The sequence below is a fragment of the Passer domesticus genome, chromosome 5 (genome assembly GCF_036417665.1).
Source record: "Passer domesticus isolate bPasDom1 chromosome 5, bPasDom1.hap1, whole genome shotgun sequence".
In the NCBI taxonomy this organism is placed as follows: Eukaryota; Metazoa; Chordata; class Aves; order Passeriformes; family Passeridae; genus Passer; species Passer domesticus.
In genome coordinates this window covers 44,094,896-45,126,477 of record NC_087478.1, presented here as the reverse complement: position 1 = coordinate 45,126,477, position 1,031,582 = coordinate 44,094,896, and the positions used below count along the sequence as shown (strand labels likewise).

Sequence of the window (1,031,582 nt, the reverse complement as noted above, 5' to 3'; positions counted from 1 at the left end):
CTCCCTGCACCTGCCAAGATGACAACTGGATTAAACATAGTACTGCTTTCCACCACATTATTTGACACCCAAAAAAGATTAAAAAACAACCCCAGACCTCTACTTAATTTTCAATAACTATATCCATGATCTAGGAAGAAATATTCCAATGGTATTTAAAACCATTGAACCAAGTCACACAGTAAAGTGATGCAGTCAGATTTAAAGTTGCCAAGCAGTGTAATTTACAAGGGATGTTCCTGATTCTAAGATGGAAGTGATTGCATTTGACTATGGGAAGAAATTATTCTGATCCTGCTCACAATGCAGTCCATAGCAGAGGAAACATAAATACAACATGGAAATTCGTGTTTACTTAAAGTTGACACACTGCCAGTAGAAAAACTTAGATGCTTACCTTTTCAAAACATTTTTAGAACAGTCAGGCCTGAATTTTTGCTGTATCACAATGTAATCATTAATACCATACATCTGCTATTCACATTTCAAAAGATGAAAAGGCTATGTAGTGTAAGGGGGAGCATGGGGAAAACAGACATCAAAGCACTCCCAGCAGTGGCACCCAAATCACTTGATCAGTACCAAGTACTTGTACATCACACCAGGTAACAATATAAACCTATCAGGGAAAAAGGAGGCCTAACAACAACATTTGAAAAAAATAGTAAATCACGGCTTCTACGTCTTGAAGCACAGACTAAAAATCTAAAAGCCAATTTAACACAACTACTCTGTTCCAAAGTGTTTCAAAGTGTAAACAGTGCAAGAACATATAAATTCCAGTAGCAACAACAGCAGAACACTAGGCTGTCATCCCATATTGGTCAGAAGAGATTACCTTTCTATATGTTTTTTTTTTCCTCTTTTGTTTTGGAATGGTTTTAGGTTTTTTTAATATTTTTTCCCTTCCGATAATAGAACATTGGAAAGCCCATTACTTTCTTACATTTTATTTAGGTTTTAATTAGCAGATTTCATACTGTCAACAGGACATGCATGATATTTATTCCTCCCTTTTCATAAACATAATTAGCCCAAAAAACATGAGATCTGCACAAGAGGGAAGGTGAAGGCAGATCAAAAGAGCAAATGACAAAGGAGGGCAATTACCATTTCCAACTAATGCACTAAGATATATACAGATAATAATACATATATAGGTAACCAAAATTAAAAATATAGCCAATATAGGAGTGAACATGAGAAGGTAGCAGCAGAAGAAAACACATTTAAACTCTGCAGTAAGCTTTCAAAACAGACTGCAATGCTAACAGAAAGATTACTGCTTGACAACTGTGAGTGATCCCAAGCCCAGATCCTGTGCCTGTTATTGAGGAGGGTGATGAGAGCAACAACTTTCTGCTAACTTTATCTTGCCTGAAAATGACGTAGGAAAATCAGCTCTTGGTACTGCTCGACTTGAACATCCTTCAACTTTCTGATTTTTCTATTTTTGTTAAGAATTAAATTGAAGTGCTTTCAGTTATCAGCTTTTTAACCTCTATATTGATCTATTGAGAATTGGCAAAAATCCCTGCTTAGATGTCATATTGATAAATGTAGATGTTTTCTGATCTTTTCCTTTGTCACATGGCTCCTTTGCAATTTTGAGGACCTTTTTCTAGCTCAATTAGGAAATTAAACAATTATTTTAAAGTACTATAAAAGAAGTTATCTTTCTACTTATTCTAAAATAATTGGTGGTTTCTGATTAGAAACTACTGAGTGAGTGTTGAAGTATTTCAGGTTATGATATCAGTTTTCCCTTTAAATACAGATGAGAAATATTTACTGAATATTTCCGCTTTTAACATTGTCATGGAAAATTCTGCTTTTCTGCATCAGAGCTCTAAGAGACCAACTTGTTTTGAGTAAAAAAATCAATTCCTAACATACTGTTACTTCCAGTTATAAGAGAAACCTTATTTATTTTCTAATGAATTAAACATGTGTTAATATTCATGGCTGTTAATACAGCAATTTTTTTCTATTTTATCCATTTTATCTTACAGCTATGAAATTAATATAATTTTATTGTTAAAACTTCATTCTTCAAAATGTCATTTCCTTGGAAAACATAAAAGGTTCTTAAATTACTTCCAGATAAATAAAAAACATAATTATAAAAAAGTTACTTCATTTTTCAAATCTCTTAGCCATGAAACAGGAATTACCAATGTCAATCCAAGTAGAAATTTTATCAATCTCCATCAAGAAAAGTGGGTGGGCCACAAGGTTTTGCTCATGTTGCTGCTGCAGCATTTAAAATTGCATAAGGGAAGTTCTGAACAACACATGCATATGGAAAGGAAGCTAAAAAGTATTATGGATTTCAAGAAAAAGATGTTTGTTCAGCAAAATCAAAATGACCATTTATAAAAAATAAATCCATACAGCCATTTCTGAAGAACTAAAAATATCAAGATAGAGGAAAAGAGAATAAGTCATCATCTAGAGAGACTTCCATTTCTGCAGTGTAAGTTTAAATCTAATGCAGGTGGGCAGCAGTACAGAGCTGACAAGACTGCGTGGAGAGAAACGGCTGCTGCTCACTGAGGCATCTTTCATTCTGGTAAGAGAGTTCTGAAGACCTTTACTGCAACAGTTAAAAAAAACCAAACAACCAACAAGCTTTTCAATGATAAAGCCAAACCCCCTGGCAGGAGAGCTGTTCATAAGAAACCCCCAAAACCTAAAAAAATCTCCCCCAAACCTATGTCTCAGACATATTTTGGCTGAAAAATCAGTAATGGCCATGTCTACATTCCAGAGACTTATGAAAAAGAAATTTATCTAGGGAATAGCAGAAAGATGCTGTTTAGGGATTGTTTCACTTATGGAGAACTTTCCTGGATGTTTTATATGAGATAAATGGTATCATTTGTCAAAAAATAAACCAAAAAAAACCCCCCAAAAAAACCAAACCAACAAAAAATCCACATCAAAACACCTTAAAATTCTACAATTTAGGTACAAAGAGACAGTGAGAATGTTCTCATGTTCTCCCCACCTTCTCTCCTCCTTCCTAAAGGAGCAGTAAAATCAATGCCATAGAGAGGTAGCTGAGGGACACAACTGATACCAAGAACAACATTACTAGTGCCAATATCTACAATATCATTTGTCTCTAGCTCAGGACCTCATAGTAAGACTTTCCATAAAAAAAGTAAGAAAAATATAGACAGGTAGTATTTCTTAAAGTATAAAGAACAGGTTTTGTTAAAGCAACTTCAAGAGGGCTCTAACAAATCAATTGCTATCTGAAGCCTGAGCTTGTAGGTATAAGCTGTAAACATACATAGACCAACAAATGGAAGTTTTGGTTTAAAGTTCTTCTTCAAAAAAGGGAAAAATATTAAATATTCAATTATTAAATATTTTAAAACTTTTAAAAAATCAGTTATGCTACCTCGACATAACTCCATATTAACAATGTTTTGTATCATGCACACGAACAAGAAACAAGTGTCATAACATCTGAAGCAGTTAAAGTACTCTTAACAGATTGTAATTTGATGGTACAGAATAGTCCATTCATTTCTAGCTATTTCCTTAACTAAGTAAATTAAACTCATAACAGCAAAACAAGTTTCAGGATAGCCCAAAGAAAACTACCTTTGTGAAAGTTTTTAAGCACTGAATTACCAGCAGTAGAAGATAGTAAGAAAAAAAGTTGGTGAAGATTTAAAATAAAACATAATAATTAAAAATGCATGATCTCTGTGAAGAGACAAAGTGTTTTATTAACTTCTGATTTGAGGTTTGCCATTCCTTTATTAAACAGTAGGAATTAATCTCTTTTGAAACAATAAAAATCTGAACTGATCTAAGTAGTTCCTGATATAGGAACTGGACAAGATTATTTCAAGATGCCTTCTAACCTAAATAACTCTACAACTCCAAAACTCCCCACCAAACTTCAAGAACAATCAGCCAAGAAAATCTCTCAAATAGAAACAAACAGCAGCAAAACTGTTGGTGATAAACACTAAATAATAATAATATCCACTGGTGAATATACACACACATATGCACTTCATAATCAAAGAGCCTGAATTCCTTTAACAGATGTTTCAGGCAGAGTCAAGAAAATAAGAGATTTTTATACTGGGTTCTTTCTCCCAGCAAGGACCTATATAAAGGATCTCACACTGAGAAGTTTCAAAAGTTGTCTGATCAGACTCTGAAAGTGACTCCATGTGATGCTGACCTTTTAAATACCACCACACCAACTAAGGTTGGGGTGAGTTCCCCATATCTTAGTCTCCTTTATTGTAGTATAAAGGAGTTTTTCTTCTATAGAAATATTTTAAGTGCATCCTAGAAATAGTAATGGGATTATTAAGTGTTCTTTCAGAAAGTGATTTTTTAAATTAACTTACTATTTAATTAGCAGGTTCAGTATTTCAGCTCATTCAGAAGCACAGACCATTTTCAGTCATTCAATCCTTAAAATTTTGGGTATGAAACAAAAATAAAATAACCACAAAATTGATTATTTATTTGAGCTTTCCAGGTTTCCATGGATTTTTAATGTAAGAAAAAGAAATTCTAGAAATGTAACCATTAATAATCATGTTGGATCTCTACAATACCAAAAGCAAGAGGAAATGAAAATAAAAATCCATAAGTAGTGAATATAACTGAAACTGCACTTATAAATGCATCTCTTCAGGACACATTCATAAATACTGCAGGCCACTGACAACAGCAATTCAAAACAACCTTTTAATAACAGCTTGTATCTCCCTGTAAAATGCCTTATAAAAGAATCTCAAAAGAACTGGGCTCTCACCAAGAAATAAATCTCACCACATGGCACTTAGGACCTAATGCAATGGACAAAATGCAATAAAATTAGTATCTATTTGTGAAAAATTCAGTATTTTGTGTGTATTTACTGATTACTGTCCCTGTATCCTATGGTGATACATAAAACCTGTGAACTAAAATACACAATATTTTTAGACCACTGTTGATTCTAGCATAGAAAGAGCCTAAAAGTGTCAACACACTGTTTCCTTCAGATTGGCAGGTAAACCAAAGAGTACTTATAGTGAGGACAAGAAGACAAAGGTTTTCTGCAATATTTTTACAGATTCTTCTGGCTTAGTTAAGTGATGAATCTTTATGGGACAGTGTAAGCTATTTTGACTGAAGCAGACAGAAATGCTTTATTTAGCTCTTGCCTTATGAAACCATTGTATTAATTTGCTCCCTTCCCTGTTAATTTAGATGCATTTCTTTTTTTTTTTAATGTGAAAAACACCTGAAAAAAATTGAATTTCAAAACTGTTTTTTAAATTTTCAAAGTATATTTTTGCAAGAGAGACTAGTAGTCTCTCTGTAGTATAACACTGTGCTCTGTCATCCAACTTCAACACATATAATGGAAGCTCAGTGGGAAATGAGTAACCTCAGGACACCTAGAAGCCAAAGGTGCAGTACAATAGCTCCTACACATAACCACAGATCTGCTGCTTAGACACATAGGACTAGTCTAGTGAGTTTTGGGAGAGCTGTCATGTGCCGAAATTTTAATCTAGGGGGGAAAAAGTACCCAAAGTACCAAAAGATTGGGAAATATCAGTGTTTCCCAAATGGAATACCCCAGTCTGAAAGCATGAGAAGCAAAAAGGCACTGACATTGCAACAGTTCTGCTTGAATAAGACTGCTCACTAGATTTGATCTGTATTCACTGTTTTAGTTCCCATTTCTCCTCTGCATACACATACACATCCAAATCCCTTCTAGAGGAGAACTTATAACTTACTATTTTCTTATTATTTTCATTGTAACTGATGCTATATTTAATTTAAAATATTTCACCCACTCTAGAGTGCTTTCTCCTTTGTAGTGAAGAAAAGGAAGAAGTGCTTGCTGGCAAAATGGAAGACACCTACACATTGATGTGCCAGCCCTGGAAGACAGAAAAAGCACCAAGTCCTTCACAGTTCAACAGAAAGATTCATGAGGAAAATCCATGTGTAACGCAACAAAGCTGCTCCTGTAAGAGCCTACAAAGAATTCATATTGATATCTGGAACTAATGTTGCTTTAGGTCTTAAGCAAGAGTTGCCTGAGAACCCCATAAATTCTTTGCAAGGAAAGAAGATTCAAGGGACTTGAATATCCCTGGTGGAAAAAGCTGTTATGTCACTTAGTTTCATGTCATTGCAGCAGTTATCAAATCTCTAAGACTGGATGGAAAGATTGCTGACTTAGGTGCTGATTACTCTGCTGTTAAAGCATCATGCAAGCAGCAGTGTCCAGCTGGCACTAATGATACATCACAACACTCCATCTGCAGCTCCCCATGCACACTGTGGGGAGAATGTCCTGTGCAAAGTAGAAGAGGTAATTAGGCAAGAGAGGCTGGAGATACAAACCAAACAAGCACTACTTGCTTATTGTGGTACACTCCCCAGTACCAAAGAATAATAAATGACCAGCGCACACATGGAAGTATTAACTTCCCTTTATTATGTTTTTTCAACTCAAATATTACTATCATCTGAAGTAAAACACTATTTGAAGACATTTCTGAAGGCAGGAGTAGGTTTTGTGTGCAGCCCTGCTCTGGGTCACTTTTCCTGTCGTCACCTGAGAAAGGTTCTTTCAAATTCTCCATATTGACTTTTTGATATGCTCCACGCTTCCTAGAGACACAGATTCAGAGCAGCAATTTTCAAATGTTGCTTTGTTTCCCCCTCATTTTTATATAGAAGAGCTGGGATTTGAGTGCTATTGTGGCCCTGAAGGAAGCAATGGTTTGGTTTTTCAGAATAATCGCCATTTCCACACTAAACAAAGACCATCAGGAAGAAAGTGACTTAAGAAAATATGATCACCACAAGTAGCTCTAAAGCAAGAGGTAATGACAAGCCAGAAAATAGATCATTTTTCACCTATGCATATGGAACACCATATGAGACTGATCAATTGGCTAAAATAATCTATGACATGCAGAAAATAAGGCAAACAAATCATTAATATCAACTTTTGCTATAAAACTCTTTTTCTCTCTCCTTTCACCTTCCTTCCTCACATTTCTGTCACTTTGTTGCCTGGGGCTCAGAAAGGAAGATTTTGTTAAATTTCCATAATGCAGCAGAGCTATTAGTCTCATAGCCATAAACTCAGAAAAAAAAATTGTTAAGTTTACAGGGAGGAAAACTCTGTGTACAGTTAAATTCAGAAAAACAACTTACATTTAAGATTTCATATGTCCCCAGGACAATGTAGGGGTCAGGCTGTCTTGATTGCTGCCACTATAGAGTGGACTACAAGAAAGTGAGATGCATTTTACTCCCCTGTATCTTCCAACTTACCCTTGGTTTCCCTTCGGAGAGCTGGATCTGCTGATAAATTCCTGACTAGATGAAACACCTCAGTTTTCTTGTCCCAGCAGGGATCTGACCAAAGCAATGACAGAACAACCTGCCACCATCAAGTCAGATTGGTGAGGAAGGTGACTGGGAGACCGCCACCATGGGCACCACAGGCAGAGCCCAGTGTCCATGTTCTGCTCTTTGGCTGAGCTGAGCTTTCTGCCCCTTGCCTGCACCAAACAGTGTGGTTCTGTCTGGGCAGGTGGGGGAGTGAGCTGAAGGAGACTGTCAGGGGTCAGCCTGCACCTCTCCTGACAGCAGTGCCAGGCTCAGGTCGCCTCAAAAAACACTGCTGCTCCTTCTCCTGCACAGTCCCTCCTGCCATGCCTACCCCCATGGCTGCTCTGCTGAGGCAGCAGCACATTTCCGAGGGGAAAGGGGCTACAAACCACTAACCCCACTGATGAGATCCCAATGGCTGTGCCAGAACAGCACAAGTGAATCCTCAGTGCAAAAATCAAATCCTCTCAACAGACCAGCATGGAAGCAAAGCAATTACAGCTTCCACACCATCCTCTTGAAACACGACACGAGGCACCCAAGAAAGGATTGAGCTGGTTTTCCACAACCCCTGCTTGTGAGGACACACTAATGTCTTCCAGACAGGAAGATTTCTCCCTGTAACTTGGCCTCTCATGATACCAGTCCTTAAACTGTCCTTGGAGCTTGGCAGAAGGTGTCCTTTTTACCTCCCAAGTGGCTGCCTATACATACTGACTGTAATTGGAAGAGTAACGTACATTAAGTTTGCCAGCTTCATTGGGATTCATTTTTAATAACCAGATTGAAAAGGTGAAAGCAGTACAATTTTATTCTATCAGAGCCAAAAACTTGTTTCTGATGACAAAGTTGCAGAGGAGAACAAAAGAAGTGAAACCTATTTTATGAGATGACATAACCTTTCCTGAGCTATCACTTGAAACTCCTGAAGCACCTTTTTTGCTGTAGGGGGAAAGAAAAGCTCATTCCCCCAGAGCTGAGCCCTGTGGGTGTTCCAGGGGCTGCTGCATCAAACCACTTTCCTCCTGCCCAAGTAGAGCCTCCCAGCTCCCATATCCACATTTAGTGGCACCTTCCTGGCCTTCTGTTGTTGTTTTCATCTGCTTTTTAACAAGCAGCAAAGCCACTCCTGGCTTCTTTTTTTCTCAACAAGTAGAGCTGCCATTTCCCAAGTTTTATCCCCAGACTCTAGAATATCAAAGTGCAGGAGTGAGGTCCCTCTTGGCCCGCCAGGCCTTCTGATCACAGAGTGCCATCATGCTCTCTAATACATTTCTCCAAGCTTAGGTAACTTTTGAGGTATTTTCAGTCCCCTCAGGACATCTCACTTTTTGATAAATAACAAACCATCTGGAATATTTGTTGCATGCTTACCTTACAAATCTTTCAATTTTCAGTTTGCTTTCAGCCCTCCACTGGGATAAACCACATTGAAGAAAAAAAACATAGGAGACATCTGGCCTGTAAGGGAAGCCTCCCAGGTGTCCCTTTGACTCCCAGTTCAGAGAAATCTATATTTGTAGTACAGACTAACTTCTTCAGCACACATACCTTCACACACAGTGGAGTCAACCATAGAGTTTCTCAGCTGAAAATTGTTATAAAGTAAAATGAAGAGGGAAAAACCTCCTGAAGCTTCAAAGTGGATGTCAATCATTAGAAGACTAAGATTTTTGGATACATGTGTTTCTGCAGAATTTCTGCAGAATGACATTCTGTTTCTGAAGAATGTCAATGTTTCACAAGAATAAATGGATGAGACTGTTAAGTCCAACACCTTGGCAAAAAGTTGTGGAATTAGTAAAAGGACTTTGTTTCTATTTCAGTGCAGTCTAAATTCTTTCATTGCTTCAGCTGCCAAAGCAGTTTTTATAAAGAAAACCTCCCAGAAGACTCCAACTGGCAAGTTTCCTTACAACTAGCAAAGGAGCACTCTGAGGTCATCTGCACAGACAACCAAATCCTGTTGCTGGAGTAGCATCAACCACCCTGAGCACTTGAGACTCAACTGATCAAAACATTTGAATGTCAAACCTAAAGCTCGTGAAAGTACCACTAAAGTAAAAATATTGCTTGTATGCTAAAAAATACACATTAGCTAAAATATTCTGCTAGGTCATCCATCATCGTCCCAGCAGTGTTTATGATTAATTAGCTTATTCCTCTTGGAAAATGAAAGGCCTTTACAGAGGACTGACTGGAAGGTCTAGACCTTTAAAATATGCCTATGCTTTAATTCAGTTACAAAAGTAATACCAACTATTTAAATAACTTAAAGTAATGTAAATGTGAATAATCAGATATTGGTATTTTCAGACTGGTTTACTAGCACATTTACACTGATTAACTATTTACTTTTTCCAGAAGTACTCTGCATAAAGATATATTAATACAGAAAATTAGCCCAGCTTATTAAATTAATATATTTGTCACCACCACAGAAAATCCTAGATTTATTAAGCAAGAGCTTTTTTACCTTGTATCAGCAAGGAACAGATTGAAAGAAATGTATTAATTTAACACAAAAATAAGTGTCTCATTTGCAACAAAACAAATACTTTTGAAAAGCAAACCAGTGTGTACAGAGCTGGAAGGACTTTTTCATTTTTGAAAGACAGCCATACATAGGATCTGCAGTGTCAAATATTCATTTGTCATATAAATGTTGAAACAAGAATAATTATATTTTTAAATGAAATACCAAAATATCAAAACTGCAACTAATCATGTTTGCAAACAATTTCTAGACATTGACATGCTTGAAGTGTTATGCATTGTTAAGTTTCTTCAAAATCTAAATCAATGTAAAGCGATACTAAGAAAAAATACTTCTATTAAGCCCTTCAAGTCTATGACAAGTCTCCTCAGTTGCCAAAGAAAATTTTTAACAGTATTCCTGAAAGAAAAATTGTGGCACTTTTTCTCGGAGCCAAACTCTCCTCTGTATATGCTCTATTTTGAAGAATTAGGAAACAAGGCTCTATAGTCTTCCACTAAAAAGAGGTTCTATCAATAAAAGTAAAAATGTGTCTGATTACTCTTGAGATAGAGGTCACAGGGGCAAGTCATTCTACAGAACCTCAACAGACCCTGTCATCTTCAAAAGAGTAACAGTAACATGGCAAAATCTTGGAGTACTTTCCACAGCTAAAGAAGGAAGATGAGACTTTGAAAGTCCACAAGATATAGTGAATGTAGATGCAGTTCTGATCAGCAATATTATCAAGTGACCAGGAAATAATACACTAAAAACCATTATATTAAATTAAAAGTAGTAAAGCATAGTAGTAAAACTATAATATAAATAGTTAAGGTATAAGTTAAATACTCTTTGGCATTAAAGAAATAATAGTTGATAATAAAAATTCCTTATTTAAAGAAAAATATATTTATCAGTCACATTTATGTGCATGAAAATTTAGATTTAATTTTTTTCACAGTTGGTTTTACTATTGCTTTAGTGTTCAGTTGAGTTGCTCAAAATAAGAATGAACAGTGTGTTCATGATGCAGGAACATTATCACTTGCTTGTGAGTCTTAGGACAATATAATGACTGCATCTGAAAAGATGCACTGAAACTACCTCAGTCCTGGATCAATTTTCCTATATACCTAAGTCCATTAAACGAGAATTTCCCACTCCCATGAAGACAACCTTAAATGATGTTATTGTGAAGTGTCAGAAGCTGTTTCACTGAAGCCTACATCAGTCAATCCCCAGATTTTTGTGTAAAACCATTTTTATTCAGTCATTACAGGTTGTTCTGGTTCAGCTTGCAAATATTCACTACCTGATTCATATACCTGAGCTCAAATGAAAAATGCCAATAATATTTTTAATAGAAGCTTTTAGCATAGCACAAAATTCAGGGTTGCTAAGTTATACAAGATAGTGATTCTGGACTAAGCCCACAGTGTGCATGAATAACTTCACTGAGACCATGGGCTTGTGCCGGATGGCTGGATGTTTAGGAATGCAGAGGCATTATTTCTGCAAATGTCCAGTTTTAGGCACTGTCTTATTCACAGAATTTTGGACATATTCTTTGGAGCATTTGGCCTTTAAGCTTGATGCATGTCCAAAGAGTTATTAAGTCTTGAATTCCTTTGCCATCATTTCCATTTGCATGTTCTAGCCTTACATAAAATCCTTGTTTCAGCAAAATGGATTCTTATTTTGCTGAAATAAGAATTTTTCTGTACTTTAAAAGCAAGTATCTTATTTTGCAGCTTCTTTCTTTCTATCTTTTAAAAAATAAACTATGGAGCAGAAGAGGATGTGAAAGAATTTTTAAAAAATGTAGATTTTTGTTGTAATCAGAACTCAGTACAAAGTATTACCAGATATACAACCTCTTCATCAAAAGCCTGGTTTCCACGGTGACCAGCACATCATCTGCTGGTTTGTTTTAGTTTTTAAAAAAACTTGCTTTTTAATGTCACCCATCCCCAAAATTAGGATAGAAAATAAGCTTAGAGAAATGTGATTTTTTCTTCCCTACAGTATCTAAACCAAACTGAGGACTTAGATGCCCACACAGTACCAGCATAATGCATCATTCTTTTTATCTAAAGCTCACTCATCCAACACAGTTACTAGTAGCTACTCTACTCTGACAAAAATGTTCATCAAGGAATTTTTTTAAGACATGTGGATGACAGTGACAAGCAGATGAACCACTGCTCAAGCTTAACACCTTTAAACTGTGTAGGAAAATAACCTAAAATTTGATGTGACGGATCAGGCTGGAAGCCTCCAGTCTACTGGCTGAAGCATTGCGTTCCCTGTAGTAGCCAGAGGTCATAATTTCTTTTTATGAATTATAAATTTATAATTAAAAGTGATCACTTTATATATAGAAGTGATCATCTTTATAATTACAAGTGATCATTTCTTCCCTCACCCTATGAACTGAACTACTGCATCCCCTTAGCCATGAGAGAAACCCCGTTCCAACTAGACATAAAACCAAGCTGAGGTCATGATTTTCTATATATACCAAAATAGCTGATTTTTACTTTTGCTATTTGCACTTGGCTTATACAGTCAGTTCTCCACTTGCTACTTGTGGTATTCCACATAAAGAAAGATTAAAAGGCTTGTGCCTCATCTCTCTGCCTGGGAGGAAACACCTATCACTGGACCAGTCAGGTGCCTTTCTTGTCTCTGCAGTTCCTTTCTTGTCCCTAGTCACTATGTATTTATTAGTAATCAAAATTTATATAGTATAGACACTCTCTATTTCTCACTGCAAATTTCATCTTCTATTCAACTGCCCAGCACATTCAACGTTTAATTCAATCCCACATCCTATTTTTAACAATGACTCATTTAATTTCATCCTCACCCTCTTGCAGTCTCAGTTCAAGACTATTATATAACTCAAACCAGTAAAATATACAGCTACAATTTTTTACTGTTACAGCTTCAATGCTTATAATTTCTGCCAAAGATCCCTTTTATTTTAATGCAACATTGGATGTTTACTAATACAGGTTCTCAGCAACCAGCTGTACTGATAACAAGAGATAATACTTTGTTTAACCTGCTAACTTGAAGATCACCTAGAGACATCTAATTTCCGGTTTGACTTGAAAAACACTACCCTTGTGATCATGCATAACAGTTGAATAATGGCTCCACCTTTCTGTTTCTTTCTCCCTCGCCTACTATACACAGAATGGCATAACATAATATCTGCCTAAGGAAAAAAAATAATAATAGTAAAAGCCTGTTTTCAGCAAGCTTGAGGTACAGCATGTTCTTATCTTTATGCATAGACCTGCATGAACACTCTCCTTTCTCCCACAAAATTAATCTCCAATAATTTATTTTCACTCTTCAATATTTTCATCTTGAAAGCTGAAATGCTTCAAGGATATGAATGACAGTGTTTTTGGCAAGGGAGAAAGAGGCACCCAGGGGAAGCACTTAGAAGAATAAGAAAGAAGTATGTAGGTATTTCTGCATGAGGTGTGTTTGTAGGTTTTAGTCCTGATGTGGAAAAGATTACTGGGCTTGAGAACTTGTCATTTGAAAAGCAGCAATTATTTCTGTAACCCCAGAGTGATGTCTGACATGAACTTCATTTTTTTTCTATGCAGACAACAGATAGTCAAGTACCCATTTCAGATTACTGCAGCTTTATTTCCAAGACAGAAGGGAAAAATTATGTGGGAAACAATGGACAAAAGGAAGAGCAGACAGAGAAGGGAGAAAGCAGTTATATATTTGAATAGCAATTTTGTTTATCATAGGTTCAATTACCTTATGCTGCAGTGCAAGTGAGTCTTTCCATTGATTTCAACAGAGTTTAAACAAAGTCCTGGCTTGCAAGATAAAACTCAGGATTAAGGGGCCTCCAGTAGCCTGGTAATTGGGATTCAACTGGAAGCACATCAGTAGATTTAGGAATTCTGTCCAAGAGGTTTTTTTTGCCCTTTACAGTGAGTGCTATCTGGTCTTCTCAACCAAAAGACATGGCTTAAACATAAATGCCATGGCAGAACTGAAAGCAATCAGACACAAGCACTAAGGAACAAATATCCTACTGGACACCAGATCAACATCTGCCAAATATGCCCTCTGCTCATCTGTTACAGGAACAGGCTCCCAGCTAGAAGCTGGCCAAGGACCAGCTCTCTGGAGTGAGGCGATCCACCCTCCCCTTGCCCACCTCCATGGGCATCCTCCATCCTGACCGAATGAGAGGTACAGGCACACAGTGGCTTGCTGTGCTTGTTGTCTCAGTTTGAACCTTTCAGTTTCCTAAAGTCACAAGGAAGCAAAGCACCTCGCCTGTGATCCAGGCATGGGAAACTACAGGCAGCGTGAGAGGAAAAACTAGACACATGGAGCTCCCTCCAGCCATCACCTCCTTAGAGCTGAGCAGAAGCAGGCTGGGGGAAAGCAGAGATGCATAGCTGGGAGCTCCTTTTTCCTGGAAATACTATAAATGAGGAATGCAAAATAGGTAGAAAATGGGGAACAAATTCACAGTACGTACACAGAACAAGTAGGTGGGCAGGATGGAGAAGAAAAATAGGAAGAGATTTTCAGATGTATACAATTAGGGGAATAAATGAAGAGGAAGAAAGGTAAAAACAAATGTTAAAAATGAGCAAAAAGAGGGAAACACAGTGGCTGAAAGGGTAGAGAGGATGGCATTTTTCAAATTAGTAACTCCAGTTTTTTTTCTTGATTACTCTTCTTTCAATGAGGGGAGTAATGGGATACAAAGCTTGGTTACCTTAAACTGAGTTTTAAAGACAGAGAGGAAAAAGAAATAAGGGCTTTACTGGAGCTATTTTACATAGTTTATTCCATTTCAGTTGTACAGCTCGTGCTCTCTGGCTCAGTCTTGTACTGCAGTGGTACACGTGAACACTTCCCACTCGACATGTGAAACTCTTGACACGTCCTTTCTCTTTTAAAGGATCAAGGCTTCATTATCCACAGAAAAATGTAACAGCTCATTAAAAAATATTGGAAAAAATAAAGAAAACACATTAGATATTTGAGGGGTTTTTTTGGTTCATGCTCTTTGATGTGACTATTAAAAGTGGATTTACTATAAAGTTAGGGTTTTTTCATAGTTTTCCTGCTCAAGGATATATCAGTTACTTACATACAGAACACTTCAAGGTTTAACTGTGTAATATTCTCTAATGAGAAACAAAATAAAAAGCATTCTATTGTCAGACCCTTAATTTCTCTGGAAGTAAATTTGGAAAAGTCCTATTTGGATTCTGTAAAGGTAACAAGCAGATTCTAAATAATAATTTTATGCTTATCTCTTACTAGTGTTTTGGTTATAAAATATGCAAGATAAGTACATTGTTCACAGGGAAAAGCATGTCATTGACAAGAGAATGAAACAGATTGCTGTTCACAAACCTTTCTTTAATTTAAAGAACTAATTAAACATTTCCTTCTTGCACTAAGCCTTGAAGATCCTCTAGCACTAGAAGGGTGAAATTGGAAGAGTGGTATGAAGACATATCCTTAGGTAAAAAAACAGTTCTTCAATTACTGATTCAAACTCCATCCTAACCCTTTTCTTCATTAATTGATTAGTTTACAAAAGCAAAATATTGCCCAGAGAAAAAGAGTCTCCATGAAATCTGATATTCAAAATAATTCTTATTGCTCAAATGGTTCTCAATAGACAGTGCAGAAATATAATCAAGAAAAAAAAAATGAGGCAATAAAAAAGAATTGAATGTTATCAATCTAAGTCTGTGTTAGCTAAGTGGGGATGTGAGGAGGAGATTTTGTATTACAGACCCTCCTGAGTCTAGGTTCGCACAAAGCACCAGCAGGAAGCAAACAGGGATAACATCAGATTCCTGCTTGAACTTGTGCAATGATGTGCCAACCTCAGATCAGTAAAAAGGGCAAATATCCACATTGTAGATAAATAGGAAGGCCAGGCCTTGCAACCAGTTTCAAAATTGGCACAAAGAGAACACAGGAGAGTAAATGCACTTCCAGCTTTAAAGATGCTCTCAGAAGTTTGAAGCACACTGGTACAACAAGAACAAGAGGCACGTGTTAGCACTGCCAGTTTTAAATGCCTCGAGCCAACAGCATGATCAGTGCTGGCTGGCATTTCCAAATACATTTTTATAGGAACTACCAGCTCATTGTATTTAGGCAGATTTTAGTTTTTCATTCATAAGTGGTAAGAATAATTAGAGAAGCAGATAAATCGATCTCCATGGCACAACTCTCAAATTAATTAAGCATCCACTTCACTGCTTTGCTGGATCAGAATCAGGAAGTTCAGCAGCTTCTAGACTTGATCCTACAATAAAGTCAGAAGGGTACAGAAGTTTCACAGGTTATATTTTCTTCCTTTTAAACATGAGTGTTTTAGAATGGTCTGTGCACTTAATGTCAGCCAGAATTTTGAGTAAACAGTATTGCACTTAGAATCACAAAAGCAATTCTACTGGTAGCCAGAGTTTTGAAACTGATTAAGTAAACACACTTAGATATTTGGAAGTATAGATTTAATGGCCCTCTCTGTCCCAAGAGTCAGCAAGGACATTATTCTTTGTAAAATCCTAATTTATCATATTTATTGACTGCAGTATGCATTTCAGCCATTTCAGGTATAAACTTAAACACATTTAGTCTCATTTTATTAAAAGGAAAAATGCTTTTTTTATATACTGCATTTCAGAAGCAAAAGATTACATAGCATTGGAAGAAAGGCATTTCATAGTGCTTAGCACTTCTGAAAGTGTATTCCCCTCATTTTTTATAAAAGTAGTGAATCATTTCCTTTCTTAACAGTGAAAGATTCTGCTGGTGGCTGAATGAAAGAATTGAGAATGATAAGCCTCCCCTCTTCATGGCCACAGTGATTAATGAACAGAGGCATGATGTTTTGCTGGCAGACAGGAGAGAAGGGTAGGGAAGGCAGGCTGTTCTCAGGCCAGTGAGACAAGCTGATGTAGTTGTCAACTGGACTTCATTGTTTGTCAGGTTCAGCTGACTACAGAGTTCCCAAGGAACATTTTTGCTAAGAGTGTTTTTCCTCTTTATAAATGCCACCAGGAGCTCTCTATTAGACAGCCATAAAATGCAGAAACCTGTCTCTCGCTCACTCCTTTCAAGATGCTGTACAGAGAATACCAAACCAATCTCCCAAAACAGTCCCTCCCTTGATGCAAGCAGAAAAGAAAAACAGGCAGAGAAGCACAAGCAGTCAGCAACACTGTGGGCACAGCAGACTTTGTCCTTGGCATTTAAAAGGCACCAAAATCAAGTGAGGATTTTAATCAGAGATAACAAAGATGTGTTTTCTCTCTACTTCTCAATTTCATTATTTCATCAATCACTCTGTAACTGAAAGCCGAGCAAAAATGGGTTTCAACCTCAGAAATAACCATCACCTTTTTAATTTCCTTCATTCCCTCTTTCCCTTCAATATACTAAGAACACATTAGAACTTTTAACCAAAAATCAATGCTTAACCACAAACTACAGCCTGACGTGATCCACTGACTTCATTACTTGTTTGCAGGTTAATACACACCAAACTCCATGGAAATTTTGACTGGTTACACCCAGGCCACTGCACGTTCTGCTAAATCTCTCACAATGCCTTCAGCCACAGTAAGGAGTGTCAGCACCATCTTGTGGCTTTCACTTTTGAACAGAATCTCCAGGAGCTGGTCACTTTATGACCCCTCCATATTAAGACTTGCAACTGGAACACAAACTGCAAGAGTTAAAATGAGGAGTTGCATCTCTAGGGTCACTTTGCAGTTTCCTCAGACTCTGAAGGCTGCTGATCAGGATAAATGGATGCATCAGATGCCTGTTCTTCAGACTCAGCTATTTCCCCAAACTTTACAAACATTAGATTATTAAATAAACAGAAACAAAAACCTCCTGCTTGGGGTTTCTTTCTTTGAATGGCTTTTGTTTTGCGAGTCTAAACACAATTTTTTTTTTACTCTTTTCTCTCTTGTTCTGGTAGTTTTTCCTCTGCTTAAGCTCCAGTATATCTCTACACTTTCTTTGAAAATAAGAAGTCAGTTTACATAAAAATCTTCTATCTCTCCCGCTGCAGAAAATACTTCACCTGAAACATCCCAGGCCTCCATTTGCTTTTTTCATAGCTGCAACTCACCTCCAATTAGTAGCTGAATTTATCTTCCTCTACTATTTCTGGCTGAGGACTCACATCTTATTGGAGAAAAAGAAAAAATCCTGCTACGCACAGTAACAAAACCTGCACCATTTTATTCCATAATTTTTCCCTTATTCTGCTCCAAAAAGCCATCCATTTCTTCCTACCTGACATTCAGAATATCCTTAGCAGTGATGATGCCTCCCACCTTAGACTCGTCAGCACATCTATCAATGCACTCCTCCTTTCCAGGCAAAAATCCTCCATAAAAAAAATTAACCTTGTTTCCAAACCAGTACTGGGAAAACTCCACTATTCATCTTGTTTAGGACTCCTCCTCCCAAGACTGTTGTCATGTCCCCCTCAATCATCTCCGTATTCACATTATAATTCTTCTAAATACCATTTTTCTTCAGGGAAACAAATTCCAGCAAGCCAATATTATTCCTTTTACAGAATCCAGTTAACATTGGATCTACTTCCTCTGCATCTAACTTATCAAATAGATATTACTGGAATCCTATACCATACTAGAAAGTAGGCAACCCCACAAATATCTACATACAGAAGTTTCTATATACAGGTTTTATCTGTTACTGAACGATTTAAAACTTAAAATCTGCACAAGACAAGGCAGCCGCAGAATCAAAGAATACATATAAGTATGCACTTACCTACAAATCAAGAAACACATATAAAAATAAATTTATTTTTGCTTATGTCAAATACAGCATTCACAGCAGGTGCAATGTCTTGCAGTGTAGTAATAAAAGGCAAAGGTTTCAGGCCATGATTGTGCATGCAAAATAAATTGAAAAGGTCACAAGAATTTATGTAAATAAAAGAGGGGACATGAGCTGCAGCCAGACTTCCAATATTTTGAGGAATAAACCTGAAACATTCTTTCAGGTTTACTTATGGTTGCAAAAGTTGTGTACTATGATCATAATATTATTTTTTCCCAAAGTGTGTGTGTCTGTCTAACTACAAGGCCCCAGTGCATCCCAAGGGTCCATCTTGAGTTCTCTGCATTTTTGCTGTCTCTGCTGTGAAGAACAAGCTCTCCTGAAATAGCTCTGTTCCGGACATTCACACACCAGGGACCAGGCCCAGACCAAGGAAAATAATGCAGCTGCCTACTTTACCTTTCAGTTGCTTTCCTGGGATTTAGCAGTCTAAATGCATTTTTGGGATTGTTCCACTGAAGTAAGGATGGAATAAGGTCCTGTAACAGTGAAGAAGGGCAAATAAAGTAGTTCAGGTAATTACAGCCCAGTCAGCCAAACATCAATATTTGAAAAGAGATAGTGACAAATTAGTAAGTAAGCAATAAATCAAGCTGTCTTTAACCACCTTGAAGAAAACAAGATGATAACAAAGAGTTGACGTATTTGTCAGGAACAATTCATGGCAAATCAATACAATTGCTTTCCAAACAGCTGATCTAGCATACAAGGGGACAGGTCCCTGTAATGAGTAAACGAGAGAAATACAGTCTAGATGAAGGTACACTAATTTCAGGTCAGAAGCAGTTGAATGAAATGACTCAGATTATTATTGGAAAAATGGGAATACATTTCAAAAAGGCACAGATTTCTTGTTACATCCAGTATTTTAATGAATTATGGTATTTTGTATTTCTTTAAAATTTGCAGCTGATGCAAATTTGATAGGTATTGTTCAGCTCCTGACTCATTTCTACCCAGTGTAAATCTATTCATCTCAATCCAGCTGGTGTCATCTAGCAAATCTTCTGGATATTCTGGAATATAGTGTTCAATGTAATTAAGCATTGAATAATGATCATAAGAAGAGACAAAGTTAATCAACAGGAACTCTTCATTACTCAGCTAAAAACCAATATGCAGTTATGAAATATTTATCACAATGACCTTCCTCTCTGGTACTCCCTTACAAAGTTTTCAGGTTAGAAAATGAGCAAAGAATAACTCATGTTTTGTCTCATTCTAAACAGAAGCATGGCTTTTATTGACCAGAGCAATCCTCTCAAAACCCCATTATTCTAATACTAGAAATTTAAAACGTCCCTTCTACAGTCCATTAAATTGATTAATTCTGGTGCCTATTATACTCCTATATCCAAGGACAAAATTTGACACTACTCTGTAAATTATCTAGCATTGCAAAATGCTGCAAAGCAACAAAAGCACTAAATTGAGACTAATGTTTCAAGTAGGATGCAAAGCACCCACTAAAACCAGCTGCAGATTTATCTCTTTCATACTGTGTATCAGAATACACAGAGGTTTTTTTATGTTGTTGCCTTATTTTGAACACTGCAATCCAGCTCAGACATCGCCATGCACAGTTTATTAGAAGGTCCCAAACATGCCCTGCTTGAATGGAAGCAGAGAGAATTTTTCCACCATCAGTAGTTAAAAAAAGAATTCTTTTGAACTATAATGTGTGAGTTGAGTGCATTATATGCTGGTGGCTTAGCATAGTTTGTTTTTTAAAGAATTTGCTACTAAAATGTTATAGAGAGTTTAATTGTAAATGCACAGACAAGAAGCAGCACAGTAAGCCTGTGGCATTCTTCTGCATTTCAAGTTTTTGTAAATGATCTGATCAAGTAGTCTTGGAAATAAATGAGCTTGGGTATAACTTTAAGATTTTCCCTGCCTCATTAATATGTCCCTAAGTGACCCTCTGTCTTTTCAAGAACTCCCCCATTTGAGCTGATGCTGTACTCTAGCCTGAGCTTCCACAGAAGTGCTGAATGCTGAAAACAAGATTTTCAATCATGGCAAGACCGTCCCTAAAAACTGATGTTTAAAACACTTGAGGAATCTTTGCATTAGTAGTGTTATAATGAAGCCCACGGGTTGGGTTTAACTCTGGAATTGCAGATATGACATCCAGCCTTAAGGAGCTGGAACAACACCGTTCTACCCCTGAGCAGTTATGGTAAAACACCCTGGTTACATTGCAGTATCTTATACTCTGCTGCAGAATTAGATTTAAAAAAATCTCACAGACTATAAATTGTTTCATTGGATAAAGAAACAAGGATATTAATTATCAGGATGAATAATGTACCTTCTTGTGCTAGAAGTTGTACTTTGAAGCAGCAGCACCACCCTGCCCTGCTGAAAATGTGCATTACTTGAGTGCTAACCTGACACCATGCTGCCATGCTGTTTTCAGTACGACATTTTCATAAACATCTCAGTGTGAACTCTTCAAAGACCTTGTAGCTTCTTAAATTACAATGAAAATTGGGGGATTTGTATTTGGCTTGCTCATATAATATCCTAATGGCATCTTTGGCTATATGCATCGATACTTTAGAACTGGCAAATTGATCTGCAATGCCAACAGGTTCTTATCAAGTTTTACTACTGTTTTATTATACTACTACTATTTTCTTTTATTTTAAATTAACATTTCTTTCCTTCACAACACCACCTCTAGCTGTCAAGTGCCTCCTCACTTGCCACCTCACTGTCCCGAAACCACTTCAAATTAAAACCAGAGTTGTCACTCATCATGTGGGAAAAATATTAAGTGTCTCAAAGTATTTGTATCAGTAAACCAGATGGTAATGTAAACCAAGATGCAAATTAAGCCTACAGATTATAGTCACAGAGTTCATACAATCGACCCTGCACTGAAGAAGGAGGTGATTATTTTACACAGCTCTTTACTGGAAGCAGAAAAAAAGGTAAATGAAAGCCACAACATTTAACTTTCCTGAAACTGTTCAGCATTTGCCTTAACGCTCCTGCTTAGGAAATATCACCATCAAAGCAGATATTGGGAATAGTACTTGAAGTGCTGGAACCTGGGATTTCCAGCTGCCATGAGCATCCAGACAGGTTCAGAGGATGAGCCAATAGATCAGAAAGTTCTGGGAAGGGACAAATGGGTTTTGATTTGATTTCAGCACCACCACAGAGTTTCAGGCCCATTATTTTTTGGCAACATGCAGTAACCTCTTCATCAGTCACACTAAATCACATTAATGTACTGCAATACTTAAAATTAAAAGAGCAGTAATACAAACCACAGTAATATACATATTTGACTATCATTTTTTACCACAGATAATATTCAGCCACTGTTGCCAGCAATTATTACAATTTGAAGAACTAGATCAGCACTAGGTATTCATACCAGCTCTAGGTATGAATAGAATATTCAGACTTTTCAGAATATTTAGACTTTTCCAGCATTATGCATTTCAATACTGGATCTACTAATACCTCACTCTCCATATATGCCATTCTTTTGCCTGGCACCTAGGAAGAACCTTCTAAATCTTCACTCAGGAACACAACCTTTTACAGGGGTCTTGTATTTGCAAGGTTTCCAGATGAAGGAAGGAAATTATGAATCTGACTCCATGTTCTTAGAAGGATAATTTATTATTTTATGATCTATATGATATTAAAGAATACTATACTAAACTATACTAAAGAATACAGAAAGGATACAGACAGGAGGCTAAAAGATACTAATGAATCTGATGACTCTCTCTCCAGAGTCTGACACAGCTTGGCCCCAGTTGGCCAATAAGTCAAAACAACTCGCAGCAGAAACCAATGAAACAACCACCTGTTGGATAAACAATCTCCAACCACGTTCCAAAGCAGAAAAACACAGGAGAAGCAAATGAGATAATATTGTTTTGCTTTTTCTCTGAGGCTTCTCATCTTCCCAGGAGAAGAATCCTGGGCAAGGGGATTTTTCCAGAAAATATGATGGTGACACAGGGGTTCAGTTAGGAAGCATATAGATGAGAGACTCATTGATAGCCAGAAAATTTCACTGAGCTCATGACCCACCTTCTATCATCATTGTCATTAAGAGCTCTCAGAGACAAACGCAACCAGACTGTGGGTCAAGCGACTTGTCCTAACATCACAACTCTTCACCAGCTGTCACCTTTCCATCAGACCCTGAGACCTCCAAACCTCAGTAGGAAAGAGCACCACCAGTGATCAGCATGCTGCTGTTGCCTCAGGTAGCTTCTGATAGATGTCGACCTTTTACAGGCTGGGAGCACAAGTGCATTCCCATGGATGTAACTGGATTCTCCTTGCACACCCTATTTTGTGATTAGCCAGGTGCTAGCAGAATTTTGAACACAACAGACATATGAGGACATCCTCCATCACGTGAAGTTTTATGACAGACACAGAAGAGACTGTCCTCAAATGCCTCCATATGCTAACATGGATGCACCCTCATCAAACAGCTGGCCTACCAGTTTCAAAGAAAACGTACACTAATGGTACTATTGCTGCTGAGAACATCTTTGTTTCTGACACTTTGTTTCAACCATGAGGGAAATTGTAAGATTAAGGATTACTTTACATAATGATGTTTCTGTGGTCTGATGCTTATTTAGGAGCAATCAAAGCACTCTGGCAGCAGAAACAGCTGTTTATATCGACCATGAAACTTGTTGATCAAACTAAGCTTGGACACGTGAAAAACAAAGAATCACTTACCTGTGGAGTCTTGACTCAAAGTTTCTTGACTACTGCTGTTGTAAGAAGGCACTGGAGTGATTGAAAGTGATGCTGGACAGGACAATGGACATGAGAAGTCATTCTGGGTAGCAAAACATTGACACCCAGGAACACAAACATCTTCAGGGACAGTGAGACCGAGGGAAGGGTTCCCATACACACACAGATTTTTCCAGCGAAGCAGTCCTATTGCAAGAGGGCCAACAGCTTCAGAACCTGACAACAAACACCTGGAGTTAAAACCTGTGTCCTTGTATTGTACAGCTTGTAATTTTGGACAAGGAAGCTATAGCAAGGTAATACTACTTCCTGTTTTGATCATTAAGTTTGTCTGTCCCCTGGAAAAGAATGCCATATTTTGTTCTGGTCCACTATCAGTAATGTTCTTAAATGCTGGTGTAATGCTGAAAGCATACTTTCACCATGTGTCCTCCTTGTACTTAACAAGAAACATTTAATGTGATATAAACCTTCTAATTGCTACGTGAATTCACAGATTGTGATGGTCTTGCTCGTACCTGCATTTCTGCAGGAACTTACTCTTACATTACAATCTGAAGGTTTCTCAAGGAGAAGTGGAAAGTCACTGTTGAATTTTTAATTATTTTTTTTAATCACCCATTTGCTGTGGTTTTTTTGACTCCTGTAAGGTTCAGACCTCAGTGGAAATAAGGAAGGGGGAAGCAGCCATCCCACTGTCACATGCACTTCTCTGTTCTTATGCTGCAGTCCTTGGGAATTCTCTTGTCCACCAATCAGTGGTTTAGGATTCCTTCCATCTATTTCAGATTTCCTTTTTTCACTTCCTGAAGATTCATATTCCATCGTACTAAAAGCTTAACTGCGTATGACATCGTGACACAAAACCATAGGGCTTATTCTGACACTGTACCACTGTACCAGAAAAAAAAAAAATAATTCATCGCCAAAGTCAAAGCCATCAAAAGGCACGGGATTCCCGAAGCTGCTGGGATATGGACCGACGATTGCTTACTCGATTCCCATTGAAATCGCAAGATTTCGTTTCCCTCCCCGAAAGGAAATGAAATTTCCTTTCGGGAAGGGAAACGAAATCTTGCGTCCCAGAAAGAAAGACTTACAAACGCTCTGGAAAGGAGATAGGATCAAATGAAATGCGCTTGAAAAAACCCACAAAAACCAGAAAATTGGGACATCTGGTGACTACCAGAAAATGGTCGGGGAGGAAATGAGGTGCAGTGCAAAGGACCCAAACATGCCAAAACTAACCTCCGAGAAGTTGCAAAAGCAGAGGAAAACATCAAGGAGGAAGACAGGGCTTTGATGGGAAGATATGAGTGACATGGCACGGATACCGAAAAAATAGACAAAACAAAATTGCGAAATTTAGTGACTGCGAGAAAATGGACCAGGATTGCATGAGGTGCAGTGCAAAGCAGCAAAACACGCCAAAACTAACTTCAGAGATGTTGCAAAAGCAGGAGAAAAAGTCGAGGAGGAAGACAGAACGCTGAGGGGAGGATAGGAGTGACATGGCATGGATACCAGAAAAAAAAAAATAATTCATCGCCAAAGTCAAAGCCATCAAAAGGCACGGGATTCCCGAAGCTGCTGGGATATGGACCGACGATTGCTTACTCGATTCCCATTGAAATCGCAAGATTTCGTTTCCCTCCCCGAAAGGAAATGAAATTTCCTTTCGGGAAGGGAAACGAAATCTTGCGTCCCAGAAAGAAAGACTTACAAACGCTCTGGAAAGGAGATAGGATCAAATGAAATGCGCTTGAAAAAACCCACAAAAACCAGAAAATTGGGACATCTGGTGACTACCAGAAAATGGTCGGGGAGGAAATGAGGTGCAGTGCAAAGGACCCAAACATGCCAAAACTAACCTCCGAGAAGTTGCAAAAGCAGAGGAAAACATCAAGGAGGAAGACAGGGCTTTGATGGGAAGATATGAGTGACATGGCACGGATACCGAAAAAATAGACAAAACAAAATTGCGAAATTTAGTGACTGCGAGAAAATGGACCAGGATTGCATGAGGTGCAGTGCAAAGCAGCAAAACACGCCAAAACTAACTTCAGAGATGTTGCAAAAGCAGGAGAAAAAGTCGAGGAGGAAGACAGAACGCTGAGGGAAGGATAGGAGTGACATGGCATGGATAAAGACTGTGGAGAGGAGATAACCTGAAGAGATTACTCTGCTGCACATGATATTACCTCTGCTGCTTCACCAGCATCCCACCCCAAAATACAGGAAAAAAAATGCCTATAACTGCAAAATAAGGGGACTTCTACATGTCTCTCCTACAAGCAGTTTCTTACTTTTTAACTCTCATGTTTGTGATATTTGCAAGACTAGGAGCATCTGAATACAAAATGTCCGATCCACAAAACTGGACTCTCAACTGCAGAAAAATCAAACCTGTGATGGTCACACAAACACCCTCAGGCCATTATGGCAACACTCACAACAGGACTACAAGTCTGATGTAGTCTTGGCTGCTGCATCAAGCCAGGACTGAAACACAACACAGAAACTCAGACCTCAGTCATGATCATGCAATGAATTCCTGAATTCACCTGAAAACCAAGTAAGAGTAGAGCAGGCATGGAACTGAATGGAACTGGTGACTCAGAAGTGGCTCTTAAGTTCTGCAAGAGCAATATGAGAATATCTAATGCAAGAGTCTTTCCAGTCACTCTAACCACATTTCTGTCACTTACTGTATCTAAGCATCAGACTAAGCACCTGAAGAACAGCAGTTGTCTAATGGTAGATCTCTTAAAATGGAACAAAAGAACACAGATTTTCCATCAGTTGTCTCAGAAGACGAGCCTCTAAGAGTTAGGAAATAATCCCCTTTAAATAAGTGTGTGTGCCCTTGAAGCTATTTGAGTTTCTCACTAGACAGACAGACCCATACATCAAGGACCTTCAAGTGTGTCCACTCCAGAGAAAGAGCTCAGTGTCACTGCAAAAAGTTCAGTGAACTGTAGTAAAATAATGTAGTAAAATAATATTCAGTACTAGACAATACAGCAGTTGATATCACATTTAACAGAAAAGTTCCATCATCCTCCCTACTTTGATCTTTTTTTTTTAATACAAAATTTTGGCTCATGGTTTTGTTTGTTTTTTTTTTTTTTAAACATAAATTGATGCATTTTCTAGGGAGTTAGCTGCCAGTATATTGTTCTATCTCTCTTGCAAACATTCAGCACATTTGAGACCATCAATGTTACTGAACATGGAGCTTTGCCTGGCTAACTTAAAAGGACACAGGTTTTATTCAGCTTTCCTAGTTGTAAGTGGAGTTTATTTTAATACATATACCCACAGACTAAAACTGTCTATGATCATCCCATAGTACTTGACTGCTTTATCATGAAGGCTCAGGAAAATGGGAGTATTAAAATATATCTGCATACACAGGAGATGAAATTTATGGCTGTTTTTAACTGTTCAGATTATAATGTTCAGATTTTTTAAATACCCTTGCAGTCACTCCTTTGTCCAGTATAATTTCCTGTAACATTGATTTTCACTTTTACCAAGAGAGTCATTCCACAAACTCATTTGTAAATACATGGAATTGATCATTTCTGAGGAAAATAAAACAAAAACAACAACACAGATACATCACATCAAAGAGACTTTTAGTTGTCTTATTTATCTGTTCACCATTGCAAGGCCATTTTGCCCATACATAAACCATCCTAATTTTCATTTTTATCTGTAAGAGAGCATATGCTGCAGCTGTAAGCATATTACACAGAATCGGATGCTGAAAAACTAAGCTAGACTATAAAAAGTTCATAAATAGAACAACTCAGCACTCTTGAGTGCTATCCAAGTTTTTGACTTTGTTTAATCTCAGTAGTCACATTGGTTAGGAACAGCTTTCACCGTAACCCCTTCTAGTAGCCACATTAAAATAAATTTCTAATTAAAGCAACACATATAAAACACATGTATGTGTACATATCAATGACATACACATGTACCTAGATATGAAAATGTATATAAACACATACATACCCATGAAAGCATGAAAGTGGATGTATGAGAAGTGAATGCAGTAGTTTTAAATTTTTGAATTGCAAAGACATAATTGTTTTGTTTGCAGAAAATTTTAGTTTCAATTGTTTTTTGGTTTTTTTTTTTGGAAGGGGGAGAACAGCTCCCTGAAAATTTTCAACTCAGAAGAAAAAAAAAAGGCACTTGATAAAGTTGTCATAGTTCAAAGACAAGTCTTTCAAGGTAAGTGCAACACCAGGGATAATTGCAAAATGCAAGGAATGTTGGCTAACCCTGCAGCAGTACAACACCTTTAACTGCATGATCCATGCACAGGCTGTTTCTGCCTCTTTTTTCAACAGACAGCAAACCAGCATCTGAACCAGAAGGATTCAAAAAAGAGGCTTTTGCAGTGGTTACATACCTTTTAAGTTGTACCAAAAATTTAAATCTTACAACACTAAAGGAAAGCAGTATATAGCTCTCAACAGAACTTCACAAGATCAAGGCAGGGAAAGGGTTGTCTGAGATGTGCTGCAGGAGAATCTTTAGCAGCCTAATAGAAGCGAGGCTGGAAACAAGAGGATGATTATGAATCCACAGACGATGTTCCAGCCACAAGCTTAATGTCATTCCAAGGTGTTTGGATGTGCTTTGCAGAGAAACAAATACATGCACCCTCTATTAGCAATATAGAAATTAAATTGTTTATCTTGGAATAATTTTTCCAAGTGAAGAGGACTGAAAGGGGCTTGATAGTCTGTCAGAGCATTGCAGAGGCAATGCCCTGAAGAGTACACCTTAAAGCTTGAACATGGATACAAACCTGGCTACCCTAGTCCCCCAGGTTTTCCTGTCAGGCATCCACTTTTTATGCACTTGTTCCACTGTTAGATAGGTTGCCCTTTCTCTCTGCAGTTTTCTCTGAAGTGGTGGATTTGCATCTCTGAGTTTTCTCTCTGCTGGATTGCCCCCAGCCTTGTTCTCTCACAGACAACACCACACTCAAAAATTCTCCCCAAAAACCTAAAATTTGTATATCCTCCTGAAGCAGTAATACTCAAAAACAATCTCCTGATGCTCCTCTTACCCCATACATGCAGTAATGCTACACAGCAAGCACATAACTCAGTAAACTCCTGCCTTATAACAACCCAAAACTAAGAGAGAGGGAAAAAATAACATACCTTGCAGGGTCCATGCATTTGCCCTACCTGGGCTCCTCCAGGCTGAGTTTCCTGCAGAGCACCAGCAGACTGTCTGTTGTGGCCTGTGCACCTCCAGACCTCCTCTGTTTCCCGGGGTCCTGGAATCTCCCATCCTGCTGGGACACTGCTTTCTGCTGCTGCCCAGCCAGTGCCTCTCACCTGTGCTCCTGCTGCCTCCTGAAGCCTGTATGGCACATGCTGGCCACATGTTAGAAGTGCAGGCTTGGGTTTTGTTGTTTTTTTTTCTGTTCTTTTCCCCTCCCTCCCTCCTCTCCTCTCTTCTCCAGCTAATCCTGATCTTCACAATCAGACACACCTTTCCCCTCCTGCAGCTGGAGTGGAGCAGGAGCTGCTGATCTTTCACACGGCTGCTGCTCCAGTCAGGCTGCTCCACAGGGAAACAGTCTCCCTCAGGGGACAGAAAAAGGCACAAACACATTTGCAAAAACACACATATCTTTATTCACTTATCTCCTTTTTGCTGCTAAACCCTCCCAGAGCTGTGGTGGAAAAATCAGACAGAGCCCTTGCATAGAGAAATTAAGTTGCTGCAGCGTGGGCCAAATACATCTGCACAAAAGATTGGACATTAAAAGGAAGTGTTTCTCTGGGGAGAAATAGACACACTATAACAAAACAAATCCAAGTCCAAGAGACTTCAGTGGCAAGTTTTACTGGTACATTCCTACCTGAGATCCTCTCCCACCTCACCTGCTCCTGTTCAGAGCACAAGGCAGAAAGCCCAACAGATTATCTGGGCCTGAGGTTTACTGCAGGTCAGCAGCCAGCCAGATCCTCTCCTTCACCGATGCCATGGGAGGCAGACTGTGGCCACCTGAGTCACACCCCCTGATACTTTCCTCTAAAAGCTTAAACTGTGGGTGGCCAGCATGCTACTTGCTGGAAACTCCTAATGATCAAAGACCATCCCACTTAACCCCTGTAATTGTAACCTGAAATGACTCAACACGCTAGGGAGGCAAAGCGGGACACCCCTTTTCTCCCAGGGTGAAACTCCCCCAGTTGTATTAACTGCTCTTTTTAGCCCAGGAATCTGATTAAAAGCTCTGCAGTGCAGGTAAGGAGGGCAGAAGAGAGACCGGACCAATCCTGGCATCAGAGCTTGCCTTGCCACCTGCTCGGCTTTGTTGTCCGGCCTGAAATACTGCATAGAGCTACCTGCTTTGGAAAAGATGCTCCAAATTCTCTGACCCTTCAAAGAGGTGAAAGGATTGAGGCATCTCATTCTCAAATTTTGCTTCCCTTTTTGAAATAATCTGTTCTTAATAAACCACTTTAATTCATTTCTTTCCACTTAAAATACACATATTAGGAATAGATGACACATAGCTAACATGGCAAAAAAATTCACAGTAACAGACTAAGAGTACCAGTCCTCAAACAGCCCCACCTCCACAGGCTATTAAGTCTATATCAGCATTTTCTAGTTTTGCACACTTCTGGTATGTTTATAGGTAAATTTAGCCAAATGGGATGACAATAATTACTTTCAAGGAATTCTGTTGCAGCTAAGCATATTTGACATTCACACACAGCATAAAACTGAATGTGCATACGTGGGTTTTTTTCAAAGTTTAGGTTAAGCAGAAAAACAGCTTTTAGCTTTTTATTATCTACGTGTGCCCCAATTCAAACTTTTCAGCTTAATCTCTCCTTGTCCAGGTTTCAAATACTGGTGTTAGCTGATAGACTGGCTAACACATAACCAGATACAAAGAGCATGTTATATTAACAAGGATTTGATATGACTTAATTATTTTACATCTTAGCAATCACTGTATCCTTTCCCCTTTGTAGAAAGGAAATTATCCTTTAGCTGCCAAGGATGAGCCAGATCTTCCATGGCTGTTATTATGTTAATCATGTCTGGATTTGACAAGAACTGGTGTTTATATGAACTTTTAGTAGAAAATAAAAACACACATACATGAAAGCAGTATGTGCAATGTATGCTCACGTTGCATCTGCTGACATGTGAGTCATTTCCTTTGGTTCATGTTGAGACTATAGATACACATCCAAGGACAGAGATTTGCACTCAACCACAGAAAAGGTGCACAGCAGACCATGTTGTACAGCAGAAGGGCACATTCTCACTGTTTAGCTTCACTTAGCTGCTTTAGGAGGGGAGCCTCCATAAGTTTCTCCCATAAATGAAGAGAGAAGGATAAACTGGAGTAATCTGTAGTAAGATCAAAAGTCTAGTCTGGGAATAATTCTGGATAAGAATTTTACTCTTATTTACCATTAAATAATGATACAGCACAAGGAAACGAGCTACCTAATTTAGCTGTCTAAATTAGTTTCCTGAAATAAGAAGTGTAAACCATGACCCACTGTATCCATTTTGTCATCCAGTCTCCTTCCATTTTTTTCCAGATTCAATAAGCACTTAAGAGTTTATTCTGGGGAGGCAATTCCACAAGTGTGTTGTCTACTTCTGTGGGAAAGAGCAGTACCAGTCTCCATGATCACAGCTCGTCTTCCCCTATGCAGGGCATACATCAAGATCAGGACAGATTGCAAATTGTAGGCAGATGATGGAGATCACACTGGCTCTCTACAGGTCAAGGCAATAAGAATAAATTATTAACATCAAGGTGTTGCTTCCACCTGTCTCACTGCGGAGCAGTGGGTAGAACACCTGGCAGAGCCAGAACACATAAAGCACTAAAAGCCACAAGGGGTTTCCTTGTCTTCTTACCTAAGGATTTTGAGACTGCTGCCTGTGGAAAGAGAGAGTGCAAATAGTAGTTTTGGAAATATATAAAAGAAAACAAGAAAGACTTTTGCTCTGCTTACACAGAAGTATCTATGTCACTAACAAAAGCCTTGATCTTCAGCTAATTGCCTCAGACTGCTTATCTGTCAGATAACTTTGATTTGATTGAGAGCCTTTGCTCTGGCTTTTCATGTTAGTGCAATAAAATACACTGCTATGGATGTCCACTTCATCAGTGGTGTGGTTGACAGGATGTTTTTTTCTTTTTGGTTGTCTGTTTAGCTACACAAGAAAGAGCACTGCAAATCACTGTTTTAGACATAGCATAGCAGAGGGGCTGGGGAGAGTTGGAACATACTGCATGGGAAACGGATTTAATTCACAACAATAATTTATATTTACACTAGGGACTGCAACGTCATTAAAAATCCCCACTGCAGAAAAAGCCCAGGAGAACAATGACTATAAACATCTTTCCTGAAAAAGCTTGATGCAAGGCACTGAATGCCAAACTCCAGCAGAGTGCAGAACCAAGATGAGGAGTTATTAGTTGTCCCAGTAGTGCCCTATAAAATTTAAAGTCATTATTAATTTAATATTTTAAAAATACATACTGGTGACATATATTGGCATATTAATGAAAATCCAAGTAGCTCAAGAAAAGACTGGCTGGCTGCATTCTACAGCCTACACAGGAAGAAGTCTTTCAGCTTAACAGTTTCTCTTCCCATCAATAACTGTGACATTCCAGCTGAATAAAAGTTAAATAAATCCTAAAAGCTTTAATTTTTACTCTGGAAGTGGAGAAAGATCAGACTTCACAGCAGCATGAAGTTTACCCAGTCCTCTCCATTTAACCAAGTTTTCATATCTGACAAGGAGAATTCTGTTCAGAAAACAGCTTTGTTGCAAGTGCTGACAAATTGATAACACAGAGTTTGCTATAGACCTTGACAAAAAAAAAAAATTGAGAGCATTAATCATAATCTATTTGGAAAACCTCGCTGTGTATTAGATACAAATTATGAATGTCTCTTCTTAACTCAAACATTCAGTCAATAGGGGTGAAGACTGAGGTGCAGAGTGCCAGCTGCCTGAAGTATATAACCTAATGTCATCATTCACCAAACGGGCCTGTCCCAAGAGCCTTGGCACAGTAGGTCTTACCTTTGCCTGAAATTGTGCATGCTCAGAGACACAGAGCAGCTTTGAATTCCACAGCAGGGTTTCCTTGTACAAGATACAAGAGGCAGAAGTACAAGTTAAGCCCTTAAATAGAGACCTCTGCTCTGCAAGCAAAGCAGACTGAGTAAAGCCTTCCCATTGGGCAGAGTAGAACAAATCCTCTCCTCAGCTCTGTAACTTTTACCAGTTTCCTGTCTTGCACAGACTCCACACAGAACTCCACAAGCTTCAGTCTCTGTTGCCTCCTGAGGCCCAGAAGGCTGAGGTATGTCTGCCCCACCTTTGCAGATGCTGAGGTTGGAAGGCAGGGTAACCTTGCTCCTCTGCAAGAGGAACGTGCTCTGAATGCAGTGGGCTCCAGCAGATGTCTCCCAGAATAAATTGTCAGAATAAAATGAACAATTTGATAGGTAGCAAATGGAGAAACTTAGTTTTCATTGTCACTGGGTAATATAGTCTCAATGAAAACTTCATGGAAATTTTAATTATTATTCTCCTTTTCTGAACTCATTCCTGACTTCAGCTCATAATCACACAAAGACTCTTAATGTTTTTACTTCTGTTTCAAAACACATATTTCTGTCCTGTTATTTCATTGTTTAGCACTTAATAACTGAGTCATAAGCAGTTTTCATTCTTTAAAAAAATCAAAGGATTGTTTTCTAGTTCTTGGAATAGGATTATGAGCAAAAGAACAGGTACAAAAATACCTGCTTTCAATTTAACAAACTCATTTTCATCATCGAATTGCATGTGTTGAATTGACTGGCAAGCATAGGTTTTTACTGCATTTTATGAGGTTGCTCATAAAGATACATTTTTGCAACTTCTTGGGCTTGAGCTTAGTTTAAGGATCCCATTGGCCTGAGTACAGCTTGAGAATTCCTGCTGTATAGGAATAAAGCATGCAGGCAGAGAGCCTGAGCCTTGTTTCCTTCCCAAGAGCCTCTAAAAACACCACTACACATTCAGCTCCTCTTAAAATACTGAATTCGCTTTGCTTTGAGGGACATCATTACATCTTATGCTTGTCTTATACTTTATGAACTACAGAAATATGTGAAAACTCAGGCAATGTAACATCACATGCCCTTGAATTTTTATTAGTCTATGCAGAATCAGATTTTATAGAGAGCAGTACTTGTTCAGCTAAAACCAAATGCTTTATTGTCACAATACCACCTCATTATTTTTAAAGACACTGCAGAATTTTCCAAAACACACATTTCTAATTTGGTTTTAAAAAACTCCTTTGTGTTTATCTGTGTGTCAGGGGAAAGGCAAACTAAGCCAAACACTACCATAATTCATTTTCTACTAGAACATTTGGTGATGAGAATTTCCCAAGAAGAGCATTTGCAGAGAAGTAAAAAGCTGAGCTGAGAACAAGAGTGAGCTCACCTGCAAACTTTGCTTCAGAGAGATCTTGCTGAAGCATCCAACACTCCAAAGGCAACACCCCTATCATCCAACCCACTGGCAGTCACCTAGTCACCAGGTTGTTCTTGGTCAAAATTTCTTTATTTTTGGGAGATAGATACAGCTTTTTAATCTTCAAGTGTGACAATGCTGCCTGTCCCATTATGTGGTTGAGGTGGTTGTAATTTGTGACTGGAGATCTGGGGGTGAAGAGGGAGAAGGCAAGGCCTGAACAATGCTGTTGTAGAAAAGTTAGCAAAGGTTTTTGAGACCATAGGTATGACTTCATGACCGCTTAAGAAAATTTCCTTATTGAGGAGACCTAATTAAGCTTATGTACTTTTTTTAAAGCTTTAAAAAGCCCTCTCAACCCAATCCTTAGAAAATCAATCACACAACGCCTTCTTGTGCAGTCACAGCAAGAGGCGATACTCTCTCACAAATGACAGTTCTCCAGGCACCCATTTCCACTAGAATGTTCACAAGAAGTTTGTTGATCAAGTTGGTAGTGACTGGCTAAGAAGATAAATAATAAAAAATGGTAAATAGTGAAGCATCAGCTGTATGTTGTATGCAGATAGTCTTTCTTCAGTGTTTTCTTCCCTTCACCTTTGGCATTATACTGGTAGGTTATGGCCCAAACCCAGCTGAGTAACTCAAATACTGTTTGAACCTAGCTGTATCTTTAACTAGTACAAGCAGCTGTTTTTGCTTGATTTGAACATGAGGATTTGTGGCTGTGACATGGAGTAGAATAGCTAAATTGGAATGGACCTATGCCATTCATTTAGTCCAGAGCGTGGTCCAGAACTTATGGAACAGAGAGACTTTTGCTTTCATTCCACAGAACAACAAACAAAATGGTCAAACAATTTTGGAGGCAGATATTATAAGTTTAGGAAATGACAGAATTGGTCAGAGTTGCTTGTAGCTCCTGAACTCAGATCCCTTACATGCATTTAAGATGAGATGAGCTGTAAATTCCAGAAGATTGGTTCTGCATCCTTGGGAGTGGTAGATGAACATGTTGAAGGAATACAGGAAAGCTGTATGACTTTCTCTTGCTTCAGGTAAAAAATTTCTCTCTCTATGAACAAGATTTATATGTCCTCCTTTTTCTTTCTACCTCCCTGCATGATATTAGGCAACTGAGATAAGCCCACTGTTTCACAAAGAGCTACTTTACTTTCTTGTTAGAAGTGTTTGACTTAAGCCCATTATTCAAATTTGCAATGCTGCTAAGCACTCCCAAGATATAAAGAAAAATCACCTGAAATTTTAGAGTTATTCAGTCCAGTATCATCACACTATCACACTAACTACTTTGAAGTGCAAGTTAATTGACTCAACTGAATGGATACTTTAATCTCAGTGACTTTCAGCCCTGACTTTACTCAATTTTAAGGAGATAAGCCTCAAGAAACATTCAGGTGCTGGGAGATCCTGCAAATGATTCACTGCCTTCAGGACAGGCTTAGAAAATAAGGCAAGGGGCCACACACTGATGTACAAAGAGAATCCCCAATACTGAACAACCGCTTATGCAGATAGAGCATTCTCTTCTACAGGCTGAGTGAAACAGCATTCTGATGAAATCATCATTGATAATGGACATGTGTGTCAAAATGATAGAATCATAGAATGGTTTGGGTTAGAAGGCACCTTCAAGACCATCTAGCTCCAATGTCCCTGTCACAGGCAGGGACACCTATTAGACCAGGTAGCTCAAAGCTCCATCCAGCCTGGCCTTGAGCATTTCCACAGATGAGGCAACCACACCTACTCTGAGCGACCCGTGCCTCACCACTATCATTGTGAAGAATTCCTTCCTAACATCCAATCTAAACCTACCTTCTTCCATTTAACATCATCCAATCTAAATCTACCTTCTCCCAGTTTAACATCACTACCCCTTATCCTATCTCTCACTACATGCCCCCATAAAAAGCCCCTCTTCAGCATTCCTGAAGGTCCTCTTTAGGTACTGAAAGGCTGCAATGAGATTTCCCCAGACCCTTCTCTCCTCCAGGCTGAACAATCCCACCTCTCTGAGCACGTCTTCATAGGAGAGGTGCTCAAACCCTCTGATCATCTTCATGGCCCTTCTTTGGACTTGTTCCAGCAGGTCCACATCCTTCTTATGCTGAGGTCCCAGTGCTGAGCACAGTACTCTGACATACATACTTTATATATGCTAGTGAAACAGTTGCACTTACCCATCTGAACGACAGCTTTCTCTAAACTGTGAATGTTTGACTTCACAGACCTAATATGTTACTTTTACACACCACTGTAAATGGACTGTGACTTAAGGACCCGAGTCTTGGGGAAACTCATGGGGTTTTAAGAAGGAACTCGCAAAGAAGCTTCTCAATATTTTTCATTAAACAATTAAGCTCATCCATAATCTAGCAGACATTCTTATGGTCATTGTCACATACATCACCAAAAATGATTCTTCATGGATATATTTGTAAATAATTTGACCTAGCAAAGAGTGTTTTAAAATCCAGACTACACAATTGTCAGAAAAACCTCCCAAATCTAATGTATTATGCAGGAGCTTAATTCCCAGGGCTATAGACCCAGACAAAGATATTTAGTTTGATTTTTAAATAAACTCATTCTGCTGCTCTTTTCTTTGGATGCAGCAATAAATAACGTCATGGTACTTCAAGGGTCAATGCTGCAATGTGTACACAATAAAAGCAATTTATTATAGTTTGGTTTCACAGGTGTCTATAGAGCAGTGTATTCAGCAAAAACGGGGAAAAAAAAGCTGTGAAGCAGCATATTGTTCATCAGGATGACACATCACAGTAATTATTTCTGTTCTTCTGGGAATATAGGTTCTGCTACAAGGCACTTTTTTTACAGCAGCAGTGCTTCAGAAAAGTAAATAATAATAATACTTATATAAAACTTCAGCAAATTAGAAGATTCTCAACCTGAATTTCAACAATTACTTTTCTTTTAAAATGCAAGATGTAAAGTATATGCTTTCACTGTAAAGATGCATGTAACTGACTTCAACATTGTCAAAATACTCAGACAGGGCACCTCATAAGACCCAACACAATGTATCCCACTTTTCCTGAGTGAATACCCAAACAGGGTGTTTGAGGAAGCATGCAAGTTTGGCTTTGTTTAGTAGGAGCTCAGCTTTGTGCAGTACTTTCTGACTCAGCACTAAAGGCCAATTTTACATCAAAGTTCTGTGCTGCAATCTTACCGTCTAAAAACTCTTAGCACAACAAATCTGTCAATACTTTCTGCCTAGCTACATTCTTTGGAGAAATGGCCAGCTGCTCCCATCCTGTAAGGTTTTTCTTCCATCTGGAACAAAATACTTCACACAAAATGCCATAATAGCTTTGCCTCAGACACCAGCAGCCCTCCCCAAGCAGAAAGCCATCCACTGCTGGCACTCCCACCAGCTGACACACCTGAAAGTTCATTTCTCAGTTAATAGGGATTGCTGGCTAGGTAGATCTGAACTGTGAGCAGATCTCACCCCTCAAACATTTTAATGATTTATTTTTTATTAAAATGTCTGAAAGGTATAAGTGCTGAACTTATTTACATTGCAGACAATTTATTTTTCAAAACTTTTATTACAGAAGTGATCTTCAATCTTGGCTTTTAAAGAAAATGAAAAGGAGGTTTCCGAGAATGTACCTGCATGAAAGGGTCTTACAGCATTAAATGTCTCTTGCATTACTTATATCATGCCAAGTATGGATTTTGCTAGCTAAAGGTTTTACTTGAATTAAAGAGAAAAGTTTTGCCCATGCATTTCTAGAGAAGTTAAGGGCTTTACATTGTCAGAGTAGTCTCTATAAAATTAACAGACACCAGACTACCCCATAGAACTCACTCACCTAACAAACAGATTTCAGTTTCCCTATAGAGAAAAAGAAATGGAGCTGCATAGTTTGATGTATAAAGTTATTGGTGCTTCATGTTTTACAAGGAAAACTGCCCTGAAATTTACCAGATATAGAGAGATAGATATGATTAGGATATATAAAATAGGGTTAGGATACTTACCTGAGAAAATCTTGGAGTGCCTTTGATTTTATTGGCCAGCTGTAACAGCATCTCTTGAGAAAACAAGCTGCAACTAACATCTATGCAGAGCATGGTCCTGTAGGAATAAGGATGGTAGATGCCACTTGCACGTGCTTACTAGACACAGCTGAAGTGGAAGGGTAAGTCTAAGTGATTTGGCACCAGTGCCAGGAACTGAAGACGCTTTGGAACAGCAGACAAAGGCAGGCTTTAAAAGAGTTTCAAAAAAAATAGAATACGGAAGGGGGTAAAAAAAGTTAATTAGGTGGTTCCAGTGAGAACATCCAATTTTCCACCCAACAAGATTAATTAAATTTCTGTCAATGGCAACAGACACAGAGATAGATCTTTTGTTGACAAGATATAAGCAGGGAAAATATGGCACACAGGTGCTTTATATTTCAAGTAGAGCTGCAAACACAACTTTCTGGTATATCTGAAACTACTTAGGCTCATTCCTAGATGAGCCTAGGAAAGGGTAGGATGCCCCTTCCACATAATCAGTCACACTGACAACAGGGTCAGAGTAAAAATGTCTTAACTCCAAACAAAGCAATGGATTAGACACAGCTATTTATGCCAGAGGTGGAATCTACTATTTATGTGGTGGCAGAAGGAAAACATGAACCTTCTGAAATGCATTCTCTTTCCCTCCCTGCAAAAAGAAGGAGAAGAAACATGTGTGCACATAAAAAGGTGCAGTGTATGTTTATTTTAAATAAGTACTCATACAGAGGACATCAATATCACATAGAAAATTCAGTCAGATTCTTGCTCCAAATTATCTTTCCCTCACAAAAGGTAACATAAACCAAAGATTAGATTTGCTATTTGGCAACAAACATTGTAAAAATAGTATGTATTCCCATTGGGAGGTTTGTTACACCTTCTTGGCTCACCTCATGTTACATGACTATGCAACTGGCACTTACAATTTCCACAGAAATTGGATCATGCTCAAATGCACTATTTTTATAATAAAACCAAGTCTACCCATGTATAACTTTAGATTAGCTAATTAAGGTTTCAACTGCAACAGTTTATGCATTTTTATTTCAATTTTGAACTTTAAAATTCAGTTTATTACATGACATCAAATATCACAAAGATGAAGCCATATGCTTAATTTCCTCTGTAGTTCAGAAACGCAGATGTTGAAGTTGCCTTACACTGAGATCCAAGAGCCTCAGTGTTTAAATTGATGCTAAGAACTTTGTAAATGGTTTAAAAGGTGCTGTGGGTTAAACCCATGCAGCAGCCAGGTGCCTGCCTGTGCAGCTTTTCACTCTCCTTATCTCTCCTCCACCCCTAGCAAGATAAGAAGAGAGGAGAAGCAAAAGCAATACTCACTGGCTGGGATAAAGAGTTTAATGAATGAAGAAAAGATATGAAAAGTAAACCACCAAGTAATGCAAAGGCAATCCATCACTACTCCCACAGGCAGACTGATGCCCAGCCAGCTGGCAAACAACCACCTTAGAAGCCACACAACCTGCATGCCCTTCTTTCTCTACCTCTTCCTTCTTTTTAGTGTTGAGGTGGTGCTTTATGACATGGAATAGCCCTTTGGCCAGTTCAGGTTGGCCAGTTCCCAGCCATGTCTCTCCCAGTCTCCTGCCTACTCACTGTGGGGGCAGAACAGGAAAAAGAAAGACTTGACCCTGGAAGGGTTGTTCAGCAACAGCCCAAACAACAGCATGTTATCAACGTGAGTTTAGGTTTCAAATCTAAGACACAGCCCCATATGGGATGCTATGAAGAAAGTTAACTGCATCTCTTCCAGACCCATTACAGAAAGAAAACCCCAAGAAGTCAGCTATTAATCTGCATGAGATATATCACATGTAACTCACCATTTGGAAGCCCAAAAATAAGAAGCAAGTAATCTACTGTAAAATGCTTTCAGCATATGAAACCATGTGCCAGATTTATCAAACCTGACAGGAAGCCACTGTAGTCAATACTCTGCCTAACACTGTAGCAGTGGCTTTGACCAGCACACATATAAAACAAGCAAGCCCAAGGCCTTCTCCAAACATACAGCCTTGTATGGGATCCCGTGGGACTTTTGTCCACACATTCAAAACAGATCTGTTTTCCTCCTATAGTTTGGATACTGGCATCTACTGCTTACTCCCAGCAGGTTGTGAGCAGTATTGTACAGTAGATATGCATAAATATAATCATAAATTAAATAAAATAAGCTAACAAGGTGCTCAGAAAAGCAGCTCTATGACCCTGCCACATCGTGTGAGAACTCAGTTTATGACGTTTGTTTACTCTAGTTCTAGGAAAAAAAAAAAACAACCAAAAAATAACAAAACTAAAATAAAACTCCTTAACAACAGAAACTACATATTCCATGGAACTTTTCTGCTTTTAAAAAGACTTCCCTGTTCCACCATCCAGGAGCCTTTATGGCAGTGACAGCCACTCCTGCCCATAAATAGACTGGGAACGGAGGGCAGAAGTAATGGTCTGTGGAAACCATCAGTGTGTCTTCAAAGACCTTCAGAGCTTCTCAGAGTCTGGAGGGACAACTGTTCATTAACCCCAAAATAATCCAAACAGCACTACTCCCAAAACAGTAGTTTTCAATCTACCATGAAGCTCACTTCTCAGGGGTAAAGGTGTTGAGCACCACAGATGTTTAACCCACTGAAAGACTTCAGGAGCTAGGTGTAAACCGTGCACACCTTTCTGGCACTTCAGAATGTTTAAAGGCAAATGAAGACTATATTCCTCTTTGGAAAATTACTTCTCACCTCCAGGGAGTGATGGTGCAGCACCAGGAAAGAGGTCTCCATACACAAAACAAAAAGGCTATTGCAGACTAGAGTGCCAACAAAAATTAACCCGTAGCACTGAGAAAAGTATTTAGCAATTCAGTCTTACATGCAAAGGCCACTCCTGCAGAGCAGTAAAGCTCTGCTAGAACAGGTCAGTGCTTGCAGCTCAGTGTTGCTGCAGCAGGAGCTGTTTTGGGGCTCCAGCCCAGGAGCAGGAGCTGGTGTGGGACTCCAGCCCAGGGGAAAGTGTCTTCCCTAGAATCAGAAGCATCTCTCCATACAGCAAAGCTAGTCAGATTTGAAAATGGACTAAGCAAGGTTATCTGCCCTGGGTTTTAAAGGTAGTATTGCTAACTGGAGAGTTCTGTCCTGAATTTGAGAGGCTAAGGCACAATAAAAGTGAGCAATCAAGGCCATTATTATTGGTGTCCAATTTAAAACAAACCAAGCTCCACTTCAAAGTGAGCTGAATCCACTTTAAGGCATGGGGGGGGGGGCACAATGAACACTGATAACAGCATCTGTCAAATCTAAACAGGACTAGAAAATTCTTCTCTTTCCAAAACACATGACCCAGATTTGGGTTCTGGGATACCAGTGAACAAAACCCAGTTTTGTTTGAGGTATTAGAAATTTTATAGCTTGTGCACAGCTCTATCGCTTGCCACACACCTCAATGCAGATGTGCCAGAACCACCAGAGTTCTGCTGCAAAAGCATCAGCCTTAATTCCCCTTTCCTCTCCCAAACATTTTTGCAGCAGATTAAAGATATTTGCCATTCCACAGTACCACACAGCAAGTAAGCTCACTTCTAAACGTATCCAAATAGAAGTTTCTAACCGCAAAATAAACACAGTTCTTACAGTAAGTTAGGCAGCAAAAGGCAGGTTATACTTGATATTTCATATTAAATGTAGTGTTATTTAACTTTTTTTCCTTGTCCTCAGTGTAGCAGTTACAAGAGGCCCTTTTGAACAGAGACTTCCACAGAAAGTAACAAATTAGTTTACTTTCTGGGCTTTTTAGTCCCTGTCATAACAAAATAGTGATCATCTTGCCTGCTCTTTGTGAGAGGAACTTTTGGTGCACCAGGTGTTCCTTTGTTATATGCCTGCTCCTTTGGGAGTGGCTTCTTGGCTGCTGGGGCCAAGCTTTTGTTTGTTTGCAAGTTTTTGGTTGAATGCTGACCTTTTGTGGAAGGTTGTGCTGGCTTTTTGGTCGCTGCTGCTTTGGCTGAAGTTTGAGGGAGCCGTACAACAGACAAAGGCGTGCGTTCAGCAGGTTTGGATAAAGAGGGTCCAACCTGAGGGGGATTACTGGTATTTGGCTGCTTGCTGCCAGCTGATGACACATTTTTACTTGTAGATAACAATGGAGGTGGTGAATTTGATGCTTTGCTAATGGCAAGGGAAGGTGCAGAAGCAGAAAGTTTTAGCTCAGAAGCAGTTTTCAAGTTCCTTGCCAGGTGAGAATTTGTTTGTGGGGCTTTCTGAGGATGCTGAGACCCAGCACCTGAGATCTGAATATCATTTTCAGGAGGTTTTGCAAGGAGTTGCTGAGAATGTGCAAACTTGGCAACAGTGTGCAGATTTGTAACCGGCAGCCGAGCAGCCCTGGGAGTGGCTGAATTCGCCTTGGTTTTAGTGGCAGATGCAGGTCTGCATTTAGCAGGGACACATTTCTGTTTTGAAGTGGTTGTTCCACCTGTCCCAGACAAGAGAGATGGCTGTTTTTTAGAGGGTGAGAGGGCACGATGGAGTGCTGGCGCTGGGGAGCCCCGAGGCAGGGCAAATTTCACCTTGGTAGTATCGGGGGACCGAATACGTTTGCGCACCGTTTCAGAGGGAACAGGAGCTGTTCTTGTTCCTGCACGTGAAGAACTTTTGCTTCCAGGCTGGGAAGGAGCAGAAGCTGGTGAGTTGCATGCAGGAGACTCCAGTTTCTTTGAGGTACCAGCTAATGGTTTGAAAGCAGCTGTTGCTGAGAACCCTTGTAATTTGGACCTGACTGTTGATGACTTGGCAGTGGAAGATGGGGTCACTGGCACTCTTGGTGATGCCAGGGCAGGGGATTGAGGACGTTTACCTAAAGCCTTCTTGGCACTGGCCCCAAGACCTAAACCAGGAGCAGGAGATTTTGATGGTTGCTTTTGAAACATATTGACAGCTGACATTGGATTCATAAGAGGCGGCTCCTGATTTCTAGCTGACAAGCTGGGGACACTGTCACTGGTGACCCCTTTCTGAAATGCCAGGATTTTTTGTTCCAGAGTTGCAAACTGAAGCACTCGGCATGGATCATATTTGAGCAGAAAACCTTGAAGAGTGTCCCAGCCTCCACCAACACGTACCATCACATGCTTGCCATGCAGCATCTGCGAATGGGGAAGAGGGGGTGGGAGAAGAACAAGAGAAATTTTCTTTTTTTTTTTTCATCTTACATTACCACCTATTGAAACAGACTAAAAGTAGCACTTCCTTTCTTACAGAGAAACATTTTAATACAGAAATTATGTGATAAACGAGGATTTTGCTTCCCAATTATTTTATTAGATATCTTCTCCTGCACAGATAGTAATTCTGTGTCAGGAAATAATGGAAATATCTTTACAGAAGACATTTTAACCATTCTGGAAGAATCTTTGTTTAGTATACCGAGTTCTGGGCATGGGTTTAATTTAAGTTATGTCCTTGAAACACAAACTCTTATGATTGCTGATGAGAGTATTCAACAACCCTGTAAAGTAAAAACCCCAAAAATCTAGGTTTTAAACAAGCACCATTCTCAGGATATTCTATGGCATTATCCTTATTTATGTTTATAGACGCACCAGAGAAATATTATCTTAGTTTAGTGTGGTTGTAAAATCAATGTTTGTGGATCAAAGATCTGAAGAATGGAGTAATTACACCTATTTAGAATAAGGGATTGAATGTCAAGTTGTCCCAACCGAAATAATTCTGTAATTCTAAAACACTCCATAAAAATGAGGTATTTCACTTAAAAGCATTTCTCTTCCCAAAATAAATATAAATTAGAGTTCTAAAAAACTACTTACTCGTATGAAGAGTATTTTATCTCCCAGCCTATAACGTCCCTCTGACAAGTACTCAATCGAAAATCGATGGGAACAACTGCAGGGAGGATCTTCTGCTATATGTTTTACCTAGTTATTAAATTGAAAGCATTTGTTAGTATTTTGACAGAAGCACAAGTTTAACCATCTAATGAGTTAATCTTCTATTAAGATGGAAGACCCAAGAAGGAAACAACTGATAAAAGGGGAAAAGGAGTCCCCAAATAAATACTGGGCTAGAGAAGATCTGCCTCTGAGAGCCACTTAGAAATGGAACAAATTGGAAGGGTGAGACTATTGCCAAGGAGGAGAAATAGTGCGTTTTCAGAGAAAGTAAGGATCTGGTGGCTGACATTCCCAAAGAAACAGATTTTTTACATCACAACACAGAGGAAATTTAAAACAAATGGATTTTTAAGCAGAATAGGAAAATTGTTCATCATTTCCTCTGGACCGATTCACAAGCCGTACAAATAATTTCCTTTTCTGCATACAAAATCATTTCAAATTGGTACAGCTACAGAGGTTTGACTTAAATCCTTCTTTCAAAAGACTTTTATCAAAGCCTACTTTAACATCTGATTAAGTTTTATGAAAGATGAAATTGAAGAGAAACATTCATTGCAGTCATAGAATATTGACACCAGAAAAATTGAGTGAGAGCATTTCTTATACTCAAAGAAGCAAGGAAAAGGAAGATGGGAAAGGAAATCAAGTGGGTTATTTATATGCACTCCAAAACATATAGAACAGCATTTTATTTACATTTTCAAAACAAAACAAATTGATAAAAAGAGGTGCATACCCTTCTGTTTGAGAAGGCTGACACATTAGATGAAAACCAGCCTGTCCTTACTGAGACAGATCATACAAGTTCAAAACTAAGAGTTTAATTGAAAGCCCATGTCACACTAAGCAAGTAGCACTTACTGCCTCGTGTAGCTCCCCATGGTGACAACATGACTTTGGTGTGCTAAGAGGTGATGGTGGCCCAGAGGTCATCAGCAGGGTTTCTTCTAGCTCAATTTCCTTCTCTAGTTTTACAAGTACAGGAGGTTCAACTCCATACCTCAAATACCAAAGCAGAGTGTTTAATTACTTATTTACTAAAGAAAACAAAAAAAAAATGATGATAACAAACTTGTAAAATTATAAGTGGCTTTACAGACAAGGGCATCTGAATCAATCAGAGGAGTAACTGCCTTGATAATTCAAAGAGAAGAAACACCTCTGAGTTTCTAGCAGAAGCCCTTCCTAAGATAGCCTTGGTGTCACCAGAGGATGTAGTAAAAATACTGCCAAAATGACACAGTTGAGGTCACATCCAATTTAGATAGACCATCTTAAAGGTTCCAGCTCTGCACTAGAAATAAATTGTCTACATTGAGATAATAGAGATACCTTCCAAAAAGCTGAAAAATTTAAACCCTTAAAATCATATTTAATGCTCAGTGAGTTCTTCCAAGAGGTACACATTATCTATAAAATTAATGTATAACTTAAACACACAGCTACAGAAACCAGCATGGAACAGCATCTCTCCAAGGGAACAGTCTGATAAATATTTGAAAAAACATTCATATTGTGTGATGGTCCTAGAAAAGCTATTCATTACTTTTTGCACAGAATTAACATCCACTGTATTGCACTTGAAAGCTGCAAATAATGTCCTAACTTTGTTTCAGCTTTTACTTAGTAGGATGTGTCCTTCAATTTCTTGTGGGGAGCATGCGTGGATCACGTACCCGGATACAATGCGCCCAATTTCCAGCAGACAAAGATACACTTGTCTTGGATCCTTGTGCAACACTAAAAGGGATGAGAATAAAGAGGAGTTACAGTTCATATTTATTGCAGGAGGCCTACGCAATTAGGTACAGACAAGAGAAGGGAAGATGAGGTATCCATGACTATAAATTTCCCATCATCCTACCCAGAGGCAAGGTACATTATCATTGATAAAGCACTACATGCTTTACAACTCTAATTTTCTATTCCATAAAATCTTTAAACCCATCCTGGCACTCCTGAAACCACTCTTCCTCCTAAGAGAAATATGTTTTATAGTCTTCTTTCTTGATGAGAACAGGAAAGAAAAAGACATGAACGCTTCCCATTCCCTACTCCCAAATGCAGTATCACAGTCTTAAAGATGAAGAGCACTTAACAACGACAAAAAGGAAAATGCACCCATTGTTCATGCTCATGATACAGATACAGCTAGGTACATGCACTCTGGAGGTTACCATCCACAGGAGGATACTCTGCAAGGGCCCTAGCTGCCAGTCAGCCTGAGTGGTTCCTCAGCTGGGAAAGAACAATCTGGGTGACTGTTACCAGTTCAATAAGCAACAGATCTTTTCTTATCACTACTTCAAAAGTCCCAGCTCTCTATTTACAGACGAAATCCAACATCTTTCTGATATTCAATTTGATATTTGAAATGCCATTGCTTGAAATGTGTTTCCTAAAGTATAATCCAAGTACGAAGTCAGATTTTCTTGTTTACATCATCTACTCCAGTTTCTAAGCCTGCTTTTTAAAAGACCCAATCAGGAAGGGTAAATCTAGAATAGAAAGCTGACACAACCATAATCTAAAAGCTACTTTTAGAGGCCAATTCATCTCTTTTTTAGTGTATGAATATGCATGTGCATGTGTGTGTAGTTGCCAGCTTTAACAAAAGTGTTTTAATTTGCTTGAGTACAAAAGGAAAAAATCCAACTATATCCCTAGCAAAGATCAAGACATTTGTTTCAGCTTGATGTCAAAGGGCACCCCATGATGCCTACTCTTCCTTTCTGCTGTCTCAGGAACTTCTTGATTTATTCCCTTCCGAGTCATCTACGCTTTTCAGGAGGTGCTGCTATATGTCCCTGATGGGAAAAAGACAATTGTCAACTTATCCTTTCCCTGTTTCATTCATGAAGAATAGCTTGAAAGTCTGATGAAAAATATCAGTGGAAAGAATGTTTCATCTTGGAGGATGCAAGTCTGCTCATTTCAACTGCCAAAAAGGCTCACAGAAGATTTTTATGCCACAAAGCAAGCTTGTGTCAAGAGTTACAGACTTCAAAACACTTCTTTGCAATGAGTGAAAGCCACAGCACTAGGAAATCATGCCTGCTTATCTCAGGGAAGCTAAACAGGTTCTAGTTACCTGTCCACTTACAGGAACTAACATGTTTAAGCAATACAACTCATACAAGGAACTAAAAAAAATTAAAATATTCTTGTAACTCAGTTCTACTCTGTATTTCCTGGCACTGAAAAAAGACACACTCACTAGTTAATCAAAATGAGACATGCAAATGATGGAGTTTTCTCAATTGTTTTAAAAGATGACTTACCCAGTAGAGATGCATGGGCAGTCCAGCCAGTATAAATAGCATTTAATTAGCATTAATGCTAATTAATAGCATTAATGGAACAAAGACTTCAAAATGCTGTTATCATATTTCATATGATTACTGAAAACAAAGATATTTCTCAGTTTTTTGCCAGACTGCTGACAGGCAGCTATATTGCTTACTAAAAAAAAAAAAAGCCAAACAACAAAACAGAATTTGGCTTGCCATAGAAAGTTTTGTATTAATTAATTTTTACTGACATAATAGCTGGTAGAAGAGCATTTCCTTATTTATTATGTGATGAAAGTACAATCCTCTTAACTAGCAGTTTAAAAAAATTTATTCCATTGCACCAGTCTAGAAGATGCTATACAGCACCAGTTCTGTACTGGGGCAGGCATACCCATAGTTGGTAGTACTTATTTTTATAACTATCTTACTAAATGGGAAAATACGAATGGTTTAGAGTAATGTTGTGTCCTGAAGTACATGTTAATTACCAACAGGCTGTTGCCACTTCAGACACAATGCCCTGATGTTGTTACCAAATTTAACCATCTTGAATGTATTATTCTAAGGGATTTTTGCAAGAAGAAGGAGCTGTAATACCAAATAAAGGATCTTATTGTGAGTTGACTCCATGGCCCTGTGGTCTTCCCACACACAGAAAGTGAAACCACACTTTTCTCCTGTTTCTCAGTGGTTCTTTTCACTGAAGAAAAACATGGTATTTTGTTGCACAGCTCTCAGTCCTGACTTCATCCCACACTGTAACTTTCAGAAGTTTGGAAAAGCATCATACAAGTTATATTAGTCATTGAACTGATTTTTGAACAAGGCTTTTACTTGGACACTGCCTTAAAATAAATAAAAGCTTGCACTACACATGCAGAGTCAAGAGAAAAAGTTCAAAAGTCTATAACAAAGCATCTCCCTGACCAGGTAGTGATTCACACAGAGATCAAAGCAAATCTTACAAAAAAAGAGAGAGCTACCTAAGCCTTCAGATTCAAAGAGGTATGTCTCATCAACTCCAATGGCTCTACACCAGTTAAGAAAGTTGGCTGTATTATCTCTGGCAAAAAAAGATCCTGATGGAGCATCCTTCTTACATGGAACTTTTCTCATAGGAAAATTCTGGCAAGGGAAGAAAACAAAAAGTACATTGTACACATCAACATTGCCAACAGATTTCAAAGCATATTTGCAAAGGAAAATACACCCTAAATTCAGAGTACAGAAACAGTTGTAACTGTTTGTGTAATTTTGTGTTTACCTCACTATGTATTCCATTAAAAAAGCTACACTAATATAGAAGGCATTCTACTTTATCATTGTGAATAGTCACTGAGCGAACAGTCCTTTGTACTCCAAAGTAACAGAGACTTGCTTGAGATTCACATTTCAACTAAGCACTGCCTCTCAATGGAAACACTGAAGCCCATCTGCAGGTTTGGATGCTTCCATGGCTGACCTGTACACGAGTCCAGCCACCAGTTCCTGGCATAAAACATACCACCAAGTGCCAAGGGATATCTTATTAACAACCCACACTGATGTCAGGGGAACAAACTCCAGACTTGGACTAGATCTTCCTCTGGCAAGACTTCTACTGAAATCAAACTAAAAACCTAGTAAATACCTTGGGATGTGATTAACAAAGCAAGCAATTTGTTGATGAGTTTATCCATCTATAAAGCCACTTTGTTGTTAATCAGTCTCTGGATACACAGCATACAAAACACTTCCTTGGGAAGCCTCACTCACCTGCTTTCCCTGTAACTGCTACTTAAAATTTAGAACTTTATATATGTATTTAAAAAATCATTATACAACTCACCCTTAAGTTATTCGTGCTACAACATTTTTTAACTGTGTTTTGAAGAACATCAATCAATTGGCAAAGCAGTACCCCATTATCAAGTTCTTCTAGCAGTTGTTCTGCTTTGACTTCCATTCCTTTAAGAAAAAGAAGGTTAATATTACAGTTACTCCACAGAGGGTAAAGAAGTTTCATATAAACTTAGAAGCAACTCAAACAGCATTCCAGTGTTAAAGACTGAAAAACAGATGAAATATATAAGTAAAATAAAATCAAATATTAGTTTAATTAGATTTTAATTAGACTAAAAATTCAGAAATATAAATTAGAATTATTAATTGTGCAACCCTTAAGAGGTGGCAGCTAATAAAACTGAAATCAAAGCATGCATTCTAATGCAATTCTCCCAGCCATTCAAACTCAAATACACCAGCTCTTAATAGTACTATAGATATTACACGTCAGTGCTGACTAGAATATTGGAAGTGCTTTGAAATTCATGAGAGAGTGAATTATTTTTAAGCTCACCCAGCAAGCCAGACAGCCAAATGGAGAGATCTTCTTGCATAGGCACCAAAGTGGCTTCATGCCGCACAGATATCCATTGGTCATAGAGGCACACGTCTGCCAGCCCCGGCCCGTGCCTTGGAGTCAGAGGGCTTCGGGGACTCAGGGGAAGCTCATCTCCAAACCACACCTGCAGAGATTTCAGCAAACTCAACACAGGAAGCTCTGATATTTGCAGTCAGATGATAAAAACTTGCGCTTCTGAATTAGACTGAAGAACTGTTATTCAAAGAGTGTTCACCTCCCTTTCAACAGATACAGCAAACCAACAGAGCAATCAAACAGCTCTGCTCTTGTTAGTAACTCCTGTGTCAATATACCACTGCATTCCTTCTCTTGACTCCCTTGGATTTAAACTTACATACTTGCCTGAATACAGAATAAAGACTACATGCATTAAATGCTTCAGGTTTTTTTAACTCAGCACATTTTAAGTCACAAAATCTGCAAATTATCATATAATTTACTACAGACTACTGATTTCTTAAGCATTTCAGAGGCATTTTGTGCTTAAATCATTAAAAATTATAGCATTAAGAGAGGAAATGTTCCCATGCAAGGAGGCATCAAATTTCTTGAACACTAATACTTAGCATTTCTCTTTAGAATTGTATATCTTGTAAATGAGAGGTAACTTAGACTTGAAGAAAAGGACCACAATGAAATTTTGTGAAGAAAAATTTCCAAGGACAGAATCTTTCTAGTATTCTTCACTATTTGCCTTCAGTTCAGTGTGAATGTAAAATATATTTACTTATATTGAAGTGATTAACTAGAATATAAGGCTATTAAAAAAACACTTCTCCATCATGATGGAAGTTTTTAAATAATCTCAGGCTTTGACTTCAAAACCTTCTTGGCTAACAACACTAAGAAGTGAATGGGTCACCTATCTGATTATAGCAATGGGTTATCCTTGTCACATTGTTCCTTGTAGAAGGGGAAAACTACTGCTTTTTCAATCAGAGGTAACTGGAGAATCTAATATTTCATCTGCTTCAGGGTAGAATTTAGTATTAAAAAAAAAGTATTATACATGTACACAGGATTTAAACACTTCAAAAGGCATTTACCTGAACTGCATTCTGCATGGTCACCTGCTTTACATTAGTTTCTCCTCCTGGGGAAAAAGAAGAGATTTTTACTACAGTCTCTCATGCTTTCATGAAAATCCTGAGAAAAACATATCAGTGCTGTTTTGGAAAAATAAGAATAAGTCTAATAGGAAGGGAAGGGGAAAGAGGGAAATGTCTTAGTAGCTAAGCTTTTGATCCAGTATTCAGTCAACTTCTGTTCTCTGCCCTGAGATAAAAGTGCAGTTATTACAGCAAAAGTAGCAACTAACTCTGTATACATAAGCAATGTTCCAAAGTTGGCAAGATTTTTAGGAGCTGTATGACATTTATTTTGTCAAAGAGCAATGCACATACTTCAAACCATTCTTATATTTAACATTGTTGTTAAATCTAAATATTTCCTTCCAATTTATCACAAGTGTACATGTGTGCAGACAGATATATGCATCCTGAGTTTACATTAAATACTTGGAATATCATGAAAACCTTAAAACAAAGTAATAATTTTGATGAATAAGATTTTCTCTTACAGAATCATAGAACGGTGTGGGTTGGAAGGGATCTTAAAGATCATCAAGTTCTAGCATAGACATATGAGAGAAATCAATGTTTTTATAAATCTCTGTTGTGATTGTGACTTTGCAGGCAGCATGCATGCACTAAGTTTTCAACAGAATGCTGCAAACTACTGCAGCAACATAGTCATCAGTACAAATCCCTGGCAAAATGAACATTAAGGAAACTTTGGAGACAACCCAGTCAATTCTTTCTCTCCTGAAGCCAACACTGTATTTTCCAGCAATGCTTTCAACCATGGGAAAATCCAGCACAAGCTCTACACTGGGTTAAGGATTAGTAAGTCTTTCCCTGGAGGCTCCAGGTCTAAAGATGTGCAGCATTGCCAGGTTAGCTGCATGCACTTGTACAGAGGGTATTTCTCCATAGCAATTTTCCAGTGGTATTTTACAATGTCAAAAAGTTCCTATCTGTGTCTTGAAACCTGTTTAAAAGTACTTACTTGCTCTCTTACTCAGTAGCTGCAATAAAATTTCATCTTACTGACTGAACTGAAAACCAGATTGCACACATTATCAGGCATTTTTAACTCATCTGTTTTCATTTAAAATTAGGTATTTTTCCTGTCCTGTCCCAGATATTTAGGCTTTGCACGTAGATGGCATCTGCTTCTCTCCTGCACAACCTGGCCATCCTGTGACAAAAGGCTGAACAGCCCATCACTGAAAACACAATTCTTGTAAAAATTCTCACCCTTTCATCCTACACAGAAAGCAGAATGGTGCCCCCTTGTTCCTTCCCACTGCTTTAAACCTCATAGGCTACGTGGGACCACATGTATCGGGCATTTCAAACAACTTACCTCTATGACTGCCAAATCAGCAACCAGTTTGGTGAAGACACTTCCTTGTACCAGGGCTGCTAGCACTTCTCAGACCTTATCAGAGACACCCCAGTGATATCTTTCCCCTTCCTTTTATTTCTAGGGAAGAAAAAAAAAAAAAAAAGAAACAGACATCCTCTCCTTGATGTCATTTTTCCTTCTATGAATGAACAAGGGAAGGGAAGGGTATATACCAAGCATTACTAATGAGCATGTTATGCTTCCCACAGCTTTGTCCAGGGGAATACGTTTTCCTTTGGCATAAGAAAGCTATTGTCCTAAGAGAAGCTCAATAAGAGGCTTCATTGATTAAAAAAATAAATAAAACAACAGCAGAACAGCCAGTAGAGAAGTTGGTCTCATTAAAATAAGGAGTTCCATATAGGCTAACAAGAGCTCTAGCATATTAACTGCCAAGGGAAAACAAAAGACAGCCTGATTCACAGGGAGCACTCAAAACATGAACAAAGCAAAATATTCACACTGCAGCTATCAGAGGAATGCTCAGCATCTGCAGTTTTGTGGCATGCCTAACAAACACTAGTCTTGCCAAAAAAAAAAAAAAAAAAGAGATTGAGGAAAATTGTGGCACTTGAACTTCAAGGGCCTGTTCTTCTAAAACAAGTTATTTTGTAAGCCCATATGTCAGAGCTCCCCAGAAAGCCAAAAGGCTTCACTTATTATCAGGGCATCTGAAAAACACTTAACAAAAACCCCCTCTGATGATGAGAGCTACAGTGCATGAATTTTGAGTTGAAAAGTAATATAGTAACAATTGCCCATTTTCATATGCCAAACTGTTCAGCTCAGAGATTGCAGGGAAAACAGATTAATGTAGCCTTAACACTTACTGCGAGAGGCACAGGATGAGAAGACCCAGATCTGCCACCTTCAAGCAGTCAGCCTGTAAATGTGCAGAAGGTGCTGTGGTGAGGTGAATACTGCAGTACCAGGGAGAGTCATAACCAAATCTGACTTCTTCTAAAACCAGTTGGGTTCCCTGAATCAGAAAGCTGTACATAATGAATGAAGTAAGTATCTGATACTGAATTTTGGCAGCTCCAGATAGGACTGCATCAGTTTCTACACATGCCAGTTTTATCCACTCTCATTCAACAGGCATTTGGTGTTCAGACACTGAAGTTTGTGAAAGAAAGGACCTCAGAATAAAAGTACACTGTAACACATCCCCCACATAGCTTCAGGCCATGCCATTCTTGTTTCCAGGCAGACCTTGATACCCTCAAGGTCCCTTGGGACAGAAGACTGAATAAGCCCATCACAGTACAAACAATTCTTTTAATAATGCTTCCCCTTCCTCCTACTGTTTCTGATGTTGTTTCTTCCCCATTTTCCCCTCCCTGCTTCACCCCTTAAAACAAGGAAGACACCAGAAACTCATGAGATTTTCCCAACCAGGGGGCAACCAGTGCAGTTCCAAGCTCACTAAGTACAGAGGTCCCCTACCACCAACCCCACTTTCAGAAAACCCCTCATTTTTGCTGGTACTTCTGCTGCCAATGGCTCTGTGTGATGGAAGGAGAGGAGCTCTCACCTAGCCACACTTACAGCTAGATCAATAAAGAGACACTGACTTACTGGGAGACAGGTGGTCAGCCACAAATTATATATCAGGAGAGGCAAGAATTGCCTTCAGCTGGTTGAGTGCCAAACCTCCAGTGAAGGACTAGAGCTGTGGATCAACACCAGGTAAGAGAGATGAGAAAAAGATCCCGATGTATTGACACATGGCATAGGGGCAGGCATTCCTCAGGAATGGGGGTGCAGACACTCCCTGGACATGACCCACACAGACTTGTGAGACCACAGTTTGCCTCTGCTCTCCACAGAGATGCCCAGCACTTTGCCCCCAGACACTCTGAGAAACAGCAGAGTCAGCAAATACTACAGCACTTTGCACAAATACTTCAGGGTGTTAACACATGCTCTTAGATACTCCATGAGATAGCCTGCTTAGGATCAGCTGTATCAGGATTTACAGATCACTCAGTGGGCACCAACCAGCAAGACATGCTACACTAATTACAACCCATTCTGTAGTACAAGATGAACCGAGTCCAAATCCCATTTTACTTGACTGAACAGTTTACATATAAACAAACAAAATCCACAACTCTACAGATAGCTGAAACATTGATGAAGCAGCCATTGACCTTGCTTAAGTAGAACCTAAAGGGATTCACAGGCTCATTAAACTGCCTTCTGTTAACAGGCTCATTAAGAAAACACTTGGGTAGAAACATTTCTACATCTTCACCCTATATTTAAGGTATATAACATCATCTTCTATTCCATCAACGCCCAAAGTCACAACAGTCTAACCCAGAGCAACTGGATTAGTCTCGACAGTACCTACTGAAACCCATGTTTATAAACACACCGAAATGAAAGAAGCTGTCATGTCAGTATCTGTTGAAACCTACTACAGGATAGTCAAGGTTTTTTTTACAGACACATCTACGAACATGCAAAAGAAAAGGGGTAGGCACAAGAGACATCCACTGAACGGAGCGCTACTCCATCACTACAGTAATTTCAGAGCCTTTTCGTTGCATTACCGAGTCAGCAGGAGCTCTGCTTCCCTGGGGAGGCCTCAGAGGCACGAAAAAGAAAGAACCAGACCAGTCAGTCCGAGGTGATGGGCTTTAAGGCGGCAACCAACTCCCTACATTAAGGCACGCTGACTGCTCTCCCCAGACTGCCTTTCCACGCCTCTCCGCGAAGCGCACACCAGCAGAGGCAGTGAGCACGCTCTCCCCTACCAAATGGCCACAAAGGTCCTGGGTACACCTGTCAGAGCAGAGAAACCCCCTTGAGATCAGGGAGGAGCACTTCGTCTCGCCAGCTGCCATCTCCGCAGGAGACATGCAGACGGCTGCTTTCCCACAGGAGCATCCAGTTTGGGCAGAGGCTGGTTAGCAGCAGGCACGCTGCCCCAGCTGCTCCCCCCACACACAGGCAAGCTCTTCTCTCCCTCCCATTTCTAACCCACGCTTCTTCCAGCAAAGCAACACGGAGGGGAGCATTTTTTGATGCCCATTTAGCAGGCAGCTGGCTGGCCATAATCAGGAGTAGCTTATTATGACTTAAATATAAAATCGTGTATTATTCTAAAATATCCACCCGGTACAATTTCAAATGCATAGGTCAGTTAGGCCTTATAGCTCCCAAAGGAATACATGTACTTTTTCCCATGTCTTGATCTGACACTATGCCAAAGGTGACACACAGCATCCCTGGAACACGGCCAGCTTTTGGGCAAAGGAAGGAGCCAGACGCTTTTCGGCTTATTAAGCAACATGAATGAGTGTTTTAGCCAAGAGCACTGGGGCAAATTTCCTACAGAAACAGCACTGCATCCTCAAACGCCTGCGTAGGGCACAGGAGAGACTGGTTTGAAAGCGGTTATGCAAAAACTCTCCCCTCTCCCTTCCCCAGGGTAAGTTTCAAGGCACTTCCCTTCCGACAGCCGCGACTGAGTCGCTGGATGAGCTGCTGCCGCTGGACGGGTGACGGGGCCGATGCCAGCGAGCGGCTCCGCCCAGCTCCGGGCTCTGCCGGGGCTCCCCGACCCGCGGGACTCAGCGCGTTCCCAGCGCTGCCCCTGCCGACGGGCGGGACCCGCCGAGCGCCGCCGCTCCGGAGCTGCGCGCCCGGGACACCGCGGCGAGCGGGGCTCCGCCGCAGCGCCCCGCTCCGCGCCGGGGCCGGGACCGCTGCTCCTCAGCCGCCCCGCGCCTCCCCCGCGGGCCGGCACCGCGGCCGGGCCACTGCCACCCCCCGGTGCGGCTGCTGTCACACCCACCGCTCTGCCGTGCCGTGCTCTACCGTGCCGTGCCGTGCCGTGCCGTCCTGCCCCGTGCTGTCCTGTGCTGTGCCGGGCCGTGCCCTCACGGCGCAGCGGGCGCCGCCGCGCCGGCCGCTCCTTTCGAAAGCGCCAATCGGCGCCGGGGGCGGGGCCGTGCCCGCCGCACCTGGCCCGGAGCCGCCGCACCGCCCCGCTGCCGGGCTGCGGCCCCGGGCTGGGACATCACCTCCGGGCTGGGACATCACCTCCGGGCTGGGACACGGCCCCCGGGCTGGGGCACGTCCCGAGCGCTGGGAGCCGAAGGGCCGCCGGCGTTCTGGCCGCAGCGCTCGGCACAGCGCTGTCCCCGCCGCCGGGGCTCGCGTGGCCGGGAGCGGAGCCCGGCACGAAGAGTCCCCCCACCCTGCCTGCAGCCCCCGGCTGCATCCGCAGCTCCGTGCCCAGCACGAGACACGCTTACCTGTCCCAGGGATGCTGCTGGTGGTATTTTTGAAAGCCATTAAGCACCAGCAATCAAAGTAATAAAGTAAAATAACCTGTGACACACTTTCACAAAGTAAAGATACTCTATAATTTTTACTTCGAAATAATAATGCAATTCAAGTTACATGTTATATAATTAAAACTGTTTTTGTGTGTATGTGGTTTTCCTCCATTACATAATTTTTCATCTTGTGAAGAAATAACATCTTGCACACCTTAACGTGAACACATTTCAGAGTTGAACAGCAAATGACTATGACATTAACCATTTCAGCATTTATTACTGTAACTATCTGGAATATATTCTTTGTCAGAGGTAAAGAACAAAAAAACACTGCAATGAAAAATTATGAATGGAAACTTGCATTTCCCCATTTCTTTACAGAGGAACAGTTACTGCAATCAGCTTAATTGCAGCAGGAATTAATTGGGTTCCTCTGAAGAGCTGGTGGGCTCTTTCTGGTTAGAGGATATAAATACAGAAAAAGTTATACTCACGTGTGAGGATCTGACAGCTATACAATATTCTGTGTCTAGTGAACAAAATGACTTTTATGAATCCATGGCATGTTTCTATAAAAATGCAGTAAAGAAAACATCATGCACCGTGGGAACTTCTTTATGAAAATAAGTGCTATGTGGTCCTTTAAAAAGATATTTCTCCTAAAATAAAATAAAGAAGTATCCATCACTGCACATCCCAGATCTCACAGAGAAGAGGTGTGAATTTGTGATCATTCACTCTCCATGACATCAGCATCTCTGCGTGATGATGGTTAAATGTCCGTAATTCTGTGAGACGGCCCAGGAGACATGCAAAGTGTTGAGGGTTATCTGGGTGGTGAAGCTTGCAGACTTTTTGTAGGATATCCAGCAGAGGTTCTTGAAGCCTTTCCACAGAATCTCTGTCCTTTATGTATTGTCGATCTGATTATGGTTTTAAAGAGAAGAAGTGATTAGCAAATATATGCTCTTATACATTGCAAATATTTACACTGATAAGTTAATATAAAAATGTTCAAATATTTACACTGGGCACTGATGTTCATACTATACAAAGAATATTTATTTCAAATTAATATGAAATAAAGTGTTTAATGCTGTGTTTTTGCTTGAAGGGTTTTCATGTAACCTTCTCACTTCTAGCTAGAGAAAACTTTTAACCTTCTCAAAAACTGAAGTGTTTTAACTCTGCAAAGTTGCACTGGAGTTCTACCATCATCTCTCCATGTGATTCTGCACCAGAGTATGTCATGCGATGCATTGCAAAAACTAAGCAATAGTTTTTGGAGGTGTAGTACTCCTGGGGAATTTAGCCAGAAGACAGGAGTGTAAAAGCAGGTCACCAGGGTGAAATCAAGCATCTTCATCCTCAGATTAAATTTCCTTGTTAGAAATATTTGTATTTTTATTTTGTTCATATGGAAACATGTGTTTGGATACTTGGATTAGGAGAAGAAGAGAAGGATGGGATTTTTGGTGTAAAAAAAATGTCCTGAGACATACTTACTCAAAGAGTGATGGAAATGCTTCACCTTCCCATCTTTCATGAAACCTGGTTTGGAGATCTCCCAATAAAGTCTGAAGACTTTCATTGCCATACTCTAAGTTATTCTAAGTTATAGCATTTCCCAATTTCCCTTTAAAATATGTGGCATTCCACAGTGGTTAGTGGTGATGTGCATTTAGCCACATCCGGGGTTTTCTGAAGGAAGAAGCCTGTTTTGCTAAGCAGTGAAGAGATACCCGTAATTTTTAAAAGCATGTTATTTAAGCAGTTTCTTCCTTGTATTCAAAACCAAATGGTGCAGCAGGACATTTGGAGTTTGTATTTCTGTGCTTGTTTTCTGGTTTAACAACTGAATAAACAGAATGAGCATGCACATTCACTTGCTCCATGTGGAATGTAAGTTTTTACAAATCTCACGTCTGCTCCTCATGCTTTCTTTCCAGAACCACTAATATTTAATTCCGGATGAGAAGGAAGTTACCTGGAGACAGGATAACTATGGCTGTGAGCAGTGCATATTCTTCCGGTGTCATCTTCAGCTCTCCAATGCTTTTATAGAAATTAAACATGGGAGTTATGAATTCATCTGAGATACCTGTGAGAATGAAAAAAATAGTTATAGTATGTCTTAATTATTGAAGCACTCTGGTTTCTTGCTACACAGCAATTATTTCATATTTCATATTCACTGTCTTGGTGGGAGAAATCTACTACAGAAATCATGATGCAAGACAATTAGTTACAAAAGCATATCCTTGTTTTCCAGAGCAAACTAGACACAGGCAAACACTGGCAATTTCTTTTTGCGTGGTTTCAAAGTCTTTTTTTCAAACAATTCATTTCACTCTGCAGTCCATCTGGCTCTTCAGGACAAGTCTCACAGGTGGTTTCCTTGTCTGCTGATAGTCCTCTTTGTGAAGCAGACCCTGTGTTTCCTGTCTCTGCATTAGTTATGTGGAAACCTCTCAGGGTGTATGGTTTAATTCCAGCCCAACTCTACAGCAAACTGCCTTGGGCAGTTGCTTCAGTTGTCTCCATAAAGACACTTAATTACTCCTTTTATGTAGCCTGAAACTTTCGTTAGGTCTAGGATTACCTGTAGTCCAAGATCAACTTGCTTGCAACTACTTCTACCTTAAAGCATAAAACAATGTGTTATAAAATACAGAGCCAAAAATAGCTAAACTCCAGGCCTATTTAAGAATAGGGTCATGTGATTCTCTCACCATCAGCAGAAGCCTTTGGGGTTTCCAAACTAAGGCATGTCAATGGGACTTCTTCTTGCTGACTTTGTCATCAGGTCACAATGTTCTTAGTTAGCCTTAAATTACAGATGTACTCCATCCTGCTCTTTGGTGTAAAAGAGAAGTTCTGTGATATCAAAATTATTCCTCTTTTAAATGATATGTGAGTCACTCAGAGCAGACACGAAACTATTGACAGCAGCTGCTTGCAGCTCTGAAGCAGTGTAGACATCCAAATCAGTGGTTCTGCAGCAAGAACCTTTTGGCCTTCCTTGGCTGAAAGGATGGAAACCTCCTTGGTTCCCACAGATGAGGGCCGTAGGATCTCTTGTAGATTTAATCTTAATTTTGAGCTGTTCTAGGAGAAATCTTTATAACTTAACTTCCTTTGGAAACCATGTGAATTAATGCAGGTTTGAGTGTTGTGTACAACACCAAGCTGAAATCCAGATTAGTGAGGTTTGGAGTGCCCCCAGTAGGCAAAATTCAAACTGAAACTCAGCATGTGGAACTTAAAGAAAGGAAACATGAAGTCACTTGACTCAAGTATGAAACAGTCACATTTTGCTGTGACAGTGAATTTACTTCAAGCAGTGGAATAGTTATTTGTCCCAACAGTGAAGGAATGGTCTTGTAGGGTGTGGTTTATTTCATGGCTGAGTCATGTGTTCAAACACATGACATGGGCAACCTATGTTCACTTCAGTTTACAAGCCACAAATCTTGTTTCCATGATGAGTTCAATACTACTGAGTCTAAGTAAATTAAAGGGATATGTGCGATGTGGGTCAGCTCGTCCTGTAGAAGTTAGTAACACAGCTGGCCCTTCTGACACAGCAAACAATAGTCATAGCATCTAATGTGCTGCCAGGCTTATGTTGTTAGTCATCAGCATTAACTACTTAAAATTTTGAATACCTGTTATTGCTAACTTTTGGGGAACCATCTGTCTCCCTCTTGGGTGGTTTTAAATGCCAAGGTTCCTTATAATATGTAAGTAGCACATATGTACAGAACAACAAAGTTTTAAAGTTTGCATGAAAGTAGAAAAAATAAAAGCTAAAAGTTGGGCCCTAAAGCAGAGCAAAAGAATTCCTTTCATGGAAATGAGCAGCTCAGCAACAACATAAGAAAAGTCTAAGACAAAGTTGATATTTTTAGAAGTCTCTGTGCAAGGTATTGTGCCGCTGGGCACAATCATCTTGACAGGAAACAAGAAATGGTAGGAAGTGGGCTGTGACTGACTCCCATTATTTGTTTCTCATATTCATAATTTGAAGGGGTTTTCTCTTTTTTCTTTTGAAGGTCAGGCTAGCTTTCATCTGGATTAATTTATTGCTTTTGGTGACCCCACACTCCTCAAATCCTATTGTCTATATAGCAGAAGTAGGATGAAAATGGTGCTGGAAAACAGGATATGGAAAAGCTAGTGAGGACCTAAATTCACGTTCTCACTGCTCCAAACAATGTCTGTGAAACAATCCCTGCCCAGAGAGCTTCTAATCTAATATTAACTATGGAAGGGTGAAGCAAAACAAGAGTATAGATGTGAAAGCAAATGAAATTACTGCAGAGAACTCTTCATTAGTGTACTGCAAACAGAGAAATAAAACAAAACCATAGAGATGAAAGGCAATTATAAAGGAATGTTTGAGCAATGCAAGTGATTTACCACTTTTCCTAGGGAGAATAGAACTTCAAAATCTTTAACTGATATATGTCACAAGACAATTAGGAAAAAAATCCGTGAAAAATAAGCAGTTTTGGAACTAGGATAATAGAATATTTTCTCTTAGCAGTTTTGCTGTCATCCCACTTATGCTGGAGTTTCCCTGCTATTACTTCATCATCTTGCATGCACGTTACACAAATTGCTTTTCTGTCACAAGAGGGGGCTGTTTTCTAATGTGATTGTAAACGCTTCGGTTTGGATTTAATAAGCTCCAACAGAAAGAAAAAAAAAAAAAACATCCAGGAAACACAGGAAACAGATGTTTATAGTTCTTACTTTTTTTTTTTTTCCTAGCTACTGTATGAGATGTTGCCACTTCAGATTATCAGAACAAGAATTAAAGGTGATTTGGTGCTTGTTACTGGAAAGGCTAGAAAAGAAGTGTTACATGATTTTCCCAAAGTCATTACTACAAGTTATAGCTCAAAAGTGAAAAAAAAAAAAAAATCAAATAAATGAAATTATATTTCTGGCCTCACTGAGAACAGAAAAGTTAGTTCTGCCTTACCTTCTATATTTAGATCAGATGAGAGCCCTGCACAGTGCTGTCAGGCAGGCAGAGCTTCCTGGTCACTGATAATGATGCCTCCTTCCTAACTTTCTTCAAAAAGGTTTCAAAAACCTTGTTTTATGCAGCATTATGGCAGTAAGAACATGCTTATCCTTCATATGTCATTGGGCATCTTTCTGTGTACACAAATTTGGCTCACCCAACTCAGCCACCTGCAGAAGATGCTGCAGATTGTTTGATTATTTTGTTATGTTCATGCCTGTCTGGCTGTAAACCCAAGCGTGGTCAGTGGGAAATACAAGCTTTTCTGAGTGCAGCTTTGCAGCATCAAACTAGAGCAGATTTAAACACATGAACATTATTCACTCAACATCCCTGACTTGCACAAGTTCATCCCCCTCTGTAGTTCAAGGCACAGCATTACTTTAGAGCTTGTCTTTTTTAGAGTTTTGTTGCTATGATTACTCTTTAAAAGTAAGATGACTGATACTGATATCATAAGGTTTGCAGTTGCAGGCCATGAATAATTATCTGTTTAACATAATCCTGGAATATGTGTGTTTACTGTGGTATCAGGTCAGTGGTGCCAGCTTTTTGAGACAGCATTCTCTTTTCTATTTTGGCCATTTTGCAAAACTGAATAATTAATCTATTGCAAGAAGAAAGCTTGAGAGTAAATGCTAATTAACAGTAACTAACACTTTGTTATTAATATAGATAGAGATCATTTTTTCTTGATAAACATTGAAACATTAGTGAATATGAAACCAAGGGTATATTAGTAGCTGCTTTATGCAAATAGAATATTCTAATTACTCACAAACTTACATTTTATCTTTCACATTATGCCATCTACCAAAACTGTTTTTCATGCTGCTTATTAGCTCTCCCTTCTGAGCTATTCAAATGCATAAATGGTGCTTTAAACACTAACCAAATTCACTCCTGTGATGCTGAGTGCCAAATCAGGAGAAAATCTAGCCAGGAGAGAAGACACACCAGAGCATGGGCACATTCTTTTCTGTCTCCTGTTACCTTGTAGGGATTAAATGGGATCAACTTAAAAGAGACTTAGCATGTGTTGAGCAGAACTCACAACCAAGTACCAAAACCCCATCATCTTTAAAGCAATCCATAGGACCTCTCTTAAGTCATAATTGCAAGCAAAGAAACCTTAGTTTAAAAAACCAACCAAAATCCCCCCAAAAATGCAAAAAACACAAAAAACCCCAACCAACCAGACAAACAACAACAACAACAACAAAAAAACCCTAAAAAGACCCAAGCCTCTAAGGAAGGTGCAAATGACCTTTCCACACACCCTCCTTTAGCAATGGCCTGCGTGCCTGCAGTCAAGAGAGAAATGTGGTCTAGCGCACAGTAGCAGCATCTGCACTGCCTTGAGCTAGTCTTCATAGGCAGAGTCTGAAAATGATTTTTGGCCTGAAGAAACACACCTATGCAGAAGAAAAGAGATTGGGTTCCTGACATTTGTTTTTGCTTTCGTGGGTATAGATCTATCGTGTAGATATGATTTAAATCATTTTTGGCACTCTAATTGTGCTTCAGGTACCTAGAACTGGATGACTCGGCATGGCAGATTGTGCAGGAACAGTGTGTGAACAGAAAAGCTCTTTTGTATACTTTGCAATTTAGAGGGGTCTAAATTTCTAAATGTTTTGGGCAGTGTGCCAGTTTTGCATTGAGTCACAGGATGATGTGTCTCCTTCCACAAGGATGCACATGACCATTTGGAGACACTTTGGACACGTCAGTGAAGATCATTTTGTTTCTCTGCACACACCCGAGCACAAGGGGGGTTTGAAGTACCACCCTTGCTCAGTACTAATAACCAAATTATAAAAGACAAGGGCAATGGAAGTTATTAGGTATCTATGTTCCAATACCAAACTTTGCTTTTGGTTGCAGGAGCCTCTTATCCAAATCATAGGGAACTTTGTATCCCACATTCAATGGCAAAAGGTGGCCTCTTGCCAACGCTTTGAAAGTGCGGCTATTTCTTTTTTTTTCTTTGGATCTGAGTGTACTTCAGCACCTGTAACCCATCCAGGAAGACAACAGTGTGTTTCACAATGTCAGAGGTCCTGCTGCCAACTTAAAAATCTTCCCTTTCTGTCAATATCAGTATTTTATTTCCCAATACTCAACTTCCTAGAACTGCTCTGTAAAGTGACAAAATAAAAATCTCTATCTTTTCATGACTACTGAAACCTGGTATCTTTAGCAAAACTACAAATCCTGACAGAGAAAAATTTCTGTATCTCAGCTCTGTATTTTAAAAATAGTGTACTGCTCAATAATTGGGAGAATTTGCTTTTGAAATAAGAGAAAACCACCAAGCATTAAATTACTAGAATGTCAGCCTTTTACAGAATGAGTCAATCACAATATGCTATATGCATAGTGAAGCATCAAATAAGATGAGTAAATGGCAACAAATCTCAGTAATATTAAATTTTAAAAGTCTGTATTTCTCATTAAGTCTCAATATTAGGGTGTGTAGGAGAGCATTTCAGTCACAGGAGCACCTAATGCGAGAATTTTCCTAACAGCTTATGGAGAAAGACCATCAGGGCTCCAACAGAGGCAGTCTCTGAGGTGCAGCAGGACTTGAGCAATATGCACAAGCTGAGAAATAAAAATACACCTCATCAGCATGAGAATGAAAATGAATGCTGATAATGCTCAAAGGTCATCACCACCAGATCTCTGACTTCTTTATCAGGCAAAAACCCCCAAACATTCCATACAATCAGACCAGAGAATACATAAATATTAATAGATGAGAGCAGCTTCAAAGCGCACATGGTGGCAGGTGACAGAAGTCTGGACAGCTTGTGACTTTTAGGCAGAATCACCACCACGCTCTCTGATTTTATGGATACAGGCATCAAAGCTTGACAATAGAAATTCTGTGATATTTAGACATTAGTCTATACCTAAAAATATACAGACAGAAATTCTGACTAACAGCAATAATTTATGGCTGCTGGCATGACAATGTTTAGGACCTCACTAGGAGCCATAAATAATCCTGATGCTATTTTTTTCATTTGTTACCTATAAACTTGATTTTCAAACTCCCACTCAGCCAACACTGACTTTCTTCTGATGCTCTCTGTTGTCCTTGTATATTTCAGTTTGCTGCATTTAGCCTTTTTTGGTTTTGTGTTTATTTGTTTGTTTTCCAGCGAGGCACAGGGAGAAAGAGGGGTTTAATCTCTTCTGGCCTTGGACTCTTGTCTCTTGGACCAGTCTATAACATGATAATGGGCAGCTACAGCTTTTAGTAGCATTTGTCCTTTCTGGTTAAGACTGGAAACGATTGTTTACATTTCTACTCTGTCACATTTGGTACAGGCTACTGTGAAACTTAGAGCCCTGGTGTTGAGTTCTATGACATTCAGAGGTGTTAACTGCATAGTATTTAATATCTGCAATATTGAATATTTGTATTATTGAATTTTTGTAATGTTTTATTTTGCTATAATTTATATTACATATTATTGAAATAACATTGAAAGCTCTATGGGTAAACAATGATAACAGAAGAATTTGGATGCCTTTCTATCATTTTGTTTAAACTTTGACACATGAAAATAATGAGGATTTAAACCACAAAAATTAGCTTTTCTGTAGTAGATATTTTAAAACTATTTCAAAGTTTCATTTATTTAAAAGTTAAATAGGTCCAGTAGCAGTAATTAAACTAGAAATGCAAAGATTTACAAGCTGCTTTTTTTATTGTCACAGCCCCATTAAATGCAGCAAAGAAAAATCTTTTAAAGTAGGTTTTAATTTGCACTAAGTAGAGAAATAAAATATATGATTTATTTTATTCTGGCTATTAATAGAAGGAAAAAATGCAGTCAGCAGCAGTAAGCTGGATAATACATTATTCTTTTGTAATACATGGAGGGGGAAGTTCTAACATCAGAATTTCCTCTCATGTCTTTAACTTGATCCTGGCTTGAGGGAAGATGCTTTAGAAAGCTTCTTCCAAGAGCAAGAAGATACACATTTGTATTTATACACACACACAGAGGTTTAAGAAGTTATTGTGTTTCATTTCTTGGGAGTTATTCAACCCAGGTTTTTGGTCTAAGAATTTGCTTTTAATTTACCCTGGAGTTTTTCCCCACAGAAAAAAAAAAAAAAAAAAAAAAAAATTGCAGGAAATATACCACATTTGTTACTTGTCTTGAAATTTCTACACAATTTTTTTTTTAATTGTTCTGCACAAAATGTGGTGGTTTTTTTAATCTGCAACATGACAGGTAAATAATACTAAGGCAGGATACAATGTAGTATTCCAGCCAGTTTTATTATCGTAAAGTCAAGCACAAACTTGTAAAATATAATATTGTATCTCATCTGGATTCAATAGCTGCAGAAAATTAACAGAATATTTTAAAATTGTGACTGAGAAAAATTATTGGTATGACATAAGGGTTTATGCAATGTTCTGGATTAAAGTATTTCTTGCTTTTAGGGTTTTTTTTAATGAACAATTGATACTCTGAACAAAGAAGCTTCATACTCATTGTACAGATTATAGAAGAGAAGCTTTCAGTAATCATGTTGCCATATGGATTCATTTATCCAAAACCTATTTTTATCAAAAATGTGGGTTATAATCCAGTAAAAAAAATCTCTTAATGAAGACATTTGGATCTGTGACAACCCATTACAGTTTCCAGGAAATATATCTGGCCTTCTTGGCATACTTTGCCTGCAGAACCTGGACCAGAAGCTATTCATATCACTCTAGAAGTCACTGTTTCCAGTCCATGAAATAGTACCCTCTTATAATCAATGAAAATGAAAGAAATATGAAAAATTACTAATTATAAATGTGTGCTAAGCCAAAATAAATATATATGTTCAGCTAGTGAATTATTATCAAGTTTTCTGACTCCTTTCCAGTGAATTAAATATGTAAGTATTGGCTTAATTTTGCTTACATCAGTTGTCCTTTCTGAACTGAGTTCAAGCCCATTCCCATGACTAATATTGAGTTACATGTTCTTCTGTCTCCTCTCCTTCTGATCCTTAGAAAGGAAAGTCAGAAGGCAGAATCTAAAGAGAGACTGACTCTCTCATTCAGGATTGTTGATCCCTTTGAATATTAATTGCTAGGTATCTGAAGGTTGGATAAAGCTTGCTGATCAATACAGAAAAAGGCAAAACATTCACTATTGCATTGGTAGAGCACAAAGAATGCATAATAATGTACAACACAACTTCTGCTCTAAGGAACAAACAACATCTACCCCCATTTGGCTTTTCATAATTATTACGATTTATATCTAGAACCAGTTGAATTTATCAGAGGCACTGAGCTTTCAATGGACCTTAAGAAGCAAAAACATACTGAGAACATTCTGTATTTATAATTCTTCTGTGCACTTTGTTCAGTGTGATTCAATTTTACCAGAACAACCCTAAGAATAGGTGCTTGCCTTCAGTCATCTTCAGTAACATCCTAAAATCTTTTTTTTCTTCTTATACAGATTGTCTTTAAAAGCATAATTACCAATACTTTATGTGAACAATTTGAAATGGTAACAGTTCTTCATCATTCTTTCATACTTATCCCTGGAGACATGCACTAAGTTTATTTGATGTAGCATTATTGATACAAGTTGAAATGTACTTGTAAAGAGTCCTTTACCTTATGAACTTTAGACTCAAGGCTCAGTTAGATTTATTCTAGTTAATTTAAAGACCATTCAGATAAATCTATCTCAATGCTACTAAAGAGCTTCCCAAGGGCCAAATAGTGACACAGAAGTGGAATGGTGTGGTTTGGTTTTGCCTCATTGAACAAGATACCTACCACTGTTGCGAATTCTTTCTTCTAGAAGGACAGTGTGTCCCGTGGGAAGTTTCCTGCTGAAGATCTCAGCTGAGCGGAGGAACATGGCTTCTACTGCTGAGCCCTTCAGCAAAGCAATCTGGTCTTCATGATCAAGGGTTTGGAAGCCTGAGGACACATTAGAGACAAATCAGACAGCAAAAGAAACAGTTCCCACTTTTTCTGTCCTGAAATTCCTGCGTGTGAGGTGCCACACATCTGCATAACCTCGATGTTGGTGTCCGTAGGCTTGCTAAGTACTGCAGACATTCCAACCTGGACTTCAGCACATGACACTGATTTGAACCTCCCCAAAGTTTATGAGGATTATACACGTATTTCAGTGTTCATGGTACTTTTTGAGGATAAGCAAAGTGTGGTGTTGTGTAACCAATAGCGAGAATTTTGTCTAACCTGATGCTGCTCCATGGTATCTTCTGTCATGTTTCCACCTGAACTCTCTACACTCCTTTCCCACTGCCATGCTGCTTTCAGTTTCACCATGCTCCTTCCTTATTTAAAGGTGCCTACCACATGCCCAGTGTTCAGTCTTGAGGTAACATGAACTTGAGAGTTTAAAAAATTCTAATAAACTTAGATTTTCAGCACTTGTCCATAACACACCATGCAAGGACCATAGATATTGGTGCCACCAATTAGAGAAAGTTCTTGTGTGCGACTCACAATTCAGTGGGTGTTATAACCTAGAGGCATTGCTAGAAAGGCAGCAAAGGGAATAAAGTAAAGTCTAGCAAGTGATAGTGGTAATTTAGAGGCAGACTATTTGGCACTGCAGCAATATATAAAAATAAAATCTCTACAGACACAATCCTTTCTCTGAGCATTTTCTGTGTCAATAGTTAAAGGGTGCCAAATCAGGTAGTAGCAGAGTTTGGATTGTTCAGTCTACTATTCTTCTGAGCACAAAGCACTTTTTCTTTATACAATATCTAAACAGTGTGTAGAAAGATCAGGCATTTTTAAATAGTCTTTAAAATATACACAAAGCTTTCCAAAAGGCAACAGAAAGGCACCTAAGCTTTGCAATAACAAAATTTTCTCCAACACACTGGATATACCTGGTAGTTTTTTAGTGAATTCCACAAGAACCTGCACGTGACTGGTGGCCATTTCTGTTAAAATCAGAAAATTTCCTTCAGCACTGAATTCTTCGTTCAGCTGTTGAAAATCAAACCAAACAAAGTCGGTTAATTTTCCCTGGCAATTCCTATTTAGGAGCATAAAATACAAGAACTATTAAACTGGACCAGGCAAGAGTTCTGCCAAACACTGTAATTTGTCTCCAATTTGTCAAAACCAAGTATTCTGGAAGACAGCATAAGAAGCAGACAGTATCTTTTACTCTAGAAAATATTTTCAAGATTCAAGGATGGTGTCTTTACAGGAAAGGAAGCTTGACAGCAAGTCACACTCAAATCAGTGCCTACATTGACAAAGGAAAAAACAAAGCTCCAATCAGCAAAGGTTAGATTTGATCACAAGAGTCTTATTCTAGAGTTGAAAGTTTTTTCTTAACATTTAAGTTTCATAAAGATGTGGTCTAATTTTTGACTGAATGGGAGAGATTCTGTCCCACTTTCAGCATGCCTAAAGTGTAAGCCCACAGTTTGCTCTACTAAGTACACCTACTTATGCTGACTATAAATATTTTTTGCCTTGTAATCCTCAGCTTCATTATCAGTGTTTCAAAAATGAATTTATCAGTATACTTACTAGCTTTTTTGACACCTCCTGGGGTATTTGTTGTTTGCTGTATGAATCCATAATATAATCAAGAAGTTTCTGCTGCTCTGGGGTAAGTTCTACCTTCTCCTATACTGGCAAAAAAAAAAAAAAAAGCCCATCATGAAATGCAGTCATAGTAATGATGTAGCATCTCTTGCTTTAGGCAAAAGCTATACATCCATTTTTCACCATTTGGAGACCAGGGAGATAAGAGGTTTGCTTGTCACTGAGGCTTTTACAGAAGTGCACAGAAGACAGGTGTATAATGTTTTTAAACTGCGTAGGTTTGTGTGGTTAATTATCAGAAATAAGGAAATATTTAGCAAATAACTAGGTAAGTTCAAGTTTTAATATCACACTTCAATGTATGTGATATATGTACCATAGAAAAAAATACTGCATAGATCTTACAGATACTTCACAGGGTTTTGACTAAAAATATAAGAACTACATGTACACTCAAGGTATTTCTATTTCCTTGACTTAGTGGAAGCTAAAGTTTTAATCTGGTAGCTCCAGAGGGGTTTCAATACTCTTTATTCACTGTACTAGATGCATTTAACAAAAATCACATCACCAGCAATGAACTATTATAAGAATTCTCTTACCCTATATATTTTAGTTGTAGAAGTTACTTGTTTCACGTCATGGCCTTCGTTGTCTTCACTGACTGTCTGATCTGGGGGCTGCTTCACATTTTTCCGTAGCCTTTTTGACTTGCACTGTATCTCTGTTAAGAGACCTGGGACACAAAATGCAACACAAAGCAATTGGATTTATATATGCCTGAGGCACTGAAGAGGTACATAGACATGCCCATGAATGCCCTTTACACCAAGAGCCCTCTTACCTGTGCAGATCATCTCCTGAACGTGTCATTATCTTTGGGTGTGAGTCTACTGAGACAAGCTAGGCACACACTGTGAGTAGTCCACCCCACATGGAGCTTATCTGCAGAGCAAAACAGCTCGTTCTGCTGACCCAGAATCCACACACTGAGCATGTCAGGGGTCTTGCTTTGGACCAGGTCTAATCTGTTCTTACAGGCAAAAAGCCCATTAGTGTTGGGGATGTACTGGATTGTGCCATTGGTTCAGTTTTATAGAGGAGAAAAGCCTTTCCTGTGCTCCAAGACCTGAACCAAAGTGCAATAAATAGTGACAACTGAAAGACTGTCATTGAAATAATGCTGTTTTGCTCTGATCCAAAACAGTGATGGAGGTGCAGCTGTTCTTACATGAAGGGCATTGGATATTTTCAATAATCCATAAGCAATATTAGGTCTGTTGTGCAGAATCTTTGGAAAGAAAGCCCACACAGAAGAGGGGATTCCCGGGCTTTAGCTTTTACTGCCTCACTACACAGGTAGACCAACAGCTGAAAACATAAACTCAGAAGTAACTCAGACTGGCAAAAGTACCTTTAAAATGTATTTAAGAAGTAACCCAGCGGGTCTTGATATTTTGTTTTTCATTGTATTAGAGGAGTGCATAAAGCCCTGATTTTCACTTGCAAAAAAAAGGATTTTTGAATTTGTGGTATGGGATTTTTTCTGGTGGTTTTTTTTTGTTTTGTTTTGTTTTGTTTTTTTTTTTTTGTTCTAGACTACATTTCAGTACTTTGAACCAGGAAGTATCCTTGTTTGGATGTCCTAAAAACTACCAATTTTCTTGTTCTAACAAAAGAAAGGAACAATAGGTACCCTACACAATCTGTGGAAGACAGTCAGAAATCACAAATGAAAAAGTAAACACCTAAGTATTCATCTAAAAATAAACCTATTTATTTTAGGCACAGGATCTTTCTTTCTTTCTTTCTTTCTTTCTTTCTTTCTTTCTTTCTTTCTTTCTTTCTTTCTTTCTTTCTCTTTCTTTCTTTCTTTCTTTCTTTCTTTCTTTCTTTCTTTCTTTCTTTCTTTCTTTCTTTCTTTCTTTCTTTCTTTCTTTCTTTCTTTCTTTCTTTCTTTCTTTCTTTCTTTCTTTCTTTCTTTCACCTTTAAAAATGCAGAGCAGGAAAAGAGGCTCATTCAGTGAGTATATGATGTGGAGGAAGATACCATGAAACCAGTGAATCTCGTTGTGAACGTTTTTAATTTCCTGTTTAAGCCCTATATAAAATGACCTACCTGAACTGCTGAGAGAAGAGGAAATTTACATGATTAAAATAAGACCTGAAAAGAATACCCTGAAAGGAGGGGATAGGAATGATAGAGATAATAATTGGTATTGAGCCATGTAATTTGTGGTGCCACACAGCACCATAGATTTCTTTTTCTAAATTATTCAGTGCATCCTTTGGTGCTGTTAATGGGCTTGTGCTGTTTTCCACCAGTTTAGGATCTGGTCTATTGCTTTCTGAGGGAAAATTTGCTTTACATTTCCCTTAAGCATTAAGATTTTTCTCATGCTTCTTGCTACTAAGTATTACCTTGATATCTTGTTCTGGCTCCATTTAAGTAATCTGAAAAACTTGTGTGTGAGACAGGACATCACTTTTTAGCTCAGAGATAGCTAAATTTCAATGGGTATTAAATTCCAAGAAGAGTGGCAGAACCTGGGTCTTCCCTAGGTAGACATTTCACCCAAGAAACTGCTAGTTTAGATCCAAATGACAGCAAATGACTGAAATTGATGGGTAGTAATTTTGGTCTGTCTGTAGTTTGCACATAAAGGGCAGGAGAAAGATTGTTGAGTAGCTGTGCCATAAATATTTATAATACTTTAGCTCCTTGTTCAGAGGGAAAAAAGAATCCACAGAGCTTGCAGTTACAATCCTACAAAATGAGTAAGTGAAACAAAGTTCAAGGTAACATTTTATTTCCTAGTCACATTTTTTTCAAATAAATGCCCTACACTACTAGAAGTTTCATGATTTACTGTCCTAGATTGCCTTGAACTAAAAGCAATTATACTACACACTCCTACTTTAAAGCCATTAAATTGTGCCTTGCCAAACATCCTCATTGCAGTGCATTAGAGCACACTTATGGTTAAATCATGAGCAACACAAGATACCCCGTGTTTCCATTGCAGAGAGAGAGTCAAATGGCAGCAGCACCCACTGGCTTTTATTTCCTGTATGCCAGCTTGTGAAAATGATAGCCCAGCATAAAAGTTTCATGTGGTCCCAGTCAGTATTATTTACACTGACCTGGTTTTTTTCAGTTGGGTTTTTGCTGCATTGAGTGACTCAAGCTATTTTGAATCCTCAAAATTTTGAAGCAATGGATCAGGGGTGAGCTCCACAGGGGAATTATTTTCCTCTGACAATGCAGGGTGCATTGAGTTCTTCCATTAAAGTGGGGTCTGCTCATATATTTATGTATTGCACAAGAATATGTCCTATCTCAGGATCTTTGCAGCCTGTTCAATTTGCAGAATGAAAGATTAATTACATTATGCTGGCAACACCTTCGAAATATTGATGGAGCTTATTGTTTCTCATATAACCAACAGTTACTACAGCATCTTCTCATCAGATTGAAGGATAGAAATATATTAAAAATTCCAAGTAGATTAATTTCCTGTATGAACCTAAATTGATTTCACACATACGTGTATACTAAAGTGACTGGAGCCATCAAGAAGAATAAATTGTAGTCCTATTCATGGAAGGCAAAAGAGCAGATGTTTACAGAGTGTTTTCAGGAGCAGGCTTACAAAAATAGTGCAATAACTCAAAGAGGATCTTTAAACATGTTCAAAGTCATACTTCAATATCCCCATTGTTCTGAGTTATTCAGTTTGAAGCTCAATAAAGTTTATAAACTGTCAGTCTGAATAGAATATTTGTTTTACTATGCAACATTGTTAAAATCCCTTGGGTTCATTTCTGGAGACCTATGTGTATATGAGTTCTACCTATGTGCCCATATGCAAGGCAGGAAAATCTACAGCACCATGAGAAAAGCTAATGAGACTATAAAAAAGGGCCAGCCCTTACCCGGCTTTGCCTGATTGCTGGGTGAGGTCTGGGAACATACATCTGGCAAGTCCACAGAAACTTCCTGCTGGCGACACTCCTGCTCTTTTCTTGAAAATGGCATTGTGTATGTGCCAAAACTTGGACTTGGCCAGCAATAACTTGACTGGGGGAGCCCCAGAAGGAGCAGGAAAGAAAAGCTCCAGGACTTTCCTGCTCTGGCTTCCATAACACTGCAAACCCTGACTCCTGGGGAGTCTCCCACAGACCCACTTCCCCTGCTCCTCACTCAAGCAGACTAATAGCTGTCATCCAGTGCAGGACTGGCCTTCCTTCACCATTTGCTCAGCTCTTATGCCCTTGCAGCCGTGACCACCAGTTAAATCCCATTGCTTAAAAGTGCATTTGTCTTTCAGCAGGGTTTGCTGCACAGGCACAGCATCTTCTTTCATACACCTTCCACCTGGCAAATAACACCTTTTGTAACTTTATTGTCAAAACCAGACCACTCAAGCAAATCCAGTATTTAATGCACACTCTGACTGGATGATGCAAATACCTGTATACATACATTCAGCCAACATGCCCATCTGCTTGCATTTCCTTAGACGGCACTCCTGGCATTTTCTCCTCATGTACATGTCCATCTCGCAGTTGCCTCCATTTTTACACTTGTATACTGCATTTTTTGTGATGCTTCTTCTGAAGAATCCTGCAGAAAACAACAGTGACATAGGTGAAATAAAACACACAGAAAAAAGTCATCAAGGTGAAGTTCACCTCCATCTCACTGGATTTTTCAAATTGCATATGTTCTGCCTGATCATCATTTTTCTCAGTGCCTGGATGACTAAAATCTTGATACTTGTACTGACAACAGTATCCAAGCCATATAATTTAAAAAATGAGCTCAAACACTGACAAGGGTATCCAAGTCATATAATTTAAAAAGTGAGCTCAAACACTAGACATTAGTCCAAAGTAAAGTCCTGCAATTGTGAAGTTTGGGAAAATTCAGACCCAAATCTGAAACCTGCCAGTAGCAGGCTGAGCACCAGCACTAGAGCTGTAGGGTGATACCATACAAATAGCCAGTGAAAAAAAATGTGAGTCTGTTAAGTCTCTTGAGGTGCAGAATGTGCAGAATGCACAGAATGTGCAGAAAGAGAGATGAGTAATTCTTCACCCTTCCCCCAGCTCCTGGGAGCAACAGAAGCTCCACACACCGGTCTGCTCACCCACCCCCAAGTTTAATAAGGAAGCTGCGCTCTATCTGCCTATTGTACATGTGGCCTCCACCCCTGTTTACAAGATATTCCAGCCTTATTCACCAAGTATTGTCCACTTGATGAGTTAAGTAGTCACCTAATTTCACCTGCACAGGCAGTTCTACTGGTATTGTCACAGGATTCACTCAAAAATTGCACAGTAATAGCTGCAAACAGCAACTGATACAAAATATTGAGAGGACCCTTCCTAAGTCTGTCCAAATCTCCTATTTGGCTGCAGCCCATCTGTGAGAGCAGCACTGTGGGCAAAACATGGGGTACTCAAGATAATAAATGTGATTAAATAAGGGTCATCACAAAGCAACAGAATCTTTGCTGTCAATGATTCCTAAATTTTTAGTATTAGTCACTGTGCCATTATAATCTTGTTACATTGTCCTTCACAAGGCAGAGACTATTTAGCATCAGCTACAGTGGGAATCAGTTTTCCTCCCCATGTGAGGGCAGGTTTCTGAAATAAACTCCTGGGAGCTTCTGCTGCCACATTACTGATTTAAACTGTACTTCAAACTAGAGCTCTGCATACATTTATATTAACCAGAGTTATTCAAAAAGCTTTTGCTTTCTTATCACCACTGCCTGGCACAATAAAACTATTGTTTTCCAACCTGACACTCTAATGCATTAAAAGAGGGACCAGATAAGAGCCAGTCTCCTATAATCAAATCATAGAGCACATTCAGTTGTGAATCTGAAGAATTGTCTGTGTGTTTGAAGAATTGTGCATTGTCAGATGACAATTTCACGAATTTGCCCCATGGTTTTACAGTTGTCTAATCTCTTCCAAGCACCAGTGTGTAGCATCTAGTAAAACAATTCCACTACCTGGTCAAAAAAATTCTGGCATTTCTAAGAATAGTCAGTAATTCCTGCTTGAAATCTCTTCCATGCTGTCTGTTTTATTGGCTGCTCTTCAAACGAATACAGTTGACTGGCATCAGTCTCTTTTGAAATGCAGATTACTTAGAGCGTCCAGAAGCCCCAGGCATTATTTTTATTCATCACTCACTTGGTTTTAATACATTACCATTTACTGGTCAGGGAAGGAAAAAAAAGCCTGGATTTAAACTGTAAGTTCTCACTGCCACTTAAGGGCAAATGCATCTGCTTCATATAATTTATTATTTTATTTCTAAATTTAAAATTATATCATTTATTATACATTAATTTGTAGTAAACACTGAAAAGCTCTTCACAAATATTTATAACATTCTAAGCCTGATTGATGACTTTATCACTCAACCTATTCACAAGGTGTGCATTTACTTTTTCATGATGGAAGAAAGAAAAAAATGGATAAATAATTTTTAAAAGATATACAAGAAAAAGAAAGGCAAAAAACATGGATGCAAAAGCTAGGAGTCAACAATATTCAAGCAGTCAAATACTTTCTCTTGAAAACAAAGTTTATGAAAAAGTGAAATTACCTGAAATGAAAAGCAAAATATTTTTTTCTTTTTGGCAAACACTAGTTTTAACCCTATTCTTGCTTCAGTTTTCTGTGAAGTGACTCTGGAATCATTGCATTTTTGAACAGACTTCTTCATAAATAATTTTGAAATTAGCTTTTGGTATAAATGAAATTTCTGTATATATTATTCACTACTAATTCAAAATGAACTTACACTGCTGGAAATTTGACTTTATATAGCAGGAGGTGTTTTACTGAAATTTAAAGGTAAGTCTGAAACAACATATGTTAAACTAACAAAGGGTTAGCAACCCCAAAAGTTGAAGGTTTTTCTGGCACAGTCTAATTTTCATTTGATCTCACCAAATTACAAAAAGCTCATGTTGGCTGGAAATGTTGAATTTGCTTTGTTCTCAGATAGTCATGAATATGATTAATTATGGTAGAGCTGCTCCAATGTTACTGATGCTGATTTTTTTTCTCATGGAAATTATGAAAGTTGAAGGAGGGCAGCTGTAAAAAGATTAGATGAAAGCTTTGGAAATATCTCTGTTTGGCATCCTGATGGGTTTTAAATTTAAGAGTTTTTGAAATTCACAGCTGCTAACAAAACACCTGCTCTGTTGTGTTGGACCATCAAGACATCTTCTGGTGTTCCTTTGCCCCAGCCCCCATGGTGGGTGTTAGTGTGAGGAGGAGATTAAAGAGGGACCTTTTTTGCAAGAAGAATTCTAGTCTGGTGTGAGAAACCTCAAGCAGCACAGGAGTGGTTTGAATACTGCAAAAACTCCTACTGCAAGCCTGCATGGAGGGCATGTGTAGCTAGCTTTTCATAGAGGCATAGAACGGCTGGGGTTGAAAGGGATCTCGAAGATGGACACTTTTTGTTTCAACAGAACTGATTCTGTGGCTTAATTAAATAAGCACAACATTATGTCACATTCGTTCTGTAACCCTTAGCAATGGCCCTTAAAACCCAGTGTAACTATCCAGGCTGAGGCTGTACCAGAATGTCTTTGATGTCAGTCTGCAAAGACCATTTCAGAAATGGTGTCCACAGTAGCAAGTTTAAACACAGTGTATTGCTCCTTGTGCTGTAAATATTATGTGAAATACTAAGGAAATAGTATTCATACATATTTGTTTATGAATGATAATGCATTAAGAAATATCTATATATCAATATATACTCCTGCCAATATCTTCAGATAAATATTCTCATGAGGACAATAGATAAGATCCTAATATTGTTCTGTCTGCCCAAGAAAGAAAACCAAAGAGAACAGAAAGTTTTGCTGAATGCATTACCATGAAAGAAATAATAATAAAAAAATTAACATATTCATCACAGAGGATTGAATCCCATAAAAATATGTGCAAAGCTTCTTCCTTTGAATAAGAACATCCACTGCATCAATGGAGCAGAGGTGCTGCAAGGTGAGCACTAGTCCTGCAGAAAGGGATCTGCATATTATTTTGGACACACATTGAGCATGAATTAGCAGTCTTGTTGCAAAAAGAAGGGATAATCTCATACTGAGTTTCAAGACAGACACGTGAGGGAGTTATTATACTGCACTGATAAGAGCACAACTGTAGAGCCGAGCCTAATTTTGGTCTCCCTGTTTTGAAGGTAATGTATACCCATGTGAAAAACTCCACAGATAACAAACATGATCAAGAGATTCAGAAAACATTGTATCTGCTTTGCCTTGTCAGACAGAATTACTGTCCTCAGCACATCTCTTTACTGAATCAGCTGGTACTTTAGTCACCTTTAAAATTTATTGTAGAAACAGAATCCATTATCTTTAAGTAATTCAACTTTTACTATGTTGATAAAGGGTACTATTCTTTGTAATTGATGTTGCAGTCATGAAACAGAACAAAAACATAAACTAGATTATCCCAATAAAGCAGTAAAATTATGGTTACATAGAGTGATTCAAACTGAATCAGTAGGGAAGTGGATGCACTTTTCCTTTCATCATGGGCTTTAGTCTGAATATTTACCTGATGGCTTTAACCTCTCTTATAGAAACATTCTATACGAATTTTAAAATTTGTAATTTCAAGTCTTTCAAAAGTTTCTCGCACATTAAATACTGCAGTTAATAAAGAGGAAGAACAGCTTACTAACAGAATTAAAATATCATTACTTGGAATTGCCACATCAAAATTGATTTTAACCTGGTTTAAAATGACTGCATTAATATGAGTTAATTCACAGTTTTTGATTTGAAGGCTATTCACTCAGCAGAAAGAAATGAATCTCTTATTTATTGGAATTATTGAAATAAACTGTGTGAGCCTTGACTGTATTCATGTTTCAAGTGTTCGAGCCCTGTGGTCTGTTTTTTATTCACAAATTATTTTGTGATAAATAAATCAAAAGCCCCACATTAGGTCCAGGTCCACTCTCTATAACTGTGAATTCCACATTAAGATATTTTAGTAATTTGGTAGTAACCATGCTTTAGTCTTTATCCATAAAACAGAAATGTTAATGAAATATTTATTCACAGAACAGGATGAAAAATGGGGCACTATTTTTCTGGCCATAATGTATCTCAGCCCTGTCACAGGTATATTATACCTCTTCAGGAATGATAGTTGACATAACCTCTTGTCCTTCTCTGCTAAAATATCTGACAATCATGTTTTCATGTAGAATATCAGCAATTTTCTACATCACATTTATCCTGATAATAATATGTGAATAATATTCTTCTAAAAAGAAGAATATTGTCCTGCAGATACAACCTTCTTCCTGAAGAAGCTCCCTCCCTAGAGATAGGGGCCACCCTTAGAAGAAAATATAGAACTAGAAATCCTTTAATTTCACAAACCTGAAGACACCCATCATATTCTTAGGGAGCTGGGGGAAAGAGAGTCCCTGGGAACAGCCTGCAGGTGGGGGCTGACAGCTTTTACTTCCCTTCAATGCACACTACATGTGGCACTTGGGCTGGTTTTAGCTATTTTCTAGGGCAGCCTAGCACTCATCTCCCAGGGGCCTCCATGGGCTTGTTCCTTCCACAGGAAGAGAATGGCATGAGCAGCTTCCACAGAGAGCAGAGCCAGGCTGCCAGTGTCCACAGAAAGCTGTCCTGCAGTTCACCAAAAGCTAATGGTGCCCAAGAGCTGTAGGTTGGCCTGTGGTGCTGCACAACCAACCATAGGGCAATGGGAGAAGACACTGCCAGTCTGCCTTGGGGGAAATACAGAATAGGGTACACAGGATCCAAATGCAAATCTCTAATATGATTAATGATTTGGATGAAATTAAAAAGAAAAGGAAAAAAAAAAAAAAACAAAAAAAACCAAAAAAAAAACCAAAAAAAACCACAGAACAACAACAACAAATCCTGAAAAGCTGCCGTTATTATCTGAACTGACTTCATCCTACCTTTGCATCCTTCACAGGTAAGGGCATTATAGTGATACCCAGAGGCTTTGTCACCGCAGACCACACAGAGCTCTTCTCCCTTCACTCTTCCCGTGGAGTGACCCAGTCTGGGCTTTTTGGCTGCAGGGATATCCATTATCTCTGTCTCCCTTGTGAAAAAGGTCTCTGAGGGTAACCTCCTGAGTTCATACATCCCAGGGGAGTACCATTCCTCATGCTGTGGAGGGTAGAAGCCTAAGTTGGAGTAATAAGATGGCGATGAGATCTGAGGCTGAACTTGGGGAAATGGCACATTGTTGTACTGTGCATAAGGTGATACATCTGCCTCTTGCACTGGAGAACTCATTGGTTCTGAAAGGACACCTGGAAAATAATAATGCAAAACCAATTTCTATTACTGCCATGAAATTGTATTTATCAGAGAAGTTTCCACTTCCAGACATCTATCTCAAAAACCATCCAGAAACACAAAGATTGCATTATCTAAACTCAGATTTGCTACACAAATACACTGCAAGAAGTTTTAAATATAATTTATTCATTCTCAGACACTCCTTTATAACTGGTGGAAATGTCCAGCACTGGCAGCTACATAAAAATATCTTGAAAAATATTGTGCAGGTAATTCTATGATTGTTCAGTTTATAAGAAAGAGCAACTACACCCCAGAGAAGTTAGCAACTCAAATTAGGTCTAAAAGCAGAATGGAAGAAATCCAAACAAATGACAAAAACCCCATTGTATTGGTGAAAGATAAATCAAGATTCAAATATCTTGTTAATTTGTATTAATTCTAAATGAATACATCATGACAGACAAAAACTGCACTAGGGAAAAACAACAAGAATGAGGCTTAATTAGAAGACTGAAAACATGAAATAAGCCTTCAAGAAGAACCTGAAATAGGAAGGTGAGGTTACTAGGAAAGAGCAAGAAAGATATTCCTAATGTCAGTGATGAAATGCAACCTTCTCACCATCCAGCCTCCAGTGGCCAGCCAGCCTCTGCAGCCTGGTCCCCTGCCCCTGTGCCATTCAGTGCAGCTGGGAGGCTCTCACAGAAAACACCTCTGTAAGGCAGCATTAGTCACCTCTGAGCCAGCCACAGACATGGCAGTGGCACAAGGAGCGGCAACCTTTCCTGTCAGGATCAACGCAGTACCTGGAGGTTACCTTAACCTTGCTCATTAAATAGCATACTTTAAATTGCAGACAACTGAACCCTCATCTCTTTTCTGTATTCCAAGCACAAAAAAATCTAGCAGTCCCTGGATGGTGTAGGTAAAATCAAGTCCACATCAAACAACTGAAAAGCTGAATTTAAAAGTTATTTGCAAACTATTTCTTATTTTCTGTTGGAGAGAGCCACATCTTGTGGTTTTGCGAAAACTCCGACTCAATTCCTTCAATAGTTCCAAGAAGAGAGTCTGAGAAAAAGAGTACATATTTCCAGGAAGATGATCAGTCCAGTTTTATTTGAATCAACAGCAGTATTTACAAGGAAATCATAGATTAATGCTTACTGGTGACCATCACTTAACAGTACTTCAGAAGAACTCCAAAAAAATTTTTGCTGACATAAAATTGGTCATGGACAAGTGTCCTTCTTTTGTGAGGAATCAAAAACAACGAAGAAATGCCAACAGTTTAAGAACAGAGAACATCTGCAATGACAAAAGTAATTAAAATCTATAGTGGGGGATTCTTCCCTCTCCTTTGTCTCACTTCAGTTAGTGCCAGAAATTGACCTTTTAATTACACTGACTTTTTCACTTTCAAGGTCTCACGCTCTTGATCTGCAGCTTTCTGCCCTTCCTATTTTATCATGCTGCAGAAGCCATGCAAGAGTTTTGGGTTTGTGTGGTTGCTCTATTATTGCCCACAGCACATCCTTGCCAATTACAAGTGTTGAGGTCCCAGTTCCAGAATAAGGAGTGAGATGTATATCTGGAAAAACGTGACAAAAAAAACAAATTAGAATAATGGTGCCCTTTATTACCAGCAATTAGTTTAATTATGGCTGCATTTCATTGCTCTGGAAGAGGCCAGGGCACCAAGGGCTGCAGAAGCAGAGAGCAGAAGACACTCCCCAAATCCAAGGTTATGCCATTTAAACAAGTTTATAGCCACACAGAGGGCATCTGGGGACTCTGCGAAGAGCCTGGAAGTGACATTACAGCTTCATGCATCAGATGCAAGGTGTCACCAATACCTGCCAGCCACAGCGGTGACAAAACAAGTGAAGGGTGAGGACAGCAAAGAGTTCATATCCAGTAAATTATATTATTTTAGCTGTATTTGCCACTTGTTGAGACTGCTGCTCATGAAGACTGGTCAAGGTACTTCAGGTACAAATATGGGGTTAATTGTGCAGTACACAATCATTCAGTCTCTGTTTAGAAAGGAATCTGTTCACTGTGGAAACCTAAGTTTTCATTTGCTCCTTGGTAATTAGTTGAGTTTTCTAAAAGAAAGTGGCACAATCCCAAAATGAAAAGGAAGAAACTCTTGATTTTTAGCTTTCTGCCATATACAGGAAACTCCACAAAAGCTGTATACCAGCCTCTTGAACTGCTTGGGTCTCTGAAAGAGCAAGAAGAGCAGGCAACATTCCTTCCACAGAAAAAAAATATCAGCACTTGTTAAAAAATTCAGAGCTATTAACGGACTGCAGCACATCCTGAGACAACACTGGGGGGTTATTTAAACAACTGTAGAGCCATTTGGGCCGCAAGTATGTTTAGAAAAATCTTCCCAATGATTAACTCTACTCTGCATCCAAAGGAAACAAAAAACCAAAAAAAACCCAACAACAACAACAACAACAACAACAACAACAAAAAAAACCAAAGAAAAAAAAACACAAAAAACCCAAACAAACAAACAAACAAAAAAAAAAGAGTCTTAATTAAGTTGAGGGAAAAAAGCCAAACAGTCCATATCACCTCCTTTTTCCTTCTGTCAGACACAGCGTTAAACAATTTAGCTGAACTGAGTCCATGCTCAGACCAATGGAAGGGAAAAGGAAAACCAGACAGATTTGAGAGAGACTGAGAGAACATGTTCCTGTTCTATGTAAAACAGACTCACAGCTTAAACTCTGGGAAGTGCTCAAAGACCAGTATGATTTTTGAAGATAATTAGCTTGCAACTATGTAGGTTTTCCCACTTTAGCTTGAAGTTTTGAGGGTTTTTTGTTTGGTTTTGGTTTGGTTTAAGTAGACCTGAGCATGATGTACGTGTAGATGTGTACGTGAGAGTCTGGACTGAATAATTTCTTATCACAAAGAAAAGTAATCTTATCTTACCAAGCGGAACGTACATAAGCTTTTCTCCAGATATATCTATTAATAGAGGTCTGGGATGGACTGGTCTCATGCAAGTAAAGCATGAGCAGCCCAGTAAAATCATTGCAGTTGCAGTAGTATAAGCAGTGAAAGTGAAATTAGAAATGAGCTCATTGGACTACACCGACATTTTGTTTGTGTGGTCTTAAATATTTTGAACCATTTATCTCTTTTTCCTTTTGGAAGGATACCTGTCTGATTTTTAAGCACATACATATGTTAAGTTAATGACATCTACATATTTTTTCTGTTTGCAAATCTTAGATTTTGTAAATAAGTGTTTTTCAATTAAAACCTTTTAAAAAAATATTGAAAGCTTGCTAAAAACAAAGTGAAACATTCACATGCTTGTGATCATTGTTTTACAAATATTTTTTCTACTTGCAAATGAAATTTATTAGAGAGTTTTACTTTTCTTGCTTTAAATTTTAGACAGAATACTTTACAAGAAACTTCAAAATATGTTTGACTTGTAGAAATATTCCTTGCAGGAATAAATAAACTGTTTTCAATTTACAGAAGGATACTGAGAATTTGTGCAAGCTAAATGCAATTTTATGCAGAATATTACAGAACTTACAAGATCACATTTTAATGTAAAAGTTATTGTTCCACTAATATAAATTTTAACAAAGAGAACTAAATTCTAAGCAGGTTTAAAATATGAACCCCTGGCTCTCCTTCATTATTCATAAAGGAACATAATAAAATAACAATGTCCAGAATTTGGTAATTTGGAAACCATGGCATAGGCATTATCAAAATCCTGGTTTAATTCCAAACAAATGATTCGCTTGTCTTTTAAAGATTTCTTGGTGTAAAAATCCTACTAGCATCCCACAATTTCAAGGAAGAGTGCAAGAATAGATAACAAAAATATCCAGGGCAGAATATGGCAATATCCTACCTCAGGCTGTGTTCAGTCTGACCATTTCTTGATGAAAAATATTCTCCTTAAGGTGCCACAGTCCTTGTTTCTCTCTCTTTTTCCTTTTTTTACCTCCTACAGTCTACATGTACATGAAACTTCTTAATTCTGCTTTGTGTCCTGTTCACTTCTTTACTGTGAGAACTTTCTTTAAGATTCGAAAGGAGTGACACAGACCAGAGGTTGTATAGTTTACTAATTAACTTCATTACGAGCAATTTGTTTGTAGATGCCGGAAACAATGTCTGTTCCAATGTGGATTTACCTGGATAAAATTTGGCTACCAGTTTGAGGGGATGCCTCCAAGTAGCCTAGCCATTGTTTTTTGTACCTATTGTGGTTTAGTTACAACCAAATTTTGTATCAATGAATATTTGGTAAGGTCAGGTGGTTCTGTGCAAGTGATTAACCACTCCAGTATCACAGGAAGCAGGTTTTATAAGTGGAAAAATATTGCATTCTCAAAAAAAGGCCAAAGTGCTCAGACCATACTGGACACATCTATATGACAAGACACAATGGTTTGGGCTGGAAAGGACCTTAAAGATCATCTAATTCCAAACCCTGAAATAGGAAGGGACACCTTCCTCATAAGCAGGTTGCTGTAAGCCACATCCAATCTGTCCTTCTCATTAATTTTTTTACTCACATTGCCCCTCTGTTTGGTTTGGCTCTCTTAATAATTATTATGCATCCAATGTTTTCTGTTTTAATTTGTGCTGGTTTGTTTCCTTTTGATTTGGGGGTCAGTTATGAGCCTAATTATCTGCTCTGCAGGGATGAAGCCAGATGTTGCATCAACTGCCAGGTGGTGCCAAAGACAAGAAGTTATTTAACATATCTTATGATCTTGAAGCTGTTTAATCAGTTTGGACACTTGACCCTAACAACTTTTTTATCACTATTATTTATTATAAAAATACACACAGAGAAAAGACAAAACAAAACAAAACCAAACAAACAAACCACCAAACAAAAACAAAACCAAAAAAACCCCACAAAATAAACCAAAATTCCCCAACAAAACAACAGCTAAAAAACCCCAAATAACCACAAATCAAACCAAACTAAACTAAGCCAAGGAAAAAAAAAAAAAAAAAACAGAAAAAGAAAGATTTACCTAAAAGGAGTCAGTCTTTTAAGCTACTCTTAGGCACTGTTCTGTATCTACAACAATTTTCAATGATATTTGTTGTTCTTTCATTAAGAAGTTTAGATATATTGGTCTTTCCCCCCCACCTTTGTTAGATGTAATTTTTTTTTCTTATTGTTCCTCATCTTTTTCCATACAGCTTTTAAGTGCTCATTCCCCCCAGAACCTTCTTTCCCAGCTAGGGACATGTGGTGACATTTCTTGTCTTGTTATATTTTAGTGTCACATTACAAGAAAACATTTTCAGGCCATCAAAAATACTTGAAATACTTGAAAATACTTGAAATAGGTCTTCATTCAAACTAAGAATTAGAAATAATTCAGTTTCTGGTATCTGAAGTTTCCCACAGTATCTTGCATACTAGCAACTTCTATATGAGGTGCTTTCACAGAAAATAGAGCGAGCTACTTATCATAGAAACGAGAGTTGGAGTCACATACTGTATATATTTCAGGTGCCACACAAATATATAACATTTCTGAATCACCTGAGTAGAGAGTTAGAAATAGAAAAGCAGTTTTGCAGGAGGACAGGGTGGAAGGGAAGGACCCTGACTTTAACTAGGTTAAAGATCCTTCCTCATTTGCACTTTGAGGCCCTTTCCCCAGGGACTCATAACTGCAGAAGTGAAAAACTATGGCTAAAACACACTGACTCCAAAAACATACAGAGATACTTTACTTTACTTTAGTTACTCTAAAAAGGCAGCATACAATTTTCATCTACTGAAAGGTAGACAGTCTTTTTTCTGAAACCTGTTGCATCTAGAAGTCTTGAGGCTAAGGATATAGAAGTGTCCTTGAATTACCACGAGGTTCAAAGCACAGGCAACTCAGAATTGACATTTCTTTTTGAAAGCCCTGAACCTGGAGCTAATGTTTGGAGAAGCAATTAGATTTACTTCTGAAGGTCTAAGAACACTCTCCCCATAGACTGAATAAAGCAGAATGAAAACAAAATGTATTTCCAAGGTTTTTCTTACAGAATGTGAGTGTGCATCTTTGAATAAAGGAGACTGGTTTGTATAAAGGGTAATTTCTGTAAGCCAGCAATTTTTAACTTGTGAACCGAAATGTATGAAAAGACCTAAAAGAAACATGCATTATAAGGACCATCTAAAAGAAAAGCTTTCTTCCTGTTTTCTGGAGTTCACAAGTCACTTCCTGCCAAAATGGAATGTCAAACATTGCAAATAATTTACAAAGATAAAGAATTGAGAGGCAAAGCCATTTCCTACAAGTGTTTTGCAGAGATGGAATCATATTTTCACAATGAGTAACTTTCTCTGTGCACTCAGTTGCATATTATTTCTGATAGGCTTTTTTCCAGCTATAAAAGCAAAAAAGATACCATATTAGAGTGATACCCCAAACAAAACTGAGCCTAAGTGAAACACAGCAGGACTGTTAAGTTTTCTTCCTAATAGGACCTCTGATTCAACTCCTTAATATATTATTTCTTTCTGTTACAGAAATGTCAGTTTGAATTAAATCTCCATTGTGCTAAGCTCTGAACACCTTTAATGAGAGACACAATGCCTCTTCTGAAAGCTTCACAATTTGTAAGTAAGATTACCCAGTGGAGGGAAAGTATCTTACATTAACATTCTTCCTTGTATTTTCAAGCAACCTTATCATTAGTCCTTTAATTAATGAAATAATTAATGAAAAAGTAGATATCGGGGGAAATTTCTTGACAAAAATCTGAAGTAGTTCAGGTATGCAGGAGTTTTGAAAAATAACTGAACATAAAATTTGGCACCCTAGATTTGAACATCATTCTCCTCTCTGTATATCATGGCCTGACATTGGAATTAAGAGGTAGCAAAGGAGCTGTTTAGCTGTTAGCATATATTTTTTTCAACAACTCCAAAACATTTCTCCAACCAAACCCCAACACAAAGCAATGCACAATAATAGAGTGGATTCTGCTTACCATGAGTGATAATGCTTTAGTTTAATTGCATGGAGCCAGGATACTGCAAGTGCTCTGACTTGTAGACATGTCCTGACTTCTAGGAGCTCTGCAGCTGGAGTGGCTCTGGGTGCCAGAGTCCTTCCTTCCAGGCCCCAGGCATTACTCTTGTTTCAGACAGATGAAACTGGAATGGATTCTGCTTTTCCAGCACTCAAAAAGGCAGAATTCTGGTCCTATTTAGACTGTAAACTTCTCAAGTGTTGCAGCATTTTGTGGAGGCCTGCCTTGTTTGTGGGGCCCTCAATGTATCATAACTTACTCAATGAAGGACCCACTCTCTTGTCAAATGAAAGGCTAAAAAACTTTATTATCTTTTTTTTTTTCTTAGCAGTACATATATCAGAAAAGAGCTTACCCATGCTTATAAAATATTGACTAAGAATTTTTTACTCATTAACAAGCTCATGCTTAGCTTTGAAAATTTCAGTGAAACTGCAGCAAGGAGAATCTTCCAGCCTACTTTATAATTTTCTTGTGCACTGAAGTTAATAGGATACGTTTTTAATGGTCTTAATAAGACAGAGATTTTAATTTAGGTGAAATTACTTTCATAAATTTGCATAATATGCAATGCAAATACATTGCACTATAATTCTGTTACAGATTAACTGGAAATATATCTGCTTAGCTTGATTTAAGTGACTCACATGAAGGTATAATCCAGCCTCCATACAAAGGTCTGTTTTTGCCAAATGATCTCCAGTATTAGAAGAGTGTCACAAAAACAACCTACAGGTTATGCTGTGAGCAGTGATGAGAGCAATAATTTGCAGGATTGTATTAGCACACAGATCTATTGTTTGTTATTCCTCTCATAGGTATTGAAAATTCAAGAAAGTTGGCACATTTCAGCCTAATATCCTTGACTTTAAATTTCAGTCCATTTTCTCCTAGGTTTCTGAGTATAGGACAGCTTGCTATTTCAACCTAATTTGGTGACTTACCAAACAAATGAGAACCTTCAGCAAGAGGAAATCCATCAGCAGTAGCTAGCTGATGATGTCCTATTAAATTCATTTCGGATCCCATTTATTCTTCAGTTCAGGAGTAATATGCTGATTAAACAGGAGGTTGAAAAGAGACCCTGAAATATATGAAGCAAAAAGAATATTTAAAACAAGATAACTAACTTTTGTGTACCTAGTGTAAAGCAGAATGCAGGAAGTTGTTTCAATATTTGCTGTAACAAACATTGTCTTGAAATTATAAAACCTAATTCAGCCTTTAAATAAAATGCTACATCCAGCCTGTTTGTTTTTTCCTTGCTGTGGCATATTTTATTTGCCCTCTTTCTGGTCATTTTAAATTAATAGCGGTTCATGCCCAAGTTTATTCAAATATTCAGACTGAAGCACTGGTCTGACCTCCTGAGGGCATGCTGCCCAGCCCTCCTGCCATGTAATACCAATTGTCTGCATTATTTTTCACAACCCTTCCATCATTTCATTGCTTTCACTTACTGAAAAAATGTAAGTTTATGGTTAGATGAGAAGAACACAGATGGGAAACTTGAATTTAATTTCTAGGGATCAGCTCTTTATCTTGTCTTCAGTAACTACTGGATAGAGAGATGATAGATGGTGACCAACACAGAAAGCCAAGCCTTGCTCTGATAAGCAGGCTTGCCCACCCACTCTTGCTGGTCTCAAGAAGCCACACAACTCTCCCTGGAGAGGTGGGGACAGGTGTGCAAGGGGCTGCTCAGTCTGGGCCAACTCCAGCTTGCATCTGAGGCAGGACCAACAGGAGAATGTAGAACTCCAATAAGTAGATGTCTCAAGGGCTTATACAGACACCAAGAAGATTCTGCAGAAACTCATCAGCAATCTATTTTCCTTTGTTTTACAGTCTTAATTCTTTATTTGGCTTTATTACCGCGAGACTGTCCCTGGGACTGCATTTCCACTCACTGAAGGCATTTGAGAGTTCTAGCCCAGGCTGCTTCCCAGTGAGGGCCCAGCATGTTTCTTGAGGAGAAATGAAATCATCTGACAAAAACGTGAATGCTGCGGGACAGCCCAGTGCTGAGCAGGCTGGGAAGTAGCCTGTGAGAGTGACAAGCACACTCTGTAATTATATTCAGATTTGTCTGTAAGGATTCATTAAGTTCTTTTTTAACATAAACAGAGGCCCTCTAATTAGACAGATGCATTTTAAATGTCTGCCCACAGATAATTTAAACAGTTTACTTAGAAATGTCAAAAGCTACTTGTATCACAGACCAGATAGGGTTCTTGTGGCAAATCACATATAAACACAGAGTCTCAAATCTAGCACAGAAACATAGTTTTGCAACAGCAGAAACACTCCGTGTATCTTGGATGGGGTTTGGCAACCAGCCCAGCCACCCCACTAGGTCCACGTTTACTTCCAACCATTTTATTGCCTCTCTGCCTCATTTTCCAGAGAAGTTATCTGCTGAAATCAGGATGTGGGGCTACTCACATGGCTCTAAGGTCTTAAAATTCTTGACAGACAGATTTCTCATTAAATACCCATAACAAACCCTTGGGATGGGATTACTCTTACAGCCCATTAGAAGTGTTCTGTGATGGGAGAAGGCAGTGACACAGTCAGGACCATTATAACGGCCAGCAAGAAAAACATCAAAACAAGGTATTTTCAGAGGGCTAATGAATATTTTCTGGATTTTCTTGTTGAAGACCAGAGAAGAGAGACCATCAGTGCCCTCTCCTCATGTCCCAGCCCATGGAAGTGAAGCCCTTAGAGTTCCTTGCAGGATGAGCTCTCCTTACAGCCAGACATGACAACTGCTCCACCACTGCCGCTACTACTTCTCATGTCTCCTCATCAGCCCCTTTTTGTGGGCCTAACACTACAACACCCAACATCAGCACTGGGATTGTGAATTTCTGTATGTTAATACAGAGCCTAGAATTTATCTTCTTAGGGAATGTTGGAAGCTGTATCAAAATACATTAAATGCAGTCCCAAGAGGACATCTATTTAGAAGCATTTACTGCCAGTATATCCTCAGACTTTCAATGCATAGATTCTTAGCTTGTAAGTTCTACATTCTACATCCTGCTTTTTCTTTATTTGTGCTGCAAATAAAGAAAAAAAAGCTGCCAAGCTATGTTTCTAAAGGCTTATAAATTGTCTTTTTTCTCTTTGATATGTCTATAAACTTATTTTTATTTAGGATATTTCATTTTTTTTAACATATCATTGTATTATGCCCCTCTTTAACCTCAAGATAAACTCCTTAAAATCTGTTACTCTTTGCATACACACACAAAAAGACCCAATCTTCATGTTATTAATACTGCCTTGTTCATAGTGAGACTACTGAGGACATATTTGTAATAATCTGCACTATTATAGGGCATTACAGGTTTTGTAACTCTATGCTTCCTGCTACACATATCTTTGTCTGGATGGATTCAAGTCAAGCCAAATGTTCATGGTGATTTTTCAACTCCCACCATTTTAATATTTCATTTTCTTTAATATATCCAGCTGATGCTGACCATTTACTAGATCTCATGGAAGAGATTACTCCTATCTTCTTGGGGTTTCTGCAAGCCACAAGATCACCACAAAAAAGACCAGAAATATATTTTCCAATGCATCTAACTTTGGTACTGGAGATTTCACTGAACCCCAAATTCTTCATTAAATACTGATTGATATTGGCTTTGATTTTCTCCTGAGTCCAGCCTGCTGTGAGCTATCTAGCCTACATTAAATTTATCCATATAAGTAATTTCATATGTATTTAAAAGGAGCAGGTGCTGATTTCCAGCTCTAAGAGCTACACTAGGTGCACAGTACAGAGCATTGAAGCTACACTTACTCCTTATATTGTTCAGTTCTGGGAAATAATGTAGGTCACTATATTGGACTGCTACTCCATCCTGAGGTGTAACAACAAAAACAAAGAGTATCTGGCATGTAAAAGCTGAAATAAAGGCAATAGAAGCACAGGAAAACAATAGTGGTCTCTAAAATTAGAGCCATTCAAGAGAAAAGAAAAGGCATGTGATAAATTAGAAAGTATATTTTTTCCAAATAATTTTTAGTTAACTTTTTAAATAAAGCAATTTATTCCACCACCTTTGGAGATTATTTCATAGGCCAAAATATACAGCAAAAGAAAACACAGATCAGTACATATAAAGTAAAATACGCGCCCAGCTGCTTGAGATTATTGTCTTCAACTGCATGTTAAGAGCTCAGAATTGCATAAAACTTCATTACATGTAACCTTTAACATACTTCAGAACAATCAGTGTGTGTTTACATGTTCTATGTTTAACTAAGAAAATTTACATGTATATTATTTTATATGGGGCTTGTTTTTCCACTGCATGGTTGTATATACATATTTATTCAGATGTCTTATAGGATACATGTTCATTGCAGTATACAAATATATATGTATAGACAATTGAACTCTAGATTTCAGATTTATTGTAGGCTCTTATCTGTGCACTACCCTGACCTTGCTATGGTCAATAGGAAAGCTTTCCCTGGCTTCTGTGTCAGCAAAGCCAAGTCTCTTACTGAAATAATTATTAAATCAACTGACTTCACTGAAAACGAAAGCATCATGGCCCCACACTTTCAAGTAAATGTCAAAAATATATTTGATTATCAAAAAAGCTCCATGACAGCTCTAATTGTGGTTTACCTTCAGAAGAATGGTTGAATCTATTTCAATTACTCAGCAAAGGAAGATATATCAAAGCACATGGAAAATCTTTCACGAATATTAGTGAAGTACATTTCCTTCCATCTGTCCCATAATATTTTCCTATTCTTCACACATCTGACTGCCTATTGCTCAAAAAGAAATTTCAGTAACATCATTAATCTATGGCCCAATCCAAACACTGTTAACATCAATGGGAAGATAGATTCCCATCTCATTCACGGGCTTTTGATGTGGCCTCATAATCTTTCTGTAGAATATTTAATGCAGTGCCTCAGTTATTTGAGAAGCTATTTTATTTGCTTACCTGTTTGTTTTAAAGTGTATCAAAGGGACCTGAAAGCATTAGGAAGATTCATGCTCTCTATTTCCAGCCTGCTGCTCTCAGGTCATTTTGGCAAGCACAGCACTACAGGCAACTACACAGCAACTGATGTGAAATGCTAGCAACCATACAAGCAAGTTTGAGAAGCAGAGGCAGGACAAGTGTTACTGTGCTTATTTGAAATTTTCTGTTACATTTCTTAATATGGAGTTTAAAATCAGAGCAGGGAAGAGACACAGGACACAGAAAAAAAAATTAGAATATTCCTACTTCTTAATTTTGAAGTAAAGGCAGATATCTGAGTCCCAAGTAGAAATGAAAACTCTGTGAGAAGTATCAATGACATTTCTGTAAGCAGGTAAGTGACTTCAAAGAGTGGGGCCAGCTTCTGACTCTGCCTGGGATTACCTCCTAGACACCATCTGTGTGTTTCTTGCTTTATCCAGCGTCTTTTTCATGTCTGACCTGAAAAACCTGCAAGCCCTCCACTTCTAACTTGTTTTTGGACTGCCATTTAGACTAGTGACATTCCAATATAATTTCCAATCTCTAGGTTCTCTGTAACACAAGTAATAGCAATAAAAAAACCAGAAGCGAAACGTGTTCCGCCACAGTTATAGTTTTCTGAAGATAAGTGAGTAGCAGAAACACTCAGAGTAGAATTACATTTTCTTAAAAACTAGCAATGGATTCAAACAGTAATCACTTGAAATTTGAAACCCCCTTTTACTTTTCCTAGTTATGTGAAATATGTTCTAAAATCTTAAACTTTGGAAGATGCACTTGAAATATGTACACAGAACTGTCAAAGAAAAAAATGTATGAAACAAATATAATTTCTCCTCTCTGGATTTTTCTCTATTCTCCCATTAATCACATTGAAAATATTTCCTGTTTCTAAAATAAGAAAAAAAAATTCAAAGCTAATGCACACAATTAACTAGATACTGCTGTTGCAAGTAAGTCTCGATATCAAAGTTCCACCTTCTGTTCCAGTGACACACAGGAGCCAGCTTCTAAAGACAAATTTCAACATGACCATATTTTTCACCTTATCATTTTTCCCAAAGGGAATTCTTACTGTGGAGACAGTTTTGAGGATGAAATTACTTCCTAAATTATTCTTCACTTTAAATCTTTTTTTCTGATCAAAAAATCCATTAACATCCACTAAAAAATTCAGGTGATAGTATTACTTTTATGCTACACAACAGCAACAAGCTATCAGTTTAAGGAATTATTACTTACTGTTCTTTTCTGGAAGACTGCAGATGGCAGGATGTAAGACAGTTCTGCACTCAGTTCAGTATCCTAATGATTCTCACATAGGAACATTTTTGTTTTGTTTTTCTTTCATGTTTAGCAGAAGCCTGTAGTGATAACACAATGAATCAAAGCTTGGGTTTATTGGCTCAGTGCCCTAATGGACAAGGATTACTCATTAACAATTCTTTCTTTGCGAAACTCTCCAAACATGGGCTGTATTAAAATGTTGTGAATTCCAGCTTGACCATCAGCAGAGAGATTTGAGATGTTCCTTAATACTCTGATCGAGTGCAGAGGGGAAGTTAACTCAGACAGTGGGGTGATAGCACCTTGTTGCTAATTATGACACTTTCCTTGCACACGTACATTTTTATGACATCTTCAGCCTCCTCGCCTTTCCCATCCAAAGAGCCCAGATATTATTCCAAGACTTGAGCTTGATTTTTATGTCTTTCTGTTATTTTTTCGTGCTTTTTAGGGAGACTGAGCATTACACTGAGTACTGAAGCAGAATAGGCTATAAATTACACCATCACAGGGATGTGAGGATATTAAAGTTTAATTCCTGTATCTGCAACAATCTCTAAAATATTGCATCATTTTGATTTGGACTCATCACATAAAGCTTTAGACAAGAAACTGAGGCTCCTAATTTTAAATCTGTCAGACTCATGCACTAGGTGTGCACAGGGGGAAGAAATTGGTACCTGTAGATGGAAAACCACATCCTTGAGTGGGTTGCACTATATCTGAAAATGCTGATGTGTTGTCATTGACAGAAAGGGGACCTTGAACCACCACAGCCCAATTTACCCTGCAGAGGGAATCAAAGTGAAGACAAATGGATTGAGGCTGTTTTATTTCAACATCCCACCTACACAGGAAGCATAATAATTCCCTGGTTTGCATTGCTAAACATACCCAGTGGGCATGAGTTGATCTGACAGTGGTACTGAGACAAATTTCAGTCAGAGGAGACTACTGACAGCATCACTCATGGTGAGTTCATGATTGCCACACAGTATATGATGTCCATCCTTCCCTACATATTTCCACTGTCTGAGTAAGATTGAATACACAGAGACACAGGCTGCGCCTCCTACTTGAGCGAAGAGAGGCATTGGGCAGCAAACACAGTCCTTTCTCTGAGAAAGGTGAGAGCTGCTGGCCCCAAAAATTGCCAAGAATAAAATTCCTTCACTTTCCCTCCTTTTAAGAGAAAAAAAATAATACTTTAAAAAGTATTATTTATTATTAATCCTCAAGCTTTTGTCAGGGCAACTCAAATTCTCTATAAATTCTCTATACTTGTAATGAAAATATTATTAATAATTAGTCTCTTATGTGTTCTGTCTCTTGCAAATTCACCTGGTAGCCACCCAAACACTCCTGGTCTGACAGGTTTCTGAAGAGAGCCAATGGGACAATGATGCCATAAGGCTCTCACTGGACACAAACTCCTAAGACACCACTGTTTCCAGGGATTTATGCCTACAGCTCGTTTCAGCAGGCACTGGACACATGATAAATGCATTTAAGACTGAGGCTCTCTCAGTCCTCCTTTCTGACTCTCTGAACACCATCCCACTTGTGTAAACAATGAGATTTGTCTTTGAAAAATTCATATTTAGCAAAATCCACAAAGTACTTTCAAGTAAGAGAATTCTTCCAAAACAGCCCTACCTACAGGAGACAGGTGGTCTCTTCAACCAAGCATGTCAACAGCCCATTGACACTTTCCACTCTATGTCCACTTCAGTGGTGCCTAGAAAGCACATGCCATTTTAATATGCCAAAAAAATCAATTTATTAGGTCATCCTGAGGCCAGTGATGGGTTTTGTCCCACTTCAGGAGAAAAAGCAGAAGTGGAGGCAAGAAATCCAACAAATGTCATATTAGGTGCCATGGAGCTTTCACTCTCTTGGTAGGTTCCAAAGATCTGAAATTTCTTTCTCATCATTTAGCTTCCCCTGGCATTGGTCTGATATAGTTGGTGGCACAGAGCAATTGCTTTTTAGAAGTCTCTAGAGACTAATTTTCAATAAATGTTTTTTCCCAAAAAGCATTTTCCTCTGTGTGGATGTTGTTTGTCAGAGAACTGAGAGTTTAGCACAAAGGAAATGGAATTTAATGCCCCTATGCACCAACACATTTGTTGCATTAGAACATTTTTCCTCTCCTTACAATAATAAAGAGGCAAGTGCCAAAGTGGTGCTTTGTCCACTAATCAATATATTCAAGATATTATTGGAAAAATCAAAGAAATCATCCTCATGATCAAAAGAGGAGATGTTGCCTGTAGCAATGACATGTGGCATTACTGGTTAAAGCCAGGTGTTCCTATTTATGGTGGTTCATATACAAATGAGAATTGAAGAGAAAGGAATTGGAGCAAATTAAATATATCTTCTGTGGTGTTTCAAGAGATTACATACACGGCATCAAGGGAGAGAATAGAAGGAGGAAATATTCAAACACAGTAAATGGAATATCTTCTATAAAATAGCATTGCATTCTAAATTTTTTTTTAAATTTCAGAATATTATCTGACATCCTGAATCTTTTCCAGACAACAGAAACATTACTTCTGTAATTGACAAAGAGTATGTGTTCTACACTACATCCATGTCATTAGCAGTCCAAATACATGTTCAACAACAAAACCAGGGATATAGATAACACTCAGAACTAGAAATCTGTCTGCTTAGAAAATACCACTTCATAAACTTCCCGCTCCATGAAAGAAAGGGTGTGTTTGCCAAAGCTCATTTGCTTCTCCTCTTGCTACTCTGTCTTTTCTCCACTGAAATAAATGCCACTCCACACTTTTACTGATAAGGTACCTCATGGAAAGGTGAGACAAATCCTGGCAACAAAGCAGTTTGCCATCAAAGTGTGGGTGGGGAAAATGTAGTACAGAAAGAGAGGGGGAAAGAAGAAAAATGTTGGCTGGGTGTTCACCTTCAACATTTCCTTCTCTCCACATCCAAATGAATGCATCATCACACATTAAAAAAATACAAAAATAATATACCTACAAATAACCAGTACCTGCTGCTTTTGCTCAGAATTTTCTTCCAGAAGCTGAAAAGGTTACTGACTACTCACAGCCAGTTTTCTGGAGCTCCAACAACATTGTATACATGACAACTGTAGAGCTGTTCAGGTTGAAGAAGACCTCTAAGGTCATTGAGTCCGGCCATTAACCCAGCACCATCAGGTCCACCAGTAAACCATGTCTGTAAGTGCCACATCTGCACAACTTCTGAATACCTCCAGGGTTGGTGACTCAACCACTTCCCTGGGCAGACAGTTCCAGTGCTTGACAACCCTGTTGATGAAGAAAGTTTTCTTAATATTCAATCTTAATCACCCCTGGCACAACTGGAGGCAGATTCTTTCCTGCATTAGACATTCATTACCACAGGGAAGGTAAGGATGAGTAGCTAAAGCCAGATAAATCTCTGCAAATGGATTAATTTCTCTATTCCCCAAGTTGCAAAGGGAGAAACTTCTTGTCTTGCCAGTGGGAAAACATATCTTCTTGGCCTAGGGATTCCTGGAAACACCTTGGGGCAGGTGGGAATTGCAACAAGGAATAGGTCTGGTCTGGCTGAAAGATAAATCAGCTTTTCCAACTGGCACCTGGAGCTGTCAATACCCTGAAAACACCTGGGCATTTCTGACAAAAGATCCATTTTGCAGCAGTCACAATGAGTGACATACCTTGGATCTGTGTTTTTTTCACAGGCCAAGGGACAGGTGTCTTGACCAAGATCTACTTGTGCTCAAGGACTTCTTTTTCCCTATTCTTACATCTCCCGGGACAAAGGGTACTGCAGACACCTGAGAGATCATGCAAACTAAATTGTGCCTGAACACAAACCGTGAATTCCAGCTCAGAAAGTGTTCACAACATGACCATAAACAGTTGCCACTAAGCTGCAGTCTCTTCTACAGCTCTTCTTTCATCCCTGTAGCACGCCTTATTTATCATTGCTACGCAGAGGATACGCATCCTCTACACCACTTTGGGCCGTGGTCTGTCTCCTAAAACCAGCCATTTTTTACTCTCAGGCATACTCACCTTTTCATTTCTGGAAAGATGTCCAAGATTATCACATGCTTACAATTAATTTTATCATCTGAAGATAACTAAGCAATCTTAATAGCTATGGTTGTTTCTGTACAGGTTTAAAAATTGGTAAGGAATGGCTGCAAAGTTTCAATAAGTTAACTCTCATGTCAATCTTTTTTTTACCTCCTGCATTTCAAAAGTGGAGGAATTACTGCTTTTAAGATTAGTTTAGTTTGTTGATTAAGTCTTTCATTAATCAGAGCCTCTTCATTATAAATTGCTCTCTGATTATTCAGTTTCTAAGCAGGGCAAAATTTATTCAATAATCTTATATTTGCCTTGATGAAATCTGTTTTTGCCACTCGCATATTTTAAGTGGAATGTCATGAAGGGTAAAATGACCACAGAACAATCTTTCCTAAGAGGGGGAATTCCTCCCTGGTGACAGGCAGTTAATTGTTAGCCAATGTGCTCTAGTGAGACCATATATGTAAGATACCATCTTGCAGCTGCCTGGGTGCAAGAGGAGGGCTGACTATATGCGGAATCAGCTACAGCATCAAAAAGTTAAATTTCAGTAGAGAAAACTTGGTCTGCTTCCCTCCAGCTGACTTAACTGAAATTTTGAATGTGTTTTTTCTATTAATGAGTTCTGGTATTCCGCATTACATTATCTCTCATTATTTTAAATTTTAATTAAGACACTGATATTACATGTTCTTCCCCACTCTTACCCCCTTCTAAATGTTACAAGTTTACAAGTTTCTAAAGAAATTACAGCTTTAAATTAAACATGTTGGTACAGTATTAGCTGATAAGAAGTTCTCCTAGAGGACTTGGACTAAATATATACTTTATTCTTACCATTTTTTTTCTCTTGACATTTTGATGTTTTACAGTGTATAGTGATTGAGTTCAATAAGGGTTAGCCTTCATTTATGTAAATATTTGGAGAGATAAAATTGTTGATCTATTCCAGTAAATGAAAGCACTGTCCTTTCATTAAGAAGTAGTTCTCTTAAACTAAATGTCAAAGGTGACAGTGAAGAATTATTAATAAATAAATATTAGAATATTTTTAGATGGGTTTTTGAATTGTTAAAATAATCACACTAAGTAAATTCATTCTGCAAACTTTTAAACCTCTACTTTTTTCTCATACTTTGTCTAGTGTCAAGGAAAAGACAGATGTTTAAAAGGACTAGTTCAGTAGCTAGCTAAAAACCATTTCTTTCAGGAGGGGAGAGGAAGTGTAGACTGGGCATCACATGAATAGACAGTGTAAAGCATTGGAGGTCTGCTGATGCTATCTGGCAAGGCAGAGTCACTGTTAACCTCTTAAACCCTCAGGTGTATAATTTATTGCTCTAGAGGAGGTTCTACCATGCCCTGAAGCATTGCAGGCAGATGACTGCTCTCACTCATTGAGAGGGAAGGCTGCAGAGCCAGCATCAGATGCACAAGAGGTACCCAGGGCAAAGCCTGGGGGAATCTCCCTATCCTGTCTCAAGAAGTTCATGATCAACCAGGGAAAAATGGGAATATTGCACAATCTGCAGATGATGGAGTTGCCATCACATCTGCCTTGACATCTAAGAGGAAACAGAACATCAGATTCCACTATAAGTAATGCTGCAGTGCTCAGTTTGGGAGAAGCTGCCGTCTTCCTTTGGCAAGGCAGGCACTTGTACATCAGGAAGGAGCAGGAGAAGAGCTGTTCCATGAGGAGATAAAACTAGATGTAAGACAGCTCCACACTACCTGAGTGTCCAGGTTGTTGATAGCAACAGGCCCAGGGGAGGCAACATGGTAAATCAGGATGAGGGGTCATCCAGGGACCAGCCAAGAGCAGCAGGAAGAGGCAGGGCCAGGTGCAGGCCTGGGAACGCGCTGCTTGCAGCCCCAGCCCAAGGTCCTTCCAGGAGGCAGAGCTGGACTGCAGGACTGCAGATATTGCAGGCTACAGCTTAGCACCTGCAGATCACCTGGGGAAAAATCCACTCATTAGCCACTCATGAGGAGACAATACCAAACTCGCTTCCAGAAACTTAACACAAACCAGGACTAGAAGGCCTGAACTTAAACAGCATCCTCAACCCACAGGCAAGGTATGTGGGAGGCTCCAGATGAGGCTGATTAGGTTTAGTTTTAAAGCCTAACAGTACCTCAGGACCCTAATGTAGATCATCTCTCAAAGCTCTTTTGCTTCCCTAAGAGAATTTAGACAAACAATGAATCTAGGATCACTTATGGAAGGCAAGAGGACTAGCAGCAGGACTAGACCTTTAACGTCCAATTAGCACAGAAAATTCTGAGGTATGTCACAAGTTTAGCTGAAGAGTATTCATGACTCCACTCAGCTAAGAAGAGATGAAATGGACCGGAAATTATATAATGTTGGGTCCTGGATATAGCTGAGATATTTCCAAATTAGAAAAGTAGTTTCATGTCCCAGGGCCCAGGTCAATCTGATCATGCTCTTAGTTTCCACCTACCAAAGATCTGGTACTAAGGAAAGAAAGGGATTTGAAGATCAAGGAAAAGTGTGGTCATTGAAGAAAAAGTTAAAAGGATATTGAACAATAGATTTTGGAATAATTAGTTTATTTTCCATTCTTTCCTCATCTTCAGTTGACATCATTGCATTCTGAAAACAAATTACTTCCCTTTTTAGAAGAAATAAACTAAATGTGGTATAAAGCTTATTAAATTTATATAAAGCATATCAGGAAATGGAGAGGTTACTTATCTCATAGCAGTATTCGCTTGGGCTCAATCTGAACAAATGCTTCATTTATGAATATCTAATCTGAATACCATTTTTGTCCAAAGTTGGGTCTCATCCCAAAATATGGGATCATTTACATAGGCAGATCCCTCATTTATGTCAAATCCCACTTGGCTGATTTATTCCATCTTGCCACCTCATCCCAAAACACAAAACTTATAACAAAACCAGGTTATCTAGAGTAGATTTCATGCATGGAAAGTTTGTCTAGTTCTGTTTTTTGTCTTTTGTGACACCCTCTTGCAAAACCTTGATAAGGGAGGGAATCTTACAATGAATTTTAGGCATTAACTCTTTCTCTAAGTAGGTGTGTAATATATGAAAATTTATGAGGAAGAGGGAAAAAGAAAATCAATTCAAAGCATGGCAGCTCAGCAACTTAATCAGCAACTTAAGCCATTGTTCCTCCCTATGCACTGGCTGTTTACATGTATATGGAGCCAAATTACAGGTTTCTATCCTTTCCCTTGAGGTTTCCTCAAAATTGCCTCAAGTTAGTGGGGGACTGTGCCTACAGCTCTCTGAATTTAGAAGCCTTCCACCAAAACTTGTATTTCCCTTATTCAATGGAGTTGCCTACCCAGAGGATGTGCTGTGCTCATAAGGAGATGGCCCTTTATCAGCTGATAATGGTGGGATAAATCCTCGAGAGCCTGCGGGATTCATTCCTATATATCACAGCCAATTGCAGCCACATTTGTATTTCTTGGAAACAGAAACTTGTTACCACAATGGAAATTGGGAATGGAAGATGTTATCATTACAGAAATACCAGCTAGGAAGTTCTTCAGAGAAGTGACTGGATTGAGCATCCAGTCCTGGTGTTAACTCTTTTGTCCAGCAGGAACTAGCAAAGAAATGGGCTCCAGGATTCAGGAGGATTTCTACCAACCCACTTGATGTACAGAACTGCTTAACAAAAACATCCCCAGTGCACATGAACCAGCCACCACAGAGAATGGAGAGTACAGTTCCAGTTTCTGATCTATTAAGTTTGACTGAAAAATTAAAACAAAATAGCACCAATAATTGGAGCTGCTGTTCTGGTTACCATAAGGATGACAGATAAGTCTCAGCTGCAGCAAAATTACACATAAATTTTTTGGGAGGTGAAACATGTATATGTCCATATGTAAGTGTTGTTATTTCTACTCAAAGGAAAGAGAATCTCTACATATAATTAAACTGACATCACCAATAACTGAGGGGCAAAAGTCATACCCTATTCTTTTCCCAATTGTCTTTCCCCATAATAGCTACTGCTGATAAACTCGGCAGCAGAAGTTGATGGAAACATCATTGGTACCAAATACTGGAATAACAGTGTGATTATTAGATGCAACTAATCTTGTTCTAATATTAATAAACTAATTACTTCCAGAATGTAATGTATACCTCCAGAAAGTCCTCATGTAACACAACAACAAAAGGGATTCCTTCCTGTAAGCATGAAAATTACCCAGATACAGGCAGATGATTCTGTTTCAGATTGTGTCTCACTAATGTGCAGCTGCTAAACATGCATATATACACATGCCAAATAAAAGATTATTAGAGGAGGAAAAAAATACACGTAGCAACATTAGTCTTTCAAAACAGAAAACATTTTTCTCCTGGATATGTGATATCAATCTGGAAATGTTTATAAACCCTGAAATTGCATTCTTTTTTTCTCCACATCCAGTTCATTCCAGAGAGAGCAAAGGAAGAATATACCTAGCTCTTACCACTTTCAATTTAGTTCAAGGGTGGTAAGTCAAAGTTAGAAATTGTGCGGGAACTGCTATTTTCCCAATGACAGAACTGCAGTTCAAATAGCAGCTCTGAATAGCAGATGAACTGTAACCTTAAACTGTGCAAGACCTTTATGTCACTGCTATTGCATGATACTGTCTATATTCCAAGATATTTGTTCTGAAGAAATATCAAGTCTTAAATTTTTTTGGAAAATTGACAAAGCATAACTTTTCTGTATTGTAAAGCTGATTGTAAATGGAATATGCCAAAAATATGCCTCTCCTCAAATATTAGAAATTATACAAAAACAAATTGCCTGAGAAAGAAGATAATTAATAAATATCAGAGATTTTAAATAAGCTGAACAGAAAAAATTTAGTACTTCAAATTTCTTTCAACTCAGAGAACTGGGTTTTTTTCTTCATACTTTCTAAATATCTTTTTAAACTAGCAGAGTTGATGTCCATCTTATCCGTTTAATCATTGACTTGTTGCTTAACTCGTCTTGTTACCTAGGCCTTTTAAAGTCAACAGATAATAATATGAAATAAACAAAACCTTTGTCACTTATTCCTACACCAAGCTTTATGTAACTCCCCTAAATACGAGTTGCAATAGAAACCTTTGAACACCATGCCAGTAAAATGGACTGTATTGCAAAGAAGCTGATAAAATCTTGTTTGGAATACCATCAATTTATTCCAGGAATTAACTATAATTAACCAGATATTTTAGGCTTCTTGAATGTAATAAATCTCTCTTCTGTTAATATACTGTACCTTGCTTCTTCAGGTGGAAAATCTTGATCCATAATTACTTGGATACAGTTTTTTTGAGATTACCATTTAAAGTGGGCAGAGACACATGATTTATCTAATCAGAATGTCAGCCAGCAGGTGCTAAAATGAAATGAGACCTTGACTGCATTTACAACTGACCTTGGATTATTTCAAGGCAATAAGTGAGGTATGGAAAAGCACTCTTTTCCTGTACCTATGCTTGATCTCTCCACTTAATTTCACAATTCAACAGTTTTTTAGCAATCTACTTCCCATTTCAGAATTTTAGAAATTAATTAAAAATTTGGTGTGTCTCAATTATTTGCCCTTAGATGGTGGACCATAACTCTGCATACTTCAGCATGTTGAGGACTTGTTTGGAAGAATATCATGGGATATGGACCTGGAGAGAAGAGTGGTCTGGAAGAGCTGGATATCATTCAAAAATCACTTCCTCCAAGTTAAAGAGCAGTCCATCTTTAAAGCATGAATCAAGCAAAGTCATCAGATGGACCACATGGATGAACAAGGAGTTTCTAACTAAAATCAAACATAGAAAGACGCGTAGAAATTGTAGAAGCAGTGTTACGTGATCCAGGAGGAATACAGAGCATGCAATGCATGCGGGGATGGTGTTAGCAAAATGAAAGGCCACACCATTGCATGTGGCAAGAAATGTGCAGGGCAACAAGAAAGACTTTTACAGGCGTGTAAGCAGAAGAAGGAAAATTAGGGAAAATTTTGGTTTGCTGCTGAATGGGACAGGGGACTACCTGACAAACACAGTGAAAACCAAGGTATTCAGTGCTGCCTTTGCCTCAGTCTTCACTGATAAGAGCAGCCTCCAGGAATTCCAGGTACCTGAAACCTGTATAAAATTCCAAGAAAGTCTTGCCCTCCATGAAGTAGAATTAGTTTAAGGAGCATCTACACAGACTGGATATGCGTAGGTCTGTGGGTTCTGATGGAATGTACCAAGAGTGTTGAGGGAGCTTCCAGTGCCACTGTAAGGCCACTTTCAATTGCGTTTGGAGGGCTGTAACTACTGGGAGAGATTCCTGATGACTGGGGAAAAGTCAAACATCACTCTGGTCCTTAAGAAGGAGGGAAGGAACCCGATAACCTTTATGACAAGAAGACAGGCTCAGTGAACAAGGGCAGATCTTGAGCTTAACAAGGCTTTCGGCACTGTTTTCATTGACAAAATCATAAAGCACATAATAGATGAGTACACAGTGAGTTCGATTTGAAACTGGCTAAACTGTCTCAAAGGCTTGGGACGAGCAGCAGGAAGCCCAGCTACAGGCAGTGATTTGTAGTATATCCCAGGACTGAAGACTAAGACAAGTCATTAAAGATTAATACAAGTCATTAAAGACTTGTACAATGGGACAGGGCACACCCTCAACAACTTTGCAGATGGTGCAAAACTGGCAGGAGACGTTGGTGTGATAGCTCCTCATGCTGCCACTCAAAGGGGCCTTGACATGTTGTAGAAATGGGCTGACAGGTCCTACAAACTTCAACAAAGAGAATTTCAAGTACTGCACATGGGGAGGAATAGCCCTGTGGAGTAGCCAAATTGATCTGGGCATCTTTCACTAAGACCATAGCTACAGAAACCTATCTCTCCAAAGAAAATACAGCATTACTAAATAAATTAAATTTTTAAGCCACGATTTGGAGAGAACATCAGGTGTGGTAACTCAGACTCTACACAGGTTTGGTGGACTTCATTTGCTCATTGCTAGATATTTCATAGTTTCTTGGGGGAAGCATTAACAAAAATATTACTGGAGGAAATGCTTTGCCTCCTAGTAGGCTTTGTACCAGTTAATTCCTGATGAGGAAATCTGCATGTGTGGTGTGTTGGCTGGAAGCCTTGCTGACCTTCAGCTCTTGCAGTAATTCAATGGCTCAAGAAAATATCTTGTGATATTTTTTTCAATCTGTGTCTGTGTCCTCTGAAACCAATTCCAGCCATTGACACAAACAGAGAGCAAACTGTTAGCAAACATCTACATGTTTTTTGAAGAGGCACATTTCTTTTGAGGTAAGTCTTACCCAATAACTGGCATGAGTCAGCACCATGTCTTCTCTGAAAGACATAAAATTGCCCAAGAATCATAGAATCATAGAATAGTTTAGATTGGAATGGACCTTTAAAATGTAATCTAGTCCACCTCCGCTGCTATGAGCAGGAACATATCCAGCTAGACCAGGTTTCTCAGAGCCCCATCCACCATGACCTTGAATGTTCCCCAGGCTGGGGAACATTCCCCTCCCTGGGAAAAGGAGGGGACAAGAGTGGTGCATGGACCAAAAGTACAGCTCAAGGGCAGTGAAGGAGTGTGAGATTGGGAGCAGTGATGCATAGTGAGCTCCAGACTTGGGGTAGGTCTTGGGAGAGAGAAGGAATTAGCTGAGTCTACTCCTTGTCTCAGGTAAATATGGCAGTAGAAGATGCCAGCTGACAAAGGGCATTTTAAGCTGCTCACAATTTCCCATTAAATTGGAATAGAGGTGGTTCCTTGGGAATAGTAAGATTGTGGATTAGGAACACAGGACATTCTTAGAAACACCCAATGTTTCTCTTGGTCTGACAGTTCCTGTACCCAGGCAGCCAACAAGGATAGGAGACAGAGATCCTGACTGCAGTTCCCATCCCAGCTTTGTCAGCAATGTTGTCCTTCAGCCCCCTACAAGCGTGACAGCTTGTTGTGTGCTCTGGCAGAGCAGAGGGAGCAGGACAGGCCAGCGTGGCCTTGACCTTTGGCCAGCCAGGGTAACATTTCAGCTGCCCACCAAGGACCAACAGCTCCAGCCTCTGTTGCCAGGAACCTTGGCACAGAATTTTCTTCTTCCTAGCAAAATTAAAATAAAATAAAATAAAATAAAATAAAATAAAATAAAATAAAATAAAATAAAATAAAATAAAATAAAATATAAAATAAAACATAAAATATAAAATAAAACATAAAATAAAATAAAATAAGATAAGGAACATGCTAAAAAACAAACCCTTGATAATTTTGGCTTTGGGCTGCCCTGGTGTCTAGTGTACCATTCCATCAGTTAGCAAGGGTCAAGCGAAGCCACTCATGAAAACAAGAAAATACAAGGTAAAGATAGGGTCTGGTGTGACTGCAATATTTTTCTTCACTCCATCCACGCATTGTAACGGGTAAACTTGCAGCCAGTATGGGCACTGGGAAATGGCATGTGAACAGTGCAGGACAGAGGTAATTCCATTACATTCCCTTGCTGAGGGAAAGCCTACCTGCCGGGGTTACTCCCAGTTGCCCGTGTCTGCCCCACGCAGCAGCATTATTCCACAGAAGTAACATTACATCCATTCATACTGATTGTACTTCACTTGTTTGTCCTTAATGTTAATCTCTTTCACATCTAAATTCAAGTTTCATGTTAGTGCTATAATTTCCCCTGGTCCAAAATAAATCAGCAAGGGCCCATAAGGCACTTCCAGCCTCCTGCAGATTTGTACCAGTAGAAACTACACAACTGATCATTGCCAAAGAAAAAAATGGGGTCTCTCAGGACCTGCAGACATTTTTCTTTTGATTGCACACCAGAGAAGGAGCAGGGAACAAGCCGATAGGATCAAAGTCCCCTCTCTAGAAGAAGAGAAAGTCCCATTTTTCTTATCTTAAGCACCATATCAGCAAGTTTCTCCCATAAATTCCCCTTCTGTTCATTACAGGTATTCCCAGCCAGGAGAAAGCACCTGGCGTGTTGCTTCTGGTGATGACTGCCAGCTTCAGAAAGCAGAGGTATCTTTATTGGGGGTTCTCAAATACTTCCTGTTTTATAAACGTTGTTGCTTCCTGGTTGGTGCTTCAAAGATTTGTCAGATACCTCTGGGCAACCAAAACTCTGAGCCAATGGAGAGGTATTTTTCATGAGTTCCAGTGTTCCTGACACATATTTAACAAAATAGCCATGACCTGCTCAGAGGAGTTCTGAATTTGCCATGCAGACAGAGCTAAGTCTAAAACAAGGAGTGAAATAGTTGTCAAAAATTTGTACAGAAAGTGCCTGAGCACTGACTTTATTGAGCAGATAAATATGGTTATACATAAACAAATTTAGTCTTTTAGCTACGGCAGATAACCAATACAGTAATTAAATTGAGGTGCAGTACACCACAACATGGGATGGAGACAACAAAATAAATGGGTCAAGCTTTTATTGTGATCAAGACTTAAAATACCCAACTATTCTGTGGAAAAAATGTGTTGGCTCTTATTATGCTATAGATAGTTCAGCATGAAGAAGTACAATCTTACCACATTTCTTACATAAATTTCCTTCTTTACTTCTGTAATTTTGCATGTAGAAGAGCTGTAAAAATGATAACTAGTATAAACACAAAACCAAAAAAGTTTAGATAAAAAAGGAACAATTTTTTCTGTCACAGCTAAACACTGTTATTAAATGGAAGTTAAGAAATAACTGTATGTAAGTAGTTGAAAGCATTTTTCTAGGAAGCCTGTCTTCTGCATGGACATATGCAATAGTATTAGTAGTGCTACCTATGAGGAATTTTTAATCTCGCCATTTATTCCTGATTTCATGAGATTTAAGTTTTGACATGGGACCTGAGTGAATTCCCTGGACCCTAGGATGATGCAGAACATTAGATCATGGCACACATCCTGTAGGTTTTTAACACAAAAATCTAGAGAACTACAAGTTTTATTTCCAAGACTTGAAATTTGATTTCTTATCCTCAACCTACTGTCTGCATGGCCTTGGGGCAGCAATTTGCTTTCTGTTTTTTCTCTAGTCCCCTTTCTACTCTTTAAATCACAAGTAATACTCCTCTCTCTTAAAATATAAATAATTAAATAGAAGTCTAAAATTAAGATCTTCAATGGAAAATAAAGAGAAAAATAAGATAACAAATCTGGTGTTTTACAAAAGTTTCCTTACAATAATGACTAAATTTACAGATCTCTGTAACTGTCAAAAGAAGTCAGTTGGAAACATACATGTGAAGCCTGAACACATTTTGCATGACCTTCAGTTAATTGTTACTTTCCTGCTTTCAGTTAATTATGTTACACATGAGACTCCTCCTGGGGCTTTGTCAACATCTGGATGCCCTTGTTATATATTTCACCCCAAAGTCTGTACATTCTTTTGGACTATGTGATTATTTCCCTGGAGAAATTCCTACTCAGATGAGCTTTCCATCATTTCTGTCATTAATTTGTCCTTTCTCACTAAAATGAGCATTTTGTTTAACTCTGACAAAAATATAAGAGGAGTATTAATTATCATTAAATGTCTAACAGTAGTGCCTAAAAAATATAAGCTGTCAAAGAAATAAAAGCTACCACTTTCTTTGTTGAGAAAGATCAGTAGATAACAACACTGAACAACATATTCCTGGGGCTTACTGTACTGTTTTTTTTTTTTCTCCTCAGACTTGAATTCATTCCTGTGGATGATTCTACCATTTCAACTTATGGAAAGTTGAATGTTCCTCTGGCTTTCTTGAAATCTTTATTCCAGTGTAAAGTACATTTTGCTTCCTTCTGCAATCAGAAAGCCATTTCCAAATCAAACTCTGACTTGTATGAGCACTGTCATACTTGAAAATATGCAAAAGTTATTTTGAACATGGGGACAGAAAAATATTCAAGCAGTGTAATAAATGAAGTGTAATCAAACTACTATTTCTCCATAGAAAATATAATTTGAATAATTCACACCTGCTACCATCTGAGACATGACATTTTAGAAATCTGAGTGGGATATACCAGTTTCCCTGATTTTTTAAATGTTCAAAATTCTGACATATTTTAAGTCATTTTGTAGGAAAAACATCCTCAGTGACCATATCTCCTTAGACTCCACAAGAAAATTCTACTGAAGCATGTTGCAGATAGAAATATCCACAAAACTGGAGCTACAAAGTCAGTTTGTTCTCAATAGGTTGTCTTTATTCTTTGTCATACAGGATTGTGGAAGCCACTGTGTAAATCAAAGAGTTGATTAAGTACAGAGATTTCCAGGAAAAAAGCCTAGTTTCCAACCAGTGCTGATATTTACACTTCATGCAATGCACCTGAAATATTTAAACAAATGAAAAGGAAAGGGAGAAAGCCCAAACACCTCACTGTGAGTGCCTGAAAAAGCACTGTGGCATGTATGTAACTTCAGCTGGTAAGAGTTGATGTATTGGGTTCATAGACAGTTAAATTCAGACCAAAAAGAAAGGGGATTTTTGAATACAAAATTTTGTCGAGATGTTTTTAAGCCATTTCTTTCAATGTATTAAATAATGCTCAAATATACACTGAAGTCGAACTTCCACTGAACTAAATCCATGCAGTCTGTTTGTGGATACAAAATGATCCTGCTAAACTGAGCTGTGGCTTGTCACTTGTGACAGCTGTGGTGCATCTGCAACAGAAAAAAATAGCAGCTACACTCACCAGGAAGGCAGCCAAGCTCTCGTGGGCCAGCTGGCCATTTCCCAAACTGTTGGGATGTTTGTAGTTCTTTGTCATAACAACAGCATTCAACTCCCTTTGTATTCCTCTTAACAACAGAAAAGTTACCCTTCATCATTACTGGAAAAATGATGCTGCTTCTAAGCAAATGTTACTGTTTCTAGAGTAATACATTGTTTGGTCATCTCTTTTCTCCCCCAGATTATACTTACACAGATTCTTATATTGAATCCTTTCATAATATGGTTTTCCCTATCAGACTTCCTGTAGCAATTATAGGAATGTTACATTACTGGAGAGGGAGGAAGAAGCTCTTTGCTTTGCACATATGCAAAGCGGTGGACCTCTTTCTTTAGTAAATTGTGGAGAATGTTGCAAAATAGTTTGACAGTAGCTGGTCCAGCTATTGTGATAGACTAATGAGAATATTTGACCCAACTGCCAATTAAATCCCCGAAAGCTATCACCTGAAAGAAATATTTTCTTCTACCTGTTCTAAATATCAGTAGTGAAATAAGAAACTCTAGTCTAAAATGAGTTTTTGAATTTTAAAAAAATATTATTTTCTCACCTAGCAGCACAAAGTGACAAGTTTTCTTGGTCTGGCTTATTAATAAATTGATTTTTTTTTTAAAGCAGGATTGAGCTGTACCATAAAACTACCCCTTTCATTAAATTATCTGCTCATATCAAAAGTCTTCACTGTAGTCAAATTAGGCATTCAATTCACTTTCCTTCTTACCCATATACAGTTGCAGATTGGATTTTGCTGAGTAGAAGAGACACAAGAGACACAAACAGCGAATTAGCTAACTTCCCAATATACCTGTTTGTAGGGAAGATAAATCATCCATGGATTCAAATGAATGTACAAGTGTAATTGCACTCATGCTATTCAATTGCACTTCAATAAAATAGTAAAATGCATCTGAGAAATGTTCAAATGTTGGGTACATCACAGTGGCTGCACGCAGTACATGAAAACAATAATACTGAAACATCACAAAGCACAGCGTAGGCTAGACAAGATAGCTGTCACTTGAATTTAATGAGGCAGTAGTCATAATGAGAGACAAATTAAATCACATCTTACTGAAATTATAAATTATCCATTCTGAAAAGAGTATTAATGCCACAATGAGTCTCTGAGTTGCAGCTAATTGAGATGATGCAGCATGCTCCACTGTGTGATTCTAAAAATGGTAGAAAAAGGCTAAAGCCACTTTATACTGTCAAATGTATACCAATGGCAGAGGATAATTACTTTTATACATAGGTACCCTTTTAACTCTCAAATGGTACAATGTTTCATTCATAGCAAGAACAAGACTGAGGCATTGAAAAGTTATAGATCCAGAACTAAATACTCCTGTAAGTAATCTCATTCACCTAAACAAGGAATGTTGGTGTTGAGAGCAGGAACTGCATCAGTATAACTCTAGAAAAATATATTCAAATTACTTCACAATAATGAATTGAGTGAGAATCCTAATCAAAACAGCTAAGATTTCCTTTCATAAGGATTATTAATATTGCATCACTAACGATGATTTTGTATTCAAAATTATTTCATGCCAGCACAAAATCTTTGGAGGGGTTGATATTGTACAAGTATCCATTTTATGGTCTTATCCATACTGTGTGGGGTGTGCATATAAAGATATCTGCCAATCAGTTTGTAGGAACTTGAAGCAATCCTGTGCCACCTCTGCCACATGTTCCTCTTCCCCTTGTTGAGTGACTATTAGTAATTAATTAAAGCCTACTGTCATGAATCTGCTTTTCCCTCTGCTCTGATCTTTCAGCATGAGCTTGTGGTTTGACATTGATTAAGCAGTTCAAATGACACTCTACGGGAATCCTAAAAAGGCAAAGCAGGGCTGCTCACTACAGGCAGTGACACCACTGGAGACCCAGGGATTACACAGATCACCATGGATCCACCGTCAGGTATCACTTGTCCTTTCTCTGTTCAGATGAGATGATGGAACTCCTTGCTCTTACAGTAAGTTCTACAGCTTGCATCAAGCAGGAGCCCTGCCAGGGCTGGTCATCTAACTGGCACAGAATCTCTCCCAAGCTCATATAATGGCTGGGAGAGGCTTTAGGATCCCTTATCCCACTCCTATTGTTGTTAGCCTTCTTAGACACCACTGGAAGGGAACTACCACCCCTCAAATCTAGCCACGTGGCCAGATGTTATGTAATTGAATAAGACAGTAAATGTGAATACCAGATGATTTGGGCAGCTAGGCAGGAGTCATGGGAGTAGCTGCTATACAAATCTTACAGTTTCAAGTGTTAAGACAAATCTTGAAAATTTCCATTTTCATAATGGTAAGAAGTCTGTTCCTCCATGTCTTGAGTTACTTGCTTTTGCTTCCTCCATTCCCTTCTCTGTACTTCGCTATTTTGACTGGTAGCACCATACGTTTTCTTTGGACTTACAAAAGTTTCATTGTTCATCTCTGTTTCTTCTGCCAGTTCATCCTGATCAATTATTCCACATTTCTCTTCACTGAGGTTTTCGGGGTCAGCCCATTCCTGCTTCTCTCCAGAGGCAAAGATAGCGTAGAATATCACACCACTGTAATGCACCAGGGCTGCAATCAGAAAGACGTTCTGCCATTCTTCACGGGTCTGAAAGAATCGTGCAGGTCTCATTAAGTTTCTAGTAATAAGAAATATCAATCTCTGAATTACGCCATGAATTAACACATATTGAGGAATGACTGTGATCACTGTTTGATTCATGATGCTGAAGATAGAGCAACTTATGAGAACCATTGCAAATATTTTTTATATATATATATATATATAACTACAGCAAATATAATAAAACTTAGGTTTCTTTGTTGGTTTTTTCTCACAGTAAAGTTTCTCTCTTGCATATGAAATATTTGTAGAGTTGGAAATGCAGGGATTTCTCTAACAACTACACAAATATTATTGTAGATCAATGCTTGCTTAGAAACTCTCCCATGGGGATATGGAAGCATTGTTGAGGAGTTTTCCAAGTTCTATAAGCATTGCACAGTTGTATAGAGATACTACAGAGACTCAAACTCAGGTGGCATTAAATAATATCTGCCTACACAGATAATTAGCTATAATAGCTGAGAATTAGGCCAAAGTGGTAATTAAAAAGTCCATGTTTAAGACAAAAAAAAAACTAGCTGCAGAGACCAATGATGGAATGGCATCCTCAGGAACCTTTGAAATGCCTTAAATTTGTCGCATTACCTAACCCTTTTCCTAGAAAACACGGAGAAATATTACCTTATGTTTTGTCATTGCACCAACGATGAGTGGGCACACCATTCCCGACAGCGTCCCCACACCATTGGAGATGCCCATCAGAATGCTGGCATAACGAGGGGCTATGTCCAAGTGATTCACATTGAAGCCTACAAAAAGGAGACAAACAGCTGTACAGCATTGCACTACCAGGCAACAGGGCTTTCTACAGACATTCTGGCTGAAGAAGACTGAAAAGGTTAGCAACCTCCCTACTGCACCTCTGAAGATTATATTTTATAGAAAATAAAGTTTAGTTTGGCTCCGTTTAAAGTGTCTTTACTTTCCATTTTCTCATACTGGAACAGTGAACATGGCAAATATTTTTAATTAAGGAATCAATGCCTCAAATTAGTGAAATGTCTTCTATCTTTTTATTTATGTAGTAGTGTTTTTAATTAATTTTTTTCGGTGTTTTAACCATGTGAGTGGCTTAACAGCAGTTTGACAAGATGATAAAAAAATAGAATATAAACAAGCAGGAAAAACAATCATCCTTACTGTAGCGTGTCTTCTGAGCACATATTTTATTAAGAAATAAAAACAAATACTAAATATCAGCTCAGATATTTATCATTCCTTAGGTAATGCAAATTAGTCATATTAACTATGGTTGATCACAAGAGATGATGATTAATTTGAAGTGCATGGTAATAAATAAGGTAAGCAATAGACTACTGGGAAAATCCTGCAATAAAAGTTGATTGACAGAAACGGCCAGCTATGCAAGGACCTTGTGACTGAGCAAAGGTCCTGCACCATTTGCAGAAACCTGCACCATTTGCAGAATCCTGAAATAACTGAAGACCAGCAGTTACTTAGCTGGTCAATTTTGTTCAATAGATCCATGTTCTTGGCTGTCTTCTTGGAAGATCTTCAATCTTCTTAAGAAAATCTTTAATCTTCATAGCAAAATAAGTTTTTTTCTTCAATGATGCTGGTACTGATGGTGCCATAAAGCATCTTGAGACTACAAAACTTGCATGAGACTCATGAAAGTGTTAGAAACAACTTCTGCAGAAGGGCTGGATGTAGGATTCAACAGAGGAAGGGCTGACATAGAAAGCAGCAATCGGGTGCTAGGGTTGGGGACAGGATTGCACGTGTAGCAATAGCCTTTGTGCAACAATTCACTGCAGAGTAATTCTCTCTCTCCCTCTCTGTCTCTCTCTATTTCCTTTTAGGCATACAGTTAAACAGGATGAAAAGGTGACTGACAGTGTAAAAGTATATTAGAAAATAACAGCATAAAGCTGACGTAAATTGGGATCAATAAAGAGCAGGTTCTTTCAAAGCTCCAGGTATTGTGTGCAACATGTTTCATAGATACCAAAGTAAATTAGTTCTAGAATGAGAAGAAATAACAAACACCCTATAAGTTGCCACTTTAAGAGCAAACAAAATAATAGAAATTATGACAGTAAGAACAGTGAGGATAATAACATCAGTTTTACCATTAATAGTAAAAGCAAGAATAAGATTAATTCTTACCTGAAATTGCAAAGCCACTGAAGCCTACTGCTAACACCAGAAAGGAAATAGCCACACCTTTTGTGTGAGAATAACCAACCACCAAAAGCAAGGTTGCTTCCATCCCAAAGCCTTCCAATGAAACACATGAGAATGAATTACATTCAAATATCTAATTGCCATGAAAATACTAATAAGCACTATCTTGAATAGCAGCTTGAAATGAGGGAAAATTATTTTGTATCTCTTAGCTATTCTTGAACGCACTTGGGAGCTCTGTGTATTTGCAGAAATATTTGTACATTAATTGTTTAAGAACATATTCTTTTTTTCTCCTCATTCACTGCTGTACACATGACCCAGACAGTCAGTGAAGTTACTTCACTGTATTCACTGAGAAATACAGGAAGACAATTAAGAAAGTGAGTATGTACAAAGGGCAAAAAAATTCACAAACCGACAAACGATTGAGTGAAAGAAGAAAAACACTTGTCTTTAATTTCTCATGGTTGTAGATGTACAAGATGTTCTTGGTAAATGGAACAAAAGACTGTTTTACATACAACTGTGCTACCAACACAACAGGACATCCTTGAGCATCGCAGTGAACTTCCAGTCTCCACCATTAATATTTTCTAATATGTAACATTACAATCCTTCTGTTTTGTTTTGTTTTAATGACACTATTAATATGCCCTGAAAATACAATGAATGTAACCATCCTTTCTGAAGATGCATAGCCAAGCTATGTGGTATCACTGCCTGCAGACATCTCTGTTTCTAGAAGCCCGTGCCATCTATAAATAATGCAAGCCAGCAACTGGCAGTGGGCAACTAACAACTCTACAGGTTGCCTGGCTTGAAATCTTTTCGCTAATTCAATATCAACCCTACGTGTCACTGATTTTTCAGTTCAGTGACTAAATTGGAAACAAATTATTTTGTGCTGAGTTAATACCATGCTGTTCATCCTTCACTTTTTACCCCCACTCTAAACCTTTCAGCCTTAACATGTCAGTGGGCTCTGCTGGGAGTAGCAAATGGGAACATGGCCAGTTACTTCAAGAATCTGTCCACTGGGAAAGGGTCTCTCCAGCACTGTGGTATAGGGTTAACTTTGTATGAGTTTACAGGATGAGGCTTATTTGATCATGCTATGCCCATTCAATTATTAACCAGACTTCTTGTCTCCTCCCTTTTTTAAAGCATGCTCATATGAGTAAGGATTTATGTCATGAGGCATCAGCTCTCCACTTAATGCTTCAGATTAACCAGCTATAAATGTAATCTTGAGTAAATTGAGTCTTGTTACAATTAAACATGGATGAAACTAGGATATTTGCATCAACTGCAGCACACGAATGAAATGTCATATTTTCAGAATCTGATAGTACCTCCACAGTTCATGACCTTTCTTACAGTGGTAGTGGTTAAGATCTTCCTGCTCCGTAAGAAGTCAGCTAGCTGCCCTCCAATGGGCACAATGATTGTCATGACCATGTGAGGAACTGCTGACAAAAGGCCAACCTGCAATTAGACAAGAGTGCTTAACTGTCATTTCTCCTTCAAGATTTAGGTGCAAGAGAACATGAAGCATAATGTTTTTTCAACTCTTTTCCCCTGAATCAGTTTATCTGATTACAGCAGATGCTCAAAACTGGGTGAGGGAGGAAAGATCTCCTTGTGGCCCAGGAGGAAAAACCAGAGCACAAGTGAGAATCTCACCTTTGAAATGCCATGCAATATCCCGTTCATATTAAATTCTACCATAGACATCACAAAGTCCTGTCATACGTGTCCTGATACTGGAGTGCATTATCTTGGTTTTCAACTGTGTTTTTTATATTTTTGTTATTCATGTACTCAAGGACCTCCTTCCTGAGCAACAAATCAATCCCTGCTGCCTGCCTCTGTGTAAGGGAAGGAAGCACCTGCACATCACATAGGGACTGAAGACCATACAGCATAAAACCCGACTTCATGAAATAATTTTACAAATTAAATAATTGTATATGTAAAAACATTGATTTATTTCTATTCTTGTGGGATTACAGCCTACAAACTGACATTCACCTTCTTTTCATTTTCCCAGAATCCCAGAATTGTTGAGATTGGAAGGAGCTCCTTCTGCTGAAGCTGGATTGCCTAGAGAATGTTGCCCAGAAATGTTGGCCAGACAGCTCCTGAGTATCTCCAAGGATGGAGATTCCACAACCACTCTGAGGAACCTGTTCCAGTACACAGTCATCCTCATAGCAAAAAAGTGTTTCCTCATGTTCAGAAGGAACGTCCCATGTTTCAGTTCGTGCCCAGAACACTTACTGAAAAGAGCCTATTTTCATCTTTACACTCTCCTTTCAGATATTTGTACTTATGGATGAGAACCCTGCTGAGCCTTCTCTTTTCCAGGCTAAACAGTCCCAGCTCTCTCAGCCTTTGCTCATAGGAGAAATATTTCCACTCCTTCATGGCACTTCATTGGACTCGCTCCACTATATATCCTTGTCTTTCTTGTACTGTGGAGTCCAGCACTGGACACAGTACTTCAGGTGTGCCCTCACCAATGCTGTGTAGAGGGGAAAGATCACCTCCTTTTACCTGGTGGCCTTTTCATGATGCAGCCCAGGATGCCATTTGTCTTTACTGCAAGCATACACTGCTGGCTCATGTCCAGCCTGGTGTTCAGCAGGACCCCTAAGTCCTTTCCAGCTTTGCTGCTTTCCAGCTGGGCAGATCCCCACAGGTACTGGTGCACTTGCTTATTCTTCCCCAGGTGCAGGACTTTACACTTTCCCTTACTGGGCTCCATGAGGCTCCTGTCAGCCTACTTTACCAGCCTGCCAGGGCTCCTCTGTACAGTAGCACAACCCTGCAGTGTAGCAGCTACTGCTCCTGGTTTTGTGTCATTGCAAACCTGCTGAGCGTACACTCTGCTGCATCATCCAGGTCTTTAATGAAGATGCCAAATAGGATCAGACTCAGTACAACCCCTGAGACAGAGTTTAGTGATCAGCATGTCATCTTCTGGAAGCTTTTCTTTGAAGCAGTAAATTAGTGAGAAGTTTGAATTTACTTTCTTCAGTGTGCAACCTTCTTACATTGACAGTGGGTTTTACATTGGTTTTAAATTAGTGCAGTTCACAGAGATGCAACTCTAGCATTAATGAAAATCAGCTCTGATTAAATAGATGGGTTTTTTTCTCAATAGCCCTCTTTTTCATTTCCATGCTGCACTTGGCCATTTAGAATGTCATTGCTACCATGCCACAACCATTGCTTCTCTTGCAGAACCTGGGCACACAGTGCTCCCAGAACAGATAAATAATGATCTTTGTTATCAGCCTTCAACTTGCTTAAAAATAATTACCACATAGCAAGTATGGTTGCTAAATAAAAGAGTTTTTAAAACTTTTCTAAATTAATTATTCTGTATTCCTCATTCATGCCCTGAAGAGGAAGTATAACAATTCTGATTTTAATGAAGTGATGGTGGCACGGAATATAAACCTATAAAGAACTTGATCTTCATTGCTAATGACAAGTCACAAAAATCAAGAAGAGGATAAAAATTACCTGATTAAATGCTGAATGGTCAACAATAAACAAAATGTACATTTCTATTTACTTACTTTGCGGTTTTTCATGATATGCGGGAGCTTTTAATCAACTGTTTCTCAAAATAACTTCTCCATTCTCTCCTTTTTCTAATAATTTCATGCTCACATACTGTTATTTCTATCAGGTCAGTAGAAGTATGTAATCCCAAATACTGGGAATAATCTACTGTAATGATTCCAGGTCTCTCTGGCTCTCCTTAAACAACTAAACTATAGCACTAAGTGCCATGCCCAGTTATTTCTTGCACATCTCCAGATATAATATTCACCTCCTCTCTGGGCAGACCATTCTAATATTTAACCACCCTTTCAGTGAAGGAATTCTTCCTGATGTTCAACCTGAACCTCCCATACTTCATAAGGTCACTGCTTATTCTCAAATATTTACCTTGCTTATTGCAAATCCAAAGACTTCTTCAAAGTAAGCAGGCTGACTTATAAGGAGCAAATAGAAGGTCCAGCTTCTGCAGAAGTTTGCCACAATGATTGCATAAACTGGCATTGAAGTGAAAAATCTCTTCCATGGAGTACTAAATTTCTAGGGGAGAAAAAAACCTCACAAAATTGGGTAGATAGAGGCAAAATAAAGAACCAATATCTTTTATTATCAAGCCTATTAGATACATTGCATACAATTTACATCGCAGATCACTTAAAATGCAAGATATCTCTTGAATTACTGGTAAAAATGAGAAATTTTCTTAGAAGTTAGGATTTTTAAGGTGGACACTGCACTGCTATTACCCTGCTTACTGAAATTACAAGAGGTCTTCCAGAATCCTGCTAGTGGGATAACAGGATCAGTAAAGAATCAAAGAAAACTAGAGAAAACCTTGTGCCATTCCCAACTTTTTGGCTTGATGCAGTTTGAGATATTCTATTGAAAGGAGTGGGGGAAAAGGGTTGTCCAAGCTAAGACACATGCAGTAGCACAGCAACAAGCAGCTACCTGCTTCAACCTAATTAGTTTAATTCAGAAAAAAAGACCTGTGGTACAGAATTTAATTTTTGTAACTTGCTTTTTTGGCATTTTTAATTAGTATTATGCTCCAATACTCCATACAGCAGGAAACACTTCAGAAACATATTGTTTTTTAATGGAATTCCAATCAGAAGCTGAAATCTGTAGAGATGGCAATGCACATTTATATTCTCCTTTTTTTGGAAAAAATATTGTGTTCTTCAGGCCACTGTATGCCTGCAGTTGTGCGTGCACCCATGAAGTTGGTCCCAGTTTCCTCTGCAGAAAAACTATAGTTCTGCAAGGAAAATCCATGACCTAGAACAACTGTGTGTATGTGTCTCCAGCCAAGACTTGATCAGCCAAATTTCAGATGCTTGCCCAAAAAGACAGTCTGGTATTTTACAGTCCTAGCAATGCTGTTACCCAAAACATGTAGAAGAAAAACCTGGAGTTACTTTGTTCCAGAATGTTCAAAACTGAAAGCTAAGAATGAACAGTTTATCAAGAAACACCTTTGTTTTTCACTAACGGCAAAAGAAGTTGCCTAAGGCAACAGAGGGAAATTAGATGGGAAAATAGGTTTTAACTCAAACTTTCCAGGATCTTCTCAGAGAGAGGATGAAAAGTCTTAAAGGACATAAGCTGCTGTGAGAGTGAGTACAGCAGAAACCCAGTCCTTAAGCTATTAGATTTACAATCATGCCTAATAGGAGTTGAAAAGGCAGATGGATAATTTAGTATCTGCAGTCAGATTCTTATTTAGCTAAATCCATGAATAATTTTTAGAATGATCATGACAGTTACTCAAGAGCAGGAGACCAGAATGTGTGGTTCCCCCTCTCAACCCATCCTTTCCCTCCCTAGATCAGAGAAGCTACATAAGCCAAGAGCTTTAACAGCATTACAAGTTTTCCTGTACTCATCCAGTCCAGCTGTAAGAGGCTGATTCTGTAATTTTCTTGAAAGGAAAAGCCTCTATTTCTGCTAACAGTATCCATCCAGTCATGCTGATCTTCTGCAAAGTGACAAATGACAACAAGGAAAGTATTTTTTTTCACTTACACTTGCATTAGCTAGGCTGGCTCCTTCTCCTATACTTGTTTCTATATATATTCTTTCTTCACTGCTTATTGTTGGATGCACAGCAGGGCTCTCATAGGCATGAAGCAGCCAAAACACGTACCAAACAATCCCAAACATTCCTGAAGAGGCAGGAAAAGCAACTTGGTTTTCAAAGCCAATAAAGCCACACTTCAGTATCTGCAAGCCTTGAAGTTTGTTTCAAGTGCCAGCTAAACAAAACCTGCAAAGAAATTATGCCCAGGGAAGTAACAAAATATGGCTACTAACTCTGTATATTGTATGCCTGCTTGCAAAGAATTTGAGCATTTTGTCACTTTTATTACGTTATGCACAGGGCAAAGAAAAGGCAGGAAGAAAACTCTCTGTAGAACCTAGGGAAAAAAAAAAAAAGGCAGATGAGCCATAAACTGGTAGTAATCTGCATGAAGGGATTTCACTGTAAGATGGCAATGGCAAATCTTGTGCTGTGTCCTGTATTTCCAGGGAAGACAGAGAAAATCTACTTTACCTGGGCTGCTGATGTGCAAGGCTGATTGCAGCCACCTCTGCCACACTGTGAGGGGAAGAATGAGGCACCACAGATCCACACAAAGCCACAAGGCCATACCCATGGGACTACTTTGTAAAGGTGGCACTGTTTTAATAAAGATAGGCAGCATGGGGAAGATTTCTCAGGGCAGAAGTTTCCAGGTCCATTTGGCTCCCTGTCAGCAGCATTTGCTCTAACTTTTGCTGCTAGTGTGCACTCTGGGGCAGGTCCCACACAAGTGTTTGTGCTGCAGAGGAACCTTTGCAGCCCCATCCAATCCTGTCACTGGGTGACCATGGGTTGCAGCCTGGTCATTACAATTTTACAACATTTTGTAACAGATGATTACAAAACAAAAGCTCTCAGAATCTGCAATAAGTATGGAAGAAATTGGAGCACCCATTTGCAACATCTTCATTCATCAAAACAACTTTGATCCATCCTTGTTAGACAGGTTTTAGTAAATGACTGGCAGTACTGATCTAGTGGCAGATGTCCTTCATGTTAGGCAACTCACCATAAATATAAAAGACTGATGACCATCCTATGTACTGTACCAGCACACCTGCCAGGGGCATGGCCACCACCGCACCTGCGTAGGACCCTGAGAGAAAACAGATCAGTAAAACATGTCAGCTGTGGTAGGTGTGCCCAGCTTTCACAGCAGATGATCCAGACAGTGCTCATGAGAGCAGAACTGGAGGGATGTGTTTGACTGACTTTTTATGAACTTGGAGAATGGGATGGAAGCTGCAAAATTTTGCCTGGGGTGACAGGAAGCACTGACTCCTCATGAGTCACCAGTCTCATTTTGCAGAGTTGTGCCCCGTAGGGAAATAGGATTTGAAAATCCAAGAGTGATGACAGGTAACTACAGAGGCATGTGTGCTCTTGAATGGGAAATCCCACCTGGCACTGTGGTGTGTGAGGTGAGTTTTGGAGATAATGGACAAGTTTCAGAAGCTTCATGGAGGAATTCTGATGGCTGCACATATGTTGGGAGGCTCTTGTCATGGCCCTAGACCCATGACCACACAAGCACTGGTAGTAGACAGGGTGTTCAAACCAATCCTGAGTCTGTGTAACCATGCTTAATTCATATCGACAACATAAACAAACACCTAGAATAAATAGGCAGATGTTGATGGGGCAATAAAAGAGGATAAAAATGTGGTCTGTGCCAAGGATTCTGATTGGGAAATATATAATACTGGTGAAATACATTTCTAAGTGTCTCGTGGAAAGAGATGAGTATTTAAGTGCAATCTAGATAATAGGTTTTACTGCAAGACAGTGTCAATGGCTTTACATGTTGCTCTGAATTATTCTAGGAAATGAAATACTTGTGGTTTTGAGAGTAGTACATGTTTTGTTAATAAACATTTGTTAATGCTCTACTCATTAGGAAATACTTCTCTGCAATGGTTCACAGTGATCCTTCTCCTTCAACTTCATGTAACTCATTTTTCCTACAGCTTTCCTACAGAAAAGCCCTAGGCCAGAACGTAGATAGAAAATTCAGGAACCTGCTTAACCTGGATTTTCCTATTTTTTCCATTGTTTCTTTGCACCTTTCAAGTGCAAAGATCAGTGATCTGTAGCCACTAAAATGGATGTCAAGCTGAAGGATGGATCTTTCTCTAGAGATCCCGTGCTAGGAATTTCAAGGAGGGACCACTGAGAGTGGAGAGATTTTTCTTTGGGTCTTTTCTTCTGCAGGAAGTGAAAACACCTGAGTAATTAAAACCTGGAGCCATCTGTAGTAAAAATAAAATTCCCATAATATACAAACATGGGGCTTTTTCCATTTGCTTCACTCTTCCTTTTATTTTTTCGCTTGTTTTTTAGTGCTGTATTTTCCCCAGCCATACAACCCTACTGCTGATGGACAGAATTTTTTTCCTGTGACTTTTACATTTTATTGAGCATTTTCTCCTACAGACATTCATCTTCAGCTGTCAGCACTGGAAAGGGACACAGAGAAAAGAGCAAAGTACATGTCTGATCATAACTCAAAACAGAATGCAGCAGGACAGCTGCTGGCAAGAAGTCACATCACCTCAGCTGCAGTATATTGAGCAACCAGCCTAAAGTAATGAAGATAATTTCAGATAATTTTTCAATGTGTGCTTGTTTAGGAGCATCCATTGAGTATGTATAATAAATGGAATCCCTAAGGATGATGCAAATAAAAAAATACAATATCATTTCTCTCATGTGAACCTCTTTAGTTTATTATGAGATCCATTTTGAGTGTTGGCTTTAAATGATAAAATTATGGCATATTAAACAAAAAAGGACTCACAAGTTCCTAAGCTTAGGGTACATCATGAATGTACCAAAGGGCAAAGGGTCTATGCAGCTCCTTCCAACAATGACATTAATAAAATAAGTTTCATAAGGATATAAACCATAGAAGCCCATCAACTCACCACAGAAGGAAGTGGTAGCCAGCCTGCTCCTCTCCAGCGGCGGGGCCCACTTGCTCCACATCCCGTGGCAGGCTGGGTACGTGACCCCCTGGCAGACATTTCACACATCACATGATTTGCTTTCACTGCATTCCACCTGAAGCAGTTGCTGATACTATCCCTACTGCCTAGCTGTTTGTCACCATGGAATGATACAGCAAGGGTAAGGTAAGTCTGGAAGAACTCCATTGTTTGAGCATGAAAATGTCACACCAATCTGAATTACCTATTACCTGAATAGTAATATGTTCTGAGGTAAAAACACTGTCTAGTATATGCAGCTGATGGCACAAGAAAACTAAAATAACTCAAATTGCAGCACCAGAAATATATGTTTTTCTTTACTTTAAGTAAACTTAGAAATATAAATCATAATTAAAAATTATCATCTCAAAATGAGCAGAAAGTAAAACTGTATATTGATGAGACACCCTGATTGAAAGAGATCTTACAATTTCCTGAACCAAATCTCAAAATCAAACTCTGAAATGACCAAAATGGTGTGTGCTCCTACCTCCACCAAACCTTGAAGAATCCTTACAAACATCACACAGCCATAATGCACTCTTGCTGCAGAAGGTATGATCATGTTCAGTGTAGATGTTAGAAAGATAGCTGCACCAAATACCCTATGGAGAAAAGCAGCATGAAAGGGAATACAATTATTATCTATTTTTCAGAACTGTTTTCATGTTCCATTTATAAATATTTATAAACATATTTTAAAATATATTGTTACTATTCTTTTTTTTATTTTCATAAGTATTTAAATTGTTTGCATTTCAGTCTCTGAAAATATGTTCACAGGAAATATATGTAACTTCATTTTTGTGCATGGTCTTATTCACAGTAGGATCATTTGTTGTGTTATAGCATGAAAATTTTACAGTCAGATAATAACACTGTTTTATCTAAATTCTCCACGCCTATTGACAAAAGCAACAACCCATACCTAAAGAGCTCATTATCTGAGTGACAAGAAAGCACTAAACAGATGAGCACAAAAGCAAAGAAGCTGAGCAGGCTTCTATATAAATCGGTTCCTTTGTCACTTCTTTAAGTGACAAAGGAACCGATTTATATAGAGAACAGCCTGAAAATATGAACTGGAATACAAAGCCCACAGTCATATCTTGACATTTAGGAGACCGCTTTAAAAGCCAAGTAAACATTTAACTGAGAAATAAGTATTATCTCTCTGTTGTGATCCCTGAAGAAAAGACTTCTGCCTTTTGCTTTCTTACCACTAATAGAAATATCAGTCTGTTATCATAACACTATTGACTCAGGAAACTACAGCAAACCATGTGAATTAATAACCATATGAAAGAAGAAACCGTAATGAAGAGAACATGTTGAATTATCCAAACAGCTATCTCTAAAGACTGAGTTTCCAATCTCTGCTACTTTTCTTAATGCCAAGTCTTAATATGCCTAGGTTGTAAATGCATCATTTATACTGAGTTAGAACCAGTCAATCTTCTGCTACTATTTAAAGGGTTGAGTATTGTTTCCACAGAGACAGCATATTTTCATCAATTCACTGCCATTTATCCCAAAAACGTTAATCTCTGCTTTGACAAGAAATATTCCAGGTTTTTTCAATTCATTCACATATTCTTCTGTCCTCGCTACCAGGATTCCTGGACAGGTGTCACTTTTGGATCAAAACAGACGTCTTCAGCTACAGACTGCTCTGCCCAGCAGGCTGCTCTTACTGAAAACTGATATCAGAGGTGCCTAGTGTTTCATGCACCCACCAAGCAATTCTGAAATCACATTTAGATACGTATTTGAGGATAAGCACCAAGTTAAAGGGATGGTGTCAGTAAATGGCTGAGGAACTTTTTGGTGGAATGCAGATCTACATCCCTTTGGGTGAATGTATTGAGTAAATTACATAGTGTTAGTGGGGTTTGGTGCAAACCCATAAAGCACTCAATATTTTCCCCCATTATGAGATCCATTTGAATTCCTCACTTTCACGGATAATTATGTGCATTAGAGAAGTGTCTGGGATGGGTCATCCATATGTGTTCAAGGTTGCACAGTTTAAACAAGTGGCAAAAGAGTCTTTGTAAGGTCAGTATTAACCTAGAATCTAATTTCCAGAGTGCATCTGGGACAAAAGAAAGTTTTTCCTCTTTCTAGGGCTGGTAGGTTCATTGGCCACAGAACCCCTGTTTTCCTGCCCTGTGTCTTAGCAAATAACCCCTCTGAAACTGAAACTTGGCATCACTGGTGAACCTACCTAAGCTGAAATTGGTTGGGTAAACAAGGAATAAAGGAAAAACATGGACTTAGTAAATCCTATTACTGCAAATAGAAATTCTCTTTGAGCTCAGCTCTTGAGCTATTTTTGTTCCTCAGCAAATTCTACTCCTAAACCCAGTTATGACAAGCAAATTCATAATGTGATGTTATAGTATGGCATTACATTGAGTTGGAAACTCTCACAGGAATAAATGCAGAGTTTTCTGTGCTTGTGAACAGCCTGTACTTAAGGAAACACTCTGCTGACAGAACACATCAAGTTATGGTGTAAACATAATTTTTTTTTTTCTGTTTGCAAGTAAATTAAGGAAACAAAAGCTAAACTAATGCTGAATTATTCAGCCAACAGTGTGCACATCTGTGTTTTGGAGCCCTCCTGCTGCAAAAGCTGGTGGCAAGACTAGAAAGGCTGGAGAAGTGATTAAGCTTAGCTAATTTGTTTGGCTTACTTGGCAGATGGAAAAATATTCTGCCTAGGCACTGTTACGTGGTAGAGAAATGAATAATTGAGGATGAGAACAGTGCTGGAGAAGCCGTGCAAACCAAACTCTGAGTTACTTTTGGTTATGGACAGAAGAGAATGGGACTGAACAGTCTGGATGATTCTGTGGGATGACTCTGCTCCGGAGAAATTTTCACAAGGGCATATGAGAGAGAAGAAGACCCAGGCAGTCTTGTAACCCCTACAACTCTTTGCAGAATGCAGAAAGCAAAATTGATTTGGGACAAAGTACAACATAAAACTGGTCTTAAAGACCCTTTCCAATTCTGACACTATTTGTAGATAAGTCACGTCTTGTTTGCAGAGAACAAAGTTAGTACCAGTCATCTTTTTTTTTATTTTAATCTGTAGATCCCAAGTACCCTTAATATGCACATCTCATGAGCTCATTCACAACCAGCTGTCTTCAGACAACCTCCCTCTCTCTTGTGATAATATTCAAAGTTCTGAAGGCCTTTTGAAGTAAAGTCCAAAATCAAAGTTAACATTGACAAAATTAGCTAGTTTGTCTTATTCACATTTTCAAAAGCAGTTGAATTAAAAAAAATATATAAAAATTGGCTGACAAACACGTTGATCACAAAAAAAATATCTGTACAGATTTTCAGACTTCACCAAGCAGAAATGAGGAGGCTCTATTAGAAGTTCTATGCAACCTTAATTACAGTCAGTACTGTATACAGCCTCGGCAAGGATATTTGTGTACATAAGGATAGATTTGTGACTTCAGATCATAAATAGTTCTGTAATTCCTTTATTCCCAGCTTCAGTCCACAGGGACTGTGAACTGTTAAAGGAGGAAGATGAAACACTGCTGGAAAACTATTGTTTGGTGTTAAGTTGAGGTAAAAAGCACTAAGGCAACTTCTTAAAGACAAATGCTTCAACCATTGTTGGAAGCATTAGATGTGATTTTTCTTGAACTCTCCAGAAAGCATTATTGTTTAGAGAAGAAATGTGTAAATAGTTAAGATGAACAAGTTAAATTGAAAACATCACCAATAGACCCATAATGGAAGTCTTGTCCTCTGAAATAATTTTTGCTAATTATTATTAATAATTCTTGAAAAAGACTGAATTTTCAGCTTCAGATGTGCATTTCTGAAACACAAATTTGCTATTTTAGTAATTCCCATTTACACAATGTAAAACAGTTGTCGAGTTCTAAAGCCTAATTTGTTTGCTTGTTGTTTTCTTACCTGTTAGCAGCCAATTTGTTTGAGATGAACCCTCCTGGAATTTGTGTCACAATGTAACCCCAGAAAAAAGAGCCATGAATGAGTCCTACAGTCTCTGGATCCCAGTTGAATTGGGCTGTCTGTAAAGGAAATGGGACACATGCTGCAAGATAAAGTATACTCATTGCAAGGTAACTATTGCTTGGAAGTCACACGGAAGTCACCCCATGCTCCAAATCAAGCCTCTTTACACTGGCTGCTCAGGACTGCTGAGCTTGAAAGCCCCCAGTCAAGGCAAAAGGATGCTCAATTCTCCTGTGAGATTACTGCTTTTGCTCTTAGGAGTGGGAAAGGTTTCAGCCATAAAGTAGCTAATGCTGGACCTTCAACTTTGCCACTTGCCACTTGGGCTCCTTAAACTTGAAGCCTTTGTTTTCAAGACTGCTCAGAGTTATAAGAGGGACATGATACCTTTCAATGGACATGTCCATTTTGCCAAGATTATCAAGGTTTCTTAAGTCCTTTGAGTTGACTTGCTTCCTGGTTGGATTTGTTCATGGCTCTCGCTCTCAGGACCCAACTCTGATCACCCACTGTCAGCATTAAATGGCATAGAGCAGAAAAGAGTTGGGGGTGAGGAGAACATCTGAAGACAAAGCAATCTGAAAATAAAACCAGGTAACACTAGCCAGTGACTAGTTTACCTTTGGTTAGAAGTGTGCCAGAGTAGCCAGCTGTCGTTAAAATATCAGAGAGAACTGGCAACTGTAGTGATAAGCATTAACATCTCTTCTTTCTATATTACTTTCTTCATGTTAAAAGAAAAACAGCTTTTGCCACTGCATTGAGTTTTTGCTCACAAAGAAGCAAACTGAAAAACAGCTCATTGTTTGTCCTACAGCCAGATGGCATTAATTAGCCAGACATGTTTACAGAAGGCTAAAGGGTTTCCCTCCCCATCAATATGCATTTTAATGTGTCCCACTTTCCTGTGCTAAAGCACTTCTGTTTAAACACCTAACTTTCTACTGGCAATTTCCAGTTGAGTTTCTAGGTAGAGTTAATTTCTGAAGGCAGAAACCATGAGATATGGAAGAAGGCTCCTCCTGATTCAGGAGATGCTCATGTCCAAACACTATGAATTTAGATTTGTGGAAGAAATTTATTCCCAATTTTTTAAAATTACCTCTTCTGAGCTTCCCAACCTATGCAGACACAAACTTTCTCTTGCTTAAGTACAGAACCTGGAAGTCCCAGCAGGACCATGGGGAGCAGGGATTAGACTGAATAAATACAAGTTCAGCAGGAAGTCGAAGCATGGCTCCTATGATAATGTCATGGAGACAGGCATACTTTTAACACTGGAAATTTATGATAGAAATTTGCTGGACTCTTCTTTGCCAAAAGTTAAAAGAGTGCATTTTCTGCACTCTTCTTTACCAAAAGTTAGAAGATAAAACCCAGATATAGGAAAAAAGCTGATGAATATTTGTATTCAAGAGTCAAGTATTCTATCAGTATTTCATTAAAGAGTCAAGATTCCTATGAATTTGTTAGGCTAAAAACATTCAAAAGATATCCAAAAATAAGTCAACAAGTAGAGCAAATGTAGGGATTTAAGTTCATAAAATCCATAAAGGGACCCTTGACATTAAGCCAAATACTGAGGGAAGATGGGGAACATTATGGTATGGATTGAACCTGCTGGTATGCACTGATAATACTGTGTAAGACGTGTGGTGGACCACATGCCATCCACTGCAAATTTGAAAACAGCTTGGTACCTAGCTCTTAATAGCTCCAGACAACAACCTATGTTGTCAAAAACCTGATGCCTTATTGCCAGTGACTGCTTTAAGATCTTGAAAATTATCCACTGATATGAATGTAGCCCTACATAAAATAACTGATAATTCCTTCTGCAGCAGCATCAGAGCACATTTCTCTGAGAGAGAACAAAGAGCAAAAGCTTCTGCCACCACAGCAAAATCTGTCTACAACTGACAGATTAGTGACCTGGGAGACATGCAAACTAATTCAGTTCTCATTTCAGGTACTTATATCCTCTCAATGACACTGCAAATCCTCAGATCTTGAAGGTTTTTAATGTGACTTCATCACATTAATAGTAATTAAATGCCTGTACATCTATGTGCATCAAGACTGATGTGTCTCCCCCATTCTGTTTTTTTAATCTGTGTGTACACAGGACTTTGCTGTGTGGCATTTGGGTGATTTCGCAACGGGATCTGCTCAGAGAAGTTGAATGAAGATGTTTTCTCACCCGCAGCTCTGGCTTCCCATCGACATAGACGGTGTTGTTGTTGACCATCTCCACGATGGCCACGCCCAGGTTGCACCTGATGCCGAAGGAGATGCAGAAGCCCAGGCCGCTCATGATGGCGATGATGTAGCGCTTGGGCAGGCCGCAGCAGTAGCACTGGCACAGCACGGGCCGGCGGCTGCTCGCCGCCACAGGCCGCCCCTCTGCCGTCAGCTCCAGGGGCTCCTCCTCCACGTGGGTGCCATCAATCTTCCTAAACAGACAAGGGAAGAAAAAATGAAGGTGCCCTGTTGTCTCAGTAAAATTTGCTGAAGTGTGGATGGACAGCTCCATGCTCCGGTCACCTGCCAGCTCTGGTTGTGAGGTGCTTGTCTCCAGGCTGTTGTGAGGTGAGTTAAGGCTGGACAGGCTGTGAAAGGTTAGCAGAGACCACGCTTTTTCCTGAATGACTTGTAAAGGTTGCACATCTGAACCATCTAGCCAGACAGACAGCTGCAACAATGTTCACAGGGTACTCATGAGCATAACTATGAGATCTGACTGGAGGTCTGTTGTGATAAATTCCATTGATTCTTAGGAAAATTTACATATGATTAAATTAACCATAATTTCTCACTATATCTACTAAACAGAGCTGCCAGTAGGTTTCAATAAAAAGAGCAATTACAACACAAAGCATGGTTTCACTCAGCCCCGAACTTCCTGGGATTTGTTTTCTCCTGTGAGACAAAAATCAGGGCTGTACAGCAGAGGAGAAACCTCTCTGGTATCAGATCCTCTATTAAAGACGCAAAAGAGGCAGGCCCAGACTTTCTTTGCCCATCAGCTACCAACTAACACAGTAGTGCAGCTCCTCAGGCTTTGCATGTCCAGCCTTTCCTTTTCCTACAGGCAATCTTCCTGAGATATTCATATTAAACAAAATGGCGCTTCCATGCAATCTGGAATTCCATGAGAGTGCAATTAAAATTTAATTTGGTCTCTCAATCTGATTAGGGCTATTAATATCATGCTGCAGGACCAGGCAAAGTCTGTGGTAGGAAAGGTGAGGTAAGAAAGAACTAGACACACCCACCAGACCGGAGCTAAATAATTCCTTTTCTAACATTACCTTTCCAGGTCTGTTTTAAAATGCAGATTATGGTTTTTCTGACATGCTGAAATACGTAAGGACATGGCTAGCTGTGAATACATTACTAACTCACTGAACACTAACCATGAGCTTAAGGTTAAGCCTTTACTAAGAGAAGTCTTGATCAGCAGCCTTTCAGTTTTGGCATCACCCTGAAGCACTGAGCTCAGGATCCAGCTCTTTATGTGCCTGCCATGGAGTACTGTGAAAATATGAACAGTTAATTGACCTAAAGGAAGCCCAGCTTGCCATGTAAAATTATGAGATTATTTCATTCACTCCTTACTGATAAGGAATAACTTCTTTCCTTCTTCCACACATCTGGCTGAGTGTATTTGAAATCTAATGTATGTATTTGATATGTATTTGAAACATCAGTTTTCGGTATAAAAATCAACATAAACAAATGCTGACAGAGCATACATGGATGGGCTACATCTGACTGGGGTGGGGTTTTTGGGACAGTTTTTGTTAAATCACCACTTTTCCCAGTTGCTTTAAATCTAATGTACTACCCATAATCTAACAGATAGTGCTCTGCACTGGTTTGCAGATAAACATGGTAAGTATGACTTCTTGTGCACTTGAATATAACTTTCCAATATAAAGTTTCACTTAAAAATTTCATCATTTTTAGGCTCTAGAGCTAACTGAAGCATCATTTACAATATTATTCCCTTTTACATCACAATATAAACCCATTATTTCAGCCATATTCTTAGCAAAAACAAAATAACATGCTACAGTCCATCAGCTCACATTTTCAAGAAACACTATTATTTCATTATTTTATTTAATTCCTTTCTCAAACCAGTGCTCGCTGCAAAGTAAGATCCTCAGCTCATTGTCAGGCTGGAGCAAAGGCTTTCCATTCAGGCAAGGTAACACAGAAAATGTAACCTTACTGTGGTGTTATTGGGGGTGATTGAGATCTTATGATTCACCTGCAGGGAAACAGCATTTGTTAGTGAAATGGGAGTACAGAGACTAATTCAGTCAGGAACTTGAAAAAAAGACACCATATATTCCATGCTCTATCTGTTAATAAAGGTAAGTGTAAACAGAATGAGATACCAAAAATAAAGACCTCAGGAAGTGAAAAAACAATTGAATGATTATTTTTAGAACTGATGTCATCTCCAAAGTGTTATTAACAAGCCAAAACAAAAAAATTGTCTTCCTCTAACAGAATATAAGATATTGATGGAATTAAATCAATTAACAATTTTCCAAATATTACCAGGCTCTATTTATAAGAAAGACATTAGACTTTAGGGGGTGCATTACTTTGGGCAGCTGGTAAAGATTAGACACTTCATGCAAAGCCAAAACATCTGGACATTTTCAGCTGGCTGTCAATTCAGATAGGCATGAAAACATCCTTCTGCCCCAAATTCAGCGCTAAAAGTGGTGACCTAGGATTAGAACTATGGACCAATATTGTCTCTGCAGAGAAATTAATTATTCTGCTATTGTATTTGACTAACTAAAAGAAGCAAGCTGAAGACTAATCCATCGCCCCAAATCCACACAGTTTATTTCCTACTCCCAGAGATTAATTTCAAAGCCTCTATACCAGGTTTGTCTTGGAGAAAACTATTTTCAGTAGCAGTCCAAACACATAAGTATTAGAGCAGTGTAGACATTCACACAGCCAGTGTCTTCACTGTTTTTCTGGTTTTATTTTATTGAACAGGTACATAACGGAAATATAGCAACTCCATGAAATGAAGAGAAATTTATCTTCCAATTGATTCATGTATTTTTGTAGTGTCAGTGAAAATTTTTACTAGTTGTAGACCAATGACTTAGAAGAAAACTGCCTCTAATTACCAGAAAACTCGCCTCTAATTATCAGCCCCATGCAGAAGATGCAGGTGTGTATTTTCCTGCACAGGAAATGTGCATTTCTAGGTCTGATTTTCCTTTTTTTCAGCAAATGTACAACACTTGGCAAGTAAGAAGAGCTAAGTTATTTGAATCTTCATCCATATTCTGTGCCCAAATGTCATAACAACTTTATGCAAGATTTCTCTTTTTTATTGAATGCCTACTCTGGCAAATACAGAATTTTGAAAGCATGAAAGACATTTTAAAAATCCCTATCAGTAATAAGTGAAATCCCTCTAGCACATATACATTTATGTTTTAGCAGAGGAATTAGTTCTTTCTAGGTGTACTAGAATTTAGTTTTGTTTTATTAAAAACTCATTGATTCTACAGTAACAGGCAAATGTTAATAACTGTTGTGTTAAAACACATTGTAGAATGGATTTCACCAGATGTGACAATCTTTCACAGGCAGCTTGAGCACAGTCATACACAATGTTCAAAGCTCACACCTACAAATGCAGTAACTACAATGATCCCTGTGTAACTTAGGAATCTATACATTAATTACCAAAAAATATCATTAATCCAAAAGCAGATACAATCTCCTAAGATTTTATTAATTCTTTGGGGATTTGTCCAGGTGATAATTTTCCATAATAAATCCTGTATTTGATGCATTGGTACCAAATCCCTGCACAAATATCCAAACTCTCTTGAGTTACTCAGGGCATAGGACCTCTCTTGCTGGTTTCTGCACAGTATTTCCATGAAACCCACAACAAGGCAGGCTCAGACACTGAGGGGCTGCATGTGCCAGGTGCTGCACTCCTGGGCTGCAGGGCAGCCTGTCCTCAGCAGGGATGTTTGCCCCCGCAGTGCTGCGCTGCAGCGCTGCACGAGTGCGCCATGCCCTGGCACTAACAGTGCTACAAAAGCACGGCTGGTGCATCAGCTGGGTCTGCACACCCCACACAGTGTTCTCAGCACTGCACGGTTTGGGAGGCACCAAGCTGCCCCTGATTTTGCACAAAGGGAAATCTGAGAGGAATAACTGCATGATCCAGTCATGGAGAACAGTCAGAAGAGCCCTGTCCAATGCAAGCGTCCATCACCCAGCTTCAAGATGCAGTTTTCAGAAATTTAGGCTAATTCACCAAGGGACAGCTACAGCAGAACTACACCCATCAGGGCTACACTTCATACAACAACCATGTGGCATGGCCCATATGTCTTTTTTCTTTAAAAGTGACAATACTGGGCTGTAAACCCACTTAAAACACCTCCCACTCTATCACGAAGACAGTTGCCATTAGCTGGTCCAGGACTCCTGAAATCCTTAGAGTAGGGAGAGCCTAAGATCTTACTTCAGTCTTTGACTTTTTCCTTGACTGCAATAAGTTCACAGAAGGATCAAAGTGTTTGTGTCTGTCAAGAAGATATGCATGAAATCTTTCTTTTCTGAGAAACATAATGATGACAGAACCACAACTCTGAGATTCATTCACCCAAGCTTTGAATTCTCTAATATTTTTACTGCCCAACTGTATAAAATTAATCAAGAAAAAAACACTTCTGCATTAAAAAAATATACAAAGAATTTACAACATTTTCTGAAACACTTTCTAAGATCTCACAAATTAAACAGCTGCCAACAGCCTAAAGAAAGGATGGCTCTTGGGTCTCTCAGTTCAGTCTCCCCTGCCTCCCTTCCAGGATCCAGACACTAAATTCACCTCCTGTGAGCAGACTCTTATTTTGCAGCACCCACCAAATAAGCACACCTGTGAGGAGGCAGTAAGCTTCTTTATGCTGCTTGTGCTTTAGCACTTGAGCTGGACTGTGGATAATTGCTATGGAACAGCTGCTCTTGCCAGGCATCTGCTTCTGGGTCTGCTTTCTTGTTTGCAAGACAGAGGATGTGGCAGGAAGGCATAGACCAGTCGTATTTACCAAAGTTAAAACATGGTTTTCTACCCACTGTGCCAGTTTTGACATGAACACACTACAGTTAGTGAAGTCACACTTGGAGGTCTAATCAAATATGTGCATTATAATAATTCATCGAATTATGATGAATGCTAGAAGTGAAACCAAATTCTTTACTGATTTTCACCACATTAAAGACAATTGGATTGGATGAAGAGCAAAGTCAAGGTTGCAACTGGTATATAGTTATATGTGCCACCATACAAAAACACAAGTGTATGCTCTCATTTGTAGACTAAGCTGTAGAGAATGAAGTTCATATTAAAAACATGAGTATTTCATTCATTTATGGAAACTTTCAAAGATGACTGCATATTTCCTACAAGACTGCTCAAGTTGCAACAATTCTTACTTAGATCTGACAGCAGACATAATAAAAAGATTTTATAGTTTGGATTATTTCCTCTGCTGATTGGTACATCTAAGGAAGGCTCTGAGATACTTAAGTTTAAAGCAGAATATAATTAAGTTCAGCAAATTTTCTTGCACCTCAAGTGATATTTGGGTTAATTTGATTCAGGAGCAGAGTTGCTGAAGTTGGCTGCCTGTACTATCAACTGTGTAGGAACTAGAATGACAGCTTTAATATATGGCTACAAGAGGAGAGCAATCTGGATAATCTAAAGTGAGCCCAGTGTACTGCCACATCACCTATTCACTAGATACAAACCTTACAGGTATTTGGTCAAACTGACCAGCAGAGCCCACAGCAAAAAGAATTTATCATTGAATAAATGACTTGAATCAATGTTCTAAAAGATAAACAGATTTCCTGGAATTACTGTACAGTATCGTAAAAGTAAAAAAAAAAAAGCAAAACATCACACTTAATCTGTAACACTGTAAATTAAAAAAAAAATTAAGGAGAAACTGTGTAGAACACAGATACTCTGATCATATGATAAAGAAATAGAATAACTGCAGCATGGTATGTGTACATTCTTACACATTTTCTTGTGATCAAAGTCTTGGTTAGATGTACGAAGAACTATTTCTTGACTCAAAATAGCATTCCCAATAGAAGGCAAAGAAATGGATATGAAAGCAAATACAATTCAGTCACTAGAAACACCTTCAGTTAAAATGATGGCCTGATCCACACAAAGATTTAAAACACAGCATTAAGCATGGAAGAAATGCCACTAACTCCTCTGGCTCTCATCTATTGATTACACAAATAAGTGTTGTCAGTAGCCATTACAAACACAAATAATCTTCTCTTTAAATGAAAAATATCTTTCCCTTTATGAAACTGATAATTTCTTACATCAGATTTTCTTTTCTCTAAAAACAAGAATCCTCCATTTCTTGGTTCATAAAACCATCAGGTTAAGATTAAAATCTTAAATCTTTTCTCTGCTTTTGATAGCAAACAGCTGCTTCGTATTCTCTCTCTCATTTGCAGTGTCAGTAAACTCACACATCTCTATTCAATACATTTTCTCTTACTGATTTGGAACAAGTTTTAAAAAACCCCAAACCTGTAATTTAAGTCTCATTTCTAGAGTGGCATCATTGGAGTGTTAATTCCCATTAAATTATTGTTTTTTCTCATGCAAGCTAAACCACAGAATTAGTCACATTTAATTATTTAAAGGTTTTTAATTAAACAGTTCTTCAAGTTCGTTTTAATATTAGAACATTATTTCATAATTTATTTTCACCTTTTTTGTTTAATATAAATATTCTATGACCTATAGTCATATGCTGTTGTAACTGCTCCTTTTACATCTTCTGTCTTACAGCAAGCTCTCTCATTCTCTGTACTCAGATATTAATTTTGCAACTCTATAGTCCGTTTTATGTTCATACATTTTTTTTCATACTGCATTTCTCTTAATAAATTGAATCAATTGATCTGTCTGGGAATGTTCTGTTGGGTTTTACCTTCTCAGATTCCCCAGCGAGTCACTAATGGTGTTCTTCACCTCTTCCTTTCCTGGGTTAAAAAATCTTTCTTTCAGTGAACCAAGCCCTTTGAAAGGCATTTTGTCTTTCTTCTTCAGTAAATCCCTTATGTTAACGAGCATTCACTTCTGCTGTCATATTTCCCAATGCCAGAGCCAGGAGCCTCCACCAGTCCCCTCGGTGACCTCTGCAACAACAACCAGTTGCTCAAGAAAGGAGCGAGTAAAAAATTAATAATAATAATAATATAAAAAAGTCAGATCTTTCAAAGCCAGAAGGGAAAAGCTGTGGAGCAAAGCCCCCCCAGAAGTGCTCAGGGGCTCGGCGTGGCCCTGGGAGCAGCTCTGGGTCGGTACCTGTGTGGGGCAGCAGCTCTGGGGCTGCAGGGGAGCTGCAGGTGCGGCTCAGGCCAGCGCCCCTGGGCTGGAGGGGCTGCCTGCTCCACAGGCAAACCTCAGCCTGGCTCGCTGGGGCTCATCCTCAGTGCATCCCTCCCTCCCTCCCTTCCTCCCTCCCTCTCTTCTTCCCTCCCTCCCTCCCTCCCTCCCTCCCTCCCTCCCTCCCTCCCCTGCCTCTTTCACACCGAGATCCTGTGCAAGGTGGTGCTATAGTAACAGACACAATACCTGTCCTCAAGCCACTCCAGTTCGCTAATAAGACCTCATCTATGGCAAGGGCCAGAAGTTTATTAAATATTTACGAGTCCTTTCTGCAGGGAGGGAATTACTGCAAGCCACAGCTCCACTCACTGTGTACCCCCCGCCCAGGGGAGGCCCCCTGCCCCAACACGCTCACTGGTTTGAACCTAAAGCTGCCTTCCCATGCCTGGTAATTTATTATTGATGTTGCTGGCCCCTTGGGCAGACAGGCATGGAGGGGCATTGGTGTGATGCTGTTTGAATAAGCAATGGAAGACCAGTCAATGCAATCTATTGCATTTTTGAAACACAAAGTGTCTCAAAGAGGTGAACCAGTCCAACTCAGTGTGACTTCGTGACAACAACACTCTTCCTAGAGTGGCAGAAAGTACTTAATGAAAACGCTTGTGGAAATGCAGCCTGCCACTCCACTCATCATGCCTGCACATTGGCTGGAGTCAAATGAAGAACTGCTTTTGGCAAGGTGTCAGATATTGGATTTGGTTTATGGACAAGTTAAACAAACAAAAAAAAAAAAAAAAAAACCCAAAACCACAAAAAAAACCAAACAAACAAAACAAAACACACAAAAAAATAACCAAAACAAAAACAAAACAAAACAACAACAAAAAAAACCACAAAAACAAACAAAAAAACCAAAGCCACAAACCATTTTATATATTCCCCCTCCCATCAGTCCCTCCCTTCAGGTGAAGGCAGAAACTGTAGATTGTTAGAAAAATGGAGAGCTTTGCGTTTGGCACATTACCTCGCTCCTACAAGGAAAGTTAAATTAAATACCTGTCAGTGCCCCATCAGGCCAGCAGCACAATAAGAATTGATTGCCCCTGGAAGTCCTCAGCTGAGAGTTGCCATGTGGAGGGCAGACAGCTGCCCACCCACCAACCCCAGCTTGTGTTCTGCCACAGGCCACCTGGTGTCCCTGAGCCAGTGGCCGTGACTCTGAACCTACACTGTCCTTATTCTTCTGGGCTCAAGGGCCACAATTCCCCACTAACTCCTGTTCAGAGCTTGGTCTACCCAGACTCTACAGAAAGGAGAAAAAAAGAAACCCAGAAAGAGATTACTCCAGAGAAACAAACTAGATCTGACTTCTTTTCACTTAAAAACTCCTCATTTGGGTGTTTGCACTGAGTGAGCAGGTTTGACTGGGATGTAAATCTGGGCCAAAGCTGTGTGAGAACTATCCATCCACCACTTCATTCCTCTCCTGGCTCCTTGCATGGGCCCCCAATCTCTGGGTTTAAGAACTCTCTATAATGCAAACACCAAATTTCTGGATTGTCCCAGCTCCACTTTGAGGAAGGAGATTTTGGAAAATACATTTTCTCAGGGTTATGTGAGGCAAGCAAGTAGCTTTCACTGAAGTACTTTATTCCTAATATGAACCAGGAGGGAAGAAGAGAGGGAGAGAGAGCATACTTAGGAGCTGAGAGTTTGGCTTTGCTGCAGTCTCTTTTGTTGCAGCACTGGTTAGAGTTTCTTTCTCCTCTCTGAATAATTCATGTGATGTAGGAAGCACTGGCTCAGCACAGCCAACACATTTGTCCTTGCAGAACAGTCCTGCCATAGCAAGCATTTAGCACACGGGTACCTCCAGATCCCAGCACTACCTACCCACATGCCTTGGCAGGACTTCTCTGGACGTGTTTCTCTCTAGCTGGGTTGAACAGCAGCTGCTCTCATGCCAACTCAAGGACTTACCAGCAACCCTCCCTGCAGCACGTCCTGCTGCCCTGGGAGCAGCTGCACCTCCTCTTCCTCCTCCTCCTCACATTCCTCAGGCTTGCATCTGTCCATCTCCAAACTGAGCAGAAAGAAGGAATTCTTCCTGGTTTCTCACTCCAGACCCCAAATCCTGGGTTGCGGGCATGCAGACAGGCAAAGCAGCAAGGTCACCACGATGGGAAGGCCCAACATGACCACGTGTGTGCATTAAAGCAGCACCTCCAGTTTTCACCAGGCACACAGAAAATGAACCCCAGCAGGCCAGCTACCAGACACCACAGGTACATATGGGTTTGGGAATATATACATGTGAAACTACAAAATAAAATTGTCTTCCATGTAAACAAACATGTATTTGATGGCATTTGAGATAGTATTCTGAATGCTCTTATGGCAGATGAACACCTGAAATGATGGAAGAACCCAGCTCCAAACTGGAAATGGTGCAAGGAATTTAGTGCAAGGAATTCCCTTTGGAAGACTGGAACTCAGGTTGGAAAGGTTCAAAACCCATACCTGCCAGCTGCTGCCTAAAAAAGGGTTTTATCTTGCCCATCTTTCTGGTCTTCTGGTCCTGGTTTGGATAAAGACAGCACAGAGCAGACACAAGAGAGAAGTTATGCTTAAAATGTGCTGTTTTGTTCACTTATCCACACATTTGCATTTAGCACAGATGTCTGAAGTCTGTCCTCTATGCATTTGGGGCTGATTCAAGTTGCTCCCTCAGAGATCTCTCCTGGCTGGCCCCTGGCAGAGTATGTTCCCCTCAAGGATGGAGGGGTCTCTCATTAGCAATACCACTTGCCTCATCATTAACAGAATTACACATTTCTCACAGCAGGTTTCCTCCCTCCCTCCTCTTTACTCTCAGTAATCCTTGACTTCCTGCATGTCTGCAGTGCTACAGCAGTATCCCCTTGTGAAATTCACAGATCCTTTCTCTAAGGTCTAGAGAAAACCTCACTGCTGCTTCTCTGAGGGGAGGCAGCTCCACAGGAGCAGCGCTGCTTCTCTGTTTGCTCCTCCTCAGGCTCACAAAGTAACAAACTGTCTGGATTCCCAAACACCGTTGCAGAGACTGTCACAGCAGCTTGGCAGTCCCCTGCTCCTGCTGAGGCACCATCCACAGGGGCATCACCCAATTCCCAATAAGAATGTGCTGGATGAGGCCATGGCAATACCTGCGGGACTAATCCCAGCACATATTTCAGAGCATCAGCTGAGAAACTCTTCCTTGATAAGACCTAACATGATAACAGCCCTTACAGACTCAGCTGTCATTGTTACTGCCTTTTTCTTTACTGTTTTAACCCATGCCCTAATTTTCTTTTTCAGAAATTATACCACATTGTGGTTCTCCTTCTGCTGTCTCAGACCTCCTTAAAACACAATGTATTTCACAATTTCATTTAAAGTCTGCTGTTTGCAAGCTGGGGCTGAGTCCAAGACACAGCATTTGCCTGCACTTGTAAGGAAATATTTTGCAAAATTAAAACTATATGGCTCACATAGCTTGTAGATACTACTGTAACTATAGACTCCTCTCTCCAGAGCCAATTAGTAAATGTATTAAAACCATATTTTAGACCCAATAAAGACCTAAACAAGCATGCAGACAGCCACTGCTGAGAGCTCATACACCATCACTACCTCAGGTGTTCAAGGGTAAAGTGAACTGCAAGAAAACTTGGAACTGGTCAAGTGCACATACAGGAGATGTGCCTTCCTACCAAGAGCTGTGCCTTGCAGACATAGGCCTTGATTCAGAGTTTTAGCAACCACTTATGAAAACCAAGCTTGCAAATATCAGAACTAACAATAAACATAGCTTATGTGGAGCAGTACCTTTTACAGGTACAAGAAAATGTACATGAAAATGTACACATAGAGACTATCTAATTTGTTACAGTTATTTCTTTTTTTTGAAAAGCCTTGAAATACTGTCTTTAGGCTGCTCCTACCAATGATTCCTCAACATAGTGGACAGGGTAAAGTTTTTGCCACATTTAAAAGAGATTTTTGCTACTGCTTTCAGTGCAGACTGGATACCATACACATTTCATGTGCTGATTGTCTTGCAAGCAGTCACTTCTCCCAATGCTTGTAAAATATAAAATTTTGATCTCTTTACAAGTATTTAATTATCACAGTAATTGACACCCTGACACTAACGTCCTGAGAAAGTCAATTTAACCTTTTGGTGTCTCTGCTGAATTAACATAAAGATGCTTCACTTTGTGCTGTGATCAACCTTAAACAATAACCAAAGGCCGCTGGGCTCCTCCAGTGGAAATACACAAGAATAACTTTGTCAATTTTTAATCAGTTTCTTTTCAGTTCAAGGTCATGTGATCACATCCTTGGTGCTTGTGAGATTATTTTGAGATCATAGTTTGCTCTTGTTGGAGGAACCTTCTTTTGTTAAAGCGAGATGACTTTGCCTTTTTAGCTCTTACCAAGAGACCAAAGGCTAGAAAATCCTGAGTGACCTCTCTTACTAACTGAAGATTTCTTAAAATTAAATTGAATTTTAAAGTTTTGATGTTTCAAAACTAAGTATCTTTGAACATTTTAAGTGCCTCCATTTCTTGAAAATGGAGCAAAGTAATGAAGCAGAGATAATGAATATTGGTTTCATATGAACATAGTCTTAGGGCTGGCAGACTGTAATGTTTACTGCACCTGGAGTTTGACAATGCTTTCCCAAGAACAAGGCCTTGATAAAAGTTGTCTGGTAGATTTCACTGAATCGTGGAATCATTCTTTCAGGCAAAGACCTTTAAAATCATCAAGTCCATCTGTTAACCCAGCACTGGCAAGTCCACCACTAAACCATGTCCTTAGGCAGTGCCTAAGAGGTCCACTGAGATGACAAGCATATTTTATTGTTAGGCACAAAATTTTGGGCTTGAGCGAATTCTACCTTTGTATTTGAATAGTGCCTGGTGTACTGGAAACCCTATTTCTGTTGGCACCTGTGAAAGTCATTGTAACATTGCATAAAAAAGAGGGTACTGTAGGAATCCAGCCTTCAAGATCTACAGCATCGGCTGTCAAAGATAAAAGAGGTGACCTGGGATCCCAAGTTATACAAGGGTTTAGAGCAAATGATCAATCTGGTCCTTCAGATTTTGAAACCTATGGCTTTACACCTACAGTTTTCTGCCATAAATGAAGATAGATTCAAAGACTTCAGAATCCTGATTTCTATTTTACCATATATGAGAACTGAGTGCTTTCCTGCCAGGTTAAAATGCTTCATGTTGAGTCAGCCCAAACCAAATTGTCAGATGTTATGTTTGTTTCCCTGATAGCAGCAGCACTAATTCTACGTTTTTAAAGGGTGAAAAAAAATCCCTCTTTAGTTTCTAGTTTCTGCTTCCTGATCAGATCACTATGAAAAACATCTGATCACAGTTGGACACAAAATAAAAATAGTGGCTCTTGGGATGTTAAAAACATACAAAATAACAATAGAAATAAGAATTCCTATTTATAATTTTCCTTACTGAAAGCTTCTAATTAAGTACTCATTTCTTACCTTACACTGTAAGAGGGCTTTTAAAGCATTTCTATGTGGAAAGTTCCCATGTGATGTCTGTGGTTCCACAAAAAGAAAATGGGCAGAGTTTCTACACCATTGCACTAATACAGACATAATTGATGATGACTTCTGTGCATATAGGAATGCAGTTTGTTAATTAAAAATAAGTCCTTTTTTACTTTCACAAAGCTGTATAAGAAAAGTCTTGTAGCTGGACAAGACTATTTCTATGTTTGAAATTTGTTTGAAAGTTTCTTGGGTAATAGTGACACCTTATGGCAGTTTTATTGTACCTTACAGATCATTTTGAAATTAACGTCTCAACATTTAACAGCCTGTCTCTATCAGTAAGGAACTACTTTGATGTTTTTAGAAATCTTTTAGTTACAAGTTACTCAAAAGATCATTCCACCTTTTCAAATTTGTGTTTTCCCTTTTCCTCTTACTAAAAAATACATTTTACAGTCTTTGGTATTATCTTCTCTCCACATTTAACAGATAATCTATGCCAGGCAGTACAGTTATAACATACTGTTCATAACTACCTATGGTGATACCCAATTTGTGAATAGTCTCTTACTTGATTGATTCACTAAATTATAGAATGTAGCTCATTGTGTTTCTCTAATCCTAGATCTGAACTCTTTAAAAGAAAACATCACGATAGAAGTCAACGAAGAATATTTTTTCCTTTTAAATACTGTTGGAAACCAAAATAGTAGGACATGAAAATAAAAATCACTACTACATGAAGATCAGAATTTATAAAACCTGCCTTCCTAGGCCTCTTCCTTTCATGAATTTTCCAATGTCTAACCAGACCTATCTCTACCTACAGCTCTTCCCTCACCTGAGGTGCAAAATTGGTTCCTCTAATGAGGCAACAGTTACCATAAAACTTACATTAATTCTTTATCTATGGTATTTTAACAACACTTTCATCAAACAAGGGTCGAAACCAGGCAACAGGTTTGAAGTTGCAAGGGGCTGAGAAGGAATGAGGGAGAAGGATGACTGAGCAGCCACATTAATCTTAAAAACAGAAATGAAAATCTACAAATGCTCAAGCTGACTTGAAGGAGGAGTTGTGTTTATGCTGAACTGCAGTTAGGGCTTAGTTATCTCAGAATAAAATAAACTCCAGAATACTTTCAGGTAACCTTTTCTTGTTTTAAAATTGACATAGAGACAGCTTAAAATTATAAAGATCTTTTTTTATTGAGCAAGATATTTGTTTTAAATCAATATCTTAAGTGCCAACAGATGTCAGTTAATACATTGTTAAGTGTATTAACAGATGTCAATGACTAAATATGTCAAATCTCTTACAATCTATAAATTAAAAAATTAAAACCCACATACTTTTGCCATAATTTTAAATGTATTTCCATTGCCAAGCTAGCTGAAATCACTGGCTAAACACCTAGCATCTCCTGCAGCTCTTTTGAAAGAATGGAAAGGAAACCAGCTCTATTTCAATTTAAAATCATTAGTGTTGCAAAACTAAGAAACTGAGCAACACAGAAAGCAAAACTTCTTCCCCCACAATGCCTGCATTAAAATGTACTGAAGAAAAATGAAATTAAACAAATGTAGCTTCTTGAAACACACGGTGACCAGTAACTCACTATTCAGTACTTTTAATTATTATTACTTTTGTTCAAATAAATTTTGTTTTAAAACTGATTTTAGAGTTCCTTTCTAATGTGTCTAATCTTTACGTATACTTACATGCTGAATATTTGACCTACCTTTCACCAGCAAACGTCTGCTACAGTAAAACAGGGACTTGGAGAAAAAGTGAATGATTCAACTTACCAATCACGGTCATTCAATTTTACAAAGTAGTCATTTCCAACAAAAAACAAACATAGAGAAATTAAACATTCCAATAAGAGTGTTAAGACTAGATTAAATCAGAGCTCAAGCAGCTGCCCACCAGCAGAAGCAATAGCTGTCAGGACCAGTCAGGCTCTTCCATAAAACAGCATCCAGCAGCACTCCCTGCACAGGGCCCAGGAAGGTGAAGAGAGCAGGTGGGCAGGAGATAAAATTTCAAAGAAAATAGGTCCAATCCTGCAGGGCAGGCACTAGATACTCTGCATTTTGCAGAGGACAGTTTCCTCAGCAATTCCCTGAACTCTGGCTCTCTGACTGAAGGGTTGCTGTATCACTGTGGCACCTGGATTCAGTAATCCTTCAGGTCACTCACCTGCAGCTGCTTTTAACATTTCTACTTCAAGCTCACGCTGCCTGTAGAATAGAAGACAAGGCAAACAGATGCCTACTCATCAGCCCACTCCACTGGCTTGCCAGAGCTGGACCATCAAGCTGAGATGCAGAGCCTCAGGTTCCCTTCCGCAGCCCCTCATGGCAAAGCAACAATCTCCAGCTGAAAAGCAACAAGCATAAAATTCAGGCTGTCACTATCATAAACTCAGCATTCCCTTACCAAGCATCACCAGAAAAAAGAAATTGTCAGAAGCCCTTGAGTTTTGTGTTGCACTTCTACTTCTAAAGCCATGCACTGCTAGGGAGCACTGATGGAGGAAAAAAACCAAAGGAAGTAGATGCAAGAAATGCCTTCACCAGAAAGGGCCTGGAAAAGTAGCAGGTACATGGTCCAAAGAAAAATTCTGACAAAGGAAGTGCTAATGTGGGATTGAGCTCAGTTAAATTGGAAATTATGTGTGAAAACACACATCATTTAAGACACACTTATTTAATCTCTGCAATGTGCAGGAAATCACAGCTTTGTCCTATCTACATCATAGAATAAGGTAACACTTCCTACCCAGCAGCCAGTTAATGATCTGGTTAGCTTAAGAAATATTTACTAAATATTTGCTAAATCAAAGAATTTCAGCTGTATAGCTCTGGTTTGCAAAGTGTGGCAATGAAGATATTGCAAGAGGTATTTGCTATTTCGCTGCAAATCTTTTATTTGTAATGGCACTAAATCAGTAAGACTCAAGCAATGAATTCTTTAGGAAACAAAAAAACCAGTAAGGACAATCAAAGTTAAAAAAAAAGGCAAGCTAATTTAACTGTTTCCTGCTTGCCAGATAATAAAAAGGATAATGAATAATTTAATCTTGTACAGAATAATGATTAATATGTTAGTACTTTATACTGAAGTCACCCCAATTACAGAAATGACAATTAGTATCTATCAAATAAAAAAATTACACATAAAATGCTTAAGTTGATAGTTTTATTGAACTGATCAAGAATTTAAGCATGGCTTGCACCAAAATTGTGTATGGTTCTACAAATACTTTACTTTTTTTTTCCTATTTTGTAGCCAAGTAAAGCCAGGGTTTGTAGCATAAGGCTATTTGAGGAAGGTCTACAATTGAAATTCCCATTCAATAACAAAAGTATAAAAATTATATTCGAGTCTAATTTTATTTTTTCCTGATTCTCCTGCTTTGATTTTCTGAGATTTTCATTGCAAGACACAATTATTTGTAGAAATTCTTAAAAAATAAAATAATAAAAATATTTATCTGGTGCCAAGTTAGGATAGATTCTTCAAATGAAATTTACAGTAATTGCAGAGGCATCTGATTGCTTCATTATCATTTTCTTATTTGCAATACTTGAAGCCACTGCTGTGACATTGGCTGAAGTGTTTATTCACAGCTTTGGTGCCACAGGTAAATGTTTATTTCATCTGAATGGCAACAGCAGGAATTGCAACTCTAGTTTTTTTTAGTTCTCTGCTCTAAGATTTGATATTTCTGTTCAGATGATAAGCAGTTATTCTTCAGTCATCTGCTGGAAAGCAAGCTCTTCAAGGTTTTCATTTTGTTTACTCTTACAAGTACTAGGTTGCATCAAGGAGACACAGAGAGCGACATGAACAAAGGCTGCCTGTGTCATAACTTCAGCTCCCAAATTCCTTGCTTCTCAGGGGTTTTAACAATGTTTTCATTGATGTAGTTACAAATAGAGGTTCTTCTTTGATTATTTGGCTAATTAAAACAGGAGAGTGTAAAACCTAGTCTTTTGATGTTGTGCAAAACGTGAAGCATTTTAAGAAATTCCATCATAAAAGGCCAAATAATAAAGGCACAAGCAAAATAATGAAGAAAAAAAAAACTTTAAAAAATTGGTATGTATATATAGGTAGGTCATTAAACTTCTACCATTTCTGAGTTTCCAATCATTCCACACCCACAACAGCCTTAATCTGAGGGAAGAAAATGCAATAGATCCATAGCAGTACAATTCATAGGCAGGTGTCCTACAGAGGAGAAAAAAAAAAAGAAGCTTTAAAAAAAAAGTTTAAAAGTCTAGAGTTTAAATTTTATGTCTAGAATACGTAGTAAATTATTTCAGAGTTTGAATAACTAGTATTTATTGAGCTGCTCTTGGGTTTGTGCATGGGTAGGAGTATAAACTGAATTCCTGCTTTGTCAGTTTGGCACAGGAAATCAGACTCCACCCTGCTACCTTATGAACCATTCTCCAATCCTCTGAGCAACTTCAGTGGTCTCCAGCTGGTAACACAGCTCTACAAATGCTAGCATAAAAAAGATTAACCTAAAGTTCTGGTGTGTGACAAATCCAAAGGTTGGACTAGAGATATTTAAGTGATTAAATACAGACAATTAGCTGCCAATATCAAAGGATTCTAGGCAAAGAAAAACCAACCAGCTTCCCTGTTTGAAGATTTAGGCTATCTGGATTAATGAAAGAGTTTATAAAAATGTCAACTTTACTCCACAACAAACCAACCCAGAACATCTGGATTTCAGCACTTGAAACCTTCTAGCTGAAGAAACAGGTAGGAGTTACGGATCCTACCAATATCCAGAAATGGAGAGACAAAGAGAACATTACCAGGGTGAAGGACATACCAGTCAGATCAGGACTGTAATTAGCTGAGAAAATTAAGGCAGGCATTTCCTCAGCAGGGGGCTGACAGATGACAGGACTGTGCTCACTTGATGGATACAGCCTTGGAAGGAAAGGGGCTGCTGTCATCCTCAGCAAGTGAAAACAGAGAACTGAAGCCAGCTGATGCTACCTTTCCATTTTCACCTCATCTATCTTTTTGTTCTTTTACTCTCTTCTCCTACACCATCTCTGGCCAACAATGATGCTTCTAATCAGATCAGACATCAGATGTCTTGTACCTGAACAATTTATACCATACAAAAGGCTGAGAACTACATTTCTTCAGAGTGCTGGCAAACTCTAACCTGCCCAAGCAGTGTATCTTGAAACTCAGGTTTAGAGCAAGGGCTGGTTTCTGGGTCAATGAGCTGTGAAATGCAAATTGAGATCACTATGTGTCATCAGAAAAAGCAAATGCTAATTTTAGAGGCATCCAGTGTGGCAATTTCCCCCAGAACTTTAATCCACTGCATGAAGGCCATATGTGATGACATTTTACAAATGTCTGGACAGCAATCTCTAGGAAATGAACTCAGAAGGACATGGGCTATAATGTATTTCAAACAAAATGTACAGGGGAAAAGTCTTCTGCAGAAGTCACTGTTAGTTAATTTAATGAAAATTATCAATAAAAATATCTTCCAACATGAAAATATGAAAATTCATTTATTTCCATAGGCAACCTAATTCAGAGTACAAAGTGATGTGTATTTCTCAAAACTGTCACTGTACCTTTTACATAGCTTTAAAGTAACTGATCTAAAAGTTGATACAAGAATAATTTTGGTTTTGAAGAGCTGTCCAATAAACCAGATATACACTAATGCCATGCTATGACAGTTCTATTTATGAATCACGGCTGACACAACAACAGTATCACTATAAATCTCATGAGAATTTTAAATGTTTTACAATCAGAACATAAAACTGCCACTAGAACAGAGACTGTACAATTAGACAAATAAACAAGTATTAAATATTTTGCACAAGGCCTGAGTTCACTATAACACATTTTGATTTACAGCTTCATCTCAGAAATCTGTACAGCAGTTAGACCTGTTCCAGAGAATTTAAAGACAATACAACTTCAGGGCTTATTTGTTATGTTGATACAACGGTGAGGCCTGAAAGGCAAGAGGATTTGGTATGTGAATCCAAGGTTTTACTGCCTTCTGTAATTTTCTTTCAAAGCAGTCAAAACCTAATGGAAGGTAATGTACAAGGCAGAACCTCACTTGAAAATCAGCTAACTCATCTAAAATTCTCCAGATAGGTTTCCTCACAGCTTTCCAAAGGAAAAATTCACAATGAATATATAAAATGCAGCATATCTCTTAACAAAGAAAAAGGATTACATATACAACAAGGTATTTATTTCTGTATTCCCCCTCCCTTCTTTCATTGGAAATGGCACAAATGACCAAAATCCCACCCAACCCCAATAAAAAACCCTAATCAATATGCAAAGGTCACTCCAAAGTCCAAAAACTTCATTGTAATGCAAGATCCAGTAATGCAAGATCCAGTGTTCATAAACTTAGGTTTTAAAAACTTTCCTTTTCTGCTCAAGTCACACAGATGTAGGCAGACTAAGCATGTATTATTTATAATAGATAACACAAGTATCATATAATTCTTAGCCTGTATGGAAGCTTTATGGAATTTGATTCAAATCTAACCTCTCATTTAGTCTCTGTGTTTTTGGTGCAGTTGAACTGAAAAATCAAAAAATCCTATAATCTAGAATATAATCACACTTACCTATCTACAGACATAGATAACATTACAACAGAGCTTATAATACAAAAGTCAACATACATTTTTCTTACTTTAAAAGGCAATCAGGGTATTTGTTAAGGTTCCACAAAAATGTGAACCACTTGTTGCTAAAAAGACAAAACAGAAAAGGAAAGCTTTAAAGAATAAGGCTTGAAATGTTGTGCACCTACACATCCAAAAATTCAGCCTTTTACTTGGGGTACTCAATACCTTTGTAAGGCCACAACTTCCCCACAACATTTCTTATTCACAGTGAGGAGAACATAGCATCTTCATTTAAAAAAACCTAGCATCTACCTATGCTCCCAGTAAAATTTCTCCCCATCTCCCAAATAACTGGTAACTCCTTTACCTTTCAAAAGACTCCACTGGTACTGCTGCCCCCCTGCATAAGCAGAACAGCAAGGGCTCTTCTGTGCCTTATTCACACCACTTATGTGATGAACAGGAACAGAAGATCGGTTCCCTCCTCCAGTGACACCCTTGCCATTTCATTCCTGGTTTCTCTTAAGAGTCAGAACTAGGGGCTTCTAAAATAATCTGAAACTCAGTAGTTTTAAGGTTCTCCATCAACCCAAGTAGAAAAGTTTTTTCAAGACTCTTTAATACAATCCTTCCCTCTAGCAGGATTAGTTTTTATGTGATTGAGTTTTGAGAGGATGCTTCAGACACATTCAGACTTAAACCCAAATGGAACCAAGTGCTCTAATATGGAAAACACTCCTGTCCTGGTGCAGTCATGTTCATTTAGCATACACCAGAGCAGCCAAAGCACAACTGATGTAAACTGTGCAGCTATTTTCATTTAGCTTCTCCTTTTGTAGAAAACAAAATATAGATGAATCACTTAAAGAATAGAAACTTAAGCCCTTCCCTTTACCTCCCCTTTACAAATGAATGTAAACTAGATGGGCTGGGCATTTCAGCTCAGATCCTGTCCTCATTTCCACAGTAGAATGAAGACATGCTGACAGTGCGTGAGCTAAGTGGTGCACAGTGGCTGCTGTGATGATACAACCTGACAGGCTTTCACATTTTTCCTTTAATATAGGTTGAATATGAAGGGCAGAAATTTAGTGTAATTTACTGTCTTCCTCAAGGCATTGTAAAGAATAACTTATTACTAGGTTACTATTCCATTAACAGCATTTGTAGTTTCTTTACCAGGTACCAATTTCAAACCTGTGTTTTCTGCTTTACTTTACATGAGGACTAGGCAGACCCTCTGCTTCAGGCCAAGCTAGATGTAGCACTGCTTTCTATCCAAGTTCAGCCACAGGAGGCTCCTGGAATACCCACATTTTGTAACACTGTCCCTTCCCCTCTCTCTTTCCCAAAAACCAACTTGGATGTGAAGCACAACTGCTGCTCTCAAACAATTCACTCTGGCCACAAAACAAGTCTTCCAGCCTCTTGCAGGGCCTCAGAACCACGACTTGTAAGTACAGAGATCAGTTGGCCAAGGATTCCTAAAGAAAAACTATTGTAGCAGGAGCCAGGTGGCACATGGCCATGGTGACTTACCTCTTGCAAGTCCTCTTTCCTTTAAGTTAAGAAGAAATAATTTGAGAACTTCAAACACGCTGAGTTTCCTGACACACTAAGCAAGAAGCATCTATGTGGAAAAGGGACTGGACTCACTGCTTTTGTTTTATTGGGTTTTTTAAAAAGAATTTTAAATAACTGGAAGATTTTGTTAGAGCTTTTGTAAGCACCCTTTCCAGTTTTCTTTCTTGTTCTTCTACTCTGGGCATTCTGAAAATTGCAGCAAACAAGAGAAATCAAAGTTATGCTCTCAAATATAAATGGAAAAAAGTCCTATTGCTTGAGTCAGATAAAGACCTTATTCCATAGCATTACGACTTCAAAAAAGAGCTTACTTTAATTTGAACCTGTAGGATTTATTTTTACTTTGTTCTTACAAAATAGATTATGTTCTGGTATAGCCCATGCCAAAAGCACATACCCCAAACTACACAGTTTAGGAGGTCTAGTGAATGAAATCAGATCCTTTTTTTCCACTTTTCCTGCAATAGGTTAAACTAAATCCAGTTCTTAAAAGCTCCCAGTCCAGAGACATCAGTGACTGAAACCCCAGATCAGGACACTGACTTTTAAGACTGCCTTTGCCATAGATATATTAATTTGATACATTGTAGAGTCCTATGAGATGTTGTTTTTAATATAAACTTATTTTCCAAATAATTTAGAGGAATACAGATTCAAGTAATTCTTCAAAGGCTTGCCTTAGGTTACCCTAACAAAACACAGCTTCGAAGAGTTGACATAAAAGAAGACACGAGTGTGACTGAGTATGGAGTGCCAGCAACTGTAAATGAACTTAAATAGTTCAACAGTTCTAGTATTGTATTTAGATTCACATGGATATTTTAACACAACCTACAATGCTTAGCATGAATTAACAGCACATAAGCATCACAATGGATTAGGTATTGTTTTCCAGACCACGAATTTATTGGTCCCAGGTATTTTAAAATAATAGGACTAATGCAGCAGCTATAATACATAAAGAATTATTTAAGAAATATGCTCAATGCTGTAACAGCTTAGAACTGTGGAAGTATAACAAAATACAAGTCATATTTACAGCATAAGGCCCTTTGGTTTCTTAAGCAGCAAATGAAAGAAGAGTTTCTTCAGTGAAAGGCTTTAAAAAATAAAGCAAGTAGGATTTCCATAAAAAGGTAACTAGTTCTTTCCTTCTCAAAATAACCACTTATAGTCTTCAAAATACTAGGTAAGAAAGCTCTTGAAATTCTTAGGGGAAAAAAAAGTTAAAACTCAACAGTAGTATCTGAGAGAGCAGAGATTCCACCATGGGCAAGCTGAACATACACGTTCTGGAAGCAGAAGAAACTACTATTTGGATTTCTGGAGACCTTTATTGAATTTAGAGTAATACAATAAAAAGGATCTGAAATACCTGTGTATTTATCACACACGCTAGAGCTTACAAATCCGTATTTGAAAAATCACTTCATGTCAATGTATCCTTCATAAGGACTTGATTTAAACCAAAAGTAAAATGAAATAGTTCACTCTCATAAAGGCAATTTATGGCAGTCTGCTTTTTCACAAAATCCTGTGCAAATTGTATAAGGTGATCCTTTTTCATCATCTCAATTGAGCTAAAAATATTAAGTAATTCAAGATCTTTCTGTGTAACTATGTAATGTGTGTTTAGTTACACAGTTGGGGCAGTTAATATGTGAATTTTACATTTACATTCATTTTTGAGGTTTCATAACTACAGGATTTTTCACATCAGTTAGAAGCAGTATCATATTAGCCAAAATAATGGAATATACAGTAAATGTGATGAAATCACCACAAGTATTTTAAAATCCTGCTTAAGTGGTATGTTGCTTTTGCTATGGGGCTTGTAAGAAGGATCTAGCACTATAAAAGAGATTGTAAACCAGCATGACCAACCTTTGAAGCAGTGTTCTTACCCTGTCCCAAAATTGAACCAAAGTTTAGAACAAATTCTTATGCCTGATGAATCTTGTTGCAGTCTACTACCACATTCATTACATTAGCTTATATGAGAGAAGAAAGTCAAAATATGCTACCTTCTTAGTCTCACCCATAGTTATGTGTTAGAGTGCTCTCTGTATTATTTGGCTATCAAAATTTTTAGGCCAGCATAAGAATTTTCTTTTTGCAAACTGTCATAGGACAAAATGACAGCTTGTGACAAATTCAGGCAACATGAGTAATTCTCCAGGTTTGCATCCAATAGCAGCATTATCCCCTAAGCATTTTTGCTGAACTTTAACAAAATTGTATAGGAAATTCCAGTGGACTTGAATTGTTCAGCTCTGGATATTTTCAATATACTTCTTTTTCAGATGAATATATGCATCCTACTTTTAGCACTCTGACGTTGGTAAAGAGACAGGAAATCTTAAGCATGTAATATGACTTAGGACTTACACAATTCCACTGCAGTACCAGGTGAATGAAACATCAGCCTTTTTTCCTGCCCAGAAGTCTTTGCTGGGTTGAAAGTTTCCCCAAGTCATGCTTTTATTAATAAAAACAAGATGTTAATCAGCTTACCCATGATCCAAATTTCACCCATCTTTGAAGGAAGAAAACAAAACATTTTACCCAAAAAGATCTTTTAAGTCATTGCTAGCTGAGCTGCTGTTTGTCATTGTGTTTGCTGGTTGTGCGAAGTTCTGAGGAGAAAAGAAAGGATTACCCTGTATCCCAAAGCCTGGCTGTGCTAGCATGTTCATCTGAGGTGCCACGGCTGTATTGCTCGCATTCGGGGACCCTGGCGGTGGCACAAACTGACTAACCCACTGGCTTGATTTCTGTTGAGCCAACTGCTTCATGCTAACTTTGGGTTTTTGAGGACCAAAAAGATTATCTAAAGCAGACATATCTGGGGGTCTGTTTTGTTGTGTCAGTGGAGAGATTGCAGATGCAGCATTCATAGGACTGTAATTTGGCATGTTGGCAGGTGGTATCATGTTCATCTTGGTTGCTCCTGTTGCACTTGGACCACTGAAGAAATTCTGAGTAGCGAGACCTGCTCCCATGGTGAATCCAGCAGTCTGAAACCCCATATTTGTGTTGAGTCCATTTGTCATATTTCTCTTTGTGTTGTCAATGGGCGATGAAAATCCCATTCCAACACCCATAGAAGGGACGGAAGAGAAGGCGTTTGAAGATGCAACTTGAGCTTGGTTGATAGGACGGCTGGTCAAAGATGACATATTATCTATCAAAGTATCTGTCAAGTCTTTTGTCTGCAGAACACATAAAATGCAGTTAAATGTTTTTCCTGTACAGACACTCTGGCAACAGTATTTTATCGTTACCCCTGCAGACCTGGTATTAATTTTTCAGAAATTAGAATTCACTGCAAGGAATTGGGCATGAAATGTATTAATACACAAGAGAAATTATTTGTGTTCTTTGCTACTTTGAACTAATTATTATGCAGCTTTAATTTGACATCTCAGACTACACACAAAGTACTACTCTGACTGTTTGCTTAAATGCCCCACTCCTATCCCCAAATCCTATATATATTTCCTTAATAAACTCTTCAGAGAAAAACCTTTCTTATTATGTCCTTTTACCTTATCTAGTACCACGACCTTCTGATAATGATACCCTTGGAAACTCTAGCAATTTAAAAACTTGGAATATTGATACTGATGCAAATGGAAGGCACATGAAAATTTAATTTAGTTTTTCTCAGCTGTGCCGTTGTACCACCAGAGAAAACAAAAGTGACTCACAGGAGGAAAAAATGTTAAATGCATACAGCTCTTGAGAAAGCATAAGAGTTCCAATGGAAACAGTGCAGTTGTTTGTTCTCTCTCACCTGCTTCACTGGAGGTGTTACTGTAGTTGTTTGGGGCTTAAGAGGTTGCTGGCTTTTCAGTTTCTGCGCCTGTTCTTGTTCTTTAGCTAGCTTTTGCTTCTCTTCCAGTGTAAGTGAGGCCTTTAAAAGGGAAAGTACTGGTAGTAAGTTGCACAAAATAGTTATTCCGACATTCCCATTTTTATTTCATACTAGCACTGTCGTTTCAATAATATGTGGCAAACAATACAATTATTTATACAGAAGAGAAAGGCAATAAGTGAAATCTATTATAATATTTACCATACTGCTAGAAAGTACTTAAAGCAAATAAATGTAATATTAAGAGCAGCATAAGAAATTTGAGCAGATCTCAAATAAAAGATATCCATCAGCAAAACCACTTTAGCTTTGTTTCCTTAATATTGGGCATAAGAAAAAGTGTTCTTCATAGTTTTTGTTTTTATATAGTTACTAACTTGATCTAGAAATGCAACTGACCATGGAGTTGAAAAAGGAATTTCATTTTAAAATTGCTCCAGAGTCTTTTGAGGATTTCAACTCCACTTTTATTAATAATGAAGGATGAAATAATTACATCATTCCCCCTTACCCTAAAATTAATGCAAATATTCAGATAACTAGAAAGAGAAATGATAAAGCATATGGATTCTGGGGAACCATTTCCATAATTAGTATTAAAAGAATTTTACAATACTTAAAGCTTATATTTACTGTATTACTGCTTATATTTTATGCTGTTTTTTGCTTCTATGTCCTTCACTTCTTGTATTTAACCACATATTGACTGTTCTCACTTACCTTTGAAAGGTACAGTAAAAGTTAGTCTCTACTACTACCTAAAATTTTACATTTTATCTTCATTTCTTTTTGTCATTTTATGATAAGGATCCCTATTTTGCTTTTCCTACCTATATCCAGTGGTGAAGTTTCAGTTTCATTTAAATCTATAATTAGGGAGAAAGAAAATTACCACAAATTTATAACCCTAATTGCTGCCTACTTCATACAAACACATTTTCAAGGAAAGGCTTACAGCAAAACTGAAGGACATGATCGGAACGTTTTTCATGGACCTTCTCATGTGACTACATAAAGCAGTTAGCTTTTCTACTAAATCTTTAAATATAGTACCTATTTACACACACTCTTTTTCTGCAACCCTATCAGCCTTGGATTAGACAGATGGAAAAAAAAAAGCATTACAAAATAAAGCAAAGCACACCTTTCTCTGTATTGATGACATCTCATTCTCTTTACTATCAGATCCACTAGTTAGAAGGTCAGCTCCGTTATTAAATACCTTGTCAATCTGTTTAAGTTCAAAGAAAAAAAAACCTTTGTTATTTGAAATACTTTGTAATATTTGTAATTTAAGGCTATGTAAATATCAACTAAGTGATTGTAAATTTCAATGTTCTATGTGTAAGTTACATATTGCTACTTACCTGATTGCCTGTACCACTAGATCTTGCATCTTCAGCCCCACTCATTTGGTTGGCTATGTCCAAGGATCTACATAGTGCAGAGTATATTACAACAAGACAACTTTGCAATCACATCCACAACACTAATCTAAAAATGCAGATCATTCTTTTGCATTTAAATAACACCAAAAAATTGCATTGAGAGCAGCCATTTCTACATAACGCCTTCAGGAGACTGGCAAATGTTCCTTTGAAAAATAGTAAACATCTCCTAATAATTTCCCATGGTCTTCATTTCTCCCTTTGAACAGAGGGACCCAGACTTCAGATACCACAAATTATTTTGTCTCAGAAATCTTACTTCCTATCAGGCTCCACAAAATACTTCGTATCAGGCTCCAAATACTTCAAAATATCACAGCCTTCTAAAAGGCTTCAATGTTGATGTTTCTCTAATACAGTTTATTTTTCAACAACAACAGGAAAGCAGCTTAGCACATAGAAGTGGATCTTCTGACAACTGTGCTTATTTGAGTTGTCAAATATCAAATAATTTGACAACTTAATTGTTGTTGAAAGTCTCAACTACTGAAATTAGAATTACCGGATTTTTTTTATTCCTATGGCTAGAGTTCTCTAACATTTGCCAAAAAATGACTACTTGTCCAACACAAACATTAACACTTACTTCTGTTGCTCTTGCATGACATGAAGTTGTTCAAGTTTTGTTTTATGCTCTGCTTCCAATCTATTGAGCATATCTCTTATAACACAAATAAAAGAATTGAACTGGAAAAGAAATACATAAGAAGTTTGGATTTTGCAGTGATTGAATTCAGATAAGTGTAACTTAGCAGGTAATACCTCATAAACCTACAATACACAACCTAAGATGAAGTGTAGACTTTTAAATAATTTACACTCCACCTTCATTCTCAAGCATTAGATAGCAAATTACAAGCAGAGTGCATACAGTGAAACAGGGAAAAACACAGGCCACTAAAAAAAAACTGAAATGGGCCAATGCAGACAAAACCTCCACATACGAGTATTACCAGATTCATTTTCAAACAAACAAATAAACCTATTATTCCCTTTCCCAATATTTCATAGCATCATAACATTTTATTTTAATACTTATTGTATCAGTAGCTAACTGCTTTTGCAGGTATTTGGAAGGTGACAGTAATAATTTTGAAATTTTACATCAGATCAGTTAAATACACTAAAAAATAATAAGCTTCAAACACAGAAATACAGTAAAATTGGGAAGGGTTTTTCTATTGCTTATTTTCATGATAGACACAGACATGCAGTAATGTATGAATTTTTTTATGACAACAGTTTAAATTTATTCTCTGATAATTGTCAAGAAAAAGCAAGCAAAACAGTCACGTTCCTACCTGATTGAGATTAAGATTGTTCTCAATACTAAGAGGAATCAGATGGGGCAACACTTTTCCTGCAAGCTGTTCTTTGGTAATTCCCAACTTCTTGTGAGTAAATGTACATTTGTAAATACCTAACAAAGAACATCAAAATAGGTGAAATTGTTAAGTTTAGAAAACAATGTGAACAAACTCAAAGTAGCACACTCATGTATGTACTGATCATCTGAGAAACCACTGTGCTTGTGTGTGAGCAGGGACAAACATGACCAAGGGAATATTAAAGGGAATTTCCATCAATCATGGAAATTGATCCATGACAAATAGCAAGAAGCTTTGCTACAGTTCAGAACAAGATGTCCAAAGTCACACTTTGCAGCCATGAAACCTGGTATTAGTGAATGTATTGTTCTGGCCAATTATCTGAGAATATGCATCTTTGAATGTGCAGGTGATTTGCCACAAAATGACACACTGTCACTTGAGAAATCAAGCTGCATCAACTAAGAATGTGTTCTCTCCTGGCTCACCACAAGTAGCTAGGATTAACTATCATCCTGCTCTCTGATGTTTTTTTAGCAAAAACTGTTAACTAGAAGGTTTGGACTGTTACACACAGTATCAGAACTCATGCTTAATCTTTATCTGTTTCAAAGTCACTGAAAAAAGAATCCTGGCAGGCATGAAAGACCCAATGTTAAGCCCAAACGTTCTGTAGAGTTTCTCTCCTGAAACTCTGCTGAAATAGTCCAGGTTCTGGTGGCAAACGCTGAACATATTAGCATAAAATACACAGCAGCTTTCCTCACTTTCTATGGTAGTAGAAAGTCACCAAGACAAAGATGGTGAAGGATGGTATTATGATTCTGGAAGAAAGGAGAGCTTGAGTATATAAAACTGACTTCAGCCTATCATTTCCAAACTAGGATTCACTTACTGTATCTGAGTAGAATTCAGAATTAACACAACTAAAGGAAAAAATAGAGTCTCTTATTCTTAGATAGCAAATAAAAGTCAAAGGTGCAAGGGTTAAGGGAAACAGGCCGCTTTAGATCAGTACAGACAAGATGCCTTCCTGCTGCTTTTGAGCAAATAAAAAGAATGCTGCCATCACATATTAATAGTGTTTAATGAGGGTTACTGGCAGGGCAGTTCAGCTGTTACAATTGGCCTAGAACACTTTGATGTCAGGAAGAGAAATAGTCAACTGTCTTCCAGACTTGGCCAAGGAGTCACAACTCTTCCTTGGAAGGGGCTCTGGTTATCTAGACTCCTTAACGCCATTCAATTTGCTAAAATCACACACCCTGCAGCAGACAAGCACCAAGTGGCAGTGGGAAAACTCAAGTGGGAGTGAGGTCTTCCCTCCCAGAAGTACCAAGCAATTAGGTTTTGTTAGTCATTTTGGGAGACTTCACCCAGACTGTGTTCCATTTCTGCCCACAGGCACAACTGTGTGCCTAAATAGCCAAAAAAATGAGTCTAACAAAACCTGCAGTAAAGAACAGCAGATTTGTACACCATCATTTATAGCATCTGCTATGCAAGAGTAGTAAAAGAAGGCAACAATAACATCTCAAAAGCTCCAGCATCTGAAAGATGACAGTTCATACATTCTTCTGAACAAAATGGCCTCTCTTGACTCTGTGGAGCACCCAGTCCATGTAAGTGTCACAGCCCAAGAACTACAGTGAGTACTCAGAACTGCACCAGGCCCTAAGGACTGAAAATATATGTACTAGTACTCAAATGTCATAATAAGGTAAGAGAACAGGGACATATTCAAGAATCAGAAAGTTTCTGATAGTCATTTTAGGGATACACTATGTAAACATGTTCAATGGTAACACAAAAAGCCCTTGGATTTACAATATCAAAGCACAAAAGAGAAAGTTGGAAGTATTTGTTACCTAAAATTCCCATGAGCACCGCAGGTTCCTTTGATGGAATTTGTTGTAGAAAAGGTAAAATATCATCAAGCACAAACCATTTATCCAAGTACTCCAAAATCTTGCCCAAACACACTAGTGAGTTTACCCGGACCTGTGAAGTATAAGAATTAAACAAACTCTTTATTTATAGGAAAAAAAAAAAAAAAAAAAAACAAACCAAATTTACAAAACTCATTAAGAAAATCTTTGCACTGAAAAATTCAAGACAAGTTACAAAGTTTATATCATGAAAGAAAAACACTTGTTTTTATGCTTACAAAAACTTAGCTTTCCTGCATGACAAACATTGTCAGTGTGTATTACTGTGGAACTCACTTCAGTAATTTTTACAGTATTACTAACACGGTAAGCTGTTAGCTACTTTAAAAACTGTCAGAGCAAGGAAATGGTGCTTTTGCACTTTTCCGAAGTTTTTTTAAAAAAATTCCAGCAAGAAATCAGAACACAATGATTGGTTTTTCTTTAAAGATACAACATGGCAAACCCAAAGTAATTAAAGGTTACAACATTTTCTGAACGCTAGAGAATGTTACTATGATACTTACAGCAAGAGAAGAAGTTTGCAAACATGCATTTTTAATTCTTGGAATTAATGAATTTTTCATTGATGGATAATCTATTAAATTGGCAAACGTGGGAATTATGTTTAGGCAAAGCTCCTAAAAAAAAAAGCCACACAAGTTTAAAAAGAAACATGCATATTTATTATAAAATTAGTACCAATAAAACTCAATATCAGTTAGTTTGAAGTGTCTTAAGCTTTCCTCTTAAGGAAATATTTAAAGAAATATATCCAACTAAGCTGCCCTTAATCTATCAGACTCACTTAAAAATAGCTAGAATAATAAAGCATCATGGTATGTATACAGAAGCTTCAAAAATGAATTTTAGAAAAAAGAGCATTCATAAATTGATAATATTTAAACAGCAAGAATATCTTGCATTTTCACAAGGCTCATTATATAAAACCCAGCTTTTACTACATCAAACTATCATCTCTTACATAAATCAAGAAAATTTCAATGAGTACTATCAATAAGACTGCAGTACAATGATAGACTGAATAACAAAATATAATGTCAAAATTAACCATACTTTAGCAACAGACCAAAAATAAATGCATCATTTCAGACCAATCTCAAAAAAGAGACAGTAATACTAAGTATATGTTGCAAGTAAACACGTCAGTAACCAAAGTACTGATGCAGAAAGAAACTCATGACAGATACTTAGAAACAAAAACCTTTGTCCCTAATATTACAAGGGCTTTGCAAAGGCAAAGTCACATCTGATTATCCAAAACCGCCTTTGAGAAATATTTTGTTTCTTTATCCCCCGCTCCTGAATGTTTTTGGGTAACTGGAAGTTACTTGCAGTTGAATGATTTAAAAAAAAATCCCCAGAAGAACCTTAGAAAGGTAGAGAAAGCCTATGGAGAAAAAAAAAATGGATCAATAAAAATGTCTCTGCAATGTATATTAATATGATTTTACAGCACATCAGGTCTCCTGAGGTAACTGTCAGCACAGATGTTCTCAGCAGCAGGAGCTCAGAATAAGCCACCTCTCACTGACTGGTACAGGCATGTATGCCTGCATGGTTTCTGTTGCAGAGGCAGTGAAATATAAACGCATAGCCTGCTTTCTGTTATGGTGCCTTGTAGGAATCTAAGATAAGAGCATTAGAACAACAGTCAAGTGGTTGCCTTCCTGGAAAACAAGGAAACTAAATTTTACTTTAACAGAAACAAATGTTGTTTAATAAAGCATTCCTCTCCTTCAACATTCAGGCATATACAGTTTTATCCTTTTTTTAAGTTAAAAAATACATGAGTACACAAAAAGTTGGCAAGTCAGCTGAAAGAGGAAAAAGAAAGTTTAATAAAGGCTGCAACTACTATACCTGGATCTGAATCGAAGGTGCTTCCAAGGCTCTATAAACCATTGGTAGAACGCTGTTCTTTATTTCATCTGGTGGAGTTTTGGTTAGAAGCAAGTCCATTTTTTGTAGGAAGATTAACAGTATCTATTCAAAGAAAGACAATTCAGAAGCCAAAAGTTTTAACTGCAAAGGATATATTTACAATTTAAAGTGTGTTGTATCATATCAAAAAAAACTTCAGAAGTTTTCTTATAACTCAGTAAATGTGATCACTTACCATGTTGCTTGCCTGAAGGCATGGAAGACAAAAAACACTTTGACATGTTATTGCATTTTAAAAACAGCAAATACAAATCAAACAAAATATGCATGTTCTAGACTGATTCTTCTGAAATAACAAATCATAATGACTCAGTAAGGAGTTCTTGTTCCTACTAACAAGAACTTGTACATAGCTCTTGTTTCTCTATATGGTCTTTTGTTAATATACACTTACATAAAATCTTTATACACACATCACTGCTACAAAAGCTAAACTTCCAAAAAACTATAACTCAGATTCTATCCTCAAAGCACTTGATCACAACTCCACATATACATGCTGTATTCCCTGTGTCTAAAATCAAAAACAATATTATGGCTACTAGATGGACAAAAGCACCTTTATTCTATTTAACATGCAAACTGTGTATCATAAAATTAAAAATATCTCAAAACAAAATATTCACATCACATTAACTTAAAAAACCCCACAAGAATAGCACATATGCATAGTGGGATCCATCTTGCTTAAGACCAGCCATCTAAAGGTTAAACACTATTCTTAATCACTCAGCCAGCTCAGTCTCAAATACAGAGCACTATGTAACTCCTAAGATTCATATCACAACTTGGACAGGTACTAGAGGGGACAGTGAGCATCCACTGATAGCCGAACTCCTTTCAGAAAATAGGTTAAACTAGATGGATAAATTATGTTTAAAAGTATCACATTTATAACAAAAAGCGAAGTATTTTATAGGAAGACTTACTTTTTTTGTCTAAAAATACATGGCAATCAGTGCTTCTACGTCAAATAAACAGAAGCACTGAAGTGTAGAAACAGAAATGAATGTACCATGACCCCATAACAAATGTTCCCCTTTTATTTATTCCCCCTTCTCTTTACAGAGAAAAAAATAGATTTTTATAGTGCAGCTAATATGCATTTTCTTATTGGAAATTTCCCAAACTGCACACACACACAAAAAAAATCATTCATTCCATGAACCTTGATTCAGATGTAATAACCCAATTATTTGGGAAAATCAGGGTGAAATGGATGAAACCAGTTTTAAAGCTAGATTTTATGTCTTTCTTCAACACACAATCTTTGTCCTAATCTTGAGATTTTAAGACTTAAATGTTCTCTTAACACCTGTGCTTCCCTAACAACCCTAACCATGTGATATTGTGGAATTACAGTTTCTATATTTAAGCTTCCAGGATCCTACTTGATACTTTTTTAATCTATTTAGGTAAAAATTAAGAAGGTACAGTCACAGATTCACACACACCATTTAATAAGCAATTAATAGCAGTTGCACTCTAAGTAATAATGCTTCATTCATTAATGCAGGGCCCAGTACTTGTCAGGGAACACTTCTGTGTAGTGAATTAGAAAATGAATTTACAGCAGATCCTATGCTGTCTATGGAATCCCGTAGATACAAATTAAGGGTTTGTCTGGGAAGATATGTCAGAGTAAGCCAGCACACATTACTCCACAGTAACCCCAAAAATAAGTTTATCTAAATATTCCATTTTCATATTATGAATTCCCTGACAAAAAGACATTGTGAAGCTGAAATTTCTTCATATTGAATTACAGCAGCTTTCCTATGATGCATTCATTTCCTAATTTGAATATCCTAAAGCCAAGCAACAGACCCCTCATACAAATCTGTAACATCTTGAAAGAGTGTTTGGAAGAAACACTGGCATGTACCCTGAATGCCCTTCTCCAGGAGTTACAAGCACACAGAAATTAGACATTTCTGCCTTATACAAAGACAGCCACATCTGGAAATCTATCCTCTGGCATTCTGAACCCCTGTTATTTTTCCAGAATTCCTGATATATTAACTTTGAAAACATGACCATACTAAAAAGACCATAGAAATAATAGTTGAATAAGCCATGCAGTCCTTTGCATTAAAAATACCAGTATAAAAATTTAACAGAATCTAGATAGTCACAGAAAAACTTTGCAAAAATCCGTATTTATGAGCTGACTCCAAGTTTGTATTTTGCTTCCATCATCTCTCAAGATACACCCAGCTTTTGTGTCCATTTATGCTCCAGATGTAATTTTGCTACAAACTACTTGCAGCAAGGATTGTGTCACAAATCTAATGCTAAAGGCAACAGAACACAGAGTTACCTTTCAGGATGACACAGCACAAATGAGATGTTCACTGGCTTTTGGTTAGTAAAACACTGAATTTTTTCAAGAGAAAAAAACTAACATAAAACTTCAGTGTACCAAGTATAAACAGCATTAAGTAGTTCAAATTTCCTGAGATATTCTCAGCTGTCGCCTTCCCCACCTCCACAGTACAATGACAGTCCTCTGGTCCAGTTTTTTTGAAACCCAGAAATAAAAGGTCTGCCATGTTTACCTTGCCCTTCCAGTGCTCTGCAGAAAAATAATGGCGCACAGGAGTGAGCTGGAAGGAATGCATACCTCTCATCTGTGGAAGCACAATGCCCTACTTTGTGACAGATTTCTCAGGAATCATCATTGTGATGATAAAAGGATGCAAATTTTTGCTCCTTTACAGTAATAGCTATGTGTTAATACTTTTATACATTTAAACAGCAGGAAAAACAGCGTATTTTACTTACACATGACATTTGTCGAATAGAAATGAAATTAATGTCACAAATTTTTGCAGTCTTCAAACAAATACTACTCTTAATATGAATAAATAGCACTTCTTAGAGAGTGTAAAGGCTACAATTTTCCCACCCCATGATCCCAATGTCAGCAAACTCTATACAAGAAAAAACCCAACTAAAAAAAACCCCAGGTTCATCTACTGGTGGAATATATGCAAACATTGTACTGTACAACCCTGCTCAGATTGCCCAGATATGCATTAAAATGCTTACAAATATATCTCCTACAATCAACCAAAACCAAGTGGTAAATTAACCCTTTTTTGCAAATCTCATCTCATCTATAAACGCAATATAACCTTGGAACCCATCTAAACAAGCGGAGGTAGAGGATTTGAGAATTTCCTAGAAAAATCTATTTTGAATGAATCAAGACTGACTGCCAGGACAACTACAGAGCAGAAACTGGAAAAGGGAAACAGAACAATTAGTGGTTTTGTCAGCGAAAACAAAACCAAAGATAAAAATTGCAATATGAATAATATTAACATACCTGGATTGGTTCTTGCTGCTTAAAAACAGGACCAAGATCAGGTAGAATGAGTTTGATATATTCTTCTTTGGTGCACTCCTCAGCAATTAAGAGAACATTAGGCAAGACAAAGGGTACCATATCCGGATTCACAAATTCAGAAGTCAAGCAAGGCAAAATTCGCTGAATTATAACACGCTAAAAGAAGAAAAAACAATCCAAGTATGAATCACGTACTGCACTGCAGTAAGTTACCATTGTGCCAGTTCAGCAGCTTTTGTATTAGCCTGATATTTACAAAAAAGTAGACAGATAATTTTCAGTTTACACAGTACACTGTATTTAATTTACACTGTGCTACTCCGCTTAATTTTCTCTGTTTGCACTCAAAACTAACAACTGTGAAGATCAACAAAAAGCAATTAACTGCACAGAAAATAGGACTGAGCCACACACAAGTTATGAATACCATACTCCATATGCTTTCTTTAAAAATATCTCAACAAGACCCTTAAAAATATCCTTTAAACCCTCCAAATTAGTAATTGTTTCTGTAATCCCATCATTCACTGAACAAACACATAATCCCACTATACCTTCCTGTAAAACTCCAGATATATTCCCTAAACAGGATTCTGCTGATGAAACAGATATTAAAACTGTGGATGTCTACTGTAGTGTTGGACATCCTTAAATACTTTTGAAGTCAATAAACAGAAATATATGGTTCAAGGGCACAGTAACTTCCCTCATAAAATATACTTTCAAGACAGAAAAAAAAATAAAAAGAAGGCCCTAAAGATGATTTGATCAATCAGTGGCTGTCTAAAGTTAGGTAAGATACATGCCACTTATTTCCAAATTCAAAGCAGCAACCATTTCTGATCAAACGAAAAAATTACTAAATTAAAAAGAATAGAGTATTAATTATGGAGTCTTAATGTTGCACTGTTTAGTGCAAAACAGAATTAAAAATACAGACAGTTAATGCACTGGTTGAGGAGCTCAGTTATTCTATTATGTATTAAACTAATTCTACTTTTCTATCACATATGCATTATAGTTTATATAAATCAAGGTATACCACAAAAGGAAAGAGAGCCAGTCTAGACATATTGCTTAACACTGCACAGGAGAAGTATGTAATGACAGGCATTTGCCTTTGAGATTTCTGAGCACTGCCAGCACAAGAAAGCACTTAGTCTACTGAGGGAAGGAAGCTTTGCACCATTCAGCATTAAAGGACTGCCTCACTACGAAAAAACTTGAAGCAATCTTAATAGGAAGAAAAGGTGGCAAATTGGCTTCAGAGAGCTATGATGGCATACGGAAACACAGGGAAAGCCTTTAAGTGGAGAGAAGACAACTCCCTTTCAAACTGGGATAAACTACAACAGGACACGCAAAGGATGGTTCCTTATTTGGCTTATTTGCCATTTTCCATTTAACGTATTATTGATTGCTGAGGAATACTTCCAGAATAAGCATGTTCTAATCTCCCTTTATTTCCTTCTACTCTATTCTGACAGTCTCACAGCAGTCCATTACGGTACAATGCTACAGAAAGTCCAGCATTCCAAGAGTCAAAATGCTAACAGATGTTCATATATTTTCAAGCTTGCTATTACAAGACATCATTCAGACATACCTTAGGTAGTTTTGGCAGAACTTTTGGTAGTCCTTTAAAAAACTGTGATTTCTGCAGGTTATCTCTTTGAAATAATGAATCAAAATACTGAAGCGTCATTGCTCCTACATCATCGAAGAATGGTATCTAAAAATAAGATTAAAAGGTTTTGATCTGGAGGGAGACAACACTGACACTGCTACAATAATTCCAAAATACAATCCTCTATCTACGCTTTCAATGCATGACAGTAAGCCTTTGCAATGACATCTGCAACTAACAATTAGAAAATTTAATTTTTATATAACAAGTAGTTAAATATTCAGATACAGGTTGATTATTAAGACAGAATTTTCCTAGCATTTTTCAAAAACTCATGCATGTTATGTGTATCTAAGATAAAACATTATTTCATATACAGTAAGTGGCTTACAAAAAAATGTAATGTAAAATTAGAACTTTGAATAAATATCCTTCTAGGAATAATTATGCTATATTATATTACAACACAACATTACCTACTCAGTCATCCACATCTAGCTCTCACCCCTGGAAATTCCAGAAACTCTGGAAACTATGATATCTTTACCCTATGAATCAGTGTGCAGACATGGTAAAAGAGACTCAACATCTTTATAAAACCACACTGCTTAGTACAACCCCTCACAGATTTGTTTGTTGTAGTCCTTCAGACAACTAAGTTGATAACTGAGAAATATCTGCCAATTCCCTCACTCCCATCTTTCAGTATATAGGCAGACAAAACCATCGGCTGCTCCCTCTCCCTTCTTCACCCACCGTTTCTTTCAACAGTTAAAAACACTGATTCCTATCTCTGCATAACATCTTTATACACCACAGCAAAATAATAAAATCCTTTAACAAAACAAAACTATGAGCAGGAATCTGAAAGCTATTAGATTGGAGAAAATGGGGCATAAGACAAGGGAAGAACAATGCTACTTTCAGATAGGAAAACGGAGCAACAGTTTTGCCAAATTAAAACTCACATTATATCCTGCTTGCAATTAAATTTTTCTTTATTAGGACAAACAATTTCTGAATATACTTTATGATTCTGCATACTTAAGAGTACACCAAAAATCATAAGCCAAAAGTTAATCCTTACATTTACTGTCCTTTATAATTTCTTCACTTTCAAATCCTTCCAAAATAATTTTAAAAACTGAATTGTATAAAATCATAGCACCAAAAATCTTCCAGCTGAATGGAAAGGAATAAAAGAGTGTTGCATTAAATAAGTTTTGAATAATATAATAATTTTTCTAAATTCTGTCTCAGGACCCACTTTTTCCATATAAATAAATGTCAGCATAAGGATAATTTTTGGCATCAACTAATATTACATCCAAATGGCTAAAAAATATTTAATATTTCAAATAAAATTATTAACAGAAAACACTTCAAAATAGCTCTACAAATCAAACACTAATTTCTCTCTTTCCTGTGGCTACTGTATTTTCCATGGACTGACCTTAGTCATTTGATCAGCGTCTGGTCTGACTGCCGGAGCTACGTTTAGGAGCAGCTTTACATGCTCACGCACCTCCTCAGGTATGTTCTCAAGAGTACTGGAGCTTAAACGGCTCAGCTGTGGAAGTAATTCATGCATGAACACCATGAGGTCAGAAAACTATGCATGTAACTATTGCCAGTATACAGCAGGACTACACTTTGTTCTCTTGATGGTTTCTCCATCCACGTATTTGATATCCCTCTCTTCTTGCTCACAGTCTTCTCTGTTTCCCAAGAGCCTACCTGTTTTAGGTCCCACCCATTTTTTCAACTTCCCACTGTAGTTCAGGTTATCAGAGAACACAAACATGGTACTTTAAACAGGCAAATGTCATTATCTGCGGTGTTGTCTGCACACATGAAAACACAGTACATACTGTGGCAACAGACACCCAAAGAAGTTACAACAAAGGAAACCTGCAGATGAACAGACATTATGTCAGCTGATCCAATTAACTGTGACACTGTCCTCTGTTAATACTTACAGTCTACAAAGAATGTGAAGTGGTGATAGCTAAGTGGATACCAACTGCTGTGTCAAGTGATCAAATCACTCTAAACCCAGCCCTCTTCCATGGTCCTACATAGGTAATTCACTGCCAGGTGTTTCATACTGTTCACCCCAACAGGTAAGCATTATTTCACAAGACCAGCATTCAACAGGTTAACAGAGAAATTAGGTGAAAAATGCAATTTTTAGTTTATAAATTTGGTACATGTAACCTCCTCTAAACATATTTTTATTGCTCATATTTTGCTACAATTTTTTTTCTTGTTATAACAACAGTATGCAGGGTAAGATAACATTATCAGATGGTTTATGTTGGAGCACTGATAGTGTTCTCAATATCTAAATCTATTTTACAATAGTAACTTTTCAAATATGAAAATCAACAAACAATAACCATAAAAAGAACAAATTACCTGGTCCAGCTGTCTACTAAAGCTTTTATAAATATCTTGCTTGTTGACCTCAAAAATTGGTTTTCCTTTATTAAACACTGCATACATAACAGCTCCCAAAGAGTACATATCACTGGCTGTCTCACAGCTCACAGAGAGAATATATTCTGGTGCCAGATACTCAGGATTTGGAAGACACAAGGATGGCAAGTTTGGATCCCATTCCTTACAAGGGAACTTTGGCTACAAGAGATTTATGAGAAGTGAAACAAAGTACATTTAGCAAGGATTTTTAAAGACCATTTTCAAAAAGAAACTCAAGCAGTGAAAAATAATTAAACCACTCAAATTCAATTATGAATCAAACAGCAACACAGTAAGGCAAAACTGTTAAGAATCTCTGTCTGTAGCTTAGAGTGATTTGCTGATGCAGATTTATCTGAATATTAGAGCTGGGAAGTGTAATGTAAAATCAAAGTACTGCTGTAATGGGAAACATGAGATATGATCGAATTCATTTTCAAAGGTAGCAGCCAGGCACTGAGTAAGTGCAACACACTCAGTTAGGCTTGCAAGTCATCCAAAATGAAGGGGAGCAGAAGTGGCACAGGCTCCAGCCTCTGTGTGAAATCATCACTTGTCTACTGTGAGCCTACTCAGGCTCTTTTTCTGAGATGACCAAATGCAGCACTTCAATCCAGACCTGTCCCATGTGTTCTAACTTCTGGCCAACAAAATACAGAGGTTGATATTAAATAAATGGTTATATACTGGAATGCAAAATCATGAAAATGGTTTCAGGCAAAGACCTGAATTTGAAACTGAATTATGATAAATATAAAGACTATTACCTCCTGTTCAGATGGATTTGTTGATTGGATACAAAAATCAAAGCCCATAATTTTCCACGCTCCACTCTTATTCAAGATTATATTTTCAGGAGTAATATTTCCATGGACCATTTTGACACTGCTATGCAAAAATGACAAACCTTCAGAAACCTGTTCATAAAAGATCATTATTTCAGGTTAAATATTTCCCCAAACATCCTATAAGACATTTACAGAAGTTCTGTTCTCATGGTCACAGTTAAATTCCTAAGTTAACTAAAAACCAATTTTACATATTTTAGCCTATGCCTTAAAAATTATGCATAAAGAAATTAAACAGAGATGGGTAATCAACGGGTGAGATTACTAACATTAATTAACTATCACAGCCTAAGTGTGGTGGTGCATTCCCCTCTCCTCTCAGGCCACACCATCTCAGAAGAGCAAACATGCTTTATGAAGCTGGTCAACATATTCACCAAACAAAACCTGGGAGTTAATGGTTCTCCACAGAACATAAAGGAAAGATTCACATATGGAAGAGACAGCTGTAGCATAAACATTTACATGGAAAATAAAAATTAAAGTTTCTATTTTACATGTCGGAACAATCAAAAAAAGAGTAGCAGCTTAGAGCTTCTAGTGTTTATCCTCATTTACACTTAGAGTGATCAGGGCACTATCACCTCTCACCTCATTATTATTTGATTTACTATAGGCAGACAAGACTTTGGCAGTGTACTGACTTCATTAAAAAAAATCATTAACACTAAAACCAGAAAAAAATTATAAAGACAACCTGTACCATACCTGAAGCAAACCATATTTGGTCTCCACGTCATACAGTTTGTATTCTTTAATGTCTGATGGTAAAGGAGAAGGTAGGTTGTCCCAGCTGCCAAGAACATTAGCTAAACTTGCACAGACTGGTTCTGTACAAAATGCCAAGCAATCCCTGTATAGGAAATGCATTAAAAATTTTCTTGTATGTAAATGTAATATATCTCTTGACTGCAAATAAAGAACCATACAAACACCATATATATTGCCAAAGCACCTGGTGCTACCAAAACCCATGTTGTATTTCAGATTTTGAATTCTTTTAAAATTATATTAAAGAGAAACACATAAATGTCTGATGTTTAAAACAAATACTAGAATTAGGATATTTTATTCTCCAACATTCACATAAATCACTAATGATTCACACAACACTTCATGATTTTTTTTAAAAACAATGCTTTCCTTGTCCTGATCCATGACTAATCGATCCAGTAATTTTTACTACTATTACAACTTGTAAAATAAGACTTCTACCTCTGCCTAAAACCAACATGTCCCTGACTTAAGCAGTATCTAATGAGGTCAGACAATGATCAGAATCTAAATTAATATAAGGGAGCACCTGAATATTCTTACTTTGACAACTGACAGAGAAGATCTGCAAACATAAATACACTTGTAATATGAACAGCAGTTTGCATGTGAAGTGACTGTTCTCTAAACTATTTTATTGATTTTTTTTTCTTCATGAAAAATTAATGGTCTTGCTTATGCATTTTTGGGTCAATTGTGTTTGAAAAGAACAGAAGAAGCAAACTTCCATACATAATGACTGGTCATAACACTGTCAAAATTTCAAATTTCACAATTGGTCCTGGATCCAATATATGTCTCAATTTCCCAAGCTTCATGCAACACAGACAGTGTCATTCTTTTACATCCACATTCTTCATACTGCTCTGCATAGCAGTGGAGGCCCTGGACAGCCATTGCAATTCACTCCTTAATTGTTTTAAAGGGCTTTTTTTGAGAAAGCACTACACGGATGGTAGCACATGTACCTGCTTTAAGGATCATTAATTCATGAGAACACTAAATACTGCATCAGAGAACAGAAACCAAGTAACAGTAACAAAGATACATTTTTGAATATAATGTTCTAGGCAAGAAGACAGAGGCTAACTTTTTGATCATTCTGTAAAAACATCAGAAGACATGTCTCAGCATGAAACTACCACATTTTTTTCAGTATTTCAATAATTAACAAGCTTGACCTTTGAAGTAAAATAAGTTCACTGAAACATGCAAACTTCTTACTATCCATCCAGACTTTAGTTTTATCTACTGCCTCTCTAGAAGAAAAACAACTGAAAAAGTAAAATACATTGAATGCTAAGTGTAAGCCAACCCGACAGAATTTTTTTGCTTGGTTTCCTCCCTCCCATTCTGATAATGACATACCTTTCACGTTTCTATCAATAAGACCAGGGTTATAAAACTTGTTTCTGTTGTAAACACTAGCCAAAATGAGAACATAGAAAGACAAAGTAGTTTTTTTTCAGTCTGACTTCAGCTTTAACACAGAGCTTATGCATTTAGTTATGGTTTCGGCACAGATGAAAATACCTAGGGAACAGCTATTCTGTGGTTTTCATAACAAACTCTCTGATTACTGCTGTTTTGAGGAAATAAAAATATGGCTCTTTATTTTTTACTTTAAGAGGTAATTAAAAAAAGGGGCCCAAGCCACAGATGCAGTAAATCTAATTAAATAGCAGAATATTGCAGAAGGTGATGCCTGCCACACAGGGCAGCTGCCTTAACAGTTTCCTGAATAATATCAACAGGAAATTGAGTCTTTACTAAGATAAGAACATTTTAAAAATAAAAAGTGACAGCTAAAAATACATAAGCTTTCTACAGGGAAACAATGTAACAAATGCAATGTCTAGTAAATTATATGGGACAATTCATACTACTACTATTTTTAAAGGGTAGGAATGATATTATGAGTTAACCCGCAATTTGGATTTTTTATCCTTTTCTTCAATAACAAGCTAAATATAAATTAATAATGATTTCCAGTGCTGTTAATGGAATTCAAGACCATTTGTAAATAAACATACTCATATTAAATATTTAGTATAAATAAGGACTTACTCATCTAAATGCATGTTAAGAGGTTTTACATCTTTGTATGTATTATGCACATTTATATTAAATATAACTATGTTGGATACCAATAATTTGTAGTAAAAACATTCTATTAATAATGGGAAAACTATTTACACACTAGAGTCAGAAAGGTATGGCCTTTCTTTCTATATCTACTTCAGCCCTCCAGGTGCATCAAATATCTATTTGCACCATAAAGGAGGAATATAATGGATGACCTGCAAGCAATTCATTACAACTGTATATTACTTTGGGGAAACAGAAAAGAAGAAAAAAGGAAGAAAAAAAAAAGATCAGGTACAGTCTAGCTAGAGGCCCACAAGGGATTTCTTCAAGAATAAGCACTCTGGAAAGACCTGAAATCCTAAAGCAATCTTACAGCATGCTTGCACAATGTACACACAGATATATTTCACATACATCTTTATTTTTATCAATCTTCTCCAAAAACTGTTACATCAATTTCTGGCACAGCATGCAACTGTACAGGTTTTATGCTTCTGGTGTTTCTACCAGCAGCTGAGTGTGGGAACAAAAAGAGCAGAAGCAAAGTGTAAGGCATTATTAAAGACTCACAAACAAGAACTCTGATGTAACTACACTGTTAATTTTACTCAAAAGGTTTAAGTGCTTCACAAGAACACTGCCAAAGCACCAAAGTTTTCTTCAAGGTATGAATCTTGGTGTTTTATTCTGAAGGGCAAAGTTCAGGGGAAAACTTGCTGAGTCAACTGGACAACTGTGACAATTTTAGGAAGAAGCCTGAGGTATACTCTGGGATTCACTTGCACACACTATAATTTGAGATGACCCTAGGCCATTTAGCATGGAATAGTTTATTTACTGCTGTAGAGTACTCAGAGCTGTCTTCAACTACCTAACTGATTTTTTTTAGGCCATTGTAAGGGACATACTAGATCATAGGTGCAATGACAGCTTTGAACCCTTTGAACCCCATTAATGTGACATGTGTTTAGCACTGGAGGAAAGATAGATATGAATATGCAAATGCAATTTAATCCAATAAACCTGTCTCAAAGCAGGCATTGCAAAGATGAAAAAGCATTCCTATAGTATTCTCAGCTCCTAGAAACCACTTGGAAAAAGTCAACACAGAAAGGAAGGACATTATGTAATGAATCTTCCTTCAGCAGGCTACAGTTCAGGATCACACAATGGCTGGGGTTAGAAAGCACTTCTGGAAATCATCTAGTCCAACCCCCTTCCTCTTTGGGGAAAAAAGCCCTAAAACCCCCATGATCTTCTTTGGTAGTATCAGGATCAGCTTCCTATTTTAACATGAAACCTTGATTTCCTTGCTAGATTTTAGTGTGCTGTTATCCCTACAGCTGAACAATAAATCTGTAAGACAAACCAGTGACCAAACTTTCATAAATCAAATAAGCACTAGAAGAACATGCTGAATTTTGTCTCCCTTGATTGGCCCTTGAGGGCCTTTTCAACACATATTTAGCTACAACACCTAAAATTTATCAAAAATCCCTAATCTCACATGTACTAAATACATCTCATACATGGAACTAAATGTATGGAATGTATACATGGAACTGCAACTGGACTAAAATCAAGCAATAGATTATTTATCCACCCTCAAACTGCATTCTATGGTGAAAGAATGAAATATGGGGGTAGGGTGAATACCTTGTCATATGAATGAATACACTAAACTTGAATCTCATCAGATGTATGTATTGAATGTTCCAGACAGTTTACATCCACTACCAAAACAATGACTAAAAGTAACTATTGTCTACTTTACTACAGCTTACCTGGACTCTTCTAATGGATGTTGTACAGTAAGTAGTCTAGGGTGTCGAAGCCTAGTTAGCTGTTGAACACCTCGTTTTAAGGAATCAATAATCTGATCTTTTTCAAATTTTTGGTACTTGTCTATTAGCTTCTTATCAAAGACAAAAACAGCCACTTCCTGAAAATAAGCAACAGAATTCTCTCAGTATACAACACAGCCAAAACCTAAGCCTACACACAATTATATACAAATGTGTTTTTTGAATCAACAGTACAATCCCACTGATACAATAACCAAACAAAGAAACTGACTTGTTCTTACTTAGTCCCAGTTATGGGAGAGGTTACTATAAATAAACCCTGAAAGAGACATTTTGAATTAAGGTACTAATGTTCCTTTATTGTAGAAACACTAATGTGTAAACTATAACCCCTACCTACACAGTGACAAAGGAGCAGATCCAGTCAGAAATCAGCTTGATTTTAAGTAGATGAAATCATTTACATCAACCATGAACAATTAAAATATTCTGACTATATATCAAGTGTTGCTTTATTAAACCAGGTTCTGCCTCAGTGTTCTGCTCGAAACAAGTACAATCTGACAAAATAGTCACATTAGTCTATCAGTCTGATCAGACCATTCACACGATAAAACATTAAGAATTTTTTAATGCTTAAAGAACGTTAAAAACAGAGAAATCCTCTCCAACTTCAGCAACTGGAGCAGGAGAAAATTAAGAAATTTGTACAAAACTTTGAAATTACAGAGGCTGATGTAAAATAAAAAATTAGATTGCACCGCCATCTGGGAAGTCATTAATGTGAAATTTATCAACTGATGTAAAAAAGGAATTAAAACCTTTCATCATGAAACAGACTTTTATATGCTGCTACAACAGCATTATGAATAAAGGTTAGAAAGCAGTAGAAAATAATATGAAAATACAGTCTGCAGGACTTGATGCTCTTTTACTGCACATTTTATAACCATTACTCTAATTAAAATCTCACAGGAACAGCTTCATTATTAATTAAATAAAACCCTATAAACTCTTCGAAATAGGCTATCCAAAATATGAAATTCAGCCCAATACACAAAGAAATGGTTTTCAGTTATTTTCCTTAAGCCCTTAGCAGGTGAATACTTGTAACTAACTCAACTAAGTACACTTTTCCTGGCTCTAACCATACTGGCTCCCTGCTCCAGCTTTTAGGTGTGATGGATCAAACATTAACACAAGGCAGTGCAGAGCAATGACAGGAGATGGAAGAAATACACTGAGCAGAACATGAACAATAACAAAATTTCAAACTAAGACTGCACTTCTGAAAAACCTCTGTTTGTTTACAAGTGAAAAGAATCAGAAAGTGAGTATTTAAATCAGCTATGGTTTGAATATTTTGTGATGAGTCTAAGCAAGTTCTATTGCTGCTTGCTGCAATCCTGCATGATTTGTTTAAAGTCATAATTCCCTGCACCTGGCAGAAGAGAACACAATTTGTGCTTCAGATCCTTAACCAGCTGACTCAAGGCCATTAGGTTCCTCTTGACTGTCTGTAGCCTTGTTGTTGGAACTTACCTTCTGAATTCTGCTAGCTTTACAACTGAGCTGGCAAGTGCTTTGTGACCTTACCCTATCTATTTATTGCACTTTCTAAGCAGAAGGACAAGTGCCATATTGTGCCAAAAAAAGTGTAAGTGCATAAAGTCTAAGTTAATAAATCTAAGACGAGCTGAAATACATACTGTGAAATTATACACCTATATATAACCAGAGTGACTCATAAATCTTCCAAACAAACAGCAGCAGATCAGCTATGAAATAGTACCAGACAAACATATGCACACAGGTAAGTAATTTCCTCACATTCTGTTAGGTTGTTACTAAGTCACCTACACAGTAAGCAAGAAAAGACAAAGTATGTTAAAAAATAATAACAGATAAACATTCAGAAATCCTAGAAAAGCAGCAAGGCAGGAACCAGACAGAACTCAGAAAAGAAAAGTACAGTTATAGATATCTACTGTCACCAGAGATGGAATATTTGTAACTGTCCACTGACTCAAAAGAGGAACAAAAATAATCCTGAAAACAAAGATTCTGATGGGTTCTACTGCTTTAACATTAAAACCTCCAAATTTAGTTGTTTTATCTGGCTACAATGACTTAAACTATTAAGTCTATTAGTCTTTTAAGACTTAAACTTGTTGTTGTCACTTTACCACAACTTGTGTTGTGGTAAAGTGACAACAACAATTAAGCCCTTACATCCCACTTGTCTAATTACAATACACACTGCAAAAAAACCTTGTAGCTTCAACTTAGATATACACACTTGTAACACAGCAAATATGTGCAACTTCACAAAAGTGACTGCTATCACCTGGAAAATGACAGCCAGCCCAAAGAACATTCAGAAGGTACATGGGAAAGAAGTAAAAAATAATGTTCAAGAACATCTATTGCAGTACAACTCACCATAAGCTGTATTGCTGCACAATTGTTTTGCAATGGCAAAGTGAATGTTGACATGATGTTACCTAACTGGTAATATTAATAATGAATGGTAACTGCATGTCAAAAGACCAGCCATCTAAAATTCCACGCAGTACAACTGCTGCTGTATTTTCAATTACTAATGATGGCATACAACTGCACAGATGTTAGTCAGGGTTTACAGATATATTGCAGGACCATATGGAGGACCTGAACTAAAACTCTGTAAAACTGTTGGTCAGAACATTCAAGGCTTGAAAAATGTGATTGACAGGAACCTAGATACATATACTCTGTCAACTATACAGTCAAAGAAACTTGCTACAACTCTCCAGACCTTAAGGATATACCTGCTACAGGTCAAACGCTTACTGGGCACATCAAAATTACCATGCTTCCAATGTTATCACTTTGTATAGCTGAGTAAGACCAAAAAAAAAGCTCCAATCAACTGCTATGTTGGGTAAATTCAGTAAATAAAAGACGCACAGAGCTCTGCACCAGCTAAAAAAATGCATGAAAACATGGCAAAAGTACCTGATTAAACATTGTTCAGACTCTGTCACACAGAATCAGATCACACATTCTTTGCAGATTATTTATTCTATGTACTACATATATCTATTTGCTACTGTTTATTTGCCTATGATCTAACAGATTGTATAAACATTTTCCAAAGTAATTTCTTTGTGTCCATTTCTTTTTGGTACATTTGCAGCAAGCTGTTGCATTGTCTAAGTGACTTCACGTTACTTAGCATTACTTTTAACTAATAACCGTAATTTATTAACACTTTTATTTACATTTGGAAATTTGTATTTCCTCCCCGAATTTGAAAAAAGACTTTTCACATTTCTCTAGTGCAACAAAATAATTTTCTATAATAATAATTCTTAAACTCTGTTTTTTGCAAACCTCCTTCTCAAGTCACAACCCCATATTCATTTATACATGTAATTTCAAGTGAGTCAAACGTTTGAGTATTGGTGCTCTAAACCCTAATACTTTAAGGAAACTAAAAAGGAACAACACTGATCTGAAAACAGCACGTGGAAAGCATAACTAACTTCCTTCACAACCTCCTACTCTATCCCATGCCTTCCTGTTACAGTATTTCATAACTTAACATTTCTAACTGCTCAATTTCTGTACCCTAGCTGAGCAAAAGACTACAGTGTTGCTGACAACAAATGATGACATACTTCATGATTCTTTTAAACTGTAAAAAGACAGAATTATTACCAAAAAAAAGCTGCAAGCTGCAACAAACTGAGGAACTAATCCATGTTAAAGCAAACTTCTTCCTTCTTGTCAGATCACTTTTAACTCAGATGAATTCTTCATCTTGGTTCCAAAGAATTGTTCCATAGCATTGTATGCTATGAATGCAGAACCACTTCTTTCTCCAAAAGGCTTAAGGCAAGTAATACTTATGTATCTGAGAACAATATACCTAAATAGTGCTGAGTTTTTTGCATAATTTCACTACCCTTAACATTAGTCTGTCCAGTCGGACTTTAACTGCCACTTACCAACTGCTACCAATCAATCTGTCATCTACTGTTTATAAAAACAGGTCTCTTTACTTGGTAACTCACCTGCTTTGTTGATTTTTTAGTTCCATTAAATATCTTCCAAGCAAGACCATTACCTCCACTGGCAATATGTCGCCCAACATCGAATTCCCTGGTGACGGGATTTCCCATGACAGCACTGGTGACATCAGCTGTCACCTTTGTGACAGTGCTCTTCAGCTTGTTCAGCATGGACTCCATGGTTTCAATCTGCACCAATGGCTTATCCTACAAAGACAAGAAAACAAGAGTTTCACAGCCCTCTCAATTCAGCCATTTCTTGAAAACTGTAACCAAATAATGCAAAGTATTTATAAACTGTCCCTGACAGGAAAGGCTCACACCCTGTGTATTAGTATACATCAAATAGAGAAACAAATCTGAAGGAAAACAGACTCCTTTAATTCCAGTGCTCACAGAACTACTCGTTTGTCTGAAGTGAAGGATTGCTTAAGATCCCAGGCTAGCAAAATAATGGATGTGTATTATACAGACAGCAAGTAGAAATATTCTTTCCTATGCATTGCTTTTCAAAATACAAGCTCAAAAATCAGTATTTTGCCCATGAGACTGCTGACATTACCATTTGTATGATCCAATGATTAATGAACTTAAGTATTAAGTGCAGGGGAAGGAAACAAGAAACCATCTCTTTATGCTTCACCAAAATTGTGCAAGGAAGCTTTTTTCATATCACCTTTCAAATTTTAGAGCTAGAAGACTGTGGCAACTTCCAATTTACTTCATCTTCCCCTGTAGTGTGGATTTTCAGAGTTTTTTATATTTTCTTCTTAATAAATCTGACTCGCCTATTCTGCCAGATACAAGTTCCGAAGCCATTTATGCAATTCTCTGATAATGTATACACAAAAAAGAATGAACAAACAAACAGCAGAAAAAAAAAAGAGATATAGACATTCACCTCCCTTATCTGAGTGAGCAAAGAAAAAGAGAATGCAAGAATAAATTATTTCCTGGAATCAGTATTATGCAGTACATTCAAAAGAAACACTTAAGGATATTTCTTCAGTCTCTCTTTCAAGTAAGATGTAAAGACATCTGTATCCTTCAGTCAAACTTTACCAAAATCAACCACACTGAAGTTACCTGGACATGCACTCCTTCTCTCCCTGGTAGTATAGATTTGATTCTACTACAAATCAGGACAAATAATCTGATTAGGTTTCAATTGCAAAGACAGACCTGTAATAGAGGTCTGTAAATGTAAAAGAGCTAATAAACATAATAACCAAAACTCTTTAAGAAGTTCCCTGTGTTATGGGACAACTCCCTCCAGTGCAGTTGTGTGTAACAATATTAGCCAAGCCCCAAGCAAACCTTAGCACAGTGCACATGAAGAACAGCTGTGTTGCTCTATCTTGACCCTTTAGATATGAGATGCTGTGTCTGTAACAAACAAGACAATATGAAGAATAGCTAAGAACTTATCTGCTATCTTTTTAGTGTTTTGTTGAGAACATACCTTGAAATAAATCACGGAAACATAGAATTCCTTTATTAAGTAATTTTATTGCAGTAATTGAAATTTTATTACTACAAGAAATTAATTTTACATTATGATTCACGATGGAAAAACACATGCAAGTCCTAACTGTGCAGCCCTACACCAAACTTCTATGAAGACACTGGCCAATATCCCTGTATGAGGAAACTTTTCATTAACCTAATAAATAGGCACAAACAAGGATCATGGATTATGCTAAAAAGGAGCTATAGGCATTTCTAGCTCTCAGCAATTTTATTCGGCAGCTATTCTGTGGGCAAACTCTATATGCTAAAAGACTAGAAAGTCAATCCTAATGAGTTTAAAATAACCCCAAATCAAATTACTTGGGTTTAGATCTCGTGCTTTTTCCATTGTTTTGTTCATTCCCAGCCATCCAATCTTCTCTAGTACCAATGCCAGAGCATCTTGTTAGGACTCTCAAACACTTTGCAAAATTAACTGCAGAAATATTATGAAGAAAATGCATGTGGATGCATGTTCAAATTCCTTTGTGTAAATCTGAAAGGAAGCTTCTCTATAGAGATGGTGGTTAAGTGGTGTAGCATTCATTAAATCAGAAGTGCCCTCTGCTGTGGGTGACAGACAAACTGCAGTGAATACCCTGAAAAAGCCACTAGGTGAGAATGTCAACAGCATTCCAGTATCTGAAGTGCTAGAACATAAAATTCAAGCCTGGTAGACCCTGTCCAACCTGTTCCCCTCCAGCTTGATGGCAAACTATTGTTTAATTTATCTTCTGAGCAGGCACTACCAAGAAACTTATTTCTCAATAAGCAGATGGGGTTTAAAGTTTACATCCACCTAACTGTGAATTTGTAGAAATCCTCTAATTAGTATTTGAATGTAAGCTAAAACTGTGTATTTTGCTTTATAAAAATAATTGCTATCACCAATTTCAATAAAAAATCTCTACATGTCAACGGGAACAAGGTACCTAGAGAATCCATACCCCACCAAAAGTATCTGTTTTGAATAGTATCTCTAATACCACAAATCATGATGAGTTAACCACATCTGAAATACACAAGTCTTAGTTCTCAACTGTAGGAAAACTTGTTTGTTCAGTTAAGACTGGTCTTGTATTTAAAAAAAAATAATAATCAAGTGGCAATAAAGTCAGTCAGCCACAATGAATTTGCGTTTCAAGTTAAAAGGTAATAAATGAGACAAATGCAAAATCCAAAGTATAACAGTGTCTGGACAAGCAACACAGGATATGCAATAAATGTTTAAGAACTCTTCCTGTTTCATGAGTAACATTAATGCTACCAATTCTTAGTCCGTGAAACCTGGAACTAATCTTAAAAAATGTTGAATGTTCAATATGTTTTTTCATGAATGCCCCTCACAATCAGTAATTGCTTTTATGCTGATGTACATCAGCAGTCATACGGCAGCATGACGAGAACAATCACTGAGCAAGGCAGTAAGCAACAACCAACACTGCACTCGGAAAGAAGGCAGAACATTCCAAGTGCTGAAATACAGGCTGTTGAAATCCAAAACAAAGACTGCCCACCATTTTTCAATCCTCACTCATAAAAAAAACCTGCATAATGCAAACCCAGCAGTTTAACCTCAAACTAATTCATAGCTTCACCTGATGTATGGCTGTGGGTGCACACTGCACAGCAGTACAACATACGCTACCACTATTCTGAACTACAACAAGTTCGGATCCCCCTTTGGGAGCCAAGACCAGCAGGCTGGAGCGAAGCTACTTCACGCCATTCAATCGCATCCTATCCACTTGCCCCAAGCCAGGATCAATCCACAGGAGTAAGCGCTGGAACAACTGTCGCAGCAAACAAAAGGACAAACCCCCAGCATTTTCAAAGCACAACCAGTCTTTTGCATTTGTTACAAAAACATCGAGAGGGTCAAACGCAATGAAGCACTGTGCAAGGCTGCCCTCGCCGCACGTTACCTTCTTAACTTTCATGCACCATTCCGGTACTGAGCTTCAGCTGAATCCCCACCAAAACCTCACGGAACGAGATCCATGAACGTGGTTCTGTCTGTCGCCTGGTGACAGGTGAAACCCAGCCCGTGCACTGGCCAAACCCCGCTCAGCCTCCTGCGGGCCAGCCCTCCCGGATGAAGTATTTACTGTTATTTACAGCGAGAGCGGACTCGCACCGCTCGGCGCCGCAGGGCCGGTGCCTGCGCTCCCTGCTCCGCGGGGCAGCCGGGAGCAGCGCGCCGGGGGCCGGGCACCGGCGGCAGGCGACCCGCGATCCGCCAGCTCGGGCAGCTCAGCGGTCCCCGCCCGCCCCAGCCCGAGCGGCGATCGAGCCTCCGGGACGCCCCTTCCCCTTCAGCCCTCAGCGCTGGGCACCCGCGCCGCGAGCTCACCGCTCCAGCGGAGCCGGCCGGCCCTGCCCGCCCCGCGCAGCGCCACCAGGCCACGGGCAGCCGCTGTCGACCCGGGCCGCGGCCTCTCACCTGAGCCCGCGGGAAGCTGCCGGCGCAGAGCCCGGCTGCCCGTCGCCCTGTGGGCCCGGCGGGCCGCCTGTCACGCCGGCTCCGTCTCTCGCTCGGACCCCGTCCTGCCGCCACTACTCCATAGTGACGGCGGCAGCCTCGGCGGCGGGGCGGGGGCGGCCGGAGCTCGGCTCACTTCCGACCCGCAGGGGCGGTGCTGGGCGCGGCCGGGGGCGGTGGCCGGGAAGTGATGCGCTCCGCCGGCTTCCGCCAGCGGCCCGGCCGCGGCCATGGCGGGCTATTTGACTCCGCGCTTCAGGAGGATCCGCAGCCAGAGCGAGTTGCAGCCGCGGCGGGCGAGCGGGCGGCGCCGAGGTGGGCGAAGAGCGTCGTCCCCGTCTCTCCGCCGCAGCAGCTTTTCCCCCGCAGTGTTGCAGGCACCGGGGAGCGGAGCGGGCTGCGACGCGCCGGTGCCTGCCCGTTGTTTGTGCTGGCACTGCCGGCTGCCGGCGCCGCGGGAGGGGGCGGGCAGAACGGGGCTGGGGAGGCTCGGCAGCCGAACGGGGGGGAGAGGAGCTTCCTCCGGCCGTACCCCGGAGCTGAGCTTACGGGGGACGCAGCTGGTGGAGCTGGGCTGGGTGCCAGGCGGGGTTGATGCACTGCCAGCCCTTGTTTGTTGTCTGCTGAGCTGGGCGCGATGTGTGAGGATCAGCTGGGGATTTCGGAGCACCTCCCCTAGTGGGGCTGAGAGCGCTGGGGCTGCTCAGCCGGGAGAAGAGAAGGCTTGGGGGTGTCTGCAAGGATCTGGAGGGAGACTGCAAAGAGGATGGAGGCAGACTCTTCAGTGGTACCCAGAGAGGTTGTGATGTCGTGTGTGGACATCTCAGATTCTGGAGATATTCAAAACCTGGTTCTGGGTGACCAGCTCTGGGTGGCCTTGCTTGAGCAGGGAGGTTGGACCAGATAGACCCCAGAGTCCCTGCAAGCCTCGGCTGGTTTGTGATTCTCTAATGATTTAATGTGTATGTACACATCACATACATACAATGTGTGTGGTCATAACAATGACAAAAAACCTTCGTCACCTGTTTTTAGTGGATTTTTGTTCTCTTCTCTTAACTTTACCATAGTTGGTGTGAGTCAGATTACAAGAAGGACTGAGTCATGAAATACCATCTTTGTCTTTGTAAAATTCAGCTGGTTTCTGAATATTTTTTGAAAATATATAAACAACTAAAATTACACTGTATTTTTTAAGTATTAAAGGTTTATAAATTTGTAAAACTTTCATGCAAACATTTTGCAGACTGCGATGGTCCTTTTCAAGCAACTCAGCTGTGGAATAGTATTATACATGCCCTTCATAATCAAGTGGAAATCAAAAGACGTAGACAACACCTGAAAACTTATAGAAACTGTTTCACCGGCTCCAACGCTGTTGATGTGGTACTGAGCCATCTTATGCAAAGCATGTACCTGAGCTGCAATGATATTTCTCGGCTGAAGGGGGTCCGTGTATGCCAAGCGTTGATGGATCACAAAGTGTTTGAGCCAGTTGGAGCCAAGCTCTACTTATTCAAGAATGGGAAGGAAACTGAGTTTGAAGACACGGACTCTAGTCTCTATAGATTTGTAAATAGCAGTCTTGATCCTCTTCTTCCAAGAAAGAATATGGACAATGAAAGCTTATCTCCTGAGCAAATCTGCAAACAGAAAACAAAAAGATATTCTAAGTGAGTTACTCTGGACTGTTCTAATTTTTCTCTTTTTTAAAAATAAGTTAAGGAGGGTTACCTTTAAATGAAGTTATGTCTGTCTAAACCAGGTGTTGGAGACTTCTGAAAAGTCTGTGCCAGTTTTGAGAAAAGTTATGTCTAAATTGTAGATGCTTCCATGTATTTTTGGGTAAAGTATTTTGATCTGCTGTTTGTTTCTTGGAATGGAGGCTAGCACAGTAGCATAATAATTTGGTTTTGCTGTCAATTGTGCTGAAATCTGAGACTTAGTATGAATGAGCTCGTTACTGAAAGCCAGTAAACAAAGTGGAACTAGCAAACAGTATTTGGAATCAATATCCGTGCTGTTTCCACAAAGTAGATGTGGATTATAGGAATTCTAATAGCAGGATAGACTGCAGGTATGATGAAGCCCTAAAGTTCTGATTTAAGAGCAATTTACTAAGTAACAGACAAATGTGTTCTAGTACTATTTGATATACATCTTTTTTTTCTCCTCCCTAAGCAGAGCAAAGTGCGGCACAACACTTTCAAACCCCTTAGCGTTGGAAGCAGCTGATAAAAAGAGGATTGAGGATCTTCTTCAATCGATATATGTTCATGCATCTTTACCTCCAAAGATCATGGTTAATGAACCAACTTGCCTGCTTTCAAAAGGAGGTGAGGATTGAATTTTTTCTTTTTAAAACTTGATTGTTCTTCGCTGTATCTTGGAGCGCGTGTCCCATTTCTGTTAAACAATGCTCCACAGAGACCTAAGTTTAACCTGTCACTAATTACAAAATATCTAAATGAGTGTTAAAGGGGTTAATGCTTGTAGTAACTAAATAGAAGGAAACACAGCAGGGTTATGTTTTTGCATAATGGTGCTGTTTATGAAAATACTACTTCAGAAGGAAGTAGGCCTTAAGATTAAGACTGTCTTTATTATATGAGTCCTTTGCTTTTCACTTGTCTTTTTTTTCTTCTATTAATGAGAGTAGTTTATTCTGAATCCTAATATAATGGGGGAGACTTGTTTTTTTAGCATTCCTGTTTTGATCCCTCCTCACCCAGCACAACAACTTCACACTGTGCTGTTACCATGTTTTCTTTACATGATTCTTTAATAGATTCTTTAGTGAGTAAAAACAAAGGTTAGCTGTTTACATAAGAACTTGTTTCTGAGGGTTTTTTGTTTGTTTATGGTATCAGTAATAGAAGATGTCTGGAAACAAGCTCTGCTACGACTACTGCAGTTAATTGATGTTCCCCTTCTAGAAGATATCTTGGTGTCTTCAGTGAAGACAAAATCAGACAGTTTTGGCAAAGAAGAAGACATGATTATCTCAAACACTTTCCTGGACAGAGAGGTTACGTGTAGTTTAAACTTGCCCGAGTAAGTTTTACATCTATGAAATTAATTTGTTAGTAAAGGCTTTATTTTACTTTTGATCAAAGATTTGTGTTAAGTCAACAGATAGACATCATTATGCTTTTATACTTGTAGACAGGGGTGGCATTAGTGTGATTGATTTCTTTTCAGAAGTGGTAAGTGATTTCACAAGAAGTATGTTTAAAGCTGGACACTTAGCATCTCAGGTAAACATTAAAACTTTAACCTTAAATGTTGTAAACACTCCTAGTTTCTAGACCAGAATCTTTACTCTTGGGTCCCTGTAACAGACATCAGAACTTGAAAACTTTATTCTGAGTCTTTGTCACAGTTCCTGGTGGATGTGGTGTGTAGATCCAAAGTCAATAAGACATCTATTGTTAGCAAGAGAAGAGGAGAGACTAAGCTGTACCACTGAAGAATACTTATATAATGAGAACATAAATGTGGCTGCATGTTGTCAGTGTTCTTTTCCTTAAATTTTCTCTTACTTTTGTAGTGTTCCTGTTTAGTGTACTTAGGCTGATCTCTATCTTGCATATACTTTGAAGGAATATGTCAAGGCTCATGTGAATGTCTTAGTAATTCCTATTTTTGTCAAATTAATTCAGTTTTTGTCTGCAATTTCACAATCTTTGTTTTTGTTCTCCATGATAAAAATAAGATTCTGTGGATCTTAAATAATATTTGCAACTTAAATAAACTTTGCAACTCAGATCAAATTATTTTACATCCAGAATCAGATAAAAGTATTGTTTCTCTGCCCCACACATTTTTATGATTTTATATTCCTTCTGTACAAAATGGTTTAGACTTTTTCCTCTGATCTTCTGGCTTCTTTCAACAATCAATTATGCACCCAAATTTTAGATGCATAATTAGGTTACATTTTCTTCCCTTAGTAAAAATACAGAGACAGTAGATGCTTGTGAAAACTCAAGCCTTTATAGTAGGTTATATAATAAACTTACTTCTGTAGTCCTCTGGGATTTAACCAACTTTTATTTTCCCCTTTTTTCAAACTAACTGTCTTTTTCTCTTCTGTAAAGATCTTTTTTTTTCACCCTGGTTAGCCCTGGTGGGTTCTCAATGTGTGTGTTGGAGTAATGGTGGGGTGGTGTTTGGTTTTTAAATACTAGCTGAATTCCTGAGGTCAGTGACAGTCTGGCATGCTTGCACCTTGTTTTGGTGTGGGTTTGTCTCAGGTGTATTGAGTTTAGCATAGGAAAAACATGGAAGTTACTCATTTTGAGCAGGTTCTTGAACTTCTTTAGTGAAATAAGTTACACAAACTGCTTAATTGTATATGTGACTATACCTGCATGGTTATTTCTATCTAGTTTTCTTTTAACGGATTAAATGGACTCTGAGATAGCTCAGTTGTATAGAGCATGGTGCTAATTACACCAAGGTTACAGATTCAATCCCATTTACTTAAGAGCTGGATGTAATGATCCTTGTGTGTCCCTTCTGACTCAGAATATTCTATGAATCTGTGAAAATAAAAACAGGTAGAGCATTTTAAAGCAAGCACTAAAATGACCTTTTTCTTCTACAGGCTTGACAGGTGGCTCTATGCTGCAATTGAATGCTTGGAGTATTTTCCTGACCAGTTCCTAGTGATGGTTAGTCAGCAGTTACCTCAAAGCACTGACAACCCCAGCAGTCTGAATACATGCAAGAAGATTATTTTTGATGTTATAATGAAGTATTATAGTCAAAAGAAGGACTCTCTTCTTGCCACCCAGGATTTTGTTATTCATTCAGGAATTATAGAGCTTATAGGTAAGAGCAACCTGGAACAAAAAAGAAAGATGCAAAATGTGTAGAGGATGCCACTAAGTATTGATTGACTGAATCATGACACCATTTGCAATGCCATTGCAGATGCACTTTTTAGGTTGGAAGGAAATGCTCAAGATCACTATTATGAACCTGTACTCAAGACAAGGAGAAATTTCAAAGTTATGTCAATTTACTTAGGGCCTGGTCCAACTGAATTTTGAAAATCTGGAAGATAGAGATTCACCAACCTCTATGTGTACTACTTTCAATATGTAACTACTCCCACTGTGAAAGTTACTTACCTCAGGTCAGAATTTGCCTTATTGCTACTACTAAGTAATAACATAAAACTAAAATCATTGCTATAAAGTTTTTCCTCTTCACCAGAATAAGATTTTTAAAGTTGTGGACATAGGGTCCTTTTTAGTAATAGAACTTGTTTACAATTATAAAAGGCCCTATTAAGAACCCTCCTATTGTATGCAAACAAGTAAGCCAGAAGGGTTTCATTTAAATACAAGTTGAAGATTAACCCTACCTAAATAGGCTTTGTTGCTGCTGCATCAGTCCTGTTGGGTTGTTGTTGTGCCTTAACCCCTGCTGCCAACTAAGTACTACAAAGCTGCTCACTCACTGCCTGCTGCCACCCTGCCCCAGGTGGGGGAGAAAAAATTAAAACTGGTGAATTGAGAAAAGAATCCTTTAATAACTGGAACAACGTGAAATTTTGTTTGGAAGGAAACAGCCCCAAAACTGAGATTATTATTGGGATTTAAATAAGTATTCACGACTCTGAAAATTAATAGTAACATTGGATATTCTGTTCTACTCCATGGCAGAAAAAGGAAAAACAGATCAAGCTCTAGAGGCATTACAACTTTATTTAAAATTATTAGCACCGAATATCTGTGAAGAACTTCACAGGCTCCTTACATTCCTGGCCATTGCATCGGAGTCTGACGGCTACAGATTGCAAAAACAAGTAAGTATCTGTTCTGCTTAATGTGAAAAATAGCACTTTCTCATAGAAAAGCTAAAATTTTTGTCTAGTTAGAAGTATTCTGTTTACTGCCTTTCCCTGTGACCTGCTTCCCACTGGTAGCATCCTGTTGTAGTTAGTCTTTGCTAGCACACTGCAAGTCCATCTAATGCCAAATCTGGGTGCTACTTTTTTTAGTTTGAGAACCGATTTGTGATCATCAAGACTTGTACAAAGTTCATCTTACAAAACAGGACACTGTCAAAACCACAGGCAGAACTGCTGACTCAGTTTCTGATGGACAATCACTCCGAGCTCTTCAAGGTATCATTCTCCTTACATCATTGGTTTTGTTATGTTAAGTGTTAAATGCCATGAATTGCCTTTTTTTGAGTTTGGCAAGTCTGAGGAACTGTGCTTAATGTTCCATTAGTTACAGGTTAATAGTACAGCCAAACAGGGTGAGAAGCTATTCCAGACTATATAGGACAGATTTTTTCAGAGTTTTGCAATCCTTTATAAATTATATCCTCTCCTTATATTTGCATGATTTGCATTAGGAAAATAATTAAAATATTAATAATCTTTATAGGGTCATTTTGGCACCTTGTTGGTAATTGATGCCTACTAAATATTTAGGTATCTTAGTGCCTTTCTCCTTTAGAAGTTCACTAGCATACTCTGAGTGGTAGAAAAATGGCATGCTCTTGTACCTCAGTGTATATGTATAGCTTTGGCAACTCTAAAAGATCCTTCAGTTTAGGAGCTAACATTCCTAAATACTGAAGAAAACAAATAGAACCACAAAATGCTAGTAGCCGTTCTATTAAACTTGATGAGTTGTGTAAATATGTAAATATGCAGTTGTGTAAATATGGTCCATGGTATTATCACACATGAAAAGATGAAACTTTGCAATACCCTATAAAAATAAACATCACAGAAATTTGGTTTCGGTAAAATACTGTTTTTGTATTTTTATATAATACATTAATTTCCACTTCTGAGTTCAGGTTGAGACATGGAAGAACTTTTTTTTTTAATTAGCATTACGTGATGAGGGTTAGTGAGGGTTTTGTATTTGTTAGTACACAGCCAACGCCCCTTTTTTAATTTGTGTTAAGGGTTCTGACATGAGGGTTGGGCCTTTGGTTCCCCACTGGAGTTAGGGCCAGAACTGTGCAGCAGTGACAGCGAGTGGACAGTGGTTCACTCTGACAGCTGCAATTGAGAGCCTTGTGTGAAAGCTGAAATCAGCTTGTTTTGCACTACAGTTTTTGCCATGGAAAATGGCATCTAGAACTTTTTGCTTCCTATTTCTTTGGCCAGAAATACCAGAAATAAACACATATATCTTAGTAAAACTAAGTGTTTTAGTGCAATTCTATCAGAGACTTTGAGTGTGTACCTAAATAAATGTGGGCATAAATTCTTCTGCATTTAACTATGTGTCTTTAAAGTGGTTATCTGAAAGCTTTAGATTATCAAAATACAGAAGTATTGCTTTTGTAATATTTTCTTTGTTGGGTTGTATTTTCAGGCTCCTTTAACTCTTCTGGAACTAACAAGTAGGAGACTTCAGAGTTTGCTAGAAGGGCAAGATCCAGATATCAATTCAGGTAGATGATGGGATAACTTTTAATATAAATTATTGTATAAGAACTGATTGTTGACTATAATTGTGCATAGACTTCTTTTCCTTTGTTGGAAGTGAAGCATTAGGGGCTAATGCACTAAATATTAAATTAAATGCTGTCGGCAAGACTGGTCTGAATATGGGAGAACAAGGATTCTATTAATCTAGTTTGGATATGCTACAATTTTTAATTCTTTTTTTTTTAGCAAATAATTACTTCTGGAAATAGTGGTACAAAATGTACTTCCTGAAATGCTTCTAATTTGGTTTGGGAATTTGTATTTAGGAACAGTATTATTTTTGCCACAAGACACCTATAAATTCTCACATAACTAAGTAGTTTAAGGTTCTGATAGATGACTTGAGCACAGACTTTGATTGTCGGTGTTTTGACTGTTAGGTATTTTGAAGAACTCTCTCCTCTTTCTGGGAAAGCATGAAGTTTATTAAGATCTTAGGACTTACGCACCAAGTGTTAAATGCCTTCCTTTTAGGCTACACTACCCTTCTGTATGTGGGGTTAATGCTTTTCAGCTTATTTCTTTTGAGCTAACATTCTGTCTGGCCTTGCTGCCAATACTGATTAAAAGGGTTGGCTTAAATAATTGAATTTCTCTCTGACTCTGTCTTCTTTGACTCCTGTATTGCCAGTGCATTGTGTGCTTAAACACTGAAGAGAAACCCCTCGGGAAACAAATTACTCTAAGTTATTTTGCTGTGTAATAATATATTTAATACAGCAGCTGCCAGAGAAGTAGTTTGGTACAGAATCTTTTACCATCTGTGTCGGATTCTGGAATGAGGCCAAATTCCTTCTGGTTCAGTGTTCTGAGAATCACATATTATGAAGCCAAAGAATACAGAGATGAGCAACAGTGGGAAGAGCTGCCTGTCTGTAATATTCTCAGTGGCTGTGTGATCTCCACTGACACATTGAAGAGACAACAGACACATATTCCACCTTACTGGTAGATGTAATCACATCTGAACTGGAATATCAATATGCCTATGTTTCTTATCATATTTTTTAACAAGGCTTTTATTTGATGCATGAAACTTTATCTGAACCTCTGATTTCTTACAAAGGCTTCACCTTCTGTCAGCGCATTACAACTAAAGAATATGAAGATCAAAAGCAACAAACCAATCGGTATCTTCTAGCACTGGTTCAAGAGATAGACAGTGACCCTACTGTTCCTTCGAAGCAAAAGAAGAGATTAATCAAAGAATTCCGAAAATACCATTCTTTTGTCTACTGTAGTGGTTGTAAAACTACATGTGAATTTTGTACTCCAAATGGTTAGACTTCAATACAGCCTTTTTAAAATATTTTTCCAAGGAGTGAAGGAAGCACATGAAAATTGCTCATTAAAAATGTTTTTATCTTACATATTTACATCTTCAGTTTCAGGAAGCTACAACTATCAAAATTACTATGCTGCTAAAAAACAATAAATCTAATTAATCTTTTAAGCAAAATATACTTAATTATTTGTAAGTAATAACAGCTCACTGACTGGGCTGCCTTGAGTTCAGGGTTTGGCACTTTTTTCAATCTGTCCCACAACCCCATGGCTTTCTATCTGAGCCACATCTATGTTCTGAGCCATGCTTGGGTTGATAATCAGTAGGGGATTTTAATATTTTCTATCTTTAATTAATAATAACTTCATCTCATCTTAAACCATAGGTTATGACTCCTGTGGGTATGGTAAAACTGTACAAATTGTGTAAGAAATGTTGGAAGCAGGTCAGTGTGTTTTGAATCTGCAGCAGGAAGGATTTATTAGGCAGATGAGCTGTGTGTGCTTCAGTCAGTAATTACAACGTCCGCCTTCCCTCTCTGGCAGACTGAGCTGCTGCTAATTCAAGGGAAAAGTTACATTTTGAAGGTCTCTTTGTAGTCTCCCCTAAGGTACAGAAAGGCAGCAATTAGGTCACCCCAAAGCCTTCTCTTTTTCATGCTCTCTCAGCCTTTTTGTGTAATAAACAAATATGTGATATAGTGTGATAGGGGTTACTTTACTTCTTTCATCCTTGCAACAGACATGTATTGGCTCAAAGACTTGGTATTGGAAGGCACCTCTGGTCTAGTCTCACCAGCCAGGTTGGAATTTATTGGTACAAGGCTGCTCAGGGACTTTCCAGTTGAGTTTAGAATATCTCCAAAAACAGATATGCCACAGCCTCTTGGGTGAGTCTGGTCCAGAATTTCACCAGTCTCACAGTATTTAAAAACAAGCAAACAAACCTCCACAACAGAAAAGCAAAATAACCCAATCAAAATAAACTGCCTTATGGTTAGGTAGAATTTATTGCACTGCCTCCTGTCCTTTCACTGGCACTGCTGAAGTGTCTGGCTCAGTCTTCACTCCCTCCCATGAGCATTCTCAGGGGTAAACAATCACAGCACTCTCAGCCTCTTCCCTGTGTGACAGGTCCTCTACTTCTCTATCGTTTTCTTGGCCCCAGTGCTGGACTAGCTCCACTACAAGCATGCTTTTTTTTTGCTGTTGTGAGTGTGCTGCTTTGTCTCCATCCTCCCACAGGCTTCAAATATAGTCAAGTCAGCAGGATACCAAAGCTTTCTTAGAACAAGTGTTTTGTTTTTAAATTGAAACAGTGAAAGATGTAAACAACACAACCCATTACCTGTACACTTAGTTAACTTGCATATTTGAAGTAGCCTTATTTAAATTACCTGGCTCTATTAGAAATCAGAGACTGTAGTTGAAATCTCTGTCCGTGAATCCCTGTTTACGCACTTGATATTTAAGTGTGAAATAAATAATTTCCAGAGGAAAAGCATCCAAGTTTCCCCTTTCAGAGGTGAATGCCTTAATTCTTGTAGTACAGGGCCATGTATTCTTTTTCTAGCCCTGTGTGGGGTTTTGGTCATTGTCCCAGAAATGGGAGCCCATACAGAAGCAGGTTATTGAGACTTGTAAACAGGAAAGTATTTCCTAACTAAGTGCTTCTGGTGTTGAGCAGTAGAAGAGGTTTTAGTTGGTTCTTTTTTTCTAATCTCTCTCTCTCTCTTTCTCTCTTTTCAGTCGCTTTACTGTGTCTTATTCAAAATACTAAACCTGGTAACAGGCAGGGGTGATAACGTGGTAATTTGTGGGCTGGGAATTGCTTTGGGTAAAAACTGTGTCGTTAAAAAAACTTGCACTTTGTGACTTGATTTAGAATTTTCTTGTGCTAATTTAAATATAATAAATAATTGTATAAAAAGTGATGAGCTTTTCATTTCATAGTGTGTTAATTGGGAAGAGGCAGCTCATGGTGGGTAGAACAAGGTACTAGAACGAGGTATTAAACAGTAAGGAAGTGTTCCAAGCAGTTTATAGCTGCCCTGTGGTTCCTTCCAGTTCATGGGACAAGAAGCTTAGATTGATCTAGTTCTGCAAAGGAAAGGAAGTGCTCTTGAGAGCCCTGTTTTATTCACATCCCCTAGCAGGAGGATCTACTCACCTTTTAATCTTCTGTTGACAGAAGCCTATTACTTTACATCTAAGGGCGCACTGAACAAAACAGTTTGGTGAACTATAGACTACTGATTTTCAGTTAAATTCCAAAATTAGAAAAAATTTATTGGACTATAGACATTTCTGTCACATATTTTTAACAGTATCTGACACAGAATCATGTAATAGGGAAACCTGGGACCTGCCACTCATTTCTATTTATGATTTCTAGCATAGTGCTATCAAATTAATTGCCAGTATGAATTTGTTTGAAGTAGAGAATATTCAGAGTGAAGAGTTTAGTTGAGGTACTTTTCAGTACAGTCTTATCAAAGTACAAGTGGTGCCACCTTCAAAGGAGGCCTGCTTCTATTCACAGAGCATTCATGTTTGCTCCTACAAAAAGTTAATTAGCGCTTTCATGAGAATGTGTATGTTTCTTTAAGTCCCAGCTAGAGTATGCTGACACTCATGAAGCACTTAGTTAAAAAACTAGAGCTTGGACACAAGGGTTTCTCCATGTGGCTGTTGAAGTGACAGTGTACCAGACTTACTCATGTCCTTCACAAAGTCATACAATCTGTGTCCAGCAAGTTGTAGGTGCTGGTCTCATGCCTTCATACCCTAGCTGCCTCCTGTGTGGCTCATGCAGCTGCTCAGAGCAGGAGGAAGGTACCCCTTTCATTCCTTTCAGCAGGTTAGACTAGAGGAAAGCAACCTTGAACTTTTTCCACTGTGAAAAAAAGTCACACTCAAGAAGAAAGATCATCTCCCATTCTCTGAAGCACTGGCTGTTCTTCCATGCTACCCTTATACAAGGTAGCCAGGTAAGTGCACTGTGTAGGAATATTTACTGGCTTTATGTTAGGACAGATGAAAGAGGAGAGATATGAGACACAACAGGATACTCCAGTGTCCCGTATCCACCCTGTCTGCCTGTCTGTCTTGGCAAGCAAGCAGGCAAGTGGGGCACCCCCATCTCACCTGGCCCTCCCAGCCTTCTGGCTCTTCCCCCTCCTGCATGCCATGCTGCACAACTGATGCAGCTTCTGATGCCAGAAATAACAAGTTCTGGGGTGTTTGTATTTATCTAGGATGCATGGAGAGGACACAGATGGGTCATCGCCCAGGACACAGCTGCAAGCTTTGCTCACCTTTGTGGCACCTTATCAAAAAGATGGGAGTGGCAGGAAGCTTATTTGCTCAGGCATTGTTTAAAACAAAAACCAAACAAAAAACTCCACAAACTACTAAATTAAAAACCCTTTAGAAAAAAGAATTGTTCAAATTACTCTTTTCTCAAAGCCTAAGCACATTGTCAATGGCAGTGGTCACATTTCAAGTATATTTCCCTCATAGCTAAAATAACTCACTAAAGTAACCAAAAATAAAACTCGTGTTTCTTTTCAGGAGAGGCAACATCACAGGGTCCTTTTGAGATACGTTTAATGGTCTTTTAGTGGAATATGTGAGTTAGAATAATACTCATTTGGAAAAAAAAAACCAAAACACTATTTCTTCTCGCTATGTATTAGCATCACACCAGTACAAGCACTTGCTATTTTTATTGCCTCATGCACTGAGGTGTTCTGCAATAAAAATACAGTGAAGCTATCAGAAAATATACAAACATAACGAAATTACAATGAACATATTACTTCATAATATTACACTTGTAAAAGTTTATTTCTAAACTCTTAAAATCATTTTTTCTCAACCCAATTCAATACAGGAAAGCTAAAACACAATCCTAGCTGATGGAAAAGAGGTTGTAGTTCAAAGAATTCCATTCTAAGTAAATCAATGGAATAACAACATATCCAACTATGCTACCTATATATCAAATTTTTCTTCACAGATATTGTGCCCATGTTCTTCATAGTCTTCTCTGGTTACTATCATGTCTTCAAAATCATCATTTTCAGAAATGAGCTTTCCACCTTCCCAAGAATAAGTGATAGGGCTGGAAAATGAAAAAAGTTACTGTTACTCTCTATAGACTCATTTAAAATAGAAATATGCAGTGATGATTTCCAAGACTTTTCTTTAGCCGCACCTATTTAAACTACATTTTTGATTGCTACATCAAACCATCCAGCTCCAGAGAAGTTATGAGACAAAGTTTGAAACTGTAGCAGGGCTAGCTGACTTGGTTTTTAGAAAAGGGCCTATTTGAAGGCTGGTGTGAAGAGGGAACAACATGGATATGCCTTTGTATTTACTTTGCACAGATATTAATTCTGTAATAGTATTTAAAAATACTCCTTAACAATACTTTTTAAAAGTAAGACTTTTTTGGCATATTCAAAATGTACTTGTTTTGTCTCCACTCCTTCTGCAAAGATGTTATCCCTTCCTAATCCATGAAGTAGTACATTAATCATGACATGGCAGCATTCAGATGCTGAAAATTCTAAGTAAAAGACTAAGTTCTAATCTTACATACTTACAATACAGTCTTATTTATCTGTTTACAGCAAAAAGGCTGACCATGAAAACACTTCCTTAACTTTATTGGGTAAAGTACATAGCAAGCAGGGGATCTCTAGTTTGTTTGGTTTGTATGAAAATACACTGATTTAAAACATCCTTCTTGCACTATTTTTGTTCACTTAACCTTTACCCAATATATCTTCTTAATCAGCAGAAGAAACCCTACTTTATTGTTTGTTCTGCTAGAAAGATAAAGCCCCTTCTATTTAGTAGTTTAGGACTTACTTTTCAGGAAGAACAACGGAAACATCATAGTCAGTTGGAGTGAGACATCTGACTTCAGAATAAACCCGATCTCTGAAGCCTGGAAAAAGGGTGTTTCCCCCAGTCAGAACTATGTTCTTGAAGAAATGAGGCTGCATTTCTGTAAAATAATTAAGTAAATCTGTAGTTAAGAGATGGAACATATATCTAAAGATTAAAGGTGGTAATTTGTCCAATTTTGTTATGAATTTGAACAGAAGTAAGAAATATGCATACAAAAATTTATGATCATATAATCAGCATATCAGTTAAATAGAAATATGAGAAGGTTTGTTCTCTATGTTCTCTCTGATTTCAGAATTTCGCTTTGATAACAACTGCTTTCTTGTATTTACTAAATTTCACATTCGCCAACACAATTTCGCTTTCAAGAGGGATTTTAAGTGACACTTTTATATTAAGAGTACATTAATAGTCTAAATGCTGCCATACTTACATGGCATCATAAAACCTATGAAAATCTTCTTTGTAATAATAATAATAATTACCTGTACATAATCTATGAAATGAAAGCCTTAGTATTACTTCTGACAAACAGCAGTCAGAAAGGTTTTACTCTTTGCTGCTTAAATTACTGACTTTTGGTCACTTTCACACCAAATGAAACCAAGCCATTACACCACCCCTCCTTCTCCCACCCCCCTGTCCTTTTCAAAATACTTTCAGGATATACCTTCAGGTAAATTCTGAATAGAATAAACAATGGCTTCAGGAATTCCCATCTCTTGAATACCAATATCCGAAGGATGGAAAAGTATTTCTGGAACTGCAAATCTTTCATTTGTTAGACGAAGTATTTGTTCACCAGTCTTGTATTTTCCACTTAACACCATCTCTTCCCTTGGCTAAATTAAAGACATGAATAGTACCCACTGCTTAAGAAAAGAAATCACATCCTAGAATATTCAGCTGATCTATTTCATGTCCTGCAGAGGTAGGCAGTGTATGCTGCCATTGTCAAATTATCTATCAGCAAATCTTTTAATGCATACCTGTGGTATTAAATCTGAAGTGACTTTGCTCTTACCAACTGCAGTTTTGCCCAAAGCAAAATAAAACTGCATGAGAGTGGCCTTAAACTAAAGGACTGCTTTCAAAACTATGGCTGTCTCAGTAAATGAGATAAAACTGTTAAATTGTCTTCTCTGGTATTTCAGGCTCTTCTATAACATGACTTTGAACTTTCAACTTTATTTGGGTGTTTAAATGTAATTCATAGAAACTTACAAAAAAAACATCAAAGCAGAGAAAACATTTCCTAACTTAATGTTAAAAATCTTAATAATTATATGGATAAATTATATGACAGAGCACAAACAGAGAAAGCTACAACTGTTAAATAATAGAACATAAAATGCTATGCTGGAAAAACAGTATTTTGTTGTCATCCCAACTTACTGAGGAAAAACGTTACCAATTAATGCATAGCAAGGAAGCTGTTACAGTACAGCATTAGAAAAAAGGGAGTATTTTTAACCTCTCCACTAGACTTGTGCAGGGAACAGTCAAAAAAAACTTCAGAACTATTATTACCTTACAAAATCCTTTTTTGATTGTGCTGAAGTCTGGCAAAACATAATCTACCATTACAGTATTTTCCTCTCCTTTCAATCTGAAAAAGAATGTGAAATTCAACAGAATAAAGAACAAGTTCTAAATTCCAACTATTTTATACTAACAGGACTTCTTTAACTTAACTGGAGAGTTTTCTGGTTAAGAGTATAGTTTTGTTTGTACAAACAGATTATTCTACATTTAATACCATCACATACATACTTGGCAATGTCCATGTCTTTGTAAAAGTCTTGAGAAACATAACACACATCTTCTTTCACTTGATTAATTACGTGTGTTTCATCCATAACATGCAGTTGCCTGTGAACAACAAAAACCAAAACCACAGAAGTCTGAGAATAATTAAGTGCTCCCTTTCCTGTCCAGTTTACCTCTAGAACTGAGCAACCATTGTTTTTCAGCCACAGGATGCTACTGTCTCAATATCTAAACTTGTATTCAATTTACAGAAGCATTCCTGGCTTACTGGAGCTTAATATTGTCCTGTTTCAGTTCACTAAATACATCAAACTTGCATTTGCCCACTGTCTTGCTAACAAGCACAGGGCCAGTAGCTCTTTGGTAAAGACCTGTACCTAGATAAAGTTCCAAGCTGAAGGATCCCAATGAAAGGTTGATCTTACTGCATTTTATTTGCGGTATTGCCACAATCAGTCAACAAACTGCCTGCTGATCTACTGAGACACCTCAGAAAATATGTTAAGACTTGTACAATTGTGAACACAGAGGTAATCCCAACAACTTCAAAAGCACTGGCACTTTGAAAAATAACAGCCTAATTCTTCAATCTTAATTTATCTTGATCCTCAGATCAAGATGGTAGCTAGCAGATTTTAACAGACAAAAAATTCCCTTCTTTAAATAGCAATTAATCTAAAATTCACAGAACTAGTAAGAATACTAATAATACTTCTGGCTCATTTCATACCAAGTTTCAGAGTGAAAATTAGCATGCTTTACCTGTAAGAGATGATCTCCTTTAGATGGTTGGTTAAGAGTTTCCCTCCAACGTTAATCCTACAGGAAAAGAGTAACATGAGGAATTCTGTCATTATTAACTTCAGGCACAGCAAACAGTTCTTCTAGAAAATATATAGTGCAGTATACCTGATGATTGCCTCTTTTTTCTTTTTACTTCTGCAATAAGGTACAATGTGGGTAAAAGAATATCCACTATCCACAATGATACAACACAGCTCAGATGGATTATCCCGGAAATACCTGTGTGCACTAAGAGCTCCAGCTGAAATACAAGAAATTTAATTCCATTTTTATATGAACATTTATAATTTACAGTGATATAAAGGTGTACTTGATTCATATTTTAAATGCCTTTGACAGATTTTCAAGACCTCAATACATAATAATACAGCCACTGCATTTATTAATTTTGGCAGTGGATAAAATTGTTATATATGGCCCTATTTAATTTTTTTCAGGAATTCCACTCCATGTTCCCATTTCCTCTAAAGTATAATCACACTGATCATGTTACAAACTTATCAAACTCATCTAAAGGAGTATCCTGTGTCCAGTTACCTGTCAGAAGGGTGGTATGGTTGTTTACACATTCCCTGTGAGACATAATACATTTCATAATTGCAATGCTGCATTTTATTTGCTAACAAATAACAAAACCAAACAAAAAAAAACCAATTCTACCCCTCTAAAAAGGAACGCTATCAAAGATTTCATGCAAAGTTTTGGTAGAATTCTTTAAATGCTATCCTCTTCCAAAATCCATCTATTACTTCTGTCATCCTTACTCTCCTCAAATTTCCTGTATTATATACAATGACACTCTTTAGGAAGTAGTACAAGAGTACAGCTGGAATTTGTAAAAGAAATAATTTTAAAAATGTTTAATCCAGTTTTACTCAAGAGCCAAGAAGCAACTAAAGTAATATTTTTTACCATGTATATATGTGTGTGTGCATGTGTGCTTGCTTATTAACTTATTTAAAGAGTTGAGCTTCAAAATACATAAATGCAAGCTGGAAGGAGACATACTCACCATTTACTCTAAGAACTGCCTGAAATTGATATTCTTCAAATAGAATTTCATTCATAGATTCTTGTATTGAAGTGAAGTTAAAATAAGGTTCGGTAATAATAATATTGGTATCTACAAAATCCACCTATAAAAAACCACATTAAGACTGTCATTGCATAAAATGTAAAAATTAATAATCCCTTACCATCTTTTGCAGCAGTGGAAGATCATGTAAATCTGAAGACATGATTACCACTTGCCATATCTGTTTGTAGAAGCTAGACTTAGAATGTTTTAGCTTTTTTAAAGGCTTCATGATTAGTGATACAAGTTTATTTAATTAATGGGTAAAAAACAGAAGAGAACACTTTCATACATATCCTGATTCTGTTCCCATCCTTACAAACTGTAATCCAACATTTTATAGAGACACTACAAAGGAACACTACAATTGTTTATGTAAAATATTTTACACTAATCCTGTCAGCTACAGAAAATTAAGTGTTCTTGACAGCTCAGCACTTGCACCACAGATTACTGATCTAATAACCAAAGCACTGTACAGTGAAGAATCAGTAATAAAATTCCCAGTAACCACTACTGAGGCCAGCAAAAGATCCTGGACTTCCCACATTTACCAATATCTCAAATACTCCTTTAGAGAAGACTTAATAGGGTCACTTCAACCATTACTGGATATGGCCCTAAAAACATTACCAGATATATCTCTCTGTAGTCTTCACTTGTGAAGAAGAATTAAAAACAAATTCTCAAAACCATGATTACATTGAATACAGTTCCAAAATTCAAATTAAATTTATGTATCAAAAGCCAGCACTTTACATTTTAAATATAAAAATGTACAGAGATGTACATTTTTATATTTAAAAATGTAAGTTAATTTGCGGGATTACCTTCATTCTCAGTACACAAGTGTTAGAAAAAACTCAACAATTTCCAGAGAATGTAACATTTTTAAAAGAAAAAAACTAAAAGAAAATCTTAATACACTTCCTGTGCTAAATCCAGCTTGCGTGATATGAAACAAAAAAGTATCAGATATTTATATTTTATACATTTAAGTTATTCAGCGGTAGAAAATGGCTAGCCAAAGGTGATTACTAAGTGTGTATATATTTTGGTTTACTGACCCAGCTCATCCCTCCCTTTTACATTAACTGTTTCTTGATAGCTTAACTACATTGTATCTGTCTGTGATTATTTTTTATTAACTTGACCTCTTCATTATATTGATATGAACTTCTTATGTGAGCTGCACTCACATAAGAACATACCTACAAAACTGAAAAATTTAATATTTTTCAAAATTCTACACCAGAACTCAAAAACATTTGCAAAAACTTAAATCCTTGTGATTTCTAATTGAAGGCACCTGTTCTAATTAATATTTGTTAATTCCATTAGTCAGTATTTAATCTCCACAAAATAGGTAATTAAGAAAAGGCTCTTACTTGGTACATTTCTTTTCCAAAGAGATAATCCCAAACCTGTCTCTGAACATCCCAGTTCACCAAGTAACCCTGTAGGAATTTAGAAACAAATTTACACTATTTAGAAAAAACAAAATCATACTTTTAAAAAAAGTCAACAATTGAGACTGGTAATATACAAAATTTGAGAGTTAAAACATCTAAATTTACATTTTTAGGCTAATGTTACATAGGATTAACAGCAGATTCTGGACAAGGGAATTGGGTGCAGTTCAACAGAAAGCACTAAGGTGGGTAGAACTGTTGATCTGCTGGAGGGTAGAGAAGCTCTGTAAAGATTTCTGGATGGGCTGGATTGATGGACTGAGGACAATCTTATCATGTTCAGCAAGGCAAGGGCGGAGTCCTGCACTTGAGTCACAACAACCCCATGCAGCACTGCTGCCTTGGGGCAGAGTGGCTGGGACATTGCCCAGGGGAAAAGGACCTGGGAATGCTGGTTGGCAGCCATTGAGCATAAGCCAGAGTTGGCCAGGTGGCCAAGAAGGGCAAGAGCATCCTGGCCTGGATCAGCAATAGTGCGGCCAGCAGGAGCAGGGCAGGGATTGCCCTCCTGCGCCTTGCACTGGTGAGGCCATCCCTTGAATCCTACTTTCAGTTTTGGCTCCCTCCCAACAAGAAAGACACTGAAGAACTGAAGCAAGCCCAGAGAAGGGCAACAAAGCTGGTGAGGGGTTCAGAAAAAATCCTGTGAGGACCAGCTGAGGGAGGCTGTCTAGCCTGGAGAAATGGAGGCTTCAGGGGGACCTTATTGCTCTCTGCAGCGACCTGAAATGAGGTTGTAGTGAGGTGGTGGTTGATCTCTCCCAGGTAACAAGTGACAGGACCAGAGGGAATGGCCTTAAGTCTCACCAGAGAGTTTTAGATTAGAAACATTTTCTCACCAATAGGGCTGTCAACTACTGGCACAGGCTGCCCAGGGAACTGGCTGAGTCACCATCCCTGGAGGTATTCAGCAGATGTGCAGATGTGGCACTTAGGGACATGGCTAAGTGATGGGCTGGACAGTGCAGGTTAACTTTTGGACTGGATGATCTTACAGGTCTTTTACAACCTAAACAATTCTATGACTGTTAAACTTCACACTGCTGACTGGTTCTTATATGATACTACATATAACCCCAAGGTATGGGGTTATATGTACAGTGTGAAAGCTATTCCTTAGAACAATTTACATTTGGCTTTAATATGAAACTAGAAATATGTTACTTACTTTCTGAAAGGGAAGAATATAAAAAAGACCAGAGGGATCCTTAATTTCATCCAATTGATTTGCCGTAAAAGTTTTCAAGCGTGCAGTCTTTGACCTGAACTGACAGTTGGGAATAACGCTGGAAAAGATTGGGAAGTTTTCTATTAAACATGGTGTGAGACAATTCACTTTCTTTACGCCTCTTTCATAAACAGTGCAATTTCAGTATTACTTTTGCTGATGTATTTTGGCTTTAGTCCATTAACTGGAGCCAGTTGTGAGGAAAATCTTTAATTTCTGACAACTCAAAACAAATGAAACACCTTCAGGAAAACCAAATTCCACCCCCACCTCCGCCGCACACTGCGCTGAGCTGCATCCGCCACCCCCTGCGGCGACAGGGGCTCTCCCCCCACCCCGGCCGGTGGGGCACGGTGTGACACAGAGCGACACGGCGTGACACAGAGCAACACGGCGTGACACGGACATGGTGTGACACGGAGGGGCTCGGTGTGACACGGAGGAACAGTGTGACACGGACACGGTGTGACACGGAGGGGCTCGGTGTGACACGGAGGAACAATGTGACACGGACACGGTGTGACACGGAGGGGCTCGGTGTGACACGGAGGAACAGTGTGACACGGACACGGTGTGACACGGAGGGGCTCGGTGTGACACGGAGGAACAGTGTGACACGGACACGGTGTGACACGGAGGGACCCGGCGCGCGGCGCGCGCCGCAGGGGCGGGGCCCGCAGCCGCCGCAGGGGCGGGGCGGGGCCTGGCCGCGCCTCTCCGCGGCGAGCGCAGGCGCGCTGCGCGCCCGCGCGCCGGTGAGCGGCCGAGGGGCGCGGGGCCGGCGGAGAGCGGCGGCGGCGGCGGAGCCGTGAGGGGACGCCCAACGCCCTCCCCGCCCCGTCCCGGCCCCTCACCTGACGTTGGCGTGGCTGTAGCCGATCTTGGCGTTGTAGGCGCCGTTATCCAGCACCAGCGTCGCCATGCTCCCCACGGCGCCACGGCCGCCGCCGTCCCAGTATTGATCCGCCACCGCCGTGGATCTCTACGCTGACCATAGAGCGGAGGAGCAGCGCGCGCGTGGCCGCGGGACGCGGGAGTGCCGGCAGCGCTCCGCCTCTGCCGCGGGGCGCGCGCCCTGCCGGTGACGCTGGCGAGGCTGCGGGAGCCATTGGCCGGGCGTGACCCGGCAGCGCTCGTCACACGGGTGGGCGGGGAGGTGACACGGCGCCGCCGCCGACGGCGCACGGCGCGGCAGGACGGCTGCCCGCCGCCGTCAGCCCCGCGGGGCGGCACCGACGGCTGGGGGCAAGGCGGCGGTGGTTAGGGCGGGAGCCCGGTGTGGCGGTGGTTTAAAGTTACAGACTGCCTCGGGTGACCCTGCCGGCTCGGGATGCTGCGGTGCGGGAACCCCGCGCCTCGGGATGCAGGTGATGAGTGACAATCTCGCTAAGAAATGCACAGCATGGGCTGTGTAAGAATGTGACACAATGGAAAGGGAGACAACTCTAAATTCCATCATCATTATTTAACCGTTATGGAATCGCAGAATCAATTCGGTTGGAAAAGCCTTGAGATCACTGAGTTCGACCTGTAACTGAACACGATGTTTCTAGACCATGGCACTAAGTGCCATGTCCGGCCTTTCTTTAAACACCTTCAGGGACGGTGACTCCACCACCTCCCTGGGCAGTCCATTCCAATGTCTAATCACCATTTCTGTGAAACAATAACAACAACAAGAAAAGTTCTTCCTGGTATGTGACCTAAACCTCTGCTGGTGCAGTTTAAGACTAAGTCCTCTCACCCTATCCCTGGTTGTTTGGGAAAAGAGACCAACCCCCAACTGGCTACAGTCTTCCTTCATGTAGAAAGTCTTTCAAAGCATGCATAATTAACACTTTTATTTTAAACAGTATGGAAAACAGTGCTATTGGAATTGTCAGTTCTGACCAGTTTTTGTTTTCCTGAAGTCTGTGTAATATAGCAGCACACACCTTTGCAGAATCACAGAACCATAGAACAGCACCAGGTGGAAGGGTGCTGAAAGATCATCTGGCCCAACTTTTCATAGTAAAGGGAACCATGATGAGATAATCTAACACCCTGCCCAACACCATGTGGAAACTCCCTGAGGAGAGGTTTTTGCAGTGATTGGTTGGTTGCCCAAAAGTTCCCTGTATCAAGGGGCAAAAATTCCCTATACCAAGACGAAAGCTCTGCTGGTACAACTTAACACTTGTTGCTTTTTGTCTTCTTTTGAAGAGCCTCCATCATTGTAGACACTCTGTAAGTAAAACAATGCTGTGATAAAGTCCCCCTGAGCTTCTCCAGAAAAAAACTAAGTCCTTCAGTGTGTGTTCTTGAGCCTTTGATCACTTTTATGGCCTTAGTTTGGATGGTCTCCAGTTGTCCACAATTTTTTTTGGAACTGCTGCAAGCAGAACCAGACACAGTACTCCAGGTGTGGCCTGAAATGCGCCAAGCAGGGTGGGATGATCAAGTTTCTGTCCCTGCTAGCAATGCCCCTGTAGATGCAACCCAGGATCTGCTTTGTGCTCCTTGCTGCAGTGGTGCACTGCTAAGTGCAGTTCAGCCTGATGTCTATCCAGACCCCCAGACCCTTTTCCACAAGGCTGTTTCCATGCCACACAGCTGTGAGCCTGCACCGGCCTCTGTGGGTATGTAATCTCAGGTGCAGCACCTTGCATTTGTCTTGGTGATTAATTTTGCTCTATTTATATGTTTTACTTACCATCACTAGTTCCTTTGTTGTATTCCAATAAAATATTGCAATATTCCAGTAAAGAGCATTGCAGTTTTGTATTTGTGTGTAATTGACTTTCCTTAACTTAAAAATAAGTGCTGTATATAATAACTCTTCACCCTAACAAATATAAAATGTTTTTCCACAAGCTAGGATGTTCATTGGAACACATGGCAATCTGCTTTTAGTCAAATCCTCTTTATGTGCTTATGAAGGAAGTGTATCTTAGGGACAGCTTCCTTAATCCTGACCGTAGCAGATACATTATTTGATTCTTGAGAAGAGGTCACAGGAATTATCAGAAGCCTGTTTTTCATGTTCAGGAGCTCCTGGGTGCTTTTTAAAGAACACTGTAGATTGTTTTCCTTCTTTGCCTAGTGACAGGTATACTCATGGTAAATTTTGAGTTTGTAATTAAAATCCAAAATACACAAAACATAGAATACTAACAAATTTATTAGGTATTCAGTGTTAAAGAGAAACATAAAATACTACTCTTAAAATTGCATAAATTTTACTTTATCCTTTTACTAATATAAAGTTCTTAGAATAGTTGTTTAGATTCAAAAAGTCCTAATATCTATTGATAACTTTTGCCTTGTGAAAATAAAAGTGAAACCCAAAATTTAGTAAATGACTGTTTCCCTTCTAAGTACTAGCTCCAGCTCTATGAAGCTTCATCTGTTATCATCCAATGACTTGTGTTATTTGGAGTTACTTTTGTTTCTTTCTTTTTTCTTTTTTCTTTTTTCTTTTTTTTTTTTTCTTCTAGGATCTAGGACAAGTGCCAGACTTTTAAGAGTTTACTTAGACTTATATGAAGTGGTTGATATACATAAATATTTCAAATCTCTTCAAACTAAAGTTGGTGTATTTACTGTCACTGCTACTTGAGGACAATTCATACATATTTATTGAGGTTTACACATTCACCCATATATTCCAATGGCACTTCTGATAAGACTTTCTGTTGTTGGAGTATGTAACACAGACCAAGTCAGCCACACAGCAAGGACACACAAATAGGTCTTTCAAAAGTCCATGTCGTAGCAAACCTTGTACATTGCCCCTTAAAATAGTGAGAATTGATGTTTTGTGATGTTCTTTGAATAATGGTCTATCAGACTACTTAAGCCTTGCACATCTACATTTGAAGACAGACCATTGTCTTTTGCATTATCTATAAAAAGGCATGGCAGATTTCTCATTCTGCAAGTATGATACAAAGCGCTCACTGAAACTCAGCTCAAATTAATTTGTTCTCTTACTACATCTTCTACTGCTTTATTTAATAAATAATTTTAAAAAATCACATTTCTGAAGTTGCTTGAGATCCAGTTGGTTTTGGTTTTTTCTTCTCAACTCCATTCCAGTTTTTACAGTTAAGAAATCCCCATGAACACTGAGAGCATCAAACTCTGCACACCCTCTACAAAGCACGGGTGCTCCGGTCTGAGGCTCCATGTACTTGGCACCATGCAGCCTCAGAATGACTGCATGGTGCCAAGTACAGAATTTCCAGGTTGTTTAGAGCATCCAAAGAAAGATTACCTCGAGGAAGAAGTTACTGCACCCTTTGACACAGGGGGTTGTTATCCTGGACTTTGCATCAATTCAGAGTGCTCCATGTGATGGTGAAGGGCATGATGCTGGTTGAGATGACTGCCTGATGGAAAATTCCACTTCCATAGCTCCTTGGGTGTTCTGTTGAATTCACAAATTCTGTTGTGTTCCCAAATAGGCCCTAAAAATACCTATGGGAAATATAAGACAATTTTTTTCTTTGAGATCATTTCAGCATCCGGAAATATGCTCACAAGTGGGATTCTTTCTTAGTGACATGAGTGCCAGCTTCTCTGAGAGGGAGAGAATCCAGGAGCCAGAAGGGATACTGTGGCCAGCAGGGTGGGCCTGTCCCACCACCCCCAGCCAGGGAACAAGGCAGAGAGGTGTGGGAGTGAAGCTCAGAGCCCAGGTTATCAAGCAAACGTGACAATGAAGCAGGTGGAACATCAAGCACATAAGACAATCCTCAGGTCACAATCAGGATCAGGACTGGTGGGATTAGCAAGGGCCAGATATAGTCTGGGGATCACCATGCAGGTCCACAGTGTCTGCAAAGGTCTGAAATCAACATGGAAAGTTGGTGCCCTTCTAATTGCCTTCTGGGTGAGGAGGGTGTGGTGTGTGGTGGGTGTTAATCTGTTATTCCCCTACACAATATACTCCAGGACATGGGGATACAACATGAGGTCACAACTCAAATCAATTCTGCTGGACAGAAATATTTCTGGTCTTCAGTTCCGACATCAGTGAGCCCCAGGACTTCCCCTCTTCTTCCAGAGCTATGCTTGCAGGACACCTGAAACAGAACACAAGGCATGGGTCCTGCTTTCCTTGTCCCTTGTATTTTCTCTCTTGATAAGAAGCTGACCCATCATGATGATGAATGTTGTTTCTCCATGATTCTGGTAGACTTTTTCCTAGTTGAGAAAACTGAACGTAAAACAGGCATAAAAGTGTTAGCTTCATATAGAGCTCATTCCTACTTTATAAATCTCCTTAAGAATATAATGAGATCAGTATTACACAACTGACTGATTTTGAAATGTCTGGAAAAATCAATTGAAAATTTTCATCTCCTGACCTATTTTCTATTCTGCTTTATATTTCTGACTTAAAGGTCCTTAGGGTTTTGGTTCATCGCTTGTAAATTATTTATGTTATGTATATGAGAAGCAGAGCAAATAGCATCTGATGTCTTTCCTCTGCAGCTCAAGCTCTATTACAGAGGCCCATCCTGCATATGGAGGTCACATCTGAAAAACGTTAGTTTTCTGACTGAGAGTTTTTTCCTGTTCCTTTTTTTCCCCCCCAGTTAATATTTTTAGTGTACTTGGCTACCCATTACTGAAATTCTTCAAGATGCCTTTTATGAATGAGGGAGTGCCAGAGGAAAAGGGTTACAAAACTGTGTTTGGATGAACCAAACAAATACAAGACACTAATTTCTTAACTGACTTGGAGATTTTGCTACAGTATGAGAGGCTGTTCTCTCAAAAGTAAAATAACTCATAGGCTGTGTATTTGTCACAGGTACCCAGCAAAATGTAAGCATCTGAGGAACCACCTGATTTTACAAGTCTCTGGATTTGAGCAATTTGGGTATAGGATATTTATGTGTGTACACATGTGAATTTCTTGCCATAGCATTGTAAGTTTCTATCAGTGAGCTCCTTATCTTATCTAGCCTTGTTTCTTTTGTGCGGTGCTGTAGAAGCTGCAGCTGTCCTATCTTGGGGCTTGGCCGAGGTCAGGCCCAGGTAAAGGCGTTATTGTGTTGGGACACGCTCCACAGGCGGGAGAGGGATGGAACCACAGGCGGGGATGCAGAGATACGCTTCCAGAATTTTGGAGATGGGAAGGCTGAAGAGATGAAAGAAACAGCTGGCGGAAGAGAATGGGGAAAAGGTGGGCGGTGGGGCTGAGGAGGGCAGAGGCTCTGGGCGCTGAATGGGGACGGAGATGCTGAGCAGGCGGGAAGGGGCTCTGCGAACAAGCGAAGGGCGGAGGCGCCACTGCCCTTGCCCATGGCCCCTCGAGTACCGTGCGCCCGTGCCCGTACCTGCCCCCGGCCCGCGCCGCTCTGCCCGCCCGCAGCCGCCGCTCTCCGCGCGGGGCGGGGGCCCCGGGCCCGTCCCGCCCCGTCTCGCCCCCGTCACCAGGCGATGCTGCGGCCAAGATGGCGCCGGGCGTCGAGTGAGCGCGAGTGGGGATAGTGGCTCCGCTCCCGGCGCTCTCCCCACTGAGGGCAGGGGCGGGCGCAGGGATGAGGCGCGTTCCCGGTCCCGGCTGGTCGTCGTGAGGGGCGCGGACAGGCAGACACCATGGCGGGGATTATCAAGAAGCAGATCCTGAAGCATCTCTCCAGGTCAGTGGGGCGCGGTGCACCGGGCGGGCTGAGGCGGTGCGGGGAGGGGGCGACTGCGGGTCCCTGTCCTGTGAGCGACCCCCGGTCTGGGCGCTGGGCAGGGGCACCCGGTCCATTCTGAGCGCAGAAGGGGGGACTGAAGACGCCTCCTCATAGTGATTTAGAGGCGGAGGAGGTGACTGGGTGTTCGTGTGGGGCTGTCCAGCGGCCACAGCCGCTTAGCTGGCCCCTGGCCCCCGGCTCCTTCGCCCGGTGCCCGGCGGCGCGGGCGGGGAGGGGGCTCGGTCTGCCTGGCGCAGGAGGGAGTCACCGAGTGAGTCACCGCCGGCTCCGGCCGCCTCCCCCCCGGGCTGGCGGCGCCCGCCCCCGCTGCCCGAGGTGTGCGGGGGGCAGAGAAGCGGGGGAGACCCCGGCCCTCATGGCTCCCGGGCGGCGGGGGCGAGCAGCAGCCGCCGCGGTGCGCTGCTGGCCGGGGCTGGGGCAGCTCGGCCTGTGTCCTTCCTCCGAGCTCTTGAGACACCGAGCAGGTGAGGCCGGGCAGCAGAAAGGTGCACAGGGGAGAGGTGAAAATAAGTTCGTGGTTTTCTGGGTGACTGAAATAATGTCTAAGGTGCCTTGCGGCCTAAAACAAAACAAACGTCCTGTAAATTTCTTAGCTGTCAATTTCGTGTGTTTGAAAGATGGAGAAATCGTAGGAAGTACACAATCTGATTCATACAGTTTTAAAAAGCCGCATCAGGTTTCTTCCATTTTCTAAAGAGAGGCAAAAACCTGTTAGGTACTTGATCTGTCGTAATACCATAGCGTTGCTAATTCTTCAGAGCTTACTTTTATATCTTAAAAAATACAACCTGAAATACTTCATTTTTATACTTTTCTTTCTTACAAAATGTTCTATTCCACTTTTGCGTAGTATTGCTGAAAATGTTTATAGAGAAAATCAAACAAAATGAAGTGACAGATTGTCGTTTGACTAATCTGTTGTTGATGCATACGGAGAACATAATTCTCATTCCAAATCCTTTGATATCTATCTGCTAAATGTGATGTATGGAGCAGTAGTAGAATAATTTTTCTTCTCTGCCCTGCTCATGAGTTATGTAGCAGGGAATGCTGACAAAGAAATCTCTTCGCATGAAAATGACAGAGCACCGTGTGAATGGAAATGCAACAAGAAGATGTCATCAGCCTTGAGTCAGTTTTCTAATCAGCAGTGTGCTTGGAATAGCTAGATTTAGCAGCTTGTTTCCCGTAGTGATATGTAGCAAGCTGTATCGAAAGAGAAGTAAGCTCTAGTCTCTGTGCTACAGGTTAACTCTAAAATGTATCTGGGAACTAGCATGAGTAAGATGAGTCGTTTTTTGTCCAGTTTTTCAAATGAACAGCTGAATACATTAGAACTAAGTACTTTGTCATGTTGGTAAAATTGGTGATTCCTCTCTTGTGTGTTGTGATAGTGCTTTCTCAACAAGGCTCTGTCAAATAATTATGACAAATTTTATCACTTCTGGAAAGCTTATGGGATATATCCAGTGGTCTGTGGCTTGCAAGTTGAACTTGATGCTCATAATCCATATTATTCAAACAGTGTGTTTGATACCTAAAATGTTGACAGTATTATTGAGCCCCTTGTTATGGGTATTCTTCATTACATATTCAGGTAATACCTTTACTTCCTGCAGAGCAAGTGTTTCAATGGTTTCAGAAATTGGTTACTCAGGAAAGCAGAATTCAAGAGACATGAGCTTGAATTTCAGCACCTTGATTTTTCAGCAAAAATTAAAGTATTCATTCAGGATTTTCATTAATAAGTTTTGTGAGAGTGTGACTAAAGAGCCAAACACATAAGGAATTTCCTGTAATAGAGAGAGTGCCAAAAGACACTTTCACTTTTACTCTTACTATAATAGATGCTGTTCTGCAGTTTTCATAGTTTCTTGAAACTGCTGCCTGCTTGTCAGCTTCAACTAAGCAGGCATTAGTAGGAGGACTCAAATTTGTTGGAAGAGGTACACATATAATGGAAAGAATTACCCTCTTATCTTGATTTATTTTCATTTTTGAATATTTTATTTCCCTTTATGTTTGAGGAAAGATATGAATTTGTACCTTAAGTTACAGAGAAGTGCTTTGACTTTTTGCCATAAACCACAGAACTGCTGAGGTTAGAAGGGATCTTTAGATCTTGTCCAGCTCCCCAAATCATCACTGATTTGGCAATGTGTGCCATGAAGATTACTGCAATATCTGTTAGTCATGTTTTTACTACTTTTCCTATCTAGATACTGTATTTGCAAATTTGGAAGCACTGTGTCATTCAGCAATGCAGTTTCCATTTAGCAGTTCACAGTGCTTTTATTAGATGAACTGATAATGGACACTGGTGTAGAAGGAGCCCTCATCATTCTACATTTGTTAGACAGTGAAAATGTTACAGAGGTTTGAGTCTTTAAAGTCTGAGAACAAGAAGATGATCCAAACTGCGTTTTGAAACCATTTTGGTATCCAAATTACTTTTTACCTTTATAAAGAGGTTTTTTTTAATTTTATTGCTGTGTTTCAGTTTAAGAGCAGTGAAGATAATAAAGCTTATTCTATTCCATTTGTAACTAGTCTTTATCTCATATGAGGATGTGGTGATGAGTTTTTTGCTTTTCCAGTCTTTTAAAATTTTAAAAAATGTCCTCTGTCTTCAACATACATTGTTCTTTCCCCAGGCTGTGGTAGAAAACAAGGAGGAGGGAAGGGGTAGGAACAAACTACATGTGTTTTTGTTATACTTCACATTATGTGGTGCTTGGTGTAGGATATGAAACTACATGTATCAACTAAACTGAGGAGATGAGTTGCCATGTGGAGGCTTGAAATTTTGACATTGCCACGTTGTGTTAGATGTGGTTTTACTGAATGCAGTTGATGGAGTGGCCTTATTTCATATGTGCCCTAAAATGAAACAAGTGTCTCAAAAACAGACCCTTCATCATCCTTTACAAAAGTAGAAAATATACACCATCCCTAGGAGAAGTCTTATCTGTGGTGTTGGAATCACTTACTTGTACTGTAAAGTTCTTCACCGTTGAACTGGAACTTGTGTTGAATCTTCATTTGTGCTGTTACGTATTTTCAGTGGGTGAGAGAATTCTTGTTGAACAGCACCTTTTTATTGCCAGATTTACTGTTCAGTGCTCTGCTATTATGATTGCAGGTATCCTTCAGCATTCCTTCTTTTTTCTCAGGCTTGGTGGACAAGTGCATGAATCAATGGTGTTAAAGATTTCCAATAGGAGTCTAGATTGCCCTGTGCAAGTTCACTGTGGGGTTACTGTAATGCTATCTCTGTTTTTGGGGGATCATCTCTATGGCAGGGGTTTCAAGCTTGGGTTTTTTGGATGTGAGGTTTTCAGGTGTTTTTTAGTCTTGGCTTCTAGTCTCATTGAAATTCCCTTTCTAGTTAATGGGCAGTCTGAATCTTCTGTACATTTGCATAATCCATGCTTTTCTGTGAAAAACAGTTTTGTTTATACGTGTAAGAAGCATGAAGGCAAGCTTATAAACTTTGCTGGTCTGATAAGTAGCCACACTGAATGTGACAGTCTTCACCTCAATTGATGTTAACTCTTAACCTTTATTAATGATAACACATAGTTCAACTTAAAAAGTTACAGTTTTCATTTTACTCAATATTTTCCACAAAGAAAAGAGTAAGAGGTATTGAAGTGTTTGGTATGGCAGAAATTGTTTTCAGTTGTGTCATTAGTTAATGTTCTGCATGAACTTAGACCTTTGCTTTTGCTTATCTGAATCAATAGATGTGAACATACTAAGATTTCAATAGAAGAACATTTCAGTGAGTTTTGTGACAGTTGCTTTCATCTCATAGTTAGGAGGTCATTCTGAAGCTCATATGGAGAATGGCTGTACAAAGAATAGCATCCTAATTGTATGAATCTCAGGAATCAGCTGGTACTGATATCAGCAATGATACCCTACATCATCTGGTACAACTGGCATGCATCCTGCTGGAGTATTTGCCCTGCATATTGACCTACTTTCATGCCAGTCAGACATGCCTGATTGGTGAGGTATTTTGTCCTCTCAGGAGATCTGAGGTGGCTTCTTTTAGAGTAAAGCAGTGTAACACCTTTATTGGGCTACAATGGGCCATTTCCTTCCTGAAAGCAAATGACCAAAATTGTTTGGATGACGTTGAAAATTATGCTAGTAGCAAAAGAAGTAGTTTTTTGTGCTTATTTTCAGTTTTGTGTATTCCACTTCTGTGTCACTTTAGTTTTGTGAAAGTTTTCCAATTCCTTTAGCCAGCCAAAGAACACAAAGTGTGTACTTTTCCGCCTCTCTCTTTGCTTGTACTAATTTTGTAGAGTGTATTCTAGGTGACTGACTCTTGGCTTGTGTAGTATGTGAGAAAATTACAAAACACAATGTAGACATAACAATCTCTATTGTTCTGAATGAGTCTGTATTGTATCTGAATTCTTGCAAAAAGTGTTAGCATTATGTCTATCTTAAATGCTGCACCTAGAGAAAGAATAAGCCTAAAAAACTACAGGTAGTAAAGCAGAACTGCTTGAGACAGCAGACAAGGAGGAGAAAGAGCAATTTAAAATTTCACTGTAATCCTGTATTTCTTAAATTCCCCTACGTTTGAAAATCAATACTTTTAGTATTTAAGTGGAGACTTCATGCCAACAATTTCTTCTATGTGAACATGTTGGTAATGTTCTGATGAGCATGAAGGAATCAATAAATGCTTTTTACAACAGAAATAAAAAAACTTTCACTCTCTTCTGTTTTTGTTAGTAGCTTTATGCATTTCAAGATTCTGTAACAGAACATCTTCCAAATTCAAACTGAAACTACTGTGGTGCTTTATGAAATTATGCATGTATGTTGGAGATAAATGAGCAATAATGCATTTTGCATTTTCTGGAAAATTCTGAATTGTTACCTTTATTAAGATTTGATATTAAAGCTTGTGTTACATCTCAGAAAGATCTCTTAAGCTTTCAGTAGCATTTGGGTTAATAAAATAAACTCACAGAATTTGACTTGTCCATTTCAGTTTGTTTTATGTTATTTTTGCAAATTATAAATCTAAATGCTAATTCTACAGACACTGTATTTGTGCAATTAAAGTTCTGCTGAAGCTTTGTTGAAATCAGACAGCTCTTGTGCATACATGATGAAAACTAATACATTTGCACAATCAAGAAGAATTAATCAGCACCATTTTAGTTGTCTGTGATCATTTTCTTTAAAGAGTTCTCAGAATACTAGTAAGTTTCACAATGAAAATGATCTTGAAGATTGCTTTGTTCAAGTATCTGACACACTAATATGAAGTATTCCCTGGGGAAAAAAAAGGTATTTAAATAAAGCCTGTAAGGAATAAAATTGTCTCTTAAGGTCAAGTGATTATGGAGTACGTAAGAATCAAAACTAGCCCACAGTTACATTTTTTTGAAATTTGTTATTTCTCCTTCCAAAGCCTTAGTGTTTTGAGGGTTTTTAAATATTGAAGCAGAATAAAAGTCAGTACTAAATAACTCCAAGAATGAGAGGTGCTTTTGAAAGCATCTTGTATTATTTTTTTCTTTTTTTCTACAAGAAGATTGGACGAAGGAGATCGGGTAATTTATGAGGAGACATTAATGGAATTATAAAAGCTTATTCAAAGTGATTTATTTCACAGGTTTTTTGCGAATCATCAGAATAATTGCTAACAAGTAATTACTCAGTTATATCAAGAGTATCTTGGGTTTGGCCACTTGCACAACATCCCGGGTTTCTCAATCCAGTAACTCCTGTAGGAGTACACCTTTGTGGAGCTGGTGCTAATCAAGGTTCAGATCTCTTCATTGTCTTCTTTTTTGATAAGGAAATACAGGAGAGGAAAGCATTCCAGCTGGGCTGTGCTTTTTAGTTCTTCCAGCCTCCCCTGGATGGATGTATGAGCCTTGCTGGAAGCAGAATGTCCCCAGCACAGATTTCGTGGCAGCTCTGCCATGCATCTTTACCATTTAGCTTGAGAACACTGGTGTTTAGGGGTTTTTTTACCTCAGAGACACTTGCTCCTTCTGACTCCCAAGGAAGCAAGAACTTGGATCCAACTACTCAGGAATCTGAAGGTTACGTGGTTGCCTAATTCTGAAACAGTTTTCATGTTGCAGTTTCTTCCAGTACTGTGGGTCTGGAGACTTGAGAAAAATAATAATTTGTAACTAGGTATCTGTAATTCACTTCAGTGATAAATCCCTTAAATTCTGTTCTGATATCCCAACGGACGGCCTGCCAAGGTCACTGTCCAAATGTTTGGGTTTTGTGGCACCCAAAAGGGTGAAAATGTAGGAATTAATTATATTTAAGCTGAGGTATCTCTTTGAAGTGAAGACAGCAGAGAACTTATTTTTGAGGAAATTATTGTACTAAAATTTCATAGCCTGCAAAATCAGACTGTCAAATGTGTGCAGGTCTTTGTAGCACCACCCCAAACACAAAAACAAATCCAGAAGTCCCATTCCCCTACATCTTTAGAGTCAGGTTTCTTTAGTGTGAATTTTAAATAGCTAAGGTTGAGACACTGTCAATAGGAACAAATAATGTGAGAAATCTCAAGCTAAGCAACACAAAACTGAAAAGTTTTCTCCCATTTAAAAATAAAATAAAGCCCTCATGCTGCATCTTTGGGCTATCTTCTTTCTCATCTTCCAAATCTACTTACTGGGTATCTCTGGAATGACTTGGCTATGTTATATCGATCTTTTCTGCATGATTAAAATTTTCTTCATAAGCTGCTCATTTAAACAGGGCTCCAGTAGTATCAGAAAGCAAGGGATACTCTCACAGGAATCTAGTGTTTTACAAAGGTCTGTTTCCTTTTGAATTCTGTAGTGTCATGATGTGTAACAAACTGTTGTAACTGCAGTTATCTTCAGCTAAAACTCTCTTACATTATTGTATCACTCCTTTTTCCCTTTGAACTTGATCCCTTGTGTGTCCCCTGTGTCCCGTTCCCTGCAGCGATCCCAGCTGGCTCTGGTGGAGATTGGTTTGCTGTGAATATCCTTACTACCAAAATGAGTACCAGAAGCTTCTCAGAAGCCGTGGCAACTGACCACTTGCTTTCACCAGGAATAGGGGCCTTATGTCTGAATACCTTGCCCTCAGGTAACTTCCCCTCTCCCACCTTTGTAGAGTCAATGTAAGAGGCGGTATGTATTCATATAAATTTAGGAGTGAAGTGAGCTCTATAAAATGTTACTTGGGTTTGCACTCCTGTTTCTTTTGTAATTTAAAATGATGCAAAAAAAAAAATTGTTTGTATGCAGCTGTGTGTTTTGGATTTGTTAGGATTTTTGTAAGCCCTAAACTAAATTTGGGTTTGTGAACTAAATCAGCAATCCCATTATAAACATGCCTTGATGTGTATTTTCTAAATGTAATCTGGGTAATTCCCAATATCTTTAGGCTATATGATGTTTACTGTTTATAATTTGCATCTACTTTATTCCTTTTCATTACTTATTGTGTATTAGCTCTGTATTGACATATTTGAAGGATCAGTCAGCTCTTTAACTAGTTTACAGAAGAAAGTGACTGATTTTATTTCCTTTTTTTAAAATTAAAAGAGTTCTTATAGTTAATATCAAAAGATCTTATTTCATTGTGAGATCTGATCAGTTAGCGTTAAAAAAGATATCTGCTAATGTCATATAAATAAATGGTTTCCAAAAAGCAGGTATTGTTATGCTTTTACTGTATCATTATTTCATTATTTTAAATTTCTGAAGTTATTTTTCATCAAATGGCTTTTTTTTTTTTTTTGCATTAGGTACAGAATAATGTATTTTAAGTGGTTATCAAGTGGTTATCAATTTTAGTAATTATCAAGTAAAAGGAGATTAAGGGTTTTTTTTGCTGCCTGCAATATGGAAGTTGTATATATATTGCCACATATTGATATTTCAGGATTTTTTATTATCTTGTACACAATATATCATGAAGGCATGATGTATAGGATTGTCATGTTTGAATAAAGTTCTTTGAGGTTGATCGTATTGGCCATTTCTCTGCTTGTTGTGAAAATATGGAATGTGAAAATATGGAATACAAAAGCTTAATATGGGTCTGTGTGAGGGTTTATCATAAATGAAAGGTAAATTGCTTGAGCAATGTTTTACTTGCGACATGATTACCATTTGTGCAGTGCAAGCTCCTCATTTATGCACAGTGCTTGGCTGTGTCTGCACAGATCTGCTTCATGACACATAATTAGATAATAACCATTGATGACAGCAGCTGTCTCGCTTCTGCCTGCACCCAAAATGCAAGTAATACAGCTTTTCTAAATGGAAAGAAAATAGTTTCCTATATGTGTTGCTACAGAATTAACTAAGGGAACCATTATGTACTTGGTGGGGATGTCAGTATTTGAGAAAGTGCGGGACAGGTTTTGAGGTGAGTAAAGTGTTCTAGATGTCTTTAGGAAATCACCTGGAGTGGGAGTCTGTGCTGAAGTTCTTCTGTGTTGAAATGAAATGGAAGCAATTATTTGGAAAGTGTTAGCAAAGTAGATATATTATTCAGGACTCCTACAATGGGAGGTGGCATGATGCTGCACCAGTTGTGTCACACAAATATGGGTTGCTTTTTGAGCCAAGGTCCTAATTAGTGATTTCCCTGGAAAGGAAGATTAGTCCTTACGCTAGGATAGGTCAAAAAAACTGTTAGGTGCTTGAGGTCCTTACACTAGGATAGGTCAAAAAAACTGTTAGGTGCTTGAGGTCCTGTATAGTAGCATGAAAAGTCCCACCTGAAGCTGTAAGGTTGTAGGTGCTATTTTGGATTTGTCCAGTGTGCTATAACTCATGGCCAGCCCGAGAGCAGTAGATCCAGGCTGGGTGTATAAACAAGGAAATGCCCTGTCCTGCTCCAGAGGGCGATGAGCACCTTCACAAAGTGCTTTGCAGGAAGTGATGCAGATCCTCTCCATGCTGGACATCCAGCAGGCCATGGAGGGTTCTCCATCTTGCACTCAGACACCAGATACGTATCTGACAATTCTGCAAATGTTCAATGTGAGATAGATTAAAAGCATGTAGGAGTTTGTGTGGAGTGGCCTCAATACGGATAGGCAAAGGGGTGATAATACCTTTCTCATGTACAAATTGATGTTGAAGGGTGTAACAGGGTGCCAGTTGGGTATCACAGATAGTGAGGGGTGTACTTGATCAAGCCAGGTACTTAAAATTAGCTGTGGTTTGTAGTGTTACATTGGATAAGAGTAACTCAGTTGTAACAGTATACACTGTTGATTCCAACACTTTTTTTTCCTGTGAGAAATTCGACAGAGAGTTAGTTCTATTCCTTTTCTATACTTGAAATCTTAAAGTTAGAAGTGGTATAGTATAGAGCTGAATGGTAGTAGACCTCCTTCATTCTGTTACTTAGAGTCATGGGAAGGAAAGATCTTGCTGACAAACTCAATTGAAAAAGACAAAGTTTTTTTGTTTCAGAAATGGTGTAATATTTCTTAGTGATCAAATAACATGGTTCAGCCAGGTGAAACATTAAAAAAAAACCCAGTTATCTTTGTGTTCCATTTCTGCTGTTCTATTATTGATTCAGTTGCCAGTGCTTAGTAGGTCATGCTTCCCTTTTTCAAAGCCTGTTTAAGCAGTTTGCGTTCATAACAAGGAGATAAGCAAAACTTGTGGCACATACTGTGATTTAATAATTTATCATGATTAGAGCATACATTTAGAGTCATATCACTGAGGAAATTTTATTTCAAAAGCAGGGAAGACACATGGTAGAGCTGGAGAAAACAGCTGAAAATCTGTGCCCAAATATGATCCAGATTTCTCTTATTTGTCTACTAAATCCAGAGGTTGGAGTTTCTGTTGTCAAACTTGACACCTGCCACCTGGTATTCGCTCCAAACCTTTGGGGACTACTGCTCTAAGCTTCATGTGGTTTGTGGCCTTCTGTATACAAACCATAAGCTTGTGGCTTCAGAAAAGTGTTTTCCCATCTTCTCTACCTGTTTTGGGTTTTTTTTTGTTTCTGTTTTCAACTTCTTGGCCATCTTCTCTACCAGCATGGTGGAGCTCCAAGCCTGTGGTGTTACAAACAAACCTTTAGAAAATAAATATTTCAGCCAAGGAAATAAATGTCTCTTCTATGTAGGTTTTGAGTTATTTTAGAGGGAGAGAACTGAAAGAACTGTTGTGGTCCTGACAAAGTTACATTGATTGTAACTTACTCCTCTTTGATTCTTAATACTGCACTGTTACTGTACAGTTTTTTATGCTTTTCATAAATCTCTTTGTCTGTTCTTTGTAAATTGAAGTTGAACCATGTATCTGTAACTGCATAGGAATATTCAGTGCATGTGTGTGTAGAGGTACCCAAAGGAGCTATGTCAGGCAGCTTGTGATATTGGCAAATTCATATTTCTGGATTCTTGCATTTAAACTGTAAATATTTTACAGTATTATTCTACTTATGAAATTCAATATTAAAGCTGTATTGAAATCCATACTATCATATAGTAATTCAAATCTCAGATATGTTTTGAGAAAGGAAGTGTAGTTTGTAAAATTGAAAATCAATCTGTGAAAACAATTATGCTAAGAATATCTTCTCACAGCTCACCTGTTGAGAGTTTCCTTCCATGTCTTTTGTCATGACGGGTACAGTCTTGAGAGGCAGAGACCCTCTTATGTCTGTCTCTTTTGAATGAAGAATTAAAAAAAAATGTATATAGAAAAAGTGATGGTCCTTCTTGAATTTTTTCTCTGTCCTCCTGCTCCATGTTGAGAGAAACTGGCTTCTATTTTGTTTGCTTGAAGGATATTGAAAGTAACTCAAAAATGGCTTTGCTGTTGCCATTCTCCCCCTGATTGGTATTTTGGTATCTTAGTTGCTCTGAAATTTGAAAACCTCTTTCTGTAGGTTCTGTGTGTTTCACTGTGATGTGTCTGCAGCTGCAACCCAGGATAATGCTTGTATATATGTCTCCAAGCTGAGAGGCATTTCTGGTGTGGCTGAGCAACAGGGAACTCTGAAGGGGACTTCTTTCACACAGCATGAGTCTCAGGAGACTTATGTGTACCTGTGTGTGTGTAATGGCAGAATGGTTTTGCATTTGCTGTGTAAATGTGACTTCAAAATGATAGCAGTTTGTAATTTGTACGTTGACCCTTACGTAGATAGTCAAGAGTGAGAGGTACTACCAGGTGATTGAAAACACTCAATGGCTGCTTTTTATCTTCTAGGAATTTTGTACTACCTGAGTCAGACAAGACTTTGCAATTATTTCTGAGATAGGAAGTTTTATATTTTGCTGTTACTGATAGGTTGTTTTAATGAGGAAGGTTATTTAGCTCTTTGTTGAAAGCAAGAAAAAAGGGTAACCAGAAAACAAAATAATTCAAGTCCTTTATTCTCCTCATAATGTTTCTAAACAGACCATTTAGAAGTACATTAGTTGCCAAGGAAAATACATTTATCAATAGCCTTATCAATATATTTTTTGTACTGAAATTATGAAACTATATTATTCACAGATTAAATCTCATTGCTTGTGGATAATTTATGACTGTAAGCAATGCAGTAACAACTGCAGCACTTCTGTCATAGGAAATATGTCTAGTATTATTTGCAAATACATACTACTTGTATTTTTCAGGCTAGGTAATGCTAGTTAGCATTTTCAAAGCTAACTATCCTGGGAGTGGAGTTGGGGAGTTGGACTCAAAAAATGCCTTCTCTGTTTCAAGCTGTATTTGGAAACTGTTAAGAGGAAAAAAAAGCTTGCCAGCTTTCTTCATCATCTTCCACTGTCTCCTCCAGTATCAGACTTAATGAGGACCTGTAGTTCAGTTACAAGTTTGTCTCTTGAATGGAAAGGAAATGCTGGAATTGCACCTCCTGGGGCATTGCTGCAGAGTGATGTTCCATCATTGAGGACAGACAAACCCCTTTGCTCTCTGCCTGGAGAATAGCAGCACAGGAGATTTTGGTGGGAAAAGGCACAAAGCCAACAGCAGTATTTTCTACTACCTAATCTTGTAAAACTAGATTCAACTCATGAGCAGAAACAATTTTTCATGGCAGATTGAATGTGTGGTAAAGTATAGCCTGCTCTTAACTTATGGTAGATACAATGCTACAGCCGTTGGTTTGAAGGCAGAGAACCCGTGGGCTGTCGTGTTGTCTCCCTCGGATGTGAACCATTTGACACAGTCACACAGACTGTTTCATTGTATCAGCAAATCCTAGTGCATTTGAAGTGTAAAGTAAATTATATGTATGCTTTTGAACAGTTACACTTTTTACCACATGAGTATCATATTGACGTTTCAAGTTTTCATCCTATATTTTGTATACCTCATGCTGCTATGTGTGTGTATGTGTATTTCTAATTTGTCATTAAATTCTATGACTAAATCAAATTAATATTGTAAATAAAACTTTTTTATTGCAAGATTTTAGCTAAATATATAGAAAGGTACTGCTTATGACAGTAATTTTAGGGGTTAGAGATTTTTTCTCATTTCAAAAAGTAAAGAGTTAAATAGATTCAATTCCATTTTATATAGTTTAAAATAAATTGTTCAATAGTTTCAGTCAAGGATCATTTGTTATTCTGGGTGACACAAAAATTAAAAGATGGCTCACAATATATTTTTGTTTATGTATTTATAAATTGAGCTAATGAGATGAAAACAATTAGAGGGACAAATCAATTCCATCATACCATTTCTTTCCTGGGTGAAATTTATCAAAGATTTCTTCACCTCCAGACCATTGCTTTAAGTTAAATTGTCACTGATATCCAGGATAACTTTTGATTGCTTCATATGTATTTACTTAAGGTGTCTTTGTTTATAGGTTCACCAAAAATCTGTCACCTGACAAGATCAACCTGAGCACGTTAAAGGGGGAAGGTCAGCTGACCAATTTGGAGTTGGATCAAGAGGTACTCCAGAACATGCTGGATCTTCCAACATGGCTGGCTATAAACAAGGTGTTTTGTAATAAAGCATCCATTAGGGTGAGTGTTTTATTGTGCTGGAGTAGTAATTAACCAAATCTTTTTTTCTTTTTGTTTTGTCTTTGTAAACTTTGAGGCAACTTTGTATTAGTAGGAAATTGTGATAAGTGCTTGATAAAATTTTAAAGGACAACAAAGATTTTATCAGCAGTAGTTTCTTCCTTATTTTTGTTTCTCATGTGATGACCTAAAATATATCTGGAAATAATGAAAATAAAGGTTATTATTTTAATTTTTTTTTCTTACTGAGTAGAATTCATTTCTATATGTTTTGAAAATGTGGTAGATGTAAAAGTTCGTATCTGTCTGTGGTACTTAGTCTATCATAATTATTTATTATTCTCTTTTTTGTGTGTTCTCTCTTCACTTCTCTTAGTTTATTGCTTTCCCTCTTGTTCTGCTCCTATTTCCAAAAATACCTTTTGGAGGGATTCTGATCTCTGTGGGAAATGTGGGAAACACAGTAAATCTAATAGATATTGCATTTTTGGTCATTGTGGCTGCTAATAATTGAAACAATGTATATCATCTGTACCACATTGTATGAATCTGTGATTAAGAAAAGAAGTATGGCTTGGTCTTGACTGAAGTTACAATTTGGTCAAACATTAACACCTCCTTAGTCTTTTCATGGGGTTTGCTTCTGGTTTTTTGGTGTTTTTTTCTTTGCTTTTTTTTCCCACTATGGGAAGTTGTCCTGATTTTTCTAAATGCAGTGAACTCGATGTTTTGCTGCAGGCATGCAATTAGTTGTAGGTCAAGAAAGGAAATGTGTATTTCCTTTCCTTTTAAAGGAAATAATGTGTAAGGCTGTGATGCTTTTTCTGATGATTGACAACTCACTGTTAAAGAGACAGATTCTACTTTGTTTCTCTGTTTTTCTACTCAGTGATAAGTAGATTTTGAAATTTAATGTTTTTAACACCTAGTGTGTGCATAAAGTCACCATGTAGTATGTTCAGATGAACTCAATATTTTGAAAGTAATATCATGCTGAGTTCAGAAGTTAGAAATATAATTTGTATGCCTAAAACACATTCTGTGTGATTTATTTTACTGTATTTTTAATATTTAATTTGCTTTAGAGTAGTGTTTTCTCTTGCAGATACCATGGACAAAATTGAAAACACATCCCATCTCTTTGGTAAGTTCTGAAATGAACTCTGAAATACACTAGTCTGTGTGCAGCAGAATCCATATCAAATATTTATATAGTTCTCTTGATGTGATTCTGGAAATAACTGAAACATTAACAGGCCTTTACTAAGTGTCCTTTGGGTAGCAGCAGATCAACGCCTTAATGTTTTCCTTGGTAGATTTATTTTCTCAGTCTGTGGCTTCAGTGTAATCACAGTAACGTTTGACCGTCAGCTCGCTTTTGTCACATTTTCAGTCATTGCATGTTAATTTGGGTTTACCTGAAGGGTAGTTATTTGTCCAAGTCACCCCTTTTTACAAGTTCCTGCCTTTCTTTTGGAATGGGCTTTTCTGGGACTTTTCAATTCTACATCTGTACTCTACATTGTGATCTCAGCTACAGCAGGTTTGACACACATAGCATTTATAGGGTTTTTGTAACCACCTAGGATTCAGTCTGGATATAAATAGGAGGTGAAATATGTAAATAGGACTCAACAACAATTAGAAGTCACATTAATGCTCGCATTTATTCTCCTTTGTTTATTAATTTTAAATATACTAACAATTGTGGTAGCACCAGAAGTAATGTATTTGATGATGAGTAAATTTTTTCAATTGCATTTGCTTAAGAGTGAATATGCCTTTAGCTGTCATGTTTCCCAGTCTTGCAGTGAATGTGCTTGTAATTCCTTCATTCTGAATCAGACTCGGGAAAGACATTTTGTTTTAAATAATTGATGCATTTGCTAGTGACCCAGTTGGAATGTACTTATGTCTGTACTGCTTCTTCCTGACACCCAGAACCTAAAGTCTGGTAATGCTGAGGTGGGATGATTCAACCTCTTGGCTGTGCGATGCAACTGCTGAATTAGGAAATGGCTTTAAGCTGTGCTATTCTTAAACATGACACACTTTGACCCGTGGTAGCAAGGCGCTGTTTGCTTTGCTGCTATTGAACTTACATTAGCACTCTGTAAGGCTAAGATAACTTTCAAGGTAACCTTTTTTACTTAAAAGTGTCCTTGAACAAGTGCATGAAATAGGTAACAAAAGTTCACTATGCGATGGTAAATTGTACAACACCTTTTTGATTTCTAAAGGAATGTGAATTCTGTAGCCCAAGTGCCAGACCTTAGCCCTTCATTGCATCACTGAACTTCTGGTATTTTGGCAGGGACAGGGAGAGGGGATATTTTTGCTACTGGGAGTTGAATTAAGTTGGAATAGCATCCTCTGTTAGCACAGCTTACTGGATAACTAGAACCCACTTGTCTAGCCAAAGTGACTAAGCTGACTTGCCCTTTGTGAGAATCAGTCTGTTGACATAGTGGCACATACTGTTCATGACCCAGTTCTGGTTTTATATGATAAACAAGAGAGTTTTGAGGAGTGATTTTGGGCCCCAAGGATGATCTGCAGCAGTTGTTACTCTATCCGAGTAGAGAAGCTGCCAGTGAGAAAAGACACAGATCTGCATCCAGGCATTCTTTGTTACCTCTTTTTTGTATTGTGCAATCTCCTTGAATCTGTGTCCTGCTGTTCTGTGCACTAGTCATGTAGTAAAGGGAATTTTTAAAATAGTGGTCAAACATCCAAAACTGTTAGGATAGCTAGGAAAAATCTTGGCTTTCCCCCCACCATCCTCAAACTAAGGCATTGGGTTTTTCTTGGGTTTTTTTGTTTTTTTATTTCTCTGTTGTTTTCAAGGAAAGATAATCATTGAGGCAGCTAAAAAGAATTTAAAATGTCCAGATTTATTCTTAACAGCAATTGCTTCCCTTTAAGCATCAAAATCCAGTGAAGTATAAACAAATTCAGACTAGACACTTCATGAATTTTTTGGTTATAGTCAGATTTTCATGGATAAGAGTAGCACAGAAAAATGTTGAGCAAGCAGATGATGATATTGTGATATTATAGGCATTATAATATTGTGATTAGCACAATATGATAATAATCTAGTAGCTAAGGCAGGTTGAATAATGAAAAATCTAAAATTGAGGACAAAGAGGTTTTTGGTATTTGTCTGACCTAAGAGCATAAATGGGGGAATTCAGAAGGGTGGTAGAAAGTTACAATTAGACAGGGAAAAAATCTTAACTGCTGTGCTTTGAATCAGCTTGCATTAAGTATTGAAAGAACAGCCATATGAAAGAAAATTCAGATAACTACATGTTAAAGCATGTCCATTTTGAAATGCAGTTTTTGAAAATGTATGTGTTGGATAAATAATATTCAGGGATCAAGAATTTAATGAATCAGTATTTGACTGGGGATGTGTGTTAGAACTCACAAAATTAAAAACATAAGAAAAAAGTTTAAAAAGATAATCTAGTGCATTATAAAAGTTTGTGGAAAAATTGACATGGTAGGAAATGTTTCATGTATATTTCAGAAAAAAGTTCTCAAGTTACCTTTTTTTATTTGGATTTTGGTTCTTCATATGTCATCTATTTACTTTGTTACCTGTAAGGTCTCAATTTTTTGTTTTGTTTTGTTTTGTTTTGTTTTTTTCAAGTCCTTGGATAAAGTTGTGATGGAAATGAGCACATGTGAAGAGCCACGTGCCCCTAATGGACCCTCTCCTATAGCAACTGCATCTGGGCAGAGGTCAGTGATGGTACTTACATGTAATTAGTCAAAAAAGTTTGGCATTATGTAAAACACATTGACTGCAAATTTTCAAAAGTATATAGGGTTGCAGCCTGCCATTCCCATGTCCTCCAAAATTTTATTGCTTGTGTGTGTAGTGTAGTGATAGTGGAGCTATCCAGACCCAAGCCTGGAGAGAAGACGTGAACTAGATATAGAGCTTGCAAGGTACATTTCATAGGGGTGCAACTGCTATGTCTGATATTTACTGAGTTTAATTGATACTAAGGTTTTAAAAAGTTATTGATAAATTGCCTTCATCCATTTTGGAAAATACATGTAATGTTCATGTGGGTTTTAAAATTTTTTCTTTTTTATTTCTTTTGTCTAAAGAGTTTTAAGAGTTGTTTGTTAGTGCAATGTTTTAAAGTTTTATTTCCTTAATTGTATCAACTGATTCTTACTGAGAGATTTCATGCACACTGTGTAGCCCAAAACTTAAGCAATTTTGTGGGTTAATACAACATTACATCAGTGATTTTTGTCTCCCTACATCCCAATAATTTCCTTTACATGGACTCAAAACATTTTTCTGTGGTCAAAGGGACCTATATACAGAGAAATAAATTTGATGATACAATATTTTTTTCTTGTAATAACTTCTATGCAATGTGTAGAAGTAGTCCATGGGCCTCTGTGTCTCCTAAGGTACAGCTTGAAAACCATGGCCATAGAGATTTTGCATAGAATGAAAGTAGGAAAAGGAGAGGCATACCACACAAGTTTTTTATTTAAGCAAGCAGAAAAAATCCAACAAAACAAAAGTGAAGAAATTTCTAGATGTTAAAATAATATTTGATATTCAGTTTTCCATACACTAATCTAAAACATTCAGAACATGTAAGATTTTTATTTTAAAATTATTTGCAACAGTTTAATCTTTTTTAATACTGGATGCATGTTAATTTGCTGTAGAAGTTTAAACACCATTTAGGATGCCTTCTTTATAGAACAAAATAATGCATATATTTAATACTATTTTGAATATCTGAAAGTTATTATTTTTAATGGACAAAATAATTTGGCTTATAGACATAAATACGAACCAGACTGGAATTGTCAAGTAATTAATTTGACATTAATTACTCCTTATGTATGCATAAAGAAGAGTAGGCTTTCTGCATAGTGATGTAGACTGCTTTTTTAATGTATGTATAATAACATATAATACATACATCCATGTAATTTGACATCAAAGGATTGTATTAATTGTTATACTTTGTGTAGATTGATCTTAGTCAAATATATGTTCTTTAATTATGTAGAGATGAGGATCACAGAGTGACAATTGTTGTAAACTACATCAAAGTATGTTGAGCAAAAGTTGCTAACTGTAGAATACATTAGTAACTTCATTTATTTTAACATCTGTTTCATAATTTATTTAATCTGTTTAATTTTATGCCCTTTCACTCGGTTTATATTTAATATGTTGGCATTTCACTTTTTAGTGAATATGGCTTTGCTGAAAAAGTGGTAGAAGGCATTTCAGTTTCTGTCAACTCCATTATAATAAGGATTGGTGCAAAAGCCTTTAATGCTTCATTTGAACTTTCCCAGCTGAGAATATATAGTGTAAATGCAAACTGGGAACATGCTGACCTTAGATTTACCAGAATACAAGAAGCTCAACGTGGAGAGGTAAATAATACCTTTTACTAACTTTTTTCCCATGTTTTTGTGGTAAAGGAAGAAGTTGAATTGCAACCTTTTACAGGGTAGAGAACATGGGAATGGAGACATTCTGTGCTCAGTCATTTCAGTTGTCCTTTAGGAGCACAAATATGTAAAAATGGTGGAAGTGAGTCAGGTCAAAGAGCCAACGTGGGTGCTTAGGCAAGAACAAAGAGCGGGGCAAGCAGGTGTATGGTTTCCCTCTTGTTCTCCAAGTGAATGACTAGTCTAAAATGCAAACTGAGCCAGACTTGAAGAGTACTGAAAGAACAAAGAACAGTAAATTTAATATGGAAGGATAAGAAGTTGTGCTGGTTTTGTAATTGTTGTTTTTATTAGTAGTAGTAGTAATAATAATAACAACAACAGCAACAGAAATTATATTTTAAAAGTTTTATCTGGTTATTTATTTGCTTGTGAGAGTTTGCCTGATAAGGATTTTCTTTTTCTAAAGCAGTTTTACATTAAATTTAGTCAAGTTCTTCTGCAATTACTTTCTTGGAATACCTAAATAATATGTATATATAAAAAAGTAATAGCAGTAAAATGTATGTTTCTGCTGTCCCAGAGAATAGCACATGGAAGTGTTAGTTTGATGTACACCATTCATTTGCCTTCTCCCAGCTAACCAAAGTTAAATGTATACTGAGTTCAAGGTTGATTCTAAATACTGTATTCAAGGAGACTTATTTTAGCATCATACATCTGGCCAGCTTACTCCAGAGTTAAGGAGTTTGGGGGTTGATTTTTATATAGGGAAAGAAATCCCAAGAGAATATCAGTTAAAAATACCACAAAAGAAAGAAGTTGAAAACTATTTTTCTGATGGTTTTCCTTTCCTGCAGCTTATGTGTAAGCTTGTGCTCCCATATTAATGAAGTCTGAATGGGAAGAATTAAAATTTGACTAGATGGAGTTTTGTATTGGCAGAGTTTTTGATTTTGTGGTTTTTAGGAAGGATTTGACTCTGAACAGTTGACCTGTACACAACAGAGCTTTCCTTTGGAGAGTGTTCCTTTTAGTGCAATTAATAGCAGAAGCAAATTTCTAGATATTACAGTGAATGGCTTGTTAGCAGCATGAAAAGGTGAAAAATTGCATGAAAAGGTGAAAAACTAAAACAAGTGCTGTACTTTGAAGATACCATGTATGGAACCATATATTTAAGGCATAATCGTTTAGCTTTGCACTGTAGCTACATTCTTAATATAGTAAGGAATCTCCTTAGAATACTTTTAGAAGCTTTTGATTACACTGCATCTCCTGTATGAGGAGGATGTGTACTCTGATTTTCTACAAAAAGTGTTTCAGGATGCTTTGCACTGCACTTTTCATCTTGCTCACTTGATGGAGTGCACCTCCTTTCCAGACACCTGGGTATGTTTTACTTAAGTCTCTGCATATCTTCTCAGGACATATGCTGCAAAGTTTTCAAATTGACAAGAGGAGAATGAGTCAGATACCAAACCAATTCTTCTGTCTTGCTCTTTACTCATGGCTGATCCTTGTTTCTTCAGAGAGTAATCATAGAATCATGGAATCGTTATGGTTGGAAAGGAGCTGCAAAATCATTGAGTCCAACTTTTGACCAAATGTCGCCATGCCCACTAAACCATAACACTAAGTGCCGTGTCCAGTAATTTCTTGAAACTCTCCAGGGATGGTGACTCTTAACACTTCCCTAGGCAGCCCATTCCAATGCTTAACCACCCTTCCAGTGAATAAATTCTTCCTCATGTCCCTGCTTTAACCTCCTGTTGTGCAGCTTGTGGCCATTTCCTGTTGTCCTGTTGCTGGTCTTGTCTCCTGCCTGGGAGAAGAGACCAGCCCTGATCTTTCTGCAATCTCCCTTCAGGCAGTTGTAGAGAGCAGTAAGGTCACTTCTGAGTCTCCTTTCCTCCAGGCTAAACATGCCTGTCTCCCTCAGATGCTCCTCATAAGACTTGTGCTCCAGACCCTTCACCTTCTCTGGGCGTGCTCCAGCCACCTCCATGTCTGTGCTGAAATAAGCAGCCCAGCACTGAACAATCACTCTGCCCCCAGCCTGTGGTGTTGTCTGAAGTTGTTGTGACCCAGGTGCAGGACCTGGCACCTGGCCTTGTTGTACATCATAACATTGCCCTTGGCCCATCAATCCAAACTGTCCAGATCCCTCTTCAGCACGTTCCTACCCTCCAGCAGATCAACATTTTCCCAGCTTAGTGTTGTCTGTGAACTTACAGAGGGAACTTGATCCCATCATCCAAATCATGCAGGAAGGAGTTTTAGGTAAACTAGCATTACTGGTTTTCCCTATTGATGTCCTGTTCATTTGATGTTCTCCATGATGTTCCTGCTGGACAGTCGCTAATTTTTCCATATTTGATTTTCAGTGTCCAGCTGTACTTGATGCTCTTGTGTCGTCATTATTCTAACATTTGCTTGCTGTATCTTCTAGAAATCCACGTAGTGGATTCAGAGCTTGTGGGGTCTGCATGGTGTGCAGTGTGCTCAATGTTTAACTTTCTCTTTTAAATGAAATAAAACACTCCAAAAAAACCTCTCCTATCCTGTTGCTTTGCTTCCTCCCCTGCCCTTTTCTTATTTAACATTTTGAAACTAAACTAAACAATAATTTTTTTTCCTCTCCCAAAAGCAGCCTAGTATGCATAGCTGTGACCTTTATTTTCTTCTGAATATTTTAAATGCTGCTTGTTACCTTAGCCTGCTTGGAAGTAGCTTAATGTTTCTGTGACAAGCAGGGTGAGGGCTTCCTGACACCTTTAGGTGTCAGGAATACAAGTGAGTTGTATTTGTTCTGTCTGTATGGCTAATGTGAGTTTTTGTGTACATATGTACAGATGTATACATACACATGCACAGGGCTAGGTGCAAGTAACTGTCATATTGCATCAAGGTGTTTTTCTCTTTTTTTCTGTCTTCAAAGGTCTTGACTTTTAAAGAAATCAACTGGCAGATGATCAGAATAGAAGCTGATGCAATCCAGAGTTCTAAGCATGAAATAATGAGTGCTCCAGTTCGACTGATTACTAACCAATCAAAAATCAGGGTCACGCTTAAAAGAAGGGTAAACTTGAAAAGTTTGAAGTCTTATTTTATTTTTTAATCTGTAACTCATGCTCTTAATTCATACATGTACATAGTAAAGATTTTAAATTCAGGCCATATTGAATGTGGAATTACCTGAACTAAATTTATAGTAATATGTAACTGGTAAGACTCTAGATTTTACAAGAAATACTCAGGCAGGTTTTGAAAATGAAGACCTTATATAGGTCCCATTAATAAAATGGTTTGATCTGCAGAGCTTTGTTCATGATGATGCTCATTGTTTTATCTTTCTAGATTCTGGTAATATTTACACTGCTTACATTTAGAGAAATGCAGCAGTTTAACATCTTATGCATGCCAAATACATAGAGTGAAGCATAAATATACTGTGTCTTAGGTGCTTCTTAATTAGTAAGAGAAATAAGATTTAAAATAAAAAAAGTAAATTTGTTATTGCTTTTTGCATGAAGATTTTCTTTACCCCACATATTTAATATAATGTAAGAAATATAAATACTTAGTTCAACTTCTTTACATTTTTATTTTACAGTTAAAAGACTGTAATGTTGTGGCATCCAAACTGGTCCTGATTCTGGATGATTTGCTGTGGGTTTTGACTGATTCCCAATTGAAAGCCATGGTGCAGTATGCCAAATCTCTTAGTGAAGCCATAGAGAAATCAGCAGAACAGAGGAAAAGCTTGGCTTCTGAAACAGCCCAGGTATGAAAATTGATTGTTTCACTGTATCATTCTCAGGTGTTCTACAATACAACAGAGTGTGGTTAGTTGTGTTAATTTATTTTAGAGAATGTTCAGTTACTCATTTTCATTCAGCTGTCTATCTTAAATTATACTGGGAATTATAGTTTTAAATAGCCTTCATTTTGCAAGATATTTTTGTATTGATGTTAACTGCAGAAAATAAAAGTAGTTCTATTTCTTTATCCATGTACAGAGTATTTAGACTTCTATATTTACTTAACTCTTTAATGACTGTTTAGTAATTTTTTTCTCCAAATATTTTATGGCTATGAATTTAAATAATTAAGACACATTAAAGTAACCTTAATATGTGGGTATATATGTTTACTATAATAATTTAAAGTGCTTGTCCAGTTTGTTCTCATGGTACTGAAAAATTAGCTTTTATTAAGAGCTTACCTTTATGCAGCCCTTGCTGGAATATATAGTGAAAACCAATTCTACTTTGAATATATTTCTGCTGCCATATCTGTGCTGTTGATGCTGCATGTAAATCTTGGTGTTCTTCAGCACATAGAGCAGGCTAGACCAGCTGGGCTTTGTGAGTGTTGAGGGCAGGCACCTCTTCTTGTCTGTGAAGAAGCAGGACAAGTACACTTATAGAAGATAAGTGCTATAAAATAAAACATGATTGATTACTAAGTATAGTCAGTTGTAGAGAATCTCTTAGAGTAAAGCCAGTGTACTGTAGCAGAGAGTTCAGTCCTTTTGCTGTGATGTGAAGGTTTAGCCACAGCAGTGAAATGGTTACCTGCTCTTGAGCAGGGAGGTTCTGATTCTTCGTGCCCTGTACTTGCATTTCACCTGTTCTCTGACACTGGCACTGACTTATGTTTGATCCTATCATGATGTAGCTTGAGGAACTAAATTAGCAGAAAGGAGCCCACTGTTGGTTTAGTTCCCTGAACAGCTTGCAACAAAAGTTAGAAAAATACCAGTGCTGTGAGTGACAGGGCTATAAGGAAGTGTGAGGAATGGGGAGAATGGGGGGTGCTCTGGCAGTGCAGTACTGTGCAAACATCCATTACCTCAACTTAGCTTTATTCTAAAACACTAAACTTCAATCTCAGTAATGATCCAAGGGGGAATGCATGTTGTGCAGATTTTTCTTTGTTTCTAATGCCTGTTTTGTGTAAGGAAAGAGATACTTATGCTTGAAAGAAACAATAAACATTATAAATTCATGTGATTGACTAAATATTTTTTCAGAGCTCTGCCCCTGCACCCAGCTCCCAGCAGGTGAAAGCACACCAGACAACAGCAGCACCTGATCAAAACGATGCAATAGTAAAATTGTTTAATGAATTTGATGTTAAGGAAACTTCTTATCACTTAGTAATTTCCCACTTGGACCTACATATATGTGATGATATCCATTCTAAAGAAAAAGGTAATTTTTTTTAAAATTGCATGTCTATGAATCATAATCATCATCAGGGGAGACATTTTGAGGAATACAATAATGAGAAAATAATAATACAATAAAGTATTGTATTATATATTGTATAATAATACAATAAAGTCAACAGACTTAAGTTTAGAGGAATAGTTAGAATTGTCTCCAGTGTCTATGGACTCATGTAAAGCTATTTAAGTGGTTCTGTTAGGACAGCATTTCATTAATAAATGTAATTATTTTAGAATAAGTGCAAAACCTTAGAATGCTAGTAGCTTATGTGCTTCTTCTGTCTTCTAGAAACTTACTCTGTCAGTCTGATTGTTACTTCTGGGTTTTTTTCTTTTATAAGTTAACTGGGTTATGAAGAATGCAGTGGCAACATTTTTGTGGCTTGAAGGGGTCACTATACAATCTGTTTCTTTAATACTCTTATAAATGCAAACTAATAAAAGAGCAGTCCTCTTTGTGTTACTAATTTAGACTAATTTGATATGGTCTGCAGCACATGGAAAGAATGGAACAAGTGTCCTGTGACCTTAAAGTTTTGTGTATAAATCTTGTACTGCTTCTTTTTAACAAAAGCCTCTTGCATATGGTCACATTTAGAATCAGAAAAAAAAGAAGGCAAATAAGGGCCAAAGTGATCATAGGAAGTGAGATATTACTGTATATCTAGTCAGTGAAAATTTTATGGAAACCTGCAAGGTCTACTATATTACTAGTCAGTGAAAAATTTATGGAAACACACAAGATCTGCTGAAGAAGAATATGAAAAATGTAGGGTTTAACAAAAATGCATCTCCTTGGTTAGGAAAGACGCTTTCATTACAGCAGAGCATAAGGTTCGCTGGCTGGAGACGTATTTCCTTCCATGCAGTGTATCTACTGCATTGAATTTGTCACTTCTAGTAAGATCTTCTTATTGGTCCTTTATTTTTGGAGTTTAAATTCAACAGTGGAAAAAGTCAGAAGAGAAGATTCTCAGAAGACCCCTTCACTGCAATATTTTTCAAATAAAATTATATAGTATTCTTGAAAGTAAATGTTGACTTCAAAGACTGATCATAATAATATATTCAATGTAAAAAGTTGTGTTTCAGAAAAAACTGCAATAATGTGTTTTCAAGTTGTCTTTTTAGTAGCATTGAAAACAGCACACAATTTGTAAGTAGTGACTGAGTACAGCATTCTGCAAGCTGATCTTTAGAAACCAGTGAAGACTATCTGAATGAAAATTTTGAGGGAAGATAATGAGGTTGTAAGGAGAAACGGTAAAGGGAAGAAAGTAGGTCTTAGGTGTTTAAAGGATTATAGCAGCATGAGAACTAACATGCTAAATGCAATGTCTGCAGAGCCAAGCATTGTTTTGTTTTACAGACCCAAACAGACGTGTTACAGGAGGGGCCATGCAGCTTTCCTTCAGCTATTTAACAGTGGACTATTATCCATTTCACAAAGCAGGTATGAAAGCAAGCGCTTTATGAATTACCTGTGACTGTGGCTATCTTGTCTGAAAGTTAAAAAAAATTGTGCATATATGTATACAGCTTGGATGATCATGCTCAAACCATTTGAAATGCACCTTTTTACTTCATTCCATATGCAAAAGCAAACAACAAAAGCAACAATCTGGGAACCAATTGAATTTCTTTGAATGAGCTGTTTTAGGCCAAATGGTTTTCACTGTTTTATTTGGTCAACAAAACGGTGTTTACACATTTCTGACAGGAAGAGAATTTTGTATTGACAGAGGAAGGCAGTATGGCATATTGAGAATTCAGTAATTGGATATTATCAAGAATCAGTCTGTTAGATTTTTTCATATATAGAAAACTGTAATTTTTTGTCCATTTCCAAAAAGTGTTTTGCATTTTACATTATTTTGCTGAACAAGAACCTCAGTGTGTAGAGGCTCAATTGTGTAGATTTTTGTTAAGCAGTGTTATTAAAAAAATTTGTCAATTTCCAAAGAAGTTTTTCTTACAAATAAAATATTTCTCATAAATAATTTCTAGCAGAAATATAAACATTTTAAAAGAGGATACATTACAGAGCATGTGACAACAAAACAGGATCTGATCATCTTCCTAATCAGATGGTCTGGAGCAGAAATCCACAAGGTCATCATTCATGTTAGTCTGTCCTCTGCTCTCATCCTGTAAACACTCAGTTGACTGGTGATCCATCCCAAGGCTGAGCTCCATCTGTTCCCACTGGTCTTGCCCTGCCTGCCCTCTTGTGCTCCCCAACAGCCCATGTTCATCCCCTGCAGCATTTCAGTTGTGTGTGCTGTCTTGCCACGTGTCTGTGATCCTAATGAGATCACAGCCATGCAGCTGCATACAGGGGTGTGGTTGCCCTGCTCCCCCATACTGCTGCATGTGTTAGTGTTCATGTACTTCAGAGAGGCAGTTGCCCAAACTGGCTTCTCAGAAGGGCTATTAGAGCTTTCCCTGTGGTGTTGCTAACAAAGTCCTGTAGGTCCTTCAGATCTGTGTGCCTGTGCTTGGAGTAACCCCATGCTGCTAGCCCTGTTTTGGAGAATCCCAGTGTCACGGGCTTCAGTCTAATGCATCTTTGTCATTTTGTTCCCTTTCTGGTTTTTTCCCTGTTCCTTTATCTTCTTCCTTAGCTATAAAAATGATAATAACTGACAAAGATAACAAAGAAGAAGGGTGGGGGAAAATGTCATCTCTTGTGATAGGCGCCAGCCTAAAAGTTTATTTAATGCTGCAATATTTGCATTTAGACTTAAAATCACTTTTTTTTTCCCAAAATAATTTTTCTATTTTAATAGCAAACATATTTGCTTATCCCCAGTATAAGTATCCAAAAACTCATTAAGTCCCAAATAAAGTAAATTTTCACATGGTAGTATTTAAAGAGTGATGTACCAGCTGATAGAAGTTATTTGTTATTGCATCTTTATTATTGAACAGGTTAGTAGAATGTCTTTACAGGGACTACTTGAAGATGTCATGATTTCTTTCAGAGGTTTGAGTGCTTGACCAACAGAAACATGTTGGAATTGAAAGCAGGAACAAAAGAATTTCCAGTGGGATTGATTTTGAAGGCTGTGTGTGCTGCAGCACTTCTTGAACTTACCTTGTTGTTTGTGTGCCATAAAGGTGCTAGAGAACCAAGACAGAATACATTTCTGGAAAGGGACCAGGAACTTCTTAGGACACAGTTCTGGCAGGAAAGATAAGCTTGGAAAAAGTGAGCATGAGAACATCGTTCTGTTACTTGCTCTCACTTTTTTTTTCAATTGAACATTTTTTTGCATGTTCTCACATATGACATTAATGTGTCGTAAGATTTCTCTGAACTGAAAATACTCAATGATGTTTTGAGTGTTAGTGGTGTTATAAGGCAGCTGGCAGTGCTATATTCTGAGTGATTTTGTGAAGTGCTGAGACTTGGAATATGGAATGTATATGGAATATATAACTTCTGTTTTAACGTCTGGTATGACTGCTGTTGTTCTATAATTACAGCATGCAATGAGCTTATAGTTCAAAGAATACTTGTGAAATAGTGGAAACTTGTTATCTTGTTAAAAGCAAATTTTCAAATGACTAATATTTTTCTCATTTCTCTTATTTGCAGGAGACAGCTGTGATCACTGGATGCATTATAGTGATGCCACTAAAACCAGAAGTGGATGGGCCAAAGAATTATTAAATGAATTCAAAAGCAATGTTGAATTGCTTAAGCAGGCTGTGAAGGACCAGGTCATAGATTCTCCTCCCAAATCACCACCTGCTGTATCTCCTCAGAACCTACAAACAGGTATTTTGTTTGCATCACTAATTCTCTACTTCCATTAAATATTAAAACTACCAAAAATACACTGTTCTTCTCAATGATTCCATCACTATTCTTTCTTACAGGCAAAGAACAGATACCAAAAGGAACATCTAGGGCTTCCTCTGTATCTTCCCAGCAACCAAAGGGCAAACTGATGTCTAGTCCTATTGTGGTTAGACTTGCAGATTTCAATATATATCAGGTACATTTCTTTAAGTTAGTAAAATGGGGCAACTCCACCCTTACTATTATGTAACTGTGCTTTTTAAGGGACACTGTGAAGCCCATTGAAATTAATGAGACTTTCCATTCATTATTGGGATACACCTTTATGAACCTGCTTCTGCTTTGTTAAAATTGTGATCCTATCACAATTAAGTGTTGGATCTAAGTTCTGTTGTTCTCCAAATTATGAATTTGGAATTCAAATTTAATCTTTTCATTGTACTATCTTATGTGCCTAATATTTTAATATGTGGTTTTGTATATTATGCTTTTCTAATTGTTATATTTTTCAAAGTACATTAAAACTGTTAAGAGGTTTTATTAAGTTTTTAAAATCTTATTCCAGCCACTCCCTTTCCAATGATATATTGAGCAGACACTTTTACCATTTCCATCCCCCTTCCCTTTGTAGAATGAGTAGTTTTAGTTGCTGGTTGTGGTCCAGATTGACTGTTCTGAGGCAAGTGAAATAGAGAAAGAATGTGTCTCCATTAGGCAGAATTGTAGTGATATGTGAGGATCTACTCTTAAATTTCAGGTCCTAACAAAATGTTTAGTGTGTGTCCTTTGTCACTGTGATTTCTGCTTGCTCTTTTTCCAATTTCCAACACTTTTCTGCCATATCACTACTGATGTTGTGGGAGATTACAGATTGCTGCTGGGAGCCTTCATCTGGATCTGAAGTGATTTTATACTATTGTTTTGTACTGTTCATGTTTCCATTTGCCTTCTGCTCTTGTCTCCTCCTCTCTACACAAACACATTTTCAGTTTTTAAATTGTCATTATTTCTATGCAATTTCCTAAAATCTGTTTTTCTAAATAGATCATTTTACTTGAGTTTTTGTGTCTGTTAATGCAGATATGTTTGCCTCTTGAAAACAGCTACATAAAGTGAAGCAGGCTTATAAAGGTCATGTATTGATTATTTCCAGAGAAATTCTAGCAGACATCATCATATATTCAATATTAATACATTGGGTAATTTCAAATTAACAGTTTGACCTACTAACTGTCAAATGGAAGAGCTTTGTTTTGTCAACATAATTTTTAAACTAGGATGCATTCAATGAAATTTAAGGTCAACTATATATCAAATGTTGATTTCTTATTTGTTTTATAATTTACATTGTAAGGAAACAGAAATGGAGATTACTGTTCCATAACATCTTGATTCTCCTGTGAAGCAGACCTTCAGGCATACCCAAGCATACGCATCTCTGCCAGGTGCATGCTGAACACATTGCTTCACACAAAGTTTGAGAGTCAGCCTGTGTACTGGAATTTGTTGTTATGACAATACAAAAGCTACCTAATGTGTGTAATAAACTTATCTAACTTATCTATCCCTTATCTAGACCAGGCTGTATGGAAATACACTCCATCCAAGCATAAATGCTTAAACAGGAGCTGTAGTATTTGCAATAAAGAATCAGATCATTCTAGACTTCTGCTGGACACCTTTGAAAGTGACCTGCTGCCTCTTGCCTTGTATGAAGGAAGGGGATTTGGTACTTTTAAAAGAATTTTCTTGTGAAACTCTTCTGTGCAAGTCATTTCTGCTTCAGGGCAGTTAAGTGTTTGTCACTGTTGGTCAGCACTTTTGCTTGAGGGCCTAACCCAAGAGCAGTGGAATGTTACCTTGCTAGGACAGCACCATGCAACTATAAATGCTTAATCATTCATAAAAATGTAACATGTTAATGAAATAATCTTTTATGATTTACAGGTTTCAACAGCAGACCAGTGTCGTTCTTCCCCTAAAGCTCTGATCTCTTGCAATAAAAAGTCACTTTATCTTCCACCAGAAATGCCAGCCATTCATATTGAATTCACTGAATATTACTACCCAGATGGAAAGGACTTTCCTAGTAAGACTTTTTTTTTAACTGATACATAAATTTTGTGTGTTACTTTCACCTTTGTGAAGCTTAAAGCTTGGAAATAGGTAATGGCTTTCTAAAATGGACAGAGCACAAGACTGCTCCATTTCCACAGTGCTTCCTCTTGCAAACTCCTATTAATACTGGTTTTTATAAACATAGTTGTTCAGTCTGAAAACACTTGCAGCATTTTTACTGACACATGAATTATTCATTCTCCAACATCCACATAATGTTTCTGCAATTTCACTGTCTGACTACATAAAAGAACTCAAACTATTGCAACAATGCCTAAAATGCAATGAAGAGCTGCTGGAGTTATTTGTAGGAATATGTTCTGTGGCTGGCTTTGTTTTATATACAGAAATGTTAGTGGATTTCTTGGGGATGGAACTTGAGGACAGCAAATTTCCATGGTCTTCCCTCTTTACTTTCCTCTGTAATGAGAATATTCTCCCCATTTCTTCAGACTTAATTCTAGTCTTAGTTTTTTTACACTCAAAAATTCAGTTACTTTCTTGGAGTGAGAGAAAGAAGCATCACTTCGGGTATCCCCTAACAATTAATTCTTCCTTGAGACTAAAGACTGGGTTTCTGTTCTTTCTCTGATGAAAAGTACTGGTGAAAATGTAAGTTTGCAATCATTTAAAAGCAAAAGACAACCCAACCCATGAACATTTTACTTATTCTCATGGTTTCTTTTTTTTTTTTTTTTCTCTTTTAGTTCCTTGTCCAAATTTGTATGGCCAGCTGAATGCTTTACAGTTCACTCTGGATCAGAGAAGTCTTCTTTGGCTAAACCAGTTTGTGTTGGATTTGAAACAGAGTCTTATTCAGTTCATGGCCATGTACAAGTTAAATGACAATTCAAAATCAGATGAACATGTTGATGTGAGAGTGGATGGACTAATGATAAAGGTACGCTGTCATTGAGTAGGTGTTTTTTGGTTTCTTGGAAGAATATTTTTTATTCTCTTACAAATACCTACATGAATGAAAAAACATTTCTCTAAAAAACTCTGCAGAATATGATTGTTTGAAGACAGACATCTTATTTCCTGTTCTTCATCTGTGTTCTGGTATTTTGGTTTGGATATTTTGGTTTTGTCTTCAAGACCTGAGTGGGAATGCTAACTAATTATTTCCCTGTGGTCAGGGAACTTGACATAGCAGAGCTAAAAAGAAATTGATCACTAAAGTAAAAAAACAAGTGAAAAATTAATATTTGTATTCTATATCAATGTAAGGGTCCTCCCTTGTTCCTCTGGTTGTATTCTATCAAAGCTCTTTTGTCTTTTTTGGTGAATGCTCTAGAGTAAAGAAAGCAGTTCATCTGAAGGTTTATTTCCTTCTCCAAAACCCATTCTCACCATTTTCTGTTTCATGCTGGTTGTTGGTGTAGTTCAGGTACATGAGTTCTCTGTATGCTTATTCCAGAGGAGTGGTGCTTGTAAATCCAGCTGAACATCAAATTTTTGCTTCCCTTTTCTTCTCCTTCCTTGTAAAAAAAGGATTATTGAGCAGATAAATTTCCCACACATCCCGTGTTTGCATTGAGTGTTTCATTTTATGGTTTCCAAGGTTAAGAGGTGAACAAAATCAGTCTCTTCAGTGGTGCCCACAGGAGAGGTTTCAAGGACTCTAAAAAGTCAGCATATGGAGAAATGGTTATCTTTCTAAGCTCTTGCTACATCCTAAATGGAACTTTACAAGGACACGGTTTCTACTGAATAGAAACAGTTATTAAGAGCAAACAACTGTAAATCTGCAAATATAGATTAATCTAATATTGAATTATTATATGGGAATAGCCTACTAAACTATGAAAGGATAAAAGTATTCTTACATCCCTCAAACCTTGATTCATAATAATTATGTCACCCTGTATTAACAGCATTATTTTTATTCAAGCAAATGATGAATTAATGGTTACATATCGTATGGTTAATTAATTTATTTAGTTTTTTTTTTTCCTGAGTCCTTATATTTAAATGAAGAAGCTTTCATTTAAATACAAGGACCCCCATCTTTGTGTCTTTTGGGATGATTTTTTACTCCTACTTTCTAGATTCAGAATGGAGATATTGTGATAGAAGGCAGTGTCACTGATAATAGCAAAACTAGAGTGGCCAAGGTTCATGTTAACAGTTTAAGATTCAGGATTTGGCATAAAATAAGTTTGCTTTAAGATGTGCATTGAAAATATGCAAGTTAATTACAGTGTGCTGAACTATTTTTCGTTCTTTAGGAGTTGAGGTATATTATTATTTTTCTGGTGAAACAAATGTATTATGATTATCAGATAATTGTCAAAAATACCTGATCTGTATTCTTCAATGTTAAGAATATTAGCTGCATTGGTACATCTAACTGTTTGCTTGTATCTTAGCAAAGAAAAAAAATACTGTATGGTAAAAAACCCTATCTGACATGCCAGATTGAACTCCAAATTATCATTCTCTCTTTCTCAAAGCTGTAAATTTTGGAAACACTTTAAGAAATGTTCTACCAAGCTGCTCTTGAGTTGAGGGAATGAGCCACTTCAGCCTAATATAACTAAACTAAATTTAAGACCTTCAGATAAGAAAAGCCTGAGACCCTTATGTTTTTGTACAAATATTGATGAAAAGCCTGAGACCCTTATGTTTTTGTACAAATATTGATGCCACAGCATTCTTCTCAAAAATGAGAGAGAACATAAATCATAGTCTGTGAGCCTGACTTATCCCTGTTCTGTTTCACTGTATTTGATTTCTCATAAAACTGTAATTCTAATCCTTTGTATCAGCTGTCATGGCTATTATTTTATTTCTTTAATTGTATACCTTGTTAATCTACATATTTTTAACTAGAAAAAATATATTTCTCCCTTGCAGATCATCATCCCATTCGAAAACAAACCTGAAATTCATAAAGATCAACCTCGTGCACTTTCCATTCAAAGTTCAGAGATGATTGCTACGAATACCAGATGCTCACCAAACTGCAGGCACTCTGATCTAGAAGCTTTGTTTCAGAACTTCAAGGACTCTGAATTTTTTAGCAGAAATTTCACCACTTTTCCTAAGTCCCCCAAAAATTTTAATCTTTTACATCCTATCTTCCAGAGACATGCTCATGAACAAGATACCAAAATGCATGATGTTTATAAAGGTTATGTCATTCCAGAATTGAATAAATGTGCACTAAAGACATCTGCAGCTACTGATGTTTGGGCCATGCATTTTTCCCAGTTTTGGATAGATTACGAAGGAACGAAAAGTGGGAAAGGCCGGCCAGTAAGCTTTGTGGACTCCTTCCCGCTTTCACTTTGGATTTGCCAGCCAGTAAGATTTGCAAAGTCACAAAAAGAGCTTGTATCCCGTAATCAGACAGCCTTGAACATTCCAAAAAGTGAATCTAGTGATCTCTCTAATAGATTGCAGCGTAAGAAACTTCTCAAGGAGTATTACAGCAGTGAGACAGAGCCCTCGACCAATGGCATTCAAATGTCTGAGGCTTCAGGAGTGCTTTCTGAAAGCTCTTCCTCTGATGCAGATGTACATGTTCTTGTCCATGTTCAAAAACATGTAAGCGTGCAGATCAATCACTACCAGTATCTTTTTTTGCTGTTTCTCCATGAATCTCTTGTATTGCTCCTGGAAAACTTAAGGAAGGACGTAGAGGCAGTGACAGGAAAACCTGCAAAGCAAACAGATGTCTGCATTGGGATTCTACTGAAAAGTGCAGAAGTAGCCTTACTGCTCCATCCAGTGACTCAGGGAAACTCTTGTAAATCTTCTGTTGAGGAAAAAGGAAGTCCCATGGCATCAGAACTCTCCCCTGTGGGAAATGGGGAAACTCTTACTTCAGAGAGTAAATTAGTTGGTAGTAAGATAGTGGAAGCCAGTATTACTAATTTTGGTTATGTAAATGACTGCAAGCCTCTGAATGCTGAAGTTAATAAAGGAATTTTAATAGATCCTCTTTTGTTTAAATCAGACAGTAATATGGATTTTCAGAAAGCAATGTCATTTTCCGATGATGCATCAGATAAAGGTTTGGGAGATACAAGTGAAGGAGGAAGCAGTGGACTTTTTAGTAGAAGTGATTCAGAAGAGGTCTGTGGACCTCTAAGTGAGAAAAGTAGTTTGAATCCTAGGGATTCGGTGTCCATTCTAAATAAGAGAGAAGATTCTACTGAATTTTTCATTGATAAGGAGGATGACAGAAACATATTCTCAAATAAGTTAAATGAACAGGAAGGCACAACTGAAGGCTGTCCTAACCAAGTCACTGACTTGGAAACAGAAACTGCCTTAGAATCTGAAGAACTTGAAATCAACAAAGACAAAGTGGCTTCAGTTAAAATGTTTCCATCCCAGTCTTCTTCAAGGTATAGAAAATTAATACTAAAACAGTTTTTCTACTCTTTGAAAATATTTAGAAATCTTGTTGGCTACAGACTTCTAGTACTTTCAACAGTCAGGAAGGGAACATCTTAAGAGTTGAACTCTGTGGTCCTTCCAACTCAGGCTGTTCTGTGATTCTGTGTTCTAGCAGATGAAAATTTTTAAAGCATGTAAAAAGTTATGGGGTATCCAGCATTCAGTGAAAGTTAAAATGAAGTGTTAGTTAATTGATTTAAACTATTTACTTTTAGTCTAAATGTTAGAAAATATGTATTGAGAGAAGTATTGACATAAATACCTAGATGAATATATGATGTTTCTATATTTACCTCTTCTTGTCAAAGGATCATTGAATAATCAGACTTCCATTTATATCTTGCTTGGTTTAGAGGAATTTTTAAAGTAACTTCTATGTATTATTTAATTTAAATAATAATTTCTTCATATCTTCATATTTTAAAAGTGCTAAGCCTAAGGAACGCTGCTCGTCCAACCTCCCTGCATTCTCTGTTTCTTACAAAAATATGAAGAGAAGTCCGTCACAAGTCTCTCTGGATACCATCTCTATTGATAGTATGATGCTAGAGGATCATTTGATAGAGAGTGATGGAAGTGATAGTCAAAGCTTTCTGGAGAAAGGTAAGCAGGTCTAATAAAATATTTTTAAGCAATACATGAAAATGTTTGCTATTAAAGTCATGCTCAAAATTATTCTAGTCCAGCAAATCCTGCATACTTTACAAGACTATTTCTGTTACCTTCACCAGTAATTTCAAGTGTATTCAGCATATATAATTTCAGGGGAAAGCAATAACATGTACTACTTCAGCAGCACTATTTAATTTTAACACTGCTTAATTTTCCTGTCGTAAGGAAAGTAAGAGCATTCAAGTGCTGTGTTGCAAATCTGAATTAGGCAGAACTTATTCCTTGCTATGCTTGAAAGCAACTGCTTTGGCTGCAATACTTACAGGTTGGAGCCTGAATCAGTGTTACACTTGAAGTGGTAAAGAAGCTTTCATTTTAGAAGTGGATGAAAAAGAAACGAGTTTTCACTAACGCTCACCATCCTAATTACCAATCAGATAAGTTTGGTGGTCTCCTGGCAGCTCATCCCTCAAAGAATATTTCCCTAGTATTGACTGTCTAATAGCAGGTATTTGTCCAATTTTTGCTCATCTGTGTATATACTGATGAAATAATTTTCCCATGTCAAGAAACAGAGAAAGTAGACCTTATTGCTACCTCTTTTCTGATAATTCTAATTTGCATAAGACTGATTTTTTTCTGTAGGATTTCTCTTCAGTCTAGAGCAATAATGAGAAGACTGCTTCACTTGCAAGCCTGTTATATATTTGAATTGTAGGAGTATTCCTGCATGTGCTTATGTGGGAGTATGCCGTGAAATACATTTTCCATTTTAAATAACCTTTATATGTCTTTTTAGCTTGTTAAACAATATTTAACTGCAGGTTAAGTATCTATGCCTTCCAGTTGTCAAGGAAACACTATCATGATTATGACTGCTCTAATGAAAATATATGTAGCTTAATTCTCTAAACATACAAGCTTCTGCTCTGAAGGCACTGTGCAGTATTTTAGGTACACAACCTGGAATTTTTTTTCCTGGCTGGCTCACATTTATATTATTTGATTTGGAAGACTAAAAAATGCCTTCACAGGTTTTTTTTTAACAATGCATGTAGAGTGCTGTATTGCTTTTGTCACTATATCCTGCTTTACTTTTGGTTAGTATCTAGAACTTGGAACTCTCTGTAAGAGGAATGGATTTGGCAGTTCAATCATAAATATTTGTTTAATAAGCCACTCAACTCATATTAAAAATGAGTTAATGTGTGCATTCACTAACAGACACTGACTTTATTCTTAATGTAGGCGTGATTAAGATTATGCTGTGCTAACTTTGCATTTTTTTCTGATGTGTATTTGGAAGGTATTACAGCCACAAACTATCAAAGCCCATCAGAAAATGTCCATGAAGGAGGCACAGTGATGGAGAATTGTGATGGGTCATCTCCAGATGCCATGAGTGCTGCTTCAGAAAATGCCCATGAGACTAGGGAAGAAATGGTAATGTTATTGTATTCCATTAGAATACATGGTTCTGTAAATTAAACCTTAAAGCACAACTACAATGTCTCCTTTTAGAGGTGATTTTTTGAGTCATGAGAAAAATGAACCCAAAATATTAGTAATGACAATGCATACATATCTTCTGATACCAAAACTGACTTTAAAGAGGCTTCTACTTATTTTTTAAAAATACTGCAACTCAGTAAATAGAGAAAAAGGGCCGACTACCATACAGATAGCTAAAGTTTAGAAGCCTATCCTAGCTTTTTAACCTGGTTTGATTCAGTACTGCAAGTGCTTGGTTGTGCTTATGATATGCATAAAGTTGAATGCAGTTGTAGGTAATGTCAGATACCTGATATGTCAGGTATCACAGAGGTTATGTGCTTTTCTGTCAGTAAGGAAACTCTGTCTCACTTCCATGGCTTTTCTAGCCAGTTCTGAGTTGGCATGAGTGGGGTTTAAATACAAGTCCCTGTCTTTGGACAGGCTGTTGAGCAATCCATTATGAAGGCAATGTGTACAAAAAGAAAATAATAAGAAAATGAGAACTTTTTGCTTCTCTGTGAGCAAGGGTTTTCAATACAAAGGGTTGTTTTCCTTTTGTGATGGAAAAGGTTTAGACATACCTTACAAACAATAGTCACTGTAAATTCATTTTATAATCTTACATTGTTTTATCTGGATTTTGTTGACAGATGTCTGTTGTGGTTTTTCAAGTATTTGGTGTTAATGGTGAAATTGACATCAGAGGAGAAGACACAGAAATATGCTTACAGGTCAACCAAGTGATACCAAACCAACTGGGAAATATTGGTGTTCGACAGTATCTGTGCAACAGAACTGTTGGTAAGAACTAACAATTCAGTGTGTTGAAATTGGAGCTGGAAACATTTATTCTAAGTAAATAAAAATGCAAACATAGTTTTATGTTAGACTAGCATCCCTTTTATGCTAGTTTAGAACTCTGATTTCTTTCTTCATTGCCATACATTAAAAAGGAAGAATAAATAAATGGAACTGTATATGATTATGTGGGTAAAAAGGTGCATTGCTTTGAATTCTGGTCATTAGTTTGCTTTTTTGAAAATTAAGTAAGCAGCATTATGTGCTGGTGGCTGGGGTAGAATTAATTGTCTTCATATTGAGTGGTATGGGGCTATGTTCTTGGATTTTGTTCTCTGTATTAAACTATCTTTGTGTTAAGCCACGAGTTTTCTGGCTTTTACCCTTCCAGTTCTCTCCCCAATCCCACTGGTGGGGGGTGAGCGAGAGGCTGTGTGGGGCCTGGCTGCTGGCAGTGTGGAACCAGGACACACTGCATTGTGTTACTGTTTCATGAAGATGGAACTCCTTATGATTCTAATAGTACTTTGCTTTATGTACCTTCTTTTGAAGGAATGTTTCTTTTTTTCAATATCAATTTTTCTAGATTAAATGACACACACAATTTAAACAGGCTTATAATATGTGGTTTAATGAAACTTTAAAAATTTCCTCTGTCAGGAAATATGAGCTTTAAAGACAGATTACTGTTTTTAGTTTGGTTTGGGTTGGGGTTTTTTGTTTTGTTTTTTTGGGAGTTTTGTTCGTTCATTGTTTTTGGGTTTTTTAAGCTTAATACAAAGAGTGTAGTTCATGCCAAATATTTGCACAGCTAGATCAACCGGTGTCTTGTCAGAGCTGTTCTTGGGCATGAGCACAATATATACATATTTTGCCAGAAAAACCAAGTTCTCATGGATGAGGTGTTTTCCTTGGCATGATGTATTGGTGTGGCAGCTCATATCACAGTCTGCTTTGCTCCCCTCTGCCAACCTTCTACATGGATTGCTGGATGTAAGCTCTGTTGCACTATAGGGTTTTTGGGGCACATCCCTGATGCACCTGCTTCTGGTTCAGTTCCTTCCAAGGAAATAGCAATAGCAGCTGTTGGCTGCCATTTTCTTATTCCAGCCTTCTATCAGCATGGCTTTTGTTCAGACAATGCTTCAGCTTCAGAGGTGGTACAACCTCTGATCCCCTGGCTAAAGAACACATTTGCTGGTGAGCTGAGCCACTGCCAGCAGCTGCTGCCTGAGCAGCTGTTGCATGATGTTGTAGTCAAGAATCTGAAGGCTAGGAGAAGGTCCAGCAGGGAGGCCTCATGTCTGACCTTCAGTTCATACAGCAGGTAAATTGACTTCTGGTTATCTGCCATATCCTCTGTAAAAGCTGGAGGGAGTAAATAATATGAACATGCCACCTTCCTGCTCTTGTTTGTATCTACAGCTGGAGCCTCTGATAATGATAATGCTTCTCAGCTGATGCTTGTGCACTGTCTAATTATTTTGTGGATGGAAAGGGTATAGCATGATTGGAATCTCCAAATACTTCCACTTCATATCTCTTCCTTTCTCATTCTGGCAGGTACCTAAATGGGTGAGCCAACAACACATTTTTTGGTTTTTAATACATTGCTGGTCACTCCTATTCTGTAATGTACATCTTCTCTCCACTGATCTTTTCACTTCACTGTGATTTCTGTACTGTCAGGAATCTTCTGCTGCTGCTCCCTGTGTCCCATATTCATTTCTATTAGAACTAAAAGATAAAAAGTTGGAAAAAAGCTTGAGAATCAGATCAAAAGAGACTGTTTAAAAGAGTTAATAGTAACAAAATACAACTAAAAGAACAGGTGAGCAAATGTGTACGATAATATCCCAATAAAAGCAACCTCCCTCTTCAAGACCTTTAATAAAACTTTCTCAAGTGCTGCATTAACAATTGAAACCAGTAATCTGAGGAACCATGCAATGCAGGAATTCTCAACTTATAATTACAGTCTACAAGATGTTCTGGATGAAAATAACCATTTAAAATCTACTATACTCTTAATGCAGTAGGTGCAAAAAAGAAAGAATGTGGCTAAAAGCTGGACTAAGTTGAGGGCGACATGGCAACTGTGCAATTCCCTGCAGGGCTGGATGCAGGACTGCAGCTTTATCTGATCTTGCCTGGCAGCAAAACCAAAAGAACGAGGGATCATCGAGTATGGCAGAAGTATTGTGGGAGGGCTGTGCTTTTACTGAGATCTTACCATGCTGAACCTGCTTGTTAGAAGGCAAAAGCAGTTCACAGCAGTTTCCAAATTTTGTAACACATTTTTTACTCCATCTTCTCTTGACTCTGCCCCTTTCAGGTATCTGCAAGATAACTAAAATTGACTAAAGGATTAGACTGAATGTGTGTTCTTTTCCTCTGCTCTTCTTCTGTACTTTAGATCCTTCCAGCAATGATGCAGGCACTCTTTTCAGGTGCAGAAATACTTAGGGCACCTACTGCTTATTTCTTTATCTGTATGTGTAGAAAGTATATCGATCCTTTTGAGGGAAACAAAGTTTCCCAAACCGGTTGCAGAGATTCACTGAACAGAGTGGTCATTATTCTTCTGTCTGGAGAGTGCCCCTTCTTCTCCTGTGCTGCTGGTAGCTTATTCACTTTTGTCTGGACTAAGCCTAAAAAGATAGTTGATACTTGCAGTATGGTTTTGGTTGGTTGCTTGGTTTTTGGGGTGGGTTTTTGTGGGGAAGGGGAATATGAGGGGAATATGAGATTTAGTACTTCTTAAACATTGGAAAGATGGAAGGATGGAGTAATGGCTGTCAGTGTTGTGGAAACCTCTATCCACTGAGATAACAAAGGGAGAGATTCTGGTTCACAGCAGAGGCTGAAGATTCTCATGTACATCCTGTCGTTGGTCTTTGTCGGCCCAAATCAACAGCGTGTCCATCTACCCTGACACTAGTGCCACTAGATAAGGGCACAAGTCCTGACTCTGCTGCTGCGCCAGGTCATCCATGAACCTGCACACTATACAGGAAGAGGAACCCAATTAATGTACAAATAGGAAAGCAAATCAATTATGTTGTCAGGCTGCTGTAGCTCTAGGCAGTGTCTGTTGCATGATGAATTGACATAATGCGGTTGGTTTTTCTTGAGTTTCTTTCTTGGGGTATCTTTCACCTTTCAATGGTTGTTTTTTCTGTTACTGTGATAACTTGTGCTTCTTGTCGTAATTTCTGTAAGTCAGCCATCATAGTGATGACATGACTTGAGATTTATACAAAAAATGGTTACTGCTCACTGTCCCCCCATCCCCCCCGCAATCTGGTTACCTTAAATTTTTTATTTAGTTTACTTTAGTTTATTATGGTTTTTAGAACTTTTTAGGCTGAATGTTGTAATTGTTCTTACTGATTGAAGATATGGAAGTTAGCAAGAAATTGCCAGAGTTTTTTAATGTTCAATATTATTCATTATTGCCAATCAAGTAATGCGTATGTGATCATACTCTCTATCTTGCTGCATTGCTATTTATGGTTCCTAAGTCAGGATGTTCAGCCTTTCCAAGAAAATACCTGCTCTCCTCAGAGTGTAAAGTGACTTTAATGTTTTTCTGAATTGGAATTTAATGACTTAGTGGAAAAGTATGCAAAATTATGCAAAATAATTGGTTATCCATCATCAAGGCACCAAGGAAACAATTTTTTTAAATGGATGGTGATACTTCTGCATTGTCTTTTCTCTTGTCACAGTGAGGTACTAGCCCTTATATGTACTCTTTATTTTTGTACTTTGAAGTGCTATACTTAGAAATTTGCTCTGAAGTTCTGTATTTGCAACACTGCCTTTTATGAATAATAACTCTATGGTACCTTTTGGAAAATCAGTTGGACAATAGAGGCGGAAATAATTGCATCATAATTGATCTGCTGTACACTGCAAAATTTTAATGCAAATTTGTTTTCTTTTTGCAACAGGTTCTGACTGTAAATCTGTGGCTGGACCTGTTAATTCATCACCTGAGATTAGTCTGAGATGGGAAAGCGGGCCTAGTGCTGTTGTACATTCCCTGCTAGCTGTAAAAAATGGGTTTCTTCAGTGTCATGTGGAGAACTTCAGTGCTGAATTTCTAACATCTTCTCTCACAAACATTCAGCATTTTCTAGAAGATGAAACTGTCGCAGAAGTGATGCCTATGAAGATAAAAGTTTCTAATGCAAGGATTAATTTAAAAGTATGTTAACAATGAGATACTTGGCTGCTCCAAAAAAAAATTGTGTTCTTGTTTCTTTGATGATAAACTACTAATCTGGATACAGTTAACTTCAAAGAAACTGCTATCATCCTCTGAAAGGTCTTTAGATAACGCTAAAACAATTTTAAAATCCATAGATTTGGTTAGCTCTGTGGTATGGCTGGAGGGGAATTTTCTGCATGAACAAGCTATTTGTATTAATTAATATTTTATACTTTTTTCCCTCTCTCCCCAATCTTTCTTGTAGAGTGATGGTGTCTGGGAATTTTATATGTAAGGTTCTAGAGGCACAATGTGGGTTTTTCTGGTTGGGCTTTTTTGCTTAGCAAAGGATATGGTTTTCTAATTACAAACAGTGGATTTTAAAGGTTATTTCTCCTAGCTGGAGGGTAGTTCTTGCAATGAAAGTTCTTTACAAAATAAGGCGAAAGGTTATTGAATTCCAGTACAAACCACTTGAACACAATCCAAATTTCATGTTCTTCTAGAAACAGATACTGAACAGTGCAAGCATTTTTCAGCACTGTATCTTAAAATAGCAACATTAAGAGGACACTTCTGCTCAAGTCTCCTAGGGGATTTTCTTTCAGACATTTAAAGAAGATGGTGAGTTCTGAGCTGCACAACCACTGATTATAAACATAAGAACAGTTTTTTGAGGGATGTAGAACAACAGAAAAACAAACATTAAGATAATTATTACATTGCTTTGGACAGTAATAATCACCCATACAAACTTTGAAAAAGGTGAAGATTGGAAGACAGTTCCAGTTCTACATCTGGGGCTAAGGTCTTAATTCTGCCAAGATCATTATTGACTGGAAAGGCAATTGTCTTGTGTTCTAGTCAAAATGCATCAGTATTCCTTCCCTCAGTGATACAGCCCTTCTATCCCCTGAGGATCTTTGGGTACTCCTAGAGTTGTTCCTCCTCTACAGGATTAGCACAAGCATTTTCTGTAAGAGCTGTGAATCTGTTCCTCAGATTTCAGTGGATCACAAACATGAATGCCCAAATGCAAATAGCAAAACCTTTACACATAGTCACTTGCATTTAAAACCAGGATTGTGCTGGTTTATTGGCAAGAAGGCAGATTTAAGCAAAATGTTCTTGAGAAAGCAGCTGCTTGAGATGGGGAATGTACAAACTGGCAACAAGATTCTACTTGGCAGCAAAAGCACCAAAGTGCTCACTCAGCAGTGCACACAAGTCATGGTGAAGTTACTCATGACGGTTGACAAACTGCAAATTTGACATAGAGATGATAAATTATTATAGACTTGTGTTGGATATTATAGAGTGAAAATATATTGTTCAAATATGTGCTGCATTGCCTATTCAATGCAGTATGTTCTTTTATTTCTTCTGCATGAGACTTCATGCAATGTGTTTCATGGCAGGGGAGGCATTTGAGAAAGATTATTTTATTGTTTGCATTTTCTGCTGCAATCTCAATGCTGTTTCAAGAAGCTTTGGCAGCTATATCTCAACAGCTTTCTTGGTATGCATTTAATGCTGATATGTGTAGTTTCTGATTATACTGGCTTCGTTATTCTGTTTGACAGGGATAATGAACTATAAAGACTTCCTGGGGAGACCCCAAATAAGTAATTTGTGAAGTTTCTCTTCTGCTAAATACAGTAGTATAACTAAACTGCAGTTGGTGTCATCCCAAACTAAATTCTGAAAAGACAAAATCTGCTCAAGAATGATAGCTGTACCTATTCCATCTTTAAATAGTTCAAGGGAAAATCAGACACTATATAGCACAGGCTTCTTATCTGTGACTCAGCTCCTGAGCTAACAAATGTCTTGAGTTGGGGTATAATCTTATTGAGATGTCTGTACAAACACTTTGAAGTATTTTAGTCGGACTATATATTGAGTTCAGCAGACTTACTCCAGAGATAATTTTGAGCCTTTAAAACGATCCCTGGGGGGAAAAAAAGGGAGCCAAAGTTTAGTGGAGATCCCATTAGAAAATTCTGCTCTGAAACATTCCCTTTCAAGTTTCATTAAATGCACTTATGTTTAAATAAACATCCTGATTATCTATTTTGATTTCCTTGTAAACTTATTTTTTATTATGTGTATTTTTTAGGATGACAGTCCACGTGAAAATCTTAAGGCGTCTGAGCTGGTACCCATAAAACTGCATATTGACATACTCTGGATAGAAAGAAATGATGATGGCACTTTCCTTATTAGAGGTTTGTATGTTGCTGCACCTTGATATCTCAATTCAATAATCCTGTTGGTTTTTCCTTTGTGCATAAATGTGGCTAATTATGAAAATATAACTGGTGAAAATTTGTGTAAATTGTGTTGCCATATGCCATAATTCTAAGTGTAGTCACAAAAAAGATTATTGTCTTTTTGAATAGTGGCTGTGATAACCCACAGTTGAATCAACCTGGGAGAAATAAAAAATATGCTTATAATGTCATCAGGATGTGCTTCATCAGTGCATATCACATCATCATGATAAGTTTAGGGTTCCTTTGTTGCCACAAAGCAAACAAAAAATTGTCTTTCTTTACAGATTTCCAAGGTGGTTGTTGTCTTTGTTGTTTTGTGTTGCAGGTAGTAGTAGAAACTACTGTAAAACCATGACCCTGACTTCTTCCCTTGATGTACAACAGTATGTTTTAACAGGTGTTATATAGTGTACTTCAGTAACAAATGCTAGAAAGTTTCTTTAATGCCAAGTAATTAAGGTTATTTTCTAATTAAAAACTTGATTCTGCAGGTTTATCTCACTGCATCTTTAAATGTAAATGCAGTCTTGAGAGAGATCTGGAGACAGTATGTTAATAGTAATATTAATAGTTCTCCTATTTCTGATTATTCAGAGTGCATATTCTGTGGTGATGATACAGGTTGGTATAAAAATGTATTTATTTTCTTCAGGCTGGAAGTTACATATTGTTTCTTTCTTCATCTAAAAGGTTATGAGTTTTAATTAAATTTTATTCTTAAATTTGATTTTGAGTCAAATATCAATATACTTAATATTATAAGTATATTTTTTTTAGGTGGGTTTAATTTTGTACTGATAAGAATAAAGCTTAATTTTTTTTTTACAAAAACCCTGCACACTATTTCTGTAATACAGACAATCAAAAAGTAAATGATGTGTCAAAGATGAAGAATTCAAGCAGCACATTGCAGCAAGCAGTGGGATCTGTTAAACATAAAACACAGGACCAAGCCACGCAAACTACTTGGGAAACACCCAGACCTTCTAAATCAAGCAGGGATTCATCTGACTTCCTTAAAAATGAGGTATAAAGAACTCATTTTGACTTCACCCTGCCCCCTCAAAATTATGTTACTATCATTATTAATCATAGTTGTAAGGCTGTCTGGGGGTGGGCCTGTGATAAACTTCTGTTTAGAAATCTGTTTGACATGGAAAATATGAATTGTGGATATTATGGTGTGGTTCAGCAATTTAACACTGCTTTCTAAATAGTGTAATAATACACTGCACACTGACTCTTTTCCTTTACAACAGAGGGAATTCTATAAGGGAGTTTTCTTCTCCCCATCTCCCTCATTCCTGTACAACACAGCTATCAAAGACAAGGGGTCTTAACTGTTTGGTCAGATCCATACTTATCTCTCAGTCATCCCCAGATTTTGAATGGATGATGACAGAGCCCACACATTAATTTGGCTGTTTTTTTCACTGGGTAAGAATCTGGTCCTAGAGCTCACAATCTTGGGTCATTTCCATTCTACTCCAGAATGGAAATGGCATAGCTGAAACACTGGCTATCCCACCTTTTGAGCTGATTGCATTAACTCTCTCCATGTTCTACACTCACTGAGAATCAGTTGCAGTTGACTCAGCCCCAGCAAACCTCCACCCAGCAGTGAATGGGAGCATTTGGTTTTTAAAAAGTTATTGAAATGGGAAAAGTCATCAGTATGGAATTATACCAATAACTTTCTTTTCTAACCCTTTCATTTCAGCTTATTGAAGAAAATGAATGTCTCAAACAGGAACTGGCCAAAGCCAAAATGGCTCTTGCAGAGGTACAAATGGAAAAAGATGCCCTGCTTCATCGCATGAAGAAGATGAATGTTGATCATCAGTAGGACACTGTTCTTTTGGTACAATGCATCATCATCATAACTGCAGGTGGTGGTGGCACCTAAAATACTGTCTGCAAATCACTTGAAAATGTGGTTATTTTTTTTCTTACAGACAGTATTCTCATTAAAAAAAAAATGTTTGTAAACCAGGTACTCTTCTGAAATTTTCATTAAACATTTTAACATTTCTCAGCCCATTTTAAACTGAAATGACTTTGGAAAAATCAGTTTATACTGTACTTTATTAATTTACTGAGGAAAAAAATCATATCATCTACTTTTAATATTATCAAATGAAATGTTATTTTTAAAATGTTTTCTGAAAAGTGGATGGTTCAGCAATGAAAGAAGGTGCCTGGGTACATAACAGAGTCCATGTACCATGCCTCACTAACAAGGTGTACCTCTCTTTCTAAGGTTATGTGGTTTAATTGTTGCCAGAAGATACCTATAGAAGAGGTTACATTTGCACTATGATGATACAGGCTAGATCCTCTAGAATAGTATAGCTACTGAAAATTAAAATACCAGCCCTAAACTGGCCCTACATTCAGTGTAATTTGCCCCGAGAGGATTTTAAGAATCCTCTGGTGCTATAGAGTTCCATATATTCTTTCCATATGCACTCCTAAAACCAAACAGTAAATGCTGGAGAATTTAAATAAGAGGGCATACTACTGGGCTTTCCTTCTGCTTGAAGGTCCACTGTATCTGTACAGCTAATGTAATTTAGACATTCACACTTTATTTTTCCTTTCTCTGTGAAGAGGATATAGCCCTGATATAGGATCTGGCCCTTTGCGACAGGTGAGCTTTGAGCCATTTTGCATGCATGTCTGATTCCTGCACAACTCATCAGACATGCCCAAGGATTTGGTTCAGTGTGTTTAAATAAATAATGTTAGTGCTCGTGAAGGGGGGAAATCCTACTGGGATTCATTAGTTGTATATTGCTCTTTTTTTGATAAAAAAGCTGTAGAGAATCACTTAATTACCCAAAGAAATTGTGAGATTACATGAAATGTAATTATACAGTTGAAATTATGGGTGATTTGTACAAATTGAACAATGATTTTCAGCTAAAAACTGGTACAGATGAATAAGTAAAAAAGCACAACACCATAAAATAGAGTGTGCTTCTAAACAATTTAGGAAACAACATACAAAACCATACATGCCTGTAAGAGATTGTCTTTGCTGGAAGTAAAACTGACTGAATAATTTAACTAGTGACCTTGAATCTGACAAATGAAAATCTTTTAATTGCTACCACAATTGTTTCTGCTCCATGGGATCTTGGAGGGAAGTTCTCTTTGTAGATAGCAAACAAATCTCAAAAAGTATTTAGTATCCTGTGTTTTGACTTCACATACTCAGGTTGTCAAACCAGTTTTAATTGTTTTCATTAAAACTTTTTGGAGGACACATAATTTGCACTGCTGGAAATAGTTATTGAAAGTGTAGATTTTAACCAAGAACTCTGTGGAGGAACTGGTTCAGGCACTATTTTAAAGCCTGCCATATGAAACCCTAGTTGAAACTCTTCTTAATTCCCATGGAAATTTTTATTTTGTTATTCTGAATTAGATGAAAAAAAATATACACACAATGTTTCTATCAGAGAAATATTTGTATTTGAATAGGTATATAAGACAACACAGTATTAAATATGAGTGGTGCAATTTCACATAAATATGATGTCAGATTCAGGGGAGGAATTCTCCTTTTGGTTTAACTCTGGTTGGTACTATTAAAGTAATTCTTATTTGGTTTATCCTTGCCAAGATCTAGTTGGAATTATTTTGAAGAAGGAATGTATAGAGTGCTTAGTAGCATGTTGCTAGAATATTACATTGAGAATTATATAATTTTTAAAAAGAAATAAATAGCAATATCAAATGTCTGGGTTTTTTTTTTTTTTTTTTACTGCACAAACTAAAAATTGCTTGTTTTGAGAAAAACCAATTGCAAACCAAATCCAAAATAACAGCCCAAACCAGCCCATCTCAGTACAGTTGTTGAAATTCAGAGTATCACTTCCTAGCACTTCATTGTCACTGAATACATGTCTATTTCATGGCCATTGCACAGTATTGAACATCACCTGTGGACAGTTCAGAGGAGATGTGTGTGCTTGGTTGTGAGCATGACAATACTGAGACTGATAGTACATTGTCATTCTGAAATGAGTTTTGCTATTGAAAAAACTGCAGAGGGAGAGTTAATTTATTAATATTTGAAAGTTAAACTAAGCTCTAATAGGTTATACTAACCATAGTTATGAAAAGCCTCAGAATTAAAAAACAAAAGGCTTAATTCATCCTCAAGGCTCTGCTGGTATTCATAACCTCCTAGACAGGAAATTTGTATTGTTAGTAGAGCCTCTTGCTTTTATTCTGCAAACACATAAATGGAAGATAGTTTGGAGAACTTCATTGGATATAGAAAACTGACTCCAGAAGTCTGGTAGGAAAACTGTTACTGTACATTTTCTATGGAAATTTAAACTGGTCTACAGTTTAGCTTAACACTCTTCATCTTGTTTACAAATGCTGGTTCAATATCTAATGAAGCCTTCACATCAGCTCACCTGAAAGATTGTGCCCTTTCCCAGGCTTGGTCACTGAATCTTTCTGGCATGTGCTGTTCCAGTTCTCACTGCAACTCTAACTTTGTTGGTAAGCACCAGTTTTAAATCAAAATTTTGTGTCCTTACAGTGTTACTTATAAAAGGCGTGGTGAAGGAGTTTTTTAGAGATCATACCTGCTTGGACCCCTTCTGCCTAAGTCCTTTATTTCCCAGTTCCATTAGCCATGTTCTGTGTACACTGTCTCACAAATTTATTTGGGAGTCTTAATCTGGGATCACAAATGGTCTCTAAAGGATAACCACCAGCTGCAGAAAATTTCCTGTGTCTGCCATGATAATGGTTACCTTTATTCAAAATAATTTTATGGAGAATTTGATAATAAAGGTAAAGACTTGTATCAAGCATGTACAATTCCAAGAGTACCAAGTGTATGTAAGTATTGCAGAAGAAAACTCCCTGCAGTGACCAGATTTCAGGTAAGTAATGATGGACACAATGGTTTCTATGTAAAATAATGTGGTTGCATTGGCCTAGTTCTTAAAATGTTCATCACAAAATGCTTCAAGTGGGCTTTCAGCTCACTGTTGTCATCTGCACATTTTAGAGAGTACATCAGACTCCAATTCAGCTGGTGGTATAAATGAATGTCTTTTTCTCTACCGTAGGACAGAGCATCACCTTGCTGATATGTTAAGTACCAATGAAATTGTGGGCACTTGCTGTGAGATCCACTAATTCACCCCTCCCAACAGGGAAATGAGTTTTTTGGCAGCCCTGCAATACAACCTTATCTTTTTTTAATCCCAACCCATGCCACTTCACTTTTGCTGAGTGGCTTTTGAATAGCAGCCCCAGTTCCTGTGCCTCATTGTGAACCCAGTGGCAGGCTCTGTAGTGCTGAAGCACAGCTCTTGTGCTGAGGCTTGTGGCTCCCAGTGGTGCAGCACCAAGCAGCGTGCTCAGCTGAGTTCCCTGGCACTGACCTCATCTTAGTAACAACAGGAAACCTGAGAGCACAAGCAGCACCTTGTGCTAATTAGATAGTGCTAATTGGCATTAAGGGATGCAAAACTTGGATAGGAATAGTGGTCTTTGCTGGAGGAACAAAGCTTTGTTTCTCAATAAAATTAGGAGAAAGCATGAAGATTGCTGGTAAATAAAAGCTGTGTAGTTACAGTTGTTTACAGTTTTAGGTATTTTTAGTATGCTTATATAAAAACAATTAAAATTGTTCTGATTTTAAAGTTTATGGAAGATATTTTTGAACACTTTAATATTTCAAGAACTTTTTTTCAACTCTCAGCTTCTCAAATACTATAGAATGTCTTGCAAGTATGTGTTATGCTACTTGCTAGCTGAAACAAGCTGCAGGAGTTAAATCTTGAAAAATCAACTAAACTCTGGATAGCCTGTGTTCTCTTCCAAAATAAGGGGTAACTTCTTCATCCCAAAGAGATGAATCTTTCATATTGCCACCTATTTAATGGGTAGATAATAACTTTTTAAAAGGATATGTTTTGGCTTGTCTGCCATTGCCTAAGCCACTCCTAAGCAGTTACATTAAAATATCTGTATTTTATTATTCCTTCACTATCTCCTGCCTTTTTGTTTTGTTGCCATCACTCATTTTAGTATGAGTGGAATATATGTATTTCCTAAAGCTTTCTGCCATGTAATCTCAGTATTAAATCTTAATGTTGTCTTAACAATCTCTGAGAACATTGTTTTGGAAGTAAAAATAAGATGTACTTATGCTGTATCTTCTTTGAGAGTAAGATGGCAGTGTGTGGAGCATAATGCAAGAACTGGTTAATGCAGTTTTCCTAGAACAGAGTCTGTTTGAAACCACCATGATTTAATTTGAGTTAGATAATTGGTAAGTATTTTAAACATTTGACAGAGACACGGACAAATGAGCACTTCGGAAGTGCTGCTCTGAGGCAGTAAGTGCTGAATAACGAGGCAGCCTCTGCACAACCTATCTGTGGAACAAATCCGCAAACCTCACTGCACCACTACCACGGAAGGCGCGACTGCCAGAAACAACTTCTGCCAGTGAATTACAATGTTCTGCTAACGCGGAGTTGCTGAGCACTGTCATTAATCGCTGTTGCAGTGAGGGTTCCCGGGCTGCGCTCCGTGGCGCTCACAAGGCCTCGGTGCAGGCCGGCGCTGCGCAGCGCCGCCGCCAGGGGGCGGAGCGGGAGCCGCCGCGCTGGGCAGGGGCACCGGGCAGCCTGGAGCTTCAGCCAGCAGCTCGTGGTGCTCCGTTCCATTGCGTGACTGTAGATCGGGGTTGGTTTGCTTTCGAATTTAGATAACTTGGCTTTGTTTCTACTGCTTTCTTTATGGCATATGTTTGCCTCTTTAAGTAAATCACATGAACTGCCTGAACAGTGCCAGAAGAAAGATTTTCTTCCCCCTTTTAGCTTTAAATCAATTATAAAAACTTATTTTTCTACATATTGTCCCCTTTATAATAGCATTTTAACAGATTTGTTGTGCTTCATCATTATCTCTTAGAAGTCTAGAATAAATTTTTCTGATTTTCCTATCTTTGTATAGAGGAAAAGCTCCACTTTGATATCAACAATTTATTTGTTCAATTTCCTCGCTAACTAGAAACCCCCCTCATTTTTAATAAAAGGAACAAATAGAGGTTTGCTATGTTTCTTTGGGAATAACCAAATGTAATCCTTTACAAATGCTTACCTTACGCACCTTTGCCAGATGGTAATCTAACATGACAGTTTATATTAACACCATAGTGTGTAGTAAGTGGTCTGGAGTTATTTATTTTTATATCCTGTTTGGCTATTCAAAAACTTACAGGCAGAATGACTAAGCAGAGAGAAAAGCAATTTATATAAAATTTACTGTAGGAATGGGGTTGCTTTATTTTTGTCAAATCGAGAAAATAGCATAGAAAGCAGCTGTCTCTTTATTGCACTGGAATCTTAATATGGTTTTTTCCTTCCACTTATTTTTAATTCTAACAAGAGCCTGCAACTCAGGATAGGTACAATGGAGAGTTTTTTAAGATGTCATCCTGCAGTGCCAGTACTAGAACATGTTGCAGAACATGACAATATTCTGGACACCAGCAAAATCACAGCTGCTTACCTGTACTGAGTTTTATGTAGAAATGAGGCTTCTCTGCACAAACTTAGCAGAAAGATAGCAGGAAGTCTCCTGAAAAATAACTTCCTTCTAAACATGAGATTTGCTATTGGTGCAGTATTCACCAAAAAAAAAAAAAAAAAAAAAAAAAAAAAAAAAAAAAAAAAAAAAAACAAACTATTTACAGACTTTTTGAGTTTGAATGTGTGTGTATATTTATATTTGAAACTTATACCACAGCTTTCTTAAAGAATTTGTATTCTGTAGTTTATTTGTATTTATACCACAGCTTTCTTATAGAATTGTAACAAATATGTCACCCCAGCATTTCATTTCTTATCCAGAAGTAATGTAAGAAATATGGTAAGTTGCAAGCAGTCATTGAGAAATTCTTTAAAGCAGTATCAGAGCTATTTGCTTTAACTGGGTTCTACATCCTTCCAAATCCCTAACAGTTGGCAATGTAACTCATGGAAACTACAAGTGAAGTTTCAAACTCATGCTCATCTGAAGATATATCTGAGAGGGGTCATGACCTGAATGCTGTTCTTAAACCTTCCTTTGCTATTATCAGAAGCATTTTCAGCTTATGCAACAGGAAAAAATTCCTTCAAAGTCATACTTTTAAGAAGATTTTTTAAGACTCCTTGAAATGGGACTTGACAAAATACTTCAGCAGGCAAAGGCGACCTAGAGTTAATCTCTTTTGCCTTTTCATTATGCAAAACATGTCTCTTATTTAGCTACTGTAAGTCAAAGAGGAAAAAGGGAGAGTGTTTGAAATAAGCACAGGGAAAACAACACATTAGAAAAAAATCTGAGCACCTTATTCATGAAAACACGTTCCTGTGTGCCTGAATAGCTGTCATCCTTAATGTCAGTGTGGCAGCCTTTAAATCCACACCTGCTGGAATCAAAAGGAATATTTTTACTTAGCAGCAAATAGTAATGTATAGGCAGTAACAGATTTATTTTTTTCTTCTCCATCTGGTGATAAAAATCATATATGGAGCAACATCATACTGCATGAGTTAGCTGGATACTAACTGACAAACACTGTCATAATCTCCCACTTTGCTGTTGTCCTTTCACTTTAAGGACCCTTGGAAATTTCCTACACCCATAAGGAGACCCTACTTCAAGTGGGATTTATGAATAACAGGAAATTTAGGTATCAGATACTCAGTATCCAATCTCACCCACTCTGCCATTCCTGATATCCCCTGGAAATGGGCCTGCCAGAAGAATCTGAGCCCAAAACACTGGAGGTGATTACTGTGAGAACTTAATTGGAGCTGTGTTTAATTAAATAAAGACAGAGCTGTAGCACAAACATATCCTCAGCGTGATGTACATTTTCATTACAACCATCCTAACAGGGATACACGACAGGGCTGTATTATAGAAGGAAGTAGAAAAGAGAGACGGAGAATTTCTATGAAAGGAAATTAAAAAATTGCAGCAAGAGAGAAATGCACAATTAAACAGACTAACTGAATATTTAATTAAATCAGGTGCTATGAATGTTTTGTTACTGTATACACAATGTGGATTAGATCAGGTACATTACAAAATGTATCAAAACATTCAAAATACTTGGAAAATATGATTTGATGTAAAAACAATCCCACCAGAAAAAAAAAGAAATTGACTTGGCTTCCACAGCAAATCTGAACTGTTGCTTCCCTGTTAAAATGGTGGTGATGGTGATGAAATGTTTCAATCTCTCCTCACAGGAAACAGAGGAAACTGCCTCAAGTTGTACTAGGGGAGGTTTAGGTTGGACATGAGGAAAAATTTCTGGACCACAAGGGTTGTCAAGCACTGGAACAATCTAGCCAGGAAAGTGGTGGAGTCACTATCCTTAAAGGTATTTTAAAGATGTGTAGATGTAGCACTTAATGGACACAGTGCAGTGGTGGACTCGGCAGTGATGGGGCAATGGTTGGGCTCAGTGACCTCAAAGGTCTTTTCCAACCTGAAGGTTTCTGTGAAAAGGGATTGGACTAATGCAGGGTAGTGTCTTCACTGGGATATTGCTGAGAAAAGCAATTAGTTTGATGAAATACTAACATTGAAATAAAACTGGGCATTTCCATATTTTGATGTTTCAAATTTAAAAATGTTTTATTGTATCTTCAATATAAAAATGAATGATGTGATAAAATAGCAGTATCATAGAAGCTCATTAATTTGCCATTACAAAGTCTATTTTCAGAAAATAGCGTGTAGTAGGTCCAGAGGTGTGAAAAAAGGAAACAAATGTAGGAAAACAGCAGTTATCAGATTTATGTGACTTCAGAATTTTCTTGCTTGAATTATTCATCCTACTTTAGTTATTCACCAGCATTATTGGAGGTGGATCTTTTTAGCTCCATTTTGTTGTATACTTATTTGATTAAAGATTACTTTGCATTAATTATTGCATATTTTTCTAGGATTATGCCAGCCTATTTGCATATCCACAGCAGAGTGTGTCTCTGTACTTTCTATTCTCTTAAAAGAATATGGAAATAGAGCTTCTATCCCAAATAGCTGCACCAGTTTTCTTCCAATGTGAAAGAACGCAAAGATTAATTCCTAGATCTGTTTTCCCAAATCAGCTCCAGTTAGAAGAGTGTCATGGTATGCTGGTATTCCTGTAATCCTCTCTGCTGCCTTTGCTGCTGATGCTCTGGGGTAGGTCAGTAGACTATTATGTTCTTGAAACATTAATCTTACACGGAGCAATTTTTTGTGCATGGTTCTTCCTTTGAGATCTTAGCTTTTACTTAGCTGCTGAAATAAAATCAGAGCTTTTTGCCTGGGGTTGATAGTCACCTTCAGTTCAGATGGGTAAGTGTAAATCAAATTAATTGGCTGCTTTAGCCATAGACTTTACCAATTATTTTTTGGACGAAGACTTATTGTACTGTTAGAAGGCTCAGAATGAGGGAGTTGCACATCAGCAAACAAATTACTCATGTTAATATTTTCCTCTGTAATCCAGTTACACAAGAGGTAATTGAGATTAAGGAATTCACTGCGTAACCATGTCCTTATGCAAAAAGCAATAACTTTCTTCCCTAGGCAGTGCAAGACTAGCTGTCTAATTTTAATAAACACTCTAGAATGTTGTTTTGTGGGGCCTGAAGAAGTAATTAAGAATGAAGAACCTTTTTACTGTTGGGCTAACTTAATAAAATATGTTGGGGCCCTAATCTCATGCTAGGAGCAAAGTACCAGCTTCACAAAATCACTATTTCTGACAAATTTGATTTTTTTTTTTTTGACAGACAGCAACAGTACCTTTAACATTAGGATAACTGTGTGGTTGTATATGTACTGTACAAAACCACAGTAAACACTGTGCTGTGTATTTTAATTTACATATGAAGACTCCATTAAACTACACTCATACACAAGACAGTAACCTGAGATAAAACAAACTAGCAAGACAATGAGCAAAGCTGACATACCTGTTATTTGTGTTGTGTTGCTATCAGTGTGCACACGTACAGGTCCATGCTAACATGTCATTTCTCAGAATAAAAGCATGTGTTTCCAAGTGGAATACAAAGCAACCCCAAGCCTATTCTAAATTAAACTATTTGAATGAATACAATATGTTAAGTGTGGTTTAAGTCTGTCCCCTGATCACTGTGATTCCTAAGTTCTTTAGGAAAAATAATTGGGTTTTTTTACTTTTTCCACGTCCCTTATTTTATATACTTCTATTTATATCTCCCTATGGCTATAATTTTTGTAAAGCTGGAGTGGCCTAGTCTATTTAGGGTTTACTAAGACTGTACATACTATACATCTGATCATAGCTCTTTGCCTTTACTGTACCTTGCTTAGTTGTGATGTAATGTTTTTGAGACAGGACAAAGTCAGTGGTTTTATACACTGATATATTGATGCTCATTCCCTTTCCTAAGAATTCCCAATATTTGTGTTTGCCGTTTTGATTACAATATAGCCTTAAATTGACATTTTTATAGACATGTATGGAGATGTAACAGCAGTTTTGGAATTTTAAAAGGGGAATCCAAAATATCCCTCCACTGAAGAATTATTCCTTTCTTTTGACAATGTTGAGTTTCACCTTCTGTTTTACTGTCTACTAGAACAATGTAGTTTTGCATGCTCAGTTTTAGTCCAAGCTATTCTGAAACCTGTTCTTTTGCTACTTTATTTCACTTTTTATTCTCTTCAGAGGCTCTTTATGAGCCTGCTGGACAGTGCAGGTCCTAGGAGAGACCTCTACACAGCTGCACTGGCAACCTCTCCCTGATGTGAAAACTGGCCATTTTTCCTTTTCACTTTCCTTCCTTTAACCACTCACAAGAGAATTGTCCCTCTTAATAACAATTTGATTTCTTTAAAAGTATTCTCTAAGGACCTTGTCAAAAGCTTTTTGGAAAGCCAAATACAACCTATTGATTGACTTGCAATTTTCTATATGCTCTTTGACTTCTCCAAGAACTCCTACAGAAAGACGAGACATGACTTGCTTCTCCAAAAGCTGTACTGAATCTTCACTGTTGTATGCAGGCAGGTGTCTACCAATTTTCCAAGGATGCAAATCAACTCCAGTAGTTCTCCAGGTCTCCTTCAAGCCCCTTAGGAGTTATTAGGATCACATTTGCCACCTTCCACTCATGTAATACCAAGGCCAATTGAAACAATAACTCACACGTCATCATTTTAATTCTGCGAGTGTTAGATCTGAGGTTCATCAGACTCTTTGGGGAATTGAACCTGGTCCAGGTAAGTTATTTTTATTTATTGATTTGTTTCAACAAAATCTTTGCTTATGAGACTGCAACTTCAGTTAACACCTTGGACTTGGCCTGTAAAGAAAAGCACTGGTAGTTAAAATGTCAAATATTTTTTCACCATAAATAGTTATATCCAGTAGGGGAAAAGGAAAAAAAAAAAAACAAGCTAAAAAAACCCCCCCAAAAACCCCCCAAACAACTGGCCAGACCAAGAATCCAGTGCAAAGTTAGCTATCTGCATCATTTGTGTTAAGAATAAGGATCAAAGCTAAAACTTGCAAGGATCTGGTAAATTAAAGCTAGTAAGAGAATCAGTGGAAGACTGTACATTTGACAATGTTGTACTGAGAAAAAAGATTGCTGTGTCCATTTGGTTCCAGGTTAATTCCCACTGCAACATTAATCAAAAATCTTTCTTTGTCATGTATTTCTTCTTTGGAATTTCAAATACATTCTGCCTTGTTGGTCATTACCGCACATATGCAAAAATACAAACATACCTAAAGAATGTTCAAGCAACCATTTCCATCAATTTTGAGGAGTGATTTACCACTATGTATTCATGTAGAATAGTTGCTATTAGAAGAGACAAAACCAGAATAGAACCCCTGGCAGACCACTTCTAGCTATGCTATTGCCTTACAGTGCACCAGCCACCTGTGCTGCTTTCCTGGATGTTACTGATGGAGAGCAAGGACAACACTTGCACACAATTCTACCAGCTGTCTGTACTTGCAGTTGCAGTCCCTTGTCACTTGCATGTTTCAGCTGAGACTTCTCTATGATCCTTCTTACAGGCAGTCAAAATCTGATGTGTAGGCAATGTTGTACATATCCTCTAAGGAAGATAAGAAGAGGAAAATATTTTATAGTCCGAAAGAGGTTGCAATGTATCAAAGGTAGAAACAAGTTGTTTTTTATGCAATAAGCTGTGCATCAAGCAGTACAGACAAAGCTTTAGTACTGTACTGTATCTGTCAGCACACACTGGATTGGGCATCTAATCAGCATGCTGCTCTTACCAACTCGTATCCACATTTGATTGTGCATTTCTCTCTAATGCATGAAAAATAGTCTCAGGCATATTTTGATAGCACATTGATGTAAACCTAACACAGAGCAGAAGGACTGGATGAATAATCATACTGTTAATCCCACCTGCTGTGACACAAGAAATACATGTAAAGATATGTATAGGTATCCCAGTTAACCTTAACATCCTTCATCAGAGCAAAATCACAGCTGCACTGGAAATGGCACAGCAGACATATCTGACTTTCTGTCAGCACTATCCCATGCCCATATTCTGGAGGTTTGGCTCTCCAGGACTGACACAACCTGCAGTCTGTGTGTCCTTGACAGTTTCCAGCAGTGGGACATTTCAGCCCTGTGGGGAATGCAGCACACTTCCCATGATGACTGTGTAGGTTAGCGGCTGTGAGACAGAATCACAGTTTAATTTCTTGCTCTTCCTTATCGTGTTCGGAGCCCCATAAAGATGATGCCATGAGGTCACTGCCAATGTTGAGACAGTGTCTTGCTGTTGCACAACATCACTAAGGGACTGGTTTTCCATTCTTTTCCCATGCAAATTTCCAACATGCTTGAAAGGAAGTGTTTATAGAAAATGGAATCTAGTCAGAATGGTTCTGTCAGAGACAGGATTGTTGTGGGTAAGTTGTCAAAAATGGCTTTTTCCTCACGTGTTACTTCAGCTTCTATTTAATTGGGTGAGTCCAAGAATCCGTGCAGTTTTTTAAGACCACAGAACTCTTGGTGTTTTTATATCCCTCATGAGTTAGTTTTACTACCTTCAGTTTCTATAATTTTCTTTTACAGTGGGGGAGGATGCAAGTCCTTTTGCATATTTCAGTGGTAAGAGCTAAACTAAGCGTCATGTGAGTATTATGGTGTGTCCCAGTTTTCCAAACCGAGGCCGTGTCCACTGTGCCATCTACCTGCTGAGCCTATCCCTGAGGAGGCCTGACCTGCATCCGGGTTCCACCTTGGCAGGCAACCAGGACATGATGGCATTCACACCTGGCCTCAGGAGCTCATGGCTTGAAACTCAGTTTCTTTTTTGTGCTATAGATATACACTCTAAAGAGTAAAAGACAATATCAAGACTGAAAAACACTTGCCACCCAGATGCATGAAAAATACTGCTTTCTCTTGGGCAGCCTTCACAAAAATTAGAATAATAATCAGGCCTATTTAATGCTAATTTATTTTCTGCTGTCAAAAAGAGCTGATGGTTTATTCTAGCATTTTGTGCTGTTTCAGAGTACCCCTCTGAATTTGTAATCAGGATCTTAGGCCTTCCCTACATCTTTACGTGAGAGAACTGATAATACATAGTCCTGAAATATGATGTCAATATGTTTGCTATTCTACACAACTATTTTTTAATATAATGGATTTAGTGTTTTCTTCAATGCCTACAACTCAGTTTTTCATACTCTCTTCCATATATCTGCTTGAAAACAAAGAGGGAAAAGTCATGGAATGTTAGAAAGCACCCATTTATTTGCCTTTAATTCAGGGAGGCTGCAGGAGGAAGAAATGAAGAAGTTGTCACCCTGATATGAGAACAAAGCCAAGTGATAGTTGCATTGTACAAACATTAAGGAAACTCCCTGCTTTTTATAGTCACTTCTAGTCCTTTCAAACGACAAACCAGTTAAAGAATTTTTAGGTAGGCTAAGTGCTCTCGCTGGTATTTCAGAAAATGGAAGAAAACAGAAGGTAAAGCATATGTTGTGTTGAGAGAAATTTTGAGATTGAAGGTGTGATGACACTGACAGCTGCAGTGGTCATAACTTAAAATGTCTTTACAAATAGTAAAACCTTAGAAGCAAAATTCTGCTGTCATAGGGAACATCACTGCTGAAAAAGCATACAACATTTTGAAGGATCTCTTTGCTGTTTTACATATTATTTTTCTCATCTGTAACTACTGCAAATTATACAGCTATGTTTCTACATTCTGTGTCTAATTCACTTATTTATCATACATACATCTTTTAACACTCCACAGTCTTGTCCTGATATTACCAGGAGCAAAAAGCATAGGGTGTTTAAAAACACAAAGGAATCCACTTAATCTAATGAATGGGTTTGGTTTACATTCAACTCAGTCTAGATACTTTGTTTTTCTTACTACAGCCCACTGTCGATTTCATGTCTGGAAACATACCAGCCCATGTTCTCAATTCTTCGTTTCAGTAGCCCTTAGAATTTGTCCATGTTTAACCCTTCCATTAAACAGTGCTGCTTAGGCTCCTTTTCACTTTTCAAATTGATGGAATTACTCTGTTCTGCTGTATTTCATAATGAAACTAAATATTCTATTTGGCCTTCACAGGTTTTTTTGGGCACTAGGCTATGGGTTTACTGGGGTTTTGAGTCTTTCTACATTCATAAAATCTTTCTGAATTTGCTGGCTACTGCATGCATCTGCTCCATTGATATTTCTAGGCTGAATCTCCTTACTGCTCTTCAACAGCTTTCTGGACGATCATTTCAATTAGAGCACAGTCTTGAGATTTTATTTTCCCTAGAAGAATTATGTAACGTTTATACTGAGTCATATTTGCCATCTGCTGATCCAACCATATAAACAATACAAATTCATGAAAACCTGAGATTTTTCTTAGCATCTGCTTCTAATCTAATTTTTCACAAATGTGCAGGTTTATGCACACACTCCTGCCTTACGATTAGCTCTTTCTGAATACCAGCACTTCTTCCGAGGCTCTCAGCAAACTTGAAGGAATCTCTTCATGCAGAGCACGCAGAGGACACATGTGAGAAGGTGTTTATCAGGCAATGCATGTGACTGCATACAAAATCAAAAGCAAGGAGGGAATACAGGGAAATTGTGGAAACCTTAACACGAATTCAGAATGCAGGGTGCTCTTAGTTTATGGTTAACTTCTTTGGAACTAGTTAATGTCAAGTGGCTGGCAACAAGATACAACTTTTTAGTCCGGCTTTAAATTACAGTTTTCCACTGTGACTGCTGCGGCTAAGGACTTAAACTATAAATCCTAATTCATGTGATTATACATTTATATATTCAAACCACATTGAAACACTTGTGATCACAGAATCAGGCCTTAAAATTGCTATTTATATCAGACTCTTTCAATAAGAAAAGCTGTAGTTACAGAGTCCTTAATAATTTTATGCATGCATTCAGTTCTGTGTCCTGCTGACAACATTGGAGAAGATATTTTACATCCTGAAAATGATAAACTATGTACGTTATATTTTCTAGCTAAAATATACTCTTTTGTTTCTGGATGGCTTTTTTGATGTGGATAACTATTTAAATGATAGGTCTCCATAAGGATTGTTTTTTTCCTTTGTAAGAGAAAATCAGACCCCACAATTAAATTTCTATCAATTTTTAAGATATTAAAATTGCTTAATTAGGTAATAGAAACACAAAAACATCCATAGAACTGTTACTGACAGGGACAAAAATAATTTGTGAAATCAACAAGGATCTTTCCACTGCCTTAAATGTACCATAGGTTTGGTGTAATAAACAGTTTCCAAAAACATAATATTAGAATCCTGCCTAACCAAAGTTATTTTGCCACTGCTCCCATTGCATCTTGTGAACACAAGAGGAGAGTGGGAACACATGGGAGAGTGTCACTGATCCCAGTGGGGAAAGGGTGAGGGATCATAACTTATTTGCATATGGTCCTACCTACCCCAATTACTAAATTAAAACAGGAACACGGCGCTATAATTTAGTTCTCGCACATGTACAGTATCAAACGGTGCGTTTGTCAATGATGTGCCTATGAGTTGGCCAGCATTCAATAATCGCGGCATGGCTTGAAAGAACCCCAAATCCACGAGGAATTATTAATTATGGTGCTCGGAAAAGTCACACAATTTAAAAGGTGTCTGTTACAGAACGGGGAGCTGACTGGATTTGATACCAAATACATTCAGTTATACCTATGCTCAGTATTTCTTATCCATGGAAAGACTGAGAAGCCGCGATCCTGGCGTGCGGCCGGTGCCGGCAGTCCCGCCTGCCCGATTCGCTCCTGACCTCCGCGGGGCCCGGGTTTTCCTGTCTGCCTGCACCGCTTCGCGCAGCGGGGCCGGCGCTGGCCGTGAGGGTCCCCCGGCCCTGGGGGCTCACGGCGCTGGCCGTGCGGAGATCCCGGCTCTGGAGGCTCCCGGCGCTGGCCGGGCGGGCAGGAATGCTGCAGGCGGCCCCGCACCGCACACTCGTGCCACGGGTCCCTCGACCCGCCCGCACCTGCTGGCAATCGCCCCGCGGGCGGGCGCGTGTCCCTCAGCGCCCGCCGCAGGAGCCGCCCTCTGCTCCCTCCGCTCCCGCGGCTCCCCAGCCCCCCGCGCTCAGCGCGGGCAGCCGGCCCCGGCCCGGCGCTGCCTGAGGCCGCTCGGAGCCGCCGCGGGGGGCGCGGCCGGCGCACCTGGCGGGGCGCGGGGCGGGCGGCGCCGGCGGCTCCGCAGTGGAGCGCGGGGCGGGCCGGGGCCGGGGCGCGGCGGCCGCGGAGCGCGGGGCCGGCGGAGCGCCGGGGCGGGCGGAGGGGGCGCCGCGCCCGGGCCGCCACTGGGAGCGCGCCAGCCGCGTCTCCTCAGCAACGGGCCTGGCACGGCAGGGCTGCGCCTCCTCCCGCCCTCCGCCCGCTCCTCCCCGCTTCCGTCCGTCCGTCCGTCCGTCCATCCATCTGTGAGGGCTGTTATCCCCGCCGGCCCGTCCGGCCATAGGGGCCGAGGCTTCCAGCTCCCCCCGCCCCATCCTCTCGGCCGGGGCTGTGTGTGCATGGAAGTGGGGGGGAGGTTCTTTATTGGCCTCGTCCTCCCTCTCTCCCTCCCTCCCCCCTTCTTCCACACTCCACCCAGAAATGATCCAGTGAAACTAGGAGGAGGTGATTCTCCTCCTCCCTCCTGCTGCTGCTCCTGCTGGTCTGGAAGGGACTGCAGGAATCTCTGCTGTGCTCTGCTCTGAGGCAGGGTCTGGGGAGGGGAGACCGTTCTGTGGAGGGAGGGGGCCGCAGTGGCCCGGGGTGCAGCTCTCCCGTGGGGGGCTGCGTGGTTCCCGACCATGGGAAAGGACCAAGAACTGCTGGAAGCCGCTCGCACTGGGAATGTGGCTCTGGTGGAGAAACTCCTCTCTGGGAGGAAAGGAGGGATCCTGGGCAGTGGATCTGGAGCTATTCCCTTATCCAGCTTATTGAGGTAGGGACATCGTTCCTCATCAAATGCTGGGGATATTAACCTGTTCTTCCCTACCATCATTATCATCGCCCCTCTCATCTTCATTTCCATTCCTGCATCCTTCATAGTAACAATAAATCGTTCACTCTCTCGCCAAGTACAAGCATGCCAGGGTTTAAAGTCACAGGCAGTCATTTTATTAATATAGTGGCACTGAATTTCCTGCCTTCAATGCGTCTGCAGGGTCCTTGTTCATTCTGTTACTAGCTGTGATGCAGAACTTATGTTTAGACTGCTGGGCTAATACATACAATGTATTAATTACCCTTCATTTGATATTTCCATCTTCAAATTGCTACTTTAATCACAGAGAGAAGTGTTTATCACAGACAAGGGATGGCATCGTGGAATTCTGTGTAAAAAGACATAGCTTCACCCCATACCCTCACCCATAGCTTCTACCCTTGCTTGCAGAGGAAATTAGGCATGCCACTGTAATAAGCCTACAAAACAAAGAAAGAGACTATTTTTTTGTGGGAGATCATCGAGGCAGAGGAGGTGTAAAACTTAGGGAGCAGGTTAGGTAAGAGCAGCATTACTTTCAAGGTACCTGGATTTAGTGGAGTGAAACTGGGTTACTGGCCATGTTGGGTGATAGGGCTTAACTTCAGTCATTACTTGTATCTCCTGCGATCTCCAGCATAGCTTTGATCGTAAGTTTCATCATGCTCTTAAGTCAGAGCATTGTCACAATCATTAATGGCATTTGACTATTCAGAGCAGAGAAGGTCTGCAGCACACAGTCCAGTGCTAGTGTTCAACACTAAACTAGGCATAGCAAAAGAAGACAAAATGAACTGAAACACTGTTGACCTAGAACTTGAGTAAATTGGAGGTTTGGTTTGGTTTGGTTTTTTGTTCCTTAAAGAAAGAAAAGGCCTAGCACAATGGAAATTGATTAAATTAAAATGTATTTGTGATTCTGTAGCCAGTGCATTCTTGTTAAGGTATTTATATTATTTCCAAGTTCCCTATCAGGGAAAATTTTATGTTAACTCTCCAAATTATACTGTTTAAACTCTATTATAAAATCTTGCCATTTTAAAGCTAGGTTTAGTGCTGTAAACAACAACAGTTCAGGTATTCATAGTTTACCAAAGTTCTGTGGTGCCCCAGTTCAATTAGCTATTGCACCACCGTTGAATTACTAGCCCATTGACCAAAATCAAAACACACCATGTGATTGCTTTTTGTACTGTACTCGAATAGGCTGCTTAGGAAGAAGTGTGCCAGCTAGTCAGTTGAATTTGAAACATGATACCCACTTTCCTACGTACAGCAGTAAGTTCAGTACAATGACTGGCCATTTATAATCTAGTTCTAGCACATGGTTTGTGCAGTGGCTTTCTCCAGGGCTAGTGCCTGTGCTGTATTCTTGCACAGTTAATTTCATGTTGTATATTGTGAGTTCTGTATATCCAGAGGAGGTGCATTTACTTGTGCTTGCCTCCCTTTATTAAACAACACTCTTGTATGTTGTGCACACAGAACACGTGAACCGTGTGTTTTGTATACACAGGTGGGTCATCACAGTCCTTGTTTGTTACTTGGGATTGAAGAATTTTAGGCTGTAAAGTCAACTGGCTTTTTTCTTTCCTGGAAGTGCACTTAGCTTGGAGAGAAGTAAAGCAGAGTAAAACATACACTGTTTAATTTAAGGCATTTCTTACTAATATTAACAAGAATGTCTGTGGCTTTCTGTAAACACAGTTTAAAAAATTAAGAGTGAACTTTCAGCTGTATGCTGCATCCAGCTGTATGATGAAATATTTCTAATCTAGAAAGAATTCAGTAAGCATCATTAATGATGCTTAAGTGTTCATAATCTTAACACACTGTGGAACATAGGACTTTTTAGAGGGCTCAGCAGGAACACTCAAAGCAGAAACTAGTATGCATTAAGTAAATGTTTTTCAAGAAAGAATTATATGTGACAGGTATTTTGACATAGCTTTTTTCTTTTTTTTTTTTTTTTTGGAAATGTTCCATGATCTAACTGATGCCATTAATTATGAATTCAGTCCAGAATGACATGCAAGATTAAGGTTGTATCTATCTTGGTACAGAAAACATGGAAACAATGTGAGAGTCATATGAACATCTTGATCCTGTTTGGAAAATCAACACTTATGGAAAATAGCAAAGCTGTAGAAGAGCCATACTTGTATACTACAAAAGTTTGAATTTGAGGGGGATCCAAAGATTTTTTTAAATAGAAAAGCTGAAGAAGTTTACTAGTAGAGCTATGTTGGTATCTTTGCATACAGTTTATTAGAATAAAACTTTTGATAGTTGTTTTAAAAAAAGCAACAGAGAAAATATAGGGACATAAATTTTCTTAATTTTATTTCATTTATTTCATTTTTAGGAGTCATTTTGACAGTAACTCCTGCTGTTTTGTTGATCATAATTATTGCTCAGTTTCTAGAATGATGCCCCAGGACTGTATGTGTCCCACTGTGGTGAGAAAGCTCCATGCTGATCTTTCTTTCTCCTCTTGGAAGTGCTGTTTGTAGTGTTAGGTTGGAAAAGTCCAATGCTTTCAGCATGTATGTACACTAATACTGTGCCTGATGCATTGGTCTAGGTAGTAGGACTACATTGTCCCTTTGGATTTCTTCCAAGTCCTCTAGACAGCTCAGTTTATGTGGCTGAACACTCTATGGATAGACATGAGTTTTTGGTGAAAATTGGCTTTACAGTAATTATGTGCCCTGTGAATGAAATTTGATATTAATAAATTGAAAAATACACATTGATTGTTATCTGAACCAGTGAATAAACTATCTGAGCTCTGATGTCCTATTTACATTTTTATAACAGCTTTTTTTTCTTAACGATTAATGTGTTTTATGGTACTTGGGGGGAAAATAGGGCAAACTTTTGTATGGGTATTCTATAGTTGGACCTATTTGTTGATGCTAATTGCAGACTAAATTATATAAATTTTAAAGGCCTGACTTCTAACTCCTAAGTCATTAAATTATGACAACAGTTCAAGAAAACATCTTTGTTCTGGAAGGCTATTTAAGTACACATATAAATGTATGAAGGAATTCCTGTGAGAGTTTAAACATGTGCTTAGAGTATATGCAAAGTGCATAAAAATGATATATGCTTAATTAAGACCTCATATGCACCCAGATATCTGTAATACTTACTACATAATACCTAATGGCCAGACTGGTTTATCTAAAACAATGGAAACAAATCAGTGATGTTTGACTGTGTGGACTGTAACTCATTTCAGCTTAGGAGGAGCTTTGGAAGGCTGCTCTGGGTCAGTTTGTGCCCCCTGCCTCAATATCCATAGTTTGCTCTTTATTATAAAGATTGTGGCTCAATGTAGTGACGGTGAATTCCTCAGGTGCAAAGATCAGCAACATAGTAGAGCAAGTAACCTAAGTAAACACCTGATGTAATTTAGTTGCTTAAACTTGGGTACTTATTGGTACTTTAGGTGCCTAGGTGTTTTCTGAATGGAATGAGGGACTTTCACAAAGAACTAGGATCTCTGGAAATACATCTAAATTCCTGGGGAGATACACTAGGACATCTGAAGCTGTGTTACGTGTTTTGCCTATGGTCTCTAACCCAAAACATTAGTGCAGGACTGGAGTCTCTTACTTTGTTGAGACACCTCATAAAGCATTCAAAGTTTAGAAGACTTAAGTCTAAATTTATTTTTTCTGTTTCTTTGTGGATCCCACTGCTTAGAATTGTCATGCATTAGTATATTAAATATGTTTTATATTAAAAAAAGTTTTTTAAGTTTAGAATTAGGGATTTTTTTTCCAGATTGCAAATAGAATTTTCACATATTTTTATGTGATTTCACTGGCTCTTATATTATTCCAGTGTAAACACAAAAACTTGACAGTAAAATCTGACAGTCTTTCTAACAGAATGTATCATTTAATTTCTGTATCCCAAATACTTAAATGCATATTAAAGGATTTAACCCATAGGAAGAGTAAAGTGTTTCTAACAAACCTGGTATTTTAAATTTACTTAATTTGATTATCTCTGTACATGTAGCATGTTTTAATTGACCAACCAGTTTTTCATTGCTGGATAAAGACAGCCTTCATTTCTTTCAAAGTGGTTTTAAGAAAAATAACTTTGGAGGTTTTAACGTATGTCAGAGACCTTACCTCATTTTGCCACATGTAGCCATGCACATGCCCATTTGTTCTAAGTTACTAGCAGGAATGGATAATTTTTGATTATATATTAATTTTTAGTCTTTTTAAACTGTACGTGTTACAAGAGCTTTGCATTTTTAACAGGACTGTGGGATTGAATATTAATTAATACGAACTGGCACAGCGTAGTAGGGAAGGTTGAATTGGCCCTTTTTTGCTCTTTGTTGGCTGCTGCCATTACACAGCATGAGAGGGTGGAGCAGCCTGCCTGGAGCTGGTTCTTTCCCCTTCCACACTTGGCACTGTGGCAGGGAATGGTTTCATTCTTTGCTCAGGCTTACTTAGTGCAGCTACACCATGTGTAGGCCTGGCCCAAGTTATTTCTCCTCTAAAGTGTAAGAAACACGGCAAGCAGATTGTCAGTCTGGGAGTTGCAATCTGTTTCCTCATCTGTTTCTCAGAGCAGTGTCTTGCTTGCAGCAAAGCCACAGTTTAGCCTGATGGCCTCAGTGCATGCTGAAAACCACACAGATCCTCTTCTGTCCTTGTGCAGAGCCCTCTGATTCATTCAGCTTCTTTTGCAAAAACAGGTCACACTTGGTAGGCCTTGTAGAGCACCAGTACTTGAAATATTGAAATGCTCTATGGAGCTTTAGTTAACAGTTTTAAAGTCTTTTCATGTTATAATTTGAATAACAAATTGATCATCTTAACAAGAATTAGGGATCTGTTTCTGTTTATCATTACAACTAACGTTGTTTAAAGTAAGGGGAACTTTCTTAGGTTCTTTTATAGTGAGATAGTATTATGTGAGGCTTGCAGTACCAGAGTTCTGGGCTCACACAATTCCAAGGTATTTATTTCAGACAACCAGCATAGATAATAAAATGGAAAGTATTTATTACATAGTTCAATGCGTCATCCAGTTAGTCTATATTTATTTCTAATTTTAGTTATACTACTATTAATTAATGAAGGGGTTTGTACTGATGCCCTAAGCAGAGACCAGCATTCCCAGATTTTCCAATTACCTTCTTTATCCGGTTAGAGAAGTTAATCTAATTCTTTTGAGGACATATTTAATCTTTCTTCTTTTTGCCTTTCAGTATGGAATGCAAACTAATAATCAGGACAACAGTTATTTGATGCTTCTTGGTATTAGTGATAGTTGACTGCTGCGTTGACTGCTTTCCTTGCAAATGCGTGAGCTTCTGTTACCCTTCATTTTGTTATCTTCTACCCTTCTTAGACTTATTTGTATTTTTTTTGATAAATGCTTTCAATCAAAGTTCAGACAACATTTTGTCTATTGAACTCCTTAGATTTCTTCTGTAGTTTGAAATATTTACAATATGTAAAGGTAGCAATATAACGATATCCAGGACATCTGATAGATGGTTAAGGGCAAGGCAATTCTCAAAGTCTGTGTAATAAATCTTCCCTAGAAGTTCGGTGATCCCAGATTTAAGCTATGTAGTTAAACATCTCCTTAATCCAGAAATAGTTTTCTGTGTATTGGTCAAGTGTATGTCCTATTAATTTTCTAAATTGTTGGACCAAATGCAAAAAATGACCAGCAAGAACTAGAGATCTAGTGTAGATCTAGTGTAAAGGTAATTTTAGTAAAGTAATTTTATCTGCCCATAGATAGGATCAAGATGTGGTAACTGTCCTGGGAGGACTGATAGTTTATGATAGAACCAGGAAAATTTGATAAATGTGTTAAAAGGAGAAGGTAAGGAAAAAACCTTCAGAATACTGAAGTGTCTGTAACTTAAAACAATACTTTTAGAATTCTTGTAGAATTCTTAGCCACTAGATGGCTAGTATCTAATTTCACAGAGGATCCTATAAAGTCATTGTGATCATCACTGTGTATCACCTCTTGTCTAATATTTATAATTTTAGAGGTTTGGTAAGTCAGTAGAATTAATGCTGCTTTGTAAATTTTTGACATTGACATGACATTATTGTTTTTAAGTAGTAATGTTATAGTAGAACTAAAAGGGGAAATAAACAAAAGGGAATTAAGAATTATGTAATCTGAAAGGTCTGCTATCTTGTGAAGGTTGGAAATGCTATGAAAAGCAAATACAGATGCTTTTAGGGCAGGTGTTTTTACAGTCGCTGCAGTAGGGATACAGGACATGACCATGTTTCCAAAATTCTACAGGTAAATATTTTTATTTGCCTCAGTTTCTGTTTGTATAAGTATTCCTGGATGAGCTGCTAAGGAGTGCTTACAGCTCTAGACCATTTTTAAAAATTTTCCTGACAAAGGCACTAGTTGAAGCATCCTATAAAACACTTTAATTTATGCAACTGGTATATAATCTGTAAGGGACAGTGTAATGTAGAGTGCAGTTACAGTGTCTTTTCTTCAGCAAGCTTAGTCTGCTTACCTGGGGAAGTGACAGATACAAGAGTTCTGCAGCTAGAATTCCCTTCTGCCATGGAATTTCTCTGCTGGCCACTTCCAGTTAGAGTACATATCCTAATCCTGTAGTAATACTTCAAGGTAAAATATATTGACAGCTTTTAATGTTAAATGTGTAAGGCATAGTAGGTAGTGTTAATTTCTGCCTACTCAAATGATGTTTTCATGTACATGGACCCTTTGGAGAAGTAGGAAATATATTTTTTTAACCTTCTAGCCTTTATTGGAAGACCTTTTCCTGGTGACAGTATTTTCAGTATGATCACTTTGCATTAAGTGATCAACAACTGTTCTGCACCTCACTTTACATCTATGAATTTCTAATAATGTACAGTAATTTCTAATAATCTACTGTAAGAAATGTTCTGTGAGATTTAATTCCACAAGGTTATACATTTATTATAATAATTTTACACTGTTTCCTATGTATTGCACATACATTTTCTAAAGCAAGAAAAAATATTCAAAATGACATCTTGAGTGCATTTTAATTCCTCTTTAAAACAGCCAGTGGCAGCTATGTTTCTGTAGGTGTTGATGTCAATGCTAGTTGTCTAAATTCCTATTACAGTTAGGAAGCATAGAGAGTGGCTGAGCTCACCCCAAAATGAATATTGAATGATTTTATTTCGAGATGAAACATATCCCTTATTTAAATATTTTTGTAGGTAAATGTTGAAGAACAGGAAAGCAATTGTAATTGAAAGTGTATATAGAATATATTAAAAATAACCACTTATATAGGTAGGTTGAAGCTAAATTTGGGTAGAATGTCTTTCCTTCTGTGTTGTATAGCTGGTTTGGGTTAATTCAGGAGCAATAGACAGTGGGTACTGATCGATAATCAGTAGATTAGCTGGCCAAGGGGCAGAATTCTGTATGGTTGAAGTTAGAGACATGAAAATTGCTTAAAATGCATGATGTTGTATCACATGAGGTTTATTGAAAATGCTCCAAGTGTACAAGACACAAATTAGAAAACATGAGTTGGAGTTGAAACTTAGGAAGATAAGAAAGGCAAAAGTAAATATGTTGACATCAAAAGAAAATATGGACTCAGTGCTTGGTGGGGCAGAAGACCTAGTGACAAAGCTCATGGACAAGGCAATGCCTTGTCTTTTCTGCTTTGATTGTTTGGCTGTAAAGTTTGACTTGCCAGCTTTCAAAACAGTCGCCACGGTAGAGGAGGATCAGGGGAACATTTGCATTTGAGGAACCAATATTACTGTGAGGCCACTGTTAATTTTTGGAGGATTGTGTCAAACGTGGGAAGTTTTTGATGACTGAAAAAGAAAAATGTCATGCCCATGTTCAGGAAGAGCAAAAGGAAGGTTCTGGGGTCACCTGGCTCCTCAGTCTCTCCTAAGTCCTAGAGAAATTTCAAAGCTTATCCTCATGCATGTAATTCCTGCTCTCACAAAGGATAACACAACTGATAACAGCCAACATGGGTTTACTGAGCTTATATCATGCCTGACCAACCTTAATTGCTTTCTACAACCTGAAAATTGTGTCTGTGGACAAGGGGAAAACCATGGTCTTTTACCTCAGGGCAGTCTTGGTCAAAATAATGAGATATGGACTGAATAAGAGGATGATGATAAGATGGGTTGAAACTTGGCTGGACTGTAAGAGGGTGTGATCAACAGTACAAAATCCAGCTGCTGGTATCTACTAGAGGGTTTCCTCAGGATTCAAGGGCCAGTATTGATTGCAACATATCATGTATAGCAGGTTTGAAGATGACACCAAACTGCGGCAAAAACATTCATATGGGGAATTGCTGTGAGGAGGGACCTGGGCAGGCTGGAGAAATGGGCTCATTGGAGCCTCATGAAATTCAGGCAAAAACATTGTGTTACCTTCACCACCACAGTTCTTGTGCTGGAGTTGGACAGTTTTTTGTGTTGTACATATTTTTCTGACATGTTAGTCATTACAAAACCACAAATGTCACACTTAGTCTTTGAATTCACACATTAGTAACTTCTTTCTCCTGTAGTAAGTGGTGTGATTGGTATGTGGATTTTCTCCTAATCCTTCATAGCCTGGACAAGTGAAATAGGTTAAGTTGTTAAATATTCACATTGTCACAGTGTGAGAGGTGTCCAAGAGATAGATATCTATTAGAGAAAATAAGAAAAAAATAAGAGTTTTATAAATCAGAATTGGGACTATCTTTTGAACTAAGTATTTTCTGCATATTTCTTGAATTTTGCTTGTTTCAGCACTGCATATTGCTTGAATTTTAAACCTTCATGATAAAACTTTCTAGTGTAGTTTTTACTGGTATTCTGAAAATTAACCCTTGAGTTTAATGTCTTCCATGTTTACTTACTGACTTGCTAGGGTCATTGTTTTCTATTTTTAGGTGTCACTCCATATGAATAGTGAATCTCTAGGTTATTTTTTGTGAATTAACATCCCCAGCATATTCATATTCAGTTTGACCCCAGAATCTCAATTAAGTCATTGGTAAGGTTTCTTAAAAACATAATTCGCACTTATTTTTAGTTTTCAGCTTTCTCAAGTAATTATTTATGCACTTTCATGTCCTTCTTGTCATCTGGATAGTTAATTTGTCAAAATATGCTCATAAGTGATTTGCAATCACCCTGCTTCCTGTTTTGTGCGCATTTATTGCAGAGCAGTATCTTGCATAACCAAGTGGTAGATTTGCCAGGGATATTCTCACATAGTGTGCACAAGTAATGTTCAGAGAACCAAATAAATCTTTTGTGGAAGTAAAGCATACGGCATGTAATATATGTACATGTTACAAATCTGTTGTTTGCCTGTCACCAGAGTTAAATCTATCCCCTATGTTCCTACTTTCATGTACACTATGCATGTCTTGATTTCAGAGGGAGAAGACTCTTGTCATAAGCAGAAAATAGAGCCTCTAAAAGTATGGCATAAGCATATGTTCTTTGTGAGGAGATGAAGGTAGAAGACAGGTGGAGACCTGAATCAAGGTATTTGGAGTGGTTTGGCAAGCAGGCTGTACATTAAACTCTGAAATGATTGGTAAAGGAAATGGGTAGAAGAATTGAGATTAGGAATAAGAACTGAGACTGACCATGGCAATTAGCAGCACTGAGGACAGTGAGAGAAGTTTAGGAGATAAGCTATGAGGAGCAGGGCAAAATAAAGAAAAATTCATTCAGCAGAATTGAAAGAAAATGTATATGCACTGAAATATAGTTTTCATTCAAAGCCTGAAATTTTCGTATGTCCTTGCTATATTTGTGAAATGCATTTGCAAACTGTCTTCTTTTCTTTTAGTGCTGAAATAAATTGTTATCATAGTGGTTAATAAGGGCCACCAGTCATGCTGTTAGTTTAAGTGGAAGAAGTGTTTATGATAAATCATCTAGTAAAGTTTTGCCCAGATGACACTAAAGGGTGAAATTTCAGGCGTTTTAGTTTGCTTTTTTTATGAATGACAAAATTAAGGTTGCCAGTGAAGTTTTTAGGTGTCCCACTGAATGCAGGCATTACATGGTTTTTTTTAATGACACAATCTGTAGTGTTTTCCTCACTTTCCTCACTTGTGGCCCAGGATAGACAGTGCTCATAAAATAAGCAGTTATTCAGTATTTTTAACTTACTTCTCAATGTTTATCCCTGAGCTGCATTACCTGTACAAAATTAAAACTCTTCTCTAGAAAAAGAATGATTAATTTTTCTCCTGGGCTTTTTTTTCTTTTGGTGATGTTTGTCACTATGGTGTCTGACTGCTTCACAGCATTAATGAGTTTACTGTCCCTGTACTTCAGTGACTGGGTAGGGTTTTAATATCGCACTTAAAAATGCTGACTGAAGCACTCTTAGATTATGGTGAGAAGTATGTGTTGAATTGGTGTTTCCATCTGGTGACTTTGAAGAGCTCATTTTTCAAAAGGTTTAATATAGATAGTGTAAAATTATAGGAGTGGCTCTTCATGGTCAGAATGAATGTCTGTCTAGCGAAGTACTCCTCTCCAGTTTTGACTGGGAGTCAAGAGCCTGTTCTTAGAAGAATATAGTGGCAAAGCAAACATGTAATATGTAACAGTTTCTCCAGTGCACTCTCACAGCTTTTAGCAATTTACAGCAGCTTTTTACAACAGATGTATTGTCTTTGTATTAAATAGCTCCAATGGATTTTTTTCTTCCATGCATTTGTTCAATTGGTCTTTGAAGCAATGGAAATTTTTAGCATTCATGACATCTCACAGTAAGGGTTTCACATCTTAATGAAGTATTATGTGAAGAACATTCTCCGTAAATTAAGTAGCATTTTGGATGTTCAAATGTATGAAGATCTGTTTAGATATTCAGAGGTTTGTTTCTGGAGAACAGATGTGGATAGAATTCAGTTCCATGGTGCAGCATTAAACTGCTGTTCCTGTTCTTACCTTGTTCAATTACTTTAATAAATAACAATGCACCTTTTAATATCTTTGATTTTAAAAAAGAAAAGAGTTTTTACTCAATCATCCCCGTCCTAGGGGTTAGGCCTTCAACTGTTCCAAGATCATTCATTGCATAATAAAAGGAAATCATGTGATTTAAGACTATTATTAATACTTATGTGTTAGTAGGATGACTTAGCACCAGAACTTGAATCCTTGCCTTTGCAATCTCAACAATTTTAATACACTCTTTCTGTATATAGTTATGTGTATATTTCCACAGATTTCTGTGGAAAAATTTTTTTTCCAGAGAAAATAATATTTCTTTTGAGATTGTAAATATGGACTATCCATATGGTGATGAACAGAGGACAAAAAGAAATTTGAGATACCTCTAATAACTTAAAAAAAACTACAACTCCTGATGTGTATTCAATATGTTTATGAGACATTATGTAGTATTTAAGATGCTGGAGGATTTTTTTTTCCTTTTTTTAAAATTTTTGTTGACTAGTGATACTCATTTGAACAAGATTCCCATTATATTACTTGAAACAGCAAAAGTGAGGCAAGAAAAATCAAACTTTAATTGTTGAAAGTAAAGTGTGAACATGAAACGAAAGAGCTGTGTGTAGGAGAAAGATGTTATTTTCCTCTCTTGTGGGAAACAGTTACTGAGGAAACAACAAGGTCATTCCCCAGTGATGGAATGTTTCCTCTTATGCCATAGAAAGATAGTTTGAGGCATAAATGGGATTTGTATCATTTTCTCACTTAAACTTTGGACCAGTACTAATGAGTTACTTCAGAAGAGAAGCCATTCCTGGTCCATGGTACTTACTGTGTTGCTACTGCTTAACCAAACAAGAGAGGAGCTTCAGCACTGAGCATCCATGTCTCTGTCATTCATGCAAGAAAGAGTTACACAGGCATAAATGGCATAAAAGGAGTAAAAGCAGCAGAAATCTTGTCATGCATCTCCAGTGCCTGAATAGTTTTTGCTATGGCATGAATTGTTGCAATGTTTGCTCTCCTTTTGCTTTAAAGCTCAACTGGTTGTAACAGGACACAGACTGAGGAAATAAGTTTTGAGAAAAGCAAGTAAGGTTGTTTATAAGTGTCTGCTTTTTAAAATGCCAAGGGAGCATCCTTCTTGTTAGGCTGCCTATTTCAGTAGATAACCTCCAGGGAATAAATCAGCTAATTGTGGTGATGGTAAGAGATTAAAAGATTTCTTTCCCTTCCCTCAGTAACTAAATATTGTTTTTGTAGGATTTTTTCTGATCACCATCATCCCTTCTTTTCCCACTACAATTGTCATGCCCACCTTGAAAGGGGGGGAAATTTAGTATGTCAAGAATCCTGAGGTTGCTTATGCCAGCCTTGAAAAAGAGAACCTTGCTGCAGATATTCACCTCAAGGTCAGGGCATCCATATGAAAAAAAAAATCTAGGTTAATGACTTTGGTGAATGCAGAAGGCACTAGGCTGGAAATGGCATGGAAAAATTGAACATAAAGCAGAATTCATTGAGTAGTTTGAAAGAACAGACACAGATCAAAAATGTAAGATTGGCGGTATGGGACTGATTTTCAGAGTAGGGCATGATAATTTCCTGGATAAAATGGTAGAGGTCCATTTTCAGACCCTTCCTCAAAGACTGATGAAAACTTTTGAAGTGGCAAATAAATTTATTTACAGAGTGACAAGAAAATACATGCAGGTGGTTGGATGTCATCTGGTCTTTGCCCAAGAGACCCATAGTACACGTGGATGAATTGGTCTAGCTACTTGGGAAAATGCCAAAACCAACCCAATATCTCTGAAAAATGGCAGAAGGAAGGAACTCAGCCCTTTTGTGGTATTTCTGTTAAAATATGTTCTTGGGTAAAAAAAAACAACCTCAGTTTAGAGTCAGAAAGCAGGCCTCAGGATTATTTTTTAAAGGATAGAGCCAGAATGTCTAGACTCTGAAAGTTTAAACTATTTGAAAGTTTACTACTTTGGCTAGTCTTCATAGTAGCTAATTACTCAAATCTCCTTTGACAATATGACTTGGTTAAATTACACAATTTCATTGTGTCACCATTTCTGAGTGTCACACTTCCTAAAGAGGAACTAAGAGCAATTATTGAAGAAGGTCAGCTCATAATATGCATCTCTCTTGATAAGTTTCATTTGACTTGTGAAGTGGTGTAGCACCAGCAACTGTCATGCAGCATGCATTATTGTAGTCTTCTGGGATTCTTGGAAAAGTCCAGAGTACAGCTGAGATTTTCCCCATGAAAATGAGCCTCTTGGTAAAACTGACAATTCATTATATCCCTGAAAAGTTGGGTCTTTGGGGATTTTCTTTCTCAGCTCCATAGAAAGCAATCTATGTACCAGATTAATTTCACAGTATTGCACTACCAAACTTAGTGGGCATCAGATGAACCTTGGGTAAAGCATACAGAACTCAGCAAAGGATGGCTTTCTTTTCACTGTAACTATAAGGCAGATGCTACCTTTCTAAGCAGTTGAATTGACACTCACGTAGGGAGTTGTCAGGAACTATTTTAAATTTTCCAGAGCAGCAAGGGAGGCTGTCCTGACTGTGAGAGCACTGCTCAGGGCATATTCCTGCAATTTTAGTCACATGGCCTAACATTCAGATCATCATAGGCAAAGGCAATATAATTTTGATGACAAATCTCTTTCCCTTTTCAACTCCATTAGGGTACATTATTACACATCTAAGCATACAGAACTTGACAATAATATGAATGATTAAAATAGTTGTTTTTCATTTAAACCATTTTTGATACTTGTATGAAGAATTTCTTTCTAAAGATATTTTAAGTTTAGTTTTCATGGGCATCATGCAAAGAAGTTTTAGCTAGATTTGAAAATGCTTAGACACCTGGTAACAAACACCTGGGACTAAGATTAGAGGTTTGTGACCCACCTTAAAAATTGTCAGAAAAGGAAAAAGTAGCCTGACTTTAACTTTTCATTTGAAGTGTAATATGTCTCTTAATTTGGTATTGTGCTGCTGTGCTGAAGTTGGCTGTATGTAATACAGTACCTGATTTTTTCCATAATTTTCAAGTGGTTGGTTTTTGAGGTTTTGGGGTCACTAAGCATATGTAGCAATTACGGTATGCAAAGAGAAGTTTGCTTTGTATCCCTTCAAATGGATTCTCAGGCTTAAGCTGGATCATTTATCTTTAGCATAATTCCAAATGAGGAAAATGCCTTTTGGCCAACAGCAATGCATTCTGTAACTATACCCTGACCGCATTAATGGTATTGTGTAGCTGAGTGTTACTGCGCTAAATATTACATGTCTCCAATTCTGTTAGTGCTTTGATCATTAGATTCTCTTTTCCAATTGAAACACTATCAAGTTGTGTTTATGTGTTTCACTGTTAATCAATAGTGAGCTAGCCTATCAATTTCTCAATAGGTCAGTATTTTCTACTACAGCTTAAAAACTTAAATGTAAATAATTGCTCACTTTATCTTCACACATCTCTCTTTTTTTTCCTGTTGCGGGATGTTACTTCAATGCTAATGAGACAGGGCTGGGTATCACCATCCTCCAGAAAATAATGCAAGTGGGAGAAAACATACTGAAGACATTTTGCAAATAAATTTGAGTTATGTCTTGCCTATATAGGAAACCTTGAAAAATCTTGAAATGAGCTCAGTCACAGTTAGGTAGTTATGTGTCCATTTTATAGATCTATGCTTCAGTGAAAAGAGCCAAGTTCTTTTCCTTAGAGGCATGCATCAATAATATGATGATGTTGAAAGTGCATGTCCTCTTCCCTCCCAATCAATATCTTTTTTTCAAGAAAGTAGAGGTGTTTGTATATCTGTAGTTGTGCATGAATATTTCACATAGCTCTGAAGATCAGCTGGTAGTAAAATTAAAGTGGATAATTTTTAAAAATAATTTTTTCAAAAACCAGCTTCAATGAAAAAAATATCAGCTTTTCTTTTTGAACTGTGGTAGTTTTTTTACTGTTGGGGTCTAAGTTTCTGACCACGGAAACGGCATGGAGTGTAACAGAGCCCAAAACAGTAGTTAAGCTGATAACTCTGTAATTCACCTCTGATGTGGAGACAGGTTCAAGTCCCTGGTGTTATCCCAAGAGAGTTCTGTAATACCTTGTTTACCCAGCACGTACTTTTCCCCAGACCAAAGATTAGCCAGAGTTACATAAAAATATTGAAAGAGATTAAAGATTTTAAATCCAAAACATACAAGCAGAGTTGGACATGACACTTGCTGGGGAAACAGAATAATGGCACAGGGTTACTTTAAGTTTAATCTTCCCACCATAATCCAGCAGCATTGAGTTTCACATTCTGTTCTTTTCTATTTAAAAGAAGTCAACATGAAAAAACGCCACTTCAGAATGCTTCTGGGTTTAAGTTTCACATAGGAAAGTGGAATTACCAGAGACTCAAAATTTGAAAGTCAAATACTTCAGTGAATTCTAAAGGCAATTTTTTGCAAAGTAAGGGAGTGTTCTGTTTGTACTATATTGAAACCTTTCTGAACCACACCTTTCAATTCAATTGTTTTTGTGTGACAACATTTTGAATAAGTTAGAAATGTGTTAGAGTGCTGTGATGGTAGATTCAGAAGTGTTTGAAGTGGGCCTGCAGTTTTCTCTGTGGCATGGACTTCGAAGTGCAGGACTTTGAACTTCTCAGAGTATTATTGCCATAATTTTATGGATTTAGGAGAACTGTGCAGTTATGAGTGTATTGGTCATAGGTTTGATTTGTTTAGGCACTGAACAAGATTTAAAACTGATCCTTTTTCAGATGAATATCATCAATCCATTAATGTCTGAAGTGAATTTTGTATTTGTGCAATAATTTTCATCTGCTGAAGTAATTACTATTCACATATGACTTCTAGCTGAACTGGTTGGAGAAAAATACATTCATTAAAATATTACATTTCTGAAATATATCACTTTGGAGCATAGAGGTCATTCTTTAATATCTCCATTTCTTTCTTCCCCTTTCCTCTGATCCCTCTCTCTTGGTTTCTCTGCCCACCTGTTCCACCTGCCTGTTTCCCCCTTCTCTGCCTCTCTCTCCCCATCACTCTATCTCCATTAATCTACCTTTCCATTCATCCCTTTCTCACCATATCTTTACACCCACTTCTGCCCCACCACCATCTCTCTCTTCACCAATTTAAGGTGTAAGGAGAATCACCTGAGGCAAAATAATACAAGAACACAAATCAAGAAGTGCTGCCTATTGAGCTGAAAATAGTAAGATGGAAGGATACAGTGACAAAGTAGTCTGAAAAGAGAGAAACTGATGTTTTCGTTTAGGAAAAAAGTTGGTGTTCCTGAGGATGAGCCGATGGCAAGTATGATTAGACTAAAACAGGACGAGTCACCCATAATCCCATCCAACATTAAAAAAGAGAAGAGTGAAATAGAGAAGACATGTTTAATTTAGAATATGGACACCTGCTTGTGTTGTATACTCTTTTCTGTGAACTGAGACTTAGCATAATAATAAGGATAGCAAGTATCCTAAAGAATTGTTGGATGATTTGACTGATTATACCTAAGTTCATTAAGAAAAAAAGCCTATGCAGAAATACCTGATAAGAGCATAAACTACTTCAGAAAAGAGAGCTGAAGATGAGGATGTCTGATAAGTTTGCAGAGATAATTTAGATGACAGTGAAAAAAGTAAAAGGTGTGACTAGCACACCTTTTTTGGCAGTAAAGAGAGAAGTTTTAGATCACACACTTTTATTTGGCTTTGGTGATATTGCTAGATTGTGGTGGATGGGCCTTTTTAAATAATGTATTGTAAACAAAAGAACTTCACACATAAGTGCTTCAGATTTACAATGGTGCTGCTTTGGAATAAGATAATTAAAGTAACAAAAAAGCATAAAGTGTGTGGAAAAGTACAGTGACTGGCTGATTGACTGGTTTATAAAAAACCTGGAGACATGATTTTTTAGTTAAAATATAAGTATGAACAAACATATTTATTAAGAAGAGATATAAAGAGAAGGTACAGAAGGGAAGTCTTCTCAGCTGGCAATTATCTTGAGAAAGAGATAGATCAGCTAATGAGTAAAAAATCTGTCTTGCAGAGATCGAGGTCATATATTGCACTAAACTTCAAAGTTCTCTTTCTCTCCTTCCTAAAGATGTTATGTCTAGGCAGAGTCTAGAAAGTGGGGAGAGCAAATTTAGGATCTCTTAGATGCTGAAGTACTGGAAAGCATGGTGAGGTAACACACACCAATGTTATTTGTAAATGACATTATATGTGCCAGGATCAACAGAATCATCTATATATGGTTCTCTTTAGATTTACATGTGTGCAGCAATGATACCCAGCCTAGATCTACACAGTGCAAGCTTGGGTTTATCAGAACTTTCTTAGCTGAGATTCAGTGTCATGCAAATGTGGCTGCAATTCTTCCAGACTTCAGCTAGTTTTAGGAGCATTATAAATGCATACAGTTGGCTAAGAAGTGCTATTAAGTCCAAACTGGCTTTTGCAGGCAGTCCTATGTCTGTGTACCCACATTTGTCTGCAGATAGTCTGCCCATGAACTGTGGCATGTTGGTGGCATATTGTGTGTATCACTGAATGTTGTACATTACCACATGGTGTTCTTCAGATAAAATTAATTCCACTTCAATCATGTGAGAGGGATGGTGCTCTCTTAGTTGTTATTCAGTATTTTATTTTCTCATTGTAGCTGTTAGCCTATGCTTTTGACGCACAGCTTGTAGGTGTTTCTATAAAGAGAATTCTTTTCCTTACTTATTTCACAGCAGAGTTTTGCAAGTATAATGCATTTATTTTCAAAATCAAACCTTGTGTGATGACAGCGTATTATTACTCCACTTTACAAATGGATATGTGAAGCCCCGAGACACTAGGGTCAACATCATTGGGTAATTTTAGATGCCTGATTCAAAACACCTAAAACCTGCTTTCTGATTTTGAAGAATATTTGTCATCACAAACCATTTAAAAGTGCAAAGCACAATTTCCTCTGACTAGCAGGGCAACTGCATATAGTGCTTGTACAGTTAAAACTCAGAATATAAAGTGAATACCCTGAAGTTGCATGCTTGACAATCATTCTTGTAAAGTTAGATTTAAGAGACTTTCCTACTGTCAGAAAACTGCTGTGGTACAAAAAGTCAGCATCTCTAGGTCAATAATGCACTACCCTGCATACAAATTTATTCATTTTTTCCATGCAGTCCTCTAGTCCATCCAGAATATATTTCCCTTTCTATTTAACTTCACATTTAGCAGGCTCTGTTGTACAGATTCATGAACTACATTTAGAGTAGGTTACATAGACAGGCTGAGGCAGGTTTAAAATGCGTACATAACTTATTTGTACTATTTCTTTACTTTTCAGTGTGATTTCTTAAAATATTTTTACATAATTATATATATATAGTTTCCTTTTTATTTTCTTTTGTGAAAAAAACTGTGATAAACTAGCAATTCCATCATGTTTGTGGTATCAACACTCAGATGCATTAGGCCTGTTCAATTTCTGCATCACAACTGATCAGCTGCATGACAGCAGCTCATGGGGCTAAGACCCTGAGTATTCACGGCCAAAGAACGCATCCATTGGCCTTATGAAGCTTGTAAGCCACTAACTACATGAACCTGATGCAAGTCAGTGGGAAATGGCACTTCAGGATGTGCTGCACAGAACTCTGTGTGCTTGACTAAGATGCTTGGTACAGGTAGCCAGTGGTCATGGGCATTAGTATTTTATTGAAAGTGTTGCTGACATTTGCCCAGTTATTGTGGAATTCACTTTAGGAAAATGCATTCTGGAAGAGTGTCTAACAAGTGTTCCTGGTCACTTGATGAAAGTTCAGCTCTTGTAGTCTGTCCAACTGTCTTCTTAGTTTTAGCCTTTATTCCAAGCACCCTGAGTTTCTTTGTGTCCTTTCACAGCTCTTAATTTTCCCCTTGGGAGGCTAACTCTGCCAGTCTTTTCCTCAGCTATTTAAATTATTTCAATAGCCACTCTCCAAATTTCATGTCTTGCCTGCATGTGTTGGGTCCTCTTTTCTGTCTTCTCATTTAATTTATTTTCCTGTGAATTTCCCTTAATATGCTAATTCAGATTTCCGTCCCTCATTCCCTATTTTATTCTTCTATTCTAGAGCTCCTTTCTTAGAATTCTGACATGTGACATTTCAACTTAAACAAAGCAGTTTAATCATAAGCAAAGTAAAATGTGATTTTACACTGGGGTGTAGATGTAATGTATAATACACAGTGTTGCAAGAGCACTTGCTAAATTCACCATCCATAAAGAAGAAAAGTTAGTCACAGAAAGAACATATCTGAGTCTGCATTTTACTGATGGGCAGTAGCTTTCTAGCGTGGTTTGTACATGAGACCATGATTTATTTAATTCTGCATGGTAGAATGAACAGAGTCTTAGAGTGCACTAGTGTGTAAAGAGTACACTCAGGGAACTTCTTGTTTATAAAAGAAAATCTGATTATTATAGTAGAATGAAGGGAATGCTGCAATCAAGCAGTATGGAAATAGTTTTAGAAATCTTAAAATTTAAGTGACTTCTCAAAAAAAATCTGCATGAATATGCTTGAAAAGTTGGAATCAAGAAGTTTTTGGTTGAAAAGAGGAGAAAGGGCATTTATTTTTATGTAGGTGTATACATAAATATATCTAAAACAAACAAATAAATCCTTCAGTAAGTGAAGTTAATTTTCCTGGTTTGATTAGTTAATCTGCAGAGTGAATGGGAGAATTCTTCTGTGCCATGAAAAGCACTGTTTTGCTCACATCCAACATATACATGCATGATGCAGGTACTTTGTATTGCACTAGAACTTCTGCACTGGTAACATGTTCCAAGTAGAGAAACAGTTTCAGAATGCCAGTACATTCAACACTTCAACACCACATAAATCCATCTTGACCATGAAAGATACATTCTCAAAGTATTTGACTGATGAACAATGAGAGAAGACCTTGTAAAATTTCTCCACTGAAAAAATGCAAATTTCAGACTTCATGCTACAGAACTATTAAAAAAATTATATATATATATATATATATATATATATATATATATATATATATATGCTGGATGTTTTATTTTATGAAGAGTTTTAGCTTGAAAATTTTTGCGATATCTGAGAATTCTTCTTTAAAGAAAAGTGTGAAGGACTGAATTCATTCCGTGATGTATAGTTTTCAGAAAGGTGTATAGTTTTCAGAAAGGAAAAATATGATGATAAACATTGCTTTCTCTAAGTCTACTATAATATCTTACTATAATTTAATTTGGAATATGAAGAAAAAAAATAATTCATTAATCTAGAACCTGCGCAGAAAACATTAATAATTAATGAATGATAATTTATATAAAACCAGGTCCCATCTTAAAAGATAATTATAAAACTGGATAATGAAAGGAATGCAGAATATGCAATATTTTAATTTGAAATATATAATCAGATTGAAGTAAATAAAATGATACTGTGATTCTTAAAACCTTAATGTTGAAAAAACCCAAATATTGCATTAGCTTGAAGATGAATGTTGTCATTGATTAAAGTGTTACTAGATAAGAGACTGTAAACATAGAGACTATAAATGATAGCTTATTCTACCAAATTTTAATGTTAGTAGCCAGAGGGTTACTCTAACAGTAAAACAAAGAGGAAGATGCATTTAAATGTGGCTGACACCCAGGCTAAACTCAACAAAGTCTGGTCTGAGAGTTCCCATATTCCTCTAACCTGTTTGTTTTCTTTGTTCAGTGTCTCAAAACAAATTGTCACTTAGAGAAATGCCAACGTTTGATTCTGCAGAGTATATTCATTTTGGGGGAAGAAACTAGAATTGCATTAGTCAAATTGACAGATACTGAAAAGCTAGAATCTATTGCAAAATGCTTTATAAAACAGGATTAGACTATAATAAAACATTGAAAATCTCCAGGAATGGGTTAAACACAAACATTTTGATAAGCAAAGAATTTTTTATAGAAGAAAAATAAAATTTTAAAGACAAGATATATAAAGAATATTGAGTATGAAGAAATTGGTATCAGATTCTTTAGAGAACCACTCTATACATACACTTCTTCTTATACTATCAGAAGAATTGAGAGATTTCAAGAAAGCTCTAGGAACCTAAATTCTTTAGCAACATACTGTAAGAATACTCCTAATCCCAGTTTACAATACAAAACTACATATTGGCAAGCAACACTAATAGAAAAGTTCCCAACCGTTTGTCTCAATTTTTTCTCAAGATGACAAAAGTGTGTGCCAAAATTGTAATTTCTTCTCCTATCTCTTAGTATGGGCTAGTGGTTCATATTTATTTAGAGTTCCTCAGATGTCTGCATTTTTGTATTCAGTTCCATTCAACTTTCAGTAGGTGCATCTTGGCATTTTTGTTCCTCTACTCTGATATCTGTAATAAAAATAAAACTGTATTTCATACGGTTGATGGCTGGGACACATTGATGCCTGGTTCATTTTGTTTTTAAACACTCAGGAGAGTTCTAATCTGTCAGTACCTGCAGGTAGTTGGAACAAAATTTGTTACTTGAACATGTAGTTGTTCTAGCACTATACACCAGGATCTATTCTTGGCATCTCAAATAATAACATTTTTTATTTAAATGATGTATTAAGGCAGTAAGTTGTGACATATTTTCAATAATTTAAAAAATAATTTTATATTAAAGGAGATCCTCAGATTCGTGAAAATTTCTCTCATGGCAGAAGATTGCTGGTCTAATGTGTGCTGCTTTCTCTTGATAAAATTATGCCTTGTGTACAGGTTTGCCATTTCATTTTCAGAAGTGTTATCAAACCTAGTGATAATCTGGCTTTCACTGTAGTGAAAATTAGTGATTATTTGCAGCACCTAGCATGTTCTTCTTCTTAACATATAACTTAAACTTTATGTCTAGGTGCCCATATTTTGAAATAGATCTTTATGTTTTGTACTGGATCTGTGAGAACCATCCTATTTGCCCTTCCATATTGAAGATTCAGGTTGCAGTGAGTGTAAAAAGCCCCTTCAGATGGTGATCCTTGAGGCCTTACCTGAGAAATAAAATTCTTCTACAATCTTCAAGAGATGTTTCCCTTTTAGTACATTACCAAGGATATTGAAGTCAACAGGAACTTGAGCACACCTTCAGGGTATTGCATTGCTCTTCTGAGAGGAGTATGATATTTAAACAGTTGGAATGAGTGCATCATGCATTACTTTTGTGCTACATTATCCCATGGCAAGTGTATTAAACTATTTCCTATTCAGGTTTTTAGGAATAGTGAAAATGCATGATTAAAAATTCCTGGAAAGCATAATAGACAGTGTATTAGAAATAACAAGAAGCAGCGAATGCCAGTGAAACATCTTACAGTTGACCAATAACAGATTAACCAAATACATTAAGGCTTAATTTAAATGGCTCTAGCATTACCCATCACCCAAAAATCTTCTGTACGTGGGATTTTCCTTCTAAAGTGGGACAGTGGTGGTTGAAGTAAATCCAAGCTGTTGTTCTTTGTTAGACTTAAAATGGAACAAAATTCAGAAGATGGTTTGAAATTATAATTAATTTTTTTATTAATAGAGCAACTACTCAAAAATTTTTGTTTAAGATCTGAGGAGGTACTACATGGATAATTAATGTTTATAATCTCATTTGTATTATTAATATAATATCAGTCCAAGTTTTAGTGTAAAATTATTCTCTATTTATCTTGATCTGTTGCCCTAAAATAAAATTTTAATGGTAATGCTTTCAACTGAATTTCCATTTTAGACTGTAATAGAGATGACGGTGTAAGACCATCCATTAACTTATGGGCAAATACGTTAAAATTAGTTGATCAGAAATTGCAGAATTCAAGATAAGGCAAGAATGTAATAAATCTGAAAAAATTCATGTTTCTGTAGGCATCCAAAGTCATATGCATCTGTATAATGGAAGCTTCTACCAGAAGCTTCTTATTTATCATGGGGAGAAATAAAGTAGGGGAAATGGATTAAAGCTGGAATGGATAAAAATACTGAAAAAGATGGATAAAAGTACAGCCTTAAAAGCTGTACTGCTCTTCAGGAACAAGTGTATAGTATGAGATACTAAAAACAGGGAGACTGTGTTCAGTGAGGGTGAAAGATGTATGTGTGTGCCTAAGTGGATATCTTACTTGATAGTGGTTTACCCTGTCTGTTGCAAATCATTTTAATTTAGAAAGATAACATTTTCTCAAGACAATTAAATTTAGAATGGAATAGTATGGCCAGCTGGCTTCAGGATAATTGGTAAATTTGAACTCTGACAGACCAGGCTGTTAGCAATGTTGCTTTAACCCTTTAATCCCATAAGAAAATGTCTCAGTCCTTAGAATTCTAAGTTAATACAGCTCCCATACCTGTTCCCAACTTAGTGTCATATGCTCTCAGCACAGTTGTACTCTTTTGGGAGTATGCTTACTGCTCTTTTCACAGCTAAAATCTACACAACTAAATTAAGTTCACTTCCATTCACTTTTTCTATTCATTTGGTAACAACCAACCTAATGCTGAAGGATTCTACGTCCTTGGACCATTCTCTCTTCTCTTCTCAGCTGGCTGTGAAAGATTCTGTTCCTGCTTTGTGCAAGGAGGACCACGACTAGTAGAACCTCCTGGATTAGAGTAGTAAAATTAAATATTATTTGTAACATTATTTAAATGAATTAAGTAATGAAGAAATTAAGTAATTTAAAGAATTGAATGTTATTTGTAACATTACATAATCTGTAAGGATTTAAGCTCTTATGGAGTGTAGGATAATATTTTGTTTTATGTTTTCTGATATGTAGTACTCTCTCAGTCTTACATCCAAGAAAGAAGTCAATCATGGCACATTTCTGGGGTAACTTTTGAAAGCTAATGCAGGCAAAATTTAGATGTCCTAATTTTTCTTTGATGTAACTCCATAGATTTTTTTTTTTGTGGATATCTTGCCACATATTCTGTATTTCTAAATTTTGTTTGACGGACTTTAATAAACTACCTGTCATCAAAACCACAAGCCATTTGCAGAACCTCCTGCATAATTCAGTGTGGGCTTTATCATAAAGACTTGTTATAGGTTTCTGAGAGAAAATCCTTCCTCTTTTTCATGCTTGAAATGTTCTCTTGCAAAGCTTGGGTCAGGATTTATTATTCTTATGATTGTTTCTGTACTTTATCTATAATTAACAAAATATAAAATACACAGTCATTCACTAGTTAAGAGACTGGAGGTCAGGGTATTTCCCAGGTGAATGCTCTCATTTCCCTTTTTAAGGATTTTCCACCACCACTGAGCACCTTGAAAACAAAGAAGTCAGCTTTTCTGAGTTCTTAGGGAAGAGGAGATGGCTACTTATATTTCTGAAAGGCCCTCCAATATATAGGCTGTAAATGGAGGACATTTTTCTTTAGTCTTGAGATACCTTATCCTTGAAAGAAGAGGGGTTTTCATAAACATCTATGTCTTAGAATTTCCTCTTGACTAGATTTAAGGAGCTGCATAGTGTTCTTCACTTAGATTACTCTTCTGAGTGTTAGCTGAGGTGCCTAATTCTGGCAATGCAATGTATGTTTATTGTTTGTAGGTATTTAACTTATTTAACCTGAGGAGAAAGAACAATATTACCTATCCTGCATGTACTGTCCTTTTTATAATTCTAGGCCTTAGAAAAAACAACTGCACTTTAAAATTAATGGAAAAAAAAATTCAGGTCATGGGAACCTGAAGAGAGAGCACAGAACATAGTAGCCTTTCAGCTTTATTCAGGTAGTATTTATTTACAATTTGGTATGCCCTCCTTTTTAGAAGAGAACTGGAAAATTCAAAGAGTTTCGCAGTAGTAAATTGATGGAAAATATCTGGGCTTCAATCTATGAATAAGGAAGTAAGATCAAGATTTGAAAGGTAGCCATTATAATAATGGACTTCTATTAAACCATGTATAGAATAAAGAATGTAAAATTATGATTTCTTTCTTGAATAATCTTCATTTGTTTTAATATCTTCAGCCACCTTAGGGCATGTGTATTTTCCTCATGACAGCATATCCAAGTACATAAGGGACAAGAGGGTGAATGAAGGCATTACCTGGATTTACCAAGGCTAATTTGTAGCTGGCTAACCTGTCTGCCATCTGTGAGGAGAACATAAGTCAACAATGTGCCCTTGCAGCAGAGAAGGTCAGCAGAAAACATGGCCAGCAAGTTGAGGGGAGTATCTATTCACCTCTGTTCAAAGACTTGTACAGTTTTGGACTTTGTTATAGGAGATACAAACCAACTGGGGAAAATCCAGAAGAGAGAAACACAGCAAGATCATTAAGAGGCTGGAGCACTGACATACGAGAATTTGAAAGAGCTGTTTGTTCAGACAGAAGAAAAGAGCACTAAACAGAATCTCATTAAGGTGTCCTCAACTAAACAACTTTTGGTGTTAAAAAGGGCCCCAGTCTTATAAGGTGTGCACAGCAAGGGGAAAATGGGGGTAGACACAAAATGCAACAAGGATATTTATGTTGGCTATTATGGATAAAAATTACAGTTAGGGTAATCAAGCTCTGCAAAAGATTGGCAAGGGAGATGGTGTAATATCCATGACTGAAGAGACTTAAAACTTGACTGCACAATTTCCCAAGCTAACTGAACTAACCTCAAAATTAGCTCCAGCTTTGAAATTTTTGTATCTCAGAGAAAGTGATTGAATGAGATGATTCTAAAGGTCCATTTCATTTATTCTGAAAGTCTTCACAGTTAAATTCTCACCATAAGCATTCTGTCTTTTCTGGCAACAATATCCAAGAGCTGCAAGTTCTTCTGGTGCTGAAGCTTAGCCAAAGAATTGATTGTGATCAATCATATTCACTACTTGCTACTGTTACTTAGATTCTTAAGCAGTGAGACTGTTGGACAAAAGTAGGTTTCTTTTCCCTTTCTCTTTGATGGTATTATTTTCTCATTGACTAATTTAAGTGTACTAATTTAGTAACTCTCCTTACCTGTTACTTTCTTCCTTATGAGTTCATAGAGATGATTGCATGTTCCCTTTGTTTTCCACTGCAGTCTGTCATTGTTAAAGGTGGCGTTCTTCACGAACAACTTCACAGTAAAGTAGTTCTGGTACCTAGAAGTTCCTTCAGCCTCTGAAAATTAGACAGTTATCTTTTAGTGAGATAGAACTTCTGTTGTCCCAGTCAGTCCCTTATTTGCATTGTCACAAACACTCTGAAAAGATGAAATTGTTCAAATTGTCTTGCTATCTGGACCACAAACATTTAGATTTTTCAGGAGAAAATAAGTAGGTATGTTGCAAGATTTTTTTTTTGGTTTTTGTGTATTGTGGTCTTACTTTGGTGCAAGTCATTTGATCAACTTTTGACCAGTCTCATTATTCTTATCCCAGTTGTTAATGGGAGGTCTTTATGGCAGTTATGAATGCAGTTCAATCTCCTACATGCCTGTCTAGGACTGCCAAAAGCAGACATGTTGTCAACGCATCCTAGCTCCAAGTTTCTTAGGTGTGTAGAATGGAATATGAGGTGCACTTGCCTTACATGTGCTAGAAAGGAAAAAACCTGGTTGGTTTGGATTGAGTGGGTATATTTACTCCATCACTATAATATGTGAGTTACTCTTGATGCAATCTGCTTACTGGTGCCTAGATTAATTTCTTAGATGAAGCTCTGTATAGTTAAAGAGGACAATTTGAATTTTCTGTAGTTGAAGACAAAAAAAATTACGGATGAGTTTTCTATTATATGTACTTTCATGCGTGACATCAAGAGGTGGACCCATTAGTAAAAAAATGAATACATCTTCACATAAAATTAATGTGTATCACAGAAGAGTTGATGTTGGAAGGGACCTCAGTAGATCAGAGGCCAGCTAGAAGAGGTTGCTCAGTCAGACCTTGAGTACCTCCAGGAATGGACATTCTGCACCTTGGGCCATCCCACTCAAGTGTTCCATAATCTTTACAGTAAAAAAGCATTTTCTTATTTCCAGATGGAATTTAATATGTTGAACTTCATGTCAGTTGCTGCTTGTCCTGCCGCAGGGTGCTACTGAGAAGAGTTTGGCTTTGCCTTCTCTACATCCTCCCATTGTATACTTACTGTGAGATCCTCCCCTAGCCTAAACAATGCTTTAAGACTCAGCTTCTACTCTTAAAAGATACTCCAGTCCCTTAGTTTTGGAAGTTAAGGTTTTTTTTCTTTCAGTAACAACTGTGAAATAATTATGCTGATAGTTTGGACTGAAATTTGTCAAATGTTTTTATTTTGATTTCTTTTATCCTGAAAATATAGCTTTATTTAAAGAAACTTTATCCCTGTACATAAAAAGAATTCAGAAAAATTTCAGGAGAAACAATTACTGTTTTATTCATGTATTATACAGCTATAACTTCCCCTCATTTTATGTTTTCATCTTAACTACAGGAATAAAGAAATAGCAATAGAACCAATAAAGACAGAGTCAAATGCTGTTGGAAACACTTAAAACATGGGGAATTGCTATTCTTTTATTGCCTGAAATATTGACAAAGTAACTTCTCTCATTTGACTTCAAAATATTTTATGCATAATTTATGTTTCATAGTATAGTACCAAATGTCATAGTAAAACCTAATTTTATGTTGCTGTCTTTACGATGCTGAAATATTGATGATTTGATGGTAACTATGTTGAATTTGCTATAGTATCCTATTCACTCAATGCTTAGGTTGTGTTCAGGACAGAAAGACTAATTTGTCACCTTTGTAAGGGTAAAATCCACATATTGTCTTTTGGAGAATATGAAACATTTTTCCTCAGAGAGGTTACAAATATGAGTTCTGCTTGATGTAGCTCAGTGTCTAAGTGTGAAAATAATTTCCATAGAATGAAAATGGCCTTGGGAAGAAGTGAATAATCATAGTATATGCATATACTTTTTTATGAAACCCTCCACAGTATGTGGACGAGCATTTAGAAATTGAGTTTGTACTGTATTTGCAGATGTCTGTCTTTGCTTATTGCAATAACCATATTTAAAATTAGTTCAATTTAAAATAAAGTTACATTTTACGGTGTGCTAAGGAGATAGTTTCTAATTGTGGATTACATATATGGATTATTGTTCTTCTTTTATATTTCATTTCAGATCCATGGGTTGGGGTCTAAGTTTAGACTTTATTTCACTGAAATAAAAGGAGTACATAGTGAACCACATCACTAGAAATAGTAAATGAAGAATAAAAAAATAATACTACTTTTATAGTATAACTAACTTGAGTTCTTCTTATTTTTAATCTTGTGGTTGACCACAAGTTTGTGGCTGATTGATTTTTGCACACATAAGACAGTGCAGCTGAAATTAGAACTCCTTGACCTCCAGTGCCTGTAATTCATTTCATCCACCATGTACAAGTGTAAAGAAGGTAGTACAGCCTGCTACCAAATCTTTGTAATCTTTTAATGGCTATAATTGCAGGATGCAACTGGTAGGAGCTCAATTCAAGTGAACAGAATTTTGATTTCTTTCCTTTTTATTTTATTCATTTAATTTCTAATACACAATATTAATTGTATTTTGTTTTTATAGGTGTTTTGGTTTGTACTGGCATTGGTTAAGACATCTGCCTGAGTCTCTCCTCCCAGCCCCATAACTGTAGCATTCCAATTTTCCTTCAACTGATTTTGTGAAATCAGTTCCTTTTTTATTGCATAAGAGACCAATGGTAAAACAGCTACGTTCAAGTTTGAAAGAAAAAGGGGTTGATCTTGAGCTTGAAGAATAGTTCAAATGATAAAATTCAATGCTATTTTATCTTTAAATCGACAGAGGTCATTTGTGTCTCTTGATTTGTAAGACAGTATTTTTCAATTATGTGATTTATCTGCAGGAAATTTAACTTAAATTGGTTATAAATAATTCTAGTATATAGTCCTGTAGTTTAGACTCTTTGTGACTCCAGGTATCTTCTGTTACAGTTTTCCATGCTCAGGTGGACTAGAGCACCATTTGAACGTCACTGTAATGATTAGGTGTGGAAATGGAGCTGTGCCACTATGTGATCCATAAAGAAAGTGATACAAAATTCTATCTGCCATACTGGAAGCTGGCAGTATGGCAGAGAGAATCTGAGCTTTCAGATCAGTATATCCAGTTAAAGATTTCAATTCCTAGAAGCTCTGAATATGTTATCAAACAATTTGACCTACTGTAGGGTTGAGAACTGTGAGTAGGAGATTTAAGACAGCATTCTGTAGTTTGATTTTATTACCTCAGCCTTCCAGAAGCTGAAACTTTGTCTCAGAGATCAATAGCATGTGTCTCCTGCTCTGCTTCATCCGTGATGAGGCATTGGAGTTCCTTTCTTCTCTGTTCATATTTCCTGATTTATACTTTCATTTCTTTTTCATTTTTAAGGGATTTTCAGAGGCAGTATGACAGACTGGCACTATGGAAGTCCCTACTTCCAGCATATTCTTCATCGTGGTTTAGATAGCCAACTCTCACTTTCATCCTTGACCTGTTCTCACAAGACAGAAACTTGTTCTTTCTTCTGGAGAGACCATCTAATTAATTATGGAAAATAATATCTCTGATAAGTGGGACAAATTTACAATGTTTAACTAGGTCCCTCTCACCTAAGAAGGCTTCTTTCTCCTTGATTTGTGATGACTGGGAAATCAGAATTGAGAAATGCGTCAGTTCAGTAAGGCTTTGGCTGTCTTTAATTTCAGCTTGTTTTTTATTTGTGGGATTAATTCTTTTTTCCTACCCAGTCACTTCTGGCTTTCTTCTGTAGAATATGAAGTTTCTTCCAGAGTCCCTGTTTATAAAACTTAAATATAGGTATTTTTGGTGTGAAGGATTTTCATACCTATGCCTACCTTTGATTTTTTGAACCAAAAAAAGACTGCTTTTTTGGTAAGTGTTCTTTCTGCTAAAAAGTTGAAGAGATTCATGCTGCTATAGCCATTAGCAATATTTTCTTGGAATAAGGTCATTCTGATTCCATTGTGGATTCCTTTCTTAAATTTTTACCAGAATGAGACTCCTAGACTGCCTTGCAGGTGTACTATGCAGTTTGGGTGCACTGCTAGGAATTTCCATCAATATGAGTGTGCACATGAAGGAAGAGAAAAGAAGAAAAGAAGATAACAACAGTGGTGTATTGTTTGGGATATTCACATCTACAGCTTCCCTCCCCCTTATCCTCTATCCTGGTGTCAAGCAGTCAAGCATTGAGCTAAAAAAGGAATTGGGGTCAGTGTACCACTACTTCTCCCTTCTGCACTCTTTGCTGGGAGAATCAAAGACATAAAGCAGAAACATGAACCGTGGGCCAGAGGCTCATCATGATCTGTCTGGACCCAAACTCAAAACAGTGGTGCTCTTGCATCCTCTAAGCTGATAAATGCTGCTGGTGAGCAACAGATTCTGCCAAATTTGTGACAGGAATGTGAGGCTGCATTAACTTTGATGTGCCAGGGAACATTTCTGGGTACTGGAAGGTGCCATGTGGCATTCTCCCAAGGAAAGAGCTACCAAGCACAGCTGAAGAATTAGTATGTGCCTAGGGCCTGATAGACAATCTGGATGCAGCTATCCTGTTTAGAGGTTTGAGTAGTGTAGGTGTGGAGCATTCTATGCCAGTATGACCATAGTGCCAGAAAATAGTTCCAAACATGTTTAGTTTACTATTGCTGGTGCAGCCTGAGTTCCTAAATGGTTCAGAGCTGAAGTGACAAGAGAACTGACATGGCATTCGGGGTCTGGCAGAATGGAGAGTCCTAACTTGCAATACAACCCATAACATATTTTCTGGGAGCTAAGCAGAGCCAGATATTTTTAATGATATGGATTGTGCTTTGATCTCAACAGTATATAAACATTCTAGATCCAGACTGTCCACTGCCATTTTGTAAATGAGGACTAAAACAATTGTGCCTCCATTGTGAAACAACTGTGAAACAATTGTGAGAAGTACACAAAAATCTACTGCCTAAAAATGATTGTCTGAAGAATCTGTTAGGGATTTTAGGTTGTTCAGAGTGACTCAGTGATGAGGGAAAGCCAAAAACCAGTTTCTGTTTGTAAAATTAAAAATACAGTCCTGTACCAGTTTACCTCTATGTGAAGATTTTTGTAACTGTGGTGGCTATAAAACTGAAGCTGTAAAATTCATCTTGCCATTCAAAAAAACCTCCAAGCTGTTCTGAAATTATTTCATACCCTAGTCTGCTCCTAGTTTTGTCTTCTATGTGGCAGAACTATATGATCAACTATGTTAAAATTTGTGTTTCACGTAATGAGAATCTATTTCTTCATTGGTTGGACTGCTAAAGTTTTATGTTTTACAAAAAAAAAAAGGTCAGGAGTTTTGTTTCTGTTTTATTTGCTATAGATTTGGTATAGTTTTAGAATTTCTGCAACCATGAACTGCATCCCGGTATTCTGTATCCATGCCCAAGGAAAAATTAATCTTCCAGCTTTGATTATTCTTTTAGAGAAAATATTTACAAATTCTCTGTGCATTCAGCCTACTCTGGACTATCATGATCAAAGTCTGTATGGAATCATGGCTGTATGGAATCTTTATGCTAATAATGTGCCCCCAATTAATTCAGTGTCTCAATTATCAGTATTATAGGAGTAATGCTGTGCTGCGTGTGTTTTTTCAAATCACGTGCTATGCACATCTTTCATATAAATTTGGGTTGAGCTCTCATGCCTTTTAAGGTGCCAAGTTCCTTCAGATCACTTTGCACTCTTTTCAGGTGGCTTCTTGAAAATCCAGGAAATAGATATTCCAGTAACTAAATGGTTTTTAAACATTTACCTTCTACTACAACCCCCCTCACCCTAGGAGAGAAATGTTCCTTGAATTTTGCTAACATAAGCTGTCAGACACATCTATATGAGCTTTTTTGCCTGTGTGGTGGGACCATGGAGGGCCAGCCATGAGCTAGCAACTAGCTGGGCCTTGGCCACTTAAAATTTAATTCCACTGGAAGGATATATATATATATATATATATATATATATATATATATATATATATATGAATTTTCTAGTGTGACTCTAAATATGACAAGTATAGTTTTGGTCAGCACTTGGGGGAAAATGTCCCGCTTTTTACTATTTGAAATCTGATTGTGTTCCCTTTGGTGAAATGATGAGTTCATCTGGGTAATTTTACTGCCAAGATTGAACTAACAGTCAAATCTACTTGTTAAAAGTGACCTTAGAATGAGATATAGTAAAAGATCTTTCTTTCCAAGATTAAAGATAATTTAAATTTAAAGTGAATTCAGAATCAGGTAAATACAGCTGGGGTCTGTTTTTCAGGGGGTCTTGTGTCTGGATTAATTTAAGAGTTAATACTGAGTACTAGAGAACCCAGCCCATGTGTATGTCAAAGGCCTTCCCATCTCCATAATTTTCTAAAAACCTACATCTTTCTGGAGATTTCACAAACAAGGATCCCTTCCTCTCTGTGAATATATGACCTTTAATGGGAAAAAAACAAAATAAGGAGATTTACATGTATAATAAAGGAAAGTAGGAGGGAATCTGTCATCTACACATGCATTTCATAACTTTTTTGGTGTATCATTTCCCTTCTTCTTGTTGTAGGCAAGTCTAGCCTTGCATGATACATTTAGTCTAGTACCTAAGGTATTTTGTTGGGATTGTTTTTTTCCTGCTCAGTTATATAAAGATTTAGGAACATTGTTTGGATTAAACACAGCTGAAAAAATCACACTGATTGTTCCATGAGTCCTTCAGGTACCATAGTGCTGATACTAAATTAGAGAGAGATGTGATGAATCATTTTGTATGGTGTCTTATTGTGGAACTGGGATCTCTCCTACGATGTTTTTTCTTTTAAATCTATGATATTAGGAAGAATATTTGCAGACAAATTTGGGTTCTCTATATATCTCTTGCCAAACAGGCAGTTCAGAAAGGACATTAAATCACTTCTGTTATGATTGAGTCTTGTTATATATTTTACAAAAAGGTATTTGCCAAAACAGATTTTGTGAAGTATCCTATCAGTTCAATTAAAAGGATCAGAAAGATGCTGAAAGTTGCTGAAAGATTATTCTTTAAATACATTCCCCCAAATTTAGTATTTTTATTTTAATATTGTTGAAAAGTTCATGATCCACAGAGATTCAATTCTATGGAACACTTTCAATATTTTTGGAGTAGGTCTCAGGTTCATTTTCTAGAAAACATAGTAAAACTATTTCAGGTACAAAGAATATTTCTTTATTGATGTGTAATTGTTTTTTTGAAAATTAAAAAACACAGTGTTTACTTTAGATACATCAGGAAATGAGTGATGGGTTATTGTTCTTTTAAAGCTGTTTGAAAGTCTACATCAGCCAAATCTTGTTTTATAGTAGGAACTTCTGTGTCATTTAAACCTCTTAGTTTTGGATTTCATTTCTACATTTGATAAGGCTTTTAAATAGAGTAGAAACAATAACTCCTAATGGACTTAAATAGGGAATTCTAACATAAATAGACTGAAAATTTATTGAATATTTTTACTGTAATTATATTTTGCCTTCTAAGCTATGTGTCATAAATTATTTTGTTCAATGGAAATGTCATGTTGGATGAGTTGATATTTTCTGAGTGATCCAAATGATTGCTAGCACATCTTACCAAATCTTTGTCAGTCATGTGATGGATATGACCTTTGTAGTTATTTCAGTAACAGTGTTCAGGAAATTTTAAGTGGTGACATTGTTGTTACATATCCAAAAGCTTGGGAAGACCTTTGTAGTATGTCACTGTGAAACTTCAGTCTCTAAAGTATGTAATTTGTCTTTGTGAAAGTAATTTTGTGGTAATAAAAGTATATGTAATCATGATCATAGTAATGCTTTGGATGCTGCTGAGGTAATTCTGACCTCTGTTGGCAAAGCACAGCAAATGAAATGTGTGCTGAGTAGCATCTTTCTGTTTTGATATTGTTTATTTCAAATATGACATGTTGCTGAGAGAAGAAATTAAGGAATTAATTCTATATTTTTATTGCTTGAAAGCTTTTTTCTGTCCTACTGTTCCAGTTAGCTAGAGCATAGCTAGCTAACACAAGATAGAGAATTTATGCTCAAACTGTCCCTAGTTAATAACATTATCTGATTTAGTAATTTTATGTCATGCAATAGTATCATCCAATATCATTCTTATTCATATTTTCTATGCTGTGCCAAAAACATTTGAACATTTCACATTATAATATCTCTATGTGTTAAAGATTAGATGTTACAAGGATTCCATTGAGATTTGCAGTATGTCTGATAAAGACCAATCTTCAAGGCTCTGAACAAACTTGATCAGTGGATTGGTTTTGCCCAGTTGTACTTAATGCAGTAGATAATTTCACCCTGACTTCCTTATTTAACTTGATAATCAATTTAAGAGAAGAAAGAAATGTTTATTTAATTTGACCAGGTGCTATTTTTTTTTCTATGCTGTGACTCTCATTTCTATAATGTATTTGTCATATCTATATTTTGTATGTCTTTCCTAAACTGTGTCCTTGTTAACGAAATTATTTCAAAGCTGATGGAAAGAATGTGTGTTAGCACTTGGATGGAGGCAGTCAACATGCAGATACTCCATGGTAACATTCTAGCAAATGCAATAAGAGCACCTCTGATTTAAAAGGATGTTTCTCCAAAGAACAGACTCAAATTGTTTAATATTTATGTTATCAAATATAAAGATAATATTTGTATTATACAGTTCAGCATTATAAAGTCACCCCAGGACAACAGGAAAGAGTTTTAGTACTCTTTTGAATACATTTTGATCAAGGTTATTTTCAATTACCTTATATCTTGTAAAAATGTACTGTTGCACACTTCTGATGTTCTCTGCCTTGCTTATTGTCTGCTTAGGTCCATGGAGTCTGAATAACTGAGGAAATATTCTACTGGAAAGCACAAAAGTTATGCATATATTCTACATATGTTATAGGTCATTGATAGACTTCAAGAGTCTTAATATCTCAGGATTCATATTTTGGAAGCGAGTTCCTGGAGCTGTAGTCTTTCACAGTTCTGAGTTCAGGCTAAGGTTATGGCAGGTTGTCCAAAAGGATTGAACACTATTGCTGCTGTTATGAGATGAAGATATGGAAGCTTTGAATTGAGAATATGGGAAATCATGTGGATAGCAAACACAAGTGAGACTCACATCTGTTACAGTTTCATGTGTCAAGATAGTGAGGGATTGATTACATTGATGAGGGATTAATGATAAAATAGTTGATTTCTGAATCTCATTTTCAAATCTCAGCATAAATTGAGAATGAGTTGTGAGATGGCCTTCAAAAATCAAGGGGAAATGGAATCATGCATTTGTTCTTGTGTCTGTTTTGCTAGTGTCTGAAAGAATTATTCTACTTTTGAGGAAACCCAGATGAGGAAGGACAAGGTATTAAAGCTAGCTGAATTGCAGACTCTATATATAGCAAGCTCTGTTCTGTGTGTCCTAGAGCTATAACTGAATCTCATCTCAGGTTGGTTTCTAAGATGAACAATCTTTAGTACTGGATTGAGGTCACAGATCTAACAGCATCCATATTCAAAAATCTTTTACACAAATTGTTACTCTTCCCAGTGCTGCTTCCAGTGCCAGAGTTTCGGGAATTTTTATTCCACTTAAACAAATGTCAGTAAGTGTTCCAGGATGCATAATTAATCATTTAGAGTTTTTAAAATCTCCTTTTCTAGTAAATATTGGCTTTGCCTCTCTGTGATAAGAATGTGTTTAAAAATTGCAAACACCATGAATTTATGCTGGATGAGAATACTGTGTTGGATCTCCAAAAATGAATTGTGGAAAAAAGTCTCTTTTCTTACTAAAGATTCAAGGTCAGTTGAATTAGGAAAAAGAATGGCTAAGGGAATATCTTTCCTTATAAAATATGTCATCGTATCTGCATTCATGAGAGAAAGAGAAATACGACTTTGCTTCAGTTTATTTCTGATAAAAGTAATATTAGAATGGCTTTTAAAAATCTTTATTTTAATTTCAGCTATTTTTTGTGAAAGAAGGAGTCAGAATAGTCTTTCTAAGAATGTGCTCTGCTCTTCAAAAGAGAATAATGTTGTATATACTATACCTCAGCATTCATGGGTATACTCATATAAGTGGATGGAATCTAAAAATTATAGAATAAGCCGAGTTAGAAAGGACCCTCAAGAGTCATCAAAGTCCAACTTTGGCCTGCACAGCACCATCCCCAGGAGCCCCGCCCTGTGTTTGAGGGCATTGTCCAGATGCTCCCTGAGCTCTGTCAGGCTGGTGCTGTGACCACTGCCCTGGAGAGCCTGTTCAGTGCCCAAACACCCTCTGGGTGAAGAACCTTTTTGTAATACCCAACCTAAACCTCCCCTGATGCACCTTCAGGTCATTCCCTTGTGTCCTGTCACTGCTCACCACAGAGAAGAGATCAGTGTCTGCCCCTCCTCTTCCCTTCACAAGAAGTTGTTACTGCAGTGAGAATTGCAGACTCCTCAGGTCTCCTCCAGGCTGAATAGAGCAAGTGTCCTCAGCTGCTCCTCCTACGGCTTCAACGCCCTTCAAAGCTCTCCTTTGGTCCCCCTCTGAAACTTTATATCATTCTTATATTGTGGCACCCAAACCTGCACACAGCACTCGTGCTGAGGCCACACTAATGCAGAGTAGAATGGGACAATCCCCTCCATCAACCAACTGGTGAGTAAGTGTTTGATGTACTTGGAATCATGAGATATGCAAGGGCTTTCACAACCCCTCAGAAGACTGATTTCTGTTGTACTAATAGAAAAATAATTATTGTTTATGTAATTTCACTAAGGATTAGTTGTCTGAAAAGAGTTGAAAGAACCCAGTATTTATTTATGAAGGGAGTTTAATATATGAGTGTACCTGTAAGTATTGTATTCACCCTGAAAAAAGATATAGCCAAGGCAATTAGCCTTTCTCTATTATATGGCCTAATTGTAAATAACACAGTGCTGTGTTCTGGTTAATCTTGATCAGTCTTATAGATCTTATACAAAGTGTATAGGTCTGATTCATAACAAATATGTAGAACCCAACTACCTCTACATGTTAGGGAGCCCAAACTCATGATACAATGGGTGTGGAGTTGCTCTTCATAGGAGCATTTAATCTGATGCACTGATCTTCAGCATTAGCTGTGTGGTGTTCTTTCAGATTGCTCAGATCGCCTAAGATCATACATACCATTGGCAATGGTTTTAGAACATGATTTATGTTGCTTAACCATGAATGATTTTACTTATTAAAAGTAAAGTCATTGACACCAGTATTGCCTGCTGGTCTGGTTTTAGACTGTGTATTTTCCTAACTTAGTAGTTGTTCTTACAGCATTTTTCTGCAGGATGATGCCAAATGAGAGGTAATGTTTTTCCTGTCATAATGACTGGATTTTCAAGGACAGAACCCTGGACTGAATCCAAAGATCTGTCTGAGTCATCACTGACAAGCTGGAGTTAGTATGGTTCTCTGTGGACTAAGCAAAACTCTAGCTTGTCCCTATAGACAAGTGGAATACAGAGAAACCCTTATGTCATAACTGATGAAGGCTTTCTATCTTTTAACTACTCCAGGCAAATTGGTCTTGACTGTAAAAGCTAGCCAGTACTAGTCAGGAACATTTTGCTTTCTGAATATAGCCACAGTATTATGCAGTATACTCAGCTATGGTACTTCTAGATGAGTAGTCCATAAGGCATGATGAAGCCAGACTGGTTAGATAAAGGTCAAATGCAAAGTTACCTTATATATGACAGATTTTTCAAATGAAGCATAACTGATTCCCTATTCCTTTGTGTGACATCATCCTGAAGTCAATTTGTTTCTCCTTTTGGTTTTTGCATAGTAACTGATTTTTTACAACATTTAAAGTGATGTAACTATTAAGACTATCAGGATAAAACTACATATCCTCATGGGAAATTGATTGCAGCTTCAAGTAAACAGAGTTCTAACTTAGTTAAAATATTTGATGTGACTTCTGTTCAAGTGTAGTTTATTTAGATTTTACCATATAGAGTACTTAATTGGAGAGACTGAGTGCTCATCAATATGTTTTCCTAGGTAGAGTCTTTCCCAAACTGGGCATACCTACATTTGCATGTAGTTACACAAGCACAGGCTGTTCAATCTGAAGAGTTGTAGGACATACCTCCCTGTGGTCTATGTTAATCATACAAGACCACTGTTTTCTCTAGTATTTTTAATATAGATGTCTTAACCTCAGACATACAGCTACACAACTAGCTCCCAGGCTACTTCACCTGCTTTGCTCACTGTTCCAGCTTGTTCTTCTTAACCAATCACACACTGTCTCACACACCCACGCTACAGCTGCAACCTCCATGGACACACATGGGTCCTCTGATCCAAGGTCTCCCTCCAGTTTCTGGTACATGTAAGGCTCATCATGACTAATCTATTTTGGATAAGCAGGACTGTGGTGTAGGTACACACACAGTTTGTGGTATTTGGGAGTGGGGCTGCAGCTGAACCTCATCCCCAATGGGCTACAGCTGTGAGAAGCAGGTGACCAGCATTGGAGGTAATGAGACAGGAGTGCCCAGGTGCACTGAGCCTCATCCCCACTGGGCTACAGCTGTGCAGGGCAGGTGAACAGCATTGGAGGTAATGAGCCATGGAGTGCCCAGGTGCACTGACCAATCACAGGGAGCAGAAGGCACACAGGTGTAATGCGTGAACATGAGGGCTATAAAAGGTTGGGCTAAAGAACAAGAAGGGCAGATGCTTGCAGCCTTCTGAAGTGGTGGGATGTTCCTGTGTATGGGCAGATGCCTGAAGCCTTCTGATGTGCTGTGGCCTTCTGATGTGCTGTGGTGCTGTTACTCTCTATGAGTTGAAGCCTTTTGATATATTATCGTGGTATTCTGTATATTGTGCCCTTCTTGACTGTGCCTTGTGCTGTGGCACTTTGGTATTTCTATGTATCTGGCTTTCTGACTCTCTTCAGCAACACACTGACTTTCAGCCATTTATAATCAACCTTTTTGTAGTTTTTTTCCACTAGAGAGGCAATGGATGGCAGGTTGGCCTAATGATGGTATGGGTATCATTGTTCTCCAACCAAAAATACAGTCAGTAACAGCAAGAATGGTAAGTGAGCAAGTATATGAGGTTTTCTATAAGACATTAGGTTATTTGCATATTTTTAAATGCTGCTACCCTATTCCAAATTCTAGTCTGAGCAGATGTAGCCAGTGTTCATTTAGAAATGATTCTTCACAAATGTGGAAAACAATAATTACTCCTAATATACTGCTTTTTGAGTCTTATGTTGTTGGACATGGTCCTGATCTTTTACATGTTTTCTTAAATTACACATTTTCCTTCCATGCTTGTGTTATCACTCTAAGTGTTGATCCTGTTTGCATATGTGGAAAAAGATCTTTTTTTAACCCACTGTTGTAGCTAGCTCTAAGTATAGTATTGACCAAAGGTTGTATACTAAATAATCAAACTCATAATGTACATTGAACTTGCTATATCAAATAGAAATCACAAATTGAAGAGACTCAGTATGGAAATAAGTTCACAGTTTGGTAGAATCCTCCAGTTTTGCAGACTTACACTAAGGCCAAGACTCTAAACAGATCAAGGTTAAAGAAAGCAAGTGAAATAAGCTGCTTTAGAACCTGAACTTGAATGAGTTTTGTTGTATTATTTATATTGACGAATCAAAATGAAATAAGTGCATTCAAAATTGAGTCACACTTCACACTGATACAACAAAAGAACTAAATCAGAATTATATATACAATAAGATTTTGGCATAAAATCAATATTAACTGAATAGGTAATGCATTTTCCATTCCCTTTATTTTTAATTAAAATTATAAAAAGTATTATTTTCATTTGAGATTTTTAACTCTCAGTTGCTTCATGCAACAGGTTTTTTTGATACTGGAATGAAAATCAAAGATAGCCTTACTCAAAGTATCATCTACTTTTTCATACCTATAACTACACCTGCTTGGAATTAATCCTAAAATACATTTTTCAATTTTTTTCTTTTGCATGTACAGTTATTTGTTAGGCTTTAAAATATAGCTTTCTAAAAGCGTTTTAACTCCACTGCTACTAAATGCAAATATTTAAATTTACTTTCCTTGAAGTCATTTGAAGGCCATACATCAAATTCAACGAAGGAATGTTCATAATAGGTGAAACCATACATGAAAAAGAAATATATTTTTAATGGGATAATATCTTTGGCATAACACTGGATTCTAACAAAGAGGAATCCTTAGAATGAAAATCACATTTACTAAAATGGTACACTTGTGTAAGTAACATTAAGTAACATTAAGTTATATAGGTTAGAGCAGGAGTTGTCAATTTGGTGTATTTGTGTGTAAAATAGAGAATGGGGGCTATTTTTCTGCTGTTCACAATAAGTTACATCATTATTATGCATCGGAGTGATGATACATATCATTGTGTAAAAGTTTGCATTTTCAAAATTGTCTGGAAAATTGCCCATGTACTTTATATAAACTGAGTTTACACAACTGAACATGTGTATGAATGTAGGCAAAGAGCCTGGCCATGTGCTTAAAAAACTTCAGTCAATGTGTTTATTGCCAGATTAACAAAAAGCATGGAAAATTTGGAAGACTGGCTCAGAACAAGGCGAATTCCTGTAATATGTATTTATTCTGTGGAACACAGGAACAGTAAGAGGCTGTGGAAATCTGAAGTGATGGATGTTTGCCACTGACATCAATGGAAAGAGGATAGAGTTTAGGATTCATGTCATCAGGCAGCTTTCTAAGGCTTTTAAAAATTCTTATCGTTGTTTACCAAGAATATTTCCCTTTCACCTTAGCAAAACTACCATATAAGGACCAGAAATATTATTGCATAGTCATGAATTAGTATAATGATAATTGAATGATATAATGCAGGTGTATATATTAGAGAGAGAAGAAATATTTTCCATGATGGAAAAATGATGCGTACCTTGCAAGCATAGTTCTTACACTACTGGTGGAGAGTGTGTCTGTGTGATGATTAGCAGGAAAAAGCTTTTATTTCCTTGATTTTCTGTTCATATGTGTAACAACAGCCACTTCACAATTATTTCTTTTCAAAAAGCATAGCAAAATAAATCAGTCAACCTACCATCTTTTTCTTTTATCTGTCCTTTTCATGTTTCTTTTGAAATTCTACTCTTTATAACTACTTAAGCTCGTTAAAAAAAAAACCACAGTAATTTTCTTACCAAGTAAAGAGTATTTTCAATTAATATTTGACATCAGTTCATAAGGCCATAATTCTTTGTCCACAGTGAGAGCAGACTGTTAAGAAGGAGATAGTTCTGCTTTTAGCAATAATATAAATAGTATAACGGACTTCTGTTTCTTTGTGTCTTACTTTAGCAAGATGTAATGGAAAAAAACTAATTGATAATCACGTTTTAATTCACCATTGAATGAAAACTATTTTTTTTTCACAAAAAGTAGGTTCAGTTACTTTTAAAAAATTAATTAAGTAATGGGGAAGTTTTAATGTATTGATGTACATGGGAAAACAGATTCCTAACTTACTAATCCATGCCACATTAAGAAATTTAGTTGACTGCATCACTGGAAGAAATATGCTTCTGAGAACATTCAATATTAACAGTATTCTGAAGAGTTGCTAATTTTCTCTCAACAGATATTCTTTTCTGGAGGGTGAATGGTATTTCTTTTCTGCCAGGTCCTCCTTGGTGATGCTTTCACAGAGGTTTTAATGCACAGATAAATCACTATATTTAATGATTCTTCCCGTATCATATATGTTTATGATATTAAAGAAGGGATCTTTAGGCTTTTCCTCAATCTCTACTCCACTTTTGGTTGAAGTCACTTGCTTTTTATGGAGCTTAGATATATGACTGGACTTCTTTCCTGCTGCATTCTAACTGCAAGGGAAGAGCTTTAGCTGAAGCTGGGAGTTTTATGATGTAAAAATTTGTATTCAAACTGTCCAATTCGATTTTGATTCTCAGTTATCAAAGCATTAATATCCTGTGTATATACTGGGCCTGTTGCAATGCAAGACCTTCTGGGAGAGGATTTCAGCATGCCCAAGGGAAGAGAGCTGCCTGCAGCCGAGTCCTGCTTGTGTTTGCTGTGTTCTGCAGTTTGATAACCACACTGTGATTTTAGGCATGTCTTTGTGTACTCTTTGGGAGCTGACAGTGATTAGTCTGTCCATCCTGTCTTGTGTCTCTGAGTCAGCAGCATTTACTCATTGTCTTTTGTCCTTTGCCTCACAGGTGCTCAACCTGTGTGTCATGAGGAGTTTCACACAGGTGCATTTATGTACTCTCTAATAAAGTGTCAGAGGGTTTTTTTTTTTAAAAATCAGTATAGTTTCAGTTTAAAAATATTTCCTAAGACCAGAGTCAGGAAGTATACTAATGTTTTAATTAGTGAATGCATTAAAGGAGAAAATTAGGAGAGAATGAATGAGGATTATTTTGAGGAGTTTGGGTAAGAGGTTTTGAGTTTTTCTTTGATTATTTTTTCTTGTTCATAATGCTTAGCACATCACAAACAGTATATTAATTCATGGATCCTTGCATTTTAAAAAAACAACAAACAGACAAATCCTAACAACTCTTAAGTCAAAGCAAGCTATCATAGCCAAGTAAATTATGTTCTGGTTGGTAGTGTATTTTTTTGTAGTATTTAAAATCTTTCTACACCACTTCTTGTTTTCTTCATTCTCCTATAAGCTGGTATACATATCAAAGGATGAAAATCTACTTCAGTAAATTAACAATAATTGATAAACACTATGCAAAAGTGTACCTTATCAATACGTAAGGACTTCTTTCCTCCTAACAGAAAGGAAGGATTGTCTTTGCCATGTAAATAACATCTATTTATTACAGAGGAGCTATCAAGTTCAGTGACTCAATTTTTAAGTTGCTTTCTGTAGGAAAGAACAACTGTAGATGTCTGAGCAGATTTTTAAGAAAGTTACACTTTTTTTTTTGTTTCTTTGCACCCAAGAAAATAATTCAATCCTGTTCTTCCAAGAAATTAAATTGCAGGAAGAGATGAGGTACCCAGCATTATGTAGAATTATGCTCGGTGCAGAACACAATGTTTCACACAAATAATTCTGTATGCACACAGTATTACTTGTGGGAAAACGACTGCTTAAGTTTATGAGCTAATGAATCATTCAAATACACACAATGGAAAAGAGACCAGTCTACATCAGTATTCCCTAGTGTGGACATTATACATATATATATATACATATATATATTCTATTTTATAGGTAATAAAATATGGATTTAATAGTAAATCTTAAAAATAGTTTGTTAAGCATAACATGTCATTTTACTGATGTAGATAATGAAAACTGTCAGTATGAAAAATTATTTTTACTTATTAGCTTCAAATTATTTTCTTTAAACAACAGCACTCAATTCTTATATATGAAGTGAAGGGAAATATGGCTTGCCAGTGACTGTTTAGCACTGCATTAGAAACTAATGAATATAGACTGTAATTCAGCACTCATAATTGTGTTCTGGAGGTTTTAATACTAATGATGAAAACTGTTACACAAAAGTAAATTGCTTCTGTAAAGGACAGAATCAGTTTCAAATATGGTCAGTTAGATACAAAAGCCTTCTGGTGCTCAATACACCTCTGTTTTTCAATTTCCAGGTCTTGGTTTTGGTAGATTAGCACCCGTGTTTTCTACTTTGAAACAAAATGTGTTCTTTTTTTCTTCTTTTGAAAAGTCCATAATAGATTGTGAGACTGGTTAAACAGGACATTTAATGAGGCTGTCTGTAAAATACAGCAAGATAACAAAATATAATTTAATTAACATATTTTTGAAAGTATATCTAATTTATTTTAAAAATATAATCATCTGAAGTGGGAGCTAAAATATCAAGTTAAGTAAAAAGAACAAATTTCCTGCCCCTTTAAACAATATGATTGGTTCTCACTAATCTGATGTTTGTTTGATTCTAGACTAATTGACCTAAAGACAATGAATACTTGTGGAAAAGTAGTATAAAATCAGATGATCACCTCAGTGTAATTACCAGAGTAAAAGAGGGAGAACAGTTCTAATTGAAATGACTGTTCTGTCATTAGTCTCTGCCCTACATAAAGTTCATGACTCTTGTGTAGATTAATGTGTAAAATTATTTTTATAGATAAATTATATTGATGTCAAGACGACACTTGGTATTTTGAGTTTCTTTCAAGGTAATTCATCTCTTCATTTTTAATCACACTTGTTGCAGAGATCTTCAGATTATTTGTAAATCAAATTTTTGACACTTCTGCACTTGCCAAGTCAAAAAATTAACATCACAATTTTGCTTTATTTGCAGCATCTGGCGAGGACCAAACATAAACTGCACTGACAGTTCAGGGTATACTGCTTTACATCACGCAGCTTTAAATGGACACAAGTAAGTGCCTCACATTTTGTTTTTATGTAGAATGATATTTAACCATGTAACACAAGAAAGTATAGCACAGTTCTGAGATTTGTACCAAAAGTTGGCAAACCTTGACTTAGTAAAAGAGCCTTCTTTCCAAATGGAATGTATTAATATTAGATATTTTGACAGAGTCATCTATATCAATAAGTAGTAATGACAAATGGGAAATGTAGTTTAAAAGCTATTGATTCTATACTGCTTCTTCCAAATTCTTCAGTTTTGGGGAAATGTAGCATTGTTGTTGCTAGTCTTTGCTCTAGTGCTTTTTCATTGCTGGGAAATCACAGCAGAAAATATTGTGTTATATTTCTGTGTGTACGTGTACATATGTATAGGGGGTGAATGTTTCAGGAAGCAGTTTTGTGAAACAAAGAACAGAAGAGATTGTTATGAAAGCAAAAGTAACATGGAAAGACTATTTAGTAATTAAACTCTTAAAAGCAGGGTAAAAAGGGTATTTTTAATAAAGGGAATTTTGACATAAAGCTTTGGCTAGCTCCTCTGTGGGAAATAAGGAATTCATCCAAACCCAGTGGAAATTAATAGTGATTTGCATGAATTTTAATGTGATTTTGCACTGTCCATAAAATAACACATAGATGTATAATTATTTAGTTTTTTCATTGCACAATTTTTGCATCCTTCTATGGAAAAATGAAAACTTTAGGATGTGTCTTCAATTGTGTTCTATAAAGGTGCCTATTTTCTTTAGGATGGATCAATCTTTTGTTGAATATGGGATATTCTTTCTAAATAAAAGTATAATTTTTTTCTAAAATTTATATACTTATATACTTTCTAAATAAAAATATAAAGTAATCTCTTGAACTAGATATTGTGCATTTTCAGCTGTGTAGGAAGATTCAGAATCATCCATTAATATATTTGTACTTCCATAAAATTAGGTCTGAGTTTTTAATATAGTCTGGCAAACTCAGGATTTTTGTTCATGATTTATGGATTGTTTCTTGTGATGTTGCTAATCTTTGACCAAACCCCAAGCACTGGCTTGCAAATGTTTCTGATTTTTTAAATAGATGAAAACTGTGTTTAGTATATTTAATACTAGCAATACAGTAATAGTTGCACAGAAAGTTAAAAATATTGCTGTATAAACACAGAAACTACCAGAGGTTTCAAGTGAATCCTAGCAATATAAACTGTAAAATCCCAAAACACACAAAGACCAAATGATGATTTCAGACACAGTATTGAATAGATTTCTTCCAAAGTCAGGGAGGACTTAAAAATGTGAGCTTATGTGTAGCAGCAGATATAACTACAGCCTTTGGAGAGTCCAGGATTGGCTGCTATGACCCCTTACACTCACAGCAGGATAAGTAGCAGTAACTGACATCACAATTATGCCTTGTTTTATTAAGTAAAATCGAAGTAAATTGAAGTACATCATGAGGTATTTTGTGATAAATCTTGAGTGTTTCAGGACCTGTTACCCCAGCCATTATACTGATCCTGCTGCAATGGTAGTATGGCCAGCAAGAGAATTGGACAGACACCCGGTGGTCCTAATTTTGTTAGTCATCACAAATAACCATTAAATTACTTCACACTCTGTTTGAGTTTTCAAACTTGATATTCAAAATCCAAATGGCATACAATCATTTGACACAAGAATCTACCCACTTAGGATAAGTTCCTGTCCTTTAAAAAATTGTGGGTTTTTGATTTTTCCCACTTTATACTAGGTTGAATGTAAGATTTCAGAGTTTTTCAAGAAAACTAAGAACATAAGAATTTGTTGGGCTGGGATACTTGGACACCATTGTTCAAATCCTTGCTTGATCACTGAATGTGGTGAATTCCCTCCTTCTTGGTTATTCTGGGATAATTTTCTTTCCTTTTGAAACTATTCTGCTTTATGTAAGTAATTAAAGAATATCTGGGGCAGGCACTGGAATCTCAGTCTCCCTAAGTAATTTCACTTAGCGCAGTAATGTTACTGGGCTAAGGACTTTGAGTCCCTTCTCTGAAATGTATTTCATAAAATGAAAAAGTTCTGCCAAAGCACTAAAAAAGACTCACCCTAGATAAGTGTGATGGGTCAGGGAATTCTTGAAGGATGAAGGAGATGCATGTTCTATTTTGTAACTTGAATCTCACAATAGACTCTTCCCAAAAAATCCTGTATATTTTAATCTATAGATTTCATCTGTGCAGAGCTTTTCTTCTGATTTTCTTCCACTTAGTTCAGTCTATGCTTCCTTTGTCTGGTGTTCCTTTCAAAGGAAGTTCTGTGTTATGTCTAGCTCTCAGTGGACCATTTACTGCAAAACTAACTGTTATTTAATGGGAAGCCTCTCAAACCTTACGTGTACTAAAAAATTTTCCTCAGGAGTCATTTTTCTGGAACTTTGTGTAACAGAAATTTTTCTGTAGTGGACCTGCTATTTTTTGGCTGTTCTCATGGCATTTGACCTTGTCAAGAGTAACCGAAATCCAGCTAAAATTTTTCTCAAAGCTTCGATGTGATGACTCCAGTGTCTTCTGAAGTCAGCTGGCAGTTTCTTTTGAGCTGGATGTATTTCCTCAAAGCTCACCACATTTTTCTTTCAATATGCAATTACATAAGGTTCCATCAAGGTTGGAAGAATAATGGCCTTAGATTTATCTTCTGTCTTAATTTGTAGTCAGTTTGTAGTTATTTTTTTGTCATAACATAGGCTACATTGAGCTCTCTCCCCTCACTGATTTTTTTTTGAGCTAAATCAGTAAGTTGGTGTCTCCATATTTGTAAAAAGTGTGCACAGAGCTGCCCACACTGGATCATAGATTCTCTTAGCTTAATAACTAATGAGACCAGACTGTGTCAAACTATGAGACTACAAATGCAGCAGTAAGACAGAATTTATTTACTTTCTGACATACTTGGTAATGTTATCATACCACGCAGCTGATTTTTAGTTCAGCTTTTGAAGTTAAGTACAGGAGACTGCTTAAAAATCAGGGATGCAATATACTAACTTATGCTAATCTTTCACTTAATGTATGATAAGCCACACCAAAAGGAATATAAAGAGAATTAAAATGGTAATAAGTCACTTTTCCCCTTACTGCTACAAGGCAGCTGAATGTGGGAAATGAAAATAGCAGTTATTTCATAGAAGAAGTTATTTCATATATCTAGCTAGATCATCATTAAATTGTTTCCTCACTGTCTTTGAGATAATGCCATAAAGAAGAGGAAAGACTATTACTAAAGCCTTATGGTAAGAGATGTGTCCATCAAACTATCCTGTTGTCATCCTGCTTCCATAATTCAGCAGTGATGGGGACAAGAGTACTTCTCTGCCTTTAGTGCCTTGAGGGACATGCACATGTTTCTGTATAGGTAAATTCTAAAAAGGATTCAGTGGCCAGGTGATCCTATTGAAAGAAACAAATCTGATGATAATGTTGTTGATGGTGTTCATAATAAGTAAGAATCATTACAAGTAATGGCATTTTGTCTATGTTTCACTATCGATTTAATTTTCAGAAATTATTTGTCTTCACTTTCTGTAGGTGTTTTGCCTGAAATACAGGCTTGGTTTCTTTTCTATTTTCCAGGATAAAAATATTGGTCATATGTATGTTCTTGTAAAAACTCAATAAAATTAGCTTCCTGTTGATTTTTAGATTTACTTCCTGTTTTCCAGGGATATAGTTCTCAAATTACTTCAGTATGAGGCATCAACCAATGTTGCAGATAATAAAGGTTACTTTCCTATTCACTTGGCTGCTTGGAGAGGAGATGTAGATATTGTGAAGATTCTCATCCATCATGGACCATCACACTCCAGAGTGAATGAACAGGTAAAGTGGTAAAAAATATTTATGTGCATCATCAGAAAAAGAAACCCCTGCACATATTCTTTGGGTCTGACCAATTTATAGACAAGTTTAAAAAGGTCTATTTTTCATTGTTTCAGTAATTTCTTCTCCAAGATTGATAAAATCTTACATTATAAGCATACCAGATACCTTTCTTCTGAATAGGCACTGACTTAAAGAATATTAGATTTAAAAAGTATGGCAAAACCTTCTGTTTGTTTTGAAAGTTGACATGAAGACATACTCTGACTTTGCATCTTTTCTGTATAGTTGTAGATTTGCACAAACGGTGTATTTTTTACTTTGTTAGATTCCAAGTTCCTGAAAATATTTGACATAAAATTAATATCCTTAGTATATTTTAAGAGTACTGTAAAAAATCAGATATGCGGAGGTAAATGACAAACCAGATGGACTGCATGGATGCACATACAGCAGAAAGGATACATAAAAAGAAAAAGACCAAGAAAAAATCATGGGAGTATTACTGTTGCATTCTGCTGTCAAACATATGGTACACCTTCTGTTTTTATTCTGTATATTCTTACGTGGTCCATTCATAGGATTAGTGCTTAGAAATAGAAAGAAGCTGATTAAAATTTGACACCATCTAGGCTGAGCTGCTTAAGAACTGGAAGTAGGCTGTGAAATGCAGATAGTAACCATTAAGCAATTGCATTTGCCAGGGTAGTCAGAGTTGGAATGTGAAGGTGGGAGCCAGCTCCTAATTCAGATCTAAGCTATAATGTCTGCATTGCCTGTACGTGCACCTTTGGTTCCACAGAGGTCTGGGCTGTGTAGTTGCAGGAGCCAACAGGGCTATTCAGGTGACTAAAAGGGGGATTCAGGTGATCAAATGCAGTAATGCAGTGTCTTCCGAGACCCTGCAGTAACTGAGACATCTGCAGGGGCCTGAGAGTGTGACAGAGGGTGCTCAGAATTTCCAGGTCCTCGTGGAGTGAGTGGTAAAGTCCTCGTATGGTCCCACCTGGCACCCCAGAGCACCTCAAATGGCAAAGTGCAATCTAACAAATTAATTGTTCTTTCAGTGCCTACATAAGTGTGCCCAGAAGGCAAACTGTGAGAAGATAAGAAATGTGAGACCTAGATGGCAAACAATTAACTAGTGTGAGATGCCATGCTTTGAGTAATCTATTTGACATCAGAGGTTTTACACCTAGCCATTGGAATCCATACAATAACTAGGATATGAGCATCAAGTATTAGTGCAGGAATTATAGGAAAGTGAAATAACAAAATATGTCCATGTGAAAGTCTTCTGTGAAATTAGAATGTGTCAGAGTATTACATTCTGTAATACTCTGACACATTCAAGAAAAAAACGATACTCAGAATTTGTCATTCTGTGATTTCAGATTAAGAATTCTCCAACTTGCTCATTCTCATGAGCTGTTTTTTGTAGGATGAAACCGAATGAACTGTAGGATTACCTTTTATCAAGGAGAGGTTTTTTCAGTTTTATTTATGCAACAAAACAAAAAGCAACTATTGAATCATGTGTTAAGCATTTGCTTGAAGACATTACATGTGTTCCATTGACAGAATACTGGAAGCTGTGTAGGAACTTCTGAGAGGGTGAGAGTCAAAAAGATATTCCACTAAGATCAGAAAGAGAAATGTAAATTCAAACGTACTTCTCCCTAATCCCACATATATCCCCAGACTTCTAGGATATTGTCAGACTTGATCAGGTGTGCTGTATCTGGTTTGATCACTGGAGCAAATAAGCAGGGATACAGCTGATACTTCTAAACCCCACTGACTCAAAAAAGGTCCTCAGATGTCCTCCTGTTTATGCATTTAACCCAAACACCTTATAATAGAAAACATAAGAGCAATCCTCACAAGAAATGTTGCATCTTAAGTCTTTTAAGGGAATCTTGAACATATCAAACTTAGAAGTTAAGCTCATGTATACAGAATTTTTCTGACCTTGTAAATTCCTTGGCGTTCCACTCTAGACAATGGCCAGGTTTATTATGTGGGCTACTTTACTGGCACCTTCTTCCCCCTAATTAGCACTCAGTGCAGGAGAATGTCCCCTGTATCCCAAAAAGAGGGAATGAATGTCGTGTTACAGAGCCACCTCCACCCACATATCCTCAAATAACCCCTGAGAGGCATCCTCATCCTGACACCTGTTGTGCATTCCCGTGAGCCTGTAGGATTCTGAGGCTTTTGCTTATTTGCAGATAGGCTCAGTAAGGCAGGTGACTCCTCAATGCTCTATTAACTTCTCTCTGGAGCTGAAGCTGTGGCTTGTAAGAAATCCTGGGTTACTTTTCCTCTTTCCTTTTTCTTCAGAGAGCTGGAGATAAGGACAGCCATTTTTCATTACACTTTTTCACTGCAGCAAATAGTGCACTCAAGTCAGACTTCTTTCCTCTGTTTTTGTTGTTGGTGGTTTTTAAGCATCGCATGAAGATGTAATTGTCAGCATTTTAAGAAAATAATTTTGTTCATGATTTAAAAATTATTGCAACTAATTTGAAATATATTTTTATTTTCCTCTACCTGCTTGAAATTCTGTGTGACAGAAATGCTTCTAAAAACTTATGGGAAAGCACTGGATGACTGAACAAAGAAATAAATGACAAATTTGTGATGCATAAATGTATATTAAATGCAATAATGGATTTTATATGGTATATTGTAAATTGATCAAACTGCATTCTACACTTTCAAAATGCAGTTAAGTAGCATCATAGCATCATTTGCAACTATATCCAGCATCTAAAGCTCTGAATGCCCCCTGCTGTTCCTATTACATAAAATTGGAACAAACAATAAAGAGACAAACAGTTAAATGACAATTATATTAGGGGGTGGTGGAATGTAGACTGGCAGCTTTACACACCAAGAACAGTTGCAGCATAACAATTATGTAAGAAGAATTCTATCACTGTTTAATGTAGGAGTCTTAGTTGACAGACATGGTGTATGTTTTAAATCACAAAATATGGTGGCATTGCAAAAATATAATTGTTTAACTTCACTGATGAAGATTTAAAATTATGTAAGTTATAAACTGAATTAAAGTAGTGTGAGATCAAGATTTGTTAATTGATAATAAAATAAAGAGGTGTGTTGTTAACAGTCAAACTACTTACAGTTTATGTCTGTAAAACAGATCTGGATAGCTAAAACATAGCTATTGTGTCAACTTTCATCATAAAATTGAGTAATTGATAAATCCTAATCTATGAAAAAATGGTTAATAAATAATGGCCATCTACAGGTCAATATGTAGTGTTTGGTTTTTTTCAGGAAAAAAAATGTGAGTAACATCAGGGATAAATATAAATGAGTTATTATATAATTGGAATATATTTTATTCATATTTATATACAGAATATGAATTGTGAAAAAATTTACAGGAAAAAATGTGAAATTTTTGTAGATTCACTATGCTGTAGAATTTGCCTGTGCATCAAATTGTAATTGTCACAAAACCCACCCACATTTCTTTAAAACTATTCAACATTTCTTCTGAAATATGAAGAAAAAGAGCCCAGGATGCATTCATATGATGTAAACAGCTAAATTTTAACATATTTGTAAACTTCTCCAAATCATCCAAATGAGACACAGAATTCTCTCAGTGACACCTCATGGATTTCCAGAAGTTTAATTCAGTTCCAAAATAGCCTACAAAAGCAATATTTTTCATGTCCTGCATTTGATTTTAACCCTCCATTAATTTGATACTAATGTATGAATTTCAGAGTTTCCCTTGCAGCTCTTACTGTACTTTCTTTAGAAGGAAAAAAGTGCAAACACAATCTTTCTGATTTAAGCCAGTTGCAACAATAAATTAGAAATAAGGTTTTTTCAGAGTAGTCAACCATATTACATTACTTTTTTATGATGTTTACATAAGTAAAAGTGGATTTAAATAGGAAGTCAGATTTTATTTAAATTCACACTGAGTAACTTACAGACAAACTTCCTTTGTTTTTTCAGAGTTATTAACTTCTTGGTGGAACTTCTCAGGAAACTGTCTTCCTGATTTAATACATAAAGTAAGACCATCTCGAGGTCATTCCTTTCTCTGTCTTGCATATATTCTTTTGCTCCTTTTTTCTCTATTTAATTATTTAGTTATTAAAGCCTTATTTTTGTATTGTTTTTCTTCTAGTTGACTTCTTTTGAGTATATTCAGCATAAAGATAGGTGTTTCCAGAATCTCTCATTTTCCCCTCCTTTTAAAATTTAAATTCTAATTTCATAATTGAGAAAATAGCAAGAAGCTTATAAAAAATAATGTCATGCTGACTTACTCTGCTTTGGGATTATGTGACAAAGAAAAGGCCCAGTGATTTACGAAGTCTCCTTTTTCAAGTTCAGCATCAAAAGACACAGATTAAAAAAAAAAAGGAGTTGAGCATCCTTTGGAAAGGTCTGTTAAATCAGTACTTGAGTTATTATTGCTTGTACAGTACTTGCATGGACTTTAGGAGATTTAAAACTCACTTGGCAAAGAAAAAAGGACTTCACAGCTATACAATAAATGTCCTGAATTTACCCACAGTTTAATAGTGGCTTCACAAGGGCCTTTATAATATTCATGATAGCCATTCATTCTCTTGATATTTCCTGTACTTCTTCACTATCGGACTGCCAAGCTACAATAACTGTCTCTGTAATGTATTTGCTAATCTGCCCTCTAATGAATAGACCTCAAGATATATTGTACATTTTGCAGTGGCACACCTCCTTAGCAGCTAAATGATGTAGCACAGCCTGCAAATACTGATGAGATGCAGGGCTGTGAAGGCACAGTTCAGTTGGCAGCCTCACCAGCCTGAGTTCTGGCTGGCTGTGGAAGAGATGAGATTCAGAGAAAGGCTACAAAAGGTCAGGACCATGCCTGTGAAATAACACTTGTAACAAATAATGAAAAAATTGAAAAAGGTTAAAAGCTGAATCATGGAATTCTTTCCTTATTTCTGAACAAGGTCCTTTGGACCATAAGAGTAACTACTTGGTGAAAATATTATTAATGAATATTAGATACTGTTTTTAAAATAGTGTGTTTGTATAATATTGGTCTACTCTTTTTACCTTACCTTGGTTCTTTTTACCTTTTTACCTACCTTCTTTTTACCTTTTACCTTGGTTATTTCTTGATCTTTCTTTTTCTAGAACCATTCAAGGTGTAGAATCAATCTTGTAGTTGCTAGCACATCATGAAGTATCTGAAGTTTTTACAAGTATTCTAGGCTCTTTCTTCAGCACTAGTTGTATTATTTAGCCCTTGGATATCAAATTTGAAACTCTAATTACAGAATGGTAATTTGCATGCTGATATTATTTTAGCAGATCACCTGCACATTGCAATGACTGTTAACACAAACTTTCTGTACACCAGAAAAAACTGTTTATGCTTGGAACTGAAAATACAGGCAACAGCACTAAATTATTGGCAATTTCTTGAATTTTTTCACATTTTTAAAATACTGCTTCAAAACAGTATGTGACTTTAGAGATATGAAGACAAACTACCTTAAAATCAATAGGCTCCTCTCCTTTCCTCTCCATTCTAAGCTGATTTATTTTATATAAGTAGTACTAAATTGTCAAAGTAGATAAATTTAGAGGGCAGTTAAACAAGTTTTAATTTACTCTTTGAAGGTTAAAAATATGTTTTCTCTTCTGTACCTGAATTGAAATTATTAATTTACATTTTGAATAAGGAAGCATATTTTACTATCAAGTTTTAATTAGGTAATACTTCTCAGCTGTGATAACAATATGTACGATGCTTGTTCTGAGGGCATATATGTAGGTAATTTAATTATGATGTTCGCCCAGGTTGCATTCTTCTGCTTTATTTCAGTGAAATGTAACTCTTTATAATTTTGTATCAGTTCAATTGGTCTTGAACTGAAATTTAGCTTTTATTTGACAAATAAAAATCATAGAAAATTGTTCAACAATATACATCTGAAAATTATAACATTTTGTTACTTTGCTGTTGTGCATTAGGCTGTTTTAAAATGTACCTTTTCAGTATGCCTTTGGGTGAAAATTCACCTGGATATTCTTTATTCAGAGGGGGCAGATTCCAGTTTGCTGCTCAGCAGCAGCAACTTGTATGCTTTGATCTCCATGTGTCTGTATCCATCTATTTTGAGCAAAGGGCCACAGCAAATTTAATTTTTTTTTATTCTTTAAAAATTTATAGTACTTTTAGGCATCATTATTATGAATGTTAGCATCATATTACTATGAATATTAGCATCATTGGCACAAGATTTGAAGTAGTACAATTAGTTCTTCCACAAGTTCTTGAAAAAACACTCAGACATGAGCAGATGTTGGACAGATATTTAATTGTAGACATGTATTTTGTTATTTACCTCCCAGAATGCCAATATAGTTACACATATAACATCTTTGTGTAACTATGTCCATTGGACATATAAATACAGTAACAGTAGACCAAAATTACCATGATTGTCCACTTGGTGTGCAATTATCTGATATTCATGCTTAATTGTACACAAAATCAGGCTACAATTGCCTGTTCATCTAGCTGTCCAGGAAATATTAAAAATTTAAAAATTAATTTTAATAATATGTGTTTGTGATTTATGGGTGTACAGTTGCACATAAGAAAATTGCTTTGCTCAGTCCTATTTAAAGATATATTAGAAGTCACTAATAATGTTTCAGGTAGTTGATAGAACATTGCATCAGTGTAGTATTGTGACAGTATATATATATTTTAATCTGAATTTCTGGTCTGTGTAATAAAGAAAGCCCACATGGTGGTCTGAATAATGCAAAATGATTTAAATATTTACTAGACATCAAGCCATGTCTGCCAGTGGAAGCTTCTCCACCTGGATCTTCTCCAGCCTCTGTGTTGCAGTTTAGCAGGAAACACACTCCAGTCTCTCAGATCTTGTGTGGTGTTGCAGACACCCATGAGTTTGACTGCAACATTGATTTACCTAAATGTATTGATCTGTCTCTTCTGTTTCCCAAGTTCATCTGAGTAATCTTAGATTGCAAGAGATGAAAATGACAGCAGTGTTGTTAAAACCACAAACCCAAGAGTTGAGTTCTTGGTTACGGAAATAGAAACATCATTACCAAAAGAAAAATCTTGCCTTTTCCTCCTTTCTAGTTTTTACTGTGCAACATGGATATTCTTATCCTAGCTAGCTTTTGAGTAAGAGTCCAAAGCCTCATTTCTCTGAATCTTCTGTCTTTTAAAAGGCAATTGTTTTTTCTATTTTCAGTTCTCTGTCCCCTGAACTTTCTTCAGCTGTCTCCTTGAAAAATAGAACTATGGATTCCGATTTCACACTTTTTCTTCCTTTAGAATTATATCTCTACCTTTCTTTAGTATCTTTTCTGAGTTTACATTAATCTTAATTTTTTTTATATAGCACATTAGCTTATTATTTTGAACTTTTACAACATTCCTAAACTGTCACAACATTTTATAAATAATTTATCAGAAGAGGCAGTCAGTGTATATACTTGTACATGTCTGGTCTATTTTAAAGTGCTGGAAAGTCTGCATATGATATATTAACAATGTAGGTGACATATAGAATTCAGAGAGCTTGATAAACTATTTCCGTTGTCTTTGCCTGAAGTTATTTGTCTCTTTGGTGTTGCAAGTATACATTGGAAGGAAACAATGTAAAAATATAATGCTTATTCTCAATATTTGTTATTAAGTTTATTGAGTAACGTTTTGGGAAATACTTGGAGGGCATTGCTTTTATAAAGCAAAAACCTGTTCAGTCCACAGCATGCACATATTTATATGCCTTAAAACACATAGAAACCTCTCTCTGGAGTCCTGAGAAGACCAACTGCTTAAGTGATTTGCTAAGTCATTGTATATTGTTGTCTTTGCTATTTTGTCTTCCAAGTTTTAATTGTTGTCTGGATAGTAGCTTTTTATAGTGATACATTAAACTAATCTTGTACCTGATACATTTGCACAGTTTAACTCTGTAATTTCATTTCTCTAATAACAAACTGCTATGGTACAAAACTGGCAAAATCAAGAAAAGAGACTTCACTGTCAGTATTTTTAAGAGAAGGACTCAATCATAATTTCAGGAACAGTTGAATCAAAGAAGGTTACAGATTTTGGCATATCAGGAGCTGCAAGGTTTTGAGGGGTATGTTGTTAAAATGGATTGGAAGCAATGTAGACACATAGGGAGCTCATCTGCTTGAGAGTGGCAAGCTGAAGTATTAATGTGTTATTATTAAAATTTCAGCAGAGTAATTTTGAAGCATTTAACATATATTATCATACATTATATTATAAACTCTGCCTCTGTAGTGATCTCACGGAAGCAATTTATAGAAGCTGAGCATTTCTGTTGTGGATTAAATATGAATTTCTGATGCTTTTGGATTTTTTAACAGAACAATGAAAATGAAACAGCATTGCATTGTGCAGCTCAGTATGGTCATTCAGAAGTTGTTGCTGTTCTGCTAGAAGAGCTGACAGACCCCACAATAAGAAACAACAAACTGGAAACACCTCTGGATCTGGCAGCACTTTATGGACGTCTGCGCGTTGTGAAAATGATCATCAAAGCCTATCCAAATCTGATGAACTGTAACACAAGAAAACACACTCCTTTGCATCTTGCTGCTCGTAATGGCCACAAAGCTGTCGTGCAGGTGCTTCTGGAAGCTGGAATGGATGTCAGCTGCCAAGTTAGTGTGTAATTCCTCCCTTCCTCCCTCCCCTTCTTCCCTCCCTTCCTTCCTCCCTTCCTTTCCTTCCTTTCCCCTCCATTAGACTATGATTTAAATGAAATTACTTCTTACATTTTTTTCTTTAAAATACACTTGGATTTATTTTGTTAGAAATGCTGCAAGGTGATAGATAATACGGCTTTATTTATTACAACTCAATGTGTTAAAATGGATAACTCCAGAAAGATATATATCTTCAAAGCTGAGTGCATGTTTTAATACTGTCATGAAACATGTAGATACAGAAATCATATCAAGCATTCATGTAGGTGTATATAAATATATTTTCTACAACTGCTTCAAAGTGGCTGCAAAGGTTGTAAGCTGATTTTCTAAAGCTGTGGCCCTTTGTGGTCACGGCAATCTAAAACAGGGTTTCACTGAGGGCTCATTTTCCTCTAATTATTCCATTCTAAACTCAAGTTACTAGGTAATAACAATTTTGATTTTCTGCATTTCTAAACACTTGTATAAATCTAAGAGAAAATTCTATAGCAAGACAGTCTTGCAGCTGCTGACTCCGACCTCTCAGCTCTGTGGTGCATCTAGCTTTGTGCACAGTAAGTTATAATGACGTTAAAGGGGTAACTTTAAATAAAATAGACATAGATGGGAAGAGACACAAGGTATAGCAGCAGTGAGTTTTATGTTCAGTTCTTTGTACTGGAAGGTGTCCAGGCCTTTTAACTACAGAGGACTGGATTCTGTTATGTGTTCTGAAATGTTGCCTCAATCTTATGATTTCTCTTGGTTGATGGCCCTGTGTTTGTTGTAGAGTTGATTTAATCTTCATAAATGGAGTAACTTCCTTGCTGTCTCTTTCTCACTGTATAAAATATGCTTTGAATTAAGCCTGTTTCAGGTTTATATCTATTTTCAGATAAAGCAAGCAAGAAACCAAACTTAATTACATCTATTTTAGAGTCACATTCAGACATTCTCCACAACCTAGCAGTTGGTTACAGCCTGCTGGTAAAAACATCAAAGTTGTGGTTTCAATCCCTGTATGGGCCCTGGGCCATTCACTTAAGAGTTGGATTGATGATCCTTCTAGGTCACTTCCAACTCAGAAGATTCTGTGCATTTGTGAACAAATCTTGCAAACTTTGTCTAAACTTTGATTAAAATTTATATCCGTTTTAAGCTTTAGGTGCATATAATTAAACTCCTTTATACACAAAATTCACTTTCATATAGAAAAATTGGACCTGGATTCCAACACTTTTATTTCTGGGTTCTTCCATCAAGATCGTGTTTTTCAACTTTTGAGAAGAATGGGAAGTGGGGAAGAAAAGATAGATTAAAAAAAAAAAAAAAAACAACAAAGAAAATCAGAAAATATTAGTGTATTTTAAGATTAGAAGTGGATATTCTCAAGTGCCTTCCATAAAAAAATGTGGTAAAATTGTTTTACTACTTTGGTTACTTCTTGCATATTTTGAGTTAGTGTTGATATTTGCTTCAAACTATTTTAAAGTGAAACACTTTTGTGTGATTTGTCTGCTTGTGAATTTGCTGCCCATCAAGCTTTCAATTTAATTTGATTTTCTTTACTAGAAAAAGAGATACTTGCAAAGGTTAATATAAGCAGCTCATTTTTTAATCTTTCCTTTACTATTACTACATCTTCAGTAATTTAGAAAAATTTAATGCTACAGCAACACAGAACTTTCAAATGCATATTTTTGAATGTATAATTTCTCTTTTATCTGTAACAAAAGGAGGAAAAATTCAGAAAGAAACTGGTGTCTGAATTGATGTTTAAGAAATAGAATAATTGAAGGAAAATAGTCTCTGTCATGGCAACTTACAAGCTGATGGTTACGTGAGGGCAAAATATTACACAATGCTTTTATGAAATGTGCTCTCCCTGTTATGTAATCTAGATAATTTTAGCACTACTGTGAATTCTCCTAAGCCATTTTTATCTGTAGTTATACTAAAAATTTTTCACTAGTCTTTACAAAATACAGTGACTGCAATATTTTAAGAAATGAAAGATTCTTTTAGTAATGGTGATCTCTTTGACATCTACACTAAAATGATAGTGCTTACTTGGTTTTATTTTTTTATTCTAATTGCTTTTAAGTGATTTATATTAGATTTTTTTTTTAGTTATACAAAAGCAGAGGTTTTTTTTCACTAGGTTATCTTGTTTCTTAGAGTTTTGTCCCACTTGCCATAAGGAAATATCATTTATTTATTTTTCTTGCTGGTATACATATTCTCTATCAATATGTTCCTTTTCATTCAGCATCTTAACATATTGGTAATTTGGCTCTGTACCTACTGTTAATTTATTACCTCTATAGCCTCAAAAAATTCTGTTGATGATTACTGGCAGCTTATTAAACTGAGGAGAACACAAAATATCAGCCTGTCACTTAAAACTAAACTCAACTACTTTGTTATTAATTAAATTGATCTGCATCACTGTTTGGGAAATAACAATTTGCAAAGTAAAATCTTATGTGGTAATCAACTTTGCAGACATTTAAACATGTTAAATAAATTCAGTTTATCACCAGTAAAGACCTCAGTATGTTTAGAGCTGATAATAGGAGTAGCCTGTCTTGTATCACTCTGTAGTTGTAAAGATGAATTTATTTAAATGGGAGGTTTACTTTAGCCATCTTATCTTTCTCTTTTTTACTCCCTGAGCACTTTTAATCACAGCAAATTTTGGACTAATTAAAGAGAGCATTTAATTTTTGATTTAATTAATCACACATTTTATTAATTTCCCAGGTCTATCTGCTATCTTTCAATCTGGAATTATTTAGGAGTGGGCCATACAATTCTGCTTCATCTCTTTTTGCTTTGGAATTTTCATGTAAATTGAAACATATGAAAAATACACATGTTTTGGTTGAGTGATAGACTTTGGGCCTAAAGTAAATTAAGACACTGTACAGTTCAGTATGTTTCATGTAAACAGTAGTTTAATAAGTACAAATACCCTAAAAACTTGGCCTCTTCTGTTTATCCAACTTTCATCTATCCCTATTTGCCTTCTCTGACTGTTCCAATAATGATGGCAATTATCTGCTTATCACTGATAGTTCTGCCAAAAGCTGTGCCCCTTCCTTTTTGCTCTCACTCTATATGGAGGGTATTCCATGAATCAATTTGCAAAGCTACATTCTGTCCTTCAGATTCTGTCTGAAATCCATGTCAGAACTATAGCAAACTGCCTATGAATAAGGACTAGACAAGTGACCTAATTACGAGGTCTTGCATATTTACACGATTGAAAGAAAGTCTGTAATTATTAAAACCCTTGATGCTTCTCTGTGAGCCTGCAAATTGTATGCCAAGTTGACCTGGGTATTCTGGTGTCCCTGTTGACAATGTTCTCCTGTCCTAGCTTGGTTTATGTGTCCAGCTGTGACATTGTACCTGTATTTAGTAATAAGCAGTGGCAGGGACTGTTTTATTATATGTTTAGCACAATGTGTGCTCTTGTTCTCTGTATTTCATATACAGAAACTTATGCCAGAGAACCAATATATTATCCATTGGTACAAACTCAAGCAGACTTTAGCTCACTTTGTTCAGGAAAAATTGCCAGCAGTTTCTGTATTAAGTATCACTGGGAAAGACTTTGCAAATATAATGGTAGTGTTTACTTTGCCAGGAAAATATGATCCAAGGCAATGAAAGTTTCAGGAAGTAAAGCAGTGAAAATTGTCTATAAATCTTAAGCTCACTTGCTGTAGTATAGACAAGAAGAATATATTAGTGCACAAGCACACTGTTATAAGTGAAAAAGAGCAACCTAAAAGTTCTAGGACATCTTAAATAATATTTTTTTTTAATCCTTGTGATTTGTGTAAATGCTATAATGCACAAGAATAAAACATTCTGAACTTACCTCTACCTTGAAGTAGTAAGCCACATGTCCATTTAAAAAGAGAGATACATCTACTTAGCCAGTGTGAATTTCTCTTGGCTCTGTTCATCCTGAGGTTCAGCATTCCCTCTAAGTTAAAGCGGAGTTTTGTAACTGAACTGTCTGATAACAAGGGCATTTCTGCCTTCTGGATAGTTTTTGGATCGAGGGATCCGATTCATTTGTTAGTTATTCACTATTACTATGAAATCCTGCCTAAGGCTTTTAAGATTTGTGTCAGCATTCATCTCCATGACATCTTATGCAGGATTACACGTCTGTATTTTACAAGTGTGCTTTCAATCTCCTAATTCTAAGATTGGTTTTAGTTCAGTTTCATGTTAATATTTCCCCTCTTGTTCAGAAAAACACCTTTTTAGTGTACAGATCCTCGCACTGTTTATATGGTGTGCCTTTTAAATTCCTCTTCTGAACAAATTGTTCATAATATTAATCTCATTTCTGGAATGTGACATTCATTACTATTGTCTGATAGCTCAGAGTTATAAAGCACAGATTGCCCTAGAATGCAGGGCAGTGTGGAATGTCTACAAAGCATTTTAGGATCATGTTCTGATATGACAGGAAATATCATGGTAGAATAGACTAAGAAGCAAGAAAGTATATACGGGAAAAATGGAATTTAAATTTGGATTCCTCTCCTGAGTCTATGAATTAAAGGTGGGTTAAGTTTCTGTACTCCCTTTATGCATAGCAGAACTATCTTCTGGTTCTTAAGTTGCCCCCAGATAGATTTGTTTGCCTTACACATCTACAGGAAATTCCTCTTCTCCTGTTAGTTTTAATTCAATTTCTTACAAGATGTGTGCTTTCATCAAGGAAAATGCTGCTTATCTTTCCTCCAGTGGGGAATTTGGATGAACAGAAAGACTGCTGCCCCTGCCAATTATCATATCAGGATCTTTTTCACCCTTTAACTGGGTAATCAGAGGATAAATCCTATTCCTCATCCTCAAAGCTATTGGTTCAGTATGCTGGAACATTGGTATTTCTAAGTCTCCGATCATGGTACAGCAATAGAAAGTTGTTGTCACTAATGTAGTCCATTGTTTCCATTAAACAAGGATCCTTATTAGTACAGAATCATATCTACAATTTTAGTCAAGGTGCAACTGGCTTTAATCTTTGTGCTTCAATCTCATAGAAATAAAATTTAGTGCTCTGGCTTCCTCTAACAATTGAACCTCTGTGGATTTAATTATTGATATATGCATCACTTATTATTATCCTTGGCAGAATCAGAGCATGGTTGAGGTTGAAGGGGAGCTCTGGAATTCATCAGGTCCAACTCCCCCTTTTCAAAGAGAATCCCATAGAATAAGTTGAATAAGTTGCCCAGGATCATGTCCAAACAACTTTTGAATTTCTTCAAGGACTGAGACCCTACAACTTTCCTGGACAACCTGTACAAGTACCAGGGCTCAGCTGCCTGGAAAAAAAACTAAAAAAAAATTCATGTGTTTAAACAGAACCTACTGTATTTCAGTTTTTCCCCATTATCTTTTCTGTCACTGGACATGACCAAGCCTGGCTTAGACTTCTTTATACCCTCCCTTCAGATTTTTCTACACATTGATGAGATCCACTGTGAGCCTTCATTTGTCTAGGCTAAACTGTCCCAGCTCTCTCTGCCTTTTCTCATAGAAGAGATGCTCCAGTCTCCTAACAATTTTAATGTCTCTCTCTAGTAGTTCCATCTCCATCTTTTGCCGGGGAGCCCAGAACTGAACAGAGCATTTTGGGTGTGGACCCAGCAGTAGTGAGCAGAAGGGGAGCCACCTCCCTTGACCTGCTGTTAACACTCCTCCTCGATGACAGAGAACTCTATCTTAATAGTACCAGGTCCACCCAACAGTCATGCCAGGAGGTGACCAATCCAAAGGAAATGCGATGTGACACCAAGAGGATAATAGGCTTTTTTCAAGATTGCTGATGTCAAACCTCTTTCAGTAATCAGAACTATAACTGTCAGTGACTTTTCTGAGAACTTTTCTCATTCCCAGAAATTTCTGAGCTGCACATTAATCTCTGTGTACCTCTGTGGTTGCACTGTCATTGCAGAGTCATCCCATTTTGAAGTCAATTGCACTAACTGGAAATATCTTGAAGATATTGTTTGAGTAAAGGATTCTGAAGTCATCTCTAAGTAAATCTGCCATATTTAGTCTTGTTCCAGATAAACCTGGGAGTGTTCAACTGGATTGCTTCTGAAAATGGAAATATTAGAAGTTATTTTGAGATTTGTGTTTTGTATGTATATTCTCTTACTGACTTCCTTCTCCTCTCTGTTATGCTGTTAGTTTAAGTGGTGTGCAGGATGTAGATGTCATTGGGCATGCTCTACTTTTTACCTCCATGTACTAAGCAGCAGTTTACAGTGTGCTCACATCCTATCTCAGGATCTCTGATTCCTTATGAATAATCTGTCATTGCATTGCTGTAACTCTGATGCATTCCGACATAACTGATTAATAATGAATTACTATTTTATTTCAGAGTTGGACTTTGTATGTGTGTATTTTTAAGGTCTTTCTACCATAGTAAGTATGACTTGGATAAAGTATAGAAAAAACAAATTCAAACAGCAAAACCTTTAACGTTTGTCACAAATTAATTTCAAAATCTAATTTAACATCAAAGAAAAGGAGGTAAGTCAGATACTCAGTGAGATCTAGTAGTGCTCTAGCTAATGCTATTGAATGGAAAGTTATTCTGTTCAGATCTTTTAGTAACAGCAGTATAAAATACTAAGAAATTAGCTTGTTAAGATAGTGTGTTTTTCAGTACTATAAATTTTATTTGAGCAAAAGTCTGCTCACAAAGAATTTTGTGTCAAGACAATCTGCAAAATCAAGTCCACAGACATCTAAGTTAGAATTCAAATGACATGAGCATAGGCATCTAAAGCTGTCGGGGGTGCCTTAGGGTATCCAAGACATCTGTATGGGGCAGATGTGAGGCAGATCGAATGTGAACATCAACTGGGCCAGCAGCTGGACACCAGGATATCCTAGGGCATCTCTCACATATAACTGAATTGACCTTCTAGGGTGTGATCCAGTTTCACATTAAACCATCTAATTGTAGATGTCCACATATAAACTGTCTGACTGTGCTGAAGAGCTGTGTTCCACTGATGGTGACGACTAGATTTGCGCTGCCTATAATAGAAGTTTTACACAAATGCAGGCTTGCAGGGAGCTGGATTCCATTCCTACTGTATTTTCTTATATAGTTATTAATTTTACAGTAGAACTGATAGCATTTTTGGTTTTGTCTTGAACAATAATAATAAAAAAGTCTTGTATTCTAGTATTTATTCTCGCCTATTCTGTGGTTTTTTTTATGTATAGGTAAAATAGAAGGGAAAAAAAATTTATTTTTCAAGTGTATTCTTTACAGAAGACTACTTGGTATTTTAAATGTCGCAATATTTCTTTTTCTAGACAGAAAAAGGGAGTGCCCTACATGAAGCAGCCCTATTTGGAAAGGTGGAGGTAGTACGCATTTTGCTTGAAACAGGTAAATCTGATTTACAGGAAACACTGAACAAATACCCTTAATTTTCCTAATTTGGTGTAAGCGTCCTAAGTTTTGGTTATACAAATTACTTTTTTCTTTATTAGCCTTTGCATATCTAATCACATGTACTTCTCATTAAAACAGTGTTCTTTTAGAACAAGAAATTGCTATACACAGAACAAAGGTGATGTTCAGACTCAGAAATTCTATATATGACTCAGTGTATGTCACTATATTCTGAGAATAAATGTATCATGAGAACAAAATGGCTACATAAAATTTTGTTATTTGCTCTGAAAGGCAGCCAAGAATATTCTTTGATGTAGAGACCAGAAGATTCATGTTCACATTTATTTCCTTCAGTTAGCTATTCCTAGCATACACACCATTCTGCTTGCTTCTTCATTTCCTGGGTAAACTGAGTGCCTGCAAAGAAAGGGGAAGGCACTGTGTCTCTATGAATTGCATTTGTCCTGAAAGAAAAGAAGAACAGAGATATAAAGTCCAAACAACCCATCTACTGCATAACAAGTTTCAGAATTGTTTTAGGTAAATGACTCATCTAGACAACTGTCTCCTCAGGTAAGTGGTAAGACCAATGAAAATGAAAATCCTCAGAAATAATTTCTTGCAGATCTGTGAACTTCCATGACACTGAGGGATCTCATTGGTCTTTATTATCAGATCTTGTGGTGTAACTTATATATTTCAAAAGAAGATATATCCTAATCACAGCTCTTCATCTGACTCTCAACCAGTATATCCCTGATCTCAGACCCGTTTTCAGAAAAAAAAATGGTCCTTCTGAGTTGCTTCTCTGTTTGGATGAAAAACAAGGAGGCTGAAAGGGATCATTACCTGCTCTTGAAAAGGCAGGGCCTTTTTATTTCCTAAAAAAAGGAAGGACTGGAGAACATCACAAAACATAGGAAGCCCTTTAGACCGCAGAAAAAGCCCACCTTTTTCAGATTAATACAGCCTCTTTCAGCATACAATTGTCAAGACAGTGGAGTAGAATCTTCACTGTGAACTCCTTCAACTCCAAATATTCTGCACTTTTCTGCCTTTTGTACTTAACAATCCCCTCTTTCTAGTTCTGCTTCAAAAAGAGTCAGAAGATGTTATAAGTAGCTACTACAAAGGAAAGATGTGAGTTGCTGTGTCTGGCCTCTGAAAGTCAACTGCCACCGCTAAATAGCCCAGTAATATTTTAGGTTTGTTTTCAGTGAGACAATGTTGTGTTTCTCACAAAACAAAGTAGGAAAATATCCATTGAGTTAGGAAATTGGAGCCTTTTCTGGGTGCTTTCAGAATGTCCTTTTAAATCCTGCTTCCTCTGTTTTTCTCTGGTGTCCTGAGAATAATTTCACTTTTTTTTGCTAGGACATTTCATATCTCTACTTTTTATGAAAGCACATCTAAACTGAAAAACAACTTGAGCATTTTACCATAAGGCAAAATTTCCAAAGAAGCTCCTACAAGGCAAAGGTAGAGTCTTGCAGTACCCTGTACAAGAGATTCTGATCCAGGGCAAGCCTCTAACTTAATTCACAGTTTAAGCCCAACCATTTCTTTGTTAGCAGTATGGATGGTATTGTGAGGAGATCCTGTGGCTGTGCATAGTGCCTGTATACTACACATGGATATTTCAGTCTATTCATGGCATGAATTTTGAAAATGTTTCCATGATGTACAACTTTATTAACATATAGATGAAAACTTCTTCAGTCTTGCTCCCAAAACACATACTGGTATTATGGACTAGAAAGTTCCTGGTGAATTAGAGTTTGGAAATAAATGTGGGAAAAGCATTCAGAGAATTTATTGATTTTACAAAATATCCTTTTCAGGAGAGCTGTTTCTTAGGAACAATCTGTTAAAATAATCCCAAAGTTAGTTACTTTATATCCCCATGATATATGGGAACATAAAAACCATCCATGTCAACATGTGAATTTTAGGCTACTCAAGCTTTAAACAGAGATGCATCCTGTACTTCAGGTGTAATGAAGTTGTGAAACCACTTGCTTTCAATTTGTCAGGCAATTCAGTCTGATATAACACATTTATAATCCAAAGTATTTAGGGTTAAATATTCCACCATGGATCCATTTATTTTTCAGGAATTGATACCAACATAAAGGACAGTTTGGGTAGAACAGTTTTGGATATACTTAAAGAGCATCCATCTCAGCAGTCTCTCCAAATTGCAGCTCTACTTCAAGGTAAGCCATATTCAATTACATAATTGTTAGAGATAATAGAGAAATATTATTGTATATAGTAATTTCTAATCTTTAAATGTTTCTTTACACAAAGGAGCAGTCTTTTGATTTAAAAAGACTAGTTGAACAAAAATAAGTTGTCTAATATCTGAATTTCAGAGTAAACCCTTTCCTTTTTGCAGGCCACTGACATGGTGTGTCACTTATGCTTAGTCTTTTAACATTCTTCATTACACCATAACATATTTTAATATTTCAATAGCAGTTCCATTAAATTGTAATGATAACCTACAATTGAAATACTTGATTTGTAGCAACTAAATTACTGAAAGGTGATGACAATTTTTCAAACCATTACATTGTTTTTTCATTTTCCTTAAATGAAAAAAAAAAAATGAACCAAGCAGTATTTCTTGTTATTATAGGAGAAATAATATGTTTCTCATACATGTATTTGTTCTCGTTCCCCATCTTACTTTTGTGGTGCAAGGTTGATGGAAGTTCATTGTTTACTTCAATGTTTTACTCTAGAAGATGGCAGTAAAGTGATGAAACACAGACTACAACATAACTCAGCATTAAACATAATTTCTTCTCTTTTATGGAATTTGTTTCCTGCATTTTCAGTTTAGCCTTGCATTAAGTGCATTTGACAGAGGAGGTCCCTGCAGGTATCAGTGCTGCATCTTCATCTGTATTGATTATTCCCCCCATTAAATAAGCCATTTTAATCAGTTCTCTGTTGGTTCTACTCATGACAGGGTCCCTCATAACTGTATTTTATAAGAACATTTCTTAGAGAAAATGAGGTCATGTGGCCATACTGTGTCATTTCTTTTCTGAATTACTTCCAAACTAGTTGACCAGCTTCCATAAAGTTTTCCAGTAAGATGATGGACTGAAGATACAAAGCTCCTATAAGTATAATGAAAATTTTGCAGGCTGTAGGAGAGGTGTTCCTGTAAGGAGCAGATTCATGTTAGAGCTGAACCAGTTAACAGATTGCCTTCAGGTCTCCCTCTCTCCCTTCCTATTTTCCTTTGCTTTTCCCCTCACTTCCCCCATTCTCCTCCCCTACTTCCACCTACACAGTTCCCTTACATATTCCCCATTTACATGAGACTTCAAAGTTACTTGATTCAGCTCACAAACTGGTAGAATACAAAATATATATTTATTATATATATAAAATAATGAAAAATAATATTAAAAATATAGAACTATACTTTCTGTAGTTTTAATTACCTTGCCTCCTGTGTAATTCAGGTCTCAGAGTTACCTCTGTCCCAGGTAAGTGACAGTAATGTGCATTGAAAAGTGGGGAGGAAGAGACGTGTGGGGAACACAGGGCTTCCCCTGTCAGCAGAAGGCAGTTTCTGATTTGAGTCAGACTCAAGCTTCAACCTTTAAGTCCTCACAGAGCTGCATGAACATACTACCATGTAGAGGAAAAGGGGATTAATGTCATACTGGAACTTCTTCAGTGGCAGGAAAAGGGTCATTCAGAGCTTCCACTTTCTTAGACATCCAAATCAATCATCCTTCAGGTATTAATCTAAGATTCATCATAAAATCCCATCCCCAACTAAGCTAATTTTAATTTTACTACCTCTTTTTTGCTCCATTTTATCCTTATTGTGATAACCTTGCAGTCTCTAACCCCACTGATGAACTTTTTTTTCAAAGTACCCTTGCTCTATGAGTAATAAAGCACCACACCCCCTCTCATGGGTTTCTCATGTTGATTGATCAGTAGCTGCCCTCAGTCTTTACTACACACACTCAGAAAAAGAAATATATTAATTTCAATCCTTTTTCTTGCTTTAACATGCAGTCTTTTTCAAAAATGTGCCTTGAAGTATAAAAATGACTGCTTAGTAGTTTCAGCTCTTATTAGTGTGATGAAATTGTCTTGTAATGAGCAGCTGTTTATTTTTGCTCTCTGCCTTTAATCAGAAGTGATGTGCAAGAGTGAAAAACGGTTACAAAGATGCCATTCTGACTCTTAAGACAACCTGAGGAGCTCCTTCAGAACTCACTTGGGGAACTTACATAGATTCTTTCTCATCAGCAAAATGTTCACTGAATCTTTATCCATCAAAGTATTAGCTGAAGTTGAAAAAATCAGGATTCAGTACTAGCACTACTAATGATGCAGTTGACCTGCCCTCCTCTAAAAAGACAGCTGACTATACTCTTCACTAAAGTGTGGGTATTTATCCTATTGTAGCTGAAAAATCAGTGAAGCACTAGAATTTTTGGAATCATGAATGTACTATAATTGAGTTTGACTTCAGTGCATAATGAATTCCATGCTAAGAAAGGGCAATTACTAAGAGAGATTTAGTGGCTTCCAAATACATTCCTGTTAAGGCTGCTGTCTTCAGATGGTTGTCTAGAGCAACTTACATGGCTCTTTCATGTAGACTTATAGGAAATAGAAATTAAATTAAAGATGTCAGACAATTACTGGTCAGATTTTTTAAGCTCATTGCTAATTTTGTGCTTTATGCAGATGTGGTGGCATTGATTTGTTCTTTCACCTTGTTGCCAGGATAGACTAAGATGCTATCACGAAGCATTCTCATTAATTTTTTTCTGGTTCCCCCTTGCATTGTTCTAAGTATCACTTTACAGTTTCTAGTATTAGCATAGCATAGTATTTGTCCCTGCCACAAAACATTAGCTTTCAAATTATAAAACAGAGGCTGAAAGATGCATATGAACCGGCTGGCAGAAATGGACAAGGAAATAATGTGACTGGTATTACTGGTGGGCCTGTTATGCAGAGGGATAACAGAGTTGGAAGAAATGTTAAGAAAGAAAATTAGTTGGCTTTGGGGATTTTTATAAGAAATTTCTTTGAAGGAGATAAAAGTAATTTCTGTGTTTAGAAGCAGTTAATGGGACACTAAATCCCATGAGCTGATACTAAACCCAGTAGGGCTGGTAGCCACTTGTGAATAAATGCCCTCCCAGAATTTAAGAATTGTGGATAAAAATTGTTTTCCATCTTTTAAAGAATATTTAGACAACTACTTTTTACAGATTGTAGGTTCAAAGAAAGGAGGCCTTTTGCCCATGAGGTTTTAGAAGTGATCCTAGCATTCTTGTGATCCTTATTTTACATATTTTCTCACTATCCTTGGAAAAAAGCAACGGAAGTTTCTGCAGAAGTTTTTTTTGTGTGTTTGCAAAGTCTGCCATCTTTTTTGAGATGTTGGCACGTTATCTGATAGAAGGAAAATAAATTAAAATATCACTTCAAAGAGCAGCACGAAAAAAGGCTGAGTAAGCTATAGAACACCCAAATGTTGTTGTTTTTTTTTTTTTTTTTTACTGCTTGTTAATTATAGTTGGAATTAATAGAAATGACAGTTCAGGTTTTACTTCTGTGTTTTTCGCATCATTTTCTGTGTCTTTATCAGGTCTGATTAGCATTGAGCTCACTTAAAAATACTTATTAGGGTTTTTTAACGTAGTAAGGAGTAAATAGCTGTATGAGTACTGTGTACTGGAAGAGGAGAGAATTAGGATACTGTGCCAAGAAAGGGCAAGTACTGGATGCATTTCATGGGTGCAGTAAAACAGCACTCAGTGCTGAAGCAGTTAACAGTACTGGCACTTAGGGCTTTTATAATTAGGCACTGGAGATAAAAGGGATGTTGCCAAGGCTAGTAGGCCTAAAATTAAACCAACCAGCTGTGTTTCGGTTTCAGCACATGTGAACGTGACGCAGGTGCGAGATGCACTGTCTTTCAACTCTTTCTCCACAGCCCACTGTGCTCTCTATTAGAATCTTGCTCTTTTACTATTTCTGGAAGCAGAATTCTCGTTATTATGAAACAAAGAAGATAAACAGATGAAAAATGGCATGAGCCCCAGTAAATGCTGCTGCATAGACAGTATGGAGAGAGATGCAGTGGAAAACTGTTTCCTCTATTCTGCTGAAGCTGCTTAGGAACCTAACATTGTTTGTACCTGTTACCAAATTATTCATAAATGGAAAATATATAAACAGCTGCAGAACCAGAAATCCTTTCTATTCCATTCTGCTTAAATAGCTTTGACATTAGCACTAGCTTTTTTTTTTTTTATGTATTCTCACTCTCTCTTTCTGTCTTGCTCTCTGTGGACAAGTAGATCTTCCATTCCCTTGAGTGCAGGAGGCCAGCCCCACTGGAAGAATGGAATAGGTTTTCAGTCAAGGATTTAACTACAGCTGCATGGCATTAAAGTAATTGAGATCTCAATTCCCTTTCATTGTTTTGGTTTTGTTTTTATTATTTGTTTTGTTTATGGGGGACATTTTGTTTTGTTTTTCTGGGGACTTTTAAGCTTCTTCTGTAGGCACTTGTGCAAAGGCTGTAGAGCACTGACTGCATTCATTGTTGAGACTGAAAGTTTAGCTGCACCCTTACCCATCTCACAATCATAGGAGTACTTCAGTGCCTGTTTCTGTTATCTTCCCTGAACACATGCACAAAAATATCTATTGATTCCGGCTTTCTCTGGGATTCACTTTAACTTGAATAATTTAGAAACTGTCCTCTGAAATTCAGGAGACTGAAGTGAACCAGCCTTCATCTCAGCTTGTCTGTCACCTTAGCACACTGACCATGGTAGTTGCCAGTCAGATTCCTGCTACTGCAGCTGCTTTAAAGAGAAGGGAATTGGGTCACGAAGCCTCAGGTGGGTTCCTTCCCATGGGGACAAGTGAGCTGTTTTGAGCTTTCCTGGCTGGGCCAGGACTCAATAGAGCTGCAGAATCCTCAGACAGGTTCTGTAAGAGTCTTAGGGAGGGCAGATGTTTTTCTGAAAATTGTTGCCCTTCAGGAAGATGTCAAGGAGGTATAAGCACCCTTCTGCAGGGTTTTTGGCTATGGAGGGGGCTGGTTTCTGTATAAGTTTTATTTCTCTGGTCTAGTTACTTGAAGAGTCTTCTGCTTAAAAAGGTGAGTGTTCATATTTATATTCTGGTCAAATTTGGCCTTTTTGTTTTTAGAGTTTTAAAGAGGCTTTTGGTCTTCTTAGGGAAAATTTGTTCTAGAAAGAATTCTATATGAAGCTACCGTGTAGCACAGCTGAAGTAGGGTATAAAAACAAAAGAAAGCAGCTTATATTTAATTTAAAGGAAAATAAGGATCAAAATAAGTTGTTTGGGTTTTTTATTTCCATTAAAATAAAAAGTTTTTATTGCTCTAAAAGCTAAGGTTTGTACACAAAGCAAAACTCTTAACCCTACCACCTCAGTGAAAAATTAGTATCTAAGAGGAGCTGAAGTTAAAGCAAGTTGTGCTTTTATACTCCTTGCAAGTTCAGGAGCGGCTCTAGCTGAGATGGGTCATGCTCTCTTCGTGCTGGAGAGGCAGCTGTGTTTCTCTGCTTGTATGTTTAGTCCTTCCCATCTCTTTGGCTTTGGCCTAACTGATATTGCAGAAACTAAGAAAACTGGAGTTCCAGCTGTTTGCACTTCCCAGAGCTTGTTCCCTTCTTGAGTTATATTCCCCACTGTTCTTATTTCCACTGTTGTGTGACCTCTTTTATGGTACTACTTTTTTTGTGCACAGGACCCAATTTAGGTTGAGTGGGGCTTTCACAAAATCTGGTAACTACAGAAAACAATCCTACTAAATGGCCCAAGTTTTTTTCAACTCTTAGTATTAAGAGCTGTAGTAGTACTCATTTTACACTGAGCTGTAAAGTTCATTCTGGGTAAGGTGAAGAAGTCACCATTCTTCCCATTATGAATTTGCCCCATTCTTCCCATTATGAATTTGACATGTTGTGTCTCAAACAGCCCTTACTCTCCCCTGTGGTAGGAATGATGGGTTTTTCTCTAGAGTTGTGTGAAACCACAAATGGGGACACTGTTTTGGTCATGAAGTGGTATAAGTCACTAAACTTAGCTTTGTTCTGAATTATGTTTTTGCCTTGAGAGAAATTATCCACCCTGAGCAGTCCCTCCAGCACCCAGCAGTGAGTCAGTTTGGGCAGGATTTGAAGATGGATTCCTAGCCAGCTGCAGGTGATTAGAATGCAGCTGCTGGTGAAAGCATCCAGTGCTTTTGTGTGTTTTTTCTTTAGCTCTTGATGCAGATCACCCGTTCTGTGTCTCTTTCTTTGACAGTATTATGGGTAAGTATACCCGTAGACTAAGCCTCTTCAAACTGAGGCTCTCTCTTTCTCTCATATGTATCTGGTAGAATTTTCAATAGTATAAAACCAAGTTAGGAGTAGTAGTCCACAAAAAACCGAAGATTCAAGGGTTGTATCTTCACAACGTTGGCATGCTGCCAGCCTGTTGTAAACATTTTGTACCATACCTTGTGAGAGCCAGCTGTAAAGGTTTTCTGGAAAAAACTCTATGTTTTTTAAAGTAAGTATTTTAAGCTTATGTTGAACTTGGGATTTCCTCTTCAGAACTAGCCTTCAGGAGGTAAGTGCATTGGTCTGGAAGTGGGGACAGACAAAGAACAAAAATAGAGAATTATTTTAAAACCACAGTCTTGTCTGATCATGTGGCAACAAGGTTAGAGTTCTTCACAATATCTCCCTCATTTCCTCTGCTAATTATAGCTGTAATAATCTAATAATTGTAAGGTTCACCTGATAGAATTACATTTCCTTTTGGACAGTTGCATAATTGCCAAGCAAACATTTTTCATACATTAATTTGTTTTTTTCTTTTTGTTTTCTTTGAGTTTGGTTTCCTTTTTATCTTTTCCCCATCTTGCACATTAACTTGACAAATACTATCACTGACAGAGCTAGAAAACATTCCAGAGCATTTCTCATGGTGTTAGCTTTCTCATGGATTCCTACAGTTCGTCTTTGCTTTCAGACCCACACAAACACAAAATTTATGAAATTTATGACAGATTATGCCAGGGACCACTGCCAGTCATTAAACTTAATATATGGCACTTTCAAATCATACAATTTTTTAAAAAAATACCCCAGCAATCTGCAAAGCATTTGGAAACTGCATGCTGTTCTATGCCATTTCCAATTTCAATTTCTCAGATGTCTATTTTATCACAGATTATATTTGGGTTTTGGGATTTGTTATTTAATAATAAGTAACAGCAAGCTTAACAAGTGCATTTGTAGACTGTACAAATTAAATCAGGGAAATTTCACTTCCCAGAAACTCCTTAGTCTTTCAGTATGATCTTGATGAAAGACATTGTTGTGCTTTGGTGCTCTGTGTGTTGCAACATATGCTATTATGGTTGCTATCAGTATCACAATGAAATTATTTAAACAATTTCCTAAACTCAAGAAAATGCAGATGTATAAAAACTGCCCAAATTGAGAACCAGTTCCTCTGCTGGAAAAAAAAAAAAGTTGTCACTATTGCATAAATTAATTTCTTGTTTATTATTACATTGCAATTCATTAATGTTCTGGTCTTCCATTGAGGTAGCTTGTGTAGAAAAGCACATGAAAATAATGCAAATATTTATAAGAAAAAAATAGTAATGAAATTGAAGTTTAGCACATTTATTATTTCATGTTTTTCTGTTTTTATAAACGTTGCAAACATGGGGCAAGGGAAGTTTTAAGGAGAAAAAACCAGAAATTTCAACACACTGCTTTTTTGACTGCTATTTTAAACTAAATTTTCGGGATTGCTTTTTGTTTTTCCTCATGTACTATATCTGTGCTGCAAGCAGAGTGTTTGACTCCATTTACAATATCAATGTTTGTATGTATTGTGAACATCCTGAGTATCTTGACAAAAAACTCTCCACAAACTTAGAATAAAAGTGTCTTTTAATTGTAATAATGCAACAAAACAGTTATGTTAATATTTCCAGGAGACAAGAAAAACATAGGGATAGTCTCAACTGATTACCCTTACAATGAGATTTCTGTAGCAGTTTCCACAGATTGGAGGACTGGCCATTTTAGCGTTTTGCAGTCCTTTCAACAAATGACTGCCTTCCAACAGTGTATATGAGTATTAATTATTACAGGGTTGTAATATTAATGTTTGACAATACCAATATTAATATTCATAATAATGTTGTTATAAATAATAATTATTACAGGGTTGTAATATGAAAATTTGAAAAGTCATTAATGAAAAGCGATGTAGCAAATATACTTTTGATTGAAATAAACCCTCCTAATTCAGACTTTTAAATGTATTTGTATCTTTAACTTGCAGAATATATGGAAACAGGAAATGCAAGTATTTCAGAGGAATGTCCACTGGAATGTGCAGAACATCAGTCCTGCGTTTTGTCCCCAGAAGTTCCTCCGTCTCCAAAGGCTAAAAGTAAATACATGTACTCTGTGAATGCAAAAGCTGTACTGAATTTCTCTTTAATATTAACATTTATACAAACTTACAAAGTGGAAAAAAAATTAAGAAAATCATTGATGTCAAGTATGGGTTTTTTTCCTACCATGAATCCCCTATCTTGACTACATACACTGTAATCCGTGTCATATAGAAAAGCAAGGAACTGTATTCTCAGAAATGACAAGCTACTAATGGATTACAAGGTACTGCATTGTTTGATCTGAAATATTTTTCATTTATCTGACCTTATCCATTGCATAATCAAGTAAAACAAAAATACTAAATATGTTGTAATACTCTGCAGATCTTGTTTGCATTTGGGTTAAAAATTGAATTTACTTTATCTTCCCCAATGCGTGCATCTAACAATTGTTTCACATTTGGAAGCCTCTTTCAAAGGTCACAAATGTACTCCTCTTCCATTTGTCTTCTAACACAGCTTTCATACACTGTAGCAGTCACTTGTGTGCATGTGCTTTCATTTTATGTTCTGATTCACCATTTCCACACCACAATGACTAAAACAGGACGTTTTCTGACTGTGGTGTCTTTCATGAAAGTCATCCTCCTGTAGAACCAAACCTGACTTCTGCCTTCAGTAATCATCCAGAATGAATGCAGTTGACTGCTGGCAAATCACTGAGTCTGTCCTTGGTTTTGTGTGTGAGTTGTGTTATTTTGCTTAGTAGTGATTTTTTTTAGTGTTTGTTGGGGTTTTTTGGTTGGGTTTTTTTGATCTTTTTTTTAACATGTTCTTTTTTTCTTTAACATGTTCACTGGGAGAGTTTTTATTCATGAGAGAATGAAGCTTTCTGATGCATGTCAGGTTATGATCTTAATGGTAATAGTGAACAAATGCTGTAATTCCAATAATATTTCCCATTGGGGTACTTAACACATATGTGGTGTGTGAAGATAAATAGTTCCTTTGAGATTACCAGGATTGTGAAGCCAACTGTGCAATAGAAATGTCTGTCCTGAAATTAAGGAGCAAATATTTTTAAAATATGTTTTACTTTTTAACAATAAGGTCATGATCTCACATTCCTTATTTCCTCGTAGAAAGTATAAATAATGTAAAACATGCTAGGTGGCTTTTGTGTAATGTGATACTAAAGGAGATAAATCGTACTTGATCATGCTTCCCATCCATCTGTCTGCCATTCACTGACAATCTAATTTCAGATAATTTAAACCAACTTGGGAAGAGGGACAGCAGTATCAATTACTTTTCTGTGACTTTCATGAAAACAGGGAGATGCATAGAGGCAAAAGACCCTAATTGGTACCTACCCTGAAAAAAATAGGCAAAACCTATCTTTTATGTATTCTGGCTGCAATCAGCCAGTCAACTAGTGCACTCTACCCAGATCAGTCCAATTTTGTCACACAGAACTCGTTCTTGCCCAGTAAGAAAAGCTGCAGGCCATATGTGGGAGAATGTGGGACTGGGGACATGAACATAGTTCTGTAGGAAGCAGTAGTTCTGGTTCTTTATAAAAAAATCACTGTATCATGATTTTGGAATAGTTTTTGATATTTAGGTATTTTACTTCCAATTTTTAGTTATAATATTAATCTGGAATAATTTCAATTTTATAATTAAAAAGCAGAATATAAATAAACCCAGTTATAATTTTGCTTAATTTACAAGTTTTGCTCAAAGCTACCCTGGACTAAATGTAGCAAGAGTTTGGAAAGCAAAATTTCTGTTAAATTTTAAAAAGCAATTAAATGCTTTTAATTGACAACTTCTAGTCTTGTCTCTGAAAATTTTGATAATAACTGGCCATAGTTAGTCTTTAAATATATTTTTTGAGTATTTGTGTTTACTTAGCATAGCAAACAGTAACTATGAAAAAAATGAAATAAACAGGGCTCTAGACCAAGCGGATAGAGTTTTATCAGTGGATTGTGTAGTTACGTGAGTGTACTTAAATCTGTTTTATGTATGCTGAGCTTAATATGCTCACTCTGTTTTTCCTTTTCAGCATTTTATTTCCAAAGATGGGGTAACATGGAAGCATCTATATTTTATCAAGTCTAAGCACTGCAGTTTCCACCAATATGACTGTCATAAACCTAGTTAACAAGTGGGGTTTCTTACTTGCTCCTGGAAACTCTTGGCCTTTTTCACTTTTCATTGCTGTTACTAAAGGTAGCTGTGTAACACACACACAGTGCATAATCAGAACCCAATGTGGTTGATCATAATGTGTTGCTTTTCAGTCTGTGGAGGCCTCGCTGCTGTCAGTGGATTGTTTGCAGAATGGTTAGCACTCAGTGTGATTCTAGTACTTATTTCTACTGCTGTTTCCAATAGTGGTCCTCAGTGTAGACATAGAAAGCGTATTGTCTTACTGTTCTGGTAGAGTTCTTTAGTTAAGAAATGTGATAAATTAAGGAGAAAATATGAAACACAATGCAGAATGCACTAAATGTGGGTTTCTGATAGACTGCTGTAGGAAGGCACGTTTTAAGTGTGTTTGGGTTTGCCCAGTATATTCTTCCACCATTCCATGTAATCCCAGGAGAGTGAGCAAGAATTATTCATAAAGCATAGCTGCTTTGATGAGGAAGATATGCATTCTTAGTCACTTACAGTTTACAGAGCTTATGTAGTGCATTAATTAATTACGGCAGCAAACCTGAACCTGATGTGGAGCATGGGATATTGATCTTGTATGCGTGTATAAACTTTCCTTTCCTGGATTAATTTTACATTCTTGAATACTTACTATTTATATGGATTTTAAGGATTAGAAAACATAGAAAGGGTAAGTATATATTCATCCTAATTAAATGCAAGGTATAGGGCAATGCAGAAGCATGTAGATTGCCTCAAGCAAATTCCTAGCCTGGAACAAGATGCTATTATTTTTGAGCAGAGAATGGTGCATGAAGATCATTGTTTAGAGGATAAGGTATGGAAAATAACAGATAATAAAGTTTAAAGAATGTGCATTCCTTTTTAGGCATAAATTACCCTGATATTCTAATTACTGACTAATGGTGTGTCTGTTTTTAAAGGTGAAGCTGTGACTGGAGAATTATCAAAGCTCTTAGATGAAATCAAATTGTGCCAAGAAAAGGAATACTCTTTTGAAGATCTGTCTCATACACTATCAGACCATTATCTGGAAAATTTTAGTAAAGTATCAGAGGAAGATCTTATGACCAGTGGAAGCCAAACCAAGCTTAATGTAGTAAGTAAGATGGGATACAAGGACAATGTATTCAGTTACATCTGATTTATTTATAGCACATTCAAGAAAGAAATAATAAAAGAGTGAGAATAGTACAAGATTAACATTCTAATAAAAATATAATATGTGCTTCTTACAGATTTAGAATGTAATGTTCACTTCATTTCTCAAAGGTATTGCTTACCACACCTCAGAATGGATTTTTATGTCACCACTAATACATTCAGGTTACTTGTTTTGAGCATGGTGAGGGCAAGGAAGGGGTTTTTTTGTGAAATCAGTGGAGATCAGTATGTTCAATACTCTGCTGAATACTAAATGTTAACAGAATCTGATCAGATACGCCCCCAAAAAAAAACAGCTAAACATCCTCAGTTATTTTTCTTCTACATTGTATTACTATATAGCTTTCATGGTAGCCTAATGGTATAGAAGATTGTCTCTAATACAGATAATTGTGGTTGTGATACTTCAGTGATTTCCAACTACAGCTGAAGATAACTTCATTGCTACTAATATTATGAATAAAGTACTCTAGGATTCATTTTTTCTTTGCTTTAACAAGGCTTTGCTGCTTTTTTTTTTTTTTGTAATTGAATTCCTCAGTAGGTTTCCTGGTTTCAGGTGGTTTAGGCTTCAACTTAAACCATGACACTAAATAAATGTGATTGCTCAGGGAATAAAGCAGAGGACAAAGAAAAACTGCTAAGTTCTAAATTTCAGTTAACATTTTTTGTAAGTTAAGAAAAAATATGCTCACTTATGTGAGGAAAACCATGGCAAGTTAAAGACTTTCATGTTTTGGCAGATTTATTATGACATATATAGACAAAATGAGATTTACAAAGATCCATAGCTACCCTGAAATGCAGTAGATATTTTTGTAAAGTCCTTCTAGATGTTTGAATGTTTAGATACATAACTCATATTGAACTCAATTTGAACAAGATACTAATCCCATTTAATCATTTTTAGACCCTTGTCTAGTGTCTCTCTGAATTTAGGTGCTAACTGCTATTTAAATCTTCGCAGCTGCTGTTTTGCAGAAAATGTATTCTATATAAATCTGTCTGCTCAGACCTAAATGAAGTACAATATGAATAGAAAGTATTCAGACACTAAATCTGTAATTTCCGTGACGGGGAAATATAAAGGTAAATTAGGCAATATATTTTTTTAGATATTTCATATATTTTATATTGAACTAGATGTGGAAACAAATCTTCAAAACTGGGGACTGTTTGAAACATTTTATGGTGCTTTCCTGCTGGGGTATCCAGCTTTTCTTTTAGAGAAAACTGTAGTCAGGATGATGGGTGTGCACTCCCAACATGAAGTTAGGATGGAGGGCAGAATATGTTTTCCCCTGCAGTAAACCCAGCTATACAGATCTGTATGGAGAGGGCTCTTTGCTGTGACGTGAGATTTTCCTGTTTGTTCTAAAGCATCCATTTCATTTTTTAATGTATTTTAGGATTATTCAATCTGTTCAGTTGCTACCTGGCTGCCTTGCATAAAAAAAATGAAAGTCGCTTCCATTTTTGACACATCTTTTAATTTTGGCCAGGTGTTGCCTTCCCTTTGTGTTTCGGCTCCCTGGGTGATATGAAAATCCACATGCTCTATAAGGGGCCATGAAAGAGTAATTGGGAAGAAGCACTAAAGTGAAGAGATATGTTTAACTCTGAAAATGATTGCAAAGGTCAATGCTGCCAAACTGCTCCGGGGGCAGGACCAGCAAGTGTAGTCAAGGAAGATGTGTGACATTACAGTGATGATTGAAGAAACTTAAATGAATATTTATGTATAAGAACATGAAGATACAGAAAGAAAGAAGTGAAGATGTATATAGATGTGGAGAGTCAGAAATAGATTCCTTGGATATGTATTAAAGAGAGATTCTGCTGCTTTTTCTGACTTAAGTTTTCCCCTCCGTGGGAAACTTCTATAAGAATCCTAATAAGTTGAGCGGGTTCTTATCTGTTTGCATTTATTCATCTCATGTTTGCTTCTACTACACATGCCAAGACCCTTTGAAAGTATGGGCAGCACAGGGCACCCTATGGAGTCTGGCTGGAGCACAGACTATTTCTGCCTGCTGGACTGAGTGCTGTCTTTCTTGGTTACCAGCTCCAACGGAGGGCTAGAACCACACCTGGTGTGCTTCCACAAAGGAACAGTTACTTCAGGTTCATATCCGCAGATTTTTCCTAACTTTCATTGCTGGCTGTGCTGACATCAGCTCTGAAGAAGGGTAGAAGTTAGCTCCCTGTTAATAATGTGTTAGGTGGTGTCATTTCCTGAGCTAATGTCGATGACTGTTGAAAGCTTTTCAAGTTCATGTAGTTCAGCAATCTGAAAAGTTTCCAAATCCCAAGTCATGCCACTTTGTGACCCTTAGGGAGATTCTGCAAAGGCACTGGCTGCTTGGAGACATCTGAATTTTTTGCATCATGCTATTGTTCAGAGAAATAGGGAGCCAAGACTGGGGAATTTCTGATTTGAATAGTAACTTGTGGATCATAAACTTAGGAAGCTGGAAAAAGGAGCATCAGGAGCCACCTCCTGAAGATAGCATAGGCTTGGGAAAGAGAAGGTATCAGGAAGCAGAGTGTATTTCAAAGCATTTTTTTTTTAACAATTGCCTCTTTTCAGGAGGGACAAAACTGCTGTGACTAAATGAGGTTATGGTTGATTTTGGACTGCAGAAAGGAGTGTCTGTCTACCCAGAATGCACAGCCTGGAATTCTGTCCTGAATTTTAACTGCCAACCTCTGTTGTTGGAACAGTGGGGCTCACAGTTTTTGTTTAGTGTAAGAGTAGTGTGAGTGCCTGTTTTTTAATACAATAACTTGACAGTAAAGGCTTCATCTGGAAAAGTGGTGCTCAGTTCTGTCCATGGCATAGGGGTGAGTTTCAACATTGGTTTTATAGTCTCCCAGATAAAGTACGGATCATCAGGCTGTGATCCCTTCTAGTATTGTTTCTGCATTGTACAGCCACTGGAAAAATACCAGTGCAATCTTGGATGCCTTGTTCACAGGCACATTCTCTCCCTTTTCTGGTCTTAGGCATCTTGCATGGTTTGTTACTCAATGATACAGCACTTGTAGAATTCTATATTTTATTTGGAAGAAGTGAGTTGGAAGTCTTTTAGGTCAAGGATGGAACTGAATCCATTCCTCCCTTTGCTGTGTTATTAGACAGGTAGTCATCCAAGAACATAACAAGTTGTTCTGGAATGTTTGTAGTAAGGAACTGCTTCTTTTCATCAAATTTTGCATTGAACACAATACATGTTTTTATTACGTTATATGTTTCTATTGGCCAGGTGTGTGATTTGTGACAAGACATTAAAACCCCAGAGATTTATGTGCTTACAGTATTTTCAAGTCAAATAGGAAGCAGAGTTTGCACATCTCTGAGGTTAGTTTAAAAAAAAAAAAAGAAACTGATTGGTTTAGTTTTCCAAGTTCCAAATTACTAATCCCATGGAGGAGCTGACTAGGAAAATTGATGGTGAGGATTTTGGGGGCTGGAAGGCATAACGTCTGGGAGAGGGAGAGTATAATGGAGCAGTAAGTAGAAGTAAGGACAGTAACAGTAGACCCATAACGTAGACATGAACAGGAAGAGATCTGGAGATGATTGAAAATGTCCCCAGAGGATGCTTCCCCTCCAAAAGTTGAAAGGGGAACTGTGACAAAAGAACAGATTGTCTTAGCTTCCTGAATGGGAGGGAATGATTAATGAAGAGGGAGGAAAAGACTGAATGCTGAACAGCAGAAAGTCAGATGAGAGTAAGTTAATGTTATCGTTCAATTTGAAGGGTACATTATTAAGGATAAACTAAAGGAAGTCAAAGCTGCACTGGAAATGTCATAATTTAAAGGTTTTCTTTTGCCACTCTGGCTGTGTTTGGCGTGCTGTTGTGCAAAATATTAATGCCACCTTTCTTAGTCTGCCTTTACCAGTCATTAAAACATGTCCATTACAACACAGCATGCAATGAGCCCCTATTCATTGCCTCCACAAAATTAAAGGCCAGATTGAACACAGTTTTGCAATTCTACTTCAGGGAGAGCTCAAAAAGGCTTTCATACAGCTATGCATCATTTTAGTTGTAATTCCCAGTATTTCTTAATGATTTGTATGCTGGGTGGAGTTGATGGTCGATTAATAGATTTGTGCCTCCAGTTCCTGTCTTTGTTTTTCCCATTTTGGTCACTGTAACTTGAACTTTTTAGTTGACCTATGTATGCAATGGCATGGAAAGCACTTACTGGTGCTGCCCAGGCAAGCTTTGGAAGCTTTATACTTGTCTATTCTTCAGTGCTGACATATTACAGTTTTTCTTTGTTCCCTAGATAAAAATCTTGCAAAAAAACTAGAATTTGATTGTTCAGCGAGTCAGAAAAGCAAAATGTGCTTCAAAACATATTTCAGAAAACATGGAGTGGGAAAAAATATAATTAAGTCCTTGATTTTTATCACAGTTCATTTGAAAAGGTGTTCATCCTTTTCAAGATGAATTAAGTGTGATTGCAGTTTCAGGTTTGTTTTTTTAAGTATAATTAAAAAAAAATATTTATATTCCAATAGATGGCAGTCTGGTTCAGTAATTTCAAGAACAAAAGCAACCATCTTATATAAGATTTTTCTAACGTTTTTCATGGCTGTGTTAAAATTGTGTGTTTTAACACAGTTGATAGTCCAAACAGCTTCAAAATGAGCACCTTAAATTCCTCTAGCAGAAAAATGTATGGAACATCATGACATACATTTAAACTACAAACTAAAACATTGGGACTAAATTTAGAAGTGTATCATGGCAAAGAGGTTACACACCAAGCATGCATTCAAACGATCTGTGTGAGTTGAACAGCAAGCAAGACAATTTAAACAGGTATAATGTACAAAGCAGGGATGCAGAAAAATTAAGTGTGTCAGGAAAATGAACAGAAGACTGTCAAAGTGTGTATTGTGAGAATCCTGAGCTCCCACAAGAAAATTGCTTTAGATTCCTCTGTTTGTGGCATTCAAAGATCATTACCAGTTTCTTGTCAGATGTGAGATTCCTGTGTATGTATTCGTGTCAGGACAAAGTATTTTAGTTGTATTATTAAACCCAGAAACACACCATCTGTATTGCAATGTATTTGCAAATTGTGTTCCTTAAAAAAACAATATCAGAAAATAAAAGTATGGGCTTTTTGTACATGTAAGAAATTCATATGGATTTCAAAGAGTATTTGACTTTTTATCTGCTTTGGACAACCTGTGACTGCAAAACAAAAAGTAGGGGTTAAGATCTTCTCCACTTGCCTCTGTGTGTATATATACATTTGCTAGACATACATGTTGGAAACAATAAATCTCAGACTTTTTTTCATAAACTTGATGTTTTATTTGAAAAATATTTTTCTAAAATTCTCTTAAAAAGGCTTCATCTTTATTCAAAAGTTTATTTCTGTCCTTATTTTGAAAAGTGTTGTTTTCTTTTCATGTAGAACCCATAAGTATTCCATATTTTTTGCAAATGCCTGAGATTTTTTTTTTAACAAAAACCAATTTTAAAATGTGCCACTTCAATAGAACTGAGGCACCAGATTGAAGTATATTCTTCAGAACAGTCTCTTTAATCTTGTGTAGTAGGTGGATGCATGCAATGTTTGCTTTTACATTTATGCTGTTGTGTTCAGAAGCATAATAAAAAAGTGTTATTGATTTTCAAGTGCAAATGCAATATCTTACTGTCTTTGGATTTGTGACACAAGTTTAGATTAAAGAAAGAGTTCTTGAGAGACTTCTGTGTTCTTAAAAGCAGAGTATGTGTTAAAGGATTTTGCTTGATTACATGGCATAAATACTGAGAAACTTAAGATGCCCCTGATTTTATTTTTTTTTTAAACTGAAGGTAGTAAAACCATGTAGTAACTGCACTACAGAGGGATTTCACAGAAGTGGCAGCAGCATATCTGTTTAAATTTAATGTGGTTATATAATAGGTAATAAAGGCTGGCAGCAGTAATTTAAATTTAAACATGAGGAAAGGTTCTGTGTAGTCTCAGGGAAAAGATTTGGATTTCATCACAGGCATATAAATGTCAGTTTCTGCTGAATTCTGTCATCCAGAATTGGAAGTTGATACTTGCGCATGTTGAGAGAGTGGAAAAAATATACGTAAAAACATAACATTGCTGGAAACAGTGAAGGTACATATTCAAAGATAAAATTTTTACTCTCATGTCAGAATATCAAGGATATGGGGCTATATAACAGCAATAAAACTATAATTGTGTCTGGTTTATATCTAAGAAGAGATTCAAAATCAAAGAATTATGTGATTTTGAAAGAAGTTGACTAAGAGAATATATTATAGTGGGTAAAATTTATGCATGGTTTTTCAGAAGTCAGTTATTCTGATTAATTTTTTTTTCTCTAAGGAAAACCACTTTTTTTATTAAAAGCACACCATTTTTTATTATTTTACAAAGTAATAATCTCTAGAATTTGTTGAAGAATATCAAAGTCAACTGTTTAGTCATATTGTTCCAGAATACTATTTTGGTTTTTACTTTTAATATAACAAATAAATAATGGCTGGATTGAAATATAATAGCTAAGAGTGACCAAACATGCTCGAGTAAAATAATTGCTTTCTTGAGCCTTAAAAACACCACACACTTGCATGCATTATTGAGAAAGGGATAGAAAATTTCACAGAAAAATGATGATGAGCAAGCCAGAAGTATGTACAATGACTTACTAATGAGGATACAGTAAAAACACCTTGCAGAACAATTTTGGTTCCTTATTCATTAGGGAATAGTAAGATAATCAGGCCTGATTGTATGGGGCTTCAAGGACATAAACAGATAAATTTTAAATCATTTAATATAATAAAATTTGGTGAATATGATAGTAAAGCTTCAATGAATTTTGCAGGTATTTATGATGTATTAAAAAAAAGGAAGAGAATTGTATTGAGTAGTGTTTGGAAGATTGTTGCTTTACTAAATTCCTTTTTTATGATAGTGTTAGATAATTTAAGTATTACCAAATTCTGATGGTGCAAGAATTTTGTATTAATTTGCTCTTTCACCCAGTTCAGTTATGAATGCTATTTTGCAAGCATATACTGACTCTTATTTCTATGGTAAGTACAAGTATGAAGGCCATGTCTCCCAGGATATGTAAACATAACTTTTTGAGATTCCCTTGCTGGAAAGATCTACCCACACCCTGAAGATATGATTATATAACTTTAAAAATTGATTTTAAAAGCTACCACCCAACTAAAAACCATCTGCTACTCCCAATTTCTAGTGCACACAGTAGTATTTCCCACTGAGAACTGTTGCTGCTGCTACATTTTTCATTAGATATTTATGATGGGACATCCAATAACAAACATTCACTTGGTCAACATGGAATTACATACTTTCCATAAACTGCTTTACAAAATGATTTCTAAATTCTGTTTAAATATGAGCTGGTGATTACAAAGAAGCAGAAGGAAACCAACTGGATACAATTTTTTTCCCCCTCTTTTCGGCTACCTAGTGAAGGAGAGTTCAGATATTCTAAATGTATCCTTTCCTAACCTGTGTTCTGTAGCTATTAAAAAAGATTATGTTCTGTATCTGTAGGTTAGGCTATGCTTCAGCCCAGTGTTGTGAAAATTTATGTTAGAGGGGGCCTAATAGGAGCTATGTGGAACTCTACACAGAATAATTTGCCTGGTGTCATGCTTCACAGCCGAGTGAATTAGCCTGCAGCTCCCTGCTGCTGTGATTTTGGGTAGAAAGATTGCTAGTCAATCCTCCAGTGAGCTGCACAGACCTAGCCTGTGAGAAAGCCAGTGCTTGTTTAAGAATATAAAATCTCAAAACATGACAACACTTAGTATGATTTAAACTACATGGAGTTAAGTATAACTAGGGGAATGTGCTGGCCAAACCACATTTAGTCTGCATTAAAAGTACCTGCTCTTTTTTCCTCTAGAATGATTTTCTGGAATATTTAAGAAGTCTGTACAATTATGTGTCTGTGGCAAATTGCTTGACTATCAGGTGCTAGCAGGAAAATAGCTTACAGATAAATGCATCTCTCTGAATGCTGTTATGTGTTTAGCTTGCAGTATGGAAGCCTAAAGGTATCTAATCCTTTTTCTCCAGTCTGTCACATTGTTTACCACCATGTAAAACCCTGTATTGCTGTTTTGCAGAATGTGTGCTCTAGACAAAGGCATTTTCTCTTATTGGCTGAGTATATGCTTCCATTTATTCTTATATAGTAAAATCTGATAGAGTAGAAAAGAACAAATGCTTTGTGCACACCCTCCATAATTTGCAATGTTTCAGGCTTGTTATTTCTTAAAGCTTTCTTTTCCCCGACTAAGTAATCTTAGCATTTTCTTATTTTGTATGTAAGTCTTTCCATGCTGCCAAGCACTTTCACTTGCCCTGCTGTGGACCCTTTCCTCTCAGCTGAATCTTTTACATAAGGATCTTGGATATGGGTTTAGAAATTTTCCATATAAAGTAATTATACTACAAGCTTTTCAGATCAAAGAGCTTGTTTGTCTTTATGGCTATAAAGCTGTGTGCAAATTTGGGGTGCTGTGGCAATGATTAGTAAAATTTTGTCTACTCAAAAATTCTGTTTGATAGCTAGGTTTTATTAAATTGACTACAGTAGATTATTTTTTTACAAGGACAATTTTAGTTCAATACTGAGCACATGTGTAGAGTCATCTCTGTTTCATTATACTTAGATGAACACCAGAGATATCTACTAATCTCAGTAGGATTAGCCAAGATATGAGGACTCTATCAGAACTGATCCTGAAATCATCTTCTCAATATGAAATATATTTGCTTGCATTAAATATCTTTTTATATGTTGCTCAGTGCTTTAGAGAACCTTCTTTCTCATCTGTGCTTCATGATTTTTTTTAACATTCCTGAGCTGCCTGTGCCATTGTGCCACTGTTGCCAGTGCTGCACAGCAGAACCCCTTCTCTTCCATTTCTTTTGGTACCCTCAGGGTCCATCATCCTAAGAATATTCAGTAGTGTACAACACAATGTCCATTCTTAAGCTGCAGTCTCCAGATTAATTTGGGACCTTTCAAAAGAGTTTCAGTCACTTCTGGAGAGCAGAATGAGAAGATAATACCATGAGATTTCCACACAGACAGGTGACTTTTTTAATGTTAACATCAATTCTCTCTTTTGATATTATTATAAAACCAGGCTGTCAGGAACACTAAGTTATTGGTAACCAGAGGTGCACTGACCTTCCTTAGAAGTCTGTAAAAAAAAATAATTCTGTCATGGACTCCTATCCTTCATTTCCTTTAGGTTTCTCCTCTCCTCAGACTGTCGTCTGGTGTTACAGTCAGAGTCACATTTTCAGATTCTCCTTCACAAGAGAACAAAAAGTTCTTTTCATTTTCCTTGGTCTTCTCAAAACACAGTTTCTGCCTATGTGATTTACAGCATCACCAGTAGGAATGCTGATACTCCAAAGGCGTATTGGTTTATCACATTTGAGCAATTGAGTATGGAACAATGTACAAGGTCTAGAAGGAATATGAAAGACTTTGTCGACATTTAGGTACAATCAGATTTTAATTTCTGAAACATATTTTTTGCTCTCTGGAAAAACTGCTTTTGGTAGAATATAAGTAGACTGAGCTTAGATATGTAGAAGATTTATTTTTCAGAGTCATTCAGAGTCATATGTAGATATTTACCTGAGGGAAAAGACAACTGAGTTAATAAGGAAAGAAGCAGAACCTCTCCTGCAATCTAAACAAAAACCACATTGTTCTAGAACATTTTAGCTTTTGATGCTTCTGCATTTTAAGAGATGGGAATTCCGTAACATTTTAGATCTCTCATCACTGTTGTCAGCAGGTACCAATGCAGGTTTGATTGTTCTTTGTAATACACAGTGACTCAGATTAAATGAGTGTTGTACCTAAACATCAAGTTGCAGGAGTAGAGGGGGGGAAAAAAATGCTTTTGCATATAACTCAAGTCAACAGTGATTTCATGTGCATTCCATTAGTGTAAGAATTAAGTCATTAAGCTTGGAACTTGCAGTGAAGCCTGATGATCACCATCTGACAGGAAATGCATGAGAAAAGAACCATATGGGCATGTCTCAGTTGTTTTCTGTAGTGAGTGGAACAGCATCATTTTATCCCAACGGTATAACCAGGAGATGGAGCCTGCTAATGCTTCAGAGCAATGTGAACTTCTACAGGATACTAAGGGGTGGGGATTAAATGTATGGTTTCACTATAGTTGATTCAATGATTCTTTTGAAGTTGACTAAATAGGTATTTTCTTTGAAGCCTCAGTTTTGTTTGCCTTTCTTTGCTTCTTAGTAAGAGGTATACAAATAATCTTAATGGTAAATAGTGTGCCATATTTCACAAGGCAAAATAACTACACATGACAAGCTAATACAAAATAATGCTTTTTTTAAAAATTGCTTAGTAGCTGAAATTAGAGCATTGGGCAGTGTGTTTGAGCTACTTGTTTTATTTAATTTTTATTCTATCTTAATGGCAACAAGCAGATATGTTTTATAATAAGCATACAAAATAAATTCAGTATTTTTGTCCTTAAGTCTTCAAAGTTGAACATTCATAATGTAGGGTATCATTGTATTCTGTTGACAGATTTTTCCAGCCCCTGTTAATAAGCTTAGCAAGTAGAAAATTAATAGAAAAATATACTGGGCCAGATTCCTATACCTCTATAAAATATAATATCTTGAGGAATTCAGTTAAGGGCAAGTGCCTGATATTTACTATGCATTAGAAAAGTTGCCCATGGACATCAAGAGTGTGCTAGAAATGCGCCCCTTAGCTTTTCTGTGACTTTAATATAACTGGAATCCTTGCCTGAGTTCAGTAGTGTAAATTTTTAAACTGAGATCAGAATCAGAAACCAGATTTCCTTGATGTGTTTTGTCACATGATGCACGTGTTGGTCTTTATACCAGATTCTTTATTTTTCCAGAGAAATGTGAAGGTTGAATGACTTACACAATTTTTGAATATCTATTTTAATTCCTCTTCTCTTGACATCTATCCTTCCTAAATTTACCATAACTTTCAGTTTAGTGTCATGAGGGAAAATCTCAGGAGAGGTTCTTCAATTTTATTTGCTTCAGTAATTATTTGAGATTAAGCAATTTGCATTAATACTACCACTATTATTTTTGTTGATATTGGTGCTCTGCCTAATATTTCTGAAATATGGGCTGTTCACAATCTGCAAAGAAGCAGCCTCAATACTGGCTGTCAAACTTAGACAAAAATCATATTAAAATATAATTACTTTTTTATTGCTATGCTGGTTTTTCTTTCAATTGTTAATAGTTTCTTACTTATGGGTATTGGAATATTTATTGCCTTGCCTTTGTCTCTGTCAGTCGTGTTTCCTTTAAGAAATTGAAATAATTTTAACTGATCACAATTGTTTATTTAGTCGTTGATACCTCCTAAGAAATACAGTGCTTCACAGCAGTTATAGATAAAAGCAGATTACTAACTTGTTTATCTGTATTTTATAGGAGCTTTAAGACATTATATTATGAGTGGCTGGAGAAAGAATTTAAGTGTTAAGTCTTCAGCTGCTTAGGAATGTGTCTGGAAAAGAGCATAAAGGTGTGCTTGTATTGCGGTGGATCTTGTGTGGTGTTGAGTCTACCACAGGCAAAAGGAAACAGTAGCAATGAGCTAGCACAGAAAAAGCACACCCTGTCCTACATCTTCTGGCAGTACTGGTTATTGAGATGACTGCAGTGACATTGCTGGTTTAATTATATAAGACAGGAAAAAGCAGCAACTTGCAGTATATGAACTTCACACTGGCAGATTTTCCTGTTGGCCATAGCAAAGACTTTGCCTTCCTAGTGAAGATGATTCTGAGTGCTGCTTCCACAAGCTAAGAAATCAGGCTGCATTGAGAGCTGTTCTCCAGTTGATAGTACTCTGCATCTCTGATGGGAGGTGTGTTTGTGTGATCCTTTCCAACACCTCTAGAGAAGTCTGAGCCATTGCTTATGCTTTTGACAACAAAAGGTAGATTACTCTTTGGCTGATCTTTTCCAGTTAGGCCTTCAACTTCTATAGCCTCCTAAGACATTTCAGCTGTCAACTGTTCTACTGTGTTGTGTTTACATTATGTTTAGCACTTGGCTGCCAATATGGCAAACCACTAGTAATTTGTTACTGCTGGATCTGTAAATCACCTAGCAAAAATGTTCTTCAAAGCGCTTTTGATTGTCCAATCTTGACCAGCATTCATCTTCAGATGACTAACTCAGTACTGCATATAGTTCTTCTTTAGATTGCCTTTTTCTGTTCAGGTATGATTTTATCTTCTTTATTAAGGCAACAGTGGCTTAATAGAATAATAACTGCATTTTCATTGACACATTTCTACTGAGAATAGGCTAAGTGAAGAACTGTGCACTGAAGGCATAATAAAGTGGTGACTTCTGCCTACTCTCTTGCCACCTGATTTTCCCCCACTTTAATTTCTCTTCCTTCTGCTCTATTTTATGACAAATAATGTATTTTGTATAAGTTTCATCACACTGCCACCCACTTACCCACCCTCTTTTTCACAATTTAAAAAAAGGAAAAATGCAAGGTTTACAACTGATTTTCATGGTGATTACATAGCACTGCGATTTTCAAATGTTATATGATAACATTCACATGGTATAGGGCTGTTAAATACAGAGATGCCTCTGTAGCTATTCTCCAAGCAGTATTTTCTCTGAGACATTTAAAGCCAAAAGTGGTTGACATTGCTTTGAATTATGTTTTTTTTTTCCTTTATGCAAGGGCAAATATTCTGTAGCCTTTAATTCTGTTTAATATTTTTAAAATTATTAACACTAAATTTTGCTTTTCTGTGGTCTCCTATGCCCTTCATTATCAGTTTTTCCTTTTTCATCTGGTACATGAGTTTTTCAGTGAGTCACATTTTGGAGTGACTCATGTGCATATTGATTCAGGGAGATGCAAAAGTCTGTCATCAGCATGAAAAATTCCATTAACTTAATTGCAACTGCTCCTGTGGTTAAATTTCAAGACTCAAAAAAAAAAATTACCAAATTCCTTCCCTTTTTGCACAGCCCATATTTGTGTATACCCTTCCTACATACCAACATAGGTAAAATCTACTATGCCTGTGGGATGGAAAGGCATTCCTAGAAATGCATTTCTGTAGCAGAATGTCCTTGCAGTCTGTATGACTTCCTGGGTGAATTCTATTTTAGGGCTTTATGTTCATGTGCTAAGTTCTTTTTCATGGCAAAGTAAAGCACTTTAAATGTTTAAGGGTGAAAATAGTCTGATTTATTAGTATTAGGTATGTGCTCAAAATTAGACCAGTATTTAATACACATATTCACTTTATTTTAGCTAATGTTAAAAAAGAGAAATTAATTTGGCAGTTCAGTCCTGTCCCAAACACGTATATGAGAGTGCAGTAAGTTATGGAAGTGCTTATGTTTTGATGCATTATAGAGAAGTAGCTTAATCCATAGATTAAACAAATAACTTTTATTAAATCACAGAATGCACTGAGTTGGAAGGGGCCCACAAGGGTAATCAAGCCCAGTTCCTGGCCCTGTACAGAGCCATCCCCAACAGGCTATGCCTGAGACTTGTCCAAATGCTTCTTGAGCTCTGTCAGGCTGGTGCTGTGACCACTGTCCTGGGGAGCCTGTTCAGTGCCCAAACACCCTCTGGGTGAAAAACCTTTTCCTGATATCCAACCTAAACCTTCCCTGACACAACCTCAGGCCAGTTTTTTTGGGTCCTGTAACTGATCACTTGAGAAAACAGATCATCTCTTAGGTTTTTAAATCCTAAGACTTTTGCTCTATGGATGGTTGCATCCTTGTATGAGAGTAGTGCAAAGATTCAGAATCATCTTAATATTTGTTAATTATGCTACATGCAAGGATGAATTAAAAATTTCAAATGTATTGCTCTCCTTTCAATACATGTCCAGATGTACTCATTTTATAATCTCATTTTTACTGAAAATTTTGATCTTATTCAGTATACATTGTACTTGCCATTTGGTTCCAGGATGTATTTCCTGTATCGTGTCAGTTCCTGCTCTGGAGATAGAGTGATTTATTCTGGGGTGCTCATCGTGATAGGTGTCAATGGCACTTGCCCACTGAGGGGCAGCAGCTACACAACTGTGTAGTTTTCCTCGTGTATGTGAATTAATCATATTTGCCTAGTTAATGCATTTTGTGTTTGCTACATGTGGTCATTTCACTTGACTCTACTGACTTCAAGTGACAGAAATTTCTCCTCAGAATCAGATATCACTGTGATCTTGAGTTCCAAGGGTGTAACCTCTTCACATGTGGTGGTTTTTTTGGAGCTCCAGTCAGAAAAAATCACATGCAGCTGGGTTTGTGTGTATCATATGTGCAGTGGTGTTGTGACCAAGATTCTGCACCTGGGACTGCTAGAGCTGGGATTTGCAGAGTACTTTGGGTCATATACCAGTGAGGATAGTCACAGAGTCTCCCAAGATGATTCCTGATGTAGCCCAGCATTTATACAAACTCACCTTCAGTTTCAGCATAGCCAGCAGATCAGAAACACAAACGTAATGACCATCTTGGAGATGTTGAAATGACATGTCTAGCATCCCACGGGGATTAAAGCAGAGGCAGGTACAGAGTACTCTTCTCCATCATTCTGCTGCTGTAAGTACAAGACTGTCTTTGTCTTCCTGATACTTCTTGGCAGAATACAAGAGGTGCAGTCAAACTCTGGCCAGACTCTTAGCGAATGAAAGGGATGCAGGCTTGGAACATGTTTGTGAAAGAATGGCAGCAGATGTGCAGTGTAAGGTGAAAGACAAGATAATTAGGATGGGGAACAGAAAAACATTAGTAGGGAGAAGTTCTTGGGGGATGTGGGAAAGATGTGCTCAAGTTCCCAAAACCTTTCTGTGTGTGAGACATAGGAGGTATGTCATAATTGAGGCTTCTCCTTTTCAGGATCCTTACTGAATCTCAGAAGGGCGTATTTGCTTAATGCTGGGATGCTGCTGTAGAAAAATAGTAACTGATTGTGTTATATGTCATGTCCTAATGTTCTTTTGTCTTCTGCATACCTCAGGCATTTCCCCTGAGAGCAGCTTGGGCAGCAGCAGGGGGAGCACTGAGAGCACAGAACACTGTCCCAGCTCTTCTGTCCCTGGCTTGCCTGCCTGCAGCTGCTGGGGACAGCTGTGGCAGAGATAGACCTGATTATCCAAATTTATAGAGAAGATTCAGGAATGGTTTACTGTTCTATTAGTTCTTAATAATAATAATGTCAAAATAGAATACTAGGTAACAGGCCTGTAATTGTTTGCTTTTATTTCACAGTGTAAGGTACATGTCTTTTGGGCCAAGGAGAGTTAGAGGCACATCTCTGTTAGGATGATATAAAATACATGTTTGGCAAATTATTTCTACAGAAGAAACTTCCTACTGATCTCACTGTTTCAAGCTGAATGGCAACATTTGGCTTATCAAATGTCTGGCTGCTTTCTGCCTCCCATAAGTAGAACGGTATTGCCTTCTGGATTTCATCTTTACTGCTCCATTTAAAAATATTGTTTCCTAACAAAGATAAAGGATAAGGTAATGTTCCTGTCTCCAGAGCTATGATGCAATAGCAAATGGTAAATGTCCTGTTGTTTTGTATCTTTAATAGTTTGCTGATGATGTTTTTCTTTAGCAGATAATGTTTGAAAGGGTATGTAAAATACTTCTGCAATTGGATGATATTGTGAAAAAAACAGATACAAGAAGGAAAGGTTTTGATGTTTGGTTTTAGGTTTCACTAGACTAGTCCAGAAAAGTCTCCTGCGTATTTTGAAACAAGAATTGAGTAATATTTTTCCTAGCAGTGGCTGCTTAAAAATGTCAAGGCAGAAAGCAGACCAGTCTTCACTAAAAGCTGAGAAAAAAGGAGGGACTGAAAGGAAATAAGACATCTTGTATCATTTACTGTATTCCTTAAAAAAACTTGTCTAGGTAATAAGGTTGTATGTTAGATAGGAGGTAGTTAACATTTGATAAAAAGAAGGCCATACATAAAGGTATTTATGTATGTTTTATACATGGTGTACAGTTGCTGAGCTGTGATCTTGGTGACTAAATAATAGTTAAGATTCAAGCTGCTCTCACCTTTTCTTGCTGTTGACTTTTAAGAGTAGAAGACTTTCTCTGCTTTTTCTTTCCATATTCATCTGTATTTTTCTCTCTGTTGATAAATATTGGCTTACTCTCTTAGATTAGGATAGAGATTACAAGTTATTGTGATAAACAATCTGATGTGCATATATGTTTTGAGAATAAATAGCCTCTTTATAGAGTGTCCTTCAATCTAAAGTATCCTAGTACCTAAATTTTGGAAGACATTATTTAAATACTCATTAAGTATGAAAATGAGAGGTGATGTGATAGGCTTAGTAGTGTCTGAAGAAAATTTGTCACTAGTTATAGTGGTACAATGTCCTTATGCTAGATCTTACTACTCTCTCACTGCTGTATCATTATTATTCTCTTTACTCAGAGAAATTACTTTCTTAGCCTTTTACTACTGCAAGCAATGTCTAGTATTTGATTCAGTGTTCCAGTAAAAACCAGAGCTTTTAATAAAGCTTTAATTCTCTCTTAATATCTTGTGATTTCTCTACATTTCTCTCAAAATTTTCCTTTTGCATATCATATCTAATATCATGTAAGGTTTTCTGTCTGTTCTGTTTGAGGATATATGTTGCTTATGGTTGTGTCTCTTCTAACTTAGGCAGAAGTTCCCTTACTAAAGCTTAGTACTGCAGATTATACTCTCTTTGCCATTTCATAATGTCTAATTCAATTAATTGAGTAACTGTGATTTAGATGGCATTTTAAACTAGATTTGTTTGGGTTGTTTTAACTCCAAACAGGCATGAATAAGAGGTTCTAAATGGTGTCTGGTTTTCTTTAGTTGACAGAAATATCTACTTCTCTATTTATTTATTTCTTTTCTGAGAAGTGGGCATAAATAACTGTTTTTTCTAAAACTCTCCCTACAGTGCTATATCAAGGCTTCCCAGTAGTACACACAGAATTAGATTTTCATGTTCAAAGGATCTCTAAGGAGGTAAAATTAAATTATACAACAGAACAGAAAAATTAGGGAGTTCTGGGAAAGGAATAAAGGCTGTGAGAGAGTAACAGGAAACTGTGTGGTCTGGGTTTGGCGTTTTATGGGTGTGTGTGACAGTCTGAGCTCTGTGACTTGATTGTAGATTTTTCTGTATCTCGTTTGCCTCTCCAGACGCATCCGTCTTCCCAGGGTATGCAACCCCAGTCTATCAAATTTGGGACACTTGTGACCCTTTTCTCTCATGCAGCTATTAACTCCTTCCTCCCTCTTTGCAAATGCAGCTCTCTTTCCCTGCAGTAATTCCCACATATCTCTTTCCCACTGTCTGGGAGGAACTGGGCATCTGTCAAGCAGGGATGGGTGAGAAAGCTGATGGCAATAACTGTTTCTTCACCTTCCAAATAGACTTTTCCCAATGGTGCCTTTTTAGTGCCTTAGAGGTGGCAGAAATCTGTGCAAGTGTAAAAAGAGCTCACCCTGATCTACACTAGTCTAAATTAGTCTGTATCATGTTCATACCTGCATTGTCTAGTTGCACGAGAGTACCAGTTTGTTTCAGTCGTGTGTCTAATGAACTCTGGCATTGACTGATCCTTTTTCAAATGATCAGGAGATCTGACTAGGTACTTTGCGCTTCCTCGCATTCACATTGACATTAAATTCCTGTGATTCACACTCTATCTTAGGCTATTTATATAAAATACGTCTAATGGAAACATACAACTCTCATTCTGCTTGTCTATTTTGGTTTTACCGTTCAATAATTGTTTGGCATGGGGTTTTCTCACTCTGTTCCTGTAATGGCTAAATACTCATATGCTCCCTCTTCAGTGACTCTTGTAATTCATCTTACTTTAGTTGAATTGAAAATTTCTCACTTATGTGTGTGGGGTTTTTTACCTTTACAGGGCGCGCTGACATTTTTATATGACTTTTGTATTCACTCTCATTGGCTTGTAAGGTTACAGCTAATGTGTGTCACCTGCTTTCCTGTGCTGAGCACTGCTGCAGTTCTTTGCTTTTTACTCCAGAGGGCAAGAAGCGCTTTATTCTCTGGTAGAGCAATTCTGAGATTTAAAATACAAGTGTAGTGCGGCCACCATGGAAGATGATGTCATAAATAGAGGGGAAAGACCTCTAGTCTGCTTCCTTTGTCTATGCAAATACCTAGCAGTAATAGTCTTTCATGACCTACACTCTGCAGAATTAACCCGATCCTTTTAATAATCAGTGTGAGAGTATTGGTTGCTATGGCAATATATTCTGTGGTACTACTAAAGTGTCAAAATAACCTAATGAAATACCATGCTAAGAATGTTTTAGAAATTGACTTCTAAAAGAAAAAGTAACTAAATCCACCTAACTTTACAAGATAGATAGATTCATGAAGTCTGCAACAAGGGACCAATAATTTTCTAACCGAGGGGAATCAGAATCATGAAGTGGGATATATTCTGTTTCTCATCTTTGCATGAGTTGAGATAGAATTTCTAAATATTTTCCCTGCTTAAATTAATGGTATACCAACAACTTTTGTGTTAAGAAGTTAGCACAGGAGTCAAGAGTTGAATGATCCTCAGCTGTTACACAATTTGAGATAGTGTCTGTCTGTGCCGTGCCTTTGCTTCTCCTACGGTTTCCATCAGCTCGTGTTCATCTTTAGATCTGCTGTTGTTTCTCTACTTGTTTTCCTCCCTATTTTTCTTTCCCTTCTCTATTCCCTTCCTTGCAGCAGACTCCATGCATTTCTTTATTCTATTGGCTAAAATAATCTGCAGTTAGGTGTTGAGGTTTTAAGATGATTTTTACCCCATAGCAGCACTTTAGAGTTAATGTTACTGTCTGATAGCTGTGGTCAGCCATCAGTCTCCAACAGTGCTATTCTGATCAAGCAAAAATCCAGCCACTTCTGAAAGAAGTGTTCCTAACACAGCATTTAATATCTGAGTATCAGGCAGGCTGCTTAAACAAATTTGAAGCAGGCTAGAACAGCTATTTCATATGCTAATTTAAGTAGGAACAAAGAATTAATGTGTCAGTTGTTTTTTTGGGTTTTTTTCTGTTTGTTTTTTTACTTGTAAAAATTTGTGTTGATGTGAGATTTTAAAAATCATTCATTACTGGGCTAACTTTCTTCCTTCTCCTAAAATTAGTAAAAATTGCCATTGCAGTTTTGTTGGGGTGGATTGTCCTGTGTAGCAAAATAAAACAAATATATGGGAACTGACCACTGTTCCTATTTGTCTGTCAGAGAAAATTAGGATACTGGTTTAAGCAAAAATCAGCATTTTTTCCTTATCACTCAGATCAATATGTAAGCCACAGAGTTCATAAGTCAATGATTATTCCTGATACTTTTCATCCCTTCCAGACTATAAAGCAAAATAATACAGATAATTTTTAAATATTTTGTCTACAAGATAACACATTTACTACTAACAAATATAATGCAAAACCTGAAACCTCATCTTTTGATTGATTTAGTAGTTTTTGTCTGCAAAAATCTTGGACCCATCCAGGCACATGTTAGTTTATATTCTTTGTGGAATATCCTAAACATAATGTCATTACAGCAAATTTTAAAGTAAAATTAAGTAGAAAATGCCAATTTCATGGTAAAAAAGACAATAAAGATTTTCTATGTATATTGATATGTTCCCAATTTTAAAGTATAATTGCATATAGTTCAATATGCACCTTCCTTAGAAAGTATTATTTGCATACAACAGTTTAATAGTCGAGTAGAAACTTTGAATAAAAATAGCAGTTTATCTTTTGGTATTTCTGAATGGGACACTGAAGTTCATAAGATGAGAAGTTTTTTTGCAATATATATCACTGTGTTTAAGTTGAAAGTATTGTTTCTTTATGCACAGAGGCCTTCTTCAATGCGTTTGTCACCAAGGGAGGAAGAAGATGATGATGCGGCTGAAAATACTTGTGGACCTTCTGGTTTATGGGAGGCACTGACACCTTGTAATGGATGCAGGAACCTCGGATTTCCCATGCTTGCACAGGTATGTGATTCTCTTTTCATCATAAAACTTAGTAACTATGGAAGAGATGCTTAATCTCTGCCTTAACCCTTAGAGTTATTTATAGTCTTGCCAGATTCCCTTCAAAATTGCTACTTTCACTCCTCATTTTAATGTCAAAAGCTGCTTCCAAAATTAAATGTTGAGGTTCAGTCATCCTGCTGTAATAATTATTCATAAGAGTTTAATATGGAGACTGATGTTTACTACCCCTATTTTAGACAGATAGTTGCTGTGTTGGATAGCTTTCTTTTCCATCTGGAAAGAAATTTTGAAGTCACATAGTTTCCTTTGGGATAAGTACTCTATTTTTGGCCAGCTTCTAATTAATATAATGACATCTCAGCTATTTTCTTTATAGAATTAATTGAGGACATCATGCATAACTCAACAAATGTAAGAATATAGCCTAAGACTTCTTTCTGAAGATTATGTAAGTTAAAGAAAAAAATCCCCAAATGTTTTCAAATGCTCATCATAATACAGAAGAGAATAAATAGAAGTGGGTAATATATTTGGGTCCAAGTCCCAGAACTCTCGGACCAGACCAGTCTACAGTATCTACCAAAGCATTCCAGCAGCTGTGTCCTGAACAAGTGATATTGTATTTCTCCAGAACAGGAGGATGCTTATTGCTGCTTCTGGGTCTCCCTTGTTCTCTCCCCCCACCATAAATTAAGCACTCTCATTTGTGTAACATTTTTCCCGCACTTTTTTTTTTGTAGCGTTGAATGAAGACCTGCCAAATTTCTGTTTAGAAATGTCTGGTTTTTCAGTTGCATCCTTACTTGGCACTGCATTTAAATAGCTTTGTCAGATTCTTGTGTACCACATTGGAATTCCATATCCTGTCTCACCACACTTCATACACTGTTGCTTTCATACTGTGACTGTACCTTTTATTCCCTTTAAGTCTCATGGGACTTGCACCTGTTTGAAGTCAATGCTGAAGCCTTCCCTACAGTCAATGGAAACAGGATATGGCAGCTCATGTGCTTGAATAACAATGAGCACTGCCCTGTCTCTTGATAAAGAGCCTTTATATTCCTTTCCCCTTTCAGTAGCTGTTGCCTACTTCATACTATCCATCATTTTAGACATTTGGCGAAGTGCGGCGTTGTTGGAATCATCCCAACTTACAACTGGAGTACTAGTTACTAATTCCTCATTTTTAAGGATTTGTTTCAAAACATATTTCTTATATGGAACTTTTCTGATTTAAATATCACTTGTGGTTTAATTATTGTTAAACTTAACAATATGATGAACATACATGCCATTTTTGTTTTCTAATTTTAGAAAATATTTTTGTTTTCCTTGTTTCTTCTTTAGGTAAGGTGTACATAAAGGGTGCTATAAAATTGAGGGATGCCTTTGAAAGGCACAATGAAGTGTGGTTGTTTAGTTGGTTGGTATGTCTTTCCTATTTATAAAGAGAGATTCATTTCAACTATGATGTAAGTTTTAAGATAATGATTCCTGAATGAGTGTTATTCATGGTACTTAAATTTTAAGCCCAGACTTATGATATCTCATCCTTCTTGCTCTGAGAACAGCAAGATTGTTAATTATAATATATAATTAATAATAATATATAATATACAAAAAAGAGTATATTTATTATGCTTTCATTTATGATATGACAGATTGCCTTTCTAGATTGCTTCTATCCATAGAAATCCATGACAGAGATAGTTTTGGTCTTTTGTTGATTTCTTTTTATGGGAGAAAAGAAAGAAGTTAGGTGGTGAAAAATCTCCAAAGTAAAAGCCAGTGACTTTGGTTTTGATAAATTGTAGCCATCAGTGTATGCAGTCTTTCAAGCTGTTAGCTAATCTGTTGTATCTTTCACATTTACTTCAGAAGGCAGCAGAGAACATCTTGTCCTAAGGGATTGAAAACACAAAGTATATATGTAAATTAAATATGTAAATATATATGTAAATTAAGAACAGAATCTGGAATTGGTCTAACAAATTATATATTGTGTGCAAAAGCATGGTTTAGTAAAAGTACAAAAATATGTTTCTGATACTCATGTCAGTGCACTAACATATCAGAAAGCACGGACATCTTCATGAAGAAACAGTGAGATAAGGGTATTTGACACAGTGTCTTAAAATTGTACTCTCCTAAAGATCCAAAAATAGGGAAAAGGCTCTATCAATTACTCTGGGACTCAAACGAGTTCATTTTTACACTTCTCCTTTATTTAAAAATAGATTTTGCAATTGTATAAAGATATTGTGTTTGCACATCAAAGGTGAACAAACATAAAGATTGATTCTTGCTTTATATACACAGTGAGAGGCACAGTGATAACATGAAATTGAGTTTTAGGTGGGATTATGAAAATGTCCATCTGTGACCTAGTGAGCTCACAGTTTTCAATATGCCAAAGGAAAGGGGAGTAATCTTGACAAACTTTGTTTCTTTTTTGCAGTTAGGGAAAAAAGCTTGCCTGAAAGTACTTATGGCATGCAGTGTGTTATTGCTGTCTCTACTGTGCTGGGAAGTGTCATTTTAGAAAGGGCTATTATAGCAAGTTCTTTTTAAAATGTTATTTAAGACCTAGTATAGCAGCAATACAGGTGTTCTCAGAACAATCAACTCTTTTTTACAGTCTCAGAATTGGTGAAGTGCTGGAAGAGCTTTATGGAAAAATCTTTGTGCCTTGTAAAAAATTCAGGGGTTTAGAATATGCAGCTGGATTTTTTGGAGACTGAAATTTAGATATGTCTTCTTATTTTAGCAGAGAGTGTAATCCATTTGTAGGTTATTATTTAGGGTTAATTTGGGCCTTTATTCTGAGGTAATCTTTGGTTTAGTGCAAAAATTCAGTACCCACATACATATTTGCATTTTCTTGACAATAAAGCAGCATACTCTGAACGTATATATATAATTTCATTTTCTTTTTCAGCACATTGAAATTGAATATTTCTCTGCTAAGGGGCAAATAGGGCCTGATGGGCAGAGATAAATAGAGGGCAGTCTGCAATGTCAGAGAGATGAGTGCTGCAGAGTTCTATATGATCCCTCCAGTATTATCAGTTTAAAGCAAGCAGTTCACACACCTTAATCTTGCCAGCCATACCAGCATATTTTTCTAATTATGATATGAAGTAATTGTGAGATAAGGCAGGTTTAGCTCTGTCCCATTTAGGATGCTGCTAAGTCAGCTTGACTGGACTGTGACTTGACTTGTGTTGTATGTGCAACTTCAAAATCCTGACAGTTATTCTGTGTGTTTGACATGATGACAGCCAGGAACACCTCATCTTTTACACCTCTGTTACAAAATGAAAATAATATAAAGAGTGCACTGCAGTTGCTATGGAAAAATTGAACTTTGATTCAAAAACCATAAGTATAAATCTTCATGTTGCCAGCTGCTGGGAAGCATGGCTCTTCATGGAAAACTTACCTAAATATTTAAATGTTATGTTTCTAGCTTAGTGTCAAATTTTCATCTTTTAAGAGGGAATGAACTTCTGGGAGACCTTGACATTTTCCTTTAAGACTGATCAACATCCTGCTATATAACCCTAGGGTTCCTAGAGGTAGGAACTCCAGCAGCTTTATCATGTGTCCACCTGTGGAAGAGAGACATTCCCCCAAAAATGCCTTTTTATTTAGAGGGAGGGAAGAAAAAATGAACTCCTAACTACATTTTTAGGAGGTGAGAACTGTATGTAATATTTTCTTTATCAATACAGGCTATGGTGGGAATATTTAAATTTGGAGTTTGATGCATCTGTTAATAGGGTTATGTATTTCATGTCTGCCTTCCAGAAGATCATTTTGTCTGTCTGTACTTCTTTTAATAAATTTTAAAAAGTAATTTTTTAATGGGAAGAGAATTTGTATACTGTTGGTATTGTAGAAACTAGTTATGGTTGTTCTGTAGAAAGTCTGACATTGAAAATTATTATGTTGCAATTATTTTTACATTCTCAAGTCAGCTCAGGATATGTGAGAGATGAATGGGGTAATTAAGGTGGGAGCTAACTCAGTTTTCACAAAGAGATCAAATCTGCTCCTAAAAAACCTGCTGTACTGATGCTCTCTGGAGAGAGTCAGCATGGCTATATGTTATCTCTTTCTATTTGTTATCTCTTTCTTTTTTAATATTGGGAATTTTATTTAGCATTGTTTGTTTTCATTTTAACATATTCTTTCAGTTTGAACTCCTTCTATCTTCAGTTGCCTCAAATATTTTCTTCAATTTCAAGCTCGATGACAAATGTTGAAGTAATTTTTGAACTGCTATGGTGCAGGGGAGCTAGTATAAAAGAGGAAGTATTTCGTCTTTCCTTTTTAATAAAAACAGGAAAAAACCAAATAACTTGTTTTTAATTAAACAATAATGGCTGAAGTGTTTCAGCTTTGTTTTTCAATCCATTAATAACTTTACTTTTCAGTGATTCAGTGAAAGCACATTTCAAACTAGACTGGGAAAGAAGCAGATTTGGCTCATCTTAGTGCTGAAGTTCTCCAAAATTAGAAACAGAAAGTCTTGTGGCATTATCTAATTTATATGTTACAGGGGAGGAAACCTGTCTCCTTATTTAGTGATGATGTAGACAAAGTTGAGACAGCTTTGGCCTAAAATATACCTGAGTATGTATAGCCAGAGTAAGATTGTTATATTATCTATAATAGTTTCCTATAGTTTCTAACCTTCAGTAAAAAATATTATTTTTCTTCCTAATTTAGTAGATTAAATTAGAAATTTACATAAATTAGAGTAACATGGAAAGCTCTACTACTCATAAAAAATATTTCTGTTAAACTCTTGATTTGCAATGTTGTCTCTTTTGCAGTAAGCTTAAGTCTTATTAGTAATTTCAGGAACACACCACCCACACACTGAAGCAGCTACTGAAAAGTGCAATATGTATTCTGCCTAGAAAGAACCAGCAGGTGATGATTATACCCTGCTGAACAGTGATAGAAAATAAGTATATTGAAAAAATTGCGGTTTATTTTAGTGCTATACTACATTTTCTGATTGTGTGTTAAGGAATGCAGCTGAACATTTTATTCTTGCATATGGTATGTATTACATGTGTAGCTTCTGAATTTCCAGTGTAAATTTGGAGTTGCCCATGTAAATTTGTGATGCCTTGTTGAAAAAACATTTTTACTGTGCTAGTTGTGTAATCTAGACACCCCTACACAGGTGTGTGGTATGACCAGAGAAGTTACAGTCTGTTTATCCTTGGGTATTTTCAGAATTGTCTGATCAAGCTGCTAAACTTTGCTTCAACTGCAAGTTTGGATGAGATGACTTCCAGAGATCTCTTTCATATCATTGCTGACATCTATGTTCTATAATCTTCTGTAAGGCTATGGGGCCTCAGATGAGCTTATTTCTTTAAAAGTTTAGGACTGCCTCTGCAGTTTGTAAATGGCTGTTTTTGAAAATTTAGCTATCCTTGTCTAGCACTGTGTAAATCTGGTCACTGCTGGGATGTGTTATCTCTTGGTGTTATCATGAAACAGCAAAATTAAACGGGATGAGAGAGAAAGGAGAGAGGTGTCAAAATGTACTGGAACTATTGATGTGTGCCTGAAATAATCTGAAATATTCATGGCTGTAGTGATTTACAGGATTTAATTTAATTCCTATTAATGGTATTCACATTCACATAGAAATTATTGTTGAATTGAACATTGTGACATACCTAACTGAAACAAGTCACAATGGTAATCTGGGAAGATCAGAAGACACAATTTCATGGACTGTTTTTGCTTTCAGTGCTGCCTCTCAAATGATGGGAAAATGAAAAAAAAATAATCAATTTGAATTGCCCAGTGAATAGATAGCAGTAGCACATGGCAATTAGTTTTGTACATGAAAGAAGTTCAGCTTCATGTTTGGAAACTTCATGCTTCATAACAGAAATATTAAAGTAGTATATTAAAACCTGAAAATTTATATTGATCTTCCTGGTTATTCTGACCAAATTGGGCTACTAATTGTTCACTATTAATGTTTCCTGGGGGAAAAAGCCATATTAAGTACACATTGTATTTGTTGCTCCTACCATAGTAAGAGGAGGAAGAGTGCTAGTGTTGAGGTGTTTGGAGTTAAGATGTCAGTTGAGTGGGGATATCTGGACATGGTGATTACAACATGGATTTGCTACACTGATTAGCCATGCAGTCAAGCTTTGTGTCAGGTTGTATTTCTGTGAAGGGCTGTTTAAAGATACTTGATGTTTTGGGACTGTTTTTGAGCATAAAAACCTATTTTCTATTTTTTTTGGTTTGTTTTTAATTATGTTAAAAAATATATCTGAGAACTGAGCTAATACTGGAACCATGAGGGATATTTTTTCTTACTTCAGATTTTATAGTATGGAAAATCATGGATTTGTACAGTGAGTCCATGAGAAGTCTGTAAAATTTATAGACCTGATTTCTTTCTGAAGAAAATACCTGACTAGACAGATGGACTTTTAAAAAGAATAACTCTGTAGTACCTAACTGTGAATCCTCTCTTGTTGTGCAAAAGGAAATGCATGCCTTGGCTTTAAAGTCATGCATAAGTCACTTTAAAGTCTAGTGGATCTATTTTACTGAAAACCTTTAATGCTGATATCCATTATATTGAGTCTAAAAATAGGATAGATCCTGAATCAGTGAATTTCTTAAGTATAAGCATTAATGTGCTCAGTCCCACTTGGGTTTCCATACAAATGGAACTTTATAAAGGGATACCTTATATTTTCACCAAAATTCAAACTAGTCTGAGACTTACAGTTTCTTAAAATCCCAAACTGATTATAAAGATTTTTTTCACTTCCAGCAACCTGTAATTGAGAAGAACTCATGAACTGGATGTAAAATAAATAAAACTGAATTTGGGGGAGTCTGTATTTAAGATATCAAAGGGAAATATATAAAACTACATTGTCTCATGTTTTCATGTAAATGTATTTTGGATTTACTTTGGATGGAAAATGTGATCTACTAATTATAGTGAAATACTTCTTTTTACATTAAGGTCTCTCAAAAAGGCAATTCAGCTAGAAAATGGGAATCTCATGTTTCATGTTTTTTCACCTAGAATGTTAATCATATATATTGCTGTAGAATGCAGATGGTCTATTCACTTTCCAGAAGCAATAAGCAGTTTTGTTTCATAAAATCTACTATAATAAAAAGAAGTCACCTTAATGCTGCTAATAGTATGGAGAATCGCTGTGTTGCTTTGGTGAAAGGGGGAGATAGCTTTTTTTAAAATCATGTTATAAATATGTCTCTGTATAACCCGAACAGTCCACCAGGCATTTTGCAGTTTTTCGAGATAAAAGGTATAAGTGTGAAGACATGGAGGTAAATTAATAAATTGACAGTATCATGCCAATTGTATTATTTTTGGAAGTGCTATAATTTTATAGCATCCTAGTTTTTGTTTCACAATATTTTATACTGTGAAGAAAAAGAGAGAAAATAAAATATTTACACAATGTTCAGTGCTATTTATAGCTACCTAATTTTGAATTTAGCAAAATTGAACCTATAACAGACAGCGTTTTAGCCCGACGGTCTAAGTACTTGCAAACCAAAGGTTTGCCCTTAATTGGTTTTTATGATTAGCAGATACTACATACAGACAGCAGATACATACAGACAGCAGTTCTATATACACATAAAGCTTTTTTTAGTGAACTGTTGTAATATGTTTGTATATAGGCAAGTGATTATATCCTTCCTTATTCACACTGGTTTTATAGAGCCAGTGATTTTGAATTGTGAAAAATAAATATTGAGAGCAGAATGTTCCTTCAGAAATCCATCTGGATGTTCTTGCTCCTTGTATCATTAAGAAAGTGTCAACATCTCTGAAGGTGTTTGACTGATTTCTCTTTTGTGTTGAACAGGAAGCCACTGTGGGCCAGCCAGAGTGAGATGTGAAGTTAGGAATGTTTTTGACCACATGCCTAGTTTTTGAGCTGTATTTGTGTGCAAATTAAACACCAGGGCACTTAGGGTATGCAGCTGACAAAGCAGAAGGCTTTCCTTCAGTCCTTTCTACCCACTTTCAAAGGGGACAGACTGAGTGTAACTTTTTCAAAATCTCTTTTGAATGCAATAATGTTCTATTGTAATGTTCATGAGCAATTTTTGAGCTGCCTCTTAAGGATAGCAATCTTAACGTCTTTCTCCCACAGAGAGTTATTTCTCATCAGGGCTGTAAAATCAAAGAACTGCTCAGACTCCATAGTTTGGATTTTTAGTGGCTAGAATCTCATTTTTTGACCAGAAAGAAAAACCCACTGCCAAGGGTTTCCCCTTGTCTGGCTTTAGGTGGTTTCATATGACATCCAGGCATTCTGAGTCACAAATTTCTTTCACTTGCCAACACTGTTTTCTGATCATGAAAATTTGAAAGGATCTTGAGTTTGCAAATTCCTTGAGTGTTTAACTTCTAACATTTACATTGCTATTTTGAAGATGAGTTATTATTTGATGAAATATGAGAAAATAATTGAAGCAGAACCTAGAGAAATAGAATCATTAAGGAAAAAGTTCTTTTCTGAGAACTTTTTACCATCTTGGTTTTGGGAAACTCTGATGTAGTAGTTTGTTTCTATATGAAGGAATTAACAATATTAACAGAGAATAGCTGTAATAAAAGTATTCATTACAGCTAGTATGACTGCAAACCTGAAGCAAGACCCCTTAATTCTTGTTAAATAGACAGTGTGGTAGCTGTTCAAAGCTGGAATCTTGCAGTGTACCTATAGAAAACTTTTTAAGTTCTAATTTTATGGAAAGTGTGATTTAGGTTCCCTTATAATCTTATTTCATTTTATGTAATCTTTACATTCTGTTTCCATTTCACAATATCTAGGGCTGAGAATTTGCAATGAATAAGTAATTATCATACCACAGACATCATCATAGTAACAATTAAAGCAGAAGAGCTTTGATGTAAAAGGTGGGGTTCCTCGTTATAGAGCCATATGGAAGTAGCATGTTTATTAATGGAATGGTTTTCATGCAGTGATGAATTGAGTGATTATGTTCATGTATTGTCCTTATATTTCCATCTTACCTGCTGAAATTCAACATGGCCACATCAGCCCTCATAAAATTGCCAAGAATATAGGCAGTATGAGGAGATAGAACTGAGCAATGGAGCTTTTTGTATCCATAGAACTAAAAATCCATGTTATGAATGTTAGTAACTTTGGCACACTTTTGGCCAGGAAACAGCAGAGTTCATAGGTTCCCATTCAGAGCTACTGTTCTGAACTAAAGTATGAAATAGAAAATTACTGGGTTATTTAAGATTATGGGAGATACAGGCAATATCCTCTTAACTTGTGTTTATTGCTAATGTGCATATTTCCCCTATTGCCATGGAATAACTTGTTTTTCAGTTTTTAAGCACCACTTCTAGCTTACAGTATGAATTTACTTTCCCTCTGACTGTCTCTTACTGTTAGGCTTAGTTTTCACATTGCTGGAATATCTGCAAAGTTTATTTGGTACTATATAATTAGGAAGTATTAACTTTTACAAACTTTGCATGCTGCTGGGATCTTTAAAGAACAATTTCAAATGTTTTTTCTGTTAATTTTGTATTTCACTTTCCTGTTCAGTAATGTAACAAATCAAAGTATGATTCACAACAAAGCTTTTTCGCTTTGACAATACAACTCCATAACTTTAGTATTTTGAAAATAATTTTCTTGCTCGTTCTATTTTACTGTGGGAGAGTGTGTAGGAGAGATTTCTTCTAAGAGGGTCTTGGTTTATGCTATTGCAATAATGACTTCTATACGAAGCATACTTAAATGTTTATTTCTTCAGTGTCAAAAACTTCTGAACATGGAAGATTGTCTTTCCCGAAATAGCAAATATTTATTTGTCTCTTCTATCAAGTCTATTGCATGTGATATCAACTAATGGGTTTCTGTTGTGCAAATTTTTCAGAGTATTTACTTCAGAACAAGATGCATGGGCAGAATATTTTTTTTCAAGACTTGGGTTATTTGTAATAGATACTGGATTAACACATTTTGGTGTTAAATCTCTCTTTTAAAAGATTTCTCTGACAGTGTCTCATTTTAGGGAAGTTATCTGCTCTCCAGTCAAGTCAGTTCACAGCTGTAGAGTTGCTATTCACAGAGCAGTTATGTTTTGCTTCAAGATTTACTTCAGTGCATTCAGTTCTTCTCTCCCCTTCACAGCAACATATACATTTTTCATTTAGTGGCACAGTAGTTGATAGAAATTAAGCTATAAAATGTGAGAAATGTGAGTCTGCTTAACATAGAGTAGTGCGTTAATTGTTTTCTGAATTTGCTGTCAAATACTGAGTTCGGTATAGGGTTTCTCAGTATCTAATATTTTCCATGGTTACTGCCATTATAATGTAAGGAATTAGTTTTCATGTTTGCTGCTTCAGTTGGAGCTGTGTGTGTATGTTTAAATCCTAGGCATTAGAGCATAAGCATCTTGCAGTGAAGTATTGTTTCCATGGAGCTTAGGTTTAAGCTCATTTTATCTTTTTTTTTTTTTTTTATAATATAATAGTCTTTATTTTAAAGAGGCATTTCCCACAGCTTCAAATTCAAACAAGACATGATTTGTTAAAATGTCTTTCATGAATACAATAGGAAAAAAAAAGGAGGATGTTTAAACTGGAAGTTGATTTTTAGTTTATAATTGTATTTTTTTTCAGTTAAACTAAGAATCATGTATTAAAACTGTTATTATATTACACTACATCGCCACACACAACCACTAACATTTGCATAAACCAGATTATGTACACTTCTAGTATATTCTTTGTCACAGTGAGTTATTTATTAGAGGAAGCATCTGCTCTTTTTCATGGCCTGAGTGTTGAATGCATGGGAAAGCATGTAGCATGACTACAACAATCTAGCTTCATTTGAAATGCTGAATATCTGCCAGTTAGAATTATGAAAACACTGCATAAAATATAGTGACATGTTTCTGCTGCTGAGGTTAGCGCTGCATTCATTATGCTCACAATTTACCCATGTCTTCACACATTTAGAGTTTAGGCTATATTAGTGAGTTTTGTGTTGTAAGGCATTGTAAGAACCTTTAGCTTTCAGGGATTTATGTCTGTAGAGTTTTTGTATGAACTTTTGCATTTGAAACACGGATATGGGAAAATATACGTTGGAAAAGGAGAAAATAAACCTATATTTGGGGTGTTATATAAATAAGGCTCATTTTTTTCAACATTAAGTTTGAAAAAGCAAATCTAAATTTTGACTGGTTTCTGAAAAACTAAACATCATATTTATGTTTCTAACTAAATAAACAGGACAACAACTCCAGCATGCTTTATTAAATTGATGTTTTTCTCAGCTCTGTGCAAGGCTTAATGAAACTTACAAAGGCTGTTTCAGATGTGGAAGGCGAATAAGTATTTCAGTTAATTCTGTACACGTATTATTCCTACAACTGCAAACCTACAATTTCAGGTGTTTGCTGAAAGGGTAAAAGATCCTACTCTTTTAAAATACATGCTAGAGATACTTTGTTCAGACCAGAGTAGATCCTCCAGTGTCATTACCCTTAAATGAGATTATTGGTGATTTTCCAGATTCTGTAATTTATCATGAATCTTATTATATGTTCTATGACAAATTATACATTCAAGAGTTTCTAGCTGTCATAACAATGAACATTTATGATAGTTTGACTCATGAAAAATTACTCTAATTGTATGATACTATGAAACTTGATTTGGTTAAATTATTAGTAATAGATAAATGTGTTTTTACTAGCCATAAATTATAATAATATTCCTGATATCTTTGACTGGAAAGGCAGTCAAAATAAATATTTCACCATCTATGTAGGTTTTTGGGTTATTGTGACAAAGGAAATAGTTTCAGTTGTTTATGCTTAGTACATTATTGTGTCAAATTTGTGCAATGCCATTCAGGTTCATGCATTTCCCTTTCCACCTTGCTGCATGTCAGAAAACTGTTCTAATTATCTTTAGTCGCTGGTCAGGACTTCTTTCTTGGTTGAATTCTTGACTACTCTCAGCAACCTTCAGTTACTTATCATTAATATTTCAGTGTGAAGTGTCCCAATCCAACAAGGTTATATATCAGTCTGTTTACAAATGTCAAGAAGTCTGTTTGATGTGAGTACACTCAGACTGGATGTTAGGAAAATATTTTTTTCAGTGAGGATGGTGAGTCACTGGAATAGTTTGCCCACGGAGGAGGTAGATGTCACATCACTGCAAGCATTCAAGGTCAGGGACTCTCAGCAGCCTGGTCTAGTTTGATACCCCTACCCATAGCAAGGGTTTTGACTAGATGATCTTTAAAGGTGCCTTCCAATCCAAACCATTCCATAATTCTATGACATACCTGGGATAAATGCGATATTCATTGCTCACTCTCGGGATAATCAGGAGTTTTGGGTTGATGGAGCATATAAGATCAATAACTCTCCAAAGTTTAAACAATAAAGTGTCATAGTACTCTTCTAAGGAGAGCTGAGCAGAATCATACTATGATGGGAAGGATTCTAGATGCTGGTCCTCTGGCCTTCAAAAAGCCAGGGGAGATAGCACAATACCCTGGTGGATCTCAAGGGGTATGTCAGAATTTAGTAGCTGTTCTTCACTATCTATATAAATGGAAAAGATATTTCTAAATGTGGCTGATGCCTTGCATTCTTCCTTTCTGTGTTTCCCAGATTATTTCTACTGTAAGAGGAGAGTAATGTATGACCCTGGTGTGTTGTCCCATGTTCCAGGGAAGTAATAAAGCTTCAAGTGACCTGATTTTTACAGGAAAGGATATTGGCAGAATTAAAAAAAAAAATCTGTGAAACACAAATTCTGTCTTCTTGTCAGTGTCAGTTCAGATTAGGTGTCTTCTGAGCCTCTATCATTCTATTCATAGCTCATGCAAAAACAAACTTGCATATACCTCAGCCCTTAATCATACATCATTCAGTTTGATTCTTAAAAGAAAAGCAAGACTATAGAGAATGAAGAAGCAAGGGAGGCTAGAAACCTGGAAAAAATATGGAAAAAAAGAAGGTCCAACTCAACATCTTATAGTTCTTGAAGATTTAGTCATGTTATGGCACATTGTTTCACAATTGTGTATAACCCTTTGCAATGGTCAAAAATAGATATTTTAGGAACAATTTCATTCCCACTGATTAACAATCTCTTACCCCTGTGCAGGTTTCAGATAGTGTGTCATAGGCATTATACTTTCAAACTTATGCTCAGAGGAGACCCAGCTGACTGCAGGCCCATGAATAAGGGCCACAGTGTGTCCCTGGCGTGTGCTCTGCAACTTCAGTGTCACATTTCTGTTTCTTTCTACAAGACAAAAAATCTAATTTACATTGATCAGTATGGGTGGCTATTTTCTAGTGATTTCCCACTACAGTGACTTACTCACTCTCAGTGTTGGGGGTTTTTCTACTTCTATTGTGTATGTATTTTTATCCTTTCCACAAAAAAAAAATAATTATTTTAATATACTAGCAGCCCAGCACATTATTTTTGTGAATTAATTATTTCAAATAAGGACAAATTATATCTGATGGTGGTGGTCAGTTATATATCTCATGTTTAGCAATTTGGAGTGGATAATAGAAATTTGAGATTGAATAATCTCTATTTTCAAAACAAAATTAGACTCAGATTTTGATTTCAGGACTAAATATAAAGGAAAAATATTTTCAAGAGGTTTTATTGTGGAGTTGGTAATAACTTGGACATATGGAATTACTGTAGTTGTTGCATTTGGTCGAGAGCTTTCAATCTTAGAAAAGAACAGATCACATTGCTTCACATCTGATACTTAGAATCTTACAACATCTGCTAATATCTAAGTTGGTGAATTATTTTATATCTTAGAAATTTCTATAAATGCTCAGTACCAGCAAAATGCAGAACATTTTGCAGCAACCAGAAGAATTTACAATTACTTCCTTGTCTCTTAATGTTACATATGCACATTTTAATAAAGGTTTGTCATCTTCACTTAATGAGTTGATAGATTTTTCTGGCTTTCTAAAGTATTAACAATTCTTTCTTGGCTCTAACTGGTTTAACTTCTGCTGGACATACAATTATTATATTTTATTTATTAGAGAGATAATTAAGAAGAATTTAATTGCTGGTAGTTTACATTCTAACAATTTTCCAGTAACCCCATCATTTTTATTTATTCTTTTCTGACATTTCTATTCATGCAAAGTTAATTACTGAATATTGAATAACATTCAGAAAATCAAACTGAATGTTAAGAGCAATTAGGAAAGGAGTAGAGTACAAAAAAATCATTATGTCAGTATGACTGCTTGGTGAGCCCTCATCTCGAATGAGGAAATCTGAGAAAATGTCATCCCTGTCACATCATTGAAGACTGAGAGGATGAAGGGTGGCAGAGATGGTCAAAATCCTGGAACAGCTGGGTAAGTAGGTTAGTATTTCTCATTCCCTAAAGGAGAGGACATGGGAAGTGCATATGTCTGTGACATCACAAGGAGAGAATAAATAAAGAACAGCCCTTCATTGCCATCTAAAGTATAAAACAGCAATGTCAAACTTGGTGAGATAGCTAAAAACAAAATGGGGGCATGCAAGCTATGAAAGGGGACATGTGCTCTAAAGGCAACTTGAGAAGGTAATTCTGGAAAGTTGGATTGGTAGACATGTGAAACCAAGTCAGCACCTTTGAGTATGAAGTGTGAGGCCCACGAGGTGTTGCAGAAGGAGGAGCAGTTACTGCATGCTTGACCTAATCTCATGTTGGTTTTGCTGTTCTCTAGATCAGCACTGTTGACTGCCTTTACAGACAATGTTGGGTGACAAAGTATGATCCAAAATCTATTCTAATGTTTGGTGTATCAATTTTAATGTTGGGTTTTGGTGGGTGTTTTTTTTTTTGTGGTCTTTTTTTTTGCTTGTTTGTTTTTTGGGGGGGTTTTTTGATTTGTTTTTTTTTTTTTTTTTTTTTATGTAGCTGAATTCAGGCACTGAACAGAATTTCCCTTTGGTGTTTTGTGACAATTTTAAGGCTGCTGTGTTTCTTCACACACTTCTCTAGGCAGATTTACTATAATTAGGGTTTTGGCATTTTGATTTAAATGCGTGTTTCTAGAAGAGTACAAGGATTAAATTGAATTCTTCTTTTTCAGTCATTGCTTTGGTAAATAAATTCTTTTACCTCTGCCTTTTTTACAGCAGACTTAAATGGACAGGGTAAAAATTCTTTTTTTTTCAAGTTTGTAAGATTCCTTCTCTTGTCCTGCAGTTGCACTTCAGCTGCTTCGATGCCTCTGTGTATTTTTTCTATTAACTTCATTTAAGGAACTAAGTGGCTTAAGTTAATAAAGTTACATTTGGAGCTGCAGGAAGTCTACTTGCAAAATTTTGTAATCTTTATAATGTCTGATACCTGAAACTAGTTGTTATTAGTCTGCATGTGTGAGATTACTAATACTGAGAGGTCATAATCTGGCTAGGTAGAAACTGGAAAGGAAGAAACAGGTGGAGATGCCATTGCATTCCTCTTTTAGATATGTTTTTTGAATGCTGACCACCAATTTTGTATTGTTTGCTAGTACATACTAATTTTTTTTAAATTACAAATACATCTTAGTATTCTATTTATTTATTACTTATTTATTATTCTATTTATTCTATTTATTTTACTTGTATGATTTTTTCCCCTGATCTCTGTTTCCAGTGTTCATTTTCAAGTTCTTTGTGAGTTTAACCTGTGATTTAAATTGGTCTCTACCAAAGTCATCAATAATTTTGAAGTGAAGCTGCTCTTGGTGTCATACCCTATCTTTCAAGAAGCCTTGAATTATTGCCAAACTATGAACCTACATATAGATAAAATGACCACAATGTCCAGGGAAAAACCCCAAAAATTAAGAATCATGTAGTTATTTGCTTATAGTATAAATAATTTGTATGAAAAGGCATTGTTGCCTGCAGCCAAAGCTTACCTTAGGTAATATAAGTTCTTGGTGAAGAAATTGTTACTCCACATTTTATTTTAGATAATGCCTTCTTCAATCATTTTTTTAGTAGGGCTATGATAATATCTAACTGTCAGGGTGCTTTCTTGCCCTTTGCCTTTTATTATATCATATTTTATTTATGTCTGATGCTTACTTTCAGAGACATCCATATGTCCAATATAAGAAAGATGTGGAAATATATCTTTGGCCATGCAATTTCTTTCTGCCAGGATTAAAAAAAAAATAATTTCTGGTGAAACTGTTGAAACTGGATGTTATATTCTTTTTCATTTTTGAAACTAGAAACAGTCTGCTTGGTTGAATTACTGTACCAGAAAAACTTCTAATTCCTCTTTTCCCCCTCAACATTTGCTAATCAGTAGAATTTGCTGTACATACTGCTGTTATGGGACCTTTTGTCATTATTTTGCTCAAATGTAGAGCAGTAATTCATCTTCATTCACAGCCTGGGATCCTGCCATCCATATGTGGAAGGCATATTTTTAGCTTTCTTATATGTAATATAAATATTTTGTAAAACCATCCCTGAAGAGAACGTAATTGTAGCGGTTAATGTAATTGTTGCTCTCATGAGATACAATTAAAAAAGAAAATGAGACATCCCCTGAATTACAACTTAAAACAGGTATTGCAAAAGCAGTAATCCAGTTTTCATTAAATAAAAAGCTTGATGAATGAAGTTCTTCTGTAAACTGAACAAGAACTGTATTATACAAAAAATTAAAGAAATAAGAAATGTTTTCTTCTCCCATGCAAGTAATTCTTCTGGTCTGTTACAGTTTGGATTTCAGCAGAATGCTGTATTTAATTTGCTGAATTCTAAACCCTGCTGGTCAGAGTTATTGAGCTTGGTCCTTTTCCTGTGTCATCGGAGAAATATCTCTCTTACCGATCTAAATTTTTGCCTTTCAGGAATCCTATTCAAAGAAGAGAGGTTATGCATTGGAAGCAATACCCTCTGTACCTCTGGATGCAGTTCCTTCAGAAAATGACAGCAGTCTTTGTGATTCAATAGACGTAGCAGTCACCAAAAAGCCTTGTTCCCTAGAGATAGCAAGAGTTCCTTCCTCAAGACCAGGTAAACCACCAAATAATCCTTTACAGAGTCATTGGTGTGTTAATCTATAGAATATGTAGGTTTATGTTTTTAAGCATGCAGTATTCTGTTTATCACAGTATGATTATAGTCTTCCATTAGCTACTATAAGGGCTTTACATCAGAATAAAGATTAATAGCAAAATTTTGAAGAAGTGAAAACCAAGCTGGTGTTTGAATACTTTCCTAGATAAATACAAGGTTGTAAAAACCCAAATTAGAAAGAGTTTCTTCTAGACAAGCCTTTTGCAGTAATCCTTTAATCAACCTGTTTCTTTTTACTAAGTACCCCTTAGCAACAATGTTAGGGAACTACTTCAAAATTCAAAGTACTCTGCATTTTCGTGTTACATGAAACAATATCTGATCCATTTTTAAAAATTAAATAGTTAATGAGATTTAAGAGAACTATTAAATGACAGTTTGACAGACTGCTGTTTGTGTTATATATAGCTTTGAACAGCAATGAGTTAAAATAGTTAAAAAACAATAGAATTTTGCTAAGTCAGATATTATCTGTAAGTATGATATTATCTGTAAAAATTCTGTATATGTTCTCCAAAATTATATGGTCTCTTCCATTACCCTTGTTTGAACTCTTCTTTAGTCACCACCTGGTACAGGAATTTCAGAATATAGTCATTTTGCTCTAAGTAATTGGACTGAGAGTCTGCTGTGACAAATGACAGTTCTCAGCAGCAGAGACCTATTTGAAACAGGCAGTTGACTTTCTGACCTGTGCAGTCTTGATTAGGAATCATGATTTGGGTAATGTACAGGGATGACAGATGATTGTTGACTAACATCATGTTACTGATGTGGTGTGTGTAAGGGGAAGCACCTTCTTGATTTCACAGCTGAACTAATATTGAAGGAATGCCAGAGCTACATCAGGCATGGTGTATGAGGCCCAGATAGCAAGATAGAGCTTTGGAGTGTGCAAGGTGAGGTGGAGTTGATAGTAGTTCCTACCTCTCTTTTAAATTTGGGCTAAAGAAGACTTGCTGGAAGCTGCATTATAAGAAGCAGTCCAAAAGGTGGCACAAAATAGGATAGCATCTTTGTAGAATAGTTGCACAGAACGGACCAGAATCTGACTTGAACATCAGTATGACTGCTTGCTTCTACTACTTGTTTCTAACTTGGATGATTTTGGCTCTGATAATCTAAAAACAAAATTAGTCTGTGCAGGACAACATTGTGGGTTTCAGTGGAGGAAGAAAATAACAAATTATCTTTGTTTTTTACACTTCTACTTGAATAATTATGGTAAACATGTACTGCAGTGGAAAGACTGCCATACACATACCAAATAAATTGGTAGGGGGAATTCATTACCTGCTTTCTTAGTAATGGGGCTCAACAACAAATCCTTTCATTGTAATTAGTATTTTTAAAAATAGATTGAGTTTTCACTAGTTAGAATACCAGGCTTTGGAATTGTGCTGTCTGCTAAACACAAGCATTTTTCTGAGGCGTAGTAAATCCTTTAAGATCAGCATGCAAAACAGATGCTATAAGGGACATTTTTATGTCTTAATCTGGAAGTATGTTTTATGTAAAGTTTAAAATAGTGTGTATCAGAGGCCTAGAGTATAACCAAGGAAGCTGTAGGACATTCATGAGGGCATGCATGATATTTAGAAGTTCTAACAAGATCAATGAGTTGACAATACAAACGTACTGTAATTCCTTCTGTTAATTTTCCATATTCCACTATGATATTTTCCTCTTGGCATTTTATTGGGAAGAACATTCAGCTGTATAGAAAAATGTAGTTTTATTTTAAGCTATAAATGTAGAAGTTATTTAACTGGCCTGGCTTGCAAGCCATATCTGGAATCATGTTGGCTCTTATCTTATACTAGAAATGGACCAAATGAAATAAATCACGTCACTCTCAGTTATAAGGTATTTAGCACTAGATGTAATTGTATGTGAAGTCATCCTGCCACTCAAGGTTGTACAGATTTATTGCTTGAATAAGTTACATATGATTATAGATAATTTATTTAAAATGAATATCTTATTCTGCATGTTGGTTTTTTTTTTCCTGAATTTCCCTCAGTTGTTGTGTCACTGAGACATGCCAATTTTGGCAATACTGTTTCAAATTGCTGTGTTATGTGATATGTAGGGTTCTGGGGAGAAAAAACAGACTGCTCTGTAGTTCTCTTGAATCTTGTTGTTGAACTGGTAGGGAATCACAGAGGATGAGCACTCCATGCAACCAATGGTAAAGGTTTGTTTTGAGGGAGATAAACTGAATAAAAGCAAATAAAAATAGTCATAAAGTTGGTTATCTCTACTTCTGAAATCCTATTTTGTGTGATTTTTATGTCTGTTTGCAAGAAATTAGGTTTATATAGGAAGAGGAACAGTTGCATTTATTGGTTTATGCTCACAGTTAAAGCAATTGCTTCTAATTAGCACAGATTTAAGAGTAAAAAAGACTACTTGTGTGTCTCAGTCCAAATTAAACTGCTCTTTGTTTCTGTGATAGATTAATAGGACAAGTTTGTCAGAACATATACGCATTTCTCAGCATTTTTACCTTTAAACTAACAGGAATATACATTTCTTATTTCTACCTTTAAACTAATAGGACATGATAAGAATATCCTGAAATACTGTGCTCTTTGAGACCATTTTTTCCATGAAGTAAAACATAAATTTGGGGTTAAAATTTCATAGATCCATCTCATTAAATGAATTTAAAATAATTGATTCATTAATCAATCTGACTGATTCTTCTGTTGGCTATTTTCCTGTTGGCTATGTCCTGTATCCAACAGTATCAATATTCCTTAAACTAAATATTTCTGCTACTCATTTTAATTTTTATACTGCTCTTCTATTTAAAAAAGAATTCACATTACATATTTAATCTTGAAAAAGAGTAAGGAAATTTTATTAGTTGATAAGCCATGCATTAGTATTTTCCTTTTGCTTTTAAGGATGTAATGAAATTTTATGAACTATAGCAGCAAATCATCTTGGAAAAAGTGTAAATGAAGTTAAAAAGATATTCATGAACGTAGAGTGGTTTTGGTCACTTATTTAGAGTCCAGAGTACTAATTAAGGTGCACCACCAGGCTGCTTTTGGGACTCTGATGTTAAAGATCCTTACAGACTTGTACCCTTAGTAGCTTAGACATTCTGTACCTCAATCCATCCTTGAACTTCCTAGTGTCATCCATTTTATTTAGGAGAAATACTGAATGAAATCTGAGTTACATTACCAAATAAATGCTAATTTTTAATTGTAGTTAAGTGCATTTCCCTACCCAGTAAGGAGATTTATATTTCTTTGAGTCTGGTTTTATAATTTCTACTGCAGAAATGATAAATCCCTATGAGTGAAACCAGGTGGCAGTTTTACATGTTAAACTTTCAGTAATAGTGAGTGACAGCCAGTAGTAATTAAACTATTTTTAGGTCTCCTTGTGTATCATCAGGAATTAGAGAGGACTTTTCAAACTCTATTTCTCCCAAACAACTTCTGGAAGAAAAAAACAACCACCTTCCTTGGGAAATGTGTTCTGTCTATGCAGATTAACAAAAGTTTTAGGAAAGCATCTCAATGACAAGAGACATTTCTCTATGCAAACTGCATGAGAATCACCATTGGGTAAGAGAATTCAAGAACCTCTTATGTTTCGTTATGTTACTTTGCTGTGCCTGCAGGTCAGGGACACATTAGTGAGCCATCTTCAACTCTGAAAACAGCTGAGCTGTGGCAAAGCAGAACTCAGTGTGGGCTGCAAAATCCAGCTGAGAAATAAGGTGAATACTATGGGGCTTCACTTGTGCTGAGCTCTCAGCCACTGCACAGTCAGCAGTTCCCAAGGCAGTAATTTTAAAGATAGCTCTTATACAACTACTCTACCCAGTTATATCAAAGATATGGATTCTATCAGGGATAAAAATTGTCCTTAGATATGTGATGTGTTGCCAGTAGCCTGTAGCGGGCAAACACAAAGCAAGGAGCTGAAACATAAAGAAAGAGATAGCAGCTTTTCTGCTCCTTCACCCAGCTAACTGTACTTTGAAGCAATCTTGCTGTTGTCAGTCAGGATGTTTTTGTTATCCAAAAAAATTGCTTGGTTTGTGCTTAAATTAGGACTTGTTAGAAGGACCAGACAGTTCATAAATCATACCTTCTTCTTATAGCCTCATAATCACAACAAGGAAATTAATAAAAAAGTAGTTGACATTGAATTAATACAATATATCAAACTGTCCCCAAGCTGGCCAATTCTTTGCACTATTAGGGTTTTATTTTTTGCTTTCTCAGCCTGGTATCCCTTTCCTGTCATTACAGTGAAAATGAACCTGAAAACTTGTCAGTGTGTCATATCATCTCAGCTGTGTAACACTGTGTCAGCAGTTTCACAGATATCTAGGAGGCTATTCTCCAGAAACCCGAATAGAAAAAAAATAACATATTTATCAACATTATAATATGTCTTTTACCTAGTTTGAAAGTCATCAAATACTTAGCTTGGTAAATAAAGTTCTATTTGTCCAATCATCAGTTTCTGTTTGACTTCAGTAATCCTGAATATTTGCACACTTCAGTTTTCCAGATTGAGACTAAGATCGCAAATACACAGTTTCTAACTTGATTAATTTATACCTTCAGTTTTGTGCAGTTATTTTCTAGTTATAAGCAAATCAGTGAGAAGTGGCCCCAAGGAAGCACCATCACACTGCCAGATATAAAAAATTGTCTGGATTAATGGAAATTGAAGAGTGTAGCTTTAGTCATCGATGCTTCACCACTTTGAAACTAAATTGATCTGAAGGGTCAGACACAAACCTTTCTGAAAGCCACTCACACTTGAATTGCTTCAAGGAGAAGGACTGCTAATAGAGCTGTATTTTGTTTAAGTATGCTTTTTAAACCAGAGATAGCAGGATGTAGTGCACTTAAACACATGACCTACAGTCTAACTCCCCAGGATTAAATACTTTCAAGGAAAGATATTTAATGATCAAGAAAAATCGTCTTAGTGGTGTAGAGGGAAGAACATAATAAAGGAGACAGGATAACAGTTGGTCTAAACCAGCTGAAAATACTTATTAAATTTAGCCTAATTTGACACAAATGTTTCTGAAACAACTGGCTGTTCATGAAGGCTTTTCATATTGTGAATTTTGATATTTTGGTATTGTGGATTTTGATATTCTAAATCATTACTACCTACCTGCCATCAGTGCTGAATTTCCTAAGCAGCAGGGATGTGATTGGAGGACTTTGGAATACTTATCAAGGCCATTAAAACTTACTAGTGCTTCAGGACCCCGCATGACTTTACAGCACCAGCCTGCCAGAGTTGAGAAAGTGTTTCAACAGCACTTTGGCACATGATGTGATTCTTGGGGCTGTTCTGTGCAGGACCAGGTGTTGGACTTTGGTGATCTTGATCCCTTCCAAGGAATTGTTATCGGAATATTCTGTGATTCAGTGATGATATATGAGTGCTAATCCAATGTCCTTTATTGTTCTGTCCATTACTCATGGCGACATGATCTCCAAGGAGTATAATTGGTCTGTATGTTGAGTGGGAAGTGAGGAGCCACTCAGAGCTTGTCATCACAGAGCACAGGTATCGTAATGTGAGCCCTGCATCCTTTTGGTGGAGTTGGTTCACTGACAAAAGAGGGTTGTGTTTCCATAACAACCTAATAGCTGAACAAATCTTAGGCAGCAAGCATTTTCTTCTCTAAATAATTTTTTGCCTTAGAGAAGTGCTTTCATTGTTAGCTAAGGTTTCCCGGTTCTCAGGATGTTTTGCATAATATAATCCCCCTTTACATTTAGTACAGAAAGAGTATCATAGGCCATGGAAAGAATGAGCAAGAGGGTCTCACAGTGCCCTGAAACGATGACAATACTCCCCTTAAAGGGAGAAAAGTTAGATTCTTGCCTTTGTGTAGTTCCTTTCAAGACAGAGATTCAAAATATCTGGATTTTCTGCCTGTTGCTCTTCAAAGTTGTCTGTATTAGAATCACTGATTTCTGTGCTAGTTATTAAGAAGCTTCTCATTTCCAACTTCAGTGTATTCATGGCAAACTCCAGTCAAGACAGAGATATCCTAACATTCTGTCTTTGGATAAGTTGGAGCTCTCCAGAAACTCTTAATAAATCAAATCTGGATTATAATATTTATACCAATGGAAGTGGTTAAACTGGAAAACAGATACCTTTTTTTCCAATTAAATGTTATATTTAGTCCAAATGAAAATAGTTTGATTTTGCTGTTTATGTCTCTTTAGTAAAATTTACTTCAAAGTAAAAATTGAAAATTAGCAAAATTTTTCAGCTGAACTTTTAATCAGTAACTTATTAATAGTGAAATTTAGTGTGAAGACCAATTTTAGAGTCAATTTTTTTTCTCTCCTGTTCTTTTCCTTACTTTAACCCATGTTTGAGCTAAATGGGCATAATTTGGCTATGGTACAGAATGTATCAATTGACTTGTTTTAACAGGTTAATTTACAGTGTTGTAAAGGTTCACATTCAGAGTTTCAAGATACACATCTTTGCCAGCACAATGCATCAGAAATCAAACTACCCTTCTCCTGACTTTCAGAGGTGACATATTTTGTGTTTGTCCTTCCGACTGCCACAGGAGGTAGTGCAGGATGCATTGCTCACTTGTCAGAAGCAATTTTGTCTAGTACATTAATATGTGTTTGCAGCTAAGATTTTTCATTTCATGTGACCTTTTAATGAAAATCAAGAGAGTGCTGATGGAAGAGTGAAATATGCAATGGCTCTTCTATCTTGCATTTTGCTGGGTTTCTTCTTCAGTACAGCTAGTTCTTTTTTAAGCACCCTTCAAAACCAGAAAAGATTCCTGAAACTTATGCCTAGAGTATTTGCTGCTGTAGCTATTTCTATAACAGAAATTACAATTTTATAATTTCTTTGAATTTTTAAAGTATCTTCTGGAATTTTATAGTTCCTCTTTTTTAAGTACAAATCCCCAAATTATGAGAAGCTTGGGAGTTTTGTCTCATCATAATGATATTTTCATATCTATTTTTTTTATATCTGATATTTTTAATTAGGATGCTTTCTATTGACTTTTTAAGTACTGTATGTCCTAGAGGAGCACAGTTCACCTGTGGTTCTGTGTTGGCCACTGTTTTATTGACAGGTGTTATAGACTTGCTGGTTTCAATGAGTAGGTCTTCAAGTGATCTGAATCTCAGGCTGACATGTATTCTTAATGTCATTGACCTTAGCACATGTTTTGCAACTGATTTCAGTTGGGTTAGATTTTCACTGTGTACATCATCTTCCAAAAGAAGGGTCTTCATTAGAATTAAGAATTAGTCAATTAAGTATTACTATAAGACTGGGAAAAATTTCTCTTGTATTATGAGATGAATATTATCTGTGAGAATATTGTCCTTCTGATTTTGTCTGAAATCAGAAGATGGCTCTCAAATTATCTGCTACACTGTTGTAGTTGGAAGTGGCTGTAGATGGGTCAGTGAGGTGTGTAACTCTGATTTCTACCCTGTTAATTACCTCCTTCGGATCAAGTTGTGACAATGCATTGAAGCTGTGGTCCACCCTAGCTGTATTTGGGTGTTGTTCAGGAGGTGAGTGAGACAGTCTGAAAATCTTTTCTACACTGAAGTTTGTTCCAGGGTTGTCCAGGTTTGGGAGTTACTGGCACTAGCCAAGAAACAGGCCCAGGTGCTCCATATTCACGGTTTTTAGACAGATGCTGTCCCATATTTCTTGACATGTCTGTAGCCTGCTGTCAGTAGATAACCCACAGTGCACATCTCCCCTCCCTAATGTTTAAAGAAGAAAACATTCATACCTTATTGTTTCAATTTTCTGCACATTGTGGGAATTGGGGTTTTTTGTTAAAGTTACAAAGGGAGAGGAAAAAAATTAACTTTTGTTGTGCAAAATAAGCACAATTTTCATTAGGATTTGACTCTGATTATAAATGTATTAGCAGAACAAATTAGGACATGAGAGAAAATAAATTATAAAAAGTTTCAGTAGCAGTTCATCCTCTGGCATCCCCTCTAAGCAGTCCTGGGCAGCATGAGATAAAGCCATAGGTTCCTCTAACACAGCTATTCCATTAGTTATTCTATTTTTCTATTTTTAACAGTGAAATTTTGTATTTGGACCAACCTTTGTTATCATAAAATTCTCAAATTAATAACTAGAAAATTGAAATCCTCCAATTTTGTCATCAAAGGAGTGGCTCTAACTCCAAAGCACTATGATAACAATTAATTCTTTGCAGTGTTGAGAATATAAAAAATGTCTTTTTTTTTTTTTTCCCACTTCTTTACTTTTGAGAAAATGGGAATTTTTCCTGTAGGGCTAAAATAAAACTTCACTGTCACAAACTGAGAAGTAGACAGTGGAACAGACAGAAGTATTCAGTGATTGCTGTTTCTAGAGTGCTTTCTTGGCTGACTCTTCCCCATTTAACTGGCAGCTTTCAGAATCCTGACAAAGAGCATTAAAGGAATGAGGTTTATGTAGGCTTTTTGACACTCCTTCCACTCCTTCTACCCATTGTGGATTTGCAGGATAAGGATGTTATCTTTTTCCCATTTGGGTACTGCATGCTTCTTGTGCACATGTATCTGGAAGAATTCAGTACAAAAATTTTTAATTTTCTCCACTGCAAACATAGACCACTTGAATAAAGTTTATTAATCCAAATGTATTTGTAGTACTTACCTCTATTCCAAAAACTTTACATTTTATGTTAAAAACCAAGATTAAATAATAAAATCCAGTTTTTCTGAAGCAATGCCAATTTGCATGTCCCTTCCATTTATTATTAATGGTGATCCATATCAGCTATTCCATTATTCCTGATCTCAGGCTGAAAGCCTATAATGATCAAGGTTACTCCATTAGCTTCCTTTTAGTGTTCTTAAATCTTACCAATATGCCAGTTGCTATTAAGAAACAGCACCATTTATTGAGATCTTGCCAGATCTTTTTGAACTCTTGGATACAAATTAGATACATTGATTAAAAATTTCTAGCTTTAGTAACTCGTTTAACATTCCTTTGGAATATTTTCCTGTGAGTTTCTGTTTTATATTTAGGGAAAATATTTTTCATCTCTTGGTTTATAATATTGTCGCTCCTGCCACATTTCTAGAGTGATGTACCATAATTTTGTTTTTTTCTGTTGTCCGTTTCCCCCCCCCCCCATTTTTATGACCTTGATGCAGCAGAAGTCATGTGGAGAAACAGCATTATAATCATAAAGGCTTCTTCAGAGTGCATATGCACAGGAGACTGATTTGAGGTTGCACAATTGAGGTGTCAATTCTTACATATTGCAGCTCTAATGTACTTGCCTTTAAAACCTTATCATCCCTCTAAAAGGTTTTTAGTATATAATTAGGATAATTGCTCCCCATCATGTGCTCCCCCGGATAGCATCTCTGATAATATCCTGAAGAATGAAATGTTATTCTTAAAAACACTCTGTCATATTTGAAATTAAAACACATGGGGATGGCTGATACCATGGGATCAGTTCATTATCAAAATACGTGCACTCTCCGCCCATCCAACGTAAATATGTTTACGTTGAAGTAATTTCATTTTCCAAAAAACTAGCTTCCATTTTCTCTACAAACTCTCAACATATGTTAAAATTTTTCTGATGTTTCATTGGGTTTTATTATTATTCATTAAAATGCAGTTGAAAAAAATCAGCCCTCACAGGAGTTTTTTGGCAATTTTTGCAAATGAGTGCTCATCAAAGTGTGTGCATTCTGACCAACGCTCAGTTTCATCTGTCCTGGTGTGATTACTGTCTAGAATGATCTCATTATACACTTGACTGCATGCTGTCAGACAAAAACCCTTTTTCAAATCAAAACAATAATTCAAAAGAACATAATTATTTTTGGCTGTTTTGCATTTTAAAGCCCACATGAAAATATTATTTAGCAGGATTTGAGTTTTTCTTTGTTAAATGACTATTAGTTGCAACATCCTTTGTAGTACTTTTGAGTTAAGGCTGGAATATATATAGACCACATAGAACATATTCCATTCTATTAAGTAATACTACATCTCAGAGTGCTGATGGGATTGTTTGATAATTGAGCAGATGAAAATGCCTTTCATAAGTGGCAGTAATTTAATAGATAAATGGGACCTAATACTTCTGTAAAACTCACCAAATTGCTAATAATAACTTCATTTATTAATTTGTTTACAATTTACATGCATCTGGTACATTCTAGAGGAATATAAGCTGGAAATAGGTATAGCACTGCACAGAGATCTTAACAGGCATTAGCTAATCCTATGTGTCTCCTGATGAACCTGGAATTTTCTGTAAACCTTATGCTGAATTTTCTACAAAGCTTTTCAGTTTGAATCTTACTCCATTTTAGAAGCTGGGAAGAACCAGTTATCTTGAGCTCATAATTTTTATCCTCTTGTATTCAACACTAGATATTGTGCTATTTTGCATGAAGATGAAATTGAGTCCTATAGTTTGAGAGATCCAGTGCTCAAGAGCTAGTGCTTCACTTGAGTTATGGCTATAATGCAATGCAGTTCAAGTACTGTAAAAAAAGCTAAAGTCGTTTTCCGAAACACTGGAACTGCAACAGAGATATGTGTTGAATCAAACAAAGAACTCTCTGTCTTTTGTGGAAGATTAATTTCTCTGCTGTTTGGTCTCTTAATTTCAGATGGTAAAGCTGCTCAGCTCTGAATGTTTAATCAATAGACACTGCAATATACATATCTTAGGGTACTCTAGACATTCTCAGCATTACTGATGTTCCTGATGTCTCCTGCTCCTTGTGTAGTTTTTCCAGCTTTTTTGGTATTTTTGTATTGAAGGTTGCAAGTTTAACAGTTTGTTAAGGAATGGTTTGTGACTTGCTGTAGATGACGAGTAGATGTGTTGCACAATTTTTGTGATGTGATTACCTTTGATTTAGCTATCAGATTTGATTACCTGGGCAATCCCTTGTATTTCTCTGTCCCATATCAGGGATGTGGAAAATCAGGGGAACACTAAGTATCAGACTATAATATGAGTGACTATATCTGTATCACAGATATCTGTGTCACAGAACATGAGAATTCTATTCAGTGCTGGGTACATCCTGTGTGCATCCCAGCTCCATGCCAGATACCCCTTGTAGTAACTCTTCCCTATACTCACCAGCAAACTAACTAAAAACGTTTTTCTGTTGCTTCTGACTGGCCGTCTTTAGGAGAATTTATTTTGGTGACTGACTGTGTCAAAATTGGAATATAATTTTATCTTATATCATACAATCAACTGAATAGCCACACTAATAATTTTATTTCAGCATTGGCCTGAATCAGATCTGAAATACTAGATTTTATTATTTAAAAAATACCCCTATTTATACTGTCTTTGCTCCTTCAGTTAAAAACAACTGAAATGTTGTCATTTTGTGAAAAGAATTAAGCGAATGTATTTAATACTTGAATACATTTAACTGTGTTCCACTGGGAACTTTTCTAATGAGAATGATATGTTTTAAGAATTTTTAATAAACTTCTCTATTAACTTTAGTATATTTGGAAAGTAGAAATCTTGGCATAGCTTGCTAAATTTTGTTAAAGTCAAAATATTTGTGACAATATTAAGCAATTGCTAAAATAAACCAATTTTGTACATAATGAACAGATTTATTGGCTTTATTCAGTGTAATAAATGATTAAAAAATAGAAAAACATTGATTCCTAGTGAAGGTAATCAGTGTTGCATTTAAAAAAAGAAATCCTCCAATTATTTTTGAAGCTAAATAAAACCCACTAATTTACTTCCATTTTCTCTGCTTCTGTCTCCTTTTCTCCTTTGCTAGTCCTGATGGCAACATGTAACTTGCTGCCAAAAATTTTTCTTCTCTTACTATACAGAGATTTTATTTTTGTTCTTTTCATGCAATTTTCTTTTTATGCCACCTCAAAAGAAAACTTGAAGTGTGCAAGTGATGTAAGATTTTGCTATATATCAAAATAAGGTGGGAAAGGGTTTCTATTGCTAATTCACAAACATACGTATGCAGAATGTATTTAATAGTATCTAATAATAGAATAAGTTGCTGCTGCAACAAACTATCAAATTGGTCTTTTTTTTTTTTCCTGATATGCATTCAAATGTCTCAGTTTTGGAAGAACCCATATGAAACAATATGTTCACACCCTGCTGCTTTATTGTTATCAGAAAACAGAAATCTTCAACAAGACCATTTCATATTTTGTGACTCCAGAGCAGGATGTGTTCTTTCTGTAGTACAGTTTATCACTGTATGTGGTTGTAACTGTTCTGGATGATGACTAAAAGCAGCTGTTAGTAAGAATACTCTTTGCAGTCCAGCTCCAGTTCACCCCATGTCCTTTTTCATTCAGAAATCATTCTCTTCATGATGGAAGATACATAATAGATAGTGCAGCACAATTAAAACCATTTTCTTACCCGTAGGACTGGAATTGACACTAAATTTTTATTCAAGAGCATTTCCATTACTTTTACATCTATTTATGTCCTAAAATAAAGATAAGATAAATAAAGATATCTGTGAAAAGATATCAGAACTTTTTGTGAATATTGTGCAAGTAAATTTTGAAAAAAAACATTTTCTAATCGGTTATGTAAGTTGTATTTCAGAGTTTTTCCTCATCCAACCTGTTATAACTGCAAGAAGAATTTGCTAGTGATCAATTTAACAAAAGTGTGTTCTAATGGAATAATGGCATTTGCAGCAGGAAGTTGTTACTGATGAGAAGTTCCATCAGTAAAAGTGACAGGACATTCAGTTACATTCTTACCTGTATTCCAGTGTGATTTAATTGTGATTCTTCATTATATTTTATGAACTGTAAGTTACAGAACCTTGAAAAAATTCAAGCCATATTTTTCTCCATATAACTTGACAAAGTCCCCATAGTTTTACTTAATTATAATCCTTCTTTGTTTCTGCTCCACTGTGCTGGAATACTCCTTCTTGTCTAAGTCTGCTGATTTGGCTCTATGTCAAACCAAACGGGACAAAGCTGCATGGTCTAAAAACTGAGATTTATTCTTTTGCTGTCAAAAGCAGATACAAATGGCATACCTCTTCAATATATATGAAGTTTTGTGCTGATTTTATCATTCCTTTATATAGGTAACTGCAGCCCTCAAAAATTCCAACAGTGTATCCAAACTAGATATCTGTGGTCTCTATAATCAGTGTAATAGGTTGTATTAGTGGGAAACCATAATTGGAAGAATTTCAAGAAATTTAGAAAGCTAGCATACGGATCTTAGAGAACCTAAAACCAAAATATGAAGAGAAACCTGTGGTGGTAGCAGATTAAATATGCTGAAGTGTTGAGAAGATTCTAAACATTCAGAGAGGTTATGTAAATCCTGCTTTGTCAGTCAGAAGGTAAGATTAATATTGTCGAAATATATAACATGTTTAAAATATGTAATTTTTTCTGAATTGCAGGAGATAGAAAATAAATTAATGCAGGAATATTAGTAAAAGGGGTAGAATTTTAGTATTTTTCAGATGAAAATGATACATACAAATGAAGTATATAAAATACAGCGAGAAAGTTTTGGCACACTAATTATAAAATGGAAAATTTGAAATTAAAAAATGCTATCAAATTTTTTGGGGGTTTTGAATTATTAGAAACTTTAATGCTAGTGCCAAAAAATAGATGGTTGGAAACTGGATTGTGTTATTCCAAAATTATCCACAGTATTTCCTTTATCTTTCTCAAGTTGTTTGGACATTATCAGGGCAACACATCGGTCTATATAACTGGTCCACCTTCATACAGGTGCTGTGGTATCTCTTTCAAATTGAACAGTAAAGCCCCTAAAGATTCCCTGAATTCTCACTGTGTGTTTGTAGTGTATCCTGTCTGCTGAACAATTTCTTTATGCCTAATGAATATAACTGTTACACAATACAATATGCAATACATATTAACAAGATACTTCCTCCAGTGTAAATGTATTATAAATACAAAAATGTAAATTTTCACTGTGAGAGTTGAGCTTCATAAATCTCTCTGAAACTGCTTGAGAATTTAGATACTTTAAAGAGGAGTAACTGGATTGTGAAACATTTTAAAATCTATCTGCGTCTTTGGTTTTAAAATATTTTAGTTAGCACTTTTACTTCAGTGTTCCGATAAAGAGCTTTATTAATTAATTGATACTTAGAAGAACTGAAAATATAGTTTTTTTTTCCATTAATTGATTTTCACTGTAGCTGTAGATAGATATATATTGGGAGGTTTATCTTCAAGACTGCTTAAATTATTTATTAACTGAGCTTCATCCCTGGGATGTATGGCTATCATTGGCATTATTTAAACGATTTGAGAACACTTACTCTCACCACCTTTTGTGGTTTATTTTCTGAAATAATTTGATAATGTAGCCTAATTCAGTAATCATCTGTTGCCTTTGTAAGAGTAGAGTATTTTTTCTGCACATCACACTTTTGTTATTTTCTTTGGTTTATAGGAGAATCCTTATGAAATACTAAGGCACGCATATAATCACATTCAGTGACCTCTCCCTGATAAGTTAAATTTTAAAATAAGCCCAGAAATACTCAATATCTACCATTCTTTTTGGGGGTAATTTTTTTTTTACAATACTATTAGGCATCCCAGTTTTTAGTTAATGGCTAAGATAACCAAAAATATTTTGGCACCTGTAACTGTATCCTATGCTTTTCACTGAACTCCCAGAAATATGGTGCCTGTATGTTGAGACAGTGCTATTTGCACTATGAAATATCTGTTATAGACAAGTGCAATCATTTCCCTATAAACCTTTTAAATATGGAAAAGCCAACAAAAAAGCCATTACAAAAAAATAAAAAAGGTAGATGGCAACTGTGTAGTATTGTTTTTGAATGCTCAATTAGACATCAGCAGCTTGCAGAGGCAGTCTCAAAAGGTTACTCAGGAAATGGTGGAAATCACCCATCATCTCTCATTAGTACTTAATGAGAGATGTTTTTCCAGACAGTTGCCTGGTATTACAAGGGTTATGCAAGCTTGAAGCAGTTCCAAAGTCTGTTTGTGCAGGTGGGTGATTAGAGGAAATAAAAACTTGATAATAGTCATACCCAACTCTTGGATGATGCAGAAACAACTAAACAGACCCCCTGCTGCCACTGGAATGCACTTCACTGGTAATTAATTCCAAATACAATCCTGAAATTACTGCCACATTCAGGACTGGGCCAGTTATAGCTTCTAGTGCTTTCAACAAGACAGTTGCAGATATATGTTTACAATTCTACTAAGAACAACAGTTATTCAGGTTTGAGTGTGTGGGAACCAAGCAAATTCAAAAGAGCACATTCAAGCATTTGAGTCCAACCATTCTCCCTATGCATCCCATGTAGCTACCTACTGATTCTGTTATTCACTATTCCATCTGTTCTTTTGAAATGTCTCTGGTAATGTTTGTTCCTTGAAATCCTGGAATATATGATTGTCCTTATCTGTAGTTTGTAGATTTGTTTTATATTGAATAGTCATGTAGGAGAGAAGATTTGCAGTGGGGATTTAGTAAAATTAAGACTATTTTAAAGCTGAATCCTATGCTATGGGAAATTACTTAGTCCTGTTTGAGGCTACTCTGTAACATGAATGTTTTTGTTACCTCCCTAATCAAATAGGAGATTTTCTAATTATTTTTCTGGATTTCTGTATGAACTGCTTAATTTACTATATGCTATTGCTGCTAATCTTTGCAATGGGAACCCCACTTACAGGCGACAACATATTTTTATCACACATGCTGTCCAAGAAGTCTTACATATGGCATCTGTGAATAAAATCAGTGTGGTTTCTGCTATTTTGTGACCTGCTCTGCTCAGTTTTGGGTTACGTTAGTTCTTTCCTATTTGATGGCTTAAGCTCCTGCCTTGTAAATCTGCTCTTGCTGGAATTCAGTAGCCAAGAGTGATCCACAGAGAATGGACTGAGCCCAAGTGCTGTCCTCATACAAACACACATACTTTTACTGAAGTCTGTGGGTTTGCTTTAGAATTATGGGTTGATTCTCCTTGTTCTGCCTTAGAAAGGGTTGTTAATGAGCCCTCTACAAGGTTCTGAGCATCACTGGGCTGGAATTCTCTTCACCATGCAGAGTAAGGTTTAGATGACTTTTCATGTGGCCTGTCTCTCTCTCTTGCTTGGAGATCAAACTCAAAGATTCCCTGAAGCAGAATCAGGGAAGTTTCTTGGTCTCCTTGGCATGAAGGTATGAGCATATCCCTGATAAAGCATCCATATCTTTGATTATCACAGGAATCAGAAATTGCTGGTTTATCTATCTCTCCTGTGGAATTTTAAGTGGCAATTCTTTTTTCATTCCAGCTATGAAGATTTGAAATGGACTTGGTGACCATTCCCCCATTATCAAAGAGCATTAGAATCTGTTCCTAATGGTACCACACATGATGGGACCTACATTAATGTGTTTATTTCTTAATCAGTCAATTAAATTAGGCATTTTGGTGGCTCTGTTCTCTGCATGGTTAGTCACTGCAGACTGATCTTCCAGAAATAGTACTATTTCTATAACATCTTCTTTTTTACTCTTCCAAGATTTCTATTGTGGTTATGGCTGATTTCTGTCCAGGACTGATCATTATCATTGCCATGTTCTTTTTAGAGCTTTTAGTTTTTATGTAACATATTTGATATTAAGAGGACACGCAACATGTACAGACAAAGGCACTCCAGCTTTTTTTCTAAAGACAGATCCAAACCCATGGAAATTGCCAGACTACCTAAGAGTTTTATAATAGTCTAGCAAATTGAGTCTGCTATAATTGATCAAATTTAGGTCTGTCTTGTTACTACACTAAAAAGCATTTTGAAGCCCAGATGGCACTGAGCTATATGGACCTTTATGCACATTTTTGCATTATCCCTGATGATGTCCAAAACAGACACAGGATTTTCACCTACCTTCAAGTAGTTTGAAACATTGCATGAAATATTCCACACTGAGCAGAACTTGAGAAAGCTGTTATTAATAATAGGTGCCTTTGGATTTTTTGTCCATTTATGTGTGCAGGTGTATCTCTATATTTATGTGTATGTATGTTCATGCACATTCATTTTCCACCCTTGTCTTTTTTCTCTCCCAGTTTTGCAGTGAACAAACCTGTCCATGCCCTGCATTTGTAGTATAAATTTCTGCAAGGTCATAATATTAGGCTTTGTGCTTTAAGTATTTTGTTCATGCCTAGTATTTTCTTTTCAGATGTTTTAGAATTTAGTATATGTATTTAAAGACAGCATTAGGTGTGTAGTGTATAATCTAGTTCTAGGTTATTACTGGTCTATACCTCTAAAGTGAAATACACATTTCTTCCATTTTTATAGCAAAATGTAAATCTGAGAATATAGTATTTAAGTGACTCCACAAATAGTTGGAATATGGAAATAAAATAGGGGTGTATAAATTGCATTTTGTCTGGGAGCACTGGATGTGAATATGAACTAAATCATCATTTTCAGTTCCTATTCATTCACAGGCCATACTGTTCAGTCACAGGCTAGCTTTGGAGAACACAAACCAGATTTCTTCTGGATGTGAAGCTGTGCTTTAGGTGGACACCAAAACCACAAGCTCCTTCTGGAAGCTTTGATGATCATGTATGATGGGGGTGTTTGGTAGAATAAATAAGTTGATAAATAGTGCTAAAAGTTCAAACCCACATATATTCTAAATGGAGTGTCATGCAGATCAACTGCTTTTGATCTGCTGATCCATTGCCATTACACTAAGTTGTAGAAATAACTGATGTAATAGCTAATTCAGGCATAACTGTAAATTTTGATAAGGATGCTAGCATGTTTCTGCAATGAAAGTAGAAAACTAGATTAACTGTGTGTTCCATTTTAAAGATTTATTTCTGAGGTGAAATCTAATTATCACTGTATATCTGGAATATGGGCTGGGTCTGGTTTTTGATATTTTGGTTGCTGGGATGCAGTAAGTGTTCTGGTTGGTGTACTTAGTATTGCCTGATAGTTAATGTTGTGGCATTGTATGCATGTAGTGCTTTTTCTTTGAGTACATTATGGAAAAAAAAAATCTCTTAGAAAAGTTTCTGTGAGAGGTTTGTGATTTGTCCTCACAGCACATAGATAGCAGGATGAAAATGTCAACGAAGAACTCATTGAACTCAGGTGTTATGGTTTATTATTATTATCCATGAGGGCTTTTTTCTCTGTGCAGTGCTCCCTAGGAAAAAAGACATGTGGAACCAATGACTGATGTCACACAGCACAGGAAAGGGCAGAATTCCGTATGTTTGTTTTTTTTTTACCAGCTCAGTTAAGCAGTTGACATTTTTACGTTTTTATCTGACATCTTAGAAGACAGTCCTAGAATAACACCTTAGTTTGCTCTCATGATATACTAAAAGACCACATTAATGCATTTTCCTTGTTCTATTTTATTTCCTTTGCTCTGAAATAAAGAAAATGGAGAATATCAAGTCCTCAGTAAGCATTTTCAAAAACCAGAATAAGCTCAAATTACATAGACCTTGTGATGACTTCTCATGTGTGATGGAGGAAGGAAGGAGTATTGTTAGAGCATGCTGCAGTTCATTAGTTTTTAGCTGCTAGATGATCCCTGGAGCCTGATGTTATCTGACTTACACAGAAACATCTAGATTATTGCAACATGAGCCAGGCACTGGAAGAGAATGCCAGTTGTAAATATTTCCCTGTTGGCCCCATCTGTAGCACCTATCAGAAATTCGGCATGAGAGCTAATCTTTTCTAGGTAAGCTTGGTAGTTTCTTAAGTTTCCAAGTTCTATTTGCCATGAAATGTTTTTCTGAAACTTGCTGTGTTGCCATCATAGTTACCTGAAGAGTGAAAAAAATTGCCTTAGTTTTGTCACCAGGGAAAATTAAAAATTATTATTATATAATTTAATTCTAAAGCAAATAAATGCAAAGATACTCTTAATGAAACTATAAGTACTGTATACATAAACAGGTCCTACAAATTGGTTTCAGGAACTAATTTGATGGTGTTGTTCTCTCTCTGATGGAGCAGACCCAGGTAGTAAATCATTATTGGTTGCCTAATGGGAACATCCTACTGTGAAAATAAACAGCTGTCCACAATAAAGAAATTGTTTACAAGAAATCATTACATGTCAGATACTTAGCCCCTTGAGAAAGATGGAAAGGCGTGAAATACTGAACAGTTGGAATTTTTTTTCTGGGCTGTTTATTAAAAAAAAAAGAATGTATAGCTTCTTTTTGCAAAGTTTTGTTTTAGGCTCTGTAAACATAATCTTTTATTTTATATTGCTGCTTAATTTTGCTTGGAAAGAAAATCTTTAACTACTCTTTTCTGAGGTTGCTGCATATTGTGTATACTGCTGAATTGGTTATGGTTGTATTCACACATTGTAGCTGGAGAATTTTTTCTCAGCTCTCTCTTGTGGGGCATATAACAGCCCTGTTCCCCCTCCTGTATGCCTTACAGTAAATTTTCCTTCCAAGAATGTCACTCCCAGTCAGCTCAATGCCACTCATGTGGCATGTATGAAGGGGTAAAACCTGACCTTCAGTGAGCTACTACTGAACAGGGTCAAACAGAAGTCTTTCCTATGCAAAGACCAAAACCTTGCTCATGTAGCTTGACTCCCCTGTTACCCTCTTCTGTATATTTGAAGTGTGGTTAAACTGAGCTGAAGTGACTATCGACAAGGCTTTGAAATAGAATAAACTGGTGGGCAGACAACTGCATTTGTTACCACTGACACCAATAGGTGTTTCTGAGGATGTGTCCTTTGAGTGATCCATCATTGGGATACTTCTGCATCTGCAAGAGTGCCTGGTTTCACTTGCAAGGCTTTCATATGCTAAATAGCTCAAGGGCAGTTGTGTTAAGCACAGCCACACAGGCTCACAGAGAAATAGTGACAGAAAGGCAGGGACTGCTGGAGTATGGAGGAGTTTGTGCTCTTTACAGCTTTGTCAGAGATAGTAATTCTGTTTGTTTCTCGCACCAGTGAGTAAATAAATGCACTAAGTGCACTTAGCTGGATTCATGTGGAGTATTTCTCACTCTAGAATTCATTTCTTACCTTCCTATATATGGTGCCTGTGTTCCCACATTTCTTCACAGCGGTTTAGTCCCTTGTTTGGTGGCTCCCTAGCCAGAAGGCAGGGATCTCTTGGAGCAACTCTCTGATTCCTCAGTAAGGGACAGTCATTGATATTATTCTATCTGTCCATGGAGTGAAAGGAGATGCTGTTTCATAGTCTGGAGTAAAAGACACAAAGACTTTCAGCTCGCTTAAGGTGTTACTCATATATAGCCTTTGTCTCACTGTGAGATTTTCAGAGTATATCTAGCCTTTGTCCTCACTATGAGATTTTCAGAGTATGGCAAGGCTTTAGAGGTTTCTCTTCTTGCCAAATCTCTATCCCTCCTTTGATAAGCTGGGCTTTCATATCACAGAATACTCCTTTACATTGTACACGTGAACAACATTATAAATCTAGACACCAGGTCCGTCGGGAAAGAATATGAGAAACTTAAGGCTTTCTGAAATGCTTGCATATCAAAATTCTTGCATGTCAGTTATGTTATTGTGAGAATTCATTTTCAGTTATTTTCTAAGGCTGTGTTAAATTGTAATAACCACCATAACCATGCACAGGTAATGGCACCTTCCCCAGAATCTGAACTAAAGCATTTCTTTACTGATATAATTCTAGAGGCCTGAAGTAATGTGGAGTTTTTTGCCTTCAGCTAAGTCATTCCTCTCTACCCTCTGATTTGGTTTTCCCTAACTTTACGTTGATCAAATAGCATTAAGAACATTTAGAGAAGGTAAAAATGATATTTTAAGTCCTTTTAATGGTCCTTCCCAGTGCCATAAAATGGTAAGAGCAAAATGTGTCCAAAGAGCAGTTTCCATACACATGCAAGTGTGCAGGTGTTTTTAAGCCAGCTGTAGGTTATATAGCTGAGGTACTGCTGGAAAAGAACTACTGCAGTGCAGAACTCTATGGAGGATGCAAATTCTACCTGAGAAACTGAGCATATTTTCATGTAATTAGTCCTTGCTGGTCAGTTATGCTGATCACAATGTTAAGAGAAGTTATCAGTGATGGCTATTAGCATGTTCTGAGTTAATACGTATTTGTGTAACACAAAGATATATGTAGACCTTGGTCATATGTGTTAGGATTTTCCAGGATGAGCTAGAAGCTGCATTATAAATGTCCCTTTCAAGTCACCCCTGTAATAGCAATAATATTTGAATTCACTGTCAGTAATTCAAAGTAATGAAAGTAAAATATTCTTGCTTGGTTTCCACCTCATTTTGTTTAGGTACTTAGAGAATGCTGTATCTTGTCTTAACATAGAATGAATGTATGGGTTGAAAAAATAAGCGTAGATATGCAGTATATTCCTTGACAAATATATTTCAATTATATTATGTTTTATAAGTTTAAATAGTGTTCTGAGCAACCTTCTGTTTTCAAAGTTCTTTTTTACTTTAAAATATACAAAGTATTTGTAATTTCACATAGGTGTTATTTTTATTCACAGATAATGCACCTCAGGTAGCAATTACCGCACCAGGATCTGGTAACCATAGAAACAGCTCCACAGGCCCAACACCTGACTGCTCTCCTCCATCACCAGACACTGCACTTAAAAACATAGTGAAAGTCATACGTCCTCAGGTAGGTGCTCACCATAAGCATCCTCTTGTTTATTGTATTTCTCCTTTTAATAGCAGGCTGTGATGCACGTATTCTAAGAGGATGTTACGGCTTTATGCATTTGAGTAGGTCAAAGACATAAACAGGACACAAAATACTTTGTCTTCTTAACAATCAATCTTAGTAGCAGAGGAAGATTAAATATTTTATAAAATGAGCCCAAATGTACAGAGAGGTATCTGTACATATTTCTTATAGCACTAATAATGAATGAAGTCCTTATGCAGTATTTTGGTTTTTTGCATACTCTTACTTTTCTTTCAAGGCTATGTTTTGATTTTATCAGTATTATTTCCACATTACTTTTTCAGGTTTACTTTCTTCCCTTTTCATCTCCATTTGCATGAATTTATAATGTTTCATACCTTTTTTCTTTTACTTTCCCATGCAGTGTTGCTTATGAACTTCCTTATTTCTAATACTGGGAAACAAGATGCATAATGTGTGGGAAACTTGAGTGCTCCATATAATTCTTTAAGGAGTGCATCTCTTTAAAACCAAAACTTTAAAGTAAATACATGTTAGAACTTGAATCAGTAATGAAGAGTTAATCAGCATGGAGGAGTTCATTTAAAAATCGTGGGATCATGGGATGAGTCAGAAAAAACCTTGGTATTATCTATTTCCTTGTTTAAAAAGCCATGACATTAGGTGTTCCAAAGCTAGTCCAGACAACTACATGCTGAATTGACTGATTGTGAAACTTTTTTAATGTGAACCGAAAGAACTTCTTCTCCTACTAATTTTGGGTTCAAGTGCAGCCATCTGTTCTTTATTGCTAAGCTGGTCTCTGCAGCTGAGCCACTCTGATGCTATTGGATGCAGGCTTTGTACCATCAGTATGTCACTGGCACTTGTTTTACCTCAGGAGTAAACTGTGTTTTCCTAGGACTAGTATAGGCCAGGTCATTTTGGTACCACACAAATGACTGTGTCACAGTGTTTGAGGTGAATTTTCCTTCAGCTCTCATTGGAGTGCACAGTTGAGAAGGTCTTGCAGAATTAAGGGTAGTTATTGGGAGCACTTGCTATTTCTGTCTGGGAGCCACTGGCTTCCTGTGGCTGACACCGTCACTGTTCAATAATTCGACTGGCAGGCTGGTGCAGACCATCCCCTTCTGACACCACCACAGTTCAGGTTCCACATGCTGGTTTAAATCTAGATTGCAGAGAGCCTAAAATTACAGTTTCTTCTATTTTTTATTTTTATAGTTGTTTCTCATTTTGCTTGTTTCTGTAGTGTCTCTGTCCCTCCCACCCTACATCAGTCTATAGTACTGAAATGCCTCCTTCTCTCCAAGCTGTTTTTTATAGTAGGTGGCAAACAAACAGAAAGGTAATGAAATATTGTTGAAACAAGCTGTTGTGTGATAGCTTATTGAAAATAGCATTTAAAAAGCTGTTTCCATCATGATATTGCCAACAGATGGACCCAGAACACTTCATGGTGATGCTCTCCTGCTAGTTAACTCTGAATGGATTCAGCAGATTCTGGGGAGCTATTTTCAAATTTAAATTATTCCATTTACTGACTCACAGTGTTCTCATCGTTCTGCAGAACAAAAGCTAGCTCTGTGATATATATGGTCAGAACTTTACCACATTTCCTAAAATGTCTCTCACGTGGCCCTGCACGTGGCACGCTCCCTGTACAGAAAACAACAGCAGACAGGCATAATGTATGTTTTAAGTCTGTGTGCTAATACACGACAGGTTGGATATGCTGTAGCATTCAGATCCCATTATGCTTCTCCTTTTTTTCATGTGTTTTATACACCTCCCTCAGTATTCTTTATTCTTTGTTTTTGCTTTTTATCTAATCACCTTCCCCTAAGACCTCAACTGAAGAATTTAGACAAAGAAGCTGTAGATATTTGCAATGTGCTGTTTGCTAACCATTAGTGTTCATTCTGCCTGCATATTTAATTCCTTTCTTCCATTCAATTACATGGCAAGCTCTTTGAAGGGTAGCACAATGGGATTCTATTCCTGACTGACCTCTCACCATTCATGTAAAACTAATGAATACTGTTACACAATATATGCAAAATAATTAATTTTCTGTTGGCTGCCAGGGCCTCTTTGCATTTTTCTAGCAAAATAAATTGATTTCTGAGATATCTAAACCAAGGATCATATAGATTTCCAAAACAGCTGTCACTTCTTTCCCTTTTCCATGTCTTGTGCATCCAGCACAGGAAAGTGCCAGTAGAGGCAGAATGGGAAACACTTCAGCAGCCATCTTTGCATGAAGCAGGCTTTGGCAGCTTGGATGGAACTGACAGAAAAGTCTGGCCTTTCAACACATATAGTTATTTTTATTTGTAGCCTTACTCATCTTTCCTGTAGGGTTGTACATATACTGGTTTACCAGCAGTGAGGAGAAACACTGTGTTTCTATGCAACCAGGACAAGAGGACACAGTCTTAAAGCGCATCGAGGGAAGTTTAGGCTAGACATAAGGGAGAATTTCTTCACAAAAAGGGTGATTGCACATTGGAATGGATCACACCTGGTGGAATAATCATCCCTGGAGGTGTTTAGTGCCATGATGCCACCCACCTCTACTACCTACAGTCCTGAGGCTAGCATACTTAGCAGTATCTCAAGGATCTGTGTGCGCTTCTATTTGTGCACCTTAGCTATGGCTTGTACCTGTGCTCTAGTATTTTGCAAATAAATTTCTTCTTTTCAAATTTTCCAATGGTCAGTCTCTCAAAAAAAGGTTTTTTGAAAAGTTACATATATGCAGAAAAGAAGTAAACAGAATTTAGCTCAGGTCTGGACTTGCTTGATATTTTTGTTTTTTCAGATTGTCTGGATGAGATTTCCTAAGTTTTTAACTCTTGAATTGCTGGTTAATGGAGACTTTGAGAAAGTAATACACTTTCAAATTAAGGACGTATGCTGCTGTGTGTATTCACAGCACATGGGATCCAAAATAAGATGGGGTAGGAGAACAAGTAGATAAGTTTCCTTCAAGTTTTAACTTAGTTACATTAGTACATAGAGTAAAATATTACTTACCTTATCAGACTGCAATTTTAGAAAGTGACAGTAAAATGGAGCTTGTTCTATCACAGTTCCTGTAGCTCTCAGTCTGGATGAAGCCTGAACAAAACTAAAGTGCTTGTGATGCTTCATGTATTTTTTTGTATTAGATACTCAATTTAAAAAGCTTCTTATTTATTTGTTCAGCTCCATTTGAAAAAATAAACTATATCCTTAGAGGGAGAAAGAGCACCTTTTTCCATGTAAGAGTGGGGGGTTTTTGCCAGTGTTATTTACTTGTGGGTCTTGGGCCAATTCTCATAAAACTGAATTCCGACTTCTCACCTTTAAATTTAGTTATTAAATGTAGTCCAGCATTTGCATGTTATCTTCTTGTCTTTTTAAGATGTGTTTCAAATGGCTTACTGTAGGTACAGCTTTTGATGTCAAAATGTGGATTATTTAAAAGTTACTTTGATTTTATCTATTGTGAATTAATATTTTCCCTATTTTATTTGAATAACCCAATTTTGTAAAACTGTTGTTTCAATGCTATTAAGAGAGTTTCTGGTAGGAGGACAAAGGAACAAAGAATTTCAGTGTTTCTGACATGATGAAATTTCATCATCTTTTTCTTTCTTGTTTTATTGCTAAGATCTGCAATAATCTATTCATCATAATATCTTTTCTTTCCTTATCAATATAGATGTGCTTCCTTTACAGGAATCAAAATTATTTTTTCATTTATATTTTTTTAACCTCTGTAAACAAAGTTGCAATTCAGTCTATGGCTCCTCATTCATCTGGCTAAGACATGTATGAATATAATAACAGCTAATAGTTTAAACATTAGCAGGCAAAATAAATTGTCTTCTTTTCCTGCAAGTTCTAGCAGAATCCTGCAGGACATGTGTAGCCTCTGATAGACCTATCCCACGGGCTTGGGCTACCAGGTGTATGGCAGTTTTTGCACGCACAATGTGCCCCTCAAACCTGTGTGTATGTGCTTCATCGAGGCATAGGGAAAGACAGGGGCCAGGACATTCCACTCCCTGTGTCAGCCTGGACATGAATGGACAGACCATCTGTAGAAGATGTGTGCTCTAGAGCCTCCCTAGCTGACTTAAAAAGTGATAAAAATCTACATTCAATGAAATTATTTATCATTCTTTTTGCTGGTAGGTGCAGGAATTACTTTGAACACAAACAAACAATCAAACAAAAATCGCCTTAGTGGAAACTCTGGAAAATCACAGTTCTAGAAAATAAATTTTTCAGAATTAATAGCTCCATAAACAGAATTTCCAAGGGGATTAGTGTCACTGTTTCCCCTTGTTGAAACAATGAAACTATTTCTGCTGGTTCCTCCCCTATACTTGCACGGTGCTGCGGGTTCCTCAGTTGTTCGCAAATGAAATGCACGCCTTGTCACAGTTGGCTTGAGTTAGCACGTCCCTGTCTCTGCCAGCTTAGTGAAATCCCTGCTGGAGGTTGTTGCACCAGTGCACAGCACCATGAGAACTCTGTGTTGCATCTACTGAAATTGTTTTGCAACACACACACAGAGAAAATCTGTTTTGTTCCATTTTAGCACAAAAAGGAGGGATGGAGAACACTGTTATGCAATAAATTCTCTCCACTCTCTGAATGAGATCACAGGACAGCAGGGGTGCAAGGACCTTCTTTCTCCTAGGAGCTGCTTTCTGTGCTTAGCTCCACTTACAACATGCTCAGCCAGGCAGGGCATGACCAGGAAAATCACTGTGAAGAAAGACTGTGCAGGCACAAGGTGCTTCCTGTTCAGGTGCACACTTCTGCTGCTGCTGTGTTTTGGTGCTGGACTTTGTGCTGTGTCCATGCTTAGCACAAGATGCAGATAAGATTTTAAAAAACACAAACTTTACAGAGAGTTATGATTTTGTGGGGGGTCATATCCATGGTAAAAGCCACTCCTGTATATGAGCTTTTATGAACTTCTGGGAGGTGCTGAGCATTCTCCAAACCCTCTAAAATAAAAATGTATTCTACAGTCCACACATGGGTAGATTTAGTGCTCATCCTTTGCGTGCCCGGTCTGGAGATTTTCCATGGATGTCATAGTGTTTCCAATGTTGTGTGTATCTCTTAGGGCTGCAAGCACATTAAGGTGGTTGTCAGCAGTCAGTGACCTTGATTCTATGTAAATATATTTCAGATTATTCTCTTTGTGACAGGGAATGTCTATACAAATCTGCTGCACACAGTTTGATGCCTTCTCGTTCTAATGATGTTGAATAAAAAATAAAGCTCCTAAATAGCCCTTGAAAAAAAGGGAGCAAAGCAGAGTTAGAGGTATACTGTCAATGCCATTAAGATGTGGTTAGCAATTAATCTATGCATGACTGAAAATAGGGCAGACATTATGAAGTGATTTCATTCTGGAATATTGAGTACCAAACACAAAAAAAGGTTCTGGTTGGAATTGTCTCAGAGGACTGATTCCTACACACCCCTCTCCCCCAGCCCACACCCCACCACCCTCACCTGTTTTATCACAGCATTCATGGGCAGAAGATGTGTAACATGGGCAGAAGATGTGTAACAGCTCTAAAGGAGAATATTTGGAAAAAAAAATTCCTTGGAGCATAATGGACACTCTGTAACTACTTAATAATAACATTAAGAAAAATATTATTAAAGAGATGCACTGCCAGAGATCTCCTTTGACAAGTAACTATAAAACATAATTCTATTTATATATTTTAATTAGGTCTAATAAGAAAACATAAACACATTTACCCAGTACATGGTACTAATGAAAACAGCAGTGTGTGTTAGTGCATTTAATTACAGTTCAACAGGATACTAAAACACAAGTATAAATTAAAGCAGAATAACACTCTATTGTGAGGAGTGTTAAGTTTTAGAATGTCACTTGTACGTGCATATGTCTTTCTTGGTTGAAACTGGTTTCTTAAATGGAGAGATTTTCTAAGTTGTGATTCCTGATTCAATATAAACACAAATCATGCAGAAATATAGAACATTTTTCCTACATGAACTTGTAACAGATAGGTGAAATAGTGTTTTAAAGGTAGTTTGGTACTGAAAGGAACATCTATGCTAGTAAAATGGGCTTTAGCTCTGCAGAGTTGTCACCTACACTGTTGAATTATGAACACAGTCCTGGATATAATTTTGGTAGTGTACATTTTTCTTTCTCCAAACACATCCACTGTCAGGCCTGATTTGTGATTTGAATAGAGCAAACACCATTCCTGGTAGATAATTCTGCCTTGAACACCCCTCTCTGACACCTACTGAAGTTTAATTGTAGGGGTGTGAACCAATCCATGCCAGTTGCCCTGCCCTAGTGATACTTGGAAACAGTAACACGCTCAGAATTTGGAAGATTAAAGCCTTACCTATTATGCCTTGATGGGTTTCTTGCATTATATTCTTAGCATTTTCATTTGTTTTTGTAGTATGGAGGGGTTTTGAGCACCTTAGTTATGTAGTAACCCTTTATCATCATCTGATAATGCGCATTTTCACACGTGTATGTTGTCTGTAGCATGCAGCTTAGAACAAAGAGACATCACTTCAGCCCTTCAAAATTTATGATATAAAAATATCATGATACAAGCAATTTTCATAGTCTGCAGGTGAAAAGGGGGGTGTTACTAGCAGCTGGAAGCTGAGATTTTTGAAGAAAATAGTCTTGCATCCATTTTCCAACTGTTTCAGTGAAAATAACACTATATTAATTTTTGAAATATAGAAAATTTTTATATCTGAGGAATGAGACATTCTTCTTATCAAATTTATCTCTTGCTATTTGGGTCTCGTTTCAAGCAATGTTTTCCCAAGATAGGTATAATTGTGTATCTTCAAAATCTGGTCACATCTGTCAAGGAGGGAAACTGCTCCAAAGGTGTTGCAGTTTTTGGCATTCAGGATTGCTGCTCCTCAGAACCCACAACTGCAATATGGTTGTAACTAAAATAAAAGTAGAAGGCAAGGAAAATAGAAACTGAGGGAGATCAACTTTTTTTTCTTATTTATTTCCTGTGTGGTTTGTCATCTGAGATAAGACCACAGGTAGAAGGGGCAGCAACCCTCTGACCTTTAATTACTTACTCCATTGAGGGGCTGTTGAGGCAGAGGTAGGACAACATGCAGAAGAGAGCAGAAAGCACAGTGTCTGTAGGGCCCCCAGAGTCACACAGCACAGCTTCCTGACCACAGGCTACACAAAACAGCTGAGTCTGTGTCATTCCTGAGCATGGCACAGGCAGGGAAGTGATCCAAGTATTCTGAGGGACCTTGAGATTACTCTAAAGTAATATGCACTTCCTGGTCATGAAGGATGCAAGCAGTGTCTTTCTCTAAATTAATAATCAATCAAACAGAAATTTCTAGGACGTTGACACTGTGATGTCATTAAAATGAATTTACTTTCAGAATGCATTATGCTTTTAGCATCATAAAGGATCTACAGCAAAAAAACAGTGGAAACCTTTATTTTATTTTTTTTTTAATTCTCATGGTCCTACAAGCTTCCCATTTTGGCTGCTTGGGATATATTAGGTGCCAGCCTCTGTGTATTTTCTGCTTTCTGCTCTTAAACTTAATTAAAATATTGACAAGTAAAACCAAGAATGTCAAGATGGGTGGTGAAACTGCCTATATTTTATTTTTAATAAAATTTGTATTACAGTCGCAACATAAGATAAAGTTTTGTGAAATGAAAAAAGAGAAAATTATATTACTGTGTTAAAAAGAAAATGTGTCTTCAGCTTGTTCAACATGGTATTTTGAAGCTTGACAGAATAATTGATTCAGTAGTCTAGTAATAATTCAGTGTAGTCTTGCACTTCTAGGTGACATAGATAAATCAGACACAGATGCATTGTAATCTCCAGTTTTTGCAATTTCAAGGCTACTTGATCACCTTAGCTCAGATCCTATAAATCAAATAATTGTTGACAGCAGCATTGACAGATGAGAATGTATCAGAACTGGTGATTTCTGCAAATCAAACTGGAGAAAACAAAGAAGCCTGTCCTGTCATAGGCTGTATTTTACTGAGAAAATTTGGATGTTTTGGGCTTCTGTGTAAGTGTACATGAGCAAAAGGGACAAAGACAGAAACAGAGATGGTATGTTAGAATGTCGAGGCAAAAGGCAGAAACCATAAAAGTCATGTGAAAGTTGTCTTTGAAAGGCAGGACAGAGGTTAAAATTGAATGCATTCAAGAACAATGAGAGGGATGTAGGGACTGTAAAGTCAGTGTGAGATGGGACCATGAGGGAGTTTGTTTGGGAGACCTTGATGACAACAACCACAGAGAAAACAGAAAAGCAAATTTTGGAACACCAAATAGAACTGGAACAACTGGATACTGTGCAGGTCTTTTTAGAGTAATATAAGTAGATTTGGAAGGAATGTAAGAATAAATAGGAGAAAAAAAAAGGTGCCCAGAGAAGTTGTAGATGCCCAGTCCCTGGAAGTGTTCAAGGTCGGATTGGATGGGGCTCTGAGCAACCTTGTCTACTTGAAGATGTCCCAGCTTATTGCAGAGGGTTTGGATCTAATGACCTTTAAAGATTCCTTTCAACTCAAACCATTCTATGATTCTATGAAAGGGAAAATTAGTGTGTAGAATGAGATTTCAGAAACAAGCTGAAGAAGGGAAAATTTCTGAAGAAGGAGTGAGTTGATCAGAGAATTGAAAGAATTTAATCATCTGAGCAGATGTCAAAATGAGGGATTTAAGTGGCCACACAAGTACACTCACACAGTGTTAAACATGTGATATGAGCCTGGGGGAACGGGCTTCAGCCTCTTGCTTTCTTTGGTAAGTCTGTATTTTATGTGCTAACTAGAATTTAAGAGTGTAGGTGCAGTTCTGTCTTCTGTCATACATTTTCTGCATGATATATTGCAACTGAAATCAGTTTCTACATTATATAGGGTGTCTGGAATTTGTCAGGTTTTGCCAAATGCAGAATTTCCTTAGGCTCATTGGTTCTCAGTATTTTAAAAAACCACACATCTGTCCCTTGGGAAAGATCTATACCCTTGCTCAGCATCTGTAAAATGGGGCAACTAGCTCTGCCATAGTACTGAGTGTTGTGAGAATTAATTTTTTTAAGACTATGATAGTGCTATGTACACAGATCCCAAGGGTAAAAGAAGATGAAGTCAGAAGCTTGTATTGCAGAGTATACTTCAAAGTTGAAGAAATATTTTGGTGTTGAAATGAGAAAGGAGTTTTGCCCTACTGCCTCTGCTAAATGTTGTAAGAAATATTTGAATGATCCCTTGCCTGCTCATGTTACATGCCAGTCATGGCAGCATTACAGAACTTGCATGCAAATTCCATTAATGGAGGGATTAAATTCTTACTTGTCTTTTGAATAAAAAAACATTTCAATATGTGTATTTTGATGCTTTTCCTGTTTTTGCAGTTTCAAAGGGGTATCTTTCATTGATATGTGTTCACTACAGACTGAACATGAAAATATTTTTATTATACCTGATTTAACAGTTATTTAAATCATATTATTGCAATATCTTTAAAGATTTGTACTGACATTTTTTCTTATGCATTGAAAAGATTTATTCATTAGCCTGATTTGATATGCTATTTTAGGATGGTGTGGGGTTTTCTAAGTTGGTATTATGACAATTGAAATAATATTTGTGAAGAAATACCTAAAAAAGTAAATATCGGTCATTAAATAGATTTACACATAACAAGCGGATTAAACACGAGTGTAATGAATAAAAATCTACTTAAGGACAAATCTGCATGCTATGTAGCATGCTTATTGGGGTGAAGTGAAGCCATAAGTATGCCAGAATGTCACAAGGGTTATCTAAGCATGTCCAGACCTTTGGAGTAGTACAAGGAAGGCATGTAATGATAAAGCTGGCCTTGAAGAATGAAGGAATCTCTTTGGGACAGAGTTTTAGTTTGTGTTTCACAGTTAGGAAATCTTGACCCTTGACTGAGTTATGGTGTTCAATACAGTAAATAATCTTAGACTTTTTCAGAAACAGTCTCAAGAGTTCTTGGCAAATGTAGTTAAACAATGGCTTTGGCAGGGGCAATCAGCAAACCAAATCAGGAATTACTGCCAGTAAGACTGGAATTTGACATCAGATTCTAAGAAAAGATTTCTAGAGTGTTTCTAGGTGTGAGCTGGATGTGAGATTAAATCTGGGACTGAAACACCTCTGCTTTCATTTCTGTGTATAAGAATCTCTGTGTGATTTAGAGTCCTAATCTCCCATCAGGCTTAGGGCAGTTGCAGGATTCAATTCAGTTACTTAAAAGTAGGAATGTAATGTCATTGAAGGTGCTATAGAGATGTCTTTGAAATGCACATGTACAGGTATTTGTACAGGGTGTATATAGGGGAGACCCGCACTCTTCTGAATGGCAGCTGGAGGCCAGGTGGGATGCCCTAAGGAGTCTGCAGTGATGGTAGATACCTGCATTAAGGCAAGGGAATCAATACCAAGTGGACTGGGGTGAGGTGAATTGTTCTCTGAACTCTTCATGGTACACACACTAGATCATGATTTTATTGGCTCAATCTCAACTGACTGCTCAGGGAGCTTAAATACCTAAGGTACATGTAAAAAGCTGAGCTGGAAATTTGATTGATGAAATCAGAAATGGAATTTCATCCTAACTGTAGAAAAAAAATGATTAATTTCTACTGGGTTTTTTTTGTTAGTTTGTTTTTTGTGCAAATAGTGCTTTAGAGAGATAAAGGCAGAGAGATACACTTAGCACAAACAGGTTTACTGAGTCTCTCAGAGCATATATTAATGAACAACTAGCATACTTTAACAGCATAATATTTTACAGGACACAGCAAAAGTGCTCTAGTTCCTCTAGTTTCTAGCTAACAGTTAGTTAGCTGCAAAGGCTTAGATGCTGGATTCCTGACTAATTATGTAGAAAAATTGGCACATGTTGATGGATGGACCTTGTTAACTCCAAATATATTGCAGCAGTGTAATGCTGTGCAGTACTAGAGGCCAAGAGAGGTTCTCCGCAGAAGCCTTAGACTGGAAAGACATTAAACTGAGATATGTTTCTCTGAATCAGTAATAATAATGCCCAAGTCCAAAATAAGGTAGTGAAAGGCCAAATGGTGTATCAGATGCTGCTATTCTGCCTCTAAGAAAGGGGCACACAGACAAACCAGTGGCTGGAGTGCTGACTAGACAAACGCCAGGGCAGTTGCCTTTGGAGCGGCTTTGGGAGACAAAATGGACCATTCCAGCTTCCTATTTAGACAGAAACTGTCTAGGCTTAAAAATAACCAGAGATGCCAGACCTCATGTTAAGAGAAGTGTCCCCTTTTCAACACAGGAGTTTAAGTCCTGCAAATGTGCAAAGCCACCATTGCTTGGGAAAGGGCCAGAAACGTACTTCTAAATGGCCAGAGATCGTTTTCATTTTTAGAAATAATTAGGTCATTCATGAATCTGTTGTCTAGCAAAAGTGTGCCATTTAGATTTAATTAATACACATGAGTGTTTTTGGTCTGATCTGAGAGTTATTTTGGCTTAGATCCCAAACAATGACTTCCAACCCCACTGTTTGATGTTGGAGTCTGTCCCTGTTCATTTAACTCTCCCATGAAATTACTAGACCTAGGAGTCAGGCTTTCAAAGCAGAAACTGGTTTTAATTATTAATGAAAGTAAATCTGCTCAATAGACCAGATATGAGTTCCAAATGATTACCAAAATTTCTCTTTTTTCTCAGTTTTAACATGACACAGTTAATGCACATGATGCCTAACACAACTTGAAGAAATAATCAACATTATACAGACCGAATTCTATTGAATTTTTCTGTCTGACATTCCAATATGAAGGGTGAATTTTTAGTGAAAACCGCCTGGTTCAGTATTTATAACACAAGCTTTACAGGATTTGTAATCTAAAAATTAAATGGACCAAAACCAAATTTGAAAATCACTCTACTGGAATAGAGTGATAGATTTAACAGGTAAGGGATGGTGAATACCTTTGTGGTGCAAGGAGGATCTTATGCTCCCAAAGGTAATAATTAGGTCTTGACACTAATAAGGAACACATTTTTTACCCTTACAAATACTCTGACATGTTAAGCCTGACATGCTAGAACAAGAAGAGATGAAGCATCTTTTACTCTCTTTTTCTTATTTTTGTCCAGGTTTGGTTATCCAAGGCAGAATTTCCTGAGATGTTTTTCTCTATTGTGAAATAATATACAGACAGCCTCTGTTTTGGAGACACTTAATGTTTCAGTCTTCACTTTAATGTGAAGCAGCAAGGAGCATTGTTAGATTAGGGTATTGTGGGTATGGAACCAAATGAGTGCTGCAACAGATGATTTAGCATGGAATTGCAAACCAGCACTGGTCTGTGGCTTAAAAACTGTGATATTGACCACTAAGGTTATGCCTGTACTAGTAAATATTGCACTGCAGTGGGAACAAGTCCATGTAGTGAAAAAGTTGTTGCTGACCTGATGAACACATTATATAGATTTAATTTCTACACCTGATGATGTAGATCCACCCAAAAGAAATTTGTTTCTCATGCTTTAAAACTGCTCTGCAATCCAAAGCACAACCATTAAATGGGGTTTGCTCAGGGGTTTCCTTTGCAAGTAAATATTTGAAATAAAGTAGTACCAAGTTGTTTAACTGTTCCATGAAAACTCATGCAGAAAGTTTGATTTTCATGTATGTTTTCCAAGCTGACAGTTTTCCCTTAAGCTTCCAGACATTTCAGTCTTTGAATATTTGAGGCATATTCATAAATGGAATAAACAGCAGAGGGTGGCTTTCGAGTGATGGGCACTTGGTATTATTTAGTAAACTTCATTATACAGACATCAGCGGTCTAATTGTTTTACAAGATGTACCCAGAAATGCAGCTGGTGGAGAGCTCCCCTTATCAAAAGATGATTGAAATTTTTATATGCAAGGCTGTAAAGGCCTATTTTGTGTTGAATTAAATTGATTAGAATGAAGACATGCATTTTTTCTAATAAAGATTAATCCAGATTTTAGAAGGAAATTATCTGCACACCAGAGCTCATCATATGAAATGATTTTTACTACTATAACCTTTGAGCAGAATAAAAGCAGTAAAAGCAGAGAAAGGTTTATTAAATGTCAAGTGATTAAAACTATATACAAAGTCTGCATTTTTCATGACAAACTTCTGTTTTTCTTTTAGCCAAAGCAACGTACATCCATTGTATCTTCTCTGGAATTTCATCGAATGAATCACAGCCACAATTATTTTGAAATCAACCCATCCATTGGTTGTGCAAGTTTTATTTCTACCCCTGCAATCAGTCCAGCTAATTATTCCTTTGGATCTCTGGAATACAGTCTTGAAGAAAAAGAACTTACAGGTATAGAAAAAAAAGCTTACTTTGTCTGTCAACAAAGCTTTATAAAACATTAGGTCTTTGGGTTTAAGTTGGAATTGCTGTTGTCTTTGGTAGTAAAATACATTTATCGTAAATACACAAAATTATTCCTGATTTTTTTTTTCTTACTACTCTACAAAGAGTTCTGGTATTTCATGACCAGTATTATGAGACATACTTTTTTCCTGAATATTCTATTTTGAATAAAAAACCTTTAATTTCCAGACTTTCCTAGAATTTAGGTATTGTAGTTTTTTAAATGATGATGACTCATACATCATTGTGTGGTCAATATACTCCAATAAGAATTTTAAGTTGAAAAAATGTAATTAGAAATCATTATGTAATCACCAGTGAAGAATGATAAGTGTTGAGTGGAGTGATAGAATGGGGAAGGTTTTATCTGTAAACAGAGATTTACATAATGAAAATGCTTTCAAAAGGATTGAAGTATTTCCTCTTTCGCAGATCAAAGCTTCAAGAATGAGAAATTTTTAGTAAAACAAGCATTTACCTTTGTCCTTTCAAATTCTATATAAAAGTTGCTTTATTTAGGCTAAATTTGTGGCAGAAGGGTATAGTATTTGGGAAAGCTGATGTTATGAAACAAATGTCTTTGATAGCTAGTTTATGGGATCTGCAGATCAAGTTTAAAAGTGTATTGTATTTTAAATATAAATAGGAGTAGATTACTGTAAAATAAAAATAATAAAAATGTTGAAATTCAGTGCAAACTTATCAATTGGTTTTTGTAGCACTAGTCTTGAAATGAGATGAACCTTCTTCAATCCTACTTGGTAGAGTTTAAAAAAAATTCATAGCTAGATCAATAGGAAATTATATGTTTAGGGAATTCTTGTGAAATAAGAGTGAGAAATCCTATCTTCTTTGATGAAGAGAGAGTTAAAGTGATCAGAGATTACTCATATTGGTTTTTTTGGAGTATAATGTAAACAAAGATAATAGTGTCATCTTTGAAACGAAAAGAAAATGCTTATATCAAGGGTATAGCAAATAATTTCAAACTTAACTGGAAGCAATTTGAATGGTATCTTTTTCTTCCTAGGTCTGGGGTCATTTGATTCTTTAATGTTTTGGTTGTTTTCTGTTGTTACAGTTTTTTTTCTATGGTAAACTCTCAGCAATCACAATTTTATTCTGGGTAGTTGAATAATGCTAAATATTTCTTGATGTTTAAAAGCAAAGATAAGAAAACAAAAAGAACATTCACTGCCATTAGATAATTAACTTCTCCAGATTGCACAATTCTGTTAAAGTTCTTCATAGTATTTGGATTCGCTTGACTCTTATCGTCTTTGGTTAAACCTGCAATGGCCTACACTCAGTAACTTCTAATTATTGCATTTAATTTTATCTGAGATTGGGACTATAAGGTCATGCTTCTTAGAATTTTATGCTTCTAATTTGTGGAAGATTTGATTTATGGATTGAGTGAAAGCTGAATTTCCTTTTATCTCTGCCCAGAAAGTGAAGAAAAAATAACAGGCAAAATGACTGAAGTTCAGGGCATCTTCGACAAGCTTTCAATAGTGCATTTTACCATCAGTAATCCTTTATTTACCATTAGTAAATTAAATAATTACAGTTAAATTAAAATTCCACCCTCAATTTTCAGCTGGTGTCCTAGAATTATTTAAGTATTATACAGCATCCCATATTAGACATACTATTACCCTGAGTGAAAAAAACCACATTTTATTTTGATAATTTAGTTCATTTTGACTCCTTACTGATAGATGATGCATGGTAACTCTGCAAAAGACAAGGAGTACTAGTGTGGAAAGAGAATAACAAAATCTGGAAGGAACAGACCAAAATTGTCTCTCTTGGAAAAGTCTTTAAGGCTTGTTTCCTATCTAAAATAATGGTCAGCAAGGAGCAGCAGAAACAGTGTTCTGTGTTCTGCTACAGCTGTTCTCTGCTTTAGCTAGCTGTTGTTTCACTGAAAGGTCCCTTGTTTCTTTTCAAGATCTACAGTGACAACAAATACAAGTCATCATATGACCTAAATATAACCTTCTGAAAATACATGGAAAGTCTGCATCTTAAAGTAATGGTTAGTTTAATTGAAGATTTGTGTGCATTTGAGTGAAACAATTTAAATGCTTTTTACAGGATTTCTAAATCAGAAACTTCCATCTAAATAAGGAATAAGTATTTCCCTACTCAATTACAGTGCTTTTTATGTTTTCTTCACAATATTTGCAAAGATTCATTATAATTCAGATAAAAGTGAGAAATGAATACAACAAAATAATTATTCTAAAATATTCATAATTTTACCTTTACCTCAGGTAGTCTAGACTACCTTTGGTAGTCTGCTACCAAAGAATAATCAACCTGTTTTTGATGGTTCCTTTTTATGTTTGGGGATCACAGTTGTGCTCTTGGTGTTTGCTAATTCCCTACATCACAAAATTTGAAACAGGGGTCCCGATTTTTAAGGGTATTTTTATAAAATAGAAAAACACTTAACTATTTCACAGATATATTTAATATCTGAGACATATTATCTGAATGACAGCATATGTCAACATTTCTGAGCAATAATCTGGAGAATGGGTCAAATGCAATGGTAAATATGTGCATCAGCTTTGGCGTCAGATAGCCTTGTAGAGTAAACAGACAAGGTATGTTTTATGCATGGATGGCAGCAGAAATCTTAAAATCAGGTTGCCTGATGTAAAAATAAAGGTTCTGTCCTTTGTTTTGAACTTTAACTGGTGGAAGAACCTGCAACAAGTTGGCAGCATTTCTCTCACGCCAGTGTGTGTAGGGCAGACTGCGTGAATGCAGCGTTGGCGTGACCTCTTTTCAGGGCTTTGTCTGGTGCTAGATCATTGACATAAGAGAAGCATTCTTGAATTCCAGGTGAATGGTCATGCTTTCATAGCATTGCATTTCACCTCAGATTGGAAGCCAGTGCATCCCAGTAATATCAGCTACTACACATAGTAGTATAATAAGTTACTGTACTAAAAGTGAGACCACTTAATTACACAGGGAGTAATTTCTGTAGGCAACTCTGTCCCAGCAAGTGCATGTGATTTTCTTCATCATCTGAATGCATGCTTAGTAGGTGTTCTGTAAGATAACACACATGAAAAATTAAATACCTGATAATCAGGAGATTGTTGTTTGTGAGATGTTCCTCGTGTTACTTTGACCGTGAACTAAGACCACAGATGTGCAAGATAATTCACTCCAGGAGAGGGCAGCCTGGGCTTTCAGGGAAATGCCTGCCTAAGAGATCTCTCTGCCTTGTTTTCCATATCCCTCAAATTCTCTTGAAACTGTGAATCTTAAAGATTGAAGGTAAGAAAATTGTGGCCTTTTGGTAACATTGGCTTGGCACAATCAACACTTGCAGCTGAAACTGTCTGGATGATTTTCTTTTCTGTTTTTACTTGATCAGTCCAAATAATGGATCTTTCTCTAACCCATATAATTTCATTATGTCTTCTTATCCCAAGTATAATTGGGCCATGAAATTAAAAGGACAGTTCTACAGAGGTTCTTGTTCTGTTTCAGCTCACAAAATAGGTTTGTACTCAGATTCATGCATGCAGCAAAAATACCAGCAAATGTCTGAAGGTAATCACATTACAATCTTTATTTCCAGCCCATGAAAATCTGTACATTTTCAATAAGTTCAGTATGCCATTCATTGTAAACGAGGATACAGTTTTTCTCTCATCTTGTTGTGGTAGTGAGAAGTATTTATTGAGTTTATCTCTTAGTTAGAAAGGCTGTTTCCACTGGTCCTTAAAGTAGCTGTTACTGCTTTTATATGCCATGTTCTCTGACTGTGAGAGACATTTAGTACATCTAAGAAGGCTACATTTTTCCTTAAAACAGGCTGGAATGAAAAATTAAAGAATTTTAGCTTTAATGTGTGAACTATAATTTTTTTTTCTTTTACTTTTGAAAAAATTATATTTGAGTTACACCTTTGATTCCTTCTATAAGTGTCTTAAGATTTTTCTTTACAGTACATATCTCATGAAATTTTTCTGTCTCATAAGCCCTATTTCAGAAGCAAAAGCAGCCCTAAAAGCTCAAAACTTGTAATTTTGTCTTCTTCTTTTGAGAGAATCAAGAAATACAGCCCATTAGAATTAGAAACTTTTTTCAGAGATGAGGCCTAAAATTCTTGGCTATGTTGCATTCCTTTATACAGTCAGAATTTACTCTGGTGCAGGAATGTTTCTTTATGTGACAATACAAAGCTGCTCTTTGAAGTAGGTCACGTATTTGTCAACATTACTTTCTCATTCAAGTATCTCATGTATTAAGAGCTGATATGAAAATATCAAACTCTGATGTCTATGTAGACTCTTCAAGCCTTGTTTCTTCAATCGTAAAAGGTTTTGGAATGACTAGAAGTGAAATACAAAATGAAAGGAATACAAATAAGAAGAAAGTAACTTTTATTGCCAGAGCATTTTTTTGGGTGTGCTGTATGCAAGTTCATGGTGCACTGTCTTTGTTAACAAAACCTCACTAATTAGCAAAAGAACATGTGGTTTTCAAGTGACAGAAAAAGGGGAAAATATTGCCTTGTAATGAAATCAGAATAATCAACAAATTTTGGTAGATAAAGCATTGCAATCTCCTTTGTCCAGACACCTGTACATCCAGTGAGGTAATATCTAAAAACACTGGTACTGCCAGTCTGTACTTGTCATTGACTGAAAACTCTTTTCCAGACGAAATGGCTTTGAAGGTCAAATTCAGGCCTTCTTTTCTCTGGCTTTTAATTTTCTTCATCATCTTCTTGATTACAATGCAACAAATTCTGCCAGGGCATTCTTCAAAACAGGTTAATTTGAACCTTTTCATCTGTGAAGATTATCTGTTTTTCCCTGTAATTTATTGCTATGTTCAACTGAATGCAATTAGTAAGACATAGTAGAGCTATTCCAGGAACTGCTACTGGGGATCATGCTCTGTACTGTCTCATACAGTTTATTTTTTGTTCTAATTAACTTGTCCAGCAGATGTAGCATGTTGAGGGCTCCTTATGTTGCCCTTCTTTTTGCTACTTCTAATTTCAGCCTTTGCAAAGTTATCCAAGGCAAGACACAGTTTGTCACACAGGGACAGAGAAATGTAAGGTTGATTAATGTTATAAACTTCTCTTTGTTAGCTATTATTGTCTTTGCACAGTCCAATTTCAAAGAAATGTGTTTTGTGCAGCTCATTGTAATTATATCTCAGTGTTACAAATATGTCAACACATCCAAAAATCTAGTGGCAGAAAGGTCTTCTGAGGTAGTACCTGGAAAGCTGTGGATGAAACCAATTCCTGTTCCAGCCAAAAGCAGTATACCTTTTTCCAAGAAATTGGTTTGTGCTAGTGCCTTCATGAAACATTAGCTACAATATGCCCCTGAATCTCATGCCACTTGAACTTAAAGGTAATCTCCTTGGAATTAACTATATTATTCCAACTTAAAGTTCATGACAGCCCTTCAGTAATGCCTCTGCAGTGTTGTCATTCAGTTTTTTCTTAGGCTTAAAGGAATTATCCAGGCTAAACCCACTTAGTTGTTCATGTGAACCTGCTCTCCAAACATACTGTTTCATATGTCACTCACTATGTGGACATTCTGATTGCTAAAAAATGGTAAAGTAATATGAAAATAAAACAATTTGGAACAAGCATATTGAGGGAATAAAACTGCAGATGGGTCTTGAATCTCTGTTGTCAGATACAGCACTGGATGTGTTAATCAAACAAGGAATGACATGAACAGCTTATCTCTTTTCAAATCAAATTCTGAACCATCTGACCACATGTGGAAAGGCATGTGTTGAGCCATGTGCCTGCCTATCTTTTATTCAAATGGCTATTCTTCACAGGATTTGCTCTTTTCACTCACATTATTTGCTTACTTGGAATAAAGCCAGTTAGCTATTGTTGACAATACAATAAGGGGAAAAAGTCTGTTGTAATACTTAAGGTATTTTTACTAATTTTGAAAGCCTGTATTCTTAAGTCTCAGTCTGGCAAGGAGGAAGGTAGGAAACAGAACAAAGCTGTGATGATGCTGGAGATGAAAATTTTAGAGGCTGTCCTAAAAGTGGGGAAAATTTCCGTCAGTATCCTTAGGAGCACTGTGCATTAGACTGCTGTCAGGTCCAGGAGTTGGCTGATTCTCTGAATCCTTTTTTGCCTCTCAAGTAGGCATAATGTAAAGCTTACTGCAATGTATGTGTGTTTGTACACATGTCTATCTGCAACTATTAAAATCTTTTACACTTCATTTAGTCGTATGCATTCCCTTCCTTGAGAGGTGTCATCAGAGATAAATAAGTGCTTCATCACACCATAAAATGATTCCCTGAAGGAGCAACAGATACTACTATATTAAGTCAATAAGGACTGTCTAAGACCTTCTTCTGAGGAACCTTCTTTTGAGGTTATGAGTGCAGTTGTTAGAAGCAATATAATTAAAAATGTTATTTATCTGCATTTAATGTAGCTTTTTCCAGTTGTAATAACTATCCTGACATGTAAAGTCAAAAGAAAAAATATTTTCTGTAATGTGTCATTTACACTTCTTAGCCATCTCTAGAAGCAGAGTAACTATAGATGATACTCATATTTGTCTGATTGTCTTAGCTCTTTCCTTTACTGTTTTGGTTTGTTGTTTTTGTTTGGTTGTTTTTTTACGTTTAGCCAGAAGCAAAATAACTCCTTAACTTGTAGTAGTACCATTTGCAGAGACAGATTGTTTTAGTCTTTAGGCTGTCACCATGGCTTGTATTGTTCCCTTTTCATTGGATGTTTTGTAAATAAGATTGACCAAGCTGTGGACGGATGCTCTTGAAAACTTCATCAGTCAGAATAATTGCCATTGTGAGATGAAGGCAATAAGCAAAGAGCACTAGAATGTCTCAGTCTTCAATTCCTTACAATATTGTTTGTGGTAGTTTTCTTTTATCCTGTGAATGCACTTAAACTGATTGTAACATTATTTAGAGTATTCTGTCTTACATTTCAATCTTTCTTTTCCTGTGTCATGTCTTCTTATTCATATTTAATTACTTTTCTGCTTCTTCTCCTTTGTGTCTTTTAGAAAGCTTTCTACTCACCAGCTGTATTTCCAAGCCATATGTGAGATGATTAGAAGTGAAGGAAATAGCAAAACTCTGTTTTTTTAAGAAATTTTAGTCCTCTGGGTATAATTAGTGATGTCCAGTTTTAGGAAAAAACAAAAAGCTCTGTGTATAACATACCAGTCAGTTACAAAAAAAAAATGTTTTCTCCTAAGGTCATTCTGAAATTAAAGACAATTCTTGTTTCTCTTTCTTGCATGCAACTCACTAGATTTCTTTATTTGTTACTGTTCCTTGCTGTCCCATTGTAATGTTTCCTATCATTTGATGTAACAATCCTTTCTCTTTATGTCCTTCCAAGCTGTGTAAAACAATGGGGGTGGGAAAACAAGCCTTCTTTACCTTTGGTGGATATCCAAAAACTAGGGTAGAGTCAGTCTTCCTCATAGTTAATTAATTATGTATTTTATAAACAGCTCTAGCTGAACAATGTAAACATGACAAATATTAGAGTACATTGCTGATGATAGGGTTCTTGTGGAAAATTAAACTTTGATGCCTTTTAGTGAAAGATGAAAACTGAACACCAGTCTCTCTCATTCTGGAATAGCCACTGTCATTTTTCCTGAAATTGATATGATACTATGAGCTCCAGAATTTTGAGTCCAGACTTGAAAACCCTTTTTTCACCAGGATTTGGTCAATAAATCTGAGATAATTCCATGAATGGTTTTAGAATGACTGAGTAGATCTTACTGTAAAATAAGATTAAATATTTGCATCTGGTTCTTGCTATATTGAATAACTTCTATATGGTGGCTAGTTTGATTTGTAATTAGAAATTTTAAAAGTAATGGCAGGTTTAAAAAATATTTAAATACTCCTTGTTTTCAGGACCATTTCTACCTTTTGGTAGAAATGATTGATTGTACAAATTCAGTTTATAATAAAATTGATACTCTCAAAATTTCTTTGAAAATCCACAGAAACACAGAAAAACTATGTTTCACCTAATTTAGCACTTGATCATAGAAGTTAGGTATATGACTTTTCAGTTCGTATTTATAATTGTAACGTAGCTCTAACGGTAAAGTTGAATAAATAAAAAGGATTTTTTTTTACATTTCTAATTTTTACATAGTGAGATATTAATTCTTAGAGGTATGCAGAGGGTTCACTGGAGGCTTGAACTTACTCATTTGAAGAAGAAAAATGCGCATGGCCATGTCTGGGGAAGGTAGACAGTTGTACTCTGATAATATGTGAGAATCGTCAGATACCCAAACAAATAAGTTCACATAAGTGTAGCAAAAGCAGAAGGACAAAAAATAATGTGGTTGGTCTGAGTAGGAGTAAAGTTTTTTCTACCCTGTGCCCTATTTGACTGATTATGAATGCCTTTGGGAAATGTGTAATTGCAAAACAGTGGCATAATGACACCTCTCCAGAGTGTTACAGCCTTTGAGTATTTGCAGCCCAAGGTCCTCCTGAGCCCAAGCACCTCCTGGATGTTTCCTGTGTATTATGTAACTTACTGGATGTATGTTCTAGGAATGGATCCATTCTCCATGCAACCCCTATGCAGATTTTGTTTCTACAAGGAATTTTGCAAGGAGTTACACACTTAAGTATCTAGTCACCATGAGGGAGTTCCATCTTTTGTTTCAATGATCATTTCAAAACTCAGAAGGCTAAAAAGTGTTTATGTTCTAGAGTTTTCATTTGTGTCACTTGTACTCAGCAAATTGTGACACCATCTGATGCCAATTTTCTGCATTTCAACAGCACTGTTCATAAAACTAAGATTCTCAGTTCCTGAGACATAGAATAATTTCCTAATCACAGAATATTCTGAGCTGGAATATAATATCACAAAAATCATAAAGTCCAACTCTTAAGTGCATGGCACATACAGGGATCGAAGCCATGACCATTTTGTTATTAGCAGCATGCTCTGGCCAACTGAGCTAATCTCTTGGCTTTTTTTTTTCCTAGTTATGCATATTTTTCTTATACCAAAGACCTTTGTTAAATCATTTAGAAGGAAAGTCTTATTTTCACTTTTGTTGGCGTTTTGTAGATCTCATTAGCAACTATTTATTGTTTATGTATTTACAAGGGTGAATGTTTTGAATACTTACTCTGTAGTGGCATTATATTTGCTTTCTTAATATGTAAATTGTGCTGAAGTGCCCTCTTAAGAAAGAACTCTGGATCAAACTTGTACATCTCACAAGGAATAATATTGTCTCCTATGGATTTTATTTTTTAAGAAAATATTTAAGAATTGGTGTCTCCAGACATATCTCATAGAATAGCAAGATGTTTTATAATTCTTCCTCCCAGAATCCATTCTGTCAACAGTAGAGGCAACACACACCAAGGAGTTTGTGTCACACTTATGATAATCAATGTAATATTATCTGCAGTCTCTTTTTAAAGTATCATGTAGATTGTAGCTTTGATAATGGGATCTGTGTTTCTGGCACAAGTCAGGCTCTAAGTGTCTGTAGAGAGAGGTATGTCCTTGTGCAAAAGTTTGCAAGACATTTGCTTGTCAAAAAAGAAAAGTCTCCATGCAAAACCTCAATCTATATGTGAAAACACAAAGACACACAAAAAATAATTTCACCATACCATTTTAGTACAATATTAATTAAAAATCTAGTTTAGTTTAAATACATCTCTGGGGCCCATTATGCTTGTTTTTTTAAATTTAAATTTAAGTTTTTCTTCAAATACAATACTCCCCGAACAGCTTTTACTTTATCAAATATCAAGATATCAGATACTCATACACACACACACAGACACACGCATATATATGTAGGCATGCTTGAGAGCTGTAATATTACTTCTCTGTGGTGACCAGTGACAGGACCTGAGGGAATGGCCTCAATTTGGGTCAAGGGAGATTTAGGTTGGGTATTAGAAAAAGGTTCTTCTCCCAGAGGGTGTTTGGGCACTGAACAGGCTCCGCAGGGCAGTGGTCCCAGCACCAGCCTGACAGAGCTCTGGGAGCGTCTGGACAATGCCCTCAGACACAGGACGGGGCTCCTGAGGATGGTGCTGTGCAGGGCTACTAGTTGGATTTTGATGACCTTTGTGGGTCCCTTCCAACCCAGCATATTCAGTGACTCTGTGACGCTGCTATGCTTAGCTTACATGAATTTTAACCAGGAGAAAGGTAGGCATAGGTTTATTCAGTTTTAGTGAATTCCATCACTGGATTCCATGGAATACTGTAAGCAAATACTATAGTTGAATTCTATATTTAATAGAAAGAATTCAGTAACAAATTATTAGAAGTTAATTTACTTTTTTATTTCTAATTTGGTATTTCCCAGAGTAGGACCATAAGGTTGTCACTGGGGACTGTTGTTTCTGATAAATGGGTTGAATTTAGAAAACAAAAACCAACTTTTGCCTACACAGCAGTGTACTAAGAGGTAGTTTAATGTTGCTATTACTAACGCAAAAGTAAAAACCAGACATCCTTCAAAGAAATCCTGTGTATCATATAGATCCTTGTTGGATCTTACTATATTGGCTTTGAAAGTCTAGTGGCACCTTAAAAATGATGGAAGAGCAGATCATGTAAGTCATGTAAAAGTAAACAGAGGTATAGTGCTCACATCTGAGCCCACATTCCCACTTAATTTTACCCAGAAGGAAGGAACTTCAAGATTGCACTTCAAGATTGCTCCAGGATCTGAACAAACCCACCATAAATAGGAACTGTGGAGAGACTTCCCAGCCAAGCTAAAACACTAATGAAGGTGCACCTGTAAGCCTTCAGTACAAATGAGCGAGCTCCTATTAACCGTGAAAAAATTAGATGAATGAAAACAATGAGAAATGAGAGATTCTGAATGTTTCAAATATAGAAAAAGCTGTAATTGTCCCTTTTACCATCAGAAAGCCTAACTACAAGATACGGGTTTTGTATAACCAAGCTTATTGTTTTGCTCTTCTTTTCTGGGAACAATTCCAGGAGTTAGATGTTAAAACCATAAATATTCAATTATTTCAATCGCTTGCTGTCTATCCAAGCAATTAGAATAACCCTTACCTACTTGCTAGCTAGTTCATATCCCTCAGATAAAGTGAGATGATACTCAAAATTGCCCTCCCCTCCCTCCTCCTCTGGAAATGTATTCTATGTCATCTTCATAGGGAAGACAAATGAGACACTGAAAAAGAAAAAAAATAATTGAGTAACAACATAAAAGAAAAACAGTTCTGAAAATACAGGTTCAGGGAACAGGGAAGACTGTTTTTCCCTGTATTACCAGGCATTTTTCACAAAGCTAAAAACAGACATTGTTTCTCAGAGCAGCATGTACTGCATGAACTATTTTCCCCAATTTTTTTTGTGACTTAGGAGGTAGTTTTATACCATGACCAGAGAATGATAAATGTTCATCACCATTTTCTTTTTCATATTGTAAAATATGAAAATACCATACTCTAGTATAGGCAGAAAACCCCTCGAGGATGTAATGCCAGTGGAAGTGACAGCCCATATCTGCCTACATGGGGTGTCTAGATGTTGTTAGGGGAAGGTCTCCTTGGACAGTGTATCACTTAAGAGTTCCTGAGAGAATTTAGGCAGCTGCTCTTTGGTGGTTTAACAAGCAGCCAGCCCCCATCTGCTGTAGCTTCATGCTTTCACTCTATGGCAAGTGCTGAATTTATCTACAGTGCAATAGAGATGGAGCACTGTTGGTTATCATCCATGTAGGAATGCTAAGAGAAAACTCTTGATAAGGTACTGCAAGATGCCTGAGTGATGTGTTGCCTTTTATCATGTAACTACATGTTGAAAATGAGGGGGAAATGGAAACAACACTAATCTCAATTAAAGATAAGGTGAGCAGTACCAAAGTACTGACTCATTTAATTTTGTAGAAAAATTTTAGAACAGACCTATTTCAAATTCTAATCAAGTGTCATAATGTGTCTTAATGATTATTTCAGGAAATAATCACACATGGTAATTTTAGGATTTCAGAAAATTCTGAACTGATACATTCCTTCTCTCAAAAAAATTCTTCCACAGTAAAGCAGCAATTGAAATATCACCTATAGCAACAGTAGTCATGGGGAAACATTTTTTCTCAGTCAGTGAAAGCAAACCACTATCACAAAATGAGCTACACACAACATCGAAGCAAGAATATCTCATGATGGTGTTTACCTGGAATCTTGATGAAGTAAACACTCTTAATGCATACTTCAATATTTTAGATTTTTAAATTACACTGTTTGAGATTAATAATGTCATATATTTTGGTCTAAACTACTCTGCCTCTTATTACTCCAAGGATAATATTGAGTTGCCTTAAATAATTTACATCAGCTTTGTAAATAATCAGCACAATTACTTTAGAAAGTGTCATAAACTTGTCGCCTTTCTTCACCTTTTGGGATTTAAATGATCATAGATTATTATGTCTTGAATAAGTTCTAAACTTCTCATTGTAATTAGATGTCATATTGTGTTTTCCTTGTGAGAGCTTTATTTCTTTTTATGGGAGCTCTTTGCACTCTTCTCAGCACTTGGAAACCAAGCTTGGTTACTGGATATGAGCTCTCCTCCTGTTCCATTCTTCTGCATCACAACCAGTAAGGCCAATTGCACTTCCAAACCCAATATCATATCAGATATTGATACTGAGTTACAATAGTGTTGAACAAATAAAAAACCCACCCATCACTCTGCATAGTTAAATTGTGCCTCAGCACCATGGACAGCAGAATTAGCATCATATCTGTAAGCAAATTAAGATTAAAGAATTGTTTACTAAATACTGTCATTAAAGTAGTATTAGGAAAAAATACACAAAATAATAAAAATATGTTAACTGCATTTCACAGCTTTCAGTTGTCTTAGTTCTCAGTCTGATAAATCAAAGAGAATGACAGTGATGATACAAAACAAAAGACTTCTAAGCAAATAATTCGTCTTGTAAAAGAAATGTAATTCTTAGCAGCCCTCATGCCCCTCATCCCCTGGAATTTTGAGAACTAAAAATAAACTGAAGATATGGAAGTAGGTCCAGTTTTTCTCTTAAGTAAATGTCTATAATATGATTATGCTAAATCTGATGAGAAATTTAGCATAATATGATTATGCTAAATCTGGTGAGAAATTTTGTGTTCTGATTTAGAAATGTCAGAACCGTGAGAAAGAGAACAAGAAAAAATGAATAGATAGGTCAAAACTGGGAGAGAGAAGAGAAAGAGAACTAACAGTCAGCAGTTTGATTGCTAATTCTCATCTATATTTTAAAATCCGTCTTTCAAGTACCTGTGTTTTAATGGATATAGCAAACTGTTCTGTGTGCTATCACTCATTCATTCATAACCTGTAAAATAAATTAGACTGTTTATAAAGGAATTTTAATTACATGCTGTCATTACAGATGCTGTATTATTCTTTGAACTCACTGTTTAGATCAAGATGTGCAAATGTACTTTGCAAAATAAAATGTTCTGCAAGATACCTACACTTATAAGTATATATAACTATACCTATGTAGTTATCTGTAGAAGGTGTGATAGCATGTCTGATACTGACAATATATGCAATTTGTTAGGAAAATGTGTTTAAAATTATGATTATCAGTTAAAATTCTCTATGGGCCTGATCCAAAGCTTATTGGTAACAGTGGAAATTTTGTTACTTAGTATAGCAGATTTCAGATGGAATCAGACTCCAACACATTAAAAATTACTGGTGTTGAAGAGCTTTTTCTTTCTAAAAACACTGGAGGCAAATACATTAGTTCAAAACCAGTGGGATATCATTCTGGACTAAGTCTATAATTCTAAAGTAGAACATGTGCAGGACAGAACTTAACAGTGATTTAAAACAGATCTGAATTGGACTGGTGCACTTTACTGACAAGACTTGGGATTATTCTGTTCTCTAAAAAGGCATTTAAATCTGCATGCTTCCTGTTTTTCTAAGGCTAGCAATCAATTTGGGACATTTTAGCACAGTACATCACTTATTTCTGTTTCAGATTCTAAAAATTGCTTTGAAGTATATGCCAGAAGCAAAATTATTTCTGCCTGTAGATGAAATAACTCATTCTCTGTGGCTTCCTCAGATGTGAAGTAAATCTCTGCTCAGGAAAAATATCATTTTTTGTAATAGAATAATATGTAACTCCTGATTTTAAGTTGAACATTTTGCATTCTAAGTTGAACATTTAGCATTCAGACAACTTTATGGGCTAAATTGTGGCACAGACTCAAAAGTTTTTCTGATGAAGGCGCATCAAAGAAGTCTGTCTCAGCTGGGCACAACCTGCTCTGGGAAATAAAGAGGAGGGACTGTTGTCCACTGTTTGTTATGCCAATGATAAATTTAACTTGAATCCCATTGGATAATTTGTTATTACAAAAGCATGGAGATGTTAGAAAAAAATTGTTGTTTTTATTATTTTTTACTTAACAGTGCAAATTCATGCATGATATTTTGAACTGTTACCTCTTTTCTTCAGATGTGTAAGATGTAACATGGCAGAAAAAAAGAGGATTGGTTTATTTCTTCAGTCCTTACCATGGAGTGCAGGGAGAGTTTCTGTCTGGTGTTTTTGGACCGCTGTCTTGCTAGCTGGTGTAAGGTCTTGTGGCAGGCTTTCACACATCCACAGAAGATCAGGAGCAGTACACAGTCTGGCCCTGTGTTGATTCAGAGCAGTATATAAGTAGAAAGATATACCTAGTTCAGACCATCACAGCTATAGTCCCATTACTACTCTCTGCTTTTCACAACATCTTCTTACCAATTTTCTGCATAACTCTGAACCCTTAAATATTCTAAGATCATCACAATGAAGCTCTTGTGTCATCATTTTTGCTGCTGTGGCATTCAGTCAATAGTATCTGCTTAGTGTTAGTATGGTTTATAAGAAGGTTTCATATAAAGTGAATGCAGTACATGTTATCACTAAGGATAGGATCTGTGAATCATGCTAGAAATAGTTCTAGAACTTTCAGTGCCTAAATTGGATCTCTGAAGCTATTAATTTTGCCACCATTCTGTTCACAACCTTCCCAGATCTAGTGCAAATCCCACAATCCCTTCCTGTGCTGGGGTGGAGAGGACACATTTCCTTTTAAGGATCCATCATAGGAACTTCTGTAGGCATAAAACATTAATGAATTTGGTTGATGACATAAAATTGAGAATAAGCATGTTAAACATGTAGAAATTAATGTGACATTCTCACAATTCTCAGAAATCAAACAATTATTCTGTCTGCCTGAATTTCTGTGAGCAGTAAACATAATATAAAGCTTTGGAATACCCTGTATGGGGGCACATAATAGACTGGAAGATGTTTATACAAAATCTGGAAGGTTTTTGCATAATTTAATGGTATATGGTGTAGTGTTAAGGAAATAGAAGTCTATAGAGCATTCTCTTTTGATCCCATCTATTGGTCACTTTAATCCTCTTTCTGGACCCAGAGAGGCACAGTAAACAGGAAAACCCTCTTGAAAAGTGTGGTTGTCAATGGAAATGTACCTTTCCAATGAAGTGTTTACCAAAGCTGTTTGAAGTTCAAAGTCTGAATAAGCAAAACCGATGCAATTTTTCCCGATTACGGTTCAAGTGTGATTCTGCATATTTTTTATATAATTAGATAGCATATTGGAATTATAGAATTGTGATAAAGAAAGATTTGGTGAAAACTGTGCTGCCCTGGTATTTTGCGAAGAGTTACTGAAAATAAGTTAAGTGTGAAGCATTTCCCAGATGGTAAAAATTCACTCCAAGGAATTTAAATTGATACTCAAAATGTTGCTGTGTTCATGAAGCTCCTTTTGCATCTTTAAAAAGAAAATTGCAATGTACTCTAATCACTGACATTTGTACTGTAATTTATTATAGAGAAGATTAAATGAGCGCAAAAATTGCAGGTGGAAATTTAATCTCACCCTGCATTACAAACTTGCAGCATAATATTCTCATCTTTCAAGTTTTGACCTGTTTTTGCTGTATTATCATGAAACTGAGCTTTCTTCAGGGAAATATCAGTAAAAAACCATGCCCTTATGAAGCAGCTGTCAGTGTTAATTTAGTTACAGAGACATTTCTTTCAGTTTAAGCAAGATTTCTTATGATCTTTTGACGCAGTGCTGGTTTCTAAAAAATATTTTAAATCAAAGGATTCATCATTGTTTTTTGAAATATTTGAGTCAGTTCATAATATCAGTCTAATATAAACCTTTCTTCAAATTCCATAACATTGAAATATATCATTTTAAACTCTTTTGCTGTCTACACTACTTGACTTTTTTGTCCTAAATTTTGCATATAATTTTGTTATCCACTGTTTGATATGTGCTTAATGCAAACTGAGTTAAGCAAGGCAAGAAATGCTGATTTGATTAGAGAATAGAAACATTGATTTAATTTGGCATTAATGGCATAATAATCAGGATTAATTCATGCAATAAATGGCACATTCTTTGCCTAATATAACCTATATTGAAAAAATAAAATGAAGTACTCTCTTAATTAAAATATCTATAACCTTAATGCAGAGAATGAATCTTCTACATTAAGCAAATACTTCTGTATGCTTCTGTATGGTCATGTTTTCCAACACACAAATTCAACCTTTTATGAAAAAAAAAAAACAAGAACAAAAGGTCTTCAGTTATGGCTGGTGTTAATTCTCTCCTTGTTCCTGCATCATTCAGAAGCTGATCATGGTTTATCTGATATAGGCCACATTCTTGTCTATCTAAAATGCGAAGTAAGAAAGTGGATTGTTTAATTTCTGTGGCAGCAGAGCATGTGGTGCTGCTCATAAGTTTGCTGAATGGTTGCCATTGTGTTCTTCCGAGGCAGCTGCCTGTTAGGGATACCTGCAATGTGTTTCACATTGTTTGGATCAAAGCAGTTGTGGCACTGATTGTGCTTCTAGTTATTAATTTATTTCTGTGCAAGGAGAATTGTTATTATTTTGCAAAGAAAATTATTGCATACATTTCTGTGTATGCATAGTATAGCATTGTGTAGGCAAACAATATAAGCCTTTCAGTTTGTGATATTGAGAAATGAAGGTGCTGTTTAATGACAATTGCTCTGGTTTTGTTTTCTTTTGAGCCTGGCAGTAAAATACTAGAGTAAAACCTGAAAAACTGGGAGATTGACCCAGTTCAGTTTATGAAGCAGCCAAAGATGTGATTCTTCAAACAACTGTATTTTAAAATAAAAATAATACATAAGTATTGATTCAAATTTCTCTTAAAAGCTGAAGTATGGGTTCTGACTTCTTGAATATTTATATCAAATAAAGAGAACCTGCAAGGCTTATATCCAACAGTAGAGGAATATGCCTTGACTGTAAGCTAATTTGTGACACAGCAGTAGACCAATAATTGTTTTTTTCTTAAAAGAGACATAAGCTCATGTCTACACTAAGTGTAAAATATGAAATGCAGCCACTATTGTGACATATTATTGTTAGATTTCTTATTATTGGAAATCATACATAAAAATCAAGTATATATGTTTAACATGTAACTGAGAAACTGGGTTAAATGCCATCTCTTAGCATTTTACATTTAAACTGAGATATGCAAAGAAGAGCTATGAGCAGCTGTAGCATCTATTTCAATATTTTCTTCACTGCTATGATTTAGCTTTTTCTTCTGTGTTGGATGCTTTGAAAATTACTTACTCTAAGACATAGTTGCCTGGAATTAATCACTCTTGCCCTAACATCTTTATCGCTGGTTCTCTGTCTTTAGAGGGATCCCTTCCTCCTTTCTAAAATACAAGGAATGACCATGCATCTTCTATTTTTCTAATGTAATTCAGTATGCTAAATACTGAGTTCTCGGTTGTGTAACTATGTCAACTCTTTAGTTGCTTGTACTGTCCTTCTGGCTTCACATATCCTGACTATATTTCATTTTGTGTCAAATGATATTAGTTTGCCTTTTTCTCAAATGAAATTCAGAGTATCTATGAAGACTGAGCTCTATAAAATACAGCTATAGAATGACTGCTAAAATTAGAGTTGGCTTTATGGTAAATATTTATTCTAAAATACTGGGAGGGAGGTAATATTAATGGTGTAGGTAATATTCTTTATTCCATTACTAATTAATATTTTAAAAATTCAAGCATAGATTACTAGATTTTTATATTTTTTTTGGTGGGAAATCATCTGAACCATGTCAGCAGTATGAAAGCTGGTACCAGGACTGTGGTATAACTACCTTAATTTATTGCAATAGGACTAGTGTTTAGGTTGCAGTGATTTTATAAAGCCCGTGCTTTTGTTCAGTATATCAGATTGGTAATTCAACTCAGAAGAGTTTATCCATTATTTCTTACTGGCATAAAACTTCCTGTGACATTAATAAGGGAATGGCTTCCATAAACCTTGCCTAGATATCACAGAAATTAGCCACAAATATTTTAATGCTTTATTTGATATGAAGACATTGCTGAATATCAGTGACTATTTTTTTCTGAAAAGCAAGTTGAAAATTCAGCTTTCCTAGTGATCCTATGCATTTGATGATTCAATGCAGTTTGGAAATAATACAAGTTGTTAGTACCGGTTCTTTTACAATTTTGTTGATGTAAAATACGCATCAAATCTGGACTGTTTTTCTGGTCTTATGCAACATCACATTACTTTATAAACTGGATACCAATTCTGATTAAGTGGATTTCCATTCAGTGAGATTACTTTTTCCATGTTTTGTTTCCTCACAGTGGAGCTGGTTGCCTGAGCAACCGGTAGAACACCAAGACTGGGCTGCGGCTGGTGCTTCCTTCCTCACTTCTAACCCACATGCAGTTAGGGCTGCACAACTCCCAGTATCAGGATCTGTAGGGAAGGCGTTGTCCATCACACTTTACTAAGAGAAAGGTGAACAACCTCCCAGACTAGACAAAATCCGTGGTATTTTTTGTTGAGGGTTCTCTTAAGAAATATGAAGCTGGAGCTGGTGCATTTGGTGAAATCAGAGAACTAAGGGTGCATATCTGAGGACACGAGCCTCCATCTGTTCTTAGAGGGACGTTTGTCAGAGAAAAAAACTGAGGCAGTGACAAGTGCTGTGACCTGTTGAGAGACACACGTAAAACATGTAGCATAGAGATGTGCAGAAGATCCCAAACTCTTGTTGGAGCTTCATGTTCTCTGCACACACATCAAATGTTGCTGAAAATATAGGTAGCTCTGTGAAGCAGGGTTCCTGGGCAGGTTATTTTCAGAAGTCCTGTTGATGGTTTTCACTCTTGAGCTCTTGTTAGATAAAAAGATAAAACTCAACCGCCTATTCTCTTGGATTAAACAGAAAGAGAGTGGTAGGCCCAGTACTTCAAGAAAATTTATCAGTCTGATTTGTTCTACTGCAAATTGAAAATTTCAATACCTTTGTTTAATACACAGGAAAATTTAACCAATCAATTATGTTGAAATGTGTGAAAGATCAAAAATAACCGTGGTATGTTTCTTGAAAGTATTAGCTAGAATAAGTACTCTCAGAGCAGATGCTGTAATATCAAAAACAGTAATTATATTTTAGAAATATTTGAGGGGGTTTGAGTTCATACAATGAGAAAAGGTGAAAATCTTACGCTAACATTTCTTTTTCTAAGGCAGTAAGATACTATTTTAAGAACATGCTTATATGCAGTGAAAGGAAAAATGTAACATTTTATTCATTTTTTTATTCCTTTTAGTGGTGAAGAAAATAAAATGAGATTTTAGCATAAATTAATGTAGCATTACTTTCCTGCACATTTGGATAAGGCTCTCGGATGCTTTTAGCTCACTTGTTTAGTATAGAGTTCTGGTCCCTGAAGGGAGAGATGATGAATTTGAGGGTTTTTTCCTTCCTCATCTTCCTTCATCACAATGATCTGTAGTGTAACAGTTCCCAAATTTTACATTTTTATTTTACAGTCTCCTAAAAAATAAAACACAATGGCAGGGGCCCTCCAAAAGATTTTTTTCCCATAGCCAGGCAGGGTGTGAGCATTAAAAAGCCATGTCAAGTGTTCAACATGTCCCTGGTACTAAATAACAATGTAGAGAGTTAATTTTTTATTTGAAAACTGCCCTTTTGCTAACGTATGTGGTGATTTTGCTTTTTGCTTGTATAAAATGTCCCTTCTTTGTGGGGGTGGTGGGAGTGGTATGTCTTCTGTAACACTTACAGCAAAGCTGAAAATCCAGCCCTGTAGCTATTTTAGTATCAGGAGGAAACAGTCTGGAGAGAGACAGCAATCCATGTACCAGTTCCATACCCATGTGGCTTTGCTCACATGGATGTGAGCTGGAATTCACTGGTCAGTTTGAAAGAGTGAAGTTACCCATATGCACAATTAGATGTAAACTTGGTCTTTTTCTAGGAAAAAAAAAAAAAAAAAAAAAAAGAGAAGTCAAAATAATTACATGAATTCTGTAATAAGAGGTTTTTTCTTGAAAAAAAAAATCCACAATTTTTTAAAATACTATTAATTGACTTAAGAAATGTCCATTCTATTCAAGGAGTAATTGTCAAAGTATAGAATTGACAGCAAAATTACCGCTCATAGGTTTTTATGATATTATTAGCCTTCTAATAGTTCTGCATGCAGACTGGACGAATCTGTTTTATACTTGTGATTTTAATATGAATTCACTTCCTGCAGGGGAAAACACTGACTAATCATTTGCAGACCACATAAAAAAAAGGTCTGTACTCAAATGTAAATATCAAACAATATTGGATGTATGACTTTATTTAGTTTTCAGTATTTTTAAACTGAATGAGCTGCATTTAAACAATGTTAAAAAACATGCATTTTAGTTCTAAACAGTTCCATTACGTGATTTGCTTTCTAAGGACATTTGTGACTTCACAGCCATCGAATCAGTAAGTGTGCGAAAGACCTCCAAGATCATCAAGTGCAGTCTTTGACCAAGCACCAGTGCCACGTGCAGGCACTTACTGAGCACCTCTAGGGATGGTCACTCCACCAGCTTCCTGGGGAGCCTGTTCCAGTGCTTTCACCCTTCCAGTCAAAAATTCTTCCTGGTGTCTAATCTACCCTGGCACAGCTTGAGGCCATTTCCTCTTGTCCTGTCTCTGGGTTCCTAGGAGAAGAGGCCAGCCCCCACCTTTTACAAATTCCTTAAGCAAATGTTCCTGATAAGAAATTTAGTCCTTAAATGTGTGCTGAGGCAGTACCATATATTCATTCACTTCAGGAGGCTTTGCAAATACCAAAGATAATGTCAATTTTTCACCATTTCATGTTTTCCCAGAAGCAGAATTATCACAAAATTATTATTTTTTAGTCATTCATGCTATCTGTGGAAAATGCGACACTCTGGAAATGAATATTATACTGAAAAGTGGCAGATGCTCACACCATATGGATTAGTCAGGAACAGCTTCATGAATGTTAGGTATGGCAGAGGATCCTCTGGGTATTTTCACATAAAGAATTGCGTGGGCATAAAAGGCCCAAGGACATCTAAAGTATTCTTGATCTCTCCTGCCAACTTACTGCAGTGCAAGCTCTGGGGATTTTTTTTTGTGTGTGTGCTGTATGTCTTAAATGGTTTTGAGGAGCTGCCTGGGGACCTGTAGTTCATGGCATGTCTACAGATGGTCTCTGGACTCTTCAGACCAGTGTTCTCAGCACCACTGCCTGTTCATAGGAAGGACTAGATTCAGTGACCCCATCCTGGGTGTGTGCAGCCCTTAGTGATGATATTCCTTCACGAGAGTCTCAGTCTGTTCTTGGAACTGAAGTGAATGGATGGTAGTTCATACAAATGAAATTTTGTTACAACATTTTGGTATAACACAAGCATCTTCTCTGTGAAGTTTTGGCCACTACTGGAATAAGAAGAAATGGGTCTAGAGAACCCAGAAGAGAAAGACCTGGAAATAAAAAAATCAATCCTTTTCTAATAATATGTCTTTTTCGCCCCTCAAACCAATGGCAAATAGATGGTATTCAGTAAAGAGACAGCTTGGAACATAGCTGAATAATCTTTAACACTAATAATAGTAAAAAAAGTGGAAAAATATCTGGGTTTTAAACATGTATGTTTATTAATTATTTCTCATACCATCTTACAGATGTCAGTATTGTCTCCATTTCATGCTATTTCTGTGTTGTACAATGAACGTGCAATAACCCAGCAATTCAGGAAATAGAAACAATTAACCTGTAGACCTATGTGAGGACCTGTTAGTCCCGAGAGAGCGCATGAAACAGACAATTCTATTTACATAGAAGGCTGTATCTTGCACCTGGGCTTCTATTTTTGCATTGCATTATATTCAGAGTTAGATAAAACATTTTTCACAGCTGTGCAGGATTGCTTATCAGTGTCCTTATCTTGGTAGGGAAACGAGATAAGAAGTCTGAGAAAGCATAGGGATTGAGTCACTTTCTGGAAAGATGGAATGTGTAGGAGAGGAGGAGGGAGATGATTCAGTTTGGGGTCATGACTTGGAGCAATGAGGAAAGGCTGCATGGCACAGGGTTGACACCCTGTTTTGGAGGCTGGAGCTGTGTAGTGGGAAGATTAAGAATGGTGTTTAAAATGGAAGTTTCATAGCTGGATTGATAGAGTTTCAACTCTCATATTTTCTAAGGTTAATTCTCACAAATAGAGGCAGGTATAAAATTTCAAGGGATGTTACTTTTCATATGGAATTAAATTCTGTAGGTTACTCAGATGACCTTAAATCATATCAGGCTCTAGGCAATAAGCTCAATGACTGCCTAGTTATTTAGAAAGTTTCTTGAAAATGTCTCTTCTTAAAAAATATTGCCTTTTTTTAGAAAACTCTATGGTCAGTAGTCATCTTGTCATCTTTAGTGAGCCAGCCACAGCTTCTGAAATAAGGTTATATTTGCAGAGATTATTTGGAGGTTTTTGGGAGGATTTTCTTGCCAGCATTAAAGAATGTGAATGCAGTTTTTATTACCCCAAAAAATGGTAATGAATTGAAGTCTAAAAGCTAGATGGGCTGCTGTGGGAAAGATAATAAAAGGGCAAGGTACGTAATTGAACCTGGAATTCATGACAACATTGCAGACTCCTCATGCAGTTTTTCTCCTTACTTTTCTGTGTAGCATTACACAGTAAATAAATGTTTTAAGCAAACACCATTTTTCTAGCTGCTCTTCCAATACAGAATGACTTTCCAAGACCCTAGAGACCCTGTTTGTTTTAAACAGAACAAAATACTAAATTGTCTGACATACCAGTCCTCTCAGTGTGAATACTGGGTACCATCTGCCTCTGATTTAAATTCAATGTATCATACTGTGTGAAAAATCACATTTTGCAAAATAATATTTAATAATTTAAATCTTTAAAATATTTTAAATTCATTTTGTTGGAGTTAAACCATATCCATTTTCTTTTGATGTATGTGTGCCTAGGAGTAACACATCATTATTATAGCCAGAGTGCTTTATAAAACATTCTCCAATTTTTCAGTTTATTATATATATAATGACACTATGTATACTCTGTAGTTAAATTTGTTTCCACGTGCATTAAGCTCCTTTCATATTAAAAAAAAGATTCCTACAAACATTAGAGAAGTATAAAACCACAGTATAAGAGTTTTTAAAGGACTTCTGTAAAACTCAGGGTTTATGGTGAAGACTGACAAACATCTTAAAAGATGTTGATAATACTTAGCTTTCCTGTAGTGCTGTTATCCTTAGCAGGTTGTAAAGCCCTTTAGAAGGATTGATGTTATTGCAGCTGAGGAAATATAGGAAAACTAATATTAAAGTGATTTTCAAAATTCACCTGGTAAACAACTGAAAATGCTAGGAGTGGTTCCTGAGTTGCAATACAGTAGATTTTAGTTTGGACTACAGTGGTTTTTTTCTTCATTCTGTTCTGCTTTAATTAGAAAGTCTTCCATTAAGAAAAATAGTTGCTTTTACTGATTTGTAACATTGTTTTTAAAGATATCCATGCATGATAGGCAAATTGAGTCAAAGCCTAATTCCTTTAGTCTTTCCTGGCAGCCCTGGTATTTTACTTAAATTGTTGAGACTATTTCTGCAAAACAGACAATGGTGCCATCTTTATACTGCCTCTAGCTTGAGAACTGCTATTGAAATGCAGCATAACTAGGGCTAAATTGCTCAGGGTGGGAGCAAGCTTCATAGCCTATTCAACGCACCCTAATGATACTGCAAGGTTTCTGTAACCACATAGGGTGTTTTTAAAGCTCCCTTGCTGTGTACAAAACACTGTAGCTATTGTCAGTGCAGTGTGGTCACATCTCATGTCTCTTTAAGGAGTCCTTGTTTTTTTCGTTCCTGCTGACCTTTCCTATTACCTCTTTGGCCCCTTGTGATTCAGCCTCAATGTTAAATTCTGATTAGAGAACTTAATGCCAACAAAAGTATTTAAGTTACATTAAAGTGATTTCTGTGGATTTTCTGTAGGTCATTAAAGAAGACAGTTCTGAAGTGTTCATGTTGCAGAGTTTATTTCTATTGTACACTTGCATTAATACTTGGAGCAGACTGGTATTTAACAGACTTTCAATGCATGCTCTCATTTTCTTCAAATAAGTTTTAACTTCTTAATTTTTTTTTATTTTTTTTTTTTGGTAGCTAGAGCATCTTTCAGACCAGAAACAAATTTGCCATTAAACCAAATAATGAATACATTTTCTGTGTTTCATATATACAGTCTATTTATTCTCTTTTGTATCTAGAAGGAGTTGTGTAGAACCTTATGTCCCCATAGTAGAAGGGAAACTACTGCATTAGGTATTTTGGATACCACAATTTATATTTGGAAGGGGCAATTTCTTAATGTAATACTCTCAGTGAACAGCTGGTACACAGTAAATTTTATATAATCACAGCTGTTCTCAATGATTTTTATGACTCAGGCTGAGTTTCATGCTAAGACTAGAAGCTTAAATTATGTTCAATTTGTGTTCCTTCATACTTCAAAAAAATTTACTTCAGAAATATATGAAAAATATCTTGATCTCCTGATTTATGTGATTCTTGACAGTCTGTAAAATCCTAATAAATACTCGAGGTCTTTCAAGAAAATCAATTCCTCTCTAGTGGCTTATATAAAAAGTGAGTTTCTTTCTATATATGTAAAATCTTTATTCTAGTTTTAATTTAGTAGGTTTTGAATGTTCTGCTGTGAAAAAAGTCAACACAAAATGGCTTCATATTGGTGAATGTAGTTGAATCAGCATTATTATTATTATTTAGCTAGTCTGTGTCACATGTGATAAACATTTTCCAAAAAAGCACTATTGCATTCCCACATTCTCAAGAAAAAAGAGTTGTTACCTTGAAAACTACTTTTTAATTAGGAGAGTAGAAATTTGTTATGATGGCAGATTCATTAAAAAAAAAAGAAAAGAAAAAAAATTGCCATGTACTTACTGACAGATCTGCAGTATTCCCACTGAAATTGTGGGAAGGTAATTTATTTTGTAAGAAGATGGAAAGCTTTGGGATGGATTATGAGCAGCAAATGCTTGGAGGCCACTGGCGGTGTGGTGATATGGCCAATGACACTGCCAGCTGTGTCACTGGAGTGGGATGTGAGAGATGATCTACTACATTTAAAAAGTTGTTCTTTGTGTCTCTAGGATCACAGCTGTCAATTAAGTGCTCCTGATGCTGTTGAGAGTGCCCCATTAAAGGCTCTGTGTGCCATTCTTATGTTAATATGATTTAGGGATGAGAGTCACACCTAGCACTCAGTTATGGGTAATGCTTCCAACCCAGTTGTGGTGTTTATACGTGAAATCAAGGAAGAAGTCTGTCTTATTCACACGTTTAATTTAAGAGCATGTGGGAGCCTAATTGTATTAACTGCCTTTGAAGTTGTAGAGGAAGCAGAACAAAAACAATCTTGTGCATAACACTTCCAAACTTTTCTTGTGCTCTATCACCAGCATTGGATCTGCATATTAGCAGTGCTTCCATTTTCTGAAGAACGCAGTTGGTAGGCTACATGATTTCCTAGCTCATCAAATAACCTTTTTGTCAAAAGGCTGAAAGGTATAGTGAAAAGGCTGAAATTCATCCTCAGATTTTGTAATGTTCTTTAGAGTGATAGAACCCAATGACTTCTTTACCTGCTTAAGCTATTTTCCTTTTTTCCCCTCCATCCCAGTCTGTTTCTTAGGTGTAAAATTTCCATGAATATGTTTGTAATCTCATGAGAATTTAGAATGAAACATTACATTTTTAGGTTAGGGCTCTCTTTCTAAAGTTAGCATAAGGAAAAGTACATTCTCTGTGTGTGCATTGGTAGCTTCCAATTTACAATACCTGTGATGACAAATACAAGTCTGTGTAAAAATGGGCATGTGTGTCTGGGATTTTTAATATTTGTTTTGTTTTGTCCAGTACAGGCCAACTCTTCACAACAAAGGCATGGGTTCATTAAACAGGCTAAAAATACTTTCAGTATTCTGTTCCTTCTGTTTGACTGCTTCTGTCTTCTTTTCACTAGTCTGGTTGAACTTTGCCTCCTCTGCCCTTAGTTTTTCAGATTTTATTGGAATTCTTCCAAAATGGTGACTTCTCCTTGTGTTAGTCCAGGATTCAGGTATGATCTTGGTAACTACTTCCAGCTGTGCCAGGAGCTTGGCTTCTAGATTTGAGCTTTGTACTTTTTTGTTGGGTTTGGGATATTGTTTCTTTGTTTTTAAATTGTTCTGGAAAATTACAGTGACAGAAGAAAACACTTGGGAACATCAGACTCTTATCTCTTTTATCTGAGGCCCAGGAATCTACAAATCCTCCTTCGGGAGTCAAAATACGTGCCATATATAAGACTGCACACCAAAGAAATAAGTATATAGGACTGAGAAGGGGTCTGATGACTTTGAAAAAATTCTGCCTTCATGACTGAAGGTTATCTTTGCTTAGCAATAGCCTTGACTTTACAACCTGGTTTACAATGCAGAACAGCATGGCTAAGCTTCCCACATGACAGAACTGAAAGGATTGCTGAGTGGATATGGAATATGCTAAAAAACTCACTGCTGGTGCAGCTAAACATGTGAGGAAGATTTAATTTAATTTAAAAAAGACATCTGTTAAAATTATCAAAAAACCCCATCTAAAATGAATAACTAAAAGATATTTGGTGTTATTTTGTTTCTTTTAATTGACATATACATATGACACAACATATAGATTTTCAAAAGTGCTTTAACTACTGGAAATTTCTCCTTGATTTTGTCATAAGTTTTCCCATGATTGTCATGATTGTGATGTGATACTTAGAAAATTATTATGATTTAGTCTAGAAATTGTCAATGACAAATCTATAGGTTTAATTAAAATAGAAAAACAAAATGTAATACAGAAAATAATATCATTGTTATTTGTGTAAGAAAAGTTGCATTTAAATATGATTGACTTCAGGCAAGATCCTCAGTAAAAATAAAAACTGTCTGCAATTCTCTTTATTTATAAAGAAACAGCAAAATAAGCCGTGTCCACTCAACAAATACTCAAAAACCTCAGCTTGTACCTGGGCAGTAATTTGGAGTTGATGTGGCTGTGATAACATAGGCAAAGAACATAGTGAAGTGAAAGACAGAGAGGTTTAATTTCAGTATTTTGATCAAAGGAGTTCTTGACAGTAGAGACAGATGTAGCAAGAAGACTGAAAGCAGTTGTCGAGTAGTGCAGTTCTGGTGAGAGCTCTCTGGAACTAATACTATATATATATATAACCATACAGAACTATTAATATGTATATCTCTATATCTATAATTAATATTCCCCCTTGACTTCTGCTTCTGTGTTTTCCTACTCTCATTTTCTTGCTTACTCTTCTAGAATTTTTTTAATTTTTCTGGCATTGTAGCTCTTCTTTTAAGTTTTCTCTTTTTTTTATTGGTTTCTTTTTTTCATATCTTCAAGAAGACTTTTTGGATATTTCATATACGAATACAATGTGAAATAGAAATGAAGTGAGTTTGTAGGAGCTTTGCCTTTTTAAAATACCTCAACAAACACTAATTTGTGAAAGAAATATTCCATGATTAAAACTGAAATCTTATTTCCATATTTAGTGTCTCAGTGTCAGATGTATTCAGGGGAGGTGGACTTCATTATTCTACACTCTTATGTGCAGGGCAAATGGAAATGGCCCTTCCTGACCCTACATTCATTATTTGGTGTTACCAACTGCTGTGTTTTCCTAAAAGTCATTGTACCACACCTGAAGAAGACAGGCCAGCACTGCTTTAAGCTCTGGTCCACTTTAATCAGCTGGGAACTTTTTTCTGATGCCTAACTTTACAATTCATAGAACAGTTTGGGTTGGAAGGCACCTTTAAAGGTCATCCAGTTGGACACCTGTGCCATGTGCTGGGATGGCTTCTACTAGACCAGGTGAAAACCCCATCCAGACTGGCCTCAAATGTTTCTAGCAATGAGGCATCCACCACCTCTCTGGGAAACCTGTTCTAGTGTTTCACCACCACCACTGTGAAAAACTGCTTCTTTATAGCTAGTCTGAATATGCCTTCTTTTAGTTGAAAACTATTACTCCCGACCTATTGCTACAGGTTGTACTAAAAATTCTGTCCCCACCTTTCTTCTAATCCCGTTTGATTATTGAAAGGCTACAATAATCTCTTCACTCAGTCTTCTGCAACCTGAACAACCCAACTTTCTCAGCCTGTCTTCATGGGAGAGGTGGTCCACCTCTCTGATCATTTTTGTGGCCCTCCTCTGCACCCACTTCAACATGTCCATGTTTTTCCTGTACTGAGGACTTCAGAGCTGGATCCAGGTAGGGTTTCACCAAAGTGGAGTAGAGAGGAAAAATCCCCTCCTCACCATAGGCCTCTGACAACTTGGTGTGTAGCGGTACTTCCATCCCCACAATGAAGATGAAATATGAAATACTTCCTATGATTCAGTCTCTCTAACTGCCAAAATACCACAAAGCTCGAAATTCTTACTTTCCCACAGGAGTTCTTATAGGATTAGCACTCTGCCACCCTTCACCTGAGGACTGTGAAGTAAAATCATACAAGTGCGATGGTCTTTCTTTATTAATAGTCTTCCTCAACTAATTAACTTCAGAAACTGGCAAACAGAATCACACCTTGGAAATTACTGATTTATTCTGAATCTTTTTCTTTGGTGTGATAAACATTGCTGTGTTGGCTCCAGTAGAAAGTGGCTTACCTGATGTAGAAGAAAAATGCCATTTTTAAGAAGCAGGCAGTTATTTTGATTGAAACTTCTGTACTTCTCTGTGATGATTACTGCATGTCTTGGGATTCCATCAAATGACAAAAACAATTGAAATTCAGATTGATTAGAGAATTTGAAGGCAATTACAAATGACAGACTTTTAGTCTTCATATTGATAATCTGTGCGGTGAATTTAAGTCAAGTTTCACTTTAAATTTACTTTTAAACTTCACTGATGAATGTTCATATCTGTGGAGTTAATTTTGATTTGAAAACACATAGTATATCCTCATATATGTGTGATGGTTTTGGGTTTCTTTCAAAATTTGTCCAAGTTACCCTTGGAAGAAAGGAAACTGCTTTCAAAAATAATAAAAAAAAAAGGATATATGTCTCTTTCCTCTGTGCAGATTTATTCTTTGTTTACCAGTACTGTAGCTGTACTGTAGCTGTCCCAATTACTTTGAATTCTGGCCCACCATGTATTCTCTGAGCAGAGAAGATTTTAATAGCTTAGAGTCTTCTTTTCCATCTAAAGACTTGAAGAAAATTCAGTTATCTGTTTACTGGCCTCTAGAAAGAGGCCAGTAAACATGTCCCATTTGGTAGTTGACTCCCTGTTCATTTAAGAACTGCTGTCATTCTCCTTGGAAATACCTAATGGATGTCATTTTTTCCCACCATCCTCATCAGCCTTCTTTCATTTAGGTTGGTGCAGATAGGAGGAATAATTAAGTAACTTAATGTGAAATGCTAAAAACACTATAAAATTCAAGGCAACCTATTCCAGGTGTGACCATTTTTACTTTTTTTTACTATGTTTCTTTATTATAGGTGCTTCCACAAAAATGCTTTCAGGAAACAAGCATTGTCTAAATACTTGGCACATTTCATCTTTGTCTCTTCACGAGATTTTTGTAAGCTAATTTAAAAAAAAACAAAACATACAACAACATTCGAAAAAGTTCTTTTTGGGAACAATTGTAAGTCAAAAGTCTCATCAAGAGTTTCTGTTTGTTCTATCTGTGGTTGTCAGAATGGCTTCTTTTTTTCCTCCTGTTCTCTCCCTGCCTTCCTTTCTTCTCTGTCTTTCCTATTCTTACAAGAAAAGGTGTGTGCCCACTTTTAATAAGAAAAGTGATTAAAGTGTTTTCATGGTAATTTCCTGTTATTTTAACTATAAAATTTAGAAAAAGAAAGAAATAATCTGCAGATTTTTTTTCTGGTATATCTCTTAGAGTGCTGTCTGAAATGTTGAGCTGCTAGTCATGCTTGTTTGCTTTTAGAAAGAGAGCAAAAGTGACTTGTTTTAAATTTCTCAGGAGGCCATGATCATCTGATTTCCAATTTATTCCAAATGAAGAATATGCTAATTAAAACAATCAAAATATTGTTTCTGCAATTATTTGTTACTTATGATTGACATAATGAATTACTTCTGCACTCTTATTTCTCGTGGGTATGTTTGGTTAGACAACTTGCTATATCTCTTCACCTTGCTTTTTCCAAGGAATTTCCCTGTTGATGGAGAGTCTTCCCACTTACATATCTACAAAACAAGATCTCAGTGATCTGTTTTCTCCTCAGGTGAAATGTAAGCACACTTGCTTAAATAGCAGAAATACATAAATGATAGAAGGATCAGATCTGCCTAGTTTGAGGCCTTAGTTCACAGGTAAATAAAATTATTGATGATACCAAGTGTAAAATAAATAAATTAGAGTAGAATGAAGCAATAATAATATTCTAGGCCTGCCTTGCTTCAGATGTATCTGTTTTAAGGCCCTAATGAACTTTTTACCATGTGTCTTGAAGCATTGTAGATGAGAAGTAAATAACTCATGATCAAAAAAGGTGTTTTCTAAATCTAAAGTATCTAATTACATAGGAAGTTTCATTTACTATTCAAGATGTGCCAAGACTGGATGAGATTATTTGGTAAAAAAGAGTTTTCTACCATCTATTATTGCTGGTATTATGATCAGACTGTTAGCTGAACAGAATCTGGTCTATAAATTATGGGACTAGAATGGTATAATTCCCACAAATATTAGTCTGTTTTCTGATCCCTTAGACTGAGTTTCTGTTTTCCTATTTACAGTTCCTGCACTCTTAAACAAACTTATGTATGTATTTCTACTGGTCTGGAGGATGTTTTTGAAACCTGTACCATCTTAGTGCTTTTAGCTTGATAAATTAGTCCTCTTTATTAGACCTTGCTAATATTTATTAACCTCATGCACATTATTATCCCTAGTTAAGAAAATATTATTCTTAATAGGTGTACCATATTTGAGAAGCAGGGCTATTTGGTGCCTTTGGGGGATATCTGCCTGCTGTGTTTCAGAGAGAACAGCTGACCCTTTCTTTGCAGAAAATACCATCCTTACATGAATGGCAGAATTCTGTGGAAGTAGCTGAGGTGTGACCAGTGCCTCTGTGTCATTGCACTTCTTTCATAGCATGTCCCCTGATATGGCTTCAGCAGAAGAGTTTCTGTGAGAACTTTTAATCCCTCTCAAGCAAAACAAACCAGGTGAATTCAACTAGTCTACCCAAACTGGGGCAGCTGATTAGCCCTATAAGCAGGTTATCCATTCTTACACTCAGCTCTGGCCCTGGAGCTGCTCAGTTTGAAGAGCAGTGGGGTGAGTGGTAATGTACTCTGTTGCTGCAGCTATTCAGTAGGTGAAACTCTGCCCTCTAACTCTTACATGATCCTAACTGAAGCTAAATTATTCAGTTTCCGTGTGTAGCATTTGTGTTGTGTGGCTTTCCAGCTTGTTGTGTAAGAGGGGTTTTAATTACATTAAGCTGCCTCTCAGTCTCTGTGGGAGCTTCTGTCCTGCAACTAGCTGATGATTCATACAGTTTTTCATGATAATATTTTTGTTAATTTGCTTGTATTTGTATAGTAAACTGTCATTTGTGGTGGAGTTTGCAACTGGAGTTTGCAATGAAAGTTTGCAATTGTCTTCCAATGCCATTCACCGCTGTTCCATGTCTGAGCAACTGTAGATTAATGCTTGTTTTCCCTTTAACTGTATCTAAAATTGAGAAGTGCTTTTCTGCATCCTAGTAGCTTAAAAAAAGCTACACATTGACTGCTAACTGTGCTACTCCCCTAGCAGTCTTAGTTAATTTGAAGCAGGTTAATTTCATGTTCCAAATGCACATATGTTTCCAAAATACCATAAATGACACCTGGTGTCAGCCAGCCTTTCATGCTCTGTGGCACTCAGGTGATGTGGCCTCTTAACTTGATGGCTATTTTGGTAGAAGTATCAACAATCATTACTTAAAATAGTAACAAGTTTTCGGTTCCTATTTAAAGTGAGTGTATGTAAGCCATCTGAAATGAAATATATGTACACATGAAATTATTTATTCTACTGTAAAGGATTCTTTGAAATGTATTATCTACATCTACCCCCAGTACTCCTTCTCTGCTAGCATTTGATCTCGAAAAAACAATTCTTGTGCCAAACCAGGTGTCTAGACCAAACTGGATACAGCAAATACTGTTTCTGACCTCTTGCTGCTCCACCAGAAAGACGCAGGTTTCCCAGATGTGTGTCACACCTGTCAGATTTTGCAGTGACTTTGGATACCCTGTAGTGTCCAAAATGGCCATGTGTCTGCATTTAGCCACCTGAATCTCTGCTCCTTGTTTCACATCTTCTTGTAAGCATCCTCTGTGTAATATTACTTTTAAAGGTAGATATAGTTACTTGTGAAAATAAACAACTTTGAGAGATGTTAAATATGCCTAGAAAGTTATTATTCTTAGATAAATTATTTTGCACATTGTTGTGTCGATTTTTTAAGATGATTTATGTTTTGTAAATACTTTTCAAAAGAAATCAAATGGTTATCCTCTCACATCTGCAACCCCCAAATAAATCATTAGGAGAAAGTAAATACAGTTAATTTGGTTTTTATTCTCTCATTTTCCCCAATCAGTATGTATAACTAAAACATGAAGTGATCTACAAGATTGCTAAAAGACTATGATTTTTAATGATTAGTTTCAATACCATCACATGTAAGCAATTATATAAAATTTCAGTGATTGTTCCACATAGAGTTGAAAATCTGAATGCAATTTTCTATGACTGTATATGTACCTACATCTAGAACTGAAATTTCATTCTACAGCCAGAGATATTTTCCAGACATTCTTAATTTTTTTACACTTTTTTGTCCCTATAACCTAACATATTTAGCAAAAACTGGGGTAGGGAGCCTTTATTTGCCATTATTTCTTATGAAAGCACCAATTCCATTCTTCCTGGATTTGAAATATACGTTGAAAAGGAGTTGAACAGATGATCTTGTATGTGGAATGAGGAAAGGGACAAGGTGAAGCATCTTAAAAATATTGCTGTGATGAGAAATATATTCTATATTGAGGTTAGAAAAGAGAAATGTACGGTCAGTGCAAATGGCAGAACGTACACTTCCTTTGCTTTCTGGTCTTGTCTTATGCTGGGGGAAACTGAGTTGTTGCTAGGGCAAATAATTCCTTTTAAACAAAATTCTTGTGCAATGTCTCCTTTTAGAAACATTATTCTAAGAATCATCCACTATTTCTTACAGTTTCTCTTGCCTTGTATATCATAAGTTTTGCTCCCGCTTGGTGGAGGAATTTGTCATTCCTTCTTTGCATGTGATGTGTGAAATACCAGGAGTGGAGCATGTAACAGGGTTTTATACAGTCTTCAGCCAAAGGATACAGTTTCAAGAGCTCATCTGTCACATTGATATTGCTTTGTACTGATTTTAGTTATTAAGAGTCACCAAGTTTTCCTCTTGTATTACTCTGCCCTGCTGTACTATATTGTCAAATTAACATGTACTTTCTGAGCACAGCCACAACCCACTCAACTGCTTTCTGCTGAAAAAAGAGATCCTCACAGAATTTCTCGATGTGATTATATGTGATCTCTCTGCAGAATTACATTTTACATCCATTGCCATTCACCTCTCAGAACTTCTTATGAAACGTTCACTAAAAGTTACAAAGACACGCTGAGAGGATTTCTTTTTTCTTTTGCTGCATTGCAAAGCTGAAGCATTCCAGCAGAATCTTAGCTTGAATGTGAGTGTTGAATTGGTCCAGCATTTCACCTGAGGGATGTTGACCATTATTTTATCAGTCTGATATGTTCATAAAAATGTTAGCATGATATTTATCTGAAGAATCCTTATTTTGATGTGCAGGCATAAGGCAGAATTTTGTACTGTAAAATGTGATGGTTCATGAGAGCCTGTCTGTCTTTAAGATGTCTAGGAACCAAGCCTTATATAGTCACATAGAAAGAAATCCTCATGGAAACGGCATTATGGAGGTGGCAGCTGCAGCTCTTTATTTTTGTCTGTGTTGAATTTTGCAGTAAAAGGTTAACCCTTTATGTGATTGTGAAAGTTACATTTATGTCCTCCTCAAATACAGAATATGCATGTATCAAAAAAAAATAAAAATCTGAAGATGTACAGAAGAGACAAAACAGCTCAATAAGACCTAAAATTAACTCTGTTTGTACCAGATTACACTGCTATTGCTGAAAATTTGGACAAGGGCTATATTTAGGCATTATAATGTGGTTGGAATTAGCAGTAATAACTGCCTAATACCCTTCCTCATCCAAAGCTTTCTTTCTTCGTTAGATGCTGGCAAGCAATGTTCAGAAAACTCCGTGTGGAGCTATCTTTCCCTGAAAATCTTTCTCATCTTTTCATTTCCTGATGGGCCACAGGGAAGCGATGAAGGTAGTGACAATGAGGCAGTAAAACCCCTCAGTGCAGAGTCAAGCACAGACTGCAATGCTGTGAGGTGAATTGGCAGTTTTGAAGCATATGAGAGCAAACTCTCAACCCACAGAGATGCTCACTGTAATTTCTAAGGAAATGGGTTTTGAGAAGCTGGCAGTGTTGGAACCTGGGCACAGGGCCTGGAGGCCATCAACAGCAACCTTGCCAACCACTTTTTTGGTGGTTTCTCCAGATTTAGGATTAACCAGAAGAAGCTATAATCTGGCTGGACACTATTGTTCCTCTTCTGTGTTGTTGCTGGTGACAGGAGAAGCCCACAGTCTTCACCACTTGCTTAGTAATCTTGTTGTTCTATCTACCAGGTTCATTATACCTTGCTGTAACTTTGACTTGAGTGAGAAAACATTGTTCTGCCTCATCTAAGATATCTGCAGCCAAAGTGCTGCCATCAAAGAGCTGTAGCTTGGTCAGAGCCACAATGTGATTTGCTGTGTGAAATAACGCCTTCCTGAATATTGCTGCTTCTGGTTTTAAATACTATGAATTTTCTTGGTCTTACATATTTTCTTGTTGATCATACCCTTTTATATAGCTTTGGCAATACAACTGATATCCTCACTACTGAGAGTGTTCTAGTGTTTGCAAAGCAGTCTTTACTCTGCAAATATGCTTACCCATCCTTCTATAAGAGGGTAGTTTCCAAATATTGCTCAGTTCTGACTGTTGGTTTTAGCAATCAACTGAATGTGGGGAAAAGGGAGTTGAGAATACATTTTTGGGCAGATATTACACATGTGCAAAGTGTGATGCTAAAAACATCTTTCTGGATCAAATGAAAACAGAAGTTGAATAGAATAATCATGTCACAATACAGTTGTTACCATAGCTATAGAACAATTTTCTAGTGGATTTTTATTTTACGTTAGAAATTTTGTGCCATGGCAACAGCAATGCCTGTTAAAGATCTAACTCTGTCATTATAATTTATCTATTACAGCTCTTTTCATTAGTGTTATTAACAACTGTTATTCTCCTGAATGTACTTTAGTTAGGAACATGGAATCTCTTGAGATACAAATGTGAATAAGATGATTTCCAATTTTACATGAATGCAAAATTCACAGCATTCAGTATGCTTCTGATTTTCTTAATGTGCTCTGCAGTCTTGGAGTCAGAATCAGGGAAAAATATCTGAGTTTGATGAAGCATCTGTAAATTATAACTCTCAAATACTGAAAGTGAGAAATGGTATTCCATAGAGTTCTATATATGTACCACGAGCAACTGTGCTGGGGTGCATCACTGTGAGAATAAATAGCTGATTGAATTGCAATCTGCTGCCTAAATACCAGTTTGGTTGTATACAAACTGGTGATAATAGCAATATGTATCTGTGGCTTTGAGATTATGGCACAACTGAATTTATTTGTAGTACCAAATGTAAATGTTTTCCTTGTAACACAGATATGGCAGTATCACAGTGATTTTCAGAAGTAATCCTCTCAGATGGATAAGCTGTACGTGCACTTGTAATAACGCTAAAGTTCTGTAGAAATGACATCTGTTTATGTTTTGGTATTATGATACTATTTACAAGTAAAAAGATAAAGTGGTAAGAAAAGCAGTATCTGGTAAGGAAGCAAGATCTCTTTCTGATGGCTTTTTTTAATTACAAAAGTAAATGTACTTGCAAAAAGAAAAATAAAATTACTTATAAGCTGAATGCTTCTCTCCACTGGGATTGAATCCAAGAGCCGAACTTCTCCTGTTCTCTTGTGTCCCCACCCCCTTTCCTAAAGTTCCTTCTCATAAAGCTTGCTCTAATGTCTGGGAGAAGAAAAAGCTGTCATTATTAAATGGCTGTTCACTGAGTATAGACCTATGTGAAGTAGTTGTTTATATAAATTCTTAGTGCCAGTTAAGTTGGTTGAAATAATAAGAAGAAATAAAAATAAGAATTAATAAATGGTTTAATAGCATGGGGTTTTTTTCAATACACAGCACTATTCAAAACAAGAATTATTTTTATATGTTCAAAACCAGAAAATAATATATAAAATATCACATTTTTGTATTGCTACTAAGCCTCAGGAGAAATATTGATTTCAGTATCATTTTTCTTGAAGTTTATGACAGAAATATGCAGCAATTAAAAAAAAATCTATCTCAGAGATGGGTAATTATTAAAAGCTATCATTTAATTTTTTTTATAGTTCCCTGTTTAGCAAGGGTATAGTAGTGGTGTTATACTGAAGCTTTTCATTCTTTAAGTTCTTGAGATGGAGAACTTGGACATTCCCATTAACAATGAATCTGCTTTTTTAGATAATGGTGCAGTTTGAAGAGCTTATTTTACATCTCACATTTCAGGCCTTAGGTCAACAAATACTGACTTGGAATAAGAAAGAAATGTGTACTCTAGGAAATTATTTTATGATTATCTGTTGTATGGCTTATTTTTTTCCTTCTATGATTTCTTTAGAACATGACAGGAAGTGATAGGCTACTGTACTATTTAGAGCAGTGCTATAGTCCATCTCTGTACTCTCCTTATTTGCTGAACATAAAAGTATTAAATATTAACTGCATTAAGAAACTAAAATAATAATAGTGCAAGTCGGTATTCAAAGAGTGTTAACCTTAACAGTTATCAGTTCAAAAGCCAGAAGATTCTGAATTGTAACTTCTTCATTAAACTGTTGACTCTCTGGAGGATTTCTAGTCCATCCTCTTCTTTTGAGCAGGACTTTCATCATGAGATCAGACATGTCTTTTCCTAACCAGGTCTTGAAACTGTCCAGGGGTGCAGATGGCATCACCTTGTATAACCTGTTTTAGGGCTGCAGTGCAGCATGCAATGTGATGCTTGCTCCTTAACCTTCATCATGACCACATAGATCTTTTTTTTTTTTTTCCTGACAGCCCCAGTCTTTTTTGTTGCCTAGTATAGATGTGGTTTGCATTGCTCAAAATCATAGGGTGAAGGTCTAGCTATACGATTTTTGCTTACTTTGCCACATAATTAACAAAGCTCTTATTAAAAGTCTCTGATAAGTTTCCCTGTCTCTGCCAGGGTGTTTTATACTCTGGTCAAGACAGACCAAAGGTTGCCCAAGTAGCCAAAGATCAAAAGTTATCCAAATAGCCATTAACCATGTTCCTTGGTTTTTGAATGAAAAATTTGACACATTAGGGTCTGATATTTTTGATCTACTGAAATGAAGAGTGACCATGCTTTGAAAATATTCTGTGTTTAAAAATGTTGAATACTCTGAACAAAGAAAATCTTGAGGAATCTCAAATCAGATGCCCAAACATCCTTGCATTTTCAACATTATATCCTCATGCCTAATTTTTCAAATTAGCATAATATCACATTACAGTCTCACCTTAGAAGGATACATGAGTTCATATTTGTGAATGTCTTAGATAATGGACATAATAAAAATTTGAGAGACTGTTAGAACTTGATATTCAAAGAAGAATTTAGGTGCTATGCAATAAATATGCAACAAGACCATTCTTATATAAATCCCTGGAGATATTTAAAAGGTGTGAAGATGTGACACTTAGGGACATGGATTGGTGGTGGTGGTAGACTAGGCAATGCTGGTTTAATAGTTGGACTTGATGATTTTAGAGGCCTTTTTCAAACGGAACAGTTTTATGATATTTTGGAAATGCTGAGGAGCTTTTTCTTCCTTAAGCAAACTTCATTCTCAACATTAAGTGAAATAGGATATTTTTGAAAACAGGTAGTGATCACATAAAATGTAAAATAGAGTGCTTGCTAACACATAAGAAGATTAATGGGTAAACAAGCAACCTTTGTTTTCATTTTTTCTGACTTCCTTAAAGTATTTGTGTGGGTATTTTAAAGATGAAAGTTGTACCTAAAGTAGAATATATATACTTACGTGTGCACAGTACAGGAAGAGTTGCGAAAGATCAAGCTGAAAAAGGCTCATACAATATATTTGGAATCTTTGCTGCCACGTCAACTATCAAAACAACCAGAATTAATGTTTTGATATGCTGTCACTGCAACACTGCTGGAAAGTAGGAGACACACACACTTTCTGGTGGTCAGTACATATATTTACTGACCACAGGGGAACAGGAGTTCTCAGTAAGAACTTACTTTGTTTACAGTAATAAATTGAGCAAAATCAGGGCATGAGATGCACTGTTGCTTGGCACTCTGTACTCTTAAACTGTTTGGGTTTTGCCAGTCTTGGGCAATACTGAACAGACCCATCTAGACAGTGCCCAGGCACAGTGCAAGTTTTAGCTGAGATCAGAGACTGTTCCCAGTATTTATTTGGATGGACCAGCTTTTTCTTGAGAAGGAGAGTTTAACTTAAAGGACACGAGCTTAGTAATTCCTTCAGGTCTTCATAGCTGTTGGCCAGTACTATTTAGCAACATAGATGTAGCAAAGCTAGTAGTGAAATTCTTGCAATCCAGGTTCTGTAAGCTTTTATTTTTCTTGATTTATTCCCTCCTGGTTTACTTTGTCCTGACAAAAACATTTATCTCTTCAATGAGTCAATACACAGCTATGAGATACCTGTCTGGAACATCAAAATAGGATTCAGTTCATGACAGATATATAAATGTAGGTATCTGGACACAAACTGAATGCTGTCTCCTGTAAGTCACTGGCAATGTAGTTAGCCCAGTTAACAGTACAGGGAGTGATAGGTTCCACTCATTTTATTAATCTGATCTCCGACTATGGTGGGAGCTAACATGCTTCTTACCCACGTAGAAAAATGAGATGTCTTAATCTGGAGCTGAATCTCAGCTACTGAGATTTTCAGGTAAAGGAAAAGCACCAAAGCCAGTAATTATTTGCATAATTTATTCCTCATTTTGAATTCACCTTCAAAATTGCAGACAGATATATAAATCAGCAACTCTCAGAAATCAAAGAGAGAATATCCCATGTCCTCCTTTTCCCCTGAATTTTTCCCCCAAACCAAATTTTTCTGGGTTTATTGATCCCTTAAGCTCTGTCATATCCTACATTTAACCTTTCTCCATGACACCTCACATATTTTTGGTTGCAAAATGTCTGAAGTGTATATTCTAGTTGGTTGTTTCTTAAAGAAGAAAAGTGTATTTTCTTGGGTCCTTAGAATGTTATCATATATAGAAAAATATTTAATTTTATATTTTTAAGCTGCTGACTAGTAAAAGAGTTGATGAAGTTTTGAAGTACACACCAAAATCTTTCTTCTGTCATTCATAAAGTCAAGCACTGCTTTCTTTTAGAAAGGATATTTTGAGATTTGATTGGGGGTTTTTTTTGCCAGCAGATATTTTAGTTAATTGGAGAAAAGTGCTCAATATCTTTGTATGTGATGTCATGATGCTATGCTCAATTCCTCGTGGTAGCTACGGCTGTGCTCACAGTCCTCCAGTTAGAGTCCATCTAGGACATATGACTTCTAGAAGGAATGAGATTAATTTATTTATCTTTAATGAAGTAGTTGTAGAGATGTGACCATTAGTAGGGACACAGCTATTCTGACTAGAACATGCTGACTTAATGCCATGTTGATAGAGTGATGTTAACTATAGGAACACTTTAAGTGAGGCAGCTCAGACCTCCTTTTTTTCCCCACTCCTAGGTCTTTCAGCAACAAGCATAAAAAAAAGCCATAAAATTTTAATAATCCACTCTAAATCTTGCCAGGGTAGTGCATTTTTCTGTGGTTGCTTTTTGTGTTTATGTATGTGCTAAGTTACATATTAAGTGTGTTTGAAAAGACTTGATTTTGTGTTATTTTTTCCCAATGGTTACTATTACTATTCTCAAAAGTTCCCGAAAATAAAAACACCACTCAGATCTATTCCTTAGAGATTGTCAGTAAAAAGGCATCAAAGTGTAAATTCACTATTATTATAATGGCTATAAAAAGAAAAATTACTAAGAATACTCGTGACAATAATGGTTCTTCATGTATTTTACCACCTACAAACTACCTACCTAATTCATCATACTAAACTATATAATTTGTGCACATTTCAACTCAATAGCAAATTAAAAGAGACATCATCAAGTTGATGGAATAGCAATGGCCTATTTTATCTTATAAATTTGTTTTTTCATGGAATTTATATATAGATCTGAGCATTGTTGGCTGTTCTTCCACCAGCAGATATTTTAGTCAGGATAAAATAGTAATCTTTAAGATTTTTTTTAAGAGAATAATAAATCAGTTCACGGCACAGCTGTCTTTTGTTTCTTTACACAAGAATGTACCAAGCAGCATTAAAAAGTAATTTTGAGGGGAGTAAGGATTTTTTTGTTTGCAGTATTTTATCACCCTTTTATGTTTACAAGGTACTCTCTCATTTCAGAGCAACGTAGCCAGGGTGAAACATCCACTGAAAGTGAGCTTCCTGAAGGACACCCTGCTGAGCAGTTTGCAGGTTTACTTCATGGATCATCACCTGCGTGTGACCCTCCTGAAAATCCACTGCAGCTGTACAGCAAAGTGAACCTGTGCAGTGGGCCCCTGGAGAAAAGCATTTTGAGCAAGAGCGCAGCGCAGCAGATACAGCTACGGAAAGAGAGCAGCTCTGATCCTCCTGTTAAGAAAAAAAAGCCACCAATTGTAAACAGAACCATATTTCATACTAAGAATAAACCAGCAGAAAATCATACCCTGGTTGGTGCACCAAGGATCAGTGAACAATGGGTAGTTTCCAGTGGGGGATTTGTGGAGCGAGCGTGCACGCTGGGCAGAATACGATCTTTACCAAAGACCTTGCTGGAAAAGCATTTGTGCAAAAATGTTTCAAAATCAGATTCTAATCTTATCACCCATCCACCAAATGATAAAAAAGCAAGAAGCAATTGGAGTGAACCCACGCCAAAGCCACAGTGCTCCAAAGGGAATTCAGAGAGAACACCTTCCTTCACATCAGAGTGGGAAGAAGTAAGTTGGGGTTTTTTTCATTTTTTAAGTACTGTGATCTTGTGAAGACACTGTTATTATTTTCAGTTTCAGAGACAAAATAAAAAGTGAATATTCCACGCTGCAAACCTCAGAGTGAATGTCACAGTGTACTGCCTGGGAGTTCAACAGCTGGCACAAAATGCAAAGCATTTCTGTTCAAATGCTGCCCACTCAATAAAGGCTATTGTTTCCCTAGTGAATGAAGTTAACCAGAAGTAATTCTGCAATTTTCTGTGGCACTGAAATTATTGTCTACTAAAGCCCTCACCGCTGACAATAATAATGTTGGTAAAATCCTTAGTAACTGTGCCTACTGTTTACATATTTGCTAATTATTTCCACCATGGCAGTGCACATCAGCAAGAGCCAGGAGAAGATGGCAGCAATGGAGAGTTGATTGGGCATTCTACAAACCCTCCTTATGTATGGTATCCTCTAACTGGTGTGTAGCCTGTGTACAAAATGCTTGGCACATACCTGGCTGCTGTGTGAAGTGAGAATACTCCTATAGCAACAATGAATTCAGGACTACAAAGAGAAATTTCCACACTGAATTTGTAGTGCACATGCTTGCTCATATGAGAGACTTTATTTTAGGTTTAGAATTCAATTGAAATTAATTTTTAGACACCTTATGTTTAATTCTTTTTCCTATGCTGAATTTCAACAATGTAAATGGTTCTTCCTAGACACAGAAGTACCCATCTCATTGAGGTAAATTAAGAGTGGGAAATGTTTGGATTTTACTGCTCCTACAGAGAAGTGAGCATTCCTCTTTGAAACTACTACAGTGGGGAAATTCATCTATCTCCAGGGTGCTATTGTGTTCAGAAAGAACCCCGAGTTTGATTATGTTGTTGGTTATTTTTCTAGGAAAATGTTTCAAGCTAACCTGTGTGTCTGATTTGATAGGGCAATTTAAGGCACTTTTGTAAAGAAAATACTCTCTTAGTGAAGTTCTACTAAGGATATCAGGTTTTGATCTTTACAATTTGGATATGTTATTATAAAATCCTGATTAGAATCAGGTTGAGGTTTGCCTTTCTACATGGTTATCAAGGTTTGGTCTTTAAAAAAGTGCCATATAGATATGTATATATCTATGTATAAAGTGTGAATGCTCAATCTGCAGATTGTGTCATAATTTCCAGACTTTCTCCTGTCTCCAGTGACTAATACATACTTTTCCTACTAGTCCTAATATTAAGCTTAGTAAGCTTTGCTGTCTTCTTAGTCCATAGCAACCTTTTGATTCACTTTTTGGTTCGTCCTGTTCTTACAGAAAATAAAATAGATACAGTAGTTTTGACCTAGTAAGTTCAATGTGCTTTAGAAACATGTTGTTTCACAGAGAATGGTGTTCTGTGGTATGTGGGGACACAACTAAGTTTCATACCTATTTAGTGCCCTAGGGGCAGATGGAAAGAAAAGGGGCTAGGAAATTCTCTGGAAATATTAATTGAACAATTGATCTAATTGTGTGTATTTTAAATACTTTGGAATATACAAGATAATTTTTTTATTCATTAATATCACTGCTTAAATAAACCGCTAGTGGTTATACCTAGATGACCAGAGTCATCAGTATATAAGGAACTCTACCATGGAAAAAGAAATACTAATCCTAAGCCTTAGATTTTGCTAACATACAAAATTGCAAATCAAATTGCAGTCTCCAAATCAAAGTGGAGAAATTAATTGTCTACCTTGGATTTATGATTTTTTACAGTTTTTATTGGTTTTTCCTAATGAGAGTAATAATGCCATAAATCTATGCATGAAAAACTAAAATAAAATACTGAAGATGGGATCCCTCAATTGTTTCACTGTTCTCTCTTTTGTAGATTGATAAAATCATGAGTTCAATAGATGCTGGAATTAATACTGGATTGGGGGAGATGAAAGATCACTCTACAAGTAAGGAAAAACATGCAACTATTGTTTAATTTTGGCATAATTGTCCATAAGGAAACTGTGGATAAGACATTGCTAAGTAACCCACTGTGTTGAAATCTTTTGTAGATATTTGAATAACCATGAACAGAATCAATGTTGTTTACTCTTAGAGATGCATTAGGCACAGTGTCCTGGAGCTGTTGCTTTAAATAGCATATTGGAGTCATTAATGTTGTTTTAAAATCTTACCAGAGAAAATACTCCATTAATGTCTTTGCATTGAAATCTTTCTTCTAGGGGAGTATTTTACAATCTTTTTCAGATGAGGTTTTGTTTGGAATGATGGAACTCTGAGTATATATAATGCATTAACTGCTGACACTTTTTAAAGTATTGTATTATATAATGCTGCTCAAATAAATATTTGGCACAGGGCTGAAAATGTTGCTGACAGACAATGACGGGAAAATTTCAAAACCTCTGCTACTAAAAACACTAAGTCATGCTTAGCCTGTTGGTCTGTCAGCATAAACCTGTGCAACTGTGCTGATAAGAATTTTTAAAGCATTTTATTATGTCTTCTCCCCAGCTCATGGAGGGAAAACTGACTTGCATGTCCAAAAAATTTAGTCCTGAGGCAAAGCTGTGTTACTCAGCTGTACTGGTACATCCCTGCTAAAAATTGCATTTGGTTTATATATAGGGCAGGATGTTATGTACCTTATCGCTTAAAATTTGGAAAAGGATATATTTGAACAACTGTCCATTTCACGGAGCATTACATATATACAGAATGTCTTATCAATGAAATATAATTGACACAGCTATTTTAACAGCAGCTTGCAGTGAAAAGGGGATCTAGGATAAAGAGAAAATAACTTATTTGAATGCAAATATAATTGCAGATAAAACAAGCAGACTCAGCTTATTTTTTTTTCTAAAAAGAGTAAGGGGCTATATCATGAGAAATGCTAGGTATGTTGTTCTGGGAGTCTGTTCTTTCTGCAACTTGCAACGTTGGAAAACAGAACTGTTCACAGACAAACTCCATGTTAGGAGATAGTGAATAATTTCTGAAGATATTATGAATAATTCAGTATTTTCTGTGTCTTATATTTTATCGTGGTAGCTGTACTGGGTCTGCTAGAGATGGAGTTATCTTTCCCACAGCAGCCTTCACAGTTCTTTGCATGGGTAACTAGAGAGGTGTTCACCTGTCAAACACCCTGGTGCTTGCTCAGCACCAAGGCTGCCTCTCCAACATTCCCCCATCACCAGTGGGGAGAGGGTGGGCAGGACCTTGGGAGGGGACATACCCAGGACAGCTGGCTCAAGCTGCAAAGGAATTTTCCATACCATACAGGGCTGTACTGCAAACAAAGCTAAGAAAAAGGAGAGGGAAGCTGGATATCACCAGCTAATAGGAAGTAGAGAATAAATATTTTGTTTTCCTTTGGTTTCACACAGACCTTTTCTTTTGCTGTATTGAACTGGCTTTATCTTGACCCAAGGTTGTTTTTTTTTTTTTTTCTGTTTTATTGTCTTCCATGCCCTGTCCTGCTCAGGGCAGTGATGGAGTGGCTTGTTGGGCACCTGGCATCCAGCCAGGGTCAGCTTCCCACAGCAGCACACAGGCACCAAAGGCAAAATCAGGTGTAGGATGTGGGGGTCCCAGTTGTTGGTTTCTCTGGGTCTGGATTGAAGGCACTTGAAATGGTAGTTCATGTTCAGACTCAAGTGTTTATTATTTCTCATCAGTAAAACAGTCTCACTGCTGTGAGTTCGGCAGCTTTTCATTAGAAGGCACAAAATGGCCAACAATCTCTTGTTACAAGGTCTTTTAAGACTAAACTATCCAATTAAGAAAGGCACTAGATTATTTTCCCTTTTAACCCAATAACTGATTCCAAAGAGCCCACAATGCAGACTTTTCTGTCCAATTACAAAATGCCACCCAAACCCATGGAGAAGAAGGAAGAAGAAGCATGAAGAGACCCAGGATGACACCCTGTGCCCTCCATCTTGCTTCTGTCCACAGCATACTAAAAATCCCAGAACCTAAATTTCTCACCAAGTGATACACCTACACTACTCTCTATAATCTATTTCACACTTTTGTGGATTCTAGTCTATCTTGAAGACTAGCGGACTTTCTCCATGAATGAAGGTCAAAGTCAGTGCCCCCCTAGGGGTTAGGGCAGCCCAGAGCAGACCGAGAAATATTCCTGGTGCCCTGGGCTCCCACAGTAGGGTAAGAAGCTGCAGAGCAAGTAAAAGCCATGAAATGGAGACAATAGCAACAGTTTGAAAAATCCCATATTTTAGAGATGTGTAAATACTATTCTATCTGTTCCCATGACTGACCACTACTTTTCCTTTTCTACTTTTAAGAGAATACCCCACAACTCTTGTCATCAGCCATTTTGCATTTCTACTGCATACCTTATTTTTCTTGACATAGAAATATGGAATTTGGTGTTTCAACCCTTGCAGATGGCAGAGGATCTATTCTTTTCTTTGCTTCTTTTCTCAGAGTGGACATTCAGTCCTTACTTACTGTCTATTCAGTGTGCAGCTTTCCCAACATGAACTTTTTTTTTCTTTCCTGTCAACTCTTTAATGTTTTTTAGCTTAATTTTGCTTGAAATTAAGACATCTAGCTATGATCAATCAAAATAGAGCTATCTTTCCTTAAATTGTATCAGTTTTGCTTTACATACAGTTTGCAATGAAGACATGTCTTTCTACTGTAGACCTGAATATATGCAGCTTCACATGCATGTCTTCCACTTTTCATTCCTTTTGGCCATTTCCAGATTCAGTCAAACACAATTTAGGCAGCAAAGCAAAGGGAACTATTATGGAATCAAATGCATTACATGCATCAAACATGTTATATTTCAAGTACATTATTTTTTATTATCTAAGTAATGACAAAGTAATAGGTTACCTAGGAAGAAATAAGGATTTCTTACTTCTTACTGCTAGCAGGCTTCTCCTTAAACATAGCATAACCAAAGGTAAAGATCTGGCCTATGCTTAGGGATGAAAATTAAGTAGTATGGAATCATATATTATAATTTTGAAATCCTTCATCAGTTTATGTATAAATAAGGAGAGGTTTTAGTTTTTACTTTAATATATGTGGAAAAAGCTTATCCAGTGAAGCTTAAAAATAATATTTTTACTCTTCAGAGTGTGTAAGTCAAAGAAACTTCTACTGTTGAACTGTAAGCATTTAGATTACTGAACACTGTATTCAGACAACTTTACTCATCTAATAACTTTTTAGCAAGTAGAAAAATTCCTGGTAATACCAAAGAGTAAATGTAACTTCCAATGTGTCCTTCATTTTAGTGTTTGCTTAGTCCTGTACTTCATATTATACTTCAGTGTTTTCATGAACTTCCAATAAAAGCAAAAATATCTAAAATTCAAGCACAAATACTCTATCAGTCATGAACATAAAGAGCTTTTTATACCACATAGTATCTCATTCTTAGTGAAAAATATTTGAGAGGAAATATGTTGTATGCTCATAATTAAATACCTTTATTTAAAATTAGACAATGATGACATCTTGTGATGAAATTCTTGAATGGGCTTGCCAGAACTTTGGCCTATATTTTCCTATTGATGGTATCTGGAAAGACTTCTCTTAGATCTCCAGGGAAATCTCTTAAGAAGCAATTAGGAGGCAGTAAAAGGAGAGATTCAAAGCTAGTATGCTCATGAGGATTTCATCCACAACATGCATTCAGGAATAAAAAAGTTAAAGCAGACTTTCCATTTGGTAGCAGTACAAGTACTGGAGGAGCAAACTTAAAACTACAGAGAGGAAGATGACTGTTGATGTCCTCTGACAAATTAAAAGCTGAAGTGCTGACCAGGAAACAAGTAAGAACAACCTGATAACTGACAAAACCCCCAAACACTAGCCCAGGAATAAAAAATCCTTATTGCCAAGAGGAAATAAAAAGTGCTGCTGGCTACTGATCCTCTACTCCGGGTGATGTGGAAACATCTGTGACACTTGGCACTTAAATTAAGGCTGATGTGGTTCTTCAAAGAGTCAAATTTTGCCAGATTACAAAGGATTGCACCAATCATTAACATAGGATAAAGAATAATAATGGTAATGCTAAGAATTATCCTAGAAAGTCTAAAGTTCTTATCAGGCTCTGTGGCAGTGAATAAAGAAGCTGAAGATTCAAGATAATATTGTCTCTTATCTCATGTCCAAGTCTAGCATCTAAGTGTAACTTCTCTCTCCTGAGAGAAGTTTAAAATAAGAACCATTTGGCAAGAACAAAAATCATAACCTTAAATAAGGTAACTTGAACATAGGTCTTGTCCCTGGGATTATTCAAAACGAAATTAAAGAAGTGATTAGGGAAAGTCATGGGTCAGTTTGCAAGGTATCTTAGCTGTTTGCATTTTAATGGTAGAATAAAGAGAAACAGAGAAGAAATAACTGAGGAGTTAATGAGGAAAACAAGAATTAATTGGATATTACAACAAAATTTACATTGTAGATACTTTATCATATATATCACTATAGTAGTACAATCATATAGAAGAAGGGAAGAAGGGAGGAACTTTTGGCTTGTATGTCAAAACCAGTTGCTTTGAGATCTCAAAAAGAAGATTAGATAGAGCTTTTCAATATCTGTTGGTGACCAGGGAAGCAGTGAAGAATATATTTGTTCTTGAATCTTTTCCAAAGACATTGGACATGATAGTAATGGGGGTTTTTAGTTGCTGTTTTTGTGTAAGAAATTACATTGACAGACTGCTCAAGGGGAAAAAAAAGCTGAAAAAGGTAAATGTCAACAAATTCAGAGAATTTATTTTAAGAAATATATACGGCACAGGTTTAAGACGAGTCTGTGGGGTTTTCAACAGAAATCTACAAAAGACCATAGTAAAACCTTCACCAATGTGAAGAAAAGAAAGTGTAAAAGACTAGCTGAGCTAAATTTTCATCTCTTCTTCCACTTTAGGCAAAATTAGGAAAATTTCTCTTAACTAAACATGGTGGAGTAACACACATGTGTAGAGACCTGTCAGAAGTGCCAAAGCACTCACTGAGAAGCAACTAACAAGATTTAATATAGCATAATTATATTAGTACATTAATAGATAGAAGAAAAACAAAGAAATCTTCAGTACCTTAGAGAGCTCCTGAAGGAAAGGAAAGGGTGCATGGAGTAGGAGCAGAGAAGGTAAAAGCACACGGTGATTTTTTATTACATGAGTTTACTGTAGAGGTTGTCGGTGAACACATGACTGCACAGTTAATCCTAGAGCTAAAACCTCAATTGTAGATAAGGAAGGAACAGACTATATAGGTTAGGTTTCTTAACTGTCTGCAAAACTTCGGCCTGTTAGTGGCTTTCTGTGAGATTTCATGGGGGATGTATCAGGTACCAAAAAACTAAATAAGAATAACACAGAACTTACCTTTAAAGGAGGAAAGAGAGAAGAATGTGGGGAACTATTTTCAATTAATAAACAAGTCAATGAACAGATATACTACTTTAAGTAGCTAGAAGAAATAATTAATAAACACTATGGACTTCCCAAGATCAAAAGTATTAAAGCCATCTAATTCCCTTCTAGGAGTGGGTAGGAAATATTAGGTAAGGGAAAAACAGTAGATGTCCAGTATTTGGACTTCAGTTAGGGTTTTGACACTGTCTCATCTGTTTTTCTTGCAAATTAATTAAGAAAGCATAAGCGTGATGAAAGTAATGGTAGGTCAGACAGATTGATCTTATTTGTAATGTCTAAATTCAGACTTCTGGAGTGTGGGCTGCATTGAGCACATCTGAGCCATTAATGTTGAGTTAGATAAGCAGGCACTTTTTTGTTATTGGTCATCATGTCTAAATGTCTGAAGCATGCAAAATGGCACTGGTGCCTTAGATGAGCTCCTCAGATGTAGCTATCTAAAACTACCTAAAATGAATCTCCCTCTCTTCCGCAGGAAAAGATTATAAAGGTGATATAGTGATATATCATCCAAATGGATTATTATTAGGAAGATTATAACTTTGGTTACATCCAGTAGCATCTGCAAGACTTTTAAATAGTTGCCAGAATGAGAAAAAATAACAGTTGGGATATAATTGACCTTGTCTTGAATCACAGTGGAACAGATCACTGGTTTATACCCCTTTGAGTCTATTTTACAATGATTCTGTCACTACTGTGATAACATGATTTAGAAGGAACCTATCTACAAAGTAAAGTAAAAAGAAGAAACACTACAATTTCATATTTTCTTTGCCTAATTATAAACATTATTTTCCAGCAATAAGAAGTGTTTCAAGACATATACAGTAGTAAACGTGTGTTAGTTGCAGCTTGGGAGTTGTTTGCAGGTGTATGACTCAGGGTTTACTTATATTTGCAAATCACTTGGAAGGGGATAATCAAAAAATAATCTACTTCAAAGAAAACCCAAAGTAAAATGGGTAATGGATATCATATCATCAACATGATTCAAGCTAGAATTGTGTCAAATCAGAGTAGTTAAAATTATGAGTAAGAAAATAATTGTTGAAAGTCATTCCACATCAAAATAGTCAACAGTCATTTTAGTTCTTTGAGAGAGTCGCTTCTGTCAAATATGTTCCAGCACATGGAGGGTGATTTACAGTTTTATAATTCTACTGATCATAAATTCTATTTTGGATGCTGTCCACAAACGCACTAAACAGTTGCTGTGTGTATACAAGTCAGAATATTTTTGGTCAGCTGAGAATGTACCTACCCTTGAATGCTCTCATTGTTCCACCTAGAGGCATAAAGGGTAGAGTTTACTGAATTATCCTAATTTTCTTGATCTAAAATTTTAGTTTGAAATATACTGTCAAGGCATTTTCTTACAGATTAAATAAACAAAGTTCTTATTTCATTTAGGAAGATTGTATTTTACAGGGTTTTGAGTTGCCCTTTTGTGAGAGCAGTGCCTTTTCCTGTGCTTAGAGATAATCCTAGCTCCACTTGCAGCATCTGTGCCTTAATATCAATATCAAGGCTACAAATGTTGCTCAATGACACAGCCTCAGTGCGTGCCTTTCAAAGATTAATGTTGCTTTTTACTGGAAGGGATATATGAAACAGAATCACACCACATGAAAAAAAAAAGACTTTCAAGGAAGCTAGCAAATCTTGTGGAAAATTTCCTTTAGCAGTATGTATCCTCATGTGTACAGCTTCAGAGAGACTCATGAGATGGCTCTTTTAAGGCTGCTTTGAAACCAGAAGGACTCTGGAACACTGAAGGCTATGCCTGAGTTGACTGTACTAGGTGTATCTCATTTGAAAGCAGGACTCCACTGCACTGTGCTGTATTCAGAATAAACCTACAATTCCACTTTATGTCAAGTTTTTTGTACAAACAAGACCTTATTGCTTCTCAGCATGCCCACTGTATGTTTGTGTTTCAATGTCATGTAGTCCAAACTTAATGCCAGGGACTGACAGTAGGTCACAGAGCATGGAATTAGAATACATTTTGTAGTGTTCTTTTTTAAATCTTCCATTTCACGTTAAAAGTTTTAGACAGTCATCATAGAAAATTTATTTTCTTTGTTTATTTACCTTCTCTACTGATACAAACAAGGCTATTATTGATGAGTTCTCCTTTGCAGTTTGGGGAAAATTTTAAGAAATTTTACTTTTCAGATTTGTGAGGGAAATTAATTTGAGCACAAAGACTGGGAAAATAAAATAGGTGTGACTTCACCAGCTTAGGAAAAGATGGAATCAGGGGGGCCCACATCCAGAAAAGCTGACTGAGAAGAGTAAGGGCTCATGTTGCACCCTGTATAGCTGTAAGACAATTGAAACTGGGCAAAACCCTTGACTGCCTGAAGCTACATGCTTTGGTTTCCTCTCTGTCTTTCCCCTTTTCCACTGCCACTGCTCAGACATGAAGCCTTCATCACCCCTAGTGTGGTTCTGCCTATAGAAGCTAATATATTAACTGAAAAGTCAAATTTTCTTTTAACAAATGAAGCCTTGTTAGGCTGGCCCTTTTTTGTTTGCTGCCATATGGTTGCAGTTTTGGCAAAGTGGTTTTCCTCCAAAGCTGTTAATATCCACCCTCCTCCAAGAGCTGAAAACAGATAAAATATAAGTACTTAAGGCAGAATTTTAATTGGATATGTGTAGGCATGTTGGCATAAGGCAGATTTCACAGTGGTACATTATAGACTTAAAAGTATATATATTTTTTTTTAAATTTAGTTCCTGTTTTGCAGCATTTACCTTGTCCTTTCTAAATCTCCATTTGGTTAAAATAAGATCTTTGATAAAGTGGACTTAATTAATACAGTTTAATAAAATGAGCCATGAAATTTCTCACTAAGAAGGACACCTCTTAAGTATACAGTTTTGAACACTTAACCATAATTTTGCAGTAGCCAACCAAAACAACCAGACAGTACAATAAGGATAACATCACTTCTCTCCCAACTTCCCTTTGAAGCTGGTATGCTGTGCAAAAAGACCAAAATACCTGTAGTATCATAGATGGCAAAAAAGACAGAAGGAACCTGACTCTGTAGCTGATGAGACGAGGAAGCTCCAGCAGCTGGTGTCTGCTCCCAGTGCTGTTTGATGCTTCCTCCAGAGAAATGCATATGCAGTCTGAGATTACTAAGCTGCAGGTCATTGAACTCTTTAGCAACAATTAAAGGTCTGCACTTTAGGAAAGAGAGCCACACATTTGTGTATGGTTCTGCACTTCCTTGTATCCTAACAACTGGAATATTAATGTGGAATTTTAATTTGCAATGGCAGAACATCTGGGGGGAATTTGCATGACCAAAGTCAATATGCGAGGTTACAGAAGGCAGAAGTGATTTTTCTTTTATTTAAAATGCTTTTCAGCCAGCCCCACTCTTGTATGGAGCCTGTCCCACTCAGTACCCAAGAGCAAGGAGGTGTGCATGTGTACATGACCAAGTTGCTTGTCCATGGTCACTTCTGTGTGTTCTGGTAGGCTGACTGTGGCATTCTTAGTGTATCTGCTGGATTCCTTTTGATTAGGACAAGCAAACTTTTTTGTCATAGACCTTTAGGAATCAACCTTTGCAGTGGTATGGCCCTTTGGATCCAAAATTCTCTTCAGTGGCACTCATTGTTTTTGCTTCCTTTTCTCAGATATTTTAGGCCATCCTTTTGGAATAACAAAAAGATGAATATCACATGCAATGTGCTGTAGTGTTGTTGCTGTAGTGCAGGGTCTTCTGCTGATAAATTGTCTGAGCTGTTGTTTTATCAGAGCACACTCCTCCTCTTGACAGGAACATATTCCCTAGTGTTTTACCACTGCCAGCAGTGTCCTTGATTATCAGTACAAACCATGCCTTTAACTCTTTGAGGCCCTGCATCTTCTGGTGCTTTCACACATGCATTTCTGCCCCTGTATTATTAGTACCAAACTTTCTATTTCTGTTAATAATATCTTCATTTCAAACTATTTGAACACCAATTTAAATGTATGCAATCATCTAGATTATAAAATAGTGGAGAACAGAAGGAATATAGATATAAAATATTAGGAAGAAATGGTTTTAGCATTTATTTATGGAGAACATGATAGTCCTAATGTACTGCATGTCACTGAACTTAAAGATCATGCAAATTCTACAGAAGTTATGACATATAATTGGGTTTTTTCTTTTTGTTTTTTGGTTTTTTTTACTTCTACATCATAAAAACCTAAACAAGAGATAAAAATGTATCTGTTTTAATGATTCATTGAATCCCAAAACAAACCTTACAGAAGCTGGGCAAACTGCAAGATAATTGTAGAGCTTTTAGATATGTTTCATAACAAATGCAATGGGAGTTGGATGCAAAAGCTGCAAGCATTTATTTTATTTTCTTATACTCAGTTATTCCTATTATATTAGCAATTTCACCCTGAAGTGTCTTAAATGTAATATTCAGCTCTATATTCTTCCTACACCAATTTTGTTTGAAGCAGCCTACTACAACGGAAGACTTAGGTTAAGCAGAAAATAGAGTAAAAATGTAAGTCTTTGGACCATATTTACCAAAGTAGTCTTCAACTCTGATACATTTTCTTTTTACATTTCCGCTCTCTCTGTAAGTGCCAATTTACCTTTTATCTCTGTCTATGCTTTCTGTGCTCAGTGTTAGGCTTCTTTTTCCAAAACTGTTGCAAAACAATTCAGTCATTATATTCACAGACTTGGATAAATTTTTTCTCTCATATGTTCTCTAGAAGTAACAGAGAATATTGATAGCAAACAAAGAAACTTAAAAAAAAGGAACTCTAAAGTCATAAATATTGACATCCATCAGAGAGTAAATGTATAGCTTAATTCTTGTCAATTTTGATGTAGTCTACTACTGGCTGTCAGACCTGGTCTTCAACAGAACTGCTTGAACAGAGGAGTCTTCTACAAACTCTCTTTTAATTGGAGGATTGACATGTAATTTTGACTGACTTAATATGCTGAGACTTTTCAACAGTATTTTCCCTCATGAGATGTAACATGCTGTTAAAACAGCATAGGAAATTAAGGCCCTATTTCAATACTGAAATTTTCTCCTTTTTAAAAAATAAAAACTAAAACCATCAGCAGTCTGGTGTGCTGCACCATTATTTCTGAGTAGCCAAACTTTTTTTTTTCCCCTCACAGAATACAAACAATGTATTCTTCTTTGGAAAATTTTGTCAAATCTAAAGGTTTTTTAAATTTTATTTTCTAGAAATATTTATTCTCAGCAAGAGGGGTAATGCATGCTGAATCCCTACCATCTCTTCTTTTATTTTGTTCTCAAAACTATTACCTGATCCATCCATTCTACTGTTAATTATGGTTAAAAAAGAAGTCTTTGTGACCACACACATGAACCATTTATGTACAGTTTGAATGCTACTCAAATCTGTGGAAATTCAAATAGTGTGCTTACCGCTGTTATTAAAGGCTTGCTTCACTATTTTAAAAATATTCTCAAATTATATCATTTCCTTCTAGAATAAATGAGAGATATTGATTTATAAAGATGTGTATGTTAATATGTCTTTATATAGAGCTATATTATATACACTTCTACTTTTTTTTTTTTTGAGATAGAGTGCAGAATGTATGAATACATAGAATGCAAAACTAAGAAAATCAGATTTTCAGTGACTTCCAAGGGCATGAAGCTCAGAAATACTGACAAATAATAGTAAAATGAAGAGTTCAGTACTATGACGTTTAAGCATGTTTGGGGACAGTGCTTAGAAAAACTGTCAATGTTTCTCTACAGAAAATCAAAAGTAAGTGAATAAAAGTTTTTCTGACTTTAAAAGTTTGGATATACCTGCCTAGGGACCTAACCTTACAAAATCACACTGATAAAAACAAATTGTGTTAGATCTCAAATTGGTTGTGAAAGTTGCTTAAAAAATAGTATTGTTCACATTGCCTCCTGGGTTCTATTGGTAGTAAATGGGTTCCTAACACTTAAGTGGATTTAAAAATATTTCTGAGGATGATGTTAATGCTGCACTCTGCTCTTCCTGGTCAGTTCTCTCCTCTGTCACACCTGAAGTCACTGAGCTGTATAGAATGTATCTTTTTCCACCATGGGGTTGAATATATGTCTAAGCTTTGCCCATCTAGATAAGAGATAAAAGGACCAACAAAGGAAACTTTCAGAACTTGAAAAAAAAATTAAAACATTTTCAAAGTTATTTCTAGTATAACGGAAGCCTTCCCTGTTTCTCCACTGAACCACAATGGTATGGAGGGAGTTTCCATATAAACAGTTTGGCTGGATTTCACAAAGTTAATGTCAGAGTGCTTGCTGGTGTGCCTAAAAAGTAACAAGCCAATGATGTCCTCATTCTGTAATGCTCTAATAATCATCCTGCTGTAATTCCAGGTTAAGAGATATTTTTTTCAAGCCATGATAAATGATGTGAAAAGAATTATTGGATTACTTGAAAGTTTTAGAAATCATACGTTTCAATTCAGCTTTTTCCTTGCTGTTTAATTTGAACCTTGTAACTATTTAGCCACTTACACACATGTGTGTTAATATTTTATTTAATTTGTTTGACTAAATTGAACAGCATTTATTTCTAAAGCAGAATCAAATTCAATACTAGGTTGAAAAAACGTATGCAGAATAGGAATCAGCACATCAATGGAATAAAAAATATCTGAAGAAAAATGAGGCTTTTGCAGCCTGTGGCCAGAAAATGCTTTAAAGGCAGTAGAATATTCCTAATTTCTAAAATAGGTTTTACAGATTTGGCTTTAATAATCAGTTTGTTATTTTCATGTGTGATTGCTGATGGCAAATCTCTAAAACTTTATTCAGTATCTCTGGTGGTGTTTTATATGAAATGCTAGGAGTGTTACTGTCAAAAAAACATTAGGGTTGGAGATGTTGTGGCAAGTGAGACTATGATGAAGTTTATCTTTCATAAATAATATCGAGATCTAAGTCTACTAAAACTGTATTAATAATGGTTTCTTGAAAATTTGGCTGATTCACTCTTATTTTCCTTCTAGTAGTCCTTGGATTTAAATAGATATGAATCTTTGGATTAATATTTCTAGTAATCGCATTTAGAGTAATCACAAGAACATCACATGCTAGTTGAAAAACCTTTGGCTTATTATAGAGTTTACAGCATACCAAATTGTTTCTAGTTTTCATTCCACCTACAGAAAATGAAGTAATTCAGAATATTGAACTTATTAAAGTGAATTCATTTACTTTCTAACCCAGACTATTAACCTGAGTTCATGATTGTAATGCTGGGATCAGTATTTTCTTATTTCATTTCTCTGTATTCAGGAAGGTACTGCATTAGAATGCCTTCACATCCTTCAAAAATTATTTGTGACCAGTCCTACTATGTAACTCATGGTACCAGGAATTTTACAAAACTGTTTTTCTACTTTTATCCATTACTGGTCTTTATTTTAGGTTATTGCATTATTACAATTCTGAGAATGGCTGAGTTTAAATTATTGATGGATAATATGAATTTCTATTAAATGCTAAAAACAACATTTAGTCTAAAGTTGTTCTGGAAGCTACTTCTCAAATTCATTTATTATTCATTGACAATAAATACTTGCACTTCATGTGTGAATTTAGATAAATATTTCTTACAAACTCTGCTGTTTGCTTTTCTGTTTACAGAGTATGATGGCCTATCTCAGTTATTTTGTACTACTTTGGCTTTCCGCTACGCTGTTTGAAGTGTTTCATAGAGCACAATTCTAAAGAATACATTATTTTGTCAGTACACAAATCCTCCTATTTGTGTATCAATATGGCATTATATAGAGCCCAGCCATTCTTCTCAAATTTATGTAAGGAGAATATCAATATATTTGAAAATTTTGAAACAAGTAGCAAGAAATATGGCTAAACAGCTCTAAACCAGAATGTGACACTACATGTAGGTGTTGGGTTTGCTTATTGAACCCCCCCAAGTTTTGATCTGCTTTGTAGTGTAGGAAATAATCATTAACCTGCAATAACCTTTATGAAATATTGGTGGAACTAGTCTGATTTTCAGCTAACGTGTACCTGCACGACCACTTGAGCGCAAGCTGAGATCCTTTAGCCTTGACAAATGACCTAGGTAAGGAATCATTCCTGGAGTACATTTTGTGAAACTCGTCGGAAGAGTTGCATTTGTATCATTCCAATTTCTAAAACAACAAGCCATGCAGGACTAAGTACAATGCTATGAGAGGTATTTGCAGTGTTGTATCAGCACAGATCCCTGAAACAAGACCCTAGGCTTCAGAGCTGGGAGAGTGAGAATAGAGCTGTTGGCATGAGGGAGCTCATAGACAGGATGAACTGGGTTTATATAAGCTCATCCATATGCAAACAGTCCAGTGAGTTGCCAGAGCTGTGCCAGCATGCCACCCACTCAAGTAACATCTTTATTATTCATTGAAAGATGCTGCAGTTTTCTTGTGGTGCTGCAGAGCCTGTGTAAGCAGGGGATAAATATTACAGAAGGTGGTTATAGAGTTTGTGTGTAATAAGGCAAGTTCCTGTTGAGAACCTGACTTGTTGTCAGGAAGCAGAGGTTGATAGTTATTCCCTAAAAAGCAAGGAAATATCTGTGCCTGGTGGGTGCTGGTGACACACTCCACTGACCACTGAAGTTAGTTATTACCTGAAATACCAAACACAACTTACTCTTAACTCAGAAGAAATCTTGGGGTAGTTTAATCTCAGATAAGTTATTTCATTTTTAAATGGACTTTTTGTTTTAACCTGTTTTAAAAGATTTGAAAGGGAAGTGAGAGAAAAAGAAAAAGAAAAACACTGATGCAAAACAAAACAATATATTGTAGTAGCTGGAGGTGAAGGATGATGAAAGAACAAATGACCATAATTTACAAGAACAAAAGTGAGACAAACATGGAGCATAGAAAATGAATTATAAAATGAAGTTAGAAAGAATAGAAAGGAGAGAAGGGAATTTACCTGATCAGCTCTTCAAAGGAGAAGTTCACTCTGAAATCTGGTGCACTGGGGGCAAGGAAGCCTCTGAACCCAGCTAGGCAAAAGCAACCAGAAAAAAAAGTGTCACACTGTCTCAAGTTGAACATGATTTATAAAATAACCTCAGGAGAAATCTTTAATCTTCCATCAATTATAATTTCATTATTCAAAATTTTAAAAATATGTGTCAGTACATGCTTCTCATTTCCACAGCTCTTCACAGGACCTTGCAGCAGTTACCAAATCTATGAAATCAACGTTATAGTTTACTTAACAGCTGTATGTAACTTCTTGAGATATCTCTGTGCAGATATCTTTTTTTGAGCACTTTCTTCAAATAGTTCTCTGTTAACCAGTTCTGTGTTACCTAGTTCTGCTTGTTTGCTAGTCCAGTGTTGCTTAGCACAGAGCTGTAAAAAGACTTGCTCAAATTTGAAATTACATAAATTTGGGTTTGTGGTGCCAGGAATGATAGGATAAAGGGTTGAGCTTACTTAGTATTTTTAGCAAGACTATGTAGTATACATTTTTTATATATATGCACTCAGTGTACTATCTTTTAACAGTAGTCAAAAAATTTTACTGAATTAAGTAAAATATTTTGATTGGTCATGGTGTCATGTAAATTTTTCAAACTTTTTTTTTTCCTTACTAGACGAAAGCAGTGAAAATGATTACTCATAGGTGGTGAGTGTAGTGTTACTATTATCCTATAAAACTTCCCAAGACAAGGACAGAAATTGCTCTGAGACAGTAACTCCTTTTTTCAGAAAATATTATTAACTTCCATTGAAGTCAAAATAGGGATGACTCTTTCTTAGACTGTATTTCATCAACCGCTGCACTGCCAGAAAAATACATAAAGGAAAATTATGCATAAGGACACTTTCTCTTTCAGGAAGACATTTAGCTGCAAATTGCTGGGAAAATGCTAGGAAAGATTGCTGGATGTCCATCTTATTCTTATGCTCTTCTGTGGTCATCTAATAGTAGCCATTGTGATTGAAGCTGATGAATGATGAAGCTAGATGAAGCTGTGCTCTGATCCAATGCAGCTGATCCTGTGGTCTTGCAATAAAACATCCATCTGTTCTTAACTAATTCCTTGTGATTCAGTAGGCTGCATCTTGTATTTCTGTTCTGTAAGCCAAGGACATACATCTGACTGAAGTTGTGCGTGAAGTTGTTACAATGCTATACAATATATAAATTTGATTATCCCAATGTCTTTAGAAAAAGAATTATCCCCAAAATCTATTAATTTTAAATAGAAAATCAAAATCTGGAAAGACTAACTATATCTCAAGCAGTCTTGCTGCGTGGTAATGTATCTTACCAAATACAATGGATGGATGGATGGATGGATGGATGGATGGATGGATGGATAGATAGATAGATAGATAGATAGATAGATAGATAGATAGATAGATAGATAGATAGATAGATAGATATTTCCCTGCCTTGTGGTAATGACATTCTTGAATAGAAATGAGTCCTAGTCCAGTGGCTGTGCTCTAGAAAACAGGTATTTTAATTTTCCAATAAGATCTGCTCATCATTGACTGAACAGCATGCATTCTGAAGGAGGATAAATTAAAGTTGTCAAAGCAATCAACTGAACATGAAAATATTCTAACTTTGAAGTGTCTGTGATAAATGTATGTTTCATGATACAGTGGAGTGCTTTGACTGAGCTCTTCCTGGGTGAATAATACATCAACAGTCAGCAATGCAAACATGTAGAAGGGCCAGTGTGTTTCACAAAGTACAGGTCACTGCTGACAAATCATCTGTCAAGTAAAATGAATTTTCCTTGTTGACTTTGAGGTTATAGTTATTAAAGATACAGCACTTACACAGTGGTAATGTAGAGTTATAGTCAATATTGGTATAAAAACCAGAAAAGAGCTGTGGGGATGATTTTTCCTAGTTACTGAGGGTTTTTCCATTAGGTTGATTAGCTGTGATCTGAGAGCTATTTTTGTGAGTTCTGAGCCACACATAAGCAATGGAATGTAACCTTTAGATCATAGATACTAGATAGTGTTACTTAAATTCAAGCTGTCCCTGTTGATTTTGTTTTCTTTCTGTATATGCCACGAAAAATGTCTCTAAAAGCACTTTCAGATAAATATTCAGCATCACCAAATATTATCATACACAGTGCCATCATCATCCAAAGAGCCAGGCTGCTGACAGAATTTATAGATTTTATGCAAGGCATCCTTTTTTTTCTGAGTTTTATGAAAAAGAAAATTTAAAATTTCTAAGCCATTGGAGTTGCCTTATAATATAGCTGAAATGCATGAGATAAACCAGAATCCTGCATACCTTTCTCGGAACCTAGGATGCTTCTCCCATAATAAACTTTAATTGCAGTAGTCTGCTGGATGTTTGGTGTACTTTTTCTCATACAACATCCTGTACCTAGCTATCCTTATCTCCTCTCAGGGATACATGCATTAGGTTAGTTTATTCACTAGAACACCCTGCCATGCTAACTGCTGTCACAATGTAGACAAGTAACTTTTTTTAGCTGCCTGAAATCATAAATATAAAAATTATATCCCATTTAGCTTTATACAAGGCTGAAAGCTTTAATTAAAAAAAAAAAAAGCTTTCAGTACTTACTCTAGCATCAATTTCTTTTCCAGCTTTGCTAAACTTACCTGCCTGCTTACCTAAATGATTCATTCCTTCATATTCTCTACTCAGAAAATTTTTGCTCACTACTAGTCAGTACTAAAATCCTCCGCTTTTTTGTTTCCCTAGCACCAGAAGTGTTTAGGTTTAGCAATGTTTACCTGGTATTTATGTATCAAAAAAGAATTGTTTAAAATAGTCGGTTCATAATGATCCTCCTCAGTAAAAAAAAAACAGAGAAAAATCAAGAAAAATTCATAGTTAACAGTAGAAAAAATAAAATTGAGAGGCCCTTAAATTACTTAGCATTTAGAGCAGATCTGCCTTACAACATGTTTGAAATCATGTGCCCTCTGATATCAACGATTCAGTCCATTCCAAACCCCACAATAAACATATACTGAATCCCATTGGGAACAAGATGTCTTGTAGAAATTATCGTATAGCATACCAGATGGCATCTTTCTTGCAGACATCACTTCAGTGTGCTTTCTTCTGTTGCCTTGGTGAAGAAAGAGCCAAGTACTGCTAGCTCTGTAAGAAATTTAAGTGTCAGTTTTCCCATGTAGAAATGGGTGCATCTTTTTTGATTGTGGTGTCACAGAAGGATTATCATGGAATTTATGTAGTTTGAAATCACAGGACAGCACGGTAGTGTGTAAGTGCATTGAGGTGAGACCATCTCATACAACTTGCATGGCGTTTTCAATGTCAGCCCCAGCTTCAGGCATAGCCAAAGTGTAGGCACTATCTGCAGCAGGACACTGGTGGGGCTGGCACTGAGTCATAGACTTTAAAAAATCAAGAGACAGCCTTTTAGTCTCAAAGCAGGAGCATCTGCTCCAGGTTCCCATTGCACTGGCTCAGAAAAACTGCCCAAGCAACCCCTCTGAGGTAGAACACCTGAACTGGCTAAAGATCTGGAGGTCTTAAAGAGCTGCAAGTTCCCTAATCCAAACAGTCTGTGCCTGCCTTTGCCTTGCTGTAACCTTTGGTGGAAGGAGAAGGGAAGAAAAGCCTTGTGATAACAGGATACTTTAGCAATGAAATGATAGTCAGGGGCGAGGGCTAGGCAGCAAGCTGACTGTTTCTCCTCACCTTCTTTCCCCTCGCTGAGCAACCTTATGTTGTGTTGATGGGTTCAGACTCGTAGTTATACTGGCAAAGGACAGAGCTGGAGAGAGTGCACAGTGGGACCAGCAGTGTTATAATCATCCAGGGCTGGAGCCATGGAGACAGTTAGACACAGTACCAACAGCTACATCAGGAAATGTGTCTGGGGAGCCACTCAGCAACTGAATTTTGCCTACACTGTTGCTAGGCATTGAGCCAAGCACTCATCACTGGCAGCATAGCTTCCATGCTGTTTATAGTAAGGTAAGGAAGAAGCAGTTCGACCATGAAACTGGTATATTGATTATTGTGTGTGCCTTTTTGTGGGCAGCAGATTTTTGGTGTTGGGGAACAATACAGAGACATTTGTGTCTCTGCATTTATAGGAAATACAGGAGCCAGTCATGCATAATCTATTAAAAGGGATTATGCTTCACTAGATCTCTTTCTGATATGAATTTTTCTGCTTACAGAGGAAAGGGGAAGACAGAATCAGGAATCCTTTTAAATGAAGTTTATTAATTCTCAATCAACTTAGAAAAAAATCAGAAAGGATAGAATTCTCATCTTATTTAAGATAACTTTCTTCTCAATTTTCCCTCTGAAGATCTCCCCAGCCTTTTGAATTTGCCTACTCGGGGGAAGTCCCCTATATCTCAGATCAGCATAGCCTACCCTTCTTCATGCTTGAGCACTATCCTGAAGGGATTCTGATCTGTCTATACACAAAGATATTCATTCATAGTGGAGAAAATTTTCAAAATGGGACTGATTTGCAGACATGCGTGAACAAATGCATTTCTATCTCAGTCAGACCTAGATTTCCTTTCAGTTTGGCATACCTACTTTCTCTGAGAATAAATTAATAATTCATTCATTTATTTGAAGTACCTTTAACAATGAGAAAACTCTTAAAAGTTTCTTTGGCAACTGCAGATTTACCAGTGCCTGGTGAGCGTTCAGTATTCTTTTTAAAGACATAATGAACCTTTCACACTTTGTGTAGTAAATGTATCAAGTCAGTAAGAATACCTGGAATAGCAGAAGATCTTATAAGAGACCTTAAGCAACTTTCCAACTTCATGAAAGATATTCTATGCTCAACTAAAATTATTCTACAAAATTATTATGGACTTCGGTTTGCATGAGATGTTTCACAAATCCAGGCAGCAATATCAGAGTGAAAGGTCATCCGGTTTTAGTCCAAGGACTAGTCAGATTGGAGTTGAAACTATTAAAATACTGTTAATTCTATGTATTTGGAATCTGTTCTGCAACTGCTCAGGGACCTTCTGTGTGGCACTGGAAGAGACATTGTATTGTGATGTGTTGGTTACACAGTAGGTTTGGTTTTCTATGGAACAGTTGCCTGCCATAGTACTATCAGTTCCATATTATCCCCTTGACAAATATCTATAATTACCTTATGCCTGGAATTACATTCCTCCTTTGAGATGGTCATTGCTCAAGATTCACAATAGATAAGAAAAACAAAAAAGTAATTAATTTGCTTAATAAATGGTGTACCACTGACAGGATTTCTTCTAGAATTCTACCCTGAATATACCTGTTTCCTGCCTTTTTTGCTAAGTCCTTTCATATGGTTATGAAAAACAAAAGTTTAGTAAACAGTCCTTTCAGAACAAAGGAATAAAATATTTCCATTTCGAGAGAAACTGTCTTAAAGATGAAATGTAAATATAAAATACATCATGAAGTATTTGGTTTCTTATGCAGAAAATTATTTTTCCGCTTATTTAAAATTCATAATCTTTTTTTTCCAGTTTTAGTTGATAAAATTTAAATCCTCTCCAGAAATCATGCAAATCTTATGTCTACTTGCTATCATTCACATTTTTGTAAGAAAGGATATAAACTTACAATTTTATTCTTTAATTATTCATTTGAAATGGTGACCTTTTCAATTTGAATTATTATATGTTGGTATGAAGGTTTTCCTGTGTCTTAAATTTTACAGTTGAAGAGATCATGCAGATAATCTAATTACTTTGACTAAAATTGTTGTGCCTTTTTTATGTCTTTTGCTGTACTACACGAGAGAAACTGTGAAGTATATTCATTATTGATTCATTAAAGGGTTTTTCTATTATATAAGCAGAGATGCAGACCACTACCTATCTTACATTAAAAGGGGAACGGGGAAGGCATAGTAAACCATGCCATGGGCTATGCTTTAAGTACTGTGTTTCTTAATGTCTTGTGAAATGTAAAAATCTACAACAAATAGATATGTAAAGCGTAACTGGTATGAAGATTCTATTCAGATTTAAGAGCTCTAGGTTGCTTTTGAATCTTGCTATTTTCTGCATTTGTTTTGACTGCTCTCATCATTCAAGATTGACGCTTGGATGGGTGTGTAGGAGGAAGCAGCAGCAGCAGGCTTACAGCTTGCAGACAAAAAAAAAATCTGCCTTATCTGATGGCTATTATTGAAAATGCGAGGTGTAGCCTAGGCTGGGTAATGAAGGGGAGCGAGCGAGGGGGAGCAAGAAGCATGGAGCTGCATACTGATGAGTGTAGGAGTACTTGATAAAAAGAATTCTTGCTGCTGGCAGTGCATTGCTCATTGTGGAGTATTCCAACAATCACATATAACGGAGAGCAGCTTAGCTGACAGCTTGATATGCCTTTTTTTTTTTTCCTCTACTGTATGACGTACTGGTCTGTAGTAAAGATTAATAACCAAGAAATGTAGAGCTGCGATCAGACCTTACGTTATATACTGCCCTGAAAACTATGTTTTACTTCTGACTTTTCTGTTTGCTGAAAACATTAATCTGTCAAGCTGGCGGGCTCGTTTGATACCAACTTTTCCAGGAACACGATGTGGCAATGCCACCTCTCAGCCCAGGACTACCGCTATTATCCAGTGGATGGTTATTCGTTGCTTAAACGCCTCCCTCTTCACCCTCCTACAGGACCCCGATGCCCTGTCCAGACAGTGGGACAATGGTTGGAAAATATTGGGCTACCTCAGTATGAAAACCACTTGCTGGCTAATGGATTTGACAATGTGCAATTCATGGTAAGAAATCTTCCGTGCATAGCTGTGTATATACACTGTAGCTGCCTTTTCTGTCTGTCTCGTATGTGCTCGTAAAAACCTTAGAGCTATTCTGCATTGCACTAAGATCTGTTTAGTGTTTCACTTTCCTATGTGTAGCTAAATTAATATATAAACTACCTTTTTATAAACTTCCAGACTGTACACATTACAAAAGAGTCTAGCCTGAAATTTGGTAAAATAAAAACTGAGTATTAATGTTCTTTCTCTCCATAAATCCTCCGGTTAAAGCAGAAAAATACACAGTTGTTTAAATCCATTGCAGGATTTTCATAGTATGGAAAAGCTGCAAACACCCCTTTCTGCAGTGCATCACATTCTTACTTTTATTTCATCATTAACTTGTAATGATAATTAAAGAACATGCAATGCCATTCTTGCCTTGAGAGGTATTTTAAAAACAGAAAATTATTTAATGAAGTGTGGTCTCTCTGCAAGTAATTCTGGATGTCTCGGTTAAATATTTTTGCATCTTAGATAATTAGGCTGTGGCATTCACTTGTTGAAACTTATGCCCGGAGACAAAAAGTAATGCATTCCTATTAATTGTTCCATTTTTGTGTTTTAACTCTAGGCATTTATCAGGAATGTTTGAAAGAAATGAAATTTTAGTTAGGTCAGGATTTACAATATCACCATGTGGTGTAAAGTAACAGACCTGTCATGCACAAACTTTCCACTGAAATGAAAATTGACAGTAAAGAGAGAAGCTTACTTGTAAAGCTGTTATATAATCACTTTTCTACTTGCTTCAGTATTCCTCCTACTTGAGCCTCTTCCAAAAATCCTGAGTGCATTTCTTAAAAGGTATCAGGTCTTAAAACATATTTTAAAATATCTTTTAAATATATTTTAAGCATCCATGTATATATTGGAGCAATTCTAACTTTCCATAACTTTCTTCTGCCATATAAGAAACAGAAGTGAAATGGCATGAATATTAGATCTGTAAAATCATCACATGAGTTGTGTCCTTCCTCTTTACATTATTTTGCCAACATCATTATATGCCTTTGGACTACTGATCAAAAAATTAAGAGACATATCTCTGCCATTTCCACGTTACAATTGTGTAGACATTTCTCCCTGTTTTTAAAAGGCTACCATGTGATCATTTACTTAGATCAGTAAAAATCATTGTAATCTGTACCTTTAAATATTCTTTAAAACAAAGCTGTGCTGTCAGCCCAGAAATATAGGGAAGGGAAAAAAAAGTGTATCATGCTGCAGTTTCCTAAAATGTAACTGCATATTCTTATATATGTTGTAGCATTAGTTACATAAGTAGGTGATCATTTAGTCTTAAGGAGGTTACAAAAGGAAACGGTTCACAAGAGGCTGTAGGTGGCATAACAAATGCAGAGTGGTACACCTACCACAGGTAAATTATGAGCACCAGACAAGTCAAATAACTGCCCTGGAGGGCTTTTCAGTCATACCCTGGCTCTGGAGGGGCCTGAACCATGGTCTTGGGGAATTTATATGACTTTCCTGCATCTCTTATTATTGTACTTACATAAACATACAAATTACTGACAAGATTTTGTTATGCAGTATGCAAGTCAAACTTCTAATGTATCAGGCAGATTAAGTTTTGCTTGCATACTTCTCTGTTAGCCAGTGTTTTCTGGTAATTCTGAGCCTTTTCTGATATATTACAGTTGAAATACATAATTACTCTTAATATTAGCTGAGGTAGCATGCATTGAATGGAAGATCAGACTCATAAATCCAATAACAATAAAAGAGCTGTGAAATTGTGTAGTAATAAAAATGTATAATTTCAGTAGTTTTATAATTTCCAATTTATTGATTTCACCATTCATCATGCTTTTGCATATTTCAGTTTTTGTCTGTACCGGAAATCAAATATTTCCTATATTTTATTGGAAATAAACCATTGATTTCTTTTTATATCACTCCTTTGATTACACCAGCATTATGTAAGAAAAGCCTCTCTTGAAAGATTTAAATGAGTGTTTTAAAAGCTCTTTTTCATCCCAGCCAAAATATTAAAGGGAAAATTAAACTTAAAAAGTATATAGGAAAATGAGAGGAGAAATACCTGCTATACTAAGAGAAAAAATCAGATTATTCCAAACTTAGTATGTTGTATTCTTCCTTAATATGACAGAACAGCTTTACCTTTATTACAGCATTTTACATACTAAACTAGAGTTTAAAATCTTATTAACTGAAATGTTTCAGATAGGTTAGCTGCTTTACATTGAAGAAATCTAATAGTTCAATGCAGTAAAAATCAGTTAAGACATATTTCTTATTCATTCTGTACTATATTCCTGCTTTTGTTTTTTCTGGAAGCACAGTCTGACCTGCATTTATTCATTCTGTTGCCTAAGCAACAACCATCACACTCCTATTAAGTATGATTTAGTAGTACAGGTCTTACTAGCTGTTCAGAACAGAAGAGGAAATATCACAATGTTATAATTAATGTCCATAGAATAATGTACATCTGAGAGCAAATATATCCCACATATACTATTCTCAACGGTAAAATTCTATTAATTAAATTAGCATTTTAATAAAAAGGTGGTTTTCTGATAAAAATATTTCATGGTTAATAATTCATTAGATCATGGAAATTAACTCCTTGTGTTTAGTCTCCCTTGGGCAGTAGGAAAGTTATTCACTAGACTGTGGTTAGAATTACGAAGATTTGTTTATCTTACCTGAAATCTGTGTACTTTATATGAAGAAACAGCTGGATTCCTATTAACTTTACAGTATAAATATTTTTCAGTATTTTATCAATATATATGTTTTTAAAATGCATCAAAACATAGCATTAAAAAAATTAGTGGTTTTTCATGAAATATTTTAATTCTACTTACAGCATGTTTGCACCCATAGCAAGTGCAGCTCCTACCCACTGTTAGGGTCATGCAGGAATGTAATTTCCATAATTTTTAGTAGGCCCGAGGCAGATTCAGTCCCAAGTCTTGGTTCCCATGTGCCTGAATATGTGTATGGATACACAATCATCATTAACTTTGATAATTTGTTGTGTAATAGGCTGCAGTATCCTTCAGATGTAGAAATTTGTAGTGACTTTGTGCAGATACTCTGTATTTGAAGATGCAGATGATACTGCAGTTTCATAATGTGAAGGCTGCTTTGCAGCTAAACCAATTCCAAAGTGCGAGAAAACAATTAAATCAGGCATAAATCACAGTATATGAATTAGATGTACACAATAACAAAACTTATGCATCTTTTTGATGCATAGGTGCAATAGATATCCCTGGGACAAACTATAATTTTATGCAGACTTGCCGGCCTACATCACTTAGTATGCTGAGGAAAAAAAAAAAAAAGTTGACTTGCAGAGAAACAGATGTAAATGTATAAATGTGTGAGGTCAGTAAAAGCTCTCATGCAGTTTTCTACAACTGTGCAACTTCATCCAAGACTCCAGTCTGGATTCACAGAGATAAAAACAGTTCAATCAAATCACTGCCCAGTGGGGACTAGTTCTGGTTAAGGACTGTATATGAGGACTATCTATTTGTAGGTGGTCATAATCATTTAAGATATTCTGAAGTTTTATTGCTTATTATTGCAGTTTGATGAAAGAAAGGTCTCTTAAACAGATTGATAAAACACACTATGACAGAAACATGGACCAGCCTTCAAAGTGAGTTAACAGAAAAATATGAAGCATTTTATTGTACTTTTGGCATTCTAAAATATTGTTCACTATCAACAGTTAATATTTGCATTACACTCTAATCTTTCATAGCTGCTTTTAAATGACATGCGTCTCCACAGCTCCAAGTACTTATGTATCTTGCATTGCCTTATGGTCTAAGTTTCGCATAAGTGGTTTGGGTTGTTTTTTTTTAATTCTCTCTTTTCCACTGTTGGGAAGCTGAGACATAGAGTCACTGCAGGGTGGGTTTTAAAACTCATACATTTGATACAAAAGGCACTAATTCTCAACATGCCTGCTGACATAATGTTTAACAGATCAAGTCAGTTGCTTAAATGTAGGTGTCTAATACCAACTGAAATACCATATGGAGCCCAGGAGATCTAGGCAAGGTTGGCAAATGTTGCTGAGGATCAGAGACAAGCAGGCCCTTCATGATTATCAAGTTCAGGCGTGATATCACCAAGCTCCTCAGACGGCTGTTGGGTCCTGATGCCTTGGCAGCTGGAATGAATCTTAAATTACACAGAGTTTGTGACATGTCTAGAAATTGAACATAGATGTCTTGAGTTTCCACTTATTTGCATATGCATTTCTTTACCTTCTAATAATTTTCTGTATTTGTATTCATCCTGTGAACTTACCTGCAAAAGTATTTACCAGGTTTCTCACTGCTAGACATGGTCTACCTTCTCAATTCCCCTTAGCTGACTGCTTGGGATGGAGCTTTGAGTTAAGTTTTGGCTTTTCTTTCTCCCTTCCTGTCTCTTTCTTTCTTTGTTCTCTTTTTTTAATTTTTTCACTAGTTCTGGAGGTTGATTAGCTGAAGGTTATCTGAAGACTCTTAGGTGACATTCCTGGGAATTCCTCCTCTGGAATACACAGCAGTTCTTCTTGCCTTAATCTCTTTTGAGGATCTTAAACTTTGTATCTTAAACTCTGTCTAGAAGACAGAAGCAATTTTATTTCCTTAGAGGGAAATGCACCTAAAAGAAAATCTCTATGTACATTAGCTCCAAGTCCTGCATTTTTGGAGACCACCAGATCTTTTCAGCAAAAAATATCTAGAGCAGGGATTGATGATTTAGGCATTAGATGAAAGCCAGAAAATAGTCCATCAGTCTGCCAACACCTTTCTTAAATTGACCATGTTTCTGGTGATGAAAAAGGCCAATTTTAGAGAAGGTTTCCAGTCTTTAGTGATCTTGGTGACTTGCAGAAACCAACTCCTAACAAGCTAGTCAAGCTCTGCATCATCCAGGCTATCATCCACCTCTCCAGGCCCATAATGACTACTGCTGGGACTCATTGGGATACTCATGCATCATCTTGACCCTATGAAGATTTAGAGGACATTGTCTGTGTGTAGTTTACCCAGAAATTAGGAACTGCTTAAGGCAACCTTAAAACTTGCTGTTGATAAGTTGGTGATATATGGCAAGCCATACTTTTAGCAGAGTCCCACTGATGCTGGAATAAGCTGTGGTTTAAGATTTACTACACATCTAATAAAATCTTAGAATGTATTCCTGGAACCACAAGTTTTTGTCCCCTTATCAAGGCCTCACCGTCATACCCAGGACTTGCTTTTAGTTTCATGGCAGACCTACAGAACTTAACACTAGAAATGTGGAGCTCCTCTCAGTATCAGTGTAGCATTGGGTTTTTTCACATTAGTAAAGTGACTGTGTCATTCTGGTGTCTTCTGAGTCTTCCTTTCCTTCACCCCAGTAATCTTTGCACCTGTAGGTCCTCAAGCAGGCCACCTTTCCCCTTAGTTCAAAGAGAATGAGGCAGACTTAAAGTTCAAATATAGACAATTGTGTGTCTATTTACACATCAGTAAATGTTTAGGACTCAGTTCAGTTGCCCTCATATTGAAATTGAGATGTCTGGGACATCTGTGTAGGCTTGGACTTTATGGTACAGGATCTATAAAATAGCAATACCTGTCTGGAGTTTCAATCAGATTCCAGGCAATGTACATTTGCAGCACCTCAGATGACTAAATTCATTTCTCTGGGTGACTAAGTGAAGCACCTAATCAGACATTAAAGCCAATGGAGCACAGAATGCAATTTAGCTGGGTGGCTGAATAACCATTAGGGTAGTTTTTTGAGGATAAATTAAAGTAGATTCATCAGATCAGCTGAACCACTGTCTAAGCTCTATTGATGGTTTTGTACTAGATCTCCTTAAGCTATAATGTAGACATAAAATTTATGATGGTTCAGTTTGGGCTAGAATCCATACAGAGTTCACTGAAAACAAAACACAAATTATTTTTATTAGAGCTTTTTCTCCTCCCTCAGAAAATCTAGCCCTGAGGCTTCAAGATCTTTTTCATCCTAGCAGGAATTTTTACTATAGAAACTGCAAATTAGAGCTCAGGTGGGTGCCAGAGTTTAAGATTGTGCCTGTCATCCTACAACAGCGGCGAGTCTAACAAATAATCCCATTCCACATGCTCCTGTTAATGCTTCTGTAATGATATTCCTCAAGCTAGTCAAGAGACAGAAGGGCCTATTAATGTACTACCCAGTATTGCATGTATAAATAATAGCTTGCACTGTCATTCTCTCTTGAGGTCTCTGGCAAGGTGGCATCATCCTCTGTGAGTGCATGCAGCTATGGAGAGGTAGTGCTCATTCCCCAGTGGAAAGGGAGTTTAGAGGAATCTGCTTCATGTTTTTATATCTATGTATGTAATGTGTGTGTGCTGGGGAATGATCCTGCACTAGATAAAGGACTTTATGAAAGTTTTGGCAGCAATGATTGCTCAACAAGGAGCCAAAGTTTTTGTGTATTTCGCTTGAATGGTTGATTCATAAGGAACACACTCCAAATAGACTGTTGGCTTCATTAAGATATCCTGGGTATGGTGGATCCCTTGAGAGTCAGAGAGGGTGTGTTTTCATCTAAACCTGTCTCAGCAATTGTATCTTGAAGGTATAATCAGGAATGGGTCCATCTGACTGTATGCTACATTCTGCTAGGTTAACCTCTAGGTGAGGGTTTCTCTGGTCGTTCTGGAATGTTCGGCCATCTTCAATTAAATGTTGTTCTACACAAGGTTGTACATACCAGGCAGGGAGACAGGACTTTGGGCTGCACTTCTGGTCAACAATCCAGGTGCCAGTATCTTGAGTGGAATATCTTTGCACTCACCTCTGCCATTCAGGCTAGTGACACTTGGTGTGTATTTGGTATTTTGCTAAGCTCAGTCTTAGAAGAAAGAACTTGTCCAAGTTACACAGCGGTGTACTGGGCACAGTCATACCCTCCCTGGGAACAAAGGGCCAAATCCAGATGTTGAAAGCCATCACATGTACAGTCACCACTAACAGTTATACTATTCCATGGTGTATATCTGTGAATACGACACACGAGGACTGGAATCCATCCCATCTGTTCTAACAATATGTTAAATGTTAATGTTAAACAGTGCATTTAAGCTAAAAGCCTGCCTCATGCAGGGGGTGGCCTCATTTTGATGTGCAAACACTGATGAGCTGTATTTTGAGACTACATATGTAAGGAATTTGCTATTGGCCCTAAATGCAATTTATGATAAACTAGTCACAAGTATTTCATCTGAAAGCTAGTTGATAAAGTGGATGAAAACTCTCGTAAGCAGAATGAAAAATGATGTTTTAGTACCTCATAAAATAACAGGTGTAATGCTAGTAAAACATTCTTGCTATCTATTTATTTAAGGCCAAAACCTTCCTGGTGATTGTGCTGGCAAAAGGGACAATGGTAAATCTTCAGGAATTAGAAATGTTTGTGTATAGAGTGATGTGTATGATGATGTTCTTGATAACTGTTGAAACTTATGGAAAACTTGGCAAGATATAAACATTGTTTAAAGTAACAGAAAATTTAAAGATTAAGAAAGGAAAAAAAACTAAGAGGTTTTATGCTTCAAAGAAGAAAGCTGAAGATTCGCAGGACAATCAGTTTTTAGTTCTATTTAGTTTTAAAACTAATGTTCTGTATGTAATAAGAAGTTACAGCTTATTCATGGTTATTCCATACAGGAATACTTTTTTAATAAAATTAAGTTTAAAAAAAAACAGAATGAAAGAAATTCTCAAAGCAACATAGTATACAGTTGTGTGTATTACTGGATTAGAACAACATTGTCCAACAAGAAGCAATTAAATGCAATCTGGAACAGTAGATAAATTTCAAACAATGACAGACTTCCCTGACTAAGTTAAAGGACAGAGCAGTACAGAGTGGCTTGATTACAGATAATGGTGTGGTGGGACTCTGAAGGAGTTTTCAGGGAAAGATTAATGACTACAAAGAGATAGCTGGAAGTAAAAGTGATTCTTGGGCATGTTGTCTTTTTGAAGGAAGACTGGATGAGGTAAGAAAAGCTTGGGTAGTTATATGAACAAGTATTAAAGCTGATTAAAAAATGTAGACAATATAAGATAAAGAAAGAATGCATTGTGAAAGAGCAGATAAATAATCAAAATACAAAAAGGAAAAAATAAATAGGAGAGAAAATGCAATATCATTAACTGTGTGAGTAGAATACATTCAGAGAAATTTTTATAAATATGCTATAGCTAAAAGAACTATTTGAAAAGCTACAACCTCTGCTGGAATCAGATAAAATTCATTTTAGTTTTGCATTAAGGACAAAATATAACAATTAGTCAAGTACATTTTTAATGAAGACCACTGAGAAATTGGAGGAAGAGAAAGAGTGTGAATAATCATATTGCAAACAGACAAAAGAGTGCTTGGTTAATTAGAATATCTGAATCATCTAGGTTAGGTGATGCTTGATGAAGAGTTCTAAGAAACTGATGAGAAAATACCAAATCATTTAGCAATCATTTTTGAGAACTTCTGGAGAATGAATAAATTATTAGAGGACAACTAAAATATAGATATAGTACTGATATATACGTCAGATCACAAGATTCTTCCTCAGCATAGATTTGCAATCCCCTGGGCTGTTTGTCTTCAACCATTCACCGTACAACCTTGGCCTAAATCAAAGAGGAAATGTATGGTGGCGATACTGGCAACAGAAAATTACTGTCATTAGCACTGACTCTGGTGGAGGGGAAAATGGGGAAGTGTACAGAATGCTGCAATGGGATGTAATGGGAAGAGAACAAAGCTAAATGAAGTAACACAGCAGTTGGGAGCTGAACTATTTAAAGGGAACCAGTAAAGAAACAGATGTCCTGTACAACACATTCTGCCCTGCATCATTTTGATGAGAAATTATTTTCTGTCAGAAGGCACTAAAATTTCAACAAGGGAGACAAGCTTAATTTTGCTAGTAAAACTACAACTAACTTTTAAAAGCTGTTTTAGAGTGATGTACCAGGATGGACATGCAAGCAAGCCATTCCTGGTACAGTTTGCCTGACTGCTTCTGAATTTCCTGGGTATTTAAATTTACTGTCCTTCAGTTTGAAAATCTTTTGTTTTCCCACATATTGGTGAATTTTTTGCCTTTTTTTATGGTATCAACACACCAGCATCTGTTTTAACCTTGGCATGACACCCAGGTAGCCTTTATCACCATGCTGTCCATTCTGTTTGTTCACACACACACTCACGTTTGTGCATACACATATTACACAAAAAGGTAATTCATTACAATTAAATATTCCACATTATTAGAAATAAAGACCTGGAGCGTTACGATACCTAGGTGACCTCAGTTCACCCCTCACATTCACAAGCCTTATGATAGAGTCTTCAGTCACAGGTTTCTTTACTAATTTTTTCCACTCAAAATTCCTTTCTCATTAGGGAGGGGTACTGAGATTTGAGTATGTAAAGGCACATACTTCAAAGAACTATCAATTAAAATAAAACATTTTGTTATTTTTCTAATGCTACATTGCTTGAATTTTATAACCTTAGACCAGTAGTCATGTAAAACAATAATGAGACCCCCTGCACTGCCTTCTTTTCTCATTCAGAAGTGATATACATTTGCATAGTGTTGTTCATCTGGAACATTAGAAAAAAATACCTATATATCTGAGCATGCATTTGCATTTTAGAAACTGGGTTATAAAGAGTTAGAAAACATAAAAGTATAGTAGTTCAGGTTATAACTGTAGACAATTGAAAATAAGTACATGCAGTTAGAAACACTTTTATCACAACTTTTTCAGAAGCTGAGAACTGTGCATAAGAAGTCACTTCCAAAAAGTTTGCCTGTGCTTCACATTGCTCAAAGCACAAGCTCAGTTATGAGAAACTTTGCACGGGACAAAATATAGATCCTTAAATCTGCTGAAAGTAAGGCAAAGGCCCAGTACGGATAAAGCAAGCTGCTGTGTCTAAACTATGATTTTATTCCACATGTGCATAATTGATTGAATTACCAGAAAGCTTTTGTTCATTGTAAGTACAAGGTCACACATGAAATTCACACCTGTCTCGAGTCTTGTTCTCAGCCCAATCCAGATTGAAATATATTTTCAGCAAAACAAGAAATACAAATGCTACTTTAATCCCCAAATAATTTACTTCTGTAGTCTTTAAAACTCTACATTAAACACTTCAAGCATTTTATTCACTATGGAGCATGTTCTGTTCTGTATCTTTTCCATTAAACCTCGATTATTGTGCATGTGGGATAAAATCTCCATACAGCAATACACTGTATTTACTTTAGAGTGGCTAGTACTGATGAAACTGAAGGCACACACACTTGTTGCAAATGCAACCCTTGACTTAACTGAAACCTCATATTTCAGATGTTTATTACTCTTATGCAGTATTTTATTAAATTATTGGAAATTGAATGCTTTAATAACATTATTGATGGCAACAACGAGTTAATTTGCAAAATGTACCATACCTTCTCTAGATTTTTGTTGAAAGTCTTGGATTAGATAATAATTGTTTGAATTTTTTTTTGGTCCAAAGTCTAGACCTAGATGGAAGTTTTGAGATATAAAAGCTGAAGTATTTATCCAGATGACAGAAGTGGGGGCTTAGGTTACTGTAAATAGAAGTAAACATTAAAAACTAGAATACCATTAATAAGAATACACTGGATAAATACCTATCAAATAGCCTTCCAATATAAATCTCAAATGGCATTTTCTCAGAATGCCTACTTAGCAGCCAAAAATTAGCAAAGTGTGGCCCCTCTGTGCACTATTCCCCTTTGCAGTCAGAAAGAAGGGGGAAAAACCCGTATGTTATTCACTGGTGTCTTACAGCTTACACTAAGAAAAAGTATGTTATTTGTTGCAGCTGGTTACAGCTCTTCAATCTCTGAAATGATTGACAGCTTCTGTTCTTCAGAACTATTCAGAACTATTTCCCAGCTTTTTCACTTTTTGAGGTTTGTTCTCTCCAAACAGCTTCCCTTTTAATCACATAGAAAGGCCACTTCTTGAAGTAAGTTAAGATGGCATTTAAAAAGAAATAGCAGTTCTTAGCTGCTATGCTGCATTAGGATAAAAAATTGCACAACCGAGTTGGTTTTTAGCCTTGATCCATTTTTAAATATAGTATGAATATTATAGCCATGTTAGCTTCTCTGTACTCCCTAGGCATCCCTCTTGTTGCCGGAAAGGAATTACAAATTGACAATGCAAGTTATTTTATTTTGTTTTCCATCTCCCTTGGAATTTGGAAATGTGTCTATTTTGTCCATGAGCTTTTTATTTCCTGACATTCTGATTTTTAAGTACTTTTTTATTGCCTATAGAAATAGTAGATCTTTGCTTTCTGCTCAGAAAAAATAACTTTATGCAGCAAGAGTGGAATATTATACCAAAGAACCAACATACCAACAAATCTATGACTCTCAGTAATATCAAGCTTTTTGTCAGAAAATTCTGCTCTCACTGCTTGTATGGTTGATTTCCCTCTATCTCCTAACTCTGCTTCAAATATATGTTTGTTTAAAAAGCATTCTGATTTCCCTCATTCTTCAAAAATAAGAAATGGAGACTCAGGAGAAAAGAGAATAAAGAAAACACTTGCTAGGAGATGCAGAAGCAGCCTGGTCCATGGAGAATCCATAGGACAATATATCTAAGGGTCTTCTCTGAGGTCAGCTTTTGATTTGAATTGTGAGTTTGGAGAAAATGCCTCTCTATTCCCTTATCTGGCTGAGGGAAGTTACATAACTTTGCTGGCCTACATATAGGAAATCAAGAGAGGATCCTGGGATAGAAATATCTGTGTATTTTGAGCTATCTTGTGGATAATTATCTGCTTGTGTCTAACTTTTGACATCCAGATTTCTAAGTACCTTTATTTGGGAAGAACACTTTCTCAGGAAGGAGTCAGAGGTAGCCAGATTACCTGAGGAATCTCACTGAGTACCTTGAATTAAGTCAGTGGCAAGGGTTGGACTTAAGCTCAAAATAGTACAGAATAGCAAAACAAGTCATTAATAGTTAATATATTTTTTAAATTAATCAGGAACTTTTTTGTGTGTGTATGAGCTTCTTAAATGTAATTTATCATTATGTCAATCTTTAAGTCATGCATTTTATTCCATAAACCAAACTCATGGCAGAAGCAGTTTCTTGACATTTCCCTTGTCTCTCCTGGAGCTGCCTGGGTGCCACTTTTCCTTTCTGTTTATTCCTGAGGTTCTCTACATCTGACCCTTTCCCCCAAAATTCATTTGGTTTCTGAGATCTCTTTCTCCTTACCATTCCTGCAGGCTGGAATCTTCTTGTTCTGCCTACGTCCTCCTTTTCTCCATATCCTCTTTCCTAAGTAGAAATTACCATATTTCTTTTCTTTGGTCTCCAAATCAAAGGAGGGTGGGACCAAGGAAGGAAGAGAAGGTGGGAAGGAGAGGAAAAAAGGAGATGAAATAACTGAAAACAAAGAAGGGGACAGAAGATGTCTGCATCACATCCATTTTCTTTTCCTGACCTAAAGCATTTTTATTTGATTTGAAAATCAGGGGGACATTTAACTGAATGGCTGTCACAGTGATATTCCTGTCACTCGCGCCTCAAACCCAGCAGGGTTGGTGCTCAGTGAAAACTGACTTCCTTGTCCGGGTTTAAGATGAGTTCTTACAGAGAGCTGGCCATGCTTTCCAGCATGCTCTGTAGTTCCATGTTATTCAGATTTTTCCATTTTTCAGGGAATTTCAGGAATCTTCTTATTTACCTGGACAGCTAGCTACAAATTGTGACAAACTTACCTGACAGAACTGTTTCACTCAAAATCCTGTAATACACATGGCAAAGTGAAGGAGCAGATTTTGATTTGTTGAAGTATGAGTGCTCACAGCTTAAACTGAATATAACTACAGTTGTCCCTTGAATATATATGTAGATAGTACTTACTGAAATGGAAGAAAGTAATCTCTGCATTTATGCATTGAGAACTAATATATTGTAAATTTTTTTTAAATTCTAGCCCAAATTTTTTTCTACTTTAATTCTTTATCTGCATAATGGGCATTAAATTGCCACCTTGCTTTGATGGAGTCTTATAAAATACATTAAATCATTGTTTGGAGCTGTCTAATATTAATTCAATGAATGTCTAAAAAAAGTCTGAAGAAAGTGAGTCATTCTTACTGGTGAGGTCTTCAATGGGAAACTATATATAAGATATGGACCCACACAGAGAATGATAAAGGCTAAAAGAAGAAATATCAGCTGCCTTATTTTCCAAGTACAATCCATCCTCCTGTACTGAATTCTTGGATTATTCAGAAATATAATTATAGTGTATGTTTGGTGCCATGTGGGATATGTAACCTGGGGCGAAGGGTAGTTAGCCAGTGTTGAACAATCTGCAGTCTGGTATTTTGTAGCTTCGTGACATTCCTATAATGTGTAGTGGGGATTAGTAACTCCTGTTTTGTCTCTTTTATTCACTGAAGTGACTATTCCTTTTAGGAAGCTGTACTGAAATCTAGAAATTATATCAGGTAAAGTCACAGTGTCCCACAATCTTGTCTCACTGGATCAGGAGCATACTGTTGTTTTGTGCAATTTATGGATAGCACTGGTGTGTTTGGACCAAATACCACAGGCATGAGGGACAAGAGAAACTCACAAGTGTTTGCCAAACTGTTAGGAGCAGTTTTTTACTGCTCCTGAGAAAAATTAAATTAGAAAAGGCTAGCTCATGGAGCAACGTGTAAAGTGTCAGTAAACCACTTGTCTTGAGTTAGCATAGGAGGAGACCCCAAAGGATCCCTAGTTATTTGTCAAATGCAGTCTCCTTGTATAGAAAGGGATTGGTGGAAACACTCATCACAACAGCATCAGGAAGAGGGGTGCCAGAAAAGGTGGACTGGCTTGCATGAAGGCTTCCTTGTGACTGAGGGAAAGAGGTACTAGAGTGCCAGATTAACAGATTTTGACAGTAGATATCCCAACACCTTGAAAATCAGCTGTGTAACAATGTTGCAGAATCCTTCCATAGTGTTTTGCAACTGAATTATTCTGTGGGCAATTGACATTATTCTAAGAGTACATCAAGCTGTTCCCCTTATCAGTTTTTAATATGTTAATTCAGATTTTTAAGAAAATCATGGGAAGTATAATCAGCCCCTTGCACAAAAAGCAGAAGAAGCTTACCTTTATAGAAAAGACTCCTGAAGACAAATGACTAGCATACTGTTTGCTAGTCAGGATGGAGAGTTCAGAGGACTATGTCAAGATGCTAGGACTATGTGTATGAGACCAATATGTGGCTTTAGGTTTCACAGCCAGTACAGGCTTCAGCTGAACACAAGTTACATAGTTCATTCCTCTGAAAAAACTTCTTCAGATGGGTGGATTTTTCTTTTCCTTATATTCACTGCTGATAAGAGATTATGTCTGCCATTAGATATGCAACTAATTTATGGGCTGGTGTAAAAATGACGTCTTGTGTGAGTATTTGTAGCTTCTAACTACTCAGGTATCAGTCGAAAACACAGAACTGTTATAGTCTAATTACTGCTTTTGTGTTGTATCTGAGATAAACAATACAAGAGCATTTGCAAAAAAGTGAAAATGTGTAAATAAAGTAGAGAATGTGTACAGAAAGAAAGGTCACGATATTAGAACTGTTTCTTAAAATATGTGGGCTGGGAATAAGTTGCACAGGAAAAAAGAAACAGACATGAAGGAAAAAAGCAGACAGAAAATAGTCAACTTGCTATCTGGCTTACACAACCAGAAATCTGATTTTGCATTTGTTTATTTTTTGGATCTGCTTGTTTATTTTTAGGTTTTGGAATTATGAATGTAACTGTTCAATGGCAAGATACTTAAAATTTGTGGGCAAACTATTTTGAAGCCTGTGGTAGTTAATATTTTGTATGAGATCCAGTCAACAGCTACAAAATGGTAGCCACTTCTTTGTTTTCATAGGTTCTGGGTGACAATTGCTGCATTATCCGTGATGTAGCTAGACCATTCTACATGAAATGATACTGTGTAATATTAGAAATATGTAATCAGGAATTGAAAAAGAAATACAAAGAAATGTAATGAATCACTCCAGAGTGCACTTCTTACATATCAGTGGCTACCCAGTTGTTTTCCAAAATTGAGCCTTTTCTGTTTAGATAAGGTTAGCATACATGGAATGTGTTTCTCCCATTCTTTGGGCTCATTCATCAAGTTGAAAGGGATTTTGAGCAACATGAATGTTGTCCCTGCCCATGACAGGAACTAGATGATGTTTGGAGATTCCTTCTGACCCAAACCAGTCTGTGATTATGACTTGTTACAATCATTTAGTTTGGAAAAGACTCAAGATCATCAGGTCCAAGCATTACCCCAGCTCTTATAAGTCCACTGCAAAATGATGTTCCCGAGTGCCACATCCATGAGTCTTCTAAATACCTCCAGGGATTATGACTCAAGCACTTCCTTGAGCACTCTGTTCCAATGCTTGACAATCCTTCCAGTGAAGGAATTTTTCCTCATATACAATCCAAACCTCCTCTGGTGCAAGTTGAGACCATTTCCTCTCGTCCTATTGCTTGTAACACAGAAGAGACTGACTCCCACCCAGCTGCAGCCTCCTTTCAGGTGGTTGTAGAGAGCAATAAGGTCCCCTGGAGCAACCTTTTTCTCCAGGCTGAACACCCCCAGCTCCCTCAGCTGCTCTCCATCAGACTTGTGTTCCAGCCCCTTCCCCAGCTCCATCACCTCTATGTCTTTCCTGTAGTGAAGGGCTCATAACTGGATGCAAGATTTGAAGTGTGGTCCTTACCAGTGCCGAGTATGGGGGGTTGATTCTGAAATATCCTTTCTTCCATGATCTCTACAAGTTTGGGTCTGCCATTAAAACATAATTTGGAGGGGGGTGCTTTTACTTCTATTCTTGTGGAATATATCTTCCCGAAGGTAATTTGTAAGAAAGATAGTCTGTGTTTCTGTCATCTCTGCAACACATTAAAAAAAAAAAAAAGAAAAAAAAAAGAAAAGAAAAACAGCTTTGAGGTGCAGGCATGTTTTGCTGCAGTCTAGAAAAGGCATGGTAAATCAGTTTCCTCAAAATGCTAAAGAGCTGCTGGATCTCATGTATCCATTCAAATTTATGGTAGATTTTTATTTAGGAAAATCAGGTCTTCCTCCTGCTGGATATATATAGATATATCTATATCACTCAGTCTCTGGTGTAGCTAAATGCCCATGTGCTTAACTTTAAATTAGCCCAAAGATGAGAGTGAAAAAAAAAATATCCGTGAGGTAAATTATTGATCTATTTTCTCTTTCTGGGCAGTTTTGGCCTACAGCAGAAACACTGAACCAATAAGTTAGGGAGATCTTTGACCTAGTGTGGTCATACTGATACTTTTGAGCTGCAGGACCAATTCTGGTTCTCTGCAACGTTTCTGAGGAGCAGGGTCTGCTTGGTGCTGAACATAGGCTTCATGGAGCAAACCAGTCATTCCCGAAGCCACTGCATGGGAAGCAAAGCACATCCTAAGGTGATCAGCAATCCATGCGTGATGTACGGGATGACCAGTGGAACGATAATCAGTGTTCCCTGGTGGGAATATTGGCGTTCCTCTCCCGAACGGTTACCGGAGCACAATAGCGCTGTGTAGTGACACAAAGCGCATGGGACCGCACCGCAGCGAGCCGCTGGTTGCCGTGGTGACGGGAGTGGGCCCGCAAAGCCAGCCTCCTGGCTGCTGAGTTGGAAGGGATAAGAAAAACACAGCCCACTTCCCATGTGAAACGAATTACAAGAACAAGCAAAGGAAGAAAAGAAAAATGTCAACCCTTAATCAAATGTTCTCTTATTTTTAGAAGGGGTTTAAAGAAAATGGGGACCATCCCGGCTTACCTCTTGGGCCTCAGGGATTTGGCTAGTAATATCTCTGTACATACTGTGGAAATAAATCACAGAGGTTTGTATAAGAAAAATCCCATGTGAAAGGTATCTGTGCAGTGGGAGTGAGAAAACCTTATTCTGTCCTGTTATCCTTTGTGCTTGCCTTAGCAAACAAAATCTGTAAGAATACATGAAAATTATTCTCAATATAATAACTATATTTGGTAGGCAAATGAAATACACTAATTTTTTAGCTAGAAAAAATAGCATGTTCCAGTTTCTTATTATCTCACAATGTCTCTTACCTTTTAACCTTACTGCACAGCTGCATATCAAAAGCAGCATGGTGGACTGTGAAATACAATTAAACATAGCAAATCAGTGGTGTGTAGAAAACACCATTCATTTTCCAGCATTTCTCATTTTTGGGAGCTGCTTTGTTGTTGTTTTTTTTTTTTTATTTAGTAATATTAAACAAACCAGCAGTTTCAGTCAACCTAACAACCTCCAGTTACTAGCAGCTAGGTCCTGAAAATTATTTGGGCACGTGACAGTTAGGAGGTGCCTCCATTTTGCAGCACACAGTACACTGAGAAAACAGCCAAGTGAGGCCTCCAAGACCATGATTAAAAAAACAGTGAGTTGCAGAGATTTGTGAGCATCATGATGTTTCACTGTAGAGTTCCTGTTCCTCGGAGTAGGATGTCTACTACTGAATAGGCAACCAGACCCTGCTTAACTTAACAGGAGAAGAAGGACAAGGAGAAAAAGCTAAGCAGAGGAAGCCAGTGAGATGCTTCAAAGCAGAAGTTATATGTGAAAATTTTGCCTCCACTTGCATCCCTGCATTAGATGCTATTTGGAGACTGGAATTCCTGTCCTGCTCCCTGGATCTTGACATGTAAATGAACCCTATGGATAAGGACAACTCCTTCATTGTTCTTTCAAATTGAAACATAATCACAAGCCTGTAGTTTAGAAGTTAGGATACTTGGATGAAAGAAAGTAATGAATTTTTAGCTTTTTTTCTGCCTTTTTTTCTTTTTTTTCTTTTTTTTTTTTTTTTTTTGGCAGTCACTAGATATAAACCAGAAACATTTCTAGAAACAGCACAAGAAGATTGATTTACCACAACCAACTGTCATGGTTTAAAGGATAATATTCTTTCTGACTTACTGACTAAACCTTACAGCAATTTCGTTTCAGCAGGACCAATGAGCAATTCCTCCTCAACCCCAGAGTTTCCTTTCCTAATAGTTGTTGCATAGTTTCCTTTCCTAATAGTTGTTGCATAGTTTCCTCTGTTTTTAGGAGTATGAGAAACACAGGTAAATCTGATCTCCTGCCTTCTGCATGAATCCTCTAACAGCTGAGCTGTTCTATGAGAAAGAAAGATAAAGCCATTCTTCCTCATTTCGACACATTTTAAGAGCAGCAGCCAGTTCATGTTGTGCTCCTGTTTCTGCCTTGGGCATGCTCTGAGACTTCCTACCAGATCAAGCCCTGATGACATTTCAGAGGAGGGCCTACTTTCTAGATTCTTACAAAGGATTGACCTGGTCTCCTAGCTGCTCTGTCTGCTCTGAACTGGGAGCTTGAACACCAGCAGCCCACAGGCAAAGCTACCAGTGTGAGCAGGGTTCAGTTGCAGGTAGGAGGTGAACAAGTGCTTGAAGATGTCAGTCATCACTTTATGGTGTAAGTATGTGAAAACATACTTATTTTGTTGGGAATGTTTTCCTTGCTGCCATTTGACAGGCCACTTCTGGGAATAACCTCTTTTTAAGGTGTGGATTGTGCCCAGAATTTTAGTACCTTTGACTTTGAATTTTGTGCTCTCTGGGGTGATGTGGGTGGCTCATATTTTAAAACACATGACTACAGTTGATAAAAGTATGGGGAAGGAAATACTTGTATAGGACACTGAGAGGTAAATGAGTTTTTGCATTTCATAGAATCATAGAATTATAGAATTATAAAATAGGTTGTGTTGGAAGGGACCTTGAAGATCACATGGTTCTTCTCCAGGCTGAACAACCCTATCTCTCTCAGCCTAGTTTAATAAAAGAGATATTCCAGCCCTGTGATCATATTCATGGTCTTCCTCTGGACTATAGGTCCATGTCACTCTTGTGCTGAGGGCTTCAGAGCTGGGTGCAGCAAACCAGGTGTGATCTCACAACAGCAGAGTAGAAGGACAGAATCACCTCACTTGACCTGATGGACACAATTCTTTTGATTCAGCCCAGGGTATGGTTGGCTTTGTGGGCTGTGAGTGCACGTTGCCCAGGCATGTCAACCAAACCCTTCTCCTCAGGGCTGCTCTCAATCCATTATCTGCCCAGCCTGTATTTGTGCTTGGGATTTCCCTGACCCACATTCAGGGCCTTGCCCTTGGCCTTGTTGAACTTCATGAGGTTGACATGAACCTCCCAAGCCTGTCAAGGTCCCTCTGGGGGGCATCCCTTTCCTTGGTGTCAGCCGCATTGGTGACAAAATTGCCGAGGCTGCACTCAATCCTGCTGTCCATGGTGCTGACAAAGATCTTAAACAGTGCCAGTCCCAGCACTAATCCCCGAGGACGCCACTCATCCCTGTTTTCCACTTGGACATTGAGCCATTGACCACAACCCTTTGAATGCAACCTTCCAGCCAGTTCTTTACCTACTGAGAGGCACATGTGTCAAGTTCATGCCTCCTCAGCTTACAGACAAGGATGTTGTGTGGGACAGTGTCAAATGCTTTGCACAATCCAGGTAGAAGACATCATTTGTCCCTCCATTATCTATCAGTGCTGTAACTGCATTGCAGAAGGCTGTCAGATTTGTCAGGCTCAGTTTGCTCTGGTAAAGGTATGTTGGCTGGCAGCAATGCCCACCAAATTTTATTGCAAAAGTTAATTTGTTATTTTGTTATCATCTCCTTATTTATTACAGTACCACAGTGTTAGCTGTTTAAAACTCCATGTACATGCAGAGTAGGTATTCAACATTTTTTAAAAGTCTGAAAATATTATCTTTGCCCCTTCCAGCACTCCACAGCCTTACACACTTATTGGAAAAAGGAATATTTTTCTGAGACTTTAGAAGTCTGTTAATTAGCTCACAGTAATATTGATTTTTAAAGTGGGTCCTTTGAGAAATTTAGCATCCAAGCTAAGTAGCATTTATAGCAAGTAATCTGAATAATGGTACAATAAAGACTCTCTGGAATTTTCATTACTCAAATGAAGTGAAATTATCTTCACAATATACATTCAAGACATTAAGATGTAATTTAGGTAAGTATTAATAATTATATTATTGAATTGTTATGACTAAACAGGTAGAGTTGGGTCCACAGTATTAGTAATTAAGTGGGCCAAGTGTGACATCAGAGGTAATTTTTTCAATTGCCACCTTATATGTGCAGCTAATTTGTGTGTGACAATTGTGTTGGTTGTAATGAATCAGTGCTACAAGGAGCAGGGATAAAAATAACAGAAATTCTTCCTACAAGGATCCTTGTCCCAGCTATTCATGTTGTTTAATTACCACTACACTTTAATTATTCCTGTTGTGTGAAAAGTCTGTGACTGAATGATCATTTGAATGTCAATATTTGAAAAGCTTTGGATGGCACTGGTTGCTTCAGGTTCATTTCTGGAAGAGCTGAATGTGAAGCAGAGAAAGATCTTTAAAGCTTAAGTCATATGGGCCTCAGGTCTGTAGGGACTCCTTTTTAAACTGACCCTGCTTAAATCACCACTTTTTATGCAGGTTGCAAATTTGTACACAGAAGTGCTATCACCCCACCCTTATCTTTGAGTGAAATGGCCTTTTTTTAGTTAAATTTTCAGTAGTAGCTTATTTTTACTTCCTAACTACATGACACTGACATGGAAAACTCTCCATTTTCTCTGGTTTTCTGGGTTTTTTAATTGCTAAGAATTTAAAGACTGGAAATAGAGCAAGGTGAGGATTGAAAATGAGTATCAGTAGTTTTACAGCAAATTAATTTTGGAAGAATGTTATCAAATTATTATTTTGCAACCTGCTTGGTCCTTTCTTCTGAACATATTTTATAATCAATCTCTTTTTCCCAAGACAGAATTCCATGCTTCTGCAAGGGATTTTTCTAACAAAATCTTGTCAGGTTTTTAGATTAAGTAATGTCTGCAGTATCTTAAGGAGTCTGAAATCTTTCTGACCTGAAAGTTGGGCATTTAACTCCGTAATTATTCTTACGTGTCTTCTTTCATGTTATCAGTGGAAATACTAGTGAGAGGGAACCTTTTCACTTATAATGAAGCTTGCTAAATTCTGGTCATTTGCCAGTCCTTGTTTGGAAATTAAATATGTGACACATAGCCTGAAATTTTTTGCACTAATAAGAAGCAATGCTCATTACTGAAAGCTACATTTCTCTAGCCCTTTCTTGCAAGTCTCTAAGAAATAAATTCTTTTATCTTGTGGGACAGTTGTGTTGTGTTGAAAAAACCTTTTGGCTTCTGATTTAGCTTATGGAAAAAAAAAAAGTTATTCTATGTGTTTTTAATTACATTGCAAGATGTCTTTAATTTGTTCCCAGCCAAATGACAGTTTAGATGTCCACTATTTCAAGAGGATACAGTTTGGAAGGATATTAGGTTAGGTGGGTGAGAAACAAAGCAATTCAAGCTGAGGAGGCTTGTTTATGTGAGCTGTTGAGGATGTGCTTTATATTAGTCCTTATTCCCTCACCAGTTAGGCATCCAGGATTGCAGAAAGTAAGAAAGAATGGAGCCTTTTGGTGCTGTTGATCTGAGTTTTTTCTCTCTGACTTCAGTTTCCAACCATGTGTAATGGAAGAACATGCCCATCTGCTCCTGCCGTGCTCCCACCTCTCTTATCTGAGTGACAGGAATAATGGTACTCTTGGATACTCTGGATAAGTGTACAACCCAGCAGATTTTCTCTTCTGTGCCAGGCCAAATATCCAGCAGCTCTGTAAGCCAAAGTATGAGGCCTGTTGCCCAACGCCACTGAAATACCCCAGCTGTGCTCCTGCAGTGCCAGGTCTCAGTCCATCAGCGTGAGGCTCAGTGCAGTACACTTCAGTAGAGACATTGGCAAGGCACTTCGAACACCCACCTTGTCTACCCACTGCTTTGTGCTGGATGCCACCTGAACCAGCTCCTCAGAGTCTCTTCTGATCTCGTTATTTTGATGGTGCAGCAGATGACATGGATGACTAGGAGGGGACAAAGAAGAGTGTAGAGTGCTCCCTGCACATTAGGAGTGATGCAAGCACTTCTGCTGCCCCAACAACCCTGTACTTACTTCAGAAGCGATCCTTCTCTTACCTACACCAATCCTGTTCTTTGTCAAACCAGTTTCCAGTACATCAGAAACATAAAACATTACCAGAAATAGTTGGCTCCAGTAGCACTTGGTATCTCCAGCCAACCTTAGTCTCAATAATGGCTGCACAGCAAATGACTTTGACTCAATCTGTTGAGCAGCAGCACTCACACAGCTTTAGGTACCCGATTTACTACTTTTCCTCCTCTGCTGACACAGATGAACACCGAAAGAACTTGTTAAGTTGGCATTGCCAGCCTAAAGCCGAAAGTCCCCCAAATCTTCTATTTCTTATGTAAGTCCTTTGCCATTGCAGGGGAGAAGGAGAACTTTAAATTCAAAGTCATTTTTTTCTTTCTTTTTTCAGTCATTTTGCTCCCCACAGCTCATCTCTTCCAACTTCAGTGGCTGAATTTCCAGAGAAGTCTAGTGATACATCTGCCAGCTATTTTAAAGCTTCTTATCATTTTACTTAGGTGAGAGAACCAGACATTAGAATTTTTCATTATAGTTCTCCAGCACAAAAATATGTGAAGTCAGATTAAAAACATAGGTACAAAAGGAGGAAGGTGAAACATACAGTCATGCCTGCCATCCTAATATGTTTTTCAATATTTTATTATCTTACAGGACAAATGTTCAGAGTTCTTTTGTTTCTGCAGAAGGTGGAATGAATATGGGTGCTTAGGTCTAATCCAGAATTTCTGGGAATGGCTGTATTCAGGTGCAGAAGCAAGAGGTGATTTTATATTGAACAACCCAAATAAATGCCAGTGACATCTTTATCTCATAATGTATCATTATGCATTTTGTTCTGAACTCATTTATAGGAACTATCTCAGAATTTGGCAAAATCTGGGTTTTTGAAATTATGTTGTTTTTCATATGCCTCCAGTCTCCCACATACAGTTTTTCCTTCATTCTTGATCCCAACTGTTCTGTGAAACTACTGCCTTCTTGCTCAAGAGATGAGCTTCCTGTGTGTGCTTACAGGGAAAAAGATGATGATCCTGGGAGTTGTGCAGAACCACAGATCTCGGGGGTGGAGGGTTTCAGATACACTCTTTCCTAACTGGAACTTCAGAAGCAGGATCTTCCCACTTCATTAGACTATTATGCATTAATAAGACAGGAATTTCAAAACTGCAAGCTGAAGTGAATGAGATCTGAATCTGTCCTTGTATAAGCAATTTTGATGTGTTTTTATGGCTTTAATTCTAGGAAGTTTTCCTTCCAACTAAGTTTTCCTATAGACTTAAGAAACTACAGTATCACAAAATCTCTTAGGTTTTCATTGCAGAAAGTATAATAAGCTCAGTAAAGATTGCTTATCCATATTTCCTGTTATAAGAACCTGTTTTGCACGTAAGCATATAAAAGTTAAATCTTTGGACTCAAATTCTCTAGGTGTCTGCTAGGATAATTTCTTTTTGGTGAGTATTTCAACTAATGTAGCTCAACTTTTTTGAGGATTAAATAATGTGAGAAGAGACATTCTTGCATTCATATTCATTTTAATTACATTTACCATGTCATCTCTAAAGTTAATTGAGGTTACATTTGGCCCAGCTTATAATAGCTGGAAGGTAAGAGCAGGGAAAGAATTTCTCCCCTTGTAGTAGAAGGAAGTTAGGTTTTCTTCACTCTTGATACAGGAACCTACAGAAAGAGACTGGAAGAGCACAATAGGAATTATCAGGAAAAAAAAAGTCAGGGAATAGGATTAAGGGGGCAATGTGAGCAGGTGCTGGAGAGATAGGACTGTGAGGGGTAGGCTGTTTCTTTCTCTTCACAGATATTTCTGCAAATCAAACAGCAGCTTTCTACTGCCGTGAGTTTATTCCTCTATGCTAAGCAGTAATGGATTATACTGAGTATCTAAATTTCCCTGGTTTGCTCTTGTGGGAAGATGAAAAGTTGTTTTAGCTCCAGGGCAGAAGACAATAAAAATCAGTTTCGCAGGGGGGTTGAGTGACTGGTACTGTTGACATTTAATGTTGACACAGCAAAGCTCTAAAACCTGAGCACATTCGAAGACAAGGCTGTTACCTTACTAAACTGGGAATGAGGAGGCTACATGAGTTTCAGTTTTTCCTGAATTTTAAACATTTGCTTTTGTAACCTTGACATACTTTAAAAAATACATTAAATGATACATATGGAAAAAACAATAGCAAAGGATTAATAAAATAATGCTTTCTCTGTGTTGCAGCAACTACATGCAAATATTTTTCCTGTGCCTGTTAGTTTAATTGAGTTTTAAACATTGTAATATTTGAAGCTGTATGCCAAGGTTACTGGCACCAGTAAACAGTGATGAGTACACCGTGATTGTGTGTAAACATCAGGCAGTAATGAAGGTGAAATCTAAAAAACTGTTAAATGAAGTGAAAGCAGTAGCTGCAAACAAAATAGATGCATTTATTAAAATGAATGGAAATGTATAGCCTTTGTTTTGGACTAGATCCTTAGTTGGCTCAGTTCCATTAAATCCATTTATGCTAGCTATTTCCAGCCGCTGGAGAATCCAGCCCAAAATGGATGGCTTTTTTCAAGTTTTTTCTGCAAGTTTACAGCCTCCTTTTGGTTTCTGAAAAGAGAAAGGCAGAAAGAAGAAATTATATTTTTTGTGTTTACCAGAGAGATGAAGGGCATATTACCCCCACCTAATCACTATCACTGGTTGCACAGCCCATGCTGCAGGCACTCTTATATCTACTTAAGCCAGCATCATTGCACAGCTTCTCCTGGTAGAGCAGGTGTCTGCCTGCCCTCTTCTGAATGCTGCACACAGATTGTTTCAGGGTATGATTTGCAGATTTGTAGTCTTAAACCATACCACTTACTGTAAAGTATAGTTTAAAATGTAATAGCTTTGCAAAGTTTCCTCAATTCCCTTGAAAAGCCATCACCTAGATTTTGCAGGGTACTCTGTGGAGTAGCACTTGGAATCCTCAGGGACATGTAAACTAGTCAGTCCATCTGAAAAGAGTGAAGATTTAGCAGCTGAACAGAGTGAAGTCTTCCATATTCCAGGATGATTTTTAAAATAAATCCATGCTTCTTTAGGACAGAGGATTTTATTTTCAGAAAGAAGTCATATCCTTTATTAAGCCCTGACTCAGCAAAGCATTTAAGCATGTTCTGTTATGTGCCTATTTGCTTTTCATTTTGCCACTTCTTAAGAGCTGTGCTAAGTTAGAAACAGCAAGCCATATGGAAAGGTAGAGATGAAATTTTCATGGATTTGCTCACATAACACCTATTTAGTGATCAAATTAAAAAGTAAAAATTCTTGCTTCTAGCCAATTAGTGTTGTGAGACTCCAACAGGGCTACGAGATCAGGACAGGTCATCAGTTTTTTCATGTTTTGTTTTCAACTGTAATAGTTACAAACTTTTTAAAACCAAAATGTATTCTTAAAAAGCTGATTTTTTTTTTCTGAAATGATAAGCTCAGAAAAGAATACAAGATTGCCAGAAATCCTGACTTGATCCTTGTCTTCAATTCCTCTTTTAAGCCACTTTCATGCCTCCAATGATTCCTTCAATAGTCACTGACAGCTCTTTAGATCATTGACCTTCAAATGCTGGACCTACCAGGTGGTGTCAGACTCCTTGAATTTAGGAATTGAATTGTCCTGTTTGTGTAACTGCTAGCAACTCCTATGAAGAGATGCTTGAATTGTGGAGGTTTACTTCATGAGCTTTTCTGGGCAATTATTTTGTGTATTATTTGAACAGATGGTCTTTTTCAGCTATTTGAATGTTTGGAACTATTTGACCTGCCCACAAGCAGGAGGATAAAATCAGTGACAAGTAAAGTTAGGATTGAACTGGTACAGTTAAATGGGGATGGGGACTGCATAGTTTGTTGATACCAGTCCCTTTCTTCATAACTTTACTATCAATGAACTAAATAATTGTATCCTCATCCACTCTCCTCATCTTATTCTGTGTTGTTTTTTTTTTTTTTCAATCTGGAGAAAAATGAACTCCATAAATAGATATATGAGGTAGGAGGTGAACTGAAAAATGGAGACTTTCTGAACAATTTAGTAGTCATGTCCTTGGTTCCAAATGAAAGAGCATTCACATCTGGTATTTGGCTTGAGTGAGAGCTACAATTTCTCCACTAGCAGTGCTGCCAGCAGTGTAGCAATAGTCCATGGGTTCAAGCACCTGCCACCATATTTTGTTATCATGAAAATGAATGCAATCATCAGTAATTTATTATTCTTGTCAGATGCTATAAGTTAAGCAAAGTGTTGTCTTTTAAATGTGACAGAAGAGCCTGTTTCAGGGTATTGAGGGCATCTGTTAAGTTTTCAATTTTTATTCCACCTTTTTTCCCCATTTTTAGGGAAGCAACGTGATGGAGGACCAGGATCTCTTGGAAATAGGAATCCTTAACTCTGGGCACAGACAGAGAATACTCCAAGCAATCCAGCTTCTCCCCAAGGTATAGTTTCTGTTATTATGCAGGGGAACTAACCCCTGCAGTATTCACATTATTTAAAACCCTTTTTTGACTGGAGATACACGTAACTCTACTGGTTTTGTGGACACATTTTTTGCATATGCAAATATGGCATAAAATAATGTCAATGAATTGGACTCCCTTTGCATAGATGTAGTTGACAAAGCAAAGGAAAGTGAAATCTGTAATTTGACATGATGGCTGCTTAGAATGAATTTGAATTAATCTTGGCCTTTCAGCCTATTTATAGATTGCCATTACATATGTGTAAATAAGGCTAACCATGAATCCCAGAATGCCATTCTTAATATAGGAGCTGCCCTGGAAATACTTTGCCCCTTTCATAAGTGCTCTTAAAAGCATTGGAGGAAATATTGTTTTCCTAATACCTACCTTTTGTGTGAGATACAGAGACTTCCTGCAGGCCGCATATTTAATTTTCTGCTATGTATAGGAATTTTGCTTCTCAGCTGCAGACAGAAAAACTTTCAGCCGTATTCCCAATCATTTTTAGTACTAGCCAATTTAAAATCTAGATTTTAAAATCGGTGATAGAATATTCTGCATACCAGAATGTATCACTGGAGGCTTCTACTACCATTCCAAACAAGAGATCGTGAACCTAGCATGAAAAATTACTACTTTAATTTGGAAAATTTTAAAAGGAGAATGAATGATGAATAGCAGACACCAGTAGGGCTCAGAAGGCCGTCACATGTGATGCTGATACTTCGTGCAAAATACTAAGGCAGGAATAAAATCAAGTGGACCGTGCACTGAGTGTTCTGGTAGAAGCATGTCGGAAGTAATCAAGGTAAATAGAGATTAATCCACTTAAAGTTTCATAATACTGGAGAATGACAAGTGTTATTAAAGGATTTCTCTGTTTAGATCATGAAGCAAACATGGTTGGAAAAGGCTTTTTGATGCATCAAGTTTTCCTGGATGGATGACTCGTAAAAGAGCACAAAGGTCTATTTTATATGGGAAAATCAGAAGTTGTGAAGCAATTTCTGTATCTGGAGGTGTTAGTCAATTCATATATACTGCAATGTGAGTCTGCACACAGAAACACCAAAGATCATTAAAAAGAATCATTTTCCATGTACCATATTAGACTAATGAGATAAATGGTACAAGAAATAGGGTATTAAAACTAGCATTTGATGAATTAAAAAAGATATTAAAGGTTTATGTATGAATTTATTAATTTTTCAGGAATACTATCATTCAAACAAAAATTTTGTAACCTTTAGCTGAGCTTGTAGCTGATGATATCTTTATACTGTTTCTCATGCTTCTTAGGGAGATCAGCTTTTATGTGGTATTGATAACATTCTTCAAAATTACTGTTAATATATCATCATGTTAGTGCTATCTGCACTATCTGCTGGTGTTTATAAAAACATTGCTAATATTGTCTGCTTTTGGAGAGTTTACTAATGCTGAAAGTAGATTCTGTTATAAAACTACAACTTCAGTCCTTCTAACATATGCTTGATGTGAGACAGGATCAAGATTTAGAGGTACTCTTGAAACCAGTTGAGAACAGGATGGTTATGCAGTTACTTGGATGAATTCCGAACCAAAGATAGTTCAGTTACACAGGATGGCTTGAAGCATGTGCTGAATAATGGTGAGACAGTTTTTAGCTTCTTTCCTGTTGCGCTAAAAAGGCAGTCCCTAAGGACCACATTTTTAACCTGTCTGATGCAAGGATGTTGCACCAAATTAAATGCAGTTGCAAGCTGAAGCTGTGCATAATGTTTCTCCACGTAAATGACTCAGCAATGCAAGAGAGCTTACACAGTAAAAACACATCATTTCCTATATAAACTGAGTTCTTTTGAAGGCAGGTTAAGATCCCAAATATTAGGATACTGGGAAGTTTTATCTAATGTAACACACCCTTGTTGTATTCACAACAGCTTGCTAAATACATAAAACACTTTCACATCCTGCAACAAACCATTAAACATTGCTGCATATCTATTTGTGTGTTAATAAGTTCAGCTCTGTCACCCTGCATTCAAAATAGTGCATGCCATCTAAATATATTAAGACCTCGAACTGTAATTGGAGTCTCACTAATTTGAATCTCATTAGACAAAAATTCTGTTAGTTTGTTTGTTTTGAACATGTACCTCTTTTCTGTTCCTCATTTAATTTAAATCTCAATGACTCCATACATTTTTAAATTAATGATATTGCTGGTGACGTTATTTTAAGTTTTACTAATAATGTTTCCTGTCTTGAGATACTTTTTAGCTCATATTTTGAGGTGGAAGTTAAGTGCTTTAAAAAACAGCTATCAAACAACACTTCCTTAAAGCCCCGGGCAGCACTGAATAAGTTAAGAGGGTAAAAATCAAGCAAGAAATCCATCATCAATGTTTTAAAATACCTTTTTTAAAAGCTCTTTTTGTTGTTCTGATACATATTCATCTCTGCAGACTGGGAATGCAATAGGTATTTAGTAGCTGAAATTTTTCACTCATAACTGCCACCTTCCTGAAGAGTGATGAATTTCTAGATATCAAACAGCAGTATCCTGATTAGGAATCATTCTCTGGAGCTTGAAGTGGTTTTAAATAGGGAAAAATACCCACATTTTGGCCAAATATAGATTAATTGATCATTGTGGTCTCTTATGCGGGTATAAAAGGGTATGTTTACCTGGATTTCCCCAAATGTTTTCCCATTATATTCTGTATTTGTGAAGAACATTTCATAAGAGGGAAAAATAATATGTTCACCAGTAGGTAGGTGGGGTTGAAAACTTTGACACAGAATGCTTCTTTCCAAAATACTCTTTATTTTTGTTGAATTAGAGTTTGTAGGTCTAATTCTTGTCTTGTACCAATGTAATTTAAATTACTCAAGTTTCACCTTAATATTAACTAGAGCACTTTATGGCTTATTTTAATAATATAAAGTTAAGACAGTCTGGTAGAAATGTCATTTGCAAAATTAATTCTTGAAATGGAAGTATTTTATACATTACATCAGTCTTAAATCAAATTTCATAGCAGACTTTAATATTACATTTAAGACTTTTGTATGAAAAATTGAAATCAATACATTTTTGGAGGAGCATTTTATAAGCTTTATTGAAAGGAAATTCAGATATGTTGAGAAGAGATAACATATAAAAAGATACTGAAGCTGCAAATACCTTGAGAAAAAACATAATGAGAAAATAATTGTGTGCAGTGTATGCTTAACTGACTAAGTAGTAACAGTCACGGCATAAAATTTTAGTCACACTTAGGTTGCATAGAACCTAATTGGCCAGCTATTTCAGCATCCCAAGCCTATGTGCAAGTGACTTCTCAGTGGGTTCCTCAAAAAGACGAGTTTTTTTGAAATGACAATTGTCCTAGGTTATCTCAGAATTTATCTAAGAGGATTGGTTTTGTGTGGGATGCTCAATGTATGGCTCCTTCTCCCAGCATATAATGGGAACACATGCTCTCATTTGACAGATGGAAGAAAGATGTTAGCTGAGAGCAGCTTTCTTCTGGCTTCAGAGCTATTCTTAAAGCAGTTTGTTCCTTCCTGCAGAGAGGTCTCAGCACAAAGCAGGTTTGGGAATAGCAGTGGTGCACAGGCAGCCAGCCTCTTTTCTTGGGTGCTCTGCAGAACGAGACGAGTAGGATTTGAGCAGGCTATGAGCACATCCTGTCTGTGAGTGGTGTTACAAAGCTCTGCTTCCAAAAGTGCTGGACTTATTACTCATATGTAACACTCTTGTGCAAGCACAGTGAGTCTGGCATTTAGGAAAGCAGAACGACTGTGCATGTGCTCATTAACTATGCTGTGTATGTAACAGAGAAAGATCACATCATGTGATCTTTGCTGCTGCTATATTGCTATTGGCTTAGACACCCCAGAGCTCAGCAAGATGCTTCCAGTCCTGGTGTTTAATTACCTCCCATTTAGTGCTTCCATTCCTAAGACCGTTTCCAAACTAGGAGGTGCTGCAAAATGTTGATGACCCTTTCTGACTGTGACTTCTTGTTTCTGGTCTGCTGGAAGTGAAGAAGAAAAGGAGGAGTCAAAGGACATGATTTTCACTCTGCTGTTTTTCCTGCTTCTTATGCCTCTGGAAATTACTTTTATGGTTTGAAGGGAAGCCACCCACATGCTCACTGCACCACTTGCAGGACCTTTAACCACAAGGACATAAAAAAGCAATTAGAATCCAATACAACATATGAATTTTTCAAGTCTGAAATAGAAATGGGTAGTCTATGTTATTTAAGTGATGCAGCACAATAGGAATGAATCAGTAGAAGCAATTAGATACATGCAAGCTATAGCTCCAGGTGTTTACTTCAGACCAACTTCAGACTGGTCCCACAGACCAAATGTCCTCTCCAGGTGTGTGCTTCAAAACTCACTGATGAAGGAAGTATCATAAATATTTTCCTTCTTATCTGAGCCTACCAGAGAGCCACTCTAGATGATACCCTGACATTTATCTGCATTATGTAGATAACAGTTGCATGCCACTGTTGCCATACAGGACGTCTGCTTTCCTGCTTCTTTTATACTTTCTTATTTGTGATTGGCTCCACAATATCTACTGGCTGCTCTGAGAATAGTCAGCAGGCAAGGAAATATGCTACATGAGAGGAAGTGCTATCCACTTTTTTTGGTAACCAGAATAGGATGACAACCTGAAGGAGCTGACAAACTTTTTCATGAGATCAAAGGTCATAGCTTCCACTTTGTCCACAAATTTCATCTTTAGATCTTCTTAAGATTACATTTTATGCAATGGATATGTCCAAACTGTTGCATACATTATCACTGAATGACAGCTGTTTTTCCCTTGTCCCACATATTGTATCTGATAAAAAACTGAGAACTGGAAGGTTTCTTCATTCTTCTGGATGTGGAACTGTTTACATTTCTCCAGGAAAAAAAAGAAGAAAAACAACCCACAAAAGCCCCCAGGTGGGCATCTCTTTTCCTTTAAATTTGGAAGACACATTCCAACTGAAAAAAGCCATAGAATGGATGGTTACTGCAATTCTGACAATCTTAGTTAGGAAACACTGAACTCATTTAGGGGTATTCTGGACCTTCCACTGAGGCAAGATCCTGTATCAGGCACTGCTGTGAGTGAATTTGCCTGTACTCTCTTTTTCTACCAAGCTCCACAAGAAGACAGAAGGCTTTTGATTAGTGGAAAGAAAAGTCTAATATTAATAGAACACAAGCTTGAATAGTTAACTTTCAAAATATGTAACAGGCTAGATGGTATAGAAACCCAAAAAGTGTATATGCAGTTCTTCCTCACCTGCTGTGTCTCTGCAGGCAGACTCTGTTTCACTCAGTGCCTTTCTACCAGCAGCATATGCAAAGTCCTCTCACGTCCTTTGTCATTTGTGCCCATCTCCTGTGAGAGCTGCCCCTCTGCCCCTGACTGCAGGCTCAATTTCTGCCTGGGCGCTGCAGGCACCAGCTCCTTGTGGTGTCCCTGTTCCAGCCAGGCTCTCTGGGCTTCAGAAGGGTCACTTTTCTGAGCCTTTTCTTTCAACACTCCACAGGAGAAATGATCTCCTCTTTCAACAACATGACTCCAACTGACCACATTTGTGAAGTACATAATACATAACATACAGTTGACAAAGACAGGAAACAAAAAAGAACTGGTATACAACCACCTAAAATTTCTTAGCTAGGTAGCTGATAGTTTCATATAAGTTCCCAAAAATGCTGCTTATAGCTCTTGAATGGGCCAGTAGTGTAAAAGAAAGCATTATATACTAGCTAAAAAGATCCTTCTTCCAAACTAACACAAGCATAAATTCACAGTAATCATAGTCGCCATTTAAAAAACAGTGAAAGTCAAGTAATCTCATCCTCATTTTACTGCACATAAAAATCTTGATTTCGATACACACACTAAGCTCCACCAGATAGTGATACTACTTATGGAGAGCATAGTGTTATTCTCTATCTCTCCATGAAGATCAGAGAAAATTGGTAACAGTCCATGCTACTGAATTTACCTTGATTTTTCTAGTGCATATGTGATTCCTTTGAAGCTCTATTTATGTTTATTTGGCCACCTTTCAGAGACAAAAAAAACTCAAGTGCCTTTTATCCTAATGTAAAATGCTCTATTGACACAGCAGTGATATACTGTTTTAAAAGTCTGTTGTGCAGACAGTCTCTTGTGAGGGGTTTCTCAATCCATTAGGACTCTACTTGACATTACTATTTTATTATGAGAAACAGCTCTTTCTGGCTTCTGCTTTCTATTCATTTCAAAGGAAGTGATACTGATGATATATCAATAGGACCTAAGAGAGAAATCTCATATGGTTTGTATCTTCTGCCATACTTTTTTGAATCATATTTTCTTAAAAATTTCTTTTTCTCTAAATCCTTTGGGCTTCAATTCCTAGCCTTTTCCACAGTTGGCACATGAAAATCTTCTTCAGTGAAAAAGCTGACATTGGTATTGCTCTCTAAACAGCTGAATGAACTGGTAGTAGTGTCTGTGGAAGAACAATAGTGCCCCTATTTATGAGCAGTTATTGTTTGAAACACTGTCATGACTTGCAGCTCAGAGATTCTACATTGATCTGAGTCAAACAGTGTGCACCTTGGATGCTTGACACCACTGGTGCTTGTGTTGTAGCTGGTGCAAAATGATTGAAAGATGCATGGAAATACACTCAGTAGGTAGGAGGGAGTTTTTCTTTCAAGAAATATCAATCAGCAAGGAAGCCTACAGGGTTTAAATTATCTGTGAGAGGAGTCCAAGATAATAGTGCAGTATAGAAGAAAAGATAAAGAGTCATGACCTGTTAATGAAGATTGGGGTAAGATGCAATAAACTGAATCTCTGACAAAGTAAAGGGGCAGCACTTCCAGACAGATGTTTCAAAGTGGTTGTATTTAAAATCTCAATAACATTTTATATGAAAAGCAGATACTATTAATGATACGGTCACATATAGATAACCAATAGGTCTGTCAGTAAGTATTTGAAAGGAAAATATTCAGGTAACTATGAATGACAGTTAATAGAGTTGGTATTATTACAAAACAGAAAGAGATTTTCCATACAAGAGGACAGATACTGAAATTTTATTAATTTTCATTTTAGATGCATTTTAGAAAGCCTGTTTTAGATAAGAGAGTGGTTCTCTGTTCATGACAAAACAAAATAATGCTTTTGTGCTGAAACCAATAGTAAATATTCTAGTTCTGAGATTCATTTTTGGTGATAGGAGTAACTGTCCTGCCAGGGCAGGTGGGCAAGGAGCACTGGGACAAGGGGCAGGGACAGTTGCAGTGTCAGTGAGCAGCCACATCCCAGGGCAAATCGACAGGACCGATGAGGACGGGACAAGGTCACCTTGGAGAGTGTCAGTGGTTGAAGATGAACAAATGTGGGCTGGGCACAGGCATACCTACAGCATAGCTCAGGCAAGTGTCAGGACATGGACCTGAGTTTAGCCAGTGGGGTCTGGCTAAAGCCCTGGCCAGGCTTCTCACTGCTCTTCCTCACACAGATCTGATCCAAGGCTAAGCAGCTGTACTACCTGCAGCATGACCTTGAATGCTAGCAGACAAAAATCTGGGAGAGGGAAAAAGCTTGCAGAATCAGCTGCTGCCCTATAATAGACCAGAGTATTTTCATGTAGGCTATTGAGTGACCCAATAACAGTTTTGTCTATTGGCACCAAATCCAAAGAGTGAAATTGTTACATCCATTTCAGTTGTTCTCAGCCTCTTGTTTGTTGTATTGTTCGCCTGTGTTTACTTGCCTGCAGCCCTTTGCAACTCTGTTGTAGTAGAGGAATATCAATTTTAACAATTATTTTGATGGAGATCTCCAGTGGGAATTGAGAATTTAGAAACTTGCCATGTTGTGTTTATTTTTCTTAGAGGCTGATGGGTTAGCAAAAGTATGGACCAAGCGGCGTAGGTTTTTTCAAATCAGGATACCAAAAAAAATTTGTAAATCAGAATCTATTAAATATAAAGATCAAATAATAAGAAACACGAGAAATAATTTGCATAACATGCCCTATCTGTATAGGTTGAAAATTGTTTTCATGGTTCTTCAATTTTCTTTGTTAGAGAAAGGAAACAAAAATATCTTATATTTTCTGAAACTCATGTGTTCCCTGTGGGCCTGTTCCCTGTCTTCATGTCTTCTCTATACTTGATTTTTCTTCTTCCATTCATCGGGTTCTTACTTTACAAGTGTCTATTTAAGCATACCCTTTTTAAAATCAGTATGCCAGAGAGGAGTGATTCAGGCACACTGCAATGTGAAATGAGAGTTTAAGCTCAAAACATTATGTTTCTGTCACACTTCCATTGTTTCTCATAAAGTAGAAATGTATATTAATAGGCAAAATTGGGAAAGTGGCTTTTACTATTTGCAGTCACCCCTCCACAGTCAGGAGAACCTATGCAAAACCCATGATTTCTAACCCTCTAAAGCTTCTTAAAAATTTACCGGTTCAGTGTATTATCAAGTTAGCAAAAGTTACATTTCCATAGAGACACAATATGTGCAGAATACTGTTAAAAATTGGGGCTATTTCGTAATTTTTTCCACCTAATTCTACTTTTATGTTTGCCATTATTGTAGACTACTTTAAAATTCATTATAACAGTTTGGTGTAACAAACTGCATAGGTAAAGTCTTTATAAGTTTTATCTTTAATGGCTTTAATGACTGTCTTGAAAGTCTTCCCTTGTGTCACTAAGAGGAAGTTGTGAAAGAGAAATTGCAGCTTTTACTTCCTGGCAGCTTAACAAAATTCAGAAAAATTAGTTGCCAGTGATATTTCTTAGTTTTTTATGAGAACAAGATTTATGACATTAGGTGGCTGTGTTTCTATATAGATGCAAGTGGTGCACTTCTGTGTACATTATATTATTCAATAATATCTGAATCACTTGTCCAATCTCAGGCAACTTAACAGACAGTGAGAAATCTAAAACCTGTTAAATTCCCATGCCATGAAAAATGTGAGCAGGTGAGCAGGAAAGAGACTTTTTTTAAACCTTCCCTGGGGATGGAAGAATATAGTGCAGGTTCAGCTGTTATAAAATAACTTATAGCTTGGTAGGAAAGATAAATTAGGAGTAATACAACCAAGACCATATATTTCATTTGCAGTATGATACCAAAAGAACCATTTCTCAGTCTAATTTCTTCCCCTTCTATGAAATCTGAGGTGAAAATCTGACATTTTTGGGCAGTAAGAATATTAATGTTTCTTTTACCCTTTTTCCTTCTCCCACTTATGTATTCTCTGATGTCTAGAAAGAATTGAACTCCAGCTACAGTCTCTAGTGTAAAAGGCAAGATTCCATAAGAAAAAGATGCATCAAAAACTAAGTTCTATTACTGCTTAAACACCAAATTGTTTCATGTTGTACTAACCATTAAAGACTGCTGCTCAGAGAAGAAGATAACTGACCCAAAGAAAATACCATGTAACTCCTGTTTGGAAAGATGTTTAATGGGTATCACCAGTAATTTTGCTCATCCTTGTTTTTCAGATGAAGCAGATCGGTCACGATGGTTACAACCCCTCCTCTGTAGCTGAATGGCTGGATTCCATTGAACTGGGTGACTATACCAAATCCTTTCTAATTAATGGCTATACATCGATGGACCTTGTGAAAAAAATATGGGAGATTGAATTAATTAATGTAAGTTGATTAATTTATAGCAGTAGTTCCTCCCAAATATATAGTACATGTCCTTGTACATCAAGGAGAATGCAGAAAAGCAATTTGCACCACAAATACAGCCATCAAATGCTCTTAATGACTACACCTTTCATGCCTGTGCCTGGGTTGGCTGTACCCTTTGCTTCCATTTACTTTGCCATTGTCTTTAGCATGGTATTCAATCAGCATGATTGTGTTTGCCTTCAGGAGGCAGAATGACATTTAAAAAATATATTTTGGGAGTTTGTAGCTACAAAGCACACAGCTCCAGCTCAATTATGCCTAAAATAAGGAAACCTTATAGTTAGTAAGTCATTCTAAAATAACACAGTTTTTTATTTAATTATCACTTTTGCTTGAAACTTCATTTACATGACTCAGTTTAATTAGATGTCCACATGGGGCAACCATAAACTTTAATGTGGACTGCAGTGCTGGGTAATTTGGAATGAGAGGAAATTTGTGCTGTTATAGTGAAGTTTGTAATGTTACAGTGAAGACATTGACAGTAAAGCTCTGCCAGAAGAATTTTCATGTGAGTTATGTGTCTGAAAGTGAGTTGTTTTCTCTTATAAAGCACTGAGGACTGTAGCGTTGCTGTAAGTTCTGAAATTAACTGTAATGTCAGTTTATATTAACTTTTAGGGCAACCTCTACATGGAGAGAAGCCTGATATCATATGTTATTGATTCTTCACAGACAAAAGGCTCTGCTCTTCCTTCAGGTATAGGAGATGCTGCATCTCTGCCTCTGATTAGTGCTGAAGTCCCAGAGCAGTCCAAGGGCTACCAGTAACCACAGTCAATCAAGCATAAAATAAAGCAGCTGGTGTAGCTGTATGCTAGGAAGCAGTTCCCACTGTGTCCCAGGCTGGAGAAATAAAGAACATAACTATGGTGTAAAGCCCTGTTGCAGCACAGTAACTTCTGCAAGCCAGCATCTAAACAAAAGAAAGAAAAACATAAAAGGAGTTATTTCATCTTAGTTGAAAGACAAAATCATTGAACATTAGAATTTCTTTTCTTGCTGCCACGGTTGATGTTAACTAGCAGAAAAATGTAGTGTAAGGGCCAAACTCTGCCTTGTGTGTTTTGTCTCATTTAATGTGTCTTGCAGGTACATAATTGGAAGTCAGGATATGATTGATACATTACGAATGTCTGCTGCTAAGCTAGTCATAACTGGGATTCTTTTTTCTCTAAATTGCTGGAATTTTAATAAGAACTGGGGACCCTTTGTCTCAGAAGCTAATATAGGTCATCAATCAGCACTGAGTTGAAAAAAGTAGAAGATTCTGCTCTTACTGTTTTCTGTAATTTTGCATCCCGTTTTGCCACAATCAATTTGCAAACAAATTACCCTTTAGCTCCCCCAAGTGGATCATTAAAACGTCATTAAAGGTTTGTGGTTTGATTCCAAACATGCTTAAACTGATGAAAAGGGGAGTACCTGCACTGAAGTTAACAGGAATACACTTCTGTAAAACTTATATAAACCAATCCCTTATATCCCTCTAACTTTAAAGCCTAACATTACGTTCAATTTGAAGGTCTGTACTTCTTGGGAAAACACCCATTTTGCCATGAGTTGCAAGCAACTGTTTAATAGTTGTATAAGTACTTCTATAGATATAGGAATCTATAAAGAGAAATATTTTTCCACCTGATAGGTTTGAATTATATTGTTCAAGAGCAGAGTTAATAAAAGTTTTGCCTTATAAGAATTACTGGTTCAGTCCCGCCATATTTGATTCCACCCAATCAGCAGGAGCTCAGTGTAATGATATTATGTTCACTGAGAAAATCTATAGCTTAGAAAGGTATTTACTATTACTGGGTTTTTTCATTTGAAGGGAATCTTTTAGAAATGGACAAGAAATTGGTTTGAAGCGTTGTGCAGTCTGTCAGAACGAGATACTTAGCTCTAACCAGCAGGCCTGCTGTCTGAAATTGATTTCAAAGGTCTCACTTCTTCAGTTGATGGCAAAGAAAAGCTTATTGCAGAAAGTTTTTCATAAAAGAATGCATAAAGGTCAAAGCCACTAACTCAGGAACAGGACTCTTCTCTTGAGTAGGTCAAAATACAGCCACTTGGAAAACAAGAAAAAGAAACAGACTCAGAATCCTAAAAAGAATTCAGAATACCCTTGATTTGGAGTCTCTGGATGCTTAAGTTGTAGATAAAACAAGAAATTTAAATTAAAGTTATGCCTAATATGCAATAAAAATGTATCAAGGGCTACAGAAATGGTAACTTCTTCATTTCAGCTTTTTCAACAGTTTCAGCCACTGAATTTGACATGAAAGCCATACCTAATTTGCTTCAAGGAATCCCTTTGTTCATATTTGGTGCTTCTTTCCATTTAGCTATTGGGAAATCAACCATGGGTCCTGGAGGGGTAGAAACAGGTTTGGTGCTATAGATAATATCTATAATATTTTCTGTTTGGATCCCTCACTACAAGAAGGAGGTTGAGGCACTGGAGCATATCCCAAAAGGGCATATCCCAAAGTCGGTGAAGGATCTGGAGCACACATCCCGTGAAGGGCGGCTGAGGGGGCTGGGGTTGCTCAGCCTGGAGGAAAGGAGGCTCAGGGGAGACCTTTTCACTCTACACCTACCTGAAAGGAGGCTGTAGCAAGGTGGAGGTCAGTCTCTTCTCCAAAGTGACAAACAATAGGATAAGAGGAGATGGCCTCAAGGCTCATATTGAATATTGGGAAAAAATGTTTCACTGAAAAGAAAGAGTTGTCAAGCACTGGCACAGGCTGCCCAGGGGAGTCACCAGGGTTGAGTCACCAACCCTGGGGATATTTCAAAGACATGTAGGTGTGGCACTTAGAGATATGGTTTAGTGGGACCTGACAGCATTAGTTTTATAGTGGAATTCAATTAACTTCAAGGTCTTTCCCAACTTAAATGATTCTGTGATTAAAGTTATCCTTCATGATTTATCCTTTATTCCCATAGGACACTGAAATGATCAGAACTTTGAGTCTTCTTGTCTTCCTGAAAAGAACAGTCCTTACTTTATTTCCAACACATTTTATTATTCTTGTAAATTATCGTCTAGGTAAGCACATTTAAAACCACTGTGAGAGCACCAAGTGGGAGAATGTCCTGAGGCACTGGTGGGAAAGGCCATCTTCTCTCAGCTTTTCTGGTTCCCCAGCCAGCTCTCAGGCATGAAAAACAAATTTAATATTCATCTTCCTAAAATTTATTTCAAATTATTCTGGCAAGGTAATGTCATCTCTGACTTACATGCTAGTTTCTTTCAAACTTTTATGTGTATATAGAGCATGTGATTCTTCGAATGCAATCAAGCAGCAATTTCTAAAAGCATTTGGATCAGAAGAATAATTATAAAAGTTACTCACTTGTGTTTCTTGTAAGCTCCCACCAGCATTCTCAGTCCTACTTCAACAAGTCAGACTTTGAAATTTAGATTTCTTTTCACTAACTAATTTTTCATTTAGATAATTTAGAATTTTCCCAGAACCATTTCCTTCTGTGATGGGCTTTCTGGGAAGCATTGTTCTAATTTTCTTATCCTGGGATTGTAAGTATTCAGAATGCCTTCTCCTAGATTAGGCTTTCCCAACACTTCTGCTTTTGTCTCCCAGGTTTCTTGGCTCATTAGGGAGATCAGATTCTGTATCCTGATTCAGATATAATTTATTCAATGCTGTAGCCATGAGGAACTTTTCTGAAATACATATCATCTGCTGAAAAAAGGTCCAGCATGTTCTATAATCCCCTAACCCACCTGTGCACCTGTGCTTTGAAGTATAAATGCTTTTCTATATGACTAATCATATTATCCTTGTCTGTTATTCTGGATTACTTATGTAACCCTCCCCCTGTGGGACTTTCTCTCTTCAGGGAACTTTTACCATAGAGATTCTTCAGGCGAGATATAAACACCTTAAAAGCACAAAGCAGATTATTTGTCGTGTAACACACAATACTTTGTAGGACTAATGAACTAGGCATTAAATCAACCCCCACCAAATGAGTCACTCAGTATAATGGGCAAGTAGTCATCACTCAGGTAAGGGGAGAGCTGGCCTCTGGGGCTCACTGGAACAGCCTGATCTGTGGTAGTGCTGAGCGGCTATCTTCTGATTTCCCTTTCTTTTTTCTCATTAGGATTTTATGTCCCTTCATGTGAGTGTTGTTCCTTGAATCCTTGAGGTGCCAGTTTTCCCTGTCTCAACAATCTTATGTCTGCAACTTTACCTTTCTTATCTCAAGTGCTTCCAGCCTGTGCACCCTCTCACAGCTCCCTCTCACGCCCTAGCAATTTTCTCAGAAGGAAACTGAGAACAGTTGCACAGCTGCGCTGTACTGAAAGTAGGTCTGGAATGACAGATAGTTGAACTCCTGGGAGGAGGGTTACATGGAAGTGGCCTGGTTTACATTTCTTCTCAATTAGTTCATCTTGCACTCTGAGCTTCTTTTCTCATACATACTTCTTTCACATGGATGATTCAGTCTTTTTCTTCTGTAAAAATAATCTTTATGCTATGGTTCAATTACTGTCCAGATTTTGAACTTTTTGGGAAGTGTCCTTGAAAATCTCTCCCAAATTGCAGTCCTGGTTTCTCTTAGGATTTGATGGCTGCTGTTCAGGATCAGAGCAAATAATATCAGAGAGAGAAATTAGTCACCAATGGACTGTCTTCCATTAATTTATAGCTAAATACTTTGGACGTTTCACAAGATCACTGCTGAGTGATCCCACAATTAAATTGAATTATCTACTGTGTGGAAAAGTGACTCTTTAGTTTTATTTAAAGTAGGTACATTATTATTGAAGCCCATGATATTTTTACTGTAGGAATGAAAGGGCCTAACAGCAGCCGTAGTGAAGCAGGTGAGTAGGTCTATGTAACCCACTGTGGTGTCTATAAAAATCACTATAAACGACGACTAGGGAAGGCTACATAGCAAGTATATTATGAGCAAGCATATTATGAATTATTTGCATAGCATTCTTAAAATAACAGTTTTGAGTTCAAGGACTTCTGAAATTGGGCCCAACTGGTACTTGACCTTTTACCTTGAATAAGTTCTTATCATCATCAAATTTTGTGATCTTACTGCTAGTCTTCTTGCCTATAGAATGAATAAATATATTGAGCTGCTGAGGTTCATTCACAGATCTCTTGAGGAATTCACTAGAAACCTTCTTCCACCTTGAAAAGTGTGATTTCTCCTGCAGTTTCCTAGTTTCAACATCCATTTCTCTGTGAAAGAACCTCTTCTTCTGGCTTAATGTCATGACTGCTGTTTTGTGGCCTTTGGGGTATTTTTTGTACAAGGGTTTTAAGAGTGGCTTCATCAAAAGGTTTTAGAAGTTCAGGCAAACAAGCAGATCGAGAAAATTGTTAACCTTCACTGTGTGATTCTGACTGCTTCAAGGATAACCAGTGGGTTCCTGATAGGAGGCATCCTTACATGCAGTCACTTCAACTCTTCTTGGTCTTTATGCATGTGTGAATTACTAGTATGCATTTTTTAATTCCCAGTATTTCACCTGGGATAGGTGTAGGGGCCAGTATTACCATGGATCTTCCATGAAACTATTCTCAAAAACTGACATCAATTTTCTCACTTTCCAGTCCTCAGATAACAAGTTTTTAAGGGAAAAGTTACACATTGTTGCTAGTAGCACATCAAATTCATCTTTGAATTCCTTCTCTATTTATCTTTTCTGTGTTATGGTTCATTTTACACACTTCTATAATTTGTCCTGTCAATGGTCTCATTTGCAAACCAAAGAGTCTTACATCATTTAGTAATTTCAGACATCCAGAAATCCTTCTTCTGTATCTTTCTGGTCCTTCTCTTTGCAGCTCTGCTGCAGTCACAGAGTGGCAGTGATACATGTCTAATTTCAAAGTCAATTTCTTTATGCATTTCTAGCTTGAGCCTGTAGATCTAAGTTATGGAAGCCACTGTGTTGAGCTTAGAGCTCAGAGCTCTCATGAGGCCTTAGGTGACTAATACACCTACAATATCTATGCCATATAGTCTGTGCTTAAAGAACTTAAACATACTGCACTTACTGCATTCAGATACCTTGATCAGGTTAATGTCTCACTTAGCAGCCTCTTCATCTACTCCAGCAAAGCAGATAGTAGCTCCACAGTTTGGGTAGTACACACCAAATGGATGGATTTTGTACAGGGCACACTTGACAATTTCCCATGCTATCTCGCATGAAAAGATTTCTTTTTCTTGGGAGGGCTGTCCTTCATATTGTGTTTGAAAAATTACTCTGTGACTCTTCTACTTTTGTTGTTACTTAATTTCCTGAGTGTGCCACTCTGCCAGAGACAGTTCTGGGAGAGGAACAAAATGTACTCTGAGACATCCCAACTCCAGAATTACAATTCCTGTTCCTTTTCCTCTGCTTCAGAGCCTTCTGCTAGTTTTCATATCACTGAAAAAATTGTTTAGAGCCACAGTCCTTTTCTGATCTCCCAGAGATACTGCTGATTGATAAAGATATCCATAGCTCTTCCTGCAGCTGCTTTCTAAAATGGCACCAACAATTTTGTTGGTCAGAAAAGCTTTCAAGACCATGAAGCTGCACTAGCAATATGCTGTGGGATCTTAAGTTATTAGGTATTTTGTTATTAAAAATATTTTCTAGAGTTGCAGAGTGTAGAGAGTTGTCTGTAAGACTTTTTCTTTGTTCACTCTTTACAAACATTTGGAACCATTTTACTAGGGTACTTGATTAAGTTCTTGGAGTTAATTTGTGTGAGCCAATACTTCTTTAGACGCAATGGTATTGATGTACCGGTGCAAAACCAGGTGTCTGCTGTTTCAAAGTTGCTAGGTAGCATAAAATTCTTGAGAATGTCTGACATCCCGAAAAAACAAAGGAACTCTTTTACTAAGGAACAGATATTTCTAGCCTTTGAAATTTTAATGTGAATCTTTAAAATTCTCTGCCAGGCAGACTGAACTTTGGGTCTTCTCACTCAGTAGTAGAGTAGTAACCTCTGTATAAGATGCATGAATACATTCAGGAAAACCTTTTCTACTACATTTATGGTGGGTTTTTTATTAAATAACTACAATTTTGAAATGGCTAATGGACAATCTTGGTTTGTTTGAGGAAATATGAAGGAAATATCCATTCAAATTCTTTGGCTTAATTTTCAAAGCTATCCTAATTATATTAATTAGGATAATTAATATAATTAATTATATAGGACCAAATATTAAGCATTGTTTTGACAACAGAAGAGTTGTTGGTGTTTTTCATATCAAAAAGATGAGTATGGAACTGAACAGCTTTCATCATGATGTATTACTTCTTCAGGTAAGATGTAGATGGATTTGTTCAGTTGCTCCTGCATTAGTAGGACAGTGCTATAAATTGGATTACATTCATATCTGCTAACCACTCTGGTTGCAAATACAAAGGATAACACTCTAAGTTACTCTGTTTACCTTTGACACTGGATCAGTAGGTCCATTAAATGTACCGAAAAAGCCATGCAATATTATACAAATAGCATTTTTTTCCGTATACTGGAGTTATGTAGATTTCCTTCATCCAGGGCACCCACAGAGGTCTCAAAGTAGTTTTAATAATGCATATCTGTTTCTTTTGCAGTAATTAAATATGTACCAATTACAATCATGTACTAAATTTGTTCCTTTGGATCTTGCATTTGAAAATTATTTTTTCTGCAGTCAGACTCTTTCTGTTTTGAATGCTGATAATATCTCCATCATTCAGTTCCTAAATTACTGTGGATGTTACTTATAATTTAGAAACTGTTGTTATGTTATATTATTGCAGTGGCTGTCTCTAGAAATCTCATTGGAAGTGCTGTATCCTCAACAAATCCATGTGCCAGTATTTTAACATCGTAACATGTTTAACTCTTCCATACAGTTTCTGCATGTAATGTTTTGTATAGGTGGTGATCTTAGAGCCTGGGAGTGATTTGATGTGCAAGCTTCCATCTGTTCCTCACACTAAAGAAAATACTTTTCAAATACATCATTCTCTTTCCTCTATACTGTTACTTGCAAAAGAGCTTGAGATGACATAAAGCATGGCAATTCCTTTAAACATCTTGTGTTTATCTCTTCCCACTCCCACTCTGGATCATGGCAGTGCTTAGACTTGAGAGCAGTAGGGGGAGGGAGGGAGGGAGGGAGGGAGGGAGGGAGGGAAGGAAGGAAGGAAGGAAGGAAGGAAGGAAGGAAGGAAGGAAGGAAGGAAGGAAGGAAGGAAGGAAGGAAGGAAGGAAGGAAGGAAGGAAGGAAGGAAGGAAGGAAGGAAGGAAGGAAGGAAGGAAGGAAGGAAGGAAGGAAGGAAGGAAGGAAGGAAGGAAGGAAGGAAGGAAGGAAGGAAGGAAGGAAGGAAGGAAGGAAGGAAGGAAGGAAGGAAGGAAGGAAGGAAGGAAGGAAGGAAGGAAGGAAGGAAGGAAGGAAGGAAGGAAGGAAGGAAGGAAGGAAGGAAGGAAGGAAGGAAGGAAGGAAGGAAGGAAGGAAGGAAGGAGCTGCTGCACTGTGAACAATGTCATGATATTTATTCTTTTGGTAGCATAATGATTTCTTTCTAATCCACCAGATGTCATTTTGTACACAGGTTATTTAAATAGAAGACATTATATAAATACTTTGAAGTAATTTTCCTGATTCTGTTATTTCCTTACCTTATGGCAATAACAAAAAAAAATACTGTTTGGTGATTTAAAAGTGAGATTAAAACCACCATGTTTGATTTGTAAATCTAGCCATTGAAATTTGCAGATAGCAATTGCTTTTCCCTCCTTTCTGAGGCAAACATTTGCTTTAGAATTTTTTTTAATCAGAACTTCCCCCCCTCTATTTTTCTCTTTTATTTCGTTCCTTCTCTTCCCCCACACTCTCTTCAAAACAAATTATAATCAGGTAGTGATTGGCAGTCATTTTTAGCACTAATAATCAAAGCTGAGCAATTTTAGCACCTATTGTGTTCCATCTACAGGATCATTTTCTTGTCCTGTAACACACAAGGTAGCACAAATGGTTGATTTATTAAAAAAATTATCTTGCATTATAAAGCAACCCGCTCTACCTATTGCCAGAGAGAGTACTGTCTCTGAAGTGTCCTAACAAAATCTCTCTCCATTCAGGGAACAAATAAATTGCTTTATCATTTGATTTTCTGTCTAAAATCTTGGTGTTCTATCAGAAGGTTCATATTTCAAGTTTCAGAATGTGATCTCCTTTCCAGGGAGTACAATAGACTACTTATTTCCTTTAAAACCCCTGGAAAATAACCTCTTCTGCCAGCCCACAAGTTCTCTACAAAAACAGATAAAATATAGTCACTAAATATTTTGTTGTCCTAGGCAACAACTTGTTCTGCCTTCAGCAGCTTAGAAGAGACCCGAATAAAGAATTATATTTTACCAGCCTAACCTTTTAAGTGCTGATGAGCCAGCAAGGAAATTGGATTTCCATTTTAAAATAATACCCTTTTTCAGATCAAGCTTATATTCATTTAGAAATTTTATACATAGCCTATTTTGAATTTGACCTCTGAAATATGCGGGCTTAGGATAGCATCCTTCATTACAACAAGAATTGTTGATTGTAGTAAAAGATAGGTGCTGTAAACAATTTCATTATGGGTATTTCATTTTGTAGACAATATTTGTGATACTTGAGCTGAAATAAATTGTTTGTTTCAAATACTTGCATTTTCTGCCCACAAAACCTACCTCTCATAGTTTTAGCTTAAGGCATTTTGAAACAGATTGTGTTGATTGAAGGTCAGTACAAAATACTTGAAGGTGATGATACATGAAAGCAAACAAGAACATAATTGTGTTAATGTTGCAAACTAATAGTTCTGAAGCAATTTGCAGTAATAAAAATCATAAATAAATATCCCCTTTTTCAAAGAAATAAAGCTGCAGAATTTATTACATAATTTTTTTTAAGGACTGCAGTACTATTTTGGTGCTTTTCAAAGAATACTGTGTTCAGTAGTGTGCAAAGGAGAAATAATTCTTCTTTTAAATTTTCTTAAATCTAATTTTATTCTGCTTCTGAATTGCCCTATATATTGTGAGGGGTTGATATTTCCAGTTAAAATTCCCAAGTGTATCAGATCTTGGCTAGCATGATTTGTCTTCTGTTTGCAACTGATTTCAATAGCTGAAGGTAGAGAGGACTGAATGGCAGTCATTTTAACTATAAAGATGTTAAAGATCAGAAATACTTTAGAAATATTTCCCTCTATAACAGATTTTTTAAACATTCTCAGGTGTGAGATCCAATGCAGTGTTGTGCCATATAGACCAATCAGTGTGATTAATGTGCCAGAATTAGGACAGCAGCCTTACCCTGGGTCTTTTGCTTGATCCTCCTGTCTCATATTGTTCAGAGCTTCTTTGGATATCTCTGCAGTCCACTGCATTTTTATCACACAGATACAGCCCTGGATTTCAAAAAAGACTGGAAAGTATTATACCAAGATTATTAATAGAAGTAAGGTAAAATTTTTTCAAAACAATAAAGTTGAGGGGAGAGGAAGTATTTACTCAACTGTAAAAGCTTCTGTTGCAGCCTACAGCCAACAGGGCTTCAGTCCTTAAAGTAATCTGCAAGGATTTTTGTCTTTCACTGTTTTTATCTTTCAAAGGAATAAGGTTTCAGTCACTTTCCATAAAGGATAATGCACAATTCTAATAGCTGTTGGTGCCAAGAGACCTGTCATACTCAGTCTATATTATTTCAAAATTAAATATCATTTTCTCCAGTTATAAATTTTCTATAGATGTAAATAACACACTGGCAGCCCAAATGTTTACATCCTTGAAATAGTTATTGGCAGGTACTTGTGATCCCTTTCATAATGATCAAGACCTTGCAAGGTTATGTACATTTAACTCCTGATTTAGATTCCTGCCTCAGATTGTACTTTCTTACTCATTGCTTATTTTAAAGATTGTTTTTCTTACCATGTAGAGATCTTGAAAATGATGTATTCATCCAAAAGCAGTATGTGTATGGATTTTAATGCATTTCAAAAATATGAAAAATAATTTGATAAAATGCAGTTAAACTTGGGTTTCTTGTGCAATGATATTCCAAATGTTATTCAGATAATGAATTACAGCATAGCTGTTGCAAGTCTGTGAGTCTGTTAACAGGAAATTAGAAAGCTTTCTAGTTTTCTGGGGTTCAAAACAGAAAATCAGTTTCAAAATCAATTAGAATGCTTTATCAGTGCTTTTTTAATCTGTGAACTAAATGCTTGATTCAGATGCACTAATGACAGCAGCTACTGGAAAAAATATAGTTAGGCCTTGGTTATTCTTTTCTTCACGTATTAAAAGCTGGATCAGAATCTGTCTGAGCTAGTCAGGTTGTATGAACACATTCATCAGTTAAGAAAGGACATATGTGAGTTTTCCAAATGGCATTTTTATCACTCTTGAGGCATCAGCCAAGCACCTGGCCATCCTGACTTTCTCAGGGTCTGGACTTCATGCTGCCCTTTAATGTAATACATTCAATAATAATTGTGTTCAGTGCTTGCAGCTGAGCTGCTAATGGCTGTCTTTCAGTCTCAATCATCTAAGGATTTTTTCCTGTTCTACATGCATGATCTACTTGAAAACAGAAAAGACAGTCATAATGACTTTCTATAAAATACTTTCCCCTCCAGTAAGCCACAAAGAAATACATACGCACTCATGTGCACACATAAAGCACAAGAAGAAGAATTATGCAGAGCTAAGTATTTAAAACATTTGTGTTCCCACACACAATATGGTTCTACTGTGTTTTCAGTGAGCATAACCAAATGCAAGGTATTTTGTGCTTCCTGCTTTATAAGTTAGATTTATGTAAGATTTATATAAGCAACAGATAAGCATCAAAGCCATAGCTGAGGAGGATGGATGGCAAAACACCAGGCTAGTTCATAAATTTACATTATTAAAGAGAAGTGATAGATCTATGCTGCTTCTTTAGTTGAAGCTGAGCAACAATTTGTAAGCAGAAATAATTCTTCTCACCTGCTTTTGATAACAAAGTATACAGCAGCACTAGTACATGACATCCACCAAAAAAAAAAAGTCATTATTTTACGTTATCCGCTCTGCTCTGATCTCTGACCTGTGACCTTTTTTTTTTTTTTTTTTTTTTTTCCTTTTTTAGTAATTTATTCTGGAAATCAGAAGCATGAGAAGTGACAATGTGAGAGAAAAAAATATGACAGAAGTCTAATATGCCTCTGAGCATATGGAGTGGCTGGCTTTGGAAATTGGCTAGAACTGAAGCATGGGAAAGACGAAGCTGAGAACTGAGGAGAGTTAGTAGTAAATGAGATATATGCAAGGATGAGATGTCAAGAGTCAGAAACAAGCGCCATTAGAAGCTAATGGGCTTAGCAAGAATGACTAGAAATTTATTTTGAAGAAACAGAGTACCTAAGTATCATATAAAAAAATATGACAGTCCTTATTTTATGTCTAGTTAGAATGAAAGCAAATGACTACACAGATACATAGAGAGTTTCAAATATTCAGAATTGCTCTCACAATTAGGTCTTCTCTTTTTCTTCACTCAAATCAGCTTGCTGACCCTTTACATCAGAGATTCACCCTCAAGGTTTGACAGCAAGCTCCTAGAACACTCTCTAAAATATTATCAGAAATTATACTTTCAGTATTTTTATGATGTAATTAATAAACAATACTATGGAGATGGAAATGGTGATTTACATAAAATGTGAAATATGACCACATGCCATATATTATAGAAAAAATAAAACATTAGGTAGTGTTTCAGGTAAGGAGATTTGTGTCAAGAATGCCTTGATGTGAGAAAGAGTTTAAAAGTTTATAAAAGATTCTTCCGAGATGTTTCATCTAAGCTGAGGTTCTTGGCAAAATATTTTCCTGTAGATTTTGATGTGTACTTCAGCTTTTCACCGTAAGATTTCTAATGGGCGCTGGAATTCAGATAAGGCAGAGAAGCAATCTGACTGCTATCTTCTTTGCATTTCCCCAGGGATTTAACACAGATTATTCCAATGTGTCAAGGATAAAACCCCCTCACTGTTTTGCAGGAGGTGCTGTTAAGCAAAATGGCTGAGATTTTTTGTTTATTGCTGACAATTTGTTATATTTTCATAAGCATCAGCATTTTAGCATCCCATTTGTTTCTGTTAACCTAAGTATTTTTTTCCATGTAAGTATGGAATTAGCTACTGCATTTTTCTACAAGGAATCAAGGAAGATACTGCTGATAATTAAACACAGACCAATTAATAGGCAAATGAAGAATTTTATTTGGTCCCGAAACTCACCTATTTTGTTTGACTGTGCATGTAGCAATTATCAAGACACTGAATGGACTCAGAGGGTCTGAAATATAAATTTTTTTATGAGAAAATGTCAAGGTAAGTTTAAATGAGGGTCAGAAACGTGTTTGCTGATAAGCAGAAAACTGCCATCAGAATCACAACACATATAATTCTGAATATGTAAAATCCTGTATTTGGACTTAGTCTTCATCATGTCCTCCTGATGTCTTGCAAGTAAAAAAAAAAATTAAAACAAACAAAAATAAGGAACAAAATCCTAAAACCTTTTCCAAGTATCTATCAACAGAGCTATCTCTTTATAACAAATCTTTTATTCAATTGTAAGAGATGCGTGTTAGTGACAATACCCACAGTTAGTTTTTACCCACAACTAGTAAAGTAATAGTAAATAGTAGCATGTTTTATTTATTTTAGTAACTAGCTGACACTTGGCTTTGAAAAATACTGTGGGAAGTCAATTATTTTCATTGTTAATTTTGTTTTCTGCTTCATCTTTTTTATCCCAAGGGTAGTTTCCCATTAAAACATTTCAGAACTTCGTTTGCTCTCACTGTGAGTTTCCCACCTGAGTTCCTAATCCAGTTTAGCTGGCATGCCAAGAGTAGTCCTGGTACAGAAAGGACAAACACCAGTCAGTGCAATGGACGTTCTGGGACATATCTGGAGGTCTTATACCTTCGGTGCTTTCACCAAAGCTGTCTTGCCAGCAGCTACAAACTTGGAATTCTTCTGTATCTTCTCATGAAACTTACTGATATTTTAGGAACCCAGCATGCTTGTTCAGTGCCTTGCTTTGCCGTGAGGCTCTTGGGAATGTTTAAAATGTGTGCACTCAAGTGTCTCTGGTGGTAGGATACGTGAGTTGTTCAGTTGATATGTGAAGCTGTATACAAAGCAGTATTAAAAAAAATAATTATACATTCATTTAGCAGAGTGGTATAATTCAATGTATACTTCTCCTGATCTGCTTCTTGTGTTGTGTTTAATTTACTTATGACCTCCCTCCCCTGGCTTTTATTTTTTAAGACTTCTCTTTTGCAAGTCTTCATATGGTACTACAGCATGAGCAATAAAAACCAAGGCTACCAGTATTCTTGGAGAGCTTTAACTCAACCAGTTTCTCTCCTCATGGATAAGCAGAAGAACCCTCAGTAACATTATTGATATTTTAGAGTGCATCTTCTAACCAGCCATTACCAAAATGATTGAAGTTCAAGAGGGTTTACAGCACAACTTTACTAAATTTTTATATAGGGACAACTATAACTAATTAGGCCTATAACTATATAGGACAGCTAATACTATATTATTATAAAGGACAATGTTGGGCAAAATTCATAACTGTCTTTCATGTGCCCATTATATTAATTATTTTGCATATTCCACTCATTAAGCAGGTGGAAGTGGAGCAAGACATTGCATTATTAGAAAAAACTGTGTTTTCCCTATGCATGTGTTAAAGTTCCTCGTGATGATTGGTCCTACAGTATGCAATCATGGATGTACTGGTAACTGTCAAGATTATTTTCTTTTTTAGCCAAATAAATTGGCTTAAGAAGCAGACACTCTTTTTCATAAATGTGTCACAGTTCTGAAAATAAGATTTTGAAATTTATTACAAAAAATTAAAAATAAATTGCATATGAAAATCTATATAATTTTAAAATATCTAGATATGTTTAAAAATCATCTTGAAAGTTTCTTTCATGTACCTAGGTGATCACTTGAAATTGGAATGAAATCAATAATGTTTTCTTTGACCTGTATTGAACATGCTAAATTGTGTTCTGCTTTAGCAAAAGGAGCAAAAATGGAAGGATAAAATTTCAGTTTTGAGTATATCAGTGAAATTGATATTTACAACTCAGTCATAGGAGATACATGTCTAGCTTCCTGCTATAATCATTGAAGATATACAGCCATTTCTCTGATGTGATTCATCTAGTCCTAAAACAAATGCCTAAATTACATCAGATGAGTCATGCCTTAAAGGTGCCTATTTTTCCCTGTTAATTAAAGGGACCTTTACATGAGTACTGAGATCTCTATCATGGACATTTTATGCCATAAAATGAATATTTCTCTGAATCTCTACCTGGATTTTTTTTTACTTGAGAAAATACAATAGAAATTATTGACTTAAAATTGTGATGTACAGAAAAAATAATAATTAAAAAATAGTCCCAGTATCAAAACTCCTGAGATGAAACCTGTTTCCCCTAGAAACCTGTTTCTTACTTGGGGAAACGTACTTGAAAGTTTCACTGTGTTCTGAGAAAGTAATTGTAGCACACCATCATATACCAACACGTTTTATCATTAACAGCCACTGGATGTACCAGACTGCTGAATGCTGCCTACTCCTTAGGAACATCATGTATCATATGTCTCGTTTTTTCAGTCCTGCAACTATGTCTCTCGTACTTCTATGGCTTTTGTACCACAAAAGAGAACAACTTTTACCATGTCTTTTTAAATCCACGCTCCTAGTTAGGAATAGAAAGAACAAAGTAAATAATTTCATTTTTCTGACAAGTCAGTATACTGAAAAGGTCCACAATAATCCCATGTAAAATATATTTTCCAATTTCTTTTAATTTTTTAAAAAATTTAAATTTCTGCATTTTATCCAGGACCTGTGGTTTTTTTTTATTCAGGCAAGATAAATCCCATTCAAATAGCACAGACCTGATTTTATAAGAGCTGTGCTCTTTGCAGCTATGCCTACAGATTTGAACCCATTTGCACTTCCTAAGGATAAATTTTGTAGATTATGGTAATTTGTAAACTTCACAGCAAGATCATAAATATTAATTCTATTTGGTTCAGCAGTCAAGCTAAGCAGTTGCTGAAAGTATAGCTCAGCATGTCTTGTGGGTTCAGCTAATACATCTGCTTTACATTTGAGGCCTAGAAAACTTTATAAATATTTTTCTAGTGTTCTCTTAGAAAATAAGTATGTATATGGCAAAGAAGGAATGAAATCTGATTATGCTGTCTTATGTGCTGAAAACAGTCATACATGCAGAATCACCAACTCCTGCCTGTATTCCTGAATTTAATTTAAAATACAAAATAGTTTGAATATGGTCTTACAGTGGTAAAAAGACATCTATCAAAACATATTTTAAGTCTCCTTGATATTTCTGTACATCATCTTAGTACATTTTTGCACATATCCCCAGAAAGATAGAAATATTTGCTTTAGGGAATTATGGGAAAAAAGAAAAAGTTCAGCAGAGAATTTAAATTATATCAGTAATAGAATTTAATGCTGTTAAAAATACTGCTCTGGAGTACAAAAGGAACAGGACAGACCTTTATAGGTATGAAGCTTAAAAACAGATAATGTATCCAATTGCTTAAAAAATAAGATTACACAAAAAGACACATTTAATTTAGTTAGGAGAAAAAAAAACAGTAATAACATATGAAAAATTAGAAAACTCTCTCTCTAAATGAACAGTGTAAACATCATCCTTTCATAAATTTAAAGTTGGTGAAAGCCAGAATAATAGTCCTTCATGACAGGAAGAAACCTAGCAGTAATCTCCCCAGCCCTAAATTGTGTGATTCAGTGACAATAACACATTTTAGCTCTCCCACCAAGCAGCATATACTGTGATATTGCTTACAAGATGGCATTTTAGAGTCATTGTAATAAAGGAAAATTCCACTAGGTGGATCTGGTGCTCTTCTAACAGGGATCGAGAACCTTAGTGCACAGTAATTCCGTGCCTTTACTTTTTTTTTTTTCTTGATTATGTTCTTAACTCTTCTTATTATGTCAGAATACAAACATATAGTTGGATTTTAGCACTAATATTATATTTATTGATTAAGGATAAAATACCCATGGTTAAATAAGACCAAGGTATGAGATTTTAATAATGTGTAATTCCATTGCTGAGCAGTTAGTATTTATCTTACCACTAGTATTTATCTAAAATGCTAGAGCCATTATTTATTTCAGACCTCAAAATTGCCTTGAATTTTTAAACTTGTACTGTAATCACAATGGACTTTTAATTACATTTTTTCTGGGAAGTGTCATCAGTCTAAGTAGAATTTTAAATTGGTAGATTTATTACATTTGAAACATTTTTATCACCTAAATTGGAATGTGATAATGGAATGTGAGCAACTTTCTTTTTGTCTAGGTCATTGCTTAAGTGAGGATGCTGATGTAAACACATCTCTAGAGCTCTGCCTTATGGCCTGGTGCAGCCACTCATATTTTTATTAAAATCAGTTTATACTTACCAACTTTTTCTCTCAGATGGCCTGAGATATGTAACTTTGGGCGTGCAGCTTGTATATTCTCAGCTTGTATTCTTCTTTAAAGGCTGCAGTTGCTGTTTGAGACCCAAAGGCCTTATTGCCCAAACACCTGTGTCTCCCAGATGTGGCAGTCTGGTCTAGTAAAAGGTGGTCTTCATTACTACAAATCCTACCCTTTTGAGAAGGTTTAGAGTGGATTGTTGGTTCTACAAAATGTTTTTTGTCTTTTTTTTCTTGCCATTTCTGGTGTTACATCGTTGGTTGTTTTTGCAAACAAGGTTCATGTTATTAATGCTAGATAACTACTACAAATATTTCCACAAACTAAAGGACTTTGTTTGTTTCAGCTGTTTGCATTTTCCTAATATGCTAGTGAATGAGTTTTGGAATATTACAGAGAATAATACAGAAAATAAAGTATAACAGATATGAGAAATTTCCAGTCTGCACACCACAAAGCCAATTTCTGATGTTTTCTGATGTTCTCATACACTATATGTGGTCTTATTTCTGGTGGGCATGTGGGTTCATATGCAGCAAATATAAACCTATTGACAGTAGTCTTGCTGAGACCCTAGAAATTATTGTCAGACCCACAGAGGTCCACAGTTCAACACAGACTCCCATCAGGCCAGAAATGAGAGTTTATATCACTACTGATAATTATGATTTAGCTGGTGTCTGTTTTCTTTTTCTTTAGGTCACTGTTAAGAAAGCTTTTAAAATCAGGCTGCACATTTTCTGTTAAATATAAAGGTGCAGAGCATCTACTCATCAGCTATTTTCATCTAATGCCATGCCACACAACCTATGCAGGGAAGTGGATTGGTGCCCCACTTTACCAGAATAATCTTCTTATTTCTTTTCATGGTAGGTATAGAACGGAGGGCTACATCAGTCATTGAACAAGACTAGAAGTAGAGGTATTTCCCTGCATGCAAGGACCTCAAAAAACTGCAACATCCAAAAAACATTCATCAAAAAGAGTAAACCAGTCTGAAAAGTGCTATGGCATGTTTTAAAAAGCAATTATTTGGCTGGCAGAGATAGAAAGCTCCATCTTTCTATAATAAAAAAAAAAAAAGTGATACACTTTTTCTAAAGCTCAAACCCATTCTTTCATCTTGCCATAGCCAACCCAGCATATCAGAAGTATTACAAAGGTGTGATGTAAATGCCTTCTAAGCTCTAGGAAGCCTGCCTAAAACCACCAGGTAAATAGAAGATCAAATGTGCAATTGATTGTGATTCATGTGTTGAAATACCCTTGTGACCTCTGTTATTCTAGAAAAACGTAAGACCAACTAGAACTTGATATTGCAATACAGAAATTCTCAGTACTCAAATGAAATTAAGCATGCAATAGCCAGTAGCGGGTGAAGAAATGTGTGAATTTGCAAAATTTATTTCTGCCAGAATTTCTTAGTGAAGTCGAAGCAGACATAACTATCAACTACAAAAAAACTATTCAGTCTTTATGATTAAACCCCAGAATCTCGTGAGTTAACAATTAGTAGAAGTTTTCAATTCTTTTCAGTTTCAAGCTTTTAAATTCTTTTGACTAGTGTTGCTTAGCATAACCAGGAGCTATCATTGTAACCAATACTAAGGCATTTGTGAGTATGAAGAACTAGCAAGGAGCATTATTTTTAACTTTTGTTTCTAAGCAGTGCAATAGCAACAATACTGGTGCTGCGACAACACTCCTCTGCCTCAGTTCTGCCCACAAGCCTTACCTTAAACAAAGAGTACACACTTGCAGAATTCCATTATTAATAATCTAGAAAATTTACATAGATATATGAAAGCAAAATAACCTTCTGCCAACATTTGGACATTTCAAACTTAAAAAATAAAAAACACAAGGATCTGTCATTTTGGCATGAAAAGCTTTTTCATATGGTTCATAATGTGCATTGCCAGAATTGACCTTGAACTGAGAAGCCTGCAAGTATTTTTCTTTTCTCTTGGTATTTCAAAAGAATATTTCTATTATGTCCTAAATATTTTTTGTCATTGTGAGCTTTATTTCTAGAGTAACCTCTTATGGTATGTTGTTTCTCAGGAGAACACATAAAATGTCACAGACTAGCCTGGCAGATTACAGATTGCCCTGATGGTTCTTGACACACCAAGACAATTTTAGAAACTACTAGAGACAGAAAACATTTAAGAATGGTTTTAATTAGAATTCTGATTTCACACATATTTTTTCCAAGCCATTATTGTATTCATTTCCATGTGGACCCCCCAGGATACCACCTCTTTAATTCTGTGTGTCTGTTACTGCTGGTGGATTTGTGCTTGCTGCAATAATAAGCAAGCAGCAGACATAACCTCTCTGGCTTATGGTACATTACCAAATTAGTTGTGACTTCAGAGCAATGAATTCCATAGTTATATCTATATTAGTAAATTAAACAGTGTTCAGGAAATGTGTCTAGGCACTAGAGCACGCATTCAGAAGGACCTAGGTATCCTTTTGGCTTATACTAGTATTGAAGAGGTGCTTGAAAAAAAAGCAAAAGATTCTTTTTTGCTCCTTCCTCCATTTTTCTGCTCATTGCATTGTATCCTAGTATTCTGGAAAAGGCAGGACAATTTGTGCCCTCAGCATGATTTTTAGCCTGGCATCATAAAGTACACACATGCAATAAACCAGTTTAAAAATATCCTATTATCTGCAATGACAAATGTCTATCTTTAACTCCCTGTCCTCTTTGTCTTAGTTACCAAAACCCATCTTCATTACTGTCTTGCTGTAACAACACTTTATATGAAATTCTAATGACTTGCATCTCAACGGGGAGTTTTAATTAGGGACAAAAGTTTTCCACTTCTGTCTTTCTCACAATACTGTCATACAAGTAGCAGATGAAAGGTTTAAATTTTAATGTGTACTCCAGCATACTCTTTTGATTTGTATTCTAAGTACTATTTGGCAGCCTGCCCTTATTGCTTGTGTTTTACTTTATTGCTATACATAATTTTGAAAAATTGCTCTTAGAGTTGATACAAAGTATGGGTGAGAATAATCTAGGCATTTGCTGTTGTGTATCTTCCATTATTACCTTGTTTCCAACAATTTTGCTCTACTTGTCAGCTCTCTCGCACTCTGTGATACCCGGGTTTTTGGATTGCTTTCTAATTTAGACATCAGCTGTAAATTAAAGCCTGCTACTTCTTCCATTGCTCACTCTGCAGACATAACTGCTTTAACTTTGCAAACTCCTCAGAGGAGGGATCACCGTATTATCTGGACAATGTTTGGCACAGTGACTTTCTGACTCATAATCAGTTTGTCTGTCCACTCTAGAAGAAAAATTAGCTTATCCATATTTTATTATGAGTGATTTAAATTTTATTTTCATTTGATCAGGTAAAAACCAAGCAAACACAGCCTTCCAGCTGTCCTGCATCACCAGGGTGGCTCTGTTTACCTGTGCTGCAGCATGATGGTGTGATTTCAGAGGTCTCATACATCCTGGCTTACCCCAAGATAAACCCCATGGTTTATCCTTTAGAATTTAATTGTTCCATCTCGAATTTTATCTGAGGGAATAGCTACTGAAACCTGTGGTACCAGAGATGTGGTGTTGTCAGCAGCTGTGCTACCCAGGTACATCAGCACAGGCTGAGGCCACACATCTGGGCAGCTGTTCCCTTGGTGCTTAGGTATGTCTCAGCCTGTGACTTGCTTCCCCTGGGAATCTGTGTGTGTCTCACGGTGGGGCCGGGATGGCACAGGGGGAGCCTGGTGCTGCACCGCCTGTGCCACAGCACTTCAGCAGTCAGCTGTGCCTGGCAGGTGGGGCGGTGTGGGCACACAGCACCCTCCTGCCCACAGCCTCTTCCCTCTGACTGGCAGTGTTTGAGCCAGGAATGACTCAACTTTTCTGTAAGATGCCGACGGAAGTCTTGAGCGCTGTTATTTAAAACCGTAGTATTTCCAAGCTGAGCTAAGCGGATGTGTAACACATGCCACAGAGCTCGTCTGCTTGATGGAGTGGCTTTGCAGAGCACTGAAAGTAATGTTTTACCATTGCTGCTGGAAAGGAATGGATTTTGAGAACAGACAGAGGAATAGCAAGATTTAGGAAGGGTCCAGAAGCGACAGGGTCCCACAAAGCTGGAGGCTCCCCAGGGCAGCAGAGCAGGGCCTGGCAGCCAAGCCTCATCCCACCACCCCAGCCAGGAACAGGGCATCTGTGGGGGACAAGGGCAGCCCCAGGGATCGGGAGCATTCTGGGGAAGAGAACAGGCTGAGCTGGGGTATTGGCCCACAAGGGGTGTCAGGATCAGGAAGGGTGTGTGGGGGCTGGAGTCAGACATGGCCCCAGGGTTGTTGTGCAGAGCTTCCCCATGGTGGGTTCTGGGGGTCTCCATGAGGCCAAGGACAGCAGAGGGGATGTGCTCTGGGCCTCATCAGAAGTGTAGAGTCACTGAATGGCAATGGCATGAGCCTGGTGACTCCTTCCTTCAGTTGTTGCAATTGTCCATAATGTAACATTCTTGCTGTTTATGTAGTTTACAATATGTCACTACTTTTTAATTGGAATTTGAGATTGTGTAGATCTTTGGGCATGTTCAGAGATTTGGATGTAGTAGTCTACTTGCTTATATTATAGAATCACAGAATGTGATTCTATAATATAAGATCATCTAGTCCCAAGATCATCTAGTCCCAAACCCTGCTGCCACGGGCAGGGACACCTTCCACTAGACCAAACTGCTCAAAGGCTTATCTAACCTGCCTTGACCATGGCCAGGGTTGGGGCATCTACAACCTCCCTGGGTAACCTGCTCCAGCATCTCACCACCCTCACAATAATTTCTCCCTAATATCTAATCTAAATTTCCTCTCTTTTAATTTGTTCCTATTACTCCTTATTCCTGATAAAGAGTTGCTCTCCATCTTCCCTCTAGACCCTGTTCAGGTTCTGGAAGGTTGCTACAAGGTCTCCATGCAAGCTTCTGTTCTTCCTTATGCTTTATGTCAAAATCTGGATATAACAGAGACACTTTTAGTGAGGGTCACTACTACATAGATGTAGCAGCTTGCCTTTGGAGAAACTCCTCAGGATACAGGATACAGGAGCATTTTAAATGTTTCTACTCAATAATCATTTCTAGGATATCTGACTTTGGCTTGTCATTCCTTTGTGTATGACAATCCAGCTCTTTTAACTAAGTTGAATATAAAGCTTGGTGGTTTTCTTATTGTTTGGTTTGTTTTACCTCTACTTCCGTAAATTAATTTCAAACTTTCATGGGTTTCTAAAAATTAAGTTGATCAGACAATGAAGGCTGGTAGAAAGTTGACTCTTTCCACAAAATATCATATTCTTACCATTCAGTTCTTTTTCAGTTGCAAATGCAATAAAATAAGTTATGTTGGATGAAATGCAGTACTTATTATTAACAAAAAAATAGTAGTTATTGTTACATTTAAGCTCACAAAAGTGTAGGTAGATTATTTGGTAATTCTATTCTTTAAAATAAGCATATTAATATCCCTACTATTTTGTAGGCATTCTCCAAGGTCAGTGGAAGAATATAGGTACCCCCATGGCTAATTATCACTTTCTAAAGTGTTGGTTTATTCTGAAATTGTGCATTTTACCTCTGTTGTTCAATGGTGAGTGTGTGATGGGGAATAAAACTGTGCTAATATCCAGATTTCATGTTACTGAGCTCTGTTCTATTGGAAAATTTTCTCTTTTCATCTGGATAGTGATCTCTTCTGCAGTGGTTGGGGATGAGAGCAGTGTTCTCATCATAGCAGTGACTACATGTTGAGTAATATGCCAGAAGACTTCTGACTTTTATGAGTCACCAAATACAAGTGGTGTGGTGATCCTCTGAGCTGATTTGAAGGGTGGAGCAGGAAGAATTTTGGAGTGTTTCTGATCATTCTTGAAGTGATCCAGTAGCTTCTTGTTTCTACTGCATCAAATATATCATATAAATTGAGCAAACAAAAAAAATTGACATGTTCTCACCCATTAAATAAGCAAGCAAAAGCCAGAGGAGTCAGAGTCTGTATGCTTTTTGAGGTTAAGTTTGGTTTTGGAGGGCAATTGAGAAGGCAGAAGTTTCACCTAAAAAGATTTGAAAGCAGCTTATCTTATATCTGAAGCAAAATACTTCCACTCAGGTAAAGGTTGTATATCTCATAGTTGTGGAGAAACTCCTAAATGTTAAAATGGATACAGACTCCAAGAAATGTGGTACTGTATGATATTTCTGCAACTTTCATGCTGCTAACCGGTTTGTGGAAATCCTCTGATTGACAGTTTCAGTTATCATGTAGTATTTACAACTTCAAAACTTGAATTTTCTTCTTTTCAGTTTTTAAACTGCAGTAAGAACACTGACAAAATAGCAGAGCATATGAGCTTTTTAAGGATTAAAGAAAAGCAGTTAAGTCCTGTGTATAAAGACACAGTGTATAGGTTTTAGAAAGCCATCAAAGCCATTCTCTGCTGCTGGACTTAGATAGGATAAGATATGTTCTCTTAAAGTTAGAAACTATTCAAAGAAGGATTTTTTGAGAGTAATCACAGAGAGGCTGAGTTAGATTACAAACTGAACATGGTTAAGGACTGTTCGTGGGTTCTGAAATTAAATGGCATGAGCTTATTGACATCTATTCAGCAAAAATCTCATCCTTATCTCCAAAAGAACAGGTAATGATGTCTGAACATCAGATGATGATGTCTGTGAGAATGGTCCCTGGAGCAGACTGTCCTGAGAACTATGCCACAGAGAGTGCTAATTTGTCATCTCAGGGTGAAGGCTATCAGTTAATTAACATGTATGATCAGCAGTGTGGTGGCTGGGTTCACTCCCTGGCTCCATTCCACTGAGCAGTTTAGCCACAAACAACTATCCTTGCTGGAATTAGCAGCTTTTCTCTGCAGGCTTCAGGCTTGCTAATGGGCATTGCTCATTGATTCAAAGGCATGTTGTGATTTAGTCTTGTTCAGTGGGTTGCTGCTTTTCTTTTCTTGCCTTGCATTATAAATTGATGAAAGCCCTTCTGTTAGAGCACTGGCAGAATCTGGTGCCTGAAATGGGAGGAAAAGACCAGCTTATACCTTATTCTCTTTCATATAGTCTTACTGCCATTTTATTATGAGATAAAGGCAATTTGTGAGCAACCTACCCAAGTGATCTGGTTTTGTGTGTACCATAAAAAAATGCCCTGGCCCACAGTCACAAGTCCCATTCTACAGGAATTTAAAGAGAAAATATTTTGAATATATATATATATATATATATACACTCACACAGTAGCTAATCAAATCCAGATCACTGATCTTTTACTCTTGGGTGCAATGGGTGAATTAGATTTGCAGCAGCGTATATTTGTTTCTATGAGAACTATAATTCTTTCTTTCCCTACTGCACAAAAAGGACTGTTTTCCCAGAAGAGCTTAGAGAAAAACACCAGGAAACTATGAAGCTGCAGTCCCAAACTTCAGTTTTTGTTCAGACTCCGACCCACTTCCCTCTCCTGTGCTATATAGCAGTAATTCCAGGAGGATATGACTCTTGCATCTGGATGGGTTTCAGGAAAGGTTGTTGTTGAGCCAGGAGGAGGCAAATGCTTACTTCTTGAGACTTAATGAATTAATTCTGATTACTTAGTTGGGTTCTGCAACCTGTATTATCAGTATTTCTAGGTGGTGTTGGTTCTTTTTGACCAATAGACCTATTTACATGTCATTAATTACTATATAAGCTGGTTTTTTTTCTGAAACCCACAACCAAGCAGGAGATGCAGTGGCTCTTACATCTTGGAGGATCATCTCATCTTTATTATTGCAAGCATTCCAGGCATCATTCAGATGTTGGTCACAGCAACAAGGAGTGATGGGACCAAATGCTAAGCCATGTCTTTCTAAGTTTGGAAAGCAAAAGAATCTCTGTGGTAGGCTGATACATCTGCTTCTTCCTAAATGATTTGGAATAGATTGTGAAGTTTTTTGCATTTGCAGAGCCTACCATGTTCTTGAACAGCACCAAAGAGCAATCTCCTGTATCATGAGGGGAGGGCAGGTAATACAGAAAGCATTCAAAATGGTGATCAAGAGAAAGAGCACTCCTGGAAAGGCAAGCACCTCTCTGGACCTGCAGGAGAGTATACTATAAGTGAAACAGAGAGCTATCAAAAAGTGAAGCCACCAGACAAGGTATTTTGCTTTTTAATGTCACAGCTTTTATGGGTGTGTGTTTTTTCTGTGGGAATTGATGTAATAACTTATAATTTTATCAGACAGCATCCAGGACTTATGTCCTCTGTTGTTTCATTAATGTCTCTCTCTATGATTGCATATGTCAATCACAATACCCTTTATAAACCATTTCCTAGTTTTGTATTTCACTTTAAGAAGCTAATGGTTTTTAATATTCACTTGTGATGTAAGAACTATGCTAGCTCTCAGAATAAATATGGTATCTCATTGTTACTGTAAAAGATAAATGCCTTGCAGAATGTGAGTATTTGTGAGTATTCCAAAGAAGAAATAGCAAATATTAAATCAATTTACTAGAAAGCAAGTAGCCTACTTTGTTATTTGTGGTCTATCTACTAGTAATAAATTGATCAGCATGTTTATATGATAGCACTGGAAAAGCTGCCTATTTAGTTTTCAGTCTGTAAATACTTAGGTGGCCACATCACATTATGAAGATTTTCACCCAATGCTGGTTTACTGTTTGCCTTTGTCTACTGAATTTACTAATACTGATAGCATAAGCTTGTAAGGCCAAGAGGTCTTGTAAATCTGTAACTGATGCTAACCAGTGCAAACAGGATCTTCTGGATTAGGATCAAACACACAGGTTTGCATTATCTGCTGCTGTACCCAGATTTGATCCTCTAAGTAGGAGCATTTCCATAAAGGTAATTTATCAACACTAAGATTGAGATCCCCAGAGGATTTGAATTAGTGGCTTCGATGCCAGTCTTTTACATGTTGCATGTCTAAAACTTGATGAGAAATGGAATACACAATAGCACTGCTAACCTGCTCATACCTTTCTTCTTTTATTTTTTCAAGTGAGAAGACATTACATATGGTCACACAACACCAGAGGCCAGGAGAGAGCTTAGCTGCATAGCAACTGAGGTTTCAGAAGAACAGAAGACTGGGGCAACATCTTCCTCTTTTTATGCAAGGAATCATGAAGATAGCCTGAATTGCAAAAACCCAGGAGAATAAGAAGGGGAAAACAAAAATAGGATGAAAAATAGGAAATTGACTTTCCATAGAGTTTGTATCCTCAGCATATCAAAACAGTACTGAAAAAAGGGGATCAGGAGCAACAAGGGGAAAAATACTGCAGAAAACAGTAAGATAGAGAGAAAATAATCTCATAGGATCACTTTTTTTTTGAGACAGGAAAACACTTAGCCAAATTGCCAGTGTCTTTGGTCAAGTGCATTGTGTATCAAATATGAAGTAGCAGAGAAGCAGAAAACTTTTGTCCCCTGTTAAACTGGTAGGAAAAAGGAAAAAAAAAAAGGTGAAAAAGTAGTTTCTTTAAACACAAACAACAGTCTGGTATTTTTTGCAACATGTGATATTCCATGAGTATCTTGCTTCTGCTTTTTGAGACTAAAATGCTCTGAGAACCTTCTGGAGGAATCTGTACCCTCCAGCAGGCAAATTCCTCCAAGCTCCTATAAAACTTAAAAATAAAAACACAAGCCTCAAACTACTCCATTCGTTCCTGCTCTCATACAAACACCAGTGTCTGTACCTTGAGACTTTAAAGATGCTGCATTTTATTTATTTTTGCTTCTTAGAGAATGGTACCTGAGTTTGTGTCCACACTGTGCTTTTCTGATGACATGCCAGTCTGAAGTGGCATATGCCTGCCTGTTTACCACACATCCAGCATAGTGTGGCTGGCCTTTATTCAGGGGATAAAAGTAGATCTTCCAAGATATCCTGAACCTTGGTACCAATGGTAACCTCATTCTGCTATGACTATAGGAAAGGTAAGCACAGGTTCACTCTTTTTGTCGGAGTTATGTCAGGACTGTTACAAAGCACCAAGGGGGAATCACAGTTTTGCTGCTAGTGAGCAAAGACTAGTTTTTCTCTGAAACCATTTCTTTATTTCTATAGACTTATTGCTCTTCATATTATCCTTCTGTCTTCTATTGGAGAAGGAAGAGGGAATGAGAAGAAGTAACCTATTGGCAGCTTTTCATGTTTATGCCCATTGTTGAATCATGAGAATGAATTACAGAACAACCCTGAATTTATAGAAGTAATTGGTTTTCACACTTCACAACAACTAACATCCATTTTAATAATTTAGTGCATTAATAAATCATCATCTTTGCAGTGCATTGCACTGCCCTCACTGTCTCTCTTTACCTTTTCATTCAAAAGGTTCCACCTGTATGAGATACCTGATATTGTGTCTCCTTCCTGCATTACTGTATCTCTCAGACCATCCTCAAAGTCATCTACTTCAAATACAAATGTGAATTTTAAAACTGCAGACAGTGTAGTAAAAAATTACTCGAATAAATCTGTTTTGTTTTATTTAGCTACTGATTCAGCTGTTCCACTTTGCAGCTGTTTGTGATTTGTGGACTTGAGGGAGCGCAGTCTCCTCCTCACAGTTTCTTGGTTAGAGAAAGAAGCCATTCAAAAGCCCTACTGTGGGCTGTTATCCCCAAAGTTCAAATTGAAATCCTGACTTTCCAAACAACTATCCTCTTTCCTGTGGAGCACATCTTGAATAGATTTCTTCTGAGGGAATTTGCAGCTCCTTCTCAAAGCAGCATCACATTACTAATTTGTTATTGATTAGGGAAATATTAGCGTATCTCCAGTCTGAAGGTTGCTTTTCTCATTCAGGTTGTTTTCTTTGTTTCTAGCAACTACACAGCAGTAAGAAATCATTTTTGTGAGGGTTAAGTGATCTCTGCAGATCATTCATTGACTGTTGGTCTAAAGCCATACTGTTGGGTTGATGTTGCATATCCACTTAGTCTTATAATTTAAGGTTTCATGCTAAATTAACAGTTTTAGGGGTTGTAAGTAATTTTTATGCACAGCATCAAATTGAACAAACAAACTTTTTATTTTGCTGTTTCATTATCTGTTTGCATAGAAGTCTGTGACCCTATGTTTACCTAAATATATAGTACATATTGAATACATGCAAATAATCAATCTCTTTGGAGTTTTTTTGATAAGAAATTGCCAGAAAATTAGAGTAAAAAAATTCTTAGAATAAATATATTGCCATAAAATTAATTTTCTTCTGTCTGTACTGTAAGTCATCTAGCATGCTTCCAGCAGTTGTAACAATACTGAGCTCTTTCAGAAACAAGTGTAATAAAAATGAGAAACTAAGTAAAAATGACTGATTGTATTCTGTCATAGCTAAAACCAAATGTAAATAATATCATAATGAGCAAGGGTATGAATATTGGCTACTGTCACAGAAACACAGAATATGGTGGATTGAAAGGGAGTGATAGTGTTCATGCTTTAAAGAATTATTACTCTTACTTCACAAGCTTGGTGTCTGATATTTGTGAAACTATAACTTTCAAATAATTCCTGGTAAATAGTTGATTTAATTAGTTTTAGCTCTGTTTCTGCATGTGATTTTGTCACAAACATGTTATAATTTTCTCAAATGTACTCATTAGAAAATTTCTCTGAGTAAGTTTTAGTGTTTATATTCTTTGCAAATACTTTAAAGTCAACATCTAAGCTGTTTTAAAGAGCTTTGATTGGATATGAGTCACATAGTATAGTTGTGTTCCAAGACTGGTGAAAAGGAACTTATAAATTTTTATGACTAGTCACTTTTCTAGATTCAAAATTTTCTGTGTTCTTATTCTCTCTTTTGTTAACTGTTCTGCTATTTGACTCATTTGCCTGAATAGGCACACAAAAACTAGCCTCAAAATGAGTCTAAACACAGCCACAGTAGAGTCAGCATTTTTCCAAGTAAGTATTTCTGGAAATTCCACTCTTGTAGATATATGCCTCATGAACTGGCCATTTCAAATGTGCTTTGACATACTTTTTTTGAAGTAACTTTGTCATGGGAATATTTAGATCTTGCAAATTGGGGGAGGAGGGAGGCGAGGAATGCTCATTTGCAATTCTGAGGTATTGTCTGCTGTAGTTAAGGAAAGGCATTTAGTATCCTTTAGTGTCCAAGTTCATATCAGCAGCACTGAATACCAGCTCAAAATATCTGGATGCAACTGTATACTCATTTTTGCATTCACAGGTTTTCTACTCTGACACCACTTAAAGGAAGTAGCCATTAAACTAATACCTGGCTCTAGGACAGGTTTAGGAGCTATATATTTGTCTGTTGCTCTAAATCCTATAACTAAATCAGAAGTGTCTTTCTGACATGTGATTATTTATATGTAGTGATTAAAAATTTAAGATCTGAAGCACTAATACCCCAAGGCAGCTGTTCAGTTTTGCTGATACATGATGGTGAATTAAGCTGGTCACTTTTGGCCTGATCACCTAATTCACACACTCCATAATGGAATGAAATACTTTGTTAAAATTTGATTGGCCTGCCCTTTACCTCTAACAATTTGTGGATGAGACAGAAATGAACAAAATCTATTGATTACACACTCCACAGTTTTGTAGTGGTTAGTATAATTTAAAAAGGAAGTTATGCATAAGAATGTGTTCATTAGTATAGGTTCATACTGCAGACACCATTAGGGTCATAATGACATTTAATGTCATGTACTTTGACCATAACTAACTAAATTTATTAAAAAATACTTCAGTGAGACTAATTCAAAATTCAGAATATTCTTAAATCCTCTGTAGATTTGAAACATGTAAGAATTCCAATTTGTCTGTTATTTCTGCTATGGTTCTTCCTTCTCTATGGTAACTAAAGTCAAGCATATGCTAGTCTAAAGCGAGGAAGGTACATATATTTTACTGCCATCTCTAAATGTGTCACAGAGTTCATTCAACATAATGTAAGATTCCATAAGTTTGCTACATCAGTAACTTTCATTTATATGTCTTAATTGCCAATGATCTCTTGCGACTTTTCAAGTTGCATTTTTAGGGCTACTTCTACCAGCAAGACAATTAATAATGTGGTGCCTTAAATAATATCTGTCAGATATATTGAAGCTGGCATTCAACCTTCATTTTTTTTCACCTCCTTAGTCTCAGATAGAAATTAACACTGTGTCTCCAAACATACAGCAAGTACTGCTTTCAGTCTTCTTGTTTCAGAGAGTAACTACCATTGGAAGACTTATTCTGGAACTATCAAAAGAGAACTGAGGGCAGAGCATGGCCAGAGTTTCCACAGACTATTATTTCTCTCCTACTTGTATATCTTAATTAGCTTGTTTTTATTTCAAGTAGTTAGCAGATGCTCCATCTGACAATCTTACACAAAACTCTGTGAAGCTGTTCCCAGTAAATAAATTATTATCTTGAATATTTAATAGACACAATTAAGTGTGTGTTATTTTTCCAGAGCTATCTCACCACTTAGAACAGGTAATGCTCTGACAACTAAAATGCTATCTTTAGAAAAACATGAATTTTTATATTTTGCCCTTTATAGAGATGTGCTTAAAAAAATCAGCAACACTCTCTAGCAGTCAAAAATGGTAGCTAGAGCTTTCTCTTTCTTAAATTACATAAATTCATTTAGCAAAATAAACGCAAGGATCTCCCTTATGCTTTATGATGGCTTGTTCTTCTGCCTTTTTTTCACGCAGAGGGACAACCATACCTTACATAGGATCCCAGCAGGAAATCCCTAGAAGCCCTGCCATCTGTTGGAGCATAGCAGAATGGGAGCTCTCAGATATATAGGAAGTTTTGGTCCATCACTTCTTCTACACTTACTGTAAAGAAGATAACACACAGCCCTCCATTTGAATTTTGGGTAAGCCCCTTTAACATAATTCTTGTAAAAAGATGTTGCTGGCTTACCTGAGGCCCTCTGAGATCACCAGTTTGGGATCAGCATTATTTTATTATATGAATAGTAAAGATGTAGCAAAAACTTGTATCAAATGAATGCAGGTTTTGCAATTTTTTTTTCCTGTATGAGCTTCACATCCTGAGAGAATAGCTAAGGATCACTGTTATTTATCAGTATACAAATTTGGTAGCACAAAGGGAATATAAAGGTTATTTCTGCAGTGAGTTGCTTTGCAGTGATTATATCCCACCGACGGTCCTTTTGTAAATAGAGCAGTTTCATCCAAAATTCCTGTTCTTCCACAAAAACATCCTGCATCTGCTTCTTTTCTCCCTTTCTAAAAACAGAGGTAGAGCAGATGGAAGAAGCAGAATTAAATGACATAAAAGCATTTCCTCTGCAATCTCTTTCACTGTACTTCTTTAAACAGATTATCATAGCTATTGAGATAACCACTATTTTTCAGTCTATATAAAGACAACAATAAGGCATATTTGTTATGAAGTAGTATGGGAATCAAAAATAATCTTCTGGCAAACAGCACAATGAAATAGGAGCAGAAAGGTCATGTTAGACAGCATCTGGGTGGATTGTGACAAGAAAGAAATGGAGATGAATGACTAGTCTTAGATTAAAGATTCTCAGAAGCGTCTTACAGTAATCATCATTGCAAAGGTGATTAAAATAGCACGCTTAGTCATGTTGTCTCCACTAATCTGGAGCTAGAACATTATTATACAGCACTTATTCACATATGTAGCACATGAAGGCAGAATTTTAAAATGGTACATCCCATTCGGCTTGTGAGTCAAGCTAAGATTATGGAACACCCATTTAATTGCCTCTGTAATGCCACAGCTGCAGTACGTGTATTTCTGCATTCAAATACTAGAAGCTACTTTCCTAGCTGTTTTAGCTCATTTTACCTTCATTCTCTTTCCTTCCCTGCTAAAGACCTAGAGTAAAAAATGGCTTTCTGCCTTCTTTTAGGGGAAGGTGCCTCCTGCATCCAGCTGGTCTGCAGTAAATCAGAAAGCTCCATTCCTTCTCAAAAGGGAAAAAGCTTCTGCACTCTGCCTGAAGAAAGCATTGCTGACATTTTTAACAGACCATCAGACACCAATCTACCTAAATTATTTTCAACAAATTTTAAGTAACAGTTATGCTCTCTAGTCTGTCCAACCTTCTCTTATAATTCAGGGAACTAATTGTCCTGATTCACAATCAGATACATGATCTGAAAATTATTGTGTGTAGCCTGCATGCTGAGACTTTAGACTACCATGCTGTTGCATTAGTCATGGTTTATCTTTTTTCACATCAGTTTTAGAAAAAGATTCTTCATTTTCGATAGTTCCTGGCCTGAGGGGATTCTGGCCTGCTTGTTCTCCTTGTAAATGCAAGTGACCCTGAATATTCCACAGCCTCTGAGAAATCTAAGAAAATAATTAGATATTAAAAGACATATTGTCCAAATGTCTATAAAGTGGATAAAATTATCCCACATGCACCTTTTTTTATGCTCATATTCTATTGTGTACATGGAGACTGATTAAGAAAGACATAAGAAAGACATTCATTTAACTGAAACTACTGCCATTGTGAGTAACTTCTTTAGAATCTGAGGGTGAGAATGTACAACATAGCAAGACTATCTTCTCTTGGATACTTAATTTTTGAACTGAGAATTTAGAAGACTAGAAGAAAATAATTGGCATTATTATTGCAAAAACATCTATAAAAATAGAAAAATTAGAAGAGTATGTCAGTCTTCCAAAATTCAATAAAATACACTGTTTCTTGAATAATCAAGGTAATAGCTAAACACAGAACTTAGCCCTAGAGGGAACTGAAGTTCCTGAGGAAGACGGGTCTCTGCAGCCCTAACCTCTAGGGTATTTGCAGGAGACAGTGGCAACTTACCTAGTAAGAAGCAATGTAGCTGCTTTATTGCACTCTGCTTGCTTTAATTTGTTCTGCCCAGAAGTTGTGTATGTTGGACAAGGCAAATCCCCTCCCTGGTGTGACTGCAATGCTGCAAGTCGCTGATGTACTGATGTGCTGAGTTGTGCTGTCTCATCATAATTGAAAAGGTTTCTTCTCTGGTAAAAGTGTGAAGTTAAGCAATTACAAAAGATCTTCTTTCTTCATACATTATTCTGAGTGGTATTACCTGTTTTTCATTTTAGTCTCCTTTTTTCCTTGCACAGAAGTAATTCTGGTGTATTGCCTGGCAAAATGATTTCTCAGGTGTCATAAATCCCTTCTGATACCCAGATTTTTCAAGATGGTCTTGCATAATTTCATTAATAAGGAGCAGATGCACACCTAAAAAAAACTAGTTCTAAATTTAGATATATTTTTAATGCATCTCAAGCCATCTTTTAATTGCTCTAGTTTGGTATATGAATATTGATAAATTAAAAAGTCAAATAGTTACTGGGACTGATTCAAAAAGTTGTGTCCTTTCAACCAAAGAAATAAAACTCTTATTGATATTTGCTAGCCCACTGTATGGAGGTCTGCCAAACTGCTTTCCCAACTGATAGCATTCATGGTAAATAGGCAAGACTTTCTTCTTCTTCCTCCCCTTCATCTGTGAAATGTATTCAACTCAAAGAGATTGGCCTCTTCCCAGGGGATCCAGAACTTCATATCCCTAGAAACTAATGTTTCCTGCTCTGAAGCAGTATCATGAATATTATTCAAGAGTCAAGATACTGTCTGTTCTGCCAGAGAAAAGAAGGCTTTTGCCAGATTTTAATCATGAACCATATAACCTAATAGCCTAAGTTTAGAAACTTCTCTTCCAGATGGTGCACATTTCCTTTTCTAATCTTAGGAATTATTCCACTCAGTTGCGCTGTTAATGTTATTCCTTCCTGTTTTTCCCTCCATTTCTCTTCAAATAAGATTCAGAATTAGTCAACTCAGTAATGGTAAAAATTTTAAATAATTTTAAAAGTAAAAGTATTTAATTTCAGTGCAGTCTGCCTCAGGGTAAAAATTGGTATTTTTAGATAGTTTCATGCCATTTTTCCCAGATGACTCCAAAAATGTGTCTGAAATTATTTTACAAGTACTCGGAATGATCTCTCATTTGCTTTTATTTGAGGTGGCAATAATTTTGATGGATTCGCATTGCAAGGTTACATTTTAGTCTTCCTTGCACTAATATAAAACAGTAAAATTTTGAAAATTAGTTTGAGAGGCGTTGTTGCATAGAGACTGGACCAGCAAGTAAAGAAATTGTAAATCACTATTGTCTAATTGTAGGGGCAAGAAAAGAAACAAAGTTCAATAGAACTCCAAGCCTACTAAAAATTGTTCATTAGAAAGGAAAACATGACCATGAAAGCTTTTTTGTTTGTTTGTTTTTCATGGGAGAAATCTTTTTTTCAGGGGTGTAGGATTTCACCAGGAAACAAACAAACGAACAAACAAACAAACCAACAACAAAAAAAAAAACCCACACCAAAACAACTGAGAAGCAGAGAAATGAGAATAAACACTGCTGAGTATACAGTGGGGCTTATGGTTTTTTCTCTTGGGTGAGATAAGCCACCTCAGACTTCTAAAGGTGCACTTGATTGCATGGCACCAATGTTGTGACCCTGATGACAGCCTTCCTTTATCACTGTCCAAAGGGAAAGTGCTGTTAACAGGAGCACAGCCAGATAGCTTTACTTTTGTTGTTGTTCCAAAACCTGTAAGAACGGTGGCACACTGAACATCTGAGAAATAAGAGTGGAAAGTAAAAATAGGTGTAAAGAGAAGCAATAAATATTTCAAAAGAGAGGAAAAGTTGCAGTAGGAATCAACATGAAATCCAACAAAACATCCTTAGTAAAACCTCCATCTATTCCATTGTTCAGGCATTGACTCTGTTTCTTCCTATAAAAGAAGAAAAATTCTTATAAAAGAGTGTTTCTTAATATTAGAGTATTATTCCTATTTCCATGCCCTTTCTTTAATGCTTAGGACTTGTAGCAGGATATTCTGATATGATGTATAATTGTGGAAGATGTCTCATGGAGCACAGCTCGATAGATAAGCATTAGTATCTTAGAAGATTACTGGAACATCATTGGATTAGTAATGAACTGTAAAATTTGATGCTGTCTTGATAAAGGTGGTAACAGAAATAGATCATGGTAGCCTTGAGTTATGACAGTTCTTTTAAGTCTTTGGACAGAGAGTCACAAAGGATTCAAGGGCCATAAGCAGGATGTTTTTCTCTCTCCCACTCCTACTGTCCAACCAGTCTGATCTCAGTGCACTAAGATCATGGGAAGCTATGATCTGTTCCAGCAGTTGTGAGGGAGAAGGAGGAACACTGCAGGCTGCACAGTACAATATCTTTCAGGCATTGTACATCCACTCTGTAAGACAACTATCAGGTACCATGTCCCCAGCTTTGAGGAGAAATTATATTATGCAGTCAAAGGGGCAAAAGCAGATGTATGATATTGGACCAGGGAGTACTGTACAGAACAAAGAACAAGCTTCATGTTGTGCTGATTGTCCTGACTAATACCTGCCTAATTATTCTGGTACAGTTTAGTATTGTGTCCATTTAAGCCTCAGCATTGTTAGTTGTGTAGTGTAGGAATATATGATGGTAGTATTTCTGCACTGATGAGGATATTGGTTTTCTGAATAGCTAGGAAGAGTCAACTCCTTTGAGTCATGCATGCACATTCATATTTTCTGCATCTAGATAAGACAAGAAATCCTTCAAAGCTGACACAAGCTGTTAATACCAAGCTGTTAATACTGCTGTTTCATGACTCTGGAGTGGACTATGTGAAATGTATTTCATGGCTGCCACTCCAGCTTCTATGTTTGTTACAAATTGTCAGCGTTGTTGGTTAAAGACTATGCGTACTCAAAGGCAAAATTATTTGCATGTCTGTGGAGCTGATGCTTGCAAAATGGTTTAATGAGTGCTGGCAGGGCTGTGGGGAAGTTTGCAATGGGAACTGATATATTTCTCCGGTGGGAGAATGAGAACTTGAAAGAATGAACAAAATGACCAAAAAAGGTTTGATGAAATACAAAGACAGTTGGAAGCAGTTAAGAGAAACCTGAGTTAAATGTGAACATGAACAACAAAAAAGAAAATTATTATAATAAACTGAATGATAATTACTGTTGGGAAAATTAGAAAGAACAATTCACTTGACAATGGATAATGAATAGGATCAAAAGGGAGAAATCTCAAGATTACTATATGATTAATTGCTATTTGCACCCCAGAGAGATTATTATTTTAAAATCTTTTTTTTTTTTCTCTAAGCTATACTGATACTGTATACCTAGATAGCTGGATCATCTTTTGTTTCATTTTTGTAGGGGATCAGGCAAAATTCATTTCAAGTTATTTTAATTATTAAATATAGTTTTTTCACTTTCTACTTACTATGTGACACCCAACAATTATTAAGAAAACGGTAAAGGCTGTCTTTTCTGGTCACAAAAGTCTGTTTACATATTTTTAAGCTATTAATAAGGTGACAGTCATAAATGGATACCTGGTGATAAAGTCCCAGTATGCGACAGTACTTTTTCCATTAGTAAAGATAGATCAAGTTTCCTGTTATTAAAAACAATTTCCTATGTACATAAACTCACATTTAAGATCAGCAAAAATGTATTCAGGGAATATCCAGCAAGAGTACTTATTTTAAAATTTTGCCAAGTTTCAACTTTTTCAGGCATTTCTCCACCTTTTATTAGAAATTGGGATGTTCGGATGCTGGTGTCTCTTGAGGAATGCCTTTAAGAACAAGTACATGATATTCTGAACAGATATTGACACATTAAGGAATTTTTCACAGTGATTGTTGAGATATCTATGGAACAAAATTCCTGAAATTACAATCAAACTCCACCAATCCCTTCATTTATTTGCCCCTAGCTAGTAATATTTTCAAATTATTTCAAAACAGATTTCAAAACATTATCTCAACATTATGTTAAAGAGCAGGTGGGAACATTGGTGATTAACAGTGCAATTCATATGAATGGGTTGCCCTGAATAGATGAGCAGTCATGATGACTGATGACTTTGGAAAGCATGGAAGATCATTAGTACCTTCATGCACCAAGAAGAGAAGGAGGTGGGACCAGGCATTACTTCTACAGGGTATTTTCTTGCAGTGGCTTCAGCTGCTGGGACAAGTCTATTTTTTTTGGCACTCCAGAACACAGCAGGCTGAACACAGAACATCAGTCTGACAACCTAAATGAAGCTGTAGTTTTAACTGTAATCAAAGTGCACTTTGTACCTTGTAAAAAGTGTTTAGCCCCTGCCATCTGGCAAGCTACTTCTTTCCCAGTTGTGTAAGCCTATAATCAGCCATTTTAATGTTGGTAAATCAACTACTGAAGAGGTTTTAATAGACATATATCTGATAAGTCAAAATATGCCTGCACTGGCCATAAAACTTGGCATAAAAAAGATTAAATACAGGTTTTAGTCCCTAAATTCTAAAGTCAAGCAAGCTTCAGCAGCCAAAGACATAACCACAAGACATGACTGTGGCACATCATTTTGCAGCCCCCACCCCTGCTGGGATCCTGAGACCATTAAATACTTGTATAAAGTGCCTGTACACCAATGCATGCGGAATGAGGAACAAACAGGATGAGCTACAGATCCACGGGCAGTCTCAGGGCTTTGACCTCGTTGTGGTTATGGAGGCATGGTGGGATAGCTCATGTGACTGCAGTGTTGTCGTGCCAGGACTTCTTGGGACAGACAGACAAGGAAGGCATGGTGCTGGAGTTGGCTTCTGTGTGAGGCAACACCTGGAACATATCGAGCTCTTGGGGTGGATGATGAGAAAGTCAAGAGCTTATGGGTCAGGATAAAAACTAGGGCAAACAAGTAAAGGTGACATGATGGGCTGTGTCTGTTACAGGCTGGAAGGGAATCCTGATTTTCAAAAGGGGTAAGAGGTAGAGCACAGGGAACTACTGGCCAGTCAGCCTCACCTCAATCCCTGGAAAGACAATGGAGCAGCTCATTCTGGAGGCCATGTCTGTCCACATGGATGACAGAAATGTGATCAGGAATAGTCAGCGTGAATTCACTAAAGGTAAATCATGCCTGATTGCCTTCTAAAATAAACAACTACCTGGATGAATCGGTGGAGAGCAGTGGATATTGCCTACCTTGACTTCAGCAAGTCTCTTGGCACCATCTCTCACAATGTCTTCTTAGGCAAACTCGGGAAGTGTGGAGTGGATGAGTAGGCAGCAAGGTGGATTGAGAACGGACTGAACAGCAGACCCCAGAGGGTTATGATGGTGGCACAGGGTCTAGTGGGAGGCCTGTCACTCGTGGTGTCCCTCAAGGTTCCATACTGAGCCCAGCACTGTTTAACTTACTCCTCAATGACTTGGAGAAGGGGGCAGATGCTTCCTCAGCAAATTCACTGATGGCACAAAGGCATGGCCACTGTGAGGCATGGCCAATGCTCCAGAGTGCTCTGCAGCCCTTCAGCATTTTCAGCAGGTTGAGGGAGGTGATCCTACCCCTCTACTCAGCCCTGGTGAGGCCTCGGAGTGCTGTGGCCAGTGCTGGGCTCCTCAGTACAAGAGAAGCATGGAGGTCCTGGAGAGGGTCCAGTGGAGGGCTACAAAGATGATGAGGAGACTGGAACACTTCATTTATGAGGAAAAGCTGAAGGAGCTGAGTCTGTTCAGCCTCAAGAAAGGATGACTGAAAACAGACCACATCATTGTCTGTAACTGTTTTTGGGAGGGAGTCAAGAGGATGGACCGGGCTCTTCTCAGTGGTGCCAAGCAACAGGACAAGAGGCAATGGGCACACACTGGTGCAGAGAAGTTCCACCTGAGAAAGAACTTCTTTATTGTGCAGGTGACTGGGCACTGGAGCAGATTGCCCAGAGAGGTTGTGGAGTGTTCCTCACTGGAGATACTCAAGAACCCTCTGGACACAATCCTGTGCAATTTGATCCAGAATTACCCTGTTTGAGCAGGAAGGTTGGATCAAATAACCCACCGCTTCCAACCTTGTCCATTCTGTGATTCACTGAGCTAATATTTGACCTCTCACCACTGGGCAAAAGGCACTGCAAGTAGATAAGGTATGATTGATCCATTAACATAAATATCTGTAAAGTTCCTTTATAGCATTACCTTTTGAAATTTCACCCTCTCCAAACACTGAATAATGAAACTCTTGCCTGAAACAGATATTAGTGGTGCTATAATTCCAGACTTTATTCTGAGACCCATCTTGGCTCATGCTTCCCTGTTTCACAAAAAGTATTGCTGTTTGTATGCTGAAAAATGTTACTTGTATGTAAATTACAGAAGGATACTCATTTCATGTGGTAGGTGTTCATAGTGCCTGCACATCAGAAAGGTGTTTACACAGAGGTGATGAATGGGGACCAGAGAGTCTGTCAGATTGCTCTCAATAGGCTGCAATGCTGTTTTTTCAGATGTCCTCTTGGGCTTTGGGGTCATGACCAAGAGAGCACTGTGCTTTATTTGTGAAGTGGACTTTAGGATTTGAGTGGTTAATATTGGGTAGGAAATTATTGCACACTATAGTACCTGTTTTGATTTTGTTGATAAAATACATTAAAGGGGATATGCAGTTGAATGGCATTTTTCAGTAAAATGCACTTCCAGAGTAATAAAATTGTAGCTTTGAGGTATAACAGCATAGTAGACTGGGAAACTAAAGTAGCATACAAAAAGGCAATGTGCAGGATGAATGCAGACTTGTACAACCATGGATCATAGCTTTTCTTGTTCTTGTTTCTTAATACGTGGAGGGTCTGTCTGTCCCATGTCAGTAGAAGACTTGCAGTGGTCTTGTGTCCTCAGCAGGTTTTAGGACAGGATTAAAAAGGCCGATACATTTAGGCATTGTCAATCACTGTCCTTCAGTGAGCTCAGCTCTACTCTTTCATATCCAGTATTTTTTTTCCTGGATGAAAATTTGCTTTGCAGTCTTCCTTTTCTTGACTTTCTCTGGCATTTTTCTAGTTCTTTTGCCTTGTTCTTCTCGTCTAATGTAACTCTTCCTTTCTGCTTTTGTGCAGCTGCTAACTTGGAGGCATACCTCAGTTTTATTAAAGCAACATAATTTTTCTTTTTCATTCCCTTTCTCATCTCTTACGGATAAAGCAATGTATGAAGTGCTGATACCAGTCTTTTTACCTCATGTTATGCTGTACTTGGTGGTAAAAAAAGAAACATTTTTGATTCCCTTACTGAAGAGCATTTTCCAGGAAGAAGAGTAAGATTTGAAAATGTTTCTTGTTTCTTTTTTTTTTTTATTCTAGTGTTTTCCCTGCAATACAGTCTAAGAATAGCCTTTGAAAGACTATCACACATCTTTCTAAGCAGAGGTAAAGGATTTAAAAGTAGTAAGACTAGTAACTTCATTTTAACCCTTCCAAGACAGGCTATCCTTTCTTTGAAGATAGCACCAGCCAGAAATAAAGTATGCTACTAATTAAAAAAAACCCCACAAATTGGAAAGATGCACTTAAAAGTTCCTCAGCATCCTGAGACCAAGGGTTTAGCAAATGGCATAAAAATTGAGAGTGACCAATAGGTGTTAAACAACATTTCCTGCTTTTTGTAGGCAAGAATAATGGCATAGAGGACCAAGTCAGCGGGGAACAACATGTATGTGTGAATTGGCTCAAAGAGATCTAGTTCAATGAGATATATTTAACCTTTTCATCAGCTGAAAACTGCCAAAGATAAGCTGCCATTATCAGATTCTTTTGAACTGGGGGGGAAATACAGTACACTGGAGAAATAATCTTTCCTTTTAAACAACACGTGATTGAGATATAACTTACAGTTTTACTAATTGATTCTCTGTGAACAAGATAAAAAAGTACACAAAGTTTCTTCGTTCCTCCAGCAGTGTTCTGCCAGCAATACCAGATGCAGTTCATAAACAGGACAAGAAAATTTATCAACTTCTTTCTTACTATACAGGGGGTAAAGGATCTAAGTGTTCCTTGAAAAGCCATTTTCTTTGAGATGCAGAATGATCAATTCCAGGAAGCTCTCGTGAGAACAAAATGTTTAAACTAGACCCTGACCAGCATCTTGATCCCATGTGAGTGCCAGTACAATGTGTTTTTTTCATATTTAGTCTAGACAAATTTCTGTCTGAGTATCACTGAGCATCTGCAGTACATTAGATCCCTGAACACAATCAATTTACTTTTGCGCGTGATATAGTTTAAAAATGTATAAAAGGTATTGTTAATTTGTACTCACCATTAAAAAACTAAGTTCTATCATGGGAACTTAATTTGGCAAGGATATAGCCTGGATCCCTTTGAAAACATGGATTCTTTTTATTTATGTATCCATTTTTCAACAGGTATTGTATGTCTTATGGCATCTTCCAGTTAGAAGAATTTGCTAGATATAGTGACAGCTGCTCTTTTTCAAAAACTTAACTGCCCCTAGAATCCTTTTGGTAAAGTAGGCTCTGACTATTAGTCTTATGAATTTATTTATGATTTATATTTCTAAGACTGCCAATTCATAAATGTGAATATAAATACACATTTCAGGTTAATCAATAGTTAATTTGAAATATGAATAAGAAATCTCTAAACCAAGATTTCTATTTCTCATAATTATGTTTTATCTCCTATTTTTGTGGCAGCTGTAGAAAGATACTACTTCTCAGCCATTATGTAGATGAATTAGTATATAGAAAAGAGGTAGAGGGTAGTATCAATTCTTCCTTCTCCAAGAATTTAGACTAAGTTTGTGACAGCAGGAGTGGACATATCGTTAAGAAGTCTCTGACCTATTCCTGTTCTTGAGGGATCTCTATTCATACTGTACAAAATAGTATTAATGAGATATGGCTTCTGGGTCAGCTGCTTAGTTTGGCAGGACAGTATTTCCATACCCATTAAACAGTGATTCAAATCTACTCTGACTAGCAGTGTCTGGACAGGACACCTGAAGAAGGAATGGGTGTTACATATTCATGTACTTTCAGGTTTCATTCACTTTATCTTTTCTTGTGTGAGAAGGAAAGGGATTCTGACCAGAATGTTAATAAGGTCAAAGTAGGTGCACAAGTTGGCAGAGAAAAAAGAGCTGAGTCATTGGAAATACCACAGTGTTCCTTTCGTGGCCTGGCTTTCAAGATGTGCAGGAATGATTCAGAGGGGAGGACTAATAGGGGCGCACAAGGCTGTTAAAGTCCTGAAGTATAAAACGTTGTCCTGCCTCTTAACTCTGATTTAACACTGCAGGAACAACCTCCATTTCCACCTCCAGATGGTGATGAAATAGGGGAAGAACTACGAACATAGCATGCAGCTAAAACTCTAGATTGCTTTGCTTGAACTTTTATGACCCCAACTCCAAAGCAAAGTGAAGCAGCATTATCTGTACCAATTAGTGATCATGAGGTATATATACTTAAGGCTCAAATTTAAGTGTTACTTACAAGTGAAAGTTTACTGAGAAATAATTTCTAATCATTATGTAACAATAGCTTATAGCATCTATATGGTTTTTAAAAGAAAGCTTAAAATAATTTAGCCTCAAGCGTGTGTAGTTTTAATTTCATTTTATGTATAACAAAATCTTATTATTGCTAAGAGTTTGATATGGCACCAAATTTGTGACCTTATGTTCATTTTCTACTAGTGTATTTATTGGGGTTTTTTTTCTTTTGTTCTAATATATGGTCATGGTCAGTTCAAGGGCATTAATATTTATTCCTGAATATGTTACATTGCCAAGTGGAAAAACGGAGATCAGAAGCAGGTACAAAAGATGCAATGGTCAAACCAATCAGAAAAGATGGGAGAAGTCTCATTTACAGATGAAGAATTAAAATGTGTAATGCAGGAAAAATGTCATTGGTTTTACTGCTCTGTTTTCTTGCTTCAGTAATACTCTGAAGGTGCTGTAGCATTAGAAAAATACCCAAGCAGCTGGAGGACTGAAGGACATTGAAGTCTGTCCTGTCGTTACTTGCTAAATATAGAGGTAGCACAGAAATTTTCAAATCCTATACAGCAAGCAGCAATGGGAGACTTGGTTATTTTAAAGCACTTTGTACCTCCTGGATTAGAGACTTTCTACAGTATTGTTACTTATCTTTCTCATAGGCTGTCTGATGGTGGGACTCTCAGTGAGAGAAAGCAGGTTGAAGGCAGGTGAAAGCAGACATTTCTCTTGGTTGCACTCTGATGGCTTTCATGGTCTCAGGGAAATGTTTGATGTATTTCAAATCAGACCCAAAATACTGAACACACATCATGATTCTGTGGTGACGGCCAGGTAAAAATCTGGTCCAGCTTCTCACACAGCACATATGGAAATGTGCACTGAGAAACATTATTTTGACTTTGGGTTTTGGTTATTCACCCTGAGAACTTTGGCAAGGAACTTTCCCCCTGGATTAATTACAGTAAGTGTAATGTGCTAGGACATCAATGAAACAGAGTTAAAATGGGCCTCATCTTAAAGGCATGAAACATTGGGATCTTGTATCCTGCCTGTTCAGAGGCACAGGTCTTCTGCATGCAGCTGACTCACCATCAAAGGCCCTGTCACGTGCTGGAATTACCAACAGCCAAGTTTTGAATATGCCTACATATAGGTAAAACTTAGATAAATGAGTGGGTCACAGGTTGAAAGGATCAAAGAGTTCTCTGAGCAAAGCAGATGTGGAGCAATCTGTTTGTGATAGTTGTGGAGAGGACTGCTTGAAGGAGTGATTGAAATAGTAATAACAACCTATCTCAGGATAGATAGGTAGAGTATAATTTTACATAGAGTAAAATAGAGTGAAAATTATCATTTTTTCAATTAAAATCTTCAATTTATAGAGAAGAGCTGCATTTTTATAGAAAATACTCCATTTGCTGAAAGACTTAATTTAAATTTTTCAGGAAAAAAAACAAACTCAGATCTCTATAAATTTCCCATAATCCTATCTATATACTTAATTTCTGTGCATGTGCTGGTTTTGGCTGGATTAGAGTTAATTCCAACTGGGGTTAAACCATGATACTGCATAACAGACTCAGTTTTTGTTAAAACTTCACAATTCAATATAATCTTCCAGGAGCAGCCATCAAAAGCACTTTCACAACTTCAAAAGCCTCTCTTAAATCTGGAGGAACTGGCTATCAAAGACTGTCAGCCAAAGCACTAACATAATACCATCAATTCAAGTCGTGATCTAAGTAGAAAAATAATGTTTCAGTCTAGAGCACTTTAAAATAGTTCCTCCTTCCTCACACTGTATGACCTGATAGGCAGAAAGCTGTGAACAGTGAAGTTCTCTATTCTAGTTGTTAATCAAATAATATGAAAATTTTCCGCAATAAGTGTCACCACTGGGATTTTTTGTAATTCAATATAAGCATGATCCAAAGCACATGGCAACAGGAAGGAAAAGCAATGATATCTTCCTGAAACCCATCAGCTCATTATGGAATTAGTCTCCTTGGAGATGACATCTCCTTTCTACAGAATTTTCTCTTGCAAGCATGAAATGAGGCTCATAATAACTATAGCTGTTAAAGAAATCGGTCTCCTTTATGAAATGGAAGTTTGTTTACTTTTAATTAGAAAAGGTGTCCTAAGGAAAAAAGGTCTGTTTATTCTTTTCACTTCATCCAATTTTTTTGTAAATTAGTTGCTGTTAGGGTGCTCTGTAGTTTCCTTACTAACTCTTGTCATGCTGAATGTTTGTTTCCAAAGGTATAGATTATTGCTGAAATTTCTGCAAGAAGGAATGGTAGTGTACATTTCATTTGAAAGACTGCCATGCCCAGGCCTTGCGTAAGAGCTGGAACTACTGAAGTCCTTTTTGGTGACATTCTGCCCAATATGTGACCTGGAACTCTTTTTGGAATTAGAAAAAAACCCCACTGAAATAATGCTGTTATAAAAACCACAGTTCTTGAAAATAAGAAATAAATAGAAAAAAATCTGATTATGAGCTGAACTAAAAGTCAGATAAAAAAAGAATTCTTCTGAGTGCTTTAATAACTTTTCTTTTCTTTTTATTTTTTAGGTTATTGTTTTCCTGCTTCAGGACAGTCCTTCCCTCCCCTTAATGTGCCAGAACTGCAGGGCTTAGTCATCTCTTTCCCTTCCTCTCCTCCCCCCAGTGACAGAACTTTTCATTTATGCTTTCATTCTTTGAGAAAGCTAAAGCAACATTGTGTGCTCCTCATGATTTATCTGTAATCCCCTGAAGTTCAAGGAAAACTTGAGCAGAGAATTTTTCAGAATATATGGTATTGAATGTGCCTCAGAAGAGCTTCCCAAGTTCCCAATTTAGAATTCTTTATTTTTTACTTTCTGCTGCTGTGGACAAGAACCATAAGTCGTATTTTAATGTTGATCCCTGACTCCTGATCTAGGAACTCCTGAGAACCTGGTAACACAGTGTAGTTACCCAGAAGAATTACTGCTGGGCAATATGGACACTTCCGCAACTGTAAGGATTAAGGATTTGCCATCTTCAGGCCAATTAATCTTTAAATTTAGAAACTTGGGCATGATGGTGGTGCTAAATCTTCATGAAAAGGCAAGGAAAGTAATTATCAGTGAGCCACAGAGCAACTGCCAACTTATTTATTTTTTGTTGTTGTTTTTCTTGTGGCATGTGCAATAGTTTCAAGTAAAACAAATAGTAGCTTGGAGATTTTCATTTGTTCAAAAATGTTACCAATCTAAAGCCATTATCTTTTACTTTATAAAGCTGCTGCACAATTTAAACCATTTTAGAGAGGCTTTGATTTGGAATGTCCAATCCGAGTATGAGCAAGTGTCATTAAAGTGTAATGAATTAAAACTCACTGCCCATCCTTTTAAAAGCAGTAAATTACTTAAACAAAGTTGATGAGAGTGTGGTCCAGAAGGGACCATTCAGAGTCCATGTCCATGGACATCAATTGGAGGTTGATCCCTTAGACATTTAAATCACTGTTTTCCCACAAAATATTTCTCTTTTCCTTTTACTGTTATGTAAGAATAAACAATTCCTATGGTAAAGAGAGAGAATGTGGCTTAAATTCATAATCCAGCTGCCACAAAACCCAAAGAATTCAAACCCAGACTGATTTCAATGACTGATACAATTTCATGTATCACTGTTGGCAGTGCAGAGGTGCTCTGTAGGGATGGTGACCCATATTTCACTCTGTCACAGTGCTTGCGTGGGAATTCTTCAGTGATTCCAGTTCTGCAAAGTGCTGAGCAAGTTCCCAAGTACCTGTGGCTCCCACTGGCTTGCTTTGGGATGCCATTCAGGGGCGTAAAACCAGAGAGAGATACTGGGCCCCTGCTGAAAGGGGAGCTCTAAAAGACAGATCATAAGAATAGGTGGCTGCTAAATGGAGTGTGGAGAGGAGCTGATAATGCTTTCTACTGTAGGAAATTATCTGGTTTTCTCAATAGGTTTTATATTTAGCATGTATCTTATCCTGGTGCTTTGACTGCTTCCCTTTTATGGGATGTAGTTGGTTCTTAAAGGGCATTGGTTACGAGCAATTTCCAGTGTTTACAATTATACTTTGTTTATTATTGATTAAATATCAAATGGTAATGCTTTACATATAGTAGTTCACAAAATAAAATTGTTGTGGCAGGCTAGTGGATGCATCAGAAATAACTTCTAGCATTCCTTAAATTTGCATTTCACATAACTGTTCTATTTGTGCCACTGGATGCATTAATTATTTTCAGATTGATTTTTAGGGTATTTATAGTCAATGGCTACATATGTTTTTCTGAATGGCTCTTCATTTCCACAACTCAAATTTTATTTCACAAAAACGAAAAGATGTGTGAAAAATAAATAGAACAATGCTTCAAGTGTGTGTTTGCACAGAGTACTTCTAGTCAGATCTCAGTTTAAGGTTTGAGAGCTCTGAATAACAGTTTACCTCAGTACTTAACCAGCTGAAGAAAAAGGGAAGTGAAAGAGTACAATCTGAAGGTTACAGATCTTGTCCTGAAAAGCAGATCATTGTTGGTATGTGTATTTGAACTGAGGAGTTACTTCTGCTTTTTGTTGTGACTCAAAAGGAATGAAGTCCAGCAAACCATCTGAGCCTTTCAGGGAAAAGACAGAACAGTGCTAATTGGTATATGACAGAGAGAATACATGAACATAACCTAGGAATTTGTTCTGCTGAAGGCATCATATTATGTTGTTTCCCCATGGATAGAAACTGGAAAAGTCAAAGTATTTTCCTCAAGTTTTTACTGCCATGAAAGTATTTCAAATTACATACACTGGTAGAATTATCACAGTAAATTTTATACAAAATCCATACATTACTGAAATGAGAAAATAAAACTTTTCTATTAAGGTAGGGGTATTTGCCTTTCATAATTTATTCTGACATATTCAGGACTTGGCTAAAGGTTACTGGCAAAGACAAATTCCTTAGATTTGTTGGGGGTTTTGTGTTGAATGCAGGGAGTTTTCATTCTGTAACAGACCTGGACATAGCCCTTGCCTACATTCAAATACCCTCCTGCTCTTTGGACAGGAGTCCTTGAGGCTTACCTGCCTTACTGCCTAGGTCTAATAATACATTCTGATACTGATTGGAAATGTGCTGTAGCCATTCTCAGAGTGGTTTATAGGGGAAGAATAACATCTTAATTGAGTTACATTAATTTCTGGTAATTATCAGGCAATAACAATTTAATGTGGCAAATACTTTGTCATTTAACTAGTGTAGTTGTTATTGCGGTTTTCTTGAAATTTTGTATAATTTACTGATAGGCAAACCTTCATATGTCCATATAAAAATTATAATACATATATTATATAATTGCTTACACCTAATTGCAGATATTACAAGGAGTAGCAATTTGAGAATAATATGATTGCTAATTATCAAATTAGATGTTTCCTTGAAATTAAAAAGAAGATTACTTTTTTAACCTGTACTTTTTTTCTATTTTGAAAAGCTTTTCAAAGTTACCTTCTGCCTCTCTTGGTTATTGGGTACTCAGATTAAGTGGTAATGTCAGTGAAATCGAAAGAAATTATCAGTGTCTGACCCCAAATAATTTACTTCTTGAAAGACACTGTATAAATTCCCCAAAATGAACTGGCCTGGTGGCACTCCATTAACTAATTTATATCCTGCTTAAACAAGTTCCAGAGTCTGAGGGAGTCAGTAGGAAGGAGCCTGAGTAACCGTGGGCAGAATTCATCCTGTATAAATTAATCATTCAAATATAGGTATTCTTACTATCAGCTAAGAATACTGAAGCTAGAGTTTATTTTTTAAAGTATAATTAACACCAAAATATCTTCAGGTCTTAGTTACTTTTACTTTCATGCTACCCTGTTTCTTCCATAGGACCCCAAGTAATTTAAAGTGGAAGGGAACTCTAAAAGCACTCTGTGCCAGATGAGATGACTCAAGGGAAACAGAAAAATATGTTTAAAAATGCTAGAGTCTTCAGATACTACTGAGAATATACATTAGAACCTAAGATTTTATGTGTCACCGCACCATTTGTATACTCCTCTTACCATAAAAAAACATTTCACATGAAAGATATTATTTAGCTCCAAAAGACAAAAAATCCCCTTTTTTCATCTGGTAAACAGTTTCATTAATATATCACTTTTTTTTTTTCTGGGCATTTAAAAAGTACTGCATTTCTATGCTGTCCACATGCCAGTGTAAAGAGATGTAATCTAATTTTAAAGTTAACACTGAGCAGTTTGCATGCTTGGGTAGTAAAACTCTTCTCAGCATTGCTGTCTTCTGCATCTGAACAGGTCTTCTCTCTGGTCAGAGATGTACAGCCCTGTACTGCAGGATATTGTTGCTGCTCACCTTTCTTTGCCTAGTTTTGAGGCACCTTAGAAGTCTGTGCTCAATGGTGAATTTTGTATCCTTCTGACCCCCCTACAGTGTCCACACATACAGTACAGCAAGAGTGGTATTGCAAGGAGTTCTGCTCCTGTAACACCTTTTTTTTTCCTATAGTCTTTCCAATTACTTGAACAAAGGCTCAAGGAATGTGTCCTTGTGCTTTTATTTTGCCCAGTATTGTATTAAGTCTCTCAATGAATTAAGTTTTCAGTCAAGATTTGTCCTAAAAAAACCCAGGATATTTTCTCTTACAATTTCCTCACAAGTCTAGATCATTACTTTTTTGGTAACTCCTTCCAGCACTTTGTCTTTCTGTGTCATCTTCAATTTGGGGGATGTCCCAGGTGTTTTCATCAATGTGACAGACAGGTGAATATATTCCTTCCCTTCTGTAACAAGCATCAGCACTGAAATGACTTCCTTTGATTATGCAAAGATATGGCAGAAATAGAAAAACTTCTCAAAATAAAAAGCTACAAGAATTGTCAGAATTTGCCCCTTCATTTGGTTTTATCAAACAGCTTCTGCCTCTGCCAGAAGTTGCAGCAGGACTCCTCCCTGTCCTGTCAGCATATCAGCTGTGGGCAGTAATTAGGCACCACAAAGTAACAAATTGCTGGCTCTGCACTTTGTTGCTCATTTGCCTTTCCTCGACTGTCCACTACATGTCAAAAATAGCTGTCACTTTTGGGCCGTCCATTAAACTTCATTATTATTATTATCATCCAGCTAGCTAATTTGTGCCAATTCTCTTCCCTCCCATTATCTTTTCCAGAACACTGAAAACAGTCAATTTGTCAAGGACATAAATTTTCTGTTTTGCCCTTGTGCAGCCAGAGTTCACCATGGGCAAACAGAATCTCTGGGCTCAGAGGGCAGGGGAAGGAAAACAGGGAAGAGAGAACAGTACTAGGATGGCAAAGGGGACACGTAAATTAATATGGGGCTTTCAGTAGGAAAGCCATGAAAGGTTCCACAGCCTTCTTTGTTCAGGAAACCCTCAACAAATAGCATGGAGTGTGATTTTACTGAAATGTCTGCTTTCGCTGTCAGCAGTTGATATGAACCTTGTGCATGCTTATTAGGGATTATTGTCTATTCCTTCCTGCCTAGATCTAACATACCTATTTGCATTGGAAGTATCTGTTTGTTATCAATTCTTAGCATATCTGCTTCTGTCACTTTGTCAGTTCTCAGTGGCTCTACTTTTGGTAGGTGTTGTGGTTTTTGTTTCTTATGCTACTGTATTTATTGGCAATCTGATAAAATAGGGGTTCCAGTAAACTTTAGAAATGCTTTATTTAAACCAATGGAAAATTTTATTAGAAATTATATAAATCTAGGAAGGCTGGTGTCTTGTTTTGAACCCATATCTGTAGAAATGGGCTGTAAAAATTATATAAAACTTTTTTATGAGAATAACATTGTCAGTGAAATAACAGGAAGTGCAGTGGAGCAAATAAGCCTTGGTCTTCAGAGACTAAATAAAAATATTGCAAATTATTCAATAGATCTGGTTTGATTAAGGGCATTGACTTTTTGGAATATTTGTGTAACTTTTTTTACACAAGAAGTAACATAATAGTATGCAAATGACTGAAATACGAAAGAATAAATTTACTCACAAAAGAATAGTAGTAAAAGTAAAGGAAAAAACCCAAACTTGAGAGTTCAGTATCAGTAACATAAAGTATCATTGAGGTGCAGTGTAGAATATTGTTGTGAAAATAGCCAAAACTTTCTCACGTGCGGTCTTTTAATCTATTCTAGGGGAAAAAAAAACCCTATTATATATAAGAAATATAATTGTGTTTGCAGAAATTTAATGGAACACTAATAAAGAGCTTCTCCAGCTCTAACTTCTTTGAATCAATTTTGGGCAAGATAGCCTGAAATGTTGATGTTAAATAGAAGCTTAAAGTCATTGATGCAGTATCTTGTCATGGTGAGGGAAATAAACAAATTGCAGTAATATGTCAGCAAAGCACAAGTGCAAACACCAGGAGAAACTGGTAAACAGAGATCCAGTGAGGCAACCCTAAAATACTTCATTTGGCCAGTGGCACTGTACTACAGATGGAAATTAGGTTTGTAAAGATGAGCAAGCCCTTACCTGTGAGGACATATTGTTATGCTGATGTTCCTGAGGGGGAAAAGAATCATAAGATTCCCTGTCACATGATTTTTATACTAAAAATGTAAGTATTTTCAATTCCACGTTGCAATATTTTTCTCTTATATGTCTTAATTTAAAAGTTTAGCTTCCATCTGGGCCTTTCGTTTATGGATCTCAAATGTCTGCTGGTTGGGCTTTCTTGACTATTGCCTTTTTAGGGTTTCTACCCTGAAATTTAGGACAGCAAATTACTGTATCTTGGGTGTAGAAACATCTTGGCTGCCAGACTTTCTCACTGTTACCAAGCATCTTTTCACATTTACAATTTATACCAAATCTTGAGAGACTGTTCCTAAGGTGATCTTACTGTAACTCTTTCTCATATTTACCATGATTGCTCTTTTTTCCCAGATGCCCATTTTAATCCTTTGGTTTTTAATGTGTTTTATCTTGCTTATTTCAGATGCTAAAAGGGTGTGTTTTAGTGTAGTTTTTGCTGTATTCTATCACGTTTTTAAAAACATCCAGAAACTCTAGATTTATCAGGGGAGTTCTTATTTGGCAGTTAAATTATTTGTGTCATAAAGTGGATATTATAAAACTCTTTGAGAGGAAGCATGAAACTGAAATAATGGGACAAAGATCAAAGCCAGCAGCTACACAGTTTCTTGAGTAGAATCCTTGACTGGCAAAAGGGAGCCGGCTGATGGCATTTTATTTTTGTACAACTAATGAAAATTTCTCAAGAGGTTAAGCCTGCTAATAGTTTGGAAGATGTAAGAAAAACTCATTTCAGAGTTTGCAGCAATATGTTATATGTATGAAATGTGCCCTTTACAGCTGGTAATTTGTCACCAGCTAAATCTTCTGTCCTGCAACCACACACAGGATCAGTCCTGTTTATTTCAGGGCTTATTCCCAGAAAAACTGTAAAGTCTCATTGCTGCTGATCTTTTTTTCAACTTTTTATTATAGATGCTCTGATTATTTTTGGCAGTACTTTTTTATTTTCTCAGTACTGAAATTGAATCTCACATCCTTTAATTGACCTGGTGGAATAGCTGCCTGTAAGTTTCTTTATTCCTTTACCAAAATACTTCTAGATAAATATAATAAATAAAATCCTAGTAAATTAGTAGAAGTGGTAAAACATTTATACATTTTCACCAAACTCCTTGATGTCTCACTAGGAACTTTTATAAATTCTGATTTGTAATTAAGATTATATTTCATTCAATTATCTGGAATTTACTCACTTTATATGTACTTTAACATCACTAAAAGCTTATTTTATTTAGTTAAAATAGGGTTTTTTAAGAGTTTTAAGTGAAGATCAGAGAATGCAAGGTGCAGAAAATAAATGTGGTGAATAGGCAGGAACAGAAGGAGAAATAACAGGAAAAAAATTAATAATGATAAAAGAGGAGTGTTGTATCAAATTTAAAAAGTATGAGACTTACAGCATTTAGTAATTTACTGAATAAAGTGAAGTAAATTATCCAACATAAGAGTCAATCAGAAAGGTTTATGTGTTTTCTGGAAATCTTTAACAGTGTTTTTCCCCTTCCAACTGCAAGTAGTTAAGTATCATATTTATAGAATATGGTCTGTGCTTTGTGTACTACTTTGCTATTTACTCACAAGGAAAAGCACCATTCATTAAACAACCAGAAGCATTTTGTTGAGTGTTATGGGCTTTCCTTACACAAGATCCATCACAATAAAGAGGACTGCTATTACTAAGATTTGGCAGCTACACAAATGATAAATATAAAAGCTGTTTAACATTCTAGTAGACTGTAACCTGCAATAATCTCTAAAATTATAAAGCATTTCAACATTTTCATCCTGTATGGTCAGTTCTGAACACCTGTGAATTTTCAGAAGTTTTTAGAGGCCTATCAGAAAGGTAAATATCAGGTGATATTTAAAATGTCTGATACAAATCTCAGTTTCTTATTTTTGTCAGTGTAATGCAAGGGATGTCTGCTCTATAAGGGAGAGGATGGAAGGGTTCAAATATAAATATTAAAAATAAGGATATTTTCAGAGCTGTGGAATCTTCTTAATCATGCTGCAGTAGGGTGTAGCTGTCAGTTTGGACAGTCTCAACTCCCTTTCCTCTGATATCTGGAAGAAAAGATCCTGTAAAAATCAGACACAGAGTCTGTTCTTTATGGAGTTGGCATTAGCTGTTTCCTAACTACCTCACCATTCATGGGTGTGGTGGGATTTCTTTGTCATTAAATCAATGCTTCATAGCCCTAAGAAAGATGAGACAGGGGTCTGGGGTTGATTCACCATTTCCAGGACCGCCTGTGTTCAGGAACTTGCCAGCCAAGTGACATTTTCAGCACAGTCAGGCAGAAGTGAACAGCTGACTGGGCTGTAAGAAAATGATGCTCAGGTAACACCCAGATGAGCTGGGGAGTTCCTCCTTGTTTAACACATATGAAATGTCTTACACTGTTACTACACAAAATGTCTTACTTGATTAAATAAAATCACTGCTACTACACAAAATGTCTTACTGATCCAGTCTGTCCATCAGGATCAGGAGCTTCTTTTTCAGGGAAACATCTTACTGCTAGTTCCTTCTCAGTGGAAGATTTTCTTCCTTTCTTATCTCAAACTGGGTCTTCACTGGAGAACCATAACAGCAATTACTTAGCTGATCTGAAGAATTTTTTTCTCAGCAGTCTTGCATGAAGAACATCAAATGTTTGATGTGATTGCCTTTGTTTATCCAAACCTGATAAACCACAGTATTTCCACGAAAATGAATGATCCAGTTTCTCTTTTGGGATTATTTCCTTCCTGGCAAGTCATTCCTCTGGTTCATGAAGATCATCCCAGTCCCAGCCTGTACTTCTTGCTCTTGGCAAGTCTTTGCTCAGAGCTTAGAGCAATGTCACCAGCCCTTGCTGCTGCTCTTACTGCTTAAGACCTAACTCAAAGTATTCCTTGCTGACCACACATTTTTCATCAAGAGAGAATCTTATCCTGATGCTGTCATCCTTTCCTTTATTTCTTTTTTTACTCAATACAACAGATAGGTAGCTGTAAACGTACTGGTATGTCACTGAAATACAAAAGGCTGTTTTATTTGTTTACAGATTTTTACCTGTTTGGAAATAGGCCTAACTAGAGAAATGTGTGAAATCTGCCACTAGACAGTCATGTAATATAGTTACCAAAGAATACAGGGAAAGGTGGAAAAGAAACTTAATTTTTCTCCTGGAATATGAAAAATACAGAGTAGCAAATCAGTTTTTTCAAGTTTGAAAGATTACTGTGTTTCCATTCATCTAAAAGAGGTAAAGGAAGATACTTTATTTTACATTTTTAAAACTTCAGCAGAAGTTTTCTATATGAGAACTCTAATTCTGGAATTGAGCTATCATAGTTAGGTTTGAACACATTGGTGTCAGAAGTTAGTTACCCTGAGGTTTCACCCAATAATATACATTATATTTCATTCCAATGGCCACTGTATCACCTGCTGCTTACACCAGGAAAAGAAAATTTAGAGATGTTGATTTATGCAACTGCCGATTATGCAACATTTGATAACAAAAAATAATTACAGATAGTGCAACAGTTTGTGTTTTTATAGAATGGTATACAAAAATAGTAAAGAATTAATTTCTATCATATCCTAAGAGAGCAGTAGCTTCTAAAGAAAAGCAAAGAGGAAAATAAGTAGTTTTGTAGGAACAAGTTACTTTCACCTTAATTGTCTACCAAAACAAGATTGAGCATCTTTACAGAACAATTAGCATATTTTCCACTCTATTTTTATCCAGAAGACTCTGTTCCTTTCTAGACTCAGACTTAACTGTTTTGATTTTGAATAATTTAATAGTTGTGCTAGGTTGCTCCAGTGGCATGGCCCCCTTGACACTATAATCACTATACTAGATTCCAGATTGGTAAGGAATAATTTTATTCTGTTCTGTAATTCCACAATTCTTCATTTGCTGAGATCTGCAGTACCGTGCATGTGGGAAAAAAAGGCAAGGTATCTTGAGAAAGAATGATTAAAAAAAGAGTTCCAAATTTGAAGGTATTGCAAATACCATGAAAATTTTATGTTTGAGCCCCCCAATACATTTATTTAGGATTGTCTTTTGCTGGGTTATTTTAGCTGAAGAAAATATATTCTTAAAGTTGATTTTGGCCTCTAAAATATGTAATTTATTTGATACAATGTGGTGCTTCAATGAGTAAATACCTGCTGATATATCCATTATTTAAATGTTAAAAATACAGGTTTATTTATCAACAACAAAACTGCCTGTATAAACTGCTGGATATAGTAAACTGCTGTTTACTGATATAGTAAACTGCTTGATTTCTTGCACCAGATTGGAAAACAACTTGGAAATACTGATTATCCTAGAGCTACCTTTTTTGACACCTTGAAAGCTCTCATTTCATTTTCACCACCTGCCATTGCTTTATAGATTTGTAGGTGAAGATAAAAACTGTAACGAGTGAATCTTCCCATATTCTAATGACAAATAACTGTCAAAATTATGCACTACCAAAGGGGAAAAAATCAATCAGGGTCTCTTTCTGGCCTGCCCAGGTTCCACTGACTACAAAAAAAAGCAGTATCCATTCAGGAACATGTTCAATCTTGCTGGTATTTTGCCTGAAACAACATGAAAGAAATAGAATGGATGAGAGAAACTGGTACAAAAAGCAGCACAAACCCCTTTGACTGCTCTGGATGAGACTGTATTGAACCCAAAGCTGTGGGTAGAGTTCAGGCTTTTGAACCAAAAATATTTCAGGCTAAACTTTCCAGAAGTATCGATTACCAAAGAGTTACATTTTTCTATGCTTGTACTTGGAGTTTGTAGTTTGTTATGTATTGATGTCATCAATACAGATACTGCATTAAAACATTATATATATAAAATACTGACATTTAAAACTGTCATAAAACAGGTGAATCAAGCTAAGTCACACAGCCAGTTAAAGTCTGATACTTTATCAACTGGCAGAATTTTGATAACAAAAATCTAAAATGGCCTGGTTGGGCTGCCTTGCTTATGTCTTCCTTGAGGCAGTCAATTGAATTTTCTAAACAGTCCACCCTCCACTATACCCATTTGCTCTATCACAAATGAATGGATATAGAGTTATGACACATCTTCATTTACTGGCAGACTTTTGTCATTGAGACCCTTTCTACTTTCCTACTGATGTATGTACCATGCATACATACAGTGTAATGCTGGGAAAATATGCATAAAAGCTATCACATACAGCTTAATTAAAAACTAATTAACAGCCCTTCTGGCCTTTGCAGAACACCATGCTAAATTCAAGAAATAATTTGAATAGGTAATTATGAATGCTATTTTAAAATAATGAGTTGAAACATCTACAAGATTTTACCTTGACAAAAATGTGATTGCTAAAATTGCCACTGACTAATACATAGTTGGGAGAAACAAACTTTTTCTTTTAGAAAGGAAAAAGTGTAGTCCCATTGTCCACAAAAGCTCATTAGAAATTAGAAAGAAATTTGGAGGATCTCCAAATGCAGGATTATGAAATGGAAGAGAGAAAAAAGTAATTTCTTGGAAATATTTTTTAATGGATGAAAATATGCAACATCCAATGTCATTTGTGAGGCACTGGACTTTGCACCATGTTAGCAGTGATTGTCTCCCCATAATGCAAATTATTACACTGGGGAGCAAGTAGTCACTGTCATGCACAATTCTGTGTTATAACACTTTAGATTTGATTTCGACAGCAGCCTTGAAAATGTTGCTACTGACAAAACAAAATGTCTTCTTTCATAGTCTGGCTTTTCAGTCTGCTTTTTATTCACTCATGCCCATAAATCACCACTTTCTGTTTATATTATAAGGTTGCACCAAGATCCTTAATCTAACAGTATTTCAACCAAACCATTTATGAAAATTAATGGTTTTCATACATTGTATGAAGATGTCTGAATTACCCAGAGGGTGGTTAAAATACAGTGTTATTATATAAAGTACAAACGTATTCATCAGTTTCATGTTTTTGTTGCCTTTTACAAAAGCTAGAGGCGATTGCAGCTGCAGAGTTGCTCAGTCTTGGATGACCTCTAGGGGTCACCTGATACTTTCTCTTACAAAGCGCAGAGTTTATTTAATTATTTCTAAACAACCCCAAAGAAAATAAGACTTCTTGAACAGTTTTTAAGCTAGTGTTGGCACACTCTGGTTTGCACATGAACTCTTATTTGTTCAAATCTTATACAGTCTTTCCTAACGCATAACCTAAATTTTCCCCTCTGCATGTTAAATGAGTTCCTCAGTCTTCTTTGATTAATCAAAAAATATGGCCTACTTTATGACATGCCTTTAATTATTCGCAGACAGTTCTTGTTATGTCATTTTCCTCCGGATGGAAATTGCTTAGCTGCATAATTCCACATAGATCTTGTTTTCCAAACACCTCTGTTCAGCTCCAGTCTAATCAGCTCGCTTGGCCAGAGCACATCCTTTTAAATACTGTGTCCCTGGACAGTTCTCTGGTCTTTAATCACTGTCGAGACTGCATTGCCACCTTGCTCAGTGTTTGCGTTGTGCTTTTCCAGGGTGAATGAAAAATAACCTCTGACCCTAAAGGGAACCCTGCAAACAAGGAGGAGGAAGAGGCCGATTTGGGGGGAAAATTAAGAGTGATGTCAAGAGGGGCAGCAGCCATGAGAATCCTGAAATTCCCTCCCGGGTCAGTCAGGTGTGACCACAGAACAGCAGGAGCTGATGTTGTTGTGCTGAGCCCAGGAGGAGTGTGTGTTATTGCCCTATCTGCGTACAGGTGTTCCTGGGATGGGAGACAGCTTCCTTAGATCCTGCCCCTGGCCATAAATTGTCTTACAGTCTGACATTCCACTACCTTCATACAGAAAAAGAACACATTTCTCTATTTTGTAGCCATGTGAAATATTAATATAGGATAAATTTATATTTGATCCTGGGGAGAGAACTAAAGGTCACTGTACCTTTGCTTTGCATTTTTTATGTAGCAATACCTTCTGGCCATAAAATATAGGAATTTTCTGAATCATTAATGTGGATTGGTCTTTGATTAATGCCTAAAATGTTAAATTTTTTCCTTAAAATAATAAATATTAAGATTATCAATTTCATTCAGTGAATATTCTATAATTTTGAAATGTCTTCTAATTGATTCATGACAGGAAACTGAAATCTGAAAATATTTAATGGAGAAAGTATTCTGAAAATATTTTCACAACACAGTCTGCATGTATAATAATATGTCCATATTTATGGTCATAGACAGACATTTGTTTTGAATTCTCAGGCAAAAAACAAAATAGTAGCATTGTAGTTTAAACTATTCCATTCATTTTCATGTGGGATCAGTATTCATAGGCACATTTTTTAATAGTTTGTAGTCTACTGATTCCTCTGATTCACCATGCTATTTGTTCAGAAGGAATCTTGTACTGTGGTAAAAGACTTTAAGGGATTCTTTTTCTTCTTCTTCTGGGAAAACACAGAAATCATACTTATAGATCCTGTGAGAAAGTAATTGATTTGGAAAGATAGTCAAGTTTTGTGGTTTTGGGGTTTTTTTGAAAGAAGTTATTAAAATGGAATATTTAATTTTGTTTTACTTATTCAAAACACAAGATTCATAAACCACCTAGTAAAGATACCGTATATCTTTTGATTCTCTTCCAAATTTCTTTTGATAACGCTGCTTTATAATCCATCTCTCAATCTGCTTGTAATACCTTGAGAAATTTTATGCTGAATAGTCTTAGAAATAAACTGTTTGTGTCTAATATTTGAATAGTTCAAATATAATTATGACCACCATTACAACATAGTAATTATTTGCTGCATGGCCTTTGACACCAACAGCAATATTCAATATTTAGATTTTTTTAAAACATCTATATGCATCTTACAGTGACATTAAATATATATTGAAGCCATATATTTAGTGTTGGTATACAATCTGCATGCATATGCCTAAGTTTCTGAAGTCAGGTTTTCTTTCTGTTAGAAGCTGATCACCTCATGGTATTTTTGGACTAACTATACCATCCAGCTCAAAATTAATTTCCTCAAGTAGCCTTCTCTTTCTTCCTCTCTGACTTTGAAGCTTTAAAAATTGTACATTTTCAGGAAAAATAAGAGAACTATGCTAATTCTATGATTTTATGCTTTCCTTTTTCTACATAAAAACCACCAAATGGCTGAGCCGGGTGTCTCCCTACTTCACTTCAATATCCCATTATTGTTTCCCTTCTCCCAGTAAATACATGCACATTAACATTCACATACATCCGCTCCATGGGTCCCTGGTTAATTATCTCCTTACTAGGAAACAAATATTCTGTCCTATAATTCTGAGGTATTATTCCACTTTATACATTTCTTAATCAAGATTAAGAGCAGATTTTCACTATTTTTCATTACTTTGCTTTCTGATCACACATTCGATCATATCTTCATTCAACTATTTATTTTCTTTTCTAATTAGTCAAAGGTAGAATAACCATTGTGGTCACAAGAATAAAATGAATCCATGTACTTTTTTTAGATTTCTTTGTTTCTTTCCACTAACCTACTTGAAACCAGATTATACTTTATATTCATATCAATATTCCACATAGAAAATTAAAGACATTTCAAACTAGATTCTACAGTTTTCTAGAAATTATTTTAATATTTTTTTTTTCCTTCAATTCAGGTTGCAATGTGATTCTTTTAGGGAAATTTTGCTCTCAGAGAAACTGACTTTACAAATATTCCATGTTTGTAAGCACCACCAGCATCTGTAATTGACCAGATCAGTTCTTGAGACTTCATTCAAAGGCAGGTTAAGGGGATTGTAGTTACTCCATGCCTTTGGCACCCAGATATTTGTTAGTTCTCAGCAAGCAAGAACCAGATGTTGTTGGAGTCTGTATGGACAAGACCTCTGTGTACATTCAATTGGTCTTCAGATATTAAATTTATTTGATTAACACTTTATTTCTTTGGAGACCTAACAGATAGTCTGGGGGAGAAGGCATTTATGCTTGCCAGTGAGAATTTCTCCTCAAACCCCAGCACACCATAGGACCAGCTCCTGCAGATACTCCAGTGGTTCCAGAAGATACCTGCAGTTATCTCTTTAGTTCCTGCAATAACTGCATGCCCACACAACTTTATTTGGAACTTGCTCTTTCCAAAGGGACTGTATAGTTCAAATTCATCAGCTTCTTTGAAATTCTCTCCAACACTGGACAATTTTTAAGAATAAAAGTCAAAATAAATTATGGAACATTTTGAAACATTTCAGTTTCTTATTCTGAGATTGGAATTAAAAGAAATGTATAACTACAACTCTGGTTGTAGTATGACAGCTAAATTTCTTTCTAATCCTTATTTTTTTTTCTGGAATATTTAACCTTTCAGAAGTGCTTGTCCTATACAGCAAGATCCCAACATCTGAGTGCTGACCTAGAGCTGAAAATAAAGCCAGCTTGCAGGACTGGCTTAAATTCCCCATAAGATTTCCCTTCTTAAAACATCATTCTGTTACCTTTCTGTGTTCAAAAAAATGACAACTTCCTTTTCCTTCATTACTTTGAACTGAAGTCCCTGCTCCTTACCCGAGCCAACACAGCTGTTCCATCTATCTTCAGTTATTGTATTCCCTCTGTCCTGATTTGCTGCAGCCCTGGTGCAAGTGTTACAGTCTCTGTGGAGTTACACAGCATGGGCATTACCTAAGCAGATTTTACCAAGTGCAGAGAATTTCTGTGATTCTTGTTTGCAGCTCTCCCTCTCCACATGTCCCTTCTCACCTGTGTACTCCCAGCTACAGGGACCTATATACACCAGCTAGAGGGGTGTTTTGGCAAGTATAATTTACTGGTAAAATTTTCAAAAATGCTTTTTGTTTATCTCTTAGATTCATTATGATTATTCTTTCTCAGTAAACGTATGTAAATAATTACTTTATTCAATATCTGAATATTACTATGTTTATGTGTACTTCTACTAACCTATGGTATAAAGTCGATCTGCTCAGTCCTTATTCAGGAAATTCAAAATCAACATGGCTCTGAAAGAAGATTGTAAAAGCAGTCCAGTTAAATATTTTCAATAATTTTGTCTTGCTTTTTACTGAAGATCACTTCTCTAAAAACTTGAAAACATGATTTAATTTTATCTTGCTTTAACTCTCTAACCCCCTTGATAGACTATAAACTAGTCAGAGTATGGATATCAGCAAAGCAGTTTCAATTAGCAAATACTTATCTCTAAGAAAAAAGAATTTAGTTATTATAACACAGACTTTTGCAGCATTGGTGAAAGAAAAAAATGAGCACAAACCTTAGGAGAAGTTATTTGAAGAATCAGGATATAGTACTTTTACGTTTTACTAAGAAGCTGTTTCAACTTATTTTCAGAAATAAATTTCATTGCTAAAAGACATAAATTTTTATGACTAAAACTTCCAGTATGAAGCTAATCAAGTGTTTATTAACAATGAATTTTAAGCAGAAAACAGATTTCCTCCCTGTGTTTCAACAGATCTCACTTTCTGTGAAAATACATGTAGCATTGTTTGTCAGTAGAAAAAATAACTTCTAGGGGACATTTTGTTAAAAATCTAGGTCTGTTTTGACTTATTCATGAATGTGCAGTGTGGTGATAAGCCTGGGAAATCTTGCATGTAACTGTATGTATGTGGTAACTGGTTTCTTTATTTAAAACTGTCTTTTATGCTATAGGTTAGGGTGATCCTTTTCCAGAAATAATCCAAACCTCCCATTTCTGCAATCTCATTTGTAGAAGAAATTTCTGCTACTTTCACATGGAGGTGACTCATGTCTAGAATCTGTGGAATGTTGCTGCCCACAGGTGGTTTCCACAAAGAGGAATTCCCCAGTGTGCCTGATTTTAAGGCATATCTGGATACCAGCTGAGTACAAGAAAGCAGATCCTGTTCTAGCCATTCTCTGGGAATGGAAACTTCCTCATCATCATGCCCTATGGGTCAGATAAGTTTCATTCAAAGACAGTAATGGTAGCCTTTTGCCATGAAGCTGGTCAGCAAGTCACACTCCTCATGTGGCATTGCTGAAGGCACCTGAGTAGAACCACTGCTGCTCAGCCTGAGCTACTTCCAGGGCAGGAGAATCACATGTTGTGATACTGTTCTCCAGCTTTTAACACCTAAGAGTCTGCCTCTAGCATCATCTCAGCTAAGAGAACCAGGACCACAAATCAGCCACAATGATGAAGTTTGCAGGAATGTGTAATGGCACCCAAAAATATCATGAAGCCATTCACGAAACCAAACAATTGGACAGGATTGTCCCATTGCTGTAAAGGAGAAAGCAAATTGCCTAATTCTTTTCAAGAAGCATCGTGGCCACCTAGCAGCTCCTCATAGTGGTCCACAGATCTACAGATAAAGGAAGTGTTGGGCCAGGCTCTGATCACTGTGATCAGCACATCAGCATACTTTGCTGATCAGTTCAAGGAAAATCACAGGGAGCTTCTAAGAAAAGAAAATTGTATTTGTGATCAGATCCACTCATACAATCACTGACAAAATCTGGCCTCTACATACACATCTAAGATTTTGAAGCTTAAAAAACTATTTCCTAAAACTCATTAAATGGATGCCTCTCTCTTCTACCTAGATCCCCATTACTAAAATAAATTCCTACTCTGCCTTCAGTAAAAGACAGTGATCACACTTGTTGAAACACAGAATGGCTCACATGGCCCTCAAGCCAGGACTGCAGTCTGTGCAGAGTCTCTGGTCTCACACCCCATCTCAGTCCAGCCTGTAACACCCACAAGAACACTAACTGAAGAAATGGCCTGTTCCTGCCTATGAGAGAGGCAATTTTTTTCTCTCTTTATAGTAACAGATCTTCAGACAGACTGAGATATCCCAAAGTACGTTCCTGCTATGACACAGGTCCCTCACCTCATTGATTTTTATCTTCACTTATCTGGCCCTGTCAGGATGCTGAGTGGCCAGCATTCTCTTCAGATCCATCACAGGAGCAGGGTGAGCACCAGGTACAACTGGCAGGGTGCAGGTGAGACGTGGCTCACTCACCACTGACACAGCCATGGCACCTGCTCATCTCTAGGTGATCAGGCCTGAGAGAAAGTGCTGGAAAGGAAGCCAGGCAAAAAGGTCATGAGTGGCTGAATGGGAGATGTACCTAGTGATGAAATCATTCAGATCTTTCCTGCCAAAACATTCCAAAATCCAGGTTCATGTTCGCCTCTTCACTAAGCTTCTAAATGTCTAAAAATGTCCTTTCTTTCACCATCTTGCTAGAAACCTTCATCCTTTCCTAGGACTTGCTGTGTGTTACGCACTTTTCTCCTTCATGAAGAGCTGCTCTAGGCTGGAATATGTTACAATCAATAGAAGTAATGAAGTTTATGGCAGGTATAGAAACCGGCTGGCACATCCACTATGCTCTGCCATCATCAGATTGGCCTCATGCTGACAGCCTTAACTGGTTCCTCCTCTGGCTTAGCAATTCCTTGTAATTATTGCTCCTAACTCAGACAGTTGTTAATGGATCACATCCCACCTATTCTAAAGATCTGATTTCAATTTAAAAATGCAGATCACAAAATCCAGGACAAAGCAAGTTCAGACTGTGCTAGAAGTCTTGGTAGTTGCAGGAATAGAGATGTGGAGACCCAAGGTATTGGAAAAGTAAAGACAAATCCATAAACATCATTCAACATTTTAAGGAAATGCTGCCAAAGCATCTGCTTTGAAAAGATCTGTTTATGTCAGAACAAAAGTGACACTGACAATCTAGATGTTAAAATTTAAACTGCATTGACATGTTTTGAAAAGATGAAAAAGAAATGTTTTGAAATGGACATTTGCATATTTCCAGACTCAGTTTTTGGAATTCTGTTCAGGATATGTTGCAAAATGTTTATGTTTTCTTCTGATTCAGGATGAAACTAAACTTTTGTATTCTGTTCAGTCCTTCTCCAGATGGGCTACATCAAATCTGTATAAACACCAGACTGTGTCTATAAGATTTTATTGAAACAATGGAGCTCTGCAAAGAAGCAGAGAGTACTCAGTTAAAATCAAAATAATTTTCCAAATCTCATTCTAAAATGTGCTTTAGCGCTAATGTTTAGAGTTCCCCAACATTATTTTGGCAGGAGTAATTAGATTAAATCAGTTATGATATAGAAAACTGTATCTCTAGGAGTTTTCATTACTTCTTTAAGCATTCCTTTCAACTCTTAAATAATCAGCAGTTAATCTTCGTGATTCATAGGCTAACACTGCTGCCTTTACTCACACATGTACCAGTGCATTCAAAGTCAGCACTATCTTGTGGCTGAGTCAGTCCAGCCAACCCTGCATGTCGCTGAGGCTATGTGCATGTTATCAGCACTCTTCGTAACCAGGAGAACCATTTGTGAATATGATAATTTACTCCTTGAAAGACTTGCTTTGGAAAAAATGCAGCTTAGCATTAGTTTGAGACCTAATTAATGCTCTGAGGGACATACACTCAGAGCCTCAAGTATGATTTATTTTGGTGCTCAAAGCCATCTACACTTGAAGTTCTATCTAAGCGCATGCAGTTGAACATGTCAGGCGAAAGGGCTGGTGAATTAGGTTTCTACATTTAATCAGTGTGAGGTCTCTGAGAAGTCTGACTATGAACTTGTACACCTGGAAAGTTTGTCTTGCTGGTGTGCTGGATCTGCACCTACTGCATCATCCATCCCTGCTCTTCCTCTTGCAGAGGCTGAAAATGATACTGAATTTCAGCACTGTGACTTGTGTGTGTAAAGCTGTGCTGCCCAGAGAGAAACATTTAGTTTTTCTTCCAGTTGTTTATTAAGGATTTTATTTCATGGAAGACAGAAAGCCTCCAAAGGTAGGATTGGGGCCTGAGGCACCTGCCTGGCTGATATCTTGGATAGATCTGCTAGGAGTGGGCTGGAGAAATGCAGCAGGCGTTACTAACCACATCCTCCCCATCAATTCACCTGCTGCAACTGAGTAAAATTTTTTGACCTGGTAAAATGTTTCTTCCAGTCTCCACCGGCTGAGCTTGTCAGATAATGTGCTCAGCCATCAAGTGTGTAACTTCCTCAGGGAAGCAGAGTAAGAGATAAGAGCCGCCATGGGGGACTGAAAGTGCAACTCTGTCTTCTGACATTTTGTAAAGTTAAATTATAGGGGCACTATCTTTTGTATTTTATTTCATTTATTAGGCAGCGCGGGTGCTGCTTAATGGGATGCAGTCACTGAAGTAAATAATCCCGTGGGATGCTTATTTGTTCGTATTAACGCAGGAATTCGAGCTCGGATGTGATTTATGTAGACACTCCTGTTAAAAAAAAAAAAAAAAAGAAAAAAAGAAAAAAGGTGGTTCTGCCAAGGGAACGAGGCAAAGCGTTCGCCAGTCGGCGGCGGGGACGGAGTTTCGCCGGCGGCTCCCCCGGTCCCCGCGCCGCCGGGGCTCAGCTCGGCGGCCCCCGCCAGGCCCGGGGCAGCGGCAGCGGCGCCGCGCGGGAGCGCCCCGCCCGCGCGGTGTGCGCGGGGGCGCGCAGGCCGATATCCATAGTAACGGCGGGGGCCGGGGGAGGCGCCGCGCGCGGCAGCTCCCGCCCGCCCGCCCGCCGCAGCCGGGACCGCACCGAGCCGCGGTGAGCGCGCGCGCGCGCCCGGCCCGCTCCGCCCCACCCCCCCCGCGCGCGCGCGGCCCCGGGGAAAGCGGGAGGGGGCTCGGGGGGCGCGCGCGCGGCGGCGGCGGCCGGACGGGGAGGGCGGCGGGGGCTCCGGTGTGCGCGGCTCCGCGGCGCTCTCCCTGCCTGACTCACCGCGGGGCGCGGGGAAGATGCTCAGCGCGGAGGGGTAGCGGCTGCGGAGCAGACGTCGGGGCCCCCCTCTCTCCCCTCCCTCCCCGCCCCCGCCGGGCTCGGCAGCTGAGCCCGCCGCCGCCGCCGCTCCTAGGTGAGACCGGGGGCCAGGGGAGGTGCTGGGCGAGCACGGGGGGCCGGGCACGGGGCCACCGGGCACCGCCCCCGCCCCGCCGCGCAGCCCGGAGCGGGTGTCGTTCCCCCCCGGCCCCGGGCGCACGGAAGCGCCGGGAGCGGACCCCGGGGGACGGGCGGGCGGGAGCCGGCGGCGCCTGCGGTTGCTGCGTTCGCAGGATTATGTCAAGGCTCGCCTCGCCGGAGCCGCTGGGGCGAGCGGCGGCGGCAGCTCCCGCCCGGCGGCGCTGCGGGGCGCCGCGCTCCGGGGCGGGCGGGGGTCGGCGGGGAGGCGGCCGCGGGGCAGCGGTGGGCGGCGGGGTGGACGGAGTTTGAGGCGCCTGACGGAGCCGGTGCTCGCGGCTGGTGAGTTCTCACCGGGCCGGCGTGGCCGCGGGAGCAGGGCGTCCCGGGCAGCATCGCCCGCCCCGGTGCGCTCCTTCCGAGCCGTCCGGAGCGGTGATTAATCCCGGGGGAGGCGGCAGGTGGGCAGCCACCTCTCGTGCCGCACGGGAGAGCGGCAGCGCGGCGCGCAGAGTCCGCAGCAGCGGCTGTCGGGGGGGCCGTGTCCGTGTGCGCGCTGCAAAGCTCCGTTTGCTTGGGTCTGGCAACTTGGCCGTGGTGTGCCCTGGTCCGAAACTTGCTACGCCAGGTCTCGCCTTCGCGGCACCGCTGGTTGTCCGCTCGGTATTTCAGGAACGCTAGTTGGGCGAAATGTTACGGTTGTGAGGAAAAAAAAAAAAAAAAAAAAGGAAAAACAAAAGGGATGAAAAGCAGAAGTGTGTAAAGATCATGTTTGAAAAATACACAGTACCGAACAGGTATTGTACCGTACGGCGAGAATGCAGTATTGGTATTGGGAGACAAACGGTACCTGAGAATTTCATTTGGAATTTAGTTTGCTGCACACGTGCCGTAACAGTTTTCCTGAGCATTTTTAGCATGTGGAGTGATGCATGTTGCCATGTGCATTGCAAAATTCCTTTAGCTGTGCGAGCAGTGGTGATGTGTGCCAACATGCACAGAATCCAGGTGTACTCCATACCGTTAAGAGCAGCGGTGCTAATGAGGAGGGCTACAGTGTCCATCTATGACAGGATTACTGATAGAATGTATCTTAAAGAACGTTTTAACTTGTTCTTTTAACGAGGCACAAAATACTGTTAGACCTTGGCATGATGGATAGTAAGTTGCCATTTGAATGCACTTTAAGGAGCAATTTGTGTCCTCTTCTGTATGTGCCAAAATATAATTTATAGTCTGCTGCTAGGAAAAAAACCTCAGTGGAAGGTTGTTCGTATGATTATTTTTCCTGTATAAATGTGATCACAAATTGTGAGCACTCATGTGAAGTTGATACTTGTTTGCTCAGTACAAAGCCTTGATCCTATGGTGTGTAATTAGGATAACGAATTAAAGCTTCATTCCGATAGCATTCTAAAAATTTCAGTGGTGCTCTGAAAAAAATGAAGAGTAAGTGATTTTTGCAGAAAATTTTGGTCTGTTGGCAGATCTCGCTAAGAGATCTGTTCTTTTTGATACATGAGTACAATGCATACAAGCTGCTGTTGTGCTGTCGCTCACACACCCTCTTAACTTTACACACCTGAGAAGTTCCATTTCAAGAATTTCTGCAAATGGTTGACAGATGAGAACTGGAAGAGCTCACTGATGTATTCGAAGTAAGCTCTGCTTTCTGTACTATTGATGAGCTCCTTTATAATTTTTTTTCCTAAAGAAAGGAGATGTGATAGTCAGGAAGAGATGAATTTATCCAGTAGGAAGGCAAATTAAAATGTACTATACATATTTGTTCTACCTAGGAGGCATTGAAATGCAGTACCCCAAAATTAATTCAGAAAGCTGAGGGTCTGCTGCTTTTCCTCTTAGCATTTTCCTTGGGTAGGGGGGGAGGGAAGAATGCACCTCTAACTGGAAGTGGGCACATGGAGTTAAAAAGGAAGGTAGAGGATGTGAAAATTGGAAGCAGAACCGGCAATGAAGCTGCCATCAAAGGTGGCTGCACTGAAGTAAGAACCTAAAGCAAACTGGCTCTGGGTAAAAGTTTTGCTGCTGAGGAACTTAAGAAGGAGCTATGACCTGGGTCAGTCATGATTTCCTTTACAGTCCATAAAAAAAGACACATTAATGTCAAAGGAATCAGAATTCCATGTCGGAAATGTTAATTTTAATGTTTCCATCACTCAAGAGGATGGAGGTTTTGCTTTATTTTAACATTGAACAATAGGCATTTTGGTAAGGATCTTTGTATTTATTTGTTACATGTTAGTGATAGGCATAGTGAATAATATTCTTCACAAATAGTAAATGCCCACCTTGCTTTGGGCAGACTGAGAAACTGTCAAGCCTTGGACTTAAGCTCTTTTGGCTCTTGGTCCTGAGACCTGCTCTGCATGCAGACTGAAGTTAAAGCAAAGATGAGAGTGAATGACACCATTCTGGGTCCAAGCTTATTCATTTGCCAAATACCAATCATGAATAGATTTTTTTTTCTGATGATCCTATTATCATAATGCTTTGTTTATTAAATGTTGAAATGTTATATTAATCTTCCAAATCAACACTCGTTGTGATGAACTGGCCAGCTTTTACTCTGAGATATGTGATTTTTTGTGTTTGTACATTAGGGAACATATTGGCTTATACTAGTTCACATTTTCAATGTTGTCTTCACAGTTCCACGAGCTGCAAGCTTATTTTTAAGAAATCATAGTCAAATTCTGGAGAATAACACCTTCAGAAAATTGTACCATACTGGCACTCTTTACAATCCAATGCAATTTTTCCCTTTGTGTAGGCAATAACAGAGGGCTGCTTGTACTTGGTCTTTTAGTCCATGTGCCAACTATGCCAGCTTGTCTACAAGACAGTAGCCATGGTTCCAAGTTTCAAGGGGTTATGCTTCAGATAAAGATGGCTTTGACAAGGTAATTAAGCAAGGAAAGTTGTTTCATTGTCTTAGTTTGCTTGCTGTCTCTATCCATAGACTTTCTGTATTTTTTTGCCTATTAGGAGAAAAGATTCTAAAGGTGGTAAGTTCATTAGAGTGTTTCAGCATGTAATGCTGAGTATTTTGGGCACTGCAGTTCAAAGATGTAGGTCTTCACATACCTTATACTTAGCTCTATAATAGAGTATCAGTCTGCACTTGGAATTGCTCTTAGAGATTGTCCTGTTTTACGGATTACATGTAAACACAGTGGGGCATTCTTGGGTCAGTTTCAGTAGTCATATTGCTTTTGATATGAACTTATATATTTCCAGGTGTTCTGGGAGACGAGGAGATACATGGTGTTCAGTTGGGGTTGTTTTCCTTCTTTTCTATTTATGTGCTCTGGAGCACTAAAATTTTTCTAAAAGTCCTTCAGTCAGGTAGAAACATTTTTTCCTCTCTCCAAAGATTCTTCATTTAAAAAAACCCTCAAATTTGGCCTGAATTCACTCTGACAACTTAAGCATAGTGTTAAAGGATCTTTTTGACATTGTTATTCTGCAATTAATTTCTGTGAAGTATCTTGCAACATTTCAGATGGCTTCAGGTTGGTTGCAGATAGCAATTGTTATGTCTGCCTAAGGAAGTGATGATACTAGTGTTGAACAAACCTTAACCAAAGGAATATCACCAGGCAGATAGTCTCTCTTTCTTGATAAAGGAATGGTGATTCTTGATTGAGAAGTGCTGGTACATCTCCTGGAGATTGTCCTCTGATCACAGAGTCAAAGAGGTTCTTATTGCCATGAAAATGCCCAAGTACATAGAAAATCCAGGACCATATCTGTTCTTCCTCCATTCCTTCCTTATTGCCTTCAGCCTCTTGCTGGTGGGTTATGTCTAACTCTGTTGACTGAGAAACATCGTAGAGAGTTTTGTGATGTCTTTTTTAAAGGCAAATGATATTTAGTCCCTGCTTGACCCATCCTTTGGGGTTGGATGGTATCTCAAGAGGAATAACAAGAACACAGAGGCTTCAGCGTTATCAGTGTTAACAATACCCAGCTTTGGTCTCTTTTTTCATTCGGACTCAAATCCCAGAATATCTGTGCCCTTAGAACTGAGTTTGGGTTCAAGTCAAATGCCTGAAACACAGTTTGATCAAGAGAAGAGGTAATGAACAGTGACAGTGTATCTGAGGACCTTCTAGAATCTCTGGCTGTGCTATCACTTGAGGGCACTTGCTCAATGTTAGAAAGCAGTCTTCAGCCCTGGAATATACTCACTCTGTGGATGGTTAAGATAGCACTTTTTTTCCCTTGTGGATATTCATATCTTGGCTTGTTTCCAGGGCTTGCATGATCCCTTGCTAAAAGAAGAGTACCTTTCCTTTGGGAAAACCAACTGGAATTTCCAGCTGGTCCAGAACTGAGTAATTGTAACCATCCTGTTTTTTCTAAATGTACTACACGTACTGTAGGCTTACCAGCAGTGCCTGAAATAAGTGTCTGCTGGGGTCTTGGGAAGCTTGAGATGAAAATTCTTTCTCCCAGGCCTTTGTCTTTGGAGTTTGCTCTTTCTAGAAACACGAAACTGGGAGATGTTAAGGAAAAACATGTCTTTTTTTCTTACTTTATCCAGCTTTTTGATGCCGGAAATCCAACGTGATTTATACTACGTTTGTTACATGTAATTGGTTTTTTCTTCATTCTGTTCTTGTTTCCTGCAGTCATCAAACACTGAAAGAGTTTTTTCTATTGTTTAGAATGTTTTAAGTTCTGAGGCTGTAAAAAGGCTAAATTTAATAAAAGCTGCAATAATAGCAGATGAAGTCAGCAGGCAGTTTTGCCTCTTTGACAGAAGATTTTAGACCATTGTTTAAATTTTGAGGTTCTTTTTTTCCAGAAAGTGCTTCTCTACAGCGAAGAATAAGCATTTAGTTTTGCAGTACATTTAAATGTCATGAAACATGAAGGTGATAAACACTTGTTTTGCTTGTCCAATGTAGATGATTTTCTAAACTCTTCAGTTAGTTGACTGGTCCTCCTGGTGCAGATTGGGCAGACCTTCAGTGCTTCTGGGTATTTGCATGTATGCTGCCTCAGTTGGTTCTGTGTACTTTGAAGTAAAGATTTTGCAGTGATATCAGTGGGAATATACATCTCTTTTACCATGGGTATACTGAAGATAATTTCTTTCTTCTTCATGTATCTCTTCAGTGAAGAACACTATTACACACAATATCTTTTAAGTATCTCAATACAATGATGGTACAAGCCACTGATAAATTGGCAAGCCACAAAAATGTTTGTGTGTAATTATTCCCAATATAGGAAAGTGCAAAGTCAGTTACAGTGTTCATCAAGAATTATTATATAGTACTAAAATGTGTGTTTATGTGTGTATTTATGCATGTATAATAGGAATAATTTTAATTCTAGAAGTTTTACTGTTGTAATGCATGATCTCTGTTCTCAAGCTTCATCTTACCCCACTGAAACTGATAGTAAAGCTGTCAATAATTTTGAAAATAATCATAAAAAATGTATGTAAAAATAATCTAGTAAATTTTTACTGTTTATACAATCTTAGATAATGTCACAACATAAATAGATATGCTGGTAAATGCCAGTTTGCAAATAGTTAAAACATAATTTTTAAGTTAACTGAAAAATGGCTAATTATCTCCTTCAGGGTCCCGTAATCAAGGAGCTGGTGTGCCACTGTTGTGCTTTGTTAATGCTTTTGTTTTCCAGGAACATTTTCATATCTAGTTATAAAGCCTTGGAAAAGTGTTACTTTGTTAATAGTGCAGCCACCTGGAAAGTACATTGTTAATGAGTATGCAATTGGTTTGTGAAGCACCTGTGTTATTATTATACCATCAAAATACATAGAACTTCAGTTTTCTTTACCAATATTAGTAAACCACCACAGAGGTAAGTGGATAGTAGAGTGAATAGTCACACAGAAAAATACTTTAGCAAAACCTAAGGGAAATATTGTATGATTCATTGTATTTTTACTGCAGCCATTATAAACTGGATGTAAGCTACTGGTTTCCTTTAAAATCTGAGTGTGGTAGGGATTTGGCTCTTAGCACTAGCAAGAAACAAGAATTCAAGAATTTCCATAGGCTTTTGTGAGTATTTCTCAATTCTAATCCATGTTATGCCCGGCTTGGGTATTTCAGAAACAAAGGCTGGTTCTACGAGAAGCACATTATAAAAAAACTTCCAAACCTCATCTTCATTAAAAATTCACATGAAAGTGTTATGTTTAACAGGTGTTGACAGGATTAAAACATGTTGCACTAGCCATTTCCTAGGGATTTCCCCACTGCTTATTAATTTAATTAATTAACTATCCATGTCATTTTTACATACTTATGCAAAACAACAATAAATCTTTAATATTGTTTCTACACTACTAAGTGGCACTTCTTTAAGCATTAAAATATGGAAAGAACATGAAATATTACAACTGTCATTTTTTGCTTGAATTCAATTGGTCCTAATTTTTGTTGTCAGCTTGAGTATCTTTAACTTGTGTGAGTGCAAGATACAGATTTTGGAATCATCATGTGACAGTGTGACTTGAGTGCTGCAAACCACTGCCTGCACTGAACCATCTCAGCACCCCGCCAGACAGCTCCATACTTGTCCTTTAACTACTTTGTATATGCATTAGTCACAGCACAGCATCACATTAATAGCAAGTTTAATTGTGTAATGCTGTCTGCATCATGTCCCTTTTGTAAAGTATCCACCAACCAGTGCAGGATCATCTTTGGGCTTGCCGGGATGAAACATGCCCTTTACAGCTGTAGTTCTTGGCTGTGCCCATTGCTTGCTGCTACCATCTTTGTTCCTTGCAGAGCTGTCTGGGGCTAAGCAGCAGCTCTGCAGTGATGATACGCACGGGGATGCGTAGGGCAAAGGAAGCATCACATACCCTGAGGGTTTGCGCTCGGAGATTTTGAACACGGGTCTCAGCTAGTGAAAATTGTCGTGGCACCATTGATTCTGTTGACTGCACAGGCTGAAGAACATGTCTCAGGCATCTCGTCAGAAATAATCTTCCTGGATGCTGGGAAGAAGGACAAGCAATAAAGAATGTTCAGGTATCACTGTGGTGAAGAAGCATTTGGCCTGCTTCACACGTACCTTTTGGAAGATAGCAAGAATCTTCCTGTTGCTATCATAGTCATGAGAGCTCATGAGAGCTCTGACACTGAGAGAAACCCTGTGGAGTCTTGCTAAAGATGCCATCTTTTAACATGATTTTATTTACTTCTTGATTCATTTGCATTGACCAATTAATTGGCTAAAACTTCAAAGAAAATTAAATGTTGAAGAGGAAACTCGATATGTGGTTTTCAAAGGGAAAGGTGCCTTTAGAGAAAGTGTTAGTATAATTGATATTCTCTGTAAATGCTCAGCTGTGGAAATAGGAAACTAAAGTTAGGTGGTCCTGATCTGGAAAGCTTGGCTGAAGAGTGTTAAATTTTCCTTTGCTCTGTTCTACTGTATGTGCAAGCAAGTGGTGTTCCTAGGTTGAAAATTTTGTTGAAATCCTTTGGCCTTGATATTTAAGGGTAGTATTGCGGGCCTACACTTCTGTAATAAAAGTATTGTTAATGTTCATTAAAAAACACGTGCTGTTTAAAACATAAGCTAGAGAGCAAATCATAGCCCCCCCAAAATAGCAATTTTTTCCCATTTAAATAGTTGACTGCATTGAGATTTTAGTTTTTGGTTATTAGAGGGACTGAAGACTACTGTAATTACAAGAAAATTGACAAGCTCCTTTCTTTTTGTTTCCTAAATATTTCCCCAAGTAAAGCAAAGCTGCTGCTTGCTTCTACTGACTCTCAGTATGATGCAGCATCTAATAGGATTGACGCTTGAGGACTTGGTGATCCCATAGTGGTCAGATCACCTCAGCTGAGGACAGGAGCTTGGTCAGACTGGGAAGTGACTCCCCAGTGACTCGCTCTTTGGTGTCTGAGACTGGTAATCTATGCTGGGATCTTTGCAAGAGAAAGATCATGTTTTATCTGCAGAGTATCACATAGAATTGGTTTTTAAAAATGTCTTTCTTAACTTGTGGTAGAAAAAATTAGACTTTGTGTGAAAAAATTTCTTTTGCAAAAGCAGTTTAGAACAGAAGTACTGTAAAACAAACAATCTGAGTTAGAAGCAGTGAATAAACACAAACAGCAGTCATCTTTCCATGTTGTTTTTACATTGACATACACCCTGCTTTGAGTTATGTAACTTAAGTAATAGGATTGTTCTTTGACCTGCATAATCTCTTTCTATACTGGAGGTACAAATACTCATGTAAAGTAAAATTTCTTCTTTTCTAACCAATCTCTACTTTTGGTTATCCGTATGTGATGATGATTTTATACTGTAATGCAAAACTGTTGATTCATGGAAGTAATCCTGTGTTCATGCATTATACAAAAGCTATATCTGGTATTGTTACTATTGCTAGGGGCTGATGTGTCACATTTTTATAAATCTTGTTTTAGAATATCTTATTTCAGCTACCACAGCCCAGTTCTGTTTAAAACCCTGTTATGTTGATCCTAATGCAGTGATGACATAACCAAGAGAGTGAGGGGGCTTATTAAAAACTAATAATATCCCTGAAGTATTATTTTAATTTATTAGGAATGTAGCAAATCCTTAGTAGTCAGGTGTTCCTAAAGAGGTTGATTTGAATGTGCAGACTATATGGAATTTAGCAGTTTTGGTTTGGTTTTTTTTTCTTCTACTTCCCCCCTATTTTTTTAATCGAAGTTTATACTTTTATATTATGGATCTTATGCTTCATTATTCACCTCTGTCATTCCCGAAAAACAAATCCTGATCTTTTGTCTTGATGCCTTTGTGCTGCTCCATGGGCAAAGGAGAAGTGGTGCTCCCCTTCCAAAGGGTGTGTGGAGAATCCTCTTGCCTGATGGTCTCCAGGATGGATCTCACCATTTGGCTTCCTGTTGTTCCTCCTGTTCCTGAGACTTCCTACCTCAACACAGGGCCCCAGTGATGAGACAAAGCTCTGAATCTCCCTGCCCGTGGGAGGAAGCAGGTGGTTGAAACTTCACTCAATTTTGAGGCATTCTCATATCCTACAGATTCAAAATGAGGATTAGGGCACCATAGTGTAACTTCAAGTCAGTCTTTGTCACACATTGCTGTGGTGAGCAGAGGGTCTAGTCCAGCAGTGTGAAAACTGACGTAACTGAGTTTGGTTTAAAGGTTTTCACGTTGCCGAATTCACGGATAAAGCAGCTTGAATTTGGCTCAAACATTAATGGTGTGTGCAAGTGTATAATCAAATTTGAAGGCATTTACATAATTACTGATATATCAGAAGCATTAAAAGACCTGTCATGCATTATTATGCTATCAAACATGATACCCTTTGTAGACTGTGACACATGGAGTGTTTTTGTTTATGCTTTTGACATACTACAAAAGATTGTGTGATGCATTCAGAAATTACATTGACATTATAGCAGTCTCTGTCTCCCTTTTTCTACACAGCAGTTTTTCAGAGAGAAGAATGTCAGTCATGGATTTCTATAATCTGAAAATGGATAAAAGTTGAGTTAGTTCATCATCATAAAAAATTAGATAAAGGAGGGTTTTTCCTACTTCTTAAATCTATCACAAAGAGGACTTCTTCCTCACTCTACAGTGCTCTGTATTTACAGGCTGTGAAGGTTGAAAGTTAGGGAACTTGTTAAATTGTAAGCAGGAGTAGTTGAAAACAGCAAGTTTAGTGTTCTGTGTTGGTAGTCTGGAAAACAGTGATGGCAGAATGGAATGGAAACCAGGTTTTCAGTACTGATTCTGGATACTGTATTAATTGGACCATAATCAAGGTTTAAATTATTACAGTTTGTATTTGTATTCTGCTATATTCTTCCACAGACAAGAATTCAATAGTCATATTCTTGTTTAGATTTTGCTAGGGCTGGTATGAAAGACTGAAATACTGCCTGCTAATGGGGTAGGATTATTTTATTTTCTGGGGTACAACACTTACTGGGCTACATTTGTGAGGATTCTGTAAAGAAATTGTTCTCTGTTATATTCGAGGTGTGGGCTGGGGAACTTGTGTAATCCAGGGACTCTGTATGGAACTTGGGTCCACTCTCCCTAAAGTGTCGGGGAATTATTTTGATGGTTATGTGTGGGGTTTTTTTTAGGTATGTACATTACAGGCACTATGCAAATCAGAGCAAAGGGCATGTTAGTTTTTACACAGTGCATCTCAGACGTCTTCAAAGTGCAATATTCCTATTCTTTAACTGAATATCTAACATGTATGGAATTGGTGTGTTCTGAATCGCATATGTGTCCATAGATTTGCAGTGCTTGGTCAATGAGAACATTTTGGTAGGTGCTACTTGGTAGAAAGCTCTTGTGCCAAATGTCAAAAAGTGTGAGTGGCTGAAGGCAACAACAAAGGGGGTTTATAAGAAGGCTGCAGAGAGACTCTTCACGAAGGTCACATAGTGATAGGGCAAGGGGGAATGACCTTAACATGAAGGAGGGTAAGTTTAGATTAGCTATTAGGAAAAAATTCTTTACTGTGAGGGTGATGAGACACTGGGACAGGTTGTCCAGAGAGGTTGTGGACTCCTTATCAGTGGGGGTGTGCAAGACCAGGCTGTATGGGGCTCTGGGTAACCTGATTCAGTAGAAGGTTGCCTGCCCATGGCAGTACGGTTGGAACTAGATGTTCTAGAAGGTTCCTTCCAACCCAAAATATTCCATGGTTCTCTTGCAGCAAATGTGGTTCATCAATAGCTCTGTGTTGCTACAAAAAGATATTGCAAAGTCATCTTTGGTTTTTTGAGCAGTAAGGAGTGAGAGAGCAGGGTCTCTGAGGCATTGGCTCAAGTAAAGCAAATATTCCTTTATGAAATCACTCCAGTTGCTCTTATTTCAAGCCTTCTATAGAAGATTAGAAAAGATTGTGCTAGTCTGCTACAAATAGCTTCAGTATCAGTCCATGACTTTTGATTTTGTTAGAGTAGTAGATTCAAATACTTCTGTTCACAGTAGTGAATCATCCATCTGAGGCAAGGATGTTTTCTACCAACCAAACCAAGGCTTTGTTTGGTGATAGGGTTGATTTCTCCTCCAAAGTAAAACAAATCCCACTGGAAAGCAAAAATAATTTCACCAAGAGCACTTGGTCCATGATGAAAGTGAAAATGTTTTTCTGGATAAAGTAGATAAGAAATTGAGTGATGCTCATTTCATACACTTTTATCCTAAACTACTGACCTCCTCTTAAGCAGTCCTGAATTTCTGTCAGCTCAGTAACAGCCCTGGCCTTTCATCTGTTTAGGATATACTATGTGTGTGATTATTATACAGTTACGTTTTTGAGGGATTTATTCCCTGTGTTTGCTCTGCTGCCTGAACCATACCTATCCTAGGAGTTGTTTGCAGTATTTATCAAAGCTATGGAGCCCCCATTGGAGCCATCTGTAGATAGTGGTTGTGCCATCTGTCACTAAAGACTGTGTTCCAGAGGGAGAGACAATATGCACAGGCTTCGTCATGCAAAGCCTGTAGGGTACGGTCTCTGATGCTTGCTTTATCCTTCTAACATGTATAAGTTCCAGTGTTACACTAACTTCTAAAATCTTTATTGCATGAGGCTTTTGAACACCACAGTAGCTGATACTTCATCCTTGCCCCCTCTGTATGCATTATGCATTTTGCTGAACTCCACACATTCCTCTGAGAGGTGAACTATGATCTCTGGTTGTTAAAGACTGCAAGAGTAATAAAAAATGGGCAACACCAAGCTGCAAAAAATTTCCAACTGGTATATAAAGCTCAGAGATAATGGCAAGAACCACAAAAACTAAGGTGCCTTTGGGTGCAAGCATACAATTTTCTGAATATTTTTGCTATGAATTATCAAGGATTACAGCAGCAGCAGATGTTCGAGGCAGCGTGATACGGGTTGTGTATACCTTTGTGCTGTGATTAACTGAGCCAATATCCTTGCATGCTAGGAGATAGGTGACTTCAAAAAGTTTCAAGAGAACATTAACAGAATATTTCAAGAATGCTTTCCCTAAAGTTGTTGGTACCAAGAGCAACATTCAAAATTTTTGTGTGGTGTTTGGAGATCTTCTAATTTGTGAGTAGAAGTAGTGGCATGTGATTAGCCACCAAATTTTAAGTGGAATTTGCATTATCTTAAGATGTATCTCATGTTGTATCTGGGGGCAGTGTGATGACCTAGACAATATTGGATGTGGGAACCTGCTAATGAAACTGTAGGCCTTCAGGACAGCAATTTTCGTGACTGCATATTGTCTCCATTGCAAAGGCTTAATTGCAGTCTTTGTCGTAGGGAAGGGTATACCTTCATGCTTTGTGCTCATGGGGCCATGAATCCTTGTGTTGCCTCTTTCAGCTCTGAGTCAAGCATGCACCAGGCACATGCTGGTAATCACAGAGTTCAGAGGCTGCTGTCAGATTTGCACATTGCCCAACTCTGTAGCTCATCCACACAAGTAGGACTCCTGAGCTACTCTTATTTGTTTTTGTCCATGCAGTGTTGGCAATCTGTCAGAAACAGACATGAAATATAAAGCAACAAAGTAGTGGGGCTTTTAGTACATTTTCTTTTTAAATGCAACACAAGGAACATTTTGTACAAATGACAGCACCCTAAAAAGAGCTATTGCATCAGTAAGAGGCGATACTATGGACTGCTATGTTAAATGGGAGAGGAACTGATTTAGCATAAGCAAACGAACTTTAAACAAGCCCTGTGATACCTATTCCTATTCTGTTACAGATCAGATGTAGCTTTAAGAGCATGTCATGGCTTATACATGTTATGGTTGTGTACTTATGTATGCATTAAAATATTCCAAGAAATACAAAGCAAGAACATTGTATTGTCAGCAAGAGGTTATGCATGTTTAATCAAGACCGAGCTTCTGAAAATACTCATGAAATGTGGATGATCAAACATTTTACTTAAGTATTGAATTTGAGGACATTTGAGTGGATTATGTTTTGTTCTTTATGGATGTTCTCTCAACATGAAACGACGGGAATATACAAATATATATATTTCCTTTTTTATGTTTTTTTTTTTTTTTGCACCATAGCAAGGACTTGCTTCGTTGCTAGGTAACAAGGTATTGCTTTATTTGCAGGAGCAGTAGCTAAGTTGATAGTGGAAGCAATGATTTATCTGAAATATATTAATATATACTGGAGCAGTAATGATTATTGAAATTGCTTACTTTTATGTGCTCCATACCATGGAAAAACATATAATCAGTTCATTAGAATATTTCCTTCTACTTTGTAGAATAAATGCTTAATTACTAAGATCGTCCAGTTATTTAGTAAAGCACCAGAATCTGTATCATTTATTTCGTGTCTTAAAGTGGGTTCTTTCAGATACAAAACAAGTAGTAAAGTGCTACCAAAATAAGGGGATTTATAAGGTGTAGTTATAATTGTCCATTCATGGCTTTTTTGGCCTTTCACAGACTGGCTTGCTTTTTCAGCAGCAATACATTTTCCTCCAGGGATCAAGGCCAAACCTGCCAGTCACCAGGGCAGAAGCTGGCTGCTTTCCTGTGGCAGGCTGCCATCTCGGTTCTGCCTCCAAGAAGAGCGGCAGGTGGTCTCCATGCCACTCCACTCCTCCTTTCTCACACAAGTCTGGAAATTCAGAATGGTCACAGTTGCCTTCAGGGTAAATGCTAATACCACCTGCTGCCACTGCTGGCACGGTGACTGACTAGGTGGTGCTGGATGCTGTATCCATGGCCAGAATGTCACTGCTGTTCATCTTGCTCAGTTTTGCTGATGTTTGTGGAGGGAAGCATATACTGCCCTGGTGGAGTCCTCATCGACTTGATGCTTGCCCCTCTAAGGTCAGGTTACTCTTAGCCAGGTAAGCACCTTCATCCCTGTCTGTTTTGTGAGGTACCAGGACTCACCAGTGTCCATGGATGCAGGAAGACTGTTTGAGTACATGGAAGAGGATTTTTGTGGTGACGCTGAAGCAGAAGTGTGAAGTTGTTCTTTCATGGTGATGAAGCCATATTGACTCAGAAGAAAGTTGTCTTCAGCATTAGCCAAGTTAGTGATTGTGGTATGGCTGAACATTTTTTAGTTTGATTCATGGAACCCTAGAATATCCTCAGTAGGAAAGGACCTACACAGATCATCAAAGTCCAGCTCCTGGCTCTGCACAGGACCAATCTCAAGAGTCACACCCCTGTGCCTGAGAGCATGGCCCAAATGCTTCTTGATCTCTGTCAGGCTGGTTCTGTGACCATTTGCCTGGTGGTTCCAGTACCCAAACACCCTCTGGGTGAAAAACCTTCTCCTAATATCTAACCTGAACCTCTCCTGACTCAGCTGCAGGCTGTTCCCTTGGGTCCTGTCACTAGTTACCAAAGACAAAAGAACAGTGCCTGACCCTGTGCTTCACCCTTGCCTAAATCTTTGACGCCTTTCTTTCTTGCAAAGATTGAAGTTTAATAATAAATCACATGCATAATTCTGCTATTTTTGGAGTAAACATTGGCCTTTTCCTCATGTCAGTCCGTTTTTAGCAGCTGCAACTCTTTAACCTGCAGGATTACCTGTTAGACTTTCAACTTTGGTTCCAGATATTCACATATAGCTCCAGAAAGTCACAGTTCACCTCCACTCCACTCATAGAGTAAAGGTAAAACCTGGTGGTTTTAGCTTTAAAAAGGCTATTAGTTTGTAGTCCTGATCATTTGGTTTCATTGTTTTGTTTGGGTTCTTTTTGCAAAGCAAGATCCTGCTTAATTTAAATAAAATGGGGCATTTAGCAGTCTGTGATTGAGAACAAGATTAGTCTAGAAGGGACGGTTGATGGGCAGGCAAAACCAGGATAGAAGAGATAGCAAAATTTATCTCAATGTGCCTTACCTGTACAAAGAAATATTTGCAGCTGTGGGTAACGTTGCAGCTTGTTGTAATTTCTGTATTGTATCACACTTGACATTTTCCCTTAGACCGCCAATGACTTCTAACACAGTCATCGACATAATCATTTCATAAGTAAATAGCTGCAGGCTTGGACAGTGTCTTAAGAACTAAAGTATTCCTTGTCTTTTTGGCTTCCATTTCAGCAAAAACAATAAGTAAATAAAACAAGGCAAAATGGCACTTTTACAGTACCTGGCTTTCTGAAAAGTTGCAGAAAAGAAAAAGTCAAAGCACAATAGGGTTGAAAAGAATAAAATTTAGAAAACTGTATCTATAAATGTAGAAGATTGAAATAAATAAAAGGAAAACAGGACAAATGGGAGAAAATGGATGCTGCAATAAATAAAAAAAGATCAGCAATTATGCTTCAGCATGAGTCAAAAGGATGAATAAGGATGGCTCTTTTCTGTAGATCATAAAAAGGAGAAGGAATATGGAGCCATTGCGGGATAAGGACTTCAGTATATACAATTCTGTTATTTTAAAGTTAGAAGAAATATTTTAATCTTTTTTACATTTTCATATCCTATGAAGTGAAAGTTATTAATTAAGGAAACATGCATTCAGAGTTGGTCACTGCCTGTCTGACCATCCTCACCTCACTTTCACCTCTTCTGACAGCACCTAGTGTACAGTGTGTTAGGGCTTGGTATTGATTTATCTTGGCACTGGGAGCATCTAGAGAACCCTTCCATCATCATCATCATGCTAACTAACATGAGGCATACTAAGATGGACTGTAGGACTTCCTTAACTCCCCAGATTTAGTGAACTTTGTGTTTCATTTCACTGCTGTTTAAAATCCCCCAGTACTAGTAATGATACTGACAGAGGACAGCATTTGCCTGCCTGATGTTTTTGTTATTTGAGCAGCCAGGTTGATGACTCGGTTCTGTGCTGAATAGGAGGTCACCTGTATGGCAGTTTTGGTAAAAAGCTTTTCTTTGTGGATAAATCATCAAAGAACTGAATTTTTTCTGATTTCAAAATATTTTAATTGTTAGTGTAGGTGTGGTTAAGCTCAGAAATCAGTCTGATCCTTGCTCTTCCTAAGCATCAGATCTCTCTTTCTAGTCTGTGTCAAAGGAATGCTGTGTATAAATTCTGGATGTGCATACTCAGGTGAGAGGAATCACTGAAGACAGTTGCTTAATTAATCACTGTTCTGACAGGAGCAGGGAATGACACTCACTCTACATGAACGCCACGTCATTTAAGTAAACACGAATGCACAGCCCAGCTTTGTTTTGCTGACTTGTTTTAATCGCTGCAGAAGCACGGAATTGAATCTAAATTTGGAGTGCTTTAACTTCTCTGTTTTAAGCAAAAGAATATTAAGAGTGGCACAATACTTTTATTTGATGAGGTGAAGACTAATTAAATAACTGCAGTTATGTGAGAAACAAGATGTGATGTTCTTGTTCTAAACTGTATTATTAAAAGACACGTATTTTAGCTTTTTGGTCACTGATTTACTCCATTTACGTTTCCTTTTGGAGAATATTTTTTAACCTAATGAAGTATGGTCTTGCAATGATTCTGTTGGTCTTTCAAACTGATTGGGCATTTGAGCTGGAAGAATGGTTTCTTTCAGAGGTATTAAGTTCCCACAACTTTCGTGGAAGTGAGTAGATGAAAATCTTTTCATATCTTTGTGGTGGGGATATTGTGACTTGCGCTGTTGAGGGTAGGAAAAAGCACAGTTGAGTAGTAGAGCTGTGGTGGGAAGCTGAAATTACAGTGAGGATGGAGGAAGCTGAATATAATACAGATAAAGAGGTACAGAGAGAGGAGCTCTGATATGGGCCAAGGGAAGGATTGTGGAGACATACATGAAAGTCCATAGGAAAATGTGCTGTTATTTATGCTGCTGATGGTTCTGGTCAATCACCAGTTGCCCTTTTGAAACAACTCACTGTGTGATGAATGGCATATTGGCTTAAATAAAAGCACTCAGTTAGAGGTGACTTCTCACACTGCTCTTCTCACTAGTGCAATAGTGCACCCTGACTGATGGCAGCCACCTGCACCTGCTACTCTTGTATTCTGCCCAGGGAAAAAGGATTGGAGCTGGATTGAGCAGAATGCCATAGTTGGTAGGAAAGTTCCTACCAACTGTATGTGTTGTGAAGGCAGAGGCAGATAAATATGCCTTCTATCTGGGATGGAAGACAGTGGAGTGATGTGATACATGGTGACATTAGAAATGCACTTTTGCTTTCTCACATATTTTTGATCAGATGTTTTACTTTTTTACAAGGATTAATGTTTGACAGTCCTTGATTTGGATTTTCTTTCTGATATTTTTGATCAAAAAATGCAATGTCTATTATGTAGCCATAATATTTTTTTCACCTAAACTAGTGTTCCATGAGAAAGTGTTGTTATCTTCATAAATATTATCATTAGTTAATGACAACAAAGAGTACTATAAGAAATAGTGTGGAACATCTTATTTTAGGCTTGCAGAGAGTGAAGACTATGAATCACTTTTTACAGTGCTTGGCCAGAGTGCATACATGGTAGATCTTTTTTAATGGTCTTATTTCACCCATTCTGATTGTGTGGATACAGCAAGTAAACCCAGGATGATTTATGAATAAGGCATGGTGTTAGGATTTAGAAGATAGGGTTTTCATTCCTATTAGTATGCCAAGTTTCACCCGCAGCCTCAAATTTTTCAGTTAATCCACAGGTTTGCATTTGTTCAAAAGAAAATAGGAAAGAGAAATCAAGTTCGTATTTTTTCCTCTCTGCACTGATAGAAACAAACACTTGCACTATTCAAAGATTTGAGAGCCACACTCTTATCAACAATACAGAAGTGACCACATTGCAACAGGGAAGGTTGACTCTATATAAAATTAAATTAAATGCATTAAAAAATGGGCTTATAGCCTGATGTTTGTACTATGATAAGACTCACTAGAGTACAATAAAGCTTGATCATATGCAATGTAGGATAGTGGATTAAATTACTTAATTGCTGATAATAAGTAATCCTTACATCTCCAGGGTATATAGAAGGTTGAAAAGCAGCCAAACCCACTGCATTTTTATAGTGTCAGTCTCCTTGGCAGTTCCCTGTGGAAGCATGCTGATGGGTGGGAGGGAGGTTAGGAAGAGCCTGTGGGTATGTATGGCATTGCTGTCAGGTTAATAAATTACATGGGTCCACTGCAAAGTGGGTGCATAGAAGCACATATTGTATATGCTTCTGTGACACTGCAGCATGGCATTCTTCTGGCCCAGGGAATTCAGTTATTCATTGCTCTCTCCCTCTCTTAATTCAATTTGTGAGCTCATTTCACAGTAGTCTATTCTACTCCTAATGCTTTTGCTAACTTTCCAGAATACTAGAAGTGTATAAAAGCAGTGAGAATAGACCCCTGAGCTTGGACTGTGTTTTTCACTGTGCTAAATTCGTGTTTTACCATTTATAAGCTCTCACTCCACAAAACCTATGCTGCTGTTATAAGATAAAATGTGTAGGTTTGGATTTAATTTTTCTAGCAAGCTGGATAATAGACAGAGAAGTGATGCATACAGCCACGTATCAGAATAGTTCTGTGTTATATAGCTGTATTTGAAAGTAAAGCTCAAAGAACAAGTCTTTTATTCTTCTTTATATTTCTTTAATCATTTTTTAGCATGCTGTGAAATAAAACATACTGTGTCATATTTTTCTTCTCAAATCACCTTACTCTACCCTCTTCTTATTTATCTAGTGAAGCAGGAGGCCATGTCTGAGCACTTGTACTTTGCACCCTGCACTCCAGTTCTAAACTCATTTGATGTTTAGTTTACTGCCCTTTTTCATTTCATCCTGATGGCCTGTGTCTTCTCTTATACTTTACCCTGGAGTGACAGAAGTCCTGGATGCCTGAGATGCAAGGACAAATCTTAGGAAATGGGATGCATCTAGTTGTCTTCATTTCACCAAGGGTGTCATTCTTCTTGAGACCCAAGATCCTTGTAAGCTTACACTGTAATAAAATGTGAGTGTTAACAAAGCAGTCTGGAAACGTTGAGAGTTGACAGTATAGGATCAGGAGCAGCTATTAGTAAAAGTTGCTAACATCTGCATCTTAGCATGTCATTAAAGTTGTGACTGGGATGAGCTGTCTGTGACTCTGAGCGCCAACAGCCTGGGCGGAGGTCCTGTAGGAAGGGAGAAACACATCAAAACTGCAGGTTGCCCCCAGCTTGTCTCAGATCTGCCTCAGTTTTACACACTGAAGCAGTGGGTTGGCAGGAGGGGATTAACACTAACAGCAGTGTCCTTTACACCTGAGTCTCAACAGAGCCCTTTGCAGAACACAGTCAGGGAGAGTCATACAACCTCTCTCCTCTTTGCATATGGTTTTGTAGTTTGATTACGCTTGTGTCCAAGCTTTTCTTTGCATCCCTGAGACATTATAAATTCCTTGTACTTCAGTGAGTTAGAGACATTGACAACCCAGTGTTATGAAAAGCTGAAGCTTTAGGGAAGGGTTACAAAGTGCCCTGTTCATTTTGTCTTGTGAGCCATAAGGATAAAGTTGTCAAGTTTGGAAATAAGAGTTTTCTCTCAATTAGAATATGCATGTTGCCTGAAAGTCTAATTTGGTCTCTGTAAGGCTTCTTTCTTGCCCTTATACAGTAATAAGGTGGCAATTTACAGTAGAGCTGCTCCAGCTTGGGCAGGCTTTTCTTGTGTGTCGAATTTGAAAGTTCAGTTGTCCTTTAATTAGTGATTATCTACATGATGAAAAACTGACTTCAGGGCTTGAAATACTACAGGGGAAAAAATTACATAATTCAAAACTGTCCATGTTGTCATGGGACTTGTGTATTTGTCTTCCTAACAAAGCTGAGATTCAAAAGTTTGTGTTTTTGAGAAGCAGATAGACTTTGTTGAGACTTGTGATGAAATCACAAGAGTGAAAAACAATAGACAAGATCTGCTTACTCTCACCATAACTGGGCCATCTCTGAAATTGAAATAAAAAGTATACCTAGGGTGTTTTTCTAGCTCTGAGTATAAGCAGTTATGAGATTGAATATATTTGTAGGGTAGGTCTGCTGAATAAGAAAATACTATTTTTACGCAGTCAACTTTCATTCTACCATTTCGTTTTGACTTTACCCATCCTTTTCAGTTCTGCAATGCAGTGTAATCCCTATTTTATTGGAGTACAGCATGTCCAAGCAAGATACTGGCTTCATTCCAGTCAATGGTATTTTGACATTGACATCAAGAAAACCAGGTTCTCATCCTTGTTACCAAATACATGGTGTTTGAAAGAGAACCTTTCACTGGCATTAGATCATTGCAAGCAGGTAATTTATAAGCTTATGGAAAATATTTTAAGTGGTTTCAAAATTCCAGTGCATGTGTGCTTTGTTATTAAACAGTGTCAAGCTGGTACGTTCAGAAATTCTTACAAAGCAAAGATTCCCTTGGGAACAGGGCGCCTCAGACCAAGAACATAAGTGTAAATCTAGACAAAAGATAGTGTTAGCTTGGATCTAAACATGAGCAGTTTCTGTAGGGATTATAGGCTGTGCAGCCCCAGATGCCCAGCACCCTGGTCCTTCCAGCAAGCTGAGAAGGCTTCTCACTGGATTCTCCTGCCCTGGAAAAGTACGTGGGTCCACAGGCAAGGGCAAAAAAAACCCCCAAAAATGGCATTTTGATTCTACTTAGAGGATTTTGTTGTTAATATTTAAGTTAATGAAACACCTGACCTAATGAATTATTTTCTTAACCATTTATCCAACTTTAAAATGCATGAAAAATTCAATGTAACTAACATAGCAAAAATTATTTAAATGTGTGTTCACTGAGTGCATAATAATCTGCAGTGTATAGAGAACTTTTCAGTTTGCTGCACAGAGATTTAGCTGTGCAACTTTGAGCTAAGTTAAAATAATGATGTACATTTTCCCATTTAATTTTAGATCCTATTTTTCGGTATATGGGTCAGCTTCTTATGTCAGTATTGCATTAGTCTTTTGCACAAAACAGGTTTAGAACTGCAAGCAGGTCTTCCACATTTTCGTTTCTTTAAAGTGCTGAACTGTAAATGAGATTATTATATCTAGAAATACATATGTGTCCAACAACTGCTCTTGTCTTCCTGCAACCTGCACGAGAAAGTTATATTTACTCTCTGAAAGAAATTATTTTTATTAGTGACTCTTCTGCTGATAAATCTCTGGGGGTTTTTTAACCTTTCAGGAATTAGAGGTTTTAGAGAGAAAAGGTTTTTTCATCTCATCTTAATCTCAGTTGTAAATTGTATCAGGTTTTGCTATCTCACTTGTCCATGTACATTCTCTGCTGTTGTGAGGAACATTTTAGCACAGTAGCTTGTGTCTGCATTTTTGTTTGGGGTGGAGGAAGATGCCTTGGTTTTGAATTTAAAATAGATTGTGTGAGCCCCTATGAGAACATCTGAATGAGTAATTCCTCGGTTGTGTACCCCAGAAAGATGAGACTTACCTCCCAGATTTCTCTGACCTGGAGGATATTGATGCTACTCCAATCCAGGCTTTGGGGAGCTCTGTTGCTCAGGCTTGTTGTGGCTGGCTCTGCTGCAGTAGTATGAGGGGTCTCTTGCACGTTTTTTCTTTCCTGCTTTCTAGCCACTGTGTGTGTACAAAGATGGTAATACACATCATGCATTTTTGCTGAAGAGTGGGTGTATTTATTTCAACCCCACATACTTGCACACCAAGTGTTTGGAATCAACTCAATGAATCATGCCAGTGCAAGATTCACTATGCTTTCCATTTTATGCCTTAAAACTAAATAAAGTTTTTATTTAGTTAAAACTATGCCTTTATGAGGAGGGTGGTCTGAGAGATTTGTCAATGAAGGTCACTGGTAGGTACCTCTGAGGCCAGCCCAGGTCTTGTCCATAGAACACTCTGTATTTAGAGTTTTTATACTCTTGATAAATGGAAATTCTTCTGCCCTCATTTTTGATGCAGGCTTTGTTAATGCACATTTCTTTATCACACACGCAGAATAAAAATGTGGTTGAACTTTAAAGAATAAATGACTGCCCTTGCAAAAAGAGAAGTCTACATATATATATATTTATATATATACATGTATTCTGTATATATATCTCATCTCACATGGCCTTTAATCTTATCAGGTCATATGAAGTGGTGAGCTGTGAGGGAAATACTGCCCTTTTCCCTTCCCTGATTTTAAGAGATATATGTGGGGGGGAAAAAAGATGGTTAGGATAAGCTTTTGACTTTTTAGCTCCTATTGAACATAAGTCCATGCAAATCTTATGGTAGACACTCTTCATTGTGCTTGTCAATTGTTCCACAGCTTTACATATGTTTTAAATGAGATAGCTGGACTACATTGCTTTAGCATTTAAATGAAGCCAAATTAGTATTCTGTCAGCAAGCAGAAGGGGCTCTTATACTAGAAAGGTGTAGGAGGGAGATGGATAATGGGGGATGAAACTTGCTGATACAAACACGTGCCATGTTTTGTTTAAAATATGAAATTCTGAACCACCGAATCTTGTAAATTATTAAAGATGACCCTAGATGATTTTAACGTACATGCCTGTTCCTGGGGGCTTATGAAATTTTTTATCAAAATGATAAAATGATAACATACAAGAGTAAGCTTTTATGTTTTCTAAGTATTTCCTGCATTATGACACAGTAATAATTGTTTGGTTTAGACAGTAAGAAAATGTATCTGGATGAGGGGATTTCATGGGATTTTAAATAACTAAAACTTAAATGCACAATTTTTTTACAAATAATGATTCGTAGCAGGAGCCTATGTTCACAAAATCAGTTCTTTCTTCAAAATGTTATTGAATAGCCAGCCCTTCTGCAAAATGCTTCCTCTTGGTAAAACATTGTGTTCTCCCTGTTTTATCTCAATAAAGAATTAAGCAATCATACTATGTGCGGTAGTAAACTCAGTTGTCCTAGGTCACAGCTGATGAGGGGAGGTGGTTGCAGTTCTCCTTGCAGCACCACTTGTACAAGACTGCACAGACCATGAAAGAATAGAAACGTATGTGGGTGTTTGTTCTCTCATTTCCACGGTATCCTAGAGTTGCAAAATAAGGACAAAGACTGCTGAAGAATGAGGCGGTCTTTTTCTGCAACCCTGAGTGGTTATCCTGTAAATAACATATATAGTAGATGTTAAACATATATTAAAAATGTTCATTACGTTGTTATTTCATTGCTTATGGAGGAGAGCAGATGCCATTAAATCAAATCTGGTTTCATTATTAATCCAACTGCTTCCTTTCCATTTTTCTGAGGACTTTTTGCCTTATTCACTGGTTGGCAGGTTTTGCTCATTCTTTTGCTGTCATTTCTCTCTGTCACCTCTGCAGTGGTTGGCTGAATGAGGTGGGAATATGGTTGCAAGTGCAGATAAATTGCTGAGCTGGGTGGTGAGTGACGGGTGGTAAAGAAATTAAGGGGACCTAGAGGAAAACTGTAAGGGAAAAGGAATTTGGGGTTTCTTGAGTTGAAAATAAAATATGGAGAGAGAGGGAGAAGGTTGACAGAGTGGGAACGAAGTTGAATTTGCAAAGAAGAAAATAGAAAAGTTACCCGAACAACTAGAAGAGATAAAATAATCTAGTCTGGTTATCACAAATGCCTTCTGATGTCACCTACTGATATCCTTCAGTTGCTTTCTAATTTTATTGTAAAATGTTAATCCTTCCATTAGCTATTTCTCATCTGATTACTATAATGACCCATTTTCTGGTCTTCCTATTCTTCTCCCGTGTTATTCATCCTCTTAAAATTCCGGCACTCATTTTATCTATCGTAGGTTCCAAATTCTTATTTTACTTTATTATTTCAGGAGCTTGCGTTGGTTGTATCTGCAGTTAAGGAGCAGATTAGCAAAACTTAACATTTGCATTTTAAGTTCTCAACAGATATAATTCCTTATACAGTTAGTACTTAATTGTAACTCGTGGTGTCTCTCACCATCTTTTCATTTATGATTTGCACATGGTGTTTTGTCATTTGTTTGCTTTCCCCAAACATGGATGTGGAGGAATCCCTGTCCTGAACAAGGTATTATTTCCCATTGTTCTGTAAGACAAATGTAGATTGTAATGTTCCACAGTCCTAGCTCTCTCTGAAGATGGGAGCATTCCTTGATGCCTGAGATGAAGCCAGAGATGAAGCATGCAGCAATGCATTCAGCATGACCCTGTTTGCAGCAGTGGAGCTGCAGGACGGCAGCGAAGCAGCTCCAAGCAGGAAGGGCACACTGGGCTGGTGGTAGGAAAATTTGTGCACTGTAGCATTCCACTGTGCTTCAAACTCCTCCATCCCTAAGCCTACCAGCATCCTGGTTTTGATCTGGAGCTTCTGTGTCAGTCCCCAGAAGGCTCTGCCAGCTGGGAACAGTCTTGAAATTCCAGGGAGCTAGTTAGTGCACTGTGCTCTGCTCCCTGTTTTCCAGGCTGAAATATGCATTTTCATATCCTGAGCAATTCTGAAGAGCCAGTACATTCAGTGTTTTCTTTTCACCCAGAGAGTGGCTGGGCTCTGGAACCGGCTCCTCAGGGAAGTGGTCACAGCACCAGACTGACAGAGCTCAAGAAGCATTTGGACAGTGCTCTGAGGCACAGGGTGTGACTCTTGGGGTGTCCTGTGCAGGGCCAAGAGCTGGACTTCAGTGACCCTTGAGGGTCCCTTCCAACTCAGCTTATTCTATGGTTCTATGATTTGAGAATGTTTCGCTAATTTTACCTGTAATACTTGATCTTCAAGTGTGAAGAATCTGGAGCATTTTCCCCAGTCTGTCCATGCCACACTTTGATGGCAAACACCTGCCTGCAGAACTGTTCTGCTGGTTCTGACCTTTGGGCCCATAGACAGGGAGGGCACCAGGCTCCCGAGGCTCAGCAGGAACATCAGTGCTTGGCAAATTCCTTGTGGTCAGTGTTCATTCACTGGACCAAGTTTAGGGTGATACACAGAAAAAGTTCCTGAAAATTAAGAAACTTCCCACTGCTAAGTAAGCCTGTGTTTTTTAATGTAGAAATATAACATTTCAAAAGCATATTTTAAATGCAACACATTTCCTTACAATTGTCTTCAGAAATTTGGTTTACTTATGCAGTTGAGTATCCAAGAAAAATCTGTTTGAAAGGAAAATACGGACACAAAATATGAATGGAAAATATTTTGTGATTCAAAGGTTCTTACAGCAGAAACAAGTAAGTTTAAATGTCAGGATTCTTAAAATGAATAAAGGCTTACACTCTTCTGGGTCCAGATCTGGATCACAAATACAGGAAGGATTAAAAAACCCACATAAATGAGATGTATGCTTGAATAGTAGTCTTTCTAAAACTATATTTAACAGTGACTAAATTTAGGCTTACTGACTAATTTGAAAAGCCAAAATGTTATTTAATTCTCTAGTACAACTCAGAAATGCATTTTAAGTAAGTCATGTGAACATACCCTAGGTGGCTGCATATTAGAACATAGCAAATATGTAGGTTACATTATCATGTAATTGTCCATAATAAGAATTTTTTTTCTCTTTGCTTGTTATTCATTTAAATCTACTCTTCTGATTCATCATTAATCACAGTTCATGTGGTGATTTGGTGTAATATGCTCATGACAGGATTTCTTGTTGTAATGAGTTAATGTGATCTGTACAGTGCACGTTTGTGACAAGATCATATAGCAACTTGATTGGCTTCACAATAATGCCTCTGGCTATTACACCTAATATTATAAATTAAGAGATATAAACATACATGTAAACTAATCTTTTTTTGCTGTAGCAAAACTGTCATCCCCAAAAACCATGGATTTTCATGGCATTATTTCTGACCTGAAAGGTGATTATTTAACATTGTAGTAACATGTGTAAAATAGGATTAAAATAGAGTATGATCTTCATAATGCATAAATGGGCTGAATCAGTTACATAAGATTTAATTGAAGAAATGTGAATTATTTTGAAAGTACAGATCACATGAGAATATAATGAGCTCTGAGTATATCACTGAACAGCACTACGGGGGAATAATTTGGGCGGGAGGACAAGAGCTACTGGGTATTTGACTGAATCAGTCAACAACAGAACACAAAAAAGGAATGTTGTGCATAGTAGCAAGAGGAGTGTGTTTAAAAACTTGTAGATTTCTGTCCCCTGGCACCATTACCTTTATATTTCACCTGGCATAATGTGTTTTTACATTGTATTCTTTATGTCCAATAAAGAATACAATAAACTAGGAAAGTTTACAATAAACTAGGAAAAGAAAACAAATTTCTATTTTTGGTAGGAGAGTTTTGCAAAATTGTATGTATGTTACAATAAATGACTTGCAGAAGAAAGTAAAACTGTTCAAAATGAAGAATTATTGTCAGAAATCAGTGAGGACAGAACAAGATATATAGAAGTGACCATTTAGGTTAAATATTAACAAAAACCATAATTCAAGAATCATTTGCGTTAGTTGTTGCATTAATAATATTTATAATCATAGGATCATTTAGATAGGAAAAGACCTCTAAGCTGATTGAGCCCAACTGTTAAGCAGCTAACAATGCTAAGTTTAAGTTAGCACTGCGAAGATATTTGCTGAATTACAATATTTAGAATTATAAAAAGGCATGATTAGAGATTGGGGAGATTCTTGACAACATTCAGTGTGGTTTGGAAATCCTTATGGATGTGATTCTGGGTGTCTGACTTCTCGCAGCTTGGGACAGCTCTCCTGCAGTTAGCTGAAGGCACAGGTTTGGTAAGGCTTTTCGGTTTATGGAGGTCCAAATATCCCCTGATGCAACACTCTGCAAAAAAGGACCTGCTGGTGTTACTGCTGCTGATGGGAAAAGTGAGGAATCGAATCTTGGAACTCTCATTCCTTTTTTTTTTTACTTTATTTTATGGGTTGGATGGAGTTAGGATAAAGAACAAGAAAATCAAAGCATGAGCCATGGAGGTGATGTTTACCATCTGTTTGAAGAGAACCTGGCTTTTTCAGGAACTTTTGATAAGGCTGAAGAGAAAAAGGAGAAAGAGGAGAGGTGCAGAAGACATGCTGCTCTACCCTGTATGAGTAGTCAGTCCTGTACAGCCCTTCTCACTGGGAAAATTCAAATAGAATTTGTAGCAAGAAAGCCTTTCCCATGACAACCCATTCATTGATGGGTTTTGCCAGAATGCTTCATTAATAATGGATCTGCCCAAACTGGATTCAGAAGCATACATCTTTTATATTATTTTTCATTTATAAAATAACTTTAAGGACAAGAAGTTTGAGATGACCAAAACTTTGCCAGTTTTCACTGTTAATAAGAAGTTTGGTTTATCTTTTTTTTTTAACCATAGTACAAAATCAGCCTCATGTTTGGAGAGCTCTTCAGTACAGCTTGCCTTATTCTAATTTGGTAATGTACAAAAATGTTTCTTTCTCAAGCCCGACTAATGTTGAATGTTTAATGAAGGAATCTGCATAAGATGTGTAAGATCTGAACTGCCCTGTGGTTTCGATCTCTCTCAAATCATGCAGACAATAATCTTTTCTGCTGGAATTCGTTGTGTTGCTCAGAGCCACATGGGAAGAATTTGAGCTATTGACGAATGAATATTTTTGCCACTTTATTTGTATCCTTTTGTAACACCACTTTTTGATGGTATTCCTTCCTGCTCTTACCTCAAAGCATGAAAGAAAAAGATATTTTGAGAAATGCTTTTGCTGTCCCCTTGCTGCCCCTGGCAGAGTTAATCCAGCCATCCTGCTGTGCTTATAGAGCCTGTTCTTTCCCACCCACAGTGCTTCCTCCTCACAGATTAAGAGTCAAAGTACAGGATGATGCTGGCTCTGCCTGTGATGTATGATTCCGCTCTGCCATGGTGGCCATTGCCTTGTTTAAGATAAGGACTATCATTGATACTGTCGTGACAGCATTAAGGCTATGAACAAAGCCAGGATATAAGGAAGAACTAATAGCTTTTTTAAAGCCATATCGTGAAAGTGTGCTAGATTAGGGGTTAAGAATCTGGCAAGCAGTGTCACAATCCAAACTCAATGTAGATTAGTCGAAGTTTCTCTTAATTTATTTAAAGCAGGCTGATCAATCAGACTACCTGAAAGAAATCAGTAGACTACTTTAGCTGGAGCTGAGATGAATTGGTAGCTCTTGTGTATACAGCAGCTTCTTCCGTTTGGTGTTAAAGAGGGAGGTTGATGAAGGTGGATGGGAGTGTGAAACTTGGGGAGAGGGGCTGGCATTTAATTCAATAATTGTTTAGTGAGCAAAGATTACAAACCAAGATAGTAAAAGATGTCTGGAAAAATATTTAGATGGTGAATTTTTTAATTAATGATTTTAATGGTAAAGTTGTATGTCACAACATAACCTATACTGAGTTTATCAGTTGTTCAAAGTTTATTCTTCTAGGGAATGTCCTTGCTGGAAGAAAAGTGATTAAATTGGTCAGATGGTTGTTGCTACAGTGCAGGTAGAGCAATAATTGAGGATCCTCTTTACACCATGTCATAGCTGTTGGTGCATATTTCTTGTAAATTAATGAAATTAAGATCTTCATAGTGGTGACAGTCCTGGATGGCATAACACATGGTGACCAAAACCAAAGCTAAAGCTGCCTATGACAAGCATGTCACAAAAAATGTTCTTACTTCAGTGTGCCAAGCACTCAATGACAGTGGTATGGCTGAGGGTAAGCGTCCACTCTGTAGGGTGACTCCACACTGAAAACTGTTAAGACAAGAGCTGCTGCGTAGTCAAATACATGAGCTTCTAGACCATGGTTTCTGTTAAAGCATTTGCTTTATGTCTCTTTGCAGTCTTTTTAAATCCTAGCAGCCCTCCTCTTTTGGGTGGTCTGTTGTGAAGGAAGCTGCAGTTTCCCTGTAGTGGGTTCATCTTGTGTTTGGCTCATGCTGCTGTAAGCACAAGCAGCTGCTGAAAATGAGATTTCCACCCCTTCTTCTTTCCTCCATCTCTGGCTGTACTTTCCAGCCCATTTACTTGTGCCAATGGTAGCATTTCTGTGATCAAAGAACAAAGGAGATGAGCTGGACATACAGGGAGCTGCTTCCTGGAGCTGCTCCCTGCCCTCCCAAGTCAGTTTCTGGAGCGAATGGGATCCCAGGAGTGAGATCCCTGGGAGGTTGCTCTGTTGCAAGTTGTCCCACTGCAGCTCAGAACCCCTCCTGTTGAACCAAACCCTGGTATTTCTTTCTGCAGATCTTTCTTCTAAGGAAGCAGTTCCACACAGTTTTCATGAGGTTTATAGGACAATGCACCTGTATTTTGGCAGTGAATTGGGATGGGTTGTGGCCTTGGCATTATGCTGTCAGTTCATAGTAGTAGAGTACTGACATTACCAGTGCTTGTATCAAAGCCTACAAACACTTTTCAGATTTTTATCATGATGATACTTTTACAACTTTTCCCCTTACAAAGTGGGTAAATATTAATGTTAGCAGTAGAGCAATAATGCATTGTCATATTTGACAATAATGCGATGTCATTGTCATGTAACTCTGGGATGTATTCTGCTGTAAGGGATAAGTGTATTTTGGATTGCTGCATGTCCTGTATGAATGGCTCCATAGCATGGAGCTTGTCTAGAGAAGGACAGCGGAGCTGGGGAAGGGTCTGGAGCACAAATCTGTTGAGGAGTATCTGAGGGAGCTGGGGGAGTTTAGCCTGCAGAAGAGGAGGCTCAGGGGGAACCTTATTGCTCTCAACAACCACCTGACAGGAGGCTGTAACCAGGTGGGGTTGACCTCTTTCCCAAGTTACAAGTGACAGGACAAGAGGAAATCACCTCAAGCTGCACCAGGGGAGGTTTAGTTTGGATATTAGGAAAAAAAAATATTTACCAAAACCGTTGTCAAGCACTGGCACAGGCTTCCCAGGGTAGTGGTGGAGTCACCATTCCTGAAGATATTTAGAAGACTTCTAGATGTGGCACTTATGAACATAGTCTAGTGTTGGACCTGGCAGTTTTAGTTCTGTGGCTGGACTCAGTGGCCTTAAGGGCCTTTCCCAACCTAAATGACTTCCATGATTCTGTGGTTCTATGATAGCAGAGCCGGAATGAAGCCATAGCCTCTGTGCATAGATCTGGCTTGAACTAGATATTCAGGAGTGGAATCTATGCTTTTAATGTGAATGTTTTACAATACAGAAAAATAGTTTTACTAAACTGAAATAATTATGATGCAGAAGTGATTAAGTCTTCATGCATACATCTGGTAACTGGCAAATATACTGAGAAGCTAAGTCTGTTCTGAATAGCATTTCTTTAACATTTGTTCTGATCCTCAGTCAGATTGTTCTCGCCATTGTTTGGGTCTTCCTTCTGTATGTTAGTAACAGTTTTTCAGCACTCATTGTATATCTAAATAATGCTGATTTAAAAGAAAAATAAAAAAAACATAGAGGGACTTTCATTAAACTCTAGTGGTAGAAGATATTTAACACCATCTTTGGTTTTTCACTATTTTTGCTGCAATTTTTACCAGACTATATAATTGCACAATATAGAAGTAAACAATTTCCAATCCTAATATATTAATATCTTTATAATTAATTGATACTATTTACATGTTGCAGAGCTTACCTTTTCATGACAACCTTGGTTATGACTGTGAGCTAGAGTAATCTGCATTTTTACTCCAGGCAGTGAATAGCTATTTTCTTCTTCTGATATTGTAAAAACTCTTATTACTCTATGTTATTAGAAGATTTTTTAAAAAAACCAAACATTTACTTAGTAGACAAATGTCCCATTCTTTAAATGGGCTTGAATGTTTGGGTTTTTTTCCTTTTGCTTGGAATTAAGTCTGGAATGAAAATAGATCACAATCAGAAAAAAGAAGGATCCATTTTAGAGCTATTAAAATTTTCTATAGAGATTTTTATTTTATCTCTTATTTCTCATTACATGAGCTGTATTTCATGCTTGTGTACAGATTAATGTGCTTTGCTGATAATTGCCTATTAAAAATAGATAAATAAATTATTAGCTCATTATGAAATGTGTTGTAGTACCAGTAACTTTAATTATAATTATAATTTATCTGCTCTGTAAGTAATCCTGCAAAATATTGTGGGATAACATATTGGTATTGCAATTGCTCTCCTCTAGTGCTGTATGATTAACTCAGAAGACCTCAAGGAGTAAGTACTCCTGGTCTCTGTGACCTCACATTCTTCAGATCTCATCTGAACCATTACTGGATCAGTCATTAGCTCAACACACAGGTGAAAGTGCAAGTCCTCAGTGGAAGGAAGTCTATCTTCTAGCACACTATTTGGGAATGTGTTCCACCTTTCAAATTGTCTAATATTTTTTCTACTTACTTCCTATGAAAATTGAATGTTTTTCTTTATGTACAGACCTGCTTAGTGCTTGCCATTTTTCACATAAATAATATTTTCAGCCTTGTCTCTTAGAATATGTAATCATTGGAACAATCTTGGTTTGTATATATAACAGATCTTTAGGATTTCTGATTTATGGGGGTTTGAGACTAATGTGACAAAAATGCACATATGTGATGTTTATCATTACATCTGAGGCTTGTAAAATGATTGAACTGTAACTTATTTCTTAAGAGGCCACACATTTAACTTTTTAATTAAAAAATTGTTTTTCAAAAACAGTTCAGCATGTAGCCTGAGACACATCCTCAGAAGTCAAAGTGGCCAGGTATCAGTCTCAACCAGGTCTTATTTCACTGCACTTTCCTGGGTTTTTAAAAGGAAATATTAAATAGATTTTTTTTCACTTAAATATTAATGTTTATTGATTACAAGCACAAAATTACTGGTTTTATCTTTAGTGGAGCCAAAATACTAGCACCTAGGTATTTTACGTTAGCCAGTTTGGAAAACACTTTAATGACAAAAATGCTTGATTGGCCAAGGCAGGACAAAGTCTGTCCTGAGAACCACTACAAAAAATAATGAATTCTCACCTGCCTCAGTCTGACCAGGGGTGGCAATGGCAAGTTTACTTGGAGGAGACTCCTGGCCTTTGCTTTCTCAATGCCCTTAAATAGAAATCTGCATCTCAATTATTTATTTGAGTGATAGGGGACCAAACAAAGATCAGTTCCTCATGATAACTTATAGAAATGGGACTTTGAAGACAGCCATTGGCTTTGTGAAATGCTGCCATCAAGACAACTGACATCTGTTTCCAGTTGGGTAATTAATTCCAGAGGATTGTGATGCATATTTTATATCCTTATGATATGAAATCATTATGATATGAAATAATAAGTCTCTTACAGATGTCTTCCTAGGCATAATAAACACTTGCTTTCCCTGCAGTTGTGGACAGCAGAGAAGTTGCAGCAAGGCTCTGACCAGCAGGATGCTTTGGTGCTTCTCAGTTGCCATGTGCTGAGAAAGGGCATGAAGTAGTCATGTAGAAGTCTAATATTATTTTAGTGGATTTGGCTTTGTCTGGTGCTGCTAAAGCCACTGGGCATTCATAGAATCACAAAGTGGTTTGGGTTGGAGGGGACCTTGAAGAACACCCAGTTCCATGTCCCTTGGCATGGGGTCCAGCTGCCACTAGATGAGGTTGCTCAGAGCCCCATCCAGCCTGGCCTTGAGCACTTCTAGGGATGACATATCCGCAGCTTCTCTGAGCAACCTGTTCCAGTGCCTCACTATCCTCACTGTACTTTAATATCTAATCTAAACCTGCCCTCTTTGAGTTTAAGTATCATAGCTGACTTGGGCCTATTTAATTTTCAAAATATACCAATTATTACACCAAGTAATCTCGGTCGGTATGCAGAATATAGAGTTTTTTGACCTTTTTTGTTTGTTGGGAGGTTTTGTTTGTATGTTTTAACTGTTAACACTGACAGCAGTTCTATGCTTAGGTAAAATTTACCCTGAAAATTTATACAAGTATATTTAATCCTTTTGTAATTTTCAATTAAACCAATCCCATTGGTCAGGTGAGCTGTACAGTTGATCTGGAGTCACTTTCAGGGTATTCTGGGCCCTGCCATGTTTTAGGATTAGACCTGTAAGGCAGCGTTGTGACAGGAGAAGGGTAATAATCAAATGTATCCCTTCATCTGTAATTCCAGATAGCTTGGAGTTCATTTCAATATGACCAGCAGTAAAATGGTTAATAATATTGATTTTAGGAAGTGTTTTGAGCTGTTTTGTTGCAGAAATAGGAAGATCCCACTTTTTTGGCTTGCATTTACCATTTTTTCTTGAATTCTGGTGTCTGATGCTGCTACCAGGGAATCACTAGCACTGTTCTGATCGCTCTTTAATTTTGTATTTTGTAGTGGTTCCTAGTGTCCAGTTGCTGCTACACATTTAGTCCAGACCTCTAGTGCTATTATGATCCTAATTTCAGCCCATACAAAAATTTTTCAGATTATTCCAAAGGAAGGAGAATTAATGTCTTGAATTTCACTAATCTTTTTAATATTCTGGAAAAGAAAAAAAGCAGAATCATACAGTATTGAATATTATTATTCAATAAGAGAAAAGATCAGGCAGGAGAATGTTGCAGAAATAAAGCTCATTTTTAGGTGGAATAACTTGTTAATTCGAGCATTTGCACATACACAGTCATCAGGGAGTTATTGGGCTACATGTATCTTTTGAAACATCTGTCAACTAAGCTAGGGATCTAAATGCAAAGTGTTACATTGGTTATATTTGTGGATTTCTTACATTTCCTAGTGGAATTTCATTTTGTATGCTAATCATTGCAGAGTACAGAAGTAAAAATAAGATTAAATTTTTGTGCGTGTATCAGTGCTTTGGATGAATGACTTGCCCCATTCTCTTTTAATTGTATTGCGACATCAAATGCATGAAATGGAGTAGTGTCATTCGTGTCTCGGGTATCCTGCTGTCAGTGGGGAAAGAAGCATGTAATTTACATGCTTTTTTTTTTTTTTTCCTCTTTTGTCCCAGTGATGAAATAACATACTGTGGACAACCTTGAGCTACTCTGAGCAGTTTGACGACATGTTGTTGCTGATTCCTGCAGCCACACTGCAAAACTCATTTCATTGTTGTGTAGTAAGTGGGCTACAATTCAGTGACAGAATGCCTCACTGCATGACACTTAGGTGCACTGTATTGACCAGCTTATTCAGTGTTAGTTCAGTGTTCCCTGTAACCTGATTTATAGAAATTATATACCAGGAAAGCTAACTTGTGGGCTGTTTAGGTGCAAGGCTTTCAACAGTAACATATTTCTATGGCACTGCTTTAGGCAGCTGTACCATTCCACACTCTTGACCTATATTTGTGATATTTGACATTTTTGATAAATACTGTCAAGGATAATCCATCACAGGACGTTTCCAGAGTTTCGGGATGTTTGTTAAACCGTCATAATTAAAATATAGAAGTGTTTTAGAAAACAGTATTTTACATTGAGAAACAGGTTTTCCAAGTAAGAAAATTGCTAGGGAGGAATTTCCAGAAGAATACAGCTGTCCTCAGTTAACAGAGTATGTGCTCCAGATGAGACTGGGATGCAGCTGCCTGTTGCCTGGGGACCATATGTTTCTGTAGGTTGCATCCTTAACTCCCTCCCATTCACATTTGGGGTGACCTCCATTATAATAGAAAAACAAAATGTGGAGTCAGCTTAGCAGTGCCTATGGTGTTTAAAGATCTGTAATACTAAATTGAGAATAGTTTTTGAAATAATTTAGTCATTGAGACCTGTCTGCTGATCTCTTATGTGTGCTGTCCCTCAAGACTCATGTCCTTTTCTTTCCCATTGTTCAACAGCTCTGTGAAGTCAAAGAGAATTGCTTTGTGTGGTTTGATATAGCTAATAAGGCAGGCAGAGTGCTGAGGACCTTGAAACAACCCAAAGAACTTTAGCTTGGCTTAAAAATCTCTGGATAAATGATCTTGTTGATGGGGAAGCATTATGAAAAAAAGCAAGTTCACTGAAGTGCATTACTTGAGTAATGCTTAAAGCAGCTGTGGTTCATTCACGTGTTTCACATAGTTAAATACAGAGATAAACTGTGCACCCTTCTGTTTAACACTCAGTGTAAACTGAATACATAACTAAGTCTCCTGCATGCCTCAGGCATTTCTCTGTGTGCTGCATTATCTCAGCTTTGCTCGTGCTTCTCTAGATTTAGGCTGCAAGGATAGCACATAGGAGGTTTGTGGGACTGCAGCTTGTGTCCGCTGCTGAGCTGCAGGGTCTGCCACAGCCCTGTAAGCTGCCTCTGGAGGAAGGCCTCCATCTGCTTCATGTCATAGCCCATCACTCTGGAGATGTGGGCAGCAAAGAGGTCATTGATGTTCAACAGTATCAGATAGCACAGAGACATCTAACAGAGGACACGTGGATGGGCAGGATAATGGATGGGTAGGCATGGATACCAGAATAATGACAGCGTGTTGCTGCACCATATTTTGAGATACTGCCTCTAAGAGATGTAGCAGGGGAGTTGCTGGGGTTTGGGTCTTGTTTGTTCTCATGAATTGCAGCTCTTAGTGCTAGCGCTTAAGCTGAGGTAGTTGTTCATTTAAGATGTAGCATTTCCAGGTTTTTTGGGGACTATTACTTTTTCTAGGTTGAGTGAGAACTTCCTCTCAGCTGAAGGGTGTTGACACACGGTGGTCCTAAATATAGTGGGAAGTACTGTTTTCTGAGAGGGAATGGAGGCAGCTCTGGAGTATGAAACCACATGTACAGTCTGGAGGAGTTATGTAAGGACACTGCTGTTTGCAGAGCAGAGGCTTTGCTGCTACAATTAGTGCTGCTATACACTCTACACTACAGCCATTAAAGAATACCATTGAAATATGTTATTTTTCCCACCAATACTTAACATTTCCAACTCGCTGCTTCTGCTTCCTGAGGGCAGTGGTGGTTTTGCATGAGGCAAGGACACAGAGAAATACAAATGAGGAGTGGTTGCTGTAAATTTGAGGCAACTTTTTGGCAGCCTTCTCAGAGTGTGGACAAGCATAAATGGGTGGACCCATTTCTGTGGAACAGAGATTTTGCATCTGATAAAAAAAGTAATACAACTCCAGGGTAAAAGTTTGGCTACCCAGTGTTTCTTACACAAGGATGATTCTACATAATAAAACAAACTGTGTGAGATATTTGGAGATTACCTATGTGTATGAATCTACACATACCAGTAGCCAAGGGCAACCCTCAAACCACAGCTGAAATGCAAAGGATGGATTTATTTCATTACCTTGATAACCACACCAGGTGACAGAGGGACAGGGACATGGCTCCATTGTAGCTGGCAGGAGGAATGGGGAGGGCTCCTGTCTCTCGATAACACAAGGCTTCCCCCATGTCTGTGAGAGTGTGTTATCTCTCCACAGGACTTCCACTTCTCAAAACAGGCAGGGGATGAACAACATTCAGCATAATAAATGGACTTTTCCCACACCAACAATTTTAGCATTCCCAGCTGCAAGGTCACTTTGAGAGAAACTATTCCTTCCTCCTCTGCCAAATCTTGCAGTTTTAACTCTTTCCTAGCCTGTGAAAGGCATTTAAAAGTTGCAACATTTACTCATCATACAATTCCTTTTTTCTCTTCTTGCCTTCTCTAAGCATTCACTGGCTTTTTCTCACTCTTTTCCTCATCCATCCCATGAATCACTGTAATCCTCATCACTCACTGTTTGCATGCACATTTGCATTTCCTTCTCCAGTCTTCCCATCCTCTTCCCTTTTTTTCTTCCTGCTCTTCTGCCTTCTCTATTTCATTTTTGTTTCCTCTTTACTCATGTTCGAGTCTGGTTTTTTTCAGTTTTCCGCACCTATACATGCTCTAGTTTCTTCATTCATTTTATAGTGTTTTTCCTCTGATCTCACCTCTCATTTTCTCTGCTGATTATTTGCCTTGCACAGTTCCCTGCCTGCTCAGCCTGTCTTGAGGTCTAACTTGTTAAAAGGTTTAAAGAGAAAATGGCTTCAATCTGAGTGGATGTTCATGTAATGGTTGCCATGTGCTCTTTTAATGATGTATTTTTGATATTATTTCAGGTCTTAAAAATTAGCTTGATTGGCCACCGGAAGCGTGTTCTGGCATCTTTGGGAGACAGGCTTCACGAAGATCCTCCTCAGAAACCACCTCGGTCAATAACCCTCAGGGTGAGTCCCCATGAAAATTTGGTTGCATTTCTTGACAAGTCAGCAAGGGTTTCATAACATTCACATGAAAACAATGGCTGCTTTGAGTGGGGTTCAACTTACCTCCCTTCAGAGTTGTACATTATGGACATCTTAGGCTGACCTGCTCTGTCACACCTCCCCATATGGCCAGCAGAGATATACTGACATTTTTACAGGGTGATCTGTGTGACCCATTTTAGATGTCTGCCTTAGGATATGTAAAATCTTAGAAGTATCAGCTTATCTTTGCTAAGGAAACTGGCTCAGGACCAGGGATGTAAAAGATGCACGTCTTCACCTGCCCACAGGATTCCCAGCCCAGCCAATCAATATTGCAGGAGAGTTACCATTTTCCTTTCATGTTTTCAAATGTTTGCACTTACTTTTCAGACATATGCTTTAAGCTTTCTTTAAGCAGAACACCTTGAAAGTATTGAGATAAAAATGTCATTAAGGTGTCTCTGTATATCAAAAGTTTCATCATGTTTTTAATTTTCATTTGTATTCCCTCTTTCAGAAACCTCACTGCAATGTCCCTGGGGTTTTTCCACACTTGACCACATTTAATCTCCTCTCATTACACCACCTTCACTCAGTTTCTCCAATCCAATGCCTTTGCTTACTTGTTGTCTGCGGCTCTTACCAAGTTGTGGTCTGATGGCCACTTCCTACTGCGTTCTGTCCACCAGAGTTCATAGCAACATTTTTATTTTGATATTTTAGGTCACACTTTTCGCATTTGATTGGATCCATTATTTTCATGAGGCTGTATTTCTGACAGGAATCTTGTTTGGGATTAAATTTCAAAATGTCAGAGAGTGTCTGTGCTCCCAAGTTAAATTTCCTGGTGTAAAGAGAAATACAGAAAGACAGAATGAGGGCTTATTCTTAAGTGTATTTAAAATTTCTGTGACCAGCCTGTTTTCACCCTGCTTATTCTCAGATGCCCCATACAGACATTTTAGATTCAACCCCTTAATTCAAGCTATTCCCAATGCCATATTTTAAAAGGTCTGACAAATCTGTAATGTGCTCTAAGGCATATTGCACAAACTTGGGGATGTTTTTCTTGTATTTTATTTTTATGTATTTTGTGAATGATTCCTGATGCATGGCAGGTGTTAAAACACTCCAAGGAAACAGAAATAGATAAAAAGGCAGACTTTTTTGAATGCCTTCAGTAGTCTGGACTGGATAATTAATTCCTACTCAGCAAGTGGGAAGGTTTCCACCGTCCACATTCTTGGTCAGGACTGTATATTCTCAGTTGATATGGAAGAGAAAACTGGATGTCCTCCATCTGTAGTCAGAATGATAAAAAGTAGTCTGCTGCTGCACAGCTAGAGTTACTGATGCGGGCCAGTGCTACATGTCATTTATCACCTCTTGGAATTGGAGTCTTCACAGAGAATCCTAAAGAGGAGGACATGCATTTGGAATGAAGTTTTTCTTTCCCATCAACTGCTACTATGCCATTTCACACGAAACAAAGACATAGTGTTTAGTTTGTAGTCTGCAATAATTTGTATCTTGAAAATTGGCTTAAATAAACTGTCTGCTGCTGCTGTAAGATTGATTTATATAGAATCACTGAACAGTTTGGATCAGAAGGAACCTTAAAGATCATCGAGTTTCAACCCTCTTTGCCATGAGCAGGAGCACTTTCCACTAGATCAGGCTGCTCTACATCAGTAGAAAAGGGAGTTTGTTATTTTAAAAGTTAAAAGTTATTTTAAAACTTAAAACTTAAAAGTTCCCAAGCTCAAGCTAAGCAACGCTAGTGCTTCATCTTTTTCGACTGTTTTTGTATTAGCTTTTAAAATATTTCAAAGTAGAAGGTTAAATATTGATAAAAAACAAAAATTCCTTAAAATCTTAAAAATATCCATGACATATTTTACTCCCTGTTGTTTGTTACTGTGTACTAAGGAAACACTATTTTGATTTCAAATATAGTATATTCAAATATATATATGTTTTATATATATATGTTATATATATAACATATATATGTTATATATATGTTATATATGTGTGTGTTATATATGTTATATATATATGTTATATATGTGTGTTATATAGATAACATATATATGTTTTTTATATGTTATATATAACATATATATAACATATATATATATGTTGCATCTATATACACACAGACAGTGTACAAATATACTTTTCTATACACAAAAGTATAGAAATTGCTGGATCTTGGGTTACCTATGCAATCTTGCTTTTTTTCCTTGAATGCATCTTTTCCTTGAGTGATCTTTAATTACAGGACCAGTTTCCATGTTCTCCATGTGAGCCATTCCTCACCCAGTCAGCACTGGAGCCCAGAATTTAAACTGAAGGACCAGCAATTTTGGCAGAAAATTTGGAGAAATGTTGCAATAGTAATGATATTTTGACACAAGAATTAGTTCACTGGAGAGAATTCCCGGTTTCAGGTTAGACAAACTTCTCTGGGACATGAAGTGTGCCCAGGCAGCTTGGGAAAGGATCTCTTAAGCTCCCTTCCAGCCCTGACCTCTGTGGTTCCAGGTGTACATGAGCAGCAGGTCTGAGAGGGGATGAGGCAGATTTTGAGAGTGAAATATGTGATCAGACATCCGTGCAGGTGATGTGTCCCTGCATTCACAGCCAGGTAGAAACACGATATGAGTACCTGTTGACTCACAGTAGCCATGGTAGCACCTCCAAGGGTGTCCATGCCTGGTCTGCAGGTTTGTTCAAGGAGGTGAAAAGGTGGGTATGGAGTGAGGAAGAGGAATGAAGGAAGAATGAGAGACAGGCTCATGATTAAAGGAATAGTTGTAGCTATGGAACGATAGACTTCCACCTGTTTTTGCCACAAAAAATTTGGATAATTCATGGTAAGTTATTTAATTAATTGCCTCCTAAACAGACACTAATTGTATGTTACTGACAATCTGCATATTTGACTGGAGTCTTGAGTCTGATTTATACAAGTGCTGAGTACACAGTGCTGAAAATTAGATCAACAGACGTGGAGTTTGGAACTCAAGCACTTGGGAAATCGAGAAATAGATGTTGTAATTGAGTGACTGGTACTTTCTAACCTTTGTTGTCTGAGTGTCTCTGGTCACCCACACTAAAGCAGTGATTATGAAATGTCAGAAGTCACAGGTGTGGTGAAAATTAATTGATTGACATTTGTAAAGTACTTATGAGCATCATGACTATGACGGTATTAATCATCTTATCTTCAGAGCAGGATTTTAAAAGGGTTTAGGAGAGAGGTTTGGGGCCATGAATCGAGGCAAGAATAAAATACTGACTACACGGTAACTAATGATAACACGGTGCTGAGTAGATGACAACACGCTGCACAGTTGAGGATCCATCTGTGCTGTGAAGGACAACTTTGAGAAAATAGCATAGAATTGTACAATGACATACTGTTCCATAATGCAGAGGCACAGTAATTCTTTTATTTCTTGAGTTGGTAGTTCTTGTCTCTATTGCCTTGCCAGCAATCTTCCAATATAGATCTCAGAGTGAATTTCCTCCTCATATGCAGTTTGATAAAATATGAAAAGCTCAATGAGGGCTGGAATCTCTATGTTCATCTGTCACTTTGATACACTGGTGGCCCTGCAACAGTGGGTGAATCCTGATTCAGAGCAGAGAGAGGTTACCCACCTGGCTGAAGCAGCAGGTAGTGCTCACTAAAGCAGGATCACTTGTTTGGTACCCGTGTACTCAGGTTATTTTCAGAGCAGAGGTGTGTGCACCATGTTGTTAGGCCAAGGGAGGGTGAGTTTAGAGGTTATGCCTCACCAAACCTACTGAGCATGTGCAGAATACAGCTTTCCAGAAGCTTTTAACTGGGCCAAATGTAGGTGGGTTTTTGTGAAGGAAGGAAAACATTATTCCTAAGAGGAAAATACTCTTTTCTTTGCCCTGGGAAATGTCTAGTGCTTGTCTCAGATCATAGGAAAGCCAGATAATTTTTTTTTAAAAATTAAAATTCCAGTTAATTAAAAATTACTAAAGAGCTATATTTTCGTAACATTTTTCTTGTTGGCAACATGAACAACAAGAAAAATGTTGTACTAATCCCTTATTGTGTTTGCAAGGAATAATGTGACATAGACCTCTACAGTTCAAATATTGACATCAGGCATTACTATGACTTGAACTTTCCTTTCCATTTGGAAGAGATTACAAGTCTCTGATTTCTTACACCAGATCTTGTTTCTTAACAGCATGGAGTAAAGTACCTTGGTGCTTTTCAGAACTGGGCTTGCTTCAGTGTGATCATGCATGAATCATCCGCTTTAATTCTCTCTTTAAATAAAAAGGCAGAACTTTTTTACCTTCCACACTGGGGCAGGTTTTTGCTTGCTCCACCATCTTCAGGTTCCCTTTTGTTGCCAAGTATTGAAATAGAGTGGTTTAGAGAAGGTCTGCACTGAGCAAACCTGCTCCTGGGCACGTTCTGCCCAGTACCCCACATCCCAAGAACATTTCCCATTCAGCTGCTGTGAGAGTGTTTTCCTGCTCACACAGGGTGGTGCTGGTGCAGACTGGACAGTGCACTGTAGCTCCCTGCTCCTGCTGATGGAGCTCCAAGAGAGTGTGGGACGCTGGACCTGGGCACCAATGTTTGCACCTGGTTGAACCAGTCATGTCATGTACGTGAGACTGGGTGTTTCCAAACACACAGCACCATGCCTGGCTGTGGGCAGTGTGGTGGCAGATCCTGGTGAAATGTACACCAGGAGGACCCGTCTATTTATTAGGTAGCACTTGTGCATCAGTTCTGTGTGGTATTTGCACACTGACTGATTCAGGGTTACAGTTCGGTAGAGGTAACAAGAAAAGAAATATTTGTACTCTGATGCTTTCATGCATTCCAGGAATTGGTATTTAGCTCATGTCTGATATCTGGTACTTCAAGTTAAAATGGATGTTCTGCAAAACCTATAAAAATTGTAACAAAATGTCTATACTGTGTAAATGGGCATGCATTTCTTTTTTCCAGCAAGAGGTGTTGCTAGTGTTCAAATCATTTTCACTGCTCAGAAGTGGTGAGAATGTATTTCATCTTACAAATAGCTAATCCTAAATAATGGCTTTATTTGGGCCTTGACAAGAAGTAGCTCACTGTTTTATCTCTAGGAGAGAGTATATATTACACAAGGAGCTTTTGGGGAGGAAATTTGCCACTAGTTCATGTAATCAATGAACTATTCTTCCTTCTAAGTGGGCTCTGCACTTCAGGTAGCAAATCTCAAAAGTTCATCCACAGTAACCTCTACTGCAGGAATTGTTCCATAATTTTTTTTTAGTGTGAGCAATTCAAATGCACTTTTAAATGTGTGATTTGAAGTCAGCAATCTGCTGCTCTTCTTACGCTGCATTTTTCTTTCTCTGTTCAGGAACCCAGTGGTAACCACACTCCTCCTCAGTTGTCTCCATCACTTAGCCAAAGCACTTTCACTACTGGTGGCTCCCTGGACGTTCCCCACATTATCATGCAGGGCGATGCAAGGAGAAGAAGAAATGAAAACTATTTTGATGACATTCCCCGGTCAAAGCTGGAGAGGCAGATGGCACAGGTAGGACTAAAACCGGTGCCGTTAAAAGGTTGGGCCTTGCTGCTTTTGGTTACAGGACTAATCCTGACCACAGCAGTGGGTTGGATACGAAGGCTGAGTTGTAAACAGTGAAAGCTGACAGTTTTTCCAAGTTGTCTGTTCCAGCTCTCTATATTTCAAGCAGTGTAAATTGATGTGTTCATGTATAATTTCTCCTCAGACGCAGAGGTCTGGGGGTCTTTAGATGCATGGAGGCTGAGCTGAAGGTGGCTTCTGTGCACCTTCCTCCAGCACTGACTCTGCCCCTCATTTTCATAATAAGGTGCAGATTCCTGAAATTCTGAGCAACCTAGATCAAAGTAAGCTTGCATCAGTTCACTGCTGGAAACTCAGAGGACTTGAAGGGTGATGATTGCTGCATTTATTGATGGGAAGGGTCAGCATTCTGCAAAACTGTGATCTGGGGATATACTTTGATTATTTAAAAATAACATTTAACTATGCAAAAAATTATTTGAATAGCACTAGACTCAACTGGGTGTTAAACTGTTCATGAAAGAAAATTTAAGGTAGCCTCCATGTCTAAATTTTTTTCACCCAACCACTAAAAGAGTACTGATAGCTTTAAATTAAGCATACAGTGAGTAATGCCATAGAACCCTGTAGGGTGGAAAAGACCCTTAAGGTCTTCAACCCTTAACTCAGCACTGCCATGTTCACCACTAAACCATGTGCCAGAGAGCCACATCTACATGTTTTTTGAACAATTCCAGGGATGATGATTGAACCACTTCCCTGGACAGCTCGCTCCAATGTATGACCACCCCGTTCAGTCAAGACATTTTTCCTAATATTCAATCTAAAGCACAGTAAATTATGCATGGACAGTCTGCTGGTGAAAATGCTTTAGAATGAGCTCAACTGGTTTTAAGTGATACCTATGATGATGAAAGACAGCCAGGTCTTATGCTGCATGCTGGAAGCAGGACTTTGATTTGCCTTCAGAAGCAGATGGGCAGCCAGGGCAGTTCCTGGAGCAACTCATTCCACGAAGGACCAGGTTGCTGCATGCTTCCCTGCATGAGGCTTCCCAGCAGTGGCTCTGCCTGCCACAACCCAAAATAGAGCCTCTGTCCAAAATTCAGCCTCAAAATGGAAACAGCTATGCAAATAACTGTATTATAATGAACAAAAGGCTGCAGTCTGTCAGCTAATTATATGAACAAGAAGTAATTAAATAAAAACAAAGAAAACAAGGTGCTGCCATTACCTGGGAAGACACAAACAAATTGAATTCCATTTGTTTAGAGGAAATTTCTAGGGAAGTGAAATTGTATTTGGTTGGGCGGGGCTGTTGCCTTGCCCTTTTTTAATCTAATTTTTTGCTATAAAATCTTGTACAGAATTAAGGAGAAAGTTGCTGAGTGAATGAGCTTGTTCTCAAACCAAAGTCTGCTGGGCTTTTGTGGCAAGAATATGGTTGAGCTGAAGTCCAGGAAAGAAAAGACAGGTTCTTAATATGAAAATATTTCTTGAAGGTCATGAAATTTAGGTGTTTGAGCATAAAATGCATATTTGCTAGTGGCTGAATACACTGGTTTGTCTAATTAGTTCATTTTATCACTTTGCTCACAAATCCCTATGCTCACTACCTCTGTTAGTCACTAGCATTGAAGACAAAAAATAAAACAAAACAAAACAAAAAATACCCCTATGCTAATAATTCTTTCTTACTCCATTTCACTCCTTTATTTTACTGATATTCCCAAGAGGTATGGCATACTCTAATAAATGGCACCTGGAGATTTTCTTTGTGTTGTTGAATACTGCATTTTCAGAAGGGCTGATACATGTCCAAAGAGAAAACTGAGCAGTTATTACTTACACCACTCCAAGTTCCTGTGCAATCAATTAAGTGCTTAAGGGATTTTTTTTGTTGATGGGGTTTATTGGGGGGTTTTGGTTGGTTGGGTGGGTGAGTGGATGACTGGTTTTTGGGATTGGTTTTTGTTTTGTTTTTTTTTTGCTTGTGATTTTTGGGGTTTTTTGGTTGTTTCTTTTCTGTTGTTGTTGTGGGTGTGTACCCACTGAATGGATGACTTCAGTGCCTTTTTTCTAATTTTAACCATTGAATATAGCTGTCATCCTTTGGGACTCCAAATGGGAAAATGGATTCAGATTAAATCCATAAAACCATGGTTTGTGTTGTTCCCTGAACTCCAATCTGTTTGAAGTCTTTTTCAGCTCTGTCCCCAAATTCTGCATTCCTGATGTATGTAAAATTCCCTTTGACTTTAATGGGAAAGTCAATGACTCCCTCTGGTGATCATTCTCAATAAATTGGATTCACCCCATTAAGAGGCTAATCAGGGATTTCTTCAACCATTCTAGCCCAAAAATAGTTTCTTAAATTTATTTTGTGCAATGTGTGCTGTGCCAAAATGAGCTATATTTCCTTCATTCTTTTCCCCCAAAGCCTCTTTGAAATTAAAAGTAAAATAATTGTTTCTGCAAAGTAAAGGAGATCCAACTGATTCTTAACATGAACCTTCTGCTGTGATGTTGTGGGGTTTTTTGGGGTTTTGTTCGTCTAGCAACTTTCTCCTTGCAGTTTGCTGGTTCCTTTGGCTTGTGTCAGATCAGCAGCAACTTCTGAACTGATACCAGTCAGCTTCCCAGCTACAATATTTTTCACATACAGAATGATCTAGAGGAATTATTTGAATTGCTTTGAGAATGTTCTTTTGTCTTAACCCTTTCTTTGCTAGGCTGTTTGCATGCTGCTGTATGAATCTGCATGTGTACTGGATGCTATAGTTCACAAATGTGCATAAAGACATCTTGGATGCTGTGGTGTTTTGGAAGTTTTAGGTATGTTCTGGGTGATGAGATTAGTGGGTGTTTTTATGGTCTTGAAGAGAGAGGCCAACATGGTATTGCAAGCTGATTTATTGTATTGGTTTCATGAACTTGATTTTATTTTTTTAAATGTTAGAATGAGACTATCTTAGTCTTAATTTAAAATATAAAATCTGAAGATATTTTGATGAAACAGGATATTTCTGTCTTTACTGTGGCCTGTGTTTCCACTAAACTGTTACAGGGAGTCATCAATCATGTTGATCTTTGCATCAATCAACCAGTATTTCTTAAACAATGAGTACAGCAGCCTAAATCTGTTTTCCTTTGATGTGCTAGATGTGTTCAAACAGTTCTCCAAACCATAATCAAATCTGCTTGTAAGTAATACAACTCTTTGTTTCCTGGAGGAAGCACTGATTTAAATTTACTTAATGTGGGTGGTGTTGTCTCAAGGCCAGCATGTACCTTCATTTACAGTTCCCTACCAGACTATTTGTGCCCTAAGGGAAAAATTGTAATATAAACAATGAGTCTAACCAATTTAGATTCCCCAATGGAATAGGTTTGGTCATCCAACCCCCCCCCATTGATCATCCAGCTCCGAAAGTCTGTGATGTCTGGTTGTATAAGTCATAACTGCCAAAATGGTAATACAGAAGGTTGTGAGATGGTTTGTTTTCCAAGAAAAAAAGGAGAAAAAAAATCTAGGAAGAAATTAGTAGTCTGAGTCATCATTAGCTGTGGATGTTGAATTTTGAGCCTGCAAACAGTAGGTTAGTATGATCAAATTAACGTAGTTTAAAATAGCTCAGGTTGTTCTTAAGATTGCCTAAACCTTTAAAATAGAACTGAAATAATGCACGCAAAGCTTGAGTACTTTGGAACCAAAATCAAATAGGAGGAGGAGTCCCATTGAAGCCATTGGGCTCTTTATTCACCCCTGAAAGAGGTGCAGGGAAGAACTTTGGAGGTTGAAAGGAGTCATAAAAGACATCAGTCAAAACATCACCTTTTTTAGGATTTTCAATTCTCCAGGCTGGAGAGAAGCTTTAGATACTAGCTGCAAGCATATTCCAGACTGCCAGCCCCAAGGCACTGGCTATTTGTTGTGCCAGCCAGTGGCATAAGGTGCTTTCAGCCACCCTGGTCCATAAGACCTCTTGCCGTGGTGGTCTGAACTCTGCACCCTGCCCTGAGCCAGGAGTGAGCAACAAAAACATATTTCCCATGGGAGGCATGCAGGGAGGTGCAGAAAGCACCCCTGCCCATGGCTCTCCTTGCAAAAGAAGAGCTGGGGCAGGTGTCCCCTGGTGCTGTGACACGCCCTGAACCTGCGGCACAGCCCGGGCTGGGAGAGGTCTGTCCTCTTGGGAGCCTCTCTGGGGACAGCTCCAGCCTGTGTCTGCCTCTGGCAGGACAAACTGGCAGTGAGTCAGAGTAAGCTTTCTAGTAGAATAAATTTAGTCATGGCCAGTATGGGCATCCCACAGGGCTGTCATGGAAGGAAGAGATCTTTTTGAGATCTGAGAGAGTTGAAAAATTTATTCACAAAGGCTGACAGAATTTCTTTCCCAGAGTTGCTGAACTCAGACTTAATTTTGAAAGCCTTTTTGGGTGCTTCACTCACATGGTCAGATGGCTCTTGGAGTTTTTTTTAAATGCTTTTTTAATTTAAATGTTTTTTTTTCCTTAAAATGCAAGACGGCTTCAATGTAAGGTCATTGTAATGACTGCACAGTAAGTGTGAAGTAAATCTGTCCTGATTTTTGGGATTCTACCTTTTAATATTATTTTGTAAAATACAATAATTCATTGCTGGGTTAGAATTGATATGCAGGGTAAATAATTTAAATGGATTTAGTACAACAGATTCTTTAACAGAAGAGCAGAAATGTCATAAAAACAAAAAACAGAATTAGCAAAGGCAAATTTATATTAAAATAGTGAAATAATTTTGCTTCTTTCTGAAATAATACTTTCAACTCAGCAATGTCTTCCAAATACCTCACAGATACTAATGCATTTGTATTTCCAGTGCACTGTGGGGCTGTGATTTAGGAAAGCTGACATACAGGGATGTTGCAGGTTGTATAAGATGATACAGAAAGATTGAAGGAGCCTAAAATAAAGAAGTCATCTTTAGTTTTGCAACTTTAAACCACAGTATGACATTTTCTATTTACTTGTTTCGTGTTTGTTTTCTCATCTGCTCTGCTTTTGAAGGATTTAAATATTACTGTAAGTGAGGAAAAATATGCCCAAGAGAATACTGGTGTGTAAAATGAGATTATCTAAGTAGCAGTGAAGAAGTTGTTTTTTTTTTTTTTTTATCAATGGTTGAAATTACTCATGAAATGACAGAATTCTTTACTAGTTGATTTATGAAGCAATAAATTAAAAAATATGGTCATCTAGATTCATTTTCTTGTTACTTCTTAGGCTACTTATTTCCTTTTTTTCTAAGCATAAAATATTTTATGTTGGGAAGATAAATAGACAGCTATCTAAAATAAAAAGTCAAATACAAACAAAATTATCTAAGGTTCATATTTTAGATGCGTTATATTTTTAATATGGAAAGATGACTGAACTGTGATGACCTTCAATTTAACATCAAAAGAAAAATGCTTAACTACATCTATTGCTGGCATTGGATTTGTAATTCACGTAGGTGCAAACACCATAGATGGCTGGATCTTGATCTGTAAATTTCAGCTTGTTTTCATTCGTAGATCCCTTGAGAATCGTGTATTTCATAGAATTATAGAACCATCACTGGGTTGGATAATCTAGTTCCAACCTCCCTGCTCTGGGCAGGAGCACCTCCCACTAGAGCAGGTTTCTCAAAGCCCCATCCAACATGGCCTTGAACACTTCCATGGGTGGGGTATCCAACACTTCTCTGGGCAATGGACAAGTAAACCAATAAAGGCATTATAAGAAGTCTTCTTAATTTGTGCCTGAATAGAGAGAGAGAATTTTTTCAAGAATGTTACAGAAGCTAATATTTTAGAACTGAATTGATGTGAGGTGGATCATTCCTACAAGCTGTTTCAGCAAATGGAATTAAGGAAGCCTCTTCTATATTCAGTATTAATGATCCAAACTTTAAGTGTAAATATCACGCCAGGAAAAGGACAAATGTTCTTTATTAATTTACTGGTTTTCACACTTGGTCTTGTGAACTAGAAGGTTTGCATTGAAAAAATTGTATGAAAACTGAATTTTAATATCTTACATTTATATTTTTGATCTGGTGGAAATAAGCTGTGCTTAGAGTTTAGAGTGCTTTTCTGAAAGAGCATTTTTTTTTGTTTGGGAATATTTTTTAGAAGAAAGGTAGATACCTGTAGTCTCATAAAACTTCCTTGGTGTTTGTCCAGAAGTTTGTATCCTCCCTGCAAGGCTAAGAGGTTGGGATACACTGGAAGCTGGCAGCACCAGCAGAAGGGGTATTGTCAATGAGAAGGAGCTCACCTCTTGCCTGCAAGAGAGTCAGTCCTAGGGGCCCAGTTGTTGTCTGGAAATTTTCATGTAAAGTATTTTCAGGAGAAGAGGAAGAAATACACCAATGCAAAACATGTAATTCTTCTAATAAGAAGTGCTATTTTGAGTTTCTGCTTCTCTAAAAGAAATACGAATTTCAAATTTCACTCTTCATCTCTGAAGATTTTTATTTTTTTTTTGGAAGGAGAATTTGCAGTTATTTCTGCTAGTAAGGCAAGCTCTCTCCAGAGCTTTGAGAGCATTTAGGGATGCAGCATCTACTTTTATTAAGTACCTGAGGCTTTTTATATGGGAGAAGGAAATTCAGCAAAGGGCCACTGGGGATGGCTGGGACCTGAAGCAGTTGTCCTCCGAGGAGAGTCTGAACAGCCACGGCTCCTGGGGAAGATGTGGCTTTGGGTACTAGGACTGAAAGAGGGACTCTGGGTGCCACAAGGAATTTTCTGCCCATATGGACAGGAAAGGGGGATAGGTTGTTCGCAGAGTCTGTTCAATCTCTGTCGTTGAGGTTTTCAGGATGAAGCCCTGAGAAATCTGGTCTCATCTCACAGCTGCTCCTACATTGAGCTGGAGTTGGAATGGAGCTTTCCTGAACTTCCTTGCAGCATGAATTATCCTGTGATTTATGTCCTTATTCTTTTGAAAGACTGCTCTTTCTAATTTGAAGTATACTGAAATTTTCAAGTCTTTTTTGACCTCCCCCAACCTAAATCACTTTGCTAATTTATTTGCTATTTTGTTTCTCCATATAATCCTACTAAATTTCATGTGACTGCTCTGTAGTTCATCAGAGCTGTTTTCAGTTCTTACCCCATTCTGAGGAGTCCCTCACTTCTGGATCCTCCTTAGAGAGCACTGGCACTTCTCCAAGCCACAGCAAGGAGCAGGTCCTTGCAGATTGCCTCAACATGTTCAGTCCACTTGTGCTTAAATACCAATAATCATTCTTGAAACATGCTGCATCAGGAGTCACACAGTGTCCAAGTCTTGCTGTACTTCTCCTTGCTGCTGCTGATTTAATTGGCCAGTTTTCCAACACAGGATGGAAATTTGATCTGAGATGATTCATACTGAAGGACCTCATTGTGAACATCTTGAATTTTTCTTGGCGCATAGAAACTTGGGCCACTTGTGTCTTGGTAGCACATGGCAGGCAGTATTATACTTTTTGTTTGTTATTCTCAATAATGTATGCACAGATATAATGTAATGTGATATAAATATACACATGCATACATACATTCCTGAGTGTTTATTTCAGATGGCCAGATCATCAGGAGTGATGTCAGAAGGTCATGAAAACCAGGGAGTATGACTGGATTTTTAAACTTTTCTAATCACTTACTAGTCCCTGCAGTTAGGCTGGCTGTAACCTTCTGAACCTTCCTTTTCTCCCATCTTCAATACTCTTTTAGCCCTTCTTTGGTCCTTTAGTGTATTCTGTGAGTTTTCAAGAATAATTACTCCTAATTTAGATAAATCTTTAACATCTAACATGCCACTGAGTGAAACTCATTGAGCTGTAATGAATACATCTGGACTGCCTTCTACACAGCTCCTGCTGCTCCTGTATGTGCTGTCCAGGCATTCTTTTCTGCTGCTTTCCTCTCCTTAGAAAACATATGATTTCTATGATCAGTCTTATAGTCACTTTCTTTCTTCAGATTATCAGCCATGTTTTCCTAGCCTATAAGGAGGAAGCCTAAAGTTTTCCCTGGATAATTCTTTTCACCCAGGGAAACCTTTTATGCATGGGACACCACAAAAAGGATATGATAGCAGAGACTTGCTGTGACATTACTCATAAGCATTTATCTTTTGGGAAGTTTTAGGATAAGGGCATATTTGATAATAATCAGGCAATAGATGATGCTATTGTTTTGCTCTTCTTGCCATATTACTTTGGAAAATGTTCTTCGTTAAACTCTTTCACAGAACCTCTGTGTCAGTGGTATTGGGTGCCCAAGTGTATTTGTGTTTATCGTGGTGGAAGTGTATGCACAGATTGAATTCTTTAGGGTTTTTTTGAGAGCATATGTTTTGGGAGCTGAAAATTGTGAGTGTTTGAAGCCTAATCCACATTCTTCTTTCTACTGCCTATTTTTTGGCCTCAGATAATCACTTAACCTTTCTCCTTGCCTTGGTTCCTTCCTCTCCACCACAGGGGTATACGACTTTAGGTACTTCTCCTGGGTATTTCATAATTCATTTAAAATTTTATGTACTTTGAAGATATAAACTATGCATATAGTAAATGCTATATATGGTGTAAGGAAAAGGTTGATTTCTGAATTTGAATTCATTACCATCCATAAAATTAATGTTCCATCTGCACTGCATTTCAGTACCTTAGTCATTTAAACATTAGTGAAAGCAAAACTGAGGAATGACTTTTCCACTGCTGCCCTTCTGACTGGGCCTTTGTGGACTTCTGGCAAATTCTCAGTCTCTGCTGGTCTGCTTGATATACTGTTGATTGTATTTAAAAATGGTTTCACTTAAGCCTAAATCCTTCAAACCTGTAATTCTGGAGGTAAATCTTTTTACTGGGGGAAGTTCACTTCAATAGTTCTTGAAGCAGAGACTTGCACCAAAACCTGTGTGCTTCCATTTGGGAAAAGATGGGCTGGGAGGGGCCAGATGGGTACCACTGACATGTGTAAGAGAGGATTCATTCACTGCCCTCTTTTTAAATGGAGCAACTTGATGCCTGGGCACGTACATGCTGCAGGGCTCCCTGTCCCTGAGTTAGCAGCAGGGCAGCTGAAGGACTGAGCTGGCTGAGGCCCCATGCCAATGCCTAAAGTCAAGTCCTTGAGAGGGGTAGGATTTAAGAGCACACTTTTGTCTCAAGAATATCATGATGCTGAGAAGTGGCTGCACGATGTGGCAGCATCATGGCAACCCCTTGCCAGTGCTGGGGAGAAATAAAACATCTGCCAGCATGCAGTATCCTGCTGCATCCCTTCCTGCTTTCGGTGCCTCAGTGCATACAAATAACAGGGCTGTCAGTTTTCTTGACTACCTTGATTACCAGATGTTTGGGCAGACGTGGAAATGCCTTTTCTTTGCTCTTCTCTTGCAAAGCAGAGGCACAATCTTCTGCCGTGGATTCCTATTCAGGAATCTTCCCCAACTCAGGTAGACAGATACAGGCACCACAGCAATGGGGTATGGCCAGAATATCCAGAAGTCAGTTTGCTTGACATACACAGAAAAAGGTCATTGGTAATGACTAGTGCAATGTCCTAAGGATGGCACAGCAGAAGAAGCTGCAGCAGTGTTTTGCTGCTGGCCTTGCACTAAGACTATGTGTTCATCAATGGAGCAGGACTAGTTTGTAGCAAGTTGCAGGAGATGAGGTAGAAGACTGGAAAAAAAGTCAAAGTTTTAATTAGCTAATGCCATCAAAATGTAGAGCCCTGCAGATCAGGAAAGAAAAGCAAAGAACTTCGAAAACAAGATGAGGGAGATGGAATTAACTACATAAGTGAAAGTTTTAAAATTACTGAAGCTGGAGGAAGGGATGTGTGCTCATGCATTTCAGATGATGAAGGAAATTAGGGACAATTAACAACATTAGACAGCCACCAGGCTGTCTGGCAGCACTCTTTAGTCAGTCCAGAGGATGCCAGTTTTCCCTGACAGTATATAGAAGTGGTAACTTGTTCTGTCACCAGCCAGGGTGCAGGCCACAAAAGGTAAGAGCAAGAGTCATATTTTAAGAAGACTTGCACTTCTTCGGGTTGATTTGAGCATTAGTGCTAAATTCCTGCTGCTGCTGACAAAAACCAGCAATGCACGTTCTTGTTGTTGTTAAATTACTGATATATTAATTGCTATCTCTTCTGGATGCTGCAGTTGCATTTTTCATGTCTGTTTATTGCCTTTTGTTGCTGCCTGCTGAAGATAGCGTGGGCAGATCCTATGTCTGATGCTTTGTTTTAGTTGCCTGGCTACTGTAAAATGTTATCTTAGCTTTTGCTGAGGTGCCACAGATGCTTTATTGATGATTGTCCAAACAAGGAAATATATAAAAGATGCTGGTGAATGCTGTGCTTGCCTGGTTCTGCTGCTTTTGCTAGAGATGCTTACTTTGCTTTGCTACTACAGATTCTCTGTACGATAATGTAGAGGGTAGGCTGAAACCTTTCGTCTACACACTGGGGTCATGGTCAATGCCAAAGGTAATATTATCTGTATCTTAGTATGCAAAGGGACTGTTGTTGGAAGGAGATGGTGGGCAGCTGCTTCACTAAATTGCTATGCATTCATTTCTGGTAATTGTTATAAAGAAAATGTATTTTTCCTGTTGATCGTGTTGCCAGATTTTTCCCTTCCTTTCTCCCTGTGAATGGCTGCAACAGAGAGAGATTTAAGTCTCAAAACTTACTTGGGATGTTGACTTCAAACTTCTTCCCTGCCAAAAACTGAAAGTAACCAATATTTCTTCTGCTCTAGGCAGTTTCTATTTATGCTTGCTTAACTTTATCTCTACATCATGAGCACTTCTGACTAAACTGTTTTCTTGTACTCACAGTCTGAAGCATCTTCTAAAGTTTCTGAATAAGCTATGTTTCTTTTCTGTCAGTCCAAAAATATTTTGTCAGCAAATAAATAATAGAATTACCTTTTACAACTGTTTTACTTCCTTCTTTAGTATTATTGCAAACCTTTTCCTAATTATTCTTGCCTTTTGGCAGTTACAGTTCATTAATATTTACAAGATGAGATACAGTTTTCTGTTTATATTAGCAGTCTTCGGTCTGTGAGATCTGGACCAACCAGAATGCAGGATATCCTTTCTCATCGATCCATCAGGTTCATAATGTAAGATACAGCGATGAACGGCTATGTTGTCCCTCCATGGATGTACAGTCTGTTGCCGTGGTGTTATTATCTCGGGTGTCGTGTCGCTGAAATGACGAGAGCAGTCCGTACCTTGTGGGCCCTGTTTGGGGTCCGTGTGTGCGCGCATCCATCCGTGTTCCGTGCCGTGTGGTTGCCGTGTGTCGGCTCCGTGGTGTGCGTGCCTGCGGGACGGGGGCACCGCCGGTGGCCGTCTCACCCGGGGGCAGCTTTGGATTCTGTTCCTCGTGTTTCTGTTCGCTCCCTCTTCCGAAGCGGGAAACCGTGTAAACGGCTCGGTTTGCACAGTTTCGCCCCCGCCGTGTGTCCTGCTGCCCTCTCTGTGTCGGTCTGTAGGCTTTGCCCAGCTGAGGTTGCACACTGCCTTTGCAGAGGCACTTTGGGGGAATGGGAAGTAACGCTGATGGTGCCCTGAGGTTTTGGCACTTCTGCGGCAGTCATGAGTGCTGCGCACTCATGATCCATTCTATGGTGTGGTAAGGATGGCAACCAGTTGTTCAGCAGAGTATTTGAGAGCAGCTGAAGATTTCTTCTCATTCTGTCATGCCTCCTTGGAACATTTCTGCCAGAGAGGGGTCATTTTGGCCACCGAGCATCAGAAGTATTTTAAATCTGAAGTACACCATGAGCCTGTTTCCATTATTTCAAAGCCAAACATTTTAGGGGCTAAAAAAAATCTTACTCTAGGAATTAAAACACAAGCTAATAACGAGGATTCAACTCATCTACAGAACATTTAAAATTTTTACAGGAAAAAGTTATAAATTTTTCATCCAGAACTGTTGTATCCGTGTATGCTCAAATTTGTTGTTGTCATGGTGACTAATGCACGTTACCATAAGCAGGCATAAGGCTTAACAGGTGAAAAGTTATAAGACGTGGTCCTTGTTAAAAATAACTACATTCAAACCACTCAAAACCAGGCCTTCTTGACTTTTTCTTCCTTTTAGCACAGAGGCTTTTTAATGTGACATTTTTATAAAAAGACGAGGGAGGTGTTAGATTTTTGTAGCAGATTTATTGAGGTTACTTCTTATCTGCGACTATCTCTGCATCCAGGTGCCTTTAATATGAGTCAAATACATTTCTCAGAAAATGGATGAGATAGGAAAATGGATAGCAATTGCAGAAAAAAAATGTAGAGAATATAATAGGTGTAGTCTGCTTCTCTAGCTCATTTGACATCAAGCATCCAGCCCTTTCCAGAGCACTGAGAACTGCGTATCTGCCCGTTTTTGGGGTTAGAAAACACTGCAAGAGCACAAGGTATTGGTCTCTAAGGCTATTAAAAGTTGTCATTGCAAAAGGATTGAATTCTTACCACTATGGTGGTATCTGCCTTGAGACCATTTTCTGCTTATAAATTCTTTATCCACAAAATGTGGAGCAAAAGATCTTCTTTTTCAAATTAGCGGAGGCCAGTGAGAGGAAAGGTGCTGGTTAAAGTCATAGGGAGGTTAGAATACTAAACCACAGGCAGTACAGAAAAAACCATGTGATAAATTGCACAGCTGTCTGATGAGCTGTAAAGTTAGATGAGGAAGAAATTATCTCTTGCCTTTCTACTTCATCAGAGAGATAAATATCTTCATCCGTATATTGTGTCATAAAAAATACATAAGCTTAAATGTTTGATTATTTCTTATAATTGCAAATTAAATATTCAAACCAGAAAATCCTTATCCTAGCATATCTATTTTTAAAACTTAAATCAAACATTATAGTTGGTCTTGCACAGCAATTTATTAACGTTTCTGTGCTGCTTGAAAAGTGTATTAGGTGCGTATGAGGGACTTGAACCTCAATATATCACCCATAAATTGTTCCACATCAACTCCTCAGATTTAGGACTATTAGTAATTAATATTTTTCCACCCTGACTTGAGCCTTGTGGTTGCAAGTCTTCTCTAGGTCAAAGATGGTCCTATTTTGTATTTTATTTTATGTTAGCTGTCATCATTATATCCTAAATCTCAGAATTTCAGTATTTGTCTAGAGCCAGTCAGCTGAGAAGCTCCCTTTCCTCTTGGTGACATTTTTAGACATGGATTTATGAAGGTATTTAGCTCTCTAAATCTTGTTTTAAAGTGTGTCTTCCCTAAAGAAAAAAAAAAAATGTAATAGGGATTACACTTCTGAACATCTTCATGGATCTGGGCTTTGGAGACTACTCTGTTACAACTCAGCCTAAATAGGTTATGAATACTAACAGTAGTACTGTTTAAAAGTCTAAGGAGTTTGGTAAGAAGCAAAAGGAAAGGAAACCGGGAGGCACTTCTGCTGAATATTAAAAAAAAAACCAATGATACAGCTGTAAAAGAAATTTTGACTATGTATAACAGCTTCTTCATCCATCATAATAATCTATATCTATGTGTTTAATTTTATAAACTTTTCTTAGTAGCTGCTCCCTCTACAAGGCACAGGATCAGCAGAAGTCCTGTATGTCTGCCTTCCCCTAAACTCAGCTTTGTTGCATGTTTAGAACATCCTAGAGATACATATAGCAATCTTGGCAATTCTGTTTTGTCTAATTTAAAAGGAGTAGGTAGTAAGATGATTATTTATAGAGCATTCAATGGATACAAACATGGTCTCCACACAATCCCTCTCTAAGTGTCTCATACACAAGTTTTATTAGCCTGGTTGAAGATTATTTCTCATTTCTTTATCAAATTGAGCCAAAACAAGAGGTAATAATTGTTCCCCTTTTTCTGCCCTTTATTTACAAACAGAAACAATGCAATTTTCTATGCTTTTCATATTTAATGTACAAAAGGGAAACAAACTGTGAAATTATGTACTCACTTTACTCTTTATGTACCCTGCTTAATTTGCCAATGCTATCCCTTTCCTGCATGTGAGGAAAGCCACCTGCAGAGCAGTACAACAGAAGGGTTTGGAGCACTACCCCTGGTCACTTGTTCGGTAGGAGTTCTGGTCCTGCCTCATGGCCATCCCTGTGCTTCCGTGGTAGAGAAACCAGTGGTCAAAAGCTGTACCTTTGTAGCTTTTCTGTCCTGAATTTACTCCCTGTCCACACAGGAACCTTTTGCTAAATGGCCAGGATGTACCTGAGCTCTGCTTCCTTACACAGAACATGCAGGAGTGTGTCTTTATTAGGAGGAAAAAAAGAGCTAAATCAAGTGGTGTGTTAGCTGTGGCCTTGAGCAGTTCATAAGAGGCAGCTGAGCACACTGTGAGAATTTGTGATGGGTGCAATCCATCTTCTCTTACTGTGAAAGACAGATTCCACTAATAAGGATGCACATCCTTGCCCCTTGTAATATGATGGAAATTTTATTTTATGAGAAGAGCTGCCTCATAAAGAAATCAAATTCCCCCTTCAGGTTAAATAAGATAGAATGTTTTTATGCATTAGTGGCCGGAAGGATTCACTTTTTTGGATATAAACTGCCAAAAATTGGAGCAATTGCTTCTGCTGCTTTCCTTTCAAATTCTGATGCTGAAGTCATATCTATGGCATATAGGCAACTTAACTAGGCAAAACAGAAATTACACTACTGTGTAATTGGTAGATTTGCTAATGGTGCTAAGAGTAACTAACTAGGTTTGACTTGTTTTATGATGTTCTCTTGCTTGAAGTTGCCATATTGGCAGGGTAATGTTGATGTTTCCAGATTTATCTCTTGCTTTCCATTGCAGAGCTGTGCAAATGCGTGTCATTTTGTTATTTTGTGACACATGAAAATGATGTACTTGTTCTGTTTACTCTGTCCTGACTTAATTAGTAAGATGTGATAGATTGCAAGACTTTGAACGTCTTCAATAAGATTTTTTTCATGTGTTTTTGATGCTTAACTTCTTTTTGCTGTAAAAGTCTAAACTTCTAACCATGTTCTGTGTGAAATGCTGATGACAATTCCGTGTCAGCTTCAACACATATTTTAACAATATGACATACTTAGAAAATACACAAAGATAAGTGCAGGTAAAGAAAGAAGTAGCATAATCCAAACTGAAATAATCATATAGGAAGGGGTAAAATAGTTTGAGAGAGAATGGGTAGGAGAAGGAGGATCATAAAGGGCAAGTGTAATTGCAAAAAGAGAGAGTTGTGAGAAGAGGGGATTTGAGAGGCAGTCCAGATCAGAAAGGACAGGAGAGAAGTAGGAGTGGTGGCAGAGGGAAGAGGGCTTAGGAAGAGGTGAAGTCCATGCATGGGTCATTTTCAGTTAAAGTGAGCTCATGCATGCACCTGCAAGGTAGAAGGAGCCCCTAAGGAGAGGTCAGTTCAGGTCCTATGGAGCCATGACCAAAAATACACAATGGCAAGTGAGACCCAGAGCAGCAGTGGCAGGCTGGGGCATTCCTGCACTGATGCCTGCATTGGCTCTTTTGGAGGGAAGAAAAGTGTGCTGTATGTGTGATTGGCAGCAAGCTGCTCTCCTACCTGTGTTCTCTGAGGGCTTTGAGGAAAGAGGGGAGATGACAGCTCAGAAAGGCAATCTCCTATATCAATGAGAATGATGAATGTGGAAGGACAATGTTAGTACCTCCACAATGAGGCATCAAGAGAAGGTGATCAAAGTAAATATTCGCAAAGAGATTAAAGAATGCCTTGTGTGTTTGAAGAATGTATAATAAGTCTTCAGATCAAAGTAAAGTCTGTGTTATTTAGCCATTTAGGAAAGTTAGTTATTGGTTATATGAGCTGGATAATGGAAGGCATATTAACTGTGCAGAAAACCTTGTAAAACACATAGCAGAATTTGTGAAAGTCATTTTTGTGCATCTCATGATTTTTTTCAAGTGCTCTCATCCTCATGTATGTATTGTAAACACTTGTTTTTAAGGAACATTTCCGGTGCCTAATGATTTTATTCTCAAAGCAGAGAGATTTAATTAAAGCCTCATTAAACACTACAGTAGATGACTTTGGACTATAAATTAAATCATGAAAAATGTTGTAGGAGTTGTGTTCCCTTATTTTAGTAACATGACTCTGTGTGTAGAAAATAAATCCTTGTTAATTGAGCACAACAGCGGAGGGCTACTTTATAGTGAATTTGCCTGCACATACTCTTACATCTTGAACAACTGTGATTTTCAGACAGGAGACTGGGGAGAGCCTTCAATTACCTTGCGACCTCCAAATGAAGCCACAGCATCAACGCCTGTACAATATTGGCAACATCACCCAGAGAAACTCATCTTCCAGTCATGCGATTATAAAGCCTTTGTAAGTGTTGATAAATTCAGTGGTTTGATTTGGGGTAGATAGATATATTAAACTTGGATTTTGATAGGCTGTTGTGTTTTACTTTCATTTATAATATTTTTTGAGTCAATTTTAGAGAAACAGGTCACTATTTCTGAAATACTGTAATTGTAATAAATGAGAAACAAGGATGCACAGTACTTTTTTGCTATGAATTGTGTGATACATTGCAGTCCATTTGGCATTAGTGCTAGGGAAAGAGCACTATGAGTAAGTGGCTAAGTGTTGTTGAAGTGACAGTGAGAGCAAGCACCCCTACTTTTAATCTCTTACAAATCCCTGTCTAGTAGTTATGAAAGAATAATAAAACATAATATGGAGTCCTCATACTTGCCTTCATGCTGTGTACACAGCAGTTAGTGCTGCCTCACTTGAACTTTAAACAGGTATTTTGGGGAAAGGATATAGAGAAAAAGGAGGTGAGGGTCCCACCCTCAATAGAGAAAAAGGAGGTGAGAGTCCCAGGTGTTTTCCATCTGTGGAGCAAGGGCACATTCAGACCTCTCCCAGCCTGATGGCTGCTTGAAGTACCAGTAGCAGTCAGTTCCATCAGGGCAGGGCATACTGATTTTTATCTCTGTGTGGCTGCAGGCAGTTACCACTTCCCATCCCTGGAGAAATGGAGCTTCCCTCTACAACTAAAGACAATTAGTCTTCTCTGGCTGTTATAGATGTTTGTGGAGGAGAGAAAGGTCTCCTGTGGTACAGAAAGTCATTGGAAGGTGTTTTGGTTGGTTTTTTTTTAATGAAAAACAATTTTCTGAAATTTTGAGTTGCCTGTCAACAGGGATGGGGGAACTGGAGCTTCTGGGGAGCTGAAGAGGTACCTCAGCCCAGCTTTTTAAATGCTTGCATGTCCCCTTCTGACTTTGCTGGAAAGCATTGTTGGAGCTGCTGAAGGTGCCTGCCAGCCCACTGTCTGTCCTCTCTGGAGGTGGCCGCCTTATGGCTGGCTTATGTACAAAGGAAAGGGACTCAGTAGTTGCAGTGACTTTAGGATGATAGCTGGGAGTTAACTGCTGGTCCAGGACGTGGGGTTGAGATCCTCTTCACTTGAAGGTCTTGGATCTTTGGTGCTTTTTAGGATAATGCTCTATTCACTAAATACTGCTGCATTTCGGCGAACAGTTGGAGGTTGCAGGTTGCAGGATCGGATTTAAAGCATATCTGGGAAGGTAGGAATTAGAGATTAAATGCAGGTGAGACAGAGCCTGGCTCCCTCTGAGGAGGGGCAGAAGGAGTGTTACAGACCTTTCTTTCTGGAGCACATCTGTATCTTCCATTGACCCTCATGGGGTTAAAAATTGCCATGCATGCAGTGGTCATCCCTGGACAGTAACTAGAACTTCTGCCTTCCTCAGAAAGATGGTCAAGGACCATCTCACCAGCTCTCAGTCTTGTTCTCCTACTGTTCAAAACCTCCTTGCTCACCTCAGATTGAAAAGGAAGGTTAGCAACTTCTAGTTCTTTAAATATTTTTCATAGTTCTCAGTGAAGTGAACATGAACGTGTCTATCTTGAATGCCTTTTCTCTTTTTCCATGATCCAACAGTAAATTCATAATCTAATGTAACCTTTGTAGTAGATTGCAAGATGGATCATTAACGAAATGAAGTTGAAATGACCAGGAATATCCAAGTTAGTAATGATTAAGAAAAGACCTTCCTTTCCTAAGGACCATGTGTCACCCCTTTGTTTCAGCTCCTTGAGCTGTACTGACCTCAGCTTCATGGAGTAAAACCCTGGCTTGTAAGTTATAATTGAGGTAGCTTTCACTCTATGCCACATCAATCAGTTAAACTGTTGGATGTTCTCTGTATTGCTCCCACATGCCCTGGGCGTTTGAGAAGAACAGTATCCAAAGGCTCAGAAAGTCAAAAGGAAGCAAAATTTCTTCCAAGAGTTTCAGATTTTTCTGACAACTAAATTGGATGGTACTGCTGTGGTTTGTGTGTCTATTCCACATTCCACCTTGGGAAGCGTTTCTGAATGCCTTCAGCTAAGGCTTTTTGCTGCTGTGCAGGTGGGACAGGTGCTCTCCTTCTTGTCTCTTTCTTCCTCTTCTACTGTAAGCAAAAAGCACTGCTTTTTTACCCTGGTGCCTGACCAACTAGTAGCTTTCAGGGAAAAAACCGATTTGTTTTACTGTAGTCTATAAAAAATGAGAGGAAAAAAAACCAAATAACCCCCAAAGCAAAACAAAAAATACTCAACCAACCAAAAAATTGAAGTTATTAATTGCAACCTGCCCAGAGAAGGGTAAAGACTCCAGATGTGTCAGACAGCAGGATTCAGAGAAAATACAGTTAAGTTCAATATGGTTTTGTTTACTCTTCTAATTTCAGAGCTTGCTTTAAATATGTTGTTTTTCTTCAAGGGCAGCATCAAACTGTCCCATCAAATTAATGCCCAAAGCCCTATTCACATCACTAGCGAGCCCCCAGCTGGACTCACAGCTGCTCAGTTTATGAATCTTTCACATCTGCAGTCCTCTAGGAATGCCCTTCATTCATTCCTTTATGCTTGTGCTTATCTGGTGGTGTTGATGTTGCTCACTGGCCCATTTATAATGCCCTATAAAGTGTTTCTCACTAATTGCTGTGTTGGCTACTGTCTACATTGAAATATTTATGCATTTTCTTGCAGGTCAGAGGCTCCTGCCATACACAGTGTAAACTGAAGGCTTTAAAGAAAATGTCTCAGTTTAGGTCAGGAGACCAGAGTACTGAATCAGTACACTCTGTGTTCAGTTCCAGCTTGCTTTCATCAGTAACTGAAGTTCATTTTGATAGGTTCTTGTCTAAGCTGAAGCTGGTTCACCTTCTGGTTGGGTCAGCTGTTTCCAAGAGGAGGCATTCTGGTAGAGTGAGACAGGTCAGCAGAGGTGGGTTGCAGCATCCTCTGGAAAGGTTTTCTCTCCTCCTGCAGCCTACTTACCATATTCTCACAGTGGCATGACTTACCTTCAGCTCCCATGTTACTCACTTAGAACTGGAGACTTAGGAGAAGCTGTAGCCTTGTGCTGCAGTGAGAACACAGGAAGAGACTTCCCTGTGCCTGGGGAAGAGCGGGTGAGAGGGGCCTTGCTGTGCTCTGCTCAGTTAAGCCAGACTTGCATGTGACATCGTACAGAAATTCAGCAATGTCCCATTTGCACTGAGCCCTAAGAGCACACAGGTGCCTGTGGCACCTACAGGAGAAATGCAGAGCATGGTGTGCCTTTGGTTCAGCCCAGGCAGCCCTAACAAGAGCCCTCGCTGCTAGGGAATGGCAGGGATGATGCAGCCAGCTCCATCCCTGGAGGAGCGGCACCATTCAGCCACGGTGCTGAGACCTCAGGGGAGCAGAGGCTGCTGCAGGCTGCAGGAGGGCTCAGACTGTGTGTGCCAACAAGTGACACAGGGAGGGAGAGCCTGTAGCACAGGGGCTGTGTCACTGAGGCACTGCCTGCCTTGTTACCCCTGGAGATGGGCAGGATCCTCCCAGGGATGGAGCTGAGCCAGGACACAGCACCCTGCTGCTTCCTCTCACACAGCCTCCTCCAGATCACTCAGGGCTTCAAAGTAATAGCTCAGGGTCAGCCTTTCCTTAGGAAGAAATATGGTTTAAGCTAGTTTTAGTACAGATTTATTGTCTCTATCTGCACATAAATTAGTTACAGATTGGGTACACTGAGGTTAAGATCACTGCTGGACTTCTCGTCCACGTGTTTGCGCACATAACAATGGGAGTTTGGCAGATGGTACCTAAAAAAGGCAAATTCTCCATTTCATAATCAAATGGGTTTTTAAAGATGGAATCTGTAGTATTTGTTTGTTGTTTCAGTAACTAAAATGATAAGCTAGAAGACTTTCAGATATTGTTTTAAAGAGCTCCAGCTAATTCAATATACTTGTTGCTGTGCATTCTTGTTTCATGGGTTGATAAACACATTAGTTTAAATGATTTGTCAAAGTGTTGCAGAGTAAAAAAGATCTAAAGCCATATGTTAAGAAATTGATTGCTACCATTAGGTTTTCTAAGCATTTTTTGTGCATTTCTGCAGATGTTTGTCAGTTTCGGAATTTCAGTTAATCTAAGTTCAATGGATTTTTGTTCCAGTATTTAGGTTCTATGCTGGTAAAAGAGTTAAGAGGCACAGAGTCAACACAGGATGCATGTGCAAAGATGAGGGTAAGTTTGTAAACCTACTCCTTCTCTATTGTAATAGTATTAAATAACTGTGATTGCTTGTACTGTACCCTTTTTGCTTTTGTAATTTTACTGTTATCCATTTCCTTTCCTTGCCTTTACATTGATATTCAGTAGGAAATCTATTCTGTTTTATATCTTAATTTGAAGTAATACCAAAATTTAAAGATAAATTTTTATTTTGCACGTTGTTTCTAACAAAAAACCCCAAATGTTTGTGTTATGTTTTTCATGAATCTTTGAGTATGTTTCAAAGTACTGTCCACACAATTTAAGCATGCCCATATCCAATTGTTTTATAAACAGAATTTGTAGCTTTTATATGATAATCTAGATTGAATTTTCAATGTTAAATATGTAGTAGTAAATATATAACATGTTACCAAACACATTGTTTTTTACATGTGGTCTAATCCAACAGTCACATAATCCTATGGATAATTTTACTCACATGAGTATTTCCTTTAATTACTAGTTACTTATACGCTTTTTGATTAAAAGGTGAAGTGGGGTCTAACTCAGTTTCATCTGATGGTGGAAAAGCAGCTAGGTTTCCTTCAGACTGTTAAGAATATATTTTCCTGTGGCTCTTTGGCCTGATACTGGTTTGTAGAAAATTACAGTAGTCTATCTCCAAGAAACATTGCCTGCTGGCAACTCTAAACAAGCCATAGACTGATATTCCCAGCTGTAGTTGTAATAAGAGCACACCTGTTCACAGCCATGGTAAACATACCATGGACCGGCATGATTAATTAATGATGAAAATAATTGTTTGCTAATCTACCAAACATGTACAATTACCTAGATGAATGAACAGAATCTTTTCCTGTGTGTATGACATGTCTCTTGTGCAAGATGTCTCTGAGCACCAGAGGTGACATTCAGACATCCAGAAAGCTGGAAGATGTGTGAAATCCATGCAATCAGACAAGCATTTCCCGCTGATTACATGTGTGCAGCACACAGACTTCCATGCAAGCTGGTTTAGCTAAGGGCTGTCAGTAATTCACAATTACTGGATTGCCTGAAGATCTGAGGCTTTTCAGCTAATTACATACTAATCATTCCTTACCTGGGCTTAAACTCCTCTGGAAAAAACCCCAACAATTTGACATAGAGGGATCTACAATCATGTACATGTGTTCTGGGGAATTAATTGAGGCTGCAGGCATATCGTCTTCTGATCCAGTTTTGAAACTGTCAGGCTTAGCAGTTCAATTCTTTAGGCATATGCCTGTGCAGAAATTGGGGCAGAATTTGGCACTGTAGTAGCATATGACAACTTCAGTAAGTTTTCTGAACTAGCAGGCTTAACATCAAAAAAGGCACTATAAATAATTTATAGGCATTTTAGTATATATTTCTATACGTAATAACTTTGGCCAATTAAAATGATACAACTGAAAAAACTAACTGTTTGAAAACAGATTTAATTTAAAATACACATTTCCTATATAAATAGTGCAGTTGCACTAGTTTTCTATAGTGCCATACAGGACAGTTATATAATACAGTGAGGGGTTTTATGTACTTTTTTTTTTTACATTCTCTTTTGAAACAATTGTTCTGTAAGAGTGTTTATTTTGTGGTTTGTGGGTTTTTTCATTGCAAAGATATTTGAATAAAGCAGTTTTTAATCAGGATCTCATCTATTCTTTCTATGTAGTCCTTTTAATCATGTTCCTATTCAAGTCAAAAGTGAAAATGTTTGACTTAATGAGAACAAATTATTATTTTAACCTGCTTCCCAGTGAGAAAAATGTATATTTCACCAAAACGTTCTCAGTCTGGATGTCTCCCGAAAGTTGTTGTCAGTGAATTGGGAGTCCAGGTTGTCCAAAGTCATCTTGAAATTTTGCTGTGATGTTCATTATTTTATTTAAGTAACCTTGGGTTGTCATTGAAAAGCTGGTTTCTGTTGTAGTTACATTTTACTTTAAATGGGTTGAAAGGTACATTTCACAATGTAAGAAAAAGAAAAAAAAAGTGAAAAGCTAGATACATTATTTGTCTGGCTCTCAGGTGCTGAATTCTTTACACTTGTCCAGTGTCTCTAGAATCAGTAAGACCTTTACATAGGGTTTACTATTGTGATATAACAATATTTTTTTATATTATTAGTATTTTGTTTGTTATTCCATGCACATATTGCACAGCTATAGCCTGCTGCAATCTGGAACATGTTGGGTGTGGGGGATGTCACATATAAACTTGTACCAGGTGGAGTTCACTCCCCACAGTTTTTTTAATCTCTCTGGACTCAGCCACATAATGGCTTTATGGAGAATATATTAGGTACCCTAATTTTCGGTCAATGTGGCTTTTGTTTGTCAATGTGGCTTTTGATTCTCCATCTTTAACTTAATGCTGCTCTCAAAAGTGTTGACATTCACTGGATGTCTTGTAGTCAGCAGGTGCACAAGGATGAAAGAAGAATATCAGTGAAAAAAAAAATCTTGATCTTCCTTAATCATTTATAAATACAGAGAAACAACAAAAATGACATGTTTGCTGACTGCAGATCCCTTGCTGTTAGTTGTAGATGCTCCCAGGGCTTTCAATTATTGCAATTGATGGTTTTGGTTCTCCAGGGAAGTGTCGTGTGGATATCCCTTGTGTCTCTCTGCAGAGATGCTTACAGCAGCCTCCTTCTTATAGCTTAAAAGTGAAAGGAGATCCTATATCTTCTATAATGTAAAAAAAAACCCACCAAGAATAATAATTTAAAAAAAATAAACTAAACAAAATAACGAAAAAAAAGAAAGAAAAAAAAAAGCAAACCAAAAAACCCCACAACCTGGGAACCTTTACCTTAATAACTCTTCTTGGAAATCCTCTGTACTTCTCAGCATTGTGCAGCAGTGTGCTCTAGCAGGGCAAATGATGGATTTGTTTGGGGAAAATAATGCAGATGAAATAGCTGGAACCAAACACTGAGGTCAAGGTTATACATTATTTGTTTCCCCATCCAAAGTGCAGAATCATGTAACCACACAAAATAATGGATATTTGTCAAGAGCTTCACTTTTCTATTAATATATTTGCACTCCTTTATATTTTACAGTTTCTTATTTGTTTCCAGCTATTTTCTCTCACAAACTCCTGTGCTGTCTAGTGGACAACACTGTCTCCTTATCTCCATTCCCACCCACTTTAAACTGACCTTTCCTACTTGGAGATTAAATCTTGCTGTCCTGGCCAGAATATATTTATTAATTATATTTGAGAGATGCCTTCAAGAAATTAAGAGTTCATCTTTTTCAGTGTGAAATGGGAAATACTGTAAGTTGTGTTTTCAATCAGATTGGTGCCTTCATCGCAATTTATCATAGGAACATGAAGGGAGAATGTGTTTGCATCAAAATAAAGGCAAGAATTAAAGTTAAATCTGAGCTAGAAAGAGACTTTTTCTCTACAGAAGACTTCATTTGGCATTTACACATCAGAATTCCTTGACCAGGTGTGAATGGTATTGTTTTATACTTACTGGCATGAGCGCAGCAACAAGGTAGAGTCTTTCTTTGCAGCTCTGTTAAATCACTGATGTTGCATAGACCAACTGAACAGTCTAAACCAGTCAAATATTTACTGCAGCAGAGGGGAACTTAAATTTGTTTCTTGGATCCTGCCATCTTCCTGACTATTATATTTCTTTCTTAAATATTTTCTTGCTAGGAATAGGTTCTTAAATTTCAGGTCAAAGTTCTGAGGAACCAGCAATATAATTCTGTTCACAAAGCAGGTGAAATGTCTTGCTGACTTAAGACCAAAATGTCAAAGTTGGAATTGCTATAAAATCTGATTCTCTTATCTCTGGAGAGGAAAGTGAGGCAGAGTTGACTCACTGAAAACTGGCAGCATCTGGTTCCTTTCTTCCTCCTTTCATTTCTTCTTATTAAAGAAGAAACTGAATTTAGATGGCAGTTTCCTTGTTTCTACTAAACCATTTCTTACTTTTCAATCTCTGTTTCATTTTTCCTCCAAAAGTAGAAGTGTGCATATGCCTCCTGGTGAAACTCCCTGGGCAAATACCATGTCAGCATCAAACACTGTTTTGGGATTTAGATTCTTCAGTCTCTGCTCTTTTGAGACTTGCAGCTCTGCCTCTTTCTTGTGCGGCCACTGCTTTCAGAGGGTCTACAGTGGAACAGGCACATGAATATTACTCAAAAGGAAAAAATAAGTAGTGGTGGAAGATCTTATGAACATTTCTATGCACATCCACATCATGCTGTACCGTGTGTTCAGAGGATTGTATGTCCTTGAATTCTGGCTGAAAGAAATCTAAAGGGCAGATGGAATGCAGAGGAATGTTTGGAGATATTGCAAAAGAAAAAAAAATCTCACTGTCAACTAGGTGCATTACAGGAGGTGCTCTGTTCATATTAATGATGTAGCTTGGAGGCATCCACTAATTGCAGAGCAGTAGAGTTTTGTACCACGAGGATTGCAGATGTAGTTTTATTCCAAGAAGTGTTAAATTATGTCAGTAATGCATTTTTAAACTTTTTGGATTGAAAGAAGTTAAAGGACAGATTGTATAATTATATGTAAATATTTGTTAAAAGACAAATTGGCTTCAAAACTAACTGGTCATATGTGGACTTAGACTTTTTATTTCAATTTCATCTCATGCATGATCTTGTCAAAGTGATTCACTCAAGCTCCTCTTGCCCAGCTGGTCAAGGGAGGTGATTGTCCCACTTTGCTCCGCGCTGGTGCAGCCTCACCTTGAGTCCTGTGCATGGTTTTGGGCACCACACTGTAAGAAGGAAATAAAGCTGTTAGAGAGCATCCAGGGGAGGGCCAAGAGAATGTTGAAGGGCTTTGAGGGGAAGCCAAATGAGGAGCAGCTGAGGACACCTGATCTGTTCATCCTGGAGAAGAGGAGACTGAGGGCAGCTCCTGCATGGCAGTCTGCAACTTCCTTATGAGGGGAACAGGAGGGGCAGACACTGATCTCTTCTCTGTGGTGACCAGGGACAGGATCCAAGGGAATGGTCTGAAATTGTGTTGGGGAGGTTTAGGTTGGGTATTAAAAAAAGTTTTTTCACCCAGAGGGTGTTTGGACTCTCCAGGACAGTGGTCACAGCACCAGCCTGGCAGAGCTCAAGAAGTGTTTGGGCCATGCTCTCAGGCACAGGGTGTAATTTTGGGGGTGGCCCTCTGTAGGGTCAGGAGTTGGATCCAATTATTCTTCTGGCTCCCTTCCAGCTGAGATTTCACTGAACTATTTAGTGAAGTTTCATAAGCCTTAAAAAATAGCAGACTTACAAGTATGATAGTAGGTGGTACCAACAAATGTTTTAAAATGTGCAGTCTGATGCCATTTAGAATTAATAGTTGCTACTAGACTGGGAAAAAGTTTAGATTCTTATAATGAAGTGGATTTCAATACATAATTGAATAAGACAATTCATATAGATATTAAAAATCAATATAGGACTGAAGATTCATTTACAAAAGTAGAAAGCCAAGATGAAGATGCAAGATTTCACAGCCTCATAAACTTTTACTTGGAATTTATTTATGTATGAGGTTGTTAGTGACTTGTCACAGCTAAATAATGTTTCTTTACTGTGTATTTGCAATATCAAATATAATTACTTATAAACCTAAAAGTGACTCTGTTTTCATTTTGGCCAATGTATGAAAGCTGAATAATCTAGTTAGAAATGCATGTATAAGTACATTGAGGTGGTCAGCATGGCAAAGTACCAGTAGAAGCCCCCTTTCCTCTTGGCAGGAAATAAATGAGATGAAAGATTTTCAGAGGGGGCTGCGTTACACCGTGTGCTACAGTATATCAAGGACTTACTTGGACACCATTCTCTGTGTGTTTCTGAATTTCTTATTCAGCTGCTTTGTGTGTCTGTGTACTCAGAGATACCATGGTTTGTTTGTACACTGCAGGGGCATTCAAAGATGTTGAATTAGTGCTCTCAGTTCTGCACAGAATAAGGTATTGAGCTACAATCCTGTCTTGAAAAGGTTAAAGGCCCTTCAGGGTTACAGGTTTTGTATTTGCTTTTTAAAAATAAACTGCTAGTTTATAGAATTTTATTAAATCCTCTGCCTTTTAAGCCATTGTTAATTACCTAGATTTGTTAGGCATGCTGGAAGGGTGGCTCTCAAATTAGTTGGATTTTATTTTATATTCTAAATAAATGTCTAGCAGTTCTGCACAGCCTTTAACTCAAAATCAATATGCAAGTGGAAATGCTTTACCTACTTAAGACAATTTGTAGTACTACTATAATATGAAAATGAGTTTAGGCTGTGGATATGAGAGTGATTTTTTTTTCAGTGAAACTGAAGAAAATCCTTGAACAAGCTGAGAAACAAGATTGCACTCCCTCTCTTTCTTTCTGTGGCACCACTGCTCTTGCATCTCCTTGTGACCCATTTCAAAAGGAGAAATTGGGACCAGCACTGTCCAAGCCTATGCAGGGTTTTGGCCCTGTCCTACATAATGGCAGCAGTGGGTTCAGATGCAAACTCAGAATAGGGTTAAGTTCAGACCTTTATTGTAAAAGCAGTCACTGTAGTAACCAGGTAGTTATGCAGAAGGTGCCTTCTACCTTCTTCCACTTAGCTGATCTGCATTGTGGGTGCTGAGGGGATGAAGCAGCTTCATTGCAGCAGCTGCATCAAAATACAGACAAGACTGGTACTCCAGATGTTCCTTGTCCTGAAGTTAAAGATGCTCTGTGTCTTTTGAGAAGTCTGGGGAAGGTTTAGGTATGTCACATTAGATTTAGGATGGTGACACTTTCTCCTATCTTCCTGTGTATGCACACAAGCCTGTTTTATGGTTCTTGAATTATACATGGTCTGCTTTCCTGTGGTCATTTACCTGTCTGGCAGCAAGGGTTTCAGAGGTGGCACCAAGGCTCAGTCTCTCTGGCAGTGCAGACCGTGCAGCACAGAGGCTCCTGCCTGCAGGAGCAGTGCCCCCATGGAGATGGGGCATGCACATCTGTCCTGACCTAGGTGACCAGCTGATGAGCAACAGGCACTGGCAAGGAGCCTGGAATGGGCTTGCTGCTCACCCAGGTGATTCTCCTAAAGAAGTGTATTCAAATGAAGAGCCAGTTACAGTCACAAACAACAGAGTTCATAGGAACTATGACCAGTTCCAGGCTACTGAGCTCTTGCCCAAAGACAGTGTCCTGTCACTATGATTGCTTCTTTGTGAGATGAAATCTAATCCTGCTACTATGCTATGAACATGCCTTGGAGCATGAGGCCATATGTCAGCATGCACATGACATCCAACGCCAGCCTTCAGCTGTGGCTCCTATAACTTTGGCTCAAGTCCATATGCTTCCCATAGAGACACCAGATGGACAAGAATATTTTGTCATCTCATTGTGTCCTCATGGACTTAGTACAGTGGCTACAACCTGAAAAGCTGAGGAAAGGGAATACTGACTCCTGTGTCCCACCTTCTTCTCAGATTCTGGGCACAGACATGGGCAGAGATGCCCACTTGGCCTGCACAGAGGTGTGAAATGTCTGACCAAGAAAGCTGTGGGACTTCATCTCAGCATCCTAGAATTCAGAGCCAAAGCACCTACAGTGCCTGTGCAAAAGGTATTCATACTGTATCTCTGAATTCACACGTTACACATTCTGGCAGACAGCTCCTTCGTTACAAAGAAAGGAACAACAAGCAGATAGTGTCAGCTCACCATGACAACTCAAAACTGTTGAAGCCTGGAAACTGCTTGGAAATAATAATTATCTGCTGGACCTCAGTCACTGTATTACTAAGAGTCGAGCCAGGGAATAGAGCAGTGTGTTTTTCTTGATGGCACTGTATTAATAACAAAGGATGCTATTATAAATGATTCCACTGCCCAGCTGTTTGTTTCAATGGGAGTACAAGTGCAGAATTGCTGCCTCAGATTCTAAACTGGACTGCAGTCTTCCAGAACACCTTCCAGCACAAATTCTGGGTTTGTATGGTTTGCAAGCTGATGAGGAATAGCCCGTGCTTCTTACCAGCTGAGATGGTTTGGCTTAATAAATTACAAATGTCCATCAGTTTCTGATTTGTTTCCTAATTTGCCAGCTGTAATTTAATAGCATCTTGATGAGCTGTTTCACTCAGAGACAGTCTTCTGGCAGCTTGCAACCCTGATTAAATACTAGAGGTCAGGTCTGGTCAAGACAAACCCAGGTGAATGTGGAGCAGATGAAGATGATTAAATTACAAACTAAAGGTCTAGAGGAAATAGATAATGAATACAATGTGGCCTGACCAACAGGATGCTTCACCTTTATGGCAAATATCAGACAGCGGGAATTATACCAAAAAACTAAAATATGTGGACTTAGTATCTGTGTTTGCATAGCACGTTGGAGAAAAGGAATTTTGCTGTTAAGGAGGCAAGGAAGGAGGGAATTACAATAATGAAAATGGAAAAGAAAACTCTCTTGTGTGTAGCTATTGGACTAAATTGAAAGTACAAAAGTTGAATGATTCCTGCCCTGCCAGACGATTAAAGTGCTATTGTCATATTTGTGACTATTTTGTCTAGTATGAGCATAGGTGGAGTTATTCTTGTTGTTCTGATAGATGTATGTACTGCAGGTTCTGTACAATCACTGCCATACTTTCTGTGCATTGAAATTGAATTTTAGTAAAAGATCTGTTTAAAGATCCGTTTAAAGACCTGTTAAAATCACACACACACACACACAGGGAGCTGCTTGCTCTACTTTTGGCAGGGACACCATTTCTTTCTCCACTCAGTTCAGAGGCATGCAAATCAGATTAGTGCCTTTCTTCAGATTTTGTTAAAATTGTTCAGGCTGTTTCATCATTTAAGCTTTCTCAGAAGTGGTGAGCATTCTGGGTGAAAGGAGTTTTCTCTGGGATAAATTGACACTTGATTGCTGCACCAAGTCTCTTGTCATTTGATACAGAGAGACCCAGCAATCCTCTCTATTACACTGATGGGTGGGGCTCTCCTTGAAGCTTTATTGTGAGGTTTTAGCCTGCATGGACACTAATTGCAGACCATAGCTGGATCTGTAGCTTTGAATTTTATGCTGACAAAAATGAAGCTTTTTTGATTCTGGGAGGATCGAGAGCCAATAAGGATCACAGGGCAGGTTTTTTTTTAAGTTTCTGTTAACTTAAGTTGCTCTCTAGTGTTAGCATTGCCTATTTTTTCAAACATATTTTTTAGTTACAGTTTGTGTTTTCAAGTTTCTATCTCTGCTTCTTTGGGCTTTTTTTGAATAATACAATGCTACTTTTGTTCAGCTGCTTTAATGATCTTCCTATGTGCCAGTTCTGGACTTCTCAGTGTGTTTACACCCTCCTTCTGTGTGCTGATGTTTCTTCATGTTTACCTGTAAATGTCAACAGTTCATTTCCTCTCAGGAAAATATTTGACTGATTTCTGTGATTGTTTGCAGATAGTCCCATAATAAGCATTTTCTGAATGTTAATGCAGAAGATTTGTGTAGAATACTCTAGTTCATCATTGTCATCAACCTTAAAATAATTCAAATCAACTATTATGATACATTTGGGGGTTTTGTTTGTTTAGTTTTGGGGTTGTTCTAGTAAATTTAATCTGTAAATTAAAGATTTTTTTTTCTGCAGAGAACTTAAATCTGCCCCAAATATTTTCCCAGTCTGTTCAGCAGGAAATATGTTTGCTGTGTGCATCATGCTGAAGGCACACAGAAGTAGACCAGCATAAAAGAAAAGACAATCCTATAGGAGAGCATGAACTGTAGGTAGGAGAACCTGGCACTGAGGGAATGCAGAATAAGCCTCTGTGCTAATTCATGTGTAAAGCAGCTTCCAGTAGCAGCTGCACTGGAAGTGCAGACAGCCAGACTGACAAGATGCAGCACTGGGCTGACAGATTGACTGGCAAGCCTAGCGGGCTGCAAGGATACTTCATGTCACAAATACAGCTGCAAAGAAGGGAAAAACAGGGAAACACATCTAAATAACAACTAATTACAGCAAAGAAATGGTACTACAAGAGGTACTGTGCTGTTGATTCTTACAGCTGGGAAGGGCAGGAGAAAGGGAGGGAGGCAGCAGTGATGGAGCATATCAGACAGATGTCCTAAACAAACACGTTTTGGGAAACACTGGTTGCATGACAGGTCTTTTTAAGCCTGGAAAAGTTGCTTTATTCTCTTCCCATTGTTCTAGAAAAAAAAATGGAGAATTTTTACCATCCTCACAACAAATTCAAAGCTATTTTAGTTTTGTAACTACAAGAGAGCATAAACCCAGAGCACAGCTGGCTGAAGAAAAAGTAAAATTTTATTTAACCTAGGTATTTAATCAGAAGAAGAGAGCACTGTTATTGCAATGCAACACAACTCTAAGAATAATAGTATCTTTGTTTTGCTTTCAGAAGTCTACAGAACAGATGAAGAAAGTACCAACCATTGTCCTGTCTGTCTCTTACAAGGGAGTCAAATTTATTGATGCCACAAATAAGGTATGTGCAATTACTGAATATTCCCTTTTGTTTCTCACAACTAGGAGAAATAGTAATACCTATGAAGGCCAGGCCACCGAGGGGACAGATTTGCACTTTGTGTTTTCCTCTCCTTTTTTCTCCTCTTTTGCCCAAAATGGATGTAATGTAATTATCATTCTCCAGAAACTCAGTCTGGTGAGCAAGTGATGCAGCTTTAATGGCTGATTTGGAGAATATTGTGTCCGGCATTCTGCTCTTATATGCAAGCTTATCACAAAAGACATTCAGCAGGGAGCCTCTGTGGAATCCTTTGCCATAATCCTTTTTCATAATCTTATACAGTTCCATAAATATGTAGAATATATATATATATATATATATATATATATGTGTGTGTGTATATATGTATATATGTTCATTAATATAATTTGAGAAAATAAAAAAAAAGATGTCTCAATAAAGAAGCGGTTTTATCCAGGGCCATTTCAAGAATAAGGAACACAAGCCTTGGATGTGCTTTGCAGACATTCAGATACCACAGCCTCTCTGTGAGCTTTTCTTGATGCTAGCCATTTAACTACCTGACCTGCAGCAGCTTCTTAATAGTTCCTATTCCTTTTTTTCTCATCTTCCTGTATGGCAATGCTCCTGTGCTTTGTTTCTTGCATTTCTAAATACATCCAAATCTTTTAAAAAACCCAACCAAAGCCACAAAAGCAGAAATTAAGAGATCAGAGAACTCAGTGATGGATAGAGCAAAGGATTATTACTTAGCTAAAGTAAAATGTACAAACTCTGTAAAGAGAAGTAAAGTAATTATATTAATTTCTCTTCTTTGTATGTCTAAAATGGCAAGGAAATACAATCCATACTGTTGCTTTTATATGAACAGGAAAGAAATTATATTTTCTGCTAAGTGACTAAAACTGACTAAGCAATATAAAAATAAATCTGACAGCCCAGCTACCTGACCAGGTTAATAATGTATATAGCAGCTTTGTGTTGCTGAACATTCAGACCACACAGTGCACCTAACCCAGTATCCTTCAAACTTGCCAAATCAATCAGTTTTTAAGTTTAACTAGAACTGTGTTTTAAGTGGTGGATGGAAGCAGTTTTGTGAACTTCTGCTAGAGTTTGGAAGCCATATTTAGAGTTAGAAGATGGCATAAAAGAAGAGCTGCGGTGAAATTACTGTTGTTTCAAGTCTGGCATATTTGCCAGAGCAGAGGGACCAGGGATTCCTTGAAATGGAATCTGTTCCTTTTTGCTTCCAAAGGTCTGCTCCTTTTTCCTTCCATTGATTCAAAACTGAGCTTCTACAGCCATCATTCCTTTTATGTCCTCTGATGTGTAGGGCATAAATCAGAACATTGTAATGCTATTAACTCCAACTTGGATAATGCTGTTTTCAGCTCTTAAATCTCCTCTGTAGCATAAAGGATGTAACTGCAGTGTCCTTAGGTTTGCAAAAAATCCCAGGAGAACAAAATGAGGTTCTTGTGTCTCTTTGCACCATGCATAGAGTCTTATGTAAGATGGAAAACTGAAAGAAGTTTGGTAAATTGTATTAGTTGGTTCTAGGTGTCCCACTGAAACCTAGTAGTGCAACAGATATATTTGATGGAGTTAAATATGCCACAGTCCAATATTTTTTCTCAAGTGGTAGATTGTTTTCTCTCTAGTTCAGAATTTGCACTGCCTTTCCCTTCTGCAAAAACCAGGTAATAGCCTGCAACTCTCCCAGAAGCGTTGTTATCATCCTTGTCCACAGTGTGCTGTTCCCAGTTCCTTCAAGAGCCAAACAGATTAGCCCTAAGGTGAGAGCCTCTCCAGACTTGTACTGCTTCCATTTGAGCTTATAGTGGACAGTACTGGGCACCACCTAGCAATGAACACATCGTTTTTGATGACAAAACTAGCTAGCAGCTCTGTGCTTGAAAACTCAGCTCCCATGGCTGCTCATCCTTTTCCTTTATGCCACCAAGCTAAGAATTTGTCTTCCCAGTCATAGCAGGCAAAGTTTCGGGTGACAAAGGGGCCCTGACCTCATTCCATGACGGCTATTTCAGTGGCGCCTCGAAGCTTGGCATGACACCATTGCTTTGCAAGCGAGGCCAGAAAGAAATTACTGCTTGGGAAAAAGCAGACTCACAGAATTTTCTCGTGGCTCACAGCTCACCCTAACTTCTGGGTGATTTCTGCCAGAAGGGAAGTTGGCTGGCATGAGTTAGGCAAGCAAAAGGAAGGCTGCTTAGCAAAAACCTGGTCTCTCCAAGGTATTTCCTTGGCAGAACCAGAACTGACTTTCAGCTTCCCCACTTTTTGAGAAGCATGGAGGTTTCTCTTGCCAAACTGAAAGACAATTTTTAGAACAACTGTGCAGTGTCAGTCAGTGTCTGAGGAATGTACCCAGAACAGGAAGCTGGTTCATAGCCTTCTACTTCCTACAGAATAAGACCATGGTCTACTGAAATGTGACAGTAGGACACAGTAAAGGCATGCACTGAAAAATGTTTAATTTTGAAAGGAGATCACAGAGGACATCCTAGAGCAGCTAGGAAAAAAAACTCAATTTCACTACCAATTTCTATCCAGAAGATTTCGTTTAGGTATACTTTATATTATTCAAAACAGACTTGATATGTGTATGTTTCTAAAATTCACTTGATTTAAATTTAAAACATTAAAATAATTCATGCAAATCCCTGTGTCAACCCCAAGTCACCTAGAAAAAGTTTCAGCATAGCAGAGCTCTTTCCACATATGCTGCATAAATTCAGGTGACTACCTTGTGGCTCATGATTTGGCATAAATACTTCACATATGATTTTAAGACCTTCCAAGCTTGAATTCTTTCTGCTTTCTGAACTACAATGTTGCCAACACTACATCAATGACAGTGCATTACAGCTCCATCTGTGGATATCTAAATCCCTGGTTTTGGTATAATTCTAATTCTCATCAACATCTTTATTGAGGGTAAAAGTTATCAATTTGAGAACAAAGAAAATAAAATGCTTCAAGTAACACAAAAAGCAAGCAATTGTTGAGCAGAGATTGTACATGTCATTAAAAATTGGCATATATTGAAACACAAGTACTGGTTTTGTCATTTTTATGAATAATGCATTAAAGAGAAATAATCAAGTATGTTGCAACAATTTAAGACGATTATTTCTTTTCTTCAGTAAAGTTTTCTTATCTCAGTTTTCCCATAATTTGAAAGTTGGTAGGCTTTTTATTAAGATTTTTTCCTAAGTCATGATTTCTTCAATTAGATGTGTTAATACTTCTTTTCGTTAACTTGGCACCTACATGCAAGGGGGAAAGTTGCCACTTAGCAAATGAGAGAAGATATGGAAAAGCATCATTTGGTTATATGTATTAAAAAAAAAATTTAAAAAAAGAGGTGGAGGAAACGAGGTAGGAGGGAAAAGAGAGGGGTGAGGGAAAACCAGATATGCTCAGAGATTGTTTTAACTTGGACAGATGCCACCATGGCAGCAGCAAGTGGTGGCTGTGTGAGGACCTGGGACACTACAGGTGTCACCTGTTCCATGGTGCAGTAGTGATGTCCTGCATGTCACTGGAAATGCCAGAGCTACAGCCAGCAGTGCTACAATTCAAGAAGTCATATAACCTAACCCCTAAATAAATTCCTATTCAATGAATCATTCTTCTCTTTAAAGAAACATGTGTTGCTGAAGCAAGGCCTAATCATAAGCCACTCTGCTGTATCTTCTTCTCTGGCTTCATGGTTCCTTGGGCCTGAGCACAGTAATTATATATCAGCATTTTATGTAATGAGTATTCATAATTTCCTCCAAAGCTTTAAGACAGCTTTTTTAAATTCCATTGGACAGACATGCCCCACCTCTCTCCCAGTAGTGTGCTATAGCTTACATTGGCTGTTGAAAGCAGTGTGGCTGAGTGCATGAACAGTTTCATTTTCCTACATCTCTCCTACAGGATGCTGCTGTTAGTAAGTGTAGATAAGCTGCCAGGTCCTCCCATAGTTACCATTTTAGTCATCAGAATCCTTTAAATTTCTCACAGTTTCAATTATAAGGGGTGTTTGATGGGTTTTTCTCCTGAAGAACTATAGCTAAAATTTGTCAAATAGCGTGTGCAAAAACCTGGCCATTGAGCTTGCTGGGTTTCAGCAGATCCTGTCAGTAGACTGAAACAGTGTCCCATTTTGATCTTTATACAAAAGCCAGGAACTTCATAAGATACTGGAATAGTGCTTTGAAATCGTATCTATTAATACAATTTCGAAGCGCTATACCAGCATCTTATGAAGTTGTGTCCTGAGTGCCAGGAAAGATGTCTCTTTGTCAAAGGAACCTGAATAAACTGCAAAGCACAAGTGGCCTCATAGGGAAGACTCTAGAATATAGAGTCTTTCCTACCAGACAATTGGCAATTGGAGAGGGTCAAAATCCCAAATACCTGTGCAAGATCTCACATGACGTATATAAAATCTCTTCTTATTAGGACATTTCTGAAATACTTTGGTACAGTAGATCAATGCAAATGTGAATCTAAACCCACACCTTTTAAAATTTAATTCTTAAATTGATTTTTTCATTCTTAAATTGATTTTTAAATTGGATTTTTTTTTAAACAGAATATTATTGCCGAACACGAAATCCGTAACATTTCCTGTGCTGCACAAGACCCCGAAGACCTTTCTACGTTTGCGTACATCACTAAAGACTTGAAGACCAATCACCACTACTGCCACGTGTTCACTGCGTTTGATGTGGTCAGTTTACAGAAGATACTTCATTTAATAGTTCTTTCTATTCGTCGTAGTTACTTATTCTGTTAAAACATTTTCAGGATATATTCATGGTGATTAATGGAAGGCATCATTAATTTGCCCCAGGAAAAGATTGCTAAGGGATAGCAAAGGGACATTTCTGGAGTAGAGCAAATTTTTTTTTTTGATATCTCATTTCCCACTGGAAATAAGTCACCTCAGCTGTTGACTGTAAACTTAGCAAGTAGCTTTTCATGCAAGTCTGGACATGAGATTCTCAAACCTAAGCTATAAGCCTAAGACTTCCAAAAGGTTGTAACAAGTATATTTGGCCAGCCATTCTGAAATCTCAGTACACACCAAAAAATTGCCTTTATTTTGAAAGCAGCAAATTAATTATTGAATTCCTATTTCCTTGTTCTGTAATTCTTGCCTACATATCTCAAAATTTTACTTCAGCAAAAGTCCTTGGAGCTCCTATTATATTGCTGGAAAATTAGTCATTTCTTCCTATACTTATATTATTCAGGTGGGGATACACAAACTATTATGGTTTCAAGAAATCATGAACACATATTAATTAATCAGTCATGCAGTTTTCAGCCAAATTTGATGAACTAAGTAGTGGCTAAAGATTTTATGACTAAGATTTATAGTCCAAAACTTTCAAGAAAACTTACTCTTTGAGTTGTGCACAAGAGAAATTTAAGGTGTTATTAAAACTTCAAACCCATTCAATAAAAAATATTTTAATAGAGTATAATGTGCATGAATTCTTGAAACAAGCTTATATGAATATAAATAAGTTAAATCAAAAGAACAGGATACCTTGAACTGCAGCTTTTTATTTGGAACTGGGGAAATAGTTAACATGTACAGCAATAGTGTGTGGGAGAATTTAAATAACAAGATGTACAGGTAGATTAGAGGAATTCTAGCATTTTGGTTGAGTGCTTTTGTTATTTAAATTCTCTGCTGACATTTTGGTATCCACAGGGAGTAGGAAAACTTTGAAATTGTGTTAAAAATAGATAGAAAAATGATCAACAAGATGCTACATTATATAGGTTTTAGTGATGTGTGAACAACAGAAATTAGATTGATTGAGTGAGGCTATTATTTCTTCTGGTCTATTTAAATTCTACTTAATGGTTTTGAAGTACTGCAGTTTCATTTATAGGTTTAGTAATCAAGCAGAAACATACACTCAGGTATTGCAGATGAAATTCATCTCCTTTCTTGGCAAGGGAAGAAAAGTGATCCAGGAATAATTACATTTTGTCCACTTCCTATACCTTAGGAAGAGCATTTAATATCCCAAGCACTTTAAATGGCTATTTTAAACAATATGGAAACTTTAACTTTCTTAACTTCGTTTTCTCCTGCAACCTAATCCTCAATTGGGTGTTATCTACTCAAATATCCTGTTTGTGTTGTGGTTTTTTGTCTCAGGAGCTAGCATTTTTGATGAAAATACAAGCTCTATAAAAACTACCTAGATGTTCAGAGTGCAAGCATAGTGTGAATTAAATTTTCTATTTCAAGCCTAATGTTCATGTTAAACTGATCATCCCATTTGCTAATAGAAACAATTCTGCCCATTTGCCAATGGATAAAAATACAATCATTTTAAGAAAATTAAGGTTTAAAATGGTAAAAATCTACAATAAAATGTAAGGCATTTTAAACCAAATATATTTTGGTAATACAATATATGCAATGTTATGGAAAAAATCACTCTTGGGTCCTTCGGTTTCTTAGGAAATGTGGGTAAATATAATTTATTTATAGGTAGGGAAGTATTTTAGTGTAGTGACATGGAACCACAAGCATTACTGGTACTATTTAGAAGTAACTGTACATTTAACTTTAACTCAAAGTTAAAATTCTACAATCAAAATTGCAAAAACATCAGACATTATTACAGATTATTGAAGGGGAGAAGGTTTGGGGGAAGAAGAGGATTTGTTGCTCAATATTTGAGATCCACTTCACTTTCATTCTTTTACTAAGCAGCCTTAAATGTATGAGTGAGGGATTCCCTCTGGAGAAACAAACCATCAACACAGCTCCTATATCAATTTCTGGTTTGTGTATTGGATATACCCCAAGTAATTTCCATCAGAAAATCCTTCATTGTGCAGTGCACCTAGGAATAGAAGACAACAAAAACTCCAGTTAAAATGTAAGGAAACAATTAGCCATTGTAATAGGGTGGCTGAGTTAAAGATGAAGAATCCTCACTCAGACTTGGGCTGGAGATCTGAGTTGTAGCAGTGCCTGGCAAACAAGGCAGTTTGCCTCATTCCTCACCTCCCAGAAATGGTTGCTTACAGGCATTGGCTTACTCCCTTTCCCTCTCTGCCTTACCAGCAAGGAGCAGCCTGGGAAGCACCACAGGCATTTCTGTCTCCTTTCTGAGGTGCTGTGAGACTCAGTGTCTCCTACAGCAGCCAGAGGCTCTGCAGTGTCCATGCTAAGTGTCTGAGGGGAAGACCTCTGTCCTTCCTTTTGTGCCAAGTGCTTTTCAACTTTGGAACTCATTTGAACGTTTTAGTTCAAATAATCTCCTCATTCCATCAGAAGAATTTCCACAATGGATTTTGGTGTGATTTTCCATCCCTGTCCTGAAGGGAATCCTGCTTTTACCTGTCCAACTCTGGTCCTCATAATCCTCTCCCAGTACTAGAGGTGGGAAATTCCTCAAACCAGATTTATTTACTTATGGGTTTTTTTTTTCAGATAACTTTTAAAAATTTCAAAAGGTACAGTTTTAAAGCCCTCCTTGCTTCCATTTGCAGGCTTCCCTTTGTCAAGGCTCTACCACAGTATACAATGTATTAAATTTATGTACAAGCTATGGCTCAGTTTGCCTTTCAAGTAGTGAACAGAACAGTGGATGTTCTATTTTATTTGCTATATTTCAAATATTTATTAACCAGAGAAGCAGTTACATGTTTCTTATGGTTTTCAGGTCCCAGGCAGGCCTGGTTTTTTTCATTTTACAATCAACAAAGGAAAACAGATAATAGTGGCTTTATACAAGTTGCAGGACTTAAACTAAATTTGTGCCTCAGTATGGCAAACTTTCAGTCTGTCTCCAGTCCTATCTCCGAAATTTTCAGGCCTGTCTCAGTGATCTTTTTGTGTGCCAAGCTGTGTGGTGTATTTTCTCAGTCCTGCTAGCATTGCAGCTTGCGTATTCTCCAACAGGCCATTCCTACAGCCTTGTCCTGCTGATGTATTCCTCAGTAATATTAACAATATCCACTGCAGACAATCCCATCATAATATAGTAAACTCTCCTACTGTCATGAAAGCTGATTCTTATCCCACTTAGATTACACTCCATTTCAAATTATATTATTCTCTAAATTTTAACTATACTCTGTTGCTCTTAATTCCTTGTCCAGCATTCTGCTAAAAGGCAGAGCACTTCATAACAGGCTCTTTAGTTTTTCTTTTATTACTCCACTGGCAAACTGCAGCCTCAGTGTTTTTCAGTTCTGGACAGTTTCCCTTGAAGTTAAAGGGGAGATAATTTGGAGACTACAGCTATCAAATCAGGCATTTTTATTTGGGAAGCTATAAAATTTTGGCTGGCTTGCTGTTGTGACTGTAGTCGTAACAGCAGAGAGCAAGTCCCATTGCAGGAGTATAATTGTTTTCTGTCTGACCTGACACAGAGCAGAACTGGCACCTTTATAAGAAGCTCTTATAATGAGCAAAATATGCTGAATTTAGCCTGTATTATATCAGTATACATAAGTGATAAAAAAGGAATGGAAATTCTTCAGGGAAATTAAAGGCATGAAATGCAATGCTTGTCCATTTAACTTTGTTTTAATGATTGAAGGGGTTGAAAATAGTGTACTTCCAAGTGAATTGCATTTCTTTCTCACTTACTGCAAACTTAACAGTTAGACTTGACTAGTAAAGACAAAACTAATTTGAAAAAGCATCAGAAACGTGGGAATTTTAAGGGATCACCTAGGTTCAAAGCAATGCAGAATTGCTTCCTATTATAGGCTATGGAGATTGAGGAAGAAGAGAGTAACATCTGAATCATATCAAAGATTTATGAATTATTTCCAAGGGGACTGTAGGACATCACATGGAGGCAAACCAACAGGCTTGCCTTTGCTGTGCAGGGGTTCTAAAGATTATTGCAGAGTTAGTAGCCCAGAAATAGGCTCTAGTAGGATCCTAAAAATAGGCTCCAGTAGGAGCCTGAAAATAAATATACAAAAACAAACCCACAGACCTGAAGAAAAATTACCATAGGACTTCACTTATCATTTAGAGTAAGGTCAAATTTGAGACTCCCAGCTGCTTTTTCATTGATGTGTAACTGTACTGAAAAGACATTTATATCAACCCCTCTGATACCTCATTCATTCTTTATAAATATTTCAATAGGTTTTCTTCCCCATATTCAAAGAGGATTTAAAGTATTCCACCTATAACACTGAACTGGTTTTAGGCATAATAGCCTGACTTTCCTGGTTATGCCCACTAACCTCCCTTCTCCTTGCTTACAGGAGTGTTGTTACACAAGTGTTTGAGCTCAATTTTACTTCTAGAAAACAAGCCCATGAGAAGGCTTCCCCAGGACTTGCAGCACACACTTGAAGCAGTGCACTGACCTGCACACACAGCTGTCTGCACTGCATCTGTCACTCGGAGTACACACTTCCAGCCCTGGCTCTTTGTCCCTTTGAAAGCAGCACACCCAGGCTGCAGCCTCTCCCTGTGCTGCTTGGTGAGCACAGAGCACCCCAAGGCATGTGCCCAGGGAAGCAGCACGTCAGGCTGCTGGCTCTGGAGGAGGACGGGTCAGCACAGGAGTTCTGAAATAGAGTGAGGCCAAATGTCACATTGCAGCAGTGCAAGAGGGGCTGGATCTGAGAACAGCAGACATGGGATGAGTTGGGAAGGTGGGAAAGTTAATGTACTTGTTCTAAAAAGAGATGACAACACACTCACCCACTCATGTTTTCATGTTTAGTAAGACATTTTCAAGGGGTTTAGAAGTAATTACTTTCAATACAATAAATTACTTTTAGATTGTTTTTAATCAACGAGAAATCAAATGACAGATGTAAACATCACAGAGACTGAGGAGCCTATTACCAGCGTGATTTTAATTAATTACATTCCAAATCACTACCCTACTTCATGTATCTGACAATAATTCAACCTCACCTCATTTTTAACTGTTTCTGTTTTGTTACAGAATTTAGCTTATGAAATCATTCTTACACTAGGACAAGCATTTGAGGTGGCCTATCAGCTTGCACTACAGGCACGAAAAGGGGGTCATTCTTCAACCCTCCCCGAAAGCTTTGAAAACAAACCCTCTAAACCTATTCCCAAACCACGTGTTAGTATTCGGAAGTCAGTGGTAAGTAGAAGGTAGTAATGCATGCAAAAAAAAAATCCAAAATTCAGCTATATAGTTAATAAGAGTTTATATACTAGAAGCTGTACAAATAAACATACCTCTTGAGTCAGAAATGCTCCATCATGCCACCTCTGCTCATCAGCTGGCAGGGTTGTGTCACCACAGCACTGGCAGCCATTTCAAACAACTGCTTATTTCAGATTTCTACAGATTAAGATGTTGCTTGGTTAGTCTTGTGTCTTATAGTAATTACTGAACTTTAATTAATTCAGTTAAATCAATGCATACCTCTCAGACTCTGCGGTTTCATGGACTTTCCTAATCTATCACCTAACTTGTTTGGTATACAATCATGGTGTATGTATCCTAATCAAATTACAAATCCAAATCAATTAACAATTATCTTGTCAGACCAAGCAGCTTCTTTTCTTTTTTTTTTTCTTTTTTTTTTTTTTTTATATTTTTGATCTGGGATTCAATATACCTTTTCAGTATTAATCACAGACTCCTAAGAAACAAAGCTTATTGAAGCATATGCATTGATTGCCGTAAAAGTGCCCTCCTGAAGTGCAGAGATGACAGAGAAATATTCATTTACAGTAGACCTTTAAAAAAATGATGAAAACTATTATAAATTAAATGAGAACACAGGCACAGGGTGATTTGGGAGGGAGAGGAGAAAAATGACCGCACACTATCATATTCACTGACTATAACGTGAGAATTGTACTTTATGAAAATTATTGGGTGAGGGGAAGGGGGGGGAAATGTATGACTGTACACTTTGTCATCCATTGCCACAGAATCTTCCTCCATAAAACCTTAAGTAGAAACATTTCCTGATGCCATCGTCTGTCTCATTAGCGAACAGACTTCTCAGGATGAAGTGTGGCTTTAATGAACTATGATGCCCTATAGCTTGGGGGTAAACACAGCTCTGATCTCAACAGGAAGAAGAAGGCAGCCATGAGTACATGGGAGTGTAGACACCACCATACTTGCTGCTGTACGACTTTGTCAATTCGGGATTTGCCCTGTTAGTTTAAAGAAAAACCCTCTGCTCAAGCTGCCGTGCACGGAGATGGTAACCCGTCTGTATGTTTGCATTTGTCTTAAAGCAGATAGATCCATCCGAACAAAAGACTCTTGCGAATCTACCCTGGATTGTTGAACCTGGACAAGAGGCCAAAAGAGGCATTAATACCAAGTATGAAACTACAATTTTCTGATACAAAACTGTCCCCCTGTTCCTTGTTGTGCCTTGCACGCCAAGCAGTCACAGCACAGCCTTTCCTTTATGGCAACGTTTCAATCCAGCAGAGAGGAAGACTGCACTGTATGAGTGGCCTTGTAACTAACAAAAAAGGCTGACAGTCATTTCTGGTGATGTTCTTCTTCCTGCAGCACTGACTGAAGAATGATTCTATGATTCTATATGAAGACTTTTAAAATTACAGTCCACAAGAGGAGTGAGAAACCTTATTTTTCGTGCAGTTCTCCCTTGTGACTCTGCCACAGTGCTTTCTTTGATTTCTTATTTTAGAATTCTACTTTTTAAAGAAAAAAAAAAAACAAAAGGTCTCTAAACTAATACTAATGCTGCCTACAAGTAGAGTATTTGATTGGGTTTTTTATTTAAATCTTGGCAGTTTTTAATTGAAATAGAACCAGAATTAATAAATAGATTATTTGTGAAGCCACTGAATTCATTAATAATTACTGTGTTGAATAAAGAATTCATTAAAGTGACAAGAAATTAGGCACCCTGATTTCTGTGTGCACTGATTTTATATGTAATCATTGATGTCCTTTGATCCTCTACAGAAATAAGAACCTCTTGCATTGTAGCAAAGGATCAGAGTTTTATGAATGGTTAGAAAAAGGTATTAATAATGCACAGAAAACATTTATTGATATTTTTATGGAAGAGAAGTACTATAGGAAAACATATGAATATTTATGGAAGGAAGCCAGATTAATTATGAGAAATATTGTTTATTTTAAAGTTAAGTAAATGACTGCTATTGCAGCATTATGAAAATTATAAGAGTTGTAGCATCAGTGCACTGGATGTTCTGTGTGATCAGTCTGGAATGAAAGTGGGATGGTCATTCTACTACACCTCCATATAATTTATGCAGTTCAACATTGCTATAGCCATGAATTCTAAAAGTATTTTTAAAAAAAAAATAATCTCAGTGGTTCTAAAAAAAGTGAAAACCATGGATTTTGCTATCAAGATTTCTGTCACAGAAAGCTTGTTTGGAAGAGTGTTGATAAAATTCTACTGCAAAACATTTTCTAAATAAAAACAGTGAGAAAAAGAAAAAAATTCCAAAGTAATAAAAATGTTTTCATGAAACAAAATAATTAAGCATTTGCTTAATATTTGGTTAAATGAGATTTACTTACTTTTTCTTTAAAGTGTTTTAATTTTTTTAATGTCTGTGGAGTATTTGTATAATACCATGATGTATATTTATGTAGAACTGAAATTATAACAGTAAAAATATCATTATAGGAGAAAAATGACATTTTAACGTATATTGTTCTTTCCAGTCAAATTGTGAATCATTTTGAAGTTCATTATAGAGATATTGATAAATTGTGTGGTTGTCTTAATGTTTTTTTAATTATTATTTCATATCCAGCTGAGGTTTTTCAGTTAGAATCATCAGTTGGTATATTCCAAAAAATGGATAATTGAACTTGGTTTAAAACTGATAATTGTATATGGTTTAGTTAAACCTAATCATAGCGCTGAGTGATGACATCCTTTTAATACAGTATTCAATTTACTTGAACAAAATAGTTCCTTGTACATATTTTTGCTTATTCACTGTTGATATGTACTTAGTCAACTGACAGTCAAAAAAAAAAAATAACATTAAAAATATGGTACCAAAAGGAAAATTGTATAGGAGAACAGTAAATAGTAGCCTCACTGCAACAAATACTTATGTAAATATGCTTGGGCTTCCAGTTATAAATTTTGTAATTTTGTCATTTATTTATATCCTATAAAAGCACACAAAATAAAAGGAAGTTGTACAGTCCTAGCTTTGTGTATCATTTTATCCTTGCTAAGGGAAATCAGGGGCCTGAAGCAAAGGATACTAAAATGAGTGAAAGATCTCGCCCCTCCCATTTCACTGATTTCACTGGGCTTTGGATCTTGTACCGAGGAAATCTAGGAATTGCTGTGGAGAGAATTTTGGTTTGCAATTCAGATTTTGTTTACAGATGGTAAAAACATCACAGTTTGAAGTCCTCAATTAACTGGTCCTTCCATGCTCTACTCAACTGCTGACTTCCCATATTTAATCACACCCTGTAAAGATTTGTGCAGGAGTTATGTTAAAACACATCCACTTCAGGCATGTAAAGTACAAATGGGCCAGGTTTTCAGGGTATGAAACTGGGGCACCTCTTATGCAGCTGAGTGACCCCTAAAATTAAAGGATGAGACAGGAGCTGCAGCAAAACTCTAAGCAGATGTAAAGGAAAGGTGTGAAACAACAGGAAGGACTGCCACCTTGCAGGAAGAATTTTATCTAGGTTCATCAAAGAGATCTCAAGCAGGTAAGGTGGCACAGGAAGCAGCTGAACTCAATTGGGAGAGATAATTGGGGCAAGACAGACTGACAATAACTAGCAGGACTGATGAAAGATGAGACAGATGAAAGACTGGTAGGGCAGAGAATTGAGTGTGAAGGTTTTGGGACACAGGCAGTGAACAACTGAAGTGCCCACAGCAGGCAAATTTAAACTGGAAGAAAAGATAAGAATTAACATACATGAGGGACTTCTGTATTTGCAGAAACCTGGAATTTTAGAAGGAAACATACCCATCTACTCACCAGTACTAGTGTAAGCCAGTTGGAAAGAAGTCCATTGGGTCTCCTCTAGCCGGGGACAGTGGTTCAGCAGTCCTTTTTTCAGATCCAAAGGGACTTCTACAAACTTGCACTAATCCAAATGAGTTACCACTTGATCTTTTGTCTTTTTTGGTTGGGATGACTTTTCATTTAAGTTCCTGGTATGCTGGAAGTGCATAGGCAGTAAAGGGACAGTGGTCAGTCTTAACAGTGAAGGTAGGGATCTCTATAGGATCAGAAAGACAGGAAAATTCTGTTCTTGACCTCTAGGGTAAAAGGGAAGCAGAGGCAGATCAGACAAGTCATATGAAGCTGGATCATTTGCATGCTGGAAAACCAATAGTTAATTTCAATGACTGACTTAGAGTGGAAAGGTGGAGAATAGGCAAAAGAAGAGAGCTGATACAGAAGTAGATTGCATTTGATCTGAGAAGGTAAGCAAATTGAAATCCAATGGAGGTGTGGGTGACAAAGGGTTTTGAGAATTATGTGAGTAGTGAGGCCTCTGATATGCTGTTGTGAATGAGTGTTTTAGGTTGCTCAAAGAGTCACTGGTGAAGGTATCAGCTAAAGCAGGTTTAATAAAAAAGTGAAAGCACGATGCAGTTCATTGGTGAACTACATAGTTGAAGCACACAGAGAAAAATTGGACTAAAATCTAAAATCAATCAATCTAAAATCAGTCTAACATTATGTGTGTGGAGGTTAGGGATGGCAAAAGGTTAAGGATGGAAAGGCATAAGGATAAAAGGGAACGAGGGGAACCCTCAATTTCAGAGTAGATGCTTTTGCCAGACTAGATTAATGGCTTAGGCCTCAAGTTTTTAACAGCACTTCATTGACAGCCTAATTTAAACAAGTTAAGAAAAGATTCTTTAGAAATTACAATGAGCACAACAGTAACACACAGGCCTAATTTACATAGGAATCTAATGTACTTACGAATTACTGAGATCAACACTGACAGTGCATGCGTGTCCTGGTTTTAGCTAGGACAGTTCATCCTCTCACCACTGCTGAGCAGGGCAGAGCCTAGAGCTGTGTGGGTGTGGATGGCTTGCTCTTCTAAACCATCCAGGTCATCGTTGGGGAACATGGTTCCAGGTGGAAGGAAAGGTGACTTCACAGTGGAAATGGCACCATTTTGTTCCTTTTTTCTGGAGGAGCAAAGCAGTGACCACAGCCCCTGGGGTGGTGCGGACATGGAGCAGGGCAGTCAGTGCCATGCAGACAATCTGGTTTGGAATGTTTGTCCATCCTGGTTTCTCATTCTCTTTGGCTTGGGGAAGGAGGATGCCGGCTGTGGGAGCGCCCGCCACATTGTCCTTTGTCTCTTGTCTCGGGAAGAGCCATGCAGCTGCTGGGCTGTGGGTAACATCCACCACTTTGTCTTTGTCTTGGTGGCCTTGTGGAGCTGGATGGGGGTGGTGAGCACCTTTTTGTATGTAAATCACCTCTTTTACACACTGTTGTTATGAGTACTGTTTGCTGTTACTGTTTGTTTTCCTTCTCTCATTGCTTTTTCTCTAGTAAATTGTTATCTCAACCCATAATCTCAGCCTTTTTGTCCCTTTCTCACTGGAGGGGATTGGGGAGAATGGAAGCAGCTGTTTGGTTTTAAACCACAATGATTTGCAATACTATATTCACACTTGGCAGACACACATTAAGGGAGTGTGGATGAACACCTGTGAAAAATTCCCCTCAGGATCAATGAAGTGCTCATGCTGGATGTCTTAGCATCATTTTAAAGGGTGAAGAGTTGACCCTCATGGAGTAGGGGTAGCCCAGGTTCCATCGATGGCTTTTGGCAGTGGTCCTACAAAAAGAGTGAACTTGAGAATTTTCTCGCTCTGAGGAGTGTCCTGCTCAGGGTGAATCGCTGGCTGCAGCCCTCTCTGGTCCAGGAGAGCTCAGAGACTCTCACTTAGAACCACTCTTTACAGAGTTGCAAGAGTGTTTTCTTTTGTCACAGCAATTTTCCATCCTGGCCACAATTCAGGTCAGTAACTTTCTGTAAAAGCTCAATTGTAAAAGCAGTGTTACACTTGCATTTTTAGGCAGGCAAGAAAAATAGGTTTCCAAGACTGTTCGCTAAAATACAGGAGCTCATTAGCCAAAATAAGTTCCTGGGAGCACACAGTGTTTCTGATAAGCTCAAGGAGCTTAGCTGAGCTGTCATTCATCAAGGCCAAGGTCTAACAAGCATTTCTGAAATCATAGTGTGGGCCAGCATGAGAGGGGGTACACCACCACATATGCACAGTAAAAAACTGCTGCTGAGACAAGGCTTCAACTGCACAAAGTCCTGACAAACAACAGGGAACTTCTGTGTTTGTGGAGTTAGAGGGTTTCCTAAAGCAGATGTTGATGTTGCATTTGAGACTGGATGCAGTGACCCTCCAAACTGGCCTGGTGTTTATTAAAAGCCAGAAGAGCCACTGCTCAGAGCTGGCAGGAAGAAACACTCAGCATCTCTGGTTCTGGTATTCTGCCAGGAAGTTTGTGAGAGGCTGCTTTGCCTGCAGAGCCACAAAGTACACATGCCTTGCAGTTTAAAGTCAACATCTCAGCACCAAAAACTGGCATGGCCGTAAAATGGTAACCACTGGCAAGGGAATCATCAGGTTGTGAAGATTTTGTCTGTCCTTTGGAAGGACAGGTTGTGAAGATTTTGTCTGTCCTTTGGAAAAGAAGCAGCATGCTAGACAACTAATGCACATACAGCTGTGGAATAATTTATCTCCCATTCCAGATTAAAACAGGCATTTTGTGCCACATGCAGGACTCTAATTTTGCCCTAGATTTCTCTCAATATATGCTGTTCAGCTGGCCTGCTTCACATTTCACTGGAAGATGATGTCTAAGATGTCAACAAGACAGCCATCTAGAAAGAGTAACTTAACTATCTCCAAAGTACCAGCCCAAAGAACAATTGACTCCATGAAGGAACTGCATGGCAGTGAAAAACACATAAGTGAGAAACATGACATGGGGATTAGAGACAATATTTAGATGTGGGAACTTATCTAAGAAAAGGGATATTTGTTATTGCATGTTAAAAAACCATCTGAAGAGAGTGGGAGAATAAAGGACTCTTAACTGGCTGGAAATCCTGGCAGGATTTTCAGCCCACTGGAAAACACAGGGGAATAATTCTTAGGCTTCTACTGAAAAATTCTGTAATTTTTCAGTGCTCTTTGTCTTCTTTAGGTGAAACATCTTCTTTGCTAAATCAGCAAACTGACTCTACTGCTATCAGGCCATGCTGATTCTGGTTGACCATATGCTGGTTCTTGTCAACTTTCACGCTTGATACCCTGAGCTAGACAGAGGCTGGCCACAAGTGAAGCACTGGATGTAGATTTTGTAGAAGTGGTGGATGATTTTGTTCCTACTGACTAGACAGTCACACTCATCCTCATTACAAGCCTGAGTGCAACCAGCCCAAACACCAGTGTCCTGCTGAAGAGGCAGAAGAGGGAAAGCAGAGAAATGACCTATAGCCCTTGCCTTTCAGGAAAGCTGTGCTCCAAATGCCTGAATGGGAAACAGCATCTCCAGCTGGCTCCTGCTCTTGCAAAGTCCACAAGAAAATTTCTCTTTAATCCTACTTAAAGTGCCACCTTTATAAAGTCTTTCTTCCTTCTGTGGAAGTCAAGTACCTAGATATATTCAAGAATGTGGGTCTGAGTGAAGTGGTGACAACTAGGCAGACAAAAATGGCATCCATGCCATCAGTCTGTAAATGAAACCAAATTCTCTCCCTTTCTCTCTCTCCTGTTTTTTCTTGCCACTAAGCTTGGATAGGAAAACTGCTTTTTCCAGCAGTCATAAAAGCTGAATTCAAAACACATTACAACAACATAAGGAAAGATGAAGCTTACTGGAAATATTCAAGAGCTGCTTGGGTGCAGGCCTGTGTCACATGCTCCAGGATGACCCTGCTTCAGCAGGGAGGTGGGGCCCACTGTGGGCCCTGCCAACTTTACCCGTTCTGTGATTCATACAGTTTCTATGTGTGATGAAGTCAGTCACAGGTGTAACTTCATAAGCTCCCTTGATTGTAAGATGTGTGCCTTTTTGTCTTTTCAAACATGGCATTTCCTACTTTCAAGTCATTAGAACTGCTCAAATTCTCCACACCCTTATATAAAGCTAAATTCATTCTAATATTAAATCCTTAGGGGGAGAAAAAAAATAGGAAAAGAAAAAGAAAAATTCATGCTCAGTGTTAAGAACAGGCCAATGCTTGAGAGAACATGTTCAAATTTGAAGGTGGTATATTTGTTATCATATTTTCTAAACATATAAAAGAAAATCAGAAAGCCAGTGAGACAAAGGAAATGGAAATATGTTCCAGTATTGAGAATACCCAATGAGCATTAACTTTATCCTATAGTGACACCATGAGGAAAAAAAGAAATAGACCACACTAATTTAAAAACTGCATTAGATACAGTGTAGTCTTCCACTTGTGATTATTGGATAGTGATAATTGTGAGGCTACAGAATGTCAGGCTTAGGCATGTCCTAAGCAAAAATATCCTAATGTATGTAGCTGAGGATAGCACTACTTCTTTCTTCAGTTAATGTTGCAAAGACTAATATTCTTTTATTCAATTTACCCCCCAGACAGTATGTAAGTCTATAAAAGTATCAGTGGTGGATTAAGTGAACAATTCTGCATTGGAATTGAGTGAATCTACTGAAACATACAAGTGTCTGGGAATGCTGTGCATGAGTTGAAGTTAATATAAAAAGATATTAGATCACTCACCATGGCCATCTCTCTGTCACAGCCATTACATTTAACTCAGTTGTACTTATATAAAACTTGAAGAGTTAACTAAGTACCTCAAAAACCTGGAAAATTCAACTGATTGTAACAAGTACTAGGGAAAAAAGGCTATTACAGTGCCAATATGATCCCCAGCCCCTGACGTGGCAGGAAAGCCCTTTAGGGAGATGTACCTAAGTAGCTGCAACTTATGACACATACAGCCTGCTTCATAGACAAATAAAAAGATGGGGGGAAATATTCCTGCCAATCTGACTCTGGGGATACCTGTTTCCCAGCCAGAAGTCTAGCCCTGGATGATGCAATCTGCAAGGAAACAAAAATGCATCAGTATCTATTGCACCTGAAGGTACAGATCACCTGCGTTCAATACTGCACATCCTAAAGCCAATCTCATAGGAAGGTGAAAAGATTTAAAGATCAAATTACACAGTACAAGAATTAAATTCTTCCTGGTCTGCAGATGACCAACAAAACCTCTGAATCCTAGTATTTTATTACAGTCCATTCTCTAGAGCATTTTTGCAGACCTGAGGCAAGGAACATTATCAGAGGGTCTCTGAAGTTCCTTTCTCTACCTGTTTTTAGGTGTGACATGTAAAGCAAGGAAATATAATAATAGCTTTATAATAACCCATAACGTTTGAAACATGCAGAAAATCTGGAAGCATTTAAGCAGAAACAGAATGTTTACCTGAGATGTTTGTTTAGATTCAATTTTGCCTAGAGATGTAGGAATTAAGAGCTAACTCCTTTGTTGTATATGATTTTGCAATTTTATTTCAGAACAAAATATGGTTTGATAATAAATTGAATTCCTTTAAGAAATCCAAAGTTCATGTATTGACAATGATGCATTAAGAACAAAATAAAAATCATAAGTAAAAAAAAATAATAAGCAAAACAACTGGAAATCTGTCAGTAACATTTGCCAAAACCAGTCTCTCAAAAAACCACAGCAGCCAGTAATGCCTAGAAAAATCCTGTGGTCCTCAGAATAGACTCTACTTTTCCATATAACCTCAAATCTCTCATTCCACTGTTTTCCTCAGGACTGACTTCAGGTCAGTAATTGCCCTGGTCACCTCTTTAAAAACACCAGAACTGCAACAATTCACAACCTTTTGGAATTTCACATTTTTGTAAAGTGTGATGAATTCTACTAGGTGTGATTCAAAGGACTCTTCATCTTATCTGTTGCTGTTGCAGACAAATAACAAATTTTCTTTCAGACTTGGTGATTCAAAAATCTTGAGTCTGAGCAAATGCATTCTTGCTACCTGTTCTGTTAAAATTATCAATTTCCAATACCATATTTCCAACATCATATTTCGTGTGTCACTGTGATCAATGGGATAACCTTCTTTTTGTTAATTACATAGGTTTAATACTAATCCCTCGTTTGCTTTTCTTATTGGTATTTCATTCCTTGCTTTAAAAACCCTTATCAGTTGCTCCTATACTTCATAATTTGCACTTTAAATTATAATGATCATCTCTTAATATATGTTGCACTGCAGTTTCTACACCTTTTTTAAAGGGATGTCATGTAAGATAACATCTCATGCAGCAGGTTTGGTGGTGTGGTGGCTTTTTTCACATCTGTGGAACTGTGACTTCTTGGCCCCCTTTCAAAGCTCTCCAGCTTTTACACATCCTACATTACATCTGTGCTCCCAGCCATGTCAAAATGCATTTGCTGGAATGATTCCAATTCTGTAACTCCCTGATCAAGGTGATACCCTGTTATACAAGGAATATGCAAGAAGAGTACAATCATGACACCTGGAAAACTCATAATCTTTTACACTTTGAAATTGGTTTCATAATAAAGATTTCATAAAGGTTTGCTTTTCAAGAACATCTCTGCTGATCCAAAGCCAAATGTGTGGGTGTTTTTCATCTCGCTGTAGTTGATTTAACTTGTAAAAGGAGACTTAACTTCCTTTCTATAGTTCCTCTCAATTACATAAACATTTCTGTGAGCCAGTCAGTAAAAGTTTATGACAGATTTAGAGCTGCTTGGTGATAATTTATGAGTACTTTATGTTGGCCTGATTACTGAAATGTTTGCTATATGGCTTCATTTGTTTAGTGTAACAAGAATTTGTTGGGAAAAAAACAACTCTGAAATGGAAGAATGGATTAAGATACCCAGTTTTCAAACTCTACTCGGTCCTTAAGGAAATGCCAGAATTATTTGAACATCCTGTTCAACACAGCCTCTAAAAGCAGCTTAGAGAATGAAAAAGAAAAGTCCAGGAATCTGCAAGAGCAAACCTTGCATTTCAAATGGTAAGTGAAAAGTGCTTCACTGCTAAAAAAAGTGCTACTTTTGCCAGTCACCACAAAAACACCACTACAGCTGCACCTTGAATGTGCCACTGCTGCTGGATTATCTGTGCCACTCATCTCTGACAGTGGCTGCTCGAGTCGTGTCTTCATTTCTGTGGGGAAGAATTTTTGCTGTCCTCCCCTTGGACTAAGTCCTTGGGCTACAATACCTAACTCAGCTGTTCTCACTTTGACATTCTGACTGGGTTTGAAAACACTCCTCTTTTCCCCTTCAAGGAATCTCAGCAACAATGAACAGTCCATCTAGAAACACAAAACAAATCTCTTTTTCAATAGAAAAAGCATTTTGTTAGAATTCAAGTGTAGCTAAAAACCCGTTCTAAACAGAAGACACTCAAGTTCCAAGCCCCTTGCTTCCTATCATACCTATTAATTCCAGCTGAGACATCCAAAGTGTGATACACTCTTTCTCACAAAGTTAAGACCTCTTGTATCTGCTGCTAACTGCTCAAAGTATTCACTGTGATCAAATTCTCATTTTCCAAATGAGAAACAAAACAAACTCATTGGCAGATATATAACAATCCTAAAGTAATGTGTGATCCATCATAGACTCAAATAAAGAGCAAAATAAGTAAAGCAAAATGGAGGGACAAATTGCATGAGCTGGAAGCACTGTGGTTTAATTTTTGAAAAGAAGACGATGCAATTTGTATGCAAAATAAAAATAAATATAGAAAGGATCATAATTTTCAGAGAAGATCTTAATTTCCTAAATTTGTATTTTAGCAAAAAAATAGCTATATGATATATAACACATAAATGTAACAGCTTGTTAAAGATCACTCTTATTTTTACTGTTACTTGCTGAAGAAACCAGAGAGATCCAGAACACAAACTGAGAAAATGTTCCATTCCACATAGTCACTTTTTGATTAAAAAAAAGAACAGTGAAATCCAACTTTGCTGCAGTGAGTCTTCCCCTCACACTACCAATACTAGAACCCTGAACAGTGGAACCTCTCATTTGAAGGAAGGTTGACATAATTAATTAAGGACTAAAAATGAGATGTAAGGAGTAGTACAGGAGCTTGGGAAACTGCAACATGTAAAGAGCTCACACCTAGGAGAAGCTTAAGAGGAAAAGTAGATCATAGCTCAAGGAATAGACTTCTTTTTCTATAGCTACTAAAAGTTTAACCCTTTCAACAAAGATATTTCTGGGAAAAGGAGATAAAACACTCTAATTGGTAGACTTATCACTTATTGCCACCGTGTTTAATATATTTTTAATCAAATTTAAATTATCAAAATATGCTGTGAAGAAAATTCCAAGTAACATGAAGTTCAGTTGAATTGCACCTATCTCTGGCAGGTATTCACTGATACAATTTCATAGTGAAAAACAATTCTTCCACAAGTTCAGCTTGGCCTCTCAACCATTACTTTGAATGAATGTGTACCTGTAAGATCTTCCTCAAACCCAGTGTTCCAGACTATAAAAAAACAGCTACTGACTCAAAACAACAACTTAATACCTGAATCTTTGATAGTGTAGAAATATTTTTTTAAAAGTAGTATCTGCCCTATAATTTTTTAATTGGAGAAACTACAACTCTTTGGCTTTGATACACTGAGAGTGCAACATCTGCAAGACAATAAAACATCTCTTTAAATATTTAGAAAACTCAGACACATTCAGGTGATCTTTTTCATGCTATTGTTAAACATATACTCAAATAGAGGTAAAATTTTGGCAACATTTCTGCTGTTCAAACTCTTTAAAACTGTTTCTCGTCCATTTTCTAGTCCTGAAATTTAAGGTACATATTGGTTAGACCACACATTCTCTCCAAGATCTCAGCTGGAAATATAAACCTATATTGCTATCCTGTACTGAATTTAAATAAACTTCACAGCACCTTTTAAGAAATTATGCAAATACACTGAAAAAATCAGGAGCTACCAGCGTCCTGAAGTATATCTTACCTTATTGTGTAGATACTGAGTGCTCAACCATCAAGACATGATTATTGGCTTCAGGCTGGATTCTTTAGATCTAAATGTTTGATCTGTATTTAGAGACAAATTTCCATTGGCCTATGCTTATGTCTGTTCATTCATCTATTCTCTACTAAAAACGCTCTAAGCATTTCCAAGTCTCAAATTAAAAATATGCTATTCCTCTCAGGTATTATTTCAGGGCTGTTAAACCATAAGTATATTTTTCAGGCTTTCCTTAATCTCTTTTTCCCTACACTACTTCTGCCTAGGGGCTTATAAACAACAGCCAGGACTGATCACAATATCAAATTAAAGGAGGAATTTAAGTAGTTATAACTGGGAAGCACAAAAAGAAATGTTTTCATTGTTACTCTGGGACAGGAAAATGTGCTCTCAAAATGTGTCAAGACTAAGATTTCTTAGCATTGAAGTAAGAGTTTGAACCAGCAGGCTACAAAGTCTTATCAACCCAAATACTGACTCTAATGAGGAAGAGGAATATGAACAGTTATTACTGTCTTTGGAGGATATGGCAGGCAAATAATGTAATTTTTAGAAATAAAACACTGCTATCATGTGCTAGAAAGTACCGTAGAAAAGTGATACAGAAATTATATTTTCTATACAGTTACAGAGAAGAATTAGAAGAGCCTAATCCTTTAGAAAAGTAAAATAAAAGATATTTTAAATATCAAGCATACTTCATGTGCATTTATAAATTAGAAATAACACATGCGTTACCTAAGGAGCATCATGTTTACTTTTGAAGAGTTTGAATGTGTAAATTTTTCTTTGCCTCATTTTGAATTATTTTAAACATCATGATTTTCAAAACTCATCTGAGGTCATACATTATTACAGAAACTGAACAAAGCTAAAAATAAATCAGAGACACAAGTAAATTGAAGGAAGCTAATACAGTAAGAGATTAAAAATACACATAAACACATGGAATCTAATTGCAGCATGGTAAGTAGTACTCAGAGGATGCCTCTTGAGTACAGAACGAGAATCCTCTCTAGCCTGAAGGACATGAATCTAACCATTCTCAGTGCACTTCTCCTATGTACAACATATGGTTTGTTAAATGGAAACAAGCACAGGAAGCTAATTTGTTCTGTAAACAGTCAGGCCCCAAGAGAGAAAGTGCCTATTGAAACACTTATAAGATACTTTAGCTTTCTCATCCTCCTGAACAAACACACACAAGTAGCTTAAATAGTTCTCGTCTAATTATCACCCAGTTGTGCTATATCCCTCAAGTGCAACTGTAGGAGATGATATAGGAAGTGATGAAGCTGTCAATGACACGTGCAGACTGAAATTCTGACTCCTTTATATTCCTTAGGATGCACCCTAACAGTCTCAGCCTAGGCCTCTATTAAATCTAGTTGGAAGGTTTCTCATAAAATCCCCTCCTAGAAGAAAGCTGTGCAGTGAATTAACCTGGAAGAAAAGCCTCTTTAAACCCAAGAAAAGCCAGCATCTCTGCTCCAAGCCCACTGGCCCCCACCTCCCAAAAAAAAAAGCCCACATCAATACCAACATCAACATGGATAGCAGCACACACCACAGAAGCTTTGAAGTGCTGAAAAACACAATCAATCTACTGTCAATCTACTGCAGAGTTCCAGCCACAAACAAGCTTGGTCTCAGCTTAACATCTTACTGCATATTGGCAGAGCCAGTGACTGTGCCCCATTCCTAGCTTGAAAGAACAAAGTGAAACTGAGCACAGAAAAAGCAAAAAAAAAAATCATACTGGAAGTGTTCAAAGTATCTGGCACCCTCCCTGTCCTCCAAACAGTAAAGGTCATTTGGCTTCTGCTTTTCTTGAAATCAAGACAGAAATAAGATGCCCCAAATCCTCAGAGCTCTTGGGCATCATCATCATCACCATCTATGAACCCAAATAAATTTGTGCCTCCATTGTAGACACAAGGAGGAGGAAAGCACAAGGTGGACAAATACACCTGAGAGCTCAGGTATCCTACCAGAGGCAAATACAGCCCCAAGGCTGGCTTTTCCACTCCTGGGCATTGCCATGGAGTCTGTACTTGCTATGAAGGAGAAAGGGCAACCTAAGAGCTCAAAAGGAGGCTGTGTTCTACTAGCAATAGCAAAACCATACCTGAATTTTCTGTAATCTGCTGCCATCCTGGATTTGTTCCATCTTGGAGATGAAGTCAGGCAGCCTCCCTGCAATGTTCTGTTCCAGCAGGACAGAGGAAACCACCCGAGTCAGAGTCTCTCAGCCTGGCTTTCCCCAGAAACCTGCAAGGGCATCAGCTCCTGCAAAACACCTCGGGAGAGCAGTGATAGGGACAGATTGTGTTGTAGTTAGATATTGTATTTGCAGGGACCCTCGTGGCAGGGAGAAATGATGAATCTGACTCCATGTTCTCAGAAGGCTAATTAATTACTTTATGATACTATATTATATTAAAGAATACTAAACTATACTGTACTACAGAATACTGAAAGGATACTTACAGAATGCTAAAAAGATAATAATGAAAACTTGTGATTCTTTCCAGAGTCCTGACACAGCTTGGCACTGACTAGCCAATGAGACAAAACTCCCACCAGAATCCAGTGAAACAATCACCTGTGGGTAAACAATCTCCAAGCACATTCCACATGTGAGCACAACATAGGGGAAGCAAATGAGATAAGAATTGTTTTCCTTTTTCTCTGAGGCTTCTCTGCTTCCCAAGAGAAAATCCTAGGCGAAGGGATTTTTCCAGAGAACGTGAATGCCACAGCTAGATACAACCTGGGGAGCTGGGCCCCATAAAGAGACTTCACTGAATTAAAAAATTGTAAAAACCCCCTCAAAGCAGTGATTTGCACAGCATTCTGTAATGGGAAGTTTAACTTCAATTAAACAATTGAAGTTAAACTTCAATTTTGCAATAAATCGAAATTTTCAAAAGGAGGCAAAATTTTGGGGTGGGTGCCAGTCCTCTACTGGCAACAGGTTATCAGTTCCAGTTCTACCCCCTCGTTCCAGCACTACAAGAGATCTATTTGGAAAAACCTCAGGCACTTAGTGCACAGTTCTATTTCAAACAACTGTGTAAGATAAGAGAGGGGGAAGGAGAACACTGCAGTTGGAGGAATGGTACACTTTAAACCAATACAAAGCATCCACTAGAGCAGCTGTATCACACATGGGTACAATTCCCAAGGAAAGAGAAAAAAGTGATATGTGAAGGAGCTGTAGGTTTGACAAAGCAGAGACTCAAAACTTCTACAGAAACTGATAGGCATGGTTAATAGGAAGTATACAAATTGTTTTCAGAAAAACATAATATCAGTTATAGAATTAGACAAAATTGACAATGCTCATTAATTAAATTTGAATATAGACTGGTTCATTTTGATCTGACATTAAAAAAGATAATGGGAGCACTCATATTCAATCTACATAAAAATTGCTTTTAGCCAAATTCTCTTGCTTCCTTTACAATACATGTAACATCTAAGAGAACAGCCAAATTTGATGATACAGCAAGACTTTTTTTTTATTACAGTAAACTGTCTTCTTAAATATTTCAAATTGAAGAAGTTGCTTTCCTGGCGCCTGTTTTAATGATTTTTCTCTTGAATTTTTATATACTTTTCCTGTAAATCAGATCTATTCTTTGGCTCTTCAGACATTTTCATCACTATTTCTCTTCTTCCACCTCAGTTTTTTACGGCCAACTCCAGACTTCTACATATGTGAATGCAACTATCCCAACATCACCTGTGAAGAACAGCTTCCTCAGTTCCAGCAACAAGCACTTCTGTGCTGTCCTTCTTCCAGAACATCCAAGCATGTCGTATTTATCTCACATTTCTTAAAGTTTCTGTGCTATTTGCTTCCTAGTCACTTCAAAATTGCAATTGTCTCTGAACTCTGCTCATGCACCATTTGCTCTTTGCATTAAACTCTGATCATGTTTTTTTTCTTATCATCAGAATTTTATTAGTGATCTCAGAGAAGAGAACTTTCTGCCCTGGTTTCTCATGGGAAATATTTTCCTGTACTTTTTACCCTGGCTGGGTCTCTAAGTTCAGCCTGATAGGGTCCTAAGCAGTAAGGACAGCACAGTCTCTGGGATAGAGGGATACTGGCTAAGAGAAGCTTCCTGCTCCTTGGATCCTCAGCTACTCAGGGGGTTCTGATGGGCTCTCTACAAAATGGACACCAGAAGCAACTCTGTCCTGAACATTGTGGACATATTCCAAGACTTTGTTTTCCCTCTGTTTCCTTTTTCCTCCACACCCATATTTAATACTGTTGCTCACCTGTCAAAGCACTCTTGATGCAGTTTGTGAAGCAGCATTATGTTTAGACTGAAAACAAAACCACAACAGAAGATGCAGCACTCTCCCTCCACGCCAGGTATAAAAAAACTGACTCAGGAATTCAAATTCATTTACAACTTTGGCCAATATTGCCTGGATCATCTTTATTAAGTACTGTACATACTTGGAATACAAAACATCATGGTCTTTTCTATTGAATTTCTTCTCTTTATATTTCTGCCAGCAGTACTTTGATTATACTGACCCGTATTCAACAGCACCTTAGAAAGAGTAGAATTTCAAGTTGGAAAAGATGAAAAACTGGTGATTGTCAAAAACAGGGAAATACTAAGAATGCCTATTAAATTTTATGAAATGCACACAAAAAATACTAAAAATTTCATTATTCTGTACCAGTTTAGATACTTGCTACTGTACTTTTTACAATCAAGTAGTTAGACAGTGTTCTACTGTCAGCTACAAAAATATGAAAATCATATTCATGCTTGTGCAGTTGCTCATAGCAGTTGAGAGGCAATTGAATAGAAAAAGACTTATTAGGTACCAAATAAAACATTGCTCCCCAATTATTCAGAAAGCATTAGTCAAGTACAATTAGTACAAAACATTGATATTTCTACCCTATATTGAATCTATAAATAGACTGTAAAAATTACAAAAAAAAAATTTTAAAAAACCATAAAATCACATATTACCAGGCAAGAGATCAACTGGGCATAGAATCCCATGTAAACAAAGCTGACAACAGTAAAGTGTCTCCATAGTATAAACTGAATGTTATTTCCAAAAGAAAAAAAAAAATCTAAGATTCACACCTTCTTATAATTTTCAATACATAACTTTTAAGCCCTTTCCACTCTCATTTTAGCTGGTTAGCTGTACTCATCCTTTGACTGGAAATGTGGCACAGTCTCTTCCACTTCAATTACAATATTGAATTTCAGATTTTGCCATGAGAAAAGAAGACTCAGGATGTTCCCTTTAATAGGAACAGCTCATCCCTGCTACAATGGGCTTTATCTCCACAGGTTTGAAGCATGGAAGTTCTTACTGCAAGTGGGAGGCACAGCTGCTGTAAACTGAACATATTCTCAATTTGGTTTGAACGTCGAGCACCAACATGGCTGGTTCCATTCTGCAAATGAAGAATGCCCCTGCTTCTTCCCATTCTGTACTAAATGAAAATCTTTGCATTGCACCAAAGAAAGGGTTTTTTGCATCTTGCACAATTGTGTTCATGGCTGGAGAGCATTTAGCCATCAGCCCTAGTATAAAATATAATTTCCAAGTATTACTCGCTTCTTCTTTCTTCACTGCTATTAATATTAATTTCAACTAATTTGAATAAATCTGAATATAATTTCCTTACAAAACTGGAAGCAACATACTTAAGATGCAAATCAAGATTTAAGGATCATATTCTTATTAAAAACAAGATTAAATGCAAGTTCATTTGAAAAAACATGCATTAAAATACATAAATATACATGAATACAACAATTAAATATAATTCACAGCTTAATGACTGTCAGACAAAGCAAAATCTTCTCTCCAGCTTAAAAATTAGTTATCTTTGCAGTGTTCAGACCACTAATCAGAACTTCTGTAATACATAAAGAATGCCAAGATTATCAACAGTCACATACACTTTGAAATTAGGGGACACATGTATTGACTTCAGGTTTGTTCCATTTGTGTAGAAAGTTTGTAAGGATTCTCCAGTAGTTACATTCCACCACTATAAAAAAATAATAAAAACACACTTTCAGTAAGGTGAAATAAGTTCAGAATAGAATCTATTAACAGGCTTAGCATGGCTAACCTAGTTGACTTCTTTTACCAAAGAAGCAAAATTAAAAATAAAACCATCAAATTAATTCACATTAAAAACAAACAAACTTGAAGTAGAATAAGTTTAGGCCTAATTACTAAATATAAGGCTTTCAGATGAAAAGAAACTTAGAAAGACTTAAGCTGTTAAATCTCAAGAAAATATACAAAATAAATTCAGGCACTGCCCCTTACCCCATCACAAAATGCAATCAATAGACAAACTGCAAAACTATGTACAAACTTTTAAAAATTATGTATTTTCATACAGCCAAATAAATACATTAAACACATTGCCAGATAACTTAGCTAGACACACAAGAGGATTGATAATGTATATGTTTGAAACCATTTTTTAATAGGAGTGTAGCAGTTTTGTTAGTAGGACTGACCTCTTTTTCAGTGAGATTACAATTAATATTTTTTAGAATATGCGGTTAGCACTAACAAAGAAACCAAGAAACCTGCATCAGTTTACCATAGTCTGAAATTTCATATTTCTCAGAAAAACTGCAGACCAATGCAAAACTGGACCTAACAGTATCCACCACAAAGCTGTTATTCCACTGCTCTATTCCAGCAGCATTTGAGTGCATCAGCAAAATATCACAACAGATTACCTTCAGCTTCGATCACACTGAAAATCAGATGGTATAACTACTTTTTAGCTTACTCATCTGATGAAATATGTAACATTATAGTTGTGTGCATAATACAGATTTGTAACTACTCAGCTACAATGCTCTGATTAAAACCATTGTTCCTAAAGTGTCTGTTATGTGATGAAGACCCCCTCAAAAAAAGAAAAAAAAATTAACTAAACCAAAAGCAGACCTCAATGAGCTTTTGAACCTTTGTTCTGACTAAATGAGCAGGTGCTGTGCCAGTGGGTGCCACTCACACAGCAAGTTCAATAGTACACAGGTGGATCCACCTCATCTGTGACTAAGGTGACTCATTAATTTAATGGTGTTGATCACCTAAGTCTAGAGTCCAGCTCAGTCCAGCTTTTAGGGGTCCAGACTCCTGAAATGCTCTGGACTTTCCCTGACTAGTATCTCCCTACAAAATGGCTCTGTGTGTATGTGTTTTCATGCACATCCTACACATCTATCTGTAGATCCTGAAAGAGAAGCAGAAATGCAATACTTTCAGAAGACATTGTGATTGAATATGGTCCCACGACTGGGAAAAGACAAATGCCATATCCACTTTCACAAAGAGCAAAAAAGGTACTGGGAACTACAGGTCAGTAATCTTCACTGCAAAGTCCAGAATTATCATGGGAACAAGTTTTCTGGAAGTCACTTCAAGTCACATGCAAAACAAGGATATGATCTTGAACAGCTAGCAGAGATACACCACAGGTAAATCATGCTAAAGCACCCAATTGACTTCTGCTGACAAAAATTGTGTCTCTCCAAGCAGCATGGCAAGAGCATGGATGTCAGCAACCTCGACTTTAGCCATGCTGACAGCACGGTCTCCCATAGCATCCCTGCAGGCAAACTGGAGGGATGAGGACTGGCTGAGTGGAATACCAGGTAGGTAACAAACTGAGTGAACTGTTAGTTCAGTCACTGTGTTGAGCCCTGCCCAAGTACAAGAAAGCCACTGACAAACTGGAGCAAGTCCAGCACATGGTGACTGAGGTGGCTGGACACCTAGAACAGATGTCATGGAAGAAGAACGCTGCACTTGTTTAGGAGGCTGACTGCTGTCTTCAACTAATAAGAGGGTAAGAGATAACAGAGATATGGTTAAAGATAACCCTCTTCACAGGGCGCAGAGGCAACCCTGTTGGACTGGGGACAATATTTTATGGGGCAAGGCCCTAAACAATTTTACCTAACTCTGCAAACGACTTCTAGCAAGGGGCTGGACTAGAAGAATTCCAGAAGTCCCTAACATCCTAAACCATTCTGTACTCTAAGAAGTATCACAATGTCATACTCTGCAACCACATGATAAAATGAGGAGGAAGCTGGAAATAAAGTATGTCTTATTCTTTAATATAAAATGAACATCAGAAGGTGCTTTCAAAAATAACTTAGAAATTTCAACTCCTTGTTACATGGTTACTGACTTCAAAGAATTAGTCTGATAGCATGTCTAACACCTAGAGACTGACCAACAGCCAGCTAAACTCCATCCCTCCGAGGTGAGAACTTTGCCACCTGTCATTTCACACACACACAGATAACACCTTTCCAATAACAGGTGCTGGCTACCACAAGGGGGGAAAATCAACACAAAACCTCAAGAGTAATTTAAAATTTCAAAGAACCATTCACAGACTGAAAAAAGGCCATTTCTTCCCCTTCCCCAAAAAACATATGCCCAGTAGATGCATGAACCAATGAAAGATTGATGACAACACTGATTTCCTCCAAATATTACTTATAAAATGTCTTTCAAGGCAGAAATCATCACCTGCAATTTCTTCTGGATTTGTACTTATTACAAAATATAAACCTCAGTATCTCAAAAAAAAGCCTGATATAGAGCATTTTTCTGCTCATTATGAAGAACATAATTGCTGTCAAAAGTGAGTAATATTAAGGAAGACAAAAATGACTGGAATCTTTACAATTAAAGATGTTAAGGAAGGACATTGCAAATGAAAATCTGAAGTTAAAAAAATGGAATGTATGGAGTTTGAAAACAAACCTGAATTCTTAAAAGACTTTTTCAGGGGAGTTGCAGATAGGAGAAAAAGTGAAAGTGCTAGACCATCACAAAAATGAAGCAGCTTTGCATTAAGTAAAATGTTTCAGGTCTGGGTATTGAATTAGTCTTAACTGTCAGAGCATTGCCATTTAGTAAGGTATGACAGGGTATTGTTTTATTTCAAGGCTTACCTTAAGATAGCCTCCAGATGACACAAGCATTTTACTGTCAGGAGAAAAGCAGAGGTCTGTTACCCAACCCCCATGTGTTGGTTCTCCTTCCTCTACAGTAACTGGGGAGCAGAAATGAAGTAATGCACCTGTTAAAACATCCCAAATCTGAAAGAGAAGGAAGTATTTATAGAAGGAAACTTAACAGGGAAAGAAATGCCTCAAATAAGGAAACGTAAAATGCATTTTCTGTATTAGAGAAAAAAAACCACCTTGCAAATATATATTCTACTTGAAGTGCCAAAATAATTTTTAAAAAATCTTGTCTTAGAACTGTATCTTATATAGAGGATTTAATCACACATGAATTCACAGTAGAATTATTATTAAATCATGTGAATCAGTTCCTTCGCACTCATGGAACATAAATCTATCAATATGCTTACAAACTACTGCCTTATGTGGCAAACTTTGCTATTTTCACCCTAATGTTCACCACAATGCCATGGAATTAGGCATGCAGAACACAAACTATAAGAACTCTTCTGTCTGTGAACTGACAATCAACTGAATTACAAAATAGCATCAAGATTAGAGCAGTACCCTTATTTCTCCTTTGTCATCTCCAGTGGCCAACAGTCTGTTATCAGGAGAGAAAGCACAGCACCGCACACAGGCTTCGTGGGCTTTCAGTTCATGAACAACAGATGAACTCTCAAAGCTCCATATCTAAATGGAAAACATTACAGAGGAGTGAAAGACAAGTTCAAAACCAGTTACAATTTCTTTCTAAAAGACATTAGCATTAAACTGTGCATAAGACTTTTTATACATATGCATATTTGTATGTGGATTTATGTAAATGTGTTATACTGTAGAGTCTGGTTTCCTTTTTTATTACCTGAATCACACAAGAATGCACTTGTATGAATTACTGAACTGACTGTATGTATCTTTCCTTGGAATATACCTTTTAATGAAACCTATATATTTACAAGGAAGTTTAAAGCCATTCACAGAAATAGGATTCATCAATCACTTCAAAATTATACTTTAGAAATCTAATGGAATGTTTTAGGAACATAATGGGGCAGCCCCAGTTCACTACTTTGTGCACCTGTCTTCTGAACCTATGAACAGAAACTTCACTGTAAGTCTCAGAAATTTCTCTTAACTTTACAAATTAAGGATGTCAGGCTATCAACATATCAATACAGAGAAATAAACAAAGCGTTCTGCACAAAACTGTGCATCAAACACATATTTTATTTGTACAGAAGCCACTAGGCTTAAATTATATCCAAGATCAATTGCAAATGACTGCAGCAGCTTTAGTAACATGTTGACAGATGTAGGAAATTTAAAACTAGAAATACAACAGGATAACTTGAATAATCACTAGTTACCTCAAAATGAAAAATACCGACTACTTTTCAGGACAAATAAGGTATCTTTTTTATTTCTATACAGAAGGTAACCAACCTTTGCAGTTTTGTCAGCAGAAGCAGATGAAAATTTACTACCATCAGGTGAAACAGCACAGGAAAGAACAGCACCTCCATGACAAGCAAAATCTTTTTCTGGGTTTCCAGTGGTAATATTCCAAACCTACCACACATACAGAAAAAAAGGTACTTTTTAACACAGTAAAATTTGGTTAAAACACATCTTACAAAACAATATATAAGGGATAAAACTCAATTAGATAGTTCTGATGTGGCCAATATTTTGTTATACTCACTGGTATAGTTAAAATACAACAGTGTAGATCTTAGTGAAAATAGAAAATCCACCAATTCCATCTTAAAAGTCAGCTTACACTTTACAATTGATTCAGTAAAATGTGTGCCCACACAAAATGTAGAAAATACCAAATATTACAAGAGACAGTCAAATGTGTTTGATGTGATTTCTTTTACTCACCTTAACGGTTCCATCAAATGACCAAGAGAGAATTTTTGAATTTTCCAGAAGTCTAAAATCCTTGATTGCTTCCTTGTGCCCTCTGAGAAACACACATTCACTCAATTGCCAATTCCATACCTAATCACAAAAATCAAATACATTTTTTTAAAAAGTGAAACAGCAACATAAGAAGCATTTACTAACTTTTTAAGTAACAGGACTAATATTAAGTTCTTGTGGTGGTGGTGATTAATTAAAATGTTAGATATTGAAGTAATCTATAAAGGAGATGCTGAAGATTGAGGGTGCCATAGTATTTAATGGTCAACCTATGACAGAGCTCTTTATAATACCCCCATATCATCTTCTTTGCAAAGTGAATTTGATACTTAAAATTCACTAGTAATTAAAAAAAAAAAAAAACAAAAAAAAAAAAACCAAAATGACAGCTTTCAGACACCTCAGTAGTTTGGGGTTTTAAACCTTTGATCGTTACCACACATAGACTTATTTCACCTGGCAGACCTCATGTTTCACTTATTTAAATTTGATTTCTTTCATATTTTTAAAGGGCATTTTTAATGAACTTCCACTTTGTTTTGCGTTTTTATAACAAAATGACACTTCTATCTTCTATTCAACTATTCATTGCAAAATGAGTTACATGAAATTTTTTCTACAGAAGCTATTAAGCATCAACTTATTTTAAATAGAAATGATTTAATAGTTTTCATAGGAAGAGGTTTCCTGCAGCAGGGTGAACAGAAAGCTGTGTGTGGAGGGGACAGTCCTGGGGGTTCAGCCCACCAGAGGGAGCTGAGGGCCAGCAGAAACGCTTCCCACAGCAGACCCAGGAGAAGGATCCCAGGCTGAGGATCAGCACCCAGGAGTGCTTTGGAGGTTTTGTTCCACCTCCAAGTTTGGCTGTGTGGGCTCCTGAAGGCTCCTGAGCAGCTCCATCACGTGCCTAGGGATCCTGTCAGCACTCTGAAGTGCTCTGCAGAACAAGCCAGGGCTCAGCAAGCTCCAAGTGAGACACGGATCCTTGCTGCAGAACTGCAGCCCTAAGGTGGATAATGCGGACACAGACACACTAGAATGCACTTTTGGAGCAAACCCACCACGATGAGAGGCAGAGGTTCCTAATCTGAGCCCACATTAGTGCAGCCACTCTATTTCTAGCTGGTTTTCAGCACTGCACTGGACAGGGTGGGCACACCAGCCTGCTTGGGGACTTTTTACATCAGTCCCCAAGACAGTGGAAGCAAGCACGCTGACAGACCTACAGCATCCCAAACTCTCATTTCAGAACTGCTGAGACACCTTGTTTGACAACTAATGACTCTTTTACTCTTCTGAAAGCCTTTCTAGCAACCACAGCAGTAAAAATATGTAATATTCATTATCACATAAGGCATAAATAAAAGCTACACTTTCTACAGTCCTTTGCCCCTAGATATGCAGAATACAGTAGTAATTTACTGAGTTTACATTATCTATAGAACAAAAGCTCTTTATTTTAAGTAAGTTACAGCATTATCTTTTTAAATATTGCCCAAACCTGTATAACTGAATCATGAGCACTCGAGATGAGGGTCTGACAGTCGGGTGTAAATCGACAGTGCTGCACAGCCGTCCTGTAGGCCTGCCAGGACTTCAGAACCTTCCCATCTGACAACTGCAGTACCTTTACAATGAAGAATACAGTAACTGCATTTATTTGACACCCTTGAGGAAAACAAGAACATGCAAATTCTTTCTTAAATTACATGAGATTGTAGATACATGATTTTAAGTCATTGGATTGGAACAACCAAAAATTCCTATTAGTGTAGTCTGGGTAAATTGAAATTCACAGCTAGATTATTAGCATTACCTTTAAGTTATTTTAATGTAGACATCATTCACAAATATAAATTTAATTACTATATTGAAGAATATTATTGTATGAAGCTATCCAAATAACATTTATTTAAAAAGAAAAAGCATAAAGAAGATTGTTTTCCTACTGTTTTTAAAAACAGATTTAGGATTTAATACCTTTATTGTTCCACTCTCCTGTCCAAAAGCTGCAAATTTAAGATCTTCACTTAAGCAACAGCAGGAAATGGGGGATTCTTGAGCTGCTGTCTGCATAATAACATTGTCTGTATTTCCATTGATCAGCTGTAAAATAGGAAGATTGTAGTAATTACACATCCTCTAAACAGAGAAACAAAGTTCTCCCAGGAAAATCCTAGGAAACTGTGTAAAAGCTATAAGAAATTAAAAGAAAGAATTCAAACAATTATTATCTCTCTTTCTGTACCATAGTTTTTATATATAGCTCTCCAAAGTGTACTATTCATAGTTCACCAATCATGTAAGAAAAAATTCCTAAAAACCAATCAAGTCTTAAGTCCACCATTGTTTCTGTAAAAACTGTAAATTTCTAATAATAAAGTGTCTTTTCATACCTTCTAATGATAGAATCTCTATATCACCTTTAACTGTCCCCAGTACCCCTTCAATAACAGAAGGTAACTAAGGTATTGTAATATTTTTAAATTTAAACTTAAATTATCATATAGAGCTGAGAATGCCAAAGGGAACAGTTACAAACTTTAAATTACGAGTTGCTTTCATAAACCACTTTGGATGTTGGTGTACCTAGCACCTGGTGTGGCAGGGCTCACAGCAGTGAGAATGTGGCCATTATTTACTTTAGTGCAAACTGGGCTCACACTTCTCACTGCCCCAGTTTGAGAGGATTCCTTCAGCTGTAACACAGAGCTTAGGAGCATTACAGCATTTGCTGTGTAACACCACCCGCTCTATAGGTGCTCTACATGGTACACATTGCTGTGCACATCTGAGCCACCTGGAGGGCCCCCAGACCCCATCATCAGGAAGGGATGAGTTCTGGTCCTCTGCATCCAGACTCAGTTTCAACATCAGCGTAGAAATTTCCCCTCAAACCCCATTTTTTCACTTACTAAACTAGGCACAGTTTCTAGATACAAAAATGTTATTTTACACACTGAGTCATCTGCTACAAATTCAACTCTTGAAAGCCAAGAACAAGAGGTTCTTTCAGTGCTTCATCAGTTTTCTACTGAGATTTGCAGGTAACAGTCAAACATACTAAAATACTGGTAAATACACCTTACTTGTAAATTCTTCTGATTGTAGATGGCTAAAATCATCACTTCACCATTGTGAAACACAACATCTAGCTCACTCTTCAGCACAGCATCAGAAGATTTGCACACCTTCTTTGTTTCCCAGATCTGTTGAATAACACAGAATTTCATTAGCTTTATTAAAGAACAAGACATAAAACTTGCTGAACAACAGCACTTGTAAACTGAAGGCTTTTGAAGTTGTAAGTAACACTGACTTTTTAAAACAATGAAAATGATGTTTCTGCTGGTTTTCATACTGGGGAAAGTTGTGCAATTACTACAGTGATTCCAACAGATGAAATAAAACTTTTTCTCCCAGGCTGACTCCAAGACTTCTCTGTCTTTAGAGTCACAGATGTAACATCCAAAATTTTCTAGTACAAAGAGAAGCATTAAAATCCAGTTACAAAAAATATGAAACACATATTTCTATATTCCAATTACTTTCAAAATTTCAAGAATGTATGTGTTAACTTGGGAGAAAGGGAAATGTTACCTTGGTAAGATATAGTTATATTTTCACAGGTTTTAATCAGAATTACAATTACAGAAATCTATCCTAAATATTAACAGCAAATATACCTAACAATGAAACACATCCAGTCTGCTAGAATCCTCAAAAACCTCCAAAATTCCCAATTCAGATAAAATGTAAAACAAAACAGAAGGTTATAATTATTCTTGAAGTGCGATCAGACTTTAAAAAATCATATAGATAGAGAGGAAATTTAGATAAACAGTAAATAAAGCAAAAAAGCCAGCACATTTTACCGTATATGTAAATTATTTTATAACAAATATTTAAATTTATATTGACTATAAACTTACATACAAAATACACAGGTATATTTCTATGTATTTTATATGATCTATGATTACACAATAAACAATTCCTTAAATGAGTAACTTAATACCTATCTAAATTCAGATATTTCAAAAAAGAAAAGTTATCTTACACGTATTGTCTGGTCATCAGATGAGGTCAGAAATAAAGATCCATCTGGCGAAAATGTCACACAGTGAACCCAGCTCATGTGTCCTCTGCAATATGCCACTTTTGATAAAGACTTAATATTCCATAACTACAATAAAGATATGAAAGAAAAATTCAAAAGTATTTAAATTGCATTTACAGTGAAAAACAGTGCAAGTGCACTAATCACTTACTAACTGAGACACTTAATTACTATGTCTTCTAGTATTTTCTTAGTTCTTATTCTGAAATCAAATGTAACAAGAACTGCCCCTGCTTATCAGATTTCAATGGTCAGGGAAATGGAATCAGCAGCCTGTTTTACTGCCATGATTTTAAAAGACACGGGGGGGGAAAAAAAACCACTTTATAAAGAAAATACAAGTTCTGCTTGACTGTACAGATTGGAAAACCAAAAGATCCCAAAAAAACAACAACAAAAAAACCCAAACTAACACCAGCCCCAAACTTGATATTTGTACAGACCTACTCTAGCCATGCTAGCCTCAAAGTTATTCCAGATGTTTCCTTCCTTTTTATGTACCAGCACACAGAAGGAGAGAGGGTTTGGTTTGAGTTAAGCAATACTCCTGAGAATGACAATAATAGATACTTTAGTAGACTAGTTTAGTTTTAGATAAATGTGGGTTGCATTGTCCAAAATGAACATGTAACTTTAAAACACTAGTTCCCAGTTGGTATTTTAAATTTAAGAAGCAAATGAAAATTAGAAAGAATGGAGCACATCAAAAGCCTGCTAAAAATAGCTGCATATGTTTTATTTCTGCATACAAGAAACTATCAGGACAAATGTAACATTTTAAATTGCAAGTAGTCTTCCATGGTATATGGCAGACACTTACCTCAACAGAGCAGTGAGACAAAGCAACTGCTACTAACTCATCCCCAGGACAGAAGTCACAGTATTGGATTGTGCTGTGATGACTGACAACGACTTGAGTCAACAAACCACAGGTGTTGATGTCAAAAAGCTGTGAACACATAATTACAATAGAAACCCTGTTTGAATGACTTCACTACTGACAAATAGCTTAAATGCTCAACAATGTACATTCTTGAATTCAGACAGTATTTCTCTTAGTCACAGGTTTGTTGACCACGTATTTTTTATTTACTCACACTTGAAATCAGGCACTTCTGTCTGCAAGATCTTAACGGCCTGCTATTTAATCTGTAATCATAATTTCTACCTCTATTGTAACACACTACCTCCAAAAAGATTACTGAAGTGAGGTACTTACCAAAAGCTTATTTTTGGCTACCACCAAAATCATGTTACCATTTCTGGACCAAGAGCAACATTTTACTAAAACTTCCACATCATCTGGTTGTTCATCTGCATTTTTAAAGAAGTCTTTTATCTCAATACTTTTCAGTTCATTTCCTGAGCGCGCTTCCCAGAGCTGGAATAAACAGGAAACAGACACAATCTATTGGCTGATATAGGTACAGAAAACAACAAGAGAGAGCTCCCAACTACTTCTTTGGAAAAAAGGGCAGGGAATAAAATACAAAAGTCCTTTTTACTTTCCCCAGTCAACAAATAGCATTAGAATATTCACAAGTCCAAATGACTTACATATTAAAAAAAAAAAAGAGAAATGCAAATTAAGAAATAAACCACAGAGAGGATTATGCTGTAGCAGAGCCTTCTCCTTGGGTTTTTCCCTCCTATCATTCCAGCTACAATGCTGCCTGAATTTCTACTTAAAAAAAGAATAAAACCAAAAATAACACCACCCTGCAACTCTGTAAACAATCTACTCACCATGAGAAATCTCATACACATCTAGCACCTTGCACCTTAATTTCACTGAGGGACCTGCCAAAAATCTAGGGAAACACTTCTGCCCCCTTCACCACACTTTTCATTATGAACAACAGCTACAGCAATCCTTCCTTCCTGATTTAGCAACTACATAGAAACATAACAGTGTTTTAAGAATTGCAATTCTGAAATAGCATAATTCTGTTGCAACTAAAGGTAATAAAAATAATACACTCTCAGAAAAACACAAACCTCTCAGTTTTCTTCTAGTGCATACAAGAAAATAGCACATGGAAATTGGTTTTATTTTTTATGTCTCCTGATGATTCATTTTCAGAGATGACAAAACTTTTAATTAACCTAAAAACTTACTACTATTTCTGGTTAAACAATTTTTACTCCCCACTTGTGTTTTCTTAACAAAGTGCATAGGGGACAAAAATATTCAAACTGAGGCTAGTTAGCATTTATTTGCAATTACGAGCAGTCAAATTTTTTTTCCTGGTACTGGACAAGCCATTTCAAAATCCTGCATTACAAAATCCTGCATTACAAATCCTACATTAAATTAATGATGACCAAAAATTGGTCATCATTACAGATGATCAATAATCAACTGTTTCAGGATTTAATTCATTAAAGCTGATCATGCAGACAAAAACTTTCTTATACATATTTTGCATTTGATGCAAAACCTGCCCATCCATCATCAAAACAAAGGGTTGATTTCAAAGTATACTGTATACCTTTACTGTTCCATCTGTCGAGCAGCTAGCAACATACTCATCATTTGGTGAAAATCTGCAGTGATTGACAGAATTTTCATGACCTATCATCGTATTTCTACAGTATTTTTCATTCAAATCCCAAATCTGTAAGAGAAATAAACATATAAATATCATTATAATAATGAATTATTTAAAGACCGATCACTCATGCTCTTCTCAAAATCATACACTGGCAACCGAAACACCACTTTTATCTTTTCTTAGTTTTACCCACATGCTCATGGACTGGAAGCTATGTCCCTGGCTACCCCACAATTTACCTCTATCTGGTAAGATACATTAAAACTATTAACATCAGAATTACATAAATCTAGTTAAAACTCTCTGTACGGTGCAGACAAGGCCCCTGACCAGCACAAAATTACTGAAAGTTTCCTCAGACTGTGAAAAAAGCTGTGTCTTGCCTCATTCCTTTTCAGCTTCCTAAATTAGATTTATGTAGCTTACACACTTCAACAAAAATAAATCTCTTAAGTTTGTCTTGAACAATTTGAATATCATCAGACCAAAGCCCTCACCTTCATGCCCTACCAACAGAGGACTTGCCCATTCTCCTTTGCTGAGTATAAACACTTCTATTCTGCCTTGCTGAAATCTGATAACAGAGCTGTAGTCAATACTCTCAATCTGTTGCCATGTCTCTTCCACCAGGCTCATTGAAAAAACATTACTTGACAGTGTATAGATATATTTATACATCAACAACTACCCTGTCATAACAAACAGCATGAGAATAATCTCAACGTTTTCCACTTACTTTGATGAAAGTGTCATTTGAGCAGGTGGCCAGAAGGTACTGACCACTTTTGTTATTGAACTGGCAGCAATTGACCTGCTCGGAGTGCTCTTCATACACACACCTACACTGGCCTGTTCTTGAATTCCAGACCTAGGCAGAATTAAAAGATGAAACAGACTTTTAAATATATTTTAAAGTAATTGTTTTTAAAAATCTGGAAATTATGCTGAAATACAGAAAGTCCTAAACATTATTAATAATACCTCAAAAATATTTTTAAGAGGAAAGATTATTTAAATAAAGAAGCAAGACATTATGAAGGCAAAGGTCATAATTCAGACTGGAATCTGATAAATTCTGGAATTCCAACAAGATTTTGCTAGTATAACGAGGAATTAAAAATCCCAACTATTTCACGGGTAACAGAAAAAAAGCATTAAAAAAAGACTTATGAATAGATTCATCTGATGTTATAGGACTGGACTCACACATTATGTTCTAGTTAAAAAGAAACATCAGATGATACAAATAAAATAAGTGGTTAATTCTGCCTGCATGATGTTAGCATTAAGTATCTTTTATTTTATGTAACATGTGGGGCTTTTCTGTTTGTCAAGTATTAAATTATCCATATAATATTTAAGTTTAAAAAAAAACACCTTTAGTTTTAAGAATCTGTGCTGAGTTAAAGAGAAATTCAAATTATGAGTCTGAAAAAAAGAATAATCTTTTCCTCATTCCCTTACCTTGACTTTTTTATCACTTGAACAAGTTGCTACGAATTCCCCATCTGCAGAAAAAGTGCAACAGAGTATTTCATCATCGTGGGCATTTATCTCCAGGAGTCTCTCTCCACTTTCTGCTTTAAACACCTAAACCAAGGAACAGTAAAACCTTACAACTTGCAGACAGTTTGAAAACACGTATATAAGTTTCTTTTATCATCTCAAACAGCTCTCTTTATGTAAGCTCTTAAAAAATGGGTTGATTTTTTAACGTGTTCATAATTTCAGGGACAATAACATAATTATAAAGTCCTGCATGGATGACAGAAATTGTGAGAGAGAATTAGGGAAAATGTATTTTTCAAAATACTTTTGTCCTACCTCCACTCTTTAAGCTAAGAGCCATGCCCTTTCACAGCCTATTTTAAAAGTAACTGGAAAACACAATCTAAATAAGATCTAAAATCTAAGACATTCATAAAAGTACAAATTGCAGTTTTATATGTATGAGGCACCCATATATCTAAAGTAAGAATTTCAAAAGAATTGATGATTGGAAGAACAAAAACCAAAAATAAGTAGGGAAAAATTGGCAGGAAAATTGTCACACGTTTCAGTCTCAAGTTAGACATAGGCAATGAAAGGACAGTTGGGGAAAAGTGCTACATATTAATCAAGTTCCTCAAATTCTGGGATTTAACTTTACAGTGTGGGTTGGGCAGGGGGTGGAAATTAGGTGTCTCTTCCCATCTTGTAAGAATATGTAAGGTTACATATTCTTAATAATTAAAATAAACCACAAGGTGTTCTTTACAGCACTTTTCAGATATTTTTTTTATTGAACAGAAATACCAATGACAATTAAATGGTTGGTATTTGTTCAAATAAGAACGTAAGTACTGAAGTAACAGGAAATCTACCTTCACAGTAAGTTCTGCAGAGTATCTGTTCTTAATCCAGCAATCATTTTTTTAAGTAGCCTTGAAAACTGGAAAGCTTAAGCCATAATTAGAAAAAAACATGAAGCTCAAAATTTAAAAATGAAAAAAGGATTATGGCTAATTTTCCTATTATTTCTTCAATGAACATTTAGTTTAAATGCAATTGCAATCCACAGATATTTTTGGGTGTAGAATGAAGAAAAAAATAAGTAATCTGCAGTGTCAGTAATGAGGCCATTAAGTACAGAAGCCCAGCACAGCAACTACAGCACAGCATGAGTACATCCATCAGGCATCTCCTAAGTTGATGCCATGATCAGAATTCTGTACAGGCCAGCAAATAAAATAAGCAAATAAAAAACCTACTTAACACAGTAAGTAGCCAAATGAGCAGCAACTTAGTACTCAACTTCTCAAGCATCAAAAACAATACCAAAGGCTTGCAGCAAAGTTGTTCTTTTCCCTTACCTTTGGCTGTCTGAATATGGGTACTTTACCAGGTTACTGGCTGGCTGATTGCTAGTTTTCTTGAGAGCTGGCTGACTCCCCTCCAGGCAGACTGCTGGCAAATTTATATTAGTCACGTTCCTCTCTGTCTCTTCCAATCTGCTTTCTAAGCACTTTGGGCCTGCATCCAATTTAATACTGTCCTCTGCTTCAGGCATTTTCTCCACAGATGTATTTCTTATGCATTAAGGAATTTAACTAATTAAACACTGAAGTGGCATAACATCCACTACCATCCCACATAAATAGTAAAGCTGTACCTAAAACATCTTACTGCTTCTCAGTACTGTGACTGGAAATAACATTTTTTGCAAGTAAATATTAAATAAGCTGGGGTGCATTGCTGGGCTGTGACCTTTTCCATGTCATCTCATGTTCATACATTAGGGCAGTGAGGGCATAAACCCTAAAATGCCACCATTCAGCTCTTGAAGATAATGCTTACTACTCTGAACATGCAACTTGGCATTTATGCAATAATACATCCTTTTCAATAATTTGTCTCCAATTACGATCTAGATCCAAATATTTCCACACAGCAACCGAAGAAAAGTGACAGGACTGTTTAACAAATGTTTTTGAAATGGTATAGCATCTATTTTTGACTCATCCACAGGTGTCTTACCTGAAGAGTTTTGTCAGCTCCACATGATGCTATTCTTTGTCTATCCTTAGAAAAGCAGGCATGGTAAACTGCATCTCGATGCGGACGAACAACCAGACGGTAGAGATTTTTCAAGGATTTTTTATTTCTACAGGACAAGACAATTATTTAGATGAGTGCCTTTGTATTATTCAAAATCATCTCTAAGAATATTAATACTTTTTCACACATCTTGAGCAGCAAGCTTTAAAAACAAACAAAACCCACTACACCCTACCTCTCAGCCTTCATGCTGAACTAATAAAGGAAACACAAATTCCAACATTCACTCAAAGGTTTATATTGTTCCAGCTTAGATACCAAGAAAGATAACATTTTTATGATCTGAAAGATGATATTTCCAAATACAGACTTTTTCCTGAGAATTCTTGCTCTCCTGCAGGAGAACTCGTCCTTTTCAAGCATATTAAAAAACTCTTGTAAATTTGCTTAGATCTGTGCAAACTTCCTTAATTTCCATGACAGTGGCTCGATTCTTATCACTAGATACCTAAATAAGATCTGTGACTATCACTACTTTTCAATCACAGATTAGGTACAGGATCTAACTCACCTTAGATGACTCTTGCCTCATTTCAACAAAAACTTAAGAGTTAGGAGCAATCACAATCATCCTGTTTAGCCAGACCTTAACACGGACAGCTGGCACTGTAATGAGATGACTTGGTGATAAATGACCAAAACATCTCTCTCCTGAACTACCTGGATATTGACTCTCCTGAACTGTGCAATTTCCAAGCAGTTTTGCTAAATAAAATCATCAAATATTTGAAGAGGGGACTAATCTGCCTGGCTCATACTATAATTGCTTGACAGAGAGTCACTCTGTTTTATAAGCACCAAGTGCTACACATTTCAGAAGAGAAATATCAAACAGAATCAAAGAGAGTTATGTGGTCAACTGACTATTGGACAGGGCTGGGAAATGTGTATATCTGTATACATTTTCCTTAAACAACTTCCAAAAATACAGTAACAGCAAAGAATTGTTTAAATTGGAGAAGTTTCAAGATTGTGTAGAGATTACTATTTCCCATCTTGCTACTTTATAAAACTTTGCAAGCTGGCACAAATGCTCTCCTTTGAAAAAGTCACAATTTACTTTAAAACCTAAAAACATACACTAACAAACCAAATACTGGCACTACAATTCTAATGTTAAAATAAAACTATTTAAAGAAGACTCAAAGTATCATATTTTCATCTTTGCATTGTCATTTAAAAGGAACAATAATTGAATACAGAAGTAAATTTATTACTAAATTAATTTTTATGTAATTATTACTAAGTTGTCACCTTACATATCATGGGTTCTCCTTTTCCCACGAGTTCACTTTCTTTCCCCAGAAGAAAACCCCAGCAGCTCTTACACAGATCCTTTTACTACCATACATGGTATTTAGTTGTACATTAAATAATTTCCTTGGTCAAGGGGTCAGCATATCAGCAGACGGGCTGCAGCTACTTACACCCACTCCAAATAGAATGTTCCTGTTTCCCTTTGAGCATGTAGCTTGGCCTGTTGATACACCTCTGATGTCTCTGGCTGGCAGAGACCCAGCTGAATGATGTCAGGAAACGGCTGCCGTCCAAGCAGGTGCCCATTTAAGGACAGAAACTCCTGGAAATTCTCACGCACTGTGCTATCCTAAATACAGAGCAGACATTTGATAACAGATTTATCTTAGGATTTATTTCCTCGCTTTTGTGAATTTCTACAGCTAATACTCTCACAGAAGCCTTTAGCTCTATTTTTCTATTAAGTTATATTAGCAAATACATACAGTATATTGAAATATTTAATTATCCTATTCAGAAAGCACAATGTCCTTCTTTTTAAAACAAAGAATACTAGCAATAGTGATTTATTCAATAAGCAGTGTAAAATATCAGAAAGACTATTCCAAGTGGTCAGCATAATTCCACACCTCCTCAAAAGCAGAGTATCTCACATACCCACCCCTAGTTATTGATCACTATAGCTATTGAGTTCCATGGCCAACCACTTACAAACTGTAGTTAAAAAAAAACAGAAAACCTAATTTCCTTCATTTTTATCTTCTCCAAGTTGAAGTTCAATTTAATTTTGGTTTTATATGCATTCTATATACTTGCCATATACATACATCCAACAAAATGCAATTACAAAATCAAAAATTATATTTGGAACCAACTGATCATTTACCTTTTAGTATCATACCTTTTGATCCAGGACTGAACTATATTCTACATATTCATGAATTAGATGAGCAGGCCCCACCAATTCTGTTTTAGCTTTAATCCAATCTAAAGAAAACATAAGATCACAGAGCTCCTAAAAGAAATACAAATTTAAGTTCAGAGTGTAAGTTTCACAACAGAATCTACTTAAGGGGAAAAGAAAAAACACAGGAAATACATTAGGTATTTACTATACTTCGGTACAACAGCCTCTCGTTGAAAACTTAGGTAATTTCCTGTTTCCTGCATCTTAATTGTTCAGTTATAAAAATTCAGTGTACAGAAGGCTGTTTGTTATTTTAAACTGCTCTTTGATACAGCTAGTCAGACTGTAGATGGAGGTACAGAGCAATTCTTGACTTTTGCAGCATGAGACCTCCTTGTTTAGCTCTGAAAAAGCTTCTTCTAGTCCAGTCTAGCAAAGATCATTGCTAGTAATGATTGTTGATCTTCCTAGGAGATGCTGAAACTCCTAAAACCACTGGTAAATGATCAAGGGAGTCTTGCCATAACATCCTTTCATTCCTTCTGTGCTCTGGGTTGTATCATATCAGACCCTAAGGACTTGGGAACATTCAACTGATCCAGCCAGTACCTTACAATTTCACATCTGTCTCCATTAATGAAAAGTCCCTGTTTCCACACTCATAGTCCTCAAAACCAGGGGCCTGGGCACACAAGGTCTGTCAGTATTATTAAAGACTCAGGTAAAGAAAAGCATTGAACTGTATCCCTATTAGTTAGATGACCATCTTTAACAAATATTGGTCCAATGTTTTCTTTAGACTTCCTGGAGAAAAACTGCTTAGCAACAACACAGCACAGGTGTAAAGCATATTCCAATTTAAAATCAATAAATACCACAAGGATTAAGAGATTATAATTGTTAAATAAAAACAAAGGAATACCTCCTAGCTTCGTTAGCCTTCAAATAAGTAGAAATAATTTCTAAATAATGAAAAATAAGTGATACATAGAATATAAACTCTAGGAAGCATATAGTCACAATGAGCCAGGCTAAAGACTTCTGAGAAGCTAATTCTACAAAACATTGAAAGGCTGCCAATAAAAACATTTTCACAACACATTGAAACTAAAGATAATACGGTAAAGAAATGAGCATGATTCAAAACACCTAGACTTGTAACCAAGATTAATTATCAAGGCTCCTATAAGAGATAAATCCATGAAGTGTATTATATAAGTCAGATGGACCATCTTGAAAGAAGCTCAAATGAAAAGGTTTGAATACTTCTGAAATAAAGCAACTAAAAACCATGACCAAATGCTATTCAAGACATTTGAAACTCAAATTCAAGTGAAACCAGCAATTATTAATCTTTCTGCATGATTTGCATCTTATAACAGCTCAATATCTAAAGAAAAGCAGTTGGCAAAAATGACAGCAATTTTTAAGGCATCAAGACAATTCTGGAAACAACAGACTTACTCATCTAACTCTTGATGGGGTTTTTTTGCTATTGAAATCAGATAATGAATTTTTACACACAAATCTCTATGACATAAGAGGAAAAAGCTAACAAGACTTCTGAAGATAAAAAAGTAATTAACTGATAAAATGCTCTGATGAAATCAATTTACTTTATGAAGAGAGCTTTACAATAAAGAGAGCTTGGGTCTGCAAAAAGGTTGAGAGAAAATTTCTTATTAAAGTTTCTTAAAAAGGAAAAGAAAATCACAAGCCATTATGATATAAAATAGGAAAACTTCTCAAGAAGTGGTTGAAAAGACAAGATACAGAGTGGAGAAATAAAGTAGTTTCTGTAAGGGACAGTGATTATCAGAGGACCTCCTAAAGACTCTACATTGAGTGTTCACCCAGCTGGACTAAAGCCAAGGGGAAAAGAGGCTCAACTGGAAGAAGGCTTGTTGGATAAAGCAGAGGTAAGAGTGGGTGAAAACGGGAAGCACAGGACACTTGTCAGAACCCACCTGCTGCATTTTGGCACCTGCCATGTGATATGCCAGAAAGTTATACCAGTACATGCAATCCTCTTGAGACAGAACAGGTGTATTAAGCTTGTAATATTTCTTGTACTGATTTACTATGTTTTTATGTAGCTCCTGCAAAGTGAAGAAAAACACACTTTTGGTACTGTGGAATTATAAGTAGTATTATTATTATTACATTGTAAGTAGCATTGAGGAATAATACTATTTCTCAATTGTAATACATTAACAAGTGCAATAAGCTTACTTTCCAAAAATTGTACACCTAACCTAATTTACTGCTAAAGACTTCTCCAGAAACATCCTCTGCATATTGAAAGACAGAAAAGCAAGTGTAACCCTCCTTCTCAAACTGAGATTAGCTACCAAATCTTTCTTAATCTTAAATGTGGGTAGCAAACAAAAACAAAAAAAAGGATCCTTACATATGTAGATCTAAAGCAAGACAAAAAAACTTTGCTTTTCTTCATATCAACTCTTTCTGCCTTGTCCTTCAGAACCTAAACTGAGCCAAACTTACAGGTCATCTTCCTGGAAGTACTGCCTTAAATTGAAAAAAAAGGAGCAAAAAGCATTTCTCTGCATTAAAGAAGCAGTCTGGTAGGGCCTTGATGTCTTTGGAACCAACAGTGGACATCTCCTGCTGGAAACACCTGATAGAGAAATAATGATAATAGAGTCTTCTCTCGGTGTAGTCTCTCAGCTGCAGATGGAACCCTCAAGAAATCCCTCCACAGTTTCAAGCTGTAAATATTTTTAATTGGTCAGCCTTAAGTTAAATTTAATTTGGATCTATGCTATGAAATACTCAGGGTACCATTTAACAAAGCAACATTTTCTGAAAGTTTTGCAGAGTAAAGCTGAATGCAGTATCAGCTGACACGCTACCTGAAGCTGGTTGCGGTTCTTCTCTGTGAGAAAGTCAAGCTGAAGATCATGTAAGTAATAATGGAATGACTTCCCATTGCGATCACAGAACAACAGTGATTTGTTAACAAATTCCTGTAGTATATCTTCAACTTCTTCAGTTTCCATATCCCAAAGAATACAGAGAACCTATATATATTTACACATAAACAGGGAAGAGAATCAGAACCAAGTTGTAATATGATTTGTATAAATATTATGAAAGGCAGTCAACAAAAATTAACAGTCAACAAAATGCATACTAACAAATACAGACACAAAGGGTAACCAATTCAATAAGATACCAATTCCTTCACACCAAACCACAGGACAGATATTAGAAGTTAACCTATCTTTTGTCTATTTGTGCTGATCTATTTGGTGACCATTAAAGGAGACAAATTCAACATAACAGTTTTCAAGCTTTCAGTGAGCTCAATTACAATCTAATTAAAGAACAATATACAGAATGCAGATTAAACTTTAACAGTATGAATATGTTTATTCAGTGATGATTATTTTAGTTTCACTACTAACAACACAAGTCATGATACAATAATGGAACAAATCTACCCAATCTAGCAATTATTATTAAGTTCCATACCACAGAAGTTATACATGACAATTACAAATTTTAAAAATTCTTTAAAGTTGTTGTTTGTATCTCACTAAAAATCACAAGATTTCTGCACTGTTTTTATTACCTTAGTAGGTACTTTAACATCTTTTGGGAGGATAGAGAGGTCTTTATAGTAGTCTTTGTAATTGTCATCCAGCTGCTCAACACTTATGGACATTGCTTCATCAAGGGCTTCATAATCATAGGAGGAAGATTTTCTTATTCTTCTAAACTGCTTATTCTGCAGCTGCCTGAGATAATATTCCCAGCGGCTTGGGAAGTCTCGGAGTAACGCACCTATCAAGGATATCACAAGAGGAGAACCTGAAGGAAAAGATAAAATCAAATTTAGAGGTCATCAAGGAACACAATCCAAGAGTTGATAGTCACATGACTGAAACAGGTCATCTTCCCAATACTCTGATTAAATTTTTGAGGTGTGGAGCAGAGATAAATAAAATAAACACTCCATGCAGACATTTGCAAATTCCCTGAATTTAAGTGTAATTGTGGTGCAGAGAGAAAATATTGAAGAAAACTACCCAAAATTTTAAGAAGAACTACCCAAGTTTGAAGAAAAATACCCAAAAACCAACATAAGACTTCTGCTAGGCTTAAAAAAAAACCCAAAATATTTAACAAGCCCTTGCAGTTTACTTAACATATATAGTATTAAAGGATGTTCTCTTCTCTATTTTTAAGTCAAAATATAGAAAAAAAGAACAACATTCAGTGGTAAATTGTATAACAAAGAGCAACTAGAATACCTTTGCATTCTCTTACAAGAGAGTTAGCTTGTTCTGGAAGTTCTGATATTTTCATATTCACAAATAGGGATAAAATCTCCAGCCCTTTCTCATGTGCTAGTCCACTTTCCACATGAACCTCGTATTTATTGCCTAGAAACAGAAACATGGAAAAAATTTCAACTAATGCAAAAAAAAAAAACCAAACAAACGAAAATTCTATGTATTTTCCAAGTAAAATCTGGAGCAAAGCTTCATGACTTTTTTCATAGTATTTTATAGGACAGAGAAGAGTATAAATTCTACTTATCAAAATCAGCTTGCATTAGAGACACATACACAGAAAAAAACCAGACTATAAGCTAAAAATTACAAGTGCATTACAGGCAGGCACTGGTGAATAGTGTAGAGATAATCAGCCTAACAGCACCAGTGTCACAGGTTTAATTTCTTCTGTTGAGAATTACTGCACTCATCAATGTTAAGATGTAACTTTCAGTATAACATACAACACTTACTTCACAAAGAACATTAAGTCTTACAAAGCAGAATTCTAAAACCTTGTCACTTGTGCACAGATTGACAGACAGATTCCATCAGATTCTTTTGAAAGCTCATAAGAACAAACTCCAGTCACAAACACACAAAATCTGTGGTGCAGGAGAGGGAGCTGTTCCTTACCAGCCACAGCGTCTGTTACACTCCTGTCCCTGCTCGTGATGAGCACCTGACATTGATTATCGAATGCTTTTAACACCCAGGAATCCCAAATGTCATCCAGGACCAAGAGAGACCTAGTGAGAGAAGAAATACTTCAGATCAACTATTAATGCTAAAATAAAGTATTGCATTTTAATAAAGAAAAGATATTTTCATAATTTACAAAGTATCACTGCATAATTTTTTATATTAGTATGCAGAATATCTTAATAGTATGTCCACAGAACAGTAACAAAGCTGGTAAAGGGTCTAGAAAATGTCCTAAGAGGCACAGCTGGGGAAGCTGGGGTTGTTTAGTCTGGAGAAAACATGGCTCAGGGGGGATCTTGTCAATCTTTATGACCTGAAAGGAGGTTGTAGCCAGGTGGGAGATGGTCTCTTTGCCATGTCTCAAGTGGAAGGAGTAGAGGAAATGGCCTTAAAGTGCACCAGGGCAGTTCAGATTAGATATCAGAAAAAAACAGTTTTCTGTGAAAGAGTAGTTAAGCACTGGAACAAGTTGCCAAGGGAGGTGGTGAAGTCACTGTCTCTGGAATTATTCAAGAAGTGTCTGAATGTGGCACTTAGGGGATATGGCTGAGAGGTGATTATGGTAGTGCTGGGTTGATGGCTGGACTTGATGATCCTGAAGGCCTCTTCCAACTTTGGTGATTCTGTGATTAAACACTGTGCAAGAATGGAGTTACCACAAAAAGGTATTTACCATTTATTATTCATAGCTACAACTGAAGTGCAAACAAAGTTTTGAGAAGCATTTCCATTAGTAGATGCCAGGAAATCCAGAAATATTTACTGGTTTTAAATCATTAGGTATCATAAATTAAGAAAAGAGTTGTATAAAACTAGATAACTCTGACACACGCCAGTGATAAGCTTTGTGGGAAAGCACTTAAGTTTCCTTTTGACTCAAGAGTTTTGATTTTTGTTCTTGTATCTTTGGAAAGCTATATGAGACTAACCCTCTTGTAAAGCAACTGTCTCGAATGGCAAGGCTCTTCTTACATAAATGGCATTTCATACTGACTACATATTCCAATCATATATGGCCAGCCACTTTTGTAGGCTCCTACATGGAATCTCACCAGAATAATGTACAGGAGACTTCCCTACACCTGGCTATATATGACAGAGAAGTTACTGAAAACTGTTTTTAGAAGACTGTGTGTAAGAGAACAAGAAGTCAAAAAGACTAGCTGGCAAGCAGATGTATGAAAAGAAACAAGTTATTTGTCTTCAGTGAATTTTAGCTACTGACACCTAATCCTACAAATTGTTTACACTTACTATGCTTGTTTTTTAAGGGATGGAATTGTCCAGTCCACTAGGTACTGGTTAAGTTGTCCAATTCTCACTGAAGCATGACAAAACTTCCGCATTTTTGTTCAGCTAAGTGGCACTTACACCATCAAAGCCTATAAATAAGGATTTGATCTTCCTTAAAGAAGTGCATACACATCAGACCACATTCTCAATGATACACTTAAGTCTTGGATACCTCTATCTCATTTTTATACAACTCTTCTATTAATAACCTTTTGATAAATCAGAGGATTCACAAGAATACTAGCATAGCCATAAAGGGCTTGTTCTGTGGCACTTTCACAATTGAAAATATGATGGGTGGCATGAATTACAGCCTGATTGTAATTCATGATTACAATCAGGCTGTAATGATTACAATCAATGATTGTAATGCTTTTAATTAATCTGAGCACTTCAAAGTCCTCCCATTCATTAGGCATCAGTGACTTTTCTCCTCCAGTCATACCAACAAATCTTAAATTCTAACTAGGATTATTTAAAAAACCCTCATAACAAAGAAAAACCAAAACAAACAAAAACACACCCCAAAGCAACAAACAAAACTCCATGATAACAATCATAGGAGATTAAATTCTATAATTTCTTATTCTAAAGTATACCATAGTTTCCATTCTTCATTTGACTAATAATTTAATCCCAAGAAACATATTGGCTTCAAAATTTGAATCCTTTGTCTAATACTTTACTCCAAAGAGATGTACTAGGATGGCAATCTGAATCTAGATATGGCTAAAGTTGCCATAGAGAATTGTTGCCAAAGGGAATTCCCGAGCAGAGCTAGCTTCTTCCCAAGCTGCAGTGAAGCTTTGTTTCCCATACACTTGCACCTTCTATGATCCCTACTCCCAGGCACATTCCCTTCGTCGCCCCCCATTCCCACTTCTGCATTGAAGAGTTTTGATTTCATTTGTTTTTTAATAAACAAGAAATAACAATGGAAATGTGTCAATGGAGACAACCACTTCACATCCTTCAAGGAAAGATGCACTTTCAGCTGATAGATTTCTTTTTGGAGGACCTGTCAATATTTCCCATGTCTTTCCTTTACAAGAAAAACTTTTTCCCCCCTGTACAGAAATGCCAGTATTCTGCTCTGTTATCTACAAAGATCACAAGGCTGGAGTATTATTCCCAAGATAATTCACTGACAAGCAGGCTCATTTAGCTTAATACAAATTTTTCCAGAGAATAATTAAATCCTCAGCAAATAACAAAAATTATTGCTCAAAGGTGAAAAAAGCTGTGCAATGACTGAGAAAGACACTGGTTTCTTGGCAATAATTGGTCATATGAAAACCTGCTTTCATTTTGGTACCTCCAGACCAAACACTTTCTAAAGACATCATCTGTTCTGGAAAGGAAGAATTTCCTGCAGTGATACACACCCTTTTTTCTGCTGCATGATCCTCACATATCAGTAAAGCAGTCTACACACACAGTGAAAACACTGAAAGGTAGAGAAATCCTAATTTCCAGTTGTTTGTTTCCATCTTTCACTATTTCACTATTTTCAAGCAAATATGACTCCTGCACAGCTGGTTAATATATTTTGTCAATGGAAGTCATATTAGCCTAAGTTAGGAAGTTGGTTAAAAAAAACCAAACATGTAGATATGTGAAGACATATGTAACCACAACACAGACACCTCAGATGATTAGACCAAAGTTACCCTACAGAGTTTTATCAGTTAAAAGAATAGCATTTGATTTTACTGACATCACCTGGGGTATTTGCGTAACATCAGCAAACGAAGACGATCCTTGGCCTCCTCAATGTTCAGTGGTGGCCTTTGTGAAAGAGTGGAGTCATGTTCCAATCTACTGCAGAGATTCTGGAGTTTTATGAGCAGCCCTGCTTTGTCCTGTTTCCCAACAGAGATCCAATGAACTCCTCCTGGAAAGTAATCTAGCAAGAAAAGCAATATTAATCATGCTATACATTTTAAATAATTTTAAATATTTTATAGCAACTTACAGTAGTAAGTCAGCATTAATGAAAACACAAACCTCTAAAATCTATTGCAAGCCATCCTTGCAATTCTACTATTAACACCAAAGGGTGGTTCTACAAGACCACGCCTGTTTATTTTTAAAGGAACACACTCTGTAGGGCAAGTACCCACAGAAATTTCACACCATCACTGATGCTGTTGTCCCTCCTTTCTAGACATCCTCCTTCCTGTCCCTCCACAGCCCCTTCGGCATCCATCTTTCTGCTAGTCTGACCTACCTAAAAATTTACATTTTTAACCGTGTAGTACTGCAATGGTTCAGAGGCTGGGTTGAAAAAGTGACCCTGAAACAGTGATCAAGGAGATATCTAGAAGAGTGAGCTGTAGCAGAGGATGCTATAGTATCTATCCCTACATAATTTTTTTCTTTAATGCCAAGTCCTACTTTCTCCTCCTAGTGTCCTATGCAAGGAAAAATAAATAAAATAGAAAAAAATGCCATTAAATGGTTGCATCTATGACCTACTTTAAGCTAAGGCAATACTAATCACCCACAAATGCCTGTTACTATTAAAATTTATGCAAAAGTTAAGAGCAAGACTTTTTTAAACTCACAGAGCAAGGAGTCAGAGGACCTTATAAGCAATGCCCAAAAGAAATATAACTAGATATATTATTTGGCACTAACAGAAATAACAATTTCAAGTTAATTAAGGATGCATCAACTCTCATAAACCAAAGCAGATTATAATGTGAAAAGCTATTTTTCTACAAATTAATTAAACACTCAGTGGTCCTAGACCACTAAATGATTATGAAAGTAGTATGTTGCAAGCAAATATTTCAGAATCACCTCAGAAATTTAGAACTCCAAAACACTTCCAAGGTGACATATGATATTGCACCATACCTGTATCTACAGTGATTTTTATAAAAATACGATGTTTTTCTGAAAGTACCTTCCAGGAGCTGAGGATCCCTTAAAGCTTCTGCTGTTAAAACAGTCTTCCCACAGCCTGCCATTCCATAAACTGTGACCCAGCCTGGGTCACTTCCCAAGCAGTACAGTTTCTTTTTAATAGCATCTACCAGTTTTGGTCGAGTGACAAACACAACTGGTCTCTGTGGTACGCCCCCTTCGCAGAGAATGGTCTTCACTAAAGTTAAAAACAAGAAACATCAAAATAAAATATGAGTTCTAAATGTGATACCTCTTCAAACCAAACCAAACAACTCTTCATCCAAAATAACTAGTGGGCTCTCTCCCCACCTCATGTCCCATAAAAATGCCCTAAAATCTGCTGGACTCAAAATACCAAATCCTAAAAAAATACTGCTTTTTAGAAATAAATTACTGAGCATGTAACTAGCCCCCTACCTAAAACAGTGTTCAAATTAATAACTGCATGAGGAGAACTTGTTATGTTAATCCCTAGAAGTGAAGAGAGAATTAACATCTCCCATGGAAACTGGCAAACAGAGCTCAACATCACTATTCCAAACAAACAAGTCACTTTCTGAGCCAGAAGTCACCCCACCATGGATGCAGCAGAAAAGAAAGGATGCTGTGCAAGGCCTTTTCTTGGCAGTTCACAGCACAGCACTGGGGTCCAAGCAAGACTTCCATTGATTTAGCTGAGATAGCACGACTTGAAAAAGGTAAAGCATAACAGGAAAGGAAATGTGCACTTCATCTGCCCTCTTTGTGGCCATATGGAGTGACATAACTGATAAACTTTGATTATCTAAGATAGCCTTGAACTCCACATGCCTTTGACACTTAACAAATGCAGAGTGCCCGTAAATAAGGCAGTAAATCATATGCAGTTAGAAGGTTCTGCCCATTAGAAACTACACATTTATTTCATGTCAGTCAAAGATGATACTGATGCAGTTAAAAGTTATGGAACTTATATAGGGTAATTAAAAGACCTGGTGGAAAGAATTAAGTAACCTAATAATTAGATCAACTAATCAATGATCAGCTAGATCAATGTAGGTTGAGAGATTCCAGATTACTCTTCAAGATAAATATCAGAATTTTGGAAGCTACAAGTTTTTATTTTAATACATACAAATGAGAGTCTTCCTTTCACTTACAACAAAAATGTTACAAATTAGAGAAAACTGTAAGAGCATCAGTTCTTCTGCCTTTTAAAATCAGCATTATTCAATATGAACACTTTCATGACCTATAAAAATTGTAACTGCTGTAACTCTCCTGCCATGTTAAGTAGATGAAATAGACATAAGTTACTACACTACCAAAACAAACAAATGCACCAGCAGCTCCTTTTCCATTGGAACAGGTATTACACATAGTCACTTTCTAAGGAATAAACAAGACAGCTTGTGTTCACACTCAAGCAGAGGGACTGCTGTAGTTACACTGACCGTAGGAAGTCATTCCATCCATGGAACTCTTTCTGTTACCAGACGATACGGCAGGGATGCCATCCTGAAGAAGTGCAGCAAGATCTCTGTACCCTTCATGGAGCAGTGCATTATAAAAGGATCTGTATGAATTATTATCTTTTGTAAGAATAATGTTTATTAGCATAGCTGCTCGCTCCTTACGTGTATTCTAGAAAAAAAAAAATTAGAAGAGTTATTATACAAAACTAAGCAACCTCAGAAATCATTTAATTTATCACTCTAAGTTATAGACTACTTATAGTTATAGAAATAGCCTTTAACTTACCAAGCCCTTAACCTTATCAAGGGCAACAAAAACTGTGTGCTAGAATTTGACAAATCCAGGAGTTAGATAGTCAGAAATTACTATTTTTAAAAAGGGTGGTAAAATATGTGCGTAAACTAGGAAGAGAAATAGCAGTGAGAGATAATCCTACCTGTTGCTTCACTCTCTCCTCCTCCTGTAATGTCAGTACCTCATCAGAAATCATACGATCCATAATATAGGAAGTCTTGATGTCATTTTCCAGTGCTTGACGATTCATAAGCAAATAGTTTCTACTCTTGACATCCATGTTTCTTCAGCATGAAAAAGAGGGGGTGGGGAGGAGTCAAGTCAGACTGGGAACATAACTTACAAGCATGAGGAAAGAAGCTTTAGAACAGCTTAGAAATTTTACTGTTAAAATCAGAAAGAGTAGCAAAGTACCAGCTAATTCTGAAAATACAAATCCTTTTCTGCATTCCTATGAATTTATGTTTATGAAACTTTCAGAACTACCAAACAAAGACTACAAGCTTCTCATACACTAGCGTCTTGCTAAATGCTTCTACTGAAAGGTCTTGTCTCCAGTCACTACATCTTTCAATTTTTTTTTTTTTTAAGTTCTTGGATCATATGATGATGAGAAAGAGGACTGGTCTCATTGCACAGGATAAACACATTGTTGTCTCCAAGTTCAAGACTCCATACAAAGACACTTGGATGCTGACATTTGATGGAAGAGGGAGCACCCAACACTGCCATTGACTGCGCTGTACCTTCCTTTATCAGCATTTGGACACGCAACTCCAAACTTGCATTCTCCCTCCATATCATAAAAAACCAAACGTCTGAAGAAAACAGGTGAAAAATATTGACTACGGCATAAAGGTCTCCCAGAACTGATCAGCGACTCTGAGAGTCCCAATCGATCAAAACGCTCTGTCTGATCCCGCTCCTGCCAGGAAAGCTCCACAAACAAGTCCGAACTCCTCCACAGAGCGCCCATGAGGTGCCTGCAGAAGCGCTCGCCTTTTCCTGCACTCTCTCCTTCAGGAGCTGGCTAGATATAGAACAGCTGCCTTTGGATAAACCCGCGATGGAGCGCCTCTTCCGCTGTGCTGACAGAATTTCCTATTTTCGCCAAAAATTACGTAGTTAAGAAAGCCTTCCACCCTACCTTTATCCCACCGCACCACGGAGGAAAGGGAACGCTAAAGCTCCCTAGTCGAAAAACGGATAGTAACAATAATAACACTGCCACACGCCAGGCAAATACAGAAGAAATCGCTACACAAACATACAAAACAAAGAGTTAACTCACACCCAGCCGCTGCTGCCAGCCGCCAACGAAACAGAAACCGGGGCGCCCAGACCGCCCGCCCGCCCGCCCGCCGAGCCCTACCCTGCCCCGGCGGAACGCCTCAGCCTCACGGCCCGGCCCGGTCCGGTCCGTCCCTGCGTGTCCGCCACGCCGCTCACCTGGCGGGCAGCGCGGAGCCCCGAGCCCCGCCGAGCCCCGAGGCACAGCCGCTGCCCCGCGGCTCCCGGGAAGGCGGCGCCGGCAGCGCTTCCTCCTTCCGGGCCTGGGCGGGGAAGGGCTCACCCGGCCCGGCCCAGCCCTCTCGCCGCCGCCGAACAAAGCCCCGCGCTGCCTCCCGCGCCGGCGCGGAGCTGTCGAGCCCCGGCTGTGCGCGCCGGGATCGCTGCCCGCGGCGGGCGGGCCCCGGACGTGGCGCTCCGGGCGGCGATGCGCCAGCCGCGGCCAGGGGAGGGGCCCCGGGGCCTGTAAACGTGGTGCCTGCGGGGCAGGGCCGCCCTGCCCGCCTCCGCCCCCAGCTGAGGCCGCAGGAGCGCGGCGGGTACGGGTCAGCGGTCGTAGGGAAGGGGAGATGGGAGGCGGCACTGCCGGGGCTGGGGGCGTCCTGCAGGGCGGGCTCGGAGGGGATGTGGGACACTTTGGGGGGAGCGAGGGGATGTGGGTCACTTTGGGGGGAGCGGAGGGGACAGTCGGTCACTTTGGGGGCAGGGGAAGGGATGTGGGTCACTTTGGGGGCAGGGGAAGGGATGTGGGTCACTTTGGGGGGAATGGAGAGGATGTGGGTCACTTTGGGGGGAATGGAGAGGATGTGGGTCGCTTTGGGGCAGCGGAGCGGTCCGGAAGGGTCTCTGGGCAGCTGCGGCTCGTCCCTCTGCGCAGCACCGGGTGCGGCTGAAGCCGGCCTTTCAAAGCGTCGCTTTTCTCTGTTAAACTCTTTTCCTAACTACTATTCAGAGCTTTTTTTTTTTTTCTTCTCCACTTTAACTTTATGGCATGTGCTCTCGAACCCAAAGCTGTTTTAAAAGCTTCAAAGTACAATTTTTCTGTTTTGGTGGCTTTTTTTTGTTTGGGTTTTATTTTTTGCTGGGGTTTTTTTGTAGGGCTTTTTGGTGGGGTTTTTTTTTGGTTTGGGTTTTTTGGGTTTTTTTTTTTTTTGGAAATGAAAACCTTTTTTTTCTCCATGCTTCAAGCTCACAGCGTGCTTCCTAGTACTGTGGCTCAAACAGCTCTAAGCTACCTGCATGACACATTAGATTTTAAACAATGCCTTTTACCCCTGTACATGACTATGTAAGTATCTCCAAATATTTATATTTTGATATGTGACTAAGCAGCATTGCTGCAAAGTGATCCAAAAAACCAGCACAACAGTTTGGTCTCCAATTAGTTGCTAAAGCAGTTCTGCCAAGGACCCAAGTCTGTTTTGAGCAGTATAGTGGAAGGTTTTAGGTTTAAAAACTACACTCTGTACTTCACTTGGAGACTGTACTTCACTTGGATGGCTAAAATATGAGCTGGATATTCATATTGCCTCAATCTATTCTGACCTTACTTTTATCAAGAGAAAGTTATCATTTTTCTTTTTTCTAGAGACATGATTTCATGAATCTTCTCATGACTTTTTGTTAATCAACATTTGTGATTTTACAGATGACATGAAATTGTTACAACAGAACTACTAAATTAAAGCTTGATTTAAAATTTTATTTTTTAAATTGAAAAATTAACTTTCCCCTTTTAGTGTGGTGTAGGTAATAATTCTTTTTTAAATCTACAGGTAAAACACAAGTTCATTAGTGAAATTGCTGATGAACTTCTGACAGTCATCAGCTACAAAAGAAATATACTTTTAATCCTTGTAATTTTAAATACATATTTAAAATAGCTTATTCTACAGCACATGAAATATTTTTGGAAAGATGAAGTTAGCTTAAGCTTGGAAAGTCAGCTCAGCTGGAGAAAATATAAAAGCAGTGCTCTGTAATATAGAAAGCAAATGAAAGTATTATGATACTTTATAAAAGTTCACATAACTAGGAAGCACAGTGAACACCAAAATAAAAAAAATTTGGGGTGTATTTGTTTACTTAAAGTTTATGTTTGGGGATGTTTAAAAGTAAAATGTAAGAAGTAAAAACTAGTCCTTTCTGGATTTTTTTTTTCCCTAGCTCTCTCCTTTGCTTCTGATTTTTAAAACCACAAAATGTCTGAAGTTAAGCCAAGGAAAAAAGGTATTTCTTCATCCAAAAGCAGTGAGGGCTCACAGAAGGCTGAGAAGCACAGTAATTATGGGAAGCTGGCAAGTCCCAGGACCAGCAATAATCACAGTTCCTTTTGGATTGATTCAAGGACAAGTTTGAGTATCATTTCCCTTGCTGTTTGCCTGGTGGTGAGCTGGTAGGTAACTTCCTGGAGAGGATTTTAGTATTTTCTTTTGTATTCTGTGGGCTGTGTGATTACATGTTAACAGAGTGCTTGGGTTAAGTGTCTACAGAAACTTTTTAGAGCCAGAAGGATCCAGGAAAGAGTAGCAGTATTGGCAAGCATGGAAACATGGGTGTGCAGTGAGTTACTGTAGAAGCTCCACCTGTTACATCAGGTTGAAGGTGCCCTGCTCATGAATTCTAAATACCTGCTTTGGAGACTGCATCTGCCTGGAGAGCAACTTAGGCTGACAGGAAGTGCTCCTTTGTCAGGCAGTAAATGGACAGAAGAAGTGAAATGGAGTTTTCTGTAAATAATTTGCTCAGCAGTGTAACAAACCGTTCATCGGGTGGAGTCTTTAAATAAAGGTCAAATACCTGTGTTAAAAATGTTTTAAAGTATCTTAGCAGCATCCGTGCCTTAGTTACCTTAGCATGCAGTGCTATGGATGCTGCCTTGCTGTCATACCTCTTTTAGAAGATAACTCCAGTATCAAGAGAGATCAATTTCATTAATTTTTTTCCTGTTCTATATTGATCTAGCAAATTCTGTGAACACAAATCCCTCCAGTAACAAGTTGCTGTGAATCAAGTACTAGAATACTTAATATATACTAATTAAGAAGTTATGTTTTCTGTTTATTTACTTGAAATTTGCAGGTTTCTATTTCAGCAGTCAGGTCAATTTGCTGATCTGGAAAGAAAGTACAATATTTTACATCTAGAAGCTGAAAAAATCCTGGATGTGGGAAATAAAGTAAACTTAATTTCTGAAAAGGTAATAATTAACATCTTAATTTGATGATCTTTGGTGAATATTTGCCATGGCTTACTTCACTGTTATTTTGTTAATTTAACTGCCTGTTTTAAAACAAGATTTCAGAATGTTTTACTTGCCTGTGAATAGGCATTTAGAGACTATATAGACATTCATGTCACAAAGCATGTCAATCTATGCCATTGTTCCACATGTGGTTGTATCTCAGTATTATTTTTTAGAAACTAAACTATTTTTAAGAGCTTACATACACACACATTTCATTTTACCAATCCTCTTTCATGTGTGATTCTAACATACATTGATTTGAAGAAAATTTCCCAGCATTTTGATGTAGCAGACCTGGTCTAATGATGTGAAGACATAATAAAGTGATAGATAAGAAAATATAATAGTAATGAAAAAAGATATTACCATGTGTGACATTATCCAGTAGAAAAGCTGTGCTGGCTGCCAAATTATCCCTGATACCTTACAGATAGTAATGGTAGCACAGCATGGCTCATGCCAGTGATTTGTTTCAGCACTGATCTCAGAATAATGTCATTTATAGATGATGTAATTTGGATATTTAAATACTATACTTCAGATTGCAGAATGTTGCATGGGATTTACTGTATTTTGGACACAAAAAAACCAAAGCATGTAAAATTGCATATATGCTATAGAAATTCAACAACAGACACACCTTTTTCCATGACTTTTTCATGCTAGGTTAATCAACAATATTTTAAAGATGAAACATGCAAATGCACCATGGAGGAGCTTTGTAACAAGTACAGTTGTTTTTAAGGGACATTATTATTTCTTAATACATGGAAATGGCTTTCTGTTGTTATTTTTGTTAAGTAGACACAGACATTGTTTTGTGTTGTAAATGCAGCTTGAGTCTTCTGAAAGTATCCTGCAAGAAGCTGCCTCATCCATCTCTGTGATGACTGAGTTTGGGCAGGAAATATCTTCTCTTCATAACACCATAAATGATATTCAGGACAATGAACAGACTCTATCTGTAAAGATGCAGAGCATTAATGAGAAGTTCCAAAATGTTACAAATTCCTGGAGAAGAAGCCTGGATGAAATGAGCACAAATGCTAGTGGTTTAAAATCTGAAGCAAAGTTCATACATACAGAAGTTACTTCCAAAATTAATGAAGTTGACCAAAGAATTAAATCCCTTTCAGAAAGAGTAAGAGATTTGGAAGATAGTACAGCCAGAAATATCAGAACACTGAAAAAGCAAGAAGATGATGAATTCTCTAGAGTTGAACAAAAGTTGAACATGGATGCAAAGTCAGTTGAAAAGCTAGAAGAAGAACAGAATAGTCTGGTAGCCAAGGACACAGACCTGAGTCAGAAACTTGCAAACTATGAACCTAAAATTGAGGAGTGCAAGACCCATTTGCCAACAATTGAAAATGCTATTCACTCTATTCTTAGGTTGTCAAGTGACTTGCTTGGTATGGAGAAAAAGGTAGAGGACTTGAAGACTCAGGTGTACACTGTGGAAAATGACATGCTGAAAACTGTTTCTGATACAGTGGCCATGCAGAAGGCTCTTGAAGGCCTCCAGTCCAATGGCAGCTTGTTCAAAGTGCAGCATGAACTACCTGTTCTAGAAACAGGGCCTGACATAGCAGTATCTTCAAAAGCAGAAGTAACTTTAGAAAGCTTTAACTTAGAAAATGACCAGAATGGGGATAAGTGAATTTGGTCTTAGGTTTTTCATTGATGAAGAAGCACTTTTTTGTAAATAATGTGATTTAAATCTATGTCGGGGTAGCTGATGTAGTGTCATTGATCTAAAGATCATTGGAACAGCTCAAAAAGTTGAGAAAGAGGGTAGAGAGCAAGAAAGTAATACTTTGTTAAAGAAGGAAAGGAATATTTTCTTAAATTAAGGATTATTTTCAGTTTATTTATTAAAATATCTTTTTTATTAAAAATAATTTGAAGCCAAGTATTTAGATTTAAGGGAAAAAATGTTCATATTTTTAGTTTGTATTTAGCTTTCACTAGTTTCTTTTGTTGTTACTTTGTGTATTATTTTCCATAGACTTGTAACACAGTGAACAATTAATCACTTATTTCTCAGCTGAGATAGCTGTACCTTGCTTTTAAAGTATTGTGCACTGTAATGGTTTCGTGCTGCAGGAAAGCACTGAGTACATTTTTATCAGCTGAAGCTCAGATACAGCACCCTTAGAGCAAACACTAGGAAAGTACCCCATACTGAGAGCCTTGTGTTGTTCTGGTATCTATAAGCTGGCATTTACATAGCAGCTGGTTTGTTTTCATTTTTGGGAGGCAGCTGTTTTGGTGCTTTAGAAACAAATTTTAACCTTTTAACCTTTTTTTTTCTGTAGTATGTTCTTTGTTTGGCATCACATCCTATGTCCTGTATTGCTTTGCATTTGAAAAGAAAAAAAATTAACAATGTCACTGACATTGTTTCCCAAAGTTTGCTGAACCAAAAGCTGCAGAAGTAATTAATGAAATCAGTGGAGTTATGTGCATGGGAGCAGGGAATATCCAGTTTATCCATAGACCTACTTACACATAATGTAATACTACCTAGTAAGCCTGACAGATGTTCAATGAAATTTGGATCTCAGGGACAACACAAATTGTCTGCAGACTTATTGTCTTGATAATTTTGTATTTCTCTGGAAAGGAGATTGCTTAGAAACAGTATGAACACACACTTATGACTTAATCAGACCTAATTTAAATTAGTCTGGGTTTGTACATTAATTTCTTTAGAACTCCACTGAAGTCTTCACTAAACAAGTAACACTGTCCATTCCAAAGACTATGAAACCAGTGTTTCTCAATGTTATCAAGCTATGTTGGTTTCATATAATTATTGTTTATGTATAAATTTCTGTTTACGGTGATATTCAAAATAAAAATATATTGTAGTGAAATTCCATGTCCTGATGCATAATCTAATTCAAAATAAACTGTTCCTTCAGAAAGGGTACAGAGTAAATACTTGAATGTTCCATGTCCTATTAGGAAAAACTATTATATAAAGCAATGTTTTTTAAATACTTTTCAAGTGTGTTCCAGTTCTAGTGTTTCTACTTTGTATCATTTTGAGGCAGGGTGTGGGAGTGACAGTGGTATGACCCCTAATCTAATGTCTTTCATCAACCTCAACGCTACTGAAAGCTGAATGTGCAGGAGCTTCAACATGAAATCCTCATCCTTGGAGGGCATTAAGTGGGAAACAAGTACAACTTTCCACAACCTAAATTTTGGTCTTTTGCTTTTGAGCAAATGGTTCTGAGCTATTGAGGAATGACTAGCACTACTGAAGAGCTAAAAATATTGGTTTCTGTGATTTTTACTATTAATGTTCAGAAAAGGATTAGTACAAAACTAATTCTAGCCTCATAGAATGTGTTTCAGTTTGCCTATTTGGTGGGGTTTTTTTCTCTCCAAGTTCTACCCTGACTTATTGGGGATTGAACTGGATAGTATCACTCAGATAATTTCCTTTTTCCTCTCAAATTTGAAAACTAAGAACCAATTATAAGAAAATAAATATAAAAGAGTGAACTAGCAAATTAAGACAAAAATCCAGCAGTAGCTGGATTCCTTCATTAGTAGCTGGATTTCCTTCACTAAAATAGTTTTTATGGAGACTTAAAAATTCCATTGTATGGAAGAAGATTCCATTTGCTGATTTGTGTTTTCAGAGGTCACCTTGGAAAGTCATATAGCACCTTCTTGTAATTTTTTGTTGTAATAGAAGAAGTACTAATATTTATTATGTATACTGACAAGAAAAAAAATCTGGTTGTGTTGTAACAGAAATGGATTTCCTAGAGAAAGGGTTTGCACACAAATTGAATGTCAGAATAGTAAGATATTTCATTAAAGTATAGCTTGAATTTTGACATTGAGTTGTTAAGCTAGAAATATTTTTGTATCCCTCTAGTGTGAAAAGACTTGGAACTTAATGAAACAGCTGGAAGATCTTCAAATAATTTCTCACATTAAATATCTGCAGGAAGATATTTATACAATGAAAACATGGTCTAGCAGCATAATTAAAAAACAAGAAGAACTGGAGAAGAATTTAACAAGTCTTTTTCATGCAGTTTCAAGCGCTGAACAGAATGCAGCTTCTGTAGCAAAAAATGCAACATTGACAATTGTGACAGTAAAAACTGACATAAGGCGCATTTCAGGCCTGGTCTCGGACATGACTGCACTGACAGATTCCTTGCAAACACTAGAAGATAAAGTAGAAAAAGGTGAAAAGGCAACAGTAAAAAACATAGGTGACCTCCTTACCAGTAGCATCGACCGAAGTACGAAAATACAAAGCCTGGCATCCAGTAACGCAAGGAAAATCGAGCAAATTAAGGCAGCGCTGTCTGAGTTAAGGAGCGATTTTAACAAGCATTCCAATAGACTTTTGAATCTTGAAGGTGACAGAGCAAAAGTTCTGAAGACAGTTACATTTGCAAATGATTTAAAACCTAAGATGTACAAAGTTAAAAAGGAGTTTGCCACCTTGGAGCCCTTAATAAATGACCTAACACTGAGAATAGGAAGATTAGTGGAGGAGGTCTTACAACGGGAGAAGGAAATTGCTGTACTGAATGAGAAATTGGCCAATCTAACAAGAGTTCAAACAGAGATCAAGGATGTGAAAGATGAAATAACCAAGATTTCAGACATTAATTGATCATGGAAAGGCCATTGCCTAAAGAATAGTGTTTGAGCAGTGTGAACTCCCATCACGTGTAGTACTGAGAAGACAGACAATATTTAAAGGCTTCATTTAGAAGCATACCTAAACCTGAAATTTGTCCTATTCTTTTGAACAGGCCAGGAAAAACTCATACTTATTTCAAGGGAGAAATAATAATGTGAACAAAAAACATACCTCTTTGCATGTATTTTTCTTTCTGAAAAATGAGGGATGCATTATTTAATAAATTGCTTGTTTTGTACAATAAAGCAGTGTAAAAGTATAAAATTGTGTTCTTAGCTTTAGAGTTTGCTTTCATGAAGAAAGCAGAACCCAAGAATGACAGATTCCAGTTTCACTTTCCTGCTGCAAAGGAAGGAACAGAAGTGTGGTTTCCAGCTAAACAAGAGGTAGTCCAACAGCAGTAGCACTTTGTCTCTATTCACTCTATGATTTTTGTAAACTAGTTTCTTCTAAAAATAATATTTAACAAGGCAAATGCAGCAAAGCAAGAAATGCTCATAAATATTGCTGATGCCTTCCAGAAAGTTTGTCACACATTTAGATGGAATAATTTGTGTAAGGCTTTGTGTGAGGCTTTATAACTGTAAATCAAAATTACTCTGCAGCACTGTTCTGTCTTTAAAACACAGAATGCTCTATAGGGACAATGCTCGGAATGACTTAATAATGCTGCTGATGTCTTTATCCCAGTGTCACAGTATCTTCTCAGGATTCCTAACAGTTAGTCATTCATTATTTCTTGGTCCGTAAAATACTTTAGTGAGCAGCAGAATTAGCAATGAGAAGCTGCTTATATCCCAAAAGGATACTGCTATGAACTACTGGGACTATTTAGGTGCTGAAGAACAACAGATTTGAGACATTTGAAAATTAAGTAGGCAGTAACAAGATAATGGGAATGGTTTTAGCAGAGGAAGGTGGGGGAGAGAAGGGCATTAAATAGGAATAAACATTTATATAAATATCAATTAGAAGCAATACAGCAACTCAGAAAATCCCTGTAAATGAAATTATATCAAGAAGTATAAGTAATAGGGTAAGGCCTTTATAACTTTTCAGCTGGCCATACCTTAACATCTTGCAACTACTAGACTCTTAATTGTATGGAAGATGCAAACATTCCTCTTGCTCACTATTTTCATCCTCATTCAGCATTCCATGTCTTTTGGTCTGCTTCATCTTGCTGGTCCTCTGTACCTTCTTTGCTTCATTTGCCCACAGACAACCTTCAATACTTTAAAGTTTTCCTTTTTTTGGTATAGGTGCATTCCTATCCCCCCCTTTCTTCTACCCCTTTCCAGTCCGCCTGACAGATGGCAAGAATAAACCTGTTAAAAGACAAGTTTTCCTAGGAGCATCCACAGATACTCTCCCAACCCATCCTTTTGCTCTTCCACACAGTTCTTAAGTGAGCTCCTGAAAATAACCAAATGGCATTTGAAGGAGGCAGCAAAATTAAAGAACAGCCATGGTAAAGTATGCATTGCCTATCATACCTGAAGCAATGTATGTACACATGCACATACACCTTAGGGGTTTGAGGGTTACATAATAAATATATTGTGGATTAAAAGCATCACAGGCTACAGTCATTTTATTCACTTTGCTTTCAATTTTATGAATGCATCATTTGTGGTCAGTAGCCAGTAAGAATGTGGAGAGGCAGAACTGGAGAACTGGTAGAGCAACATCTACACAAGTGATGTGGAAAAAAATACATTCCAGCTGCACAGTTAATGTGAGCAGCCTTGACACAGCAGAGGTCTGTCTGCATGAAAAGAGTGCACTTGCTCCTTGGAACAGTAACCAGAAAACAAGCCAGGATAAACAACTGTGGATTTCACTTTCAACCTCCAAATTCCAGAACACGTCTCCCAGTGAAAAGCTGAGTGTACAGTCCTGTGCGTGGTCTCCAAGGGAAGTTAAACATGCAAAAAATGTTACAGGACCATTCAGTTCCCTTTGCCTTTAGATGTATGCAGACTTCCTACCCTTACTTCCCAGGATAATCCTCTCAGAAATTATTCTTACTGCAAGAAAGACAAAAAAATTAAGTCACAAAGGTAAAGCTTACTTGGAAAAAATATTTTGGAATAATCTGTATCTCAAATTTGTCACAACACCATACTGACCTCAGCAGTAAGGTGAGCGATTGGAAATTCTCCATGATCCACACAGGTATTACAAACCTTTATTTGCCCCTCAGGCACACCTCTCCACTGTAAAAAAATAATGAGTTTTATAGTAGCTTTATAATTAGACTGCTCTAAGCAGAGAGGCAGAGAGCTCTTTCTACAGTGGAAAAGGTTAGCAGAGAGTGAGGTATTTTTCAGAAAATTCAAAGCAGATAGGTAAGCTTGCCTCCTTGTTTTAGTACTGTCAATGGTGGGGACAGTATCGGCTCAGTGAAACTACAACCCCTTAGTTCATTTCCAGGGTCATGCAGTGAAACTCTGCTATTTTATCAAAGGATTGAGAGATTCAGGTAATAATGAAAATTACAGCTACGTTACTTAAAACAGATAACCCCATTGAGCCCAAACTGTAGTGACATTCAGGCCATCTTTGCTTTTAATTTAGCTTTCAGGTACAAAACTGGCCAATTGAAAGGAAAAAAATTAAATGATCGGTAATGAAAAATTACATGGGCAAATTAATCCCAAAAGAATAAAATCTACTTTTAGACACCAGAACATCTCCTCAGCCAAGAATTTTCTGCTAGCATTATCCTTATCCCTTGCACTGAGTTACAAAAATTGTATTCTGTAACAAGGCCATGCAGCTATTAAGCTTATCTACCCAAGGTACTCATATTTGCTATAAAAAAGCAGGATGTTTATTGTTTTCACTGTGAACTACATCATTTCTATGTAGAAATGTAAATGAGTTACAAGTATAGTGTTATTACAGCCCGTTTTAAAATGATATGCAACAGACATTTCCGCAAGTATCAGTGAGTGTCAGCACATTTCATCCATAGTACAACCTGATACAAACACTGTGTGCAAATGCAGTTGTTACTCCAAATTTATATATACGGTATGCTTTACACCAGAAAAGCTCATCTCAGCTCCAAAACCAGCAAGAAAGTATGTTTTCTCCTTCATAAAATATACACAAGCAGCATATACATAATCCATGTTTCACAGAGCACTTTGGGGTTTATTGATGGGTCTGGAGTTACCTAAGTTCAAAATGGAGCACCCCTTTTGGATACAGGACTTTCCTTGCAATGGAAGTGCAAATCCATCAAAAGCAACATTGCTCCATCTCAACCTTCAGAAAATGTACCAGGCACTACGCACAAAGCAGTTATCAATGACAAAGTTGACCTTTTAAATGCATTTTAATACCACATTTTTCCCACTGAAGCTTATTTAAAATACCAGCAGGCAACCCTTTAAGCAACACCCTTTCCTAACAAGCATCTGAACAATCCTATGGCTGAATGTCAATGAAGCTGGCAGCTGCCAGGCACTTCTCTCCCCCTCTTGGGTTTTCCACTGAAATACAACACTGCAAGGAGCACTAAGTGTATTTTCCCTTTCTCAGTTACAGAAGAGGAACTGCTGGCTGCTCCTTGTAGTCTTATCTCAGATCTACCTTGATAAAATTACCTAAGGATCTTTAAGATAGTTTCAGGTCTACCAGTGAGCAATAAGAAAATGGACTTAAAGAGTTTCTTATTGTTGTATGTAACAATTGTGCAACATTGACTCAGTCCTATAGAAAAATTGTGCGATTTTGTTCCATATACAGAATGAGAATTTTGAGAAATTTAGCTCAGCACTAGGTTACTTGACAGCCTACCCTCACTACATGAACCAAGCTTCTCACTCTTCTGCCAGCCTTAAAATTTGACAGTGCTTGACTTTCCTCAGGATTAGAAGGAACTTTCAACAAAGAAAAATCTACTGAGTAAAACGTGCCTCTAAAGAAACTGATATTCAGTACACAAAAGTGAGTTTTGCCTAGCGAGCTGTACCATACTCACAGAAGGTGATTTAACATCAACAGTCTTAATACAACCTCAGGACATAGTAAGGGCTCTTCTCCAAGGAAGCTCTTGTAAGTATTTAATGACTCAAATAATTTCAGAGCTTCCCATTCACCACGGGGAAACAAGATTTACATACTTTTAGCATTAGATAATTTTAATTCAACAACAAAGTACTTGTACAAGTATTTTATTTAGACTTATGGTCTAAATTTGACTTTGCTGTGTAATGCAGGCCGATACCAGCCCTTCTAAGAGTACCTTTATTACTGTCATGGTGACAGGGAAATGGTGTAGTTCTAGCTTTTACTCTGCATTCTGAAAGGCAACAACTCAAAATAAGGCCCAGCTTCCTTGTTTAGCATAATCAGTCAAAATCTTGGAAATTGGAGGAATTTCCCAGGGGGGGAGAAGCTCAGTGCTACAACAGCAGGCACATCTGACTCCAGCAAGATGCAGCAATCAGTACATTTGATATTCCAGTGGCACCTGCCTTTGTCCTTTTGGCTCTGAAGGAGCCAAGCAAAGAGGAAGAAGCAGTATAACATAAGTGCCAAGCTAAGTTCAGTAAACAGCCCATGTAAGGCAGCCTATCCACAGTACTGCAAAAAAACCACGTCAGCTCCAGCTCTACTTTGTGAGCAAAGTAGTACTGCAGAGGGTGTAGTGATTACCAGCTGTGGGTTATTGAACAGGTGAAATGCACAAGGCAACACCATCTCTCTTCACTAAGACTTGGGAAAAAAATGCAAAAATAAATACCTTAACATTGCTTTAATTGTCTCCTCTTGTATGCCAAGGGGCATGTATTTCTTTGCATCAAGGTCCAAAAAACCTGGTATGGCTCCTTGTGCTGCAGAAATACATGATTCAACCATAATTCAGTATTATACTAATTCAGAAAAAAAAATAACTGAAATAAAAAACTACAGCTGTAGCAAATTAGGGAAAAGCTGGCAAGTTTTTCAAACTCTAAAATAAAAGACAAGCCATTTTTATTTTATTGTAAAGCTGAAGTACACCATTAGTAGTCAAATATATTTGAAAATCTTTATTAACATCAGCTTTTCTTTAGTTAAGAGGTAGCAACTACTGTTCAATTCCACAGGACAATCAGAAGGGCCTAGTTCTTTGGTGTGGTTCAAAGCCAACAGAAGCAGAAATTAGTCAAGTAAGCATAAGTTAAGTTGGGATGACAATCCCAAGGCAGAAACAGCTCTAGCATGCATAAGGTTCCTTTTACCTCTGTGGGAAACACTGATATCATGACTAGGATGCCCAATCAGACTCCAGTCTCATCTCATCCAGCCATTCAGGAGTTCAGCTGTTCCACAGTAACAGCTTATTACAGGCAAATGATCAGTGGGCTCCAAGTGCAAGGACAAGTTCTTGGCACTTCTCTGGAAACAGTGCAAACCTAATTTTTAGTGGAAGAGTAACATTTCTCTAGTTTCTAAGTGTGGAACAGGGTATTTTTTTTTTTTAATTTTTTGGGTAGGAGAGGGGGAAGCCAGGAGAGTATTTGAGGTATTTGCTACTATGAAATGAAGCTTACATATGCAGTAGTAAACAGACACTAAGCACTCTGTTTCTCATTTATTTCAGGCAATGACAGCGGTAGAATTTAAACCCTCATGTGAGATGAGGGCACAACCAATAATGACATTGTATAGTTTGTTTTCTACATAGTCAAATATATAAAAGTTTCATGAAACTCATCACTGGATCAGCCAGCAGTCAGTCCATGAGTTGTCTACTCAGTTAGACCAAGCTTCTTCTTCAGAGATTCTGGCATTTCAGGTGGAGGTGGGCGAGGAAGTCTGAAATAAACCTTGACAGAGTCGTAGATGAACCACTGTAGTGCAGTCAGGGTACCAATCATAATGATACGAGCAAACAGACCTTTCCATACACCTGGAGAGCAAACCATAAAGGCATGAGCAGCATAAAATGGCAGGAAAAAATACCTCCTCCCCTAAACACCAGAAACACTTGATCCAAAATACATGAAAGAAAGAATGTACCTTTGAATCCAAGCCTCATAAGAACCTGTGAAGCTGAGCTGCCCTTTTCTTTGTTCAACACAGACACCACGGAGTCAGCAGGATGGGAAACAATTGCACAGAACACACCAGCTGAAAGAATAATTTGACATTAGTTCTGTGGTGTTTTAGCTGTACCACTACTGTGTACACTAAGATGAAACTTCTGAACAGAAGAAAACAGCCAGAAAAAAAATTCGGAATCTTTGGATATTGAAAATTCCCCGCTTCAATCCAAAGATTCCCAAGACTGAGAAAGATGCAAATTTTTACTGAAATCAGCTGCAGTTTCTACATCTGGCCATCAACACTGGTAATATAGGAGCAGTTAAGTGAAGTGTCCTATTACAGACCCTTTTACCCCTAACAGACTGATTCTACAGATATTTCCCCTGCACATTTTAAAGTTGCAGATAAGATCTCCCATGTTAGTGACATCTGCTAATGTCACTTTTCAGTTAATAACTCTGAAAAGCAACAGGTCTCTAGATTTGCAGTAATCCATTAATGAAGTGTAGAACTTAAAGATTCCTTACCAATATAGCCTGCAACAAATGTGACTACCAGCTGTTCTCCTTTTGTACATTCACTTCGTGGCTTGGGAACAACGTACTTGTAGAGAGCTTCAACAGTACGTTCAAAGCAGGCAAATTTCATCATTGTGTATGGAATCTGTCTCATCCATAGTGGAGCAACACCTTTATAGAAACTTAATCAGAGAAGAGACAATCTCAGTTTCATTTTCTTCATTATTTAAAGTGTATTTCTAACCTGAAATAAATTAGCTTATTTATTGCTGCTATACAACTTCTATATACTGATCCTGTAATGCTGTCAGTACCTACAGAAATTAGAGTTAAGTACTAAGTAGTACCTTCAAACAGCAACACCAATTGAAATTTTCCTAATCCTCAAGCTGCACAGCAGTTTCTTTAGTCACTTTTCAGATTACAATACACTGCAGCAATGTAGTACTGATACTACCAGTGCAGTAAGGGCAATGTCTGCATACCAGCCAAGTCCTGATAGTGAAACATGACCTGTACATCTACAGCCACTTCTATCAGAACAGAGAGCTAACATGCAGTTATATTACTCTCACATGCCAATGACTCAAGCATCTTTGACTGTACAACCAGAAAGTTGCTGAGTATCTCTGACTGGAACTGCTAGAAACTGAAGTTATCCAGCAGAACTCAGCACAAAGATACTCACAAAGATGGATCTAAGGAGCATGTGGAATTAACAGTCAGTTCAGCACAGATCACCTGAAGTATGTTAAGTTCTTATTTTGAAATACAAAGACCAAAAAGCATTACAAGCTAAGGCCAGAGTTAGTTATAGCACCAGTTCTTCATTAACAAAATGTACTGAAAATCAAGAATGTCAATTAAACAGAAGGAAGCTTACGCCCAGATGCCTTCTTCTGCAAACATTTTGGGTAAAGCCTGCCGTAGAGTGTTTGCATATCCAGGCTGTGTCTGAATACGAACTTTAGCAGCTTCCATTGGAGCCAGAGCAATGTCAGCAAAAAACTCCGCACTGGCAGATGCGGCTAAATACAGCGAAGTACGCCACAAGTAGGCATTTTCCTGAAAGGAATTGAAACACACATTTTTATTAATGAGTCATGCTTTTGTGATTACTCCTTATCACTAATACTGTTATGCTGCAGACACACAGCTTTATAAAAAGCATTTAAGGCTTACCTCTCCCAGCATGTTGCCATACAGGATTTTGAAAACTTCATAGAAACCAAATTTACAAAGCCCTTGCATGGAATAGCCAATAAAAGTTGGAGCCCAGCCCTTAGCCAAGCCACGAACACCATCTTCATTGATTGTCACTGAAAATCCATTGAAAATGCTCTTGTACTTTTGTGGATCAACCTAAAAAGAACAGACAGTTAAATGCTTGATATAGCTTACTATTTTTCTTCTCACACCCCCATCCAAAATTTTCAATTTTTCTATTCTCAGACAGCTAGTTCCCTGTAATTCCCTGGACCGATGAGGTACACACCACAAAGTTACACTAATGGTTACTTGCTAGTCTCAAACCCCGACTTATTTTAACAGCCAGTATGTTCCTCAATACCAGAAACCACCAAACTGAATTTTGTTTCACTTTAATTTTCCAAATTAACAATGCAACTGTAAGGAAAAGACTTACTGAAATTGCTGTTCTAACACTGTCAGTGGTGTACTGGTGCAACTATGTACAGATCAGATTTTTAAAATATTTAATGGGTCCTGCCAGCAATCTCATCTACTTTACACACTGAACCTATGTACACCCAAGCACTACCAGAAACCTAATGATTCACATGATTACTAATCAGAGAAGGTTGTTTCTCCTGTGGGATCTCTCCACGTAGTCAGACTAAGACAGATGGAGCAAACCAGATCAAAGAGTACTCAAAAGTTCCACACTTGTACTTTGACTTGGCAATAAAGGCTAAACACTGTCTTCTGCCCATAAAATTTTGAGTGAGACTCTATTAACTTATCAGATATTTAACACAGACTGACTTGAATAATTTTGTTTTGGGTGAAAGGAATAGTTTAGCAGGAAGTTTTCAACAGGTAATTATTTTTCAACAGGTAATTATTAATTACCCACTGGTACTTTTCATATTTGACATCATCCAACAGCTCCTCTAAGGATAAAAAGGAAGATATCAAACTGGATGCCCATCAAAGCTTTCAGAAAGATCTACAAAACATGCATGCCAACCTGCACTGACTGGTATTTTGTCTTGCAGTCTAGGAACAACATACTTGAGATCTAGTTCACCTAAATGTGTCAATTTTAGAAAGAGATATAATTTTAGAAAATTGGATATTTAATCGGGCACTGTAAAATGGGACTATGTTCAAGTCAGAACCACGCTTAGGTGTGTAACAGGTGTCCTGGTTTCAGTTAAACCATGGCAAAGGTGACCTCTTCTTAAAGAGACATGAGAGGGCAGGCAACAGGTTTCTTCCTGGAGAACTTAGGAAGGATTAGTAACATGCTCTGTACTGGATCTGTAAAGAGATAAATGCTGACAAGTTTTACAAGATCACACCTGGAATCCACATGGAATCCTGCTCCTGAACCTCCCTCTAGGTGCTGGAGGGAAAGGGAAGTACCACCACCCTGACCATATAATAAACAGAAACTGGTAGCCCACACTGAGCATGTCTGATGTGTTAAACATTTCCTAGTCTGAGACCAGAATTTCAGATGCTCTCAAGAATATGAAAAAATCTCTCTGGTAAACCTCAAAAAATGGAGATTCAGAACACAGTTTTGAAGAATAGCACATGCATACTCGTAGCATGACAAGGAGGTCTGACTAATTCATAGTTCCCTCCTAATTTCAGGAGTTCTATAATTACATAATGGCCATTTTTATAATCAGCCTATGCAACAGGGAAACCACTAACTACTGTATTTCCAGAGATTTACAGGAGTGCTTTAACTTGCTTCATTCTTGCAGATTTGCCTGAAAAAATCCATTGGTATGTTTTCATCCATGACTGTTCACAAAATCATTTTAATGTGTCACAAGTGCAATGCAACAATGCTCCTTTCATATTAATCAAAAACCACTTCAAGGAAAGCAGCTGCAAGCACCAATGGCCTTCATGACAACAAATCAAGTTTTAGCCACTCTGCTCAAAGCAACATCATTAAAAAATATTCCAATCCATAAGGCGTGCATTGATATCCATGGTGTTAATGGATCAAATTACACATGCATGTCACTCCAGGCTAAAAAACACAGATCCAAAAGATACTACTTCCTTACTCCAAAAGCACTGGAATAATGCTGGACAGCCAACCAGCCAGCAGAGTAACACTGTAGTGGATGCCTTTTAGCAAACAGTCAGTTAAATGTGTGTTAAATGCTGACAAAAATAACGTGTCCAGATTATCCGTACTACCTTTACTTCTCTTCAAAGTGGTATATGGCTAGTCTTACAGCAGTAGATTTGATAAAACAACATTCAAGTTTACTAGCTTCTTCTATCCACAAAAGATTGTATCCCTACTGCCAACTCTTAATATGCTGGCTAGATAGAAAACAGAAGTTGAAGAAATGTTTAAGTTTATACAAACCTGCATACGACATTTCACTAAATCCAGAGGTACGACACCAGTGTGTGTCAGGCCACAACTTAGGACCCCACCAACGCCACAGAGAGCATAAAACTTGAGCGAGCCATATTCACAACTGTATTCTGCAGCAAAAAATAAAGACACACCATGCTTTTATATAAACTCCATGCACTGTTGGACAGCCATGTCCAGGGTATAGTTTATGCCTCCATTTCATTAGTAATTAAATGTACCACACTGAACATGCTCTGTCATCACATAGCAACATGCAGAACAAACCTGCATTCTGCATTTAACCAGGTCTAGAGGAACCAGTGCCGTATGTGTTGTTCCACAGCTAATAATCCCACCAAGGCCACAAAGGATAAAGAATCTGTTTGAGCCATAGGCACAGCTGTATTCTAGTTAATTGGAAAAAATTACATATATATGATCAATCATAAATGGTAACAATGATCAGAAAAGAAATGAAACTAAGTGCTACTTTCTCGAAAGTATTAAACTGAAATAATCTCCCATGCTGTATTATTTGAATATAGTGTTATAATGAAAAATTATTCTTATGCTTTAAAACATTTTGGACTGACAATAATGGATTCTAAGCCTTCCAAATGGAATTTGTTCCTTTAAATAAGCAAAGGAAGAAACACTGAAGTTTTAGCTCAGAGCACACTAAAACTATAGAAATTAATCCCAGAAGTTACTAGCAGAAACTATGACTGAAAGTTGCAATGTCCAACAATTTCTTATATCCAGGAAATTAGAAGAATATTATTCCTCTAGTACTCAAAAGATAAAGCTTCTTTTGTTAAATATTTTATGACAGTTTAACTTCTGTAGTTAAGTAGAGACTATAAAAATCCATAATATTGGTGTTGGAGAGATGCAGATATATTTTCAGGTACTTCTCACATTATTTACACAGATTTTTTTGTAAACTGTCTTTCAAATACAGAATCTCACATGTATATAGCTTATTTAATAAAACTGCAGATTGCTATTTATCGTCCATTGAATGCTCATACACAAGGTTCATAAAGAATCTTTCAGGTCACATTTAATCAAGGGATGCTTCATATGCACTCTCCTATACAGTGTATATACCGTGTATAAAACCATCCAATCTTAGAATAAGTTATTAATTTTCACATATTCCTATACAACACAGTTAATGGTGTCGGAAAAAAAGAATCAATTTTATTTCATTTTTGAATAAGCCACAGAGGCTATAAGTGAATGCAAACAAAAAACACTCAAATTTACAATGAACAGTAAAAAATATGTATAAAGTAGCAGCACAGTTCTGCTACTATGCTCAACATTTTAAAAATACAAGCATAAGCAAAACTAATATACTGAATAAGCATACAGAAAATAATACACTATGTAAAAAATATTCCCCAAAGTAGAAAAACAATCTTTTGCGACTAAATTTACCAGTGTTGCTTCAATATAATGGAGTAGAAATTAAAGTGTTACAACTTAGTAAGAAGTATCTCCAAGAAACACCAATGGAAATGAAAAGACAGCAAAAGCCTATCTTATGCAGAGCTTCTTTGCCATCTTTCTGGTTCTGAATTCCTTTATGAACCTCAACAGAAGTTGACAATGATGTTCAACAGCACCAGCAGAGCAGCAGATAACACTAGCAGGCTTATCCAGCTCATAGCTTTGCTAACATAACTTTTAAAGGAACTCCTTCCCACAAATGTTCCAGATTTTACATTACATTTTGTATTTATATTTTTCACCTTACTTTTAAAAATTGCCCAAACAACAAAAAATAAGTTTTTCTTTATCAAACACAGATGCCATAGTGAACCTAAGTTAAAAGCTAAAAATCAGTTATCAGAATAACTTATTTTTAATTGAGACACTGCTAAAGACTGTAAATATGCTGGTCTGGGACTTACACATACCTCAAAAATAGCTTGGCTAGCAGATTTGTAGACAGCAGAAACAGTCTGTTCTTTCTAGAATGGCTGGTTAAACACACACAGATCAGGCAGGTGTAACCAGAGAACAGACTCTAGGTCTGTTTGGGCCAGCTCTGTCTAGCTGTGTCTTTGGCCAACAGCACCAGAGCCCTGCAGCAGCTACCATGTTGCCAGATCTCAGAACTGTTTGTTCACTCGGCCTTTACAGTAATTTAAAGTCATATTCCTCAAATGACAGGGACAGACCTTGATAGCCAGAGAAAAGTAGAGTTTTATGTGTGTGCTGGATTACGGTGTTATTCAGACTGACCTGTTAGCCTGGTGTTCAAGCACAGTAATTAAAAAAGCCAGTATCAATTAGGCTTGAGCTCTTGAGAGGTGCCTAGGTTTGTAGTGGTACAGTAGTATTAGGAAAATAAAGCCACAGATCATCTTGGACTTTCTATTTCAGAAGTAGAGTCAAATTTTCTAAAAATTTTCTAAAAAAACAGCTGAACATGCCGCACAGAGGACAAGAAAGTCATTCTAGCATACCCACGTAATGATTTAAGACAAATACCCTTAAGGTACACAAATTATACATATGGCATAAAAATATATCTTCTCTGTTGAGACAGCTACATCGTAACTATTTCTGCTATCTCTCTGCTTCCAATGTGACACGTTAACAAGGACAAATTCCATGAGCCAGTCATAAAATACTTGGGTCTCTGAGCGCCGTTGTGGCTGATGCCCTGAGCTGATCTCAGAAGGTCGTGTGGTCTGTACTGACTTTGTGTGACCTTGTGCAAGTTCAGATACCTTCTGCAACGTGTTAAGTTCTCAACACAAAAGCCACAGAAGCAACTGGGTACATGAAATGATAAACTCAGCAGAAAAGGTTATAAAGATTGAAAAACTTTGGCCACCTCTGAGCACAACTGCCAACAAAGAGGATGAAGATTAAGTATAATGCTTTAAAGAAATAAGTGTACCTCCTGAATATATTTAGCATACCAAAGAGCGATTTAGGGCTTTAGTTAGCTGGCAGCAGGATTACTACACTGAAAGCCACAAATAATTTCTTGAAGACTTCGTAAAACCTAACCTGTCTTTCATGTATTATATAAATGTTTGTGCAACTCCACTGAAATACTTCAATAACCACAGTACTTCAGAAGAGGTAGCTTGCTGTAAGTAATTCCTGCTTTTTTCCCCCCCAAGTAAAATCAGAGACACTTGTAAGTTATTGACAGCTTAAAAGAATTAGAATTTTAATATCCACCTCTACTTCAGATGGACCTCAACAGGTTGAAGAGGCATGCAGAGAGGAACTGAGTTAAGTTGAACAAAGGCAAATGTAGGGTCCTGTACGTGGGGAGAACAGCCCTGTGGAGCAGCACAGGCTCAGGGCCAACCTGCTGGAAAAGGCTCTGCAGAGAAGGAGCTGGGGGTGCTGCTGGGCAGCCACGCTGTCCATGAGCCAGCAGTGTGTGTCCCTGGGGCCAAGAAGGCCACTCCAACAGGGTAGGTACCCTGTAATGCACTAGGAAGAGCACTGCCAGCAGCTCGAGGGTGATCCTGTCCCCTGACTCAGCCCTAGCGAGGCTACATGTGGAGTGCCGTGCCCAGTCCTGCGCCCCTCAGTACAACACGCACATGGAGCTCCTGGAGCAGGGAGGATGACAAAGATGATGAGGAGACTGGAACACCTCATTTATGAGGAAAAGCTGAAGGAGCTGGGTCTGTTCAGCCTCAAGAAAGGATGACAAAGTGGACCTCATCATTGTCTTAACTGTTTTTGGGTCCAAGAGGATGGACCAGGCTCTTCTCAGTGATGCTAAGCAACAGGACAAGAAGCAAGGGGCAGACACTGATGCACAGGAAGTTCTATCTGAAAATAAGAACTTCTTTACTGCAGTGACCATACACTGAAACAAGCTGCCCAAAGAGGGTGTGGAGTCTCCCTCCCTGGAGATATTCAAGAATTTGGACACAATCTTGTGCAATCTGCTCTAGGATGACCCTGCTTCAGCAAAAAGTTGGATCTGTGAGAATGATGATGACGATGACTCATTGCAGTCCTTTCCACCCTTATCCATTCTGTGGTACTGCAAGTATCATCAAGGTCTGACCTTCAGAAGTCAACAAATTAACTGAGAAACATACAGGAAGCACTTGCACTTAACTCTTAAGTGTATGCCTGTATCTTAAACAGCAAGTTTTTTGGCATACATTCCACAACTAGAAAAAAGACAAAAAGAACTAAGAAAAAAACAGCAGCAAGCACTCCTAACATATCTAGATGTTCAGGTGCCCAGCTATGAAAAAACTGCTGAAAGAAATAAGAGAAAAAGGGAAAACGGATGGGAGAGAGAAGTCTTTCGAATCCGCAGACGCAGTCACTGCTCTTCTCCACCGATGAAAGAAGTACAGGCCTACAACCTCGGCGCCTCAGGCTGCAGGCCATGCAGTCAGAAAACGCGCTCTCTGCTCCCCAAGACAAAATCTACGGGGGTCTCTGTGATTACTCTGCACTAGAACCTTCCGATGTCCTTTCCCGACAAAGCCGGATCCCTCCTGCTGCTCGGCACTCACCGCCGGCAGAGCGGAAGCTCTGCCAGCGCCTCCCCCGCCCGTGCCCTTCCTCGTCCTCCAAGCGGGCGCGTAGGCCCGGCACCGGCCCCTCCCGGCCCGGCCGAGCCCCGCCGGGCGCTGACATTCCCTGCGCCGCCCTGGCGGGCACGGGCCCGCGTCGGGGCCTCAGCGCGGGCCCCGCCAGCCCCGCACGCCCGCGGGCCTCGCCTCCGCCGCGGCCCCTCCGTCCCGCTCTCACCTTCGTCGGCAGAGGCGGCCGCCAGGCCCCGCCGCGTGGCGGAGGCCTCCGCGGGCTCCGCGGGGCGCTTCCTGACGCCGTCCTGCACCAGCTGGAAGTGCGGCGCGTAGAACGGGTTGTGCCGCGCGAGCGGCGCGATGGACGAGAACATGGCGACCTGAAGCGGGCGAGAAGAGCAGAGCGACGTGGGACCAGAAAACCCCGCCACGGCGCGGCCGCCGAGCCCCGGCCCCGCAGCTGCGAGGCGGCCCTGCCGCCCCGAGGCTGAGCCCGGTCCGCGGCGGGCGGGCGGCCCGCGCCGCCCCGACTCACCTCGCAAGATGGAGCCGCTGCGGCAGAGGCTGAACGCGGGCCCCGCGCCGTCACCTTGTCCTTCACCGCGCCGGGGGCGGGGCCGCCGCGCAACGACCCGCGCCGCGATTGGCGGAGGCGCCGCGCCAACCGCCGCGCATGCGCGGCCACCTCCCTCCCGCCCCGCGCCTGCGCCCGGGCCGAGCCCGCCCCTCAGCGCCCGGGCCCGGCCGCGGGTGGGGCTCCGCCGGCGCTGGCTCGCTGCGGCCCGCTGCTCTCGTGTTTGTGAGCCCGGCCTGCCGCGATAAACCCCGCGCCTCAGCTTCTGCTCCTTCCTTATCGCCGCTCGGCTCGGGCGCTTGCCCGCGGCGCCACGTGCCTCCCGCAGCCTTGCCCCGGGCAATGTCAAACCAGAGACACGCCCGAACGCGAGTTCCCCGTGCCGGCCTTCGCCCGTGCTGTGCTCGCTCACTCCGAATCGTGAAAACACCAGGGCGGGAAGAGCACTCCAACCCCTAGCATGGCACCTATTTTTAAGATTAGTGTAAAGAAGCCCTCGGTGTCACCCCAGTTTCCACGTGTGGTAGTCACATGCAGTAACACTTTGTGATCCCAGTCTGGTGAACACAGGCTGCAGTTCCTGAGCACAAAGCTCACCCCTCTCGCCAGACTCTGGCTGAGAACTCTGCCAGCCCAGGCACGGGCAGATCTAGCACCGGGCACTGCACCCTCGGTGACACAGCCTATGCTACAAGGGCTGCAGCTGCTCACAGAATTGTTTCTTACTGGTTTATTAAAAGCAGAATGTTCCATAACACAGGATCCACGCTTGGCCTGACCTATCTTTAACTATGGCTTTTCCAGCACAGGGTGATTTCACTCATTTTTACATCGTACAAGACTAGCACAGACAAGTTCAGCTCTCCAGTTACTGGAGAGGCAATAACTCCACTTTTTTATTGTTTTGATCATATACTTTCAATTGTAGCGCTCTGCAACAGCATACACACAGAATCCAGGAAAGCAAGAGACATGCTGAACATCCCAGCTCTGGATGGGATGTCATTCTGGACAAATGACTGCACACCAGCAGCACCACACTGAAGAAACATCCCAGCTTTGGTCAGCTAAGGGGCTCCTATCAAACTTCCAAGGAAGGTCCTTAAACCCTGGTTCTACTTGCTCTATTTCACAACAAAGTTATGAATCCAGGGAGACTGTCCTACAAGGACAAAAGTGCCCAATAGCACTGACAAAGATATCAAGGTTGGTTAAGTGACTCTTGAATAAACTACACTCCAGCTGCTCAAGTAGGAAAAGGACAAATTAAACTTGCATTCTTCAAATACTTTAATTTAGCAATCAGCTGAGAGCCCAAACTGCTGTTGAATTCATTGCCAGTGGCACCAGTGAAAACAAACCAGAATTGTTAATTTTGCCATTGCCTCTAAACAATTCTTTGTAACTATGTTTTATTTAAAAGCCAAACACTGACACTTATTTTCAATTAGATGGTAACCTCTAAAGATGATTGAGATTTGGGCTCTTATCTTGCAACTGCATATAAATGATTACAGTTCTTGCAGACTTTTCTGATTTTTAACATATAGAAAACCTCTGTTCCTTCCAATTAGAAAGGATGAGTAGACTACTTATAGACATCTAATGGCAATTTGTGTGCACAACTATACAGATGCTTATGAGTTAATCTGTAGAATTTTTCTGGAACAAACTGAGAGCTTGGTTTTTAAGAGACAACTAACTTCTTAGAGCTGTACTATTAACAAGAACTATTAAACAGCATAGCCCCATGAAAATACAGGGCTAATGTATGTTCTTACTGAATACATATAATTTCACCAAGAAAATACTTACCACTTTTTCCAGCTGTGAAGGACTAAAATAGCAATAACCTGTAATTCAAACCACCTAGATTAATTTAATTAATTTCTGAGAGACATTGCAGGTAGTAATAGGTGAACACTTGAAAGATGTTACCTTCTAGTGTCAACCTCTGTCCAATTCAGAGTAAAAAGAGCTATTGTAAATTAAATCCATCTTTTTAATCAATAGCCCTATATGTTTTATGAGGTTAGGAAAATTTCAGTTTGCAACTCTGGAGCATCTCTCCTTGTGTTTTAACACCCACCACATACCCTCTCCATTTCCCACCCCAATTTTACCTGACACTGCATACAATCAAGAAAATGCAGGCTAGTTCTTGTCTTACAGTAACTTTTCACAGTTCTAACATTTTGGTGAACCTGCAAGCAAAATCAAAGCTCTTAGGAGCTTGTTTCCCAGGTGACCTTGTTTTCAGAAATATAGGAGGTACTGAATCAACCATCCATCCACACCTCTTATAACCAGGTTAGCAGAGCAGCATCTGCTTGGGTTGTAAACTTGTATTTTACACACACTTTCCTTGTTGCAACATCAGAACTACAAGACCATGGTTCTAGAATCAGTAATGGATCATATTGTACAGACCAAGGGAAACCTTAGCTTGCAGCATTTCCTTCACCAGAATCCAAGCTTCCAATGGTGAACAGCAGTCACATGTTCTCAGAAACACAGAAAGTAGTGAAACCTCTATGCTTGTTAATTGCTGCCATGAATATGTCTAATAATTTTTTTAAAAATTCTCCTCACACATTGGTTTATCTCTTAAACATCACATTTTTTTTTCCTAAAGAACAAACAAATAATGTTTTAACCATAGGCTACCAATGCTAATAAAGAAGCAAAGTGAGGTGGAACAGAAAACTCGTGGGATTTATTTTTATATCAGCATATACACAGTACTTACAGGTTTCTATGCCACCTTAGGACTCCTTTAAAGTTCAATTAGCTTGGAGACACTGTACTCTCTGAAATATGCATGTACATATCCATTGCAGTAATTTGCTGTTGCAAAGCAGCCTGGTAAATTCCCTCAGGAAAAAGATAAGCAAGTCAAAGGGCAGTTTTAGACAAAGATAGTTGACTCACCAAACACACAATAAAAGCCATAATAACAGACAACAAAGGGTATAGACACAACAAAGGGTATGCTGAAACACCTACCTTTGCAAACACAAAATTTAAAATTATACATCTATTATGTATCTATTTCACCCAATATGTTACTTGAGACATATCAAAGTAAGCCAAGTGTACCATGCACAAGATATGCCACACAATTTTACCAGCTTCATTTGCAATTACATAAATTTTACTGCCAAGTCTTCTTTGGGACCTGTATTATTTAAAGGCATTCTTTTTGTACTCAGCTTTTTTGCTTTGACTCTGCATAAACTATTAAAGTATTTTTTAGAATATATCTTGTCCACAAAACTAGCTGAGAAGGTAATTAGCAAGAATTTTAATACATAAAGAGTTTTGTAAGGTATGCCACAGGAAACAAAACAAACCACATAGACCAAGCTCAGGAGGGATCTGAAATCATTCTGCAGGGCAGTGCTGAGCATGCTATTAGCAAGTAAACTTAGAGAAGTTCTTTCAAGCTGTTTCTTATGCAAATACAAATAAAGGTCTTAAAACACACAGAGAATTTAAGATCCTTCTTGAAAATGTTCTCTTAGACACTACTGAAGCTCTCACACTCTCACCATGGATCAGATGCTGTAAGATTAATCTCAAGACTGCAAGTGAAATCCTCTAGTGATCCACAGCCTGACACCAGGCAGGCTCCCAAGACTGGATGCATGTTGAAAGATTAGTACAGAATTTAAAGAGGAAAATATAAGCTGTGTTAACTCTTAATTCAGACAGGAAATCAAGACCTGCCAGATTTTCAGCACAGCATTCTGAGCAGTATGACCAATCATGAGAACCAAACTCAAAATAACATTGTCATGCCCATTTAACTTCCACAGACCTTTCCCAGACTTGTTGTAGCCCTTACCCTCAACAGGACTTCTGAAATCATACTTACTACATCAGAACTCCACTCATTTTTGCAACTGGATTTTGGGTACTAGTCCATAAAGTTGCTCTATTTTGACATTGTTTCTGAAAGTTCAAGCTGGCTCTGTCTAAAAAACAAGATGAACTCATGAAACAAAAGTGAGAATGTGTAAAAGCAAGAAAAAAAGGAACATCAGTGCCTATCGCTTCAGCACTTTGGTACAGAGACTATAGTATAATTATATACTCCAGCTTAACTTATACAGCAGTAGTTTAGAAGGCTTTAAGCACATACAGCTCACAGCAGTACTATGTGTTACTCTTAGAATACCATGAAAAATTCAGCTTTGAGGTCAGGAGAAAGATCCTACTCTCAGGACTACCTCACACCATTAAATGTATGAAATATAAAACAAAAAAAAAAACCCTTTCTTGAAGATGCAATGCCTTCCAACTACAACTGAACTAGATGTGGGTTACTTTGAGGACCTCTCTAATAAACTATAATCTGTGGTAACACTGAAGCTGAGAGCATTCTCCAAAACAGTGCAAAAATGAAAGAATGATGACATTTAATTGTAACATAATTCAGTTTGCATTATGTTTTGATTGTAGCTTGCTTTTTTTCTTTGATGATGTTAATAGTATCCCTGGAGTATTTCATGTAACTAGGAAAGAGATTTATTTTACATTGAAACATGCAAAGTGTTGTGAGAAATAATTTAAAGTGAAAAGAAAGTTCCTTTAGCATTGAAGAACAAATGAAAGCTATCTTCTCCTCCCATCCAAATTAAAGGCCCGACATAGGCTAAAGGAGTATGGCACAAAACTGATACTGCAAATATGATGATATTCCTCCCACCAGGTGACATGAACTGACCTGAGCTTATTATCAGATTTTTTTTTCAATATGGAAGACTGTAGCTGCACAAAATGACACCACTGATACATCATTTGTCTTGCTTTTGCTGCCTTTCAGCAATGCATTTATTTTGATAAGGAAAATCCACACACATTAAAATCATTTTTATTTTTCTCCATTTTTGACACCAAAAGTGAATGTCTTATGTTACAATTCCCCTATAGGATGGACACAAGTTTAGCTATTTGGATTACTCAAAAAAGCAGTTTAGAAGGAAAAAAAAAACATTAAACAGGAAAAAAACCCCATAACTATTGCTTTGCTACAAATTACCAAGTTTGTCCCAAAGTTCACAGAAAGTAAAGCTTCCCCATAGCTATAGTCTACACAATATTTGTACCTAGAGTAAAAAGATATTGACTATTAACTAATGTTCTCAGCTTTTTATAAGTAGCACTTTAAGAATAAGTAGTATGATTTATTGCAATTTTGTACCAAGCAATAAGACTGAACATCTGTATGCTGCAGATTTAAGCACACCAAAAATGTATACATTCACTTTGAAAAGATTTTTGCTTATCACTCTTCATTGGTAGTGAAGTCAGCTGCCTGCTCAACCAAGTTACACAACAGAGTGTTTCAGCATGCTTCCACTGAGAAAAACAGTCAATGGCATGAAAGTAGTAAATCTCACCTTAAAAGATGAAACTAGCAGAAAATGCAGCAATGCCCTCTTCATACAAGAATAAAACTTCATATGGAATTTTCACACTTTGCGAATACTTCTCTACATGAATATTTAAAGATAATCACATAAAGCTGTGTTGGAAAGACCTCGCTTTTTTAAAAAAGAAAAAAGACCACTGCTAATGTTGGAATTTTGACTGCTTCAGATAACAATCTTGACCCAAAAAAGTATTTTAGTAGCAAAGTATTATGATGTTGTTTTTATTTCCCACACATATTACTAATAAATAAGTTCCTCTAAGACATGTCTTGCCAATTAGATTTGTATTCAGCTGCTACAACACTGTAAGCACTAAAATGAAGGGATACATTTAAATGAAGTTACACTTAAACAGAGTTACTAATATGATACTAAGACTGTTACAGAAATGCAAACAGGTTTACAGTTACATTTACTAAAAAGTTACAGTAATCTACAGAAAAGGTTGCTGTTGTACTCTCTCTACATCCTAAGAGATCAAATTCAGTTATATTGTTACTGAAAAATGCATAAAGAAATGCATTTCCCTTTTCCCATGTTAAAATCCTTCTCCACTATAGTCTAGAGACAGAAGTACAACTTCTTTTCTGTACAAAGGAAAAGCTTTAAAAACACAGCTTCACATTTTACTACATTTTTGCCCTTCTCAGCTTCCAAGTTCTTGCAAAAACAAATATACATTTTCTCAAAAGTGAATTTAAAGGATGTCCACATTAAAAAAATAAAGCCTACAAAAAGTTCCAAGATTTAAAAAAATGTTACTCCTATGGCAGTGATCTCCTACTTGTCCAAAGTCCAGAAAGTTACCGATGTCCATTTAATATTATCTTTCTTCATTTATCCAATTTATCAGGTTCCAATCACATTATTTGTAAGAAGTCCTTGAGCCGATGAGAGGGCAGAAGAGTTCTCTACAATTAAAAAACAGGAGATCAAATTGGGTGTGCCTTTCAGAAAGATATATTCATTCGGCACTGCCCGGAGTGACCATTTTCATGTATTTAGAAAAAGGATTTCCTTGATTAGTTTCCATTGACTGATAAACCAAAAACATGAAGACTGAAACAATAACAAAGAGAAGAACTTTTATCCACAGGGGAACAGGGCGTTCTTTTTTTATTGGCGGTTTCTCCGACTTGATGTCAGTCGAGGTACCGTATTTTTGTGCATACTTAGAGTAACTTTCCTCCAGTATGAAGTCACTGTGCTCTAGAGGCCGGCTTGCAGCTCCTTTGATTGGTCTACGGCAGCTAGCACTGTCAAAAAAAAAATCAAATTGAAATACCGCATATTTAAAAGAGCAATCTAAAGTACATAGGGAAGTTTTAGTATAATTAAAGAACTAAGAATGATTTCTGGTGAATACAGTCCCTGTAATACTACTTTTGAAGCTTGACAGACATGTTAAGTTAATAATTCAGTGTTCGAGCAAACACTCTAAAAAAACCCCTCAAATGCTACTTCACCCTATCCACATAAAAATTATCATAGCTGGCAATCAAACTGTAGAAAGTGTCTCCCTCTGTTTGCTTTTTTAATCATTACTTTTGCAGCCCTGCTGGGATTTCTAAACATAAGATTATTTCTGACCAATAAAATATCAACTGATGGCTAAGCCAATACACAGAGCCAAAAGACAAAGCGGTCAGGATTAAAAAACCCCATGCACACTGCCAAGTTCCTCTATACAAGGAGTACACATATGTGATCTTTATTTAAAAGAGAAGAAAAAGTGGTACAGATTTAACTAGACCTCAAAACAGGAGAGCAAACTTCAGTAGTCAGCAGATACACTACAGCAGTAGCAACTGGTCTATATATTCTCCTTATGGTTAAGAGTTTATGCAATTGCTGTTTAAATTGAAGCTATAATTCATATGTTGGAAACGCAGGAGATGATTTCACATCTAAACATGGGAAACTTTTTCACATATCCTCTAAACAAAGCAATTTTTAAAATTACCTAATTAACCAGACGGTTGCTTCAATTTTTATTTCAATATAAAGATACAAAAAACCCCCAAAATGTACAAGTAATAGCCTTTCCTAGATGCCATCCTTACTCATGCTAAGAGTAATCAATATGACTGCCACCTAAAGGTAAAAATAGGGTATCTGAAAGTTCTTTCTTGCTTTGCAAAAGAAAACTCAAATATATGCTGCAAGATCTTTCCTTAATTTACAGCAGGCCTAAGCAGTTGCATCTTGTCAAAAACTTAAATATTGCAAGTCATTACCACAGAAAAGCCCTTTCCATTTAGCTTTCACCACCCAGAAATTCCAGTAATAATTCCTACTGTAGTACCACCCGGCTCTCCCTCCTCCAATTTCAATAGAGAGAAAGCTGTTTTCATTACAAATCTATGTATGTAGAATGGAAGAATAGGTGGCTGTCACAAATGTCAGTGAGCCAGAGTGCAAAAAATATTCCTCAGAAATCTATCAATATAATCAAAATATATTTCTCAGCTTAAATAGGTTTACAAGAACTGAGAAAAAAGCCCCCATAAACCCTAGAATTACCTAATTCCTGTAGGTGTTGATACTTCATAAGGGAACAATTCTTTAAGAATATCCCTTTCTACTCTTCTTTCTTCTGTAGCTCTCTCCAGCACCTAGGAAACCAAAAAACAGTTAGAGACCAAACAGACAGCAAAACAAAGAGTTTCTGCAAAGCTAGCTCAGTGACCACTACCATGTGCAATTTGTAAGAATGAATGAGTCACCCAGTGCCATTCAAGAAGTTTACTTCTTGGGTTTTAGAAGTTTAACCTTAATTATTGGCAGCCATCCAGTCACTTGTGGTGTCTTAAAGCATTCAGTGATCGCCTCAGTTTCCTTTAAGATAAAGAAGTTGTAGAAATCCTATACACCTGTGAGCCAATGATGTAGATGATCATAAAAACTTAACCATCACCTCTATCATGGCTGTGTTGAGCAGATCACAGGACTGGTTGTGACCAACATGATTTAAAAAGCAATGATGTGGGCAATCTGTCTCTTCTTGCTGTAATAAACCATATAGTATGCTGTAATAAACTACAGTACAGTAAAGTACTAACTGAAATATCCCATCAGCAGTTTGGAATAGAACATCAAGTTAACCCACAACATTCTATTTAACAAATAAGTCTACATTGCAGTCATATTGTAAATGAAGTGTTAATAGCAGCTTTATCTAGAGCTACATGAACAGACAAACAGCATCTTGTAATGTAAAATTCCACATTACAGTATTACATTAATACAATCACATATACTTGCAGGTGCTTTAGACAGTTCTCCAAGAGATGTAATTTTTGACAGACTGAATAAGTTAACAGTAAAAGAACTATTTTCTTTCTTGATAACTGTCAAGAATCTACAGATGCTTTTTCAATTCAGGCATTTGGTCTAAAGTAATTCTACTACTTAATTCCCTAAATTAAAGCACATTGCGTTTTTTCAGCATAGGCTGATTTACAAGCTCAAAGGGAGATAACCCAAGTCTACTCTACTTTGACCTATAAAGAATTTAAAAGAAAAAAAAAATCTACATTTTGTTCAGAAAAATAGCAGCACAAGAGAAATAACACATCAAAACATATTTGTCTTAGGAAAAAAGAAAAATCAGATTTTCACACACACACCCAAATCTGAAAGGGGAAGATGAAAATGAGTTTATATTCTGTTTTATGTCATGGGACAACACTAGTTAATTTTGACTGGTGTCATCTGGGCAGTGACATCCTCCACCCCCTCTTTACTAAGAAGTAAGCGCATACACACAAGAATTTTGTTCACAGAGAGTAAGGAAGAGCAATCTAAGTTTTAATTTATTTACTTCGGCTGACATCAGTAGTTTCTTTGGTGTTCTTCTGGGCATGTCTGAGAGTTCACTGACTGACAGTGTAGGAGCTGCATGCTTGAAATTTCCAGGCACCCTATTGCCAACCTGCCGAGATTCAAAATTGTTCAAACTCAGAAACAGCCAAAATACAAAATGAAAAGGGGCAAGGTGGCAGAACCAAAAAACAAAACCTTTATGTGCATTGAATTGCATGTTAGAAGTTAACTGAAGAAGGTTATGTAAAAGATGCTCCAAGATCAGCAAAGGAAACACACTGCTTATCATTCCAAGTAGTTTCTTTTAAGCCATTTAGAAACATAAAAGCTATTTAGTTCACAAGAAAAGCCAAACTTCAAAGCAAATATTCTGCATGTACTTAAATAAAGTATCTAAGCTTTTGAAGTGGTTCTTTTCAGCCCTCCCCCCGACAAATGACATTAGATGGGACCTAGGTGTTGACCTAGTCCCATCTCAAAGTGAAGAGTATTAGGTTCTAAAACAGATACTGTGTTTCTAAAAACTACTGAATACTCTTATTTTCCTTAAAACAGTCTTCTATTTGACCAAAATAGAATGATTTTGTCAGTGGATACATTACAGAAAAATACCACAATTGATTAAACATATTTACTAGGGTCTCGTTGCTCGCAGCCAATACAGTTTCATTTATGGGAGTACTCTCTGATATTACTGCATCATCTATAGGCAACTGTGCTGTAGCTTCCACCTGTTTGTTTAAAACAAACAAAAGACAACAATTGAATAAAAGAGCCACTGGGACCTGAAGAGTGAGAGAAAAAAAAAAAAAAAGGCTTGTCTATTACAAAAGCCTCTCATCACCCTTTTTCTTGGTGTTCTTCTTGACACTCTTGTAGACTCCCTAGAAAATGCCTGCAGAGGTCCACTTTTTGAAGATCCACTTGTCCAGACAGTCTCAGTAACTCCATCTTGAGAATAGGTCTATTCAAGCATCAAACACATGATCATACACATGAAAACCAGCTCCAAACATCGGATACTCACAACCAAAAGCCAAAATAGCATGCACACTCCAGAAGCAACATGTCTACAATCAAAAAACTGTGGATCCTAATGCATTCAATAATGAATAGCTAGCTAGATTAGTAGCACTGACCAGAATACTTATATTTGAGCATACTGTTGTTCAAATACAGAACTGAATAGATAATGTCCAACAGTAAAAACTGCTAATTTCCTCACTGCCCTAGAATGAGCTAACATGAGGAGTTACATCAAGTCATGGACAGCAGACACAAAGCTTTCAGTCCCATTGCATTTCCTGCCTACACACACACACACAAAATAAATCTATGAGCATAAGCAGAAAGCATCACCTTTTTCTCTAAACAGATCGGGTTCTATTATCTCAAGCAGAGGTGGGCACACTTTATGCACAGCCACCTATGTTTCAACAGGAACTAGTCTTGAGCCACAGGGGTTAGGGAGAGACACTTAATGATCTTAAAAAGTTTCAATGTACAGGGCTGAAACTAACAATTTTGACATAACAGCAGGTTTAAACAATCAAGCCTGACACAAATCTCTCACAAACTGAAGTAACAGCACGAAGCACCAAACTTTTATAGCCATTAACAAAAGCACATCATTCCCTATGCTTTACTGCAAGTTTCATGCTCAAAGGAAATACTCCCCTCAAAACTAATTCCAAGATGGAAAGAGAGATGTGGATCTGCTTCATCTAGATTACATACAAGATTTTCTTTTTTATTTGGTTAAGCTTAAAAATAAAAATTATTACTTTAATACTTCTATCTTTGCACGTTAATACCTCAGAGTGATGTATTACCAAGTTTTTGGGGGTTACACTCATTGCTAAATAAATAAAATTATACACTGCAACTGTCAGTTACAGGTTCAATAGTGGAAATGACTTCACTAGAACAGTACCAGCCCCAAAACAATGTGTTAAGAGAACTGGCTGAAAAGTATTAATTGAGAGGGGACAGTAAAACTAGATGCTGAGCTGCTTTAAGGTTCTATGACAAATTCTGTCTAACAGCTACTACACACACAGCAGAGGGAGCACAAGTGTTTCACTTCATTGCCAAGTCACTGAAGTACTTAATAAAACAAATGCACAGACCTCAGGTCCAAACAGATTCAGATTTTTTTTTCAAGAATTGTAGATTTCAGCCTGATTTTCCAAAATTCTTTACAATTTTAATAGACTTTTGATGAAACATCTTCTAACTCCTTCTTAAATATTTACCAGACACTGCATTCTATTCCTTCCTGCAACCTACAATCACAATTCCCCACCTCAATCCCACACACCTTCTATTTGAGAGATGTTCTTTAGAAGCTTAGAGAAAAAAATACTAATTTCAGAGTGCTTCTACTCCAACAATCTACTCCAGAAAGGAGGAAGGCAAATTCACTTATACTAGTAACCACGAGCTCCCCATTCCAGACTATTTGATTATGAATTACTTATCTTCTAATAAAAGTTAGAAGCACTTCACTAAAACCTGCCTCTCTTCTTCCAATGCTTTAATCATATGTTTTAAGTACCAACTTTCCATTTTTTTATTGCATGAAAAGTCTAGGAAAAACCAGAATCTACTGCATAAAACCCATCCAGATTTCAGTAAAACACAGTCAACAGACAAAATGAAGAAATAAAACTTGTTGTCTACAATTATAATTATCCTTGCTATCAACAGAGCAGACCTCTAACCCTATCAAAATGTAATGCTCATGTTGGTTACACCAACACCCTGTAACGTAACCAGAGAAACTACAACAGTGTGGTACACAAGCAGTGCTCAGTGTCTGCTTCTAACTGTCAAATAACTCATGAGCAGTGGAGCTATAGATTACGACTTTACCTCAGCTATCACTTATCAAGTTACTATACAGGTAGTAAAAAAAAAAATACAGGGAGGAGTAGGGGAACACAGCACATGCAGAATGTCACTGTACAAAATTTCAGGAGAGAGACTAGTTCTACATTGCTCCTTAACATTTAACATTGTTTAGCCTGCCTCCTTCTGCCCAATGCCATTTACTATGACATGTCAGGCTCAGTTTTGAACGCCTACTCTAGACTCACCTACTGGATTAGTGGAGGGCATCTAAATTAGGGTTTTCTGCCAACTTTTTACAATGTAAAAAGAGGTAATTAAACACACAGCTGAGCTCAAGTTCCTCCAGCCCTCCACTGCCAACTGACTGATAAGACCCATATTCAACCTCCCCACCCAATTTCTTTTGCAGCAGTCTGCCTAATAACTATCTATCTATTTGCACTCTTCTCAAGAGAGCAGCTACATCCAGCCATGCCAAATGACAAACAGTCCTGTAAGCTACGTACGTCTGGTCTAAAAGCAGTGCTGCACAGGACCTAGAAGTAACTAGCAAGTCTGCTCACACCACACTGCCCACCAGCTCAGCCTCACCGTGCCTCAGACACTCCATCTTTGTGCCAATGCGCAACAGCTGAAATAGTTCTTCAGATGAGTATAGTCCCTAGACACATTGCTGAAAACCTACAATGCAATTCCACAGGAAGAAGAGGAGGGAAAAAAACTCTTCTCCACGTTCTGGTTTTGTTCTCAGCAAAATACATGACTACACACATTTGCTAGCCAAAAGCATTAAGTTGTTCTTGGCTTCAAGAGCTGCAAAATTTAACTGGGGGTGGGTGGGGCTGTTTGTTTTGGGTTTTTTAGGAGGTTTTGTCTGCTGTATTAAAAAACAAAACAAAAAATAAACCAAGAAACAATCAGAAGTTCAAAGGTAAAAGGTTTAATAAACTAAAGAGAGTCTCTGAAGAATCTGGCAATTTTTAAATTTTTTTATTATTCTTTTGATTAACTCCTGGTAATTAAAATATGCAAGTTGCAAAATATTGCATCTGTACTGCATGTGTAAGATTGCCAAAAGAGTAACAACCTGATACCAATAGAGTGAAACTGGATGACAAAAAATTGAGTAAACAAATCATCACTTAAAATACCACAAAAGTACCTCACTAAATCTCTTTTATTCTGTGAGTTCCTGAAGGCTACAAGTTTTGTTTGCTGACAGCAGAATTAAATATCTTTATTACACTGAAGCTGACAGGGATTTCTGGCAGAATAATAATTTTGAAAAAAGTGATTCCTAAAATACAAGAATCGAAAGATTAAGATGCTCATTATAAAGACCATTACAAGCAGATGTTGCCTGATTAAATTGAAGAATGTTTGGTCCATTGAACTATGTGTGTTTTAATTTTTTGAAGTCAAATCTCTTCAGCTTGCACCCTAAAACTCCACCTTAAAGTAAGCAAACTAGTTATGGATCTCCACAGCTGTGCTGTATTACTCAAGGTCATAGAGCAACATTTTACCTGCTTTAAGAGACACCCATAGCTAAAGCATGTTTATACATATACACCCAGAATCTAAATAGCAAGCATCTGGCATTTAACAAAGTATTAAGAAAATTCACTGCGATCTGCTAAAATACACTAAGCAATTAACAAGTCAGATTCTGAGTCACTGACTGTTTCTTTACAAGTCCTTTACTGTAGCATAACTCCACTACTACCTGGACAGATGAACAACACCCTAAAGACTCTTAAGTACCCTAAGCTGGGGAAGAAGTGGTGACACTTTCACAGCAGATGGGGAAATCACCATCAACTACCAAACCCTGCATTCAGCAGTTTGAAAATCAGAGGTGCTTCTGTAAAATGCCTCTTCCATCAAGAGAGCAGAACTAATATTTATAAGTAAAGAACAGGTGGTATATACAGGTGGGAGATCTACACTTGTTATTTATTCTTTTTCTTCACAGGAGAAGTTTTTCAACAAATTTTGGTCTACTCTAGTACTGCTGCTACAACACAGTTGAAGAAAAAACATTACATAGCACATAGATAGCATATGTGTGTACACACATCCACACACCTGTACATACAGGCATATACCCAAATACATTACTTCACAAATTACATTTAAATGAGTCATTAAACAGATGTATTTAAAATGCATACCTGTATCTGTAGATATCTAATCATATATATATGTATGTATTTAAAAACACTTGTTAAAAAAAACCAAAAACTCCCACAGATTCCTTTTTCCTAACTTTTCTTTTTTTGAGAAACCACTGCTTTTATTAAATCAAGTTGATTGTGAGCATCCAACAGAAAGCCACCAGCCCATGTGATTTAAATCTGCCAGGTCTCCAAAACTAAACATGTTAAGGTTGCCTACTGTTCTTCTCCAGGAGGTGCTACAGCAGCTGGCAAGTCAAACAGCTTTTAGCAGACCATAACTTTGAACATTATCAGACATGCTAAAAACAGCCATTATAGTTAATTCACAAGATTTTCATGCTATGTTAAAACAGGCTTTCTAAAAGAACTTTTAAAAACCATCACAGCTCACTTAGTCAAATGTGATGTTAAAGGTAGCAAGGTGTTTAGTGAGCACATCACCTGCAGTTAGTAGCTGTTCCACGTGCCACCATGACAAACATACCTGGTTGTGTTCAACGACTCTCTTTTGTTTGAGTGCTACTGGTGTCTTCGTCCTGGCTTTCAGAGGTTCTCTCTTCTCCAGCCTCAGCTCAGCCTTCGGATCTGCAACCAGTTTTAATATAACTAGTTTCTATAATACTACTGGTTATTGTACTAGTTGAAACCAAATGTATTTTAATAAAAATTCATTTTGAGAGACAACATAACTCTTATGAGTTAACATTTCTTTAAAAAGCTGTGAAACAGGTATATTTCTTATACTTTAAATTTATAAGAACAAAGACTTTTGAAGAATAGCCTTAAAATTATTTCAAAGCACTGATCCACATATTTACTTTTTTTGCTAAAAATCCTACATTTCAGATAAGCCTTGAAAAATCCAGCAGGTACATTTAGAAACTGCTATCAAATTGCAACTCCTTTAACCAAAGTACCATTCTATTAGTGATTGTAGTAAAGGTATTGAAGCTTGATGTTGTTTGAAATTGTTAGCCAAGTTTCCTCTAATATATGTCCTTTTATATAAAACCCCATTTTTGATGCAATAGAAAGAGTAGTTAGCAGTCATCTCACCCATAAAAGGATACTTTACTTACACTGCTTTTCTAAAATTCTAATAGCTTTACATCAACTTATTTAAGATTTATTAACAAAAAACTTTTTTTTTGTAGGGGAGAAGGGGAATGTTTGGGTTTAAGTTTTTTTCCCAGTATGTGAACACTTCAGTATTTATATGATGCATATGTAACTATAAGAAGTTAGCAGCCAGTTGTGACTGGGCTCTTGGCTGTCCCAAACATGAATAAATCAATATCTAATATCCTTTCCCCCTTAAAAGTGAAAGATATAAAAGTTGAAAAATAAGCCCAAAAATGCAGGGGAGATCAATCTAATTATTATTTGTATTTCAACCCTTTCTGTCCTATGTCCATGGAAATTCATGTAAAAAACAACACAATCCCACTCCCAAAACCAAACCACACTAAATAAGCATCTTCTAACAATCCATTCAAGCACAGTTTTTAAAATCTGTGCTGTTTTTATTTTTTGTAAATTGCACAATGGTGTTTTCTCAGTTCCACTTCCCCCAACACTACACATGCTTGATATGAACTTGATATTAAAACCCAAAAAACACACACCCAGGACCAACCAATCAACCCACCCCCAACTAAGACCATAAGGAACAGAGCATAAAAGGGGTTGAATCATAAGTGTTAGCCATTAAACAAAAAAGAACAAAAATTTAATAAACATTCATTCATTAACCCACAGTAAGTAACTACTGTGAGCACCATAAGACAAAATTGGACTAGTACTTAAGTATGAAGTGCAAAGAACATTGAAACACCCAATATGTAGTTCTCCTGTCTATTGGATTTACAGGCTCCATCCAGTCTAGAGAAAATGGATAAAAGGGACCAAGTCAGTAGCAAAAGGTTTCCTTTCCCAGAACAGGCACCTGGATCACTGTGCTGGTACTGCATGATCAAGTACATGACTGACAAGGCCTACAGCCTTGCCCAACAGCAAGATCATACCTCTTCAGGTTATTTCTACTGTAAGTATTACTTATCTATAATTTGAACTGTTCCCATGCAAGTTCCACTCGAGTCTTACCTTCCTCATTGTCACTGTACTGGTCAGAATCATTGTTTCCATTTTGTCTGGTGTTCTCAGTAGCGGAAATTGCTGGGAGAGGCACAGGTGCCTTCAGGTCAGGACCTTGTTCCATCAGTTTCAAAAGCTTTTTCTCATAAAGTTTCCTAGTAGTAGCTATAACAAGGAAGGATACATGCTAAAGAAACAGCTTTAATCATTCCTGACTTGACTGATAGAACTTGGCTGTTACATATTCTTTGGGAATTTCTGAACATAATGTTTTATTTATTTTTCATCAGCCCAGAGTATCTCTCTCTCTATATATATATCTATGTGTGTATGTGTACAGATATACAGTATAGATACAGATACTAAGTACACAACTCTGCCTCTAAGGTCTCTAACTTTTCAGTTTAAGAGAATACTTAGATAAACTCAGACCTCTTTGTACGCTGAAAGTTATAGAAAGGAAATCTGTGGAAAGGGAATGTACCTGCTTATTAGATGTTTTGTTTCATATGCTGCAATATACAAGTTGCTATTCCCTCACCAAAAAAGAGTGAATTTGATAGTGCAAGGGCAACAATTTCCATGCAGATTATTCTTCTAATTCTCTTACCTGGAATGAATTCCCCTGCCTTTGCCTTCAGTCCAATAAGCATCAGAGGTAATGCAAGCAAGCAGCAAGAACAGAACTTTCTGCTTGCTGCCATGTAGCCATGAGGTTGGCTTGCTTGAGCCAAGAGGACAGCTGTCTAAAAAATTTTAAGTCTAGCACATACTTCCACATCTGGACTTCGTTGGCAAAAATCTGTAGAGGTGACTGGTGCCTGAGCTGTCAGCTGCAGAAAACAAAAATCTAACTTTTGAAGTTTGCTGATAAGAGGAAACCACCATTTAAAAGAAATGGCAGCCTCTCAAGGAAGAGTCCATACCCTCTAAGAATTAAAGGCAATAAATTAGACTGAATGTAAATGCCTTTCCAGTGGACTACACAGGTTCTTGAGTACTATCCAAGAAGTACAGGATGAACAGCAAGGCATGCAGAATCAGCTAACCGAAAATATTACAGATAAGACTTTGAATACACACAGGACTGTAGGCTCAGTCATGGACACTTCCATCCTAGGATTTCAAGAACATTCCACAGAAGGCTCTGCATACTACAAACAACAATCTTTTTCCAAGAGTTGTGAAATCAAATTCCCTTGCCATTAGGCTACTGCACAACCTGAAAAGCAAGGCACTTTGATCTGACATCACAGACCAGTGCCCAAGGCAGGAGATTTGGCTGGGGTCAGGCCTACTCCTGATATAGGCCAGCACACAGGACAGAATGCTAGGCTAGAGAAAAACATTAGCAAAGGAAAACATTACTGCACAATGCAGTGAGTAGGAAATGCTCTAGGGAAAGGGAAGTTCCCTGTTCTCATTCTGCTCTCAATACTATTAGGTTATTATGTAAGACGTATTTCCTAGTTAAGTGGGCCCAGATCTAAACCTCTGAATCAGAAGACCTAACTATAACTACTCCAGCACTGAACTTTAACTAATAGTTACACAGCTTCAGAAAAGAAGTTGGAACATCTCTAGCTGGCCTAGAACAGGAGAAGCAAACTGCAGACTTGCTCACCTGCAATGCTTCAGGACTTCTCAATGTAAACAGTTCAATGCAAATATCCTAGGTGGGAAGTAGGATTGCAACAGTACTTGTACTAAAAAGTAACTGTATCAGTGAAACTTTACAAGTGAGCTATGGTGAGAAATAAATCAGATTAATATCTACTAGTTCAATTGACCTACCTACAATTGGGCCAGGATTTACTCCATACTTCATAAGTTGCTCTTGAAGGTCTTCATTACTCATCTCTGTTACATCTAGGCCATCCTTCTCCTCTGGTCTGGGTTTGTCAGTTTTCTTTGTAGCTTTCTGAGAACAGGAGGGACAAATGAGAGACGGTGTTTCCAGTTAATACTGAACACATCTTTTTCTTCTAAGGGAACAGAAAAACAGTGTACTAAACATATAAATCCAGAAGAAATTAATTCTATTCTCATCCATGATCACTACTAAAGCCTATGTGAAACAGTATAAACATTTACCCCTACTAAGAAAACATGTACAAGTTTTCTGCTTAGGAAGGAAATATCTATTACAAGTCTCCTCTTGAAATCACTCATTCTGGTCTTATGTTTTCATTTGAAGCTCAAGTACACAGCGGGAAAGGATTGCTTTCCTATGACTGGAAAAGCAAGCCTCTAGCCATTTCATTATCACTACATAAAACTACAAATATTTATGTTACATTGGCATTTCTTTGCATTATTTTTCTACCTGATAGGTCGTTTCCTCCTCTAATGATATGGAACAAGTTCTACCTTCAACGAAGTTTCCAAAACCCCTATTACTACTTGTCCTGTCATTCTCTGTGAGATTACATGACATTACAAGGTCAGTACAGGAAAGGCAAAAATCAGAAACAGTCTCATATTTTCAAAACCCTGCTTGTCTGCTTAGGCCTCTGATACTTGTAGCTCTAAAAAATTCTAAATCCAACTCTGGCAACGCTACTTGAGCACTTGGCAATGCACCATCACCACATGCAGATGGTTATCAAAATAATCTGCTGAGATGCTACTCCTAAATTAGCAGTTTCCGCTCGATCCAAACAGAGTGATCATAACACTTCAACTTGGGGAGCCTCTGTTGCTACAATAGAGATTGTAAAAGTGAAGAGGTAAGACACAAAAAAGCATGCTTAGGATTTGCATACTCTTTACTAGAGAGCCCTTGATACTGCTTTAAAATAACTCATATTTGTATCTCAAAGTTGCATTATATAAACAGAAACAATTTCTGCACTTAGCATTTTTCTCAACTCAGTTGTCCAGAGGGCCTATCTGTTTTTTGGGGGTTTTTTTGGTACTATCAAAAGACAAACTCCAAATACAAATAGGCTATAAACACTCAGTAATGATTAACAGGTCTTCTCCTTGTGGCATTTTATAAGATAGCAACAAAACACTTCAAGATGATTTACACAAACTAATAGTATCTATCTAGCTATTAATGCAAGTTCAATATTTATTTGCATGCAAGCTTGGTCTTGCCTCAAATATCTTGGTATTTTAAAACTAAGCAGGGACTGAATGAGGGTTTCCCAAATATATCTGACTCCAAACTTTCCTCTGACTTCTGGATATTCCAGCACGATAAGCTTAAAATCAGCTGCTGAAGGATCATGGCATTTCTTTAAGAAATAGCCTCCCAACAGTCCAAAGAAAGTATAGGGTCATTAAAAAACAGATTTGACCAAACATAGATTTACAGCTCACTTTATCAGTCATTCCACTCCTAATTAGTTTTTGCAGCAATTGAACGATATACAAGAAACAATCAACCTGCATCTGCACAAGACTTTTCACTTTTGAACATGTTTGTCATGACATAATGCAATATTTAACTTGACATAAATGTTAATTTCATATTAAATGTGGTTTTTTCTGGACTACTGAACTGTCCAAACAGAAAAAAGTTCTGAAAAAAATGCTGTGTTTTCTTGTTGAGATCTGTTTAGACTAATGACAGCTCTGGTGTTTGCCCACATCACCAAGCAGATTAATCAAGATGCTAGTCCATATTTCAGAAAAAAAAATACCATGGTGCAGCAAATCAACATTCCAATAACACGTTAGAACAACTGGAATCCTAATGTAACGTATCTCTACTTTTATTCACTTAGAGACCACAGAAGAGACTACAACAATATACACCAGAAAAACTACTCAGCATTCTGGATGCTTTACAGAAATCTTAGCCATCAGAAATCTAACTGCAACTAATGAGTACCAGGGTACTCTAACACAAGTAAACTTACACATCTCATGGTTTCTTTGTGGCTTTGTTTCCTTCAAAATACCATTTCACTTTTTCCTGCACTACTGTCAGAAACAGAGATCATCAAAACAGCCAGTTTCAGCAAAGAAAAAGAGTAGGGAGGGGATGAAGGAAGTTGAAAGCAATCTGTGTTCTTCAATAATTGGGCCAGATGAGTTCATTTTGTGTTCTGCAAGGTCACAGCTTTTACTTTTGAACACCTATTCTCCTTAGAGCAGGAGCAAATTACTTCCCTTGTACAAGTAGAAAACTGCCATCTAACCATTCACTGGACCACAAGGTGAGTTCCTAGAAGCATAAGGCTGGATAGAAGAATTTCTCACACCTCAGCTGTGGTATGACAGCATCAACTTCAGCAACAATGCTACATTTAATTACCACTGCTATTATAGTAAAATGCATCACTATGCTTCCTGTGAATCAGGACAACTTGTCTGCTGGACCACACCATGAGACAGACCAAAAAGAGCTAGCCTAAAAGTTTAACACTGTAAGTTAAATACAAACAAACAAACCCCACACCCTCATTTACCTGTTTCAAGACCACTAGCAAAATTTGTCTTACTGTGGTGCAGAGATGAAGTGCTTGAAATGAAATTGTGGCAGAATTTGCCATTGTAAGGTAGTGCCACTGACCATTTTACCCATACGTAAATATTTTTGCAGATAATACACCCAAATCTATGTAAATATTTTTGCAACAATATACCCAAATCAATAAATCCTTATCTGAAGATCTTCTAATCCGATCCAGAGCTCACAGCATAAAAAAAAAAATTGCTAGTCATTGCTATTTTCTAGAAAACAGAAGATTATCTGCATACTTCACTTGAGAGAGATTTGTTCACATCAGAAACAGCAATTTGGTAGTGGTACCTGTCAGGCTCGGTTTCCAATTGCCTCGGAACTAACTCTTCAAACAAGCACTGAAGTGAATTATAAGCACGGGGCTGCCACACAGCATTCTCAGTACCAGGGCCACAGAAAAACAACAGCATAAGAGAAGTTCATCTTCTCCAAGTATCATCTCTTGACAGCACAAAGCTTTCTCATTCTTTTGCTAGCAAGAACAGCAGACAATGCAAACAACCAGAATTCAGCCTTAGAACCTACCCTAGGCATTCCTGCTGAATAGAAATTAACAGCCAGAAATCAGCTTAATTAGGCAAACTCCATAAGTGCCTGTACTAGTCCTAGCACTGTCCCAAAGACAAGCATAAGAAACATGTTGAAGAAGCTGTTAAATAATAAAACCAACAACTATGGGACATCACCAAAAACTATTTTCAAATCCCAAATTAAATGGTATCTACATCAGGATACACAAGGATTTTAATCCCAAACAGGCACAGATTCATTACTAGACACAGGAAGGGTCAGGGCTTATTTACGATTTCTCTGAATGAGGTTAAGATAGGCTAAAGAAAGCCCAAATCACACCAGAAGAATGCTGTTTAATTCTCCAGTTTGCAGAGTTCCCTCTAGTAACAAATAACTATTTCTCTTAGGAGAGCTGAAGGAGCTGGATATGCAAAGTATTAATAATAGATTTATATTGTAAAATAGATAGATCCCCTTGTACTTTTTATTCTACCATACACAATAATTTCCTCCAATAGAATTTCCCTTTATAAAAATCAAGTCCTCCTGAACTTTTTAACCTTAAAGGCCTGGAGACAATATTTACCAAGAGCTACAGGACCGACAAAATACACAATGGAAAGGGAATTATGCAGCAGCAATTCAAAAGATACCGATACACGCAACTTGGAGAATTTACTACCTTTTAACCTTAATTAGTAAGTGCCAGACTTAAAATTTCCAAGCCTATGTACAGTAACAGTCATAAATTATAAGATTATGGACTATTCAACCCTTCCACCCCCTTCTCCTCCCAGACACTAATTTCCACGTTACTTGGTGAAGGAAATGCACCCACTCAAAGTCTGAAGGTGCAGAACAGCCTGGCAGGACTTCTCACTGTAGCGGAAATTACTTTGTCATCTTATTTCAGCTTTCTCTCAGCCAGCAGATGAGCGCTTTTTAAAAGGCCACAAAGGATTTAAACTGTTTGCTGGGTGAAGGTTTGTGTGGCACATTGTAATGAAGACATACAGCCACACAGGAAACACTGAATAGATTCCCTGCCTTCACTGGGCATGCACAGATGCTTCTGTGGAAAGTATACTGGATGTACCTATCCAGTACACTTTCCACAAACGTAATCTTCATAAACTACCACTTTTACTATTACTTTCTCCTCTCCAGTAGGGAAGGGGTTGAAGCTGTTGTTCCCTCAGGTACAGATATCACAACGACAGCATTCCAACTATGATGAGCTGAAGCTGCTCTTTATTTACTTAATTACTTGATCAGAACAAAAAACCTCAACAATCCAAACAAACAACTCTTCCCCCCTCACCTCACCAAACCAAACATCCTTACCTGTATGACCTTTCAAACCATGTATGACCTTTCAAACAGGCCCTTCAGGTCCAGATGTTCTCATACTTTCATTAACAGGACACATTTGACTGATCTTTTTAATATAATCACTTTAAAGGTCAAAATTATCGCTCAATATATGCTTTAGAAGTGATTCTTCCAGGACATGAAACACACAACAAGCTCAGTCATAACAATCTATGCATTCTAAGCTCTGAACAGCTCCTGTTTGACAACAGCATCAAGACAATAGTTTTGGTACATGCTTTAAAATAATGGTCCTAGGGAGGCAAAAATGTAATTTCATAGTTATTTTTCCTGTGAGCTATCTTTGCTGACATTCAGCCCATAACTAACCAGGACAAGGAGCATTCAGATGCAGCAAAACAGTGTCTTGCACACCTAGTCACTGTCCTCACATACCACTATGCTAAACAGGCTTAAGGGAAAAAAGTAAAAGAGTTGCTCAAAAACATTAGTAGAGCTGGAGAAGCTGGCTCCTCCAGACAATATTATCAGACTGAGGCACAAAAGGGCATGATTTTAAAAGATTTTCCTGTTCTGGTAAGAATAGGTAGCCAAAGTGAGCTATATATTCTTGGGCTGGATAGAGCTAAGCCAGAAGAGTGACGGATTCAAAACACATAATTTAGAAAATAATTCAAACTACAGGATTTTGTCTCTGCACAGCTTTTATTAATAGAAAATATGCACTTAAATGCATTATCCGATGTTCAGAACTTGGAAAAACCCCACTAAAATGACAGTGTAGACAGTTCAAAACTACTAATGCCATGTCAAAGCTCTAAGGCCAGTATTAAGGGAGCGGGTGTAGCTTTCAGCGCTGCAGCACGGCCATTGAGATGACCCCTCTGCACTTGCTGCTCACCCCCGCTGTGAGGAAAGCGAAGCCTGTCCCCTGCAGGAGCCCAGGGCACCGGCTGAGCGCGCCCCCTGGCGGCCGGCCCGCGCCGCCCCGCCCGCGGCTGCTCCGGTCCCGAGAGCCTCCCGAATATCTGCTCGGTAACGGGAAGGACGAGCGGGCCCACAGAGGGGCGGGGGAAGGCCCGTTCTTTTACTTTATTCCTCCTTTCCATAAATCCTTGCAGTTCCAGCTGCCTCCCTTGCCCACTATTTCTAACTTTCAGACGTCTGAGTGCTTTCCCTCCTGTCCTCTCAATCTTATTAAGATATTTTGCTTTGGTTTTTCACCAGAATCCCAGTCCCCTGGGATGTCAGCCTTCCCTCACTCTTCCTCCTCTTTCCAATTGTTCTGGGAGCAAATTGCTCTGGAGACGTGTGTGCTAATCTTTTTGAAGGACACCTGATCAGAGAAACCCCCTTATGCCAAAGACATTGACAGGGACAACACTTACTCCGGCTACAAGCAGTTGCAGGACTACTCAAGTGGCACAACGAAGGCAACAAGCACACAATCATCCAAGTTTGTTTTGCTTGGGATTTTTCTGAGTGTTTTGGCTGGGGTTGGTCGTTGGTGGGGGGAGGGTTAGCTCAAGAGGATGGCGACAAAACACAGGGCACAAGAAACCCAAATCTGATCAGCTCTCACTACAGTATTTGCTGAAGTTCTGGAACTTCTGATGATACAGTGTGCTGATACTAACACACAAGATAAGCATAAATAGCACAGAGCCTTCCAGACATTGTTAACAGAAGTGTAGGAGTACCACCCATTCTGTAAACATCAAAAAAGTCACCCATAATTGTTTAAACTTAAGCACTGTGGAAAGGAAAACTCTGATCTGGGATAGGAACTAGCAGTTCTGAGGTGCTCCTCCTCCGACAAGCATGAAACAAGTCAGATTCAAGCTCATCCTGTTTTACTCAAAAGCACCTTATGAATGCTATCAGCAGACCACGCTAAGTCCGAGAAATGTCTGTTTCACTGCACCTGCATTCAGCGAATGCCAGTTAAGTGTCTGAAATAGACAGATGCTAAGGAAAATAACTTGGTTTCAGAGATCCCTTATTCTTGAAGTTGTAGTTTTTAATTTTTTAATTCAAGAACTGTTCTCTTGGGCTTTTGAAGGTTAAAGCGTGAAAGTGAAAGACCTTCAAAAGGACTCCGTTTCTCGCCACTCCCTTAACTAATGACCTTTGAAACACAGTATCTAAGATACAATTAAATAGTTTCACTATCACACGCATTAGGACTCCGGAAGCTGATAATCATTATCCAAGCCTTTCCTCGAGATCAGACATCTTACAATTATCAATTACAAGACTGCTTTCTCAAGATATGCAAATTTATAGTCCACTTATGAAAAGCGAAGAAAGAAATCACAGCTTCCCAAAGACAAAAATTTCAAATGGCATCAGCTTTCCCTCCTTCCTCACATGTGTGAAGTCTAAGAAAACAAGCACAGTGGACTAACTGAACAGGCAGCAGAGGCGCTTTGCTGTGATACACATCTCAGAGGTACGAGCAAGATGTGTACATTACGCAGACCCTCTTTACACTAAACAGTCTGCTTCATTAAGCGAAACAAACCAGCTGTTCCCACAGCTTCATCCTTTCATTTAGAGGCATTTACACCGAGTAGCGTTGCCGCCGTACAACCGAGACAGCGGACCGGAGTCCTTTCCCGAGCAAGTTACAACCTCGTGCAGTTCTCTCGCTTCGTTCCCTCTACACCGAAACAGCCTCCTTAGGACACCGCTCGCCAAGCTGCAGTACAGGTTTCCCAATTTACAGCGGCACTCTCCACGCGCTGCCCGTGCCCCCCGAGCCAGCCGCTCCAAAGGGCGCTCAGGGTGCCTGGAGGAGCAGCCGGCGGCCCGCGGCACCGACCCGCCGTCCCAGCCCGCCCCCGGCGCGGGGCGGCCGCCCGGCAGCGCCGCTGCCCCTCTCCCCAGGCGGCGGGACCGTCCCGGCCGGGCACGATCCCGCCCCCAGCCCAGCCGGAGACTCTCCAGACCGCGTGCGGGCACCCCGGCGCGTTGTGCCGCCCGCCGAGCCGCGCGGGCGGGCGGAGGCGGCCGGCCCCGTTCGGGCGGGAAAGCGGGCCCGAGGCTGCCGGGAAGCCGAGGCGGCGCGGGCAGGAGGCAGCGGTACTCACCCGCCCGGCGGCAGCAGCTCCGCGGCTCCGGGCGCCGAGAGGCGTGGGCTCCCGCTCCTCGTCGCTGGAAAAGTCGGGCTGCGCGAGGGCGGGCGGGTTGCGGGCGGTGAGGTGCTGCAGGTAGAGCTGCACGTACACGTCCTTGCGCTGCTCGCCGCCGGGGAGGCTCACATTGTTAGCGATCAGCTCGCTCTTCAGCTTCTCCTTGGTCAGCACCGACGGATCGGCCAGGAACTCGGGCATCGCCGCCGGCCGCAGCCGCCGCCGCTCTCCCGGGAGAGGCACCAACAAAGCGCGGGGAGAAGGGGCGGGGGAGCGGGAGGAGGAGGAGGACTCGCCTGCTCCGCGCCAGGGACCAGCTCCACAGCGGGCGGGCGCGCGCACCGAGCGCTTCTTCCCAGCCAGCAATAAACTGCGTCCTGATTGGCGGGAAGGGCAACGAAGCGGCCCCGCTATTGGCTGGTGGGCGGAAAGGGGGCGGGACGCGCGGGAGCAGCGGCGTTGGTGCTTTGCGCGAGGGACAGTAACGCAGTTTAAATTCGGCTCGGGCGGGAGAGGCGCGCGGGGCGGCGCTCGCGGGCGCGGCCGAGGCCGGGGGCGCTGCCCGCGGGTCCCGGCGGTGCCGGGGCCTCTCCGGGCCCTGTCCGTGACAGGGGTGTCCCGCCGCCCGGAGCGCCCCTCCCTGCCGCGGGGGAGGCGGTTAACGCGATCCCGGTTACCTGCCGTGATCCCGGTGTCCCGCCGCGACACCTGCCCCGCAGGCACCTGGGGCACGGCAGCCCTCTATCCCTCTCTCCCGCGGGATCCCCGCCCTCGCCCAGCCCCTTGTCTGGCGGGCTCCAGAAGGAATCCAGCCGGGAAATCGGTAGCTCATCTCTTAGTGTGACTGCCGCCGAAACGCAAAAATACCCCGAGCTCGCATCTATGGTACCGCAGAGTTTGAAAGGCGCGTAGTTGTTTTATTTACTTACTTGTAAAGTCGGCTTCTAAAATGTCCCAAGTGTGTCCCTGCTGGGGAAGTTCGACTGAGTTCGCAACTGCAGTCTTGCAGTCCTTAAGCAAGCGGGTTAAATCCTGCTGTGTTTGCACGCTGCTTGCTGGCAACACGCACTGCTGTGTTGTGATGGGAAGGTTCCGTGTGTATCTGACCACGTATCCTATGCTTTTGAGAACTGCCTTGCAGCATCCCGGAGATTAGAATTTAAATGTGGCTATTTTAATTTTAAGTCATAGATCTGAAACGGGATTATTGATGTTTGCACCTACTCTTTGTGTACCAGAAAGTTCTAAATTGCTGTTGGGGAAAGAGATTTCCACTGCTGTTGTGTGCTCCATCATGGAGCTGTCCTGGTGCCTGTTCCTATTTGCCTTGCCATAGCCTCAGTATCAGCTAGATGAAGTTGATGAGGATTATTTTTTGTGGTAGGTAATTTCGAGACAGATCAAGGACCCACCCACAGGAAGCTTGACGCTTCCCACTGAAGAATTGTTGTGGCTTAACAAAGTAATTGGGAGGAGGGAGAAGCTTAGCTTGGGGCGTTTAATTTACCTTGTTGTGCTAGTAGCTCTGTGAGGTGGCAGTCATCTGAAATTCTTTATGATTTGGGTCTGAAAGCGCTCGGTTCTTGGTGCACATACTTAACCTGTTCAGTTTCTTTGGCAATGAAGCTGAACAGTGGGTAGAAACATCTTCCTCCACTGACACCACACATGTACACAGTAAAAAGTAATGTATCAATGTGGATTGGCTGCTATAACTTGCTTTTAAGGTTGAATAGAACAAATTAGATGGTTCTATCTATTTTTTTCAGCATATCTTACCCAAAATTTACGTTTGTGGGTATTACTTAACAGGTGTTTTGCAAATGCTTAAAGGAAATGGAATTCCTACTCAAATTTGATAGTACTAATTTAAAGCATGGACAATATTTTTCACCTTGAAAAGCTTTTAGGTGGCTTGTAAAATAGTCTTTCCTCTACCTTTAAGAATTTGCTTCTTTTCCAGATATGGAATGGGTTGCACAGCATCCTTTAGAGAGCTTCTTCAGCTATCATACTAATGTAAAAAATAACTTTAACTCGTATCAAGTCTAAAACGTTTTCAAGCAGCATAAGGGGAAACTGGGTCTGGGAAATTTTAGCCAAAGATAATAGTGAAATTACAGTCTAAAAAGTTGGTGCAGTCACCATCTAACATCCCCACAGACAATAATGGTGGGATGACCCTGAAGCTTGTTTTGTGACTACTTCTTAGTGCAGGCACAATTCACACCTCACTGTACTGTTCAGATTCTGCAATACAGCTGGTGCTGGTGAGTGACAGTTCAGCAGTGGAAGGAAGTACAACTGCTGAGCTTGAAATCTAAGTACATTGATGGTAGGCCTGGCTTTAATGCACTAAGTGTAGCATAAAAACCCCTACAGGAATACAGTATGAAGCAGTAAATCCCTACAGTTACACTGACAGTTCAGCTTGGGCCATAACAAATGGATGGGCTGACTTGTCTTATCTTGGTTCTGTGTTTTTCTGCTTTTGCTGTCAGATGAAACTGGCGTAGAAGCATAAAGATAACAGAAACTTATCATATGTTTTGGCTATTTGTTCAAACTCCAGTTGTTGTGGAACCACTGAAGTTGTGGCTCTGACTAATACTGCTTAAAATATTAATATTTACAGTCCATTAAAGTTTTGAAAGCTATTTTCCCCAACTAAAAAGAAAAAAGTGTATTTATTGTGACTTACTTTCTCCATTATGTTGTTACCCTGATGCAACTGCCTTGCACTGACACGGAACTCTTTTACTGGTTACCTCTAGTTGCTTCCAAAGCAGCCAAACCTAAAGAAGCACGATACAATCCTTCAGTGTCACTGTTCTTTGCAGTAATAGACTTCTCTGGGAAGCTAAACAGTCCTTGGCACAAACTGTTCTTTATTGGTCCTACACTTGTTACTGTCACACTTTGGGACCAACAGGCATCTTCCAGGCAAGGTAAAGACAGGGAAAGTAGTATAAGAAAGCACCTAAATGTGCAAATACATGATAATTGACACTGGAGCCTGCAGATGTCACCACAATTAGACCTTAATGCAGCAGAGGATCTGCACCTTTATTCTTTGTTCTGTTTGAAGGAAAAAGGAAGTCACGTTTTGTAGTATAAGGCAGCAAAGGGATAAAGGGAACGAGTTCATTATGAATGAGCTCAAAAATCTTTCTAATGTTGTTACAGTGGGGGGAAAACCCCACAAATATGAAGTCTCTGGTCTATATGCCTATTCAGTAATTTGCTGTTTAAAGGTTGGAGCATGGAAATGTTGTTTTACCATGCCTTCTGTGAAGCTTTCCAGTACTTGAATGTTTATCCCTAACTGCAAGTTCTGGTTTTCAAAGACCAGAATACCTGCCTCTACCTGAGAAACAGGTAGTTACAGTTTACCACTTGTCAGTATAAATGCTGACAAAAGCAAAGTTTAGGAAAAATGAAAATGTTGTGATACTATGGTCATTTCCGGTGGCTAAAAAAGTGCTCTAAGCTTGCCTAAAAATGTGAAATATGCTGAAAGGAGAAGCCAAAAATCCTTCCTTTGTAGGACCCTCCCAAATGTCTGGAATTTCTTAGCTTTCCTGAGCGTGAGAAAGAGATTTTTCAATCATACATTCATCTTTGACATGAAAACACTGAATGCTTTTTAAACTGTCTCAGATTTCTGTCTCGAGTTTCCCAAAGTTTGTGATTTCTAACCTCTAATACCACCCATAAAAATGAGACAAATAGTTTGTTGCAGTATGCTAAAAAAAAAAGATTTTTCTATATATGTGCTTTCGAAAAAGTAACCTAAATGGAGGGTCTGGAAAATGGCATATAATGAAGTATAGATGTATAATTTGCATTTATTTGTCTCGCAATAGATAACATAAATTCATAGCAAAGGCATTTAAGCAATTGTTACAGACATGCTCTTGTCTTAGACTGAGCTGATAAGGAAATGTAAAAAAGCTATATGAAGTATTCATTCAGTCTTGGCAGGTTTCACTATGAAAATTATATTCCCTTTGAGAAATGCAATAGAAACTGGAAAGCTTTATTAGAAATAAAATAAGCAGTTGTCTAATCATTATAGCACATCATAACTATACTTTCTAGAATCAATAATTTATTTTCCACAATCTTGATTAATTTAGAAAAATTAGGTGGGTTTTTAATAACTCTAGTTTTCTCATTAGAAATGTCTGGTTTTGAAGTAGAAAGGAAAAGTGATAAGAAAGAAAGCATGCCTTAGTACAACAGAGCATATTGCTTCTAGAGCAGTTCCAGAGCTGGCAGCCACTGGGAATGCTGCTCTGGCAGTGTCACGTGAAACAGTGAACAAACAGGTGAATAAAGGGATGCCCAGCACTGTATGGCTGTGCCCAGCCAAGGAATGAAATTTGTACAACTGCTTTGAAACATCTTACTGCTGATCTTATGATAGTCAAAGGCCTGTACCATCAAGGATTGAAAACAGGAGTGTCAGCTCCTGCTTAATATGCTGGCAGAAATGAAATGGACAGTTTTCAGGGTGGTTTCCTACACTGAATCATTTCCAAGCCATAATTATTTGGATATTTATTTCTGTTAAACACAGACAGAAGCTATATTTACCATATACAAACTATTACTTCAGCTCCACTGTTTTTTGAAGCTTAAGTGGATTTAAGATTTTGTCTATATTTAGCTAGTAACAATTCCATAAGAAAAAACTTCTGTGTTAAGAGAACAGTCAGGTTACAAAATGCAGTTTTTAAAAGTCAGGAAGAGACTGTAGTGGTTTTGGCTTTGACAAAAAGCACTGAAGCACACGGGCTGTTGAAATACTGGTGAGAGATAAATACCCACTGGCATACTTGGATGCCTCAGAATTAATGGAGTCAACCTGACAAAACATCTGTGAGGTCAAAGAGAACTATTATCCCCACTTCACCAATAGGGAATTGAGTGGGAGAGTTTATACATAGCTAAGGCACATTTAATTCTGTCATTTAGTTTTGAAACATCACTAGATGATTTTGATTTAGGGACAGTGACCCATCCCCCTAAAGAACAGCTGACAAAATCTTAAACAGAACCACTAGTCTTTGTGGTTGCTGCCGAAGGGGATGATCCTGCTCTCTGTCCTGTCCCAGGCCCTGTGCTCCTGGTGCTTTTCCTGTGTTGGATCTCATAGTTGTGCCACCAGATTCACATGCTGAGCTGGCAGCTGCTGCATGCCATTGCAAGATGTGATCCAAGTGGAAGGAGGGAAATGCACTGAGAGTGATGGGCAGGGCACAGCGAGATGGACTGTTCTGTGACACCCTGCACATGGCAGGTATACTACTGCAAACCTCACTCTGAAAACTTTGACTCCTATAAGCAGCTATTACCCTTCCTGCAAGCCAGAGATATTGTCTGGCAGCAATCTGGAATGTTTAGAGCAGGGCACCTGCTTTGGCAGAGGTACAGGAATGCAAACAGATTGGTACTGCTTCTTACATCCAGCTCCCTGGTGGGTGGTGAGATAAGATACTGTGTGGGACCAGAAACATCTAACAGATTATGCATCTCATGCAAAATGCATCCATCTGACAGATTGTGCATTAGACACACACACAAAAAAAAAATAAAAAGGACTAACAACATTAAATGGAATTCCTGTCAGCATATGAGGCAGTCTTCCTTGTCAATTCAGACCTGGTAAAATCTGAGTCAGCTGAAATACTGTGACCAGTTCTGAGCGCTTAAAAATGCAGCTTGTTTGGAAAGGCTCCAGAGGCAAGAGATAAAATAATCAGAGGCCCAGCAAACATAGTCTGTTATGCTGGAACATCTATAGAGAGGCATAGCAAATTTCAAATATGTAAGAAGTACCTATAAAAAGGAAGGGAGAAACTGTTCTCCAGTGCAATGACATGAGGGCTGGATTTAAGTCAAGGAAAAAGAGACATCAGGGTTAAACTACATATGCCAATTTTGTAATTGTAAGAACAGCAAAGTACTACAACAGATCACTGAAGGAAGATCCAGAGTTTCTGTATTTCAAAGGTTTTAAGAGTATATGGAACAAACAACAGCCTGTAAAAGCCAATGTATTTGGTTTAATAACCCCCATATAATTTGTTGAGTCTGCTGAATCTGATTTCTAGACTTCTGTATTCATTTTCTTCTATGGCTTACAACACTAATAATCAGTTCCTACAAAGTGAGAATTGTATCTCTGGCATTCTCTCTCAATTCAGGCTCTTGACAAACTATTGTTTTCCTCCCATTTAAATTTCATCAAGTGTCAAACTTTCCAGTCCATCTAAATCACTAAAGTATTATTTCTAAGACTTGCTAAATCAAAGCTAAGTCCTCTCTGTTCCTTTCTGCTATGGGTACCTGTCAACCTCAGCATGTGGAAATAGCTGCTCTGAGAAAACTCTTCTGTTCCACGGCCTAACCCCATCACCCTCAAGGGTTCCCCCCACCAGCATCCTGGTCCCCTCTCTCTCCCTGTCAGGGTTTCATTCTTCTGCAGGGTTCTATAGATCTCTCTGGACTCTTGGCTCCATCAGACCAGTTCCTGCCTCTGCCTTTACTTTTACTCCTTGTTATGTGAATTTCTGTACTGAAAACATGGTATCTGCCATTTTTGGTGTCTCTGTCCCCTTTAAAATTTAAAGTTACTCTTTCTATACAGCTTTCTGAAGTTTTCTCATCATTTCCACACCCTCGTCTGCCTTAATAAAGTAAACCTTTGACACGTTTTTGCCTTTAGTGCTTAAGCGTGTAATCAGACAGTCCTATACACACAAAGACCATACACAAAGACATGCCAATTTTATCCAGTGTGCCGTCTGTGTCGCGCTGCCCTCTCACCCTCAAGCGAAAGAGGAGACCCAAAGCTGTAGTGGAAAACATAAAAAACCAACCAACAAAAACGTTCCTCGATTTCCTGCGCGAGGAAGGCGGTAAAAGCCGACAAAAGAAGGAAAAAATCGAATGACCCCGACGTGATTCGAACACGCAGCCTTCTGATCTGGAGTCAGACGCGCTACCGTTGCGCCACGAGGTCTTGCTGGGCAGCCTTTGGCAGAGCCTTACAACTCGGGCGCCGCGGGCCGCCGGCAGCGCAGCCCCTCAGCCGGAGGGACAGGGCGGGGGGCGCCTTGGGCCGGCGGGGCCCGGGACCCTGCCCGGCCACGCCGCACCCTGCGCCGGCCCCCTGCTCCGGCGCTGTTCCGTTACCGCCTTCCCGCGCAAGCTCCTTGACTCTCCCCACCCACACCCCCGCTAGTGGTCCGCAGCAGCAAGGGCCTTCCGCTCCGGCTCCCTGGTGGTGCCGAGCTCGCCTCCCGCGCCGTTGCCGCCCTACGCGGGCTCGGGGGTCCATGCTCCCGCTGCCGGAGGTCGCCTTTGCTGTTCCTCCGCCCACAGCGCAGCATTTATCAATTCGTCAATTATGTTCCTGATCAGCGAACTCATAAAAGCAGTCCCGTGGATACTCGTAGCAGGCAGGTCCTCGTTAGTATAGTGGTGAGTATCCCCGCCTGTCACGCGGGAGACCGGGGTTCGATTCCCCGACGGGGAGGCCGTAGTACGTATTTTTCCTGCCGGCGGGGGCGCCTTTTGCCGCCGACCGGCGTTAACGGCTCACGCGGGGCGGGGCAAATAAAAAAAAAAACGCGCGCGAGCGCAGCTCTCCCCGTCGGGGAATCGAACCCCGGTCTCCCGCGTGACAGGCGGGGATACTCACCACTATACTAACGAGGAACCGCGAGCAACCTGTCACCCCCGCGGGGGCCCCTCCCGCCCCGCCCGGGGCGCGTGCGCGGGTGGGCGTGAGGGGTGGCGGGGGCACGGGGGCACGGGGGGACGGGGACAGGGGGACTCAGAGGGGGGACGGGCTCAGGCTCACGGCGACAGGGGCAGCTCTGCACACACGCGCCCCACTGCGGCCCCGCCGCGCAGCCGCGCGCGGAGCTGCCGGCACGGATCCCTGGAAATCGCCGCGGGAGGGAAGTGCCCGGCCGGAGGCGGGGGGAGGGGAGCAGCACCGGCGGCTCGGGTGTCTTTGCGTTTGTGGTTCTGCATCTCGTTCACGCAGAGTTTCTTTTTACGGGAACCTGAGAAGTGCTGGAGTCAGCAGTCCTTGAGGTTAAGGAACCGGAGCACCTGCTCCTTACCTACCCAAAAAAGGAACGAGGGAAATGGAAACCAGCTACTTTGAGATTTGAGAGTAAAAGGCAGAGGGACACGGGCTGACCATCTGGCTTGATGCTGACCCGGTCAGCAGAAACATGGTTGTAAGTTTGTATGACAGTGACATTAGACAAGGAACTATATTTAATTTGCTGACTTCTGAGATGAAGAATCAGCACCACACAATAAACAAGCAAATGGTGCTCTCTTTTGATGGCCCCACTACTGCTAGTATTTGCATAAATTAACCCCAGCTTAGCTTTTTCAGATAATCATAGCTAAAGAGCAAACATCTTCCCTTATGTAGACTTCTAAATATAAGTGACCTGTAAACAATGCGTTTCTGAGAATTGGCCTACTCATTTAAACATTTGAACGTGTTTCTCAGTGAATGCAATAGATTTAAATTTTGTCCTGGAAAGTGAAAAATAACAACCACAGTCTCATAACAATTTCAAGACTTCAGATGTAGTGTAATGAGCCATATTGTAGGGCTGTGATCTGGTGATAGGCTTTAAACCTCCCAGAGCAGGATCAAAACCAGTGTTTCCAGGCTGGTCTGCACTTGCTGTGCATGCTCAAATTTTATTCAAAAGATGTTAATTGTTTGCTTGAAGCTGGGAGACTTTCTTGTGGATCAAACATTGCCTGTTTGCATTTTATAGGACTACACATACTTAGTTTAGATCTTTTTGCCTGCAATTTTTCAGTTCCTTCTGCTCATTAACCCTTGTGGTCAGGGAGCTGAGCTTCAGACATCTTTACGTACATCAACCAAGAAGATGACTTATCCAAAAACACCTAAGAAGGGGAGCAAGAAGAGACATGGAGGTGTGAGTCAGCACAGGAAAAGGGCTGATTTGAAGTGGATGGACTATTGTGGGGCTGCAATGATTTGCAGTTACAGAGCAGATACATTCCTTGTTGATTTGTCACAGAGACATGCAAATACAAAGCACTAGGATCAATGCTCCGAGATCCGAGGAGGCTCCATCTTCTCCTCAGGATCTGCATGCAGCTATTTCATGTGTCCAGTTCTAACGATCTTGTTGCACAGTTTCCTCATCATTGCATCAGCTCTGTGTTTAGCTTGTCCCTAGTGGCTGCTAAACCATGACTGGTGAAAGTCACCTCTAAGACCCCATTGCAGCCATAGGCAGGAGCAGGGCTGCCATCTAGCACATCGTTGTGGCTGGATAATAGTTACCTCCCCTTCAGCTTCATTTTTGCTTAGCTGAAATCGTCTTGCAAAATGTCCAGATGAGTTTTGAATCTCATCATGGATGGGAAATTCCATGACCTCTTGGCCACAACAGGTTGTCCACCCTCACTGATAAGAGTTTCCACTTACTCCCTTCCTTGAATTTGCCATGTTGCTACTTGATCATTTTGCCATGCACCTCCAAGAGGTGTCTGGCTCCATCTTCTTTATTCCCTCCCAATGGGTAGCTGAAGACATAAATCAGATTATCCTGTCACCTCCTGTTCTTCAGGCTGAACAAACCAACCTTTCTCAGTGTCTCCCTGTTTGTCACATGCTGCAGCTCTCCATTTGTTTGGTGACCCTTCACTAGGCTCATTGTAGTTTGTCGGGATCTTTCTTCTTTCACCCTGCCCTGGGCTGTGCACAGTTCTCCATAGGCAGCCACAAGTGCCAGAAGGGATGGGGGCAGTCATCACTTCCCTTGGTCTTCCAGGTAGATTGTTACTGGTATTTCCCAGTGGGTCACTAATTTTCATTACTATAAGAACTCAAGGCTGCCCTTGCTGTGCACTGGGACCTTTTCTGTAAAGCTGCTGTTTACCCAGCCAGTCAGCTCCTGGCTGCTTGGCTTATTGTATCCAAGGTGCAGGACTTCACATTCACCTTAATTGAACTGGAAGGAATTCATACTGGCCCACATCCCCAGCCTTTCAGATCCTGCTAACTATTGGATTTTACCAATATTACTGAATGGGATGTGCCTTGTCTTGTCTGGTTCCTGCTGCTGAACCTGTGGAGTTTTCTCCCCAGAGACGCTGTTCAGTACCCGTGGTCAAGCTGGGCACGTGCAGACAAATCCAGGCATGTCCTGAGCTCCAGAGCTTATGGCTGGAGCTTGCTGCTGAGGGGGTCACTCCTCAGGCCTTCCTGAGCTGGAGAAACCTTTGAGGTGAGGTGAAGAAAGGAGCGGGTCCTGATGGAGAGTTTTTAATCCAGAGTTTTTATTCTGGGCCGCATGGCCTCTGAATCCCACAACTCCAACAGCACTCCCAACCATATGGTGTGCTCACCCTTTTACCTGGGGAGAGGGGCAGGGGAGGGAGCACAGGGAGCACCAACCAGGCACAGGGGGAGGGAGTCTCAGGTGAGAGGGACACCTGGGTGGGCCAAGGGCCCCCAGGGGGTGGAGAGCATCCTTTGAACCTGCCCATCACTCCATGCTCCTCTTGGAATTTCTGGGTTGATACACAGTGCCCAGCAGGGGTCAAGGGTGGGGAAAGGAGAGGTGATTGACGCCTGGGGAAGGACCTGGGTAACTGAGGCAAGCCGTGACAGCACACCGCAACAGCTAACGACAGCCCTGGCCTTGAGGGAATCAGCTGCTTCCCTCAATTCCATGTCATCCACCTGGGTCACCTACTGATGCCTACTTGCCTTGGCAAGTAACATACATTGTTGTTGGCATGTTGAGGTTCATCACTGATCAGTGATGGAGCCTCCTGCTGCAGAAATTAATTCTTTTAAATCAATGAAAAACCACAAATCCTAGAAGGAGAGGAAAACCTTTTACTGGGTGTGGTCTTTAGGATGCCACAATCCTGAACAGCTGCTGCAACTTGAAGATATTTGATTCTGATTAATCTTCATATTTATTTTGTATGCTCTTTTTCCTGCCCATTCACACATATCCAACACTCCCTCTGCTCTTTGTGTTTTATTTTCCTTTTAATTTTTGTCTGTACCCTCACTCTGTGAAGTTCACAGCACAAGATTTAAGGATCTTTTCAGTAAGAACGTGTGAGCTATCAAATGGCATCTTAATTCACAGGGCTTCTTTCTGTATAGTTTTGGCCTTATACAGTTTCTGTCCAGTGTAATGGGTTTGTAGTGAGATCTGTATGGCTCAACGATCTCTTTCTGTACTAATGTATTTTGTTTTAGCTAAAATGAAGTTTAAGAAGTTATTAGAAAAATCCATTTACATCTCTTAAGGGGAGGAGTGATCAGGCATCCTGCGTGAAATTAACAGCTGAAGAGCTGAAAAAATTCTGGGTAAAGAGGACAGTGACACTGTAAATCAGTGCTGGGGGATTAGCGGGAGCAGGGATTTAAGGGGCTTTCCCCTATTAGCCTAGCATAGGTTATCCAGTACTAAAAGCAGCCACACAGCTGGGCAGCTTCCCCTTTGTGTTGAGTCATGTGAACTGTCTAATAAATGGAGCCTTTTAAAAACTTGTTGGAGAAATCTCAGGCTTGAATATTTATGGCCTAAGAGTTTTGAAATTAAATAGACAAGAAATGTCCATGCTGAATTGCATTTTCTGTTTAGATAAAAAGTTGGACAGTTGGATCTGGCCATTTCTTTTCCTATAGCATAGTTTACATCCAGTGGATGCTTCCAATAAGAATGAACTCCTTCTCAGAGGGGATCTGCATTCTCATCACTTGTCCTCAGAAGGGATTGCCAGACAAATGTACTAAAGAAATACCACAAAAATTGAAAAATGAAAGCTGGGAAAAGTAGAGGCTGGCTGGTTTTAATGAATAATTTCAACTTTATAATAGCAAAAATTGAGACATGTCCTGCTTAGAAATAGAAAGATAAGTCTTGGTAATTAAAACAAAGATTTAAGTTTGTGTGCAGAATAAACCTCTCTTTGTTTATGAGATATATTGTTTCAGAGTAATCTCAGAAGAGGTTTTATGCAGCAAAGTCTTTAGACACATATCACACCTCAAAATCCAAATAGATTGTGTACTAATCTGAGTATTCCATTGTAATGTAGGTCTGGATACCACAGTATGTCTACCAAATGACTACAAGTATAATTGTAACTTTCTAGCTGTGATGAAAGACTGCAGTAGACTCAAAAATTTCACTATTGGTCTGACTTGCTTTGAAACATGGCATTTTTTAGAATCTTGAAACTGTCAATGATTAGCCTGAAAATGGACTCATCACATAATGCCTATGAAGGAAAATTCTAGGGACAAATGTGGAAAAATTAAATACTCTAAGATACAGTTATAATATGACAATCAAGACTGACTCTCACATCATATCCATTCTAGAAGTAAGCAACTGTCATTCAAATAAAAAAAAAGGAATAATGAATGTAATCATAGATAAGAATAAAGCTAAATTAAGTGTAGGGACAGGAAAAATATGGAATAGCCACACCCACAGAAAGTAATACAGGAAGAAGCATCACAGACTGAGGTTAGGTAATGCAACAAAAATGTCATGAGATAAAGGCTCAAGCAAAGAAATTAGATCTCCTGTGAAGAGCATGGGGAGAGTTTTAAATGTACTGGTTTTACAAAACTATAAATGAGTCTATATGCAATGAATTTAACTTGGAAATCATCGCAATTTCATGCACTCCAATAGAGACCTCATGGACAAGTGCAGGCCAAATTGCTACAGTGGGGAAATGACAATGAAACCAAACATGAGCATAGGGAGGAGTTGCTGTTAAAACCAAAACCTTGGTGCTTGCATAAGGTATGAAATAACAAATATACAGAAGGCCCTGCAGAAGACAGGATAAAAACCCAAACATTCTGCCACTTCAGAATGTACTAATGTTCCAAATCTTAAACAGTCCTTGCTGTTCTCTAACTTTGAAAGATTGCACTGCTGTAGTACTGAAAGATCAGAGGGCAAAGAAAAATCAGGGTGCAAAGGCAAGAATGAATGGAAATTGGTTTTTATCTAGTAGTTAACACAAGGTAAACTGAGCTGACCTTGAAAAATCTGTCAGAATGTGTAGTGAAAGTATAAAGGGAAATTTCTGTATGTTTTGCTGCTTTTGTAAAGTTTTTGAGAATTTCTAGCATGACAGAAAGGTATGCATCACTGAAAAATATATTGATGGACACACAAAACTCAGAGTTTAGAAAACACTGGAGCTGAGAGAGAAAGCAGGATTGTGAGCAGATACCGAAACATCACAGTGCATCATTGGGTACGTTTTGTCTGGGGAAACATTGAACACAAAGTAGAAAGCATAACAAATGACAGTTTGGAGTCTTCTACAAGGTATATGAGTTAATGGAGCTTATATAAAGAGTGTCATTTCTGTTAGCAATCTTGCTTGAGGAGTTCAACTAGAGAAGAGCTTTGGAATGTGATGAATATTTTGGGAAAAATAAAAGAGAAAAATGTTAAAAACTCCAAAGGTGCTAATAACAGTCTTAGCAAAAGGCAAAGTTGGCAACTTACTTACTTTAACAACCAAACTAGGTCAAAGCTGCCAGCACTCTAGCAATTTGTTGTAGTACATGCTTCACTGTGCATTCCTGGTCCTCCACTCTCCACCTTCATTGTATTCTGCATGGGGAACAGAAGAACAGCTCCCTTTCTAGACAAAACTCTGGCTTCATAGGGTGGTAGTAGTTTCATCCCTTCTCCTTTCTTAGGATACAAGAACCACATTGGCATGGAAACCACATTCTTCTTTTCCTTACTTAGAGGTATACTCCAATGATTGCAGTAATCCATAGGCACAGGAAAACCTTGAGAAATCCCAAGTGGTCCTCATAACTAGTAAAAACCAGTAAGGCATAATTCTCATTTCAGAAGTTGTTTTTTATCTTTACCACATATTGTACTATTACTCCTGACTTCTCCACTCAGAAGGTTTTTTGTCTTCTTTTTCACTATCCTTCCTCTCCCCAGCCGCTTTGTTTTTGTTTAACTGTATCTCCTTAGGAAAAAAAAAAACAAAAACTTATCTAATTCATGGAAGTGCAAAAGAGTGACCTGAAGGCTCAAAGAAACTGCTGGTCCTGTTCAGCCTGTCAGTGTTGGGATTGGCTTCTTTGGCTACTGACACAACTTTTGGTGGGTGAATGAGCAGCAGAAGGGAAGTGGATATGTTTTTAGATTTAGCAGATGGAAAAAGGAGGATGATATAAAATAAAATAAAATATGAAAAAGCCATTAGAGAAATTAATTGCCATTTACGAAGTTATCAATGGCAGAGAAAAAGAGTGCAGAAATCGATCACAGCGCACTTTAAATTTGAAACAGAGATGAATATTTAAAATCAGTTGAACAGCCAAAACAAAAAATGAGGAACTATTGAGAATTATGTGCTTAGAGCATAGCTACTTGAAATCTGATCTTAACTCTACTGTGTATTTGCAATATGTTGCCTGACAATCACCAAAATACTCTTAATTCTAGTAAAATAAAAGAAAAAGTGTTTAAAGAAAAGATATCAGATAAATTGCTAGGCAGAGTCACAGGACATTGTACAGCTTTGTCCCAGCTGCTGTGGGAGGGATGATGATCTGCAACCACTGGTTTGGAGATGCCCATTTTAAGAGATGAGAAAAAGGCTGAGGAATTGGTGCTGGGCAAAATATGGAGGGAGACATTGTCAAGGTGATAATAAACAATCAAAATAAGGGATTGTTAAAGTGCAGTGTTATGCAAAATAATGCATTTCCCAGGGAAAAAAATATAAGTATAGTTGTTAAAATAATGGTTTTAATTTGTGTTATTGATCTCCATTATATGTTATTTTGCATGTGAAGAATTTTGCTTCAAAAGGCACAAACACGATGCTTCTGAAGATGCTTCTGAAGATCAGTCTTTATTTCTTTTCAGTCTGCTATTTCGCAGGATAATGATCTTTCCCTAAGTGCTTAAGTGTTTTTTGGGTTTGATTTTTTTTTTTTTTTTTGAACTTAGCTTTTCAAGTTCTCAATCGCACGTGCTCCCTCTGGTGGAATTCTGCAGTGCTCTCCTTTACAGTCAGTAAAATTACTGACTCACACTTATTTTGATAGATGATACATGCGGTAACTGTTTTATATAATTGTTACATTAAAAATAGGGAAAAAAGGAGAATAATATCTCATAAATATAATTCAGCTTACTCAAAATGAGCGCATAGAATGAAATGTTAGCAATCTGGGTCAAAACGGCAGGAGAAAACATCTTTAATTTCCTCTCCCTCACATTCTCTTAACTGAAATCATGGCTAGTATTTTGCTAATATGTGTTTGGAAAGGAAAGGAGTTACAAAAAATGCCATAAATATGGGACTGGCCTGTTTCACTTGGCAGCAAAAATCAGTCAGTCTCTTACAGAAAGTGCTCATAGGAGAATTTCCGTTTTGAAATTAATCACTTGGCAGTGGTTGCCCTTTGCATCTTGAGAGCTCTCACCAGAGCTGAACCAGTCCACGGTCCATTTGTCCATTTGTTATTAATAATGAATATAGAAAAGAGAAAGGAAAGGATAAAGAGGAGCAGGAAATGGGGAAAGTGTTAAGACTCTTTCCCCTGTTTATGCATGTGGCAAGGACTTGCAAAAAAGTGAAACTAAGCCTTTCACCTAGAATTGGGCAACTATGCGGTTGCCCTTTCTCAGTGTAGCAAGACTGACTGAGAGGAAAAAAATGCTTAAACTTGCATCATCACTCCATCCCAGTCCCCAGTCTCTGCAGTGTAAGTCCTCATTACTGGACATGGTAGGTTTCCCAAATGAATGTATGTTCCTGCCTCTTCTTTAATAGGGTTCAAGAACTCTTGCCTGAAGCCAGACAAAGGGAGTACTTTTTGTCAATTTGACTCTGCTGTATAAACATTCTCATGTTGACATACTGATATACTTTTAATTATGGTACTTTAGAAATTTTGAAAAAAAGAAGACATGAAAAAGTAATTTTTCTCTGTAGATTAACTGTTCTTATTGGAAGAAATTAAGTAGGCTTCTCTGTTCACATGGATGAAAGGGCCATTTCTTTTCTGACATAGTTTAAGAAAGGTAAAAAGGGAAATGCTAAAGATATTTTTAGAACCATTGTTCTCTAAGTGGAGTGAAGACTGAGCTATTTGAAAGGGCTTCAGTGCTAAATACCAATACTATTTTACACTTTTGACAAAATTCTGTTGAAGATATCTAATTTTTTCCTCAGTCTGACATGGGAAAAATTCTGACCCTACATACTTCTTTGATTAAATAAAAGAATTTAAACAAACTTGTGAGATAACTTTTTAAAAATGAACTTATTGTTCCAGTGAGTCTGAAACTTCAGCTTTTTGAATTATTTCAGACACATTAGTTCAGATTTTCACAAGAGCTCCACAACCAACAGTATTATGAGTAAGAACTGTAAGAGCTGTGACTAGCGTACACAATGCTGCACACCTCAAAGTTCTTGGAACATTTCTTTAACCTGTAAGACACACAACATCAGATAAATAATATATTACACGTCAACATGTTAGTAAAATATTAGATATGGACTTTAGTAATGTTAAATCTTGTTTCTTCTTATGCCGAAGCCCTATATTGTTTAGCAAATTCCTTACCTGACATTTCCACAGTGAATGTTTGTTTTACATCTAGAAACCTCACTAGTTTTGCACAATGCCTTTTTATTTTTAAAATCAATGGAACCAGTCATAAGCTACCAATTTTGAAATAAATCTAGTTTCTGCATCGAGAGTATATAAGACATTTCAGCTGTGTTTAAAAGGCAAAAGTTATTGCAACTGTGCATTAAGAATTGAAAGTCATTCATAACATTCATAACATATGATTAAAAGCTGAGTTTGACTATTTTCAGCTAGGCACTGTCAAGAGCACTATGTGTTAATCAGAGAACCTGATAGATAGTACACTCCTAGGTTAGGTGAATGCCAAAGAGACCTGTACAGTACAAAAAAGAAGAAGAATGAAAATAATATCTAGGGACTAGAAGCTGTGTCTAAATTGCTTAGATACACAAAAGTATAAAATTGCAGGCAAAAAGAGCTAAAATAGGTAAAATTGTCAGCAACCATTTGTGAAGCAACTCTGCCTCCTATAGAGACTTAAAAATGTAAACTCATAATACTTTAAAATTTACTTATAAGGAATAATTATATTAGTATTTTTAATAGTAGTTAATTTCTAGTAATAAATAAACCCCCTCCCCATCAAATAAATAAGGATTAATATATTCAGAATGTATATTTTCCTGAAGGCATTTTTTGAAACAAAGGAGGGAAAACAAACACTTCATATAGGGGCTCAATTCCACTAAAATGCTGAATGCAAGCTTCTTGCATTCTGTTCTGTATTGATCTGGGTTATAATAAGGATAATTTCAGGATAAGTGACAAACATAAAGGCAAGAACAAAGGTATTTAACTCTTAGGGGTGTGTCAATCCCTAAACCTGAAATCACTTCTACATCATCCATCAACTGGTACAACCCCATAGAATATTTAAAAGTTTTAGAGATGCAGCTTTGTGAGATTATTTAGATCAGTCTGAAAATCTGACCAAAAGCTGTACATTCAGGGCAGAAGTTGTAACAGAAGATAGATCAATGGATTCATTGAGCAATCTTGTGGTCATCACTCTCATTCAGAAAAAAATCTTTGCATGCACAGGAGAGAGTTCCTGAAGTTTGACTGTCTCATTGAATAACATTGTATTTTCTTTGGATGAGAGGTTAAAATACAAAATGTAGGGTTTGGGGAGTTCTTATTAAATTAATTATGAACATTTTATACAGCTTTCATTCTTATCATATACCACCTCTTGTAACTGCAGTGTAGCAATCTGTTTCCCCTACATTCGCAAGTGAAAGAACAACTCAAAAATGGGCACTACCAGGCCCGTAATATTTCTGTTCTCTTAACAAGAGACATGCTTGGGTGTAAAGCTTAAATCTAGACCCGAGTTTCCTTACAATTTAGGGAGGGTCAGGAGAGCATTGCAGTTCTGCAGACCGGATGCAGAACTTCGGCTGAGATACTTGGGAGAAGGATGTTGTGGATAGATACGTATCTCAGAGTCTCATGCCTTTGTGTTTCAGGATGCATTCTGAATTTGGGTGTTGCCTTGTGCTAGTTCCATATTTAAACTTCCTCTGTGGTAAAACAATTACTTTGAGATTTTGGTGAGCGAAATAAAAAGGATTCATGAGTTTTGAAAAGACAGGGTAGTGAAAGTTATAAAGAGGAAAAATATACACAGAACACATGTGAAGAGGATATGAAATTTGGAAGGCTGAAACTCTGGTTTCTCCAGCCCATAAACCGTATTTCCTTCATGTGTTCAAATAATGCAGGCAAGAAATGATTGTTGTGCAGTGTACTCTCTGCCTTTGACAGGTCACTTTCTGAAAGGGAAAACAGCATGAAGTTATGCACGGAGAATGGCAGTTTAATGGCTGGTCCTAAACGGATGGATACGGTACAAAAAAAGGCTGGGGGTGTGTGATGGTGTCAGGGCTGTCCAACAGCAGCGGGCGTGCCATGCACACTGTCAGGAAGTCAGAGACCTCAGCAGGTGCCTGTGCCTGCATTCATCATCCCTCTCTGCATGACAACGTGATGCCCACATTGTGACTGCTCCTGTGCTAGCTCCCAGCTGCAATCCTTAATGAGAGCACTGCGAGCACTCCCTCTCTGTGCAGGCACTTGCACTGGTTTTGCCTGGGGGAGAGTTAATTTTCTTCATAGTAGCTCCTGTGGGGCTGTGGTTTGGATTTGTGCTGGAAACAGTGTTGATAACACAGGGATGTGTTTGTTACTGCTGAGCAGAGCTTGCACAGAGCCAAGGCCTTTTCTGATTCTCACCCCACCAGAGAGGAGGCCAGGGGTGCACAAGGAGCCAGGAGGGGACACAGCTGGACAGCTGACCCCACTGACCAAAGGGGTATTCCAGACCACATGGCATCACGCTCACATAAACACCTGGGGGAAGAAGGAGGAAGTGAGGCACTTTTGGGGTGATGGTGTTTGTCATCTCAAGGAAGCCTTGCACGTGATGGAGCCCTGCTCTCCTGGAGATGGCTGAAACCCTGCCTGCCCACAGGAAACAGTGAATGAATTCCTCGTTTGGCTTTGCCTGTGTGTGTGGCTTTTGCTTTATCTGTTAAAATGTCCCTGTTTATCTCAACCCCTGAGTTTTCTCACTTTTCCTATTCTCTTCCCCCCACCACTGTGAGGGATTGAGTGAACAGCAGCGTGGTGCTTTGCTGCTGGCTGTGGTTAAACCACAACACTGCAGAGTGACAGAGGCAGCATTTCAGTGTGAGGCTGGCAGTGTTATTCTGGGCTGCCTGCAGTGTTCAAAGTCAGGTGGGATAAATGAAAGTTTGTTGACAAGGAAATTGTTGTTTCTTGTTCTGTATCTTCCTCCTCATCCCAAGAAGTTAGTTTCTAGAATTTGTTGTTGTTTCAGTGACACAGAAATATTATCTACCTTGACTTTTTTTTTTCTCATTAAGCTTGGCTGTAGGAAGATTATCATACACAAAAGCTTTAATTTATATTCTTGTTATATTACTACAACAGAGACAGTTACATTGAATGAATATTGTTCTATATTGAAATGCTTTTCATTAGGTAATTTAATTGATGCATTTGGTGCTACCACAAGGAACTCCCAAGAAAAGGTAGTATTTTAGCTTAATATACTATGTATGAACACTTTCCAGCCTGTATGGCAATTGCTCATCCTTCTGTCTGAAGCAATGGTCTCATGGCAGAAGCTTAATGGCTGCAATTCCATTGGGCAAGCTAAGGCTCTGTTACTCACTTAGAGAGTTATTGTCTTAATTCTTTGTGTCTGGATGATCACAAAGAATGTAATTAATAATAGATTGGAGATAAAAATAAGAGGGTCTATTCATCAAAGACTGTGTCCAAAGGACGTAGGAACTCTGGCCAGCTGGGCTGATTGTTTTATGCAATGACTGTGTCATTTGTACAGCACATGCCTAATAGTAGCTGCTGAAGTCACTGAACTGCATTTTTCTCTGGAATATGTAAGCATCTTACCAACTTTGCAAATTGCAAAGATACATTTTCATAGATGAGGCTGAGTTTCATAAATAGAGACTGCTAAATATGTTGTATGACTTAATTTTTTAATATGACTCTAATCCAAATGCAGAAAAATTGAATAGAGAAAAAGTTTGTAGCAGAAGGTAGCATGGGAAGAAAGACTCAAAAATGTTTTGGAAATATTTTTATTATGAAGGGTTCTTCCATCAAGCACCTAGCTATGGTTCCTAGATTTATCTGAAGGGGAGACATTTTTTATCATCTTTTTAAGCGCTTTAAAAGCTGACCTTTTTTATACCCACTATTTGCTCTTCTACAGTCTGTGGTGGGAGAGGATTTTTTTGTTGTTCTGCAAACAGCATCATTTCTTCCATACACAGCCATGTATGATGGACTCACAGGAGGAGTACATCTTAGAGGAGGAGGGGGTTGGCAAAGGTGTGGGAGTCAGACAACTGGTGTGCTGGAAGCAGCAGAAATGAGAGGAAAAGAAGAATATGGGGCAAAGTATTTTGAAACAGATTTTGCAGTTATTGATGTGAGCAGGGACTGATAGACCAGATTAGTGTATGAGTGTAATGGGACTTCATGCTCTACAAGATCAAAATAGCAAATGCCCCATTATGGCAATTATCAACTGGTAAAAGCACAATAGATGAAGTTGATAAAGTACTTCTGTGTTCATTAGCCTCGCTATGTGACAAACGTGTTATAGGGCACCATATGCTAATGCTTTACCTGACAAACAGAAAATGTTAATGGAAATTATAGAAAGACAAATTATAAGGAGACCAATCCATGTTCAGCCATTACAAATCCAACTAAATGTTCAGCCTACAAATACTTATTGTTGAGTCTGTGGTCAGCATCCAAAATTCTTTCTTCTGATCCAAATGTTGAGGGCATTTAGGTCAGGCAGCATCTTGCTTGCAACTTGGCTACTGGGAGCCAAGACACAACCATTTAGATTTTCAACTCAGGGAAACAGCTAATTCATTTGGCCTTGAAGAATATTGAAAGGCAAATAAATGATCAAGCATTGTCATGCATTCTTCGGGGAAAAGCCATTTGTAATCAATATTTGCAAAACAAAAGACACAAAGAACTTGGGCTGAGCTAAACTGCAGCTTTTTAATAAGAAAACATACTAATTTTACTTGTGTACATGTGGGTCCCTGCCTTCTACCATATGTCTTAAGGTTTTGCATGTACTGTTTTACCTATGTTAGATTTTTGATGTAGCATTCTATTAAAGTAGTTACTTTTTGTTCTGCTCAGGAAAAAGCCTTTTGATCATCAGATACCAGTGGATTCTGATATGTTTTTAAGAATTTTACCATTTCCCTTTGTGGCTGAGCCAGGATTTTAATATTCACTCAAAGGTCTGGGTAGAACAGGAGGTATAGACTTTTACCAATACGGAATACATCCCCTCCAGAATGGTACTAGTTAACAAGCTATAGGGAGGAAGGACTCTTTTCCAGATCTTTCTCAAATCCTTCCAGGCAAGTCCTTCCAAAGCTCTGAAGAGCCCTTCAACACCTACATTCAGAAGATCTAAGGGTTCTAATTACACCAGGTCTTCACCACTGACACAGATGATGATGATGAGACAATAAGATCTCAGTGTGTTCTTTCTGTTTTTTATTAACCTACAGTGAGTGTTACAGACATAACTGGCTTCTATTGGTTGCATATATCACCACAGGATACTATGATACTCAGGGTACCAGCAAAAAAAAAAAAAAAAAAAGAAAAAAGCTGATTTGTGTAACTGATCTGATCTAAATTTGGTGTTCATTTCTAGTTTAAGGTCTCAGAACACAGATATACCTGTACAAACTCTTTGGAGTTATTACATTTACCTCAAGATTCAAGCCTATGTACTGCTGGTGCCCAGGAAAAATTATACGGTAGCTGGAAAGGAATAAAAACTCAACAGGATAAAACAAGCACAATAACAGGAAAAATGAAGATGTAAAAAGGAATGGGTTGTTTTTGAGGTTAGTGGAATGGGGCTCTATGGCTAAACCCAGCTGGCCTGGAGGAAGAGAAAAATAGGGTAAATAAAAATATGTAAATAAGAAGCATTGCCAATTAAGTTTTAACATTATTTGAACAATAAATTAGCAATGTTTAATAAAAATCTAAATATTAACTGGCAGGGGCAAAGATATGTAAGCAGAGAGATCTTAAACAACCAGCACATATATTTGGTATTCTCAGCAATGTATTTCTTCCAAGGAAAATTTCAAAGCACAGCACAATAATCTCAACAGTTCTCCCATTCTCTGGACCAGATTTTCTTCCCTTTTTTGAATCTCTGCAAGCTTTAATGGTTTCAAAAATGTTGCAGAGGGACAGTTAAATTGTTCTGTAGTTAACTCTTGCAGATAGAAGTTAGGAGAGATCTGGGAGAAAGAAAAAGAAATTTCTGAATAAAGAAAGAAAAAGTAGTAATAGAGATCAAAATATGCTTTGGGGCAAGCAGTTCTTTATTATTGCAGCAGCTGCAGCAGGTGATGGTAAGCAATGAGGGTAAGGTAGGCTGCTGTGCACCATCCTGAGGCACCTTGGCATAGGAGTGTCACCAAAGCTACACATACTGCCACAGCTTGTAGGAATTGAAGAAAATAGTCATGACAAACTTAGGGATGACAGGGGCCAGAGAGGCTTATCAAATTCCTTTGAGCATTTTCTAGATAAGTACTGCCACCAAAGTGACTGCTCCAGCTTTTAGATCAGTGCAGCCTCTGTGGGTAGGCTGAACTGCAGGACACTTTGGGACAGTGAATGTCTCCTGTCCTTTGCCTAGTGTTCAGATGGGAAATTGCTCGTTAGTGATTACTAACACTGACTCAAGCTCACAACCTTCTCATGATTCATATCCTCTGTCCAATGGGGCTTGAGAGCCTTGGGCAGCTCATGAGCCATTGAAGTTGCTCTGCTGCTGCTGTGTCACACAGTGAGTTATGGATTAGCAGTGGCACTGTGTCAGTGGCACTGTGCTCTGACCCTCAGCCACCAGAGCAATGTGGTGGGACAGAAGGGCTACAGAAGAATTCAGCTGTCCATCTAAACTGGCCTCAGCTGGGAGAAGGAGGCAGTGGCACCTTGTGGGTCTAGTGTAACCACCTTCCTGTGGGCCTGTGCTGATGTGCCCTCTCTTCAGATGTCAGGGGAGTTGCTTTTTGTGATATGGAGATTTTGGTATGCTGCTCAAAGACTCTGAAATATTATGCACATTGAATACTATACGTAATAGATATTGCATATCATTAATATTATATTGCCAAATTCAATTTTACTTTATTTGTTTTGAGGTTAAAAGCAATTTAAAATGTCAAATGATTAGGATACACTTTGTAAATTAGACTTTTGCATATTATCCAAACAGAAAACCCAGCAATTAGACATGGAGCCAGAGTTGTACAACACAGTTATGGGATCAGAGAGTTCACAGAAATATTTTAGAGTTTTTAAATCTGTGTTCCAATCACTGCCCTAGAACTCTATGTTCACTTTCATAGTACCATCTATGTCTAACCTATGTACTTGAGTCCATATAAAGCCAGTGCATTTTCACATACTTCCAGATTTTGGTGTCTGCTGGACCCAAGGTCTGCAGTAGCCTTGTGCTCCCTCTCCTGTGCAGGGCTGCACAAAAGTGAGGGCAATCAGGGTAGCACATTCAGCTGCTTTTGATGTATTTCCCCCACTTTAAATTCATGGAGTTAAGAATATAAGCCACATGGTGGCCAGGTGGCATGAACTTTAAATCTTCCAGGTGTTATTTTTAACTATTTCTAAGAAGAATATCTCATAACTGCTTCCCATAAAAAGGCATAAGCCTCTCCCCAGTTTAGTTGAAATGGGAGAGGAAATTAGTTATGAATTTTAGAGTTTACTTTTAGGGATCAGTAGAGTGTGATAAAAGCATTTAGAACGTAATTGGTGAAGTGAACCCAAACAGAAGGACATTCTTTGTGAAACAAAACATTACATTGCCCTATCTTATTACTCAGGTCAGATTGCAAAATGTTTTTACTGTGACTGTAACAGATTCTGCCATTAGCAGATGCATATGCAGAGTACATGCATGTCGACCCAGGAGATAATTAACAGGAACAGAAAACAGCGTGACCAAAAGCCCCTGGTTCCTCTCTGCAGCATTGTATCATCCCTTCTGGGTGTTATAGAATGCAGTATTATCAACCAGTATTAAGGCAGGGTTTAATCTCAAGCCTCAGGCTGTGCCAGCTTCTGCATTGCTCTATAAATCATACTTTCTTAGCACAGTTTGGTTGGGTATGAAAAAGGTGTTTATATCTAAGTTTCAAAGTCAGCACTTGCTGATGCAATTAACTAATCTACAGCTCTCAAAGCTGAAGCTAGTTGTTTATTTTTAGGTAGAACTACTTTTCATCTGAAAGTGCTGACTTATCAAAATTGGAGTGTTTTGTGGGAAGATGTTTTAGCAAAAATGGAATAGAACTGTCTGCTGAGGAGGCATGAGGAAAATCTACCAGCTTGATTGAGCAAGGGGCAATGGCAAGTTGGGAACCCATAGCTCTGAAGCAGGTCTTTGCAAACTTGGCTTTTCTGTTCTCAGCTTTTACAAACCTCACCTCAGGACTGCCAGCAGTGGGGAAATCCTTAGTGTTCAGCCCTGAACTGCCCATCTACCCTAAACATTGGTGTAGCAAGGCTTGGGGAACATGAGGGAGCTTTGTGGAAAGATAAAAAACACAGAGATCTGTGCTTTTCAAAACCATGATTTTGAAATTTCTTTCCTGTGACAATTTGAGGTTTTTAGTCTGAAAGAGAAGAGGCTTTTTACATTCAGCCAAAAATTTCCTGTAACTAGACAATAATGTCTGCAAATGTATGTATACTGCATTAGCTTCCCTTTTTCTCAACTGTCTACACAAGGTTTCTTAGACCCTACCTATTTCAGACATGAAAAAAGAAGTTATGAGAAACACAGAAGCAGTAACCAAGGGAAAATGCTGACAAGCAGTATGGTATGGACTAGCCAAATGGAAATCCCACATTGCAGTTATACCATTTTTGAAAAGAATTTAAGAATGCATGCATTAGTAGATGTTATTCACAGGAGTTTTGGGGTACATACACATCCTTGTCCCACACTCTCCATCTCTGGGTTGCTGCATTTAAGACTTGCAGTTTTACCTTGTTGTATTTGCCTTTGGACAAAGCACAAGCATAGCATATTCTCTGAACAGTGACTCTAAAGATCGAGTCAGAAGCTGTGAAATAACTACTCTCAGTTCCCTGAACAAGCTTGCTATGAACTGTCTCCTTTGTTCTCTCCCAAGGAGAGTACTTATCTCTGTAATTTGCTTGGCAGCCGAGCCAAAACCCTCTACTATTCAAGGTATTTTGAAACTAAAAGGCATTGTTTAAAATATTGTTTTATACTGAAGAGTTATATAAAATAAGAGAGATACTTACAAAGGTAACTTAAATAGTTCTCTACACAATTAAACTACTATAATTACACTGCTAAGGTAATATTTGTATGACTTACCCAGAATGAGCTTTTTTTTTCCCTTGACGCTCTGATTCTCTTTTAAAGTGACACAATGATGTAATTCTTGACTAGGCTACTGTACTGTGTTTACTAGGACTTGAAGTTTTCAGTATTTAGGTATTCTGATCAGTAAATAATGAAAATTTGATTGATACAGGATGGATCAGTGCTGCCTTTCAGACTTGGCCTCCTGTCTCTTATAAGCAATTTCTATAATGTTCAGTGCAGTTTGCTGTTTTGGTGTCAGTGTTCAAGATGCTTCAAGACCTGCCCCAGCTTATCTAAAACATCTCACAAAGTGCCAGGAGGAGGAGTGTGAGGAGCAAGCTCAGAAGAAGAGCAGTTATCAAAAGGGAGCTGCTCACTTTCTTGAGGCTGCTGGCCACCAGTTTATCCTAACCTTGTGCTGCTTTCCCAGTAATCACACTGAAAATCCTGTTGTGATTATCAGACATTCCTTGAACAATGCTGGGCAATAACACAAGAATTTTAATTCTTGATTGGCCAAAATATGCCTTTTTGTACAGTGGGAAATTGGAAAGGAATGTGAGAAAAGTGCACGTGTAGAATTGCAGTTCCTAATATATGTTCCTGTCTTCTGGTAATCTAAAGTTCATAAATGTCTAAGGACAGAATTTGTGTGATATTAGTTTTTAAAATGAGAAGTATTCTTATCTTTTTACAAATGTAGGAGCCTGTTTGAAGAAGTAGAAGAGTATATAGGGGTTCCTCACTTTTGATCTGGATTTTGCTTCTTTCATTAGATGCAAAATTTCCATAGCCTGTGTCAGGCCATGAAGCTCTTCTCCAAGCCAGGAGTTTGGAAAGTACTTATTCAGAAAATTTCTTATGATTCTTAATGGTTAATTATATATGGAATTTACTACTGGCATATGAGGAACTAGAATGAATGCCTTTAATGTTCAAAAATTTATAACTTTCTCTTCTATCTTTCTAGTATTTAAATAGTTCATTTTCATATTGCCTACAATACTCTTGCATATGTGTAAGTGTTGCTACTACTGGTCTTTTATGGCTGAAATGTTGAGAGCTGTATTCAAATTTCAGTTTCTGCATTTTTCTCAATAGTAAAGGATATTTGCCTCCCAAATTATAAAACAGTTGGACATATTTTACTTTTTTAGTGCCACATATATTCTCTTGTCTATCCTTGAATGCAAATAAGTTTTTTTAAAAAAGCCAATGCTGTGTATACCATGTAATGTCATGTGAACTTTGCACTGGAGATAAATAGAATGTGGTGACATTTCCACAGCTGTGGCTGAATAATCTGGAAAGGTTAGGCAGGACTACCTTTTTTTTTTGTTTGAATAAATAAAATTGATCAGTTTGCAGTCAGTGGAGGTCATCCATTTTGGGCTTGGGCTCACTGGACCATATCCAAAACCTGCTGATGTACTTTCCTCTACCCACTTGCATCCGTCTGTGGGGACAGAAAACTCTGGTTGCTGAGTACAGAGGCCAAGCAGCGTTAGCTTCAAACTAGGATTTAGAACAGATGGAGCCCCAGCTGACACTGACCTGCAGCACCCTCTCGTGGCTTTTCTCCTCACCCTTGTGCGCTGGCTGGGATATGACCCCATGTACAGACCAGTTGCATTTCTTCGGTTTGTTGTGTTCTGTACCCTCTGCCTGTCACATGTTGCCTCTGGTTTTATACAGAAATCATTGTCTCTCTGGCTGAGGGCAGCATCGAGGAATTGGAAAGGTGCCTGCCAGCCTCATCGGCAAAATCTGGGCATGAATGGAAATCAGAATCAATTAATAAATAATAAGATTAATATTTCGCTAAATACACTATGTGCTCTATGCCCTTTTACTGTTCCTAGTATAAAACCTTCCATTTATCCCATCTGATATCCAAAGCCCAGCAGCACCACTCCAGAGGAGCAGCCCCTGCGGTGATGCGGGGACTGCACAGACCCCGCTCCCGGCCCCAACCCGCCAGCCGGAGCCTGCCCGTGTTTCAGCACACGGACACCCGGGCTGGACCGGGGAGCGGAGCGGAGATCATCACCAACACGAGCCTGAGGGGTTATCGCACCTCCGTGCCGGGAGCGCCAGCCCCTGCGGGGTCGTGCGGGAGCAGGGACATGGCGTGGGCAGCGCGGGGACACCGCGTGGGCAGCGTGGGGACACCGCGTGGGAAGCACGGGGACACCGCGTGGGCAGTGCGGGAAGCTCGCCCGCCCCGCCGGGGACCCCGCTGGACGGAGAGGAGAGCCCTCCCTGCTCCCAGCTGAGCTGGGCGAGCTGCGGGAGCTTATGGAAAATTGCATTTCTGCAGTGGGTGTGCACTGACAGAGACTTAGTCTGTCTTTGACATGCATCCGGGAGCCACAGCCATCAGCCTCAACAAAGTTCAGGCACAAAAATGAGTTAGGGGACGTACAGTCTTGGGTATCAGGAAAAGGTTTTTCACCCAGAGGGTGGCTGGGCTCTGGAACAGGCTACCGAGGGAAATGGTCGCAGCACGAAGCCTGACAGATCTCAAGGAGCATTTGGACAGTGCTCTGAGGCACAGGGTGTGACTCTTGGGGTGTCCTGTGCAGGGCCAGGAGCTGGACTCAATGATCCTGATTAGTCCCTTCCAATTCAGCTTATTTTATGATTCTATGAAAGTTGCTCCATGTGGAGTGTGTTTTGTGTCAGCAGGGAAGTGGGCAGTGTGTAACTTGCATCAGGAGACAGGGATAAAAACCTGCACTGGAAATGTAACCCCAGGCAGGAAGCACAAGAAAGCCTCTCAAGCTGGATGCTGCTGGCATTCAGTGATTTGAATGCTGCACCTCAAATACCATGTTCAGTTTTGGGCCCCTGTCTGCAAGACAAGGGTTTGAAGTTCTAGAGTCCGTCCAGAGTAGGATAATGGAGCTGGTGAATTGGCTGGAGCACAAGTCTGATGAGGAGCAGCTGAGAGAGCTGCGGTGGTTTAGCCTCGAGAAAAGGAGGCACAGATGAAATTTTATTGACCTCTACAACCACCTGAAAGGAGGTTGTATCAAGGTGAAGATCAGTCTCTTCTCCTAAATTACAGGCTGTAGGACAAATGGAAATGGTCTCAAGTTCTACCAGGGCAGGTTTAGATTGGATATTAGGAAAAATTTCTTCAGTGCATAGACAGATATTGAAAAAAGTTGCCCAGGCAAATGGTGGAATTACCATTCCTGTAAGTGTTCAATAAACATATAAATGTGGCACTTGGGCACATGGTTTAGTGGGGAACATGGCAGTGCTGGGTTAAGGGTTTGACTCAATGACCTTAAGGGTCTTTTCCAACATTAATAATTCTGTGATTCTGTGAACATGACTGTGAACCAAGAACAGAGCCTGCAATGTCACACAGGCCTTACGCAGGCTGGCCTACAGGGCTTTGAGCTGAATGGGGTTAGGATGAACGGGGATCAGGCTGAAAAGTGACCAGGCTGAATGGACCCCTTTACGTGCTGCTGGAGTAACCAGGGGCAGGAGGCAGCTGGGACACACTGGGAGCAGGGCAGTGTGGTGTCATGGCTAAGGAGGGATAAGCAGCAGGTCCCTGGGGCTGTGTGCCCACAGAGGTTGCTCAGAGCTGCTGGTGTCACCAGCTGTCTGCATTTGTCCTGCTGTCCTCATACTGGCAGGCATCGGGCTCTTTGCAGCATCAGGAACAGGAGGAAAAACCAATAATTTATCAGGACGGACTGTTGTGCCTGCTGGGAATGTCCACAGCAGAGAGAGCCTTGCAAGTACTGTTTCCACTCCTGTCTGACACTGAACCTGTGCTGCACTGGGACTGGCCCGGTACGCGCACGCTGTGGGCAATCACTAAGATTTCTGCTCACTGCTTGTACAGTTCTGTCTGCCCAGACACGTGGAATCCCAAACACAGCAACTCCTCAAAGGTAAATGTGTCCGAGGGGAAAAGGAGAATCTGGGAAAACACACTGTCAAAAATTACTGTCATTTTAACCAGGGCTATGGAAGGAGGGAGGAAAAGAGCAAAATGGAGGAACAGCAATGCAAAGCGTACTGGGCTTTTCTGGGAGCTGGTAGTAGAAAGCCCTGCTCTGCACTTTAAAAGGTGTTTACTAAACCTGCACTTAGCTTTCTGTGGGCTTTCTCCACATTCTTCATGTGTCCTTTTGCACTATGGAGTATCTACATTGTGTTTCTTCAAAGTCTATCGCAATAAGGCTGATTTTTCTCAGTTTTGTATCTACTTCTAAAAATAGGTAAGTATGGTCAGCTGCCACATTTTGACACTCTATTGTAGAAAGCTGGGATTAGCCACATGAAGGGCATGCTGACTGAACTTGGTAAAGTCTGCTTTTTATGGATCTGACAAAGACTAACATGGAAAATATAGACCCTCATGTTTTATTTCAATTTAATTCTGTAGATGGGGTAAACAGATGTGCACCTTACTGTTTCAACCACTGAAATGAAATATTCGTTTTGATCTATCAGCTCACTATAATAGAAATAAATGCTTTGCTACATTATTTTATTTGCTGTCCAAAGGTATTTTGTTTAAACTTCTACACAATCTTGTTTTAAGCTCTTCTCTGCAAATCCCAAGATTGGGGTGACACCCCCTGTTCTGTGCACACCTTTTGTCTTAGCGAGCACTACCACCTAACTCTTTCCTTGCAGCCTGTGCCACTGTCTCTATTAACATGATGTAAACACCTGACCATCTAATTTTCATATTCTTATACAATATTGAATGTAATGAGATCCTGAGGCTGCAGGCACTACCACAGTAGGGCAGGAGTAATTACAGGAACACCAGTAATGCAATTAGTGGCCATGAATTTTGCTGATGTGATGCACCCTTAGCAGCATGTACAGCTCCTGTGGCATTGTGCAGCTGAGAGTTGTGGACAGTAATTTTAATAGAGTTTTTTGATGGAGATTGCTACTGCCTAAAAGACCACCTTGAAACCTTGATCCTTGCAGCTTAAAATAATGTGAACTTTTTTCAGAATTCTGTACAGATTTCAGCTAGGCTGGTGTTATTAATCTGTCTGGAAAAATATGTACAGGGATACTAATGAAAAAAAATTCTGCTCAATCTACTTCCATCTCAGATTTAGTTTCAGCATATAGGTTAAAGAAGACAAAAAACATTTGCCTCTGCTACTGGTATGGGTATAGGAACACAGATAACTGTTTTTTGATGTTTTATGAGCATTTTCTTCTACTTCCTGTTACAGGCTTTATATATTTATACATGTTTTTTACCCTTTTGCTACTGTTAGAACTCTTCATCTGACATTGAAATGTAACATTTTCTCGGTTTGTCTTTGATCTTTAAACATTAATTTTTGAGTTGCATTTTTAAAATTAGATTTTTTTCAGTTTATTTTCCAAGTGGAAACACTATCCCACTAACAAGTTCTTGTTTATTGTCCTCTACATTTATTATTGAGTAGGCTCTCCAAAACCATGTGTGCTTTTCTCCATGATCAGTTTAAATTCCAGGACTTCTTTTACTTTCTTCTTCCAGTGACTGTGTTTTAAACCATTTTCTTTCAATCTGCACAATTTGCTTGTACTGCAGGTTGTGTACATTTCTCTCCTCAGAAAGAGATATTGTATGTTTCACAATGAGACAAAATAAGAGTAATCAGTAGGTGATTTTTTGCCAAGACAAAGGGAGCAACTGTAGGAGCTAGAAAAACAAAGGTGAAATCAGGCCAAACTGCAATGGAACAAAAGTTCTTCCAGCTGCAGAGAATGGTAGGTCCTCTGCTAGTCTGTTATTGCTTGATTTATTAACATACAGACCATATCTAACAATATCCACATATTTAACACGTCTAATCACTTTTGCAATAGAAAATAGACTTATTTTGCACAGTCATGGCCTAAATGTATCTTTAGGTTTATCTCATATCCCAGTAAGTTTGGGAATGGCTTTCTTTGTGTCTCGCACATTTATGTTGAAAGGAATGCATGAAATTAGACAGTTCTGTCTCAGGTTTGTATAACAGATTCTGTGTGTTATGTAAGATATTTAACCTATAAATCAAAGCTAGACGGAATTCAAATATCTGCAGGGCACAGTTGTATGCAGTTTGAGTCTGTGCTTTCACAAAAAACAATGTCTCACACTGAACCGCCGGTAGGGAAATAACTGCACTGGTTTAGCTCACTTCAACCTGACCTCCATTCCATCCACCCTGTAGCCTTTGCTATCTCTTACCACCAAAATAGCCCGGGAGTCTAAAGAATGAAGTGTTATCAGTGCCACAGCAGACAAAGCTGTTGCAGTAGTTCCAGAAGCGCTGCCTGGGGCTGTGTGCGTTGCCCATGTGATGTAGGAGGTGCTGTAGCCAGTGCACCGGTGGGGACAGTGTAGCCCAGGATTTGGTTTGTTGTGGCTTCCCAGCTGGTTTAAAGCCTGATACATTAGTTTGCACCATTTGAGTTCAATGACAGTAGCTTAAGCTGCTGTAGCAGAGTCTGAAGTGCAATGGCTGAGAGACACCACACACAACAGCTGCTGCTGTTGCCTGACCGTGGACAAGAATCTCCCAGAAAGTTATAAAACAGATCTATGAGAATGAAACACCCCAAGCACTGCAAATGTGCCTTTTGGCATATTTGAACCTGCAGGGTAATTTTTCAGGAGTTGTTTGCCATGGCTGCTGCTCCCAGAGTACTGATTGAATGGGTGTGGATGGCTGGAAAGGAGCACTGACCAAGCTCTTCTTGCCCATTGGTGGTGCTGACAACATGTCACCAGAACTGTATGACACTGTTTTGTAACAAGCTGCTGCATTTTAATACATTTGTTTTATTTCTCTGTCTGAAAAAATTGATTTTTGAAATCAAAGCCTGCAGTCTCTCCCTCCTTAATACAAATGAATCACTTTGGTATTCCTTTTTAGATTAATCCAGCAGTTGTGATAATGACATTTTTGAAAGTGGCTGCTGCCTAACACTGTGTAATTTTTTTTTAGTAACGATTGATCCATAAAATAGAATTCATACCATTCTTAATATACATTCTAACTAGAAGCAGTGATGGTGTGTGTGCAAAGCAGGCATATCAAGAAGTATCTGAGTCCTTGTTTCATGGGGCATATTAATGCCCTGGATGCAGCAAAAGTAGGTCTTCTCCTTTGGCTGGAGTGGAATTTCAGTTGCTATCAGCTAAAGAGAATTCAGTCTATGATCCAAACAAGAGCCAGACGCCAAAACAAGCTATTGGAAATTAAAAGTAGAATGGTATTTCATGTGAATACTTTACTTCAGTTCTAGACAGTGAATTAAAAGAAGCCAAGAAAAACAGAGGCAGTGTGGGAAATTCCCTGCCTATGCCTGGGATGTTCTCTGTAATAAAGTAAAATGCAGTTCTGGATAGTTTTTCACTTGTAGGATCTTAGGCCAGTGTAACACAGTTTGAAAAACCTCAGTTGTGGCACAGTTTATAAATTAAAAGAAGCATATAAGTAACTTTTTATTTATAAATTGTCTTGATAAAATGAAGACCCACTTGATCAAACACACTTGGATCAAGTTCTTATATACAGGATATGCTTGCAGGTAGCTATTATCAAAGAAAATATAAGGAAGCTAGGGTGAGTTAGAAGAGGAAAAAGCTCCACTTTAGTCTTGAGTATTGTACTTAAATATGTTAAGTAAACAGTGTCTGTTTTTTGCTGGGGGTGGAGAAACAGAACATTCCTTTCAGCACTGTGAAATATTCATGTCATCTGCTGTGACAAGGGTATCTATGCAGGCATTTTACTAGCAGCACTACTTGGCCACTGGGTTACCAATTTAGACTGATTCCTGCCTGTTACAGTAACATTATTCCAGCTGTGTCTTTCAAGAAGTTCAAAAATATATTTTCTCTATTATTGGTCCTTGATGGAAACTACATTCTCCTAAAATCCAAGGATCTGGTGAATACAGACATTGGCATTATTTTTAATTCTTCAATCTGCTGGTTTAATCACTTTTAAAAATCATACATTAGGTCTAATTCAGCATGTACAGGTCTTAGCAACAGTTGTGTTTTAAAAGCAACCTGTTCTACTCAGTACAATAAAGTGTGCTGTCAAGAGCTGGTAGGTCCATCGAGCTACAAAGCCTTTCCTGGGCTGTGACATTCTCTTCCATTAGCGTGTGACCTGCTTTCAGAAGGCTGCCAGTTAAAAGGGGTCAGTTCTGCTGTGACCTACTGAGTGGGCATGGGACCCAGTCCTTTGTTTGTAGTCAGATATTAATATCTGAAAGACCAAAGCACTTGAGGGATATTACTAACAGAAGAACTAAGGTGGGGTTTGGACGGTTTTCCTAATTTTTTCGCTCTTAGAGTTATAATGAAAGAAAAAAATGTAATAATAAGGAGTGTTATATCTCAAACATTACTGCTATTTCTCCTCTACATGCTCCTGAAGGGCCTTCCTTAATGAGGGACCCCAGTCCTCGAGAGCCCAGCTCCAGCTTTGGTTCTGCTTTTCCGGGACAATTGCTGAGCAGCAGAATCTCTACAGGTGAAAACAGTGCCTGCAACTGTAGTTGTTGGCTTTGTACCAAATGCAGAGCCAGCCTGGATGGAGAAACTGATGATCTAAAGTCAACAAAGTGGAGTTTCGTAGAAGTAAGTGTAGAAGATTATAATAAGATGAAATCAAGAGCAAAATATCCAATGCCTGGCAAGGTAGCAGAGCTGCAGAACAGGGTCTGGTGCTTATACTGGGTCACAAACTGAAAAAAAGCCGGTCAGTGAGATACTGTGGTATAGAAAATCAATCTCCCTCTGGGATGTATTAGCAAGAGTGTCACTGAACTGAGCAGAATTTGCTCTTTGCAGTGCTGGTGTGACATTATTTGGAGAGGTCAAAGCACCAGACATTAAAAGGAAGACATGCCCAAAAAGAGCAAAGAGAATAGTCAGAGGCATTTTAAAAGTGCTGTTTGTGAGAAATGAAAGAGGAAAGGATTTGTTAACTTTTGGAAGAGAACTATGATTGGGGAGAAGTAATGCTGATAACCTTTCAACTCAGTAAAGTTTAAAAGATTATTATGAGGAAAGAGAACAGTGATCAATTGTTCTCATTGCTCATCATCACAAACCAAGGAAAATGGTAGCTGAAGTTTCAGTAAATGCTATTTTGGTTAAGTATCAGGAAAAAGTCAAGCCACCAGGTTTTTCAGTTTGCCAGGTCAATTCCCATGATAAACACAACCTACAAAGGACTGCTTGCTTGATATCCCACTTCTCTCTGAGACACAGCAATACTGCCCTGTATCCTTTTCCATAGGATCCAGACATGGACTTGTGGCATCTGGATCAAACCTGTGAAAACTGGAGCTGCTAGTGAATGTAACCATTGTTTTCCGAGTTTGTTTGTATTCTGACTTCTTTTTGAAAGTCTGCGTCTCTTTTCCTACCTCCTGGACTGTGTCTGAAGTAAATAGAGATGAGTTGAAGGACTTGATGTTGGCAGCCTGGAAGGCAAATAATTCTGTGCCTGGGACTGTAACCAGGCAGCTTAGTCAATATCAACTTCAGTAAATCAGTAACACTCACTGCTCTCAGCAAAAATCACTTCTTTCTCTAAAAGAGCACATACTTGGAAATCTACACTCAAACTCCACTTCAAAACATTCCAGAGAATTAATTTGCATCTCTCTGGCCTTTAACTCCCTTTCCCCCACTCCAATATGTTACAAAACTTGGGCTGCTCAAAAGACCACTGTAGCAGTTGCAGGAGCAAAAGCCATTATTAGAAATCTGTGCATAGCACTTTTTGAATTAATAAACTAGGTGGCGGGTTTTTTTGAGCTGGGGACAGAAGAATATGCAGTGCTGTTTTGATGGGGTAGAATATATATGAGAACAATCTGTATGTAGTGATAAAAAGGCTCTCAAATCTCTTGTTACTCCTGTTTCTTTGGCAGGGATAAAGGTGGGGTGCTGTACAAACAAGGAAGATGTTCAGGTGCATATTTTAAATGGTGTGTTGGAAATGGCAGGAAAGTCTTGGTTCTGCTCAGGATCTGTGCAGGTGGAAGATGACTTGTTTTACAACTTAAAAGAAGTATGGACAATGGTCCACACTTCTGCTGTCACCTTGGGATCCCAGGGCAAGTACACTCTCTAATCTTTGACTGACTCTTTAAAAGATATCACTAGAAACTGAAACACACTATTTCATGCAAGAAAGGTTTCCTACATTTTGGATTTAGAGAGTCTTGACTGCTGAAATGCTGCTTTCATACAGCCTTCTCTGCTAAAAATTGGTTTTCCCCAAATGATCCCAAACTTTCTGAAATAACCTGACAAATCCTAATTCCTGCAGAACTTTTTTCCCCCTTATTTTTGGTGTTATCTTTGGTAAACATACCTCTAGGCTGGTATTAAGTGGCAAACTTTTGACATACTTCTAATAACTCTAACACCTGCATTTTTTTTCCACCGCAGAGTAAATCCTTCTGAAAAATATTTATAGTGATCATCATTTCAGATGCTTTTACAATAAGTCCAGAGGACTTATAAAAAAGTGTTGATCTTTTCTGTGGGCCTCCATAACTGCAGTGAGTCTGACTGCAGTAAGTCACAGCTCCCAAAGGGACTTTGATTATATAGAGTCAAATGCAGAGAGAGCAAAGATAAGCCTAGGAGCTAAAACCCAGCGAATCCAGCCTTAAAATTAACAATCACAAAAGCTGTATCTATTTAGAGCTTTGATTTAACTAAGTCTCTCAGAGCACAGATCAGTCATAGGCAGAGCATTGAAGCCAATCACCATGGTGTCTAAGTGAGGATGGTTATCCCAGCCTTATTCTTCCCTGCATTAGCCTAGACACACAGTGGGATCAAACTCTCTTGTTAAACACTCCTCCCTTTGTATCTACAAATGACAGGCAAGGGACAGAAACAGATATGTCTTGCAGTCCACCACAGCATATCAATATCCCAATCTGCATAGCACACAACAGGGGTCACCTTGCAGATGGATTAGTGTGCCAGCTCCTTGTTGCAGCCAGGTAATACAATGAGTTACACCGAAGTTAATTAGCAAAGCAAAGAAAGCAGAAAACCTGAAAGGCTCTGATGTTTTGTTTAAATACTAAAATCATCTGATGTTCTGCAGATTACAGAAGGACTCATGGGTTCTTCTTCTTTATGGGAGGGGATGGGTTACTGCTTGGTGAATTTGACTCTTTAGATGCATAGCTGAATAATCTATAAGGCATATAGACAGGGTAATGCTTCATGAATCAGTCCCAGAGCTACATGTTATTCAGTGTCCTTTTGATTTATTCTGTTAAGATAGCATTTAATAGGATTGTCAGATGGTTCCTGAGCTTGGCTAGCCAAGGCCAGACTTCCAAAAGGGAGAAAAGGAAACAGTTTAGGAGTTCAGGCCTATTTAAAATATTCCAATTTCTTTGCTTTACTTGCCTGGATATTGCAATCCTGTAGTTACTTTTATTTTTAACAAAGTAAATTACATTTTTGTAGTAACCCTCTTATCTTTAGTAATGAGTTTGACCTTTAACCTAGTTGCCATATACAATCCAGCCTGGTATGACAGAGAGAGCAAAATGTTTATTCTCAAAGGTCTTGTCCTTTTGTAGCATCCAGCCTGAGTACTGCAACTCTAGAGAGCTGAGGAACAAGCTCTAGTCTTATGCAACAAAGACTGCTTTTCAGCTAGGTGAGATGATGGTTGTACTTGTGGGCATCAGTTTTCCTTAGTGGGGATCAGGTCTTCATTGTCATGGGATTCCAGTCATAGCAACAGGCACAGGATGAGAAAACAGATCTACACAACCTGGTGGACATCAGAAGAGTGTGGTGATAAGAAAGTAAAACCAAGTGGTTTATGGATGTAGAATAGGAGCCAAGCTTCTTAATTTCCACCTTGTGTGGGCCATGACTCAAACGAATTGAGTCATAGCAATAACTAATACAGCTACACTCAATCTCATTTCCTTTGGATTAGCACTCTCATCGTAAAAATGGGGCTACTGCTGCAGATGCTTTTATTGATAACCAGCAGTGCTCTCCACAGAAATAAGCTCTTGGTTGAATTTTTGCAGCTGTGCCTCACTCTGGCCATCAGAAAATCCCAGGGTAGCAGAGGGACAGAGGACTTAATAAAGACCAATTTTGTTCCCATCAGATCAGTGCTGAGTGTGGGTGACAGGTGACAGAAGAAAAGTCACTATCAGTTGTGCTTTAGCTCTTTTTTGGTAAAGCAGAAGTTAGTTCCCTACAGCAGCATGTGCAGCTTTCAAAAGTTTCAAACCCCTATAAGGAAAAAAATCAGATGTGGGTCTGTCAAGAAAGGAGGAAATACCAGAACACCCAAGGCACACACAGTATGGCATAAAGGGGAGTGGACAATATAATTCAGCTAGAAAAACAACATTTTGTGATTTCAGGATCTGGGCTGCATGGCCTTTGATGTTTCATTCCTTTGGGCTTTCACCCCTTAGTTGCAAACTCCTCCTTTGATGGATACACTGTAGATGCAGTAGTGAAATTTTTTTCTAAAACAAATATTGATACCATGCATTGTTACAAGAAACAAATGCTTACTTAAAATGAAAACTTTGGGGAACTTCATCACCGTTTGAATTTTCTGCCTAGAATTGTGATGCTAATGCAGAGACCACCGTCGTTTTGTGAAAGAGAAAAGGAATGACATAATCCGCAATATTTTTCTCTTCCAGAAATGTTTTTGTGGCAGGTTGGAAATTGTACAAGCAGCCACTGGATGGCAATGTTTCACACACAATTTCAGTCTCAATGGTTTAATAAGACTTGGAGTGCAGGTGCTCATCTGATTAAAACTTTCATCCAAATCCTAGTCTAACACTTATTTCAATTCCATGTTTGTGTCGCTGACAGAAATTGAACTGACAGTTGTATTATGGAGAGGCTACTGGCTCTGCATTGCTAAGGTTGAAACTTGTTTTCCATTATAAACTCAATCTTGGCCTCAACGCTGAAATTCTCAGTAAAGACTATTCCTCTTTCACATATTGGGACCACAATGAGCAGCAAAGAGAGATGTTTTGTTCCCATTTCAGATAAGTTAAGCAGGGTGTTTATTTGGTTCAGGTCTGCGGACACTCTGGTGTTAAAATGCATAAAACTTTTTGCAGTGTCTCTTCTCTGAAACTTTCCATGAAATTCAAGAACAATGCAGGCTGGATCTGTAAGGCTTATTGAAATGGGAAGTGAAGTTCCTCCAGCTGAATTCACCCTTCCTTCCTTATATTTGCTTACAGTGAAATTCACCTAACATTTCTGAACATTTTCAGAAAATGAAAATCTAGCGACAAGTAACACAGTGACAGGTGCAGGTGTTCTGAGGAAGCAATTTTTTACACTCATCTGTCAGTATTCATGCTGAGAGCACTCACACCTGGATTCAGCTAGGAAACAAACACAGCACAAATTGGGTGACTTGGCTGGCAAATTAGAGCTGACCAACACAGATAAAAAAGAAAATGCCGAATGCTTAGGGAATTAAGGTGGCATATCCATACACTGGGGTTTTTTACTCCTTGAAAAAATAGCATTGGAAGACATTATGAGATAAAAAAGTTGAAGCATCCTGATCATTACAAGTATTCATTGTGAAAAATCAAAACACTAAAATCACTGATGATATTATTTACTTTGTTTCACTCACCATGTTGCAAAAGCCTCCTTTCTCTTCATACACCTGCTCTTGTTATCTATTGCTGACCAGCACATATCTGACAGGTATGCCATATGCCAGGCCAGCAAACAGAAAATCACCGTGCAAAAGAAATTATCCACAAACCTTTGTTTCTTGTTTTGATGCAGGTTTGAGTAGTAATTGTGGGAATCATGTTTACAATGCATTCGTCCCTGCCTGGGTCAATTTAGTATGGTGTTTACTGCATCTGAGGAAATCGGCTCCTTTGGAAGACGGTTGTCTCTCGAGATATTTCTTGATGCTGCAATCATCCAGGAACAGATACACTTTCTACTCTGCCACTGGTTTTGAGCAACAAGCTTTTTATACGTGCCCTCAGAGAATTCAGAATGGCTCTATATGGGAAAAATCCAATCTCATTCCTATATTGGCACAACCTTTGAATCCTTTGCTTTACTTCTACAGATCATAGAGAATGCTCCTAGCGCTTTTGTGTAACAGATAAAAAGGTACACAGAGGGGAGGACTGAAAGCCTGGTATTGCTGTGGAAGAGAGCTAAGATTAGAACTACACCTGAAGATCATTTCCACTTTCAAGCATTCTCAGTTTAGTCTTACAATGTGTACCCTAACACTGTAATGCCTCTCTTAGACAGTTAAAGTGCTCTTACATTTTACTTCTCTGATACTGACAGGCACTCTCGCACTGTGTACAAGCTTCTGTCTGGGAAGTACACAATTTCTTTTTCTTTGCTGCTGTGTACAGCTAAATTTAGAAGGTGAATCTGTACTTGATCAAACTTTTTCAAACTTGGCACTTCCACATTTTTTGATCATAAACAGTGACATGCCAGAAAAGCATGTTATAACACAAATCTGAGCTGTGGCCAGACAGTAAGGCAGAAAATAAAAAATAAATTAGACTTACATTTCCTAGACCATTCTGAGAAAATTATGTAACCTAGTCCTAGTAGTAGCATAGTGATACCATTTGCGTCACTGAAATTGATTTATAAGGTCACCATTCTCTAAGGAACTATTGCTTCAAGTGTTAGTAATATGAGTGTGAATATTTGTTTAGACAGGACTTTCATCAGTTTGGATATATTTAAGTAAATTATTTTAAAAGAGAAATACTTTAAAATTACAAAAAAGCAATGAAAGCAGATCATTAAAACCCTTAACATTTTACCAAAATATGTTTCAGAGGGTATATCATAAGGAGTTTCTTATTAACAAGTATCTACTGACAGCCTCAGAGCTCAGGTTCTTGGCTGATGCAGTAGGTCAGTCATAGAGAAAGGGCAAGTCTCAATAGCACTCAACAGCCACTTACATACCCTGCTCAAAGTACCCAGAGACTGACATTTTTAAGTTAATGATTTTATTGAAATGAGTGAGTTCAGGTCTAAAATACAGCTGTAGCCATGCATCCAAATCTGGCCCAGGGAATTCACATTACACATTTTGAGTATGTGGAACAGGTAAATAGTGATCATCTATAAACATTTTAGTCTAAATGCCCTGCCCAAAATCAGATAGGAGCCCTTTGTCAGGGACACAGGAATACTCTGTGCTAATGGAATAACAAAAGATTCAAATGACTTTTTTTTCTCTTTCAAAAACATCAATGTTTGCATCTCTGGATAAAAATGGGATATTTTATATTGGGCCTTGACTCAGGATAGATTACATATTGGCACAAATCACAATTAGAGTTGTTCCAGTGTACTCCTTCAGGTTTTAAAGGGCTCCTGAATTAACTGTGCATTTGTTTGAAGTTAATCATGCAGGTTTAAGTCTTCAGCATCAAACTTTTATGTCAAGTATGTTGTGGTGGCTCAGATTAAGCAGAATTCTAGAAATGGTACCTTTAATTTAACATTTTAGCAAACCTCTTATGGAAGTCAACAGGACTTCTCCTGAATTAAAAGTGTAGCATTTTCCCCACTATTTGTGTTAAGTCAGACAAACTAGTAATTTTCTCCTTGTCATCAAAGAAGACAGTTCTAAAATGCTCTCCACACAGAAGCACACAGTCAGCTGTCAGGAAAAAAAATGAAATTAAGGAAGATCAGAAAACACTGAAGAACAATACTTCCACAAGTAAAACTTGGGGGTAACTTCAGGACAGAAAGAAGGAGGGCATTTAAAGCTTATTTTTTGAGAGGTTTTTGGATATGAGAAGTGTATTTCCTGTGGAAATGCAAAAATTAAAGTGGCTTTGAGATATTTATGTCCCAGTATCAATATTCTAGGAGGCAGTAGGAAGATTTTCTTGGCACATCATCATCTGTAGCACATCATCACCTAACACAGAAATGAACCAGAGACACTGTGAAACACTATGTAAAATGAGATTGGAATTTTTCAGTGTGGTAACTTTTATGGTGCCATGTCAGCTTAATGTTAGAGAGATAGAATGACTTGAAAATGCAGCAAAATCATCATATAAATTCTTGCTATTAACATATTTTCCAATATTAATGACATGAAAGTGGCTTGAGAGATTTCATTTATTTCTTATTGAATATGACAATATCTTGATACTTTCTCCACATCAGATTTGTGTCTGTACTGACTTCTGTTTAGAGATAATAGTTGTCAAATCCAAGATTCATTAAATAATGGGAAAAAGCCCAAGAAGAACAAGGCTGCATGGGAGAACACATAAGACCTGGGATACTTAGGTGATGTGTGCTTGTAGAACTGAGTGGACAGAAGGACTGCCAGGATGGAGATTCAGCTGTTCCAGCTACTCCATGCCTGAGGCTTTGAGGGAAGCATCAAGAAATGTGATAATCGGAGAATGATTGAACTTTTCGACAAATGTCTTCGTTTGCTTCACCAGCTCTTGGCTCATCAGCTCTGCAGGAAGAATGTGATTAGAAGACAGTTATCCTCTTTAATGCAGGAATAGTGTTTCGCCTCCAGCCTGCTTTAGGAAAATGGTGCTTCTTTCCCCAAAGTGAAACTCCAGAGAAAAAGTTGACACTATCTTCTACAAAGCAGAGATGAGTGAAAGGAAGAGCCACCAGTGAATGCCAGCCCAGCACCCTTGCTTTGAGGCTGAGCAAGGGTTGGAAAGCGTCATCAGGACCCCAGACCCGTGGTCCTTCAAAATTGTGCAGCACGCTCCTGGCTCCTGGCTGCCTGGCCTGTCTTGCACCTTCATCCCCGGTGTGATGGCACCCACCACAAGGCACTTTATGCCACTCCCCACTCAGTGTCAGCTGGATGCAGGCAGAATAGTGTTCCTGTGGCTTTTCCTCTCTTTGACCAGATGGGGAGGCTGTGGGCAATGAGGGCATTTCAGAAATATGTCCTTCCCTGCCTTTTGATGGTTGTGGGAGGAATAAGAACATCTCAAAAGCATATAGAGAAGACAAAAATCCCTGTAAATAGAAGAGCAAAAGAGGTGGAATATTAAACCTTGCAACCACTGAGGTCAGAGGCAAATCTGTGAGACCAGTCCTTCTGCAACAAGATTGGAAGGCAGAGAGAGATGGAAGCTTGAAAATTTTCAAAAAGAAATTGTTTTTTTTTGTTTTCTTAGTTGCACTGCAAATTAGATGTGGGAAATATCAAATACTTCATGCCTTGGCAGAAGCTTGTTTTTCCCTATGAGAAATGAAATCGAGAAGAATTTATTTGAAAACTTTTATAATGGAGAGAATGTTTTGGGGTTTTGTAAGCCAAAGACCAAATGTCTTGAAGGCTGAAAAGGGAATATTTTTTTTATTTTATTTTGTCAGCAGCAACTATGTGTTTTATGAGGCAACAAAACCCTTCAACAGCTATTTTATGCACGTTCATTTCCTAGTAGAACATTTTCATCCATTTCTTTCCCCATTTTTGCCACAGTCTCCATTAAACTCTTTATTTTGCCATTTCCTCTTCTCATTTTTTGGTCTATATCAGAGTTTGCAAAGTGGACCTACAGATTTGGGGTTTTTTTTCAGAGAAGCTCTGTCTGGTTTATAAAGAAAAGTTGGAAACAGTATCTAAAGTGGCTAAATGGCTGTGGCCCCTCTCTCACTGCTGCTCTCCTGCCTAGAGCTGTGATTTTTTATTCACATTCAGTTTTCAGAGTAGACAAGATTTCTAGTTCCACTTTGCACTGGTAATCTGTAGCTGTGATACCACTTAGCAGTTCATATTTTTTAAAACAATCCTTTCAATTTTAATCCAATAAATGGTTTATTGTCAACACCCTGTGCAATTGTATGGTTTCATAGCTTTGTTTGACAACATCTTGAAAAAACCTTTAGCTGTAAATCTATAAAGAAAGCCTAATTTTCACCTTAATTCCAGACACAAAAGAATAAATAGAAAAACTAGAAAACTATATACCTGTTTACTGATATCTGGGACAGACTTGAAGATGGTAACCATTGCAGAGATTGACTCTGCAGCCTCAGCAACTTTGATAGCAAATAGAAAGTTTAAAATCACCAGCTGCAGCATTTTCAGAATCTAAAAAATAGTGAAAGTGCAAAACATCTTTCAGTTTGAAACTACAGAGAGCAGCATCTGTTACATTATGACTTATAAATAAGAGAAGAAAGAAAAACCAAAGACATTTGTATATTTAGGAAGGCTTTATTTTGGATCAGAGGGACATATTTCTCATGTGAAAGAAAGCAAAATTACTATATCATGTCCAAAAAATTTGTCATAACCTGCCTAGTTATTTTCATAATAGAATAGTTGGGTTTTTTTTTTCCTTAAACAAAAGAGGATTGGTTCTTTGGAGAACCTAGTCTTAGACATACTTAGAGTACAGATTCACAGCCTGGTTTTGGATGCTTAAGTGGCAACAGAATTTGAGTTAATGACCTGAGAGAGCCAGAGGTTAGTGCTCCAGTGGTTTCCAAAAGCTCCATCAGCAGGAGTCTTGATCTTTTGCTTATATTTTTCTTTTTTTTGTGAGGTGCCAGATGCCTGTCATGCTGCATAAAGAAACAAAACATCTTCACTCATCAGGACAGTGAGAAGTAAAAATGCATGTTGATAACACTGAAATGCTAGAATGAATTTTTTTCTGCAGTGCTAATGTTAGCCTGTCTCAGCAGTGGTTGGAAGCAAAGCAATGAGAGACAAAAGCTCCTCTTGAAAAGTCCTACTCTCTGTTAGGAATTTGCATCTTGGTTCTTGATAGCAATTCAAACTTTTTGTACAAAATTATGCTAATGATGGATTTGTCAAGAGGTCTGTTGAAGACACTGACAATTGCCTGGATAACTCCAGGGCAACTCTGGTAATCATACTTGTGTAGTTACAAGATTGTGAGAGAAATATAATTAAGAAATATAAGTCAAAGATAAGATGCAGGAAAAAGACAATCTTGTTCAGTGAGTCCAGACCTCTAGTACCATCTTGCTTTTCCTTTTCCTATGACTCTTACTTTTCCATTCAAATTACATCTTTAATGCCACCATTACTTTTATATTTGCCTAATTTGTTTCCTGGAATCAGAGAAGGGATCAGTGGGTGGCTGATTTCCCCACTGAAATGTTTATATCAGCTTGTCTGGAGTTCAGTGGGCCTAGGGAAGTTTGATCACCACTCCTTGTCAGCAGTTCTGTGAAAGCTTCACAGGAGACAGCTGTGGTTCTCACAATCAAGTTAACAGACCACTGTGGCTATGGTCACAGCTAAGGCACTCCAAAGACAGCTCACTCCTCAGGTCAGCATGTGGTCCATGCTGGCTTTGCAGGACAATCCTTTGATGCCTGTAATTAATAACTCCCTTTTCCAGGAAAAGGTTGGAGTGACATTGGCCCACCAACTCTGGAGAGAGGATAGATGAAAAGTACTTCTACACAGCACCTTTTCTTTTCTGCAACTTATTGTTTTCATTCAAAGTTACTGACTGAAGTCGAGCTATACACTCTGGAGCTTGTTGGATTTCTTTGCCAGGGGACCCTCTTGTTTGCATAATGGGATCAGCTGGTCATGGCAGGTTATGTGATGCTGGCAGCTGCCTCTTTTCAAACAGCTTTAGTGTCTCCGAGTCCCAAGCCAATTGCAAGGTTGAGACACAAAGTCTTTTGGGAGCTCAGTCTTTATTAAGCAACATGGAGAAACCTGTTGTTTTAAAAATTTGAAGCGAATGAGAAGAATGATTGACTACTTTATGGCTATCTCTACCAGCAATTTTGCTAATCCAGAGAAAGATCAGTGAAAAAAAGGGAATAAAGTGGGTCTACTTTTCATATGTTTTAAATGGTTAAGAATTTATTCCCAAATATATTTTCACCACTGGAATAGCACAGAAAAAGGTTTCACAAACATTTACTACTTTCCAGCCGGGTGTTAATTATGTAAGTCGCATGCATTGTTTCTGCTTTCTGGCTGAGTGACTTAGGTAACCACCCATTTCAATAAAAATTATAATAATCAACCTTAAACGTGTTGGGGTTTTGTTTGTTTGCTTTCTGAATAACTCAGCATTCAAAGTGAAAATCAATGTTTTGAACATCAGTGGAAGTGAAGCTTGACTGCATGAATATTTACTGACAGCTAGGATGTCAGATTGGCAAATCAAATGAATCAAATTTGGGATTGCTTGTTACTATTGTTAATAATAAGTGGTTGTGGGACAGTATTACTTAGTATTCTTTCAATCTTCAAAATACAGGAAAAGCATACAACTAAGAGAGTGTGAACTTCAAAGTTACACTGTAAGCATAAAACACAGGGGGCTTACTAGCTTTGGAACAAATGTTTGCACAATTTTCCCTCTTTTTCCCCTGTCCCTTTTGTCTCTCTCTCTTACAAAAATACACTCTTTTTCCAATTATGAGCCACTATGAAAAAATGATATAAAGTTACCACTTCATATTCCCCAAGATAGGGCTGAATAAAGCTTTTAATTTCTGTAACTTCTACAAGTGCTTTGTCTTAGAAAGAAGAGAGGAATCAAACCACACTGATCACGTCTGTGATGTCAAAAGATTCAGTTCTATTTCTGATGAACTTTTACAATTTCATCTGCAGAGAGATCTGCTACAAAAAACCTCTCTCTTAGAGCCAGAATAGAAACCTATCAGTGGCTTGTGTTCTTCATAGAAGTAAGAGGGTTGGATAAATATCCCTAAAACTTTTCTGTGTGCATTGGCAAACTTAGTATTTAACTCTTTAGATGCTGTTTAAAAACTTCCAGACAGATTATTTATTCAAAATTGAAGTTCTGTCAAAATAATTGTCTGGCAAGATTGCTTATTGAAAGATCATATCTTAAGTAAATTTTCATAAACTGATGAGTAAATCCATAAGTAAAAAAAACCCCAGATCACTGGATTTAAATTTTAAAAAGTAAGCTTTTAAAGTAGAAATACTAGTCTAAAAGTTATAATATGTAATCAAGGCATAAAATCATGCACAGAAAACTATATACTCAATCCAAAGGGTTAGAACATGACATTTCAAACATTGAATCCCTTCTGTGGATTAAGAATAAGATGCAGACAGGAATTTATTTTTGAATAAGCTGTCAACATAATGTTTGAAATAATGCTTACGTTCAAAAAAATCCATAGTCAAATAATAACAGGATAAAAAAAAATCATATATCTTTTCCACTTGCAAGAACAGTTTGTCACACAGAGGCAGAATCAGCCACAGAATTACCAGCAAAGTGAAAGAAAGCTTCAGCAGCCTTCACTAGCTGTGGCTAGCAAAATGCACAGTCCTACATTACCTGATGTGGTTGCAGAACCCTGTGTTTAAGCCAGGGGTGCTTCCATCCATTCAAGGATCAGTTCAAATTTTATTTATTTATTTATTTATTTATTTATTTGTTTGTTTATTTATTTATTTATTTTGCCAGGTAGGTGAAGACCCTCATAACAGAGGCACACACTAACTGCAATGTTAGAAAAGAGTGAAGTTCATAACCCCTAGTAAGATTACAGCAATGCACCATATGAAATCAGAGTGAGAAGAGACAGATGGTACAGAGCCTGGTCAAAAGTCACAGGAAATCAATGGCAGATCATCTGCAGACTTCAGGGGGGTGGGATTGAAACTCAAACATCTAATCTAAGGTCTGATCCTCACTTTACCTGTAAATTTGGACAAGGTATTTCTATTTTATAGCCTTCATTTCTTTCTGAAATGGTTTCAAGGCTTCAGTTAGTGTTTCAGAAGAGTGCCAAAACCTTAAATGAAAATATGAACAATTACGGAAATATGAACCATTATTAACAAACCAAAAATATGGGATTTTTGCCTTAATTGAAAACAAGTAGCAGGAAGAGGAGAATACGTATAAAGTGCACTTAAACTGCTGACTTACAAATTCAATTAGAGAGATATTGCAGGAGCATATATGAAATATATAAGAATACTGAAGAAAAGCAATAAAGCATCCAAAACCACCCAAATGTCTGTCATACAAAACCTTCCTCCCTTCTCCCCCCCTGAAAATCCACAGGTACTGAATATATTGGCAAAACAAAAAGAGAAAGCAAGCCAGCACTTGCAAACGTAAACAACAAACAAACTTTGCAAACAAAGCAAGCCAGCACTTGCAAAAATAAAACCATTCAGGGAATCTCAATGAATAATAATCTGACTACTTATCATTTACATAATGAAGGAAACATTTTTGCCAAGGGCTCAGTGCTAGTGCAATTTAGCAAAATTGTGAGTGAAGAAAAAGGGGTATTGTCAACATGCACATCAAAATGTTATTTGCTTTCATATTGGGATATTAAAAACTTCCCTTTCTGAGTCTGGATCACCCATATTTCAAGCTCCATGAGAGTGTTTTACTAAGAGCTAATTAATCCTTCTGGTTGTTCAAATACGTGTATATACATAACTGCACCTTTTTGCATAATTTTAGCCTTACCATTTTTGCAAATTAGAAATCAGTTACTCAGACAGTTTAAGCCAAAAGGACATTTTAATTGAATTGGCATGATTCTTAGAGTTGTACTTTACAATTGTAGTTTTCAGTAGTACTGATCTTGGGAAAAGCATTCTCTGCACTTAGAGAAAATTCTGTGTTATTCAGAACTGACCTTATATCCTGAAATGACAGTTTTCTACAAATTTTGCTGTGTTCCTCAACCATCTCTTTGCAGGCATGTTTTTAAGTGCCCTCACAAAGGTTTTAGGTACTAAACATAAAATATTCTTGGGCCAATAAGTTTTTTCATAAGTGTAGTTTTGCCAAGTATTTTCATGCAGGCAAAAGTATAAGTCCTTTTGTCTACAAACTGCAGTATAGTAAAAATTCAAGGCTATTTTTATACACATCAATTCTCCCTATATATTAATAATAGATATTAAAAAAATTAATTCCAAAAGTTAACTTAAAAACATAGTTCTAATACATGTAATTAGGTGTAGTGTAATATATGTCTATAAAGCCACACTAATGTGAGCTAAAGTCACTGTGGTACTTTCCTAACATTCTCTGACAGCTATATAATAAAAAGCATGTATGACAATGATATGTAATTTTTAAACAGGGTTAAATTCTCTCTATGTTAATGAAATCCTGAGAAATGTGACTAATGTATTTCAATTTCACATGAAGAGAGTCTGGTTTATCCATGATAATGTAGTATAACCCAAAAGGAATCCATCCACAGCTGTTGAATAGCATATGTAAAAGATGGGATGTGGGAGCAGTCAAGTCCATTACAACTAATATTGATGCCCCCCTTTGGCAATTTTACTATATAAATCAAGAATTAGTGTGCCTGAAAATAATTATCCTCTCCTCACTAGAGACAGTCCTTCTGTACTGGGATAATACTATGTGGACAATGGCTGTGGGACTGCTTTTGTCATGCTCCTCATGCAATCTGTATTTCACTGACAAACAAAGACTTTCAAGGGCAGAAGTTCAGGTTTTTACAAGTGCTAGTTGTAAACCCACAAGGTAAAATGCTCTTCTCATAAGTGTCAAGATCCTCTGTTCTCCCTCAGGTATGAGCCATCTCAGAAGGTGGGTAGCAGAGAATAATGACTACGAAAGCACTGATGTAGCTTTGAGATGAGACTTTTGCTGTGAGAACACACAGTTCATTTAAGCAGAAAAGGACTCATTATCCTGCCTTCTGTGACAAAACTTTAAAGGCTAATTTTGTTTCAGTCCTTTTGTCTGCCTGTGGAAAATGAACCATTCTATATCCTGACTGCTCTCATTTGCCTGAACAGGGTAATTTTAGGATCTGTGTTTCCTGATTTTAACAACAATTAGTCCTTTGGGTATTGCTGAAGCAGTTTGGATTTTTACAGCTAAACCTTCATATTTCAAGGAGTGAGGAGGCCTACAAAAATAAAAAACTATCCAGTATCTTCCCCCATGTGGGGGATTGCTTAAGCTCACTGCTATTACAACATTCCCTGTCCTGATGTACATGTTCTGCATCTGTTTTTTCTCCTCTGAAAGGGCAGGGTGCGAAAGGGAGTTCTTAAGGAAAGTTGTAGGACCCAAACCTCAGTACAAGTCTGGAAGTTGCCTGCAGGCACATGCAACCCAGATGCTTTGCCTCACCCTGTTCTCCACAAACCCTCTCCAACACTCCATAACAAGGTTCAGTAGAAAGAGCAAAAGGATCAGAAGTTACTCTTTGCCCCAGGAAGGGAGCAGTCACATTGCCTGCTCCCATCATCAGCACTGTCTTGTGCTTTTTTAACAGAGTCCATTGAATTTGTCAGTCAAGAAAGTCTCAATGGTTCTGAAAGAGATCTGTCCCCAGAGGTACCAAGGCAGGTAAAAAATTGAGTATGTCATGTTTTATCTCTGTGCCAATTTGTCTCTCCCTGACTTCAGACTGACACACTCCCCTGATTTTTCAAAGACTGAAATATTTTGGCAATCTCTTCTGGCTCCCAATAGACACAGTAACTGCATGTCTTGGCAGGCACACTCTGGACTGAGTGACCAAAGATGTAGGACAGAGCTCTCACTGGGAAGAGGTGCAGGCATTGGAGCCAATATCATGCTCTTGCTGGTGTGTGGGAAAGAGATCACGTACAACTTATGCTAGCTTAGACTCTCCCAGGCCTCAAGTCCTATTCATTTGGATAATTTTTGGAAATTTTTAGCACCCGTCCCTGGGTTCTATTTTTCAAATGTGCTTTCAGTTGAGCACTGAAATAAGCAGGTGGAGTTCAAAAAAGCTCAAACTCTTGGACTGAATTATTCCAAAATTCTGGCTGTATTTGTGGGTGATGAGTATTTGCAGATCTTGCTCTAAGAATCTTTGAAAAATGACTGACTCTTGCAGCAGAATAAGAATTACAACTGAGATTCATTTTTGCACCTATAAGGAACTGTACAGACAGATACTGTCTGAAACCTTTCCTTTCTCATCCTGCCAATGCCTTGACTCAAAAGCAATATGAAAGTTGGTCTATCTGTGGCTTATTTCATCCAATAAAGCAAGCTGCATCTAAGATGGTCTGCTCAGATAGGATCTGAGCTGTTAGCTCAAAGCCTCTTGGGAACTTAAGTGCCATTTTTATTCTGTTCTGTAAACACATGCATGAGAAAACTCCTGGAGGACTAACTTGTTAGATACCCATGAAACGTCATTTTGGTCTTGTCTGGGTCAATAAAAAACTTCTGAGAGATCTGCTAATATGCTGCAAAACCTGTTAGTTGAAGATAGTAATTTTAGTGTCCCCTCTGGGTACACTTCTCGTTCTTTGAAAGAAGGGAATCATTCACACAGGGAGATATTAACAAAAATGAGAGACCAATAAATGCACCTGTCAGTGTTCAGCAACAGCTAAAATTAATTCACAAATCCAAACAATCTGTAGAAAACTGAACACAATTACATAAGAAATTAAGTTATACAGTTGCCATGACCTTTAATCAATCATTCCAGCTGTTAATGTTAATTTTGTGATCTGAAAATCATAGTTCTATTTGCATTTTAATGGCTGTTAAATGAGAGTCATCAGGAAGAAATAGTGACAGCTTGGCCTTTTGATACCAACTTCTTCTTTCCTAATGTGATTTGGAAGATTTGGAATTCCTGTTCAGAAGGGGTTTTGTTTCAAGCCACAGCAGGCACACTGAGCCAATTTTGCAGAGGAAAAACTGGCAATTCAAAGCAACATACCTTTTTTAATCCATCTGCATCTATGAAAAGATGATAAAAAAACAGGTGAAAAAGCTGTAATGGCGACTTCATTACCCTCAGACTAACAAAACCCCTATCATCTTTTAAAGCCCTTTTCACAGATATATGCTGGTTTAATATTTTTTCTGTGAGTGGGGATGTTTGTACTTAATGAACAGAATTTTTTTGTCAAGTAGTCAATGAAATAAAACACAGAAACTGCAAGAAAACCACTGAATAACTATGAATTTTAGGATTAGTTAAATTAGTTTATTCTGCATTTACCTGACAAAAGTGTTGCATACTGGACTGCCTTACAACATAGAGACCATTCATTGCCTTATTTTGCAGGTAATGATGTTAGTGGTGTTGCATTAGATCAAAACTCTATTTAAATCTGATTATCATTCCGGAGTAACTGTCAACTTGTTGATTGCTTTAATTATTAATAAGATCTAAATGTCTGCCAACCTCTTGTGCTAGTAGCTTCCATTTTATCATTAATACATTTTCTTATTAATAGGAAGACCTTCACTGCTACGTGACAATTTATTTGTATGCAAAGTGCACAGTTCTGATTAAAATGTGATGTTCTTCCTAAATCTTCATCTAAATATCCTAGGAGACAGTCCACAAGTGAATCTTCTTCACTTAAAAAAGGAGGTCTTGGAACTACATGTTCAGAAAAGGAAGCAGTGAGCTGCAGGCAGATTTCAGAAACTGGAAAGCAAAGTCAGTATTAACAATGGAAGAAGAAAATGGTTTAGCTCTTTCCAAAGTCCTTTTTATTTAAAGCAGGTACATTGTAAGAGGAAGAGAGTTTCAGCAGATGTTTCTAGGCTGAGTTTCATAAAGGACTGAATAGCAATAGGGAAGAGGAACATTGATAAATGCCCTGCCTTTTATCACACAAGTAGGACTTCTGTCCATAAAGGCAGTCTAATTTGAATGCAATGAACAGCACACCCTCTTCTTTCCCTAAGCACACAACCTATGCATTTTCTGCTTCTACATTACTTGTACAAATAAAACTTGTAAAGGTGTTATGCATGCCACTGGGTCCGAACTCTGAAGTCAGAGCACCGACTGATGCAGGAAATTGTTGCAGGGCAGAAGGACTCCCGTGCTCATTGTGACAAGCCCTGCCCTTGTGCAGACACACCGTCCTTATGCAGCAATACTGTTGCTATCCCAACTTCCCGTTTCAAAAGCTAACCTGGAAAGAAGACTTGGCTGAAATGCAAATCAAAAGTAACAGTGTCAGGATGCCGACAGTCTGGTTCTGCTGGATTTCAGGAAGTTTGCTTCCTTAGAAATATAAGGAAGCAAAGTCAAATTTTCTGTCTGGCCAGTAACATTCCAGCCTGTAGTACAGCTTTGTGCAATGTCAGTGCAGCCGTGTGCGTGAGTTCGTGCATGTGTGTAAATGTAAGTAAGCAGCAGATGCAGTGCAGGAATGGGAGCAGATACCCCCAGTCTGAAATTCTGGCTCCACAGAACTCGGTGAGAGCTTTGCTCACACTTTTGCTGGAACCAGGCTGTCATCCTGCAGTCTGAAGTCCTTTAGTTCTTTAGACTTAGAATGGGTGAAGTGCAGGGCCCTGGGGGCTTCTCCAAGCTGGACAGAGTTAAGAACATTTGGTGTGAAATGCCTCTTCTTGTCATATTTAAGTAGGAAGAGAGAAATCTCCAAAGCTTTGGAGGTCGATTTGGCCAGATGTTCAGAAGGTCTATGGCTAATTCTATTTCTCCTCTGTGGACCTCTTCAGTTAAGTCATCAGGTCACAGATCTCCTTAGCACAAGCAGTTTTATATCTTTTTTCTAGTAATTTCAATGCTAATCAGGTTTGAAATAAGAACCAAATTTTTCCCCAGTACCTTAGAGGTTTTGTGCACATCAAGTAAATGGATAATAAACACTCTTCAAGAAGGATTGTATGTGAAAAGGATTCACCTAGATTATTTGCTGAAGAATCAGGCTTGTCCTTTATTCCCAGCCATACACATCTGTCCTGAATTTCCATTGCTGGATTAAAGGCATTAAAGAAATCCAAACAGAGTGATTACTTATTATCTTCCACCTGTTGATAAATCTTGGCATTTAAAATGTCCCTATACTATTTTTGAGACAGAAAAATTCTGTCTCAAAATCCTTCCTTCTCAGGAAACCTTCTGTGTGGTGTTTATCATGCAATACCTATCATGTTCATCTACAAACCTCAGGAATCAAGGCAGCAGATTAGCTCCAGGAGAACAGACAAATCTCAAAGGTATCCTTACAGCTATATTGCAGGTCAGAAGCTCATTGCAAATGGGACCCATTTTGTTGCTCAGAAATTGCTGAATTGCAGGAAATGTCTGCATTAATATCCTAAACAAATACATTCTTCCTATTATTCTTGATCATATCTTACATGTATTGCCTTTTAAAAATATAGATAATTTGGCATCAAACTGAAATGGTTTCAACAAATCAGACCCTAGGGTACTGTAGGGTTGGTTTTGGTTTGCCTGGTTTGTTGGTTTTTTTGGTTTGTTTTTTTTTTTTTCCAGGTAGTCAGGGCTTTAAGTCACTTTTTTTCTCTGATTTCACCATTTTTTCTGAACCCATCAGAATCGCTAGCTGCCCCTTTCAGACAGATTAGGGTTTAGGAAAAAAATACTTTTCAAAATATTTTTATCCTGATTTAAGATATTTGTAACACTTGATAGCCAGATTTGGTGTTTTGGTTTTTTTGTTTGTTTGTTTTGGTTTGGTTTTGTTTGGTTTGTTTTTTTTTTTGCAATGATGTAGCCTGGGGACTAGCACATCATGCTGGATGAACAATCTTTGTGCAAAAGTAAGCCACATTTTGATTTCTTTTTTGAAATCTTACCAGAAGCAATGAAGCAATGATAGATGATTCACAGTTTTGGTGTCATGCACCTTCCTCTTCTTCATGAATAAGCTCTTTTTTTTCCTCAGAAAACTCTTACCAAGTTTGTTCCATCTGATCATAGGTGTTTTTTAGAAGCCTTACATCATTGAGATGCACTGATAGGAGATGTGAAAAGGAGTGTAATTTCTGTCCCATTACCCAGATTGTCAGCAGTTATACCAAAATACACTTAAAAGCCATCTGGCCCATGGAAGACAGTTTTCATACAAATGGGTTTATGCCAAAAGTTTTATGAATACAAAGGATAAGTAAGAAGACTGTTGAGACTGAAGGAGAAGACTCTTGGTAAAACACCAACTATTGGGGGCTTTAATGCAACAGAACTGTGTTTCCTCATATCCCCTTTGGGAAGACAAGCTGATTGCAGTCCTGATTCCATGGCTGGAGAGGAGAGATTTGGGGATGGGCAACTTCCTGGTAAGGCAGGACCTGGAGTGGGATGATGGGAAAGTGTACAGAATGTCCCAGGTGACTCAAAGAGTGGAAGAGTGGAATCACAGTCAAACCCTGAGGACAGCACTGCTGAGACTGCTGACTCTACATCCAGAAGTGAGAGACAAGATCTGATCTTTTGGCTCTTGTGCAGCTGCCTCCAAAACTGCTTTGGCAAATCTCTGTTGCAGGTCTGCTGGATTCATTACTTCTCAGCCTCCCACCCTCTCAGCTCTTCCCAAGAGAGCCCTCCTGGGCTCCTAGCAGGGAGTATTTATAAAGTTAGCAACATCATCTTTTGTGGTAACTATGAAAAAGGGGTAAATGTTAGATATTTAACCTGGACCATGCTACTACATCCCTCAAAGAGGAGGTAACTGTTTTCTTAGCCACTTGATGGAAGGATTTATCATGTCTTGTTTAAGTGGTAAGTTTGGAATAGTTTTTGGTGTCCTGGTTGAATGAGTTTCTAGACAGTAGGATTTTTCACTTGCCTTAGGAATTAATCTTTGAAGATGGGTCTGGAATATGAGGCTTTACAGACTTAATGGTAGTAGAAAAAGCTCCAAAGAATGTAATAAAGTGAATGAACAACAAAGTAAATGGCAGTCAAATAAGTAACATAAATCTTCAAAGAGAAAAGATGCCTCAGCAGAGAACCAAATTTAATGGAGGAAAGAAATTTATCAGGAATTCAAACAGAATCTGCAGGAAGGAAGGTTAAAGTCAACTAATCAATAAACGCTTAGAAAGTTGCCATTTCCCCAAGTCTCCTAACACTCACAAAGTCCTAATCTCCGCTTCTTAAGCTGTATAGCAGAGCTGAGGTTGCAGGACAAAATAGTATATCTGGCCTGGTGCTGGCAGAATGAAACAAAGTTTCCAATATTTTCTTCATCCCTAGGACCTACAAGTAGGTTAAGCTGATTTACCAGGGCTGAACTTCTGACAGGATAGCCCTGGAGGCTATAAAACAAACAAAGTTTGCATTGTTGTTCAGAAAACTGCATTTAATAACGAAGAATGAAGATGATTTCAGCTAGAGATATATTTTAAGTAACTTTCCTGCTTTTGCTTTTAGACTAATAGATAGGAGTGTAGCACAAAACTGTAGTAAATATAACTCTGCATTACAAGAAGCACTATTAATAAGTTGCTTCTGGTGACAATGTTATTGCTCCTCATATGTGAGAACATACTGCAGGTGTCACAGGTAATTTCTTAGAGCAGTGTTCAGAATATTTACTGATAAACCTGACAGGATTATTGTTTTGGATGGGAAAATTTAGAAATAGTCTCTCTTCTGAATTTTATATGACTGATAATAAAGAGGTTAAAAGAAATTCTCCACCACTGCAGAAGTATTTACAGCAAGGTGCAGTTTTACCAACACCAGAGTAAATAAAATCCATTTTAGACTAGGCTAACATACAGCACACTGTATGGGAGTAATCCTGCTTTGGAAACTTTTGCAGTATGATTGTGCTCCTGTATACAACCTGAAACATAAATTGACAGCTTTAGGAGGAGCTTTTCATTCATTGGCATAATGGTTCAATGTGTTATGGAAATAAATTAATTTATATTCAAGGGCTTTGGAAGGACTTTTATGTAGAAAGGTGCTCAGATGCAAATTTTCAGCATATCTAAATTCACTTGACATATTTTTCTCTTAAAATGAATTATCAAACACTAGGATAATATTACGGGGGAAAAAGCATGTTTTAACCAGACACAGATATCTTATCATGGAGTGGTATTCACATATGTCCTATTACCGTAAAAAATCAGTTATTTTCTGCATTTATTTTGCATCTATCCAAGAATATGTGTGTGTGGTGTTGTACATTCGTTATTTAAAACTTCAGTCCTGCAGGAGGATACTAACAACTAGCTCCAGACCCAGGTCTGAGAGCAGCCTGTTAACAGCCAACTTCTGAAAGTGATCTGAAATCCAAGTGCAGATGTAGACCATTCTGACAGCTGCTACATCTTATGAAGATGTGGGGCAGAATATGGCATCCAAAGCAGAAGTCATAAAAGATTACTTTGCTGGAAGATGAGTGGGTGCTAATTATGCTTTCTGAAGTGTCTTTATTAGTTCCATTGTGTGATGCCCAGAAGACGATGGTGACCAGCTACAAAGTCACTTAGATCGAAAGATCCAGACTGTTTTCAGCTGTAAAAAATTAGTGGAACGTTGATTGCCTGTTTGACCCTTATGCTTCACTGCCATCAGGAAGCAGTGGAGCCCAAAGGTCCCCCCTCTCAGTCTCTACCAATACAAAGCCATGCTTTCATCCACTCAGAAATCTTAGGAGATCATAACTGCTATTGTCTTGGATCTTCCAAGTCAGAGACCACAGAAAACATTTAAACAAACAAATCTACCTTTGGAGAAGTCTAGGGCCTTAATTTTTTTCACAAGGAAGTCTTCAAGAAATATTGGCACATATGTCTAGTGAAGATATGTCCTTTCCATAAAAGCAACCTTCTGGTCAGCCAACCCACTAAAACCATTATAGGATACAAAACAATTTGATGGTGATAGGCCATAGGATTTATCCCAAACCAGCTATCATCCACTTATTCATCATAGCCTTGAATTCACAGTCGGGATTATCCAAAAGTCTCATGGAGATTTCTGAGGACTTACTAATTGTTGATGTTTGCATACATTTACAGAAGACTTCAGTGAACCTGTGAAGCTAATTAAAGGCAAATGGTTCTCTATTTAAAGAAGTGAAAAATGTAAATGTGAAGTTGGGAATCTGCTTCAGTCAAATGAGCACAGAGAAGAAGGGAGAGAAACATAATAAGGCTCTGGAAATCCCACTGCAGAAAAGCTGACTTACAGCCATAACAGGAGAAATGAATGAATTCTGAATTTTTGTCTCCTGAATGCTTAAATATTTTCAATGTTAGTCTAAAATAAGCCTTTAAATGAAACTTTAATATACTGCCGAGTAGTTCAAGGAAGTTCCTGGGAATATAATAGACCACAGTTAGGATCCAAAGTGTCAAATTCAACCCAAGAGTCTGTGCTGCCATCCCTGCAGCTCAAAGCGAAGTAATGCCCCTCAGGCACTAGCTGAGTCTTGATCATACCCTACCTATATAGTACCAGCTACCAAAAGCCAACACGTAGGTGGCCAAGGAAGCAGATATGGGTATCACTTTGAAAGGTTGCTTTTTGACAGCTCAATAGCCTACCCAGCAACCTCTAAAACACCATTTTCTGTGGATCTCATAATGATTCAGGTTCCTAGGAAGTCATACAGACCCTGTTTACCCCAGCAGCACAGAAGATGTGTGTAGAGCCAACAAGTTCTCACTCACCTGCTATGTTTATTCTTGCTCTGCTTGTGCTGCTCGGGCTAAATCGCAGGCACATATGTCACAAATCCTCTGGGATTCACAAACTGCAAAATTTAAACACTGTAGGTTCAATGCGCCTCTGCTGAGGTGGCAGCCTTTTTGATCTCTTTTGTGCAGACAGCAGCAGAAGTGGAAGGATGTGAGGAAAGGAAAGACTTTTTCTCCCAAAACTGGGTTGGTTGACTGAATTCCATGGTCTTCTGCACTGGTCTGTCCTACTGTTTTTCCCTCTAATGATTAGTCCCTGATCCCTCTCTACTCAGCTGCCTTGAGGCTCCCTGCAAGCTCTGCCATCGCTTGCTTATGCAGGATGTAAGCTTTACACACTCTCCACAGTTTCCCAGGGGATGCTTCCAACCCCAAGTGGTTTCTAGCTGAATGTGTATTTGCAAATTGATAATTTTGCATCATGCTGCTTAGCCCTGGGCAGTGCTGTATTAGGGCTTAATTCCCCCATGGGCTCGTGAGCAGAAACTACAAAGACTGGAAGTAGAGCAGAGTGCTGGTGCTGGCAGCCTCAGAGGTAGCTGCTGGCAGCCCAGAGTAGCAGGGAGGACTCTGGGTCCCAGGACGTGATGGACAAGCTGCTGCAACCAGCTGAGACATTCACTTTCTTCCCATTCACTGCCTAATGAAAGTCAGAGTCTGACCTCTGGGTCTGGAGCCTCTCCCGAGGATACAGAGAGCCACACTGCACTCCCAGGGCTTTACTCAGTGGAGTAGCCCAGCATAGCCAGGTGTGCCATGCACAACATTCAGCCTCAGCAGGAAAGCACATCTATAGGCAATGCCCTGCACTGGCAAACAGAGTATGCACCAGCTTTGCTGGCAGGAAACCTCCCAAAAACTTTAAAGTGGGGACACAGGCAACTCTTCCCTGCCAGCTGTGGAGCTGTTCTCCCACAGCAGCCCTTCAAGCCTCAGGGCTGCAGTGTTTTCCCCTCCAGACAAGAAAACATAACAAGAGAGAGGAAAGGGATAGTCTGAACAGGAGAGCAGCTAGGAGGGAGTGAAAGATGAAGGATACTAGGAAGCAAAATGTAGTTCAGCCTTAGGAAGTCACATTTATTTTGAGCAGTGCAGGAGCTAGCTGGGAAGAAGAGCAAGTGAATAGCTCATGTGTAAATAATAGCTGGGTAGTTATTGTGCTAAAGGACTCGGAAATTCTCACTGATGAGAGGAAGTCTGATGTAGCTGTCATTGCAGAGCATTAACAGGGTGATTCATGTGAATGGAGTCTTTGAAATCAGTGCGTAGTTCTTGTAGGAAGGACTGAGGGGGAGGGAGGGCACCCTGCACTACCCCCTTTACAATGATCAGAAACTGGAGGAGTGTGAAAACATGCAAATTATAAACTCCAGAAAGGAGTTGGGGAGTGAGGAGTAATGAAGTGATGAGATCTGCTACAAAACACTAAATCAAACCAGAAAGTAGGATGAATTATTCCTAAAGCATCTGTCTGCACTGAAGGATAAAAATTGCATTTTTATAGAGAACTCAAGTTTGGAAGATCTCATGCAACTGGTAGTAAAACATTACAAGTTTTAGAGATTGAACTTTTTTTCTTTCCACGAAAGGAGATTGCATGTGACAGCAATCTCCTTTTGGAGACTCATTCTAACATTAATACTAGGACTACAAATTGTTGATCAAGGCTTATGTGATCTTCTTACATTCATTATGGACAAAAGACAGTTCTAACTAGTAATATTTATATTTGGAGCTTCACAGAAACAAACTTCTCATCCTTAATGAACATTAAAGAGAATTTGACCAGAGGATGAATAAAAGGCAGAAAAAAAAACCTCCTGAAAATCAGGAGCTGTTTAAGAAGTTTGCTAGATGGGCAAGAAGCCATGGCCTAGAGTCAAGAGCAGGGACAGCTTTGGCAGAAAGCTCAGGGTAGTTGAGAGAAGAAGCCCATGACAACAGATTTCTTAAAGCACAAAGGGCTATAAAGGGACAGTGAACTGTTGCACAGAGACAACCACAGCATATGGCTTCTAGCACAGCACACGGATGTCCTTGGATATTGGCAATTTTTCTACAGCTCATCAGGCCTTTCAGAGGGAGCTGCTGCAGAAGCCCATCCTCTAGGAGGGTGACTCTGGCTGAATGACAAGGATAACCCATGCAGCAGCAGTGCCGGGCCGGCCTCAGAAAGTTAGCAGTTGCTTTCAGCCTGCCATAAAAATTCTGACACTGGGAAAAACAAGTACCTTTGGTGTCCCTTGAGGAACTACACTTTACTCTTTGTGAATGGAGAGCCTGTGTTTGAAAAAAAGGTAATTTTAACTGGAAGAAAGGAACTTAAATATGGGAGGGGGGGTGGGTGGGAGGGGGGGTGGGTGGGTGGGGGGGCGAAATCCAACTCAACAGCAGCAGCAAATCAGGGAGCCCTCATGGTTGTTGTACATGTTGTACAAATAACATGTGAAACATCTGATTAGAGACTAACCTCCAGTAGTCTTTCATCTCACCCTTCCTATATGCCTGACTGGTCAACAAATGACTGCCCTTTCCTAAGATGCTTTCCTCCCACCCTTTGGTTTGTTGAAGCCCCACTCGGAGTCTAGCGTCATTAGCTGACAAAGTCCAGCATGTGAACTCAGGCAGGCCCCCTCTCGCCTGAGGAGAAAGGATGTTGTGTTTCAGTGACAAAGCTCCTATGCCATTTGTTTTCAAATGACACGGTTTTCCAGGTGACTGTGACTCTAGAAGCTTCCTCCTGCCAGCCTGGCCCAGTCCTGCGGGCCAAGTGCTCAGCACCGACGGCGCGGACGAAGCCACACGGCCCGAGAGGCGCCGAGCCCCGCCGGGCCCTGAGGGCGGCGGCGCCGCGGGGCCGCTCGGGCGCCAGGGGGCGCTGCCGCCCAGGGGCCCCGGCGGGCCGCGCCCCGGCCGCACGTGCGCGGGGAGGGCGCGCGCGGCCGCGCGGGCCGGTGGCGCACTGCGGCACCCGCGCGCCGGCCCTCAGCGCGCCGCACCACATCCACATCCACATCCACATCCACATCCACATCCACATCCACATCCACATCCACATCCACATCCACATCCACATCCACATCCACATCCACATCCACATCCACATCCACATCCACATCCACTGCCCGCTCCGCCACGGCCCGCCCTGTCCCGCCCGCAGTGCCACGGGCCTCAGCGCAGCGCCCCGCACGCCCGCTGCAGATGGCCCTGCCCGCCCCGCGCGGCCGGCCCGGCAGCAGAGCCGCAGGTGCCCTGGCGCGCTGCCTCCCATCCGACTGTGACACCTGAGCTGGGCCGAAGCGCCCCAAACACGCGTGTTCGCGGTGCATCCCGACCTGAGGAAGGATTGCCTCACCCTCCCAACGTAGCATTGGATGGGGGGTTCAAGATACAAGGAGTCCTCACATCCTACTCTCTGCTTCTGGGGTGAAAACTGTGGGATGCTGATCTGTTTAAGCCTCTGTGTGCTCAGGAATAGTTCTCTTAAAAATATTCTTTCCTTGGAGAGGAAATTGATCCCCCTATGGGGATTTTTTAGGGACTTATTAAATCCCGAGTTTAGAAACGTTACAACTTATGAGTGTGTACAATGATGTGAATAAGTTTGAGCTTCTTTTTGGAGGTGAAAAATTCATCATATTCCATTAGAATTTGTTTCAGATGTACTTGCTCACTTTTTAAAATTTTTCCTTGTTTGAATACTCTATGATACGTGTTAGCTGGCAAGACTGATAGGTGAAAACCTAGTGACATTTTGAATGATTGCAAGAGAATTCTCATCAAAAGTAATTTTGGGATTAAAAAGCATTAGAACTGGCATTAGAATACTCTTTCTGTAAGAATGTCATCTAATCAGGCAACAGAAAACTATCATCTGATATGCACTATCAATCAATATTAACCAATACAGCTCAACAAAGAATGTTGAGTGCTGCCATAAATTTCTCTGAACAAACTATAAATCAAGAATATATGCTTGGATTATATGACAAATAGATTCTAGCAGTGAATTGCATTCAGGTGAAAAAAAATTTATACAGTTTGCCAACAATTCACAAAACAAGAGCTAAATTCATGTGGTCATCGTGGAAAAAACCCAGCTCTATTTTTTTGTAACTAGTTTTGCAAGTGCAATTATGTTTTCTGAAACATAGAATCCATTCTTGTAGACAAGTAATTGTGATTCAATGAGATTGAAACTAAAAGCTCTTTATTCTTTTAAAAATGATTGCTGTGTGCTTGGTGATGTTGCAGATCTCAGGTAACTGCCTTGTTGAATGAAATTTGCATTAGTATTAATTAATGACAATATATACTGATGGTCATGTGGGTCTAGAAACAATTTCCTCATATGGACAGGAAAAATGGAATATAAAAATATTATCCAGCATTCATAGAATGGACATAACATTGACAGGCTTTCAGAACACTATAAGAAATTCTTCTGGTGGCAGAAAGAGCGCTTGGGGATCACAGCATTGTTCCTAGTCACCTTGCTGCATTCCCAACATCTGTGCTACACTCCCTATCCAGCACATGGAAAGATGTGCCTGCCTCAAGGTGGAGTCCAAGGAGACTCTGTGTCTCTCTTCCCTGCTGTGAGAAGATGAAGATAGGCAACAGCTAACACTGCCAAATAGTGCACATGTCTAAAGAATGTTTGTCCCTTGAAAGCCTTCAGAAAGGCTCCATGCATTCAGGAAGGCTCTTCCTTTCTGGAGATAGGCTAATATGAAAAGCACATTCAAGCTTCTGAATAGCAGGATTCTCTGGGTGCCTTGCTCCCAGACTCTTCTTTGGTACTGAGTACTAAATTCTTCATAGATAACTGGGATCTCAGACTGCATGTTTTCTGCTTTCAAAGAAGAGCTGAATCATATGAAGAGAGCGTCAAGTTCCACCTTTCATTCTCACCTTTCCAACAAGTATTTGATTATTCTGTACAGAACACAACTTGCCCAAGGCAGAGTTAGTCCAAACCCAGCTTGGGAGACAGTCCGAACTGCCAGGGTTAGGGCATCCTTGAGCATGTCAGGCAGTGCCAGGGGTTCATCCCTTCTGGTACAGGTGGGTAATAGCAGCAACTCACTTGAATCCCTGGTAGAAAATCCCTGGGGTACCTCCACTGCAGCAAGCACTGCAGAAGAGCACAGCCCCTAGTCTGGGACTCCTGACTGTGCTCCTGTCTGAGTCAGGGTTGAGCCATTCACTGAGGCTGGGAGAGAGACTTCTTTGGATTGTCAGAGTCAGGTACTGGACCAGAAAAAGGTAATGTTTGAACTGTAAAATACACACAGCCTGCAGATGCATTGGAGTAAAAGGAGCAGGGCTTACAAATACCTGCATTTTGGAAGCAGAATTTCAGCAGTAGTGTGGGCTTAGTCCTCTGCTTTCTAGAAAAGAAAAGGGTTTTTTTTGTTCAAATGTATGGGTAAATTATAAATGAAAAGGTAACCTTGATCTTACAACTAAAAGCAAAGGGAAGAAAGGGTTTGATGGTTAAGAATTCTATTTTTACTTAGGTCAATCTCCCTCAGATTTTCCGTAGATATTTCCAGACCTCAGGTGAAATGAAAAAAGTACATAGAGAACAGCCCAAACACTTATAGCCACTGAGCAGGTGAAAATGTTTATCAGAGGAAGAAAATCTGAGTATGTAAAGTTCCTTGTGCAGTCAAGGTGTCCTAGTTTTATTCCCACAAAAAAAGTCTACATATCAATCAGAGATGACATGCCCTCCCCCTTACTTTGGCTGTGCTAAATTGCTTCAGGGTATATCGGTGCTGTTGTAGCTCTGCTGCAGGTACAGGTGCTTGCCATTAATAAATACACTAATAAATACATGGAGCTCTAAGGTCTTCTTAGCTAAATGAAACAAACCTTTCACAGAGGAAAAAAAAAACTTGGAAGGTTTTTATCCGTGGCACTAGAACGGAGCCTATTTAAAAGTCTTTTTAAAAACAGAACCAATATTTTAAAAGAGGGTTTGAGATTCTGTGTTGAATGGTTTTTCTGCACAAGTACTCTAACTGACATGCAAACAGTGATTGGTCAGACCCCGAATATTTTATACAACAGAAATTCATATTGCAATTCATGGAAATTTTGGCCTGAGGAATCTGAGAGAAAAAAAATGTTGAAGAATACCTTTAGTGCAGGTAGCTTGGGGTGCAGCTGCAGTTTGAGCAACAGATTGAGATCTGGGTGTCTGGAGCAAGGGACTGTAAACTGGTGCCAACCCTTTGTACAATAAAGGGCACAAGGGACATAGATTCCTTCTGCCCCATAGACTGAGGGAAAACACTCAGACATGGCAGGAGCTGAGGACTCAGCTGAAAGACCCCAGACTCACTCACACTGACTATTTAAAAACCCAGGGATTCCTGTGTTCAGGGTCCCTCCTCAGAGGCACCAGTTCAAGCTTACACTGTTGCTGCACCATGACGATATTATTTTAAGGATTGGGATGTCTGAGACACTGTTCTTGGAAACCTGGGGCCGAGTTGGTAAGGAATCCTGGTCTGACTGAGTGTGGTGAGTACAGGGAGTCAGGCAGGACACCTGTCAGACACTGTGAAGGGAGCTCAGGCCCAGCTTAGGTGGTGTGGATGCAACTGCCAGCATCGGGGAAGTTTCCCTAACAAAAATACAAAAGAAATTTGAGTCTATACTGAGAGAGAAATAGGCTCTGTCTTGCTCTGGTTGTGTGCCCCTCATATCAGGGCATCTGCTTGTCTGTGTGTTCCTCATATCCTGGCTGAAGGCAGCAGGCAGGGCAGGTTGCTCATCCGAGCGCTGCACAAGGGCTGGGAAGAGAAGGGAATTCACCCCAGATTGTTGCAACGTAGGGGCTATCTCTCCTGGTCTGGCACAGGAAATCCTCTTCACTGCTCCCAGGACTGGCCCAAGGTCTCTCTGCTTAAAGGAAAAGACAAAGAGGGGACTCATCTGAGATTATTTGAATTACAACATAACCCATGGCTGTTCCACGTATCTGAGTTAGGACTTCAGTACTCTCAGAGGTAGACAGTGAGGTGAATTCTCACCCTAAAGGCTTCAGAGAATTTGAATATATCAAAATTTACATAAATTATTTAAAATATAAATATAGCAGATAAAGTACAGCCGATAAAACTGAAACCGTAGCTATCTGGCTGAGTCAGTCTGTTTTTCTGTACACACACATGGCAAATGCAGAGAAGACATTTGCTGTTAAGACAACACAGAAAAGCTCAGTCGCTAGACACTACAAAGATATTACAACAGTTTCAATTCTGAAGCAAAATTTTACCAATTTTAAGAGCTTTTAGAAGTAAAAAAAGAGTGAAAGCCCTAACAGTGAGCACCTATTAGCTCCTGAGATGACGGCTTCAACACTGGTGACATTTTGTATTTGGAACTCTAAACAACATTGACAAGTGCCAAATGTGTGTTGGTGTGCACATCTGTTTCTCCTTGGCCTTCTCCACATATACTAAGAGAAGGAGAAGTGAAGTTTTCAATAGCCCACAGTCTACCACAATATTTGAGTGAACACAGACAGTGCTGATTGTTTTAGGCATGTCAGCTTTCCATGTGGGAGTTATCACTACAGTCCTTTATGGCTCTTCTGTCATTAGATGCCATGATGGGGATGGGAAAGTCTCCTGCATGACTGCTGTTGAATTTGCCTTAGACTTGTTAAACATACAGGTCCCCCGTGTGATTATTCAGATAAGCTATCAGGTGATTCTGATTTAAGCATCTCGATACAGAGCAGAGCATCCAGGCTATAGCTGATATTTGGATTTGCGGCTGCTTGTGATGGGCTTGCTCATTACTGCCTGTGCAGTGCCATTAGTGGGTAGAGTGTACTACTGACACAAAGGCATGCTTGCCCTGAGGAGTCTGCAGTCAAAAGCAGAAACCAGGATAGTGAAGGCTACAAATACTCAAAAAGTGCAGAATGAGAGAATGAGGGCTATAACAACTGAAAGATTATGAGATATGCTTGTTATGTTCACCTTTTGCTAGTGCCTTGTTTTTTCAGTCTGTGCTGACACCTAACCTGAACGATCTTGCAAAAGAATCATGTTCTGAATTCATATAGCTTCTTGTGATAAGCTGTTGATGTGCTTCTGGTATTTTTAAGACACAGAGGAGACATGTCAGGGAAACAGAAGCTCGATTGCACTGCAGATAGAATATTCTAATCAGCAAGCAGCTTATCAGCACACTTACCGACAGCAAATGCTTCACAAATCCCGGAGAATGCCAGCTGAAAATCCCCATCATTACTGACATAACTTTCTCGATAAGCCTCCTCAACAATATGAGCTATTGTTTATACTGAGAAGCACTGCTGAGGTTCAGTGGAAAGGTGTGCAGAGCTTTTTCCCCCAAACAAATGAAGTGCTGGATTCATGGGTGAGAAGCAGACCTGCTGGCATTCACTGCTCTTATTCGATTCAATGGTCACAGCAAATGACACCCTTCCATTTTCCCTTCCTGCACTTCATAGTACAAAAGAAAAACTTAAGCCTAAACCAGCTATTTTTATTTTTGATTAAATCTGTTTCCCCTCTCCAGATGGTACGTGCAGGAGCACAACATTAACCCGAAACAAAATGAGCAACCAGAAGCAAGTGTGCCATTAGCTCAGCTCAGTGTCTGATGTGTTTATTTTCAGTGGATCTGTGAAGCAGGCTGACAAGCAGGATCTTTTGCTTCACATACCACTTACAGAACTCCAGTAGAGCAGGCACCATATGAAACAGTCAGTGAAAAAAGCTTCACCAAGGCATGGGTTTTTTCTTTTTTTTTTCTTTATAGGCACAGATACAGTCAATCAAAACCTCTATCTATGAAAAAGACTAATCAGAGACAATATTAAGATAATCACATCGTAACTACAAATTGTCATAAGAGAGGCCTTATGACACAATTTAGCTGAATTTGATACTATTGACCTCGGAGTGGTTTATCAAGGCAGGAGAAATAAATTAAGAGATACGAGTACTCAGAGAGTGAGCAAATGGTGAGCTGTGTTTTCCAACTTCTTTGAGGTATGATGGGATATTTGTATTTACAGTCACCAAAATGAAAAGTTCAGATTTTTAAGTTACTGATATTATATGGCTTTGTCTGTGGCAGTGAACCAGGCCAGGGTGTGGGTCTGCATATTAGCCTGGGATTATCCATACCGGAATTTACATTACAAGGTCATTGACGTGGTTTTGACCTGTGTCGGTTATCATCCCTCCTAGGTTTCAGACACAGCCTGAGGACTAGCACAGGCTAAGAACCTGCCTGACTGCAGGTCAGATGTGACCCCCCATTTAGCAAAGAAATGTAGCCATACAAATGAGAGCAGTGCTGTGCCAGTGGATCTCAGGGCTGGAGGATGATCCCTATTTACTAATGTGGATGCACCTTATAATATCAGATAGAGAAGGAGCAATGTTTGTCTTGTGTGCCAAAAAACAATAAATAAATTTTGTTCCAGTAAATAGCACTGATAACTGAACTTCCTGGCTGTTTTAGAGCACTCTACTCTGGTAAAGCCTCTCAGCAGCCATGGCTATTTATGAAATACTGCCTTCCTTTGGGCTAGTTCCTGAACTGGATGTGCAGAAGGATGTAACAAGGATGTACACTCGTCAGATATGAGCCAGCTTGTACCCAGAGGCAATGTCGGTATGTCATGGTGTGGCAGCTCATGGGAAGAGCCTTAGCCTGTAAACACTGACATCATCCCTGGGTGGAAGTTTTGGTGTGGGTTTCTGCTGGCGGAAATGACTGTATGGTGCAGCTCCCATCAGCACATCCTCTCCCAGTATTTCTGTGGCAGCTTAACACATTAAGAGAGGTGACATTTCCTATGCATTTGCACGCTGAGGAGCACAAGGGTGAGAGGGGGCTGTTCAAAGACTTCAGCTGCTATTGAAGTACAAGTATTAGGTAACGGGAATCACTAACAATGAAAATTAAATGAGCGTCATCAACATGAAAGTCCAACTCACCTTGAGAGACAATGCCTCAAACACAGGCGAGACAGAAATATCCTTTGCCGCCTACAACTTCATTAAGGTGACATTTTCCACACTATGTACTTTGCAAACACAACTCAAACCGTTACTGAGTTCTCTACTGCTTTAAAAATGTGGCACCTCTTGGGACCTGGAATCTGCTGACACAGATGTTATAAAAGTCTTTTTGTAGGATTGACGGCAAATAAAATATTCTGCAGCTTATTGCAAGCTTTTTGACGGCATAATTATGGGTATCCTTGCTCCAGGCTTCCTGACTGATTCCCACCTGACAGACAGCCTCATAGATTTTATGCATTCAACAAATGCATTGGCAGTCTCCCTCATATTTCAGCATAAATCCAGGAATGGAACAGTCATCAGGTGACTGCCTACTTTGAATCTGTTGTACAGCTTTTTATGTTCCTGTCTTTACTGTGTTGTTACAGTAAGTCATGCTTTTGCCTCTCAGCTTTCTGAAACAAAAGTAAAGGACTGTGCCATAAACATCAGAAACAAAAGAGGAGAAGCATTGTTCAGCCAGGGTCCTGTGTGTGTACATTACTTTGAGCAATTCAACATTATTTTATTAAAGGTAGCTTAAAAGGTAGTGGAGAGAAACTAGAAAACCAGAGCCTTCTCTTCCCTGGTGTTGAGCTCCTTAAACTTCCATTAGCTTTCTAAAGGTCTCCATTTCTTTTAGGTTCAAGGTGCTCTGCGAACAAAAAGCACTTAAGAGAAACATGCTGTTTTTAAATGGTAGTGGCCAATGACAGACAATAACAATTTTGTGGAAGGACAAGTAAAGCTTTTCTGTAAAAAGACAAGAGCACCACTGAAAAAATCCAGGACAACCTGATTTTTCTGTGCTTATTTTAGCAGAATGTTCCAGAGCAGACTTATTAAAAAGTCTCCATTAAATCTTGTTTCCAAGAAGGAATGATATAATTTCTGATCATTCACACCATCTTTATCTTTGACTTGAAGAACACTAAGCTACTTTTCCCTTATCCTTTGTAACTTTAATTGTGCAGTAAAGTATTCTTAGCTTCCTCATGTGGTACAATGGTAGCAGTCAGCTTCCTACTGTACAATTCTCTTCTTTTATCACATCTTCAGCTTTTCTTATCTTTCTGTAGCTGTTGAATCTTGATATCACTCTCATTTGTCATAACCTCTAGCCTAGATTTCAAAAATCCCTTGCATTTCAAAATAAGCTTTATACCTTATCATCATCACTTCTCTCAGGATCCTTTCAGAGCAGCAAATTTCAGTGCTAACATGCAAAGTGCAACTCTTCAATTTCTGTGACCTTGTGCCAATGGTTAAGATCCAATGAGGTTGTACCAGTGTCACACAGGTGAGTTCAGCTCATTATATTTGTGGCCCCCAAGGCCTCCTTGCTATTTCTCTGAAGTGTGTATCCTCAGACATGTTTCTTGCTCCCACCCACCACAGAGACCCAGGGAGTGATCCCTTACCATGGGTGCTGTTTAAAGTCAGCAGCTGAGAATACAATAAGAAATAGAAGCTTTTCTTCTTCTGATCTTGTCCCCAGTACAACTCATACCTCTAGATTTGTAGTTACTTCCTTCTGGGTAATGTAGAAACCTGATAAAAGAGTCTGTGGTCCCAAGCCCTTCTAGTGACAGTTTCAAAAATAGTGTCACTACATCAATATTACTTTTAACGTGATTGGTGTGCAAAAGACAAAATATTGTAATTTTGCATCCTAGGCCTGCAGAGAGCAGGACTAGATACCCTTAAATCACACCAAAATTTCTAATGTTGTTGTTAAGGTGGTGGAAACATCCAACTTTAATTTTGACCCTTCAGAAACCAATGGATAAGCTAAAGAACTGTCTGAATATATGGCCTGAAGGTGACAAGTAACATAGAATTCACAGTTCCAAGTTTATTTCTTTGCACTGTATTGTGAAGTGTTTGATAATGTAGCTGTCAACTCTCTTCACATAAAGAACATTATTTAGGAGAGGTGTTGTCTAAGCCTGGGCAGAAAGCCCTGAACTCATGTCTCTCTAGGGCTGTGAAAGAGGGCTCTACCCATGCTATTCCACCTCTGTTTGTGCAAACCAGGGCTGAAATAATCCCTCACCTTCATCCTGAAAAACACTTCATTCCATGAGGATGAAAAGGAAGGAACTATTATTTGAGATTTCTTCTGTTAACCTTCATTTTCCATGTTCTAATTTTACTTCACCTTTCTAATTGCTAGAAAAGATTATTTTTTTGGTAAGGAAAATAAATTCACAGTACAATAGGAGGATATCTAAGAGAATTAAAGACTTCCACTTGGCATACTGCTACTGTAATTTTAATTTCCTATTTAGGACTTGGGCATTACAGTCCAGAGCTCTCAATATCCAGGAATGAAACTTGCCTAATCACAGTGATCCCTGTGCACTGTACTCGCTGTGAGAACTTTGCTTTCCCAGGAGCACGTACCAGACTTTGAAAGATCTGAAATGAAACCCATTTGTATGCATTTTGAAGAACACTGCAGTACCCCCCTGAAAATAGGATTGCCATGGAATAAGTAAAAGATGGGGTGAAAGGATAATATATCTGCTCCAAGGCTCCAATATTTCTTTTGAGAAATGCAGTGCATCAAGTATTTTATCCTGTGCAAGCATACTAGGCTGAGGAAGAGCAACTGAATATTGACTAAGGAACATGCTGGACTTTGCAGTGAAAGAAGGAGGGGCCAAAAGAGCAAGAATAAGTTAGTAACAGATAACTAAGGTGCTTTAGTTACTACTAGAGTGGCACTGAGTGGTAGGTCGAATAGGTAGAAAAAACAATAACAATTTTGCCAGTTTTAACTGCCTGATATAGCACAATGAAGAATGGCCACAAGCTGTCATTTGAGATGTGATACTGCTTCTTAAGACCAGCACTGATGTTTCTTTAGGGCATCAAAGGAAATTTGTGCAGAGGAGCTACAATGCAACACCTGGCCAGAAGTGTCACCACAGGGGCTGTCAGAAGCAAGCTGCCGTGCAGAGGAAGCACCCAGGTGCTGTTGTGAGGAGCCCAAAAACTAGTGACATCAGTGTCTCCAGGATAGTCCTAAGCCTGGAAATGCTTCTCTGCACAAGACCTCCAATTTGATGTCTCAGTGCTGTTGGCTAACAGGCCCAGCAGGTATTTGCCATGAATGCTCTGTGTGTGTGGTTGTCCTGGGTGGAGAGTGAGAATTAAAAAGTATCTGCATGTACAGCCTACCAGAGACATTGGCTTTTTCGAAACTGATGAGACAAGGAGGCAGCAAGGAAAAAAAGGATAAATGCAGTTCATTTTGGATGGAAGCAGCAATGACCAGGACACACCTGACCTGAGCTCTTTCATCAAAAGCAGAAAGACCCACTGAAGAGAAAAATCATGGATGTCCAACCCCGTTAAGTGAGCTCACAGCAGGAGTAATTTTTAAAACGAAAATCATGCCCACTGTTCAGAGATACAAGCAGGAAAATGGCAGGGGAATCTACAAAAGGAGAAAGGTGATGAAGAGAGACAGCAGGATATCAAACTCCACTGAGAACAGCCACAAAGTTCCAGTGCAGTCCAGCCTGCAAAATAACAAATAAACTCTCCCTAAGATGAATAAACTGCTAAATGCACTGTTCACAAAAGAATGAGTTGTACCTACAGGTACCTCACAGCTCTTTTAAATGGTAACAGTTAGAATTCCAGATGTGGATACAATCCTCCTTTTCTTTCTCTAATTCACATTATACATGCTTTTGTAACAGCACCATATGGAATAAGGAGTTTGGCAACTCAGAAAAATCATTATGTTTCAAACAACGTGTATCACTTTTAGAGTATTTTCATTTTCTTCTGATGTATTAATCCTTTGCTGAAGGACAGCATTTATACATAGGTATAAAAAGTGAAGCCAAAACCTACTGAAATCTCTACTTTAATCAGAAGTTGTCTGCTTGAGAAAATATTCTTGATTTGTAGGTGTTGTCACTGCCCACTTTCATTACTTAGGTGTAAACATATTTTCATTATTTTAGCATGGGATATGAACTTTCTGATAAGGAATCTTGAAATGAATTGTCTATAATTCACCTTTGAAATATCTGTGGCATTTATGTCATGTATATCAAGATTTTTTTCAGGCAGATAAAGTAAGGAAATCTATCTTTATATTTTTTTTCAACCTTATTGCCCTCACCAATTTTAGAGGTAGCTACTGAACATGTTTTCAAAGTTTGAGAAAGTCTAAAATCATTAGAGATCTGAGGTTTGACTGGTCAAGCATAGTACATGGCTGTGAGGACCCAGTTAAGAATTTAAAGGTACTGCTCAAAACAAGAAAGGTGGGTTGATTTCATTACTATTGGCAGGCAGGTCATTGAGAAGTTCACCGTGGGCAGAACTCATTTAGATAACAAATCCTCACTGGTGTTTACTAGGTAAGGTTTACTTCCTGTCCAAAAGAAAAGCTACTTCCTTTTTGTTTTTCTTCCCAGTAATGAAGAGGGCTTTAGGATTTTACACAAACATACTGGGTTATAGGTTTTGCTGGAAAACTTTGGACAAACTACCTAGGCACACTAGTCCAGCACTGATGTGTCACTTGAGCTTCAAATGTTGGATGTTTCTGTGCTGGAGAGAACATCAGGAAAGCAAGGCAGGGATGTGTTTGCTACAGGTATTTGTGTGTTCTTCCTGACCTGAAAGCTTGGCTTGATTAAATAGTAGAAAACTGCATTTAACTTATTGCCTCCAATTAATTTGTGCAAATTGCTTCGTAATCCTAAATCATTACAGTGTTTAGAGTAATGACTTTGAATTTTTATTATGGAACATTTTCATTAATGCCTATTTCATTACTGGTTAGAGAATTCTTGCAAGAAAAAAATTATGCTGAGGTGGTATTTTATTATGTTCCCATAAGTGTGGTACTTTAGGTTGGTGTATGTTTGAGGTGTCCTCTGCCACAAACACCCTGGGAGCACCCATCACAGGATGTCTTTGCAGTGTTTGGGTGGTCACTAATGAGATGCTCTGCAGCATTTTGACCAGGATTCTGCAGAGTTGACACAAGTGGGGTCAAGTCAAGAATAAATCTCTCCTCTGAAACTTGTGAAACCCAGCAAAGCCACCATGGCAGTGACTGTGAATAGTGAATTTCTTGCTGATTTTTACTCAGTGGAGCTACATATTTGGGAAACCCTGCACTTGGATTCTTTCAAACTGTTCCCCTTTGTGTTGCTGCTGCCTTAGCTACAAGAGCTGGCTGTTTCTGATGCAGATGGCTAATCTGCCACTGCTGCTCTGCAGCAAAACCAAGAGCTGAATGTCTTCCAAGGCTGAATTTACAAGTAGCTAAACAATGCACCCCAATTTGGGGATTTTTTAGGAGTGCTGCAAACACTAAACTTTTGAGATGGTTTAAAATTGCACAGGAGGAATTATCTCTACAGCTGAAAGTGATTGCCCTGGTGTCTTCAACATACGGAAAATAAAGATGTGCTGAACTTTGATATTACTGGCATCAGCAACTGTACACCTAAGGATATTCATGACAGTTGCACCAATTTAGTGTGTGATCAAGATTTTGAGATTGCTATGATAATCAGGTTGGTAAGTATATGTCCAGGCACGTAATATTTCTGGCTTTGGAAGTAGGCTGAGCATGCATATAAGCACTCTTTTAAATCCTTTACTTTGTTTAAAGAACTGGAGATCACTAGCTGTACTGTTCACTTTAATAGGTCGAGTAGAGCTTCCTTCCTTCCTTCCTTCCTTCCTTCCTTCCTTCCTTCCTTCCTGCCTTCCTGCCTTCCTGCCTTCCTGCCTTCCTGCCTTCCCTCCTGCCTCCCTTTCTTCAAGATGTAGGCAATATTTTTTCCCAAAGTGAGGTGAAAGCCAAATGAGGGAACAAAGTGTGCATTCATACCTGTATTTGTACACAAGACATATACATATATAATGTTCAGAAATACACATTGAAAGGATATTATTGTTTACAAAAGCAAGCCCTTAGAATTTAGGAAATACCAGAATCAAGTTTGCCTGTGCATGTTTAATTGAATTCTGTTCGCATTACAATGAGTGCTCCATCATAAAGCTACATGTTTTTTACCCACAGGTGGCTGGGATGGATTAGGATCACTTGCTGGGCAGCTTTTCAATATTCTGTTTTATCTTCATAGTTCAGCACGTGGCCCCATGTCTCGGGTATTGCACTCTATTCAAGCTGTGATCTGGATACATAATTATTAATTCCATCAGCAGCTTTTTGGTGGCAGGCACTGCTATTGTTTTCAGGTGACTCACAAATAACATTGAATTCTGTTTTCCCTCTCTAAGATCAAAGGACATTGTTATCTTAATTTTTCAGGTGGAAAAAAAAAAAGCAGGAAGATTGTGGTCCAGAGGTGGTACTAATTTCAGCCACCAAAGATCTCTGCTGATTACCCTTGTGGAAAGCTGATAGAGTTAGCCACAGCCTTTATGTGTTTCAGTGCTAGCACAGCCTTGCAGCAGCCATCACAGCCACTGGGTGACAGGGAAAGCACAGGAGCCCCAAAGCACTGGAGCCCCAAGTGCCTCCCAAACTCTTCGAGACAGACACACCATAGACAGACACAGGTTCACCTGTCACCCCCTCCACAGCCAGTGATCCCTGGGCAGCCCGCCTTGGCTCTGGCTGAAGAGGGCAGTGTCATCCCTGGGAGAGAGCTCTGCTGCCAGCCCTGAGCTCTGCTGCCAGCCCTGGTCGCTGTCTCCAGCCGAGCAGCAGCAGCCTTGGACAGCAGCTGCTGGGCGATGCCGAGGCACCCCACGGGGGCCCATGCCCTGAAAGCACAGACTCTTTCAGGAATTTAACTGCTTTCCTTTACTTGGACTGTGATCTCAGAAAGGAATGGTCAGATTCGGGTTGGTTTGCACAGGAGTAGCAAATGCACCTTTCAAGATGAGGCTAGAATATATATATTTTTTTTCCTTAAACTTGTTGTTAGAAAAAGAAACAAATCAACAGTCTGAAATTGGTTATTACCCTAAGTATACAGCCTGCAGGAAAATCTGCTACAATAATTCAGTCCAACAGGTTAAAGTCTAGTAAAAATGCTAGCAGATGAGGCAGACAAATCCTGGATGACTTTACTATTAAGTACTTTCTGTAGTGGCCTTGCTGCTAATAAGAAGGCAGATACACACACGTATGCACCCCCACACAGACTGTGTGTGCATGCACAAGCACAATAATTAGCAGGATGCTGGATGCCCTCTCATTCATTTTACTTGTTCTTTTCTGTAGAGCTTAATCTTGCAGGCAGTTCACTTTAATCGCGAGCTGGTGGAAACGGCAGGAGTTTGTATAAAATTGGTGTAACTTTTCAGCTGCTGAGAGCAGAACCCATCAGAAGGCAATGCTGAATAAATCCAGAAGAACACCATGGCATTAATTGTGCACCGTGCTGAGCATACCTACTGTGGCAGAAGGTGACTCCCACCCCAGTGATGGATGGAATCCTGAACAAACTAAGGCCTCCTCATGTTTCACCAGTGCAAAATTGCTTAAAGCTGCATGCTGTAGCCTAATTCAAATTACTTGAATTTAAATGGTAAACACAGACTCATACAAAAAAATTAAGTACAAAGCAAAGGAACCTACTGCTGTCATTCCTCTTTTGAAATGCATTAACACCTTTTGGGGAAAATCTCGAGACATGGAGGGAAAAAAAGAATAATTTGCTTAAAAAAAGGTGTTAGGTTTTTTAAAATCTGACCTGCCTTTTCTTTTTTAAATAATAATTATATCTTAATGCATAATATAAGTGGGGGTAATGTAGGTATTATTAAGGGCTCAGATTTGCAAGGAGTGTGAAACAGTAATTTCATCCTCCTGAATTATGTTGTCAGTGTCAGTCCCATGCTTTTTATACATGTGCAAAATTAAGTGGAAACCCCCTTAACTGTTTTCCTTCTTATTAAACAGTAAAAATATACAATTCAGTGAGACATTAAGCAGTTGGCATTTGTTGCTATACAATCCTGTTCCACAAGCCCCACTGTGAATTCAGCGGGGCATTCGGCACTAGCCAGCTTCTGTTATCAGTAACTCTACATGAAAGAACTTGCATTTTCCTGCTAACGAAACAAACAGAAGAATAATAAAGTTGTTCAGTGTTTTAAAACCTTAGAGTTCCAGCTCTGAGATTCCAGTACTGAGGACTGTTGAGATGCTCTCAAGTCCAAGAGTCTCTCACTGCTAAGTGCCTGTATGCTTTTATCTCCTACAGGTGAACATATACAAGTTATCAAAACTATTGGACGTCAGTGAGATAACATCACTAAATTCTGATAGGGGATCTCAAATATTCTATGAGCTGTATCTGGATTAGGGAATTACGAATTGAAATGCCAAACTGGACTCTTGGGTCTGAAGAGAGTGAGCAATGCAGGCTTCAAACACAAGGTAGAAAGATCAGATCCTGACACATTCCTCCCCTTATCTTCCTAGCATGATCATTGCTTTTTAGGACACATATTTTTGAAGAATGGTAGGAGTTTTTGCCCCTTATAGGGTTTATTGACTAATAAGCCTGTCAGAAGCACTCCCAGTTGCAGGCACTGACCTCAAATCCTCTTTGGATCTAAGCTGCTTTTGGCCACCTGTGTGTTTGTGTGGTGGCTGCCACTGCCTCCCCTGTATGAAACCAGCTCACCTTGAGGAACCAGGTTTTTTTCACTGAAGTGGCTGATGTTGCTCCGGAGATGACCAAGTGTGGTGGATTGAAGTTGCTCAGAGTGAAGTGTCTGGGCTGAACATGGTGGCATGGGGCCGCAGCATGTGGGAGGGGATCATGCTGTGGTGTCACTGGGGCATCCATGGTAAGCGTCTCTGGCTTCTGGAAAGCTCAAAATTAAGATGATAAGAGGATGAGTCAAAGCTATTTTAAACTGTGGACTCTGGCCTGTGCTTAACTGTCCTGTGCTACTGAGGCCACCCCTGTACTGTCACTGTGCCAAAGGCAGATCTCTCCTTTCCCTTTTTTGATTTCTGATAACTTGCCTGAAGAACAGCTTATTTGCCCTCTGTTTTGGCTGGGAAACCACAGTCCTACCCCACTTCCTTGGATCTTGCTGTCTGTCTCCATGCTACTCTAAAGAAGAAGGTATTAATCAGCATTGTGGGAGCAACGTGATGTTGTATTAAGCTGGAGAAATTCTTTCAGATGGAAGAAATTTCAGTTTAGAAGATAAAATACCATTTTGGGGAAGCAAGTGCTCTGAGTTTGGACTTTGTCAGTGGAGGAGAGTCTTACACTGATTGGATCCCACAATCAGTAATTGGGTGAGTTGGCACTGCTGAAACCAGGACAAGTTTTGCTACTTATCTACAGATGACAGAAAGAAAGTTGTGTTTCTCTGCACTTGTATTTTTCAGCTTTTTTTGACCAGATGAATTATTGCTGAAATAATTATAAAGAAAAAAAATACAAATATTTGCCTTTTACGGGAAAATGCTCCATCTCTTTCTCTTCTACACCCATGGATTCTACTTCTACTCTACCTGCTCCACTTGTTTGGAGACATCACATCAGAGCTAGGAGTATGATTTTGCAGGAGGAGGGAAGGACCAGTCAGCAAAGTTGCAGAAGCTGTTGCATGGCATTTGTATAGCCCAACACAACATTGAGATTGCAAAACATTAATGATCCTGATTTCTAATGAATTTTAAAAAGAGTTTGTGCTGGTAAAATCAGCTTTGCTAACTGCTGAGTAACACTACTTTTGTTCACAGTAAGTTGTGGAAGTACAATGACAGACATGCAAATAGAAGCTGTATTTAAACCAGCACATGCCATTTAAGTACATGGCTGATAACTATACAACTGGAGGCTTGTAACAATGGTATTGTCAGGAAAGATCAGACAGGTGTTTGAAGACAGGGTGTGCAGGCAACTTTGAGGGTTGAAATTCTTCACTCTGTCATGTCTGTAAGAAGAGCTGTATCTTTTCCATGCAAAAACTAGACTGTATCCAGATCAGAACTTGAATAGAGTGCAATACCCGAGACATGGGGCCATGTGCTGAACTATGAGGATGGTGGATGGCAAGCAAGGAAAAAGGTCATGGTGATAGTGGAGGATGGTAAGGACTCTAAGTATGCCAGAACAGCAAGGTCTCAGGGCCTTGATTTTGTTCCTTGGTCTACAAAAAGGGCTTGTTCCAATTACAGAATACTGTGAAGACTGTGCATCAACTCCTATGTGCAATAATCACAACTTTTAACTATCCCGTTTGGGTAAGACTTCTTAGGAAAAAATTTGGTAAAGTGTATGGATTGCTGAGGAGGGAGAAGACCACTGTATTTTAGGAGGTGTCAGTTCCCAAGTCACTTCCCAAATTTCTGCTGCTGCGCAAGAGGACTCAGAAAAACCTTTGTGAGTCCCTGATGTTGAGAGCCAACCTTGACTTCCCTGGGCAGCAGAGTTTGAAGACCTTGTAATAAATCAGTCACATGAGTATGATCATATTTCCTAGCCAATGAGATAGTATGGGTTTCCAAAGTTTATTAGAAATCTTGGGGCAAAAATGGAAGGAGATATGTAGAGGAGGGAGAGCGAGGAGTCCTTGGCCTGTCCAATGATTCCTAGCAGTCAGCATGAACATCAGAGGACACTTGAAATACCCAAGATGGAGAAAACACTGGTCAGATCTCTCCTCATCTGTTTATATATTCATCAGCATGTAGCCCACTGAACACACAGAAAGCAGCTAGTTTATTAGTTCCTCAAAGAAATATCTATTTCTTGGCAGGGAAAATACAGGCTGAGACACAGTGTGACACTCCACACCTGCCAGGAGCAGCAAGGAGATGGGCTTGGAGCAACATCCACATCCAGCAGGTAACATCTGTCCTAGCTGCTGGTGCCACAGGGATGGGAGGATAGCTCAAGGGGCTGCCTGTGAGCTTGGCAGTGGGCAGGACTCCTGCTGTCTGCTGCTTGTTCCCAGCTGGCACCTCAGCAATGTCCTGCTCCGGGTGTGCACAGATCTCCCAGTGCTGGGATGACAGGCTGAGAAAGGGTCTTGTCCTCTGTAATCCTTTGAAATAGGGATTATCAGTGCCAAAGCTGCACAGAAATTTTTCTGGATAGCTTTGCCATTCCCATTTTACAGCCTCTCTGGAGGAGGCTGCCCAGCCCTGACACAGTTGCTGGGCTGACTGCACTTGTCTGACTTGCTCATTTTGCTAAGGGCTGAAGGGAAATCGACTGGGGAGGGTTAAGTTATTGGGCTGATGATACAGACTGGATGGAATGGAAATGGAGTGGTGTGAACAGAACAGAACAAAACAGAATATATTTTTAGAGCTGTTAGCTGCTTCACCACCCTATTCCCTGGCCTCCTGATCTTGAGGCCTACTCATCTGCCATGGCAGAAAGATCGAGAGAGGTTAACTGTGGAATTAACCACTCCTCATACAACCAGCACAGTTTCTGCACCAGAGAGACATAAACAGCAAAATGTGCTGTTTTCAAGGAAAAGTGCTAGTGTGGATTCCTGGAGGAGTGGGGGAAATAAAGGGATTTTAGTGCCCTTAGACTGTGGGCTGCAATTAAGTGCCTTTGGGGCACTTAGACTTTGCAAAAAGACTTGACACAGGGAGAAGTGTAGAAGGAAGGAATTATTATTAATCAGAAAATATTATTTAAATATCAGGATTACATGACAACTAAAAGTTAATTCTTTGTTCAGAAAAAAGAAAAAAATTACAACCACCCTGATTTTAAGAGCATCCCCTGTCTCATGTGGTTAGCTAAAGGGCCCTTTTCTTATGCTGCTTGGGAAAACATCATGGAGACTTTTATCAAATAATTGCATAAACAACAATGGTATCACAATAGCCAGACTTCTACAGTGCTTTGAGGTCCTCCCTGAGGAGTCTGCTGCAGGGCAGAGGGGCAGTGGCTGGGGAGACATCACCCATTCTTACAAAATTCTCCATGGTTAAAAATTTTTGCTGCTAAAGAAAAAATAGACCAAGACAGAACTAAACTTATTCAATATGCACAAGGCTATATAAATCAGCTCTGTACTTGCTTTGCCTTGCCTGTCCTTCCCCTACATCTCTTTGTCATTCAAAGTATGCTCATAAGAAACTTCAAGAGAAGCTGCTAACAACATTATCAACATCAGGAGAGACAGACAAACCAATGACACAGGATGTAAGTGAAAGGATACCACTGAGAAAAGCTACACAGATGGTTTTAGAGATTAAAAAAGCTGGCATTTCTAAAGCTCAGAATGGTTAAAAACAGAGACAGACAGAGGGGGAGAGGGTGAGAGGGAGGAGTAACTTACTTATTCAATCCTTCTGGTTTGGTATTTCTGTAGGCCCCATCTGTACGTTGCAAGAATGGGTTTGTGCTTTTGGTTGCACTCCCAGCTTATTCTTCTTGGTGTTTATAGACTATCCCAAATGTCAAGTTCTTTTTCACAAAGCAAGTTGATAGCTCCTCGCAGCAAGAATTGTTCTGTTCTGGGACTGTGCCAAGACATTTTGCATTTTTAAAGTGATTTCCAGCCCAGAGAAGTCCTGTGAGTAATGACTTTGTTGTTCCTAGGTCAGAAAAGCACTGGGTCTCTCTGTTGGCCTGCCTGCCTTTTAGCTAGAAAAAAATTCTTAGTTATACTCTTTGTTCATTCATTTTCTCTTTCCCTAAAATCACTCATCCTAGTAGTTCCCAAACCACGATCTTTTGTACCACATCAAGAAATGCTTTCTTAGGGTGCTTTCCACTGCAGACTTCAGGAAAGAGACATCTAAGAAATTTTGCTAGTGCAATGTTTGAAAAAAAGGTTTTGGAAAAACAAACAGACCTTTTCTTTTTCAGAAGATTTATGGGATTACCAGCTGTGAGATTTCAGCCAGAAGATAAAATTGGTAGGAGGGACTCCAGAAGCCTTCTAGAATATTTGCTAAAATATTGTGGTTTTAAGAATTCTCACTTATGAATAAACCACCCCAAAAAACCTCATCACTTTCTTGCTAAGTAATTGACATTAAATGGGTGTTACTTCTGGGCACCTCCTGGCACCACCTGTCCCCTGGCTCTCCTGCAAGGTTCTGCACTCAAACATACCCCAACTTCCCTGTGCGTACCTCATCTTACCTACAGTCCCAGCCAACAAGGAGGCAACAGAGATCCTGAAATATTTTCCTCTCTCCCAGTCCCCTGGCTAGTTTGGTTCGTGCTGAAGTTTCACTTTTCCACCTACATGGCATTCATGACAGGCACAAACTGTCCTTGGGTCCCCTGCAGCATCTTGCATGAAAGAGAGGCATACCAGGCACCCATTCATAACCCAAGCCAAAGTAATACTGCATCTCTCTCAGGGGCTCTGTTTAAGTGTTTGAGATCGTGACAAGTGTTTGGTGCAAGAAACACTTTTAAGGGAAAAAATTTTCTCTCTGAGGACTGGAATGAAATGTGTCTCTGAGAAGTAAATAGACAGAGAGAAATGTATAGACAGATAAATGGGCGGGTGATAAAATTGGTCCTGTACCCTGTTTCTAACATATTTCAAAATAGCAGCTTTGGAAGATGGCACTTCCTTTTACAGTCCTTTTCAGAAATAATAAGTACAGTTTGCTGGAATTTTGGTCTAACTATTTAAACACCGCATTGCCTTTTAGCAAAGGTTTGCCTCCCATCATTAAGTAATTTATTCAAGGTAAAAAGTGGAATAAAACAAGAGGGATGATGTGGTAGTCTCAGATGCAAGTCGTATATTATCATAAAAGCCAGTGTGGTTAGGCTTTTTTCCAGAGGAATTTTTTTTTTTTTTTTTTGTTCTCTTGCTCTGTTACAGCCTGCAGAAAGTAGAGATTACAGCATGTATCTGCTGATCAATATTAAACTAGTAGAGTAAAATGTCAAGAACAAAAAAAATTGAAATCATACTAGATTTCAACACCAACAGAGAAAATCCCAGCATTTGTGAAACAGCAGTAATAAAACTAGCAATTGTTATTTAGTTTTAAGTAATGAACTACATAAAAAATACAAAACTTGCTGCATTGCCTCCCAAATGGAGCTTATTACACTGCTGCTTGAATGTTTGTACAATCTTTAATTTAAACATTTTCTCTTCAGGTCTTAATAATAGGCACGGGTTGTTGCAATTTACTCTCTTCAAAGGCAAAAAATGAAAGAGGAAAACAAAATACTTTAACTCATATGTGAACAGAATTGACTCATTCAGTTAGAGGAGGGGTTGAAAGTCAGAAAATTTCACCCTCTGATTTATCTTTCAGCCAGGTAAGGGCAGGATTAGCATGTGGACACTCCAAAGCTGCTACCCCAGTGAGAGGGAAGAGCCATTCATCACTGTTTACTAGGCTTTTGTTGAGTTGCAAAACCTCACAGAGAAGAAATATAAAGAGTAATTTGTATTTCTCAAAAGGAGACCAACATGCAATCATATAGATGCTGCAAGGAGTTTTTTTTATTATTATATTTTAATATATAAGCAGCCGAGACAAGCATTTAGAGGTGAATGTTAATATATTCCATTCCTCGTGGCCCACAGGATTCTCAATTCTCAGTTCAGTTTTTTCATTATATTTCTGGAATTACTGTGGTAGTTTACCGGTTTGAAGGATTTTAGAGTCATAAATAGCAGCAAATCTTAACCTTGAAACTTGAATGACAAAATAATCCTATTTGAAACAACACTTGAGTGGCACAGGGAAGAGACATAAATAAATAAATAAATAAATAAATAAATAAATAAATTCCATTTTTTCCTGTGCATGACTACTTCAAGCTCAAGCTGCTGTATAAATTTGATCATCTGAAAAAAACCCCAAATTTTAAAATGCCTGGCTCTGACTTTTTTATGAAGGAACAGAGGTGGGCTGCAGTGTTTATTCCTGGCCATGGGTTCTGTGGATGCATGACCCTCTGTTTCCCCACTTCCTTTAGGGCATCAGTGCTTACAGCTTCACATGCAGCCAGAAATAATTTTGAAAAAATTGGGTTCAGATGTTCATCTGAAAGGTAAATATGGAATTTTTTTCTGTTGGGCTGTATTTGATTTCTTTAAATATTTTTGTTCTTTGGGTTCTGTGCCTTTGCACTGAAGCATGGCTCTTTACTCAACCTGCCACATCAGAAGCAGGACTGAATGGAAGGGCTGCTGCTTTGCAGGGGTCACAGCCACCCTCTGGGCATCTGCCCAGCATCTGGGCAGGGGTGATGGCCATGTCAAGCCTGGGAAGGAGTATTTTGGGAGGCTGGAGGAGCAGAGAACCCTCCTGTACATCTTGTGTCTTGTCTCAGACATGGCTATGAGGGCATTTCTCTGAAAGAATCCCTGTCCTTGTCTGTCCTGGGTAGCTGTGAGACCTCAGCTGTTTCTCTCAGTGACCCACAACATGGCTTTCTGTGGGAAAGGTAAAGCTACAGTCTGTGAGCTTTTTACACACTACTGGAGTGACATTTAATAGGCCACAACATACAGAAGGATAGATTAGAGACCATTGTACAGCATTTAGTGTTAATTTTTGTTGTGCTGGTAACCATTTTCCTTCCTTATGGGGAATTCTCTCTCCTGACAGTCTCCTGTGTACTAAAAATCAAAAAAACCAAAATTGTCATTAGCACAGTAACGTAAACCAGACAGTAAAACATGATGCTAGAAAAGAAGATGATCAAATAATCAGGCTCTGCCTTTCTGCACCTCAGCACCAGGCAGAGAAGCCAAGAGCTGGCTCTCCCTTTTGCACAGCAGCCGAGGGCACACTGCTCAAATCTGATGCCACTTGGGCTGAGATCCCATGACACACTCCTGAGTGTTAACATCTGCATTAAGGGGTCCTCTGGAGCATGCTGGGACAGTCCCCATGCTTCAGGCTTTGTTATCCTTTTCCAGGTACGTATAAACCTTCAGCACAGGACATATTTCCAGTGTAGCCATGACAGCTGATAGAGGAAACAAGAAGCAAGTGACAATGACATCTGGAAAATGCATTCTGAAGAGTTGCAAAGAATTTGGATTTGGCTTGCTTTTGCTAGGGAACTAGAGAAAGAATATGTGTTTAGTAGGGAGATACTATGCCAAGAAGTATATTAGAGGTCTAGCACAGCTATGTAGTACGTGAGGTATTGAAATTTTATCAATACTGGCACCTAAACAGTGCTGTACATCCTTTAGGATCTGTTACAGATAGACTCATACAACCACTGTAAAACATAATGAAATTACATTCTTCTCCCCCTAGATTAGTCTAAGAAACAGCTGGGAACACAATTTTCATTTCTGCCTTCCTTATTTTTTGCACTGACAATCTTTAACACATTCAAACTATTGGTCAGTTGGAAATCTATAAGCCACGAGACACTAAGAAATTAGGATAGGAAATTATTTTCCAAATTATGCCACATTTTTTCCTCATTTGCAGTTAAATTAAAGGGAAAAAGCAATTAGAAAGATATTACTTCAGCCCAAGTATATACAAGGCAAAGAGATAGTTCTTCCTGCCAACAATGAGGAGCTATCAAATACTTAAAGTTGAGAATAGACTCTTTAAAATCTAGGACCAATTTTACATCCAGAGAGAATACAATTTAAAAGATACTAGAAATTTCAATTATGTATGAAAATTTAAGAAATGCTACCTATTATTTGAAGACATTATTCATTACCACTCATGCTGAGGGATGAAAATGTTGAACAAGTTATATCAGCTCTGTATGGCAAATTGTGGAAAGTGCTTCCTAAATCTAACGGGTTACCTCATGAAGTTCAGAGGTATTATGATTGTAGATATGCAGAAAAGTGCATTGTGATAAAATCAAACCTCAAGTGCTTACTGTTCTGAGAGAGAATCTAGCTGAGGGAAAAAATAACACATGCATGCACTCATACCTACCTACACATATCCTGTGTTTACAGGAAGCTTTAATGATAATCTATCATCAGCATTAATGGGGAAGCCTTCCAGCTACATCAAGTAAGCGGGGGTGTGTGGGCCACAGCTGGAGGTACAAAACCAGCCTGCAGTTCATCATAATTTTCCTGGTAATTCCTTGCTTCTTTTTAATCAAGGGCCATTTTGTACCTTCATAAACTTCAGGACCAGATGGTGTTGTTCTGGTCTCCCAGGTGAACACCAGTACACAAGCCAGGGAATTTCAGGCAGTACTTCCTGCATCTTAGGATGCTTTGTCCTTGCCTTAGAGTAGGGGATAGCCTTGGGACCTCCAGGAAACTAAGTAGGCACCCAGCTATGCAGTGCTTTCACAATGATTTCTGAAGGTGTTAATACCTTCCCCAAAGGCAAAGTTAATCTTTGTTATTAGTAACTACATAAGCAAAAGGAAACAAAGTTAAGAGATATTCAGTATAACTGTTAAAATAGAAGAGTTTTCTGTCTTTCGGGGAGTGTTTTTGAGTCTGGCTCAGATTAACTGTGATCAAAATACGTTTCTACCCTTGGAAGGCAAAGAGAATGCTTTTGTCTCGAGCCTTTGCTCAATGACAAAGGTTTGGTTTTTGCATCTGCAAATCTGACCTGAGGCTGCAGAGCTGCTCAAACAGGAGAATGAGAAAAGCAAGGAGGAATTATCTGCAGCTAAAAGGCAAGCCTCCCACTACAGGTTAAAGCTTTTTTGCTTTCAGCTGCTGTCTCTTGTCTCATGTTGTCTGATCTAGCATCTAGCTGATAGAAACTCCCTGCAAAATGAGGCATAACAAAGGCAGGAGAGCGGGGAATGGCTTCATTCTACATCAGCGTTCGTGCTCAGTGCCAGTGGGGAGAGGAGGGCATGGGCTTGTGCTCCAAAGGCTTTGCCCCTTGCTAGGTCAAAAAGGAAGAGCTCGTAGGTGGGAGCCTTGAGAAAAAACACCAGCATTTATAGAGGCTATGAAACAGGGAGGAAAATGATGTATCATAAAAGAGGGGAACCTCTGTTTGAGCCAGAACAAAGGCAGAAACTGAATACTGAATGAAGGATTTTCTCAGAAGGAAAAAGCAGAAGAGAGTGGTGTCCCTGCTCAGAAGTGAAGACCAAAAAGAAAGACAGGGAAAAGAACAGTTTCTCACTTAGGGAAGAAAAATAGACATAGTAGGAGAAATGGTGTAGCTTGCATCAGAAAAGTAAGCACTAAATATAGATGGTCTGCCTTGAGAGAGGCAGTGGGACTTGGTGCTTGTTACAGCTAATGCCAAGCAATATTGCTTTACCCCACCAGGTATTAGTGAATATTAATATTATGCCATTAACAAGCTTTCAGCACCACTGTTGTATGTTATATCTTTTCTAGGGTGAAATAAAAAAAACTCAGTTTCTAGCCCAACTGATTTTATATCTTTTATGAGCAACACATTTCCTTCTAAAAATAAAATACATCATGTAAAAGTAGTAATTTACAGCTAAAGCAAGTATTTTCTGATGTTCTCATTAAGCCTATTTTATGCACCTGTCTTCAATTCACTCTTTTGAAATTGTAAACCACAAATAAGTGTACAGGGAGTGAGTAATTAGCCATAATTATTGTTTCTTTGTAATATTTTGGGATGTTGAGAAGATTTCTTGCATGAGGGTGTCTTTTGTGAGAAGGGAAATATTCATAATAATACTGAAGCTTATGACTTGAACATCAACAGCAGCCTGCAGTGAGGAAAGAAAAAAAAGAATTATAGCAGGATGTCTGCAGCAGCAGGTTTCACCAAGGACAAATCCCAACATGGTTTAATCACTGCTTGGTTTTAAATATTTTTCATGAAATATTTGCATTTTTATGTCTGCTAAAGGCTTTGATAGTTCCAAGCTCTTTCATTTCCTAAATTTGCCTTAATGGTGTGTAAGTTTAAATACATCTGTATGTATAATGATCTGTAATGTTGCTGATCCTCTGTGTAATGACTTAGACTTTTCACTTTTGTAAATAGGACTGATGTGAGATAAATAAACCAGGCCAAAGAATATTGATACATGGAATTGATGTAAATCAGGTTAGAGGAGAAGCTAATAAACATGCTTCACTGATTTGCTGTCTAATTCTATACAAAACATTGGAAACCTAACTTGTGAGCACTGAAACAATGAATCCCAGCTTAAGTATTAAAAGCAATGTTTCAAATTCTGTTGTGGTTTGTCCCCTCAACACTTCTTAATATTACACATGATATGATTTTGCAGACTAAATATAAGCATTGATATTTATTTTAAAATTGGATTTAATTGAAATATGTTTTTCACAAGGATTTTTTTAAAAGAAATGAGTGGATTTCTCCATTTATTTGCAAATCTAAACTATTCAATTCAAACAGTAACTGTGAAAGTGTGAAAAGCTGTTTGCAGGTCTGCAGCCATCTCTAGTTTCATCAATTTGTTTTTCAGTCTTTGTTATTTCTTGTTTCTTATGTATCTCCTGGGACAGCTTCTTGCTTGAGGAGAGAATGTTAATAGCTCATTCATCCTCCAGGATGTTTCCTCGCGACAATAAGAATACTCCCCAAATTTCATCTAATTCCTTTGCCTTTTCTCTGTAAAATCAAGGAAAAAAGTAGTCAAGAAACATGAATATAATCTGAATAAAGCTGTTCTGTAATAACAGCCTGGTTTTGCTCGGTTTGTCTAAATTTAAATAGATTATAAGCTTCAAAAAACCATTAGTGAAATTCCAGTCCATTTTAGGTCTTAATTTCAGAATAGTGTAGGTGCTAAATGAAGTTCATCTGAGAAGGGATTTATGCTTTGGGTTTTTTTTATTTCACTAACATATTCATCAAGCTTGCAATTAAAGCTGTGTACCTGTAGGTCAGTCTGCTGCAATATTTAAGAATTAGATTTCATTTTCCAGGAACCATAAGATATTTCTTGGCCCATGCAATATGATGATGCACTGTAATGTTCATAAGATTGTTTAAAAAAAAGAAAAAAAAAAAGGAAATATGAGCATGAATGAAGACAAGTATTTGTATTCTAGATGGATTCTAGAGAGAAATAAACTTGAATTAGGTGGACAGCTTAAGTTTTCTTAGATATACTATATGGAGAAAGCAGCCATTATCTATATGTCTATAATTTATAAGAAAAGATAATTTCCTTTGTTCAGGGCGTATCTACCAGGGGAAATTAACTATGATAGCTATTCTGGATTAATTGTCCACACAGATCCTGGATTAATATCAAACCAAAGAAGAGCATTCTTATTCCAGAATTAAAGCATATGTAAGGAAAAATAGTTTTGCAACTTGCAAACATTCTGTTCATGCCTGAATTAATTCAGATTAATTTCCTTACAGTCATCCTGGAAAAAAAAAAAATACACTCTTTTAGTTTTTAAGGAGAGCATTTAGAACTCTGGAATGGCTTGGGTCATTCCAGAAGGGATTTTAAAGGTCATCTTGTTCCAATCCCCCACCATGGACAGGGACACCTCCCACTAAACCAGGTTGCTCAAAGCCTCATCCAACCTGGCCTTGTACACTTCCAAGGAGAGGATATCCACTACTTCTCTGGGCAACATGTTTCAATGTTTTTCCATCCTCAGTAAATATTTTCTTCCTAATATCTTCAGTTTAAAGCCCTCTTTTGGGGCCTTTTTAACTCTTGTGCACTTTCACATTCCTTATAAGGTCAGAGAGCAGTTCTCTTTTCTCCCAATCCCTGCCTTTGCCTTCTTCTCCTTGGCCACTGTGGCTGGAGCACTTGCAAGTGAAGAATGCAAAAAGGTCATTGAGCACCTCAGCCTTCTCTGTATGCTGGTTTCCCAGTCTCCTGTTTCCTTCTGAAGAGGAGCCACATTTTCCCTATCCTTCTTTTATCACTGATGCACCTACAGAAACTTTTCTTGTTGCCCTTGATGTCCCTGGACAGATTTAATTCCATCAGGACTTTGTTTTTCCTAACCAGATTCCTGCCTGTTCAGATGAACTCTCTGTACTCCTCCCAGGCTACCTGTCCTTGTTTCTTCTTTCTCTAGGATTCTTTCTTTGACCATACTCTGTCAAGAAGATCCCTGAAGAGGCGAAGTCTGCTCTCCTGAAATCCAGTGTAGTGAGCTTCCTGTGTGTCCTCCCTGCTGCCTTAAAGAACTTGAACTCCACTTTTTCTTGGTCACCGCAGCTAAGGCTAGCCTTGAATTTCACATTCCCCACCAGACCCCTTGTTAGTCCAGCATGACACCTGTCCTCATTGGATCCTCTATTCCTTGGAGAAGGAAGTTATCACCAAAGCAATCCGGCAATGCCCTGGATTGCTTGCACCTGACTGTGCTGTCCTTCCAACAGATGTCAGAGTTGTTGAAATCCCCCACAAGGGTCAAGTTTTGTGAATGTGTGGCTGCTCCTCTCTGTCTATAGAGAATCTTACTACATTCACTTCCATAGAGGCATTTCAGGGGCCCCCATAAGGTAGTCTTCTGGCTGGAAAGGCTGGAATTCCTCTGTGCTGGTCTTCAGGTGCTCTCCTTCTGACCTGCTATCACACTTCATGCTCTGGGTACCTATTGCTGACGCTGGCATCAAACTCATACGAGCAGGATGGGTTGAGATCCCCCTTCCCCAACAATTTTATTTTACCCTTCCTTCGCCACCTTCATAGAAATTCCCTAAAGCTGGCTCTGAACTGTGAGCAAAGGAGAATGAGCTGTGCAATGATTTAAACTATTTCAGTGTATTTACCACTTTAGTTCCTGTCTGATTATACTTCTGGAGTTATTGAGCACCGGGATCCTTGGAGCTGCACACAACAGATATTAGCTCTGCTCTGAACCCATCTGAAAAAAAAAGAAAAAATTAAAAACCAAAATAATGTTCCCTGGGATAGATCTATAACAAAAAATAATATTAAATTCATTGTTAAGTTTGGTGTGATAGTAAAGCAGAGACTGATTTCTCGGTTGACATCTGTACATATCTGTAAAATCTTTGAAGTTACTTCACCTTTTATCGTTCTAGACTCTGGTGGGTTATTTTTTACTTTGTTAACATAAGTGACAGCCTGGTAGGGGGACCAGCTTCTCATATTAGTTACTTGATTATTGTCTAGCATATTGTAGCTTAACCTAACTTTTCCTCCTCCTGTTCCCTCAAACAAAAAGCCTCTAAAAACCTATGGGAAATCAGGTGAGAAACTGTATTAGAGAAAATCAGTTCATATATATACAGACTAACAACCTTCTGACCTTTCTTGCAAGAATACACACGATAAGGGTAATTGCCAGCACTGTTATTTGTTCTCATTTTATTAAGTCTGTTTTTACAATAGGTATTTGAGATAACTACTCTGATGGCTATTTCTCCAGATGTCTGGTTTAAATATACCATAAAACATGCTGGGTGGGGTATCCACTAACACCATATAGTGATGAGAGTAGCAGATTAACGTTAAACAATGTGTTAAAGGAGAAAATATTTCCAAATTACATTTTCTAGGGTTAGTTGCAACCACCAGAAACAATTAAAATTTCAATAATTAAAAAAGGATTTCCTTCCATATGCTGTTTACTTTTCCCCTTTATTCAGTTTTAAAATTTCAGGATGCTTTCATAGTAAGGATATCCAGGTTTGGTGCTTCTGATGCTGTGCAATGGAGGGAATATATTTGTGCTTCCAGACCTGGGAAGGAATAACAGATGTTCTGTCTCTGCTCCTTGTCCACTCTCTCATTATACACAGACACTCTCTGCCCTTGCATGTTAGGTTATTTTATACACAAGTGAGATGCACAGCACCATGATGAGTGTACATTGTTGTTAAAAACTAAGAACTTTCATGTTTTCAATATTCCTACTCCAAATTTGCAGCTTTGAAAATCTCTTCTGTATCCTAAACCTGAGTGTTGGACCTACACTGCCAGGAAACAACTCAGACTTTTAGCCTCTGGAAAGAGTCAATAGCCTTTAAATCTAAGAACCCATAATGCTTTTTATGAAACACACTTTCATATATTCTTCTAAGCAGTATCTCTCCCTTTTTTTCCCCCAAAAAACTTTGAACACTTCATACTTTTTGTGTGCGTTGCTTGGTTGCTATCACCACTACCCTGGTTATACATTTCAGATTTGTTGTTCTGATTTAACTTTTTCTATAACTCCTAAAAAAGATTCTCCAGCTACTTATTCCCTTTTCTCTCTTTTTTTTAATTTTTAATTTTTTTACCCCGTTATTGGAAAAGTTTTCCTTTCTATCTATTCCACCAAGTATTTTTCAATAATAGTATTTTATTTCTATGATTTCCTTTTCTAGTAACTTGTCCAGAGAAAGCATACTTTGACAGATATTTCAGGCAGATAATGAGTATTTTGGAGATGGGTGATCATGTGGTACTTGAAATCCCTGCTGTAATGAGTAACAGCCTTTCCGCAACTGGTTGTGAACCATTTCACTTTGTTTAAATGTCTGTCTCAGCTTTGCAGACTCTAGAGTAGGACTGAGTTCTTCTGAAAGGTTTTCAATTAGCATGGTATTCCCAAACTATAGAAGCAGAAATGTATCAGAAAGAGGGAAAAAGATCAAACAATTAACAATTTTATTTCAAAATCCTTAAACAATTTTGGTTACTGAGCATAGCAAGAAACATAGTTTGAATGGAGCCTAACAAACTAATTTTGATAGTTCTGTGCTTGTCAACCATTGTTTTTTCTCTTTAAGTCAATACAGTGCTTTGCTTTGATTTCTAAGCAGTGAGCAGAAATAAGTGAAACATTTTAATTGAAAACTGAGCTTGTATATTCAACATAAGGAAAAATCCCCAAAACCCCAAACCAGGGAGAAGAAAATGTTTCCTTTGCATTAACAGATGATGAAAAGTTTTCTTCTCTTCTCTGAGGAAACAATGATTTTCATTTCTTAGTAACCATTGTATTATGACTCCTTACAATGCTCCAGAAATTATTTTTCCTGGACTTTGGATGTTCATGTTCTTTTTAAAACCTGAGATCATGGGATGGTAACACCTGCCACACAGGAGACTGGCCCCTGAATTTAAACTATTTGATGAAGTGGGAGCTCCTGGCATGAAGAGGGCAATTATATTGGTTGAAAGACAGCCATTTGAGACTGGACAACTGATGACTGCCTTCTGCAGATTCCTGTCAGGTGGAAGAAGGAATAGGCATTACTTTACTGAGAGGAAAGATTTCAGGGGATTAATGTCCTAGTACCTGATTAATGTCCTTGTACCTATATGAAGAGATTTGGTAAAAAGCTTTTGTCTTCTGAATTGGTAGATTTTTCTAGCTGTATTTTATTACTTCTCACTAGAGTTTAAAACCCACAAGGCTGATGCCCAAGTCGGCCAGCACCATTTGGCACCCACACCCTTCAGCAGAAATGCAGGGATTTAATGGGTAAAAGAGGGATTTTGAACTTTACAAAGGTGATCTTTTTTCTATGATCCTTTTTCTGTCTTCTCTTACTTCATCCTGAACCTGGGTGTGGGACAGCAGCTGTCTAGTTTTCCATGCAGAGTGGCCATTTGTCATCATCTGGAGAAGCTTCCCAGCAGACAGGAATTTGGAAAGATGATGTGAGTTTGACAATGTTTCTTTCTTCCTTGACAGCTCATCAGCCTGCTCCGTAACGTTTGCAAGATATTTTCAGGACAGTGAAAGGCTATGGCATAAGATTTTCTTTAATGGATTTCACTGCTGGGGCTTATTTTCACTTGTAATAGCCCAGGCATCTCCTGAAACTCCAGTGTTTTCTTGTCAGCTTGGATGTGAAGGCAGTTAACTTTGGTGTCCGTTTTTCCTGAGCAAGTGGGCTGGATTCAGCTAAACTTTTCATCAAAGTGAACTAATTAAAAAACAGAGTTGTGGGAGCTGACAGTTGAGTCTGAGATTTTGGAAAGGAAAGCAGGAGTTGTTATCCACTGGTTCTTAAAATTAGTTCACTGAAGTTGTTAGTTCCTGTGCTTGTGTTCTTCGGAGTGCTTTAGCTCCCTTCAGTGTGTGGTGGCTATTTGTGCCCTCAGTGTTGCATGGACATGGAACAAGAGACCAGTGAAGCCATAGAGGCATGGGGAAGCTGGAACACCTCAGAACCCATGGTTTTATACTGTGAGAGAAGGTGGGGGAATGAAGGTGCAGTCAGGTGAAGAGGAACAGGAGGAAGACAAAAAAAGAGATAATTAAGGAGTAGTTACAGTAACACAAAGGGGAGTGGATGAAATGATCATGCAAGAAAGTGGAAACCCCAGACAAAGCCAGAGTAGAGAAGGGACAGGGAAATTTGTCAATCTCTTCATCCTCTGCTGTGACTGCCAAGAATACCACCGTGTCTACAATGACAGAGAAAGCTTCAGTTATACATACAAACTGTGTTTTGGATATTGGAGGAGGAAGACTGTTTCTTGCCATATTTACCCATTTAATACAGAAGGAAAATTAATCCAGGATGAATTTCAGAGAATGATAATATTTTCCTCAACGGCTTTTAAAAAATATATTCTTTTGAAATGGTGTAAATTTTAGCTGATCACATGAATACAAAAATATAGTCTACAAAGTTACAAATTTGATGCATTGAAAAACTAGAGTAGCAAATTACTTTATGCAGAGTGATGAATATGATGAACCCAATTAAAAGCTTTTATGTTTATAATGGATATGTCTTCAGAAAAACAGAACAGGTTTATTAGATCAAGTTAGAGGCTATTTTTTGCTAGTGATAAAAGTTTTTAAGGATTTCCTGTCTTTGTAGTATTTCTCTGTGACTAGTACTTCTCACAAAATTCTTTTGTTACTGTGCAAATAGAATAGATATAGACATTTGAAACAGGTATATTCCATCTTCTGTACAGCAAACAGTAGCAGGATCCAATACTGGTGAACAAATATAAAAACAGGCCATTCTTGGATTTCTTAACACATAACTAAATAAATTGTTTTCATTTAAACCAATTCTGTAGAAGAAAGATTTCATGGTGCCACTGCACATACTAGCAATAGCTAGCTCTGTGTCTTGAAGCCTCAGCATGTGACAGGTGTGCTGGTTTTGGCTGGGATAGAGTTATTTATCTATATGGTAGCTGGTATGGGGCTGTGTTTTGGATTTGTGGTGGGAACAGTATGGATAGCACAGGGCTGATTTAGCTGTTACAGAGCAGAGATACACAGAGCCAAGGCCTTTTCTGGTTCACACACCTTCTCCCCCCACCCCACCAGTGAAGAGTCTGGGAGCACACAAGGATCTGGGAGGGAAAACAGCAGAAACAGCTGACCTTGATGACCAAGAAGATATCCCCTACCCTAGGACACTGTGCTCAGCATATAAAACTGGGGGAAGAAGAAGGAAGGGGTGAGGGATGCTCATAGATGATGATATTTGTCTTCTCCAGTCACCATTACACATGGTGGACCCCTGCTTTCTTGGAGATGGCTGGACACCTGCTGCCCGTGGGATGTGGTGAATGAATCCCTTGCTTTGCTTGTGAGTGTAAATTTTGCCTTACTCATTAAATTATCTTTATCTCAGCCCATGAATTTTCTCACGCTTCCCATTCTCTCCCTAGCTTCTGGGAGAGTGAGTGATTTGTTGGGGGGGGGCTAGTTGCTTGCTGGGTTTAAACCATAACACAAGTTGACCTTGACTTTCAGCAATAGGCTTCTTTCATATAAATATAACTTTCCCCAGGTACCAATGGATATTCAGAAATCACAAACAAAAAGTCAAAACCCAAATGCATGGACAAACAGAGGTCTTGTGTAATTGTATTTCAAAAATGCCACAAATGTGTTTTAAAAGTATATGACAACATGCAGGTTTTGTCCTGGTTTGATAGTATTGAAAGCTCATAACATGAACCAGGAAAGCTTTGAAGTACTGCCTCTAGACACAGCTTGTTATTGAAGAAACATATTGCTGCTGCTCAAAGAGAAATTCCTCTATTGAACTCTGCTCTAAGTTCCCCAGACAAATAAGCAGCAGCTGGACCTAACATGGGCCTTTCACATGCTGGAGAACATACCTGCTCTCACCAGCTAAGGCGGGAGCATTAATACTCTGCAGCAGCTGGGGAAACACGTGTGTGCTGCCAATTAGGAAACCTTTCAAAGTGAGGCTTTGCAGCTCATCTGTGATCTGCAGACCTCAGCTTGGGAACCATTATTCTCTACTAATGGCACCTGTGGGCCAGGAGGGATGGGAAACTGGGGTTTGAGGGAGCAGAGTCTATTAAATGCTATGGCAACAGGTAGCAAAACAGTGCTCTCCCTCTTTCCCTAATTAGTAGCTGTTAGCATCTGGAGTTGACTGTTGGTGATTGTAATTTGCTTCACTCCATCATGTGATGGTGTAAGGATCAGTGGAGGGTGATGCAAGGACCAGTCAAGAGGTAAAAGAAATATTAGGGATTAGCTTCTCTATACATACTTTGCAATGCCATATTTAAAATAAAATCATGCTCCTGGAGGCATGGGAGTAATGTAGCTGTTCTGATTGGTTTGGTTATGTTCTTTGTGTTCTTTTGGCAGAAAATACACACTGATCTTTCCACTTGTTTGAAATTTCCAGAAAATGAAATTGCCTGTTGAAAAGAAAATTCCCATGGTAGATCTGAGTGAAATCTTTCCACATATATGAGTGATCCAAATCCCTTGGAAAGGAGAGGTTTCAGGTAAGCTCTGGTCTTGTGGCATGCTGATAGAGGGCTGGGGAAGTAGCCTTAGCTGTGGGGTTGCTCCTGTCTGTAGGGAGAGGAAGGTTCCATGCAATCAGTACAGTGAAGTCAATAATGAAGTCTTTCTTCTTACCAAAGCTGAATGTTTTCAGACCACCATATTAGATATGATTATTATTAAATAAATTTGACCTTCAGGGTTCAAAATTCTTTGGAGAGAAAGAGAAGGAGATGTATCTGAAGATGTAGTGTATTTGCAAACATGTTTCCTCATTTCCTAGGGAAACTAAGAAAAAAGAAGAATTTCAGTCTTAAATATTATAGTGTATAGTAATATATAGCATATATTTGGTATGTTTGAAGACAGGAGTGACATTAGACCACTATCCTCAATTGGATTGATATTTTATGCTTCATTGTGTTAATCTTTTTCATTCAGTGCTTGGTTACTACCAAAATCCACAATTTTCTCACTGACTGGCTGAAGAGGAAAAAGGAGCTGACACCGAGAGATGACAAAGAAAAGATCTGTCAACTGAAACTCTACCCAGAACCATTTTCTGTACGAAATAAAATGGGGTGGTGAAGTACCAGAGCTTGCCAGGTATGATCCTGACATGCTACAAAAACAGCAATTATAGTTGTGCATGTCTGGTGGTCCAAAGAATGTTCAGCCTCCTGCCTGCTTCCTTAGCCAGGAGACAGCAGTACAAGTTAGTTATGTGCCTTTGTGAGGCTTTACAAAAACCTGTGCATTTTATATGATCCTAATCTGCAAAAAATTATTCATGGCTTTGTTTCTATTGTTGTAAGAAATTCCAGTTATACATAAACATATTTGCAGAATGTAGATGTCTCATGATATATGCCAAGTACAGCCCCCAGGCTGTATCAAGTTATATCAGCTCCATGTCCATCATCAATGTCAGATGGACAATGTCTATGATTTAATAAGCACTGTTCTGATTATTCATGTACTCGTGTTTTCTTTTGTTGCTTTATGTGAGTTTGAATGAATGATGCAGCAGCTCTGCAGGAACTTATATATAATGAGAAACTGTAAGAAAATAGAAATTTCTTCTAAAACCAGAAGTAATAAATAGTTTATTTATTAAGTAAAAAATATGGGTTAATAGAAGGAGAGCTTTTCTATTTTTAACAGTGCCTGAATAGAAGTTCTAGATTTCAAACATCATCAACTTTGCAAAAATGGATTTTAATTACTCTCTTTGTTTTTAGTTTGTGTGCTAGCTTGACCCTGAAGGCCTGAAAAAGAATTAAACTATCTTTTGAAACTACAGACAAAATTATAAAAGCAATGAGATCTAAGTGATGATGGGCATTTGAAAATCTCACTAGATACCCATTTGTGTTTTTAGTCACCTGGAACAGAAATTCATCTTAAACTCTGCAAAACCAGTTGCTCATTGGGCATTTGTGACAGCAGATTTAGGGATCTGCAGGTGCACTAATAAATCAGCATAGTCTGCAGCAGCACAAATAGCTGTGTTATACAGAAGCTTTAAACTAGGGTAGGCTGCAGGAATGACTCAAAGCAAAAGACTTGTAAAGCTTGAGGAACAGAAGTTCCAAAAGTACCATAGGGGAATATTTGATTAGGGGAGTTTTGGTTATTATTTCTGTTTGGTGCATATGTTTTACAAAAGATAATTTTTTTCCCCAAACCCAGATTCAGCAGTTCAGTGAATGGCAGTGGATTAAACCCTATTGACACATATGATAAAGCAATACTGAAGTAATTGCTTGGGATTCAAGCATTGTCTGTGAGACATACAGATTATAAAGGGGAGAAAAAAATTTATACAAAGCACACAAAAATAGTCTTAATCACTACACTGGCTTTTAGTGCCCAAATCCTTGAGAAGGAGAAGAATGGCAGACAAAGGGCAAATGAAAAGAAGGTGAAATAACACAAAATTAATCCGTATGTTTCCCCTTATCTCTAAGTCCTGCCTGTCATTTTTCTACTTAAAAACGTGTTTTTTAAGTACCAATTCATTCAACAGATACATGATACATATATCAAATGCAGCCTAATGCTTTACAGGACTAAGATATTCCCAGTTGCAGAATTTTACTGGCTGAGATTATAGAAATTCATTTGTACTGCATTTTTAGCTCAGTGGCCCACTATACTTGCACTACTTTTATAGCCTGTAAGAACAGTGACACTCATTTTATGAGAATGAGATTGTAAATCACTTAGGTTTTAAGTTCAGTGTTTTCCCTTGGCATTCTTCTCTGACAGATCAGACAGAGATGGGCCTTGAGGGCTCTACTTCACCTCATAGTCCCTAAGAGCACTGCTGGCATGTTGTTGGTTTTTCTTTGCCTGCATGTTTAAGATAGTTCTTCTGAATGTCCAGTCATTGTCACTGAGCAGTGGTCTTTAAAATTCATGCAGAAAGCAATTAGCTCTTGCCTGGAATGACATACAAGTTTGAAAAGCAATTTTGGATTTCCTTCATTAATATATTATGATGTGGGTTTTAAAAATCCTATTTAAAAGGAAACCAGATTAGTGAAAGACAAAGAAAAGGTCCCAAAATCTGGCATGCATTTACTTTATCTGTAAAGGGTTTTCTAAAAGATGAAGTTTTATCAATATCCAAGGTGTCAGTCATGCCAAACACTGAAAGGCAGAGAACAGTCCAAGGTAGAGAAAATTTGCTAGTTGTAAAACTTTAAATAAGAACATTTATTGTTATTTTAATTGAGAGGTACTTAGATTATTTTTTGCTTCTTTTGTGAAGGTAAATATACAGAAACTTAGCCAGGTTGTGCAGTGTGGTATTGCTTCTTATGTCTACAAATTCTTTAACAAAGAGGATTATCCTACCTTCTAATTTGCTTTGTGTGTTATTTTACAGATGGAAATGAACAATCTGTGTTGTAATTTAACCAGAAAGGTACAGCTGTCTATATAAGGAGTAAATATATGATAAACTTTCAAGAGGAGCACGCACGTAGTCAGTGTGAGAGTGGTACTGGTCATTTATTACCATTTATTACCATTGATTTACTGCACAATTTTGATATGTTCTGTACTGCAGTTGTTGGTAGATAAGCAATGACATGGTGAATTTTGACGTACAAAGGCATGAGCATTTTTATAGGGAAGTATTGTGGTTATTACACTCTTAGTATATTTATTGAGTACTAGAAAAAGCAGGAATAGGAGACCTGTAGCAGGGCTCAGTCAATCTGGAAAGTCAAATTCTGTCCTTTTGAAGAATTTTAATGGCACAGGGAAGTGATGAAATCACCCAAAAATATCTAGACATGGCACTTGGGGACACAGTTTAGTAGTGAACACAGTGGTGCGGGGTTAACAGCTGAGTTCTGTGCCCTTAGAGGCCCTTTCCAGTCCTAATGATTCTCTCTTGAACTGCAGGGACAATTTCTTGCATTCCATTTACTTGATCTTATTATTTATTTTTAAACAGAAATGAGAAGAAGCAGAACAGTTGTTTGTTAGCATTATTGTGTGGCTGTAAACATTAGTGTTCACTGAGGATAGCTATGAGGAGTAGCGAAGCTGTCTTGAGCAGGACCTGAACACGCTGTCATCTCTGCTGCATCACCCAAAATAAAACCACGTGCCTTGTGTGTGTGGGGGGAGAGGAATTTGCTGCTGCAAGAGTCTCTTCATGACAAGCAGGGATGGCTGGAGAGGGATGAAGGAGAGAGAAGCAGCGCCAAGTGAAGCGATCAAGTTTTGAGTGTACAGCCCCAGAGGAGCTCTCAGAGAGAGCTTTGTGGCTGGATGGGAACAGAGGTGGCTCCTAACATTTCCTGAAGAGCATCCCTCCAGGGAAGCAGTGCCCAGGCTGGGCTTTTGCTCCAGCTGCTGTGCCAAAGGTGGATACAGCTGCAAGTGTAGTTGAGCTCATCACAGTCAGGGGAAGAACGAGTGCTGAGACCACAGCAAATCTGCTGGGGCCTTCTTGAGGAGTAAGACTGGGTTACTTCACAAGTGCAACGGCCCTGAAGTGGAGGTTTGTTTCTCTTGACACATGGTAATTTTAGTGCCTTTGGAAACTTTTAGTTAGAGTTTCAGGTAACTCTGACTTAAAATGGAGCCACTGGCAGATTTTCAGCACACCTGGGTATGTGGTGATGTTTTCAGGCAGCCTGTATGATTTCAGGCAACCTGCATGATTTCAGTTGATGGTCAACACAGCACGGCAGACATAACCATCCATTCTTCCTGCAGGCACTGTGCTGCCTCCAAGGCCCCTCATGTATATTCATAAAATTATAGAATCATTTAGGTTGGAAAAGAACCTTAAGGTCATTGAGTCCAACTGTTACCCAGCGTGACCAAGCCCACCGCTAAATCATGCCTCTGAGCACGGCATCTTCACATCTTCTAAATACCTCTAGGGATGACAATTCCACCGCTTTCCTGGGCAGCCTGTTCCAATGTTTGACAGCCCTTTCAGTGAAGAAATTTTTCCATATCCAATCTAAACCTCCTCTGGTGTTACTTGAGGCCATATCCTTTTGGTCTGTCACTTAATACTTGGGAAGAGAGACCCATGTTGTTTCATTCACCTCATTGCTAAGAAGCGCAGTACTTTTTCGATTTCCATCCTGCTGCAAGCCATCTGAGCTGCCAAAAAGTCTGATATCCATCCCAGAAGCACTTACCCCATTGCTACCAAGGACTTCTTTGCATTTGTCCTGTTGGTAAGTGGTCTGCAACATGCTCATCTGTAAGAGTATCATGCAGACTTTAATGAAAGGTTTTGGGGCTGAATGAGGTTTTCTGTGTCCACTCTGACCTCCCTGCAGCAGTGCAGGTGAGCAGGCTGAGGCTTGCAAGACCAAAAGTAGATGGATGATGTGAGAAGCAGAGCAACCCATGGAGCTCACAGCAAGGGAGTAAAGCAATTAGCTCATTTCAGGGACTTTTCAACTGGTGCAAGCTACATTTTGTAGTTAACTGCTTGAAAACACTTTAGTGGGACCAAGTCATTCCCCAGACTTGTAATGATAGACACTGAGGTGTTAATTTGCAGAATGCAAAATGGAGCCAGATGACTTTTGGTTGAGAAGATACTTTGCCTTCATTTTGGGTTCCCATCAAGGTCTGTTTCTCAGCATATATCCTCTCTGCAAAGGTAGCCACATTATACAATTAAGGCACAACAGTTTGGCATCAACTAGGACTGGCATCATAGCAGAGATCTGCAAACCCATATGCCATCTGTTCTGCTCTCTTCAAAGTTTTTGGCTTTGTTATAGTTTTGGCAGTCAACTCAAAAAGGAAATGGTTATTGAAATCTGAACTCAAATTTCTTGCCAGCAGACCACTGCTGGCTTATCCTTGAAAAACTCAAACAATCTCTGCTCTGTTCCCGAGCAGTGTAGGTGTAATGGGGATAAAATCACTTTGTGGTATTACATGAAGTGAGTGGCCATTTACTTGTACCAGCAGCGCTTTTGTGACAGGACTGGGAAGATTCATGCAGCCCTCAGACTGGAGGAGGTTAATAGTAAGGAAAGGATATCACCAAGTCAAGAGAACAGAAAAGCTGTGGAGGTAGAAATGTTGTTAATGCAGACTGAAATAAAATCCAGACAAATCTGTGAAACCTTTTCCTTTTCCATTTGTCTCAATACTCTCCATGTTTATGCCTCACGGAATCACCTTATACATCTCTTTATATTATACTTCCATCAAAAGTGAAGGGTATTAATCAGTCATCTGTAACAAACATGAAAATTGAATAATTAATGACAGATTAGAAGATTGAGTTTTTGTCTTCAGTCAGTCCTGGACATCTCTGGGTCTTTCCTTTGTTTTTTCCTGTTTTGCACATGTATGTTTCATTTTGTACTTAATTTCTCTCCAACCAAGAGGATAGAAAACAGTAGAAGTAGAAATATTGATAGTGCAGACTGAAATTAAATCCAGTCTCTTGCTATACAAGGGGTCTCTGTATTGCTAACATGGTCTACAAGATCCTCACCCAAGTCACAGGTTTCTCTTTTTGGCTGCTAGGTTTTTTAGCCTGAGCTGACCTTCCCTCATAGTGTTTTCTTTAAAGCAGAAGAGACATTGAACTATAAACTTTAAAAAAACATGTCACCCATTCTCCCTCTCTCCTGAGAAGTTTACAAATTGCTAAAGAATGTGGAAAAAAAAGTAGTTTGGTTTAGACCAGGGAACCATTCTCACTTCTATAAGACAAATCACACTTTTGCGTGTGCATGTGATGAGACACCTGTGAATTGCCTCAGGGACTGTTTTCACCATTCTTCAACCTGATCCTGATCAAAGGGTGTGGGATGGCATCACTGAAGAGCTGGGACATGACTCTATTCTGCTTGTATTTAGCTGAAGGTACAAGCATGCTCATAACTGATTTTTCAGGTATTTTAAATTTTTTTTACATTTATTACTTAATTTCTAGGAGATTCATTGTGCACAATCAAGTCTTACATACAATGTCATGAGTATTATTTTAGGTGTGAAACCAGAATATGCTTTAAATGTCTTCACAAGCCACTGAGACTCAAAATATAAAACTTATGTTTAAATGAAAGGGAAAGAAAACTACAAGGGTAAATAAAACATGTCTCAGCTGACTTTTCAGATGAACCTACCTAAGTAAGAGATCTAGAAGAGCTGTTTCTCCCACACCAATTTTTTAAAGATTTATAGAAGGTGTTTTTCAACTTTGGATGTCTTAACTCAAAAACATTCCAAAGAGAGTCACTTTGGCCTCCTTGGTTGATTTTTAGTTCAATTCTGCATCTTTTTGTAGAAAGAGAGTTTCTTTTAGTAGAGAGCATTAATATTATTTTGATCAAATAAATTGAAAGCAAAAAGAAAGTTCTTAGAATAATTTTTTTCTTGCTTGAGGCCTGAATTTATCAAATTTCGAAGCTAAGAGAGATTTCTTCTGAACACAAGTCCCCTTTCACATTTTGTCTCTAGACTAGCAGCAAATCAAGAAAATAAGGAGGTGACCAGCATCAATGAGCAGGAAACTCCTGATTAAGGGCAACAGATAAGGATGTGGAAGGAAGAAATAGGAATATCTACCCAGGGGTAATAGGGAGACATTGCCTGATCCTGCAGGGATGGAACTGAGAAAATTCAACTGGAGCTGAAATTAGCAGGGGATGTGAAGGGCAGATAGATGTAAATTGGTAGCAAAAAAGAAACCCAAATAAATGAAAATGGGGGCCCCATGGCTCAGTGGAACAGGAAACCTAGTGTTAAGGGGGTGTGATAAAGACTGAGGTGCTAAATTCCTTTTTTTATCAGCCTCATTTTTGCTGAAAAAATTTGCTGGAGGGACTTGTGGACTTTGGTGAAGAAGAAGTTGAACTGATTCAGCAGTGAACCCCCCCAAAACCAGCCATTACAGGCTGCACTAGCAAGAGTGCAGCCAGCAAGACTAGAAAGGGAAGCTGTTGTCTCCCCACACTTAGTACCAGTGAGACCACAGCTGCAGTCCTGGACTCTCAAGTATGAGAAAGATACTCTCAAGTATGAGAAAGATATGCGAGGAAGAAGAGCATTGTGGAGAGAAGTAATACTAGGTACCAAGATCAGCTCATGCATTTTACCCTTAGCCCCTCAAACTTTGCCTTCAATAACATACATTTCTTCAGACATTTTCACAGCTGGAAGAACAGTGTGCTCCCCAATATGCTGTAGGGGTCACCATGAAAAAGAGATTCTAAATAGCTACCAACAAATCTAAGAAAACTTCATCACCTGGATTGAAAACTTAGAATACCTATCGATTTCCACCACAGATTCATTAATCACTTTCTGTAAAACACTAATTTCCTGGTCACAAGCAGCAGCATAAAGAACAGATGGAATACACACAAAACCAAGATCAGCGCACCCACCTCTGCAATAATTTATCCACCAATCAATAATTTAAAGCAAAGTAAAAGTGTTGGGGTATGCACTCAGAACGTGAAATGCAGTGTATTAGCTTTGAGAAAATATTACATCTACCAACCCACCCCTCCCTCCACAGCTCCCAAAAAAATCACCTGTAAGGCAATTCTGTGAAAATGTACCCATATGTAACCAAACCACAACACTACCATACACAAAGTGTCTTCATTTAAAAAAATCACCTCAATTATGTGCAGCTACCTGTGTTACACCCCAGCCTTGAAAATAACTCTGAATTATCATCCACACTTGAAGAAAGTTGGCATTTATTTCCCTTATTGGAAAATAAATTGGCAGCGCATTTCCTCTCACTCTCTCCACCCCCTCCAGTCTCATTCAGTTCATTGCCCAAAGAAAATTTCCTGGAGTTCAACATGCACCACTGGTTCAGGGCATTGTTCAGGATGACTGGGAAATTTGGCAGGAGGTCCACTTGGCTAAGCAAGGAGCTTCTTAATGAACTAAAATGCAAAGCACATAAGAAGTGAAAACAAGGGCAAACAACAAAGGAAAAGTATAAAAGTACTGCTCAGACATGTTGGGACAAAACCAGAAAGACTAAAGCCCAGTTGGATTTAAAACTGGACAGGAACATAAAAACTAACAAGATGTGATTTTACAAGCCTGTCAGAAGTGAAAAGAAACTCAGAGAAAGAGTGAGTCCATTTCTTAATGGAAGAAAACCTAGTGATAGACAGTATGGAAAAGGCTGCTCAATGGCTTTTTGTCTCAGGGAAAGCCTGCTCCCAGATGTCTGCACCCACCAATGCTATATGGGAAGCCAACAATGTACTAAAATCCATAGGTGTGGATGGGACTCCTCAACAGGTGCTGACAGGGCTGATATGCTTCTGAGCCTTGTCATAATTTTTGAAAAATCATAGTTTTTGGGGGGGATCTCTGATGACTGAGCTGTTGTTACCCCCAGCTTTAAGAAAGGCAAGAGGCAGGATCTAGATAACTGCAGGCTGATCAGCCTCACTTCAGTCCTTAGAAAAATAACAGAGCACATCCATTTCTGAACACAGGAATGACAGGTAGCAATGAGGAGCAATCAACAGATTTATCAGAGCAAATCACAGTTCTGAACTTGGACTGAGGACTTGACTGCATTAAAAGATCACAGCTAGCAGGGTGCAGGTGGGCTGGTGATTATTTCCCTCCTTTTGACACTTGTGAGGTCACATCTAGAACACCAGTTTGACCATGCCTACATCCACAGTAAAAAAAACCCTGTCATATTAAAGTGTGTCTTGGGGGTCTCCAGGATGACTGGGAGGATCATGGCCCAGAGAACAGAAAGCTACAAGGAAGTCTGAATGTGGTTTTCTACCACCTAATAGGTAAGTATAAAGAAGGCAAAGACTTGGAAGTGCCTGGCAAAAGTACATGCTATAGAAATAGCAATTTTGGTAACTGGAATAAACAGACATATTTAAAGCTCAGTTGGGCAGGTCCCTGATCTCTCTTTTGAAGTCATCCCGGCCTTGAGCAGTAGACAGTACAATCTTGAATTCACTTCTAACCAAAACCCTCCAATGTTTTTATGATTCTGTGTTTAGACAATTTGATTCCTGTCTGTGGTGAAAGAACTGGTGATGTGGATACTGAGTCGTTCATGTGGATTTGTATCCTTCCTGTGTCTGGAAGCTGAAGAAGAATAGGCTGGAAAAATGGACTCCTAAATGAACTGAAGATTGTCTGGGCCACCAGGCTGAAAAGATAGCAATCAATGTCTCAAGGTCAAGACAGCAGCCAGCAGAGTGCTCAAATGTTTGATAATGAGGTTGATACTGTCTGGTATCTTCACCAGCAAGAGGGATGATGATGCAGAATGCACCTCCTAAAAGCTGTGGAAGGTTTGGTGGAGTGCACCTTGACAGCCCTGAGCCTGTAGCATATGGCCAATAAAAAAAAATGGAAGGAACTGAATTTGTTTGGTCTGCTAAAGAGGACCCATAGAGGCAGAATCCAAGAGTCTACAACAGCTTGAAGGGGAATTGCCAAGCCAACAGAGCCACAGCCTTCTAGCAGACAGCAGATGCTATAAAAACATGCAATGGCCGCAAGTCAGAGATTTAAAGATTCAGAGTGGACATCAGGAATGACATTCATTAGAAGCATAGGACAACAGTGGAACAGGCTTCCCAGAGAGATGTTGAATCTCTGTCTTTGCAAGTTTTCAATACCTGCTTAGTTAGACAGAGCCACAAAGTGTGATTTGGTGCTTGCCATACACCTGCTTAAGCAGGACTTTGGACTAATTGCGCACTCTTCCAATCAAAATTCCTATGGCTTTGTGAGCCATGCTGCATCTGAGCAAAACATGTGAGACCTGCCAACATATCTCCATGTCCACGATGTTAAATGCATCACCACAGAGGCATCAAAACCTCTGATTCCTGCACAAATGCACTGTCCAGTGAAGCAGCTACCAGGCTGTTTCCATGGCAGTAAAAGTGCAATAACCACACACTGGAAAAACTCACAGAGATGAACAGTAAATGACAGCATCTTCTAGTTAGCAGGAGCTTAGGGTTTTATTTTGGTTTTTTTTTTTCTTTCTTTCACAAAATGGCAGTTTCATCTGTGCCTGCTCAGGCCTAACCATCTGGGGAGATGTGCAAAGCACCTTCAGAAGAGGAGTGTGGGAAGTAAAATACACACCCCAGCTGGGCACTAAAAATTACAGATTAAATAGAGAGATTGGCTTTACAGCACATTGTAATTCCCTCCCCAGGCCCCTCTATCTTTCACAGGCAATGAATTACCTGTCTTTTTCTCTTTTTGCCCACCAGAATCTAATGACCTTACCAGCTTTTTCATTGCTCACACTACCCATATGCTCCTCAGGTACCTTCCACTTTCTTGCCTGGGTAGTCTAACTATTTAACATAATCAACCTCAGACCACTGTTGCCTTTAACACTGAAGATGCTGCATTTATTTAAGCTTTATAAAATGGCTCTCATAGCTGAGAGGCTGTCTGCTTTGTCTGACTGTCTGCTGGGTCTAATAAAAGATACTATCTTCTGCTACAAAAATTTACCAGTTATATCCATAGATTATCAGGGCACAACAGTGCCACTTTTCTGAATTAAATAATTTCAAAGAACCATGTTTTCAAAAAAAATTGCATAATCCTCTCTTCCAATGCCACCCATTTCCATATGTGGAGGCACATGCCCAGACTCTGCCTGTAAACTTCATTTTTCAGTGGAGCCAGGTGATACAAAATAAAGTTTAATTTACTCCAATTTGGAATGCTTCAGGTCTTAATCCTGATATAGGTCAAAACATACTTCTTACCATCTGCTGGAGGCTGATGTAAGTCAGCCTTTGAAAGTTACCTGTTTGTCTTTATGAACTGCATCAATCTCAGACTCCTCAGTCCACTCCAAGACTTTGTTGTAGCAGATTTCTGTGCAGATTTGGAAATTGCAGGGCTGAGCAATTTATACCAGTCAGATGGTCTGTCAAACCTGTATTCTTTAGGGCTAGTGATCTTGATTGACAAGGAATCTTTTTAAACATTTAATTTTTAATTTTTTACTGATTTTAAATCAGCCCATTAGCTTGTTGCTGGAAATGCAAGGGAGCTCCTGAGGCTAAAAAGGAATAATGGTCCTCTCTTGATGGACTGTATCCCATGTCATAGATAAGTAATTTCAATGCAAGACTAATGTAAGATGAAAATCTGAATATTGTGTTAAAAGGATTGAAGAAAAAAATAGTTAAAATGCACTAAATCCTGCAACTTTTGTGCTTGTTTATAAACCAATTATAGTCTTGCCAGAAGCCAGCACCATCTTTGGAGCTGTTCTGGATTTTCACTTTCAACAGTTTCACTGTAGGTCAGAGTTCACTATAAGCTGCTCCACTGTATAATGAACCAAGCCAGAGGGGTTGACTTAGTAGTCTCAGTATCCACTTTGAAATATCCAGACGCCCTGGAAACAAAGGTATAAATTCCAACAGGGTTGACTCAACCCTTCTACTTTTTGAGGCAGATAAATGGTGTGCAGTGCACTAGACTACCTATGGACCTCTCTGGTAAGGTGACACCTGAAAAAGAGACATGCGATCTACTCTGCACACATGAAAGGGCTTACTGCCTTTTTCTCAAGGACAAGTTTGTTTCAAATTCATGTCCAAAAGTTTTCAGCTCCAAGAGCTGTGCAGTTCAACCTGTGTTGCTTTTCTGAGTGACTGTTACCCCCCGAGTTAGTGAGACTGACTGCACTTCAGCTTGATCCAAAACCCATCAAAATTAAGGTTGTTCTTTTAACCTTTATATTGATTTTTTTTTTTTGGTGTGACACCTTCCATTAAACTCTAGGTGTCCCTTCCCAACCTAATATTATTAAAGACAATCCCTGTGGTAAGCTATATCAGAAGTACAAATGCACGTGTAATACCATATATTCATGACCTCTTGGATATGCAACTGTGCACACACCTAATATGAAAATGAAATCAAACAAATGTGATTCAGTCCTTCCAGATACCTCAGCCCACTTGTCCCAGTTGTGCAGCATATTAGCATTCATCTCACAGCAATTTGCCTACAGAAATTTTTCAAGATGAAAGTTTGATGCATAAGAAGAATCTCAGGACAGAGCGGTTCCCTTAGCAACCTTGCAGCCAGCTCCAGCAGCCCTGACCCAGCTACAAAGCCCTTCACAAGCAGAGGAGACACACTTAATGACAGCTGGATGAAATTTGGGAGTACTGATAAACTGCCTTCTTATCTGGAAAACACCTTTGAGGAATATTATCTTTATTGACTTGCTTAAAAAAAAAAAAAGACCACAAACTGCTGCTACAAATTAGTACACAATAATAAGCAACAATACCAATTTATTAGTGTGCCCTCCCTCTCCACCAGTAAAGCACCTGGGGCACTGAATAACAGAGTAAAAATAAACACAGCATAATTAATTAACACTGATTACACTTCATTCCCTGTAGACCTTCTTGAACATAGCTGCTTAGTCCTGTCTGTCTCACCCATGGCTCTCCCCATGCCACCTATACCAGGTAGCCCTTGCCACATCCCCAGCTCTCCATTTCCTCCGTGAGCTCTGGCCTTGACCCATCTTGTGTCTCAGAGTCAGTGCACAGCTATGTCCTTTTCCTGTTTTTGTACCTGTCTTCCCTCCCCTGCCACCATTTTATGAAAAAAAGGCCAGTTTTGTCTTTTGTTGGACAGGGAAATCAGTTATGGGTGTGACTGAATTATAATAGCAAGGAAATATTAAGAGAATAATATGGGCAAATGTTGCATGATTTTCTAGGTCTTTCTTTCTGGATTGCTGAAAAAAGTATGATTAAATTTTGGCTTTTAATGACATATTCACATGGCATCTCTGGGCCAGGTCTGAGCCTCCTAGTTGCCTTCTGTGTTGTCTAAATTAAGAAAAATAAAACATCTCTACAGAGAGGTTGATGGCATTGACCTCTCTGCTCAGTTACAAGGTGCTACCTTCTAGTCAAGTTTCAATGTGAGTTTTGTAAATCTTCCCAATTTCACCCTAGGGCTGACTCATGGAAAAAGGCAAGCTTCAACAGGTAAGGATTGCAGCAGAAAATTTTTGATGTGGTGGTGAATGTGCATGTGGAACACAAGGGAGGTTGAAGAGAGCTTTGTCTGACACAACACAAGGAAAGCCGTTTTCTATAGGTCAAGGTAATCCCTTTCCATCGTCAAGATAATATCAACAATTTAAGGATACTAAATTGTGTTGGGGAAAAAAAGGCCTTTAGCATCCTAACTTTCTCCAATGTGCTCCTTTTCATGATTAGCCCCTGTCACCACATGCAAATCTCTGCAAGGATTAACCAGCAAAATCCCCACTGAGGGTTACTGCACCAGTGCACCAACCCATGAGAAATCGGCAATGCCTTCCAGACTCTGAGAAATAAAAATAGGAAAGAAAAATTGTGGAAATTTTGTTATATGTTAAAATAGCTATTGCATGATGTAAACAGCTACATATTGCAACAAATTTGAATGGAGCTTGTAGTTACCTCCATTGCACTATTAATATTACTATTAAGAGAGAATGATAATGAAAAAATCTTAGCAAGGTTTATAAAATTCTGATGGGGATGGACCTCTTGTGCTCCAAGATAAAAGTTACATATGTAAACAGAAAATCTGCATGTCAAAGGGATATATTCCCTTTCACAGCTTGTGTTAGGCAGGAAACTGTAGGAGTTGTGGCTGAAAAATGAGCACTGTGTACTCGTGCAAGACTGTGGCTGGAGATGTGACAGTGCATGTGACAGCAGCTTCAGCGTTCCTTCACGCTGGGGTGAGCGTGAGCCTTCTTTCCACAAATTTGAAGGCATTGTTTGTGGAAAAGATGATTTTTTTTTTTAGGACAAATACGCTCAGCCTAAACCACCACTCATCCTAAACCTCAATTCTGCATCTGTAGATATTCAGAAGCATGTATTATCAATGCTGATAAGTAGATCAAATTTGCTTCCATATCTCATGTTATTTAAAGTGATTTTCCCAGCTCACTTGACAGTCTCCAAAGCTAAAAAATATCTCTTATTGTGTGTAGATACACATACACAGTTTATAATTTCAAATCATCCCTTCACCTTCATATCAGCTGGGCAAAGTTGAGGCACAGGCAGAGGAGGTGGCTGTAAAATCGTGATCGGCCCTGGCGGCTGCAGCTTTGGCACAAGTGCCAGTTTTTGCCTGTCCTTTCTCCTGGAAGGGATGGGAATAGACTGTCTAAGCCCCCTGAGCTACCCTCAGAGCAGACATTTCCCTCTCTACAAAGCTGGATGTGCCACTGCCCTGTGGCTGGGGTCAGGATGTGTGCTGGCAGAGATTTCACCAGCGTGGAGAGAGACAGGCAGGCGTGTCACCAGGCCACTGTCCATGTCTGTACCTTCCCCTCCTCCCCCATGCCACTTGTGTGAGGGCACAGATTCATGGGGAGAAGGGAGGAGGAGACAGCACACCTATACCACCACCTAACACCATCAAAAATCTTCTGGAGCCTCCAAAAACCACTGAAACTTTGCAGGGCTCTGCACCATTCATTCCACTTCCTTCTCTCCTGTCTCCCCAGATATTGGCAATTCCTGCCCCTGATATCTCTGCCCTGGCCTTTCCACGCAATCCCTACACTGCACCTGGGTTTTGGTTGCACACTGGGTTTGCCTGTGCATTTGACATAAATATTTCTGACCTCTGAGCAAAGTACTCCTATAATATTGCCTCTCTGATGTCTTAGCTCTGACCATGCTCTGCCAGCCCAAGCTCTTGCTGAGAAGCCACAGGGAGCAAGTTGGAGCTGTCAGCTGTGCCCCAGCCCCACGGCACCACGATGCCATCTCTGAAAAGCTGAAAAAAGCTCTGGCCGTGAAAGCTGCTGCAAAAAAGAATTTACAGTCTCGGCAGACAGGTTGAGCAGAGGATTGTAAGAAGGGAAACAGGAAAGCAGAGAGAAGAAAAATGACAGCCCAACATAGTACATCAGTAATGTCTTCAGTGCTAGATGTGCTAAGATGGACCTGCATCTCAAAAAGACAGGGTATGGCTAGGGGACCATGACTCACAGAATGCAGGGCTGCAAGATTTTATGATAAACCATATGATCCTCAAAAATGTTGAATTTAACTCTCTAAACACCTAGCTCAAATAAAAATAATTTAGGATGTTACAGTCTGAATAAAACATTAAGACATATTAAATATTCACAATGGTCCCCTCTGAGTTTATAAGCCCTGACTGTTGAAAATTTTAGACAGGGATGTGCCACCTCTGAAGAATGCCAAAATAATGACAGCATAGATAGTGAAATATATATAGGATATGAGAAAAAGCATCCTTGCTAATACAGTGCTCTAAATTCAAATTGATTGAAGAATTTAAGGAAGATATTTGCAATTTTTCATGGAATAGAAATTGAAAGAAAAAAAAGTATCTTTCTCAGATATCCCAGTTTTGTGTTGTTTTGCTGATTAGAAACAGCCCAATTTGTTTTATGATACCATTTGTTACTGTACCACAAGGTCCCAATAAACATTTTAATAAACATCATAACCCAAGAACTCATCATCTCTGGTTATGTCTCCATAAAAATTTATGACAGAATCATTCTGCCAGGGTTTCTGACTGAAGAACTTAACTTAGATGGTTATTTATGAAATTTGTCTGGGGGGCACATATTTATAGAACAGTTGGATGCAGCTGGCTAATCACATCCTCCCTATACATCCATAGTGGAAACCATCGAGGCTTTTCTTTGGACATTTTGTGCCTTCTGCCTCCCACAGTGGCCTGGTGCAGGAGGGGATGAGCAGTGGAGGGGGTACAAGCCTGAGCCTGAGCTGCAGCTCAAGCCTGTGGATGAGACACTGGCTGTACCCGGACATGGCCCTACTGGCTGCACGTGCTGCTGAGTGACTCCTTCCAAACACAGAAGGTGAATTCCAGTCCAGGCCTGCTGCCTATTGCTTTAGATGTATCTAGAACTTGCCTGACCTTTATGGATTAAACACTGATGAGAAAATGCTTGAACTGACTTTACCCCACAACCCGATTCTGTTCTTTCCTCCCGGTTCATAGCTTCAGCTGATAGTTTTGCACCCAGTCAGGTTGAAACAGTGGCATTACTTTAATGTATGTCTTAACAATACTTAATGCCATCAAAAACTTTGAAATAAGCTCTGGTATAAAGGCTTTCCCAGACTACACAAGTGAAGGAGTAGTTCTTCCAACAGTGAAGTGGAGACTGGAGCTGCCCGTGGCTCTGGGCTTGGTGAGAGCCAACAGCACCAATGGAGCAATTCATAAGGGGGGACAGAAAAGCAATAAACAAGAAAGAAAGGGACTTTCTGTCAGCCATGGTGAGGAGATGAGACATGGTCAGAGCCCAGTCCCAGTGCCCTGGGCAAGTGCTGGGTGTCCTCAGCTTCCATTTGCAATGACATGATGGGAGAGACTGGGAGCCTGCATGAACACTCAGCTCCATGCAGCAGCATCCCTGGGAGCTGCTGCTCAGTCTCCTCTTTTTAACTTCCATTTTTCTTCAATTTCAGTTGCAGTGTGAAAAAAGTGAAATAGGAGGAAGGAATTTGATGCACACAGAGGTAGTTTGGTTTCATAGTGGCAACAATCTGCCAAATTCCCAATATTAATTGGCCATATTTGTCTCCTCAATTGAAAAGAGACTTTATCAGGAATGTGATTTATATGAAAGATTGCTGGTTTTATACCTCTTTATACAAAGCAGGCAATCTGGGCATAAATCAGCATTAAAGCATTTAAACAATAAGTTGTTAACTCATAAAACAGTAAGTCAGCTTCCACACAAGCCAAAATCAGTCACTGTCAGGTTCTGATCACTTGGTAGGAGTCTCCAGGCAATTTCTCTCACATCTGTGCCTTAAAAATAGATTTATCTCAATGCATGGGGGATTTAGCTCTGATTCTCATCAGGAAGAGGTCCATTTCCAGTCCATTTTTATAGCAAAGTTATAGTCATACACAGGTGTAGGTTTTTTACTGGGTTATTGGCTTGAATCTTTTCTTTTTTCTTTTTTTTTTCTTTTTTTTTTTTAAGGAAATGTTACTGTTTTATTTTTCATGAGTATTGTACAATGGAGACCAGAGTATATGGGCTTCACCACTGTGCCTTCATTTGTAAGTTGTTCTGTGGCTCAGTATATGACTGTTCTTTACTACATTGGCTTATGCAGCTTTTTCCTTCTTTATTTTCTCAGCATTACTTCCTACTGTACAGCTTAAGACTAAAAATAAAGAATAAAATGACAATAAAGGCTCTCAGGGAAAAACAAAAGGGAGGAAACATGAAAAGGACTTGAGAAGAAAAGGGCATAAAAGCACAAAGTACAAAGGAACCTAGAGTTGAAAAGATTATAGAATTAAGGGGGGAAACGTGCTAATGTAATCTTAAAAAAAAGGAAGGGAAATAATTCAAATGAAAAGCCATCAAAAGGAAGATAAAAAGGAGGAACATTAAAAAAAGGAGGTATTTTTAGACAGCCTGTTTAACATGAGGGGCCACCCTCAGGAAAGCCAGATGTAGTTTACTGAAATTATTATCCTAATAAAATGTGTAACAGAACAGAGAGCACCATAAAAACAGTTTTAATGGAGAACACAAAATGATCTCCTTCTTGTTGGTAACACCTTTGCTTTGAGCACAATTCCTGTAAAGGGTACTGGCATTCCCATCTTGTTAGTTCTCTGCCAAAACAATGCCTGTGCAGCTCATACATATTTTTCTACATCAAAAATTCACTTTTTCTACCTGCAAAACATGGGTATTATTTCTGGACTTGTTTCTCCCTGGTGAGAACAGCTGTATTAAGGGCTAATGGGGACCAGTCCTCAAGCCCTCTGCATGTGGAGAGAGTGATGGGGATGCAGCCCTGCAGAGTGAGAGCAGTGTGCCCAGCCCTGCCTGCCCACTGCCCTTTCCCCAGGCTCATCCCAACAGGTACCTTTATTTATGTGATGCTCTTAGCAGGATTAAAATCAAATGGCCACTCTGGGGCAGAAAGGGAGAAGCAGTTCTGCTTAGTAAAACACAGTCCTTAATTTTCTACATTATAATCTCTCATTATGATGCTATATATAAAGCTAAGAAGATTTTTTTTCCTTTGTTCATAGCCCCTATTTACAGAAATGTCTACATTCCCTGAAATACTGCATTTTTCATGGAAATCATTATGTTTCTCTTAATTTCAGAAAAGAGCTGTAAAAAAAGTGTAACACCTCTGTTCAAATGATATCAATATAAAAAAGTAAGAGAGTGAGTAGTTTTATTAGTTAAATATTCAGTTCCCTTTTTTTTTTTTTGCTGAGGCTGTAGTATAAAGCAGTTGAAAGGGTGGTTAGCTAAATTAACAAAAGAAACATTCATTAAGTACTATTAATCACAAAGGTGCAAACTCAGTCTTTGGCTTCAGAAGCCAGTAAGTTACATCACTAAAGTTACTGAAAACTGAAATATCTCATGGTTTTTGGCTTGATTTAATCTTGCTTTAGACTGGAGGGAGATGGCTTAGATGCACCATTGCATGCAGCCTGGCATTTTAATGTTGTAAAACCAGAAGACAAAGAACCAAAATCAGCTTTTTAAAAGTATTGGTCATGGGGATTTTGTTTGCCTGCATTGCATCAGCAGACACCAGGTTGTCAATGCTAAACACAGCATTAAGGGTTGGGAGTGTGAAGTCCGTGTTTTGTACTGCCACACAGAGCTCTGTCCAGGTTAGGGGAGAAGGTTGTCAGGGAAGCAACTTCTTTTTAGGTCTGCACACGTGCAGGAAAAGGCATTGACAAGGAAGGTAGGGCACAGAAATATTCAGAAGTGGTGGGTGCACTTCCCAGACAAGCTGGGCAGCTGCTTCTGATGTTCATGAAAACTTTCACAGAATGGGTTGCACACAGCCAAATCCTATCATGGCTGACATAATCATTGCTAGGGTGAGAATAAAGGAGGGTGAGAAAGGCTGAAATCAGGGGAGCCTAGACAGTAAAGGAATTAAAGGTTAAAAATGGACCACTGTGAAACTGTATTTGTCATTTCCCACGTGCAAAACCCTGGTAGTTTAGAGCCCTCAGGAGCAGGTATAAAACCTAATTTCTACCCATGGCCTGATGTTGGAGTTGGGTTACATCTCTGACAAACCCAAGCCAAAAAGCCCTGGGAATGAGATTGCTGTCATCTAGGGAAGGACCCAAACACCTCTGTCATGCGTGTGACACTGTGCAACCAAGATGTGCAGCCAAACTAGAGAAGTAATGAAGACAAATCCTACAACCATGGTCTTCCTGCCTTGTGGGCTAAAGAACATTTCAGTAAGATCACTTATATCCACTAGAGAAAAGTGAGAGAAATACAAAAATAGTCTGCTGGAGAAACTCATCACTGATCACAAGTGGCCCTTTGGTGAACTATTTGGCAATATGCAGGTGGGATGAATGGCATGCAGCAGGCAATTTCTCCCAGAAGGAGGTGTTTTGGGAGCAGACAGTAAGGATGACAAAGAGAAAGCAATCAGAAGGTATTGGCTGGTTTACCAGTTCAGGACCCCAAGCCTGGGATTCCTCCTGAGCATGTGTATCTATTAAGGTAGGACTGTGGCTCCCTCAGTTAAAAAAAATACTTCTGTCTATTGGCATCAGTATAATGATTCTGTGGAAATGAAAATACATGAAGCATTTCCCAAATGGTCATGCATATGGTTATGCTTGACTTCAAAGCTGAGTGCATTTCTGTGACCTGTCTCCCTGCACTCTGCCTTTTCCCAAGGGAAGAAATTCTCCAATTCTTTTACACCTTTCTTTATGTTTCTAGTGTTAACTCCACTCTTCTTTAGCAACACATATTCCTTTCTATAAGAAGTCTGAAAGCAAACTCCCATGTGAAGAATGGTGTCAATATTCCCCTCCACAACCTCCTTGTCTTTAAACAGTAAAATTGTTGACACATGGCTCAGAATATGAATATTTGATCAAAATGAAGCTTCAGTGATTCCAGAAATTTCACGTCCCCAAGCATCTTTTTGGCAGATGGCCAGTAATCATCTACATTTTTTTCCATTTGGATCCACCTTGTTTCAGGTTTAATGCCCTTAGAATAGAACAACCATTATGGAAATTAGTTAGCAGCTGCTGTACATCAATGTTTAGAAAATTAATATTACCCACATTACACAGCACAGAAGCTGAATTTTAATGAAGCATGGAAACTATAAGCAAATTGGCCTTTCACCTCATCAGAGAAATAGTCAAACACTACTTTTTCTGAGAAAACTTATAATTTTCACCAGAATTCTCTGGACATGATAACACAAATACAGTATTTTCATTATAACAAAAGGAATTAAATGCTTCAGCAGATTAAAGATGACAATAGAATCTAAACTATTACATCTTCTTACTGCTAAGCTTTAGAAATATTTTCTCGTAGTTGTATGACAGTGGAAATTACAATGCTTTATAATAACAGCTCTAACACATGAAAAGAAATGATCAGATATATGATGGGAGAAAAAGTGATCTAAGCAGTCAGTTGGTTGGAGGTTTCCTCTGACTTAGGAGCCATTACCAGCCCATAGCAAGAAGGCAGCAGCATCAGTCCCTCACTGACTTTTTTGTTGCTGGCTTCTTTGCTTTCCAGCTTTTCATCACCATTTTCTTCTCCTTTGTATTGAACTCACAAAAATGTTCAATTCTGACCTCTGTAATTTAAATCATGTATCTTCTTTTATATTCTGAGACAGTTGTAACTAGATCACAGGAAAAACAGAAGGGGTGAATTTATTATACTCAAGCAATGTATCATGGACATTTTAATTTCAGCTAGAAGCATTTAGTTAATGCAGTTTTCTCTTATTTTAAAAAAAAATACAAAAACCGACTTAGAAAAACTTGTAGGGTGCCTTTTTGCAAAGACTTTCTAAAAATAATTTTATAGCTTTTTTAAAACATCATCCTAGCATGTGTTTCTGTGTATGTGCTTGTGTAGTGTTGTGCATTTTGTAAACATGCATCAAGACTGCCAGTACAAATTTACCTTGAGGGTACATTTATTCTATAAATGGCAGTGAGTACAAAAAGTCTTTTGATGGAAAATTATGCAGCTTCTAGCAGAACTATTTACTGGAGTACAAAGTTAGAGGAACAGGTCTGAATTCTGTAGTAGCCAAATTTAGGTTTTACTCACATTCAGCTGGCAATAAAAAAGGCCTGAAACCCTCAAAAGTTAATAAATGTGAAATAAAAAAAGGCATCAGGAAGACATTGCAAGGCTCAAATAACTGTACTATAAGCTGATTCACCTGGCTGCAGCAGGAATGCTTGGTGTGTGGGGATTCAAATTAATGGAACTTTGGATGAATAAGAAAGTCTGCTTATCATTTCCCTCAGACACAATGCTGATTAGAAGACTGCAGCAGAACCATAAAGTGCTATAAAATTACTTAAAGGTCATCGCATGTTGTAATAAACTGTAACCTAATTTATTTTTTCTTTAATGCTGACATGAATCTGCTGGAACTAAAAAAGCAGGTAACTTCCTCAATTAATGTCAAAATGTTCCATTTTATTTTATAGGTTGTTTTACCCATTCTAAGTTGAAATGATGCTTTATTATGGTATCATTTTATGAGCCCAAAGAGACATTTTGACATTTAGCATAATCTTCCAGAAAATCAGTAGAGAAATGGTTACAAAAGGTGTACTGAAACAAAATGTAAGAAAGATTACATTATAAATAGGAGTGGTGACTAAAGTATTGTTTTTTCCCCACTTCAGATGTGAGGGCTGTATTTCCCCCGCTTTCTCTATACTCTTCAGCACTGTCTTTGAAATAAAAGGCAAGCAACTTGCAAGAGACCTTTGAAAAGCAATAAAAATCCTTCTTCAGACTTCATTTTGTCTCATTATTTTACCTGTAACCATTTCATGACAGTCTAGTGCGGAGGTATTATGGATTTCAACTGCAACTTGTGGGCAGTCTGCTCCTTGCTGGGGCACTATGGGTGAAGAGATGAGACATAAAGGGTTGAATAGTCTCATTTAAAGAGGCTCTTTCTCGTGGCCCTCTCTGTGACTGGGCACTCAAGCACCCCAATTCACGCCACCACAATGCAGGGGTGGGAGGATGCTGTCAGCCCCTCTCCCTCCACTGGCCTTTGTCCCCTGCCTCTCTGCTGCTTCCCCCCTCAGCTATAATTCCTTGCCGTGGTTCACGGGCAGAGTTGCAGAGCAGAGGTGACTGACATACTCTGCTTTGGCTCTTTCAAGGACATGGCCATGCGGTGCTCCCCTGCTGGCCCCTTCCCTGGCGCCCAGCCACGGCTGCCAGCATGCTGGCCACACGCCCTGCACGTCTCTGAAGCTCTGAACACTCTGAGGGGTGTTTCAAAATACCCCATAAGGTTCATTGAAGCCTGGTGCTTGGCAGAGAATCAGCCCTTCCTAATTAAAAGTTTTAATTTAGTTTTGAGCCACCCCTTAGGTCCCCAGGACAATCCTGGGGATTACCTTACTCTATGTGTCTTCAGAAGGACATTTCTCATTTTCCTAGAGTGGCCACTAGAGACCTAAGAGCTGGAAGTGACACTGGGAAGACGCTTTCTTCTGGAGATACAGGTTGGAGGAGTGGAAGGCAGTGGCAGTGGTCTGGAAAGCTCCCCAGGAATCAGAGTTAAGCTCAGGTGGGTCTCACTGTCCTTGGATTTTCATCTCTCTTCACTGGCAACGAAATGGGAGGTTGTACTTCATTAAGAATTAACCACTAAATGCTGACATCGTGTCAGGGTTTTCTCTGTTTTAACAGCAGCTGCTTCCAGGGACTCAGTAGCTGCTTAAGACTGAACAGTGGCTCCTGTCTGCCAATGGATATCAAATATTTTAAAGCTTGGGATGTGTGTGTGGAGCCAGCAGTCCAGAAGGGTGAGGGGAGAGGTGTAAGGAAAGGCCATTGCTGGTTCTTCCTGGGGGACCATGAGCATCTTCTCAGTGCCAGAGGTGCCATGTCTGGGGTTGGGAAGAGATGGGGAGAGCGAGCCATGGAGGGCTGGACATGCAGAGCGACATTGTGAACATAAAATTCAATCCCTACACAGCTGACATGTTGTCTGGGATCCCCAAATAAACAGTGTTGGGCAGTGGTAGAAGAGGGAGCAAGACCTACAGTGTGAGTGGTGAGTGGCCAAGGATAACCATTCATGAAGTCCACCATCAGGGGGAAGGTGTGGAGCTCACACCCAGAACAATGCCACTCTTTTCTTGCACTAGGAAGGAGCACGTGAGATAGTACCATCCCACTTTTGAACTTACTTTGGAGATCTGGACCTCAAGTCAGGCAGGCAGGGGAAAACATCTCCACCAACTTCAGCACGCAGGAAGAGTGTTTGACAGCTGGGGGCTTGGAGAGGGATGTGGTGGATCACCATCATCTCCCCCTGCCAGGTACATGTTACTCAGGGTTTGGCACATCAAGAGCACCTGGTCCCTCCACGCTTGTCAAACTGCCAGCAGCAATTTTCTTTGGGAATTTAAACACTGCCAAGTGGTACAGAGGACAGTGAAACAATCATTTTGGGTAAATAAACTTTCTGCTGAGTGAATTACCTTTGGCTTCCCTGTAAACCTCAGGTATTTTCTGCTCTGGTGGTGCTTACTGGAAAGGCATGAAAATGCACTAATGGAACAAAAGGAGAGGGAAAAAAGAGAGAAAAGAGGAAAAAAGAGGAACGTGTGGGTGTTGCACAGTTAAAGGCAAATATTAGAAGAGAGGGCATAGAATTGAAGTATAAGGCTGGAATCCTCATTGATCCAACAAGCCTCACAAGCTGTTTTCTCACTGTGTGTTAAATCACCAGATCCTTTCCCCAGCACACCTTGTAATGCACAGCCAGCCAGTTTTCATCCTAAATGATATGCTTGCAAGTCCTCCAGTAGGCCTCATTAGCAGGGAGCTGCTAGCATGTGCAGACATGTTGCATTGAACTTGTATTTCACAGGCACATTTTTAATGTCCTTGCTATGACTGCAGCTGCAATTTCGAAAGATGATACCAACCCCACGTGACTGCAACTTTCTGTCTGCCCCAAGGGAGAGGACAGCAGTCACAGATCAGACAGGGCATGGGGGATTTCTGCTTTTCTGTGTTAATAAGAAGGCAGTATCTGAAGTGCCACTTTTGTAAAGAACACCATGTTCAGTTTTCCTCCAGCCCTGATGCTGAACGGATCAATACTAAATCTAAATTACAACGATGGCCCCTGTGAAGCTGCAAATGTTATGTCAACATGTCTTAATAGCTTTGGCTTCCTGAGCAACCTTATTAGCTGCAACCTTCTCTGCTTCTGCTACTCTCTTAACTACTTCCACCTATGGAGCCTGTCTCTAACGATGCTGACCACTTCTTCCATCCTTCTTGCTCTCTTCCACCAGTGGTGGCTTCTGTCCTGTTGGTTCCTGTCATGTGAGAGCTCTCCGACAAGGACATGCAAGAAAAAGAGAAGAAGAGGGAAGAAAACAAAATTAATTCCCCTGCCTATTCTCCCCCTCCCTGCAACTGATGAACCAAAGAAGGAAATAATTGCTACTTTCTTTTAATAACACCACGTTTACAGAAATTTCCATAAAGATGATTCAGAAAGGAATGCATGGATTTCTTCTCTGTGGGGTGTCAAAAACGGTTTGCATTGTTCTGTAATGTAATGTTATTAGTGCTCCATCTAATTTATATTTGCATTTCCCTGTCTCCAGGGCAAATTTTTACAACTCACTGGCAAAGTACTAAATGAAGAAGTGCTGCAGTGCTAAAGAATATTTCCTAGCAAGCTTTCAAGCCATTCATTAATTGCCAAGGGGCCAAACCTGAAAGGTGTTGAAGGACTCCAAAGAAATTCTGAGTATTCTCCATCCTCATGTGGAGTGCAGAGCACACAGCACTGCAGAAGTGTTTGATCATTACAGTTGTAACATGGAAAGTGGAAATGAACAGACTCTGTGTCTGTAGCCTGAATTTGCTCTAAGTGGGAAGGATTGCCTCCCCACTTACAACTGGAAAGGAAGTTGAAAGTGGAACAGAGGCAGGTGAAAGATGAGTGACAGCTGGAAAATCACAATTTTTCTGAGGTTTGTCACTGCCAGATTAATATACAAATATTAATTGTAGCAGAGTTTTTCCTGCCACTTACTGTGTAGGCACAGGGTCTCTGTCCCAATGGAACAATACAGGGAAGATAGGAAATAATACTAATGCTATTAATGAATTATTCTGAAGTAGCTGTAAACCCTCCTTTATGTGCACTGGGAAACAAATGCCAAGAGATGTAAATGACTTGCTAAAAAGTCAGATTGGAAGTGAGTGGCAGTGGGGAGGAGGACATGAATCCCATGAATCTCAGTCACATTCTTTATGCTCAAACCATTTTCCGATTTTCAGATATCATCTATATAAAAAGTATAAATATCTGTACATAAAAACTACTACATAAATTAAACACTACCAAGTGGATTTTTAATTGTGAGACTAAGTATATGGCATTTCAAGAATTTGCCCAGCAGCTCAGGTCAAGCTAATTTGGGTTTAACAACAAAAGCTGCAGACATGCCTGAATAGACACCAAGGGACAATGGTTACTTTCTTCTTCCAGGAAAGAGCTCAGGCTTCACAGCCTGTAGAAGAAAAAAATGTACTAAAAATCACCAGGGCTGGGAGAGAAAGAAACATAATGTGAGGTTTCTGCTGTAAATACCTGATCAAAAGGCAAGAAAAGAAGAAAGCAGCAGCTTCCTAACCTTTCTGGGCAGCAGAAAATTGTGATGATTTCTGTGTCTGTGATGCCAAGGTGGCTGCTGTGCTTTCTAACAGGAGAGTATTATAGTCCAATTAAAACAGGATAAGCTTGTTCCTCCTGTTCTTTAATGTCAGTAGCTCAAGACTGCAGTTTATGGCAAACTCCATTCACATAATGGGGAAGCTGCACCTGCTTAAACATCAGGTCTTAATTTAGATAAAAGTCTTTATGGATGCACCTCAGATTTTGTTTCATTAAGATGACTCTACATGCTTCACTGGGTGCTAACCTTTCAGATATATTTGCAAAGCAGAAAAATGTAATATTTCAAGACTTAACTGTGTGTCTTACTTAGCAACTCAAGCTTTATGTTCCAGTATTTTAAGAAAACCTTTAATTAATTCAAGGTAAGGAATCAAAATCATGTATTTTTTTCTTAATAGGGATTCAAAGAATCCATCCACCTGTTCAAAATAGAGGATGAGCCAAAATTTCATGTTGGAGTAACAATTATGTCTGTCGAAGAAACAACTTTTCCTCCACTTCTCCCTTTATTTGGCCCATCCTTCCTGCTCTGGAGTGAAGATATAATCTGTAGAACAAGTCATCATCAAATCCAGCAAGTATCATTTGCAAAAATCACACCAAGTTAAAAACAGAAACTGATTTCCACTTCAGCAGCTTAGGAAGTTTAGGTCAGAGGTGAAGCAATTCAGATACTTGTGTTTATAAATATTATTGAGCTCTAAGACATAATGAAAATTATATTTTAACACTGAGATAAACAGTGGCCAAAGAAATGTTATGTAACTGTTTGGACTCCAAAAATAATGAGAATGGCTTTCAAAATGGAAAAGAGCATCTGCCACAGGGCTGGCCTCTCAGTTTGTTTGCTCCTCCATAGATTCACCTCTCTCTGTTCCTCTGGCTTTGGTAGTCAGCAAGTAATTTTCTCTTTGGCAGGAGGGTTTCTCCAGGCTGGTGACAAACATCTTGCCACTTGCAAGAATGAGATTCTCCACAAGGAAGAAAAAACGTATAAGCATCCTCATAAATGATGTTTCTATATACTGGGGTCCTAAGGGCAATAGGATCGGTTGGAGACTATATAAAGCCTATAACATTTAGGACCAAGTCCCTGAGATAATAATTTAATAGCTGGGCCATGTTTTCAAGAGGAAGACTAGAAGCTTACAGTAAAACATGGAAACTGTTCTGCAGCTCAACATTTACATCTTCTACAACCTGGGTTACCCACAAGCTTTGATTATGACTTTCAGTAGACCCAAAGTCTGTCTCTGCATGAAGGGTGCCTAAATAAATCCCTGAAGATCATGCACGTGGCAAGACGAAGGGCCATGTGCCCTTTTTTTGGTTCATCTCCCTGGCTGCATATATGTGTCCCCATGTTCTTTGAGGACTTTCTTTTCTTGGATATTTGCTCATAGTATAGTACTGCAGTGCTGCCCCAGAGAAGACCCCCACCACGGTCTATGGATTTTGCTAAGCTGATCAAACAGACACTACACAAAGAATTTTTTTCTGGTTGAGTCATGTGCAGAGGTTTCCATGCCTCTCCTCTGCCTCAATGCAGATCTGCTGGCTTAGTTTGGACCAGATTAGTGGCACCTGGAGCTAATGCTGCACTCAGAGAGAGAAAAATCCACTGATGTAATGCTTTCAACTGCATGCTGGTGTCTGGCAGTAATACCCAATGCCCCCACAGCCACTGCTTCAGTGGCTGACCAGGGCCTTGGACATCTGGGACACAGAAGATAGGTCAGAGCAGTATTTGTTACAGGCATTCTGCATTAAAAGTGCCCGAATTTTCACACAGGTTAGAAAGAGTGAGCAAACATTTGCAAATGAATCCCCTGCAGTCCCTAGTCTAGACAAAGCCAGTGAATGGGTGTTTAAGTTGGATTTGGAGGATTTGGCAACCAGCCAGACTACTTCTTCCCTATTTGCAGCAAAGTGTTAAAAACAGGATAAGGTCCAGAAGGCTCAGATCTGCCCTTCAAAAAAATCCATATAATTGAGGAGTTTCTCCCACTGACACGTTTCTATTTCTGTTGTCAAAAGGAAAGAAAAACTAATAATGTTGGGGTTTAATAACAGAATATCCCTGACATACAGAAGGTCTTTAGATTTTGATTGGGAGATTACAAGGTAGGCTGCTGTTACCTGTGCGTAGTAAATGGTGCACAGTGAAATCATAACTGAAGGGCTGAGGTGCAGGTCAGACATGCCACAAATAAAAAAATAAAAGAGCGAGAGAGCTATAATATCTTTCATTTCTCTTTCACCCTGCAGGGTTTTAGGAACAGTAATAAGTAAATAGGTTTACAGCTGTCCACACATGAGGGGTTTTTGATCACCAATATGGCTGTATTTTTCAGACATGATAAGTTTAGGACCAGGGTTTTTTAATGATCAGAACTGGTCCAAATTTCAGCCTTAGTATCACAGCAGAAGTTCATGATTGCTGTCTAAAACACCAACAAGAATGAAAGTGGTAAAATACCCATTATAGGACCTGACTTGCTGCTTTGCATCCTTATTATTGGTGGCAATCAAAAACAAACAAACAAAAAGTACTCATCTTAAAATGGAAACTCAGTGCTATAAATAACAACTCCCTGTGAGATTTTTGAAAGATATGCATTCAGTTTACTGAAAAAAACCCCATATTTTTCTTTCCGTCACCAGAATAGAGACAATATAACTACACATGAACACACTGCATTCTGACTTAAACACTTCCCTGGAGAATTTTCAGTTAAGTTTTTATTTTACAATTTTTATAGTCAGTGATGATACTTAAAGCACAGAAATAACACAGTTTAACTTGAAGTTATAAGGCTAAATCTCCACTCTTCATCAAAAAATCTAGAACTGACTTTAAAAATGTGTGAATTCATGTGGCATTTATGGTGCAGGAATATGTAGGGAGTGTTTGGATGTCATTTTCATAAGGACAGTTCTTATAGTAACTGAAGCTGCTATAAATTGAATTATGGAATATGAAAGTCCTTAAGGTTTATGGTAGAGTTTGTGACTGCTGAAATGAAGACAAAGAACTTGAGATAGCAGGTGTGTCAGCAGCACAGAGGCTAAGTATGATTCATTTTGTTGTAAAATTAAAATACAATATTTTCTGCAAATATTTGAATTCCATTGTAAGTGAATAAATACTGGTTTTCTATTAATTCATACTGAAAAAAATGCCTCTTTGCCTCTTTGACGTTGAATAGACTATATTGCACTATAAAATTTTAGTGCTGTTATTTCTTTTACCACTAATACTTTTACAGTTTCACAGCTATTTCACTGCCATGCTCCTTGGACTTGAAAATATGTTCTGTGCACTGATCCCACAGAATCTGTTTATGCATTTCACTCTCCTGAGTTTGTTCATTAGAGCAGTAATTACTTGCAGGAGCAGAGCTTGCCTTTTCAGGTCCTAAAACATGCTTCTCTACTCTAATTAGGTTCTTTGAAGCCACCATATCCTGTAAATAATTCAAACATATCTGATTCATGCAAACACATCCAAATGACCTGTAAATATAATTTCATATGCAACAGATATTGGGATACCAATTCCGAGATTTCTGCCTCTTCTGAAGTGCTGCAGATGCAACAGGGACTGTTGTTGTACTGGGATCTTTTAGGGTCAAGAAGTGCCTTGTTGTCCCAGGCTCCTCCATGCCAGCACCAGGCAGGGTACAGCTTTAGCTTCAGCAACTTGATATTCACAGAATCACACCATCACACAATAAGCTGAGTTGGAAGTAATCCACAAGGATAACTGAGTCCAGCTCCTGGCCCTGCACAGGACCATCCCCAGGAGTCACACTATGTGCCTGAGAGCCTTGTCCAAACGCTTCTTGAGCTCTGTCAGGCTTGGTGCTGTGACCATTTCCATGGGGAGACCATTCCAATGCTCTTCTGGGAGAAGAACCTTTTTCTAACACCCAGCCTAAACCTCCTCTGACACAAATTCAAGCCATTGCCTCAGGTCCTGTCACTGAGCACCACAGAGAAGACATCAGTGTCTGCACCTCCACTTCCCCTCCTGAGGAAGCTGCAGACTGCCATGAGGTCTCCCCTCAGTCTCTCCTACAGGCTGAACAGGCCAAGTGACCTCAGCTGCTCCTCATATGGCTTCTCCTCAAGGCTCTTTACCATCCTAGTAGCCCTCCTTTGGCACCTGAGGTGAGGCCAACCAGTGCACAGCAGAGGGGACAATCCCCTCCCTTGCCCAGCTGGTGATGCTGTTCCTGATGCCTCCCAGGACAGGGTTTGCCCTCCTGGCTCCCAGGGCACTGCTGGCTCATGTTCAACTTGCCATCAACCAGGACTGCCAGTGTCTCATTCCCCAGTCTGTATGTACCACACCAACAGAGTTACCCCATCCTAGGTGCAGAATCTGGTATTTTACTTTATTGAGCTTCCTGTGGTTGGTGATTGCCCATCTCTTTAATTTGCTGAGGTCTATTTGCAGGGCCTCTTGGACTTCAAGAGGGTCAACAGCTCCTTCCAGTTTTGTATTATCTGCAAACTTGCTTAGTATTTCTTCCAGTCCTGTGTCCTAATCATTTATTAGCATGGATGCATTTCAAGCAAGAAGCTTAGCTGAAGTTTTGCAAAAGGCTTTGAGATTTGTGGTGGATAAGGAGAGGAACAAACTTGTGGACGCTTGAGGAGGTGAGGTCAAGGCAAGTGTCAGCTGAATGATAAATATGATTGATATTGCATTTAGTTACCGCAGGAACAAGTACTTTAGAAGTAAAATTGGAGACATATTTCTGAAAGACACTACAATGGAAGCTCTGACTTCTCCCCCACCTCCAAACAAATGCACCAAAGGTATCAGTAAAATACAGCAAAAGTAGTAGCCAGATCAACCCAGCAGTATGCTGCCCACTGACTCTGAAGCCACTTCAAAACCATAAAAGTTGCTCACTTCCACGGCCCACCTAATCTCTGATCTGTCTATTTAAAATGTGCTATTGAACATTAGTGTTTTGTTGTTGCTGTTGTGGGTTGTCTCTGTTCACCTCCCCTCCCCCCACCCCACCCTGCTCCTTTATTTTCCTTTTCTTCAAGCAAATTCCTGCACTGGCATGAAGCAAGCCATCCCTTTTTTCACATAGCACTAAAATATTCACAAAAAATAATTTGTTGTTAACATCAACTTAGGCTACAGTTGAACACCCAAACATGAACACCACCTGCTTGTCTTTCATGTTAAGGGGATTATTCATGAGCTTCCAGCTGCACGTTTTTAATACTTGCAGTGGATCCATTCCACTGAAGTGGAAGATCTTAAAGATCTACCTTAAAGATCTTGATTCACATGTCTTTTCTATTTGCTTAATTTATGTTAAGCAACAGCTCCTTGAGAAGGCAAGAAAGTCCAAGCAGGGATGGTATCTTCTAGATATTGAAAGTGAGTATAGAAAAGTATAAACAACATATAGTGAAGCAGAAGTTACAGAAATTATGATACATTGTTCATAATGACTAGAGAAATGTGATGCTTAATATACCTTATAAAAATGTTTAAAAATTTGATGGAATACTTGCATTAAAATTACAGCTTGATTTTTAATTCCTTTGACAGAGTTTCATTATTTAGACATTTCTAAGCCTTTACCTCAGAAATATTTTGTGGTCATGTCTTCTGAAACCATGCTGAAACCACACTGAAGCCATTGCAGGGCTGGTGCTGATACCTTTTAACTCAACAGTAGGGATCTCAGCAGTAGTAGATGTGTGAGCATGTTTGGATATGCTTTACGTAATCAAAGTTTAAGGGAGTACAATTGCACGAAACAACAGTAGAGTTTTTCATTAGAAAGCTAAACCTAAGAAGAAAAAAAATATTTAGCGCTTGGATTTTGAAGAACGGATAAAATGTTCCTGCACATCCTATAAGGACCCTTCTGATTTTTTTCTGTGATCTCTTTTCAAGCTCTAGCCAAGTCATCGTGTGACAATCTCTATGAACTTGAGGATAGACAAAAAGTGCCCAGTAAGCGCTACCTACCTCTCAAATGCACAGGAGTTCTGAAATGAATTTATTGAACTTGTTTTTATAACTCAAAGCCAATCTACTTTGTTCATCTTCCCTATGAAAATGGAAGATGAAGCGCACAACTATATGAAAAGTTCTTACTATTTGCCTCATCAACATAATCACAGGACACATGGGACACAGGACATTTTGTTCCTTCCAATTATATCCTAAAACTCTCCTTTCACTCAGTCCAACCTTCATGCAGGTGCCCACATCTGCGACCTTGGGTATAGCTGGGGAATTTGCCACTGTGTGGGTGCTTTCACTTCTTCTGTGCTGTGGGGCTGGATGCTGCTGTGTGCATCAGCCATGCACAAGGAGTGGATGAGAAACACTTTGCAAAGGGTTATGAAGTTATTGTGGCGTTGGATCCCATAACCTTGAAGGTCGGAACTTTCCCTGCTCCACTGTCAGAAAGACACTGGTTGGCACAATTAGTAATCTACAGAAAGGCTGCAGTAGAATTAAACGGTCTAAAGATAATATCTTAGAAACCCTGAAGCTGTCTGTTTAAAATCAGCTACATTTAAGGAATTGGTAAAATACAAATTATTTTAAGATGAAGCTGACCTGTAACTGCAGTATACCACTTTGACATTTTCTCTTAAAGAAATAAAACCCCCAGGTACATAACTTTGTAAAATAGTGGGAATTTAGAGTCTGATAAATTATTAAAAACTGCTAAAGAGATAATGAAAAGCAATACATGAATAATCTACACTTCAAAAACCAAAACACAGCAGTGCTGTATTTCTTACAATTAGTTTTGCTGTCATGCTCATCCTGTGCAGAACTTAGGAGATCCACCGTAACAGCGAACTTTCCAAGCACGCAGTCTACAAAAGGCCATCTCATTACGCAGCCAATTAAAACGATTTGTTTGTTCATGATGGAATCTAATGTAGGGATTTGTTTTCTTCCAATAGATACCTTCTGCTAAGAAGCCAATTTGGCACAACTTTATAATTGTGCTAGTTCCACTGGGAGCTACAAAGAAGTTTGTGAAGCTGATAATTCTTTAGTGCAAATGAACGAACAATAAAGACAAGACACTTATGAAATTTTCCACAGTGAAAATTCAGAAACATTGTAGCATCCAAAGAAAACGCTGGAGATTAAAAGCCCTAGTTTATATTACCATCTTTATTGTATTACTGATGTTATAATATTTATGATATTATTATATTAACATATATATTATATGATCAGCTTTATTGTTGATGCATCAATGAAGTCTTATTCTTGAGGATTTTAAGACCAACAAATTGATATTGCAAAACCTTGTTCTTTCCCAAAGAAGATACCAAAGACGCTGTAAAAGTTGTCACAGTGACAAAGTTTCGCACTCTGTTTCTCAAATAAACACATTAACCATCAGAGCCAACCTGGGCATAAAATTCAGTAACTCATATAAACACATTTTAAAACTGCAAAGAGAAACCTGTAGAGCCTCATAGCCTTTGCTTGTAATGAATGTAAATACAAATTTTCTCTGAGGCGCTCAGAGCAATATGCACCCCACACAGTGTAGCCTGTTCATCAAAATTACAGTAGGTACAAACCCGCAGATTTAAGCATGAGACATGAAGGGAACAGGAGGAAAGAGGCTGCAGTTTTCTCAAAATTAAGCTGAAACTGAACCAAACACATTTTCTGAGAAAAAAAAATAAGGGTTTCTGTAGCTCACAGTGGAGTTGACCTTGGCACAGAAGCTTAGCTGGTGTTATTGCTGCAATAGAAGCAATGAAACACGAAACACTCAGGCATGTTTTTTTGCTCCAAAGCTTGTTTTTCCTTTCCTTTCCTAATTTGAGTGGGGGGAAAGCAGTAGAGTGAGGATCATCAATATGATCGGACAGTCCTGATCTCCCAAAGCTGGTGGAGAGATTGATAGTCCTTGTTGCAGACCCCATAATCCCGGAGGAAATGCTGAGAAAGACTGACATGAAGAACGTATCATCCTTCTGGGCATGAATGACTCTGCAGCAGTGTCAACAAACTACATTATGGATGATTCTCACACTGCTATCAAAGTGGTGAGAAAAGATGGATGCTGTTGGCAGGGATGAGGAGAGGGTGTGACCCCTTACGGTCTTTGTGTGTTGTATTTATAGGCAACCAAAACCTCACACTCTTCTCTCCAGGGCAATTGGTATGTCAGGAGAGACAAAAAAAATAAATACCAGTACAGAAATACTACTAAAATAAAAAAATAAAATGAAAAAATAAATAGTAGTACTGTAAGTACTCCCTTTCATCTCTTCTCCTTAGCCCTGGGAATCCAGCCCAAAAATGAAGAGAGTGAAGGAGGTCTCTGACAGCTCTGAGGAAGAGTTGCTGCACACGTGGAAGCTAAAGAGAGCTCCTAGGGTGAGACACAAGTTTCATCACAAGTGATTCTGTGGCCGAGGCCACACTGCAGTATTAATCAGAGAATCATGTTTCCTTTTCTTGGAGGCAAAAGTTTGGTTTATATAATTAGAAGATTAAAATTAGAAAGTAAAAATGTGGTGTATGCTCACATACATCCAAAGGTAGGAATTTTCCTCAGGGTATTTAAATTGCCTCAAGCAGATCTCCTTCTATAGCCACAAGTGTGTGGAACTAGCATTTCCCTTACCTTGTGATTTTATCATCTTTCAAATTAGTGCAAAGTAGCAGTCAAGTACCACAAACCCCAAAGTTTGTAACACTGCATTTTGGCTCAGTAACTGAGAAGAAAAGATGGTTTGTTACAATATTTGAGCTATATTCCTTTGGATAATAAATGCCAGTTTGAAACATCATTATTTTTCTTATTGTGGATAAAATTAGAATTTAAACTTGTAAAATATATGGCAGAAGCTGACAACATAATAAAATGAAGTTTTGGAGCTGATGAATAGTTTATATTGTGGATGCTAAAATAAGATAAAGAATGGAGTTAATGCTGAAAAAAATGAGCTGGATACATCTCATTAAGGGCTTACTGCTGTATTTGCATTTTTGTTTAATACTCAAATCCTGAAGCACTGCAAATGAGCTGTAACTTTGCAGTACTTAAAAAAATAAAGATCAGATAAACACAGATTCTATGCAAACAGTCAAGCAGCAGCAGGCTACTGAGCAGCCATTAACGAGTGCTGGAAAGTTACATAGGTGATCATGAAGACCTTTCCAGGAAGACTAAATGCCAAAGTGATGTGTAAGTTCCTTCTGCTTCTTTCCTTGAATTTGTCATAGAGGCTATTCAGAGGTAATCTGGAGTTATGCCTTGTTAGGTGGGGAAAGTTGATGTATCTATAGGTGGGGAAATACATGTAGCATTGCAGTCATGTATAGAAGAGACAAATAAAATAATTGCACAATGCCTGAATTATTGTGAAGGAAAAGAAACAACCTTTTGTGTTACTTCTAGTTCTTCATTATCAAGTAACATATGAGTATCTCCTGGATTCGCAATCATACCCAGACCTTCTAAAAATTACTTATCCTCAATCAGATGAGACAGTTGCACATTTACACCCCAGATTACAAAAGCATTTTAAAAATCTTTATTTTACTATCCATATATTTGTCTGCCCTCCATGTTCTTATTGGTTGTTCGTTATGAAAGAGATTTATGGCTTAAAACTCCTTCTTATTTATCCCCTTCCTTTTAATGAGTAACTATAAAATAAGCATCATTTTCCTAATGTGCATTTTGAGTGTCAGAAATAGGCAATTTAAATGTGAGGCTTCTAAGCGCTATTAATGCTGCAATTTCATGACAAAATATCTCTGTTTTCAGTGCCTCTTGCCACCCTTTCTTCATTTCAGTGATTTATTGTATTATTTCTCTGCCTGTAATAGTTAGTGCCTTAAGTAGCCAGTTTATTTTTGTATTTCTCTGCACATTAATACCCTTTGGTAATGGCTGGCTCTACCTTTGTTTGGCAATCAGACAAGAGGAATGCCACATAAGACCCACATTGTGCCAGGCCCTTTGTGACACCTTTCTGGGATTGTCTCTCCATTCACTGGCTGTGGATGACTCCTGAATACTAACTTGGAAAAGCTCAGCCTGCCATAAATGGCTCCAGTCTCGCCAGAGAGCACCAACCACTGCTTTCTCCCCCTGATGACAAGGGGGAAAAGCTGTCACAATGACTAACATGAAAACCTAAGTAATGATAGAGATTAGAGGGTTTCTTGATGATTAGCTCAGCTTCATCTGTACTGAAGCCTTTAGAGAGGATGAACTCTGTCACAAGAAAGGCACTGTTGCTCAGAGCAGCCTCTTTTCTCAAACGTGCTACAAACACAAGTTCTCAGCACTCAGTGTGTGGCAGGCACAGTTTCAGGGTGCTGGATTTTGTGCCTGCCTGCATGAGGCACAATGTAAATTATCCAGCATCCTGCTGCTATTTGAAGATATTGAAAGGTTTTTTCCATTTTAAATTTACACTCAAAATCCAGAGGCTGTACCACCGTGCCTGCATTAGATATACACTTGTGCTGAAAATGTTTTCAGACAGCTTCATATAAGCAGGTCTTTTGTGAAAATATATCGTGGTGCTCTGAAGGCTGCAAAAAGACAAATTGTGCTTGTCAAAGCCCTTCCACAGTCTTCTCTCTTCTCCTCCCAGACTTCAAAACCTATAACACAGAATAGGTACCCTCATCATTTACAAACTCTGTATGATGCAGGGATGGTTTAGTGTCAGTGTTGGCATTTCGGGCTGAGGAAATAAACCTCAGAGTTGTGAGGTACCTGTCCTAGCATTGTACAGCAGATCTATCACAAAATGTCCTTGCTCTGCGCTCTACTCCAATATTGCTAATTGGCTGACGTACATGCATTCCAGTGGTGGTGTCTCCCAACTGCAAAATCAAGTAAACAGCAACATTTGCCACTGGAAAAAATATCTGTTGCTCCAGATTTGGTCCTGAATATGACTCTTGTGTCCCAGCAGATCACAAGCCCACTTTTGTTGAGATTTTATCCTGTAGCTGAAATGTTGGCAGAAATGTAGGACAGAAATGTTTGGGGGGAAAAGTACAGTGAAAGAATAGCTTACTCCTCTGTCTGAGTGTTTGAAACAGCCTTTATGTTTATTCCTAGAAGAGGACAAAAATGGTCACTAATGATGTAAAATAAAAAACCCCATGACCTTATTGGGAAAATGAATGATATCTTGTGATCAATAGCTCATTTTGATGCCACAAGAGCAAATTTCCTTACAGCTTATTGAAAGAGTAATGTCCCACTAACGTAGCAGAGGATGTGATGGGCTCATTTCTCATGGGTGGTGAGGGAGGTTGTGGCTGAACTGAGTTCCCTGAAGGGAAAATCAATGCTATTGCACCCAGAAAAAACATGTGCCACAATATTTATAAAATCTCCCCATGCTTGTCAAATTTATTTTTACTTGTATTTTTATACAATATTTAGCACTGGAAGACATTTTAAGAAAAATTTTCAAACTACTATTTTTCCAGAAGTAGGACGCCTCACATCACTTTAGCTGGACTATCCCCAAAGCCAAAAAGCACTCTGAAGTTCAGGGGAGACTGGCTGGATAGGAAAATTTTTAGTGCAGCTCGAAAATTGTTGGTGTAGACTATGGATTGGGCAATGACATGGAATCAGCCTTATGTAAATCTCCCAAAACTTCAAGATCCTGTGCAAAATTTGGATCACATGGCAGTTGAAATACACTTGCCCTTTGTCCACTTTTTGAATTTTAAAGGCACGTATGTGCCTGAAATTCTGCCATTATGATTCCAGTTTATACCTACCTGCTCTTCAGTCTTACGCCATGTTTTACTGTGAGAAGTCTTAAGTTTGCATAGAGCCTGAAACAATAGCTTGACAAACATATATTCTCCACCTGAAATAAAAATTTTAAAAAATACTGGAATTTTCTGAGAGAAGTACGAAATGTCACTTCACTGAATGAGTTCACCTGAAAGAACAGATCAACCAGAAAATTGTTCTCTACATGCACCTGAATGCTCTTTGATTGCCACAGTCAGTCACCAACCATCACATTAGTCTTTGAAAGAGGAAACTGCAGACTGACTGTGGAGACTTGAGGACATTAGGCCAGCAGGGCTTGTAGACACTCTGAAAGTTTCTCTCCTCACTCATACAGTGATTCACTGCTGAGCATTTTGCAGTTTAACTGGCCACAGAGAAGGCTGTCAACTACTTCCAAGTGCTAATCATCACACTTTTGTGGAGAATAAAAGAGGGACATAATAACGAGGAGTGCCTTAGAACAAGAAGATGACGCTGGGCCATCTGAGAGCACCATTTCAGGCACACATACAAGATCCACAAACCCAGGGCTCCCAGTTCTTCAGGCTGGTCCTTTTGCGTGGCAGGATTATCTTTTTGTTTCTCATGGGAAACAGTCATTTATATTTGCTCATTTTATTTATGGGGCATATGAGTAATTTTCTTATTCTGGCATTTTAATTTTCTCTGAAGAGACAGATTTGTCAAAGAAAAAGCTACAAAAATCAGCCTTTTGTAGCAGTGCCTCTCAAGAAGGGAGCAGTCTTTTTCCCTTTGAGTGAAGTTTGCACAATATTCTGAGAAAGGAAAGATATTAATAACTCTGCCCATTTTATTCAAAATCCACATGGACTGTACAAAAAATATTTCATATTTTTACCACATATTCACAATATTTTTCAATAGAAAAAGAAAATCTAGAAATAAATGTGGAATGATGTAGTTCAAGTTTATTAAGTCTACTTGACCCATATGTCATATGACATTTTAATTTTACTGCCTGACATTTAACAAATCCTTAGCAGTCCTGAAAAAGTTAATGATGAAAAAAGAAAAAAGAAATCTCTCTGTGGAGTTAACTAAAATACATGTAAACAAAATAAAATAGCAGCATTTTTTGTTTTTCATATAAAATTGTTCATTATTATGATTTTAAATTGCATGTTCAGCATGTATTTATCCACAGCCTTTTGTTTAACAGCTTGCACTATTTATTTAAATAGTGGTTGTTTCTTTAAATAGACAATGAGAGACCAATATAATAAGAATAATAATTTATAATATTTCTATCATGTATCAGACTTTTCTCTCCTTCACACTACTGACCTGGAGAGCCTCTGCTACAGGAATGAAAATAGTATGTTGCCTTTGCATATTTCCTACAATAGGATCATGTCCCTCCCAGCTATTTGCAAGAAGTCCTATAGGAACAATTATGAAATACTCTCATTCATTTGGCACAATGGCATATGGAAATTTCCTGCAACACTAATTACTATGGTTGCAATCTTTAGCCAAAAATGTCAGTGTCTAGGATTTAATTAGGCTGCAGCAGGATTTTAAAACTGACCTTCTAGTTTAGTTAATTAATTTTCCAGTTCTTTTCTTTTTTCTTTTTTTTTCCATAGAATCCTGTCACATCAGTTTTTAAGAGATTTTAATTAAAAAGAAATCACTACTTCTAATGCCAGCTGAATGTCTAAAAGCAGTTGTTAAAACATTTTTAGCAAATAAAGCAAGGAGGTCAAGTCCCTATTGCTTCAGCGTGCCCTGCTAGCCATTGCCTACGAGCTATAGGATTGCCACCCAGCTATTGGTGAAAGGCAGTTTGCAAAGTGTAAAAGTGTAATGAAGTTCTTCCCCAATTAACTATTTTTCCTTATGCTTGCATCAGCACTGTCTGCTGATAGTGATTTCTTTACGGAATATTTTACAGTATTAATTAGAGATCTGTTAGAATCAAAATACAGAAACCAACATGCTGAAAGTCTTGGAAAGATTGAATTGTTTCAAAATCTCCAATGAGCATCTGAGGCTGGCTTCTCATTTGAACCAGAAATCTTGATATAAATTCAGTCTCAGAGTTATAAAGACAGAACTGCAAGTATGACTTTTTTTTGTTCAGTTTTATCTTGACATGAGCCAAAATATGCCTTTTATTCTATCCTCTTTCTTTGTGGCAGTTACTCTGCTGAGAAGTTACACATTACTCTTTCCTGCGGAGAAAATTAAAAACAAGCTATCTAGCAGTCCCAGCTCTGCAGCCCATTCCAGCTACTGAACTGTGTCATACTGTTTTAAAAGAAGAACTATAGTACATCCCCTGAAATGGAAGCAGCTGTGGCTTTTTAGGTGCTGAGGAATCAATAAAAGGATGAAAAAGTACATGGACGTGCCTGAGACTGCTCTTGACACCCACACCCAGACATAATTACGAGCTGTAGGTTACTATACTGTAGGGGCTTTACAGCTGGGATTTAATCACCAGGAGCATGCATGTTGCCAGCTAAACCATGCAAACGTCTAGGATCTGCTTTTTTAAAAACTATGGGAAACTTTAATCTCTATGGCAATACTTATGATGGATTTCTAGTAATAGGTCCACCCTGTTTCCTCCATATCCTGGATGAGACAAAGGAATTAAAATACAAGTAGAAGAATGTCATCTTGTTACAGAATGATCACCTTGCCAAAAAGTCACAGTGATACATAATCCCAGAGCTATCACCTGGGATAACTCATCAAGCCACTAGGAAGGGCAATAGCTATATTCATGTATATCTGCAGCTCAGTCTGCCCGTATCTGTCATCTTTCCATTGCAGATAAATGCTTCCCTTGCAACCACAAAATGCTGCTACACTTTAGAAGCAGAAGAAATGAGACTCCATTCTTTAAAGGAGATCAGGGTTTGGATAAATAGAGAGGAAAAAAGAGTTAGAAAAGACGCAAGATTTGAAAGACATGAGAAAAGAAAATATCAGAGGAAATAATTTCAGGGAATATTCCTGTTGAAATCTCAGAAAAAAATAACAGGAGTAGAACCTCTCTCCTGTAAAAAGGGTGAGAGTTGGAGCTGTTCAGCCTTCAGAAAAGTAGGTGCTGGGGACCTTATTGCAGCTGTTCAATACAAAAAGACTTTTACCAAGTCTTATAGGGACAGGACACGGGATAATGGTTTTAAACTGCAAGAGATTAGATTTAGATTGGATATAAGGAAGAAATTCTTTACCATGAGGATGATGAGACACCAGAACAAGTTACCCAGAGAAGTTGTGAATGCTGCATCCCTGGAATTATTCAAGGCTAGGGTGGATGGGACTGTGGGCTACCTTCTCTAGTAAGAGTTGTCCCTTCTATAATGTCCCAAACCATTCTGTAATTCTCTGACCTGCCAGAGAGCAAGTCTGATGGTGAGCTGAGGGCCTGCTACTTTCAGTTTGTTTGCTCAGTAGGTCATGGCTCATCAGTGGTGAATTATAAATACCATGTCAACTCACTTTCTGTACAAAACCTCTCTCGAATATCATGAAGCCTCCAGGATGCAGGAACCTCTATCAGGTATTCCATAATTTCGAAGAACATGCTTTTGATGTTGCCCAATTATTCATTCATCAGAGGCAGCTCTCTAGACCTTTACAAACTGCACTTGCCTGTTCTCATTTCTCAGCAGTGAGCTCTCCTGAAAATATGAATTGTCATCAGATATATTTGTCCTCATGTTACTGGTCTTTTCCTGTATCACTGCATGACGCTAAGCTCCACTGCAAGGGCTACCAAACATGAGATGAGCTCTCACTCCTACTTTCACTGGTTTAACTGTTGAACACATCCTCTCCAGAGAGCCAGAGAGGGTTTGTTTAACAGTGTGGCTGCATGGTTGCAGTTTCTTGGCTCTTCATCCTCAGCAGGGGAGGGTATTCCATTGCCCACAGATTTAACTGAATATTTTACAGGCAGCATCACTAAGTTAAAGCTAAGTAATTTCTTTCCCTTTAAAAAAGAACCACAGGGAAATTATGGCCTTTCAGCTGTGTGGTAACTGTTGACCAATTAACAGATCAAAGCACGTTCTGAATAACATCAAGTACATACTTTGCTTATTATTAAAACAATAAATGAATGGGTGACTTTTTCTGTCTCAGAAACCATGGAGAAAACTAGCAATAATGACTTATGATATGAAATTAAGGTTGCAGAGAGCTGGACTAAACATCTAATTTCTCCACGTCCATTAGCAATTCTGACTTTCTATTGTACATTGTGTGCTCCAAGGTCTGAATTTCATTCACCTGCACATATTTTGGACTCATGGAGTTAAAAAATAAACAAGCAAAATAAAGAAGCATCAGTGAATTTTTCATAAAATTTTTACTGTTAGAAGGTCCAAGGCTTTGAGGATTTGTCTGAAATCATTAGCTGATTTTCTCATTACCTTCACAGTGTGGAAGGAAAGTTCCCTCTGTACCAGCTTTAACTGTCTACAACTTTATCACAAAGGACCCAGTGGACTTCCTGTACCCATAGTTGCATTGACTTTCACGTCCCTTCAATAGCTTAAGGTACTTTTCTGCCTTCAATAAAATCACTCCTTACCAATCAATAAAAAAACCCAGAGAATATGAATCTTTCAAAATCAATTATTATGTACAATAATTACACAATTATGCTAGCGACAGCTGGAGTGTCAAAGCAAATCCCAGGACCAAAGATCTCAAAGCCTCCAGAAATGAGCAGAAAATGATGTAGTTTTATTCCCTTGTACTTTTGTGTGAGCCAGTGTCAAGGTTAGATGATGAGTGGGTGTATTAACTCCTCAGCCTGTTCCCTCAACTTTCACAAAACAAACTCCACTTAAATGTGAGGATTTTCAGTTTGATCAAAAAATTTATACTGCTGGCTGCTGATTGAAGTTGAGGAGTTCAGACAAGGTGGAAAAGAGCAAAATAGTGTAAATGAGTGTATATAACCTCTCACACTGGCTATTTATGTGGTGCAAAGAAGATTCATGAGGCTGGTTTACAGAAGTAAAAACTACAAGACTAGTTAGAAATGATTGCAACAATGCAAGCTGAAAGCAGCTTGGAAAGTCCACATTCAGCAGGAAGCCCTCTTGGGTTAAGGGTTGGGGTTTTCTTGGGGCTTTCATCTTCTTCATAACATGTTTGGTCATGTAGGAAAGTTAGCTGGTGGATGCTCTAGGGATGACACTGATTCCTAAATAATATATTGGTGTAATGTGATTTAAGAAACCTGAAGTCTTCAAATTCCAAGGTATCAAATAATTGCCTTGTAACTGTTCAACATTTTCAACTATAGTTTTCTGAATCTGAGATATTTGCAAGCTATGGCTGTATTTTTTAGTCTTTCTTAGAGCTCATCCGAGGTCTACACTCATATAAGTTTTCTTTCTTGCAAAGAAAGTACTAAGAAATTAACAGTAGGAAATGATGAGCAGAAAGGGTGACTGGCACAAAAGTATGTGTTTTCACATTTGCCCTCAGTCCTTTTTCAAGCCTAGCCTCAGTATCTGTGTTCTTTCTTTCCATTGGGTTGGTGCATAGCACTGAAAGACCTTGCACAAAACCTTAATCTTCCTTGCTTTTGACCATCTCCTAAGTACAGCATAATTCAGGGGACGACCTCAGCAGCCCTGTGCTCCATGTGCCAGGCCAGCATAATTTCAAATGGATGTCTAAACTGCAGTGCTGTTTCATCCCTCTAACTATGCTCAGATCCAGGAGTGTAACAAGCATCTTACAAACAACTTCTTCCACTCACCAATCCTCTTCCCTCCACTCTCCAGCCCCGTTTTTCCCCTTTGTAATACAGATTTCTACTTACATTTTTGTAGAGTTACAAAAATACATGGATTACATTTAACTATTTCAAACTGAGCATTCTACCCAGAAAGTATGCGGAGAAATCCTTTCTGGGGAAGGTGTAAGAAGATTTACATAAACAGCAGCCACTTCTCCGTTATTCATGTTGCTGTATGTTGTTGCACAAAACTGTAAGGGAATAGAAGCAAGGTCAGAAATGGAATAAACGATTTAAAAAATTTTAAAAAATTAGTATATTTATATTGGTATTTCAAAGCACCACATTAGAGCTTGGGTTTATCAGCAGGAAACTGGATATACTGATATCAAACAGGAGCTCTAGCCTGTCAGTCAAGAGTTCAGCCAGATCTTGTTTAGAAGCATGTGCAGTTCTTAGGAATCCTTTGGTGATAAAGTGAGCTTGGATGCAGCTCCCATTCCTTGTGTCCTTGGTCTCTAGGGAGAGTGATAAATGTGTGTGAAAGAAAACTTTCCAGAGTTAAAAACATCTGTCCTCTGATCATTTTTCTAGACAACCAAGCCAGAGAAGCTATAAGTCAGATCAGTCTACAGAATAAATATGGATGTAATCAAAACATAAGAAAAAGGGAAACAATTTGAAGAAGTGATAAAATGAAATAAAACTTTAGCATGAAGACTACTTCCTTTTTAATCCATAGAGGACTGTGTCTGCCATTTTCATTGTTCTTAGGTTACATCCTACATATCAACCTCCATTTTTTGCCTATTTTTGCATCCATTTTTGCTTCCTGTTTTATGTTTTTCATTTAAGGCCTCTTCCAATCTTTACAGAGAGGAAAGACTGGAAAACTACATGAGAGAAGCCAGAGATATAAGCCTTTAGTCAGCAGGAGGGAAGGTTTTTCTGAATCACTACAAATCCAAATAAAACAAAGATTTTGCTCAGTGTTGGTCATATGCTTTTGTCAAATTACCTCAGGGCCTAATTCTCCTACTTATGTTATTTTGTACAGGGCTCAGCACCCCAAAAAAACCCAAAGCACAATCCCAGGCAAAAGATATGAGTGTGTCCACAGGGCTCTTATGATACAGCCGTGTTTGTCTCCCTATAATGTTACAACTCCTCTGTGAAAAGTGTCCCTATTCATTTCTTTAGAAGATTTTAGGACCAGAGAATTTCCTAATTAAAAAGTTCCCAATTTAATACAAACTCAGTTCTTAGAAAAGATAGATATATATTGATTTGATGTATTTAATATCTCCTTCAGAACTATGGAAAGAATAAACTTGAGTTAAGAATGCAGGCAAGTAAACCCTGAACATGAAAAACATTGAGGGGGTTTAAATCTCAAAGTACAAGTGCCTGTCAAAACAATACTAAAGACCTTTTTTAGGAAGAAGAAAACAAAGATGCATGCAGAGCTTCTTTTGGCTCAGTTTGGTTTTCAGCTCACAGTTGCAGTTTACAGCCATATTACCATGCAGAGTGACAGATCTATGGACTGGATAAATAAGATTTGCAATTAAGTCCTCACTGAAAAAAAAGCCAAAATTCACCAGAAGGACTCTGCAAAGAATTTCATTTCTTTTTTAACCAGTTCTAATAAATGAGGTGACAGATGGCCCCAGATCCAATACAAGGTTGCACTGGCTCAGGGGGCTCTGCTTGTTCATGGGTAGCAGCTGAACTCCAGGATTGGGCTGCTCCCTGGGAGACACCATTTGTTTTAATGGGCAATGCTTCATATTTGTGTGTGTCCCTTTTTTTTTGTGCCACATGCACACAATGGCTTGTAAATGATTCCTCACTAGGTTTCCTTTTTGTACCATTGGCAAAGATTTTGTCCTCCACCAGTTCTTAGGGGAAAAGGCTTGCACAGTTTTTCCATAATGACCTTCTTATCTGTGCAGCCAGCGGCAGCACTGGCAATGGGGGAGATTGGGTTTTATAATTAAACTAGTGCTCCCTCTGTTGGCTGGATGTCAGGGCCCAGAAACAAGGACTTGCACAGCCAGAAATTGCATTGATTGTGGGGGAGAAAAGAAAAAAAATAAAAAAAGAAAAGAAAAGTAGTATTCTGACTCTTTGCAAAATATGATTTCTCCTTTTTGAGTGTGCATGCCCAAACTCCTTCCCCTCCCTTTGCATTCACATCAGTCACAAATAACGTAGAGACTCTGAAGTTTACCTGGCAGGGAAATAATTCAGAGACAAAACTCAGCAACTAGCTGCAGTACTGTCTTTCAAGTAACTCCACAACTGCCAAAGGATGTGGATGAAAAATACATACAAATAAGGCTAAACAGGAAAAAAAAAAATGCACCTCATTCAAGTTGTTTAAGACCTGCACATCAAAGCTGCATACCACTTTGTGAAAAATTATCTACAGTCCACTTTGCTCATGTTTGTGGGTTCTCCTGTCCCTGTGTTTTCCCTCCACCACCACAGAAAAAGAATGAACTTTTTACCAAACAGCTAAATAGCACACCCAGAAACTGACGGGAGTCTTTTGGGTCCCTGTGTTTATCTCTCTCATATTGATGGAAGGGGAGTCAAAAGAGTGTAATGAAGTTTGCCCTCTGTGTTCTACTATGACACAGTGACAGAGAGCCTCATTATTACCTTGTTCTGTTTACAAGGATGGGATTAGTCTTTTGAAAAAGAGCAATCAACCAGGCTTTCCACAGAATGCTGAATATCTTTACTAAATTACAAATCTTACATTTCAGAACTAATGCTGTTCTCCATTTAAAGAAAGCTGTATGTATCAGCTTTTTAATTAATTACTTACCTGGTGCTCTGTTGCAAGATAAATACATTTGTGATTGTATTATTAGCAAACAATATTATCTTGTATGCAGCCCATTGGGTTGTCAAGCACTGCTTGCATTAGATGAGCCTGTCTCTGCTTTTTTGACACAGTGGAGCTTAGGATATTTTGAACTTCATAGAATGAACTGGAGGCAAGAAAAATGAAATAAAAATGCCAAGATATGCTTCAGCTAAGCTCAGGAATTCTTTTAATCTTACCTCTTTGTAGGACATGGCCACCTGCAGAGGTGCTTCTTGGCAGGGTTCTGGCACTGGCTCTTTTCCAGAGCCTCTGACCTTCCAACAGGGTGTTGTAGCACCTCACTGGATCTTGCTGGACATGAGCTAAGTTCCAAACCAAATCCATTCTTTAAGCTTGTTCACCTAGCTAGCTCACTAAAAGGATGTCTTTGTTTAGAGACTCTTAATTTTTTTCCTTACTCCATTTTTTTTTTCTATTTCTCTCCTACTAAAGCTATTTATCATCTCCATTTCAATCTCAGATTGTTTTATACTTGCCCACTTGTAAAAATTTTTTTATTTGGTTATGAAGCCATACATGCTGCCAGTCCCTACCCTTTCCCACCACCTTGTTTGGTGTCAATCTTTCTCTCCATTTCCCATTTCTGTTAGCTCAAATCCTGCTGAAATAATTTCTTGCATTTCAGGTACCACAGGGAAGATCAATACCAATTAGGCGACTGTATTGTAATAGAGATGTATTAAAATCTTTCATTCTTATAGGCCAATTTTATTCCCACTGAAGGATAAAATAAGGCAAGAGTTTAGAGACAATTCCCTTTTTCTGAAAAGGGCTATATATCAAGTTAACTGAGAGCTTAGCGGGGCATGCTGCATTTGCCTACAGTGAAAGTATTATTTCTTCCCATCAAAACTCTCCCTCTTAGTTAATTTTGGATATAGAATAGCACATTAAATAGACTTTGGTTATGACCTAAATGTAGGAAATAGCTTATACACAGCTTAAAATCCTGAAAACCATTGAGAAATTATTTTAATGAATGCCTACGAGGGCTTTTTGTTATCTTTATTGGAAAAATTGTATAATCACAATACTGTTTTCTTACTTCTCCACAAATGCAGAAGTCACATTCACTTCCTTGGGGTGCAAATCCTTGACACTGAATTTGGCTCATATTTTTGTCAGTATGGTCAGAGAAAAGAAGATACATGGTTGCTACGCTTTTATGCTTGGATAAGATTTCAGAAAAGAGAAAACTCTGCATCAAAATGCTCATTCAGCTCCTGAGGAAAGGAGCTTGACAGGAAAGACACTTGTCCTGTTTTTGTTAGGGAAGGCATCTGTGGAGATTCCATCAAAAAAGGACAGGGAGACTTGTTTGTCTTCCACCACCAGGAGGGGCCATAGCTGCAACCAAGAACTTGTCCTTGACTTGTACCACACCCCTGCCTTCCTACATCAAAACCAAAAATGACTTAATTTTTTGTTCATGTCCTTGCCAAAGCCTCAAACCCAATGAATTTGCCTGCTCTCCCACCACAAACTCTCTTTAATGGAGAGCATAAAGCACACCATGCTATCCCTCTGCTATTAAGTGTGCCTCAGAAAGCAGACAAGAGTCATAGCACAGAAATAAGGATGGGTGATGCTGCTTACTGCAAATGAAAGTGGGGGGCTGGGCTGGGGGGTTGAGCTTTTCACAGCCTGGTATTAAAAGGTAACTGTTTGCATCTCTGCTGCTGTCAGGAAGAGCTATTCTCTAAAGCAAATGGATTCCTGACAGTGTTTATTCTGGCAGCTGCAGTTTAAAATAATGATCTCAGACGTTAGTTAAGCATTTAACAAACAGCAAATTAAGATTTGCATTCTCAGAGAAATTACTGGAACAGGCCTAATTTCTGGTCTGCCAATCAGACAGAGGAAAAACATTAAAGGAATAAATTGCTTTCTCCCATCCTCCTGCCTGCCTTCAGACCAGCAGAGTCACCATTCAGGAGAATGTGCTTCATCCACGTGTGTCCTCCAAGGCACTGGAGTTTACTGGGTACTGTTTCCCCAGTAAAGGCCATTCTTTTGTGACATGCAGTACCAGTTGTAGGGGCAAGCCTGCATATGCAGCCATGTTTGTACTAGCCCAGCTGCCCTCTTTCCCTTGCTCCTAAACTGGAGCTGACTCCTTCCCATGGAACTTTGCTTTGGTGCCTTTGCCATCATCACTGCCCACAGCTATGCCAGACTAACACAGCAGAGACTTAATCCCTTTTTTAATAAAAATTTGCAGCCTCCCTCTTGAAACTCAGTACTTGTCCCTTATTTTTGTTTTGCTTGCTTCTTTTCTTTAGTTTAAATAGCTGTGGCAGCAATTTAGTCAACTCATTCTCTTTTGTCTCTTCTCAGAGCAACTCTTTCTTTTGTCTCCCCTTCCTCCTCTCCCAACACCCTACCACAATAGCAGCATGTAGCTCAATCATCAAAACATGTCCATGTCACAGATGTGAAACTCTGCTCTCCAAAATACTGCTGCTAAATTTCAACTGAAAATGTACAGTGGGCAAGGAAAGAGCCCGGACTGCGGGGTCAGAAGGCTTAAAATACCATCACATTTTTGTTCCAGTTATAAAACTAATACCCTGGGAGGGGAGGCTGGAGGGAGTACTGGGATGAGGGCAAAAGTTGATGAAGACTGAGCTATAGAAAAGTGAAGCATGACTGGTGCTAGACCAGTCCATCTGGTGGTTCAGCTTCTTTATGGCTGGCTGTGAGAGGATTGCACGGCTCTATTCACGCATGAAAAAAAGCAGAAGACAGAGAGTCGCTGCTGTGATCTGAAACGTGGTGCTGTCTGACAGTCTGATTGCCTCCTCAGCCTAGCAGGGCTAAAGGCAGAGAGCAGTGAAAGAGGGGCAGCAAAATCTGAGTGGGGGGGAGAGATTGATGTACTTTTCTTTGCCGACACACAAGATTGCCAATTGTCAGTGTTAGTGGGACAACTGTTTTTCCCCTGCAAATGACTATTAACAGTTGGTGAGAATTCTCAAAATTAATATAAATGTTTATTCATACTTCAGCTGTGCTTGGCAACTCCACGTCTTCTGAATTCTTGTCAGGATTCCCTTGCACAGGCTCCCTTTTTCCCCTTGCAGAGACAGGGGCATGGGGTGTGATAGCCATGCTCTCAGGACCACTGATCAGCTTTCACTGCTTAACCCAAGACCTCACCACTGTACAAGGCTTGCAGGCTCTTTGATTTGTCATGCAATTCTTCACAAATGCAATAATCTAGATATGCAACAGGACTTGCAGAGGTTTCTAACCACACTGCTCTGACACTTAAAGAGTGCAGAAGGAATATATATATATATATATATATATATATATATATATATATATATATATATATATAAAGTAACCCACCTTTTACCTGCTACTCTCTGATTCAGTTTCTTATAAATTTAAATCATCTCACTCTTTTAAAGCATTCCAGAGGCATCTTCTCCTCTGCCCTTGGAGCTCCTTCTGTGTCCTTCTCTTCTTGGGCTGTGAAAAAAAACCTTCCTTCTTAGAATCATAGAATCACAGAATGGTTTGAGTTGGAAGGGATTTTAAAGATCATCTGGTCCCAACCCTCCTGCAGTGGGCAGGAACCTCTTCCTCTAGAGCAGCTTGCACAAAGGCCCATCCAGCTTGGTCTTGAACACTTCCAGGGGTGGGGCACCCACAACTTTTGTGGGAAACAGTTCCAGTGTTGCACCACATTGATGGCTTCACATTGTGCTCCTTTGCTCCTAGGGAGACTCGTTCAAATCCCCTACTGTGCTATGAGGCTGTAAGCAGACTGGGTTTTTTTTTAACCTGGCTGCCATTTTATCAAGAATGCTTAATTTCAAAAGTAAATTACCAATGCGTAACCTTTGTCTACATTCAGCCCCCTTCTTTGCCTCTGAAATTTTCCCAGACTGAACATGAAAACACACTGGAGAAGGTAAACAAGATTCAGATTCAAAGTGTGTTTCATGATTGGCTATATATAGGGTATAAAGTTATATATAATTACACTATTGAGTTTGCAAGAACTTCTGACTAGGAAATAAAACAGCAGGTATTGCTAGAGCATTAATAGAGTAAGTGATTATATAGGATTTTGCTTAAAAATTAAATAAGAAAAAATAAACCCAGAAAACCAAATAATATTAATTATGTTTCATCACTTTTCAGTAGAAAAGATTTATAAAAAAATTCCCAACTATTCCTTTTAGTGATTTTTGTTGTTTATCAGGATTTGTTTTAATTCCTTATAAATCACAGGATAGTCCTTAATTCTTGGAAGAAACCTCTTAATTTCTTGGCAAGAATTTTGTTCTTGCTGTTAAAAATGTCTGTCACTGACGGTCCTCTTCAGTAAGTAATAAGACTAAAATAATTGTGGTAGGGCTGAAGATATGGTCGTGTTTGCATATCTCAGTTTTCTTTCTAAAAGAAAGAGAGCTCTGTTATCCAAGAGCACTGATGTAATGAGTAGAAATAATCGTCACTTCAGAGACAATGATTTTGGACTTTATATATAACTTTTACATCCTGTTCGTTCATCAGTGACCTCCAGGAGTTTGTGTTTTCAAATTATAGAAGGATAGTAGGATATCAAGGGAAGTAAAAACAGTGGTGGGTATAATACATTACAGAAACTAAAAGAAATTGAGAGCAGGGGAAGAAGAGAGAGAGGTGCAGCTAGAATCCTTGGCCAGTTTTGCACTGATTGTGTGAGAGACCAAGGGGCCCTTTGGATGCTGCCTTTGAGGAGATGAAACAATCAGTAACTGCCTTGTAGCTGTCTGAATTGACCAGGACAGCACAAAGGGCGTCATCTTGCATCATGTAAGGAAGGATTTGTGTGTGACAAGGCCACTGAGAAGAGGGACAGAGGAAAAGAAAACCACATCTAAATCTCTTACAGACTATACAAGCTCTATGGGGATAGGCAGGGATGGACGAGTACATTCAAATGTCCTGCAAATCAGAAATTAAGGAATCCACAGAGATGAGCCTGTTTCCATTATAGTTCTGTGTACACAGAGGTTTTGCAAGCTCAGTGGCAAGGTGCAAATCAAGAGAAAGAAAGAGACTTCTGATGTGAATCTGTCTCCCCATTCCTATCCTTTATGCAGTTTGAACCAGCTTTCTCAGGGGGCAATTGCAATCAACAGAAGAATGGTGCACTCTCTTCCATTCCATACTTCTAAAATAGCACATTAGATGATGGGGGATTAAAACTCTGAAACTTTGCTATGTGTAAATATTCTCCAAAACCTAAAATCCAAGAAAGGACTGAAACATATTTCTCTTTTCCTATTTTTGTGGCAGTTTTCAAAATATGATATAAATAAATTTGACTTAATAATCTCATTGTAAGTATGACTTCATGAAGAAATAATAAATTTTACATTTTATTGCTGTAGCAAAATTCATGGTGTGTATTACGTGGGGAGAAAGAGGAAAATGTTTTTCTTCTTCTTCAGTGTTCTACAGAGAACTTGAACAATTTGCAACAGTCCTTTTTCAGGTAGCTCATCTTATTTTCTCTGTCCACATTGGGGATTGAACACTGAGTTCAGCCTGGAGAAGGTAGGGACAATTGCCAGGGACCAAATGTTGTTGGTTTCACATCTCTGCATTCTCAGAAACACATGAGAGAGAGAAGTATGAAATGCTACGTCTAAAATTGAAAAAGTGTGACTTGGGGGGTTAATTTTTAAAAAACAGACATTGAAAAGAAAGCAAGGGGTAAAATTGGCAGGGTAGGAGCAGAGGTGCAATGGGTATAGGGGCAGGATGTAGAAGACAAAATGTTGCAGATAAGTTAGTCAATTTCTATCAAGTTTTCCACATTTCATGACATTTTTTTGTTCATTAGCTGAACTAAAACCCCAAACCCCACATTGGGATTGCTTTGCTCCACAGACACTGCTGTAACTCCTGTCTCAAGAGACATGCTTGAACCCACATTGAATGAGTTAGCTGGAGTAACACTATTTAACTGGGACAGCACAAGCAGCAGAGACAACACAATGGCACAGACAACCAAGCATTTGTGCAAATTCTCAGGCAGGATTTGCAGCACGTGCAAAGCCCAAGCAAAGCCCTGTGTTGCTGTGAATGCTCTTCCAGTAGCTTCAAGCTACTTCTCATGAGCCTCAGAGCGGGCAGCAGGAAGTCCATCCTCAGGCCCAGCCCTGACACCAGGGCAGAGCAGCATTTGCCTGTCTCTTCTGAGCAGCTGCATGGTCTGCAATGCAAAATGTAATGCTCTAGACCTCTTGTCCTCACCAGCCATGGCTGGTGAGTTAAGATATTTTATCCCTTGCCAATATGAACAGAGTGCAGCTATCTCTGGGTTAGACTCTGCTGCAGCCTTAAAAAAAAGGCACAGGATTCTTAAGGGGTAGGCATGGAGGAGGAAGAAACTTGATTCAATGAAAACTGTTATGATGGAGAGTCCCACGTGATGGACTGCTTCCCTACTGTGTTCATATCTACATAAAATGAGACAAACACCCACAGATCTATTTGCTATGGTATGATGTTATATTAACTTCAGTTATATATATATAAAGAGAAAGAGAGAGAGAGAGAGAAAGAAAGAAAGACATGACTATATACATACATGCCTGTTTTTTTTTTCCTTAAAGTGATTAGAAGCAACTAGTGGACTGATGAACAGCTGGCTCTTGATTAAACCAGGGTACCTGTGTAATATTTACAGGAAGGGAAAATACTGCACAGAATGTGCCAGAATTCTGACCTTTGTGTTGTGTAATATATCCTGGGTCTTATGGGATACCTGGGAAAGAAGTGTCAGGAAAGCCTTCTGTCATCTTTGTCTGGCTGCCTTACCTTCATTTGCTTGTCCCCAACAAGAGCTGCAGTTCATGTGTTTGCCTGCCCTGGGAGGGACCACAGATAAGAATCTCTCCCTGGAGGTGAACATGACTGTCTCAGACTGGTCGAGTCAACCAGCCCAGTAATTCAACCACCCATATGATCTACAAAAGAACCCAGTGAACACATCTCATCTTCCTTTATGAAATTCTTTCCTTACACATTCCTTTACACCAAGTTCAGAGGCAAATTCCAGACTAATGAAAAAAACCTTCCAAAATCAGGAGTGATCCATCTAAGAAACACATCCACTAAGTTTCTAATTCACCACTAAAACTGCATCATGGAAAAGCCAGAGTTTTAAAGTGATATAAATTGAGGAATAAGACTGTCCCTTGGCTGTAGGACCTGCTTCTGAAAGAAATCAGACTAAGCTGTATTGCATTTAAATTTAACCTTGTTAATACAATTTTTGTCAGGGACAGTGCTGGTAAATGGGGCAGTCAAGGCTCATGTATAGGAAGGAAGACAAATGAGAAAGAAAGCAAAACAAGAAAAGATTAACATGTTTTTTTTTGTTTTTTTTTTTCTCTTGCATCAGGAAAAACAAGGTTCTGTTATCATGGGAAAAGCTATCCACCTCACAGTATTGTATCTTAAGGCAGGATTTGTTCCTTTTCATTTCCACAAGTCCCATGCATTTCTTCACTCCTATTGCAGTTCAGCTTTCTGTTTCATGTTCCTTATTTTGGCACTTCAGAGCCAGTTTGCAACATATGGTCTATTAGGTGTAGACCTGCAACTGCTTACATAACTCAAGGCTTGCTGGAGTACAAAGACCTTGGTATACAACAGATGTACGAATGAGCACACGGTCGAACGTGCTGTGGATACAAAAGGATAATGATACTGCTCAGAATCAGATTTATTCTGCTTCTCCTGTGGAGTACACCTGTCTTCTGCTGGCTATACATGTGGCTCCAGCCAACAAGGCTTCATCATCCAAAACTAAGCTTAGATCTTCTTTCCCTCATTACTGCACTGTGATTTCCCCTCCTACACCTCATTTGCACAGGGCAACTACATGTTCATCTAAGCATTTCATTAGTGTATTTGAGACAAACCCCCAGCAGGCTTGAAAGAGATACACACAGATGCAAACAAATAAACCTAGATGAGGAAACATAAGAGTACCTGTGGGTTCACAACAGGTTTTAAACAAATTCCCAGAAAAGAGATTAAAAGTCATGACACCCTTAGCCATAAGAAAATGAGTCGTGTTTGTTAACTCCTTCTCTTTAAAGAGTGCAGTGTTGCTTATGCCATGGAGGGAGCTTCCTCAAAGGAGCCTCAACTGTAATGTTCTGCCAGATGGAGGTTATTCCAGAGCTCAGATACTGAGTCCTGGCTCATGATCCTTCACCCTGTGTGGACAGTGCAAAGGTGATGGAGCTACTAACATCCAGTTGGCAATTAATTGAGGAGTCTTCATGTGGAGTAATTATAGTATAAATAAGTTTATGCCATCTGCTTTTCCCTCTGACACAGGAGTTTGGGAATGTTCAAGGTAGTCTGAGCTTGGTATGTTGGGCTTCAGCAGTTTGGAGGGGGATCTTTAGGGGACTGAAACTTACAGAAAGTCAGACCAGTAGAGAAATGAAAATATGCCATGAAACAGAATGTCCAGGCAAGTAGTTGCAAAGCTCTCTTGAATATTTATTAGAATTAAAATTACTTATTTCACAGACTGGGGAACCAAGGGACCTTTCATCCAGCTCTGCAGTTTGAGATTCTCTAATGTGTCCCCCATAGCCCTCCCACCCCAACTACCCCACTACACAACATGTGGGCCAGCTTCTGCACCACCCCATCCATCCCTGACTGGGGTCACACCTTCTTGGGATGCTTTGACATCTCTGAGACTGGAATCACTGTGTCAAAACTGGTTCACAAGTTCTCAGGGAGCAGGAGCTGCCAGATAATGAAAACACGGGAGCATTATTTCCTTGGGACTTCTTGCCTGCATGAAATCAGGAACTTTTTTCCTTGTCTGCAGTTACCTCACAGATAGCGTGGCAGAAAGCAGCCTCTGAGGCAGTAGTGGGTCTTTTACTAGCAAATCTTTCCTATTTAGCATCCTCAATGGCTTTGCCACCAACAGTTTAATCACCTTAGAAAGCCATGGTTCCCTCTGACAGTAAAGGATACTACCTAGAATTACCTCATCTGCTTCTTCCTGTAGCTATATTGTCAGACATTATCAGCAAATATTTGCTTGTTATAAACTGTCATTGGGGGAAAAAACATGCCAGTCTTCCTGCCTCCCAGGTAACTAATGCTTTGCTGTTTTTATCCAGTGAAGACCATCTTGCTCGAATTGTTCTTTCTGTGTATATTGCTCATCCAAACAGGCTGACAAGTGACAAGGTGCACCCACAAGCACAAGTAATTCTGAGTATATAAAGGAGCAAAACCTTTGTGTTTCAAATAGCATGAGTTTGTTTTCTTGCTGTCCCCATCTGCTTCTTCCTAACCTCCATCTCATGGCTTATACAGAGGGTAGGGGAGGATGAACATTTCTGACAATGAAAATCCTCACTGCTCCTAAAAGGAAAGAAATTCTGCTGTATTCGTTAGAAAACAATGGATTTTGGACCAGAAAATTCCATGCATTTCAATTGCACTATCCCAAGTTCAGTATAAATTGGTAAAAAGGTTCTACCTAATGCTTTAAGCTTCAAGTGCAAATTCACTTTGAAAATATTAAGAAAGCTTCTATAGTTGTGAGAAAACATCAGATTTGAAAACACCCACATTTCTCATTTTCTATTTCCTTACTCTTTTGTATTGCACTATAGAAAAGCTGAATCCTTTATTTTATTTAATTTAGGGTAAAGAGAAAGGTAGGAGTTCCAACTGAAATGCAGACAGCACCTGTCAACTTTCCTGCCTCTCTCCTGAAAAGCACAGAGGGATCACAGTCTGAGACTGCCATGTAAAGTTGTAATACAATGTTAAACATGCATTACTAGAAAACAAGATTTTCAGTACAGCAATGTGTCTAATGAGAGGTTTAAGCATAATTGTGAACTAGAGTAATAATAAATCATGCAAGAAGCACCAGTTCTTAATTAACAGCCCATTATTTTGGGTAAAGTGTAGCTGCTTTGTATCTTAGGTGTATATAATTAAGTGTATAATAAACTATGGTTACATTTTTCTAATAGTTGAGCTCTGTAAAGCGCTAGACTATGTGCTATTTTACTTTTCCTGTTCTAATTTAGTTTAGTTTTTTTTTTTCTTAAAGCTGAACATTAAGTAGGCTCACTCTTAAACAATAGATATTTATTTAATGTTCATATATATGAGACATAAAAAAGGGATAATTTGAAGTCTTTCTAACAACCAGTATTACCACAAATCATGCAGAAAAGTGTCTGAGTCTGTTATACACTCTTCTTCTAAATGCTGGCTGTGCTTTAGAAAAGCATCTTCAGCTGCATTCCAACCTCAAAGTCATTTGCTGAAAGACAAATTGTTTTGTTTCAGTCCTTAACAACCAGGAACTAAAAATTTATTTGAAAGTGTTTTGTGCTGGCTTAAGTACTGATGGTGTTTCCTCAAAAACATGAAAATGCATGTTATGCCTTTCTCCCTTATAGGCTTGGCTTTCTCATGCTGTAATTCACTGCAACATATAAGCCTTTATTCCTTTTCCTGTACAGGGAGTCGTGTAACTCAGAGTGTTTTCCTGTTGTGACTGAGAAGATGAGGAATTATAAAAGACTAACACTACAATTTAACGCTTCAGAGAAACAGTGTATATCATTACTCCTCTGTAGCCAAGCACACTAATTAATATTTATTGCACTTGTCAAACCAGTAGCCATGGTCAATCCATTGCTGCAGCAGTTCAATGGGAGGCTGGGCACCATATTTCTTCTTGGCAGGCATGTTTAGGTCATCAACAAAGACAAAAGCCCTTTTCCCTGGTGGAACACTGTAAACCCTCTTCTTTTCTCCTGCAAAATTAAACCATTAATTTTATTCATGTTAATTTTCATCTTACTTTGAAAAAGCAGAAAAAAGGAGAGAGATTGGAAAAAGAAAAGAAAAGAAGAAAAGAAAGAAGGAAAATCACACACTTTCTGGGGAGCCTGCCTGACATTATTATTAGAACCAGTTCTTTTGGAATCCATGACCTTTTATTTTTATCCGATGTGCCGTAAAGGTCACAGAAACATGGGGAGGACATAGTTATAAATCCACATGGAGTTTAATCAAAGGTGGCATGTTGTTCTGAAGTAAACAAGCTAATAAAACTATTCCAGTTTAAATAAAGAAAAAGAAAAGGAAAAGAAAAACCCTTTGTTAAAGACTGTCAACAGAACTCTGATGAACTTGAATGTATCAATGGAATTAATTAGGCAAGAAGGATTATAATAAGTGAATTTCAGTGTTGCATCTACAGTAGCCTCTTTGGCACCCTGAGTAAAATGCTTTTATTTCAAGTCCTGCACCTCATTCCAAAGCATGTTATGGTGCACAGTGTGCTGCTGGGGAGATGTATTCATTCCAGCTAATTACAAGACAGAGAGAACTTGAACTAAAGGCAACCACGGAGCAGACTGTTTCAGTTCTACCAGCCTGTATCTTGATTGCATCACAAAAGCTTGGGATAACATAAATGTAAAAGATCTATGTCAAGTAACAACATAAATGTAAAAGATCTATGATATCCTGCATTTCTGCATGTAGTATGACAGCAAATTTTAATGATGGGCCTTGAAACAATTCCCCCCTTTTTCTTTCCCCCTCAAAAACATCAGCCTAGGGTGTCAAAAAAAAAGGACAGTGCTCCAGTGTGGATACTATACAAGCTGGGGAGTCAAAAGTAAGGTATTGGTTCTACTCATTCTCAAGCTTAACTGGTTGTGCTGGGTCCCTGGGAAATGTCTAACGTACAGGAGGGTCTGGGAAAAGGACAGGAGGCAAGGTTGAAATACCAACTACCAAGGGTGAAAGTGGTGAAACAACCTGAACTTGCTGGCTAGAAGATGAGTAAAGAATTTGCTTCTCTTGAGGAATATGTAGATCATCTTGGCAAAGCCCAGTCCTGTGTGAGTCCTTGTGAACACTGAATCAGATGCCAAGACTTATAGAATACATTATAAAATGGTCAGTGAATGGGTGTTTTAAGGGTATAGATGCATATTAACACCTCATGCTTCTCCCTGCAAGAGTCTGGGCTGGGTTTTTCAGTACAATACTCGGAGAAATATATAAGCGCTTTGAATATCTCACTGGCTGTCTGAAGAACTCTTTGAAATAAGAACTGGCTGTCAGACCTACTAAGGTACATTTGAAAATCACTTTAGCAGTTACATGACTCAACAGATGTCTAAATACTTTAGGAAATACAATCCTTTATGGTTAGATATACAAGGACAGATGTATACATATTTTGTCTCTTATACTACGGCTTGTTACTCAGATGGGTCTGGATCCACTGGGAAGATTTAGGTCATGCCACACACAGCTTTTAGGCACTTTGCCTTCTTAAGGAAACCACAGCTCAAAGCTGGGTGCTTGAGGCTTCTCCATATAGTGAGAAAAACAGGTTCCAAGCCACCACCTGCCAAAGCTTCTATACAGAGACTTATGTGACCCGAGACTTCAAGTATCAGAGCAAGGCAAAATCAGCTTAAGGAAAGTTAGGCACCCCCCAACTCTTGTAACAGCTGGTTGCTTAACCCAAGAAACAGGAACTGTGTCAACCCAGGAAAATGCCTTTGTTAGGGCAGCTCTCCTGAGACATGGTATAAGTCCCTGCCCAAGTGGATGGGTGGCCTGAAGCTGGGTGCCCAGCTCCCAGCAGGGAAGCACAGGCAGCCAGAGAGCCAGAGTCAGAGCAGGGGAGGCAGGCTGCAAACACTGGGGGGACTGAAATGGTGCTAAGTGCCGGCGTGTGTTTTGTGAGTCTAACCCATATTTCTTGGCTCTTTAATTCCTCCACAGGATTTGTTACACGAGGCTGGTGAAACGCATCAAGAAGTACACTGCAGTCTGACTGTGGAAAGAGACCATTTTCCCGTGCAAATAATTATAGAACTAATTCTAGGGTCTTTTGTCGGCTGTCTTGCCTCTCCCTTAAATGCTCTTGGGTGGTTGTAGAGCCATAAAATGGGTTCAAAATAATACTTGAAATTAATACAGTTTGATTTAGATGACCATTTATTTTATAGCCCTAGTTAAAGTGTCAGGGAGATTTAACAGAAGATAAACTTTGTATTTGCTAGAATAATTCTAGCAGATCAAAGCCATGTTTTGAGGGCCTAGTGTTAACAGTATTTTCCATTTTTCTTGACAAATGGACTGTAAGTTAGCCATCAGTTAATTATTGACAGATAGAGGTGATGTATCAGATAATATCTGGTAGAAGAAAAACACGGGAATTCGCAGAAAAGACTAAAAAGACTAGAATAACAGGAATGATGCAGAAAAGAATTCTTATGCCGTACATGTCTATACCAATATGGAGATGTTTTGTATTCCATATATCTACACAGTTCATTTTACATGACCTAAGAAATTCTGCTTTCATTGTTTCTCCTGGAGTCTATTCATTAACAGGAGCTTTTTTATAATATGCAGCTTAAATGTTCATTACCTTATTATGCCTCACAATGAACTGAACTCAGTGCTTTCAGCATATAGTCATAATTTTTACCTATCAGCTGGAAGTGTACTCTACTCTATGAAAACGTCAGAATTATCATACAGCTACTGCCTGATAAAACATTGCTCAAATCCTGTAATGTTTTCAAATCTTGAGCTATTAATAATTTAACATAATTAATTCAAAACACTTCACTCAATGTGAACCAGAGAGAGACGATGGGGAAATGATGCATATTCCATCTTTCAAGGGTGGAATTAAATATGGGAAACAAGGAAAAGATAAAGAGCTGCCAACACTTACTTGGAGTGTAATTCGCCTGTTTTGAACTTACTATAAATTTCACGTTTCTAAGACTTTCAACTAACTTCACAGGCATAAATAATAAAACCCTTTCCCCTATCACAAGTAAACAATTTAACATGGTTAGAGCTGTTTGTCAGGCATAAGAAGAAAAGAAACAAATTAACAAATGGGTGAGATTTCTCTACAAAGGGGAGTAACAATTAAGCAAACGAACAGTCTTGTAGAAAATCCTTTAAAATGCAATACACGGAGATTCCTTCCTCTTTTTGTTAAAGCTTATCAGCAAAGAGTATTGTACTGTTAACACTTTCGCTTGATTAAACCTTCTTTAAAAGCACTTTGTTGTTGCTCTTTTCATGATAGGGTTTTTTAAAATTTTATTTATTTAAATCAAGGCTGGACCCAACCTTTGTTTTCCTGGCTGGAAATTCTTGCTGTTAGAAAGAACTGCAGGTGCTAAATTATGGCACAATACATTGCAGCTGCAGAAGTGCACCTGGAAAAAATTAGACTAGTAATGAAAATTTCACCTGAGAAGTGCCAAATTGGAAGTCTCAGAGATTGAATGCTTCCATTAAGCCACCACTCAGGAGCAAACCAAGTAATAAATATTGAAACTTCCTTCTTTACTTTGACCATGAAGACTTATTTCAGATGTGTTTTCCTCTCTATTTGGGGAAAGAAGGGAAGAACTCAGAGAGAGCGTGTTCATCTCTCATCTCCATTAAATCCCTAGCCAAACTCTACTGCCAATAGAGGTACCAATTAGTACTAATTGTAGTAGACACTAATAGTGTAGACACCTGTCACTATCTATTGAGCTGGGACTGTCAGTAATTTCACAAAGGCCACCAGAAAAACATCTGGAATAATAATGAGCATAATTTTGGTACCGACCAGTCTGAAATTAAACTGTTGATTCTGAGGTAAAAAGCTTAGCAATGCTTTTTGAAGGTGCCATAATCTAATGAAAGTAATGCACATATATATATGCGTGTGTGTATATATATTTTTATTACAGAAACACACAAAAAATGATACAGAACTTGTTACCATAGCAACAGTGCTTTCTGTACTGCACGGACCAATGATCCTCACTATTTTGGAGCATTACAATGGATTCATGCTTTATAAAAAGCCACCCCCCCTCCGGACAGTGGCAGGACATGTGTGGGTAGAATGATGAACCCCAGTCTGCCCTGATCCCCTCCACAGCTGACACATACATCACTCATGCCCACATAGGGCAATGCTCAGGTTCTCCTATTTCATGTGTAATAATGTGGTAATTTTGTATGTAATATGTCACAACGCGACGAAAGGCGGCCACCTTTCATTTTGACAAAAAGCATGCGGAGCCTGTCAGCTTCAGCACAACAAGGGCAGCTCAAGGGCCAGGCCTGAGCCACGTTTCCAGGCCACCTACTGATTACGTGATGTAAGTCATTCCTGTAAATGCTCCCTCCCCCAAAGTGGTTGTGGGAAGGACAAAAACTCCCATGATGTAAATCCCACTAAACCAGCCAGACACAGGACACGTGCTGCTTGGCCTGGGGATGGGAACCTGCACCTGTTGGTCTTGGGAGAATTTCTAATTCCCACAGTTATTCTGGAAGCACTCCAGGCACACACTGCAAACACTACAAGTGATAACAAGCCCATAAAACACTGAATGTTAGAGATTACATGTAAGCGTGATGGAGAAAAATTAAATCCATTAAAAATCCCTGCCAAGCCGTGATTAGCTATTATTATTTTTTAATTCATTGTAATATACACTGTGCATAAGAGAAAAGCTAACAAACATAAATAAGAGGGATGTTAACAAACACATTAATTTTCATTTTAACTTAGGCCTCTTGCCTGAAATAAATGGAAGTGGTAACTCATGCAGATGAGTAAGATATGTTCTAAAATCTTTTGGGTGATGGAGCCCTACAGAAATACCAACAGGATGCCATTTGTGAGCAGCTTCTCACTGGCAGCAAAGAGGACCGCCTGCAGTATTCATAGCAGGTCATTTTTCCTCCATGTAGAACAGCTGGACAGCCATGGATTCTCAAGCAGTTTCTTTGCATCAAAGGAAAAAGGGGGATTGGGAGTTCAGAGGATTCCTGCAAGCCGTGTTCTGCTTGAAGTTGAGCATCAAAGAAATCCACGGGAATATATATGGAGAAGTCTTTGGGAAAGTCTTTTCCCAAAGACAGACACATTTAATTTTTAAGTTCACAGACAACCTTTTTGAATTTCTGCCGGTTGGGAAATCCACCATGAAGGTTCTGTCTATATTCTATAGAATAGAATATTATAAGGTTGCATCTCAGGGCCAGCAGCACGTACCAGCTCCAGCAGTGCCTGATGGGCCCAGCTATGCTCATAAGGATGGTCACTTCTCCTCATCCCTCTCTTGGAGGAAACACAGGAAAGGTTTCATTAATCACTAACTCTCCGGATGGGACTTGTATCTGGAGTTCCTTTGCTCACCAGAGTGTTGTACAGACAAGCCTGAAAAGGTGCTGGTTGCTCCTCTCCTTTTAGTACAGCATTTCACATTCACCAAGCAGACATGAAGTGATAGCTTTACCAGTGCAACCTGCTATAAGCTGTGAGAGAAAATATTGCTGCATGCAGCTAATTTTCCACTCAGGGGCCTGAGTGTACACCCTGAAAAGACCTGTCTGTGAAAGAAGCTTCTTGGCAAAGATGACCCTCTTCTTTTTAAGAATTAATTAAATTGGTCACCAAGGGATGGTAAAAGAGCTCAGCACAGAACTTCAAAACAGAAGCTGCAATCACACTATGGAAATCACTCCACCCATGTTTGCTTCAGCAGGTGGGTAAATGCAATCTGCTCTTGGAGACAGACAGCACAAGAAAAGCTCCACAGAAGGAGATGTAGTTGTTTCTCCAGCCCCTGAAGAGCATTCTTCCTCATCTTGTGTTCCAGGCCAGAGTATTTGGACTGATGAAGGAACACTGCAACCCTTGCCTTTCCCTCACTGCCCTTCAGCAGTGAGGATTTGGACAAGTTAAGAACCAAGCAGACACAGGCAAAAAGTACAGGACGTCTTTCCTCACTTTTGAAAGAGGGAAAAGCCAATCTTTGTCGCAAGGAGTGAAAGAAATCTCATTTTTGAGAGTACACTGTGTGCTTTCATTTTTGAGTGCCCTGTCTGTTAGACTCCTTATTTATTTGGCTGTTTAATTCAGTACATGACTTCAGTCATGTAGTCAGATGTCTGGTGCTCATTTTCAGCGAGTTGACAAACTGCCTGAAAGTTTGAGTCTTTTGATCAAATACTTAATGAAATAATCACTGTCTGAATCATGCTGACAGATCCAGGTTGGGTTCTCCTTTAGCTGATTTTTTTGTAGATTAGAAAGTTGCCTTGTGCTGAATGCAGCTTAAATGTCTCTTTGATCAGGCAGTTTGGCACTGTTTGCCGTGCTGAAGGTACCTTGTGCACCTCTGCCTGAACAGCCTCCTCCTGCCTCCACTCTGCCTGAAAACCATGACCAGCTCACTCCTCCTCCCTTCTCTGGGGCCACCACCTCCGTCCTCCCTGTTCTCAGCTAATGGCTGCAGGTGGACTTGTACTCATTTGGCTTTCTTCATCTTGCTCCAGTACTGTGCCCCAGGGGAGCCCTGCACCCTGTCCAGCCTCACCCTTGGTCCTCATCCATGTGTGTCTGCACTGGAGATGCTTTGTGGGGGTTCACTGGTGCCATGACCACCATTAGGCTGCATTTTTCAAATTGTTTCCACCATCTAACTTTCACTGCACCCACCTCAAGATGAGAGACACCTACTCCATGGGGGCCAAGTTGGGTTATTCCATCGCTGACATTTACAACACTAGATTGTGTTGATTACTACAAAAAATACAATATCCTTGGTGCTGAGGCTTCTAGCTTAGTAGCAGATGTGTAACAATTGCAACATTAATAAAATACAGTGACCTTTATTACAAAACTAGTTTCTCTGTTCTTTGCTTTTACAAGTCTCTGTGATCAACTGGAAACCTTAAAATTAAGCTTGCAGCACCCATAATACAGTTTGATTTCATTCCCAGGAATGCTTGCAGATACGTACGTTCAAGGTTTGCTCACTCTGAGTAAATATTTCTGCAATGTTCACGATCTGCTCCAAGTGAGGAGGTTAAAGTAATTCTGGGAAATGATCCTGGTCTCTAAGAAATAATCTTGAGTGATCTTAATCCTCAGTGATCCTGAGCATAATCAGAGGAGACACCTCATCTAGGCCATAAAACTATCTAGACTGGGTTGTTGGTGTTTCCCATTAAAAAAAAGGCTATTTCTTTAATGTCATTTTGCAAGACCACCTTTCAGGTCCTTCAGCAGCTTTTGACTCAGAAGGAGATTTGAAAAGAGCATGAAAAGCACTTTAAAAATATTTAACGGATTTTTCAAGATGTATATTACATTTTCAGAATATGAATGGTCTCACTAATTTTGTAGCTAATCCACTGCGATCCATCAACTAAACACATGGACTTTTAAAATAATTTTCATTAACTGGAAAATCAATATGCTGGTAACCAAATCTGACCATCCCTATGTTGCACTTTACACTATAGCACTTTGCTAGAATCTGCTCTACTCTTGCATATGCACTTTGATAAATTGAAAAGAATGCCCTTCTGAGAATTTTCCTCTTTTGAGAGAAAATTCCTATTTTAGTGCAGGCTAAAACAGTGCAGCTTCCTCAGAGAGTTTATGATGACCTTGTCAGGATTGGGACAGATCATGTCTAGTTATTCCAAATCTTCTGTCAAGGCTACTTTAACATTTAGGGGTTTTTTGACAGACTTTGAAAACACAGCTTACAGAAGAATACAAATATAAAACAAAAATACACGAAGCAAGTGGTTTTATCTTGACTACTCAGAGATTGAAATGATCATGACTTGTGAGCCCCACAGCAAACACCTTTATGGCATTTTCTAGTCCTTTGTATTGTTGGTAGGATATATTTCTCCATTCACTAGAGCCTGCCAGTCGTCATAATAGCATTTATCAAACTCCAGTCTGCATAAAAATGCACTCTTTGTGTACCTGAACTGTTTATGTCACAGCTGAGTCAAATTCTTAGTTTTATTTGCTCAGAGAAGCTACAATTATTACAGTAAGCTTTAGCACCAAAAATATAATCTCCAATATTTCTAAAGATTCATGCTTGCACTGAGCATTTTCAGTACTTTCTTTCACTTAAAAAAAAATTATTTATTTTTGTACTGATTGAGGTGTGATACTGCCCACAGGTCTCATTTCTGGTGCTTGCAAATCTAAAGTTCGAGGTTTTGTTGAGGCTGTCTGGCAAGCAAGGCTCTCCGTATTGAAAGGTGCAGAATACGCTATGAGCTCCCTTTCGTCATGCCAATTAATGTTTGACTTGTTTGTCTGCCATGTGATGAATTAAAAATGCATGATTTAGATGCTGGTGAGCTAGCCATTTTCTAGATATAATCCCCTGGATGCTGCCATTCTTCCAGTTGATCTTTTTGCCCTCCGTGGGTTGGCAAGTACCATATATAGCCCACTGCTCAGATCTTTCCCTAACAGATGGCTCTCTTTACTAGTTGGGACTCAATCTGGTGATTCCCTTTAATATGCTTTAGAATGAAGAATACCCAGGGACAGGGAGCTGATTCACTCTCCTAAAGCAAAAACATCTAAGAAGATAAAGTTAAGCAGACATGCTTTCTGGACTGTGCACTGTTCTATATATGCCATAAATCAGAATTTTTGTCAACATCAATTAAAATGTAGTTTCCCCAGTAATAAACATTACATAGAGAAACAAATCAGCTTTCATTTATTCTGTCATAAATGGAAGAAGAGCATTTCATGTTATTTTGTGGATGATCTCTGTGGAGCAAACTGAGCACAATTACATATTTGATTTTAATTAAAACTCAGGATACCCTTCGAGTTTTGTTAGGAAGATGTCCTGGGTATGATTAGCTGAGACCTGTGCTGAGAAGTTAATTTGACATACAACATATTTTTCATGAGGTAACTGTCGCAGGAAGTTGTTTGTAATAGCTATCTTTCCCAGGCCTGTGGGGGCAACAAAAAGTAATGGCTTATCCTGAAGCAGCATCTTCTGTAGTATGCAGCACATCTGCATAACAGTCCCAGTGGTGCTCACAGTAATGTCATTAAGCTGAGAGAAAAAAAGAAAGAACCAAAAGATGCAGATACTGATAAAGGTGTTTCATTACCCACTGTATGCAGATTAACAGTAGAACTCAGTCATAAAATAGTTTCAGGTCACAATAAAATCAGAACCCACAGAAAATACCTGGGATTGACAAAGGAGTTACAGTTTATGAGCATTGGGCTGGGTGGAATTGCCAAGTTGGAGAGTTAAGCACAAAAGAGCACTAAGAAATCCTGTTTGGTGTGAGGGAGGGAAGCTATTATACACAAAGCTGGTAATGAGAATGCAGTGTCGTTAACTGTTTTCTTTTACAATATTTGACACCAGGATGGCTTAATGCTATGTTGTTTTCTCTTCAAGCTACAGTTTTCCTTTGCAAGAGTGTGAGAGCAGAATTCTAATGTAGGTATACACTGGGAAAAAAGGGCCTCACTGCTCTGCTTTGTCTTTTTCAATCCCTTACACTTTAACTGGAAGGTCATTTCATTTATTACACACAGAAAAGGGCAGGAGCCAGGCTTAAAACTTGCTGCGTACTCGTATATCAAACTGGCACTTATTTTGTTCTCCCCTATCTGGCTTAGCTTCCTGTCCTCATCACTGCTCTAGGTACATGGTCTGGCTAGAGAGGTGAAAAAAACAAAAGTAACCTCACTGCATGCACTCCTCCTTCACACTCTCCCAAAGGAGTTACCTGAACTTGAGGTGTGGGTGGCAGAATTGTTTGGTTGTTCCACAGGGCATCTTCTAACCTCAGCAGCTATTCCTCTGCATGAGAAAGCTACTAAGAAACTGCTCCATGCAGAAGGTTCACAAAGCAATTTCATCTATTCACAGCTGGCTTATTAAGGGAATCTAGCAAATGACAGTATCATTGAAGCATTATGTTTCCTGCCCTTTTCTTTTTGAACATAGCTTTGAAAATGTAACCAATATAAGCTGATAGAAACCAATTGCTGGGGTTGATAGGTTGTCACTTATATTTCTTGAAAACTGGAAGTTATTCAGTCTCCTCTACCAGGGTCCAAATTGTGCTTTGAGCAACAACAGCTGCAAGAATATTTTCCATGCCTGTCTAGGGCTAAATGTAGTTCCATGTCTGCATTGCCTTCCCCAGTTTGTGGGCTGGCAGCTCTCCTCCCATCTCAACCTGGCCACAGCACAGCTACCACACTACTGAGCAGCCAGTGGAAAATACTGTATCAGGCTCTGGTACAGTAGGGTCAAGATGTGGAAATGCAGAAAAAAGAAGTGAAGTGAAGAAAAAAACACTCTTAAGTAATGCTCTGTCTTTTTCATACAAACTCCCTTTGGCTGATGTTGAAACACATAGGTCTTGTCTCTCATTCTCCTGGATTATTACTGACAATGCATTTGCTCCAGAATGGGTATATTGTGTACAGCAACATTTTGCTAGGCAGCACGCAGACATACAGATGGAGCCAACTCACCTCCTGCAAGAGCCTGAGTTATGGACAGAAAATGCAGCTAAAAGTTTGGAGGAAAAGGCAGAGATGTGGTACTGTGTCCCAGGGTGAATAGAGCAATTTTGGAGCAAAATAGTTGACAGCATCCCTAGCTGGCTGTGACGGGGTCCCTTCCAGCAGGGTACTGTGGTGAGCAGCACAGGTGGGTAAGACCCATTGTCCTCTGCTGAAGATGTCTGTAACATTTCTAGAAAACCATGACCAAATATCCAATATACATCAGTGCACTGTGAATCAACAGCATCCTTTCATTTTAACAAGAAGCCTTGAAGCCTTTTAAAGCTACAGACTGAAGAGGAAGCAGTTGGCCAGTATTCCTGCAGTAGAATATGGCCTCCCCTCTGGGATTCCTACCCATTTTTATAAAAAATAATTAGTTGTGTTTGTAGCATGTCCTGAAGTACTAGCGCTCTAATCAGCCCTTTTTCTGACCAAAAGCTGTCTCTGGGCCTGGCTGTACATTACTGGTGGGCTGGAATTAGATGTTTTTGCAGATGGACACCCATTTTCAGTAGTGCCTCACCCTGGCACAAATCACATACTAGGGGACCTTGTTGTGCTTCAGTAGAAAAGGGGAAAGAGAAGAATAAAAACTACTTCATTATCACAGAAAGTTTGTGGCTCCAGAGATGTGCACTGTACACATGTGAGGACACACAACTAAGCTGTGAATTACATACAGTTTGGCCTGTACAATATTGCTAGCTGTCTTACAGATTGGTTTCACTCCAGTTCAAATTCTCAGCCCAAAAGGTTAAATATATAATACTCCATATTGTCAGTAATCCATTTTTCCTGCTTTCAGCAGTAGGAAGAAGGTGAACATACAGCTAATTAAAATACATTTGTTGAAAAGGTCATGCATAGCTACAGTTCAACTGAATAGAAGGATTATGATCCTATTCACCTAGTCTGGTGACAAACACACTGAAGACAGAGCCTAAGATACAATTAATCTGTTTTGCTGTCGCAGAATGGAAAATGGCTCAAACTTAAGCATGTTCTGGTCCTGAAAAAATCCCAATCCTCAGTGTTCCCAACATGCTCTGGTCCGGTAGTAATAGGCTATGACCATGCTTTTCATAAGAGATTTAAGGAGTCAGTTGCTCCAAGTCTATTCAAATGCAGTTAGAGCATCTCATTCCTGTTGCTGTAAAAATACCAGTTTATTTTACAGAAGTAATTCACACAGCACAGTGCAGCCACATATTAGTGGCTACTATCTCCTGGCAAATAATGAAGTAATTAAAATCCATTGTCAGTTTGAAACCACTGATCATCCCCTTCATCCTGAAAGAAAACTTACAACAAAGTTATGTGTGCCTACATCTTCTGTGGAGTCTGATCTCAGTTCAGAAGTCTGATATTTTACTTTATCAAAGACAGGAACTGTTTTATGTTTAGATTTCAACAGCCACCAGAGGAATCTAAAGGTATCTCCTCTGCTTGAATACATTAAAAAAGAAGTTATGAACATAGCATTTTTCATGCTACTCACTGCTCTGAGTCAGACACCTCCATGAAGCCATAGACTGGAGAAGATTCTGATGCCAAGCATGGTTGAACATTAAAGAGAAAAAGATTACATTCATCAGCCTCTCACATTACCCAGAAGAGATTTGAAAAGCCACATACTTGTGCTGCTTGCGATCATTATTCACCCTGGGGCTTTTTGTTGCCAGCTCCTGATCCAAGTCAAACTTTATCATGGGGATGGAATGAGCTCAGTGGTTCACCCAGCCTCTACACGTGTAACCTAGGATGTGATGCTCTAGGACTGTATGACCCATGCATTCCTGAACAGTCATCATGCACCAGGGAAAAGAAGTTGTCATTCATACTGGAGTGAATCCAGCAGAAACAGTAATGAAGTGAAAACCTGGTATCTACTTGATTATGCTCAGAGGCAAACAAACAGGCAGACAGCAAAGAGCCATGGGAAGTGCGATTGCTGAAAATGAAAGGCAGCCCAAAACGAAATCTATGTATAGGTCTTCAGGTTGAAGGAGGTTTAAATTTCTTATAAAACTATGAAGACTGACAGAATGATGGAGTTAATTCATGAAAATACAGATGGTCAGTGACAAGGATTAAAAGTCAGGTTCAAAATACAAGGGACCAAAAGCTAGATGTTACAGTGCTGAACTCTTAACTACCTTTTCCTGAGATTCAAGGTTTCTTATGCAACCTAAAAGGCACAGGTGATCTTATACATCATCATCGTGCAGAGCAACAAAATATGCAAAGTTTTGCCCAGCTACCTCCAAAATTTGAAGCAGGTTTGAGAAGGAGGGTAAATTAGCATTACAGTGCTTCTGCTCTGCAGTGGTTAAACAACAGATCCATTTCCAACACGGCATGGTAGAGACTCAGATGGCCGTGAAGTGCCCTCTGCAACTACACCCTACTGGCATGACACACAGTGCCATTTCCCCAGCTGACAGTGCATCCAGCCTGCTCTCCAGAGAACCACGGAACCATGTGTCTCACACATACATTCTCCTATGCAAAACGGGCTCACAAATAGTCAGCATGCTGGGCAGGAAGCTGCCTCCAGCTAATCGACACATGCAGCTAATGACAACAATAAGTCTTAAGTCCCGTCCCTCGGGCAGAAGTTGCCACCCGAACTCTCCTGTGAAGATTGACATCTGCACTTTCTTTCTTCCCAAGTCCTAAGCAGGATCTCAATTCCTCTGCTGAGGTAATCCTTATCACTTATTGCCCTCCTTACTCCTCACACAAAGACAAAACCATGAAGCATTAGGCTAGCATGGAAAAGGATGCTAAGCAGCTCCTACGTTGAGAGTGTGTAACTATATAAAAGTAATGCAAGATATGTACAGGAATCAGGAAGAAGGGGTTGATGCAACATATTTGATTATATTATAAATCTCATAGCTTAAGGAAAAAATGTTCAGCTGTGAGAAGAGAGGCTTGGATTTCAGTATGGTTTAATCCACCAACCCAGAACAAGAATTAAAGTGAGGTGTTATGCCATGTGAGCCTCTGAACCAGTACAGACTATAACTTTATACCCAGTCTATTACACCATCTCTGTACTCATTCTGGGCACATTAGCACAGCCCCAGAGGTACCTTTGTCCTTGCCCCAGAGCAATCCTGACCTGAAAGCCAGAGGATTTCAGAGGGCCCTTCAGGCAAAGCAGAATTAAGCAGTGATCAGTCGACCACTTGGTAGACGAGCACAGAAGCCACAAGAAAAGATCGTGCACTAAGAGAAGGAGGAGGCAGCGGGTGCTCTCAGAGCTGTTCTGAAGGAGGACACAGCTGGACCAGCCTCCCCACGGAGCCCAGTCTGGCTGCCCGTGGCCTCCGAAGGCTGGTCAGGCTGGCCTGTACATATTTCTCTAAGGGAAAAATTCCTCTGGGTTTGATCTCAAGTGGAGATGGGCTGCTCTTCTCTTTCAAAAGAGAGGGATTCTAACAGGGAACAAACTGAGCCTTTAAGCATTTTCAGAGTCATAAGAATAAAATTATTAACTAAACTAAAAATAGAATAAAAGGAGAAACTCTATGAGCAATGTTACAAAAAGCTCTCTTCTTTTTTGGATTATCTCTGACAGAATATGAGTTCTGACTTGAGATTTCTGAGAACACAGCTGGGATTTGTGATTCTCTTCTTTCTCATAGAGACTTCAGTGTCTAAGAAGGATTAAGCTCATGCTGCAGGCTTTATCACAGTGGGCACCCTAATTACAGTCTTACTCCTCTACGCAGCTGTTTATGTTCATCAAACTTGTGGAATTTTATATATTTAAGACTGTCTTTCCACTTTGAAATATGGTTGAAACTAAATAATAAGTTGAAAATGTACTCAAAGAAAATCTGTAGATAAAACAAATGTATTCTGCATGATATCGGTCTTGCTTTCCTAAAAAACAAGGTAAAAATCTGCAGTACCAGTGAAACTGAGGTACCTTCAAAGGTAAGGTGTAGGGAAAGGAAGTCTTCAAAGGTATCTTTTGGAACCAGATGCTCAAGTCTGATTAAGTCACACCAGAAGATCTATATCTGGGAGATTTTTCTTCATTACAAAACAAAACTAACAAGCACTCCAGAGGACAGGACTCATTTGTTTTCTTACTCCGTTGAATAGATATCCTCTTCTTTCGACCCACATGACCCTGCATAATGTTAGCTGTACTAATTGTAAACAAAAGTCACACTGTCAGAATAAAAGGGAGATGAATTAGCAACAATAGAGTTCATTAAGGCTTGTTAATCTTTAAGAGGATAGGTGCAATATAATTGGAAGAAAGGCTAAGAGCTGTGCGGATAAAATTTTTCAGGGGAATACATTTCACTTCAAATGACAAAATATAATTAAAAGTGAGCTGTTAAATCAACTGTCAAAAGCCCAGTTACAGCTGTCTTTCTTTGTTCTTTGCATTTGAAATACGATGACGTTCTTTAGCCAGCTTTCCCAGCCTGTCTGACCTACTGTGCTCTGCTCCAGTTTCAGCTGCAGGCTCCACCAGGCTAGTTCTTACTGCTCCAAGGGAGACTGGAACCCTTGTGTATTTTCCACTATTTTTCTCCTTAGTTTCCTATCCCATGTACTTAGCTACCAGGTCATCCTCATAACATCTGCTGCAGCTTTTCTTTTACTCACTGACTCTACTTTCCTTCCACAGCAAACCTGATACTCCTTCTAAACAGCCAGCCACACAATCAAGTCTTTGCAAGTGACCCTCTCCTGTCTGTAAACCAAATATCCAGGGATCTGCAGGCTTCTGCTCCAGTCCCTGAGAGATCCCTCGAAGTCAGATGTCACAGCCTACCCTCCCGGACTCCTTCTGTTTTAACTCTTTGCCCTATAGTCCTTATCTCCTTCTCTGCAACTTTGTAGTCGTAATATTTTACCAACTATCAGTTCTTCTTCATCTTCTCATTGGAGATGCCTGAACTTCTGCTAACAGTGCTTTTGTGGTTTGAATACTTTCTCTCTTCCATTGGGCACAGTAGTCTCAGGGTTCTGGTTCAGGTTGTCTCAGCCAGAGCAGTGCTCTGTTCCCTGGACAGCCTCTGCCATCACACAGGGCCAGGCTTGTCCATCAGCCCATACGGAAGGAAACCTGGGAAGTATAGGCTTAAAGCTGCAACATCTGCACCCACAGCATGCACTCATCAAGAGGATTTTGCTTGTCTCCCTCTGCATTATTGCATGCTATCTCATCTCTCAGTTTAATGCTGCTTCTGCTGGTACTGCCTATCTCAGCTCGTCAGTGAGCTCCTTGAATCACAAGCTTTTATGTGTAAGCTATCTGAGCAGCACACATACACTCAAGGTGTCTCTTCCTTCAAACATAAGCACGTTATATTACTCTCACAGTCAAAGTAGGTGCTTTCCAGGGAGGGAGGAGAGATGGGACTAAATAGCAGCATCAGGTAATTTCCCCACCATGTCATTACTTCTAAGTGCTCTGTCATACTTCTGAGGTCTGGTTTGTAACTGCAGACTGGGTGCTTACACACACATCTGCCTTTGAATGTGCACACAGAGAGCTGCCAGTGACTATTGCCAGGGCCCTGAGGGCACCCCCAGCACCCCCTGCCCTTGCCTGATTAAGCAAGGGGCTCCCCCCACCCTGCTTACATCCCAGCTCTCCATTTCAGCAGTCACTCCCTGTCCCAGCAAGGCTGGTGAGCCCAGTCTGCCCTGCTCCTGACTGGGGAGAAGGGATGGGCCCTGGCTTTCCCATGGGGAACTCTAAACCACCATCGGGGTCCTGGCTCCAAGGCTCCAGCATTTATCACAGGCTTTCATAGAGGAAATACTGGGAATGGTTGAATCTCTCCTGCAAGGGCTGCACCTGGGTCACTTCCACGTCTGTGACCACACTGATATGAATGTAATCTATCAGAATTTCATGCGGTATGCAGAATTGTGGTGTTTATATTTGTGGAGGGCTTTTCATAGGGGGTTGGTGCAAAGAAACCACCCACCCTGTATCTTTAAGCACCTCATATTTACCTGGTTTCCAGGCTTGTCACACTGCCTCTTGGTCATGGCTGCACCAGTCCATGCTCCTCAAGTGTCAGATCTCCCCTCCTTACACTGCTGTCACAGACAGTTCCCACATTGGACTAGGATACTGAGTGCTGATGCATTTGCTACAAATAATAATCATGGAGGAATCACTTGATAAGCAATGTATTGTGAAACTGCTGTTGTCTTAAACCCCTCTTCTCCCAGCTGTCAGTAAGTTTTTTTTTGTTTTTGTTTTTGTTTTTTTTTTTTTTTTGTTTTTTGGGTTTTTTTTTGTTTGTTTGGTTTTTTTTGTTTTGGTTTTGGTTTTTGTTTTTCTTTTTACAGGAGTCACCTATTACAAAGCACCTCCAGGTCTATGGGCAGCATTTGAAGTATGCCCCATTGACCAGCAGCAAAAATCTTGGCTCTGCAGATGAAGCAAATGTCAGCCCCCACTGACACTAGCACACAGTTTCTGGGAAAGGCACAAGTGCAATTTTTCCTCATACCAAAGCAACAAGCTTTTTATTCTCCTATTGTCTCGGAGTAACCAGCTCCCACTTAAGCACTGGCAGCTACCTGAGCACCTCAGGTACTCAGGGCTCCAGAGTTTGGATCAACCTACCTCTTTTGGGTGACAACGGCATTGCTTTATCTCCTCAGCTGGAAGGAGCTGCCTGTGGTGGTCTTAGGCCTGAGTCATACAGGCTTTCACACGAGTGTCCTTGCTAGAACCTGTGTGAGCCAGCCCCCCACAAAGATGCACCTCCGGACTCTGCTGGGACAGCCAGCGCTGGGAATGAGTGGTGGAGGTCACAGATCCCCTGGGCATAGCTTTAGCTTCTGCCTCCCACCTGACGATCTCAACCAGCTCAGCACCTCCTGATGGCATGTGTTAAAAACTTATTATTCCACAGAACAGCCCCAGTGACTCGGAAGCATGCTAAAGAGCTGGGACCAGCAGTGCACTGCTATGGTGGCTGCTGGCTGCTTTCACCAAGTACAGAGCGTGGGCACATCTGGCTGTAAGATTGGACAGGATGGGGAAATGAGAGAGAATCCTGAAAAAGGCAAAAGAATCAGCAATAAATATTTCAGCTAGGAGTTTGTATGCTTGTATCCTGTCCCAGTCATCTCTTGCTTATTAGTAACAACTCCTCAGTAACAATTCTGACTTTAGAAATGGGAAGTAGTCTGATTGTGTGCATATTAAATGTCTAGCACCCTGTGCACACTGTATATAAATAATTCATAATGTTCCTAATAATATGACAATACTATTCACAATTTTCACAATTTTCATTTTCATCCTAGCCAAACAGACAGAGAGAAGCCTCATCCATACTAAACAAAAAACATCTTAAAATATGTATATATGTAAACAGAAACCAAAAGGAGCAAAAGTACCCTTCTTTCGAACACATCTGAGTCCCTGACCCATAAGCTGTAAACACATCATCTTCAGGTTCAGAATTACAGTATGAAAGCTCTGCCTAAATTTGAAGATTTAAGGTGTCCACAAAAGTTCCCCATTCAATTTACAGGAGAAAAGTAGTGTGCTGAGGTAAATGTTTTCTCTTAGTTCAGTGATATTTATACTGTCAACTTAGGCCACCTCCAGATGAGGTATGTAGAATAGTAATAACAAAGACTATTACTGCAGGTTAATTGCATAATACAAGGCTGTACAAGTTGTTTAAATAACACTGCTGTGAACACAGATCAGCTTGCCCACTATCACCATATTTTAATATGGTTTCTTGTGGTGTGAATTATGATTAATGAATTTCTAGGTGAATGAAATACAATATTAAATGATTAAATGTAATATATTGAAATGTCTCTGCTGGCATCTCTGTTCTACAAGGAAATTAAGGTGATTCTTTAGTCTTTGCTTGTGCAAGGGATTCTAACACATATTTTGGGAACAGCATATGTGATAAGTTTTGAGAAATAGGAAGGGATTTCTTCCAAATAAAACTTAACCTTAAAAATAATTAGTAGGGAAGAAACTGTGTCATCTTTTTAGAGGTTCTGAACTGTGACCTTTGGCATGGGTGCGTTCAATCTTCGGGGACTTAATAAAGATTTTTTCCTTTGTGTTCTTTAAGTCAGACCTTGGCGTATTAAAACAAACCCATCCTATAATACCAGTCCAAGGAAATGTTTGAATACCATATATCACCTCCACTGTCACTTACATGGTGTAGTATAGGGTTAATTTTCTCACAAGAGCAGGGAGTTTATGATTGTTTCTAGCTTATTGAAAAAATACCTCATGTTAAGAGGCTTATCATTAAGTCTAGCAACAAATCTGACTTAACTCAGTCACAATTAAATATGGAACTATTGACTATAAATAATACATATGTTATTAAATTATTTTAAATTCTTAATATTTTTATAAAAAAGAGAGTTTAATTTTGTATGAAGCCCTGTAATTTTCTTTGTACTGTATTTAATGAAAATATTATTGGTTATCTGATTTTCTGATTAGAAATATGTAAAAGAAACATACACATCCTGATCTTTAAAGGTTTTTTCTTTTTTTGTCTGGATAAGAATATGAATGGCATTTTCTCTCTGGCTTTTTGTTTTGTTTCTGTTTTACTTGGGTAGACATAAGTCACTTAAAAACAAAACCCTAAACAACTGTTGCAGCCCAAGGTTACAGACCAAAGACTAACAAAAAATTATTCTGAAAGATTTATATTTCAAAGGATGATGTGCTAAATTGCAAGTACGGTTGATGCAGTATATTCTCCTTAAATATTGCATTCTGTCCTAAAAGTCAAAAAGGTGCAACTCCTCTGCAAGATATTGATGAAAAAATCCACTAAATTGTTTGTGCCACCTTCAATTCCCTGAACAGTGGCTCTTTAATATTTTTTTAATAGGAAACATAGACCCAGCCTGCAGCATACTAATGAGTCTAAGCCTACCAATTACATTTTGCTCTCCATTTCAGATTAAATGACTGTCTGTCTATGCAGTCATGCATCCCACCCCCTCCCCACACCACGGTGTCCTGGTTTTCAAAAATAGAAATAATAACAACAATAATGTACTGTATCTTTCCAGTTAGCTACAACTCTATATGCTTTGTTAGGCTAATGATAAAGAAAATGCCTGAATCTCAATGTTATGGTAGCTGCTTCATGAGGATAATCAACTTGCCATGCATCCCTGATGCTTTGCAAAGCAGAACAGAGAGATAGGCTTTAAGGAGTTGGAAACAGCAAAGTGCATAGAGAAAACAAAAATAACCTACAGTTGAAAGAGTAGAAGAAAGCTGACGGGTAAAAACAGTAGAACTGCTTGGAATTTTTCACTTCACTCTTTTCCTCTGGAGACTTTTTTCCCATGATGCCTTTCCATTATCTTCCTTTAGGAGAAGGAGCATTCCAGCTTTCTGGCAACACTTTTCTCCATATTCCTGGATCAGAAGGCCTCTGGGATGTCAGCTGTCTGTACTCTGTTCAGTCTAGATGCCAGAAAACCAGTGGTTTGGGGTGCTCAGCTTCTAGCAGCACGTGGAAGGTTGTTCTCAATCTCTGTGTTTGTCTGTCAGATGCAGGTGGACAGCCAGGCACCTGCAGGCAAAAACATTGCATCTCCTTTGAGCACACACCCTGTACATCAGCAAAACCAAGGAGGTCGAACCAGACCCATGCCTCTCAGAACCTGCCCTCTACTTCTGTATGTCTGTCTTGGACACCAACAATGTACTTGGTACTTTATTAGTTGTGCTGAAAACATAACCACACTGGCCTGGGACCTCTGAAATAACACAGGCTTGCTGTCAACAGAAAAGTGCTCCCCAGATCAAGTATCAACCTCTTGGATTTTACAGGAGACTGGGAAATAAGAGAAGGAGAGTGAGACTACAATGACAGGCTTTTATTAGAGACAGAGACTGGGCTTGTACAGGGTGCTTTTATTAGAGACAGAGACTGGGCTTGTATAGAGTAGATGTAGGGAAAGTTTGACAAGTCCTGTAAGACACGTTTATAATATTCCAGAATTTGAAATTCACATGCATCTGGGAATACCATGGGCAGAGTTAGGGCAGGACTGCAAATAGGAAGGTTTTATAAGATAAGAGGCAAACTAAAGCCTCTCAATATGTTTGTCTTCACACACACACACACATACCCCACTGCCTTCTCATGCGTTCAGTCCCTGATCTGCAGGAAGTGGAAAGCAGGTCTTCAAGGGCTATTTCCCGCAGCTTTTCCCCATAGGCAGTAGCTTAGTTCATTCCCTCCATTCTCTCCATACTGGCATTCCCACCATACTGGCATAGAGGATGTTCTGTGCTGGGGGAATAAGAACTTAGTCCAATGGAACTGTAGCAGCCTTCATGCTCTAGATTGTTAGATGAAACAGAACAGTCTGGGGAGAATTGGTGCACCCGTCTTCATAGTGGAGAGGGTCACTATTTCCCTCTGAAGTTTCCCAACACCCACATAACATGGGGCAGCAGGAAAAATTAGTTTTAGATTGATATCCTCACTTGACCATGGGTAGTTGAGGTCTCTGTCAACATTTTGCTGACAAAGACCCTGTGCAGCTTGGGACCAAAAGAACCCACTGAGAAAAGAAATATCCCTAGTGCTTGGTGGGATGCTTATCTATTGCAGTGCACAGAAGGAGGACAGAGCTGGGGCTATGATAAAAATTTTTCCTTGCCTCTATGTGCCATGGCCTTGCATTGCCCTTATCTCAGCTGCAAACCCCTGTTCGTTGTTAATTAATTTCTCCTTAGCATAAGCATTTCCCTTCCTTACTTTTTCCTCTGCCTCATTGCAGGTGGACTCTTGCGCTGTGCCAAAGTTTTTTGTTCTGCTTCCAAAGGTAGAAGAAAACCACCTCTCTCCAGCCTGATATCTCATGCATGAAGAGAAAAATGGAATACTGACCACAGGTTGGCATGATGCCTGAAGAGTGGATGCAGCAGCCCTCAAATTGGCTAAAATTAATGAAGGAAAACGGCTGACCTACACTTTAAAGCCGTTCCTTGATTGCTTTGTGATGATGAAGAAAGGTAATAAACTTGCTGCCTAAACCATGTTTTTCTCACCTTGTCCTGAGCCTCTGAAACACTGAAAGATTGGATGGGAAGGATGATTCTCTTTGCCAGTTGTTTTCCAAGGCTGTTCCCAAACTTCTTGCTGACTGTTGTACAAATGTGCTGGCTGGTCAGAAAGAGCCAGGTACCCAATTTCGTCCCCATTTAATTCTCATGCGGCCAGTCATTTTAGAGGATTCTTGGGCCATCTGGAATAGATTTGCACAAAGACTTTGATTGCCTGCTCTGCACAGACTCCGTAATGAGAGCAGAATTCACCCAGCCAACACACAGGAGGGTGCATGATTACCCCACTGGAAGGAGCGGCAAAACTCCACATGTGGGAGCCACAGGTAAGTTTTAGAGAAATCACTCTTAGGTTACAAGTCACTAAATGACTCCCACTGGTTTTGAATCAGGCACAAAGACTGCAAGAGAACTAACGAAGCTAACCTACTCTGCAGTTGTTAATTTTGCCTGGTAGGTAAAACTGGGAAAAAAATTCCACTGTAAAAGATAAAATTAACAGGTGCTTGGGAAGTCCCTTTGGAGTTCAACCATATAAACTACTGAACTGGTACAACTACAGGTGCAGAAAGACCTCAGAGGGGAAGGAAAGATATGGAGGCTTGGTGGTTTGAACTGGAAGTTTTCTAGGACAGATCCATGGCTGCCAGAGGAATGCTGTTTCCTTGGGGAAGACTGCCTTTGACAGTTCTCCATTCATCACATTCATCTTCCCCTCCCTCGAGGGTACCAAATGTCATATCATGCAGTTTCATACTTACAGAGAGGAAAAATCACGGGACCTTCAGAAGAATATGCAAAAGAAAAAAAAAAGGATTATTGCTTTCAAAAGTGATAATTGGAAGTGCCTACCTAACAGCCCTTATTTGGATATGATTGAGCACCCTTGTTGAAAAGAAACTCCTCAGGGGCAACTTCACTTGGATTACAGGTGCAAAGTTGCAGTCTGTCTTTGACTTCAATAGGACCAGGATTTCACCTAGAAAGCCTGCTTAATTGACATTTGCCCTACTCAAATACGTTTTACCTTTCATGCCATTCAAATCTAGTACTGTCAACTTCCAGTCAGGAGTATAGAGCCAGCTGAAACCTTCAACATGGTTGACTTGGCAGAAACAATTTAATTCTCAGGTACTTACTTGAGTCTTACTCAACTGCATCAATAATCTATCTGGAAGAAAAGTAATTTGCTAAGGAAAGTTAGTTGACAGTCAGGAAGTCTGAGTGATGTGGAAAGGTCTAAAACCTAAATATGACAAGGTTTGCCAAGTATCACTATAAGAATACATGAACCACCCACAAGTACCAGAAACTCTTGAACCCCAAGGATGGGAAGGAGATGATTAAAGTGTTATCATATAGGTAAGAGCAGGAGCAGTAGTAGGATCATATTTCCAGAAATTATACATTCACAGCTAAATATAAAGCCAAGCTTTGATAATATATAGAAGAACAGCTTTTCACAGCAAGCCATTAAGCTCTGTCTACTGAGACCTTAAACCTAGAGTCAGAAAGTACCATAAAAGCCAGGGACAAAGCTGCCACAGCTTCCAATATGGAAAAGATGACCCAATATATATTTTTTTTGGGTCTATAATTGATGTAATTCCATGAACTTTCATATTCAGAAAATAAAATTAATTTCTGTTCATTGAATGCTGCCACTGTCTTTTGCCTTGTGAAAGTAGAAACACCTCCCCAAAAAGTTTCAGCTGCCCTTTATTGCAGTCTTTTGTCACTGTCATATCTTCATCTTCAGGCTATCTGCACCACAAAAAAAAAAAGTTTAGGAACTAAGATTAATAACAATTTCATTGAAAGGGGTGAAAATGCAGTAGGATGCACGATTTTTAGCCTCTAGCTGTTAATGAGGCATCTTACACACATTGGCATTCTTTGCCTTTGGAAAACAGGAATGCTGTTTCTGCTGATAGCAGAAATGTGGCATGTTCACAATACTGCTCTGAGAACACAAGTAGTTGTTGACCAGTTGCTATTAATAAACAAAGAAACCCTGACTCAGAAGGCAGCAGTGCTTTCTGAGAAGGCCTTTTTTTTCAGGTTATCTAACTTACCTTTTTTTTTTTTTTTTTCCTCAGCACTCCTGAAATGGACTGTGCCATTTTAAAAATGAATTAAGGTTTAAATTGGGTAGAACACTAAAAGATATGGGAATGGAAAGGAATTTTTAATTAAAGAAGGAATGACTGTAGTTAGATATATTACTGTGGAAGAAAACTGCGCTGACTATAGGTATGAACTCAGAGAAAAATCAGAATTCCAGCAGGACTCAGTAGGGCCAGAAAGGTGACACAAAAGAAAACTGGGCAGCCAACTGTGAAGAAATTCCCTGAATATTTTCTTCTGCCCTCTCTTACCCCCTTAGTAACAACAAATCTTTGTCCTACCTATTTAGTCATTCTTGAGTACTGCGTGTTAAGTAGTTAGTCCAAATTTCATGGAGTGAAATTTGTTCCACTGGGAAATAATTGCTTGGCTGGGTGTGAGGAGGGGGAATGTTTTATCACACATCTTGGAAAATGAGATGTTTTTGGGTCATTAAGCCATTCTTTTCTGTCTGGATAAAATCAGGTCAGAGGGCACTGGAAACATGACAGCAACACTAGCAAAGATAGATGGACATATACAGAGATAAGATGGATAGACAGATATGACAGATGCTGATAACAAGGTGTTAATATATGGGGTAGAAGACATTGCAAAAACTACAATCTTTCTCTGGCCAAATGTGGAAACTGTTTTATGGAATTTTACCTTTGCTGTTAAGAATTCTGTAAAAACATTAAAGTGATCTGATGTATATGATTTATAATAACTATAAAGAAGCTACCAGCCTGTAAATGGAAAAATGGAAAGGCTCTGAAGAGCAGAAAATCATGGGACAACAGAAATAATTTGAAAAATAGTGTCCTCAAGTAATACAGACACTTTCTCACAGGTATCTCTAGAGAAGAAACTTCTTACTGAAATACACAGCAACCCTGTAAGCGATTACATCATCTGCTATATTTAGAATACCTCCAGAGTTACCATGGAAACTGCTTTTGCTTAAACTCACATTATTCCATTCAACATTAGTTGACAGTAGAGTAATACTTTTAGAAGCTCACAAAACAATTAATGTATCATTGTATATATATAGCAATGTGTTCTTTCTCAAGTATGCATTATGCACACCCAGAGATGTCAGATTTCTGACAAAGACTACAAAGACCCAGATTCATGGCAATGGAGTGCACATACCAGACTCCAGGGGAATTCATAGCACATCTCTGTACTTTGCTTTAGGCCAGTTACCTGTGGAAAGGGTTCATGCTGTCACACTGCACACACATGTCTGTGTGTCTGTCTTTGGCATGCAACAGTTGGACCCAGTTTCAACCAAATTAAACAAGGAGAAAAATAAAAAGGGAGGGTTTTAATCTCCCACAAGGTTTGCAAAAATAAGCAGCTATGCAGAAGAAAGCCTTACCAGGGATGCCACTGAAAGACTAATAAGAGCAATTCTTTTTACACAGAGAAGAATTTACAAAAAAGAGGCCCTGTGATTTTTGCAGGTCAGAGAACTACTTATATTATTGATGATCAAATTAGAAAACAAATAAAACTATACCTATGCATGCATTACAGAAATAAAAAAAGTGAGTTTTGATTGTTTCTCTGTAAAAATGTTGCTTTGTAGAAATCATCAAGAAATCCCAAACAAGTACAAGAACGTCAAAAAAATACCAGAACTCCCAAAGTGTGAATTTAAAAAAAACAATACAAAACTTAGAAGCCCCAGACTCAGAGTTTCAAACTGTACTCAAGAAGGTATAATCAAATGGTTTAAATTTATATGAGTGATTATCCAAGGCGGAAATGTAAAGTGAGTATTTGGAAACAAAGTACTACAAGACAAGTACAAATGTCCAGTTTGCACAGTGCAGGAATGAGGTTCCAGTTGCTTCTGTGCTCCTCGGTGTATTTAGAACTGAGCTGTAAGTGGGAATGAGGCAACCACATTTTCAGACTGCAGCTGACTGCAAATAATTTCAGAAGGATCTAGTACTATTGCATGTCTGAGTGATAAAATGGAATGTTACATACTATGGTAATAAATATGAAGCAGAGTATGTGTGTGCAATATAATCCAAACTAGGCACGTACAGGGGTGAGCTCTAACTTAGCAGCTGTTACTCAGAAGGTAATACTGGATTTGTAGGTACCTCAACACAAAGATGAGCAAGAAAGGCAAATCAGATATTCAGAGTTATCAGCAAAGTTAGCAGAGCAACAGGGAAAGACCTTATGTAACTTACACACATTTTTATGACTGTGTGTGATTTTAGTCACCTCAGAAGTGATGTGAGAGAACTGGCTAGCACAAGGAGGAAGAAGAAAACAGAGAGCCAGGCTATGGCATCCTTTCAAGAAGAAAAGAATATATGAGAATTCCTCAGCCTGGAAGAGAGTCAGCTGGAGGGTGGTAAGATTAAAGCCTACAGATACATGAATTGTATGGAGAAGATGAAGGGGGAGTGACCTCTTTTGTGCTGGGGAAAGGATGAAATAGGAAGAAGGAAAATGACCTTGACCTCAACTTCCACTTCAGTTGAGAGTCCTGCCAGCTGCACATCTTTTGCCTCTGTCCCAAATCCTGTATCCTGTCTGTGAGTGTTGCTAGCCAAGAGTGCATCGTCTGATAAAGAAACTGCAGGAAAGCAAAGGAATTACATTACAGAAACATGGAAGAGAATTTTCTAGCAACTACATATCAAAATGGGAATGACATTTACCAAAGATATTGCTTTTAATCCATTAGGGCTTCTTGCGTAGATTTCTTCCTTTAGCAATATGCTAATTCTTCAGTAGCATTGTGGCAAGACCACCTAAATACTTTTGAGTGGCATAGCACACACTATGAGGAGACTACAATTTTTCAGCATTTTCCTCCACTTTCTCAAAAATTGCTGACAAAACTTGCTGCTGGCTAAAGCTGTAACTACTAAATTCAGTCATGGGACCAAACCTGTAGAACAAAAGGATCAAGCATTCAGTCTGTGGAAGTGAAATTACTGCAGCTTAGCTCTAGTCAAGTATCACAGTCTGAAGGCAGCAAGCCCTCTGTTGCCCTCCCTGTGCTCCCAGGAGGGCAGGCAGCCTTCCCAGCCCTGCTCCAAGTCTGTCCTGGCACCTTCCTTTGTGCAGCAGGGCTGTAAAACAGATTGCTGAAACGATCTGAATTAAAAATAACCCAGCAGAAAAATCTATGCAAAATAATGCTCAGCTGCAAATGATGGCCAACAGCTTTCCAGCTGCTGGGTGGGTTTAGTCTGCCTGATTTCTGTGGGAAAGCAGTCAAAAGGATTTTCAGTGTAGTGGCTGAGCTAAGGAGGATAAAATAAAATAATAGTGAGAGTCAGTTCTTCCAGCAGCAGAATGTCCCCAAAATGGCCAGAAAGAGATGTCTGAAAGTCAATCCTGCCATTTTGAGTGTTGGGGTCCCTTACATAGCATGGATCAGGGAATTAATCCTTTCAGCAGTGAGGAATTCTTCATTCCTTGATGGTGACAGAGCACCAGTTACAATCTGCAAAAGCTTCTGTATTGAACATGTGAAAGCCATAAGTACTTCCCATTGAATGAAAACTATCACTCACTTGTAGTAGGTTCACTTTAAAGGAAAACGTCTCTTTCAGCTTTTATGCTTTTATGCTTTTAAAAAACTTTTCTCAAAGTACCAATTCCCTTTCAATCTTAAGAGTCTCAAAGATGTCAGCTTGAAAACATAACCTTCCAAAATATTTTGCAAATGTTTCATGGTATGTCTGCTTGTACCAGTGGAATTCTTTAACAGAAAAATGAGATTGCTACCAACATCCAGAAACTAATTAGGAGGGAAAAGTACATTTCAAACTGCAAATATTCCTTTTTTATATTCCCAGTGCATTACAAATGGAATGAAAATTTGATTTTCAGCCCCCATCCCCTCCTGCAATGTTAAAAATGTGACTGGAAAATAATATATCACCAACCTGAAACCTTGTTTTACAAATATAAGTTGTAACCTAAGGCAATATTTTCAAACTGTTAGGTGGAGAATCCTGAAACTAGGGACTGGAATGCCCTCTTGGAGAGGGGAGACACCCTGAACTAATGTGTTGTCTGCTTGTTGATGTTTTGTAACTTCTTATTCCATCTAATGGGGCAGAGATTATTTCAGATCTACATTAATTTCCTAAGCAAAGTCATTAGGCTCCTTCAAGTCATTTGCATTTCACTTTAATCCTTCAGTGTAACATAGACAGTTCCACAGTCCCACATAATATGAATGAGCTGAATGGATTCCAATTTATCAAGAAACTATAAATTGCAAAATATCAAGCTGAAATGGCACTAACAAATCCAGTGATCATTGTCCCATACATTTTAGATTGTTATTTAAGACCTCCTGGGAGATCAGTTCTGTATAACCTATTTCTGAGGATTCCTGTCTGCTATGTGAACTCCTCGTGACTGTTTTCACTAATGTATTATGACTTGTTTATGATACTGAAGAATAAGTGGTGAGATATGGTCACAGTGGAATGGAAAATTATGTGGAAATCATCAGGAAAAGGTGTAATTTTTTTTCCTGTCTCTGTATGCATATATTGAAGGATTATAATTAGCCTATTCCACCAGCCTCCCATTTGCATCCCTCACACATTGTGTCTGCACCTAGATGTACCCTCTTTGTAAAAAATACAGTGTCTCTAACACGCATTGACTCCTTAACAATAATCACAGAACTCAGACCCAAGATTTAACTTTAAATTAAGATCAGAGAAGGTCTGTCAGCAGAATTTTAAATCTGTGGATTTCTTCACAGATTATGTGACTGCCAGGAAAGCAACACCTGACTTGATGGTAGCCAATGTAACAGATGATTTTGACCTCCACCGCATTCCTGCCTGTTCCTGCTAATGCATGCCACTTTCCTGAATCCTTCCAGGAGAGAGGGATTTCCTTCTCAGCTGCTGCAGAGGAAATGGTTCAAACAGGCTACTTTGGGGCAGTACCCAGAAGGTTTGTGATTACACCTCCTCTACTTTCCCATCTGCTCATCCAGCGCTTCCAGGGAATAAGCCAAGCCTCACCAGGAAGGAGCTGGAAAGAGTAAGAAAAAGATAAAGTCAGTTGTTTTCCCTCTTTCTGTGGTGGCAGCTTCTGATAATGAGGCTTGGAAAGCAGTTGTGGCTCAAAATGTCAGGGAGGGCAGCCACAGGACCACCACTGGCAAAATTTCGTCCTCCTTCTTTCTGATACATGTCTAAGCCAGGCTTCTTCACCCTGTGCCTCACTCCTATATTTTGTGTGTCTATACCCCTGTGCAACCCTCAGTGTTGCTGGCACCTCAGGAGCATGTCTTTCTCTCTGACAGCAAAGGAAATCATGGCCCTGGGGAGGCTGCTCTCTGCAAGCTGTTTTCAACATTATATCATGGATTTCCCAAAAGGCTTATGTTACCAGTACAATTACTCCCATTTTAGGAAGGACATAACTGCAGCTGAGAGCTTACCAGTTTTCTCAGATATATCTCATGTGAATTATACTTTTAGCTCAGGAAAACATTTAAGCATATACTTAAGTCCCTTTACACTGCTCTCTAGGAATACACTATTAAAGACTTATTTTAAAGCTCACTTTAAATTCAGTTGATTAAAGTCTATGCCTATATGGTTTTTTCAGTAAGAAAACTTCACCAAATTGGAGTCTTGTGTATAAAATGGATGACTAAAAATAAAATGCTGTTCACTGTAGGCACCCAACAGAGCAAAGAAATATATCAAGGGCTTTTATGCTTGGTGTCAGGCAGGATCAGATTCATTTTGGGTCTGTCCTGTGAGCAGAGAAAGTACCAGCAGTCTGAAATGATAACACATAAAATAAGAGAAATAAATACAACCATTTCATGTGATAATGAGAATGCAGTGTATTTTCCTTTGCCTTTCTTTCCTACCCCTTTTTTCCTCTCCCTGTTTTCCAGAAAGTATTGAAGAATAATAAAACAATTTGTCTAATAATGAAAAATTTAATTTCCCATTGTTTGCAATGTTTTAGCATATCCTGCATCATTCCTATGAGGAAGTGAGTTTTGCAATCAATATGTTCCCATAATATATCTTTCTGTGACAAGGTGTTTTAAAAGATTATGCTATACTGCCTCTTCCCATGCAACTCAGTTGCTCCCTTTTTTCTTCCCTCCCTGTAGAATAATTTTCAGGACACAGCCAAAATGAGTTATTTGTAAAGCCATCACTCCATTTCATCCACACTGATATACAGATCTCTCACAGCAAAATATTGTAGAGTGCATTGAAATAAAAGCTGTAATGAGAGGAGTTAAATTGTGGGATGTGTTGCAGCTGTTAAAAAGAAGACGTTAAATCCTTTCTGGTTTGTATCACAAGACAATATATACCTTCACAGTATTCTAATTCAAATAACTACTGAATTGTAAGAGTTAGCTTCAAGTTCTGATTCTTAATCAGAGCTGATTCTTAATCTGTGTCTAATTCTTATCTGTGTAAAAGTTTTAGAATGCTTTATAATTAAAGGAGAGTATTGCTTTGACTTAGTGCAGAGAGACTAGTGTTTTTGAACCTTTGCCCAACATTAACATTGTCATGCTCACAGCACTCCATCAAAGACATATGCACACCCAGATGTGCACACACACGTTGCCTAACTCATACTGCTTCAGAAATGCCCTGTCTGCTGATAAAACATGACCTGTAGAGGGTGAAAGCTTGCAACTATTTAATGGCATGCAGTCATGCACATTAATTTGGAGAAGTTGTGGGCTTGGTTACAAGGGGACCTGCAAGGAGCAAACCAGTCACAAACTGAGATTTGGGGAAGCCATCAGGATTAATAGGCGGAGGCTTAAAGACAAGGCTGCCTGCAGTGCACGAAGGTGAGGAGACCTTGGCTTCATGACCCAGCTAAATCAGAGTATTTCCAGCAGCATAGCCTCTGCTGCCATCTGGACTCGGTGCTGATGCAGCCTGGACCTACCCAAGACCCAGCACCATTTCCTGCAGCCTGGGGGCATTTTTTGCTATATGCTTTTGCAGAAAAGACTAACAACATTCACTGCAACTGAGCCAGCTCTGGCTGGGCTCTATTAAGAACAAGAAGCAGCCTATATGAACTATGTTTTTCCTCTTCTGCCTTCTGAAAGTATGTGGTATTGATATAGGCTTCCCATCTAAGCAATGATTTACTTTCTCCTTGCTTAGCATATCGATTTAGACAGGATCAAAGTACAAGATGACATGGCTGAAAACTAATCAACTTATAATTTGCACAGGATACCATGCCAGTATTGTACATCATTAATAAATATGACAAGAATCAGACAACTCTGCTTGCTGATCATTCATACTACATGGGAAATTGACTGAGAATGTCATTAAAAAAACCTTTGTATTTGCCCAGAATCTAGAGTACTTTTTCCTGTTTTTCTTTCCAGAAGTTGTCCAAATCTTTAAAAACATAGCAGAAAAGTTGCTTTGATTTTTTAAAATGTCAGCTATCCCTAAGTAGCTTTTTTTCTAGATTCTGAAAAGTATTGACAGGCTTTCTCATTTGCAACTCTCAGAAAGTTTCACAGATAATCTTTTTTGTCTGATTTTAAGTCAATAAATATGAGACTATATGCAGAGGAAATGGGATGAAAAGCGAATCGCCTGGAAAGCCATCAAGTAAATAGCTTCTTTTAAAACATCTACTAAATTAGAACAAAATTTTTGAGATACTGGAAATTATCTCCGCATCCCTTCAACAATAAAAAGTATTTTGCAGAGGGAAGTCTGAAGAGCTTATCTCTCACCTCCAACTGTAGGTACTTTGAAATAGCTGTGCACAAAAGGCCATCCTAGGAAACCTCTGAGTTTCCTGGTGAAAACAGTCAGTAAATGAAAACCTATGGGAAATACAGGATGTTGTCAAAGCACAACCCAAGGGTGTAACCAGGATGCTGGGTATCTGAGACTGCTCTTTGGTGGCACCAGCCTTCTATCTTTGTGTTGCCATCCCACCAGGGTGGTCACTCACGGGCAGGAATCTCCTGCTTTTCATGAAGCCTCTTGCCCCTGTGTCCTGCTGCCAAGTCCTGTGCCAGACTGGGCAATTCCTGTGCACGACTGTGTTTCCTTTGACTGCCAGCCAGGCCCATGCTGCTTTCTGCAGTACCTGGAGCTTTGTAGGGCATCTGTCCTGGCTGCCTTGGTGTGATCAAAGGCAGCTGCTGACATGCTTGAGAGTTTCACTGCAGACATGGGCATGTATTTCATAGTCAAAGTGAAATTTGGGGATTTTGGTGAGCTTGTTTTTGTCATTAAATTAACAAATATCATCAAGGGGAAAACAACTCAGAGAAATGACAGGGGTTTTTAAAGCTAATATCACACATTCTATTTTTTTTAAGGTTTTGGCTTAGGCAGATCAATTAGCAAGAGGAATAGGCTAAATTAATCTCTAAGTGAAAACATAATGGGAAGGACTGTATGCTTGATAATTTCAGGCCATGACCAATAATAATTGATAATAATGCTTGTCTCATATTAATAAGCATAATAATACCAAAGGATAACAATGCCATTTTAGCTGGAAAAAGCAGAAGGAAAAAAGTTTGGCCTGCTTTGATATTAAGAATGTGGTCTTTGACTTTGTTAAGATAATGTTGAAGATGGTATGAATTATTCACATAAATGTTGCCGTAGTAACAAGCCAGCAAATAAAATAATGAAAGCAGTTCCTTAGTTTTAAGGGGGAAATGACATATTTCAGCCTCTGAAAATTCAACCATTTGTGTACGCTGGGGCTACTCTGATTTGCTACACCTACAAAATCAGTTCTGCATGATCCTGAATCCCCACCATAGGACCATTTTTAGCATTCAGAGGAGTGCAGGAGCATTGCCTCAGTGAGCTCCATGCTGCATGAGATGGGTATTTCAGCATCACCCAGAACATAGATCTGCAATGAATGGAGACATTTTTTTTCTTTTCTTTTCTTTTTCTAAAAATCATGATAGTGTCATTCAAAACGCTTTATTACAAGGAAACAGGTAAAAAACCAGTCCACAAGATCAGGAAATGTCAGCACAAAAATGATAGCAAGAAGATTTTCAAGTAATACATTCTGTGGAAATGGACGCAGATAGAGAACTTTGTATGTCCAAGGCATTTAAATCAATTAGGGAAAACCAACAAAAGGAATAGGGTAGGGACTTTGTATTGCCTAGTGAAAATCAGAGTCCTGTGCTTAAAACATGAATTCCCATTTGGTGCCTGAGGCAAATTCAGCTCTCAAAGCTGTCCCAGCTGGCACAGTGACACAGGGTTGGCTCACTGAAGGCAGCAGACAAGAAGGGAGCAGCCCAAGCCCACCAGCATGGGGGAGAACAAGATGTCAAAGGGTGATCACTGGGACGAGGTCCTTGTCCCAGGCACCAGCCAGCGAACACTCTGGGTGAGGCAGCAGGCAATGCCTGACCTTGTCTGCTGGTGAGGGACACACCTCACTGGGGGATGAGCCGTTCACTCACCTGATCCACTGTGGAGCTCAGGACACCCACCTGGGAACAAAGAACCCAACACTTCAGGGAGCAAATAAATCACTGGAAAGCTGTCTGGTGGTGTCAAATGTCCCTGATGGCTCTCAGAGCCCTCTCTCACCCCCTTTGTGAGGGAATGGATGTGCACACAACTACTCCTCACAGCTGTTGGTGCCCACACACGTAAATAAACATTTTCTGCTCTATATTCAGTGTTTAAAATGAAGTACATCTGGAGAGGATCAATACAGGTGGCAAGAAGTTTGCCACAGGGAATGCTCTCCAGTCAGAAGGGATAACCCATGGGGTGAGACTTGTTCTCCTCCAAACTGTTGTTTTAATCATAGGTGTTTCGCTTATTTTGCAAGACCATTTCTGTTCAGCTTTTTCTGATGTCATTAAAACTCAACTCAGCATCAGTATTTGGCTCTGTAAATAAACCTGAGGCTAGGCTAGGAGCAATACTAGCTTATACCATCAGAGAACCTGGCATGTATACTTTCATATTCTCTCCTTTTATTTTTTAACCCCCTTCTGACTTTTTTTTTCTGGAAGTATTTCTTTATTTTAAGCAACTGCATGTAACATCAGAGAAGACAGAGTGCAATGTGGGTTCTTTGTAGCACATTGCTTAATGTCCCAGATATAATCAATTGAGACAAACTCTAGCACTGGAGAGTTTAAGGAAGGGTCAGATTCATGTCAGGAAAAATACAAATATTTCTGCTTTCTAAAATGTTAAAAGATACGGGTAGTTTGGCCAAAAAACTTATTATGGATAGATACTTTCAAACAGTGTCAGAATATCCTCTGTGCCTGGTGTTTTTCTCTTCATTATCATGTAAGCTGGGCTTTATAGACTACCTTACATCAGATCATTTCAAAGCAACATCTGTTGGTTTCAAGGTTAACCTTGCTGTTACAATAAAGTACTGCTAAAATGTTAGCCCTCAGTAGAAATACCTTGGCCGAGGTCCATTTTATGCACAAATGATTGTCTCATAATACTGCATTGAAAGCAGAACATATAAGCTAAATTAGAAGGATATTTGTTTGCAGCAATCACTTTTGTTTACAATAGCTTCAGCTTGAGAGTGCTGGAAGATCCTGGCTTTACACTATTTTTGAGGGTGTGTTCATGAAACACATGAAATGTGTTGATCATCACATTCACACTTCCACAGTGAAAATTCCAGGAGATCCCTCCATTGGAGTGGCTGTCAATGCCAAGGATATACAGGGCAGGATGCAGTCAGGCCATAGCCATTGCTTGTAAGGGATCCACATCATTGTGCCACCCTGAAACTGGTGTTGATGGAGTATCATGGATCCATTCCAGGGACAAAACCTCAGTTGTGGCATCACTGACTCAGTGGGTAAGGAAACAAAAGTAGTTTCGTTGCATTTATGGTGGTTATTTTCTTTCTGTAAAATGTAATAAACTAGAGATTAGGCAGACTCCCAGCAATTTTTCTTGTTACCAATGTACTTGGCTTTTTACACATAAAACTGCCATTTATTGCACCTAAGCTGTTGATTAGATCAGCTTGTGTGGGTAGGGATGCTAGAGAATTAGGCAGCCACATAAGCATTTTCACTTCTGCAGTGGGGTCTGGGTCGATAGACTGAACCCCAACCTCTGAGTGGGGAAGATTAATGCTTGTACCAAACAGCTCCAGCAGGATCACAGGTCTCAAAAAATTCTCCTTAGCAAACAGAAGTTTCATTAGAGGTTAGAAATATAAATTGGTGAAGTGACAGATTCTATGATATGATGGAAGCTCAATTATAAGTGGATAACATAATATAACAAGTGCAGATGAAATCCTATTAAGGTCTGAAAATCCAATATCTCATCTTCCTGACTTTTAATTGATCTTTACACATATTGTCATTACAGTCAAATATTTGAAATGATTCCTGTACACATAAACAAATGTAAGCACATTAACTCTGTTAATAATTTTAACAAGTAATTTGTATTTCCCATTAGAGTATCTTACAATTTGCTTTACTATAATTAAAGATATCATCAGTGATAAGCTTTAATGTGTTATTTAAGCTCTGCTTGTTTATAAGATTTGCTTTTATCATTAACTGCAGGTTGATAAGATCCACATCTTAATGAAGACACTCTCATTAAGAAATTAGATTTTATGTCTAAAGCAAATAGGATGTTCAGGTAGACAAGGACTGCTGATTTTTTAATAAATCCTAAATACAGACCTTTCTTCCTAAGGCAAATCCGTGGTAAGTCAATAAAGTTCATTAAACCATGGCTTTTAGTCTGTTTTAGCAGAGAAGCAACACCTCTGGTAAACAGCATATCCTTCACATGACATAAAATTACATATGTCTGTGGTGTCATAGTACTGATGGGCAAAAGAAATCCTGCACATGAAGACAGTTACGGGCTCTTGCTCTGGAGTAAGGTCAGGCCACTTTGCTTTTGACTGGGATCAAAAACCCTAAAGAATGGAAATGTTTTTCCTGTGTTTCCCAAAGCCCAGACAGCAGAGGCTTTCAGGGACCAAGCTAGAGAAAAAAAAATGAGATACATTTGGGACATTGATTAAATCCCTTGCAAATATTTTGCTTCTTATGCACTTCCAAATCAGGTACAAAACACTCCTCCTTTATTCTTGACTAATACAATGGGAACAAACAGATTATTTGCCTCTGCCCCTGCTCTGTCTTGTATAATTGTTATGTCTCTCTTAACAGCGGTGCTCTGAAACTGCTGTTCAGAGACAATTTCTTTTATGTTATTTGCCAAGAAGAGAAAGAGAAGTAATATGTATGTTTGCAGCTTGAGGTTTGAAATGTTTGCTTGTGGTAAAAATGTGACTTTTGGGAGACTTTCTTTACATATACCCAACACTGCCACTTTGTAAACAAAAACAACTTTTGTCACCAGCTATGACTAATCCATTACTTTAGTTCAGTAAGTAGAATATATGTTCAAATTATAACCAAAGAGATTAAATTATCCTGCAAGGTTGAAAAACAGACAGGTGGTTTTGCTTTTTTTGCCTTTTTTTTTTTTTTGTTTTGTTCCTAAGGTTATAAGACTTTTAGATAGAGGTAAATAAATGTCCTCGTGAATAAATTAGCAGAGTAGGTGGAAGAGAAAATAATTTTCCTAAGTTTATTTTTCACTTGTGGTTTGTTTAGAGGGCTTTTTTTGTCCTTGGTTTTATTTTAAGAAATGAAGAACTTATTCCCTCAGAACCTGCTGCTTTCTCATTCTTATTTTTGTGTAGAGAGGAGACAATTTGGACCTTAATTAAAATTAGAATCTCTTCTTCCCATGGAATGATATCAAATACTTTGCTAGTGAGAACTAGTATTTAGTAAAAACTTCTTTTTGCTATTATTTTCATAGAACTTTCTAGATTCCTCAAGGAGATGAAAAGAGTCTACAAAGACATAACTGGCAAGTAATAGACTGATGCCCTTCCATTCCACACAGCAATCAGAACAGCAAAATCGTGTGTATCCTCCTTCTCCTCTGTATCCTTATCCTTCCTCTGTAACTTATATTTTCTAAATTATCAAGAGCAGAATGGATTCAACTGTAATGTTAACTGAGAACTGTTTAACTATTTATGTTACTATAATTTTGTATTGATTTTATGTAAACTTTTAACCAAACACAGATTGCATTGCTTAAAGAAGACTTTTGGGAGTTCCTAATAAATTGCCTTTCCGATCTTTAATGGAGCATTAGTAATTATTGGATACAATGTGATTTAAAGTCATTTAGAAACCACATAACAGTAGCTTGATGCAGTACATTTCTGTTTCACTAACAAGTTGTGTTAGATGCAATTTATGTCTGACAAGAAATACTAGGAAAAATACTGGCAAAAATTAATCTGATTCTAAAATTCTGTGTGATCTTCATGACCTCTCATACACTAGATAGTATTTTCATCACTAAAAATTACTATAGTGATTTACACATTTCTACAGGAAAAACAAATACCAGAAGTAGCACAACAGAAGGTTGCAGGATTAACTCAAATTTAAATTCAAGAAAATCTTAGCCATGGAAAAATAACCAGGTCCAGAACAGGTAAGAAAATGCATGAATAAAAACATGCTCCTGCTTGCAGCAGTCAAAATAAAACAATTTGCCCACAGAAAGATGTAAACAGAGAGATAACTGATTATTCTTATGAAAGAATTTCTGGTGATGACCAGATCTTTAGATTTTCCCTTCAGTTGTTGGTTAACAGCCATGAAACCCAAAGAACACATGCCACTGGCTAACAGGGATCTTTGAGTGACCAGAAGCTGCTGTGATGCAGCAACTGGACAAAATTCATTATAGCGAGACATATGAATGGCCAGACAACTCTTCTGTGTTTTATCTACTTTCCACACCTGCTAACACCTATGATACTTTCAGCAGATACAAAACACTTCAGAAATTTTTCCATAGTCCTCCTGTTGGTCATCTGGCAAAGCTTGTTTAAGTGGGCTGACTGTGCAGGGAAGGATTGAGGTTGTCCTGAGAAGAGAATTCACTTCTCTGTATTGCTATTGCTCTTTGGCTGCTGATAACCCCCATAGTTCCAGCAGCTGGAACCTAAGGTAAGGACTTTTGTTAGGCACCCTATAGCCATGGCCAAAGGCCCCATCACATCAGAGCTGCACACAGATCTAAGAGAAAACTTCCTACCCTTTGTCCTCAGCACACTAAGGATGCCATAGATGTCAGTTTGTGCCTCTGTCCCTATCACAGCTCACTATACCCACAGCCTGCTCACAACATTCACTGTTCCTGTTCTTTCTTGCTCCTTTATTCACTGCTCATCCCCACATGGCCCTGAAGCCCCCACCTATGTCCCACCCAGATGCTGATCTCCCATGTCTCTGACTCCCACCCCTGCCTTTTGGGCATGCAGTTCCCACCAGTACACATATTTCTCCATTCAGTATCTGAATCACCTCTTCAGTCTCCTTTCCCCATTAGCTGCTTCCACTTTGGCTGTTACTGCCACTCAATTCTCTTTCATATTTTCACTCTGTCCACAGCAAACACTGCCCAGGTCTGCAATAAATTTCAGCTAACCCATTTCTTGTTCTTCCCATCAATCTACCCTGATGCCTTTTATCAGTTTTGTCCCCAGGGAATTATTTGCCCTTTACTTGGCCCCTATAAAACTGCTGAAGTAACTGTATTCCTATCATGTCTACCCATCTATCTTCAGCATTTATGGTCCTCAGGTCATTACAGAGCATAGGTACCACTACCTTTCCTGAGATCACCAATTACTGTTGGAGACACTTTTTTAAAACTCAACCCATTAATTAGATATTCTTGCTAGTAGTCTCACCCCTTTCTTACTAGCTCATATATACATTTCAATAGCTGTGCCAATCTATGTACAAAGAAATAGCTGACAGAACTTGCATTTGTAGGTACTTTTTGCCAGGTAGAGCTGAAAAGGCTTCCATGAGTAACACTCCTCTCTACCCTTGCAGATTGCCAGATGCCATGGCCTGGGGCACAGCCCAGAAAAGTTCATCTGTTGACTCGGGTGGTCAACAAATAGGGACGGCTGCCTTATTTCTATATCTGTAAGAGCAGACAAGAACATAACTAAACACACATTTTTAAGGTTTAGGAGAGGGATATTTTTTATCTGCTCATTTCATGGTGTACCATGACTCATGGCTATGACTCTAGAAAGCAGAAAGCCCACAAATATTCTGTACAGCACTCACTGGTGGAAAGAAATGCAAATGTTCACAGCCAGCAAGCAGGCAGCTTACCTCATCCATTACCTCAATCGGCATATTCTCATGTGTGCAGGAACCTTCTTGAGGAGATCTAAAATGAGACAGTGATTGATTATGGAAGGAACTATTATGTAACTTTAACATTATCTCCGTTTCCATAACCCTAATCACAAAGTTCCAAATGCAGTCAAGTGACAAACCAATTTAAAAACAATTTGACTCCCAAGAAAATCACAACAGGGAAATGCTTTAAACTGAGCAGGTATTACAATGCAATTAGCACAATTAACCCCTTATCACAGCAGCAAATCAAGAATTTTCACCTCTCACTGTTTCTTTAAAATGTCTGCAATTGGAAAAGTGACTTCCGGCGTGGAGGAGTTAACACTATGGCAATCTCTTCCTTGCAGATTTTTAAGTCACCAGGTGGCAAAATCTATTTATACACCATATGTTTGTAATAGGATCTCAATTTGTAAGATACAACATTAAATTTCTCAAATGAATATACAGAAAAGAATAACATGGCAACTGAAGCTGCAATATCATGATAAAATGTATTAAAATTGGTGTTAATATAATAATCAGCTGTGTTTTGTTCCATATGGCAATTTATGTTAACAGTTAAGCTAAACCCCATCTGCTTCTTTAAAACTTGAATATAATAAAGGAAGAAAGGTCATGAGCATGAACTTCTCCCTCCAAGTCACACCATAATAATGAGTGTATAGCTTAGTAGTTCTCTATATGATGTGTTTCAAAGAAAAAAAACAAGGGTTTTTCCTCCATATTATAAGTAGCTGTTTCCCAGAGAAACTAGCTCCCTATTTTATAAGTTATTAAAAGAGCCTTATGGAAGTGCACAGATGGCAGAAGAATGGTCAACAGCAGACCAAATAGTAGACCCAAATTTTTCCTGCACCGAAGACCCTGTCATCTCAAGGTATACCTGATTCTGCTGCTATGACAAGACAAATGGTGTATTGCACACATCTAACAGGTGTGCTGTGCTACCGTTCTGCTCGTACTGAAATGCGCTGACAGTACAGCAATGGGGAGCATTTGTCTTTATAACACTGACAAGATGCATGATTACAACTGTAAGGGTATCAGGGATAAAAAAAAAGGCAGGCCCTCTCCGTGAGCTTAGTTATTAGTCACGTGCTGAAATGCTGACCAAGTATAGGAGAACAAGAATTATTTGTAAAATTGCCCTCAAAGAATATTATCTTCCACCCTGTTTCCAATATAGGTCTAAGCTGATCTAGATTTTTTGTGAGAATTTCTATCTGTTTGAACTTAGCCAATTTCAAACTATTAATGTCCACCTGAAATTCATCACATCAGTGGCTTTATGTTTTCAAATTTTAAAAAAATCTATTACTGTGATGGATTTTTCTTAGCACAAATAGCTCAGAAGGGTTGCTAAGTGTGAATTTGCCCAATGTGGGCAAAATATATATGTATACTATATTTATTTTTGAAGACAAACCTCTCCTGAGATACCTTTGAAGGACATAAAATTATCAAGCCCCATGTTCAAACAGCGGATCCTTACCTGGGCACCTACCTTGCACATTTTCTATCTTATGTGTTTTACTGCACTGAGATATGTAAAGAAAGGGTCTAGATTGTCAGTTTTTTCACACACATGAGAAACAGCCTATCAAACACTTCTTATATCAGCCTCTTAAATAATATTCCTGAATTTTCCTTCCTAAAGTGTGTGCATTCCCAACTTGCCTGGAAGTTAACCTGGAGTGTAATTTCTATGAACACATAGATCTGCAAATAGAATTCTGCCTTTGATGTACAGATGTGTTGTCCTCTGCAACTTACAACAAATTCACCATGTAAACAGCTCTAGGTTTCCCATTTGGAGCCAAGACTGGCTGGAAAGGGTATGGGAAGGGTAAGAGTTTGTGTAACCTGGGATACCCCTTCAGAGAACAAAAATAAAGAGGATTAGAAACATAGTTTATGCCTACCAACAATAATATAAGCTTCATGAACTGAATCCCAGGGCACAGTAAAGGCAAATGTGGGTTTTCCTCTACCTATGAAAGTGTGGTTTTAGTTAAATATTTTCCACTTGTGAGGAAATTACACCTACAGTGCCAGTAACTAGCATACAAACAGGAGATCCTCCTGTTCCTCCAAGGATGGGGAGTATGAAAACATTGCAGATCTCCTGCAAGTTCTCCCCCAAGACTCACACCAAGTAAGTGAATATCCTCTCTGGACAGTGAAGACAGTCACTCTAAACCAGTTCAGTTGCCCTGACTTTATACAGCAGCAAACAACATAGGAGCTCCAGCAGCTGCTGTTCAAAGTAGAGAACGATGTGACATAATATGGATATTATTTGCAAGGTGTTTTCTTCCAGAAGGTGCTGGAAAAAGGGATAATGGAAAAAGAATATGCTGTCTTTTTAAAAAGCTTCAAGTCCCAGCACCACTCAGAGCCCCACTCATACAAATTTGCTGGGATTTCCTACATGTCTTTCTTTTCTGTTACCTGTTCTATCTGCAAGCTTCTCGACCAGATATTTCGTCCTTGTATCTGCTTGTGAAAGCTATCAGTATATTGTTTAACCAGGCAAACATGCAACTAATAAATAATAATCAATTTATAAGACAGATCTTTAGACAAGTGGTAGAGTCCTTTCTCTCACAGACATTTATTACTTCAGGAGAGCTGCTGTGCCCTCTTTACATATTCAGTCCTGCACTGCTCTGTTTTATTTATGATAAAGTAAAACAAAAATGAATTTAGAAGGAAATGATATAACTTCTATGCCATTAAAATTGAGACACAAACCACAGAAGCCAAGATATGCAAAGACACGACTGTCATTTTTCCTGACACCATGCAGTCTGACATAGTGTCAGACTTAACTTTGAATTTCCTGGCTTTGGTGGGTTCTTGTTCTAACCCCAAGATATCATTTAAATGCAGTTTGTCGTTTCTGAATATAACTGTAACTCTTATATTATCAATAATAATAGGTTACCTTCTGCTCCTCAGGGGCAAACTCTCAAACAAATGGCTTGTGAATCAATAAATATGTTCTGTGCTGCAGCTGAATTTATTTATTCATGAGATGCTTATCTCTCTGTAAATTCCTTAGGAAAAATCCTTAATCCCACCATACTGAATTGACTATTTATCAGTTTTAAATTGGACCTTATTAATTTTGTTCCATGCTGGAAAACGTCTCTCACAATCCATCTTCGGACAGAATTGAATTTCTTTCTGTCTCCCTTTTCTCTCTCAGGGACAAAACCCAGTGGTTAAGAATGGGAAATAACAGATGGCAGCAATCTCCCATATACCAATCTTCTCTGTCTGAGCGTCCTGCAAACTCTCTTTGCAATGTACTTGCAGAAGCCTGTATGCCATGGCATAAGCACAGTCACATTTGGCTTCTCACTTATCGATGACAGGCTGAGCTGTTTCTTCTTTTGTTTTGTTGCTGGCTCATTGGCAGCTGCTGTAAGTAGAGATCAGCTCCATCACAACCAAGCACAATTATATTTATGGGCTACAGAGATACTTACAAACCCATAGGCATAACACTGAATTAAATGCTAAGGTTGTGATGTAGGTTTTACCTACTGACTGTGGCAGGAGATGTCTTCTCAAGATCTGGGAGCTAAGAAAACAATGTTCTGCTGTGGGCTCATTTGAATAATCTCACTCATTAAATACAGCTGCAAGGCAAGGAATGACAGGGTTCAAAGGCAGAGCAGGGGAATATATTAGTAACAAAATTATTGTCAGACCCTTTAGGTATGTTTCCTGATATTCCTCAATGTAATTCCATAAATTATAATGGGAACAATTGTGTCATTTGTGAACACTTGAAAAGGTTAGCTGAAGATTCTGTGCTGATAGCTTTAGTAGTCTATTTTTAGAAACACTGTTGCTAGAGAATTTCAAAATATTGGATGTTTGATTAAAGATCTAAAGAGGGATTTGGTTTAGGTGTTCATGGACTATTTCACATTATGTGATTAGTGAGTGAGAAGTCCTAGACTCTGTTCTTTTCTAAAAAAAACCAGTTCTTGATATGATTTAAAATATATTGCCTAATTCCAGTATCTTTTAGAGGCTGCAGACTGCAGGAAAAAGACAGCATTCAGATATTCACACAAGGCTATGTTTTGCTTGTATTTTTTTACAAACTATTATCATCCAGCCACTTTTCTGGCCAAATGGCATCCACTGGCTCATCAGAAATGCGCCATTCTCCGCCTTTTTGGCAAACGCTCCTTAATACACCTGTTAGGACAGGCAGCGAGCACAGCAATGGGGCAGCCTCTCTTGATTCAGCTCCTGTGATCAGAGGGTGCCAAAATGCTTCAGGGCTATCAAAGTGTTGATGTCTCCAGTGCAATTTTCATCTTTGCTAAATAAAATAAACTTTCCAATATGGCTCAGGAGATTGGAGTAGTGTCTTTTTTCTTCTCTGCAAATAAGAACTGCTGCCATCCTTTAATATTTATCAACCCGAATCCAGAGGGAAATATTCAGCTGCTCATTTTCCAGAATACGCGTTTTTTCTCACCCCCAAAAAAGCTCCTGGATTCTATGAGGCAACGAAATTCAACTGCATTTGATTTGGGAGAAGGGGGATATTACAAATGCTTGGAGGCCCATGTGGCAAGTGGCCATATTTCAGATCTGCCGCTGTAATCAGAAGCAGAGTGACTGGAAGGTGTTTTCCATGAAAAAACTCTCTGGAGCTAAATCCAGGGACTGGGGCATTGTTTGTGAAAACACTGTCATTTTTAAAGGAAATGTACTTGTTTACACATCATAAAAAATTTAAGAGGTACTTCTCCTTTAGGGACAAGTGTGGATGACTAGAGCTAAAGAAAGTTATTTTCTGGATCCTTCAAGTGAGAGGGAGCACTGAAAAGAAAAGGACTGTAAGTGCTGCTTATGGAGTGTTTCACTTTAAACTTTAAAACAGGTGAAGGAAATGCTTCGTATGGAAGAAATACAAGAGCTCCCAATTAGACCTTGGTTTACACAGCACTCAGGCACCCACTTATCTTCCAGCCTGTGAGTAGCAATGCTGACTCCCAAAGGACAGGCTTACAGTTGAGCATAGTCTTCAGCCTGGACAGAGAGGAGGAGGTGGCGCAGTGGCAGCGTGCCATGCTGTGCCTCGCTGTGACTTCTGTGCCCCCAACTCCCCTCCTTTTCTAGGCCAAAGAGCAAAGGAGCTCTCCACACAGCAGGGATTATTCTGCAGCAGAGATCAGTGGGCACACAAATGAAGTTTGATTATTCTCACTGTTGCTTTAAGTCTTGTTTTGGTCCTGCAGATGCTTTGCTTAACCTTGCAAAAGTCATTTGCAGGCAAACTCACAGGCGAAAGTCCTTTGTTAACAGCAAGCCAACACCAGCTGGTTTTAGCCTTTCTGTATGGGAACAAATGTCACAAAAAAGGAAAGACAATATGCTTTTATTTTTATTTCATAGGGAATTAAAAGCACTAGAAGCCATGGGCCTATCTCACTGCACAATTTAATTAGACTATTTTTCAGTGGTTTGTTTAGTTCTCTTATTCATATTTAATGTGGCTGCAAACAGCAAGCAAGGAGTTTGGTTCACCAGCGTAATGATGCATTATGCTAGCCACTAAACTCCCGAGACTTTGTGATCCTGGCATTTATGGTCAGGTCAGCTCCTATTATTCAGTTTCTGGAGTCACATGTGGAAGATATTAGCATTTGTTCTTCCAGCAAGGGGAGGGAGAGCACACAACCAGCAGGCCAATGGATGCTGTTGCTAGGCAGGAGCCAGAGTCCTGCGGTGGGGTCACGCTCGCTCCCCTGCACTGTGGCACCCAGTGTCATCGCAAATTGCTGGACATGGATTGAAGAAAGCAGAACCATATTCTCTGGAAGGACAGAGGAAAAAGAGTGGATGGAAGAAATAAGGTGTTAAGAGTAAATCTTTGCCATTAGGCAGCACAAGGGGCCATGCTCATCCTTGGTTTTTAGCATGGCTTGTTCTGCTGAGAGGACAAACAGCACAGAAGGACAGAAATAGCTGATTGTGCCGGCGGCCCTGAACTGCTCATTACCCATATCAGCCACTTGGAGAAAATATTGAAACTGAAACATGCACCCAATATTCAGGTTTCCAATAAAAGAGAACTGCAGGTGGTGAGATTTGGAATTCCTTGCCCCAGTCATCCCACACCCCTATTAAAGATGTCTGCTGCCCTGGAGTTTTTCTGACCCCTGAGAGCGCTATAGATACTGTGCTTTAGGGTAATAATTTCACTATCTGAGACAGAGAAAGCAGAGTTGCCTGGGGCACCTGCCAATAACACAGGAATGTGACAAGCAGAATTTACGTTTTGGTTTTTTGGGCCTTTCTTTTTACTGACATTTTTTAAAGTCAAGCTTTGATAATCTAGCAGTAGCACTGATCAACTTGCTTTTCTCAAATTGGTTACATATTGCAATTTCTAGAGTACATTTCTGTGAGTATATGTAACAAATGTTGGATTTGTTACAATTGATATTTTTAGGAATTTTTTGAGGATGTATAACAAAAACTGACAATGCTGTGGCACCTTTTTCTGAGTTTTAGAAAGTTAAAAGACCTATTGAGAGGTCTCAAATATTAATTCCCACTTCTAGCTAATGTAAGAAATTCATTTGGAATAGGATAATAAGAAGAAAAATAACTGCCCACTTCTTATGCAGAAAAGTTTCAAAATCTTTTTCACAGGGAAGAAATAACTCAGAGAAAAACTAATATTCTAATCAAGTCTGAGATGTTATTGCAGTCATATCATACAGCAATGGTATAATGGATTATGAATGATGAATGAAGGCAATAAAATTAAATCATCTAAACCAGCTCACCATACACAGGGTTTTCCAGCCAAAGCTGGTGTTGACATACTCTACAGTCTTAACAGAAAAGAAGGCAAGCAGCTGAAGCCTACTGATGGTCTGGTGCTTTGAGAATTTTTTTTCATATCTGAAACAGAACTATCCTGGTTTAGAAATCAGTACATATAAATAGAATGGGGGAAAAAATCCATGGAGGAAACTCAAGCTGAACCTGAATACTATTTTAAGCAGAGGAAGGCAAAAGTCTCTGCATGGAATATGGACAAAACTTCTGAAGAGGGCTGATGAATATCTTCCTGGTGCTTAAGAGCAGACTGAATAAAACAGTCAGATGAAGTCAGTCATTCCATAAAACAACCATGATGTACTTTAAAAACAGAGCTACAAGCAAAAGCAAAGTGTATGATAGGTTCTGGCTTTGGAAAATATGTTGCAATCAATTGGTTGATGCTGGCCTAAAGTGTGCCTGGTGTGGATTGTAGGCAAGGAAGCTGTAAATTGTGTTGGGTTTTGTTTCCTATACTATCTCCCTAAAAAAGAGCAGTGTTCAAAACACAGCCTTGCCTCAGTAGCAAAGAATAGAAGGCCACTGACCTGATATAGAACTTGTGATTAGACTGGCCAATCAACCTAGGAAAATGCACAACAGATCTGCTGGATATGAATGCACCAAGATTACATCTACAATGTTTTGTTTACATTGGCATGGCTTGTGTAGAGAGGACCATCAAGCAGAAAAGAGCTTGATTCAGACTTTATGGCTGCTTTAATACGAAAGTGAAGCAAAAGTTATCAAAAAGTGCTCAGAAATTTGCAAGGACTCTGAGAGTCAGAAAAACAATGAGAATTATTCATCCCTTTCTGTCTGTATGCAAGACTTTCCAAAATACCTGTTATTAAAACATGATCTTGACACCTGTGTATATAATCAGTTTCAAGTCCAGGGTAAAAGACTGGCATTTCATGAAGTTCCTTAGTCCATGCCATTATGAGCATACATAGCATATAACAGCATATAACAGTAATGATAATGAAAACAATGAAAAGAAATGCAGGGAATGCAGACAGACAATAACAATGCACACAGCATTTATATAAAAGGATTACTTCACTTCATGGCTTTACAGTGGCTATGGAACTCTTTGTAACTCTTTAGCAATATTAGCAGTGCTGAGTGAGATGATTTATGTTACACAGCTGAAATGATGGAAGTCTAGAGACATGTCTACAGTAAGCCACGCTGGACTGTAGCCAGGATACTCCGTTAAGTAACACTACTGGAAGCTCGTGAAAAGCAATCTTGGGATCTTTAATGACTGCAGAGGAGCAAGCTAACTGCTTTGCAACTCATCTGAAAAGCAGTTCATCACCACAGTGGAGACATCTAGTCTTACAGCCAAGGCACTCTTGGGCATTTGGGAGATCTGGGTCTGACTCCCCACTCTGTGGAACAGAGGAGAGATAATTTCAGCTTTCCAGGACTCCACTCCTGCCATGACACACATGGCCCCAGTCAGCCTCCTTGCCTTCCAGCCTTTGCCTGCTTTGTCAAAAAAGCAGAAATTGAATGTGATTAGCTGTGTTTGTACACATCTATCCTTATGTGACCCTTTCATTACTGGGAGTTGTTCCTGCTCTGGGGAACCACCTTCTTAGGCTGGGGCAATGTGCTGGCACTTTGCATCATGTCCTGTGCATGTGGGAAATGGTAGGAAGTGGCATGTACCTCAGGTGATAACCACAGGTACAACCCTGATGAAGGAAAGGTCCTCCTGAGGGATGCTGGTGGCCTGTACCGATGGCTGTTCCAGCAAAGAGGACCCCAATGCCAGGCACACCTCAGTACAAGACCTGGGCTCCACAACCATAGCTGAGGCTCAAAAGCAGAAGAGGGGCTCAACACTTCAATGCAAACATGAGAGGGATAAATATATTTGGCCTCAGCCCTGCTCTGTGAAAGAGAGCAGGGCTGAGGCCAAATACAAGTGACATTTGATGGGTCTGGTCTGGAAGCATGGGCAAAAGCTGAAGTAGCCAGATGGTTGAACAAGGGCTTATGAAGAATAAGTCAGAAATACTGAGGGACTCGCTGCTAGACATATTAATCTGGAATTAAATAATGTTATGTATTTCAAAGGAGGCATAATAAAATCCCCAGATACATTACTATAAATCATCTAATTTTAACCCCCTAAAATATTCATATTTCTAAAGTGGTCTGATAGTTAAGTCTAGAGATAGGGCATTCAAAGATTTAATTTAATTAGCTGTAGAATTATAGGCATTTAGTATAAATCAAGAGAGGCAGCTGTAGTGGTTGCCTAAGAATAACATGTAAGACTTTAAGCTCATTCAGACTAAAATTTTTTAATCACAAACTGCCAGTAAGCTTTTGAAATAGGTGCTACTATATGAGCTGGGAAACAGAAGAAAATACTTTAGCAGATTAAGGAAAAGAAAGTATAAAAAAGCATGCAAACCACAAAAACACTAAAGACAACAAAAACACTAAAGAGAGTGTACCGGAAGAATTAAGAACTGTCCCTAATTCTTTATCAGTAGAAATGCAGTCAAGCAAACTGTTACAATAGATTTGGAATACTATGCTGAGTTGAAACAGACAGAAAATACATTCATCTGAGTTCTAATAATTAATATATTTAACATAAAGGAGAAGTGATTGGGTTAATTCTAACAGCTGCTTGAAACCTTTGAATAAAGAAACTCAATCATCTACAGAAAACATATTCATAAGGTCAAATTGCCTGTAGTAGGTTGTTAGAGTAATATGATAAATTAAATAAATTGTTATTTCTCCTTTACAATAAGAATAGCTGAAAATATGTCAATATTTCTCTCAATGTTTATGAGCAGATGAAATATTTAAGCTAGACATTGAACATGGGAATCTGTACCTTTTCATTTGTGTAAAATGGTCAATCTGACATAAAATTAGTCTATGTAAAAAACACAAGCTAAAGAAACCAAAAATACAGCACAAAACCAGACATTACAGTTTTGAAAATAAACATTAAGTAATGAAAAGTGCATGTGTTCAGACAGCATTGTGTGATAAGTTGCCAGATGGGAACCCTTGAGGGCATAAAGGAAATGTCTTGGGATCTCGCTTCTTCCTATGTGCCCAGGTGTATGGATGTGGGCTGATAAGAGTGAATTCAGCCTTTAAAAACCCTATTAACATCCCTCTAGTAATTTTCCCTGTTCTCCTGTGGTGGTTTTGGCTGGGGTAGAGTTAATTTTCTTCATAGTAGCTGGTATGGGGCTGTTTTAGAATTGTGCTGAAGCCAGTGTTGATAATAGAGAGATGCTTTAGTTACTGATGAACAGTTCTTCCACAGAGCCAAGGTCTTTTCTGCTTGCAACAGCCCAGAGAAGAGGCTGGGAGTGTTCAAGAATTTGGGAGAGGGGCACAGCTGGAACAGCTGACCACACTGACTATCGGGACTGTATGCTGCCATAGCCCAGCATGTAAATTTGGGAGAAGAAGGACGAAGGAGGGATGATGGTGTTGGTTAGAGCCTGGTGCTGATAACACCAAGGTTGTGGGTTTGATCTCTGCATGAGTAATTCACTTAAGAGCTGGATTCAATGATCTTTGAGAGTCCCTTCCAACTCAGAATATTCTATGATTCTGTCTTCCCAAGTGATAGAGCCCTGCTTTCCTGGAGATGGCTGAACACCTGTCTGCCCATGGTAAGAAACAAAAGAATTTCTTTTTATGTTTTGCTTGCACATCCATTTTTATTTTACCTATGAACTTGTCTTTATCTCAGTCCATGATTTTTTGCTAGACCCCTATGATTCTTTCCCCCATCTCACTGGAGTGGGGTAAGGAGTGAGTGGCTGTGTGGGGCATGGTTTAGGATGGGGTTAAACTATGACAACTGGAGTTCTTCCTTTTGCTAAGCATTCAAAGGAAATTTATGCATAGCATCAGAAAAAAAAAAAAAAAAAAAACAACCAAAAAATGGAACAAATTGATGGAATCTGGAGCGAGATATTTCAGAAAACTGGTCTAGAAGAGAAGAGGTGAATTCTGTGGAGCAGCAACTCTGGGACTCAATGGGATAAATGATCTGTGGGCCAGAAAGTTGCAGGCATATTTCCTTATCCATTTTGTACACATAGGCAGGAGACCTGTAGTCTCTAGAGGAAAGCTCACTGAAGACAGTGGCTGTATGTCTAGAGTCCCTCTCCAGTCAATGGAGTGAATAAGCACTCCAAGGGCAGCTTCTTTTTATCCCAATGTAAGTGACTGGAAAATAGGTCAGATTATTCACACTTTAAAAACTGTGTATTTCATTCATGTGGATGAAAGAGGTCTGTCTGATACAGTCTATATGGATTTCCAAAATCATTCAGCAAAGTCCTTCCACAAAATTTCTTAAAGTATCTAAATGGGTGTGGGATAAAAGTTGTTGCATGAATAAACAAATGATTGGAAGAAAGGGTAAGAGTAAATGGCCAATTTTCACAGTGGAGGGAGGTCACCAGTGAAGTCTTACAGGGCCCATGCTGGAACTCATGCTGTTTAACATATTTTTAAAATGCTGTGAAGCAGTGGCTGTGGAAGCGTGGGTGGTGAAGTAACAAAGTTTACTGAGAATACTCTGTTGTTCAGAGTTGGAAAGTTGAAGACCAGCAGTGGTGAAAGTGGCAAGGACCTCTTAAAGCTGAGTGACTGGGCATCATAACTCAGTGTAGAGAAAGATACAATGAAGAAAAGCTTTCGCTACAAAATTGGGCAATTTTATCTGATATTACCCTTTAGGACCAAGATCCTAGGCTTGTAGTGGATAAGTAGAGAATTTCTTGAAAATCTTAGCAAGAAGGATTTATGATCAAAAAAAAAAAATTACCAGGATAAAGAACCATAAGGAAAAGAACACAGATCAAACCAGAAAACAATATGATGCTTTGAAAAGCAATGACTGAGAGAGACAGAATGTTATGAAATTGTGAAGGGCAGGGTTAGACCATTCCAGAAAGACTTTCTGTCTGTTCCTGTACAAGAACAAGAAAGCATCAATAGTCATTCAGAGATAGTATGTTCATAGAAACAAAATTAAAGCAAGTTGTTCTTCACACAGCTTATATTTCAGCTGTGGAATTTCTTGCTTCAGATTGCCAGGGGTTTACATAAGTGCTTACAGAGATCCAAAAGGCAACCTGTCCAAGGAAGAGAATACCTTTCTTTCTAGGGTAATTAATTGCAAAATAAGTGAATAATAAAACTGTCCTAAAATCCCAAATGTATTGATTTATGAAACTACTGACGTGCAATTTGTAGAATGCTTGGAGAATATTTTAGTAGTATCATAGATAGCCAACAGCTTTTCAAACTCATCGTTTGGCATCTGCTGTCAGCCACTGCCCACAGAAAGACACTGGGCTGGATAGATCTCTTTCTCAACTCAGTTTGGTTGCTCTTATATTATGTAATGTGAATAAAAGGACGTACTTGACAAAACTTTTTCTTTTGTACCACAGTAACTTCCATGCTCAGTGTTAGAATTATAAAAGTACACCTCAAATGTGAAATAGAAAACTGAATAATTTCTAAGAAGGACAAAATGCAGAGTAGAAAAAAATGAAGCAAAAAGCCAAAGAAAAGTATTTGAAAGAACAAGCGTGCGTGCACACGCACACACACACACACACACACACAGTTGTAATGGTTACCAGATCTGCAAAACACAGGGGTTGGAAAACAGAGAAACTGGGATTGACAATGCAGTGAGTCCTTTAAAAGAAATAATAAGCTCACACTGGGCTGTGCAGAAACTAGTTCCCTTGACTACCAGAGACTTTTGGAATGGAAATAAACCCAGAGGTGACTTAGAGAAAGACAAAGAGCAAGTGCAGAAAGAGGGGAAAACAGAGACTCCAATTAAAATGCACCATGAGGCTGAAAAGGTTCATGAGGACACCTCAGATGATGTTATGCAAAAGACTGGGCAACGAGTAGACTTCATTGGGCCAGCATGAATGCACAGAGAGTAAAAATGGTGAGAAATCATTGCCACTGTGTGAAGTACCAGAGATAGAAACGCTGGGAGGCTGTGACCATTTGTGATGCACCCAGCAGAGCTTGACAGCAACTGGAAACTGATGTATTTAAACATGGAGGAAACCACCACCTGCTGATAATTGATTAATGCAGCTGTTCTTTTGAAGCTAACAAAAGTAAAAAACACATTATCCAGCACTCTGGTGAATCACACTGGGGTCGTAGTCATCGAACACTGCATTTGCAATGAGTCCATTTGAGATAATGGGTCACCATACACATTGGAGGAATTTTTAAGGTTTTTAAAGTACTAGGGTTTCAGATGCAGCTGGTAGTTCTTATTGCTGACAGTTTAATGGGCTGGTCAACATTATTAATAGCCAAAAAGATATTAATTTAGAGAAGATCTTCCTTGAGGTTTACTGACATGCCCCTGTGGAATCAAATGCTTTGGGATACTGGCTGGGATGCTAATAAGCTGAAAGCTCTACTCGTAAGTCCCATGGTATGTTCCTTCTACAGCCCAGAGCTGCAGGTAACAGCCAAGTAGCACAGATGGGAGCAGAGTAGGAAAGGAGAGAGGAAGCCCAGCATGATCATTCAGGAAACTACAACGCAGCTGTAGGTAACTCAGAGATAATGGCATGGCTGGTGTTATCCTTGTGTGGAAACGGCATTTGTGGGAAAATTCACTTTCTCTGCAATACAGGTAGAAAATGGAGAGAAACGAGATTAACCTCAGATGTTAGAAGACAGCCCTGGCCATGCAACTACTCTTCTGCTCTGATAAAAATCTTATTCTTGATCCTCAAACAGCATCTGAAAAAGTCAACAGCCACAATCTCGCCATGGCTTTAAAGCCACCCACTGCGCAGAAGGGAAATGACTCATACCTGAGCATGAAGTGGTACAAGTGAACTATACTGTGTCACTCAAAAAGTTCAAGCCCAAAGATCTGACATTTTTGTGTTGTGATTACACATAAACATTGGTAAGAACATTTCCAGTTTTATGTCATTTTCATGCATCATTAGATAACTGGTGCAACATAATTTAGAGAAAATCTCTTAAAATTACTCCAGGAGATTGTTTTCTGCTCACTCGATCAGCACGGGTGCTGAGTTCAGATGCTGAGACCAAAGGGTGTTTTTGAAAGACCAAATAAAAAAAACAAACTGTTTAAGTTTATATGCATGGAGTGTCATTCAAGTGAGCAGTCTAAATAATACAAAATATAGGTCAAATAATAAATATGAAAATAAATATGAAGAGTTACACTCAAATCAATAATTCACAGCTGTGCTATGGAAGGGTTGGGGAAAATTTGCCTTGCTGAGCGGTATCTCCTTCATCTCACAGAGGGAGAGGAAAGCCTGTGATTCCAAAGCCATACCATAGATTTTACCTCACACATACATTGCTCAACTAAGAATTCATTTAAATTAGGAACACTGAATGTTACAAAGCAATGCGTTCAGGTAGGAAGGTGATTATGGTACCCTGTAAAATGTTTTACTTGAAGAATTGGCCCCTTATATTGCAGGATCAGGTTCCTTTCCATACTCGTAACACTGTCTCTGGGAGCAGTCTGTCTGATAAACCACTGGGTATATGAGCTAAATTGCTCTTTTGATTCCCCTGTCTCAGCTAAATATCCACTGAATACAGTAGAAGCTTAGACACCAAGTGCAAAGGAAGACACTCATGTAACCACCTTAATATTAAAATGTATCTTAAACTGTCATGCATTATGCCTTTTCCTCTTCTCCTTCGTGGCTGCTCTTACCCTCTTGCCCTTATTTAACATAGTTAAAATGAATAAAGTTGTAATTCATTTAAATTACTGGAAATCAGCTACTCATTTTTTTGTTTGCACAATATATTTCCAGTCCCCTTTCCTCTGTCTGACTAGGGGAAAGTTGGAGATAATTTCTTTTTTATGTTTGCCAGATTCTAGCATAAGGGGAGCCAGGAAGAAACTGGCTTTTTGGACTGTATCATAATAAAATTTTATATTATTGATCTTAAAGTACTGGTTACATGTTAGATCCTACGTAATGTCAAAATAGCAGAACTTGCCTCTGCCTGTGTATGTGTATAGTTGTAGTGTGACATTTTCACCTGACAATTATCAGACTGGATAATATGAAGCTGATCATGTATTTGTATATAGATATAGATATATATATACACGCACATATACATGTATATTAATTAATACCTACTGTGTTTATAAAATTTCTATCATTTTTAATTACAAATTTGTCATGCATATTTTGCATAAACGGTTGCATTTACATTAATTTTTTGAGAATAGTATGGTATTTGATTTTAATTAACAGCAATGTGTTTTCCTGTTGATATTATCTTTTCCTAATAACTTGTTCTCAAAGCTTTCTTTAGCCCTCAGGAACTTCTTCAGTTTTCTATTCAAATATTGATGAAACTTAACCCTGGTTAGTTTTCACATCTGACAAGATCATAACTCGATGTGTACTATTATCCATTAAAAATCACTTAAGGCAATTGCTGTTACCATTGTAACATGATAAACCTGACAATAGACTGTTAGTTGAAAAGAAAGAACTCAGTAATTTAATTTATTTTCTATTCCTCAAAACATCTGCAGTGACGTAAAAGAAATGTCAAGTTAAAAATAACAATTCATGGGTCATGGTATCAACTGTGATTTCATTACATTATGTCTGAGCAGACTAAAGCTGCTCTGGCATTCAGACTTTAGGTGAACCTGTAAATGAAGAAAAGCTTAATCTGTTTCAGTTCAAGATTATCAATTATTCAAATACCTATGTAGAGTCTTCATTTTCCCCACACTGCTAAAATGGGAACACAACGTATTCTGCACGGTGGGAGGCAGGTAAGTGCTGGTGAGCTCTGTTTGCAGTCTGAGCCTGCAGCCTCTGTGCTAAGCCGGGGTGGGATGCTGGGAGCCTGTGGCTAATGAAGTGCTGAGGATGGCTCTGCAGCCAGCTGGGAAAGCTGGACATCAGCTCAGTATCAGCATCGTGCCCAGGGGGTTTCCTGCATTTTGTCTGGGAGCTGTGCTGCACCTGCAGACAAGCCTTACCTGTGCCTGCCAGAGCTCCCCTGGGACAGTGCACCTCGGTTCTGGGAGAGATGCTGCTTGATAGAGAGACCTTCCAGGTCCTTCCTGATCACCTCTCCTCCTGTGCTGAAAGTCAATTATTACAAAGCATATTATTACTTTTGTAGTAAGTAATATACAACTATTAACTATTACTTTATCACTTAGAAAAATGAATTTATGAATACAAATTGAAAGAGCTGGAAAGCTGACAAAAGCCCAGCAGAGGAAAGTACATATAACACCTTACCCCTTCAATGCATCTATGGCAGCTACTTTCCAGTAACTATGACTGACAGGACCTGGCAAGCTCATGTTCTGTTCTGAGATACCTGCATCAAGAAAGAAAGGGAACTTTTATCCTTATTTCAGAAGTTCCTTGCTTTAAATTAGCAAACCTTTGGGGCTGACCTTACTTTTAGGGAACAAAAATTGCCAACTCCTAAGTGAGAGAGACAAAGATGAAATCTAGAAGAGCTGATATTTCAAGACATCCCTTGCTTTAAGCTATCTCCAGGAAAAATGAAGCTTAAATGCAGGAGTGATGTAGGCACTTCAGAAATCCCCATACAAAAAGGGACAGATGCTCAGAGATACGGACAGTTATAGGCACCCATTTCAGAATGTATCCACCAAGTGTCACTGCCCAGAATGTGGGAAAAATGGATCTCATGTTTAAGAATGACACAGATAATAAAAATTTAAAACATTTGCAAGCAGAAAAAAATCCATATACCAAGAATTTCACCAGAGTTATTTTCTTTCCTGAAAGCATCATGTCTGCAGCTAGTGCTTGAGTGCATGCACAAATTAAGTTTACAGATTTCATAAAGCAATTTATTCTACTTGAATGTAATAGCAGTAATTTTTCATGTAAGTCAGCAAAATACAATCCATAAAGGAAAAAGTACTGCCATTATTTTAAACTCTATTGTTCTTATTCTATCCAAATGCGAACTGAAGCTAAATAATTTACTGTGTAAATTTCATTTTTAATTTTATGCCATTGAAAAAGAAAAGAGAGAGAATGAGACAGAGAGGGGGAATCTTCAAAGCTCTAAATCCTTGTATACTAATGTCTCAACAGTAAGATAATCTGAGGAATGTGCTTCAGCAAAAATGATTGCTAGGATCTATAATAGGATTGTTTTAACTCAATAGTGTTTTATAAATTTTTGATTCACTCTGGGTTTTTGACAGCTTGCCAAGTTACAGTTTTTATCTGATCATCTTTGCATTAATAATACATTACAATAAGTTTTACTGAAAAGTGGCCACTTTTTTCTCACTGAATACTTTACTTTTGCCAGCAAAATATTGACTTGAGTTTATAATCAATTCCTGTTTGGTTTGATCATGCTTAGCACGAAACTAAAATATTTGCTGCTAGACAGATGCCAATACAAATGCCATCATTGTCGTACTCTAACAAATTCCATCAGCTGCTAAATGATCTGCCTTGCAGGTTGCAATGTGTATCAGACTGAGGCCCAGAGCTTCAGACACACCAGGATGTGAGTAGCTGTGCTTACACAAAGCTCCCATTCCCGCCCTTCAGAAACACTTCCTCCCAGCAACAGCATCTATTTCCATACAGACACCCTCTGAGTCACCTGTGGCTTGCCCACTGACTAGATTTAATCAAGGTAAAAATACTGAATAGAGAAAAAAAATTGCCAGAAATTATTTTAGTCACCTTCCCCCATTTTCTGAGGCATGAATGAAAATTGACTTTCAAGAAAATAACCAAACCAACCACTAGAAAAGTAACTTATTTCTCAAGAGATTTTTTAGAAAAAAAAATTAAGCTAGTTGCAATTCACATTTTTCTTCCATCATAATTATAATATTTATATACAAATTAATTATACTTGATTAGTATCAGGAAACAGAATAGTCTGAGAAATACTACTGTTTAACCCTAAGTCAGTCAACTTATTTCATGAAGACATAGCACAAATTACCCCTTCTCTTGCATTGGCATGCCATTTGGAAAACCCCATCCTGTTCTGGCACATCAGTCCCAGACCCTGAGTTTGCCCCGCTAGAGGAACTGAGCCAGAATTCTTGCAATTTTCTCTTTCTGCCTTGAACGTTGAAAGCACAGCTCTTGGAAAGGACCAGGACTGGCACTCAGCCAAAGCTCTGCACTGCTGGCAAGAGACTGCTTTGCCACATGGCCCAACCAGAGAAGGCAAGCATGCACACCTCTAGAAACTCAGTGATGTGATGATGATGATGGATAGCAGGTACTCTCTGAACAGGGGAAACCTTGCCACACTCTCAGCTACTCCCATTGTGAGGAATGGTAGTGACTTTTCTCAAGCCCCAAGATGACAACCGCAGAGAGTGAGAACATATCTGGGGAATATAAATGTTGGAGCCTGTCCCAAACAAATCTGTGCTGGGGTCCATCTGTCTGAAAGGCAAAGCAAGCATGCAGAAGTGGCACAGGCACAGAGCCAGTGCCAAACACCCTACCTGACCCTCACAACACTGTCTTTCCTGACATACATCTCTGACATGGCTGAATGCTCTGATACTCTGTCACCTTGTGGGGTTCTGCAATTCACATAATGTGTTGTTCATTTCATGCTCAACTTAGATATTTGAAAAGAGTGAGGAAATTAAAAACTGGCATGTGCAGGCACTGCAAATCAACAGATTGTTTATGTCATGACATGCTTTAGAATTTCATAAAGTCACTCCTGATGTCCAGCCATTGTTTCTAATTAACTGCTACCTTCAGGCTGACCAGTTAAAAAAACATACATGAAAATATGAGCTTACATTTAAACACAATTACACATTATATTTATTGCTTAATATAGTAAATTTCTCCTCTCCCCCAGGCAACAGGCAATTGCTCTGAGAAATAAAATATATGTGAGCCACTAAATTATGCAGGCCTTTTTAAGCACTGCATGAATCTATAGTGTCCCAGTGGCAGTGACACTGCAAATTGTAACATAGCAATATGGCCTTTGTGAAAGCCATTTTGCTACATCTGAACATTACACAAGTATTTTCAGAAATATGTTTAATTTTTCCGAAACTTAAATTCCTTTCAGAAAAGCATGCAAAATTTTGTCTATGAAAAATCCAGGGCTGGTAGTCCTGTGGCATGTAAAAAACCAAGTGCCTCAAGTCTCAGCTGTAGTGATCTCTGAGAATAAACTCCCTTTATATAGTTTCATCTCACTTGGGGCAAACAAGGAAGACAAAAATGTGAGTTTGCTGCAGCTACTATCTCCTGCCTGAAAGTGACTGTCAATCAGCTTGAAATGAAAGGAAGATGCATCCCTCTTGTAGCAAGGCAAAAATAATATAGTGGGAGCTCACTAAATCAAGATAGTGAAAAGCATCATTTGGAATTAAAATTGGAGTCAGCTGGGCAATGACTTTCTTCCGTGCCTGTGATTAATCAATACTTCTATAATGAATCAATTAATAGTTGATAACTGCTATATCTGTTATGAAGGTCAAGCAGCAGAAACAAAATTCAATTGAAATAAATAAGCCTACACATATATATCAGTGAAAAAATTGCTCTGGAATTCTGAAAAACAAGTGTTCATTATTTTTAATGTATGCTTTCCATTTGCCAGGGTTGGGCTTCCCAGTCCTCAGGGCTGGGTGAAGGTGGCAAATGGATGGTGCTGCAGTGAATGTTGAACACATGAGTGACACATGGGACTTACTTAAAAATTACCTTTTGTCTCATGAAACAATAAAAAGATGACAGTTTCAGATTCATTCACATCACTGTCTTTTTGCAAATCCACAGCAGTAACTCCGTCACTGATACAGCACACAGCACTCTCCATTCCAATGCAGGCAAGCATAACCTACATGGCAGCAAAGGAAGTCTGGAAGCAAGAAGTGCCATCCTGCTTTCCCTTCCGACAGTGTCATTTGTATTTTTCAGATTTGAAGGAATCAGTAAATTCACTGAGACAATGGATGGGAAAGAAAAAAATTGAACCTCTCTCTCACTGTCATGTGCATACAGAATGAGAATTATCAACACAATGCAATCAAGCATAGGGAAAACAATTTCATTGTTTATGCAATAGCAGCAAAAAAGGTCATTTAGCCCTGTCTTTCTAAACTCTGGTTTGCTATATTTTTTTTTCCAATAGGAAGGATTAGTTGGTTTTGGTTTTACCTTCTATTGAAACATCAAAAGAGCTCACTGGTGTCCCTTTATGTGTGAACCCTCATCAGCTTTGAGCTGAGCTAGAATGTTGCTACTTTGCATGTTGTTGCAAGAAGGAAACCTTCTGGTTTTGACACTGTGAAGAAAAATTACCAGAAATAGCAAAAATTCATGAGATATTGGCTGGAAATACATGATCAGGAATTGTTAATGCAAACAACACTGCTAATAATTTCATCCCTTTGTCAATGGAGAAAAACACTTTCTGTTTTGAGGGTTGTTTTCAGTTCACCCTTTTGAAACAATCGTTCTTCCATTAATGTGCACTGGTCATGTCATTCTTGGTTTGTTTGTGTGATTTTCTAACACTGCGGATGTCTGTGATGCTTTGTCCAAGCATCCTGACACCTCATTTTGTCTGACAGCAATCATTCCTATCACAAATGCCAGTGGAGAATGTTACAATGGAACAAAGTGAAATTTGGCGCTTTTCTAACCATGCATCATTGTTACAGTGATTGAAGGTCAAGCAACAGGACTACACAGGGTTTTGTATAGCTGCAGCAACACTAACAGTGAGTGGTTGATGCCCAGGAAATCACCTTTTATTGTTTCCTTTTGTGTTACACGGATCCATGCATTTTTCTGTACACTGACTTGACCTGTGGTGAAGTTTGTGTCATCTGAAAATCGATACCATGGTCTTTTTGCCTTTCTCTGCCTTGCAGGTCAAACAAAAGGAAGGTGTACTTGCTTGTCTCTTTTTTTAAAACTTTTGGAGAGTGTTCATCTGAAATGATCCAGTGAGTAACAAAGAAAGTCAAAAGGAAGCTGGTTTCATTAAAAGGAAAAGTACGCAGAAACATAATGAGTTTTTCTTGCATTAAATGAGAAGCTGACTCACACAATAGAGGAGGGGATCAAAACCCAGGTACTTATAAGAATATCACAAGTTCCCCTCTTTGGCCTGAGTCAACATGGGCATTTCATTACATTAGTGCATCTCATGGTGTTTTGTTTGAAACAATACTCTCAAATGCCAAGATGATCCCAGCTTGGCTCTAAATCACGCCTCCTCCAGCTTCTGAGTCAGACAGCAGCCCCTGAGCACACAGAAGCAGCAGACAGAAACCAAAGTGGTTTTGAGCGACACAAATTTGTATCTTTAGCTGCAGATGTTGGGCAAAGTCTCTGTTTTCTAATTGAGCCAAAACAGTTTGTCTTCTGCTGGTGCCAAGCTACTCAAATGTAGGTCCTTAGTTTCCCACATTCACTGCATCTTGAGGAAAGAGAAGAATGTGAAATGTGTGATCCCCACTTTTGGTCAGAGGTGCAGGGAAACAGATGATTCTTTACAGAAGTTGAGGAGGCTTTGTCCTTTTCCACTCTGTATTTCTTGCTTAACATCCTTGTTCTCACAGTTTCCTGCCACTGGCACCAGCAGTTCCACTTTAAATGGAGCTTTAACATGGATATTCCACCCTGTCTGCCATTCTTCCTTGGACTAACATTTGCATGGCAGATGGTACAAATGGTCCAGCAAATATTTACTGGATCTGTGTTAGAAAGGCAAGGCAAGGCAAAGCAAAACAAAACAAAACAAAACCACCCCAGCTGCCAGACTGATGACTTTCTGGCACCATATTATGTGCCACTAGTCAACAGGATGGGGAAAACACCACAGGAAGATAATTGATGTTGAACTTACTGGATTTTTCAGAGTCCTTTCTGAATATTTTTGTTTGGAGCAAGCCCAGAGGGCAAGTACAAGGACAAGAACTTTTCCCTTTCCTTCTCAGAGTCTTCTTTTTTCTTGTTGCTTAGGTGAAAAAAAAAAAACCACTATTGTGACAGATTAATATATTCCCCTTTCAAATAAAAACCAGTCATATCCGGTATCAGAACTGTATTAATTACAGAGAATAGATTGAGCACCTTGCAAATGGAGTCTCTGAAACTGTCATGGCAAAGTCTGGGACAAGTATCTTACACATTTAAATAATGATAGAAGCAGAGGAAGGTGATCAATGTTAAGAATAACCCATGGCTTTTGGAGGCACTTACTTGTTAAGGCTTATCAAGGGAAGAGCAGAACAGTGAAGTACCTGTGCAATGAAGTTGCTTTTTAATTTCCATGTTCCTGTCAATCACTATCCCTTTATTTTGCCATTTCTTTGCTAGCTGAACTAACTGGGTGTGAACATCTTTGCTAGTGAAGGACAATGAAATGCCAGGAAGTCTTATGGAGCAAAATCCTTTTTCCTCACCACAGTGATTCTCTATAATATAATTAACAGTGCAGAAGAAGTTCAAATTATATTACTATTCAAATGGATGTTATTTTCTAAGCAGGTTATATAACCCATAATTTAAAAACTTTCTGTTAATATTCCAAGCAGAAAAGAAAGGAAAACTGAAAAAACAGAAGTCAAAAATATATGGGCCACCATTCTGAAAAGTATATCAGCAGATGGTCAAAAGGAAAATTTTTATAGAATGGGGCACAACAGAAAGAGATGGAATTAATCTAAAATTCTTGTTCCAACTGGAATTTTGAACCATCTGAAAATCGAATTATGTTTATGCTACAGCTAATTTTTTATTGAAATTACTAAGTCTAAGAAATATTTAGATAATAATGTAACAATGTTTTTTTGTATGTATATCTGTTTAAAGGAAAACAAATTTTCCTTCTCTCATCAGTCCCTCAGGAAATATTTAATTTTTCTTTGAGCCTAGGAGCAGGATAGGTAGAAAGAGAATGTACACACAACAAATATAAGTAAAGAGAAGAAAGAAAATTCTGTCTCCAGCAATTGCATTTTGCCCATTTATCTTGCACTGTAAACTGTGAAATAAATGAGAATATGCCATGAACTGGAAAAGGGAAAAACAATACAGTCCTGATTAATGTAGTTCACCCAAAGTTCTCCTCTTGATCTTATGGCATTTCAGAAGACACTGTTCATTAGTTACCAAAGCTAAAAAAATGTCACTGTATCCTCAGTGCCAAAAGAGAAGTGAAGAATTCTTCCACTGGAAAACCAAGGCAACTACAAAGTCTTTACACAAAGGCTACAGAGAGTAGGGCTGGTTTGGGGTCCTCTCTCCAGTATTTCTCTCATGACTTTCAAACAGATTTTGCTTTTCAAACTCATGTGTCCGAATGCTAAGCCTGGCAGTATCAGACTTCACATCTGAACTCAAAACAGCAGCATCAGATATAGGCAGATTCATATAGTCTAGAAAAATAATATCTTCTTATAAAGACTTTGAACCTCATACCATAAACTTCTACTTATTAAAAAAGGTGGTTACCTGGTTCAGGATGTTCAAAGGTTCCCATCTTTCATGCCAGTAGTTCTTCAGTTAATCTCAACTTGGCTGCTGAATGTATTCAGTAAAAGAAACAAAAAAAAACCCCAAACTAACCAAAAACAACACAAAAAAACCCAAAACCCCCCCAACCTACCCAGCTGGGGTTTTTTTTCTATCTATATGTAAAAAAGAAATAAAAAACCAAATCAATGTTTAAGTAATTTGTCAATGTTTTAATCATCGTCCAGCTGCACAACAAAGAGATTCTTTCTGCTATCGTTTCTACTATTTTGTCTCAGTGATTCCTAGAGAGGTTAATCTCTCTGAAGCACCTGCAAACTGCCACCTTGTTAAGCCAAAAAATTCACCAAAGGATATTGGATATTGGATTTCACTGGCCCAGGATAGCCTGTCACCAGGTTTTTATTTTAACTCTCTGCTTTTATGTGGTAAACAGTTGAGGTTAAGCAAAGAGAGGGAAGACTCCTTTTTTGTGCCCATTTTCCTTTTCTTTCCAGAAAAAGGTGACTTAAACTGCACATTACTAGAAACAGATATGCGAAGTCCAGGGTTTAAAATAAACATATTTTATAAGGTTTAGATTTTGTAATCAAATCTGTTCATTATATAATTAGGGAAAAAGCCATGAAGAGACTGACAAGCTTCTCAGCTGGAGGAGCTGGACAAAACTGTGATGAAGCCCAGGGAAGGGCTGCTCAGGGAAGGTTTGAGCCTTTTTTTTAAAGTTATGGCTTCCGCAACTGAAGTGGCACCTGTCACTCTTTTCCCATCTAGAGAGAGTGTTGTTGCTCTGTAGAGAGAGCTTATTGCTCTGTCAAAAGCACCAGAATTTTCTATCTGGGATTGCTGTCTCAGATTGCACTGCTTTTTAAAATTTTCAGCCACAACTTTCACTAAATAAAATGGGGAAAACATCTTGTAAAAGAAGGTTTCTCTTGAAAGTGGGGAAGAAAAAGCAATTCAAATAAATGTTAAGACTAAGGATAAATGGAAATGTTGCAGGTCTCTACCTATAAATGGGGGTCATTGGACCTTGCTTTTCCTAGGGTATTGTAAAGATTCATTAAAGTTTGGAATGTGTTCAGATAGAGTGAGAACTGCAGAACAGTCAAGTAGGAAATGAATAATTCTGTCTTTAGAATCAAGCCTGAGCAGTGTGCAGTAAATAAGGCCTGAGGCCAAACGCCAAGCAATGAGGATAAAAGAACATATTGAATAGCTGCTCATTAAGTGAGCACCATCCATCCTGTGCCCTGCTGAAGCAGGTGTCCTGGGGAAAAGTAATAGTATGCAACCTTGTAATTAAAGCTGTATCATAATGCATATTCACCAGGAGGCGAATTTAAGGATGCCTCGAGAAATTCAGCCTGACGTTACCTAACTTCTGAATGCTTAACTTTTGAAAGCTGGACTTTGCATTTTTTATATCTTTTTTCACACACACACACACACACACACACACACACACACACATATATATGTATGTATAAATAAATATAAATACACATATACATATATCTGAGTGTGTGTGTGTGTACATATAAAATATATACAAATATTATTTTCTCCCATTTTCTGTTTTTCAGGAGGTGGAGATCTATGATAAGAGATTGCAGAATATAATCTTTCTGGCCCCACATCCAAACAAGAATAAGAATTACTTCAAGCCAATGGACTGAAACTAAAGTCACTGCACGTGTCTGAGGAGCCCAAAGCAGTGCTGAAAGGATGGGAGGGGTAGATCAGAGAATCTGTAAGTGAGGTAAAAAATGTCTGAGAGCCAGGGATCATTAGCCTGTGGCCTGTACATAACAGGTACTGACGCACATCAGGGATAGATCTTGACACTTTCCTTACTTGCAATCTGGTTATGCCTCATTATAAATTTTAAGTAATGTTTTTTATTAAATAAATTCTATGTTCTTTAATAACTTGTTCTTGAACCTATTATTCATTCTACTCCTTCCTTCCTTCCTTCCTTCCTTCCTTCCTTCCTTCCTTCCTTCCTTCCTTCCTTCCTTCCTTCCTTCCTTCCTTCCTTCCTTCCTTCCTTCCTTCCTTCCTTCCTTCCTTCCTTCCTTCCTTCCTTCCTTCCTTCCTTCCTTCCTTCCTTCCTTCCTTCCTTCCTTCCTTCCTTCCTTCCTTCCTTCCTTCCTTCCTTCCTTCCTTCCTTCCTTCCTTCCTTCCTTCCTTCCTTCCTTCCTTCCTTCCTTCCTTCCTTCCTTCCTTCCTTCCTTCCTTCCTTCCTTCCTTCCTTCCCTCCCTCCCTCCCTCCCTCCCTTTTCTTATCACATTTATACTTAACTTACCCTAAAGAAACTGTAAATAATTTTCCATGTTTATTCTCTCAATCTTTAAACACCTTTTCTCATTTTCTACCCTAATGGGATCTTATTCATTACCAGTATTTTTTTGTTTGTTTTATTGATAGTATCTCCATACCTGTCCATATCTAGCATGTGAAAATGACTGTAGATATACAGATCTTTATAAGGACACTTTTTCTGCAGGTATAAACTGTAAATTGAAAGAATAGTAATGTCACAAAGTCAAGGTCCCAGCAGCAAATGAATCCATAAAGTTATTTGAACTTAAATAAACATAATCTCTTTGTCTGTGTTTGTATTTCCCTGTCTTTGCAGCTACTTTTGCTGTTAATGGAATGGAAGTTTATTCCCTTGCTGACCTCCAGATGTACCAACACAGAGTGTTCCAGCACCTCTGTCCCCACACGCAGATGGAGATGAAGAGCCCACGCAGGTTGTTTTCCTGGCCATGCTGGAAGAGAGGTGAGCTGCCCACAAGACCTGTTCCTGCCCAGGAGCATGGTCCTTGTACAACAACCACTCTGCAAGTATGAGGAGCATCAAGAAAATAGATTTTTAACCAATGAATTCAGCATGCTCAGCCTTCATGCTATAAGCCTATGCTCTCCGTTCTGCACATCTGACTTCACAGACAAAACTAATTACTTTCTCACTGCTCACAAGATTTGTCTGGGTGCTCAACTTATAATGCAAATACTTGTAACTTGCTCAGCAAAGAGAGCTGCCTAGCAACTTCCTGGCAAGGCACAAAGTCATATTTATCCTGAAATACCCTCAGTCCACCTTAGGCTTGTTTCTGCCTACTTTTCTAAGCTTAAGCCCTAGATAAGGAACCCTTATGTAGTAATAAATTTCATATAAATCACATATTTTATATATATAACATGTTTCAGAAATATTTTGAATCATTGCTTTTTAAATGCATTTTTTCATCACCTATTTATTCAAAAAACAAGAGGTATTTTAATACTCCAAATGCTATTTTATGGGCCTTGAGAGAAAACATTTTTATACATAATAATTCAGCAAATTCAACTTCTTATATCTAATTCTGGTGTTCATTCAACCCCTTTGAGAGTCTCCCTTTTCCTAACAAAACATTGCTTGAGGTTAAATCTCAAGAGCTTTTGACTTTCAGCCTCTAAAACAGTTATAGTCTCTAACAAAATATTGCACAGGCTGAGGCTCAGGGCTAGCACAGTGCAAAAGTAAAAACTTATGAGTTGGAAGAAAGGAGGAAGGAAATATTGTTGTGCTTTTATTGTTTCAGACAAATATCTATGAACAGCAGAATTAATGAACTTGAGTTTCCAAAATGTTTGTGTCTTCTGCTTGGTCTGCCTTGTGGCTAAAAATGTGCAAGCTGCAAGCAAAGCTTTGCCTGCAGCTGGGGACGTCACAGATGCCCCTCCAGAAATCTTGGTCCTCTCCTTCTCCTTCTTTTTGCATAAAACTTGAAGGATTTGAAGACCTTTTTTTTCTGTCTTCAGTGTGGAACACAGAAGCTCTTCATGATCTTTGATGCAATCGTGTCCAACATTTGGGCTTGGAAATTAAATCTATACAGAGGGAGAAAAGGTGGAATCCTGTTTCCATACAAAGATCACAGGTCAGGCTGTACCACACATAGGCAGGAAAGTGTGAATCTCTCTGTGAATGTGTTGCCTGACCTCTTTGCCTCTATGGCAGATGTGATTGACATTGACCAAGTGGTTCCCAATTCTTAGAAGGAAAAAGACAGCATCACAGAAACTATGTTTCTGAAGAAGCCCAGGGTCAAGGTACTATTAGCCTAGGGAACCACTGGGATGCAGTTAAAGTATTGGGAAACAGATAGGTTTATGATCTAGATAAAAATCACTCAGTCAATGCCACTTCCACAGTCTCCTTCAACTGCTGGTCACAGCAGCATCAAGAGATTTTAAGACTGAGAGCAAGAAGCTGAAAGAAACCAATATGAAATTGTAGCCCTAGCTTTCCTGAGCACTGTGGGGAGCACACAGATTGAACACAGGGCAGAGAACATGAGGGCAGCTTGAGCAGACCAGATCCAACAAGAAGGAAGAGAGGAAGGAGCAGCTGAGCAGTCCCTATGCCACTACAGAGTGGAGGGATGAGCACATGTTTCACTGGAGTGTCTGAGGACCCAACTCACTGAGCAGTTGCTCCTGAAGCGCCAGAAGGGGAAGAAGTAGTCTGCAACTGAGGGACTTCCTTGCCTGTTCTTTGGCTTTATAAATCTTGCAGACAGAAAAGAAAGGGGCATCCTGATAGAGTTGAAGATGTCCCTGTTCCTTGCAGGACAGACTACCTGACCTTTAAAGGTCCCTGTCAACCCAAACTATTCTATGGTGCTGTGAAAACATGAGGGAGAAAGTGCACAAGCGTGTGGAGGGGTCCTTTGTTTGGCATCCCAACCTCTCGTGCCTCTGTTTAGAATAGTAAGAGGAATTCTTCAGCGAAGCTGTTGAGAAGAACATTTTATTGCAGTTTGCTTCGCCTGGTGCCAGGCATACAGTGGTGCTCTCCTCACAGACTAGCCAAAATTGCTGCTGACACCTCTGGAAAGCCACAGAGACAACAACAAAAAACAATGGCAGGGGTGGGGGTGAAGAAGTACAAACCACAAAACATTGCTGCATTTACCCAGAGAATAGAATTCTAATGTGAAGGGGTAACGAGAGGCCAAAGGTGACCCTGGCTGTGCAGGTCCTCAGACATACCTGTGCTCTGAAGATACCCACATTGCTGGTCTGCCACATCCAGGGAGCACAAGATGTGCGTTTAGCCATTTTTTGTTCACAGTTCAAGATCATGGTAGTTGAGTCACTTCTTTTCAATACACAAAGAATAAAAGGACAGAGAGAGGATTGTGAAAGACCAGCTCAAAGTTCAGTTGCCTGTACTTATTTGTTTCTTCTTCTTCATGTGAAACCTTTCCAAGAATGGCCCTTTTGTGCAAAATATCTTTGTGCTTTTATAGCACCAAATTCCACTTAGAGCTTATTGAAGTTCCCGTGTAACACAGCTTTTACGTACCTGCTTAATGATGAGCATTTATTTAAATCACATCCTTAGTCAGCAAAGGATTCAAATCCCTCATGAGCCTCAAGGAATTGAAATTGCTTTTCAAACTAAAGAATAATACATCAGTATAGGAAAAAGAGACCTTGAAATACAGCAACGGAACAAATGGAATCAAAATCAAGCCTGAAAGTTGCATTCTTAAATATTAACAATAAAAAAAAGTTAGGGATAGTATATAAAAATTGTCTCAGCACTGAGTACTTAGTTATTATTATTCTTCCAACATTTTAGTAACACCCTTGTCACCTGGAGAAAACATATTGACAGCTCTATCCAGATCTTTTAGCTTCAGGTAACCGGGACAAGTGGAACAGAAACCTAAAGTGTGTTGTGCGTGCCACAGGCCAGAATGTCCCCACCAGGATGTTCATCTGCATAGTCAGAATAAGACTTTCTCAAATGTGTATGTGGCATTTGTGGCAATGGAAATTTACAGCTGGGTGCCAGCAAATGCAGCAAGTGCAGAACATATCTTACAGACTTTACTAGCATTCTGAAGGTGTATCATTCACTCTGTTGAAGGAAAGAAGACAAGTATGACTTGCACTGTTAGTGGAAGTATGCAGTCCATACTGTTACATCATATGAAGTGAAGCTGTTTATTTAGCACTGTGGCATTTTAGTTTAGGTATTGGGCACCTCATGGAAGCTTCTTATATATTTCTTTATACAAATGTGGAGTTGTGGACTTTATAACATGAGAAGATTAAATCAGATTTTAGGTTTTCTGAGTGCTTTAAGAATAGTTTATATATTAAACCTGAATATTGGAAATAAACAAATAAAATGCCAAAATTTCATAGAGGTAGTCGCTAGCTGATGAATAGTTAATTTCTCAGTTAATTTCTCTCTCTTACATGAGAAATACATCAATTAAAAAAGAAAGCTTATACATCAATTTCTGCTCTGAAAAACAAAAAAATTCAATCATAAGTTCTATATCGAAAAAAAAAAGTTTAGAGAAACTTTAATGAAAATGCAAACTGCATAGTTTGAACTCCATATCCTTGAAATATATGGCATCTATCCCCCAGACTAAGCAGCTTTTGGTACCATCTACAAATAAGATGCACAATTTTCACAGGCTCTCCTGAAGAGCAGAGTTATTATCATACATTAGATTTTGCTCCTTGATTAAAAAATCATATTAATTAAATGCAATTAAATTAAATTAAATTAAGAGTTGAAGAAGCAGCAATCCATTTATTATTATTTTCTCACAGTGTGGGCCACATTCTAATAGAGCGATCACCCTCTCTCCCAGCCTCCCAGTCACAATTACCCAGCATCCCTGGAGCACTATGCAGAGGTATTAACATATTTTAATTCTCTTCTGTGAGATATTTCTTTGCACAAAGAAAACTGGTTATGAGGCCTCCTCCTTTTTGGGTTAATCTCTTCCTTTTAATTGATTTTTTGCTTTGTCTTGCTGTCTCTGAATTGTCTTTTCTTTGTCTCATTGTGTGTGTCTCCTTGCATTGTAGTAGTCTACTTCACTGTATCCTCTCAAGAATTCCTGGAAATTTTCTTGGGAAGGAGATCCATCTCTGCTGACAGTTACTCTTACAGTGTCTGTGTTGTATATTCATTGAGATCATACACGGCAAAGATCCTTGAGAAGAGAGAAGTGGAGAAGAGTGGAAGCAATTCCTCAAAGAACAAATTAAATTTTCTTTGGTCTTGATGGCAGAATGCATTATCCAAAAGCCACTTTTGGTGCCATGTACTGATCTCCAAGCAAACTTTAATCAAGTCACTTAAATAGGGGTCTAGTTTATTTATGTCCATTTGTGTAGGGGGCAGCCCCCATGCTGGCAGGGTAGCTGACACTGAGGAGCTGCCACAGGCAGACTGCTCCTGCACAGGTTTCTGAGTCAGGTCTTTCTGCCCTACTCTACTCTAGGCTGGCAGAAAGAAACATGTGGGCTGTGCTGTTAAACCAGAGCCGAACTAATACATTGGGTGCTGCATATATCAACACACGCAGGTGACCAAAACACCACAGCTGCAATGCAAAGAGTAAATGTATTTCATTTCCTCTCTGGCTGGGAGGAGTGCCAGGATGCAGAGACACAGGCAATGGGGACACAGGCACTATCAGGCTCAGACCAGCTCGGGGGCTGGCAGGGCTGCTCTTTGCACCCATTTGTCAAAGGCACACAGTTTACCTCCATGCTGTGATCATTTCTGCTTTTTATGATCTCTGCTTTGATCTCTGTCCCAAGACAAGGAGCTCAAGCATGTCTGGGGAAGGACCTCCAAGTCTCTGCAAGCACCTATGTTATCTCTACACAGAAATTCTGCTCCTCAAAACAGAGAGGGCATAAGCAGCAGAAAGCATAACATATGGTTTCCCACCCTGTTATCCTCCAACCTTGGCATTCCCAGCTGCAGGGTCACTGGAGCGAATCTACCTCCTCCTCGCCATTCTTCTGCTTTTAACCCTTTTCTCCCAACAGATGCCCTGAACTATGACCCAAGAAAAGGAAAGCCATTCTGCCCAGCAATACAGAAGTGGGTAATGAAGTCCCAGCTGGCTGAAGAAGTGAGAGCAGGTGAGCAGTCTGGGGCAGAAAAAAGACCTGTGCTAAATAATCAATTTCTTGCCAGATAAGTCTCAGAGCAGTCCTGCTGGCAAACCTGTGACCTTGTTAGAATGAACACATTCTCCATGGAATTTTGTCTTCCTGAAAATATTAGGAAAAAAATTTGTTTATTTGCAGTCCTTTTTGAGCAGGCAGTCCTCATGTGGGAGAACTATTGAGATCCTGAGCAGCTGCCCCTACAAAACTAAAACCCAGATCTTCATAGATGACTGGCACAGACATGCCATAAATTACACCAGAGCCAGTTTTTAACAAGCATATAACAGCACATGGAATTATTTTCTGCTGTTGTGTTCTTCTTTCTTCCACTAAGTTAGCACTGCCATTCCCCCTTTTCTGAAGCTCCTGCTCCTCTCTGGAGCATTCATACACCATCCTCCACACTCCCACCATCTGTGAGAAACTTTGCCCTATATCATTCTCACCTATTTTCTATCTCACTTCAATTCACTGCTGGCAGCATGTTCTCTCTCTTCCCCTCCTTATTTATTTTTCCTTTCTGTCAGCAATATAATTTTATATGTTAATACTTTTATTTAATATTGTCTCAGCTTCGTGGATCCAGCTTATACTGAAGTAGCTTTTGCCACAGCATCTTTGTATATTATGTTTTTATCTCATATGGCAGATTTGTTTCAAAGATGTTATGAAAACGTGTCTGTTCATGGTTATGTACTGATAATTCAAGACAGAGTTTTATTTTCCTTTTGGAAAATCATGTTGGCTAAATAGCTTTCTCTTTTGATATCTCTGGACAGATTCTGCATTGTGCTCCCTTGTGACAGTTTGTTTCAGAATGAGATTAAACTCATAAAATAATCTCCTTATAGTATCCAATTCACAGAAAATACTAACATGGGCCCTACTGAAAGGAAGATGCCTTCTGTGAATAACATGAATCCATGACAGTTTTAACTTCAATATTTATATAGTCAGAAACATGGGCTTAGAATTTATTCTCTTCTCTATAGCCAAATCCTGTTCAGATCTTCAACTCACTTAACTGAGGGGCACACCAGCCTGTAATTCAGAGCAGGAGGCACCCAGAACGGCCAGGCCACTGGACAGACAGATAATTATGCACATGCATGCTTACACTCATCCTGTCCACTTCAGTCCTCACCACAAAGACATTTTCTGCACCAAAGTGAACTGTAGCAAGGCACTTCATTATAACAAACTCCTCAGTCTTTTGTGGTTCACTTATTCACATTGAACACTGGTGGCTAAGACTGGTCTTTAACTCATTATCACATTTAAAAATAGTTTTAAAGGTTTATTTGTAAGGTTGATTTGTAGCATATGTTCACACATGATGCAGAAAAAGAAAATAAATAAAAGCTTGCCAGGCATCCATAAGTTTCCAAAGAAAAACCCTAACCAAACTAACCTCTTGAGTCTGAGAAATCAAATTTTAAGCCTTTCAGGAAAATTGAACTATAAAATAGACCACGCATGAAAATATAATTAAAGTGGTTAGTAGTTTTCACTACAGGAGCCCTGTTCTGCTCTCTGAAACACCAGCCATCATTCCATTCATGTGAAATTGGATCAAATCTGCTATACAACTGCTCCACAGTGATTCTTCTGGGGCATATGAAAACATGCTCTACTCTATGGTCACCTATTAGAACTTTTCCCTCCTGCTGTTCAAGACTCTAACAAGTACTTTCAAACTAGAGGTTTTTACACCCTAGAGGGTTTTCCACAACCTTAAAACCAATCCAAACTAGCATTCATTCATAGACTTTCAAAGACAAAAAATGTTCACATTTATTTACAGAGACAAAATGCTTAACCAGGCAATCATTCACTTTTCCATGACAGAGGTTTCTACACATAGCTTAAATCTCCTCTGAAAAAGATAAGACATATATTATGCCCTTAAAGAAGTCTGTTTGTTTGTTTGTTATCTAGTGGAGGATGACAGAAAGACAGGTAGTACACTCCTGAAGTGTGATATATAAAAATGATTCAATACATTATACAATGTGCAAAGGTAGCAATACCAAAATACCCTAAATAAAGAGGGTGGGATACTGGGGAAGGAAGGCAAGAAGAGTGGATTTAAAGGAAAGGTTATTTTTTTCCCATGATATCCCTTCTCTTTTGTTATGTTTTGCCCTGGAGTTCCATTTATCAGCTTGCTGAAACAGTGAGCATACGCTGTTCAAAACACTAACTGTTTAAATACACAAAATATAATCTATGATTTCACTGGAATGTTTTTACATTATTTTCTTAAACCAAAGAATTCTGCATTCACATTTTAAAGCATTAAATAGAAACATGTCCTGGTTTGTATTATCTAACAAATGAACCAATGAACCAAGGAACCAGCTGCAGATCCATTTTCTGTATGATTTCCCTGATGGATACATTCAAGATGCTGTGGTCAGGAGACAGTGAAACAACCCCTGCGAAGAGGTCAGAAATGATGCTGTCAGAGAACAAAATACTGTGGGACAGGCACAGAAAATTAAAAAACACCAAAACCAAAACTGATAAGGAATGTGCAGCTAGGGCCATAACTAACATAATAATTCTAGCTTCTTCTATTTAAATCTCCTTTAATCCTTCATCTACAATTAATAAGATTTGCTATTAAAAAAAGTAGTTCAGAGGGTTCCACACTTATTGCTAAAACATAAAAGTAAAATTTGGGCTTTTCATCATCTAAAATATATATATAAAACTTTGTGAATCAAAAGTCTCTTTTAAACATCTCTGAGGGTGAACAGCTAAAAGCTGCCAAAAATGAACATTTTATTGTCAAAATTCTAACATAGAGTAGCAAAGATATAAAGCAAGATGTTACTCTGTGGCATACTGAGCTGTCATCAAAGAGAGTGAGCATTCCATCTATGAAAACAATTTTTCATTTAGAATAAAAGGTAGCCCATTAAAGATGCAGAGATTATCTTTCTCATTCTTAATAAGGATCAGACAGAGCAGTACATGGATGAACGGAAGCAATAAGCAGAAGGAAATGACCCCAAATTAATGTTAAACATGGACTTTCATAACAGCAATGACAGCAACAGCAGGATAAAAAAGGAACTGTGCATACACATATTTTGTGTATTTTGGACCCAGATGACATATTTGCACAAGTGACTCAACAAAAATGCTATTTTCACAGTCCTGGATTGCTAAACAAAGTGCTGTTTGCTGTGCAGAGATAAGCCTGATGTGGTGTGTAAGGCAGGAGAGCACCTGTGTGCCTGCCCCTGGTCCGTGTCACAGAGCCCCATGCTGGGCTCAGCCTGCACTGGGGGAATGCAGCCAGTCCCAGCTGCTTGGAGTCCTCTCTTCTCCTTCCAGCCGAGCTGCCAGGTGAGGCAGCACAGCCTGGGACAAGCCTGCTGGGACCTCCCCAGTCACCCAAGGGCTGTGGCCCAGGAGCTGGGGCTGCCCTGCCTGGAGGTGGGAAGGCAGCAGTGGGGTGAGAATGTGGGCACAACCAGCCCCGGGGGCACAGAGCCCATCCTGCTCACCAGCCTGCCAGAGAGACTGTGATCCTAAAGGGAAGCAGAGCAGAGAACAGACAAAAAAGCTACAAAAGGGAGTCCCCCTTCTGACCAAAGTCAGAGACTAAAGGGAGGCCACTAGTGTCCTGCAGACAGTACAGAGCAACTCCAGAGCTACACTGCCACAGAAAGGAGATATTTACCAATCTTCCCTATATAATTGCTTTGCATCTGATTGCTTTTCCATTTGTTACGTAGTCAGGACCACCTCTTCCACCTTTGAATGTCTTGCAGTACATGTTCCTAGAGGAAATACTTAAAAAAAAAAAAAATCAAGACCAAGAAGCTTATGAACAGGCATAAAAGAGATCCTTTCCTGATTCCATTTCAGAACCGAGAAAGAACTTTAACATCCAGAAGTGTGTCCTGTTTTTTCTTCTCATAAAGGATACTTCTTCTAAATTTGCTGCCATGAGAATGATGTATGGTATGAACAGTAGTGCTGCCTTGAGAGATTTGGGACATGGCATTGCTTTAACATGAGAGGAGACAACATTACCCTTCATCATTTATAATTTTCTTCCTGTATATAGAGAGAAATATGTATGCACCCAGGAGAATAAGTCAATCTTCTCTGGATCAGTCCCCTTAGTCAAGCAGTTTCCTGTCTTTCTTCAACAACGTGTTTAGAATCAAAGCAGGAAGTTTCTGCATTTTGGAGATGTTTTCTCCTGTAGCTTTGAATGAAGGTGACACCCTATTTGGATCCAAACAGCCAACCACTTTGGTGCTCCTTATTTTCCAGCCTCACCCTCCCAATGTGCAGCATCAGAACAAGGCAGAGGCAGGGAATGAGTAGGTTAGCTCACTTCTGATGACAACTGCTTGCACAGAGGGGGACCCTGGCAGACGTGTCCCCTGAGACCACTTAAAAATGTTTAGTGATAACATTGCAGCCATGGAAGAGGGCTGACACCACTGAGTTGATGTTTTTCCAGCCAGATATCTGAATAGGCATATCTCTTGTTTGTACCACTGCAACAGAAGTACATGCTGCATATATTTTTAAAATTACATACCCTATATTCTATGATATACAGTCATAGAATCATAGAATGACTCAGGTTGGAAGGAACCTTAAAGGTCATCTAATTCCAGCCTGTCTGCCACAGGCAGGGACACATTCCACTAGACCAGACTGCTCAGGGCACCATCCAACCTGGCCTGAAAGGACAAAAGAGCAAAACACAGTGATGTGCATGGTATGTTGTATATACATGCCAAAGATTTTCAAAAGTGAATTGTTTCTGGTTGCCCAGCTTAACAGCATTTGAATAGACTGATGTGAACAGTTAGCTTTCTGAGATATCCTAATTTGATCTACCCTCTTGAGCTAGCAGAGCTAGGCTGGTTTTCACAGACAAGTAGCTTGAAAGAATTCCACTGTTTCCAATAAAATATGTAAAAATGATGTTATACACATTTATAAGATCACAAATGTTATATTATTTCAACACACAAACATCTCTAAAATCCAAATTTCAAATGGTAAAACACATCTTGTTTGTCAGTGTGTTTTTAGTCCCATTAGAGATTAGGTTTCAATCATGCCCAAAAGAAACAGTTGAAAAGTACTCCGTGATCAAATTGCAGATACATTGAACTCAATTGCTCACTGTGACATTTAAAACACTCTGGTTGCTGCAAGGCAGTATAAATACATTGAAGAGAGTTTTCATACCAATAAAAAAAAGAGAAATTTATCACTCAATAAACATAATTCATATCAACAGAAAGAATGACAACTTCCAGAATAAAAGCCTGTCAATCCCCTTCCTCCTCCATACACAAAGAGATGTGCATCTAAGGGAAAATAACATCTCATAGCTTCCATTATAATACATATATTTAATAACTCTACAGTGCTGTAGTGATGCTTTAAGGTTTTTCAAACAATAAAACATTTCCAAATGCATTTCAAGGAGCAAAGGCTACTAGCAAGTTCCCTGCCAAAACAATTTAAATTACCATGCCACTTTTCCATGCATGTTCAAAAGCAAAATGGAGATGAATATGAAACACCAAGTCTAAGATCTATTTTTCAAAGTGTTGTAGCCAACACATGAAAGAGAAATGTTTCTTAGTCTCCCTAATATAGATCCAGCACATTAATGCAAGACAACAACTCGAAGCTATACCAAAACATTTAAAGGCTGAGAAACAAGCAATCTGGTTTTCTCAAGGAGGGCATAATAAATTATCTGTAGAAGAAACAAGTGTTCAGAATTCTGAGGCAACTGAAAAAAATGCCTGTACAACTCCAAGAGATACCTAAGCACAAAATTTCAAAACCTGAAATACCTAATTTATTTCTATTTTTAAAATGCCAGTTCCTCTTAGGAATATGAAATAAGGTACAGGCACAATAACCTGAAAAACCTCAAAAAGATGCAGAGACAGATGGAAATGTAAACAAGTTTGAAGGATCTCTGCCAAAAGTCTGCTCTAATCCACAGTCCAATCATTAAAGAATAAACACCACACAAACCCCTTTGTTTTGAATGAATTACAACCTGGAATTACTTGGCAAATACACAATGCAGAACATTGTGGAAATAAAGAATTAGAATCTAGCATAGAGGGACATATTTGCAAGTCATCTCCTTCTGTGCAAGTTCACAAAAAGGTAAAAAAATGTGTCTTTAGGACTCTGTTGGCTAAAGGTATAGAAAACAAACATTCCACTTTTTGCTCCATGGACCTGGCAGCAGCAGGTTGGAGGAACTGCAAGCTGCAAGATCCATGGGAAGTTTGACTGTCTTACAAAAACTGCCCTGGAGCTGCTCTTGGGACCTGTTTTTCTCTGTCCAAGCAGGTATTGAGCCTCTGGGGAGACCAGCACATCCTGTGGCAGCCAGCCTGATGGGCAGGCAGCCCTCCAAAAGGACACAAGCACCAGATAGCTGTGGATGCAGGAGACATGAGGTTGCCCTTCTTGTGGCTGCATCTCAAATGCTGCATCTTCATAAGGTATGTAATAAAGAGACTAATTTCTCCCCAGACCTTGGCAGCTTAGTTGACCAATTTCCCTGTTGTAATTTACATCTTTCTCACATTAAAAAAAAACTTTTTGTTTTAGAAAGAGAAAATATCCTTAGCAATTTCCTGTTCACTCTGTTGTCTTGTGACAGCATGCCTCTTAGATTAAGGGTTATCATCGGAGAAGGTGCCCAGCATGATCACACTTTATAAAAAGTATCTATAGATGTCCACAGTGAAGAGAGTCATGTTTGCAGTGAGACCATCAGTATTCTGTTCGTCTCTAGTTTTGTGCTCTCAGCAGTCCCCTTCATTTGATGTTGTCAGCAGCACCTACCAGGAGCTGTCTGGCGAGACAGGAAAATGGACACATTGCTTTTAATTACATGACTCATTAGCTAATGAAATTAAGTTTGATCAGCAAAGATATTTTATGTTCTATTTGTCTCATAGATTAGTTTGACTAGATTCACATAAATAAAACTATTTTGCTTTCACATTCCCAATATCTGCAACAGTATCCCAGTCATTCTCCATCCACATTTTGCAGAAACTATGAAACGATGATTTTTTTGCTGACAGTAGGCACAGAAAAGGACAAGATGTCCCTCTCATCGATGCCAGCATAGATTGAAAGTAATTCTATTAAGGACAATGTGGACCTGTCAGACATTGCAAATCTATATTTCACAGGGAGAGAAGAGAGCAGGAGCTAGAAGCAGGAGCTTAGTAAGAGCTTAGTAGTCAATTGTTTTAGGAAAACCTGGCATGGTAATATGTAAAGCTTTGATTATATTCATATGTACATACACATAGCAAATATATATATAAGCAAGAAAACAAATTCTCTTACTCATCTGTTGGTGAACTCTATTAAGAATGCATTAATATGGACCTGTTTGCTTTGTCTAGACTTGTGCCAGTTGTTTCTCTCTCTTTCAAGGAACTTCACCTCCAAATTAGGCAAGTGTGAGGGTCTTCTTTCTACAATTAGCTATATTTACATATGCTTTCTTTGCTAAACAGACGTGGCTAAGCCCAGACAAAATGGTTCCTTTCCTCTGATTCCCTGCTAGCCTTTTTTTTTAAGAAGGCATCTTTCTGTCTTAAATTGCCAAGAACTATTCATTTTCCATGCAGGACGTAGGTGAAGACAAGTAAATTGTCCCTCTCCCTACACAGGTATTCCAGAAGCAGCCACTGCAGTGGGTGATAAAAAGAGGTGACATATGGATGTCACCTTGCACAGACCAGCCACAGAACAAGGCAAGTCAGATCAGCTGTACTGTCCTGACCACCACCTCCCACCTCCCTTGACAGCCTCCATCTCATGTCCCCTTTCTGCCTCTTGTAATGTCTTACCCCTTCCATTGCTACTTCTGTAAAGCAAAACTTTTTACAGAGTTTTGGGTTTGTTCAGCATGATGTCTTTGCACATCATAATTGGGAAATGTGCTAATTCAACTGTTAGCTTTAGTAATTGAAACACACTGTTTGAGGCCCACAACGTGTGGAGTCATCCTGCAGGGACTAACAGCAGCCTGGGAACTGGAAAGAGAAGCTGGGAAGAACCAGGAGACCAGGCAAGGAAGGTGCCTGGAAGTGAAGAGAGCAGCTCATTGGGGGATTTGGAGAACCTGGCATGGAGAGCCCATCATGCCTGGTGTGGTACAAAACAAAGTGCAGAGCTAAGTGTCTCCACCCCAGGTGCAAAGACATAATTGTGCCCTTTTGTTTTGCTGCAGAGCGCTCATGAGTGGATTTCTGACAGCTTGGAGCTTGTTTCACTACATGGTCCAGGAGATTAGCTGAGCCCCTTGGGCGTGCAAAACCAACATTAAATCTCATGTAAACAAGCTTAACTGTGAAATGGTGAATGTTTTTGCTCCTCCTTTCCAGACAAGGCATAATTGTTTGACAAACCTATGATGATTTGAAAAAAATCATAGAACCAAGCTCTTCAAGCCTGAGAAAGACTTTACTTCATTTTCACGTGCAGATGGGAGCTTGTAGCAGCTCTGATTTCATCAGACACCTTGGGCATCCACACACAGAGGTAAGTGTAGTATTCACTGACCCTTACAGGCAGTCATTTGCCGTGGCAGTACTATGGAATTTGGTACATCTGACCATGTGTAAAGGAGAATTGATTTGCAGCATTTCTCTCTGTATGTTCAGCTAATTCAAACTAGTGTTTATCAATCCTCTCTCAACCCCAGACACCCAATTTCACTAGCATTATTAAAAATATTAACATGAGAAGATCTTGTTATTCAAGAAAAAAATCCTGATTTCTTCATTCTCAAGGCATTTAATCTACTGGAATGAGTTGTTTACAGTGACCTTGCCTTTATTTTTATAAGTAAATTTTTTTGCAAACAAGGAATTGTATGTTTTCACCTGAATTACTACCACACTGGCTTGTCTAACCAGCTGCAGGTACTTCACCCCAAATGTTCAATACCTCCTTACTCTACTCTTACTCCTACTCCTCCAGATGTTCTTTACTGATTTTCACTGCTACATACAACCTGTGAATATAAGCACCTTACTTTTTGTACTATTTTCAGTCCCAGATGCTTCCAGTGTTCCTTAAACCTTCCCAAATTGGATGGTTCTGCCTTTGGAATCTGCTGGAGTCTGCATTAGTGCCTGGTTTATGTATGCAGGGAATTACTTCCACAACCTAGTAGGGAAGAATTACACAAAATTATCTCAATTCTTAAGGGGTCACAGGTTTCACAGGAGTGCTAAAATGCCTCTTTAGAAGCCTCACCAATGAGACCTTATGAACCAGTTGCTTCCCAGCATTTAATTGATACATCCTGGGCCTGCTGAAGAAGGAAGCAGTGTGTCCATCACTGCAGGAGCACACGGCTGGGAGTGCAGTCCTTCAGTGCACGGTGGGCAGTGCTGCACACGGCCGAGGCAGCCCTGAAACATGGATTGGGTTGGATCTTACACCATCTTTGGTTGTAAGATGTCCATCTCTTACAGCATGTATCATCAGCATGGAGAATTTTCCCACCCCTTCACAAATCCCATCCCCAGGACTAAGGTGGGAATGAGCCCCAGCAGGAGCAGACAACACGGGCTATACCAAGGAGAGCTCTTGTTTCCCTTTCACTGACAGGGAAAAGGCTCCATCAAAGCAAAGGGTCCTCCACTTTGTGCAGAAATCATGCAGTTAAGCCCAGGAATTCCAAGTATATAGAGAAGCTCTTAACCTTGTAAAGTCAAAGAGCTTCTCTGACAGGTGAATTTGATTTTTACGTTAAGACCAGAAGCTTTTCCCCGATCGGGGAGGTGACTTGTTGAATCCCATTAACTGTTCATATCTCCTGGCTATCTGCAGGTACTATCAATACACCTTCCACCACCTCTCCTGGGATAGCTGAGACACTTGGCAATTAATCTGCAGGATCTCAAGCAGAAAATTGTCTCTCTGTAGAACGAGCAAACCCTGACTGGTCTCCATTTTAAGAGAGATAGTACAGAAATGGCTGCTATTCCCACAAAATCCTGAGCATGCATGCTCCTCTCCCACTTAACCCCTCTTACTCCTTGGAATTACATAGGTGATAAAGGACAGTGCTGTTGTGCAAAAAATCTCAGCCTGAGTGTGGTCAGAACTGCACCCAAAACAGCAACAGCTTCTGTGGAGCCATTTGACTGTCACTGTCTGCATCTGTGTGAAAATGCTGGATCCAGCCAGCTCTCTGGAGCAGGCTCAAATAGTGGGGGATACCGAAAACATTTTCTTGTTAATTTTCATCTTTAACACATAAGAGTTGAGAGCTGCATGTTGTGGATGAGACAGAATTTCCATTTTCTGCAACTTGAGAAAGCATTGAAGCAAATATGTTTTATTGATTATTTTGATTATGGGTCTGGAGAACAGGATCAATTCCAAGTGACATCTGCCACCTAAAACTTTAGCAACATGCTAATTAAATAAAATTCAGTTAACTTCTAATCTATTTCTATCAATATATCTTCCAGAGCCACTAAATTTTGTTCCATAGTAGATAGTGCTCTCCTCAGAATTTAAATAATATATATTAAGGTTCTTTGTAGATACTTGGAATTTGCTTACAAAATTGAAAACTGTTGCTATGAATGTTCACATTCAACACAAGTAACTATGCCTCTTACTGTGAAAATCAAGAAGAAAAATGAATTCTAATGGAAGGAAAGATTTTCCTTGGAGCAGCTTCAGAGGGATATAAGAATTGGCAACAAAATTGTGATATAAAAATTAAATAAGTATATACAAACTGAAGTGTTAAATCCTAAACTTTCTAATTAATGGTTACGTAAATTAAAATTCCTAGCTTTCAGTCTGCAGCACAATCTGCTTTCAGCTGTTATAAATCACATAACACCTATTCTAAGAGGAATTTTCTTTGGCTGCGAGATGGGAACTTAGTAAATTGATCAGGTATGAGAAGAAAAAAGAACAGCAAGATCAGTGCAAATCTGGAGGTACTGATTCATTTTTCCCACTTCCAGATGAGTTTGTTAACAGCAGCTCAGCAGCTTCAAACCTACACTCTTAATGAAAGTGTGAACATTTCTTTAAAGTTCCAGCAAAAGTGGCTAATTCATAGTCAGGGCATGAGCAGTAAATTTCTTTTCTCTCCTGTAACATTAAAGAAACATTAATTACTGTACATTAATTAAAGTAATGTTAATAATTTTACTAAAGGATTTTTATTCTCCCACTCTCCCATTCAATTAAACCCTCACTGACACTTTGAACAAACAGACCCTAAAAATAAACAAAAAGTAAGTCCCAGAACCCCTGAAAGTACCCTCCTGTCTGGGAATGTCCTGGCAAATTCTGTCTGTGTACCCATTTGCAATATTGATATTGCCTCCAATAGCAAGCTTCCTGAGTACCTCTCTGTGTTAAATACGTTTATTGTCCAGCCTCTCTGGGGCATTACCTTATGAGTCAGAGGAAAAAAGCCCAATGTTTTCCTGCCCTAATTTAAGTTTTCAAAGTTAGATATCACCCCAGGCTCATCCATTGAACAACCCTCTAGAAACATCCTAATCTCTACCTCTCCTGCCAGGGCAGTGGAAAAATCATTGGCTCAAACTTGTACATCTTAATCAGAGTCAGGTGAAATATAGCCTGGCTCAAGAGATTTACCTAGAGTGCAACACTGGGAAAAAAAGAGGCTGTGGAGCTTCCTTCCCTGTAGATATACAAAAACCCACCAAGATGTGATCCCATGCAATGTCCTCCAGGAGAACTTGCTTTACCAGGAGAGTTGGACTGGATCAGCTCCAGAGGTCTCTTCCAACCTCAGCCATTCTGTGATCTTTCAAATTCAAATAGCTGCTGTGCTCTCTCTTCCCTAGTTCAAAATGGAGCAACAGTCATTGTTTGGGTTTTTTTCTTACACAATTTACATTTTTTAATGCTCTGGGACTGCTGCCCAGTTAATTAGGCAAAGATTTTTTTATACAGAAAGTTAGTATTTAGCAGAAAAAAACACCTGATTTAGATGTTTTGTGGGGACTTTGGGCTTTTTTTGGTACACTATCATCACTTACAGTTTTTGTAACACAAAATTTGCAGTATGTTTCAAAATTAGTTAAAATTGTATTATTAACAATATATAGGCCATGTCATAATTCTGCTACTGTCACAGAATTATTTAGGACAAATTTCAGGAGGGCATTCAGTGCATCCCATTTTTATAGAGAAATCAAAAGAGATTAGCAAAGAGTTTAATGGCTTATTGTGCTTGATGCATGATCTTCAGGTGTCCCACATGTTCCTTCAGTAGGCTGAAGAAAAAGGCAGCTACAAAGTACAAATGGTCACAATGACATAAACCAGAATCAACATAACCTTTCAGGAGCTATGCTATAAGATTTCGCTACCCACTAAGTGAAAAAAAAAATCCTTTAGTCCCTAATAATCTACTTATAAATAGATTATAAATTCTTGCAAAGTCTCACTTTAAAAATCTAGAAGGATTTGAAGAGGCATCACAGAAAAAATGTCCTCTAGCTAATTAAGAATGTTGTACCTGGTGTCCCTGGCTCAAAATATATAATTTTCTAAATCTGACCCTACTAAAACAAACTAGTAACCACAAGTTGTAAATAAAAATTGACAACAGATACAAAAAAGGCTGTATTTTTCTTGTAATTCATCTACTTCTTATGTTACAAACAAGAAATAAACACTCAGCAAAGAGATGCCTTAACCAGACACAGTTTAATATGCATGCAAATCAAGGTTACTTACCTGTAAGTAACAAAAATCCTTTGATATTGCCTTGATTCTTCCACAAACCATGTATTTGTCTGCTTTTCAGCCTGGATAGTGCAACCAGTATCTATTTTCTAGTCTGCAGGTCAATGTGGTAGCTGTAGGCCTCTCGCCAGCAACTTTTCAATAACTGTTGAAAAGATGAACATGTACATACTGGTTTTGTAAGTCTTTATAAAGACAGCTACAAATGCAAGGGACAACCTCTTTTCATTATGAATTTCACCTCTCACTTTCAGACTACAAAACGAGCTAAGCACATGAACACTATTAAAAAAAAATTAATTACTCATACTTAACAAATGTAGGATTACACTTTCAGAATATAGGTACTAAAACCTTATTGCACAGCATTCATTTTTTTTAAAGATGCAAGAATAGACTAAATTTTCTCCTGTTTTATTATTTACAATATAAGGTAGATCTGAACTGGGGGTTTCCTGTGAAGAAAATATTTGAGTGATTTTTGAAGATGATCTTCAATGTCTTATATTATGAATGTCTTTTCCAGTTTTTTCACTAATTAAAATTAAAAGTCAATTGTACAATTGCCTGGTAAGAAGAAAAAGAACACCGAGGTTGTTTTGCAGACATTTATTTCTAGTGCTTATGGGGCTCCTGGTGTGTATTATAAACTCAGGAAAACATGAACCAGATATACTGATGACTTTGTTCTCATTCTCTTGTCTTAAAAAAAAGATAAAACAAAATGAACAGTCTCAAATGTGGTGTGAGCCTCATGAATTTACATCCAAACTGGTGGTAAAATGAAATAAAGCTTTGATGAGTTACACTGTTCATCTTGGATAGATCTGTCTTCTGTATCTTTCTGGACATTACTTTTTGTAAATTCCTGCATTCAGCTGTTTGTTAAACTGTTTTATCAGTAGCTGTGAAGGTAAGAAAACATAACATTTTATCAGATATGTGAGTGATAACACACAGTAAACAAGATATAAACTTTCAAAATCTTCCTTGGAGAGTTTCCAAGCTCTGCAATGAAGCCCTGAGTCCTTTGTTTCCTTAGTTTAAAAGCCCATTTAGAGTATATCACTTTTCATTTCTGGCAACAAATAGCCTCCTAAAATAATTTTGATTTAAAGGGTCATATTGCTAACCATAATGGGCCATACTGAGTATGTCTGATAAAGTCTCCACTGGGATGTGATTTCTGATATGCAGAGATCATAGCTTGTTTATATATGGTGGAAATCCCAGCTCAGGTTTGACTCAGACAAGAAGCAACTGTTAGAGGTGACTTGCTAGGATGGTTCCCCTTCTGGAAAGAATTATATAGCTTGTCCTAGAGTAAAACATCAAGAAACAAGAACAAGAGGGGGAACATCACTTGTAAAACAGAAAGACATGAGGGTAAAGCAACCTCATACAAATGGGTGGGCTGTAAGAAACCACAGCATTGCAGACATGCCCTGCTCAGCATCCACAAAACAGGTGAATGGCTTCCTATCCAGCAGTGACAGACAAAAGGTCTCACATGAACAATACCAAATTATGACATCTTAATAACTTACTGGAGCACCCAAATCCCAGCTTACATTTGAAAGAGCCTTCCTGTCATGGTTTAACTCCAGTCAGCCACTCATTCCCATGCAGGATGAGTAAAGCAGTAAGGATTACTGCCTCGATGGGATGGGGGACAGAACTGGAAGAGTAAATGTGAGAACACATGGGTTGGGATAAAGACAGTCTAACATGTAAAGCAAAAGCCATGCATGCAAACAAAGCAAAACAAGGAATTTATTCATGCCTTCCACGGGCAAGTATATGTTCAGCCATCCTCAGGAAAGCAGGGCTCCATCTCATGCAGTGGTGACTTGGGAAGACAAGCACCATCATTCCAAATGTGCCTTCTTCCTTCTTTTAACCCCCAGGTTTATACGCTGAGCATGATGCCATATGGTAGGAGACAGGTCTGTGGGATCAGCTGTCCTAGCTGTGTCCCCTCCCAGCTCCTCATGCACCCCCAGCCTCCTCTCTGGCAAGCTGGTGTGAGAAGCAGAAAAGGCCTTGCCTCTGTGTAAGTACCCCCTGGCAATAACTAAAACATTCCTGTATTATCAACACTCTTTTCATCACAAATCAAAACCAAAATCCCATTCAAGCTACTATGAAGAAAAATTAATTCCATCCCAGCCAACACCTGCACACTTCCTCAATGTTGAGCCAAAATGCAGAGTCTGAAGCTTCTTTCTAACTGCATTATCCTCAGTCCATTTCACTGAGCTTTGGACTGGCACACTTTACCTGCCAGCTTAGCCATGCTCAGCCTGCACACTGGGGCAGCTTGGGCAGCCCCTCTGAAAGGTGGTTACACATTCCATTGCCAGTGCCTCTGATTACACCTCTGAAAATCACATGCTAATCCCATTTCCAGGCAAAGCATTCTTATTCTCTGATAGACTATTTTTACTGTATGTGGTCTTAAATCATCCTGACAAAACGTGGTGCTTTTTGTTTAAAAACAACACATGCTACTGCAGGAATGGTAAATCAGGCATATTGTTAATATATATTTATAGGTATAATTTTTTATCAGACTATATTTATATTCATTATTAGTATATATCATAACTTGTATAAGCACACCCTCTAGCCATGTGTTCTGCACCACATCTACTACCTGCCATTTATGTTTTATTCTCTCTGTGCTCTTCCCTCCAGTGGGGGAGAGCAGGGAGTGCAGTGGAGGACTCACTTTTGTCAGGGTGTTTGGTTTGGTTCTGGTGTTGCTTTGTGCTTGTGTCAGGGACTGAGAGGGCTCAGCAGCACTTCTCACCCTGGAGCAGCTGCTGAGGAGGAGATCAGGGCTCCTGCAGGAGGGCATTGGCTCTCTGCCTCCCAGGCAAGTGCCCCAGAAACCCACAGCCCTCTGCACAGAGAAATTCTGTAAGCAAAATCTATGAATTCATGTGTACAAATGCACAAACTTGCATTATGCAATGCAAAAGCAGGATATAAACATTCAAGGAAACTTTGTGTTTGTGAGAAGTAGTTGATACCTCATGGCTTGAAACAGAAGTACTTTCACAGGGGTATTTTTTCTGTAATGGTCAGGGAAAGGTATTTTGGCAGCAGGGAGGAAAGAAGTTGGCTCTGTCACTCCACGAGCTCCTCCTGAGAACAAGCAAAGGTAAGGTGAGTGTAAAATAGATGCTTCCAAGGAAAATGCCCTCTGCTACCATCAAGAAGAGTTAATTTTGGCAAGCTGACACCTCTGATTGTTTTTCTGAAAACCAACACTTCCAATGTCTGTAAATTAACTTTCAGATTTCCAGAGAAGATGAGGACAAATTTTACCCTTGTCACCCACGTGTTGCAAAGACAGATCTTTTGACAAGAACTAAAATCTGGAACTCATTTTTAAAGCATATTTGACATGACACTAGCCATTGGAATACATCCAATTTATAATTATAAGACTGGGAAACTTAAAATTAGGTCAAACTTCAGCTCCAAATTAAAATGAAAGCATTCAAGGACTTAATGCATATGAGCAAGACATGCAGGGTTGCATTTCACACTGGCTACTTGAAGGCTAAAATGATATTAAGAGTGTTAAATAAGTGAATTTCTTTTTAATCAAGAGTTGCAGTTTTCTTTGCTCATCACTTTGTGCTAGAGGGCCATTAAACTATCTCAGCAAAACTGTCAGTGTTTGCAGTCTTTGTAGCCTGCTCCCCAGTGAAGCTGAGCTACTTATTTCGCTGTAAAAATGTTTCCCTAGTTGGAGTTTCTAAAATTACCCACTGAAAAAGGTTTGATAAATCTCTCCTGAGTGTAACGGCAAATCTCAAGAAATTTACCTTTAAAAAATTTATTTACCAGAGACAGTTCAGCTTTAGATGAAATATTTGCTTTTCCACAAGGCTTTGTTTTTCCATAATTTACCAACAAGTTTGATTGGTAAAAAGAAAAGCTGATGAGTTGCCACAAGGCACAAGTAATGAAATGGCAGTTTTATTTTACAGTGGATACCAGAGCTCTGCTGACTGCTGTGTTTTCAACCCTCAGTGTAGACCACCTCAAAATCCTACTGGAGGTTTGTAGGATCCCAGTAGGAGCCTTTTTTGCTGGGTCCTTTTTGTCCTTTTTTTCCAACCTAGAGTGTGGAAATGGAGTGTAGAGTAGTGATACCTCTTGCACACTGTATTAGGCTACTAAACACAGCTCTGAAATGAGACAGTAAGAACTAAACTAAAGTAGTCAGAAAAAATAGCTTGGTTAATTGAAAAATAACTTCTATTTGGATTATGCAAGAAGCTGTCATGCTTTGTAGAGAAACAAAGCCTTCACTAAGTGTAAAGAGCAAGCAGCTTCCATTCTTTCTTTTCTTTTAAAATTCCATTTTATGACAGTAAGACTAGCGAACTCTCTTCTGTGAACCCACCTCTCAAAGACATTTCATCAAAGTAACAAGGTTACCTACTGGAAATCTAGCATCAAAGATATAGTGCTGTCATACAGGGCAGGGGCAAAAAGTACAGGGAATGATGCATTGTTTCCAACTTAACTGCAGATAGTCAGGAGGAAGTTCAGTTATTATTTTTACAGTTCGTGGGCTTTTTCATATGTGTTTGAAAGCAATTACGCCAGGGGAAAAAAAACAAAAAAACAAAACCAAAACCACAACACCAAAGAACCTCACCAAAACTAACCAGAAAAAACAAAAAACCAAACCACAGTATCTCTCATTCCTAAGACATCCTCCTGTTAAGTTACTATTTTGCATCTTCAAATATATCTCTATCTTTTCCCTTCACACTTTTTTGAATGCTGAAATAGGCTGCAAATATTACACATCATGTTTGGGTAGTACAACAGAGAATTGCTTGAATTAATTAATGCAAACTTATTTTCCACACTGTCCAGGGATGCAAAACCTAACTGTAAGTAACAGATGGGCAAAATAATAAATATTCCATTTTATTTTGACTTTTAATCATTTTCCCCATGTTGTCTTAAAAGGAACATAGATAAACAGCCCCTTTTTAATATGAGCATGCTAATTATAAACTATTCCTTAAAACGGTAATAGGCAAAACCAAATTACTTACTTGAAAAGGAGCTACTAGTTTATCCAATCTGGGGTAGCAGACAGAAAATTTACTCAGTAGTAACCTATCGCTTAAAACCCTAATAGGCAAAAATAAATTACTTAGCTGAAAAGAAGCTACTAGTTTATTGAAGCTGGGGTAGCAGATAGAAAATTTACTTAGTAGTTTGGGATTTTGTTGTGTTTATTTTTACATCACGGACTACCTTGGTTAGGAATGTGGTTTTAAAAAAAAGAATTTTAAAAAGCAACAAACAGAAAGCAATCCTTAAAAAAAGAGGTTACTACTTAATTTGGGCTGGGTGCCTGTGTAGGTGATGTCTGCAGCCTGTAGAGCAGGGTTACGTTTCCTCCCACTGCCTCCAGGACGAAATTCCTCTCCATGCTGCCATCAGCTGAGACTCGCCACCCACCTGCCCTGCTCTTTGAGATCTGCATCCCACTCTGTGGAAGCCAGCGCAGCACCTACTCATGATGTCTTACCTTATGGCTGGTGTTTCCCCCTTCTCATTTTCAAGTGGTGCTTTAGTCAAAATGGTGCTTGTAAGTCTTTGATGGCATAAGGTAGGAAATCATCACACTAAGAGTGTAACTCCAGCCTAAATTCTGTCTTTAACACAAAATATCATTAGCTTCATAAAAAGACATGTTGTTTCTACTTGCACATTAGAAACACCTTATCTTCCTTTTGCCAAGAATTCCTTATGTTTGTTTCATCATGTGTCCTTCATAACAGGAAAGAATAAAGCTTTTTCTATCAGAAACAGACTGCCCAGACAAGTCCCTCTTACCCCAAAAATCCCTTTTTTGGGCCACATTTATTTATTGGGTACTTGATTAGGGACTTCCAGAAAAATCCATGGGACCTGCTTTCAAGCTTTTAAATTCTGATCCTGTTGAAGGTAAGAAAATATAAAATTCCAGCAGAAGAATAAACCTTTTCAGAGGAAATCCTTTAAAACATTTGAGTTAACTAGAAGCTTGTTTATCCAGGAAAAAGGCCAGTACACTTAAGTATAGTAACCTAGGTCTTCTTTTTAAGCAAGTAAAAAAATAAACATTGCCTTTAGCTCCCGCTTTAAAAATAAAAGCCCCACAACAACTGTCTCAGCATTAGCTGTGGGAAGAAATGAGATATGACATGTATTTTCTTTGAGGAAAATATTGCAGCCTTTCACCAGGATGAAATATATACAGGGACATGTGGTCATCAGTTGGAAACATTTATATGCTTTAAATAAATACCAGCATAGTCAAACACATTGTTGAAATGCAAGTCAGTCTTTTACAAGCTATAAACATATGGATCCTGTTACCTGAGCACAACTTTCACATACATTAAATGACAAATAATCAAAAACTTTAAAAAACTAAGATGAAGTTAAATTCAAAATGGCCAGAGTAATTAAGTCATCTGTTAAAATGACATCTTTGGGGCATTCAGAATATCTACTGCTTGCACATATGCAGAAACACAGCAAGGGAAGAACAGATTTTAAAGTGGATTTCTATACAAATTTAAGAATATGTCCATGAAGAAAATACTGCACTGATATATGAATTGTTCATTTAAATATAGGATCACTATCCTAAACAAGACATCAGTCCAATAAGATTCAATTTTTTTATAGAACTTTAGGAAAAAAAATAATACAAAAGCACATGCATCCTATGTGTTTTGCAATCTGCAGAGATTCAAGGTCCAGTCAAGTAGACCAATTGTTCTTTTCATTAATCACATGCCAACATGCATCACTAAATTAACAAGAGAACATAAAATGCCTTCAAAATTAATGGCCACACTTTCTTTGACTGCTGTAAAGCTATGATTTCAAGTTGCTTTACTACATATATGTTAACAATTTTTACTGAGACTGGTAATGCAGTGCTAGTGCAGAGCTTTGGAGGAAAAAAATCTAAATCCTCCTCTGCCTTCTGAATTGTTAGCAAAGGTGCTGGCAAGCATTCCCAGTGCACACTATTTGCATTAAAGTTTAAGCAGCTGAAAGAGGTCCAGATCCATCTAAAGATGTTAGATCTTTAGATGCTCTGTGTTCAGCCTTCCAAACTGAGCATCTTTGATATAAAAGACAGTGAGAGACATATTGCAGGAGAATTTTAGGAGGGTATAGAGAAGGAATATTTTTTACTTATATTACTTCTAAGGATAAAATATATGTTTTCATATTTAAAAAAACCCACAACTTACAAATAGCTGACATTGCATCCCTATAGCCATGAATATCAAGACAAAACATAAGAAGAAATGGGATTTCAGCATTTAAACTAATTATCCATAGTTTTCTTGAAGCTTTCAAAGAAAGAGTATTGAAAATGTTAAAAACAGGACAAATGAGCTTAGAATTTTGCTTATGGAAATAAGTAAATAGCAGAACCTACCCAGAATAGTTTCAGTGCATAGAAACCAGCTGAATTTGTAGTGACATTTGGAAAATGAACAGGAAAAGTCAGCTATTTGTTTCATTTGTAAGAAAAAATGATGACAGTGTGCTGTTTGCAAGGCTGCTGTGTAAATACATGGTCATTAAAAGAACTAAACAGAGCCACAGTAAAGTGGTACCTTACACAGGAGAATGTCACATAATAGTAGAGAAAATTGAACGGCCTTGTGAGCTCCCATAAAATAAAAATATCACAAAATTAACATAAATAGACAACCATCATTGATATACAGAGATACACACCGGAAAATGTTTGACTGCTGGGAAAGCACATTTTTGAAAGAATTCATGCACAAAATTTACAGAATCAGCACTGGGCAGTATAAAGCTGTGGTGCAAGATTTCCTTACCACTCTACCTGCTCCAACTCAATGCCTTCAATTAACCATATCTTATATTAGAGTGTGTCACATCTTTTTGGGATCGCAAAAAAAGCTGGAGGTGGTAGCGGAATCTATTTCTGCAGTATTTTGGATGCACAAAGAGCAATAGGCCAGAGTGGGTTACAGGTGGGGCTACCGGTTACAGATGAGGAAGTCACAGTTGAAAGCAGGATGGATCTTCCCTTCTCTCTGTCACTGAAAAAGAAAAAACACCAGCTGTCTTGGTCTTGATGATTTTGGTCTGGAAGACACTGCCTGGAAAGAATTGGCTCCCAGTAAGCAGCATTTCTCTTTCTAAAATTTAATGGTTTTCAAAAGTGAGAGATGATCTTGCAATACAGAAGCCTTTGCATATAACACAGGTCACTCCTATGTGTGCAGTTTGAATCACAGCCCTGGGAGTAGACAGCTGCCCTGGCATCACTGAGAAGATGTCTTCCATCAGACAATATCTGGCCTTTCCTTGGATGTGGGAGGGAGCACTAACAAGTCATCTTTTGAGGACTTTCAAATTTAAAATGAACATGTTTGTCATTGTCTCAGAGCAGAACATGTGGTTATGAAGGCAGCATTAAATTTGGAGCTGTGTGCATGCTTCAGGTTCTACAAGATGATGTGGAGATATGGAACCCCATCTGAACATTAATCAGTGGCAGAGATTGTGCAGGTGAGATTAAGAAGCTGGGAAGAGAAGGGTTCTACAGCTCAGGGAACGCAAATACAGAGCCTTCCTGTTTTACCTGATGTTAATTGGAAGTAAAGCTCTGCTTTAAGATAATTTCATTGATTTCCCTTACTTATTAATGCAATCGTGAAACAGATATTACCTCAAAATCAACCCCTAGCTCAATGGCAAGAAGTTTTTGCATTCTTTCAGGCACTGAAAAAATGCAGAACAGAATGCAAAGAGTGGACTAAACAAAACAAAACAAAACACACACACACAAAAAAGAGATAAAGGAAGAAAACAGCTGAGGTTAGTCATCCAAATACATTATTATGAATAACAAATATTTTTGGTGTCAGAAAACAAAGGTTGGATTTCTTTCTTTTTAGAATATTTGTTACAGAAATTAAATCAGTTTTAATCTCTAGTATGGGGAATATACTTGCAGAAAAGATGAGTTCACTTCTTTTGCCACCTACCAGAACAACATACCATCCTATTTTATTTTCCCATTATAATATTACTTTACTTGTTACTGTAGTGGTGTCAAAGAGTACTGTCTTAAAGCACAGAGATGTAGCATAATATCATTCTGTGAAATGAGAGAAATTCTGAAGTTGTTTCAATTGTGTGATCTTTTATAATGTAACATCTGGCCTGATGCAGTGGCATACTAGCTAGCTTTCTCCACAGTCTGAAATTCTTGTAAATACTTGTCCCTTAAGCAGTTTCAGACCTTGTAACACACCAGAGAACTTACTGTCATTTAGATGTTAGTACTCAGAATTCTAAGGGAATATTTTATTTCCTATTTCTCCCATTTATTCTTTCCTATAGTATGACATTAAGTTCCAGTGAATGAGTTTAAAAATATTTAGAAATTTCAACTCCTCCACCATGTATTCTAAGTGTTCCTGTGTGTATACTTATACAAAATTAAGAGTGACAGTATCAGAGCTTTTGAAGAGCAATTAAAGATAATGAGACAAAATTTTGGATATACACACTTTAATGGCAAAAATCCCAGTGGAATTCCCAATGGTTCTCCCTACAGGACATTTACAGTCTCTGTGTTTTAATCTAGCCCATTTCAACACTTACAAAAGAATGAATAACTTAGTACATTTCTAGATTCAGGAGTGGATGATAGCAGATGAGTCAAACTTGTGCAGATGAGACACATGTCACAGTACTGGACTGAGGGAAGAAACCAGACATATTGTAAAGATTTTTTTTTTTTTAAATTGAAATCTTCAGACTAGGCTTAGCTAGACCTGAGCTATTTTTCTAAAACCTTAGCAAACCCAAAGTCTTTTCAGACTCACAGCTCTGATATTAGTACTCCAACACAGACTGAACTGTTTTACTGCCAGGCAATTGCAGTGATAATGAGCAGTGTCTGGGAGTGGTTGCAAGGATTGACCAAAAACATGAAGTCAAACAAAATACCCACTAACCTCTGTTGGATTTTCAGGCACTGATCTATATATGCTATAAAAAACCTACAAATTGTATCAGAACATTCAAATATATGTGTAGCTTCTAGCAAAGTTATCCCTTAACAACTCACTCTGCCCATGGCAGCCTGTAGGTACCAAAGGCTGAAACACTCCTTGATCAGATAGTGACCTTTGTTTAGATAAAATTCTTTGTCATTAGTATGGTGGTTCTGTCTTTGGGAAGAAATTGATTCAGCAATTTGAGGACAAGGAATACGACATAGGTAATTAGATGAAATGGTTCATCTTCCAGCTGGAATACATGAAGCATAGGTCTCAGAATTGAAACAACCAAAAAAAATTAAAAGACATGTAAAATAAAGATTGGATAGCTTTAATGTGTCAGCCGACTCTCATCAATTAGATATCAGTTATATTCAGTTTATTATTATATATTAACATTAAATAATATTTCATTATGAATCAAAAAAGGTCTAAAAGCCACAACACATTTAGAACTGCATATGTATGTAGTTTAACTATAAAACTGCCCCTTAGCCCTACATTAATGTAAGAATTCCAGGTTTTAGGTGACCTTACATTAAAAAAGAAAAGAAAAAAGAATATCATTTTGCAAGCATGAAACTCATTCAAAAATGCAACTATATGAGGTGAGCTAAACTAATTTTAGCTAAAAGCAACAAATATTTTTACAGAAAAGGAGCTTAGTTTTTAGAAATAAATAATTAAAAAGTAAGTATTTTTCTAGTTGTTGATTAGTTGCATGCAGAAATTACAGCGAATGGTGAGTATCCTAGTCATCCATTCTAATTAAAATTTAAATTGAAAACTGGGTTCTAATGAAGAGGAGCTTAGTGCTGGTCTTGAGGGATCTCCTGTCAGTGGGCAAATGAAAAAAGTGCACAAAGGCAAAAGAGATTTCACTCAGGCATTTACTTGGTGTATGCTGCACTCTAATAGAAAAAGGGGTGCCTGCTGCCTCTTTATTGAAAAAGAACCAATGCAGGCAGAGTTGCTCTCTGCGGTACTGCGGTCTGGGGAGAAAATCTCTCTAAGTCTAGCCGAGAAGCGAAACAGCAATAAGGAAGAAATGATCCTATAATTTTGTCCACCGTAGCAAAGTGGTTGTACTATTGGTTCCTTTTGGATTGTTTGACAGCTCCACTCCTCCAGCTCACCAAAACTGTTGGTAATAAACATAGCTGAAGGTGAGTGCAGACATATCTTCCTACGCCTACATCTGCCCAGACCTGGTACCTGAAGGGTCAACGTTTGCTGAACAGATATAAAGATCATCGAAGTGAAGCACAAAGCAAGACCTTTGACATTATTTTAGTTTGAAAAAAAAAGTGCCTTTTTTTTTTAACTTCAAAAGAATGCTTTAATGTGCTGCTAAATGTAATAAAAAATAAAAATCCATCACACCCTTAGGCTAATAAATTTCCCAGTGCATTGAAAAATTCCCTACATCAAATGGGGATAACGGGCTAAATGAATGAAAATGCTAAAGCTATAGCATCTTCCAGAAACAGCTATGTATCTCTAATGGTCTAATACAAGATAATGGAAAATATAGAAGAATACTGTGTTTTTAAAGCTGGTTTCTGTACCACATCAGAAGCAGAAATTTAATTGAATGGTTGTAAACTAATTCAATGTCTATAACTTCTACTTAGGGTTGGTTGTAGCTGTGACTCCAAAAAAAAAAACAAACAGAAAAATGTTGGATCTATAAAAGACCAATCAGATCAGCTTATACAAGAAAATAAGTTATGCAGTATCTCCCAATATATTCACTTAATTATGCTTTGTGTAACTGCAATAAATTACTGTCTTAAAACCCAGAGCTCTCATTTGTTGCAGATCCCTTGGTGCAGGGCTGTTTTTTGGTTTTTGCTGCTCCCCCCTCCCCAACAAAGTAATAAAAGTGGTATTAAAGCAGTCTCTCTCTCTGGCTGTGAGCTTTCTGAAGATGGAAGTTAACTCCTGTCTTTCAAAGCACTGTGAGTGGCAGTTGCACACCCCTGCAAAAGAGAAATCTCACCGTTAATCTATCACCAACAAAATACAATGTCTCCCCACAAACCTTCCTCTGTCAGTCTGCTTAGAAGGTTGCAACAACAATATTTCTCTGCTATATTTTCAGTAAGAAATGCAAAAACTATAAGAAAATCACAAGGAGAGATTTGCCATAGACAAACAGTTCTATTTGATTAAATTGTACTAAAATTGTATTTTTTTCATTTAACAGTAAAATTCAGTCAATGTTGTTTAATGTCAGTGCTGTTAATGAAGTTGTCAAGCTTGTCACTTTCATTGAATACCAACTTTGCTAAGAAACCGGTACTACAATTACCTCCAGCTCTATACGATTAAATTCATCAAAGCACACCAAGGCTCCAGATTGTGCCAGACCTTTGAAGAATTTCCCCATGGCTTTGTAGTCTCGTCCATCAGAGTAGTTCAACACAATGCATTGACAAAAGAAAAGACCTTAAAAAGATCATTTTTCTGGGTTATTTAAAATGTATAGGATTCAGCAACATTTACTGCCTGTAATTCAGCCTCCCCTGCCGTCACTCCCCAGCCCCAGAATTTCTCTTTATTTGTCCAATCTGAGTCTGTAATATAAAGACAGCTCATGCAGTTCTTAACTAACTCAATCTTTCACAGTAACATGGGGAATGCATTTACACACAATTTAAAAAATAAATCTCCAACAGCAGGAAAACAAAGTTAAAAGAGGAACAACAGCAGTTTCATGTCCAACCAACTTCTCCACTTAAATATACTTCTCCAAGTCCCACACAAAGCAATCAATTAATTTAAAGAAAATATATAACGGGAGAAAAGATGTTCCTGGATTCCTCTCCTCTCTCTGCTGACAGAAGGAATGCCAACAGGTTGAGGTGACTGATATCACCAAGAGGCACTTGGGTAAGACCCAGCTTCCTCCTCCATCCCCATGTCTTCCTCTCTCACCAAAATGTCTGGCATTTGGACAAGGACCAATTCCAGCACAGCCTAGGGGCAGGTACCTGCATGGGCAGGTGCTGCATCGGCTACTTCTCCTTGGCAGCCCCATGGCACACAAGCAGTATAGCAACCAGGGTGCTCCCAAAAGGAAGTCATTGTTTTCACTCCATGTTCTTTATAACATCCTGGAAATGGATATGCGTCATCTCCTGAAGAACAAGCATGAGAAATCACTGCCCACAGAGGTAGTTTTGTAGAAATGAAGGTACCTATGCAATCATAGAAAGTCTTAAGACTTGAAAAATCTAAAAATAATCATTTACATTCATATACATTGTGCTGGACACATACTTGTTATTCTGTTGTAGCTGGGCTAAAGGATGCAGAGGGTGAAGTGGCAAATGCTGCATCACTGCTGGCAAAGCTTATTTGGAAACACACATTGTAGACTAAAAATAGTAACATTCTCAAATTATGAAAAAAATATTGTAAGGAAAGTGAAATTCTGAAGCTACATAACAAGCTCAAGACAGTGGGATTTTCAGTTACTCACAAGCTCTTTCACTAGTAACCACTAGTTTTGGTTTGGTGCATGGGTAACACACATGGACACCTGATGCATTTGCAGATAAGTTGTTCCTCCTGGCTTTATGCTTGCTGAACTTTCCTCCCTGTACTGTGCTTATAAATAAAAGGCATCTAAAACTCTCAGGTTTATTCTTCAAGATAAATGTAGTAGCAAGACTTGGACTGATGGTTCACCTGTGGGGCCATCAGGCTCCAGCTCACAGAGAGGTGGAAAACAACAAGTGGAGTCTCACCTGCCACTGTCAGGAGCCCCAGCTCCAAAGTGTACAGTGATGTAGATGCAGATATGTAGGAGATGCAGGAACAACCCAAATGGGTCGCACCAGTGGCCCCTCTAATCCCCCAGAGGTCAATCTTTGCACATGAGCCACTAAGGTCTGTGTGAGCTGTCCTGGGCACTGAAAGGGAGAGGTGGCAGAGCAAGAAAATCACCATGCATAAACATTAGAAGGAGTTATCGGGTCAAGCCACAAACATTGAGAAGAGAATAATGCATCAAATTCAGTGATTATCTTTGACATCTACATACCAAGCATGTGGAACAATCATACAGTGGAATAAACCAGAGGACTGAAGTCTTCAAACATTATCAGAATTACTGCTTACATGGCATAGAGGCTCAATCCAACCACTTTCTCAGAAACAGCACAGGAGGTGGTACAAAACTTTCTTAAGAAGTAGAGGTAGAGGAGAAAAGGAGAATCTGATATTTCAAATATTAAGGACATGTTTATTTGCCCTGAGATCCCAGGACAGGACTTTTGAGCAACTGAAGATCTCTTAAGTAATGAGTAGAGGAAATACATAGTGGGGAAACTATGAAACTTCAGCAAAACAGGTGATCTGGTAGAAGATAATTTCATGACCAGAACCATTTAAATGAAAGGACTTAGCAGCTCCAAAGCATTTCAGCTACATATGTAACTAATGGAAACTGGATATACTGGGATACGGAATCCCATTCTCCCTCAGATGCTTTGGCAACAACCACTAAATGCAGATGACAGAGAAACCTCCAGAAAAAAATATGCTTCTGTATTTTATTCTAATGACATGAGTAATTGGAAAACCTGAATATAGAAAAACATCTCAAGGGAGTATCATCAAGGTGAAAGAACAGCAAAACAGAAACCAATGGACTGCAAGATATTGATAACCTCAAAAAATTGACTGGTCAGCCCTTCAGGAACTAAGTAGAAAGGGAACAAAATAGAGGAGAAATAGCAGTTCCCCGATTTGACTGTACCTAGGGCATAAATGCAAGCTATAATAAGGAGAAATCAAGAGAGAAAGAGTTCACTAAACAATAATTTTTTCACATAGCAAAAATGCTGAAAGACATACAGGAGGCAAAAATTATATTTGCTTGTAGACAGGCTTCCAGAAATAGCCAAAGATGACAGACTCACAAAAGCATGAAATGAGATACAACAACGAAGTGACATGGTATATAACTAGAAATCATTTGAGAGTATTAGTTATACTAGAAGATGAACAAAAAATGTTGGAACACAAATTAAAAAGGAAAAATCAGCAATAGTTAGTCATGAGAAGATCCAAGTTTACTGCTTTTTTGAATCTCTTTACTAGAGAGGCCAGCCACAATCTGGTAGCCCCCAACACCAATGTCAGCAGGATAATATCTCAGGTTAACGCAGACAAGAGGTTAAAAATCAATTTGTTCAGTTATTGTATTTAAATATCTGACTGAGGCAAAGTCAGAATCATTACCCACTATCTTTGAGGATTCATGGGTGACTAGTGAGATATTGGAAAACTGGCAAGGGCCGACAGAAAGCTGGTATTTATACAAGAGAAAATGAAGAATTACTAGCCCAATCTCAAATCCCCCTAAAAAGCACTGAAACAAGCAATTGAACAAAGAGCTGTCCATAAGCTCTGAAAAGAAAACAAGATGAACAACAGTCTGGGTTGACTTGTTGGGAAAATCACCAAAACAGTTTGATTTCTTCCTGTGACAGGAGACTGACAAGGAGATATGTAAGTCATAGTAGATGTCAAATACCATCTCTTTAATAAGGCCTTTGACACCACCTAGGAGAAACCTAAGGAAAAGTTTTCTGAGGGAATTTTTTTCATTGCATTTTTGAAACTGCTGGAAAAATGTAGTCTAAATGCAGCTGCTGGTGGTTGGTTATCAAGCAGAGAACTATATCAAACATGGCTCTGCAGTGCATTACACCTGATTCTGCTGTTCTCTGATGTTTTCGTTAGCCACCTACATGACAGAACAGTGTAAAAATTAAAAAGCATACACCTCACCAATGTGAATTAAGAAAGCACTGTTGTTTCAAAAATGCTGTGATGAGAGGTCAAAAAACATAGAGATACGCTCAAAAAATAATCATGAATCACTGGAAAATCTCCAGCTAAAATGGTGTGCTGAATTTTGAAGAAACTGAACAAAATTGTATGCCATTGGAGAACATCTTGAAAGAGAAATAAGAATGTAAGAATGTACAATAAACCACTTTATAAGACTGAAAAATACAATTAGAATAATAAAAAAAAAAAGGCAGCTTTTTAAATACAAAGAAAACAGTGACAGTGGTGAATGGGCTTGCTTGTGGAATGTCCATTCTTTGGTCTTAAAGACAGAAAAAAGTACATGAGGACACACAGCTTTTTTGGTCAAGCTCTGTTGAGGAAAAACAGATTAGGATGACCTTGAACTGAGTGTATCTTTTCACGAGGTTCTAAGATCAGAGAAGGTTGCAAGACACATGAGCTAACCACTGAGAAGAGAAGGTCCTAGCTTACATTGTCAGTTTTAAAGTAGCAGTGCTGTGGAGACTTTCCCAAACTTTATAATTAACACAGCAATTTCTAGTGCCAGGAGTCACAGAGAGTGTATTACCTCTTTCTCAGTTAATTCAATCATAGCTGCCCAGCACTCTTTTCTGCAATAGAGACATACATCTGGCAATTAGTTCATGCCTAGCAACTTCAGTTTTCATAATCACAAATAATAAGTGTGCAAAAAGGTATCCTATCTGAAGATAGCATGGAGGTTTTCACTGCCTTTGCAAATGTTCAATTCCTGTTTCAACTCTCAGGAACTGGAAGTATCTTTATCAACTGGATAAACTGGCTACACTTTTTTATTATATTTCTTTTAAAGTATTGTTTTTCATCTTTGTCCTCTCACATACGTTGTTAAACAAAAAGGGACACAGATGTAAAGTACCTCTGCTGGGCAATGCCCTGTGCACATATAACTGTCCCAGTACTTTTCAGCCTCTTCTCATTTCAAAATCATAGGCTCATAGAACAGCTCATGTTGGAAGGGACGTTGTAAATGGTGAACCTGAAATCTCACTCTGTCTTAAAATGTGCCATAAATCTGTCATCTGAAGACCTTCCCTCTTGGAACTTTCCAAGATAGAATTGCTTTGGCTGAAAAGTAGCATGGAGCTGAAGGGAGATGGGAATCTTTCTCAATCATGGCAGTGGTGATGTTTTCAGTATTATTCTGTATCCAGTTCATTTAAAAAAATCAGTTTAACTAGGCCACTTCTTGATCAACTGCTTCACATTTGCACATTAAGCAGAGGTTTCAAGTGACCTGTCCACAATGATATCCTAGTATTTTTCTTTGGTTAACAAACAATTTCAAAACGGCAATGTGCATGAAAACTCAGATTATTCTCTATGAAGTCCACTAACCTGCATCCATCAGCAGTGTTTTCACTTGCCACTGTACTGCCTGCTTTTATTTTGGTCTGCCTGAATTTCTTGCTTTTCTCCACCCAAGCATAAGGCTCGAGGCCAGTGAGGAATGGCAGAGGCACCCAAATTTCCCAAGAGTGGGCTTCAAATAGTTGAAGGAAAGAACAGGACCTACTGTAGAAGTAAACTTGGCTTTGTTCCCCCTGTGGGTCTGACACACATGCCCACTCTGATAAAGCCACTTCCAGATACCTGCTACATCAGTAGTTACACCAAGTGAAGGAGCTGGCCCAGCATCTGTTTGCAGCTGTTCTGAGCTTTTCACATCCCTTAACTGCCATTTCTTTGCACTACATTTTCCCTTTTGTTCATTTCCTTGCTTCCTTCTTTTACTGTGTGAGAACAGAGGTCTGGGTAATCCATTTGTCATTTTTTCATTCTAGGTCTCAATTATTCTTTCTAACCTGCTTTTCTTCTCTGTCAGCATTCCCTCTTGCTCCTAACCTTTTGTTTTCTTCCATCTCCTATCTGCCCAAGACTGATTTAAATAAATCTACAGGAAAGAAATGTGAATGGGACTTTTGCTTGCAAAATGAAAAGCAAGTGTTCTGCTGGCACTGCATTTCTATACCTTATGTGCTACAGAAAGCTACATTCACATGGTCAGAAAGTGCACGTATCTGGAGACAAGGAGGAAAGGTGACTGGAGCTTTGTGTCCCTCACAGAAACAGCAGCCAGAACTGCACCCATGCTCAAATGAGTCCTTGAAAATATTTCCATAACTGGAGTATTTAATACTGAGCATCACATGACAAGAGAAATGGGAAACACCATATTTCAGTCTCCTAAAGTTTCCAATTAAGTATCTTTCTCTGCAATGTTCTTATGACTGATTTTTCTAAGCCATCAATTTCTCTTTTCTCTCTCAAACCTCTTTTATTATATGTTTTGTCTCTCTCTCTCTCTAAGGCTTTGCTTCCCATATTGTGATCGCTTCCTGGCCTCTTATCTTCTCCCTTTACCTAAAATTTCTTTCAGCTTGGGAAGATTGAAGGGTCGTGCCATTGTACATTGCTCAACAATTGACATTCTCTGATGTGCTAACACTGTGCTATTGTTGAACCAGGAGTGCTGGACAGAGGAAGGATGCCTGCCCAAAACTGGAACAGCAAGGCACTGACCCCAGGCCTTCATGTTCTTTGGTAATTGTTTTTAACTCTTAATTTTCAACCATCAATCTCTGACTCTCCTTGTACCCTCTGTCTGTGAAGTACAGTCTGAGGGCAAAAGGAGAACAACACAGACAAGTGAGGAAGCTGCTTTCCCTGTGAAGCTACCCCTGTCCTGAATGGATAGACAAGGACCTATAACAGGGAATCCAGCTTGGGACACTGCAGTGGTAGTTAGCCCAATAGCATTTTGTTTAACCAGTAGATATAAACATGCTCTTCAAGTTAAGCACACACTTATGAGTGAAAATTAGCTAGAAATTAGAAACCAGATATGGGATGTTTTGTTATTACATATAGAAAAATATGCTGCGACCTGTTTCTTTTCATTTGCATATATTTATGTGTTTAAGAGAAATTCATAAGCCAATCCTCTATCTCCTACATGCTTTTTTTCTTAATGAAAACCTGCTGTAACTTTTTGCTTTAGAAGCACTGGACTTTTATCTGTCACATATAAGAATTTTTGATCATTTTCTTATTTCCTTGTTTCTGTACTTCCTTCTGCTTTTATTTTATTATTTAAGAAGATGAAAAAGCATTATCAAAAGATATCTAAGTGCCATCTGAATGGATTATTATAACAGGAAGCAAACCTACTATATGTTCCCAGCAAATACTAATAACTGTTTGTATGCATAATAAAACCAGATATGTATAAAACATTGTACATAGAGCAATACAGCAATGAAAAATGTCCCTCTGGGACTTACACTGTTACTGTCTCAAAGAAATTCAGATCCTCTTTTCACCACTAATTTAGCAGCACAAAACCCCAGAATCCTTCCAGTCCCACACTGTGTCTCAGAAATGCCTGTATACACAGACTGTGTTTCTTTAATCAGTGTAAATTCACCCTGCAATTTTCTCTCCCCACTGCTACCCCCTTGAGCAACAGCTTAATAAATAAATAAATAAATAAATGAACAAATAAACAAATAAATAAATGAAATTGGCTTAGCTACTCCCCGAGTCAAGTGCAGCCAGACATCCTCTCCAGGTCTTTAGGTAGATGAGCAACCGTGCTGACTCCAGTGGCTCACATACTTGTAATTATGTGCACACAGGGAATCTACATCCTTAATTTGTTTTTTGCCTCCTGTGGTGTTTAAATCATGAGTTGTGGGTTTGGAGTTTTTTTAACTTGCTTGTTGTTCCAGTCAGGTCTTGACAAGTGTTCCTTTTCCCTGTTCTGGCTGGCTTTTCAGGTGCTCCAACAAAGTATAAGGTTCCCATCAGAGTTTTTAAGGAAGAAAGATTTCCAGGGTGAGTATACTATATCAATAAATGATACCCAACCTGTTAAAAATTACACTGTCAGAAAAACCCATTAGGCTTTAAAAGAGTTGAAGTAAACATTAGATTTTAATATCTACTGCTGCTTAGATTTTTCTGAACTGAAAATCCCCAGTGAGCACTTAAAACTTCATTACTACACTGAAAGGTTGTGAAAGGCTATTTAAAGGTTTTCAATTTTGCTGAAGTCTAGAGGTTATTACAGCTTGAAAGAATACAAACCCTAATATTACATGGAATGAAAGGAATCAAATTTATGTTCTCATCTCCCCTGTAGTTTAATCCAGTTCTATTAGATTCAACGGAGAAAATCAGGGCAGGTTGAAACTTTTTAGGGGGCTGATGAAAAATAATATTTGGTCATTGTAGAAAACATTTCTGTCTATTACTCACACTCTAAAGGATATTCCTATCTCAGTCCCACAATCACAACTTAGTTTTATCAGCCTCCTGCTCAGAAACCCATGGGCTGTGACCTTTCTCAGTCACACCAAAATTTCCACAATTACAAAAGAAAATTGAGGACATCTGACTTCATCTCAAACTGAGGTTATCTATAACTTGATATGCAGCCTTGCATTGTAAATATTTTAAGCTATTTTTTTCCTTTACTTAATTTGGGAGGAACTTTTGGGCAACTCAAACATTATGGGCTATCATCATATTAGACACCTATATTAGAAGCTAACCAAATGGTGTAGCAAAAATTAGATCAAATAAGAACTTTTATACTGAGCATTCCATCAGATTCCAGGTATGGTCAGTCCCAAAGTGTGAAATAAAGAAGCACATGTCCTGGTGTGCAGCTGTGGCTGTGTGAAGACCTGCTCATCTCCAGACTGCTGGGACTGGAGAGATCAGCTGTCTGTTTCTTTGTTTTGGCATTCTAGATAACCCAGGGTCTCACAACTGAAAGAGCGAGGTCTCCAGCTACAAAGATTTATGCCAATTTCTGTTATTTTAGCATAAAACATTAGAGTTCTGCTTGGTACAACTAATATATGAATGCCTTTATGCTGGCATTTCTACCCTGAACCCAAATATTTTCATTATTTTAAAACTTCCTGAGTGCTAATTGCTTAAATGCTTGTACATGACTATAGTTATATTGGCCTATATGCTAGAAGGTAAAAAAACCCCAACTAAAAAGCACTCTGCATTTAGAAAATGCTCTTACTAGACACTTGGTCAATAGAATAGGAAATAAAATTACTAGACAGTCTTTAAATGGCTGAAGCATATCATCCTCTTTGACACAGCAGCCATGGCTCAGTTGAGAAGGGGAGGAAAAAGAAATCTTGGTGATTTTTCTGCCTTCATTTGCCTTCTGCTTTGGGACACAGCAGGAAGATCAGCCACAAGGTGTCTGTGTGATGTGCTAGTGATCTCCCTCCTGGAAAGATTGCTCTTGGGAATATATGGTGTCTATTCAGACTCTCTGCTGCTGCTCCTCCACCAAGCTTTCACTAACACCAGTCCAGAAGTTGAGTACTCCCCACCAACAGCACTAGCCTGAAGAGGGCTTCATTTACAGCTCTGTTCCTCAGTGAGATGTTCAGTTCAGGTAAAGCCATAACCCAAGGCAATCTGTGCCTTTGGCTTCTTCTCCCAACCCTTTGCACCACCTATTAGCCCTTTAACTCCAGAAATTACACAGTTCACACAATTCACACAAGTCCCGTGCATGGACCACCAAGGAAGCATAAAGTGATTCAGGGACTTACAGAGCAAAGAAGCTGGAAGAGATCTCCAGAGGTCTTCTGGTGTAGTTTCCCGCCCAAAGGGAGTCCATTGAAGGAAAGAGGCTCAAGATCTCTTCAGCTTGAGGTTTGGATCTCTGGCATGGAGCTAGGACTGTCTCTGCAGGCCTTTGGGATCTCCATCCGTAAGGCCAGAGAAAGACACCTGTTTCCAGCAATTATTTCCTGTCTTGAAACAAAGGTATAAGAAAAGGCAGAAATATATTATCAGCTGTGCCCAATGAGCAATAGTGGTTTTAAGATGCAAATTACTCTTCGAATTAAAATCTTAATATAATTCACTTGGGAGATTCACAGTTTATACTTAATATGTGGACAGAAACTTACGTTGCCACTGGCTGCTACAAAAATCACTTATTCAACACAGCATTTCAAAATATTCATCAACATTTCAGAATTAATGCCTCTTCTACATTATTATAATATGTCTCTACATTTTTATTAAGTAAGTAAGATTTCTACCCTTTGTTGGTAGGAGAGTTAATCTTCATATTTTTGCCATATAATAAGTGCCTGAACACAGAACCTGTGTTTTCCATTACGTTTGTTTAGAGACAAGATATAAAAAGGCATTAATTTCTTAAATATTGGCATGTGTGCTGTTTTCACCATTCCTGTAAAGGTCAGTGAATGTGCTGTCACTGGAGTAGAAGAAAATAAGTGCTCCTTTGCCCAGGAAGGCAGGTGTTATTTGAATCATTCTTGTTAGGCAATATTCATCTTCCCTTGAATTTATTACTTGTGTCAGCATCAGCGACAATAAATCAAGCACAAGCTGCTTGTCCGCATGGACAATTCTGTTGTCTCATATGGTGGGAAGCTAATGAGGAGGAGGAAATGACACTGTGTGGGTGATGCAGGTATGCACCATCCTGTGGGGAGGGTATGAGGACATTGTTTGTCCCAGCTCCCGCCTACTCCAGGGCCAGAGGGACCAAATATAAGTTGCTTTAGCACCACAGACTTCTCTACCCAGAAACTTCTCAGCTGTGGAATCTGAGTGAAGTTAGTATGAATAAAGATTTTGAGAGATTCTAATTTATAAACAGCACCTTGGGTTCACAGTGGAATACAAATTTTATTTTAGCATGTATGAAATGCACGTCCTATAATACCACACAAGGGCCACATTAACTTTCAGTCCTCAAAGGTAATCAGGTATTTAGCAAAGCCACAACTTGACACAGTTGGTCTGAGTCTAACCCAGTGCCATGCTGCTGTCAGTGGCTGCCTAACCAGCAGCAAGGGTTCTTTTAGCCTGGCACTGTTTCAGGTCCTTGTTCTTTCCTTAGAGCCCCCAGTGAGCACATATCAAGTTATGAGGTCAATAATCTCTGAGAGGTTTTTTGGGGGGAGGTGTTTACTTGGTTTTGTTTATTTGGTTTTAGTTTCATTTTAGGTTTGTTTTGCTTTATTTTTATGCCTACAGCTAGTTTACTTTCTTTTAAGAAAGTAAAAGCAAGCAATGTTTCTGCTGACACCCTATTATAATTTGCAAGTAAGAAACTTTTATGCTTATGTCTCCTGATTAAACTGAATTCACAGATACACAGTTTCAGGCTATTTTCCCTGTCACTTATGGTATTTCCAGAATATGGTCCCAAAATGCACAGTTCGGAATTCAAAGGGGCTGAATGGTTAATGAATGCAAAAATGTGTCCCAGCTTCAGCCATAGACTGCAGCAGATACCTCTGTAGCTTCCTCAGAGAGAAGTGGTACAACTTACAACACTTTAAATATTACTTCAACAAGTTTGAAAATGGCACACTAATACACACACACAGAGAAATGCAAACACAGTCAGCATTACTGGGCTAACTTTATAACATTAACTGCATAACTCCTTTTTACTGGAGAAACAGCAGATTTGTAAACCCATCCAAATGTCTTAGAGAAGGAGATGTTTCTCTCATCAGTGCCTAAAGAGCACTTTAAGTAAGGGCAGAGAGAGGTCTGAGAATGAATCCAGGATGAGGCTTGGGCTCCACACCTGGTCTGGAGCTCACATTTTGTTAACTCAGGATAAAGATTCTCTGTGTTATGTTGTCACACA

General features: G+C 38.1%; 12 protein-coding genes, 8 long non-coding RNA genes and 4 other non-coding genes across 71 annotated transcripts; 8 read left to right on the top strand and 16 right to left on the bottom strand.

Annotated features, from left to right (window-relative positions):
- Positions 1-30,660: 30,660 nt before the first annotated feature.
- Positions 30,661-34,405, bottom strand: LOC135300426 (uncharacterized). Its single transcript, XR_010362311.1, has 3 exons — positions 34,076-34,405; positions 31,472-31,493; positions 30,661-31,327 (listed from the first exon to the last, which is right to left on the bottom strand). It is a non-coding gene; the product is annotated as an uncharacterized LOC135300426 (long non-coding RNA).
- A 4,442-nt stretch (positions 34,406-38,847) lies between these two features.
- GAS2L3 (growth arrest specific 2 like 3) lies at positions 38,848-56,152 on the bottom strand. Of its 8 annotated transcripts, none has more exons than XM_064419846.1 (12): positions 54,824-54,991; positions 53,844-53,937; positions 53,096-53,257; positions 52,224-52,343; positions 50,843-50,889; positions 49,731-49,899; positions 49,221-49,339; positions 48,376-48,517; positions 45,776-45,839; positions 44,961-45,099; positions 44,013-44,120; positions 38,848-43,328 (listed from the first exon to the last, which is right to left on the bottom strand). In XM_064419846.1, exons 5-12 carry the CDS (start codon positions 50,858-50,860, stop codon positions 41,961-41,963), a joined length of 2,127 nt encoding a protein of 708 aa, XP_064275916.1. In that variant the 5' UTR covers positions 50,861-50,889; positions 52,224-52,343; positions 53,096-53,257; positions 53,844-53,937; positions 54,824-54,991; the 3' UTR covers positions 38,848-41,960. The 8 variants fall into 8 exon arrangements, with proteins under 8 accessions (XP_064275916.1, XP_064275922.1, XP_064275919.1 ...); XM_064419852.1 differs by having other exon boundaries at positions 53,096-53,148; XM_064419849.1 differs by lacking the exons at positions 53,844-53,937; positions 54,824-54,991 and adding an exon at positions 56,071-56,152 and having other exon boundaries at positions 53,096-53,148.
- Positions 56,153-56,646: 494 nt separating this feature from the next.
- NR1H4 (nuclear receptor subfamily 1 group H member 4) lies at positions 56,647-92,988 on the bottom strand. 4 transcript variants are annotated; one of them, XM_064419841.1, is made up of 10 exons: positions 92,861-92,988; positions 87,557-87,696; positions 79,208-79,570; positions 73,658-73,810; positions 69,786-69,919; positions 69,166-69,264; positions 68,511-68,610; positions 67,414-67,560; positions 58,548-58,661; positions 56,647-57,483 (listed from the first exon to the last, which is right to left on the bottom strand). In XM_064419841.1, the coding sequence occupies exons 2-10, from the start codon at positions 87,639-87,641 to the stop codon at positions 57,245-57,247; spliced, it is 1,434 nt and encodes a 477-aa protein (XP_064275911.1). In that variant the 5' UTR covers positions 87,642-87,696; positions 92,861-92,988; the 3' UTR covers positions 56,647-57,244. The 4 variants fall into 4 exon arrangements, with proteins under 4 accessions (XP_064275911.1, XP_064275912.1, XP_064275914.1 ...); XM_064419842.1 differs by lacking the exon at positions 92,861-92,988 and having other exon boundaries at positions 73,670-73,810; positions 87,557-87,695; XM_064419844.1 differs by lacking the exons at positions 87,557-87,696; positions 92,861-92,988 and adding an exon at positions 86,571-86,704.
- A 3,086-nt stretch (positions 92,989-96,074) lies between these two features.
- On the bottom strand, positions 96,075-135,437 carry SLC17A8 (solute carrier family 17 member 8). 2 transcript variants are annotated; one of them, XM_064419840.1, is made up of 13 exons: positions 135,251-135,437; positions 128,413-128,665; positions 126,150-126,268; positions 122,689-122,803; positions 122,136-122,223; positions 120,221-120,307; positions 119,154-119,293; positions 117,516-117,665; positions 114,905-115,037; positions 113,532-113,642; positions 112,023-112,150; positions 111,192-111,383; positions 96,075-96,210 (listed from the first exon to the last, which is right to left on the bottom strand). In XM_064419840.1, exons 1-13 carry the CDS (start codon positions 135,391-135,393, stop codon positions 96,169-96,171), a joined length of 1,701 nt encoding a protein of 566 aa, XP_064275910.1. In that variant the 5' UTR covers positions 135,394-135,437; the 3' UTR covers positions 96,075-96,168. The 2 variants fall into 2 exon arrangements, with proteins under 2 accessions (XP_064275910.1, XP_064275909.1); XM_064419839.1 differs by lacking the exon at positions 96,075-96,210 and having other exon boundaries at positions 108,069-111,383; positions 135,251-135,435.
- On the top strand, positions 98,803-104,409 carry LOC135300422 (uncharacterized). Its single transcript, XR_010362309.1, has 3 exons — positions 98,803-99,065; positions 102,275-102,448; positions 102,594-104,409. It is a non-coding gene; the product is annotated as an uncharacterized LOC135300422 (long non-coding RNA).
- LOC135300423 (uncharacterized) lies at positions 110,571-118,236 on the top strand. Its single transcript, XR_010362310.1, has 4 exons — positions 110,571-110,693; positions 112,003-112,239; positions 113,225-113,341; positions 115,603-118,236. It is a non-coding gene; the product is annotated as an uncharacterized LOC135300423 (long non-coding RNA).
- An 11,317-nt stretch (positions 135,438-146,754) lies between the features above and the next one.
- On the bottom strand, positions 146,755-181,137 carry SCYL2 (SCY1 like pseudokinase 2). 3 transcript variants are annotated; one of them, XM_064419833.1, is made up of 19 exons: positions 180,984-181,137; positions 177,035-177,238; positions 172,956-173,113; positions 169,018-169,162; positions 168,229-168,378; positions 167,399-167,620; positions 166,434-166,550; positions 164,960-165,085; positions 163,333-163,509; positions 160,177-160,188; positions 159,921-160,043; positions 158,564-158,677; positions 157,977-158,109; positions 156,082-156,200; positions 155,367-155,467; positions 154,700-154,766; positions 154,477-154,563; positions 153,252-153,371; positions 146,755-152,667 (listed from the first exon to the last, which is right to left on the bottom strand). In XM_064419833.1, the coding sequence occupies exons 2-19, from the start codon at positions 177,209-177,211 to the stop codon at positions 152,017-152,019; spliced, it is 2,799 nt and encodes a 932-aa protein (XP_064275903.1). In that variant the 5' UTR covers positions 177,212-177,238; positions 180,984-181,137; the 3' UTR covers positions 146,755-152,016. The 3 variants fall into 3 exon arrangements, with proteins under 3 accessions (XP_064275903.1, XP_064275901.1, XP_064275902.1); XM_064419831.1 differs by lacking the exon at positions 180,984-181,137 and adding an exon at positions 180,466-180,624; XM_064419832.1 differs by lacking the exons at positions 160,177-160,188; positions 180,984-181,137 and adding an exon at positions 180,466-180,624.
- Positions 181,138-181,193: 56 nt separating this feature from the next.
- Positions 181,194-191,707, top strand: DEPDC4 (DEP domain containing 4). Of its 4 annotated transcripts, none has more exons than XM_064419836.1 (9): positions 181,194-181,337; positions 182,269-182,695; positions 183,207-183,358; positions 183,893-184,076; positions 185,632-185,858; positions 186,698-186,840; positions 187,036-187,161; positions 188,378-188,456; positions 189,560-191,707. In XM_064419836.1, the coding sequence occupies exons 1-9, from the start codon at positions 181,253-181,255 to the stop codon at positions 189,775-189,777; spliced, it is 1,641 nt and encodes a 546-aa protein (XP_064275906.1). In that variant the 5' UTR covers positions 181,194-181,252; the 3' UTR covers positions 189,778-191,707. The 4 variants fall into 4 exon arrangements, with proteins under 4 accessions (XP_064275906.1, XP_064275907.1, XP_064275905.1 ...); XM_064419837.1 differs by having other exon boundaries at positions 183,204-183,358; positions 183,959-184,076; XM_064419835.1 differs by having other exon boundaries at positions 183,204-183,358.
- A 1,779-nt stretch (positions 191,708-193,486) lies between these two features.
- Positions 193,487-202,148, bottom strand: ACTR6 (actin related protein 6). The gene is made up of 11 exons (XM_064419830.1): positions 201,904-202,148; positions 200,990-201,107; positions 199,738-199,806; positions 198,287-198,410; positions 197,380-197,515; positions 197,233-197,289; positions 196,474-196,572; positions 196,231-196,309; positions 195,371-195,542; positions 194,659-194,797; positions 193,487-193,903 (listed from the first exon to the last, which is right to left on the bottom strand). The coding sequence occupies exons 1-11, from the start codon at positions 201,969-201,971 to the stop codon at positions 193,774-193,776; spliced, it is 1,191 nt and encodes a 396-aa protein (XP_064275900.1). The 5' UTR covers positions 201,972-202,148; the 3' UTR covers positions 193,487-193,773.
- A 5,320-nt stretch (positions 202,149-207,468) lies between these two features.
- BLTP3B (bridge-like lipid transfer protein family member 3B) lies at positions 207,469-254,923 on the top strand. 3 transcript variants are annotated; one of them, XM_064419828.1, is made up of 22 exons: positions 207,469-207,684; positions 214,723-214,869; positions 220,600-220,762; positions 221,868-221,906; positions 224,421-224,512; positions 226,006-226,195; positions 229,155-229,295; positions 229,830-230,000; positions 231,252-231,432; positions 232,819-232,902; positions 235,051-235,233; positions 235,335-235,453; positions 237,205-237,346; positions 238,083-238,276; positions 240,235-241,733; positions 242,213-242,388; positions 243,704-243,840; positions 244,542-244,692; positions 248,646-248,902; positions 251,025-251,133; positions 252,039-252,208; positions 252,902-254,923. In XM_064419828.1, the coding sequence occupies exons 2-22, from the start codon at positions 214,847-214,849 to the stop codon at positions 253,025-253,027; spliced, it is 4,347 nt and encodes a 1,448-aa protein (XP_064275898.1). In that variant the 5' UTR covers positions 207,469-207,684; positions 214,723-214,846; the 3' UTR covers positions 253,028-254,923. The 3 variants fall into 3 exon arrangements, with proteins under 3 accessions (XP_064275898.1, XP_064275897.1, XP_064275899.1); XM_064419827.1 differs by lacking the exon at positions 214,723-214,869; XM_064419829.1 differs by lacking the exons at positions 214,723-214,869; positions 248,646-248,902; positions 252,039-252,208; positions 252,902-254,923.
- Positions 254,924-258,523: 3,600 nt separating this feature from the next.
- LOC135300416 (uncharacterized) lies at positions 258,524-268,872 on the bottom strand. The gene is made up of 3 exons (XR_010362306.1): positions 268,476-268,872; positions 264,142-264,336; positions 258,524-263,570 (listed from the first exon to the last, which is right to left on the bottom strand). It is a non-coding gene; the product is annotated as an uncharacterized LOC135300416 (long non-coding RNA).
- A 374-nt stretch (positions 268,873-269,246) lies between these two features.
- ANKS1B (ankyrin repeat and sterile alpha motif domain containing 1B) lies at positions 269,247-676,450 on the top strand. Of its 14 annotated transcripts, none has more exons than XM_064419814.1 (26): positions 269,250-269,732; positions 314,285-314,365; positions 318,055-318,211; positions 326,654-326,950; positions 334,352-334,427; positions 336,551-336,652; positions 344,829-344,939; positions 347,997-348,172; positions 368,266-368,406; positions 385,384-385,549; positions 407,219-407,355; positions 420,625-420,805; positions 462,297-462,877; positions 464,743-464,815; positions 486,016-486,122; positions 512,788-512,886; positions 522,454-522,606; positions 626,384-626,491; positions 631,924-632,103; positions 643,207-643,281; positions 648,395-648,523; positions 652,664-652,735; positions 663,154-663,240; positions 667,856-667,993; positions 673,227-673,394; positions 674,516-676,450. In XM_064419814.1, exons 1-26 carry the CDS (start codon positions 269,599-269,601, stop codon positions 674,621-674,623), a joined length of 3,837 nt encoding a protein of 1,278 aa, XP_064275884.1. In that variant the 5' UTR covers positions 269,250-269,598; the 3' UTR covers positions 674,624-676,450. The 14 variants fall into 14 exon arrangements, with proteins under 14 accessions (XP_064275895.1, XP_064275884.1, XP_064275886.1 ...); XM_064419816.1 differs by having other exon boundaries at positions 269,251-269,732; positions 674,345-676,450; XM_064419824.1 differs by having other exon boundaries at positions 269,252-269,732; positions 643,210-643,281.
- LOC135300412 (uncharacterized) lies at positions 479,920-483,245 on the bottom strand. The gene is made up of 3 exons (XR_010362304.1): positions 483,062-483,245; positions 482,415-482,497; positions 479,920-480,460 (listed from the first exon to the last, which is right to left on the bottom strand). It is a non-coding gene; the product is annotated as an uncharacterized LOC135300412 (long non-coding RNA).
- On the bottom strand, positions 672,653-678,468 carry LOC135300413 (uncharacterized). The gene is made up of 4 exons (XR_010362305.1): positions 678,215-678,468; positions 677,255-677,438; positions 673,493-673,598; positions 672,653-672,840 (listed from the first exon to the last, which is right to left on the bottom strand). It is a non-coding gene; the product is annotated as an uncharacterized LOC135300413 (long non-coding RNA).
- Positions 678,469-690,794: 12,326 nt separating this feature from the next.
- Positions 690,795-722,325, bottom strand: APAF1 (apoptotic peptidase activating factor 1). 4 transcript variants are annotated; one of them, XM_064419803.1, is made up of 27 exons: positions 722,171-722,303; positions 720,864-721,005; positions 720,406-720,595; positions 718,971-719,168; positions 717,782-717,965; positions 714,698-714,810; positions 714,038-714,169; positions 713,356-713,594; positions 712,634-712,801; positions 711,728-711,859; positions 709,755-709,868; positions 709,024-709,202; positions 707,516-707,642; positions 705,464-705,589; positions 704,736-704,867; positions 703,937-704,062; positions 702,664-702,825; positions 702,265-702,393; positions 701,385-701,510; positions 700,414-700,533; positions 699,305-699,430; positions 698,826-698,951; positions 697,283-697,402; positions 696,842-696,967; positions 695,963-696,088; positions 695,381-695,527; positions 690,795-692,427 (listed from the first exon to the last, which is right to left on the bottom strand). In XM_064419803.1, exons 2-27 carry the CDS (start codon positions 720,999-721,001, stop codon positions 692,284-692,286), a joined length of 3,750 nt encoding a protein of 1,249 aa, XP_064275873.1. In that variant the 5' UTR covers positions 721,002-721,005; positions 722,171-722,303; the 3' UTR covers positions 690,795-692,283. The 4 variants fall into 4 exon arrangements, with proteins under 4 accessions (XP_064275873.1, XP_064275874.1, XP_064275875.1 ...); XM_064419804.1 differs by lacking the exon at positions 722,171-722,303 and adding an exon at positions 722,013-722,030; XM_064419805.1 differs by lacking the exons at positions 690,795-692,427; positions 695,381-695,527; positions 695,963-696,088; ... (8 more) ...; positions 703,937-704,062; positions 704,736-704,867 and adding an exon at positions 706,852-706,942 and having other exon boundaries at positions 705,462-705,589; positions 722,171-722,325.
- A 15-nt stretch (positions 722,326-722,340) lies between these two features.
- IKBIP (IKBKB interacting protein) lies at positions 722,341-731,495 on the top strand. 3 transcript variants are annotated; one of them, XM_064419809.1, is made up of 4 exons: positions 722,341-722,550; positions 724,178-724,406; positions 725,093-725,210; positions 729,157-731,495. In XM_064419809.1, exons 2-4 carry the CDS (start codon positions 724,213-724,215, stop codon positions 729,910-729,912), a joined length of 1,068 nt encoding a protein of 355 aa, XP_064275879.1. In that variant the 5' UTR covers positions 722,341-722,550; positions 724,178-724,212; the 3' UTR covers positions 729,913-731,495. The 3 variants fall into 3 exon arrangements, with proteins under 3 accessions (XP_064275879.1, XP_064275877.1, XP_064275878.1); XM_064419807.1 differs by lacking the exon at positions 729,157-731,495 and adding an exon at positions 726,094-728,137 and having other exon boundaries at positions 722,348-722,550; XM_064419808.1 differs by lacking the exons at positions 722,341-722,550; positions 729,157-731,495 and adding exons at positions 722,831-723,299; positions 726,094-728,137.
- A 4,027-nt stretch (positions 731,496-735,522) lies between these two features.
- Positions 735,523-745,299, bottom strand: SLC25A3 (solute carrier family 25 member 3). The gene is made up of 8 exons (XM_064419810.1): positions 745,153-745,299; positions 744,841-744,997; positions 740,089-740,210; positions 737,691-737,870; positions 737,392-737,573; positions 736,518-736,690; positions 735,964-736,074; positions 735,523-735,853 (listed from the first exon to the last, which is right to left on the bottom strand). Exons 2-8 carry the CDS (start codon positions 744,989-744,991, stop codon positions 735,693-735,695), a joined length of 1,080 nt encoding a protein of 359 aa, XP_064275880.1. The 5' UTR covers positions 744,992-744,997; positions 745,153-745,299; the 3' UTR covers positions 735,523-735,692.
- On the bottom strand, positions 736,981-737,220 carry LOC135301954 (small nucleolar RNA SNORA53). The gene has a single exon (XR_010363688.1). It is a non-coding gene; the product is annotated as a small nucleolar RNA SNORA53 (small nucleolar RNA).
- A 4,694-nt stretch (positions 745,300-749,993) lies between the features above and the next one.
- TMPO (thymopoietin) lies at positions 749,994-771,406 on the bottom strand. Of its 7 annotated transcripts, XM_064419795.1 has the most exons (11): positions 770,996-771,406; positions 763,376-763,502; positions 761,591-761,746; positions 759,972-760,072; positions 755,299-755,418; positions 755,090-755,185; positions 754,453-754,563; positions 753,547-753,636; positions 753,402-753,467; positions 753,153-753,244; positions 749,994-751,885 (listed from the first exon to the last, which is right to left on the bottom strand). In XM_064419795.1, exons 1-11 carry the CDS (start codon positions 771,236-771,238, stop codon positions 751,594-751,596), a joined length of 1,494 nt encoding a protein of 497 aa, XP_064275865.1. In that variant the 5' UTR covers positions 771,239-771,406; the 3' UTR covers positions 749,994-751,593. The 7 variants fall into 7 exon arrangements, with proteins under 7 accessions (XP_064275865.1, XP_064275867.1, XP_064275866.1 ...); XM_064419797.1 differs by lacking the exons at positions 755,090-755,185; positions 755,299-755,418; XM_064419796.1 differs by lacking the exons at positions 753,402-753,467; positions 753,547-753,636 and having other exon boundaries at positions 770,996-771,405.
- Positions 771,407-777,995: 6,589 nt separating this feature from the next.
- Positions 777,996-778,067, bottom strand: TRNAW-CCA (transfer RNA tryptophan (anticodon CCA)). The gene has a single exon. It is a non-coding gene; the product is annotated as a tRNA-Trp (tRNA).
- Positions 778,068-778,511: 444 nt separating this feature from the next.
- On the top strand, positions 778,512-778,583 carry TRNAD-GUC (transfer RNA aspartic acid (anticodon GUC)). Its single transcript has one exon. It is a non-coding gene; the product is annotated as a tRNA-Asp (tRNA).
- A 110-nt stretch (positions 778,584-778,693) lies between these two features.
- TRNAD-GUC (transfer RNA aspartic acid (anticodon GUC)) lies at positions 778,694-778,765 on the bottom strand. The gene has a single exon. It is a non-coding gene; the product is annotated as a tRNA-Asp (tRNA).
- Positions 778,766-811,822: 33,057 nt separating this feature from the next.
- Positions 811,823-831,529, bottom strand: LOC135300405 (uncharacterized). Its single transcript, XR_010362303.1, has 4 exons — positions 829,231-831,529; positions 815,262-815,374; positions 814,776-814,898; positions 811,823-813,817 (listed from the first exon to the last, which is right to left on the bottom strand). It is a non-coding gene; the product is annotated as an uncharacterized LOC135300405 (long non-coding RNA).
- Positions 831,530-866,432: 34,903 nt separating this feature from the next.
- LOC135300404 (uncharacterized) lies at positions 866,433-876,434 on the top strand. 6 transcript variants are annotated; one of them, XR_010362298.1, is made up of 5 exons: positions 866,433-866,614; positions 866,754-866,896; positions 867,339-867,503; positions 869,791-869,904; positions 870,367-874,300. It is a non-coding gene; the product is annotated as an uncharacterized LOC135300404 (long non-coding RNA). The 6 variants fall into 6 exon arrangements; XR_010362300.1 differs by having other exon boundaries at positions 866,441-866,614; positions 869,791-869,829; positions 870,367-874,301; XR_010362302.1 differs by lacking the exons at positions 869,791-869,904; positions 870,367-874,300 and adding an exon at positions 876,416-876,434 and having other exon boundaries at positions 866,445-866,614.
- The last annotated feature ends 155,148 nt before the right edge of the window (positions 876,435-1,031,582 follow it).

What these genes read in the sequence shown, in the direction of transcription:
- GAS2L3 (XM_064419849.1), bottom strand. An exon ending in CTTTGAATCTGAAGGCTTAG is followed by an intron (nt 45,840 to 48,375) that starts GTAGCTCTCTCT and finishes CATCCCTTTTAG; the next exon opens with TGTTGCACAAGGATCCAAGA. An exon ending in ATGGGGAGCTACACGAGGCA is followed by an intron (nt 44,121 to 44,960) that starts GTAAGTGCTACT and finishes TTTAATAACTAG; the next exon opens with GTAAAACATATAGCAGAAGA.
- NR1H4 (XM_064419841.1), bottom strand. Translation starts at nt 87,641, where the DNA reads ATGGGATCCGAAATGAATTTAATAGGACATCATCAGCTAGCTACTGCT. An exon ending in TACCTGTGAAGGATGCAAAG is followed by an intron (nt 73,811 to 79,207) that starts GTAGGATGAAGT and finishes TGTTTTCTGCAG; the next exon opens with GATTCTTCAGAAGAAGCATC. An exon ending in CATAGTTATCCTGTCTCCAG is followed by an intron (nt 57,484 to 58,547) that starts GTAACTTCCTTC and finishes AACCATAATCAG; the next exon opens with ATCGACAATACATAAAGGAC.
- SLC17A8 (XM_064419839.1), bottom strand. Translation starts at nt 135,393, where the DNA reads ATGCTCGTTAACATAAGGGATTTACTGAAGAAGAAAGACAAAATGCCT. An exon ending in TCGCTGGGGAATCTGAGAAG is followed by an intron (nt 128,666 to 135,250) that starts GTAAAACCCAAC and finishes TTGTCTGTTTAG; the next exon opens with GAAGATTGATGGCACCCACG. An exon ending in AACAAATTGGCTGCTAACAG is followed by an intron (nt 122,804 to 126,149) that starts GTAAGAAAACAA and finishes TTTTCTCCATAG; the next exon opens with GGTATTTGGTGCAGCTATCT.
- SCYL2 (XM_064419831.1), bottom strand. An exon ending in CAAATCCATCTGAACAGGAG is followed by an intron (nt 167,621 to 168,228) that starts GTAATAGTCTTT and finishes AATCTCTTGTAG; the next exon opens with CCAAAGTTCCCTTGTAAGGA. An exon ending in ACGCTGATCAAATGACTAAG is followed by an intron (nt 165,086 to 166,433) that starts GTCAGTCCATGG and finishes TCTTATTTTTAG; the next exon opens with ATACCATTCTTCGATGATGT.
- DEPDC4 (XM_064419835.1), top strand. Translation starts at nt 181,253, where the DNA reads ATGGCGGGCTATTTGACTCCGCGCTTCAGGAGGATCCGCAGCCAGAGC. An exon ending in GCTACAGATTGCAAAAACAA is followed by an intron (nt 186,841 to 187,035) that starts GTAAGTATCTGT and finishes TACTTTTTTTAG; the next exon opens with TTTGAGAACCGATTTGTGAT. An exon ending in AGATCCAGATATCAATTCAG is followed by an intron (nt 188,457 to 189,559) that starts GTAGATGATGGG and finishes TTTCTTACAAAG; the next exon opens with GCTTCACCTTCTGTCAGCGC.
- ACTR6 (XM_064419830.1), bottom strand. Translation starts at nt 201,971, where the DNA reads ATGGCGACGCTGGTGCTGGATAACGGCGCCTACAACGCCAAGATCGGC. An exon ending in AAAAAAGAGGCAATCATCAG is followed by an intron (nt 197,290 to 197,379) that starts GTATACTGCACT and finishes CTTTTCCTGTAG; the next exon opens with GATTAACGTTGGAGGGAAAC. An exon ending in TCCGTTGTTCTTCCTGAAAA is followed by an intron (nt 193,904 to 194,658) that starts GTAAGTCCTAAA and finishes TTCATTTTCCAG; the next exon opens with CCCTATCACTTATTCTTGGG.
- BLTP3B (XM_064419827.1), top strand. Translation starts at nt 207,641, where the DNA reads ATGGCGGGGATTATCAAGAAGCAGATCCTGAAGCATCTCTCCAG. An exon ending in AAGAAGCTCAACGTGGAGAG is followed by an intron (nt 226,196 to 229,154) that starts GTAAATAATACC and finishes CTGTCTTCAAAG; the next exon opens with GTCTTGACTTTTAAAGAAAT. An exon ending in TGGATGGACTAATGATAAAG is followed by an intron (nt 238,277 to 240,234) that starts GTACGCTGTCAT and finishes TCTCCCTTGCAG; the next exon opens with ATCATCATCCCATTCGAAAA.
- ANKS1B (XM_064419811.1), top strand. Translation starts at nt 269,599, where the DNA reads ATGGGAAAGGACCAAGAACTGCTGGAAGCCGCTCGCACTGGGAATGTG. An exon ending in GGGAGATTGAATTAATTAAT is followed by an intron (nt 522,607 to 626,383) that starts GTAAGTTGATTA and finishes ATATTATTTCAG; the next exon opens with GTCTTAAAAATTAGCTTGAT. An exon ending in TTAGTATTCGGAAGTCAGTG is followed by an intron (nt 673,395 to 674,512) that starts GTAAGTAGAAGG and finishes TTTGTCTTAAAG; the next exon opens with CAGATAGATCCATCCGAACA.
- APAF1 (XM_064419803.1), bottom strand. Translation starts at nt 721,001, where the DNA reads ATGGATGTCAAGAGTAGAAACTATTTGCTTATGAATCGTCAAGCACTG. An exon ending in CAAATGACACTTTCATCAAA is followed by an intron (nt 704,063 to 704,735) that starts GTAAGTGGAAAA and finishes TTTCTCTTACAG; the next exon opens with ATTTGGGATTTGAATGAAAA. An exon ending in CATCTGGAGGCTATCTTAAG is followed by an intron (nt 692,428 to 695,380) that starts GTAAGCCTTGAA and finishes ATTTTTTTATAG; the next exon opens with TGGTGGAATGTAACTACTGG.
- IKBIP (XM_064419807.1), top strand. Translation starts at nt 724,213, where the DNA reads ATGTCTGAAGTTAAGCCAAGGAAAAAAGGTATTTCTTCATCCAAAAGC. An exon ending in GTTTGCCTGGTGGTGAGCTG is followed by an intron (nt 724,407 to 725,092) that starts GTAGGTAACTTC and finishes TGAAATTTGCAG; the next exon opens with GTTTCTATTTCAGCAGTCAG. An exon ending in TAAACTTAATTTCTGAAAAG is followed by an intron (nt 725,211 to 726,093) that starts GTAATAATTAAC and finishes TTGTAAATGCAG; the next exon opens with CTTGAGTCTTCTGAAAGTAT.
- SLC25A3 (XM_064419810.1), bottom strand. Translation starts at nt 744,991, where the DNA reads ATGTTCTCGTCCATCGCGCCGCTCGCGCGGCACAACCCGTTCTACGCG. An exon ending in GGCCGCCTCTGCCGACGAAG is followed by an intron (nt 740,211 to 744,840) that starts GTGAGAGCGGGA and finishes TTTTTGCTGCAG; the next exon opens with AATACAGTTGTGAATATGGC. An exon ending in ATTTGTTGCAGGCTATATTG is followed by an intron (nt 736,075 to 736,517) that starts GTAAGGAATCTT and finishes TTATTCTTTCAG; the next exon opens with CTGGTGTGTTCTGTGCAATT.
- TMPO (XM_064419795.1), bottom strand. Translation starts at nt 771,238, where the DNA reads ATGCCCGAGTTCCTGGCCGATCCGTCGGTGCTGACCAAGGAGAAGCTG. An exon ending in CTGCGAGCAACGAGACCCTA is followed by an intron (nt 754,564 to 755,089) that starts GTAAATATGTTT and finishes GAATCTCGGCAG; the next exon opens with GTTGGCAATAGGGTGCCTGG. An exon ending in TCAACACCTACAGGAATTAG is followed by an intron (nt 751,886 to 753,152) that starts GTAATTCTAGGG and finishes TTTTTTTGACAG; the next exon opens with TGCTAGCTGCCGTAGACCAA.